This window comes from Mauremys reevesii, linkage group 10 (assembly GCF_016161935.1).
Source record: "Mauremys reevesii isolate NIE-2019 linkage group 10, ASM1616193v1, whole genome shotgun sequence".
NCBI lineage: Eukaryota > Metazoa > Chordata > Testudines > Geoemydidae > Mauremys > Mauremys reevesii.
Genome location: NC_052632.1, coordinates 41,294,825 through 42,444,715, shown reverse-complemented (window position 1 = coordinate 42,444,715; position 1,149,891 = coordinate 41,294,825). Strand labels below are relative to the sequence as shown.

Here is a 1,149,891-nt window from a genome sequence, read left to right as displayed (position 1 = left end):
AAAAGCAACACCCGAATCCTGCCTTGTGAGGGGAACCGGGAAATGAGCAGGGGAGACAGTCCATCCTTCCAGCCAAATCACACTTCAAGGCACCAGGCCTGCTAGCAAATGCTTTTCAGTGGGTACAATTCCTCATCCCATCCATGCACAGGGCAGTTTGGTGAAAAGCTCCTGACCCATAATTACTGACCTACCTTCCTTCTTAGGACACTGCTCCCGGCCTGCTGGGATAGATGTTTCTTTCACACCCACCTCGTCGCTCAACTAACCCTTTTTAAAAATCTTTTCCCTCTCTACTCTCTTCCTTTCCCATGATTCCAAGCAGAGGGCTCGGCTCCAAGGAGGGGAATGTGGGGGCAGGGGAGGGGGAATAGAACACAACAGGCTTTGAGATTCCAATTGAGTCTAATTATTTTGAATGAGTCTCATTTTGATGTCCTTGTAGCATAAGCCAGACGAATGGACGGTAACTCTGTAGCTCTGTAGTTAATGATATGCTGCTTAAACTGAAATAAAGCACAGTCCAGTGGGGTTTTGCCTGGTTGTTTCATGCCGGGGTCTCTTATTAATCTGTGTCTCTTTGTCCATCTGCAGGATGCAGCTGGCCATGGGCCCTGGTGCCATTGGCATTAGAGCCCTGGGATGTTTCTCATGGTCACGATGCCCCAAGCCGGAGCCAGCCATTTGCTCTCCTGATTTCATTTGCCTGTATGTCCCACGTGGCAGCGCTGATGCTTTCTGCTCCACTCCAGGTCTGTCACTGAACGTTCCAAGTCAGTAGCCATAAAGGGCAGGTTCTGATTTACTGGGACAGGGAGACGCAGGGGATGGAAACAAGATCCCAGGTCTTTCCAGGACAGCTCTCACTGCTTCCAGGCAGCTGCAGTCACTCCAGCCAGCGGGCTCTCTCTCCCCACACACTGCATGGCTCTGTCGAGCTGACGCCAGGAGCACTGGTCTCTCCCCAAGCTAGGCCATGTTTCCTTCTTCAGTAGGCCTGGCAACGGGGCCTTTTCTAGGGGGCGGTTGTTGGGGCAGGGTGGTGCCTCGGAGAGGCCTGAGTTTTCCAGACTGGCCTCTGTGTCTGAAACCCTCCATTTTTGGGTGGGGGGATGTAGACACTATCATACCGTGATTAGCAGAGGGGCTGAGCATAGGCAATGCACAGTGGGGGGCAGGCGGGGTCAAGTGCCCCCCCAGATTTCTGCTAGGCTTGCCGGCAGGGGTGGGAGGAGAGGGGCTCTGTCCTTCTCCCACTGCACCTGCCCCTCCAGGCACGTTTGGCCCCTGTCCCTGGCAGCCGGGCTCAGGCAGGGAGTGGAGGGGATGGAACAGAGCCACTTCTCACATTGGCCACTCCGGGTCACTACTCTGGGCAGCACAGCACCTGCCTGAGAGCCCGGCTGGGGAGGCTGCAGCAGCCTGCCCCTTCTGCTTCCAAACTGGACAGGGGCCAAGCAAGGTGGAGCCTCCCCCCGGCATGTTTCCGGCTCGCTCAACACCTGTGTGCAGGCAGGGAGCTGAGGGGGTGGGCCATCACTGCCTCCCCAGCTGGACTGTCTCTCAGGCAGCCGCCATGCTACACAGAGACCGTGACCCGGAGCCTCTCCACTACGGAGCACAAAGCACAGCCCCCCAGCTTGCACTGGCCTTCCCTTGAGTAGCGATGTGGCCAAATGGTGCGGGGCTTGGAAACACAACACCCCAAGGGAGGGGGCCAAGGTGAGAGCCCTTGGCCAAACAGCCATGATGCTCCTTTAACCCAATATCGCTCTAGGGCTGGAGTTCTCAGGAGGTGCCCAGCAGTGGGTCCCAGAGTCTCTGTGCAGTGGGCACCAAGCACTTCTGAAAACCTGGCCCTAACTGTGGGCGATGAGCACGTGAAAGCCCAGCTCTGTGCACCCAGAGACCATGGTGATGGGCACTTTAGAGAGACACAGATGTAACCCTTCTGCCAGGTGGAGTCGGCAGCAACAAGGGCCAGGTTCAATACAATACAACACAACACAGAACCAGCTCGAGCCCCCTCCCAGTAATCTGGAAAAATTACATACCACTTTCCAGGAGCAATATTTCCCCTCTCACAAGCACCGGGTCTGTGTATGGAAAAGAAAACTTTCAAGAGGAGGGGAAAGGAAGCCGGTTTTAATTTGAGGAAACACCACAAGCATGATTCCAAAACATACAACCATGAGTGTAACAGAGCGTACCTGGCCCTCCTGGCTCCTGCCTCTGCTAGGCTCAGATAAAGTCACTCAGAGACCCTCAGGTTCTGAAACCACTGGTGCTTTTATTTATAAGTTTGTGCTCGCTCCCTCCGTCCGGCCGTCCATCCATCCATCCGTCCGTGCGTGTCCCCCCACCTCCTCCAGCTTCCTTCTTCCCAGCCTCTCATATAGCCCTGGGCTAATTGGGCTGGCAGCTGACTCTCATGCCCCCATTAGGGCAGGTTCTTTCCAGCCAGCTCCACTTTATTCACCTAAATGGGGCTGGTGTGGCAGGGGGCTGATTCTGCAGCCTTTCTGCTCAGCACCCTGTCACGATGAGCAAAACACCCTCCCCAGGAAATGCTGGACAGTGTCCTTTTCCTCAGTCTCTCCCCTTGAGGTATGAAAGTCTGACAAACAAATGTCCCCTCCACCACACCCCCCTCACAATTATTGTCCTTGGCAGGGGCGGCTTCAGGCCCCAGCACACCAAGCGCATGCTTGGGGCGGCATGCCGTGGGGGGCGCTCTGCCGGTCGCCGGGAGGGCGGCAGGTGGCTCCAGTGGACCTCCCGCAGGCGTGCCTGCGGCGGGTCTGCTGGTCCGGTGCCTGCAGGAGGTCCACCGGAGCCGGCTGCCACCCTCCCGGCGACCGGCAGAGCGCCCCCCGTGGCACGCCGCCCTGCTTGGGGCAGCGAAGTGTCTAGAGCTGCCCCTGGTCCTTGGTCAGCGAAGACCCAGAGCTCAGAGGTGCATTCACATGAGCTCACCTCCCACTCCTGGGTTGGGGGCCTTGAGCAATGCCTTAATAGCCGCTGCTGTACCATCCACTCTGCATTGCTACCTGCTGCCAACACTGCACTACTGGCCACTTAAAGTGGGGGAGAGGGCATGGGTACCTCGTCGTCCCCCCCCCTTCTGGCGCCCCTGGACACTGCCACCATTGTTTTAGAAGCCATGCTTCTCTTTCAGGCAGCTTCCCTAGAGAGACAGAATGCTCCGTGTACCTGTTCAAGGCATCAAGGCAAAACCCCTGCTTATAAAAGGTCTTCCAAAAGGAAACCCAAGATTAAGACTATTTTAATGGGCTCATACGGCTATATGTATATATATTTTCCCAGGTTAAAAACTACATTAACAAGTTCAGGTTGAGAGCAAGGCTGGGCAGGAACTGTTTTTTCCCATTCTACAAGAGTTTTCAAGATTTTTGAAAAATTTTCCCACCCCAAATCAGGGTGAAAGTCAAAAATCTTGAAATTTTTCACAAACTGACAAATAAAAAAATTGAAATTGTTACAATAATTTTGAAATATTTTGTTTGATTTTGCCTTTTTAACCATTTTTTTGGTATAAATTCAGTTAAATGTCTAACTGAAAATTCATTTTGAACCAAAAAATACCTAAAAGTTTTAATTCTGAGCATTTCAAAACTTTTTTTTGCAATTTTTTTTCAAGTCAGGCAAGTCACTGAACCCAATCCTTTCCTGAGAACAGGTTTGGTTTCAACAAATCAGCATCTTTTTTAACAAAAAGGGTTTTGTTGAAAAATTCTCAACCAGCTCTAGTTAAGAGTCTGTCTTGGTCATTTAGGGCATGAAACATTATAGTGATGTTGTAATCATCCCCCCTAAAGGGGTAACACGGGGGGGATATATTTCTTAAAGGGCCATTTTTTAATTAATTTTAATTTCTAAACTGTTTAACAGATTTGTTTGTAAATTCTCCAAAAATTCAGCCTGTACTCAAAGAGTAAGTGATGTGATGGGGGGGGGGACGATATGCCTCCCTGCTTTAAATGCAAAACTCAGCTCAGCTCTAACTATGCAGGTGCTACTGATGCCTCCATTATCTTCCTAGAAGCTGTCCTTTGGGCTGCACATTTCTACGTATGCCTGATAGAAAAAGGACAAACAAAATACGGAAATCTGTCTATCTCCTTTAATTGGTGTTGGAGCAAATTAACAACAGATACCAAAACTGTCCAGCAGAGATGGAAACATGCACAAGGTGTGAGCACTCCACCAATATCCCAAGCATTGCAGCAGGGGCTCCCACTGCTTCTGCCACCAGGGGATGTGGGCCAGCAGTTTCTTGGGCAAATGGCATCCATGGTTTAGCATCACCCCGGGAGCTGCCCAGTGTCCGCCCTGGCTGCACCACTCCCACATGGCAGGAAGGTGCAGGTGGGAATCCAATGCATACAGCAATGAAGATGGCTCCTTCCAGCCAGCAGGGAGCAAGAAGCTGGAAGTGCAGTGTCCAGCTGATACAGAGTCTGCCAGTCCAGGTGGATGTTATCCTCTCTCCTGGGTCAGATCAGCAACTCCTCGGGGGGAAGTTGGAGGTTAGCACCCAAGCACCCACCTGCTCCTCACTGCTGGTGCCGTCTGTCTGCTGCCTCTCCCACCTCTTGAGTGCCCTGAAGATCACAAGTCTAATAAGCAGGGGTCACCCATGTTAAGTGTTGAAGGCTGGAACATCATTGCCTCAGTAATGCTGTTCAGGCTGCTCAGTGCTTCTGTCACTGGAGCTCCAGTGTTACCAGTACTAATAGCAGATAATGCAGCCTGCTAATTCGGCACACCTTGATTGCTACTCATCTCTGCCCATGGTCAAATCAGCCCTTCAGCCTTTCATCCCGACGGCATTCAGTAACTCTGTCATGCTGCTAGCACAACAGACCAGAGACTTGGTGCTCAGCTAACACCGAGGGCTCTGCACACCTCTCACCCCCTCCTGCAGTTCAGGCTGTCTCCTCCTCCCCAGCTCCCCCCCCACACCTCACAGCTGCTGTATGACTTCTCACCAGCCAGCAGTGCAGCGACACCATCTTTCTTTGCCCCTCCCAGGTCAGGCTCTTCTCTACTCTCCAGCTGCCCCTGACACCTCCAGCTTTGATTCCTGAAATTAATCATCAGAAAGGAAAGTGTTAAACCCACTTTAAAGCAAGTTAGACCCTGATTTCCAGCCTCTGGGCCAGGGCACCCGGCTGGACAGTGCCACAACAGGAAGGGCTCAGAAACATCAGGTGCAGAACGCCACAGAGTACAGTACTAACAGCCTTAGGCCTCTGTTATTCCTGGTGGACAGCACATCCCACAACTGACTCAGCTCAACACAGGAACTGCCCTTGCCCATTTTCAGTGTTTGGATGCCCAGAAGCTCCCTCTCTTGGCATAAGCTGCTGGGGGGCGGGGAGGGGCTTGCAGCTGACGCATGGGCCTAGCTGCCAGAACTCCATCACTGACCTGCTCTGGCCCCTTGTGCAAGTCAAGTCCCTTCCCCATTCTGGGCCTCAGTTTCTCCATCCCGCAGGAGAGGTTTGCAAGGTGCTTTGACAGCCCACTTTGACTGTAGCTCTGCAGGGCAAGGGCCCAGCTTTTCTGGTCTGTTTGTTCTGCACCTAGTACAATGGGACCAAGGACACCAGGCACGACCACAATACAATAATACAACAAGGCACTGAGTATTATCCCTTTCACAGCTGAGAACTAATGCTCTCAGTCCAGCAGAGCAGCTCCGAGTGCCCTGCAATCTTGACATCTCTGTAGCCCCAGCCATGCCTGGTGACCAATTGCCATGCTGCTGTAACGCTGCCTGAAGAGGGGTTCTGTCATACATAGGGTGCAAAAACACCGGCACTGTCTGCTGGGGCCTGAGCCAGGGGTGGATATGGGACGACCTGTGTCTCCTGGGTTCTGATTCAGCAAGTGCCTAAGGTCAAACCTGACTTTGAGGGGCTGGCTACACTGAAGCCTTAGCCCCTGCTCCTACACATTTTTGCCTGCCCCCACCCCTGATACACATACACGTTACTATGTGTGTGTGTGCGTGCCCATGGCCACACCCACACACCCCGCAAGTATGTGCTTACTTAGGGCTAGTCTACACTGGCAATGTTAAAGCGCTCCCGTGGCAGCGCTTTCCTGTGGCTGTGTAGTCGTGGCAGAGCAGTGGGAGAGAGCTCTCCCAGCGCTGTAAAAACCCACCTCCACGAGGGGCATAGCTCCCAGCGCTGGTGCACTGCCTACACTGGCGCTTTTCAGCACTGAAACTTGCTGCATACAGGGGGTGTTTTTTCACCCCCCTGAGCGAGAAAGTTGCAGCGCTGAGAAGTGCCAGTGTAGACAAGCCTTACACTTTGAACCCATGCGTGCTTGGATGGGGGTAATACCCCAGGTTCTGCTTCAGCTTGGCCTGCAACCCACCCACTCTGCAGTGAGGGTGCAGGCAAAATCAGCGGAGTGATCACACTGTCACAGTGCTCCCAGAGCAGCCAGTTCTCCTGGAAATGGCAGGGAAAGGACCCTGGCGTGGCACAGCACAGAGACCCCTGAGACATGCCTCTGACACACATGGGCCAGAGCAGAAACTGAGGCCACAGTAAGTCAGGGAGGGTTTGCTGTGGGAATGCTCAGCCAGATGAGGTTAACCCAGCAGTAGGGCAGCCGGACTATAGGCGCCCACTCCGTGGATGCTCCGGGGCTCAAGCACCCATGGAGAAAAAAATAATGGGTGCTCAAGTCAGCATCCAGGAGTCAGTGCTTGAGTGTGGAATGTGGTAAGTTCTGTGCTGCTAACAACTTCTACCCTTGGGGCGCCGAGTTTGTTTATAAACAGAGGCAGGATGATTAAGGGTATGGCTACACTTGCAGCTGTACAGCGCTGCGAGTTAAACCTGTCTTTGTACAGCTGAGTAGGGAAAGTGCTGCAGTCTGTCCACACTGCCAGCTACCAGCGCACTGTCATGGCCACATTTGCAGCATCTGCAGCGGCATTGGGAGCGGTGCATTATGGGCAGCTATCCCAGCGTTCATGTGGCTGCAATGTGCTTTTCAAAAGGGGTGGGGTGGGGTGGGGTGGAGTGTGACAGGGAGCGTGGGGGAGAGAGAGAGTGGATTTTTGGAGCTGACACTGTGTCAGCAGCTGCCTTGCAAGTTCCGACCCCCTCCCCCACCCCTCTCTCACTCATTGAAAGCAAACAGACCAGATAAGCAGCCGCTCCCCGAAACGGACTCCCCCCCTCCCGCGCGCCGTGCTGCTTCTCTCCTCAAGCCCCTTCCTTCCCCCTCTCTTCAAGCAAACACTAGCTGTGGGCATTCCAAAGGGAGCCCCCTGCCTCTGCTCATTCACAGCAAAGAGTAGCTGTGTTTGTTTTTTAGATAAGCAGCTCCGGAGCCCGGAGTTCACAACAAAACAAAGAGAGGCATCACAAAAAAACAAAGAGCGGGACCTTCACTTAAAAGGATTATGGGAAGCTTCCGGAGGTCAGTCACAGCGTACTAAGATTATTCCCTGTTTACACTGGCACCCCAGCACTGCAGTAGCAGCGCTACACTCTTTATTCCTCTCAGGGAGGTGGAGTACAAGCAGCGCTGTAGCCAGGGAGATACAGCGCTGTATGTGCCTTGCCAGTGTGGACAGGGAGTGAGTTACAGCGCTATAAAGCCACCAACAGCGCTGTAACTCTCAGGTGTAGCCAAGGCCTAAGATAACAAAAGGCTGCTTGTTATTAAATGAAATTAAGGGTTGTTAGATTATCCTGAAAGCATTCCAGGCACTCCAGTTAAAAGATAGGGTAGGAACAAATGGTCCATTTTCAGAATGGAGAGAAGTAAATAGTGGTGTGTGTCTCCCCACCCCCACCCCAGCTTGTACTGGTCTGGGACCAGTGCTGTTCAACATATTCATAAATCATCTGCAAAAAGGGTAAATGGTGAGGTGGCAAAGTTTGCAGATGATACAGAATTATTCAAGGTAGTTAAGTCCAAATCAGACTACAAAGAGTTACAAAGGGATCTCACAAAACTGTGTGACTTGACAACAAAATGGCAGATGAAATTCAATGTTAAATGCAAAGTAATGCACATGGCAAAATATAATCCCAACTATACATATAAAATGATGGTGCCTAAATTAGCTGTTACCCATCAAGAAAGAGATCTTGGAGTCATTTGTGGTACTCTGGAAGCACTGTGTTTCCAGAGCACTGCAAATTCATAAGAATCCTTCTCACTGTGCCTGTATCATCCTGAATTGTGGCATGTTCATTCTCCTGCTTCAGAAGATTGAAACATTCTCTCCGTCATCAATGGGACACACACAACTGAATAATGTAGCTGTGCTTAACATGCATCAAAATAATACCAGGGAACCTAGATGTAAAGAAGATTGCTGACAGTTTCATCCAGAAAACTACAGTGAGACATAATGTCTTTAAACTGGGATGTTAGTGAAGACAGCGTGTGATTGCAATGATCTTAATATACCATAATTCATGATAATGTAATTATGTAGTTCATAACAATGTAATCATTATTAAAATAGTAAAGATACCAGTGATAGACACATTCAATAACTAGAATATGAAAGAAGTATATAAATATGCTGAAAATAGCCTCCCTCCCAAACTGGCAGAGTGCCCCCCCCCAACACACACACCTCTTCAAAAGCACCCACCGGCAAAAACAAAAGTCAGCACCTATGCGCTGGATCCTCAGTGTGATGTGACTAGTGCCGGTGACTTTAATGGGACAGTTCAAATGCTTAAAGCTTCACCTGCTGGCTGAACTGGGACCCGAGGGAAGGCCTGGAAACAGGGCTGTGCATTTGACTAAAGTGGGGCAGGGCTGAAGCTCTGGGACTTGCTGATGCTGCCAGGAGCTGAATTAGTTTCAAAGCTGCCTGTGCCCCTGGCGGCCCATGCAATGGGTGCATGTTGGAGCTTTGCAGACAAAAGCCATTCTTCTTCTCCTAGCCTGCAGGGCCACACCAGCTCTGGAGAGGCTTTCCCGCCAGAGGCATCCTTGCCAGATCAGGCAGCTCTCACTCAGTGCTGGTGGGCCTGAGTGGAAGAGCCTCTGCTTCTTGTGTCCGTCTCAACAACAGGGCAAAGCAGGGGCAAGCCGTCACCTCTCAGATTTGGGAGCAGTCGACGCCCATGCGGCAATGGGGAAGCTGGCTGGCGGAGCAAGGTTGGGTTTGCGGTTATGGCCCTCGGTGGTCACTGCGGGGTTTGTAAACGGAACAAATTATGTAGCAAAACCACCAAGCAAAGAGAGACCCTGAGGCACCATTGCAGAGCTGCTTTACACTCCCATCAAAGTGCCTGGCTCCACTAGCAGGGCAGAGGCATTGCCCCAGGGATGTTCCTGTGGTGATCGCAAAGCCACTCTCTGAGCAGCACGGCCTGGGGCTTAGAGTCTCTGATGCTGATGTGGCTGGCACATGATAAGTGACACTTTCCTCGATCATGACTGCCCCCCAAGAGGCTAGCAGCATGTGGCTGAATACCAAACAGCTCAGCCTTACTGGCTATGGCACTACCATCCTTGGTGCCCCATGGGCAGAGGGTTGGGCTCACAGCTCATCACAACTTGTGGCTGGCACTGCTATGCCAGGGAATTCTCACTGCACTGTCCCAGCAAGGCTCTGGGGAATGGATGAGCCACTGAGACCTTGAGCAAAGCCACTAAACCTACTGCAGCTGTTCCTCCAATCAGACCAATCGGCACCCTGCTACTTACAGTGACGCAACCAGCCCCTGGGTTCAAATGCCAATGTAACCACCTCCCGCTGCACTTCAGAAGTGGGTTTCAAACACAGGAGCTTCCACCCTGACGCTCAGCCTGCCACTACTCGAACTAAACCAGCAAAGCCACTTACTGGCTGCAGTAGTAGGCTGTTACCCCTCTATGGCCCAACCACTCATGGTGGCCACAACATTCACATCAGAGGCCCATTCACAGAGGCAGAGTCGGGGACAGTTTTTTAAAGAACTTTAATAAGCTAAAACCATTTTTTTGCTTTGTTTTTATTGTTGTTAAAAATGTCATTGCTGTAAACTTGAGAACGGCCATGTGCCCAGGGGCAACGCCCAGGTCCAAGGGCAGGCACATGAGGCAGGACGTGCCCATGGCTGCTGCTCAGTGTTGGGATACAGGGTGATCAAGGTGGGGGGGGGAAATGGGAAAATATCAAGAAGCCCACCCTGGCCGCGTTCTCTGCTATACATCTATGCACAGGCAGCAGAGAGCCAGTCTCACAGTCGCACCTCCGCTTCCCAGATGTGGCACCGGAGCCATTGCCCTCCATATGTGGTGCTGGCTGAAGCAGCAGAGTCCTGCTCCAAGGAGGATGCTGCAGCCCTCACCCCACCCCCATGCCTGTCTGTTTCCTTCGTGAAGCCAGTGTTTTCATTGCTCCTTTTGGCAGCCTCGGACACCCGGCTCCTCTCTGCCTGCACCAGGGGGAGCGGCTCGCCGGCTCCCTGCGTGAAAAGTGTGGGCTCCGCAGGTGCCCCTCAATTTGTGTAGACCTGAGTTCCGATCACGCGCATGATTTCCTTCTGGATCTTGGGGTCCTGAGTGTTTATATTGGCATCTCCTACTTGCCCGTCTTCGTACCTGGGAGGGGCAAGGCAGAGAAAGCACCATGAGGGGGGACTCAGCGATCACCCAGAGCTCCCCAGAGTGCCCATCACCAGCGTGTCCCTGCTCCAGCAACAACCCACCCCCAGGGCCACACCCCCATCGAGGGGAGTAGATCTGGGGTCTCCAGGCCCTCGGACAGAGGGGGAGGTCTCTGACTGCAAAGACAGGCACCTTGCTCTGTATCTGGGCAAGGGGCTGGCAGGAGGGAGATGAGCCCCAGCTAAACTGCCCAGGTTTGCCAGTGGGGCTGCAGACTGGGAGCCAATCCATTGCTAACACCCCTCCCAGAGCAGAGCCGGGCTGCGGGCGCCAGCAGCCTGGGTGTCAGCGTCTGGTCGTAGCTCTCAGCTCCAAGATGGGTCCATCTCGGCAGGGCTGGCCTCCTGGTGAGAGTGCAGACCCCTCTTCTGTGCTGCTGGCACTGAGCACCAGGCCAGGGGCTCTGCCTGCCAGCACCTCCTTGCCCAGCGCCCCCTTGTGCCCCCAGCTGGCAGGCACCAAGCCCTGAGCTGTGCGGAGCCAAGGGGAGCAGGCTCTGAGGCTCACCTTCCTCCCACTGCTGACAGCTGCACGCCAGTGCCGCTCTGGCTGACTGGGGTAGGGGATGCCATAGGGAGAGGGGGCGGTAATGAATGGAGGGGCCTGGTGTGGAAGGAGGGGGCAGTGGGGCTGGAGGCTGCACTCGAGCATCCATTTGGTGGCACACAGGATGCTGCTGGGCCCTGGAGACCTCCCTGGGGGGTGGGAGCAGTGAGGGGCACTGCGCTCTCCTCTCCCCTCCCCTACAGGACTGAGTCGAGATGCGGACTAATGGTTCACGATGCTCTTCCTGTTTGGGCCGTCCTGGTGCAGTTTGGACCACCCCATCCCCAAAGGGGGAGCTGCCCCCACCCCACAAGCAGGGCCACTCCCCACTTGCGCCCCGGCACTCACACAAAGAAGAAGCGGGTGCAGACATGGTCCGAGACCGGGCACACCCAGATGTTCCCGTGCTTCTGGAGATCCTTCGAGGTGATCACTGCAAAGGGAGGTGGTGTCAGACAGGCACCAGCGGCCCTCATGGCTCACACACAAAGCTGGGGCCCTGCCTTGGATGCCAGTCCCATGGCACTGTCCCTGGGTACGTCTGTCCTGCCGCACCAGGCTGTGGGGGGGAAGGGCTGCCTCCCCATGCCAGACAGGAGTGCTGGGAGAGGCACAACCACCAAGGAATAATGGGGTGACCATGCCAAGGACACCTATGGTGCTGCACAATGGCACTGCCTGGCAGTGACCCCAGGGAACTGCACCATTATCTACCCACTGACCTGTTAACACCTGTTACTGCAGCCTGGCTGCATTCCCATCAGTCACCTCATTTAATTAATCCACTGAAGTGGGCCCATTCAACAGAATAACGGGGTGAGATTTGGGCCTGTGCTGGGAGGAGTGGTAGATACGCTGGAGGGTAGGGATAGGATACAGAGGGACCTAGACAAACTAGAGGATTGGGCTAAAGGAAATCTGATGAGGTTCAGCAAGGACAAGTGCAGAGTCCTGCACTTAGGACAGAAGAATCTCATGCACTGCTACAGACTAGGGACCGAATGGCTGGGCAGCAGTTCTGCAGAAAAGGACCTAGGGGTTACAGTGGATGAGAAGCAGGATATGAGTCAGCAGTGTGTCTTTGTTGCCAAGAAGGCTAACAGCAATTTTGGGCTGTATTAGTAGGAGCATTGCCAGCAGATCAAGGGATGTGATCATGCCCCTCTATTCGGCGTTGGTGAGGCCTCATCTGGAGTACTGTGTCCAGTTTTGGGCCCCACACTAAAAGAAGGATGTGGAAAAATTGGAAAAAGTACAGCAGAGGGCAACAAAAAATGATTAGGGGGCTGGAGCACATTATTTATGAGCAGGAGCGCCGGCAGCCTTTTTGGCACCCTAGGTGGCGGAAAGTCCCACCCCCAAAATGGCACCCCCGACCGCGGTGGCCGAACATCCAGCCGCCGCAGTCGCCGCCCCCCAAATGTCAGTGCCCTAGGTGACCGCCTAGGTTACCTAATGGGTTGCACCGGCCCTGTTTATGAGGAGAGGCTGAGGGCACTGGGATTATTTAGTCTGCAGAAGAGAAGAATAATGGGGGATTTGATAGCTGCTTTCAACCAGGGCCACCCAGAGGATTCAGAGGGCCTGGGGCAGGGCCGGGTCTTCGGTGGCAATTCAGCGGCGGGTCCCTCTCAGAGGGAAAGACCCGCCACCGAATTGCCGCTAAAGAATGAAGCAGTGGCGGTAGAGCAGCCTAAGTGCTGCCGATCGCGGCTTTTCCCCCCGCCCCCACCCACCGCTTGCAGCGATTGTACTCACCGGGTGGCGCTCCGAGGCTTCGGCAGCACTTCAGTGGCGGGTCCTTCATTCGCTCTGAGTCTTCCACTGCACTGAAGGACCCAGCACCGAAGACCCGGAGCGAGTGAAGGGCCAGCCGCCCAAGTGCCGCCGAAAACCCAGAGCGGCTGGCGGGGCCCCTGCAGGGCCTGGGGCAAATTGCCCCACTTGCGCCCCCCGCCCCGGGCAGCCCTGCTTTCAACTACCTGAAAAGGGGTTCCAAAGAGGATGGATCTAGACTGTTCTCAGTGATGGCAGATGACAGAACAAGGAGTAATGGTCTCAAGTTGCAGTGAGGAAGGTCTAGGTTGGGTATTAGGAAAACCTTTTTCACTAGGAGGGTGGTGAAGCACTGGAATGGGTTACCTAGGGAGGTGGTGGAATCTCCTTCCTTAGAGGTTTTTAAGGTCAGGCTTGACAAAGCCCTGGTTGGGATGATGTACTTGGGGATTGGTCCTGCTTTGAGCAGGGGGTTGGACTAGATGACCTCCTGAGGTCCCTTCCAACCCTGAGATTCTATGATTCTGATTCTATGCAGGAGGTTCTCCATCTTTTTCATTCTAAGCCCCCCACAAAATGCTATAAAAACTCCACAGCCCACCTGTGCCAAAACAACTGGTTTTCTGCATCTCCAGTATATTAAAAGTCAGGGCCAGCGTTATGGGGTAGCAAGCAGGGCAACTGCCCAAGGCCCCATGCCACACAGGGCCCCACAAAGCTAAGTTGCTCAACCTTCAGCTTCAGCCCCAGCCCCAGGCAGCTCAGGCTTCAGCATTCTGCCCTGAGCCCCAGCAAATCTAAAGCCAGGCCAGCTCTCTGGTTTATTTTGGCGGACCCCCCTGAAACCTGCTTGAGGCCCCCCAGAGGGCCCAGGGCCCTGGCTGAGAACCACTGGACTACATGATCTAATGGTCTGGCCTTAAAAACTCCAGGAATCATTAGGATCGCCCCAAGGGACCTGTCTATACAATTATGTTTCAAAACATACAAAAAGGAGTTGACTAACATCAACTGAACAGCGTTATTATTTATTTGTATGGTTGGATCATCTAGGAGCCCCCACTGAGATCAAGACCCCGTTGCGCTAGGAACTGTATAAACACCCAGCAAGAGCCAGTCCCTGCTCCAAAGAGCAGTGCAGCTAGACAAGTGAGGAGAGAACCAATGGCAAGGGACTTAGGCTACAAGCAAAGAGCCTAGAGCTGGCTGGGATTGATTCAGTTCAACCTTTTTTTGTCTCCCAAAAAAAGAGAATCAGTGAAACTGAAACTTCTGGTGGGAAAGTTTGGACAAATGTCTCAGCCCCAAAGCATCTTTGGAAAAACCGTTTCTGAACGGTCAAAATGCCCATTTTGCATTTCTCAGAACAGACCGTTCTGGTTCCTCCAGTTGGAAAGTCCTGTCCATTTCAAAACTCAAGCCAGGTAGAGTAAAACATAGAAAATGAAAAGTGGGCAAAATGTTTTGACCTTATGGCAATGAAACGTTCGACTGAGCCAAACCAAAACGCCTTCGGATTTCCAATGCATGAACGTTTTCAAGTTTTGACTTTTCATCCCGATTTGGGACTGGAAGACATTTCTCAAATTTTCACAGGAAAAGAAAATTGTTTCCTGCCCAACATGAAGAGCAAACCCCTTTCCCCCCACCCCCCGCCCACCGGCCCCAAGAGGGGACAGGCAGGCATCACACCAGCCCCAGGGGTCAGTGGGCTCAGACCCAATAGAGGGCATAAGCCAATTCCAAAGCATAGGGGCCCAGCACTGGAAATGCCCAGGCAGGGTGTCTGGCTCCGGGGAGAGTTCACAAGAGAATATCGGCTGATCTCAACTACTACATGGGGGTCTGGGGAGGAGGCAGGATCCCAGCCAGACAGTCCCACCAGGCAGGGCTTTAAAAAGTCAGTATCAGCCCCTGGAGCTGTGCCCAGAAGCCACCAGGGATCCACCCAGATCCCATGGGCAGGACCCATTCATGCCAAAGCCCAGCCATCAGCTGATCAAGAGTGAGCCCCAGCCAGACCACCAGCCCCAAGCCCTTTCCCCAGCCAGGCACTGAGAAAAGCAAAGACGCTGAACCCACTGGGCTCAGCACAGAAGAGGCTGAGACCTACCTGTCACGCGCAGCTCATGGTGGCTCGCAGCCTCAAAGCCATGCTGAAATTGCGGAGGTGCCCTAGCAGAGCCCCTGCAACCCTCACCGCTACCGGGGAAAGCTGCTGGGGAGGAGCCAGGGCTAACACCACCCTTCTGGGTCTCCAAGAGAAGACTCCTGAGTGAGTGATGCCAGCCAAAGCTCCACCAGAGACAACGTGGCACAGGTGCCCTCCAACCATGGACCAGCCCCCAGACTGGCCCAGATACTCCTAGAGAGGGAGAAACGATGCCCACCACAGCACAAGGCCCGGGACACACTATGCCACAGCCATTTGTGTGGCAGAGAGGGGACACCAGCATATGGACGGCCAAGGTGGTGAATGGGCAGCGCATCCCACTAGGGCATGGAGCAAGCAGACCACCAGCTGCACAGCCCAGCAGGAAGGGATGGCACACTGCGACAGTCTGCGCTCAGAGAACAGGCAACAGGCAGCCAGGTTTCTGGCACCCACCATTCCAACCCCCATCCTTGTTCCAGTACCATTCCTGGGGTCCCAGGGCCCTCAAGGCAGTGAGTGAGGACACCCCTTCCTCCACCTCTTACCTTCACAAAGTGCTATACAGTTTAGATTTCGACTCTGTAGGAACCGGGACTGGATGGATCGAGTCTGCAAACAAACCACAAAGTCTGGGTTACCATGACCTGCCTGGCACCCCACTCGGGTTGCGTCACTGCTCTGCCCTTGCAGCGGCCGGCCCTGCCCCTTTCATAGTCCAAGCTCCATAGGAGCAGCCAATCACAGTGGAGAATACTGACCACATCAGAGGTATAAACACTGATAACCCAACCAGGGCTGGACTCATTTGTTGTTCTCAGTAATTTGTTGAGTTCTGGGCTCCGTGGCCCAGCCCCCAACTGAGGGTGGGACCCAAAGCGCCCCTCAGTGCCCACTGGCAGGGGGCCCACTACACCATAACTTGTATCAGGCCTGACACACCCACTACCCCAACACGCTGTTGTCCTAACATGTCTCTAAAAGGTATCATGTAAGGCATCAGACATAAACTGGTGACATGTTGGTCTTGAAAGTCATTGCGTAACGCATGTACAGATAGGGTACAAAGAGTTGTATATGTGTGCTGGAAATGTGTTTGGGAGTCGGAGCATGACCCCAGCTTACCCTACGCAAAGGAATGTCTGACAGGCTTGATGACCGGTAGAGGACAATGAAAGTACATTTACATATCAAGTGAACAAAGCCATCAAGCTAACAGGCAACAGAGGAAGGCACTCGGTGAGCTCACCGGGGCTTGAAGCCTGCATGCCCAGGAAATCTTTCTGGCTCTTGAGACAAAGACAATAGACTTTGGACATTGTAAGAGGGAGCACAAAGACATTCTAAGTATCTATCACTTAAGCGAGGCCAGAGCCCTGGGAATCTGTGAAAGGTGGATCTTCAGCCATGGGGGTTGAAGTCTCTGAGAAGAGATTATAAGTGAGAAATTGCCTGAGACCAACCTTGTGATCGGTTATGCTTTTGACGCTAGAAAGCGGGTTTTACTTTTGTTTAGCTTGTAACCAGACAAGCCTCTTGCTTAGTATCACTTAAATCTCTGTTCTGTATAAATCAACGTATTCTAGTTTTCTTACCAAACCATCTCAGTGTTGTGCATGGAAGTGACAGGCGAGTCTACAGCTAACCTAACCAATTGGTGTGCACACCGTCTCTTTGGAGGCACCAAAGGCAAGTGTCCAGTGAAAGGGGCCGACACTGCAGGGAGATCGCACCAGGGAGCGCGGGAACTGGGGTTCACTGATGGGTCCCAGCAAGGCAAGGCTTAGATGGGCAGAGCCTTGAGGAGTGTGCGGTGAGGTGGGCTGGCTGGGTGGCAGGGAGCTGACTCACACTTTAAGCTCCAGCACAGTTCTCACTTGTGGAGGCAGAGGGGTAACACAGTGGCGTTCGGTTCCGAACAGAGCGTCTTTCCCTCGGGCAGGCTCCACCACCCCCTTCTCTGGATTCAAACAGGCTGCCCCCAGGTTGTGCACAGCCAACAGCCAGCTGTAGACCCCAGTGAGCAGTGCCGTATCCACCCCACCCTGAACAGTGACGGGGGAATTCCCAGTCTCACTGCTCCCATGGTGGGACCAGGATTGGACGCTTGTAAATTGGAGAGGCTGATGGCTCAGGCAGGGTTCACTGCAGGCAGAGCTGTACAGGTTTGGTACACACACGCACACACACACACACACACACACCCCTCTGCCAATGCATCCCAGCCTTGTCTCAGGACACACAATCAGCTTCATGCTTTGCAAAAATAGAGCCAGAATAAATCCCACCAACATCTGATAGATGTAAATAGCCAGGTCTCCAGATGTAGAAGCCCAGGGCACAAACCAGAGAGGTAGGTGAGGCTGACTATACACATTTTATAGATGGGTAAACTGAGGCACAGAAGGTGGGGTTTTCAGAAGTTGACCCTCAGAGCCAGAAGTTGACTGCCCATTGACATCAATGGGACCAGAGTCGGGCCAATACTAAGCGGTTATGCCCCTTACCAAAAGACCAACAGAACAGCAAATAGAACCTAGGAGCCCTGAGCCCCAGTTGCCTGCTCTAACCACTGGAAAACATTCCCTCCCCTCAGGCACAGAAGCAACAGTGATTGTGCAAACACATCTCAGGCATGACACAGGCCAGTCTTGCACATACCCCTGCGGCTGGCATGAGGGTAGAAGGACAAACAGAGGCTGTGCATGGCTGGGATTCCAGGGACAAGGCCCAGCAAGCAATACCGCCGGTTACCTGAGGGATGGTGTTCATTCGGTTATATCTCTGGACGAGCTCATCCTTTGAGGGCATCCTGTGCTGTCCTTTCCCCATCCCTGTTGGACAATAAAGGAAGAACAGCAGCTCAGGTCAGCAGTTATCGGGGAAAGGCCGCCCTCCTCTCGCTAGATCCTGTGTCCAGGATGCTCCACAAGGCACACAGCTGTTTGATGAAGGAGGCGAAAGGATGAGGCCAGCTCTCCATGCAGATCAATAGTGCCCTGGCAATGCACTGCCAAACCCAAGGCTGTGCCATGACCCAAGCAGACATTCCCATCAAGAACATTAGATGGTGCAGGAACCCTCTCGTATACAGGAGCACAAACGCATGCGTGCACATGGGAACTACCATGCAGGGGGCTGACTTGGTGAGTGTAACCACACAGGGACAAGTGTCCCTGGAGATCATTTGGGCAAGAGCTGGGACGACCATCTTCAGTCTGCTGTCTATCTTTTAGGAGGCAAGGCCGAGTGAGGTACGAAACATGGCTCCTCCACACCACAGCCACTCATGGATTTAGCCCCAGTGGGAGGACTGGACCAACTCTTACAGCTTGGGAACTGGAACACAGGGTAGATCACATGATTTCCCTAAAGCCACAGCATTTGCAGCTGAGCTGGGAATTGACCCCATGTCTCCTGAGCTACAGCCCAGCACACAGCTCCACCAGGCCACGTGTCTTACTCCGCGTATGTACCTCACCGGCTACATGATACCTGCCCTGTGGCTTAACAATCACAGCTGCTCAGGGAGGAGGAGACTCTGTAATAAAGTGCTCGTAAAAGGGCCACACATTGTGGAATGACAGAGAGCCACAGCTGCCACCATCTAGGGCCTCCTGGGGCCATTGTGAAGGACAGAGGTGGGGAGCGAGTGACAATGCTGAAGGCAGGGTCTGAGCCTTGTTAACAGGAGTTGCTGTGGTTCCCTGTTAGTCTGGAGTTTAACAGGACCTGGAGCTCGAATTCTGTCTCCCACAGCCTCCTGAAACTGCCATGGGGCAGCTTCAATCCACAGAAGCCAGATGAACCCCAGAGCAGCCAGCTTGCTCCCTAGGTGCTTGTGGCTGAAGCAGGGGCACACTGACTTTCTCTGCCATCCCACTGGCCTGGGCTGGGCCCCCCAGACATGCATTGTCACCAAATGCTCCTGGTGAAGATCCAACCTGACTGGGAAGCATCCATGGGTCAGGGCCCTTGACAGACAACGCAGCGATGAGTCTGACTTTCCAGAGCTAAGGGGCAAGGCCTGCAGCAGTGTGATGTGTCTCAGGGACACTCTAGCTGGAGGGGGATTAAGCAGACACGGCTTCCACTGCCCTCGTTTGCTTTCTGATGTGCCCTAAGAGACATCAGCCCATTGGCCCCAGATCCCCAGAGTGAGTAGTGTAAAAGGGCCCTGGGAATCAGAAAGCTCCCCACGTTCACCTTCCCATGGAGAGGGGAATAAATAGGGACCAGGAGTCTCGACGTCCCCCAGCTCTCTGCCCTGGGTTAGACAGGAGGCCAGACTACGTGATCATGGTGGTCCCTTCTGGCCTTCAAATCTGTGAATCCATGGGATCAAGAGAAGGGCCAGCAGAAACCCTGGAGGGGGATCTGTGGGAACTCTCCCTCCACCCCCACTGGCCACGGCAGCACTGTGTGGCTAGTAGCCGTGATGCCAGCGACTGTGCTGAGACTGCTCCAGGATGGGGATCTATGGCTGCAGCTCTTTAGCACTCTTCACCTTTCCACATGACTGGCCCGATTTGCTTAGGGGCTCCGCCCACTGAGTACAGCGGGTGCAGGGCTCTCTGGGAAATCTGGCCCCGGTGAAGGGTTCCAATACTGGAAATCTGGGCCTGAGCTCTTTTGAAGAGATAAAGCCAGATTTTCAAAGTTCCTGTGGAGAGACTTTTGCAGATCAAATAAACCAAGCAAGCCCCAGCACAGGAAAGGCCTGAGAGGTGATGGGCTAAGAGACGAGGGCCCTAGTCCTCACTGAAGCCAATAAAAGCTTCAGATACACAAGGGAGGCAAGACTGGGCTCCCAGTTTGCATCGGGTTTCTTATTGTGCTGATGCAATGGCTGAGGGAACTGGGCCAGCCAGGAAGCTGGGTGCCCTGGCAGACACATCGGGGGAAGTATGTTAATTAAAGCTAGTTGGAAAACAGGTTATTTTTCTATGGCAAAGTTTTACACAAATTAAACAAGTTATTTTTGTCCAAATTTTCCATGGGAAATGTTGATATTTCTCTGAAAAATGGGAAACTGAAACCGAACATGTTCAGTATGGAAATGCTGCTGCGGTGCCCATAGCAGCTGTAGTTCAGGTGCTTCATGTTCTCCTTCTCTTAAGTGGAGCACAGAGTCTGGTCCAAGAGGTGAACACAGCTGAACCACTCAGTAATAGTGACCATAATGTAATATCTTTGGAGGGGGGAAATGCCACAGAAACCCACCACAGTCGCATTTTACTTAAAAAAGGGGAACTACACAAAAAGGAGGAAGTTCATTAAATGGAAATTAAAAGGGACAGTCTCAAGGGGGAAATGCCTGCAAACTGCATCAACACTATTTTAAAACACCATGACAGAGGCTCAGACTAAATGTATACCCCAAATATAACACAACAGAACAGTAAGAGAACCAAAACAAATGCTGCGATGGCCAAAGAACTGAGTAAAAGAGGTGGGTTAGAGGTAAAAAGGTATCCTTTAAAAACTGGAAGTCAAATCCCAGTGAGGAAAATAAAACAGAGCATAAACTCTGGCAAGTCAAGTGTAAAAGCATATTAAGGCAGACTAAGAAAGACTGAAGAGCAACTAGCTAAAGACACAAAAACTAACAGCAATTTTTTTAAGCACCGCAGAAGCAGGAAGCCTGCCAAATAATCAGTGAGGGCACTGGATGATTGAGGTGCTAAATGAGCACTCAAGGAAGACAAGGCCATTGTGGAGAAGCTAAATGAATTCTTTGCATCAGTTTTCACTGCAGAGGATGTGATGGAGATCCCCACACCTGAGCCATCCTGAGGAACCATCTCAGACTAAGGTGTCAATAGAGCAGGTTTTGGAATAAATAGCTAAATTGAACAGTAATAAGTCACCAGGACCAGCTGTTATTCACCCAAGAGTTCTGAAGGAACTCATATATGAAATCGCAGAATTAATATCTGTGGTATGTAACCTATTGCTTAAATCAGCCTCTGTACCAGATGACTGGAGGATAGCTAATGTAATGCTGATTTTTTTTAAAAAGGCCCCAGAGGTGATCCTGGCAATTACAGGCTGGAAAGCCCAACTTCAGTACCAGACAAATTGGTTGAAACTGTAGTAAAGAAGAGAATTATCAGATACATAAACATGATATGTTGGGGAAAAGTCAACACAAGTTTTGTAGAAGGAAATCATGCCTCACCAATCTATTACAATTCTTTGAGGGGGGTCAACAAGTATATGATCCAGTCGGTATAGTTTTCTTGGACTTTCAGAAAGTCTTTGACAAGGTCCCACACCAAAGGCTGTTAGGCAAACTAAGCAGTCATGGGATAAGAGGGAAGGTCCTTTCATGGATCAGTAACTGGTTAAAAGATAGGAAACAAAGGGTAGGAATAAATGGTCAGTTTTCAGAATGGAGAGAGGTAAATAGTGGTGTCCCCCAGGAGTCTGTACTGGGACCAGTAGTGTTCAACATATTCATAAATGATCTGGAAAAAAGGGTAAACAGTGAGGTGGCAGAATTTGCAGATGATACAAAATTACTCAAGAGAGTTAAGTCCAAAGCTGACAGCAAAGAGTTACAAAGGGATCTCACAAAACTGGGAGACTGGGTAACAAAATGTCAGATGAAATTCAGTATTGATAAGTGTGAAGTAATGTACATTGGAAAAAAATAATCCCAACTATTGATACAAAATGCCGGGGTCTAAATTAGTTGTAACGACTCAAGACAGAGATCTTGGCGTTATTAAGGACAGTTGTCTGAAAACATTTGCTCAATGTGCAGTGGCAGTCACGAAAGCTAACCCAATGTTGGGAACTATTAGGAAAGGGATAGATAAAAAACAGAAAATATCACAATGCCACTATATAAATCCATGGTACGCCCACACAGTGAATACTGCTTGCAGTTCTGGTCACCCCATCTCAAACAAGGAGTATTAGAATTGGGAATGGTACAGAGAAGGGCAACAAACATTATTAGGGGTGTGGACAAGCTTCCATTTGAGGAGAGATTTAAAAAAATGGGACTCTTCATCTTAGAAAAGAGACTACTAAGGGAGGATATGATAGAGTCTACAAAATCATGACTGGTGTGGAGAAAGTGAATAGGCAAGTGTTTTTACCCCATCACATAACACACAAACCAGGGGTACCCCAATGAAATTAATAGGTAGTAGCTTTAAAACAAACATAAGGAAGTATTTCTTCACATAACCCACAATCGGCCTGTGGATCTCATTACCAGGGGATGCTGTGAAGGCCAAAACAATAACTAGATTCAGAAAAGAATTAGATATGATCGTGGAGGACAGGTCCCTCAATGGCTATCAGTCAAGATGGCCAGAGACTAAACCCCATGCTCTGGGCATCCTTAAACCTCTGACTGCCAGAAGCTGGGACTGGAGGTCAGGGGATGGATCACTTGATAATTGTTCTGTTCTGTTCATTCCCTCTGAAGCACCTGGCATTGGCCACTGTCCTAAGACAGGATACTGGATAAGATGGACCTTTGGTCTGACCCAGTATGGCCCTACTTATGTTCTATGGGCTAAACCCCCTGGTCAGACTATATTGCTCACGGTTCACCACAGTGTCCCCTCTTGGAGAGGTGGGTGATGCATCATGAGAAATAAAATCTGGCTGTGGAGCCTGGCCCAGAGAGGAGAAAGGGGACACGAGGTGCCTGAACTACAGCTTCCACAAGGTATTCAGGTTTTGGATGAAAAATCAAAGCTTTCCCCAGGAAGCAGACGCTTTGCAGAGAGCCATTCATTGTCCATCCGTTCCTGAGACATCGATGGCACCTTCCAGACTGCAGGCATGGGAGGCTGCTTCTTAAAGTCAGTGCCATGCAATGCTGGAGAAGAACCAGGACACCCCCGCCCCCCATAGGCTGGCAGAGTCGCCTTCCCGACTGTACCAGGCTGTGACAGCAGATACCTACATAGCCAGGGACTTCCCATCAGAGAAGACCCATCACTCCGTCAGACCGAGGCAGGATCTGGCACTCCCAGCCAATGGCTGCGGGTACATCCCAGGGCATGTTACAAAGAGAGAGGTGGGGAGGGGAGAAAGAGGGAGCCGTGCAATGCGTGGGGACTACCATAGCTGAGACAGGCGCACACACAAACACACCACAAAACAGGCATGCTGGCGCCACCAAGCAGGCGTGTCTCAGAGAAGGCAGGCATGAGCAAAGGTTAATCCCAGGAGGCCACAGGACCAGCTCCCCTACAATTTAAACCTGCCTCCATGCCACCAGCACGCCCTGCCCAGCCATCCTGGATGGAGCTGTTCTTGGCAATAGCCCTGAGGGGGACAGCCTGGAGCACAGGGGTGACAGAGGAGCAGGGTCTGGGGGCACTCATGCCAATCACACACAGCTCTGGCTGGAAGCAACATGTGCAGCTAGGCCTCGCATCAAGCCCAGCCTGATGCACAGACCAGAGCCCCAGAGGGCAGGCTGTGCAGGCTGACCCATGTGGGAAACCCCGCTCAGAACTGGCCCTGGGAGCTGCATTCTCCTTCCCTACTACACATGGCTTCTGGAAAATGCTGTTTGCACATGCTTCTCCCAGCCTGAGCGGTGTGCGACTGGCACGAGCCCTTTCCACAGGGCACCCAGAACTGCCCCAGCCCAGCAGCGTCGCTCCCAGGCTGGGTTTGCAACAGGGCATAGAGGGGAACGTGTAGTTCTCCAGGGCCATGGGGTGCACAGACAGATGGGGAGAGAGGAGAGCCTCTTACCTGAGTATCCAAAGGAAATACTGGAGATGGGGCTCAGATAGATGCCTTTGCCATAGGCTGCTCCATGCAGCTTGCAGGAAAACACCAGCGTGAGCAACACAGGCAGAGGGTGTGAGCATGTACCCGCGGGCGCCGCATCCACCAGCCCAGGGCCAGGGCAGGGAGAAACCAACAGGGCACAGACTGGCCAGACTGCAGGCCCTCCCCTGCTAGTCAGTCTGTCCATCTGCCCTATGCTGCAGACCCTTCCTCTGCCTGTCAGTCTGTCCAGCCGCCCTATGCTGCAGACCCTTCCTCTGCCTGTCAGTCTGTCCAGCCGCCCTATGCTGCAGACCCTTCCTCTGCCTGTCAGTCTGTCCAGCCGCCCTATGCTGCAGACCCTTCCTCTGCCTGTCGGTCTGTCCAGCCGCCCTATGCTGCAGACCCTTCCTCTGCCTGTCGGTCTGTCCAGCCGCCCCATGCTGCAGACCCTTCCTCTGCCTGTCGGTCTGTCCAGCTGCCCTATGCTGCAGACCCTTCCTCTGCCTGTCGGTCTGTCCATCCACCCCACGCTGCCAGTGCCTCCCCCACCTGTCGGTCTGTCTGTCTGCCTCACACTGCAGACCTCTCCCCGGTCTGTCAGTCTGTCCATCCGCCCCATGCTGCAGGCCCCTCTTCCTGCTGTCCTCCCCTGCATGTTGTCTGTCTGTCTCCCGCCCATCCCCCGCCAGTCAGTCTGTCCAACTACTTTTCTGTCTGCTTGTCTCACTCAGGAGCAGCTGAGCCTGCAGAGCCAGCGCCTGGGCACTGCTGGGAGTGGGGCGGTTTGGGAGAGTCGGCTGCTGGGAGCTGAGCTGCAGTGAGAAGAGGAGAGGGCATGGCCTTGGGTGTGGGACCCTCCCCGGAGAGGCTATCAGTGAAAATCCACTGCCCTGGGAGCCCTCAGACACATCTCCCCTGGGCACACCCTGCTGATGGGAGACTCTGCTGCTGGTGCTCACTGCAGCCCAGCACTGCAGGGGTTAATCTCTCCCCACAAAGCTGGGCTCTCGTCTAATGCCAGCCAGGCCAGAGCCCAGATCTCAGACCTACTGGCTCGCTCATTGCCCAGGAGAGCCTAGGTCACCTGCACGTGGCCACGTCCAGCCCATGTGGTCAGTGCGCTGGCAGAGGGTGGGCACCAGGCTGTTACCTGCAGTTTGGTGTAGGACGCATTGACCAGCCCGTTGCGTAGGATGGAATGCCAGTTCTCAATGTGAGATCCACTGCAAGAGCAAGGAACCAGCACGTCAGGCACACAGCCCTGCCCAGCGCTGCCATCCTGCATGCGCCCCTGCTCACACCTGTCCCCTCACTCACCTGCCCTCCACTCCTTCACTGGCACCTAGCACAAACACAGCCAGCCACTCCCTTGCTACCAGAGCAGCACCCGCCCCGGCCTCCCTCTCTCCCACGCACCCACACCTGGGATGGCAAGGCCAGAGGTGGAACTTCTGGCTGTAACAGACACCCATGCGAGTGCTAAACGTCGCCGTGTCTGTGGCAGTGCGGGCACCAGGAGGGGCTGGCCTCCCCGAGGACAATCCCAGGAGAGAGCCTAGCCACATACCTAGGGTGGCTAGCCCCTCCCGCTATGCCTGGCTATGTCCATGCCAGCTAGGACTCACACCTCCTGCTCCAGGAAAGTCAGACCCACAGATACACCCTCCCCTAGGGCTGGTGTGGCTTTGTAAAATCCCAAGAACTCTCTCCTCTGCTGGGGCACGCCCAGCCTCCCCTTCTCAATGGCTCTGGGCCTCTGGCAGGATGGCAGGCCAGGCTGAATGGAGACAGAGGTTCGGCAGACCCAGCCAGCAGCCCTTCCCAAGGAACTCCCTACTCACACACCCTGGGGATGCAGGCGGCCCTGCAGTGCCCCAGAATGCCCAGCTGTGCCATGGCCACATAACACAGACTTAGCCGGGCAGCCCCAGAAAGGTCCCGCTTAGTGCAGGTAAGTTTAGATCCTTCTGCACCTGTGGGCTTTGAGGCAGCAGGCTGGGATTCTCAGGAGAGCAGCCCCCACTGCTCCGTCTGGGCCTGGCCACGCCTCTGCCCTCCCAGGGTAAGGAAATAATGCAAGTTAGCTGGTCCCTGTCAGTCGCCAGCCCCTTTGGGGCTGGAGTCCCTGTTCTGGGCATTGGATTGAGCTGGTTCTGATCTGACCCAGAGGGTCCTTCTCCTCCCTAGCACACAGCACCACCATTCCACTGCCAGGCGAGCTCGCAGGGCCAAGCCAAAGCCCAATGGGGGCCTTTCCGTTAACTCCAATGGGCTTTGGATCAGGCCCTAAGTTTCCTTATCTAGCAGCAACCCCTCCCCCAGCCTGCCTGTAGCCACAGCTCTCCCCCAGGTACACTGAGCCTCTCGCCTGGCTGAGTACCTGGTTCTGCTGCAGCAGGGGCCTTGGCTCGCTCTCTCTGGGAACTAGTGTTGCCAGGGCATCGCTACCAGAGCAGGGACAGGCCCCACTGCAGGGATTCTCCTGACATGCTGCAGTGAAGGAGAACCCGGGGGCGGCAGCACCAGCCGGTTTGGAGCTCCCAGGAAGAAGCAGTGGGGAGCTGCCCCAGGGGGAAGGGCCCCATCCCGCCGCAGACTCACTGAAAAGCGAAGGTGCTCCCGTAGAGTTTCTTAGCTGTGCGGAACCGGGCTTCCTTGGCTGGGGGGCTGCTCAGCAGGAGGAACTGGTGTGAGGTGTGCATGAATTTCAGCTGCTACCAAGGGAAACAGACCAGCAAAAAGGGGAGGGAACGAGCGAGCAGGAGAGAGATCAAAGAGAGAGAGATCATGCAGGGAAGTCCGTCCCCAGCGCTGAACCCCCATCCCAACCCCACCACCGTCTCCAGGAGCCAGCGCAGGGCCCAGTAGTGCAGACTCCTGCACACCTCAGGGTCGCTGGGTGCCAGGCAGTGACTGGTGGGGGTGGAAGCAAACCAAGGCTGCTCCCTGAGTGGCTAGTAATGGCCACAGATGGAGCCTTTCACCTTCGCAGCCCTGTCCTCTCGGCAGGGCCTTCAGGCTGTTACCAGTGACCTAGGAGCGAGTGAGCTGTACCCAGAGTCCCACTGGATGGGAGTCCTCACCCCAGCAGGTGGCTCCAGCCACATGGGCCGGGGAGCCGTGCTGGGAACAGGGGGCTGGGGAAGCTCCGGCTCACTGTGGCAATATGGAGCAGGGCTGCACTCAGTGGGCATGCAGGAGGGAGCGGGATGCTGGCACGCAGCCAGCCTGACCCAAAAGGAAGGAGATCGTACCCTGAAAGGGGGGCGGCCACGTACCCTGCTGAGAGGCAGCTTGACAATGTGAGATCTGTTACTGGAGATTATCCTAGGGAGGAGAAAGAGGCTGTTAGAACTACGGGGTTACCCTGCCAGATCAGCTATTGGCCCAGTTAGGACATCTTAGATCAGACCAGTCCACACTCTTCACATATTGAATCAGACCCCAGCCCATCCAGCATGGCATCCCGCCTCCTCCCTGGCAGATCAGACCCCGCCCATCCAGCGTGGCATCCCGCCTCCTCCCTGGCAAACCAGACCCCGCCCATCTAACATGGCATCCTGCCTCCTCCTTGGCAGATCAGACCCCGCCCATCCAGCGTGGCATCCCGCCTCCTCCCTGGCAGATCAGACCCCGCCCATCCAGCGTGGCGTCCTGCCTCCTCCCTGGCAGATCAGACCCCGCCCATCTAACATGGCATCCTGCCTAGTCCTTGGCAGATCAGACCCCGCCCATCCAGCGTGGCGTCCTGCCTCCTCCCTGGCAGATCAGACCCCGCCTATCCAGCTTGGTGTCCCGCCTCCTCCCTGGCAGATCAGACCCTGCCCATCCAGTGTTGCATCCCACTTGCTCCCTTGCTTCAGTTATCTCCCCCGCCCATCCAGCATGGTGTCCGCCTCCCCTCCCCTGTCAGTTCAAACCTCAGCCCATCCAGCGTGGTGTCCCGCCCTCTGCCCTGGCAGGTCAGACCCCAGCCCACCCAGCGTGGTGTCCCGCCCCCTGCCCTGGCAGGTCAGACCCCAGCCCACCCAGCGTGGTGTCCCGCCCTCTGCCCTGGCAGGTCAGACCCCAGCCCACCCAGCGTGGTGTCCCGCCCTCTGCCCTGGCAGGTCAGACCCCAGCCCACCCAGCATGGTGTCCCGCCCCCTGCCCAGGCAGGTCAGACCCCAGCCCACCCAGCGTGGTGTCCCGCCCTCTGCCCTGGCAGGTCAGACCCCAGCCCACCCAGTGTGGTGTCCCGCCCCCTGCCCAGGCAGGTCAGACCCCAGCCCACCCAGCATGGTGTCCCGCCCTCCCCCCCTGCAGTTCAGACCCCGCCCATCCAGCGTGGCATCCCGCCTCCTCCCTGGCAGGTCAGACACCAGCCCACCCAGCGTGATGTCCCGCCCTCTGCCCTGGCAGGTCAGACCCCAGCCCACCCAGCGTGTTGTCCCGCCCTCTGCCCTGGCAGGTCAGACCCCAGCCCATCCAGCGTGGTGTCCCGCCCCCTGCCCAGGCAGGTCAGACCCCAGCCCACCCAGCGTGGTGTCCCGCCCCCTGCCCTGGCAGGTCAGACCCCAGCCCACCCAGCATGGTGTCCCGCCCCCTGCCCTGGCAGGTCAGACCCCAGCCCACCCAGTGTGGTGTCCTGAAAGCTTCAGAAAAAAGAAAAACGAACCAGCCATGCCACATGATCTGAGGGGGAACAAGTGTTTCCTCTCAACTGCTCCCTTTCAAGGTTCACCCAATCCAGAGATATCGCAGCTCCAGCCCTTCAGGATTGGTGCCTCTGTGTCTGGCAATGGGCCAGAGAGGATGACAACATTCCAGCCCATCCACTCCCCCGGTGGGACCCACGTTGCCCTAGTGGGCCAAACAGATGCTGTTTGTATGAGAAGCAGCACAGCTTTTAGCCACTCGTGGTGGCACGGGGGAACCAGAGGCTGGGCAGTACATCTGATATTGGCCCAGAGAGATGGTCATGCTTCTACTACATTAATAACCATAGGGTCTGACACGCCGTGCCCTGGGGACTGTGCCTCTGTGCTGACTGGGAAGCTCAAACCCTCACTGTTCCTGGATTGCTCATCCCGGGGAGAGTGTAACTGGGTCCCTTTGGTGAGCCAGTGCTTTTACCCCCTGGCATCTCATCCACCCTATGAGACCCTCGCCCACCTCTGCCCCGACCCTGCCACAGCCCAGCAGGACATGGGACACTTACCATTGCAGGAGAGGGTGTGCCAGAGGGTCCAGCTTGTCCATCTGCTTCTTGATTTCCAGATACGAGCCCTGCAAAGAACAGGGCAGCGCTAACCCCAGGGCCTGGCACAGGACACGGGGCACATCTCAGTCAGAAAGTCACATAACTGAGTCGGAGCGCCAAGGGCACTGGGGTTTCTGTCACCAGCATCTGCAGCCTGCGTCCTTCCACAGGGAGAGCAGGGTGGCAAAGGAAAGTGAACCTGGCTCACCAGTGGTGCCCTGTGGCTAGGACGCTGGCTCGCTAGGGGCTGGGACTCCGGCCTGGGGCTCAGGAGAAGCAGGCTGTACTCCCAGCCCTACCCCTGACCTTGGGGATGTCATGGCTCTGTTAGCTCTTCAGGAAAGAGCCTGGCTCTTCCTCTGGGGCTGTGCAGTGCCTAGCACACTGGGGCCTGGATCTTGGTTGGGACCTCTAGTGTGGTGGGCCTATGAGTAATAATGAACGTCAAGAATGTCACCTCCCCTGCAGCAAGGGAACACAAGCAGCCTGGATTTTGGGTCTGCCCTGAGGTCAGACCCAGAGATGGCAGCACCGGCTACTGTACCTGGGTCATTTCCCGGATTGACATCACGCTGTCCAGGGCCTTCTGCAGACGCTCATAGTTCTTCTTCTGGCACGTGGGAAGGGAAAGAGAGCTGTCAGGCACAGTGCACACGGGCACATACCCAGCCTGTCCTCCCTGTCCATCCCCCCCACCAACCCGCAGTCCTGTCAAGGGAACCTCTGGCCTCATCGCCCCGTTGCGTCAGTGCAAATCGGAACTGCACTGCAGCCACAGGGTGAGTGGGAGGCGGATCAGACGCCATCCCCGCCCATTCACACAGAGGTACTCCGGAGTCTGGCTTTGGGCCACAGCAGGCTGGTGGCACTGATGCTAATGGCTGTCAGAGACAGGAGCCTGGGCTCTGTTCAGATCTGCTCTGGCAATTCCTTTGTCTCTCTGTCCAACTCCTGCCCCCAAGCAGAGTCGCCCCACTCCCTGGACCCAATCCGAGGGCAGGAGGAGGACATCTGTCTCCCAGCTCAGATAGCATCTCCTCCCCCTGGAGCATAGTCACACCTGGAAATGTCTGCGTTTAAATGGCCTGGGGTCACCACTGCCATCTTGACTGACAGCAGCACGAGGTCCGACCAAGCCAGCCCAGCTCCAGGAGAGCGATTGGCGTCTCCCCTGCCTCAGGCGGCAGCAGCTGAGTCTGTAGCGAGAAGGGACAGGCCACCACACCCTGGCTCAGTGACCCTCCCAAGCGGGAGTTGCGCCCCGAGCTGGAGCTCGCCACCATGGTCTCAGGAGCGGCCCAGGGCCCCGCTCGCAGCGGCGGGATGAGGCGCTTACCTTGGGGTTAAAGGCAAGTGTTTTGGGATCGCTGGGGTCCACCACAGAGGGATACGGCTCGAAGATGATGCTCTTGCGCGGGGACTCCAGGGCAGCCCGGCACATGGCCACAAGCAGGTCCACCACCTGGGCCGGGGTAGAGTGTGACTGAGAGGAGGAGGAGGATGGGAAGGAAGCGCCACTGCCCCTAGCGCAAGATCAGGCCCTGACGCGAGATCCAGCCCTGGAGCTCTGGGCCGCTGGAGCCGGCAGCTGCCAGGAAGCAAGGCCCTGATCGGGGCGGGAAGGTATCTGCTCTGTCCAAGTCGGGGCGAGATGCTCAGCTCAGCACCCCTCCGGGCTGGGGCTGTCAGGGGAGCAGGCACTCCAAGGGACTCTCACCTGCCATGACAATGCTGCGGCACCGTCACTCTGCTCCTTCCCTAACAGCTCTCCCCCGGGCACAGGGCTCCCCGCCCCCCAACTCTCTGCCTGTGCCCCTGCTGATGTCCTCCGCTCGGCGCCAGTACCTCTGCTCCCGTGGCCACCTCCTCCGCTGCGCCAGACATCACCCCCAGGGTGTAGAAGGAGAAGACGCACAGCTCCCGTGTGCACACGGCCGGCTGCAGGGAGACGAGAGTGACGCTGCGGGTTAGAAAGAGCCCCATGCCCCAGCCTCCTGCACTGACCCCAGCACTGGAGTCATTCACCATTGGCCAGGAGCAGGTACCGCAGGGAGCAAGCCTGCCCCAGCCCCCAGGCGTGCTAGCAACCCAGATGAGATGGTACTCAGGGGCGGCTCCAGGCCCCAGCACGCCAAGCGCATGCTTGGGGCAGCATGCCGCAGGGGGCGCTCTGCTGGTTGCCGGGAGGGCGGCAGGCGGCTCCGGTGGACCAGCGGACCCTCCGCAGGCACGTCTGTGGGAGGTCCACCGGAGCCGCAGGACCGGCGACCGGCAGAGCGCCCCACGCGGCGTGCCACCGTGCTTGGGGCGGCAAAATGGCTAGAGCCGCCCCTGATGGCACTGCAGCATTTGCCCCCTGGAACCTGTTCCCATAGAGACCCTGGTGCATTCTGGGAATATTTTTGTTTCTGTCAAAGCCAGCAATGCAGCTCCCGCACCGCTCCGAGGCTCCTGGACACAGAAGCAGCTACAGCTACATGTCACAACAACAGGCCACCTCCTTGCTCCAGCACCGGACATCCAAGGCGCTCAGCACACGTTCCCTTATTAGCACTCTCACTCTCCGGGAGGCACCATCCCCTTACGACATGTGGGGAAACTGAGGCTTGGGTACGGTGAGGCCGGCGTTCTCAAGAATGCTAACTTTGGGTGCTCGGTTGCTAAGTCCTCAGTCTGAGGTTCTTTGGGCTGGATTTGAAGAGATACAGGGCAATCAGCAGCCCCTTCGAGTTCAGCTGGAGGTGGGGGTGCTCAGCACCCCAAGATTCAGGCCTAAGGATGTTGCCTTCTCTTCAGCTGGGTGGGGCCAAGTGGTGAGTGATTAACGCTCCCATGCTAGTTAGGAGTCAGCCAGCAGGGGGCAGCAGCAGGACAGGCACTGCTCCGCTCCCCTGCACACAGATCACCACCACAATGCAGCTGCTGCGCTGCGGGGAGCAAAGCCCACTCCCGCCATAGGCCTGGCTATTGGTGAAGAGGGGCCTGTGGGTGTGGGATGCTGGGCAGGGAGCAATGCTGAACTTACTCAGGGGAGGGCTAGCTCAGTGGTTTGAGCATTGGCCTGCTAAAGCCAGGGTTGTGAGTTCAATCCTTGAGGGGGCCATTTGGGGAACTGGGGTAAAAATCTGGGGATTGGTCCTGCTTTGAGCTGGGGGTGGGACTAGATGACCTCCTGAGGTCCCTTCCAACTCTGATATTCTATGATTCTACCCTCTAGGATCCCAGCATGTGGGGACAGTCTCTCTCTGACTGGAGGGTTTCCCAGGGGGCAGTTGGGCTGGGCAGGGGAGGCCAATAAGGCTGGCTCCTGGTAGCACCCCTGTGATCAAAGACTGGGATCAAACCCCCCACATCGCTGGCTGTGCCCCTGGCACATAGCAGCCCATGGGCTGCGGGAAGACAGCACTGCCAGAGGGCTGCCGCCAGATATAGCCATTCTGAACCATGGCAAACCTCCCTCTGCACCCACTTCCGGGGGGGGGGGTGCTGCTGGGCACAATTTAAAGGGCCCTGGCTCCTTCTGCCAATCACAGCACTTCTCTTCACCTGCCTTATTACCCCACCTCCAAGTTAGCAATTTCCATCCTTTATAGGGGCAGGTTAATAGAACCCCCAGCTGCCTGAGCTCCACCCTTTGCTGACTCCAGCAGCACAAAGGGCAACGAGGAGTACTCCCAGTGCCAGCCAAGCCAAAGGACACCAGCACTTGGCCTGCCTCCACCCACCCCCAGCCCCACCACGAAGGCGCTCCTGGGGAGGCTGGCTGGAGTACCTTGAGCATGGAGCCGTTCTGGAAGACGTGCTGCTCGTCGCACACTACGCAGTACTCGTTCAGGGTGGGGATCCGCTGCTCCGCATACTTCATTATCTGCACAGCAAGGCCGCAGTGAGCCAGGACCATCTCCGGGCCACACACCCCAGCACAAGCCACCCCCTCCACACCGAGCCACAGGATGAGCATACTCCACACCAGGCAACACTTCCCGTCCCGGGGCAAACAGCAGGTCTGGGCCCTTTCTTAGCACTGAGCTGTCTCTGTCCTGTCCCGTCTGCTGACCTGGGCACCTGGCTGGGCAGAATTCACCACCTCCCATGGAGCTACCCCCAGGGTGAGCCTCTGTCTGAGCTAGGACCAGGCCACTTCTAAACTCGAGGGGCAGGATCAAAACAGGTGTGGGTGGGCGCAAGAGAGCAGAGCTGGCCCTGTTTAGACAGGGTCACATCACGGCTCCCTGGAGGGGTGTACCACATGGAGCAGGGCTGAACACGTGGCCAGCTCGCTCCCCGGAGGCTGCGTGTCAGGCTGGATACCTGTGTTAATGTGGGAACCATGGCTCAGGCAGAGGGTTCCCGGCAGCCAGCACTGGATGGAAGAATGCTGACCAGTGCACCCTGCCCCAGGCCTCCAACGGTCAGCCTGGAAATGCTCAGCTCTGCTGGCTCAGCTCTGAGGAACAAAGCCCCCATGCTGCCAGCCCACGGCAAGGTGGAGAGCTGCCCTGCAACCCACAGATCTGCGGGGAGTGCTAGGGGTTCAGAGGCGGGACCTTTGAGGATTCTGACCACACACACACACCCCAGCGCACTGGGAAGAGCCATGCCAGGCTCTGGGGTCGTGTTACTTAACGTGTTACAAACACCTCTTTTCTCCTAGTGATGACAGGGCCTGGCAGGGGAACCCCTTATTGGCGGAGGGAATCCTGTCCTGTGACGGTGACACTGTCCAGACACAATGGGGAGGAGCGCAGACAGACCATGCTACAGCCATGCAGATGGGCCTTTGTCCCCAAAGACAATAGCCTGTGGGCTGCCCATTGGGCAATCCAACCCTTCCACGGGGCAGACAGTACCCGTGTGCCAGGAACATCCATGAGAGTAGGACCGTAGCCTGGCAAAGCCAGAATCGGCCCCATGGAGGGGGGTTAATCAAAGGTTTTTCCCTACTGACTGACACCCCTGGACATTGAATTCCTCCACCAGAACAGACCCTTCCTCCACCCCTCACCCTCCAACCCAGCCTGCGGCCTGGTCTCGCCTGGGAGCTCGGCCGAGTTAAGGTCAAGCAGACAAATGGAGCTCAAGACGTTACCCTGCATCCACACTGGGAAAGGCAATGAACTGAGGCCAGCCCAGCTGGTAGCTAAGCTTGACCCCGCTCCTAGCCAAGACAAGAGTCGAGAGCAAGAAAGCCCTGTCTCTAGGGCCCGGCACACCTGGGCCTCTCCCAGCAGGCAGCAGCCGCCTGTGAAAGGGACCAGGCTGGAGGGGGGTGAGCAGGAGGAGAGGGCAGGTGAGGCATTCTCAGGGGCCACCGGTTAGTGACCATGGTTTACCTGGACAAGAAATCCGTACTCCAGTGTGGGGATGTTCTTGCAATGGCCACCAACCTGCAGAGGGCACACAAACCAGACCCAGCCGCGTTATCCTCCATTCCTGGCCCATGGGCCACTGTGCCCCTCGGCGTGGGCTGGCAGAGCGGGAAGCAGCCTGAGGGCTCTGCGCTCGCCTTCCCCTTTGTTGCATGGGACCTCGTGCCAGATGGCTGAGGATGTTGGGCTCTGCCCCTCATCTACCCCAGTACCTTACCGCACCCTTCCAAGAAGTGACATTCACTTGGGGTAGCTCGGCAGGCACTGTGCCAGGGCACATTGAGACCCTGTCCCGGGGCAGAGCTCTTCTGCTAACTGCCCCTGCTTCGCGCCACCCTCGGCAGAAGGGAGGGGAGAATGGCTCTCGGGCAAAGAGAACTAGGGAGCTAAGCCAGAGGAGATCCTGGCACATAGGCGCTAACTCTCTGGGTGCTCAGGAGCTGAAGCATCCAGGAAAAAAAAAATAGCGGGTGCTCAGCACCAATCAGCCACTGCTGATTGGCAACGGTGCCAATCAGCTGTTTGGTGGGGCCTCCAATCAGCTGTTCAGCAGCTGGTGGAGGCACTTGGGGGACGGCAGAGAGCAGCAAGCAGCGGGGACCTCAGGGGAAAGGATGGAGTGGGGGTGGGAAGAAGTGGGGCAAGGGTGGGGCCTTGAGGAAAGGGGTGGAGTGGAGGCAGGGCCTGGGGTGAAGTGAGGGTGGAGCATCCCCCGGGGGAAAAGAAAAGCCAGAGCCTGTGTCTTGGGGGAAGAATGGCCATGCTCCAGGAGGCGGCTTCGGCTGAGGGGCCCATCGTATCATTGCTGCTGAGTTCCCAGTGAAGACATGCCCCAGGAAGAGGGTGCATTAGGACACTGACTCAGGGCCTGGCTGCTCCGCTGGCAAGAAGGGAGGACTCACAGCTCCCAGACAACGGGGGCTGGCAAGCAATAACACCTGCTATCACAGCACGAGAGCTGGAGGAACGGGTGGTACGCCCCCGGCAGCGCAGGTGCCAGGCCAAACCAGGTTGGCGTTATCCCTGTTGGCACCAGGATCTGCTGGAGCTGCCTGGCTGCTTCCCAACAGGGCCAGGAGCTCTGCTGCCACACACACTGTATTCTGCACAAGTCTCGTTTCAACAGGCTGCCTGGCGACCGCAGCGGGGGAGCTGGCCTGTGCCCGGGGGATCCCCCAGATGCTGAAGTGGGGAAGAGGGGGAGGCAAACCTGCATGAGCATTAGCAGGGGGAGCACACTCCAGAGTCAGTGTGAGCAAAACACACCCAGAGCCAAGGCAGGGGGACGCAGAGGAAACCCACCAGGATGTTGAATGGGGCGACACCTGCCTGGGTGCTGGGGGGGTAGCCGAACACCTCCACCTTGGGGTTCTTCATGGTGCAGGAGATGGAACGGTTCATAAGGCGATTGACACGGAGCTCTGGCACCCCCAGCTTGCCCTTCAGCACGGAGTCCTGGATGATGGGGAAGCTGGGAGACCTGGGGAGACAGAGGGACCCATGAGCCTGCCAGGGGGCCAGAGCCAGCTCACAGGGAGAAGGCGGGGGCGGGGGGTAACGCAGTATGGGCAAGGGGCGAGCAACACGGCATCTGGAGGCCTGTGCCAGTCTGGCACAAGTAGAGCTAGCGGCACAGCACAGGGGTCACAAAGTGCTGGCTTCGGGGGGTGAGGGGGAGAGCAGCAAGAAGGGTGCCAGCCCCAGGGCCTGGTGATCAGTGCCCCTGGCCGGCACCCCTGCGGAGGCTCCCAGTGCCAGTCACTTGCTCCTGGGCCAAGAGGAGCTGGGAGTGCCACCGAGGCAGCATGTGCCTCCCCCTCTTGCAAGACTCACTGGCTGCGGGGTCCGGGGAGCCACTGATGAGCTCTACCCACCCCCCAGCAATAAGGAGGGGATGGCTGAGCTTTGTCCACAGTTCACTGGCCTTTAGTGCCCTGGCACAGCCTGCCTAGCATGGGAAATCCCGAACCCCACAGCAGAGGCAGGCCTGACACCATCAGGGACAGCACTGACACAGCGCCAGCCCCCCCGCCCCCCAGCCAGCCCCCCGGCACAGGTGGGCAAACTGCAGCACAGAGCATGGTAGTGACTCCTGTCCTGCACGGTGCCCATGGAGGCTCCTGGGCTGACAAGGCAGCAAATGAAATCCCCCCTGGCAGCGTGTGGGCGTGGAAGAGGGCCAGGCAGCGGCGGGGGGGGGCGGAGATGAATCCCACCACACGCACACTGACAGGGTAAACGCAGAGTAGGAACCTACGGGATAGGGGACGACCCTGGGACCACAGTTCAGAGAGAGCCGTGCTCGGGGAGGGAGCTGGGCCAGAGACAGTCTGCGGGAGCCTTACTTGGGGATGGGAGAGAAGATGCTGAGGCCCGCTCGGAATTTCTTGATGGTGCCACTCGACTTGAACCAGCTGTGCCGCTTCTCCTGCTGGGTCTTCAGGAAATCGTTGCTGAGGTGTTTCCATTGTTGGGACGTGAACATTCCCAGGATCCTGGGGGGAAGAGCCAGAGGTGACTTCACAGGCTGGATGGGGCCAGCCACCTGGCGCTCAGACCATAGGGAAGGGCACAAACGCCAGACCTGGAACGTGACTAGGCATCAGGTCTGATGGGGATCAGGGGCCTCGTCTAATTCCCATTGGATCATCATGAAACCCAAAGGGCTGGGGTCTCCCCTGCGCCACCACCTCCCAGCTCAGGATAGGGGTGGGTCACGGGGGAGGCAGGGGAGACCCAGGCCCTGTGTGTGACATGGAGCGCCCAGCTAACAGTTTCTGCCTGGGGGCGGTGTAAGGCCCCAGCAGAGGAGGGCACTGCAGGCCAGGTGCTTTGGCAGGCTGTGAGAAAGAGGGGCCAAAGCACGGGCGTAGCAGGGAGAACTGGGGCTGCAGGAACGGGCAGGATCACAGCCTAAGTGGACAGTTCGGTGCCCATGTCCTCACTCGCCCATTCCTCCAGCAAGGCGCCGGTCAGTGCCATGTGGCCGAGGCAGTGACTGGAGCTCAGCAGCTCATTTCGCATGGCTCCCCACTGGATGGTGACAGTCTCCACTCGGCATGGGCTAGATTTGACCATAGGTGCATGGCACCACAGCCCTTTGCCAATCCCCTGTGCCATCCGTCCCCTGGCGAGTCGCTCAGGGCACCATGGCCCCCGCCCAGCAAACCCCTCGGCAATCCAAAGGAACCCTAGTGCCCTGGGCTTTGTGCTCATGTCTGTCTCCCATGGGACATTCTGGCCTCAGGGAATCATTGAGAGATGGGAGCCCAGGAGTCCAGATCCCACGGCATTTCAGCCCTGGCTAAGGCTCCTCACGGCATTAAAAAGGCCTGTGAGAAATACAGACCAATAAACATAATTACAACCTGTCGACCCTGCATCCTGCCTCACCTGGCTGCCCCTTCTGCACTAACAGGTACTCACAGAGTCCTGCATCCTAAAGCCAGAAGGGATCATTGTGATCATCTTGCCTGGTCCCCCTTACAACCCGGGCCAGGGGACATCCCTGAATTACCCCCTGTGTGAACCAGAGCAGGGCTGGTAGACAAACAGCCAGTCTTGGTTTACAAATCACCAGGGATGGAGAATCCACCATGACCCTGGGTAAATTGTTTCAATAGTTCATTCCCCTCACTGTTAGAAACGTACATCTTATTTCCAGGCTGCATCTGTCTGGCTTTGACTTCCAGCCATTGGATCTTGTTACACCTCTCTCTGCTCGACTGTAAGAGCCTTTAGCCAGTATTTGTTCCCATGTAGGTCCTTCTAGCCTGTCCCCCTTTAACATTCTCTTAGTTAAACTACATAGATGGAGCTCCTGGAATCTGTCACTATTATCTAATCCTTTAATCCTTCTCGTGGCTCTTCTCTGACCCGTCTCCAATGTATCACCATCCTTCTTGAGCTGTGGGCCCAGATTCCAGCAGCCCTCACACCAGTGCCAGATACAGAGGCAAAGTAACCTCCCTGCTCCTATTCGTGGCTCCCCTGTTTATACAGCCCAAGATCGCGTTAGCCCTTCTGGCCCCAGCCTCACACTGGCCATGGGGAAGATGCCCCGACTGCATGTCCTGGTGACAAGCGCACTGGCCTTACTTTTTCAGCTGAAGACCCAAGCCAAACCCCTCCTTATTAGACGGCTGGAAAACCTCGATCGATGGCTCTGCAGAGAGATCAGAGTCAGCCAACATCAATACCAAGCTCCCCTCCTCCCGGGGCACTTTACCCAGACAGGAATGCATTCGCCCGGCCCGCTGGGCAGAGCATGGCAACTGCTTGACCATGCACACCCACACCGTGCCGCGTAGGGCACCTGCAGAACGGGCCATAAACACAAATAGGCCCCCACACCTCTGCGGGCAATTGGCCCGGGGCTGATTCAGGGAACAAAATGCTGCCCACTGAATCACCAGCAGCACATGGCTCTTCCCGAGCGGTCTCCCAGCCAAGGGACTGGCTAAGACACCCCTCTCCTTGATTTCAAACACTCTGAGCGCTGAGCTACAGAGGTCCTGGAGTCCACACACCTTGGTAGCTAAGTGTTAACTGGGCCAGATCACACTCTGTGGTGCCGCAAATAGGGAGGGGAAAGCCAAAACGCTGCCCAAGTTTAGGCAGATTGAATGGATTCCCTCCACAAAGGCTCTGATCCTGGCCAACCTGTCAGGATATGGCTTCCCACTGGCTGCTCCACACAAGGGTGATTTCCAGGTCGGGAACCCCCACGGTGCCTTGGAAGCTCTGCACAATTTCCAGTGGACTGGGAGGACTGGAAGCACAGACACCCCCACCCCTAGGGAACCCAACCCCTGCGACTCTCAGGCCAGGGAGAAGGGCTGGCACGTCTCATGGGGGGGCTGTTTCCCATCATCCCCTTGGAGTGCCTGAAGCCCTGGATGGTCATTGCAGACCAGGGGGTTGAGCCAATACCCATGCAATGGGTCCAGGTGCCTCTCCACAGAGTCCCAATAGCCACTGGGAACCCCAGAGTCCAGGGATGTTTGCATAGGCCACCTCCACCACAGAAGGGCAGATGGACCAAGCTGCCCCTGGAGCCTGCAGAATTGTGCCAGGGATAATTGCAGCCCACAGATCACGTGGTTAATTATTCCCAGAGGATTCTGCAGTGTAGTGATAATAATACTGAGCTCTTACAGAGCACCTCTCCTCAGTCAATCGCAAAGCATGTTACAACAGAGGGCAGCCTCATTATCCTTGTTTTACAAATGGGGAAACTGAGGCACAGAGCGAGGCCGTGACTTGCCCAAGGTCACCCAGCAGGCCAGAGCTCAGAATAGAGCCCAGGTCTCCCAAGGCTCAGTCCAGTGCTCTAGTCACCAGCCCACACTGCCTCCAGGGTACCCGTTTGCTTGGCCAGGATGCTGAACAGGCTACTGGTGGCTGTTCATGTTGCCATGACTATTCAGTGTATGATGCAAGGCCCCCTTTCCCGGAGCCGGTCTGACTCAGCATGCTCCATGCTTTTCCCTACAGAGCAGGGCGTCCGACCAATCACCCTCTTCCCTAGCTTGCCCTCTGCTTGTGGGCAGGGCAGGGGACAGAATCCTGGGCAGCAGATGAATTGCGAGGCCAAGGTGCAGTGCTTCCCTGCTGTCACTCTCTCTGTCCCCCCAGCGTAGGCTGGCACTCACCGGGTCCATCCAGGTACTGGGAGAGGGAGAACCGCAGCCTCAGGACAATGGGTTCGGTCCGTAGGACCTTCCAGGCCGTCGACACCTCCTCCTGCAGAGACAGCAGAGCCGGGGAAGGGCAGAGAGAGCTGAGGGCTCTCGGTCCTTACTGGAGGACAGCCGAAGCAGGGCCTGATCCTGGGAAGGGCTGAGCGCCTGTAGCCCATCGGCACGATCACCCAGCAGCAGCATCAGAGAGCGCCTGGTATCTGGCCACAGTGCTGGTGGCCATTGCCACAGGCCTGTGATTGTTCCTGTCGTTGCTCCAGGGCGATGGTTTGGCTTCTCTGGCAGGAAAGCTACCGCGTCTCCCTGCTGCCACGGCTGAGTACTCCCCAGCAGCCCTTCTGCGCTGAGCTATGTCAGATCTCAAAGCATCCCGACCCCCACATCTGGGATCCCACTTCTACGCGCCCCCAAAACTCTGGGTAACTCGCAAAACATGCCACTAACTGCCCATTAACCACCTCTGCCTGCGCGGTGACCCTGAGCCGAGAGTCTCCACAGGGAACGGACATCTACGCCCACCGAGTAAGGCAGGAGCAAACGCTGAGTAGGGACAGTTGGATTCAGCCCAGGAACTCTAACGATCCAACTCCGAGCGTGTTTGTATTTCCCAAGCTCTTTGCAAACACAAATCCTCATCCCGACCAGCGGGTGTGTTTGTACAGGGCTGGGTAGAGCTTTATCAGATCTCTGCAGCCACGGGGGAATGTGGGACCCCACTGGAACCCAAGAGGGAGCTGTCCAGCCGGCGGCAGCAGGTGTGACCGTCAGCTCCTACCCACGCGGGAGTCGTGCATGGGGCTGTTCAGCCGCTGGGAACGAGGCCACGGGAGCACATGTAACCGCCCGCCAAGAGCCCCAGCACCACTTACATCCAGGAAGCTGATATTGATGTGGAGGTCGATGTCCACGTCGTCAATGGTTCCATACTCTCTGCAAAGAGACAGGCAGGATTAGGGGCTGGGCCAAAGCCACACGCTCAGCTCCGTTGGGATCAGCGTTTCCTGGGGGCAGATCCACCAGCCGGCGCCCGGGAGCATCAAGAGCCCACCTCTCCTGGCAGGGGATTTATAAACAAGCTGTACAAGTGTGGATGTTCCCAGGCATACCCAAAACACCCCACAGCACATGCTGCAGCCCCCCACATGGCACACCCCACAGCCCCCCCATGGCACAGACACCCACCACAGAACCCTATAGCGCACACACACACCACAGCCCCCCTACAGTACACATACTCCACAGCCCCACCAAAGCACACACCCCACAGCTCCCACATGGCACACAGGCCCCACCGCCCCCCCCCATAGCACACACCCTTCCACAGCCCCCCCATGGCAAACAGGCCCCACAGCCCTCCCACACCGCACTCACACCACGTTCAGTATGTGGGGAAAAAGATGCAATGATCTCTCACTGAGATGAGCAGCAAACATCTGTACTCTGTGCCGAGACCCAGCCTGGCCCATGCAGCAGGAAATCACAAGTCATAGCTCTTTGGGGAAAGGTCTGTCCACTGGTTCTCTCCATACAGCTCCTAGCACCCTGGGGCTCTCTGCCAGGCCTGGGCCAATAGGTGCTCCCAATAATTAATAATGATCACAAAACCCTTCCACTCATCCCTGCTGCAAGCAACCAGTTACTCACCTCCATCGAGTGCCTGCCGGCCCACTGCCTCCCACAACCCCTGGGGCACAGCTGGCCAGACCCCCATTGGCTGATCCCGGCCATGCTCCCATGGGACACAATCTCATCCTGGATTGCTGGTGGTATTTGCATGGCAGTAGGACCTAGGGGCCCCACTCAGGGATCAGAGCCATCCTGCGCTACAGACACATCAGGAAAAGGCAGCCCCTGCTCCAGACAGCTCCCACAGGCAGGGGCATGTTCCTGGGCCAGGGGCTCACCAGTCGCCTCCAGGCTGGACTGATACGGGAGCCAAGAGCCTCAACCTCTCCCACCAGCAGCAAACACGTTCGCTCGGGATGGAGGAGAACTGGAATGCCGGGTCCGACTCCCCCTCCCCCACCCCAAAGCTCGTAGATCGGATCTGAACGGCACAAGCCCCCGTCTCTATTAGAGATGGGGGCAGGGGGCAAACTCCACAGCCACACCCGAAAGCCCAGGGGTCTCAGTTCAGGCCCACATCCAGTCTCTATACTGGGCCAAACCACAGCCCCCACCCAAGCACCCAAAACTCGGATCCGTGCTGGCCCCCAAACCTCCTGGCTCAGGCCCAGCCCTCCTCATGACATCCCGACCCAGAAGAGATGCCTGTTCCTGAAGGACCCATATCCCTTGGAGGTTTCCAGGTCTCAGACAAGGAGCTAGGGACAGCCACAGGGCCAGAGCTTGCCTGGCCTTGGTGATGCCTGCAGGGGGACCAAAGCACCTCCCTTCCTTACTGCCCCGGAAAGGGGCTTCATGCCATCTGGGCCTGGTGCGCCGTGCTCCCCAAAGCCACCTGGACAATCCCCGGGGTGGGGGAGTGAGTCCAAAGGGATAGACGGCAGTTGGCACTCCAGGGCCTCTGCCTTCGCTCAGCTCCCCAGCACATCGGTCGCACTTGGCTAGACTCCCCAGCCTGGGTCAGGCGTAACGCCCGCCCGCCCAACACCCCAGCACAGAGATGGGCCCCGCCTGCGCCGCGCAGCACTTAGGCGAGCGAAAGGTGCTGGAAGGTTCTAGGCAGAGACAGGACTGGCTCTTCGTAATGGCCGTTCCCCAGGGCACGCTGCTTTCATCACCTCCCCCACCAGGGGCGGCTCTAGGTATTTTGCCGGCCCAAGCATGGCAGGCAGGCTGCCTTCGGCGGCTTGCCTGCGGGAGGTCTGCCAAAGCCATGGGACCAGCGGACCCTCCACAGGCAAGCTGCCGAAGGCAACCTGCCTGCCGCCCTCGCAGCAACTGGCAGGGCGCCCCCCGTGGCTTGTCGCCCCAGGCACACGCTTGGCGTGCTGGTGCCTGGAGCCGCCCCTGTCCCCCACCTCTCTCCGCAGGGGAGACGCCCTGTATACTCTAGCTAGGTCTGGAAGGAAATCTTGCAGAATCAGGGACCTCCAGCCCAGCCACACAGTCAGGGCCCCAGCCGGCTCTAGGCACCAGCTAAGGAAGCAGGTGCCTGGGGCGGCAAATCTGAAGGGGTGGCACTCCGTCCGTTCTTGGGGCGGCACTCCGACTATTTCCCCACCCCCTTCTTCGGCAGCAATGGCCCTGCCTGCCTAACTGCTGTTTCTCCTTCACCAAGGGAAGAACAGCAGGCTCCCCACAGGCTGCCATGACGCCTCCCCAGTCTGGTCCCTCCCTCCTCCCCTTTTCCAGCCTTCCTGGCTCCTGCTGCTCACAGAGTGGGGGAGCGAGAGCCCCTGCATCTTTCCCTGTATTTAGGCAGGAGGCAAGTTGGGGGGTCCTGCTCGGCTGGCACTCAGTGGCCTTCCCATCTCCCCGCAGGGTGCCTGCCCCTCTCAGGGAGGGGGCTATGCTGTGATCTCAGGGCCAGCTCCTGCCCATGCAGGCCCATGGCTCCAGGGGGTGCTGGCTGATTCAGCCCCACTGCACAGCCAGGGACAGGACACAGGCAGCTGGCTCTTGGCATCACCGCCCTGGGAGTGAAATTCAGTTCTGCAGGGGCTTGCAACTCGGGCGGGGGGGGGGGGTACCAGGCAGCCCTCTGCCCCCCGCCACAGCAGATCTGTCCACATGCCTGGGCCACATGCAAGGTGAGGTTATCGCCCTCCACACCGGGCAGCATGGCTGACGTGCAGGGCAGTGGAAGAGCCGAGAGCACAGATGAGCCCAGGGCAAGGAGAATCCCGCCCCGAGTCCTGCTCCGTGGCACTGCCAATGGCTCTCCTCAGCCCAGGGCTGTGATTAGAGCTGGCAGCTGGGGCAAGGGGTGGCCACGGCCCTGGCTCCCCAGCCCCACTCAGCAGTCAGAGGAGCACAGGGAGGGGGAGCGAGCTGCTCCATGGCAAGGCCTGTAGCCACGTACTCCCCTCCGCAGAGCAAGGGGGAATGGGAGAGGGACCTGAGTCTCTGGGGTGCAGCAGCCTGGTGAGCCACAGCCTGGCTCCAGCCCTGAGGCAGGACCAAGCAAATCTCGACCATCCCTGACAGGTTTGTCAGGCCTCGTCTTACAAAGCTCCAGAGCTTAACTACCCTTAGAAAGTTCTTCCTAATATCTAACCTAAATCTCGCTGCAGATTAAGCCCATTTCTTCTTGTCCTATCTTGGGCAGACACGCAGAACTGATCACCCTCCTCTATAACCCTCAACATAGCTGAAGACTGTTCATGGCTATGACTCTTTTCCCTCTGACTAGAGAGGGGTCCGGACCAGCCCCCCATCCCAATGCAGCCTGGACTTGTCTCTACTTCTCACTGGGCCATTCATACCCTCACCAAGGGGAAAGCTGGCACCATCTCAGCCCTTTGCGACAAGCTCCCGTATAAGTTTGGGGTGCAGATCCCAGCGCCAATCAGCGCTTTAGGTGGGTTTTCTGTCTTTCCATCCTGGCAGCTCAGATTCTTGTCCCAGTGTGAATCCTCTCCCCATGTCTGAGGCATAGGCAGGGGCTCTGGGTATTCCCCATCCTGGCATCCCAGCAAGGAGATGCAGGGAACGTGCTGCCCTCTATGGACAAGCTGTGATCTCCGCTCACCGGTGCAGGGAGGAGAGCAGCTCACTCAGTGCAGCCCCCATGGGGCAGCCAGAAGGAAGCTGCTGCCCGGGGCTGAGTCCCGTCCGCTCTACGCACCTGACGGACACAGAGTTCTCGCTGTAGATTTCCTTCACCGCCTCAATGTCGGCATCCAGCTGCGGGTGTCGGTACAGATCCGCTGCGCAGGTCCCCTGCAACACACCGCCGGAGCGGGGAGGGGAGGGCGTTCAGACGGGGGCTGCAGCACACATGAGTGTGCTGGGCCCCAGCTAGGCAGATGGCAGTGGGGGCTGCAGGTTGGGACTGAGGTGCACTGGCAGAGCTGGGGGGGTGCAGGGGCCAGGGTTTAGATGCGCTGGCAGAGGCCCAGGATTTCCTGGCAGTGGGGGCTGTGGAGGAGGACTGAGGGGCATCGCCACACCTGCCTCCCAGCTGTGCAGTGAGACTGTCACAGCTCCAGACACTGACCTCTGCTGCAATCAGAACGAGCGGGAGAGGCCACCCCAGCACGCTCTCCTGGGGAGAAGGCAGAGGCTGTTCCCATGCCCCAGTCACCTATGACCAGAGACCAGCAGGACACACTGGGGTGCTAATGAAGAACTGTCAGTAGCACACCCCAGCGTGCCCCCAGGGCTCTGCCACCCAGCAGAGGGGTCCCAGGGCACTGCCAGTCTGCAGGGAGGGCCATTGGCAGGAACCTGGAAAATGCTGAACTAAAAGGCTCCACGCCCGTGGCCCCTTGCAGAAAGGCGGGCGCTGTGCTCTCAACCAAGCTGCCCACCAGGGTCTCCCCAGGACAGGGACAGGGACAGGGACAGAGCCAGGCACAACATGGCCTCCTGGACACTGCCAGCTCTAGCCAAGGGCCAGACGGTTGGCGGCTCCTGGAGCCAGTGGCCCTGGGGCGCTGCTGTCAGACCGTGGAGCTGGACAGGTTTGCACCAGCTGAGAGCATGAGTCCAGGGTCCCAGCAGTGTGTGAGCATGGCTGCCCTGGGCACAGGGGACCGATGGGTCCCATCACTCCCCACCGAGTTTCCCGTGCCAATCCCACTGGATACGCTGCCCTGGCACACAGCAGAGGTCCTCGAACTCCGCCACGCCGGTTTCAGCACTGCACCGTACCCCCCAGGGGCAGCCGGCGGGTCACCCAGCTCCTTACCTGGACTCCATAGAGGAATTCCTCCGACTCATTGTCTCCATCCGAATCATCGTCAGTCCAGTACTGGCCTTTGATGTCCTGTGAGAAGAGGCTGTTAGTATTTACAAGCCGCAGCCAGAGCCTTGGGCCCATGGCCATCTCGCTCACACCCAGGTCAGAGCAGCAGGGTCAGCTTGCCAGGCCAGGGCAGAGGGGACCGAAGTGGGCTGTCTGCATACTGGTATGGCCTTCATCTCCGGAGCATCTGAGCACCTCACAGCCATTCGTGGGGTCTCACATCAGCCCCTTGAAGGAGGGACCATTACCCCAGGTTGCAGTTCATAGACTGACAGACTTTAAGGTCAAAAGGGAACATCATGAATGATCATCTAGACTGACTTCCTGCACATCACAGGCCACAGCATCTCACCCACCCACTTGTGTGACAGACCCCTAACCTCTAGCTGAGTTACTGAAGTCCTCAAATCATGGTATAAAGACTCCAAGTTAAAGAGAAGCCACCATTTACACTAGTATAAACCTGCAAGTGACCCATGCTGCAGAGGAAGGCAAAAAAACTCCTGGGTCTTGGCCAATCTGACCTAGGGAGAAATTCCTTCCTGATCCCAAACATGGTTATCAGTTGAAGCCTGAGCATGTGGTCAAGACCCACCAGCCAGACTGTTGTAACTCAGAGCCCTGCCCATCTAGTGTCCCATCACCAGCCATTGGGGACATCTGCTGCTAGCAGTCACCAATGGGCCCTATGCTATTGTAGGCAGTCCCAACATACTAGCCCCTCCATAAACTTATCAAGTTCAGTCTTGAAGCCAGTTAGGTCTTTTGCCCCCACTGCTCCCCTTGGAAGGCTGTTCCAGAACTTCACTCCTCTGAAGGTTAGAAACCTTTATCTAATTTCAAGCCTAAACTTGTTGCTGGCCGGTTTATAGCCATTTGTTCTTGTGTCAGCACTGGCATTTCACTTAAATAACTCCTCTCCCCCACAGGGATTTATCCTCTGATGTATATATAGGGAGCAATCCAATCTCCCCTCAGCTTTCGCTTGGTCAGGCTAAACAAGCCAAGCTCTTTGAGTCTCCTCCCATAAGGTAAGTTTTCCATTCCTCACAACATCCTAGGAGACTGTTCCAGTTTGAATTCATCTTCCCTAAGCCTGGGAGACGAGCACTGCACACAGTATTCCAGATGAGGTCTCACCAGTGCCTTGTATAATGATACTCATACTAACACCTCCCTGCCTCTACTGGAAATACCTCACCTGATGCATCCTAGCTGCATTAGCCTTTTTCACGGCTGCATCATATTGACAGCTCACAGTCACCCTGTGATCAACCAATACACCCAGGTATTTCTCCTCCTCTGTCACTTCCAACTGATACATCCCCAGCTTCTAGCAAACCCCAGGCTTGGGGAGAGAAAGATGCTTGCCCAGTGTCACTTGTGGCTGAACAGGAAACCGAATGCACGTCTGCTGAGGTCCCCTCCGGTGCCCTACCCACTGGCCCGTCCTCCCCAGGCAGTGAGTCAGGGCACAGCTCTGACCTGGTCCCACTGGCCAACTGGTGATAACGCTTCCCCTCCACACACGTATCCAGATCAGATCAGCTACCAAGGGGCCTGTGCCCTTTCCTGACCCTTCCCAGTGGCTACAGGAGGCCAGAATTGTGGCTTGTTTTCCATCAGGGGAGACAGAGTGTGGCTTGTTTTTATATGAGGGTCTCAGGAATGGCCTGCCGTATTTCCCCTATAGGGCAGGAGGTCCCTCTTGGGGAAGCCAGAGATGGGGACTGGGAACTCACTCAGCCCTTAGCTAGATGGGGCAGCTGGACCTTTAACAAAAGAGCTTTTCTCCCACCAGTTTGTCAGGTGTTTGAGTGAACTGAGAGTTAACAAAAGTCCCAGCATTTGAAACCAGGGGTTCTCTCCAGTTTTCCCACCATGGGCCACATGCTAATACTGCTCTATTCTAGTTCTTTCACTGTTCTCATCCCTCATCAGCCCCCATGAGACTGTCTCACAGACACTCCCCACAGCCCAGCCCAGCTCCCAGGCCCCTGGCAGCTACAACATTCACTAACATGGAAGAATGACATTGGGGAAGCAGTCAATGTATTTTTAGCTTCTTTTGATGCAATTTATCTGCTGGAAATAGCAAGGAGGAACAGGCATCGTGGGACCAGCCAGCTCTCTGCACACCACCAGCGAGTGCTCAGCAAACTACTGGCATTAAATTAACTTCCCTTCTCCATTAACTGGGGGCAGGGGCAACATTTTTAAAGCATCTGTGTCGCCTGGAAGCCTACACCCCATTCAAATCAATGGAACTCAGGCGCCTAAGTCACCTAGGTGCATTTGAAAATGTTGCCAGGTGTCTGTAATGTCACCTGCCAGTCACAGATTCCAAGCCGAGAATGGACCACTGTGATCAGCTAGTCTGACCTCCCGTATAGCACAGGCCAGAGAACTGCCCCAAAATAATTCCTAGAATCCACCATGACCCTTGGTAAACTGTCCCCTCGCTGTTACAAACTGACCCTTTATTGCTAGTCTGAATGTGTCTCACCTCAACTTCCAGCCATTGGATCGTGTTAGACCTTCCTCTGCTAGACCAAAGAGCCCCCTATTAAATATTTGTTCCCTATATAGGCTGTAATCAAGCCACCTTTTAACCTTCCTTTGTTAAGCTGTATGAGAGACAAGGTGGGTGAGGTGATATCTTTCACTGGACCTACTTACTCTTTGTCATCCGTAGACAGACAAAGAGGAGAGACAGGACCTGAGCTTTGAAAATAGCAAAACCAAGCAGCAAAAAAGTGTAATAGAATGTAACTTTGGGGCCATGTGGATGCACCACATAGGAATCAAAAATGACACAAGCCACACTGCTTGTGCGGGTCTCCTTTAAAGAAATGGCTGCATTGTTTTCCCTCTCAAGTACATACAGCAAGTCAGCAATGACACCTCCCCCACCTTGTGTCTATCCTGTTGACTGAGACTGTACACGCTTCAAGGCCGGGACCACCTCTTACTCTTTGCGCTTACAGTGCCAAGCCCTTAACAATGGGGCCCTGCTCCCAGCTGGCATCTTCAGATGCTACTTAATAGAAATGTGTTACTAATTATTAGAGTTATTAATTAACAATACAGTGATGGACCAGGGAAGCAGAAAAAAGCTGTGCCAATTATTTTATTATTTACCGAAGCCCCTAGAGCCCTAGACATGAAGCATGATGCTAGGTACCGTACAAACACGGAACAGACCAATTGTATTTAGAGAGGGGGAAAACAGGCTTGGGAGTACTGCAGAGCAAAATTGGGCCCTTCATATCTTCAGAGCCAGGAGCCCCCATCCAAGTGCTCTGGGACATTTGCAAGCCCACCATTCCCTCCCTGCATAGGGGTACTCTTCTTCTCATGGTGGCTGCTAGAGGCCCTGGGGTTAGGAGCCAGGTCTAGGCCCAGTTTCTCCAGGGAGAAATTCCAAGGGCCGGATTCCCAAAGCCTCAGAGATAACAGTCAGGTTAGGAGAAAGGAAGGAAGGCTAAAAAGGGGAAAGGAAAACTGAGTGGGGAACAGAGAACAGGCGGCAAGGGAGCAGTGAGATGGACCTGCTTTGGCCACTGAGCACCGAAAACAAGAAAGATGGAAAACAGTCAGAAAGATAAAGAGATAGGCAAGAAAAGACAGTATGGAAGAGGCCATGAGGGAGGAACAAGAGAGAGAAGAAAGTACAAAGAAGCCACACCCCAAATGGCAAGCCATGCCCATCTGTGTGGCTGGGGCGCAGCCCTGGCCTGCTATCCTTTGCCAAGCCAGCTGCTCTCTGGGAACCCCTGATCTCGTGCTCTGAGCCCCGACAGCCTCACTTGTCCACAACTCCCGTGACTGTGCCCCCCCACCTCAGCGCCATCTCTTCGCGCTGGGAGGCTGGGGGAGCCGGAGCGCCATGAGCCTTGGGTTGACCCCTCCCCACATTTGCCCCTTGTTTCCCTCCATGCTGTTTTCCCATGCCCGCACCCCTGGGCTTTCCCCCACAGCAGCAGCCCGGTGGCCGTCGCTGCGCTGGGCTGGGGCTCCCGCTTGCCTGCCCGTCCCTCTGCCACGCCCTGCTCACCATTTGCTTCGTGGTTCCCGGGCACTCCTCTGTCAGGCTAGGCCTCTCCCCTCCATGACACCAGGCGGCCTGGAAAGAGCGAGCCAGGCATCCAGGCAGCGTCAGGCCTTGACGTCAGGGCTGAGATCTGGGCTGGAGAGTATCTTCTGCTGTTTCCAGGCAACCGAGTCCCTGGCCTCTAAAAGGCAGCCAGCATCGTGGTTACGTCAGCGCTGTGCAGCGGGGGCTCGGGTGCTGCTCCAAACACTGCTGGCCCTGCACGGCAAACACAGGGATTGCAGACAGAGAGGCAAGACCAGGGATGTGGCACAGGTGCCTCGGCCCCCGGGCAGTGCCGCTGGTACCCCTCGTGCTTGGGATCCTGCCCTCACCCTCCTGCATCGCAGGCCAGGAAGGAATCCTGCCTCTCTCCCATGCCCGGGGAAGAGAAGGCTCACTTTAACATGGCAGGAACATGGGCCCATGCCACCCTGCTGTGCCCGGGGAACACACACAGGACAAAGCGGGTGCAGCAGGACAAGCGCCCAGCCTCTTGCAGGGCGCTGGGCAGGTCCACTGGGCATCCACGCAGCAGAGGCAGAGGAAACTTTCCTCTGAAGTATTTAACCCTCCTCGCCCCCACGGAGTGAGTGTGACACATGGCACAGCCCAGGTGGCGGGGGTCAGGGGCCCTCCACTGGCCAGCCCACACGAGGGTGTGACAGCAGCTAGGGAAGCGGTTCTCAGCCTTTTGGGGCTCAGGACCTATCTGCAAACCTGGCTGGCCTGTCACCCCCCAGAGACCCCCAGAGATGCCCCAGACCCGATGCACCCCCAAAGGTCCATCCAAGGGGTCTCGGGAGCAAAGATTCCAGATGCTCCAGCCAGATATGAATAGCTGGGGACCACCCCACACATCTGCAACTGAGGGGAGGGGCAAGTCAAGACACCCCAAAACAAACAGCCCCCCAGCTCATGGAGGGCAGAGGATAAGGGATAGGGGGAATTTGAGGGCCTGGAAGTGGAGTGGAGAGATTGAGGGGTGCAGTCAGGAAGGAATTAATGGTTCTGGGAGGGCTGGGGAAGGAACTGGGGGGCAGAGGAATATATGGGTACAGTGAGGGACTGGGGGAAGGATCTGGGGGCAGAGGGTTGGCAAGCTGATAGTTCCCCAAAAAGCAGAACCTCCCACACATGGCCCCTGGGTTGGGGGCAGTTTAGGTTCTGGGGGTAAAGTGGGGGGCTGGAAGGAGTTGGGGGGCTCAAGAGGCTGGGGTGCAGTGGGGAAGGAGCCTGGCTGTGCAGCGGAGGGAACATCGGGGTGCCCAGGACAGCAGATATGGAAGATGGGGTGTCACCCAGCTGCAGGGCAGGGGGAACACCAAAGGGCCGGTACATACAGGGGAACATGACACCACCCGCTCCCTCCTGGCCCAGCAGTGGCACTCCCTCACACTTGGCCCAGATGGCCTCCCCCCCGCCATCAGGATGGGGTGGCCGGGCCAAACTTGAGCAGCCTCATGACCCTGCACACCAGGCGGCAAGGCCCAGAGCGGGGAACCAAACCCAGCCAGCCCCACAGCCCTGAGACACTCTCTGGAGAGCCGATGTTGGGTGGTGAGGCCAGGGTAAGAACACCTGAGCGAGAGGCTGGCTGTGTGTAGATGGCCTGGGCTGGTTCCACAGGTCTGGAGGGAAGGGTTGGCCCGGCTATTGAGTGAGAGGCTGGAAAAGGGTGTTCAAACCCACCATGCGTAGACCATGACTGAGCAGGCAGCATGAGCCTCCTCCTGCTCTCCCCTGTAACACCCAGCCCAACCAGCAGGGGGCATGCGCAGCCACTCCTCCCCACAGGCAGGGGCCCCTGCACCTGGACTACGGAGATTACCCAGTTTAGCAGACTGCAGGAGCACCCAGCTGCAGCAATGCTACAGGGCTGGGGTATTTCAGGCCCAGTGCTGCAGTAATAGTCCTGACAATATGGTAATATTGGGAAACAATCCCAGCCACCTCTGCTGAAATGCAGCCACCTCTGGGGCGGAACTTGCCATCTGTTTAACGGCACACAGCAATTCCACATAGTAGTTTGGAATCCCTCAGCCAGCTGAAACTGCAGGGCCAGTGCAGGGTGGGAGGAGAGGCCCCAACCGGCAATCTGGCCAAGAAGCAATATTCCTTCCATGGCAAAGAATGCCCAAGCAACAGGCCCTCAAGCCACCTACCCCAACATGCCCACACCCACCTATCACCCTACTACCCAACATGCCTGCCAGTCAACCACCCAACTCACCCACACCCAGCAGCCATCCAACCGCCAGACACGCCTGCACCCACCAGTCACCCAAGCACCCAACATAACCGCACCCACCAGAGAGTTCCCTTCATAGCTGCTGCACCCTGAAGGCCCACGGCATCACCCCTGGGGACAGCTCCCATGGCTCATCCTACATGAGTGGAGTGCAGCTCCATGTGTCCCCCTAGTGGCCAGACCCCTGCATCTCACACAGACCCAAACACACTGGGCTCCATACCGCTCCTGGGTCCAAGGCTGCTGACACTTCACCCCTTGACCCCTGCCCCTCATCTGCCTCGCTGGCTCTCAGAACCCCGTCAGCAGCCTCCAGGCCATATGGGTGGGCGGAGAAACCTGTGGCCTTAAAGCTCCAGGCTCCCTTTCCCTTCCCACGCCTGGCACTCTGTGCTAGAGCATGCCAACAAGTGACCAGCCCGTGGAGCTGGACTGAAAGCGTCATCTCAGCTCTGTGTTGCTATGCCGTGAGCTGCTGGGAGAGGCTGGCAGCGGGGTAGCTGTGGGCACCACCCACTACCCATGCTCCTCCTATTGGAAGTGACAGTTGTGAATACCACAGAGCCGGGCCATAGATCAGCCCCTGTACGGGGGAGCCTGGGCCTTCAGTCCAGCATTGCTTGGCTATTCCCTATAGACAGAGGCTGAAGCAGCTGTGAGCCCTCATCAGCTGGTTTTCCTACAGCGCCTCCTACTGGCAAAAGATGGGAATGGCATAGATGGTGCCATTCCCTCCAGCCCTCCTTGCCAGACAAGGCTGAGACAGCTCTGTCCTGTCCCCACCCACAGTGCCCCAGAGCTAGCAAGGCTGGAGCAGCGTTAAATATGCACAGCCCATTAATAGCTTCCAAAGTTGCCAAAATGTCAGTTTTCCAGCTAAAAAGACCTAAGCAATTATGGCTTTGACTTGGGGTTTGTGCTCACTCCCCACAGCTCCCCACCTGGGAGGATCTGGGCATCAATGCCCCCCAGGATGATAGCAGCTAATAAAGCCCCTCCCTGCGTGCCCTCTCTGCCATGCAGGGAGCTAGGCTTTACGAATGGCACCTGACCTCCCTCGGCCAGCGCTAACGGCAGCCCCAGGCCGCTGCTCAGTTTCCCTGAGTAATTTCTCCTCCGGGATGAGAACATGATGCTTGGCTTGGGCAGGGAAACGCCACTGACCGCCTGCAGTGGAGCAAATGCCAGCCACGGGCTGTGAGATGCCAAGGCCTTTGGGTAGAACAGTGATAGCGCCAGTGCTGGCACACACCTGGGCACGGGTGGCATTACTGGGCTCCTCCTCTCTCTCTCTCAGGCTGAGCTACCAGCCCCTCGCTTTTCTGGGGGCCCTCCTGCCTTCCCCCAGCAGCCCTGCACTGTGAAGCCAGGTTTACGGACGCAATCAGAGCTGGGCTGGCAGCCTGCAATCCGCTGTGGGTTCTGATTGTGGCTCTTTGCATGCTGGGAATGTTGCCGGGTGCCCTCTCTGGGCACCAGCCTATAGGAGGGCAAGTTCTGATGGCACTGAGACTCAGGCCATGGGACAGTGAGCTCTCTGATCTTCCTGCTAGACCCAACAGAGGCTGGGATAGGAGACACCTTGCCGGCCAGAGCAGCTCTGATGGCTTGTGGCAGGAGCCATGGCACTGCACACAGCTGGAGGGGCCTGGCCCTCGATGGAACAGTATGGCTGGGGGAATCTGCAGGGCCCTACCAGGGCAGTGGGGCTGGGCCGGGGGGTAAGAGCAAGGGACAAGCCAGGATTTCTTTTAAATCCTTTGCAATGCCGAGCCAAGCGCATGGGGACCCCCCTGCCAGCATGCAGGGCCTTTAACCCTTTCAGAATTTACACAGCCTAGCAAGCAGGTAGCAGCATATCCCCAGGGGCTCTTGCCACCTCCATGGGGCAGAGTTAAGGTGATGGGGGACACACCAGCCCCCACCCAACTCTGTGTCTCTGCTTTGCAGAGGGTTACGTTCAGGGGCACTCGATGTCCTGGCAAGGCAGAAGCCACAGTCTGTCAGCCTCAGCTCTGCACCAACACAGCTTTGGGGCAGTGATGACGCAGAAAGCCCATGGGCACTAACACCACCCTGCGAGTCCAGCTCCATGTACACATGGCTGAAAGTGGAGAACACCATGAGCGCCACTACAGGGCTCATAGCTATGTAAAGGGATAACACCCAAGTCCTATAAGGACACATTGTCATTGGGTAAAGCCAGCTTGGCCCACCCTGGGAGGAGCACACCAGTGCGAGAGGGATCCTCCAGGGGCATGCAGCCTTTATGCCACACACCATGCGAACACGGGCATGGCTGGGGCGGGAGAGAGCAAGGCTTCCCATGCAGCTCCTTGTGGGTACGACAGCTCTCCAGTGGCTGGCAGGGGACTGGCCGGCCCAGAGCCACAGCAGGATGGTGGAGGAAAGATGGTGAGTGTATTAAAAGGGTTCTTTACTGGGGCTGCTGGGCACAGACCACTGCAGCTCCTAGCCAGCATGCTGCCATGGTACTGCACAGGGCCTGCCTAAGTGCTGGCTGGGCACATGCTGTGGTGAAGGGCTCGCTGACTAGATACTTCCCCACCCACCTCAGCACCGGGGCTCCTTTCAGCCCAGCCCTAGGGAGGGGAGCCTGCTGCTGCTGTCCAGCCCTTCTCAAAACCCATTGCTCCCCACTGTGGCTGGAGGGAAGAAGGGGACTCAGGGGGCAGGGCATGGACAAGGGGCTCCAGAGCAGTGCTGCCAACCCCCATGATTTTAGGGTGATGCTCAGAATCATTGCTGGTTTTCACAGAGCCCCAGTTCCTGGCCTCATGGGTTGAGAATCTGGGCTTTCAAGTACATCCAAGAGTTTCTAGCCCTGGGGGATGCTGAGAAAAGCTGGAAAACATGTCCCAAGTGCAGGAACCAGGAGGCGAAGAGAGACCTCAGCATGGATCATTCTAAGACAATCTCCTGTCTTGGTGATGCTCCAAGAGACGTGGGCACAACTCCCAGCTCTGCCACAGATTCCCTGTGAGCCCCCAGGCACATCACTTCATCTTCACTGAAGTGTTCCCTAACAACCTGAGCCAGGAGCAGTTTCCCTGTGACAGGGGAGAGCTCCTGACAGAGGATCCTCTCCTGGCAGGGCGGAAGCAGGCAGAGTGGGCACCCAGCCACCAGGAACTGAACTGGCCCCACCAGTCATTTCCCAGGAGCCCAACCACCATCTGATGGGCACAATGGTCGGGCACCGCTGAGCAGCGATAGACAAACCCTGGTGACTTCATTTAGTCCCTGTCTCAGCCGCGTTCTTACTTCACTGTGCAGGGTGGGAAGACAAGAGATCGCACAGGGATTCCAGTTGCTCTCAGAACTGGGCCTCAGACCTTCTGCCTGGGGCTGGGGGCTAGCGCCACCCCAGCTACCTTGATGCAAGTGGGCTGGTTCTTTCCGCTCCCTGCCCCAGCCCCATAGGGCTGCCTTTCAACCAGAGTGGGAAAAGTGGGCCCTGGCCCATGGAGCACCCTCCTCTGAACAGACCAGGATGTGTGGAAACGGCAGTGCTCCAGCTTGTTTTGTTCAGAGTGTGTTGGGACCTGGAGTCTCTGCAGGCTGCCCTCTAGTGTAAACATGAGGGCTCCTGCCATCCAGGAGGCAGTGTGAGCTGGTGGTCAAGGACCTGGGCTAGGAGACAGGAGACTCCCATCTGGCAGTGCAATGCTCTAACCACTAGGCCACAATACCTCTGATTGCAGGTGCCCTCATAGTTAATAGAGAAGCACAACCTGCAGAGACTTCATGGCCCAGCATGCAATGCTGTGGCACCCTAGGAAACCCACTTCCTCTCTTTGCAGCTGTTTCCTATCCCACCCTTTGTCTTGCCTATTCCAATTGGGAGCGCCTTGTGGCAGAGACTGTCTGTTGCTCTGTGCCTGTGCAGCACAGATCCAGGAGAATCCCAACTTTCTGTTCAAATACAGGAAGTGTCTAGCCCTTATGATTGCAGAGAAAAGCTTGAAAACATGAAGCAAGTGCAGCCTAAAGGCTCAGAATGGAGAAGGCAAACTAAAAAGAACCCCTGCTGTATTGTTCTAAAGGGCTCATGATTTTTAAGCTCATCTCACGATTTTTGGAGGCCTGACTTGTGATTTTTGAACGCTTAGAGCTCGCCAGACTGCAATGCTGCCCTTGGACGAGCAAAGGTTAGATCCTCAAAGGTCTTTAGCCACTTAATTCCCTGTAAAGTCAATGGGAGTTCGGTGCCAAACAGGGCTGGCTCCAGACACCAGCATTCCAAGCAGGTGCTTGGGGCAGCAATCTGCAAGGGGAGGCAGTCCATGCGTTTTTGGCTCCAAGCAGCGCGCCAAATTGCTGCCACGGATGGCGGGGGCGGTCCATGTGCCGTTAGGGCGGCACGCACGTTTCTGCCACGGCGGCAATTCGGTGGCAGCTTCTATGTTCAGCTGTCCGCGGCGGCGCAGCTTCTGTCTTAACAGCACACGGACTGCCCCCGCCGTCTGCGGCGGCAATTCGGCGCACTGCTTGGGGCGGCGAAAACAGTAGAGCCGGCCCTAGTGCCAAAATACCTTTAAGGATCTAGGCCCTGGTCTTTAACTCCAGCACCGACGTGGGGTACAGCAGAGAACACCACATATGTATGTCAAGCTGAGTACAAGGCTTGCAGACATATCTGAATCCTAAGGGAAACCCCTTCCTTTCTGACACCCAGCTGTAACCCCAGTGCATCCTGCCCTCACCAAGCCACCAGTTAAGGCCTGGAGCAAATCCAGGGGACATTAGAATAAGGGCAGGAAGGGGTCATTCTAGGGAATTCCTCCCCCACCCCTGGAGCAAATCCAGGGGACATTAGAATAAGGGCAGGAAGGGGTCATTCTAGGGAATTCTAGGGGTCATTCTAGGGAATAAGGGCAGGAAGGGGTCATTCTAGGGTTTTTTTAGCAGCTATTGCCGTGTCAGGCCCAGGCTTTTCCTAGCCGAGAGAACTGCCCTATGAGCTCCTGTGTGGCAGGGCGGCCAGGATGAGAGTTACCTCGCCCAGCCTTCACCGACCCCAAATACCATGCAGGATGGTACAGCAGGGCCAGCTGGAGGGAAGCATCCACTTTGGTTCTCCAGAAGGTTGGTGTCTCCCTGGAGCTCTCCCCCAGTTCAAGGGCAGACAAGCTATCCTGCCCTTGGGAGAAGGGAGATGTCAGCTGACCTTCGATGGCCAAACAGCGGGCAGATAATTATACTGAGACTCCTTGACATCTCAGGATTTTAGCAAGGCTTTGACCCAGTCCCAAATCACATTCTCATAAGCAAACTAGGGAAATGCGGCCATTACATTTCCCCCAGAAACCCTGAGATAAAGCCCAGAGACTTTAGTCTCCTGAGAGCTGAAATGTTTTAGTCCAGCTAAGCTGTTGAGTGCCACAGGCAAAAAACAGGATGGATGGAGGGGCCACCTATGCCCCAGGACCCTGCAATGGCAGGAAACCTATTAGGTGAGACATGCCCAGCTGATCCCAGCAGCCGACCAGCACCACATGCTATAGAGGAAGAGAAGACCCTCTCCCCAGGTCCCTACTAATCAGCCCTGGGGAAAAAACCCTTCCTAACCCCAAATTTGGCAATCAGTTGAACCCTGAGCATATGAGCAAGATGCACTAGCTCAACATGTAAAACAAAGGATTCTCTGGAGCACCACACAGCTGTGGTCCACCCCAACCAGTGTCCCATCTCCAGCTGTGGCCAATCTCTGATGCTTCAGAAGGCCAAAAAAAACCAAACAGAACACAACTGGTCAATTGTGCATCGAGGGGCTGGGGGGATCCTTCCTGACCCCTGCAGGCAGCCAGGCCTGAAGCATGAGATTTGATTATGCTCATCATCCTAATGCACAGCAGCAAGTGTTGGGAGCATGTTAAGGGCAATATGGGCAATCACATTCTCTCCATGGCCCATGAAGGAAGGGGATGAACAGGAAATCACAGATTCCAACCAGAAGGGACCACAGACCCTCCAGCCTCACCCCCCACGCTCGCACACACAGGCTGCAGAACTTTGCCAAGAAGATGGATTAAAGCATGTCTTTCAAAAACATAGCTAATCTTGTCTGAACCACTCCAAGTCTACCACCATCCTGGGAAGCTGTTTAACGCTGCAGCTACCAGGCCTTTTCTCTATTTCCAGGGGTGGGGGAGGAATTCCCTAGAATGACCCCTTCCTGCCCAGAGAGACAGATGTGGCCCAGAGGTGTACCAAGCCCTGTACCCCACACCCCATGGCTAGGAATCTCAGCAGTAGGGAAGCAGGCCTGTCCTGTCTCTCTCTCCCCTTTGTCAGCCTGTGAGTGTTTTTCGAAGGAGCAAGGGACACCTGGAAAAGCAGGAGCTGGATCTACTGCTCTGGCAAAATCCCATGAAGGTGAAGGCGGCCCGGTGCAATGACCCAACTGCCACCTCCAGGCTCTGGGCTGGGCGGAGGGAATATAAAACTCTCCCACACACAAGAGTACAAGGAGCAGGAAGCTGCTAAGGTGGCGAAGGGGCTCAACTGACAGCTCTGCCAGTGCTTCAATCCACCCAGCATGGAACAATACAGAGGGTGGCATAACAGTCCCGGGCAGAGGGGCCCAGCCCAATGCAAGTTCGCTTCATTTTCCCTCAGCAGACAGTGCGAGCACTAACCCCTGATCAGCGCCGGACAGGTTGGCTCTGTAGGGGCAGCTCACCACTAAAGTGGAGCAAACTCTTGCCCAGCGGGCACTCCTGAGTTGCTGCCTGCAAGCAGGGCTGGCACGAGGCAGGCAGGGCTGGCACATAACAGAAGGCAGGGCTCCCCTCGCTGAATCTGTGTCAGCAACCCACAGCCAGGGCAACTCCGCCTGTAAGAGAGGGGGACTCTGCCCACAACCCTTCACAGTCAGTGTCCTGCCCTGTGTCCTACAGCACCTCCTGCTGGGAGAGGCAGGGTTAGATAACTTCCCACCAGCAGCTGGGATGCTTGCCCAGCACAATCATGGATTTAGTGACATTTTGGCTCTCCTTACCCAGCCTGGAGCAGCGCAGCATTGCCCCACTGCAGTGAGACAGGCAGTGGGGATCAGGACAAAACCCGAGGATGATGTCGCTGCACTTCCATCAGACAGGAGTCAACCCCTGGCCTCAGCAGTGTTTCCAGCCTGCCTAGGGATATGACCTAGAAGACGTTGGCCCTGCTCCAAACCCAGCCTCGCTGACACAACAGTACTCCATGGGGACAGATCCCCTCCTAGGATTTTATTACCAGGTGTAGCAGCAGCCCTTTAAACAGCACCCAGGCAGGGCCACAGCGACTCTGTCTCAGACACTGACACAGTTCAGTGAGGGACCTGGGCCTGCTCCACACTGCCAGCTATGCCAGGGGCCGCAGGCTGTTCCCCTTGCTCCTGGGAATAGGCAGAATTTCCTCACGAGATCCCCTGCCTGTGCACAGCCTGCTCCGGGTCCTACCAGGCAGAGAAACGCCCACCTCAGGCGGATCCTGGGCACAGGAGCAGAAGACCCTGAACAGGGTTCCTGTGCCTGGGAGGAACAGCCCTAGGGCAGAACTGAACCTTCCAGGATCCCTGGGCCCACCTGGAACAGACCTGTGAGCAGGTGGTGTGGGGGAACGGAACCTGAACAGGACTGCTGGGCCCACCTGGACGCACCCCGCTGCAGCCCCTGGAAGCAGAAGAACCTGAGCTGAACCCCCATGCCCATCAGCAATGGCCTCTAGGGGAAGATGGCACAATTCCGGCCCACCCCAGGCCTGCTAGCAGGACCCTTCCCCTGATCACAGCCCTGCCCCCCTGCTGCCCTGGGCTGTACAGCAGGGACCCCCACAGCCAGACTAGGACTCAAGCGCCTCACCAAGGCCTATGTGGGCAGAAGGCATCGAGGTGTGGGGTGAGGGAATGAGCAGGAAACCTCCCCTTTCTCCCAGCTGGCTCCTGCCCCCTCCCAGCCCCAACACAACAGGCAGTGTCCTGAGTAGAAGGGCTTGTCCATTCAGCAGCACCTGCCAGAGCCAGGAGGGTTGGGCAGGGCTTTCCACGCCTGTGGCTACCTCACCCTCCTCCCTGCCCCGCTCAGTGACAGGCAGTGCGGCTTGCTCGCTCTCCCACCTACCCAGCCCCAGCTCCGGCCACCGCCAGGCCTTGATACTCACGGTGATTCCTTCGGCCAAGTCCCTGCAGCCGCAAATGCCCTGGGAGGCTGCCAGGCTGGGGAGGAAGCACTGCTGCGTGCCAGGGATCAGGGCCGGAGATGGCTGGCCTCTCTCTGCAGGGGAGCGGACAAAACGGAGGCTGAGGAGGCTGAGTGGAAGAAAACAAAAGGCTTGTCGTCTGGCTGCTCCTCCTGGCTTTGTTGTTTCACTTAACAGAGCACAACACAGCAGCCCAGATGGCTTCGCCCATGCTCAGTGCAGCTCCAGGCTGGAGTCATGTGATGCTTTCAGCTCAGTGAGCAGGAGAGTTGGGCTGGAGGCAGGGATGCACAAAGCTCACACACACACGCATCTAGTGTATCGGATGTCCATGCATCTGTAGGCCGAGCCTCCCGCCTACCATCTCAGTGCAGCACAGAAAGCCCACAAGCTCACCCTGGCCCTGGTGCAGCATAAGACACAGGAGATGACCCAACTTCCTATCCCAAGGTCTGTCCTGCGGACCCACTGTGCTGCCCTACCCTCAGAGATGGAGCAGGCTGGGTGCCAGATCTCTTGAGGGGAGAGCACTGCACTGCCAGCGGAAATTATACCCAGCTTCCTAAATGTCCTTTCCCTCTCTGCCACCCTCATAGTTCACCCACCTGCCCAGCTGTGGCCTGGTGACTTTTGAAGGCCCTGTACTGTGGTGATTATGATGAAGGCTAAGTCAGTCTTTGTTTCTTCCACCCTACCGACCGTAAGGTCCCCAGTCGGAAGGCTTGTTCCAGGGGACGAGGTGACCCAGCCCAGCCTGCCTCCCCTTGGGAACCAAGGCAGCATATCCTCGCTTGGAGGAATTTCCCGATTGCTTTGTCGAGAAGGCTGCTCAGGTTCAGACCAGATTGTCCAATTTCTAGCAGAGAGCAAATTCTATTTCCCCCCGCCCACCCCGGGCCAGTTTTACTGGGGCAGAGACAGGAGGTAATTGAAGTTCTGCAGCCTCCAGCCTGTGAGATGGATCAGTGCCCCTCCTAGCTAGGTAAAGTGGTGAGACAAGGGCAGGGCAGATCTTTGCTAGCAAACAGTTATGACCTCTGCCCAGGAGGGCCAAGTGCTAGCTTCCCACAAGCAAGCCATCTCCCAAGGCTGACAGCCTCATCACTGCAGTCCAGCCTCTGACCTTCCTCCTCTGGGAAAGGTTATTAAGGAAGCTGTATCAGGACAGCTGTGGCACCACCTAGGATCCTCTGGTCCTGCCTGGCTTGATGCCAGGGTATGGTAGAGACTGTGCTGGTCTCACTGGTCAGGGAGCTTCTCCTGGGGATGGAGGAGAGCCCCTGCTGATGGGCAGGCAGTGCTGTGGTCCCACCTGCAGCCCCTGGATGGAATCACAGACAACTGGCTCTCGGGAAGGTCCCAGAGTGTGGGTGGCGTTGGCCTGTGACTCATACTTCCCCAGGGCACTTCCACAGTATTGGGGATGGTGTTCCTCAGGGTTTTCGCCTGTCACCCACTCACAGTCTGTGAGGCTGCTGGGGAGGTGCTGTCAGCAAGCTGACGGCAAAACAAGTCCACATTCCACTCCCATCAAACCCAGGCCATGCCATCTGTTTTCCTAGAGTCTGGCTGTAGTTCAGATCAGACAGGAGAAAAGTGATGCTGGGAGTCTGGGGGAACAACCTGCTGGCTCTGACAGAGGTGCTGTCTCCTCCCACTACTAAGGGCCTCTCTCCAGCTTTTGTTAGCAAGGGTCACAACTGGTGGCCCTTTCACATCCCTGGCTACACCTGGACTTTCAGGTAGCAGCAGTAGCCTGGAGTGCTTTTATCCTTCGGAACCTGGGTAGATGGTTGAAATGCTTCTGATCAAATATGGACGTCCCCACAACTGTCTAGGCCTCTGTTACGGCCAGGTTGGTTAACTGTGACGTGCGCTACCTACAGCTGCCTTTGAAGACTGTAATGGGGTACACTCACTGCTAGGGCCGCTCCTCATGGCTACTCTGGGGATTATCTCCTTCAAAGTCCAGCACTCCCTTCTGTCACTCATTCACATACCCTGCTGCCTCACTCTCTCGGCAAGTTGGGTGCTCTCTCTTCATGGCACGACCCTTCAGCCATGTCACTCTGGTCCTCCACTTCTGGGGTATCAAAGTCCCATTGGACAACCTGTCCCCGGCAATCTTCTGCTACACTGCCCAGTCTGTGCCATTTCCCCAGTAGCTGGTGGGGGAACCCAGGCCCACACTCCACTCCAGGTTCCAGCTCAGGGACTCTCTAATCAGCAGCTAACATCTGCAATGCCCCACCTTCCTGCCATTTCCCTGGGCCATTTCCTACTACACCTCTCTCAGGCTTTTGCTTCACCACCCTTCCAGATAAACCCTTCCTTCAGGAGCTGGATCCCCTGGGGTTTCTACTTGCTCCCTGGGCTTCCTTCCATCTCTAACATCCAGAGAGTGGCCACAGGCTCCCTGGCTGCAGCCCCTTTCTGCTGCCAGCTTCCTGGCTTTGTCCTAGCCCTGCCTGTCCCTTCTCAGCTGGGCTCCATCACCAATCAGGGGCTACTTAAGCCACAGCTGAGAGGAATTCAGTGGCCTATCAGGTTAATCAATCTACTTTAACCTGCTTTGCCTTGTGTGGAAGGGGGGATACCCCTTCACAAAGACCCTTCAGACACTTCCCCCACTGGTAGCCCAGTGGGGTTGCCCAGCATCAGTGGTGCTCCTGCTCTCGATGCAGATTTTGCTAACTCCCTGTTTGTTTCTGGCAGTGTCAGCTTCAAGCTAGCAAACCCAGCAAGGTTTGGTTCCAAGGTTGCTGCTTTCCATAGGCCCCATCTCCAGAGTGGGGACCTCCCCTCTGGAATTCCCTTCCCCCATTAGCCTGCCAAGACCTGTGTATTTCTGCTATGGTCTGGCTCCCAGGCCTGTAGTACCTGAGCACCTCACAATCTTTAATGTAGGAGCTATGACCCTCATTTTACAGACTCGGAACGGAGGCATGGATAGACTAGATGACTTGCCCCAGATCACACAGGGAGTCTGTGACTCAGCAGAGATTTGAGCCCAGGTCTCCAAGTCCTAGGCTAGTGGCCTAACCACTGGTCCACCCAATCTGTGACCGTCAGGCCACTTGGCAAGGTTTTTCCTGGTCACGCCTGTGCATTTTCAAAAGCAGCCACTGACTTCGAGTGCCAGCTTGAGACATCTGGAGCCTGATTGTCCAAGGAGCTGAGCACATCTGAAAATCAGAGCCAAGGAGTCGCAAGTTGCAATCCCAGGAATGAAGCAGTGGCTGCTTTTGTAAATGGTGGCGTCCGGCTTTTGCCTGAGGGAGGCCGATTGCCTCCTCTGGACTGGGAAGGCACGTGGGGGGTGCACCTTTGGGGCTGACTTTTGCTGTGTTCTAATTTGGAAGTTTGGTGGGCTGAGATCCATTCCTGGCAGACAGGGGAGGCTCAGACTGCAGCACGGTTCTGGAACCCCCAAAGCCTAGCGAATGCACTGGATGATTCAGTTAGAAACGCTCCTGCCTTCCTTTCCAGGAAGCGGTGACTGGCATTCAGACCCCCATAACCCTGCATCAGCCCCCACGCCCAGTGGGTAGGCTGCTGAGTCGTGACAACAACAGTTTAGGATGCCTAGGGAGGGGGAAGGAGACTGAGCCACATTTCCTCGAGAAGACAAGTCCTTCCCATGCCCACTGCTCCCCATCTCAGAGCTGGTAGAGACTGCTGAGACCAGGGGGCCTGAGGGAGGCATGACAGGAAATAATCAAGGAGAGGAATGTGGAGGGCAATGACGTTTCCAGCTGGTGACAGATGTCAGCCAATTTGGTGGGTGGAGCCAAAGAAAATGAAAGGCCCACCCCCCTCAGGTGAAGGTGGGGCCACACAATCAGGGGCGGCTCTAGCAATTTCGCCACCCCAAGCATGGCGGCACGCTGCGGGGGGCGCTCTGGCGGTCGCCGGTCCCGCGGCTCCGGTGGACCTCCCACAGATGTGCCTGCGGAGGGTCCACTGGTCCCGCGGCTCCAGTGGAGCATCTGCAGGCACGCCTGCGGGAGGTCCACCGGAGCCGCCTGCCGCCCTCCCGACGACAGGCAGAGTGCCCCCCGCGGCATGCGGCCCCAAGCACGCGTTTGGCGCGCTGGGGTCTGGAGCCGGCCCTGCACACAGTATAGACAACAACTGAGTACGTTTTGACAGCTCTGGAGACCTCTTTATGCACAAAGTAGGGACAGATCAGTGAAAGCTTCTCCAGCCATGCGCCCCTGTCCTGAGCTGGAGTGGGGGAACCACCCCCATGGCAGAGAGGACAGTGCAGCCTCCATGGCCCCTCCAGTGCCTCACCTTGCTGCTGAGGATGCCAGCTAGTGCCAATCACAGTGAAGGTTTTGTCAAGCGTCCCTGGGAGCTGGACTGAGACCCAGCAAACTCATTTCACCCAGGCCACAGACTCACCCCCAGATGGGAACAGCTAGACAAGTTTGTGAGGGGGTGCTTGTGATGGTAGGGGGCAGGGCTTGGCAGCCCTCGGGCTCCCTTCTGGTGGATGTCTGATGTTCCATGATTCAGGGCTTTAGCAGCTCACCTGCAGGCATCAGGACTGGATTCCCCCTCTCTGTATTATGGCAGTTTTTGGTCTCCTTCTTCTGAAACATGAGGGATGGCCACAGCTGTAGGGGAGACACTGGGCGGGGTGGGCGAGGCTCTGAGGTGGCATCGAGCACTGTCTCTCTCGGGTGCTTGGCTGGCTGGTTCTTCCCACATGCTCAGGGTCTCACTGATCACCATATGGGGGGGTCTTGAAGGAATTTTCCCCCAGCTCCAATTGGCACAGACCTGGGGCGGGGGTCACCTTCCTCTGTAGCGTGTGCATGCAGGTCACTTGCCAGGATTACCTGGGTGTATCTCATTAACCATTTCTGCGCTGCTCGGTCCCTCCTAGCTCTCCCTGTGACAAAGAACAGTCGAGGCTTCTGTGGACTGTGACCCTTTGCTCTCGGTTCTGTTGGTGGGTTTAGCATGCAGGTGCTGGGAGCTGCTGGTGACCTGTGATGCACAGGAGGTCAGACTGGGTGATCTGAGCCTTTCTAGCCTTAAACTCTCTGACTCTTTTGACTTGTTGTCCCTACCCCCATTGGGCTGCACCCAACAAGGCAGCCTGACAGTGTTCGGGATGAGTGTGCAGGCAGGGCACCTCCTCTGTCTGGGCATTGCCAGGATGCTTCTTCAGACCCTGTGCCTTAGCCTGCATCCTGGCCATGGGGATCCAAGAGGTGTTGTGGGAGCCAGGGGTAGCTGCAGGGGGAAGTAGCAATGTCCCCCAGAATTTCTCCTGTGCTGGGGGCTTCTTTGGGAGGCTGGGGAGTCTTCTTCTGGGGGCCTTGCAACCTTCTGGCCACAGCACCCCTGTGAGTTGCCCATCTCACCCAGTAATCTCCTTTGTCAGCAGGTTCAGGACTCGGGGTGTGTAACTCTCTTGGGCTGGGAACCCTCTTGTCACAGGGTAGTTTATTATTGTGCACATCTCAAAGGTTTCAACTTCCCTCCCCTCTCTGCTGCCTTTTGTCACCTCAACTCTTCTTCAGTGCCCAAGATTCCTCTGGGGGCGGGGGGGCTGTTCCTGGGCTTCTCCCTGTCATCCCCAGCTCCCTGCCCCTTGCACAGGGCCATAGCCATAGGGACACTCCCTGGCCTTCCTTCACCCCAGCAATCACAGAGAGTGCCAGGACACAGCCCCTCGGCTTCCTTCAGCTGCCATCCTCTCCAGGATCCCTGCCCCTCACACCCGACAGGGGCACAGGGCTCTCCCTGGGCTGTCCTCTGGCTCCAGGGTCTCCACCCCCAAGGTCTTGTCCTTATCTATCCCAGAGGCCTGATGAGACATATGTCCCCTCTTCATTTTTCCCAAGCTGGGAAGGTGAGTTCACCATAGCACAGGCAGGGTTGAGACCCATTTCCTGTGACCCACAATCACCCCGTGATGGCATTACTGACAGCAGGGGCACCACCCTCCTCCTACCACAGTCTGTCCTCAGAGCACACCAGCCAGACTTGGGTCAGCTGGAATACAGTGCAAGGAGCATAAGTTTCAATTGACTTAATCACCAGAGAACAGTCTGGCTCCAGGAATGGGTGTGTGCACATGTTCACTGGGTAACAGAAGGTGGCCTTCCCTAGCTCACTGTCTTAGATGACTGCCCAGTGTCATGAGATGGCATAACCACAGAGGAAGGGCTGGCTCCATGGCAGTGCTGGAAGGTCACCATGCTGCTGGTCCTACCTGTTTCTGCTTTGTCAAGCATCCAAGAGTCCTGTCCTAAACACGCACATGTGCCAGAGAATAACATGGCCACCATGCCAGCTGCCAATCTACAGAGCCAACTCTGCCTCCCACACCACCCCTGCCTCCTCCTGGGGCACAAACTGTATCAAACTACCCTGAGCAGGTGCATCTGTTAAAGGAATGAAATAGGAAACCAGGGTGCTGGCCACCTGTGGGCATTAAAGATTCCAGGTCCCTTTCCATAAGTTAAGTGGTTTTAGCCAGATGCCCTGGTGTAGTTGGGTGGCACCCACCTTTCATGAGTGCTCCCTGGTCCAATGTGTGCATGCCTGCAGTACTCAATTTATCACCTCATGGTGCCCTCAGGCATCCACTGCGCTTCTCATGTGGGTCTTCGGTGACACAGCCCTCTGGCTGAGTCACCCACAGTCCATGTGGAAACAAACCCTTTCTGGGGCACGCTGTCCAACCAGGCCTATCTCAAAGCCCTCAGTAATATCCTGTAGCCCTCCCTAGGCTCAGCCCCTTCACAGTCCAACAGGGCCCATCAGGGCACCCCACTGTTGGCAACAGGTCTGTAGCCCTCCCCAGGCTCCAGTCTGACCAAGAGGGCCTCTCTCAGTACCCCAGCTGGCCTGCTCTGGTGTGGAGCAGCACCCCCCAGGACTTTCTCCCTGGAGGCTCTTCACCTGCCCTTTAGTCCTCTGACACCAGCTCGCTAGCTGGGTCAGTCGCAGTTCAGCCTCTTCCAGGGGGATAACAGGTCCACATACAGTCCCTTCTCTGGGCTTGTCTAAACTTCTCTCTCTCAGGTCAAGCCACTTCCCCAATGGCTGCTGGTGGCAGAGGGAGACCCACACCCACCCACTACTCCAGGTTCCAGCCCAGGGACCCTTTAAGTAGCAGCCACACATCACATGCCTTTAACAAACTGCTTTTCCCTGGGCAACTTCCCCATAGCCCAGTGGTAGGCAACCTGCGGGCTGCACATGGCCCATCAGGGTAAGCCACTTGGGGCCACCAGACCATTTGTTTACATTTGCCCAGCTTCTAGTGGCCATGGTTCACCATTCCTGATCAATGGGAGTTGTGGAAAGCAGCATGGGCTTGGCCGCCGCTGCCTGCGGTTCCCATTGGCAGGGAATGGCAAACCATGGCCACTGGGAGCTGCAGGCCACCATGCAAATGTAAACAAACAGTCTGGTAGCCCACCAGCGGCAGAGCCGTAACAAGGAATTTTTGTGCCCGAGGCAAGGGCTGGCTCCAGGCTCTTCGGCGGCGGGTCCCTCAGTCCCTCTTGGAGAGAAGGACCCGCCGCCAAAGAATGAACGAAGCGGTGGCGGCAATTCAGCGGCAGGTCCTTCCCTCCAAGAGGGACTGAGGGACCCGCCGCCGATCACAGCTTTTTTTTTTTCCTCCACCCCGCTTGGGTGGTAGAGCTGCGCCCCTCCGCTTTGCACACCCCAGGCAAGTGCCTCACTCGCCTTGCCCTTGTTACGGCACTGACCAGCGGCTTGCTGACTTACCCTAACAGGCCACGTGCAGCCTGCAGGTTGCCCACCACTGCTGTAGCGTCTTAATTGAGTCCTGGCAGCCAGCCAGAAGCTGTTCCCTCACTTTCCCAGGCCCTGCCAATAACTACCAGCCTCAGCCCTTGCAATCCCTACAGCCAGCCAGGAGCACCTCTTGCTCACCAGTGCCTGCAAGCAGACTGATCTAGCCAGTCCTTTCAGCTCCAGCAGACAGCCAGGAACACCTCTTACATCCCCAGTCCCTGGAAACAGACTGAATTCTGCCCCTGCAGCTCCTTTCATATGAGCCTGCTAGACCCTCATTGACTGCTCCCTGCAGCCTCTCTGATTGGCTGCTTCCCCTGCAGCCACTCTAGCCTGCTTGAAGGACCTCTCCATTGCTTCTTCCCTGGGATGGGTGTGGCAGGACCCTGAGCCTCCAGTCCACCCTTTCACACCTGGCCAATTTCCAGCTCAGGTAACTACACTCATCCCAGGAAACCCTTTTCTCCTTCACTTCCTATCCTAAACCATGTTGCTGGGTGCTGTTAAACAGCTGTCAGGTTCCACCCCAGAGGTGGCTGCACTTCAGTGGTCAGTGAAATTATACATATAAAGGAGATTAATATTAGCCTTGGGATCCCTCTGGATAAAATGTGCTATATATTTGTGCCACAAGCATATAGACAGATCTGCCTTAATCATAATTAATAATAACCACTTAGCTCCATTTCAGTGCAGGAATGTTGAATACAGGATTCTCCTTCACTTCCTACCCTAATCTGCTCTGTAGCATTGCTGTGTGCTGGTAAACAGCTGCAAGGCTACTCCTCAGCTGCAGCTGCGTTTCAGAGGTATGCGAAGCACTGTATGTAGAGTTGGTACAAGTCATGTGGTCAAGGGCTTATGAATCTTTGGCTTGCTGTGCAGGTGACAGTTGTTGACACAATTATCCTGCACTTCACTTGTAGATGGGCAGATGGGATAAACCAAGTTGAAAGGAAAGCTTGTTTGCCTGCAGAAGTGCTGCTGGTGCTGGCTCAGGGATTCAAAATACAGGGTGGGAAGCAAATTAACTTGTGCCATGATGAGCAAAGGTACTTGCCCTACAGAGACATCTTCCTGGACTATGCCGTACCAAAGAGCAGCTTGGGCCTGGTGCTCCTCTCAATTACACTGGGGTAAATCAGGAATAGGTGTTGCTAACTCTCCTGATTCTGTTGCGATTCTCATGACCCTTGGGGTTTTGCTGAAATCCCCAGCTCCTAGAGTCACGTGAATACACCAGAATCTTAACTTCCAAATCAATACAAAATTGAGTTCCTAGCACCTATGATTCCAGAGAAAAGCTTGAAAAAGTGACCCCCTAAAGAATCAAAGGCCAGACAGCAAATAAAAAGAACTCTGAGTGTATCATTATTAACATATTGTGATAGGTATTTAAAGGGCCAGCAGCCAATTGTTCCCACTGGGTGGCCCCAGGGAAATGAGTTGGAGGACTGTCATGCTTTTGGAAAGTGTGGGGTCAGCACTTAAAATGCGCTGAGGCCAGTGACACTCTGCCCTTAAGAAACCTGCTTACGCTCCAACAATTTGCCTTCCAGTAGGCCCAGCTGTCAAGCTCCTGGTGTGGGGATCCTTGGGGCAGGACCACACAAGTGCTCCAGCACCTCCTTGGACCTATGGACTACAAGGTTCTGTTTCAGACAGACTGAAACACAGACCAGTTTTTCATGTCAATTTGCAGAAACCCCAGAGGGTCCAGCAGGGTGTTTTCATTCACCGCAAGGGTGGTGGGGCTGATCCAGGTTCCCGAACCTGCAGGCACTGAGAAAGTACCTCTGGGGACACAGCTAACTAGGACAGGGAGGGCAAATGGGCAACCCCCAGAAGGCATGTGAGGATGCGTTTTCCCCACTCCTGAGACAGACTTTCCTCATGACACACCAGTTCCAGCTCCAGCCCATGGCCTTGCTGGTGCAGAAACCAGCAGCTCCTGAAAGAGATTAAGACGGTCCTGGTTCAGAAAGTTGAAGAAATGCTGATATAGGGGATAATCGAGGAATCCCATAGCCCCTGATGTAGCCCTGGGTCTCAAACCCAAAGGGGCTGTCTGGGTCACTGTTGACTTCAGACAGGTCAGTGCCCGCTCTCACCAAAGGTGGGAGGGATAGCTCAGTGGTTTGAGCATTGGCCTGCTAAACCCAGGGTTATGAACTCAATCCTTGAAGAGACCACTTAGGGATCTGGGGCAACAATTGGTCCTGCTAGTGAAGGCAGGGAGCTGGACTCAATGACCTTTCAAGGTCCCTTCCAGTTCTAGGAGAGTGGTATATCTCCAATTATTACCTTATTACTTTGTTGCCAGTCCATGCCCCAGGTGGATGATTTACCAGACTGCCTCAGCCAAGCCCAATATAGCACCATGTTGCTCTGACAAGGGCCTATTGGCAGGTTCCTCTTTCTCCTGACTCCCAGGAAAAAACAGCATTTGCTAGCCTTGTAGGCTTGTTCCACTTCGTCACAATGGCTTTGGGGTTACGCGGGGCCCTGTCCACCTTCCAGAGGTCGATGGACTAGGTGTTATGACCTCAGTATTGCTACATGGCAGCATTTCTCAAGGATGCTGTCATCTGCAGCCGAGATGGGTTTACTCACCGTCGGAATCTAGCTGCAGTCCTACAGTCCACATGAGAGACCCATCTCACAGCAAACCCTAGGGAGGGCCAGGTAGGCAAGCAAGAAACAAAGGATTTGGGATCTCTAATGGGTAAAATCCCTCATCAATAAGGCAGAGACACTTAGAAAGCAGGTGTGGTCCTTGTGGGGCCTAGAAAGCTGGTACCTGTGGTTTGTATCAGATTTTGTTTCCCTGGTGGCACCCCTCATGGACCTCAACAAAAAGTCAGCAAGTCATCTGCTTCCCCCCACCCCCCGGTGACCGGGCCCTCCAAGAGCTAAAGCAGATTCTCTGTAGTAAGCCCTTTTGCCCAGCCCAGATTTCACATATTTTATGGACAGATGCTTCACACCAGGGAATCGGGAGGAACACCGTTGAGATGAATGGCGCAGTGCAGAGGTGCAACTGGGCAGGGGAGCAGGGAGGGGAAACAGGTCTAATGTCACTGTCTGCCACAACAGGAGCTTCCGCAGGTAAACAGCAGCTTCCACGAGAGAGACACTGGCTGTTCTGGAAACATGGCAAATGTAACAGATATTTCCTAAAAAACATTATTTGGGGATTTCAATGAACAATCCGCCCATGGCCAGGTGCGCACCAGGATCCTTCAGGGGGTTAATGTATTTGTCATTTCTTTCTGTCTCTTGGCGGTGTTGTGCATGTTTGTTCCTGAAGCAAAGTCCACAGAGCCTCTGCAGGAGCCATTGCTGCTAAAGAAAGGGACAGCTCCCACACCTAACTACCAGCCATTGGCACAGACGATAGTCCTTCTGGGAGCAGCAATCCCATGCCCAGGGTCACCGTGTCATGGCAGGACACTGACTCTCCAGCCAGCCCAGCTGAGTACATGCACTCGCCTCTCACACAGACAGATGGACACAGAGACAGACAGAAAAGGGCAAAACCACAATAATAACTATACTTAACTGGGCTAATACTAGAGAGAGTTCTCGCTGATCAGGAGAATTCTAATAGTAAGTAGCTGAGACTGATAAATAGTTAATAGTAAATACAACTCATAGAGTCAAATAGTAATTACTATTTAATGTACTCATCTGTAATAAATCAGTATTAATCATATAAAATGCTGTAATCCTAAATAGTTAATAATAATAATAGATAACAATAAGAACTAGCTATTTCTAAAAAAAACAAAAAAACAGTGAGGAGTCCCTGTGGCACCTTAGAGACTAACAAATTTATTTGGGCACAAGCTTTCGTGGGCCAAAAACCCCTTCATTAGATAAATTTGTTAGTCTCTAAGGTGCCATGAGGACTCCTCATTGTTTTTGCTGATACAGACTAACACAGCTACCACTCTGAAACCTGTAGCTATTTCTAGTCACTATTAAGAATCCAGTCTCTGTTTGAGCCTAGGGTTACCATACGTCCCGATTATCACGGACATGTCCGGATTTGGGGGTTTTAAATAGCCGTCCGGGAGGACTTTGTAAAAATCTAAAAAGGTCCAGGATTTCCCTCCCAATGCAGAGCGTGGTGCAGTTGACAGAACAGCCGGGCCAGATTGAGCCACTCGCATCGGGGCCTCCAGCAGCCAGAGCCCCTCCCCTGCTCCCCCTCCCCTGCAGCCTCAACAGCGCTCCACGGGGTTGGGGCAGTCAGGGGACAGGGAGCAGGGGGGTTGGATGGGTCAGGAGTTCTGGGGGTGCCTGTCGGGGGTGGGGGTGTGGTGAGGGGTTGGGGCAGTCAGGGGACAGGTAGGGGGTAGGATCCTAGGGGGGCAGTTAGGATGGGGGGGTCTCAGGAGGGGGCAGTCAGAGACAAGGAGAAGGGAGGCTTAGATATGGGGTGGAGTCCCAGGGGGCGGTTAGGGTCAGGGTTCCCAGAGGGGGCGATCAGGAGACAAGGAGCAGGGTGGGTTGGATGGGTTGGGTGTTCTGTAGGGGGCAGGAAGTGGGAGGGAGTGGATGGGGGTGGGGCTACCCCCCACGCACATGGAGTGTCCTCTTCTTTGAAAGTTCAAATATGGTAACCCTAACCCTATCAAATATCAACCCGCATCTCCAGTCCCTCTCCGTCCTGTCTCTCTCAGGGGGGCGCTGGCTCTGTGCTTCATGTGAGAGAGGGCGCTGGCTGCAGGGGCTCCTACCCCCCAGTGCGATCTCCCACAGGCCTAGGGAGGAAGCAACGCCAGACCCTGACTCAGATGCTCCGGGCAATCTGGGGCTCTCGTCTCCCTCTCGCTGCGGCCTGAGGAACTCATGCCCCAACATGCTGGTTTAAAGGGGCCCCAGGAACAAGCCCCTCTGGAGCTGCACTGGCCCCTAGGGGTAATGGGCCCTCAGGCATCAGGGTGTCAGTCGATCCCCACGGGGTCAGGAAGGGTCCCCCCATCCCCGCAGCTGCATCATGAGCTCCCCTCACCTGGCGCAGGGGGCTCAGCTGGGGGCAGGATCCCAGCCTGATGGGCCCTTGATCCAGCCTGTGATGACTGATGCTGTGTGCCTGCAGCGGGCCAGCAACCCCCCACCCCGCTCCCCTGAGCAACACCTGCCTCACCCCACTCCTCCCCCGCCCATGATTTCCTTCCAAACACATCGCTCTCCCCATGGCCCCCAGAGCCCAGCCCTGAGGAGCACATGAGTCCCAGTCCCGCTCAGCCCAGAGGAGCTGGGAGAGGCAGAATCAGGCTGGGCCAATGTCCCCAGTTGCTCCAGTTCTCTGCTTGTCATGGCTTGGGCGGTGAGGAGCTGGGAGCCTTTATTTCTCCACCACCAGTGTTTAAGGGGGAGGCATATGCTCCCACTCCCCCCTTGGCTCTTTCCCCCTGTTCTGCTTCTCCAGGGGGCTTCGGTGAATCAGGCCTGCCCCTCCCCCACATCCACACAGCACCTTTGGGGATGAGTTCCTGCCCCCACCCTATTCTGCAGCTGCAAACCCAGCCCCCCTGCTGCCTTGCTCGGAATCTTCCGTGCACCCTCCCACACCCCTGAGACGCCATGCTAACCGCCTGGCATTGGGTTTGTTAGGAAAAAGCTGCCCAGTTCAAGCAATCAGCCAGGGGGAGCCAGGGATGAACATAGGCGGCAAGTTTGTATAATTTTTGGTGGGCCCCAAAATGGTGCCTCCCCCCCCCCCCGCTCCCGCCCTGTAAGCCGATATAAAATGAAGCTACAACGCGTCAGTGCCACAAGATTACAAGGGTCAATTAAAAGTGGAAAGTCAGAAGCAGCACTTGCCTACTTCAATATACAGTATTATATTTTGTTGCACCTGTTGTGATGAAGTGGGAATGTTCTTAATATTTTCTCTGAATACTGTGTGGGTGCCTCAGTTTCCTCTGCAAGGTGCCAACTGAAGGTGTTGGGGACAAAGATCAGGTGGCCTCCTTGTCCGGAATCGAGACACAAAGGCCAGAGGAGGGAGTGTCAGTTTGGAGCTGGCTGGAGAAATGGGGAGAGGCCCAGAACCTGGGTCTGGGCTCCCCACCCCCCAAGATGGACCTGACTGAGGGGTCCTGTTTTCTGTACCCACAAGCTCTGTTCTAGACTGTGATCCTGTCATCTAATAAACCTTCTGTTTTACAGTCTGGCTGTGAGTCACATCTGACTGCGGAGTTGGGGTGCAGGGATCTCTGGCTGCCCCAGGACCCCGCCTGGGCGGACTCACTGCGGAAAGCACACAGTGTGGAAGAGCATGCTGAATGCTCTGAGGTCAGACCCAGGAAGGTGTAAGCTTCTTGCCCTGGAGACAGTATGCTCAGAGAGGAGGCTCCCCCAGAGTCCTGACTGGCTTTGAAGGAGTGGTTCCAGAGCATCCCAGCATCCCCTTCCACACCATGCGCTTCCCGGAAGTCCGCACAGGCACTGACACTCCCTCCTCTGGCCTTTGTCAAGAAGGCTAACAGCATTTTGGGCTGTATAAGTAGGGGCACTGCCAGCAGATCGAGAGACATGATCATTCTCCTCTATTCAACATTGGTGAGGCCTCATCTAGAGTACTATGTCCAGTTTTGGGCCCCACATTGTAAAGAAGGATGTGGAAAAATTGGAGAGTCCAGTGGAGGGCAACAAAAATGATTAGGGGGCTGGAGCACATGACTTCTGAGGAGAGGCTGAGGGAACTGGGATTGTTTAGTCTGCAGAAGAGAAGAATGAGGGTGGATTTGATAGCTGCTTTCAACTACCTGAAAGAGGGTTCCAAAGAGGATGGATCTAGACTGTTCTCAGTGGTAGCAGAGGACAGAACAAAGAGTAATGGTCTCAAGTTGCAGTGGGGGAGGTTTAGGTTGGATATTAAGAAAAACTTTTTCACTAAGAGGGTGGTGAAGCACTGGAATGGGTTACCTAGGGACGTGGTGGAATCTCCTTCCTTAGAGGTTTTTAAGGCCCGGCTTGACAAAGCCCTGGCTGGGATGATTTAGTTGGGAATTGGTCTTGCTTTGAGCAGGAGGTTGGACTAGATACCTCCTGAGGTCCCTTCAAACCCTGATATTCTATCATACTCTAAATTGATCACCAAATTTAAGTAGCGTGTTTTTCCCGTCAGGTGAGGACTCTGGGGCAGGGCTGGGGATAAGGAACTTGGGGTGCAGACAGGCTGCCCCAGGGCTAGGGCCAGAGAGGACTCCCCTCCACCCTCCCTGGCAGCAGCAAGCTCCAGGGGAGGGACCCCTCCTCTCCCCCCCAGTCACTGCACATGCTCCTAGGGTCCCTCTCAGGTCCAGAAAGCCCACTCACCTCCCCTATGGTGGGTACCGGGCTGGGGGAGTTGCCATCACGTGTGGCCTCCCCTGCTGCCACCCCTCACCATAGCCTCACTGGGGATGGGGCTGCCCCTTGCCCAGCATGGTGCAGGAGTGGGGGGTGCAGGGTGGTGGCTGGGGTGAGGCAGAGTATCACAAAATTCACCCAAGCCCCAGCTGCTCAGGTCTAGGAAGCTCCCCTCCCCAGTGGTGTAGCCAGGTTCTAACATCAGGGGGAGCGAACACGTGAAAAAAGGTGCCAGCCAACATATCCAATTACTAATCAGGTAGTAGGGTTTACAGTGCTATAACAAGAGATTATGCTATTATCATTATCCAGTCAGCTTGCACGCTACTATTTTGAATTAGTGATAATTCAGAGAGAGAGAAAGAAGAAAGCTGAATTTAGAGAACAATTATTAACCAGATTCCTGGTTATCCACCAGCCACTTTGCTCCAGCCCATGGCACAAAGCACCATAAAAGCAGTAGAATCTGGCCAAGAGCCTATTCACCTCAAATTGGCATCAGCTACACTCCCCCCTCCCCCGCCCCCAGTCCCCACTATTCAGGATGTAGCTCAGTGAAAAGGTGGCGTTGCGGAAGCATTTAGCAGGTAATTGAAAACTCCTATAGAGCACTGTGCAGCCCCTGAGATCATTGCTGAGTTCTGAGCACTGGGTCTGCAGCTAGTCAGCAGTGAGACTGAGGAGACACAACTGGCACCTTAAAGCACCTTTACCCCCACCCCCTTCACAAGCTGCGCTAAGCACCGTTTCACAGCCCCAGGTGCAACACTGAGGGAGGGTAAGGGGGGGGGGCAATAACCCAAAGTCGCTCCTTTGCCTCCTGGCCCTGCTGATCCCTCAGCCCCCTCCGCTGAAGAAAGACCAGGAGAAAAAAACATCCCCCCTCCCCTTTTCCTTCCCTCTCCACGGGCACCAGCTGAGCTTCAGAGCCCCCTTGCCTGCCGCATGGCTGCCTTGCTCTGCACAGGGCTGCTGCTCCTCAATCCCCCCCCCCCCCCGCACTTGGGGGGGCTGCCCTGCGGCCCCTCCCGGCAGAGCCCACCCCGGCCGGCTCAGGGAACTGGGCAGCTGCAAGCGGATGGGCGCCTCCTCCTCCTCACCCCCGGGGAGCCCGGCAACCAGCCAACCTGCCTGCAGCCCCCTGCAGGAGGGCGGTGCAGAGCCCAGAGCCAGCTGGCAGCCACATGCAAAACCCGGTCCGGACTCCAAGTCCGGAGCCCAGTGCTGGCTGCCTGGAAAGGTGCTGATTTTGTAAAATGTGCTCAAAAGGGAGCGGCTGCTTCCCCCCTTCCACCCCACTACGCTACTGGGTGAGCGGGGATGCTCCGGGGCTGGGGGTGTGGTAGTGGCAGCCAGGGGCCGGTGCCTGCTCTAGGCAGGGCCAGGGGAGAAATCCAGCTCCAGTTATTGGTGGAGCACAGCCCCCAGCCCTGAATATTCCTGGGGCTGGGGCTCCTGGAGCCCATATAACACGGTGCCTATGGGGATGAAATAACAAGGGGTCCTGCCGAGGCCAGAGCCACTACAGCTGGGGAGGATCCAGCTGAGGCTGGGGAGGTGGAGGACCAGGAGCAGACATAACTACACCCCACATGGTAGCCACACAAGGCCAGTGTGGCTGGGGGGTCAACACAGGGGCCTCCCGTCATGTCTCCTTAGGGCCCTAGAGAGAGCGCTCCTGGGACATGGTGCTTGGCTCTGGGCCCCCCACCCTTGGGTGATGGAGGCAAAGGGCTGGGGAGCAGAGAAGGAGATGGAGTGCCAGACTAATGAGGAGAGAGCAAATGAGCCCCAGGGACTCTGAGGCTGAGCAATGGCTCACTGGCATGGGTGGCAGGATTGTAGAAATTTTGGTGATGCCCAGAACCCGCCCCCGCCCAAACTCCACCCCCCACCTGCCCAAGGCTCTGGGAGGGAGTTTGGGTGGGGGAGGAGGTCTGGGGTGCAGGAGGGGTGCAGGGTGCAGGCTCTGGGAGTTTGGGGATGGGAGGGGGTATGGAGGGAGGGGGTGCAGGCTCTGGGAGGGAGTTTGGGGGAGGAAGGGGGTGCAAGGATGGGCTGGGTTTGGGGTGGGGCTGGGGATGAGAGGTTTGAGGTTTGGGATGGGGCCCAGGGCTATGGCAGAGGGTTGGGGTGTGGGGTGGGACTGGGGATGAGGGGTTCATGATGCAGGAGGAGGCTCAGGATTGGAGCAGATGGTTAGGGTGCAGGGGGATGAGGGCTCTGGCCTGGGACGAGGGGATTGGGGTGTGGAAGGGGCTCAGGGCCAGGGTAGGGGTGTAGGGGGTGAAGGTTCTGTCTGGGGCTGGAGATGAGGGGTTTGTGGTGTTGGAGGGGGCTCAGGGCTGGGGCAGAGGGTTGGGGTGTGGGGGGGATCAGGGCTCTGGCTGGGACGGGGGATAAGGTGTTTGGGGTGTTGGAGGGGCTCAGGGCTTGGGCAGAGGGTTGAGGATGCGGTGGGGAGGTGAAAGCACTGACTGGGGGTGTGGGCTCTGGGGTGGGGCAGGGCTGGGGATGAGTTTGGGGTGCAGGGTGCTGCTCTGGGACAGGGGCCAGAGAGGGGGACTCCCCCCGGCCCTTTCCCTGCTGGCAGCAGCGAGCTCTGGGGGAGGAGCCCCCCTTTCCCCCCCCCCCGGCAGCATACTCACCCCCACCACTATCACTGCATGTGCTTCTAGGGCCCCTCTCAGGTCCAGGGGGGGAAACCCGGGCCCAAACATTGGTGGAGCTGGGCCCCTGGGCTCTGAATATTGCTGGTGCCCGGGCACCACATGGATATATAACTCTCCACCCATGCTCACTGGTGATTCCTAGGGGGAGAACTCAGGCGATGGGAATGAAGGAAGCAAAGGCAAAGAGATGGCTCTCCCTGCTTGTGAGATCTGTGGGCCTGTGGCAGAATCTCTAGGGGAGGCGCCAGGAGCCATAGCAAGGGATTGAAAATGGGGCTGGAGGAACAACCAGCCAATCCCCTGTGGAAAGATCCTGGGGAGAGGGACCCCTCTGGGGCCTGACAGGCCTTTGGACTGTTCTGGATCCCACTGAGTTCTTGGGAAATGGAGGCAGGATCTATACGCTTCTTTATGGGTGTGACACATGGCTAGAAAGGGTTAAACATCCTGCAGAATAAATAACCCTCAAAAGACATGTGGGGAGATAATGTTTGTGTTTTTGTGTATTTACATATATATGAGTAGGGTCAACAATGTAATCAACAGTCCTTGTCTATGCTGTATTCTGATAGTTCAGAGATCAAACGGATATCTTAGCATTTAAATGAATTGTAAACACGGGATATCTCGATATTCATCTTTCATTGACATGTACTGTGAATGGTGGAGGAACAAGCAAATGGCCTTATGTTCATTCATATAGCTAAGTACCAGTGGTGGACCTCCTTCAAAGTCATCCTAATTATCTTTTGTTCCCTGAGGAATTCCAACTTGTCAAAAGACATGAAATTGTATAAAAGGCTTTGGCTACACTTGCATTTCAAAGCGCTGCCCCGGCAGCGCTTTGAAGCGCTAAGTGTAGTCAAAGCGCCAGCGCTGGGAGAAAACTCTCCCAGCGCTGTCCGTACTCCACCTCCCTGTGGGGAATAACGGACAGTGCTGGGAGCGCGGCTCCCAGCGCTGGGGCTTTGACTACACTGGCGCTTTGTAGCGCCGCAATTTGCAGCGCTGCAGAGGGTGTGTTTTCACACCCTGCTGCAGCGCTGCAAATTTGTAAGTGTAGCCAAGCCCAAAGATACTTCGGTCTTGATTCTGTCATCTCAGATCTGCTTAGGCTTCATCAGGGGACGTTCGAGTTGCAAGACTGAGGTCCCAGTTATGCTGTTATGCCCTGAATATGAGATTTGGACATTGAACTATAACCTATGAACTATTTCTCAAAGAACTCCCTGCAATTACAAATCTCACCATCTCTGCTATGAATCTGAACCTCAATGAACTGAACTCTGTGTCTGTGTGTATATTGATATTTTAACCAGACTCCCTCTCTTTTGTTTTTTCATAAATTTTAGTTTAGTTAATAAGAATTGGCTGTAGTGTGTATTTGGGTAAGATCTGAATCGTCCATTAACCTGGGAGGTAATGTGTCCAATCCTTTGGGACTGGTAGGACCTTTCCTTTTATGTGATGAAATAAGATTTACAGAAATTTTCATCATATTTGACATGGGTACCTGGATGGGGGCCTGAGGCTGGATCACTTTAAGGGAACTGTGTTGTTTGGACTTCTGAGTAACCAGTGAGGTAATAAAGAAGCTGTTTTGTACTGGTTTGGTGAATCTAAATATTGGAATATCCACCAGCTTTTGGGGGATTGTCTGACCCATTCTTTGCAGTTCACCTTAATTGAGTGACCATGGCTGGCTCCCCACTAGGACCTCAGTCACAATGGGGTTTTCAGTGGGAGGGGGCCAGAGCTGCGCACTTATCCAACGTGAGAGCCCCCCCACTGGGATTCTGGGAGTCCCTGAGTGCCAACAGGCAGGGGGCACAATAGACCATAACTCACATCAGTCCTGACACACTCATTGCCCCAACACACTGTTGTCACAATCTGTATCTAGAGGGTATCGTGTGAGGTCTCATACACCAGCTGGCAACATGCTGGTCATTAATATCACCTCGTGATGTACGGACAAGCAGTGTAGAAAGCATTAGATATGGGTGATGGAAATATGTTCTTACAAGATTTTTTGCAAGCAGGGCATAAGCCCAGCCTGTCCTAGACAAAGGAATGTTGTTTTGCCTGTTTCCTGTGTCTCCAATGTAAATTGAGCCAGGTAATACCTCAGAGGACAATGAAAATAAATCTACATATAAGGTAAATAAACCTATCAAGCTAAATGACCAGGGAAGATCCTTAATGATCATGGGCAGCGGTGGCGCCTGCACCCCCAGGAAGCCTTCCTGGTGCTTGAAACAGAGACAGTAGACTTTGGGAAATACAAGCAAAGGCCAAAAGCTATTTTGGCCTCCATCACCAAAGGGGGAGTAAAAAGAACAGGAGTACTTTTGCAGATACAGACTAACATGGCTGCTACTCTGAAACCTGTCAAAAGGGGGAATAGCGTAGCCTAGAGTAGCTGGAACTGACTACAGGTGAGAAACTTGCTGAGAGAAGAACTGTAACTTTGCTGTGTATTAAACTGAAGGATGAAGTCCTCAGCTAACTTACCAGGCTGGTGTGGGCTCTGTCTCTCTGGAGGGAGCGAACTTAACTTCTGTGAGGGACTGGGCATGGCTGGTGAGACGGTTTGGGAAGACTTGGGCTGGAAGGGCTCTTGGAGTCACCCTGCAAGGAGTAACCTGGCTGGTGGAAGCCAGGGGGAGGCCATCGTGTTGTGAGCAGGCTGCTGGTGTCAGGGCACTAAGCCACACCTGCACAGCACTGATGTGCCCAGGGTTACAGGGCAGGTGGTGGCACGGCCCCTCACTGGTCTGGGTGACCTAGAGGCCTTTGTGCTGTTCTGACTCCCCTTGAGTTCTCTGGGAAATGGAAGCAGGGCCAGACCCTTTATGTGCGTCTTTAGAAGGGGTTCTGTGTGAGGGGCCCGGGCCATGGCCTGACCCAGGGTGAGAGCCACCACCCCCACAGCTCCCAACTCCCCTGATTTCTTCCCCAGCCACACCTTTAGGCAGGGTTGAAGCCCATCTCCCTGCCGGGAGAGGGAGGCTCCAGCCCAGTTGAGAATTTCATCTCTTCCTAAGGGCAAAACCCCATCCGATTGGCTGCCTTCTCCACTGCCCCACCTCCTGGAGAAGAGTAGCCAATCAACACCATTGTGGGAAGCAAGGGGACCTCTCCTCCCACCACCTCCTGACTCTGCTGTTCCAGGAAGGGGGATGTCGGGGGAGCCCAGCAACTCAGGACGGCTCTGCTCCCCACCCCCTCCTGTGACCAACAGGGCAGGACAGTGCATCTGCTCCTCCCCCTCAAGGTGACCAGACATCCCAATATTATTGGGACCATCCTAGGGTGACCAGGTGTCTAGTTTTGGACTGGAACACCCGGTGAAAAAAGGATCCTGGCGGCTCCAGTCAGTACTGCTGACCAGGCTGTTGACTGTCCGGTTGGTGGTGCTGCCTAGCCACACAGCTGGCAACCTCCCTGCTAGCTGCCATGCTGTGTGGCTTCCGGGTCGGGAAGCAGCCGGCATGTCCAGCTCCTAGCCTTTGGGGCAGCCAGGGGGATCCATGTGCTGCCCCGACCCCCGCCCACAGGCACAGCTCCCATTGGCTGGGTCAGGGCAGGGGAGGAACTAGCACAACTCATGAGTGCTCAGCAGACGGCTGTTGAGGCTGTGCCCCTCTCCCACTGCTGCCCGGCCCCCTTCTCCTCACACTCCTGGTGTGGCTAGGCTCAAACTGCGCTGCGTGCCTGCGGCGAACCATGGTCTGTCTGTCGCCCCATTGCCAACACCCAGGAGTTTGAGGTATGTGTATCCCCGTCTCTGAGACAGCGCTGGGAATGGGGCTGCACCCCCATCCTCTTCACTGCATCCCTCCCCGCCTCTGCACTCCCATCCCCCCTCACTGCATCTCTGCCCCTCACACCTACCCACCCCAGCCCTGTACCATTACAGCGCCCTCCCATCCATCCTCTCCACCTCCCAAAGCCACCACCCAATGTCCCTCGCCTCCCACAGCCCTGCTCCCCATTCACCTCCGTACCTGCTGCACTCCCATTATGTCCCTATACATACCTGTGCCCCCCACATCATCATGCACCTGTAGCCTTCTTCCTCCCTCTGCATCCCCATCCACCCTACATACCCCCCACACTCCCTCCTCTCTCCTTCACTGCCCCCTCTTACCCCCATCCTGCTCTCATCCTTGGCCTCTTTCCCTCCCCATCCTCTCTCCTCCACCTACCCGCCCCCATCTTTTCCCCTCCAGACCACCCTCTTCCCTTCCCAGCTGGGTGATTTAGGCAGCCCCTGGAAAAGTATATTAAAAAGTGTCTCTGTGTAGGCAAGTGTGTGCATGCATTCATTGTGTGTGTGTAAGACACCGTGTCTTTGTGTAGGGAGGTGTTTGTATTGTCACATGTGTGTATACCTGTGTGAATAAAATTTTCAGCCTAACTCTTTGACTTTTATTCCTTTTGCTGGCTTGCGCACAAAAAAATTGATGACATAAAATATGTGTGTATTCATTTCATAACAAGTTTTTTAAAGAGACGGGAACTCTAGAAGAAATGTATTATTTCTTAAAAAGTTAATGTTGTTGACTAGTAATTGCAGAAAAGCCAATGCACCATACATTTCTCCCCACTTTTGTCTAGCTACATTATAAAGTCTTTGTTGCAGATTCTCTCCTTTTATGTGTATGTCCAGCACCTACCACCCTGGAGCCCTGATCTTAGTTGGGGTCCCTAGGCACTAAACAACAATTGTAATATTAAATAATGTGGAAGTATATGTGTTAGCGCATGCTAGTTGTGTACACATGAATACACATGTGTATCTGCAGGTAGGTGTGGGCATCAGTTTCTACAGATTTATTTATCTAGGTGTCTGGACAGATGTGCATTTCTGTGGTGGTGCTCTATGGATTTGTATTTGGGCTTCAGGAGTGTGTCTTTAATGGACCCATTGCAGCTGTGATAATATGCGGCCCTAATTCCACACATAAAATTACAATAACTTTAGTGAACATAAAACATGGAGCTGGTTACGAAAAGTGGGAAGAGGGGAGGGAAAGAATAATGAAAACCTTTGTGAAATTCATTTTTTTTTAAGTTACCCTTTGTAACTATTTTGCTGCCAGCTCTAGCATCCTGTAATAAATAAAACCTGAATTTAGCATAATACATCTGTAAAAACAATAAATATGCCTGTTTGGGCCTTGAAGTGAAAATAAGCATGGGAGAGAGGGTCGGGGAGAGCAAGCAGTGGAGGGAGGGGGGATGGAGTGAGTGGAGGTGGGGTCTCAGGAAGGGTGCAGGGCTTCAGGGAAGGGGTGGAGCAAGGGTGTTCGGTTTTCTGGAATTAGAAAGTTGGCAACCCTGGACCATCCCGATATTAGGGAATTTGTCTTATACAGGTAACTAGCCCACCACCACCCCCAAAAAAGTGTCCTGATTTTTTATACTTGCTATCTGGTCACCCTATCCCCCACTCCTCTGCAGCACCTGGCCTGGGAAGGGGCAGAGGGAGGTGAAGGGCCCCTGGAGCTTCCCCCACAGCCTGAAAGGGAAAAGGGGAACCTGCTGCAGAGCCCCCCACCTCCCAGCCTGGGACAGGGGAGAAGTCCCAGGAGGAGCAGGGATGGGACAAGGGGGGCAGAATTAATTGCTGGGCAGAGTGAGGGTGGATGCAGGCTGAGAGCAGGGCCAGTTCTAGGAGCGGGGTGAGCAGGGCAGTTGCTCTGGGTGCCAGCTTCCAGGGGCTGCTGAACAGCTGTGCTTTTTTTGTGTGTGTTTGCCCTGGCTGGCAAAACAGGTAGGGCTGCTCCTGGGGGACCACTTCTGCAGGGGGTCCACATCCCCTTGCTGCATTTGAGAGCACTGGCATCACTGACTGTCACCCGCCCAGTGGGGGGGAGATGGAGGGAGTTCACAAAACAAAAGCCAGGCCAAAACCACAGTCTAGTTTTTGTTCAAAGGCCTTATGGGTTTGCTGGGGTCTGACTCCTGCTTGGTGAACCACTGGGGACAATGCTGCAGCGTAACATGGACAATGCTGCAGCATAACATGGACAATGCTGCAGCGTAACATGAGCACTTGCTGTGGCTTCTCTTCTCCCATTTCCTCCTTGGAGCCTTTCTGAGAATCCAGGGCTAAGGCTGCTCTAGAAATGCCCTGCTTTCCCCATTTAAACCTCTGCCCCACCCCAGCCTCCCTGGCTGGATAGCGCACTGTAGGAGCCCTTCATCCTGCCCCCCGGTTTTGTTTTAAGGACTCAGTGTACCAGCAGCATCCAGCTAACACAGGCTAGCAAGAACTCAGGGCTGGGGGGCCTGCAGGCAGCACCTGCCTCCCCGATCTGTACATTATAGCACAGCAATGCAATTTCCAGCAGGTGAAAGCATAGCACAGCGCCCCCTCCTGGCCTCCTCTTTCCTCACCTGGTAGAGCAGGGTCGTTCCAGTTGCTTGTTAACAACACATACAGAGTGGCACGTACATCTGTTACACATACATCTGTTAGTCTATAAGGTGCCATAGGACTCTTTGTTGCTTTCAACACATACAGAGTGGTTCTGCAGCCCTCATTTGAAACAAGCGACGAGCTCAAAGTTCCCCCAGGAACCAGTCACAGTGACATTTAAGGGACAGTGGCTTGGTTACTTCATAGATCGGCCTTGGTGGTGCCCTGTAACAAGCTATAGACCTGGCAACCCTAAGGGAAAAGTCCTGAGTCCCATGTTAAATGAGTCAGGTCCCTCATCTCCTTTCAGTCTCCTCACAAAACCAGCAGGCCATTTGCCACAACCGGCATCTCTGCCTTCGAGAGCCCCAGGAGGCACCAACCAGCGGATCAGGCTGCAGGTGCAATCGCCAAGCTGTGTAGGGGTGCACAGGGCAGGACCCCACAGAGATCAGCAGGTACACCTGAATCCTGAATTGCAACCCCACTTGCTAGTCCATATAACAAAAATACCCCACCCCTAGTACTAATGGCCTGCTTCTGCTATGAACTCAGCACCCAGCAACTCCCATTGCACTCAGTGAAGAAGGAAATTGTCCATTCTTCTCAGTGGAAGCTACATGCTGAACGCCTGGGGAAATCAGGCCCTTGCTGGCTGCAAATTGAGCAGAGGGGCCAAAGACTGAGTGGGGAATTTATTATTAGTTATTATTATTATTGCTGCCCCTTTTCGACCCAAGCAGCTAGTCAAGGTTTGGGACCCTGTGCATGCGCCTGTTGGGAGTAGACACTGGAGATAAACAAAACCACATCAAAGCAATACCTGACTATTTACAAAGAATGTACCAAGGCTTGTGTCTCTGAATGCAGAGGAATCAAACCGCAGGAAATGGTTTCTTTTGCTCACAGCACCAAAAGCTCCTCAACCCAAAAACGTCTTCCCAGCTTTCTTGCAGGGTCAGACACCATGCTTTCAGCTGCTCCACCTTCAGGCTGGCTCTCTCTCTCACTCAGTTTCTGTGGGGCCTCTCTTCACGCCCACACACACAAAACAATATTCAGCCAAAAGCTCCTGGGTGGGTTCACACACACCTTTGGTCTTAGGTAGGGCTTATGCTTACGGTTGTGTTAATTAAAGAGTGAGTTCACACCTACCAGTCTCCATGGGAGTTTAACTCAAGCCATAATAATGTTTCACCCAGCTCATAATATTATTATTTATTTTCATTACTGTAGCATTGGGAGCTCCAGTCATAGAGTCACAGGACTGGAAGGAACCTCGAGAGATCATCTAATCCAGTCCCCTGCACTCAAGGCAGGACCAGTGTTCCTTTGTGCTAGGTGCTGTACAAACACTGAACAGCCAGTCTCTGCTCCAGGGAGCTTACAGACTAAGTGCTCCTAGGCAGAGCAGTGTGGGAAGAGTTGATTTTGTCCCCTCCCTGACATGCTGTTCTGAGGATAGAGGTCTTTGGCCATGCTAGTATCGTACCTTTCCCGCACAATGAAGTACCTAAAACCCAGTGCCCAAAGGGACTCACTAGCATATGGAGGAGGCCCTGAAGCAAAGCAGGAGCTGCAAATGAGGCAGCAATCCTTCGTTTTCTGGAGGCAGGTCTCCGTTCCAACCCCACACTCTAATTCAGTATTTCTGATGTGAGCAAAGGTTGGTACTAAACCCAGAACACGTTGTGCAGGATAGATGGATGCCTGAGTCTGTCTGTTTGGTTCCCACAATGCGATCACAGATGGAAATGTTGAAACCTCTTGACCACGATGGGTTTCACATCCAGCCATGGAAGGGATTTTAACCTTTTCAGCAGAGTTAATATGAAGAGCAGAATAACAGGTGATGGATGGAGCCAGACACTTCCTCTTCCAGCCCCCTTTCTGTCACCCAGAGTGTGTTCTGCTGCTGCTTTTGGGCAGCGAAGTCTGTCTGATGAGCAGGATCCAGAGACAGATCAGTTAATACATCCCCCATGGGATCAAAGGAGACAAATGATCCTAATTCAGCACATGAGCCAGCCACAAACTGCTGAGAGTTAGGGATAAGCTGCCTTTTGGGCAGTTTACACAATTGTCTTCTCTGGGGTTTCTTCCCACCACCTCCTCTGAAGGGTATGGCCCTGGAGCAAGGGGCTGGGTGGCTTTTAGATCTTTTCCTCAGCATCATGAAGATCAGTGATGCCTTCCTCCCTATGGACCATGCAGGTCTGTGGCTGTCAGCGCTCACCTGCACACCTCACCGGACAGCAAATGGCAGAGGCACATCCCACCACAGCAGTACCAACCCCCCTGGCCCCACCCACAGCTCACAAACCCTGCCCACTCCATAGCCCCTGCCCCTTACTGGTTCCTCCTACCTCCCTATGATTCTTGACCCACAAAATGGCCAAATATATGGCCTGTATCATAGAATCATAGACTATTAGGGTTGGAAGAGATCTCAGGAGGTCATCTACTCCAATCCCCTGCTCAAAGCAGGACCAACACCAACTAAATCATCCCAGCCAGGGCTTTGTCAAGCCAGGCCTTAAAAACCTCTAAGGATGGAGATTCCACCACCTCCCTAGGTAACCCATTCCAGTGCTTCACCACCCTTCTAGTGAAACAGTGTTTCCTAATATCCAACCTAGACCTCCCCCACTGCAACTTGAGACCATTACTCCTTGTTCTGTCATCTGTCACTACTGAGAACAGCCTAGCTCCATCCTCTTTGGAACCCTCCACCAGGTAGTTGAAGGCTGCTATCAAACCCTCCCTTACTCTTCTCTTCTGCAGATTAAATAACCCCAGTTCCCTCAGCCTGTCCTCGTAAGTCATGTGCCCCAGCCTCCTGATCATTTTCCTTGCCCTCCGCTGGACTCTCTCCAATTTGTCCACATCCCTTCTGTAGTGGGGACCAAAACTGGACACAATACTTCAGGTGTGGCCTCATAAGTGCCGAATAGAGGGGAATAATCACTTCCCTTGATCTGCTGGCAATGCTCCCACTAATACAGCCCAATATGCCGTTGGCCTTCTTGGCAACAAGGGCACACTGCTGACTCATATCCAGCTTCTTGTCCACTGTAATCTCCAGGTCCTTTTCTGCAGAACTGCTGCTTAGCCAGTCAGTCCCCAGCCTGTAGCGGTGCATGAGATTCTTCCTTCCTAAGTGCAGGACTCTGCACTTGTCCTTGCTGAACCTCATCAGATTTCTTTTGGCCCAATTCTCCAATTTGTCTAGGTCACTCTGGACCCTATCCCTACCCTCCAGTGCATCTACTTCTCCCCCCAGTTTAGTGTCATCTGCAAACATGCTGAGGGTGTAATTCATCCAATCATCCAGATCATTAATAAAGATGTTGAACAAAACCGGCTCCAGGACTGACCCCTGGGGCACTCCGCTTAATACCGGCTGTCAACTAGACATTGAGCTGTTGATCACTACCTGTTGAGCCCAACAATCTAGCCAGCTTTCTATCCACCTTATGGTCCATTCATCCAATCCATACTTCTTTAACTTGCTGGCAAGAATACTGTGGGAGCCCGTTGTGACGCTGTACCCCATAATGCTTTATGGGAATATGACATAACTGGAATATGTTTTGTGCTGCCTGTGCCATGTAACATATCTCTGTAAAGGTTATGGTCTACTATATCTATTCATCCTATTTGTACACATATATCATTTTTGTTCTTGAAGTTAAGAATATTGGCTGTATACTTACTTGATTTCTAAGTAAGCTTTGTGAGGCATTTGGTCAGCTTCTTTAGAAAGGATTTCGCAAGGTTAAGTACCCAATCAGGAAGCACTTGGGGAACAATGCATCTTGGAATGCTCCAGTCCACATAAGAAGTCTTCCTGGAGTCATACAAGATACCATGTGGACAATGGCTTCTGCTTGTAAAGACTGTGAGTCATGCATGGACATGTGACTTGCCCAGGTGACTCCAAAACTCCATCTTGGAGCTGGACTTTGCATAGGAGGGAGGAGGGGGTCTCCACCCACAAGAAAAAGTCTATTTAAGCCCGTGGGAGACCCCTCCAAGGGTCTTCAGCTGGCTAAAGAGAGGGCCTCTCCACCCCCAAAGATACCTGAAAGAAACTGGAACAAAGGACAGTGACTGCAAGGGGTCCCAGACTAAAAGGAGATTAGTCTGTAAAAGGAAGCATTCTGGAACCGGTGAGGGTCTTATCTGAATTCAGTTTCTTACTGTATTAGACATAGATTTGCATGTTCTATTTTATTTTACTTGGTAGTTCACTTTTTTCTGTCTGTTACTACTTGGAACCACTTAAATCCTACTTTCTGTATTTAATAAAATCACTTTTTACTTATTAATTAACCCAGAGTATGTATTAATACCTGAGGGGGGGCAAACAGCTGTGCATATCTCTCTATCAGCGTTATAGAGGGTGAACAATTTCTGAGTTTACTCTGTATAAGCTTTATACAGGGTAAAACGGATTTATTTGGGTTTAGACCTCATTGGGTGCTGGACATCTGAGTGTTAAAGACAAGCAGACTTCTGTAAGCTGCTTTCAGTTAAGTCTGCAGCCTTTGGGGCAAGTAATTCAGACCCTGGGTCTGTGTTGGAGCAGACGAGCGTGTCTGGCTCAGCAAGACAGGGTGCTGGGGTCCTGAGCTGGCAGGGAAAACAGGGGCAGAAGTAGTCTAGGCACATCAGTTGGCAGATCCCAAGGGGGTTTCTGTGATCCAACCCATCACAACCATATCAAAAGCTTTGCTAAAGTCAAGATATATCACATCCACCGCTTTCCCCAGATCCACAGAGCCAGTTATCTCATCATAGAAGGCAATCGGGTTGGTCAGGCATGACTTGTCCTTGGTAAATCCATGTTGACTGTTCCTGATCACCTTTGTTGAGTCTGAACTTTTCATGAGTTTAAACTTAACCCAGACTTGATGTCTCTATCTGAAACTTTTAATCAAAGCTCTGACCTGCGAACTACTCATGACCCCCCCCCTCCCAATAAGCAGCCATCTCCTCCTTTGTCTTTTCTAATTTACATTTTAACCTGTTTTATCCTGTAGAATCTTGATTGATTATGCATGACCATTATGATCTGTTAATCACTTTGTTTACTTCTGTGTATAAACATTGATGCTCACCCCTAATAATCTTGCCACACTTACTCCGAAGCTTTTAAGCTAAGGATGGTGTGAGCCCGTTGATCAACGAATTGTCTGGTCTCTGACAGATTTGTGAGCCCCATACCAACTCCGCACAAACTCGGGTGCTGGAGAGGTGAGTAAGGACTTGCTTTTTACCTAACAATTTGGGGGCTCGTCCGGGATTCCTTCTGGTGCGGTGCCTCTGTCCAGTGGCCAGACCACTCATATACGAATTGGCAGGCGCCACGGGAGATTTCTCCCAGCCAATTCAATATTGAGGGGTCATGTACTGGACAGCAGGATAAACGCCAGTTGGAGGGCTCCTGTCAGACACCATGGGTCAAGGGACTAGCGTGCCTCTTGAGAGTCCGCTGGGGATTGTAAATAAGTTATGGAATGAAGGGAAACTCCCAGTACAGACAGGAATGTCTAGGAGGAAGTTGTACACACTGTGTGTAAGGAATTGGACTGGGTATACCACGGTATTGGCCGACCCGGAGATGAGGTGGCCTTCGTATGGCTCTTTCGAACAGGCTGCCTTAAGAGGAGCAAGGAGCCAGATCGAAAAAGACCATCCGGGACAGTTATGTTACTGGTTTTGTTGGGACACAGCAGCAGAGCTGTGGAAATCTTTAAAAATTATGGCAGTCAGGTATTCTTCCGAGAGTGAATCCCCTCCATGTTATTTCGATGAAGGGTGTAAACCACGGCATGTTTTAACTCGTCAGTTGGTCCCCACTGCACCTGCCCCTATTCCTCCGCAAGGGGACTCTCTCCAGAGTGCAGAGGGGAATCTGCAGGACTCCAGATCGGAATCTCTGCAGAGGGATAAGGAGGAAATGGAAGGGCACACCTCGGGAGGAGTAATTACTAGGCAAAAGATCAAGCAGATGCAGCAGGATGCATACTACTTTTATTTCATTTTTTGTGAATCAGTCAGTACCCCCTGTAAGGGATTATTTCTTAAAGTTTCGCCCTGGTTGGGGAGGTGAGTCAGTCACTTCAGTGTTGGACGTAGCTGATTTTGCATGGGAGAAAGAAAGGAAAGTAGTAAAAGAAAGAGAAAAAGGAAGAATATAAGTTGATGGCTTTAGCTTTTCGGTGGTATTCGAGGCAGAAGCCGTGGCCGTGGCAGGGGATTTCAGGGTGCTCGGGAAGAGGGTCCTGGCACCCCAGCCACCAGGAAATTGTTTTCAGTGCGGACAGCCCGGTCACTTTAAACGTGAATGCCCCTGGGGACGCCCAGAGGTCTGGTCGCATCCGCGAATACTTACACCAGGGACGAATACACCCCTGCACCAGCCCAGCCCGTTCCTCAGGCCTGGATCAACTACGGGCAACAGCAGCAGCTGCAGCAAACTCAGCCTTCTCAATGACGGTACCCCGGGGCGAAGGCAAACAATGTGATGGTCTTATTTCCTTAATGTCTTTAGCCGGCTCCTTCCTCACTTTCTCCTCCCAGCAAAGAGCCTCGTCTAACCCTTTCAGTCCAAGGACTGCCTGTCTCTTTCCTCATTGATACTGGAGCTACTTTCTCTCTTTTAAATCATGCCCCTCTCTCCTGGCTGTCCTCTGAGGTTAAAACTGCAACTGGGGTGGAAGGCAACCCACAGTCTCTGGGACTCACTTTGCCTCTAAATGTTATTTATGCTGATAAATGTTTTCTCACCGTTTTCTTTTTCCCCAGCTTGTCCGATCCCTTTGATGGGCGGGATTTACTCTGTAAGCTTGAGGCTACTTTAACCTGCACTCCTGAAGGGTAGGATTATTGATGACAGTGTTAGGAGATTCGGCCCCAACTCAGGGTAATTGGGAAACCCCCTCCCCTGACCTCACTGACTTGCCTTCAACCCTCTGGGAATTTCTGACACTGATGTTGGCCTGCTCCTTTCGGCAGAGCCAGTAAGGATTCAAGTGAAGCCCTCCTTAGCGCCCCCCTCAGTCCCCAATACCCCTGTCGCTGGAAGCCCGGGAGGCATCCGCCCCATTGTCGAGGATTCATTGCACAAAGCTAGTCCGCCCTCAGCGCACTCCCTGTAATACCCCTATACTGCCTGTCAAAAAGCCTCCTAAAAAGGACGGAGACCCTATTCGTTGGCGCTTTGTACAGGATCTACGGGTTATTAATCAGTATGTGGTCCCTCTTCATGCAGTAGTTCCTGATCCAGCTACTATCATCAGCCAAATCCCCTGGGATGCTGAGTGGTTCACTGTTATTGACTTAAAATCAGCCTTTTTCAGCATTCCTGTGCACCCAGACTCTCAATATCTCTTTGGTTTCACCTGGGAGGGACAAAGTTATGTCTGGCAACGACTTCCTCAAGGCTACAGAGACAGCCCCACGATTTTCAGCCAATGCCTCCGCCACGACTTGGAAGGCTTCACCAGTCTGCAGGGATCCACGTTAGTCCTATACATAGATGACATCCTACTAGGTAACCGCGAAGAAGCTGCCCTCCGCATCGATGGTAAGGCACTTTTATTATACCTACACACCAGAGGCCACAAGGTAGACCCTAACAAGATTCAGTGGGTCTCACAGAAGGTCCGATATCTGGGCTTCCTGTTAACCCCACAGGGGAGACAAATGGACCCAGCCCGCATAAAGACTATCCAAAACTGCCCTCTGCCAAACACCAAGAAACAACTTCGAGGTTTCTTAGGATTAATTGGCTTCTGTCGCCCTTGGTTGCCGTCCTGCGGGGAGTTGAGCAAACCGCTCCACCGACTCACTGCTAACCTTGCTCCTGACCCTTTGCAGTGGTCCCCAGACACGATCCAAGCCTTTCAATTACTCAAGGACAGTGTGGCCTCCTCCATGTCTCTCCGCCCCCCCAATTACAGCAAACCCTTTCACCTTTTTGTCCACAAGAGGCGGAATTGCTAGTGGCGTCCTTACCCAGCTGAGTGGGCCCCACCATTTCCCGCTTGCTTTTACTCCCAGCAGATCGACCCTGTCGCTCAGGGAACCCCATCCTGCACCGGACTCTGGCAGCAGCTGCCCTGCTGATCACAAAGGCAAAGAGCCTGACCCTGGGTCATTTTACCACGGTCTGGACCTCTCATGCTGTGTCAGCCCTTCTGCGTGAGGGGCACGACCCAAGTCTTTTCGCCCATCGTCAGCAGCAGCTAGAGGCCGAACTCCTAGAAGACACTAACCTAATTTTTGAAAGGTGTGGGCCCCTTAATCCAGCTACCTTACTTCCTGACCTGCCAGTCCTCCAGGATCAGCACGACTGTGTGGAAGTAGTTCATAGCATCTTACAGATAAGGAACAACCTGTTTGACGTGCCACTGGACAACCCTGATTGCATCCTCTTCTCGGACGGAGCTCCTTCTATGTTGATGGCAAGCGTTTCACCGGTTATGCAGTCACCTCTGAATGGGACATTCAAGAGGCCGCCTCACTGCCAGGCAACTGGGGAGCCCAAGCCACCGAACTCTATGCCCTGGCCCGAGCTTGCCAGTTGGCCGCTGGTAAGACCGTTACCATTTTTACTGATAGCAAGTATGCTTTTGGAGTTGTGCATTGTCACATCCACCTCTGGAAGTTTCGAGGTTTCCAGACAGCTGCCGGTAAACCCATTCAGCACCTCCCTCTCATCCACAAGCTTTTGGATGCCCTCCAAGAACCCTCGGTTCTGGCTGTAGTTCACTGCCGGGCCCATACTAAAGATGATAGCCCCGTCACCCATGGGAATGCCCTGGCTGACGCCTCCGCCAAGGCGGCTGCCGTCTTACCCTTAGCCATGCCCACGTTGGCTATTGTAACCTCCCCCTTTACTCCACCGCACCCCTTACCGGTACCCGCTGCTGAACTACAGTCGTGGGAGAGCCTCGGAGCCACTCTGGTCAAAGGGACCTGGCTTATGCCGGATGGCCGAGCCTGCCTCCCTCGCTCCACATACCCTGTGGCAGTTCGCTGGCACCATGATAAGGGGGTCACGCACGGCACGCCCTTGTGGACACCATCGCCGCTTTTGGTATGCTCCAGGCATTCAACCCTACTGACTGTCAATAGTGAAAGCATGCAGCACATGTCAGCGTAATGGACCTGCTCCGCCTCTTAACAAAATTAAGGGTGGACGACCTCCGCCTGCTGCTCCATTTCAACATCTTCAAATTGACTTTGCAGATATGCCAAAGGCTTTTGGGAAAAAGCACCTCCTTGTTTTGGTTTGCCCTCTGACTTCATGGGTGAAGCTTTTCCTACTGCTAATTGTACTGCTGCCACAGTGGCGAAGATCCTCCTTAGAGACATTGTACCCGTTTGGCATCCCTCTCATACTTGATTCAGATCGCGGACCCCACTTTACTGGTAATGTCCTTGGCCGTTTAGAACAAGGACTGGGCATTTCACACTCCTTTCATACACCCTACTACCCCCAGTCTAGCGGGAAAGTTGAACGTATGAATAGAGAGCTTAAGCTTACATTGGCTAAATACTGTCAGGAAACAGGGTTAAAGTGGCCTCAGGTACTTCCCTTGGCCCTGTTTCACCTTAACCCATGTATTGGGATTATCCCCTTTGAACTGCTCTATGGACACCCCCTTTCAAAGGCGGGCGCTACCACGTGCTGATGTTTCACTATTGGGAGGGGATCATATGACCGCGTGCCAGTTTCTCTCCCTACAGGCTCGCCTCCGTACCCTTTGGAAAGCCTCACAGTTTTCCCAGACCGTGCCACTAGAAGAACAGATCCACCCGTTCCAACCAGGGGACTTCGTCTGGGCCAAAAAGTTCGTTCGTGGCGACGCCCTCCAGCCGAGGTTTACTGGACCCCACCAGGTTCTTTTAACAACCCAGACTGCAGTGTTCCTGGAAGGACGCAAATCCTGGATCCACCACTCCCACGTCAAGCCAGCCGTAGTGGACCACAGTGACGGACCAGCAGCTCTTGCCACCACTGAGGACACTGCCTCTGACCAGTGGACCAGCTTACCTCTTTCAGACATCAGACTTAAATTGACTCGAAAAAAATGAGAGGACCTTTTATTCTGACAACTGTATGTTTTTTATCATGCCTTTTTAGTTTATTTTCTGCTTATGAAGATAATGCTTTTATTAGATATTCCCACAAGGTTAAAACTCGTATTTTAGGAAATAGAAGTAATTGCTGGGTATGTACTCAATTTCCAGTAAATGCAGAACAGGGACTCCCCTTCACACCCATTCCCCTGACCACTGCTAATATGACTTGGATGCCACCGGCTAGAGTAAAAGATCCAGTCCAACACAATCTTACATGGGACAAAACAGGAGTGCCAATTAACAGATATCTCAGGGTAACCAATGAAACTGCGACCCTATTTGAGAATCAGGCCAGGGAAATGTCCCAGCTGCGCCAGTTAGCTTTGCAAAACCAAATGGCTTTAGACATAATGTTAGCAGCCCAAGGAGGAACTTGCGCCCTCATAAATGAAGAATGCTGTGTTTTTGTAAACGACACCTACCCTGACACTTTTCAACGTACCAAACATCTAAGGGAAATGGCTAAGAACTACTCCTCTGGCCAGCCACCTTATGATTGGTGGGGAGCCTTATGGAATTGGCTGCCTGGATTTGGGTGGTGTGACGGGGCAGGGCAGCCCCGCACTGGTACAGCAGGGGTTAACCCTTCTCTACTAGCAGAGGAAGCCACGCCCAGGAAGTTCTGCTGGGCATGCTCCAACTGGCAGACAAGTATAAAAGCCTGCAGGTCTGCTCAGTCTGGGCTGACCACCGGGGGAGAAGGACGCAGACCGTCAGCTCCTGCGGGAGGAGAGCCAGGGAGCCTGGACCGGGACGTCAGCCGGGCAGAGGCCATACCGGAGACCCCGGAGAGGGACGCCGGCCGGAGGGGACCTACGGGGGAACCGCTCCCACAACGCCAACGTCCGACTAGACGGGGTAGGAAGTGACCCAGGGGACTTTAGAAACTGACAGCCTTAAAGCTGCAGTACCGCTCGGCGTGTTGCGGGCGGATCCCCGCCGAGCGGGTGGCAAAGAGAGCTTGCCACAATCAGGGCCCTGGGTCGGGACTCGGAGGAGAGGCGGGCCCGAGTCCCCTACCCCACCCGTGATACCCCACCCGAGGATTTATGAACTCCGGCCTCTGGGCGCTACCCCGCCCGAAGGCGCTTATGGACTCCGGCCGCTAGGCGCTACCCCGCCCGAAGGGGCGCTTATGAACTCGGCCGCTAGGCGCTACCCCGCCCGAAGGCGCTTATGACTCCGGCGCTGGGCGCTCCCCCGCCCGAAGGCGCTTATGAACTCCGGCCGCTAGGCGCTCCCCCGCCCGAAGGCGCTTATGGACTCCGGCCGCCCCGCCCGAAGTGAACTCCGGCCACTAGGGCGCTACCCCACCCGAAGGGTATGAACTCGGCCGCTGGGCGTGCTACTCGCCCGAAGGGCGCGACTCCGGCCGCTAGGCGCTACCCCGCCCGAGAGGGGCGGTTACGGACTCGGCCGCTAGGCCGTGCTACTCTACCCGGAGGGGTGTCCATAGACTCTGGCCACTAGGCCGTGATACGCCGGCTACCAGAGGCAGGCCGGAAGACAAGCGAGTGGTGCAGTGCTAGGCCCCAGCCCGCCCCTGCCGCGAGGCGCTGGGGCACCTGGCCCATCTGGTGGCACCTGAACAGGGACCTGAACGGGCCTGAGATAAGGCCACAGGGCCCAAGATGGACCCTGAGAAACTTCTGCAGTGGCTGCTGGAGAATCAGCAGCAGCAGATGACACGACAGCAGCAGCAGCAAGCGCAGCTGCTCCAGCAGCTGGCGGCCCAACAGCAGGCACAAGCCGCCCAGCGACAGGAACAGCAGCAGCAGTTGGTCCGGGAACTGACGGCCCAGCAACAGACGAACCAGGAGCGGCTGGTTCAACAGATGGCGGCGCTAATCGGACCGGCAGCCTCGGGGCCATCGAGGCAACGGTCTCGGGAAATTACCCGCCTAACGGCGCCCGCCTAAGATGGGGCGGGGATGATCGAGGCCTTCCTTGTGACCTTTGAAAGGGTCGCGACCGCCATGCAGTGGCCTCGCCCATTGGGCCACGATACTGGCACCCTACCTGACGGGCCCAGCCCAGCGGCGTGCGGAACTTAGGCTCCCAGGATGCACTGGACTACCCGAAGGTTAAGGCCGCCATCTTAGACGGTTGGCGTCAGCCCTGAGACCTACCGCCAGCGACTCCGCGATACGCCCGGGGCCCGGCCGCGGGCCGTGGCCCAGCGAATCCGGGACCTCTGTTGGCGGTGGCTGGAACCGGAAGGGCGGACGGGCGCTCAGGTGGCTGAGATGGTAGCCTTAGAACAGTTCCTTCAAGCCCTGCCCCCGGGAGGGAAGGAATGGGTACAGCGACACCGCCCAAGACCCTCGCGGACGCGATTTCCCTGATGGAGGACTACCAGGCGGCAGATGGGGCGTGAAGGCCAACCCCAGGGGTGAGCCCAGCAGGCGGAGCCCAGGACAGGCCCAGGGCCCACGTAAAGGGGACGGGGGGGACCCTCGTCGGCTTCCCCAGCCCCCCGTAATACCAGTGACCCGGGGCCCTAGGGCAACACCCCGGGACGACATCCCACGACGCTCGGAGGAGGCCCCTGCAAGGCCTGGCAGCCCCCGCCACAACCCCACCGAAGAAGGGAGACGGGACCGCTGCTATGAGTGCGGTCAGGTAGGGCACTTCAGGAGGGAGTGCCCGTACATGGATTGCAATTATGGGCAAGTGTTGACGGCGGGTCACCGGGCCCGGGCTTGGGAGCCGGGAAAATTGTTCTGCCGGTGAAGGTGGATGGGACGTCTGCCTGGGCCTTAGTGGACTCCGGGTGTAGCCAGACGGTTATTCGGGAGGGGCTGATCAAGCTCACCGGCCCTGCCGGGGCCCCCATCCAGCTACAGTGCATCCATGGGGATGTGAAGCCTTACCCCACTGTCTGGGTACAGCTGGAGGCGGCCCAACACCGGGCGCGGTGTCTAGTGGGGGTGGCTCCCAAATTGGCGTACCCCGTGGTCCTAGGGCGTGACTGGCCGGGTTTCACAAGCCTCTTGAGGGAAGGGGCTACGCCGCCAGGCAGGAGAACTGGGGAACGGGCTAGACGGCCGGGATTTCTAGGCCAGCCATCGGCAGAGGACCCCCTAGAGGGACCCTCGGGGAGCTCCGGGAGAGGGGTAAGGAGCCAAGGCCCTACCGAAGCTCCGGCAACAGAGGGCCCGGGCTGGCTAGATGTGGACACCGACTTCCTCGAGGAGCAACGAGGGGATACCACTCTCAGCCGGGCTTGGGAACAGGCGACTAGTCCACCAGGGGAGGACGACCCGCCCCACCGCCAGCCACAAGGGCCCCGATTTGAGATCCATCGGGACTTACTCTATCGGGTGGTGCCCGAACCCCAGACAAAAGAAGAACTACGCCAGCTATTGGTCCCGCGGCGGTTCCGTCGGGACTTGCTCCGTCTGGCACACTCGGTGCCGTGGGCCGGACACCTAGGCAGAGAGAAGACGCTACAAAGGGTGGCCCAGAGGTTCTTTTGGCCGGGCATCCATGCAGAGGTACGAGACTATTGCGCCTCCTGCCCAGAATGCCAGAGAGCCGGCCCAAAAGGTGTACCAAAGGCCCCCCTCGTACCCTTGCCCGTGGTGGGGACGCCCTTTGACCGGATAGGCCTAGATCTCGTGGGACCCCTGGAAAAGAGCGGCGGGTCATAAGTACATCATGGTGGTGGTCGATTATGCCACACGCTATCCCGAAGCGGTGCCACTAAGGTCCACCACGGCACCGGTCATTGCTAACGAACTATTACAAATCTTCGCTCGGGTAGGTATCCCGAGGGAGATATTAACGGATCAAGGGACGAACGTTACCTCTAGGTTGATGGCAGAGCTGTGTAGGCTGCTGAACATCCGGGCACTAAAGACCTCCGTCTACCATCCCCAGACGGATGGCTTGGTCGAGCGATTCAACGGCACTTTGAAGGCCATGCTGAGGAAGTTTGTAGAAGACGACCCCCGACACTGGGATAGACTACTCCCCGCACTCCTCTTCGCGGTGCGAGAGGTACCCCAGGCGTCCACGGGGTTCTCCCCCTTTGAACTCCTCTACGGGAGGAAGCCTAGGGGTATCCTTGATCTCCTAAGGGAAACCTGGGAAGAGCAGGAGACCCGTGTTCGGGGATCGGTGCAGTATATCCTCCAGCTGCGGGAACGTCTCCGGGAGCTAGGGGCCTTGGCCCGCGAAAATCTGGTAAGAGCTCAGCAGACTCAGGAGGCTCAGTATAACAAGGGGCCAAGGTGCGAACTTTCGAGCCAGGGGATCGGGTCCTCTTGCTACTTCCTTCCTCAGAGTCCAAGCTGCTAGCCAAGTGGCAGGGCCCCTTTGAAGTGGTCAGGCGGATGGGGCCGGTCGATTATGAGGTACGGTTGTCCGGGCGGAGGAGGGATACCCAGATCTACCACGTGAACCTCCTTAAGGCCTGGAGGGACCGAGAGGGCCTGCTGATAGCCCCATACCCGCCAGAACCAGAATTAGGGCCGCTGGTGGGAGAGCCTGAGGCAGCCGGGACGGCAGACATAGGCCGCGAGCTTACCCCAGCCCAGCGGGACCAGGTAGAACGACTGGTGGCGGCGTTCCCCGTGGTTTTGTCAACGCGACCCGGGCGAACCACGTTAGCAAACCACCACATCGCTACCATTCCAGGACACAAAGTGCGGGACACACACCGCCCGCTCCCCAGGAAGATGTGGGAGACAGTGAAGGAGGAACTCGGGCTGATGTTAGCCTTAGGGGTGGTGGAAGAGTCGCGGAGTGAATGGAGGAGTCCCATAGTATTGGTCCCCAAGCCAGACGGAACAGTCAGGTTTTGCATCGACTTCCGCAAGGTAAATGCAATTTCACGGTTTGATGCCTATCCCATGCCCCGGGTGGACGAGCTGCTAGAGCGGCTAGGAAAAGCCGAGTTCATCTCCACCCTGGACTTGAAGGGATATTGGCAGATCCCGTTGACACGGCCTCACGAGAAAAGACAGCATTTCCAACGCCGTTCGGACTCTACCAGTTTACGATGATGCGATTGGGCGACCTTCCAGCGACTCATGAACCAGGTGCTGAGCGCCCACAACGAATACGCCGATGACATTGTCATCTACAGTAACACTTGGGAGGAACATCTACAACACCTGACTGAAGTTCTGCAGGCATTGGGCCTCACCGCGAACCCTGCGAAATGTCACCTGGGCCAGAAGGAGGTGACTTACCTGGGCTACGGTAGGTCGGGGTCAGATCCGTCCTCGTAGATAAGGTGGAAGCGTTGAGGGCGTACCACGCCCACAACCAAGCGGCAAGTCCGACAGTTCTTGGGGCTGGCGGGTACTATCGGCGGTTTGTGCCTAACCGCCACACTCGCGGCCCGGAATTGACACGCAGTTCACAACCCCGTTGGACGGAGGGCTGCGAAAAGGCCTTTCGCGCCCTGAAAGAACAATTAACCCGGGGCGGTACTAGTCCAACCGGATTTTTCAAAACCCTTTATCCTACAGACAGACGCCTCGGAGGTGGGACTGGGGCGTACTGTCACAGGAGGTAGGGGACGAAGAACACCCGGTCTTGTACCTCAGCCGCAAGCTGTTCCCGCGAAACCCGGTACTCCACCATAGAACGCGAGGCCCTGGCAGTAAAGTGGGCGGTTGAGGCACTACGGTACTACCTATTGGGAACCCCTTTTCCTTGGTGACTGATCACGCGCCCCTCCGATGGATTAATAGTATGAAGGAGACAAATAACCGGATCATGCGGTGGTACCTGTCCCTCCAACCCCTCGCCTTCCGTGTGTCACATCGGCCAGGCAGGGCTCATGGGAACGCGGACTTCTTCTCCCGCATCGGGAGGAGGAAGGAGGCAGGAGTCCAGGGTCGGCCGGCCCCGGCGGCTGTCTTAAGGGAGGGTGTGTGACGGGCAGGGCAGCCCGCACTGGTACAGCAGGGTTAACCCTTCTCTACTAGCAGAGGAAGCCACGCCCAGGAAGTTCTGCTGGGCATGCTCCAACTGGCAGACCAGTATAAAGCCTGCAGGTCTGCTCAGTCTGGGCTGACCACCGGGAGAAGGACGCAGACCGTCAGCTCCTGCGGGGAGAGCCAGGGAGCCTGGACCGGGGCGTCAGCCGGGCAGAGGCCATACCGAGACCCGGAGAGGGGCGCCGGCCGGAGGACCTACGGGGAACCGCTCCCACAACGCCAACGTCCGACTAGACGGGGTAGGAAGTGACCCAGGGACTTTAGAAACTGACAGCCTTAAAGCTGCAGTACCGCTCGGCGTGTTGTGGGCGGATCCCGCCGGCGGGTGGCAAAGAGAGCTTGCCACAATCAGGGCCCTGGGTCGGGACTCGGAGGAGAGGCGGGCCCGAGTCCCCTACCCCACCCGTGATACCCCACCCCGAGGATTTATGGACTCGGCCTCTAGGCGCTACCCCGCCCGAAGGCGCTTATGGACTCGGCCGCCAGGCCACACTACCCCGCCCCAAAGAGGGGGTTTATGGACCCGGCCGCTAGGGCGCTGCCCCGCCCGAAGGCGCTTATGGACTCCGGCGCTGGCACCCCGCCCGAAGCGCTTATGAACTCCGGCCGCTAGGCGCTACCCCGCCCGAAGGGCGCTTATGAACTCGGCGCCCCCGCCCGAAGGCGCTTATGACTCGGCCGCTGGGCGCTCGCCCGAAGGCGCTTGGACTCGGCCGCTGGGCGCTACCGCCCGAGAGGGGCGGTTACGGACTCGGCCGCTAGGCTGTCCATAGACTCTGGCCACTAGGCCGTGATACGCCGGCTACCAGAGGCAGGCCGGAAGACAAGCGAGTGGTGCAGTGCTAGGCCCCAGCCCGCCCCTGCCGCGAGGGGGCGCTGGGGCACCTGGCCCATCACAGGTGGGTTAAAAAACTCTTGGTGGGTATTGTTGGGGCCATAGTAATCCTTATAATACTGTGTTGCTGTATTCAGTGTGTCCCCTCCCTCATAAACTCATGTGGGTCAGTTTATTCTTTTCCTACTTCAGCCAAAGGCCTTACTCTCTTCGAGTTGGCCCAGGCTGAAATTACCCTTGGCTCCTTAAAATGGGGTGTAGCTTTTGGTAAATAGTTATCCCAAAGCTACAAATGGAGGAATGTTGAGTCTGAACTTTTCATGAGTTTAAACTTAACCCAGACTTGATGTCTCTATCTGAAACTTTTAATCAAAGCTCTGACCTGCAAACTACTCATGACACCCCCCCTCCCAATAAGCAGCCATCTCCTCCTTTGTCTTTTCTAATTTACATTTTAACCTGTTTTATCCTGTAGAATCTTGATTGATTATGCATGACCATTATGATCTGTTAATCACTTTGTTTACTTCTGTGTATAAACATTGATGCTCACCCCTAATAAACTTGCCACACTTACTCCGAAGCTTTTAAGCTAAGGATGATGTGAGCCCGTTGATCAACGAATTGTCTGGTCTCTGACAGATTTGTGAGCCCCATACCAACTCCGCACAAACTCGGGTGCTGGAGAGGTGAGTAAGGACTTGCTTTTTACCTAACACCTTCATCTCCTCCAAGTGCTTCAAAATGGATTCCTTGAGGACCTGCTCCACGATTTTGCCAGGGACTGAAGTGAGGCTGACTGGTCTGTAGTTCCCCGGGTTCTCTTTCTTCCCTTTTTAACATATGGGCACTATATTTGCCTTTTTCCAATCGTCCGGGACCTCCCCCGATCGCCACAAATTTTCAAAGATAATGGCCAATGGCTCTGCAATCACATCAGCCAACTTCCTCAGCACCTTCGGATGCATTAGATCTGGACCCATGGACTTGTGTATGTCCAGCTTTTCTAAATAGTCCTTAACCTGTCCGTTCACCATTGAGGGCTGCTCACCTCCTCCACATACTGTGTTGCCCAGGATAGCAATGTGGGAGCTGACCTTGTCTGTGAAGACCGAGGCAAAAAAAGCATTGAGTACTTCAGCTTTTTCCACATCATCTGTCACTATGTTGCCTCCCCCATTCAGTAAGGGTCCCAGACTTTCCCTGACCTTCTTCTTGTTGCTAACATATCTGTAGAAACCCTTCTTGTTACCCTTCATGCCCCTTACTAGCTGCAACTCCAATTGTGCCTTGGCCTTCCTGATTACACCCCTGCATGCTCTAGCAATATTTTTATACTCCTTCCTAATAATCTAGGATTCCTCTGTCCAAATTTCCACTTCTTGTAAGCTTCTTTTTTGAGTTTTATCCCACAATCCTTTTCGGCTGCAGAGCATTATGGGGTCTGATGGATTTGTTAGCCCTTTTGTAGGTCATGAACTAAAAGGCTGAGAACCACTGGGCTGGAGGGCTGGGCTGTGGAGAAAGCTTTTCCCTAAAGATCCCCCCACCCCCCGCTAGGCAGGACTGGAGGGAGTGTGTTTCTTGGTGTCCCCAGGAGCCTTTGGCACAGGCTGATGGGGAATACAATGAGGCTTTTGTTGTGGTCTCATTATGAATTTAGTGCTGCTGCAAGGTGCGGTTTGGCCCTGGAGGCAGAAATCTGCCCTTCCTCCACCCAGCAGGGACATCAAGAGCAGTAGCAGGGCCGGTGTCCCCGGTAACAGTGCCCCCTGCCTCCTCTCTGACTAGAGAGGCTGCTTTTGTAGGAGAGACGGATGCAGGAGCTCACAGTGACTCAGCTCAGCACAGCCAGAGTTTGCCTCGCCTCTTCCTCAGTCTGTGTCCTCAGGCCACATCCTTGACCATAATGGAGAGATAAAGTTGGAGGGAGAGGGCAATGTAGAGGGATAAGCCAGGGAGGGAGAACACACCCTCTAATAGGATCTGAAAAGAGATGGAGTCAGGGAGGCTGACAATGACTGTTCAGTCCTGGCCCTGCCACCAAAGAATGCTAGTCACTACAGGCCTGAGGCCATGTTTGCACCCTGGATGGACAGGTGAAAGGCTGCACATCCTGCTGTGCTGAGCCACCAATGTCCCCGGGTGCACTGTGGGGGTGCTGTGCGAGCTCTAGCCATTTTGCCACCCCAAGCACGGCGGCACGCCGCAGGGGGCGCTCTGCCGATCGCTGGTCCCGCGGCTGCTCCACCGAACCTGAGGGACCAGCGGACCCTCCTCAGGGACGCCTGCGGGAGGTCCGCCGGAGCCGCCTGCCGCCCTGCCGGGGACCAGCAGAGCGCCCCCCGCGGCATGCCGCCCCAAGCACGCGCTTGGCGTGCTGGGGCCTGGAGCCGCCCCGGCTGTGTGCAGGGGTTCCACTGTCTCCTCCCCTTTGTACCTCACTGCCCCACCTTGAGATGCAACGCACAGTCAGAGCCACGCTCCGCCTGAGGTGCAACTGGGTTTGATTTTCCTCGGCTACAAAACAACGAGGACAATACTCAATTAAGTAATTGATTTGTATCACAGCAGCCCCCATTATTGGAGCCCACTGTGCTAGCTGCACAAAAAGTGAGACACAGCCCTGCCCTGAGGAGCCTCCAGTCTGAACACTCAAGGCAGACATGGGATAGGAGGGGACACTGAGGCATCAAGCAGGGAAGTTACTTTCTCAGGGTCTGTGGCAGAGCCAGGACCTGACCCTGGCTCACCTGACTCCTGTTCATGCCCCTCTCTCACACCAACAAAGGGTTACATTATAAAAAGAGAATTGTTTGAAACAAGATTGATGCTGATTCCTCTGCAGCTCACAATCATTCCATGCCAGAGACTGGAGCTAGGGACTAAATCCTCAGCTGGCATAAACCAGCAGAGTCCTATTGACTGATTTATACCAGCTGAGAATCTGGCCTTAGAATTATGAGTGTCCTTGGCACAAAGAGACTCATCTCAAACCCCATTTAGCTACTCTCCTGCCCTTCGGACGTTTCCTTTCCCATCACTGCAGTTTCTGTATCCACTCTCCTTTCTTCTCAGCTTCCTCCTCCTGGAATGTCTCAGCTTCCTGCTCTCCCTCCAGTGCCCCTCTCCCTTGCATTCAAATCAATAACAATCTCTTTCTCTGGAGGGGAGGGCAGGATCAGGCCTAGGAGGTGCATGGATTCAAATCTGGACTCTGCTGGCTCCATCCTAGGTTAATATATCTCAACCCTGACCTCCAGCAACCCTGCTATTCCAGACCTCGCCTCCTCCATAATATGATCGAACTTGGGACAGCAATACCCCCTGTTATTCCAGTCCTGGGTCCCCCCACAGCTTTCTCAATATATCTCAGTCTTGTCCTGTATCACTCCCTGCTACTCTTATTCTGTTGATTGAGAATCTCCTACTCATTTCACAAAGGCTACTGCACAGCCATCATCAGATGTCAGATCGCTGCCGACTTGCACTGGATCCAGACACGTGACCTAAAGCCGTAGCACATCAAAATCCCTTGCCAGCCCCCCGAGCTATCTAGTCTCTCTGGGAGTATGCACTGCAGAACGCTCTAGCGAGCTGCAGACTGGGGGCATTAATAAACAGACAATTATTCCAAATGTGCACAAACAAAGCTGGGATTTTGCAGGAAGCCTCGTGCAGCGAGATGGGGGATGTCAATGCTGTCTGTGGGATGGAGTGGGAGGGGGTTATACAAAGCACACAGTCTCGGGAACCTACCAAATGTTCCACTGCAGAGACAACAGCTGATGAAAGTGCAGAACCCATCAGCCAGAGCGCTTCCACGCAGCTGACCTCAGTCGATGAGCCTGGCATGTGATCCTGCCGAGCTGGGTGGAGGAGAGCCTGGAGAGTCACTCGCCATCGCTATCCCCTCTCAGGACACATCCCCCGATAGCCTACAGCGAGCACTTGTCCAAGCAATCCCTAAGATTCTCAGGTGCAGAGGGTTCATTATGCTTGTGTCATTTGTGCCCGGCTTAGAGGCTTCCCAACAACACTTTCCCCTGGAATATGCCTGCAGTATTGCAGTGCACAGTTGGCTTAGCGTAGGCAGCTGCTTCTGGTGGAAACAAAATACCCAGTCAAGTTCTTCTGTTGTTTGTAAAAGTGGAAAAGCTTGGGGTGGGTTTGCTGAGTATCCTTTTCAAGTGAATGGTCACTGGGACCCAACTGAGCCCTGGAGACCAGACCAGAGCCCTCTGTTTACAAAGCCAAACAGGTGCAGCCTAGACAGCAGCAGTGCCAGCTGTCCCGGACTGTCCACCAATCTGCAGAGACTGCCTCTCGGTAGAGGACCTCAGCTGAGTCCCCGTAGCCCATTCCGTCCATGCGGAGAAGAGGCCCAACTCTGCCGATGGGGTCACCTGTCCACTGGGCAATGGACTGAAGCTTCCAACTCATTTCACCCAAATAGCCTGCGCTAGATTCAGGCCAGTGACCTAGGGGTGGAAAGGCCTGCACCCCATCTGCACTGTCTCACCTAGACTCTAGCTGTGCAGTAATAACTAGGAAAGGCCAGGTAGGCCCAATCAGGGCAGTAGGCGCTTTGGCAATACCTCCACTGTCATGGTTTCGATTTGTAATTGTAACACACACTGCTGGGTAGGGCACTGGCACCAGGGACTGAACCTGGCACTTCTGAATCGAGCCGCATGAGCCCTGCGGCCCAAGCTAAAACGATCCACCTCTGTTAGCCAAGGCTGTAGCTGGCTCATCAGCTGCTATATATGGCCTAGCCACCATTAGCGGGGATCAGAGTGCCACTCTAAGTGGGTGTGGGTGGCACATTATCAGGTGGGGCCTCCCAGGGTTAGACTAAGGGGTCCCAGGTCCAAGTCATGTGCCTCAGCACAAACACCAACCCTGCCTCCTAGGGGATTGGAGTTAAGCCCTGGAACAAGCCCACACTTAACAATAAATAATGCATTTAAATAACCCCAGCAAAGCCAGGAGCAGACCCAGGCTAGTATCTCTAGCAGGGGTTGCACAGCCTCCCGTGCCTCTGGCACAGTCTGCAGCAAAACAGCTCTTCCTCCCCACCACGCCACACCTAGTTAGACATGCACAGGCTCTCTGCCCTGTGCCAATGCACTCCTCCCTCCATGCGGGTTGTCCAACTTATCCATGTGCTCTGCTCTGCAGCTGACATGTGATATGAGCTCTGAATGGTGTGTCAGTTACCTGATCTCAGCTGTCCTGTCAGCTCCAGGCTGAGAGTTTACAAGAATTCCCTTTTGCCAGCAGCTGGCTCTCCTCCCAGCAACTTCCTCTCTGCCCTAATTCTGGGCTCTTGCTTCTCCTTTGTTGCACAATCCAAGGGCAAAGCCACCCCTGGTGCTGGTTTTGGATTCGAAGCCTAACCCCTTCCTAGCAAGGTAACACAAGTGAGGGTATTGGATTTCCAAGCAGCAGCAGCCACCAATGAAATGTAATTCAAGAAAGGGACTAGGAGGGAAAGTGTGAATTAAATACAACCAGAGGGGAGAAAAGAAACAGCAGACCCATAGATACTGACAGCCGAGGGTCTGGAATCAGTGCAGCTGTCAGTAACAGGACTAGCAGCAACCTAGACAGACTATTTCTGACAGGTCCTTGGGGCCTTGGTGCAGAGAGACAAAGAAGCAGGTGGTGCAGAAGGGACAATGGAGCTGAATGACACTCAGTGTGTAGTCTTCAGTTTGATTGCTTAGTTCTACAGCTGTGGGTACACGCATTGGACGCTGTGACCTGCATTTCAGCTCAAGGCAAGTATTGCTTTTTCATTATCTCTGAATGGCATCGCCAGGACAACCTTTGCTTAGAAACAGGTATTGGGTGCAGTAACCTGCAATATGCTGACAGAAGGCAGGAGCTATGTGGGCAGAAGAAGAGAGCTGGATCTAACCAAAATGGCTGTATCATAGAATCATAGAACTTAAGATCAGAAGGGACCATTATGATCATCTAGTTTGACCTCCCGCAAGATGCAGGCCACAAAAGCTGACCCACCCACTCCTGAAATAATTCTCTCCCTTGACTCAGCTGTTGAAGTCCCCAAATCCTGATTTAAAGACTTCAAGTAGCAGATAATCCTCCAGCAAGCGACCCCTGCCCCATGCTGCGGAGGAAGGCGAAAAACCTCCAGGGCCACTGCCAATCTACCCTGGAGGAAAATTCCTTCCCGACCCCAAATATGGCGATCAGCTGAACCCCGAGTATGCGGGCAAGACTCTCCAGCCAGACTCTCAGGAAAAAGACTTTCAATATCCCAACATTGACCCTCGGTACTAATTACCAGTGGTCGCACGTTATTGACCTATTGACTAAATCACGTTATCCTATCAAACCATTCCCTCCATAAACTTATCAAGCTTAATCTTAAAGCCAGAGAGGTCCTTCGCCCCCACTGTTTCCCTCGGTAGGCTGTTCCAGAATTTCACTCCCCTGATGGTTAGAAACCTTTGTCTAATTTCAAGCCTAAACTTCCCGACTGCCAATTTATATCAATACATCTTGCTTCCAATAACTAAATACACCCAGTGGGGAGGGAGTTCTTCCTTGGTACTTTTAAAGGAATTTGTAGCAGATTCTAGGGCACAGTTCCCAGGTCTGGCCAAGATTTTCAGAAGTGACCAGTGTCTCAGTCTGAGGGCCCCACTGGAGACACATTAAAGGGGATCTGATCTTCAGAAAGTGCTGAGCTCCCACCTGCTGAAAATTAGGCCCCTTTAAAGTGTGTCAAGTCAGACACCCAAAATCCCTGGTCACTTTCAAAAATCTTGGCTTAGGTATTTTGTGCTTGTTAGGGAGAAATTTATCAGCATGAAGCCTCTGCCCCACTTACGCCTCCAAACCAGGCTTACGGGGGACTTGAGGCGCATATGCCTTGTGCGAACTCCCTGCTGAGCAGGGGACTTTACCCCTTAGTGAAGATCATATAAAACAATGAGCATGTCTAGCATGTTTCATCAGTTGATCTCAAAGCACGCTACAAAGAAGGCCAGCATCAATATCCCCATTTCACAGATGGGAAAACTGAGGCACCAAGTGGGGATGTGCCTTGTGCAAGGTCACCCAGCAGGCCCATGGCAGAGCCAGGACTAGAGCCCAGCTCTACTGAATACCAAGCTGACGCTCAATCCAAGAGGCTACACTGGAGAATTAGACCCTAAATATCCAGAAACCTTGTGCTTCGGAAACTCTCTACATGGCTCATCTCACTGTCTTTCTTAGTGCTAGGGAACATTTTGTGAGTGCTCCCTCCTTGGTCATAGCCACCTTCGGGTGAGGATTTCCTTGTGCATTTGAGTGGAGGGATATGAGATCGGTTTTTTGCTTCCTTTTCCTTCCATTGCATTTTTTTATGCTGAGCTACGTTTATTCCTGCTCTCTTTGGAGCATGTTGGCTAATGAAGCCACTGCATTCCTGCCCAGACTAGTCACTTCAGCTCATAAAAATTGCACATGCATATAAATTCTATGGCTGGATTTCATCTGCTCATGAACACACTTTCCAGGACCATCACAGGGTAAGTGCTGGCTTCCACCAGTGCAGAAAACCAGCAGAGGACCTTATTGATAGAAAGTCCACAAAGGAGAGGTAACTGCACCAGGGAGCAGCTGCAACATCCTGTGGATGCCTACAAGTGGCCAGGGTTGCCCCAGAAAAGGTATTGGCTAGGAAGCGGGCAGTGGTGATAGCATGCAGTGACTCAATGGCTGGGGAAAGATTGGTAAAAAATGGAGCCCACAGAATGTCTCTGAAGAGCAACGTTATTACTACCATCCTGGATAAAGAATCCCCTGCCCAAAAGCCCATCAGTAATGGGAAGAGAGGGATCAGATTCCATGGGCTGTTTGCATCCCCCATCCAGCATCCTCAACACCTACATCCTACTCTCCTCCAGCCTCCAACCCACTGCTCCAGATCTCCAGTTCTCCCCCTTCCAAGCAATCCTTCCAGGTAGCTCCCCTGCCATGGAGCCCCCCACTTCATTTACCTGCTGGGCCCTAATCCTTAAATCCACCCCTGCTTGCTATGCTGCAAAACCCCTCACCCAGAGCAACTGATGGTGGTCCTTCCTCTAGTCAGAGGGAGAGGACTGCCTCTTTCCCTGTTAACCAAGGTGGAAACATCCTCAGGAGCAGACAACAGGTGATTCCACACCTATTTTGACATCAGAAATGGGGAGGTAAACAGGCCCAGTTCCTTTGCAATGTCTTGCCACTATAACCCATGCGCATGCACTCTGTGTGGTGCTCTGTCCCCTCGGGGGCTGTTGGCCCACATACAAATGTTGATAAGCTCACCCCAGGCTTGGCTAACAGAGCTGGCCCTTTTCTTTCAGGCAGCTCCAACCCTGCGGCTGCTGCCCCACCCCGGGGTGTGGTGTTACACCACAGTCTGCAGAGCTGACTCATTCAGTAACATTTCCCTTCCTCTGGAGGAAGGAGGCTCTAAACTTTCCTTCTGCAGCTAATTTCCCCATGGCTGCAAACAGCTTTTTCCATTCAGAATATCCTGTTCCAATAGAGGCCCTTTTGAATCCTCAGCGGGTGAAATTCATCCCTATGCAGAAGGTCAGCACAAGGCCTAGGCACCACCTGGACTAGGCATTGAGATGCTTTCTGCACATTCGCAGACAACAGGCTCTCACATGGTATATGTGAGGAGCATCAGTTTGCCCACTGGCGTATTTTATTAGGACAACGTTTGTGCTCTCAGTGATTGTGCTGGTATCATTTTTCAGAAACCGCAGATTGTAGCATGGTTTGGTATCATCATTGTCATATTGATTTATGGAGGCTCCTACTCAAGAATGGTATATCTCTATTATACAACACGCCGAGGCTGGAAATGTACCTTCTGCTTTATAGAGAGGAGACAAGCTCCCTGCCCAAGAGGCTTTCAGTCTAAGGCAAGTACCGCAGGTATGCAGACTGTTGATGATGGACTGAAAGACTGAACTGTTGTCCTATGTCTTTTCTTTGGAGTGTGCTTTGTCTTATCTGGCCCCTGCTACCAAGTGCCTCACAATCTTTAATGTATTTAAATTCACAACCCCCCTGCAAGGTAGGTTAATACTATTATCCCCCAGGCACTGAAAGATTATGTGGCTTCAAGGCCACCCTATAAGTCTGTGGTTCCTCCTGGACCCAGCAATTGTTTTAAGCCACGGCCTAACTCTTGCTTCAGCACCTGCCCTCCCAAAGGCAAGGCTGGAAGTCTCCTTCAGTAATGGGACTAACGCCTCCTCATTTGATTTTACCATCCAACAAGGGCATGGCTCCAAACTACAAATCCTAACCCAAAGCTCCCCCAAAGCTTCCACAGTGAGTGACCCTGACCAAGCAGAGATGACACAGCCCTTTCCCCCACCAGTCACAGTTCTGCCACTGAGGTAAGAGACAACCTGGCCCTGATCGGAGAAACCTTCTTGCCAAAGCAATTAAAAAATCCTCAGGTCATGAAAGGCTGCACTGTGCTGCCAGTGGGTGTCACTGGGCTGCATCCGACCTGGGAGCACTGCAGTGGCTGGAGTGCTGCACCTCCCGAACAGCAGCCCCATCAAATGTCACGTTCTCTGTGGTGCAATCAGTCAGGCTTGGACTCTAGCCATCTTCTCTGACTGTTCAACTGTCACAGGCCATCAGTACAGCACAGCAACCTGTGAGAAAGAAGCAGAGGCAGATGGGTCGACAGTTGATGACAAAAGATGACTCATCTGTCCTTTCAGACGGTTGATGGAGTTGGTCTGCCACTTGCTCACTGTTCATCCTGTGAGCTATCTGAAACTGTGTGTAAGAAACCATTTGTTTTCTTGTAACCAGGAAGATCACTGGACACTACTTCACTCTGTCTCTGCTTTTCATATAGGGCCTATCACAATGACATATAAGGGCTGTGAAAGGCTATGGACATGTGCAATCTTATGGGCAGGGACTTGGCTTCTGTTAGTACCTGTCTGGAAAGTGACGACCACACTACTGGGGTTATAGAAATGAAATGTGATTAACTGCATCAGGACTCACCCTACCCATGCAAAACGCAACAGTCTCCTGCATTCCTTACCACCCTCCCATCCCGGGCAATGCTACTGATATTGCGATCCACCATTCCAGAATGCGATCCACCATTTCCCTTCCCTCTCCAACATACTGAAAAGCAATGAGTTCCCTACCTCCACCAAACACACACTACAGCACAAAACATTAACTGCAATCTACCATATTCTTGCATCAACAGATCAGCACATCCGACTGTCACAAATTCCATTAATTCAGGAAGTTATTCTGCCCTCACTTTACTGAGGTTGATGTTAAAGTTTTGGTTTAGAGAGTGAGTTTGATGATCCCTTAATCCTCCCTTTAGCTTAGCTGAAAAAGACTGTTCTTGTAAAAATGCTTAAAATATTGCAGTAGCGGGGGAAGTATTCTGATTGAGGCAGCTGTGCCTGTTGGTCGGCTGTGAGCTCTGGGTGACAGGAGAGTGCCCACACAGCCAGGGGATGGTGCTGTTATCTTTAAGATTAAAGCAGGTACAGGTTTAGTTTGTGTCACTATCTGGCCGCAGAGATAAACCCTGCCATCTGTGTAAAACACCCTGTGGGCCCTGTCTGTTGGTAAAGAGCTGGGACCAGAAGGAAGGCTGAGGATGGGTCTAATCAGTGATAAGATGCTAGCATGGGCTACTTTCTAAATCTTCCCCTCCTGTCTCTCTCTTACTCCTCCACTCATCCTCTCCTACTCTGCCCTCCAGTGTCTTTCCCCTCTCCAGCCATGGGGATGGATAATTCTCTTGTGGAGTGGAGGCAGGTGGGGACTTCCAGTCAGAGCATCTCTTCTTTTCCTGACAAGTACTGCTGCCGCTCCACCTGCTGCAGGAAAGCTGGGAGACCCACAATCCCCCCAGCCAGGCCAGGCTCCTCCTGCGGATCCCACTTCACATTCCTCTGCCTGGTGAGTCCTCACTTCGCCAGCCAGGGAAGAGATGGCAGGAGAGCGAGCCCTCAGGGAAAGGCTCCCCTAAGTCAAGGAAAGAGAGAGAACCATAAGAGGGGCCCTTCATTGGCTTTTAATAGAGGAAGAGGGACTGTGCACCTGTGTACTTTAATCCCTGCACATCAAACAATGGTGGAGTAAACTCCCCATAGCGGAAGCACCTTTCTGATCTCCCTTCCTGGTGGTTGGCTCTTGCTCTATAGCACAAGGGTTAACATCTCTTATCCATTTTTATGCTATCTAATGTAACTGCAGATGTTGTCAACATTGTAGTCTGAGGGATAACGGAATGAAAGAGGCAAGGCCACAGAGTCTTAAGAATCTAGCCAGACCCTGACTCCCCACCATCCCAATAAAGAAACATTTTGTCTCACTTTTCAGTCTCCCAGCCTCTCACAAACTGCGCCCAGCTGTAACCAACCCAGCTGCTGGGGGAAGGAAAGAATATTAACATAATCATATACATTTCTACATAACAAAATCATATGAATCATATAAATCAAGTTTTTTGATTGCCACCAAGTTCTTGGCTTCCCTGAAATCCTGTAGCAGTGAGTTCCACTGGCTAATTATCTATTATATGAAAAACTATTCCTTTCTATCAGTTTTAAATATGTTGGTATTTCATTAGAGAGCCTTTTCTTCTTGTGTTATGAGGAAGAGGAATTAGAAGCACCCGATTCAAACTTTTGTGTACCATTCATCAGTTTCTACACTTTTGCCGGGTCCCTTTTTTCACCAACAGACTGAGACATAAGCCTTCTGTTCGACATGAAGTGAGGTTCAGGGCTCCTAGTCTCCTAGGGCTTGATTATTTCTGACCAACAAAGATGTATGGCTTAGGACACAGGGTCCACAGGGACTCACAGTAAAAGGTTTAGGTCAGGCTTTCAAAAATAAGAGCCTAACATTTCTAAATCCGTGTTCAGGTTCCTAAATAAGTGGCCTGATTTTAAAAAGTGCTGAGTGCCTAGCAGCTACCATTGAAATCAATAGCTGCTCAGCATTTTTGAAAATCAGAGCATTTATTTAGCTAACATTAGACTCCTATTTTTTAAAATATCAACGCAAGTCCTCAGTTTATGAACACAACTGGATAACCCCAAGAAAGCAGGAACTAAGAGGCAGTTAAATCACTGGTCTAGGACTGAGGACATCTGATAACTATTCCTGATTCTGCCAATGGCCCGCTCGGTGATTTTGGGTATGTCACTTAACTGCTCCATGCCTCAATTTCCCCATCTGTAAAATGGAGATAATGATAGTGCCCCCTCTTTGTGAAGCACTTTGAGATCTACTGATGTAAGGTGCTATATGATAGCTAGGTAAAATTGTTGATTTAAAAAATAATAATACCTAGAGCACTTTTTATCTATTGGTACCATTATCCACATTTTTCAGATGGGGAAACAGAGGAAGGAATTTACCCAAGGTCACCCAGCAAGTGTCGCTTTCATTTCTCTAATAAGGAACCTATGCTGCCCCAGGTGCTTTGTGGTCTAGAACCCCTGAGTTGGGGGGCGACTCATGTCAGGTCTTAACTGGGCATATGGGTTTATACTGTGAGAAAAAATAAGCCATCTCTTCTTGCTCTCATAATGTGTCTCACTGTGATATTCAGAGATCCCAGCCAAATGAATATGTGGTGATATGATGAATAGGAGCTGTTTGCTGTAGCAAGTGGGTGTGCTACATTACTCAGCGTGGTTCGTGAATTATTTCCAGCTCAGGGAAAAGACAATATGACCTTAAAACCAGAGCAGATGAGTCACAAGCTGCTGCTGCTGGGTGCTCCATCACTGCAAACTCATCCTCTGAGTCTGCTGGTCAGAGACACACACATTCTTGCTGATACCAGCCATTATCAGGGCTAGCCTCAAACCTGGCAGGACCCCAAGCTCTTAGGACAAGGGGAAATTGGGGGCTTCCCCTGGTAGTCTCAGCAACCCAGAGCCCAATTCCCCACTCTTTAGTCTTTGGGGAACCCTCAAAGGCAGCTCTTGGCCCAGCTTCCTGACTTTTGGAGCCTGCTGTAACCACCTATGGGGAGGGAATCTGGCCATGCATGGGGGCCTCAAGCAGTCATTTGTCACGCTTGGGTTGCTCCCTCCTCCCTTTGTCACTGGATCCATTCTTTAGCTGGCAGCTTCCCAGCTGGGATCTCAATGGTAATTTGGCGCTAACAATAAGCTCTCTGGGAGCCCTCATTAAAAAAGGGGAAGGAAAAATTCGCAACTGGGGAAAAGCAACAATGGGGAACAGAAAGATCTTTGTAAATGGTTTCCAGGGCCCTGAAAGCCTGGGGGAAGGGCAGTGGGTATTCAGGAGAGGCTTCCAGCTGTGATGCAGGGCAGCCTGGCCTCTGAGCAGACACATGGGGGATGGGTAATGGGGTGCTGTCCCGTTAGAAGCACTGCAGCATGGGTAATGAGGCATAGCACCGACACTACGGGGAGCCCAGGCCGTAGTGGAATACAGGGTCCTACGTGGAGCATTCCCTTGGCTGGCACACCCCGTGAGAAGAGATGCTGCTGCTGCTGCAGGGGAAGGAAAAGGGAAAGGGAAGGAGGTTGTGGCCCATTTAAGAGATACTGATGCTGAACGGGGAGCTAAGGGGCGTGGACCCCCTTTAACAGATGTTACAGCATGGGAGGGCTGCAGTCCTCTTCAGAGCTCCTGCTGCACGGAGGTTTTAAGGGATGCGGCCCCTTTAAGAGATGGTACTGCTGCATGGGGGGAGGTAAGGCATGCGGCCCCTTTAATTGCAGCCACCGCGGCCCCTATCACTCGCAGGCCGCGTGCCGAGCGCCTCCCCATTGGCCGATTATCCACGTGATGTCACACTTCCTTTCCTACCGCAGCTTGTGCGTCCGCTGGTGAAAAGAATCCGTCCGCTCCGCCTCCCCGCGTGATACAGGGGCGGGCAGCGGAGGGATCCATAGGGCAGCCGAATTCACCTTGAGGAGCGGCGGGCCGGGGCGGGATCGCAGAGAAGCTGAAGCTTTCGGGGTGAGCGGACGTGGTGAGGAGCAGCAGGTAGCAGGGGGGGGAGGCCAGCGCGGTGCCGCCACCCTCCAGGGCGGAGCGGGTCCTTCCCAGGGAGCCTCCGTCCCCCCTCGCTGCCCGCCGGCCCTCTCCGGAGGCGGGGTGCCGGCTGGTGGGCGGCGCGGCCCCTCTGCCGAGGCCGACGGGGCTGCGCTGTTGGTGGGTCGGGGATGCTCTGGGGTGGGAGCGCCGAAGCTCGCCCCTCCTCCGCGGAGCGCGCAGCCAGCGCGGCCTCGCGCAGAGCGAGTCTGTGCGTCTGTGGCGCGTGGGGGCACGTGCGTGGTCCGAGCTCCAGCTGCCCCCTCGGGAGCACGTGGGGTGCGGCTGGAGCTTCACAGTGCCCGCTGCAGCCCCGTAGCGCCGGCCTGTTGTTACAGACGGGGAGCTTGGGGGGGGGCGCTGCAGCCCCGTAGCGCCGGCCTGTTGTTACAGACGGGGAGCTTGGGGGGGGGGGCGCTGCCGCCCCGTGGCGCCGGCCTGTGGTTACAGCCGGGGAGGTGGGGGGGGGGCCCCTGAAACCCCGAAGCGCCTGCCTGTTGTTACCGACGGGGAACTTGGGGGGGCGCTGCAGCCCTGTAGCGCCGGCCTGTTGTTACAGACGGGGAGCTTGGGGGCGCTGCAGCCCGTAGCGCCTGCCTGTTGTTACAGACGGGGAGCTTGGGGGCGCTGCAGCCCCGTAGCGCCTGCCTGTTGTTACAGACGGGGAACTTGGGGGGGGGGGGCGCTGCAGCCCCGTAGCACCTGCCTGTTGTTACAGACCAAATGAGACCATCCACCACACTAACTTAACAAAGAACTGCGTCCTGAGGCGGGACAAGCACAACTTCAGTTGTCAGATTCTTGCTTGTACTAATTCTGTAAAATATGACCTATAGAAAAATGCAGTATTACTCTTACAGGCTCTGGTGAAACTCAGTCCTTTTAACCTTCACTGCTTCAGTGTTGCAGGGGAGTCCACACCGGGGTGACAGTAGAGGAGGAAAGACAGACTTACATTTGGTGGAAAGTGAGGCAATTAAGTACCTTTCAAACGGTTTTAACTCAAAGTTTAGACCTTGTTCTTCCTCTGTCCCCTCATCCTGTGTTTGAGATGTCCTCATCCTACAGTGAGCTGTTAAACTAGGTTAGCGCTCCTTAAGTTGGCCTTTGAATGGATCTTGTAGCATTGGTTAGCCTTCTGAGACAGGGATCATGTTGCATTGCATACCAAGCGTGGTCAAATGTGATCTGATTGCCAATAGAAAGGGCTCTTTCAGCTACTGCAGTCCTGTAATGATCTGCATTTCGGAACTGATGCCATTTTGTGTGGTTGCAAGGGAGGATCTCTATAAAACATACTGCTATTAAGTTTAAACTGTGAGGCCAGTGTAAGAGAGTGATTGAATTCATCATTAGAGATGCTAGATCAGTAGTTCTCAAACTTTTGACTGGTGACCCCTTTCACATGCAAGCCTCTGAGTGTGATTTTTTTTTTCCCCTCATAAATTTAAAAACACTTTAATATATTAACACCATTATAAATTCTGGAGGCAAAGTGGGGTTTGGGGTGGAGGCTGACAGCTTGTGACCACCCCACCCCTCCATGTAATAACCTTGTGACCTTCTGAGAGGTCCTGACCCCCAGTTTGAGAACCCCTGTGCTAGATTTTATCCAGCTTTCCCTTGCACAGGCAGGACTGAAACACAAATGCCCCATGATGGTATCCTGAGACTGTATGTGTGAAACAAAACTGGTCCTCCCCCCTCTTATGCATACTGTTGTAAACATGGGAAAGATTAAACCTCCCTACCCCAATGGGTTTATTGGCCCAAACTAACTGATAAGAAACTACTTTGTAGGCAAACTTGATGGGTCAGGTTGCTGCAGCACCATGCAGGGAGACCTGGGTGTCTGCTGGGATTGTTCAATGGTGTGAAGCGGGTAGGAGTGCAGGTATCACTGCTGTCACAACCCCTTGTGGCTGGCCGTGACACTGCAGCTTCAGAGGTGGTGATCTAATGTGCTACAGCATAGTGCTGCAGTATTACAGCTGATGTATAATGCAGGAAAAGAAATATGGAAGAGGAGTTGTAACCCTGGTCAAATAACCGTTCCTAAATGATTGCCCTGGATTGAGCCTCCACTTTTCATTTTAATATCTGTTTTGGTAAGTATCCTCAAAAGAGGGAATTAAATAACTCCAGCTAATGGTATTCTTTAAACAGGATTCCAGTTTTGGCAAAATTTGAAACTATTACCCTATTGATGGATGATGAACTTTGTAGTTATCTTGCCTCTAAGGTAGAATTAGCTAGAATACTGTACTATGCCCTACCTTATTCTGTACTTCCTGCTTTGTTTCAGATTAATACCAAACACCTCTGGAAAACAATTCTTGGCTTGGTTCAGATACATGTGTTTTCATATATTACCATTAGAGCCATGTCCTCAGATAGAAATGTGTGTACTTTTAACTGAAGATAGCTAGCAATAACTACACTTCTTAATTACCCTTGCATTTAAGGGGAGATGAAGAGTAATCAAACTGGGTTGATATGGCACTGAAGTAACTCTGAGCTACTAAAAGGGGGAAGTGATTAAGCAAAGTACACTTATTTCTGGCTGCAGCTACATGCTGTAAAATTTGCAGAAAGAAGCTTGGATTCAGAGTTGCAAGGTATTTCAGTTTAGTGTTTCCTGGGGTGCAGGGGGTCAATCAGACTGTGGGAGTAAGGGTTGAATCAAATGGAAAAGGGAGTATTTGCCACCTCCCACACCAAGAGAGCTGGCAGTATCTTAAATGATGCTAACTTAGATCAGTATATGGCTCAAACTTGTTAGTGACCTAGTCATCTCTTCATTGCACAGGCAAGCGAAGGCCCCTTTTGAATGTGTCCTGTATTTTTCCTGTATTAAGTCTGTGTAAACATGTCCAATTTATTTTGATAGTCATCTGTACTTCACTAAGGACTGTATTTAAAAAAAAAAAAAACAACAAAAAACCCCCTTTGAAACATGTTTGAACTGCTCTTTTTAGAGTCAGATTTGCATGAATGGTCCTTTTGTTACAAAGCATTGGAAACTTCATTGCTGTCATCTCAGATTAATAAAAGTAGAGCAGACTTTTTAAATGGTCATGGCTCTGGCATCCCAGCTACTTTGGGATAGAGCATCGCATAACAGAAAACGCTGCTTATGTTTGTATTACTTAACAGATTCAAATCGTTGTACAACGCTCTAATGTTTGCGCAATCACTGAAACCTAGTAGAACAATTATAACTTCATCCAGCTTCAAGAATCTTAGACTTGTATCTGGTTATCTACAGCCATACATCAAGGGAAACTGAAGTGCAGTTTGCCTCTTGAAATCAAGAGCTTTTATAAACAGACCTGGCCACTCTCCGCATTTCTTCCTGTAGCTCTAACCCTTCCCCCCAAAATAGTGTTTGGGCCATGCTAAAGAACTGAAAAGATACAGAAAGGTTCAAACATGGTTTGAGAACAGATTTGGGGGTGGGGCATAATGCATCTTGAGACTAACAGTTCTCACTCCCACTCTTCTGTTGTGGCTAGATAACTGCAACAAACTCAAGTTCTTCCAGCAGAAAAGTAAACATACTGTGAAATCATAAGATACTTAAGGCTGTTTTATGTCAAAAAAAAATCCTTCTGAATTTTCTAGAGATGAAATCTACAAATTCTGGTGAAAAGCTGGTGGTAAATAAGGCAGTCAATTTGATATTGCATTGAGTGCAGCATTGAGGCAATCTAACATCTAAGAATGCATGTAGTCTATATCGGTGTGCCTCCACTCCTGGGTAAAACACTTAGAATTTGGATCACCTATTTAGTAGTATATAAATAAGACTTGCTGCTGCCAGCAGGGTAGGAAAGAGGCCACTCTTGATTACATAAAATCCAAAGCTGAATCCATTTTGCTAAAGCTCTAGATGTGTGGTCAGGATAAATCACGTGGGTGTGTCCTCTCTTTCCTGTCCTCTGGCTTAGGAACAGGCTGCTGTCCAATTCCTAGGAGAGGCTATGTAGTCCCACCTCCTGTGGAAAAGCAGCAGAGCTTAGCTGCAGTGTGTTGTGATAGATAGCACGTAGGAAAAAATAGAACAGCAGTAGCGGCTAACAGCCACTATTCAATGATGAGTGCAGAAATCTAGGAGGGATTTCAGTTGTATGCTGTTCTGACTGCATCTATAAATCCAGCTAGGGTTCAGATCTTCACTCTACCAATAAATCTGCTTCTTTTCCTTGGAAAGACATCACTGGCCTTGTTTGCTGATAGCATAGAGGGGAGAACTCTTGGATTTTTCTAAAATTCTGCTTACTTGTAGTTGCTGTGGTAGCACATGCAATACAGATAAGCAGTGCTGGCATGTTATGCCTGCACCAGGACTGCTAATTACTTTTGGATTGGTTGATGCTGATAGCGAGATCATATAATCTGACTCATTAATCAAACCTGTAGTGAGCTTGATTCTTCAGGGGGTGCAGACTGAACTAGATCATATGTTAATCTGAGAGCTAATCCATTCTCATGCAGGAAAAGTACTGATGTCACAAACACAGCACCAGTGTGGCCCTCCCACCTATCCTTTCCAATCCCGTTAATTTGTGCTTTGAAAATCAGAGAAACATTAGCATCCCAAAGCTGCTGGCTGAATGTCTATCTCTGAAGATACAGGGTTAGAATCTGCAATTTGATGGTAGCTGAGAAAGGTGTTCTGAATCAGTTGGGTGAAGCAGAAATTGCTAGGTGGCCCTGAATAATCTGCAGTATCAGTCATGGTGGCTGGAGTGGTTCATGAGTGACTGCCAAACTCACGGCAGAATGTCAAAAAGTAGGACAGACACCCCAAACTGGTGGTATGTTCTATAATTAGATATCGCCCACCCAATAACACAATGATCCAGGCACTCACATTTAACAGTATTACTATAGTCAGGCAACCCCATGGGCACTCTAGTCTGTCTTGCCACCCAGGCAAGCTGGGTAAATGGTCACTTACAGTTAAGATCACACAATATTCAGGTTTCTCCCAGTCACTTACTCTCAGATCAATTTGTACCTTAGAGCTCATACCAAAGACAATCCTATTATTAACTAAGGATTTATTAACAAGGAAAAAGAAATGAGGCTATGTCTATGCTACAGCACTTATAGCGGTGCAGCTGTAGCACTTGTGGTAGAGAAGCACTAAGCCAGTGGTCTGTCAGCTTAAAGCTGCCACCTCTTGCAGAGGCCGGACATGTCGACAGGAGAAGCTCTCCTTTCGACATCACGCTGTCTACACCAGCACTCAGTTCAGGATAACTTACGTCACTCAAGGGTGTAGATCAGTGGTTCTCAAACTTTTTTTTTTCTATTGGTGACCCCTTTCACACAGCAAACCTGAGTGTTTCCTCCCCCCACTTCTAAATATAAAAGCATTTTTAACATATCACTGTTATGCTGTAGGCAAAGCAAGGTGTAGACATAGTTATTTACAGGTTAAAGCAGGCAACATATAAGCACAAATGAATTAGTCTTAGGTTCCTAAAGGTGACAGGTGTAGTAAGGGGGTGAGTAGTCTCTTGGTCTATCCAAGGCCGTGATCAAGTGTCTTGATGTTTTGGTCTTTTGGCCTTGAGATGAAAACCTTGTCTGTGTCTTTGGAACCTTGAGGTAAAAAATATTATCTAAATTATATCTGTCCACTGAATGTCTGTTAGGGCTGACTCTGGGGAATCTTTTTGTTTCCTAGCTCCAGTCCTTTGAGAATCCAAACAGCAAAGAACCATTTCTTTTTGTGAACATCTTTATATGCCCTTCCCCCAGAGTTCAGCCTGATCTAAGGCTCCTGCACACAACTCCTTCATGGGTGAATGGGGCAATCAGCAACGCTTTTGTCCTACAGTGGCCCATTTAGTCTTGATAGTCCTTCTTGATGGGCAGAGGAACCACTCTTCCTCCTTGGGGTAACAAGTTCTCAGCCAGCATCTTTACAATTTACATACTACTTTGTAGCATGAGATACAGACATTACACATAAGATTAATGCTTGCAGCAGTTTATAGGGTCTAAACATATCTTTACAAGTCGAATACCTGTCTTGAACGATATTAACGTACAGGTGACCTGGTCTGATTTCCAGGTATGAGTTTGTCAGTGCTCAGCTGATGCCTGCAGCCTCAGCAAGAGCTGGCACCAGGTTTACCAGTATCACAGAAAAGATTGCTCCATTTTGGTGGCCATCTTACATAGTTATATAATAGTACAGGGCTACCCTCTGCAAAAGCTCTAGGACAGTGGAACAGTATTTTCTGCTGATCAGAAAAGGAGTTGGCAGACCCTTCTTAAACATATAAACGCCAGAACTAGGTTTGTGTTGTAAAAGAATTTTAACTTGCTTTGGGATGGAGGTAAAATTGCTTAAAATCTAGGAGCCCCTTTCAATCAAACTTGATTGATAGCTTGTGGCTCTCTAAATATGGGTAGTAAACTCCCTGCTCTTGAGGGATTGGATTCCTAAACACACCACTAACTCATCTCACTTCAAACATATAAGTGCATCTTGCCAGAGACATATGGGGCTAGGCTCTATAATAAACTTGGGATTTACTAGTCATTTGTCCTAATGAAATCAATCTGATTTCTTCCTATCTTATAAGATCCTCATTGCCTTGAGCAAGCCATGCCCATCTGAATCTTGCAAAAATTTCTAAAATAATGTAAAATGCCAAAAATAGCACTCAAATCTTAACCTGCAGCAGAGTTCAGTGAATGTTTCATAGAAAAGCACTGTAATTTATAAGCAGAGAAGTGCAAAAACATAGGGCACAATATTTCAAAACTAAAGCCACTTTCAGGAAAACACACTGTTTCCATGTTCTTGATGGTGCTTTTCTTTCCACCTCCAACTTCCCGGCCCAGAAAAGCCTGTGATTTCTCTGACTTTTGAAAAGATTGTCCCTAACGGGATTCTGACTTCAAATGGAACTTTTTTAAAAAAAGCAGTAATCTTATCACAGTGAGTGTGAAATACAGAAATTTAAATTAGTTTGTAAATGACTGTTATGGGTTTTCCATGAGATGCATTTAACACCCCCTCTCCTTTTTTTTGAAAAGCTTGTGACTCATTAATAGCCTGAGAGCCAGTGGACTATCAGTTTCCATCTCAATTGCTCATCCCTTGTACAGAGCCAGATGAGATGCTTCATATTGGTTCCAGAATTGTCTTGCATTCAGATAGTCAAAATATGCAGCATGCACTTATTGGTGTCAGTGAGCATGGGGAGAACTTTTGCTGCTACAGTTCCTTCTCATTCATTTATGAGAGTATACATTATACTACTCCCTAATGCATTCAGCGATTTAGACTATACAAGGTGCTACATAATATAAAGGTTTTGCTTGAACTCTTCAGAGGCTTGCACCTGAAATCTAGCTTGTGATGACTGGCTATGGAATATTTGGGAGTGAACTAATATTAAACCAGCTGCATCTTAACTGCTCCCCTTCTGCAAATCAGTCTTTCTTCCTAGTAAGGTACAAGTATTGCTCCCCCCCATCAGAAGTTATTTCCTGTTTTAAAGTCAGGCTAACCAGTAGGGAATAATTAAACAAATCCATCAGAGGACCAAAAGTAGCCTGATCTGGAAGTCTGACACTCTGTGTTCATGTGTGAAATTGCCTTTTCAGGGGACTTCTTAGATATTAAAAACAAAGAGTGGGGAGGACGTGGTTTGATATGAAGGAGCTAATGTTTCTCTTTCTGTACCACCTCCTCATGCTGCTGGGAAACATTAAGCTATGTATGCTGGAATAGCCATGTACCTTAATGTAACCTTACAATGTTTCTAATATAGGCAGACTTTCATGTGCCTTCATTTCTACCTCAGTGAGTCAGCACCTTCCCATGGGGCTGGATAAGAGAATACTTGCCAGGGTATACTGAGGTTTTCAGTAGCCTATGTCACTGCTGTAAGTCTCTGTATCATAATGAGGATGCAGTGAGTCAGAGCTGCCTTGCGAGAGGAACTGCACGTAGATGCAGAGAAATTGGAAGGCCTGACTGGCAGAGGTGGGTGAGGGAGGAGCTAAACTTCCTGAGTGAACCATCTTAAAACAGCATGTGCTCTCCTGTGATGTCAATGCTTAATATGTGGTGGAAGGATCATAGGGGATATTGCTTCTGCAAAGGGCTGTAGGTGTAGTCATAATGCTCACGTTTATCACAGTGCTATTCTGATGGTCAGGTAGTGTCTCCTTCAGACACCCTCAGCTTGATGGGGTTTTATGGCACTAGCCCTAATTTGTATGAGGGTGAAAGTTTGTATAGGTTCTCTGTGTGGTGCAGTATTTATTAAACTTAAGCCTGTTTAGCTGTTCAGACAGAGCTGGTTTTAAACTCCTACAGGATTAATCCATCATGTTGACTAGGCACTTAGGTATAGAAGAGGCTTCAGCTCAGAAATGAACCTGTTGAGTTATACATCAAGGTGCATATTATCTGTAACAAGACTTTGGCACAATAATAATGTTCGCTATGGTATAACTACTACAGTCTGTAGATACTTGAGGGCAGAGACAGGAAACTGGTTGAGGGAGTAAGGATGAGGGAGCAGCACAAACTATGGATGTAGTTTTCCTACAGTTGGTCCAAAATACAATAGTGGTCCGTCTTGCTGTTGCCTGAGTCCTCAAAACTGGTCACAACTGCAGGAAGTGTTCCTAGGCTTAACCCCCAAGTGTAAGCATTCCTAGAACTCTGCAGTACGGTGACACCACCTGTGCTCTTGCATAGTAGTGCACTTGAAGACTGGCCTATAGGGAGGGGTGTGAATTGTTGAGTGCTCTAACTGCCCCATGTAGACCCTGTTGGCATGAACTAAAAACGTGCCAGTGTGTGTTGTCCTGTGGAATACATCAACATGCACTAGGTACTTTTTTGTTTACACCAGCAGGGTCTACTTGGGCAGTTAGAGCCCTCTACAATTCAAACCCCTGTAGCCTGGAGTGCAGCATCATGTAGACAAGCCCTAAGGAAGTCCAGTGTTCTGAGATGATTGGGACGGGCAATGTTTGCTTATTATACAAGAGTCTGGCATATCTAACTGTGATGCCATATAAACGAGCCCTTAAACAATCTTTACTATGGTACTAAGCGAACTTGGTTCCTGTCCGATCAGTTAGGGGCTTCCCTTGGGCTAATATTACATTAATATGTCTGCGAATCCATAAAAATACCCTGTAAAATCACTACAAGGAGACAGAATAAACTGGCAGTAGAAGACATTAATATTTCATTTCATAACCACCTCCCAGCAATTTGCCAGGCACTCTTCCTAACCTTTTGTTTCTACTATTAGGGCTCCACACCAATAATTTGATTCAATAACTAGCAGCACCAATCTGCACGGAGATTATCCAAGAAATGATGTAAAATGGAATGTATACCGCTTAAATACTCACGCAGAATTGCTTACCAAGGCTTTTTTTAATCTCAACCAACTCAATTTTCAGACAACTGTGTATGAGACCCAACTAGGTTTTAGATTTACCTGCCAGTCTAAAATAACTCTCTACCCTCTCTCCTAGGTAAAGAATCCCAGCAACCATGTCTAAGCACCATGATGCTTTCATCCAGACCCAGCAGCTACATGCTGCCATGGCAGACACTTTTCTGGAGCATATGTGCCGCCTGGACATTGATTCTGAGCCAATCACAGCACGAAACACCGGCATTATCTGCACTATTGGTATGTGACTCTTAACATGTTGGGAGAGGGGGGTAATTGCAGCTGTCTCCTAATATAAAATTTAAGAACAGCCCAAAGACTTCAGTGCTCTCAAAGATCTGTAGAGTGAATCATGGAAAAATGCAAATATTTAACTCCTCTCTATAAAATGAGGAGCATGGGTGAACTCCTGAGTATTGCAACCATATCCTTTTCTCAAGTTTGCATGAATCCTGGCTTCAGAAGTAAGAGAGCCTATCCACTATTACAAAATATAAAATTGGATTAGCCACTAATCACACCCTTCCTACCTTGGAGACTGAAGCAAAAATAAACTGTTGCTTTGTGCCCCCAATCTTCCTGCATGCTGCACAATGATAGTTAAAGTAACATGCATTACAAACTTGTGCCCAAAGTAAGAGATGGATAGGAGTAGCTTCTATTAATGGCAGAGAATTGTCTGTCTTTGTGTGCAGCTAGAGAATTGACTGCTAGGGGGTTGAATTTGTGTTATAAAGTGAAATGCTCTTCCAATTGAGGCTCTTCTAGCTATTGTAGCTGGTTTTCTTTGCAGCATCATTATTCCTTTTCCCCATTAAATCTAAACTGGCAGATTGAAAATGCAGTTGTAAAGATCTAGTGTAATGCTATGTGCAGCAGACTTTGGCTATGGGAGTAACATGCAGCCAGGGTTGAAGAATTATTTTAATACTTGGAAATTTGAATGTTACAAGGACCCTTAGTTGGAGTGCAGTCAGTCTTTGCAGATGTCTCATCTATCTTAGGGTTTGTATATCTGAGCTAGTTTGAGGCCAGGCATGCAATTTCCAGATGTCCAGCAAGCAAGGAGACGTTACTTCAGAGATATTCAAGTCCCTTTACAATGTCTATGGCTATGTGTGGCTCACCCTTTCCTACCTTGTGAAATAGCGCACAAACCTAGAACAGTGTCTGGTTTTGCTATCTTTGCCTTTAAAAGTCTGTAACAAACTTAATCAATTGGTAGTAAAACTGTGGTTCCTTCTAGGCCCAGCCTCCCGCTCAGTGGAAACGCTGAGAGAAATGATTAAATCCGGAATGAATGTTGCCCGTCTCAACTTCTCTCATGGAACTCATGAGGTAAGGGCAGAGAGTCTGAATAAACATTGTCCTGACTCCAGCAAAAGTGCTTTCATGGGGTGAGGTACTTGGTCCACGGTGTGCTGCTTCAAGCTTCCAGCCTTTAGGCAGCGGGAAGATATCTGTGATTAAGTTATGCATTCTTTCAAAAGACAAGTTAACATCCATATCCTGTATTTGCAGGTTCCTTTATGACACTTGGTAAGGTGTCTTGCCATCAGTAATTTTAGAGTCACAATGTGCACAACAGGCCACGCTAAGCAAAGGAACAAAATTAGGGTGATCGTTGCCCACAAAAAAAATCTCATGCTTGAATCTTCTGTACCCAAACCTTCACCCTTAGAAGCTTGCAGGAGAGGTTTGCTCAGGCCTAACCTTAGTCTAACCTGAGCCCACCCAGACTGAGAGGGTTGAGTTGTTTTCAGACCCAAACTGACTCTTCCTCTGAGCCTGGGGCAGTGCTATTATCTGTAGCATATCTGTTGGGTCTGCACAGCCTCGCTCCTGCTGGCCACCACCCACTGGTCTCTGCTGTAGAGACAGAGGTGTGCTGCACTGAAACGCCTCAGCACACTCAATCCAGCACAGCAAGGTGGCAGTGGCTGACAGGAGCAGGGCATGCAGCTGCTGCTGCACCCACTCCACAGGCAGGAGACGGTAAGCAGAGATGATCTGAGCCATGCAAGTTTTTTCCTCACCTGAACCCGACACTCGTGGTTGGGTTCCATGGTGTTCAGGTCCCATTTCAGGTCTCAAGCTTGCAGTTCATTAGAGGCTGATTAACCTTGGTATTTGCCACTTATGACAGTTTACTACACATGAGCATACATTCCTAGTTAAACTACTACTAAATTGCTCTGATTCCTGCCCAGCTTCTGTCATAAAGCACCACTGTATTAAGAGGGGTGTGTTCTTACACCCCATTTTTTTCTTGAGATAAAGTGCTTTTAAGTATGCAGGAGGATGAGGTCCCCTGCTCTAAAGAATTTTCTGGCTAAATTGAATCAGCCTATTTGAGCTGCAATCTCTTGTAATAGGCATAAATGAAAGCTTCTGGGAAAGCAGCTCTGTGTATGTGTATGTATTTATGCTTCCTTACAATCCCTTAAGTGTGTTTAGCAAATGCTAGTCGGTAAGACCTTTTTCTAAGGATGTTCTGTTTGCTGCAGAGTCTGGATTTCAGTACTAAGCTAATAGGTCACTGCCACTACCTGACAGCTGGCATACAGGTGACCAGTTTCAAGATCCTTGAAGCATGGACTTTGCCTTTTGGTTGCCTCTGAAAGAAGTCTTTTTTAAAAAAAAATAATAAAAAATTGAAAACTAAATCATTTGACTCATGTTACTATGTATCCTTAAGTCCTTCAGACTACCACTTAAAATTAGGTTGGGTAGAAACAAAAACAAACATAGGAACAGCCATACTGGGTCAGACCAATGGGTCCATCTGGTCCGATATCCTGTCTTCCAACAGTAGCCAGAGCCAGATGCTTCAGAGGGAATGAACAGAACAGGCAATTGTTGGGTGATCATCTCTTGTCGTCCACTCCCCATTTCTGGTAGTCAGAGGCCTTAGGGACACCCAGAGCATGGAGTTGCATCCCTTCCCATCTTGGCTAATAGCCAGTGATGAACCTATCTTCCAGGAATTGATCTAATTCTTTTTTTGAACCCAGCTATAGTTTTGGCCTTCACAACATCCCCTGGCAAAGAGTTCCACAGGCTTACTGCATTGTGTGAAGAAGTACTTACTCTTGCTTCTGATCCCGCTTCCTATTAATTTTATTAGGTGACCCATGGTTCTTGTGACGTGCAAAGGAGTAAATAACACTTCATTATCCACTTTCTCCACACCATTCATGATTTTATAGACCTCTGTTGTATCCCCCTTAGTCATCTCTCTTCCAAGCTGAAAAGTCCTAGTCTTTTTACTCTCTCCTCATGTGGAAGCTGTTCCATATCCCTACTTTGTGTTGCCCTTCTCTGTACCTCTTCCAATTCTAATTTCCCTTTTTGAGATGGGATGACCAGAACTGCATACAGTATTCAAAGTGTGGATGTACCATGGATTTATGTAGTGTTATCATATTTTCTGTCTGTCCCTTTCCTAATAGTTCCTTACATTCTCTTGGCTTTTTTGACTGGTTAGTTCTGATAACCTGACTACTTCTGAGTCAGTATAGGGGTCTGCTGGAGTAGAATAAAATTCCATTTCTGCCTCAGCCACCGGTTTGCTGTTAACATGTGAATTGTATTCAGCAAACACTGATTTACTACTACAGAAATAAGCAGAGTGCTATTAAAGTGATGCATTTTGTTGTAGGCCGTGCAGGTTGCTGACTAGTGCAATTCCCTGTCTCAGAAGCAAACTCTTAGCTACGTCAAATAAGCCCTGGGTCTGTGCTTGGCTCACTGGTTTGCAGCGTTATGTTACCTGACCGTTATGGAGATCGTGCTCTGGCATTTGAAAGCACTATGTTAAATTTATATGAGGAATAAGCTCATAAGAAATGCAAACCATTTGTTGTGGCAGGCAAGCCCCCTCAGAGTTTATATAAATAGACTAGATTCCTCTTTGTGACTTGAGATGTGGAAGTGATCCCATTCCCAAATATGGCTTCCTTGCAGTGATGCCCAAGGCCTCCATGTTGACTGTCCTTTAGCCTTCAAAATGTCAGGGGCTGTAGTTTCTATAGGACACAAAGTAAGAACCTGAAGCTGTGTAACAACTTGGCTTCTTGCCCTCCCCTAAACTTTAAAGGGCACAGGGCATTAAAGTGAACCAGACACTGCAGAAACCACAAACATGCTGACCTTTAAAGTTATGGAAAACTGAAAAATCTAAGCATTGGAGTCAGTGGCTGGGCTTCTGACAGTGGCCAGAGCCAGAAGCGGCTCATGAGTTAATTTTCTCCTTTCATAATCTCAGCACTTTGAACAGTTATCTGTCCCTTGGGAAGGCTGTGCTCTTAACTTGGATGGATGTATAGGATAATGCGGAGATTCTAGTCTTATGTGTAGCAAAGTTCAGGCCACAACAGGCTGTTCAACTGTAACTCCTCCCCACATGCATCCTTCAGCTCTTTCTGGGACTCCCATTTAATGGTGCCAAAATTGTCAGGAATATTCACTGGGTTTGTGCATCTCAGTGCCTGTGACCAACTTGATGCCTTATGTGTGATTTGAGTTACTCCCCAAAACTGAGGTTCACAAGGTTTACATACTCCTGAAAACTTGATTGTAATAAATGCTCTAAGGCAGGGCTCGGCAACCTTTCAGAAGTGGTTTGCCAAGTCTTCGTTTCTTCACTTTAATTTAAGGTTTCGCGTACCAGTAATACATTTTAACATTTTTAGGTCTCTTTCTAGAAGTCTATAATATATAACTAAACTATTGTTGTACGTAAAGTAAATAAGGTTTTTTAAATGTTTAAGAAGCTTCATTTAAAATTGAATTAAAATGCAGAGCCTCCAGGACCTGGGCAATGTGAGTGCCACTGGAAATCAGCTCACGTGCTGCCTTTGGCACGCTTGCCATAGGTTGCCTACCCCTGCTCTAAGGAGAATGCTGCCTTCCAAGTTTGCCTACATTCCTATATATAGTCTAAAAACTGATGCTACTTTCCTGGCACTTTTTTCGCTGCATATTCTGCAGACATGTTTCTATTTCAGTTCTTATTTCATCTGGAGGCCACTGATATTTGCCTGAATAATTAACCTTTTCCTCTCTCCATGCTTGTCTGCCATATCTATTTTCAGGATGAAATGTCACACCCTTTCCAACTTGCATTGCTTTTCCTATCCCATTGTTTGTGCAAGAGGAACAGAAGCTGTCAAAAAGTGCAGGAAACTAACCATACTGGTGGCTGTAACAAAAACGAATAGACCAAAAACCAAATCCCAATTATACCAAACCATAGACTGTGAAAGTATGATGGGTAAAAGGTTGAAAGCCAAATCGGATGTTGGATAGACTTCCTCCAGCAGCTTCCAATAAAAGCCTCTGATGGAGTGTGAAACTTTATGTAAATTTGGTAGAAACATCACTGTAACAGTGATCAAATGCGCTGGCTTCTGCCAGCTCAGGTTGTCCACCATTTAATTAACAAACTCCTTTCCCTCTAGTTCTTAAGGTTAAAGTCAAACTAAAACAAAGCAATATAGGGTCTCCCTGGGGGGGTGGGGAGGTTTGCATGTGTTAAGATTATAAAAATTCCTAATTTGTTCCAAAAGTCTACAGTGAGGTCAGGCAGATCCATGACTTTGTGTTTGGACTAAATTACTGTAAAACATCTCATCTTGGGTATACCACCAAGATGAGGCATGTGCTGTGCCAGTCCTGACTTTCATTTCTTGATCATGAAACGAAATCTGTCTTCTACCCATGGAACCATTTATTTTGATGTATATACATGAATGGCATGGGACACCAGAGTGCATATCTAGTGTGAGCAATAATCCCCTGCCCCGTTTAGTAGTAGACTTCTGTTCCCATCCGTAAGGGAGTTTTCAGTTCTCTGTTTAAGGACGTTGTAGCTTCATATAAAATACCGCCTTCCACCTGCCTTCAGCTTAGTGTTTCTATAAACTTTAAGAATTCATGAACACATACGAGGCTTATGAGATCCTGAGGTTATAAAACCTGGAAAGATGCTGAACTGCCTGTACGTAAGACTTGCTACAAACTAGAACTAACGAGCAAAAGCATTTTAATCGGTCCCTTGCTGCTACATGTATTTTATGTGCAAAGGAGACCACTAAACTCCTTGTTACATCTATCAATTTGTTTCTAGTCCAAGCTTAGTCTTTCTGAGCACCCTCTCTCTTCCAGCTGTAACCTGTCTTCAACAGCTATCTGTCAGGATTTACATAACCTTGATCATGAAAAGCTTTCTTTACTCAATGTTGCTGTTTGATCAGGCTGAGCAAACAGTTCTTTATACTGATCATCTGTGAAGTGAAAGTCACTTGAGATAGCAAGGAACCTCTCTCAGAACCCAGTTAACTCCTTCAGACCAGGTAGGTAGCAATACAACAGTGAGTGGGGTAAAGAGAGTTGTATAGAAATTTCCCACATCCTCCTCAAGATGTTCTATCTAACTTTATGCTATCCTAAACTGTCTCTTCAGACCTTGCCATTTTTGTTCTGGAGCACTGCTGAAATTGTCAAGAGAAAGCTGGAGGTTCTTACATGTGGGTAGGCAGCAGCCAGATCTTTTGACCTCTGGCTGGTGTGGAATGCAGTCTGGGGTTGTGGCACTCAGAAGGCAGTTTGGGCTTTTGGTTCCAGAGAGGGTTTTCTTTCCCAGTGCTGTGAGAAGGGGAGTGCTAGTTCTTCACCCTGGCAGTTCTTGGCAGCTGAGCAGTCCGCTGCATCCAAAGGTAAAGCATACTGGCTAAAAACTTCTGTTTGAAACGATTAATAACAAAATAATATTGATGCTTTAAATCATCCTTGGGCTTCCATGTTGGTACCCATTGAGAGAAAATAAATTACTTGCACTTGCCTGCCATTGATTTTTGGCTGTCTTTGCGCACTTGACAGAACTGATTTTACTTAGGCTGGTCTAAACAGCTTTTTGTATGAATATAGCTATATTTAGGGCTGTGACGTTACCAGTATATTTATCCTAGTACAATCCTAGTGTGGACTGTTACTCCCACCACACACAACAAGGTGCCTCCTACCAGATAGCTTATTCCTGACTGGAAGAGGAATACTGGTATAAGTGCACAACAACTGTACCCACCCTAAGGGAGTTGTACCACTTCAACTGTACTGATAACTAACTCTTGTAAGACTTTGTCCATACACATGGCCTTCGTAACAATGAGTAATCTTAATTAACTGCAAGCTTAGATTCTGCACTGTATTCCACTCTGATGGAATAGCTGAGCATGGGGAAAGAGGCCAGCAGCCTTTGACTGTAAGCGCATAGTGTCCAGGACAGCAAATGAAAAGAAGTGGGCTGAAAACTGTTATTTTCCTTCCTCTCCCCTCCCTCCCTCCCTGCCAGTACCATGAAGGAACAATCAGGAATGTGCGAGAAGCTACAGAGAGCTTTGCTTCTGATCCCATCACCTACAGACCTGTGGCTGTAGCACTGGATACCAAGGGACCTGAAATCCGAACTGGACTTATCAAGGGAGTAAGTGGTTTTTTTTTTTTTTGTTCTATGTCGGGGTGGCCAACCTGATCCTGAGAAGGAGCCAGAATTTACCAATGTACATTGCCAAAGAGCCACAGAAATATATCAGCACCCCACCCCCATCAGCTCCCCTCCCAGCACCTTCCTCCCACCAGCAGCCCCACCGATCAGTGTGGCCTCCTTCCTCCCCGCACCTGTAGCTCCACCCCCAGAGTTGTTGCCTATACAAGGAGCCACATATTAACTTCTGAAGAGCTGCATGTGGCTCTGGAGCCACAGGTTGGCCACCTCTGTTCGATACTATCAATGATTATACAAGCTTTCATTCTACATTTAGAAAAATGCCTCTAAGGAACTAGATGGTCTTGTGGCTGTAATACTAACTCTCCTGGACCAAGGGTTAGTGTTAAACCTCTGAATGAAAAAATGAACCTGGACCATTTCCAGCCGCTTCAGGTTCAGGGGACTGAGTGTTACACAGTGTGGATGAATTGACTGTCCACTGTGCAAAACTGGAATGTGACCATAATGAACATGTTCCACCATAGCAAGCACATCACATGCAGTAAAGTAACCTTACCAGTCAGTGATTATTCTTTTCCATTGTTGGCTCTAGGTGTGTATATGGAATATGCTGTAGGTGTGGGAGACATACTTATAGCAGAGATTGCCACCACAAAGCTAGAAGTCACAACAGCTGTCCTGGGGGAAGTGGATATTAGAGTCATAGAGTTTAAAACCAGAAGGGACCACCAGATCATCTAGTCTAACCTCCTGTATATCACAGGCCATCAACACTTGCACACTAATCCCAACACCCCACATGCCATTCTGTTACTAAAGTTTCCATTGTTGCATACAGAGTGGCACAGCAGAGGTGGAACTTAAGAAGGGAGCAACTCTCAAAGTGACCTTGGACAACGCCTTCATGGAGAAGTGCGATGAAAATGTACTGTGGCTGGACTACAAGAACCTCACCCATGTTGTGGATGTGGGCAGCAAAATCTATATAGACGATGGCCTCATTTCTCTGCAGGTTAAGGGGAAAGGTATGTAATGATCAAGGGATTCCAGTACCATCAACCCTGCACTAATGGTGATCTGCCCCTTCACATCTAACTATTAACTTGTGGTGATGTTTCACTTGCAATTACCATTCCATTAAGCTCAGCTAGCTATTGAAGATAGACTAACTTGGTACTTTCCTGGTGATTTGGCCACACATTTTCACTTCCAGATTTGACCTAACACAATGGGGATGGACTTCTGACTTTGGTAGATGCAGTAAAACTATCTCCACTTCCTTCCCCTTAAAACCATGATTCCAGTAACTGAGTGATGACTTACACCATGTTTCACTAGGCTGTATTTGTTCTCCTAAACCAGGGATGGGCAAACTATGACCTGCAGGCCGCATCCAGCCCCTCAAACCTTTTAATCAGCCCCCCGGGAGCGGGGTCGGTGGCTTGCCCCTCTCCGGTGATCCAGCCGGGGAGCGGGCCCTGGGACTTGTCGTGCTCTGCCCGCCTGACGCTCCCACAAGTTCAGGTGGACCTGCGTGAGGGCATGCATGTTACTGTGGCTGCACAACCCAATTACCAAACACGCCTCACACGCCATCACAGCCTGGAACATGCAAGCCTGCTACTTGTTCTCTTAGGTGACTCTGCTGTTTTAGTAGTGTTAATTTTCCATTGTTGAGGATAAAACAAAGAATAGTTGGCCAGGAAGTGCCAGCTGCATTGTTCACATTAATCAAAAAGGGTGTGGAAAGGAGGTAAGTTTGGTTTAATTGTTATACTTTATTATATATTTATAATAGTAAGTAAGGTTTAATGTTCATTTCCACTAAAATGTATCTTTATTAAATAGTTGTATTTGAATATCTCTGAATTGTTAATTTCATGAGCATTCATGGCCTGCCATACAATTTCCACATCCAGATGTGGCCCTCAGGCCAAAAATTTGCCCACCCCTGTCCTAAACCCTTCATTGCTAGCTGCTCTGATAAAGCACAGGTCAAATGTTGGTCATAAACTATTTGACAATTTCTGCCACTTACGGGGAAAGCTGGCTACCTTCAACTAGTTGAGTATCCCATGAACTTAGAGTATTAATATGCCATGGACTGTGCACAGACCAAGGCATGTTAACTGAGTTCTCAAAGTGATGCAGAAACCAATGGGTAGGGAACTTTGAGTGAAAAATCAAACCATTTTAAAAATCACTGGCTTCAGTATTAACAGACTGCTCTGGCAAAGAGTGAGAACTATACCCCCTGGCAAACTATTGTCTGCTCCCTAAATAGTTTCATTGCAATCCTCAGATAGTGGCAGCGCAATATATCTGCATCAGTGGACAGTTTCTGATTCTTTTATAAAAGAATAACTAATTTTTCTGGCCTGAGGTATCTCCCTTCTGAAAGGGGAGTAATATAGGATTGGGATAAAGACTTTGTGTACTCAAAATCTATCTGCCCTCTTGCTACACCACGCCAATTCTTGTTTGTAAAATTAGATCATATAGCTAATGTGGGACTAGTCTTACTAGGAAGTGAAGTGCCAACAGTTCTGTTCTTTTTTTTAGCTATCTGCTTTCATGGTAGAGGGCACTGAACTGTGGCTGGTGAGATGCGTCCTCCAGAGCTCTCCCTCTTTCAGTGGTACTTATTTGCAAGTGTTCTGGAACATGTGAACAGAGTGTCTAGAAACCATCAAATTGCATTTCTATAGTTCAGCAATCATACTCTCATGTTTATACTATCTTCCCTTTTCAGGAATGGGGGTGGAGGTGAATCTAGACTGACAGAATTTATTCCCAGGAGCAGGATTTAGCAGACCAATGCAAAATGCAGGTGCTCCCGACCAGCCTGTGCCTAAGGGATTACCATAACATGATTGTCTATTGCAAAGGCACAAGACAATTAACTATGCTGTCTGTTGGGCAAAACAGCTCTGGCTGTGAAAGTGCCCAGTCACCTCCTCTTCTCCAGTAGTAAGAATTGACCAGTACAGAATAATGGTGAAGTGATGGGGGAGCAAGCAAAAGACTATATGAATGTAAGATGCTGACTTAAACTCATCCAATTTAATTCAGGTGCAGACTATGTTCTCACTGAAGTTGAGAATGGTGGTTTGCTTGGTAGCAAGAAGGGTGTAAATCTGCCTGGTGCTGCAGTGGACCTTCCTGCAGTCTCCGAGAAGGACATTCAAGATCTGAAATTTGGTGTGGAGCAGGATGTGGACATGGTGTTTGCTTCCTTCATCCGTAAGGCAGATGATGTCCATGCTGTCAGGCAAGTGCTGGGAGAAAAGGGGAAGAACATCAAGATCATCAGCAAGATTGAGAACCATGAGGGCGTGCGCAGGTGAGCTTTCCCAAGCATGGCTTGTACAGGTGACAGTAAAGATTCTCACAGATGTGGGGAGGGGGGAAAAGACACCCGCTGGGAGCACAAATTTCATTTTGCTGAACTGCAGCTTGTCCTTTCGGTTCTTATCCCACTTCTCCGCATAAATGAGTTACTACTCTATTACTGCCTTCATTGCAAAACAGGTTAGCAGTTATCGCTGTATATCTGTCAACATACTGTAACATACAAATGGGTACACTTTGTTTTTTGTTTTTGTTTTTTTTGAGTCCTGGTCTTATATACTTAACCTCACCTTATCAGCTCAAACTTCAGTAATTTGCAGTGGATTGCCTAGTACTTAATGCTAATTAACAAGGTCTCTACTTTTTTTCCTGTACCAAAACTTAATCTCCAAATCTAGCAGTAGCGACCCGTGACACTGAAGTATTGACCATTTATTTCTCAAGTGACTCAACAGATATGTCTACACTGCACTCAAAAACAAAACAAAAAACCCACCTTCAGCAGCATGTCTCAGGCCCCAGATCAGCTAACTTTGTCTGTGAGACTAAAAATAGTAGTGTAGATGTACCCAGTGTTGCAATACTTGCTCCATGTTCAACTTAGAAAACTGGAATCTGATTAGCTACCAAAATGATAATCTCTTCTCTCATCTTAAAAACATACACCTGGTATTGTAATTAGCCTTTCACATAACACAAGTAGGCTTTGAATGAGAATAGATTTTTATGGATGACTGTCAATTTCATCCTCTACACACTTTTATCAATTAAAATTTTCCAGTAGGAGAAGTAAGAAAAATGCTGCTTGATAACTTAGTCAAAATCCAGTGATCTAGACTTGTTACAAACAGACTAAAGAATGAATAGTAAAAACAGGTATAACTTATAAATTTTAAGGATAGTTGTTTTGTATATTTTGACTTGTTGACAACTTGTGTTTTAACATCTTGGAAATCTTTTTGAATGCCACTATCTGTCATTAAATAACTGACCCCAATAATTTCACACAACTGTAGAAAATTTAAATTGATCTAAAGTTTAAAAATAAGCATCAGTACTGTCCATTTAAATTCTATATTAAAAATAAATGGAATAGCTTATGGGAACACAGTATTTGTAACTATATTGCTCAGATGATTGTATAAAACTTTTCATTTAGTACAAGATCTGGTGGAGAGCATGACTTCCACCTTTTTCCCCCGTAGTTCCTAAAATTGAAAGATGTCTTGCAGATGGAGGAAAGAGTAAAACAAGTTTTTATTTTTTGGCCATGAGGTTTGATGAGATTCTGGAGGCCAGTGATGGCATCATGGTGGCCCGTGGTGACTTGGGTATTGAGATCCCTGCTGAAAAAGTCTTCCTAGCCCAGAAGATGATGATTGGACGTTGCAACAGGGCTGGGAAGCCCGTTATCTGTGCTACTCAGGTACTTCAAATATCATTAGCTTTCTTAATCGCAGTCTTTATCATGTAGCTTCTCTAGTAGTACTTGAGATTCACTATGCCCATTACTCACTTAGTTAGTTACTGTTTCAAGATATCTCTATCAGACAGGGCCGGTGCAAGGATGTTTCATGCCCTAGGAGAAACTTCCACCTTGTGCCCTCCCCTGTCCCCTTGCCCTGAGGTCCGTCTTCCCCCCCCCGCGGCAGCTCCCCACCTTCTGCCCTGAGGCACTCCCCCCACCCCAGCTCACCCCTGCTCCGCCTCCTTCTCGAGCATGCCGTGGCTGCTTCACTTCTCCTGCAAGCCTGGGAGGCGGGAGAAGTGAAGCAGCCACGGCGTGCTCGGGGAGGAGGCGGAGCAGGGGTGAGCTGGGGCGAGGAGTTCCCCTGCATGCCGCTTCCCCGACCTCCCACTTGCTGCAGGCGGCCCTCCCCGCGCTCCCCTGCCCCAGCTTCCTCTGTCCAAATGCCGACGGCGACCGGGGCAGCTGAAGATCCGGCCGCTGCGGTCGCTTCCGAAGAAAATGCTGCCCCCCAAATCCTAATGCCACGGTCGCCTAAATGGTTGCACCGGCCCTGCTATCAGAGCATGAAGCTAACACACAGAGTGGAGCTGCAAAGTACAGTGGCCCAGCAGCTTTTCTGTCTTCATGAACAAGACACAAGCAAACTGAGATTTCTATACTTAAATCTCCCAAGTTAATCAGTAAACACCTCGTACCTCTGTTCAGCCAAATAGAGTAATTTGGGTGTGGGAAGAGATGCCTTCCAAACATTCTTGTGATTGAACCTCTTGCATGGGTTGGAATATATAAAAGGTTAAGCCCTAAAACATGGGGCCTAGAAACATTTCATCCAAGTGAAGAAACCTTTTATGGATTTGCCAATATCCCTCACTTTTCTTTCCTCTTGTGTTCACTGGTCTGTCTCTCCATTTAATGGAGGCAGAAGATTAAGTTTCCGATACAGAAGTTAAATTGCATTTTTATAAGGGTAGCAGGCATTAGTGATTAATAGTGGATTAACTCTTTCTGTGTAAAGGAGTCCATTCTTCATTTCCTTTCTGTTGTGCAGGGTTTTATGTAAACTATTCTGCAGATTGTGTTTTAGCAAGTAACTCTGCTCCATTCTCTGGGTTTTGTGTCTTGTGTGGGAAAATCTCCAAAGCTCTGCAGCAGCACTACAGCCTCGGTTGGGAATAGAGGAGACACACAAATAAAATTTCTAAGTTACCACTAATGGCAACTGAGATTCTCCTCTTCTTCCCTGACACTTCTCCTTTTGTGCTTCACGCTTGGAAAGTGAGCTTTAAAATGAGTTGATAGTGAATTGGTAGATTACTCTTTACTCCTGGGGGAATTCTGCACTTAAAAATTCTGTGCACAACGCTTTCAAATTCTGCATCTCATTTGTCAAAATAACACAATATAATCACACCAGTTTCAATTATTTTTGGTCACTTATTTCAAAATACCTGTCAGCAAGTATGTCTGTAACAATGCAGACAACAAAAGATTCAGGAAATGTTTTTTGACATTCCTTATTAGGCATATTAATACAGAACTCGTGAGTGAGTAATTTAAACTACAATATCATATTTCCTGCACCCCTCAGAAGCAGTGCAAAGACTTGTGGGAGTCAGAGCTAATGGAGGAGCTGAAGTAATTGCTGGGATGGAGCCTGGGTGTGAACTTGGAGGGTTGTTGAGTATGGGTGGGAAAAGTATGGAACAGATTCTTTGGGGGGGGGGGGTGGGGAGGGATTGTTAGGGAGCTTCCCCATGCAGACCGTAGCTGATCCCTAGCCTTTCCCATTCAGTCAGGCACATCTGCCCGTCCCCATGTGTCCTTGCATCCCTTGTCCACCTGTCTCCCCCTTCTCCGTGTGGCCCTGTGCCCCCACTCAGCCACCCCTGTCACCATGTGGCCCTGTGCCCCCCAGTCTCATTCAGCCCCTGCCCAAGTCTGTCCTCCCCCACTAGCCCTTATGAGCCCTTGTTTGACTCCCCAGCAGCCCCATGCTGTCTGTATTCCCTTAGTCCCTGTCTCCTGACCTGGCCCAGCAGGCACTGTGAAGATGGTAGGCTTTCTCTTCCCTTGTTGGCTGGGAGCTGCTGCTACTCCCCATCTGGTGGGGAAAAGGCAGAGCAGCAGCAACTTTCCAGCTGAAGTTTTTTTCCCGTGCAAAAAACTAAATTAAAAATATGCACGACTCATTAATTATGCCTGTGCGCAGTGGTGCAGAATTCCCACATGAGTAACTCTTGCAGGAGTTTTATAAGCAGCCCTCTGGTACTAGAAGGATCATCTTCCTGGTATCTCTGTAGCTGGTGTTTCAAGAATAGCCTGGTTTCCATTAGTAGGATATTTAAAGGACCATATGGCTGTGGACACTAGCCAGTTGGGCCTCTTGGTGTTTACTATGCACGCCGACTCCTGGCACTGTCCAACTGAGACCTCCTCACTGGAAAAGTCCCTAGGTTTAAGTCACAGGTGGAGCAGTAAGTGGGGGAGACTGGGGGAAAGACCAAGGCAAAACTATATTGTGGGGACTGAAAGGTGGGAAAAGATGGTGCAGAAGGGATGAAGGAGAACATAAGTTCCCCATCCATTCCCCGTAGGCGGCCGGCTGGCGAGGCTGGCGCCCCCGGCCATCGCGCCGTACGCACCTATGCGCCCGCGCGAGTGGCTCCTCAGTTCCTTCTTTCGCCTCTGCCGGGGGGTCCCAGGCCTCCTCTCTCCTGCCTTCCACGCTTAGCCCAGCTTGTTTCTTAATAGTTTATAGTTCTATTAGTAGTTTCTCTTAATATTAGTTTAGTTACTTAGTAGTATATTTAGTTCCTAGTTGGCAGCTTATATAGTTCTTTAAGTGGTACATTTCATTCCTAGTTAGCGGCTTTAGGCCCGTTTAGCGCGAGTTTTATGCCCTCGGTGCGCTTGTTAGCTCAGCGCTTGCCGCTGCACCGCCGGGCCGGGCCGTCCATCCTCCGCAGGCCCGCCCTGATCCCGGCGTCCGCCGGAGAAGCCCTCTCTCCGCTTGCTCCTCGCCGCCGGCCGCGCTCCAAGCTGCGCACTGAAGCCGCCGACCTGGCGGAGGGCCTCCACGGCGCCGCACCAGCCGCGGGCGCGCGCCCGGCGGCGCGCGCCAGCGCGCGGCGCGCTCCGGGCTGCCGCGCGCGCGCGACCCGGGGCGCTCCGCGCAAACGAAAAGGCGGCGCCCCGCGGCCCTCCCCGACAAGAAAGAAGCTCCCTCCGCAAAGCAAGCGAGCGGGCACGTCGAGACCCGCGCAGAACGCGCACCCGCCCCCGCCAGCCGCGGCTGTGGCCCACCAAGGTGCGTGCTATCGAGCCGCTGACCGTGCGCTCGGCGCCGGCCCGCCGGCGCACAGCGCAGCACGCCGGTGCGCGGCGGAGCGATGCAAGCGCGCTTCAAGCCCGCGCCAGGCGCGGTCAGCGCCCGCGCTCCAAGATACAGCACCGCGCCAAGCGGTCGCGGCGCGCCTGCCGCCCCGCGGCCCCCGCAGCCGCCACGCGCCAGGTCGCGCCACCTCGCCCGCCGCGCGCGCTCGCGCACGGCACCTCCCCAGCGGCCGTCGCCCCGCGCAGCACCGGGCGCGGTCGCACCCGGTCAACCCACGCGCACGCTCTCGCCACCTCCCGCGCACGCTGCCGTCCGCCCGGTCGCCGCGTCCCCTCCGCCGCCGCTCGCTCCCGGCCCGACGTCGCCGCGCCGGGCGCGCCGGCGGTCCGGTCAGTCAGGCACACGACCCGGTCGCCGAACCTCCCGGTCCGCCGCCGCACGTCCCGATGCCGCGCGCACTCCGCCGCCCGCCGTCGGTCCGGAGCTCGGGCCCCACCGCGGCCCGGCGCAGCGCCGCCCACGGCCGCGTCGTCGACGCGCCGGTCGGCCGCGCCGCCCCGGCACCACCGGCCCTCGGCGTCCCCGGGCGCGCGACGCCGCGCCCCGCAGCCTCCGACGCCCGCCCCCGGCTCCCCGCGCCGCCTTTTCGCTTTCCCGCACCGCCCGCCCCCTCCGCAGCCCTCTTCCCCTGGGTCCGGGTCGCTCCGCCTCCCCCGGGGCCAGGGCCAGCCTCTCCCCGGTCTCTGGTCTTCTTCCTGGCACCGGCCCCACGGCGACCCAGGGGGCCGGTGGGGTCCCCGCCGGGGCCGAACAGGGCCGCCCCCACTCCGCCCCCCTCCTCAGGCCGCGCACATGCCTGCCGCCAGCCACTCCAGGGCCACACCGTCGTCACCCTCCTCATCACCACTCGGCGGCACGCGGGGTGCCCCCGCGCCCGGCCTCACCCTCCGGCCCCAGGTGGGTGCAGGGGGCGCGTCCGTGCCTCCGTCCCCCGGTGGCAGACTGCGCAGGCGGAGTCCCCGGGGGCCGCGAAGGGGCCTCACACCCGGCGGAAGAAGTCCAGGAGCTCGGAGACTAGAATCACCACGTGGAGAAGTCCCAGGAGTCGAGGACGAGCCCCCAGGACGTGGTGGGACCCCATCAGGACGGTGGAGGGGACGGACGTGGGGCGGTCCTCAACATCCCGCGCTTCCGCCATATCGTCCTCCTCCTCCAATGCCCCCGCCTCGGTCTCCGCCTCCTCCCGTCCCCCCACTACGAAACCTCTCCAACCTGAATGAAGTACCGGTCCCTCGGCCGTTCACGTCTGGCGGACCGCCCCGCGGAGCCAGCCGGACCTAGCACAATAAAGGAGCGCGAGCCAGCTGCTCGGCAAAGCCAAAGCGCCAGAAAGAAATTTGCTCTGCCTGCCTAACTTGCACCGCGCCTCGCCAAGCAAATGGCTGCAGGGCACGTATGCCATTGCCGCAACTATTGGCTCGCTGAACTCGCAGCAAAGGACTGCCGCTGGATTCTGGAGGCTTAAAAGCCAAGTTGGCGCAGCGGCTGGAGTTCTGGCTCTGGGGAGGGGCAGCGGGGAGGACCGTGGACTCGGGGAACCAGCTGGCAGCGGGGAGCGCATGCGGAGGCCCCATCCAGATGAGCAGGAGTTCCAACCCGCGCTCTTGCATGGCTCAAGGCCCCCTTTTACTCTTACCAGTACGCCAGAGGACCTTCCTTGAAGACGCAGGGTCGATTCAAACCTGCTGCGACCGCATGCATTCAAAGCCTCCGACCAGGGACCTTAGGCGCGCTTCCAATATTCATCGCCTTCCCAGCACAAACCTTATCGCTTGCCCGCCCGCGCCCCCTTCGCCCGCGACCCCACCCCGCCCCAAACCTTCGGGCTGGGCCGCGCCCGCCGAGGGCCGACGGGCGGGACCGGCGGCGGGGCCCACCGGGCGGCCAGGCTCCAGACCCCAGAGGGCCCTTCCGATCATGCCTCTGATCGCCTTCCCTTCTTCCGCCGATCTGCCCCTTCTGGTCCTTCCGTGGCTTTCTCCGATCTTTCTTCCGGGCCAGCTTCAGACATTTTCCCCCTCCTCCCTCCCACTCTGTCCTCCCTCTCTCCTCCTCCTCTCCCTTCCTCCTCCTCTCCTCTCCTCCCTCCTGCTCTCTCTCCAGTCCTCTCAGGTGAGTCCAGTCCCAGTCAGTCCAGGGGTCTCTGAGGCATTGGGTGCCATCGGTGCCCCCCTCAGCAGCAGCAGGGCCTAGGGATCCCATCTTAGACCTCTCCCACTCCTAAAGGCCCGTGCAGAGGCCTCTCCATCCTGTCCACTATCCCTTCCCTCGCTCAACTCTGTGTTTGCTGCTGGTCTGATGGGGGTCCCCACTCCCTTCATGGATCCCTGAGACTGGTTTGCTGCTACCCCTTGCCGCGATTCCCGTGGCCCTCGTGCCGCCCACCCGCCCTCCACAGGCCCCGCTTCCTGGCTCGCAGGTATTGCGCGCAGTGCTTCGCTCATCGCCGCTCTCCACGCCGCCGCCCGCCGCCGCTGGTCCCGCCCGTCGCCGCCTCTCCCTGGCTGCCTCCGGCTCCACCACCCTCCCTCTGGCTCATGGGGAGCCCAATTCTACATGCCCACTCCACCTCGGCCCTCTTGTCAACAATTCATCTCCGCCCCTCTGTTCCAACCTTGTCCTCCTCTTCTCCTCCAGTCCCTCCTGGTAGTTAAGTTGAGAGTGCCCGGTCCATTCCTCGTGTTGAGCTCGTGCGCACGCCGGCTCGGGGCGGGCAGGCTTCGGGGCCCCAATCCTGCCTCCTGGCACTCTTTCACACAACAGTGCGCCCGCCACTCCGCCTCTCGCACCGATCGCCAGACTCCGGCCGCGCACATTCCGCATGTGGCTGGCGACGTACGCCCATGCGCCTGACCCTGTGTGGTGGGTGTGTGACGTACCGCCTAGTCTCCACTCACGTGGTGGTGGCTGTGACTCCACTCTCTCTCTAGTGGCTCGGTGGCGCCCGCTGGTGGCTGACCGCCCACGCCGCGGCGCTGAGTCGGCGCGCCGGGGGTTCAACACGGCGGGTCACGGCTGGGGGGGGACCCTGAGACCTCCACCTCCCTCTCACCCAGAGCACCCCAGTCAAATCCGCCCAGGCTTCTCAGCGAGAGCATCGAGCAACCGCTGCTCTTGTCTCGCGGGCTCTGCTCGCTGACTTGCACTCTGCGGAACCACTACAGACAGCATGACAACACACAACACAGGGCGCGCAGTGTCAGGCGTCCTCCTCAGCCTCTGTAGCCTCCAGCCTTCTGCGATTTCTTTCTGGCTTTTCTGTGTAGCTTTTCGATGCGGCCGCGCAGCATTTTGCCGCCGGGCGGCCCAGCCAGTCCTTCGTCTCCTCAGCAGTGGTCGCCGCGCCAGTGGTGTCTTCTTCCTCCCCAGAGTGGGCTCTTCTCTCCAGGACTTCGCTTCTTCCAACCCGGACCTGCCACCGCAAATGCCTTCCAACACCCCCCTCAAGGCAGGTTCTCAGGATCTCTCCTTCTGCGTCTCTCTCCTCCGGCTCTTCCGCCGCTCCCCCTCCTCTTCTCCTCTCCACCGCTTCCGTTGCTTCCTCACGCTCAGAGCCCGAGCCGAGGCCGAGCAGCCCGCCCCGCCTGGCCGAGACGCCTGGCCCTGCCGTTGCTGCATACCTCGCTGGGCGCTCCCGCCTCTCCCGCCTGGACCCTCCCGCTGTGGCCGGGACCTCAGACCACCAATCGCTGCATCTCACAGCTTGGACCTGCAAGTTTCTGATCTCTTGGTTCCCGAGAGGTGGTTGAGCGCAGCAGCTGCAGTTGCTCGTGAAGCAAGTGCTGCAAAGCACTCAAGCCTTCCGCCTTAAAAGCTACTTTTGCTCTCAAGTGCTAACTACGCTCTGGTGCAAACTTTCCCCCCCCCAGCCCTCTCTGCCCTACCTCAGACTGTCTCCAAGGTCCATCTCTCAAAGGCATCTGTCCTCCCATCTTGCGCTCCTGTGCGCCTTTCGACTCGCCAGGATTTTTCTCCGACAGCCTGCACGACGCGACCTTCCTCCAACGTGGGTGGGTCTCGGGTCCCCGGGGGCAGGTGGTTACCCTCCTGCTCGTGGCTCTCTCCTTGCCATGGCGCCTTCTCTTCTCGCCCTCCTCGCCTGGCCTCCCCACCTACCTCCTCCACCCCTGCCCTACTCCCCTCCATCTTACCTGTAAGACGCGGCCTCCATGACGGTCTCAGAGCGGCTCTCTGCGGGGCGGGCCCCATATACTATTTTCCCAGGACAAGGTGCAGCCTCACCTACACCCCGCCGCCCCCCAAGGTCGGTTCCCCCCCCCCCATCCTTCTTCTCCAATCCCTCCTTCTCTCTTTCCCAAAAGCGCTCTTCCTCACCCTACATGCCAACACCTACTACATACCGCCCGCGACGCATCGCAGCGCCCACATCGTGCGCCGCCGCTCGACCCCGCATCCCCGGCACGCGCTGCGGCGGCGATAGGCCGCATGAAAGGCAGTCAGCTCCTGGCTCTCTTCCTTCGGATTCCTCCTCCTGCGTCCCGTCCTGCATCAGACATACCTGCTCGCTCCCCGCTTCCACGCGCCCACCCATGCACACACATGCCTCATCGGCGCGCCCCCATCCACACATCATGTCCCCCATCAGGACATCTTCCTGGTCATCTCCAGTCGCTTTTCTCCCACTACGCCATACCTCACGCACGCCTAGAAGCAGCAGCGCTCTTCGGCGCCGCTCCGCCGGCTCTGCGCCATTCCTCCCACCACCCCCGCCGACCCCACCGCCTAGGTAGGGCTGATGGATCATGGCATGGCAATGGATAAGAGAATCAAGAGAAGAAGAAAGTTGGTCTCGGTGTTCTTCTGTGTGTGTTGTTGTTCTCTGCTCCTCTCCCTCCTTCCTCCTCTTCCCCACTGTCGGGAAGGAACGGCAAAGGGGAAGAGGAGGGACGGACGGGTATATATACGCCCGCATGGCGCGCCCCGCGCAGGCGCAGCGCCCGCCCCGCGAGCTGAGGCTAAAAAAAAAAAATTGGCCGAGCGCGCGCGCGCGCGCCCTTTACATGGATGGGGAGGAGCAACACACAAGAGAAGAACACCAGTTACTACAGGTGAGTAACCGTCTTTTTTTTTAAAGCTACCCTTAACTTTCCGCCTGCAGCCTCACTGGCAAAGTGCTAAGATGCTATTTTAGCTGCAGTTTATGGGCACTTCAGCCTCAACTTGCTTTCTAAACTAGTGTCTGTTAATTCTGCTTCACATACTCCTCTTCATAAAGAGTCAAAAACTGTTGAGAGGGCAGCTAAGCTTTTTATGGGGGGAGGGAGGGGAGCACTGTCTGAATAGTCAGCAAACCTTACCCAGTTCAAAATAGAAAAGGTGTTTTACAGCCTTTCCACCACTAATTTACTAAATGACTGCGTAAAGGAAGGATGTTGTTGTATAACCCTGAACAGTCTCGCTTTTTAAAGGGAAGTTTGCAACTAATGAGCCAAACTGTAGTAGCAACAAGCCACAACAGTGTGCATTAGTTGACTATTGATGTATGTGTTTCTCTAATATGTACCTGGTTGTGGATTATATTATATGAACCTAAACCTCCCACATCCACATATTCGGCTCTTACCTTGCTGCTGAGCAACTGGTGGTTGAATATTAATGGTACGCAGCTGTCTTAAGTAAATGCCAATTGTAGCATCAATTAATTTTTATAATTCTGTAGCAGGTTCCTTGATATCTGCTGTAATGCTGTTTTTGAGAGTTCCGTCATAAGGTTTTAACAGTATTCAAACTTCATACTTCAGTATGTCATCAGCTCTGTTACTATGCATGGCACTCTTGTTCTGGTGGCCAGACAAGCATACTTGCTACAAATAGTCTAATCAGACTTACTGATACCTAACTTTATGCTGTACCCTGCAGTAGATAATGCTTTAAAACACATTCCAGTGCTTACATAGGTGTATTAGAAAAGTAGTTGGTCTCTTCCATAGTGGGGTGTTAATTTGCTCAGCCTGACTTCTCCTTTTCCAGATGTTGGAGAGTATGATTAAGAAACCTCGCCCAACCCGTGCTGAGGGCAGTGATGTAGCTAATGCCGTCTTGGATGGAGCAGACTGCATCATGCTGTCTGGGGAGACTGCCAAAGGAGACTACCCTCTTGAGGCTGTCCGCATGCAGCACGCTGTGAGTAATGCCTTTTAAAGCAAAGGGTAGAATTACATAGTCCAAAGTGGAACCTTTCCAAAGAGGTAAAGGTAACATATATCCCACTTCCTGCTTCCTCACTCCATCCAGATGTCTGGTTGTCCAAATGCATAGAGTCAAGTGGCTATACCTCGCAGTTCTATAATGGCAGCTCCTTGTCGATGCTCCCACTAACCCTTACTTTTTGAAAAAGTAAGTCTGTTCTCCCTTCTATTTCTCTTCTCCCCCCCCCCCCCCCCAATTCATCATCTTAACCTACACTTACATAGAGCATGGACTTGTAAAACCACTGTACCCTGACCAAGAGCAGATCAGTGTGGTGCTGCCCTCTGCCACTAGATCTGAGAAATGATCAGACATGCAAATAATCACTTGCCATATGCTTTGTACTCATCACTTAGAGGCAGAGCCAAGAGCTGAAGTGTAATGCTGAGAGATGTCTACTTCACAGTGGACTATAAGAAACCCTAGTTTATGTTTATATGCCAAGGTTCAGCTTTCCTCGTTACCCTGGTGTTGATTCCCTTGAGTCCACTGCTCTAATCTCTAACTCCGCTTTGACACCTTCTGTCCTGCAGAGCTGCTCCAAGGATCACTTTGACCTTGATTGAGCTCAACTCCATATACTGAAAAACAATTCAAATTTAAATAAATGAACTTGTGTGGTGAGGGAGTGGGATGGTTTCATGGGGTGCTTGTTCCAGGTTTACTGTTGTGTTGCATTCAACAGATTTGGCTACTGTTTATGGGGATGTTTCTTGCATGATGACTGACAGGACTTTTTTTTTAATACATGTTTAAACTGCCAGAAACCTCTCTGCTCTGCTTTGAGTTCACCCAGCTCATGTTCCCATTAATTTAAGTTTAATGCTAAGTGTCTAGAAGTACTGATAATCTCCTGGTAACTGCTGTGAATTACAGCATTGACAATGCACTAGTTTGTCAGTTGCAGTTCAGGTTCTGTAGATTAATAAACATAGCTACTATATGTGCATTTAGACTTCCTTACATAAGTGTATTTTCTTCTCTCACTGTTAACTGTATTTGAGCTATGTGCACTGGAACTTTGTACACTTACGGAACAGATGATGAAACCAGATTGGTGTGGGCCAATGATCTTAAAGCATGTGATCACTCTGCATTGTAAACTATTCACTAACTGCCTGCCTAAAGCTTCTCCTACTAGGAAATCTTGAGGGTTGACCCTGATATCTAAATCTGGAAACTTGCTGTAGTAAAACTTAATTTCAGAAATGAACTCTTGTGATCCAGTTTAGTTTCAAATCTAGTTTGACTAGTAGAAGTTCTTTAGATCTGGCTACTAGATAGTACATGGGTACTGGTGGTCTCAAGTGTGTGTTCTTCCTTATTTTTTTTAGTTACTGTAGGTACATCAAAGGACATGGTCAACAGATTCATACAAGTCATTCTAGGATTGATTTTTTTTCTTCACATAAGGCAAAATACTGCCTTTCTTAATGGATGGTGGCTTTCAATGGTGCAGTCTTGAGCTTCCATATTGTAGCTCATCATACCTACACTGCATTTATGCTAGGTTCTTAACTACCAGGTTAAGTTCTGAACACTTGGTTTCAGAGTGGCAAAATATATTGGAGAATTGAACCTCCAAGCATGAGGGTAAAATAAACCAGGGCACGCAGCTAAGAAGGTGAAACTGAAGCTTTTGATGTAATACAAAATGGATGTGCCTACTGGCTTCAGAATCATAACCATTAAAGGTTTTGTCCCCACCTTTTCTTAAACTTGAGCTATCCCCAAATCAAACCCAGCATGTGGAGGCATTTAGTGCTGCTGCAACATTACTAGGAGTAGCTAGACATTTGTGTGGTTTTTGTTTTTTGTTTTTTTTTTTTTCCCTAAAGTGAATGCTATTAGAATGGGCCGAGTTACAACCTTGGAGCACCAACAACTTCTGCTTATTTCTTTTACTATGACGCAATGCGTAGTTGATATCGGCACACATGGACTAAGGTGTACGTGCACAAAATCCCCAGGCTCAGCTGAGGGCAGTTTAAAACATTGAGGCTTTCTGTTGCCTGGGGCGGGGGGAAATCTCACTAAACTCTGTAGAACATCTAGGATCAAAACTTCAGATTATGGAATCTGGCTGCTGTGAGGCTCAGTTTCTCCACCTTTCCAGACTAAACCATGTAAAATGGCAGTGTGACCGCTTACCAGCATTGCAAGTACAGACCACTGTCCAACTAACTAAAAGGAGCTGCTCTTCTTTCTAGAAGAAAACAATTTATCTTAAACCTTAGCGGGAGTAAAGAATCTGATATGACAGTGACTGAGCACTATAGAAATGTCTACACAGGTCAAACAAATTCAGGTTCCCCTACCACTTATGCAGTCCCGTTACCTGCAGCTCCATTTATTAGAACTGCTCTTCCTAGAAGTAGGGTCTTAATACTGGGTTGCTAAGTTGTTTTTATCACTTCTAGAGCACAATTGAACCCCTTTTTCCTGCATGAGGGTTTTACATGCAGTGTATGGTGACTGCATAATCCTCCTGGGTTGCTCCTGCTTTCTTCCCGGCTAACTGTTTGCCAGTGGTAAGACTGCCCAATTCCAGTGACATCAAAATGAGCATGGACCACTTTATTGATGCTTTCTTGGTCTAAAAGTCAAGTCAGCTGATGAAAGTAAGACCCTTATGTTCCTGCTTTCCAGCTTCTGTTGTGAAATTTTTTTTACACATTTCAGCATCTTCTATAAATGTAAAGCAATACTTTGCTCAGACTCTAGTCCCTTTATACAAGTTTGCTTTTTTGTATTGCTACTCTGTATTGCCCAAACTTTGTTACAGAATACTCCAGCAGCAAAACTGGATGCTAGCTAATGGACTTAGGCTCAAAGATCACTGACAACTGCTACCTGTATACATAAGATAGTATTTCCATCAAACATCAGCTCAGTGGTTAGGGAGTATGGATCAAACTGGTTCTTCACACCCACACTGAAAACAATGAGATGCTCTAGCTAGGTGCTCTCCCCCATAGCTTCTAGGAATGTTTAGGATGTTTCAGACCCTAGAAGTACTTTTATGTACTAATCTAAAAGAATTTATCTTTTAGGAATGGAGGAGAAAGCATCTGTTTAAACTTGTGCAAGAAGTTTCCCCAGTATACTTGATATGTCCTTTCTACACCCAGTATAATCTATCTGACCTGACAGATGTGTTGGTAGAATGTAATAATCACCACTTGGTGACAACTCTCTAATTTCTATTGGATAACCAGAATTACCACTATAGTTAATTGTAATGTCCCCAAAAGGTGGGGCACAGTACTGTAAGAATTCAATAGCAAGTTTCCAGATGTTGGACAGGATACCTCTTCCTGGGAAGGAAGCAGCTCCCAAAACTTCCATTGGTCCAGTCAGTTAAAAAAGTTGACAGCTAATTTGACCAATGGGAAAAGCAACTCTTGAAACTCTGCCCTTGCCAGTTTGTCCAAAGAGCTCAATGAAATTCAAAGAAAGTCGGGCTATGTCTATACTGCCCTGCATCTTGGACTACAGGGGAGTTAATAGCACACACCAGAGTGCTTTGCAGTAACTCTCCCATGTGTATGCTGTGGGTGCATACTAAGATTCCTAGTTCACATTAATGTAATCCATTGCCCAAACAGAAGGGCAGTGTAGACAAATCCTAAGGGCAGGTCTACTCTACAGACTTACATTGGTGAAGCTGGAGCACATCTGGAGAAGATACTGTAAGCCAACAGAGCTCTCTCCCATTGGCTTAATAGTGAGTGCTCCTCACAGAGATGGAGTTATGTCAGTGGGAGAATTTCTGCTGCCGACATGGTGCTGCCTACACAGAGGGTTACGGTCAGTATAACTACGTCACTCAAGGATATGGATTTCTTTCACACCTCTGAGTAATGTAGCTATATCAAAGTAAGTATGTAGTTTAGACTAAGGGCTTGTCTACACTGGCAGTTTACAGCGCTGCAACTTTCTTGCTCAGGGGTGTGAAAAAACACTCCCCTGAGGGCAGCAAGTTTCAGTGCTGTAAATTGCCAGTGTAGACAGTGCACCAGCACTGGTAGCTATGCCCCTCATGGAGGTGGGGTGTTTTAGAGTGCTGGGAGAGCTCTCTCCCTGCACTCTGCCATGACCACACAAGCCACATTAAAGCGCTGTCGCGTCAGCACTTTAGCGTTGCCAGTATAGACTAGCACTAAGCCTAAATGCCTTCCTACCCAACCCCACACAATTGAGGATGTGGCCACCCCCTACCACAAACTTGAAGAAAGCTGGTAAAAATCCCCAGTAGGAAAAATGTTAATGAATCAACGATTTGCCATGGACCTTTGGGAGGGACTAACTTTATTTAAAAAAAAAAGGCGGGGGGAGTTAATCTATAAAAACCTCTTGTATAGCAGGGAGCCTTTTGGTAAACCCAGGCTTATGCTGAATGTTGCCCAAAGCTGCCTGCCTTTGATTCAAGAACTGAAGATATATTGTAGGCTCCTGGTTTCCATGTTTGGAGTATGCTATATGGGGAGGAAACTTACTTTATCCCCCTTTTATCTAACAAGTTTCAACCCAATGTAATGGAAACTTGCAGCTAATGCTGTGGCTTTTATTGCATTTAATTTGCATTATAATGTAATCTAGGTCAGTGGTTCTCAACCAGGATTCTGTGGCCCACTTGGGAACCGTGGGCAAGTTTCAGGGGGTCCACCAAGCAGGGCTGGCATTAGACCTGCTTGGGCCCAAGGCAGAAGCCCACCTGGGGCTGAAGCCTGGGGCTCTAAGTCCCTCCACTCAGGGCTGAAGCTGAAGCCTGAGCAACTTAGCTTCACAGGGCCCCCTGTGGCATGAGGCACTGGGCAATTACCCTGCTTCCTACCTCCTAACACTGGCCTTGGCTTTTCTATGCAGAAAAACAGTTGTGGTACAGGTAGGCCATGGAGTTTTCATAGCATGTTGGAGCCTCGGAAAGAAAAAGGTTGAGAACCCCTGATTTAGGGGTGTCAGTCTGAATTATTGTTACAAAGGATCTTGTGGCTGGAGACTGGGACTCAGGATTTCTACATCCTCTAGGATATCTAGACAAGTCACTTAACTTATATTTTTTTCATCTAAATTATAAGATGGGGATAACGGTGACAATTCATTAACATTTGTAAAGTGCTTGTCCTCACCTGGAAAGTGCCATAAAGTGAAGTATCTCTATTTAGATGGATTTAGTCTGTCTAAAGCCTCCATTTTTCTTGCTTGCTATAAATAACTTCAGCTAGTCCTCTTGAAGAGATTATCAACTTTTCTGCATGCTTTTCTAGTAAACCCTGCAAGCCTTCTTTATATGGTTGTGAAGGACTAGCATTGCCTAATCAGACAAGAATTCTTGTCTCAAAAATGCTTTCTCTTAGGCATACTTACTGACCTGTATAAGATTCCTAGATTATTATACAAACTCACTTGGAATGTCCATGGACTGTCTGTAAACTGGATGCAGAAGCTTCTCATGACACCTTCATTCTATGAACAAAAACTAGAAGTATCTTCTGTAGTTGTACACTTGACTAAGTTGAGTACATACAAACATTAAATGAGGGTTTCTGTACTCTACATTTTTAGAAAAAAACAACCATATAAGGAAGACTTGTTTCTATACTGTAAACAGTTTTACTAAAGGGTAGTGCAACTGTAAAGATTAAGTTCCTTGGCTCTTCTCTGAGTAACAGCCAAACCACCTTCTTTGCTTAAAAAGAATGAGATGGAAGGTGGTGGCATTGTTCACAATTGGACTGTTCTTGTGTAAAAGATTATTCTAACAGTGCTCTTGGCCATTAGAAGGTGGGGCTGAACACACATGTATCCCTGAAGCAACATATACCATACATTCTACTACTGTCTGTTCTCTGGCACACCTAAAAGTTGAGCCTCTGGAAAAGTGCAGAAGCAAGACCTACAGCAAGCTGACACTTGAGGCTTGTCTACACTCTATGGGGAATGATTTCTAAAGTGCACTGTTGTACGTTAATTGGTGCGCTTACCATAGTACTGTTTAAAACAATACTACATAAAATTGCACCAAGGAGCTTAGTGTGCACCAGCACTGTCTGCATCAACCAATTAATGTGCCGCACATAGATGTACTTATGGGGTATGATTTCTAAAGCACATTACCCCACCATGTAGACATGCCCTCATCATATAATTAGATGGGCAGTTTTTGTAAGGAAGTGGGCCCCACCTTCCTTAGCCTAAACAAGTGCAGACAATTCAAAAAATATAGCCTGACTTCAGGCCCTGGGGCAGCATGACTGTAAAGCTATCAAAATGTAGCATAAAAGGTCCTGTTCTGAAAACGCATGATCTGATGTACAAACTAGCTGTAAGAAATGGCACTGAATGTCTACGAGCCTTGGCACTGTTAAAATTCTAACCATGTTTGTCTGTATTAAAATCTTAACCTCCGAGCCAAAGGAAGTTTCACAACCCTGCCTCTAATATTCTTTGCCTGCATGACTGACAATTAAGCAAATTAACTCAAAATCACATTACTCTCTGGTGTATCTATTTCCTTCTTTCTGTGTCACTCCTTTCTTCCTCCCTCCCTCCCTCTTACTCCGGCCTGCAGATCGCTCGCGAGGCTGAGGCCGCAATTTTTCACCGTCAGCTGTTTGAAGAACTTTTCCGCGCCACTGCTAACAACAGGGACCCTGCTGATGCCATGGCTGTAGGCGCTGTGGAGGCCTCTTTTAAGTGCTTAGCTCCAGCTCTGATAGTTCTGACCGAGTCTGGCAGGTAGGGCTCAGAGAGGGCAAGAAAGACTTAGGCTCTAAAGGTAAATAAGCGTTTTCACTCCAGAGTGTGGGTTAGAGATGATCTAACCAAGACAAACTTCCTGTGCTTCAGGACATGTTTCGATGGGTAGAAACACGTTCCACTGTAACACAGTAGTACACATCCTGTCAGCAGCTCTTACAGTTCACAACTTCAGCTTGGCGTACACTAGCAGAATCTGAGTTTACAACATCCTTATAGTACAGCAGGATTGGAGGTAGGTAGAAGCAGAGCAAGAGTGCCTGGCAGTTGGGCATGGATGTGAAGAGTGTGCTGGCCAGGCTCGGTGGGGTGACTTGGCAGCTGTCACAGAATTCAGAAGAGAAACCTCTTGATATCAATTATCTGGTGGGTGAATGTTTACTAAATAGCATACCCCAATTGCTAATTTGATGCACAAGCAGTGTGCTTGGCTAAACAGATGACCGCCACCAGCATGGTACCATACACTAATCTGGACTTGCTAGTATAAAACTGATAGGTAAATCTTCTGAATATCAAAATTATGGTTATGCTATTGACATCCTGCTGGGCATGGCACCTCACCTTACCCTGTGTCACCTGAGCGCTGACTGATATGAATGTCGTATTCCCCGAATGCGTGTTGCTCTTATAGATTGCTCGCGAGGCCGAAGCCGCCATCTTTCACAGGCAATTGTTTGAAGAACTACGCCGGTTGGCCCCTCTGAATCGTGACCCTACGGAAGCCGCCGCAGTTGGCGCTGTAGAAGCTTCCTTCAAGTGCTGCAGTGGGGCTATTATCGTCCTCACCAAGTCTGGAAGGTAGGAGGTGAAAGGTTCCCTCAAGTCAAATGGACTTCAGTGACCAGGGTGGGGGAAAAGGACACCTTCAAAAGTCTTTTTTTTTAAAGAATGAATGAAATGGTAACACTGAAGCAGCCAGAAAACCAGGCAGCTTTAAAGCTAAGGTCATCAGTCTGCAATACCCAGTTCCACCAAGAAGATGGACAAACATTTCAGAAATCTGCAGATATTTAGTCTAATTCAGTTCTTCAGCATTCCTCAACTATCTTGGCATCAGCACCAAGCATATAGAATATTTTTTTCCTGCTGATAAAATTGCATTTTTGTTACTAGTAAAGCTGGCTGGAAAACTGACAGGAAACAACTTTTGAAAGTTTGTTTATGGTCATTTTAACCAGAGAAATCTTGGATTTTGACAGTATGTCAGAAGTTCACTGGATGCAGAATCTAGCTTTTTGAATAAGGCAGTACCTTTCAACCTACACTTCCAGCTGGGTTGACCACAGTGACAGCAAAAGTAAAGACCTGCCTGGCATGGATCACGGGCTCAACCATTAGTAGAATATTGAATCCTCCTGTCTTCTAGTCCTGTGACCATACAGCAGACTTCAAACACAGGACTACTGGGCCTGGCTTAAAGAAAAACTTGTTTAAACAGGAGGCTAAAAATACAGAAGTTTATTCCCTTTTGTAGGTTACCACTTCCTAATGTCTATCCTGCTTGGGTGAATAGGCCTTACTTTATTATCTAGAATCCAGTGTGATCTTAGACTAAAGTATCCAATAGACAAATCTGTGGAATATGCTTCTTAATACTAGGTTCACCCAATGCCTGTTTTCTGCACTGGCTTCCACTGCTTTGTGCCAACAGTGTACAAGACACTAGTTTATGGAACAGCCCTCTGGAATATCTTGGGATTTGACAAATGTTAATGCTATTAAGGTCACTTAATAGACCCCATGGCTAGAAAATGCAGGAAAGCACAGTAAATGGTCTTAAACCCAGCTCATCAGCTTCTAGTTTCTCTAAACTGAGAACTGAATTGCTCCTCTCAAAGCAAGTCTTGGCTAATCAGAAGACTTTTTTCCCCAAAAAAACTGATGGGCATTATGAAGTCTCACCCTGAATCTGGACCCAGCAAGTAGTAGCACAGCAGATGTGTCATCTAAACATACGCAGCAAATATTCTGCATCAAGAACTGGGCTATTGTAAATTCTTTACTTTAAAGACATTTTCAGGCTGGTTCTTGCTTTATTTCTGCAGAACAGGGAATAGCTGTAAGCATGAGAGTTTGTCTGTCTTGTACTTGTTCTTCCAATGTTTCCGTACAAAGGGTTCCAGTCAGTCTTACGCTTGACCTTTCTGAAGAGATCTGACCTTTTGATATTTGAATATTTTTAGCTCTGGATTCTGTTACAGCCTCTGAATACCTGGGTCTCCTTGAGCCACTGGAAGGCTTCTCTCACAGTAGAAAGGTTTTTGTGAGTGGCTGGGTTGGTGAAACTGGCACTGCTGTCTTGTAATCAACACAAACTTTGACTGGAAATCTTTAGTATTAAGCAGCTTTGAAGTTTGATTCATGAGAACTGGACCATAAAAATCTAGTTGAAACGCAGTTGTGCACCGTATAATCCTGTTCTCTGCTATATGTTGAGCAGTAAAATATAACTATTGATATCATGGCCTTTTTCAGTTCCAGACAGATTCTCCTTCATCTCTGAGCACACACGGCCTTCCAGAACTTGACTGCCCTCCCAGTAGTAAGGGGTGGCACCTGTACCACTGCTCTAGCTTCTGCTGCTAGAGACTATGAATAAACACCATTTGTGCCTACCATCCCATATTTACTAGATGTCCCACATAAATATTTCCACTTTTTTTACCTTATTTGCTTCCAGATCTTTACATAAAAACAAAGTTGTGCAACAGATCATAGCAGGATAGGCCTGTTATCCGCATTCATCTTTAAGCAGGTGAAAAGGGGATTGCTCCATATGTATCTGATCTGAGTTGTTTGAATCAGTTTTTTTAAAAAGAACCTTAGAGCTCCCTAGGTTTTTTGCTACAGTTTCCCTCTAACAGTGGCTCCCAGTGATTGCCTTGAAAATAGCCTCCTCTAGCAAGACTCCTGTTAACACTTCAGTGACAGTGCACAGAGTATGATGCAGCAGGAGTCATTCCTTCTACCTGATTTCTTGTGACTGCAAATTCTGCCACAACTCTCCCAGGCAAATTAGCTGAACTCTATGGATGCTCTGGAAAAGCCAATGACTCCCCAAAATGGTTGGGGGGCGGGGTGTTTGCAACAGTGCATGCCTTCTCCCACATCAGAGACTGAATATTGCCTTTGTCATCCATGGGAGCAAGGGACTCACTCAGAGTTAGATGAAGAGACTCCACCTAACGCTGTGATCAGATATGCTTAAATGAAAACTAACAGAAACCAGCAAGCAAACCCCACGCTCCTATCTGGCGAGCTGTCACCACTACTTGCACAGTTTATTTGCAATGATTTTTTTTTTTAAACTTAGGGTTTCTTCCTTGTCAACCTTAATAGCATAGTGGTGATATTTGGAAGATTTTTAGTTCCTTTCTCCTGTCCTTGAAAAGATGAGCACTCCGGACAAACCTTCACTGTTTTTGCTCTGAAGAGAACAGGATCCATGCATGCTGCCTGAAGTGCCAAAGGGTCAAAACCATGTGACTATGACACAACAGAAAGGCAGCAAAATAAAAGCCACACAATATCTGCCCACCTTGACATTACTGCCAACAGAGCTACAACACCCAGTGCTGGAAACATCCACCTTAAGTGTAGAGTGAAGTTTTCTAAACTCTTCGTTTCAAAAAACTGAAGTGGGATGACACCACACTTGGGGAGAAGAGGGAAGAGACTCGCTGCTCCAACAGATGGTTTGCTATGCCCTAAAGCAAGACAGATGGTGTGGACCTGAGGCAGTCCTTCCAGGAAAGGATGCTGTGTAGCATGTCCTCTGTTCTTGTAGGTCAGGGGACTGAGAGGACCAGCCTGGCCTTCAAACTAAACTTGATGAAACCTTGACTCTCTTGCGTGGATTTTTATTGCAAGTAGTCTTCCTGGCCAATCTGTGCAAAATACCTGAGCAGTGGTTACCATTAGCTGTCTCCATGCCACTCAGTCTCCACATAAGTGGAGATAGCACCTATTTATAAGAGCCATGATCATCTCTCTGATCTTGTCATCTGAACACTACACTTGCTGTGAACAATTGAAGTTTCTCAAGCTTTTGTTAGGCTGCCATATATGGGATGCTTTTGGAGGTTAATTCTACCTTCCATTTTGTTCTCCCTCTTATCAGATCTGCTCACCTGGTGTCCAGGTTCCGCCCACGTGCTCCCATCATTGCTGTGACTCGTAATGGACAGACAGCACGCCAGGCCCATCTGTACCGTGGCATTTTCCCTGTGTTGTGCAAAGAACCCACCCATGATGCCTGGGCTGAGGATGTGGATCTCAGAGTTAACCTGGGCATGAATGTTGGTGAGTTATATTGCTTTATCTTTACTCTGGTCAGGTAACTTGTAGCTTATGGAAGAAGCACCCCTTCAAAAACCTCTAGTTTGGAGCATCTTTTGCCTTCTGGCGGAGCCTTAAGGCTGTTAATGAGAAGAAATACTGCTTGTGACAAATGAATGGGCCTCCTACAATCACACCTCCTTAGCCAGATCTGGTACTCAGACTGATAACTTCATATTAAAAACTGCTCCCCCATCACAACAGGCCTTGATTTTTAATAGCTCTAATGGAAAGCTGTACAGACAAATGCTTACTGGTCTGTCTGAGAGGCCACCTTTATTTGCCTCTTTTTAAAAAAACCTAGGGCTGAGGTAAAGGATAGCTCCTCTCACTGTTACAGTGCACTTTGCATTAACTGACAAAGGCCCAACACCAAAGTTCAAAATGGACTGTATGAACTGGAATTTCGTCTAGTGGCAGCACCTGTAGCTGAGTTTAAGGTCTCAAGACAGAACAAATGGTGTAGGACAGAGGTGAGGTGTTCTGTCTCTTTCAGGGTAGATCAAACCATGATTGCTGAAGTGCTCTTACTGCTAGAACAACTGAGGGAAACCTGAGTCCCTCAGCCTGGTGTAATGATGCCATCTTGTGGCATGAGGGGGTATGTGAACAAGAACTAGGTAAAGCCCTTGCACTGTAAGAGCAGCTATTAGGGCTAAATGAGATCAAAGAGATACTAAATCCATGTGGTAGTTCTGGTAGCCCCCTCTATATTACATTTGGACTTATAAGAAAGCAATGGCATTCTTTGTCTCTGGATGCAGACTTGTTGTGGAAGACATCCTAAAACCTAGTGATACTGAGTCTACTGGACATTATAGCATCCAATAGAACTGTTGGCATGAACTTGGTTTGCAGATATTCACAAATCTTTCTCTTCCAGGCAAAGCACGTGGCTTCTTCAAGACTGGCGATCTTGTCATTGTACTTACAGGATGGCGCCCTGGGTCCGGCTACACCAACACCATGCGTGTGGTGCCAGTTCCATGAACACCAACTCTCAAACTCACCCCAGCAACACCTTCCCTCTCCCCCACTTTCTTCTCTTCTGCTCTACCCCCTTGCATTAGGCTGGCAATCGCTTGCAATGTTATCCGTGTGTAGAGTGGATATAGGTTGCTAAACACCACCAAATGCAGCAGCGGGGGAAGGAGAACCTTTAAGTCACTCTAAAAGAATACTTGAAATGTTTTAGTTTTTGAAAAGTAAATGACCTTTTTTCCCTAAGGTGATTCTGCCCTGAAGTAGTTGAGAGTTGGTGTATGAAATTCCTGCATGGTGACTGAACTTGTGCTGCTTATCCCCCTCTTTGTAGACTGGATACTACCTTAAGGGTGAATACTATACCTTTCCCTGCACCTTTCTCAGGAGTGCAGGGGGAGGAGGCAATAACAAGGTGATCGTCTGAGTTCCAGTGTTAACACTCTGCAACAGGCAGGGTACATCTCTGTACCCTGTAAGCTCAGATAATCAACAGCTTCATTTAATGCCTCCCTTCCTTCTCTGCCATGTAGTCCTAATTGCTCCCACTCTGCAAACTTGTACTGTCACCAGTGCACTCCAGTTTAGGAGCTGTGGTAGATTAAGTCATGGGTCTATGTAGCCACACTTGCAATATGTAAACTAGTCTTCTTGTCTCCCCCTCCAGATTTACAGTGGCTCGCTGCACTCCATAATTTAAACTCCACTACAGATACATTAGGTATCTAACACACCAGTGGATGTTGATGAAAGATTAAGATGTGCTTAACCCTTTAAGTCCTAAAATAGGAACTTCCATGAGACATAACTACTGTGTATTCCCTTCCCGGTGCAAATGGAGAGAATGACTCCGAGGTTCCAGTATACCTGGAAAACAGTGATCAAAACCTCCAGCACAGACCAAAGTCTAAGATGCAATTCAGGCCTGAGTTCCTTCTAAGTCACTTAGTTTGTCATTTATGGGCAGCAGGGAGAAATAGAACAAGGATAAAATGGGGTTTGCTCTTAAACGGTTGAGTGCTGCATTTCCACTTCCTGTGCTGCTGAGGGTAAGCTCCTTGTGCTCCTACTGCAGTATTGCATATCTGTCTGAGTTAAGTAGTCGTGTTTCCTGAGAGCATTCTCCTATGTTGTAAATCTGGACAAGTTATTTACTGTAACAGGTGTATTGGGTTGTAGAGCACAACTATGTGAATCAATAAAGAGAAGCTGAAGCACCCATCAGACTTCTGCTCTTGCTTGGTTTTTCCATTGGCAAGGTGAGAGTCCTTTGTGAAGAAAAGGAGACTAAGCCAACCAACTGAAACACATCAATGCTTACAAACAATGTCTGAACACTAAAGGAGGAAAAATCTATTTTCCATATTAGTTGAAAGCTATTTTATCCTTGGTTGTGGAAGGAATCCTCAATATTATAGTTGGTTTGCAGCTAGATTGTAGAGCCCTCAGATGTGCCAAATCTATTGCAACTTCAGACATAGCTGTCTCTTGTGCAGACATAAGTGAAGTAGCATAAAGTGATCTTTAACAGCTATGTCACTTCCTAATCCAGTGTGGTAACTAGAGCAAAGCAGCTGTCATCTATCCACCAATTTGCATCACAACCCAGCTGGATGCTACACATGCGGTAACTCTTAACTCCTGTTCCTAAAACTTTTTCTAGTGCGAGTCTTTCAAGTACCACATGTCTTGATATGGGAATGAGTCTTGTTCTGTGGGCTTCTGCTGTTCTGTCCTAACAAAAGAAGGGCTGCCAAATTTTAAAAATAGCACATCAGAATGTAGCAATTGGTATCTAGTAATCTAGACTTCTGTTTCATTGTTCAGAAGCATCATTTGATACAAAACCCACACCTGCTGCTACTCAAGTCGCACTTGATTTGCCAGGGCTAAATGTGTTTGAGGGAGGAGGGGAGCATGGAAAAAGACACCAAATCTCAGGAGCCTTGCAGGGAAAACATGACTAAATATTCTCTACACTAGTGGTTCTCAGCCAGGGGTACACAAGTCTTCCAAAGGGTACATCAACTCATCTAGATACTTGCCTAGTGGTTTACAACAGGCTACATAAAAAAGCAGTAGCGAAGTCAATTCAAACTAAAATTTCATACAGTGACTTGTTTATACTAATCTGTATACTATACACTGAAATGTAATTACAATATTTGTATTCCAATTGATTTATTTTAGAATTATATGGTAAAAGTGAGTGAGCACTTATTCAGTAATAATGTGCTGTGACACTTGTGTGTTTGTGTCTGATTTTGTAAGTAAGTACTTTAATAGAGGTGAAACTTGGGGGTATGCAAGACAAATCAGATTCCTGAAAGGGGTAAAGTAGCTTGGAAAGGTTGAGAGCCACTGAACTACACTGCTAGCTTATTCCTGGAAATGGACAACATGAAGCTGCTTCACTTAAATCCCCCTTTCCTCCCCACCCCAGCTCTTAATCTGTCAACTTTGATTACTCTTCTCTGGGCAAATATTTTGTACCTGTGACTTAATACAAGCAATATATATGGAGAGCAAACTCATTTGTGTGGGTGTGTAGAGGGCTTAAGCACCTACAGATAAATAAGGCAAGGGGAGTAGTAGGTGTTCAGGGCCTTAATCAGACATCAAGGACCTTGCTTACAACTTATGTACCTATGGCAGGATGCAATCAATACAGCTGGCCACCATAAAAGGGTAGAGCTCTCCTGAAAGGGGGTAGTGCCAGCTCCTACTTGGCCTAGGCTAATGGAATGAATGCCTTCCTTGAACTTGTAAGCATTCCCCTCCTTAATGGTTTCCAAGTGTGGGGGGAGGTGAGGGTGAACCAACTGCCTTTGGGTTGCAAGGTTCCAGATTAAGATAACTCTAGATGTGCAAAACTACTTCAGTGAAATGTTTCACAAACCACTAGCTGGCATAGCTGTTTTGGTATGAAGTCTCTTGAGGCATTCTCATCTCTGAAAGGCATCCTTGTTTGAAACCCACTGCCTGCTAAATGACTAGGAGGCAGGCTGTCTGCCTCAGAGGCTGTCCATTAGAATTTTGCCTAGTCAAGCTGGAGCCTCGGTCTGGCAAGTTTGTCTCTAGGCTGCCCTTTCCCTTACTGGGCTGGAACTCTTATCTTGAGGCCTATTCCTACATCTTTTAGCATTGCTGGAGGAGGGAATGCAAGTGTGAGGGCTCTGGCTGGGGGTGAGGGCTGGGGCAGATGGTTGGAGAGGGCATGAGAGCTCCAGCTGGGGGTGCAGGCTTGGGGGTAGGGCCAGGGATGAGGGGGTTTGGGGTGCAGGAGGAGTCTCAGGGCTGGGGGTGGAGAGCAGGGAGAGAGGACTCCTCCCCCTGGCTTTCTCCCAGCAGCAGGGGGCTGGAGGGAGAGGCACACAGCTTAGCAGGAATTTGGGCCCAGAGTAACTTGCTATGCTACAGCACACTTCACCTCTGAAGAAGCTTATAATAGCACTGGCCAAGGCATTGTTTAAAGTGAAACAGTGTTACAGAGCATCCTTCTCTGCTGTTAGGTTATCCACTGGTCATTTTCTATATCCATGTTCCTTTGGGAAGGGGTCATCACTAAAGACTAACCCCAACTTCCCAGAGTTAGTGAGCATGTCTACCTTGCAGTTAAGACACCTGAGGCTGGCCTGGGTCAGCTGACTTGGGTTTCAGGGCTGTTTAATTGTGGAGTAGACATTTGACCTCCTTCCCTCAACTATGTGCCTCACCCCTCAGTTTAAAAACTCCTCTGTACAGCTCACACAACAAATAGTGGACTACATGCACAACAATGTGCGGAACAATACTTGTGTATGATGTACTGATTGGCTGAAAGGGAGGGGGGTAGACACGAGTCCTCAAAAGCAACTGGAGGGTTTAGAAGACTGCTGATGGATGACTGAAAATACCTCTAGATCACTACTTTGAGTCTAGCTCTACTGACAAGTGAGGTCATTCACATGAGATGACCTATGTGAAAGAGAGGGTGGTCTTGGTTGGTAGGGAGCAGATGTCTCCAGTATGGTTGACCATCCCATCAGGGCTGAGGAGTGAATGGATGTGAAGGCTGAACAGTCTTCCCCACCCCCTTCCTAGGCACTCTGTGTCAAGGTTGGGTGCATTCACTGCATATGGGAAGTGTGCACTGTAGCTATGCTTGTCCATATCTATTCTGAGACTTTTTAAGAAAGACATCACCCCCACCACACACACACCTGGGCCATCAAGCTGCTCCTCTTCCCCAGCAGTTCAGTAAGTCCATTTTTAGTGTCCTCTTAGAACCTGGCCAGTACTGCTTTCTGTAGCAATTGATTATGAGCAGCACATCTCAAAGAACAACAGTTACAGAAAGGTAAGTAACCGTTTTTCCCTCTAGGCTTCAGCTGTGGCTTTTAATGGAATATTGGTCTAATCTGGCTCTTTTCCTTTAAGGTTGCAACACCTTTGATTCTTATAGCTGTGCAAGTAGCACTTTTGTTTTTTCTGCTAGCAAGAATAGTACTATGCAGCAGAACAAACACAAATGGTGGCCATTAGGGGATTTTTTTTAATTTCAGTCAAAGTTATTTACAAATTGCCTTTCATCCTCATGGGCTCCTTTTACAGATAGCATGTGTGTGTACATATATATATATATGCAGAGTGTGGTATGTACCAGTGAGGCAGTATCCACAATACAGCTACATGGGCAATTACCACTGCTGCAGTGTGAACAGGGCTATAGGAACAGTGGCTGACAGTAGGACCCCCCCTCACATTTCATGTCCCTGGCTCCATTCTCGGACAGTGGTTCAGAAGTGACAGGGAACAGTGTCACCTCTTAGAATGGTCCTGCCTGTTCCTTGAATATCTCCCATCCAAACACTGAATAGGTTTGACCCTGCTTATCTTGAGAGCACAGTTGAAGACTGGCTGTAAAATAATGGATTCAGTAGTAGGAGTTAAAATGTGGAAGCACTGGATTTATAGTTCACAGACCCTCAGGTGCCCATGGTGAATTGATTAGGATGGTCTAATTTTAGATCACGTTTTAACAATATAAAGGATGGTCTATTCTGGGGCCCAAGCTAGCTGAAATGTCAAACCTCAAATTGTTTTTATTGTCTGCTTTTTGGCTCTTCAAAATAAATGGGAGCATGCCCTTCTGAAGTGTCCCAGCAGGGGGGGAGCTTTCACTGATGTTATCCAGTCAGACTGGAGTCAGACTTGTATTTATCCCAGATTTAGCATCCTGCTTTGTATTGCTATTTCTGTATTTTTTGGTAATGCAAATGTATTAATTCATACAGTGCCAATCCATGTGCCATGACCTTTACAATAATAGTCAGCCTTTAAGTACGTGTGTTTTTTAATCTAATGTACAAAAAGCAAAGTTCAACTTTAGATTTAAAAAGAGAGAGTAAATCTGTAGTCCAGTTCCCCAGGGACGGGAAGTTAGGATCATCTGACAGCTATTTGCTAAGCTAAATGAAATGAGTTTGATGGGGTCCAAATTAATTTCCTGGGTCTTGTCTACTCAGACATTTATTCTTGAAGAGCGATAAGCTGTACTGCTAGATAGCACCTTTATAACTGCATTTTAGGGATTGTATCATAACTATCACTAGAAATCACACCCCAACCAATGTATTTATAGAGGTACAAAAAGTGTGTGTAATAGGCTTAGGAGTCTGCAGCACACAGGTTGTAGTCCTGCTGGCAGGCACAATAATAAGACCGAGCTTAACTACTCAGGCAGGGAGTTGGTCATAAGACTGGCCATAGTGGGTCAGACCAGACGTCCCTCTAGCCCAGTATCCTGCCTTCCAACTGGCCAATGCCAGGTCCCCCAGAGGGAATGAACAGAACAAGTAATCATCAAGTGATCCATCCCCTGTTGCCCATTCCCAGCGTCTGGTCCCTCTGGAGCATGGCTATTTGGGGGATGGGGGTAGCTCACACTGTGGGTACAGCTACACTTCCCACCGGATCGGCGGGTAGCAATCAATCTCCCGTTGACTGCTGAACTCCAGCTCAGTGAGAGGCAGAAGCAAATTCAACAGGGGAGTGGCGGCCGTCGATCCCACGCCGTGAGGACAGGGCCGGTGCAACAACTTAGGCGACCTAGATGGTCACCTAGGGCGCTAGGATTTGGGGGGGCGGCATTTTCTTTGGCAGCAACTGCGGCGGCCGGATCTTCGGCTGCACCAGTTGCTGCCGGCATTTAGGCAGAGGGAGCTGGGGCAGGGGAGCCTGGGGAGGGCCGCCTGCAGCAAGTAAGGTGGGGGGGGTGGCACACAGGGTAACTCTCTGCCCCACCTCCTTCCCCGAGCATGCCATGGCTGCTTCACTTCTCCCGCCTCCCAGGCTTGCAGCACCTAAGCTGATTGGTGCCACAAGCCTGGGAGGCGGGAGAAGTGAAGCAGCGATGGCATGCTCGGGGAGGAGGCAGAGCAGAGGTGAGCGGGGGCGGGAGGGTGCCTCAGGGCGGAGGGTGAGGAGCTGCTGCAGGGGGGGCACCTCAGGGCGGGGGCTCAGGGACGGGGGAGGGCGCAAGGTGGAAGTTTCGCCTAGGGCGCGAAACATCCTTGCACCGGCCCTGCATGAGGATGCGAAGTAAGTGATTCTAAGTCGATCTAAGATAGATAAGAACATAAGAATGGCCGTGCCGGGTCAGACCAAAGGTCCATCTAGCCCAGTATCTGTCTACTGACAGTGGCCAATGCCAGGTGCCCCAGAGGGAGTGAACCTAACAGGCAATGATCAAGTGATCTCTCTCCTGCCATCCATCTCCATCCTCTGACGAACAGAGGCTAGGGACACCATTCTTACCCGTCCTAGCTAATAGCCATTTATGGACTTAGCCACCATGAATTTATCCAGTCCCCTTTTAAACATTGTTATAGTCCTAGCCTTCACAACCGCCTCAGGTAAGGAGTTCCACAAGTTGACTGTGCGCTGCGTGAAGAAGAACTTCCTTTTATTTGTTTTAAACCTGCTGCCTATTAATTTCATTTGGTGACCCCTAGTTCTTGTATTATGGGAATAAGTAAATAACTTTTCCTTATCCACTTTCTCTACATCACTCATGATTTTATATACCTCTATCATATCCCCCCTTAGTCTTCTCTTTTCCAAGCTGAAGAGTCCTAGCCTCTTTAATCTTTCCTCGTATGGGACCCTCTCCAAACCCCTAATCATTTTAGTTGCCCTTTTCTGAACCTTTTCTAGTGCTAGAATATCTTTTTTGAGGTGAGGAGACCACATCTGTACACAGTATTCGAGATGTGGGTGTACCATGGATTTATATAAGGGCAATAATATATTCTCAGTCTTATTTTCTATCCCCTTTTTAATGATTCCTAACATCCTGTTTGCTTTTTTGACCGCCTCTGCACACTGCGTGGACATCTTCAGAGAACTATCCACGATGACGCCAAGATCTTTTTCCTGACTCGTTGTAGCTAAATTAGCCCCCATCATGTTGTATGTATAGTTGGGGTTATTTTTTCCAATGTGCATTACTTTACATTTATCCACATTAAATTTCATTTGCCATTTTGTTGCCCAATCACTTAGTTTTGTGAGATCTTTTTGAAGTTCTTCACAATCTGCTTTGGTCTTAACTATCTTGAGCAGTTTAGTATCATCTGCAAACTTTGCCACCTCACTGTTTACCCCTTTCTCCAGATCATTTATGAATAAATTGAATAGGATTGGTCCGAGGACTGACCCCTGGGGAACACCACTAGTTACCCCTCTCCATTCTGAGAATTTACGATTAATTCCTACCCTTTGTTCCCTGTCTTTTAACCAGTTCTCAATCCATGAAAGGACCTTCCCTTTTATCCCATGACAGCTTAATTTACGTAAGAGCCTTTGGTGAGGGAGCTTGTCAAAGGCTTTCTGGAAATCTAAGTACACTATGTCCACCGGATCCCCCTTGTCCACATGTTTGTTGACCCCTTCAAAGAACTCTAATAGATTAGTAAGACACGATTTCCCTTTACAGAAACCATGTTGACTATTGCTCAACAGTTTATGTTTTTCTACGTGTCTGACAATTTTATTCTTAACTATTGTTTCAACTAATTTGCCCGGTACTGACGTTAGACTTACCGGTCTGTAATTGCCGGGATCACCCCTAGAGCCCTTTTTAAATATTGGTGTTACATTAGCTAACTTCCAGTCACCGAACAGCTGGGTACCGAAGCTGATTTAAAGGACAGGTTACAAACCTTAGTTAATAGCTCCGCAACTTCACATTTGAGTTCTTTCAGAACTCTTGGGTGAATGCCATCTGGTCCTGGTGACTTGTTAATGTTGAGTTTATCTATTAATTCCAAAACCTCCTCTAGTGACACTTCAATCTGTGACAGTTCCTCAGATTTGTCACCTACAAAAGCCGGCTCAGGTTTGGGAATCTCCCTAACATCCTCAGCCGTGAAGACTGAAGCAAAGAATCCAATTAGTTTCTCCGCAATTTATCGTCTTTAAGCGCTCCTTTTGTATGTTGATCGTCAAGGGGCCCCACTGGTTGTTTAGCAGGCTTCCTGCTTCTGATGTACTTAAAAAACATTTTGTTATTACCTTTAGAGTTTTTGGCTAGTCGTTCTTCAAACTCCTCTTTGGCTTTTCTTATTACACTCTTGCACTTAAGTTGGCAGGGTTTGTGTTCCTTTCTATTTGCCTCATTAGGATTTGACTTCCACCTTTTAAAGGAAGTCTTTTTATCTCTCACTGCTTCTTTTACATGGTTGTTAAGCCACGGTGGCTCTTTTTTAGTTCTTTTACTGTTTTTCTTAATTTGGGGTATACATTGAAGTTGGGCCTCTATTATGGTGTCTTTAAAAAGGCCCCATGCAACTTGCAGCGATTTCACTTTAGTCACTGTACCTTTTAACTTTTGTCTAACTAACCCCCTCATTTTTGTATAGTTCCCCCTTTTGAAATTAAATGCCACAGTGTTGGGCAGTTGAGGTGTTCTTCCCACCACAGGGATGTTGAATGTTATTGTATTATGGTCACTATTTCCAAGCGGTCCTGCTATAGTTACCTCTTGGACCAGCTCCTGCGCTCCACTCAGGATTAAATCTAGAGTTGCCTCTCCCCTTGTGGGTTCCTGTACCAGCTGCTCCATGAAGCAGTCATTTAAAGTATCAAGAAATTTTATCTCTGCGTTTCGTCCTGAAGTGAAATGTTCCCAGTCAATATGGGGATAATTGAAATCCCCCACTATTATTGGGTTCTTAATTTTGATAGCCTCTCTAAATTTCCTTAGCATTTCATCATCACTATTACTGTCCTGGTCAGGTGGTCGATAATAGATCCCTAATGTTATATTTTTACTAGAGCATGAAATTTCTATCCATAGAGATTCTATGGAACATGTAGATGCGCTTAAGATTTTTACTTCATTTGAATCTACACTTTCTTTCACATATAGTGCCACTCCTCCCCCTGCACGACCTGTTCTTTCCTTCCGATATATTTTGTACCCCGGAATGATTGTGTCCCATTGATTGCTCTCAGTCCACCAGGTTTTTGTGATGCCTATTATATCAATCTCCTCCTTTATCACAAGGCACTCTAGTTCACCCATCTTATTATTTAGACTTCTGGCATTTGTGTACAAGCACTTTAAAAACTTGTCCCTGTTTATTAGCCTGCCTTTTTCTGATGTGCCAGATTCTTTTTTATGTGACTGTTTATCATCTGATCTGGCCCTTACATTATCCTCTTCCGTCCTCTGCTCCTGACTATAACCTGGAGATTCTCTATCATCAGACTCTCCCCTAAGAAAAGTCTGTGTCCGATCCACACGCTCCTCTGCAGCGGTCGGCTTTCCCCCATCTCCTAGTTTAAAAACTGCTCTACAACCTTCTTAATGTTTAGTGCCAGCAGTCTGGTTCCACTTTGGTTTAGGTGGAGCCCATCTCTCCTGTATAGGCTCCTCCCATCCCAGAAGTTTCCCCAGTTCCTAATGAACGTGAACCCCTCCTCTCTACACCATCGTCTCATCCACGCATTGAGACTCTGAAGCTCTGCCTGCCTACCTGGCCCTGCGCGTGGAACTGGGAGCATTTCTGAGAATGCCACCATAGAGGTCCTGGATTTCAGTCTCTTCCCTAGCAGCCTAAATTTGGCTTCCAGGACATCTCTCCTACCCTTCCCTATGTCATTGGTACCTACATGTACCACGAACACCGGCTCCTCCCCAGCACTACACATAAGTCTGTCTAGATGCCTCGAGAGATCTGCAACCTTCGCACCAGGCAGGCAAGTCACCAAGCGGTTCTCCCGGTCATCACAAACCCAGCTATCTATGTTTCTAATAATGGAATCTCCCATTACTAACATCTGCCTTTTCCTAGAAAATGGAGTTCCCTCCCCCGGAGAGACAACCTCAGTGCGAGAGGCAACCCTAGCACCATCTGGAAGGAGGGTCCCAACTACGGGAAGGTTTCCCTCTGCTCCCGTTGACTGCTCTGCTTCCCTGGGCCTTTCATCCTCCTCAACAGCGCAGGGGCTGTCTGACTGGAGGTGGGACAATTCTACAGTGTCCCGGAAAGCCTCATCAACATACCTCTCTGCCTTTCTTAGCTCCTCCAGTTCCGTCACCCTGGCCTCCAAAGTCCGTACATGGTCTCTGAGGGCCAGGAGCTCCTTGCACCGACTGCACACATACTCCACCCGCCCACAGGGCAGGTAATCATACATGCAACACTCAGCGCAATAAACTGGATAGCCCCCACCCTGCTGCTGGGCTTCTGCCTGCATTGTCTCCTAGTTAATGGAAGGGTGGTTTACAGAAAGGGGTTTTGAAATGTGGTTCGGTTTATAGGTTTTAGGGGGACCACAGGGAAGGGGTTTAGGGCTGGCGAGGGATTCCCACTCCCTTCCCACTCCCCTTCTAAACTCCCTTGCGAAACTCCCTGTTAGCAGCCCCTGTTCGCTTATTCTCGTAGCTGACGTTGCATATCTTAGATCAATCCCTCCCCCACCCCCCACCATAGATGAGGCCTGTTAGAGCACCCCTAGCCCTGCAGAAAAGGAGGGGGCACTGCAGCTGCCTGTCCGACTTTCACTCAAAAAATTACTTTTTTCCCTTACAAAGAATAAAGGAGAAAATCAGCCTGAGCTGAGTGGGTGGGGGGTGTCAGAGGGAAGGAAGGCAGTAAAGGGATGGATCGCTGCTAAACCCGCAGAGCTGGGCAGAGCTTACACCCATAGTTATTTGCTTCTGTGAAATGGAGGGATTAGAAACCTGATGAGCACATGGAGCAAAAAGTTCTCTTCCCTTAAAGCTCCAGTAACTGCATTTAAAGCCATTGAGATGAGCGGAATAGGCTGTTCTTGTTTGTTTCCTCCTCAGGTTAGATGCAGCAATAAACCAAACAAAATCTCATTCGTTCATAGGGGACAGTAAGTCAGAGCCCTAACAACCAGAAGGGACAGGTCCCCATAGGGCCTTGGGGAGACAAGGGAAAAGGCTATCCAGAGTAGCTCACCATAAAATCATGTCTTCAGGTTTCAGCAGCCCCAGCTGAACCAGAGCTTTTCAGAGGGTCAGATTCATACATTCCAAAGCCAGAAGGGACTGTATGATCACCTACTCGGACCTGTATAACACAGGCTAGAGAACCATCCCTAGTGCTTCCTGCATCCAGCCCATCACTTCCAGTTGAGCTAGAGCAGGTCTTTAAGATTAGATGGATAGCTTTCTAAAACACTTCAAGTGATGGAGAATCCATCTTATCCCTAGCTTAGTTGTTCCAATGGTGAACTATCCTCACCATTTTTGTAGTCTTTATTTTTAAGCTGAGTTTGTCTAGCTTCATCTTCCAACCACTGGATCTCATGCCTTTTTCTGGTAGTTTAAAGAGTCTATAGTAGACTGACAGAAATGGCTTCTTCATGTAGGGACTTGTAAGCTGATATCAAATCACCTATTACCCTTCTCTTGGATCAGTGGGTCTCAAGCAGGGTTACACATACCCCTGGGGGTACACAGAGATCTACCAGGGGTACATCATTTCATCTAGATATTTGCCTAGTTTTACAACAGGTAACATAAAAAGCACTAGCAAAGTTAGTTCAAACGAAAATTTCATATGACTTGTTTATACTGCTCTATGTACTGAACACAAATGTAAATATTTCAATTGATTTATAATTATATGGTAAAAATTAGAAAGCAATATTTCAGTAACAGTGTGCTGTGACACCTGCATTTTTATGTCTGATTTCGTAAGCAAGTAGTTTTTAACTTAAGTGAAACTTGGGGGTATGCAAGGCAAATCAGACTCCTGAAAGGGGTACAGTAGCCTGGAAAAGTTGAGAGCCACTGATGATCTAAATATTTTGAGTCCTCTTTAGTCTCTCACAGTAAGTCCTTCGGAGCTCGACTCATTCATTCTGTCTCCCCAGTACATCTGTCTAGATCTTTCTAACTAAGCCTTTTATGGATTGTTGCTTTGTGAAATACCTGACTAGCATGGCAATTACAGTGAGAGTTTGTCTATAGAATTCCAAAACTGAGATACTGTCTTCTCATCCTCAGCATCCCAGCTATGGCCAAAGCCCAGGGCTTTTAGTGAGAAACCTGGCTCTTTTCGGAGATCTCTCTAAACCCTGGTGGAGTCTGTCTGTGCTGCTAATGAATAGCCTTGGCTGCCTAACGGACAGCGTGCTATGTGCAGAATGTGTGTGGTTCAGACCAGCACATAGGGTGAGAGTGTGTGGCTGAGGGGCTTTACCAGACATTCCAGACCATCTGCACTGAGCTGGTCACAGCTTTAGTGAGAAGTACAAGCCACTGTGTTCTTTGGGAAATCACCCCACTAATCCTGCTAAAGGTCTAAGTTCCAGAGGAACAAGAGAGAGATTGAGAGGCGCACACAGAAGGCTATTTACACATGCTCTTTAATTAGCACCAATGCAACAACCTAGTGGAGGCAAGAGAACAGGCTCGAGGGAAGGGACAAGGAGGCAGAGCTGCTTTATTTAAATGTGAGGCTCTGTCAAGTTGTATTCACACTAGCACAGGCGCCAATACCTCTGAGCTGTACCTGAAAAGAAAGTTATAGATAGCAGGGTTGTGACAATCCTCAGAACCAAAATGGACTCAGGCCTGAACCTTGTTAAGTGTAATTAGCATTTGATTCTCCTAGCCCTCTCAGCATAATGGTCTAAATGCAGCATCACATTCAGCTAGTCAGACAAAACCTAGCCCCCTCTTTCATTGTGATGTATTGTTTGCACTGCAGTTGCACTAACAGCCGCATGCAGGAGATGTTCTAGTGTCTTCTGCACAAACATATCTAATAGCTGGCATTCCACCCATGCATGGCTCTTAGGCCACCTGCGTCTCATTCTAAGTTTGTAGCTACGTTCTCAGTTCTCCAGGAGATGGAGGCAATTTCAAAGGGATGGAGATGAATGGGTAACATGGGGATAGCAGTGACCCAGCTAGCAACCGATCTCTTGCAGCTGGTGACAGATGTGAAATCTCAGCCCTCTCCTGAGTCCTGTTAATTATTAACTAACCATTGCTTTATGAAAAGCAGATCATGCTTTGCTGCAGTCAAAATCTGTTACATAGCTTTGTGGTCCTTGGTGCCTCTACTCTGGGACCTGAATGTCTCGAGTAAACTTATCTAGTTAATAAAACTTGGGTGACGCTGATCCAAAACACAGCTCAGGAGCCTTACATTTCCTCCTGTGATGTGGGGAATTTCCTGCCCTGCAGCCTGAATTCCACCGATAGTACCATGTACCTGTCAGCATACAGGCTTCACGCTGAGCACTGGGATGCAAATGGAAAGCAGAAAGTGCCAGAGCTGAATGCTCTAAGTCCCAGTGGTTAGATTCTGACTCAGTTTTACCCTGAACATGGACTATACATCATCCAGGTGCAGCGTGATGGTGGTGCTCTGACATTCCTTACATGAAGACCATGCTTTGAATATAGCAGTGTCCTATTCGCTTCCCCTTGAGATCCAGCTCTCACAATGAACAAATACCAAAGAGCTTTGTTAATGGCAAAGCGATCTAACCCACCTCCCATACAGACACACTGGGAATAAGAAATTCTTCCTGGCACTAAAATAGCAGACCAGTCTGCCTGGATCCTAGAGCGTGGACTAGATGACCTACCTCACAGGTCTTTTAAGAACAGATGAGCTGCCATAGTGTGTCAGACCATGATCTGTCTTGCCCAAGGTCCTGTCTCCCAACAGTGGCCTGTTCCAGAGCTTCAGGGGGAGTGTAAAGAACAGGACAATTATAGAATGATCCACTCCCGGCTTATAGTCAGAGGTTTAGGGTCACCCTAAGCATGCAGTTGCATCCCTGACCATCTTGGCTAATAGCCATTGAAGGACCTATTCTCCATGAACTTATCCATTTCTTTTCTAAACCAGTGATTCTTTTGGCCATCATAACATCCCATGGCAGTAAGTTCCACAGGCAAGTTGTGCATTGTGTGAAAAACTACTTCCTCCTGTTTGTATTAAGCCTGCTGCCTATTAATTTCATGGGCTAATTTTCCAGCTCTTATATCTATGATATAGTAATAATTGGAGATATACCAATCACCTAGAACTGGAAGGGACCTTGAAAGGTCATAGAGTCCAGCCCCCTGCCTTCACTAGCAGGACCAATTTTTGCCCTAGATCCCTAAGTGGCCCCCTCAAGAATTGAACTCACAACCCTGGGTTTAGCAGGCCAATGCTTAAACCACTGAGCTATAGGTAGGGTTGTGAGTTCAATCCTTGAGGGGGCCACTTAGGGATCTAGGGCAAAAATTGGTCCTGCTAGTGAAGGCAGGGGGCTGGACTCAATGACCTTTCAAGGTCCCTTCCAGTTCTAGGAGATTGGTAGATTGGTATATCTGGATATAAGCCACTTCTTTAAGCCATTTCTTCATGCAGGACAGTGAGCCTCATGCTTGGCCCCATCCAGTGATGCAAAGTGACTAGTCCCGAAGGATTCTCCCAGTGCAGGACAGTCTGGGGGGCGAGGGCTGCTGTAGTGACTCCTGCACTACAGCCTTGGCACAGGGCCTGTGGCTGGGGGCAAAGAGCATGGCTAGGGTATTCCTCCCGCTCAGTGATCCCTGGTTGCTAGAATGTCTCCTTGGCTCATAGGCAGCTGGGTGTAAAATAAGCAGCCTTCAGGCTGCTCTAACATATGCCTGGGCCTGGCCTGCTGCCTGGCCAGCTCCAGGATTAGGGCAGCATAAAGGTGGCTTAATGCCCCTTCCCTATTTCCCCTCCTCCCCCTCTTGTGTTGAGCACAACTCAGCTGGAGGGTCTGGCCATCCAGTTGCTCAGTGTGTTTCCTTCTCCACCCCGGCAGTAAAACAGCAGAGAGCCCCTGGTGTGCTCACAGGGAGGGGCCAGGTGGGTATGTGGGACACTCCCTCCCCCCATTAAATTGCCCCATTTTCCCCTTCCACAAAAAGGCTTATTGGCTAGGCAGCGGGAGCTACACCCTCCACCTCAAGCATTATGGCAGAAGCACTGCAAACAGCTGGGACATGCAGCCGCCCAGAGGATTCAGGGGGCCTGGGGCAAAGTGGGGGAGCTGCGGCGCTTGTACTCACCAGGCGGCAGTCCGGGTCTTCGGCGGCGGGGGGCCCTTCAGTCGCTCCGTGTCTTCAGCAGCACTGAAGGGCCCCCCACCACCGAAATGCCACTGAAGACCCGGACCACTGCCGGGCCAGGGCTCGCGGGGCCCCTGGGGCAAATTGCCCCACTTGCCCCCAGGTGGCCCTGGGGACATGTGGTGCTTGAATCAATGTTACACACTCTGGGATTCCTCTCTAAGGGAGCTCGCTGGTCCCTTTTCTTTGTTCCAGACCGAACAATCGCTCCCCATGCTGGGGGTTATTTGTAGAGGGTGCTCATGTCCCCTGCTTTGTTGTCTCTAGTCCAGTCTAGGTGGATTGAGCTCTTTAAACCTCACACAGTTCAAGCCCTCTGATCATTTGTGTCAAACTCCTAGGAAACCACACCCTAGTACAGGCCTGCACAACATGCGGCCCGCGGAGCCTCACTGTGCGGCCCGCGGGGGGGATTCTGAATCCCCCGCACACGGCGCTCTGCGGGCAGCCCAGAGCCCTTTGAATCCCAGCCGCGGCCGGGAGTCAGAGGGCTCTGGGCTGCCTGCAGCTGCGGGGAGCCCAGAGCCCTTTAAATCCCAGCCACGGAGGGGAATCAAAGGGCTCTGCGCTGTCCGCAGCGGAGGGCAGCCCAGAGCCCTTTGAATCCCAGCCCACGGCCGCTGATTGCCCCCTCCACAGACCCCTGCCCCAACTGCCCCCCAGGACCCCCACCCCCTATCTAACACCGCTGGTCCTTGTCCCCTGATACCCCGCGCCCCGGACCCCACCCCTATCTAAATGCTGCTGCTCCTTATCCCCGATTACCCCCTCCCGAGACCCCTGCCCCTAACTGCCCCTTGGGACCCCAGCCCCTATCTAAGCCTCCCTTCTCCTTGTCCCCAATTGCCCCCTCCTGAGATCCCCCCAGCTTCCCCTCACGACCTCATCCCCTACCTGTCCCCTGATGAACCCCTGAGACTCCCATGCCTATCCTACTGCGGCCTGTCCCCTGACTGCCCCCCCTCCGAACCTCCGCCCCATCCAACCCCCCCTGCTCCTTGTCCCTTGACTGCCCCCTGGAACCCCCTACCCCTTCTCCAACCCCCAGCCCCCTTACCGTGCCACTCAGACCAGCGTGTCTGGCTCCGTGCACCTCCAGACATGTTGCTGCCATGCTCCCCCGCGGAGCCCACAGCCCCCCCACCCCCAGCACCTGCCTTCCAGATTTGAACATCTCAAAATTCAGGAGTGCTCAAGCTCAGTTTGGGCAGCTGTTACTTCATTTCTCCCAAATCAAATATACTGATCCACTGTAACTTGCTGTAGAAAAAGTAGGATAAAATTGAGCAAGAAATGCTTATTAGCACTGGAATTGCTATTTTCAACAGCCATTGCCTTTCTGTTTGTTTAAAAGGAAGACAGTGATATTGCATTGGCAAGTTCCCCATAGAAAAAAAGAGTGGAACAAAAGAATAATAAAGGCACCTCAACTTTTCCTCATTTATGGAGGACAGTCTTATAATATGCATCCAGATATCCTCCAATCACACAAGCTGAAAATTGTTCCACTTTACTGCAGCTCTGTAACCATATGGGAACCAATCCTGTCTGTGTTTTGTGCACATCCAAAATTCCTGCTGAATGACCCACCCTGGGAGCGAGTTACCAGTGACCCAGGGCTGGGGCGGCAGGAGGTGTGGGGGGGGCACTGGTGGAGGGGAGCCCAGCGCTGGGGCAGCAGTGGGGTGGGGGGAGGGCACTGGTGGGGAGGAAAGGGGGAAGCCCAGCGCTGGGGTGACAGGGGGTGTGGGTGGGGGGAGAGCCCAGGACTGGGGCAGCAGGGAGGTACAGGGGGAGCCCAGGGCTGGGATGGGGGTCAGCCAAATTTTTTTTTTGCTTGGGGCAGCAAAACACCTAGAGCCGACCCTGCCGGGTTCCCCCAGCCGCCGGAGCCCTGGGCCCTTTAATTTGCCCCTGAGGGCTCCCAGCCACCTCTTCAGCTGGGAGCCCCTGGCTGATTTAAAATCAAGTATCACCTCCCCACCCCCAACCTTCCTTTTTGGCCCACAGCTGTTTTGGTGGGGGTGGCGCTGGGGAAGGAGTGTTTGTTTCCCCAGGGCTGGGCAGCCCTGGGGCGGGGTGTTTCTGCGGAGCCCAGAGGTTTCGGCCCTTAGCTGTTTTCTTTGGAGGAATGTGGCCCTCGCCGCTTTACGAGTTGTGCAGGCCTGCCCTAGTTAGTTGAAATCATTATCAGCATGCTAAATGCCTGTCATCTGGGGATCTCAAAGAGCTGCTGGGCCTCACCCCTGGTGGGAAGTAGGTATCATTACCACCTTATAGATGGGGAAAGCAAGGCACAAAGACAAATTTGCCCAAGATCACCCAGCAAATCAGTGGCATTACTAGGCTAGAATCCAAGAGTCCTGGCTCCCAGTCCCCAGCTTTGGCCATTAGCCCACCCTGATGGGCTGAGAATACAGTAGCAGCAGCAGCATTTGGAGTACTTTGTAGTTTGCTTTTTCAAACAGGTTCTCACTCACTCAAGCCCCCATCTCACACGCTCCACTCCCACTGGATGACACAAACACTGACCACAGTGGTGCTAAGGGAGCCCATACCCGCTGCTCCCTGCAGCTTGTGGAAATTAGCACGCTCTGTTCGTTCTTCTGGCCTCCTTCCAAGCCAAGCTCTGGGAAGTCAGTTGAGCTAACGCTGTCCACAGCGGTGACCTGTTTGGCAGGAAGCAGCTGGGGATTTACTCTTCTAAGCTGAAATCCTCTTACCCAGACCAAAACGTTCTTGTGATGATCAAAAATCCCCAGTGCATGTTAATGGGCCTGATCTTCCACTGCCTAGCACCTTGTGGAGTTGTTTATACCAGGGCAAAGTGGGTATAAAGGGCTGCACTGATCGGGGAACATTTGACACCTGTTGACGCAGGGTGTAAGGGTGAAGGAAGGTGCAGGGGGAATCAGGGCCGAACCTGTATGAGGGTAGGTGTCTAAGTACAACGCACTGGGGAGTGATACTGGGTCCTTGCGGTGCCTGATCCATAGAGGATATGAGGCCGTTGCAGCCCTAGTGAGGCAGGGATTGGATTTTAGCTCAAGCTGCAGCAGCTCATGCTCTTAACCCTGGACGCCCCTGGTTCAATCCCCAGACTGGTGACCAAGATGGCAGCCATGACACAAGCTTGAAAACAGTCACCATCATTCTGGATGCACTCCTGGGCCTAGATCCACAGTGGGTATAAGCTGCCACAGCTCCACTGAAATCAATGGGACTGATTCACACCAGCCAAGGATTTGGCCCAGCATGTTCACCAGGACTCTGGGGAGCAATATACTGTGACTACACAGGGGTCATTTCAGACAAGGCCAGATGGGTGCTTCCCATGCCCCATCCTTTTCCTGCCTTTCTAATGGGGCAGACTTCAACATGGCTTCCTTGTTGGTGCTGTAACTTGACGGCCGATGCCGTTGGGAACCTGCCCAGCGCTCCGGGCTCTGTGCGTCCTTGTCACTGCATAGCCAGCGTGCGCGTGGCTTTTTGGTGTCCTCAGCAGTGGAGAAAACAATTATTTGCCGTTCAAAGGTGTTGGAATACAGCACTTAAATTGGATTTGGGGCCAACAGTGCTTGTCAGCAGGTCTGATCTCAGCTTCACCAGTATAAATCCAGAGTAACCCCAGTGCAGTCAGTGGAGCTACTCCAGGTTTACACCGGTAAAAGGGAAATCACAATCTGGTCCTTTTTATAGAAGTGATTCATTAAGAGTCAGCATGCCTCTTGTCACTCTGGCCACTCTAAGATAAAGATGTCTTCTTTCTCCTATGCCTCCTACCAGAACAACCCAATTACAGTGACACTGCTTATTGCATTAGCTCCCAGCATGCTTCTCTTCAGTGAATGTGATTAGAACCATTGAGCCAGCTGACCTACATTGGCAACTGAGGATCTGCCCCATTGACTCCAATGGTGTTACTTCTGATTTACATCAATGTAAAGGAGAGGAGAACTATTATTTGTATTACTGTGGTACCCTTGAGCCCTAGTCATGGAGCAGGACCACACCATGCTAGGAGCTGTACAAACACTTCAGAATGAGACCTGCAGATTTCATTGGAGTTACTCCTGATTCACAGTGGGGTAACCAAGAGCAGAATGTGGCCTTTGCACAAAAGAGAACATCATAAGAAGACCATTGTCTTCTCTTGCTGCAGAGAAGCCGAGGTGAAGCCAAGCTGTTTGTTCTCAGGCAGGAGACGCTGATCCTGTGACTCTATCCCGAGTGTCTGGCACAGAGCTCTGGGTGCAAATAGGGGCAGCTCTTCACAGCTGTTGGTTAGTTGGTGTAAAGGTGGCACCTTGTAATTCCATATGTTCCCTGTCTCTCTCTCTCTCTCTCAAAGGAAAGATGGTCTGGTGGATAGTGCAGCAGAGTCGAGTCAGGAGACCTGGGCTCAAGGTCTGACTATGCCAGAGACTTGCATTGTGACCATAAGGGAGTCATTTGGCTTCTCTGCCCCTCTACTTCCTTGTCTATGAAATGAGGCGAGTAGCATTTCTTGGGAGTGCAGCCTGAGGGTGAGAATCCTCCATTCATTTATGTTGACAGCATGCTTTGAGATCCTTGGATGGAAGGCAGCAGGGGTTGGTGCAAGGCAATTGCCAAAGGTAGCATCAACTGGGTTCTGCTCTCAAGCCACAAAGGCCAATGCTGCTAACTGTGCCTAGGATCTGAAAACCAGGCTGGGTTTTTGCTGCTTTCTCCACCATCACCAGTAATAAAGATTCTGCAGTCAGAACTCCAGTGACAACCATTCTGTCTAAGTGAGAGTAATTAACCATCAGAACAAATCACCAAGGGCTGAGGTGGTTTCTCCTCTGACAGTTTTGAAATCAAGACCTGATGTTTTTCTAAAAGATCTGCTCCAGGAATTATTGTGGGTCCGTTCTCTGGGCTGGGATTGACAGGAGGTCAGTCTAGTGATCACTATGGTCCCTTCTGCCTTGGAATCTCGGAATCCTGCTAATGGTGCAGGACAGAGCTGGGCTCCTGCATGGGCTGTGTCATGCCAGGAAAAGGGAAATGAGGTTTGTGTTGGTAAAGTCAGCGGGTGCTCCCAGGGAACACACCAGGTGCAGAGATGGGGAGTACAAAGAAGCACTTGTACTGCACACAGCCACTTAACTGACCATAACTACAGTCTGAAGAGGCAGATCAATAGGAGGAGGGGGTCCAATAATCAAGGCTCAAGATCTATAACTGTCACTGGCTGAAAGTGTTCTGTACTTTGGGGGCTGGTTTTTAGAGGCACCACGTACTCACAGCACATTTGGTTCAAGGCTGTCTCAAGATGCCAGAATTACTGACCACTTTGTAAAACTGCAGGCCCTTTTTATAAACAATTGATTCCTGATTGGCTTCAACTCCATTCTTTGTAAAACTTTCCCCAGTAATGTCCCTGGCTCAGTGGCACCCCTCTAGCAATCCTGTCTGCACAGATTCCGTTTCATCCAGCTGAGCGTTTTAGCAGCTTTGATAATATTTCCAGAATTCTTGCCTTTTCCAAACCAAACTTCCCTAATTCCATTCCTGATCCCCAAACAGAAATGAAAGGAGAAATTTGTTTGCAACACACAGACTAGCCCAGGGAGAAAGGAAAACATGATGGTTCTCTCGTGGTCTGTGAATCACAGGGCAATGCAGTAGTAACGAATGCTGTAGCTATGATGAGTACTATGATAAGGCAAGGATATGCCCTGTAGTTGATGCCCTGGGTTTGTTTATCGACCAAACAGGACAGGATAGCGAGCTACCCTACAGAAAGAGACTCAGAGGAGAATGAAGCCTTAGCTGAGAGGACACATAAAGACCTTTACAAAGGAATCGGAGTAGGACACAGAGAGAGAGGGGAGGTAGCTGCCAGGACCTCTACCTGCTTCCACAGAAGCAGCTCTAGCTTCCCTGAGCACCTCCACAGGGGTGAAAGTTACTGTTGCTTTTTCACTGTGTTAGAATGTTGAGCTGAGAAGCCCACCCCCTTTCCCCTCCTGAACATTCATGTTACTATAATAATCCTGCTCCAGCTGGCTCTTATTGGAAGGCTGTTCCAGAACTTTCCTGCTCTGGCGTTAGAACCTTCTTTTCATTTCCAGCCTGAACTTACTCAGACTTCTCATCCACAGATCTGCAGGTGCTTTGCAAATGGGGTTCAGCATCAGCACATGAGCAGGGACTGTGGGGAAACTGAGGCAGGGGATAATTACAGGCTTGATGTTCAGAGGTACTTACTGAGCACCCTGAACTCCAGTTGAAGTCAGTGGAGGTGGAAGGGACTCAGCATCTTGGGAAATCTAATGACTGCACAAGGGCACAGAGCTGGGGATAGAACCCAGGAGTCCTGACTCCCAGTCCTAATCCCCATCAATTATTTTATGGGTGGTAAGGGGAATTGGGGTGGGGCTTGCAAGGTATTCCATAATACAGCGTCATCTGGTCTCAGATCACACAACCCCACACACAGCAGCCAGGTGACAGCAGGTGAGAGAGCAGGCAGGGATGCTAAATGGGGAGGGGAGCTGAAGGCAGTAAGTGCTGATGTGGGAAGTCGGGGTGAGGCTACAGGATGTGGAGTCAGACTTCTGAGCTGTGTTTCCTAAGGGAGCTGGGGCTCTGGGAGGTGTGGGGGTGGGAAGGCTCTCCCAGGTACTGCAGGCAGTGTGGTGAGCAACCAGGGCTGTGGTACCCCAGACCTGCCATTAGGACTGTACTGGGGGAGCTTTTATATCAAATCACAGACCTTCAGTGTTCCCCTCAGTGATTCCTCTTCAAGGGTCCAATCCAGGCCCCATTTAAATCCATGAAAACTGACTCCACTGATTTCCATGGGAGGGGGATCGAGTCCTCAATGCTGCCTCAGAAGTGGAACTGCCACCCCTGCCTGTGGGCGGAAGAGCTGGGGATGCCCTATGGTCTGTGCTGGGCAGAGCTGGCTGGCTGAGCATTAGCGTGTGGATCTGGCCCAGCAACAGAGTGGCCAGCCCCGGCCGGGGCACCAGGGTGACAATGCCATTGCCAGCAGCATCAAGGAGGCACAGCTGACACTGCAACTTCCCATGGCAGCTGTGACTGTGACAGAAACAACAATTGACACCACAGGGCTGGCCAGGTGATCTGCTGGAAGACCAGGTGGGACCAGGCCTCACTTGGGTAATTAACACAGATCCCTGCAGCTGAGTTACTGCTGCTCCAGCCAGACACAAGTTACTGGGCTCTGTACAGAGGTAGCTGGGTGAGATATAATGGCCTGTGTTACATGGAAAGTCAGACTGGATGATCTGGCCTTAAACTCACTGACCTCCTGCGCACATCAGTGACACACTGTCCGCAAGGGGACTTCTGTCCCACGCTTCCAGATGCTTCCCAAACATGAGTGCATGAAGCTCACAGTGTGCCTGTCAGGGGGTTACTATCATATTTTACAGCTAACCGTGGCACAGGGAGGTGAAGGGCAGTGTTTTTGAGTGTCTCAATTCTTGGTGTCCAACTCAAGCCCTCTGGGGCCTGGTTTTTAGAGGGGCTGAGCTCATTGATTTTGTCTGGAGCTGCAGGGGCTCAGCCCTGCTGGAATCCAGGCTCCACAATTCCTCAGTTGGGCACCAAGCTGGAGACACTCCAGACCAGTAGCCACTGTTGATCATTTTGGCTAAGGGACTTGACCAAGGTCACAGGGTTGCTAACGTATTTCCAAAATACAGGACAGACCGCAGATGTCCCTAGACTTGACCTGAGTCTTTGGGGATGAGTCCCTTCTCCTCCCCTATCCTTCCAGAGGATCTTTCTCCAGCTCTGGGTGCTGCAAGGAACCCAGGGCCTTAGGTGCTGAGCCATGCAGCTGCAGCAGCTCCTGTGCAGGTTCTATGCAGGTGCTGGGAGCTGAACTGGAGGCTGAAGTTTCTGGTGTTTGTCTGCTCCACTGCTGGGGGTCCAGCCAGGAACAGAGTGGTGCAGTAGCCGGGCAAAATTTAAGTGGTGATGCGATCCCATGTTCTGGGTCCAGTTGTCAGCCAGCAGCACTTTGCAAAGGGAAGTGCTGGAGCGCTACTCCATCCTGGATTTCGGGTGCTAGCAACACTACACTCCTGGTAGAAACATGGGGAAAAGGCATATGGATTTAGTACAGAACAGGCAATTTTTTTATTTAAATAAATAAGGGATGCTCCTTGTAATACAGGACTGTTGGCACACTGCCCTGCATGTTAATGACAGAGGGTGGAATAGAGCCTAGGGCTCCTGGCTCCCTGTCCTCCATTTCACCTGGGGCCCAGGACAGGTGCCTGGGATTGGCTGCGGACTTGAAGTGATTTAAGAGGCTGAGATAAAGGAGCAGTTCCCCTATTTGACAGCAGGGCAGGCTTTGGAAGCCAACACCTCACCAGGGAAGCCCCTGATTGGGTTTCTGCTCCTACCTCCCCACTCCCTCTTCCTTTATTGGCTTCTCCTGGCTAACCCAGGGACTCTGCCAAACGTGAGCCAGGCAGAGAAGCAAACAAGCAGCAGGTTGCACCTTGTCCTGGGCGGGGCCCACAGGTGCTGAAAGCGGCTGCTGATCAGATTGGCAGCAGGTTGGAAATCTGTGAGCCAGACTCAAACTCTTAAAACAAAAGAGGTGGAACTGATTGAGCTGTAGTGTAACCTCAAGCTGGGGGGTGGTACTTACACCTCTGTAACCCCATGGCTCAAGGAGACCAGAGACCAGCCCCACAGCACTGATAGGCCAGGCAGGCTGGTCTGCAGCACTCAGCATAGTGGGGGCCAGTGCAGGCCTGGGGGAAACAGCTGTGCCTCCTGTGGAGTTCTCTGGGCTATATTCATCAGTGACATAGATGGAGGTATCAGCCACACATAGCGGGTAGGGTGTCAAGGAGTGGGTGTAAGTCTGTAGCATAACATGCACCAATCTGGGTTTGGTGGGTGTGCAAACTGGGTGTAACTTACACGCTGAGGGGTGAACTGGAGGCTGGGTAGCAGGAAAAGCAGCTTACAGGAGAGATTTGGGGGGGCTGCCCATGTCCTTACACACTACTGTAAGTTGCTTTCCCATCACCACCCTTTCCTTCCTGAACCCCCAAGCATGTAAATTGCACTTGCTATGCACAGGGCTGGATTAATGCAGGGGCTTTAGGGGCTGCAGCCTGGCCCATGGCTCAAGGGGGACCCCGCAGGCCCACATGTTGGATGCAGCTCACTGCTTCATTTCACCTGGCCCGCGGCAAGTCTCCATGCCATGGGCCAGACCCCAGTCCCCAAGCCTCACCACTCCCCCAGGGCTGGAGCCACAAGCGCTGGCTCGCCGATGTGTCCCTGCAGCCCCTAGGTGAGGGGCATTCATGGAATCTCTGTGCACTGCCCCTGCCCCCAGTGCCGGCTCCACAGCTCCCAATGGCTGGGTACCATGGCCAATGGGAGCTGCAGGCACAGGCAGCATGCACCGCAAAGAGTGGCCTGGCCCCTCTGCCTAGGGGCCGGACATGCCAGCCACCTTGTGGAGCAGAGCAGTGTGGAGCCAGGACAGGAAGGGATCCTACCTTAGCTCTGCTGTGCTGCCGACACCCAAGGTAAGCGCCTCCTGGCTGGAACCAGCATACTGCACCCCTACCCCAGCCCAAAGCCCCCTTCTGCATTCAAATTCCCTCCCAAACCCTGCACCCCAACCCCTGTCCTAGCCCTGATCCCCTTCCTGCACCCAAACCCACCCAGAACCTGCACCCCGAACCTCCCTGCTGCACCCTAATCCCCTGCCCCATCCTGGCCCCTCCCCAGAGCCCACTCCCCCAGCTGGAACTGCACCCCCTCCTGAACCTCAATTGCCTGCCCCAGCCCTGAGCCCACTCCCCCACTCCAAACCCCGAGGGTCCCACAAAATCTAATAGCCCTAGGCCCACAGGATTGTTAATCCAGCCGTGGCTATGCACACCCACAAAATGCCAGCTCAGTGAAACTGAAACTGTTGTGCCACTCACATCCAGCTTGCAGCCCAGCCCATCAGGCCAGGGTGAGCCAAGCATTTGGGAACTCCTCATTGAATCATTATGATTTACATCTAGGAAAGAAGCCAAACAGCCTGAAGAAGTTGCAATGCAAGCTGGTCAAAAATCTTCTGAGAAAACACTTTAATCAGAGAATGTAGTTTTGTCAAAGTTGAATTATTCCATGGGAAATGTCAGTTCCGATCACACATGACGCACCCCTCACACACACATACACACACAAATTATGAACAGAAATGTTTCATTTGGAAATCACCATTTTGAAAACAAGTATTTTGGTTCAGATAAATAGTTTGTTTTGTTGTTTCCAAATATTCTCAACGTTTTTGAGCTATTTCATTCCATGGAAAATGGTGCTGTTTAATTTGTCTGTATCAGGATGAAAACAAACATTGAAATAGCAGAATATGCCTTAGGATAGAAATTCCGTTTCCCCACTAGCTCCAGTCTAACTAGTACAAAACGGAGCAGCCCTTCTGCTGAACACAGGTCACTGAGTGTGAATGTATCACCCCGGTGCCCTGCTTTCTGCATTGGCTCCCACCCAACAGAGTCCAGTTCAAGGTCTCTGTCCTAGTACTCCAAGGCCCCTTGTGGTTAGTTCTATGGGTACCTGCAGGATCGTCGCTTCTTCCATGACCACGACCTCCAGAGACAGCTAGGATACACTGGGAGAGTGAAACTGTCCCCCATGAGCGAAACTAGTCTGTGGAGCCTGCTGCAGCCCCCCCCCCCCACAACCAGCCTGAGAGAGGGGGATGAAGAGCCCCAGGGGGAGCAGAGGTGAGGTTGGACGGCTGGACTTGGCAGGGAGCCGGGGGTGGGGGGAACAGAACTGATGGGGGGCAGGATTAACTGCTGAGCAGGTGTTGGGCAGATGTGGAGTGATTTCCTGCAGTGGGGGCTAATGTCACCTCCCCCCATACGTTTGGAAGCATTGGCAACACTAATTGCCACCCATACCCTGGGGATGGCCAGGGAGAGCTCAACCATCTAAAGACAGACCAAAAGCCCAGTGTAAGCTTTGTACACACATCTCCTGATGTTTGGGGTCTGACTTGTGATTTTTGGTCTCTTGAAGCTGGCAATGCTAGTGGAGGCAGAGCAGGCATGAGGACAACATGCAGACATGGAAACTACCCCTGTCATTTGCAAAGTGCTCCCTCAGGTGGAAATCCTGCCCACATGATCACAGCAACTGAGCTGCAGTATTAATAAAGCCGAGGATAATTCTAGCGAGTGACAAGATCTGCTCTAGCTCAACCACAAGGTATGGGCTTGCTGCAGGACTCCCTGGGTGGGTTCTATACCCTGTGTTTGGCAGGGGCTCAGATGAGATGATCTCAATTGATCCTTGTGACCTTAACTTCTATAGATCTAGGAGTCTGCTTCTGTGGAGGGAGTCCTGGCTTCCTGCCCAGATCCATGAACAGCCCTGATGCAGCTCTCTCGCTAGCCAAGCTGTGAAGAGTGACTGTCTGGCTGACCGTGATGCTGAGGCTGTGCCTCTATGATTCAGTAATGGAACCTCCGGGCTCATGGCTTGGTGAGAGAAAGGGAAGGGAGGTGAATTTGTGAGGAAGTGGTTCAGCCCACCCCGAAGAGCAAACAGCAGCCTTGGCCGGGGTTTAGCTAACAAGAAGCGTCCCTGAGATCAGGGGGGGCTCTAGCCATTTCGCCGCCCCAAGCACGGCCACACGCCGCGGGGGGCGCTTTGCTGGTCGCTGGTCCTGCGGCTCCGGTGGACCTCCCGCAGGCTTGCCTGCGGATGCTCCACTGAAGCCGCAGGACCAGCGGACCCTCCGCAGGCACACCGGAGCCGCCTGCCGCCCTCCCAGCGACTGGCAGAGCGCCCCCGTGGCATGCCGCCCCAAGCACGCGCTTGGCATGCTGGGGCCTAGAGCTGCCCCTGCCTGAGATCCACGGCTGGACCGGACACTCCTTGGGCAGCTCGGGAGTGGGTGGGGCCTATCTGGGCTGACTGCCTCTAGTGCGTCACACCCCCTATGCCCTAGGGGCAGCTGACTCTTATCACAGGCTGCCCATCTGACTGGGCCCAACTTCCGTAAGAGACACGTCTAAGCAGCTGGGGCACTCCAGGGGAGCCTGGGGGAATGAGCCCCCCCACCGAGTGGTGCTGAGCAGTCACAGTTCCCACTACCCCAATGGGAGTCTTAAGCTCTCCTCCCTCCAGGCTGTTTTAGGTGGGGATGATGGGCACAGGGCAGGGGCAGGGCAATACTGCCACAGGCCCCCCAGCCCAGGTAAACTTCCAATGGCCCCGTCATCCTCTCCTTATCCACCTGTCCATCCCTGGGGGCCCTGGCTCTTCCCTCGGTGGCACCATTGGCTGGCCAATGGCTCCCCAAGCTCCGCTGGGGAGGGGTGGGGTGGGGTAAAAGCTGAGGAGTCAGTGAGAGGCCCCGCGTGCTGCCTTGGGGCTTTGTCCTCAGCTGCACCACAGCAGAGTCTGGCATGGCTGAGTGAGGGGAGGCAAAGGGAGCTCTCAGCCTCCCCCAGTCCTGCCACCAGCCTGGGATCAAATTGCCCCTGGGTGCTTAGTGTTGGAAAATCATAGTGCTAATGAAGCCTTTTTGTATTAGGCCTGAGTGAACCAAAGTTATGCTATGCTTGCCCAAACCGTGTTGGAAAGCTTACAGAACTCATTAGACTGAAGGCCGTGTATTTACCTATGTCAGCTATTTTGCTTATCAGTTTTATTTGGCTCCCCAAGTATATGTTGGCTCCCCAGTATATGCAGCTGTGTTCCCATGAATGTTTCCAAAGTATATAGCACAAAGGGTCGACGGGTGTATCTTGTTTCCCCTTCAGAATGACAAATGTATCCTCAACAGCTGTATGTATCTTGTAGCCCCCACAAAATGATATATGTATCCTGCATATCCAATTATCCCCTAATAGATACATGTACAGGGTCTATAGGTCAACCAAATGACGTAGACAAACGTAGGCTAAGTTGTTTGTTACCGGCTATAAAAGTAGGCCGCTTGGCCATGAAAGGTGTGTCTCTTTCTCTGGCACTAGTCGAGAGGAGCATCCGCTCAGCTGACCGATCAATAAAGGGTGTGGTACTCGTCTTCCTGTCTCCGTGCCTCCTTGGTGTAATTAGGTAAGCTCCAGGGGGAAACGAGCCCTTTTGGCTAACAAATGGCGACTCCAGATGGGACTTCTCTCCCTGTAGGGGGCGCGACCGGCGGCCGAGGACGGCTCAGGAGAGTGGCCACCTTGAGCTATTGGTTTGCTCGAGCTCCGGGTCGCCGCAATCGGCCGGGACGGCTACGCCCCCTCCATAGAGAACTCCAACCGACACGGAGACAAGACGGTACCAGAAGAGGGGAGTCCACCTGCCGGACGCGGCCACTCCGGGCGTGGTAAGTGCGTTACCTCCTGGGTTTGAGGATTAACGCCCCCGAAGTGCGGGTTGGACCTTGGGCCCCTAACAGGTTTTTGGTTAAGATACCTAGGTACAGCCACGGCTAATGAATAATTCTGTTAACTCCACTAGTTCGGGGCCGTGCCGAACGACTATGGGAATGTGACTACTATGCTGTTGTTTTTATTCCTGGTAGGGGTACTTTTGTTTTTCGTTATATTGATGTACTGGAAGCCGAAACTGTGATAACCGGGTCTAGGAGTGTGTGAACCCATCTTCTCTCCCCCCTTTCCTTTCTGTGTGGGCTACTGACAGTCTGGTCGTCTCACTGGATGCGATCGGAGTGGGCGGCGCCGTCTCCCGGAGACTGGCCGACGCTCTTTGCTGAGGGGAGGTGTAGGAGAGTCGTGGTCGTCTTCGTTAGTCTCTCCTGTGTGGGTGCCCTGTGGGAGAGATCCTTGGTTTATGAGCCGCTAGCGCGGACAGGACACCCTCTCTGCGTGTGTAAGTAGAAAATGGGTAAGGGACAGTCTAAACATTCCACCTCACCCCCTAAGGGTACCCCAGCATATTATATGTGCGTACATTATGGTCCTAAAACCTGCAGGTATTTAGAGGATTGGAATCTTCACACACGTGAAAATCTATCTAAACAATGTCCATTAAAAGGTACCTTTAATCTAGATAAGATAATATATCTCAGAGGAGCTCTTAATCACCAAAGAAAAGCCTCTGACACAGTGTGAGCAATTTGTCTAGGAACGGGTTAATTTAAAACTCAGCTTCGCCCAGAGATAAAAAAAAAAAGTTGTTTTATGCTCAAGGTCAAGGATCAGTACAGACTATGTTAAGTATAAAAAAAAACTGCTTTCAGCCCCAGCTGACTGTGGAAAAATAGAGACAGGCAAACCAAAGGCAGTACAAGTTACAGAACTAAGATTACATTTGCAAAGCTTAACTGTTTGGTGAGATCCAAGAGTCTGACTTTGTGACGGGTGCTGGTGCTGGTGTGGCTTGGTGACACTGGAGAAGCCACAGGTAGCTGACCTGGACTGGAATCTCTGAAAGAGACACTGCAGGAGATTCCAGGGTGTAAAAGAACAGCCCTCCCAAGAGCGGAAGCATGTTGGAAATTCTGAACAAGCTGTATACAGGATAATCTCCCGTCCACCTATTCCCCTTTTCTGAATGTTATATACAGACGTGGCCAGTCTGGATATGTGTAAGTATGGGGCATTCATATCTTTCTTGAGTGATGTGGGAGCATTCCCAACACTCTCCATTGTTGTTTTATCATTTTAATGAAGCTTTAAAATTTGGTTATATGGTGTATTGTCTCTATCCTCCCCCACCGTCCTGCAGTGTCAGTTTGATCACCTGACATGAGGCATAAATTGGTAACAGAAATTTGTCACAGTTTGGTGAGCAATTAAGAATGGGGGAGCCCTGCAGAATTCACACCATCTATTTGTTTACCCTTGTTATTTTATGTTTGTTTTGTTTGGTATTGTTGGTGTTATATGTTGAGGATTGCATAATTAAAGGTGTGCCCATTCTCAGCTGCAGTAAGTCTGAGAACTGGAGAAGGGTTTAGCATTCCTCTCTCCACCCTGGTTGACCAGGAAGGGTGGCAGGTGGATCTACCCCCAGTCGTAGCAGGACTGGGCAATAGAGTAGTTGGAGAAAAGGAAAAAAATGTGTACTTGATAACTAGAATTGAGCAATTAAGAACATAGATCATGAACCAGGCAGCAACTCAAACCTGCGCCCAGGGCAAGTTGCAGGCCTTGAAACAGGACTTCCAGTTACAAAAGGAAGCCCTGGCTAAGCAAGTACCAGTCCTTCAGGGACTTGTTAAAATGTAACCATTCGTGCTCAGCATACGCCGTAACAGCAGTGTGTTTGCTACAAGAGGCAATTAAATAGTTAAACGCCAGTGGGCCATGCGTTTTGCCCAGGTGGCGAGCCTCACACGGGAGGACTCGGGTAGTCTTGTGAATAAAATGTTTTAGGGAAAAGACCAGAAGGGTGGGGGCAGAAGCCCATGAAAGAAACGGTTCAGCGCAAAAAAAAAAAAAAAAAAAAAAAAAGGATCGGGCCCAGGCGGGCAGGCAACAGACAGAGAGCTTGGAGAACAGGTTGGAAACTTTTGAGGGTCTAGTGGAAGGAAGAAGTAAGTGAGTATAAGCATGGGGATTTCAAATACTCAGGAGGATATTTGGAATGGCGATTTGAATTGGTAAGTGGCTGTTGAAAGACAAAGCAAGTGATTTAAGGGAAGAGCAAGTGATTTAAAGGAGAGTGAAGAGTTAACTCTGTAGTTGCTGGAGGGAACAGCAGTTGAACTTTGTAAAAATGCTAAAAAGAAAAGTTTTTGGCAAATTCAGGCAAAGAAATTATTAGATTGCAATCATTTGTCTATGAACAATTTTGTTGAATTAGCTAAAGAATGTATACAGTGCTATGTAAATGAAAATTTATTAGGCTCTCAGGCACTATAAGTGGTGATGTTTTCTTTCAGTGTTTAAAAGCAGGAGTTAAAAGTAAAAAGCAAACCAGAAAGCATCTGTATTAATGCAAATTATTTAACTGATAAGGTAGAGGCCACTGAAATCTGGGCTGTCTATGAAACACATACAAGAAAATATGGGGTAATTCCCCTGTGTTGTCTGAAATCAATAAAGGTATTTGTGTATTTTAAGTAATAATTGACTGCCCAGAAGGGGCAGACCTCTGTTTTTGTCTTTCAGATAATCAAAGAAAATTAATGCCAGCTGAACAGCATTCAATATACCATGCATTTACTAATGGAGTAAAGAATTAAGTTTTGTGTTCTATGTTCTGTCTTGTGGTGTTTGTCTTGTGGCCAGAATTGTTGTGATTAATATTTTCATGGGATGGTCTGGTTTAAAATCAAGTGAAAGGGTTGGATTGAAATGCAGATACTTGTTTTGTTCAACTTAGAATACAAAGTGTTTGGATACATCAGGAAAAATGTGATATACTAAAGTCTAGTATATTTCCTTAAGAGAAAGAAAAACTTTATTGGCCAAATCTGTTAATTGAAAGTTTTTAAATTGATTGTTTAATTGAAGTTATTAAAATTTGCATATTAACAGTCTTTGGAAGCAAGGACATGAAGAGTTAACCCACTCCCCATATTGTGCATGGCATCCTTCTGGCTACCTCAAACTTCTAGCCAGAGGGCTGGGGATGGTGGAAAGCTATTGGACTAGAGCTTGTATTAAATGAACTCATCAAAGTGGGTGTGCTTGTCCTGACTTGTTGTTCCAAAGCTCTGTAATAAGGTTATTTTAGTAAAAAGGTATATGTGGCATATATTAAATAATAGACTAATGTACTGTATCATAGCAATGTGTATGTGTTTATTGTTAACAAAAGGTGTATAAGTAAAAAGTAAAAGTTTCCTTTGTAGGTTAAAAAAAAGAAGCCAAAAAGGGGAAAAGGAAAAAGAACGAGTTAACTGAGAAAAACTTTAATTAGCAAGCTCAGTCCAAAAAAAAAAAAAAAAGATACACTGACTTCGTTCAAGGACACTTGGCTAACAACCAGAAAAGGGGGGCTTGAATATGCCCAACCAGCTGTAAAATCTGCAAAGACACTAATGCAATGTGTTAGGTTTCCTTTTTACACAGGTAAAGACGCACTACCCGAAGACCCTAGCAGCCCTGCCACTCCATGGAACCTGGAGACCGGATCAATGTACAGGTCCACCAACGAAAGACTGCTTTGGCTCCATGCTGGAAAGGTCCTTATTGAGTCCTGCTAACTACCGACACCGCTGTGAAGTGCCAAAGACTGACTGTCTGAACCCAGGATTCTCACTGCAAAAAGACCCCTCTACATTAGGAGAATTCTCCCAATGATAATTAGCCTATTCTTTCTTCTAGTTCAACTGTGTTTCTGGATAGCAGGAAAAAAAGGACAAGGTGATGTGCTAGCTAACCTCTCCCCTGTCCACTGACAGACCAACTGTGCCTTTGAACTTTTCAAGAAGAAACACTCACTCCACTGACATTGCCAAAGTCCAGGAATTCCTGACCAGAAAGGACATTGAGAACTGACCCTGGTGAAGAAACCCGAGGAATTATACACTGGCAGAAAAAAAAACTTGTGGGACCCATGTTTGGGAATGTGGTATTAATTGGATTTTGGGGTTTATTCTACAGGCTGCGCCCTGTGTTTTGGATAAATCTTTCAGCATGTATTGCCCTCCCTAATTGGATTTTAAATGACATTGCCTTTATCCAGTTTTCAGATCACTTTTACATACCCAGATTGCTCACAAGGGGCTGCCATTAGATTAGCACAACAAAGAGCCTGGGTTATTTCCTCTGGAAAAAGAAGAAATTGGGCAGATCCCTGTGGGCTGGGGCTAACAGTGTAACAGCCATTTGGAATATTCTTAAAGGCCAAGAACATAATAAGAAATTGGGCCGACTAGAAAGGGCCACTAGCCTTATTTCTGAAGTTCAGCTAACCCAAGTATAGGCTGAAGTTGGTGAGTTACATGTCATTTCCACCCTTAGTTCTATAACCCAGAAGTTACTGACAGAGATGGTATTGAATATCACTGAGGCTGGGAAGGCATTGCAGTGGGATCTAGTATGTTTAAAATTTCAGGATTTCCTGAATGACCAGCTGATGGCCATTTGGAGTGATCTTGAGCACCAGACTTGACCCACTGCCCTTACAGACATATCAGGAGTACCATCTGATCTGTGGTCATGAAGACATACTTGGACACTTTCTGGGTGGAAGTGTGTACATTTACAGTGCTCCTTCCAAGCATTTGGACCGGTTAGGGTGTGGGGTCCCACATAGCGAATCCTGCTGGGTCCATGGGAAGGATGCATGTGGGACTTAATACCCCCTCGTTATTAACCCCAGCTCCCTAGAGCTTAATTGCTTTTTTTTGTTGGCCTCAAAGTATGAGAAAACTCAGCCAAAAGGTTTGGTGAGTATTCTCAAAGGGGGGAGTTGTTGGAAAATCATAGTGCTAATGAAGCCTTTTTGTATTAGGCCTGAGTGAACCAAAGTTATGCTATGCTTGCCCAAACCGTGTTGGAAAGCTTACAGAACTCATTAGACTGAAGGCCGTGTATTTACCTATGTCAGCTATTTTGCTTATCAGTTTTATTTGGCTCCCCAAGTATATGTTGGCTCCCCAGTATATGCAGCTGTGTTCCCATGAATGTTTCCAAAGTATATAGCACAAAGGGTCGACGGGTGTATCTTGTTTCCCCTTCAGAATGACAAATGTATCCTCAACAGCTGTATGTATCTTGTAGCCCCCACAAAATGATATATGTATCCTGCATATCCAATTATCCCCTAATAGATACATGTACAGGGTCTATAGGTCAACCAAATGACGTAGACAAACGTAGGCTAAGTTGTTTGTTACCGGCTATAAAGGTAGGCCGCTTGGCCATGAAAGGTGTGTCTCTTTCTCTGGCACTAGTCGAGAGGAGCACCCGCTCAGCTGACCGATCAATAAAGGGTGTGGTACTCGTCTTCCTGTCTCCGTGCCTCCTTGGTGTAATTAGGTAAGCTCCAGGGGGAAACGAGCCCTTTTGGCTAACATTAGGGCTGCTGTAACTTCCACCTGCTTGGACTAGCCCCTAGGGACCATGATGCACATGAAGCTTAGTGGAGCGCCATGTGCAGAGGAATGAGGGGGGTCCCAGGAAGGCTGGTGGAAAGTTGGCCAATCCATGATTCCTCAGTGCCGAGCAAACTCTCTACAACCTTATTAGGGCAGCTTTCAGGTCACTTTGTTCCCTGCACCAGTGCAAAGTTCTTAGCTGCTGGGTCAGACCTTGGTTCCTGCTGAGACAGATCCTGCAACCATCCCGCATCCTTACACAAAAGCACCAGCACTGTGAGGAGAATGAGGTTTGTGCAGTGGGCCTTGCTCTCAGTTGTACCGGCTTCACCCCAGTGTTACTCCACTTTGGCCTGAGGAGACACTCCAGATTTACACTGTGAGATCGGAATCAGGCCCAATAGAACTAGACCAGTGTGACCGGGTCAGAATCAGGCCGATTGACTCCTTTCTGGCCCCAGTGTAAGAGAGAGGAGAGTCGGGCCCTGGTAGTTGTAAACTGGTAATTGAACCATGATTTTGGAGCTGACTAATCAGCGAAGGCAAGGTAAATGTGTGTGAACGAGATTTTTAATCAGTTTACAGAGTTATGTAAACAGTCTAATCTCTGGCCGGAGTCACTAATGTTCATACAATCAGCCCAGCATTCACCTTGTCTTGTCTGGCAAGTCCTGAGCCATGTCCAGCACTTGTGCCCGCACACTGGGCCACAGGAGTATTTATTCACTCAAAGGATGAGTGTAAATTGGCCAGTGCTGTCCCATCCCCGCTAGTTTGCACAAGCAGGGAACCACAGGCCTGTTTGCTCTCCCAGGCCTCGGTCTGAGGTGAGCAGCACAGGTCAGTGGCTAGCAGTACTTCTGTTATGGGTAGGTATTTTTAAGGCCTCAGCACTGGCCTGTGAGGCTATGGCTACACTTGCACTTCAAAGCGCTGCCGCGGCAGCGCTTTGAAGCGCTAAGTGTAGTCAAAGCGCCAGCGCTGGGAGAGAGCTCTCCCAGCGCTGTCCGTACTCCACCTCCCTGTGGGGAATAACGTACAGCGCTGGGAGCCGCGCTCCCAGCGCTGGGGCTTTGACCACACTGGCGCTTTGCAGCGCCGCAATTTGCAGCGCTGGAGAGGGTGTGTTTTCACACCCTGCTGCAGCGCTGCAAATTTGCAAGTGTAGCCATGGCCTGATTGGGCTGAAATATTCCTACAAACTCTTCTCTCCCCAGCATGGCCCCCTTCTGGTCTGCACCCTTGTTTTCTGATTGCTGCATAGGCAGATCACAGAGCTGGCTCGGATAAGCCAGCAAGACCCAGCCATGCCCAGAGAAGAGCTTTACTCTGACTAACTAGTACGTGCAGGGTTGGATCCTGCGAGGTGCTGAGTCCCCAGAAGTGAGACTCTGCCCTTCTCAGGAGGAGTTTGGCACTACATGGGCTCACATTCCTGACAGAGGGAATGAACGGTTCTAGCAGGTGATTGAGCCCCACAGTGAAGCTGAGGCATTTGCTTGGTGCCCAGCCTGTGTGCTGAGAGGGTAACCAGCCCTGTGATCGGCCGAGACGCCAACACAGTGGCTGCACCACAAGACGTAGAAAGGAAAATGTGAGATTTTCCTGCTTTCAGAGGGTTTGAAAGTTCTGTGTGGCTGCTGGCTCAGACTTTCCATTGATGTCATGTGGAGGCGGGTGTGGTGGAACAACTGTTTGAGGGCTGGGCCTGGAAAGCAAAGGGGACAAAACCACCCCCAGGCTAACGCCACCGACTTCCCCTAGGGGTGGGACTGGCCCAGGGGCTTCATTGCTTGGAGGGAGGGACCTGTGTGGAGGGGCATTCGGCACTGACCAGAGGCAATGCCTGCATGGAGCCCAGTGCCACTTGCGAGAGGCGGAGGTTTGACTGGCTGCTGAATAAGTACCAATTCTCCCCTTAGAGCCTGAATCCTTTGGGACTGACAAGGGTACCTACAGGAGTTAGGTAACCAGACTCCAGTGACAGTCCATGGGAGTTGGGCACCTTGTTGCTTTTGGCTCCTTGAAAAATCCCAGCCTTCATTATGTGCTACGAACAACACAGAGGTCTGAGAGTAGTAAGGTGGTTAAAACAGAACTGTCCTGGCAAATGAACCCGATCTCTGAGCACTTGCCCTGGTCTTTGTGTGTATTTCACACTCTTAGTGACAGTATGTGCCCATGCCACAGTCTGCCATGTGTGCAAAGGGGCAGGGGCAAAGCCACAAAGAGACTTTATTGAGCTGTGGACCTTCCCAACTGTCCTATTTGTCATGCTAATTACTACAGGTTTGTACTATTATGGCACCTGCATTCCCCAACTGAGACTTGGGTCTCATTGTGCTGGGTGCTGTACAAACACCTAGTGAGAGACAGTTCCTGCCCAGAAGAGCTGGCAAACAAGCCAAGGTAATGATAATAACCTCTAGTTCTCAGTCGATCTCAAAGTGCTTCACAAAGGACGGCAGTATCATTAGCCCCATTTTACAGATGGGGAAATTGAGGCACAGGGCAAGGAAGTGATGTGCCCAAGGGCACCCAGCAGGCCAGTGGCAGAACTGCAGATAGAAACCAGGCACAGAACAGCAGCAGATTGTAACTAACCTGGGCTGTGCTTTCCCTGACATTAGTGAGCGAACATGGAGAGCAGGGTGAGTGAGCAGCATTCCCAAGATATTGCCAGAATTCCCCTGAGAGGTGCCAGTGAAATGTGCATGGCACCAGCAGGGCTCTTAGCCATCAAGGATCAGAGGAAGAGCTCCTGTAAGGGAATAATCTAATACTGACATCCTAAAGCCACTCTCTGAGAGCATGAGAGGATGGGTGAATCTCAGACAAACTGGCAAACACCCAATAGTTGCCCTGACACAGATCCACGTTTTCAAATGTGGCCACAGCTTTTGGGTGTCTGCGGTCTGTGGATACCCCCGCTGCTTTCACACAAAGTTGGGGGCACTCGATGCTTCTGAAGATCAGACCTGAGGCATCTCAAAATCAAGCGCCCAGAAATGGAGGCATTCGGACTCAGTGATCACTTTTCAGAGTAGCAGCCATGTTAGTCTGTATCCGCAAAAAGAACAGGAGTACTTGTGCTCCTTATGCTGAAATAAATGTGTTAGTCTCTAAGGTGCCACAAGCGCTCCTGTTCTTTTAGGGATCACTTTGGAAAACTTTGGCCTGAATGGTTTGCTGCCCTTGGTGGCTGGCAAGCTTGCTGCAGCCAGCTCTGTGTCAGCTACCAGGCGGCTCACCATTTTCCTTAGGATGCCCCTGTTGGTTAATTGCCAGCAGGTACCTGATTCCCTTGGAAGGCGGGAATATACACTGAAGAGAGTGTGCTGGACCCTGAACAGGTGAGATGAGCATGCTCATTAGCCGGTATCAAACTTCAGGAAATCAGACCCTCCCTGATGGAGGCTATGTGGGTGAATTCTTCCTCCACTGCAGAAACCCCAGTGTGGCCAGGATTTTGCCCTGCATGAGGGACCGGTTCCTCAGTGGGAATAAGTTAATGTAGCTCCAGGGAAGTCAATGAAGCTACACTGTGTGGCATTGGGGACTGTGCCTCTAAGGGCTGAGCTTCCCAGCTCTGGTTGTGGTCAGGACCAGCTCCAGGGTTTTTGCAGAATCAAGCGGCAAAATAAATAAATAAATAAATAAAAAGTTGCAATCGACGGCTGTTCCACCATGCCGCTTTCTTCTTCGGCAGCAATTCGGCGGCAGGTCCTTCCCTCTGAGAGGGACCGAGGGACCCGCCGCCGAATTGCCGCTGAAGAGCCCGATGTGATGCCCCTTCCCCTTGGCCACCCCAAGCACCTGCTTGCTTGGCTGGTGCCTGGAGCCGGCCCTGGTTGTGGTTATGCCCAGCCAGTTGGAAGCTGGAACTGATTTAGCATAAAGCAGGGCCCTGATTCTCGCAGGTATTTAGGCACCAAACTCCCATTGATTTCAGTGGAAGTTAGGAATCTAAATACCTTTTGAGGACGTGGGCAATCACTGAGCACCACATACTGATTCACACCAGTGGAGGAGTGGTGCAGATTCTTTTCCCCCAGTGCAACTGCCAGTGATCAAAGCATGGGAAGATTTTCTTGCTCTTCAGTTTTGAGTGCATTGCTCAGGAGCCATGAATTTGCTGCAGTGGTGCAGCCAGAACACATTGTCTCAGTGCCTTTCTCCACAAAGCCACCATCTGTTGTCAGCCTGAAGGTTCCCAAAGAACCTTAGTACAGAACCTCAGGGCTACAGCCTGCAGTCCCCACTTGGGCAAAATGGTGCAGCCATTTCTAAGGTGGAACGTGGCACCTATTTGAACAGCACACAGGAACAAGTCATTTTTGCAGGGGAGTATTTTTGTTCCCTTTCTTAGGAAGAGATGGGATTATTAACTTCCTGATTTGAAACTCTAGGGAATGTAGACTGGCAGAGTGTTTCCAGGTTGGTACAACATAATTAGGCATGTTAGAAGTTGGCCAGGGCCCTAGGGAGAGCACCTACTCTTGCAAAGAGTGCCAAGGGATCTTTTAATGATGCAGGTGTCTGCTTTGCTATTTCCTGCGATACTGCTGGGCACTCACAAAGGCAGCTGCCTCTTGTAGGTTAGAAAAGATTTTGTGCTGCAAAATGAGGGATGGGGAAATTCTACCTCTGTAGAAACGTTCACTGCTGAATCAGAGGGCCAATGTGCCTGGACTCCTGACTACATCCCCCCAGCACGCAAAATGGCATTCTGCCTCAGGCCATTTTGTCAAATACCCATCACCCTCTCTCTGATTGCTGCACAGGAGATGCCTCCTATTCCCTGAGCAAACACAGACTGATTCACGGCAGATTTGTTGGGCTCTAATAGCTTTAAGTTTAAAGAACTTAACTCTTCTGGGAAACATTCATGGCATGGACAGTTCCATTGTTTGGTTCTGGTGCACTATTGTACATTACTCCAGGCACTGGCCTGGGTCATGATAGCACCTCAGGAAAAAACACAGGTGGAGGCAATAAACTTCTCTGAAGTGCCTCATATGGCTCCTCCATTACCCTGCTGTGATAGGTGTGGTAGGCAGTGTGGCCTAGTGGCTAATGCATTGGGCAGGAATTCAGGAATCCTAGGTTCTAATCCTAGCTGTGCAGCTGGCTAGCTGAGTGACTAGGGGCAAAGCATGTTCTTGCTCTGTGCCTCAATTTCCCCATCTGTAAAATAGGGATAATCGTACTGCCCTTCTTTGTGGAGAGTTCTGCAATTGGCTGATGAAAAGCACTAGATAAGAGCCAGGGATGGGGGTGTCTCCTATAATACTACCTATGCTGGGTATTTTCTGAAGGAGTCTTCTGGCTGCTTTTCACCCTTGCCCAGGACCTGGGCTTTTGCTTGCAGTGTTGGAATCTGAGCTCCCCCTGTGATGGGTTTGGTCACAGAGACCCCCTTGGGACTGTCACCTGATGTGCTGAAACTACATCTGAGCCTGTTTTCTCTGATGGGTTGGGAGTCCAGAACCCTGTCTTGTTGAGCCAGACAAGCTAGCCTGCTGCAACACAGACCCACAGGTTTCCTGTGGTTTAATTGTGAGTAGAACATTTTCAGTGAGGGCGGGCCCCTTGACTTTGGAATTCACTTCCCTCTTGGTTCAGTGGCACACTCTGGGTATGCTGCAAGGCTGGTCTGTATTGCCAGTTTTTCAAATCGGGGGAGGTTAGGGTGGGTATAGCTAGGTTTGAAGTGGGGATGATGGCTGCAACTGCTTGATAGGGTGGAGAGAGTCTGTCATCTGTTGCTTCTATTTGCAAGATTTCCTGCCACTTTAATGCAGGTGCCCCCTTGAACAGCAGAGTGGGCACAAAACCCAGACACGTCTTAGAAAGGGCTGCATAGCAGCTGGGTTTTGGTGCAGCTGGTTCTGTAAATCCAGAGAGCAGGAAAGGGAATGAGGAGTTTTCTCTTGCCATCTTTAAACAGTGCAGATGGCCAGGAGCAATTCCATGCCCTCAAACTGCAGACTTAACTGAAAACAGCTCAGCAAGTACTCCTGTCTCCAGCACCCAGACACCCAGCTCCCAATGGGATCCAACCCCCCCCAAAATCCATTTTACTCTGTATAAAGCTTATATAGGGTAAACTCATAAATTGTCCGCCCTCTATAACACTGATAGAGAGATATGCACAGCTGTTCGCTCCCCACAGTATTAATAATTTACTCTGAGTTAATTAATAAAAGTTATTTTATTAAGTATAAAAAGTAGAATTTAAGTGGTTTCAAGTAATAACAGACAGAACAAAGTAAGTTACCAAGCAAAATAAAACAAAACACGCAAGTCTAAGCCTAATACATTAAGAAACTGAATACAGGTAAATCTCACTCTCAGAAATGTTCCAATAAGCTTCTTTCACAGACTAGACTCCTTCCTAGTCTGGGCCCAATCCTTTCCCCGGTACAGTTCTCGTTAGGTCCAGCTTGGGTGGTAACTAGGGGATTTTTCATGACTGGCCCCCTTTGTTCTGTTCCACCCCTCCCACCCCATCTCTTTGGCATAATGCAGGAATCTTTTGTCCCTCTGGGTCCCCACCCCTCCTTCTAAATGGAAAAGCACCAGGTTTAAGATGGATTCCAGTATCATGTGACATGGTCACATGTCCCGTGAGACACCCCCCCCGACTCCCTCCCAGTCTCCATTCTTCCAGGGCTGGTCTGCATGTACCCTCGAAGGTTTGCAAGTAAGCAGAGCCATTTACAGGTGACTGATTCTGAAGCACTCTTAATGGCTTCCACCTAACATGTTTACATCAGTAATACAAGTTTATAACTTATTCACCTAATTCCAGACATAAGAATAATACATGCAAACAAATGGGATGAACACACTCAGTAGATCATAAGCTTTGTAATGATACCTTACAAGAGACCTTTTGCGTAAAGCATCTTCCAGTTACATTATATTCATACTCATAGGCATATTTCCATAAACATATGGAGTGCAACATCACCCCCCAACCCCCCGACACACAAAGAGCCCACCACTGGGCTGGGGAAGAAAGAGCTAAAGAAAAGAGAGAGGCAGCCAGGCTGAGTTATTGCTGAGATACACTGGCGGGTTGTCTCGACCCCACCGCAAGCCAGATGGCTCCTCTCAGGGGGATCCTGGTACTTGGTACAGATCCATGGCGGGCACTGCAAGAATAGGGAACGAGTAAGAAAATGAAAGTGATTCTGGCTTTATGAAAAGTTATGCTACAGCATATAATTTAGCACCTGGGCCCTGTGCTGATTGGCATTCTATAAATATCTTGCATGAGGCTGTTTCACAATCAGCCTGGATGCTGGCACGCTAAGTGCAAGGCTACCAAGACTGATCTCTTCTGCCACGCCTGTGGGGAGGCAGCAGGTGGAGGGGTTTCATTATGGTGGAGGGGGGTTACTGGATCCCTTGGGCCAGTGCAAGCCCAGGTGGATAGCATTGGAGCTAAGTGTACAGCCTACCATGGGATGTTGTGGGGAGAATTCACTGATGCAAAGGGTGCCCAGAGCATGGGATGGGCACTTGTTTATGCTTTATTAATCAAAATAAATACCTTAATGACACGTTGGAGGAGCAGGCCAGAACCTCCACCCTGTGCCTTGTGCTCCTGAACTCAGAGGGTGTCAAACAGGACCAAGTCTGGTTGGTATCGTTTGACACCCACGTGAAAATGACTACACACAATGTAAGGCAGTGGGGAATCGGGACTAGTGAATCTGACCCTGCTCTCACGTTACCAGTGCTGCCACCCTGGTGGAAAGGGGAGACCCAATCTTCATTAATCTAATCAGCCCTACTGGGCTCAGGTTGGAGAGTGTGGGCGGCACACACCCCTTAGTGCAGGGACTTATCCTACCCTTGGCTGGCCCCGTGGCAGGCTCTGATCAGCCAGCCAATGCCTCACGTGCTACTTGCCATGCCAGCTCCTTGGTCAGGATCCCTGCAGAGCATCCTGAGAAGGAACAATGTGACATGGAGCAGGGGGGCTGTGGGGCCAGGTACAGAGTAAAACTAGGGCCTGGGACAGTCCAACTTCCAGAAACTCCACCAGAGAGGGGGTGGGAGATGCACCTATTGGGGGGACTATGAGGGGCAGGAAGGAGATGCCCCTGTTTGGGGGAGAAGGGTTGGGGGAGATGCCCATGTCATGGGGGCTATGAAGGGGAGAGGCCTCCGCTGGGAAAGGGGAGGGTGGGCTCGGTCGGGGTGGGGGCTATGAGAGGCAAGGACCAGATGCCCCTGTCGGAGGGGGCTGGGCAAGGGGAGAGGGGACTAAGAGAGGCGGGGTCGGAGCTCCTCCTGTGGGGGTGGGGTGGGAGGACATGCCTGGGGCCGGGGGGCTTATAAGGGGTGGGGTGAGAAATGCCCGAGGAAGGGACAGATGCCTGGGCAAGCGGAGGGGGAAGATGCCTGGGGCGGGGTTATGAGGGGAAGGGGAGATGTGCGGGGCAGGGGAAGGTGCCTGTCGGGGGCTGGAAAAGGGGGAAGATGCCCGGGGCGGGGGCTATGAGGAAGGGGAGATGCGCAGGGCAGGGGAGGTGCCTGTCGGGGGCTGGGAAAAGGGGAAGATGCCCGGGGCGGGGGGCTATGAGGGGAAGGGAGATGCACAGGGCGGGGGCGGGGAAAGGGAAGATGCCCGGGCGGGGGGGCTATGAGGGGAAGGGGAGATGCGCAGGGCAGGGGAGGTGCCTGTCGGGGGCTGGGAAAGGGGAGGCGGGAGATGCCCGGGGCGGGGCTACGAGGGGGGCAGAGCAGATGCCCTTGTCTAGGGGGACGCGCCGCCGCTAGGCTCCGCCCCTCACCTGAGCCGGGGAGGGCTCTGGGGACGAGGCGTAAAGTAGCCAATGGGCGAATGCGGAGGAAGTTGTGCGCTCTGGGGCGGGCTCCCCGCAGCCAATGAGAGGCCGCTGGGTGGGAATTGGGAGCGAGCGGCCGGCGCTGGGATGGGAGCGAGTCGCTGGGGATGACGGCGCCGAGCCGGGGGGAGAGCGAGGGGCCGCCGCCCAGGTACCGGGGCCGGGCAGGGGTGGGACTGGGGGGCCGGGCAGGGGCTGGGGGCTCAGGCTGTGCAGGCGGGTGGGGGGGACTAGGCAGGCGGTACAGACTGGGGAGCACAGCGGGGAGAGGACTGGGGCGCAGGCTGGGTCCGGCGGGGGGCGCAGGCTGGGTCCGGCGGGGGGCGCAGGCTGGGGGGATGGGTCCGGCGGGGGGCGCAGGCCGGGCCTTGGGGAGGAGAGGGGGAGGATCGGGCAGGGGCGCAGGCTGGATGTGATGAAAGGGACGTGGGGCGATAGTGTAGCCAGGCCACAGGGAGCAGCCTATTTGGGCTGCCGTGTTGTGTGCCAGGGGACCGAAGGGAAGTTCGCTCCAGGTGGTGCTAGCAGCGCTTCCTTTGTACTGTCAGACCCCACTTGGCCTCTCCTGGCGCATGTCCCGGGGGGTTGGCTGGCAGGGGCCCACTTTTCTATTCATGCTCCTTTTGCAGCAGTGACAGAGATGGATCTTGTTACTGTGTAGGGGGCCTTCAGCCCAGATGGCATCTGCTGGCTTATATGAGGGGGCCGTCAGATGGCAAGGTGGTGTTGGGTGCAGCTGATCTGTAACGCGGAGGGACTCTGCCATACCTAGCAGTGCCTGCTGAGTGCGAGTTTGTTCCCTAGCACGGCAGAGTCTGTCGTTGAGTATCCCCGATCCTCCTGGGTTGGAATCTGCAAGGCCGATTGCTCTATGTCCACATGTGGGAGGCTACTGTGGGGTTAACTCAGAATCTGTAACTGTCATGGCACACGTGTCACCCAGTTGTTGCTGTGGTGGGATGGGGGCAGGGAAGTGAGGTTACACCCTAGCACTGACTTGCTGTTGCTGTTTGATTTGAGGCTGAGGCGAAGGACCTATTTTCTTGCTCTGCCCTCCTAAGCTAATGGAACAAGCCTGTACACAGCTTGCTAGGATTATCTTCCTCTCTTACCTGCTGCTATCCACACCGTAGCCACTAAATACCTGTTCATCCAGTGTGAGGTGGTGCTGACCTATGACAGGTGAAGCAGGAGGGAAGAGGCTCTTGTGCTAGTTGCAGAAGTGTCTCTCCAGCCTGGCTGAACACAGGACTTTGCAGTTCCATCCTGGGGCTGTACAGGAAGTGAAGAAGGGGGTTCCTCTGCTGCAGCCTCTGGAGATTTCCGATCTCTAGAAGTGCTCTGGGCTGCACAAGCTGGCTAATCCAGGCTATATGCAGCTGTAATGGAGCTAAAGGTTGCCTGCAACTAGCAATTCTCCAAATACTTTGCTGTGGAGATTGCTTGAGGACAGAGCTGTCTATCTCTCTGAGAGTGGAGTTGTGTCTCTGGCTGAGGGCTAAACCAGGAATTTTTCTGCTTGAGTTTCAGCCAAGGGTTGCTTGCTAAGTTTTTGGAGGCCCTGTGGAACTGGGATGTAAACCACAAGTCCTAGCTCAGTGTCCCTTCTGGCTGGTGAAAATCACTGGGAAGGTGTTGGGACCATTATTGGCCACTCATTGTCAACACCTTCTTTCAGGAGGGAGAGATGCCTGCTTCTCTTAAAGATCCTTCCTCACTGAACCCTTTTGATGGTGCCCAGCGCTCTAACAATTGCTCTGTCCTGAGTCCCCTGTTATTAATGAAGTGGTGGCAAGGCAGCTCTGTCAGGACCTGGATCCTCAGGTCTCCTGGACTCCAGTCAATCTGGGGTTTGGAGATGCAGTGGTTGGTATTTGGGAGTGATTCCCCTCCTGGTGATCCCTTCCTTTAGAGCGATTAGCTACCTTCCCTATGTATGGTAGCTCTAATGGGGCAGATGGAGTCATTGAGTGATTCTGCTCCTTTCTTACTGAGGGACCCTAGAGGTTACTGGGCAATTGCTCCTCTGCCCTAAGGGCTACTTCAGGCTTGGTTTCCTGTGGTTTAATTGTGAGTAGAACATTTTCAGTGAGGGCGGGCCCCTTGACTTTGGAATTCACTTCCCTCTTGGTTCAGTGGCACACTCTGGGTATGCTGCAAGGCTGGTCTGTATTGCCAGTTTTTCAAATCGGGGGAGGTTAGGGTGGGTATAGCTAGGTTTGAAGTGGGGATGATGGCTGCAACTGCTTGATAGGGTGGAGAGAGTCTGTCATCTGTTGCTTCTATTTGCAAGATTTCCTGCCACTTTAATGCAGGTGCCCCCTTGAACAGCAGAGTGGGCACAAAACCCAGACACGTCTTAGAAAGGGCTGCATAGCAGCTGGGTTTTGGTGCAGCTGGTTCTGTAAATCCAGAGAGCAGGAAAGGGAATGAGGAGTTTTCTCTTGCCATCTTTAAACAGTGCAGATGGCCAGGAGCAATTCCATGCAGGTCTTGGTGCCAGCGCCAAAGCTTGCATCATATAGAAATGAATGGCTGGGAAGGAGGAGGAGGAGGGCAGTCAGTGAGAACTTGTGGTTTCTTCTAACTTCTCCCTACACAGTTCTTGCTTTGTGTGCTGCCGTTGAGCCTTAGTCCTGGCGAGCAGGACTGCGGAAGCCTGTCTCTGCCATGTGCACAGCTCCCCAACTCTGAACAGGGCTGGACACGTTGGCAGATTAGCAGGCAGTGTTCTGCTGCTGACATGTTCAGGCTTTTTGTGTGTGAATGTTTCTGGGCAGATTTTAGAAGCTCTGTGTTTTTGATGAGTTTCGTAGGTCCATTTGTAAACTGGGTTGCGGAGCATATGGTTATACACTGGTAAAGCAGACTTTTATTTAGCTGGGGCAAAAAGTTTTCCCCACACTTTCTCTTTTCTCCATTTTATTGCATCTCATCAAACATGCTGCTGGGTCATTCACCAGGCTGCTGGCGCTTTCTCCATATGCTAATGAACTAATGAAGCTCCACACTGTTTCTTGTTGGGAAATGGGAGTCATTGTTTCCTGTAAAGCGAGGCCAGGCCTCCCTTTGAATCTCAGCGCTAACAGGGTCTGCATTGTTTGTTTTGCTTTATTACATTTCATTCCTTCCTTGTTAATATGAGCATCTGAATAACGCCCTCTCCCCGCACTGGTGCGTGTTAATTCTTTCAGCAGGCTGAGCACTCTCTTGGATTGAGAATGTTTGTTTGCCTTGGCGTGTTGGGATATATAGGAGACCGGTGCTGCTGCATTGGGCTTGGATTTCTGAGATGCGCTTTGACTGGCTGACTTCACTGCTTCCAAACACGTGGAATCTTTCATAGCTATTTAGACTTCACCTTTTTTCAGTGCATTTAGCCCTGCTGCCTGACACTTAGAACATGGCTAGCAGGGAAGATAAGAGTCCGGTGTGCATCACCCTGGGGGGCTTTATGTCCACAGGGAACATAGGGAAGAGATGGCTTCATTCTGCATTGTTTGTGTGTCCTTGGTCTTGCTGCTTAGATTGCTAGTATGGACACGTGGCCACTAGGAACCGGACCCGCAGTATGCAGGCTACCAAACAGTCAGCAGATGATAATTACTTTTGATTGCTACTGACCTTCTCCAGACTGTGGCCAGCCAGCTAGAGCTGCCTGACTCCACTAGTCCCTAAGCCAAGGGGTCTGCTGGATTCTTGTGATTTAAAGAAACAGGGCAGTGGGCTCAGCCCCTAGCCAGAGAGCTATCTCTGAAACACTGGGCTGAACAACTCCCGAGCATTCTCTTGTGCTTGGGATCTCCTTTCCTGAACTTGGGTTTTTTCCTAAAATGTAACTTCCTTACCCCAGCTCCAGGCTGAGTGTTCACATCTTGGTGGTTGTCACACAAATGTCTAACCCTTACTATTGGTGACTCTCACATCCCCACTCCCTGGTGATTGTAGTAGAAATCCGGCTAGACGTGCAGCAACGAGCATGTGACAGAGCTTAGACACTTACGTTTTGTTTCCTATTTCTAGGCTGTTATCTGGATGCCTGGGGACGCTTATTAAGTAAAGGGTGAGAAAGCAGGGTTGGCATTTTGTTTGGCTGGTGAGTGAGGACACTGTGTGGGGACCAGACAGGGGACCGAAGGCAAAGGACCTGATTTCAGAATTAAGGTTGCTTTCCTTACTCTGGGTCAGCGTGCTCCGCTGTTTGTTTCTTGGAGAGAAACACAAACACTGCACTCCTAATTACACTCCTCTTTGGTGGTGCGCCTTAGGCGATTGGTTAGACTGAAGGCCTGGTGCATCTGAGCACCATGCAACCTGGACCTGTAACCTAGTTTTCTGAGCACCTAGTGCTATTTCAGGCAGTCGGGGAGGAGGTTAAAGTGGGGAACTGCATTTGATTGATTTACTCTTGCCCCGGTATGGATGAAGGGGGGAGCTGTGTTTTGGACATTGTAGCCCACTTTGACTGTGTTTTTATGGTGTGGAAGTTGGAATTGGAGGGGGGGCCATTTGAGCAGAGCAATGAGGTGGAGAATTCAGGACAGCGCCTGTGCAGGATATGATGTGAGGTGTGGGAAGAGCTGGTGGCAAATGACAAACTGAGCATGGAAATCGCACTGGGTGAAACTTGCTCTGCTTGCATGAGCCTGAGTTCACCTGGCCTTTGCTGGGAATCCAGCCACAGCTGCTGCCCGTGGGGTGCTTACATGGAGTTTGAGGGTCAGCAGCTCAGCCCGATCCTAAACCTCATAGCACCACCCTTCACTGGCCCACTTAGATGCAGTGCAGGAGCTGTGGCAATTCTGTGCCAGCCACCTTGCCCATAGCCTTCCCCTCTCCCCAGAGGATATATGCGCGGCCTTTGCCTTGTGCAAACCCTCTGTACTGGAATACACCTCATCCTCTGCATGATGATTACCCAGGATCAGCCTGCCCTTGTGCTGGGGAGGCTATGTGACCAGGTGTGAGGAGCGGGCAGTGCGTGCGCGGCTTTCCACAGGAACAGCTCCTGGCAGGTGCCACAGTGCAGCGACTGTGAGACTGGCTGGATCAAAGGCTGATGCACTGTGCTAGTGCTTCAGGAGAGCTGGGAGCGTCCTGACCTCTGGTGGTACCTGGACAACATGGGAACACTGGCTCCATTGTTTTTGTGGGACAAGCCATGAGGAAACTGCCTCCCAAACTGTCCCCAGGGGCATCTGCCTCAGAACCACACACCAGTGTGTGTAACGTGTACAATAAAATCTCCTTTGGGCAGTGGGGGAAGGGAGCCCCCATTTTGAGCCTTCTCCTGGCACTAGGCTTTTCATGGGGTCCAGAGAACTAGCATCCGAGGTGGCTGCAGGCAGCCTGAGACAAATGTCCCAGCTTCACAATGGGCCATGCTCTTTCCCAATGTTCACTCTCGCTTTTCTTCTGCCCAGTCTGTGGGCTTCCCACCCGGGTGTCCACTTCCTCCTAAGGGCAGGAATCTGTCCCCAGCCTGGCTTTCCACCTGCACTGGCCCCTGGCATCCTCTGTACCTGTCTGCCTGCCCTGATGCTCCCATCGTGTGCGAGCCTCAGGACTGCCAGTCCCCCTGCAGGTCTAGAGTAGGACATGTCTGTTGAAGGATGCCTGGTGCAATCGCCACGGTGATGTCCTGTCTCCATCAGTGTGGGGTGTTTGCAGGATGGGTCTTTGATCAGGATGTGCCCCAGGAGAGCTAGGAGTTGAGCCTCTTGAACAGCAGTGGGGATAAAGAGTCCCCTAAACCCCCTTTGCTGAGCCCCACTTTAATGAGTGTTTGTGTCGCTGTCGCCTGGGCTGGGTGAGCGTGGCAGGAACCTCCTGCCTGGGCTCTGGCTCAATGTGGGTTGGATCTTGGGGCAGAGTGTGCAGCCAGTGGTGCAAGCGTTTACATAGCTGTGAGTTTTCTATCCCTCCCCTCCATGCATTCCCACCTCATGCTGATGAGCCTGATAAGGGCTTCCTGTTGTTCCCCGTCAGCGGCACTGGGGTCCCTGCAGGAAGCAGGTTGTGTGTTGTTCTAGGCCTGCGCTTGGGTTACTCCACAGGCTGTGTGCATTCTGCCCCGGCTGCAGTGTGTTTTTTATGGTGTGTTTCTCTCTAGTCATAAGGAACTAACTGAAGCAACCTCGGAGCCCTTAGCAATTATCTTTGAGGACTACTGAAGGATGGGAGAACTCCCAGAAGCTTGGAGAAGGATAACATGCTGACTTTTTAAAGATAGGTACTAACTTCAATTCCTGGAAAGATACTAGAGCAAATTATCAATCAATCAGTTTGTGAGCACCTGGAGGATAATAGGGTTATAAGGCATATTCAGCATGGATTTGTCAAGAACAAATCATGCCAAAGTAACTGAATTTCCTCCTTTGATAGGACTGCTAACCTCCTGGATAGCAGGGAACTAGTAGATGTGCCATACCTTGATTTTTGGTAAGGCTTTTGACACAGGTCTGCATGACGTTCTCATAAGCAAACTAGGGAAATGTATGCAGCCTAAATAAAATTTCTATGAGGTCAGTGCACAATTGGCTGAAAGACTATACTCAAAGTGTAGTTATCAATTATACCTAGAGGGGAGGGATAGCTCAGTGGTTTGAGCATTGGCCTGCTAAACCCAGGGTTGTGAGTTCAATCCTTGAGGGGGCCACTTAAGGATCTGGGGCAAAAATTGGTCCTGCTAGTGAAGGCAGGGGGCTGGACTCAATGACCGTTCAAGGTCCCTTCCAGCTCTAGGAGATAGGTATTCATTGTATTCAGTGTTAATACTATGCATGGCAGAATAGGATTTTGATCTTTTCATACTTTGATATCCAGAGAATGTTTATTGATTTTTAAATTTACACAGTTGCACAAATTTCTGGGCTTTAGGCATTTTTTTCCATTTTTATTGATTTTAAATTTTCACAGTTGGAGGAAATGAAGGGGCGGTGAGGCAATAACAATTTAATGCCATCTGAAGCGTTCTCATGGCTAACACACAAATTGTCAACGTCCCATGTCAAAATATATAAAGTAAAGAGTCTTCAATCAAACGTTAACAACTTTTCAAACAGCATTTTTCTTTCTTCGCCTAGCTGTACATTTTGATTATTGATGCATATATATTCCCATCGGTTTGCGTGTGTATGGTAAAATTGACATTTACCAATTAAAAAATCAAATCCTTCCAAGCTTAGTTAACAGTGTGACTAGCCCTGGACTGAACACGGATGTGGGTGGGGAAGAGAAGAGAAGTATCTTTGTGTTAAGTTCTTCTGCTGAGGTGGCCACATCCCTGCCCTGGGATGGTAGCAGCCTCGTATGCAAGCAAGAACTTGACAGGAGAACTGGAATTGAAGTGGGAGCCGACTGACATAAATTCCCTGGCTACTTGCCTGATATTGGTCAGTCAAGAGCCTCAGGGTAGAATTGGCTGAGCAGACTTGGGGCAGTGATGGTGCTCTGCTTTGGGGGCTGCTGGGCACTGCGCTGACCATGAGAGCAACACACTGATGGGTTCTGAGGTACAAGAACAGCTGTTGCCCTCCTAATCTGGATGATCTTTCAGTTCTTGGGAAATGTGGGCTTAGTTTAAGCCTCATCCTTCCCTCTTCCATGTTTTCTGAATACATGGCCCTTGGTTCAGACTGGATTTGGGGGCTGATGGCATCAGCTGGTGATATGCTTAATTCTCAGGTTGCGAAAGCCTTCCTGCATATCTTGTATGCAGTGGTGTTGTAGCCATGTCAGTCCAGGATAAGGAGGAAGATGAGGCAGGTGAGGGAATATCTTTTGTTGGAGCAACATCTGTTGGGGGAGAGAGACAAGCTTTTGAGTCACACAGAGCTCAAGATATTCCCTTACCCGCTTTGTCTTTCTCCATATCGTAAGTACATCCTCCGAGTGTCGTCCTCTTCTCCCCCCCCCCCCCGCCCTGCCACCCTTCTGGTGACCTGGCTTGTCCAAGCAGTGGATATCTACGTGCAATTGGTTCAGAGATTTGTGCCTTCTCTCTTGGGGGTAACATGCTTCCGCATGGGGACAGGGAGAATACAGACCCTTAATGCAACTATCATACTGCAATGTATTCCACTTGTCCTGCTGGGGGACATCTCCAAGCCCAGGCACAGATCCTGCCCAGCTGAGAAGGGACCGTGACCCTTCCGTGGCGTGGCCTCGTCTTGCTCCGTGTCAGTTACCATGTGGGATCTAGAGTGGCTTGGCAGATGTTGTGTACAGAAGCAGAGCTCCTCTTTCCGGCAATGCCTGGAGTCTCTGGCTGACTTTCCCCCTGCAAACAGCCAGCTCAGGCCCAGCCTTATTGGAATGGTGCCTGTATGGAGGGGATCTGAGGTCCTGCCTTTTACATGTCATATTCGAGGGGAACCCCAGCTGTAAGGGGGTTTTCCTGACGCCCTGGATATGAGCATTGGGGAGCGAAGGGTCCCTTGTGGGTTTCCCTGACACTGTGTTTCTGGTGGTTGTGGCCCCCTGGATCCTGAAGAGGGGGGAAATGCTGCAGCGGGTGGGCCAGCTGAGTCAGCGGTGTAACGCCAGTGAGGCCAGCCAGGCCTTACACCACGGGGGCATGTGGCCGGGTGTGTTCAGGATTAAAGCAAATTTCTGGCTGCTGCCACTGGCTGTGCTGAGGGAGGAGAGAGCCATGGTGGTGGGTAAGGATGGCTGCCACTGGGCCCTCTGTGTGCTCCTGCTACCCGGGCACATGGCCCTCCGCTGAAGGCAGTCTGTCTCTCTCCATCCGTCTGGTGATTGTTACCCCCGTTAGCCAGATCTCCCTGCCAAATCAACTGTCATGTGCGACAGGGAGGAGGGGGCTCAAGGCTGAGGGAGCCCCTCACATGCTGGACCAGTGTCGTCTGTGTTACAGTAGTGCCCAGAGGCCCTAAGTGAGACCAGGGCTTTGTTGTGGGTACATAGCGAGAGACGGTCCCTGCCCCGGAGAGCTTGCAATCGAAAAAACCAAGGCAGGCAAAGGTTAGGAGGGGAAACTGAGGCCCAATATGGGGCAGGGACTTCCCCAATGCCACGCAGCAGGTCGGAGGCAGAGCTGGGACTAGAGCCCATGGCTGCTGAGCAGTGCCCTCTCGCTGGATCATGCTGCCCCTAGAACATATGCACTAAGGTCTACGAGGAAAGCTCCGTTGCTGGCGAAATGGCAGGGGAATAGTTGGCTTAGCTGCTGCTTGCTGTGAACGTGGCAGCTGCTTTGTTAGACTCTTGTTTGCGGAATTACAAATAATAAACCCAGAGCCAGTCTGCTCTCCTAATGAGAGAGACACGCCAGGCTGCGCTCAGCGGCAGCCGGAGAGGGACCAGTGCACAGAGGGAGGCAGCGCGCAGGGTGCCTGAGAGCAGCTCTGGAGGCTTGCTGTGCTTTTAACAGCAGGATGCAGGTTCTCCCTTTGATCCTGCCCCCTTGGCTGTCAGGGGACCCGCCCTCTCCTGCTTCCATTCCTTTTCCTGAAGGACTGTGGAGGCTGGATGGGGTTGTGGTCTCTGAACTCATGTGTACTGAGAAGTTCTCCTGCACCAGTGAAGTGCTGGCTGCCCCTCTCATCCCCCAAGTCTACCTACTGCTGTGGCAAAGACGTACAGAGCATAAGCTAAGGGGCATGTGGGTTGATTCCTGGCCCAGAGTTCCTGTAGCTTTAGTGCTGTTTCTCCAGGCCATGTTACTGTCCTGGCAGGATGGATGCAGTAATCACCTGGAAATGACAATTAGTTACTGAGGTGGCCTGGGGCCATAGTGAATTCTTAGCTGCTGCAGAAGTGCTGAAACAGATCTTTGGAAATTTGCAACCCTGCCCTGAAGGCATAAGTGACTTGGCAATTCATCAGCGTCTCTGCCTCCTGGCAGATGGTGGAAATTCAGGGACGCTGGTTAACTCAGTTGCTGCTCCTGTGCAGTGCTTTTGGTGTCCACACAGCCCCCTCACCCTTCCCGGATGTAGGATTCTCCCACCTTATTGCAAGGTGTGGCTGAGCAGTTAGAGCAGGAACTGGGAGTCTCTCTCTGGACTTGCTGTGTGGCCTTGGATACATCACCTCCTGGTTGCGTGTCTTGATTTCCTTACCGGTATGTTGTGGAGGATGATCTCCAAAAGCCCCTGTGGAATTGGGCCGAGGTTCCTCAGAGGGGGTTGGGTGACCCTCCCCTGGCACCTGCATTCCCACCGAATTTCAAAGCCAGCTGCTCGTGAGAGCCAGAGATGGGGCCTTCCTGGCTTCAGGGCCAAGGCCTTGGAACTCGGCCATTAGCACCCAGGCAGCTAAGGGACCACAAACCTGGCCTCTCTTCTGAGCTCCATCGCCTCTTTGGCCTGGCGCTCCACAGACACAACACGAAAGCTGAGGAGAAGGGAAGGAGCGAAGGAAACTTTTTTTGTGTTTAAAGCCTTAACGGCCTCGGGGAAAGTGAGGAGGGAAATTCTGACCCCTGTCCTCTTGCGAGTTCAGGGCTAATTCTTCTGGGAGGTGCCCAGTGATGGCCCCATTGACTGAATGGAGAGAGATGGTAGTGCCCCACTGCTGGGTGGGCTCCTGGGAAGGGGGACAAGCTGCATGTAAAGTGCTTGGTGCTCAGGCAGATGGGAGTGTGTGTGTCTCTGCGCTGCAAAGAAAACCCCTCCGAGCCTGGCTCAATTGACTCGGGCTGTGGCGATAAAAATAGCTGTGTAGACATTCCTGCTTGGGCTGGAGCCTGGGCTCTGACGCCTGGGGACGGGAGAGGGTCTCTGAGCCGGGACTCGGGTGCAAGTTGAAACATCTATGCTGCTATGTTTAGCCCTGCAGCCCAAGCCCCACAAGCAGGGTTGGAAATTTCCTGGGGAAAAAGCCGTATAGGACAAGGTGCTGGTAAATACTGCCTTGAACTTGGTTTAAACCAGGAAAGGAGGGAAAATAATTGCATCAGTCTTCAGCAAGCACAGAAAAAATCTCAAACTTTGGACACATCTGTTCAAAACTGAGGAATAGGCTCGGTCTGTCCACTACCTCCAAGTTGCTCCAGAACACTGCATAGCCAAATGGACCTGGGCTGGTGTCTGCAGCTCTGCATGCTTCAAGCCTCACCTCTGCATGATTGGCCCATTCGGATATTGAAAACTGAAGTCTGAGTCATGATGTGTGTAACTTCCTAGCCAGGAATAAGCCAGGGTCTGTCTCGGCAGGTCAGGGATCTGCCTTGTTGCACAGGTGAATTCCTGGCACTCCCTCCAGACTTAAAGAATCTCTCTGGCCCAATCAGAGGTTTTGGCCCAGAGGTCCTGGGAGGGGCTGCCGGTGGTTGGCATTCCCTGCAGTCACTGGTCTCCCCAGATGCATTGGCCATGGCTCTTCCAAGGGTGCCTGTGGCCCCACAGACCCAGGTTCACAGACTCAGGAGAGACGCCAGCTTACCGAGGTATCTTCATAGTAGCCAGTAAGGAGACTCCTTCCTGGCTGAATCCCAGTTGTTACCTCTTGGCGAGGGCTGCCTCATGCTTCTAACGGAGCCCAGCGGCGGTCGCTCTAGGCAAAGTTGCTGCTTGGGGGAGGGGGAGGGCAGCTGATTGCCTGGGGGGCAGCACCCTAGTTACTGGCCCCTGGGGGTCTTGCACTCTGTAAGACCAGCCTGGGCCTGGATCACACCTCTTGAACTTGTCCAAGAGCTCAAAGGGCCTCGTCCGTGAAAGAGTGAGTCAAGCACAGGATCCTGCTGCTGGCCTGCAAGGCCTAGTCTGGCAGTGAGAGCATCTGCTTCTCTGCCTGCTCCCCTTGCACATCACTGACTGCCTGGTTCGTTCACCTGCCTTGTACGAAACCTGCCGTGCCCGATGGCAGAGCTCCTCCGGGCTGTGGGTGTGCCCCCCTCTGTAGCCCCAGTCCCCACAAAGACTGGGATAACTTCCTGAAGCCTCCTGGCTTTGCTTTGAGTGACTGGGCTGAGGTGTGCAAAGGTTAACTCAGGCTGCACTCTCCCACCAGACAGAGATTAGGGGCTTGCAGGACACGTTGCTAGTTGAGGATGGCCTGTATTAGAGTAGCACCCAGAGCCCCCGGACAGGATTGGGACCCCACTGTGCTGGGAAAGGGCCCCACTCCAGGGAGTTTGCAATTTTGTCCTTCGCTGTGTGCGGCGTCCTGCCTTTTCCCTTCCACTGGCTGCCTTCAGAGATGGGCTACCAAGCGTTCAGGAATTGGGGCTCTGTATCGTTCTCTCCCCCCGGCGCACCATCCCCGTCTCTCCCAGCACTTACTGGCTGCTGACGGTGTCCGCAAGCTGCATCTGTGGCTGGGGGAAGGGGTGTTTGCTGGCTGGAGAAGGGAAGTGAGAATGAGGCACCTAGGGGAAGGGTGGAGGCTGCCACATGGGAGAGGGTTAAGACTTGGGCTTCCTCAGTCAGCAGAAGGGACGGATGCAGTACTGAGCTGTACCAAGCAGGCCGAGGGCTGCCCTCTGCTGGCGGTGGTGAGACTTGCTCCCTCTCTCGAGGGCACAGCCATTGATTGTTAGCGACATCTGCAGGTTGAGGTGGGAACACTGTGACTATTCAGCTGCTCCTGGGTTCTCAGCAGTAGCCATAGATGCTTCCTTCCCCTCTTGCTGTCTGGAAGGCTCTATTCACCCCATGCTCTGTGCTATTGGAACGTACGCTGCTCGGGGCGGTTGTGTGGTCCGTGCCATAGACTCTGCCTGCGCTGCAATTCCAGGTGTTGGCTTTGAGCTGGAAAGCCTTTGAAGGTTTGGATCCTGTGTCCAAGACGTTTTCCCCTTGCGTTTCATCTCAGCAGCTGATCATACTCCGGTCCTGGGAGGAGGCATTCAGCAGCAGCACCCATCTCTCAGGCTGGTTTTTAGGAAACGTTTCAATCCTAGCGTGTCTGCTCCAGCTGCAGTCAGTCCACGGAAGGCTGGTTCTGGACTGTGGAGATAGCAGCCGAGCTCCTTAAAGCCAGGAGAGGGAAGTACAGTGAGCACTCGAGCCCATGGGGGAGACAAGTCAGATAAAAAACAACTTCCTTTCTTGCGAGAGTGCAAGAGAATGTAGCCGTTTAGAGAGAGCCAGCCAAGGTTACAAGGCAGTAGACACTGGCCTGCAAGGAACACTCCACTTCCAATCCCCTGATTCCAAGAACGGTTCTTGTGTAACTCTTGGGCTAGAGAAAAACCAGTGCGTTTAAACTCCGGAGAGCCAGGTCATGTCATTGGCAGTAGCATGCGACTCCTCTTAACCCCCTGTAAGAGATGCTCCAAAAGAACATGGTTGTATGGGGCATCTAGGCAAGAACCATCAATCTGTGGCACTTGTAATCTTGTCTGTGGTGTGTGTGATGCTGGGGGAGCTCAGCAACTAGAGTGTCTGCTGCAGAGATGGCGGGAGGAGGGTGTTAAGTGTCTGTAGTAACAATGATTTAAAAACAAGCCCAGAGTGTTGCTGAAAATGCAGCACTGGCCGCAAGGTGCTTCCCCAGTTATATTTTTATTGGAGTTGGTGAGAGATGGGACATAGGATCAAGATTCTAGGTAGCCTCTAAAAGCAGGTGCAGATAGTGTGAGCGCCCTGGGGCGGACTCTGCGTCGTGTCTTCTCCTGTGTGCGTGTAGAAGGTCGTGTTTGTTAGACATTGGCGTGATAGAAATGACACACATGCAAGTGGTGCACCCTGAATGAGGGAGTGGGGAGCACCCATTGGGTGCGGCACTGACCTGTTACTGCGCCTCACGTTCAGTTGCAAACCTGTTCCCGGCAGGAGTCCCACAAACGACTGCTGTGAAATGCATTGACTGGCTGGATAAGAAAATCTTCCTTTTTTTTTTTTTTTTTTTAATCCCCTATTGAGAAATCCCAGTTTAAAATGTGCTAAACCCCAGTTTGCCTTGTCTGAGGGAGGGAGAAATCCACTTAAAAGCTCCTATCTCCTGCTGCTGCTCACCGGGCATGGGGATTGTTTGGTAGCATCCAACCAGCACTAATAACTGGCTTCCACACTAAGAGCTTGATTGTTTTCCAGAGGTGCTGAGCAACCCCGACTCCCACTGAAAGCCAGAGCAGCTGCAGGTGTAAATCAGGCCATCCGTTCCTGGATTTCTTTTCTTTAACACCAAAATACAGTCAAAATGCTGTCAGGGCAGGACCTGACCAGACTTCACTACTCTGGGTCCCTTGTGCCCCCTTTGCCTTTGTGTTGGGCCCTGCAGAGTCAGCACCATGCAGGATCATGTTGAGCTCCTCCTCCGTCCGGCTCGCCAGGGCGCAGGAGTTAGGGCTAGGACAGGCTGCCTGGAGGAATAAGCCCAGCGCTGTGGGGGTCGAATACGTCAGGCTGATGAGGAGGCGAGAGCGGATTTGGCTCAGTCGGCTGCACTGGGGTGTTGAGCTGTGGGGAATTACAGCCGGCTGGACTGGGTTTATGGTCCCTGCCATCTATAGGCCAGTGTCTGCCTGGTAAACATGCAGAGAGTCAGTGGTTGGAGGTGGAGTTGCACAGAGCAAACACCCTGCGTGGCTAGTGCGGTTGGAGAGAGCCCGAAAGGCAGGCTGCAGCTACTGGCCCTGGGAGATCACGAGGGCGTGTCCGGGAGCTGCGGTTCCAGGGAAGGATTGCCCACGGCACAGAGCAGATGTCAGACTCCTCTCCATGCCCGTGCTTGGCTGGGTTTAGATCCCAGGCTTCGTCCTTCCCTCCCGGCAACCCTGCCTGCCCGCTGCTGAGGGGTATGTTAGGACAGACGGCTACTAGCCAGCCTTTCCCAGCTCTGTCTTCTCCCACCCTTCCCTCACCGGGAGTTCAGGGCAGGGCGTCTAAGTGCAGCCACTGCAGTGCCGAGGCAGGAGGATTTTGCATATGATGCCCAGCCGCACAATGGGGCCTGATCCTAATGGGAACCTTGCATCCTACCGTAACACACCCAGTAATTCCATACACACAAAATGGTGCATCCTTTCTAATGGCTATTGATTTCTCTTTATAGGGCAAGCTTCTTTGTGTCCTACTAAATCTATTGCAATAGGGTCCCATGTGTTCCCCAAAGCAAGGGGGTTCTGAGCTGGAGACGCTGCATTTTCCTTCTGCTTCACTCGTGTGTGAAACAGTCTGTGTTCTTAATCTCTTTTTTTTGTATACGTTCCTGTCCCAGTGATGACGTCCAGAGTGTGAACGTTTCCTTAAACAATCCTTGCCTCTTGCTCTGCTCTAAAAATGCCTGATTATTTTCCAACAATAACTACAAAGTTGAAATGACTTTGCAAGCAGAAAATAATGGTAATCAAAGGATCCTTCCTCCATCCCAGGACATCAGAGTGTTTTGCAAACATGAACCCTCTCATTCCCCTTTCAAAGTGGAGGTTAGTGCTCACCCTGCTTTTTCAGATGGGGAATTTGGGGCAGGGAGAGGTGCCAGGAATAGATCACGGGAGTCAGAGAGCTTAAGGCCAGCAGGGACTGCCAGAGTGGACAGATGGGGAAGGGGATCTGAGTAATAGCTGCGGCTCTTGGGCGTCTGGTCTGTGGTGGTTCTGGTTCTGCTTGGGGGATGTAGCAGTGCTCTTCATCCCACGGAATAGGTGTTGAGTCTGGCCAGCCTTCGCGGCTGTCTGCCCTGAAGTGTGGGGACTAAGTACTCTTTGCTCTGCTGAGGAGTCACTGGCAAACTTAGCCACATGCTGCCCTCCAGGGAACCCAAGAATTGCCACGCTGGGTCAGACTGGTGCTTTGCTACCCACAGTGACCAAAGGAAGATGCAAGAAACCCTGTGAGGAGACAGTTATGGGATAACCTGCACTAGGGAAATTTCCTCCTGATCCCTATAGATAGAAGCTGGCTTAAGCCCTGAAGCAGGAAGTCTTGTCCTTTCCAAAGCTGGGTAGCTAAACTAGAGTAACTGCACATTTTTGTTGCCCATATAAATGTCTAATCCCTTTCTGAAGCCCTCTAGGCTCTTGGCTTCAGTATCACCTTGTGGCATTGAGTTCCACATGCTGATCATGCGTAATATAAAAAAGCCTTTCCTGTTCAGTTTTGAATTTGGCCTCTTTCCGTTTCATTCAGTGTCCCCTTGTTCTTGTGCTTTGAGAGGGTGTGATCTGCCTTCTGTGTATAGGCTGTACCCAGCCCAGAGTGATGGCAGTGTGTGGCTCACAGAGAACTTGTGTGAACTGAGCTAAATCAGAATCATATAAGATTAGGGTTGGAAGAGACCTCAGGAGGTCATCTAGTCCAATCCCCTGCAGGATCAATCCTTTCTAGATAGGCTGTGTGTGCTCTGGAGCATGGCTTAAATAATCTCCAGTCTCACAAAGGTGTTGGGATTTCCTTGGTGATGGAAAAATGAGGTGCCATGGATTCAGCATCTCCTTTTTAAATCCTGCTCTTGCTTTGAGTGAGGTCCCTAAAAGTAACTGCACAGCTACCACTGTCAGATCTACAAAAACCAGCTCTGTGTCCAAGATCCCAGCTGTAATGAAGTGTGTGTGCACATGCGTGCGCACACACCCCTTCTGTAAGAATGTGTGCCAGGACTGCTGGTCAAACTCCAAGCATGTGGTTCATGTCACTCCACTCACTGGGCCTGATCCTCCACAGCCCTGCAACGTGTGGCATCGTTTGCACAAGCACCGGAGTAGAATGGTGACGTAAATGACTATACAGGATGCAAGGCAAGGAAGAATCCCATCCTGAATGTCCTCTAGTGCTGGGCATGTGGGCTGCCAACCTCCGTCCAGCTGCTCCCTGTCACAAAGGGAATCCTTTTGGAATTCAGCTAACTTCCCTCTTAAGCACAAGTGCTGGAGTGTGACCCTCCATCAGCTGTTCTTCCTTAAACAGTGAGCCATTGAACCTCTTAACCTCGCCTGTTGATTCCCATTGTGTTTGTTTCAGTGAGTAGCTTTATGGCTTTTGTGCCTTTATCAGTCTTGCCTCACAAGGAATCAAGGTACTTTTAAAATGCTGTATATTTTTGATGCAGAGAAAAGCAGTTTTAACTAGCGGCAGGGGCGGCTCCAGGCACCAGCGCAGCAAGCGTGTGCCTGGGGCGGCAAGCCGTGGGGGGCGGCCTGCTGATCGCCGTGAGGGCAGCAGTCAGGCTGCCTTTGGCAGCATGCCTGCGGGAGGTCTGCCAGTCTCAAGGTTTTGGCAGCAATTTGGCGGCAGGTACGCCGAAGGCACGAGACTAGCGGACCTACCGCAGGCATTTCGCCGAAAGCTGCCCGACTGCTGTGCTTGGGGTGGCAAAATACATACAGCTGCCCCTGACTAGCGGTCCTGGCTGAGAACTTGGAGAATAATTGTAGTGGTTTAATATTGCAGCCAGCTGACACAAAATGTTCTGTCTGACCAGGAAGCTTCCCCCTCTTCTCCCCCCCCCCCCCCCCGTGCCCTCGCAGCAGTATCATGTACAGGGAGATTTTCTCACTGAGCTGTCCTGATAAGGCATGTAATTGAAATGATCAGTTCATAAGGAGCCTCCATAGAGCTGAGTGGGGGTGAGGTTGACCACCCAGCTGCTATGGGATTGTGAGCCAGTTTCTGTTCTGTTGCAGTGTTGGCTTGGTGATCTTCAAGAAGAACTTGAGTGGTTAGTGTTTAAACAATAAAGTAAACCTCTTGTTGGCTAAACTAGAGCTATAGGTGGCCAGGAGCTGGCTTCACGATAACTTTTTAAGACCAGGTTGGTTGGACAAACATCTGTCAGGGCTTGTCTGGGTTTACCTGGTCCTGCCTCAGTCCAGGGGGCTGGACTAGATGACCTCCCAAGGTCCCTTCCAGCCCCGCATTTCTACAATTACTTGACTCTGGACTTTCCAGTGTTAAGGCTGGTGGAAGCAGGCTCAAGTGGTGCCTTTTTCAGTTCTGCTGAAAGACCAACTTCTGTGGCAGCTACTCCAGTTACTTCCTTGCTGTTCAGTTTTGTACATGTCAAGTGTTCAATGAATGTACATTCAGACTAGCAAAACTGCGGGGGGGGGGGGGTCAGACAACTTTTTAGTGCAGCGGCACGAGTAGGTGAGGTACTTGGATACTAAAAGCCTCTTCTGCCTTAGGGTTACAGCTGTGCCAGGGGTCTCCGTTACAGTGTGGCTGTCTCTGGCCTGGCTACAACACAGTTACATTTTGTAACGTAGATGAGACCTTACTCATATTCTATGACCCAGGCAAAGCCTTGGGTATGTCTGTGACAGGACTGAGCTTTAGGGACACCACTAAAACATGGTTAGATCTAGCATTGGTCAAAAACGGATGACTTCTTCCATGACACTTTTTGTCATGGACTCTTGAAAATTTGAAAAATGTATCCCAACTTTATTTAGTTCATGTCTATGCTGTCGTAATCATTCCTAGCTCTTCTCGAGTGCTTTTCATCGGTATGGCTCAAAACACTGTTACAGGTGGATCGGGGAGATCCACTTTTGTTAGTGAGACTTCTGATGCTGTTGGGAAAATGCAGATGCCCAGTGCATGGGAGATTGTCACTCATGCACCTGTAAAAGGCTTAATCCAGGACACCGGCATTGGGTGTGCATGCAGGGCGTAGTTTAAAAGGATCTTGACTTTTTTGGACTTATTTCGGAGTGCTCTGTTTTCTGACAGTGCCCCTCTTCCGGCCAAGTCGGGCTTAGACATGTGTGGGTTTGCAGATCCTTTAATGATCTGCACTGCTCTCACTGCTCCCCTGTTGGGGATGTCTTCCCTCAGGGAGCCTGAGAACCACAAGAACAAACTGAAGCATGTTAACACTTCTCTGAGCAGGGGGCTGCAGCTAGTAGGGTTTCTGGAAGAAGTCTGCAAGAGGATTCCAGGCATGGGGGCTGTGTGGAAGGCCAGGGCTGCTGGGGAGCAGGGAAGGGACAGTTTGCTCCAGGCCCCTTGTTTCAGAGGGCTTCCAAATGGAGTGGGGTTGCAATCTGGTGCATGAGGACACAATGCCATGCAGATCTGGCCTGACTGCTGCTCTGTCATGATGGAGAGAGGCTGGGCCAAACCTGAGTAGTACTGGGACCCCATGGACCAGGTCACCATGCCTGGAGTGGGGAGCTGGGCCCAGCCCCACGGGACAGGAGCCGCCGCTGCAGGATGAGTGTGGTGCAGGGTCACTCTCCAGTCTTCCCCCACTCCCCCTGCCAGCCACCGCTCGGGGTAAAATTTTTGGAAGCATGGGGGGCCTCCGTTTCAGATTTTGCCCTAGGCCTCCAAAAAGTCTGCACAGCTCTGTGGAAGGCAGCCAGCAGCAGAGCAAGAGCAGGACACACTGGACCTCGGGTGACGCGGCTTGTGGGATCGGAACGCGAAGAGATGTAGCAGGGAGTTGGTTTGCAAGGCCTCAAAGGAGGGACTGGAGAAGGCGCTCACGTGTGAGACAGCAGGAGAGCATAAGGAGCCGTCAATGCCACAGAGAGACTCGGAAAGAAGCTAATGGGTTTTTGTGGAAGAAAGATGAACCCAGCCTTAGTAGGGGTATTTCTCCTAGTTGCTGGATCTTTGGCCTGCTTCTGTTGCTTCCCACCTGCAGCAGCATCCTGGCCGCAGTCCGTGAGATCCTTGTGTCTGCCCTGGTTTGTAATGAATCAGGCTCATTGAGGAGAAGAGGTGCCTGTCTGGACACACGAGATGGCTCAGATGAGTGCAGACAATACATCAGAGGAGAAACAGCCACCGAGCAATCTGAAATAGCCAGGCAGCCCAAAGAAAAGATGCAGTTTCCATGTATTGTAATGACATTGTAGAGAGGATTAGGGCTTAGAGTTAGAGGGGAGGGGAGGAAGCAAGAATGAGCCTGTTCCTGAGTGAATGCCAGAGGGGATGGAGGGTGAGCTCTGGGGACTGTGTGTGGGCGAATGGCTTAACGTTAAGTCTTCCGGGCAGTGGCTGCCGGTGGCTTGGTCAAAGATGTGCAGGCATGTAGCACTTTCCCTTGTCCCCTTCTGCTCTGTTCTGGGGCAGACGAGCCTTTGAACTACACAGGGCCCATGTGCCCAAGCAGGATTCTTGCAGACTCGGGGGCTGTTTGTGTGATTGGAGCAGAAGGGGTCATCCAGAGAAGAGGCAGAGAGAGCTCCCTCCACCATCTCTCCTTTCTTGAGCAAGGAGAGGGGGTGCTGGTCCTTCAGAAATCCAGGGAGCAATCTGTTCATTTCAGGTAGTTTCTGGGTGCCTCAGGCTTGGTAGTGTCCCTGTGTCAGTGGTGTAAGTTTCCCTCTCTCTTAGCAGGTCTAGCTGGAGATCCTACTATAGGCAGCTCGGCCCTGTGGCTGCTTGTGTGCATGTCTCTCTGTAGCAGCATCGGGAACAAACCCATACACCAGCTTTCCTGGTACATCCGATCAGAAACTAACCCTAAGCTTCTTCTATGAAATGCCTCCTTGTAGCAACCCTGTATCTCTGCAAAATCCGCCCTGACAGAGGAAGCAGCACTGTGGCTTCAGCACTTAAAGGGTCATGTGGTGGTGGGAGGATGGGATGGTCTCTCTGGTGCATCCATGGCACCGTAACCATTCAGGACCAGTGGTGGCACAAGCCATTAGCTTGTCTCTGTGATGTGCCACAGCAAGGCTTCGGCTTCTCTTGGGGTTGGAAGGCCTGTTTCTCGCTGAGACATCTGACTGTTCTAACCACCAGGAATCCATGCTGCTCAGGGACTCTGCAGCTTGTAGACTTGTTGCCTTGAGCTGCGCTTGCATTGGGTTATTGCCCCGGGTCCGGTGAGTTGCCTGTCTTAGTCCTGATCCTATGCACGGGGACTGAGAGAATCTTGCCAACCGGTGACACCAATGTTACTACTTTGGCCAAATTGGGGGTTCCCCAGCAATGGGATTTCGCACAGGCTGCAAACCACTGAAGTGTAGACAGAGCTGCTCAGCCACGCACCCACCCTGTTCCTTTGAAACACCATCTTCCGTGTCCCCCAGACTGTGGACCAGGGCAGCTGGAGGGATCTAGGTTCAAAAAACATCCTTTCATCTTGAGCTGAGTTTAGCCGAGCACATGGTTAAATCATTCTACATTGATTGCAAGCTCAGAAGTTAACTGTAACCCTGAGGGGCTTTGTAACTCCCTTTATACTGCACAGCTCGCTGAGCAGTTTGATTCCAGGATTCTGGGTTCCAGTCAACCTTTGCTTGCCAGCGTCATGGGGATGTTTCTGCGATGACAGGCCCTTGCATTTACTGGCTTCGCTAGCCATGCTTGCTACTCAGTTTTTGCAGGGCAGGAGGCTATTTGCTTTGCAAATGCAGTGAGTGTTTGTTGAAGGGGTTGTGTGGACTTCTAACCCATTCCAAACCAGGGGTTGGTGGAATAGAGTTGAAAGTGTTTGTTTTTCTGTTGTCAGGGATTAGCAAGTGGTTTATTTTTCTTTTCCAGTTTGCTTCCTGAAACGCCAGTCAGCTGGCTGCCTTGATTCTCACCTAGCACAGAGCTACACTGCTTTGCTTTGTGGCAACAGGCCGAGGTCTCTCAGATGTAGGAAAAAACTTTGTAGGAGTTTGCAGGCAAAGTGAGAGGCTTCTGAGTGACACAAAAGAAGCTTTCATGCAACTCTTCTGTCTGCATTCCTGCTGCGAAGCTTGGGCTGTCCAGTTTTCATGGCTGTGTCTAAAGTCCTTGAACTAGTGCAGGGGTGGCCATCCTGAGCGTGAGAAGGAGCCAGAATTTGCCAATGTACATTGCCAAAGAGCCACAGTATTACATTAGCAGCCCCCCATCAGGTCCCCCACCTCGCTTCCAGCGCCTCCCACCCCGCGGCATATTGGAAAGTTGGCACCTGTAGCTCCAGCCCTGGAGTTGGTGCCTATACAAGTAGCTGCATAATAACTTCTGAAGAGCCACATGTGGCTCCGGAGCCACAGGTTGGCCACCCCTGAACTAGTGCATTGATGTAATTCTTTCTTTTTCTGCCAACAAATACTACCTGACCTTAAAAGTAAGTGGCCGTCTTTTAAAGGCAATGTTAGCAATTTGAAAACCTCTGCATGGAAATGAGGAAAATCATGGGATTTGTTTTTATCCGAGCATCCAGGCAGCAAATCAGAACTTCCTTGTGTGTGAACTCTCTTCCCTAGAGAGAGAATCTTACATGCTCGTTACCCAGGGGTTCTAGGGGCTTGTTCTAAGAACGGTAGCCATCTGATTTGTGCTAGACATGGTTGCTGGTTCCTTTTATGTATTGAATGGCAGAGTGAAAGTGTGTGTGTATGTGCCCATCCCCTCCCTCATCCACCACACATGTTGATCAGACTTCTCTACCACACACATTAAAGTCAGCCCTGAGACCTCACCCGGGGAATGCAAATCTGCCATGCAGATGGCTGGAATTGCTGGAAAATCCAACTGTGCTCCCCTGACCTGGAGCTAAGTGCAGGCTTGGCAGCTGAAGGAGAACACAGGCCTGATCAGCTCGGATGAGAAATGGGGTTTTTGCGTCAGAACACAGGCATTGTGGGTAGAGTGTGCCAAATGGCCCCCTGCCTATCTCTGCCCTGCCTTGCAGGAGCTCTGCAGACCCCTCTGCCTTGCAAACATGGCTGGCCCTTACCCTGTGAGGTGCAACCATCTTTAATGTTTACATTTGTGTAAAAAAAACAAAAAACAAAAAAACAAAACAAAAAAAAAACATAGCCGGGGTCGCTGTGGTGCTGCAGAACTTGCAGTTCCCCACTGCTGCAGCCACAAGCCTGGAAAGGCTGAAAATGTGGGGTTCTCTGGACCTAGACCATCGTCTTAAATCAATTCATCCTACACCCCAGCTCCCTCCTCCTGGGTACATGTGCCCCACCTGCCCATGGGCCCAGATGAAGACTCACCTTTCTAGCACTAGTCCCTGACCTTGTGTGACCCCTTGAACTGTGCTAGGTGGACAGGACTTGCTAACCCTTGAAAAGGCTGAGTCCTGTGTGCCCGAGCGCTGCTCTGTGCTGAGTAAAGTCCCTTCAGTTTCAACCCCACTAGGGGCGAATTCCACCAAGCCGTGAGTCGGCTCGGTTTCCCTGGATAGCAGCTACTAGACTTGCATGGAAGGGAGAGAGATGCAGATAGCAGCGCCAAAGCTGTGTGCTGCTCTGAGTTACGCTCTCCTGGGAGGCTGAAGGCTTCCCGTAAAGCTCCAAGTGGGTGTCGGGGGCGGGGCGGGGAGTTTGTGCTCAGAGCCAGAGGAGGCAATAATCTGAGGGTCTGTCTTCAGAGCAGGGATAGCTTGGCTGGTCGCAGCCAGGTTAGCCTAGCCCAGCATCTGCAGAGCCTTGCCCGAGTGACTGTCCCCCGGTGCTATGCTTGGCTGTGGACTTCTGGGGGCATAGCCCACGGGTCTTTGTGCTGCAGCGAACTGAACCGCTCTGTGGTTCTTTCCCAGTGAATTGTGGGAGAACTTGTCCATCCTTCTGGGTTTGTACGGGAGGAAGGATTGTGGGAGGCATTGGAGGACTGTCAGCACTTGGGTAGCTTAGCCTGTGTCCTCACAGCGAATTGGGTGGGGTACCAGCCCGAGTTAAAGCAGCACCTGATCTCTAGCCCACCACCAGCCAGGACAGAGAGCCCAGGGTGAAGGTGTAAGCCATGCGCCTTCTGGGTGTGGTGTTCTGAGAGAGAGAGAAAAGAAGAAGAAGAAGAAAACGAGTCAGCTCTACAGCCTTAGCTAACAGCCAGTTGGCTGTTAGGCCGTGCGGTAGAGGCTCATTCACTAAGCTCCAGAGGTCCCAGGTTCCATCCTGCCCACCAATGATCGGGGTTTGTCAGCATTACAAAAGCACCACTAACCTGAGGTGAGAGGGTTTCATGGGTGGACAGAAGGGTGGTTGGGTGTAAGACCGTGGCTAACTCTGCAGGGTAAGACTTACCCTAAGACGCTACTGATCTCAGGCTCTTGTGACTGTGAGTAATTGGTCTGACTCCATTTTCTTCTGCATTCAGTCCTTGTGACTTTCCTTATTTAAAATCCCTAGGGGCTGGATTCTTTCAACGAACTCTCTGGAAACTCTTTCCCTTCCCTGAGTTGGCAGGATGTAGTTATTTTAAGGCTGACAGTGTTACGGAGCCCGAGCCGTTTCCTCATGCGCTCGACCCACGCCAGTTACTTCCTTTCAGTTACAATGTGTGGGTGAATGTACTGCTGGTGAAGGGCCCTGCTGACTGGAGGTGGCTGCATATGCTTGGAATAAGCGTGTCACAGCCATGTTCCTCCAGCGACACGCCATGCCCCTGCCCTAGAGGGACCATGTGGAGGAGGGACCGAGAAATTCCATCTGGTGGCTTGCTCTGTGTCTCTCCAAGCAGCCAATTAGTGCCAGTTGCAACTGGGCAGGTGTTTGGTAGGAAGCATCCCAAAGTGCTGTTGACTGTATGTGGCGAAAGCTGTTTGCATTTGTTACACACTTGAACTGTTTGTTTTTCTGTAGACCTTTTCTTCTGGTTCAGTCCTTTGTTTGCTAGCAGAGCTATGTGATCTCAGCTGGCTGCCTTCTATGGAGCCTCCAGCAGAACTGCTAAGGCTATTGTGTGTATTGCTAACTCAGGGTGCCTTCCTGCAATCCAGCTGGCTAATGTATAACTGCAAATGACAAGGCAGAAAGGATCTGTGTGGAGTTACCTGTTTGCTCCTTGCCAAACAGAAGTGGCTGTCTCCCCCTGCAGTAAAAGTTTCCAGTCTGTGGCAGTGGCTCCTCTGAGGTTTTCTGGTTGTTTTCCTTTGCCATGATAGTAAGTGTGATGTTCCCCTGGTGTTATCTGGACCGGTGATCTGCTCGACTCTGGGAGCCAGCCTTATCCTGCTCCGCTGTGAGAACCCCCACTCCTGGGCTGTTCATGCACAGCCTCTGGCATGTAAGCTGCTCCTTGGATTGTGCAACCGAATGACACCAGCCAATATCTCCGGTCCCAGACACAACCCTAGGAACATCTGTCTTGCAGTGTCCAGTTATGCCCGCTGGACACTGCAAGCTTATGAGTTCGTCAATCTAACAAAGAAATTGATATATGTACCAGGCTTGTCATCCCAAGGGGAGTCTCTGACACGCTTCAAACCAAACACACTGCTTCAGGTAGAATAAACAAACAAATGTATTAACTACAAAAGAGATTTTTTTTTAAGTGATTATAAGTCAAAGCACAGGAAGTCACATTTGGTCAAATGAAATCAAAGCAAAATGCATTCTAAGCTGATCTTAACAATTTAGTGCCCTTACAAACAGATGTTTTTCACCACAGGCTGGCTGGTTGCCCTTCAGCCAGGCTCTCCCCTTTGATCAGTGCTTCAGTCGTGGTGGTGTCTGTAGATGGAGGTGGAAGAGAGACGAGGAAGAGCATGGCAAACATCTCTCCCTTTTATCATGTTCTTTCTTCCCTCTTGTCAGGGTCAGGTGAGCATTACCTCATTGTAGACCAAGGGAAGGAGGGTGACTCACTCTAGAGTCCAACAGATCCTGTGAGGCTGCCTAGGCCAGCGTCCTTTGTTCCTGTGAGGTTTGTCCCATGCATGCCCTGATGAGGCGTGAACTGTCCCTCTGTTCCTGGAGAGTTTTTTGTCTGGGCTTGTTTTAAGCCATGAGGACACATTTTCAGCCTCATAACTGTATACATGAAATTACAACCTATAACATTACTGTAACATCAATGCTCAGTGCATCATGAACCTTCCGAAGACACCCGGCATGACAAACTTTGCTTTGGATACCACACAATCATATTATAAGGATGAACATGGGGGTGCAGGGTGTTCCCCCTAGATACAGAGTATCACAGTAAGGTCTTGTAGACACACTGGCTGAAATTCTGCAAGCAACCGCCTTTTAAAATGCAATTTTTTTAATTAGCTATTTGATGGTGGTAATCATTGTAAAGTCTATCGCCTCTTATACATCAATGGAGTTAGCCTCAGAATGCACCTGGGAAGTGCAGGCCCTTACCTCATTTTACAAATGCGGGAATTGAGGCACAGAGATTAAGTGACTTGCCCAAGGACTCTTACAAAGTCTGTGGAAGAGCCAGGAACAGAACCCAGATCCAGTATTGCCAACCCCAGGCATTCACAAATCATGGGGTGGGCCCTGAAAATAATGAAATTGACTTAAACACTGATATTTGTGAAAACAATACATTTGGGGTTCTTTTCCTTTGCCTTTTGAACCTTTAGGGTCATGTTGTCAAACTTTCCTTAGCAACGCCAGGACTCCAGGAGCAGTAGGTTCACGAAAAATGCCAAATGTTGCAAGACTTGGGATAAAAATCACAAGAGTCTTGCTGTGATTCCCAGTCCACTGCCATAACCACGAGACCATCTTTCCTTTGTAGCTAGCATATGCTGAACTGTGCTGGAGACAGGCCCTGGCCTCTGCCTTCTGTAATCTGTTAAAATGACTAACACCCACTTTCAAATTGCATATGCAAACACGCAAGCCCTTTGGGGAGTGTAATTATCATGATTGGGTGCACAAACTTTGCATATCATTGACCTACTAGAGATCTGACTGGTCATTTGCAGTTATCATGATTGTGTGTGATGATGATGATGATGTGATAACTGTGTAAATTGGGGACATAAACCCATGCATGTGTGCACACCCTCTGAAAACAGAGCCATTGTATTTTAGTCAGCCGTGAAAACCAACAGACAGAATGAAAATTCCAGGCATCCCCTCAACATGCTTAAATCTCCCTGAGCTTGCCCCAGCCTGTCAGTTTTACTAAGATGAACATTTCTGCAGGAATGGAAGGTACCAAGGAAGCACCAGTCTGCCCAGGTCTCTTGTAGAGAGTGTAATGTGTGTTGTTACTTGGTTGTATTAAGATACTGCACAAAAAAACCTCTCTAGGGTAATGGGTAAAGTTACCTGTGCTGCTCATTAGTCACTCAGTGGGATTTCCTAAACCAGAAGATACTTTCACTGCAGAGTCAACCTGAGTGTAGGTCACTCAGATTACTTCTCTCTGAGAGCCTGACATGAGTGAGAGAGGCCATGCTGCAAAGTCACGCTCTGTGCTGGAATACCTGCATCCACACTGGCTCCTGTATGATGCTAAGACTTCTGGGTCATTGCATGGTTCTCAGCACTGCAGTGAATTGAGCCACTCTGACTTCCCAGTTATCGTGGAAGAACTCAGCTGTCCTTTCCAGGCAGAGTCCCGCTGACGCGTGACCCGAAGCAGGTGGGTTTTTTCCACTTCTCGATGGAGTTGAAGCAAAAAAAAAAGAGGAGAAATTTAGCAACATGGAGTAAAAATCGGCCATTTGCTAAATGTTGAACAGTAGAGAGACGAATACCCATTATCCAGAAAGGGGAAAACTCCCTCTGTGTCATCTGTCAGTGGGTTGTCTGTCACATAGGTTCCCAGAAAAGATTAGGAACAGATGTTATTAAACAAACAAACCACTCTTGTGCCCTAGTGTGAGAGGGTCTGCTGAGCGAAATGACTGGCTGCATTGTTCCATGCTGCCCAGCTGGGTGACCGGTGGGTAGGTGGGGTCTCAGCACCATCTGAGGCACAGCCAGTCTCTCAAGAACATGGCTATCCCTGCTCAGACAGGAGACCTCGCTCAGGACCCTTTGTGACAGTACAGGAGCTCAGGTAGCTGTTTCATGCAGGCCGTTGTAACCTTGCCCTGGCTCCCAATAACTCGGGGTTTGGAAGAGCGAGGTGGTGAATGAGAAGGTTATTATCCCCTGAGACCAGCTTAGCTGGCACCTACTGGCCAGGTTCCACTTGACAAAAAACAAGGAAGAATCCAGGCTCTGCAGTGTATAATCCTGCAGCGTGTTTGGTGCTGTGTCGAATCGGAAGGGGGAAAGCCTGGGAATCCGCCAAGGTAATGGCCCCTAATAAGGCCTGCTGCCCCACCCAGAACCCGATGGCTAATGTTTCCATCTTCCCCCTCTCTCTCCTGCCCAGCACTCTCGCAGCAGACCAAGGTCTGGATCAGCTTCCAGTCCCAGGCTTTAATCTGCTGCCGTGTGCTCAGAGCTGTAAGCAGAATTGTTCAGAGCTTCCCTCTGCAGCCTGCGGGCACTGTTTCCTTTTGCTCACTGCTTACATGTTACTGAGTTTCCCAGTTCTCTGCTGCTAAGATCCTGCCATGCTGAGTATCCCCTTTGCCCTTTCGGGTGAGTTCTCTCCTTCCCAAAGAAACCACTCCTCTAGCTTCCTGAGTGTGTGTGTGTGGGAGGAGGGTAGGGGAGGGGGCAGCTTTAGAGCCACTCTAACCACCTCCTATCCAGCCTCCCTGACACTCAGCTTTTCAGCTTATCCCACTGTCAGCTGCTAAAATAATCTCCCCCCTCTTGCTGCTCTGACCATGTCCTGTCCCCCTCCTGGAATCCTTTCGCTGGCTTTATCTGCAGACTCCTTGCCCTCCTTCCCGCAGGACTGCACTGCCTTGCTCTTGCCAGGTCTCACTCTTGGTTTCTGCCTGCTTTGCCCGTCCTTCCCACCGGGCTGTTCCTGTTGACTCCCCTCTCTCATGCTTCTGCCTTTGCCTCCCGCTCCCTGGGAGCCTGGGTGACTGACGTCCCCTCCTTGCAGTCCTAGAGTTCAGGGGCACAAGGGACCACCTGATCTCTTGTATATCACAGGCACCAACACCATCCTGCACCCACACGCCAAGCCAAGTAGTCCAAATGAGACCACAGTATTCCAGCCCTCTGCAGACTACACAATGGAGTGCTTCTCCCCCTCCCCCCCCTCCAGTGCTCACTGCAGCTCTGGTCTCCGATTCAGACTCAACATGGATATTGACCACTCACAAGCTTCATCTGCACCCTGCTGTGAATTGCCTTTTCCTTAGAACTCCTCCCCACGTGCCTGCCTCTCTCTGCCTCTTGTCTGGAGAGTGCAAGCTCTAGTCACGTTGAGTGGTTAGAGCCGGAGGCAGTCAGGCCTGAGGGATTAAGCCAGAGTCTGTAGCCTCAGTCCAGAGCCAAAGGTTGGGCCAGAATCACAGCCAGGAACCGGAGGGCAGGGCAGGGTGCGGAAATCGGGACCAGGAGCAAGGCCAGGGCCCATCTTGGCAGCAGATCTGGGCTCTGCCTGGTGCACAGACAATTTCCTGGCACTCCCTCCAGGCTTAAATAATCGGTCTGGGCCAATCAGAGTCTGCGGGAGGGGCTGTGTGGGTGTCGCTTCTTGCAGTGACTGGGCTCCCAGGCTGCATGGCATGTTGAGTGGGGCTCTGCCCAGGCTGTCTGGGGGTGGTGCAGAAGCACTGCCTGCTTGGAGCTCTGCTGGCCTGGGTTCCGTTCTCACAAATCCCCACCGTGGGGATTGCGTTTCTGGTTAAATACGAGCGCTCACTGCTACTGACAGCAAGATGGTAGCACATGCAGGTGTGTGTGTGGAGCCTCCTCATCTCTTGGCTGCTTCTAGACATCAGACCCTTATTCTGCCTTATTGTCTGGCGCCCTGGAGATGCTGCCGTACAGACAGAGGTTCCGTGGGCCGCCTCTCATTGTCCCTTAGACCGAGAGTGTGGCATGAACCAGACCCCGCCCTGATGTTTTCTTAGTGGGTGACAGTGCCAGGTGTTCCTGCTGCCATGGCGACAATCCAGCCTAGACCCCAGTGAGCATTTGCTCTGTTTTGAAAATCGAGTGGAACTTGGGGCTGGACATTGCTTCCTGGGTCTCTCCGTGCAAGTGCTGCTGCCTCCATCACAGCCAAACGTTATAGGTAAGGGTAGGGTGACCAGATGTACTGTCCTGATATTTAACCCTTTGTCCCACACCCCAATCAGTGTACGATGGGGATGCCATTTGTCCCAATATTCAGATGATGAGGTGAGTGGGAGGGAGGCACTGATCCTGTGGGTGCTCCGGGACTGGAGCACCCATGGGGAAAAATTGCAGCCAAACAAGCTCCCCCCTCCTCGCCTCCTTCTCTTCCCCTCCCCCAGTACGCTGCATCCCTGCTCCTCCCCCTTCCAGCGCTTCCCGACGCCTAACAGCTGTTTGGTGGCGCTTAGTGCTTTCCAGGAGGGAGAGGGGAGGAGCGGGTATGCAGTGTGCTCAGGGGCGAAGGCGGAGAAGAGGCTGGGCAGGGACTTGGGGGAAGGGGGTAGAATGGGGGCGGAGCAAGGGTGGTGCAGGGGCGGGAAGAGGCAGAGGGGTGGGCGAGCACCCACCCAGCAGAGGGGAAGTCAGCTCCGTAGGGGTAAGTGGTGGGGTGTGTGTGTGTGTGAATAGGCGAGCGGTGGGTGGGTGACTAAGGAGGGACGCAGCAAGCCAGCGACAGGCCAGGGGATGAGGAAGGGTATGGTGGGGAGGGGGTGGGACCTGGGGCGGAGTGGGGGCAGAGCATGGGAGAAGTGGGGATGGACTGTGGGTGGGGCTGATGGCACCCCAGTGTTTCCCGATATTTTAGAGTGGTGATCTGATCACCTTAAGGTAAGGCCCTACCAAATACATGCTCCATTTTGGTCAATTTCACAGTCATGGAATTTTAAAAATTTCATGATTTCAGCAATTTAAATCTGAAATTTCACAGTGTTGTAATTGTAGGGGTTCCTGACCCAAAAAGGAGGGTTTTTTGGGGGGGGGGGCGGCGCAAGGTTGTGCGTTGCGGTACTGCTATCCTACTTCTGTGCTGCTGCTTGGCAGCTGGGGAATGGCGGCTGCTGGCCAGAAGCCCAGCTTTGAAGGCAGACCTGCCGCCAGCCGCAGCACACAAGTAAGGATGGCATGGTATGGTATTGCCACCCTTACTTCTGCGCTGCTGCCTGCAGAGCTGGGCCCTCAGTCAGCAGGTGCCACTCTCCAGCTGCCCAGCTCTGAAGGCAGAGCAGAAGTAAGGGTGGCAATGCCGCGATCTCCCTGTAAAATAACCTTATGGCCCCCCTGAAACCCTCTTTTGGGTCAGGACCAGTCATGCCCCCCGCCCCCCAAAAAAACTTGTAGTTTGTTGCTTGTTGCTTCTTTTATTTTGATTGGCAGGGGAAAGTGTGGGGGGGGGGGGCCCAGCGGGCCCACCACAGTCCCAGACTGCACATTGGATCTAGTCACATGGAGTGTTGGGGTGCTTAGGGATTGGCTTGTTCTGGCCTTGTTTTGAAATGGGATTAGCTTGAATTTTGGCTTATTGTGAAAGTTGGGGTGCTCATTTACTGCATGAAAGTTGGCAACTGTGGTCAGGACCCCCAGTTTGAGAAACGCTGGTCTCCCCCGTGAAATCTGTATAGTGTAGGGGAAAAGCACACCCATGACCAGATTTCACAGGGGGAGACCAGATTTTTATGGTCCGTGACATGTTTTCCTGGCCGTGAATTTGGTAGGGCCCTAATTATCGGCTGGCTTAGCTGCTGCGATGCCAACCACATCAGTGACGATGAGGGCAAGTCTAGTCTGCCGTCATGTCGGCCAGTCATGGTTAAACCCTGCGGGGACCTAATGATCACAACCATGGGCAGCGGGTGAACCCCCGCTTTGGGGAGGCTAGCCTGCTGGCCATGCCTCTTCTGCCCAAGGGCCTCCGCCCCACATGCCAGAACCCCGAAATTCCACCTCCCTAACAGGAGATGCCCTGAGGGGGGCTCCCCCCGCTACCGGAAGAGCCCTGGCCCACCCTCCTCAGCCACACAGTGCCAAGCCACCTCCACCCCCTCCGACCGACTGCTCCCACCCCGAGCATCAGGCTGATCTGCCATCCCTCCCTCCCCCGCCTCCAAGTACCAGGCCGGCCCCAGCGCCATGCCGAGCCACCAGCCCCCCTGCCTCTCACAGCTGAGCCACCGGCCCCACGAGTGCCAGGTCAGCCCCCCCCACTAGTGCCATCCTGAGCTGCCAGCCCCCCACCAGCACCTGACCAAGCTGACAACCCCTCCCCGCCCCCCAGCCACTGTCCCCTCCCCTGGCCAAACCACTGAGGAGGAGGGACCTCCGGAGGTGGGGGTGGAGTGGAGGAGGCGCAGGCAGCAGCAGCGGGCAGTGGGGGCCTTGGGGGAAAGGACAGGGCCACCGCGGCCCAGGTGTCCGGCGGCAGCACCAAGCCTGGCCTATTATACCCACCGCCCATGATCACAACAGGATTTTTGTGGTGCAGACACACGTCTAAGTTGCCTGACAGGGCTCCTGGCAAAGCGTCTTTCCTTAGCATTGCCCCTGGACCGCTGCCTCCCCAGCTCCACTTTGTTAGTCATCGTCCCACTCTCGGTGTCTTTAATTCATCACCCGCTTCCGTGTTGCTTCTGCCGTTCCTCTGTTGTCTGTGGTCCTTTTTAGCCTCTGTCTGGTTGATTTCCTTGTCGAAGGGAGGAACCCAGACTCCACTGCACTATCCAGCCCTACAAAGAGGAAGTGTCCTCTCTCTGGCCTCAGGTGATAACCCTCTGCGGGCAGCCCTGGGACAGTGTTTGCTTTTGGTTTGGTAACTGCTTCATTCTGCACACGTCAACTTGATAAGCTTCTGCTTGATAAGCCTGGTTATAGCAGATAAGAAACTTGAACGGGAGGCAGCTGCTGCTTATGGCAGAGGGTGGGTGTTGTTGGAAATGATGCTCTGGTGTCTGGGAAGGCAATGGCTTGTTTTACTTTGCGTTCGGCCCGAGACCGGAGTCATGGAACAGTAGGTGGGGCTGGTATCGCTAGTGGTTTGGGTGATTTATAGGAGCTTGCAGCTGGGTGAGAAATTCATCCCCAAAGGAAATCTTGCATTCCAGCAGAGATGTATGTATCTCAGCCACTCTTTACTGCATTGAAGTGTGTCTCAGTTTTCTGGTCAAACAGACGTGCTTCGTCCCTCTCTGTCGTGTCAGTAAAATGCAAAAAAACTAAAAAATAGGCAGTGGTGGGAGGGGTAAATCTCAACCTTTCCTCTGGTACCAAGTGAATTGACAGCTTGGATAGCAGCTGGGCTGGCTCGAAAGAGCTGTAAAAGTGACCCAGCTATCTGTGAAACAGGCTAGATCAGGGGTCGCCTACATGGTGCCCGTGGGCACCATGGCGCCCATCGGGGTATCTAAGTGTGCCCACGTACTGGATGGTGGATGAGCACCTGCCGAAATGCCGCCAACAAGCTGCGTCATCCAGAGGCGTCACTGCCGAAATGCCGCTGATTTTCGGCAGTATTTTGGCGGTGACGCCTGTGGATGATGCTACTTGTTGGTGGCATTTCAGCAGCAATGCCTATTGACGTTGCCGCTTGTCGGTGGAATTTTGGTGGATGCTTGTCTGCTGCCACTGTCCTCCGTGGCTCGTCATCTGGCACCCGCCAGTCGAAAAAGGTTGGGGACCTCTGAGCTAGATCTTCAGATGGTGTGAGCCAGTGTAGCTTCGTTGACTTCTGCGGAACTATGCTTGCTTATTGGCACCAGCTGGAGAGCTGGCCTATAGCATTTCTCTCAAAGGTCATTTCCCTCCAATAAGAGCCAAAAGTTAAGTCTCCACTGAGCTCCAAAGAAAGGTACCTGGTGCGGTTTCTGTCGCCTGGAGCTCTTGTTTCGCGTTGTAGTTATAAAGACCATCTCCACATAAGCTTTTCTACAAGTTCAAACACACTCCCCTAACAGCCAGCTCACTTCCTCCAGCTCTCTTCCCTCTCCTGCTATTCATTTTAGCAAGCCAGCAGGGCAAGAGATTTCACAGGCCTGCTGCAAACTTCTAGGAAGTCCACAGCTTGGGTCTGGCAGCAGCCTTAATTCTTCTGCATATAATTCCATCAGCAGCTGCATGCAGCAGAGCAAAATACTTCGGCTGCCAATGGAAGTGGTTCGAAATGTTGAAAACCTCCCTGTGCCAATGGGATTTGAAAACCATAGAACTAGAGGCCTATTTGCCATAGCTATCTGCCCCCAAACCCCGTCGCTGGTGAACTAACAAACTTCCTGTTTTATTGTGTCTATCTGCAGCACAAAGCCAGTGCATGAAAAAGCAGCTGCCCTGAAGAGCTCTGAGCTCATGCACAGCCAGGAGAAACTGGAGGCGTCTCATAAGGAGAAGAGCTTGGATGCCCTGGATGGCAGGTGAGCTCTGAAATGGTTTGGATTTGTAGGGTCTGATGACAGATTAAAGTCTGGAACCATGTTGGTTGTGATCAGCTAACTAGTTCTCTGACACGCACAGGGTGGGGTTTTATTTTAAGTTCTGGTTGTGAACAGCTTCCCCTGAGCTGTGCTGGCCCTCTGTGCAGCACACCTCCCACAGAGTGACCACATAACCTCTTCTGATCTCTCCCTCTCCCAGGGACGCAGCCACCTTCCTGCATGTTAGAGCAGCAGCGTGCTGAGAACAGAGCTCCTGGCCTAAGTCTTTAGCGCCGTCTGGCCTGAGTGCGTTGACTGCTGCAATGAAGGAGCTTTCTCCCAACATTCATAGCTGGAGTAGGGCCTTCTAAATACACTTTCTGCATGACTCCAGTGTGCTCTGCGGGGGATCAGTGAAGGGCTGAGACATCCTATTAAACTAGGCCGGCCCGGTGTTTCCTGCCAAATATTTGCCCTTCTCCTTGTGTGCCAAGTTCTATCAACAATCACAGGTGGCCCTGGAGTGTGAAATGAAACCCAGCAGGTAGGAAGCTCTTGCCAGCCTTTCACGGGAGAATCCCACCTTAGCAGTTAAGGGTTGGATGCTAAACATACCAAGTAATTCCCTTGAACTGCTGCTGGGTCCTTCGCTGTGATCTAGGGTAGAGTCCCAAGGCCACTTGTAGTTTATATTCACCCCACTTTGGGGACTGCAAAGATTTATATCCCATCGCACAGAGGGTCCATCTACTCCAGTGTCCTGTCTGGCGGTGGCCAGTGCCGGATGGTTTACACCTGCTTCCTGGCATAACACCTTAAATTGTCCACTACTGAACCATGAGAGGAAGATTCCTACCTGATTCCAGCTAGTTTCATTCCAGCTAGTGTTCAGCTTATATCCTGAAATGCAAGCATTTACACCAATTCTATCTGTTACCCTGGCCAGCGTCACTGCAGATGAGTCATATAAATGTCCAATTCTATTCCTCTGAGCTACTTGTTTGTCTCCTGCAGCAGCTAGTTTCACAGGTTAATTATACTGTGTCCGTAAGGGGCCTGAGAGGGTAGGAAGCACCTGTCGCTTAGGTACTTCCTCACTTTTAATTTCAAGGGCCCTCTTATTAACCACCCCAGGCTGCATTCTCAGCACCATTCATTACGTTGTATACCTCTGTCGTGTCTGCTTTGGGGAGAGGGGTGGGGTGTCCAGTGGATGGCTTTTCACTTGACTAGGATCTCTCTCTCTCTCGCAGTTTGCATCTGAATGAAGCTCTGAAGGATGAAGAAATAAAGAAATGTCTCAGAGAGGCGGTGAGTCGGGGAGAAATGCTGCCCATGGTGCATTTGAACTGTTACTTCAGCCTCCCAGCTGATGGCTGCCATGCGATGGGTGGCTATGTGAAGATAAGTGTTTACTGTCTTGTTGCCAGTCTGGGTCAGTGTTGGGCAATGCACCTCTGTGTGACTGACCAAGAGGCTCTGCAGTGCCTTAAGCTGAGCGCTGATCACTGGACAGGAACTCCTGCTCTGGGGGTGCTGATTGCTCTGCGAGCGCCGTACGGGGAGCAGGGTCTGGGGCCAATCCTGCTACGCGGTGGGGATGCTGTCTTTAGAGGTTCTGCTGTCCCTCTGAGGTCCAACCCTGCCATCTGCTGCACCTCCTTGATTCCATAGTCTCAGCCCCAGATGGGAATCTCCTCCCTCCACAACTTCTTTTGCTGCACCTGCCATATCCTTTCCCTTGGCATGAGCAGGCCCAGGTGTATGTCCTCTTCTCTAAAAATAGAAGTGTAAACATTTGAGCTTGAGATGCCCCCTCCTTCTCCCCCCCCCCCCGAGGGGCTTTAGAGCCCAGACTCCAGCCCAAGGCTGAACGTCTCCGCTGTGATTTTTAGCCCAACAGCTGAAGCCGCACAAACCAGAGTCAGCTGACCTGTGCCAGCCGTGCCGCAGGTCTTTTATCACAGCGTAGACACACTGTGGGTGTTAACTCCCATCTCCCCAGTGCTCCGTTTTAAGCCTGTATAGTATCAGGTGATTAAATAAAGTGGTGATAAAATTGCACTAAATCTGAGATAATTGTATTGGCTCAAAGGCCAATGAGATCTGGCGACAGTGCATCTCAGACTGCTGATTGGTCAAGTCTGTCTCATTAGAAAACGTACGTGATGGTGTGTCACTGGCACAGTATGCAGATAAACTTTGAGCCATGTCTTTAGAGGCAGAGTTGTTGGATCAAGCCAACTTAGGTTCCTGTTCTTGCTCACCGCATAGCACTGTGGGGGTCTAACACATGGGCTTGGGGGCTCCCCATCTATCCCTCATAACTTGCTGACCACATCACTGAACTTATCTTTCTCAATACTAAAGAGAATAGTTTTTAAAAGCTGCTTATTGGTCTGAACCCACAGTGTATAGTGAATGTAACTGACACCAAGATGTTGCTCCTTAGAGGAGAAATACCCGCTGACACAATGCTGTGATACGAATAGCTGACTGAGCCAACAGGGGCAGGCAGCTGGTTTGCATGTGGAGTTGTGAGAGAGCAAGCAGGGGTGTTAAGTCACTGCAGGTAAAGAAACCAAGTGAGGGTGATCTCTGCAGTTCGCCTTTCCTGTAGGTCAGGGAGGAGAAGTAAAGGGATAAGAAGGGAGGTGGAGGGAAAGGTGCCAGGGTTGAGTCATTCTGTAACAGTGTAATGTGGTAGGAGATTCTTGAATCCAGGGTTCTATGGGATGAAAGCTTTCTCCAGCATCTCTAAAGGTAAAGAACTCCTTATATAAGCAGAGCTTTTGAACAGAAGTTGTAGCCAGAAATGGGTCAGGTCCCCTCCAGTGGTTCATTATGGCCTCTAGTCCAAAATAGAGCTCCCCTAATTAGCAGTTTGCCTCAGTCCCAGTCAAAGGAAGCTCATGGCAAGCGTACCCTGCTAGCTACTGCAGGTCAGAATCTTCATGGTGTGAGATATTGCCAGACCACATGGCAGAAGGAACCTTGTGATAGCTACATTTAGAAGCAGCCGGAGGCTGAGCCGGGAACTCTCCTGGCACACTCACTCACCACTATATAGGCTCTACCCAATAGCAGACTTGGCCATTGTGGAGAATGGTTAGAGTTTGTTAGTGAGGCTGCTGAAATGCACAGTGCTAATGTAAGTGCCCTAAAGTAGCACTGGAATGTTGAAGTACATTAACTCCTTGATGGTGCTTTCCTCATTGTCCCGGATATCTGGCAGCGTGGCCTGACAGCAGCGATCCTCTGGCTGCGAGCTGCCTTTTGTCTGCTGCAGGGTAGCCAGCTTTCTTCTGGGGAAGGTAGATGAGTGTTGAGCCATACATGTGCAGGTTAACGCTGATGTCTTTCCATTGATGTGTTACGGGGTAACATGCCTTGTAACTGCTGGCGCTGGATTAGTGTTTGTTGACAGCTGACGCCTTGGTGCTGCTAAATAATACATGACAAGTGAGGTCCTCGGAGTACCACATTGCTCAGCAAATGTGTTTTAAGCTCCAGCTTTGGTTGACTGACTCCAAATGTGTTTGGTAATAAACTGCCCAGCTCAGCCTTGTGCCAACAGAGCAGGGGGCATGGCACACACAGCCCTGGAATTGCACCATTTTTTCTTCCCTTTTTGTTCAGTCTTATGGAAAAAGGTCCTAAAATGACACACCAGTATATTGTTCAAGCTTCATAACCACTGGTGTTGATTATTCTCTGGCCAAAAGCTTTGCTGGTTGGGGTGAGGCTGAATTGCCATTTTAACACAATATGAATCAAATAATTTCTCTCCACTTTCTCATCTAGATCAGGTACAGTGTGGTCTGTGATCTGGGCCCCATGCTTCTTATTTGTCAAAGATGGTGCGCAGCTGAATGCTGACAAGGCCACAGGAGGGACAGGTGATGCATTATGTGCGTCTGCCTCCTCCCAGCAGGTTGTCTGACATGCTGCAGTGATTGACTTCTGGGGCTGTATGTGGAAAGGAGCTTCCTTCAGGAAGGGGTGTGTGTCATGTTCACATTGGATGCTCAATGGAACCTCAGGCTTGGCCATGAGTTACTGCTGTGGCTTTTCCTGTTCGCTTTTGTAAAGGTGGATGAATGCTGGACAGGGCAGGCAGAGGGAAGGGGTCTCGTGATGGAAGGCATGGCCCAGGGCAGGACAACAAGGAGAGAAGAGGAAGGAAGCCCCTCATCTGATGGAAGGAGGGGCCTCTCCTGTAAGCTAAGTTCAGCGCTGGTGGGGCGGGTCTCAGGTGGTTGAAGTCAGCAGGGTTACATCAGCTGACTCCAAGGGCTGCATTTAGTATGTGATCCCGACCGCTGGGGTGGAGCCTGCCTGCAGAGTTACCCTCCCTGGTGCCACTGCACCTTAATCCCTCTTTAGAAAGACGAATTACAGGTGATTCCTCATTTTGAAATAAATCTGATCTTGTTAAAAATTAACTCTCCTTTGGCCTCCATCAGGACTTAGTCCTGGTTTTGAATGGGCTTTCCCACTCAAATGCCACTCTTTATTTGTCTGAGTGTGACTGTGTACCTGTGTTTGCTCAGCCCTTGGTAAGCACACAGGTTTTCTTGCTGCTTCTGCTTTCCAGTAACCATGGGACAGTCCCAGAAGCTACCTCCATAGTGGCTGAGAACGAGTGAATGGAATTCAGCAGTTTGCAGAGAGCTTTGCTTCTATTCCCACGGGCATCTGCCCTTGGTTTTGTGTGTTACTGAAATTCTAGCTACTGTTCGATTTCTCCCCCCCCCCCCCCGCCTTTTCTCTGTTCTTTGGATCCCTCAAGTCCATGGAAATACTGATTATATTAATAAAATCCAGTGTGTCACTTAAGGTAGAGGTGTTTTTATGTAAATAAGAAGTTAGACTGAGTGTAAATGCAAGGCTGTCTGCTAGAGTAAGGCAATGTCATGAAAGATACTCATGTGGACCTGTACATCTGTGCTTGTGTCCTTACAGAACTGCCTGGATGTGGCTCCCCGCTCTGGAAGGAGAGCTGGCGCTCATTGACCTGGCTGAGACGGGGAACTGAGCTGCCATCTTTCCTTCTAGGGTAGGCCCAGAAGTGGAAGAGATGGAGGCGGCAACACAAGGAGCCGGTGCCTTCCCTCCTTCCACCTCTCCCACTTCCGGGCCCACTTCTCTCTCGGGTTGCTTTTTTATTTTGTCCTCTTATCCTGAGTATTAACCCTGATATTTGCCCCGAAAACCAGGACCTTAATTTTTGGCACCAATTTTCACCACTCTTTCAAATGTTTGCCGTGAACACTGATACATTCCTTGGAAATTTTAATCAAAATAAAAACAGCAGAAGAAGGGCCTTGATTGTGGGAGTTTTTCATTACGTGATCCTAGACCCCTGAGCAATGTGACCTCTGCAGACTTGATGCAGTTGGGCTGGCTATGTGGAGACAGAAATATTTGTAAAAATAAGCTGAAGAGCATTCAGAGTATGCCTCAGTGTCTAGAAGGGCTACAAGCAGGGGGAAGGGAAGGCATGCCGTCGGAACCTCCTACCCATTGAGGTGGAACCATACAGGAAAATAATAAGATGACAGTAATAAGCAAGCAGTTTGCTTGGCATGGTAGCTCTCTGGGGCAGGGACTATGGCTTTCCTGTTTCTGTGATGGGCCTACCATGCCTTTTTTGGGGGATGGGGGGTGTTGTGTTTAAAAACAACAACAAAAACAGAATCTATCCTTAATTGCAAGTAGTTCTACGCTGGGGATGTGTAGCCGGACTTGCCTAGTCTGACTTAGGGCCCTGCTGCTGCCTCATTTTACCTTATAATCTCGCTTCAGACCAGCCACCACATCAGGTGTTTTCAAAATACTGCTCCCCTTCTGGGTGTGGTTAATTATTAAAGAATACCAGACAGAACCCCCTTCCTCAGGCCCAGCAAGTCCTTCAGCAGCCATGTAGTCATCCCTCTAGCTCAAAAGTCTTTCCAGTTGCTGACAGCCCCCTCCCCAGGTTTTCTGCCCTCCTAGCTGGGGCTTCCTGCTCCTAGCAGGTGTCTCGCATGCCGCCTGGCTAGGAGCTGTGGAGAGTTGTCACAGGCCCTTGTCCCAGCAGCGCGCCTCTGAGTGAACTCGGGCTGCCCTTGTATTCCCCAGCAGGCCTGGTGTCTAGTCACACGCTCCTGTCCTGGTGTCATTTCCTTCACTTGAAGAGGTGAGCTAACCTTGGCACAGGTAATGCTGAGCTCCAGCTCTCTTAAAGGGACAGCTTTCCTTGTGTCTGGGGTTAATGTTGCTGTGATCGTATGCCAAACCCAGGGCGTGTAGGGCTCCTTGCGAGGGCTCTTTGTGGTGGTTCCCAGGTCGGGCGGCTCTGGTTCAGGCTCCACTGCCTGTCTCTGCGGTGGCAGGCTCTGTCAGAGGGCGTCTTCTCTGCTGGAATTCCAGATGGTGCTACAGCTTGCCACTTTGATTGGGCATTCGCTGACTGAGTGCAGATCAGCAGGGGCGCTTGATGGAGGAGATGGCCCATGGCTGCCTGAGGGATGGCAGGGTTCCCCCTGGCCTTGACAAACGAATATTAGTCCCAGTGTGGAGTGAAAGGGGGAGTTGGGGGGACCTGTTGTTTCATTACATTGCCAAGGAGCCCATGGGGGAGTGCTGCTCACCAAACCAGGGAAAGAAGGGGGAGCTCTCCCCATTCCATCACTTTAACCCCTGCTTAGACCGTTGCTGAAGACACCATCTCTTGATGCAAACAGTGCGTCTGGCTCTTGCTACGTGTCACGTCTGATGTTCGGGGTAGATCGTTCTGGCAGGTTGCGGTGGCTCCTACAACAGTTGGATTCCTTCCACCGCTGCTGCCAGTCAGTGTAGCTGTAGGCCAGGGCCCAGTATGGGATGGTGGTGGTGGGTGTGTTCTCCTAACAGTGGATGAAGGGCAGGTTTTTCTGCAGATTCCTGGTTCTCTCTGCTGCCTTTGAGCCCATTGACCAGGAACTGACGTTGGCCAACTTTAGAACCTAGCCAGGCAGGTGGAGTTGCTTGTGAGTGGCTCTGTTTATTTCTTCTTAATAAATCCTAGAGGGTGGCATTGCGCAAATGGCTCATCTGCCTTGAGGAAGGTCCCCTGGGTTACCACATGGTTTCGCAGTTGCTTTGTATTGTGGTGGTGCCTAAGGTCCCCAGTGATAGACCATGGCCCCGTTCTGCTTGGCTCGGTACAAACCCAACACAAAAAGACAGCCCCTGCCCGTGGAGCTAACAGTAGTGTCCTGGTGTCACTCCTCTTGTGTGTGGGTTATTGTGCCCGCAGGATCTTGCTGCACCCAGCTCTGTATTTCTATCAGTTATGACCCTGCCAGTGCAGTGGAGCAGTCTGCTCGGTTGACAGACATTGGCACATGGGTAAGATGCAGCCCAGACAAAACTGAGAGGCTGCTTCTCAGGTGTTCAAGGGATTTAATCTAAGGAGTAAAATCATCTTTGTACAGCCTCATGAGGTTTTCTCTCTGCACCAGATTCACTAAGAGAGCAGTGAGCTACTTGCACATAATTCCATTTTAAACTTTGGAATTGCATAAATGTGGTGCCAGGGTGCTAATGGGCCCAGCTGTGTAATCCAGAGATCTGGCCAGCGCCTTTCCGCCTTTGCTGCTGCTCTTCAATTCTGCTTCTATTGTTACATAGTGCTTTAAAAGGGACCAAAAATATATTGCTCAGCGTATGTCCTGAAGGGTTTAATTTTCTTAGATTAACTGCCCATCACGTTGACCAATATTGTCTCATTGCATCCTTGTACTTCCCCGTCTCTCTGTAGCCAGTTCGTCTCTAGCATGGGCTTGTCTACACATACAGCCACTGTAGTGCTTAGTGAAGACGCTACTTAGACTGTAAACTCCAGGGCAGAGCAACGTAGCTATACCAACGTAAGTTTGCAATGTAGACCAAGCTTACAACTGTAAGCTCTTTAAGGCAGGGCTCGTCTTTTTGTTCTGTGTTTGCACAGCGCCCAGCACAATGGGGTTCTGGCCTGTCTCCTAGGCACTATGGAAATACAAATAATAAATAACATTCATTAATAATGGAGAAAGCTAAAGTGTTGGGCCAAACATTTGCTTCCTGGTTGGCCTAGTGGCCAAATTGTTTCAACGCACGAATGTTCAGATTGTCATCTCCTAGATGAACTAAATATTATAGGGAACTGGCTAGTGTAAGTGCACACCATTGCTCTCTACTGGCTAAAATTGGAACTGCCCCACTGTGTCATAGACCCTGTACCTCTCACAGCAATTCTTCTTTAGCTCTAGTGGCAGGGCCCCAGGCTTCTGGAGCAGGAGGATCTGGGATGGGTCCCATTCAGGGGGAGACAAGGAAGCCAAACCCCTGTTCCAGGATGTTTCTTGTCTGTGTATCAGTCAGGTTACCAGGTAGCTTCTCTGACCACCTGACTGTCTTTTTAATTTCTAGACACCAAATAAATACAACTCGCAGTACCACAAGCTGTTCAAGGACATCCCCACGGAGGAGAGTGTCTTGAAAGGTGAGTGGTGGAGACAGTCTCGAGGGAGTAGAGAGACCTCTGTTCAGAACCTCGGTGCTGCACTGGTGTCAGACCAGCGGCCCTCCCCGTTCCACGGATGACGAGACAGTGGCTGAGACCATAGGCTGAGGAAGGTGACAAATGCAGAACCCCACCAAGCTCCAATATACTATAGTGGATTAACACACAAGCTTTTTCATGCTGGAGATCAGTCTTTGAGTCCCAGCTGGAGGCCAGGAGCTGAGGCGTTTGATCGTCATAGCCTAGGCTCTGTTGTGAGTTTGTCCACCTCGTGCCACACGCTTTAATTGTGAGGGACAGTGCTTAGCACGGTGGGATTGGTTTCTTGCTTTTATGAACATCAGATGCCCACAAAACAGCGGGAAGGGAGAAAATCCCTGTCTGGATGTCCAGGACAGTGTAGCTAGCAGCATCTCAGGGCAAGTGATTGGCAACGTGCTGGAGTCCCCAGGCATGGCATCAGCACAGGGCTCTGTGGGTTTTGCTGTGGGGCTGGATCTGAGGTCTGTGGGTTTCCCTCCCCTCCCAGTGCTACCTCTGTGTGTTACAGTCTGCTCCTGTGCGCTCCAGAGAGACATCCTCATCCAGGGGCGGCTCTACATCTCCCCCAACTGGCTCTGCTTCTATGCAAACCTCTTCGGGAAGGACATCAAGGTAAAGCCGGGGGGCTGCTCTCCACCGCACTTCCTCTTCGTCAGAGGCCTGACATCTGATTCCAAAACACCAGCACCAGCATATGGCGGTGATCTCCCTTCCCCGTCACTGCCTAGCACTGACCTCTGTCCCATGTGGGCCTAATGGACCCTTACCTCATTCTGTCACATACGCCAGCAGCACTGACTCGTAGAGAGATGTTATTGCTCTTAGACAGGAGCCCCTGCACCATTCCTTCCCCCGGGCCAGGTTCTGTCTTAGCAGGATGAGATGTGACTCCTAGCGCCCCATGAAGGGTTACTTTGCCAGATGTTCTCCTCAGTGATGCATTTTCCCTCCAGCCCTAAGCCGTTAAATAATGCTGTAGTGCCAAAATCAGCCCGCCATAAGCAGGGGTGGGGTATTTTCATGCATTACTGGGGGAGCCATCTATGTATCTAGTAACCTCTGAGTCGTCTTAATAGAAATATTGTTTATTTATGTTGCTTTTTTAATTCCACGCTGCAAATATTTTTGAGGCTCAAACTGTCAGTGCCTCAAGATCAAAGGCTCCTAGAGGATTCTGAAACAGATCTGAATCTTCCTCTCAACTCTCTGCTTGAGTTGTAATTTGACATTAATGCTGTAGCTGACAGGTAGCATTTTTTGTGTGTGGGGGGTTCTGTTTTTTGTTTGTGTGGGTTTTTTTTGTTTTTTTTAGAACTGACTTCCTTTTAAAAACAGTGCTGAGCAGCTGAATTATTTATTATTTATATTTAAACAGATCTCTTATAGAAGGAATGCGAGTCAGCTCCCAAAGTTGAGCATGTTTCAGTGAAGTTATTCTGTTATGAAACTACATCCTGGTTTATTTTTAACTGTGCCCTTGAATGCAGGGACTCTTATCTAGCTCTCTAGACAAAGATCTGCTCTGTTGGTATTGGACAATGGTCTTTTTTTGTGTTTAATTGTATTGAAAATGTATAAACTAAAAACCTTTTCAAACCGAGGTTACTACACGGAGTGCAGTGATCCTTAATACTGCTCAGTAACTGTAAAGCTGTCCCCAGCCAATGATTGCTACCTAGGTTACTATCAAATACAGGATGCAATTAGACATCCATGTAATGGAGATTGGCTCACTGTATTTCTAAGGAAATTCCACACAGAACTATGTTAACAAACCATCACTAAGGTTGCAAAGTCAAGCATTCAGAAGTTAAGAAATGTGAGAGTTAAGGTTGGCCATCACATACTTTTCTTTTCCCAAAGCACCCATCTCATTCAGTGCACTGGGTGCACAGAGCTCCGTTAACAGGCAGCTGTTCTGTATTATGTTTAATCCTTGTTGGCCAGCATGGGTATGCCTACACTGCGGGGGGAGTACCCACGGCACCGAGTCTTAGATCCCGGGTCGGCTGACTTAGGTTGGTGGGCTGCGGGTCTGAGCACTGAGACCCCCCCTCCCCCCCGCACGCAAGTCTTTTATTGCAGCATAAACATACCCTGCATGGCCCCGTGCCTTATTGACTGCATAGTCTCCAGTACCTGCATGGAACACAGAACTGCCAGCTCCCTCGTTGGCTTTTCTGTGGCTCTCGTTCCTCACTGTTGGATCCCTACCTGTAATACATGTGCGTTTACCTGCTGTTTGTTTTATGTTTCAGGTGGTTATCCCGGTGGTCTCGGTTCAATTGATAAAAAAGCACAAAACGGCCCGGCTGCTGCCCAATGGGCTGGCTATCACCACCAATGCCAGCAGAAAGGTAACTGATTGGGGGTCTTATTTCCACTCAGCTGCTGTGTTCTCATGTGAGAGTCTAATCTGACAGAAGGCCCCTATGGTGCTCCCGTGCATCTCACAGCTACCATTGTGGTGTAACAGAGCATGGGTAGCTGCTCTGTGTCGCGTTGCTGAGATGACCTGGCAACTCAGCTATTATTATAACCCTAAATGTACATAGCATCTCTCATTCCAGACCATCCCCAAATGCTTAGCAAACATGGCCCCAATCGTGCACTTCATACTTAAGGGAAAACCCCCACTGAAAGTAATGAGTGTTGGTGTGAGTAAGGTATGAAGGATGGGCCTTAATTGGTGCAGCCACTTCTGGGGTGGGGCATGGCAGTTTAACTGCTTACAAAAACAATGAGGAGTCCAGTGGTACCTTAAAGACTAACAGATTTATTTGGACATAGCTTTCATGGGTAAAAAGAAGTGGGGGTTTTTTACCCATGAAAACTTTATGCCCAAATAAATCTGTTAGTCTTTAAGGTGCCATCAGACTCCTTGTTGTTTTTGTGGATACAGACTAACGTGCTACCCCTCTGATACTTGGCACCATAACTGCTTACAGTAACACTACACAGTTTAGGCCAGGAAATGAAGAGGAGACTCGCATCCCCAACTGGAACCACAGGGGATGCGTGCGGAGGCAGAATGTCATTCGCACATTGGAATTTGGCTAGGGCCTGAGGGCAGACAATACAGCTGGGAGAATCTTTGCTTTCAGTTTACACCCCCCCCACCCCACCCCCGCTTGTGAATTATGTTTTGTGGTTGAGACGAACACAAAGTGAAACCCAGCTGAACCTGGCTACCTTCCTCTTGGCTTCCAGCCAACCCCATTAGCCCAGCGCCCAAGAAAAACGGGGGAGTCTTATCCAGGTTTATGCCCAGTGTCTTGTTATGCGAGTTTTGTTCAGATCTAGCTGATGCTCCTTCTGCAAAGGGTCCCATGGAATATTAGAGCGCAGATGATAGAGGCCCTTGGCACGATGTCTCCTCTCAGCTGGCCCCTTGGCAGCCAAAGCCCCATGCTGGGATTTTGGAACACGACTGAACTGAAGGGACAAGCACCATGTCCTAGGCCCCAGCACTGCTTTAGCCAGCTCTTCCCCATGGCTTCCAAAGGTCCAAACCAGCACAACTTGAGAGCAAAGTTGTGGAAATAATTGATCTTTCGGGCCGATGGCTGAATCGAAACAGTTAACAATGCTGGGGGTTGAACAGAACATTTTTGCTTTCAAGTTTAACCTTCTCAAAATCAAACGTAAGTAAAATTCAAACCAAACAATTGTTTTGAATTGAAAAATTGAAACCTTTCGATGTTTTTAAATTTGGTTTTTGGGGGAGGGACTGGAAAGGATGATGGAATCAATTCTGAACCACTTAAAGGAGGGGAAAGTGATCAGGAATAGTCAGCATGGATTCACCAAGGGCAAGTCATGCCTGACTAACCTAATTGCCTTCTATGATGAGATAACCGGCTCTGTGGATGAGGGGAAAGCAGTGGATGTGCTATTTCTGGACTTTAGCAAAGCCTTTGATACAATCTCCCACAGTATTCTTGCCAGCAAGTTAAAGAAGTCTGGGCTGGATGAATGGACGGTAAGGTGGATAGAAAACTGGCTAGATGGTCGGGCTCAACGGGTAGTGATCAATGGTTACATTTCTAGTTGGCAGCCGGTATCAAGTGGAGTGCCCCAAGGATCGGTGCTGGGGCCGGTTTTGTTCAATATCTTCATTAACGATCTGGAGGATGGTGTGGACTGCACCCTTAGCAAGTTTGCAGATGACACTAAACTGGGAGGAGTGGTTGATACGCTGGAGGGTAGGGATAGGATACAGAGGGACCTAGACAAATTAGAGGATTGGGCCAAAAGAAATATGATGAGGTTCAACAAGGACAAGTGCAGAGTCCTGCACTTAGGACGGAAGAATCCCATGCACTGCTACAGACTAGGGACCGAATGGCTGGGCAGCAGTTCTGCAGAAAAGGACCTAGGGGTTACGGTGGACGGAAAGCTGAATATGAGTCAACAGTGTGCCCTTGTTGCCAAGAAGGCTAATGACATTTTGGGTTGTATAAGTAGGGGCATTTCCAGCAGATCGAGGGATGTGATCATTCCCCTCTATTCAGCACTGGTGAGGCCTCATTTGGAGTACTGTGTCCAGTTTTGGGCCCCACACTACAAGAAGGATGTGGATAAATTGGAGAGAGTCCAGCGGAGGGCAACAAAAATGATTAGGGGGCTGGAGCACATGACTTATGAGGAGAGGCTGAGGGAACTGAGATTGTTTAGCCTGCAGAAGAGAAGACTGAGGGGGGATTTGATAGCTGCTTTCAACTACCTGAAAGGGGGTTCCAAAGAGGATGGATCTAGACTGTTCTCAGTGGTAGAAGATGACAGAACAAGGAGTAATGGTCTCAAGTTGCAGAGGGGGAGGTTTAGGTTGGACATTAGGAAAACCTTTTTCACTAGTAGGTTGGTGAAGATCTGGAATGGGTTACCCAGGGAGGTGGTGGAATCTCCTTCCTTAGAGGTTTTTAAGGTCAGGCTTGACAAAGCCCTGGCTGGGATGATTTAGTTGGGTTTGGTCCTTAACAGCAGGGGGTTGGACTAGATGACCTCCTGAGGTCCCTTCCAACCCTGAGATTCTATGATTCTATGGAGAGCCATTGAACTGTGGGGATTCTTCTGCAGAACTGTCGAATCTGAACTTTTTAAAAAACTCAGTGTGCCAGCCCTTCTAGTTGTGGAAACTTTCACACGGTCAAGTCCCTGCGTATTGGTCTTGTGAACTCAGCATCCTGAAACAATAACATCAAGAGGCATGTGACCTTCCCGCACTCTCAGCCGGTTCATCTGAATTTTGTGAGCAGAATTCTCTAATGCTTCTGCTTAAATCCAGCCACTTCTCTTCTCAATGACAGATCAGGTATAGCCTGCAGATGCTCTTGTCCTGAGCATGGTATCCCATAGGGAATGGCAGCTGGAAGAGAATGGGAGGCTGAGACTTAACCTGGTTTGGAATGTTAGTGTGCTTCAAAAAATGAAATCCCCACTTAATCAGCAAGCAAGTCGCTGTTTGTGCAAGGTATGGGGAGTGCAGAGGAGGACACATCTGTAATACAACAGACACTTTGAAGTGGGTGTTAAGCTTCTGAGTTTTGCTACAGATGAAACTTCTGGAGACAACCAGACTTCTGCACACCCCTCCTCCTGGCATTAAAATGTGAGAACAAAGCTAAGCAGTATGGAAAACAGCCCCTTGTGGGGAAATTCCAGCTTGGTAGTAACATCTTTTACAGTGGGAGGAATAAGACTTTAAGTTGGGCCCTCAGGAGGAAAATGGTATTGTCACTTATTTTCCCACTGATTATGTGCACGCACCGAATGCTTTTCTTCATCCATGCTCTGTTCTGCTATGCAGTCGAGCAAACTTCTCAAGAACCCTGCTTTCTAAAAGGGTCATGTACATTTCCATGTGCTGTTGTCACAGGAACAGGGCTCCTCCCTTGGAGGGTAACCATGCAGAATACAAGCTGTGGCCAGTGTTCTGTCCTGATGGTAGGAAATGGTGGAGTAGATGGAACTCTTCCTGTGGAGGCTTCAGTACTGCTAATGGCCCTCACAACACTGGGGCCTTGTGATGCTGGAGCTTCTGCCTTTGGGGAAAATTCAACACCAAGACTCTGACTGTTCTGACCATAGGCGCCGACTCTGTGGGTGCTCCAGGGGGGTTGGACTAGATGACCTCCTGAGGTCCCTTCCAACCCTGATATTCTATGGAGCACCCATGGAAAAAAAATTAGCAAGTGCATTGCACCCACCGGCAGCCAGCTCCCCCCTTACTCCCCACTTCCACCTGCCTGCAGCCCCTGCTGATCAACTCCTTCCCCTCCCTCCCAGTGCCTCCTGCACGCCGCAGAACAGCTGTTCAGCTGTATGCAGGAGGCACTGGGAGGGAGGGGGAGGAGTGGGGATGGGGTGTGCTCAGTGAAAGGGACAGAATGGGATAGGGAAGGGGTGTGGGCGGAGTAAGGGTGGGAAGAGGTGGGGCTGGGGAGGGGCCTTGGGAAAGAGGTGGATGGGGGTGGAGCAGAGACGGGAAGAAGCGGGGCAGGAGGGGGTTGGGGTCTGAGACTGAGGGGTTGAGCACCCCTGGGGAAAATTAGAAGCCAGCACTTATGGTTCTGACTAATTAATTATCTCGCTTTTCTCCTTGAGTTAGAGAGACCAGCCCCAGCATCCTGGCTGGAGTCCCAGCTCTGACCTGTCTAACATCCCCCCTCCCCCCCCCCCCCAGTTGCAAGTGAAATAGTCATTCTTTATTGCACTGAAGACAATGTAGGAAAGGAAATGAAGACAAATACAAAGTACTCCACTTAGGAAGAAACAATCAGTTGCACACATTAAAAATGGGAAATGACTGCCTAGGAAGGAATATTCTGGAAAGGGATCTGGGGGTCATAGTGGATCACAAGCTAAATATGAATCAACAGTGTAACATTGGTGCAAAAAAAGCAAACATCATTCTGGATGTGTTAGCAGGAGTGTTGTAAACAAGACACGAAGTAATTCTTCCGTTCTACTCTGCACTGATTAGGCCTTAACTGGAGTAGTGTGTCCAGTTCTTGGTGCCACATTTCAGGAAAGATGTGGACAAATTGGCAAGAGTCCAGAGAAGAGCATCAAAAATGATTAAAGGTCTAGAAAACATGACCTATGGGGGAAGATTGAAAAAATTGGGTTTGTTTAGTCTGGAAAAGAGAAGGGGGGGGACACGATAACAGTTTTCAAGCACATAAAAGGTTGTTACAAGAGGAGGGAGAAAAATTGTTGTTCTTAACCTCTGAGGTTAGGACAAGAAGCAATAGTCTTAAATCACATCAAGGAAAAACTCCCTAACTGTCAGGGTGGTTAAACACTGGAATCAATTGCCTAGGGAAGTTGTGGAATCTTCATCATTGTCTAAACTGCTCTTTAAAAATCTCCAAACACCTATCATGGATGGTCTAGATAATACTTAGTCCTGCCATGAGTGCTGGGGACTGGACTAGAAGACCTCTTGAGGTCTCTTCCAGCCCAGATTCCATGATTAGTCAGTACTGGTGCTGATAATCCAATATTCCACCCCAGAGGTGGCTGCATTTTAGTGCTGGCTGAAAACACGCTCTCTAGAACCCATTAGAGTTGAGCTCTTGCTGAAAGCCGCTCTACAGTACATAGAAGCAAAGTCCTATTGGTTTTAAACCTTAAATTTGCTTTGTTAGTGACCTGAAAGGTCGATTTTTCAAGGTACCCAATGTTGGCCTAATTGCTCCCACTGAAGTCGGTGACAAAACTGCCACTGGTGTGAGTGGGAGGAGTGTTTTTGCCTCCTCTCTGGGAGTGGGATGTCGCCGAGTCCTGGTGTTCCTGCACAGAACCATAATGCCATTGCGGGTGGCCCTTCTGTTTGCAAAACAAGCTGTTCCCACGTCCATCAGCATGATGCTGTGCTGAGTCTGCCACAAGGCCGGCTGCAGCATCAGCTCTTTGTAACCTGCTCCTGTGCATCTCAACAGAGCGCTTAGCATGGTGGTGAGCGTTTAAACACTCACACTGTGAAACAAGAGCCAGAACTCCAATGTGCTGTTGGTTCTAACTCTGAGCATCGCAGCAGAGAGAGGAGCCTGTGCCTCTGGGCCGATGTCATGTGCTGAACAGGGATAGCCTCTCACTGCTGCTTCTCTCTTTGTTTGTTTTCAGTACATCTTTGTGTCCTTGATCTCTCGAGACAGCGTGTACGATGTGCTGAGGAGAGTCTGCACGCACCTACAGGTATCCTTCTAGTTCATCACAAATCCAATAGCTCCCGCCAACAGGTTGGAGGGAGCTCAAGGCTGAAGTGCGTGCCCTGAAACCACTGCGCTTGGACGGTGGCAGCACTGTATCTGTTGCTCACATGCATTGTGTGATGTGTCCCCTGTCCGGGATGGTGGAAGGCTCTGTATTTTCCCTGTGTGCCCCCTGGGAATAGCTGTCCTGGACGCTGCTGCAGAGCAGACTCTGGAGGGTTTGCATGACGGATCAGACATTACAGCCTCACATCTCAAAGTTGCATGGCTTTGTTTGTTCACTGGTCTGCTACTCTCCCGCCCCCATGTATGCAAGCAGGGTGATCTGGACATCCACTGCTGGGGGTAGAGGAGCAGCTCAAATGGACATGGGAGCAAGAGCATCTTCCCCCGTGACTTTGTGCATCCAGCTTCAAATGCCTGTTACTAATGGTGCCTGGATTAGCGATGAGAGAAGAGCACTGCGTCTATCACTGCCTGATAGGAACCAATGGACGCCCCCAACAGAACCATAGGGCTTAGATACATTGATAGTGCTGGGGGAGCCATCTCAAATGCTGGACAGTGGGAGCAGAGGGGATACCACAGACCCCATTGGGGAGCGTCATGTGCCATCATCCGTGGCTGAGAGGCTCCCCAGGGACATATATAAGGGAGGGACATCAGGGAGGCTGATCTACTGCCCTCTGCTGGCAAATTACAGTACTGCCAATGACAGGCATTCAGAAATCATGACCATAATAAATCTGAGATTGTCATTGTCTCTGTCTCTGTCTCTGTCTCTGCCTGGAAAGACTTGCAGGACATCAGTCCCACGGCACAGGCCTCAGTGCCAGGCAGGCACTGCCTTCCCTGAATAGAGGAGGGGGAGCTGGCAGCACCCCTTTTCTGCAACTGCGCCTTGGAACAAGTGATCGTATCGGGCTGGGTCTATGCCTAGCTAGCAATCAGCTCTTCAAACCTCCCTAAAGTTCTCCAGCATGCTCGCATGACTCGGAATATGCCTAGATATGGCCTGGGGTGAGAGAGCATGTTCCTGGCTGGTGAGGTTGGTTTCCTCTAGGTGGAATCTTCCGTTAGATCAACCACCCCACCCCAGCTAGCTTAATTTAGATAGGCCCCATGCAGGGAATGCTAATGCCTCAATGTTTCCAGTCATAACAAAGGAGTCCAGGCCACTGGGGATAAACCTGCTGTTTAGATTCTCGTTCCCAGTTTGGGCAGCAGAATGGCTGAGCTGTTCTGAGACAAACCCCCTCTCTTATTAAGCCAGTACCTACACAGATGGCTGATGCTTAAACCTCTGTCTGAGTGCTGTGCGTTCCGCTGCAGTGCAGAGCTCACCAAATGTTTCATTCTCGGGCAGCCACTGAAGTGACTCCGCTGGAGAGCGGGATGACGTCTGAGCACAGGGTTGGGAGCCAGATCATAGCTGTGGGCAGGATGTTCCAATAAGGCTTTTCCATCTGTCGCCCTCAAATAAACGAATACAGGAAACGTGACTTAACTCAGCCTCAGCACTTCTGTGAGGTCAGTCAGCAATATCCTATGGAGGAGGAAGCTGAGGTGTGGCAAGCTTAAGGGACTTGCCCAAGGGTCATACGGGCATCTGTGGCACTGGGGAATAGAAGCATTGGGCAGTCAGTCCTGCACTTCAGCAACAAGACCATCCTTCTTGCAGCTAACACTGACATGAGCTTGGGCAAGTGACTGTACTTCTCTGTGCCCGGTTCACCACCTGTAAAATGGGGATCATGCACTGGGTGCGGGGGAGTGAGAATTTATTAAAGTGCTTTGAAGATGGAAAGTTCTGTATGCTTAATATAAGGAAATACATGTCCATGTAATTTGCCTCCTGTGTGTGTGTGTGTGTGTGTGTGTGTGCACGCACGTACATGCACAGTAGTGCAATGTTGCTACTGGAGTTATCAGTGGGAGTTAAATCACATATCCTAACTCAGGGGTAGGCAACCTATGGCACACATGCTGAAGGCGGCACGCGAGCTGATTTTCAGTGGCACTCACACTGCCCAGGTCCTGGCCACCGGTCTGGGGCGCTCTGCATTTTAATTTAATTTTAAATGAAGCTTCTTAAACATTTTAAAACCCTTATTTACTTTACATGCAACAATGGTTTAGTTATATATTATAGACTTATAGAAAGAGACCTTCTAAAAATGTTAAAATGTATTACTGGCACGTGAAACCTTCAATTAGAGTGACTAAATGAAGACTCGGCACACCACTTCTGAAAGGTTGCCGACTCCTGTCCTAAATTGTGCTGTTAAACTGCCCATGATGTAGATTGTTATATACAGTGGTGGTGTAGCTGTGTTGGTCCCAGCATATTAGCGAGACAAGGTGATATCTTTTATTGCTGTCCTCTTACAAGTACATTGCCTTCACTGTCCCTAATTCAGTTTACACCTGGAGGCAAAGGTGGTCTTTGTCAAGTGGCAGTTCACAATATGGAAAATCCACTTGGCAGTTAATGTCATAACATTGGCATTGATACTGTTTCCATTGTCTTCACTGGGAGCAGAATCGGGCCCGTGATACATAATTCACATGTTGCATCACAAGAGAGCCTGAATTCCTGCTGTTTTCTAGGTCTGATAAACTAGGCTGAATCCAAGGAATTTCTTTGCTCTAATGGTGTGCGTGTGCGTTATTTATAACTTCAATGTAAGAACACTGGCTCTGCCAATATTTGTGTTTTTACGCTCTCTTTCTAGAGGGGTTTTAAATTTTGGAATAAAAACCATGGTACAAATTTAGATCTTAGGAGAAATTTAAAAAAAAAGTCTGAGGGGAAGAAATCCATCAGTCCTTAACCTGGTGCTGAGTTTAAAAAGCCTCCAAAGAACCACCTTATTTCTGATGTCTTTATTTTGAGCTATCTGGGTGTGTGGTATAATTCAGAGGTATCCTTAATCCAGAAAAGTACCTCTGGCATGTAACAGGCTGTCAGGAGCTTGGATCTTTCATGGATTTGCAGAGTTCTTCTGCTGATTCATCCTGACAGCCAAATTAGATGGAACCCAATAACTCTGCCTCAGGAGTTCTTGGGGGGTGGGGGGAGCCCACCAAGTCAGTGTTACCTGTTTTACAGGGAGGAGAAACTGAGGCACAGAGAGGGGGAAATGACTTGCCCAAAGTCTGACCGTGGGTCTGGAGAGCTGGAATTCAAAGCTCAGTGCTCCTAACATCCTCCTCAAGCCCAGACTGTCACCAAAGTGTCTTTACGTTATGTTGGTTTTGTTCAGTCTTGGAAACGAGAAGAAACACTCGCATACTGCTGACTCCTCATTCACCTCTTCTCCAGCCCAGGCTAGCCTGAGCACTCTGTCTCCACTGGAATAACCCATTGTCAGAAACCTTTCTCCAGAAGTCACATGTACAGGAGCCGCAACCCCTAAGGGTTTGCATGTGGCAAGTTCGCATACAGGCGATGTTCTTACCAGGCTCACCAGCAGCTTTGGAACCCAGAGTCACTATAACTTTCTGTTGGGGGAGAGAGGGGCAGTGGAATGTCCTAGTCAGGATGCTCCTTCCAGTGGAGAAGTGGAGATCCCCTGATGATGGTCGGTAATGTCTGCTCCTTCCTCTCTTCCAGGTTTCGAGTAAGAAGAGTTTGAGTTTGAAAGAATTCACAGAGGAACCTGATTCCGTATCCCTGGTAAGAGCCATATTTACAAACAAGGAATCAATAACAGCAATAGAATATCACAGAATGCCCCTGGTAAAATGCCTCTGCAGTGAACATATGAGCACTAATGCTGCAGGCTGTGAAACATCTGTTTGAAGTGTTAGCAAGTTTAATAAAATCCCCATGCGCTTTGAACCTGCCAAAAGCAGCACTGGAGTGTGGTGAACACCAGCTCCTCTGCCTGCCTCCTCCCACAGCCAAAATCATGTTTAACATTGATTGGTTGTTAGGAAAGGTTATGGTTAGGCTCCATTTTTTTACCATGGGCTGCAGGATCTTTTGACAGAATCCAGCATGACTTGACAGAAATGGATATTAATGGGGGGTGTGGGGTGTGAAGGGGATCGTTTGGAAAACCTTGTGGTGATGCCTGAATTGAAGGCTCATGTTCAAGTGTCTAGTTCAGGTTAATAGAAATAAAATCTGCTTGACATTCAAACAGCTTCTTCATTGCCGGTTAGAGCTGAGATCTTAAAATTGAATAAAACTGCCTGAGTCCTAAACACTCATAACGTGCTGGGAACATGATTAAATGAGCAAAAATCCGAGTAGATTAAAAATATCTTATAAACTTTCTGTTCAACCAATTCACCAGTGGATTAGACTCCAAGATCAGCTTTTATTATTATTATTATTATTATTTATTTGTATTTGCAGGGGAAATAACTCTATATGAAAATCCCAGCACACCAGAAAGCACAAAGTATATGGAAAGATGTTGGCAGAAATGATAAGTAGGGCTGGCTGGAAAATAAGAATTCCATTTTGTGACAAATTTTGTGGCTCAAAATTTGACTTCATTCTGCATTGGAACAAAAACCGGAGCTTCTCAGATTTTTCATGGGGAAAAAATGAGCGAGAGAGAGAGCAAGCGAGAGCCACCCCATAATACCCAATAGTCCGGTGGTAAGGGCACTCCCCTGGGATGTCAGTCCCCTGACCATGATGCTATTGGCTATTCTTCGAGTGCTGTCCCTGTGGATGCTCCACTTCAGGTGTTCGTGTGCCCCTGCACTCGTAGTTGGAGACTTTTGGTAGCAGTGCCCAGTTGGGTCGCACATGCGTGGTCCTTGCCTCGTGCTGCTGCAGGCAGTTAACCCACGCTGTGTGACCCGCCCCCACTCAGTTCCTTCTCTACTGCCCTTGGCTACAAGGCGGAGCAATCAGCTGCACCTCCCTACTTTGTAGTTAATTAGTTACAGTCAGTTACTTAGTTTCCTTATCATCAGCTACTTAGCTTGTTTCCCTTTTTCTTTTCTCCTTGGTTTAAAAAAAACAACAAAAAACTCATGGCCAGGAACTTCAGCCATTTGAGGGCGAAAGCCCTCACCCCCCAACGGGAATGCCCGGTTTCCCAGGCTTTCAGTGCCTTGCCTCCAGGCTTGCAGACCTGACAGCCACGGTGGGTGTGTTTGCTGCCTGGGCGAAGCAGGCATGCCACAAAGTTTTTCATTGCCTCAGGCTCACGGCCAGAACAGCACAAAGTGGAGAGGTCTCTCGGACCTGCGTCGGGGCATGAGGCTCGGGACACCCCGCCCCCTCCCCCTGTTTGCCAAACCCAGCTTCAGACGGGGTCCTTTCTCCACCCCACATTGGAGTTCCCCACTGCAGGAATAAAAAAAAACAGAGCCGTCCCACAGATGATAATAATAGCACCAGCTGTGCTGTCAGCACCAGGAGCTCGAGTGGCTGAGAGCTCCGGCACCGCTGCAGACAGACTGCAGGGTGGCTCCGGCGCAGGCACTGAGGGGAGGTCGGAGCCCCATGCCACAGTCTGCAGCTGCTCTGTGGGCAGGCATCCAATGCCAGCACTGCCTGGGCTATCAATGCTGGGAGCTGAGGTGGTGGAAAACCCCAGCACCGCTAGAACCAGAGACTGTACAAGAGCGGGCTCTGACGCAGGCACTAAGGGGAAATCGAAACCCCGTGCCTCTGCACCGCGATGTCTGTTCATTCCGCAGGCAGGCTTCCAGTACCGGCACCGGCTGTGCTGTCGGCACCGGGAGCCGAAGTAGCGGAAAATCCTGGCACCGCTAGAGCCAGCCACTCCACAAGAGCCGGCTCCGACACAGGCAGTAAGGCGAAACCAAAACCTTGTGCCTCCGCAGTACGATCTACAAACGGTGCAGCAGCACCACTACAAAAGGGGGCTTCTTCAAAGGCGCACCTGACACGCACAGAGGCGCAGCCGGCAGCACCGCCTTCTCCTCTGTAGCCCTGGCACCAACAAGGAGACAGCCACAGAGGCCACTCAAACTAGCACAGCAGCAGTTCCTCAGACAGAGGGTTCTGGTATTTGGCTCTGCCCCGATCCCCATGTCCGCAGTACCAAGTCTCCCTGCATCCCCAACATCACTCATTGTCTCACTCCTTATTTGAAGGAGGAAGATGAGGAAGAACAGGGAGCTTATTCCCCCAGCGGCTCTTATCCATCAGGAGTCAGTCAACCCAGGAGTCTCTCCTGGGGCATATTATGCTGTCCCCGGGTACTTACAGTGGTATGGGGACCCCCTATGCTGCTCCCATCCCAGTGGGCATACTGGACTCCATGGGTCATATGCCCCACACAAGGGGGGACTGCCTGCCACGGCCAGACCCAGCACACAGTAATTCCCCACAACTTCTGTACCAGCACCCTCAGTGGTACCAGAGGAAGAGGAGGAAGAACCCCTGCTCCTGCAGGGGATATCACCTACCCACTTGCCATCATTGTCCACAGAGTACACCGTTATGCTGCCTCCTCCTAATATAGGGGATGATTTCAAACTGTTCCTTGGCTTATCTGAGAGGGTGGCCCTCTCTGGACATCTCCCTTGAGGAGGTCCCCGTGATACCGCATCGGCTAGTGGACTTTTTTCATACATCCACTTTGTTTAAAAAAAATTGCCCTTCACGTGAATGAGGCACTGATGGATCCTGTAAGGGTTATTCCGTGGACCTCTGCGGCTGTCCCTCCAGCTGGCGGGAGGTCTGACAGGAGGTGCGTACCAACAAAGGGCGCAGACTTTGCATCCAGTGCCTAATTTCTTAGTGATAGATGCAGTCCAGCTACATGACATGCAGCAACAGCCCAGAAACACAACTCATGATAAAGCCTGAAAAGACTTGATCAGTTTTGGCAGTAGGCTCACTCCTTGGCTACCCATCACCTCTGCATAGCCGGCTATGAGACATTACTAACAAAATACAACTATACAAACTACACAAAAATGTTCAAATTTATTAATTTTATTGCCAAGGACAACGGAGAACAATTCTCAGCACTTGATTCTGGGGACAGGGCTGCAACATCTGCGTCAACGGTGGTTGTAATGAGAAGGGCCTCATGGCTCTATCTTTCTGGCTTCCCCAAAGAGGTGTAGTCCATGGTGGAAGACTTGCCAGCCCAAATTATTCGCCAAAAGACAGACGACTTGCTCCACTTGCTCATGGACTCACAAGTAACTCTCCTATCCATGGGAACCTATAACCCCAAACCCTAGAGGAAACAGAGGAATTACTTTACATCCCAACAATACCACCGGCCAGTATATTCACAACAGCAGTGATTTGACTCACAAGGTCGCAGACACAGGCCCTAAGGGGACAACAATCTACTTCTCAAGTTGCTGCATCCCAACCATCAACCTCCAATAATTCAGTAAGGTTGTGTTTCTGACAAAAATTCAAGATGGTCACACTATACACTATAAGTGACTGCCTGCTAAAAATGTCAGCCCAACACACAACATTGCAAGCCACCAAACAGGTGGTTAACCCTCTTCACGAATCTGGGTTTCCTAATAAATACCGACCAGTCCATTCTAACAGTGCAAGAGCTGGACTTCATTGGGGCCCACGTCAACTCTATCAAGGCCATAGCCTCACTACCGAGACAACGTTCTGTCACTCTCACCGTCCTCATACCCACTGTGCGAAATAGCCCACAGGTCTCTGCCAGGACTTGCCCTCAACTCCTTGACCACATGGCAGCCACAACATTTGCTGTCAGACACCCCAGACTAAACATCCGTTGCCTACAAGGAAGGCTACGTGTCAGCTTTGTTCCACACAGGCACAGCATAAACAAGCACCCCACAATATTGGGCAAAATAAAGGACCCCCTTCTCTGGTGGGCAAAACTGACCAACGTGTGCACGGGGGCACCCTTCATTCAGACCACAAATGCCTCACTCCTGGGATGCGGTGCACACCTGCACCCACATTCTGTATAGGGCCGCTGGTCCCCTGCGGAATCCCTTCGACATATAAACCTATTGGAACTTCAAGCTGTCTGCAACGCTTGCTCCCAATTCCTGCCATTCATCAAGGACACGGCTATTTGAAGCCTTAGCTTGTATGTATGATATATACAGACAGGGGGGGAGCACACTCACAGTACCTCTGTATGCAAACCATAAAACCCCGACGATGGTGCATCAGACACAATATCCACCCATAGCAGATACCCTCAGCAGACAAATTTCTCAAGACCGCGAAGGGAGCTTGACAACACAGTACTCCTGCATGTATTTCAACACTGGGGGTTCCCCACAGTAGACCTTTTTACAACTGCACAAAATACCAAACACCCTCATTTTTGCTCCGCTGCAGGTCTCGGCGTGCAGTCATTAGGCGATGCATTCCTCCTCCAGTGGAACGCTCCCCTTCTCTATGCCTTCCCTCCTATTCCTTTCTTGAATCAAGTGATCCACAAGATCAGGCTGGATGGGCCACAGTAATTCTACTAGCATGGTCTCGCCAAACCATGGTATCCTTACCCCCTCAGCATGACCGTGCATCCATGAATCGCACTCCCACTTCTGTCTCACCCGCTGTCCCAGGACTCAGGCCGTGTCCTGCATCCACAGAAACTCCATCTCAGAGCATGGCTCCTCCATGGCTCACAGAACCTGAGCTGACCTGTTCAGAGGAGGTACAAAATATAGTTACGCAGTTGAACAGAAATGAAATGTCGCCTATACATCCTGAAGGAGAGATGAGTTAAGGCCTGGTGCCAACTAAAACGGATGACTTCCATTCCAGGGACATTACCCTCTATACTGCGTTATCTATTAGAACTCAAACGGTCAGACCTATCCATGAACTATCAATAAAAGTCCATCTACCTACCATCACAACGTTCCAAGGTGGATTGCCATCCAGTCTTTACCCATCTATTGACCCAATGTTTCCTCAGAGGACTCAATAATATCTACCCTGAACTACGTGAGCCTACCACACCATGGGACCTGAACCTGGTTCTTCGGATCATCACCTCTTCCCCGTTTGAACCCATGATGATATAATCACTGCTACACTGTTCTATGAAAATAGCATTTCTTGTGGCAATGACATCTGTCAAACTTGTGGCAGAACTGTGGGCTTTCATGGCGGAACCCCCATACATGATCTTCTTTGAGGATAAAGCCTCCTTCAGACCACACCCCTAAACCCCACACAGATGGAACAAATTACACACTTCATAATCTTGATGTTCGGAGGGCATTGGCTTCTTACATAGACGGGACTAAACCATCCCATAAATCACCCAGTCTGTTTCTATCCATCACTGAATGCTCCAAAAGGAGCACAATCTCTAGGAGCATGATCTCTAAACAAAACTCTATCTTCAGTGCGACTCATGGGGATTTGCTCACATCCCACTAGAACCTTATCAGCCTCCACTGCTTCCCTGCACAATGTACCTATCACAGGCATTTGTAGATTTGCTACCTGGGCCTCAGCCCATACCTTTAGACAGCACTATGCCTTAGAGGAACAGGCAACATCTGATACCTCCTTCAGATGCTCTGTACTACTGGAGGTCACGACTTCAACTCCGAAGCCCCTTCTTCCATCGGAGGGCACTGCTCTGAAGTCCCATAAAGTGGAGCACCCACAGGGACAGCCCTCAAAGAAGAAGAGAAGGTTACTCGCCTTGCGCAGTAACTGAGGTTCTTTGAGATGTGTGTCTCTGTGGGTGCTCCGCTACCCTCCCTCCTCCTCTCCACTTCAGAGTTTCCTTATTATCTCTGCAGTAGAGAAGGAACTGAGTGGGGGTTGGTCACACAACGTCAGTTAACTGCCTGCAGCAGCACGAGGCAGGGACCACGCATGTGCAACCCAACCGGGGCACTGTTACCAAAAGTCTCCGACTGCAAGACCAAAGGGCTTCCAATTTGTTTTACATTCACGCGATGTTGATTAACTGCTGGAAGGACCTGGGGCTAGGAGAGCTGAGGGCTACTGCAGTACAAGCACAGGTTACTCAGATAAGGTGTGTGCACCACCTGGTGGTTGTACAGGTGTTTGTATTAATCAGAGAGAGACTGACATACACTAGCAATGTTGTCAGCATGCAAGTCACTGCAGACGAAGTGAGTCTCCAGCAGGGGTTAATTGGGGCTAGGACAACAGCTTTTAAGTGTTGGATTTGTTGACCACTGGACTTCTCTTGCGATGGCCTGCTTCTGAAGCTGGTGACCTCATTGGAGCTGCGTGCATGGTAGCAGTGTGCCCCAGAGAAGCTTTCTCTCTGCTCCTCTGTGTTGTGCAGGGAGGGCTGAGATGCGCTGGTCTCTCCGACATCCTCGTTTTCTGCAGCTGCTGTCACACCAGGCTGCGTCGCTTTCAGAAACAGCAGCTTCCGAAGTAAAGCTCTTGCAGCCTCTCACAAAGTGGAGACTTGTCTCTCTGTGTGCACTGCGGGGGAACGGCTTCCCCGTGGAAGGGAGCAGTCAGGCAATCTGTGCTGACTGCTAAAGGGAAAGTATCCCATCTGCTGAGGCTGAGCCCAGGCTGGCGCCATCCAAAGCCCTTCAGCTCCCCATCCTGCTGCAAAGTCTCTCTAGTGACTGGGAGAGTAAACGTCTGTCTATGGGCCAGCTGAGTGCTCTAGCCCCGGGGCCCCCACCTTAATGGGATCCTGTTGTAATAATGGGATGACTCTTCTCTCCTGGGGGCTTTTTAAAAAAAGCTTTGTCCCACAGTGAGGGCTCTGTGCCCAGAAATGAGAACCCAGAACCTTGGCTACTGTGATTCGTTGGCCCAAGCTTCCTCAGCTGTGTCTGCTTTATCCACTCAGAGCAGGATCCACATACGTTTCCTTTCCTGCCCCTGTAGATGTAGCAAAGGGGACGTGCACTCTCGCAGCTCAGGCTGCCGGCTATGACAGTGTCAAGGAAGTTCTGGCACGTTTGTCAGCGGCTTGAAAGCTGTTCCAGCATTGGGGCAGGTTTTCTCACCTGGATCTCAGGGAGGCAGCACATTGAGGTGATCTAGCCAGTGTCTCCGTCCATGTGAGCAGACATTGCCCTAATCTGTTGCTATTTCTGCTCACCTCTCCTTATGTTACATGGCCGGTCAAGTGGTCTCATGCCATGCTGCAGAGGCCCTTTCAGTGATCAATATTCCTTTTGCAGCTCTTGTATTGGTTTTACAACTGTGTTGATAATGGTCTTTTATCATGGCCAATTATTTTCTACTTTGCCAAGTAACTGGTTATTATCTGTTAGCAATTTCCCTAATGCACCATAAAGTGCTCAGAACTTCCAGGAGTCAGGCCTCCCATGAGGGACAGCTGTTCTGGCCTATAGATAATGTTAATGGTAAGTGTGAACAAGGCAAGATTATGGTAATAGCATAGGAATTGCTGCAAGTTAAAAGGTCCTGTTGAAGCTGAAGCCCTTAACGGCCCGAGTGAAGTTACCTGGCTCCAACAAGGAGCTGTAAGAGCAATTGTATGCTTAGTATTTGCAATGCACCTTCTTGTGTGCCACAGAGATGCTTTGCTCCCTGGGCTGGAATTCCCAGAGCACAAATCCCACCTTGTTTTCAAGCCTGGGATTTGAAGTAGAGCAGCACAGCCAGTGGAGCTCCAGGGAGGCTGGGGGTTAAGGTGCCAGCTTGAAGAAGCTGGCAGCATCTTACCCGAGACCATATTCTATGTTGTGCTTTAGGGACAGGGTCTGTATTGTTAGCAGCTGGCCGTGGGTTCAGGCTGTGTAGTGCTGCTGAGTGTGAGGAATCCATCCTGACAGCTTTCTCCCCGAGCCCTTGTGGACATCGTTTCTGGGAGTCACTCAGTGCTCATGTGTGAGTGCTTTGCACTAAGATGCAACTCGTGTAGATCCTTCGAGCTGGGCTTTTGCTCCCTGGCCTAACGAGACAGCCACCTCCTACCATGGGGCAGGAAGGAAGGTCTAACTGGAGCCGTGCTGAACTCTGCAGGGAGCCCCTCCAACCTCCAGGGCAAAGAGAAGCCTGGAGGCAGAGAAGACCCCTCATTTGAAGACAATGACTGGATTCATCACACAGACCAGTGCAAGGGTTGGTAGGTTTATTGGAAGCTGACCAGTGACCTGGCCAGTTCAGGAGGAGGAGAAGGAATGGACAAGCTATTGCATGAGTCCCTCTCCCTGCAGATCAGTCAGTAGCTCTAACTGCTTGGTGCAGTTGCTACTCCCCCTCCTCACTACTGTGTCAAGGGGAATGTAGGAGACCTCTTGTCTGAGGAGCTGCTGGCAGGGCTGTGAGCATCCCTCTCACCTCTGGATCTACAGTGCATGGGAGAGGTATTGGTAAAACCCTAGCCTGGGCTGATTTCACCCACACGGCTGCACGAGCCCTGTGCTCTCTGGTCTCGGCACCCAAGGGGGAGTCGAGGGGGATGGAAAACAAGGGAGCAGGACTTGCGTTGTTTCCAGTTGGCTGCTGGGGTGAGGCACAAGGGTAGCTGGTCTGGCCCAGAGCACACACCAGGGCCCTGCCTCTGCCCTCCAGGTGCCCAGAGCAGTCGGATTTACGCTCAGCACAGCTTGCTGTGGCTCAGCGCACACATGCCCAGTGAGGCCTAGACACTGACCCCTACCGCACAAACACTCGTGAGAGCTGACAAACAGGATGAGAAGAGCGGAGCAGAACAGCCTTGTGTCCAAACCCCACTGTGTGGTGCCTTGGAGCGGCTGTCAACTGCTCCACATCAGGGCTGGACAGGGGCCACTTTATTCCCAGTGAGGAGCAGCTGTGTGAACTCCCCGACTGCCAACCAGCACACACCAGGCACTGTCCAGCCCCACACACACCCCCGCAGCAAGGGCCCAATCCTGCCAGGTCTCCACTCGCCCAGTGGGGCCCCTATGTGGTTCAGCACAGAGATGGCTCCTCGCCTCTCTCAGCCACTGCATGGGGCCCCTCAAACCCAAGGCGGTGGAGATCAGACCTCCCCTTCCCCCCGGGGGGGCTAGGCTGCCCTCCACACCTGAGAGCTGCCAACTGGAAACAACGCAAGCCCTGCTCCCTGTTTTCCAGCCCCCTCAGCTCCCACTTGGGTGCCGAGACCAGAGAGCACAGGGCTCGCGCAGCCGTGTGGGTGAAGTCAGCCCAGGTTAGGGTTTTACAAATGCCTCTCTCATGAACTACAGATCCAGAGGTGCGAGGGACGCTCAGAGCCCTGCCAGCAGCTCTGAGATGGGGTTAAAATCATGAGTCAGACCCCCTTAAGCATTTTTTAAGAGTCTATTGCGGGGGCGGTGTTTGCACCCCCCTGCCCATCTCCACTGTGTGAGGGACAATGTTGCCAACACTCCCACATTTACTAAGGAGATTCTGGTCCCTGCTGCAGGAGCCCTCACCCCACATCTGCCCATCCACCTGCTCAGCAATTCATTCTGCCCCCAAATCAGGCCTGCCCCCCACCAGTGCTCGTCCTGCAGCTCCCAGGGCTCCTCACCTCGCCCTCCTAGGCTGTGCTGCAGGGGAGGGGAGGAGAGGGGAGAGGAGCCATCCTGAGTGGCTGGGCTCTTTAGTCCCCTCCCACCCCATGAGAACAGCAGTGTTGGCTCTGGGGTAGGGGAGAGCCCTGCCTCCTGCAGCAGCTCCGACCAGTCAGGACGAGGGCAGTGGGGAAGGCAGCTGATCATAAGGGTTTTCCATCTGCCCAACCCCCATGAATCCAGACTGCCTCATGCCCAGACCCTCCTGCCGAGCCTCACGCCCCCGCACCCAGACACTGCCCAACGAGCCCCACTCCCCCTGCATCTGGACCACCCTGACAAGCCACCCACACCCAAATCCCCACCCTACTGAGCCCCAACCTGCTGCACCTGGATCCCCACCCACTGAGCCCCACTCTTCCCGTATCTGGACCTCCCCCAATGAGCCCCCCACGCCCAGATCCCCCTTGCTGAGCCCCAGCCACCTTCACCTGGACTCCCCCTGCAGAGTTCCATTACTGTTGCACCCAGAACCCCCCAACAAGCCCCTGTGCATCCACATCCTCCACCGAGCTGCCCGTACCCCAGTTGGTCCACACAGAACCCAGAACCCCCACCTGAATCCCCCCCACACTTGGATCCTGCCTTGCTGAGCCTGCCTGCCTGCCCACACCTGGTGCACCTGGCATGGAGGGGCAGGGCTCTGGGGTGTTTCTGTGAAAAAGGGGGTGTGCGCTGACTTGATTGCTTGCACTTTGGTAGTGCAAGGCTGGAGTGACATCCAAAAGAGGCAAAGCGTTTAAACCCCAGCAAGAAATCTGGCTCAGGGTAGGTCTATACTTACCCGCCGGGTCGACGCGTAGAGTTCGACTTCTCGGAGTTCGAACTATCGCGTCTAATCTAGTTCGAATTCCGAACGCGCTCCCGTCGACTCCGGAACTCCACCACCGCGAACGGCGGTGGCGGAGTCAACAGGGGAGCCGCGGACTTCGATTCCGCGGCATCTGGACAGGTAGGCAGTTCGAACTAAGGTAGTTCGACTTCAGCTACGCTATTCGCGTAGCTGAAGTCGCGTACCTTAGTTAGACACCCCCCCGCAGTGTAGACCAGGCCTCAGGCTCTAGCATTGTTTGGGAACTGTTTTATAGTGAGCTCCAGAAATAAGTTGTGCGATATATAATTTTTCTGTCAAAATATTTATAAAACAAGTGCCTCTGCCCGGGTCTGCTGGAGTGTAGCTGGGTTTGAAATCACATAGGAGGAGGTGGTAGCAGTGCCACAAATTGTACATGCTGAAAGATTTGTAAATTCACTTTTTGTTTATGCTTTGTGGAGGCTGCAGGGGAGATTTTTAAGGCTGAGGGTAATTAACTGTTGGGCAACTTTACCAGGGATGTGGCAAATTCTCCGGCACTTGGGAATCTTTTAAAGCAAGATTGGATGTGTGGCTAAAAGCAGGGGCGGCTCTACAAATTTGGCCGCCCCAAGCAATCATGCCCGGGAGGCGCCCCCGAGCCGCGGGAGCAGCGGACCTGCCGCGGGCATGACTGCGGAGGGTCCGCTGGTCGCGCGGCTCAGCTGGACCTCCCGCAGCTGCGGACGGTTTGCTGGTCCGGCGGCTCCGGTTGAGCTGCCGCAGTCATGGCTGCGGGAGGTCCAGCCGAGCCGCGGGACCAGCGAACCGTCCGCAGTCATGCCTGCGGCAGGTCCGGTCGTCCCGGGGCTCCGGTGGACCTCCCGCAGGCATGACTGCGGCAGGTCCACCGGCCCAGCCTGCCGCCCCCCTGGGAAAGGGCCGCCCCAGGCGGGTGCTTGCCCCGCTGGGCTCTAGAGCCGCCCCTGGCTAAAAGATAAGCCCAGTAACTTGTGGCCAAACTAGAGTGTGGCGGCCGCGGGGCTGAGCTGTGAGCACTTGTGACTGTTGTATGTGACCTGGCTATTGCACTAGTAACCGTAGAGCTACGCTGGGATGTTGGAATGGTCACGGTAGTGGCGTAGCCATGTCATCCCAGAATATGAGAGAGACAAGGTGGGGGGGGGGGCAGGAGGCAATATCTTTTACTGGACCAGCTTCTGTTGGTGAAATAGACAGACTGGCTTTGAGCTACACAGAGCTCTTCTTTGAACTGTTGTTTTAAAACCCTGTTTCTCTTATGCATTGCTGTGTCCCTGCTGTTAAGGTTGAACAGTGCTCAAAGAGAACTGTCTGGTCCTTGCATTCACTGCTGTCACAGGGCAACGTGCAGGTGCCAAGCCCAGTCAGACCTGCTGAGCAGTCAAGGCTGGGACACGGCGCTGCAGTCTGAGAGCGGGAAACGAGTGGGATTCCACCCCAGGGGGATGCAGGCACAAGGCCTGAGACTTCAGGGGTGCCCTTGGAGAGAGTCGAGGTGGGTCAGCAGTGCTGCTAGCCCTGTGGCCATGGTGTAGAGTGATACAGGAATCCTGGGTCAGGTTCTCTGGCCTACGTTGTGCAGCAGGTCAGACCCGCTGATCAGAATGATCCCTTCCTTCCATTAAGATTAATGGAGATCTGTCTAAACCATGAGATTGCTCTGAAAATCTCAGCCAGTATTTCCGCCATGGACCTGCTCAGGGCCGCCCAAAGGGGGGGACAAGTGGGGCAATTTGCCCCAGGCCCCGCAGGGGCCCCCACGAGACTTTTTTGGGGCCCCTGGAGCGGAGTCCTTTACTCACTCTAGGGGCCCCAGAAAACTCTCACGGGGCCCGGGCCCCCGGAGCTTCTTCCGCTCCAGGTCTTCAGCAGCAATTCGGCAGCGGGGGGTCCTTCCGCTCCAGGACCTGCCACCAAAGTGCTGGATCTTCGGTGGCAATTCCCCGCCGCCGAAGGCCCCAGGCCCCCTGAATCCTCTGGGTGGCCCTGGACCTGCTCTCTGAGCCCTGCCTGCTCCAGGAAGGACGCCCTCCTGGCCCGCACCATGATGCTCTTCTATCCTGGCCCGAATCCAGCTCCAACACGCGATAAAGAATGTGTACTGTGCTCCTAGTGTCTCTGAGGCTGCTAATCCAAACAGTGAGAATGTGGCTGGTAGTGGCAGCCCAGACAAGCCCTTGAGGGGGCCTTGCAACTGTGCAGAACAGGCTGGAGACTGCTACCCAGCAGATACATGCCTCAGAGTGAAAACCCTGGGCTTAGATCCTCTCCTAGAAATCGCTTCCAGGGCTTGGATGGTCCGTGCTGGAGGCCCAGGCTCTCTCTGATGCCTGCTGGTGGGACTGGTGGAGGAATGTGGTGCTAATGTTCAGTGTCTTCCACAGGAGGTGATTGTTCCAGAAGTGAAGTGGAGGAAGGTTTCCCCAGCGTCTCTCTCCCTATCTCTCCCGGATGCAGACTATCAGTGCATCCACCGAGCGTCCATCAGCAGCCTCAGCACCAAGGAGAGCTCTTTTAATTCCGAGGAGCCCCTGGTATCAGGTGAGGGATGCTGGGGACAGAGGGTTAGAGCTAGTAGCCAGCTCTGGCAGCGTATTTACATTCAAGCCTGTGATTTGCCTGTGGGAACATTTCTCTGCCCACTGTCCTCCTTTTGACAGTTTGTTTGGCTTATTACACTGAAAACATTTTACAGATGGGGAAATAGAGGCACAAGAGTGACGTGATTTGGTTAGGGACACAACGAATATGGGTCAGCATTAGGATTAGAACTCAGCATTCCTAGTTCTCACAACTCACTAGGCCAAACCTCTGCCAGGTGCTGCATAACTGAGAATACATTCCTCTGGCTCCTGTGTAGCCCTGGTGCCCATCTGTGGGTGGAGCACACTAAAACAGTGTCCAGGAGATGGGAGCACTGGCCTCCAAGGAAGGAGGAAGTAGTGTCTGCTCCCTCTTGTGTGAAGAAATTTCCCTTTGGGAATCCTGGCCATGTGATGGAGGAATATTCCCATTGGAGCCCTGGGGAGGGTGTGTGCAGGTCAGAGTGGTTTTGTGGGCTCTGTGGAACATAACTCTTGTTCACTAACAGCGAAGGTGCGTGTGGGGCTTCTGTGCGTTGCTCTGTAGCTGTATCCCCTGGGGATCGCACAGGGAGAGGACCCCATGACCTCTCCCTAGATCAGGAGGCCAAGCCAAGACCACAGCTGAAGTGGACTGTCCAACAGAGCCGCCTCCTTGGGAGAGGAGATTCCTGTTTGAATAAAACTCTTGCCCATTACATGTGTGAGGCAGAAAGAGCACAAAAAGCTGCCAGCAGATTTCTTTGCAGATTCCTCAGATCCAGCTCCGATGAGAGAAGAGAAATGCTGAGCCTGGGGTGTAATTAGCACATCTAAGAGCTTAGCTCTGGTTGGATTGCCCTGTTAGAGATCTTGCTGTAGAAGCCATGTTCTCCTTGACTGAGAGAGGGTTTGGCCAACCTGTCCTGAAATGTGGGTCAGGACATCTACAGAAGGTGCCCAGACAACCTTGCTTTTGAGAGGGATGTTTGCCTCCTTGATGTGCATGGCTTCATGCTGTTACCTGCCATGAGTCTTAGTAGGACTTGCCCTTTGGGAAGGTGCCTTCGTGCCTGCACCGGATTAAAGGCATTTACTTTGTAAGTATCCTTTTCCTCTTGTAGGAGATAGTTCATTTGTGCTGGGCGTCCCTCAGGTGATGTGGTGAATATTGAACAGGTTCTTAGTATAATGGAATATACTGAATTTATAATGGATTTCCCTAGGGACAGGGTCGTAGTGAACGATCAGCAGGGTGGGTTATATCAGGGCTTTGTAGCTGTTCGAGGCTGGTTCAGACAGTTGAATAGAGTCCTTAAACTAGATTAACCGTCAGTCTGTCAGTTTCATTGAGGTGTCTCTTTGCTTTTGTTTCAGAAAGTGCAATAAACACCGAAGAGGAGGAATTAGAGGAGGAACCAAACTATGTAGCAGAGCTGAGACCGTCTGATTATCAGCTCTTGAAAATCTTCATCGTACTGTAAGCATGCAGTCAGGCATACAGACAGCTACATGGGAGCAGAGTGGAGAGCCGAGTGCATTGGCTGCAGATCCTTTTCCCTAGGGCTCACTGGTCCAGTCACACCCAAGTCAATAGCAACTGAAAGTCGTTACCATCTGACAGTCCTGTAGTAGCCTGCGTGAGATGATGTGGGCTCAGTCCAGTTCCTAGACAGAGATCCATGCCGCAGTTGGCACCAGCAGCGGAGAAGGCCTGGGATTGAACCACCTTCTCAGCAACAGACACACAGTGGCAGTGGAGGGGGAGAGAATACCAGAGAGAGAGAGCTTCCTACACTGTTAGAAAGGGATTTCAGTCAGTGGTGGATTAGCCACTGGGCCAATGGGGCCTGGAAAAATGGGCACCCTGCTCCCCCCACCCGCCTGGTGCTCTTGCCGGGGAGCAAGGGAAGCCCCCATGCCCCAACCCCGCTCCCTGGCAGGAGCACCGGGGGAGGGGGGGCGTTGGAGGACTGCAGGCAGAAAGGATGGGGAGAGGCCCCCACTTGCTCTGGCCCAGGGTCCCACAAAACCCTAATCTGCCTCTGATTGCAGGCATTCTGTTCCACACTGCACACAACCATATCCCTGTTCTTTGCTGCTCTCTAGCATCCCCTATTGAAAAGCTCTATAGTCCAACTCTCCTCAAGTCGGGTTCGGATGCAGATCCTCGCAGGAATGCAGGAATTCTCAAAGCTGTCGCCTTTGCCACCACAGTGTGTTGCGCTGGAGGGTCAGGCTAGCATCAGTGTGGGATGGGAGTGGCAGCGTTAGCCAGCTCTGCTGATTGCAAAGAGTAGAGGAGTAAAGGTGGAGTGGGGGAGAGGAGAAAGCACATGGTCAGAGGAATTCAGTAGAAGGTTGGAAGTAGCCTTGTGGCTGCAGAGCTTAGTGGGGATGTTGAATGCCTCTGCTGTTGGCACCCTCACAGCTGGACTAGCATGGCCGGTTTCAGGATTTATTATCTAAGCCACTCTGCAATCACACTGGGCTGAAACTTACGAGAGAGGGGTTGGCCACGTGGCTGCATTGTGAAAATGATTTAGATCCGTAGAAGGTGAGGAGCCCCCAAAACGCCCATCTCATCTACGGGCTGTTCAGCTTGCATTAGCCAGGCTCTGCCCTGGAACAGCTTGGACTGTGGAGGGGGTTTGTGCTCCCCTCCCGAGTGCTGAGCCATCTGTACAAAGCTCTCTTACTAGCTTGTCCCATGGCCCGGGCCTGGGAACCCAGATCTTAACGCTTCCCCAGCTGGAAGGTGCCCACCCAGGGACATTGGACTGTTAACCATTTGTGCACTTTATGGGGATTGCTCTGTTAGCTTCCCATTAGTCCAGTCTCCTCCAGCCTCTTGCTGCAGGGGTGAGACACAGCAGGGGTGCTGGGAGTGAGGGGGCAGAGCCTGCACTGCTACTGCCTGTTCTGTGGCTTTAAAGAACTTCTGTTCTTTGGGGCTCCGCATCCAGCCCCTTTTCACCTGCACTGACATCGTTTAATGGAAATCTCCATCACACCCCTGGCTGTATTCTGAGGCTGAACGGCTGGGTGCTGCATTACATAGCTGCTGCTACATGGGCCTGATTCCCATTTACACTGAGGCTCCTTTGGCACTGTAAAATGGGCCTTACGGTTGGTAGAAGTGATTTTGTGACCACTTTAAGGCCTATTGCCACTGCCAGAAAGGGGCCTTGAGATCTTGGTACAACTGAGAATCGGTCCCTTGTGCCCACTGGAATTGCTAACACCTGTCTAGTCCTGGTGCTGGCTTTCTGTCCACTGACTCTATATCCTGCACGCAGCCCATGAGTTCAGTCTCCCAGCTCTCGTGGGTAACGTGCTGTATCGGGCATCAGAGTTGGAGTAGAATTTTGCCCTTAGTCACTAACCACAAACTACATTAAAAATGGGAAGCAGCCATTTGTCTGGCTTTGTTTAAAAAAAACTGAAGTGTTTATAAAAACTACATAGAAAATATAGAACTTAAACAGGCAGCAAGTTACAAAAAGGCTCTTGGCTATTGCTGAATAACAGTATTTTTATCAAATACATCTTGTTAACGTGTATCTCATGCTGTTGCAAGGAGTGACACTCTGTAAAGACACTAAATAAATAAACAAACGTGTCTCCAGTTGAGAAACCTCCCCCTTGATTTTAGTCTCTTCCTCCTCTCTCGGGCCACATCTTCTCTGGCCAGAAAAACACAACCCCTGCTTTAGGAAAAGCTTTAGCTTCCAAGGCTTTCAGACCTAACACGCAGCTCCTGTCTGTCTTTGCTCCCAGGATCTGCCTCCTGATTGTGTCCTCGTCATATCTGGCATTCCGGATCTTCCGTCTGGAGCAGCAGCTCTGCTCTCTGAATCGGGACTACCTCTCACGCGGGCACCGGAGGTAGGAGAGTGCTCAGCTCTGGGACCCTCAGGTGACAAATAGGGGGCCCACAGGGCCATGTTTGTACAGACTTTGTTTTAGAGGTTTTGCCTACATGATAAAATCAGGGGCCCTGCTTATGGGCTGTGGACAGTAAAGATCCTGTTGTGCGTTACAGAAGAGATGCAGTGTCCTGCCCACATCCCATATATCGCCCTGCCCATAATCTCCTTCTCTGGCGCATAGTCAGCGTGGCAGTTGCCTTCCACGTAAAGCTGGTGGCATTTCCATAGTGCTCCCCGTGAATCATCTGTAATGGGCTTGGGCTCCTTCCACATGGAAGGTGCAATAAATAAAATGACCCCTGCAAGGTGGGAAGTGCACCTGTAGTTTGCGCAGCGAGATGTCTGACTTTAACTCAGCAGAATGGATTTTATTTAAAGCGACCTGGGGAAGGTCCCATTGCTGTCGCTGAGACTGATTCTTTGGCACTGGGACAGTCCTGAGGAGCAGCGCCTGCTGCTTCCCAGCCAAGGGAGCTAGTGAGAGGCATTCTTGCCATTGGCCTGAGGCTAGCACCAACCTCGGGGCTGGGTGCTGTTCCCAGCATTGGCAAGGAAATGAACGTGAGCAACTTTCTCACCCAAATCCAGAATATCTAATTACTCCTGAGGGCATTCTGTGCCAAAAAATTAAAAATTCTGCGCACAATATTTTAAAATTCTGCATTTTATTTGTCAATAAATAAATGCAGAGCTCCAGCATGGCAGTGGGGAGCACAGGCCACTGGCTGCACGGAGGTGGGAGATCACCCTGCAGCATCCCCAGCCCCAGGACATGGAATCAATGGTGAGGCTGCACCCAACCCTGACACAGCACAAGGCCTGGGCCTGTCCCAGAAACACTCTGGGGCCCTGCCCCTCTGCGCCAGGCACACCAGGTGTGGGTAGGCAGGCTCAACCAGGCAGGATCTAAGTGTGGAGGGGCTGAGTTTGGGGGAGACCCAGGGGTGGGGTGAGACAATTCTGTGTGGGACAGTCTGGGTGCAGGCAGCTCAGTGGGGGGGGGGCACTAGGTGTGAGGGGATCTGGATGCACAGAGGCTCATGGGGATGGGGAGAGGTTTCAGGTGCGGGGCAATGAAACTCTGCAGGGGCTTCCAGGTGAAGTGGTTGGGGCTCAGCAGAGGGATTTAGGTGTGGGAGTCTCAGCAGGGAGGTCTGGGTGCTGAGGGCGTGGGCCTTGGTGGGGTGGGGGTGCAGCTAGTTGAGGGTCAGTTGCATGGGGATCTGGATGTGAGAGCTCAGGGTGGTGCAGGAGGGTGGGGGTTTGAGTGCAGGGAGCTCAGTGGAGGGTGGTCTGGGTGCAGGGGTGGGGGTCTGGGTGCAGGGTGCTCCAGATGCAGGGATTGAGGTTCAGTGGGGTGGGGTGGGGTTCAGGTATGGAGGGCTAGAGGGGTTCTGGGTGTCTGGGGTGAGGCTTGGCAGTGGTGTCTGAGTATGGGAGATCCAGATGCATGGGGTTTGGGTGGATGCGGGAGCAGTTCCCCGTACAGTGGCCCCCTTCCCCTGCAGCTGAGGAGCGATGGGGGCAGGAAGCAGGGGAGGATGCTGAGCTTCCCGCAGCTGGGGGAGGTGTCTGGAGGTGGGTCTGACAATGTACCTGCGCAGCTACGGAGTGGTGCTTGACTGCTCTTGCAGCTTCCCTCTGCTTCTATGTCAGAAAGTCATTTTTCTGCGAGGAAGGAAAGAAATCTGTGGGGGACATGAATTCTGCGCATGCGCAGTGGTGCAGAATTCCCCCAGGGTAGTATCTGGTGCTGCTTCCCCTGGTAGCATGAGACCAAGCACTGAAGAGCAGTCAGGCTTGCACTGGCAGGAGATGCTGGGTGGGTAAGAATTAGATGGGTCTTTCCCCCGCTAATGCTCGTGATTGTGGTCGGATATAGCGTTGCTCCGAGTGCCTGTGTCATGCCTGCCCTCTCTTACCCCCCACACAATGCTAGTGGCTCAGCATCTCCCTGGCTGTGGTAGAACGTTTCTAGTGCAGTTACAATACATCCCTGCTGATTGCTCCAGTGGACCTGTCAGGACTGCCTTACGGTCTGATCCTCCTGCAGTGACTCCAGCAGGAGCAGGACCTGACCCATAGTTTCCATGGGTCAGCGTCGTGGCAGCATAGAGTCCATGACGGAGTGCTGGATAGGGACCTGCTGCAGTGCAGGGAAATGGTGCCTGTGGATTGCCCCCTACAGGATGTGATAAGTCTTTTAAAAGATGGGATCTGCCCCCCGTCACCCCTCCCCCGCACAATGCCAGGAATAAGTTCCTTGGGGAGCCTGAGGTGAAGGCATGGCCCTGTATAGGTTTGCTTGCCTTCATCTTCCGCTGTGTCTCTGTTTGCAGGTGACCGTCGCCCCAGAGCTGTGGCTCACGATGGACCTTGACAGGAAAATAGCACTTTGTGTACAGATCTCCAGGGTGTCCTGCTGGTGAGCGTGTCTGCAATATTGAGAGAGTCTGAATCCAGGATTGCTCACTCTTTTATTCTGCGTTACTTCTGGCTCGTGACACCTCCCTTTGCAATGGCAAAACCCTCCCTTAGCCCGTCGCGCTGTGGGATTGGACTGGAGTCACTTCCATGCAGTCACTTCTTCCAAACGATAGCCACCTGTTTGTACAAACCCCCTCCCAAGCATCGACTGTTTATCAGAGTCTTGGGTGCAGCTTCATTGGACGGCGGCTTGAGCTGCATCTCCAGCCGGATTCTGAGAGCAAGTAAGAACAGTTAGTAGCTCGATGGTCCAGGAATCGCCTCTGAGCACAGGAGGTGTCACAGCAGCATGCAATGAGGTGTCACAGCAGCATGCAATCTGCTGTGCCCTTGATCAGCACAATTAGGACCAAATACTGTTGTTCTTCTACCAGCAGAGACTCCTGCTCAAGCAGGGACAGACTGTCAGTATAACCTGAGCTGCTGCCAGCAGGACTCCCCTTCTTTCCAATTGGCGAGGGCCTGGTGCTAGTGAAACCACATGTTCTTCCAGGGGCCTTGGTTTTGGCCCAGACACACGGTGCCCAGAGCCAAATCACCATGGTAGCGGGAGACTCTAGCACTATGACACCAGCATTGGGCCATCGTCGCATCCATCGGACGGTGGCACAATAGACTACAGGTGACCGGGCCTTTCTGGTGTGACACTGCTGGGCCCACTCCTAGGAGGACTCAATGTTCAAGTTACCACCATTTTTATTCCTAATTCTGCTTTTTTATTTTTCAAGGACAACCGTGGACCTCAGTTAAGTGAGAAGCCCCGGTAGCAGAGACTAACCCTCCCTACGGAGCTCAGGATGGGGGACACAGCTGGGGCATGTTCTGTTCTCCCAGAATACACAACCCACACTCAGCTAGTTCTCCTCAAGACGGATTTCCTCTTGGCCTTGGGGGTTTCCACATTACCCTTCCACACTGGGCCTTGGCCTAGCCGGGTCCTGGAATGCATCTCTACTTAGGTGCCAGTGTTCATACTCAGGCAATAGCTCAGTTACAGTAGTTGTCATAACAACTTTCAGTGTAAAAATTACAGCTCCGGTGAGATGCCAGACAGGAGTTAGAGGGCTCCTGGCCCGATACCTGCTGAAGTTAGGCTCTGCAGGTGGCAATAGCAGACTGTTAGTCGTGGGGATTCTTGTGCAACTCACATCCCCTGTGAGGCTAGTGTGCGCAGCATAGATCATGCTTAACCGCCCCACATCACTTCCAAAACATACCACGCTCCCTGTGCCAATGTTCCTTCAAGGCAGGAGAGAGGTGAAAATAAAGGGATGAGGTGGCTCGCTAACCCCAAAGCCCAGCCCCACCCAGCGCTGTGCAGAGTCCGTGCCATACTGTAATAATGCTCTCTGCCGCGCTGGGCAATCCAGGGAAAAGGCAGCGCGCCCATCCGCAAGCACGTGCAAAGCAAGGCCGACCTGCACTGGGTAGAGTTCAGCAGTGGGGAGAGGAGCAGGCTAGAATTAGACCCCTCATTCGGCTCCTTGAGGAGGCCAGAGGGACAGTTTAGAGCAAGATTCAGGAGGGCTCTGTTTGAAAGGCGTCTGCACTTTAAGGGCAATACAGAGTCTGGCCAGGAATCAGCAGTGCTGAGTCCAAACTTGAAGTGACGGTTGTCTGATGGCGGTGTCAGGCACGCTGTGCTCTCCACATGGGGCTCCTCAGCACCCCAAGTTTCTAACCACAGGAGAGCGCTGTATTGGAGCACCCCCAAAGGAGAGTCGAGAGGTGGGCCTGAGCTGGCCCCCAGGTGGTGGAGTTGTAGTAGGATGTAGCCCTGCTGCGATCAGGAGCCAGCGAGCACCTTAGAGAGGGCAGGAGGAATAGCTCTGTCTGTGTTCCCCCAGAAGCTCTGTGTCGTCAATATCTAAATGAAACGTCCAGTGCTCTGTGGCCCGACGCTGCACCGTCCCTGGGGAGTGCAGGGACTGAGCAGAAACCCCATTGTACATGGGGGACAATGGAGCTGTGGGGGATGGGATGGGAGGCATGAGTGCAATGCTGGAAGAGGCTGAGCTCATAAATATTCAAAAGCCTGGCTGGGCTGATGCATATTAGGAGTCCAGCCTGCTTAGCGTTCTAGAAGCACCTCTCATACAGCCACTGTAACCATGCACTTTAGGAGCCTGATCCAAAGTCAATGGAAAGACTCGCATTAACTCCAGTGGGCTCTGGATCAGCCCCTCATTCCCCTCACGCTGAATAAAGATGTCTCTGCATCGCCCACGTGTGTGAAGCGCTTTGGGATCACATAGAGCGAAAGGTGGGAGACAGATGCAATATGGTGTAAGCGGCACCAGGACTCAGCACTCCCCTCACACCAGCAAGCAGCTTGTGTAACTCTGGTGTCAGGGTGCCCGTGACTCCCTCAGTGAGTCATTCCAGAAGGGATGTGCCCAGCAGTTATGAGTGGGCCGCTGGAGAGTGGCCAGGCAGCCACCTTGCTGGCCCCACGTTACTCACCAATCCCCTCCTCTCCGGTGTGTGTGCGCTCATCAGGCATCCACTCTTTGGGTTGATTGTGTTTGAAAGCACTAAAACAAAGTGCCATGTCCGCTGTGAGCTCTGCAGGGAGCAGCCTCCTGCCTTCACTGTCCCCCCCATCCCCTCCTGCCCCAGCAGCTGATCTCACAGGGGAGAAGAGCACAGCTAGCAAGGAAGACGTGTGGATTGGCCGCAGTGCAACAAAATGCCAGGAAATGCTGCTTTATGCCAGGGATCATTTTCGGGGTGGGGCTGGGAGGGCTGACTCACTGTCTTGCACAAATGACAGCCCAGCTTTTTGGAGTACGAATCTCTTTCAGTGTTTAACAAAAAAACCCTCCAGTGACATTAACCCACGCTCCTGGGGATGAGGTCCCAGCGAGCAGTGGGGTGTGGGCTCGCTTTGCGGGTAGCGCTCCGCTCCTCCATCGCTGGAACTGTTTGCCTGCAGATTGGCCATCAAAGCTGCTCTTGCGCATTTGCTTGGGTCAGGACTGCTTCCGGCTTTCACCCTGTCCCCTATGAACACTGACAGCAGGACCCCTGCAGCCGGCAGAGGTGCACGTTGACCGTGTCAGCCACAGCTCTTGAACTGCCGTGGTAGTGCTGGCAGCTTCCTGACAGCAGCAGGATGCCTGGGAGAGAGACAGGGCTGCAGTGGGTGTAGCCATGTCTGCTGTATTGCATGGTGCCATCCAGGAAGGAGCACCGTGATGCTGACTCCTGCTTCAAAGCACAGCACTTGCAGAGCTGCGGAGAGGGCTCTGCAGGCAGTGGCAGGACTTGCAGAAAAAGAACAACACACTCCATGGCCTAACCTCTGTGTGTCTGGGCTGAGCTCATTCAACTCCCATTAAACTCACCACTGCTGCAAGGTCAGCAGCTGCTTCTGCTCCATTGCCATCAGCTCTAGGGCTAAGCAGGGCTCCCACAGCAGGATTCAAACACTCCCCTGTGGAGGAATAGGACCATATGACGAGCTTATTGAAGACTTGGGATCTGTTTGAGTAGCACACTCATCCCAGGGCCTTTGTTAGAGGAGGACAGCGCAGCGCAGAACGAGGGGTGCCATCGTGTGTTCCTATCACAGCTAGCTGGGGCTGGGAATCCACTCATCATTGCACAGAGAGGGTTTCTAAGCACTAGCATTTGGGGGTAACCGAAGATTTGGGAGCTCTCCTGATTCCCCCTCCCATTGCAGCTGTTTTCCACTGAAAGCACCAATAATGTAGTATCCTACATAGGTTTTTATACCACACTCCTCACCATAGTCTGTGGGCACCTTCCAGTTGGGTATTAAGCAATGTGCCTACGCATCTGTCCTGTGTTTGTTCTCTTATCTTCACCCCAGAGGGAGCAGCTAGTGCAGGGGAGTGTCTTGTTTTGGTAAGGGTGATTTTAATCTGATTTTTATTAAATAAATACACCAGTTGCAGAATGGAGATCAAAGAAACGCACCTTGCACTTCGAGCAGAAGGTGGTGAGGTTTGTGGTAACCCGTAATTCCTGGCTGGGGGAGTTCATTGCACAGGCTCAGATTGCCCCTGGAGAAAGGTCTGTCTCCCGCTTTACTCTTTTTTTATTGTTCCATTGTGACAGAGGAGCAAAGTTGTCGACAAGGTCTTCATCCCAGAGCTTAAATGGTCTTTTAGATATCCTGGCACAGGCCGTCAAATGCTTTGAGGATAAGGACTGAGCCTTGAACTTGAGTGGAAATGCTAGGGGAAGCCAGCGTAGAGAGTAGAGGACTGGTGCTCATGGCAGGCTGTGGTGTTGAGATGTGCTGCAGTGTTCTGTACTCAGAGTTTCATGCACTGCAGGTTTCATGCCCAGGTGTATCGCATTGCCGCAGGCCAGCTGAGCAGCGATGAAGGTGTGAATAACTGAGGCCAGGCCTGATGGGATGGTGTGTCCTAGCCAGCCGGAAATGGTGGAAAGCGTTACAACCATTGTGACATGCGAACTTGTTGTCAGTGAGGAATCCAGGAATACTCATAAGTCGATGGACTGAATTGACCAATTGTGGATGTGAACTTCAGCCAAAGGAGACTCCACCATGGCTGCAAACTCTTCAAAATAGTTTTCCCCCACCCTCCAGCATCATCTCTGTTTTGCTAGGGTTTAGCATCAACCAGCTGCTCTTCATCCATGAGCTGATCTCATCCAAGCATTGGGTTGTCTTGGTGATAGGCGTGTGGTCATATGTGGTGAAGGATGGGTAGAGCTGTGTGTCATCGGCATATTGCTGGCACTTGAGTCCATGTCATCTGACCTGTTCACCGAGCAGTTGGATGTAGATTTCAAAAGGGACCGGGGAGGGAATTGATCCTTGTGGAAACCCAAAGTGAGGAGTCTAGTGGTAGAGGTGCAGTTGTCCATCACTGCTTTTTGGGTGTGTTTGTACAGGAAGGACTCAAACCATTTTACCTCATTACCCTGGACTACTGTCCTCTCAGGCCAGACAGCATATATCACAGTCATCCATGTCAAACACTGTAGAGAGGCCCAGGAGGAGGAGAATGGCTATCTGCCCTCTGCTCACTGACAGCAGGAGATCACCCATCGGTGCCACTAGACCAGTTTCATTTCTATGTCCTAGCCTGAATCCATGTTATGCAAGGTTTAGAATGTTAACTTCAGTTAGACGAGCTTGTAGTTGGCTTTTTGCTAGCTTCTCTGTGAGCTCAGGAATGGGAGGTTTGACACTGGGCTAGGACTGAATTATCCAGGCTGGCGGCTTTTCTAGCTGCAATTTAGCCTTCAGTTGCCATCCAGTCATTCAGTTTTTTACTTCTAGCATTCATTTATTTTACTTGTCTAGCTGCAATTTTTTGTCCTTCTCCCCTCCAGTGGTGTTGTCACTAAGATGGAGAGCTCTAAGATGGGATGCCAGAGCTACTCCAGCAGGAGAACAGGACTTTATTTCCTCTTTTTATGTCCCTTCCTACAGCCCTCTCCACTACACCTCTGAATGCCAAGTCCTAGCACCAGTCACTGGTTTGCACAGATCCTCTGGGAGATGGGAGGTGAGCACACAATCCTTGAAGGTTTTATAACGGTATTTATTATCTTTAAAGAGCAGGGAAATGGATCCCAAGGCAATAACCTAGAGATGAGCAACTATTAAAGCTCTCAGTGGTGGGCAGGACCATCCCATGAGCAATGTGATTGGGAGACGAGAGAGCTCTGCTGGGGCCTTTTGAACCGTCCTCGCAGCTGCATGTTCACGCCCTGTCTCCTAGTGACTGGCTTGCACACTCAAGTAGCTAGTCTGTGAGGGTGTGTCTACACTGCCATTAACCCACAGCTGCCCTGTGCCAGCTGACTCGGGCTTAGGGGCTGTTTAAATGTGGTGTAAATGTCCGGGCTCATGCTGGAGCCTGAGCTCTAGGATCCTGTGAGCTGGGAGGGTCCCAGAGCTAGGGCTGCAGCCTGAGCCTGAAGGTCTACACTGCAATTAAACAGGCCTGCAGCTGAGCCTCAGGAGCCCAAGTTGGCTGGCACGGGTGTTGAAGGGCAGTGGAGACACACCCTGAAAGGCTCAGCAGGCGGATCAACAGCTGTGTGGGGAAGCAATAGCTTTGTAGTGGATAAATAAAGGTGTTCAGAGCGTGTACGCTGGCTAACCGATTCTGCCACTCGCTTTAGCGCCACACCAAGCAGCCGTTCTTCGCCCGTTTCAGACTGTTGCTGAACCCGATCCTGTTTTGTTGTCTGTCCGTTGCCAATGTTAAACACTGTGTGTAGTGAAGGACCCCTGCAAATTGGCCAGGCACAGTAGTAGGTGGGGTTTGCCATCCTCTGACGCATGAGGAATCTTAGCTGCTCGTGGAGACAAGATACTGGACTCTGATCTAATCCTGTCCCCCTGAGGAAGCTCTCTGTCCGGCTGTTGCACTCTGTGTTTTGTTTTGGGGGTGGGAGGAGAATGTTTGCAATCCACTAGTGAAATGAGTGTCCCTGAACTGCCATGACCCACTTCTTACCCTGAGATGGGTCCTCTAACCAGCAGCTGCAAGGCATTGCAGACAGAAGAGCAGCCTGGTTTCTGTAAGCCCCCAGGTAGATCACAGTGAACTCACTCAAATAGCCATTTTGCCTGCCTCCACCACCTGAGACTGGCCCTCTCCCACTGAAGTATTAATGTCAATGAGTGCAGCAGCAGGCAGTCAGAGGGGCTGTAACCTCAGCCAAGGAGGAAATGCCCTTTAGCATGGCCAGCGTGGTCAGGCTGAAGTGACAGTGACAAGACCCAGGGTAGGAATGGCCCAGTAGATGTCACAATCCTGTAGCATGGGGGAGGATTCCATTCTCACACACCACGCTCCCCCCTGGGAGGCTGGGGACAAAGGAAGGGGAGTAGCCAGTGCGGAGCTAATGATGATGTCATGAAGCTTGTTTTGAGGAGCTGGGATCTGTCCCTGGTCCGGTCACTTGTACAGTATTTTTGTGAGTCAAACACAATCTTGGTGCGATTTTACCCTTACTCTTCACTCCAGCCTGCCCTAGGAGTGTGTGCTGACGCAACACCACACCTGGGAATTCAAAGTACTGATGCATCAATGACTGGGGAAGGCAGCTGAAGTCAGTGCATGCACAGCCCAGCCTTGCTGCTTCTATTTTTATATTTGTTGTAAACCAGAAGTATTTATATAGATCCAGTGAATGGTTCAAGTCCCTTTTTCCCCTCCTCAGTTGTATAACTACATCTGTTGGCCAGCGGGTGACATCTGGGGAATAGAATGCTGTCTTGCTGTAGCCTGTGAACATATTTTAAATAAAAACCAACATTTTCTAATGTCCCAGTGTCTGACAAGTGGTTACTGTCTTTCTGCATGTGGAGAATCCAAGCAGGGGAAAATATATAGATGCAAAACTGAGTTTAGCTGCCTTATCATCTCATACTGTCCTCTTGTATATTACAAACCATGCAGGGCATGGGCAAAGCATGGATGGGAAGTCTCAAGGAAGATGCCACTGCTGGAGGGAGTGGAGATGGTGGCTCAGTGAGTAGGGCCCTTCTTGCTCTGTGTCAGTACAGAACCAAGGTTGGGCTGCTGCAGGAGGCCCTGGCCATTCATTACTGGAGGCCCCATTGTGCTTTCTGGACTGATGTCTCTTGGTCTGTGCCTGGGATCCTAGCTGCTACGGCAGAACATACGGCCGCCCGTGGAGCCTCACTGTGCGGCCCGCGGGGGGATTCTGAATCCCCCACACACAGCGCTCTGCGGGGAGCCCAGAGCCCTTTAAATCCCAGCCGCGGCGGGGAATGAAAGGGCTCTGCGCTGCCCGCAGCCACGGGGAGCCCAGAGCCCTTTGAATCCTGGCCCGTGGCAGTGGATTGCCCCCTCCCCAGACCCCTGCCCTCACTGCCCCCCAGGACCCCCACCCCCTATCTAACACAGCTGGTCCTTGTCTCCTGATATCCCTCTCCCAGGACCCCACCCCCTATCTAAATGCCGCTGCTCCTTATCCCCCGATTGCCCCCTCCTGAGACCCCTGCCCCTAACTGCCCCTTTGGACCCCAGCCCCTATCTAAGCCTCCCTTCTCCTTGTCCCCAACTGCCCCCTCCTGAGATCCCCCGCACCTTCCCCTCAGGACCTCACCCCACCTGTCTCCTGACTGCCCCCTGAACCTCCACCCCATCCAACCCCCTGCTCCCTGTCCCTTGACTGCCCCCGGAACCCCTACCCCTTCTCCAACCCCCAGCCTCTTTACCGTGCCACTCAGACCAGCATGTCTGGCTCCATGCAGCTCCAGACATGTTGCTGCCATGCTCCCATGCGGAGCCCACAGCCCCCAGCACCTGCCTTCCAGATTTGAACACGTCAAATTTCAGGAGTGCTCAAGCTCAATTTGGGCAGCTGTTACTTCATTTCTCCCAGATCAAATATACTGATCCACTGTAACTTGCTGTTACAAGAAATGCTTATTAGGACTGGAATTGCTATTTTTAACAGCCATTGCCTTTTTGTTTGTTTGAAAGGAAGACAGTGATATTGCATTGGCAAATTCCCCATAGAACGAAAGAGTGGAACAAAAGAATAATAAAGGCACCTCAGCTTTTCCTCATTTATGGAGGACAGTCTTATAATATGCATCCAAATATCCTCCAATCACACAAGCTGAAAATTGTTCCACTTTACTGCAGCTCTGTAACCATATGGGAACCAATCCTGTCTGTGTTTTGTGCACATCCAAAATTCCTGCTGAATGACCCACCCTGGGAGCGAGTTACCAGTGACCCAGGGCTGGGTCAGCAGGAGGTGCGGGTGGGGGCACTGGTGGGGAGGAAAGAAGGGGGAAGCCCAACACTGGGGCGGCAGGGGGTGTGGGTGGGGGGAGAGCCCACGACTGGGGCAGCAGGGGGGTACAGGGGGGAGCCCAGGGCTGGGACGGGGGGCAGCCAATTTTTTTTTTTTGCTTGGGACAGCAAAAAACCTAGAGCCAGCTCTGCCAGGTTCCCCCAGCCGCTGGAGCCCTGGGCCCTTTAATTTGCCCGAAGGCTCCCAACCACCTCTTCAGCTGGGAGCCCCTGGTTGATTTAAAATCAAGTATCACCTCCCCACCCCCAACCTTCCTTTTTGGCCCACAGCTGTTTTGGTGGGGGTGGCGCTGGGGAAGGAGGGTTTGTTTCTGCAGGGCTGGGCAATCCTGGGGCAGGGTGTTTCTGCGGGGCCGGAAGGTTTCGGCCCTCAGCTGTTTTCTTTGGAGGAATGTGGCCCTCGCTGCTTTACGAGTTGTGCAGGCCTGTGCTACGGTGATGCTGATCATAACAATGAGCTCCCAGCACTGACACAGGCAGCACGGCTGGGGCCAGGGTCCTGGAATGCCCGAGTTCCAGTCCTGGCTCAGTCAGTGCCGTGCTGTGTCCCTAGTAGGCGTAGACCCGGCAGCGTAGCTGGCCACTGCACCTCCCTCACTGTAGCCCTGGGCTGGATGGAGGAGGGGGTGGCTGCAGCACAGTCTGTGGCATAGCCAGGTTCTAAGTGTAGGGGGAGCAAACATAAAAAAGGTGCCCCCTTGGCTCCTCCTCTGGCCACACCCCCCTTGGCTCCTCCTCTGGTCTTGCACCCTGACTCCGTCCCCTCCTTCCCCCATTGGATCCCAAGCCGGGCCTGGGGAGGATACGCCCCTGGGCAGCAGCCTGGCCACACGAGCCAGGGCCGGCTGGGGCCGGCAGCACTGCAGTGCAGCACGGAGGCTGCTGCAGCCCGCGGGGCAGCGCGGTGGGTCCGGGGGCGTGGGCTGCCCGCCGGAGACATGCAGCGGAGAGGGGCTGAGGAGCCGGCCCCCTCACTCCTCCGACCATGCCTGCCGCCCCTCCCCCATGGCTTCTCCAGCCATGCTTCCCCCAGTGCCGGCCTGGCAGGCGCCGCTTTTGGAAAATGTGCTGAGGGGAAACGGCTGCTTCCCCTGCACCCTGCTAGCTACGCTACTGAGCACAGTGCAATCCTGGGCTTGGCTGGAGCACCTAGGAACTGCAACTGGTGGTTGATTCTTGGTGTCTTCTACCCGTTGGGCCACCCTTTCTTTTGGGCTGCCTGGACATGAGCTGGGGTAGCCAACCTTGCCAGAGGCTTCCTGAGGCTCAGGCAAAGCCAGAAGATCACTTGTGTCACTCCCTGGGGCTCCCGCCATCCAGTAGGGAAGAAGGCAAAGCAGTGCCATAACAAGGGCGAGGCGAGTGAGGCACTTGCCTCGAGCGCCTAAAGCTGAGGGGCGCAGAAAGGCCCCAGAGCATCCCTGCCAGAACGAAAGCTGCTGCTGCCTTGGCAACAGGATGCCAGCAGGCAGCCGAGCAGCCGGCTGAGGCAGCTGCTGCACATCAGGAGGGCGAAGGGAGGGGAGAGGAGAGGAGGGGCACACACGTGTTTCTCAGCCCTCCCCTCCCCCAGCACCCACCTGGAGGAGACGCCGAGGGGGCTTCCGGTGGGAGACAGACAGGATCATCAGCAGCCAGTGGATCTCACCTGAGCAGCTTCTGGGGCTTTGGTGAGTGTTTGACCCTGTGATCTGCCCCCCCTCCCCGCCACCACTCCTGCAAACTGGGCAAGGGGCAGCCCCATCCCCCACACCCACTGAGGGGCAGCAGGGGAGGAAGGAAGCCACATGTAATGGCTGTCCCCTCCCTCCCAGAGCCCACACCCCCTCTCCAGCCCCCAAACTCTGTCCCAGAGCCTGCCCTGCCCTCCACACTCCCTCCTAGAGCATGCACACCTCCACCTATCTTGCACCCCCACCCCATGCCCCAGCCTGGAGCCTGCACCCAGCACCCAAACTCCGTCCCAAGAGCCTGCACCCCAGACTCCATCCCAAAGCCCAACCTCTCAACCGTCCTACACCCCAATCCCCTGCCCCAACCTAGGGCCTACATCCCAGACCTCCTCCCACAACCCAAACTCCCTGGCAGAGCCTTAGGCAGGTGGGGGGCAGAGTTCGGGGGGAGGGAGGCTCTGAGCGTTCTGGGCACCACCAAAATTTCTACAAACCTGATACTTGGAGGGGGGGTGAGGAGGCGAGCGGCGAGTCGGTGGATGGATGGGGGCATCCATTTTCAGTATTTTAATTTTTGGTACTGTATTGATTGACTGCTGCGTGCATTAATATAGTGACCCCCTGGGTCTTTGAATGAGGCTTTATATTTGGGGGTGGGGAGATGAGGAGGTGAGTGGCAAGTCAGTAGCTGGAGGGGGGCAAATCTCCCAGGTTCAAAATCTGGGACTGTCTCTGTTGGTCCTTTATGCTGCTTTTCTCTGGGCTGGGGGTTGTCCCAATGCTGCAAAGAGGGTGTTACCAAAGGAAGATGCTTGCTTCTAACCCCCTAGGCCGTCAGTATGTCTGCTCGTCTCTAGTCAGACCACTTGACAAGTTTGATTGTCCTTGGTCTGGATCCCAGCCCCTCTCCAAGGGTTGCAGCTGTCTGGAGGTGCCTGCCTTCCACACCTTCCTTATTCACACCTCATTCATTCAACAGGGCAATTGATTACAAAGCGAGGGGAAGATCTTATTCTACTTCTAGCAAAAAGACATTTTTCTTTTACTGTAATTATACTACCTTATACAAAAATGCATAATGCAGAGATTTATCTACAACTGCATTGATTGACTGCTGTGTGCAGTAATATAGTGACCCCTGGGTCTTTGAATAAGGCTTTATACTTGGGGAGGAGGGGGTGAGCGGCGAGTTGGGGGTGGGCAAAGAGTCGAGCAGTGAGCCAGCAGGGGTTCTAGGGGCAGGCATGGGGGTTTCTGGCAAGGGAGGGAGAAGGTGAAAGGAGGCAAGTGGTGGGTGAGGGACTGACTAGGAGGGGTGCAGCAAGCCAGCAGGGGGTTAGGGGGTGAAGAGGGGTGTGATGGTGGGGCCGAGTGGGGAGGGGGTGGGTCCTATTTTACTGCTATGATCCAGTCACCCTTTGGGTGCCATTTCTCCCACACACACACCCCTTCCTTTTTGGCCCACAGCTGTTTTGGCAGGGCACTGCTGGGGAAGAAGGGTTTGTTTCCACGGGGCGGGCAGTGTTTGGGGGTGGGGGCGGCGCTGGGAGGGGTGTTTCAGGGGGGCGGCACTGGGTGGAGCGCAATTGTATATTCTTGCCTCGGGCACAAAAATAGCTAGTTGTGGCTCTGAGGCAAAGGAACAGTCAGAGCTCCTCCTGTTCTGCAGCTGGCGGCTGCGGGGGAACTGCTGAACAGCAGCAGGGAAGAGAAGCAGCTGCTGGGAGTGCACCTGGCTCACATCAGAGCTGCTCCTGGGGCTGCAGTGGAGGTGGCAGCAGCCCCTACCTAGCTACCAGGCCTCATTCTTCTGCTTAAAAACAACAGGTCACGGCTCAGGGACATGTCATAATCAACTGCGTGTTTCCTTCTTAGCACGGTTGGCCGGACAGTGGTGGTATGGCGTTTGCATGGTGCTTTGGCTCTATAAATCCTAGTCCGTAATGAGAGGAGAAAATAAAGGCGCAAGGGAACGTTCATTGGAAGGAATGCAGCGTCCTGGCTCTGAGCGCAGACCTACCCTCCCATTGATAAGGAAAGGAAACCAGTTTATTTCTCGTAATGCAGACAAGAAAGGAAGTGTTTGTCGAATGCCTGGGAGACTTGCTGGTTAGGCATTGGCTTCTCCCGTTGCCATGACCCTGAATAACAGTAACTGAATAATAGCGGGGGTGAGAGCAGAGGCAGGTTTGCAGGTGTTGAGGATGGGAACTCCCACAGTGTAGGGTGTAGCCTTTTTTTTAGTTCAAGTGTATTTACTAATGGTGTGTTACACCATGGTGGGTTTGGCTCTAGTGGCTACAGGCTCAAGCTCAGTGGAGTGAAAGTCACCTCTGCTACTTATTCCAGCTCTAGAGCCTCAACGATCACATGAAAACCAGTCACAAGAACAATGTCTAATATCCTTTTTCAAGTTTATTAGAGTTACCAACAAAGTTATGATTAGCCAAGCATAGATAAATCCTACACATAATTATAGTGATCGTTATACTCACATCCTCCTATAGCAGGGGTGGGCAAACTGTTTGCCCCGAGGGTCACATCTGGATATAGAATTGTATGGTGGGCCATGAATGCTCACAAAATTGGGGTTGGGATGTGGGAGGGGGGTGAGGGCTCCGGCTGGGGGTGCAGGCTCTGGGGTGGGGCTGAGGATGAGGGGTTTGGTGTGTAGGAGGGTGATCTGGGCTGAGACCCGGGGGATCAGAGGTGGGGCGGGGGTTGGGGCACAGGGGAGCGGGGGCTCAGGGGTGCAGGCTCCAGGCAGCACTTACCTCAAACATGTCCCCCCTCTGGCTCCTATGTGGAGGCATGGTCAGGCAGTGCTGCCCTGTCTGCTGGTGCCACCCCTGGTTCCTGGCCAATGAGAGTTGTGGGGGCATAGCTTGGGGCAGGAGCAACATGTGGAGCGGAGCCCCCTGGCTGCCCCTATGCGTAGGAGCCGGAGAGGGGACATGCCGCTGCTTCTAGGAGCCATGCAGAGCAGCCCCCGACCCTGCTCCCCAGCTGATGTGCCGGAGCAGGGCAAGCTCCAGACCTTGCTCCCTGGCAGGAGCTCGAGGGCTGGATTAAAATGGCTGGTGGACCAGATGCGGCCCGTGGACCATAATTTGCCCACCCCTGTCCTAGATAGTCTTGCGGTCTGATGTGGCTCTCCTGGCTTGATCATCAGTAGAGGGATGGTTCCTGGTGGAGTTTTCCTATGGGGAACTCAGTTTTCCCAATCTGGGCACCCACTTTTATAATGTGATTCTGACTGTACCTCATACCCTGCACCTATGCGTGAAAGTGTCAACCCTCTTTTTTTCTTATTTTATTGTGCTCCCAAAGAATATTGGAGTACCCCGTTTTCTATAGCTTGTGCCTAGTTCCTTATATCCTCATTAGCATTGATGCACAGCCTGTGTCCTGAAGTTAAGGCCCGTGTTAGTACCTTTAGGGCATTTTGTGATCTAAAATTAATCTTACGGGCTAACTTTTCACAATACCATTCATTAGTACATCTTTTCCTCTAATCGTGGGTCGTTCTTTGGTCACTTATTTATGTCAAGTGTTTCTTAACACTAAGCCTAGTATGGCTAAGATAAAATCTTACAGGCCTCAGCCTGTAAGCCCTGCATTTCAACCCTACTTAGGGCTTGGCTACACTTGCAAGTTGCAGCGCTGGTAGAGGCTTTCCAGCGCTGCAATTACACCCTGTCCACACTTGCAGGGCACAACCAGCGCTGCAACTCCCTGGCTGCAGCGCTGGCCGTACACCCAGGTCTGCTTGGGGTATAAGGGTTGCAGTGCTGGTTCTGCAGCGCTGGTCATCAAGTGTGGACACTCACCAGCGCTGTTATTGGCCTCCAGGGTATAAGGAGTATCCCAGAATGCTTTTAACTAAATTATTCCCTTTGTTTTGTTATGCAGCCTCTCTTTGTTTTGTTGTCAATTCGGAGCTCCGGGCTCCGTGCACGGCACCGGGAGCTGCTTCAAACATAGCTCCTGTTTGCTGTCATTAATCTGTAACTACTGTCAACAATGAAATGAGATAACCCCTGCAGGGGTTGAGTGTTTGCTTTGCTTGAGAGAAACGGGGGGAGGGGGCAGAGGGGGGAAAGAGTATGTTGGATGCAGGTTGTTTGCAGTTAACAGTAAGGGGGTGGGAAAATTTTCTGATTTTGCCCAGTGTCGGTTCCAAAAATCCACTCTCTCTCTCTCCCCCCCCCGTCCCTGTCACACTGCCCCACACCCCCCTCTTTTGAAAAGCACGTTGCTGCCACTTGAATGCTGGGATAGCTGCCCATAATTCATCACTCCCAACAGCGCTGCAAATGCTACAAATGTGGCCACACTGCAGCGCTGGTAGCTGTGAGTGTGGCCACACACCAGCGCTGGCCCTGCACAGCTGGACGACCAGCGCTGCAACTACCAGCGCTGCAGATTTGTAAGTGTAGCCATACCCTTAGATACTTAATAGATACTTATCCCTTCTAGCTACCAATCAGTCTTTTTCAGGTTAGGGCCCTGCATTGGTAGTGGCAGGGAGCTAGGCATTTCTTAAACGAAAAAGCAGCTAATTGTTAAAAATGTCTGCCCTGGGGCCATGAGCTGATGCAGCCTGGTGTCCTCTTCAGGGCAGACATTGATGGGCACACGGACCAGGGGCTAGTACCCAGGGGCGGCTCTACCTTTTTGGCCGCCCCAAGCAGTCATGCGTGGGAGGCGCGGGAGCAGCGGACCTCCCGCGGGCATGACTGCAGAGGGACCGCTGGTCCCGCGCGGCTCGGCTGGACCTCCCGCGGCTGCGGACGGTTCGCAGGTCCGGCGGCTCCGCTTGAGCTGCCGCAGTCATGCCTGCGGGAGGTCCAGCCGAGCCGCGGGACGACCACCCACTCCGCAGTCATGCATGCGGCAGGTATGGTCCTCCCGGGGCTCCGGTGGACCTCCCGCAGGCATGACTGCGGCAGGTCCGCCGGCCCAATCTGCCGCCCCCCCGGGAAAGGGCCGCCCCACGCGCGTGCTTGCCGCGCTGGGGTCTGGAGCCGGCCCTGCTAGTACCCCCTTCATGCAATTATTCCAGGGGCTGATGTGTAGTTCCACCCCCACAATATCATACAGAGGTGAGAGCAGGACCCAGAGGGTCCCTGTGTGCAGGGAACCCAGCTAGGGTTACCACCTGGCCAGTATTTGACTGACCTGACAGGTTTTTTTAATGGATTTGCCAATTGCCAGAAAAGTTATTTAATCTGCCAGGTTTGTTTTAACAGGGGTCTAAAGATTTGCATTATTATTACAATACACTGGGACACCTAATGTTAATGTGTCCAGCTAAAGACACTGCCGTGTTCCCACTTTCACAGTTTAAGTGGTAACAGATCAAAACTGTTGCGGGTTGTGAGTCACATGAGCGTGAGGAGCTATGCAAGGCATAGTAAATAATGGAAGATCAGGGCAATGGTGCAAGTGAGCCTACTACACTCCCCACCCCACCCCAGAAAATAAAGCTCACATTCAGAAATTGCACATTCAATGACAACTGGCTACATGAAATCAACATGGAAGACTGGCTGGCAAAATGTGCTGATAAAACAAACACCAGTTTATCAATCTTATCTGTAGGTGTTATCTCTCTAGATAATATAAGTGGCTGTTGTGGGAGGGGGCGAGGGTTGGGGGGAGGGATAGCTCAGTGGTTTGAGCATTGGCCTGCTAAACCCAGGGTTGTGAGTTCAATCCTTGAGGGGGCCACTTAGGGATCTGGGGCAAAAATTGGTCCTGCTAGTGAAGGCAGGGGGCTGGACTCAATGACCTTTCAAGGTCCCTTCCAGTTCTAGGAGATTGGTATATCTCCAATTATTACCTTTTTTTTTTTTACAGAGTTGCCTTGTGGTTGGGTTTTGGGGTTGCGGTGGGCTTGCCTCCTAGGGGCTTGCCTTTTTTTTTTTTGTTTGCATTGCAAAGGTGGTAACCCTAGCCCTGGAGGAGGGGCTGGAGCAGCTGCCACGTGGCTAGCTGAGCCATCTGGGCTGGTGTACCAGGCGGGTGCAGGGGGTAGCACAGTCTATGCCCCCGGGTAGCACAGTCTATGCCCCCAGGCAGCCAAGGGCAGGTTGCTGTTCATGTGACTCACCAGCAACTGGCCCTGCCTGGGCCTACCTTCCAGCCACCAGGAGACACCCACCTGCAGGAGGGGCAGGAGCACATGTGCCAGCCACCAGCATGAGGCAGGGGCGCCAGCTACCGATGCATTGCTATAGGAATGGCAATAGGCCTAGCCAGGGATGCCCCTTGAATCATAGAATCATAGAATTCAAGATCAGAAGGGACCATTATGATCATCTAGTCTGACCTCCTGCAAGATGCAGGCCACATAAGCCGATCCACCCACTCCTTAAGCAAGCGACCCCTGCCCCATGCTTCGGAGGAAGGCAAAAAACCTCCAGGGCCACTGCCAATCTACCCTGGAGGAAAATTCCTTCCCGACCCCAAATATGGTGGTCAGCTGAACCCCGAGCATGCGGGCAAGACTCTCCAGCCAGACCCTCTGGAAAAAGGCTAACAATATCCTATCATTGACCCATTGTACTAATTACCAGTGTGGCACTTTATTGACCTATTGACTAAGCCAGTTATCCTATCATACCATCCCCTCCATAAACTTATCTAGCTTAATCTTAAAGTCATGGAGGTCCTTACTTCCACTGTTTCCTTTGGTAGGCTGTTCCAGAATTGCACTCCTCTGATGGTTAGAAACCTTCATCTAATTTCAAGCCTAAATTTCCTGACTGACAATTTATATCCGTTTGTCCTCGTGTCCACATTAGCACTGAGCTGAAATAATTCCTCTCCTTCCCTGGTATTTATCCCTCTGATATATTTAAAGAGTGCAATCATGTCTCCTCTTATCCTTCTTTTGGGTAAGGAAAACAAACTGAGCTCCTCAAGTCTCCTTTCATACGACAGGCTTTCTATTCCTCGGATCATTCTAGTGGCCCTTCTTTGTACCCGTTCCGGTTTGAATTCATCCTTCTTAAACATGGGAGACCAAAACTGCACACAATACTCCAAATGAGGTCTCACCAACGCCTTATATAACGGGACTAGCACCTCCTTATCCCTACTAGAAATACCTCGCCTAATGCATCCCAGGACCGCATTAGCTTTTTTAACGGCCACATCACATTGCCTACTCACAGTCATCCTACGATCAACCAGGACTCCTAGGTCCTTCTCCTCCTCCGTTACTTCCAACTGGTGCGTCCCCAGCTTATAACTAAAGTTCTTGTTAGTCATCCCTAAATGCATAACCTTACACTTCTCACTATTGAATTTCATCCTGTTACTAATACTCCAGTTTACAAGGTCATCCAAATCTCCCTGGAGGATATCCCGATCCTTTTCCGAATTTGCAATACCTCCCAACTTGGTGTCATCCGCAAACTTTATCAGCCCACTCCTACTCTTGGTTCCCAGGTCAGCGATAAATAGATTAAATAAAATCGGACCCAAACCGAACCTTGAGGAACTCCACTGGTAACCCCCTCCAACCCGACAGTTCCCCTTCAATACGACCCTCTGCAGTCTCCCTTTAACCAGCTCCTTATCCACCTCTGGATTTTCATTTCGATCCCCATCTTTTCCAATTTAACCAGTAATTCCTCATGCGGTACCGTATCAAACGCCTTACTGAAATCAAGATATATTAGATCCACCGCATTTCCCTTGTCTAAAAAATCTGTTACTTTCTCAAAGAAGGAGATCAGGTTGGTTTGGCACGATCTACCTTTCGTAAATCCATGCTGTAATTTGTCCCAGTTGCCATCGGCCTCAAGGTCCGTAACCACTCTCTTCTTTAAAATTTTTTCCATGACTTTGCATACTACAGATGTTAAACTAACAGGCCTGTAGTTACCCGGGTCACTTTTTTTCCCCTTCTTGAATATAGGAACTATATTAGCTAATCTCCAGTCAAACGGTACAACCCCCGAGTTTAGAGATTTATTAAAAATCATCGCTAACGGGCTTGCAATTTCACTTGCCAATTCCCTTAATATTCTAGGATGAAGATTGTCCGGGCCCCCCGATTTACTTCCGTTTAGCTGTTCAAGTTTGGCTTCTACCTCAGATACCGTAATGTCTACCCCCATATCTTCATTCCCATCAGTCCCTCTATCACTATTCCTTAGCCCTTCATTAGCCTCATTAAAGACCGAGGCAAAATATTCGTTCAGATATTGTGCCATTCCAAGATTATCCCTAATCTCCACTCCGTTTAAAGTTTTAAGCGGTCCCACTTCTTCCTTCTTGGTTTTCTTCCTATTTATATGGCTAAAAAACCTTTTGCTATTGGTTTTAATCCCCTTCGCTAGGTCCATCTCCACCCGGCTCTTTGCCTTTCTCACTGCTTCCCTACACCCTCTGACCTCAATAAGGTAGGTTTCTTTGCTGATCCCTCCCATTTTCCACTCCTTGTACGCTTTCTGTTTTCTCTTAATCACCCCTCTAAGACGCTTGCTCATCCAGCTCGGTCTAAAACTGCTACCTACGAGCCGTTTTCCCTTTCTCGGGATACATGCCTCTGACAGCTCCTGCAACTTCAACCTGAAGTAACCCCAGGCATCATCTGCCTTTAGATCCCTAAATATGTTAGTCCAATCCACTTCCCTAACTAGTCGCCTTAATTTAGTAAAGTTAGCCCTTTTGAAATTGTATACCTTAGTCTCAGATGCAATTTTGATTATCCTCCCATTTATTTTGAAACGAATTAGCTCATGATCACTGGAGCCAAGGTTGTCCCCTACAACTATTTCCTCAACAAGGTCCTCGTTACTCACCAAAATCAGATCTAAAATGGCATCCCCCCTCGTCGGTTCAGCAACTACTTGATGAAGGAATTCATCAGCTATCACGTCTAGGAAAAGCTGAGCCCTATTATTATTACTAGCATTTGTTTCCCAATCTATATCCGGGAAGTTAAAATCCCCCATGATCAAACAGTTCCTATTAGTATTTACCTCCTTAAAAACATTAAAGAGCTCTCTATCCATATCCCGGCTAGATCCCGGCGGTCTATAGCACACCCCAATCACTATCCCAGGGGAGGCTCTAGTAGTTTTCTTCCCCAATGTGACCATTGCCCAAACAGACTCCGTATTATCCATTGCATTGCTAGTTATTTCGTTACATTTCACCTCATTATTGACATACAATACTACTCCCCCACCTTTACCTTTGCATCGGTCTTTCCGTGGAGTCTCAGTAGCTCCCCTCACGTCTTCTCCTATTCCACTGCCCCTCCCATTCACTGAGAGCGTCCATTTCCCCACCCCACATAACACCCTCCCATTCCTCTCAATGGGGCACGTACTCTGGGGAGTGTAATTGTAACCCTTCTGCCACATGGAGCCAGCTGCAACAAGGGCCAGGTTCAGTATTTAGGGGGTTCCTTTTCAATCACATAACACAAAACTGGCATGAGCCCCCGCCCAGTGACCTGGACAATTACACACCACCCCTGGGTGCCTCTTTTCCCGTCTGCGTCTTAAGTCCAGCAACCCAGAAGTCCCTCTAATGTGCCCGTCCACAACAGCCACAGTCATTTAACAGCCAGTGCAGCCCCAGAGTTCAGAGGTTCAGCCACAGAGTTCTCCTCCCACCCTGTGTGGAAGGGGATGGGGGGAGTAAGGAGTCACCTTACACACTCTGATGCTCAGGCACTCACTCGTTGCCCCAAAAGCTAATTGCCACACATGTGTGGGGTTCTTCTCTGGCCGCCTCTGCCAGCTGCCCTGCTGGTTGCTTGCCACACCTCTCTGCCATCCACCCTGCTGGCTGTACCCTCCCCAACAAACAGCTGCCCATGCCTCCCTGCCAGCCACGCATCTCCACCAGGATGCTCTGGGGGCCGCTTCTTATGCCTCTCCAGTAGCCACACTGCTGGCCACTAGCTGCACCTCTCTGCTATCTGCTCACTCACCAAGATATTTTCAGAGCCCCCCCACTCAACACAGTGCTCAGTGATTTTGGCTGTTAGTAGAGGAGCCTCACTGCTGGTACATACAGGGTACTCTTTTGCAATAGAGACACTGTTTTAAAGTAGATGTAATACTTAGACCTAGGTATTACTGATTTTATCTCTACATGACTCTTAATTAAGTCTAAATTAATTCATTTAATATACTATGGAGAAAACCAGGATCAAACAGTGCCTACACCACCAAGTACACATTCCTCAACCCATTGGGCTTTGGAAACCATGTCCCCTGCCTAGCGAGTGACATTCAGTTGAGGATGAGTCCCTCCATTGGGGTATGCCAGGTACAGTTCTGCTGCCTTCAGTTCATACAACAAGGATAACAACCCTTTATTACTCTTGTCCCAATAACAAGGAGACTGGGGATCCAACACCAGCCACAAGTGATCATTTGGGCAAGCAATCCCATCATGCTGAGTGCCTAGGCAGGGTGGGTGTGCCCATGCAAACGAGATCAGCTCCTAAAGTCTTTTCCACAGCTCACCACTAGATGTCAAGGGAGAGATCATTCAGCCTCTGCTTACATCACGATAGCTGTGGACCAAAGGCTTTTGCTGCTGAACTTTTTAGTGGCCCCATAGAGCTACGCTGAGCTCATAGGCAGTGGTCACATAGCAGAGCATCCCTTCCCCTCCTCCTGCTGCACAAACCAAGGACACTGGCACTGTGTCCTGGCTGCAGAGCGGCGTGCATAGGGGCACATAGATCCCATCCTCCCACCACCCTTTGTTGGGAAGGAAAAAGGGTCAGTCCATAGCAAAGGAAACCACTCGGGAAAGTAACTGCAGCTAAAACCATTTGAGTTGTGGTTTTGGAAGGCCTGGGAAGGACAGCTCCAGTGAGTCAAATGCCTGCCTGGAGGTCCCCGTGTGGTATGCTCCTGGCCTGCTTTGCAGCAGCAGGGCTGAGCAGCCCCAATGGGCCAATTCATTGCAAGGGGGACACTAGACAGAGGCAAATGCGGTAGGTTCTGTCCACACTGGCAAAAAGAAGACCCTGTAATTTCTCCCTAGTTCCCTGGCAGTAGCAATTGTGTGAACTTCGATATAGCTGGGCCTTGGGTGTTTTTAACCACCCTGCCCTCTACACTCACTGGGTCTCCCCACGCCCCTGAGCTGTTTGCAGTGGGGCTTGCTTGAAAGAGGAGCTGGTGTATAAAAAGCCCACCACTTCCAGTGCTTTCTTTTATTAGTGGTTCAGGGTGGAGATGGGCCTGAACCAAACCCCTCAGGTCCAAACACCCTCAGGCTTTGGGGAACTTTCAGTCAGGGCCTGGAGCTTGCACCCCCGGGCCCATCTCTGGTCTCAGTGTTAGTGTTTGAGTGAGTGTGGCTCTCCTGCTAGGCTGGGGCATCCAGCTCCTGGCTCCTGCTGCGAGGCCTTCAGCCTCTTCTAAAAGCAGGAACTAACTCCTCATTCACCACCAGATTAAATGGAGAGAGGCAGCACAGGCTGTTCTCTAAGTCCAGCCCCTGAACATTGAAGTGTTAGCACAGCTGGCAGCATACATTGTGGCAGACGAGTGAAAGGCCAATGTGTCTGAATCTGATTTGTACAACGGTCCCATGCTAACTGTTCTTCCAAATGATTGGTTATTGCTAACAACCGCTAACCTCATGAGTCAGAGCCTTGGCTTTCCCACAATAGCAACATCAGTCATTTAAAAGCAACCAACCAACCCTCCCCACATAGGCCTACTACTTGGGAGGAGAGAAGAAAGTGCTTGGAGGTGCTCAGCGTGATGAGAGTCATATAAGTTTCTAGATGAACAGATGGATTTAAAGGAGAAATGTTCTTAATAAAACTGTAGGTTTCTCTGCAGTGGCTTGAATTATTTGTTCATTACTGAGAAAAGCCTGAAAAGTAAGGAGGCTTTAGTGCAGGGGTACGCAACCTATGGCACGTGTGCCGAAGGCAGCACACAAGCTGATTTTCAGTGGCACTCACACTGCCCAGGTCCTGGCCACCGGTCTGGGGGGCTCTGCATTTTTATTTAATTTTAAATGAAGCTTCTTAAACTTTTTAAAAACCTTATTTACTTTACATACAAGAATAGTTTAGTTATATATTATAGACTTATAGAAAGAGACCTTCTGAAAACATTAAAATGTATCACTAGCACCTGAAACCTTAAATCAGAGTGACTAAATGAAGACTCGGCCCAGCACTTCCGAAAGGTTGCCGACCCCTGCTTTAGTGTCATGTAAAAAGGAGATTTACACACTAGATGGCAGTAAAGAACACAAAATCCACTGGTTGACTTCAAAGAAAGCAAGTTACCCTAAATGGACCTGCTGGTGATTCCTTTATCTATCTAAACTATTTTCCATTGGTTTTCTTGTGTTAATTTAGTGCTGATGCAAAACATAACAGTACTGGCATGAACGTGTGGTTAAAACATTGGCTTGGGACCCAAGAGAGCTGGGATCTGTTCCTGACCAACTCTATGACCTCACCAAAAGCTTTTAAGCAAAGTAAGCTGTCATGGGATAAGAGGAAAGGTCCTCTCGTGGATCAGTAACTGGTTAAAAGATAGGAAGCAAAGGGTAGGAATAAATGGTCAGTTTTCACAATGGAGAAAGGTAAATAGCGAGTGTCCCCAAGGATCTGTACTGGGACCAGTGCTGTTCAACATATTCATAAATTAGCTGGAAAAGGGGTAAACAGTGTGGTGGAAAAGTTTGCAGGTGATACAGAATTACTCAAGATAGTTAAATCCAAAGCTGACTGTGAAGAGTTACAAAGGGATCTCACAAAACTGGGTGACTTGGCAACAAAATGGCAGATGAAATACATAGATAAATGCTAAGTAATGCATATTGGAAAACATAATCCCAAACATATGTACAAAATGATGGGGTCTAAATTAGCTGTTACCACTCAAAAAAAGAGATCTTGGCTTCATTGTGGAGAGTTCTCTGAAAAGATCCACTCAATGTGTAGTGGCAGTCAAAAAAAATAAGATACTGTTAGAAACCATTATGAAAGAGACAGCAGAAAATATCGTAGTGCCACTATATAAATCCATGGTACGCGCACACCTTGAATACTGCATGCAGTTCCAGTCACCCTATTTCAAAAAAGATATGTTAGAATTGGAAAAAGTACAGAGAAGGGCAATAAAAATGATTAGAGGGATGGAACAGCTTCCATATGAGGAGTGATTATAAAGACTGGCCCTGTTCAGCTTGGAAAAGAGACGTCTCAGGGGATACGATAGATGCCTATAAAATCATGAATGGAGGGAGAAAGCGAATAAGAAAGTGTTATTTACCCCTTCTCATAACACACGAACCAGGGATCACTCATTGAAATTAATAGGCAGCAGGTTTAAAACAAACATAAGGAAGTATTTCTTCACACAACACACAGTCATATTGTAAATGTAGATCACGTTATCAAGAGGGAGAATCTGGAATAGACTCTACAAGCCCAGTCCCATCATTATAATAAAGGAGCCTGGAAAAGAATCTAACAAACTTGTTGAAGCAGCAAAGAGTCCTGTGGCACCTTATAGACTAACAGACGTAGTGGAGCATGAGCTTTCGTGGGTGAATACCCACTTCATCAGTTACGCTCCACTACGTCTGTTAGTCTATAAGAGCAGGATTCTTTGCTGCTTTTACAGATCCAGACTAACACGGCTACCCCTCTGAAACTTGTTGAGTCTACCAACTACCGTGTTGTTGCCAAGTACCGACAATATGCTGTTGGCCAAGTGGCAGGAACCCCAGGAGATCATTTGCCAAAGGGGGAATGTGCACTATGACAGCGGTTCTCAACCAGGGGTCCGGGCTTCCTGGGGGGCTGTGAGCAGGTTTCAGGGGGTCCACCAAGCTGGGCCAGCGTTAGACTTGCTGGGGCCCAGGGCAGAAAGCTGAAGCCCCACCACATGAGGCTGAAGCCCGGAGCCCCAAGCCCCGCCACCCAGGGCTGAAGCTGAAACCTGGGTAACTTAGCTTCACAGGCCCCCCTGTGGCATGGGGCCCCATACAGTTGCTCTGCTTGCTACCCCCTAATGGGCTTTTATATGCAGAAAAACAGTTGTTGTGGTACCAGGGGGCTGTGGAGTTTTAATAGGGTGTTGGGGGGGTGGGGCTCATAAAGAAAAAGGCTGAGAACCCCTGGACTATGAGATCTGTTGCTTGGATAAGAAAAAGGAAAAACAATTTTTCCATGTGAACTAGTTAAAGGCTTGGAAAGCACAGAAGGGACTATTTATAGACCCCAAGACCTGCCATATGACTTGGGGCCGGAAGCGCAGCCTCCAACAGGCCCTGCAGACATTCCCATAGTAGACAGCCGCCCTACACTCCTGTGATAGCATGCTGGGAACCTGTTGGGATACTTTGGTGATCTCTTCTCCTCTCAACTGGGTCAAACCCACCTCCTGACCCACCACATCCAGATAAACCTGGGGGGCCAAACCTGAACATAGGACCCACAGAGTTCCAGAGAAATTCTGAGTAGTTTTAGAACAGGAGGTTCCTGCAGTGCTAGAACTGGGCATCATTGAAGAGTCCCAAAGTCCTTGGTATAGTGTGGTGCTACTGGTGCCCAAACCAGATGGCACATCCTAGTTCTGTGTGGATTTCAGGGCCTTGAATGCAGCCTCACAATTTGATGCTTATCCTGTGCCCCAAGTTGATGAACTCTTGGATCAGCTTGGAAAAGTGAAGTATATTATGACGTTGAATTTACCCCTTAGAGCTGACTCCCAGCTTTGCCACCCATTTAGGGCTGTTCTATTTTATAACCATGCCCTTCAGATTGCATTGGGTGCTGCCCACCTTTCAAAGACTAATGGATCATATATTTCATCACCATAGGCAATCTCCAGCTGCCTATCTAGACAATGTAGGGGTCTTCAGTGAAGACTGGCAATCATACTTAGTGCATGCAACATTGGTTCTGCAATCACTGAAGAAGGCTGGGCTCCCAGCACCCATGAAGAAATGTAAATTTTGCCTGCAGGAGACTTAATATCTTGGGTATCTTGCAGGAAATGGGAAAATGCAGCCTCTGCAAGATAAAACAGAGGCATTGGGAAAAACTCCCATCCCCCAAACAAAAAAACGTGTGGGCCTTTTTAGGCCTGGCCAGCTATTATTGTCTGTTTATTCCCCATTTTGCAGAACTAGCCACACCATTGATGGGTCTTACCAGGACGTCTGCACCGAAAACAGTACAGTGGACATGGGACTGTCATGGTGTTTCAAAAAATAAAAGACATTTTGGGGGAGCAACCTGTGCTCTGGTGCAGAGTTTCTTTACTACCTTTTACTTTATACACAGATGCTTCCACCATAAGTTTGGGGGCCGTAATGTCTTAAAATTTTCAAGGAACAGAGCATCTGATCTTCTGCTTAAGCAGGAAGCTCCAGCAACATGAGACTAAGTACTCCACCATAGGAAGGGAATGCTGGGCAGTAGTGGCACTGCGCTGTTATCTCCTCCGAGCCCCGTTCAAACTACTTATGGCCCATGCTCCTTGAAATGGACACAAGCAATGAAAGATACTAACCCATGAATTACATGGTAGTATCTGGCACTACAACTTTACGCCTTTACAATAAGGCAGTGCCCAGGGTCCCAGCATGACAACGCACATTTCTTTTCCCAAACAGAGGGAGATCTTGTTCTTGGGAAGAATCCCCATCCCAAAATCTTTCAGGAGGGGGAGGTATGTGATAAGGCCCCTGCTGGAGGCCCTGCAGTCCTACTCACCCATCCCAGGAAAAGAGCAGTGAAGTGGGTCCTCCAGCCTGCCTAAAATGAGCCCAGCAGGCTCAGCTAAAAAGAGCTGCAGGGCTTTAGCGGGTCAATTCCTGCCTGCAACCAGAGAGGTGAAGAAGGGTGTCCCTCTCTGGCCAAAGGAGCTCAATAGGCTGCATTTACGGGACCTCGGAGAGAGAGGACTTGAGAACTGTAACTCTAAGGTAATGGGTGAAGATAAAAGGACCAAGCGGGAACAGGCCCAGAGAAAACAGCAGCAACTAATTAAAGGAGACTGTGGCTGTTGTGGATAGGATCTGTTGATCATTTGTACAGTCAATTGCTTGACCACAATTTAGTTTGTTATTTTTTTACGAAATATACTCAAGAAGAGACCAAATAACCAGTGTCAGTCAGGAAAAAGGTTCTATATGATAGCAGTCTCCAAAGAGCAGTCCTGTGAAGCAATGATACATTTATCTTAAGCAGAAGGTGTGCTTCCCCAAAGTTCCATCCCTAAAGCCACCTCTTTATACCCTTCTTGTACATCAGTAAAAGGCCACCTGAAACTAGATTCAATTAATTAGTTTTTTACTGTGTTTGTTTCTGGTACCATGGTGCAACCATTTATCTCTTGTTCTGAACCCATGCCTTCCAGGTTATGATCCACCCTTATCTTTGTTCTGGGTACATACATTTCAGGTACTAAGGGTTGTGAGACACCTCCTAGGCCTGTACCAGGATAAATAAGTTTGTGAAGGTAACACCCTTTTTGTTGCTATGAGGAAACAATTATATGTCCTGATATTGACAGTTTTCCTTTCTACTTAAGCCTAAATTTACTTCCTCTAATGCTAGGTGTTATGGGGTACTTTGGATAAGTGAACAGGCTTATGATAAAGGTATAGGCCAATTTGTGCTATATAACTGCTATATTAATCAATAATATGTATAATTATTGTATGCTTGGAATACATATATTGCAGATAGTGTTATCAGCATAATATGTATGTATGCTAGTCAGCACATATTAGTCAATAGGTCTCTGGGCTGGAACCTGGAGTAATGGGTGGGCCTGGGTTCCCCCACTGGCCAAGCATCGTAAACCCTGAGCAAAGGTCTGGATTTAAAGGGGCCAACGATGGGGCTGAAGACCCTGGCGGGGATAGACAATTTGGTGAACACTTTGCTATCCTGGAAGGGGTTTGTGTATATGACTTGGCTGGAGGGCTGCGCCAGACCAACCTAGTGAGGTTGGCAACCTATAGAGGCCATTAGGAGTGGGGAAAAGATAGCAGTATCTCACTCAGCCAGTAGGAGGTACTCAAGGGGTGAGTGCCACCCCATCACACACAGTCTTTCTTTGGGTGATTTTATCTCAAAGGATATTGAAGTAGCACATTACAGTAGCCACAGTTCTAATAATTTCACTCAGTAGAGGGCAATATTGACTAAGAAAAACAAGCCGTAAGTATTTGATGAATAGCTATGAATGTCCAAGTAAAATGTTTGAAAAGTTACTTATTTGCGAACTATGGGTATGGCTACACTTACAAGTTGCAGCGCTGGTCATCCAGCTGTGTAGGAACAGCGCTGGTGTGTGGCCACACTCACAGCTACTAGCGCTGGTGTGTAACCACATTTGCAGCGCTGTTGGGAGTGATGCATTATGGGCAGCTATCCCAGCGTTCAAGTGGCAGCAACGTGCTTTTCAAAAGAGGGGGGTGGGGTGGGGTGTAGTGTGACAGGGAGCGTGGGGAGAGAGAGAGAGTGGATTTTTGGAGCCAACACTGTGTGTTAGCTTCCTGCCTTGAAAAAATCAGAAAATGTTTCCGACCCCTTAGTCTTAACTCTTAATTGCAAAGAGCCTGCATCTTCTCTGTCAAGCAAACACTCACTCCCTGCCTGTCTCATTCACAGGGGTTATCTCATTTGATTGATCATAGCAAACAGGAGCTGTGTTGGTTTTTTAGATAAGCAGCTCCGGTAGGTAGCAAGGAGCGAGCGGGAGCTCCGAGTTCACAACAAAACAAAGAGAGGCAGCATAACAAAACAAAGAGAGTAATTTAGTTAAAAGCATTCTGCGATATCTGCTAATACCCTGGAGGCCAATAACAGCGCTGGTGTGTGTCCACACTTGATGAGCAGCGCTGGATCACCAGCGCTGCAATGCTTATTCCCCATGCAGACCCAGGTGTACGGCCAGCGCTGCAGCCAGGGAGTTGCAGCGCTGGATGTGCCCTGCAGGTGTGGACACTTACTAATTGCAGCACTGGAAAGCCTCCACCAGCGCTGCAAATCTCAAGTGTAGCCATACCCTGTGACTTTTAATTTGGTAGTGAGCCTTTGTAACATAAAACAGACTGGGCAGTGAGCGGGCTCTTATTTTTTTTTTTTTTACTTTCTGGGCTCTCTGAGAATTAGATTAAGGATTCAATCCAGTTAACTTTGACACATGAGTAACCTTAGTTACATGATTAGTTCCACTCACTTCAGTGCACAAAGTTACCCACATGCTTAAGGATTTGCAGAATCAGGCTCTATGTGTTCAGTGATCTTAGCAAAATGAAGTGAGTTGTGCATATGCAAATCTAGGATAACTTCAACTGCATGCCTGGATAGCATGACATTAACATGCGGGCAGGGTTGTATTAGGATGGAGATGAGGTATCTTTCCTCTACCCAAGATTTTTCTTCAAGGTTAGGATGTGGATAGATGCAAGATGACTTGCACTGGGTGAACCTTACAAGTTTCTAGTAAGCCGTATGGAAATTACTCTGATGTAGAAATTGTGCTGAAAATTCCATGGAAAAGACTTTGCTAGCAGCTAGTACTTTGTGTGTCAAGAAATACAGTACATGTGTCAGGAATAGCCTCTCAGAATGCAGAGAAGCAGGTAAATTATTTGTAGAGAACATTATTCAGTAAGATTATTTCATCTTCAAAAGTGCTTGAGTTTAAGGTAAACTGTGCATCTAGAATCTTTTGAACTGCACTTGCAGTCCTATCTCTGTGGATACCTGAAATACACTCCCTAGATGCACACACAATCTGATGGCTCCAGGTGTCTCCTACAGAGATAGCTAACCAAACTCTGACAAACTAAACCCCTGTATTCTTCCTGTATTTCTTTCCTCTTCATTACTTAAGGAATGTGTAGATACACACATGCTCACACAGATATTAGACAATCTCTCCTTTCAAGTGAGAGAACAGAAAAGATGCTAGGTAAATCCTCCCCTAAGGGGAAGTCTGTCCTGAACTAACCTGAAATAGAAAACATGTACATAGCACCTAGGTGCCCTAGTCATGGACCAAAGTCATTGAATGTTCATGGACCTGGAATCTCTCTCCCTAAGCTCCTGTCCTGAAAAACTAACTCCTGGAGGCCATTCTAGGTTAGTGGTTCTCACCCCTCCTTGTATCACTGACCCCTACCTAAGACAGCAATCCCCCCTGAACACTCACCCTTGCTTAAACTCTACAATACTCATGGTGGGAAGATGGGACAGGTTTTTCTTGTGCAGCAAGCATGTTGTAATGGAGTGTTTGAGGCTAGACAAAGCATTATGTAAAGATCACAAGTGACACCATATCTGGTGTTGATTACAGATTGGGCCTTAACAACCCATTGGCAAAATCAACACTAGCCAAGGGTTGGGTGAGCCTCTCTGCAGTTTTCTGCAAAGAACTAATGCTTCACAAAAGAGCTAACGAGCCAAGTTTCCTGCACACATCAGAGAAAAGTTGGGAGAGTTCCTCCAGTAGGGGAACATTGCCATGTGGTATGAGAGTTGACAAATATCTGCAGACTGGAGGAAGCTCTCTGTGCATTTATAGAACTCATTCATCGAGGAGTGGCTGCAGGGTTTTTAGGCCCCCAGTGACTCTATACAAACCCAAATAGCTAAATTAACATATGGAGGCAAGAGATTCTGGGCTCCTCCCTAGGAGTCTCTGCATTAGGAAAGGTTTACCCTGCTGTGCTCATCTTCACTCCTGCCATCTACAAACCACAGGACAGAACTAGATGTTTTTTTCAAACATATGCTGGTGCACAGCAGGGCAGCCCTTTTAAAAATTAGATTTGTTCCACTAAAATTACCATCTTTACTCTATGTCCCATCTAAGCCTGTGATTCATTGCTCCCTATAACTGCTTCTGCTCCCATCCATGGAGGGTGATCCACCATTACCCGATACACCATTAGGGAACTCCCTACTTGTGCTGCTACGAATGCAACTATTTTGGTAGGTGAACAAATCCTTTCAGAAAGCAGCCCAGGCCTGCAGCTCTCTCCTGCTGAGCTGAACTCTGCTGTAACCACAGTATTTTGCCTTGTTCAGAATTCTGGGCTGCCTCTCACAATTCAGGCAAAAGGTGCAGCTACAGAGGCACCTTTGAATTTTTGGTAGAGGTTTGTGTGTGGTGGCAGGATTGTTTAAATGGTTAAAAACAGCATTTGTATTTCTGATATAAAACAGGGAACAGACAGCAGCTCAGATTAGACCCCTCCTGTCAGGGTGAGTGCCAGCTCATTGCCTACCTGGGGCTTGCAGATTGCCAGCATGTACTTACACAGGAAGCTTTGAGGAAGATAAAGGGGCAAATAGCCCAAGGTGGGTTCATACCTTTCTTTGACTGTGACACAGTTGCACTGCCTGTTAGGTTTGTTTACCAGCAGGGAAGTATTTGTCTACCTCCCCTTTCACACTGTTTATTCTTACTGTGCCTGTTGCCGCCCTTGGTACTTTAATGTATTTGCTTTTCCTTGTGTAAAGAAATTCCACCTTAAGGCCTTCAGTGCTTAACATTTCCTCCGCTTCCCAGTTGAGTGCGAGCCGCGGAGCAATTTCGGTGCCTGAAATCCAGAGTTAAGTGCCTTTCTCTCCGACATGGCACCACTGCGTGGCATGCAACCCCACTTAGCTGCAGGCACCTAAACTCACTTGCTGCCTAACTTTTCACTGTAAAAGTTTCACAGGCACCAAATTTTAGACCCCAGAGCATGCGACTACCTTCCTCTCTAGGCATCCAGATGCCTCTCTCTCACTCCCGACTCACTGAGATTCATGAACCAGGGGCAGGCAGATAGGTGTTCAGCTGCCTACATTGTGTGTGGGACCCAAACCAACACCTCTGAGCATGCTGACCATATCAGGTAACATCCAGAGGTGCCCACCTTGTAACTTTTAGCCTAGCGGTTAGAGCAACTGCCTGGGGATGTGGGAGATCCACATTCAATTCCTTCTTTCTGCTAGGAGAAAAAGGATTCAAACTAGGCTCTCTCACTTCTCAGGAAAGTGCACTAATCACTGAGCTATGAGATATTTGAATGGGGGTGGGGTGGAGTGGATCCTATCCTTTAGTGGAGGCTGTTTTAGTGTGGATAAATAATGAAAGCACAGCCACATGACTGTTCCATTGAAATACTTTTAGTGGAAATTGAGGGCACACAAAACCTTGTAGGATCGGGCCTTTATGCTGCAGAGCTGGGCTTAGCTGAGCCACAAATCTAGGCCACCTAGCTATTTTATAGCTCTGCTAAATAACAAGTAATGATCAAAAACTTCTCCTCCCATCCCCAAGCAGCAATACAGACCCGCCTCCCATTTCAAACATCAGTTCGATCTCATGACCAATCTTTACTCATTTATGAGAAACTGTCCTACCGCTGTCTTTTGCTGTGCAGCAGCCATTGAGCATAAGGGATGCAAAGAAGAGACAATAAAGCCTGAAAATATTTTTTCCCCTGCTATCATACATGGTTTAACAGGAGTTAATTTCCATGCCTCCTGATTTTTGCTGTATTTTTTTTTATGGCCATCCCCTTAATCCACTCCATTTACTAGCTGATAGAAGAGTTGTGAAGCGATTTAAAGAAACTTGAGGTCCATTCCAACTTTCCATGACACATGGCTCACCAGCTCCTCATGGTGACAAAACACAGTAAGAATCTGCTTGTGAATCATGTCAACTGTAAAGAAGAAACTACCCAATAAACAGAAATGATGTTGCTTTTGGACCACTTAGCAAAGGGTGGCAACAGCAACTTCTCCCCTCTCCATGCTGTAATCTCATTACTTTGATGAAAAGAGCTAGATAAGAGTAAGGCATTATCATTACTGGATAATATGATGTAGGAACACCCTCCCTCCCCTGGCCCCCCAACCCAATCATTTTGAAAACGTAACCCATCAAACAACAAACCCAATTCTACAAAACAGAAAACACTTGCTTTTTTAATTGGTATCTTTCTTTATTCTTGGTACTGTATTCTCCAAGTGATGTATTTGACTGGGAGGAGGGAGTCGGAGGTGGATTGATTTCTTTCCCCCTCTTATCATATACTGTAATGATCAAAGACGGAAAAGCATTCTCTCTGTGGGGGAGACCTAATACTGATATCACACCACAGACAGAAGTATTTCTGTGTATGAACTGAACAGCTAATCTGGAATGGATATTAGAAGTAGTGTCTGCACAACAGTGCTGCAGGGCAGAGGTGTGTCTGTGTGTTAGTTAGTTACTTCTTGGTAGCAGCAGGGACAACAAATAGGGAATGGGGAGAAAAACAAGCAAATTATAGTACCTTAGAGTGACCAACCCACTGTCCTGCCTCTGACCCACTCTGGCAGGCTGTCCAAGCAGTACAGAATGTTGTTGTTCAGCTAGGCAATATACTTAGCATAAAGTGACTCAACACTATTTTGTCAGACAATTCCAGGGCTTTCAGACACAGGTCAGTGGAACTGACTTTTCCCATGTATTCAAGAAGATAAAGAGAAAGCAGAGAGCCAGAGGCAAACCCTCCAGTCTGTCAGCATTGGAAAGTCTAACAAGGATCATAATGTAATGATCTTTAACACCCCCTCCTCCCAATCCCACAATCACTTCTGTTTATTTGACTGGGCATTTTGGAAGAATTCATTGGGCCGGATGCTCATTTGGTATGAATCAGGGTTGTGCTGTTGAAATCAATGGAGCTATGCTGTTTTACATAGGCTAAGGATCTGGCCCAATGCCTCCAGTGAGGTTGTTGGTTACATATTCATACTACTTCATTTTACACTGACATCTCACTCTTCCATCAACATCCCCTTCTTCTGACAATGGGCCCTACTTTCTTGGATTCCAGATGTAATCCAGTGCTGTAGCAAAAGCTTTTCTATTTTGAATTAGCCATTTATATTTGGTATGATAGACAAGTATACCAAGGACTAACAGCTTGATTGTTCAGAAAAGCCGCAGCTTCCATTGATATCAGCACCTCTGAAAAATAATCAGACATTACACTCCCCTCCCCGCCCCAGTACTGCTTTTTATTATGTATGAGAGGGTCAAAGGCTTTTTTCTTTCTCATTTTTTTTCCCCATTAGAAATATCAGGAATGTAAAGTCTGTTTTTGGGGGATTTTGCAAGAGAAGTTGTTGGCAGTCTCATATGTATTCTGAGTTGTCTTAAAACTTGACTGGAGGGGTAGAGGTGTGGAATCGAAGGCTCCCCCCCACACTTTTTGTAGGGTATTTGTACTAAGTATGTGTTGTTGAAAATAACCTTTATTCACTGTTTAAAATGCTTTCCACCTCAATCAGGTTTCACTTTCTTAGTACTTGTTTTGTCACTCTTCTACTAGTTTTCCAGTGGTTCAATCATTCAGGATACAAAAAATGTGTATTTCCAATTAAAAAAAAAAAAAAGAAAAAGAAAAATTCAGGCCTTTGTTAGACATCCTTAAAGCAGCAAAAGAGCAAAAATCACTTTTCTTCTTCTTACCTTTTGAGGCACCTTTAAATGATCCTCACCTTTACTTTTGATTTTGCAATCTCAGATCACAAGATATAGATATCCCAAAACCAAATTTTAGCAGTCTAACTACACAACTCTGCCCAAAATTCTATAACTTGGAACCACAATCAAAGGCAGGGACAAATTAGAGAGCGCCTAATTTTAAAAGGACACATGTATGTATGATGGATATCACTGAACCAGATTAGATTTAGACTAGCAATGTGCATAGAAAATTAAAAATCACATTGCTTACTGTGGGGGTGAGAGGAATCTTCACCAACCTAGTCTGAGATAGCCAGAAAAGTGCTTGAAGTAATAAAACTGCCTTTAAGAAGGTTCTGCTGAATGCAAAAAGTGATGTTACCAGTACTTAAGTCTGAAGGCTAGTGGGTTGTAGAGCAGACTAAGGCTTTTCAGTTGGGGTAGTGCAGGGTGTAGCCATGCTGGAGGGGTCACATTCTTTCTGCGGAAATTCTGTACACAGATATCTCCCTCAGGCACTGGGGGTGGAGACTAGAGGACTGGAAAGGTAGCTGTTGGAAGGAGGGACAATTACATTTAAGTCATTTGCGTGCAAGTTTGGCAATAAGAGATTTCCATTCTGCCCTCTTCCCTGTGATATAAGAAGGAGTGAGGAGCTGCAGTACTGGCTCCTGCTGTCCCCTAAAGTATCCCTGACACAGAGCCTCTGTGTTACAGATCACATACATTCCGCAGTCATAGCTGTTCTGCTGGGCAGGGGCCTTCTCCTCTACAAAGGCCACTTTGCCGCCTCTTTTTCCCAGAAATGGCTCCAGCTTCCCTGCCACCAGCTTGGCGTGGGCAGAATTGCTCTTACTGTGGGAGTCATAATGGGCAAAGCAGTTTTTGTCCCGGAAGTAAACCAAGAGGCTCCAATGGGTGCCCCCAGCAGCCTGGTTGGAGTTATCATTGATGGCCAGGAACACAACCTCCTTGTGTGGGAGGCCCAGCGGCTTCAGGAACATGGCTACTTCCTCCTGGCTGGTGGCACACTTGATGAACTGAGCCACTTCAGGGCTGACAAAGCATACTTGTTCGGAAAAGTCTTGGAACTGGTCACTAGCAAAGTACTCAAAAGCAAACCCAATGATGTGGTCATTAAGCCAGCTGGGGGGATCCAGCAAGGAAACATCCGACTGCCTCAGCAAACTGTCCACATAACTCAGAACAACAGGGTCCATTCTGCACAGGCAGGGGCCACAGCAGTCCAAGAAAGGTCAAAAGCTAAGATAAACCAAAGGGGATAAGATAAGTTACTATCCAAATAGGCTGCACCTTTTATACTGTGAAGGAGCAACTATATCTGACATTGAGTCATGTGAAAACTAAGGGACTTTCCCCACCTGTGTCTAAGGAATGAGGGTTAAATAATCTATCACATTTCAAGAAATGTAAAAAGGGAGAGAAGGGTGGTTTGCAAGTACATTTCCCCTACCCAGTGATGTGTGGTGGAGGCTGCATGGGGCCTCCTGGATCCCCAGGCTAATGCTAGAAACTGCATTGCTGTGTTCCCAATAATACATTGGCAAGGAAGGATGGTTCAGTGGTCAGAATGCTAGTCTGGGCTGTGGGTTCAATTCCTGCTTTGCCACAAGCACCCTGTGTAATCTTGGGCAAATCACTTGGTCTCTCTCTGCCTGATCTGTAAAATGGGTATAAACAGTAATTCTCTACCTCCCAGGGCTGTTGTGAGAATAAATACATTCAAGATGATGAGGTGATCGGACACTATGGTGATGGGGCCAGCTAGGTACCTAAGATAGACAGATGGATGCATGGCTCGTGATATCAGAACAACTACTTGGTCCATGCAAAACTGCTTGTCTTCCAGCTTGATGGAAAGGCAGCTGCCTGTAATGGGAGGAATACACTAAAGAAAAACAAGATTACTAACATGATAAGACTCCCCCACATTCAAGCACTCCTTAGGACCCAATTTAGCAACTTTGTTACTTCTTGGACTGTCTAAATCTATATTAAGTATGTGTTAATTCAAGATGTGCATTAACCCCAACTGAAATCCTTGCTTGACACACTTGTGCTCAAAGAGAAAGGATTTAGTAGTTCTACTGTTTACTGGTCTCCTGACTAATCATAAGGAAGAGGGGTTGTAAAAAATAATTAAGGATGGTTGCTTTAAAGAGTGGCCTACCTCAACAGTTAACTCATGTTGAGATTCTTTTCTGGACAGTTCTAGGTATCTATTTGCCCCACCACTAATTGACCCTTGCTTTTGCAGGCAAATAAAAACAACTAAATAACCCAACACTGCCCAAAATACCTGACCTAAAGAGAGATTCAGGTACCAAATTAAGATTTTATTTAAAAAAAGGGGTTTATAGAAATTTCTGGAATTCAACAGCTGTTTGGGGATTTAAATTTTCCTCTGTAATGTTGGAAACCTAAACACAAAAGCATTGTGTACATGTATGTATTCTCACCACGGGGTGAATCACAACTCAGCAGGTAGTTATGACCACGCCTCCCTTCCCTTACTGCAAAATAGGAAGGAGATTTTGGGTTAGTCCTGGTATAGAAAAAGACTGAGAACCTCTGGGTTAGAGCATAAGAACTGGGGTGTGAAACTGACTAACAAAAGTAAAATTGACTAATCTAATGTCAAAGTGAAATGAGCATTAATGAGACAGCATAAATAATAAAAATGAAATCAGACTTTTAAAATCAGAGATTTTTAAAACTCTGTATTTTTAAAAATATATTTTTTAAAAAGTATCAAACACAAGGAAGGTAAAGAGCTATTTAATAGTAAATAATAAGCACGGTCTGCACTTTCAAGCCCAGATTAGGATTTGCCCAGTAGAAGATTCCCTCTCCTGAGGGAAATTGTTTAGTAGTGTGGGGCTGACAATGACTTCTATGCCTCCCCATTTCCTCCCCTTGCCCAAGTATCTCCATGCCTGGTGATCCTCTACTGCTAAAACATGCTGGAATCCACAGGCTGCTCTACTTTTAATGCCGGGTACTGGGCTGACAGATTGATGACCCCAGAATCAGGGAATTGTAAAGGTGGCTTTAAATACCCCCCCAACACACACACTCCTGAGCCATGCCATGTGCAGCACAGAAGGAAGCCAGGATCTGGCCCTATACTTCCAAAGTGCTGTGCAAAAATTAACGTGTCACTTTAGTATGATTCATTGTAACCAAGGCAACACCTATCCATTATGATAGAAAACAGCTCCAGCATGGTTTGTTTACACATTAGGAAGGAGTGGATTTGGGCTCTTCCTCATGGCAACAAAAAAAACCTTTCCTAGGCTAGATATATGTAAATGAAGATAAGCCTAAAATTAACCTATCAAATCTTGGCAGGGTCCCTTTAACATGTGACTTTGCCAAAGAAAGCCTGTTAAATAGAATAACAATGGCATGCATGTTAAATGTGTAATATACTGGAAGGAAGATCCAAGGTAACCTGCATGAAACAGGTTGGATGTGTAATACACAGGAAGGAAGGCCCAAGGTGAAATATCTTAACTTTTAAAAGCCCATTATTATTTCTACTGAGTCAGACACAATGGTATCTGGGACCATTTCACATGTTAGTTTGGACTCAGATCCATTGTTTCCAAATGTAAGGAGCAAGTACAATGGAACAAACTGGAGTTTAGGACAGTAGAGAAAACATGGAGAATGCATTAAGTCTCCAAGACTACCAAACTCTAACTTAACTGAAATTCTGGATAAATGGGTATATACCTCGCAATACAGTCTAAAAGTGGGCAGTCTTTGGCCAGTCTGCTAATGAGAAACTTCTCAGATGTGTGCTTCATCTTTTCCCAGAGACATGCAGATCAAAACAGCAAACTTGCCAATCAAGCCTTGCAAGGATTAATGGTTGCATGATGAAGCTTGCATTCTGACCTTTGTTCTTTTTCCTCCCTGTAGCAATGAAACTTGGCTTTCCATTTTTTTTTTTAAGTAAATAATTTGGTGGCTTCCCACAAGCACTCTCTCTTCCCGATTATAATGAACAACACTTAATTGTTACTAGCTACTACTTTTAATTTTATTGCCATCTGGTATTTGTGAAACTGCTTGTAAGATCTGCATGATGACTCACCAGATGTATTGCAGAGCTGTAAAGGAGAACACTTCACAGACTCACATTCATTCCAGAGCCATTCAGCATAAGTGATACATACTGCACCACAAATAGTAGAGCCAGTTTGGAAAGTGCAGCTTTTTCTCTGTGAAACAGAACCTTCCAATTAGAACTAAAGATGAACTTTGTGTGAAGTTTGGATTTGGATCCAAATTTTTTTTTTTTTAAACAGATTAGGGGTGTTTCAAGTCCAAGTCACAAAATTCCAATCAGAACTTCCCACATGTCTTACGGGGAGTCTTTTTCAGCTCTCAGTTACAGATCTGACCTACTCTTTGTAGAGAATCTCTAGCACACCTCGTACAAATCCCTAATAATTTAGAAGAAATACCAATTGGCTACAAGGAGGACTACAGCAGTAATCAAGATTATAAACAAGAGTAATGCTCTTTGTTTTTTTGTCAAGTAGCTGGCTGAACTTGTGAAAGCAACATATACTTCTCTGCCTCCCTGCTGGGTAAAGCAACTGGGTATTGATTTTCTAAGAAATGCACATGGGCATGCCTTCTTTCTGAGTGGAAGTTGTAGATCCAGAGTATTTAGGGACAGAGGAAAGTAATTTAAATAGAAATTTGACTTTTATATTAATATTTGGGTTTATTCTATCAAGTTCCACTTCTGAAGTTGTCCAGATGGTTCAGTAATTTAAAAGGTTACTGTGGTACCTTGCATTAAGATGACTGAATTACCACATTAATATGCTATGTTCTTTTTTTCTGTCACATCTCAGTTATTGCAATCTTAAATGCTACTAATAACAAGGAAAAAAATTAAGACAGAAGTGTGACTCTTAATTTAATGGTGTCCCTTTGAACCCAAAATGTAGGGTGGTGGTGGTGATGTTTTACTAAAATTTTGCAAAACCTGAATTATTTTCATAAAACATAAATGAAGGCTTTTTAAAGTTGTGAACACAAACTGTGCCACGCTGTGCTAGTGCATGAGAACCAGGAAGTGAAACTGACTAGAAACTGACACAGAAAAAGTGAAAGTCTATTTTTATCATCTAACCTGAGCAAAAAAGAATAAACTGTGAAGAGTGAATCAGATATGGATAGAATATTTTAAAATATGTTGTTTATTGTGCCCCTTTAGCAAATCTACAAAATATGGAGAAAGCCCAAAAAGCCAGCGGAGGAAGATATTATCCAATATTAGATATAGAAACACTGAGGAACAGAGACGTTAAATGATTTGCCCAAGGTCATATAGGAAGTCTTTGGCAGAGATGGGAATATAATCTCACCTCTCAGACCCATGATTTAACCACACTACCATCCTTATAACCAATGTAGTTTTTGATAGCATATCAGTGCTTTTTCATAGATTCCAGGCCCAGAAGAGCCCACTGAGGGTTATCTACACTTCAATACAAAACTTATGGCACTGAGTCTCAGAGCTGAGGTCAACTGATTGGAGCTTATAGGGCTCAGGCTGTGGGGCTAAAATAGCAGTGTAGAGACTGGGGTCTGGACTGGAGCCTGGGCTCTAATACTCACTGCCCTCATGGGATTTAAGAGGCCAGGCTCCAGCCCATGTCTGAATATCTACATTGCCATTTTTAACCCTGCTGCCTAAGTCCCACAAGGCTATAGCCGTGCCTCGGGTCTTTTTATTGCAGGTTAGATGTACCCTGTGATCATCTAGTCTGACCTCCTATATGGCACAGGCCAGAAGACTTCTCCAAAATAATTCCTAGATCAGATTTTTTAGAAAAACATCCAATCTTGATTTAAAATAGAGATTCCACCACATTGTACAAATGGTTAATTTCTCTGTTAAAAATTTGCCTTATTTCCCATCTTAATTTGTCTAGCTTCATCTTTCAGCTATTGGATTGTGTTATACCTTTCTCTGTTAGACTGAGGAGCTAATTATTAACATTTGTTCACCATAAGTACTTATAGTCTATAATCAAGTCACCCTCAACCTTCTCTTTAAGCTAGATAAACTCAAGGAGCTCAACCTATCACTATAAGGCGTGTGATTAGAGGATTAGAAAACATTCTCGTGGCTCTTCTCTGAACTCTCTCCAATCTGTCAACATCCTTCTTGAACTGTAGGAACCAGAACTGGACACAGTATTCCATCAGCAGTCACACCAGTGCTTTACAGAGGTAAAGTAACCTCTCTACTCCTACTAAACATTTCCTTGTTTATGCATCCAAGGATTGCATTCTCTCTTTTGGCCACAACATCACACTGGGATCTCATTTTCAACTGATTATCCTCCATGACCCCCAAATCCTTTTCAGAGTCACTGCTTCCCTGGATAGAGTCCCCCAGCCTGTAAGTATGGCCTACATTCTTTGTTCCTCGATGTATACCTTTTCATTTAGCCACATTAAAATGCATATTGTTTGCCTGTGTCCGGCTTAGCAGGCAATCCAGATCTCTGTGTGTCAGTGACCTGTCTTCATTAATTATCAGTCCCCCAGTTTCTGTGTTATCTGCAAACTTTCAGTGATTGTTTTCTTCCAGGTCATTAATATTAAATAGCATAGGGCCAAGAACCAATCCCTGCAGGATTTCACTAGAGGAACACATCCATTCAATGATGATTCCTCATTTACAATTACAATATGATAAAATGGATTTAAAAATAGCTAACTGATGTAACGGTAATGTGTCATGTTCATTTGATATCTCTTTCTGATTTTTTAAAATCAAAATGCCATGCAGTACGAAGTCAAAGTCTCATTTTCAATGGTATTGAAATCTGATGGGATATTGATTTCTACTTTGTCATTGACTGTCCTGGACTACTAGCATGACTACCACCAAATTGTTGTTTGCAGGACATTGTTAATTTAATCTACATCTTCATATATGTCTGAGCTGCCTAATATGTTCTATTACTTAATTCCAGCACAATAAAACATCCTTCCAAAGTTATGAAAATTTACCAGCCCAAGCACGAGGTTTACTCATCCACCCCTTACAATAAGTATGATTATTATTTACAAAAAACTAATGCTATTTGAATAACTTATCAATTAAAGGTTATGCACTGTAGGGTAAGTCAAATGTCGCAGGGCTTCAGTTAGGTTCTAGATGGTAGAAGTTGAGGAAAATTTTCACAGTTCTGACATGCCTACATACAGAAAAGACCACATCCACAGACAATGCCTAAGCCCGTTTGTTACCAAAGCGCAGAGACCAGCCCGCTCCAGCTGCAAGATGGAATAGCATTTTTGGTATTTACATATCAATAAAGCAAGCCTTAGAATTCTACTTTGCTTCAAAATCCTATATGGCAATAAAAAGCCTTTGAACTTAAATAAAATTTACACAGGGCAGGACTGCAGCCATGGGCTTATATTTTACTCAAGGGTGGGGGCAGGGAAAAAGATGTGAGATCATCAGAGTAAAGCAATCTGATCTGGTGGAGATGAAGCTTGGTGAACAGAAGGGGAAAAATCACCTCAGATAAAATCAGAATCTGGAACTTAAGTAGAAAAATCAGAAAGCAAAGGGGATCACTATTCACTTATTTTTCAAGCACCATTTATTCAACAGAATATTGAAAAGGCCTAAAGAAAGAACACACTTAAATTGAAGTGTGCATCTTCCTCCTGAAAAAGAATACCATTCTGTATGGTGGAATTCAGTCATAAGAATTGCTTTGGGCACTATGTTGTTTGATCTTTTAAAAATAGTATCCACTGTATCTGACATGATAACATAGATATCAGGTGACATGGCTGATCCCAGTGTTTTTAGTAGGTATAATCTGAGCATTTACAAATGTAGTTATATAATATTAGACAATAAGAGGCTGTCATAGGATTGCTGTACCTCTCTGGGTGAGTATGCTGCTATGCCCCAGTTCCCCTTCTTTTGAAGAATCAAATGGCACACAATTTGTGTTTTAAATAGGTCTCCCCTTCTGAAGTCTGAAGGCCATTCAGCTCTTCACCCTTGTGTGTGGGCTCCCCAAATCCTTTCTGGCCCTCTTTCCAGGACTTCATAGATAAACTTGTATCACAGCTTTGCTATGCCTCCCTAACAAGGCTTCACAATAATCTTGCTTCTGCCCCAACTCCCTCTATATCAGGAGCTCTATTGATCCAGCCCTCCTCCTGTGAGGTGGCAGATTCCTGTTCACTTCTCCTAGTCAGGCAGAGGAGATGCTGAAGCCTGGGGTCTACTACATGCACCCCAGGTGAGTGCTCTAAGTTTAACCACTGTTCTAAATATGATAAAACTGCTGCTCTTCCTCTCCCACCCAGCTGTTTTGTGGAGTTAAGTATTGGGCTGCCTAAACGGCATGTGCTGCCTGATCACTAGGGCAAGGCAGGTGTGGTCACAAGCTGCCTATATCCCCCTGGTTGGTGGATCACCAGCAGATAGATGCCAAACCCTAAGAAAGTGGGGCTCATCACACTCCCCTCTCCCCACATCTCCCATGAGCTAATGTGGGCAGCTCCCCCTTTGAACTAAAAGAACCCAAAGCTGTAGACTGCGGGCGGGACATGCTGCAAGGCCCATGGGGAAGGCTCAGGCAGGGCATACAGGTACGGTGACCAGATAGCAACTGTGAAAAATGGGACAGGGGGTGGGGGGCAATAGGCGCCTATATAAGAAAAAGTCCTCCCAAAACGAGACTGTCCCTTTAAAAACGAGACATCTGGTCACCCTGCGTACAGGGGTGTGGCAGGGCTGGCTAGTTTATGGGGTAACAGAGACGGGGGTGCTTCTCGCATGAAACACGCGCGCTTTGTCCAAGGCAGGCAGCTCTCCCCGCGGGGTGCAGCAGGCACCGGCCCCTCCTGCCCGCGCGGCCCGAACAAGCGCTTCCCCACGAGGCAGCCCGGGGAACTCCCCCTCGGCTCAGACGCTGCGGTGACAAGCGCAGGGTGCAGACCTGAGGGGGTAACGGGGGCTCCAGCGGGGCGGGCTTTGCCCACTGAAGACAATTTGTGGGTCTCGAACCGCCCGGGAGGAGCCAGAGCGTCCCCGACCCACGCCAGGGAGGGGCCCTTCCCACACCGCCGCGCCTCACCTGCTACCTCATAGCCCGGGCACCAGCTAACCACAGTAGTCCCGAGCCAGCAGGCCCCTGTCGGTTCGGTTGCTAATGACAGCCGTAAAGGTAGAAAAAACACTGTCGTAAACCGGCATCGCGCTGTACAAACCCCGTGGCGTGGACAAGGGAAGGGGGGGGTGTCAAACTGGCCCCGCCCCTAAAGGGGGCTAATTAGCATAGGGCTCAAAAGGAGGCAGCGAAAGCGACGCAGAAAGCTACTGCGCAGGCGCAGAAAGGGAGCACGGACGCCGCAGATGGCTAGAGCGGAGCGCGGCTGGAGAGCGGGACCTGGGCTAGTAGGGGGAGTGTTCTCCCGAGGCTGTGGGGGAGGGGCGGATCCAGTGGCCTCAGGGGAGTGGCGAGGGCGTGTCTGAGTAGCGTGGCCGTGCGGGTCCGTGCATCTGCTGGGCGCGCGCGCCGGTGTGTGTCGCGCGCAGGCTAGTTGGGCAGCGCGAGACGCGCAGTATCTGTGCGAGCCAGGGCGGGCGGGAGCTGGTGCCGGAGGAGCCCGGAGAGCGACCTCCCTGCCAGTGCTTCCGAGCGAGCGGCTGGGGCAGCGGGGAGTGAGCTGAGGGATGTGCCGCGTCCCCAACACGCAGGTGAGAGAGCGGCCACTGCTGAGGGAACCTAAGAGACCGGCCCCCCATCCCGCGCGGGGCGCGCCCCGCCACTGCCCCCCCGCCGGGGCCCGCCCAGCTTTCTCTTCCCTACGTCCCGGGAGGGGGCGGAGAGCCCCGCCCCCCCACGTCCCTGCATCGCCCGCGTGTGGGGGACACAGCCCCGTCACGGCCCCCCGTCCCTGCATCCCCCCGGGTGTGTGGGGAGGGGGACGGTCCCGTCCCTAGAGCCCGCCGGGTGCGGGAGGACAGCTCCGCTACCACCCTCCCGTCCCCCCAGGTGTGTGCACGTTTGGGGGGGATAAACCCTGACACTGGTGTTCCTTCCGTCCCGTCCCTGCATCCCCCCAATGGGAGCAGGGAACCTGACCTGCCACTGCGCCCCCTGTCTTTCTCCCTTAGGCGGGTTTTTCAGCTTCTGTGTTCTTCCTCTCTTCAATCCTTTTTTATAATATCGACCATTGCCACCCCAATAAGTGTAGTGTCTTTAGTTGTACCCTTGATGCTGTTAGGTCTCTTGCACGCATGCCTTGTGACTCCCCCGGCAGAGAAGACAAGTCTTTATTGGGGTGGGGTGAATAAGACGATGCATTTCAGATGGGTGGGGTTATGCCCCGTATGTTTTCTTTGCTCCCTTCTCCCCCACGCCGTGGTCCTGTGCTGGTGCCATTGCCGCTTTTATTAGGGGAGGGGTATGCTGGGGCCCAGGGCCTCTAATGGGGAAGGGAGTGTAAGATGTGTGGAAATAGTGAACTGTGTGCAGAGGCCACGATTTTTGAACTTGGGTGTCTAAAGTTAGACACCTACATCAATATTTAGCTAAATAAATACCTTAGAAATAGGTACCTAAATACATGTGCTGATTTTCAGAGGTGCTGAGTACCCACATCTTCTGCTAACTGCAAAGCTTTTCCATTGAAGACAATGAGATTTGCGGGTGCTCTGCATCGGTAAAACATCTGCTGTTTATATAGGTGCAAAGTTGTGTGTTGTCTTGGGTATCTGTAGGCATTGTTTTGTGAGCACTAAATGGCAATGCTATATTCCAGCTGTGCAATGAAACAGGTTTTGCTTTACATTAAGAAAAACTTCATGCATCTTTTCATTTGGTTATTGTTACAAAAGGTAGTATGGCCTTGTAAAGCAAAACACTTAGTGTTGTGGCCCTATCTGTGCTATAAAATCCACCATATTAGGTACCTGGTTACAACATTTTGATTTTCCAACATGGTTAATACAGGGTTTGGGCTTGCAAGCTAAATAAGACTGACTGTGTTCCCAAATTGTGCTACACCTTTGGACAAATCATACCTCTGTAAGAGGATGATAATGATGCTGCTCAGTTGCTGAATCTGTGATGGAAAGAGTAAAATTAAAGAGCAAAGGGGAGAAGCTATTTTCAATTGGCAACCTATAGAAGAGGTCTCATTGTTTTTCCATATGTCTTTTATTAGAGTTGGATAGATTCCTTGTTACATTAAGGATTTTCTCAAAACATTTGGTTTCTTTTACTGTCGTTTTACACTGGATAGGAAATAAGGTAAGTTTCTTTTTTGGCATGTCAGAATAGTGGCAGGATTTGTTGCAATACCTAAACACTTATGATTCATGGTCAGTGTTTTGGTGATGTATTTGTTTGTGCTGATGCTTCATTCTCTGTGTTGCTCAAAGGGGAAAGTGGAGAACACTGCAGAGTAGACTATCATCTATTAGCAAGTTAGCAACATTAGTGTCGTCAGTACAAGGCTAGGAAATCACTCCAGGCAATAGATGCTTCAAATGATATTCCAAATGGTTGTTAAAGGATGCAGTATCCTGATTAATTTTTTAGAGGAATACTTTAAACTATGGCAAAGTGTGCATAATATACAGTGGACAATATGTTACCTCCTTAAATTTATAATCAATTATTTTATTTTGAGTCTTCATTGAGTGTTGTAGTTTTTGTGAAGCAAGCTTAAGTGATGAGTTTGTTTTAAGGTAGAATGATGATGCAGATGGAAAAAATAATATTTTTGCCTTAAATGCTTTATCAAAATATTAGTCTTTTCAACCATAGTTAAAGGTGGGCGGAGGATTCACTGTTTGTCTTTTTTTTTTTTCCTGACTTAACATTAGTGTTTACGTAATGTATTTTTATTAGGGCATGGCTATTATAGAGGTGTTCTGTGATTTAAATGTTTTTTAAAACAGTAAATGGAGGTGTAAAATGTAGATTTGTGAATAGAATGTGTTCTCAATGAAAAAACAGAAGACTTTTTGACACTAGTGTTGGTTTTTTTTGGGGGGTGTGTGGAGTAAGGAGAATTTCCCATCATTGGTAACACTAATAGGAAAGCTAGCATAGACAAGGAATCAGGTGAATGCTGGTAATATAAATACTGTGTCATTAGATCTGTTTTGGATAGGGTTCGATAAGATATTAAACACTGTTGCCTGTGGGGAGTCTTGTCCTAGGGTTTCCAGTGTTGATGCCACTAGTGGATCTGTATAAGGAGCAATGGGGGAAATTTTTGCAAAACATCTAGTGTAGACATAGCTCTGGTGTCATACTTCAATAATATATATTGTGATGGCCTTTGCTATTATTCAGTTAACTTATTTAGCAATTGCAATAAAAATAGACTGTAATGCTAATAAATAAGAGCTGCATTTAAACCTCTTTTAGCCTCTAATTTCGATGATACATCCTGATTTTTCAGTAAATGCAATATTCTTAATGTACAGTACTTAACTCCTAGCATGAAAGGTGCCTTAATACTTCACCAAGGTTTTGAGTACTGTTCTTCTAGGTTAAAAAAAAACAAACTATTCTTTTCATTATTCTAGAATTTTTCTTATGTGTAGAAAAATGTCTACTTTGCTTTAGGAAAAAAGAGGCTCCAAACAGGATTTGCTGTAGTGTCAGTCTAACTTAAGTGATATAGAGGAGTTTTTACAGTATTTAGCTGTCCTTGTCCTTTTAGTGTTGGAACAGTCTTGCTTATGAATATTTTGGCAGTGCTAATTTCATATAGTTACATGTTGAGACTAGTAATTTAGAATATGACCAAAAGTAATCATGGCTTTCAGATAGTTTGCTGTAGTGTATGTTATTGTGACTGTCAGACTAGCGGGCTGTGTCTGCTCTATACTGGTACTACACAATAGAGCAGGGGTGGCCAAACTTACTGACCCTCTGAGCCACATACAGTAATCTTCAGAAGTTTGAGAGCTGCAGGACACGTACAACCTGCCCCATGGGGCAGCATCTACCAGGGCGCAGGGCTAAAGCCCGGAGACTCCTCTCCCTGCAGGGCAGAAGTCCCTATCTCCATCATCCCGCAAGAGGGAAGAAGTTCCGAGTTCCCCCACCCAAAGTCTGGTAGATGGAGAATAGGAGAGAAGCATGATGGGGATCCGCAAGCTACACTTTAACTGTAAAAGAACCGCATGCGGCTCACAAGTAACGTTTTGGCCACACCTAGAGGATAGGAGCAAGCGTAGTGAAGAATGTTTATATAAAGATAAGTATTGGAGAAAGTGAATTAAAGCTCAGTTATAAGAAGAAAATTTAGTGCTCTGTTTTAACTTGTGAAGTTGATTACTGAAAGTCACTGTCTACAGTTAAGTTCAGTGATATAATTAGGAGATTGTAAAACTATTTTTCAAAATATAGTTTAAACCTTTGCTTCAGTTTTCATAGTGAAGTGCTAAGAATTGGATTGTGAATCTTTTCTTCCCCTCAACTCCAGCAAATTTTATATAGCAAAGGGGTTTTGCACATCCTCAAGATGATGACTGGAGTAGACTAAGGCACCAATCCTGCAAACACTTAAACAGATTACTGTACTTGCCTGTAATTAAATAGGTGCTTATATCAGTGAGGCTGCACCATCACCCTGTACTCAAGTGTAGAGCATCCCTCCTTTAGTGTTCGAGTATAGAATTAGATAACTAATATTTCCTTTAGAGATCACAAATGTATGTATTCATTAATCTTGCTTACCATGGCTTTTTTCTCTAATTACTTGAGAATTAAACTTGCTCTTGTTCCTAGGGACTATTGCTGTGTTAGGGTACATAGATCCTATTCTGGACTGCCCTTCCACAGTTCCTATTGTAGCAGGCATGCAGAGCAGCCTCTTCCCAGGTTTCTCCCAGTATTCCCTTCTCCAGCCTAAACAAACCCAATTTTTAAAAACTTTCCTCGGAGGTCATGTTTTAATCATTTTTTGTTGTTCTCCTCTGGACTTTCTCCAATTTGTTCACATCTTTCTTGAAGTTTGGTGCCTGGTATTGGACACAGTGCTCCAACTGAGACTTTACCAGTGCTGAGTATAGTGGAAGAATTACTTCTGTGTCTTGCTTATAAAACTCTTGCTAATACATCCCAGAATGATGTTCACTTTTTTTTTTTGCAACAGTGTTATATTATTGACCCATATTTAGTTTGCGATCCACTATACCCCTCAGATCCTTTTTTGCACACTCCTTCCAAGCAGTCATTTCCCATTTTGTATTTGTGCAATTGATTATTCCTTTCTAAGTATAGTACTTTGCATTTGTACTTACTGAATTTCATACTATTTATTTCAAACCATTTCTCATTTGTCAAGATCAGGATTAGAATTCAAAATGTTCTCCAAAGTGCAAAGTTGCAACCCGTCCCAGCTTGATATCATCCGCAAACTTTATAAGTGTACCCTCTATGCCATTGTTCAAATCATTTATGAAGATATTGAATAGAACTGGACCCAGGACAGATCCTTGTGGGACCCCACTAGTTATGCCCTTTGAACTTGATTGTGAACCATTAATAACTGCTCCGAGAGTACGGTTTTCCAGCCAGTTGTGTATCCACCTTATAGTAGGTTTGTCTAGGCTACGTTTCTCTAGTTCGTTTATGAAAAGGTCATGTGAGACAGTATCAAAAGCTTTACTAAAGTCAAGATGTATGACATCTACTGCATCCCCCCCATTCACAAGGCTTGTTACCCTGTCAGAGAAGGATATTAGTTAGTATCTTAATTCTTGAGTTTAAATATACTCTGTCTGTACTCGTGTTCCATAAATATTTATTTAGTTGCTTATTTTCAGTAAGGGCAGGTGAATAATTTATGAACTTTGGGACCTAGCTAATGAGCCTATATCTCTCTAGTTTTTTGCAGTGTTATACTGATAGCAGTCACAATGGAAGTGCAGTAAAAGCTATTTATCTGGCATATTGAGGGAATGGTAAACTTTCGGTTAACTAAGAAGGAGGGAGTTTGAGTGCGGGGCTGGGAGTTAGGGTGCAGGTGGGGGCTGTGGGCTCTGGGAGGGAGTTTGGGTTTGGGAGATGGGTTAGGGCATGGGAGGGGTTTTGGGGTGCTTGATCTGGGGGGCACACGCAAGCGGTGACCTGTCCCTGCTGCTCCTAGCTGGAGGCATGGTTAGGTGGCTCTGCGTGCTGCCCCCACCCCGAGTGCTGGCTCTGCAGCTTCCATTGATTGCAACCCTGAAACTTCTCCCGCGCTCCAACCCCTTCCTCACACCCAAACTCCCTCACAGAGCCCATGCCCGCCCTCCTTTCTGCACCCCAGTCCCAGTCCCACACCCTCTCCTGCACTCTGAACCCCTCATGGTCGTTCCTCCACGTAGGAGCAGCAGGGACATGTTGCTGCTTCCAAGGAGTCACGCGGAGCCAGGTAGAGAGCCTGCCGGCCCCGCGCCAACCGAATTATAATCCAGACTTTCTATGAAAATTAGAAATTCTGGTTTATAGAGCTTACTGGATGATACAGGGCCGGATAACACAGCTTTTACTGTATAAGACTAATTTAATGCCATTTAATCAAGATGATCCACTTGTGAGGCCCGGATCCCATCAATCAAAAGTAGCAACTTTGAAACAGCTTTCAAGTAAACTGAATCAAAACTCAATTTCAGCATGGGTCATTTAATTCTGCTATTAAAATAGATGAGCAAAAATTAATATAATGTAATGTATAGTTAATTATATTACACATATTGTATATAGTTAATACAAGTATAGTATATTTTAGTTGCTTTTCCCTTTGGAACAGTATTGAAATTATGGCTTATAAAGTTTGATTTTTTTCAGTCCTTCATTTACACCAAAAAAACAGGTCTTTGTAATTTGAAGGGGTCAGCAGGAAACTAATACAAACAATAGACCTGTTTCTGGTATGATCTGAACGTGATGATATCTATAGGTATGAGCTAAAACTTCAGTAACTAGGGATGTTAGAAAACTTTTCGCTAAACTTTCCAGATTGGGTTGACAAATGTAATTGTTTAGTGTTGTATGACTAAATTCTTTTTTAGTCGAGGATAATTAAAATAATTTTAGTCAATATAATTCATAATTACACACAAACTAATAAAAGAATGTCAAGGTTGCAAGGTCAAGCACTCAAAAGTTAGGAAATGGGAGAATTAGGGTAGTCTGTGCAATCTTAATTCAACTCCCTTGGGGATGTATGCATTATGATGTCATGTAATTAAAGACTGTCACAATTTTTTTTTTTACACGGGACCACTTTCCTTCCCCAAACTGGATCTTGTTCCCTCTGCATTCAAGTTAGGGATGATTCTTCCTCCATGCTATCAGGGTGGCTGCAGGGATAGCATTGAGAGCACAGGGGAGACAGTCTCCTTGTCTGGCACCACAGCAGCTCCTGGCAGCTATGAGGAGCAATTGCAGAGAAAATCCTATTGAATCCTTACATCTTTGGGCTAGAATATGCCCAGTACAGAACAATCTTCAGAGACTTTAGCTGCCAAACTCTAACAATTCTCTCTTGGGCGTATGTGAACTGAGACTTTTCGCTTGGCCAAACTTGGGTGGTTTGTTGTTTCCATCAGGACGTGCTTTTTTTTTTTTTTTTAAATGGGAAGGCCATCCCTTGTGAAACTTCAAGTCTCTGCTGCAAAATATGGAGGCACAAGAGCTTTTTAATGAAACAGTCTTAAGAACTTGTTTTTAACATGGGCAAAGGAAAATATTTTGCCTGATTTCTTCTCAAAAACAGCTGAAACACTTTTGCTGAAATTTTCAAAACAAACAAACAAAAATCAGCCATAGGCAGACACTCTGGCATGGAAAATTTCAGCTCAAATGGTAAGAATTTGGCAATGTAAGACCCGATTTTTAGTTGCTTCTAATTGAAAGTGTTGGGCAATCTTAACTGTCGGCCTCTCTACCCAAGCTGCCTATTATTCCCTTTCTAAATGAGCTGGAATTATAATTAAAATTAAATATGAAATATTTTAAAGCCTAAATAAATTAAGGCTTTTTCAGTGCTTTGGGAGAAACAACTATCTGATAAAACTATTGGAGAGAAATTTGTTAACTCTTACATGTGATTATGGTGTATCTAAGTATTGAAACATTTATTTGGTATATGGTTTGTGTGACTTGCATGTTTCTTTCCAAAAGTTAATCTTCCAAAATGGTGAATATTTCAGCCTCTGAAAGCCAGATATTTATTTTGCTTAAAAATAAAAAGCCTTGTATTTCACTTGCTAAGGCCTCATTCCTGCAAACATGTATTTGCATAGCATTGTGCACGTGACCACTTCCTCTGAAGTGAATGGGACTACTCCTGCGGCTAAAATAAATGTGTATACATATTTGAATTAGGTCTTAAAATTTCAGTTTTGTGATTTCCCCTGGTATGCCTCTAGGGAAAAACAAAATAATAAGTTCTGCTTTTAAGCAGATGGTTAATGTACTCTGAGATAAAACTTGTTAATTGTGTGATCTTCCTGTTACATAATGGTATAAAAATACATAGCTGTAATTTTCAGGTTAGGTGACTCTGGGGTTATCACAGCTCATTGCACTAGTGTCAGGTGAGTGAGTTTCTTATTGGGCTATTAGAGTAATACTTCTAAGCATACATATATAGAATACCAGAAACAATGTGGTGGAATTGTTTCCAGATTGACCATAAAAATTACCTTAGTCTTTTGTCGTCTTTATGCTAAATTTTTCCACAGAGTTCATATATGTGGTATCTTATAAGAACATGTGTTCAGGATTTAGATTCCATAAATAAAATAAACATGCACAGCTGATGCCAGATGATGAAGAGGGGGGGAAAAGGGAAATTGAGTAGTCTTTTGTAAAGGTTCTCTGCATACGCTTCTCTGTATATTTTAATATTGTCAAGTAATATAATAATGAGAGTTGACTATCTTGGTGTACTTATAAATTAAGCATTGTATTAATATTTCAAGTTTATATTTTAGGAATCTTTGATATAGGTCAAATTAAAATGAACTCATACTTTAGATGTGGGGCTTTGTGGAAAATGACAAATTATTAGATCTTATATGAATATTGAATTGCGACTGAGATTATTAGGAAGAGATGTAACACTGCTGGCTTAATAAGTGTAAAAACTTTTTAAGAGTTATGTTTCTGTATGTATTTTAAATGCAAATTATTCTGTTAGAATTTTTTGTAGTGGGGTGGGATTGTCTGACAGGTAGCCATAAAGCAGTTGTATAAGTAAAATGAGAACTGGCTGTCCTTTCCACAGATACCTTTTAATTAAAAAAAAAAGAAAAAAGAAAAAATAGCGTATCCTTTATTATTATCCAGTTACAAAATCCCACCTCTGTTTTTTTACCTTAGATTTTTACATTTTATTTTCAGGGAAGATAGCTTTATTAAGACATCATTACTAGATGCAAATACCCAGTAAAATGCTTATTTGCCTTTCAAGCAGGTTATCAGAATTCCTTTAGTCTCAGCAGGGAGGCATTTCACCCCTTTAATCCGTTCCATCGTGATTTTACCTCATTCTGGCTGAAGATACCTGATAAGTCAATGCGGCTCCTCTGCGAGCCAGAGGTGGTGTTATGAGCATTATGAGGCTCTCTTTCCCCTACAGGGTCTGAGAGTTGCCTTTGTGCCAACCTCATCTCCTGCAGGCTTGAGGAGCAAGAGACAGAGACCGGAAACAGAATCCAGATTTCCCACATTTCTGGTAGTGCAGAACATTATAATTAATCATCAGGTCAGGCCCTTTTAATTAAGTGCATTTAACTTCAAAGGAATCTGAGGATGTATAATGTCTGTCACTAGCAGCACACAGAACCTATTTTGGTAGTCCTTGTGACTCTCACTATTAATATATTTTACTATAGGGGAAGCTGTTAGTGACCCCTATCTTTAGGTTGTCTGACACTTTCCATTATGAAAGATTCTTGTGAGATTCTTTTTGAGAATCTGTAACACCTCCATTGTTTGCAACAGGTCTTTGAGATTCAGCAGGGAAAAGACCTTAGGGTCAGCAAAATGCCTTTTCTTTGTCCCATGAAATTCTATTGAGATTTAACTGAATTATGAACTGTTGCAAATCACAGCAGGGCAACTGTGATTTTTATTTGTCAAGAGAACTGTACACTTGTATTCTAAAGAGCTGGGCTCATGCTGCTGCCTCAACAGCAGCAGTGCATATTGCCCTGGGAATGCTTCGGAGGGTGTGCTGGAGCAGGCTACTCTTGCTCCGACGTGGCAGGACTGGACCACCTTCTTCCCCTTGATCTGATGCATGGGCCAAATCTCTGGGGACACTACCCCACCTCCTGCATGGTAGTGTGTGAAGAGGGGGGTGGTACTCTTGACCACCTCCTGCACCTAGCACAAGGCACCAGCAGTTTATCTTTCCCCTTCTCTTGGATAACAGCTTTCTTCAGCCAGCTAATGTAATTAGTCCTTTAACCCAAGTCGTAAAAGTCTCTTCTGCGGTGCTGAAGAATCAGGATTCAGATCCTGATGGTGCACGATGTGATCAGTGATCATGTAGTCCATCATTCCCTGTGAATTGGGGGAAGCGATGCTTTATGTTCTCAGGTGTGTAGCGATAAGAATGCAAATTAATAAATTATATATAGATTACAATATAGTTACTTGATGTTGATTGTCATAAAAATTAAGCAAATGGTTCAGATGTTCTCTATAAAACTTATCAGTAAAATAAGGTTCTTGAAACTCAAGGTTTGGAATTGGGGTGGGTGGGAAAGAGAAGGGAGGTGTGTGTGAGAGAGAAATAAAAAAGTCTTCCAAAGATTGTATTCAATTTTGTTTCTATCCTGATGGATGATTATTTATTTTTTTTTTTTTTTTTTTTTTTGAAAAAAAAACTTCCATTACTCTGGATGCTTTTTTAACAAAAAAAAAAACACAAAAAAAATATAATATATAATCACATAATTATATATATATAGCTCTCCACAATAATAATCATAACTTAATTGTGACTTATCTTCCATCCCACTTGCTTCATCACTACCTCTATCAAAATATGGAAAAAGATGTGAGAAAATGCAGAAGCAAAGATGTTATTTTGAAGATAACCAGGTCCCTTATTATTATTCATTGTTGTGTTGTATTAGTACTCAGAAACCCTAATCAGGATTGAGGCCCCTATTATGCTGGATGTTGTACAAACACATTAAAAGACCCGAAGAACTTATCTGAATAAAGATGTGATGTAACAAGTGAGTATAATAGAGAGCAAGGTAATGAGCAGGTTTCAAATGAGTTTTTTTTTTTTTTTAAATAGAGAAATTGAAGATACTGATGTCAGTAACAGATAGAGGTTGAAGGTTTTTTTAGTTTTATGAATTACTTGAGGTTGTGCATTCCACAAAGTGTGGCAGGAAAAATATAAATTTAAAACCAACATCTTAAATTCTGTTTGGAAAACTAAGGTCTTGATCAAAGATGTGATCCATTATCAAAGTGCTAAAGGAACAGGAATTCTCAGTAGTGGACTCTAGGGTGAAATGTGAAAAATCAGGACGAGGTGGGGGGTAATATTAGCCTATATAAGAAAAAGACCCACGTGTCAGGACTGTCCCTATAAAATCGGGACATCTGGTCACCCTAGTGGATTCTCAGTTGTTCCCTATTCATTCCTGTTCATTTTTACCACCAAATTCAGCACAGGGTTATTCAAATCCATGCTTGCATTTATGACAAAAGTTGCCTTTTTAGCACCTGTGGATGTGCAGGACACATCACTATTTACCTCTGCCATTAGAGGTGCTTAAGTTTCTTGCTGGGCCTTCTTTATTTTCAATAATTTTCACTCCCTTTTAGGTCTACTTATTCTGGGATAAGAAGTTGATTCTGGCTTGATGAGGCTACACACAAATGTATCTCACAGTTTTAGGAGTCCTTGTGCTCAGACCATCTCAACTTAGTCTTCAACTTTCAAACTTTTTAAAAATGAATTATATTGGAGCGTTCAGCTTCTCAGAGGGGAATAAATCTTGGTTTTTTTACAAAGTGTATGAGGTGACTAGCTTGTTCAGTATCTCTGTTGCTTCTTTCTCTCCATTTCACTAGAATTCTCAGGGACTTCTGCAGACATGTGGTAAGGATGATGTTTAAACAAACATTAGTTCTTTGACAAATGGTCTGCAAATTGCATTTTTACCTATGAAGAGACATAAACTTAAAAATCTTTAAATCTACTGCTTTTGAAGTATTTTTAACTTTCTAATGTTTCATGTAACACCTAAGGTTATTGTAAGTGAAAGACCAGAGAACTCTCTTCTTCTAAAATTTAATAATAATTTAATTTTAATAATTGGAGATATACCTGTCTCCTAGAACTGGAAGGGACCTTGAAAGGTCATTGAGTCCAGCCCCTTGCCTTCACTAGCAGGGCCAAGTACTGATTTTTGCCCCAGATCCCTAAGTGGCCCCCTCAAGGATTGAACTCACAACTCTGGGTTTAGCAGGCCAATGCTCAAACCACTGAGCTATCCCTATATTGTCTATATGTGGGGATTTTTCATACTTCAACAGAAGAGAAAAATGTTTTTAAAAATATGATTGTAAAACCACAAAAATTTGCCGGGAACTCAGTAGCAAGTAAATATCTAAAACCACTTCTAATTCAGCTTTGAAATTGACTTGATTTCTGGTTGAAGCCATATCTTTAAGTGAAAGCTTGATCTAGTAAAATTTCATGGTGTACAATCAACTGCTATTCAACATCTCTGTCTTTCTACCTGTTTGTCTTTTATGTAGGGCTCCAGCCTAAAGATATTATGGTGATGTAGACAATCAGTGTTCACTTGTGACTCAGTGGTACATTAATTAATATGAGAACCGATGTAATGTTTGACAAAACAAATACATTCATTTTCACCAAACTTGGATTTTATTTGCTGATAACACACTTAGCTTGAATCATTAATTGAGGATTTGCAATGCTATTGCTGTTGCTGTAGCTGTTTAGCAGGTCTGTGTGTGTGTGTGTTCAGGATCTGTTTGCTTTCATCCATCAAACCCTGGCTATTTGGAAAAAGTCCTGATTTTAAAAAAGCAACAAACAACCCCCCTGATCCCAAACCATCTGAAGTTATGTTAAGGCTAGTTTTTTTTAAAGGGGCCTAAGAGGGTTGGGTGCCCAGTTCCCATTGAACTTCAATGGAATTGAGTCCCTACATTTGAAGAAAAACCATCCTCAACATAGACAAGTGTTTGTTCTAAATGCTTTTTTGCATGTTGCCAATATTGTTAATTATATCCTGTATACACACACATACTGCATGTACAAGTAACTGTTTTATATTGAGCAGTCATTTAAATTATTGTTTTATGAGTTCATTAGGAGTTGTGGTTGTAGAGGTAAATCCTACTATTTGTAGATTTATTATCTAGATATTCATATGAAGTACCTCAGAAACATTAATTGTTTTATCCTATGATATGTGGTATGATAGTGCTATGAGGTAGGGAATATTTCAATGGTTTGTATTTATTGGGTGCATACCATAGGACTTCAACTGGAAGGATTAGTGGATGATGTAATCATTAAAGAATGTGGTCCCATTACTGCAGAAAAACTTAAAGTGCAAGTAGGATATGCAACAATTAATTAGAAATACATTACTCACTTTATTAAAGGGACATTAGCCAGTTGTTTAGGCTCCAAATTTAATATTTTTAAATGTTGGATATTATAGTACTAAGTGGCTTCCTAGGATTTTTTTTGACAGTTAACTGCAGTATTGAATTAAAAAAACACTCTAACAACTAAAATGTTGTTCCCAAACAAATCAAGGAGTTGTGTGGAATTATGACACTTGCTATTATAATATGCACTTTGTAATTTACTATATGCAAAATTCAGGGCTGAAACCACTTGATATAACCCTTTCATTTACACAGATTTGTCAGTAATTTGGTATTCATAGGAATGAACAACATTTAAAATGCTGTGTTATTGGACAATGCTGGGAATTGGTAATAAGGTACCAAGTCTTTTTATTGCTGTTCTCTGAAGTTAGTAAATTTCCCCCATTTTACATGAGTTGAATTTTGCCCATTATCAATTGGATGTTCAGTGACCTGTGGGTAATGAATTGATATTGACAAGTGTAAGAGACTGTTGTGAGGGACACATCACAAAGAAAAAGGTACTTCTAGACAGTGATCAAGTAATTTTTTAACCTTCTATTGAATAGTCTAAATAGACTGAACTTCTTTAGTCACTATAAGACAGGTTTTCCAAACCTTAAACCATTCTTGTAGTTCTTCACTGAACCCTTTCAAGTCTAACATCTTTTTTTAAAGTATGACCACAAGTACTGGACACAGAATTCCATTAATTGTCTCATAAATGCTGTACGCAGTAGTTATTATATTTCCTGCTCCTACTCAATATTCCCCTTCTTATACATACAAGGATCACATTAGTGCTGAGTCACCACATCACATTGAGACCTCATGATCAGTTGGCTATCCACCCTGACCCTTAGGTCCCTTTGATAGTCACTGTTTTCAAGAATATAGTTCCCCATCCTGTAAGTATGACCTGTGTTCTTTGTTCCTAGATGTTGTTCAAATAAGTCTGTCTTACTAAGCAATCATGGAGCAGGTCCTAAAGGAATCAATTCTGAAGTACTTATTGGAGAGGAAAGTGATCAGGAACAGTCAGCATGGATTCATCAAGGGCAAGTCATGCCTGACTAACCTAATTGCCTTCTATGAGGAGATAACTGGCTCTGTGGATGAGGGGAAAGCAGTGGACTTGTTATTCCTTGACTTTAGCAAAGCTTTTGATATGGTCTCCCACAATATTCTTGCCGGCAAGTTAAAGAAGTATGGGCTGGATGAATGGACTATAAGGTGGATAGAAAGCTGTCTAGATCATCGGGCTCAACGGGTACTGATCAGTGGCTCCATGTCTCCTTGGCAGCCGGTATCAAGAGGAGTGGCCCAAGGGTCGGTCCTGGGGCCGGTTTTGTTCAATATCTTCATTAATGATCTGGAGGATGGCGTGGACTGCACCCATTGCAGATGACACTAAACTGGAAGAAGTGGTAGTTACACTGGAGGGTGAGGATAGTATACAGAGGGACATAGACAAATTAGAAGATTGTGCCAGAAGAAATCTGATGAGGTTCAACAAGGACAAGTGCAGAGTCCTGCACTTAGGACGGAAGAATCCCATGCACTGCTACAGACTAGAGACCGAGTGGCTATACAGCAGTTCTGCAGAAAAGGACCTAGAGGTTACAGTGGACGAGAAGCTGGATATGAGTTGACAGTGTGCCCTTGTTGCCAAGAAGGCTAACGGCATTTTGGGCTGTATAAATAGCGGCATTGCCAGCATATCGAGGGACGTGATCATTCCCCTTTGTTTGACATTGGTGAGGCCTCATCTGGAGTAGTGTCTCCATTTTTGGGCCCCACACTACAAGAAGGATGTGGAAAAATTGGAAAGAGTCCAGCGGAAGGCAACAAAAATGATTAGGGGGCTGGAGCACATGATTTATGAGGAGAGGCTGAGGGAACTGGGATTGTTTAGTCTGCAGAAGAGAAGAATGAGGGGGGATTTAATAGCTGCTTTCAACTACCTGAAAGGGGGTTCCAAAGAGGATGGATCTAGACTGTTCTCAGTGGTACCAGATGACAGAACAAGGAGTAATGGTCTCAAGTTGCAGTGGGGGAGGTTTAGGTTGGATATTAGGAAAAACTTTTTCACTAGTAGGGTGGTGAAGCACTGGAATGGGTTACCTAGATTGGTGGTGGAATCTCCTTCCTTAGAGGTTCTTAAGGTCAGGCTTGACAAAGCCCTGTCTGGGATGATTTAGTTGGGGATTGGTCCTACTTTGAGCAGAGGGTTGGACTAAATGACCGGAGGTCCCTTCCAACCCTGATAGTCTATGATTCAATCCAGATCACTCTGGAAACTGACCATTCTTTATCATAATTTGCCACTTCACCAATTTTTGTCATTTGCAAACTTTATTAGCAAAGATTATTATAGAGTGGCAGTTCTGTACAGTGAAGGTTGAGTGTTGCTTACTGTTTAAAAGATGACTATACTAGGTGCTCTAAAATATATATGCTTACTCAGATTGTCTTGAAATTTGTTGTGCCTATTAAGGGTTTATAGTAGGGTGATTATTTAAATTACCCCAAAAATTGTACCAAAGTTTTCCCAAGATACAACCCTTCTAAAATGTAATTTGTCTACTAAATCAGCTGGTTTATGTAGATTTGCACACACTTAGAGATCAAACTATGGCTCTCATCCTCCACAAAATGATCTCACTGCTCAGGATTCATCTCAGCTAGTGTCACTTTGCGGAAGCAATATTTAAAGCGCTACTGAGAGTTAAGTTTAAAACTCAGGCCCAGGTTGAATCTAACTCATGAGCCAAAGACAGTGAAATGCACGTGTGCGGCAAGATGAGAGCTTTGTTGCTAGGTGGACTGCAGGCAGACAATAGCTGTTATAGCTTAGATGGCTGGCATACGTGACATTGTGGCTTTTGAACCTGGTCAGCACCCATGTATTCCTATCCTTAGCAGCTTTCTGGGAATCTGTTCTGTCCCTGAATTATTCATGGGTGCCTTTTGGAAGTTTTTGGTATAAGAGGCAATATTTTTAAAGTGCCCTAAAATCCACATACAGGCTCTGATTTTAATATGGTGTGGTCAAGGACATTAAACACTCCAGTAAGTAGTTAGGGTGATGTAATCATGACTCATGCCCCTCAATCACTTCCTACACAATGGAACTGTGTGTGATTAAAGGAAAGCAAGTCACGGGGTCCTTAGATTAACAGGTTAACTGAAATGCAGCTGTGTAACGTGAGCTGCTCATAACATTTTAAGATTGTTATAATTTCTGGTGCAGATCTAGGGAATGTGGTTGGAGCTAGAGCAGTAAATAGGGTGTGGGGATTGGGATGGTGCAGTGAAGGGGTTCTACCTCTTTGACAAACTTCACCCTTTAGGATTATATTCTGGTAGAACTACTTAGGGGTTAGCAAACCTCTAGATCAGGGGTCAGCAACCTTTCAGAAGTGTTGTGCTGAGTCTTTATTCACTCTAATTTAAGGTTTTGCGTGCCGGTAATACATTTTAACGTTTTTAGAAGCTCTCTCTCTATAAGTCCATAAACTATTGTTGTATGTAAAGTAAACTAGTTTTTTAAAATGTTTAAGAAGCTTCGTTTAAAATTAAATTAAAATGCAGATTTTAACAGTTTAGTGCAGTGGTTCTTAACCTGGGGTGCACACCCCTCCTGGAGCAGGGCTGGTGCAAGGATATTTTGCGCCCTAGGCGAAACGTCCACCTTGCGCGCGCCCCCCCCCCCCCCGCACATCGGTTCATTGAGGGGCAAATCCCAACGAGCCTTTATGGACCCCAGGGGCCAGCCATGCCCAGGGGCTGCTCCCCAGACCAGATTTCCCCCCTCCCTGTCCCCTGAACTACCCTGGAAAGTGCACAGCCCCCGCGAGCCCTCCCCACCCCATGCAGGTAGTCCCCGACCCGAGTCCACTCACTGGCTTTGTTGGGCTTCGGCCGCTGCAGCAGCACGGCAGGGAGGAGCTGCCTTCCGGAGGCACCGGAGAGCCAGAGCGTCCCGCTTGCGGCAGCAGCGAGCCCCAGCCATGGAGGAGCCGGCGCGGTGCAGGGGGGCAGCAGCTCTGCAAAGGCGGCGGCGCCACTAGCAGGGAGCTGCCGCGCCCCCCGTCCCTCCTGCCCAAGCTGCGGCCCTGCGCCCCCTCAGGGGCACCTGCAGGCTGCAGTGGATGTATGCGGGCGCCAGCCCCCATGCGCCCCCCAGCTCCCCCCTCGCCTAGGGTTACCATATTTCAACAATCAAAAAAGAGGGGAGAGCCCTGCCCTAGCCCCGCCCCCATCCACTCCCTCCCACTTCCCACCCCGACTGCCCTGGTCAAAACCCCCAACCCCCCCTGCTCCTTGTCCCCTGACTGCCCCCTCCTGGGACCCCTGCCCCTACCTGCCCCCCAGAACCCCACTCCCTGCCTGAGCCTCTCTGCTCCTTGTCCCTGATTGCCCCCTCCTGAGACCCTCCCCACCCTAACTGCCCCCCTAGGACCCTACCCCCTGCCTGTCCCCTGACTGCCCCAACTCTTATCCACACCCCCTCCCTCAGACAGATCCCTGGGGACTCCCACACCCCATCCAACCACTCCCCGCCCCCTGACAGGATGCCCAGAACTTCCAACCTTCCCCCTGCTCCCTGACTGCGCCCCGGGACTCCCCTTACCATGCCTATACCGGTCAGACGCTGGCTCCATGTGGAGGCAAAACTCCATGTGGAGTCCTGAGGCAGCCGGAGGGGAGGAACTGCGGGAGGGGTAGCGGCGGCTCTCACTTCTGGGAACTGCAGAGCCCTAGCGCGGTGAGGGGGAAGCCGGGGGGTGGTCGCCCCGCGGCTCCCCCTTTGCTGCACTCGGGCTCTGCGGCTCCCGAGAGTGTGAGCCGCTGCCGCCACCCATCCCGCAGCAGGCTCAGGGCCCCGTGCCCTGGCAGCTCTCGCTCCCAGGAGCTGCAGAACCCGAGTGTGGTGAAGGGGGATCTGGGGGGCATGCCTGCCACCGGTCTGGGGTCCTGGCTGCTGGCCCCGCTCAGCCTCCTGCTGGCCTGGGGTTCCATTCACTCAGCCGGCTGCGCGCTGAGTAGGGCCGGTGGCTGGGACTCTGGCTGGCAGCCACGTGCAAGGCAAAATTGGCTCGTGTGCCAAAGGTGGCATGCGTGCCGTAGGTTGCTGACCCCTGCTCTGGATAGTCCTTAGTAGTGTAAAGGATCATCCAAACACAGTTCTTGAAAACCCAGTGTGTGTGGGGGAGGGATAGCTCAGTGGTTTGAGCATTGCCCTGTTAAACTCAGGGTTGAGAGTTCAATCCCTGAGGGGGCCATTTAGGGATCTGGGGCAAAAATCTGTCTAGGGATTGGTCCTGCTTTGAGCAGGGGGTTGGACTAGATGACCTCCTGAGGTCCCTTCCAACCCTGATATTCAGTGATTCAGTGACTAAAGTTATGATGAAGAACTGCATTTCCAAAAATGTAGTTTTTCATATGATCCCTCAACAAATAAGGGATCGTGATCAAGGGGACCTTTGCTCTCTGGTAGATCAGAACCACTGACAGAGCAGAACGATTGGAGGGGGAAGGAAATTGGATATTATAGGTATGGTGTGTACTTGAATTCTGGTTTTCCGACATTTGAATGTAGCTGAATTCTGTGTTCTGGAAAAGCATGAGCCCCCACTCGGTAGCCTTAACTCTGTGTTAATGATATTTTTTGGCAGCTAAATTTATATTTTCTTCTCTGTCATTGATAAAGGTTGAATAGCATTGGCCGAGAACAGATCTTTGTAGGATCCCATTAGAAATACCCATGCTGGATGATGATTCCTCATTGACAATTACTTTTTATGACCCATTAGTTAGCCACTTTTTAAAATCCATTTAATATGTTCCATGTTGATTTTTCTGTTGTGCTAATTTTTCAGTCAAATGACGTGGTTCTAAGTCAGGTGCCTTACAGAACTGTAAGTACGTTATAACAACATAGTTTCCTTTATCAACCAAACTTGTGATGATGTCAAAAACCAATATCAAATATGACAAGACCTATTTTCCAGAAATCCCAGTTGATTGTCATTAAGTATATTACCAATTATAATGCCATCTTTTAATTCTTTACTGATTCCATATTGTATCAGCCTTTCCATGATTTTTAGCCAGGACCAGTATTGGACTAACTGGCCTATAGTTACGCGGATCGTCCTATTTACCCTTTGGCACAGTGTCCTTTTTTTCGCATCCTCTGGAACTTCCTTAGTATTGCAAGATATTTTTTAAATTAAAATATAGGTTCAGAGATCTCATTGGCCAGTTCTTTTAAAACTCCTGGATGCAGGTTATCCAGTCCTGTGGATTTAAAATTTTTAACTCAGTGTAGTTGCTGTTTAACATCCTCCAGGGTTACTGTTAGAAGAGAAAGTAATGAACCTATATCATTGCTAGGATTTCTTTTTTTCTAATTATATTAAAAAAATTTGTCTTGTTATCCTTATCTGTACTGATTATAGATTTTTTTTTCCCACTGACCACGTTAGCTTCTTTTATCAATTGTCTGCATTCCAAAGCTACTCATAGTCATTGCTATCAATTTCTCCCTTTTTCTATTTATACACACCTCTACCTCGATATAACGCTGTCCTCAGGAGCTAAAAAATCTTACCACGTTATAGGTGAAACCGCGTTATATCGAACTTGATTTGATCCGCTGGAGCACACAGCCCCACCCCCCCGAAGCACTGCTTTACTGCATTATATCCGAATTCATGTTATATCGGGTAGCGTTATATCAGGGTAGAGGGGGGTGTGTGTATATATATACACACACACACACACACCCCGATATTGTTTTTTAATTACTGTTTTCACTTCCCTTTTGAACCAGGAAAAGATTTTAACCAAAGAAGTCTTGCTCAGTTGTAGAATTGTTTTTTTTGACATTTAGTAAAATATTCTTAAATGACTCCCAATTATCTTTCACATTTTTTGTTAATTTTTTTTTCTCCCATTAAATTTTGGGCTAGTTACAACTTTGCTAGACCTTAAAAGTCAGGTCTTAATAAAGCCATTGGATTTATGGGTTTATTACAACAATCTATAATTCTCTATCCCTCTGCCCCCTTTTGTTCTGTGACTACAGGCATGTTAACTGGTCACTTCGCCTTGAATGGTCCCATGGGGGGAGGGATAGCTCAGTGGTTTGAGCATTGGCCTACTAAACCAAGGGTCGTGAATTCAATCCTTGAGGAGGCCACTTAGGGATCTGGGGCAAAAATTGGTCCTGCTAGTGAAGGCAGGGGGCTGGACTCGATGACCTTTCAAGGTCCCTTCCAGTTCTAGGAGATTGGTATATCTCCAATTATTACCTTATTACCATGGAATATTTGCTAACTTCTTATGCTAAACTATCTGTTCAACCTTGTATGTAGCTGTGACATTCTGAGTATCTTTCCCAGACCTGAGGAATAGCTTTGTGTAGTTTGAAAGGCTCTCTCTCTCACCAACAGAATTTGGTTCAATAAAAGGGATAGCTCAGTGGAGGGGAGGGATAGCTCAGTGGTTTGAGCATTGGACTGCTAAACCCAGGGTTGGTTGTGAGTTTAATACTTGAGAGGGGGCCACTTAGGGATCTGGGGCAAAATCAGTACTTGGTCCTGCTAGTGAAGGCAGGGGGCTGGACTTGATGACCCTTCAGGGTCCCTTCCAGTTCTAGGAGATAGGTATATCTCCATTTATTTATTTACCTTGTCTCTTTGATATTCTATAGGAAGCCAATGTAAAGAGCAGAGGACAGGTCTGATATGTTTGTAATAGTTATGTGGCTGAAGAGCAACAGTGCAGTGTTCTATAATAGTTGGAGTTTAAGGGCTGATGTCTTCATTCTCAACTACATTGCATTGATGTAGTCCAGCTGTGAGGTGATAAAACCATGTATAATTGAGGCCAGGTCATCATTCACCAGGATGAGATGGAGTCTTGTAGCCAGCCAGAAATAGCAGAAAGCATTACTCATGGATGCTGCTATGTGAGGGCTTAGTATCAGCAAGAAATCCAGGAGCATTCTTAAGCTATTGACTGAATTGACCAACTGGAGGTGTGTACCTTCAGCCCAAGGAGACAGTACTGTGACTGCAAACTTTTCATTTGCCTACCAGCATAACTTTTGTGTTGCTTAGGTTCATTTTTACCCAGATATTCTTCATTCATGAGCTGATCTTGTCCAGACACAGGGGTCATATGCAGCGAAGGATAAATAGAGCAGTGTATTTTCAGTGTATTTCCAATCCAGTGATTGGATCAAGAAACTTCCATTAACACTGAGAGCTGAACAGTAAAGTTTTTTTCACAGGATTGATATTGTCTCTCAGAAATGCAGTTATCAAGGAAGATTGCTTGATAGTACCCCCCACATCCCTTGCCAATTTTCCCCTTGCTTTCCTTCCTGATACTTTATGGAAAGGACATTATAGTGAACATTTACTTGTTTTACACTTAAATGTACTTTTTTGTATTATTGTAAAATAGCTGATAGCCATTCCTGTAAAAAAAAAAAAAAACCTAAAAATTGTAGTAGTATATTAAGAAATTATATACTTTCTGCTTTTTTCCTCATTCATAAATAGTGTAAACTTATCTCCAGGGCAGTTGTTACTCAGCTGCAAGAAACAATACAATAACTAATAGAGAAACAAATGGTTAAATGAACACGTCAGAGGACTGGGGAACAGCATAATCATCTTTAACAAAAATGAATGCAGAAGTACACACCTTTGCTATAATACTGAGAAACTTTCATTGCATTTAAAATTACTTGCCTCAGGTAAACAAGACTCAAACTGAAATTGAGGAAAGTGTTGCGTAAGAAGTTTTTTCTTCTATTTTGTATATTTCTAAAAAAGTTCTGGATCAAACCGCTTTCTGGCACCTTCAATGTACGAATTTACTGATAGTTTGTTCCAAGTGGCAGAGCCAACTATGACTTAGGTTCCTCGACAACTTTTTCTTCAGTCTCTATGTGATTTCATTTCTCCTATTGTTTTCTGCCTTAAGCTAGGGCACTTTGCAATGAAGCAAAGTTCTTGCCACTTTCACTTTATCTTTAATTCAGGAACCTCTGAATTGTAGAAAATTGATAAATGAAGCAGAGGAGCATAAATAGAAATGTATGGCCAACAGAGTTAAGGACAAGAAAAAGTTTTTAAAGAATATTAGAAACAAAGAGACTCTTAATAACAATGGTATTGGTTCATTATCAGATGGAAACTGTGGAATTATCAATAATACAGAAAAGGCAGAAATGTTCAGTAAATATTTCTGGTCTGTCTTTGAGGAAAAAATATGATGTAGTCATATATCCTATGATAACGCTCTTTCCATTTTTCTAGTATCTCAGGAAGATGTTAAACAGCAGCTAGTAAAGTCAAACGCTTCTAAATCAGCATCCAAGTTTGTTAAAAAGGTTGGTGGATGAGCTCACTGGATTGTTAATGTGGATATTTCAATAAGTCTTAGAACACTGGGGAAGTTCCAAAAGACTAGAAGAAAGCTGCTGATGTGTCAATATTTTTAAAAGGCTAAACAGGATGACCTGGGTAATTTATAGGCCTATCAGTCTCACATTGATTCCAAGCAAGATAATGGAATGGCTATTTCAGGACTTTATTAATAAAGAATTCAGTGATGGTAGTGTAATTAATGCCAATCAGCATGGGTTTATGGAAAGTAGATCTTATCAAACTAATGTGATTTTTTTTGAGGGGGGCGGGGATTTGTTTTGGATGTGGTTACAAGTTCGGATGACAAAGTTAATAGTGTTGAAGTAATATAGTTAGGGTTCTGTAAGGCATTTGGCTTGGTATTACATGACATTTTGATTAAAACTGGGAAGATATAAAATGAACATGGCCCAGGCTAAATTGATTAAACATTGGCTAAGTAAGAGGTCTAAAAATTATCATTGTAAACAGTAAATCATCATTGAAGGATGTGTTTCTAGTGGGGTTCTATAGGATCAGTTCTTGGCCCTATGATATTTTTAATATCTTTATTAATGACTCTGGAAAAAATACATAAAATCATCACTGATAACGTTTGTGGATGACACAAACTGGGGAGTGTTAAATAATGAAGAGGACAGGTCACTAATATAGAACAATCTGGATCGCTTAGTAAATTGGGAACAGGCGAACAATATACATTTTAATATGGTCAAATGTATACATCTAGGAACAAAGAATGTAGGCCATACTTACAAGATGGGGGATGCTATCCTAGGAAGCGGTGACCCTGAAAAATATTTGGGGGTCGTGATGGTTAATCAGCTGAGCATGAGCTCCCAGAGCAGGACTGTGGCCAAATGGCTAACACAATCCTTGGTTGCAGGGCCGGCTCGAGGCACCAGCGCAGGAAACAGGTGCTTGGGGCAGCCAATGGAAAGGGGCACGTCCAGGTCTTCGGTGGCAATTTGGCGGCGGGTCCCTCAATCCCTCTTGGAGGGAAGGACCGGTCGCTGAATTGCCGCCGAAGAATGAAGTGGCACAGTAGAGCAGCCACTGAAGTGCTGCCGATCGCAGCTTTATCTCTCCCCCCACCCCCTTCGCCGCTTGGGGCAGCAAAAAAGCTGGAGCCAGTCCTGCTTAGTTGCATAAACAGGGGAATCATGAGTAGCAGTAAAGAGGTTAATTTGCCTCTGTATTTGGCACTACTGCAATGGCAGCTGGGAATAGTGTCCAGTACTTGTGTCCTTAATTCAGGAAGATTGATAAATTGAAGAGTCTTCAGAGAAGAGCCTCGAGGATGATTATGAATTAGAAAACATACCTTACAGATACAGACTCAAAGAGTGCCCTCTGTTTAGCTGAACAGAGAGTAGGTTAAGGGGTAACTTGATTACAGTCTGTCAGTAGCCACGTGCAAACAAATGCTTAATAATGCGCTCTTCAGTGGAGCAGGGAAAAGTATAATACAAGCCAACAGCTCAAAGTTGAAGTTAGACAAATTGAGACTAGACATAAGGCAAAATTTTTTAACGGTCAGAATAATTAACCATTGGAACAATTTACCCAGGGTCATGGTGGATCCTTAATCGCTGGTGATTTTTAAATCAAGATTAGAAGTTTTTCTAAAAGATCTTCTCTGGGAATTAGTTTGGGCAACTTCCATGGCCTGTGTTATACAGAAGGTCAGACTAGATGATCCCAATGGTTTCTTCTTGTCTTGGAATCTATGAATCTGTCTCTTCCCATTTTCAGAGTAAGTGAGATCTGGGTTCTTCCTAGAGACAACAGCCTCATTTGCTCTGTAAACCTGATTTGTTCTCTGCATATTATACATTAGAGAAATTTCCACTAGAGTGAATTGTACACAAGTGTAGTTACACCACTTACACATTTTCTTGACATAGACAAGCTCTAAATATTTTTCTGTAATAATTTTTGTGAATAAACAAGCAAAATGTGAAATAGTTCAGTTTTCTAAATTGTTATATTTCACAAGATGTGTTATTGTTGACCCCATCCCCAGAAATAACAGAAGAAACACATTTGCCTTTGACGTGCCTCAGAATCTCAGTGAGGAAGTATGAATGTTGTGATTCCTGATGTCAGATTTGTGTCCATTTATTCTTTTGCGTAGAAACTGTCTGGTTTGGCCAATGTACATGGCAGAGGGGCATTGCTGGCACATGGTGGACAAACCTAACTTGTTTTAAGACTGAGTTTGGTAAGTTTCTTGGAGAATGGATGATTAAATTGCCTACAGTGGCATATAACCCATCCACAAATGCTAATAGCAAATATGTCCTACAGCCAGCTTTATTTATTTCTGGATCCAAAATCCTCAAAAGACACTTCTGAAAAGAATTATATCCCCTTTGTGGAATCAAAGGAGTGAGGTGGTCTTTTGAAAGTAAGACAGCCAAGACTTGTAATCTGTATCACTGAGGACTTGGTTAGGGAGTTCAAGTAATTTCTCATGGAAAAAAATAGTTTTTAAAACTTGAGCTCAAGAAGTTTCAGCCCAAGTGTAGAGCCAGAGGGCTCAAATCACAGCTTTGTTATTGGCCATACTTTTTGAAGAGGTATCAATCCCTCCTTGAGAAAGAACATGAAGGAAGAGTATAGTGGAAGCACACATGGTGGCATCATGTGCCAGCAATGCCCCTCTGCCATGTACATTGGCCAAACTGGACAGTCTCTATGCAGAAGAATAAATGGACACACATCTGACATCAGAAATCATAACATTCAAAAACCAGTTAGGAAGTAGTTAATCCTGAAGTATATGCTGATGTGGGGAAACAATATGAGCCAGTTGCTGTGGCTGGTAGGGTGTGGTTCAAAAAAGACCAGTTTCTGATGCTGTTTACTGGCTGAGCTAGAAAGGGCTAATTATAGAGACAAACTAGGGAAGGAAGAGAACAGGGTTAATTAGAGCATCCAGCACTGTTTCCTTTAAATTAGTAGTTGGGTTGAATAGATAAAAATAATAAAAAAGCAGTGAGTGAATTTTCAAATGTACTGACTTAGAATTGTGCCAGTGGCTATAGCAAATGAAATCTTGTAACTTTTTTCACATTGATTTTTAAGTAAATAGTGTTATCAAATTTGTAGTTTTATTTGCCAGTCCATTCAAATGTAGTTTAAAAGAAGACAGCAAGACCGCTTCCCTTTTTCTTGTGATTCCTCTTTTTGATTCCTGTTGTTGAATGTCAGTAAGTCATAGGAGTGAAGTCTATGAAAAGAACCAACATAACATCCTTTGACATTATTTAACAAAATGGATCTTTTACATGAAAGAGTAATTGAGCAAGTATTTGAAAACTTCATTGATATAGAGGTATTAAAAGAAGCATCTTGAGTGTATAACCTATATAATCTATACTGTACATATTATATAAGTAGAAATATAAAACCATTTTGGCCACGTTTTTGTCCCTGTTTTGGGGGTGATCGTTTTCTTCAATATATCTTAAGGTTTGAAGTTAAGCTTTTCTGGATTTCTTTCCTCTACTTTGAATTAGCTAACGTTTGAAACTCTATGAACAGATGCTTAAGTGCTGTGTATTTCCGGATCTCTATTCCATTGGAATAGAAGTAGAAATAATAAACTCATATGCACTGGTTAGCAGCCAATAATTTATTTGGTGCCATTCAGCCAGCTGAACTCCTACTATTATCCCAGTTTTTCTCCTGTCTTTCTGGTAAAAGGCAGCATTCTGCAGACTTTGCCTTTTTGGAAGTAAGTTTTTGATTTTCTTTTCTGTCTTCCAGCATGTCCAAAACTTGGAAGCATTTTGGGTGAATGAATGGAGAAAAAGGAGAGGGGAGAAGCCCACAGTTGCAGTCACACTGTTCAGCGCACACTGGCAGGTTCCTTCTGCCAGTCCTGTGACTCAGCCCTAGGCTTGCTTGCTTCCTTGTGGCAGCTTCTGGCAGCATATCAAAGGAGTGCCCTGTGCTTTCAAGTCCTGGCTGAAAGAGGACTTTGCTAGAGTGCAAGTCTGTGGGATAGTCTCTCCTTAGGAATCTTCAATGTCTGCACCCCTGTAACATGCACCAGTTACCCTCACAAAATCTGCTACTCTTGTGGGCAGAAAATGTTTTTTCTCCAAGTTATTTTAGCATAAGAACATAAAAATTAGAATGGCCATTCTGGGTCAGATCAAAGATCCATCCAGCCCAGTATCCTGTCTACCGACAGTGACCAATGCCAGGTGTCCCAGAGGGAGTGAACCTAACAGGTAATGATCAAGTGATCTCTCTCCTGCCATCCATCTCCACCCTCTGACAATCAGAGGCTAGGGACACCATTTATTACCCATCCTGGCTAATAGCCATTAATGGACTTAACCTCCATGAATTTATTTAGTTCTCTTTTAAACCCTGTTATAATCCTAGCCTTCACAACCTCCTCAGGCAAAGAGTTCCACAGGTTGACTGTGGGTTGTGTGAAGAAGAACTTCCTTTTATTTGTTTAAACCTGCTGCCCATTAATTTCATTTGGTGGCCCCTAGTTCTTATGGGAACAAGTAAATTTTCCTTATTCACTTTCTCCACACCACTTATGATTTTATACCTCTATCATATCCCCCCCTTAGTCTCCTCTTTTCCAAGCTGAAAAGTCCTAGCCTCTCTAATCTCTCCTCATATGGGACCCATTCCAAATCCCTAATCATTTTAGTTGCCCTTCTCTGAACCTTTTCTAATTCCAGTACATCTTTTTTGAGATGAGGAGACCACATCTGTACGCAGTATTCAAGATGTGGGCGTACCAGGGATTTATATAAGGGCAATAAGATATTCTCAGTCTTATTCTCTATCCCTTTTTTAATGATTCCTAACATCCTGTTCACTTTTTTGACTGCCGCCGCACACTGCGTGGACGTCTTCAGAGAACTATCCATGATGATTCCAAGATCTTTCTCGATTAGTTGTAGCTAAATTAGCCCCCATCATATTGTATATATAGTTGGGGTTATTTTTTCCAATGTGTATTACTTTACTTTTATCCACATTAAATTTCATTTGCCATTTTGTTGCCCAATCACTTAGTTTTGTGAGATCTTTTTGAAGTTCTTCACAGTCTGCTTGGTCTTAACTGTCTTGAGCAGTTTAGTATCGTCTGCAGACTTTGCCACCTCACTGTTTACCCCTTTCTCCAGATCATTTATGAATAAGTTGAATAGGATTGGTCCTAGGACTGACCCTTGGGGAGTACCACTAGTTAGCCTTCTCCATTCTGAGAATTTACCATTAATTCCTACCCTTTGTTCCCTGTCTTTAACCAGTTCTCAATCCATGAAAGGATCTTCCCTCTTATCCCATGACATCTTAATTTATGTAAGAGCCTTTGGTGAGGGACCTTGTCAGAGGCTTTCTGGAAATCTAAGTACACTATGTCCCTGGATCCCCCTTGTCCACATGTTTGTTTGACCCCTATTCCTTTAAAGCAGTGGTTTGCAAACTAGGGGATGTGAGCTCTCGTCAGGGGCATGTGAGAAAAATCCTGTAATGGCAAATAACGCGTTTTTTATTTAGTAAGACTTGGCAATGTAATCATAGGTATATTATGACCCTATCTCAGGTGGGGGTTTGCAGTAGACTACATTATTTGGAATGGGTGCACAACCTAAAAAGGTTGAAAACCACTGCTTTTAAAAGTTCATGTCTGTCTGGGGATAAATTAGATATAGCCTTCGAAGATATTTCAGATCACAAAACTATTCACGCTCAAGTTCTTTGTGCTACTGTATGTCTTCTAATGAAGGGTCTGCCCTTCCCTTCAGGTTTAGTACTTCAATTTTGGAAATCCCTGGTTAAATATTGACAGTCCTGATCTCTCCATCGGAATTGGTGGTGTTCTTCGAGTGATTGCTCCTATGCATTCCAGTTAGGTGTGCGCGCCGCGCGTGCACGGCTCTTCGGAAGATTTTTACCCTAGCAACACTCGGTGGGTCGGCTGGGCGCCCCCTGGAGTGGCGCCGCTATGGCGCAGGATATATACCCCTGCCGACCCATCCACCCCTCAGTTCCTTCTTCCCGCCCGTGACGGCCGTTGGAACAGTGGAGCGCGGCTTAGCTGACCTCCACTTCCCTAGCTACTCGTAGTTTCTCTCATTTAGTATATAGTTCAGATGTTTATAGTTGTAGTTAACTTTATTTGTTTGTAGTATAGTATTTATTTTCAGGGGTTCGGGGTTTATCCCCTTCCCCTCACCCGGTGCCGGGTCCGATGCCAGGTCCACAGGGTTTTACACTGCTCGGCCGGCCACAAGCCGATGCCGACAAGAGATCCTCTCCTAAGTGCCTCGAGGAATCTCAACTGACAGATAAGTGCCGCATTTGTGAGGCCTTTAATCCGAGAACAAAGGGGAGCGGGACTTTCGTCTCAAGCAACTCCTGAGGGAGGCAGCTCTTGCTCCTCCGCTCTCGGCGCCGAGCGCTGGTTAGTCTTCAAGGAGCGCTCCCTCGGCACCGGATCGCCGGTACTGCCAAGGCCTCCCGGCACTGGCCCTCGCTGGCTCCGACGTCCACTCGGCATGGTTCCCTCTCCTGGAGGATGAAGAGGCACAATATACTTGCTGCGTCCGAGCCGCCTGCTCCGCAGCCGAGCGCTATGCTCAGTCGGAGCGCCCGGCACCGATGTCGGCCGCGGCTCTGACAATATCCGCACCATTAACTCCGGCCAGGCAAGAGCCATCGAGTCCGGTGCTGGAAAGCTCCCCGGTACGGACCGTGGTCGAGCTCGCTATGATGCTGCGTCCGAGCCGCCTGCTCCGCAGCCGAGCGCTATGCTAAGTCGGATCGCCCGGCACCGATGTCTGCCGCAGCACCGACAGTATCCACACCATTAACTCCGGCCAGGCAAGAGCCGTCGAGTCCGGTGCTGGAAAGCTCCCCGGTACGAACCGTGGTCGAGCTCGCTTTTAAGCTGCGTCCGAGCCGCCTGCTCCGCAGCCCGAGCGCTCTACTACGTCATACTGCCCGGCACCGGTACCTGCTGCGGCACCGACAGTATCAGCACCGTAGACTCCAGACACGCAAGAGCCGTCGAGTCCAGCACCTGAATGCTCCCCGGTGCGAGCTGTGGTCGAGCTCACTATTCCCTCCACGCTGGAAACATTTCCACAGCGAGGGAGTTGATGGCAAGGGCAGGGCCTGCGCTGCTTTAACCCCCGACACCGCCGGTGCGGGTTATATTGTCTATCAGCGAGCCTGTCTTGCTCACGCCACCCTGCGTCGGTACCGCAGAGCGGCACCGTTCCCGATCGCGGTCCCGCAGACGTTCTCGGTCCCGTCACCGATCGAGGTCCCGACGCCGCTCGCAGTCTCGACACGGTTCTCTGTTTCGGTACCTTTAGTACTCGCGGCACTGGTCAGCATCCCGTTCGCTGGCCCGGTACACTCAGCACTGATCCCGCTCCCAGCACCGCCCCAGGCACCGAGACTCCCGTAGCCACTCCTGAACATCGAGCCTCGCGCTCTCAGTCGACCGCCTGGCACAGCTCCGGTGGCAGGTCCCGTTCTCGGTACTGGTATGTCTCCCGGTACCGATCCCCGGTGCCGCGTCGAGCGACGTCAGTTAGAGAAGGAGACTCTACCAAAGGCTCTTCAGCTCCTTCAGGGCCATCCAGCCACGCATCAGTGTTGCCACGTGCGGACACTTCATATGCGCAGTACTCTGTTTTCCCATGTGCCCTCCAGAGTCTTCCAGGAGACCTATCAGTGGTCCTTCTAGTCACCTTGGGCGTACTACCACGCCAGAGGCATACCGGTGCTCCCATCTCGCTCCGTTCCGTCGGAGCTCTGGGTGCCAGAGGCGACAATTAGCCGTCCCCCTCCGACTGGTACGGAGCAAGCCTCGGTTCAGCCACCGGGCTCCCAGATCCCACCGGATCAGGAGGTCGTCCAGGAGCGCGAGCCCACATAGGACCCGCTTGTCCCTGGCCTTTCTTCTGCCTCCTCCCCAGATGAGGCGGGAGCGGGAACATACTCCTCGGGCCCTCCTCTGATCGGAACGCAAGTGCATGGTATCATCCAGGGGGTACGAGTACCTATAGGTACATCTACCCCCCCCCCCCCCGGCTCCCTTGTCGTCCAGTCCCTCAATGGGATGGAACGCCATGGCCAGCAGGCACCAGCCCCTAAAGCCAAGGAGGCTAGGCGAATGGTCTTACTGGGCCGTAACATGTACTCGGCGGGGGCCCTGCCACTTCGTGTAGCAAACTAGCAAGCCCTGCTTAGCCGCTACTATGGGTGGCGGTGGGCAAATTTACAGAGTCGGTTCTTCAGAACTCCTCTCAAGAGTTCGATGCCCTCCTGGAACGAAGGAAGAAGCTGGCTAGAGCTTCCCTCCAGGCCTCGTTGGATGCAGCTGACTCCGCTGCCACGACCCTGGCCTCGGGTGTTGCCACGAGGCGCATTTCATGGCTCCAGTTATCGAGCCTTCCCTCGCAGCTGCTGTACACTATACAGGACTTGCCCTTCATTGGCAAAGGCCTGTTCTCTGAAAAAACGGGCCCTAGGCTGCAAAGCCTGAAGGGCAGCAGGGTCACTTTGCGCTCTCTCTCGGCATGCACACGCCGGTGCTTTAGCGCCGACCTTTCCGTCCCCAGCCTCACCGCTCTTACCCTGCGCCTAGACAAAGACAGGACTTTGCCAGCAGGCGTCACTTACGCGGTCGTAGGCGTCAATCAGGCCCCCAAAGGAGCCAAAATTCCTTCTAACCACCAATGGGGCAAAAGCCTACCCATCCTCGTCCCTCTTAGGGACCCCTCTCACGAGCGATTCCGCTTGCAACAGGGTGTGGACGCTCCTCTTCATCGGAGCTATACAGGAGGTACCTAAGGACGAAACCTAATCCCCTGGGCGAAGGGAGGTCTCAGATCTATCCTAGACCTGCGGGACCTCAACAAGTTCATGATGCAGATAAGTTCCGCATGGTACCCATGGGAACCGTCATCCCATCCTTGGATCCCGGAGACTGGTATGCCGCCCTCGATATGAAGGGCGCGTATTTTCACATCGCCATTTCTCTTCCACACAGAAGGTACCCCCGGTTGGGGGCCTACCGTCATTTCCTGTATACGGCCCTCCCGGTTGGCCTCTATACAGCCCAAGTGTATTCAAAGTGCATGGCGGTAGTCGCCGCCTCTCTTTGCCACCGTCGGATACACGTTCTTCGCATCTAGACAATTGGCTCATTCGAGGGACCTCCCGGCCCAAGTTACCAGTCTTGTGGGCACCCACAAGACATGGGTACCATGCACACGACACGGACCTATTCCTGTGTCTAGGCCTGATGATCAATAGTAAAATCAACTGATTCCCACACAGGGAATAGAATTCATTGGGGCCATCCTGGACTCCAGTCTCATCAGAGCCTGCTTACCTCAGCCTCGGTTTCATGCGATGGTAACAATTGTACAAGGTCTACGGACCTTCCCGACAACTTTGGCTCGCACTTGCCTAGGTTTCCTGAGTCACATGGCTGTCTGCACGTTTGTTTCCAAACATGCCAGGCTTCGCCTCCGTCCACTTCAATCGTGGCTCACCTTGGTGCACCACCCAGGCAGAGATAGCATACTCCTGTTCGTCTCGTTCCCCCTGAGCATCCTAGGCTCCCTCGACCGGGAGTCAGCGCCCTCCCTGGTGTATCCAGGCAGGCTGTTCCATTAACCCCTCAGGGACCCTCATGACAGACACCCCATCTCTCGTCTGGGTGCTCACCTGGGTCAGTTTCGCACTCACGGCCTTCGGTCGGCTCAAGAGCTGGCCTTACACATCAATGTCCGAGAGCTGAGAGCAGTCTGCCTTGTATACCAGGCGTTTCAGCTGGCGGATCGCCTCAGCAGATCCTTCCTGTCTCACAAGTGGTCGTTCCTCCGGACATTATCCATTCCGTTTTTCGGAAGTGGGTCTTTCACCGCATAGCCCTCTTCGCTCCCGTGAGAGCGAAAAGAGAGAGAAGTTCTCCTCATTCCAAAGCCTCTCCCCGGGCTCAGTTTTGGAGAGGTTTTCTGATGCCGTGGATGAGCCATCGGCTGTACGATATCCCACCATTCCCGCTGGTTCACAGGGTCCTGCTAAAACTCCGCAGGGACGGAGCGCACCTGATCATGATCGCTCCAGCGTAACCCAGGCAGCACTGGTACACCAGGTTGCTACTCCTGTCGGTAGCCAACCCTATTTCCCTACCTCTTTGCCCAGACCCCATAGCGCGGGATCACAGCAAGCTTCACCACCCAGACTTGTAATCCCTGCACCTCACAGCATGGCTGCTGCGTGGCTAAACCGATCCGAATTACATTGTTCTGCCTCGGTTCTACAGGATTCTCCTGGGTGGTAGGAAATCTTCCACTCGGTTAACGTATCTGGCAGGGTGGAAGCGTTTCTCCTGCTGCTACGAAACGCACAATGTTTCTCCCGCCAAGGTCCCAATCCATTCCGTCTTGGTCTACCTCTGGTCTCTCAAACAGCAGCACCTGTCGCGGTCCTCATTAAGGGCACTCTTGGCAGCCATCTCTCCCTTCCACCCAGTGGAGAGTGGCCGCTCCGTATTCTTACACCTTGTGGTTTCTAGGTTTCTCAAGGGCTTGGAGCGTTATCCCCCCCCCAGTTGGCCCCCGCCAAAACCTGGGTCTTCGACCTGGTTCTAACCAGTTTTATGATTGTCCATTTGAGCCACTGACGACATGCTCGCTGACATACGTGTCCTGGGAGACAGTTTTTCCTTGTAGCCTTTCCATTGGCCAGACGAGTCTTGGCGCTTCAGGCGCTCACGATGGACCCACGGTATACTGTGTCTCTCAAGGACAAGGGCAGTTGGGACCACGTCCGGCCTTCCTCCCTAAAGGTGGTGTCAGCCTCTCATATCATCCAGGATATCTTCCTTCCGGTCTTCTTTCCGAAGCCTCACTTATAGCAAGGAGAGCAACAATTGCCCTCCCTAGACGTCCGTAGGGCATCCACAATCTATATCGAGCGGACAAAGCCCTTTCGTAACGCCCCCAAATCTTCGTCGTGCTGGCGTGCCAGACGAGGGGCATGCCTGTCTCCTCCTAGAGGATTTCGTCTTCGATGACGTCGTGCATCCACACCTCCTGTGTTTTGGTCCATGTTCCATAGAGCCACCTTACTTCACATTCCACCAGGGCTCAGGCTTCTCTGCTGCCTTCCTGGCTCACGTACCCTTTCAGGGGATGTGTCGTGCAACTACCTGGCCCTCGGTCCACACCTTTGCCTCATTGGCCCAAGAGTCCAGAGATGAGGCAGCCTTTGGCTCAGCAGTTTTGCATTCTGCAACATCTAACTCCGACCCCACCGCCTACGTAAGGCTTGGGAATCACCTAACTGGAATGCATAGGAGCAATCACTCGAAGAAGAAAAGACGGTTACTCACCGTTGTAACTGTTGTTCTTTGAGATGTGTTGCTCCTATCCATTCCAGACCCGCTCTCCTTCCCCACTGTCGGAGTAGCCGGCAAGAAGGAACTGAGGGGCGGATGGGTCAGCTGGGGTATATATCCTGCGCCATAGCGGCGCCACTCCAGGGGGCGCCCAGCCGACCACCGAGTGTTGCTAGGGTAAAAATCTTCCGAAGAGCCGTGCACGTGCGGCGCGCACACCTAACTGGAATGGATAGGAGCAACACATCTCGAAGAACAACAGTTACAATGGTGAGTAACCGTCTTTTTTGTAATCAAACATCCAGGATGTCACAGAATAAAGATCAGAATAAATCTTCCTTCTGATAGTGTCTGTTCTCCCTCCTTAATGGGACAGATTGGGATACACGGGAAGGGAGGATTTCCTTGTTTTTCTAAGGAGTGGACAGCAATTACTTGAGGTCTTGCTAGAAGACAGCTTGCTTCAGAAAATATAACTGTCCTGTGGGAATTGGGATGCGGGATGGAATTCTATAAAATATCACCAGGTGACTTGACTCGAGTATCTCCTCTGTATATGAATTGGTCCTGCTTTGAGCAGAGGGTTGGACTAGATGACCTTCTGAGGTCCCTTCCAACCCTGATATTCTATGATTCTATGTCTTATCAACTCCTTGGTATTCTGAGAGTAATGGAATTTGGGGGCTTGTGTACAAGGAGATGACAAAGGTACCTACTTTGCATGACATTAATTCAAACTAGGTACATTTTAGAATGCACCAATAGGATATACACGGGGCAGTTAGAGCACAACACATTAGTGCGCTTTACAGATCACACCCTTCTGGCGTGCTTTGCTGCGCTGTGCAGACAAGCCCTGCGACCCAGAAAGTAAGGAAACAAAAAGTTCTTTCTCTTCAAATATTAATTGCACTTTCTCCTATATTTGGCTACCTTCATACACACCTGTTTATGGTGTGAAGTTGGAGAATGCTTATCTTAGTGCAGGGGTTGGCAATCTACGGAATGCGTGCCAAAGGTGGCATGCGAGCCGATTTTTTTTGATGAAACGTGGGCAGGCTGAGCGGTTCAGCCTGCCCGCTGCTCTGGGGTTCCCGCTGCTTGGCCCCTTGCCAGCCGGGGTCCCCCCTGCCACAGCCCCACTCAGCACCCACTGCTGGCCTGGGGGAAGGAACCCCAGGCTGGCAGGGGGCTGAAACCCCAGCTGGCAGGAGCCAGCAGCCGAAACCCCAGAGCAGGGTGGGCTGAGCTGCTCAGTCGCAGCCCCACTCACCTTGCGCAGGCCCCTGCCAGACAGGGTCTAGGCCTCCGACCCTGCTCAGCCCTATCAGCCGCCAGCTCCACTCAGCTCAGTTGCTGATCTGGGGTTCCAGCCGCTGACCTCCTGCCAGCCGGGGTCTGGATCTCCAGCCTTGCTCAGCCTGTTTTCTGGCCTGGAGTCCCAGCAGGCCACCCTGGGCTCTGCTTCTGGCCTTGGATCACTGCTCTGCAGCCTCCCCGCTGTAGCCCACTGCCCCCAGCCTGGGACATTGAGGGTTGCACACAAGGCAAGAGCGGGTGCAGCTCAGCACCCCCATCAGACCACACTGTGTCTTACCTTGTGCCTGCCTTCTATCGCCATTTTTTTCCCCACTGAAAGTTGAAGGGAACATTTGACAAAATGGCAGCTCCTAAGAAAACGAAGCTAGATGTCCTATTATTTCAGCCTGCCTGGACAGATGCATTTGGATTTATTGAAAAGAAGGACCGTGCTATTTGTGCTTTCTGTTATGAAAGTGTTGCACATCAAGTGTTCGACATTTTGAAATGAAGCACGAGAAAACCTTTCTTGATGAAGCAGACAAGATTGAATCAATCAAAAAGGCAATAGCAGCCTAGGAGAAGCAAAGCAGTGTTTTTAAAAGCTTAAGTGTAAGTAAAAATCAAGTTACAGAAGGAAGTTACAAGAGTGCACAGTGCATTGCAAAAAACGGAAAGCCGTTTACAGATGGGGAATATATAAAATAAGTTTTTCTCAGCAGTTTGGAGATTTTGTTCAGTGATTTGCCAAATAAAGATACAGTCATATCTAGAATAAAAGAACTGCCCATCTCTGCCAGAACAGTTGAGAGACGCATAAGTGAAATGACAGAAAACATTAAGGAAAAGCAGACGACTGCATTGAAAGACACAGCAGTGTTTAGTGTTGCAGTTGATGAGAGCGTGGATATAAACGACGTTCTGCGTTTGGCAGTTGTTGCAAGATATTGTGCTTCCGATGAAATCCAAGAGGAACTTTGTTGCCTAAAACCCCTGCATGGCACAACAGAGGGGGAAGATATACTGGAAAGTTTTGTAAACCATTTTGGAGAACGAGGAGTTGACATCAGAAAAATATTTTGTGTGACAACAGATGGTGCTCCTGCCATGGTCGGAAAACAGAAGGGATTTGTAAAGTTACTTGAAGATCAAATTGGCCATCCAACAGTCAAATTTCACTGTATCATCCATCAAGAAAACCTGTGTGCTAAAATGTCTAATTCAGAGCTTAATAATGTGCAAATAGTGGTGCGAATTGTGAATTTCCTTGTTGCTTGATCTGCTTTGACTCTGACAGTTTCAAGCACTGCTAGAAGAGATGGACAGTGCTTATAACGACATCCCACTTCACAGCAACATCCGGTGGCTAAGTCATGGCAAGGTTTTGGTGCACTTTGTAAACTGTTTTGATGCAATCCAGGCCTTTTTGTTGGAAAAAGAACAAAACTACCCCGAACTGGATGATGACAAATAGCTGTGTAAGCTCATGTTTCTAACTCATATCTCCGCTTACCTAAATGAAGTCAACCTCTGTCTCCAGGGTGCAGGGCAAACAGTTCTGGATCTTTATGAAGCCTGGAAAGCATTTGTTGTGAAACTAGCAGTATTTTCTGGGGATATTCAAATTTCTACTTTCCGGTACTTCCAACTCATAAAATAGCTATTGACACGTTGTACTGTCAATGTCAATGAGATTGGAAAGTACATGCAAGAACTGGAATCAGAATTTTCTGACTGATTTCAAGATTTCCAGACATTTGGCCCAATGCTTTCTTTTCTAATTAAACCTGAAAAGTTCAACAAAAGTGACTTGGATTTGTCTGTATTTCAGTGGATGGGTGTTGAATGAGTAATGACATCTTCAGTTAAAAAGCTCAGAATTATGGACATCAAAGTTTGTGCATCTGCAGAGCGCACTTGAAACTACTGAGAGATCATGGGGCCTCTATTCTGACCTGCTGGATGTCCCTGTCAGTGAAATTTAACTGTTTGAAGAAAATTGCATTTTCAATGCTTTCAGCATTTGGATCCACATACCTGTGTGAACAGGTATTTTCACACATGAAATCTGTCCTCTGTCCCTCTCGGAGCCGGTTAACAAGTGATCACTCAGAAGCCTGTGTGCAGCTTAAAGTATCTAAATAGGTGCCACCAGACATTGGAAAACTCAGCAAGGAAAAGCAAGGGCAAGGATCACACTAAACTGATTTTAATTTAATTTTAAATAAAGCTTCTGAAACATTTTGAAAACCTTGTTTACATATAACAATAGTTTGGTTATATATTATAGACTTAGAGAGAGACCTTCTAAAAAAATGTTAAAATGTATTACCGGCACGCGAAGCCTTAAATTAGAGTGTGTAAATGAAGACTCAGCACACCACTGCTGAATGGTTGCCGACCCCTGCCTCAGACCTACACCCCCCCAGGCTGTGTCTAACTCTTGCCAATTTTTCCTGTGCAACATCTCCAAAACCCAGGTTTTCTTCTTGTGCTCACCAGCAAGACCTTCATTCAACCATTCATCTTGTACCTTAATTACTGTAACCTCATCTTTGGTTTTGCCCCTCAAATGCATTCAAAATGCTGCTGCTTAACCATTTGTCACTTTGCTTCTCCACTACATGAAACAAGCTTTTGCTCTTACCTTTTTAAGGCTCCCCTCCTGCAATTGTTTCATCTACCGATTGCAGCAGTTCTCAAACTGTGGGTTGGGACCCCAAAGTGGGTCGTAACCCCGTTTTAATGGGGTCTCCAGGACTAGTGTTAGACTTGCTGGGGCCCTGGGGTCATAGCTGTAGCCCGTGCCCCACTACCTGGGACCGAAGCCCGAGGGCTTCAGCCCTGTGTAGCAGGGCTCAGGCTTCGGCTTTAGCCCTGGATGGGAGGTGTCAGGTTACAGGCCACCTGCCCAGGGCTGAAGACCTTGGGTTTTGGCTTTGCCTTCCTCCCCTGCCTGGGGCATTGGGGCTCGGGCTTTGGATCCCTCACTGGGGCAGCAAGGCTCAGGCAAGCTCAGGCTTTGGTCCCCCCTCGTGGGGTTGTGTAGTAATTTTTGTTAGAAGAGGGTCGCGGTGCAATGAAGTTTGAGAACCGCTGACCTATTGTACCCTAGATCACAAGCTGTTTAAGGTAGAGATGGTCTCTTAAATGTTTGAAAAGTGCTTAGCACAGTGGGGCCTCGATACTCCCTGGAGCTTTTGTGTTATGCAAAAATAATAGATATGAATTTTGTAAACTGTTTGACAGAACCCAGGGATGAAAATTTATTTGTTACTTGGGGATGCTTTAGAGCAGGCAGGACATTTTTACACTAAGACACTTAATTCAGTAAAGTTATTGTCTATAAAGTCATTAGCACTTCAAGTATGTACCTGCTGTCCATATAAAATAGCCTAATGCTTGGATAGGCTGATTTTTAAGAAGATTGGCAGTGATGGCACTGTTTGATCAAAATCTACAACAAATGCAAGATAAATATAATCATTCAGCACAACTAATGAACAGTATTTAAGCTAGTGAAATTTCACAGCATTGCTCTTAGTTAAATTATTTTTATACTAACTGTAGCAAGTGGCTAAGTACAGCATTCACGCTTATTTGTAAACTTTAAAATGGAACTCAGGGTTGCTTTCACCCTGGTGCATATATGTGTTGATGTATACACTTAAAACAAAATAAAAAACCAAAACATAAATTCGGATGTTATAGAATACCACTTCCCAGATGTAATTTGAATACTACCATATAATTCACTAATAAAGTGAATTAGAAAAGTACACGCTTTCTGCTTTAGAGTTTGTTGCCTTTTAAAATACCAGGTTAGAATTATCCATTCAAATGCAAGTATTTCATTGAAAGTTATTAGATAATAATTGGAGCAATACCAGTCTCCTAGAACTGGAAGGGACCTTGAAAGGTCATCAAGTTCAGCCCCCTGCCTTCACTAGCAGGACCATGTACTGATTTTTGCCCCAGATCCCTAAGTGGCCCTCTCAAGGCTTGAACTCACAACCCTAGGTTTAGCAGGCCAATGCTCAAATCACTGAGCTATCCCTCCCCCTGTAGATGCTAAGGACCTCTGAAAATCAGACCAATTTCATCTGGGTATCTAAATAAGGATTTAGTTCCCTAACTCCAGATATTCTAAATTTGAAAATTATACACAAGTGTGCAAAATGTCTATAACTAGATGCTGAACAGAGTACAGAATGGGAATAATTTTACCACTTTGATAAGGATTTGTCATTTTTAGTTTATACAAGATATTAGTGTAATTTTGTGTAATCTTCACACAGTTGTAATATTTAACCACAACTCTAACGAAAAGCGACAGAATCCTGTGGCACATTATAGACTAACAGAAATATGTATTCACCCACGAAAGCTTATACTCCAATACTTCTGTTAGTCTATAAGGTGCCACAGGACTCTTCGTTGCTTTTTACAGATCCAGACTAACACGGCTACGCCTCTGATACTTAACTCTCATAAAGGTCATTGTTTTATCTACTATGTGTTTAGCCTAGTAAGAATTTCATAACCTGTTTTAACTTTCTCCACTACCTATAATTCTCAGTAAACTTTGTATTCAGGAAACTACACTGGTTTCCTGTGGACTATTTTTAGTTGCTCTTGGCTGAGAAAATGGCAAAGGTAACTGCATTGAAATATAATAATAATTAAAAAAGCCCACCAAGTTGAAAAAATTAAATTTTCCTTTCCTAGGATCAGAATTAATGAATTGAGTGTTATAGTATCCTAAGGCCAGTGTGAAGTAAGTAATTTTTTTCTGACTCTTGCCACTGTTACAGAGTGCTGTGGTTAGTCTTCTCTTTGGTTGACAATAATGCAGGTGGACTGGTGATCAATGGGATTGCACAGGTCCCATGATCTTCAGCTGATCAGATTCCTTTTTTACATGTAATAGGTTTGCTTCCTGCTGCTGAGGAGGAAAGTGAGAACACAAGTGACAGTGATAGCTGCTAGGTTAGATAATTTTAGTTAGTGTGAAGTCAGTATTTTACTCCTCTTTTAAAATACCTGCTTTGATTCTTTTCTAGTTTAAGGAGCTAGAGATGGAACCAGAGAGGAAAAGCTTGTAATATTCTATCTGGAGCAACTCTTAAGGTCTCTGCTGCCAAATCTTTGAGTCTGTTCAGCCTGGGAACGTACTCATTGAAGCTGTAGCTTCTCTTATTTCTGTCCCTGAGCTGCTAGCAGCAATCTGCACTTTGGCTGATGTTCAGCCACACGCCATCCTTCACTCAGCAGCATACTCTGGACAGGAAATAAAAGGATGAAGTATTTCAATGCTCATAGATTGATGCAAAAGGTAAAGAACAACAGCTATGTTAGTCACTAAATAAGGTAAAAGTGTAAATGGGAGAAGACTGTCTCAGTTCAGAGATAGCTGCCCCTTAATGTTCTAGTCTGTCTGGGCATACCTGTTAGAGTGGGAAAATCACACTTAGCCAGGGCCTGGGACACTATTAGACAGGTCTCTGTGTACCAACTATGAATGGGCATCAGGTCCAACTGGGTTTGGCTACCTTCAAGTTTTCCCTTTGAGATCTTTGGCTAGTGGTGAATACAGTGACCCAAAACAGCCTTTTCAAAACAAAGTATTGTTTAATTTTAACAGCAGGAACACAGCATAATAAGAGAAGTTTTTTTTAACACTAACAGGTTTACACACACACCAGTCATACTGTTTTGGGCAGTAAGTAAGATGGACTATTATACCATCACGTAAGTTTATCTGGTGTACAGTTGGCTTTCTGTGCTATGAAAAGAGTTCTATAACTTAAAGAAGTTGCCTGCAGTAAGGGTCAGAGATGACCTTTGTAGCTAGCTCCATGTCTGAACAGCTTTTATAATTTAGGGTTTATTATTTATTTTGAGCACTTACAGTGTATTAAAGACTATGCAGAATGTAGGGTTTACATAGTTTTTGTACTTTAATAATAAAAACTCATTTTGATTCTTTTTGATCACCTTGATCTGTTTTGATTTTTTTCCCATGTTTTCTGAGAACTGATTATTTCACATATTGTCTGTTTGCAGCAACCAAAAATGTTGTATGGTAAAAAATACGGTAGTGTACTTGCACAAACTGATCATCTTTGGTCTGACTTATTTCTTCTGTTTAATACCAGCTCAGATAAGGTTTTTTAAATATTTTCAGAGATACTACAATTTGTTGTACAGCTTAGGAATGGTAACATGAATCATATTTTGCTTTATTTGCCACCTTATTTTTGAGGCTGCAGTAATACAACTGTTAGTTTGATACCAGTAAATTTTAGATTTTATTGTTGTCCAAGATAAAAATGACTTACTCTTGAACATATAATTTGTCTTTGGTAGGGGTATGTTCTCCTCTCAGTGGGTGAGGATTTATTTACCTAGTTTCCTTGACAATATATTTCTCACCACAGAGTGTATATCCTGGGAAATGGAGACTCTGAAAACTGGATAATCAGCTGAACATGAACTCCTTGTGTGACACTGTGGCCAAAACAGCTATTGTGATCCTTAGATGTATAAACAAGGGAATCTCAGGTAGGAGCAGGGAGGTTATATTACTGGAATATTGTGTCCGGTTCTTGTGTCAGTAATTCAAGAAGGATGTTGATAAATTGGAGAGAGTTCCGAGAAGAGCTGTGAGAATGATTGAAGGATAAGAAAACATGCCTTATATTGATAAACTCAAGGAGCTCTATTTAGCTTAACAAAGAGAAGGTTACAGGGTGACTTGATCATTTACAAGGGAAGAACATATTACTCCAAAAAGTATTTCCAGATATTAAATCTCATCCTCAATTAATACATAAACATATTATAGTGTTCTCTGTTATGAATATGCCAAAGGAACATTATATAAAATGGTTGAATAAGCAACAGTGTCTTGCTTAGAGTAGCTTTCTGGGTCCGGGATCCTTGCACTACCCCTACTCTCAAATGCTGTATTGAAGTGTCTCAAAGTACTTCTGTTGTCAGTTGTAACCTACAGGTTTGATATTGATCGTCTGATTTAGGGTGGTTTGAGGACATTCCTGGAGGGCCCATCTAAGCTGTTCTGGAGCCTTGTCTTACGCTTTGCACTAGATCCTTTTATAAAACTGATTCTAAATGGATTGTTTTATTTTACAGTAAATTACTTTTTGTAAATCTCCTTTTTGTGCACCTGTTAAGATTGTTGTGAGTAAAATGTCGTTTTAGTATTTCACTATATTCTACCTCTAACTTGGTTCTCAGCAAACACTTTTCTCTCTTCTTACATACTTCGCTTGGATACATTCCACTCCATACATCTGATGAAGTGGGTTTTAGCCCACAAAAGCTTATGCTCAAATACATTTGTTAGTCTCTAAGGTGCTGCAAGTACTCCTTGTTGTTTTTGCTGATACAGACTATTCTTCCTGGAAGCAGCACATTTGCTCTGACAATCTGAGATCACCAACCCTTCAAAATTCCTCTCAACATGGAGCTTTCTCTTTTTCAGCCCTTGATGACTACGGCCACATCTACACTAGAAAGTTTGGTCCATGCAAGTTACATTGGTGTACAGCCGATGAAGTCTGTATATTGTTTGGGTGCATGCAACACTGAGGTGCATCTGTTGGCAGTGCACGTACTCACCAGGAGCGCTTGCATCAATGGAAAATGCAGTGCACCATGGGTAATGTGACAGGTTGCCCACCTTCAAGATGCTACTTAGTGTCCTGGGATACTGCTGAGCCCGTCTGTTCTGCCAGCCTAGGCACCCTTTTTGCCTGACTTGCTGAGCCAGGCTATTAAGCCTGCTCCAACACACACACAGGCAGGGCTACACCGAACTACAGAACAAAACAGACACTGAGATCAGTTTTGGGAAGACTCATCTTAAGGGACTTGCCCCAGCACTTGGAATGCAGACCCAAAGGTATATTATGAAATCCGCCTCCTCCCTCAATGTGGAGAAAGGTATGCACAGCCTCTTCTCCCCCCGGCCCCATTATGAATTGCACAAATGGGGTTTTATTATAAACAAGAAATAAGTTTATTAACTACAAAAGGTGAATTTTAAGTGGTTAAAGAGAGAGCAAACAGAATAAAGCAGATTACTAAGCAAATAAAACAAAACATGCAAACTAAGCTTGTTTAACTAAAGAAATGGGTTACAAATAGTAATTTCTTACCCTATATATTGTTGCAGGCAGATTACAGAAAGTCTTGAAAGGCAGTTGCACTGGTCTCCAGCTTGAGACCTCGGGTGTTATTCACAAGCTAGACACCCTTCCAGCTTGGGCTCAACCCTTCTTCCCCCAGTTCAGCTCTTGCTTCCAGGTGTTTTTCATTCTCTCTTTGGGTGGGGAGGCAGAGGAGAACGTTGATGATGTCACTCCCCTGCCTTATATAGCTCTTGTGTAAGGCAGGAACCCTTTGTCTTCCAGTGGAAAAACACTGGCATTCCAAAAGGGGAGGAGAGGTGTCCAGTACCAGGTGACTCAGACCCATGTCTCTGCAAGGCTGTGGCAGCCATTACTCGTAGGCTGTCTCCAGCTTCCACAGAAAGACTAAGCTCCTTTACAGTCCATTGTCCTTGCTAATGGGCCATTAGCACTGTCTGGCTTTCTCAGTGTTGTATCTGAAGGTATAGTTGGGGGTGACCCCTGAAGTAACCCATTTGAAATACAGATACATCGTCAATATTCCTAACTTCAGATACAGAAATGATAGTCATATAAATTGGATACTCACATCCAGTAAATCATAACCTTTCCAATGATACCTCACAAGACTCATCTTCCATAAAGTACATCTCAGTTATGTCATATCCATATCATAAGCATATTTCCGTAAATAATATGGACTGTAACATCACAGGTAGGTATTCCAGTGTGTTGCTATCTGGCTCTGTGTGTCTTGTGAGACATTTTTGTAGTGTTTTGTGGGCTACTGCTACATTCAGGGTTCTAGTGAGGAAGAGACAGATATTTGAGCTCAACAGCTGGAAGCTGATGGTCATAAAATCATTGCTGGTATTCACTGAACAGCTCCCCATGTGGGATTGCTGCCTGTGGGCCTGAGAAACTAGCACTGATTGGTGTGATTGCATCATAATGCAGGTTTGGGATTTTGGATGCAAAAGGCCATGTTCCTTGATCTGTGTGCCAAGCTTGACTCAGAGCAGCAGTGCAAGGACATGAGAACACAAGCTGCAGTGAAAAAGCAAAGGGTGATTGCACTCTGGAAACTTGCAGCGCAGAATTGCTATTGGTCAGTGGGCAATCAGTGGAAAATCCACAGTGGGGGTTATTGACACCCAAAAGTGTAAGGCCATGAAGTGTGTCCTGCTACACAGCAATCTGACTCTTGATAATGTACAGAACACTACTGGATGGATTTGCAGCAGTGGGGGGTGATAGAGGGCATGCATATCCCTATTCTAACAACAGCTCACCTTGCCAGTGAGTAAATCAACACAAAGGGTTATTTTTGTCTTGGTTATGCATGTGCTAGTTGATCACTGGGGACATTTCACTGAGATCATGAGGGAAAGGGCATGATGCTTGCATCTTTAAGATTATGGGACTATACAAAAAGCTGCAAGCAGGGGCATTCTTCCCCAACTGATGAATAATTACTGGCAATGTTGAAATGCCTGTAGTGATTCTGGTGGATTCAGACTATCCCTTGCTCCTCTGACTCATGAAACTGTAAACTGGAAACCTGGACAGCACTAAGGAAAGATTCAGTTAATGGCTCAGCAGGTGCAGAATGACTGTTGAATGTGCTTTTGGTAGATTGAAGGGATGCTGGCAGTGTTTACTCACTAGATTAGATCTCCGCAAGAAAAACATTCCCATGGTTATAGCTGCCTCTTATGTACTGCATAATATCTATGAGGTGAAGGGGAGAAAGCTGCCACGAGTGTTGAAGGGGTGAGGTGGACCAGTGTCTGCTGATTTTGAGCAGCCAGATGTGAAGACTATTAGAAGAGCTAACTTGAAGCTGTGCAGGTGAGGGAAGCCTTAGAAGACCATTTTAATTATCCTCCACAGTAGTGTTATCTATTAAGTCTGGTTGGGTCTTTGTCTCCTGCTTTGAATTCTGTAATGTTTTGTGTAAAATTAATAAATATATCCTGAGTTTCCAAATTTGAATTTTATTATGATCAAAGAAGCATGGAACAAAATAAAAATGCAAACAAAAACATGGTTACAAACTTCTACCAACATGTAACATGAAGAGCCATACTTTAAAATCCAAAATAAAAATGGAAATACATGGGCATACATGTTGACTGTTTATCTAAAACCTACTATAATGTAGTAGATTACATATACACTGATCTGTGGCTTTTACAGATCCATGCATATGTGGCTATTGTTCTCCTTGTGCAGCGTGGAGTGGTAGGGTAAGGATGCACACCAGGGTTCCATGTGGTATATTTGGGGAGTAGTGGGTAGGAAGCAGCGATCTTGGAGTTTTCCAAGAATTGGAAAAGCTGCTGAGTCTGGGATCTTTGTGCATGTAGAACAACACTGCTCTGCAACTTTTTAGTTTGTTGCCTGAGAGAGCCACTTATGTCCTGGTGCATTTCCTGATGCACCTCAGTCCTTTTCCCTCTCCTGCAGTAACTGTTCTCTCCATTTGTAGTCCTTCTCTATGGTCATATTTAGATGAGCCCATCAAGCCCTGTGTTTGTGGATCATGGCTGTAGCGGATTGGGGGATCTCACAGAACATATCTTCCATAGTCCTCTTCTTACTGCTCCTGTTCAGGGTCAGATGTTCAGCAGATCTTCAGATTAAAATTGACAGATACACCTTTAGATTTACTGTCAAAGAGAAAGGGAAAGATAAGTCTCAAAACTCCCTTACATTAGTCCCATATGTACCTTTAATAATAATAATAATAATAAAAAAAAAGGCTGGCACTTTAGTTTTGGAGTTCATCGCTACAGCACCACTGCGCAGCTCAAATCATGGTAAGAATGGCCTAGCGAGGATGAGGGGCTGGTGTTCTGTTTCATGGAAGCATTAAACATTGGATGCCCCTCCCTGGGTATGGGTATAGGGAAATTGCAGTGAATATTGGCACTATTTTCACAGGCAATGTGAGTTTGGCTAATATCTCACTCCTGAAGGTGACAAAGGCATGGAAGACTCAGTTACTGCTGCTGTCCTGAGGCTGCCTGGGCCCATATGCTACAGTCCTGTTTAGTGCAATGGTGCCAGCTGAACTCATCACAGAGTGAAGTGTGGAAAATCTTCTATTGTGGTGGAAGAAACGAGGCAGGCTGACTTCTTTAGAAATCTGCAGGAGAGGATTGGAAAGTATCCACATGAAAGTTTCATCGAGATCTCTTGAGGACAAAAGGGTCATCCCTATTCAGGTAAACAAAATTATCTGCATGGCCCTCCCTGCCTAGCCCAATAAACCAAAGAAATTAAAAGTGGATGCTGACTCTACCTCTGTTTTTTCTCTCCATACCTGAGCACAGGACACTGATGTGGACTGTGTAATCAGGCTTCAACACTACACTTTTTTAAATTTATTCCCTAACATTTTATTTTGTAACGTTATACCAGTAAAGCAATCAAAAGTCCAATATCTCTGTTCTCGAAACTTGCGGATGGAATGGGCACCATTTTTAAATGGGGAAGAAGGATGAAGATTGGGAGAAATGAGGTTTCAGGGAAGTTAAAAGGGGGGAAAAAAAACCTATAAAAAGTAATTCATGTACACACTTACCTGAGTGCCCTTTCCCTTAATCAAAGGTAATAATTGGAGATGTACCAATCTCCTAGAACTGGAAGGGACCTTGAAAGGTCATCGAGTCCAGCCCCCTGCCTTCACTAGCAGGACCAATTTTTGCCCCAGATCCCTAAATGGCCTCCTCAAGGATTGAACTCACAACCCTGGGTTTAGCGGGCCAATGCTCAAACCACTGAGTCCCTCATCTTCTGGGACTTGCTTGACTCTGGCAGAGTTTCAGATGGTTCCTGGTTTGCGGCATGGTTTGAGTCACCTGTTGCACCTCGCTCTGCTTCCTCCTTGCTGTTCATGGCAGAGGTCTCCACTTCAGGTTCCTTCATGGTGTCCGTAGTTGTCTGTGAGGTGCTGGTGGGGTCACTGTGAAGTATGGCATGCAATATGTTGTAAAAGTGGCAGGTGTGTGGGGCAGCACCACATTTCTGGTTGCCTTCCCTCACCTTGTGGTATGCCTGACAAAGTTCCTTCACTTTCATGTGGCCCTGCTGTTCATCCCTGTCATGCCCCTGTTGCACTGTCCTCTATGGCTGTTCCATAACAGTGCTTGGACAACCCAGCTTCTTCACTCCACAGGGTGAGGCTATCCATGACTTCTTGCCTGCTCCAGGCAGAGTGCATCTAGTAGTTCTCTGTGTGGAGATGGTCAGATGCATGCAGCAAAGGTGAGCTGGTACATGTGCTTGTTCAAGGTGGGCAATCAGAAAAAGACATTTCAAAAACATGTGGAAGGCTTTTGGGGGGAGATGAGAACAGTGAGCTTCCAGTCTCTGTGATCCCTGGGTAGTGGTGTTCAAAATTATGATTTGACCCGTCACTGACACTGGGACCAGGGCATTGTGGGACAGATGGTGCAGGACTTCTTAGGGTCATCACGACTATTACTCCTGAGGGCATTCTGCACCAAAAAAAAAAAAAAAATCACACAATATTTTAAAATTCTGCAAATTTTATTTGTCAAATAAATGTGGAGACTCCAGCCTGGCATTGGGGAGCACAGGCCACTGGCTGCACGGAGGTGGGAGATCACTGTGGAGCTTCCTCCCGGGACACGGACTTAGCGGTGAGGCTGCACCCAACCCTGACACAGTGCAAGGACTGGGCCTGCTGCAGAAACACCCCAGGGCCCTGCCCCTCTCTGCTAGGTGCACCAGGTGTGGGCAGGCAGGCTCAGCAATGCAGGATCCAAGTGCGGAGGGGCTCAGTGTTGGGCAGTCTGGGTGCCGGTGGCTCAGTGGGGGATCTGGATGCACAGGGGCTTGTTGGGTGGGGGGAGGGGTTTGGGTGCAATGGTAATGGGATTCTGCAGGGGAGGAAGTGGTGCAGGAAGTGAAACCAGATGTTATAGGGATAACAAAAACATGGTGGAATAGTAGTCATGACTGGAGTACAGGTATTGAAGGGTATGTGCTGTTTAGGAAAGACAGAAATAAAGACAAAGGTGGTGGAGTAGCATTGTATATCAATGATGAGGTAGACTGTAAAGAAATAAGTGATGGAATGGATAAGACAGAGTCTGTCTGGGCAAAAATCACATTGGGAAAGTAAGATATTAGAGCCTCCCCTGGGATAGTACTTGGGGTGTGCTACAGACCACCGGGCTCTGATTTGGATATGGATAGAGACCTCTTTAATGTTTTTAATGAAGTAAACACTAATGGAAATTGTGTGATCATGGGAGACTTTAATTTCCCAGATATAGACTGGAAGACAAGTGCTAGTAATAATAATAATAGGGCTCAGATTTTCCTGGATGTGATAGCTGATGGATTCCTTCACCAAATAGTCGAAGAACCAACAAGAGGGGATGCCATTTTAGATTTGGTTTTGGTGCGTAATGAGGACCTCATAGAAGAAATAGTTGTAGGGGACAACCTTGGTTCGAGTGATCATTAGCTAATTCAGTTCAAACTAGATGGAAGGATAAACAAAAATCTGGGACTAGGGTATTTGATTTCAAAAGGGCTAACTTTAAAGAATTAAGGAAATTAGTTAGGGAGGTGGATTGGACTGAAGAACTCATGGATCTAAAGGCGGAGGAGGCCTGAAATTACTTCAAGTCAAAGTTGCAGAAACTATCAGAAGCCTGCATCTCAAGAAAGAGGAAAAAATTCATAGGCAGGAGTTGTAGACCAAGCTGGATGAGCAAGCATCTCAGAGAGGTGATTAAGAAAAAGCAGAAAGCCTACAAGGAGTGGAAGATGGGAGGGATTAGCAAGGAAAGCTACCTTATTGAGGTCAGAACATGTAGGGATAAAGTGAGAAAGACCAAAAGCCATGCGGAGTTGGATCTTGCAAAGGGAATTAAAACCAATAGGAAAAGGTTCTATAGCCATATAAATAAGAAGAAAACAAAGAAGAAGAGGTGGTTAAGGATAATCTAGGCATGGCCCAATATCTAAACAAATATGTTGCCTCAGTCTTTAACGAGGCTAATGAGGAGCTTAGAGATAATGGTAGGATGACAAATGGGAATGAAGATATGGAGGTAGATATTACCACATCCGAGGTAGAAGCCAAACTCAAACAGCTTAATAGGACTAAATCCAGAGGCCCAGATAATCTTCATCCAAGAATATTAAAGGAACTGGCACATGAAATTGCAAGCCCATTAGCAAGAATTTTTAAGGAATCTGTAAACTCAGGGTTTGTACTGTACGACTGGAGAATTGCTAACATAGTTCCTATTTTTAAGAAAGGAAAAAAAAGTGATCCGGGTAACTATAGGCCTGTTAGTTTGACATATGTAGTATGAAAGGTCTTGGAAAATTTTTTGAAGGAGAAAGTAGTTAAGGTCATTGAGGTCAATGGTAATTGGGACAAAATACAACGTGGTTTTACAAAAGGTAGATTGTGCCAAACCAACCTGATCTCCTTCCTTGAGAAGGTAACAGATTTTTTTAGACAAAGGAAACACAGTGGATCTAATTTACCTCGATTTCAGTAAGGCATTTGATACCGTTCCACATGGGGAATTATTAGTTAAATTGGAAAAGATGGGGATCAATATGAAAATTGAAAGGTGGATAAGGAACTGGTTAAAGGGGAGACTACAACGGGTCATAGTGAAAGGTGAACTGTCAGGCTGGAAAGAGGTTACTAGTGGAGTTCCTCAGGGATCAGTTTTGGGACCAATCTTGTTTAATCTTTTTATTACTGACCTTGGCACAAAAAAGGGGAACGTGCTAATAAAATTTGTGGATGACACAAAGCTGGGAGGTATTGCCAATACAGAGAAGGACCGGGATATCATACAGGAAGATCTGGATGGCCTTGTAAACTGGAGTAATAATAGGATGAAATTTAATAGTGAAAAGTGCAAGGTCATGCATTTAGGGATTAATAACAAGAATTTTTGTTATAAATTGGGGATGCATCAGTTGGGAGTAACAGAGGAGGAGAAGGACCTCGGAGTATTGGTTGATCACAAGATGACTATGAGCCACCAATGTGATATAGCCATTAAAAAAGCTAATGCGGTCTTGGGTTGCATCAGGCGAGGTATTTCCAGTAAAGATAAGGAGGTGTTAGTACGGTTGTTCAAGGCACTGGTGAGACCTCATCTGGAATATTGTGTGCAGTTCTGGTCTCCCACGTTTAAGAAGGATGAATTCAAACTGGAATAGGTACAGAGAAGGGCTCCTAGGATGATCCGAGGAATGGAAAGCCTGTTTTATGAAAGGAGACTCAAAGTGCTTGGCTTGTTTAGCTTAACCAAAAGAAGGCTGAGGTGAGATGTGATTGCTCTTTATAAATATATCAGAGGGATAAATATCAGGGAGGGAGAGGAATTATTTAAGCTCAGTACCAATGTGGACAGATCACTTGAAATTAGGTGAAGGTTTCTAACCATTAGAGGAGTGAAGTTATGGAACAGCCTTCCAAGGGGAGTAGTGGGTCAAAAGACATATCTGGCTTCAAGACTAAGCTTGATAAGTTTATGGAGGGGATGGTATAATGGGATAGCCTAATTTTGGCAATTGATCTTTGATTATTAGCGGTAAATATGCCCAATGGCCTGTGATGGGATGTTAGATGGGGTGGGATCTGAGTTACTACAGAGAATTATTTCCTGAGTGCTGGCTGTTGAATCTTGCCCACATGCTCAGGGTTTAGCTGATCACCATATTTGGGGTTGGGAAGGAATTTTCCTCCAGGGCAGAATGGCAGAGGCCCTGGAGGCTTTTCGCCTTCTTCTGCAGCGTGGGGCACGAGTCACTTGCTGGAAGATTTTCTGCACCTTGAGGTCTTTAAACCATGATTTGAGGACTTCAATAACTCAGACATAGGTTGGGGGTTTGTTACAGGAGTGGGTGGGTGGGTGAGATTCTGTGGCCTGCATTGTGCAGGAGGTCAGACTAGATGGTCATAATGGACCCTTCTGACCTTAAAGTCTATGAGTCCAGGTAAATGTGGTTGGGGCTCAGCGCAGGGGGGTCTGGGTGTGTGGGGGGGCATAGAACATGGTGGAGGTTATGGGTGTGGGAGGTTCAGTGTGACAGTTCCAGATGATGGCAGAATGGGTCTCAGTGGCATGGGGGTCGGGGTTGTCCAGATGCATGGGGTTCGTCTGGGGTGGGGTGGTTCTGGGTCTGTGGGAGGTGAGGCTCGGCGGGAGGGTCTGGGTATGAGGGGGTCTGAATGCATGGGGGGGTTGGGTGGATGGGGGAGCAGCTCCCTCTGCAGTTGAGAGTGATCCCTCCCCTTGCAGTTGAGAAGCGATGGGCGCAGGAAGCATGGCTAGGGGGCAGAGGGGGTTAAGAGTTTGCAGAGCATCCTTCAGCCTAGGGAGAAATCTGGAGATGAGTCTGATGCAGCCCCGGATGCTGTGCAGAGGACATTCTGTCCTCCCCACCCAACTGGGACTAGCAGCTGAGCCCGGCGCAAGGTAGGAGCCACCAGCCAGGGCCTACTCCAGGGTTTTTGCTGCCCCAAGCAGCAGCGAAAAAACAAAACGTCGCGATCTGCAGCTCTACCGCCGCTGCTTCAGTCTTCGGCAGCAATTCGGCAGCTGGTCCTTTGCTCCAAGAGGGACTGAGGGACTTGCCGCCCCTCTCTGTTGGCCGCCCCAAGCACCTGCTTGCTGGGCTGGTGCCTGGAGCTGGCCCTGCCACCAGCTGGGTCTTCTCCAGTCCAGCCCCTGCTCCACCTTACAGTGATTTACCTCTGCCATCTGCCCTGACCGCCTGAAACATACTGCTGGTCATAGGATTGCTCTTGTGGCTTCCCTTTGCTACCCTGTCAGTCATTTTTCTGCAGGGAAGCAAAGAAATCTGTGGGGGACATAAATTTCCCCAGGAGTAAACTATGCAGCATCTACCCTTGAACTGTGTCAAATTAAGTACTATGGCTCATTGTTTCTTAGGGAGATGTTGCGTTGCTGTAACGGGTTACTTGCGTTGGTAGGAGACAGAATTTTGGTGAAGACACATGCATAACTTTGTTAATTCAAGTTAACTTACTTTGACATAATTTTGCAGTGTTGACCAGGCCTAAGTATTTACTATCTCTGTACCTTATAGAAGGGGCTGTATGTGGTTGATCAGGGCTATAGCATTAGACACCTGAAAATCAAGCAAAACCAGCATCAAAACAAAATAACCTACCGTATTTTCCAGCGTATAAGATGACTTTTTAAACTAAAAAAAACCCCCCAAAAATCGGGGGTCGTCTTATACGCCGGGTATAAACAGGCTTCGGCTGAGCCAATCCTGGGAGGCGTCTCTCTGGTGTATGCCATTAATGCATACAAAGCCTGCTCGGATTGGCAAAGGTTGTAATAGCCTGCCTCTCTGACTCAGCCAATCCGAGCAGGCTTAATAGATGACACCGCTCCCCTGAACGCTCCGCCCTCCTTCTCCTCCCCTTCCCCGGCTTCCCGCGAACATTTCGCGGGAAGCCTGAAAAAAGGAGCAGGCAGGTAAGCCGGGCGTGTGGGGGAGGGGGAGGGGGCGGGACGGCTTACCTGCGGCGCCGGCTCCGGTGTCGGCCCGGGGAGCCGGGCCCCGCGGCTGCGGCGCCGGCTCCGGTGTCGGCCCGGCCCGGGGAGCCGGGCCCCGCGGCTGCGGCGCCGGCTCCGGTGTCGGCCCGGCCCGGGGAGCCGGGCCCCGCGGCTGCGGCTCCGACCCTGGCCCCCGGCAGGGGTAAGGGGCCAGGGCTGGGACTGGGGAGGGGGAGGAGGGGTTGGATCGGGCAGAGGTTCTGGGGGGGCAGACGGGGATGGGGATGGGGAAGGGGGGGGTTGGGTAGGCGCCGTGTGGGAGTGGGTGGTGGAAGGTTAACTGACTAAAGTGAGTTTTAAGGAAGAAAGAGGGGCTGGCTGGTGCACAGGGTCTGGGGTGATGTCTGAGGCATAAGGGATGACATGAGAGATGGCATGGAATCACTTGTAGAGAGGGAAAGCAGTGGAATCAGCAAGTCATGCTGAATGGGCTGAGCGAACGGGTGACTAGGAGCAATCCAAGAGGCACATGCAGAGTTGTGCAGGGCTAGATGAGGGTGAAGAGTCTGAATTGGATGCAGAAAGAGATCAGAAGTCAGTGGCTCCTGGAAGGGCTTGTGGGTGTGACACTTTCAGGTGTGAGATATGTGTGGCTTCAGAGGAGACCATGACATGGTTAAAGGCTTTGGCAGAAGAAGAGTTTTTCTATTATAAAAGCTATACTAGAATTTCTGTATTTGATTGGACTTGGGGGGGACAAGGAGCAGGGCAGGGGGGGTTATGGGTTGTGGTTTCTGAGGGGGGGGGCAGGACGTGGGTGGGGGGTGTTGCCTCGGAAGGGGGGGGGTAGTCTTATACGGCGAGTATAGGCCAAAACCTATGTTTTAACTTGAAAATTAGGGGGTCGTCTTATACGCCCAGTCGTCTTATACGCCGGAAAATACGGTATTCTCTCTTTAGTGTGCCTGTCCCCCAGCATATTCTTTCAGCTCTGGCCAGTTTACAGGGATCAAAACCAAGATTTTCCTCCATCTGGTACCAGATGGAGTACACAGCCAGCCTATGCTGGCTCATGTCAGTGACAGAAAATCAAAATGAAAGGAAAATAAATAGTCTTATCTGAGAGTCTCCAGTGAGAATTTCCACTCATCTTCCAGCAGGGTTAAAGCAGTCTGTTTCTCAGGTTGTCTGAATGCCCTAATCAGGCATGGTTTAGGAATCTCCTGGCTTTTAACACAATTCTCTGGTTATGAATAAGGCAGTGTCTGTTATGGAATCTTCAAGCCACCTTCTTTTGAACAGATTTGGGATCTGCCTGGCTGTCCTCTAGATTGGGAGAAGAAAGACAGTCTGCTGCCTGTTTTCTTCTAAGAGTGCCCCCACCCCAGCCATTTCCTTTCCCTGTCCCGATGAGCCCTGCTGGAAACCTCATATCTGAGCAGGTTCTCAGGGGTGATACAGGCCCTCTACCTGGCTCCTTCTGCAGGGAGGTAATCCCTTTGATTCCTGATGTACTACATTAAAAATATAAATAGTACTTGGGCTGAAGACACATAATAAATAACAAATGTAAGGTGCTGTGGTTGGAATTCTCTGAGTGCTTGCACTAGGAACTCTTTTTTTCTGACAAGTTGGACCACCAATCTCCACATCTGGAGTTCTGTTTGGCTCATGTCATGTCATATAGAATTGAGAGAGAGAGAAGACTGACTAGGTCATTTTGTTCATCCTCTGACCAACAGATTGACGAATAAGGCTCTGACTGTCTTCTGAGAAACAGAGGAGGCGTTCCAGAAGAAGCAGAAAGCAATACTGCCTTTTGAAATGATGAATTTTTGCTAATGTGGCACAAAACAGCACAGATAATATACTTTCATGAGAACAAGTCTTGAATACTTAAAAAGCATGTTAAAAATAACAATATACAATAGTCTAAATTACAGCAGATAGAAAAATGGCCTTTTAGGCCAAGATTTGCAAAAGGGGCTAGTGATTTTGGTTGCTTCCAATTTTTCATGTCCAACTTGAAGTCCTTAAGTCTGTACACACCTGCCCTGATCAAGAAGCACTATCAGCCACAGCAGGCACACTGATATTTTGATCCTTCTTTTTGGCAGGACCTATCAACAAAGAGATCCAGGGGTTGTAGGCATGGGACTCCCCCAGCTGCTCCTTCGTCTCTGGCTCTTGGCCCCTCAGAACACCCAGGAACCATAAAGCAGGAGTTTTGATGGGTCAGTTGAGGTCAACATACCAGTCTCCATCTCTCCTGACCCAAGGTCGTTCACCTGTGCAAACTGTGTGCCCCACTTCTGCAGTGCTTGATCCTGGTTTACTTCGGACCAGTGGACCTTGAGCACTGTGGGAGTGGAATATACTTTCCAGTGTGCTGCTTCTCCTCCCTCCTGCCTGTCCGTCTTAAGGGACCACTGTCACGAGAAACTCCTTATCAAGGAACAGAGGGGTAGCCGTGTTAGTCTGGATCTGTAAAAGCAGCAAAGAATCCTGTGGCACCTTATAGACTAACAGATGTTTTGCAGCATGAGCTTTCGTGGGTGAATACCCACTTCATCGGATGCAAGTAGTGGAAATTCCAGGGGCAGGTATATGTATGCAAGCAAGAAGCAAGCTAGAGATAACGAGGTTAGTTCAATCAGGGAGGATGAGGCCCTGTTCTAGCAGTTGAGGTGTGAAAACCAAGGGAGGAGAAACTGGTTCTGTAGTTGGCAAGCCATTCACAGTCTTTGTTTAATCCTGAGCTGATGGTGTCAAATTTGCAGATGAACTGAAGCTCAGCAGTTTCTCTTTGAAGTCTGGTCCTGAAGTTTTTTTTGCTGCAGAATGGCCACCTTAAGATCTGCTATTGTGTGGCCAGGGAGGTTGAAGTGTTCTCCTACAGGTTTTTGTATATTGCCATTCCTGATATCTGATTTGTGTCCATTTATCCTTTTCCTTAGAGACTGTCCAGTTTGGCCGATGTGCATAGCAGAGGGGCATTGCTGGCATATGATGGCGTATATTACATTGGTGGACGTGCAGGTGAATGAACTGGTGATGGTGTGGCTGATCTGGTTAGGTCCTGTGATGGTGTCGCTGGTGTAGATATGTGGGCAGAGTTGGCATTGAGGTTTGTTGCATGGATTGGTTCCTGAGCTAGAGTTACTATGGTGCGGTGTGCAGTTACTGGTGAGAATATGTTTCAGGTTGGCAGGTTGTCTGTGGGCGAGGACTGGCCTGCCACCCAAGGCCTGTGAAAGTGTGGGATCATTGTCCAGGATGGGTTGTAGATCCCTGATGATGCGTTGGAGGGGTTTTAGCTGGGGACTGTATGTGGTGGCCAGTGGAGTCCTGTTGGTTTCTTTCTTGGGTTTGTCTTGCAGTAGGAGGCTTCTGGGTACACGTCTGGCTCTGTTGATCTGTTTCCTTATTTCCTCATGCGGGTACTGTAGTTTTGAGAATGCTTGGTGGAGATTTTGTAGGTATTGGTCTGTGTCTGAGGGGTTAGAGCGGATGAGGTTGTACCTCAGTGCTTGGCTGTAGACGATGGATCTTGTGGTGTGCCCGGGATGGAAGCTGTAGGCATAGCGGTCGGTAGGTTTTCGGTACAGAGTGGTGGTTATGTGACCATCACTTATTTGCACCGTGGTGTCTAGGAAGTGGACCTCCCGTGTAGATTGGTCCAGGCTGAGGTTGATGGTGGGGTGGAAGCTGTTGAAATCGTGGTGGAATTTTTCCAGAGTCTCCTTCCCATGGGTCCAGATGATGATGACGTCATCAACGTAGCATAGGTAGAGAAGGGGCGTGAGTGGACGGGAGCTGAGGAAGCGTTGTTCCAGGTCGGCCATAAAAATATTGGCATATTGTGGGGCCATGCGGGTGCCCATAGCGGTGCCACTGATCTGGAGATATATATTGTCATTAAATTTGAAATAGTTGTGTGTGAGGATAAAGGCACAGAGCTCAGCAACCAGTTGTGCTGTGGCATCATCAGGGATACTGTTCCTGACAGCTTGTATTCCATCAGTGTGTGGGATGTTTGTGTAGAGAGCTTCTACATCCATGGTGGCTAGGATGGTGTTTTCTGGAAGGTCACCAATGCACTGTAGTTTCCTCAGGAAATCAGTGGTGTCACGGAGATAGCTGGGAGTGCTGGTGGCATAGGGTCTGAGTAGAGAGTCCACATATCCAGACAGTCCTTCAGTGAGAGTTCCAATGCCCGAGATGATGGGGCGTCCAGGATTTCCGGGGTTGTGGATCTTGGGTAGTAGATAGAATAACCCTGGTTGGGGCTCTAAGGGCATGTTGATTTGTTCCGGTGTTAGTGTAGGGAGTATCCTGAGTAGATGGTGCAGTTTCTTAGTGTATTCCTCAGTGGGATCTGAGGGAAGTGACCTGTAGAATTTGGTATTGGAGAGTTGTCTGGCGGCCTCCTTTTGGTAGTCAGACCTGTTCATGATGACAACAGCACCTCCTTTGTCAGCCTGTCTGGATATGTGGACTCTCTACTCAGACCCTATGCCACCAGCACTCCCAGCTATCTCTGATGATGCCACATTGATGACATCTTCATCATCTGGACCCATGGGAAGGAGACTCTGGAAAAATTCCACCACGATTTCAACAGCTTCCACCCCACCATCAACCTCAGCCTGGACCAATCTACACGGGAGGTCCACTTCCTAGACACCACGGTGCAAATAAGTGATGGTCACATTACCACCACTCTGTACCGAAAACCTACCGACCACTATGCCTACCTTCATGCCTCCAGCTTCCATCCCGGGCACACCACAAGAGCCATTGTCTACAGCCAAGCACTGAGGTACAACTGCATCTGCTCTAACCCTGCAAACAGAGACCAACACCTACAAAATCTCCACCAAGCATTCTCAAAACTACAGTACCTGCATGAGGAAATAAGGAAACAGATCAACAGAGCCAGACGTGTACCCAGAAGCCTCCTACTGCAAGACAAACCCAGGAAAGAAACCAACAGGACTCCACTGGCCGCCACATACAGTCCCCAGCTAAAACCCCTCCAACGCATCATCAGGGATCTACAACCCATCCTGGACAATGATTCCACACTTTCACAGGCCTTGGGTGGCAGGCCAGTCCTCGCCCACAGACAACCTGCCAACCTGAAGCATATTCTCACCAGTAACTGCACACCGCACCATAGTAACTCTAGCTCAGGAACCAATCCATGCAACAAACCTCGATGCCAACTCTGTCCACATATCTACACCAGCGACACCATCACAGGACCTAACCAGATCAGCCACACCATCACCGGTTCATTCACCTGCACGTCCACCAATGTAATATATGCCAGCAATGCCCCTCTGCTATGCACATCGGCCAAACTGGACAGTCTCTAAGGAAAAGGATAAATGGACACAAATCAGATATCAGGAATGGCAATATACAAAAACCTGTACAACCTCCCTGGCCACACAATAGCAGATCTTAAGGTGGCCATTCTGCAGCAAAAAAACTTCAGGACCAGACTTCAAAGGGCTAGTCTACACTTACCTGCTGGGTCGACGCGGTGAGTTCGACTTTTCGGAGTTCGAACTATCGCGTCTAATCTAGACGCGATAGTTCGAACTCCCCGCGCGCTCCGGTCAACTCCGGTACTCCACCACTTCAAAAGGCGGTGGCGGAGTTGACCTTGGAGCCGCGGACTTCGATCCCGCGGCGTCTGGACGGGTAAGTAGTTCGAACTAGGGTACTTCGAGTTCAGCTACGCTATTCACGTAGCTGAACTTGCGTACCCTAGTTCGACCCCCGTCCTTAGTGTAGACCTGCCCAAAGAGAAACTGCTGAGCTTCAGTTCATCTGCAAATTTGACACCATCAGCTCAGGATTAAACAAAGACTGTGAATGGCTTGCCAACTACAGAACCAGTTTCTCCTCCCTTGGTTTTCACACCTCAACTGCTAGAACAGGGCCTCATCCTCCCTGATTGAACTAACCTCGTTATCTCTAGCTTGCTTCTTGCTTGCATATATATACCTGCCCCTGGAATTTCCACTACTTGCATTCGATGAAGTGGGTATTCACCCACGAAAGCTCATGCTGCAAAACGTCTGTTAGTCTATAAGGTGCCACAGGATTCTTTGCAGCTTTTACTTATCAAGGAAGTTCAATCACTCTTTCACTTTGGAGCCACAGAGGAGGTTCCATTTGGTCTTAGAAGGAAGGGGTTTCATTCTTCATATTTCCTAATCCCAAAAGCAAAGGGGGTCTCAGAGCACCTTTAAACCTGTGTCAACTCAACAAAATCTTAAAAAGGATAGTTTCACATCATCATCCTAGCTTCTGTTATCCCTTCCCTGGATCCTTGGGACTATTATGCTGCCCTCGACTTAAAATATGCCTACTTCAATGTGGCAATCAAACAAGCTCACAGGAAGTACCCCTGATTTCTGCTAAGTCAAAATCATGACCAGTTCACCGTACTACCTTTCAGCCTGTCAGCAGCTCCCAAGTTATTTAAAAAGGTTATGGTGGTAGTAGCTCAGAGGTGGGCAAACTTTTTAGCCTAAGGGCCACATCGGGATATGGAAATTGTATGGCGGGCCATTAATGCTCATGAAATTAACAATTCAGAGATATTCAAATAAATTTTATTTAATAAAGATACATTTTAGTGGACATAAACATTAATAGCCCACCTTAACTGATTACTCTCATTATAGTTAGTACGGCAACACCCATTTTTTCATGTCCTCAGTGTATATATATCTTCCTACTGTATTTTCCACTGCATGAGTCCGATGAAGTGGGTTTTAGCCCACGAAAGCTTATGCTCAAATACATGTGTTAGTCTCTAAGGTGACACAAGTACTCCTCGTTCTTTTTGCTGATACAGACTAACATGGCTACCACTCTGAAACCTTCCTTACTATTATAAATATACCATCATCACAAATATAATAATTAAACCAAACTTACCACCTTTCCACACCCTCTTTGATTAATGTGAACAATGCAGCTGGCACTTTCTGGCCAACTACTCTTTGTTTTATCCTCAACAGAGCCGGCTCCAGACCCCAGCGCGCCAAGCGCGTGCTTGGGGCGGCATGCCGCGGGGGGCACTCTGCTTGTCGCCGGGAGGGCGGCAGGCGGCTCCGGTGGACCTCCTGCAGGCGTGCCTGCGGAGGGTCCGCTGCTCCCGCGGCTCCGGTGTACCTCCCGCAGGCATGGTGGACTCATCTCAAGACAGAACCTTTCTTCTGTACTGCAGGTTCCAGGCAATTTGATCTATTATCGATTTGAAGGCTTGCCCAATCACAACATGAAACCGTTTGAGGTTTATGGGTCACATGGCCTCTTGCACCCACATGGTTCAATATACGAGACTGCAATTCAGAACTGTGCAGTGCTGGCTGACAGTCTATTTGCCAAGATGCTGTCAGTTAGACTCAGTGGTAAGAGTGCCCGCCCATGTCTCAGTGTATGTGTAGGCGTTCTGTTTGCCCACTCACAACCGACTCTCACAGGAGTAACAGATGCTTTGGCTCTGGGATGGGGAACCCACCTGGGTTCTCTACAAATGCAGAGACTGTGGTCCTCAAAGGACTCAGCTTTCAGTTTTCTGACATTGATGTGTAAAGCTGTCAGACTGGCATGCCAAGTGTGCCTATTGCAGATTAGGGGAAGCAGCCTGTTAGTCTTCACAGACAGCACAGTGGAGGGAGCCTGCTCTTCTCCAGTCTGTCAAGAAGTGACTCTACTATGGGAGCTCTGTATTGCCAGCTCAATAGATGTAGAAACATCTATATAGGCATATAGAACAACCTAGCAGACCACCTGAGCAGATTATGGGTCACCACATGTGCAGATGTAGCCAGATGCATCTTCCAGCCATGGGGGTTTCCCCAAGTGAACCCATTTGCGACAAAGTCCAACAGAAACTCAGTAGTTCTGCTCCTTTGGGGAGGGGGGTCCACAGCCCAGGGTCCGCAACAGATGCCTTTTTACTGATGTGATCAGGCACGTTTCTATAAGCTTTTCCACCAGTCTTACTCATTCACAGGGTATTACTAAAGATAAGGCAGAATCAGGGCAGAGTCATACTTATAGCCCCAGTATGGGCCCATTAGCACTGGTTCTCCACTCTCCTGGTGCTGTCAGTGAAACCTCCAATTTCACTTCCACTAGTCTGCCCTAATCTTCCAGGCTCATGGTCACTTACAGTTTCTTCACTTAGCTGCATGGATGTGCCATGGCTAGATGCTAGAGAGCAGGCTTGCTTGAAAGACATTCAAGGCATCTTGCTAAATAGTAAAAAGCCTTGTCCATTTAGCAAGGGAAGCAGCCCTTGAGGAGTTTATCTGGTCTCACCAATATGGGGTATCACCAGCCAGTTCTTCAGTTCAATGTATTCTGGACTACTTATTATACCTGAAACACCAAGGTTTGCCAGATAGTTCCATTAAAGTACATCTGGTTTCTACTGCAGCGTTCCATCCTAAAGTGAGCAATTGCTCTGTTTTTTCCAATGACCTGTCCATAAAGTCTCTAAAGGACTTAGTCAAATTATACCCTCGGTTGCAAGACCCCATTCCCCCATGGGATCTAACCTTAGTGTTGTCAAGACTTTATGGGTCCCCATTTTAACCATTGGCTACCTGCCTGCTGCTGCATCTATTACTGAAAGTGGCATTATTGGTTGCCATTACCTCGCCCAGAAGAATAGGGGGAGCTGAGGGCATTAATGTTGGGACCTCCATATACATTTTTTTAAAAAAGAATAAGGTTTTACTTGCGTCCTCATCTGAAGTTTGTCTCAAAGGTGGTTTCCTCTTTCCACATCAACCAGCCAATTGTTTTGCCTGTATTCTACCCAAAAAACCACATTCAACCAGGGAAGAAGAGTGTTTGCATACCTTGAACGTCAGAGGAGCCTTGGTGTGTTGGGCAGAACCAGACACTTTCAAAAATCCTCCCAGCTGTTCGTAGCAGTGGCAGAAAAAGCAAGAGGTCAATCAGTTTCCACCCAGAGAGTTTCTTCTTGGACATATCCTGCATACCCATGTGGTATGACTTGGCTAATGTTGCTCCACCTGACAGTCACAGCTCATTCAGCGTGGTCACAATCAGTGTCATTGCCTTTCTGGCACAAGTTCCAAATGCAACATTTGTAGAACAGCAGCCTGGTCCTCAGTCCACACGTTTGCCTCCCGCTATGCTGTGGCTCAAGACTTCAGAGATGATGCTAAAGTTGTTCTCCAGTCTTTATTGAAATATTCCAATCTTACAGCTTGTGAGTCACCAAGAGTGGAAAGCACATGTGCAATCACTTGAAGAAAAAAGGTTACTAACCTGTGTTGTAACTGTTCAAGATGTGTCTTGCACATGTTTATTCCATGACCCATCCTCCTATCCCATCTTCACTGGATTTATGACAAGAAGGAACTGAGCGAGAGCTAGCGGAGGCTCTGCTAGAGTGCCCAGACAGCAAGTGTGAAAAATCGGGACAGGGGAGGGGGGTTATAGGTGCCTATATAAGAGACAGCCCCAAATATCATCACTGTCCCTATAAAATCAGAACATCTGGTCACCCTAGGCTCTGCCCTTTACACCCCCATGCAGTGGTGCACAGCAGCAGAAGGGAGCCTGAGCTGCCCATGGGGTACCACTGAGGAAAAAAGTTTTCAATGGCTATAAGGTAGGGCCACCAACACTGAGTGGAACTGACGTGCAACACATCTCGAAGAACAATAGTTACAGACAGGTTAGTAACCATTTTTTCTTGTGGAAAATGGAATTTGCTGTGATAGAGGATGCAAATGGAGGAATTCAAGGAGGGACATGAATTGGTTAGTGATCAGAGAGGAAAATGACTTTAAAAGTGGTATTTTGACAGACAAGAGCGTGAGACAGTGAGCCTTGATAGGAGAAGGTTACAGTAATGAAAGTGAGAGATGACGAGTTTCAGTTGTGAATGCAGTGAGGACAAAGGAAGATTTTTGAGTTAAGGAAAAAAGACACAACATGATATGAGGGAGGAGAGTGAAAGATTACTCCAATATTCCAAGCTTGATAGATAAGAAACAGTGAAGTAAGTGGATACAGATGTGGGTTTAAGAGGAAATATGTTAAATTAGGTTTTGGAGAATGCTTGAGGTTAGACTATTGTAGACTAGGAGTTGGTGGGCAGAGAGGTACACTTGTCAATTGCAGAGGTAGATTTGAGACAGATTGTAGTTGAAGCTCCTAGAAGAGAGGAGGTGATCGCGTGTGTGTGTGTGAGAGAGAGAGAACAAATAAGAGGAGAGCAAGTGGAGGATAAAAGATGTGCTTGAAAGAACCATTTGTAAGATGGTAGGAGAAACCAATAAGCACAGTATGTGAGGAGAGCGAGCAAGCTGTGTAGTGGTGGAGAAGCACGATCCACTATCCCAAAAGCAACAGCAAGATCAAGGAAAATGAGGATGATAGTGGTCCATGGCTAGGCTGAGTCTAAGGCCTTGTCTACACTGGCAAGTTTCTGTGCGGTAAAGCAGCTTTCCGCATTGTAACTCCAGAGGTGCCAAGCCACTTAGTGCGTAGTTGCAACTCTGTGTGTAAAAAAAAACAAAACAAAAAAAAAAAAAAACCATCCTGATGAGAGGCATACAGCTTTCTGCACCAGGGGTACAGCGCTGTGGTGCCAGTGTAGACACCCTGGTCCATTACAGCACTGCAGTTGACCTCCAGGAGGTGTCCCACAATGCCTGTTCTTGCCTCTCTGGTCATCAGTTTGAACTCTACTGCCCTGCCCTCAGGTGACCAACAGTCATCCCCACGCTGTAAATTCCTTTGGAATTTTGCAAATCCCCGTCCTGTTTGCTCAGTGATGCATGCAGTGGTCTCAGCGCATCTTTCCAGGAGGCCATGCCTGCTTCACTCACCAAGCAATCCCCCGCTTGGAGCAATGCCAAGCTGCTGTACCTCATCAGCATTTGGGGAGAGGAGGCTGTCCAGTCCTAGCTGTGCTCTAGCCATAGGAATTTGATACCTATAAACAGATTTCATCATGCATGACAGAAAGGGGCCATGACTGGGACACACTGCAGTACAGGGTAAAAGTGAAGGAGCTGCAGAATGCCTACCACAAGGCGTGAGAAGCAAACCGCCGCTCCAGTGCTGTGTCCACAAGCTGCCTGTTCTACAAAGAACTGGACGTGATAATTCGTGGCAACCCCACCTCCACTGCGAAGACCACTGTGGATACTTCGGTGGCTTGCGTGCCAGTTGAAACTGGACTGAGCCAGGAGGAGGAAATCTTGGACAAGGATGTGGATGGGGAGAGGGACCCAGAGGTAGCCAGGAGCTCTTTTCTACTGTGGAGAAGGCTAGCCAGTCACAGCTGTTGGATCCCCGCCTTCCCCTGCAGCCGCTGTCACAAAACTTTTTCCCGTGCGCACCCCAGACACTGCCAACACACTCTTATCAACCTCCTGGCTCCAGTCTGTACCCGTGGTATTCCATTCCTCCCCCGTCACAGTCCAACACTGCGGACTCCCAGTACCCACTGCACTCAACACCCATCCCTCTGCAGTTTAGCCCTGTTGAAGTACAGTACCCGCTGCACTGTACTCCAAAGGAGAAGGTTGGATATGATCCCTGGACATAAATCTTTAGCCATCTAGGACTCCTCCTCCTCCTGGGACCTTCCCTTCCCCAGGGCCGGCTTTAGGAAGTGAGGGGCCCGATTCGAATAGTTTTGACGGGGTCCCGGCAGGGATGACTCACCCAGTGGCGCTCCAGGTCTTTGGCGGCACTGAAGGATGCGCTGCCGAAATGCCGCCGAAGACCCGGAGCGAGTGAAGTACTCGCCGCCAAAATGCCGCTGAAAACCTGGAGCACCGCCGGGTGAGTAAAAATTAAAAAGGCGCCTGAGTTAGGCACTCTTCTTTAGAGTGCGGGGCCCTCATTTGTGCAGGCGTGGAGCCCTCTTAGGTGCAGGGTCCAATTTGGGGGAAACGGACTAAAGCTGGCCCTGCCCTTCCCCCATCCCCCTCAGTGCTGACATGTTTTTTTTGTTAGTCTCTCTCCTCCAGTGGTTGTTTTTTAATAAAAGAATTGCGTTGGTTTGAAAGCAATCTTCATTCTATTAACTGAAAGCAAACAGAGCCCTGCAAAACAACAGACAGTTATCTTAAACCTTCATATTGCATCTGCACCAATCACAATCACCTCCTAGCATTACAAGCACTGCACTCCCAAGCATAGCAACAAATTTTAGTGGCTTTCAGCTTCAAATTTCTGCCTCAAGGCATTCCTGATCCTTATGGCCTTGCACCCCTCTAATAGCCCTGGTCTCTGGCTGTTCAAATTCAGCCTCCAGGTGTTGATCCTCAGCAGTCTGAGCTTTTACCCTTCCCTTCACAAATATTATGGAGCGTACAACACGTGGCTGTAAGCATAGGAATATTGTCATCGGCCAGGTCCAGCTTCCCTTATAGGCAGCGCCAGCGGGCCTTTAAATGGCCAAAAGCACACTCAACAGTCCTTCAGCACTTGCTCAGCCTCTTGTTGAACCGCTCGTTGCTGCTGTCAGGTTGCCCCATGGACGGCTTCATAAGCCACAGCATTTACGGGTAGGCAGGGTCTCTCAGGATCATAATGGGCATTTCGACTTACCCTACGGTGGTGATCTGGTCCGGGAAGAACATCCCTGCATGCACCTTCCTGAACAGGCCACTGTTCCAAAAGATGCGTGCATCATGCACCTTTCCGGACCAGCCTGCATTAGTGTCCTTGAAACACCCACGGTGATCCACAAGCGCCTGGAGAATCATAGAGAAATACCCATTCTGATTAATGTACTTGGTGGCTAGGTGGTCTGGTGCCAGAATTGGAATATGTGTGCCATCTATTGTCCCTCCGCAGTTAGGGAAGCCCATTTGTGTAAAGTCATCCACAACGTCACACACCTTGCCCAGAGTCACGTTTTTTTGGTGCAGAATGTGATTAATGGCCCAGCACGCTTCCGTCAACATGAGTCCAATGGTAGATTTTCCCACTCTGAACTGGTTAGTGACAGATGGGTAGCAGTCTGGAGTAGCCAGCTTCCACAGGGCAATTGCCACATGCTTTTCTAATGGCAGGGCAGCTCTTATTCTCATGCACTTGCGCCACAGGGTTGGGGCGAGCTCATCATGCAGTCCCATGAATGTGTCTTTCCTCATCCGAAAGTTCTTCAGCCACTGCTCATCATCCCAGACGTGCAGCACGATGTGGTCCCACCACTTGGTGCTTGTTTTCCAAGCCCAAAAGCGGCGTTTCTCTGTGGTCAGCACCTCCATGAATGACACAAGCAATCTCATGTCATAGCTAGTATGTGTGGCGAGATCAGTGTCGCACTCCTCTTGCCTTTGTGTAGTGTAAGGAATAACTCCACTGCCACTCATGATGTGTTAGTCAGAGCGAGCAGCATACTGGTCAACAATTTTGGATCCATTCCTGCAGACCGAAGAGGCAGAGCACGCAGTACACAATCCGTTGAAAGATGATGCCAAATGCAGAAGCACAGGGATTGCTGGGATGTGAAACAATGCATCACAGGTCATTGGGACAGGACCTAGGATGCCCCATGATCCCCTCTGCCTTCCCACAACTCTTAGCGGCAGAAGAGGAAGAGATGCTCTGTGGGATAGCTACCCAGAGTGCACTGCTCCGAATACTGCTGCAAGTGTGAACACACTATTGCGCAGGCAGCTGACAGTGTGAACACACAACAGCCGTTTCCCTTCAGCATTCTCTCAGCGGCACTGTAACTGTGCCAGTGTAGACATATCCTCAGACTTAGGCCAGTGGTCCCCAACCTTTTTGGCTGGCGGGCGCCACCTGAAGGACCACAGTGGCGGCCGTGCATCTGCCGAAATGCTGCGGCGGCGACGCCGCTTGATGACGCCACTTGCCGTCGACAAGCGACGTCATCGAGAGGCGTCCCTGCCGAAATTCGGGGGCAACGCCTCTCGATGTCACTTGTCGACAGCGAGAGGCATCCGCGCCGAAATTCGGGGGCGACGCCTCCCGATGACGTTGTCAGCGACAAGCGTCGTCATCGAGAGGCGTCCCCGCTGCGGTATTTCGGCGGGTGCTCTCCCGGGGGCCAGGACGCGGGCGCATTAAGATGCCCCCGCAGGCGCCATGGCACCCGTGGACACCGCATTGGGGACCACTGACTTAGGCTGAGCTAGACTGAGCTTGTTAGCAGCCTGCTAACTCCTGCAGTCTTATCTCTTTCCTGCAGCATTTGCTCTTTGAAAGCCCCAGCTCCTGGAGTTTGATGGAAGTGAGAATCTCATCTTTCATTTAAATACAAAATATACAAAATCTAGAGATGTAAATAAAGTGTAAAAACAGTAACCGTGTAACCAAGATTAAAATTCTATTGGTTACACAGTTAAACATTCAGTGGGCTGGTGGCCTGGAGGGATCATGGGTGAGCTGGGATGCTGGGATGGCAGCAGAGCCCTGGCACGGGATGGAAGCTGGGATGCCGAGCGTGCCGGGATGTCAGGTGGCAGCAGAGCACAAGGTGCGGCGGCAGCCCAAAGGACCCCGGCTGTTGGGCCTCTGGGTGGAGTTTAATCATTAACTGAAACTGGTAAGCATCAAATTTGTCGGTTAACTGATTAAACTCTTACATCCCTAGTGTAATCCTCATGATGTGGAGAAATGCTTGAAAACAAGACCAGAGTGTCCCCTGAAGATCAAACCCCTGAAGAACAAAAACCAGATGGCAAACAATGAATCCCCTTTAAAAAAAACAAAACAAAACAAAACCCTCATAATTTTTTAAGCCAATCTCATGACTTTTTAAAGCTACACTCATGACTTTTAATTGCTGGGGATTTGGTGATAATATTTTGCTAAATTTGACCATGTAAGTTTCAGTGAATAGTGTGTAGAAGCCTTATGGAAAGAATTCCAAGGGAGAGTAAAAAAGCAATTCTGCTAGAAACAATAAGAGTTAAGTGAGATGTTCTTAAAGTTTCTGCTTGAATGGTTCAGAATTAACAGGAAAAACACATCTATTGTGCAGACTTCAGATTTGAAACACTCACAACTTGAAAACTACTAAACTAATTTTCTTAAATGAGTGTGATCATTTAGATCACTATCTAAAGCCAGGTTTGAACTTTCTGCATGCAACTGAGTTTCAAATAACTAAAAATTGGTTGAAACATATTTTCCAATAATACTCCACCAAGCATAGAAAAATTAATCACCAAAGGATTTTATTTGTGAAAGTTAATTGGAGCTGTTTTGCCATGTGTCACATATTCCAGAATTTCCTGCTATATTCGGGACCCAAGTGACTTCTTTACGCTGTTAGGGCCTCTTGCGGACCCTAGGGAGGACAGGGAAATAGAGCAGTACAGATTCTTTTTGAAAAAGTCATTTGAATCAGAAATCTAATGGTGTTACCTCTGCATATATAGTCACTATATCTGCATATATTTATAGTCTTTTCAACAGGTTTGGAAATCTTTCATCTCTTCTCTTTCCTTGCCTTTTTTTGAAAATTAACCAAACATGTAAATTGCAATGTAAATTCAGAAGCAACCACATCTTAATCTAGAAGTATTTGAGAACTAGCACGTGTGTAATTTATTGGTATCTTTAGGATCATTTATCAGCATCTGTTTTTTAATACACTTACGCTCAGTAGAAAGTGGAAATATCTTGGACATGACAGTTACATTACTTTGAAATAGTAATCCAAGGGTCTTTGGAGATACACAACTGCACAGTACTTCCATCCTCAGTTTCAGATACCCTTGTTAGCAGCAAATCTTTGAGCTCTTTTGTAAAACTGACAAATACCAAATAGTCGTGCATCTGATTGAAGCTGAGAGGTAGCATCTGCTCTGCGACTGACCCATTATTACTGTACTGTGACTGAACAGGCTGCAAGTTGAATGGATGGTTTGTTACATGTTATGGCCTCAGGCAGCTGCCTGTTGTGTCGAGTGCTGCTGTCCTAATGTTTCTAATTCTGCCAGTGAAATGGAGTGCAAATTGAAAAAAGCAATAGGTTAAATCTCCCAATGCCTTCTTTTTCTCCCCCATGCTGCTGTTTTCCCTATCATTTCATAATGAACTTGCTTTGCCTCAAGGGGAAAATTGAGCTAATTTTGTTTGCTCATCTTACTTAATACTTGTGTTGCTGGATGCCCCTGATTTTTCTTTGACAGAACCTCCATGTCACTACTTCATTATCTGAATGATTAATGTGGGTCACATGTAATCTGAAAGTTTTCAGTTTTAATTTTTAAGTATCCTTTTTCTCCTCCTCACCCTTCCACTTAAATTCCATTTTAAAATAAAATGATTGTTTGAAACTAAAAGCAGGGATCTTGATTTAATTGAACAAGTAAATATTTAAAATGAGATGATTTGTATTACTGTAATGCATAGGAACTCTACTCATGGACCAGCAACCCATTGTGGTAAGCGCTGTACAAACACAGAACAAAGATGGTCCTTGCCTGGAGGAGCTTGCAATGGGGGAGTACAATGAAGCAATGAGACATTGGTCACAGCACACCAGCAGCCCCTGTTGTCAAGTGCGTTTTTGTGAGAATCACCCCAAAGGAGGAGGCATTTGCAAATGGATGATGAGGGATCTTTGTGGTTGTTTATGGCAGCAGTTCTCAACCAGGGATCTGAGGCCCCCTGGGGGGTCACAAGCAGGTTTTGGGGGTCCGCTAAGCAGGGCCGGCATTAGACTCACTGAAGCCCAGAGCAGAAAGCGGAAGTCCTGCTTCCCCGAGCCCTGCCACCTGGGACTGAAGCTGAAACCTGAGCAACGTAGCTTTGCAGGGCCCGCTGTGGCATGGGGCCCTGGGCAATTGCCCTGCTTGCTACCCCCTAATGCCAGCCCTGACTTTTATACAGGAGTGCTGGAACAATTTGTATAGTGCGAGTACCGAGAGCCATTGAACCAAACTGTAAATCTTGTATACTTCAGGGCTGGAAATCACTTCAAACCAGGGGGTGCGGCTGCACCCCTAGTTCTGGCACCCATGCTTTTATATGCAGAAAAAAGCTGTTGTGGCACAGATGGGCTATGGAGTTTTTATAGCATTTGGGGGGGGGGGCGGCAGCTCAGAAAGAAAAAGGCTGAGAACCCCTGGTTTATGGGGAACACCTTCCAATTGTGAGGAGCCTTGAATTTTTATGCATTATTGAAAGTTCTGCTGCTGACTGAAGAAATTTTTAAATAGGTAACACTGAATGTATATCTAAATTAAATAGTGAACAGGACTCAAGCAACATAAGAAATGTAAGTTATTTCTCTAGGACCCTTGTGAAAAGTTGCTCTGTTGGTCTCTGATGGCTGTCCAGAAAATTAACAATCCTATGACACTTCTTGAAAATAACAAGGAATATATAATCCCTCTTTCATGATGAATATTCCATCTTTATAAAACAGGTTCTAACATTTATAGGTGAAATTGAGCTATTCTGAAGAGAAAGATACTGTACTATTTTAGGTCCCATTCTTCAGATGGGCAAAATTATCTTTGTTGATATCCTGTCGGCTAGCTTGCGGTATCAGGGAATGGTTCATGATTCCCTTCTGAATTATTTTTTGCTCAAATCAAAATAGAACGAGATTAATCCATTCTGCTATTCTATTCTATATAGGTTCTTACACCGCACTCAGCATTGAGTACCTTCAATTAATGCGATCAGCAATGTGATTGACATCTATCATGTGGTGTTTGTTCTCTTTTCCTCTCTCCGAGGGGAGAAATGTGTGCAGTAGAGCATCTTGTTTTGGGAGGATTTTTAAAAATATAGATGTTGCTCTGTATTTGTTAGAGAAGGCAGGTTAAAGAAATGACTTGCACTTGGACCGAACTCTGATGAGGTTTTTGATAGTCCTTAATTCCTCTGGGAATTAATTCCATAGCCTTGGACCGGACCTTGAGAGAGTCTCCCACACAGATGAGCTTTACCCTTATTATAGGAAGTTGCACTTTGCCGGAGGAGCGAAGTTGTTGACCATGATCTTCATCCTGGAGCTTTAGGCAGTCTTTTACATAACCAGGGCCTCAAAGCCTGCGCAACAGTAGGTAATGATCAAGGTATCAGTCCTCATATAGAAGGTGCTCAATGGGGGGGCCAGCTTAACAGGAAAGGGCTTGCATTATGTTCTGATGGCTGAAGGCCCACACATATTTTTACAGAGGTAGATTCATGCAGAGAAATTAAAATAAATGAGGCGTCTCTTTTACAGTGGCAGCCCATGTTTCTGTAATGGCCGCACATTCTTTCCCAAGCCTTTCCCTTGGGGACTTGGCAGTAGGAGAAATATGATCTGAACAGCTTCAAATTTATGGAAGATTTAAAAAAAAACAACCAAACACCTTAAAGAACAAACTAGAAACGTTTTCTTGTAATCAAAACTAAGGTACAGAGTTTGCAAGAAAGTTCACCTTTGGAGGAATATACTTGTTTTAAAAAAATGTGATTTTAGTACAACTCTGTTACCCATTTAAGATTTTATCTGCAATTAAATGTAGAGCTTTCTCTGATTGTTGTTCGGAATCATTGCTATTATCTTTTATAAAGAAATGTGTTACCAAAGGGAAGCTTGTAATGGTCTCAGTGGATTTAGGAACTGGTGAATGCTGATCTTGTAACACTGTCTTTTAGTAAAGTAGTCTGCCTTATTTACTTTGGCCAACAGCATATTTTACCTTTCTGATTCTACCTTTGATAACAAAGCCTGCAGTCTAAAAATTTTTCTTTTCCCACAGGATATATAACAGTATTTGTTTAAAATGTAGAATATATAAAGTTACACTCCTGTTAGTTCATCTGTGCAGCCAAATTCACAAAATGCAGATTAAATAGGAAATGTGTAAGGAGAACAATCTATACCTTCTCATTGGGAAATGCAGATAGAATAGGTATGTAGTTTTAAAAAAATGTAATGTCAATATAAATTTAACTTTTGTATAATTTTAATATGGCAAGAAATGCTGTTTCAGCAGCTACAAATTAAATTTTGCTTGGGTGTTTTTTCAAGACTGTTTTATTAATGGGACCTGTATGCGATGGCTAAAATCAAGGTGTGACACAGATGTACTTCAACCTCTGTAGAAAGTAGTATTGACCACCTTTTGTACTATTGCTGTGGAGGCATTGGGATAGTTTGTAATACACAGACCTTCTGGCATTGGTGGGGGGCGTGGGGGATCCTAGTGTGGGTGGAGGGAGAAGTTGGGGGGCTACACAGAACTCCTAGCATGAGGGTTGTATATGTGTTGTGCATAGGGTCCAAAATTAAAAAACACAGTAAAAGAACTAAAAGAGCCACCGTGGCTTAACAACATGTAAGAGAAGCAGTGAGAGATAAAAAGGCATCTTTTAAAAAGTGGAAGTCAAATCCTAGTGAAGTAAATAGAAAGGAGCATAAACACTGCCAAATTAAGTGTAAATATGTAATAAGAAAAGCCAAGGAGGAGTTTGAAGAATGGCTAGCCAAAAACTCAAAAGGTAATAACAAAATGTTTTTTAAGTACATCAGAAGCAGGAAGCCTGCTAAACAACCAGTGGGACCCCTGGACGATTGAGATACAAAAGGAGCGCTTAAAGATGATAAAAAAGCAAACAGGATGTTAGGAATCATTAAAAAGGGGATAGAGAGTAAGACGGAAAGTATCTTATTGCCCTTATATAAATCCATGGTACACCCACATCTTGAATACTGCGTACAGATGTGGTCTCCTCATCTCAAAAAAGATATACTGGCATTAGAAAAGGTTCAGAGAAGGGCAGCTAAAATGATTAGGGGGTTTGGAATGGGTCCCATATGAGGAGAGATTAAAGAGGCTAGAACTTTTCAGCTTGGAAAAAAGGACACTAAGGGGAGATATGATAGAGGTATATAAAATCATGAGTGATGTGGAGAAAGTAAATAAGGAAAAGTTATTTACTTGTTCCCATAATACAAGAACTAGGGGCCACCAAATGAAATTAATAGGCAGCAGGTTTAAACAAATAAAAGGAAGTTCTTCACACAGCACACAGTCAACTTGTGGAACTCCTTGCCTGAGGAGGTTGGGAAGGCTAGGACTATAACAGCATTTAAAAGAGAACTGGATAAATTCATGGAGGTTAAGTCCGTTAATGGCTATTAGCCAGGATGGGTAATGAATGGTGTCCTTAGCCTCTGTTTGTCAGAGGGTGGAGATGGATGGCAGGAGAGAGATCACTTAATCATTACCTGTTAGGTTCACTTCCTCTAGGGCACCTGGCATTGGCCACTGTTGGTAGACAGGATACTGGGCAGGATGGAGCTTTGGTCTGACCTACTATGACTATTCTTGTGTTCTTATGTTCTTAGGGTTCCTGAAATAGAAGGGTTTGGGAATGTGGCTCAAAAGGATCTTGGAGTGGAGGGAGAAGGGAATGGAGGAATCCAGTGTCCTCAGCCTATGGAAGGAACAAAGTGTAGTAGTTTTTTCTAACTAGACGATTGAGATAGAACACTAATGTCTAGACCAGGGGTCGGCAACCTTTCAGAAGTGTTGTGCTGAGTCTTCATTTATTCACTCTAATTTAAGGTTTCGCATGTCAGTAATACATTTTAACGTTTTTAGAAGTCTATAATAAGTCTATAATATATAACTAAACTATTGTATATAAAGTAAATATGTTTTTTTAAATGTTTAAGAAGCTTCATTTAAAATTAAATTAAAATGCAGAGCCCCCCCCACTGAAAATCAGCTTGTGTGCTGCCTTTGGCACGCGTGCCATAGGTTGCCTAACTCGGTCTAGACTGAAGTCATGGATGTGGCTTGAGCTTGAGCTCACCTATCCGAGCTAACTTGGGTCCTGGAACAGTGAATCAAGATGTGACAGCACAAACTTGAGCAAGGGCTAGCCCTATGAGTAACCATCCTGGGTTCCAGGTGAGCTTTTACAGCACGTGCTGCCAGGACTTCACTGTTCTGGGACACAGGCTAGCTAGATTAAAGTTAGCTCAGATACGATTTCTCAAGCTGCAATCACACCCAGTGCATGCAGTCTAGATGTACCCTAAGACTTCTGATGATGAAATCCCCTTGCCTACAATGGTCTAATAATTTTTTGGCCTTCATCTGAAGGTTTCAGAAATAGTACCAAACAAAATATTTGACACTATCCTTCAATAACTGTTGTTAAATACCTTTTTAAAAATCCATGGCAATCTGAACATACTGGGGACTCTTCATTTAAATGTTCAGTAATAAAACAGACACCCAAATCTTACACAGAGAATGTTTAGACTTGTGTGGAAAATCTCAAAGAAAAAAATTTACAGATACGGAAAAATTCTTCTCTTCAATCTTGTATACAGTTCAACAGTTGGCTCCTACCAAAGAAATGAGTCACTATAGTATGGGCATCCTTTGCCTGAAGCACTTTCTGCAAATGTCAGCTGAATATTCTTGTGCAAATCTGTTCTATAATGGTTGACAAATGCACGAGCAGAAGCCCAGGAAGTGGCTTTGAAAATATCATTTGAAGATGCTTCTCCTCTTTCTGCCCCTGAACGTCCTATTGAGCATACAGAGTGAGCTTTAAAAGTTTCTAATTTTTTTTCTTTTGCTGCAACGTAAACCTCTCTGACCACTTCCTTAAGCCATCTAACAATGGTGGATTTAGAGGCTGCTTGACCTGTAAGTAATGGTGCTGGCTGAAAAGTCTGACTGCCTAAACTGATAACTTTGTATGCAAAGTCTGTCAGGCCCTGTGGACATCCAGGCAATGTAGGCTTCTTGGGTTTGAGACAGAATATGGCTAGTGTGATTTCTAGGTTCAGGTAAAAGACCATTTTGGGGGGCCTGAATTCTAGCACAATCATTAGCCTGACCTTCCTCAGGTTTAAAAAAAAAAAAAAATCCTATGGCTGTGTATGGGAAAGGACCTACAATTCTCCTATTCTTGTTGTTGAATTTATACTTCCACTAGAGGATCCAGGGCAACTTTTTTCTCAGAAGTGCAAATGAGGGTATTATGAGAACACTCAGCATCAAGTTCATGGCCCATTTGTGAACCAGGGAACTAGTTCTAGTCTCAGCTTAACTTCTGCTTCTAGAGGCCTGGAAACATCAGGCTGCCCGTCTGAGACTGTCTGTGGAGCCTCTGAGTGCTGCAATTGTTGCTCCTTGAACTGAAATAGAACTAGCACTCGGGTCTAAGATTAGGTCGTCTTGCTGAAAATCTGGTGTGACTTGCACCATGGCCTTGATCAGCTTTATCCTCACTTTGTCACACCAGTTTACAAAGGTTTTTGAAACCCTAAAGTTTGATTTGGAAGTGATTGGCTTACTTGACAATAGCATCATAACAGAGATCCTTTCAACTGCTAAGCCTATTTTCAGGCTCATGCACTTTATTGCAAGGCTAAGAACATGCATACCTTGCATGAACAGATGATAAATTAATAGCCTGAGACGTGGGGCAACAGGCACGATCACTAGTTCTGGGTACCATGGCCACCTTGGCCAGTCTGGAGGTATAAGTATGAAGGCTCCTTTTGACTAGGGAGGTGTTGTGGAAAGACGACTGGACTGGGACTCAAGAAACCTGGGTTCTGTTCATGGCCCAGCCCCTGCTGGGTGACTTTGGGCAAGTTACTTCACCTCTCTGTCTCTCTGTTTCCCCATCCATACATTAAGAATATTAAAGCTGACTTCTCTTTCTAAAGTAAAGGTTTGCTGATGAAAAGAGCTGTTGGTATTATTATCTGGCAGTTTTCTATAGAACATGGGTGGGGGTGAGTATACATTAATTTAGATGCTCTAGAAATTCTATAGCTCTTGTTCTGCATGTAGCTGCTGAAGAAATTTTTTCCCCCTTGAATGCCTGGTTAGATGACAACCTTAATTCATGGCTACTCCTGCTTTGAACAGAAGAAAGACCACTTATGCAAAGCAAAGCAGTCTCACTAACCCATGGTGTCTTCTCTTACCCTAAAGCACTAGAGAGAAGGATTATGTCTACATGGGGATTAAAGCCCTCTAGCATGGCTTGTGGCTGGCCTCAGTCAGCTGACTGAGGCTGCGGGGCTAAAAACTGTTGGGTAGAGAGTCAGGTGGCTTTATTTACAATTTCCTGTAGAGACATGACTGGTAGCAGGTAGCTCCTTGTTTTCAGTGCCCCAAAGACCTGTGACAAGCACATGTACCCTAAAGCGCTGTGCCCTGTTACAGGCCCCCTTGTACATATGCATTGAGATACAACCTTCAATTACATGATCACATGCTCTTTGTTCTGTAAGAGCACGCAGATGAGGTGTCAGTGGGTCCTCCTGACCCCATGTGGCAATTTACTAGTATCAGCCTGTCCAGACATTGGTCAGCGTATGAAGCTTCACCAAGAAAGGTAATGACAAGTAACATAACAGAGATGACTGGTAGGAGGGAGAGGAAGTATTGTCCACTGGTTAGAGCACTGGCTTAGCATGTGAGAGACCTGAGTTCAATTACCGGTTCCACACTGGAATTCCTGTGTGACCTTGGAGAAGTCACTTAGTTGTCTCTCTGCCTTAGGTCCCAATCTGTAAAAAGAAGATAATAATGGTTCTCTACCTCTCAGAGATGTTATGAGGATAAATACCTTAAACACTGAAGTGCTTTGAGATCTACTGATGAGAAGCGCTATATAAGAAATAGGCATTGTTGTTGCTCACTAAATTCAGTGAGAATTGGTTGCCTAACTCCTTGAAAATCCCAGTCTTCATTATTTGTGACAGTATTCACATAACATGAAAAGACTATCAGAGGTTATTTTGGGATGTTGTCACTGATATCCTACAGGACTTTCTATAACTCCTCTCAAAAACATCCTGGGGATTTTTCTCGCTCTTTTCACCTACTCTTCTCTAGAAGGCAACCATTTCTTTGGTATATTGGTATCTCATATTCAGTTTTAAATTAAACAAAACCAAAAATGAGTCATCCAAAGGGATGATCCAATAACTATATGCAACTTAGGCTTTGCTGCGTGTTTAATTAAAACTGTAAGAGGTGAGCCGTTCATAGTGCCCTGCAGATGGCCAAGCTCTAACAGAGCATTGGCTTGAGTAGTTTCCCAGGCAAGAGCAGTCTGGTAAAAATTCCCAATCATAATCTGGGAAATTCAGTTTCAGGACGTGAAAGCATGCCCTATCTGTCAGGATGGGTGTGAGAGGGTGTATGGCAATGTCTCAAACAGCAGACCTTCTCATTGTCCATATAATCCCAGACATGCGCAATGATATTCATACCTGAAGTGGAGAGGGCTTTTGATAAGACCTTTTTCTTTTTGTTCTCCAGATAGGTTTCAACCTTTATGATGTGCTTGGAGGTCATCATGCTGGAAGATAAATCCCACGGTCATTTAATCTTCCTACCTGAAAGTATTGCTTGAAGGATTAGGATGTTTGTATTTTGAGCAATGTCTCTCTTCTGTTTCAGTTTCCCCCAGTGTGTTCTTTGAGATTCAGCTTCTAAACATTAGATACTACACTGCTTTATGGCTTTTTGTGTGCATGTCAGATATCATTCATCAATCTACTGTTTCCATGCTTTGTAATTCTACTGTGTATGTACACATACCACTCCTATGAGAACTAGCTAAACATTCTCAGTGCAAGTCTTTCATAAAGCTATTAGAATGTTAGTGTAGATATGAGTCAGGTACCTTTTCTTTTTTTTTTGTTATGTAACCATCCCATGTCTCCTTTTTCCTTCTCTCTTCAATTTCCTGTCTGAAAGGGATGCCTTTGAAGAGTAGCAGCAGCAGTAGCTTTGATAGCGAGTAGTCTTTAAAAAATGAGTGTGCGTTTTATGACTACACACATCTTAAGTGTCTTTATCAAGCATGCATTATGGATGGCCAACTGCCTTTCCCTGCTGCCGGTTGGCATCCACTAATCTGTGGTTTCACTAGTGAGCGTTAGTCCTATTCTGTTTTACACTTTGCAGACAATGTGCATAAAGTATGTCAGTACAAAGGCATATCGCTTTTCTCTTCCTCTGAGTCCTGATATGAATATATATGTATATTTTTATGGTGAAATATGTTTAACTCTTTTTATTGGATTATAATAATGGCATTAATGTTATTCATACCGTAAAAAGATGTTATTTGTTAAAAAGAAACTGAAAACAGAAAATATGAAACAGGTTGTAATTAAATTGTAATTCACATGAATATAGAGGAATGGAGGTAAGAGAAAAGTGATAGTCCATTTTAAAGAGAGGGTTTTAAATGAACTGTGAAAATGAGAAATACACTCAGTAGAGTAGATCCTATGTATAGTTGTCCCCACATTTCAGTGTTTTATTAATTTTTGTGGATAGTGCTTAAGAGGTTTTGGTATCTGGGATTGGGCAGTTGGTGCTTTTAGTACAGAGGGTTTGCAAGATAATTAGTATTTATAGAATAAACATAGCTGGATCAGGAATGAAATTAGCAATATTAACATTTAAATTGTCACCTGTAGATTTCAGACTCAACAGTCTATCGAAATCAGTGGAGCAATACATATCTCGGTGTCATTGTTTCAGACTCTTAGCAGACACAGGAAATCAATGCTGCATCAATTTGCACTCAGGTCACATTGTCAACTTTCTAGAATTAGCTAGAAATTATTTTTAACGAAAGCAAACATACTGGAGCAGATTCCAGTTGAAAGTGGTGAATTCTGCAGTTAATAATGGCACTGGTTAAAACCGTTTCTACTATGCACTATATGGTATATAATAAAGTTTCTGTGGTTGCAGTTTGTACTCATGCTTTTATGCTTAATTTCCACATGCAGGATAGTTCAAAAGTAGATCTTTTATTGTGTGACTAGTACTAATAGAAGTGAGTGAAGTTTAGAAGAAGGAGGGTCTTTTCTCATTTTTGAGATCAGATTGTTATTCTTTCTACTAGATGATTGTGTATTGCTATAACAACTACATTTAATATTTTTCCATATATAAACATAAAAGGGGGGAGGGGGACAAGTCTTATGTTTTCTTTTCATATTTTGCCTACCTGCCCGGATTATAATAGTGACCATATACTTATTTGTCTCTGAAACTGAATGCTTGCAAGGAAGACTTGATTTTTAATTTTTTGTTTTTATATCATTGCCCTAGGATGAGTTAATACATAAAAAGGTAAATAAACCCAGCCAATGCAGGTCAGATGTTAACTGTATTACATAAGCCGTTCCCACCTTATGAATGACATTTTAAAGTAGGTACCTGTTTTTCTAAATATATATAGATCAAAGTTCTCAGTCTAATCTTTTGTTAGGTTTAGTATTACTCTTTATAGGTATCTGAATATTTCCCTAGTCAAATTTTTCAACTAGACTTGTAACTTAAAGATAACGCAGGCTTCTTTCTATCAAGTCACCTGTTACATATTTTATGAGTGCTAAAGAACCTTCTTAGATGTTTGTTTTTGTACACCCTGGAGCTGTTTGCGTGAGTAAGGATTGCATCTATGTTTATAATACCACTTTCAGAAAATATTCCTACCAATTTTATTTTTCATAATTAGCATAGATCAATTAAAAGAAAAAAAATCTTTAATTGACTGTAATGATGCACTTGATTTTTGCTGAGGTGCAAAAAAACATTTTTTTTCCCTTCCAAGTGAAATTTAGTGCCTGTGTAATATGCTAGAATGACATCACTATACCTTGAAGCCTGTGCTTTACATAGTAAGTGCAGATGAGCAGTGGAAGTTCCCAGTACTGTTCTACCAATCTGCCTCAGCTCAGTTCTGGGAGGGCCACTAATGATTGAGAGTAATTGAATATTCATGGCCTGTGCAGTCCTTGGTCACTCTGCTAAAACAGCTAACAAGGCCATTTTGCTCTGGCAATAATGATTTTTAGCGAAGTTGGCATCTGTGATACTTCAGGGAGTTTCTAGCTTCTTGGGGTGCTAGAAAAAGTCTGCCTTTAGCCTCAACTTTACCATGCATCAAAGGCACAGTACTTTATAGTTTAATAGACAGTCTGTTGTGGCGTGGTACTTGCTTACTTGACAGTGTCATTTTAAGGTTGCAAGGTTTTTCCTTAACATGCTTGGATTTATCACAAAAGATGTATTTAATCCACTGTTTGTGCCACTCTTTGTATATCATCATACATCCCTGTATTTAGAAGAATTTTTTTCTGCGAGTGCCAGATTTAGCAAAAGTATCTGGTTTCTGTGCCGCACAAGCCAACTTCTTTTCAGTGTCTGCAGCCATATGTGGTAGCTAGATGCATTATCTTTTGCTGAATTGGGCCATAAGTGCATAGAATGTTTTGGCAATAAATTCTAAATGACTGAAGTTTGACAATTTAATATCTTAAAACATTCAGACTCCTTCATACTAGAGGGATTGACTTGAAAACTCATCCTTCTGATCTGGTTTATTATATACTAGTCTAGAAGCTCCCTCCCACTCTTACAAGAATGTGGAATAGTTACTGTTCTCAATCATGGACTAGATGCTTCCCTGGGATTTCTAGAAATGAGCTGCATATTGGTCCTCATAGTGGGCTAAGTACCTCTCCCCCTTCTCACTGTAATAATGTGAGCTGGTTACTACTGTACTATCTGTAGTACCTGTGTTGCAATTTTAGCTAAACAAGAACTTTTCTACATGGCCAGTGGAAGCATGAGCTATTCAGTGTGGTTCTACTCTGAAAAGAGACAGTAAAAATGACATTGTGAGATTCCATGTTTGTCTGCTCAGTTTACAAGTAGCAGTATGATATTTTTTTTAATTGCCTGTTAATGTTTCATTACCAGTCAAACAGATTCTGTCCTCAGGTAGTACAACTATAAAATAGGCTAGAATTTGACTTTCAGTTGGAATTTAGTTAACTATTTAATTCATGTGTAGGGAGGAGATTAGAATCCAGATTGCTTTGTTGACTGTCTAGTCCATTCAGGGAAATCTTATTTTTGTCTTTAAAGTTAGCATATATGACTGAATAAAAGCAGGGATCAGAACTAATTGACTAAGGCCTGGTCTACACTATGCGTTTAAACCGGTTTTAGGAGCGTCAAACCGATTTAATGCCACACCCGTCCACACTAAGAGGCCCTTTATATCTATATAAAGGGCTCTTTAAACCGGTTTCTGTACTCCTTCCCAACGAGAGGAGTAGCGCTAATATCGGTATTGCCATATCGGATTAGGGTTAGTGTGGCCGCAAATCAACGGTATTTGCCTCCGGGCGGTATCCCACAGTGCACCACTGACCGCTCTGGACAGCAATCAGAACTCGGATGCAGTGGCCAGGTAGACAGGAAAAGCCCTGCGAACTTTTGAATATCATTTCCTGTTTGCCCAGCGTGGAGCTCCGATCAGCACGGGTGGCAATGCAGTCCAAAATCCAAATCCAAAAAGAGCTCCAGCATGGACCGTACGGATGTGATCGCTGTATGGGCAGGCAAATCTGTTCTATCAGAGCTCCGTTACAGAAGACGAAATTCCAAAGCATTTTTAAAAATTCTCCAGACAGAGGCCACAGCAGGGAGTCAGCACGCTGCTGCGTGACAAACGTAACGGAAAGCCAAAGAATCAAATGGACGCTCATGGAGGGAGGGAGGGGGGACTGAGGACTCAAGCTATCCCACAGTTCCTGCAGTCTCCGAAAAGCATTTGCATTCTGAGCTCCAAATGGCTGTAGTATCAAACACATTGTCCGCGGTGGTTCAGGGCATAGCTCGTCAATTTACCCCCCCTCACCCACCCCCAGAAGTAAAAGGGAAAAAAATCCTCTCTTGACTCTTTTAAATGTCACCCTATGTTTACTGAATGCTGCTGATAGATGCGATGCTGCAGCAGTCAACGGCAGCATCCTCGCTCCCCCCCCCCCATGGGTGGCTGATGGTACAATATGGCTGATATCCAGCGTCATCATCAGCCTTTTGGCAGATGGTGCAGTGCAAAAGGACTGGTATCTGTCATCATCAGCTCGTGAGTGCTCCTGGCTGGCCTCCAGTGAGGTCGGCTGGGGGCGCCTGGGTAAAAAACTCCTGATCATTCCTGGTAGATGGTGCAGTATGACTGGTAACGGTCTTCATCATAGCAACAGGGGGCTGAGCTCCATCAGCCCCCGCCCTTCATGTGTAAAGAAAAGATTCTGTTCTGCCTGGACTATCATAGCAGCGGGATGCTGGGCTCCTCTCCCCCACACTGCTTAATGTCCTGTCTAGACTATCATAGCAGCTGGAGGCTGCCTTCCCCTCATATATCACTAACAAGTCACTGTTTCTTATTCCTGCATTCTTTATTACTTCATCACACAAATTGGGGGACACTGCAACGGTAGCCCAGGAAGGCTGGGGGAGAAGGGAATCAACAGGTGGGGTTGTTGCAGGGGCACCCCCTGTGAATGGCATACAGCTCATCATTTCTGCGGGATCTGACACGGAGCGGTTGTGCTCACTGGTTCTCTGATACACTGGTTCTCTAGTACACTTGCCCCATATTCTAGGCAGGACTGATTCTATTTTTAGATACCGTAAAGGAGGGATTGACTCGGGGAGTCATTCCCATTTTTGTCTTTTGCACCCCCGGCCGATCTCAGCCAGGGGCACCTATGACAGCAGCAGACGGTGCAGCGCAGAAGGACTGGTAACAGTCATCTCATTGCCAATTTACAATGGCATGGTAGATGGTACAGTACGGCTGATAACCATCTCTGCTATCATGCAAAAGCAAATGAATGCTGCTGTGTAGCGCTGCTGAATCGCCTCCGTCAGCGGCATCTAGTACACATACGGTGACAGTGACAAGAGGCAAAACAGGCTCCATGGTTGCCATGATATGGCGTCTGCCAGGGAAATCCAGGGAAAAAGGGCGCAAAATGATTGTCTGCCGTTGCTTCCCCGGAGGAAGAAATGACTGACGACATTTACCCAGAACCACCCGCGACAATGATTTTTGCCCCATCAGGCACTGGGATCTCAACCCAGAATTCCAAGGGGCGGGGGAGACTGCGGGAACTATGGGATAGCTACGGAATAGCTACCCATAGGGCAACGCTCCAGAAATCGACGCTAGCCTCGGACCGTGGACGCACACCACCGATTTCATGTGCTTAGTGTGGCCGTGTGCACTCGATTTTATACAATCTGTTTTACTAAACCGGTTTATGTAAATTCGGAATAATCCTGTAGTGTAGACGTACCCTAAGAAATTTGTATTTCTACATAGTTACTTTCCAGAATAGAAATACACTTTAAATTTGTATTAATTTCCAAGGTTTGATGGTTTTTGTAACCTTTTGTTTTGGAGGAAAAGGTTGGAAGGTAGAACCTGCCTCTATTTCTCAATGCATTTTATGTTGTCCCTCTGTGTAGATTATAATCTCTTTAGTGAAGTCTCAGATTGTCTTGTCTTGTACAGCACTAAACTCAATGACTTTCAATAAATAACCTTTTTCAAGTGCATTTTTTTAAAGTTACATTTGGTTTGTAAAAAATGAAAACAACCTTTGGACAGTTAACCAGGCAGATGTTGATTTTTTGGTTTGAATTCACATCTGAGAAATTTTGGGGGATAAATGCTCTAAAATGTAAATAAGTGGTGCTGTGCCTTAACCTGTAGGTTAACTGATCATGTGATATGTTTAATTCATTCCAGAATTAACTAGTTGTGAAATCTACCATGAAGTAAACTACATTTTAAAGCATTTTGAAAGCCCCTCTCAAAAAGGAGGTAGATTCTGTTGGAGGGCTTGCTGAAACAGATAATCTGTTCTAAGAGGATGAGTAACAGTGCAATTTGTTTGTATTTGATTACTAATTGTAACCAACGTTTGTTCGCTTGGCATGAAGGGAGCTGTGAAAAGCATGCAACCATGTTTATCATACCTCACTTAATAGCCTTGCGTAGTGTTATGCAAAGGGTGAGGCTTTGGGGAATAAAAAAGAATTACCAGTTTAAAAGTTTCCAGGAAAGCTTGGTTCATGATGGTGAGTGAACCTCTAGAATCTTTTTTTATAAGCTCTCCCCTTTACTCCCCCATGTAACAAACTGCTTTGGGATTGTTATTCTTTAGGGTTTTGATGTTGCTCAATAAGTATTTAAAAGTGGTTAAATTAAGGCTTGTAGGTTGGGACATATTGAGCACATGTCGTTTTGCAGAGACTTCTTAGGTATATATGTTTAATGTTAAGAAAATTGTTCTAATTCACTTAATACACTAAAATTTAGAGCATCACCTGTTTGTTTTCTTGCAAAGCAGTTTTCTATAATTTTTTTTCTTGTACACTGTCAATGGTGTAGAAATATACTATGCGATTTATGGTACTGAGCTCCGGTGAAGTGGGTGGATCTTGCTAGGAAGAAAGGATAGTGTATGATGTCGTCTCCTCCTTCCTTTCAGTGTAAGATTTTACTCCAGCCTTGAGCAGCTGACAAGACTGCAGCTATTTAACCGACTATGCTGCTGAGGGCTGACTTGCCTTTCAGGTTTTTTTGGTGATACTGTTTCATGAAATAATTTGCCTTCTTATTTCAATCTACAGCGCAAACTGGAGAGAGCAGAAAGTGATAAGTGAGACTGGGACAAAAATGCATGTTTATTTCACAGTTAATTGAGAGCTGCCTTCAATGGTAATGTGCAGATGTTGAAATCTGTATGAACAGCTGAAGGATTTAAAAAAAAGCTGTATTGTGCTGTAGCCGAGTTGGTGCATGTTGTGGAAGTAGGAAGTGGCATAACAGAGAGACAGAACTTGGAACTGGCATTTGCGAAGAAATTGAAAAGAAAAGTTTTATACACAAAATTGCTGCTGGGGTTGCTGATCTTGCTCTTTTTTGTGGTGAAAGTTATCAGTATCTGAGAGTCCACAAGGAAAATATATCAGCAACTTCATTGATGGGAGTGGAGCTAATTTCACTGCATGGTGAAAACTGGGAAATGATCAGAACAGAGACAGAAGAGTTGGAGGGTACTGTAAGAGTATAAATTTGTTTAACTGATGATTTTGATTACTATACATATGTTAAAGAAATAGGAAAGTAGCACTCAGAGAATATGATACAAGAAAAGTGTTTTGGAGAGCTAGCTATTTTGTAAGCTAGATGCGCAGAAAGTCGTGTTAACGTCAGTATTGCCAGCCCCAAATCTTCAAAAAACCTGAGTCAGGCTCCAAAAAATTACAATTGACTTAAAAATAATGTTTTTGTTTTTTTTTAAATTACATTTTGGGTTGCATTTATTTGCCTTGTGGTTTTCTAGCCTTTAGGGGTACACATTTTCATGCTTTTCTCCACATCCATGGGGGCTAGAAACATAGTTTAAAAATGAAAGCTGAGATTTTCATGTATTCACATAACTCCAAGAAGGCGGGGGTTTAAAAATAGCACCAATTATTGAAAGACGAAATAAAATCATGAGTTGGGAGCACTGAAATATTTTATTTAATTCTAGTATTGATTGTAACAGATACAGTTTAGAGAACTTTATCATTAGGTTTGAAAATGTACCCTTTTCGCTATGGATTACAATTGAGAAAGATCTGTAATATCAGGGTAAATAAGAGCACCCATTATACGGTGAAATTGTTTGATCTTGTCCAAGCAGTACCAAATTCCACTGGTTAATTTGTTTGTTAGTTATATCAAAGATCATAGTTAAAGGATTTGAAATTAATAAGAGATCACTTGACCTGATTTCTTAAATCTCAGTAACCTTTTGTGGAGTAAATTTTGTGTAGCAGTTTTGTATGTATTGTTTCACCATTTGTAGTGTTGTTTGATTATTTGTGTTAATAATTATTGCTATAGTCCTTTACGGACAATACAAGAAATCCAATAGTTTGTTCATTTGTTTATATAAAATAGATTGAATTATTCTAAGAAGGTGGCCAGCATACTGAGAATCAGGCTAATGAAATGTAAATAGTAGAATTTTTGGAACTCGGAGTAAAATTGTAGAAAAGACTATCTCTCTTTGATGGAGAAGTTAAAAGAAAAATCTATTTCCAGGCTATAGTGTGTGAAAATAGATATCTAGAAAGCAATTCTTACCCGTTTTAGCTGCCTTTTTTGATAGTGTTTTTTCATAAAACGATGAAATGATTATACATACCTGGCATATGTATCAATAGAATGCATTTTTATGAAGAACATCATAAAATATTGTCCCCATAAAAACTATAATATTCATTTTACTATCATTTATTTTAAATGACGCTTAAAAATTAGAGATTCACTGTGTTCAGGCTAATACAGTACAAGAGTACTCTACTGTATCCTTCCACATGCCAGTCAATACATATGACTAGCCAGATTTGTCTGACTCGACATGAATGCCTTCGGGGCTGAATTAGCGTGCGTAGGGTGTGTGGTTGTGGCTTCATTCCCTTTCTCTTTGTTCCTTGAAGTTCTTGAGCTCTGCAGGGTTAGAGGTACCTTATCGCTAAAGTCCTGTAAAGCTCCTGAGCTCTAAACATAAGAGGTTCCCTTTCCCCATCTATTGTAGAGTTCCTGAGATGCTCCCTTCCCTCCTGAGTTGAGCACCAGCAGTGTTCATAGGCAGTGCTCTGCCACAGTATTTACCTAGTATGTTAATTCTTAATACACTAGGGGCTTGTCTTCACTTAAAATACTGCAGCAGCTCCACTGTAGCACTTCAGTTGAAAACATTACCTACACTGAGGCAGGGGATTCTCCTGTTGACATAGGTATTCTACCTCCCCAAGAGGGGGTAGGTAGGTTGATGGGAGAAGTCTCCTTTTGACCTAGTACTCTCTAGGCCCAGGGGTTAGGTCATTTTAAACATGTTCTTTGAATAGGAATGGACTGCGGAATCAGGCCCAAATAGATTTGTCAAGGGTTGTTGTACTGCCAGGAGGGTCAAGTGAAGATCCTTTAAAAAGATTCTTAAAAACACAATAGAAAACATTCATTTTTATAAAGATCCTTCACTCTGACTATAGTTGAGGGGTACTGTTATCAAAAAGCAGATTCTACTTTAGTTACCAGCAGCTGTTCAATTAGTCAGAAAGGACTGAAATTCACGTTGCAGGAATAAACAAAATTAAAATTCCATTGTCATTACTTCATTGAAAAACAATATGTGGCACCAACTGTGTAGTACAAAAATATAATGTTGAATGTGTAAGATTTATTTTAAACACTTTACTTTTTCAGGCAATAAGTAGTATGGATTTGTGTGTAGTCCATGATTCTGAAGTAAAATGACAGTAGAAATTTATTTGATAAGATAATAGGGAAATATTCTTTTAGACTACTAATTTTACCACTGAGACAGAAACATTTCTGAAGTGTGATTACGGAAACCTTTAAATGGGAGATATTTTCTGGAACTACTGTAGCTTCCTTCACAATGCATTCTTCCTTTCAGTCTGTGTGCACGCTTTTATCAGACTTACTTTGTCCTGCCCTGGAGGTGATGATAAAGGAAAGGTGTGTATATATAGTTGTCTTTAACTTTAAAATAAGTATCTCCACTCTCCACCCATGGCTGGGATCTCTCTTCCCACTTTTGAAGTCATCTGCAGGAGAGGTTCATACGGAGGACACTGTCTTATTTCATTCTTTGAGGTTCACAGGTTTATGCAAGGAGTTTTTCCTCCATAATTTTTTTTATCTTCTGTGGAACTGAACATCCATATCAGACATTGGGATAAACCTTCATTACAAGTATATATCACCTAAACTACATTAAAAGAACATTAAGCTGGTAAAGTCAAGCACTCAAAAGTTAGAAAACATCAAAATTAAGGTGGCCATGCAACTTAATTCAGCCCCCTTGTACGTATATATTATAAGTCTTGAATGACATGATCATATACAATTTTTTCCACAGGACCTCTGCCTCATTCAGTATACAAGATGGACAGTGTTCACTGAATGAGCAGCTATTCAATATTTTATGTTATCCTCATCATTCAGTGTTTGTGGTCCCATGCAGTATTCACTGCACACCATCCAAATCCTGCCTGCACTGAATACAGAATTGTTAATTTTCTTTGACTTTTGTATGGAGTTCTCATTGTAGCATCTTAGTTCATTACAAATGTTAATGATTTCATCATCTCTCCACCCCAGTAGGGCAAGGTGATAGTGTTATCATTTTACCTAAGGGAATGGAGGCACAGAGATTAAAACCAACATTGTTTCAAATTGGGCACCCAAAATTAGTTAACACTCTTGACATCTTGGGCCTGATTTTTCAGAGTACTTGGGATTTTACAACACTTACATGTGTTGGAGCAGAGCTCCCATTGATCTCTGTTGCATTTGTGAGTTCTCAGAACTTCTGAGGTCTGATTTGCATGTGTGTCTCAAGCTGATACCTAGAAAATGAGGAACACACAGTGGCCTCCTGTGCACATTTTGGTTTGTGACTTGCCCAGCATCACACAAGAACTCTGGCAGAGGCAAGGATAGAAACCAGTAATCTGGGATGGCATTCAAACTGCCCTGATCACAAAACCAGCCTTTCTCTTCCTGCAATCCGCTGCCTCATTCATCACACACCTTCAAACTTTGAGTTTGAGTCAGAGGTCCTACAGATAAGTGTCATTCACTACACAATCCTGTTTCGTTCCCCGAGCACCATCCATCCTGTGCACTTTTTGAAGCAGAGAAAAAAAGTTTGTGATCATCTGATTAAAGATTGTACCACAATGTATATGCTCAAGGAGTCTGAATTAAGATTGCACAGCCAATCCAAAAATCCTCCATTTTTTTTTCTTTTTTTTTTTTTTTTTTAGCGTGAGAGTGTGTAATACTTTGACTTCCCCTCAGTGGGGGGAAAATAGTGAGAGTTGACTTTTTTCTTCTACTTCCTCATACACTTTTTCCAATGGACAAAAGTATGAGAGGAAGTGAAACAGTCGGGCTTTTTCCATTTTGCTTTTTTTTTAAAAAAAAATACATGCATCTTCTCTACCTCCCCCTGTGGAAACTTTTATCAAAATACAAATATGGTTAAAAAACTGAACAAAATCAAAATATTTGTGCAAACATTTTCACATATTAAAAAGACCAGTTTTGTACATCTCTACTTGAGACCAGTTGGAACAGGCCAAGACAGAGAGTGGTCTGCCTCTCTTGGGGCAGGAAAAAAGGCTTCTTACAGTCAAGCCCATGGCTTCTCACTGGGAGGCTATAGAAACTTTTAATGACAGTTTTCAGGGGGTGATTCCATCACGCTTTGCTACCTTCCTTGCTGATCAGCCAGTGTTAGGAACTCAGGATTTTTTTGAGCTCCTTTCACGCTCAGGGCAGACAGTGTGTTCTTTAGAACTCTTGAGCCCTACTCCTGTGACCCTACTCTCATCAGCGCTCTCTCTCCAGATTGGGTGAGCTTCGGTAAGGGTGAGGGGGCTGTGCTGCTGGGCAGCTTTATAGACTTCAGCATTCTGCCTGTTCAGGGTGACATGGGCGCCGACTTATATGGGCTCTTGGGACTTTAGCCCCAGGAATATTTACAGTCAGGGGCTCTGCTCCACCAATAGTTGGAGCTAGGTTTCGCCCCTTTTAAATCCCAGCCGCGGCTGGGAGTCAGAGGGCTCTGGGCTGCCTGCAAGCGCGGGGAGCCCAGAGCCCTTTAAATCCCAGCCGTGGCCAGGAATGAGAGGCTCTGGGCTGCCTGCAAGCGCGGGGAGCCCAGAGCCCTTTAAATCCCAGCCGCGGCTGGGAAGCAGAGGGCTCTGGGCTGCCCGGAACCGCGGGGAGCCCAGAGCCTTTTAAATCCCAGCCGCGGTCGGGAATCAGAGGCTCTGCATTGCCTGCAAGCGCGGGGAGCCCAGAGCCCTTTGAATCCCAGCCGGGGAGGCGGCTGGAATTTAAAGGGCTCAGGGCTCCCCGCAGCTGCCAGCAGCCCAGAGCCCTTTGAATCCCAGCCCCTGGCCGCTGATTGCCCCCTCCCCAGACCCTTGCCCCAACTGCCCCCCAGGACGCCCACCCCCTATCTAAGCACCACTGGTCCTTGACCCCTGATTACCCCTTCCTGAGACCCCTGCCCCTAACTGCCCCTTGGGACCCCAGCCCCTATCTAAGCCTCCCTTCTCCTTGTCCCCAACTGCCCCCTCCTAAGACCCCACCCAACTTCCCCCCAGAACCCCTCTACCTGTCCCCTGATAAACCTCCTGGACTCCCATGCCTATCCAATTGCTGCCTGTCCCCTGACTGCCCCTCCGAACCTCTGCCCCATCCAACCCCCCCTGCTCCTTGTCCCTTGACTGTCCCCCGGAACCCCCTACCCCTTCTCCAACCCCCAAACCGCTTACTGTGCCACTCAGACTAGCGTGTCTGGCTCCGTGCAGCTCCAGACAGTTGCTGCCATGCTCCCCCATGGAGCCCACAGCCCTCTCCCACCCCCAGCACCTGCCTTCCAGATTTGAACACCTCAAAATTCAGGAGTGCTCAAGCTCGGTTTGGGCAGCTTTTACTTCATTTCTCCCAAATCAGTTTCCCCTGCAAGGTGCCAACTGAAGGTGTTGGAGAACAGAGAGATCGGGTGGCCTCCTAATGCCTGGAAAAGAGACAAAGGCCAGAGGAGGGAGTGTCAGTGCCTGTGCGGATTTCTGGGAAGTGCACGGTGTGGAAGGGGATGCTGTGATGCTTTGGAACAACTCCATACAAAGCCAGTCAGGACTCTGGGGGAGCCTCCTCTCTCGAAGCATACTGTCTCCAGGGCAAGAAGCTTACACCTTCCTGGGTCTGACCTCGGAGCATTCAGCATGCCCTTCCACACCATGCACTTTCCACAGCGAGTCTGCCCAGGCGGATCCTGGGGCAACCAGAGGGCCCTGCACCCCAACTCCGCAGTCAGATGTGATTCTCAGCCAGACAGTAAAACAGAAGGTTTATTAGATGATGGGAACACAGTTTAAACAGAGCTTGTAGGTACAGAAAACAGAACCCCTCTGTCAGGTCCATCTTGGGGGGTGGGGAGCCCAGAACCAAGTTCTGGGTCTCTCCCCATTTCCCCAGCCAGCTCCAAACTGACACCCCCTCCTCTGGCCTCTGTGTCTCTTCCGGACAAGGAGGCCACCTGATCTCTTTGTCCCCAACACCTTCAGTTGGCATCTTGCAGGGGAAACTGAGGCACCCACACAGTATTCAGAGAAAATATTAAGGACATTCCCACTTCATCACAACAGGTGCAACAAAATATAATACTGTATATTGAAGTAGGCAAGTGCTGCTTCTGACTTTCCACTTTTAATTGACCCTTGTAATCTTGTGGCACTGATGCGTTGTAGCTTCATTTTATATCGGCTTACAGGGCGGGAGCGGGGGGGGGGGCACCACCATTTTGGGCCCCACCAAAAATTATACAAACCTGCCGCCTATGCAGGGTGAGGGGGGCTAAAGAAATGATTTGAAGATCTATACTGGAACACTACAGCACTCAGCAGTGGGAAACTCATTGGTCCAGATGAATGCTTTGTTGTAGAAACCTGATTGATTTACATGTAGGGAAAATCTCTTCTCTCCTCTCAGTCCCTTCCTATAGGCAAAGTTGGTGTAGATGCTACTGCTGTTACAAGTGATGTTACTAGCTGTGCTGTGAAACAGTCTAAAAAGTCAACTCTTTTGGGGGATGATATTATGACCTTTAAATTATGCCCACAAGTTTTTATGTATTTCTGCACTATTTGCAGGGTAAGAACATAAGAAAGGCCGTACCGGGTCAGACCAAAGGTTCATCTAGCCCAGTATCTGTCTACCGACAGTGGCCAATGCCAGGTGCCCCAGAGGGAGTGAACCTAACAGGCAATGATCAAGTGATCTCTCTCCTGCCATCCATCTCCATCCTCTGACGAACAGAGGCTAGGGACACCATTCTTACCCATCCTGGCTAATAGCCATTTATGGACTTAGCCACCATGAATTTATCCAGTCCCCTTTTAAACATTGTTATAGTCCTAGCCTTCACAACCTCCTCAGGTAAGGAGTTCCACAAGTTGACTGTGCGCTGCGTGAAGAAGAACTTCCTTTTATTTGTTTTAAACCTGCTGCCTATTAATTTCATTTGGTGACCCCTAGTTCTTGTATTATGGGAATAAGTAAATAACTTTTCCTTATCCACTTTCTCAACATCACTCATGATTTTATATACCTCTATCATGTCCCCCCTTAGTCTTCTCTTTTCCAAGCTGAAGAGTCCTCTTTAATCTTTCCTCGTATGGGACCCTGTAGCAGGGTGCTGGTGCACAAGCACCTAATTAGCCCCTGCTCAGCTAGCCTCAATCAGGGGAAATAGATTGGGGCTGGGGAGAAGGCTGGTGCCTGGCCTCAGGAACTGGCTACACCTGTGGGCCCGCTCAGAGGAGAGCTATAAAGGCTGGCTGGCAGCCAGTGCAAAGGGGGGAATTGGCCAGGGAAGGGGTAGTCTCCAGAGAGAAGGGAGAACCCCTGTAAAGAGGAGACCAAAGCCTTGTAAACTTTGTATATAGTGTTGCTGGTGGTGGGTACTAGATATAAATAAAAACCACGGGTGCTGCAAAAGAGAAGCCTGAAGGTGCTTTATTAAAGGAGCCCAGAGCAGCGGGAAGGCAGGCCAGGAAAGGACCCGGTTACAGACCCTCTCTAAACCCCTAATCATTTTAATTGCCCTTTTCTGAACCTTTTCTAGTGCTAGAATATCTTTTTTGAGGTGAGGAGACCACATCTGTACACAGTATTCGAGATGTGGGCGTACTATGGATTTATATAAGGGCAATAATATATTCTCAGTCTTATTCTCTATCCCCTTTTTAATGATTCCTAACATCCTGTTTGCTTTTTTGACCGCCTCTGCACACTGCGTGGACATCTTCAGAGAGCTATCCACGATGACGCCAAGATCTTTTTCTTGACTCGTTGTAGCTAAATTCGCCCCCATCATGTTGTATGTATAGTTGGGGTTATTTTTTCCAATGTGCATTACTTTACATTTATCCACATTAAATTTCATTTGCCATTTTGTTGCCCAATCACTTAGTTTTGTGAGATCTTTTTGAAGTTCTTCACAATCTGCTTTGGTCTTAACTATCTTGAGCAGTTTAGTATCATCTGCAAACTTTGCCACCTCACTGTTTACCCCTTTCTCCAGATCATTTATGAATAAATTGATTAGGATTGGTCCGAGGACTGACCCTTGGGGAACACCACTAGTTACCCCTCTCCATTCTGAGAATTTACCATTAATTCCTACCCTTTGTTCCCTGTCTTTTAACCAGTTCTCAATCCATGAAAGGACCTTCCCTTTTATCCCATGACAGCTTAATTTATGTAAGAGCCTTTGGTGAGGGAGCTTGTCAAAGGCTTTCTGGAAATCTAAGTACACTATGTCCACCGGATCCCCCTTGTCCACATGTTTGTTGACCCCTTCAAAGAACTCTTAATAGATTAGTAAGACACGGTTTCCCTTTACAGAAACCATGTTGACTATTGCTCAACAGTTTGTTTTTCTGTGTGTCTGACAATTTTATTCTTTACTATTGTTTCAACTAATTTGCCCGGTACCGACGTTAGACTTACTGGTCTGTAATTGCCGGGATCACCCCTAGAGCCCTTTTTAAATATTGCCGTTACATTAGCTAACTTCCAGTCATTGGGTACCGAAGCCGATTTAAAGGACAGGTTACAAACCTTGGTTAATAGTTCCGCAACTTCACATTTGAGTTCTTTCAGAACTCTTGGGTGAATGCCATCTGGTCCCGGTGACTTGTTAATGTTGATTTTATCAATTAATTCCAAAACCTCTTCTAGTGACACTTCAATCTGTGACAGTTCCTCAGATTTGTCACCTACAAAAGCCAGCTCAGGTTTGGGAATCTCCCTAACATCCTCAGCCGTGAAGACTGAAGCAAAGAATCCATTTAGTTTCTCCGCAATGACTTTATCGTCTTTAAGCGCTCCTTTTGTATTTTGATCATCAAGGGGCCCCACTGGTTGTTTAGCAGGCTTCCTGCTTCTGATGTACTTAAACATTTTGTTATTACCTTTGGAGTTTTTGGCTAGCCGTTCCTCAAACTCCTCTTTGGCTTTTCTTATTACACTCTTGCACTTAAGTTGGCAGTGTTTGTGCTCCTTTCTATTTGCCTCACTAGGATTTGACTTCCACTTTTTAAAGGAAGTCTTTTTATCTCTCACTGCTTCTTTTACATGGTTGTTAAGCCACAGTGGCTCTTTTTTAGTTCTTTTACTGTTTTTCTTAATTTGGGGTATACATTGAAGTTGGGCCTCTATTATGGTGTCTTTAAAAAGGGCCCATGCAACTTGCAGGGATTTCACTTTAGTCACTGTACCTTTTAACTTTTGTCTAACTAACCCCCTCATTTTTGTATAGTTCCCCTTTTGAAATTAAATGCCACAGTGTTGGGCAGTTGAGGTGTTCTTCCCACCACAGGGATGTTGAATGCTATTGTATTATGGTCACTATTTCCAAGTGGTCCTGCTATAATTACCTCTTGGACCAGCTCCTGCGCTCCACTCAGGATTAAATCGAGAGTTGCCTCTCCCCTTGTGAGTTCCCGTACCAGCTGCTCCATGAAGCAGTCATTTAAAGTATCGAGAAATTTTATCTCTGCATTTCGTCCTGAAGTGAAATGTTCCCAGTCAATATGGGGATAATTGAAATCCCCCACTATTATTGGGTTTTTAATTTTGATAGCCTCTCTAATTTCCCTTAGCATTTCATCATCACTATTACTGTCCTGGTCAGGTGGTCGATAATAGATCCCTAATGTTATATTTTTGCTAGAGCATGACATTTCTATCCATAGAGACTCTATGGAACGTGTGGATTCGCTTAAGATTTTTACTTCATTTGAATCTACACTTTCTTTCACATATAGTGCCACTCCTCCCCCTGCACGACCTGTTCTGTCCTTCCGATATATTTTGTACCCCGGAATGATTGTGTCCCATTGGTTGCTCTCAGTCCACCAGGTTTCTGTGATGCCTATTATATCTATATCCTCCTTTATCACGAGGCACTCTAGTTCACCCATCTTATTATTTAGACTTCTGGCATTTGTGTACAAGCACTTTAAAAACTTGTCCCTGTTTATTAGCCTGCCTTTTTCTGATGTGCCAGATTCTTTTTTACGTGACTGTTTATCATCTGATCCGGCCCTTACATTATCCTCTTCCATCCTCTGCTCCTGACTATAACCTGGAGATTCTCTGTCATCAGACTCTCCCCTAAGAGAAGTCTGTGTCCGATCCACACGCTCCTCTGCAGCAGTCGGCTTTCCCCCATCTCCTAGTTTAAAAACTGCTCTACAACCTTTTTAATGTTTAGTGCCAGCAGTCTGGTTCCACTTTGGTTTAGGTGGAGCCCATCTCTCCTGTATAGGCTCCTCCCATCCCAGAAGTTTCCCCAGTTCCTAATGAACGTGAACCCCTCCTCTCTACACCATCGTCTCATCCACGCATTGAGACTCTGAAGCTCTGCCTGCCTACCTGGCCCTGCGCGTGGAACTGGGAGCATTTCTGAGAATGCCACCATAGAGGTCCTGGATTTCAGTCTCTTCCCTAGCAGCCTAAATTTGGCTTCCAGGACATCTCTCCTACCCTTCCCTATGTCATTGGTACCTACATGTACCACGACCACCGGCTCCTCCCCAGCACTACACATAAGTCTATCTAGATGCCTCAAGAGATCCGCAACCTTCGCACCAGGCAGGCAAGTCACCATACGGTTCTCCCGGTCATCACAGACCCAGCTATCTACATTTCTAATAATCGAATCTCCCATTACTAACACCTGCCTTTTCCTAGAAACTGGAGTTCCCTCCCCCGGAGAGGCAACCTCAGTGCGAGGGGCAACCCCAGCACCATCTGGAAGGAGGGTCCCAACTACGGGAAGGTTTCCCTCTGCTCCCATCGACTGCTCTACTTCCCTGGGCCGTTCTTCCTCCTCAACAGCACAGGAGCTGTCTGAGCGGAGGTGGGACAATTCTACAGTGTCCCGGAAAGACTCATCAACATACCTCTCTGCCTCTCTTAGCTCCTCCAGTTCTGCCACCCTGGCCTCCAAAGTCCGTACATGGTCTCTGAGGGCCAGGAGCTCCTTGCACCGACTGCACACATACGCCACCCGCCCACAGGGCAGGTAATCATACATGCTACACTCAGTGCAATAAACTGGATAGGCCCCACTCTGCTGCTGGGCTTCTGCCTGCATTATCTCCTAGTTAGTGGAAGGGTGGTTTACAGAAAGGAGTTTTGGAATGTGGTTCGGTTTACAGGTTTTAGGGGGGGGCCACAGGAAAGGGGTTACGGCCGGCGAGGGACTCCCACTCCCTTCCCACTCCCCTTCCAAACTCCCTGTTAGCAGCCCCTGGTCGCTTGTGCGCGGCTTTATAAAGCCCTGGCCTGAGTGAATGCCCCGCCCACTGATTAAGGCTCAGCCAATTACCAGAGGCTTCGAGCTTTCAAACCTGCCTCCAACTGCCAGCCAGAGCACACGGTCCCCCAAACAACCAAACAGACTGGCAAACACAAGCTCAGCACACAGCAAGTAACCCCCAAACACAAACAAACACACACTACAGACAGTCACTTACCCCACAGATGCTGTATTAGCTCCTTCTTCACCTGGAGAACTCCCTTGCGAAACTCCCTGTTAGCCAACTCCCTGTTAGGGTTTTGGATTCTGTGTGATATCTCAATGGTTAGAATCAATACCATATCTCATTTATGCCACGCCCTACTTCACTCCCAAAGTTGTGTTTGAAAGCAGTGAAATGGGTGTTTTGAAATAAAACCAAATACAAGTCCAACATGAATTAGCTGGAGTAGTATTTTAAAGTATTGAAAAAGAGATGTGATTAAAAATATATAGATATTATATATAAGTTAAGCGAGTAATGTGTATACTAGACTGAAATCCCACAAAGCGGGAGAGATAGCTCAGTGGTTTGCACATTGGCCTGCTAAATCCAGGGTTGTGAGTTCAGCCCTTGAGGGGGGCCATTTAGGTAACTGGGATAAAAATCTGTCTGGGGATTGGTCCTGCTTTGAGTAGGGGGTTGGACTAGATGATCTCCTGAGGTCCCCTCCAACCCTGATATTCTATTGTATGATTGGAAACAAAAATCTCACTGAAAGTAAGCATAAACAGACCCCATTGAGGGTTCTGCTGACATAAATTGAGTGACACACACATTTAAACACTTTTCTATGGTTTGAGCCCTGCAGTGGAATTTCAGCGTTAGTACATTCTGTTGAGGGTGCATAATTCTATATGTTCTTAGGGTTCCAAAGTGATTAATGTGTTACTCTTGCTGTTATATTCTTAAAGGTCAAATATTTTAGTCATTTGTTTGTATCATCAATGAAACTATTGTGTTCATATGGAGCATTTTATCAAGAGACAATGCTGAAGTCTTCAAGAGGAATTAATATGGCAAAAATGTATTTGCTTATATTAGCATACATTGTGTTAGATGTGGAATACAGAAAATACCATATTGTTGTCCTTCCATATACCCCCAATAATTAATTATTTTTAAAAGGACCAATCCTGCCTCTATGCAAGGGGATGGACTGGATGAACTCTTGAGATCCCTTTGTTTCTGTTATTTTACATAGGCAGTTTTTCTGGTTGCATTTTCACAGCAGGACATTGGATTTTATGTGCATTGTTTTAATTGATGTTAATAATAGTAATTCTTCTTTGAGTGCTGGTTCCTATGTGTATTCCATTATGGTGTATACATGTGCCCAGAGCTGGAGAATTTTGAAAGCAGTGTCCTGTGGTCTGCACATGTGTGCTGGTTCACCTCGTACCTCTGACTGAGGAGATAAAAGGTGAGGTAGACCGATCACATTTCTAGTTTTCTCACTGCCACATAGTCCAGGTAGGAACCTTCAGTGTCCAAAGTGTTGGCTTTATTCCTTTATCTGTGAACATATATTTAGGTCTGTTTAAATAGTTTGTAAAAGTTTTTGAGTTCAAACGTTTTTTCTAAGAGTTTTTTTAGTACTATTTGTGATCTTTCTTGGTCAGCGACTACAACTGGTGCTGCCTGTACTGCCTCAGGGATTCCCACATGTTGCAAGGAACAATATCTGCTATTTGTTCCCTAGTAGTACCCAGGAAGGGTGGGAACTTCACCTTAGGAAGCACCTAATTGAATAGGCCTTGAGGCCACAGTCAGACCTGGGCTGGGAGACTCCCCTGACTCAGCAAGGATTGCACCTTCTGCTATGAGGACCAACTCAGGACCAAGAGAACGTACCCCCACAGATCCCTCGGCAGGGTTTTGTCTGAAGAGCAAGAAACATGCTCATAAGCATGAGACTAAATCTTCCTCCAAATCCACTTTGTAGAATATGGATTCAACCTCTGTCTAAACTGAGCAAGTCTCTAAGTCTCAGACTTAGTATGTTCTAAGTCTCAGCGGGGTGATAAAAAAGCTCACAAGTCTAGGGCTCCACCAGCACCAGATGTCAGTTTGCCGGCACATGTGCTTCTAGTTCATCCCAAACACAAACCCTGGGATCTGCCACCACCACCAAAGACTGATCACTGAGGGTATCCGTTATCCCCAGTACCGTCTTTGTCTTTAGTGGCTGTGGCACAGATTCTCTACTGAGCGTTGGGTAGACAGAATCCCTCTCACTTCAGGAAGAGCCAAGACATATGCTCCACCCGAGGACATCTTCGCTGTCCCAGATCTGGAGTTCTTACTCCACTGGGTCCCTCCCTCCACCAGGAGAGCCAACCTTTGGGAGGAGTTGGTCTCCCATTCTATCTTAGGGCTATGACTTCCCTCCAGTGGCATCGTCGATGTCACTGCTGGATCCAGAATCAGTTTTCTCCTTATTGGGAGATTCTGAACTGCCCAATGAAGCATTACTCCCTCCTCCAAAACGTACCTTCCTGGTCAGAAGGCCTGGACCAGCTTAGGACCAACCTACACCTTAGTACTTTGGAACTGTTGGTACCCCATGCCACGGGGACCTCCACAACCACCTTTCAATCCATTCTGTTGGCCATATTGGTGGCCATGGGACCAGTTCCATCCTCAAAGTTGGTCCAGTCTGCTAGGGAGTTGCCCATTCCCTTGCCTTTGAGAGAGTAACTGGAACTGCTCCTTGATCCAACTGAGGAGGAATACACGCTGGATCCAGTGGTTTCATTAGAACTAATGAGACTGCCATCTTTGTCTCCAGATAAGGCAGTGACTCCAGTATGTCCACCCATGCCCCTCTGCCATGACAATAAGCAATTCTAAGAATGTCTTCGCAGAATTGCAGGGGAACTGCAGATTCCTCTTGAAGAGATTCAGGATCCTCATCACAAGCTCCTGGACGTGCTTCAGTAGAATGGCGCTCTTTGTTAATGAAGCCATCCTGAAGCCAGCTAGAGCAGTCTGGCATACCCCAGCTTACCTGTGCCTCTACCCATAAGAGGGGAGAGAATTGGTACTATATCCTAGCCAAAGGGGTGGGATTTCTGTTTTCTCACCCTGTCCCTAACTCTTTAGTGGTCCGGGCTGTCACAGAGCGATCTAGCCAACAATACTCCCTATCTACCCTGACTGATGATGGCAGGTGTCTCGATTTATTGGGAAGGGAAGGTCTTTCCTTTGTCTAGTTTCCAGTTCAGAATAGCCAACTATGTATGACTTGCTGAACTATTTAAAATTCATGGTGGGCTCCAACCACTTTCAATATAGAGTATTCCCTTTTGGCACTGCTACCATGCCCCAAGTCTTTATCCAGGTGTTCTCTGTAGTAGCAGCCTATATCAGACGCCATGGTTTCATCATTTTCCCCTACATTGGTGATTGTCTCCTTGTCATCAGGTCATGCCAAGAGGCCTATGCATTGACTTTGACAATGGTGCAACTCCTCTCTTTTTTGGGGATCAGCTTAAATGCTGAAAAATCCATCCTTATCTCGACACAGGCTTTAAACTTCGTTGGGGAGTCCTTAAATTCAATCATGGCAAGGGCTTACCTACTGAGGGAAAGGTTTCAGACTATGAACAATATCAGAGATCAGGTCATAAGCAGCCTCAGAGTACCTGTCAGTATTTGTGTGTCTCTCCTAGGTCATATGGCTTCATGCACTTATGTCACACCATTTCCAAGACTCCATCTTCACTGCCTATGAGCGTGGCTTCAAACAGTGTACTCGCCAAACTGGCAGATCATGAAAACACTAGTGCAGAGGTGGGCAAACTACGGCCTGCGGGCCACATCCGGCTCGTGGGACTGTCCTGCACAGCCCCCAAGCTCCTGGCCTGGAAGGCTAGCCTCCAGCTCCTCCCCTACTGTCCCCCCTCCCTCGCAGCCTCAGCTCACTTGCTCCACCGCTGCCGCAATGCTCTGGGCAGCGGGGCTGTGAGCTCCTGGGGCAGTGCAGCTGCAGAGCCCGACCTGATTTGGTAGGACAGAACACTAATCATTCTCATTGCTCCCCTATAGTTTTGGTTCCTGAACCTCCAATGCATGTCATCTTGAGCATCAATTGTTGTTCAATGTTTCCCAATCTCCTGACCCAGGAAAATGGCAAGATCAAGCATCCCAACCCACAGCTGCTTTATCTGAGCTTGGTTTTTGGATGGGCATTGTCCTTTGACTGATCATGTTCTGACGCTGTACAGAACCTCCTTTCTAATAGTATGATGGATTCCACTAGAAAATGTTACCTAGCAAAGTGATTTGTTTTTCTGTATTGGCTCATCAAAGACGTGTACCCCCAGAAGCTGCCAATATTCCTCTCACTCTGGACTATATTTTTTCCTTAAAGACAGCAGATTTGTCTGTCAGTGTCTTATAGGTCCACTTGGCAGCAGTCAGTGCATACCATCCACCTTCACAGGGCTACTCAGTCTTCACACACCCACTGATTGACAGGTTCTGATAAGGCCTTTCCAGAATCTTTCCACCTCTGAAAAAGCTTGCTCCTCAATGGGACTTGAGTCTTGTTATCTCTGTACTCACTGAGCCTCCTTTTGAATCCTTAGCTTCTTGTCCCACGTCTCTCCTATCCACATTCCTCGTAGCCATTGCCTCAGAAAGGTTGTTGAGCTTGGAGTGCTGATGGCAGATCCTCCTTACGCTATATTCCATAAGGACAAAGTTTCATTATGTTAATGCCCTAAATTCACCCCCAAAATAGTCTTTCATCTGAACCAGTCTGTTTACTTACCTGTGTTCTTCATCAAACCACACGCATCCTCAGAAGAAAGGAGGTTCCGTTCTCTCAGTGTTTGGTTAGCCTTTCCCTTTTACCTGCAGAGAACAAAACCAATCAGAAGATCCTCCAGACTATTTGTTGCCATAGTGGAAAGAGTCAGGGGTCAGACTCTATCCTCTCAAAGAATTTCAAAATAGATCTCTGGCTGTATTTTGCTCTCAGCTGTCTAATTTCCCCCCTTCTCATGGATAAGAACTCATTCCACAAGAGCTCAAGCAATGTATATGGCATTAAGATACTGCAATCCTTATGTGCGAAAAGCTCCAATTGATATTGCTGTGTCCTGATATTTCAATGCAGGGTGGAGGTGGGCAATTTTCTACCAATAACCCTGCTGTGGTAGACTACCTTACTCTAGAGTTGAGCAGTCTTGGTCTCTTTGTGGGGCACAGATCACTTCTAGGTTTAAACTAGGGTAAATGGTGGATTCTCTGAAATTTGAAGTGTTTAAATCATGATTTGACAAGTTCACTAACTCAGCCAAATATTATGGGTCTATTACAGGAGTGGGGTGAGATTCTGTGGCCTGCGATGTGCAGGAGGTCAGACTAAGGTCAGAAAGATCGATCATGATCATCTGAAGTTTGCTGCATAGTTGTCAACCATGGTCTTAATCCTGGAGTTTTAGGCCACCTTCCCCCCCCCCCCTTTTTTTTTTTTTCTTAAAAAGAGTGGACAATTAGCCTAGGGATGTTTTGGATTCATCATCCCTTGAAATCTTTAAAGCAAGACTGAATGTCTTTCTAAAAAATATGCTGTAGTTCTAACAAAAGTTATGGGCTTGATATAGAAATTACTGGGTGAGGTTTTGTGGCCTGTGTTATGCAGGAGGTCAGAATAGATTATTATAATTATCCTTTCTGGCCTGAAAAATCTGTAGTTAAGATATAATGTGTATTAATCCAACAGTTTTGTAACGAAGGAAAACAAATCTATGGTTAATTTTTTCTTTGGCTATATGGCAGTCAGTGTTGAATTAAATATTTTCTTTACCTTATGAGTAAGGCTACGTTTTAGTCACGGGTATTTTTAGTAAAAGTCATGGACAGGTCACAGGCAATAAACAAAAAGTCATGGCCCCTGACCTGTCCATGACTTTTACAAAAAATACCTGTGACTAAATCTTACCTGCTGGGAGGGGGGTGCTCCTGAAGACTTCTGCTGGGGGGGGAAGTGGCCCGGGACCCTGCTGGGGTGGGGGAAGCGGCCCGGGGCCCCGCTGGGGGCGGGGGAGTGACTTCCGTGACCTCCGCGAATGATTCACAGCCTTACTTATGAGGTGCTTGAGTCTGAAATAGTAAGAGATGAAAGTAATAAATACAAATACATAAAAATATGTTGTGCAAATATAATTGATACTGGCTTGGCTCAGTTGTAATAAGCAGAAGTTTGAAATCCAAATGTTGCCATCACTCATCTAGAAAATGTGGATACCAGTATAATTATTTTATTTTGAAGTTCCTTTTGTTAAATGCTTTTCGTTTTTATTACAATAGTTATAATTGTGGGAATCCTGACCCCAAGCAGTTATACTGGCTACTACCAGAATAGAAACTTTAATACAAAAACTTGTTGCTTTCATGATGCCTGTTTTTTTACACAATGAGAACAGTCATAATGGACCCATATGAAAGCTTTTGTGCATGTGAATGAATCATGTATAGACTATAGATGATCAGCAGTGAGTTACAAGGAAACAATTCCTTCAGAGGAATGCTAGGTAACTTTATATATCACCAGAGTAAAATTTGGTTGTTCTTTCTCATCGGAACCTCGAGATGGAATTAATTCTGTGTAGCCCTCTGCAGATGCTTTGTAGCTTAGTGTCAAAGGCTGTTTTTAAAGTTTATGAAGCCTTCTAAATAACCAAAACTTACATCAGTGCAGCAACTGTTAGAAATCACTAGAACTGTCAAGCAAAAAGACAATACAGTATGGATTATATTAAAATTAATTCATTGCCTTGTGCTGGCAATATTAGCTGAGAATTAATGCAATACTTTTTCCTCCATGGAGCCTTAATGGAATTATATAAATGTTTAAAAGTTCTATTTTGGTTAGTTAGCATTTGGAGTTCACTGTTAAATTATTCAAATTCATATCTGCAGATGAATCAATATTCATGGCTGAGATTTCTTTTCATCCTGGCTGATCACCTGACTTATGCTTTGTAATCAAATAGTTATTGGAAGAAGTAAAACAACTTTTGTCACTCAGATCAGTTTTATTTAAAAAAAACCAAACCAAAAAACAAAAAAACCCACCTACCACTTAGACTGTAATATTTGTACTTTACAATTTATATTAAGAAATCACTTTATCTTCCACTGGAAATGCAGCATTCTAGGATGAAACACAGCAGCTTCTTTAAAAGTGCTTTATGTAAATTGAGGAAATCAAGTGATGACCTATTTGTGTCCATTTGAAACTGCAGTAGTTCATAGCTACCACTGTAATCATCTTATCTGGTCTTTTGTATAACACAGGCCATAGAACTTCCCCAAAACATCCAATTGTGATTTAAAAATGGTCAGTGATGGAGAGTCCATCACAAACTTTGGTAAGTTGTTCCAATGGTTAATTATCCTCACTGTCAAAAATGTACACTTTATTTCCAATCTAAATTGTCTATCTTCAGCTTCCAGCCATTGAATCATATTATACCTTTCTCTACCCGATTGAAGAGCCCAGTATTAAATATTTGTTCCTCAGTGTTTAAAGTTAAAATGTAAAACTGAGATTGAGAATTACAACTAATGTATCAATGTTAATTTTAAAAACCCCATCAATTTTCACATTCTGAAGAGCAAAAAAATTCTCAGGATTAAAAGAAAGTTTACTTGAGGATTAGATTACAGTACTGCCTTTAAAACAAACATCCCCCCTCCGGATTATTATATTGCTATTCACAGTTGACACGTTGTTCAACAGAACTCCAGTAAGCATGTGAGTCTGTGGTCACCAATAAAATGCAACATGAATTCAGATTCATATGCTATGGCAAAAAGTAAAATTGGCTTAGTCAATGCTCCCTGTTAACTGTCATGATTATCCTAGAACTAATGTTTCTCCACATGACTGTCCTTGTCCAACATAAGGGAAAAGTAGTGTTTAACGTATTAGTTAGTGTGTGATTTTATGCATTTTCCTGGTGTAGACATTCTCCAAATGAACGGTAACAGTTTATGGCAGATCTTGGAGTGGTGGCTTTCTATGAGCTAAGATGTAAAAAAATTATCTAAATTATATCAGAAGACTCATGAGGAAAATACTGTGGTTTTGTTTTCCTGAAGTGTAGATATATTTTGTTTTTTTTTCCTCCAGCATTAGCAAGGAGATGAGTACCATGATCTGTGAGAACAGTTAGGAGCCACTAGCATTAGCAATCCTCAGACTGCCTTTACCTTTCTCAGAACCCTTGGAGAAACCAGGGGAAAGGGGATCAAAGTATAAAATGGTGCACTGATCATCTGATGGACCATGTATTTGCTGCCCAGGCATGGAGGTTTCTGAATATGGTGCAGATTTTCTGGCAAATTTTTGGTCCTTTTGAAAAGGCAGCAAAGATCCACTTCAGGGCTTCCTCAGATTGAGCCATGACTGTCCTGGTCAGGGACCACTGACTGGGACTGATGGTTTCACTCAGCAATGTGCCTGTAAATTGAGGATTCTTGCCAATTGAGTTACTTTTTAGGCTCAAATCCTTTCCCACCCATTCTAAAAGAGCACTCACTTGTCTAGTGCTCTATGTGGACTCCCTCTTTTCCTACAGGTCCAAAACCGCTTTCTCGCTGCTCTGGGCTTGAGGATGTTGATATGCTTCCTTTTCTTTTTTGGACCATGTCTCTTGAGGATTTCTGGAGAAGAATGTTGGTCTCCACATCCCCAAGGCTGCTTCTGCTGAGGACTTTTCATAGTGATTCTTGCAGCCATGTCATTCAGTAGATTTGGTTGGAATTTCTATGCACTGAGGAGACTGTCTAATGGCTGCACTGAGAAGAATGGATGCCTGAAGCTCATCTCTGAGGCTCAGTTAAGTCCGGAAAGCTCTCGTGATGATGGGAGTGCTCCCTGGTCCACTGCACCAACTTGTTCATAGAGGTTGTGATTCTCAGTAACTGAAGCAGTTGTCTGGCTGAGGTCTGCATTTCCCTGAGCTGCTTCAGCAGGTTGATTGGCTTTTTCCACACTCTAAGAAGGGTAAGATTATCCCAATGATGGTGTGAAAATGGGCTCATGGATTAATAATTTGGTAGTTTGGAATTAATTCACTTTTGTCCTGGTTGAAAAAGCAGAAGAGATGCTGCTGCTTATCTTCAAACAGGAGACAAATATACCTTTTTATATCAAGTATTCACATTGCAATATTGAAATTTTATATTTTTCATTGGTGGTTTTAGTGATTGGTGTTTCTGCTGTTACACACACAAGCAATTTTTTAAAAAAAAAGTACATATTTCTGATGCTAAAAGAACTATAATTCCATTGACCTCTTAACTCTCTCTAATTTAGCCAAGACTGGTACTGTTCAACATTTTCATTACTGTTAGTTTAAACCAATTGAAAAGGAGATTTAGTTGAAATGGTAATAAAAATGCTACCAGCTAAGGTAATCTTGTTTGTATTACAGCTCCCACTGTTGCTAACACTGGTTCAACCAATAGGATTTAAAAAAAATTCCTATTGTAGACAAGGTCGCATTCTTGCTACAGTCCTCCAACAAAGAGATGAATATAAAATGTAAACAAATAAAAATAGAAATGTCTGAGACCTTCACACACTGTAAAGGACAAAACCCCAAATATTTCACTTTTTTGCAGTTTACATAACTCCTGCAGTTATCAGAAATATCATATAGGGAATTGCTGCATTTATGAACAAAACTTTCAATATCAAATTTCAGAGTGCCTGAATGTTTAGATTTTACTTCATGTTTTCTTGTTATACATAAATAGCTATCTTTTAAATTACCTGAGTTGAGTAAGCTTTCAGAAAAAGGGGGGTACATCTTATTCTAATAATGCAGCTTTGTTAATTATTTAAGAAGTGAAAGTGTCTTGATAGAATTGATATTAATAGGATGCATTACCTAAGAAGCTCTTAAATGCTGTATTAAATTAGCACAGCTTTTTAAAAGATCTTTTTGAGTCTGTGGGTTTTTTTCTTAACTATTAACTACATTATAATATCTATTAGCGTCGTACAAATTGGTCCACTTAGTTGCATTTGTCAACATTTCAGTCCTCTTCTGGAAACTGTAGACAAGATTCTGGAACAAGGCTGTTGTTATAATGGTCCAGAACAGTTGCTTATGGTTAAAAAGCTAACAGGCTAGAGAGTGGTGCTTTGTTACTCCCAAACAAGAAGCAGCAGCCCAGGTTCCATTCTGATTATGGTTTTTGTAAAAAAAACAAACCAAAACAACTCCCCCCCCCCCCAATGCAATTTACAAGGTACAACCAAAATCTCCTTTTCTGTTATTGTAGGAAATCAGGAGCATGATTATTTGAGTAGACTACCGCCCCTTTTCTTTTTGATAAAAATGTACTGTCCTATTAAATGGTGCGGATCGTCCTATAGAAGTATTTATATGAAAAAACAATAAGTATTAACTTGGGTTAAGTTTTTTAAAAGTAATGAGTTTTGAGTGGCTTACTTCTTGGGAGTGCAAATTTTGATGCATTTTGAAAGCACTTGACTTTGAATGATTGTCCATACTTCGGAAAGTCAGACCTCTTCAAGGTAGTTACTTTTAGACATCTTAGGGCTTGGCTACACTTGAGAGTTGCAGCGCTGGGAGTTTACAGCACTGGTCATCCAGCTGTGTAGGAACAGCGCTAGTGTGTGGCCACACTCACAGCTACCAGCGCTGGTGTGTGGCCACATTTGCAGCATTTGCAGCGCTGTTGGGAGTGATGCATTATGGGCAGCTATCCCAGCATTCAAGTGGCCACAACGTGCTTTTCAAAAGGGGGGGTGGGGTGGGGTGGAGTGTGACAGGGAGCGGGGGAGAGAGAGAGAGAGTGGATTTTTGGAGCCAACACTGTGTGTTAGCTTCCTGCCTTGCAAAATCAGAAAATGTTCCCGACCCCTTACTCTTAACTCTTAACTGCAAACAGCCTGCATCCAACGGACTCCCTTTCTCCCCTCTGCCCCCGCTGTTTCTCTGTCAAGCAAACACTCACTCCCTGCCTGCCTCATTCACAGGGGTTATCTCATTTGATTGTTCACAGTCAGGTACACATTGATCACAGCAAACAGGAGCTGTGTTTGTTTTTTAGATAAGCAGCTCCCGGTGCTCCGAGTTCACAACAAAACAAAGAGAGGCTGCATAACAAAACAAAGAGGGTAATTTAGTTAAAAGCATTCTGGGATATCTGCTAATACCCTGGAGGCCAATAACAGCGCTGGTGTGTGTCCACACTTGATGAGCAGCGCTGGATCACCAGCACTGCACTCGCTACACCCCAAGCAGACCAGGTGTTCAGCCAGCGCTGCAGCCAGGGAGTTGCAGCGCTGGATGTGCCTTGCAGGTGTGGACAGTTACTAAGTTGCAGCGCTGGAAAGCCTCCACCAGCGCTGCAACTCTCAAGTGTAGCCAAGCCCTTAGTTTTCTAGGTTAAGTTAGTAAAAGTTTGTGTCTGTTACATTAATAGAAGCAGCAAAGAATCCTGTGGCACCTTATAGACTAACAGAAGTTTTGCAGCATGAGCTTTCGTGGGTGAATACCCACTTCTTCGGCTGCAAGTCTGCTTGCATCCGAAGAAGTGGGTATTCACCCACGAAAGCTCATGCTGCAAAACTTCTGTTAGTCTATAAGGTGCCACAGGATTCTTTGCTGCTTCTACAGAACCAGACTAACACGGCTACCCCTCTGATACTTGTTACATTAATGTACATCTTATTCATGGATGTATGGTTAGATTGAAAGTTTAGTTCTGGCTATAAAACAGCGCGAAACTGTTACTAGAATAGAGCATGTTAGACAAAACTTGGCATGAGAACTGTAACAAGACCATGATGCCTTTCTCTGCTTTCATCATTGGTGGGAAATAGTTGTGGGGACTGAAATAAAGGCTAATTGGAAATTAATAATAAATTAAGAAAGGATTGGTCTGATTATTTTAGCATTCAAAAACACTCATTGCAGTATTTGTTTTCATCTTAAGGATTCCTCTCAAGAACAAACTCTGAAACATTTCTGAATTAGCATTTGCATAATTACTGAATGGTAAACACATTTTAAAAGCCTTGGATATGGCTTTAAGTTTCTCTGTTTTACTGATTTTGTAAGTATTATGTAGCCACTGTTCTTATATTGTTTCAGAAATATATAACTTGGATATAAAATTCACTCTTTTGAAGGGTCTCAGTCTAGGAAAAGATTAATTTATTTTGTTAAGAATGTAGCCTTTTAAAATGTGAATGTACTAAATAGCTAGACTATTTTCTAGTGAGTTCTTCTTGTACAAAACTTGATCTGAGGGCTTGTTTTGGTGTATTTGCTTGCGCCAGATGGTGTGCACCAGAGTGTCGTGCGCTAATTGTCTAGACCAGGGGTCGGCAACCTTTCAGAAGTGGGGTGCCGAGTCTTCATTTATTCACGCTAATTTAAGGGTTTGCGTGCCGGTAATACATTTTAATGCTTTTTAGGTCTCTCTCTACAAGTCTATATATTATATAACTAAACTATTGTTGTATTGTAAAATAAACAAGGTTTTCAAAATGTTTAAGAAGCTTCTTTTAAAATTAAATTAAAATGTATGTCTTACGCAGCCGGCCCGCTCAGGCCGCTGCTGGTCTGGGGTTCTGTTCACCTAGGCCAGCAGCGGGCTGAGCGGGGCCTGTGGCCGGGACCCCGGCTGGCGAGGGTCCGGCAGCCAGAATCCCAGACCAGCTGCGGGCCATGCGGGGCTAGTGGCTGGGACCCCAGACCACTGCTCAGCCCACTGCTGCTCAGGGGTTCCATCCGCCGGCTCCTGCCAGCCGGGATCCTGGCTGCCAGACCCGCTCAGCCCGCTGCCAGTCTGGGATCCTGGCCCTGCACACATACAGTGGGTACCTACCTTCTCCCTGGTTCTGGCCCATTCTTTTCCTCTCTCTGCACTGAGCTGAGGGTGGGAGTGGACCAAGCACAGGGCTGGGGGCGAAGGGTCTGGCCAGGAGCTAGAATGAGGGAGGGGACTCAGGGCTGGGGCAGGAGGTTTGGGTGTGGGGCACTTACCTGGGCAGCTCCCATCTGGTGCGAGGGGTGCAGGTGGGAATGTGCGGGGTGTGTGTGCAAGAGGGTGGGGATGTGGGGGGTGCAAGAGTCAGGATGTGGGGGGTGCATGGGGGTGGGAGGACTGGGTATGTGAGGAGGTGCAAGAGTCAGGGCAGAGGGCTGGGGGCATGTGAGGGGGGTGCAGGTGTCAGGGCGGGGGTGCCAGAGTCAGGGCTGGGGTCGTGGGGGTGTGTGTAAAGGAGTCAAGCAGAGGGCTGTGTGTGTGTATGAGGGGGGTACAGGGTTCAGGGCAGGGGCCTGAGGTGTGTGCGGGGCTCAGGGCAGAGGGCTGTGTGTGTGCGGGGGGGGGTCAGGCACAGGGCAGAGGGCTGGGTGTGTGTGTATGGGGGGGGTCAGGGCAGAGCCCCCCCCACTCCTGTGGCCCCCAGCTGGGTCACCCACTCGGGGCCCCGCGGTGCACTGCACGAGCGCAACTAGCGCTCCCCAGCAAGAGAGTCCCCTCTGGCTGTGTCTGGAGGAGCCACTCCGGGCGGCGCATGACCCCTTGGTATGCGAGCTCCTTGCCCCAGGGCTCTCTGCCCACCACCGATTCCCGCTCGCCCGCACCTGCTATGCACTCAGTGCCGCCGGGCCGCGGGGCTCTCCGCTCCTCCCAACTCAGGAGCAGCAGGTACAGGTCCCTGGCTGCGGTCGGGTGCCTCCTCCTGGGGATGCTCAGCAGCCGGTGCTGCTGCTGCCGCCGGCCTCTCCCGCCTCTACCGCCCACGCTTCCTAAGGCGAACCCGCTCCCCCAGTGCGCCGCCAATCCTCCATGGCCACCTATACCAAAGCGGCCCAGGTGAGCGGGCCCCTCCGCGCCCCCGGGCAGGTCTCCTTGCCGGGTAAGGGGACGCAGGAGCCCACGAGCAGGCCGCTGGGGCAGCTCCTCTCTCGGGGGGGCACGGGCTCTGCCCCTCACTGGCTGTGTGTCCTCAGGACTCCAGCAGGCAGCAGCGAGCTGTTAAAAATTGGCTCACGTGCCATCTTTGGTACGCGTGCCATAGGTTGCCGACCCCTGGTCTAGACCCTGCTGGCCCACATTAAAAGTTCCTGACTGCGCATTAACATAGTACTTGGGAACTTAGGAACTTTTAGTGTGCATCTGCAGGGTCCACACAGACAATTAGCGCACAACGCTCTGGTGTGCACTAGAATTTATACCCCAGCTGATATGTGCTAACACACAATGTAGACAATCCCTAGATATTCCATGTTCTTACCCAGACTCTAGGGAGAAGGGAATACAGTAGAACTTCAGACTTATGAACACCTCGGGAATGGAGGTTGTTCATAGCTCTGAACAAAACGTTATGGTTGTTCTTTCAAAAGTTTTCAACTGAACATTGACTTAATACAGCTTTGAAACTTTACTATGTAGAAGAAGAATGTTGCTTTTAACCATTTTAATGTAATGAAACAAGCACAGAAACAGTTTCCTTACCTGGACAAATCTTTTTTAAACTTTCCCTTTATTTTTAATAGTTTACATTGAACACAGTAATGTGCTGTATTTGCTTTTTGTGTGTCTCTCTGCTGCTGCCTGATTGCGAACTCGTGGTTCCAAAAGAGATGTGTGGTTGACTGGTCAGTTCATAACTCTGGTGTTCATAACTCTGAGGTGGTACTGTAAATTAGCCTCTGACTTCTAGAAGCTGGGACTGGATGACAGGGGATGGATCACTGAAAAATTGCCCTGTTCTGTTCATTCCCTCTGAAGCAACTGTCCCTGGCTGCTGTTGGAAGACAGGATACTGGGCTAGATGGATAATTGGTTTGACCCAGTATAGCCATTCTTATATTCTTATGTTACCAATTAAGCTGAGTAACTGGCAGAAGTAATAGGCCATTAGCCTTATGTGGACCAGCCACTAGAATGGGAAGGGATACACATTTTGCCAGTGTTATTCACAGCTATTGACTGGACAACAGAGGAATATTGAAACTCTAGAATCCTGGGTTTTGATTCATCGTTCTGGAATTGAGTATGCTCTAGTGGTATCTAGATGTAGATAGAAATATTACCTTGGACTTTCCCTTGTCATTTGTTTGGAAGCAGAATGGTTGTGCCAACACAGAATGCAAGTTTTGGATTACTGATTTGAATTGGCATGTTATACAGTTCAAATAAAGTGTATATTCTACACACTCATTTTATCACACTCATTGTTTTCCGTAGGGCATGTCTGAATGTAAACACATTGTGATGCAGCTTTAGATTACTCAGTTAACTATTGAAAGGTATACAGGTACATCTGGCACACTTGCCCTGTTCTGTTCCTTTTAACATGTGTGGTCCCTGCCCATCTACTTTTTATATTTCTTTAATTTTATTCCATCAGAAATTGTTGCTGAAGCATACACTCCTCACAGATGCAAGCGATTTGACATAAACTATACTTAAAGTAATTGATTTCACTCTTTTTGAAGATGGGATTATTTATTACTAGTTTCAAGATACATTACTGACTGTGAAAATACCTTTCTACTTTAAAGTTGTATACGCAAACAATACATTGTTATATGTAAGTACAGCAACAACATTTATGTATTCCTGGGCTTTTTTAACAGAAGAAACTTGAGATGTAAAGTACAGATTGATGTACGAATGTATGCCCTCACCTTGAATGCAATATTCAGTTCTGTTCACTGCATTTCACAAAGGACATAGAAATGGAAAAAGTCCAGAGAAGGACAAAAAAATTAAAGTAATAAAAAAAACTTCCAATGAGAAGAGATGAAAACCTAGGTCTAAAATATATGTTTATCTAGCTTACTGTTGACTTGAATAGGTGCGAACATGATATAGAGAAAGTGAATTAGAATAATAGAAATGTAGGGCTGGAAGGGACCTCCAGGAAGTCATGTAGTCCAGTCCTCAGTGCTGAGGGATGACTAAGTATTAGCTAGACTAGTGTTTCTCAACCTTTTTGATAACAGGGACTGGTTTTCTGCTTTCCTAAACTGTCAGAGATTTCAGGGACCGGCGCTGGTTCACGGATCGATCGTTGAGAAACTCTGATCTAGACCATCCCTGACAGATGTTTCTCTAACCTGTTCTTACAAACATTGGGTGTTTTTCTTTTACTTGTAATTTTAGAGTGAAGGTGAGTCCAGAGATTTTAAAAGGAACAGTTTTAAAAAGAATAAAAGGTAATACCCAAAGTGAAGGGGGAGGGTTAGCTCAGTGGTTTGAGCATTGGCCTGCTAAACCCAGGGTTGTGAGTTCAATTCTTGAGGGGACCATTTAGGGAACTGGGGTAAAAATGAGCAGGGGGTTGGACTAGATGACCTCCTGAGGTCCCTTCCAACCCTGATATTCTATGAACCATTTTAAGTTAGGTTAATTTTAGGAGAAGTGTTGCCAGTTGTAAACTTCTGAAAACAAAGATTATAATGAAAACCCTGACAGATGCTTAATTTTAATAGTATTAGTACCATTAGAAGAATAGGTTAGGGAGAACAACATAGTGAACACTAGAAAAAAATGGGTACACAATAAAACAGCATGCAAATTATTAAATTGTCTTGTAAACAAGGCTGTGCATAATCATACTCTAGTATATTGAAACCTGAGACTTGCTAGTTCTCATGGGCTTCCTTGTTGATAGATTAAGTAACCTTTCCTTGCCTAGAGAAGAGAGAAACAATGGCACAGGAAAAGCTCCAGATTTCCTTCCCTACAGTGTTAGCACATGCTATGCTACTTACCAGCAAATGACTCAATCTAGCAACAGCTTTGATGGCAAAAGGTTGTTTTTTTTCCCCTTATACTTGAGGCAACAGCAGTGATGAGTTCAGCAGTGTTTGCATTTCTGTTATGTTATATCACAAAATATTGTGGTGGGGTTGGGAGATTTCCTAAACTAATGTAAATTAGAGCAGCAAAATGTGTTTATGGTAACAGATTTTTCTTAGTTTTTATAAGTGTTTGAATTTTCATGGCAACTATGTAACATTTTCTTGTTAAGCTTTAAGGAATTATTTATCCTAACCTGTTCCTGTTCTATCAGTCAGAGCATCTGTTGTAACATATTGGTGGATAAGTGTTCCGGACTCCCATTAAATTTAATGTAGCTTAGAGGTTCAATAATGGGAGGATTCTATATTTTTTCTTGGAGGGGAGGTGCTTCACTAGTCTTTGCTTAATTGACCCTTTCTCCTTTTTGTCACGTCATGTATTTTAAGCACTATCTACACTGGGTCTTAGGCTGGCGTAGCTACATCTTTCAGGGGTGTGGATTTTTCATATGCCAATGCTATGCCAATGTAAGTTTTCAATGTAGACCAGCCCTATGTCAATCAAGTAAAGAGAATTTCTCTTCCAGCAGTCTTCCTTCATCAGCCCCAATCTTTACACTAGTTTCTTCTCCTTTTTTAGCCATCCAGTGTCTGTCAACCTAGCTACCGCCTCTTGAGGAGGTGGATTTGCTACAGCACTGCAGCAGTGCTACAGATTTAAGTGTAGATGTAGCCTAGCTCTGGTGATTTCAAGCTGCAGATGTCACAAATTGAAGAGGAAAGGGGTCTCTCATGAACAAACATGGAATGGTACCTCCAGTGGCCATCTTTTTTTGTTATTTGTGCCATTTGAAGCCCTCTTCATCATCCCTGGAGAAAAGTCGGAAACTTCTCTTTCATAAGCTAGAGTGGTCCTTGCAGAGTGATGAGTGAGAGACTTCCCCTGAGGGCCAAGCATACTACCGCTGCAATGCCCCCACCTCATGGAGTGTGAGCGATGAGACCTGTAATGTCCTGTTATGCTAATTAGTAACAGGGTGTGGCTTACCGTCTTCAGAAAATTATCTAGCTCTGGGGTGTAACTTAACATTTTAACCAAGCCATATTTAGCTTACAACAGGTAATTGTCAAAATAATGAGCATCCTACTTCACTATTATTTTTAAGAATACTTGATTAAAAATTCTGCTCTTCCTACAACAGAAACATTTAGTACATAAATTCAGTACTGTTAGCATTTGTTTTTATCCTTTGAAAAATTTCATTTCCTACCAGGGTTTAAGAATTATGGTACAATATGTCTGTCAACTCTGATACTATGTACATACCAAATAGATGCACAACACATGTATTCGTATTTGGAGAAACTTTCACAGATTCCAAGGCCAGAAGGGACTATTGTGATCATCTAGTCCAGGGATTGGCAACCTTTGGCACGCGGCTCGCCAGGGTAAATACCCTGGCGGGCTGGGCCGGTTTGTTTACCTGCCATGTCTGCAGGTTTGGCCGATCGCGGCTCCCACTGGCTGCGGTTCGCTGCTCCAGGCCAATGGGGGCTGCGGGAAGTGGCGCAGGCCGAGGGATGTGCTAGCCACCACTTAGGCAGGCAGGAGCAGCGTGCGGAGAGCCCTCCCTCCCCCCCCCCCCTTTCCCAGGGCCGTGCTGGCTGCTTCTGGGAGCGACATAGAGCTGGGACCAGCAGGGAGCCTGCCTTAGCTGCAGTCCCGCTGCAGCCAGAGATTGTGATCCACTGGGAGAGTCTCCAGGATCGACCAGTTGGTGACCACCGCTCTAGAGGTTTACTGCTATGCTTTTAAACTTGTGAAAGTAATGACTATTTTCCTTTGCATGGATTATTCACTTTTTATCATAGTATTCCTTCTAGTATGCTTTGGAAATATGGTGTGTTTAAAATCCAGAGAGACAGACCAAACATTGAAAGGTACTTTGCATGGTATAGTTAAACTTTGTTGATGTACACCAGGGGTCGGCAACCTTTCAGAAGTGGTGTGCCGAGTCTTCATTTATTCACTCTAATTTAAGGCGTCGAGTGCCAGTAATACATTTTAATGTTTTTAGAAGGTCTCTCTCTATAAGTGTATAATATATAACTAAACTATTGTTGTATGTAAAGTAAATAAGGTTTTTAAAAAGTTTAAGAAGCTTCATTTAAAATTAAATTAAAATGCAGAGCCCCCCAGACCGGTAGCCAGGACCTGGGCAGTGTGAGTGCCACTGAAAATCAGCTTGCATGCCGCAGGTTGCCTACCCCTGATGTACACCAATGATTGTGGAAGACCCTTTGCAAATAATTTAACTTTGCAAACAGTCCACTGACCTAAAATAATACATCCCTAAAACATTTCTGGCACTATTTACAAATATTACATTTTATCATCTGATAGAACATGAGTTCATGTATCTGATGCTATTTCTGGGGTTTGTACAATTTTGTCACTTTAAAGGTGTTGCAGACCAGTTGGCTTCTCTCTCGTATATTGCTAAATTAGAATTTCATTGGATGCTTCTAGCTTTAAATGTAGCACAGCAAAATGGACTCTACAAAGGTACAATTCCAAGGTTGCTGGTGTTTTTGCAGTCCACAAGATCAGTTCTTTGCTCTGTAGTCTGCCAAACTTTTCAGGTTCTGATACTGTAGCTCAATTATACAGCGCTTTGTTGTGACATGCTACTGTGTTAAAATAACACAGGTTCCTAAATTCATTCATAGATTCCAAGGCCAGAAGGGACCACTGTGATCTAGTCTGACCCCTTGTATAACAGAGGCCATAGAACTTCCCCAAAATAATTCCTTTTGAGCTAGAGCATATCTTTAAATCAAGATTGGATTATTTTTTTAATAATTGCCAGTGATGGAAAAGTGCATATCTAAAAGTGAACAAAAGTTGTCTGGGGCCAGCAAGGGGAGGATGAGATCTCTTACAGACTTTGTTATAGTTTATGTGGAACTTGTCAAGCTTCTAAGGCGGGGTGGGCAAACTTTTTGGCCTGAGGGCTGCATTGGGTTTTGTAAATTGTATGGGGGGCAGGATAGGGGAGGGGGTTGTGGCCCGGCCCCCCTTCCTATCTGCCCCCCCGGGACTCCTGCCCTATTCCCCCCGCTCCCTGTCCCCTGACTCCCCTTCTGCCTCCGGACCCCTGCCGCCCCATCAAACCCCTCCTCTCATTCCTGATTGCCCGCCTGGGACCCCTGCCCCATCCAACCACCCCTTCTCCCTGTCCCCTGACTGCTCCTGGAAGCCCTTGCCCCTGACTGCCCCCTGACACCCCATCCAACCCTCCCTCCTTCCTGATTGCCCTCCCAGGACCCCTGCCCTCATTCAACCTCCTGTTCCCTCCCGATTGCCTCAACCCCTATCCACGCCCCCACCCTCTGACCACCACCCCGAACTCCCCTGCCCCCTTACCGTGCTGCCCGGAGGACCGGTGGCTGGCGGCACTACAGCCGTGCTGCTCGGCTGGAGCTGGGACACGCCGCCGCTGCCACCACTTAGAGACCGGGTCAGGTCGGGCTCTGCAGCTGCACTGCCCCAGGAGCTCACAGCCCCGCCACCCAGAGCATTGCACCGGCGAGCAAGCTGAGGCTGCGGGGGAAGGGAAACAGTGGGGGAGGGGCCAGGCCTAGGCTCCTGGGCCAGGAGCTCGGGGGCCGGGCAGGACTGTCCCGCGGGCTGGATGTTGCCCGTGGGCTGTAGTTTGCCCACCTCTGTTCTAAGGCTTTGTCTTCATTAGGAAGAAAGGTGTGTTAACTTGAGGTAAAATCCTAGTGAAGACAAGGCAGTTTATTTTCACATGAGTTTACAAGTCACGGTAAACCCTAGGCTTCCCCAGTCTTAACGTGACCTGCCAGCTGGTGTGGAAAGAATAGCTGCCTTGTCTTCACTAGGCTTGATTTAGTTATCTTGAGTTAGGTAATGTAAAAACACACTCCCCCCGCACCCCAGTGGCAAATATTACTGCCAATGGAGAGTTTAAAAACAAACTGTTTACAAAGTTACCACTGGCTAGTATATTTGTTGTTTTTTTGTTTGTTTTGTAGTATATTTGTTGTTTTTTGTTTGTTTTTAAATTAGAGCTAACCAAGGAATCCAGCAGTGTGTGCTTTCTAGTTCATAGAGTGTGCTCTCAATTAATGTGTACAGCTCTCCTAGCATATTGTTTGATTCCATGCCAAGTATGTTTCATGGGAACAAACTCATTTATTCTGTTCTTCAAGCACATATCTAGGAGTGTACACTTGCTGAAATATTTGACTAGAGATGAATAAGTAGATACAGCATAAAATAATACTTTGCATTTCTGTAGTACTTTCTATCAGAGGATCTCAAAAACCTTTTACGAACTTTAATAAATTAAACACCCGAACACCAGTGTGAAGTAGGAGATTTCCCTGTTTTACACAGTGATAAACTGAGGCAGAGGTTGGAACTTGCTCAAGCTCATAGGTCAAGTCATTGGCAAAATTGGAAATGGACTCTGTGGTTGATATTCTCACCTCTGCTTTGGCCTCTTCATACTGGGTAAAAGGGCCAGAGTGGTGTAAAGAGGCTCTTTTAACCTTCAAATCCAATAGGTTAGGATTCCCCTGGTGCTGGAATGGAGGAAGACAGTCATAAAATATCTTCTAAAGAACTTTCACGAATCCTGATGTAGAGGGTGTGCCAGGAGCAGGTATATGAATGGGAGTGGCATGTCAGGGCAGGGCTGCAGCACACAGGACTGTGGAAGTCCTGAGCAGTGCTGCAACCCAGAGGCAGTGAGGGATAGGCTGCCGTATTTCAGACAGGGCCCTGAGGTCATCTGTTATGCCAGGAGTTGCAGAGCAGCCCAGAATTGGGAGGGCACAAAGCTACCATCCCCGCTCCAGCCTCTGGGCTGTGACTCTTGTACTGCACCTCTTCAGAAAAATCTAAAATCTCCGCCTGTGTCATCTGGCTGACCATAGCCCATATCACATAACATTGAGACTATCTTGGGTGGTGCTGAAAGGAAATGTACGAATGAGTAGATACTTGATTACGCTTCTGGCAGTATGCCACAAACTCAGGAATTATGTTTATCTTTGGCAATATTTTGTTTTCCTTGAAATCAGCTAGTGTGTGTAATACATAAATTCCCATAGAATTAGAATCTGCACAGCACATAGTACTTAGAGTTAAGCTCTGTTAATGCTGTAAATAAATTGAAGAATGAAAGGATTTTAGAATGCATTTTATAGATAATTAAAATCTCTAACATACACCCACTCAACTGCTGTCAGCTTGCAATCTCACCCATTTTCTGTCTGGAAAAAGTCACATTAAGAAATTAGTGCCAGTATCTTTGCTGTTGCTGCAAATAATTTGGTTGTATATCCAGTGGGCAGTAAAAGGGTTGAGCTAGCTTTATGAACTTTGGTAACCCTCAGCACTATTTGAAGCAATTTATGAGGGAAAATGGACACCATGATGAGAATGCTCAGGGCTAGGTCTTATTTTTTTTTTTTAAATACATTTTACATCAGGGGTGGGCAAACTTTTTGTACTGAGGGTTTCGTAAATTGTATGGAGGGCCAGTTGGGGAGGGGGTCGTGGCCCAGCCCCCCCTCTCCTATCTGCCCCCCCCACCCCAGGTTCCTGCCCTAACCACCCCCCCCCCCCCCGCTGCCTGACAGCCCCTCTGGGACCCCTGCCTCATCCACAGTCCCCCGCTCCCTGTCCCCTGGCTGCCCCATCCACCCCCCCCCTTCCTGATTGCCCCCTCGGGACTTCTGCCCCCATTCAACCCCATTTCCCCTCCAACCACCACCCACACCTCTGCCCCCGACCACCACCCCAAACTCCCCTGCTCTCTCTCCAACCCCCCTTACTCCCTGCCCCCTTACTACGCTGCCTGCAGCACCAGTGGCTGGTGGCGCTACAGCCATGCTGCCCGGCTGGAGCCGTGCCACGCTGCTGCCGCTGCCGCCACCACACAGCACAGAGACTGGGTCAGGTCGGGCTCTGCAGCTGCACTGCCCCAGGAGCTTCACAGCCCTGCTGCCCAGAGCATTGCACTGGTGGTGGAGCGAGCGAGCTGGGGCTGGTGGGGGATGGGGGACAGTGGGGTAGGGGCCGGGGGCTAGCCTCCGGGGTCAGGCAGGACGGTCCCGCGGGCTGGATGTGGCCCGTGAACCATAGTTTGCCCACCCCTGTTTTACATGATAGTCAAACTATTCATGACCTGGATTTTTGCTCAGTTAACATGAATCCCTTCTGCCCCCCACTCCCCCCCCCCCTTTTTTTTTTTTTAAAAGGGTGTGGAGGTGAGGTAGGTTGAGAACTGGATTCTGGCTGTAACTAGCCCCAGCTGAGAATTTCCTGTGGGGGTTGCTTTGAAGATGGAGTACAGCTGCCTGAAGTTGTCTCCTGCACCAGCCACTGGCTACTTCACCTGGGAGCAGAAGGTGTATCAAGGGCAGGGAGGGGGAGGGGTGGAGTTCTGCTCCACTGACAGTCTTACCTGCTTGTAAAGCACCTAGCATACTGTTGGGTACTGTGTAATTGGATTTTTAACCAAAATCTGTATTTCTGGGCATCTTATGGCAAGTCACTGTATTGCTAAACTGATACCATTTGCCATAGCGGCAGTGTATTTGCATAATGTCAGAAAGAGTAAGCTAGCTTTCATTTTGCTTTGGTACTGCATTAATAGTCTGAGCTGTAAACATTGCAATATTTGTTTTTATGAGTGAAATTAGAGCTCATGAAAAATGAGGAACTAAATTCTTCTAAATAATCTTATGAACAACCTATCAGTGTCCAGAATACCTAAACATTATGAAATACCCTTATTTTGCTTTGAATGCCACCTTGTGGGTTGGGGAAAACCTCTGGCCTGATGAGGAAAATGGTTTATTTTCTGGTTAGAATATTCCTTTGTTGCAGGTATTTGAAGCCGTTGTTTAATTTTTAAAATAATAATAATGCTGTGTTATGACAGTTGCCCAAAATCTCAAGGCTTAACAGATATTAAGTATCATTACACCCTTATGAGGCAGGTATTTTTAAATGCCTTTTACATATGGGTAAACTGATGAACGGATAGTTGTGAGCTGGAAAAAACATTAAATGACATTCCCTCTGATTGGTTTAAATATCTAAAAATGAAAATGCAGAAAGTATGAACTCTCAAAAGTGAATTAATCTGTAAAATTAAACTATTCTATAGAATGAGTTGTTTTGGGCATGAGAGCCCCACAGTTGCTCAGGTCCATTCAGTAGCTATACCACTCAAAATACACGACTTTCTTCACTGACTGTAGCCATAATAGAATGCATTCATTTAAAACTAGAGATCTAATTTCAAATCCCTGATACCGTAGAATCTTGGTAATTACTGCAAAAGTATGAAGTGATCGATCCCTGAGTTTATCAGATTAGAATGGAGTCTGAAATTGTTACCGTTAGCACAGTAAAGGTCTTCTGGCTGCAGTTTTCTTGAAAGCATCATGATATTTAAAACAGCTTTCTTTCCAATTATCAAACTTCGAAATAATCATTTACCTTTTGTAGAATCTTAATATGATGAGGGTGGTAGTCAGCTGATAGATTGCTTTACCTTTTCATACAGTATGGTAAATATTTGTAAAATGCCTGTTACTAAAAGAAAACCCTGAGTCTAACATATTTCTGTCTTGATTTTTGTAGTGTTGATGTCATGACGGCATACTGGACTGTTCTAAAGATGCACTGCAGGTACTGATGGGAAGGGGATCAATATGAATGTAAATGATGTTGGAGGAAGACGACGCTTTGAGGACAGTGAGTTTACACTACACGTATATCCTGGGAGCATTGCTGAAGGAACCATCTATTGCCCTATTACTGCCAGAAAAACATCAACAGCTGCTGAGGTAATAGACTCTCTCATTAATAAACTCCAACTAGACAAAACAAAATGTTATGTCCTAGCAGAGGTGAAGGAGTTTGGTGGGGAGGAATGGATTCTCAACCCTACAGACTGCCCTGTCCAACGCATGATGTTGTGGCCCCGCATGGCCCTGGAGAACCGACTGAGCGGGGAAGACTATCGCTTCCTCCTGCGGGAGAAGAATCTAGATGGGTCTATTCATTATGGCAGTCTACAGTCCTGGTTACAGGTGACAGAAGAGCGTCGCAGGATGATGGAACGTGGATTCCTTCCTCAGCCGCAGCAGAAGGACTATGATGATTTGTGCAGTTTACCAGATTTAAATGAGAAAACACTCTTGGAAAATCTCAGAAACCGCTTTAAGCAGGAAAAAATTTATACCTATGTAGGCAGCATTCTGATAGTCATTAATCCATTCAAATTTCTCCCCATTTACAATCCTAAGTATGTCAAAATGTATGATAATCATCAGCTGGGAAAGCTGGAGCCCCATATTTATGCTGTGGCTGATGTGGCCTACCATGCTATGCTTCAGCGCAGGAAGAACCAGTGCATTGTGATTTCAGGAGAAAGTGGGTCAGGGAAAACACAGAGCACAAACTTTCTGATTCATCACCTCACTGCTCTCAGCCAGAAGGGATTTGTTAGTGGAGTAGAACAGATTATTCTTGGAGCTGGACCAGTGCTTGAGGTAAGATTAAAATGATAATAGTGATGCAACTATTTTTTGATGCGTTATAAAACAAATAGTCCTGATTTTATATTGCCAGACTGGGGGTATCTGCTAAATGATAATAGTAAGCAAGACTGCAATATTATTAACAATAATACAATTTAGGTGTGTCTCTTCTTAAAGACAATACAATTTTAGCTTCCTTGAAAAAATTCAGTGAACAGTTATTTTATGCATTTATTAATAACATGCTTTTTCACTTTAGCATGCTTTAGCGGTGCTATAAAATCATGAATTTTATTTTATAAAACACCTTAGTGATCCCAAAACAATTTCTTTGAATTAACAGCCTTAACTACTGGAAGTTTTAAAAATGGAGTTTACTGCACCTAGTGCATTGGTATTGTTGCTTTCAAAGTATTGTGTTTACAGTTAACTTTATTGGGGTTTTTTGATACAAATCTAATTTGTACTAAGATTTTGACAAGTGTTTGATTAGAAGCTTTGCTCCTCCTTTCCCATCTGTCAGAAAAAATAATGTATACTAGAAAATGTGTACCTGTAGTCGGTTGCTAGATGAGAATTTTTGTAAAGAAAAAAGTTAAGTGAGCTGGACAAGTAGTTCTTCAAGTGATTGTACATGTCCCCATTCCACTTCAGGTGTGTGCATGACCATAGTTGGAAATTGGTCCCTAAGGTCTGGTCTGCACTACAGAGTTAGGTTGACACAAGGTAGCATATATCGACCTAACTATGGAAGTGTCTACACTTAAATTTCACTCCCGTTGATGTAACTGCCTGTGACATTACTTAAAGTACAATCTGGACAGCTGGACAACTGTGACCCCTTGGCTTGGGGTACTTCTTACACTGCTTTGCAGTGAGAGCAACCACTACTGGTCTGCACACACAGCCTCCAGCATGTAAATCACTCCCAGCTATATTGTATGAGTGCTATAGCCACCCACCCATGAATTACAATGCAGGCAACACCAGCAATTCCCAGTCCCAGACTTCCCCCCAGAAATGTCTGTCTTGTACTGCCAAGCACCCTCCTGGACAACACAAGCTCATATAAACTCTGTCATTTCATTAATAGAAAATATGTACAAATCTTGTTACCCCAAATGAAGTTTCCCAAACACTTCAATCCAAACACACATTGGTTTAGATAAAACAATAAAACAAGTTTATTAACTATGGAAAGATAGATTTTAAGTAGTTACAAGTAACGAGACATAAAAGTTAGAATTGGTTACAAAGAAATAAAAGGTAAAACGCAACTAATATCTAACTTAACGAGCTAAATGCATTCTAGCAAAGGTTTCTCTCACCACATGCTTATAGCAATCTGGATGCCTTTCAGCCAGGACCCTTTCTGAAGTTCAGTGTTGATTTCCTTATCCTTCAGGTGTTGCTGATGCCATGAGTAGAGATGGAGGGAGAGAGTAATCTGGGGAATCAGTTCCCCTTACTTATAGTTCTCTTTTTTTGAAAACCATCTCCAGCTGAGGTTCAGGAGACAGAACATCTGTGTGGCCAAGAATCTCCAGCTATTTCGTTGCCAAAATGTAAATTTCTCGCTCACACTTTTTCCTGCCAAAGAATAGCCACTTAACAGGTGATAGTCCATTTGATTTTGTTGATACCTGACTGAGGCATCAGTTTGTTTTTGTCCTTGAGGAACTGGTTTGTGTGTACTTTTCTAAACTTGGAGCATGTCTCAGTAAAGTCATACAGTAGAATCTTAATTTACAATTTACAATTAATACAATGTTGCCACACACATCTTACCAGGACAATAATGATCAGCAAATTAGGAGTTTTCAAATGATACCTCAGAAGGCAAAGTTTGTACAAAATCCATTATAATTTTGTAAAAAGGGTGAAAATGGGGATACAGACTGTCACACTTCCCCACTACAACAACTTTATAACTCCATCTCCACAAGTGGTGTAGAGCCCAGGTCCATGTAGTTAGGTCAATGCAGCGTCAGAGTAGACACTGCGTTGCTTACATCAACTCTTGCTGGCTTTCAGGAGTGATCCAACTATGCTCCACTCTAACAGTACAATTGATACAAGTGCTCCTGGTGAGGATGCAAACTGCTGACACAAGGAGCACAAAGTGTAGACATGCGCAAGCGAAATAATTACTATGGCGTCTGTATGCCAACGTAAGTTAGGTTGACTTAATTTTGTAGTGTACACATGGCTTAAGTGATACACATTGGAGCTTGAGCGCCCTTACCAGTCTTGTGCTTCTGCACAGTGCTGTCAAGGATGGAGCCAGCTTGGATCCCCTTAGTTCCTTCTTACTCCTGTGATCAGTAGTCAGAGTCTAGGTAGGTCTAGATAGGTTATATCCCCATCTCGTGGATCCCCTTCCTCCCTGGGACTTGAATCCTATGCTGGTAGTGTTGATGAGTTCATTTTTTTGAGCCAACAGCTACCTCCCTTACTGCACCTGTTTATGCAAGTAACATTTCTGGTAGCTATTATCCATGAAAAGGGTGGAGAAGGAACAGGCATTTATAGCTGACTGTCCTGACATGATTTTTTCTAAGGGCAATCCTTAACATCCACATCCTATATTTCTGTCTAAGTAGTTCTGGAATTCCACCTCAGGAAAGAATATTAGTAAGTATATGGCTTTCTTAAGCCCCATTCTCGTAATGATAAGGAGAGACTCTCCATAACTTGGATATTTGTTTGAAGGGCTTTGGCCTTTTACTTGAACAGAAGTAGGCCATTTAGATCATCATCCCAGCTGTGCATTTCAGTTGTCAACAGGATGAAAGGCCTTCCAGTCTCGATGTAGAGCATTTGTCCTGGATTTTATCCTGCACACATCTATGCTATGACATTGCCAAGAAACGCCCTCTGACTAGTTATAGCGCACGCTACAAGATGTCAAGTAGCTTCTGCATATTTTTTGGCCCACATGTCTATCCCGGGATCGGCAGCACGTGCGTTGCAAGGCGGCCCGGCTGTGCAGCATGTTCCTGCAGTATTATCTCAACGCGCAGGGTGACAGGGTCTACACCCTCAAGAAAGTGGACCCCTCTGGCCAGCTGACTTGCTCTGCACACCCTGCCCGCTTCTCACCGGATGACAAGTACTCCCGCCACCGCATCACCATCAAGAAACGCTTCGGCGTCCTGATGACCCAACAGCCGCAGGCCATCCTGTGAACCGAGTGCCCAGCCTACTGGAGCTGCTGCTGAGCTGAGATGGGGTCTAGCTGCTCCCTGAATCCAGCCCCTGGCTCCCACAGACCCTGTGCTCTGCCCCTCTGCGAGAACCCGGGTTAGATTGCCGATATCGAGCTCCAACTGGATACACTGTTCCTCTGGGGTGCAAATAAATTGTCTTGATCCCACATCATCTGTCAGGTTTTGATCATAGACCCCTAGATTTCAAGGCCAGAAGAGATGGTCTAGTCTGGCCTCCCAGGTAACAGGCTTGGGAACACTCCTAAAATAATTCCTAATAAACCTGCCTAGTGGTGGAAAAAAAAAATGTCTACAACAGACATTTGTAGAGCTGCAGCTTGGTCATTGGTGCATTCCTTTTCAACTCATCATGCTATGTTTCAGCATTCTAGAGATGATGTGAAGTTTGGACATTTCATTCTACAGTCACTGTTCAGGTGGACTTAGAACCCAACTCCTGTTTGAACTGCTTGTGGGTCACCTGAAGTGGAATGGATGTTTGCAGCCACTTGAAGAAAAAAAGGCTACTAATCTGTTCTGTAACTTTTCTTTGAGGTGTTTTGCACATGTGCATTCCATGGCTCACCCCTCCTCCCATATATATCAGAGCCTGTCCTGTAAAAAGAAACTGAGGAGGGTCCAAGGTGGCTCCACCATTTATACCATTGTGTAGCAACACGAATGTGCTGCTGTGACAGATATCGCTCTAGGGAAAAATCTCCAATTCTGGTGCACAGTGCATGCACACACTTGAAGTGGAATGGACATGTGCAACACATCTTGAAGAATTACTACTACAGGGCATATTAGTAACCGTTTTTTCCCCACAGAAATGGAACTGAGAATATGGAATACAATTGTTCACTTTTTGAAAAGTGTTCTGATGCTTTTTTGTTGCATCAAATTTTAAAAACAGCCTTCCTTACAAACTTGAATTTTGTTTGACAGAAGAGGGTAAAAACCTTATGGACCCAAAAGGGGGCCACATCCCAGTTTTCATAATAAAAGGAAGAGATAACATCTGCCTGGGAGTTGGGAAGCTAGGACTCAGAAGTGTTCCTTCAGGACCTCAAGAGAAGAAGGCAGGATACTACACCCAAGTTTTCAAATATGCTTATTTGCTAGGAAGAATGCTACTTCTGGGTGGAGAAAACTGCCTTCAGATCCTTGAAAGAGTTCTTCAAAATTTACTTCTGTTTGCTTTTGTGAACTGTTTTGAATGTGTATCCAGATCGCTGTTGTATCTGTCATAGGGTTTTGTACTGCCTCCAATCACAGTGCAAGATTGGCAATAATGAAGTGACTAGTGGATTTCATGGTGTCTTTGTCTCTTCTCCTTTTTCAGATTATAGTAAGCTCTGCTTGGAGTAAGTTTTTTTTCCTTAAGAGGGAAAAAATGGGGGCTGATTATGTTGTGAATTCAGTTCTAGTTTTTTCAGGTTAGGGAGATTTTTGTAGTGTTTCCCAAAGGCAGTCAGATTTTAGATTCCCCCCCCCCCCCACCTTTGGAAACTTGTTCTGTAGCTGGATCCCTTCATCTGAGAATGTTTGGTCCCTGGTTGTCATGGGCTTCAGATTGGGTTTTGTGATCTGTCTCTTCCCTGAGTAGGGCAACTGTTTTGGCATTTCATAGGAGATATTTACCAATGTAGCTGGGACCTATTCTATTAATGACTTCAAGAATTAGGATCAAGGCAATAAGTTGGTAGCAAAGGAGGACTGGGAGTCTGAGGGACTGGAGCACCAGCTTTATGTGCTCATAGCTGCCTAAATAACGGAGGAGGGGGACAGCTGCATTTTCCAATAGTTGGTGTATTTGCTTTATTTTCATATTCAGCTTCAGATTCTTAGTATTGGAGTAATCTGGTCTTGTAGGTGAAAAATTCATGTATCGCTTTGGACTGGTCTTCATTTGGGAAGAAGGGGCAAAGTTTCCAACTAACTGGACTTGAAGGAAGACATCTCACTGATATGAGAATCTTTATGCCGATGCAGGCTTCACAGAAAAATGAATGAGAAAATAAATAACCAGGAGTTTTCACAAATGGTTATTTATTCTAAAGTATTTGCTGCTGCTTATGGGAAGGACTGTGGAACTGGGCTCTCAGTGAAGCCCAGTACATATTGTCACATTTACCAAGCTAACTGCACCTTTGGCTCCCTCCTGATCCTGAGTACACCTTGCTCAGCCTCAAGCTGTCATCTCTTTTGGGGTGGAATATCACAGTTCTCCCACTCTCAGATAAGGCCCTGGGCTGCCGGGCCTCTGTGTTCAACTGTGAGTAACTTGCCTGACTTATCTTCAAGTGTCTGCAGTTCTGTTCCCACTGGGAGCAATATCAGTGGTGACCAGACAAACTTCTTAAAGGAAAGTATGAGCCAAGGCATTTTAAGAGAAACCAGATCTTAAAACAATAAACCAGTCTGTATACATGCCTGCCTCTCCCTATGGCTTACCATTCTCAGGGGAAGGCCCAGCTTATTTAGAAACAGACTCCCTCCTTCCAGAATCTATGTGCTGTTCCCCTGGACAGCTTCTGAAAATTGACCCTCCCCCTTCCGCCCTCCCGACTTTTAACTTTTTAACCCTTTAATCAATTAGTTCCCATCCTGGCAAAACAGCTGTCACTTCAGGCTGGAGCCTGAAAGTATTCCACTGCCCTGTAATTGGCCTCCAGTACTTGTTGGGAAGGTTTGTTTATCCGTAGCTATTTGTTTTCCCCATAACACCCTTATTAAGCAAGATCAATTCAATTGTACAGGAAAGTCATCTAACCCAATATGCAATAACTTCACCTCACTGACCAGGTTGCGCACAGTGTTCATAAAATGATTACATCTCAATATTCTGAGAAGTTAGGGTGCCTATTTTTTAAGTTACTGATCTAATATGATTATTCTCAGTTTCTATTGGACTCTGTAAACTTCACCAGACCTCTGGTGGACTTCATAAAGTTTCAGATCCTATGTATGCTTTATATTGTCTGTCACACCTTACAGGAACAAAGCTTCACTTACGGTTCGTTTAAGCAGTGCAGGAGCAGAGTTTTAGGTGATCCTGCGAGCTTGGCTCTCCAAAAGATGATAGAAGAGAGACTCTCTTGGAGAGGTAGCTGCTGGGATAGGTTGTCTCTAAAATTCCATTTCTGCAGAGGGTAGGTGCAATGGAAGAGCACAGCTGCAGAATGCATGAGCACCATGAACTGAAAGTCCACGAATGCAGTGCTCTTAAATCTTGCAGGAGTAGGGTTTCTGGCTCACACACAGTAACTATTTAATCTTTCAAATGTTTATTTTTTCAAATATAACCTTCACTTAGAATTTTCTGGTTTTAAAAGTTGGCTGTTTTTAAACTATTTAAATTCTAGCTTAATCACATTTTGTGTGTGGGATATAAACGTTAAAATCCACCTCCCAAGTGCGTGTGCGCATATGTGCACACTCTCTCTCTTTCTCTTTCTCTCTAATATAAAACCTATCAAAATATATACAGCAGAACCCAGCTGCAAACTGTGTCCATATTACCCAACTTAAAACATATACAAGGATTCGCAGAGCCCACGCAAGCACATGCTGGCCATATTTTTTAAAAATATAGAGAAATACTTTCCAACAAATTCCAGACCCCTAAATTGTGCACACTCAGTGTACAAATAATGGATCTCTGAATCTCCATTGCTGCTCTTTCTGCTTCTTTGCTCTTTCTGCTGGTAAAAAGTGGTTTATATTACTGTATAAACAGGGAACACACAAGCCATTTTAGTGTTGCTGTGATCTAAAGGCTCTTTATTTACAGGGGTTATGGTGCGATCTCAGGATCTAGCTGCTCAGACCTACCCTCTTTGCTGTTAGTGTCTCATAAATAAACAATTTAAGGAAATTATTACTGTAGAAACTGAAGAATTTGTCATCCATTTTCATGCTGCTTCTCTTTCACGCGTTGGGATTAAGAGTAGAGTTGCCAGGAATATGGTTTTCAACAGGGCCGGCTCTAGGCACCAGCTGAGCAAGCTCGTGCTTGGGGCGGCAGATTCTACGGGGCGGCATTCCGCCCAAACCTAGGGCGGCACGCCGCTTTTTTTTTGTTTTGTTCGCTGCTCCGGCCGCCCTGTAGGGAGCGGCGGCGGCGGCACAGAGGAGGGGAGTGGAGCCCTCCCGACTGGCAGCGTGGCGGTCGGGGCTGCGTGGTGAGTGCCCCGCTGAAGCGCTGGCTGTCCCCCTTTTCTCCTTCCCCCCACATTAGACCGGGCGCACGCTCTGCAGCACAGGGAGTCCCCTGGCCCCGGCTGCCCTGTAGGGTTTTTTGTTTTGTTTTTCCCCTGCTTTGCCGGCTGTGCCGTTGTTTCTCCTCCCTGCCCCCTCCCGTTTTGCTGCTCCAGCTGCGCCGTTTTTGTGTTGTTCCCCCCTCCCAGCTTTGCTGCTCCAGCCAGCCACGCCGAGTCCTCCCCTCTCGGTTTTGCCGCTCCAGCCGCACCGTGTCCCCCCTCGCCCGGCTTTGCCGCACCAGCCGCGCCATGTTCCACCCCCACCCCCCCGCTTTGCTGCTTTGCCGCTTCAGTCGCGCCATTTTTCCCCACTGTTTTGCTGCTCTGGTGGCCCCGCCGCACTTTTTTTTTTTTTTTTTTTTTGCTTGGGGCGGCAAAAAAGCCAGAGCCGGCCCTGGTTTTCAACCAGAACACCCGGTCAAAAAGGGACCCTGGCAGCGGTCAGCACTGCTGACTAGGCTGTTAAAAGACTGGTTGGCGTGAGACTGGCAGGTTCCCTTCACGATTCCTGCTGCCCTTGCCCTGAGCGCCAGTTCTTCAGCTCCCATTGGCCGGGAGCTGTGGGGGCAGTGCCTGCGAGCAGGGTCAGTGCACAAAGCCTCCTGGCTGTCCCTCCCCCTAGGAGCTGGAGGGACATGTTGGCCGCTTCCTGAGAGCTGCCTGAGGTAAGGACCACCTGGAGCCTGCATGCCTCACCCCCTCCCGGACCCCAACCCCCTGCCCCAGTCCTGAGCCGCCTCCTGTACCCAAACTCCCTCCTGGAGCCCGCATCTCCCCCACACTCCATCTCACTGCCCCAGCCCTGAGCCCTCACCCTCACTCCAAACCTCTTGGTCCCAGCCCGGAGCCTGCACCCCCAGCTGGAGTCTTCACCTCCTCCCGCACCCCAACCCCCTACCCTAGCCTGAAGCCCCCTCCCACACTCTGAACCCCTCATTTCTGGCCCCACCCTGGAGCCTGCACCGCCAGCCGGAGCCCTTACCCCCCCCACCCTCACTCCACCCCCCTGTTCCAGCCCGGATCCCTCCCCCCACACATCCTGAACCTCTCATTTCTGGCTGCACCCCCAGCCGGAGCCCTCACCCTCTCTTGTACCCCAACTTCCTGCCCCAGTCTAGAGAAAATGAGCGAGCGAGTGAGGGTGGGGGAGAGCGAGCGACAGAGGGAGGGGGAATGGAGTGAGCAGGGGCCGGGCCTCAGAAAAGAGGTGAGGCGGGGCCTCGGGGCAAGGAAGGGTGTTCAGTTTTCTGCAATTAGAAAGTTGGCAACCCTAAAAGTACAGGGGAGAGGGCATGGTGCTCCGTTCAATCTCACCTCACTGGATTTGCTGGTCTCTTAAACTGTTTCATGTGAGACACTGTGAATTTTACAGAATCACCAGCAGCAGTTTTTGGCAGGAGTGTGTATTCCATGTTTTGGCAGCCCTGTGGCTGTGAATGCACTTTTCTAACTGCCTTCAGATCTCTCTCCCATAGTGTGGTTACTCCAGAATTTCTTCTGGCCACCAATCCAATTCACAATCACAAAAACAAACCATGCTAAATTCAAGCGATGCACATCTCTGTTTCTCTCTTTCATTCTTGGAATTTGTGGGGCAAGATCATCAGCTGGAGTTAATATATTGTAGTTGGAGTTATCCATTTAGGATCTGACATTTTATTTGTTTCCCTGTATTTTTACCAATTTAAATTTTTGCTATTTTTACTTATTTGACCTAGTCTTTCTCATTCATTTTTCTGTGAAGCTTGCCTCCTCACTTCTGCATTTCTCTCCCCTATTTCTTCTTTTGTTCCCATCTTTCCCTCTTATCCTTTACTGCTAAACACCCATGTCCTAAATCATGATCACTCTCCCCTTCACCAAAAGGCAAGGGATGCAGGGTTTGCTGGTCACAACTTGCTTTAGAGTTCAACCGTGTCCCTTTAGTGAGCCATAGATGTATTTCTTTTTGTTTCAACCTTTGCAGTAGGGGAGTGTTGCTGGATTTGCTCCACACAAGACCACTAGGACACCCATTCTTTCTGTATTTATATCTTCCTTTCCATCCTCTGACCTCTCTGCAAAGTCCCTCAGATAGTAATGAAAAATTGAGCTATCTATTTGCAAGTGATGCATTCGCAATGATGCCAGCATGGGTTGAGTGAAAGTGCAGAATACTAAGATTTTATGCAGTTTCATAAGACTCCTATGACACCTTTATAATGCACTTTGTGCAACAGCACACTGCAACCGTCTTCTCCATGAGATTCCCCCTCAGGATAGTTTGGAAATATAAGATTCTCATGATCCTTGGCCAAATTATACTACTTTGGAATACTGTAAAGGCATGACAGCATTTGCCATCTAGTAACCTTGTTGGGGTCTTTAATATATTTACAAACAAAGCCAATGGTGTGTGCAGATTGCTACTTTCTGAATGAGTGCCACCTTTGAGGTGTATTTGTTTTGAATTCTGCCTATGTGAAAGGAAACACCTTTTCAGTTTTTGTCAGAAAGGTGTTTAGAATACACACTTGGTTTGTGGTGAGTTGCTTGCAGATCTGACAGTTATTTGTAGTAATAACATAATTGAATGGCAGTTCTGTCACGTTTGGTATGTTTGTATTTGACAGTGCTCGTTGACTTCAAACTAATCCTGTTAATAAGTTGGTTTTTGAGTTAAGTATATGAGCTGGCATTATTTGAACAGTGACTAAACAGTCTTTTTGTGATAAGTTGCCACTTGATTGCTGCACCTATATTCTGATTGGGAAGCTTTCAAGTACTGTAGTTGAAAAAGGAAGCCAACTTGTTCTCTTTTGCTTTATTTCTTGTTTGTTATATGTGCATTTTCCAATTTCCATTCATAGTGAAAATATATTTAGTGTTCTTAAATAAGGCTGCTGTCTTTGATCTGGCATCAGTGTCATTGAGTGTTTACCAAGTAAATAGTGACCATCAAAGCAGATATTGAGGAGATCAGGTGCAAAACTATGTATAATCTGTTATATTTTGGTATTGAAGGAGAACAGCATTTCTTTTTACTGCAGGATAATTAATACACATTAGTTATCCTGCTGTAATCCTGGTGGCGACATGGAACTGTAGCTTTACTGTGAGGTAAAATGAGAGATCATCCAGGGGTGGGATACAGTGATAACTTTGCCTAGCTACCTGGTGGTAAAGATGTGTCTTGTATCCACTAGGATTTCACAGCAGGATAACAATTGCACGTTAGTTACCCTGCTGTAAAACCCCTTTACTACTTGCAGTGAACACATAGTCTAAGCTCTACTATGAAAATGGTCTTTCAACAACCCACTGTTAAGTTTTTTTGAAAAACATCTAATGGGTGAATCCGCTCAACTCAGATCAACTTCAGTGCTTGGAATCACATTGTATTATATTCTGACACCTGGGCAGAAGCAAGAATTCACTCTTGGACAGTGTCTGTGTTGAATGTACATTCTGTCATGTTCCCATTATGTAGAGTCCTAAAGAAAGTATGCAGTGACAAACCAGTTGTTGTCCTTCCTGCTCTGTGTTGTTCACAGAGCAAATTGAATTAACCTGAGACTCCTAAGTTAGAATCCCATGTAAAAGAGTCAAGTACACAATCAGCCAAAACAATTCACATCTGATTAATTTGTGAGTGTAGAATGTTGAGGTAGTCTGGTGAACTATTTTTGTTAATACTAATGGAATGCCAAAACCTCTATGCTAGTGACATGTAGTTCCCCCATAATGCTTTAAAGCTCAGTATCGAGAGTTCTTGCCATTCAGACTTATGCTCACAGGCTTGTCAGTTATCAAGTTGAACTTTCAAGTCTGGTCTACTCAGAGTATGTATGTTGAGAGGAGGAGGTAGACATGGTTGACTTTCACCTGATGATTGTTTCTCATGCTTGCCTGCAATACTAAAATGGGGCGCTAGGGCTCCTTTGCAATCTAATGTATTTCTAAGAAAGCTTTGTGAATCATGGGATTTGGCACCAAATCTCAGGCTGGGAAAATGAATCAGTCTGGACTGTAGGCTCTGAATCCCCAAACCTGAACTGCAAGGAAAATTAACAAGGAAGATTTTATTGTTTAGACAATATTGAGGCTTTCTTAGAAGCCACCACATCTAGTACAGTGGAGTTTGGTAAATAGTGACCCCCAGAATACTTTGTTCCTCTTTCTCAGAGCGGTTAACATAGTTTAAACTATCCTGCAAACCTTTTCTACCCAATTCTTTGCTAGAGAAAATAACTTTAAACTTTTTAGTCTAGGTTCCTCAGTGTCTTTCCTTTCATGCCCACTTGTGGAGTTTGATGAGATTAATCCTAAGCAATAATTCCCACATGCCTACCTTTGTTAAAATGAAGTTAAGGTTTCAGGTTCATGCCAGTGGTTTGTGGGCATATTACCTTTCTAAACCATTACAGATTTAAAAAAAATTAGAGGCACAGTAAATTGAATTAAACAAATGACACTAAACTACCATAATTCTGCCTCCTTAGAGATGCCAGTTCGCTAGCTTCCCTTTTTTTCCAAGCGTTTTATGAGTTTCTAATTTTAACTCTTGACATTCCTGAAAGGTAATATGCAGACAAACCATCCATATGTCCCTGCAGCCTTCACTTCACCTTTAATGACATTTTTGGAGGTCTACTGGAGAGGAGCCCTATTCCAGCAAACACTAGGAGAGGAGCCCTATTCTTGCAGAGGGGGGAAGCCCAGCCCAGTAGACCAGGGTGGAGGAGTCCAAATGGAACATGAACCTAGCCTCACAGTCCACCCACCTTATCTTGGAGGGAAGTTTTGATGCAGATATCCAAAGGACTGGAACTCTTCTCCCAAAGTCCACAAGAAGGTAGAAAATGTAGCTGGCAGGAGGCTTGGGCATCAGCAGGATTAGGGGAGAAGAACCTCCATAGCCTTCCTACTAATCTCTAGGTCCCATGTAGGGGATTGGAGTGAGTGAAGAACCCTTCCTTGCTTCCCCTGTTGTCTCCTACTGCTTTCTGGGCTTCATGTAAGTGTTCCTGGTGAGAAAGGGTTCCCTTTCTTCACGCCAACACCTTTCTCTCCTCGCTAGCCTTAGAAGGCTCCTCAGCTCCCTGACATTCATCAACCTCCACCCCTTGTGAGCCTTAGGCTTGTCAGAGCCTCGCAAACTCCAGCCACTTCAAGTTTTAGGAAGCTCAGCGTAGTGACTCTTACAAGGTTTGTGGCTTTCCCCACTGCCATGAGTTTTAAAGTCCAGCTTAGCTTCCCCTAACTTAAATAGTGTTATGGGTTAGCTTAAACCTCAGCAAAACCGGTGGGTTTAACAGCTTCCCATTATTGATAAAAGTAAGAAACAAGCTTCTTTATTAAACCAAATAGTTTAAACAAAGGTACATGTGGGCAGAGGGGTTTGGATATTGTTTTGTGAAGGAGAGTGTGTGAATGTCTGTTTCTTTCTCTCCATGAAAGAAGTGAGAGAGAGAGCAGAAAGCTAAGGGCACAGCCTGAATAAGAATTGGGAATGTGGCCCTGAGAAAAGCCTGAAGAGAACTTTTGAGGCTGAGTGCTGGCTGAAAGAGGCTTGGAACTGTGAGCAACTAGACAATTTTCTCTTTGATTCTGTCTGTGTTCAGGAAAACAGGACTTTGTACATTCTTTGTAAATAGAGGTTTGAACAAAAAATATCTGGCTCTATCAGTAGTTTCTCCTCTTAACTGAAACAACCTGCAGGACCCTGAATTTTGACTAACTCCTGGAACTCTAAAGAGCCAAAAAAGGGTTATCTGTCTCAGAAACTCCCAAGTGTTCAGAAGAGGGGCAGCCATTAGATTTCTAAGGGCCACTGGGAGTTCTCCATTCTGTAGGACTTCAGTAAGTCTTCCTGATATTTCTCCAGCCATCTTTTCTCTCTCTCTTCTTCTGTGTAAATATCTTATGATCTGCAGGAACCAGGGTTCCTTCCTGTGGAGCTCACCAGGTCCACAGGATGGGGAGAAACTTTACAATTTGGATGTGGAATTCTCAATTTCCCAACTTGTTTTCATTATCAATTCCTTTAGAGATTGAGAGTTTGCTGACACATCATCGTACTTTTCACATGCACCAGCATAGGGACATTGTCATGCTGTACACAGCTGTAGAAGTCATGTGCACTTCACTCAATCTGCTATAGATTTAAACGCTTGGAAGGATTAGATTTTATCAGTAAATGTTGATTTCACTGTACACACACACACTATTTACATCGATAATCAAAATTTACAGATAGGCAAAGTAAGAAAAATGCTGCTTGAACTTAGAGTTTAAGGATATTTACTTTGTATGTTTTGACATGTGATATTGACAATTTGTGTTTTAAACTTTTAAAGCTGTAACTTTTTGAATCTCAACATCTACTGTAATAATTACTCCGGGTTCCCCATAATTTTGTGCACTTGTGAAAATATAAATAGATAAACAGTATGTGTTTATTTTTAAGCTTTTTAATATCTGTCAAAATTATATAAAAAAAATTCAACAAAGACTATATAGAGGAATGGGATATGAGCAACTTTTTCATTCTTAGTAACAGAGATGAATGTGAGTAAATGTATTAGACTACATTATGTTGCTGTTAAATTGTTTCCTTTTATTTATGCCTGTTTGTATCTCACTATATTGCTGTGTCTCAGCCAGTAACCAGTGCCTCTTTTTAAAAGGGAAAATCAGTGAATTTCTCCCCTCACCAAGAGTTGTCCCAAATCTCCCAACAAAGATACCATATGTGCATATATTTGGAGGAGCCTCCCCAAGCTGCCCCACAGACAGGAGGATTTGGAGGGGTCATATGTGTGAAATTCTTAGGGGTTTGCTTCAGGTACTCTGACTCTCCATAATGTCCTCAATGTCCTGGCCTGTTTAGGAAGCCCTGTAATGGCAGCAGCCCAGGCCAGGCATGTTCCCCAGGTGGCTGTTCAGAACGCCAGTCTATGATGTTTAGTTACTAAAACATGAAATTGGAAGCCAAAATAAATTTTAAAATAAAGGCAGAGAGCTTCAGTGGTGGTATTTGATGGTGGCTGCTGCTTCTGCCAGTCAGAGCTGATATGAAGACCTAAATTTGCATACTGATATACAGAAAATTAGTCACCATGATTCTTGTCACAGTTCAGGGCAACTGCACCTGTATCTCCTCTCAGTGGTCCAGGAAGGGTACCAACTCTGAGGCATCCAGTTCCTCAGCCGTTGTCTTTCTCGAGTGGAGACCCATGTCTCTCTCCCTTCTGGACAGGATACAGTAGAGCCTCAGAGTTCCAAACACCTCGGGGAATGGAGGTTGTTCGTAGCTCTGAAATGTTTATAACTCTGAACAAAGCGTAATGGTTGTTACAACTGAGTGTTGGCTTAATATGGCTTTGAAACTTTACTATGCAGCTTTTAACCATCTTAATTTTTATTTTTTAGTAGTTTAACACAGTACTATACTATGTTTATTTCGTTCTTTTCTTTTTTTGTCTCTGCTGCTGCCTGATTCCGTGCTTCTGGTTCCAAAAGAGGTGTGCGATTGACTGATCAGTTTGTAACTCTGGTGTTCGTAACTCTGAGATTTTACTGTATTTCCAGGCTGCATAGTTCTCTGCATTCACTGTATTATTCCAAGCAGAGACAGACTGTCAGAGTGGATAAAAATCAATAATTTTTTAAAACATCTTTTCTTATTTAAATCAGATTTTTTGGATAAAATGCTTTTTGAGGAAAAAACCTACCTAAAGATAGTTTTAATTAAGATATATCTTTGAGCTATAATGTATCTCATCATGGAATAGAGATTACAAATTCTAATTCGGTAGTATGAGACAATATATTCACTTGAACAATAAAGAGATTTCAATACCGTATTTGTAAATGAGTTCCAATAGTTCATGGATTAGGGACCCAATCTTATGGGGTTCGAGGGGCTTCTGTAGAGATTATTTAGATTAATCTATCTGCCCAATGGGACTCAGTGCTCAGACTAGAACAGGGGTCCCCAACGTGGTGCCCACGGATGCCATGGCATCCGCCGGGGTGTCTAAGTGCGCCCGCGTACTGGCCGGCGAACAAGCATCTCCCGAAATGCCACCAACAAGCTGCGGCATCCAGAGATGTTGCCACCAAAATGCTGCTGATTTTCGGTGGCGGCGCCTCTGGATGACGCTACTTGTCGGCATTTCGGCGGCGACGCCTATTGACGTTGCCGCTTGGTGGAATTTCGGTGAATGCTCATCCGCCGCCACGGTCCTCCGTAGCTCATCGTCTGGTGCCCACCAGATGAAAAGGGTTGGGGACCAGTGATCTAGAAGATATCTTCAGAGATGCTTAGTTTTGCAGTTCTCAAACTGTGGATTTGCATCTCCAGAGATAACATGCTTGTTAACAGCAAAAATGTTTTGAATAAATAATATAGAGAGGTGAGAAATAACAGATCTCAACCCTATTGTCCCTCTGCAAATTTGTGTGCACAGAGTCAGTCCCTTACCTCTCTCTAAAAGTGCAAAGTTTCAAAAAGTTCAATGAATAGAAGATTGTTGGGAGCGGAATAGACCTGGACAAGGAGAAGTCTGGAGATAAATGTGAGAAGGGAGGGACAGGTGGTAGAAACAAAAGTGAAACTGTTTGAACAGCATATTCCAGAAGTCTTGAGGTCTTTCTGAGTGTAGCCTTCATTGATTTGAGATCTGCCACACCATTCTCTCACTAGAAGGGAAAATCTATAATGGCAGCAGGCCATAAAAGAGACCTTGTTTGGGAATAAGAACCATTCAAGAAATATATGTTTGCTGACGATGATTTAAAGAAAGCGACACCAGTGAACTGGTGGAAGTCACTTAAGCACTTGAATTCTGAGACTGTTGAAGTGATAATCTCACTTTTAACAGCAGTAGCTTCTTCTGCCGGTGTAGAAAGAATGTTTTCTTCCTTTGGACTAATTCATTCTAAATTGAAAAATCATTTGGGACCTGAAAAAGCAGGAAAGCTTGTTTTTCTTTCCCAGATTATGAACAAACAGGAAAATGAAGGTGAAGATGACTGAGTTAGCTGCAGAAGCCAATATTTTAAGTTTCTCCTGTTGACGTGGCTGAGATAGTCAATTTAATTTTTGTTTTTTAAAAAAAATTCACTCTTTTAGTTAAAACAATATTAACAAAAACAAACCTGATTTTAAAAAGCTCAAATGTTTTAACTAAGTTCAAAAATTCATATATTTGTTTTGTTAAAATATTATGTTTGCTGTTGAAGAAAAAAATCCAGAATAGATAACGTTGTTGTTTTAGTTAAAGAAAACAACTTAAATGTCTGTCTGGTGATGTTCTCCTCCTAATGCAGCATGGCAAGAAAATCCTCCAAATATTAATGATTAACCTGATGAACTGGAGCTAGTTCACCTCCCAATGACTTCATAAATATCTGCTTCAATTACCTTTGGTAAATGAAATAACCAAACAAATTCTGATATAGCTGTAAAATGAATCTAAAAAGTTTTCAAAATAAATTACTAAAATGTATAGTGTGTACCTTCTAAAAATGAAACCTACATCTACCTCTGAGTTGCGAAGACTATGTATTAAGGTTATAACAACCAGCAATAATGCACTTTTATGTAGAAATCCATGATTAAATTGATCTTCCTGACTAGTGATTTAAATTTGATCAATTTGATTTAAATCAAATTCACCCTGCAGACTGCCCAAGCACACCTGCTTGCTGTCTCTTTGGAGATGGTTAAGAGTTGTAATTGCTAGTTATGTTACCCCTTCAACACTTCTTATGCAAGCCTGTTTTATTCTTAAGGTAAAAGCACTACTGAGGAAACATATTAACCATAAAAGACATGCTACACACATGCTAATAAGTTTACCAGGGTTCACCACAGTGCTAACATGGATTCTGACAGGAGCAGCCCTTCAATATCCCACCCAAGGGGATTCCTTGAAATTACAAGTTCATCACAGGCCCAGTCCTTCCAACCCTATCCAAAGTATTGGGGCTCTCTGTGGACCAGGCATCCTGTCCATTTGCTGGATCAGGAAGAAGTCCCTGAGCCTGTTTAAAACCAGGCTATTTATCAAAAAATCCTTTCTTTGTCTGTTGGTCCTGGAGAATCCAGTGGAAACTAGTATATACCTCTCTAGGGGAGTGGCTTCAAAGGGCTGATAACAGGAATTACATTAACATCCCCCCTCCTACTAGAGAGAAGGTACATATAATTCCAGAATAACACATACACAATTGCATTTTTAATAAATTGGAACACCCCCTCCCCCCCAGGTGTTAAAATGAATTAAATTAAACCTTATTTAATTAAATAAAGTTTACCTTAATCCCATAACATTTGTCCAGGATGTTACAGGATATTGTCACTCTGTCACAGTCCCAACTAAAAGTCAACAATTAACATTTTATAGTAGCAGAGATACTTCACTATTTCCCAGTTGACACCTACTTAGACAATCTTACAACCAGCTACAACAGTATTGGAGTGATCTGTTTACAGATTCAGAAATAATATCACTTCAGCAGTGTATGTTTGGTTCACGTTTGGAACTTATTGTTTCAACCATAAGGACTAGAAATTGTTAAATTTTCCCAAGAAAGTTTCCTACTCATTACTGGCAAGTGGATTTGAAGAAATGCAAAAGGAACACTAAGAAGATATTTTATTTGAATACTCAAGACGACTGTCATAGTAATTAGGGGACTGTTGCCTGTCTTTTTACAATAAGTTGAGCTGGAAGGACCGCTTTAGATTTCAGAAGGTAGGGAATCTGACTGCTATTATGCATAAGAGGAAACAAAGTTTCACTGTTTGCATTTTTTACAGTAGGTGCTGCCCAGTGCTTTAAAGTTAAATGACAAGCTGCTGTACTGGGGCTAGGGATCAATTAACTGGAATAATTAGACATGTACGGGGCTTTCAATACATAAGTGACATAAACAATATGAAGTTGTTTCATGTAAGCCAAATATGCATACCTTTTTACAGAAAAAGCCAGCCATCTGTACATAGGCGCCAGCTTTCCCTGGCACTGGTGGGTGCTCGTGCCCCCCTGGCCCCACCCTGACTCCATCCTTTCCCTGCCCCACCCCCATTTCAACCCTTTTCCCAAAGTTCCTACCCCAGCTCCACCCCCTCCCTGCCCCTATTGGACCCCTTCCCCAAATCGCCAGCCCCGCCTCTTCCCTGAGCGTGCCGCGTTCCCCCTCCTGCCCCCTCCCTCCCAGTGCTTGCTGTGCGAATCAGCTTTTTCGTGGTGCAAGCGCTGGGAGCCAGGGGGAAAAAGCAGGCATGCGGTGTGCCCAGGGGAGGAGGCGGAGGTGAGCTGGGGCGGGGAGCTGCCGGTGGGTGCTAAGCATCCACCAATTTTTAGCACCCACAGAGTCGGTGCCTATGCAGCTATAGCACTTTGTTGAAGCCATCTGGGATGGTGAACACCCACATCGCCCTCCAAATAATTCCAGATAGGGTGTAATTCCCTTGCTAAATTCCATTGTGTTAACTCTTTTGATGCTTAGGCAAATTGACAGAATGCACTTTTCTGATGGCAGATTAATGATGTTATAACTTTCCTTTTGGAATATAAAGTTCAAATAAAAGCCAATGTGCTCACAGAACATACAAACTTGTATACTTCCATGAATGTTTCAACAATACCACTTGACAATAAACTTTAGGAAAGCTGAGCTATGTTCTGTTAAACATGCATCAACTATGCATGTTAACCTGGCAGCAGTATTTAAAATATGCTGTATGAGCATTTAAACTATAGATGGACTTGGACCTTCCCTTCAAGTACTAACCTAACCTGCTTCTATCATTTTGGTTCAGGATCCAAATCTTGAGCACATCTCTGGTATTTTAGTGTCCCATTATTGAAACAACTTTTACTGCACTGTTTTGAAACTAAATTTGGGGATTTCCAAACCTGAAATCTCAATGGGAAATTTGTTTATCATTGAGGAAATCATTGCTGCTGGTACCATGTGCATTTGAAATCAGTTGCTACCTTCTGACAAATTTAAGTGTGTAATATACACATCCATGCTGATATTATAGGTGTGTGTTTTATACTTAAACCCCTAGATCTCTAAGATGTTTTTCAGTCTTTGCTCATCAGCATTTTTGTGTGAAAATAGGAAGCATCGACTTTGAAATTTGCCTGCATTTTTGCCTTATTCACCCTAGAAGTGATGGTGATTTTAAAAAGTGATTTTAATGTTGTCGAATGAATCAAGCAGGCTCACTGGAAAGTAGAAGGGTGTATTATCACACAAAGGGACATAATTTTTCAAGATGGATTTTTTTTTCTAATTTTGGATGCAGAATCAGGTGTGGCCATGGGCTGAGTCTTACTTCCTCCTGTTCTGAAGAGACACCAAATTGTGTTCTTGCCGCCAGGGTGCAAAAGGACACTTTCCAGGCAATAAGAACATAGGAGTTGCCATAATATCTCAGATCAGTGGTCCATTTAGTTGAAGTTTGTCTCCAACAGTGTCTAGTACCGGATGCTTCATAGGAAGGTGCAAGAATCCAGGTGATAGGCAGATTATTTCACAACTGCCCATCGGGGAATTTTCTTCCTAACCCTTACCAATTTGCAGTTGACTTATTCCCTGAGGCATATTGGTTTATATCTTAAACTTGCTCAGTCTTTCTTTTTATCTAATGTAGCTGAGAGAACTTAATCTGGGTAGAGATGCCTCAGAAACGTTCTGTCCCCTATGTTATTGCTGTATGAAAGTCTAACTTTAAAATACATTAAAATGATTTTTTTCCTGAAAATTTTGTTTTTAAATTTAAATAGACTTTAAAATGTTGGATTTCAAATGCTTTGTGATTTGTGATATTGCAGTAATTTAGTTTGCAGAACAAAACCTGATTGAAAGTCTAGGAATACTTTACATAGGAAAAGTCAATGCAATAGAACGGTGCTTATCTAATTTGCCTGTAATAGAAAAGAGTTAATTAAATTTGCTTAGTAAAATTTGTTAAGGGCTGTTACACTTTAACTGAGGCAGTCTGTTCTGTATATAAACATAGTTATACAAAATAAGAGGAGCTGTTTCATGTTGTAAACTCAGTAAAATATATCCAATCTGGGTAAATTAAATGATCAATTAATTTTTTCTTAAAAAAGAAGCAGGTTACACTCAAAGAGAATAAGGGAATAGGATTCTCCGTACCTGAGGAAAGATGATCCTGATTTAACAATCAACAGGTGCAGTGATCTGGGTCCCTTTACACAGAAAAATGGATTTGTAAAGGATTTTCCACACCCCTTAGTGATGTAGTTACGTAGACATAAGTTTGTAGTGTAGACCAAGCCAGTGTTCCCAATCTTCTGCTTGTATGTTGTCCCTCTTTGCCTATATTGTCTAATTAGATTGTAAACATTCTGTGGGGGGAGGCTGTCTGTTACTGGGTGTTTTCTGCAGTTATTTCTGGAATGGGGTCCTGATTTCAGTTGCAGTCTCTTGGTTCTACTATAATGCAATTAAGTAGGGGGTTCGCTGCATTATTCTGTGTTCAGAATGTCTTTGTTGTGTTCATTCCCCCAACATTCTCAGAATGCTGTGATTCTGTAGCTTGTCTATATTAATTTATTTCAAATCAGTTTCAGACTCCATGCCAAAATATTAAGAAATGTTTTTGTTACTCCTAGCTTTAAAATATTCAGTCTATTTACTTTGCAAGTTCATAAGTGTATTTGGTATCTCCCCAGAATATTAGCAAATGATAAAATCAATCTGGAGTCTGAGACATTTTTTGCATTGTAATAAACACGAATAAGACCGTTAAATTTTTGGCAGCCCTAATAAACATTCCATTACACTACTTTTAAAATCCCGTTTCCTTAGAATGTCTGAATGTGAGAAATTGTTGTCTGTGCTTCTGACCCAAGACTATTTTATGTGAAAAATAAAACAAAAGTTTTAAAAATAGATTTACCAGTAGCTGATACTTTTTTCACTGTGAAACATAAGCAACCATCACATTTCCATTGTGGAAAGGCTGACTGAAGGCCCACCCTTATTTCTCCTACAGCGCTACTCCCAGTAAGAAAAGATACAGGGCAATCAAAGTGAAATGAAGAACTTTCGCTTTTAACTTAGTATTTTGGTTCTCTTCCATGATTGAATACCTGGCCTTTTGTCTGAGCCTTTTTTCTCGTTCTCCCCTTCCCTCCCCCCACTCCCCCATACTTCTTAGACTTCTCTTGTTCTCCACTGCCCGTAGCTCCTTTTTTTCTGTTATCCATCACCAGCTCTCTGACCATCTCTTTTCTTTCCATGCCCCATATCCCCCAGTGTTTTGGATATATCTATCTAGTGCCTCATGTCTGCAACTTCACTCAAAGATACTTTTAACATTGCTGGAATATCACTGTATATACTAGTAAGTCAACAGGCGGTCCCAGTATATATGTGGAGCAGGAGTCCCCAACGCGGTGCCTGCAGGCACCATGGCACCCGCCGGGGCCGTCTAAGTATGCCCATGTACTGGCCGGTGGATGAGCATCCGCCGAAATGCTGCCGAATTTCGGCGGCAACGCCTCTGGATGATGCTGCTTGCCGCCGACAAGCAGTGTCATCCAGAGGTGTCGCCGCTGAAATGCCGCTGAAATTTGGTGGCATTTTGGTGGTGACGCCTCTGAATGATGCCACTTGTCGGCGGCATTTCAGCGGATGCTCGTCCGCCGCCACGGTCCTCCGTGGCTCGTTGTCTTGTGCCTGCCAGACGAAAAAGGTTGGGGACCACTGATGTAGAGAATTATTTGGAGATTTTAAGTTTCCTGGACTGTTGAAGTCAACATTGCTGTATCATTTTTTTCAAAAATTTATGTCTACTTTGTTGAGAATGAACATCCAGGTTGGCAAGAAATCTATTGAAATTATTGTGTAAGTATAGCAGCTCTCAGTTGTTCACTTTAAATGTGCCTACAGTCTCAGGATTTTTCCAGTGCTCTATGAAGTAAAGGTTCATTCTTAAGTGGTTCATAATATAAAGGTAAACTCCTATACTGAATTGTTCATAATACTGTCTGCAGCTTGGAAAAGCTAAATGGTTACAAAAGCAAGAGATGTACCTCTTCTCTCCCGCCTCACCTCCCTAGACTCATCAAACTCTTTAAACATATATGTTTCTTTGGCCTGGTCTACCCTACAGGGTTAGGTAAAATTTAGCTGCGTTAGGTCGATTTAAAAATGAATGTGTCCACACAACCAACCCTGTTCCGTCGACCTAAAGGGCTCTTAAAATTGACTTCTGTACTCCTCCCCGGCAAGGGGAATAGTGCTAAAATCGACTTTGCTGGGTTGAATTTCGAGTAGTGCGGACGCAAATTGATGGTATTGGCCTCCAGGAGCTATCCCAGAGTGCTCCATTGTGACCGCTCTGGACAGCACTTTGAACTCCGATGTGCTAGCCAGGTACACAGGAAAAGCTCCGGGAACTTCTGAATTTCATTTCCTGTTTGGTCAGCGTGACGAACTCAGCAGCACAGGTGACCGTGCAGTCCCCCCAGAATCATATAGCGTAGAATGTTTCTATGCTCCCCCTATCATCTCCGTCCCTGAGGTTATTGCAGATTAGAAGGCAAAAAAAACGCACTCGTGATGGCATGATTTCTGAGCTCATGAATTCCTCCCGCATTGATAGGGCACAGCTTAATGCGTGGAGGCATTCAGTGGCAGAGGCCAGGAAAGAACTAAGTGAGCGAGAAGAGCAGAAGCAGGATGCGATGCTGAGACTAATGGGGGAGCAAACGGACATGATGAAGCATCTGTTGTAGCTGCAGGAAAGCCACCAAGAGCACAGCCCCCAGCTGCATCCAATGTATAACCGCCTACCCTCCTCCCCATGTTTCATAGCCTCCTCACCCAGATGCCCAAGAACGCAGGGGGGCCCTCCAGGCACCCAGCCACTCCACTGCAGAGGATGGCCCAATCAACAGAAGGCTGTCATTCAAACAGTTTGATTTTTAGTGTGCCTACAATAAGCAATGTGGCCTTGTCCTCCCCTCCCCTGCCCACCCACCCCACCTGGGCTATCTTGTCCATTATCTCATTTTTTTTTAATTAATAAAGAAAGAATGCCTGGTTTCAAAACAATAGTTACTTTATTTCAAAGGTGGGGGGGGGGAGGGTGGTTGGCTTACAGGGAATTAAAATCAACAAAGGGTTGGGTTTGCATCAAAGAGAGAGACACACAACTGTCACACCGAAGCCTGGCCAGTCATGAAACTGGTTTTGAAAGCCTCTCTGATGCGCATCGCACCTTGCTGTGCTCTTCTAATCGCCTTGGTGTCTGGCTGCTCAAAATTGGACGCCAGGTGATTTGCCTCAACCTCCCACCCCGCCATAAACGTCTCCCCCTTACTCTCATAGATATTGTGGAACACACAGCAAGCAGCAATAACAATGGGAATGTTGGTCGCGCTGAGGTCTGACTAACAGCACCAGCTAGCTTTTAAACGTCCAAAGGCACGTTCTACCACCATTCTGCACTTGCTCAGCCTATAGTTGAACTGCTCCTTACTACTGTCCAGGCTTCATGAACAGATCCCTCGAGCTTGTTGCTGGGGAGCAGGAGAGCAGAGTTGCAGGGATAGTGATGGAGCCGTACACCATGCCCTGGAGGTTGCTAGGAGCCGGGCAGGGAAGATGTTCCCAGAACCCCTGGCCAAGCTACATATCCAGTCCTACTGCACCGTCTGCTGCCAGCAGCACCCAGGAGGACCAGTATGGATCCCCTGAGCTCGTTGCTGGTGAGCAGGAGAGCAGAGTTGCAGCCGAAGTGGTGGATGACAACAGTTAGCAGTCCTACTGCCCCGTCTGCTGCGAAAGCAAGGAGCTGCTGCTGTTTAGCAATGCCAGCTGCTGCAGGTCCTTCTGTGTCGAATGCTTGGAGGTCCAGGTAGGGCAAGGTACCTCGGCCAAGGCGAAAGAGCAAGAGCCCTGGAGCTCTTACATGTGTCAACCACAGAAGTGCTATGGGGTGTTACAGTGCTGACCGGACTGGAATGTATGGCTGCAAGACTTCTTCACTAGTGACGAAGGACAGGAATATGATGCACCTAAAATCTAAAAAGGCCCCCACATTTCCCAGAGTCACTACCCTTGATAACAGAACGTCAGTGATTGCATTGGCTACTTGGATCACAGCAGCCCCCACAGTAGACTTGCCGACAACAACAGCGGTGATGGTGAGCTGAGCGGGGTCCATGCTTGCCATGGTATGGCGTCTGCATGGGTAACCCAGGAAAAAAGGTGTGAAACGATTGTCTGTCGTTGCTTTCATGGAGGGAGGGGTGACTGACGACATGTACCCAAAACCACCCGCAACAATGTTTTTGCCCCATCAGGCATTGGGAACTTAACCCAGAATTCCAATGGGTGGTGGAGACTGGAGGAACTATGGGAGAGCTACCCACAGTGCACCGCTCCGTAAGTTGATGCTAGCCACGGGTGGACAGGTGCAAACTGTGTCCTTTTTTACTTTTATCTGGGTGTATTTTGCCGCCTCCTACTATATCATGATCTTGTCTTTATTTTCTGTTTAATATCTCTTCTCTCCCTCCTACTTTTTTCCGTTTTGTTTTGTTTTGTTCTTTCTTTCTCCATGTTCTTTCATGATGATTCCTTAATCCTTTCAGTCACATCCTCCTCACCTTCATAAGTCTCTCTATATTCAGTTCCTTCCAATCTTAACCTCATCTCTGGTTTTTCCTCATACTTTTTGTAACTTTTCCTCTCTCAATATCTTGCTCCACTGACATGAATGTCTGCATATCTGTCACTAACTCCAGCCCAAATCCACATGCAACCACCATTCATAGTCTTTCCATACAGATTATAGTGTATAGTTCTCTCCATCAGAATTTTAATCTCACAAGCTACTTTGGAATTGTTTCAGTATAGTGCTACTTCCCTACCTCTGCAGCATAAACTGACCTTCTTACGTAGTTTATAGCCAGGTATTGGAGCATCCTGTTGATTTTTGTCATTCATTCTTCCATTTTTATATCTATTATATCAAGGTCCTCTTCCCTTGCTAAGCATTTTCATTCACCTGTTTTTGGCTTTAAGCTTCTTGCATTGATATATGTGTTGTCTGAAGCCAAAGATGACACCTTGTCAGAAAAAGGGAGCTATGCTTTTATTTATTTTTATCCACACCAGCTATACAGTGATCAAATAGAATAATGAAAATTAGGGTTGTCAAACGATTAAAAAAGTTAATCATGATTAATCGCACGATTAAAAAAATTAACCGCGATTAATCATGCAATTAATCACGCTGTTAAACAATAATAGAATACCATTTATTTAAATATTTTGGATGTTTTCTACATTTTCAAATATATTGATTTCAATTACAAAACACAACAAAAATCTATAGGGCTCACTTTATTTTTTATTACAAATATTTGCACTGTAAAAAAAAGACAGTATTTTTCAATTCCTCCATTACAGGTACTTTAGTGCAGTTTCTTTATCATGAAAGTTGAAGTTACAAATGTAGAATTATGTACCAAAAAAACTGCATTCAAAAAACAAAATAATGTAAAAGTTTAGAGCCTACAAGTTCACTCAGTCCTATGTCTTGTTCAGCCAATCACTCAGACAAACAAGTTTGTTTACATTTGCAGGAGATAATGCTGCCAGTTTCTTACTTATAATGTCATCTGAAAGTGAGAACTGGCATTTGCATGGCGCTGTCATAGCTAGCATCGCAAGTTATTTATGTGCCAGATGTGCTAAAGATTCATATGTCCCTTCATGCTTCAACCACCATTCCAGGGAATGCGTCCATGCTGATGGGTTCTGCTCAATAACTATTCAAAACAGTGCGGCCCAAAGTATGTTCATTTTCATCATCTGAGTCAGATGCCACCAGCAGAAGACTGAATTTCTTTTTTGGTGGTTCTGAGTTTGTAGTTTTTGCATTGGATTGTTGCTCTTTTAAGACATCTGAAAGCATGCTCCATAACTCGTCCCTCTCGGATTTTGGAAAGCAGTTCAGATTCTTATACTTTGGGTCGAGTGCTGTATCTATCCTTAGAAATCTCACATTGGTACCTTCTTTGTGTTTTGTCAAATCCGCAGTGAAAGTGTTCTTAAAATGAACAACATGTGCTGGGTCATCATCCCAGACTATTATAACATGACATATATGGCAGAATGTGGGTAAAACAGAGCAGGAGGCATACAGTTCTTCTACAAGTTCAGTCACAAATTTAATTGACAAAATTTTTTTTTAACGAGCGTCATCAGCATGGAAGCATGTCCTCTGGAATGGTGGCCAAAGCATGAAGGGGCATACAAATGTTTAGCATATCTGACACATAAATATCTTGCAATGCCAGCTACAAAAGTTCCTGTTCTCATTTCCAGGTGACATTGTAAATAAGATGCAGGCAGCATTATCTCACATAAATGTAAACAAACTTGTTTGTTTTAGCAGTTGGCTGAACAAGAAGTAGGACTAAGTGGATTTGTAGGCTCTAAAGCTTTACATTGTTTTGTTTTTGAATGCAATTATGTAACCAAAAAAAAATCTAGCTTTGTAAATTGCACTTTAACAATAAAGAGATTGCAATACCGTATTTGTATGAGGTGAACTGAAAAATACTGTTTTTTATCATTTTTACAGTGCAAATATTTGTAATAAAAATAATCAAAATAAAGTGAGTACTGTATACTTTGTATTCTGTGTTGTAATTGAAGTCAATATATTTGAAAATGTAGAAAAGCATCCAAAAATATTTATTAAATTTCAATCGGGATTCTATTGTTTAACAGTGTGATTAAAACTGCAATTAATCATGATTAATTTTTTTGAATTAATCGCAGGAGTTAACTGCGATTAATTGACAAGCCTAATGACGATGCATGAATCTGATTATTGTAATCAACATTTTAGTTCAAGGGCTTGATGGGATTAGCCACTGCTCTACCAGGGGGCTTCTGTAGAGAGTTGTTGATAGCTGAAAGACAAGAATCCTTCATCGTGCCCTGAAGATGTGTGCAGTGACAATGTGGATTTTGAAAGAACAATATTTTGTAGCTGCACAGAATGAGAAATTGGTGCTATTTTTGGCAATTACTCATGCAGAATAGCTTCTGAATAGAAAACAATTTAGAGTAAGGTCAGTGTGGAATTGTGCTTTATAAATAATTTTAATGAGACTTTAGAATACTTTTAGGAAGTGTGGCATCTGTTAAGTACCACATTTAATAATTTTAACATACTGTATCAAAATTATAGTTTTGAAACCTAAATCCAAATCCTAACAAGATACTGTTCTTTACATTAAAAAGTTAGCAGTTGTCATTAATTATGAAACAGAGGTATCTGAGATTAGCAGAGTTTTTCCTCTGTATGTAGAATAGGATAGTGGTTCTCAACCTTTCCAGACTACTGTACCCCTTGATTTGTCTTGTGTACCCCAAGTTTCACCTCACTTAAAAACTACTTGCTTACAAAATCAGACATAAAAAACACAAAAGTATCACAGCACACTATTACAGAAAAATTGCTTGCTTTCTCATTTTTACCATATAATTATAATACAAATCAATCAGAATATAAATATTGTACTTACATTTCAGTGTATTGCATATAGAGAGGCAGAAACAAGTAAATGTGTATAAAATTTTAGTTTGTACTGACTTAGCTAGTGCTTTTAATGCAGCCTGTTGTAAAACTAGGCAAATATCTAGATGAGCTGATGTACCTCCTCGAAGACCTCTGTGTACCTCCAGGGGTATATGTACTCCTGATTGAGAACCATTGGAATAAGATGTATCTGTAGTAATTATGGCAACGACTGACAATTTTTTACTTTTTAATGGTTTCTGCTGTATAAATCTGTCATGTTAGACAGCACTGCAAGAGTACTCACCAGGGATGGTTTAGAATGAAATGGTTTTTTGTACGCTAGCTATTAATCTTCTCAGAAAGATAATGTAGAATTTGAAACTGCTTAGTTAGTTCAAACAGTTTTGTCAAGGACTTAAGCTACAAAATCCTAAAATTCTGCATTTAATTCTGGTAATTTAAGAACTAATATTCTTTCTTGTCCACATAATTATTTGGAGTTACTATCTTGCTGAACTGTAAGAACTGGAACAAATTGCCCTCTGAGACTGCAAATCTAGTTTTTGAATATCTGACTTCCTTTAAATAACTTCCTTTAAATGTGGGTAGCGTTCCCTATTGATTTCTGTTATATAAAGTTTATGCTATTCTATTTAGGTGCTGCTGCCACTTTATATATTGGAAGTATTGAAAACAGTAAGCTAACCTTTTACAATTATTCTAAGATTATGGTGATATTTATAAGCATTTTAAAGTCTGAGAGAGAGCTGGTCCAATAGCTAGGGCACTAGGCTGGCACTTGGGAAACTGGAGTTCAATTCGCTTTCTGCAACACTTTCCTGTGTGTCCATGAAGAAATCACTAAGGGCTTGTCTACACTGCTGTTTAAGTCAATGTAAGTTATGTTACTCAAGGGTGTGAAAAAGCCACCCCCCTGAGCAACTTAAGTTACATAGACTTAGCGCGCGGTGTTGGACACTGCTTTGTCAGGAGGAAATGCTATCCCGCTGACATAGCATCTGCCTTTCATTGAGGAGGAATAATTACTTTGACAGGAGAGTGCTCTTCTGTCGGCATAGTGCGTCGTCACCATACGCGCTACAGTGGTGCAGCTGTGCCGATGTAGTGCGATAGTGCAGACTAGCCATTAGTCTCTGTGCTTTGGCTTCTCATCTGTAAAATGGGGATTATAGCACTTCCTTGCCTCCTAGTGTGGTGTGAGGATAAATATATTACATATTTTGAGATGCCCATTAGTATTGTAATGGGGGGCATAGAAGTACTTAGATGGATAATAAACACCATTTCAGCAAGGAGTACCAGGATAGATGGCATTTATTGTACAGGGTGCACAAATCTAAAGACTGTATATATGTCCATTATTGCTGGTGCCAAATACTCAAAAGTTGGATATAGACGCTCTCTGCACTATAGAGAAGAGATAGAGCTGTAAAGGTAGTTTTTTATATTCACAGCTCCTACGCGATGAAACCTGTTTTAATCCACTACACCAAAGACAGACATAAAGTATTTGCATAATGGAGGTAGTTGCCTTATCAAGAAGGAATAAGATGGAACTACCTGTCCAGCACTTTGTGCATTTGGAGATCCTTTTAGTTAATTTCTTAAAATAGGACGTGGTCTAATAAGGAGTCTCCTGTAACAGTTTTGGTGTAACTGTTCATTATTAATTTAAAATTAGATTTCCCTATGTAAGTTGTTGAAAATGTATCCTACACTCACTCTATTTTAAAAACCTCTGAGCAATAGTGGGTCACACCAGGAAATTAATTATAAATCGTGTATAGATTAGTTTGAAATGTTAAAACTGAGAATAAAGTTAAGTATACTACAAATGTTTTGAGCACAACTGTGTTCCTACAGAATGATTGTAAGAGTGTGGGTCCCTTTTAATATTAGTATTGGCAAATGTATACTGATACTATAGAAGGGAAGTGTCTCACTATCCTTTTGGATAGTCATACATCTACCAATTGTCATTTTTTTGGCAACAGTATTTTATTTACTGTTGTTGAAATGTGACATATCCATTGTTCAGATTGGTGCGATGGCTGTGATGATGCTGTAGTTTTCCTCTCAGTGAAAAGCATATTCCTGTTGTCTAACTGCACTCCACTTTTGTAGGTCAGAATGGTCCTACTATTCGGAGGCCCCTAGCATAGATATAAACTTGCCAGCAGTTCGTAAATTTTAGCCAGGCTTTCTACCTTAATCAGGAAATGTGCGTTTGAACTTTATATAGGGGATCAGTCTAGGATTTACAGTGATCTAATACCAGTGCACTGCCAACTGTAACATGTACTTTTACTTTTTTTATTGCTCTTATATTTTAATGTCCTTTGCTTCAGATACGTTTTTTTCTGTATCATTCTTAGCCCTGTTAATCACTAGGGGATAAATGCATTCAGCAACGCTGTGCAATGGCCATCAGCTGTAATACATTAAATTGAATAACAGTAACAAGCAGCACAGTAAGTAGAAGGATAGCAGGTTCCCAAGCTCCAGTGTGGCAACACGAAGTTGCTCTGCCTATATATATTACATAATTGATATATGGGTTTGGAAGAATTTACTTTTGAGGAAAAATTAAAAGGAGTAAATAGTTTTAACTTGCCCAAATGATGACCAGAGGGGAGTGCAATAATGTTCTAGAAGTATTTAAAGGTTTTATATACCAAGTAAGGAGAGTTGGAGTAAAAGGTGGCATCAGGGAGAAATAAAAAAGTAATAGTTTACAATTAAATAAAGGAAAACTTAACCAGGATATCAGGAAACATTTCATAAGTCATATCTGTTAGTGAAATGGTCGCAGTCCATTTCACATTTACAAATAGCCTGGCCAGGTAATTGAAGAATATACTGTAGGTAGGGCCCTACGTTTTTGGTTTTTATTTTATTTACTTTTTCCTGAGAAACAACAAAAACAGGTGAAAATCGATGGAAAAAACAAGATCTCTGTCAAGCATTCTTACAACTACAATACCCACCTGCTGAAGTGAAGAAACAGATTGACAGAGCCAGAAGATTACCCAGAAGTCACCTAGTACAGGACAGGCCCAACAAAGAAGGTAACAGAACGCCACTAGCCATTACCTTCAACCCCCAACTAAAACCTCTCCAGCGCATCATCAAGGATCTACAACCTATCCTGAAGGATGATCCCTCACTCTCACAGATCTTGGGAGACAAGCCAGTCCTCACTTACAGACAGCCCCCCCAACCTGGAGCAAATACTCACCAGCAGCCACACACCACACAACAAAAACACTAACCCAGGAACCTATCCTTCCAACATAGCCCGTTGCCAGCTCTGTCCACATATCTATTCAGGGAACACCATCATAGGACTTAATCACATCAGCCACTCTATCAGAGGCTCGTTCCCCTGCACATCTACCACTGTGATATATGCCATCATGTGTGAGCAATGCCCCTCTGCCATGTACGCTGGCCAAACCGGACAGTCTCTATGCAAAATAATAAATGGACACAAATCAAATGTCAAGAATTGACAGTCAAAAAGCAGCTGGCGAACACTTCAGCCTTCCCAGTCACTCAATTACAGACCTCAGAATCGCAATACTCCACCAAAAAAACTTCAAAAACAGACTCTAACGAGAAACTACAGAATTGGAATTAATTTGCAAACTGGACACCATTAATTTAGGCTTGAATAAAGACTTGGAGTGGATGGTTCATTACACAAAGTAAAAACTATTTCCCCATGCTAATCCTCCCCCCCTTCCCCCCCCCACACTGTTACTTATACCTTCTTGTCAACTGTTGGAAATGGGCCATCCTGATTATCACTACAAAAGTTTTTTTTCTCCTCCTGATAATAGCCCACATTAATTGATTACTCTTATTATAGTTAGTATTGCAACACTCATTTTTTCGTGTTCTCTGTGTGTGTGTATATTACTACTGTATTTTCCACTGCATGCATCCGATGAAGTGGGTTTTAGCCCACGAAAGCTTATACTCAAATAAATTTGTTAGTCTCTAAGGTGCTACAAGTAATCCTCGTTCTTTTTAATTTTTCTGGTAATTATTAGGGTTTATTTTGGGGACAGAAGGATGGGAAAAAATATTCAGTAGATTAATCCTTTGAATAATAGAATTCAGTGTGGTTTGCTGCAGAACTAAAACAGAACTCAAAACAAGTGCCACCTCTGAGTTTAAGAAAACAATAAATCTCTAATCTCCAAATAAAACAGGCAGCTTTGCATATACACAGAGACTAATATATTGTCATAATACATATATCTCATGCAATGTATTGTATTTTCCTAATAAAACAAGTTATTTTTAATATATTTGATACAAAAGTAGGGTGAGATTTGGGGGAAAAAACAAATACTTTTTGTAAACCCAGGGTTTTTTTTGGGGGGGGGGGAATCGGTTTAAATTGTAAACAAAGGGGCTTAACTGCAGGAAACAATCCTGCACTGGTGTGCCAGGAATGGGCTAGATGTGACTTGATGATAATACTTTGTATTCCTATAGTGCCTTTCATCTGATGAGCTCAAAATTAACTCACCTTTGAAAGGGCTTTATTTTCTCCATTGTGTAAAAGTTACTCGCCCACGTCAACAGAAAATCACTGCCAGACCTAGGAACAATATGTACGTTTTCTGAGTTCCAGTACCCTACTTTAAGTAATAGATGACACCTCTCTCGCTAGTATGTCCTGATTCTTTATACCACGTACTGTGTAAAGACAATGTATTTGAACGATGTATTTTATAACTGAACTCTCATTTTTCCCATTTTCTTGCCGTCTTTCCTCAAATTCTATCGCAGAATAACCGTGCTCTTATAGATTCTGATTTAAACTTTCTTAATTATTATCGTAGTTCCTGATCTAGATGGAAGAACACTATCACTAATCATTTTAGAAAGGAAATGAGAAGTATAGAACTGCAAATCAGTGCTGTTGTTGGGTGCAGAAATTTTGGAGGAGGCACAGGAATTGAAGAGCTCACCTTCCTTATGTCTGTGAAACATGCACAATGATCTCTCATAATGATATGAGTGCACAAGGCCCACTGTGAATATATGACCAATACTTGTATAATGCCTTGTGCAGATAACTTCTGAACCCTTTTCAATTACTTTTGATTTAACCAAATTTCTTATTTTTTGCATCATATGCAGTTGCCCACCTCCAAAAACTTTTCTCCATGCTTCATTTTGTGAACTATATGAATTCACACACTATAATTTATGTTCAGTGACATTTCCTAAAAGTGCACATACTTACGTATGTGTATGCCTTGATGTTCTAACTATAACCAGTGGGCATCCAAGGACCAGTAAGCCTGGAATAATACTGGGCTTGGGCTCTTACAAAAGGTATTGCAAACCATAATGTTGGTCAAGCTATCTAAACTTCTTGTGCAGCAGAATGAAAACTTAGCTAAAACCTTTAACTCGTATGCTTTTTACTCTACCAGCTTATGAAAGGGAAAATTACATTTTCTAGTATTACATCACAATTATAATATTTGTAATAATACAGATGCAATATAAAAAACTTTATGGCACAAGTAAAATATATGTGTAATGAATGGGTGTAACCGGGTTATTGCTTTCTTGGTTTTTCATTCTAGCTCATGTAACCCTCTTCTCTATGTAACATCTGGTTTTCATTATTGACAGGAAAACTGAGTAATTCCAATAAAATGGAGAGAAAGCATAGTGGTTTTTAACAAATACAAATTGATGTTCATTTCAGCATTTGTTCATTGAACTGGGGGTTTTATGGGAGGTTCGTGTGGAAGAAAAATATGGCAACGGAATGATTTTCTGTATTAGTACAGTAACTCCTCACTTAATGTCCTCCCACTTAACGTTGTTTCAAAGTTACTTCGCTGCTCCGTTAGGGAACATGCTTGTTTAAAGTTGTGCAATGCTCCCTTTTAACGTTGTTTGGCTGCCTGCTCTGTCCACTGCTTGTAAGATTCTGTGGAAGAGCAGCTTCATCTCATCTCCGCCTCCTCCCCTGAGCGCCGCTCCGCTTCTCTCACCCCCCTCCAGGCTTGCTGGGCCAAACAGCTGATTGGCATGGCAAGCCTGGAAGGGAGGGAGGGAGAGAGAAGCGAAGCGGTGGTGGCGCGCTCAGGGGAAGAGGCAGAGGGGAGGTGAGCTGGGGCGGGGAGCAGTTCCTCTCCCTACCCTGATATAACGCGGCCTCACCTATAACACTGTGAAATTTTTTGGCTCCCGAGGACCACATTATATTGGGGTAGAGGTGTACCTGAGCACGTTCATAACTTAAAGAGGAAGTAGTCGTATGTGGGCTACTGCAATTTACAAAGTTTATTTGTTTTATCCTTCCACTCATACCAGTGTTTAGAGCATGTGATATATTTACAATTAGGGATCAAGTACCTTCTCATGTTTTTTAAACTAGCAGCAAGTATGGAACAACTGTGTAAATAGGTATTCTCATTAAAATATCTAGATTCTCTATGCCTGTTAGATATCCTCCACCTGTATAGTTGGAAAATATTCATGTTGAACCATACATTAATTGACAGGATTGAAAGAATTGGCACAGCATCCAGGAGGCTTCAAAGGCTATTAACCAGAACTCCAAACACTATTCATTATGAAAAGTTATCTGAATGTCTGTTCCCAGACAGTAATGTTGTTTAAATTTTATTAACAACTGATCAGTTATTTACAGTTTATTAACAACTGTACTGTTAGCCATCTAGATACTGTTATAATCGCACTAGAAATATTTAGATAAGAAATTCCCAAATGATAGTCCACAATGCCTTTGCTGGTGGTCCTTAGAGAGATATCAGGTCACGCTGAGCTTGTTCCTCCTCCTCCTTTAGCTGTTAAATTTCATTAAAAGACAACTAAAAATACACTATTTTTACTTCTCCATGGAAATAATTACTGCTTTTCAACAGGGATGTTATGCAGTTGCGAATGGGCAAGGACGTGGTCCATGAAACAATCTCTGAATGAAAAGATGACTAGCACTATGAAAAAGTTTGAAACCAATTTTAGGTAGCTAGATTGTCGTATTAGAATTGTTAGCATTTTATGACATAATAGTTGCAGTGTAGCCAGGGTTTTGACTTCTGTGCAATTTAGAAATTACCACTATAATGTTGTATTAATAGATTTTAAATTAATTTTCTGGTTTTAAATAGGAAACAGAAAAGTGAAAACTGGTAGTTTTCATTATATAGAGAGAGAATTTTGTATTATAAATCTGATTTTGACCCTTCCCTTCCCCAGTTCCACCAAAATTATTCAGCTTCATATTAAATTTTCCTTATGAGCTGTTGCAAGATTAGAATTTGTTTGGAAATTTTTATATAAAGTAGACAAGGTAATTCAGATGGATACAAGTTTTTAAAAATTATATGTATTCACTTCTAGTAAAGCTTCCTTTTTTTGGTTCATATTTTATACCTCACAATCATTTCACTAGAAACTTAAGTTCTGTTTCATTCTGTTATTCTCACTGAGAACTGGTGTTTTAATCTAGTTTAGGAAAGTGAATAGCTTAGTTACTCCACACACAAACCTATGGGATGATCCAATATAAAGTGTTTTAATGCCTGCTTTCACCTCTTTTCCTAACCTAAGAATTTATTAAAGTTTCTATTACTGTAGTAATTGTAATGGAAACTTCATGTACAATTTGAGAGCTGCTTCTAGAGGTAGCATCAGTTGCACTTAACTTTCAGGTGCTATGTAAGAACTTGGGTTCAAGGTTGCTTTTGGACTCTCCTGTTTTGTGTATATAGTTCATTTCCAACCCCACCCACTAATGAGGTTTAACAAAAGTCTTAAAATAAAATTTAGCTTTAAAACAGCCCATCATGGGAGCAATATCTTTGTTTAGATTTGTTTTCCTTCTTTAGCCATAAGGTAATAATTATTCTTTAAAAAAAATTACTATGTCTTCCAAAAAGAAAGTTAAAACTAAAGTGAGCCTCACCACTGTAGAGGTATTCTGTATGAGGCTGCTTAGGTTAACATAAAAAAAGGGTTGCTAGCAGACTGGTGACAATGGCTCTCCTTTGTATTGCGCTTCAGGAGCCATATTCATTTGAGTTATGTTTTTTGAAAATGATCAGAATAAACAAACAAATCTGTTATGTTTCCAACTTCTGAAGAATGGATCACCTGGGTGATTTGCTAGGGGAAAAGTTTTCCCATCTGCTGGAAGTGAACACAGATTCCTGCACTCAATAAAGGTACACACAGGCAGCAAACATGCCACTTTTTTCTTAACTGCTTTGCCTTAGAATTTAAGGAATATTTTTTCTTAGCAGCAGCAGTATCCTTACTCAATACAAGCAATTGATATACAATATACTTATATGTAAAACTTTCTCTAAGACAGGAGTACTTAATATGGGGGAAAACACAGTTCTACTTTAATTTAAAAATGATTCCATCTTGGGTAAAGGCTGATACTGTTAATTTTTTATATAAAAGCCCAAAGACACTTGAGTTAAAAGTAGGGTTGTTGATAATCACAATTAAGTCACGCGATTAACTACAAATAATTAGTCGCAATTAATCGCAGTTTTAATCACACTGTTAAACAATAGACTACCAATTGAAAGTTATTAAATATTTTTGGATGTTTTTCTACATTTTCAAATATATTGATTTCAATTACAACACAGGATACAAAGGGTACAGTGCTCACTTTATATTATTTTTTATTACAAATATTTGCACTGTAAAAATGATAAAAGAAATAGTACTTTTCAGTTCACCTCATACAAGTACTGTATTGCAATCTCTTTATTGTGAAAGTGCAACTTACAAATGTAGATTTTTTTTTGTTACATACCTGCACTCAAAAACAAAACAATGTAAAAATTTAGAGCCTACAAGTCCACTCAGTCATACTTCTTGTTCAACCAATCACTAAGACAGACAAGTTTGTTTACATTTATGGGAGATAATGCTGCCCACTCCTTATTTACAGTGTTCCAAGGCGTTTGCATGGGACTTTTGTAGCTGGCATTGCAAGATATTTACGTCACCAGAAAGCAAGAACAGGCATTTCAATGGCACTTTCGTAGCCGGTGTTGCAAAGTATTTATGTGCCAGATATGCTAAACTTTTGTATGCCCCTTCAAGCTTTGGCCACCATTCCACAGGACATGCTTTCATGCTGATGACACTCGTTTAAAAAAAAAATGTTAATTAAATTTGTGACTGAACTCCTTGGGGGAGAACTGTATGTCCCCTGCTCTGTTTTACCTACATTCTGACATATCATAGAATCATAGAATCTCAGGGTTGGAAGGGACCTCAGGAGGTCATCTAGTCCAACCCCCTGCTCAAAGCAGGACCAAACCCAACTAAATCATCCCAGCCAGGGCTTTGTCAAGCCTGACCTTAAAAACCTCTAAGGAAGGAGATACCACTACCTCCCTAGGTAACCCATTCCAGTTCTTCACCACCCTACTAGTGAAAAAGTTTTTCCTAATGTCCAACCTAAACCTCCCCTTCTGCAACTTGAGACCATTACTCCTTGTTCTGTCATCTGGTACCACTGAGAACAGTCTAGATCCATCCTCTTTGGAACCCCCTTTCAGGTAGTTGAAAGCAGCTATCAAATCCCCCCTCATTCTTCTCTTCTGCAGACTAAACAATCCCAGTTCCCTCAGCCTCTCCTCATAAATCATGTGCTCCAGCCCCCTAATCATTTTTGTTGCCCTCTGCTGGACTCTCTCCAATTTATCCACATCCTTCTTGTAGTGTGGGGCCCAAAACTGGACACAGTACTCCAAATGAGGCCTCACCAGTGCTGAGTAGAGGGGAATGATCACATCCCTCAATCTGCTGGAAATGCCCCTACTTATACAACCCAAAATGCCATTAGCCTTCTTGGCAACAAGGGCACACTGTTGACTCATATTCAGCTTTTCGTCCACCATAACCCCTAGGTCCTTTTCTGCCGAACTGCTGCCCAGCCATTCGGTCCCTAGTCTGTAGCAGTGCATGGGATTCTTCCATCCTAAGTTCAGGACTCTGCACTTGTCCTTGTTGACAAGTATATATTTCATGTTATAATATTCTCTGATGATGACTTAGCACATGTTCATTTTAAGAGCACTTTCGCTGCAGATTTGACGAAACGTAAAGATGGTAGCAATGTGAGATTTCTAAAGATAGCTACAGCACTTGACGCAAGGTTTAAGAATCTGAAGTGTCTTCCAAAATCTGAGAGGGATGATGTGGGGAGCAAGCTTTCAGAAGTCTTAAAAGAGCAACACTCGGATGCAGAAACTACAGAACCTGAACCACCAAAAAAGAAAATCAACCTTCTGCTGGTGGCATCTGATTCAGATGATGAAAATGAATGTGTGTCGGTCCGCACTGCTTTGGGTTGTTACTGAGCAGAACCTGTCTCAGCATGAACTCATGTCCTCTGGAATGGTGGTTGAAGCATGAAGGGACATATGAATCTTTAGCGCATCTGGCATGTAAATATCTTGCGACGCCAGCTGAAACAGTGCCATGCAAAATCCTGTTCTCACTTTCAGGTGACATTGTGAACAAGAAGCAAGCAGCATTATCTTCTGCAACTGTAAACAAGCTTGTTTGTTTAACTCATTGGCTGAACAAGAAATAGGACTGAGTGGACTTTTGGGCGCTAAAGTTTTACATTGTTTTGTTTTTGAATGCAGTTATTTTTTGTACATAATTCTACATTTGTAACTTCAACTTTCATGATAAACAGATTGCACTACAGTACTTGTATTAAGTGAATTGAAAGACTATTTCTTTTATTTTTTACAGTGCAAATATTTGTAATAAAAATAAACAAAGTGAGCACTGTACACTTTTAGTTCTGTGTTGTAATTGAAATCATTATATTAGAAAATGTAGAAAACATCCAAAATATTTAAATAAATAGCATTCTATGATTGTTTGACAGTGCGATTAATTCTGCGATTAATCACGGTTAATTTTTTAATCACATGATTAATTATAGTTAATTTTTTTAATCGCTTGACAGCCCTAGTTAAAACCTACATCCAGTAAAACTTCACAAATTCACACCAATAACTGTGACATATTGCATATCATAAAATTTTATGAAATAGTAAACAAGCAAATTAACAAATAGTGACTTTAAAAAATACTTGTAGATGTCACTTCCCCCTTCTGAAACATGAAAGAGTTTTTAAAAACAACTCCCCCAAAAAGGTTGGAATTTTTTAACATTGGCAAAACTACCTATTTCCCCCACCTTTAATTTCAAACACAGCTGAACCATTTTTGCTGATACTTTATTAAAAATAAAGAAGGAATAAAGCTTGAAAAATTTGTCTGAATTGTAAGTTTGAGAAATGTTAGGCAACCTTATGTATAGGTGTCACTGCCAGCTCTGCTTTATTAAGGACATTATGACTGATTGGTGAAACTTGACATTTAAAAGTACTATGATGCTTATTTGTATCTTTCCCTTAAAAGATGTTTGTTGGACACCCTAAAGGTCAAATGAAGATGCAGCATATGGGGTTGGCAGTTGGGCTACTAGTTTAGTACCTTGCTCTAGTGCTAACAGAGACTGGGAATGGTGACAGGCAACATATTCGGCCCTTGAGATGAGTGCCTTGTACGGGCTGCAGAATCATTTTCAGCCCTCCTGTGCTGAAGTAAAGGATGGCATTAAGCAGAGTTTGGCAGAGTGGGAGTCTGGCTGGTACAGGATGGGGTTGCTAGTACCCAGTCAAGTAATTGTAATTACTTTTGGCTTTTCATTATTTCTAACGGTATGTGAAAGCTGTTAAAATCTTTGTTTAATTTGTCACAAAAATGAGGTTGAATGAGGAATATCATTGGAACATGAAAATTGCTGATGACAAATGCAAGGTAGTACACATCAGAAGGAATAATTTGAACAACTCATACTCTGGTTTTAAATTAACCCAAACAACTCAGGGAAAAGATGTGGACAACATTGTGTGGAAATCTTCACTGCACTTGAATGGTTATCTAGGCTAGCCCCCTGTGCTGAGGCAGGACCAAGTAAACCTAGACCTTCCCTGACAGGTGTTTGTCCAACCCATTCTTAAAATCCTTCAGTGAGGGGGATTCCACATGCTCCCTTGGAAGCCTATTCCAGCATTTAACTTTCTAATTACTTTGTCAACAGTGTGTAATGAGCCACTCTCTTACCACTTCAAAAGTTATTTTTCCTTCTTTGGTATCCTGCTGTTAATTGATGTGGAAGTAGTGAAAGAACTGACAGGGATTTGTAGGGGATCTTAATGCATGACAGTTTCTGTTAGCAAGAGTTAGGCTAACTGTAACCCTAATAACGCGAGATTTGTAGAAGCGAGGATTGTGTGAGGCGAGTGGAAAAGAACTGTGTGAGAAGTTTTTGACCATGTGTAGATAATATGTAGATAATACGAAATGTAGATTGGAGTCTCTTAAGTGAGGAAAAACAAGATATCAGGATGACTTATGTATAAACAAAATGCAGCTGTTGCTTATTATTGTCTGTAACAAAAGTATAAATGCCTGCTGTAATTGTTTACCTGTTGATAGACCTGTCCGGGACTGGGGTGACCCTGTGTCCTAGGGCACTCCCGCCCTCAATTGCAATTGCTTGAGAAATAATAAAGTATCTGACTCTGCTGCACCCAAACAAAAAGTGAGAACTGAGTTTTTCTCCGACATTGATTTATCTTGTTAGACTGACCTCACACTTGGTAAAGCAACCCCCATCCTTTCATGACCTCCACGATGAACTTGAAGCCTTACTTTTAACCCTGTTGTCTTCTAGGTGCTTACAAATTGTTTAATAGTTTGTTCCAATATCCTTCCAGGTATTGAAGTTAGGCTGACTGTTCTATAATTCCCCAGTTTCTCTTTGTTCCCTTTTTAAAAGATAGGTATTATGTGTTAGTCTTCCCTCTTCTGGGATCTCACCCATTTTCCATGAGTTCTCAAAGATAATTGCTTCAGCTAGTTCCTTAAGTACTCTAGGGTGAATGTCATCAGGGCATGCCAACTTGAATTCGCCTAACTTATCTAAATATTCTTTAACCTATTCTTTCTCTCCTCTGGGTTGTGTTCCTTCCCCTTGTTGTTAATGTTAATTTTGTTAAGCATCTAGTCACAATTAACCTTTTTAGCGAAGACTATGGCAAAATAGGCATTAAACACCTCCGCCTTCTTGATGTCATGCATTATTAGAGCTCTTCCCCTACCAAGTAGTAAACCTACACCTTCATTCAACTTCCTTTTGTTCCTAATGTATTTATAGAACCTCTTCTTATTGCCTTTTATGTCCCTTGCCAGGTGTAACTCATTTTGTGCCTTAGCTGTCAGGTCAAAACCTGAATGGCTTGTACTATTCTTTTGTACTCTCGTCAGCAATTTGTCCATTTCCAGTTTTTGTTGGTTTCCTTTTTGATTTTCAGGTAACGAAAGAGCTCCTGATGAAGCCATATTGACTATTCTTCCAGTCTTTTTTTCATGTTGGGATAGGTTGCTGTTGTGCCTTTTATATTGTCTCATTGAAAAACTGCCAACTCTTATTTCTCATAGATTTTCCTCCCATGGGACATCTGGGAGTTCTATGAGTTTGTTAAAGTCTGCTTTTTTGAAGTCCATTGTTCTTCTTCTGCTGCTCTCACTTCTTCCTGTCCTTAGGAATAATGAAATCTATCATTTCATGATCACTTGCACTCAAATTTTCTTCTGCCTTCAGGTCCACTACCAATTTCTCCGTTATTCAGAAAAAAGTCTAAAATGGCTGCCCCTTGGAGTTACTTCCTCCACCTTCTGACCCAAGAAGTTGTACCCAATACATTCAAAGAACTTATTGGAGATTTTGTGTTTTGCCATATTACTTTTCCAACAAATGTCTGGGTAGTTAAAGTTGCCTGTTACTATCAGATCTTGTGTTTTGGAGGTTTCTGATGTTTGTTCTAGCAATGCCTTATCCACCACCAGCTCCCCTGATTTGGTGGTCTTATGTTGACCCTTAGCATGACATGACCCCCTCTTCTCCCCCTCCCCCTCCCAATCTTCATTCAGAGACTATCAACAGGGTCTGCCTCTCACCTCCTTCTGGTTCTCAGAACAAGTATATATGTATTCTTGATATATGATACCACACCTCCTCACTCCCCCCCCCACCTGTCCTTTCTGAAGAAACTACACCTCTATACCAATATTCCAATCATGAGATTTATCCACCAAGTCTCTGTGAATAAGTAGAATGCAGAGGGAATGGGATAGATAATCCTGAAAATATTATAATATGGTTTAGAGGCTTATATAATGGTTAATCAGTATAGGGGGAATCCACAGCTATTTAAAACCTGCAACAAGTTTCTCCACAGCTCCATGTATGCATGCAACCTCTATGATCTCCTTAGCAAGGTATACCGCTGCCTTCTTAGGGCAACCAGCTGCTGCCAGAGTGCCCTCTACTGTCTTGCACTGTGTGCTCCCTTCACTTGCCTGCTGTTGCTGAAATGAGTTGCATTAATGCCAACAGCTGGAACAGGTCATTGTTCTGAGCTGGATCCATGCCTTGCTACTGGCTGGAATGGAGTGTGTGGACAGTAGTGTTAAAGCCTTGCAAAGCCAGAAGCGCTTTGCTGTACTGAGTTGGCAGGCTAAGAAAAGTTCTGCACAGGAACTTGGGTAGGATAGACAAGTTCTCCCACAATACTCTGCACACAATTTATAGAGCGGCAAAGCTTAGCGTGGCACTTAAGTTGAAGCACCAGTATGGATGTGGCTATACGGGGTATGACTTGAGTATGGCATAGCAGTGTAGATGCTCACACCTTGGCTAGGCTAATGCAGGTACCTGGATCCGAGTTAACTGCAGTGAAAACATACCTTATGATATAAAATTAATGAGAAAAGCTTCCAAATGACCAGTTTTCACCTTTCTTGGCTCAAGGTTTCATTATTTTCAAAACTTTAATTTAAGCAAGTACTTGGATTATAAACTGTTTAGGGCAGGGACAGTCATTTTGTTGTGTTTGTACAGTGCCTAGCACAATGGAGTACTGGTCCAGACTGGGACAACTTATGTACTACCTAAATCCAAAAATAACAGAAATAGAGCTGAGGAGAGCAAATAACTTTACTAAATCATTAGGGGGAAAAACACTTCATCTGTCTGAATTTTGATTGCTGTATTTGAAAGACTTACCAAAGTGTAAACAAATAAACATTTTCTAACTATGGCTGAATTATTGTAAGTGGTCATTTTTGGAGTGTGTTGTATTTAGACGTTGAGGTTGTCAACTGATGATGTATTTTACATACCATGTTCTCAAGTGCTACATTGTGCTCTAGAGATTATTCCCACAGAAAGGCTTAGAAAGGGGTAAAGCCATTCACCAAGAACTAGTGACGTACGTGTGTGTGTGTGTGTGTGTGTGTGTGTAAAAAGATAATTAGGGCTGTCAAGCGATGAAAAAAATTAATCATGATTAATTGTGCGATTGAAAAAATTAATCGCGATTAATCACACTGTTAAACAGTAATAGAATACTATTTATTTAAATATTTTTGGATGTTTTCTACATTTTCAAATATATTGATTTCAATTACAACACTGAATACGAAGTGTACAGTGCTCATTTTATATTTTTATTTGATTAGAAGTATTTGCACTGTAAAAATACAAAAGAAATAGTATTTTTCAGTTCACCTAATACAAGTACTGTAGTGCAATCTGTTAATCGTGAAAGTTGAATTTACAAATGTAGAATTATGTACCAAAAAAACTGCATTCAAAAATAAAACAATGTAAAATTTTAGAGCCTGCAAGTCCATTCAGTCCTACTTCTTGTTCAGTCACTCAGAAAAATAAGTTTGTTTACATTTGCAGGAGATAATGCTGCACACGTCTTGTTTACAGTGTCATCTGAAAGTGAGAACAGGTGTTCTCATGGCACTGTTGTAGCCAGCGTCGCAAGATATTTACATGTCAGATGTGCTAAAGAGTCACACGTCCCTTCATGCTTCAACCACCATTCCAGAGGACATGCATCCATGTTTGATAACAATCCAAAGCAGGGCGGACTGATGCATGCTCGTTTTCATTATCTGAGTCAGATGCCACCAGCAGACGGTTGATTTTCCTTTTTGGTGGTTCGGGTTCTGTAGTTTCTGCATCGGAGTGTTGCTCTTTTAAAACTTCTGAGAGCATGCTCCACACATCATCTCTCTCAGATTTTGGAAGGCATTTCAGATTCTTAAACCTCATGTTGAGTGCTGTAGCTATCTTTAGAAATCTCACATCAGTACTTTCTTGCATTTTGCCAAATCTGCAGTGAAGGTGTTCTTAAAACGAACATGTCCTGGGTCATCATCCGAGACTGGTATATATGAACATGAAATATATGTCAGAATGAGGGTAAAACAGAGCAGGGGACATACAGTTCTCCCCCAAGGAGTTCAGTCACAAATTTAATTTACTTTTTTTTTTTTAACGAGTGTCATCAGCATGAAAGCATGTCCTGTGGAATGGTGGCCGAAGCTTGAAGGGGCATACAAAAGTTTAGCATATCTGGCACATAAATACTTTGCAACACCGGCTATGAAAGTGCCATTGAAATGCCTGTTCTTGCTTTCTGGTGACGTAAATAAGAGGGCAGTATTATCTCCTGTAAATGTAAATGAATTTGTTTGTCTTAGCGATTGGCTGAACGATAAGTAGGACTGAGTGGACTAGCAAGCTCTGAAGTTTTACATTGTTTTATTTTTGAGTGCAGTTATGTAATAAAAAGAAAATCTACATTTATAAGTTGCACTTTCATGATAAAGAGATTGCACTATAGTACTTGAATGAGGTGAATTGGAAAATACTATTTCTTTATCATTTTTACAGTGCAAATATTTGTAATAAAAATATACACGTTGATTTCAATTGCAACACAATATAGTATATATGAAAATGTACAAAAAACATGCAAAATATTTAATTTAAATTGGTTATTCTAGTGTATAACAGTGCAATTAAAACTGCGATTAATCATGATTAATTATTTTAATCACGATTAATTTTTTGAGTTAATCGGGTGAATTAACTGCCATTAATCGATAGCCCTAATAATTATATATGAAAAGCTATTAAAAGAACGTTAGTTTTTAAAGTCAAGCCTTCAACAGTTAGGAAATACGAGAATTAAGGTTGCTAGGGTTGCCAACTTTCTACTTACACAAAACCAAACACGCCTGCAGTTCCTGGCCAATGGGAGCTGCAGAGCTGGTGCTTGGGGTGGGGGTAGCCCGTGGAGCCCCCTAGCTGCCCCTACACATAGGAACCAGAGTGAGAACATGCAGCAGTTTCCGGGAGCTGCGCAGCACAGGGAGCCATGGAAGGCAGGGAGCCTGCCTTAGCCCCGCTGCAGTGCCAACTGGACTTTTAATGGCCTGGTCAGTGGTGCTGATCGGAGCCACCAGGTCCCTTTTGACTGGGAGTTCCGGTCGAAAACTGGACCCCTGGCAACCCTAAAGGTTGCCCTTGTAATCTTAATTTGACCCCCTTGCGTGTGTGTTATAATAGTCTTTCATTATATGACAGTATATTATTTTTTCCGCAGGAGCCCTGTGGATCATGTGGAATGACATGTATATGAATATATATGTATAGGGAGGTTTATTCTGGATATGAAGTTTTGGAAGTATTGTACAATGATCTGGGAGGGAGGAGGAATGATTTTGTTGCTAAAGCACAAGTTTGAGAGGCCAGATATTTGGGTTCTGTTTCTTGCTCTTCCACAGACTTCCTATGTGACTTCAAGCAAGATGCTTAACCTCTCTGCCAGTTTTTCTACCTGTAGAATGGGAATAATATTTTAACACCTCACAAGGTTATTGACACTACATTAATATTTGTCAAGTGCTTTGATACTATGGTGATGAGCACTATAAAATAATCAATAGATAAACCAGGATTAATATAATCGTCAGTATTTTTTGTTACAAGAGTGGAGCAAGAAGCCAGAATGGACTTGCGGTAAATGGGGAAATGGGATACTGGGAGGAAGCACGAGCAGGAGAGTGCAAGAGGGGAGGACTCCTGTCTCAGACCGAGAAAGCGGGATGATCAGCGAGTTATCTTAAGTGCCTATACACAAATTCAAGAAGCATGGGAAACAAGCAGGGAGAACTGGAAGTCCTGGCACAGTCAAGGAACTATGATGTGATTGGAATAACAGAGACTTGGTGGGATAACTCACATGACTGGAGTACTGTCATGGATGGATATAAACTGTTCAGGAAGGACAGGCAGGGCAGAAAAGGTGGGGGAGTTGCATTGTATGTAAGAGAGCAGTATGACTGCTCAGAGCTCTGGTATGAAACTGCAGAAAAACCTGAGAGTCTCTGGATTAAGTTTAGAAGTGTGAGCAACAAGGGGGATGTTGTGATGGGAGTCTGCTATAGACCACCAGACCAGGGGGATGAGGTGGACGAGGCTTGCTTCCGGCAACTATCAGAAGTTACTAGATCGCAGGCCCTGGTTCTCATGGGAGACTTTAATCACCCTGATATCTGCTGGGAGAGCAATACAGCGGTGCACAGACAATCCAGGAAGTTTTTGGAAAGTGTAGGGGACAATTTCCTGGTGCAAGTGCTGGAGGAACCAACTAGGGGCAGAGCTCTTCTTGACCTGCTGCTCACAAACAGAGAAGAGTTAGTAGGGGAAGCAAAAGTAGATGGGAACCTGGGAGGCAGTGACCATGAGATGGTCGAGTTCAGGATCCTGACACAAGGAAGAAAGGAGAGCAGCAGAATACGGACCCTGGATTTCAGAAAAGTAGACTTTGACTCCCTCAGGGAGCTGATGGGCAGGATCCCTTGGGAAAATAACATGAGGGGGAAAGGAGTCCAGGAGAGCTGGCTGTATTTTAAAGAATCCTTATTGAGGTTGCAGGAACAAACCATCTCGATGTGTAGGAAGAATAGTAAATATGGCAGGTGACCAGCTTGGCTTAACAGTGAAATCCTTGCTGATCTTAAACACAAAAAAGAAGCTTACAAGAAGTGGAAGATTGGACAAACGACCAGGGAGGAGTATAAAAATATTGCTCAGGCATGCAGGAGTGAAATCAGGAAGGCCAAATCACACCTGGAGTTGAAGCTAGCAAGAGATGTTAAGAGTAACAAGAAGGGTTTCTTCAGGTATGTTAGCAACAAGAAGAAAGTCAAGGAAAGTGTGGGCCCCTTACTGAATGAGAGAGGCAACCTAGTGACAGAGGATGTGGAAAAAGCTAATGTACTCAATGATTTTTTTGCCTCTGTCTTCACAAACAAGGTCAGCTCCCAGACTGCTGCACTGGGCTGCACAGTATGGGGAGAAGGTGACCAGCCCTCTGTGGAGAAAGAAGTGGTTCGGGACTATTTAGAAAAACCAGATGAGCACAAGTCCATGGGGCTGGATGTACTGCATCCGAGGGTGCTAAAGGAGTTGGCTGATGTGATTGCAGAGCCATTGGACATTATCTTTGAAAACTCATGGCGAATGGGGGAGGTCCCGGCTGACTGGAAAAAGGCTACTGTAGTGCCCATCTTTAAAAAAGGGAAGAAGGAGGATCCAGGGAACTACAGGCCAGTCAGCCTCACCTCAGTTCCTGGAAAAATCATGGAGCAGGTCCTCAAGGAATCAATTCTGAAGCACTCAGGGCTTGGCTACACTCGAAACTTCGAAGCGCTGCCGTGGGAGCGCTGCCGCGGCAGCGCTTTGAAGTGTGAGTGTGGTCGCGGCGCCAGCGCTGGGAGAGAGCTCTCCCAGCGCTGCACGTACTCCACCTTCCCGTGGGGATTAGCTTGCAGTGCTCAGGGGCATGTTTTTTTCACACCCCTGAGCGAGAAACTTGCAGTGCTCTAAAGCACCAGTGTAGCCAAGGCCTTAGAGGAGAGGAAAGTGATCAGGAACAGTCAGCATGGATTTACCAAGTGCAAGTCGTGCCTGACTAACCTAATTGCCTTCTAAGAGGAGATAACTGGCTCTGTGGATGAGGGGAAAGCAGTGGACTTGTTATTCCTTGACTTTAGCAAAGCTTTTGATATGGTCTCCCACAGTATTCTTGCCAGAAAGTTAAAGTAGTATGGGCTGGATGATTGGACTATAAGGTGGATAGAAAGCTGGCTAGATTGTCGGGCTCAACGGGTAGTGATCAATGGCTCCATGTCTAGTTGGCAGCCAGTTTCAAGTGGAGTGCCCCAAGGGTCGATCCTGGGGCTGGTTTTGTTCAATATCTTGATTTAATGATCTAGAGGATGACATGGACTGCACTCTCAGCAAGTTTGCAGATGACACTAAACTGGGAGGAGTGGTAGATACGCTAGAGGGCAGGGATAGTATACAGAGGGACCTAGACAAATTAGAGGATTGGGCCAAAAGAAACCTGATGCAGTTCAACAAGGACAAGTGCAGAGTCCTGCACTTAGGACAGAAGAATCCCATTCACTGTTACAGACTAGGGACCGAATGTCTAGGAAGCAGTTCTGCAGAAAAGGACCTAGGGGTTACAGTGAATGAGAACCTGGATATGAGTCAACAGTGTGCTCTTGTTGCCAAGAAGGCTAATGGCATTTTGGGCTGTATAAGTAGGGGCATTGCCAGCAGATGGAGGGATGTGATCATTCCCCTTTATTCAACATTGGTGAGGCCTCATCTGGAGTACTGTGTCCAGTTTTGGGCCCCACACTACAAGAAGGATGTGGAAAAATTGGAAAGAGTCCAGCAGAGGGCAACAAAAATGATTAGGAGGTTAGAGCACATGACTTATGAGGAGAGACTGAGGGAACTGGGATTGTTTAGTCTGCAGAAGAGAAGAATGAGGAGGGATTTAATAGCTGCTTTCAACTACCTGAAAGGGGGTTCCAAAGAGGATAGATCTAGACTGTTCTCAGTGGTAGCAGATGACAGAACAAGGAGTAATGGTCTCAAGTTGCAGAGGGGGAGGTTTAGGTTGGACATTAGGAAAAACTTTTTCACTAGTAGGGTGGTGAAGAACTGGAATGGGTTACCTAGGGAGGTGGTGGAATCTCCTTCCTTAGAGGTTTTTAAGGTCAGGCTTGCCAAAGCCCTGTCTGGGATGATTTAGTTGGGAATTGGTCCTGCTTTGAGCAGGGGGTTGGACTAGATGACCTCCTGAGGTCCCTTCCAACCCTGATATTCTATGATTCTATGTGAGTTTGGTGGTTGTTGTTGTTACCCCACAGAGAGGGTGGGATGCAGTCTTTGTATTGGCGGTACTAATAGACTCTCTTCCCCCATTATCAGCAGAAAAGTAAAAGATGTTGGGGGAGGTTAGGCTCTAAATTTGTAGAGCTTGGTATTGTCTCTTCACAATAATTATTATAATTTCTAATCATTTGAAAGTCAGAGCTATAGCTCACTTCTGCATATCTGCATGACAGCATGGTGTAAGGTGTTCAGATGCAGCCTTTCTAGGGTAGAGCTGGGTGGTAGTGCCTGAGAAGTGAGTGAACAGGAAAACTAGGCAGAGGAGGTAGATACCTGAGAAGTGTATGGTGTGTCTAGCTTTCAGGCTCACCTCTCTTTTGCCTTGGAGTTCCCTCAGTCCAGAGCTGTAGGATTGTGTGTTACTGTGCAGGAGTTAGCTGCACCTGTGATCTCTCTCTGAGCTCTTTCCAAGTGACACGGCTGTACCTGCACTTTCCCCAGAGTTGAACTCTGTGGTTCTCCCCATTTTAGACTGGATCACCAGGCAACCACACCCTACAACACCCTCTATTTACCAGTATACCTCAGCTTACCCAAAGAGTTATACAATCTTCTCTGGGAACTTGTGACCAGTATGAAATGCAGTGACTCAGAACAGCTCCCATAAAAAACAAGTGTGCTTTTTTTGTCATATAAACTTGATAAGGAGAGAGAAACAGAGTTAAAACACGAAACACTTGTTTATATTTCCTGTTACCTAATGCTTAATCTTTCCTTGCAAGTTTAGGTAGCCGTCAGCTTATCCTGGACCCCTTTTCCGAGGGTCAGTTTGCATTTCTCCAGTGTCTTGCATTTACTTCTGTGTCTTCCTCCATCTTATCTGTAGTGATTGTTTTGTTTCCTGCTTCTTTTTTGTAACAGCCACTTGTTACTTAAGGTCTTACAGCAATTGGACAATCATCTGGTACATACAATATTCATAAAGGTAAAACAGATATGTATGTCCCCTGTTTGTCACAATATTAAATAAGACACAAAAAGAGGGCAGAGACGTATTCTTTCTCCCAGCAGCTATCTCAGGCCTGGAACTTTGTCCCTGATTCAGGAAGTGTCACTGTTTAGGATGGGTTCTTGAACACGTGATTAAGTTAAGCATATGATTCAATGCTTTATTGAATTGTGGCCCACATAAGATGTCTCCCCTCAGCTTAGGTTAAAGGTAGGATGACCAGATGTCTCGTTTTTTGGGACTTTTTCTTATATAGGCGCCTATTATCCCCCAACCCCCATCCCGCTTTTTCACAGTTACCATCTGCTCACACTAGTTAAAGGGAAACCTTTTAAGTGGATAAAGGAATCCCAGAAGTACAAAATTGATCAGTGGTTACAACAGAGGAGGGAGATTCTGCCAGAACTAAAATGCTTGTTGCTGGTAAGAGATCTGTACACAAGATCAAAAAGTCCTATTTAGCTGATAGAACTGATTTACCGGAATCAGCTGAGTTGTAAATCTCCTAAAAGATCATGTATTTTGTAATGATTTTTTTTGCTATCAGTTTATCTAGTGTACCTTAATTGATTTATTTAATGGTGAGGTTTTTTTATGGTTGACCAACTGAGGCCATGTAAATTTGAGGTTCTTTATTCAAGTGAATTATTTGAAGCGAAGCCCAAATTGACATCAGCTCCAATTCTTTGTTCTACCATTAGACCTCATTTCCTCCATATTTAAAGCAATTAATCTGCTTTGAATGTTTGTAAGTGATCGTATATTTTAGCTTAGTTGTTACGAAAGCTTCATTTGATAGCTGTTTTACAGCCCCAGAAAAACTCTTGTTTTTTTTTTAAAAAGTGTGTGGTGGCCTTGAATAGACTTTATGTTGCTGTTACCAAACAGGTTTTTTTGTGGATTTTAAAACCTTAAGGCATTTTTAGTTGACTTAAAATGCTGGCGTAGTTAAATAATACAAAGTAAAAGAAAAAACATTGCTTGAAAGATATGCATTCTCAGTCTTCCTTGTGATGACTCAGACAATGTTAATATTTTACAGTTGTTTTAACTTAATATTTTTCCTGTAACAGGATGTTGCATATTTGAATGCCACATAATGATTGTCTTTCTCTAGTCATTTACTTTATCAGTCTGAAACTTGCTTAAAATATTTTAAATGTTTTGTATTAAGAAGAATACTGGCTTTCTCTCATAATGATGCAAACACATTGTTAAGGCTATCCTGATGCTGAGAATAGTATGGAGTGCAGAACTTTAGCCTACAGAACTCAACAGACTACGTGTTTGGACCATTTTTTCCACTTTGTCCAACACATAAATATTAATTTGGGATTTTGACCTGTCTTTACAAGATTCCCTTCCACCTCTGCGGGTCAGAACACAGGCAAAAGCAATCACATCCATTATAAGGACTCCAGTATGCATGTTGTGAAAATTCTGAATTTTTTTTCAGAAAAAAAATCCCATCTGTAAGTTTTCATTATTTGTCATTCTTTTAATTTCACTGCCACTCTGAAGTTTTTATGTCAACATAACATATATTTAAAAGATTTTTTTATACTAGAAATATTAGGGTCTAATTTCAGACTTTGAATGAAAGCTCTAACATCAAAGTTCTTGTTATACCTATTAGGAAACTGGGGTTTCACTGAGCTGTAACACTGTCCACATGAGACACTTTTGCATGGCAAGCTGGTATATTGTAGTTTGACACCCTGGCTTGCAGAGCAGTAATTTCCTGTGTAGACTGTAGATTGCCACGGACTCGCAGGGGTGAAAGAAAATGCAGGCCTGTTATTTACCAGGCTGCACGTGGCAACAGACTATATTGGTAAGGGATGCAAGGAGAGTATGGGTCACGATGCAAACTGCAGACACACACACACACACACTCTAAAATTAATCAATTTAAAGTTTTATTGGGGATAATTTACAAGGGGTAAGGGAGGAGCGTATGATTAGCTAATAGAGTTAATGAAACTTAAAACACACAATGACTAAAATATCTACTAACAATATTTATAAACAAAGATGCAGCATTTAGTAATAACTGATACTTACAAATACAAACCAATGCATAACGACCGGCAAACGTAGAAGCTCTGTTTGAAACACGTGAGCTGAGAGAGAGGCTTCGAGGTGATCAGGCTCGGTTACGGGTGTACACAGGATACACAGGATTAGTTTTTCTTTCTCCTCTCCCTGCCCTGCACATGGCAGGCAGGCCTAAAGTACCAACTATGACATCATAGAAGTGTCATAGGGGACGGGGCCCAAAACCTGTTTGTGTCCGTTTCTGATTGGCACAAGCAAAGTTTACACCAAGTAGGGGAGCAGGTGCCTTAAAGTCTGGCTTCGCCCCCAAAAGGTGAGGAAATGCGTATTGTCTTAGAATGCGTTCAACACTGAATGACAAAAGAAGAGGCCAGGGCAATACTGGTATGGGCAAGTTTTACAGGATGCAGACAGGAACTCATCTCAACATAGACAAGCCTTAAAAAGGATTAGTATTGTATAAAAGGGGAATGAGTAGAGTGATTGGTGATTTAGGGTATGTCTACACTATGAAATTAGGTTAATTTTATAGAAGTCTATTTTTAGAAATTGACTGTATAAAGTCGATTGTGTATGTCCACACTAAGCGCATTAAGTCAGCGGAGTGCGTCCTCACTACCGTGGCTAGCATCGACTTATGGAGCAGTGCACTGTGGGTAGCTCTCCCATAGTTCCTGCAGTCTCCACCGCACATTGGAATTCTGGGTTAAGCTCCCGATGCCTGATGGGGCAAAAACATTGTTGCGGGTGGTTTTGGGTACATGTCGTCAGTCACCCCTCCCTCCGTGAAAGCAACAGGAGACAATCGTTTTGCGCCAGACACCAGGGCAATTAGAAGAGCACAGCAAGGTGCACTGAGCATCAGAGAGGCTTTGAAAACCAGTTTCATGACTAGCCAGGCTTCGGTGTGACAGTTGTGTGTGTCTCTCCTTGATGCAAACCCACCCCCTTTGTTGATTTCAATTCCCTGTAAGCCAACCACCCTCCTCCCTTCAAAATAAAGTAACTATTGTTTTGAAACCATGCATTCTTTATTAATTAAAAAAAAATGAGATAAACGGACAAGGTAGGCTGGGTAGGGTGGGGGAGGAGGGAAGGACAAGGTCACATTGCTTATTGTAGCCACACTAAAAATCAAACTGTTTGAATGACAGCCTTCTGTTGCTTGGGCCATCCTCTGCAGTGGAGTGGCTGGGTGCCCAGACCCTCCCGCCCACGTTCTTGGGCATCTGGGTGAGGAGGCTATGGAACATGGGGAGGAAGGTAGGCGGTTATACAGTGGATGCAGCGGGGGGCTGTGCTCTTGTTGGCTTTCCTGCAGCTACAACAGACACTTCATCATGTCTGTTTGCTCCCCCATTAGCCTCAGCATCGCATCCTGCCTCCGCTCTTTGTGCTAACTTAATTTTTTCCTGGCCTCTGCCACTGAATGCCTCCATGCATTAAGCTGGGCCCTATCAGTGCGAGAGGACTGCATGAGCTCAGAAAACGTCATCACGAGTTCGTTTTTTTTGCCTTCTAATCTGCGATAACCTCAGGGACGGAGATGATAGGAGGAGCATAGAAACATTCTATGCTCTATGATTCTGGGGGGACTGCACAGTCACCTGTGCTGCTGAGTTCGCCACGCTGACCAAACAGGAAATGAAATTCAAAAGTTCCCGGGGCTTTTCCTGTGTACCTGGCTAGCGCATCAGAGTTCAAAGTGCTGTCCAGAGCGGTCACAATGGAGTACTCTGGGGTTGCTCCCGGAGGCCAATACCGTCGATTTGCGTCCGCACTACCCCAAATTTGATCCAGCAAAGTCTATTTTAGCACTACTCCCCTTGCCGGGGAGGAGTACAGAAATCGATTTTAAGAGCCCTTTAGATCGACGGAACAGGGTTGGTTGTGTGGACGCATTCATTTTTAAATTGACCTAACCCCGTAGTGTAGACCAGGCCTTAGAGAGAATGACATGTTTAATGGGAGCAATCATGAGATGTTAGAGAGGGGAATGGGTGGAGTTGTGAATTGTTAGAGGATTTGGTTTGCTAAAATCTATGAACTCTGGAATGCTGAGCAAGGCATCTGATAATGTGCTTCTGCATAAAGTTAGCTTGCTCATCTTATTTTTCTTAATGTTGAATCATTAAGTGATTGTAATTTTTGTCAGCAAAATATAATTACAGAGTTGGAATATGGCCAGGATTCCAGGATTAAGATAGTCTCTTACAAAAAGTCCCGTGGTGTCTTTATTGACCAGGAGTGCCATCTCTGAAAGATGGCACCTGTAGCAGCACCGCACTAGTGTAGTATTGTGGCAGACCGATAGTCCTGAAAAGCTCCTCAGTCTTTAATTCATTTTAATGGGATTTCTTATGGAACTTGTGCAGCTTTAGTGAAAAAAGAGAGCTAGCTAATGTTTGAAAAAAGAAATTCACATTGAGTAGAATTTATTCCTTGAAAGCAGTATAGATGAGATTGAACACCTTTTCAGTGCAATATACTGCTTTGTTTTCTTGAAACATGGATTGAGGATTTACATTACTTGTTTTATTGTGATGTGATTTTGTCATACTTTCAGGAAAGAGAATATAGCGGTTTGATGTTACAGAAAACAAATAACTGAGAGATGCCTTAAAATTTCTCTTCTAAGAGGGGGATTGATATAGAATTGTCTTGCGTTGCTGGCAGGATGTTAACCAGATAGCTCCCTATCATTCCTGTAAGCCCTGTTCCAGTGAATTAAACTGTAGCTGCCTGCCCTCAGGAATGGGTGATGTGGAGGAATATGAACCCTCCAGGAACATGAAAGAAAATAGTTAGGAAAAAATCCAGAGCTAAACCGTCTTCTCCATGATGCTACCACTACAAACATTAAGCTACAACACTAATGAATAGTTTATCCATTTAAAATGTTTCATTCTGTAACTCTTATGTGCTCTCACTTGCACGCAGGCATTCATACAAGTGTGTCAGTAGTTTAGGGTACAAAACATTACAAGTATATTGTAATTATTCCCCAAAACAAGCAATTATAAACCCAGGAAATTCAGGTGTTCAAAATTGAAGCTAAATTTAAAAGAAATTCAAACATGCTGAGGTTTGGAACTGCATAGTGAAGGGACCCAAACAACTTTAACTGCCATGTAGTGATGCCATGCAGTAATCATACAATTATGTTTAATACATATTAATTCTTGTGGTCTCATACTAGATTGAACTGATTATTAAAGACACATTCTTTTTTTTAATTTTTCTCCCTTCATCATGTCACTACAGGGAAAATTTAACATGTCTTCATGAGTAAGTTTCACTTTCTGTAGAGCAGAAAAGCATAGGGACTGATTCTGTAGCAGCACTCCCAAGAATCAGCTTCCTCACCTGCACCCCTCGTTGTTTAGTGGTCTGGCACAGAGAGAAGCTGCTGCTGTACGGAGCTCCTCTATAGCGGTATAGTTCATCCACCCACTCTGAACATGAGTGCATGGGGTGTGTGTATGTGTCTGCAAGAGCACCTTACCAGCCATTGCTTTGTCTGCAGATGCTTACCGGGCACAGTCAGATCAGAGCTCCAGATCCTCTTAGGGCAGGAAGGAGATGAAGGGGTCAAAGTTCCAGTTAACCTTCTGGGTTCCTCCTAAGCATGGAGAGAGGAGAACAGAAGAGAGGATGCTGGAGAAAGAGGCAGTCTTTTTCATTCAGAATGGCCAAACAGTAAGGTCCCCCCCCCCCCCCCAAAGGGCATTACTTATAGGTAGGGCCCTACCAAATTCGCGGTCCATTTTCGTCAATTTCACGATCACAGGATTTTAAAAATCTGAAATTTCATGGTGCTGTAATTGTAGGGGTCCTGACCTCAAAAGGAGTTTTTGTGTGTGTGTGGGGGGGGTGTCACAAGGTTATTGTAGGGGGATTTGTGGTACTACTACCCTTATTTCTGTGCTGCTGCTGGGGGCAGCACTGCCTTCAGAGCTGGGCAGCTGGAGAGTGGCAGCTACTGGCCGGGATCCCAGCTCTGAAGGCCAAGCCACCGCCAGAAGCAGCGCAGAAGTAAGGATGGCATGGTATGGTACTGCCACCCTTACTTCTGAGCTGCTACTGGCAGGGCACTGCCTTCAGAGTTAAGTGCCCGGCCAACAGCTGCTGCTCTCCAGCCGCCCAGCTCTGAAAGCAGTGCAGAAGTAAGAGTGGCAATACCACAATCCCCCTAAAATTACCATGCGGCCCCCCCCGCACAACTCTTTTAGATCAGGATCCCCAATTTGAGAAATGCTGGTCTCCCCATGAAATCTGTATAGTATAGGGTAAAAGCACACATAAGACCAGATTTCACAGTCCGTGACACGTTTTTCATGTCTGTGAATTTGGTAGGGCCCTACTTATAGGGTCCCTTTGTATTTGCATTCAAGAAAGTAAAGATATCTGATAGCTGAATTGCACCACTTGTTCCAGTGTAAAAACTTAACTTGGTTCTTCAAAGACTTTCTTCCTTTGAGCCTTTATCCATGGTCTCAGTCTCTTAGCAGTCTGTAAAATAACCTTTCTAGTAGCCATTACCTATTACCTCTGTCAAAAGGGTTAAGGAATTGGCTGCTCTTTCTTGTCAGGATCTCTTTCTGATCTTTGCATACAGATAAGGTAAAACTTAAAGAATGCTGCCTAATATTTCAAGAAAAGTTAATTTAGAATTTCACAGGTTCCAGCTGACTAAACTCTTGGCTTTTGTCCCAACCCTCCCTCATATGGAGACTCTTCAGCAGGCACTGGACAAAATATAGGTACTGAAGTCCTATTTGCATGTGGCTGACCACCTTTGGCTCTTTTCAAGGAAGGAAAAAAAAAAGAGGGGAGAGGATGACGCTTCTAGGTTAAAACTAGTACTATGGCTAGATCCTTGAAAATTATTTAGTAGGGGGTATGTCCGGGCAATCGAGAGATATGGATAACTCCAGTAGGCTCATGGCTACTTCTTGGACTGCGTCCATGGATGAAATCTAGCAGGCTGCACCTTCACTTGCTATTCGTGAGTAGATGGCCTTAAACTCTTTTATTTCTAATTAAAATACTAAAGTTTAAAGCCAGAAGGGACCACCAGATCATCTAGTCTCACCTCCTGTGTATCACAGGCCACTAGCACCCACATGCTGAACCCAACAATCAAAATTAAATCAAAGTATTGTAGTAGCCCACAGGAGACTAGACTGTTATGTGCAAGTGGGAGAGCTTGTGGGGGGAGTGAGGTGCACCAGTGCCTGAGTCTCCTGCAGTGGTAGGGAAAATTAAGTGAGATATACCCAGATAATCCTGGCATAGGACCTGTACCCCCACACTGCAGAGGAAGACAGCCCCAAGGTCACTTTCAATCTGACCTGGCAGAAAATTCCTACCGACCCGGAAGCGGCTGCTCTGTTCTAGCACCACAGCGACCCCAAGTGGGAAAAGGCGGAACTGCAGCAGCTTTCTGGCAGAAGTTATTTTCTGCGGGGGGGGGGGGGGGGGAAATGCACGGCACACGAATTATGAGTGCGCACAGTGGCACAGATTTCCTCTATGAGTAGAGTCTGTAGCATTTTCCTACACATTTTTTTCCTTATTTGGGATGCAAATTTCAGATGGCGTTTCTATGATTGATTTCTAGAAATTTCAAATTTCCTTCATATTTAACTCCTTGAGGTCTTCAATCTAGTTGACTTCTTTAAATAATTCCATTAATTTCCTCAGATCTCCCCGTTTGAAATTAAAAAACCCATAGTTGATGACCTGGCTTTGAATTATCCTTCCATTTAATTTAAACTGAATCAACATATGATAATTCAATCCAACGTTATTTCGTGCAACCAGTTCTTCTATGATGTTCTCACTACTTACAAAACTGAGTGTAATTGTAGCAACAGAGGGAGAAATACCTGTTTTTATGGAAGTGGAAAGGAGCAGCCTATTCCTCATGTGTGGTCCTCCTACACAGAATCAATTTATAAGGTCAGGCCAAAATTATTCTTTGTAAGTGTTGTGTACCAGTAGCTTATAATCAATCAGACTCTTATGCCTTTGTGATAACATACAGGAAGTTTGACGTGATAAAGTTGCATTAAGGATTTGCCTGTTAATTGAGTGTTTTTCAGTATCGTATTGTAGCTGTAATGAAAAATGCTGTCACAACAAGAGGAATATAAATGTATAGGGATGCTCTGTGCTGATTGTTACCAAGAGGCAATTTATCTTGTATTATATAGCAACCTTTATAGCACATATTTTTTTTAAAATGTAGACATTTTATTTATTGTAGTATTGTATATTGTTAGAGATATTGGCAAAGCAGAATCAGTAAATACTGGAATATACTCTACCAAATACCCCCTTTCTCTGTGCAGATAGATATCTTAAGGTAGCATGCCTGCACCTGTTTCTCTTTGGGTCACACACAGACCCCTTTGCTTATATAAATCTGGAGATCCTGACACCAAATCCAGTTGCACATAGATGAGTTCTGAGACCATTTATATACAGTGCAAGAATATTAGGCAAGGGAATAGGTACAGGCCAAAAGGGGCTGGGGGACTGATGGGAATTAAAGAGCACCTGTGAAACAGTTAAAATAAATAAACAAAAAGAACAATTCCTTCCCCTACCCTGGAGGTGCCCAAAACCATGACTTGCCAGCTAAGGTCTTTAATCACCAGTGGTACTGGTGTTACACACAAAGCTGAGATGCACTAGCCTGGTAAGGTGCGCTGCTTGCTGTCTGCTTGGTCTGGACCTCTGGCCTCCACTGCTCTTTGGCTACTTCATCTTCCCTGAGGACACATGCAAGTCTTCAACCAAAGTGGTCAGTAATCGCAGTCGAGCAGTGTCCATCACAGTCCTGTTCCCCAAGCTCGCTCACTCACCCGCATCCAAGGCAACACAGCCCTTCTTCCTTCCACCAGTGCCCCCCTCTCTACCATTCCCTCCCACAAAGATGGTGCTGTTCCCAACTAGCTGGAAGCCTCTGGCTTCTTGCCCCCTCTTGATCATTGATCATCCAGGACTTGGCTGCTCACACTTAGGTGCCATCTACTGGCTTATGACAATACTATAGAGAACAGTATTGTACTGACCCAATGGACAAAATTGCCATCAAGTTGATTCTAATAAATCCTCTTGTATTTCAGTGATGGATTTTTTTTCCCCCCTGTGTACAGGTAGTGTGTGTAATGATGCATGCAGGTGTAAGGTTGCCTAGGTATTTCCATTCTAAAAGGCCTTTTCTGTGGCTTACAACTTATCAAACTACCGTATCATCTTATAGGCTGAAATTTTTCAGGTGGGGTCAGTGTTTAGGGATGACTTTTTCTAATGAACAAAAGTAGTTGTCACTTTTGAGTATAAAGAGTGAAAAAATACCCTTGTTGTCATTACTAACCCTTGTTTAACAACCCTGCTTGACAACTCTAGCACTTCAGTGTGTTGGAACATAAACTTGAACTTTAGCATGAAGAGAATCCTCAGACTGAACACATGCCTTCTAATGGCCTGGTGAAATCTGAACTTTCATGGAATTTTTTTTAAATCAACACTTCAAAAAAAAAAAAACCAAAAAAAACCCACAGTAGCTGGAAATTAAAAGTTAAGGCGATAGCCCCATCATTAGGTCAGTCTACACTTAAAATCCTGCATTGCTTAAGTAAAGATGTTTCTGTGCCAATGGGAGAAGTTCTTCCATCAGCATAGTTAATCCACCTCCATGAGAGCTGGTAGCTATGTCGACAAGAGAAGCCCTATGTTGACATAGTGGTGTCTACACTGTGGTGTAGGTTGATATAACTGCATCACTCACAAGTGTGGATTTTTCACATCCCTGAGCAACAATTATACTGGTGTAAATCTAGTGTAGACCGAGCCTTAGAAAGAACCCCTTTTTTCCCCCTAGATATTGCAGCACATGTAGACTGGTTTGACGATGTTAATTTCTATTAGGGCATGTCTATACTAGAAAGTTGTTGACCTATGTTAGGTCAACTTACAACCACAGTAATTACTGTGGTGGTTCATGTCCACACTTCCCCCCACGTCTGTTGGTGGTGTGCATCTTCACTGACTTAAGAGGAGCAGTCGATGGGGGTGGGGGCTGAGAGCCTGGGCTTGTTGCTCCATATGCAGCTCGCTTCTGGGAGCCCAGCTGCCCTCCCAGGCTCTCGGCTCCCTGCTTCCCTCCCCCTAGCTCTTCCCACCCCCCAGCCAGGGTCTCGGCTCCGTGCTCCCCACAGGGAACCCGGCAATTGTATCAAGGCTCTCGGCTCCCTGCTGGGAGCCTGACTGCGGCAGGGAACAGGGAGCCAAGAGCCCGTGGGGCAGTTGGGCTCTGGTGGCGGGGAGTGGGGAGCCTAAGGGACTCCCTGCAGCACCAGAACTCCCTGCAAGGAGCCTCCAGGCAGTAGCGCAGCTGAGAGTGAGGAGCCGGATGGATGCAGCCTGGGCAGCAACTGGGTTGGGAACTGGGTGGCTACGGTTGGGCTGCAGCTGGGTTGGGAGTCAGGAACTGGGGCAGCCAGGCTTGCTGGAGCCTCCTACCCACCCCATGGCTTTTTTTTCAGTTTTATGGCTCCAGTATGGAGCCATGAAATTGACAAGAATGACAGCGGATAGCCAACAGCCGATGTAAGGCACTACATGGACACTGCGTCGTCCTAACTACACTGATATAAACCCTGTGCCTCTCATGGAGGTGGAGGAATTATGTTGGTGTACTAGGGTACTGACACCGGCGGGAGCAAGGCTGTGGTCTGTACACTGACATAATTAGGTTGATGTAAGCTGCCTTATGTTGACCTAACTCTTTAGTGTAGACTATGTTTAATATCTTTCAGCCACTGTCCTTGGTACACAAAATCATCAGCTGCTGAGAGAGATGAAACGTCTTAGCACACGAGAGTAAGGAATGAGGTTTCAGCCTTTGAACTTAATTGGTCAGTATGAACTAGATCCTCACTTATTTCTTGACCACACAGAACTTTTTTTTTTAAGTTATGCTTTTTCAGTTTTCCTTAAAAATAAATACTGGCTTAACTAAGCATTAGATAACCCATTGAGATTCTGTCTCAAATGACCTAAATTTTACTGAATATTTCAGTTGTGTATATATAAGCGTCTCATGAGTCTTGTGAGCCCAGGGACATAGTTTAAACTGTCTTTATGATTTTAACAAGATATGTATCATAATAATAGGTATAGGCTACTAGGATAGATACCCAAAGTGTTTTTGTGTCATGACACATGTACTTTACCATATGCAAGTCTGAAAGGGCCACAGGAAGTGCCTCTGAATAACATGCTGTTCATGGCAAGAATAATGTAAAGGCTATTTTGATTTGGAAGGAATTCTGTTGACTTAGTACAGGGCTGATCATGCTGACCTAATGTGAATTTCTATAAAAGCTATGCTAAGGGCCTCTTATTACATTTTCCTCTTCAACAATTAAAAATTTTTCATTTTAACATAGTTTTTGGGGGGGGGGGTTGTTCAATGCTACTATGGAGAATGCTGTAATTACAAGAATTTAGATTTTTTTTTAATAGTTAAAAAGTAGAATATATATTTCTAGAGATCTCTGTCTAATTCCTTTAACTTGAATAAATGTTCAGGAATTTTTACTAATATAGGGATAGGAAAGAGTCTAATAATCTCTTATTGAATCTGTAGAGAACAGATTGAAATTTAAGATCCTGCAGTACAATTGCAAGCTTTACAATCTGAAGTTTGAAAACTGCTATAATGTTATATTTGAATTTGAGAGTCTGCAACAGCGCAAAAGTTCCTTGTTAGCCTGAGCCTGAGCTCTGGGACTCTTCCGTTTTGCAGGGTCCTAGAGCCTGGACTCCAGCCTAAGTCCAAATGTCTAAACTGCAGTTAAATAGCCTTTTAGGCCAAGTCAGCTGCCAGGGGCCAGCCGCAGGTTTTTAATTGCAGTGTAGACATACCCTTAGAGCCATGACTAAACTGGTTCCCCAGTAACCTCAGTGACACGGTCTGTACACCATCAAGTATACTTTTTGGAACACTTTTATGAAGTCCAGATTTCACCTTGTGAGAGGCAGAAGTAAGGGTGTTTTCAGTTAAATACCCACACTTAAGGGACAAATTTGTTTAGGTCTCACCCACCAGTTTCAGAGTGTGCTGCAAGATATGCTGGTTTAAACATGTATTTTCCCAAACAATGTTAAAATGACATCAGACACAAAAGGAATAAATGGCGGCAAGAGATTTTCTTTAGGTCTTTGTGTGCTTTTTCCAGCTTCAATTAAAGCCTCTCTCAGGGCATCCATCAGGGCTGCAGAGACTAAGGCTATGTCTATCATTTAAAACTTTTGCCGCTCAGGGGTGTGAAAAAAACACAACCCTGAATGGCAAAAGTTTTAATGACAAAAAGTGCCAGTGTGGACAGTGCTTCATCAGCAGGAGATGCTCTCCTGGCGATGAAGCTACCACCTTTGTTGGCGATCGTTTTCTTTTGTCATCAGGAGAGCTCTCTCCTGATGACAAAGGGGAGCTACACTGCATACCTTACAGTGGAGTGGCTGTAGCTGTACCAATGCAGTTGTACCTCTGTAAGATCTCTTGTCTAGCCACTCTATCCCGACAGGAGAGAGCTCTATAGCACAACAGGGTCCTGGTTTAGGTTTAGGGCCAGTAGGCCCTATACTACATTATAAATCAGGGGTGGGCAAACTTTTTGGCCCAAGGGCCACATCTGGGAATAGAAATTGTATGGCGAGCCATGAATGCTCACAAAATTGGGGTTGGGGTGCGGGAGGGGGTAAGGGCTCTGGTTGGGGGTTCAGGCTCTGGGGTAGGCCCAGAAAATAGGAGTTCAGGGTGTAGAAGGAGGCTGTGGCGGAGGAGAGGGATGCGGGGTGGGGTGGGGGTGCAGGCTCCAGCTGGGAGTGTGGGCTCTGAGGTTCGGGGTGCAGAAGGGGGCTCTGGGCTGTGATTTAAGGGGTTTGGAGGGCAGGAGGGGGATCAGGGCTGAGGCAGGAGGTTGGGGCATGGGGAGAGGCTTGGGGTGCAGACTCTGGGCGACACTTACCTCAAGCAGCTCCCAGAAGCAGCAGTGTGTCCCTTCTCCGGTTCCTATGCAGAAGCGTGGCCAGGCGGCTCTGCATGCTGCCCCTTCCACAGGCACTGCCCCCACAGCCCCCTTTGGAATGTTGGAGGGAGCCATTGGAGCGGGGCCATTGAAGTGCATAGGAGCCAGAGGGGGGCCATGCCACTGCTTCCGGGAGTCACGTGGAACAGCCCCGGACCCTGCTCCCCATCTGGAGCACCGAAGGGGGGCCATGGCGTGACTTCTGGGAGCCTCATGGAGTTGCCCCCGACCCTGCTCCCCAGCTGGAGCGCCAGAGTGGGGCCATGCTGTGGTTTCCAGGAGCCGTGTGGAGCGGCCCCCCGACCCTGCTTCCCGCGAGGCTGGAGCAGGGCAAGCCCCAGACCCTGTTCCCCAGTGGGAACTCAAGGACTGGTTTAAAACAGCCCACAGTCCAGATCCGGCCCATGGGCTGTAGTTTGCCCACCTCTGCTTTAAATAATGACGATGATAATAATTCCAGTATACAAGCTTCATTCATTCTCATAAGTTAATAGTGTGAACAATTTATTTTGTGTTTCAGTACATTATATTTTTGAGTTTCATGTGCTGTAATGATAGTTAGGTAAGTCAGTGCTGGCACTTGTTCTATTACATGAAATACTTTACTTTTTCACTGATGTCTTAGTGCACCCACACTGTGTGCAAAAAAGAACTTATGATACAAGATTCAGCCTCAGAAATCGCTTGACATGATGTAATAAAGCCTCCTTCAGCTTTCTTCTTCACCCTCTCCAGTCTGGCATTCACCCTCTCCACTGAAATTGTCTTAATAAAAGTCAGTAATAACATGTTTTAAAGCCAAAAAGTTCCTACATAGTCTTTTCAGTATTTCCTGGCACAGACATTGTTGATCAGCTGCTTGGCTTTGGCTCTGGCTCTCTTTACTGGACTTCTTGTTCTTTTCTTGTGACCATTCCTTTAATGTTATATTTCCATTTCCCTTTCTCCTTTTTTCTTTCTGTCTCTCTGTTTTTCTTCCCTCCTATACTCACTTCTGGGAGACTGGGTACATTCCCATAGTTTGTCCCCTTTTCCCACACAAATTTCACTGGTTTCAGGCTCCGAATTAACAAAATAGAGTTCTGATATTTTGCAACCTGTAATTCATAGAAATGAATGCTGTTAGGGAAAGGAGAGATTCCAGAGGTCTCTTCTAGTGCTTGGAGGTCTTGAGATTTCAGATGAGATACAGAACTGAAGTCCTGACCACATGGAAAAAGGGTCAATAACAGAATTTTGGGTTATCCCAGGTTAGAGAGGGGTGATGGTCCCATTGAAAGAGATGGGTGAAGGATAGTGAGAGAGGTAGGAGAAAAACCAGGAGAGAACAGTATCTCAAAAGCCCAAGAAGGGTAATATATGAAGGAGAGGATAGATGTTGTCAAAAACAACATAGGGTTGGGGAGTGGCGAATGAGGGTGGAGTAGAGGCTTTGAGATTTAGCCAGAAAGAGGACACTAGAGAGTTTAGCAAGAGTGGTTTCAGTAGAGTTGAGGTGGGTGGAAGCCAGATTGGAAGGAATTAAAGGCAGAGTTGAATGGGAGGAAATCTATGCATAGATGGGTCTGTAGTTGAGAAGCAGGTAGGGTGGAAGGATAAGGTATTTCGAGGATATAGAAGACCAAGTCATATATATGTATTGTGAGAAGAAGGAGCCAAAGGACAATGAGAGACTGAGAGGAATTTGAGGGTAGGGATTAGCAGGGGAGTAATGGAGGAGAGAAAGCAGAAGTGATGGGATCAATGGAATAGAGTATGGGAGGAATCTCAAATGTGCATGTATTGATCTTTGACTCTTTCATCAGTGTTTCCCAAAAGGTCATCCATTTTTTCAATGGTTCAGGTACCTTGGTAGATTTTTTTGCAAGTCCAACTCTTGCAGTTTTTAGTGTAAGTCCCATTATATATATTTTTTTTCTTAAAGCCCCAGCTTCTGGAATCATGTGATTATATGAGAATCTCATCTTTTATTTAAAATAGTAATTTTTTACTCCTGGTTGTGGGGGAAAAGTTTCAAAACATGAACCATAAAGACTCAAAACCCCAAGGCAATAAAAAAGAACCCCAAACATTTTTTTTTAGATCTCATGCTATTTAATATCAATTTAATGCTTTTTTGTGACCAGACTCATGATTTTTGAACATTCCAGGTTGACAATATTGATTTTTTTGTAAACCTTTTCAAATGACCTAACACAGCTTTTAAGATTTAATATACTTTAAAGTCAATTCCAGCCCAATCAAAATAACTTTCTGTTTAAAAATGTGGTAAGAACTTACAGGAGCGAAACCATTACTTGTCTGGAGCTACATTTTTGGAATTCTTGAATCAGTGTCTAGTCCAGACTGGATGTATTGCTCATACAGAGGAGTATTTAATTTTTTTTTCTTCAAAATGTTGAGCCCTGGCCAGTAAAAGCTCTGGCCTTGCCTAGAATTTTAGGAATGCTCTTTATGGAGTTTTGCCAATAAGCAATCACAGCCTTTCACCAATCAGTTAGCAGAGGGAAATAATATGGACAGAACAGAATTTGTTTTAGTGAAATAGTTATAGTTTATTCACGCTTTTCCAAGGCGGTACTGTTACATTTCATATAATCTTACTGGCTTTACAAGAACACGGTGTACAGTTCAAATATATCTAGACTTGCTCATGTATAAGGTGCCTTAATAGGACTTTTTATAACCTAGTCACTCTTTTTAAGAGACCTCGTAAATTAAACAAAAAAAAAATTAAATCGCCTCAAGTTAACTCTCTACTGTTCTTTTTAGCTAGTTGGTAACTGTATTTTCACAATGCCTCTGCCCTAAGATATATGAAGATCTCTCATATATAAAGGAGTAATACAGAAAATATGAAAAATTGATATCACAGGTCCCATAATAGGTAATATTACCTATAATAGTTTACATGGACTCTCAGGTCATAAGACAGGTTGGCCTGCTGTGTAAAGCCAAAAGAAAAATGTCATGAAGCCCACAGCTTATGAAGATGGAGAATTGATGCAGCTCACAACTCCAACTCTCACAACTCCCTATACTTAGTCAATACCTCTATTCCCTACATGAGAACACACAACCTAAGGAAGCTTACTGCATTCCTAGTGACTGTGACTGCTACATCTGCCTATGGGGAGGCGGGTGGGCTTCTGTCCAACATATGGGATGGTTTTTGTAAAGAAAATAACCTGCAGAGGTGGTGGATTGTGGGGGGGAAGTGAAGAGGTCTCTCATCTTCAGTCTAATAATAGGCTTACAAAAACGGACATTTGCAGAAGAGGTATGTGAGGTGGTTAATTTTTTCCTTTGACCGTTCTCAGAAATGAGTCTCAGCTTCTGAGACCTGCTGGTCTTTGAGAATTTTTCTCTGACTACGCCTGCCAAACAGAATAGAAATTTCTGCCCTTAAGATACTGGAAGACTTCCAGAGCTGCTCAGTGCAACCCTCAACATAATTTCCTTGCTTCTGATTTGGAGTACACCAAGAATATATGACAAGGTTTGTGGAAAGGGGACAGGAAGAAGTACTGTACCCTGTCTGATTGGGGGAGCATCTCCTATAGTTGTAGTTTCCTTGAGCCAGTAGGCTGACTTACTACTGGATAGAACCCTTCCTAAATAACAATAATAAGAAATAGACTTAATTTCTCTTTCTGAAACAATGATCTAATTGTTTCAGTACAGTACAGAAAACTAGAAAGCCAATTGATCATAAAACCTCAATAGTACTGGTATTTGGTTAATTTTTTAAAAAAACATGAAAGGGTGACAGAGTACGGCTGGCTTGCCATGTGGCTGGTTTTTTTATATTGTTGCTTGCTGATGCAAACTCCCTTAAGTGCATAATACCAATTTGTTTTAAACAAAGATTGTTTCAGTCACTTAGCATATGGGTTTTGTGGCCTTTAATTTCAATCCTATTCCAGAAAAGGTTCATAAAATTAAATGAATATTTTTAATAATAAATATTTAAGTACAAGCCATATTCCAAACACAGAATTATTGTTCCAAGTTTATTGGTTTTATTCAGAGGACACCTGGGGCAACGTGCTGACTGACATGGAATAGAAACACATGCTGCTTATTAGACTGGTACTCTTGCTCTGCACTTCTGAACTGCTCTAGCTTTTGTCTGAGCTATTAGGGTAAGACAAATTGAAGAACATAGGTAAATCCTTCAACTCATGTATCAGAGGGGTAGCCGTGTTAGTCTGGATCTGTAAAAGCAGCAAAGAGTCCTGTGGCACCTTATAGACTAACAGACATTTTGGAGCATGAGCTTTTGTGGGTGAATACCCACTTCGTCGTATGCATGCGACTATGGTTCAACTCATGTATATAATAGTTTTAAATAAAGGAGAATTTCTGCACTGTAACCTTGGAATGTCCATTTCTGATTAGTATTCTTTCAAATCTATCTCTAGTTTCATTTAGATAAAAAATAACCAAGCAGTAAATTCCATTGTTGAAAAATTGATATAGTATTTCAGTTTTGTTTCTTATTCTTAATATAATTTATTTGTGTAAATGCAAAACTTAGTTTAACCGTGGAGTGGTGACTGGCATGTTTGTACTTAGATTTTGAACCCTGTTGTGCTAGAGTAGGGGTTCTCAAACTGGGGGTCTGGACCCCTCAGAGGGTTGCAAGGTTATTGCATGGGGAGGGGGGCGGGGTCGCAAGCTATCAGTCTCCACCCCAAACCCCGCTTTGCCTCCAGCATCAATAATGGTGTTAAATATATTAAAACGTTTTTAATTGATAAGGGGAGGTCACACTAAGAGGCTTGCTATGTGAAAGGGGTCACCAGTACAAAACTTTGAGAACCACTGTGCTAGACACTGTACCAAAACAGAGGGAGAGTCAGTCCCTGCCCCAAAGAGTTTATAGTGTGAATAGATAAAACAGACAAAGGGTGGGAGAGGAGACAGGACTAGAGCGATGAAGTGACTTGTCCAAGGTCACATAAAGGTCATTGACAGTGCCAAAAATAGAAACCAGATTTCCTGATTTCCAGTCCAGTGAGCTATCCACTCTAGACCATGTTGCGGTCTCTTTTTGTGTTGCTCGTCTACATGTTCTTAAAAAGACAAGAAAAGCTATTCATTAGTAGATTCATGAACTGCTGCAAAGAGAGAGAGTGTATTATTATGTAACTTACTGCTACTCATAACATTAATTAGACATGCATTTCTCTCCCTCCTCTCTATTACAGTCCTGGTTCAAAGCATCCTTCTCTCATTGTTTGGGTAGTGGTATTTGTTTAGCATGCTTCTTAAAATTCAGTTTGTCTTTTGGATTTTTTCATCTACACCAGTGAAAAATATGTTCACAATTTCAAATGATATTTTCTTTATTTCAGGTGAGAGTTCTCGTTCTGTCCCAAATTCTAGCCTTAAAAAAAAATCCCATTGTTTTATTTAGAACTGCAAGGCAGGCTGGATACAGTATAGCTTTTAATACAGTGCTTAAGGTAATGACAGTTAGGGAATACTGAGTCAACTTGCCATTGAGGCAGTGTTTTAAAATCCTGCATTTATAACTATTCACCTCTCACATTTTTCTTACTAGTTTCTATCATAAACCTTGGCAGAGGATTGTATTGAAGTGATCAGCTCTGAATCAAAAGAGCATTCCTTGAAAATCAAAGCTAGTTATCAGGTGACCTAAAAAAGTAAATCAGTAGCTTGTTGATTCATGACATGGAAATAAAGTTACCTTCTGTGCATTCTCAGATTGGTTGCTTCAGAATTTGGTAGAAAAGGTAGAAAATGTATACAGTGTTTTTATTCTTTGAGGCGAAAATGTATGTGGAACTTTCATTTGATAATTTTAAAGGGACATTATGTACAGACTACTGCAGCAGTATCATTTTTGTGTGGCAGGACTGTTTGGAGCAATCTAAGATGGCCTTGTGTGTAAAAGGAGGGAGGCGACCATCCTCTCTCTCACTCACACTCACACTCACACTCACACACACACACACTGTTTTTCTAAAAGATCTATTCTAGGAATTCTTTTGGGGAAATTCTATGGCTTGTATTATACAGGATGTCAGACTAGATGATCACAATGTTCCTTTGTGGCTGTGGAGTCTATGAATCTATGAAACAGAGTTTTCACCAGATCACACACAAAACTGATTCCCATGTATATACTAGCACAACTTGCTTCTGTAATTGTAGAACTTTGGTTCAGTGATCTGTGGAAAATTAACATGGATCAAATTGAATTTTAACATCTTCCATGTGTTCACATTTGAAAAACAAGTAAGCCAGTTATTATGACATTAATAAATATGCCTCATAGTGGATTTACTGGATTTAATATTGCATGTGATAATGGGCATTCATGTTTCTTGCTTCAGTGATTTGATTAGAACCAAAATATATGCAAAACATAACTGCAGACTTAAGAGGATTGTTTTGTTGCAATATGTGATTTTGAGCCAGTACCCACAGTCAGAGAACTATTTGTTTCTATTTTATTGGGACTCATCCGGCTCCTTGTTGCTTTGAACAGTCATGGTTAAACTCCAGGCTCCGCTTGTCAGGATAATCCTGCGTTACTAGAGGCCAGCTCTACTGTTCCCCCTGGCCTAATAACTTAGGAACAGCTGCACTGGTTAGAAACAGCTTTGTTTTCTGATCATATCGGCTGGGGAGTCTTTACTGAACCAGAACTACTCTCATCAGTATGTATCACCAAATTAACGTTTCAGTAACTAGGTCAGTATTTCATGAAAATAGGTGGGAGAGATGCACTAGATGTAGGTGCAGTCCTGTAATGTCAAGCATTTTGCAACCTAAGAGGGAAAATAAAAGCATAACAAACTTTAACTTTTAAAATCTAGATAGCGATAGATGAGTGTAGACTATTGCTAATGAATTGTGTAAGAGTAAAAATCTATCCAGAAACTGAATTCCTGTTTATTCAAAGGGTAATTTAGGAAGCATCAGTGCAAACATCCGTGTGTGGACCTTCTAAATTATTTCAGCCAATACTTTTGGGACTGGCCTCTTACTGCATTAGGAAAGTAGTACGTTTCACTCTAGCTGAGCATTGATTTTTCTCACAGTAGAGGTATATAATGGCATATGATGGTTTTGTTGTATGAAACTGTCATACGGCTCCTTTCTACTTAAGATCTTAAGTTGGATGTAAACTTGGATGTAAACCCCTGAGGTTCAGTGAGAAGCATTAAATCTATTAAATCATTCAGCCACCCTTCCCCAGGTTTTTATCATTATTTGTGCAATGACAGCCAAGTCCCAAAAGCAAGCCTGTAATGTGCATGTAAGTAGGCTATATGCAGCTTATATCTTCTGAAACACAATGATAACATCTTCTCTTTATTATGACAGGCTTTTGGAAATGCAAAGACAGCGCATAATAACAACTCCAGTCGCTTTGGCAAGTTTATTCAAGTGAATTACCAGGAAACAGGCACTGTGCGAGGGTAAGTGGCAATCAGCAGCAGTTAAGGGTTTTGAACATGGGTGTATTGTATGTAGTGATATTCTTACCTGCACAACATGAATGTAAACAGACTGAAAATATCCATATAATACGTGGCCTAGAAGGTTCATTGTCTGCTTTATATTGGCCAGCTTTCTTATTTTACAGCTACTTATGTGGGGATATAAGCAGAGTTTACCTGTTATGAACAGATGTTTATTGGTAAAGAAGCTTAAGTGTACATTTTCAACAGTGTCCCCTTTTAGCCTCATGACTCACAGGGATTTAGTCTAAGGGAATTGCATAAGTAAACCCCTGTGATGAAAATGTAACCATATTCCTTCTCTTCATTCTTATAAGAAAATGTATTGGTTTGTTTTATCATTTATTTTCTGTAGATACTATATCACTGTATTGTTTTGTTTTTGTTTCCCAGCAAAATAATGTCATACTTTATTGCCTGATTTTCAGAGGGGCTGAGAACCCACAGCTCCCACTTACTTCAGAGACAGTTGTGGGCAGTCAACACATCTGAAAGTCAAGCCACTACTTTCCAACCTTTGTAGGCAATTTTTCACGTCACTCCCAACTTGCTTACCTTCTTTATTATTTATTTTTGTTTCAAACAAGCAGTTCAGCAATAAGTCCGTTTTTTAATGTTGAGATTCTTCTATTTTAAAATATCCACTTAAATTAAACTCAAGCATCCTTCTCTATTATAATTAGAGGGTTGCAGTGTCAGAAAAAGGATAAATTTCCCCTTTTATTTTGAATAAAGCTAAAAGAAACATGGCCACTTCCTTAACTACACCATCAATTTATGTAGCACCTTTTCATGATACCTCTCTGCTGTGCACTAGTGGCATCCGTTGATTAATAGAACAGCTTTGAGAATAGTGATTCCTTCTTTGAGTGATAGTCCTTATGTGTATTCCACATGTGAGATACACATGCGCACCATGTGACTCAGTCCAGAATTTTTTGCAAGCAATATCTGTTGGCTCACACATGTGCTGTAGGTCTCCTCATGCTCCAAACTGAGGGCATAAAAGGTGGTGTGGGCTGATGCCTCTTCAGTTCCTTCTTACCATTGCATGGTCTGAGTTGGAATCTTTGGTGTCCTCAGCTTCTTTTTTACTGCGTCATTGCTGTAAGATATTATAAATAGTTAATTTTAATAGTTTTTATGGTATAGTCTACACAGGCAGATAGTGTTTTTTCCCTCCATTTCTTTCCCACGCAGAGACTCTCCCCACCCCCCCAAGAAGCTTGGAATTATGCCCAGGGTCCTGGGGTAGTGTGTCCTGCCCTTGCTTCTTTTCAGTGAGTGACAAACATCAACATTGCCTTTAGTGTTCATGAGATGAGGCTCATATTTCTACCAAGTACAGCATCTGCCACTCTTCCTCTCCCTCCCCCCCCCCCAGAACTCATGAGTGTCAGGAGCTGAGACTCAGAAAACATCTCACGGAGAAGATGATGAAGCCCCAGTCAGACATGGGCCAGGGAGCGCCCCCTGTACATAGGTCTGACCAAGCAGGCAGTGCCTCTCTGAACTTGAGCTCAGGAACAGAAGCCAAGATGTTAAGCCTAAGGAGAAGTCTTCACATGAGAGCAAAGGGCACTTTCATAGACATAAGGACAAGCCATCTTCATCTAAAATGGCCCCAAAGAGAACAGATACCTCCCTGACCCTGTTAAAGTTGGGAGAGCTAGCGCACATGGGTGCTAAGGACTTAGGCGCAAGTACATTTTCTGAACAGGAGAAGGTGGTGTGCAAGGATATGTTTCCAACTGTTCTGACAATGGCTCTGATGATGAAGGTTTGGGATAAACAGCTCTTGGTGCTCCCATCCATTTCCAGAGCTGATGCAGTACTGGTAGTGACACCCATGGGGCAAAATGATTGCCACAATGACCAGGGAAGCTTTGGTTCCAACAGCTCTGCCAATGGACTCTCCTGGTATCCCAGGGTCATCAGAGAGTTGCCTGTCCTCAGAGGACATCTTTGCTCTTATCTGCATTCTCCACTCCCATCAGAACCATCTCTATTCCAGTACATGGATATACCAGAGAAAGATACTATCCTGACAAGGCAGCATCCTTTTCCTGTCCCACCTGCCAGCCTTGAGGTGCAACCATCAGTACTGTCGGTTCTGCCAGAGATAAGGTATCTAGCTTTCTCTTTGGACGAGGCTGAGGCCTCTCAGGATTCTCTGTGGCATTGGATGGAGGTGGTATGAGTCAGATACCCCAAAAGATCAGGGTTCTGACCTCCCACCATATATGATTGCCCAAGAGACAGGTAGTGCCCTATGCCATGTCATCGTCCTTTGCCATTTGATCCTTTCTACTGACAACATTGGGGGCCATGGGAACCCTACACTAGACACCTGGAATCAGTTCAGGCGTTCTATTTGCCATTGTCCAGACATAAGAACAGACACCCACAATCAGCCCCATCAGAATATTCAGAAGCGGAAGGTGAACTGGTTCTGACAGTTCTAGAAGCCAAGCTCATTGTCTTCACTGGGTGAGACGGTTACTCCATCTTCTCAGTCTCCATCAGATGACTTTAAACAATATCAAGAGCTTATGCACAGATGGGTTCAGAGGTACAGATTCAGCTTGAGGAAGGCCAGGACAGTTTACTGGACATTTTGCAACCTTCCGGTCCCAGTGGAGTGGCCCTCCCCATTAATGAGGCCAACATGAACCCAGCAAAAACAGTTTGTCACACTCCTGCTTCTTGTGCTCCCACCCCTAAGAGGGCTGAGAAGTGCTGCTTGGTCCCACCGGCGGGAGGAGGGGCGGGTTCCCTCATCCACTGCCGAACTCTTGGTGGTGAAGGTGGCCACAGCATGGTCCACGCAACAGCACCTAAAGGCTACTCCCTCTGGTAAACGTTGAGTTGCTTGTGTTCTTTTAGGGAGAAAGGTCTTCTCTTCCACCTCCCTTCAATTCAGGATTTCAAATTATCTGGCCTTCTTGGCCAAATAAGATTTTCCTAATAAGATTTTGGAATTTAAGGACAAGCTCCCTGAGGGGGGTAAGGCCTGCTTCCAGGCCTTAGACTAGGATAAGGGCCAATTAATGGCCAAAACTTCCCTCTAAGCTGTGGTGCATGCAGCAGATACTATGTCTAGGGGGGTGGTTATTTCCATTATTATGGGGAGAGACTTGTGATTGTAACCCTCAGGTTTCCTGGAGAGGCGCAGAGTACCATCCAAGATCTGTTTCAAAGCAATCAACCTATTCTATAAGAAGATGGATGAGTCTCTTCAATTCCTCGAAGACTTGAGAACAACACTTCACTCGCTGAGCATTTATACCCCTGCCCCAAGAGAAACTACTAGAGACAAGGGTGTAGGGCAAGACCACCTCCTCAGCCATTTATCCACCAATGTCCTCAAGAGCCACTATGCAAGAGACAGTTTATAGACCCAGTAACCCAGCCTCTGTAACATCCACCGCCACATCATACTCTAACCCCCAAGTAAAGGCTTTGGTTTTTTTTACAGGACTGTCGAGACCTGCATCCCTTTATTGATGCTAATTCATTCATCTCCTCTGATATTCAGAGGTTGCCTTACTGGTTTGCCAAAAATTGGAGGGCGCTAACTATAGACAAATGGGTATTAAAAATTATTCATGGCTATCTGATTGGGTTTCTGATACTTCATACCCACAAACTCCTTTCCTGGTTCTGTTTCAGGGACCGTTCTCGTGAGGAGATTCTAAGACAAGAGGTGAACTCCCTTCTCCAGGGAGCTACAGAAAGGGTTCCACCGCAACATCAAGGGAAGGGATTCCCCTTACTAGTTGATCCTCAAGAAGAATAGGGGATGCAGGCCAATTCTCAATCTGAGACAGCTGAACAGGTTCATTCAAAAACCAAAATTCCATATATCCTTAACAACAGTTCCTTTGTTAGAGGAGGACACGTGGGTCATGGCTCTCAACATGAGATGCCTATTTTCAAATAGACATCCACCCAGTACACGGGAGGTTCCTCAGGTTTCTCTTCAATGAAGAGCATTACCAATTCAGAGTCCTTCCCTTTGGTCTAGCTATAGCACCCACGGTCTTTACAAAGGTTTCTTCAGCAGTGGCAGCTTCAATGTGAAGAGAAGGATTTCAGTCTTCCCTTACCTCAACTACTGTCTTTTGACAGGCAGTTCCTATGAGGAAGTCCAGCAGGCAACAGTGTTCTGCTCAGCCTTCTGCTATCCGTAGGTGTCTTCGTCAATCACAAAAAAAAATTCCATCTAACCCCCATGAGATTTATACATTGTATAGGGGTGTGACATATCAGGTTACAATCCAGACTGAGTGGCTGTGTCACCCTTGCCTTGTAACTTGTGGTGCCCTTTACAATGTCTTGCTGCTCACAAACAGCCTCCAACCAGATGTAAATCACTCCCAGGTATATCTGTGTATGCTGCAGCCAGCCACACGTTGGCTCTTACCAGCCTTACAGATTACCTCAGAGTAACCCCAACAGACTTCTCCCAGTCCCAAATTTGCTCCCAGAAACATATGTCTTGTACTGCCCAGCCCTTTCCTGGATAGTACAAATATGTGAAGTCTATTATTCCTTTAAGGGAACAATATGCACACAACTTGCTACCCCAAATGGATTTACCAGACAGTTCAGTTTGAACACACTGGATTAGATAAAACAAGTTTATTAATTACAAGGAGAGATTTTAAGTGAGTACAAGTAATAAGGCATAAAAGTCAGAAATGGTTACAAGAAAAATAAATGTAAGATACTTACGAGTGCCTAATTTAATAAACTATAATAGATTCAAACAAAGTTTCTTGCCTCATGCACCAGCAGATAACTGACCAAACTCTCAGGTCAGGATGCCCCCACCCCCGAGTCCAACGCCTGCTTTCTTTGTCTTTTCAGGTGCAGGGAATGTGATAGGCAGGGAGAGAGAGAGGGGTGCTTTGGGGTATTTGTCCTTCATTTTTAGAATTTCAGTCCCCCTCTGGAAAAACATTTCCAGCTGAGAACTAGAAGCCAAAGAGTCTATGTGGAAGGATATTCCCAGCTGTTTTTTTCACCAGTTGAAACTTCCTTTGTCTTCCCTTCCTATTTGATGACTCTGTTTACTGCTTAAATGCAAATTAAGCAGAGCACACGTTCCTTTGTTTAGGACACACCTGCTTGCCAACTTTTGTTTGGGCAGGGCTGGAAGGTTTGGAACCCCCGTATGGTGGTGTTAATTTCACAAAGAATGTTGCCACATGCATTTTATTGGGATATTACTGACCGGCAAATTAAGAATTTTCAAGTGATACCTTACAAGGCGTACTTTGTAGAAAGGTTATTACAATAGTGAGTAGGATATGACTGCAGGAATGTATCTACTTTTCAAGGGGTTTCAGGCCATGAGCACGCTCATACATCAGACCCAGGACGTCAAACAAAACTTTCCTTTCCCTCCTTAACCACATGGCACACGTGATGCTGTTTGTCAGGCTTCCTCTTTGTGGCCTACAGCCTGACTTTTCTCTATGTATTCACCAGATAAAGGCAACATAAATTGTAAAGCCATTCCGCAAAAGTTTTAGATCCTTTCACCTGGTGGACAAAACTGGAGAATGGTTCAGGTAGGGATCCCTTTCCTGACACTGACTCATGATGCAACCATTGTTACTAGCGCCTCCCTCTTGGTTTGGGGCACTCACATGGGTGATCATATGGCATAAGGTGTCTGGAATCTAGAATACATGGCAATTTACCAGAACTCGGGGCAGTCCGTTGAGTCTGTGATGCCTTCCTCCCACTCATCCAATCCAGTCATGTCCAAATAATGTCGGACAACACGACAATGGTGTTTTATATAAACAAACAGAGGGGAGCAAGATCTCTCCCTTTTTGCATAGAGGCAGTTGCCCTCTGCAGTTGGTGCATCAGCCATCACATAACCCTATCAGCAGCATATTTACGAGGGGTGCAGAACTACCTAGCAGACAGCCTGAGCAGACATTTTGCCATGATTTATGAATAGGAGGTTCATAATTTTGTTTTTAGCAATATCTTCGCCCAGTGGGGAATGTCTTTTGGGAGAAAAGGAAACTTCCTCTGTGCTGCTACAGAGCAGCCTTGGTCAAGGTCTCAGTGGTAGATGCCTCTCCTAATGTCATGGAAGAATCACCTGGGGTATGTCTTCCCTCCCACCCTATTAATACTACAAGTTCTATGGAAGATCCACCAAGACAGTGCTCAGGTCATCCTGATTGTACTCAACTGTTCTGGTTTATGGGTCTGCTGAAGCTCTCAGTTCACGCACCCATCAACATCCCCACATTACCTGGAAGGTTCAAGCACCTCACTCTGGACTGCTGCAACTCAGGGCCTGGTATTTGAATGGACATCAGAAATAGAGCACTTATGTTCTTTATGGATGCAATCCATCCTTAACCAAAGCAGAAAAGACTCTATGAGAAGCTGTTACTCAGAAAATGGAAGCATTTCTCCTATTGGGCTCACCTATTCAACTTGTGTCCAAAATCTGCCAGGATCCCCTGCTATTTTAGAATATCTACTTACCCTTAAATCATTGGGTCTTCCGCTCAGTTCTCTGTGAGTGCATTTAGCAGCGATCAGCGGTTTCCATCCTCTGGTGGATAACCATACAATATTCACTCATCCTGTCACAACTAGATTTCTGAAGGGGATTCTCATATACTTTCCATCATTGGTGAAGATTGCGCCTCATTGGGACCTCAATTTTGTTTTATCATTGCTCACTAACCCCTCCCCATTTAAGCCTGTAGCTACATGCCCTCTGGCCCATTTGTCCATGAAGGTGGCCTTTCTAATAGCCACAATGTCAGCCAGAAGAGTCAGTAAGCTCTGAGCACTCATGGCAGACTCACTGTATACTACCCTCTATAAAGAAAAGGTCTTGTTACGACCCCACCCTAGATTTGTCCTTAAAGTAGTTTGAGTTTCAAATGAGTCAAATAATCCACCTACCAGTATTTTTTCCACAGATGAAGAGAAATGGCTGTATTCTCTAGACTTTCGAAGGGCTAAGCCTTTTATCTGGAAAGAACAAAGGATGTTAGTAAGACACCAAACTATTTCCATAGCAGAGCAATCAAGGGATCAGGCTATATTGGTACAGAGACTTTCAAAATGAATCTCGGGTTGTATTGCCCTTTGTTACCAGTTAGCTCATATTCCCTCAGTGTGTGTGTGAGAGCTCGTTCCACTAGAGGGCAAACTTCTTCTTCTGCCTCGCTAAGACATGTACTCCTCCTAAAGATACTTAGGGCAGCTACTTGGAGGTTTTTGCATATCTTCATGAGACATTTCGCTCTGGTGCGGTCAACAGCAATGGATACAGCTGTGGGGACAGCAGTATTACATTCAGCTATCACTTCTGTGTCCTCGTACCCACCCCATGTCTGACTACTGCTTGTTAATCTCCCATGTGCAGAATACACATTGGGATTATCACTCAAATTAGAAATTGAGGTTACTTACCTGTAACTGAAGGTTCTTCAAGGGGTATGGTCCCTATCTGTATTCCATTACCCTCTGCTGGGGATTGTTAGAACTGAGGTAAGAATGGGAAACTGGACAGATGTCAGTCCGCACCATCACTTATGCTCTCGGTTCAGAGCATGAGGAGAGCTATGACGTGTGTGCAGGCCAATGGACACTGCCTGTGAAAAATTCCGGACTCAGGCATATGGTATGGTGCGCATGTGTATCCCATGTGTGGACTACAGATAGGGACCACACATCTTGAAGAACCTCCAGTTATAGGTAAGTAAGCTCCATTTTTAGTATAATCCAGCTACTGAAAAAGTAGGAGGAAACCTCTTGTTTCCCTTAGAAATTGCACTTTGTTGTCTCTGGTATATTATGTTTATATACTTAATTGTAAGCTCCTTGGGTGCCGCCCCAAGCACAGTAATAGCATTTGAAAAAATAATTAGCTGCCTCTGTTGTAGTATAAAATATTGTTTTTCCATGAACCTCACAAAAATGTTTTTATATAATTCCCTAACTGTGTGTGTGTGTGTATGTATGTATATGTGTGTGTGTATAGATGTATATAAAATAGATGTCTAGAGCCAAGCTTTCAGAACCTGTGCAAAAGAACCTCTCTGTCTTATACCTGCTGTTTATCAATCATGTTTATTATGGTGGTGCCTAGGAGCCACCTAACAATGGGCACCTATTGTGTTAGCCACTGTACAACCACAGTAGTATAGCCCTGCCTCAGAGATGACAATTTCTGATGTTTCTAATTGCATTTACACAAGTACATTTGATGCAAAAACAACTTGCACACAAGTTCTGAAAATCACTGTCCAATATTTGGTTAAAGAACCGCATATGTTTAATTGCCAAAACATGAAGAGCTTGTAAACTTCACAGGTTTAGTAGCAAGATATTTAGCATCAACAGACTATTCAGCAAAATACTTGAATATATACTTAGATGTGAGTGACTGGAGAGTGACCATAATAAAGGAGCAAAGAATTCTGTGGCACCTTATAGACTAACAGACGTTTTGCAGCATGAGCTTTCGTGGGTGAATACCCACTTGCATCCGATGAAGTGGGTATTCACCCACGAAAGCTCATGCTGCAAAACGTCTGTTAGTCTATAAGGTGCCACAGGATTTTTTGCTGCTTTTACAGATCCAGACTAACACGGCTACCCCTCTGATACTTGACATAATAAAGGAGGGCTTTAAAATGTAGACCTGAACTTGCAATTAAATCTCCATGGGCAGTTCACTGCATCCACATGGATTTCATTGCAGGATCAGGACCTAAATGGGCTCTGATCTCAGTCTGGGATTTAGAGGGTTAGTCAGTCAATTTTATCTTTCTGAATTTAGGTTTAATAGGTATCTTAGATTCTTTAGTTTCTGTCAAGGCTTCCCACTACACTCCCTGCCCATAGACTAACTCATCAGAGATTTCGTATAGATGTTAGTCCTGGCTTTGTATCAAACGAAAACCCTCAAAAGTCAAACATAATTTTGGGCTTGTTCTGCCTAGGAAGAAATTTATATAACTAAATGAAACAAGAATGAAATAAAAATGTCTCTTTTCTGTATAGTAAAAAAATTGCAATAAAGCTCTCCATTTAATCTGAACATTGGATGAATGACTAATTTTCTTCTTCCAGAGCTTATGTTGAAAAGTATTTACTGGAGAAATCCAGGCTAGTCTATCAGGAACACAATGAACGGTAGGAACCTGTTTTTTACTTATGTGTATCTTTATATTTTTAACGATATATTTATTCGGTGCATGACAGTTTTAATATCCTATTTTAACTGGACTGTAGGATATCAGTTTCACCATTCTAAGGGTACGTCTACACTACCCACTGGATCGGCAGGTAGTGATCGATCTATCGGGAATTGATTTATCGCGTCTAGTGTAGACGTGATAAAATTGATCCCCGATTGCTCTGCCATCAACTCCGGAACTTCACCGCGGTGAGAGGCGGAAGCGGAGTCGACGGGGGAGTGGCAGTGGTCGACTTGCTACCGTCCTCATGGCCAGGTAAATCGACCTAAGATACGTCGACTTCAGCTATGCTATTCGCGTAGCTGAAGTTTCGTATCTTAGGTTGACACCCTCCTACCCCACCCTCAGTGTAGACCAGGCCTAAGTATGTATTGCTAATCAATTTGCTGGCAAGCTACTTAGAGCTTGTGTACACAGTGACATTCAGGAAAGTGAATTAGTTAAACTGCATTAAACCCCTGTATGAACACTCATTCAGAATTAAAATGGCCGTAATTCAGTTTAGTTTCAGTTAAGCTAAGGGCTTGTCTACACTTGAAATTCTACACTGGCATAGGTGCAATACTGCAGCTGTAATGCTGTAGTATGTAGACACTCACTACAGCGATTGGTGGAGTTTTCCTATTTGCGTAGGACAGGTAATCCACCTCCCCAAGCGGCAGCAGCTAGGTCAAGAGGAGAATAATTCCATTGACCTAGCCCTATCTACACAGAGGGTTAGTTCAGTTTAACTGTCTTGCTCAGGGATGTGGATTTTTTCACAGCCCTGAGTGATGTAACTTGGTCACCCTAACTTTTGAGTGTAGACATGGCCTAAGCCTGTTTTGCAGTATTTGTTTAATAGCAAATTTCATTTGGGGAGTGAAATCTAGAAGGGAGGAAAATCCAGATCTCCATTTCATCCTTACAGTCCCTGTCTTATATTTTCCACTGTCTTTCTGACTAATGGATACATCAAATGTTATAGCATGGTTATTATGTGACTTCTGCATTATTTGTAAACTATTTAAAATTTAATTTTGGGGCAGGGGCTGTCTTTTTGCTCTTTGAGCAGCACCTTGCATAATGGGCTAGGGCTCCATGACTCCATGGACTAGGGCTCCAAGGCGCAATGGTGATAAAGAAAATGATTTATTTTGCCTACTTATGGCTTTTTATTTCCCTATTGCAGACTTATCTTTTAATTTCAGTGATTAATTATTCCCTCTATTTTAAACAAATTTTCCACTGTCTCATAGTTTATTCAAAAAAAACCCCAACCCCCTCTCCCCCCCAAAAACAAAAAAAACCCTGCAAACCCCACATGGCCCTTATTAGGAGGTAGAGAAAGTCAAACTTTATCTTCTATTCATTATGTCAACTACTGGCACTTTCTTCTGTGTTGCTCTTTGAGGGTATTTCTACAGTGCAGTAAAACATCCACGGCTGGCCTGGGTCTGCTGAGTTGGACTCCAGGGCTATAAAATTGCTGTGTAGCGGTTCGGGCTCGGACTGGAGCCCTGGCTGTGGGACCCTCTGGCCTTGCAGAATCCCAGAGCCCAGGTCCACCTAGCGCCCAAACGTTTATACAGCGGTTTTATAGCCCCAGAGCCCAACCCTCTTGAGTCAGAGTCAGCTGACTGGGTCCAGCTAAGAGTGTTTTATTGCAGTGTAGACATAACTTGAGACTATTGTTCTTGTACAGTTTTACATTAATTGCTATGTGTCCTTTGGTGTAATAGATAAGACCCTCTTGGTGCTAAAATTATCTTATTAAGTTAGATGAAGGGGAAAAATAAATCGTTTTGCAATCTGAGTCTCATCCATGTGGAATTGGTACATCCATTATTATAATGCTAATGTACTGTTCTCAAGGTTAAATTGCATGCACACCGAAACTTGAAAAATGTATTCAAGGTTGTTATGAGTTAATCTTTTTTCCCCTCAGAAAAACTTTTGATAAGACTCCTGAAGTGCAGAATTCTTAATTTTAGAAATACTATTGTGCTGGCAATACTATTCTATTGTAAAGTCATGCTTAGGTAAAAGTAATTGTTATCTTAGCCATATTAGCTCTTTTAACATTAATAGTGTATTTCAAGCATTTAGGATGTGTTTGATATCAAAATGAAATAAGAGGATTTCAAATCCCCTTCTGCAGAGCCAAAGTGGCAGAGTTCTTGCCCTGTTTACCACTTTGTAAGGAAGAATGTTGACATTTTGGGGTCTAGACTAATGTATTACTATTACACATGTTCCTAAGCTCTTTCATAAATTTATTCTTGGACGACGGGTGTACTAAGTGGGAACAAAGGTTCTAATTCTCTGTTACTCTTCACTTTGTGCCATTGTTAACATCAGTGTGAAGTGGTGGTCTGATTTAGTAGCTTTTTTTCATTCACTTTATGTTCACTTTGAACGAGTTTAAATGACTACACATGGTGCAAGGCAACAATCAGGCAGAAAGTTTTCCCCTTTCCCCTTCATAGCCTCCTTTTATAAGGCTCTTATACCTAGTGAAGTCAGATATCCTGCCCATCCTTTACATATATCTAAGCATGAAAACATGCCTCAGGGTTCCAGCGACGGGTGAAGGCCTCACGGGGGAACCGGGGGCTTGTCGGGCGAGCAGCTGGGGTGTTCTGTTTTCTCTTTGGGAAAGATGGTCACCCTGCAGTTCCCAGCTGCCATGGGCGAAGAGGAGGCCCCCCTGCAGCTTCCAGCCACCATGGTGGCAGCGGAAACCATGGAGCCACAGCAGCAAAAGTCACAGATGGGTTATGGCTTCCGTGAATTTTTGTTTATTGGACATGACCTGTCCATGACTTTTACTAAAAATAACCATGACAAAATCTTAGCCTTAGTTAAGAGTAAGATATGTGTGGATAAGAAATTCCTTTAAGTCTGTATCCTTTGCTTTACCACCGGGTTGTCCCAGAAGGGGTTAATTAGAAAACCAGAGCTACTGGAGCCAGGTGGGAGGAGGGGGTGTAGGGTAGTGAGCAGTGGGTGGAGCCTTGGGGGGAAGAGGCTGGCTGGGGGCAAGGCCTTGGGGTGGAGTGCAGGTGGGGCCCTGGTGGGGGAAGAGGCCAAGTGGTGGCTGGGTCTCAGGACAGAGTGAAGGTGGAGCGGAGGGCAAGGCCACAGTCTTGGGGGCGGTCCCTTTCTGAGTGTGGGCCTGGTGCCATTGCAAACCTGGTACTGGACACAGATGTGATTGTTCCACTGCCTGCTTCCAAGGGGGACCTGAGTACGGATTGGGTGTTTGCACACACATTAGCCAATTGTACATTGAACGGACCATTTGCACATGCTCTTGGTATTAATGGCTGGAATGTTAAAAGTGAGCTAAAGAAGTGAGGTGCCCTAATCTCATTTGAAAGTCAATGAAAATTGGGTACCTAATACCCTTCATGCCTTTGAAAATCCCAGTCTCAATTTGTATGCTCAATTGTACATGTAGCTGCAGTCCCACAACTTTGGAAATCAGGTTCTTAATGTGAACACACAAGTATATGTACAATGCTGATATTGATTTTCAAGTTTAACATCATTTTTATTTGTTACCAGGAACTACCATGTATTTTATTACCTTCTGGCAGGAGCAAGTGAGGAAGAAAGGTCAGCATTCCATCTTAAACAACCCGAGGAGTATCATTACCTCAATCAGGTGGGAATAAACAGGCAGCTTTGGGGATGTGACAGCATTTTATAAAAAGGGTTGTAGAATGTATTTATCTCTAGAGTGATGGTCCATTCTTTCCTGATGACATACTTCTTCTCTATTGATTTTATTTAATGCTAATAAAGAAAATAAGCTGAGTGATGAAATTTGTCTGTGGCCTTTGTATTCAGGGTTTCATGATGAGATATTCATCAGTGTTGGCACTTCAGCTATTTGAGAAGGGCAATGATTTTGATGCTATCAGTCATCCTTAAGTGGAGTACAGAAGAATAAAAATATAAGCTATTTACTGAATATAATCTCCTAAGGGAAGTTATCATTTACCTTCCATCTGTATGAATGTTGTTGTTAATTAATATCTGTCTTCTACCTAGGTCTGTTCAGATAGAGATGTGTCGACTTGTTAGCAGTGGGCCTGTAGGATATAACAGCTTGCATGATGATGCTATAATTCTGTAGCTTTATGGATTGGCTGTCTGATAGCATGACTTTAGTACTTTAACAATGTAACAAGCCTAATATAAACAAAATGTAGAAACCATCAACCACAAACAAGTGAGATATTTCTGTGGGACTATTCAGTTAGCATCGCAGAAAATTTATGAAGCTTCATTGTAGAAATGTTGTGCCCACCGCAACATTTATGTGAGCGGGTCTTTGTCCAGCAAGCTGGCCTCCCTTACAGCAGATGGGGAGAAGAGGAAAAGTTTACAGGGATGAGCATGAAGCAGTTGGAGCTAGGTCAGGACAAGGTCAATGTATAACCCTGTAGAGGTTCTTTTTACCAGGTTTGGGCAGGGCTTTCCTCTGCCATTAATGTACATTAAGAGGAAAAAAGTTTTAGCTCCTGTAAATGTTAATGGGATTTGGACAGTCACATGTGGAACCCTTTGTGACAGGTTGGACCCCTTGGGAAGCCACCTGATGTCCTGAGATACCACTGAGTCTACCTGTTCTGCCAGCATGGGCCCCCTGTAACCTTTCTTGCTGAGCCAGGCTCTTAAAACAAACACCCACCCACCCAACCTGCAGATCAGCTCTGGGAAGACTCAGCTTAAGGGACTTGCTCCAGCATTCAGATGTCCACCTCTCTTGGAGTGCAGACCCAAAGATATATTATCAAATTTGCCCTCTCCCTCAATGTGGAAAGAGCTGTGCTTTTTGTCCCCCCCCCCCAGTTAGAAATGACAGAAACTGGGTTTAATAAGGAACAAAATAAATCTTATTAATTATAAAAGGCAGATTTTAAGTGGTAAAAGGGGTTACAGACAGAACAAAACAGATTACTAAGCAAATGAAATCAAACATGCAAACTAAGCTAGTTTCACTAAAGAAATTGGTTACAAATAGTATTTCTCACCCTAGATATTGTTGCAGGCACTTTGCAAAGTTGCTATGGTTCAAAGTTCCAGTTATATTCCTTTTCAGACTGTACCCCTGTCTGAGTCTGGACTTCCCCCTTGCTTTCCCTTTTGCAGTCTTTCTTCTTGGGCAGATAGGTCGTGGAGAAGGAGTCCTGTTTGCCTTCCTCCCCACCCTGAAATAGGATTTACATAAGGTGGGAATTCTTGGTTTCCCAAACTTGACCCCCCCTTCCCTTACAGTGGAAAGTTACAAGAAGTCCCAGGTAATGTTTTAGTATCAGGTGACAAGACCACCTCACTCTCTAGGATTATGGCATCCATGAGTCAGTGGCAGTATGGAGCGTCCACAGGAAGGCCAAGCTTTTCACAATTCATTGTCCTTGCTGATGGGCCATCTACCGTTTAGTTTTTCCATTGTTGGACCTGAAGTGTTAGCAGTGGACGTCACCCAAAGTAGCATAGTTGAAATACAGATACGTAGTCAATAGTCCTAACTTCAGATACAGAAATGATACAGGCATACAAATTGGATAATCACATTCAGTAAATTATAACCGTTCCAATGATATCTCACATGAGCCATCTTGCATAAAGTATATCTGTTGTTTCATATTCATATCATAAGCCTGTTTTCATAAAGAATATGGAATGACATGTCACACCCTTGCTTGTCAGTGGTTAATTATCCTTTCATTTCATGAAGTTGAAATCACATGCAATATAAAACTAAAAAAATAAAGAATCCCTAGTTATGTTATATGTGGATTTTTTAAATTAAATGTTTGTTTTACTTTGGAATGATAGATCTGAGAACAGTTTAGTATATATTTAAAAGAAAAATGTTTTTTCATTGGCTAGCAGTAAATAATTTTGCCATTCTTAGGGCTTGGCTACACTTGAAAGTTGCAGCTGTGCAGGAACAGCGCTGGTGTGTGGCCACATTTGCAGCGCTGTTGGGAGTGATGCATTATGGGCAGCTATCCCAGCGTTCAAGTGGCAGCAACGTGCTTTTCAAAAGAGGCAGGTGGAGTGGGGTCTAGTGTGACAGGGAGCGGGGGGAGAGAGAGAGAGTGGATTTTTTGAGCGAACACTGTGTGTTAGCTTCCTGCCTTGAAAAATCAGAAAATGTTTCCAACCCCTTAGTCTTAACTCGTAATTGCAAACAGCCTGCATCCAACATGACTCCCCGCTGTTTCACTCACTCCCTGCCTGCCTCTCATTTGATTGTTTACAGCCAGGTACAGATTGATCACAACAAACAGGAGCTCTGTTTGTTTTTTAGATAAGCAGCACCAGCAACGGAGCTCCGGCGCGGAGCTCGGAGTTCACAACAAAACAAAGAGAGGCTGCATAACAAAACAAAGAGAGTAATTTAGTTAAAAGCATTCTGGAATATCTCCTAATACCCTGGAGGCCAATTAAAGCGCTGGTGTGTGGCCACACTTGACGAGCAGCGCTGGATCACCAGCGCTGCACTCGTTATACCCCAACCAGACCAGGTGTACAGCCAGCGCTGCAGCCAGGGAGTTGCAGCGCTGGATGTGCCTTGCAGGTGTGGACAGTTACTAATTGCAGCGCTGGAAAGCCTCCACCAGCGCTGCAACTTTCAAGTATAGCCAAGCCCTAAGATTACAAGTTAAAGCTTCAATTGTGTAAACACAGTGCATTGCAAATAGCTTTTTAGTCTGTCTTAAACTTGTGAAAGGTTGACAGCTTAAGAGGGCTAAAGTCTTCAGAAAGTAAGAAATTTTAAAGTCCTTTAAAGCAGTATATTAAAGCCAAAATACAGTGTAATAATAATGATTGCCATCCACATTTAATGACATTAAGAATTTCACACAAGCTAGTGACCTAATAGAGTTTAAGGCTTTTGCTCTTAAACACGGTGTAAGTATTGGAGAGGTTTGAGAACATACTGTGTTCTTTATGTAACATATTGTGTAATTCTGAAGCATGGCAGGGCCAAGATAATTTTCAAATGAATTTTTTTGTTTGGTTGTTTCATAATCTTAATTTTGTTTTTTAAAACAGCTATTTTTATTACATTTCCTTTATTTTTTTCAAGGTTGTAAAACCGAGGTCAACAGTATTTAAAAAACAACAACAAAGTAGTATAATGTACTAGGTAAGGAGAGGGCTGACATGTTTTAGATTAAAACTTCGGTTTTAGTCTAAATCATGGTCTGAGGATGGTTAGAGGTGCATAGAATTTCTAAGTGCCCCTCAGTGGATCTTCAAAGCAGATTCTGGATTTAGCTGAGGATCATGATGACAGTTTGAAGTTTTGGACATGATTACTGTATTGTATCCGGGCCTATTTGTTAGAGAAAGAGAGCTTTATCCATGCGGACCTACACAAATTGGCTTCTTTAGAAGTGTTAAGTGTGTCATTTCATACCAGTACCTTCCATTAGTGCAGTAACCACATCCTTCCCATCGCCTACATCCAGTGGGGACAATGAAAGATAAGGAGGAAGAGGAAATGGAAACATGAAAAGGCAAAAATATTAGATCACCTTTGAACATTCTCATACTAATTAAATGGATTTGTTACAGGTGCCTTAGAAATAAAATTAGAGAGAGATTAGAGAGGGATAAGAAGAGATAAAGGGATGGTCAGTTACTGTTCACTGAAAAGATGAAAAAATTAGGGAGCAAAGTAAAACTTTTTTCTTTCTGTTTTCACCAAGGCTCTGGTCCACGTTTAGGTGTACAAATCAAAATTATATTTTATATTGAGAGTGAGCATTAAAGCATCTATTGTTTAAACCCCTTCAGTTTTTGTAAAAAGTATGTGATATTTGAGCAAGCCTTCAGTGTAAGAAAAGTGCTGAAATAATTTTATTTTTTTAAATATTTTTTAATAAAACAACCTTATTTGTAATTTCTGCTCAGGTCAGATTTGGCCTGTCAAATAGATTTACAGTTGAAATACTAACGGTCCAATTGTGCACAATGCTCAATACTTCCTGAGCTGTGCTGGCTGGCCTTCACTCCTACTGCAGTCAACTGCGTGCAGGACTGGATCTGTAATTAGTTTAATTACTGCAATATAAACAGTTGTGCCATAACATTTTCCCATTGGGGCTGCTTTCTGCTTTATTTTTTTTAGCCTTGAGAATCCTTATATTTTGTCCACCCTAACTATACCCTTTTTAACCCCATCTCTGTCTTTCTGGCTGAGAAAGACTAGATGGCACTTCCGTAGGAACCCTTGATGCTGTTCCTTGATTGGCCATATGAATCATGGTTTTCCAACGTATGTAGCTCCCCAGAGAAGGGGTTAAGAGAGTAGAAACTAGACCTTGTTTTCCAGCATGGCTGTGCAGATCACTATCACTAGGTAAGCCCATGGCTTAACTATAATAGTCATAGATAAATCTGTCTTAGAAATATATTAGCCTTGTAACATGCAGAATTATCATTATACATGTTATTAAAATACCATAAGTAGAGATCAGAATATTGACAAATGTGGTAAATAATTCCTAAAACCTAAATTCTTCCTTACAGATTTTAAATTTCATAACTCCATTCAAAATGAATTCTGACTTTGCAAGTAATGTAATTGCATTGCTGCCCTGTCTCAAAGGCCTGGGGGAGAGAGTTATGCTTGACTTGAATGCTACATAACCTGATCTGCCTTGCTTTCAGATGACAAAGAAACCCCTCAGACAGAGCTGGGATGATTATTACTGTGACTCTGAGCCGGTCAGTACAAGTACATGTGCATTCTGTGTTGCTGGTGTAGGGTGCTTCTTTGCTTATTTGAATCTTTATTCTACACCAAGACACAGAGGAAATTTAGTTAATTTAAAATAGAAACACCAAAGCTATAGGTTTTCTTCTCAGTGCGGTTGCTTGGATATTTAGCTGGTGATGGTGCAAATCTTTTTTTCCCCATCCCTTTTTTGGTCATTTTCCTTTGCTAAACCTTCTCTCTTAGTTTGGATTGAATATGCCCATCTAATTGAACCAAGTATCAATTTTCTAATGATGTTATCCTAAGTATAGTGCATATATGTTGACAAAAAGGTGTACATTGTATAATAATGGTTTCATGATATAGCAATAATCACATTTCTCTTTTGTGAAAATAAAGTAATTCTTTCAGTGATATTTCCAAGTACAACAAACTGAGATTTTTAATTAAACAGGCATTGAAACATTTGTTCTCCATGATCCTTCAAAATGACTGCAGTGTAGTGAGTTTCCTATCCGATTTGTTATATAAAAATACTGCACCACGTATGTGAGAAAATGGAGACACCAATATAATTTAGAATAAAAACAGTTGCTTAGTTAAAATAGTTTGGCTCGTAGTGTTATCTGAAAGAAGACAGCTTAACAGCAAGACCTTTCCAAATACATATGACCAAAAAAGGAAATGTGAAGCTCTTTTTTACACCCCCCCGTGCAATTCAGTCAAGCGGCACTAGCCCAGATTAGAGATGTGCTTTTGGTTTGTGTGGCCTGCAGATGATGTGTATGTGTTCTTTTTTTGTCAGTTTTGTCTTGAACCTAAAAGCATGCTTGTAAATCTAATTGCATGTTATCATTGCTATCTATGTGCTTTATACTAATGGAGTTTGGTAATCTTAAGGAATAAAAGGTAATCTGTAAGGATATTCTTTTAATGTATGAGTAAATAGGCAAAAATAAAAGGAAGACTTTCATCAGTAAGAATATTTAATCTCAGACCCACAGAAGGGACAGACTATAATTGCCTAAAGTTTAAAATACTGAATATTGAATCATTCAGTGCTTGTGGGAGGGGGGAGGGGGAGAATCTCTGTATAATATACTAACAGTTTCAAAGAACTAATTTGGATCATGTATTTAAAAAAAACAACCCATAATTAGGAGGTAGATAAGACAAATCCTCCTTACATTTGAGCTGGGCTAATCACGCTGTGCAGATTTTTTTTGAAAACCAAAACCAGCTCGGGATGATGTAAGAAAAATAGAGTTGCTTTGCCCATTTCTGAGTAGCAAAGTCTATAAATATTTTTTAGTTATTTGTTGAATCTGGTATTTTGAGATTTTTATTTACTTGTACTAGCAAGGTTAGTAGACAATGAAATCAGCTATAATGCTTCGACTATGAAGTTCCTTTCTGTTTATCGCGTGGGGTGGTCCTGAATGTTTGTTTTTTTTCTTTGTGAATTTCTCAAAGATTAAAAAAAATGGTTTATGAACATAGACAACACAGAATCAGGGTGGATTTGATTTAAATCAAATTGATATAAATCACTAGTCAGGAAGACTCGATTTAATCATGGATTTCTACATAAAAGTGCATTCTTGTTGGTTGTTATGACCTTAGTACATATTCTTCACAAATCCGAGATAGATGTAGGTTTCATTTTTAGAAGGTACATACTATACATCTTTAAAGTGATTTATTTTGAAAACTTTTCAGATTAGTTTTACAGCTATATCAGAATTTGTTTGATTATTTCATTTACCAAAGGTAATTGAAGCAGATATTTATGAAGTCATTGGGAGTTGAACTATCTCCAATTCAACAGGTTAATCATTAATATTTGGAGGATTTTCTTGCCATGCTGTATTAGGAGGAGAACATCACCAGACAGACATTTAAATTGTTTTATTTAACTAAAACAACAACGTTATGTATTCTGGATTTTTTTCTTCAACAGCAAACATATAATATTTTAACAAAACAAGCATATGAATTTAAACATTCAAGTTTTTTTAAATCAGGTTTGTTTTTGTTAAAATAGTTTTTAACTAAAATAGTTAAATGAAATATTGTTTTAAAAACAAAAAATAAATAGACTACGTCAGCCAGGTCAACATGAGAAACTTAAAATATTGGCTTCTGCAGCTAACTCAGTCATCTTCACTGTTTGTTCACTGTCTTCCTGTTTGTTCATAATTTGGAAAAGAAAAACAAGCTTTCCTGCTTTTTCAGGTCCCAAACCATTTCTCAATTTGGAATGAATTAGTCTAAAGGAAGAAAATATTCTTTCTACACCGGCAGAAGGTTAAAAGTGAGATTATCACTTCAACATTCTCTGAATCCAAGTGCTTACGTGACTTCCACCAGTTCACTGGTGTGACTTTCTTTAAAACATCATCAGCAAACATAGATTTCTTGAATGGTTCACCCTTAGCTCTGAAGTTTATTATAGTTGGCATTATGGAGGGATGATTGCTGGATGTCCGTGTCATAGCCAACTCCTCTTCTTCAGCAGTTAAGGTTTGACCCTGGTACCGAATATTGAGAATATTTGCAAGAAAATGAGCTGGAGATAGTGTTTGTCCCATTTGTTTTTTAATGCTTGTAATTTAACTCTGTCATTGCATATTCTCTTTTTTAGTTCTCACTCAGTTCTTTCCAAATTTCAACAGCGTCAGCAATAAAACAGCTGTTTTTCTGCGTTTTGTTCAAGGCTACAGAAATAGGCTTCAGGGTACTCCGCATGTGTTCAGCATTTCTCTTAAGCCCAATGTTGAGAACTTTGGCTGTGACAGTGCCATCTATTTTTTCACAATTTTGTTCACAAACTGTCATCAGCTTAGGCCAGTTCTTGATATAGTGCTCAAAACAGTCCACTACTGAGTTCCATCTCACGTCTTGTGGGAGAGTTTTAGCTTAGTTCTTCCCACTTTTTTTCAGAGCAGCTGCTGCAAAGTGGTTGTTAAGAAAGTATTTTGCAATTTCAACAATATTAGCACAAGCAACAAAGAATCCTGTGGCACCTTATAGACTAACAGACGTTTTGCAGCATGAGCTTTCGTGGGTGAATAAAGCTCATGCTGCAAAACGTCTGTTAGTCTATAAGGTGCCACAGGATTCTTTGTTGCTTTTACAGATCCAGACTAACACGGCTACCCCTCTAATATTAGCACACTCACCCAGCACCGTAACTGCACGTGCTCCTAGGGGCCAGGCCCCTCTCAGGTCCAGGAAGCCCCCTTGCCTCCCCTGTGGTGGGTGCCAGAAGTAAGGACGGCTGCCATCACGTGTGCACGCTTCCTTCCTCCAGCCAGTGCCGTTCCCTGGAGGCGAGGGAGCACAGCGCGGAGCGGCAGGGCAGCCGTCCACTGCCCAGGATGGAGGCAGGGACGCTCCGGGGGAGGCGTGTGGGGGCAGCAGGTGGGGCCGGAGGACACTCTGGGAGAGGCGCGAGGGGTGGCAGGCGAGGTCGGGGGAGAGACCCAGCCCTGAACATTGGTGGAGCCAGGCCCCCATACCCTGAATTTGCTGGAGCACGGGCACCACGACCCATGTAACTCGCTGCCCCAGTGATATTTTCATCTCTGAACAAGCATATCTTTCAACTTTGAGAGTGGAGATGCTTGAATTCCTCCAATTTAGTGCTAGTAAGCAGGGTTCTTGCTTTTGTATGAAAAGGCTGGAAGACGACTCACTGCTTAAGCAGAATACTGATGACCAGTTTGATTAGTCTGCAAATGTTGGCTCTTTTCACAGTTGTTTGTAATTACAGCATGAATGTTCTAAATTTATGACTGTCCATTTTGATAAAAGAAAATAAAGTATAGGGACTTACTGCTGATGAAATAGTGTGCAGAGCATCTGCTTTGACATAAATGATTTACAAGAAGCCTTTCCATATGGGTTAACGATCTTGGCAATTGTTATGTAAATTGTTAACCACTTTGCCTTTGAATGTATTGCTTCTGAGTCAGCTGTAGTAGTTTCACTAATAACTTGTGATCTAATTTCAAATGGGTGAGATCCGGTAAATCACAGGAATGTAGGCACTGTTCTTCATTTTTAAATGAGATTTTTAGTGTCTTTGATAGATCCCAGCCCTGGATACTAAATGCATGTAAAATGCATTTATTTTCCTGTGCTGTCCAAGTTCAGCAAGAGCCGGAGTACAAGCTACCCCATATTGTCCTAATACCGTGTGTCAACCATAACTTGGAAAGGGGAGTTTAGTCTCATTGGCCCTTTCCTCCCTTGAAACCTTTCTGCATCTGCCAACAAGGAAGTCAGTTTTGATAGTATATTTTTTCTGATGTAGACACTTGTTTTTTAAGAGCTGGATTGAGATTAACAATGTATTTCATACTGCTTGCCAATTAGCTATCAGTTAGTAATGACTTTTGGTCACTAAAATCTGGGCCAAAGTGGAACCACTGACCTACACATGAAAGGCTTTGTTTCTTGCCATCAGTTTATGGAATAAAATTAATTGGTCTCATTGCTGTATTACATGGTTTATCTATTTTGAGCTATAGCTGTCCCATTGAATACATATGATATATACATTTATTCAGAGTTTAAAAGTAGTTTATGGGGCTATGTCCAGTTAAAGCGGGCATATTTCTATAGCATTATCAATTCAATTTAGCACAACTGATGAAAATGCCCCCTTTTTAATAAGTCTTGTTTTAATAGAAAGCAAACATATTCATTTCTCATTTAAATTGAGATTCTGCCCACATTTGTATTACAGCTGATTTTAAAAACCATGTATAAATCCACTTAAACAGTTTTTAGTTGGGGGAATTGGATACTGTCAGTGGATATTGTCTAATATTCCTGTGTGTTTGTGTTTGTTGATGCTAATATTTGAAATTAAAGTGATTTATCTTAGGATCAACAAGTGGACATTACTCTAAAGCAGTGGTTCCCAAACTTTAACAGCCTGTGAACCCCTTTCACTAGCACGTCAAGTCTCATGAATCCCCTCTTAAAAATGAATATTTCCAGGGATTTTCTCCTGTACCTGAGTATAAATTATAAAAACAGTGATCTTGGAAATATAAAATTTGTTTTTATGACATGCTTGTTACACACTATTTATTATTAATTATTTATCATTACAGTATTTTTATTACATTATGAAAACGGCAACAACTCTTCCAAGATCTCACTTTTCCAAGATCTCACTCAAGAGTTTCTCCTACACAAGCATTCAGGTCTTGAGCAGTCCAGGCAAACAGCGCACATTACAGAAAAGCTTAAACTTGTTCTTCATAATAATTTTAAAAACAATACTAGCTGCCTATTTAATTTTAATAACAGCAAAAAATATTCACCTCCCTTTCCATTTCTTATAAGGAGTCTTGAAGTTTAAATCTCCTCAGTGTGATAGATATGCTTGCTTTGATCTGCTTAGCTCTTGGAAGTCTGTGCTGCCCAGGATCCCTAGGGACAGCTCTTTCCGCCTGTAGAGGAGCAGACTCACCCCTGCGGCACCTCCTGCTGGTTGTCCTCGGGAATTAGCTCTTTCCAGCTCTGGAGCACCCTCTGCAGGCCGGTGAGCCGCCTGTCCTCTGGCCCCCATGTCTCTCCCTGGACCCGGTGCCCTGTTAGCTGGGGTGCTGCCCCCAAGCAGTAACCCCTTTCTCCTAGGGTCTCCCCTCCCTGGGAAACCCCCACCCTCTATCATAGAATATCAGGGTTGGAAGGGACCTCAGGAGGTCATCTAGTCCAACCCCCTGCTCAAAGCAGGACCAACCCTCAACTAAATTATCCCAGCCAGGGCTTTGTCACCTCACCTCAGTGTATGGCTACTGCCAGTCATCGCCTAGCCTAGCCCCACACCCTGGGGCAGACTGCAGTATCAGCCTACTCATCACTGGCAAGGAGGGTTTGGACCTGCTGCCTTGGCCTACCCCTGGACTGCCCTCTGCAACCTCCAGTATCTGTTAGCCCAATGCTAGGCCGCAGCCTGGGGCTTTCCAGGCTGGAGCTCCCCAGCTTGTCCCCAGCCCTCCCCCACTCAGGTACCCTATGTCTCTAGCTCCTTGCAGCCAGGCCCGTCTCCTTCTACATACAGAGAGAGACTGTTTTCTCCTGGCTTCCCTGGCCTTCTTATAAGGCCCTGTTGCTCAGTTTGGGGCGTGGCCCCAGCTGCAGCCACTTCCCCCAATCAGCCAGGGTTTTACCTTGCCCAGCCCAGCCCAGCTCTCTTCTGGGCTGTTTTAAGCCCCCCAGGGCAGGAGCAGGGGACCACCCTGCTACACTGCCATTAGGGGCGGAGTTCCTCTGGGCGGTGTCCGCTGGCTCCCTTAACGCCTTCGAGGAGCAGTATATCTGAAGTGTGAAAACTCTGGAACTCTGTCACCGTTAACAATTAGTTTTGTAATATTAGTGGGTTATAGAAAACATAAGAGTTCAGTATCTAAATCATTTGAAAGTATCCATGTACCCTCAAAATGTAAAGTTAGGTAGATTTTTAATTTTCTGAGTTAGCGTTTTCAGAACATTAGTTAATGTTTAGAATAAAAAAACCTGTTAAATATAACAGCCTCCAATCTTCAGCATTCCAAAATTCATGATTTTAACCGCAGAAAATTAATCTATTGATGTATGTTGCAGTTAATTTTATTTATTTTTAAAAATAATGTAAAAATCCATTTTTTAATTTAAAAAGTGGAATTCTTTACATTCATTAGGAGTGTCTGTGAGTTAGAATCCTGGGGCTCATTTATTCTAAAGATTAATACTTAGAGCAGACTGGAAATAAGTTACAGCTTGATCTCCTTGGAAAGTTATATGCACATACTTCTTCCAGCAAGTTTTGTTTAACAGTACTCAAAAGCCCCATGTTAGCTTTCCTCATTCTTTATTTGACTGAGTCTCTATCCCTCACCCACAACAGGTATAGTTCACAATTCATATTGTGCATGCTCTTTTCATTCTGCATTGGACTTTCAGAATGGTGCCAGAGGGGGGAGAGTGTGAATATGATTTCAAAGATGTGTGTTGCTGGTAACTAATTGAGCTCTTCCTTATTAATGTTAAGGGAGGTCTGCGTCTGTCACTCCTCAGGCAGGAAGGGCATGGAAAGCACTGATTAAGATTTGTGATTAAGAACTGACCAGCTAGATACATTCTGGTCTTCATTTCTTTTAACACTCAATCTTTGTGTTTGAACCAAACAGGATTGTTTCTCTGTTGAAGGGGAAGACCTGAAGCATGATTTTGAGCGCTTACAACTGGCCATGGAGATGGTGGGATTTCTTCCCAAGACTCGCAGACAGTGAGTTCATCTTCCATATTAATATCTGGCATAATGAGCAAGACAGTGCTGAATGCACTTGAGTGTGACTCTGTTGTGCACTGTATAATTTATCAGACTGCTGATATGACAGAGTGTAATGACACTTGACAATTTATATGTTAAACCTTTAAAGAACATTTAAACAAGATATACTTCCTGTCAGTTGAAGTATTTTCGAATTGTTCATGAATATTAATGCCTCACTCTGCATGACTTTAATTCAAATGATAATTCAGTCAGATATCCTGTCTGTAACCTTTTATTTATTACTTATTTTTAACCCTTGGATCCATTTTGCATGCAATTGCTGATACCAAATATTCTAGAAGCCTTAAAAACACCTTTGTGTGTAACATCTGGATCCACTCATTCAGTGGTATAGCTAGTTGAGAAATAGGGTTGATCGGTCTTGTTGTAATACAGAATGAGAATAGCAGTGTCACTCTGAGACTAATAACAGCCTTCATGATGCTGCCAGGCGATTGGGGGGTACGGGGCAGTGGGAATACAACAAAAAAGAAAAGTAACCACACAACACAAGTGTTTGGATAAAGATTTTGTTTTAGTTCAGAAAAAAACTGCAAAATAATTCTTTATCAATACAGTACATTCAAGTTCTATCAAGCTACATTATCACTGAAGGTTCTTACGTCTTCAGTAGGATATGAATAAATTATTAGATGGAGTCATGAATATCTTTTTCCGTAAACCATTACTTCTATAATGTGTTGGTCTAACAGAAATGTTTGTATTTATATTAAATAGAAAAAAATGACATCAGGATAGTAATACTGTTTTCAGCAACAAAAACATCAGATTCACAAATCGATAACTTGAATACACTATGTCTACACTACACAGCTTTTAGCAACATAATGGCATATTGGGCTGCATTAGTAGGAGGATTGCCAGCAGATCAAGGGAAGTAATTATTCCTCTCTATTCAGCACTGGTGAGGCCACACCTAGAGTATTGCATCTAGTTTTGCCCCGCCCCCCCAACAGAAGGGATGTGGACAAATAGAAGAGAGTCCAGCGGAGCGCAATGAAAATGATTATGGGGCTGGGGCACATGACTTACAAGGAGAGGCTGAGGGAACTGGGCTTATTTAGTCTGCAGAAGAGGAGAGTGAGGGGGGATTTGATTGCAAGCATTCTGCGACCTGATGCGGGGTTCCAAAGAGGATGGAGCCTGGCTGTTTTCAGTGGTGGCAGATGACCGAACAAGGAGCAGTAGTTTCAAGTTGCAGTGGTGGAGGTCTACTTTGAATATTAGGAAAAACTATTTCACTAGGAAGGTGGTGGAGCACTGGAATGGGTTACCTAGGGAGGTGGTGGAATCTCCATCCTTGAAGGTTTTTAAGGCCTGGCTTGACAAAGCCCTGGCTGGGATGATTTAGTTTGGTGTTGGTCCTGCTTTGAGCAGGGGTTGGACTAGATGACCTCCTGAAGTCCCTTCCAACCCTGATATTCTATGACACGGCTGTGTCACTACACCCGTGCTGCTAAAAGTCGTACAGTGTAGCTGCTGTTTGTCGGCTCTCCTGCCGACAAAAAACTTCCACCCCCGAGTGGCATTTGCATTGTTGGCAGGAGAACGTTGCTGCCGACAACGCGTTGTTTACACTGGCACTTCTTGTTGCTGTCTTTGAGGTGTTTTTTTTTCACCCCCCAACACCTCTGAACCTCTGAAAGACAAAAGTTTTGTAGTTCAATTGCCAGTGTAGACATAGCCTAAGTCCCTATATATATTTATTTTTTTAAAAGAGTAAAAATGTGTTTAAATTGTTTTGATCCAAACAATTGGATTCATTTTCTCAGTGAAGCAAGATTCTCAGAAGTATGCACCAATACTGAGAGTGTTAGCATTTGAGTGTTCAGTGAAAAATGGGCCTTAGATGACTCAAGTTGGATGCTAATTTTGAGGGTCTCAATTTTCCAGTGGACAGCTTTGAAAATGTAAGGCATAACCTATCTGTGCCTCAGTTTTCCTCATTTGCAAAATGGGAATTATAATACTTAATACATGCAAAGTATTCATATTAAGTATTGCAGCAAATAGGATTCATAGCATTGCACTGTTTTCTGGCAGCTTTCTAATCAGAATGCATTTTAAGGGGTGATAGATGATTTGTGGCAGTTTTTCTTTTGGTTCTTATTGTAGTGGGATTCTAATAACAAATGTCATTCCAGGGTTGTTGACATTGATGTTTGCTCCAAGATTCTGACAGTGATTTTTTTTCTTTTGGTATTATGAAAAAAACAATAAAACAAAAATATTTCTTGTTTCTTTTTGTTTCTTTAGAATTTTCTCTCTCTTATCTGCAATACTACACTTGGGTAACATCTGTTACAAAAAGAAAACATACCGGGATGATTCTATAGATATTTGTAACCCTGAAGTACTACCTATTGTCTCAGAATTGCTGGAGGTGAGCATTAATTTTTCTTTATACTATCTACAGTTCATCTCCTCTTCTCCTTTTTTGGTATATCTTTCTTTTAGAAGACAACTTATTTCATATATTGTAGGGAAAAATGTCATATTGAGCTAAAACTTAATACGGGCAATTCTAGTTTTCACTTACTAAATGGCTGTAGCACTTGGCTGTTGGCAGTGTGTTTCCCTTTTCTTCCCATCCTTATTTTGAGTATTGAGGCATCTGCATATTATGTATTCCTGTTTGGTCTATATCACTGCCTGTGACTTTAGATATTCTGAGAAGATATTAAAAGTACTACCCATATCAATGAAATTAAAATGATCACATAGCAGCAGCAGGAGAGAGAGAGCCTTTGTGCAGCAGAATGTATCTCAAATCCTCAACTCTTAGCTCCGTCACTGACAATTCCACCCATCTCAGCCCTACCTACGTACCCATCCAAATGGATGGGCTTTGCAGAGGGTCCTGACAGGCAAGAGATTTGGGCACTTTGAGACCAAGGGTGAGTAAATTCCAGAGTTGAGGTACCCTCACTGAAAACACTGCCCTTTGTGTATTGCAGCTGTGACAGTATCACATGAGGAGGGAGTCAGATAGGCTGGTCCCTAGCTGTATATGATTTTTTAGGTCAAAACCAACATTTTAAGCCCATCTAAAAGCCATCAGGCAGTCAGAGAAGATTATGAAGCATTGGTGTTATTTGCTCATAGTGAAATATTTAACAAATGGACCACCACATTCTTTACTTACCTTATGTATTCAAGAGCAAAAGTCACTGTGTCCTGGCCCAAATGCGGACGGCAAGAAGTTGTCCTGGTCATTTCTGCTATTTGCTTATCTAAAAGCAGCTGGAATTCAACAAATCCCCCAAATTGCACACTTGACTAACAGATGGGAAACACTCACTCTAATCAATTCATAATCTTTGTTTTTCCCCCTCTGGTTGGTCCCAAAAACTACCATTATCACCCTAACCTTATCTTGATTGAACCCCAGTCAACTGATTCCCATCCTTATCCGAGTCTCACCCAAACACTGAGAAAGACACTCTGTGGTGCTTCCTGGATTGGATGAGATAGAAAGTTAGATGTCATCAGCATACTGAAGGCACTTCAACCCATATCTCTGCACTGATTTAGCCTAACAGCATCATGTATGTGTAGACCAGAAGTGGTGACAGAATAGCAAACTGCAGCACCCCACATGAGAACCATTAGAGCAGACAGCTGTCCAGCACTACCTGAGACCTTTCTCCAAGTGAAATTTCCTCAGTTAGCAGTCCTGTCCACCCCCACTAGAATGTGCAGTATCAGAGGGGTAGCCATGTTAGTCTGGATCTGTAAAAGCAGCAAAGAGTCCTGTGGCACCTTATAGACTAACAGACGTATTGGAGCATGAGCTTTCGTGGGTGAATACCCACTTCATCGGAAGCATGCATCCGACGAAGTGGGTATTCACCCACAAAAGCTCATGCTCCAACACGTCTGTTAGTCTATAAGGTGCCACAGGACTCTTTGCTGCTTTTATAGAATGTACAGGTGATTCACCATCTTGTGATCAAAAGCATCTGGTAGATACAATAATATCAGCTTGGGACATGTAGGGGAAAATTTTCAAAGGCACAAAGGGGTCTTACATGCTCAACTCCCATTGAAAGTCAGTGGGAGTTGGGCATTTAACTCCCTTTTGTGCCTTTCAAAATTTCCATCTTGATCTGTATGCATCACAGAGAGGAGATAATCATCAAATGGAACAAGAATAGCAAATATACCTACCATAGCCAAGTAAGAATCCATATTCACAAGGGTCAGGGAACCCGTGGCATCAAGATATTGTAAGAGTTGTCTTGCCCAAACTTTTGCATAATCTCAACCAAAAATGAGAGATTAAATATGGGTCAAGACTTAAAAAAAAAAAAAAACAACAACAAAGACTCAGTGCCCCCTATTCCAATTTAGCATGAAGTTCAAGCAGCCACAAAATATTGCATTATTTCTTCCATATCGAAGTCCACAAAGACGACCCCCCCACACACACCTGATTATCTTGCCAGAATAAGGCAAAAAGACCAATTCACCACTCTCGGTAGATGAAGTGGAAATTTCACCATAACCCCCATATTTATACTCCCAGTGTAAATCACAGACCCCATCTTCCAGATACTGATCACATATTCAGCTTTACCTGAACCATACCACACAGGTAAGTTCTAAACCTCACAGTATCCCATTTATCAGACTATGCTAGTACGTTGCTTATTTGTCATGGAGGAGAAAATGAACTTGACGTGTATAGAATGTGCTACATCTTGTTGGTCAATAATGATTTCACAAACTTCAGACGTAGTTATGAATAAATGGTGTACTAGTAAAAGGGGATGGCGTTAAAGTAGTTCTTTTCATGTGTAATGTGATATTTTACATTTACTTGAGAGATTTATGAACTTTCAGAGGATTTGAATCGTTATGTACGTTACCTTTCCGTATCACTGGCATACTTTTAAATATTTTAATGTGACGTTAATGATTTTACCTTTTAAAACATTTGTTACTTAATATAGCAAACTGAACTCTAAGTTTACAAAGGATTTTTTCTAGGATTTTTTTTTATTGGAAACAAAATGTATATTAAAAGTATAAATTAGGCAGGACTTACACCATTTGTATGGCCCCCTGCAAATGTTAGACAGAAGTACATGAAGTGTAGGACTGGAAAGGACTTCAATAGGTCATCTAGTTCAATCTCTTGCGTTCAAGCCAAGACTACCTAATAACTAGACCATTCCTGACAGATGTTTCCCTAGCGTGTTCGTAAACACCTCCGTTGCTGGAGATTCCACAACCTCCCTAGGCTATTCGTGTTAACTATTCTGACAATTAGGAAGTTTTTCCTAATGTCCAACCTAAACCTCCCTTGCTGCAATTTAAACCTTGTCCTATCCTCAGAGGTAAAGAACAATTTTTCTCTCTCCTCCTTTTAAACAACCTTTTATGTACTTGAAAACTGTTATCATATCTCAGTCTTCACTTCTCCAGACTAAACAAACCCATTTTTTTCAATCTTTCTTCAGAGGTTATGTTTTCGAGACCTTTAATAATTTTTGTTGCTCTCCTCTGGACTTTCTCCAATTTGTCTACATCTTTCCTGAAATGTGGCACCCAGAACTGGACACAATACTCCAGTTGAGGCCTTACCAGCATGGAGTAGAATGGAAAAATTACTACTTGTGTCTTGTATCAGAGGGGTAGCCGTGTTAGTCTGGATCTGTAAAAGCAGCAAAGAATCCTGTGGCACCTTATAGACTAACAGACGTTTTGCAGCATGAGCTTTCGTGGGTGAATCCGACAAAGCTCATACTGCAAAAGTCTGTTAGTCTATAAGGTGCCACAGGATTCTTTGCTGCTTCTTGTGTCTTGCTTACAATGCTCCTACTAACACATAGCAGAATGATGTTAGCTTTTTTTGCAACAGTGTTACACTGACTCATATTTCATTTGTGATCCATTATAATCCCCAGATCCCGTTCCATGGTAGTCCTTCCTAGGCAGTCATTTCCCATTTTAAATTCGTGCAATTGATTATTTCTTCTTAAGTGGAGTACTTTTTATTTGTCCTGATTGAATTTTATCCTGTTTACTTCAGACCATTTCTCCAGTTTATCCAAATCATTTTGAATTTTAATCCTGTCCTCCAAAGCACTTGAAACCTCTCCCAGCTTGGTATTGCCTGCAGACTTGATAACTGAACTCTCTGTCATTGTCAATCATTTATGAAGATATTGAACAGAACTGGACCCAGGACTTGTGGGACTCCACTTGATATGCCCTTACTTACTCAAATATCATATTAAGATTTTTCAGGTTTTTACATTTTAAAACTTTGCAGTCTAATTGTAACTGGTTATAATGTAGAATGAGTTCATGAAATTGCTTTAAATGCAAGGAGGAGATTCTCCCTTCAGCCTCAGAGTAATCACACAAAATTTGAATCAGTCTTTTTCCTGATCTAAGAGAATGGAGGAAATTGGCCTAGTAATGGAAGCCTGATTACAACCTCAACTATGGAGATTCTCTCTCTGTTTAATCTTATTCTGTTGAAAGTAATACCTGCCTCCCCTTGCCTCTCAAAAAACCCTCACAGCACATTCTCATTGGTAGAATTGACATAACTGGTACTTTCATTCATATTATTATTAATATATAAATCAGTACCAAGAATAGTTTCTCTTTGAGAAAACACTCCTGGTTTTTGTCCTGGCAAAAGCAGATGATATGAATTGTAACCATAAAATTATATAGTTATTCTAAAATTGACAATCACGTGGTGTGAAGAGGTGCTGTCAACCTGTTAATGTCCCTAAATATATCATCTTTAACTAAGGTAAGGGTATGTCTACAGTACAAAATTAATTCCAAGTTATTTTATTCGAATTTCCTGAATCGAGTTCATACATTCTATGTTGCGTCCCCACTAAAGCATGTGTATTCGGCGGAGTGCGTCCACAGTACCGAGGCTAGCATCGAATGGTGGAGCGTTGCACTGTGGTAGCTATCCCACAGTTCCCGCAGTCTCTGCCACCCATTGGAATTGTGGGTTAAGCTCCCAGTGCATGATGGGGCAAAAACATTCTCGCGGGTTTTTCTGGGTGTGTGCCATCACTCACTCCTCCCTCCGTGAAAGCTACAGCAGACGGCAGGCTGCCAGCAGATGGTGCAGCACGGTGCACCGCCTGTCTCCTGGTATGTTGAATCCACTTTGAATGTCCTCTCCTCTTTCTGTCTACTCTTTCATCTAACCATTTCCCGCCATTTCTCGGCCGCTGTGAACAGAGCCGCACAGCTTCCGCTGCAAACTCTGCTCTCGCCGCTTTTTCCATGTTGTCCGTCCCGGGCTCCCGTTGAAGCTACAGAAGGCAACAATTCGCTGCTGTTTCTCGACCATCGTGAACAGAGTCGCACAGACAATCTGGAGAAAGCGGCGGAAGCTGTCCTGGGCTCCCATGGAAGCTACAGAAGACAACCATTTACCGCCTTTTATTGGCCATCTTGAACCAAACAGCTCATTTCGCGCCCTTTTTCAAGGATTACCCGTGCAGGCGCCATTGCACGGCAAACATGGAGCCCGCTCAGATCTCTGCTGCAGTTTTGACCATTGCAAATACCTTGCGCATTATCCAGCAGTATGTTCAGTACCTGCAAAACCGGGTGAGGAAGCAACGACAGTGTGATTACTATACTGATGAGGACATGGACACAGACGTTCCTAGATGCACGACGTGGCGATTGGGAGATCATTGTGGCATTGGGCCAGGTTCATGCCGTGGAACGCCGATTCTGGGCCCGGGAAACAAGAACAGACTGGTGGGATCACATAGTGTTGCAGGTCTGGGATGATTCCCAGTGGCTGCGAAACTTTCGTATGCGTAGGGCCACTTTCATGGAACTTTGTGACTTGGTGTCCCCTGCCCTGAAGCGAGAGCAGCCCTCACCATTGAGAAGCGAGTGGCCTTAGCACTGTGGAAGCTTGCAACGCCCGACAGCTACCGGTCAGTCGGGAATCAGTTTGGAGTGGGCAAATCTACTGTAGGGGCTGCTGTGCTGCAAGTAGCCAACGCAGTCATTGAGCAGCTGCTGTCAAGGGTAGTGACTTTGGAAAATGTGCAGACCACTGCGGATGGCTTTAATGCGCTGGAGTTCCCTAACTGCGGCGGGGTGATAGATGGAACGCATATCCCCATCTTGGACCTGGCACACCATGGCAGCCAGTACATAAACTGCAAGGGGTACTTTTTCATGGTGCTGCAAGCACTGGTGGATCACAAGGGACATTTCACCGACATCAACGTGGGATGACCGGGAAAAGTGCATGACGCTCACATCTTCAGGAACTCTGGTCTGTTTGAACAGCTGTGTGAAGGGACTTACTTCCCAGACCAGAAAATTACTGTTGAGGATGTTGAAATGCCTATAGTTATCCTCAGGAACCCAGCCTACCCCTTAATGCCATGGCTCATGAAGCCGTACACAGGCACCCTGGACAGTAGTAAGGAGCAGTTCAACTATAGGCTGAGCAAGTGCAGAATGGTGGTGGAGTGGGCTTTTGGATGTTTGAAAGGGCGCTGGTGCAGTTTACTGACTTGGTTAGATCTCAGCACAACCAGTATCCAATTGTAATTGCTGCTTGTTGTGTGCTCCACAATATCTGTGAGAGTAAGGGGGAGACTTTTTTATGGCAGGGTGGAAGGTTGAGGCAACTCGCCTGGCTGCCAATTTCGCACAGCCAGACAACAGGGTGATTAGAAGAGCACAGCAGGGTGCGCTGCACATCAGAGAAGCTTTGAAAGCCAGTTTCATGACTGGCTAGAGTACGGTGTGACAGTTGTGTTTGTTTCTCTTGAAGTTACCCGCACCCTATATATATGAAAGGAAATAAAGTCAAAATTGGTTAAAAACTGTTCTTTATTATTTGATGCACAACGCATTGAGAGCAATTATAAGGTAGACTGGGATGGGGTTAGGGGGGTGGAGGAGGAGGGAAGGACAAGTCCAGAAACCAAATCAAAAGTTCATGTGTCCCAGCTGTCTGGTGCTTGGGCGATCCTCTGGGGTTGAGTGTGTGGGTCCCCGTAGCCTCCTCCCTCATATTCTTGGGTGTCTGGGTGAGGAGGCTATGGAACTTGGCGAGGAGGGAGTTTGATTATACAGGGGCTGCAGCGGAAGTCTGTGGTCTTGCTGCCTTTCCCGCATTAGATCCACCATACAGCGGAGCATGTCAGTTTGCTCCCCCATGAGCTTGACCATAGCGTCCTGCCTGCTCTCATCGCGCACCTCCCTCCTCTCTTCGTGTTCCTGTAATGCTTTATGGGACTCTGCAATTGTTTGCCTCCATGCATTCAGCTGGGCCCTATCAGTGCAAGAGGACTGCATGAGCTCAGCAAACATGTCCTCCAGAGTTCGTTTTTTCCGCCTTCTAATCTGGACCAGCCTCTGGGACAGAGTAGATAGGGGCTGAGTTGAAACATTTGCACCTGGAGGAGGAGAAAAAGGGAGGGTAGTATTAAAAAATACATTGCAGAGAACAAAGGGGGCACACATGGCTGGGCAACAGAATTCATCTTGCAGGCAGCCCCTAGGGGCACATGGGGTTCTGCTTCTTCTACATTCATTTCAATGCTTTCAAACTGCTGGGCCCCCTTTCCCATAGCAAGCAATGCCTGGTGGGTTTGCCATATAAAAAGAGGGCCTGCAGGCTCTCTGGGATGATCACTGCACACAACCACCACCACCTCCCACCCTGCTCTCCACCGCATGGCTCCAATCAGGCTCAGAGCAGGGATAAGCCATTTACTGTAAATGCTAACAACCCAGCGCGGCTGGGTTCCCCCGCCCCCCACCACGTGGCTCCAATCAGGCTCTCACTCACAGAAGTACCTTCTCCAGGGTCATGGAACAGGAGCCCGCCTTGGGAGTGAGGGGAGGCTATTGGATCCAGCATTAAGATTAGTTCCTGGCTAGGGGAGAAAACGGATTCCCCACTTGCCGCCTGTGCACTGTCCTCCTCCTCCTCCTCTTTGTCCTCCAATGTCTCTTCCTCCTCGCTCCATGCTGGTGTCCACGGACAGTGTTGGGGTAGTGGTGGCATCACCCCCCATAATTGCATGGAACTCACGGTAAAGCAGACTGTATGGGGCTGTGACCCAGAGTGCCCATTTGCCACCCTGGCTTTTTGGTACGCTTGCCTGAGCTTCTTGATTTTTGTACGACATTGCTCTGTGTCCCTGGAGTAGCCTCTTTCCGTCACGGTCCTGGAGACTTTAGCATAGGTATTTGCGTTCCTTTTTTTTTTGGAACGTAGTTCTGCCATAACAGACTCATCTCCTCAGCATGCAATGAGATCCAGTACCTCCCGTTTGGACCATGCTGGGGCTCATCTGTGAATCCGGGACTGCGTGATCTCCTGTGATGGTGGACTCTGCGTGGTCGCCTGTGATGGTGGACTGTGCTGATGGTCACCTGTGCTGATGGTGACCAAACAGGAAATGAAATTCAAAAGTTCCTGGGGCTTTTCCTGCCCACCTGGCTAGTGCATTGGAGTTGAGAGTGTTGATCAGAGCGGTAACAAGGGAGCATCCTGGGATAGCTCCCGGAGACCAATAACATTGATTTGCGTCCACAATACCTTTAACCCGGGATTGTGATCTCGATTTAAGCGCTAATCCACTTGCCGAGGTGGAGTACAGAAATCGAATTAAAGAGCCCTTTAATTCGAAAAAATCTGTTTGGTCATGTGGACGGAATCATTTTTTTCTCGAAATAACTTGGCTAATTTCGAAACAACAGGCTAGTGTAGACCAGACCTGAGTCTCATGCAGTGCCTGCACTACGTCATCCATTGTGGTGATGGGAAATAAATAAATAAACCCTCTCCCTTTTTTTTTTAAACATCCTCCTTCTTCCGCCATGCTGTGCACCAAATCCCACTTCTACCACCAGTTGTGACAAAGTTCCTCCTCTGCGTTGGTGGGTCCTGCGCTTTCCAGTGGATTTGCTTGCCTCCTTGAAGATTGTCTTTATATATACATGCATTAAGAGAATTTTTGATGAAAATTGGATTGCCTGCATGTTGAATGGGATATGCCTTTCTTTAATGACTGTACCTTTGGGGCCCTAAAGAGGTTTGCAGAGCCCCAAATTAAAAATAGCAAAGAATATATAATGAAGAGACATTGTATTGTTTGATGAAGCCAACATAAGAGATGGAACTAGAAATGTAATGTCATGTCCAAATTAATATTTTCTGAATAGTTCTGTATGGAAAGCTTTCCACAAGATTGTGGGAGAAATGTATTATACTGTAGTAGCCATATAGCAGTGCTACAGGTATTGTTATGAGAACATCTCCATTAGAAACTCCTACTTTCAGGGGATTCTAACTTCTGTTAGGTCATTTCTGAGAGATGAGAATATAGGAGAAAAGTTGTTTTTCAGTAGTCTAATTTTTAAGAATTTGCAATGGAGTGGTTTATCTTAATTTTACTTCTCTAGAGTATCTGCCCAATGGCCAAGTATTCCTCCCACTGAATTTCCCCTACTTTATTTGAATATGTAACCCTCTTTGTACCCTATGAGAAGGTGAAATTTGAGAAATGGCCAGTGGGGAAGTAGGAGAGACTCCTTCCAATGCTATCTTGAAGGTGAAGAGAGATTAAGACTTTTCTCCAAATTTTGAGGTATCATTGGGAGACATCCTGTTGTCTTTGTGTCTTTTGAGATGTCCCCCTCTCTTTTGTTTCCCAGGCTACAAATGTAATACTGTCTAGGGTATATTGTATTCTAGGTGCCCATGAAACTGATTTGAACGATTGCACTGGGATGTTGTGTGAGTGTACAGTGGCAGCTATGTTGCACCAACACACTTTGTTGTTTAGAACATTTTTTTCTTCCTTTCTATTTAATTTGGAAACAAATCCAAAGAAAAATAATGTGAATTCATTAAATTCAAGTTATCCAAATGTATGGTTTTCCCAACAGCCATAGCTCTTGCAATCTACGTTATGGAAAAAATGTAACAGTTTATGCAGTACTTTAAAAAAAAAAAAGTGCAAAGTCACTGAGTTTAGGTTGCCGGAGAAATAATTTTGAATGTCTTTATTTTCACATTTAAATTCTCATCCATAAGCTTGTGCTAATGTTCTGATATTTTTGTGGGAAGGTTTATTCCTTAGAGCTGTGTTCAGGACTGAATTGTAGAGAACTCTGGGGCAGTTGCTGTAAAGGGAAGCTAGTGTTGAAAGCTGTGAGGAAATATGAAGAGTGATAAAGTGCTGAGATGGTCTTCATTATTTGTAGGCATTGACAATGCGTTCCAAAATATGGTACTTTTTTGATTTGTTAAAACATTCAGGCTATTTGTTGTAAAAGTAAACTGCTGCATAGGATTTTGCCTGGACTCTGTGGATCATTTCATTTACAGCAAGACTTCAATTACTTTTTAAAAAAATAATAGACATAGTGTATGTATTATGTGCGGGGCTTGGCAGATATTTTTTGGCCTTTGTTTAAACTTTACTGAAAGTCAGTGTTGTAGGATGAGGACAATGTTGCCTGATGGATTGACCAGATGTGGAATTCTGTAAAAGTAGTGAAGCTATTACAGAGGGAGGGAGAATTTCTGTGACGACAGGTTTCACTGGAAACCCAGAGGATCTTTTTAAAAAATAAAATGTTTGTGATGAAGAGCCTGTAAATACTCAATTGTGAGCTCACTGATTCTACCCCTCCCCCCCATCTCTGTCTTATGTGTGCCAAGGAAGGTGGTCTCAAAACTTAGAATAATAGAGCAGTTTTTCTTATTTGCATGTGTAATTTAGAATACATTAAGTGTGTTTGAGCATGATGGGGACTGGTTAATCAGAACTCATAGCTGAAATAAATCTTTTGGGAGCAGAGAAGCAAGTCTGTTTGTTTTTCTGATACTATTTTCCCAGTGTAAAAAGCAGATAATATTTTCCTACCTTTTGTAAGGGGCTTTTAGCTCTTAGGGTAAAAAGTGCTACATAAATGTTAAGTGGCAGCTCCCTGCTTCAGGAGCTCTTCTCTGCCACAGGGAAAAACTGAAGCAGAGGAGATAGGGTGGGGGAGGCTGCCTCTTCCCGTCAGAGCCTTTCCTCATCACAGTGAAAGGCTCTGGCAGTGGGGAGCTGCTGAAGCCTTTTCCAGCTGCCTTCCCACTGCCAGAGCCTTTCACTGACATGTGTAGCTACATGCTGCATTGTGGCCGCAGCTTTTCTTTTCACTGTGGCAAAAAGGGCATGTAATATACACATAGCCTATGTGATATTGGGCCTGGGTAATCAGAAGCTATTTTTTCCTGTGCAAATAAAAGCAACTCGGTTATAAAATAGCAGTGTAATAAATTATACTTTACTGAATCCACCATTCTAAACTGATGAGTGTTCCCTTCCAGCAGCTTAGAGCCAGGTATATGGATAAATGTATGCTAAGAATTTTTCCACTGAAAAGCTCTCTTCCCCATTCTTCCTCTTGCAGGACAGGCATATGAGAAAGATGATAAAGAGAAATAAAAAAGGAGGGTAGGAATACCATGACTGTCGTTGCCTTCTGCTGTCAACTATGGCAGTCCACATTGCTATACAGACCCTCCTCATTGATGGACATATGCATCAATGGGGTCCAAGGATCTTATGGACCCATCTTTTCCAACTGAAATCTGGGCAGGTGGATCTCTGGCCTGCTACTCAAGAATAAGTTTCTTATAGCTAGTCTTTTACCCAGCCCTTCCTTTGACTTCTTCCCATAGATAGAGACTTACCTTAAAAAAAGGCCTTGAAGGCACACAAGGCAGTTTAATAACTCCCCATGACAATGGCAGTGCTGTCCTTCATGGAAATGGTTGTAAGGGTCCCAATTACACCATTTTCTCTAAGCCTGATGAACTCTTATTCCAGCTAGGTAGGTGCCTGGGTTGGACAAACAAATGAACTCCTTGTACTCTTGCAGATCTCTCTTTCAGTTTCCCATTATGATAAAGCTGTGTTCCATACTGTTCTTGGATTTGTTCCAAGGATGCTGTCTGCAAATCACGATAACCAGGAGATGTACCTTCCTTGTTTGTAGCTAAACAGTTTATGTGAAAGAGAGGTTACATAACTTAGCTGCTAAAATCTTATTTTGGGAAAAAAATATTTAGGATGCCTGCATTCATGTTTGTGTCATGGTGAGTTCACACACAGGAATGGTATGAGGTTAAGTGCCTAGGTGTCCTATTGACTGACAGTAAATGTATTTGTGAAATTTATTATGTACAAAAAGCATTTTACTCTGACTTAAAAGCCCATTGCATATTGCCTATATTATTGATGCCTGCTTGGAAAAGGAAGAATTGACCTCCACCAGAAAAATCTGCTGAGAAGCATCTTGAAAGTCATTTAATTCCATTTTGCTGCGGTAAACCCCTGATCTGGCCGTCTCTGCAAAGGCTTCATAAATATGGTATTTTCTACGTGTAGTGGTCTACAGTAACTCTTCTCAATATTAGTCAAGTATGGACACTCTTACTTAGGGTATATCTTCACAGGGATAAAAGCACCCCTGGCTGGCCTGCTTCAGTTGATTCAGGCTCGTGGGTCTTGGGCTGCGAGGCTAAAAATTGCTGTATAGGCATTCAGGCTTGGGTCAGAGCTTGGGCTCAGGAACCCTCCACCCTCACAGGGTCCTAGAGCTAAGGCTCCAACCCACGTCCAAATGACTACACAGCAATTTTTCAGTCATGGAACCCGAGCCCTGTGAGGCTGACCTGGGCCAGCTGTGGGTTTTTTATCCCTGTGTAGACATACCCTTGGTTTCCATTAGGCTATTTTAGTGGATGCAAAAGGGAAATTTCCTTGCCTGTGAAATGTTTTTTGGTATCAGATGCCACAAGCTGGAAACACCCTCCTGTCCCACCTCTTACTTTATCAATTAACTGAAAGTAATTTTGTGGGTTTTTTTTCCCCACAGTGGAAGCTAATTAGCTAGAGGAAAATTCAACTGCAAAATTCTTAGAACTATTAGAGAATAAAGTGTGGCCCGAAGAATGATTTGATTTCACTGGGGAGGAGGAGGAGAGGGGGGACATGCATTGACCTCATTGCTCTATTAGTGAATACCATCCAATTGTTAGATCAGGGTAAAAGTTGTACTTCTGTTTTCAAAAATGAAGGGCGCTAAAACAAGTGAGGCAGAGAGATCCACATTGCCTAGCACTCAAGTTAATACAAGTTCAGTTTTCTTCAGTTGCTAGACCATAACAGCTCTGCATTACATGATAAGCAATCTTAGGCTGTCTTGGGAGTCTGACTAGCCCTCTGGCTGGCTGTACATTGCCACCTCCCTCATTTAGCTATGTTGACATTTTTAGCAAAGGAGGAGTTGCCTGTCACAATCCACTGTTTTTTAGAGATCCAGTCGCCCAACCACTTCAGTGTTAGTTTAACTTACATCTGGCAGGCAGCACGACCTGAAATCTACATCAATTTTATGAAACAATTACTTCATTTTCCTTGGGAATTGTGTCCGTATAAACAAGACATGGAACCTTGCAAGCTTTGCCATTTTTTTAAACAGCTCATGACTTCCTTGATTTAACATCAGGAAACAGACAAGGAAATAACAAGCACAATGTATAAGTGTGACATGTTATACATAAACTAAAGAAACAGGTTATTTTTCTGTCCCCATAGCTCCATCAATCTTGATAGGCTGGTTAATCTACCTCATCCACTTGCATTCAGAAAGCAGCAACAAATAGGGATCTACTCTTCTGAAACCTTTGAGTCCCCCTTCCTCTTTCTCTAAACCACTTTCATTACCAGTTTTCATTCTGCATCATTGCTCAACAGTTGCAGTAGTTTTCACTTTGCCACTTTTGTCAAAGAATTTCTTTCAGCTGACCACTGCAGGCTTTTTTGTGCAAGGTAAATAGCAGAAATGTTCCTGGAATCTTTTCTTCTTGAGAGAGCGGGGATCCTTCTCAAACTGTTTGGGAATGCTTAGGAAAGGTGTTTTGTCTGTGTGGTCTTTTTCTTCCTCCCAATTCTGTGTATAGCAAATACTATTTATTTGCTACCAATGATTGGTTGAAAGAAATGCACTTTGCTTCTGAGGCAAGCTCCCATGTTACCCAGTCATTAATATGTCTCGATGACTGTCCATAACCTTGTTACTACACCTCTACCCTGCTATAACGCGACCCGATATAACACAGGTTTGCATATAGCGCGGTAGCAGCGGGGCTCCAGCAGCACTTTAAAGGGTCCGGGGCTCCGGCTGCTGCGGGGAGCCCCGGGCCCTTTAAATCACGGCTGGAGCCCTGCTGCCACTACCTCGGGGCTGTGGCAGCGGGGCTTGGGCAGCGCTTTAAAGGGTCCGGGGCTGTGGCTGCTGCGGCGCTCCAGGCCCTTTAAATCACCTCTGGAGCCCTGCCGCCGCTACCCCGGGGCTGCGGCGGTGGGGCTCGGGCAGCACTTTAAAGGATCTGGGTCACCGGCTGCTGCAGGGAGCACTGGGCCCTTTAAATCACCACTGAAGCCCTGCCGCCACTACCCTGGGGCTGCGGCAGCGGGGCTCCGCCAGCGATTTAAAGGGCCTGGGGCTCCCCGCGGCCGGAGTCCCGGGCTCTTTAAATCACCGCTGCAGCCCAGCCACCGCTACCCCAATATAACGGTGTTTCACCTATAACGCGGTAGGGATTTTTGGCTCCCCACGACCATGTTATGTCAGGGTAGAGGTGTAGTTTTATCTGTTCTGCAACTCAAACAACATTCCCACACTCATAGCTAGGACTCTGGACTAAACTGGAGTTCCAAAATGAGCCTTGTCTCTATGCATTTGTGACAGATTTCAGCGGTAAAGATTATAGCTCTATCCTTTTGAGGAAAGTTGTTTGTATGGACAAGCCTTGAGTTAAATGTACAGTGATGTGGCAGAAGATGAAAAGTCCTTCAGTACATTACTCAGAGCCTGGGCCTCAACTAAGTTCCCTGTTGGGAATGGTTAGTCTGCTAGACGTTGCATTTCTCATTTAATGGTTTTTCATATTTTGTAAGGAATGGGGTCACTATTCCCACAGACAAGTGCATGTACCATCCCGGAAAGAGATTATAGATAATTGTAAGAGTATACGCCTTAATTCTCTTTTCAGTCTAAATTTCTCTCACATTATTACTTTAATATTTGCTTCATTATTTATGTACCATCCAGAGTGCTAGGTACTTTACAAACAAATAAGAAAGGGTCCTACAGAAGAGAGCTAACTGGCTGAAGTTCAGTTACTGAGGTAATATTGGTAGGCTGCGGAAGCAACTGGAAGAATCTGCTCCTTATTGAGGGAGTGTATCTGTCATTTGGTACACAGATGCATAATTCAGAGGTCTTTATTAGATCTAGGTCTGCTCCTGGGTCTTGATAACACAACTGTGGCCTGTAGCAGGGCGGACCCTGCTCCGGGGTTTTAAGGGGTTAAAAGTGGCCTGACAGAGCTGAGCTGATTGAGGAAGTGGTTGCAGCTGGGGGCCACGCCCCAAACTGAGGAGCAGGGCCTTATAAAAGGCAGGGAAGCTAGGAGCCCAGACAGTCTCTCTTCTGTCTTCAGAGAGAGACGGGCCTAGCTGCTGGGAAATAGAGACCAGGTACCTGAGTGCAGCAGGGCTGGAGAAGGCTGAGGAGCCGGGGAGCTCCAGCCTAGAAAGCCCCAGGCTGCGGCCTAGCGGTGGGCCAATAGGTACTGTGGGTTGCAGAGGGCGGCCCAGGGGTAGGACAAAGCAGCAGGTCCAAACCCTCCTTGCCAGGGATGAGTTGGCTGAGACTGCAGTCTGCCCAGAGTGGGGGGCTAGACAATGACTGGCAGTAGCCATACACTGAGGCAAGGTAGGGATAGAGGGTGAGGGTTACCTAAGGAGGGGAGACCCAGAGAGACAGGGGTGATTGTCAGGGGGCAGCACCCCAGAGAAAGGGGCACCGGGTCCAGGGAGGGACACGGGGGCCAGACGAACAGGTGGATCACTGGCCTGCAGAAGGCGCTCCAGCGCTGGACGGAGCAAATTCCATGAGTCACCAGCAGGAGGCGCCGCAGGGGTGAGTCCGACCCGGTTACATGGCCCAAAATGCTTTTTCTGTATATTAGTACACCATTTTCGGAGCAGGCCTTGCTATAGTGTCCTTTACCTTTGCTGTCTCAAAATTATGCTGCTGTTATAATGGAGCTATATTGGGCTATATCTTCAGATCATTCAGAAACTGAGGCAGATATACAATATGTCTGGGGCCTCTTATTAAGCAGAGGTACCACAGAAAGCATATTATACTAGTGCTCATTGATCTGTATGGTCTGCCTATTAGGTGAGTATCTTCTGTGACTCAGCTGTATTAGCTGAATTACATATATAGGCCGTATTAAAGTTCACCTTTTTTTCGTACACATCTCTAAAATTGGCCTTTTCTCTGTCCATGCAACTAAAACTCATCCAAGCCCTCATCTTTTCACATGTTGACTATTTTCTGTTCTTGATTACTGTAACTTTGCTCCCTTCAAGTGTATTCAGAATTTTGCTGCTAAAATCATCAAGTTTGCCCACCACTCTGACCACATCAAACCCCATCTTTGAGTCTCTTCTCTGGCTCTCTTTAACTCTGCATTAAATACAAGCTTCTTGTGTTTACCTTTGTGACAGTTTGGATCACAGAAATCCCCCTGGGAGCTGCCAACCGATGTGCCAAGACTACCTCTGCTCCGGTTTTCCCTGCCAGCTCAGGACTCCAGCACCCTGTCTTGCTGAGACAGACACTCCCGTCTGCCTGAACAAAGACCCGGGGTCTGAATTACTTGCCCCAAAGCTGCAGGTTTACCTGAAAGCAGCTCACAGAAGTGTGCTTGTCTTTAGCACTCAGATGCCCAACTCCCAATGGGGTCTAAACCCAAATAAATCCGTTGTACCCTGTATAAAGCTTATGCAGGGTAAACGCATAAATTGTTCGCCTTCTATAACACTGATAGAGAGAGATGCACAGTTGTTTGCTCCCCCAGGTATTAATACATACTCTGGGTTAATAAGTAAAATGTGATTTTATTAAATACAGAAAGTAGGATTTAAGTGGTTCCAAGTAGTAACAGACGGACCAAAATAGGTCACCAAGCAAAATAAAATAAAATGCCAGGTTTCAGAATAGCATCCATGTTAGTCTGTATTCGCAAAAAGAACAGGAGTACTTGTGGCACCTTAGGGACTAACAAATTTATTTAAGCATAAGATTTCGTGGGCTACAGCCCGCTTCATCGGATGCATAGACTGGAACATACAGCAAGAAGATATTTATACATACAGAGAACATGAAAAGGTGGAAGTAGCCATACCGACTGTAAGAGGCCAATCAATTGAGATGAGCTATCATCAGCAGGAGAAAAAAAACTTTTGAAGTGATAATCGAGATTACCCATAGAAGGTATGAGGATACTTAACATGATACTTAACAAAAAAAATAATGCTGAGCCAATCCTATACCACATTGCTTATTTGTATGTCATATCCACATCCCCTGTTTTTGGTCTGTTGGTGTAAATGCTTCATGGCAGGGTTTATCTTTTTCCTGTGTTTGTACAGCACCCGACACAATGGGGCCCTATTCCTGATTGGGGCCTATGGTTTCTACCATAGTATAGATAATATTTTCCTCTTCTTTGAATTTGAGATATTGGCTTTGATATAGAGCCCTGAGTGGTTAGGGAGCTGCCTATTTGAGAGGCTGTGTGTGAGATTCTCACATCTGCTCCAGCCATTTTACACCTCAGTTTTGGCTGGAGGAGGACCCCCTCCTAAACTCTGGAGTAGGGTTTCAGGGGTGGGGCTGCAGGACATAGCACGGGGATGGTTCTGGACAATGATGTGGCCCAAAAGACATCTCTCAGAGACTGCTGTAACTTAGGCTGCAAGGATAAAGATCAGGAAAGTGAAAAGGCAGTTTAGAGCCACATTAGCCCTGTCACATTGTCTGGAGTGGCTCAAGACCGTGTGTGCCAACCTCAGTGCAGATTGTCAAGAAGCAGGGTTGTATGTACTATAATTGGATTTCACCAACCCAGTAAGAAGAGTGAGCTCCTAAAGCACTGTAACAGTATTACATAGTCACAGACAGTCCCCTTAGACATTCCAGTCTATCTTGCCACCCAGGCAAGCTGGATTTTATGATAATTGGTTGCTATACACCAAGGATCACAAAATATTCAGGTTGCTCCCAGTTCCAAGAGACCAGTCACTTACCCCAGGTCAATTTGTACCTCAGATATCACACTAAAGACAACACTTGCGGCCAGTCTTACGATAAGCTAACTAAGGATTTTTTTGATTAAGAAAAGAAATGAGAGTTATTATAGTGTTAAAGCAGCAAAATATATATATACACATACACACACACACACAGATGAGTTACAGTCTATGGTTTCTAAAAGGTGACAGAATTGTAGTAATCTGTCAGCTCTGAGTGTCTTTTAGGGCTAACCCAGGTTGACCATGGGGATCTCTGCTTCTGTTTTGTAGCTCTGACCCTGTGAGAGTCCAAACATCAAAAGAGAGTAAAATTTTTCTTGGCAGCTATTTTTATTTCCTTCTACCAGAATTCAAGACAATGGGATGGGCCCTTTTGTACATAGTCTCTTCATGGGTGTGAAGGGGTAGCTAACAAAGTCTTTGTATTGTGATGTCCCACAATGGCCCATTTTGTTTTGACAGGCCTTATTGATGGATAGGAGACGATCCCTCCTGACTGGGATCACAGTTGCAAAGCAGACATTTTTTACTGTTATAAAGCAAAAGCTTAAATATTACCTTATAGCATATGGTGATATTATAAGTGAGATTAATGCATGCAGCAACATACAGGCATTTCATGAAGTCGAAACATACCGTTATAAGTTCAATACCTATCTTAACCATACTAGCACAAAGGTGAAACAGACTAGTTTCCAGGAATGAATTTCAGTCCTTGGCTGAAGCCTAAAGCCTTGGCAAGAGCTGACACCTGGTTTGCCAGCAACACAAGCCTCCATCCCTATGGGCTGTTGAGTTCTGTTCTTGTCATCTTAAAGATGCAGCAGAGAATCTCACCCTCTCTCTCTTCCTATTGGACCCTGCTAAACTTGTGATTGGGGTAGCACTGACGCTGAAGGCCTGCCTCTGCCCCAAGTTTAAACAGGAGGGAGATCCTGGCTGGGCATTCTCTGTGGAGGATCCTCAACTTTGGTATACACACTCTTGCTCTGTTTTGAGACAGCTTACATTCTGAACGTGCTACGGAGCCCTCCTCTTTCCCTGTGCTTTTGAAACCTGGGAGTTCTGAGGGTCTGAGCAGTTTATCTACTTGTTATTTCATCTGTATTTAAATTTATTGAATGCCAGCTGGAGGATAGGATATGTGCTCTGTAAATCTTAAATAAACACATATGCCAGGTGCCCTCAGTTTATTTGGAGGTCATCTTTAGCAGACACCACACACTAACTATTGCTACCAGAAGGTATTATGTCTACAACCAAAAATAAAATAAAATAAAATAAAAATCAAAGCCAGCATATTGACTATGTAAGAACATAAGAACGACCATACTGAGTCAGACCATAGGTCCATCTAGCCCAGTATCCTATCTTATGACAGTGGCTGATGCCAGATGCCCCAGAGGGAATGAATAGATCAGGTAATCATCAAGTCATCCATCCCCTGTTGCCCATCCCCAGCTTCTGGCAAACAGAGACACCATCCCTGACCATTGTGGCTAATAGCCATTGATGGACCTATCCTCCATGAATTTGTCTAGCTCTTTTTGGAATCCTGTTAGTCTTGGTCTTCACAAAATTCTCTGGCAAGGAGTTCCACAGGTTGACTGTGTGAAAAAATACGTCCTTTTGTTTGTTTTAAACCTGCTGCCTATTAATTTCATTTGGTGGCCCCTAGTTTTTGTGTTATAAGGAGTAAATAATACTTTCTCCACACCAGTCATGATTTTATAGGCCTCTATCAGACCCCCCCCCCCCCCTTAGTCGTCTCTTTTCCAACCTGAAAAGTCCCAGGCTTATTAATCTCTCCTTATATGGCAGCCATTCCATATCCCTAATAATTTTTGTTGCCCTTTTCCAATTCCAATATATCTTTTTTGAGATGGGGTGATCACATCTGTACACAGTATTCAAGAGCATGTTGCAGTAATCTCATCTTAACGAGACAAAAGCAAGGGTGATACTTGCAAGGTCCTCAGCATTCATGTTGCTCATTTGGGGTGGAAGTCTCAATGACCTTTATAATAAATGCAGTATTATTTATGTGACACCACCTTATGTGGGAGGAGGTGATTAGGGGACAAGGAGCGGGGAGGGGGGAGTTGGATGGGTCGGAGTTCTAAGGGGGGCAGTCAGGGGGAAGGAAGTGGGAGGGGGCAGATAGGGGGCGGGGCCAGGCTGTTTGGGGAGGCACAGCCTTCCCTACCTGGCCCTCCATACAGTTACGCAACCCCGATGTGGCCCTCAGGCCAAAAAGTTTGCTCACCTGTGATCTAGACTGTTCTCAGTGGTACCAGATGACAGAACAAGGAGTAATGGTCTCAAGTTGCAGTGGGGGAGGTTTAAGTTGGATATTAGGAAAAACTTTTTCACTAGGAGGGTGGTGAAACACTGGAATGGGTTACCTAGGGAGGTGGTGGAATCTCCTTCCTTAGAGGTTTTTAAAGTCAGGGTTGATAGAGCCCTGGCTGGGATGATTTAGTTGAGGATTGGTCCTGCTTTGAGCAGAGGGTTGGACTAGATGACCTCCTGAGGATCCTTCCAACCCTGATAGTCTATAATTCTATGTGGGTGTACCATGGATTTATATAGAAGCAATATGATATTTTCTTTCTTTATTATCTATCCCTTTCTTAATGATTCCCAACATTTTGTTTGCTTTTTTGACTGCCGCTGCACATTGAGTGGATGTTTTCAGAGAACTATCCACAGTGACTCCAAGATCTCTTTCTTGAGTAGTAACAGCCAATTTAGACCCCATCATTTTATACATATAGTTGGGATTATGTTTTCCAATGTGCATTACCTTGCATTTATCAACATTGAATTTCATCTGCCAATTTGTTGCCCAGTCACCCAGTTTTGAGAGATCCTTTTGTAGCTCTTCACAGTCTGCCTGGGACTTAACTAAATCGAGTAGTTTTTATCATCTGCAAATTTTGCCACCTCACTGCTTACCCCTTTTTCCAGATCACGTATGAAGATGTTAAATAGGACTGGGCCCAGTACAGATTCCTGGGGGACACCACTATTTACCTCTCTCCATTCTGAAAACTGACCATTTATTCCTGCCCTTTGTTTCCTATCTTTTAACCAGTTACAAATCCATGAGAGGACCTTCTCTCTTATCCCATGACTGCTTACGAGCCTTTGGTGAGGGACCTTGTTAAAGTCTTTCTGAAAATCTAAATACACTATACTCGCTGGATCCCCCTTGTCCATGTGCTTGTTGACCCCCTCAAAGAATTCTAGTAGATTGGTGAAGCATGATTTCCCTTTACAAAAACCATGTTGACTCTTCCCCAACAAATTATTTTCATCTATGTGTCTGACAATTTTTATTCTTTACTATAGTTTCAACCAGTTTGCCTGGTACTGAAGTCAGGCTTACTGGCCTGTAATTGCCGGGGTGGGGAGGGGGTCACCTCTGGAGCCTTTTTTAAAAATTAGTGTCACATTAGCTGTCCTCTAGTCATTTTGTACAGAAGCTGATTTAAACGGTAAGTTACAGACTATAGTTAGTAGTCCTGCATTTTCACATTTGAGTTCCTTCAGAACTCTTGGGTGAATACCGTCTGGTGACTTACTACTGCTTAGTTTATCAATTTGTTCCAAAACCTCCTCTAATGACATCTCAATCTGGGACTGTTCCTCAGATTTGTCACCTAAAAAGAATGGCTCAGGTTTGGGAATCTCCCTCACATCCTCAGCTGGGACAACCAATGCAAAGAATTCATTTAGTTTCTCCGCAATGGCCTTATCATCCTTGAGTGCTGCTTTAGCATCTTGATAGTCCAGTGGCCCCACTAGTTGTTTAGCAGGCTTCCTGCCTCCAATGTACTTTAAATTTTTTTTCTATTACTTTTTGAGTCTTTGGCTAGCTGCTCTTCAAATTCTTTTTTGGCCTTCCTAATTATATTTTTCACATCATTTGCCAGAGTTTATGCTTCTTTCTATTTCCCTCACTAGGATTTAACTTCCACTTTTTAAAGGATGCCTTTTTGCCTCTCATTGCTTCTTTTATTTTGTTGTTTAGCCATGGTGGCACTTTTTTGGGTCTCTTACTATGTTTTTTAATGTGGGATATACATTTAAGTTGAGCCTCTATTATGGTGCCTTTAAAAAGTTTCCATGCAGCTTGCAGGTATTTTACTTTTGGTGCCGTACCTTTTAATTTCTGTTTAACATTTTTGTGTAGTTCCCCTTTCTGAAATTAAATGCTACAGTGTTGGGCCACTGTGGTGTTTTCCCTGCCACAGGGATGTTAAGTTTAACTATATTATGGTCACAATTACCAAGCGGTCCAGCTATATTCACCTCTTGGACCTGATCCTGTGTATGTATTTCCTGTCATAGTCTAGTGTTAGATTTATTATCTCTGATATCTTTGGGGCAAACTCTGCTCTGCAGTATTTGTGGGGCAAGGGGCTGGTGAACAATGGGAATTGCACCTGCTTACTTCAGGGCTGAATTTCTTACCCCTCACTAAGTATATTTCTTGCATAAAAAGAGCAGCTCAGTGACTCTGGCTGTCCTGGAGGGGACTCAGATTTGAAATCAACCTAGCACCTCTACTGATCTGGTTTTAAAAACAGCAGGATGGTGTGGACTGCACTCTCAGCAAGTTTGCAGATGACACTAAAGTGGGAGGAGTGGTAGATATGCTGGAGGGTAGGGATAGGATACAGAGGGACCTAGACAAATTAGAGGACTGGGGCAAAAGAAACTTGATGAGGTTCAACAAGGACAAGTGCAGAGTCCTGCACTTAGGACGGAAGATCCCATTCACTGTTACAGACTAGGGACCGAATGTCTAGGAAGCAGTTCTGCAGAAAAGGACCTACAGGTTACAGTGGACGAGAAGCTGGATCTGAGTCAACAGTGTGCCCTTGTTGCCAAGAAGGCTAATGGCATTTTGGGCTGTGTAAGTAGGGGCATTGTCAGCAGATGGAGGGATGTGATCATTCCCCTCTATTGAACATTGGTGAGGCCTCATCTGGAGTACTGTGTCCAGTTTTGGGCCCCACACTACAAGAAGGATGTGGAAAAATTGGAGAGAGTCCAGCAGAGGGCAACAAAAATGATTAGGGGGCTGGAGCACATGATTTATGAGGAGAGGCTGAGGGAACTGGGATTGTTTAGCCTGCAGAAGAGAAGAATGAGGGGGGATTTGATAGCTGCTTTCAACTACCTGAAAGGGGGTTCCAAAGAGGATGGATCTAGACTGTTCTCAGTGGCACCTGATGACAGAACAAGGAGTAATGGTCTCAAGTTGCAGTAGGGGAGGTTTAGGTTGGATATTAGGAAAAACTTTTTCACTAGGAAGGTGGTGAAGCACTGGAATGGGTTACCTAGGGAGATGGTGGAATCTCCTTCCTTAGAGGTTTTTAAGGTCAGGCTTGACAAAGCCCTGTCTGGGATGATTTAGTTGGGAATTGGTCCTGCTTTGAGCAGGGGGTTGGACTAGATGACCTCCTGAGGTCCCTTCCATCCCTGATATTCTATGATAATCTGAAAAGAGAGCCATATAGAATATAGAGGGAAATAGAAAAATGGGACAATGAAAGGGAATGCTTATAGCTAACACAATCTTACAGGGATTAAAACTGTTTGGTTTATTGAGTAGTCTTGGACTTGGAAACGTTCACAATATTTTATAAGGGCAGCTAGCTGGAATTCCATATTTTAATGTCTTTAGCAATGCCATCCAGTATTCTAGTGCCTGTTGCCTTGGTAATCAGAAAGACAGGGTACCAGCTGATTGTAACTGAGACCTGCATTGTTCCTACTGATGCATGTTTGCTATTTAATGTGGGATAATGACAGCCTGAAACCTCCTTTTGTTCCAAGCCTGTTTGCTTACAATTCCTGGAGGTTAATTGACTGTTCTGCAGTTGTGAACGGCTGAAAACGTGTATGTATTTTGTTTTTGGCTGGCTGGCTGAATCAGCAAATGACCCTGTACATTTGCCCTGCATTTGCTGAGGCAGGAACTTGGAACTGCACAGGAACTTGGACGTGAAGAGATGCATAATGTTGATTCAGAAAGTCAGACTTCCTCCAGTACCTAAACAAAATTGTCAATCATATTGACTTTCTAAACTAAATTGATTGCTTTTTTGCTTAGCTTTGGGGAACAGAAACAAACTGTGAGGAACTGCTTATTAGTTTCTGAGCAACCAGAATAATTTTATTTTTAGAATTGCAAAACAAGACCATAACAACTGTAGTCTGTCTCTAGTGATCAGAGGGGGTCAATGACATTAATTCCTTGGTGTTGGCATTTGACTTTTCATTACTCGGGCACCATATGCAGGTTGCTGGGAGTGACGCAGGGCCCGCAGCACCACGGGGGTGGCCATCCCGTGGGCCGGATCCAAAGCCCTGATGGGCCGAATCCGGCCCATGGGCCATAGTTTGCCCACCCCAGTTGTAAGGAGTGGCCTCTTTAGGGGTAGGAACAAAGCTGTGGAAGCCAAATGTCCCCAAATAAAAGTAAAAACCATGTACAAAATTGCCCCATTATTTCAAGGCTTTCAGGAATTCTTTGTGTTCACAAGCTATGTGTTCATACACAGAGGATTAGTGGTAATCTTTCAGATTGCATGGCTTTTGGGATACTTCGTGTGGAGTCTGTGCCTGGGACCCCACTTATTTTGCATTTGAGACTGAATTTAATACAGCAGGATGCTCAGATGGTGTTCCAGCGGCTATCCAGCACCATGTGCTCATGCTTATCCACAAATGCCATACCTCTTTGAAATCCTGCCACTGTGGCCAGAACTGATAGAAGTGTCGTATTCTTAGTGGCTCCTCCTAACAGATTAGGGACATCCAAGCTTCACAGCAGAAACTTGTCCTCAGTTAATGCGCTATTTAAACTCCCATGTTATGTCTTAATTTAATTGTTTTTTAAATTAAGTGACAGAGTATATTTTTCAGTTGTCAGAGTGGTGTATGTCGTTTGTGGAGCCAGGAATTTGATAAGTGGCTTGAGAATTGGTGCAGTGTTGACTCGTGCATGGGTTCTTTACTGCTGATAAAGGTTTAAAGCACTTTTCTTTTGAGGAAGTCCCAGGTTCCAAAGGATTAATCAGTTTTGCTTAATCTGGGTCAAAATGGCATTTATACAAATATTCAGATTAATCAAGTCTGACTGTACCAAAGCAATAATCTTAAACAAGCTGCCAAACAGTTCAGTAAATCATAAATTTATAGCTGGTATGAAAATAACATGCCATAATCACAGTACAGTAGATGTCATTAGCATACTCTTATCACAGTAGCTAGTCTCATTACTTTTAATTCCTTTACTTCAGCATAAAAATCTTTGAGCAGCTGAAACTGTATTTTCTGATGAAATAATAAATCATTGAACTTGCCTATCTTTCATAGGCAGATCTATCTCGTAGTGGGATATAGAGGGGAAAAATAATTAGACTTCCTCTAAGCATTTGGGGCCAGGAACCATCTTTTTGTTCTGTGTGTGTGTACAGCGCCTAGCTGTATAGGGTCTGGTCCATGACTAGGGCTTATATGTGCTATGGTGATACAAATAAATTAATAATCATCTAAATATCTTTGGTCTGACTGCCTTAGCTGCAAGTTAAGAAAATAAATCTGACTTTTCAGGAAAGGTCATATTATATTTTTAACATATACTGCATCCATTTTGCTTCATATGTGCTGTTATGGACATATAGGCATGGTTTTTAATTATACTCTTCCTGTGGCTTTTATGAAGAATGATATTGCCTGCTATTTGCTGTTTGTTGCTAAGCATTTATCTTAATAATAGTAGCACTTACGGCACTTCTCATCTCTCTACCTCCAAGCTCAGAGTGAATCATGCTGTAAAAGTGAAAGGATATTAAATTTAATTATATTATGGTCACTATTACCAAGCGGTCCAACTATATTCACCTCTTGGACCAGATCCTGTGCCCCACTTAGGACTAAATCAAGAAGTGCCTCTCCTCTGGTGGGTTCCAGGACCAGCTGCTCCAAGAAGCAGTCCTGCGGGGCAGTCAGGAAAGAGGGGGGGTTGGATGGGGGGCAGGGGGCAATCGGGCAGGGGTTCTGAGGCAGTCAGGGGACAGGGAGAAGGGGTGGTTGGATAGGGCAGGGGTCCTGGGGGGGCCGTCAGGAATGAGAGGAGGGGTTGGATGGGGCAGCAGGGGTCTGGGGGCAGTCAGGGAGCAGGGGTGTGTGGATGGGGCAAGGGTCTGGGGAGGGGCCATCAGGGAACAGGTGAGGTTGGATGGGGTAGGAGTCCTGGGGGGGCAGGGGGGAGCAGATAGGAGTTGGGGTCTGGGCCACGAATCCCTCCCCTAACCGGCCCTCCATACAATTTACGAAAACTGATGCGGCCCTCAGGCCAAAAAGTTTGCCCACCCCTGTTCTAGCCTGAGCACTGAGTTCCATTGGGTAGATAGAAAGATTAACCTATACAGAAGCCCTGGAACCCCATAAGATTGCGTTCCTAATCCATGAACTATTGGAACTCATTTGCAAAAATTTTCTTAAACATTACATGAATATATTGTCTCATACTATAGAATTAGAATTTATAATCCCCATTCCATGATGAGCTATCCTTGAGCTATAATCTATCTTTAGATGGGTTTTTTCCTTCAAAAAGCATTTTATCAAAAAAAATCCAATTTAATAAAAAAAAATCTGATTTATTTATTTATTTTTCAAAAAATTGATTTGTATCCATCCTGAATTAAATGCCTTCAGAGAATATTAATGCAAAAGGGACTTTCATCTTGCAGGATGTGGCCCTTTTCCCTAACAGTTCATATGATGCAAGTATAGTGGAGTATGTAAGCTGTGGTAGGGATCTGATTCCTGGCACCCTGAGAGCCCACTATAGGGCTGTGTCCATGCTGGCAGCTGCAGTTCTTCTTCATTGGCAGTAGTCACTCATTTGCCATAGTGTCTGGTTTATACATCTAATTTTCTTTGGGTACGTCCATACTACCTGCCGGGGTCGGCGGGTAGCGATCGACTTCTCGGAGTTTGATATATCGCGTCTCATCTAGACGTGATATATCGAACTCCAAACGCGCTCCCGTCGACTCCGGAACTCCACTACCGCGAATGGTGGTGGTGGAGTCGACGGGGGAGCCACGGACTTCGATCCCGCGCCGTGAGGACGGGTAAGTACTTCGAACTAAGGTACTTCGAGTTCAGCTACGCTATTCACGTAGCTGAACTTGCGTACCTTAGTTTGAACCCCCGCCCTAGTGTAGACCAGGCCTTTGAAACCAGTTTCTAAGGTTGCTGATTGGCAGAATGATTGTCACCTTGTTAAAAATATGCTCCTTCTGTGAGTACCGGCTGTTCTTTTGCAGCTGAAAAGGATCTCCCTGTTTCCCCTTCTTCTTCCAAGCCTTCTGTCCCCATTCCACCTCCAAAAATTGCCTTTGTTCAGATGTTTATTCAGTCTGTACAGTAGCAGGCATTTTCAGTCGTTACTTTCTCTCTGTATGTAGTGTTCATGCTATCTCTATGGGAGCTTGTCAAATCCAATGCATTGTACTAAGTGCCTCTCTTTTAAAGTGTCAGTGCTAGTTTGCTACTTTGTACGGTAATTGTGACCCATCCTGATCGCACTAGAAAGCGGTGGAGTTTTTTTACTAAACAAACTGGGGAAAAAAAAAAAAAGTGGAGGGGGAGAAACCATCCAGGCTACAAACACTGACAAGTTGAACCACTGGAAAGCACTAGAAATTACTAGATGTAATGTAGAAAATTGGGCTCTCAAACATGCCGTTGTGCCATTTTCTAATACTAGCTCTATGTACAGAGTTATATTGGCCTTGTAACATCTCATGGCGCATACACTGGGTTTTCAATAGCTGCCAGACTTGTGGCCCTTTTAGTTTTCTCCTAGAATTATTGATTAACACTAGTATTTTTGTTTTATTAGGTAAAAGAAGAGATGCTGTTTGAAGCCCTGGTTACCAGAAAGACAGTGACGGTGGGAGAGAAGCTTATTTTACCATACAAACTTGCAGAGGTACGTGATGTTTTATATTAAACTGGAGGAATATTAACATGGTTTTCAGTGCTCTGGTGTCATGTCATGGTGCCAGGAGTGGCTCACAGCTAGGAATGGCAAACTCAGGTCAGACTGTTAGAAACCAGGGCAGACACTCCAGATGGGTAGTATATTCTATCTTTAGATTTTGCCAAGCCAGTAAAAAAAGTATACTCAATGGATCACTATATTAGATGTACCGTGGAGTCACAGACAGTCCCCTTATGCTCTCTAGCTTCTTTTTACCACACAAACTGGACTTTATGATGAAAGGTTATTAAAACCAAAATTCACCACGCATTAGGTTACTTCCAGCCCCAAAGGGCCAGTCACTTACCCCAGGTCAAAATATATTCCAGATCTCACCAAAGACAACACTGTAGCCAATCCTTTACTAAACTAAAAATAATGATCTATTAAATAAGAAAAAGATATGAGTTATAACAAGGTTAAAGCAGGTAAAATACAGGTGAATTAGAGTTTACTGGTTCAGAATGAAAGCAGAGAGATAGCAATCTGCCAATGTCATAGAGTCTTATAAATTCTCTCAGGGCTTCCCAAAAATGGCTTTTGGGGACCTCTGTTTGGCATCTGGAGCCTCCCTGTTAGTGTTCAGATGGATCAGAGGTAAGGATCACTCCTAAGGCTTCCCTTTTATAGCTGAAACAGGCTAGCAAAATGACAGGGGTCTTCACCACGTGGACTTTGATGAATAGCAAATGCAGACAGTCTGTGATCTTCGTTGCTTAACATTCACTAGGCTGTCCAAAGGTGATACATTTATTAACAGCCATTCAGACTACTAAGATGGTTTATAGGTAGTTTACAATGTAAATCAACAAGTTTCAGATTGATAAAGACAATAACATTAGTATTTCACTAGTTTTCATGCATTAAGTAAATCTTCATCTAAATGCTAATACATACTTTGATTTAAGGTTAATTAAGCAAAGGATACATACATGAAAAAGGACATTGCTGTAACAAATTAATTTAGTTACGCTAGTACAGTGGGTCTGTAACGGGTTGGACTCACCCCTGCGGCGCCTCCTACTGGTTGCTCTCCGAATAGAGTTCAGTCCAGCTCCGGAGCGCCCTCTGCAGGCCTGTGATCCACCTGTTCTTCTGGCCCCCGTGTCCCTTCCTAGACCCGGTGCCCCTTTCTCTGGGGTGCTGCCCCCTGGCAATAACCCCTTTCTTACTCTGTCTGGGTTTCCCCTTCCTTGGGAACCCCCCACCCTACTATCCCCACTTCGCCTCAGTAGTGGTTACTGCCCAGTCTCTATTTAGCGCCCGTTCGCTGGGGCAGACTGCAGTATCCAGTACTCATCATTGGCAAAGGGGGTTTGGACCTGCTGCCTTGGCCTAACCTTAAGTTGCCCTCTGCAACCTCCCAGTACCTTCTGCCCTCTGCTAGGCCACAGCCTGGGGCTTTCCAGGCCAGAGCTCCCCAACTCCTTAGCCTGTCCCCAGCCCTGCTTCACCCTAGGTACCTTGTCTCATCTACCAAGCAGCCAGGCCCATCTCTCTTTATCACCAGAGAGAGGCTGTCTGGGCTCCTGGCTTCCCTGCCTTTTATAAGGCCCTGCTCCTCAGTTTGGGGCGTGGCCCCCAGCTGCAGCCACTTCTCTAATCAGCTCAGCTTGAGAGCAGCAGCTCTCAAGCCCTGCCAAGCTGTTTCTAACCCCTTAAAACCCCGGAGCAGGGTCCACCCTGCTACAGGGTCTCAAACTTTTTTACTGGCAAACCCTTTCACATTGCAAGCCTCTGAGTGCAATCCCCCTAATAAATTAAACACACTTTTTAATATATTTAACACCATTATAAATGCTGGAGGCAAGTGAGGTTTGGGGTGGAGTTTGACAGCTCGCGACCCTCCTTGTAATGACCTTGCAACCCCATGAGGGTTCCGACCCCTAGTTTGAGAACCCCTGCACTAGTACACATCAAACAGGATATATATACAATGTAAATAGCATTCAGCAGGTTCCAGACAAATGTAGGCAATAACATTAACATTTAACAGACAAGTGCATTGGGACACTTAACACTGTCTTGAGGTTGTGGCCTGAGCTCAGCTAGCTGCGAGTGCCACAATACACTTAGCTTTGATGAGTTCTGACTCTTTTAGACCCTTTAAATATAAATAAATATAGGAAAACTTGGTGTGGAAGAATGTCTTCAGGCGATTGACTAAGCTTGTTCACCCTACCACAGCCTTTGCACTGTTTACATTCTTGCAGATATTACAAATGGTTTTGTGGGGATGTGTGACCATTTTAATGGCTTATGGATAATGGAATGCTACATGCCCTCATATCAAAATCACATGGCACTGAGTTGTAGGTGCAGTGCTTAATGATAGTGTATACTTGTTCATCTCAGAGTATCATTCTATGTAGACACCTGTTGAAGACTTTCAATGAGATTCTAAGCAACTGTAACAACCTTGGAATAATTTATTTTTGAGACCAGTGGAAGGTCCCCCATAGAGGACTCGTATGAGTCATTTCTTCGGTCTGTTTGCATCCTGGCTTCTTACTTTATGCTTTGGCGTAACCAGGAATGGATGGGTTTCCCTTCACATCCCATCATTCTTCTCTTTGACTGGCCCAGAAGTTACTTCCAGTGTGCTGTCTGCTACCCTTGGGCAAGACACTGCCCCAGGGAATGACATCTAGGACTTTTGCATAATAATGCAGGTCAAGGATACTGGATGGGCATGAATGACTTTTTAAATAAGTGATTTTCAGAAATTGATAAAAACTGTGCAGCTGGTAAACAGAAATACATAGTTCAAGTTCTTGGGTACGTCTACACTACGGGATTATTCCGATTTTACATAAACCGGTTTAGCAAAACAGATTGTATAAAATCGAGTGCGTGCGGCCACACTAAACACATTAAATCGGTGGTGTGCGTCCACGGTCCGAGGCTAGCGTCGATTACTGGAGCATTGCACTGTGGGTAGCTATTCCGTAGCTATCCCATAGTTCCCGCAGCCTCCCCCGCCCCTTGGAATTTCCGGGTTGAGATCCCAGTGCCTGATGGGGCAAAAATCATTGTCGCGGGTGGTTCTGGGTACAGCCTCACTGCTTCCTCCCTGAAAGCAGCAGACAACCGTTTCGCGCCTTTTTTGCTTGGTGAACTGTGCAGACGCCATAGCACAGCAAGCATGGACCCTGCTCAGCTCAATACCGCAATCGTGGATGTTTTAAACACCTCGCGCACTCTCGTGCAGTATATGGTGAACCAGGACCTTCAAACCGAGGCGAGTAAGAGGCGGATACGGCAGCGCGGCGATGACAGTGATGAGGACGTGGACACAGAATTCTCTCAAACCGCGGGCCCCTGCGCTTTGGAGATCCTGATGGTAATGGGGCAGATTCTATCCATTGAACGCCGATTTTGGGCCCGGGAAACAAGCACTGACTGGTGGGACCGCATTGTGTTGCAGGTGTGGGACGATTCCCAGTGGCTGCGAAACTTTCGCATGCGTAAGGGCACTTTCATGGAACTTTGTGACTTGCTTGCCCCTGCCCTGAAACGCCATAATACCAAGATGAGAGCAGCCCTCACAGTAGAGAAGCGAGTGGCGATAGCTCTGTGGAAGCTTGCAACGCCAGACAGCTACCGGTCAGTCGGGAATCAATTTGGAGTTGGAAAATCTACTGTGGGGGCTGCTGTGATGCAAGTAGCCAAAGCAATCACTAAGCTGCTGCTATGAAAGGTTGTGACTCTGGGAAACATGCAGGCCATAGTGGATGGCTTTGCTGCACTGGGATTCCCTAACTGGGGGGGGGGGGGCGATAGATGGAACCCATATCCCTATCTTGGCACCGGAGCGCCAGGGCACCCAGTACGTAAACCGGAAGGGGTACTTTTCAATGGTGCTGCAAGCACTGGTGGATCACAAGGGACGTTTCACAAACATCCACGTGGGATGGCCAGGGAGGGTTCATGACGCTCGTGTATTCAGAAGCACTACTCTGTTTAAACGGCTGCAGCAAGGGAATTACTTCCCAGACCAGAAAATAACAGTTGGGGATGTTGAAATGCCTGTCGTTATCCTGGGGGACCCAGCCTACCCCTTGATGCCATGGCTCATGAAGCCATACACAGGCAGCCTGGACAGTGGTCAGGATCTGTTCAATTACAGGCTGAGCAAGTGCGGAATGGTGGTGGAATGTGCATTTGGCCGTTTAAAGGCGCGCTGGCGGACATTACTGACTCGCTCAGACCTCAGCCAAACCAATGTCCCCTATGTTATTGCTGCTTGCTGTATTCTCCACAATCTCTGTGAGAGTAAGGGGGAGACCTTTATGGCGGGGTGGGAGGCTGAGGCAAATCACCTGGCCGCTGATTACGCGCAGCCAGACACCAGGGAGATTAGAAGAGCACACCAGGAAGCGGTGCGCATCAGAGAAGCTTTGAAAACAAGCTTCATCAATGGCCAGGGTACAGTGTGACTGCTGTGTTTGTTGATGAACACCCAACCCCCTTGATTGACTCATTCCCTGTAAGCAACTCACCCTCCCCCTTCGAGTACAGCTTACTTATGCAAATAAAGTCACTCTCGTTTAAAAATCATGAATTCTTTATTAATTCATTATAAAAAGAGGGAGAGAAGTAAGGGTGTGGTTTGGGAAGAGGATAGGAAGGATGGAGAAGGCCATTAAAAAAATTTCACAGTAACGACAGCCTTCTGGTTGGGCTGTCCACGGGGGTGGAGTGGGCGGGTGCACGGAGCCTCCCCCCACGCGTTCTTACACGTCTGGGTGAGGAGGATATGGAACATGGTGAGGGTTGAGGGTGGTTATACAGGGGCTGCAGCGGCACTCTGTGATCCTGCTGCCGTTCCTGAAGCTCCACCAGACGCCGGAGCATGTCAGTTTGATCACGCAGCAGCCCCAGAGTTGCATCCCGCCACCGCTGATTTTCCTGCCGCCACCTCTGATTTTCCTGCCGGTCTTCCTGCCGCCACCTCTCATCTTGGGTGTCTCTCCTGTCCTCACGTTCACTGGCATCTTTCCTGTAATTTGATACCACGTCCTTCCACTCATTCAGATGAGCTCTTTCATTGCGTGTAACTTCCATAATATCCGAGAACATTTCATCTCTCGTCTTCTTTTTCCTCCGCCTTATCTGTGCTAGCCTTTGGGATGGAGGAGGGACGCTTGAAAAATTTGCAGCTGCATGAGGGAGAGAAATATTTAAAAAGATACATTTTACAGAACAATGGTTATACTCTTTCACAGTGAACAGCACTATTCACCTTACATAGCACATGTGATTTCCCTACAAGGTCGCATTTTTCATCTTAATAGTGAGTGCCTGCAGCTCTGGAGTTACAGATCTCACAGACACAGGTCCAGGCATCAGAATTAAGCTTGCATGCGGCCATGGTAAGCCACTGTCTTTCGGCTTCTCCAGTGATTTACCCCTCCCCCCAATGCATGGCTAATACCACGCTAGCTCCCTGCTAATCAACACCCTTCCCACCCCCACCCCCACTGCGTGGATGGTAGCTTGGGGAAGATCGCCGGTGACCAAACACAAAAAAGATCATCGGCATTTCACTCCTCCCCTCCCCCCGCTTGGCTACGTGCAGGAAAGGTTTTTTTTTTTAAGCTGCTGCAGTCCACGAACCCAGTAGGAAAATGGCCATCCCCCTTACTTAAATTCCTGATTTTTAACCAGGTTATCCTGAACGATATCACTTTGCTGAGGATCACACAGCGAGATAAAGAACGAATGCTTCTTGAATGCCAGCAATCACCGGGACCATACGCTGCTATGCTTTGCCATGCAATGATACCTGATTACTTGCTACATGCATGGCGTGGTAAAGTGTCCTACCATGGTGGGCGGAACAAGGCTGCCTTGCCCAGAAACCTTCTGCAAAGGCTTCTGGAGTACCTACAAGAGCGCTTCATCGAGATGTCCCTGGAGGATTTCCTCTCAATCCCCGGACATGTTAACAAACTTTTCTAAGTAACTATACTGTCTGCGAATGCATCCCAAGTCCTCAGGGCAAATCAATCATTAAAAAACGCTTGCTTAAAAAACAATGTTTGCTATTTGCAAAGGTACACTCACCAGAGGTCCCTTCCATGGCGTCATTGTCTGGGATAGTTGCTTGGGAGGGCTGGGAGGAGGGTAATTCCGTCAGGGTGAGAAAAAGATCCTGGCTGCTGGGGCTCACGGAGTGCTGTGTGCTCTCTGCTAGGTCGTCCTCCTCTTCTTCATCTTCATCTTCCCCGTCTGCATAATCCTCAGCCATGGCAGAGATTACAACCCCCACCTCGGAATCCACGGTCAGGGGTGGGGTAGTTGTGGCACAGCCCCCTAAAATTGCATGCAGCTCAGCATAGAAGCGGCATGTTTTTCGACCTGCCCCAGACCTTCCGTTTGCTTGTTTGGTTTTCTGGTAGGCTTGTCTGAGCTCCTTAACTTTCACTCTGCACTGCACTGAGTCCCTGCTGTGGCCTTTATCCGTCATAGCCTTAGAAATTCTTTCAAATACTTTTTCATTTCGTCTTTTGGAACGCAGTTCTGTTAGCACTGAATCCTCTCTCCATATAGCGATCAGATCCAGTACCTCCCGTGCAGTCTATGCTGGGGCTCTTTTTCGATTCTCAGGAGACTGCATTGTTACCTGTGCAGATGAGCTGTGCGTGGTCACCTGTGCTGATGAGCTCTCCACGCTGGGGAAGCAGGAAATGAATTTCCAGAGCGGTCAGTGGTGCACTGTGGGATACCGCCTGGAGGCCAATACCGTCGATTTGCGGCCACACTAACCCTATTCCGATATGTTAATCCCGATATTAGCGCTACTCCTCTCGTCGGGGAGGAGTACAGAAACCGATTTAAAGAGCCATTAAAATCGATATAAGGTGCCTCCTAGTGTGGACGGGTGTGGCGTTAAATCGGTTTTACGCTCCTAAAACCGGTTTAAACGCCTAGTGTAGACCAGGCCCTTGTCTTTATGTATTCCCCTGTTGATGTGCATGAACCCTATAAACTTGAGTTTGGATTCTTTTGGCCCCTAGTGTCCACTGGGCCACACCTGTTCCCTGAGTGTCCTCCTGCCTCCCACTGAAGGGCATAAAGATTGGGCCAACTCTGGGGGGATTCCAACCTTCGCTCAGGTCCTTCTCTCTGCCTGTGGCTAGGAGTCAGACCTCACAGTGTCTGAGCTTCACTTGCTGTGTGGTCTAGTCTTATATTATAAATAGATAGCAGTCAGTCAGTCAGTCATTAGAGCTAGCTCTGCTAGATTTCATTACTTCATATTAGAAGAAGAAACATTTTCTTTCCTGCTTTTGAGAGTGACCAGGTACTGGGACCAGTTGTTATGACCAAACATAAATATTCAGGCTTTAAAAATTGTCCTTTGTGCAAGGCAGTAATGCTTCTTAAAGATGGACACACCAGATGGGTATTGTGTCTTGGTGAAGGGCACTTAAAAGATAGTTGTGCCATATGTAAATCTTTCTTAAAGAAAAATTGAAAGCGCTAGGGAGTCTTGTTTGAAGATGTTTCTTCTGGATAAATCAGTGCATTTCTCTTCAGACACTGGAGTGTCTGGGACTGAAATTCCTGAGCACTCATTCTCGAAAAAATGCTCTGTTGGCTCCTCAGTTTGCAGATCTGAGACAGCTGCTTCAAAGATTCCATATCCGTGTCTAGTATACTTTCAGGGCATGGGGGAGAAAATACCACCAAACTCCTAAAAGAAGAGATCCAAGTCTCCTTCACTGGGTCCTTCCCCAAGAAGGCATAAATACCCTCAGATTGCCTCAGAAAAAGGTAGCTCAAGGCCTCTGGCACCCATTCAGATACTGGTTACTGTGCCTCTAAACCAGTGGTCTCCAACCTTTTTACACCCAAGATCACTTTTTGAATTTAAGGGCAATCCAGGATCTACCCCACCCCTTCCCCGAGACCCCCCCATTCCCCAAAGCCTCTCCCTCTTCCCCGTTGTTCACTCTCCCCCACCCTCACTCACTTTCACCGGGCTGGGGTTGGGGTTTGGGAGGAGGTGCGGGCTTTGGGCTGGGACCAAGGGGTTTGCAGTGTGCGAGGGGGCTCTGGACTGAGCCTGGGGCAGGGGATTGGGGTGCAGGAGGGGGTGAGAGGTGTTGGCTCTGAGAAGGGGGTCAGGGCTGGGGGTTGGGATGTGGGAATGGGTATGGGGTACTGGCTCTGAGAGGGGGGTCAGGGCTGGGGGTGCAGGAAGGGGTTCTGGGTGCTGGAGGGGGCATGGGGTGCTGGCTCTGGGATGGGGCTGGAGGTTGGGGTGCAGCCTCCCGCCGGGCAGCACTTACTTTGGGCGGCTCCTGGTTGGAGGTGCAGCAAGGCTAAGGCAGGCTCCATGCTTGCCCTGGCCCCATGCCACTCCTGGAAGGGGCTGTTCCTGGCCAATGGGAGCTGTGGGGATGGTGCTTGCAGGCAGGAGCGCGCGTGGAGGGAGACCCCTGCCCCCTTATGCCCACAGGGCTGCACTGGCAACTTCTGGGAGTGGCATGGCGCTGGGACAGGCAGGGAGCCTGCTTTAGCAGCAGCCACTCTACACCACAGAGATCGCGATTGACTGGGAGATCCTCTAGGATCGACCAGTCAATCTAAATCAACCAGTTGGTGACCACTACTCTATACCAACTTTGGTCCATAAGAAATCACCTGTTACTGACACCTCTGCACCAAGGCACCCAATACTGATGTCCTCTATTTGCCTACCTACAGCATCAGGGTACTTGGTACAAAGATCCTGTCTGGCATTGATGGACATCATGGCCTTTTTGGTACCAGACTTACCGCTGTGATTAGTAGCGAAGGTGATACCTCTGGCCACCAACTGCTACCCCTTCTCCTGTACTGATCAGAGCAGACTGAGGGTGCGCCCAGCTCTTCAGCTGGAACTGCTTCATACCTACAAGAAGAGTATCTTTCTCTTCCCCTAGCTTAGATAACAGCAGAGAGTTGTCTCCAGTTCATTCCCTAGAAACTAAGATATTCATACCCATACATACTAGAGTGGGAACCTAGGGCTCATTTCTGTTACCCCAAACATAAAGCTGTAAGACAGATATTGCATGTTGGTCTCCATCCCATGGCCACCTTGTCCATATGCCTGTTAGAATGAGATAAATAATCTTTTGTCAATTACCCCCTGGTGATAAGAGTCCAGGGTATATCAATGGTTATTTTTGGTCTTTTGAGATGATTCGTGGTTGATTTATAATGAAGCGTTAAATTGTCTGTGTTCTGTATGCCCATTTACTGAATTATTACTGTATTGTGTTTAGAAACATCATTGTGTGTGTGTGTGTGCTGAAACAGTAGCTTGAAGATCCGGTGGTGCCCCAATGAAAACTTTGAAAACTGTTTTCCTTTGCAACATTTCTACAATGTTCAAATGATCTATCCGATCATTTCTGTATATATGTTCCCTTCACATTGTTAAAACTGAGGTAATTTGTATGAAAGTAGATCATTCGTTCCTAGATATTTGACCCTCCCATAAAATATATCTATTTCAAGATGCCCCTGGATAATGGAGAGAAAACCTTCAACCTGGAGAATGAGATTGAAAATGACAGCTGTTAACCCTGCGAGGAGGGGCCATTTGCGGTTGCACATATGCACATTCACATGTATGCATGCTGCTTATCTATATTGCACTGAATCTTTACTCTCCCTGATGGCTCTGTTCTTGGAGTCACAATGAAATTGACAGGGTTACTGTACTTGAGTACAATTTTAGTTCCATACCTGCTCTCAGATATTGAGGTAAAACTAAATGTAAGGTCATATGAATAGCTATGATCCCAACAAACTCAGCACATTATTGCAGTTTTATTGAAGAGGGCTGGAATCTGCTCTCCCTGGAATCCATTAATTCTGTTAGAGTGTTAAGCTATTTCACTTCCAATCCCTACTGGTTCAGAAGTGGGGGTCGGAGCTACAGTCCCAGTCTCAGTTCCCCCCAATCACTAATGTGTTGTGCTTTCAGTAGATATATAGGAGCCGTCTTAATGTGTTACTGTCAGGGGACATTTTAAGATAGAAAATGTCATTTTTAAATTGGGAATTAAATTTGAGCCTGTCAGCCTTGAATTTCCCTTAAACTCATTAGTTCCTCCTACTTATACCTCCCCCGACCACCACCTTTCTGGTGGTCCAGCACTTCCTAGTGCAACCTACATCACTCAACCAGTCCTGCTATCTCCAGAGTATGCAGATTTCTTTAGATTTTATTAGGCACTACATGGAAACAATTGAGATGAGAGATACAATTCTCACTTCAGGTGGGACTAATTTATCAGGAGCAGATGGGCACCTTTTGAACCAAGATCCAGTTTGGAGACTTGGAGATCTGATCTATTTCTTCTACGTTCTTATATCATGCCCATCTCAAGAGTACTACAAGAATTACTGATCATATCTTAAAGCTAGAATTGTTTAGGAGAATTCTTCCAAAACTTTTTGTATACTGTCAGCTTCTCTGACTGATAATTCAGCGGATTTTGTTGTATATGAGAGATTGCATCTGACTTTCTGATATTAGCATTAAAGTAAGGCATTTTGCCTCTGGGTTTACAGGTGGTGTTGACACTAATTAAATTTTTGTGCACAAATTTTTGCTGATGCTATTTAAGAGGCCATTTGAAGAGAATATTTGGCCCACTGTAAAACTCAGCAATTCTGATGTGATTTTTACGCCATGTGCACCTCCATACCAATATTGAGAGAGGATTGTATGCATTAATTTGATCCACTCATTTAAAAGTTGTTGAAATTTAAATGAAAAAAAAAATCTTGTCCATAAATAATGCTTAGATTTACCTTTGAAAGCAGTCTCTTATCTTCAGACCCACACAGGGTTTTGTTCTATAGAACTGCTTCCAAGAACCCTTCATTTTGCCTTTTATAGTAACTGCATGCATTTAGAATGGCTCTATAATTTAGTCTAGAGCTAAGATTTACCAGCTTTATGCTGTAGATAACCTTATTAATGTTTGCAGTGTTGTTGTAGCTATGTCAGTCCCAGGATATTAGAGAGACAAGGTGGGGTGAGATAATATCTTTTATGGGACCAACCTCCATTGGTGAGAGAGACAAGCTTTTGAGTTTACACAGAGCTCTCATTCAGACCTGACCTGAAGGAGAGTTCTGTGTAAGCTCAAAAGCTTCTCTTTCTCTCTCACCAACAGAAGTTGGCCAATAAAAGGTATTACCTCCCCTACCTTGTCTCTCTAATAACCTTATTAAGAGAGCCTCTCACACACGAAATATTGCACTGTTTTTTGTTTGAAACAGCTATATTCTGTGTAGTCTGAACTATTTAATCCTTAAAGGTTAAGTCATGAATGAATTCTCACTTTTGAAAAAAGCTCAATTTTAAAATATTGCTGCTTTTTCAGGAGCAGCACATCACCTGATCTCTCAATGCCTTTAGAAAACTGCTAGCAGCTTGTTATTTTAATATTTTCTGTATGCTTATTTACCTATGCCATACAGTTAATTTTATGCATATTCATAATTATAAGTAAGGGGCAGGAAAGAAGTTCTTGTTGCCAGCTCAATTAATTGAAGGTGTCCTAAACTAGATACATTCAGACATTTTCTCTGGCTTCTTGGATTGGGAGAAAAACCTCTAAAGATGGCCAGCTATTCACTGCATTGCTCTGAAAGTGACTTCTAGGAGCTGACCAAGAAGCAGCACTTTTGAGTTTTGAAGACAATCCCATTTGCAATAAGAGCCGTTGGGGGGAACTTCCATTCAGTTCATTATTCATAGACTCCAAGGCTAGAAGGGACCATTCAGATGGTCTAATCTGACCTCCTGTATAACAAAGGCCATAGAACTTCCCAACAATAATTCTTAGAGTAGGTCTTTTAGAAAACCATCCAATCTTGATTTAATAATTGCCAGTGATGGAAAAGCTCTCATAACCCTTAGTAAATTGTTCCAGTGGTTAATTACTCTCACTGTTAACAATTTATGCCTTATTTCCAGTCTGAATTTGTCTGGCTTCCAGTTCAACTTGGATCATATTATACCTTTCTCTGCTCGACTGAAGAGCCTATTCAATATTTGTTTCCCATCTACATACTTATAAACTGTAGTCAAGTCACCACTTAACCCACTCTTTATTAAGCTAAATAGAGTGAGCTCTTTGAGCCTATCACTATCAGGTATGTTTCTAATCCTTTAATCATTCTCGTGACTATTCTCTGAACCCGTTCCAATTTATCAACATCATTCATTTTGAGACCTTGAACTGTGGACAATAGAACTGGACACAGTATTCCAACATGGTTCTCATCAGTTTGCACCCCCAAATCTTTTCCTGAGTCCCTGCTTCCCAGGATAGGATTTCCTATCCTGTAAGTACAGCCTATACTCTTTGTTCCTAGGTAGGGTGACCAGATGTCCCGATTTTATAGGGACAGTCCCAGTTTTTGGGTCTGTTTCGTATATAGGCTCCTATTACTCCTCCCACCCCCATCCCAATTTTTCACACTTGCTGTCTGGTCACTCTATGTTTAGCCATATTAAAACACACAGTGTTTGTCTGAGCCCAGTTTACCAAGTGATCCAGATTGCTCTGTATCAGTGACCTGGACCTCTTCGTTATTTAACTCTCCCCCAATTTTTGTGTCATCTGAAAACTTTGATGATTTTATGTTTTCTTCCAGGTATTAATAAAAATGTTAAATAATGTAGGGCCAAGAACCAACACCAGCAGGACCTCACTAGAAACACACCCGTTTGATGATGATTCCCCACTTAGTTTCATTTTGAGACCTTGCAGGCAGCCATCTTTTAATCCATTTTATATTTTTCTAGTTTTTAATCAAAATGTCATGCAGTACCAAGTCAAATGCCTTACAGAAGTCTAAATATGTTACATCACCACTACTATCTTTTTCATCCATAAAAAAATCAACTTAGTTTGACAGGCTCTGTTTTCCAGAAACCTAAGTTGATTGGCATTAATTGTATTGCCTTCCTTTAATACTTTGAGTCCCCATACAGCTGCTCTGATACCTTGCCTGGGATCGATGTGAGACTGACAGGCCTGTCATTACCTGACACATCCCATTTACCCTCTCTAAATATTGGCACAACATTAGTTTTCTTGCAGTCTTCTGGAATTTTTCTGGTGTTCCAAGACTTATTGAAAAACAACATTAGCGGTCCAGCGAGTTCCTTAGCCAGCTCTTTTAAAACTGCTTCTGATTAACATCCTCCTGAGATGCTACTGGCATGTAAAGAGTATTATCATATGATATGAATACATTATCTGTCTCCTCCCCCCCCCCCCAATACAGAACAGAAATATTTATTCAACACTTCTGCCTTTTCAGCATTATTATTATTGATAAATGTGCCTTTTCATTTAGTAATGGACCAATATCATTGTTAGGATTCTTTTTGTTCATAATATTCTTTAAAAAACTCCTCCCTATAGTCCTTAACTGTAGTGGCAATAGATTTCTCCTTGTGTCCTTTTGCTTCCCTTATTAGCTTTCTTCTAGCTTCTGATTTATATTCATTACTATCAACTTCCCCTTTTTATCATTATTATATATTATTTTTTATAGCTGCCTTAGCTTCCCCTCCAACCCAGTTGCTTTTTTAACTAGCACAGCCTTCTTCCTCAATTGTGGTGTTTTAGTCATCTAGTAAAGTGTTCTTAATGTGAATGATAATTGGGAATTGTTTTTCTGATTAAATTCTTCCTCCCAGCTGATTTGGCTCGTAATTGTTTTCAGCTCTGTTAAATTGGCCTTTTTAAAAGAAGACCAAGTATATATATCATGATTTGGACTTTATTCTGTTTACGCATCATAAATGTGATCCAGTTGGGATCACTTGTACCTGAGCTACCGTTATTTTTTAGTTCTGTGATTTGTTCCTCTTTTTCTGTCAAGATGAGGCCTAATGTATATTTCCCCCAAGTTGGATGCAACACTTTGTGAGATAGAAAATTGCCACCTATAATATTTAGAAATTCCAAAGATGTTTTAGTACTGTCAACATGTCACTCAGACTGAAGTCCCCCATGATATTGCAGCTTTTTTTCCCTACACATTACATATAGGTGCATAAAGAGTCGGTCATCCTGTTCCTAGTGTGATTTGGTGGTCTGTAGCATACCAACTAATACCCCACTCAATTTAGGTTCTTAAACCAGGCCCCATTGTTGTGATATCTGAAAAAGCAGTTTTGAAAGATGTGAGCAGCAGCAGCTTGTGATGGTCTGTCTTGTGTCACTTTGTTTTCATTGTGGCGACTTAAATTTCTGCTGAAAATATGCTAGTCAGTTGAAGACTTTCTTTCAAAAGAGGATCTATGCCCAGGTAAATGCTGTTGTGGCATGTGGTGGGCAGGAGGTTTGGTCTTGACCTACTACTCTGTTACTAGATTTTTGTCCTGTGACTCCTTTGCTGTACTCCAGTTTGTTTTCCTAGTTGCTGTACTCTTGTAGCTGGTTTCATGCCCAGGAATGGCAGAGCAGCTGGGAGAGAAACAAAGTGGAACACCATGGCAAGTCTCTGCAAGCTGAAACAGTAGTGAACAAAAAGAAGACATTATGTCTTCTTAACTTTAGGTCCCACACCCTTGCCAACTTGGAATGCAGATAATTTAGCCATGCTTAGAATTTGATGTGTCCAGAGTAGAATCCTTGTCCTTGGTTTTGGATTCTTATTAAATTTATTTAAAGGGCCAGAAACTGCTTTTTTTGAAAACTTTACTTTATTGAACTGAGTCCTTTGCAAAATGTACATGATATTACAACATGTCATATTTTTAATTTGTTTTGACAGATACATGGCAAGAATAACTTTACACAGTCTCTGTAGCAAATGAGTCAAACCAAATTCCACTGGACCATCAGCTAAATTCTAATAAGAAACCCCTAAATTCTTCTGTAATGTTAATTTGACTCAGTGAAACACCCTTAATTCATATTCCCCACCTCCACACAAACACACATGACTACAGCTCTGTTTAAAAATATTCAGTGTAAATTGTGTCAATGATTACTTTCAACAGTGATTAGTGAAGATCAGTTGTTGTATCAATAAATGTTTCTTTCTCCAGTTTAATCTGTTAACCAGGCTCAGATAGTGTACAACCTGTGACAAAGTTCCTCCTCTACCTTGGTGGGTCCTGCACTTATTGGCGGATTTGCTCACCTCAGTGATCTTCCCCTCTGGTGGAACCCACAGTCTGGGTCAACTCCTCCTGTGTCTGATCAGGAGTTGGGAGGTTTGGGGGGAACCCAGGCCCGCCCTCTACTCCGGGTTCCAGCCCAGGGCCCTGTGGATCGCAGCTGTCTATAGTGTCTCCTGTAACAGCTGCATGACATCTACAACTCCCTGGACTACTTCCCCATGGCCTCCTCCAAACACCTTCTTTATCCTCACCACAGGACCTTCCTCCTGGTGTCTGATAATGCTTGTACTCCTCAATCCTCCAGCAGTACACCGTCTCACTCTCAGCTCCTTGCACCTCTTGCTCCCAGCTTCTCACACGCAAATCTCACTGACTAACTGGGAGGCTTTTAACTAGTTCCAGCCAGCCCTTGATTGGCTTCAGGTGTCCCAATCAATGTAGCTATCTCCACTGCCTTCTAGAAAGATCTTAATTGGCCCCAGGTGTCTTGATTAACCTGGAGCAACTGCCATTTGGTTACCATGGTACCAGGGATTTGTGTAGCCTGGGGCTAACATACCTGTTCCTCACTACTTTACTGTAGCCATCTGGCCTTGCCCCATCACAAACCAAAAGTTCTGAAGGAATTAAATTAAATGGTTGAGTTGCTTACATTGTGTCTTATTAAAGTCAGCTACTCTACCAGCGAACTAAAAGGGTAATAAATGTTATACCTATATATGAAAAGACGCTTGGATCTAGGGAATTACAGATCAGTAGTCCTTCCTTCTGTAAAGGTAAATTGATTGAAACAATAGATAAAGTAGTTATTAAAATAGAATAAAATAGGGGCCACTAGGCTGGGCCTTGATACTTGGGTTCTGTTTCCAGCTCTGATACCGACCTGTATGGAACATTGAGCAACTCACTTCACCTCTCTGTGGCTCTGTTTCCACTAGCCACCTTCATGGCAGGGGCTGCCTCTTAATGCTGTATTTTTACAGCACCTGGGACTATGAGGCCCTGACCTCAGCCGAGGTCTAGGTTTTACAAATAATAAATAGCAAACAGGAAGATAGTGATATGAGAGTCTAATCAGCATGGCTTCTGCAAAGAAAAACTGTTCCCTCACTAATCTTCTCTCTCTCTCTCTCTCTCTCTAGTTTTAAGATTTTCAGTAGTGTTCCGAATAAACATGAATGGGGAAATGCTTGGCTCCATGGGGCAAGCTGCCCAACAAAATGCTGTTCCACTTTGCCTCTTTTGAAGGATGCTTCCTAGTTACTTCTGCCATCAAAACTTCAACCTAGGGTGGTTGTTTTTTTAAAAGGATATTTTTATTAAATGTCATTGCTCAAGAGATGCTTGAAATTCGCAATGCTTTTCTTTTCTTTTCTCTTTTCTTGTCTTTTCTTGTCTTGTCTTGTCTAATGCTGATTTCTGGCTAAACTCAGGTCATATGATTTGTAATAATGGAAACAAATAATTCCTGAATTAGTCTATACATTTTTCTTACATGGAATGTAATTTTAACATAGGTGTGGGGAATAGCAATTTTTATACAGTCTCTCACAATATGTCCATATCCTTAGGTTAATTTCCTCTGAGTGAGCGAAATAAACAAATTATTATAAACATTTGGAGAAGGTGGATGTTTAAATGCTTTCTGACTCAGGGCAGCTCTATATTGCAAACTTTTTCTGGCACAGCTATGTTGCTTAGGGGTGTGATGTGGTGTAATTTGTGGCTGTTGCAGCTTTACTGGTATAAGTTGTATCTGCACCAGGAACACTTTGCCATATGGTGTACCAGTATACCTGTACAGGCAAAGCCCTCCAAATGTAGACTTGACCTGCCCATATGCCTGCATAGTATGTTTCTGCTGTAGGGGAGAAGGTGGTTCTTTCCCCTTTCAAGCACTGATGAAGATTGCACCTTTTTTTGTTGTCTTCTATCCAAGGTCTGAGCAAACTCCTTCCCACCATGGTGCTTTTTCACTGCATCTAGTTTTCAGTCATTCTACGTCCTGCACTCATAATGACCTGCTAATTTTTCACATATAAAAATTGCTGGGATGCACAAGGAAGTCAGAATAGGATTTCAGTTTTTGCTCTTGGCATTTTTGGCACAATAGTGATTTGGATGGACACACAAGAGAAAAAACAAAAAAATAGAATTAACGTTGGCTAAGTGACAGTCAGTTTGACTCACCCACCCTCATACTTAAAATTATGTTCAGCCCAGAAATTCTGATGTCAAATTAGCTTATCTCTTTGCTTTCAATATCTTACTTCTGTAACTTACATAGAAAAAAACAGAACAAACCTGCAAACCACATCGACGACAACTAATTCTCCTTAAGTGGGAGAATTTTGGATATATAAAATCAAAAGAGGGAACTGATGACAGTGTGGTACAGAACCTTTCACTTTTATGTTGCCATATTGAATCCAGCCTGGGTCAGCCGTATTTCTACCCCCAAGCATTAAAAAAAAAATCGCAAGTCAGGCCTTTTTAAAAAAAAAAAAAAAAAGCGAGAGAGAAACTTTTAAAAAATGAGTTTTTTTTTTTTTGAAATAATACTTTTTTTTTTTTTGGCGCTTTCTGGTTTCTGAGCCTTTAGACATGTTTTCAAGTTTTTCTCTACAACCTGGAGGGATAGAAAACTTATTTTTCTTTAAGTGAAAGCTGAGATTCCTATGTAATCACATCTGCATGTGGCTGGAAATTTAAGAAAAACATCAGACATTACAATTCTCATGATAAAATTGCAAGAGATGACAGCCCGGAGTTGGTGGAGACAGAATTTTACCCTCTGGGTGCTTTGATAATCTCCAGTGGGAGTTGGTGGTCCGAGTTGCATTCCTAGAGTAGAGGTATCTACGTGGTTTTTTTTGTTGTTGTTGTTTTTTAAATAAAAAAGCTAAAAATCAGACTTAATAAATGGTATGGATTTTGAGTTTGCAATTGTTGTCTACCTTGGTAGAGAGGCCAAGGATTAGATGGTTTATGCAGGCTGAACCTCTCACCCTTGGAGACTGATGCACTTTAATAAGGGGCATCGTAGGGAAGTCTTCCCTGGTGTTATCTGTGCTACACTTTGGCTGTAGTAAGGAGGAGCATTAATAAGTGGGGGACAAATTGTCATAGTAGAAGCCTGGGACTCAAAACTTTTATTATCCCAGATGTGCCTCAACTTGCTGTATTGCCCCAGAGAAGTCAATTAGCCTGACTGGGTCTGCTTCCCCATCTATAAGTTGTGAGATGATAATCTTCACATATTTCAGTCATTGTGCAGATGATTTTGTTTGCAAAAATGTAAGAGGATTTTTTCCTCAGAAAAAGTTTTATTTTTGGAGATTTCTGGAAATACACTGTTACCAGAGTATGTTACAGAGGTTCAAGAACAGTACAACTAATTCAGAAAAGGGATCCTTAAAACCAACTATAAAAATGGTAATAACACGACTATTTTATGTCTCCCATCTGTTCTTTCTGGGTTCTGAAGTACCACCAAACAGTAAGTGTGGTGGTGGGTGGTTGCAAGCCCTTCCCATACTAAAGCAGTGTTCCTGTTAGAATATTAAGTTGCAGACTTTTCCATTGAATTTTCCTGTTAAAATTTAATGAAGGGAGTATGAATAGGAAAAGGGACGCTCCTGGCTGAGGGGCTAATCAAATATGATAAAGGTTTCTAGGGCGTCTGTAGTTCTGAAACTTTCCATCTTATGTTTCCTTATTAGAAGCTGTGTTCATTCATGGATGGTTTACTATAATAGAGGGTGAAAAAGAGTGTATAGGGTGGATGAGGTAACCCATTATAAAAGGATGGAGTAGCATTTTTATGGTAGTCTAGGAATAATGAATGCAGAGGCATCTCCAGAAGAAGAGGCAGACTGTTCCCATTTTGATGAATTGTTATAGTGGTAGTTAAATAAGTTAGTAACACTAAAGATTTTTCTCATTATTCAATATAATACCTTGAGACATGAAAGAATTGTCTTATTAAACATTAAAAGATTTTACTTTTCATGTTGAGGTTTGGATTTTTGGGAGGGGAAGTGTTGGAGGGGTCTGGTAAAGCCTGTAGGAATATCTATTGTGAGTAGATACGGATTGTACTATTTGAGAATCAAGCATGTTGGGTCTCCATCTGACTTAAGATTGTTGTTGGTGTGGAGATGGAAAATCAGAGGGGACACTGGGAAGGGAGGCACAAGGCACAGGGAAAGGTAGTTTCAGACTTTGCAGATCAAGCAGTACAAAAACATTTAAAAAGTTATTAATTTGGGAATTTTATAACAGGAATAGCAATAAAAAGGACTCAAACTGACAATAACTAAATTCACACTTACTCCTGCAACTGTTAGTGCTCTAATGTAACAATGATTTTTCCACATATCTTTCAAAATCCACAAAATACAAATAAAAAGTGTTTGAAAAGATAATGAAAATCAACATTTTTCTCCGTTCCTTAAAATTACTAGTTGGATAGTACCTGACTGCTCCCTAGTTTAGCTTGAGATTCAGGGATGGTGTATGGCTACTTCGTGTACTAATAAGCTAATAATGCAGAGCAGTTAAATCACTTCAAGGTCTTAATTTTTTTGCATGAGATGTATTGTGTACAGATAAGTTAAAAGAAGAAACACAAAAGATTCCTATTTACGATTGAAACATACTAGCATTTCTCAGTGGACTTAGGAACAAGCTACCTGATCCCTGTCTGCAACTGTGTTCTGATGTTTGTCACTCTTTTTGCCTCCTTCAGTGGTCCTTTTAAAGGGAGTTTAAATTTTTTTTAATGTTCATGATCAATTTTAAATATAAAAGTACAGCCAGCAAAGGGCATAATATCTAATGCTCCGTTGTACTGAATAGAGCTATCTTGGGGAAAGTAAGAATGAATACAAAATTCCAATGTAATTGTAAGATAAAGTACGAGTATGGAAAATTACATCATGCTTATTAGGTCTAAATATGATATAATATAATACTCAGTGTTGCCAAGATAGGGATTAAGCTACAGTCTGGTATCCTGCAATAGTACTTTTCTCTGGGTGTTAAGCCAATGTTTAAAAAACTAAGCCAGCCTGTCTCAGCCTATGTCCTGTGACCCAAAGGGGAACCACTAGAGCTGCTTAATCTGTCTCTCACCACAGGACATGTCTGTGAATGTAAACCAGACACACAATGTATTAGGTAACAAATAGAATGCTAGAAAAACAGCAAGAGACCATAATTCTGTGTGCACGCTTGCTCTCACACACAAAACCAGGGACCACTGAATAGGTCTTAACTATTAATGATACAAAGGAGTAAAGTGCTGGTCTGAAACCTACAGATTCAGACCAAAAGAGAAGGATTTATTTCCCATACAAACAATTCCAGTAACAGGCGTATTACAATGCTGTGTCTGTTTCTCAGATCCAACTATCTTGAATGAAAGATTCTCTCAGACCTGGTAAACATGCAATCAACGTACAATCAGAATTTTTTTGTGCACTCTACCATAATATATTAATGTTCCCTCTCAGCTCTCCTTACTGTTCTGCCTAGCAACAAGGTTCTTGCTGCATCTTTTCATCTACCTTTCTTTGATGTCCTTGAAAGTTCCTGCCCAGGATAAGAGAGATGCAATCAAAATTTAGTTAATTTCACTAGTTTCCTGTCCATACTGGTGCAAGGACAGTCCTATTCAGAATCCCCTTCCTCGTATGCCAGGGAGCAGCAATAGGGAGCCTTGATTAGGGTTAGTGCAAAGGGAGTCCATTTCTCTCACCCCAGAGTAACAGCAGTACCATCTTCCTCCATGACTGGGGCACCTAGGCACTACAGCAGTACAATGACGCATGTTTTGAAGGGTCCATTTTTATTTTTTTAATTCATAATCTCCCTTTAAAGTACCTAATTTAAGCAGATCAATTGTATACACACACTTTACAGCAGGCTGAATATTCAAGATTGTCAAGGACACATCTGGCCTTGTTCTTTTGGACTTGACCCCTTCATGAGACAGAAGATTGGTTCATTATAGGAGTTTGATGTGCTCTCTCTTCTGCCCGTTCCAGTGTCAGACGAGGCATATCAGTAGTGGTAAAGCATCTGTGTGCACTGACTGAGCCACTTCCATTTCAGTATAATAGATAATGAAATTAGTTTTTGCGGACCAGAAACGGATTAGCTTTGTCATTCACTCATATATACAGTGATGTCTTGTAGAAATAGGAAGAACACTGACTTACCCAGTGAATTTTAATAATAGAACTATAACAAGCTTACATCAACTTTAAAATGTAAGCGGAACTACAGAAGTATTTAAAGGAATCTTTACTGAGCAATTTAGATAAATGTCAGCAGGAAAGTGCTAATAGGTATTAGAATGTGCTCTTTCTCTGACCTCATCCTTGAAGAGGACACCTATACTATAGCATGTACAAATGTATGGAAGCATCTGAATTTTTCTTAAGAGGATATACAGGAAACATGACAGGAATTTAAAACTGGCACCAAATTAAAAGAAAAATCTGGTAACCTATTTATAGAATCATAGAACTTAAGATCAGAAGGGACCATTATGATCATCTAGTCTGACCTCCCGCAAGATGCAGGCCACAAAAGCTGACCCACCCACTCCTGAAATAATTCTCTCCCTTGACTCAGATGTTGAAGTCCCCAAATCCTGATTTAAAGACTTCAAGTAGCAGATAATCCTCCAGGAAGCGACCCCTGCCCCATGCTGCGGAGGAAGGCGAAAAACCTCCAGGGCCACTGCCAATCTACCCTGGAGGAAAATTCCTTCCCGACCCCAAATATGGCGATCAGCTGAACCCCGAGCATGTGGGCAAGACTCGAGCCAGACACTCAGGAAAAAGACTTTCAATATCCCAACATTGACCCTCGGTACTAATTACCAGTGGTGGCACGTTATTGACGTATTGACTAAATCAAATCATTCCCACCATAAACTTATCAAGCTTAATCTTAAAGCCAGAGAGGTCCTTCGCCCCCACTGTTTCCCTCAGTAGGCTGTTCCAGAATTTCACTCCCCTGATGGTTAGAAACCTTCGTCTAATTTCAAGCCTAAACTTCCCAACTGCCAATTTATATCCATTTGTTCTCGTGTCCACATTAGTACTGAGCTGAAATAATTCCTCTCCCTCCCTGGTATTTATCCCTCTGATATATTTAAAGAGAGCAATCATATCTCCTCTCAACCTTCTTTTGGTTAAGGAAAACAAACCGAGCTCTTCAAGTCTCTTTTCATACGACAGGCTTTCCATTCCTCGGATCATTCTAGTGGCCCTTCTTTGTACCCGTTCCAGTTTGAATTCATCCTTCTTAAACATGGGAGACCAAAACTGCACACAGTACTCCAAATGAGGTCTCACCAACGCCTTGTATAACGGGACTAGCACCTCCTTATCTCTACTAGAAATACCTCGCCTAATGCATCCCAAGACCGCATTAGCTTTTTTAACGGCCACATCACATTGCTGACTCATAGTCATCCAGCGATCAACCAGGACTCCAAGGTCCTTCTCCTCGTCCGTTACTTCCAACTGGTGCGTCCCCAGCTTATAACTAAAATTCCTGTTAGTCATCGCTAAATACATAACCTTACACTTCTCACTATTGAATTTCATCCTATTACTAATACTCCAGTTTACAAGGTCATCCAAATCTCCCTGGAGGATATCCCAATCCTTCTCCGAATTGGCAATACCTCCCAACTTTGTGTCATCCGCAAACTTTATCAGCCCACTCCTACTTTTGGTTCCGAGGTCAGTGATAAATAGATTGAATAAGATCGGACCCAAAACCGAACCTTGAGGAACTCCACTGGTAACCTCCCTCCAACCCGACAGCTCACCTTTCAATACGACCCGCTGCAGTCTCCCCTTTAACCAGTTCCTTATCAACCTCTGGATTTTCATTTCGATCCCCATCTTTTCCAATTTAACCAGTAATTCTTCATGTGGTACCGTATGAAACGCCTTGCTGAAGTCAAGATATATTAGATCCACCGCATTTCCCTTGTCTAAAAAATCTGTTACTTTCTCAAAGAAGGAGATCAGGTTGGTTTGGCACGATCTACCTTTCGTAAAACCATGTTGTAATTTGTCCCAATTGCCATTGACCTCAAGGTCCGTAACTACTCTCTCCTTTAATATTTTTTCTATGACTTTACATACTACAGATGTTAAACTAACAGGCCTGTAGTTACCCGGGTCACTTTTTTTCCCCTTCTTGAAAATAGGAACTATATTAGCTAATCTCCAGTCAAACGGTACAACCCCCGAGTTTAGAGATTCATTAAAAATTATCGCTAATGGGCTTGCAATTTCACTCGCCAATTCCTTTAATATTCTAGGATGAAGATTATCCGGGCCGCCTGATTTACTACCATTAAGCTGTTCAAGTTTGGCTTCTACCTCGGATACTGTAATTTCCAACCCCGCACCTTCATTCCCATCAGTCACTCTGCCACTATTCCTAAACCCTTCATTAGCTTCATTAAAGACCGAGGCAAAATATTCGTTTAGATATTGTGCCATGCCTAGTTTATCCTTAATCTCCACTCCATTTACAGTTTTAAGCGGTCCCACTTCTTCTTTTTTGCTTTTCTTCCTATTTATATGGCTAAAAAACCTTTTACTATTGGTTTTAATTCCCTTCGCAAGGTCCATCTCTACCCGGCTTTTGGCCTTTCTCACTGCATCCCTACACCCTCTGACCTCAATAATTAGCTCATGATCACTCGAGCCAAGGTTGTCCCCTATGACCATTTCCTCAACAAGGTCCTCACTACTCACCAAAACCAAATCTAAAATGGCATCCCCCCTCGTCGGTTCTGCAAATACTTGATGAAGGAATTCATCAGCTATCACGTCTAGGAAAAGCTGAGCCCTAATATTATTACTAGCATTTGTTCCCCAATCTATATCCGGGAAGTTAAAGTCTCCCATGATCATACAGTTCCTATTGGTATTTACCTCCTTAAAAACATTAAAGAGTTCTCTATCCATATCCAAGGTAGATCCCGGCGGTCTATAGCACACCCCAATCACCATCCCAGGGGAGGCTCTAGTAGTTTTCTTCCCTAATGTGACCATTGCCCAAACAGACTCCGTATTATCCATTCCATTACTAGTTATTCCATTACAGTTTACCTCATTATTGACATACAATGCTACTCCCCCACCTTTACCTTTGTTTTGGTCTTTCCTAAACAGCACATACCCTTCCATACCTGTACTCCAGTCATGACTACCGTTCCACCATGTTTCGGTTATCCAAAGATGTTTGCTCATTAGATTTCTACATAATACTGCAGCTAGTTGTCTCCAGCTTCTCGAAGGAGGAGACATTACAACTTGTTATAATGGGAGCAGTTTGAGTTTACTGAGAGTAATAGCCCTTAGATGCATGAATAGACATTGAAGATCTCTGGTATTTAGTGCACTGATCTTTTTAGTAGTAATTCAAATGAATTCCTTGAACACTACACTGAAAATGTATCTTATACTTTTGTGAAAGTGGGGGAGAGGGCACTCACTGTAAAGCCCTATTTTGATATTTTAGTGTTAAGGGATTTCCTGAGGGGAGAGAATCCTAGTGGTGTGTGTGCTTGTGCTTCCACTGTTGAGTATTTCATTAGAAGCACCTTCCATCCTTGTATAGAAATTATAGGAAGTAAATCAAAGGCATTGTGGCGGAAGGGGATATTTTCCTTCTTCCTGTGTTCCTATCTGATTTCCTGAAGGGAATAGAAATCTCCATTTCTGCTGTACTCAAACAGAGTATGTAAATTAACTTTGGGGGAGTAGTTAGGTTGTTTAGAGAGCACAGTATTAGAGTGCACTGTTTATATAAACCATTAAAATTCCAGAAAGCTGTTTTTCCAGCAGTCATGGGACTTCTCTGTTTATTCTTATGAAATTGTATGAAATACTGAACTGAAGAGTACGCATGAGGTTTTTTGTTTTCTTCCTGGAGGGAAGGGAAATGCATGCATACACGCACACACAGGCTTATTGGTTGAACTGCCAAACAGTGTTTCAGAAACTCATAGGTGAATTCTGCAGGCAAATTGTTGGATCATTCAAGATAATAATGCTAATTCATATTTTCACAAATCAATGCTAGGAGACTGAATATAGAAATCTGAAGAGGAGATATTTGTATAGGCCTGACTCCGTGCACATCCAGAGTTCCCATTGTGGTCAGTGGGAATTTTGTATGTGTACAGAATGTAGCATCAGCCCAAAGCTTTAGCTGCTGTGGGCATATGCCATAGATGAAGTTATTAGACATAACAGAGAAATAATTAGTAATGTAAAGAGGATTCTCAGAAAGAGGAGAATATTAGTAAACACTGAAAAATATTTTTAACCTGATGGGCAGTGTGCAGCTGGGTATCAGAAATACAAATTCTCTCATCTCTTTTGTACCCCCATTTAAACTCTCTGTTTTCAAGCACTTTTCACATTTTGGTAAATTTGCAGGGAGAAGTGCTTTCTTACCCCCCTGTCCCTTTCTGTCCAATGCTGAAAATTGGGAGAAAGTTTAGTAAAATTCTTTGTCTATCTGAATTATCCAAAGGGCTTTCATAACTACACCTGCCAGGTTTGAGGAGGGCAGGGGCGGGGAATGGCATAATATAAAATAATAATTCTGTATATGTGCAGTTCACCACTTACTCCACAGATTTTAGTGTTCATCATGGCCCTGATTCAGCAAAGCACTTAAACACATTTTACTTAAAGCACATGCTTAAGTCCCTCCTTGTTCAGTAAAGTATGTGCTTAAGAATCAAGGTAAAAAAAAATCTAACATATCTATATACAAGGTAATTTGTCTCTTGTAAATTGCATTTTATGAGAGGCTTCCATAGTTTGGGAGTAATGGAATACACCTCTCTCCATACAAGTAGGTGCTCAGATACCATGGTGATGGGTTGCAATTCTAAGAACCCAGATAGGTACAGGTAGATGAACAGCTCTGTAGCTGGAGTTTGGCTCCAAGATGGCCCTCTCTCAGGCACAGCGTCCTTAGCTAAACTCCTTGATTTAGTGGAGATTATATTTTAATGCTCCCCCCTCCACCCACCCACTCATCTAAGGAGTGGAACTGCTCCTCTTTAGGAGATTACAACGAGGGCAAAACAAATGGAAAGTTTCGGTCCCTATAGAACTCTGACTCTGTCCTGAGCTTGACAATGGGTTGCCAAGTTACCCCTGCCTAGCAGCACGACTGGGGTCAAAGAAAATGGCTTATACCTCAGGCTTATTTGTATGCTGAGGATCACATTTCCATATCTCCTCAGACATACAGATTTGCTGCCTGCTCCCTGTCCCTTTCCTCTTGTAGGCTTGGTCTGCACTACAAAGTTGGGTCAACATATGTCACCTTGCATTGACCTATTTGTGCATGTGCCTATCCAGAAATTTGTTTCCAGCCGACAGAAATGACGAGTTATGGTGACACAGTAAAACTACTTCTCCAAACAGCGTGGAGCCATGGTTGACCTACTGAGGTTAACGCAGTGCCAGTGGAGACACTACATGATCTGAGTCGACCCTAACAGTCCTCAAGCAGCTGGCCCACAGCACCCCATTCTCAGTGACAGTGACTGCTCTGGTTACAATGTGTCAGAGACCAAAAGCCCCCCATCCCTAAAATCTTCCCATGTAGTTTTGAAACACCTTTTCCTGATTGCCCAGCTTGGCAAGCACACCTAGTAGTGCTCCCTTATAGTGTGTAACTGCCCAACCAACCATGCCAGCTCCACACACTAAACGTGCTCCTGCCGTGAGTGGACAGGAGGTGTTGGATCTCTTGGGCCTGTGAGAAGAAGTTGTGCAAACATAGCTATGGAGCAGCCATAGAAATGTGGGCATTTATGGACAGATTGCATGGAGGATGCAGGCAAAGGGATACAACAGGGGCCAACAGCAGTGCTGCATGAAAGTGAAGAAGCTTCACCGGGCATGCAACCAGCCCAAGGGTCATGACAATCAATCTGGTTTCAAGCCACAGACCTGCTGCTTTTACCATGGGCTGCATGCCATACTGGGTGATGACCCCACCAGCACCCCGCTAAATCTGTATTTAATCACCATTATGTAAGTGGTCTGGTTGTTCAGAGGTGCAGGATCACTCCAGCTCCCATTGTAGTCAACCAGTCTGCCCCTTAGGAAATTTTAGTCTTAATTTGTATTAAACCTTACTGAGGTTAAGGAATAGTCCCCAGGACAAGAGCATGCCAATCCCAATTGGGCCCTTTGGGCACTGGCATAATATAAATCTTTAGTATTACTAAGGTTCTGTTTGCTTTTCAGTACCCACAATATATAGCCATACGGAGGTCTTGTTGTCACCATGCATGGTACTCTGTTGCTCTTTAATCTTCAAAATAAGTAGTTGCATGAATTCCCCCCCACACACACACACACCTCATTTGTCAAACTTATTTCTCTCATCATCAGTTGGAAAAACTTCTAGATTCTTTTTTATCTTACGACTTGACATACAGTAAGCTGTTTCTCATGTATTGAGTTAGTAAACAATATAAGCACTGAATCTAATAGGGCTAACAGACTGCACACTTGGGAACTTTTTTCTCCCAGTAGATCATGTGAAAATATCTATAAAAGGTTAGCTGGGCCTCTGCCAAGAAGGCAGGTCACTGAATAAGAGCTCTGAGAATGCTGTTGTTTTAAATGGCATTTCGGCAACAATGATGCTGTTTGAAACGGCACTTGAGGGGGAGAAAACCAAATCAGCAGAATGAAAAGCAAGGGTTTCTTTCAGATATGAGGGCGTCCCTCACTGCTCATCTTGCAAAATCATCTGTGTACAGAAGCATGGTTGCTGATTTTATAAAATGCCATATGCGGCAACAAAGGAGGTCTGAATGTCTGAGACAAGAACTGAATTGAAAGATTGGACCTTCATTTTATTTAGCAAGAGAATGTATTTAACAACCATGTTTTCCTCCCATGGCTTTCCTCTTTGGCTTTATTTATGGCCTGGGAGAGAAGTTATATTTAGCAATAGTTCATTTATTTAATTCCCCATTGAGAACCCCCTCCCTTCTGACAACAAAGTTACATGACCAGGGGGGCTGGGAGGGGCAGAGCCCGACAACTGCCACCCCCTGAGTGGGGAGAGAGGGGGCTGCAGCCTGAGTTCTGCTGCCCCAGGTGTGGGGGAAAGGTGGCCGCAGCCTGAACCCTGCCACTCCGGGTCCTAGCAAGTCTAATGCTGGCCCTGGTAACCCCATTAAAATTGAGTCATGACCCACTTTGAGGTCTTGACCCACAGTTTGAGAACTGCTGCATTAGAGTTATAAGAATGTGTTTAATGTTTAGACTTTATGAAATGCTTGTAAATTGCTGCATGCATTAATCTCACTTATAATATCTGTATCTCTTTGTTGTGGAGTAGATGTACTCTGTCACAGGATGCTGGGTTGTGGGGAAGCAAAGTGGGGGGTTGACCAATCAAATGGCCTAGTAGCTATCGTTGTTACAGCTGCCCTTGCTCTCAGGGCAGCACGGCCTAGCGGCTGGAGCCCTCAGGGCTGTCCTTGGGCAGTCGTGTCCGCCATATGGTGCCGGCATCCAGCAGTAGGTGCAGGGCTCGTAGGAGGTCCCGGGCCCACCCCTCTCCACTGAGTCCCAACCCAGGCCCCTGTGAAACCAGTGTCCTGGATTCAGGCTCAGTTTCCCATTTCAACCTTCACATTCCCTCGGCCGCTTCCTACCTTTAATTCCTGCTCAGTCAGTTCCCTTGGGAGTAGCGACCTCCCGCTCCTCTCATTCTCCACAGTCAAGGGGAGTTCTAGCTTGGATTCCGCATCTTCAGCCTCTGCAGCCTGGAGCACTCTGGTAGGAACCTGCAGCATACATTTGCTCTCCTCCTAAGCCAGACTGAGCTAGGTTGCTCTGTTTTATATCCTGTTTCCAATTAGAGCAGGGGTAGGCAACCCATGCCACGTGCGCCGAAGGTGGCGCACAAGCTGATTTTCAGTGGCACTCACACTGCCAAGGTCCTGGCCACCGGTCCAGGGGTCTCTGCATTTTAACTTAATTTTAAATGAAGCTTCTTAAACATTTTAAAAACCTTATTTGCTTTACATACAACAGTAGTTTAGTTATATATTCTAGACTTATAGAAAGAGACCTTCTAAAAACATTAAAATTTATTACTGGCACGCGAAACCTTAAATTAGAGTGAATAAATGAAGACTCGGCACAGCACTTCTGAAAGGTTGCTGACCCCTGACTTAGAGTATGCTCAGCAGGGGCGAGGGAGCATGGCCTCTTCAGCCCACAGTGTGTGATCAATCCCAGTGGACCAGTGCAGGGTGGATACACCCTGTCACACCCATGCTACAAAGTAATATTTAAATGTGTGCTCTGAAACTGTAAACCCCCAAAGTCAGGAGAGAAGGATTACGAAGTGTAAAATACTAGTTTGCCACAGCAAGTATTATCTCCTGACCAACAAAAGGCCCATGGACACCAGACAACTATTGTGGAACATTGGAGTACAATAGATTTTGATTGCTCCCCCACCACACACCCATGAAGAGGAGATGTATATGAGGATTTGTCCCATCAGCTTGAACTATGGGGGAAGGGAATAAAAATTGCTGGCAGGAAGAAACTGGATCTCTGTGCTGTTTGGACTTGGAGAGAGCAAGATTTCTAAGGGCTTGGCTACACTTGCGAGTTACAGCGCGTTAAAGGAGCCCCGGGCGCACTAGCTCACTACCCGTCCACACTGGCAAGGCACATAGTGCTCTGACTCTAAGGCTAGAGCGCTCCTTGTCCTCCACCTCGGTGAGTAAAATAACGTTTGATGTGCCCCCGCTAGGGCGCCCCCGCATCAGTGTGAATGAGGTGTTGCATTGCTGCGCTCTGATCAGCCTCCGGAAACGTCCCATAATCCCCTTAAGTCAAGTGGCCACTCTTGCCATTGTTTTGGATATGCTCTTTGAAAGCTCCGTTTCTGACAGCCGGAATGCTTATCTGCTCTGAGACAAAGCAACCATTACTGTGGAATGCTGAGAGAGAGAGAGAGGGTGAAGGGGAGGTCTGCTTCTGTCTGAATTTACAAGACAGCATGCTGACATGCTCTCAGCCCCCCAAAAACCCACTCTCTCTCCCTCCACATGCACACAACACACTCCCTGTCACACTCCACCCCACCCCACTCCCCATATGAAAAGCACGTTGCAGCCACTTGCATGTGAGATAGCTACCACAATGTTCTGCTCTCTGTGGCCGTTGCAAGAGCTGCTAAATGTGGCCACGGCAGTGCGGACAGATTACAGCGCTTTCCCTGCTGTGCTCTATGAAGCCTGGTTTAACTCAAAGCGCTCTACATCTGCAAGTGCAGCTGTGCCCTAAGCATAAGCAGGAGATCCCCAGGGCTTGGCCTGGGTTAATCTTAAAGGATTTATAAAGCTTGCATATTACAGCATCTTATGTTACCTTTTGGAACCAAAGACTGTAACTCATTTGTATGTGTATGTTTGCTTGCTTTAACCTTGTAAAAAACACTTATTTGTTTTTCTTAGTTAATAAATCTTTACTTAATTTTTATAAGATTAACTTCAAGCATCATATTTGGTGTAAGATCTAAGGTACAATTGATCCGGGGTAAGTGACTAGTCCTTTGGGACTGGGAATAACCAGAATGCTGTTGTAATTTTTGGGGTAAGGGACTATCTGTTACAAAGGCAGGCAAGATAGACTGGAGTACCCAAGGGGACTGTCTGTGGCTGCATGTTTAGGCTGTTATAGTGCCTGAGGAGTTCACACTTGATACATGGGTTGGTGAAGTGAAAGTATAGAACTGACAACCAGTTTGGGGTTTGTGTCCTGCTTCTAAACAGCCTGCCCTAAGGTTGGTACTCTTGCTCCTGAGCCATTCCAGGCAGCATATCAGTACTGACATCAATGGAGCTCAGTGCAAGGATCTACCTGATCTCATCTTATTTCAGAGGAAGGGCCAGAATCTGGAAAGTTAAGGGGATATCAGCACTTGGTGCCATTATAGAAAAGGAAGTCTCAGTTTTGTTTAAGCAAAAGATGCTCATGTACAAGTTCAAATACAAGTCAGAATGTTACTGTTGACAATTGAGGGAGAAGTATATGACAGTATGACAGCACAGGCGAAAGCTCTGAGGTTAAAATAATAATAATAAATCAATAAATAAATTTAAAAAACGGACTTGCTTCCCTAGTCTATTTCTAAAAGTTACTGAATACAGACCAGGAACTTTCTGGGGTACATTCACATGTCGGGGGAGATTCATGGAGACAGACTCTTATGGAAATATGGGAAACCACTTTTTTGGTGTTCAAAGGAGTAAAATTTAAGTGACTAAACTGCTGAATGAAATAGTCTCTCTCTTTGGGTAGATTTACAAAAGGAGTGTTGGAAGGGTGAGAAAAACCTGAGTATTTGACTAGGAAGTTATCAGGGATTTAGAGGGGATGTTGTAAGGCTCCTGTAACCTTGCTTCCAAATAGATTTGACTTCTTATAATATTACACATGAAAAGCTATGTTAAAAGAATATGAAGGTTGCAAAGTCAAGCGCTCAAAAGTTAGGAAATGTCAGAATTCAGGTTACTTGTGCAGTCTTAATTTGGCCCCGTTGTTCATATATATTGTTAGTCTTTAATTACATGTTTATATAGTATTTTTTCCCCAGAACCCTTTTCTCATTCAGTGCATATAGTGGGTGGTATGACGTTCATGAACAACTCTTCAAAATTTTGTTTTATCCTCATTGGTCTATGTGTAGTCTTAGGCCTTATTTACTGATAGTAATAGCAGGTTATCATACTCTGTGTGGACCAGCACTAGAGGATGATGGGATGTTGTGCCAGTGGGTTTCACAAATATTTGCTAACAGCAGAGGTGTGGTGAGATTCCGGAATCCTGGATTCCATTCCATTCCAGGCTCTGGAGGGGAGTGTTCACTATTGGGCACAGACTCATCTCCTCATTTTTCCCAAGCTTGACCCCTTATGCGCCCTCCTCTTCAACTTGTCCCAGTCCTAGTTCTATCTCTTCTCTATCTCTGGCTCCTTGCTTCATTCCCATTCTCCACTCCTCAGTCATCTCATCCCATTCTCCTTGCCCAGCCAGTCCCAATTCCCTACTACTGACTTCTTGTCCAGTCTGCATCTCCCCTCCCGCCACTGGCTCTCAGTCTCCTTCCATGGTGTCCTCATCTAATCTGTTTCCCTCCCCACTGGTTTGTAGTTCATCTCCTTGTCCTCCCATTCTCCTTGTCCAGCCAGTCCCAGTCTCCACCCCTTCCTCCAGCTTCTTGTCCAATCTGTGTCCTGCCCCCCAGCCAATTGGATCCCAGTCCCTGCCTCTTCCATTGCCACCAGAACGATCCTCTCTACCCCCCAGCTTTGAGTCTCCTTGCCCAGTCATCCCCCTCAAACTCCTTGTCACAGTTTCTCTTCTCCTCTGCCACCCACCATTCCCAGTCTTATCAGACTCCTTAGCCCAATCTACTACTTTCCCTCCCCTAGGATTTGGCTCCTGTCCTCTCTTCATTCAGATTGAATAGCCACCTTCTCTCAGATCCAGTGCCTTCACCAGCCCCAAGCATTTGGGAACAGTCCGTACAGGGATCTCCAACTTCCCTAGGCTGGAACCATGCTTGGACTCACTCTGTGGGGATGGAGCATGCACAGCTCAGGTGCTCTGTGGGGATGGCACATGCTGTCTGGTCAGCATTAGGAGCTTTGAGAGGCTTGAGCTTGCTCAGTTAGGACAGAATCTTCTAAGATTTTAGCTGTTAAGCTCTAGCAAGTCTCTACTGAGCAGGTGTGAATCACAATTGTTCAGAAGCTTATAACTTGACCAAATTTGGGTACTTTTTTTTCTAGAATGGCGAAGGCATATCCCTCACACAAAGGCCGCCCCTCTTGCCAAATTTCAAATCCTTGCTCCAAACTATGGCAGTGCTAGAGCATTTCAAAGAACACTCTAGAGTTTAACATGGGAAAACAATGTATTTTTCCCTAGCCTCATTCTCAGAATCACTTGGACTGTTTTGGCTGAAATTTTGAAAAAAACTAAACCAAAACCCTTCACCCTGAGGCAGACACCTATCTTGAAAAATGTGAGTCCAAATGGTTAGTTTGGCAACATTTATAAGCAACTGAAAACAGGGTCTTATCATGGGAAGTATTTGGCAACCTTAAATAAGGAATACTACCAGCCCTGCCAGTAATAAAATAAAAAAAAAAAAAAATCTTCACAAAGTTAGTCTTTAAATGCAGGAAACCTCTTGATTAAAGCATGTCTCTTTAGCATATGTCATGAATCACTGAATTAAAATGTTTTTAATCTACTCTGCTTTTTGAATCAATAAGCAGTTGCTGTGCTTTTTTCATCCCAGAAGGATTGCTTTGGCACCGTATGTACTGTATTATTTTCATTTTACTAATTTATTTTTTACATAGTTTTCTAAGTGACGTTACATTACACATTTTGTGTAGTGATCACATGGCAAGACATCCAAAACAGACAAGAGGCTGTGGATTACAGAAACTGACTCATAACATGAAGCAGAACTTTTTTAATGAAACATTCACTGGCAGACTCAAACAGAATTGCTTGTTTTGGTGGATGCATTAACTCTAAATAAAGAAGCTAGATTAAGAACCCACTAAGAGTCCATTTGTTTTTGTGGAAGGGAGAGAGGCAGCTGCAAACAGAGTGGTTTTCTGGTTGTGGGTTTGAGAAAAGTGGCAAAGAGGTATGATGGGTGATGGAGTTAAAGACTGGCAGAAACATTTGTACTCAAGCAACAGGGCTAAAAATCAGTTAAATGAAGGGAAAAGAGAGTACTTGGGCAACAAGCCATGCACAAATAATATTCTCTGCATGTAACATAGAGCATTGTCATGTAACACACAACCCTACATGCACGCACCCTCACCTTGTCACATTAGTTCATTATCAAGGGGTATGATGGTTAGAACTTCCATATTGTAAATGTGTTTTTCTTTTAGATAATTAAAACATGACATTTGCTGTAATATCAAGGTTCTGAATTAATCTAGATGTGAACATTTTCACTGTACCCATCCTTTGGATATCACAACGGTGGTTACTTTCTCTAGTCTATGCATGTCAGTAGCACAGAGAAACCAATCTTTTGTATCATTAGCAACATTCACTTGCACCACCAATTTAAATGGAATCATGCGAGGGAAGTTCAGTTATTAATTCAGCTAGAAAAGAATATTGAAATTTGTAATGCCTATATTTAGAAAGATTGCTTAAGAATGTGGAGTCAATAGGAATTAAGCATATGCTTCAACTTAAATATGTATTTTAAATGCTTTACTTCATGGGGAATGACTTACACACTTTGTTACGTGCTTTCTTGAATAGGAGGCCTATAATTGTGATGAGACAAACCTAAATGTGACACACAACTTGTGTAGCTGAAATGAAGAAATTCTTCTGACTCATTGAACTTCCTTGACTCTGCCATCCTTTGATTATGTTGTTACCCCTAATACATAAATGGCTGTGATGAATGGATTAAAAATAATAATAGGACCGACAAAAGGTCATGAATTGTAGTACAGTTCTACTTTAGTCCTTCTGGATTTCAGAGATCTTGTGGAGTATAACGGAATCTTTCAGTTGTCTCCACTGTGGCATACAGTAATGCATTGAGAACATCTGACATTAATAAGTGATAAAGTAAAAAAAAGAAATGGAAACTTGTTCTCCAAGCAAATTCCAAAAATCCTGTAGGCAAATCTTGTTTAATCACACTGCTCAAAGAGCAGCAGCAGTCTTTCCTCCTTTTAAATAAAAGCCTCATTATATTATATAGTTTGCTATCTTATTATGGGGAAGAGGGAAAGTTTGTTCTAAATGGCATTACTCTCTTTACATGAACTGAGTGAAATTGATTGAGGTATTATGGATTAGGACTGATCCTGAAGGCAGTTATGTAAATAAAGAGCCTGATTCATAAAAAATGTGCTCATTTCTATTCTGATACTTTTGAGCCTGTACTATATCTAAGAGTTAGTGTTTTCCCTCATGCTGCAAGCCACTTGAGATTTTCCTGTTAGAAAAACTACTGCTGTGTGATGTACCCATACAGTTCATGACCACAGTTAGTAATCCATCTGGGTTTGTTGTGGTTCTCCGTCTTTTGACACTTGATTCATTTTTCATATACGGTGGGGAAAACTGACATGAAAAGGTGTGTGTGTATGGGACAACAAAACAATGGCTTTAAAATGGAAGAATTTCCTAGCAAAGTTATGAGGCCTAGTAGATTTAAGTCAGAGGTTCTCCACTAAGAGGTTGGTTATCCTTCTAAAGACTCACGGGACATATCTTCCATAAAATTTAGAAATCGCTGTAACTTCCGTACTAATGGGCAAATATATGGCCACATCCCATTTTTATGTAAAATATATGCAGTTCTTTCTAATAGACTTGTATGCATGTGTGTGTCTACATACAAAAGTAACCTCTATTCCAAAAATTGGCAGTGAAGCCTGTAAATTACATAATTTACAACTATTTGTCTTCCCAATACAGAACTTCCTTTACCCATGCATCATTGATCCTCTGTAGGAGGGTGTCTCTCTCTCTGCTTCATCCTTGGCATACTTTAGAAAAGTGTGTAGGAACTTTTCTTCAATCCCTTGCATCTCACAAGGCCCACAGAGGACAAATCAGAAATTTCTGCAAAACTCTAGCCTCCACCTGCTTCTGAGAAATATATAGGGCCAAATCTGCTCTCATTTACACCAGTACAAATCTAATGTAACTGCATTGCTGTCAATGGAGTTACTCTTGATTTAAGACAGTATAATTGAGAACAAAATTTGTCCAATAAGGAGCAATAAAATTGAAAACTAAATTCTTATTTCATTTTTCACTAACACATTTTCTGGCATATTTACACACTTCTGTGCCAGGAGCTTTCTACCAGTTCACTTATAAACCTGTAGAACCCAAGACTCCTAGAAATTCAGGTAGAAAACTTCATGATCTAGGTCCACAAATGATGGTATTCTATGGTGCCTGGGTCCTAGAGGATAGCAAAGAGACAGTACTCTCCTATGTGCCTGCTAAGCCGCACAGTAACAGGGCTCATCTTGTGAGAAAAGGCGCAGCCTTCGTGTGCCCTTCCTCTACTTCCTTTTCACAGGACTTAGGTAACATGGTTGTGGTGGGGTTAACTATGCCATTATTAGGTTTGCCAGGGAGGGAAAAGGTGGGCAAAGGAAGAGGAGTTGTTCTGTGCACCTCATATGGTCTGCAGTGGGAGGAAACTTCACCTTTCACTGTAAAATAGACAAGGCTGAAGTAAGGCTACTCCAGAACAAATCTTTGTAACAGTAAGAAATGTTATATCATCTAGGTCACCATCTCTGATTTCCTCCATCAATTTGTCTTGGGAGGGACATGATACGGTGTAGTTCAGCATTAGTGAATTGGCTTCCAATGTTAGCAGATTCAATAAAATGAGGCAGAAGACAGGGTTACCAAAATCTATCTTGAAAACACTTTAATATGTTTAAATATTTCCGAGTAATATTTGGAAAATTCATGGCAAAAAAAACTGGTACAAAACTGACTTTTCAGTAAAGAGTATACACTTTGCTTAGAAAATGTAAAGCACTGTTTATAGGATTCTTGATAAACTAACTGTTAAACCAATCAGGTTCCAAAACAAATATTAAACTATTGGATTGTGCTAAGATGGGAGCATAGAAAGAGCTGGTCTTCAGTACAGCAAATTTCCTTCACTTTCATTGCTTGTATTTTTTGTCATACACAAAGTTTTGGAAATGAGCAATCATTTATTTTGGCATTGGCAAGTCATTCTTTTTGCTTTGACATTTTTTAATTTTCTTTTTGCTTATGAGATAGTTGTGGTATATTGCCATTTAGCAAAAGATAGCCAAGGCAGGGTTTGTTATTTGCGGTATTGTACACTCACACACACACATTTGCATGTTTGGGGCCATCCTCAGATTTACCCATTTTGAGTATCTGGAGGTGGTGGTCTTGGTTTCATAAATGCCATCTGGTGAGTGAGAGAAGAGGCCCTGGCTGACTGCAAGTAAGAGTTCACAGATGGCCCAAGAGCACATGGCTATGGTGAAAGAAGTTGGTATAAAGTACTCAAGGAAAAAAACAGGTAGCTTCCATTGAAACAGTAGTGAAAATCCAGTGATCCTTCTTATTTTGATTACTGTCTTGGTGAAATGAGGCCACTCTTGTAACGCACCCTGGTTGGAGTTGTGTTGAGTGAAGGTGAGTTTTTATCCTTGCAAACTTTTGGACATAGATCTCTATGTAGAGAGCAGGAGGAATCACAGAATATCAGGGTTGGAAGGGACCTCAGGAGGTCATCTAGTCCAACCCCCTACTCAAAGCAGGACCAATCCCCAGACAGATCTTTACCCCAGTTCCCTAAATGGACCCCTCAAGGATTGAACTCACAACCCTGGGTTTAGCAGGCCAATGCTCAAATCACTGAGCTATCCCTCCCCCACCAGGAAGGATGGATGACACAGGCAAACAGTAAATTCTTTGAATAACTTCTCTCTCCTATCTGTTAAATTGAGACAGAACTTTCATTGCCTGCTTGAAAAGAAATATATCCCATTTATGCTCAGTGCCGTATTCTGAAAGTTCATTCAGTGTGGAGCATTGCAGTGCTGGGTATAATAGCTAGCAATTACAGTTGTAGTTTAAGGCTTTTGATTAAAATGGGTGTTTCAGAATCTCCTGTTGATGTGAGAGACTGTCTCCATCACCAGAAGAGCTTGATATTCTTTCTTACTTGCACCGTAGCTAAAAACAGCTCTGAGTTAATGCCACAGTCACCAATCGCTTCATAACATTTAAAGTAATTAACATATACAGCAGCCTTTGAATAAATGGCAAGGTAATAATTCAAGCCAGGGAATTGTAAACTGAGGGCCAAAATAGCTTCAGCAGGTTGTTAATGTCAGTAGGATCTCAACGTGTGAATTATCGACTCCTTTCCTGCCCAGTACCTAAGTGTCTGTTTCAGAGAGCATATGTTTTTGGAAAAAAACAAACTACATATTGATATCTTACTACTTTCTTGCTTTTTAACCATTGTCAGTCAAGTGAAATCTCTTGCGACATGGATGAAAGAACATCACGACTTGGATGGTATTTCTAAAGAAGTATTATTCTTTATTCTGTGATGGCTGTTTGAAGAGCAGTAAACCTGTATATGGCTATGTCTACTCTGCAGGCCAGTGTTGGTAGCATGTAGAGTATGTATAACTAGATGCTGCAGTGAAAAGCAAGCAGTGTCCATTCTGGCTCCCTGCTGCTGGAGTCTCTCCCAGTGGTGGGGAAAGGCTCCAGCAGCAGGATGCTACACGGCTAAAAATAGCAATGCAGATAGGGGAGGCAGTGCTTGGGCTGTAGAGCGCCATGTAGGGTATATACCTGGGTAGATACTCAAAGGCTACAGGCATATCTTTACTCACCTAAGCAGTACCTCACCAAATCACACTTATAAGATCCATTCACACCACCACAAGAAGTATGCAGTGTAGATGGATCTTATAAGTGTGATTTGCAACTCCCAGCATTGGAGCCAGCAGGTTTTAGGTATTCAGGAAGCTGAGTGATTCCATCAAGACTCAGATCTCATCTGTCTCATTTATTGTATTCTTTGAGCTGGCCTCCTGTATCATCCACCAGAGAGAAACGAGCCAAATTCAGGGGGCATAGTTCAGGCTTGGTTGAATAGACTGGTAATGAAGACAAATCACGAAGTGCTTCAGGAGCAGTGGAGCACATAATGAAAATAAAAGTTTTCTCTAAAATAAAGATGGATGTTGGACACACAACTTCTTTATTATTATGTAAACCAGTTTTAATGCAGGTAATTAATTATTTCTAATAATTATTTTCATTTTTTCTAGGCTGTGACTGTGCGGAATTCTATGGCTAAATCATTGTACAGCGCCCTGTTTGATTGGATAGTTTTTCGAATAAATCATGCACTTTTGAATACAAAGGATGTGGAGGAAAGCACCAAGGTAACATCTGGATTCTCTTGTCAGCTTGTCAGGCTGAAAACTTCCTCTTGTGAAATGTATAACTACAGGGTAAAACATTACCCAAACAATTGATGGCAAATTGCCTGGCAAAGGGAGTAAAATTTTCCTTGCGCAGTATTAATGTTAACATTTAAAGAATGAGCACATAATTTTGTTTTTTTAAAAGTGATGTTTTGTGAGTCGGGGGCAGATCTTAACGGGTCATGAATTGTGTCGAGAATTTTAGGCCTTGAAGTGACTTGTGATAGGGAGAGGTTTTGTATTGGACACAAAAAGACATGTGCCCCTGAAAAGGAATGCCAATCTCCATGCATTTAAAAGGGTGCTGCAGAATGATAGCACCCTATATTGTTGAGAAGGAAATCAAAAGAGGCTAGATGTGTGAATACTACCTGAAGGCATTGTTGATGGGGTTGCTCTATTTTATTGATTTAAAAAACAGTACATAAATATTTTCTTCTGCCCTAAAGAGGCCTCGACTCTTGAATATTTATTGAAAACTAAGGGTGTGGGTGGGTGTATTTTTAACTATTCATTTATTTAGGAAGTTTTAACATTTTTATAGATCCTTGCCATGTAAATATTAGAGACAATACAATAATAATTACAATGGTGAACTTGTGTTTAGAGAAACATTATACAGTAATACAATCAGAGCTCTCTTTAACAGAATGTTACCATGTTAGAGTGAAAACAATGAGAAGTCCATGTGGCACCTTAGACTAACAAATTTATTTGGGCATAAACTTTCATGGGCTAGAACCCACTTCATCAGATGCATGAAGTGAAAAAATACAGGAGCAGGTATAAATACATGAAAGGATGGGGGTTGCTTTACCAAGTGTGAGGTTTAGGTTTAAGTTTAGGTTTTGTAATGACACAACCACTCTCAGTCTTTATTCAGGCCTAATCTGATGGTGTCCAGTTTGCAAATTAATTCCAGTTTCTGCAGCTTCACGATGGAGTCTGTTTTTGAAGGTTTTTTTGGTTGAAGAATTGCCACTTTTAGGTCTGTTGTTGAGTGACCAGAGAGATTGAAGTGCTCTTCTACTGGTTTTTGAATGTTATGATTCCTGAGGGCAGATTTGTGTCCATTTATTCTTTTGCGTGGAGAATGTCCGGTATCAATTTGCAAACTTAATTTCCCCAATACTAATTTCTCCCTACTGTTACTCACACCTTCTTGTCAACTGTCTGTAATGGGTCACTGTCTTACCACTTCAAAAGTTATTTTTCCTCCCTTGATATCCTGCTGTTAATTGATTTATCTTGTTAGACTGACCTCACGCATGGTAAAGCAACCCCCATCCTTTCATGTATTTATACCTGCTCCTGTATTTTTCACTTCATGCATCTGATGAAGTGGGTTCTAGCCCACAAAAGCTTATGCCCAAAATAAATGTGCTAGTCTCTAAGGTGCCACAAGGGCTCCTCGTTGTTTTTGCTGATACAAACTAACACAGCTACCACTCTGAAACATGTTAGAGTGAGCATCTTTAACCATGACATTGTCATTTCTAATGATTTTATTAAATCAAGTGAAATCTCTGATTACACATTTAACAAACCAGTCGTATCAATTGAATGTTAATATTCAAAAAAATTGGCCAGGATGCAAGTGTGTGTCTGCATGCACATGTGTGTGTAAATAATATATATATATGCACACACTCGGCTAGACCAATTCCCTTGGCTTTTATGTTTTTGGCACAGGCCAGCAGAAATTCTCGGTCATATGTCTTAGCTGACACCGTGGCTGCCAAAGAATGATTGTTTAGCTAAGTGCTAACATTGCGTTTGAATTATCCTACTGTACAATTGGTTGAAATTACAGAACTTAACATATGTCTGACCCATTATTTTACTGCATAGAAATGCTTGTAATTTATACAGGAAAATAATTATGGTCTGTGTGCACAAATCTTTCTGTTTTTTTGTAAAAATGCATGTTTAATATGTGGTGATGACTGTGTTGGCATACAAGTTTGTTAAAATGGATAACTTCTGGCTGCTCTCTCACTTTGGTATTTTACTGTAAATTTTACATTCTGTACAATTTCCAAGGGTCTGAAAGCTTTTCTCGGGGCTGTCTGAAGAGGGAATTTATGTATTTGGAGAGCATATAAATTTGCTTTATTGTCAAGGGAATGGATATCTAAAATATTAACCAGATTAATTCACTACTTCTTTTAAAAGTAAGTTTTAAAACACTAGCTGTTCTTCAATATCTGTATGCATACTTGGGCTAGAACATTATTGCTTGTCTTACTGAACCTAGCTAGAATACTGTAAAAGAATTACCTATTTGTTTATGGCAGCACATCAGGATGAAGAATAGAAATACTTAAAAATAAGTTGATACATAACACTTTTCAACTTCAAAGCATTTTCCAAACCTTTATTAAGATTCACTTTCACAACTCCCCAGAAAGGTAAGTAGAACTATGTATTATGTTCATTTTATGAGTAGTGGAACTGAAGCACAGAGCTTAAGGCCTTGTCTTCACAGGGAAGTTAGCACAGAATAGCTAGAAGACTTTTGAAGGGCTTGTCTACATGGCAAGTCAGGATGTGAATGTATAGCACACCAGCTTGCTGCACAGCAATGTCCTGTGAGGACCCTGCTACAGCTCAGTGCAAGTCCCAGAGTAGAGGAGGTGCCCTCAAGTATGTTCTTACCCCATGTTAGCTAACTTGGATTAAAACAGCAGTGAAGACATGGCAGCTCGGCTTTTAACTTTAGTTAAAGCCTATATGGGTACTTGATTGAACTGAAGTTGATAACCCAAATTAAAAGCCGAGTTGCTGTATTAGCTAACCTGAATTAAGACCACACCTTTGTTTGCAATGTAGACATACTTTGGGCTTCCATCCCTCCCTCACCTATTCATGACTCTGCCTAACTGTCCTGAAAATTTAACTTCTTACTGGGCTACAAAGACCTGAACATCCACCTCGGCTCGGATTGGGCCTGTTGTGCTGCTTTTGTAGTTGGGGATTTGGAGTGCCTCATGCTGGAGGCTGCAGAAGAAAGCAATCACCTAGTTAGAAGCACAGCTTTAGTGTAGCATGAAATAAGGACAAAAATACTGCTTTACTCACACTGCCATATGAAGACACATGCAGCCACCAGTAGGGAACAAAATGTTCTAGGATATTACTGAAATCAGGGCAAAACCCCAGTTTCAGTAAAACCAGCTAGGCATTCCCTATAAACCAAAACTTCTGGTCAACCTAATCAGAGTCCTTCTAAAATTCCCTGCAGTTCTCTCCTACATTTACCACTGGGGGTCTAATTTATGGTATTTGAAACAAATACAAACCCTATGGATAAGCTGTATAGTTTTGTTGGTTAGAAAAGCTACACCTTCATTCCCTGTGCTAGACGTCATTTGCTGGTATATCCCATCATCTGGCCTGAGTCAGCAGACCAGTGAAAAGGGGAAGAGAAGCGAATATTCATATCCTAATAGGTAGGTTTATGCTGTATATTGCACTGGCTTCTTTTTTGGACCTTCTCAGTCACTAGTATCAAATACATAATCTGTGTCCCTCCAGTGCTTTTCAAATCCTGTATTGGAAGGACTTAGATCAGATGTTTGATCCATTTTTAGTAAATGTACAATGAATTATTCTGTAAAAAAAAAAAAAAAGGGGGGGGGGGGTTGGCTTCTCTTGCTTGCTGGCAGTTAGAATTGGTAGTTTGCTGTCCCTGACCTGAGTCTTGAGTTGCTGTAAGCTCCGTCCTTGTTCTGTAGCAGTTCTACTTTTTATCAGTTTTCGTGTGAGTCACTTGGTCTTATTGTGTATTCCTCATTTCCTGTGTTCCTGCTTCTATACCTTTTAGCTGTTTTACCACTGCTGATACGATTATCACCTTTTTTTGTTCTGCAAGTCTCAAATCTGTCTTTTATTAATGAGGTCATAGATTTTCCTTCTGGTATCAACTATAGTATTAAAGCTTTCAGATAGCTCTTATTGATTTCTCTTTACCTTTTAACATATGTTAGGCTTTGTATGAGTCCAGGGCCGCCCGGGGAGGGGAGGGGTGTCCTTCACTTGCTCTGGGGGCCTGGAAAACTCTCGCGGGGCCCAGGACCCGAGAGCTTCTTCCGCTCCGGGTCTTCGGCGGCAATTTGGCGGCGGGGGTTGTGTGCAAAATTTAGGTTTTATTTGTAAAATCTAGCCTTGTGTTACTGTACTAATCATTTTCTACATATTCATGTGTCGTGTTTATGTTGCTTTTTTGTTTCTTTATTGAAAATTGAACTTAAAAATAAGATAAAGGCTAGACTTGCATGCAAAAGTTCATATTCTTCTTCGAGTGATTGCTAATGTGTATTCCACAGTAGATGTGCGTGCTCACCACGCACCGGTGCCGGAAGCTTTTCCCTCAGCAGTACCCGTACTGGGGGAGCACCGGAGCGACTCCCGTAGCTGGTCTCGATGGGATAGGTGTTATCGGTCTCGTTCCAGTTCCCGCTCAACTAGATGTTTCATTCGAGATTCTCTTGCGATGCCTCGGCACTGGAGATTCCGCCGCCGGCATGGGTACTGAAGCAGCTCTTCAGGCCGGTACCATTCCTTGACTTCGAGATCCAGGTCCCAAGGGAGGCACCGCTGCTCATACCATTCCCGTGAGACCGTGCGCTCAGCGGTGACCTCAGCCTTGGTGCCCAGCTGCCCATCCTCGGCCCGCGCGGCTCAGCTGGGACAGCTACTGCCACCAGGCCCTCAGACAGGTCAGTGGCAAGGGGCCCCATGGCAGGGACAGTGGTGCCAGTGGGCACCGTGGCCACAAATGCCTGCCCTGACGGGGGCCCGCTTGGTCGCCGGAGCGTCTCAGGCTCCATCAGCCTCATCCGGCCGCCTAAGAGACAGATTGGCAGGCCGCGAGTCGGCGGACCCGCACCCAGACTCTGATCTGGGGCTCGACCCCCCCCCCCCCCCCCCCGGTACCAACCGAAGCCTACAGCTCCGCACCGGCTCTTTCCCTGGCACCGGACAACACCATAATGGCGCCTCTGCCACCAGTCCCTCAGGAGGATTTTAAGACACACCAAGACCTGCTAAAGTGAGTGGCATCCAGCCTTCAGTTGCAGGCTGAGGAAATGGAGGGCCCCTCCAATTCCCTCTTTAACGTGTTGTCTCCCTTGGCACCAGGCTGTGTGGCTCTGCCCCTGCACCAGGGTGTAGCCAACTTTTCCAACACCCTGTGGCAAACTCCCGCCTCCTTGGCGCCAATCTCCAAGAAGGCTGAAAGGAAGTACTTTGTGCCCACCAAGGACCATGAGTACCTATATTCCCACCCAGCACCTAACTCGCTTGTGGTAGAGTCGGTAAACCACAGAGAGCGTCAGGGCCAACCTGCACCTACCCCCAAGAATAAGGACACCAGACCACTGGACTCCTTTGGTAGAAAGATTTATTCCTCGGCAAGCTTCCAGCTCAGGGTAGCTAACCACCAGGCCTTAATGAGCAGATATGATTTTAACATGTGGGAGTCTCTGCCTAAGTTTGAGCCTCTCCTTTCAGACCAGGACAGGAAGGACTTTAAGGCGCTAGTAGAAGAGGGAGCGGCGAAGGTGAAAGCGGCCCTGCAAGCGGTGTCAGACGCAGCCAACACGGCAGCCCACTCGATGGTTTCCATGCGCAGGGCGTTGTGGCTCCTCCTGTCTGGACTGTCGACGGAGGCCCAGTCCTTTATGCAGGACCTCCCATTTGATGGGAAGGCGGTCTTCGTGGACCAGATGGATGTTAGGCTGCATGGGATGAAGGATTCCCGCACCACCCTGCAGACCTTTGGGCCTCTGTGTCCCTCCAGCTAAGGACAAGGCCAAAACGCAACTGTCGGCTCAACCTGCGAGTAGCAGATACGAGCCCCCGTATGAGAGACCGAGAGACCAAAAACTCTGATCTCAGAGGCAGTCCCATTCCGCCCCACAGCCTGGGCCCTTTAAGGGCAAGAGGCAGGGAAAGAGATGGTTTTGAGTATTTGCTCAGGGGCACTGGGCCTGTTGTCAGGGAGAGCCCCCAATTAATAAAGTTTGTGTTCTGCAACCGTTTGTCTGCCTTCCACATGGCGTGGTCCTGTATCACATCGGACCAGTGGGTCTTCAGCACCATTTCCAAGGGCCTCAGGTTGCAGTTCACCTGACCCCCTCCAAACCACCCGCCCTCCCCTGTAGGCCCTGGGGACCCAGAGCATGCCCACCTCCTAGGGCAGGAGGTGGACCGTCTACTACAGCTGGGGGTGGTGGAAAGAGTACTAGTTGAATTCCAGGGCAAGGGGTTCTACTCCCGGCACTTCCTAATCCCGAAGGCCAAAGGTGGCCTCAGGCCCATCCTGGACCTGCAGAGCCTAAACCATTTTCTAGCCCGCTCCAAGTTCCGCATGGTATCCTTGGCCTCTATTATCCCCTCCCTGGACCCGGGGGACTGGTATGCGGCCCTGGACCTTCAGGATGCGTACTTCCACATCCATATTTTCGAGGGGCACAGGCGCTTCCTCCGCTTCCTAGTGGGAATAGACCACTACCAGTTTGTGGTCATCCCATTTGGCCTATCCGTGGCACCCAGGATTTTCACGAAGTGTATGGCTTTGGTAGCTGCTTACATCAGGCAGGAGGGGGTACAGATCTTTCCATACCTGGACGACTGGTTTCTCAAGGGCGACTCTCATTCCGAGGTACAGACCCATGTGGAGCTGCTCCTGTCAACAGGTGCTGGTCTCGGCCTAGTGGTGAAAGAGACCAAATCAACCTTAGTTCCAGTTCAGCACATAGAGTTCATTGGGGCGCTGGTGGACTCCTTGAGGGCCACAGCCTCTCTCCCCCTGGATAGGTTTGAGAGGTCTCATTGCCTCGGTCACGGCTTTCCCAGTGTCAATGGCAAGGGCATGCCTTTGAATTCTAGGTCACATGGCGGCATGTACGTACATGGTCCGCCATGCATGGCTCCGAATGAGGCCCCTCCAACTCTGGCTAGCCTCCCAATTCTCCCAGGCCCGGGACAGGCTAGACAAGGTCCTCATGGTTCTGTCCCCGATTCTGGCTTCACTTCAGTGGTGGTCTTACCCAAGCAACATGCTGCAAAGGGTTCCCTTTTGGGAGGCCAACCCATCTATGGACCTGGTGACCAATGCATTGGACCTGGGTTGGGGAGTCCACACAGGGAATGTGCAAACCCAAGGGACGTGGTTGATCCCAGACTTGTCCCTTCGCATAAATGTCAAGGAGCTCAGGGTAGTACAGTTGGCGTGCGTGGCCTTCCACATGCACCTTCGCGGCAGGGTGGTCAGGGTCCTCACTGACAACACCACAGCCATGTACTACATCAACAGGCAAGGCAGGACTTGCTCCCTAGCCCTCTGCTGGGAAGCCCGGAGCCTATGGGAGTTCTGTATAGCCCATGATATCTCCCTCAGATCTCCTCAGCAGGGTTTCCCCCCCCCCCCCCCCATGAGTGGTCACTCCACTCAGAGGTCACTCATCGGCTCTTCCGAGAGTGGGGAGTTCCCCAGATTGACCTCTTTGCAACCCACCAGAACCAACATTGCCCCTGGTTTTGCTCCAGGAGAGGACTGGGGAGGGGCGCGATATCCAATGCGTTCCTCCTGCAGTGGTCGGGCCAGCTTCTTTATGCTTTCGTGCCATTCCCCCTTATCAACAAAGTCCTGCAGAAAGTAAAAGCAGACAAAGTGAAAGTCATCTTCATAGCCCCAGTGTGGGCCCGCCAACACTGGTACAGGACCCTCCTCTGCCTCTTGGCGGCCCCTCCGAGGATGCTGCCACTCCGCCCGGACCTCCTCTCCCAGGATGGGGGCCACCTCCTCCATCCCAATCTAGCCGCGCCACCTGACAGCGTGGTTGCTCTGTGGCTAGACGAGGAGGAGGGCAGATGTTCGGAGCAGATAAGGTGGGTCCTCCTGGAAAGTAGGAAACTGTCCACACGCTGGACGTACCTGGCGAAGTGGTCCAGGTTCTCCAAGTGGGTGAGTGAGCGGGGAGTCTCCCCTTCCTCCGCGCCTCTCCAGCTTATCCTGGACTATCTCCTGTCCCTTAGGACCCAGGGACTGGCACCCGCCTCCGTCAGGGTACACCTGGTGGCCATGTCGGCCTTCCACCCACCAGTGCAAGGGTACTTGGTCTTTTCCCACCCTATGACCTCCCATTTCCTGAGGGGCCTTGACCGTTCATTCCCATACGCTAGACCCCCTGTGCCGCAGTAGGACTTGAACCTAGTTTTGTCCCGACTCATGGGTCCTCCCTTTGAGCCCCTGGCCCACGTGTTCATGGTTTCACCTCTCATGGAAGGTAGCCTTCCTTGTAGCGATCACGTCGGCCCGACGTGTCTCAGAGCTCAGGGCTTTAACCTCAGAACCCCCCTATACGGTCTTCCACAGGGACAAAGTCCAGCTCTGCCCACACCCAGCATTCCTTCCAAAGGGGGGCTCCGCCTTTCATATGGAACAGAGCATCTCTCTTCCTGTGCTCTGCCCTAAGCCCCATTCCTCCAACGAGGAACGTTGCCTCCATACGCTTGATGTACGTAGAGCGCTGGCCTTTTATCTGGATCGGACCAAGGCGTTCCGGAAATCTTCGCAACTTTTTGTTGCCTTGGCTGAGGGGGTGAAAGGGCAACCTGTCTCCACCCAGCGTCTTTCCCACTGGATCACCTCGTGCATACACACGTGCTATGATCTGGCAGGGGTTCCCCCGCCACCAATCGTCAGGGCACACTCTACGAGGGCTCAGGCCTCATCAGCTGCGTACGTAGCCCATGTCCCTATCCTAGACATTCGTAGAGCGGCCTCTTGGGCCTCTGTTCACACGTTTACTTTGCATTATGCGATCTTCTCCCAGTCTAGGGATGACACTGGGTTTGGCAGGGTGGTACTCCATCCTGGCCTATCATGAACTCGTACCCACCTGCAACAGGTATGGCTTGGAATCACCTACTGTGGAATACACATGAGCAATCACTTGAAGAAGAAAGGACAGTTACCTGATCCGTCACTGGCGTTCTTCGAGATTTGTTGCTCATGTCTATTCCACACCCCGCCCTCCTTCCCCTCTGTCGGAGTTGTCCAGCAAGAAGGAATGAAGGGTGGGGGGGAGTGCGCAGTCCCCCTTACAGCATGATATACAGGCGCCACTCCAGGGGTCGCCGCGGTGCTCCCCCAGTACAGGTACTGCTAAGGGAAAAACTTCCAGCACCAGTGCACATGGCGAGCACGTACACCTACTGTGGAATAGACATAAGCAACACATTTTGAAGAACGCCAGTTACGGAACAGGTAACTGTCCTTTATTTCTGTGCATGCTTTCTGCATGGCAACCTTTTGCTGAAATAAAGACTGCAGCTAGCAAAGTTGAAACAGGAACTTCAGAAGTTTTAAGAGGTACAAATTATTTTAATTTGTATTTCATTATTTAAATATTGTACTGCAAACTGAATTTTCAGTTCATCTGTTTAAAAATGTAGTACGTATATGTATATAAAGGAACATGCAAAGTGAAGTCCATACAAGGAAATGTTAAGCATATTCCAGTGATGTTGGGGGCGCTTCCCGAGCCGTAGGTCCTTACATCAGAGAACAAAATCAAACTAACTAGAAAGTCTTTCATTATACCTGCTATCAGTGTTGCACTCATCACAGAGATGACTGAGAAAGATTTTTGGTTTTGCACACGAATACATTCATATTAGAAGAACTGTTTTTTTGTCAGCAGAAGAAAAGTTATTTGATTGTTTACTCAGTAAATACACATTTGGGGTTGGGGTATTTGACAAACTCTGTCCTTGATAGGATGATACAACTCATGCCGACTCTGGAGTACTTTTTTCGGGGGAAAAACAATAGTATATATGTAAAAGTGCTGGTTTAATAAATAGAAAATATTTTTTAACCACTCTGAGTAGCTACAGTAAGGCTACATTCCCCTTTTTGGACCAGAAAAAAGGGAAGTGGTTATGAAACTCACAGGTGGTGTTTCAGATATTTAGTCAAATCCAAGACTAACTTAGGCATTTCTTTTGGGCAGGGGCGGCTCCAGGCCCCAGCATGCCAAGCGCGTGCTTGGGGCGGCATGTCGCGGGGGGCGCTCTGCCGGTCGCCGGGAGGGCGGCGGGTGGCTCCGGTGGACCTCCTGCACGCGTGCCTGCAGAGGGTCCGCTGGTCCCGCAGCTTCGGTGGAGCATCCGCAGGCGTGCCTGCGGGAGGTCCACCGGAGCCGCGGGACCAGCGGACCCTCCGCAGGCACGTCTGCAGGAGGTCCACCAGAGCCGCGGTACCAGCGACTGGCAGAGCGCCCCCCGCGGCGTGCCGCTGTGCTTGGGGTGGCGAAATTGCTAGAGCCGCCTCTGCTTTTGGGAGTGGCTTAACGTGGTGATGCATTTACATCCCGAAAGAGCATTTTCGTTAGCGATTTGGAACATGAACTGGTTGACTGAAGAGCTCTGCTCTAGTCTCCCTTGCATGAAATTGTAAAAGTAAAGGACAGTTTTAAAATCTGAGTGTCTTGGCTCGGCTATAGAATTCCTCACACAAAAAACAGTTTGGAGCCAATTTTAAAACTATAAACAGCATGCATGCTGAAGTGTCACAGAAAGTGGGAGCCAGCAATCTGTGGCTATATTGTTTGATCCATTTGATGATGTGTTAGAAGAGATCTGAGAAAATGTCTGTCTTGTCCAGTGCAGCAATCACTGTAGCATACTGCATTGCTCATTCTGTGTTCTCAACTTGATGTCTCTATTGATTTTGTTAAAAAGGAGAATTTTTGGATATTAACTTACATTGTTGTTTCTTTCCTTTACAAGTTGGAGATTCATGGGGTGCTCAGAGTAAGAGGAGGTATGACTGATCATTGGAGCCCTTAATAGCAATGCAAGATCAAAAGAGAATATTTTAAATAGATTTTTTTTCATTTATAGCTGGAATAACCATAATAACTATTTTATTGGCAGATCAGCTAGGGTAAATTAACAGGCATTAGAAATAAGGGAATGATGATCATGCTTAAATGTTTCATATTAAATTATTTTTGGAAGGTGACTTAAAGGATCCATTTGTATTTAATGTTAATTGTACTCGCACAACAGTGGTTTAATTTAATCCAAAGGATTTTGACATGCTGCTCATGAGAGAGTGAGTGCAACTGGAGCTGGCAATTTACCATGAATTCTTTCCTTTAAAAATTCTTGCCATTCTTTAACACGTACACTCCTGTGTGCATGTGTCGTGTGTGTGCGCACATGGTTACTTTACATGAAAATAAGAGACTTATCACCTATTTAAAGAACTTGCATGAAATATTTCACATTGTAGCCCTAAAAGCATGCATCACACTAGAATCTTTCCTTACTTAAACAGGAGGAAGTGGCTACTAGAAGGTTGGTCTTGTATTTGAAACACTGACTTTTGTCTCATGTTTCTGTTGTCTTATTTACATATGCATAATATATGTAAAACATTTTTTATTTAAGCTGTTATATTTATTACACAAAATATTCAAAATATGTTGTATTAAGGTGTCTGTACGTGTAAAACAGTAAATAAAAATATAGTCCATCATATAGTCTATTGTTAAGCTGTAGTAAATGTTCCAGGACTGTGTATATAGGTATACTTGATAGAGAACAAAGGGACTGCTATATCTGAGTAGGACAATGGCAGGAAGATTTATAATCCTCTAGGAGGAGTGAATGTATGTGTGTTTAATCATTCTGTCTGTTGTTATTTGGTCCAGAGACTGCAAATTTCAGTCCTTTGGTCAAACTATTGTTTCACATGAATGTTTGGCCAAATGACTAAAACTTTCAGGCATTTGGTCAAATTACTGAAAATATCATAATAGATCGAGGCATGTAATCTATTTGGTAATGCTGGAATGGTGGGGAGGAGGAATGATAGCAGGGAAGTTGGAATGCTAAATGAGACAGAGACATGGGATGGCAGAGGAAAGGAATTGGAGAGATGGACTAGGGATAACCAGGGATTTTGTTCAATGTTTTTCAAAAAATTGATTTGCAGTGCAATGAGATGACTTTATTTACACAACCACTAATTTAGTTAATTGGAATTTAAGGCCATTTCCATGCTACCATTAGTGGCATGATTTTATATCTGTGCATAACAATTGTATCTACCCTGATATTTTAGTGTTCTTCCGCCATGGCAGCTAGGGAAGAAGCATTTCACCACTGTCATTTGACCCTGCTGAGATCTGGTCAGACCACAGTGGTGTAAAAAAAACTTGTGGTCAATCTGTTCCATTACCCACTGCTGCTAGCACTGCTGGAGCTGCACTGGTGCTAGAGTAATGATGGGAGAATTTCCTAAAATTCTACGTGTGGATCAGAGCAGTAAGATTGATATTTGGTTACTAACTATGACAGGTGATGATGTATTTTTCCCCTGCCAGAGGCTTAGGCTTGGTCCATGGTTCTTATTCTTTTTGTTGTGTGACCAGAGCCTTCTTCCTGTAATGGTTTAATCAGGCTTTCTTCTTTCCATCTGTCTTTGTAATAGGTCATTCCAGTGTGCAATTCACCATGAGCTGCTGTTGTTGCTCTCTTTCCATGTCATACATGCACTTTTATCCCCTGCTAAAGTGCAATGGGGATAAGTGTTTTTTGTTTGGTTTTTCATTTATTTTATTAAAAAAAAAAGCATCAGAAGAGTTGCACAGAATGACCTGTTATAATCACATAGCAAAAATGTTAAATTGCTTTTCTTGTATATACTTTCTGATCTGTTGTGTCATGCAGGTTTGATATTATAGAGAGTTGCTCTGTGACATTGCCTAAGTGAGTCCTTTCCCCTCGCTTATCGTGGTGCATTACTTATTTATAAACCCTTCCAGTGTGTATTTTACTTTGAAATGTTCACAGCTGGAGTGTAACCATTTACAAAATTAACTCAGGGAGTCCAAATAAGCACATCCCTTTGGTTTACCCTTCATGGTACAAGTAATTTTTTCCATTGGGTGAAAGCTTTTAAGTCTTAGATCCAGTGGAGTAGGTTGGAACTGTATTCAGATTTCCCCTAAGAGGTGATAATTCATTTAGCTGTAAGTAAAAGCCAGATGAGCACATTATTATTTAGACCAAAAAGTGTGCTGTCAGCTCAGTGTGGGATGGAGTACTACAAACAGGAGGGAATTTAGTGTATCTCTCCAAAAGAAAGTACATTGAAGTATTTCCTTCTAGTAAATCACAACTAAACTGGTACCTAAAATTATGTGTTGTCTCCTTGATTTATGTACAGCCCTCATTGTGGAATAATATTAATAGTTACAGCAGTGATTACAGATCGTTATACTCAGTAGATTTGATTCTGTTTGTATGCTTTCTATCATGAATGATGTTCTGATAGTACATTAATTGATCTGATTTTTCTAAGCAGCGTACTTTGTTTTGTTTTACAGACTTTGTCCATTGGAGTACTTGATATCTTTGGGTTTGAAGATTATGAAAATAACAGCTTTGAACAATTCTGCATTAACTTTGCTAATGAACGCTTACAGCACTACTTTAACCAACACATCTTTAAACTAGAGCAGGTAAGTCTGAATATTCACTGCATGCTGCAAATGACAATTTGCATAGACATATTATACCTTATTGACTTGAAGTTTTTCAATTACAGTGTAAGTTTTTTATGTATGAATTTGTGCTTTAATGGATTTAGTCATATTTAAAATCTAAGATGTATTTTTTACTAGTGATTACCTATAAAAGCCATCATGCCCTAGATCTCCTATGTCAAATGACTCCTCCATCCTGGGCCAGCTCTGAACTTAAAAGCACACATAGTTCATGTGAGGATCCTGAACAGGGCCGGCTCCAGACCCAAGCGCGCGCTTGGGGCGGCGTCCTGCGGGAAGGCGGCAAGCGGCTCCGGCAGACCTCCTGCAGGCATGCCCGGAGCCGCAGGACCAGCGGACCCTCCGCAGGCACGTCAGCGGGAGGTCCACCGGCACCGCGGGACCGGCGACCGCCAGAGCACCCCCCGCGGCGCGCCGCCCTGCTTGGGGCGGCGGAAATCCTAGAGCCGCCCCTGATCCTGAAGACCTCAACTGTTGTACATTTGTCTTCCATGTGTGCGCTCTGAGGTTCCCCAAATGAGAAGTCTCTCTCTTGCCTTTATGTGGACTCACTGCCATGCTATCTAGATGCCACATTTATTCAAAGTTCACACTCTCCCTTCCTCCAGTGTCTTTACTGCTTCCCAGTGAGGGTGGGGTTTCTCGCGCTTGTTTTTTTTTTAAGGCAAAGCATAGGCAGCCATTACATTGCCTTTATTACAGGAGGGCTTGTACAAACTACTTGGTCATGTGTTGTGTCCAAAGGTGCCAAGACTCTGGCTTATTCTAATTTCTGATGGTCAAGGTCCTGCAGACAGGAATGTTCAGACTCTGGAGAGTTTTGTTGTGGCTGATCCAGAGCTGTCAAGGTGTGTCTTGGAGGAAAAATGGTTCTTTAAGATATCTTGGCCCTAATCCATTGAGGGCTTTAAAAATTAGGGGGAAAAAACCCAAGAAACAGTTTTGCTACTGAATGGGGAGCCATAAAACTCAGAGACCCAATATGTTGTGTTCTTGTGTGACTGTATTGTGTGGTAGGTAGGCTCCATCGTAAGTTTCATAAGTTGCAGGATGTCTCCTGCAATCCTAGATAAAACATGCTGCATTAGAAGTGGCAAGATGTGGACCACTGTTGCTACATCCACATTTGATAGAAAAGGGTATAGCCTCCTAGCTAGCAAAGGTGGAAAAAGATATTTCCAGTCACCTATTATTTGGTATCCAGCAGCCCTACACAAGTGTAGCCCTACACAGCCCTACATAAGTGTATCAAGAACAGATTTTTTTAAGAGCGAGTTATTTCAAGTTGTGAAATGAACAATTCATGAGCAGAGTCTTGAATTTATGGCCAATAGGGAGAACACTCTCTCTGTGTGATTTTGCAGATTTTAGCTAAACTAGTCCATGCAAAATTCAGTACATGGGGACATTATCTAGATCTTTGAGCCTTTCTAAGGGACTTCAGGTCCCTAAACTTATTAATGAATTATTATGCTAACACCTATATTGCTAGGTAGTATGTTCATCAGTGGTATTTAATCAAGTATAATGAAAGCTCATTACATAACTTTAAAATATCAATTTTTCTATGCATGCAGGTCCACAGGTCCCTCACTATGGTTGAAATCCTGACTGTTGAGATTAATGGGAATTTTGCCATTGACTTCAGTGGAGCCAGGTTTTTGCCCAGTGTGCTTTCAGCATACTTGCAGCTTTGGGGACAGAACCAAACCTGTGCATACCAGGCAGAGCAGACAAGTTTAATTCTGTGCCTATGCAGCACCACGAGAGGCCCTGAAATGCCAGACAAGCCTGGCGAGAGGGGGAAGGCACAGATTTGCTTCTCTTGCTTGCGCCTCAAGAGGAGGACACTTAAGATAAGCTATGTAGCACTGAATAATTTGAAACGCTTCTGAGGCAGTTTGTTGCAAGTTCTACACCTTCCTCTGGACCCTCTTGTCCTTGCTGAAGGGGCTTTTTGCTGAAGGATACCCTAGAATTAATACCTCATTGAGGTGGAATTTCAAGGCAGCCTCTGTAGCCCTGAAAGCCACAGCAGCTTCTGCCTGTTTCACAAGAGAGATCCTAGCTGTGGTCATCACACTGGGAATTCCTACATTTTGCTCTGTGGCTTGCAACACCTCAATATTCCTCCCTCTGTCCATGATATATGCAAAGGTCCTGATTGTTGCACTCAGACAGGAAGGGGTGCTCTTAGAACCCTCCCTGGGTTAGCTTCTGAGAAGTGCCCTGTTAGTTTGCTACCATCCATCTGCCAAGGGAAGGGGGGCTGTTAAAGCATCCTTTTCTGGATCAGTAAGATGGGCAATTTCAGAGGCCTACAAGTCCAAATGCCTTGTACGCTTTGCAAGTTTAGGACACACTGTCTGAGAGCAGAAGGATCCTATGCAAGCTCTCCTAGCAAAAGATTTGCAGGATGGCTACATGGTCATCAGTTCACATCTTCAGAAATTCAACAAGCATCAGTGGATGCTGCATTCTGCTGAAAGGTTCCTGCAAGCAGTTGCTCCTTAGTGAGGAGAGACTTAATAAAAATGTTGTATGTAGACAGGATTAATTTTTCCTCTTGCCCTCTCTGAAGCCACACTACTTAAAAGAATCCTACTTTAGACTCTGTGGACCTGACTGCACAGAAAAATGGAAACATGTATCCATGTTTTTATACTTAGCTGAGAATTTCTTTCCATCTAGTAGGAAAATCCACAAATCCAATTCACCTTTGGGGAATTAGTTTCCAGATTATGGATTAAGATTGGGCAGATGTGGATATTGGAAGATGTAATAATATTTGCATGATCTGTAGTAGGACATTTGTCAGGAAGGTATTCGTAGCCTCACAGTTATTTGATTCCTTTTATGCTGAAAATATGGAACGCTTCACGAATTTGCGTGTCATCCTTGCGCAGGGGCCATGCTAATCATCTCTGTATCGTTCCAATTTTAGTATATGTGCTGCCGAAGCTGTTTTATGCTGAAACACAAGTAGTTTTGGCTGTGATAATTACCTTGATATGGAAGATTCTTTGTGGCGTAGCAGTGGGCGCTCTCCTCTGCCTCTGATAGATGAGTTTGGTTCTATCTTCATAGCACGATGCAGGTGGAAAATCCCAGGCAATGGGGTATGCGCGGGTGTTTGGACCATTGCTAGGATATTTAGAGCTTCCTGTGAGAAGAAAGGACATTTTCTGGTAAGCAGTGAGAAATTTTCTTGTTTCAGAATCCCATGTGTGAGAATGCTATTTAACAGTGACATATTATCATAGAATCATAGAATCTCAGGGTTGGAAGGGACCTCAGGAGGTCATGTAGTCCAACCCCCTGCTCAAAGCAGGACCAAACCCAACTAAATCATCCCAGCCAGGGCTTTGTCAAGCCTGACCTTAAAAACCTCTAAGGAAGGAGATTCCACTACCTCCCTAGGTAACCCATTCCAGTGCTTCACCACCCTACTAGTGAGAAAGTTTTTCCTAATATCCAACCCTAAACCTCCCCCTCTGCAACTTGAGACCATTACTCCTTGTTCTGTCATCTTCTGCCACTGAGAACAGTCTAGATCCATCCTCTTTGGAACCCCCTTTCAGGTAGTTGAAAGCAGCTATCAAATCCCCCCTCATTCTTCTCTTCTGCAGACTAAACAATCCCAGTTCCCTCAGCCTCTCCTCATAAGTCATGTGCTCCAGCCCCCTAATCATTTTTGTTGCCCTCTGCTGGACTCTCTCCAATTTATCCACATCCTCCTTGTAGTGTGGGGCCCAAAACTGGACACAGTACTCCAAATGAGGCCTCACCAGTGCTGAGTAGAGGGGAATGATCACATCCCTCGATCTGCTGGAAATGCCCCTACTTATACAACCCAAAATGCCATTAGCCTTCTTGGCAACAAGGGCACACTGTTCACTCATATTCAGCTTTTCGTCCACCGTAACCCCTAGGTCCTTTTCTGCAGAACTGCTACCCAGCCATTCGGTCCCTAGTCTGTAGCAGTGCATGGGATTCTTCCGTCCTAAGTGCAGGACTCTGCACTTGTCCTTGTTGAACCTCATCATATTTCTTTTGGCCCAATCCTCTAATTTGTCTAGGTCCCTCTGTATTCTATCCCTACCCTCCAGCGTATCAACCACTCCTCCCAGTTTAGTGTCATCTGCAAACTTGCTAAGGGTGCAGTCCACACCATCCTCCAGATCGTTAATGAAGATATTGAACAAAACCGGCCCCAGCACCGACCCTTGGGGCACTCCACTTGATACCAGCTGCCAACTAGACATGGAACCATTGATCACTACCCGTTGAGCCTGACCATCTAGCCAGTTTTCTATCCACCTTACCGTCCATTCATCCAGCCCAGACTTCTTTAACTTGCTGGCAAGAATACTGTGGGAGACTGTATCAAAAGCTTTGCTAAAATCCAGAAATAGTACATCCACTGCTTTCCCCTCATCCACAGAGCTGGTTATCTCGTCATAGAAGGCAATTAGGTTAGTCAGGCATGACTTGCCCTTGGTGAATCCATGCTGACTGTTCCCGATCACTTTCCCCTCCTTTAAGTGGTTCAGGATTGATTCCTTGAGGACCTGTTCCATGATTTTTCCAGGGACTGAGGTGAGACTGACTGGCCTGTAGTTCCCTGGATCTTCCTTCTTCCCTTTTTTAAAGATGGGCACTACATTAGCTTTTTTCCAGTCATCCGGGACCTCCCCCAATCGCCATGATTTTTCAAAGATAATGGCCAATGGCTCTGCAATCTCATCGGCCAACTCCTTTAGCACCCTCGGATGCAGCGCATCCGGCCCCATGGACTTGTGCTCGTCCAGCTTTCCTAAATAGCCCCGAACTACTTCTTTCTCCACATTTTCTGCACCTTTTTCTTCAGTGCCATGCCTGCTACATTCCACAATGTGATACAACTGATTTTTTACAGAATACTTTCATGGCCGCAAATAGACTTGGGTGAGAGTCCAGCACAAGAGTGATATGATATTTAGCCTTACAGTGTTATGTGGTGATGTCCTGTCTGACCCATCACAAAGTGTAGATTATCTAGAGGGAATCTGTTTTTTAATATAATCCCTTATTCTACCTAAAGAAAATGCTGCTTCCAACTGTTTGTAGCCAACCTCTCCTGATAGAGATTGCAGGTATATCCTCTCTTATAACTACAGTTTTCATTGTGCTGTATATCAAGAGAGTCTGTTTAAGACTGAATCAGATTCAAAAATCTTCTCACTAATGGGCTCTCAACTTTGAGCCAAATAAAAATAAGTATAAATGGGAAGAATGCCAATCAGGATATTGTTGACAGTAAAGTAAGGGAATGGGTCAGAAAGGGTTAAGTGTTAGATTTCTGCTTGGACAAAGACTTTCTAGTTGATTGCTTGCTTGCTGTATTTATTTATTTTTAAACCAACTGTTCCAAATTACTGAAGAAGACTTAGCTTGTGATGATTCATGATAGCCTTGAAGTATGCTTTACCAGATGATAAGCATGAGTGAAATATACTAACCAGGCTGTAAAACACAGGCACATAAATCCTGCTATAGCTGGGTTGCCAAAAGCTTTAGATTCAGAACTATAATGACCTTATTTCTGGCAGCATGCCCTTGCCCAGGAATTGGAACATAAACTAAGACTATGCTATCATTCAGGAGGAGACTTTTTCCTCCCATCTCCCCAATTATTTCAGCCAGAGTGATTCTCATCCTACCACCAAGCAGGCAGGACACAGCCTCCGCCATTGCATCCACTAACCTCTTTCAGTAATTAGTTCTCTTGGAATGTGCTGCTCACCCATCTGACCAGAATTTTCTCCTCCCCATGTGACTGAGCATGTTAAACTCCACATTCTGCCTTTGTCCTGTTCAAATGGGCTCTTCTCCATGACAGATAAGCACATTGGTTGCTCTGTGTTATAGCTTACTGTTGGTAGCACTGGTACCATTGCACCGGTGTATAAAATAATTACATTTTTTTTAGTATAGATACGGTCTAAGAAAGAGTCTGCTGCTAATAATAAAACCATTGTATGACTTTATTCTGCTTAGATTTTAAAAAATTATTTATTCTTTTTTACACTCTGATCAGAAATCTTTCTTCTTGCGTGACTCATTCATGTAACAATGAATACTGTGAGTAAGTTGCTTTCAAAGCTGTTCATTCCTTTTTTATTCTACAACTTTCAGGTATTCTTTCTTTGGCTGAAAGGATCGTGACATATCTGTTCTCAGATGAGTGTTTGGTGGTGGTGGTAGGGTTAAGTTTGAATATAGGTTCTGCAATTTCCATTTAAAAAATGTATTGCCCTCCAGTTGACATCTCATTTTGTACACTGGTAACATTGAAATTTGGTAAATAAACAATGTTCATTCTGGAGAGCATGTACTTATCACTCTTTAAAAGACTGGTTGAATAAATAGGGTCTGAGATTGCAAAATCAGTTTTCAACATGCTCACTAGCCATGGGCTAAGATATTTAGCAAAGACAAGTGAAACCCTGTTATAATATAAAACACATTGTTGCTGATGAGCCTTACATGGTGTTTTGCCCTCAAGCTGCTGCTGGGTCAGCTGGCATGAGGAGAGATTACAAAAATCTCACTGAAATATCTGCAGCACAGTAAAAAAAAAACAAAACAAAAACACACTGCTTTAACCTCAGCAACAGGAGTAAGTCATGGCTGAGAGAGGAAAAAAGGTGGATCCCACAATTACAATTCTCCAAAATTGTTGTTCCATGCTTTGAGCATGGTGTCTCTGATCATCTTGACTAATAGCCATTGATGGACGTAGTCTTCAGAAACTTTTCTAATTCTTGTTTGAACCCAATTACGCTTTTGACCTTCACAACATTCCCTGGCAATGAGTTCCACAGGTTGACTCAGCGTTGTGTGAAGAAGTACTTCCTTATGTTTGTTTCAGGGCCCCCACGAGAATGTCTGAGGCTCCCCCATAGCCCCGCCTCCACCTTCGCCCGGCGCCTCAGCGCACCATGTCCAGGAGTGGCCCTGGACAGCGCTGCAGCAGTGTGGCTCCAGCGGGACCTGAGCTCCTCCCGCTCAGAGCCGTGTGGTAAGAGGGCGGGGCTGCAAGCTCTGGTGGGCCAAGTGGCAGGAGCTCAGGTCCCGCCGGAGCCACGCCACTGCAACGCTGTCCAGGGCTGCTCCTGGATGCGGCTCGCTGAGGCTCTGGGGCGGGGGTAAGCGGCATGGTAAGGGGTTGGGGGGGGGGGGGTTGGATAAGAGGCAGGGAGTCCCAGGGACACTCAGGGGACAGAGAGCGGTGGGGGTTGGATGGGGTAGAGGTTCTGAGGGGGGGCAGTCGGGGAGCAGGAAGTGGGTGGGGGTCAGATAGGGGGCAGGGCCTTCCCTACTTGGCCCTTCATACAATTTTGGAACCTCATTGTGGCCCTCGCGCCAAAAAGTTTGCCCGTGCCTGCCCTAATGTCTCAAAATAAAAAGTAGCTTTGAGTTTTAATTTAATCGCATGATACGATCTATATAGAAAGCCTGCATTCATTTGCAGCATGCGTCTCCACTATTGCCGTGCCACATTACCATGGTCCTCCCCTCCCCTCCGACTACTATTCTAGAAAACTCTTTGACCTATATAAGCGGCCGTGTCAGGCATGCCCAGCGCAGTGTCTACAGTGTTTGTAATCTTTGTCGCTTGTACTCTGCTGAAATAGCATAACAATCCTGTGGCTTTACGTTTTAATTCAATCATATGATACCCCTTTTAATTTTAAATATGGATTGGTTCATTGTTAAGATAAGAAAAGGAGCAGACAAGCTGTTCATGTGAAAGAGCCTTTTCGAAACTAGCACATGTGAAAAACAAACTAAGAAGTACAATGTCCCAACAGCACCTCGACTCACTCATGATTTTGTGCATTTAACAAGAATTGGCTTAGTCAGTTAATTACAATGACGTGATTGAGGAATTTAAATCCATAACACCTGGTGAGCGATGTCTCATTCTCTAGGGCAGGAAGATGAAGAAACCTTAATCTGTTTTGGTCAATTTGGGTTAGCTCATTATCTGGTTAAAGATAAAGATCATGAAAATTGACTGTATCTTTGTATACGCCTGGTTATCACTACAGCAAAAATTTGATATTTTGTCTCATTTTTTAAGTAAAGTTTAGTTGTTTAATTTAAAAAATTAAGTTTAGTTATGTTTTAATATCTTTAATTTGTTGGATGAATAAAAATAATGTCCTTTATGATTGAGTATTCAATAAATGTTCACCTTTAAAATAAATAAATAAAATTCCCTGGGTGCACACTCTAATGAAATGTGCTGTGCACGCCTATGTGGGCAATGCTTCTTGGTGTTGTCAAACCATAACAAAGTGATATAAAGTAAAATTTAGAGCACACATTTTGCAAGATACTCTCCCTCCTGTGCACGATTGTCGTGACAGGTACTTCAACAACTACCTTAATTTCTGTCACAGTTCAAATTGTTCCGCAACAGACCGGGTACATAAGGAATTTTTCAGTTAAATACCAGTGACAGTTTGGATCACAGAAACCCCCTGGGAGCTGCCACCTGATGGGCCCAAACTACTTCTACCCCTGCTAGCTCAGGACTCCAGCACTATGTCTAGCTGAGCCAGACACTCCCGTCTGCTCCAACAAAGATCCGGGGTCTGAATTACTTGTCCCAAAACTGCAGGTTTACTTGAAAGCAGCTAACAGCAGGTTCCTGTTTTTAACACTCAGATGCCCACCTCCCAATGGGGTCTAAACCCAAATAAATCCGTTGTACCCTGTATGAAGCTTATACAGGGTAAACTCATAAATTGTTCGCCCTCTATAACACTGATAGAGATGCACAGTTGTTTGCTCCCCCAGGTATTAATACATACTCTGGGTTAATTAAGTGGTTCCAAGTAGTAACAGACAGAACAAATTAAGTCACCAAGCAAAATAAAATAAAATGCGCAGATCTATGTCTAATCAAACTGAATACAGATAAGATCCTGATCAGTTCCAGAATGCTCCCTTTTACAGACTAATCTCCTTTCAGCCTGGGGCCTGGCTACAAGTTTATCTCGAATTTAGCTGCATTAAATTGAATTAACCCTGCACCCATCCACACAACGAAGCCCTTTACTTCGATATAAAGGGCTCTTAAAATCGATTTCTGAACTCCTCCCCGACGAGGGGAGTAGCGCTGAGATTGACATTGCCATTTCGAATTAGGGTTAGTGTGGATGCAATTCGATGATATTGGCCTCCTGGAGCTATCACACAGTGCATCATTGTGACCGCTCTGGACAGCAATCTGAACTCACATGCACTGGCCAGGTAGACAGGAAAATCCCCGCAAACTTTTGAATTTTATTTCCTGTTTGCCCAGCGTGGAGCACTGATCAGCACAGGTGACCATGCAGTCCTAGAATCAAAAAAGAGCTCCAGCATGGACCGTACGGGAGATACTGAATCTGATCTCTGTATGGGGAGATGAATCTGATCTATCAGAACTCCGTTCCAAAAGACGAAATGCCAAAACATTTGAAAAAATCTCCAAGGCCGTGATGGACAGACGCCACAACAGTAACAACAGGGACTGAACACAGTGCTGCGTGAAACTTGAGGAGCTGAGACAAGGTACCAGAAAGCCAAAGAATCAAATGGACGCTCACGGAGGGAAGGGCGACTGACGACTGTAGCTATCCCACAGTTCCTGCACTCTCCGAAAACCATTTGAATTCTGGGCTGAGCTCCCAAAGCCTGAAGGGTCAAAAACATTGTCACAGGTTGTTCGGGGTATATGTCCGGGGGGGGGGGGTGAAAGCAAAGGGAAAAAAATTGTTTCTCACCTTTTTTCAGTGTCACCGTATGTCTACTGGATGCTGCTGGCAGACGTGGTGCTGCAGCGCTACACAGCAGCATCGCCTTGCCTTGCCTTGCCTTGCCTTGCCTTGCCTTGCAGACGGTACAGTAGGACTGGTATCCGTCTTCATCGTCCCGTGGGTGCTCCTGGCTGGCCTCAGTGAGGTCGGCCGGGGGCACCTGGGCAAAAATGGGAATGACTCCAGGTCATTCTCTTCTTTAAGTTTTGTCTAATGGAGATTCAAGTGGATTTAAGTGGAAGGAATTATTTCAGACACTCAGTGATAAAAGAGGCATTGATGCAGCATTACAGCATAGTATTAAACAGGAGGAGGAAAAATGGCATAAAATATAAACTGCGGTTGTTGAAGTAATTCTTTTCCTAGCAAAGAATAATCTGCCATTTCGTGGTAGCCATTCTACTGTTTATGACAACTGTGGGCTTTTCTTGTCAATACTGAAGCTTGTGAGCACGTACAATACTGAGGTGAAACAACATCTAGAGATGGTAGCTCAATGCAGAGTCTGGTGGAAGAATGAAGGCTCGCTACCTGTCATGGTGTAGTCAGAATGAGTTCTTGAAACTGTGTAGGGAGAAAGTTTCAAACTCTGTTCTTGTAAGAAAAGCCCGATATTTCAGCATTGTTGTTGATGGTACACCTGATGTTTCACACACAGAGCAGTTAGTTTTTATTCTCAGATATATGATGCAAAAAAAATGGAAATTGGGATGTGCATGAAAGATTTGTTAAACTAGTAGATTTTGAAAAGAAGACTGGCGCAGATATAGCAGAACAGATAGAGGTTTTTAAAAGAATGTGACTTAGAACTATCTTGGTGCAGAGGGCAGGGATATGACAATGCCTCTAACATGTCGGGAAAATTTCAGGGAGTAAAGACAAGAATTTTGGAAGAAAATGCCCAAGCCTATTTTTCTCCGTGCAGCACTCACACGCTGAACCTCTGTGGCACCCATGCTATGGAAACCAGTGTAGAGGTAAAAACATATTTTGGAAATATTCAGAAACTCTATAAAGTATTTGCTCTTAGCCCTGCGAGATGGAAATTTTTGCAGACCACTGCGAATATATCTCTTCACTCTGTATCTATAACTAGGTGGAGCGCAAGAGTTGATGCTGTTCACCCCCTAATTAAAAATCACATAGGCATACTGGAAAGTTTAATTAAAATTGAAGAGGAGCTTCATTTACCTCCCGAAATCCAGGCAGATGTTGACTGATTAAGTGGCTTAAGTCATTTGAATTTGTACTTCTTATTACAATATGGTTTAAAGTGCTTCAGTGTATTGATGATAAGAACAAGGTCCTACAAAGCACCAAATTAACAATGGAAGAGGAAGCTAAACACGTGAGCAGCTTAGTCAAGGAAATTCAAACAATGAAAGATTCTTGGCCAATTTTTTTTGAAGAAGCCAAACAAGTCGCTTCAAGCCTCGGCATTGACCCAAAAATGAGAAGTGACTCAAGGATCCGGAAGAACAAGCGATTCTTTGATGACACAGGGCATGCAGACTATACGTTTGACTGTCCTGATATTACAAGTGTTCTTCCCGACGAAGAATGGCGAAAGAATGGCTGAAATCTCAAATTTATTTTCACCCATTTTGTGTCCGCCAGATAAAGTGGATGAATCTTCTATAGAAAATGTTGTTGACACTTTGGCCACAGCATATCCAAAAGACCTCCAGAGAGAAGATCTTAAAGAGGAACTAAGAATCTTTTACAAAATAAAAGAAGATTCCAACTTAAGAGTTGATGGACATATAACCTCTGCACTTACACTTCTTAATGCTCTCTCTTCAAAAAAGGATTGGAAAATGTGTTTCAGATTTTTATTTATTTACGCCTACTAACAGTGTTGCCAGTGTCGGTAGCATTGGGAAAGCGTGCATTTAGTAAGCTAACATTGATTAAAAATTGTTTGCATTCAGCCGTCGGGGAAGAAAGGCTGAACCATTTGCTCACATTGAGCATAGAATATGAAATGGCCAAAGACATACATTTTGATGACATTACTAATGAGTTTGCCAAAATGAAAGCGAGGAAAAAATTTGCAGCTGTATAATTAATGTTCAGAACAATTTGTAAAAAAATGATTTCATAAGAAGCATTATGTAATTGCAAATGTATACATACCATTAAAGCATGTAATGTTTTTAAATCATGTATTTCATGTATTTTCAAATTATTACATTCAAAATTAATTTTTATTTCACTGGTTATTTTTTACATTTCCAAATACATGTTACTGTAGTATCGCAACTTTTTTTTATGGAAGGGGTCCCTGAAATTGCTTTGCCCCAGGCCCCCTGAATCCTCTGGGTGGCCCTGGTTTGTTTTAAACCTACTTGGCTTTAAACCAATGCCTGGTTCTTGTGCTATGTGAAGGGGTAAATAACTCTTATTCACTTTCTCCCCATCAGTCGTGATTTTATAGACTTCTATCATATCCCTTCTTAGTTGTCTCTTTTCTAAACTGAACAGTTCCAGTCTATTTAATCTCTCCTCATATGGAAGCTGTTCCATACCCCTAATAGTTTTTCTTGCCTGTCTTTGTACTTTTCCATTTCTAATATATATTTTTTGAGATGGGGAGACCAGAATTGCATGCAGTATTCAAGGTGGGGGTATATGATGGGTTTATATAGTGGCATTATGATCTTTTCTGTTTTATTATCCATCCCTTTCCTAAAATGGTTCCTAACATTCTGTTAGCTTTTTTGACAGCACATTGAGCAGATGTTTTCAGAGAATTAACCACAATGACTCCAAGATCTTTCTCATCATCCAGTATGCTAAGATTTTATCCAAAAGTATATATTACTATTCCTATATCCTAGATGGAGAACTCTAGCAATCTGAAAAACCTTCATGGAAATCCTAAAATCATAAATTTTGTGACCATCTGTGCATCACAGTGCAAAATAACTCAAAAAGCAAGTTACATTTTGTGTCTGAATCACAGCGATAATAAATAGTAATAAGCAGTTCACTAACACGATGTGAATTGATTGAAGCCCTAGTTATTACCTGCAGTATTTAAAGGACCACAGATGTGCAATATTCTTCACCACAGTACTGCTATGGTGTGAACAGCCCTTCACATGTGACTAGAAATGATGGTCTCCCTTGTGAAATCTGAATAGTATAGGGTAAAAGCACACACAAGAACAGATTTCACGAGGGGAGACCAGATTTCACAGTCCATGATGTGTTTTTCTTCGCCATGAATTTGGTAGGGCCCTACATATGACATTTAGAGAAAAACTGCATTATTAAAAAAGATATTTCTTCCTTCATATGGAACATCTTTCTCTCGTGAGGTCGCTTTTAAAGACTGGCAGTACATTTTAGGTATGTGCATATTTTACCTTTATCACTGTGAAGTAGGGAAAAAAACCATTAGTAATCAACCATTGAGTATTCAGTTCAAGTTTCTATTTTAGTTGGACCTGGGAATAGCATGGGGATGCTTTTTGAAAAATGCTTTAGTCAGCTGTATTCCATGTGACATGCAGAGAAATAACAAACTGCAGAAGCTATTGATTTGCTATTTGGCAACATGCCCATCATACATAGCACTGTTTTTTAAACGTGAAGGCTTGTAGATACTAAAACTCTGTCTTAGAATAGGAAGATTTCAAATTGAAAATGTTGAAGGAAAATGTGGCTCCAGGAATTACCAGACCAAATACTGTTTGCTTTGGCTGCAGTGTGTTTGGGGATGGGGGTTTTAATGTGTAGGACTGGATTCCAGTCTCAGAGCCATGAGGTTCAGCACCATTTGCCACAAGCATTTTACTAGATTTTTAAAACTATCAATTAACTTCTGACTTTTCAGTTTTCCTCCAGGTAACAAAATTGTTAACTCACTGTTTTCAGTTCTCAGTGAGCTAAGGAGAGAGAGGGATTTTTTAGGGTAGTATAAGAAGATACAACTAGTAGAAATGAAACGTTAAAAAGAAAAAGGGTGAAAAAAGAAGCAATATTTAACCCGAATATTAGGCAAAATTTATCATCAGCAAGATCTATTAGGCTGTGGAATAATCTCCCAAGAAGAACTGAATTGCTTGGCCCATATAAGACTAGACTGGAGAAAGCACTAGAAAATGTACTCTAGAGAACAATCCTGCTCTGTTGAGGTGATATAATAGATTCAGAGGTCTTTTTCATCTTTGATAACTAATTAGATTAATCTGCCCATAAGAAATGAATGAGAAATATGAGCTGATTATTTTGGATTCTGTAATTATTCTGAGTAATACATCCATAAGGTCCTAGGGATGTCACTGTTGCTGTTGATTTTATGTGGAAGGCATTCAGATACTGTGGTGTTGGGTGACGATATGGAATCTGAAGATAGATTTATTCTCCACTGTGAAAGCTACCTTGAAAAGATGAGAGGTATAACTGATAGTTTTGTTCAGAGCTTGGTCTGACCGGGAGACTGGGGCCCAATCCTTGGTAGCAGTGGTTGAGTGGGATAGGGCTTTTCCGCCAAGAACTGGCTGCTAACTCAGTAGTGATTGCATTCAACAGTAGTTTATTGGCATTGGCTCCTTCTCTTCTTCACACTCTGCCTCTACTAGTTCAGTTGTTGAATATTATTTCCTCAACAACAGATTGCTAGAAGTGGGATTTGGAGGGAGAGAGACCAAAGCAGCTGCACTTCTGGAGAAGTTTGAGCTTACGTTGACTCTTGCTCCTGTGTCCCCTCAGGTACGTGTGTGTGTAATATATACACACACACACACACGTACCTGAGGGGACACAGGAGAAAGAGTCCATGTAATATATACACACACACACACACACAGATACACACAGGGGAGGAAGGAGAGCAGTTCTGGAACAAGACCAATCATCACCTTAGATGGGGAGGAAACGTTAAAGGGAATCCAAGCAGAATGAATGAAGCCAAAGGATGTGATATTGAAGAGAAGTTAATTAGAGGGAAAGCTATGAGGTGTCTTAGTATCATGAGCCCAACTGTGCAGGACTCAGAGGATTATAACAAAATGCTTAGAAGCCTTTTAAAATGGCCTAAAATACTTTGACCTAAAATAGCTCTTCAGCACATAATGATGTTGCGATTTTACGGTTTGATTTCCTGGGGCCTTCCAGGGCTTGAAGCAGGGGTAATATCTTGGAAAGGTGGGATTCTGCTTGTAAATGGTGGATAGCTCCCATTTTCAGTCTTTGCGTCACATGATATGAATCATCCTACACCTCAGGGCAGTGTAATTTAAGGAGCAATTCCCCATTATGGTAGGGAAGTAACATTTCTAGTTGTATTTAAACATCATAAAACTATGGCAGCTCAGTTAAAAAATGTGAATAGTCACAGCAGCGATGAATTATTTGGACAAAGTACAGGTGAGGTGGTCATGTTAGGTAAAAAGCAAGTCCTACTCACCTCTCCAGCACCCGAGTTTGTGCGGAGTTGGTATAAGGCTCAGAGATCTGTCAGAGACCAGACAACAATTCGTTGATCAACGGGCTCACACCATCCTTAGCTTAAGAGCCAAGCTTTGGAGTAAGTGTGGCAAGTTTATTAGGGGTGAGCATCAATGTTTATACACAGAAGTAAACAAAGTGATTAACAGATCATAATGGTCATGCATAATCAATCAAGATTCTACAGGATAAAACAGGTTAAAATGCAAATTGGAGAAGACAAAAACGGGAGATGGCTACTTATTGGGGGGGGGTGTCATGAGTGGTTCACAGGTCAGAGCTTTGATTAAAAGTTTCAGATAGAGACATCAAGTCTGGGTTAAGTTTAAACTCATAAAGAGTTCAGACTCAACATTCCTCCATTTGTAGCTATTGGGATAACTATTTACCAACAGCTACACCCCATTTTAAGGAGCCAAGGGCCGCTTGGCAATTTCAGCCTGGGCCAACTCGAAGAGAGTAAGGCCTTTGGCTGAAGTAGAAAAAGAATAAACTGACCCACATGAGTTTATGAGGGAGGGAACACACTGAATACAGCAACACAGTATTATAAGGATTACTATGGCCCCAACAATACCCACCAAGAGGTTTTTAACCCACCCAAATCCAGGCAACCAATTCCATAAGGCTCCCCACCAATCATAAGGTGGCTGGCCAGAGGAGTAGTTCTTAGCCATTTCCCTTAGATGTTTGGTACGTTGAAAAGTGTCAGGGTAGGTGTCGTTTACAAAAACACAGCATTCTTCATTTATGAGGGCACAAGTCCCTCCTTGGGCTGCTAACATTATGTCTAAAGCCATTCGGTTTTGCAAAGCTAACTGGCGCAGCTGGGACATTTCTCCGGCCTGATTCTCAAATAGGGTCGCAGTCTCATTGGTTAAAGATTCTAGTAGTCCCTGTAGACGGATGACACCACCCCTCAAGCTAATAAGACCAGCCCACCGCTGCCACGACAAACCATCACGGATATTAATATCTCTGAAGGTTTCACGGATGTTACGAACGTGGGGAAAATGGGGGGGGGTGAGGGAGATGCGAGAAGGTGGTGTGAGCCATGCTAAATAACATGACCCTGCCCAATCAGGGGAGAGAAAGTAATAAGCTTTGGGCCCGCACACCCAGTATGTTCCATACATTGCGTTTCGGGTATTCCATTTCTCAAAGTAGGAGGTAACCCACCACCCGTTGGACCACTGTTACCTGGTAATGCAGAGGGTCGTTGTGTGAACCGCAGAGGCACAATTTGGTAGTGGTGTTTTCAAAGAGCAGTGTAGTACTGCTTGAGCAGTTGTAGAAGGCAATCGTATATCCCTTAGCAATTAGTTGGACACCCTCGTGATCTGAGCAGGGTTTCTTAAAAGCTGACTCAGAAGGCTTGTGAGGGATCCACATATGGGATAAGTGGGATGCGCAAGGCTTGAAGCCAAGGTTTTTACTAAAGGCGGTGCCATTAAAATACATGTTGCATTTACTGGTTCCCACAAAAGTTGACCCTTTTTCTTTAACAAAACACAGTGATCCTGTCTGATTTGTTACCCTGAGATATCTGTTAATTGGCACTCCTGTTTTGTCCCATGTAAGATTGTGTTGGACTGGATCTTTCATTCTAGCCGGTGGCATCCAAGTCATATTAGCAGTGGTCAGGGGAATGGGTGTGAAGGGGAGTCCCTGTTCTGCATTTACTGGAAATTGAGTACATACCCAGCAATTACTTCTATTTCCTAAAATACGAGTTTTAACCTCGTGGGAATATCTAATAAAAGCATTATCTTCATAAGCAGAAAATAAACTAAAAAGGCATAATAAAAAACATACAGTTGTCAGAATAAAAGGTCCTCTCATTTTTTCCGAGTCAATTTAAGTCTGATGTCTGAAAGAGGTAAGCTGGTCCACTGGTCAGAGGCAGTGTCCTCAGTGGTGGCAAGAGCTGCTGGTCCATCACTGTGGTCCACTACGGCTGGCTTGACGTGGGAGTGGTGGATCCAGGATTTGCGTCCTTCCAGGAACACTGCAGTCTGGGTTGTTAAAAGAACCTGGTGGGGTCCAGTAAACCTCGGCTGGAGGGCGTCGCCACGAACGAACTTTTTGGCCCAGACGAAGTCCCCTGGTTGGAACGGGTGGATCTGTTCTTCCAGTGGCATGGTCTGGGAAAACTGTGAGGCTTTCCAAAGGGTACGGAGGCGAGCCTGTAGGGAGAGAAACTGGCACGCGGTCATATGATCCCCTCCCAAGAGTGAAACATCAGCACGTGGTAGCACCCCGCCTTTGAAAGGGGGATGTCCATAGAGCAGTTCAAAGGGGGATAATCCCAATACACGGGTTGGGCGAGTGCGAAGGTGAAACAGGACCAAGGGAAGTACCTGAGGCCACTTTAACCCTGTTTCCTGACAGTATTTAGCCAATGTAAGCTTAAGCTCCCTATTCATACGCTCAACTTTCCCGCTAGACTGGGGGTGGTAGGGTGTATGAAAGGAGTGTGAAATGCCCAGTCCTTGTTCTAAATGGCCAAGGACATTACCAGTAAAGTGGGGTCCGCGATCTGAATCAAGTATGAGAGGGATGCCAAAACGGGGTACAATGTCTCTAAGGAGGATCTTCGCCACTGTGGCAGCAGTACAATTAGCAGTAGGAAAAGCTTCCCCATGAAGTCAGAGGGCAAACCAAAACAAGGAGGTGCTTTTTCCCAAAAGCCTTTGGCATATCTGCAAAGTCAATTTGAAGATGTTGAAATGGGGCAGCAGGCGGAGGTCTTCCACCCTTAATTTTGTTAAGAGGCGGAGCAGGTCCATTTCGCTGACATGTGCTGCATGCTTTCACTATTGACAGGCAGTAGGGTTGAATGCCTGGAGCATACCAAAAGCGAGCGATGGTGTCCACAAGGGCGTGCGTGCCGTAGTGACCCCCCTTATCATGGTGCCAGCGAACTGCCACGGGTATGTGGAGCGAGGAGGCAGGCTCGGCCATCCGGCATAAGCCAGGTCCCTTTGACCAGAGTGGCTCCGAGGCTCTCCCACGACTGTAGTTCAGCAGCAGGTACTGGTACGGGGTGCGGTGGAGTAAAGGAGGAGGTCACAATAGCCAACGTGGGCATGGCTAAGGGTAAGACGGCAGCCGCCTTGGCGGAGGCGTCAGCCAGGGCATTCCCACGGGTGACGGGGCTATCATCTTTAGTATGGGCCCGGCAATGAACTACAGCCAGGACCGAGGGTTCTTGGAGGGCATCCAAAAGCTTGTGGATGAGGGGGAGGTGCTGAATGGGTTTACCGGCAGCTGTCTGGAAACCTCGAAACTTCCAGAGGTGGATGTGACAATGCACAACTCCAAAAGCATACTTGCTATCAGTAAAAATGGTAACGGTCTTACCAGCGGCCAACTGGCAGGCTCGGGCCAGGGCATAGAGTTCGCGGCTTGGGCTCCCAGTTGCCTGGCAGTGAGGCGGCCTCTTGAATGTCCCATTCAGAGGTGACTGCATAACCGTGAAACGCTTGCCATCAACATAGAAGGAGCTTCCGTCCGAGAAGAGGATGCAATCAGGGTTGTCCAGTGGCACGTCAAACAGGTTGTTCCTTATCTGTAAGATGCTATGAACTACTTCCACACAGTCGTGCTGATCCTGGAGGACTGGCAGATCAGGAAGCAAGGTAGCTGGATTAAGGGGCCCACACCTTTCAAAAATTAGGTTAGTGTCTTCTAGGAGTTCGGCCTCTAGCTGCTGCTGACGATGGGCCGAAAAGACTTGGGTTGTGCCCCTACGCAGAAGGGCTGACAAAGCATGAGAGGTCCAGACCGTGGTAAAATGACCAAGGGTCAGGCTCTTTGCCTTTGTGATCAGCAGGGCAGCTGCTGCCAGAGTCCGGGTGCAGGATGGGGTTCCCTGAGCGACAGGGTCGATCTGCTGGGAGTAAAAAGCAAGCGGGAAATGGTGGGGCCCGCTCAGCTGTGTAAGGACGCCACTAGCAATTCCGCCCCTCTCGTGGACAAAAAGGTGAAAGGGTTTGCTGTAATTGGGGGGGCGGAGAGACATGGAGGAGGCCACACTGTCCTTGAGTAACTGAAAGGCTTGGATCGTGTCTGGGGACCACTGCAAAGGGTCAGGAGCAAGGTTAGCAGTGAGTCGGTGGAGCGGTTTGCTCAACTCCCCGCAGGACGGCAACCAAGGTCGACAGAAGCCAATTAATCCTAAGAAACCTCGGTTGTTTCTTGGTGTTTGGCAGAGGGCAGTTTTGGATAGTCTTTATGCGGACTGGGTCCATTTGTCTCCCCTCTGGGGTTAACAGGAAGCCCAGATATCGGACCTTCTGTGAGACCCACTGAATCTTGTTAGGGTCTACCTTGTGGCCTCTGGTGTGTAGGTATAATAAAAGTGCCTTACCATCGATGCGGAGGGCGGCTTCTTCGCGTTACCTAGTAGGATGTCATCTACGATAGGACTAACGTGGATCCCTGCGGACTGGTGAAGCCTTCCAAGTCGTGGCGGAGGCATTGGCTGAAAATCGTGGGGCTGTCTCTGTAGCCTTGAGGAAGTCGTTGCCAGACATAACTTTGTCCCTCCCAGGTGAAACCAAAGAGATATTGAGAGTCTGGGTGTACAGGAATGCTGAAAAAGGCTGATTTTAAGTCAATAACAGTGAACCATTCAGCATCCCAGGGGATTTGGCTGATGATAGTAGCTGGATCAGGAACTACTGCATGAAGAGGGACCACATATTGATTAATAACCCGTAGATCCTGTACAAAGCGCCAACGAATAGGGTCTCCGTCCTGTTTAGGAGGCTTTTTTACAGGCAGTATAGGGGTATTACAGGGAGTGCGCTGAGGGCGGACTAGCTTTTGTGCAATGAATCCCTCGACAATGGGGCGGATGCCTTCCCGAGCTTCCAGCAACAGGGGGTATTGGGGAACTGACGGGGGGTCTAAGGAGGGCTTCACTTGAATCCTTACTGGCTCTGCTGAAAGGAGCAGGCCAACATCAGTGTCAGAAATTCCCCAGAGGGTTGAAGGCAAGTCAGTGAGGTCAGGGGAGAGAGAGGGGGGGGTTTCCCAATTACCCTGAGTTAGGGCCGAATCTCCTAACACTGTCATCAATAATCCTACCCCTTCAGGAGTGCAGGTTAAAGTAGCCTCAAGCTTACAGAGTAAATCCCGGCCCATCAAAGGGATTGGACAAGCTGGGGAAAAAAGAAAACGGTGAGAAAAACATTTATCAGCATAAATAACATTTAGAGGCAAAGTGAGTCCCAGAGACTGTGGATTGCCTTCCACCCCAGTTGCAGTTTTAACCTCAGAGGATAGCCAGGGAGAGGGGGCATGATTTAAAAGAGAGAAAGTAGCTCCAGTATCAATGAGGAAACAGACAGGCAGTCCCTGGACTGAAAGGGTTAGATGAGGCTCTTTGCTGGGAGGGGAGAAAGTGAGGAAAGAGCCGGCTAAAGACATTAAGGAAATAAGACCATCACATTGTTTGCCTTCGCCCCCGGGGTACCGTCATTGAGAAGGCTGAGTTCGCTGCAGCTGTTGCCCGTAGTTGATCCAGGCCTGAGGAACGGGCTGGGCTGGTGGTGCAGGAGTGTATTCGTCCCTAGTGTAAGTATCTGCGGATGCGACCGGACCCTCTGGGCGTCCCCAGGGGCATTCACGTTTAAAGTGACCGGGTTGTCCGCACTGAAAACAATTTCCTGGTGGCTGGGGTTGCCAGGACCCTCTCCCCCGAGCACCCTGAGATCCCCGGCCACGGCTTCTGCTTCGAATACCACCGCGAAAAGCTAAAGCCATCAACTTATATTCTTCCTTTTTCTCTTTCTTTCTGCTGCTTTCCCTTCCTTTCTCCCATGCAAAATCAGCTACATCCAACACTGAAGTGACTGACTCACCTCCCCAACCAGGGCGAAACTGTAAGAAATAATCCCTTACAGGGGTTACTGACTGATTCACAAAAAACGAAATAAGAGTAGGGTGGTCTGCTTCTCTCTCAGGATCCATCTGAGTGAACATTCGGGCCCCCTCCAATAGCCTCGACCAGAACTTTCTGGGTGGCTCATCAGATTCCTGCCGAATCTGCATGAACTTAGCCTGATTAGGCGAGCGGCGAGCCATTTCTTTGAGTCTCTCTAACAATCGCTCGATCTATCCGCAGCTGATTCAGCCTTGGCTGATTCCAGTCTAGGGGATTCCAGCCAGCGGCTTGATCCCGCCTATCCATCCAAGTGGTATTAACCACATTGCTATCCCCCCATGTCCTTTCTGCCATCCACAATCTACTACGTTCCTCTCCGGTCAAAACTCTGCTTAACAACTGATCTACATCCGTATAAGTAGGATTATGACTTAAAAACAATCTTTCTAAAAGTTCAATGATCTTTCGGGGATTTTCCCCAAAGGACCCTGACAACCGTCCCCATTCTTTCAAGTCCCATTCTAGCCATCCTTTATATTCCACAATATTGGTATGTTGTATCTCACCATTATTGTTCACAAAAGGTTGGTCGTGCACCTGTAAAGGCATTTCTCTACTCACAAAAGTTTTGGCAGGGGCAGCCTCTTGACTATCCTCAGGAGAGGGGTGTGCACCCTGCTGCATCTGCTTGATCTTTTGCCTAGTAACTACTCCTCCCGAGGTGTGCTCCTCCATTTCCTCCTTATCACCCTGCAGAGATTCCAATTTGGAGTCCTGCAGATTCCCCTCTGCGCCCTGGAGAGAGTCCCCTCGCTGAGGAATAGGGGCAGGTGCAGTGGGGACCAACTGACGAGTTAAAACATGCCGTGGTTTACACCCTTCATCGAAATAACATGGAGGGGGTTCACTCTCGGAAGAATACCTGACTGCCATAATCTTTAAAGATTTCCACAGCTCTGCTGCTGTGTCCCAACAAAACCAGTAACATAACTGTCCCGGATGGTCTTTTTCGATCTGGCTCCTTACTCCTCTTAAGGCAGCCTGTTCGAAAGAGCCATACGAAGGCCACCTCATCTCCGGGTCGGCCAATACCGCGGTATACCCAGTCCAATTCCTTACACACAGTGTGTACAACTTCCTCCTAGACATTCCTGTCTGTACTGGGAGTTTCCCTTCATTCCATAACTTATTTACAATCCCCAGCGGACTCTCAAGAGGCACGCTAGTCCCTTGACCCATGGTGTCTGACAGGAGCCCTCCAACTGGCGTTTATCCTGCTGTCCAGTACACGACCCCTCAATATTGAATTGGCTGGGAGAAATCTCCCGTGGCGCCTGCCAATTCGTATATGAGTGGTCTGACCACTGGACAGAGGCACCGCACCAGAAGGAATCCCGGACGAGCCCCCAAATTGTTAGGTAAAAAGCAAGTCCTACTCACCTCTCCAGCACCCGAGTTTGTGCGGAGTTGGTATAAGGCTCAGAGATCTGTCAGAGACCAGACAACAATTCGTTGATCAACGGGCTCACACCATCCTTAGCTTAAGAGCCAAGCTTTGGAGTAAGTGTGGCAAGTTTATTAGGGGTGAGCATCAATGTTTATACACAGAAGTAAACAAAGTGATTAACAGATCATAATGGTCATGCATAATCAATCAAGATTCTACAGGATAAAACAGGTTAAAATGCAAATTGGAGAAGACAAAAACGGGAGATGGCTACTTATTGGGGGGGGTGTCATGAGTGGTTCACAGGTCAGAGCTTTGATTAAAAGTTTCAGATAGAGACATCAAGTCTGGGTTAAGTTTAAACTCATAAAGAGTTCAGACTCAACAGTCAGACGTGCAATTTTATCACATGTGTACAGCATATGGCGCCTGGTGAACTGTGTGATGTGGTGTTAGAGGAATCTATAGGTCAATGTTCAGTTTTGTGAAGAATGTGGCATGTGTATTATGTTCTTGTACACGTTTGAGGTGTATGAGAATTATTTATAGAGGAGTGGAGCCTATCAGTGACAAGTGTGGTACATGAGGACAGTGCCTTCACTTTGTGTGTGTGTGTGTGTGTGTGTGTATTGCGTGCACACACACAAAAGTACCTTAAAATAACATTATTAAGGTTGCAAAGTTAGGAAACTTCACAATTAGGTTGTCGGTGCAACCTTAATTTGCACCTTTTTTGCACATGCATTGAGACAGACTTCAGTTACATTGTCACATACAGGCAGATGCCTGCCTTGTAAAATTTCATCCTGAATGGTTAGTTTGAAAAGTTATAAGCAACAGAAAACAAGGTCTTATAATGGGAAGTGTCAGACCACTTTAATAGGCAGTGCTACTAGCCCCACCTACTATGTATGGGATGAGAGAAAGAGTATACATGTGGTGATATGGGTGTAACTGTGCCTCTGTGGGTCACAACTGAGAATACCAAATTCAGAACAAGCTGCTGGGAAAAAGGGAAGACACACCCCAAAACTGGTGTTTTTTCTTCCATGAGATATACCAAACCAGCAACAAAAGTAAACTTCTCTCTCACCACGCTGACTAACAAGAAGTCAGAAATGCAGCCTTGTTAGGTATTCCAGTCCTGAATTCAACACCCAGACACTAGCCTTAATGATGAGTGGTTATTTAAAACCAATTTCATTAAACAAAAGGGTTCTCCTGATCCCAAAGGACCAGCCACATACCCAAGTCAGTATACAATTCAGATCTTACCCAATAATCACGCTGTTGCCAATCCTTTAGTATCTAATATGTAAAGGTTTATTTATAAAAAGAAAGAAAGGTAAGAGTTGGAATTGGCTAAAGGAATCAAATACATAAAACAATTGCAAAATTCTTGGATCAGGCTTGTAGCAGGGATGGAATAAACTGCTGGCTTGTTAAGTCTCTGGTTGCTTCCAAATCCTTGGAAAGTCCTCAGTCCTTTGGTTAGAATGTTCCCATTAGTGTAAATTCATAGTCCAGAGGTTTGAGCAGGAAAGAAGCCAAATGGAGATGTTTCCAGGACCTTTTATAGCTTCTGCCAAGTGAAGGGAATCCCATTGTTCTCACTGTGGAAAATCACAGGTAACAGAATGGTGTTTGGAGTCACATGTGTGAGTCACATGTCCGTGTATGATTTTGCTTAGTCATAGCAGAGGCCATCACAGGAAAGTCCATTAAGTGTAGTTCCATGGTCCATTGTGAGGTAAGTGTTACCTGATGAGCCATTTAACTTGAATAGCTCCTTCAAGATATGCAGGCTAAGTACTATGTGGGTGTTACCACAGGAGCAAACATTTGTAATATAGGTACATAGTTAATCTTCATAACTTCAAATATAAAAATAATACATGCATACAAATAGCAAAATCATATTCAGCAAATCATAATGTTTCAATAGACACCTTACTTGACATACTTTGTACAAGTTTTGTTGCAATTATATAACAGTGGTAGCAACAATGATCTACATGGTCATATTTTATCAGATAACGTCACAATAGGGCATACAGATTTTATTGCCATGAGTTAGGTGTTACTGTTCACTAATGGGACTGTAGAGAATTAAGTCAGACAAGGTTTAGTGATGGAAGGAGAGGACCAAGGTGCTGGAGGAAAGAGATTTCCTCTTAGGGAATTGCTGATTCCTTTGGCTGTTTGTGGATAATCTATTGTGCAGCTTATTTGAATGTTTCTTCTTATGTCTGTGAAGTTTATTACTGACAGATTATATAGTAACTCTTTAGAGCTGGTAGCTGCCTGAGCACAGGAGGTGAGTTCTGGAAAAAAAGTTGGCTCCTATTGGAGGTGGGGAAGAAACAGTGATGCTATTGTCACATAAGCTAATTCATGCAGCAACTATTTTGTTGGCTTTGAACAGAAATACATACTTTATAAACAAAAAACACAGTTGTCACTGAAGTTTAGTGGCTATTTGAGCTCACAGGTGTGATGTGATATGGGCTCTGGAAGAGCCAATATTTTCCACTCTTACAGAATATTGCTGCATCAGATATCAAAGTACAAAATAGCATTTGTGTGGGCTTTGAAAGATATTGTTTAATTGCATTTCCATCTATATATAGGATGAACAACTCAGAGATTCCACTGCAAGCAGCTCTTTAGTCTAATGAGCATTCAGCTGTCACATTTTTAACTAATAGTAGAGGGTGCCAGCCCATAGTATGAGTTTAAATTGTGTGTGAGGGGGAAGAGACTCTATTATTATTCTCATCTATTCTTTTTGTTAAAGTTTAGAAGATCTGTATTTCAGCGTTGTTCTGGGTCAGTCCTAGAAAATAACCTTTACTTTAATTTAAAACCCTTGCAACCCCGTACTAGTTGATTTACATGGCCAACTATGTAGCCACATCTCTCCTGTTTATGGGTCCAAGCAAAAGCCTGTTGTAGTCAGTGGGAGTCTTTCAGCAGACTTCAGTGGGCTTTGGATCAGCTCCTAAATACAGTACTGTCAAATCCTGTTCATTGAAACAACTGTTATAAATTGCATTGAGCTGCTGTCCTCTGAATGGTCACTAAAATAGTAACCTCTGATGTGAAGGAAATCTAGCTGAGTGCTTTTGTTTCTCAGTCAGCTGCCAACATTCAATAACTGTTTTGAAAGTCTATCTAATTAGGTGCATACATGGTATTTGTCACCCACAGGAGAATGCTGCTGGCTGATTTACTCCCACTGGAAAAATTAAATACAACCAAGTGGTTTCTGTAAAATTCTTTACACTAATTCTAATGACTTTCACTTGCTGCTTCTCTCTGTTCCAAGAGGGATTTAATGTCAGCAGAATGGTTACCTCAGATGTTTTAGAGAGGGCCTTAAAATGGGAATTCCCTTCTTTTTCACATAGGACTGCCTGTTTCTATAGAGAGATTTAATGGGGACCCCAAAGCGAGAAAGTACCAGCATGCTGTTCTGGGCTTAATTTGTTTTCACCTTTCTTAGAATGCAAAACCATGATCTTCCCCATTCGTTTTCTTAGAGACAAGACCATAGGCCACAGCCTTGGAGCTGAAAGCGCCTGCCATTGAATGATGTGATGAACAACTCCAAGCCAATTTAATGGATTAGAGAAACAGAACTGCTCTCAAGAGCTAAGCATTTTTCTTGCCAAAGAGAGAGAGGTGACTAGTGATAAAGTGGGTGATTTAAAGGAAGCCAGTCAGTTTATAACTAGAATGGAACATAAAAGAAATGTGCATGAAGGCTGTTTATCAGAAAGCGCACATTACCAGATGCTGTAATTAACAAACTGGTTTATAAACATCTTTATAGATAGTATGTATTTCTCCTGTGTATGTGTACATCTACGTGTATGTTTTGTGGGTAGAGGTTGTAAAAAAATAAAAATTAAATGGTCATGTATATAAATTCATTTTATTTCTTACTGACTTAAAATAAACAACAAATAGTTGATGACCTCATAAATGAAAGTATTGGCTTCTTCAGCTCTGGCACTCTCCTCTGGAGTGGTTTCAGGAACTTAAGGCATGTGTGTCATCTGTGGCCCATAAATGTATAGGATAAAGCCAGCAATTGCAAGGATAGACATTGGCCACATTTGTTCAGGAATAAGAGAATTTTCTTAATTGCACAATGTGGAAGGATGTTAGGAGGATTCCATTTCATTGGCTAACTCAAAATGCCTATCTAGGGATCTTTGACAAAAGCATTCCATAATGTTAACTGTCTGTGACTCTGGCAAACCAGGTGCCAGCTCATGCCAAGGGCCCCCATATCTCAACTGAACACTGAGAAACGCGTAGATGGAATTAGTCTGTCCCATCTATGTATTAGTGTTGTTAAACTAAGTATCAGAATTCTAAAAATGTACTTTGTGTTTAGACTTTTGAATGCTTGTATGTTGCTACATGCATTAATCTCCCTTATAACATCTGTATCCCATATTATGTTAATATTTAAGTGTTTGCATTATGAGTCTCTAAGACTATGTAAATCACCAGATGAGAGAAGTATTAACGCATGTGAAATATAGAAACATGTCCTAACCCACAAAGAAGGCCCATTGATACCAGACAAACTATTGTAGAACATTGGAGGACAAAAGACTTTGTTGATTGCTCTCTCCTCGAAAGACCATACATGTAAGTGAATTCCACCCATCTGCTAAGTTTGCAGCTCAAAACAGAAAGGGGGAAGGAATAAAAAGGAGGAACTGTGTCTCTTTGCTGCTTGGACTCTAGGGGAGGTGGCAAGATTTGTAGGCATAAGTGAGGGATCCTCAGCTGCTTAACCTAGGTTAGCCCTAATAGGATTGTCTGTAAGAGTTGTCTTTGGTGTAAGATCTAAGTGCAGTTGACCTGGTGTAAGTGATTGGTTCTTTGGGACTGGGAGTTACCTAAATATTGTTGTAATTTTTGGTGCAAAGACCATGTATCACAAAGGCAAGCTTATCTGGGTGTGGAGATAGATCAGAGTACCCAAGGGAGACTGTCTGTGACTCCATGGTGGCAGGTTGTTCCATAGCACAGTGCTGTGTATCTCCTTTCTGCCAGTATCAGTCACTTTTCCTTGTAGCTTTTAGTGAGATGTCTTCTATTATTCCTGATAGATTGAAGACACGCTTTCTTGTGCTTCCTTGTGTTTGGGAAATAGGGGTGGAAACTAGTCTCTCTGTCTCATCTCTCCTGTCACATTGACAACATAGTCTCTCTTCTCTGGGTTTAGACTGCTTCGTGCCACCCAGTGTCCACCAATAGCCTGTGATCTCTGATTCTGTCTTTTGTGAGAATCTGATACTTGCACATTTTACTGTGGTAAGGTATCTGCTAGTGTGGTTATTCTGTCCTGGGTTCTATAGCACTCCATCTTGTTGCTCATTTTGTAGCATCTTGGACCTGTGTGTGTGTGTTAGTTAAACAGGGTTGTGTTTGCTCCCCAAGTCCAGAGATTGGAGTTGTTGAGCCAGGAGAGCAATTGTGTATATAGATATATTGGAGAGGATCCTAACTTCATTTGGATTTAATTTTTGATCCTTCTGTGTTTTGAGGTGAAGGGAATGTTTGCTGAAGATGGCACCAGAAGTTGATTCTTTCCTGTATGTTGATTAGAAGAACAGAAGAGGACAAGGCAAAAATTTGGGACAAAAAGTAGTCTTCTGATGCAATCATTGGTGAATGCCCTAATAGTATATTTATTTAGAATTATATGTTCAGACTAAAATGCCACTATTCATGTACAATAGGTATCCTGGATATAATTTAAATATACAGCAAAATTGATGCCTTAGCAAAAGTAACGTGCAGCAGTACAATTCCATATAACTCACTATAGCAAAACAGAGAACTCAAAAGCTGAAATTACCCTCCTCCTCCAACATTTTCCCACCCTTACAATTTTTCCTCCCTCTGCCCCTCCCCATTTTCAGCTGCTCAGGGGAAAAAGATGAGCTTTGCAGATTGCCTTGATTGGATTTGGGAGTATTTTGGGGTGGGAGGGAGGACTCCAAAGCTGTGGGGCCCTCAGAGTGTTTTGCTAGCAACTCCTTCTCATGTGTACTAGCTCCCCTAGGTGCCTCTGCTGATCTCAGCTGGGGTGTCCTGGCACAGAGAGAGAGAGGTGGTCTCTCAGATAGGGTAGGTCCTAAGCCATTCAGATCATTATACTTCGAAACCAATATCTTAATATCATCCACAAACCCCCAGGATGCCAGTGTAGATAGAGCACAGATTGTTCACAGCGAAATACCTCACTTCCCCAGGCAGACAGTGGCATTCTGCACCAGCCTCAGGTTTTAAGATCTAGCCTAATATAGGGCACGTTGCAGTAGTCTCATCTTAATGTGACAAAAGCATGGGTGATACTTGCAAAGTCCTCAGCATTCATGTTGCTCATTTGGGGTGGAAGTCTCAATGACCTTTTTAATCAGTGCAGTATTATTTATGTGTGACCACCTTATGTGGATGGGGGCGGTTAGGGGACAAGGAGCAAGGGGGTTGGGAGTTCTGAGGGGGGGCAGTCAGGGGGCAGGAAGTGGGAGGGAGCGGATAGGGGGCAGGGGCGAGGCTGTTTGGGGAGGCACAGCCTTCCCTAGCCGGCCCTCCATACAGTTACGCAACCCGAATGTGGCCCTCGAGCCAAAAAGTTTGGCCATCCCTGATCTAGACTGTTCTCAGTGGTAGCAGATGACAGAACAAGGAGTAATGGTCTCAAGTTGCAGTGGGGGCGGTCAGGTTGTATATTAGGAAAAACTTTTTCACTAGGAGGGTGGTGAAGCACTGGAATGAGTTACCTAGGGAGGTGGTGGAATCTCCTTCCTTAGAGGTTTTTAAGGTCAGGCTTGACAAAGCCCTGGCTGGGATGGTTTAGTTGGGGATTGGTCCTGCTTTAAAGGTAATAATTGGAGATATACCAATCTCCTAGAACTGGAAGGGACCTTGAAAGGTCATCAAGTCCAGCCCCCTGCCTTTACTAGCAGGACCAATTTTTTGCCCTAGATCCCTAAGTGGCCTCCTCAAGGATTGAACTCACAACCTTGGGTTTAGCAGGCCAACGTTCAAATCACTGAGCTATCCCTCCCCCCTTGAGAAGGGGGTTGGACTAGATGACCTCCTGAGGTCCCTTCCAACCCTGATATTCTATGATTCAAGAAATTCCTGAAGGCATCTGGGTATGTACCAAAAAAATCAGCATTTTGTCTGATGATTGTGCCTGTTAGTTGGGTGACAACATGTGAAAGCCATGAGGTGTGGATTAGATGGCATTAGTCAGATATAATGTTTACAGGAAGTAAATAATTTCTTTCCCCTTCTTTCTTATCTAGCCATCTTAATTCCACATATGTTGATAGACATTATTTTAATAAAGTTTATTTTTTAACAGATAGCTTACTGATCTTTTCTCGTGGGTTCTGACTGTAATACTCAATATTCATTTTGCTGGGATTTTTGATCATGTTCATATTGAGGGGCTATTTGTACATTTTTGGCTGGCTGACTGAATTTGAAGGCTTGGCGGTAAGCTGCTATTCAAGCCTCAGGAAACAATCTGTGTCTAACTTCAAAAAGAGAAACAATTTATATATTTTGGTTTATCGAGCCTAAGGTTTCATTTGTGGCTATTTATATCTTTATAGGTATTTAAGTTGGTTTTAAGCACTTGTTTTTTCTGCTTTTTTTTAAATCCCAAAGCAGGAAAAGATGGGGAAATAGGCTACAGGATGGAAAGAGAATTAAAGGAGATTTATTTACTAGTCCCTTCCATTGTGAATCATAGAACTGGAAGGGACCTCAAGAGGTTATCTAGTCCAGTCCCCTGCACTTGTGGCAGGACTAAGTATTATCTAGACCATTCCTGACAGGTGTTTGTCCAACCTGCTCTTAAAAATCTCCAATGATGGAGATTCCACAACCTCCCTAAGCAATTTATTCCAGTGCTTAACCACCCTGACAGTTCGGAAGTTTTTCTAATGTCCAGCCTAAACCTCCCTTGCTGCAATTTAAGCCCATTGGTTCTTGTCCTATCCTCAGAGGTTAAGAAAAACAATTTTTCTTCCTCCTCCTTGTAACAATCTTTTATATACCTGAAAACTGTTATCATGTCCCCTCTCAGTCTTCTCTTTTCCAAACTAAATAAACCCAGTTTTTTCACTCTTCCTTCATAGGTCATGTTTTCTAGACCTTTAATCATTTTTGTCGCTCTTATCTGGACTTTCTCCAGTTTGTCCACATCCTTCCTGAAATGTGGAACCCAGAACTTGACACGATACTCCAGTTGAGGCCTAATCAGAGTGGAATAGAGAGGAAGAATTACTTCTTGTGTCTTGCTTACAACACTCCTGCTAATACATCGCAGAATGATGTTCACTTTTTTTGCAACAGCGTTACACTGTTGACTCATATTTAGCTTGTGGTCCACTATGACCCCCAGATCCTTTTCCTCAGTACTCCTTCCTAGGCAGTCATTTCCCATTTTGTCTGTGTGCAACTGAGTGTTCCTTCCTAAGTGGAGTACTTTGCATTTGTCCTTACTGAATTTCATCCTATTTACTTCAGACCATTTCTCCAGTTTGTCCAGGTCAAATGCTGCCTGAGAATAAAGCAGAGGTGTCACGACAGGGAGGGGAAGAGGGTCCTAGTCTTCGGAAGTTTCTGTTGAATTTTCAGGAAAGGAAGGGATCTGGCTTCTCCATTCTGAAGCAATAAATGATCTCCTTCACCAAACACAGATACTGCTGTTCACATTTTAGGGCTTGTCTACACGAGTTATTCTTTGGAGGTGGATTAAACCAATCAAGTAGAAGTGATTCTGGAGTAAAACTATCTACACATGGTGTTTTTCCAGAATAGCTGTTTCACCCTAAAGTTGCACCCTAATTTTCTCTGGAATAACTTTCATGTATAGAGACAGGTTTCAGAGTAGCAGCTGTGTTAGTCTGTAGCCGCAAAAAGAACAGGAGTACTCGTGGCACCATAAGTCTCTAAGGTGCCACAAGTACTCCTGTTCTTTTTTCATCTGTAGACAAGCCCTTAGTGCTACAAGTATGAGATAAACTCTGCCATGTAAACTGTGATGACTTATGCAGGGAAGGATGTGAATAAGCTGATTGGTCTTCACTCTACCTTTTGATCTATTCAAGCAGCTCTGGAATAATATATATTTTATATTCCATGTTTGTAGGAAACAAAACATGCTCTACTTTGAAAATCATTCTATACGAAGATTTTTCCATTTCACTGTATATTAAGAGCCTGTCTTTTTATGTGCTTTTACAAATTTAAAATATACAATACAAAAGTAAATGTCTCCATATATTACATAATGGACTGCTCACGCCATCATGCACTTGCCCATAGTAATAAGTAAACTATAGCTCTACATTATAACCACCTGCTCACCCCTAACTGGGTGTGGGGAGGAAGAGGGAGATCAGCCTTGCAGCATGCCTGAGAAGCTAGCATGCCTCAGAGTTGAGGATTCTTCAGGGAGAATGCTCTGCCAGCAGCCCCCTCTTCTTTAAGCCTGGGGGCTCTAACTGGTTGCTCCTACGTCTGTATTACCTAAAGGTGAATTTTCAAATGACAACAAAGCCCCAAGCCATGCCAGTCTGTATATATTAATAACAGCATCAGAAAGCGTAAAACTAAAGTATTATTTCAAAGAAAACTGAAAAATACTCTGTTTAGAGAGAACATAGGAGTTGTCATACTGTATCACCATCTAGTTTAGTATCCTGTCTCTCTTAGGGTTCTCAGTCAGCTTTAGATGCCAGTTCAAGGCCTTGGTCCCAATCTTCAAAGCAATTAATGGCTCAAGCCCCAGCTAATATTAAAGACTGAATTTCACTCTGTAAATTGCTGAGATAGTTTCAGTTCACAAAGCTTTAGAGAAAGTGCGTTAGAAGAAAGTTTCTCAGGGAAGGGGAACTGGCTGCAAAATGAACTTCCAGAGGAGATTAGATGAGTCCAGCAGTCTTCAGGAAATGCTGCAAAACTTTCCTCTTTGAAAAAGCCTTGTCACCATAGCAAGGACGGCATTCAGAACATTGACTCCGTCTTCTACTCACCCTCCTCCACCTGCCCAAACACCATCTGTCATAAACATACAGCTACGGGTAGCATAAAATCCCTTCTTACCCTGTAAAGGGTTAATCCCTCCTTTACCTGTAAAGGGTTAAGAAGCTCAGATAACTTGGTTGGCACCTGACCGAAAGGACTAATAAGGGGAGAAGATACTTTCAAATCTGTGGGGGAAGGTTTTTGGTTTTTTGTTCCTTTGTTCTCTCCGGGTCAGCAAGGAACCAGGGCAGGGAAAATACATCTCCCTAAGCCATATCTGAACTAAGCATCTAATATTACAGAAATAGTAAGTAATAGCAAGGAAATGTGTTAGATTATCTTTTGTTTTAGCTTGTGAATTTTCCCTGTGCTAAGAGGGAGGTTTATCCCTCTTTTTGTAACCTTAAAGTTTTGCCTAGAGGGGAAATCTTCTGTGTTTTGAATCTTTTTGTTACCTTGTAAAGTTATCTTGCATACTGATTTTACAGAGGTGATTCTTTTATCTTTTTTTTTTTAAACAAACTTCTTTTAAGAACCTGATTGTTTTTCAGTGTCCTAAAGACCCAGGGGGGTTGATCTGTGCTCACTTCGTAACCAATTGGTTAGGATATTATTCTTAAGCCCAGGGCCGACGGGGGGGGAGCCGGTACAAATTACCGGGGCCCGGCGGTCCGAAAGGGGGCCCGGCTTCCCCGGCTTCGTTTGCCCTGTTTAGCCGGTCCGCCCTTGCTGGGGGGCCAGAAAAAAAATTTTCACCGGCGTCCGAACCCTCTCTCGGCAGCCCTGCTCAAGCCTCCCTAGGAAAGGGGGTTTAGGGGCTTGGGTTGATATTTTGAGGGAGGTAGGGCTCCAAGTGGCCCTCCCTGAATGTTTGTTTAAATCACTTGGTGGTGGCAGCGATACCAAGGGCAAGAAAGGAATTTGTGCCTTGGTGAAGTTTTAAACCTAAGCTGGTAGAAATAATTTTAGGGGGGTTTTCATGCGGGTCCCCACATCTGTACCCCAGAGTTCAGAGTGGGGAGGGAACCCTGACACCATCCCCAACAAATAAAAGCTGTAACAAACCAACCAAACAAAACAAAATATCCCAACCAGAATTTTACCCTGAAAAGGGAGAAGAGCCAGAGAATCAGTGAGGTCCTCTCTTACTATTGATTTTACATGGAAGGCATTCGGGCTAGATTGATGGAAGAATTCTTAACTCTTCGTTCATTTTTTATTTGCAGTTCATTTTTAATTGACACACAGTCAAGACCTGAGTTTTATATCTCATCCAAAAGGCTATAGTGGATTTTTTTTTTTAAATATGTAGTGACTTGTTCCACTCATCTGAGATTAGAAAAGTGACCAGAATAAAGCACAGTCAAACAGATAAAACTATCTGGACCCTGCACTCTGTAAAGTAGTTCTAACACTTCACCTTCTGCCCCCAAATGCACACATGTGCTTGTGTACACAAAGTTTGTTTTCCAGCATTAGACCACTTCCTCAGAGTGGTTGTTGGTTTTGTGTTTTTTGTTAATCCAGAATATATGTACCCTTAATTGTTCTGTGGATTAGGGAATACTTCTGTGTTTAAAAAACTAAATCAAAGTCTGACAACTAATACCGTAGATAGAACTGATCCCGCTGTTCCATCAAGGTAGTGGCGTTAATTTCTTCATGTTATGAATCATAACAATTACAGATAGAAAAGACCTATTAGGTCACATCCACAGTGATGGGTCTTCGTCACTTCTTACTTCCATCCCAGGATTTTTTTTTTTTATTATTCAGCCTATGTTTTCTAAAATGCACCCAATACTTCTCATTACATCTGCTTGTACCACCTGAAAATATTTGTCTCCTCCTAGGTGTTTGCACCCTACAATCACTTATAGACAGGTATTATTTTTCTTTAGTAGATATTTGGCCAAGATATTTGTATTTGTATTGTAGTTCTTTTAATTTTGATATGTAAGTAAAACTATTAGAAGTTCTGCTGAATTCTGTGGAATTTTTATCCCAGATTCTGCATAACATTTTTGGGTAAAATGATTCTTTCCTCAGTGAAATTCAATGGAGTGTTTTCATATGTTCAATGTTTAGTGAATGAATTTTAGTTTTAGTCAGGCTTGTTTTTAGATCCTTTTGTACCATGATGGGATCATTTCCACCTAAAGTTCCCTGCAGAGATGGTCCAGTCCCTCCCTCCCAAAATTTCATGTTCAAAACAATACAAAACCAAAAGACCCACATTTTCAAACTTGTGTGAGTGCTCAGTGTAGTCACACAGATCCCTGGTGTGTGTGCATGTCTACCTATGTGGGTCCTGCAACCCCAGCTGGCAGCCATTATAGATTTCCATGCCTAAATCAGCATTGCACACTTGGATGCACACACATCAAAATTTGGTCCAAATATTATAGGGCTTTCAATTATTTGTTAAGGCTTTACACCTGTATTCCTGCACCACAACATTCAGATAAATCCGGTGACTTGAGAGTTTGACTTGATCAGAGCTTTTAAGGCTGCTGCTGGTCAGGCAGGCAAAACCCAGTCTAGGTCCTGTCCTCCTTAATGCTATAAATCAAGCCATGCTCCCCTGCTTAGGCCGTATCTTTCTCCAACTATTGGATTAAATCAAGATTTTTTTTTTCCCACTGAGAGGGAGGCACTAACCCACTCCCCTGTAAATACTGCATGAGTGAGTGAACTGGGAGGCATTGATCTCATGGCTGCTTTGTGGATCATCTGGGGAATGAGCAGTAGTTTCTGTCACTGCATGGTTATAGTAAAATAGCAGATACCCTAGCAATATTGAGCAGCTAGATTCTGAAAAAGCTGATTGGTCTATTTTGACTCTGCACTAAGCTCCCTTTGCCCAATTCCAAACTTGGGCGCTGAGTGCAGAGCCAAAGCATAACTGTTCCTCAGCAGACCTGCAGTGCAGGACCTTCTGTCTGTCACACTGTGGGCAAGGGCAGGTTTCTGTCAAATTTAAAAACAAAACATGGAAAAAGCATCCAAAAACCAGAATCCAACACCAGTCATTTGTGCAGGTATAATAGTGTGAATTAGGGGTATGATTCTGAATGACAGTTTTATTCTGGAAAAAAGCCTTCGTATGGATGTAGTTATACCAGCTAAAAAAAGTCCTTTTGTTGGTATAAACTGCATCTTCCCTAGGGGAATTTTCTGGTCTAGCTATACTGGCCTAAGAAACTCCACCTCTTTTAAAGCAGGCTGGTGTCAGCGAGCTGACATTTGCATAGGTGTGCAGGGTAGTTGTGTCCAAAGATATTAGAGAGAGAAAGTGGGTGGGGGAATATCTTTTATTCGGTTGGTGAGAGAGACAAACTTTCAGGTTACACAGACCTGAAGAAGAGCTCTGTGGAGCTCAAAGCTTGTCTCTCTCACCAACAGAAGTTGGTCCAATAAAAGATATTTCTTCATCCACCTTGTCTATAGGTAGTTAATTGGTGTTACCATTTCCATTGAAGTGAATGGAGACATAATATAGTTATAGTTTATCTGTTAAGGCAGACAGTGCTGCATTCCAGAGGATTCCTTTACATCTATAAATGCTGAAATATGTTTTTCTGTATGCAGCGGTTAATTAAAAGTATGAATTTAAACTGATTTAATTAAGCCTGGATAAATACCTCTGTGGACACTTTTATTTTGGTTTTAAGAGTGGGTTTGGGGTTTTTTTCAGTTTACCTTAAATCTTTTCCCAGTCAGCTTAAGCTTGAACTTATTTAAATTCTTCATAAATAATTTTCTAATATAAAAGATCTTTGGAGATCTTAATCCGGCCAATTCAGGGTATGTAGGTTTCAGTTGTCCTCTGCAGACATCAGGCAGGACACTGTGTGGTCTAGAAATTACTTTGGGGTACAGCACATGCAGGGGCGGCTCTAGAAATCGGGCTGCCCCAAGCAGCGCAGAGCGCTGCGCCGCCCTTCCCCGGTCCCGCGGCGGGTCCCCTCTTCCCGCGGCTCCGGTTGAGCTCCTGCCGGCGTGCCTGCGGCAGGTCCACCGGAGCCCGGGACGAGCGGACCTGCCGCAGTCATGCCTGCGGGAGCTCAACCGGAGCCGCGGGAAGACGGGACCCGCCGCAGTCATGCCTGCGGCGGGTCCGCTCGTCCCGGGCTCCGGTGGACCTGCCGCAGGCATGCCGGCGGGAGCTCCACCGGAGCCAAATGCCGCCCCCCCGGGAAACGGCCGCCCCAAGCGCCTGCTTGGCGCGCTGGTGTCTAGAGCCGCCCCTGAGCACATGCAATGAAGGCAGAAAAATAAACTCTGCTATATCTGAGCCAAGTAACTGAAAGTTAGACAGAACAAACCAACCAGATAATATTGTCTACAGGAAAGGGGAAAAGGTAGACAATGAAAAATAACCTAAAATCTGTAATATAACTGTTACTGTATAATATAAAGCTTGTTTTTATACCAGTGATTCTCAGACAGTGATCCAAGAAATACTAATTGGTCACATGGTTGTGGCTCCTCCTTGGTTCTAGCTGTTTCTAATGACATCCAATCTAGTCACTAGCAAAAGCTGGAAAAGCAAAAACTAGAAGAAAGGAGAGGGAGCTTTTTCCAGTATGAGTGTCCGCTATGAGATAAACGAGTCACCCTCATGAACTGGAACCACCAATGGAACTGGGGCTGCCAGCAGGAGATGGGGCAGGACTGCCAATAGGTCTGGAGCACCCACTGAGGGGGAATGTCCAGGAGATAAGGAAACAATCAACTGGACAGAAAATGTCTAGGGTGAGAGGAGAACTCTGTGGTAGGATAGTGGGAGTAGATGAGAAATGGACCAGGAGGTAGAAAGGCCAAGACACTGTGGTGGGGTGGGGGGAAAGAGAGCTTAATAAAACAGATGGGAGTGGGAGATTACATGAAGAGAAAATCACAAGTGGGATTATTTTCTTGAGAAAATGCAAATCACTGATTGCATAGAGCATAGTTAAATTACAAAAACATGCTTGTAATAATATATCTCCATGTAAGCAATAGGTGTAGTTGCCACAAGATCACTGGGTGATCATGAGTGGGAGAGAAGGTGGTCTGCATGGTTGTAGATGAGAGGAGAGGTGATCTGTGAGACATTGGACTCAGCATTGTCTGGTCACCACAGCAGAAGTGGGGCACCTGGTTGCAGGTCCCCAATCTTGCAGACAGCCAGTCACTCATTTAGCTGTTGGAGTAATTTTAGAGGAACTTCAGCATTGTTCTGCACTATATCCCAGATGCAATGACTACCAAGGAGCCATGCAATAGGTAAGGGTTACCAGAGTGCAGTGCATATTGCCCATACCCCTTCCTCCATCTTGCCCCCATTCTGCGAGCTGATGAAAGTGAAGGGGTAATGAAGTAGATCTGGCTTTCTGGGGGAAGTCCCAGCTGGCTGTTAAAGCCAGCATACAAACCCTTTGCACAACCTGAGTGGCTCAAAAGGGCTGTAGTGAGCTAATGAGCTGCAATATTTCTCAGAAGAATGTAGTCCACACTGTGAAAAAGTTTGAGTAAATTTAATCTATACCATTGACAAAACCAGACAATATCCCCCGCCCCCAGGAAATAATCATCAATCTCTTGAATCTCTTCATGTAGTTATGAAGCAGTTTGAGATAGTAGATTTTTAACTTGCCTGACTATGCTACCTTGTAATTTTTCTTCTGCAATCATGTATTTGCTGCAGTATCAGGGTCCAAAAGGGTTACTCAGGGTTTGTTGGAAATTTATCGAAGTAGCTGCTCTGGAATAGTTATTTCAGTATAAGACCACATGTGGAGACTTTTATCCTGGAATAAAATGGTCTATATAGGAAGTTATTCTGGAATAAAAATTTTAAATATGAAAGCTGAAATTCTAGCCTAACCACTTGCCTCCAAGAATAATAATTCCAAAATAACTATTTTAGTACATTTTCAAGTGTAAACAAACCCTTGTGCACAGGGCAGTACTATCAACTCTGCATTTATTTGCTGTTTATCAATTTAAGTTTGACTTTTAGGGACATATTTTGAAGACAGAGCACAGTGGAGCCATCTGCCAACAGACACAACCTGCATCCACCAACTTTGCACAGATAGATTGGGTAATTGCATTTATTGGTGAAAGTAGGGGCATTCCTGTTACATCCACATTTAAAGAATTTGACCCTTAAAGTTTTTAACATTTGGGTTTTTATTTTCAGTTACAAAAATGTATTAATAAAATTAAGCTGAAAAATTGAAATAACTGGCCAACTATCAGATCAGCAGTGTTTTTTGACCCGAAACAGTGTTGCCAATCCCAACCATTCAGAAATCATGAGTCGACTCTTCCCCCCCACCCATCAAGAGATTTGATGAAAAATCAGGAGATTTAAAAATAAATAAGTGTTGGATTCTTTTTATTTGCCTTTGGGTTTCTGAGCATTGAGAGTACAGTTGGTTCATGTTTCAGGCTTTTCTCTACAACCATGAAAGTTTAAAAAAAAATTAAATATGAAAGCTGGGATTCTTACCTAACCAATTGCCTCCGAGAGCTGGGATTCTTGGATACCATGCCATTAAGTCATGTGTTTGTCAACACAAGGAAACATGGCAATTCATGTGTTGTATGAGACACTCCCTCTTACAATGCACATATGATGTAGCTGTAAATGTACAAGAATGTTCCATGAGTGAAACAAGGCTAGTCAGGCACAGTAATATCCAGTGTGAATGGAACTGGTGGTATTGTCATTTGCAGCCCACATAAATACTCTAAGCAAAGTACAGTACCTGCTGTGAGTACATAATGCCTGGTTTTCAAATAATACTGCCATTTATTTAAAATAAAAATAAGTGTAATAGTTACTGACTAACTTGGAAAATTTCAGGTTTAAAATTAAGCAGTCTTAGTAGGCTAAATGGAGACTTAACTGTGCACTCATAGAATCATAGAAGATTAGGGTTGGAAGAGACCTCAGGAGGTCATCTAGTCCAACTCCCTGCTCAAAGCAGGACCAACCTCAACTAAATCATCCCAGCCAGGGCTTTGTCAAGCTGGGCCTTAAAAACCTCTAAGGATGGAGATTCCACCACCTCCCTAGATAACCCATTCCAGTGCTTCACCACCCTCCTAGTGAAATAGTTTTTCCCAATATCCAACCTAGACCTCCCCAACTGCAACTTGAGACCATTGCTGCTTGTTTTCTCATCTGCCATCACTGAGAATAGCCTAGCTCCATCCTCCTTGTAACCACCCTTCAGGTAGTTGAAGGCTGCTATCAAATCCCCCATCACTCTTCTCTTCTGCAGACTAAATAAGCCCCAGTTCCCTCTTCTCTACTTGGATATTATTTTTACCATGCTGGTAGTGCTAGAAGCCTGAACCGAGATCAGAGCCCCATTGGGCTAGGCACAGTATATACACCAGTATTGCCAACTCTAATGATCTTATCAGGGCTGTAATGATTTTGGGGACTTTTTTTTAGCAAGTCTGCTAGCTCATGAATTTTCCCTTGTTCAAAATGCTCCATGCTTCCTTATAGTCTATCTGCACACGGAAGTGAGGCTGTTCTTATGTAACTTTAGTGCTCTTGTGGCCAAGATGGAGCCTGCTCTGCAAGCAGCTCTGGCCAAGAGAAGGCGCGCGCAGGAATGCAGCAGGAGAAAGCCCTTCCACCCCAGGGACACCTGTTCCAAACCCCCGAGAGTGAACACACCCACCCACAGGAAAAGTACAATGGATATAACAAAGGGAGGTATTTATTTACAGAGGGATGAGAGGAGAAAAACAACAAGGGGAAATATAGGGGGAGCAGTAAAACAGGGCTGCATCCAAGCCAAGGCCCCACGGCCCCAGTGGTAGCACAGTCTGGAGGGACAGACACCAAGCAATGTGTCTGCACACAGAGTTCAGGAGTCCTGAGCAAAGTTCCAGTCCAGTGGTGAGTCTTGGGTGCTCCTGGTCATCTTCGGCGCCAGGTAACTCTCCCCAGCAAACCCCTCTGGTGCCCTCTTCTGCCACTCTCTGCAAAGCCGCACAGAGCAACCACCTCCCCACTTAACTAGCTACAGCCTCCCTCCTTGTTCCCAATGCAGAGTCACAAGCCCCAGTGCTCTCAGCCCCACGCAGCTCAGGGCAGCCGTGATACTGGGTCCAGCTCCGGCCTGTCGCCCTCCGGCGATTCCTCCCTGGCACAGTGCTCCTCCTGGCTCCTGTCCTGGGCTGTCCCCGATCGGCTGCCCTGGCCTTCCTAGGCTTCAGGCAGGTTCTCTCTGCTGCCCCTCTCTCCCTCTCAGCTCCAGAGAGCCCCCTGGCGTTTCCCTTCTTTTTTCTCACTCTCCCCTTCCCCCCCTAGGAAAAAGATTTAAAGGGACCATGCTCTCTAAACCCCAAAGGGGTTACACTTAATAAAGTTGGCTGCCACTTCCCACTATTTTCAGTGAGATTGAAGCCATGCCCAACAGCAAAATGGCTGCCATGCTATGATCCAGGGGACTGGACAGAACACAGGGACTGGGAGGAGCAGCAGAGTCTCTGTGAAAAGGGAATGGAGAGAGTGAGGGGTAGCAGGTGGCAGGTTTAGGACTGGCAGGAGAATGAGGTGCAGAGGGATGGGAAGGAGGAGGCCTGGAGCAGCTGGAGGAAGGGGAGAACTGTGTGAGAGTGCTGCCCAATTTGGGGTGAGGAAGGGGGGAGACAGGGAAATGTTTCTTGTAAAAGGCTAATCCAAGCCCACAATGTTTTTATTGTGACATTGTCACTTGTATGAATGATTGACTTGAGTTTAAAGTTCTTTAACAGCTGTATCTGTAACTCATCAACCCTAAACAGTAATATAAATTCTTCTTCGGGTGGTTGTTCATGTCCATTCAAAGTAGGTGTTGGAATGGACATGAACAACACATCTCAAAGAACAACAGTTACTAAAAGGTGGGTAACCATTTTCTCTGTGTTCAAGTGTGAATCGTAATGCCGTAATTAGGCCAGTGGTTCTCAAATTATTGACAATCCAGCCCTCCTTTTATCAAAGAAAATAAACTAGCAGGGGAGAGAGTTGAGGCAGGATAGGAAAAAGATGGCAGCTGCCCTGTTTTAGGATTGAGGAGAGGATAAGTGGAGTCTTCTCCTGATCAGCTAAATACATGTGCATTTTATGTATCAGAGGCTGACTTTTCAGGTTCACTAGCAGAGGAATAGAGGGGAGTGAAAAAGGCAGAAGAGAGACAAAATAACAATTTGATGAGGGGGAGTTAAATTTCATGCTATTTGGGGCCAGTCTCATGATATGGGGAGTCTGACTGATGATTTTTGATCTCTTGCGGTTGGCAATACTGCATACACATAGTAAAAGACAAAGAACTACTTATATAAATAACAAATGGTAGGGAAGGGAAGAATAATCATCCACGATTATATGGATGGGAAACTGAGGACCATGTAAATTAAATGATTTGACCATGGTTACACAGGGAGTCCGTGGCAAAACTGAGACTTGAACCAAGATAAACGGAGTCTCAGTTTAGTATTTTAACCACAAAGCTCATCCTTCCACATCCACTGCAGGTATTACTGTGAAGAGTGCTCTGAAAAAATCTCATAAATAAAATGAGTAAGTAAACTCCCCACTCATCTCGGTGGTCCCTCTGGGTCAGCAGGTTGAGGCATATTGGAAATGAAGAGCATGAGGAAGTTTGCATTAGTCTTACCTGTTCTGTGGATAATCAGGACTTAAGGTGTCAATGCAGGTGTTAAAGGTTCAAGCTTGAAAAACTAAGCTGTTTGTTTTAGTTAGTCTGAAACCACTGAATAAACATTCTGACCTGGTCTCTGCTTAAATTTAGGTCATCCTAGCTGCCTTGCTTAGGGCTGTGAAAAACTTCACACCCTGTGTGACATAATTACATAGACTTAACCCCTACTGTAAACACAGCTAGAATTCGTGTGTCGGCCTAGCTACTGCCTCTCAAGGGGATAGATTTACTACAGGGCTGGAAAAACTCTTTTGCTGTACTAAGTCTCTCTGCTAGAGCAGTGTAGCTTCAGCTGTGCTACTGTAGCTCTGGTAGTGTAGACATACCCTCAGTTTCTGAAGAATTTAAACTATAGGAATTTACTTTCCTATATCAAAATGAAAATCTGAACAGCTCTTTTCTAGACAACATCTATGTATGGGCTGACAAATGATATACCAAGTTTCAGACCTGTGCAAATTTAAATATCTATTACAAATTTTGCTCAGGGCCATGCAGAAGCTGTTAAAAAGAGTCACAATAACAAATAGATGAAGTGGGTAAAAAATCATTAAGGGGATTAATGGGAATAGTCAGCTGACCATGGAACTGTTTATAAACCTGTGAGCTCATCTGAGTTTTCTTTGCTGCTTCATTCAATATTACAAAGATCAAGAAAAATTCTCCTTTCTCAATATTTTTTTCTCCCCTTCTCTGTGCACAGCTAGAAACATTTAAAGAGAAGGTGGAAATGTAATGAATGCTTTCCATATTATTAAGCCTCAGAGAGTAACTTCACTTCTGCAGTAAGGAAGGTTGTTCCAGATGAACATGAAAAACACATTTCAGAGCTGTTGTTCTGCTATCTTGGCTGCCTTCCAAAGAGACTTTGGCAACAATTCCAAACCCTATAGGAGCCAGGGCTGCATTTTTGAAAGTGAAGTCATAAATGGCAACTCTTTCTGTTCCCCTCACCAGGCCTCCTCCTCCTCCTGCAGAAATGGCCAGCGTGGTAGGTGAAGAGGATCTCTGATCTCTTATTTGACTTGTGGCCTTATGGTTTTCTAAGGGTAGGTCCATACTTACTGCGCGGGTCGACGCGGTGAGTTCGACTTCTCGGAGTCTGAACTATCGCGTCTAATCAAGACGCGATAGTTCGAACTCCCCACGCGCTCCAGTTGACTCCGGAACTCCACCACCGCGAACGGCGGTGGCGGAGTCGACCTTGGAGCCGTGGAGTTCGACCCCGCCGCGTCTGGACAGGTAAGTCAGTCGAACTAAGGTAGTTCGACTTCAGCTACTCTATTCGTGTAGCTGAAGTCACGTACCTTAGTTTGATTCCCCCCCCCTCCCCCGGTAGTGTAGACCAGGCCCAAGTAGTTGTGTTTAAAAGTCCTGTGTTTCTTAACAATCAATAGGAAAGTAGTACTCAGGGTCTGTATGTTGTAACCTGTATGGAGGTAACTTCATTTTTATTTGAAAGGGATCTGCCCTAAACATTGTACTTGAATTCATTTTGTCTATGTCTACCCTACAAGTGGTATAGCAGCACAATCACAGCTCTGCTGCTGTAGTGTAGACAGAAGAGGTTTTCCCATCACTGTAGTAAATTCACCCCCTTGAAAGGCAGTAGCTAGGTTGACAGAAGAATTTTGCCATTTACCTAGGCTATGTCTACGCTATGTAGCTTTTAGCAACACAGCTGTGCCGCTAAAAGGCTCACAGCGTAGCTGCTGTTTGTTGTCAGGAGAGAGCGGTCTTGCCAACAAAGCACTGTTCACAGCAGCTCTTATCTTCGACGTAACTTTTGTCTTTCGGGGTGAGGGGGGCAGTGTTTAACACCTCTGAATGACAAAAGTTTTGTCTTTCACCTGCCAGTGTAGACAAAGCCCTAGTGGTGGCTATACTGGGGCATGGGTTGTCTTAACTATGTCTCTCAGGGCACACTCTGAGCAATGTAGCTTGGTCGACCTATGTTTTAGTAGTAGGCCACGCCTGTGACTCTTTAACACACACACTTGTGATATAACCTTGTTAGGTCTGGATTCATGGCCTGGCTTACCAGAGGTTTCTGAACTTGATTATGTACTTTATATCCTTTCGGGTTCAACCAAGGAAAACACTTTTTTATAGTTAATAGCTAACGGAGGGGCAAGGAAGGAGATGGGAGCATTATCCCCTGAACATAGAATTGGAAACCAGAAACCACCTGACTTCTAATCTTGATTCTTAAAATGACTTTGAATTTGGGTAAATCAGTCTTTCTGCTTCAGTTCCCCTTCTTGTAAAATAGAGAGTATATTTATTCAGCTTGCACAGACATTGTGAGCACTAATTAATTAATGTTTGCAAAGTAGTTGGGAGATGGGAAGTGCTGAGTAACTATTCTTATTTTTTAATAGGATTAAACATGTGGCTAGGCATGCAGTCATTTTCACTGGGATCATTTTTATGGTTATGTAACATGCACCACTCATGCACAGTCATAGCTAAAAAGCCTGTTCTTTTATAATTAAATGCCACTGCACCAGTAGTTACTAATATTTGAGATCTGAATATAGTAGAGTGAAATATCCCTGAATGAATTAAATTGTCTAAGGGAAAGCCATATGTGCTGCATCTGATTAAGTTGCTGTCAGAAGCAGGCAGCTGATGGATGATGCTCATTCTTGCTAATGTTTCATGCACAGACATACAAGAAGAACCTGTACTTATTGAAGAAATGTGTCCCCCCTCAAGGTTGGCAGGACTTTTTCTGCCTTTTCTGTCCTGCAGGATTCACTAACTTACTAGTGCAAATGTAAAAACCAAAAGATTTGTCTATCGTTTAGCAGTAATTTGTATTTGATTTCTGACTTCTCTGCTATAATGTGGGTTCCATTGCTCATTGTATAGAGATCTTCAAACACTAAAATTCTTCCATTCTAATGCAACATTTTCAGGGATTTTTTTCTTTATTATGTGTTTTGAACATTAAACGTTATCCTTCAGACTTTATTCCCATTGCCTAGGGAATCTGGTTTATTTACATTGCAGTTATTATTGTATCAACAATGCACAGATAGAGTTGGGTGGGAATATTCTGATGGACCTTCTGTTGGAAAATGCTGATTCATCAAAAGCAAAACATAAGTGGCATAAGTGTTGATTTCAGTGAATTTGCATTTAGAAGAGATTTTTGGAATAAAAGAGTTTGATTTTACTTTTGAAATTTCTTTTTTGTTACAAAATTTCTTTTATTTCATATTATAAAACACATTTAAAAAAATTAAATGTCAAACAACATGGAACATTTAAATCATTTCTTTCTTTCTTACATTTCAAAATTCCAAGAAAAGAATTGTTTTTTTGTTCCATTCTGGACTGGAAAAAAAAATTTTCATGGAATTTCCCACAAAATGGAAAATCCAGTTCCCACCCAGCTCTTGATACAGCATTGTTAATAAGAAACAAGATATCCCTGCATGTAAGAGCTGAATTGCCCAGTGATTGAAAGTTATGGGGAACTCTGCCAGTTCTCGCTATTTGCTCAGGGAACCTCAATCTTTAAACCAAAATAATATATAAAGAAACTTAATCTTATGAGTGTCTATTGAAAACAAAACAACCTCACACCTGAATGCTCTTGTGATGTCATTGTTAAAAACCATTGTGAAATGTCCCAAAGCACTTAACAAAATCTCTCGCACACCTGACACTCGTTTAGTCTCACATACACAGACTCTCTTACAAAAGTAATCACTTCTGTCAATTCTGTATCAAGAACTATTGGCTGACCATAGATATTTTTAAGAGTGGTGTGCTCTTAAGAAACAGGACCAGAGGTTAAGTTTCCTGATCTCAAGTACATTCATGGGTATTACTCTTTGGCAGAGTCATACCACAGCCTTTGGACTTGGCAGAGTGGCTTCCAGTAAAAATGTTCATGTGCATTGTTTGCTGAACAGAAATGAAATGGCTGGACATTGACTTTTCAGATAGATTAATATTGTGAAGTGCCCTTCCCCTGCTTACAGGGGGCCAGTTAGTGGGGAAAAACTAAAGTTATTCATTTTTTTAAATATGTACAAATCATGCTTAAGAAAATGCTTAAAGAACACATTTCACTTGTATACATAAGTTAAAAACATTGCTAACAATATGAAAAACACAGTAATAAAAAAAGAATAGCAAGAGTGGATTGAACACCTGTAAAATGCATATTAGGTGTTTCTTAGGGAGCTTTGTAATAATTCTTTCTTCATCTAACTTAGGGGTGGGCAAACTACAGCCTGGGAGCCACATCCAGCCCTTCAAACGTTTAAATCCGGCCCTCAACTCCTGCCAGGGAGTGGGATCCAGGGCTTGCCCCACTCCACGTGTGCCGTGGCTCCGCATGGCTTGTGGAAGCAGCAGCGTGTCCCCCCTCCTATGCATAGGGGCAGCCAGGGGGCTCCGCACACTGCTCACTCCCCAAGTGCCTTTCCTGCAGATCCCATTGGCCTGCACTCCTTACCCTGTTTAGCACCCCGACCCCCTGCCCTAATCCCCCTCCTGCTCTCCAGACCCCTTGGTGCCACCCTCCTGCACCCCAGAGCCTGCACCCCCAGCCTTCACCACCCCTCCCATCCGCACTCCAACCCTCTGCCCCAGGCAGGAGCCCCCTCCTGCACTCTGAACTCCTCATTTCTGGCCCCATCCCATAGCCTGCACCCCGAGCCGGAGTCCTCACCCACTCCTGCACTCCAATCCTCAATTTCATGAGCATTCATGGCCCACCATACAATTTCTATACCCAGATATGGCCCTCGGGCCAAAAAGTTTGCCCACCCCTGATCTAACCCAGTCAACAAAAGTCACGCTGCTTTACAAAAATATAGTAGAAACTTGGCTATGTTCCGTTCTACTGTTTAAATACATACTGCTATATACACAACACTGTATATTTTTTAAAATGTGTCTACTATGGAGAGAAAACTCAGACGTGTTTATGCATAAACATATTCTGGAGATTACACTTTATGAACGGACTACATTTATTTCCAAATGCATTATAATTATTTATACAGCTAGTGTCTCTAAATGGTTTTAAGCCTTTCTATATTTTAATTTAAGAGAAGACATCTTATTTTCAAAAGATGGAGGGTCAGATCTTTGTTCATGTCCATCAACTGAGGATCTGGCCTATAAAAGAGAGAGTCTTTATTCCCAAAGTGAAGTTAGGGGCAGATCCTCAGCTGGAATAAATCAGATATATAAAGACATAAATAAAATTACAAATAGTGACTAGTTATCAAAACAAAGCAGTAAAATGTTATCCAAGGCACAGATTGGCTACCAAGATTGTGCTATAATGCCTCAAATTAAATCAAAGGTGTTGGATGTTATTTCTTATTTGTGTTACCTTTCAGTCCTAAGGACAATATTTCCTAACTGCTGGGGCCCAGTGAAACAGTAAGGTTTTTATTGTTTTCCTTTACAAATAAATAAATTTTAGATAAAAGCAACACACATCTAATCATATCTCCTACTGGATGTGTGTTGCATGACTTTTATTTTAGGATTGCATGGTGGGTCAGAGTGTGGACAGTAAATTGTTGCATGATTTTCATGGCAACATTGCAAACTTATCACATAATTTTGGGATGGCCAGGCAGAACTGAGAAAACATGGAAGAGTGATGGGTGTGTCGTATTATACATATTTTTATGCACAGTAGGTATTATGTTGTATACAGTAAACACACTGTCTAGAGGAGAGAAAATAGGGAGAAGAATTGTTTCTCTCAGAAAAAGTGACAAATGGAATCTTTCTGAAAGTGTCTTGGTTCCATCAAAATAATTTTAAGGATCGATGTGGCTGAATATGTAAGATGCTCTGGTTTTCTCTGATGTTTAAATTAAGCAACTATTTTACTCTCATACTTTCTTCTGCAAACCAAAAAATAATGGCAGGGCATCATCCCAAGAACTAGCACCATTGTGTTCTACATTTTTATATTAATTTCCAACAAAACCATTGGTGTTTCTCTTTTCAGCTTTTGCTCTTGGCTTTGAAATACATCCCTTGGCATTACCTACAAGTTCTCCCGTGGAGCAACTGTGAAAGACATGCCATGTTCAGGGTCCTTAACTTCCTCCACATCTTCATTTTGGGGGACATCCTTTTGCTTCATTACCATCTAGACTATTCTCTGTTCTTTTGAAAAGGAGAACTTCTGAGTTTTGTAAGCTCAGAACCCAACTTTATTTTAATCAATTGATCTGTTCTTACTGACTTTTATTTTTCCCCAGGAGGAGTACAGAGCAGAAGGCATCAGCTGGCACAACATAGACTATATAGATAACTCTGGTTGTATAAATCTTATCAGCAAGAAACCAACAGGACTGCTCCACCTGCTGGATGAGGAAAGCAAGTGAGTATGAACCATTTCTGAAAGTCACAACTGCGGTCGTCTGTTCACCAAACTCCAAAGGCTCGCATTGCCTTACCCAAATTATGTGTGTGCCAGGCAGAAGAAGAAAACAATCTGCAAGGTTACTGTTGGTGGAAGCTACAAGCTTTTGAGTTACACAGAGCTTTTTCTCAGGTTGCCATGGAGAAAAGTTAAATGAGAGAGAGAGACAGAGAGAGAGACAGAGAGATATCCTTCTTACCTCATCTAGTATTGTTAAAGGGAAATGTTGGAAATTCTTTTCTTTAGTATTTGCTTAGAGTGCAGTCACACAATTATTTATGTTGGAGTCTTCTTTTTCTTGGTAATGTTTGCCAAAAAGATATCTAATGCACTAATCGCTATTTCTACTTATTTATGATTTCAGTGCCCTCCTAATTGTTTTTTAATCTAAGTGCTTGCATATAACAGGGTAATGCAAACAGTGCAGAATTTTTTTAAAAAAAATTTTAAACTATGAACTAAAAATTTTACTTATATCAAGAGTCTCCCCATCATAGGGAAGAACAGCTAAGGTTACCTTTACTTTGGTTCTGTTCTTTCTTCCAGGTCTGTGTCTCAGGGCATGTCTACACAGTGACATGTAGGAAAGTTAAGATGAATTAACTAAAGGTGTGAATTTATGGAATATTAGTTAAAGTGCATTAACTGCCTGTGTGGATGTGCTCATTCAGAAGTAAAGTGGCCTTAGTTTGCTTCTAAAGTGAATTAGGGTATGTCTACATTTAAACTGCTACAGCAGCACAGCTGCAGCATTCTCCCATCACTGAGGTTAATCCATCTCCCCAATTTGTCAACAGACAAATTACTCCATTGAACTAGTGCCATCTACATGGGTGTTAGGTTGCCTTAACTGCGTTGCATGGGACTGTGGATTTTTCACACCTCTGAATGATGATAGCTGGATCAGCTTAACTTTTTAGAGCAGATCTGGCCTTAGTCTATAGCAAACTAAGGCTCCTTACTTTTGAATGAGAGCATCCACACAGAGATGTAATGTGTTTTAATTAATGCTCAATAAATGCATACCCTTTGGCTTGGTCTATACTTAAACCGCTACAGTGGCACACCTGCGGAGCTTCAGTGTAGACACCCGCTACAGCGACAGAAGGGCATCACTGTTGTTAATCTGCCTCCCCAAGAGGCAATATCTAGAAGAATTCTTCTATTGATTTAGCGCTGTCTATGCTGGTGGTTAGGTTGGCTTAGTGACATCTTTCAGAGGTGTCCATACCCCTGAGAGACATAGCTATTCCGATGTAACTTTTCAGTGTAGACCAGCCATTAGTTCTTCTTCGAGTGCTTGCTCATATCGATTCCAATTAGGTGTGCGCGCGCTGCGTGCACGTTCGTTGGAAGATTTTTTACCCTAGCTACACTCGGTGGGTCGGCTGGGCACCCCCTGGAGTGGCGCCGCTATGGCACCGGATATATACCCCTGCCGACCCATCCGCCCCTCAGTTCCTTCTTACCGCCCGTGTCGGTCGTTGGAACAGTGGAGCGCGGCTTAGCTGACCTCCACTTCCCTAGCTTCTCGTAGTTCTCTCGTTAATTCTTGTGTATATAGTTCAGATTTATATAGTTGTAGTTAACTTCATTCGTTTGTAGTATAGTTAGTGTATATAGTTCAGAGGGGTTCGCACCCGGTGCTGGGGCCTATGCCCGGTTCACCGGGTTTCAAACCGTGCTCGGCCTGCCACAAGCCGATGCCGACAAGAGATCCCCACGACTCCTGTCTTAAGTGCCTCGGGGAATCTCACCTAACAGATAAGTGCCGCATTTGTAAGGCCTTTAAGCCGAGAACAAAAAAGGAGCGGGACTTTCGTTTCAAGCAGCTCCTGATGGAGGCAGCTCTTACTCCTCCGCCCTCGGCACCGAGCGCTGGACAGTCTTCAAGAAGCGCTCCCTCGGCACCGGATTGCGCTGGTACCACCAAGGCCTCTTGGCACCGGCCGTCGCCGGCACCGACGTCCGTTCGGCACCGATCCCTCTCCCCGAGGGCAAAGAGGCACAAGACTCCTGCTTCGTCCGAGCCGCCTGCTCCGCAGCCCGAGCGCTATACTAAGTCGGACCACCCGGCACCGATACCTGCCATGGCACCGACAATATCGGCACCGTCGATTCCGGCCACGCAAGAGCCGTCGAGTCCGGTGCCTGAAAGCTCCCCGGTGCGAGCCATGGTTGAGCTCGCTATTCCCTCCACGCTGGAGACATTTTCCACGGCGAGGGAGTTGATTGCAATGACAGAGCCTGCGCTGCCTCAACCCCCGACACCGCCGGTGCGGGTTATACAGTCGATCGGCAAGCCTGCCTTGATCAGACCACCCTCCGTCGGCACCGCAGAGTGGCACTGTTCACGATTGCGGTCCCGCAGAAGTTCTCGGTCCTGTCGCCGATCCAGGTCACGCCGCCGCTCGCAGTCCCGGCACCGTTCTCCATTTCGGTACTGGTCGTACTTGCGGCACCGGTCAGCGTCCAGTTCGCCGGCCCAGTACACTCGGCACCGCTCCAGCTCCCGGCACCGCTCCATGCACCGTGACTCCCGTAGCCACTCCGGACATCGAGCCTCGAGATCTCGGTTGACCTCCCGGCACCGCTCCGGTCGCAGGTCCCGTTCTCGCTCCCGGTACCGGTATGCTTCCCGGTACCGATCCCTGGTGCCGCGTCGAGCGACGTCAGCTAGAGAGGGAGACTCTGCCCAGGGCTTTTCAGCTCCTCCATGGCCATCCAGACATGCATCAGTGTTGTCCCACACAGGCAGTTCATATGCGAAGGACCATGATTCGGATGTGCCCACCAGAGTCTTCCAGGAGCCCCAGGCCCAGGACCCTGGCCCCCATCAGTGGTCATTCTGGACACCTTGGGCGTACCACCAGGCCCAAGGCGTACCTGTGATCCCATCTCGCTCTGTTCCGTCAGAGCACCGGGTGCCGGAGGCGACAGTTAGCCGTCCCCCTCCGACCGGTACGGAGGAAGCCCCGGTTCAGCCACCGGACTCCCAGATCCCACCGGAAGAGGAGGTTGTCCAGGAGCACGAGCCCACACAGGACTCGCTTGTCCCCGGCCTTTCTTCTTCCTCCTCCCCAGATGAGGCGGTGGCAGGAACATCCTCCTCGGGCCCTCCTCCAGTCGACTTGAGGGCCCATCAGGACCTCCTGAGACGGGTGGCACTCAATATGAACCTCCAAGTGGAGGAAGTCTCGGAGATACAGGATCCAGTCGTAGACATTCTGTCGGCTGGTGACCCCACTAGAGTGGCCCTACCGTTCATTCAGATGATCCAGGCCAATGCGGATACCATCTGGCAGTCTCCAGCCACTATCCCACCCGCGGCCAGGGGAGTCGAACGCAAGTACATGGTACCCTCCAGGGGGTATGAGTGTTGCATCTCAGTGCTTCTCAAGCGGGCATGGACAGAGCCCAACAATCAATGTGATTGGTAGCAAAGTCATTTATTTCTCTCCAGCATGCTCTTATATACAATTATGGCAGGCAATCAAGCAATTGCTAATTGGTTAATAAAATACACACAGGCACAGCTATAACTTCATAGGGTAATTGTCATCCTGTGCAACTTTCTGATTTATTATCCTGTTTACTGCCTACTGGCAGATGAGAACCAGCCCAAGGCCAGCATCTCACTACACAGCTCACAGCCTAATTAGCCCGTCCTTGAAGCCTACATGCCTTAGCTTCCCACACTCCCATCCGCCAAGTTAGCAATACATTCCCACATCTCCCCGCTTTTCTCAAAATCAAAAAAAAAAGGGGAAAGGCATTAGCAATACATTCCCAGCTCATAGCATTACATTACTACAATCTATCACAAACCAAAATTAAAACTCTATAAGGCCTACCTATAACCATGCAATCCTTAACATATAACACCAACAACACCAAACAAAACAAAACATAAAACACCAAAAATAAAACAAATAAATGGTGTAAATTCTGCAGGGTTCCCCCCTTCTCTATTACACACCAAACTGTGACAAATTTCTGTTACCAATTCATCCCTCATATGTCAGGTGATCAAACTGACCCTGAGGGGGGGGGGGGGTCCTAGAGAAAACACATCATAAACCACATAAAAATCTTCCCTAAAATAACACAACAACAATTCTGGCCAGAAAACAAACACCACAAGACAAAACATAAAACACAAAACATAAATTTTAACTCTATTAGTAAATGCATGGTATATTAAATACTGTGCAGCTGGCATTAGTCTTCTCTAATTATCCAAAAAACAAAAACGAAGGTCTACCCCTTCTGGGCAATCAATCATTATTTAAAATACACAAATACCCTATTGATTTCAGGCAAAACAGGGGAATTACTTCATCAGTTAAATCATTTACAGTAATACAGTTGCATCCTGGCTTGCTTCTGGATTCAAAGCTATTGACAGCTTAAAGTTTTTTACTTTTAACTTCTGCTTTTAAACACTGAAGAAAAACATCACCACTTATATACCCTTAAGCCTAATACAATTTCAATTACATAGCACTATATACATTCTTCAGCTAATGCAACAAAATTGTTTATAACCAAACAATTGCAAACTAATTTCTTTGCCTAAATTTATTTACAAACATTTCAAAAACACCAAAAACTTTACTCTTTAGCATCTTTACAAAATTCAACTGCTGTTCCCTCTAGCAACCACAGAATTAACTTTTTACTCTCCTTAAAAATTACTAGCTTGTCTTCCAACAGCCACTTACTAATCCAAATCACCATTCCAAATATTCTCCTGAATATTTGAAATCCCCATGCTTGTGCTTAATTACCTTTTCTATCCACTACACCCTCAAAGGTTTCCAACCTGCTTTCCAATCTTGTTGTCTGTTGCCTGCCCGCCTGGGCCCGATCCTTATTTCCTCTTGCTAAACCGTTCCTTTCATGGACACTAACTTATCCCACTATCAATTTAGCTAGGAGGGTGTACTTCTTAACTAGCCCCTACCCTTCTGGTATTCTGTGAACAGTCATCTGTACTTTCCCACCGTGGGGGCTACATTCTCAAGCATATAACTTTAAATACAACAACTACTTTCAGCCTATCTATTTTAATATAGGCTACATCAAATATCAAGCAGTCTTACAGCTGCCAATATCAGCACATAACACAAAATTTACAAAAATCTAATAAGGCTAACAAAAGCACTTTACATAAAGGTACTAGGGTCACATAAATTCAAAGCCATTCTTCCAAATTACCTAAATTTATGCCTAGTAACCTACAACTCCCCGCTTTGAGAATACTCAACAAACCTTTTGGCGGAGTTTTCTCAAACGTTAAAAACAAAAAGCTATCAAGCTCTAAAAAGCTGGGGTAATTAATTCCACATTCATCCTCCCAATGAACCCGGCAGGATTCGGTATGAGAGAGCCCTCACCCACCCTAACCGGTCCCCATGCTGGGGAGGAGCACTGCAAATATTTACATTTCCACCCAGACAGTGTCCAGGTATGTCTCTACAACCCCAAATCAGATGGTACTCCTAATGTATCTGTAAGGGCAGTGGGCCATCCTGGTGCTTAAAATCACTCCGAATGGCCATCCGCTGGTCATTCAGGATTTCAAACGTACTAGCTCCCACTGCAATGCTTTCTTAGCCTCAGTAATAGCCCATACCATCTCTGCCAGTAGCCTTTGGATCCTAAAACTAATGGCGGAAATGACATGTAACTCACCAACTCCAGTCTGTACTTGAATTAGCGAAGCTCCAACAATAGGAAACTAAATAAGGGCAATATCATTTACAATCCAATTAGGGAGGGCAATACATGCTAAAAAAAAAATTTCTCCAGAACACAGGGCGCAGCCTGTAAAATAAACCCCAAAATCCAATCAATACCACATTTCTCAGCAGGAGTCCCAAATTTCTTCCTGCCAGTGTACAATTCTTTGTTTCTTCACCAGGGTCAATTCTCAATGTCCTTTTTGGTCAGGAATTCCTGGACTTTGGCAATGTCAATGATGTGAGTGTTTTTTCTTCTTTTCCACCACCGTCGTGGTTCAGCTTCTACGGGGGATATTACCAGGACATCATCCTGTAGTGGTTTTGCTTCTTTCAAAAAAAATTCAATGACACAATGGGGGCTGCTAATGGACAAGGGAGAGGTTAACCAGCACGTCACCTTGTCCTTTTTTCCTGCTGTCCAAAAGCACAGTAGAGCTAGAAAAGGAAATAGGCCAATCATCAGTAGGCAAATTCTTCTGATGTGGAGGGGTCTTTTTGCAGTGAGAATCATGGGTCCAAGCAGTCAGTCTCCTGGTTCCAAGACTCCTGGTTCCAGGGCTGCTAGGATCTTTGGGCAGCTCTTCCATACCTGTGAGAAGAGACAGCTAACACATTCCGTTAGTGCCTGGCAGGGTTTTGCAGCTCTCAGTAGCTTTTTTGGGCCCAGTCAAGCCCCCCTTTGTCTAGGCTGTCCGCCAAGTCTTAGCTGTGAGCAATGTGTCCTTGACCGGGGCCAGAAAAGAATGAGCTGTCTTCGGTTAACTCATTCTGTTCTTTTTCCTTCACTGCTTGGCTTCTTTTAATCTGTGCATCCTGTGTCAAAACACCCAGCTGTTGCTGCTCATACCGGAGAAGCATAACGGTTTTCCCGGCACTGTCCCAGGCTCAGACCAGCCAGCGTAGGACGCCTTCTCCAGGCTCCTGCCAAAACAACTTACTTGCTTGTAGGTCCGAACGACCTCCGGGGCCACGGCACGAGCCTCTGCCTGCGCCGTGCATTCCAACGTCTTCCCGTCCAGGGTTCGCTTCCAGCGGAGCACCTCCTCGTCCTGTGCCCAAAGGGCGGTTAGGAGGAGCCTCCCCAGCTCCCCCTCTTTTCTTAATAAGTGAGTCAGTGCAGCAGGGGAAATCTTTTCCCCCTGTCGGTTCATGATGTGCAATAAAAGCTTCTGTGTTATCTTTTCTTCAGCTGATACAGCGGTACTCATAACTTAGCCAGCCGTTTTCCTGTGAGCTCAAACACCTGTGAGCTCAAACGCGCCTCTCTCGGAGGGCCGCCTGGGGGCTTCTCCAGCACTCCCCGCCGCGACTTGTAGCCGCTCTCCTCTGGGCTCAGGTGCGCCTCTCTTTTCGGACGCCCTGCGGCTTATAGCCGCTCACCTCTGAGCTCAGGTGCGCCTCTCCTTTCGGACGCCTGGGGGCTTCTCCAGCACTCCCCGCCGCGACTTATAGCCGCTCACCTCTGAGCTCAGGTGCGCCTCTCCTTTCGGACGCCTGGGGGCTTCTCCAGCACTCCCCGCCGCGACTTATAGCCACTCTCCTCTGCATGGGTCAGGCCACCGACACTATCATCATTCGATTCGAATCACGTCGGGGTCACCATTTGTTGCATCTCAGTGCTTCTCAAGCGGGTATGGACAGAGCCCAACAATCAATGTGATTGGTAGCAAAGTCATTTATTTCTCTCCAGCATGCTCTTATATACAATTATGGCAGGCAATCAAGCAATTGCTAATTGGTTAATAAAATACACACAGGCACAGCTATAACTTCATTGGGTAATTGTCATCCTGTACAACTTTCTGATTTATTATCCTGTTTACTGCCTACTGGCAGATGAGAACCAGCCCAAGGCCAGCATCTCACTACACAGCTCACAGCCTAATTAGCCCGTCCTTGAAGCCTACATGCCTTAGCTTCCCACACTCCCATCTGCCAAGTTAGCAATACATTCCCACATATGAGTACCTATATGTACATCCTCCCCCCTGCTCCCTTGTCGTCCAGTCCGTCAATGAGAGGGAACGCCATGGCCAGCAGGCACCAGCCCCTAAATCGAAGGAGTCTAGGCGAATGGACTTACTGGGCCGTAAGGTGTACTCGGCAGGGGCCCTGCAACTCCGTGTAGCAAACCAGCAAGCCCTGCTTAGCCGCTACAATTACAACACCTGGGTGGCAGTGGGCAAATTTACGGAGTTGGTTCCTCAGGACTCCCGTCAAGAGTTTTCTGCCCTCCTGGAAGAAGGGAAGAAAGTGGCGAGAACTTCCCTCCAGGCCTCATTGGATGCAGTTGACTCCGCTGCCGGGATTCTGGCCTCGGGTGTTGCCATGAGGTGCATTTCATGGCTCCAGGTGTCGGGCCTTCCCCCGGAGCTGCAGCATACTATACAGGACTTGCCCTTCGATGGCAAAGGCCTGTTCTCCAAAAAAAACTTACCCTAGGCTGCAAAGCCTAAAGGACAGCAGGGTCACTATGCGCTCTCTCGGCATGCACACACCGGTGACTCAGCACCGACCTTTCCGTCCCCAGCCTCACCACCCTTACCCTGCGCCTAGACAAAGACAGGACTTTGCCAGCAGACGTGGCCGAGGCGGTCGTAGGCATCAGTCAGGACCCCAAGGGGGCCAAAATCAGGGTCCCTCTAAACCACCACCGGGGCCACAGCCTAAATTTTGAAGGCACGCCCGAGGACGGCGTACCAGTTATTACCCAGGATACGTTACCTCCAGTTTATTTTGCCCCCCACCTCCCATCCTCGTCCCTCTTCAGGGACCCCTCTCATGAGCAATTCCTCTTGCAAGAGGTGCGGATGCTCCTCGCCATCGGAGCTATAGAAGAGGTACCAAAGGACGAAAGGGGCAAGGGGTTCTACTCCCGCTATTTCCTAATCCCCAAGGTGAAGGGAAGTCTCAGGCCTATCCTAGACCTGCGGGAACTCAACAAGTTCATGATAAAGCTGAAGTTCCGCAGGGTATCCCTGGGGACCATCATCCCATCCCTGGATCCCGGAGACTGGTATGCCGCCCTCGATATGAAGGACACGTATTTTCACGTCGCCATTTATCCTGCACACAGAAGGTACCTCTGGTTTGTGGCCAACCGTCAACATTTCCAGTTTACGGTCCTTCCGTTTGGCCTCTCTACAGCCCCAAGAGTATTCACAAAGTGCATGGCTGTAGTCGCCGCCTCCCTCCGCCGCTGTCGGATACACGTTTTTCCGTATCTAGACGATTGGCTAATTCGAGGGACCCCCGAGGCCCAAGTTACCTGTCATGTGGGCATCGTCAAGGACCTATTCCTGCGTCTAGGCCTGATGATCAATATAGAGAAATCCACTCTGATTCCCACACACAGAATAGAATTCATTGGGGCCATCCTGGACTCCAATCTCGCCAGAGCCTGCTTACCTCAGCCTCGGCTTCAGGCGATGGTAACAATTATACAAGGTCTACGGAACTTCCCGTCAACTTCGGCTCGCACTTGCCTAGGTCTCCTGGGTCACATGGCTGCCTGCACGTTCGTAACCAAACATACCAGGCTTCGCCTCCATCCACTCCAATCGTGGCTCACCTCGCTGTACCACCTGGGCAGAGACAGCATAGACATGATCGTCACGATCCCCCCGAGCATCCTACACTCCCTCGACTGGTGGTTGACGCCCTCCCTGGTGTGTGCAGGGATGCCGTTCCCTCCGCCTCACCCCTCGGTGTCCCTGACGACGGACGCCTCATCTCTCGGCTGGGGTGCTCACCTTGGTCAGTTTCGCACTCAGGGCCTTTGGTCAGCTCAAGAGCTGGCCTTGCACATCAATGTCAGAGAGCTGAGAGCAGTCCGCCTTGCGTGTCAGGCGTTTCAGCAGCACCTACAAGGCCGTTGTGTCTCAGTGTTCACAGACAGCACAACGGCCATGTATTACTTAAACAAGCAGGGAGGAGCATGGTCTTCCCCTCTTTGCAGGAAGCTATCTAGCTTTGTGACTTCTGCATAGCCCAATCGATAGACCTGGTAGCGTCCTTTCTCCCAGGCATCCGGAACACTCTGGCGGATCGCCTCAGCAGATCCTTCCTGTCTCACGAGTGGTCGATTCGTCCGGACGTTATCCATTCCATATATTCCACAGTATACGGTGGACCCACCGTATACTGTGTCAAGGTGCAGTTGTGACCACGTCCGGCCTTCCTCCCTAAGGTGGTGTCAGCCTTTCATATCAACCAGGATATCTTCCTTCCGGTCTTCTTTCCGAAGCCACACTCATCGCGAAGAGAGCAACAATTGCACTCCCTAAACGTCCGTAGGGCGCTCGCATTTTATATCGAGCGGACAAAGCCCTTTTGTAAAACGCCCCAACTCTTCGTCGCAGTGGCAGACCGAACGAAGGGCCTATCTGTCTCCTCCCAGAGGATTTCATCTTGGGTGACGTCGTGCATCCTCACCTCCTGTGTCTTAGCCCATGTTCCATTGAGCCACCTCACTGCACATTCCACCAGGGCTCAGGCTTCTTCTGCTGCCTTCCTGGCTCACGTTCGCATCCAGGAGATATGTCATGCAGCTACCTGGTCCTCGGTCCACACCTTTGCCTCACATTATGCACTGGTCCAACAGTCCAAAGATGATGCAGCCTTTGGCTCAGCAGTTTTGCATTCTGCAACATCTCACTCCAACCCCACCGCCTAGGTAAGGCTTGGGAATCACCTAATTGGAATCAATATGAGCAAGCACTCGAAGAAGAAAGGACGGTTACTCACCTTTGTAACTGTTGTTCTTCGAGATGTGTTGCTCATATCCATTCCAAACCCGCCCTCCTTCCCCACTGTCGGAGTAGCCGGCAAGAAGGAACTGAGGGGCAGATGGGTCGGCAGGGGTATATATCCGGTGCCATAGCGGCGCCACTCCAGGGGGCGCCCAGCCGACCCATCGAGTGTTGCTAGGGTAAAAATCTTCTGACGAACGTGCACGCGACGCGCGCACACCTAATTGGAATGGATATGAGCAACACATCTCGAAGAACAACAGTTACAAAGGTGAGTAACTGTTCTTTACTTTGGCTCAACTTCCCAGGTAGACAAGCTCTCAAACTTGTTGGAATTTTGGCCTAAATCCTCTGAATTTAATTTTCTAGGCTCATGGGCAAGAAGTCTCCAGTAGGATCCACTGGCAAAGTTCCTCCTTAATATTTCTGTTGGTGGCAGGTGGGGAGGGTTTATTCCCTTCTCTAGAATAAGACACAAGCCTGCTCTCAAACCTGGTGGATCCCTAGTAACCTACAGTGGGCTCCCCAGCACCAGGGCAGTGCAGCTCCATTGCATCTGTGCTTTCAGGGACCTCCCCCAACCCTCTTTTCCCAATGACCCTAGGGAGTCCTGCAGTAAAAGTGAATACAGCAGTAGGCTTGTATTAACTTTTTCCAAGGACTTTCTCCAGAGCCTCAGGAGGGGATGAAGGGTTTCCCAGCCTGCCGAGTCTCCGCAGCCTCTTTCAGAATGGAACCCCAGACCCACAGAGCACCGCCAGAGGCCCCAAAAAGTTGGGGAGACAGTACTGCAAAGACAAATGATTCCCTCCACGTAAGAAGTGAAAGATCTGCCTGCTGAGAGTTCCCCCATGCAGAGATATGGAGGAGAGCAGTCCAGGGCAGTATTTTTTTTAACCACAGATTAATTTGAATGTTATTTTTTTAAGAGAGAGAATTTTAATTCAGTTTTTGATAAAGCTTTAAGATATGGACAAAGGCCCTTTCAACTGCAAGCAATTAATACATAAAGTTCAAGGGGCAGTGAATTGATATTTTGCTGTGAAAAAACCATGGGCTTGATTCTTCTGTCCATTTATACTAGTGTACATCAGGAGTAATGTCACTGAAATCAATAATATTGATGTGGGTGAAATAGGGCCATGTGATTTTATTTACACACCTCTGTGAACTTTTTTAAAAATGCCCTCTTACTGAGACCTGTAAAAAAAACTTAAATACTGAAGTTATGTATGCAGTTAAAATAGTCCATTTCTAGATGGGTGAATATGCCATATATTTGTGTGCTGTGCATTTTGAGTCACAAGGCTGAAGACAAATATAGCTGACCTCTAGATAACTGTAAGTATTTAAATAATCATGCTACTATGAATATATTATTACAAATAGTTATGTATATCACTACACTTTTGCAATTGGTTCATTCTAGACCCAGTTAGCTGTACTAGATATCTGCAGTTGGAAGCTTCATCAAATGTATATAGTATGTATTTATATACAGGTGTATGTTAGCATACATATATTGCCAAATGCAGCTCAGTAGTGGGTATAATATCTGTAAGCACAGAAAAGAGAAAAGCAGAATGTTCCCTATTACAGTTTATGGTCTGTCAACAAGGGGGTGTTGTTTTTTTCTTTGACTTCACAGCTGCCTTAATTTTTTCCCCTTTTTATCCAGTTTTCCACAAGCCACAAACCAAACACTACTGGACAAGTTTAAGCGTCAGCATGAGGGGAATTCTTACATTGAATTTCCAGCCGTGATGGAGCCGGCTTTTATCATAAATCACTATGCTGGAAAAGTGAAATACGGAGTGAAGGTCAGTCACAACAGCTGTTCACTAGCACTTATGTCAGTTAAAATGCATTCTAGCTATAACTGGGTACCCGTTACCCAAGACTGCAGCATGAACGAGTAAAAATTAACTCTGTTTTATTGTCTGCTAGAGTTCAGATAAGATTTTTTGTATGGCAGCAGTGGTCTGAATGTAAAACCACGGCATGTTGCTGCACTAGGTGTCGGTGTGAAGGAGGTAGGCACAAGTAGGGAATATCAGGCATGGGTGCCAACTTCAAGGCAGACTGTCAGGAAATAAGGCACAAACCCCAGATTGGTTGTGTGTTCTATAATTAGATTTCACCAACCAAGTAACAAGCATGAACTCCTCAGACACTGTAACAGCCTTACCATGGAATCGCAGACAGTCCCCTAGGCTAGGGCATTCTGGCCTAACCTTACCACCCCAGGCAAGCCTGCCTCTGTGATTAGAGGGTCCCTTACACCAAAAATCACAATATTCAGGTTACTCCCAGTCCTAAAGGAGTCACTTGCCCCAGGTAAATTGTACCTAGGGTTGCCAACCCTCCAGGATTGCCCTGGAGTCTCCAGGAATTGAAGATTAAACGTTAATTAAAGATTTTCATGTGATGAAACCTCCCAGGAATACATCCAACCAAAATTGGCAACCCTCATTGTTCCTTTGATCTCTCACTGGAGACAACACTTGTAGCCAGTCCTTTAATAAACTAGCTAACGATTTATTAACTAGGAAAAGGAAATAAGAGTTCTTCATGAGCTTAAAGCAGGTAACACCCACAAATGAGTTTCAGCCTTAGATTAAAAAAGATAATAGAAACTTCAGTAATAAGCAAACTCCATATGTCCTGTAGGCTAACCCAGGCAAAACAGCTCAGGGGTGGGAGGGCAGGCTTTTGCCTAGTGATTCTGACCCCTTTAGAGTCCAAGCAGCAAGAAGAACCCAGTTTCTCCTTGACAGGGGTTTTTATGCCCTTCTCCCTAGAGCCCAAGCTGATGGGAGGAGTTCGTGTGCAGGTCTCTTCTTCCTGGAGGGGGTGAAGAATTCAGTTAACAAAGTCTTTGGTTTTTTTTAATGTCTCACCATGGCTCATTTGGTTTCAAAGATTTTGTCGTTAGGCAGGACCCAACATCTTTTGTAGGAAGCCAGCATTTGAATTAGAGAAGGCTTCTTTCCTGTTTGATGAATAGTCACAGTCGTTTACAATGCCTTATAACATGGGGTACAGATAAGGGAGACTAATGCATGCAGAATCCTACAAATTATTCATAAAGTCTAAACATCAAACACATCCTTACAACTCTAATATCTAGCTCAACAATACTAACATACGGGTGAGCGAGACTGGTTTCCAGCTGTGCATTTTGTCAGTGTTCAGTGAGGCCTGGGGCCTTGGCATGAGCTGGCACCTGGTCTGCCAGCATTACAGGAGGCAAAGGATTCATACAGTTCATTGTGGATGAAAGTGTAAAGTTTCAAACAATGTTTTTAATAAATTTAAAATGACAATAATCAGAACCTTTTAAACATAAGCATAGCCCAACAGAGCAGCCACACCTTCTTTCTGTATGGTCGCCTTCCTTGTAGTGCTGCTTCCCACCCATACTCTTGGTTGTCTTCCATTTTGTGTCATGGGTAGCTTTCCATTCCAAACATGCAAGGACTCACATACATGCTTAGCTGTACACACTATCTTTCACTGGGGCCTAAGATTGCACATTCAACAGGATTACCCAGTGCATAAAACTAAGCAGGTGCGTAAATCTTCACAGATTTGGGGCCGTAGATTGTAAATTCTTTGGGACAATAACTGGGATTTGTATTTTTCTGTATGGTGCCCACCTTGCTTAGCATCACATACATCAGCAGTTCTAAACCTTTTCCGTACTGAGACTCTCATCCTAGTGAGCCAGGATCCCTCCCCCGTTAGTAACTGGTAACCTGTTCACTAGCCCCCCAGGTTGAGAACTCTTGGAATAGATGATAATATTCAAAGTTGCCTTACAGTATTATGGCACTGCAAGGGAAATTCCTTTGAATTCTTGCAAAGAAACCCAGGTATACAGTGCAGTGTGGATGCTGAAGCATGGACTTGGATACACTGAGTCCACAAGCCCAGATCCCACAGACCCGCGCTTATTGTATACTGCAGACATACCCACAGACAGCCTTTGAAACACCAAAAGATACAACTTGCAATATGTTTCTTGTTGCAACCTCCTCTCCAAGTTCCTTGTCTAAAGCTCTAAATTGATAGCTGCCAAGTTAAAATAATTATTCTGCTGGAGCAATGCCTTGTAAACTTAGTTAACTGACACAAACTCCATGCAAACTGAGTGCCTGTATGTAGAATTAACTTGAATTTGCATGGTATCACCAGAGTTTGGGGGTCATGGTTTCTCCAGATTACAGATAGTATATTGTTTATGGCTCATATACTAGCAATACGAGACCAAATGTATTTTCTTTGCCTTTAGTCATTTTAATATTAAATAACTACGACTGGGATTTTCACAGGTGTCTAAGGGAGTTAGGAGTCCACGACGCTCGCTGAGGCATGTTTAAAAATCTCATGCTAATTATTTTAAACTTGACCCCATTGACATACATGTCACTAAAAGTATTGGTCCAGATCCTTCTGACTGCTGTTTGGCACCTGGCCCAGCTCATGTGGGAGACTACGTAGGTGCTATAGTGTTTAACAATGTACCAAAAAATCACATTAAAGAGTATTAAGTTTGTGGAGTCAAGCACCAGCTTTTAAAATGTCTGTTTTATTAGAAGTGTGTTGGACTGAGAATTTTCATTAAATTGTCTTGCTTTTGAAAGCTGTCACATGCAGAAGAACAGTGAGGACAGTATAAATAAAAGTTGTCATATTACAAGAATAGTCAAGCCCTCCTTTTTTCTTTCTCGCTAGGATTTCCGGGAGAAAAACACAGATCATATGCGGCCAGACATTGTAGCTCTCCTAAGAAGCAGCAAGAACGCCTTTATCTGTGGGATGATAGGGATTGATCCAGTGGCTGTGTTCCGCTGGGCAGTCCTCAGAGCTTTTTTCAGGGCTATGGTTGGTTTTAGGGAGGCTGGAAAACGATACACTGAGAAGAAAACTGGTGAGTAACAGATATTGGGATCCCACCTCTGTACATCTTTGAATCTTAACTATATATAATAAATACATACACAGTATGTCCCTGACATCTGAGTTCAGTATGATTAAAATGTTATTGTATCTAATTTACACATATGCTCCTCTTCCTAATAATGTGTCCAAAAACTGGTGAATTGAATGGCTAGATTTCCGAGTAAAGAAAAGTGTGGTACTTTACATGTTGAATAACAAATGCAATGGACCCTTAGCAATTTATGATGAAGGATTTTCATTCTGATTTTGTTTTACCTTTTCTGTAGGATTCATTTTTATGGAAATGTGCATGATTTAAATGGAAGCTTAAAATTATGAAGCAAAAAAGGGAATACTTTGATTCTTTAACTCATATTTCTTTCACTGTTAACATAAAGTCTGAAAACACAGAAAATAGGATTCTGCTCTGTAATTTTTCAGACTGTTCACCCTTTAAGCCGAAAGAGAGATTGTTCTCCTGTCTAGCACAAATTCATAGCTGTGCGGTCAGCTAGAACGACCTACCCTCCCTCATGTAGAACAGGGAGGGCAGTAAATTAAATGAAAGTAATGGTGCATCATCATGCTGTGGCAGGCAATACTTGGCTGTGCTTGTAGAGCATTTCTCTGCATAAAGCTATTCCTGAATGACAGGTACAAGCTATTACTATTAATTTCTGGGCACAAGAGGACTTGAAATTCACAACAAAGCTAGAACATCAGCAGGGAAATATCAGTACAAAGTTAAAATTAAGCATTGAAATAATTCTGATGATTTCAGGCTTGAAATGTTAATAGATTTGCATTAATAGAGTGAACGAATCAAGGAAAAATCATATAATTATGAGAATCTACCTGTTTAGAATAAGTGTCTCTGCTCAGTGAGAATAACATCAGACCCTTGGATCAAATCCCAAGAATAACAAGAAACAAAACCAGCCTTCAGCTGTTCAGAAGAGTGAGGAAAAGCCAGCCCTAGACAGAATAATTGGAAAGACACTTCTGACAAATGAACCTCAGACTTTTCTTATATAGCAGTACAAGGTTGAGATTGTGAAAGGTCCTTGATGACCATTGTAATGCTGAGAGGTAGAGGGGAGAGAAGTTTTACTTGTAAAGCTCCCATCCTGCATTGCATGAGAGCAGCAGTTTTCTTGAGACCTTATGCCTAGGGGACGGGGGAAAAAATCCCTAGAAATCTAGTTCTTTGAAGAAATGTTCCTGCCTTTCCCTCATATGTTGTGGGGTGTGGTTTGTTGTTTCTTTTTTAAATCTTGCTGATTCACGAATCCCAGCTGGATAGCTGGCTGGGCTATAGAGTGCTCTCCAAGGAAGAAAAATAATAAAAATGCAAACTCTCTGGCAGCAAGAGCTATTGCTAAACCTGCCCTGCTAATTTCAAGCCCTGCTTCACCCTCTGTCTTCTGTAGACACATATGCCATGTTAGTGTCCCTAGCAGTTAGCTTTCTGATTTCTCACTTTTTAGATTGGATCAGCAACTGACTAAAATTAGACATATCAAAGAAAATCTGTGAGGTTTTCAGACAATTCTGGGATTTTTATTTTTTTTTCTTATGTCAGGTCTAATTAGTATATGGTTTCAGTTGAAACAGCTTCTTAACCTCTTTCAGGATACAGTCCTATAGTCCAATCTGTCTTGTGCCCTTTGCATGACCACTCAAAAATGTCTCACTCCATTTTGTTTTGTGCCTTGTAACATTTATTCTTCAGATAAAATAATTCCACTGATATCAAGAAGACAGTGTGAGCCTTAAACTCCTTGAGTGCCCAAAATCGTTTGCGTCTTAATTTTTCCAAGGGACACATTTTAAAAATGTTATCAAATAATGACTGAAGTAGTTTGAGAAATAATGACGACAAACGTGCCAACTTTAGGAAAGCAGAACTAAAGAAAGAGTTCACCTAAAGCCAGATTATTTCCAGTATTAACAGTAAAATGCGGTTTAAAGCATCTGTGTGGAGGAAATGTCACAATCCATTATCTTATCATACATATGTAGTCAATAAGTTATCCAGTATACGCTAGCATTGCTATCACCTATTACATAGGGTAGCAAAGAACTTTCACATGGCAGCAGAAGCAGCACCAGTCATTCAGTTTAAATTGCGTAGATGGTTAGTATGAAGAATAAATGATAATGTGGGCTAGTGCATTTTACATTTGTATTCATTTTTTTGGAGTTACATTATTTAGGTATAAAGAACAGGAGTACTTGTGGCACCTTAGAGACTAACAAATTTATTTGAGCATAAGCTTTCGTGGGCTACAGCCCACTTCTTCGGATGCATGGAATGGAACATATATTGAGGAGATATGTATACACATACAGAGAGCATGAAAAGGTGGGAGTTGTCTTACCAACTCTGAGAGGTCAATTAAGTAAGGAAAAAAACCTTTTGAAGTGATAATCAAGATAGCCCAGTACAGACAGTTTGATAAGAAGTGTGAGGTTCCTGGGTTCACCCTTGCAACAAAGCCTGATGCCAACTCTGTCCACATATCTATTCAAGTGACATCATAGGACCTAATCACATCAGCCATACCATCAGGGGCTCATTCACCTGCACATCTACCAATGTGATATATGCCATCATGTGCCAGCAATGCCCCTCTGCCATGTACATTGGCCAAACTGGACAGTCTCTACGCAAAAAAAGTAATGTCCACAAGTCTGACATCAGGAATCATAACACTCAAAAACCAGTATGAGAACACTTTAACCCAGGGGCGGGCAAACTTTTTGGCCTGAGGGCCGCATCGGGTTTCGTAAATTGTATGGAGGGCCGGTTAGGGGAGGGGGTCATGGCCCAGCCCCCACCTCCTATCTACCACCCCCCCCCCCCCCGGCCAGGACTCCTGCCCCATCCAACTGCCCCATTCCCTGATGGTCCCTCTGGGACCCCTGCCCCATCCACACACACCTGCTCCCTGTCCCCTGACTGCCCCTGGGCCCCTGCCGCCCCATCCAACCCCTCCTCTCATTCCTGACGGCCCTCCCGGGACCCCTGCCCCATCCACACCCCTTCTCCCTGTCCCCGACTGCTCCCAGAACCCCTGCCCCTCACTGCCCCTGCCACCCCATCCAACCCCCTCCTTCCTGACTATCCCCGGGACCCCTGCCCCCATTCAACCCCTGTTCCCCAACCCCTATCCACACCCCCGCCCCTGACCACCACCCGGACTCTCCTGCCCTCTATCCAACCCACCCTGCTCCCTGCCTCCTTACCGTGCTGCCTGGCGCACCAGTGGCTGGCAGTGTTACAGCCGCGCCACCCGGCTGGGCAGGACATGCCACCACCGCCACCGCGCAGCTCAGAGCACTGGGTCAGGCCGGGCTCTGCAGCTGCACTGCCCAAGGAGCTCCCAGCAGAGCCTTGTGCCAGCTCCGGCAGTGGAGCGGCGAGCGAGCTGAGGCTGTGGGCGAGGGGAACAGTGTGGGAGGGCGGGCGGCGTCTCGGGCTAGAAGCTCGGGGCTCAGCAGGACGGTCCTGCTGGTCGGATGTGGCCTGCAGGCCATAGTTTGCCCACCCCTGTTCTACACTCACTTGCTATCTTGCGTTTCTTCGGTGCTGCCATTTCTGGTGACTCGTGGTAACTATTTTTCTTTGCTTAATTTTGTTTAGTGGAGAAGCACCTTTTCTGTGACTGGCTCCATCTAGTGTTGAAACTGAGAAGTGCAACAGAGTTGAGCTCAAGCGCCATGTGCGGGCCATATTCAATTATATTTTCAGAATTTGCTGCGGGCCAATAAAAACTGACCCGCGGGCCGCAGTTTGGACACCCCTGCTTTAACCTGTCTGGTCATTCAATGACAGACCTGCTGGTGGCAATTTTGCAACAGAAAAGCTTCAAAAACAGACTCCAATGAGAAACTGCTGAGCTGGAATTGATATGCAAACTAGATACAATCACCTTAGGTTTGAATAGGGACTGGGAATGGCTGAGCCATTACAAACATTGAATCTATCTGCCCTTGTAAGTATTCTCACACTTCTTATCAACCTGTCTGTACTGGGCTATCTTGATTATCACTTCAAAAGTTTTTTTTCCTTACTTAATTGGCCTCTCAGAGTTGGTAAGACAACTCCCACCTTTTCATGCTCTCTGTATGTGTATATATATCTCCTCAATATATGTTCCATTCCATGCATCCGAAGAAGTGGGCTGTAGCCCATGAAAGCTTATGCTCCAATAAATGTGTTAGTCTCTAAGGTACTACAAGTACTCCTGTTCTTTTTGCGGATACAGACTAACACAGCTGCTTCTCTGAAACCTGTCATCATTTAGGTATGTAACTATTGCTAATAGAAAAATATATTGCGAATAGGTACAGCATGTTATGGGACCCTGATCTCAGCTGGGGCCTATAGGCAGTGTCCTAATATGAAGTGATGCTACGGTTAAACTGTAGTGTCAATGTTCTTTCCTGGGGAAGGAGTGGTTGCCTGGTATCGTTGTGCCCATTGTTACAATTGCTAACACTAGGAGCTAATTAATGTCTTTCCCTCCATATGTGAAGTAAATCTCCCTTTGCCAAGAATACTTTTATGCATAGAAGTTTACTTTTCTAAAAACAAAGTTCTGTTTTTCTCTTTTTTTAAAATTAACTTCTAAAAATTATTCCAGTATAGAGCATGTCAGTGGCATGTGTCTGTTATGGTGGCCACTTAACATCCTTAGAGTGATAGACTAGATAAGCTTTGTGGCTGCCACTTTGAGAACACACTAGTGTGGTCCCTAGGGACTGATTTACATGATGGTACGGATATTGAAAGCTTTTGTAACTAGCACTCTAGATTTCCCATTCTTCCTTAATGATGATCCACTGTGCCCACCTCCCATTCAGTTATCCAAACTCTAGCTACAGTTTGGCTTGAACTTCTCCATAACCCAGTCGGTGTCTCAAAAAAGTATCCCAAATGGCATTGTGTGTTAGAACAGGTATAACTGCATGTCTAGCATGGGGTACTGGCTTATATATTTGATATCTTAGTTTTGTACATTAGTCCCCAGAAGACGGAGAACTTTGTTTTGAGACATACTTGATTAGCGGATGCTGGTGCCTATCGACTGCTATGTGACATAACACACAATTATCACAATCTGATAATCTAATGAACATACACCTCTACTCCGATATAACGCTGTCCTTGGGAGCCAAAAAATCTTACCACGTTATAGGTGAAACTGCGCTATATCAAACTTGCTTTGATCCGCCGGAGTGCGCAGCGCCCCCGCCGAGCGCTGCTTTACCGCGTTATATCCGAATTCGTGTTATATTGGGTCGCGTTATATTGGGGTAGAGATGTACTTACAGCAACTGTTCTCTGGGAATTGTTCAAGGAGCCACTCAAATTTTAGGCCCTAAAGCAGGGGCGGGCAAACTTTTTGGCCTGAGGGCCGCATCGGGTTTCGTAAATTGTATGGAGGGCCGGTTAGGGGAGGGGGTCATGGCCCAGCCCCCACCTCCTATCTACCACCACCCCCCCCCGGCCAGGACTCCTGCCCCATCCAACTGCCCCATTCCCTGATGGTCCCTCTGGGACCCCTGCCCCATCCACACACACCTGCTCCCTGTCCCCTGACTGCCCCTGGGCCCCTGCCGCCCCATCCAACCCCTCCTCTCATTCCTGACGGCCCTCCCGGGACCCCTGCCCCATCCACACCCCTTCTCCCTGTCCCCGACTGCCCCCAGAACCCCTGCCCCCCACTGCCCCCTGCCACCCCATCCAACCCCCCTCCTTCCTGACTATCCCCCGGGACCCCAGCCCCCAGTCAAACCCCAGTTCCCCCAACCCCTATCCACACCCCGCCCCTGACCACCACCCGGACTCTCCTGCCCTCTATCCAACCCACCCTGCTCCCTGCCTCCTTACCGTGCTGCCTGGCGCACCAGTGGCTGGCAGTGTTACAGCCGCGCCACCCGGCTGGAGCCGGGACATGCCACCACCGCCACCGCGCAGCTCAGAGCACTGGGTCAGGCCGGGCTCTGCAGCTGCACTGCCCAAGGAGCTCCCAGCAGAGCCTTGTGCCAGCTCCGGCAGTGGAGCGGCGGCGAGCTGAGGCTGTGGGCGAGGGGAACAGTGTGGGAGGGCCGGCGGCGTCTCGGGCTAGAAGCTCGGGGGCTCAGCAGGACGGTCCCGCGGGTCGGATGTGGCCTGCAGGCCATAGTTTGCCCACCCCTGTTCTACACTCACTTGCTATCTTGCGTTTCTTCGGTGCTGCCATTTCTGGTGACTCGTGGTAACTATTTTTCTTTGCTTAATTTTGTTTAGTGGAGAAGCACCTTTTCTGTGACTGGCTCCATCTAGTGTTGAAACTGAGAAGTGCAACAGAGTTGAGCTCAAGCGCCATGTGCGGGCCATATTCAATTATATTTTCAGAATTTGCTGCGGGCCAATAAAAACTGACCCGCGGGCCGCAGTTTGGACACCCCTGCCCTAAAGTTTACCTACCTTGATAGTCATCCTATAAAATAGCACATATTTCTAAGGATTGCATATGTTTTGGGTTTTTTTTAACCAAACCTTTCTAGGTTATAATTAGTATGAGCTGAATGCATCTGGTGCAGCTGGAGTTGGAACTCATGGTACAATAAAGATTTGCTTATGCCCCTGCCCCACCCCACACACATACATTAATACCTAATAGCACCCCCACACTAGCGCACATACTGCTCAGTTTTAAACATTGTTAAGAAAGGCTAGGTGTCTTAGGGCTTGTCTACACTTACCGGAGGATCGACGCTGTGGCGATCGATGCATCAGCAGTCGATTTAGTGAGTCTGCTAAATCGACCACTGATCGCTCTCTCGCTGATTCCTGTACTCCACCTGATGGAGAAGAGTAAAGGGAGTCAGCAGAAGAAGCGTCTCCCGTCAACGTCACGTAGTGTGGACCCTGCAGTAAGTAGATCTAAGCTACGTCGATTTAAGTTATGCTATTCACGTAACTCAAATTGCGTAGCTTAGATTGACTTTTCTCTTTGGTGTGGACAAGGCCTTATAAACTCCCTGATAGCCCTCTCTGACCCTGCTGTGATCGATCAGAAGGTACAGTTGCAAAGCAGTTTTAAAGGATGTCTGAAAAAGCTGCATATTTTCTTTGGAGCTTATTTTTTTTTCAGTGTTTTTAGGCCAAAAGTCTATATGCTTTCCTTTTCCCTTTCTGAAGGCCTATTTGAGTTATGCTAGCCATACAAAAATCTCAATCCTATGTGCAGTAGGCTTTCCAAAACCCAGTTTGTTTTTTTTCTTTCCTTCATTCTGTATTTTCCTTTCTTTGTGCCAGTGGTGTCCTGAAGCAGTGTGAACATTTCTGTGCTCTGCTTTCAATAGACTAGTGTTGGATAAATGAATATACTCTTCACTGCTACCTTTAGGAGCTTTTCTTACTGCACTTCTTATATTCTTGTAGTGTAGCTTTTAGTGATGTTGTGTTTATAACTGTGAGATATGTAGAAGCAGAGCAATGTAACTGTCTGAATTTTGTTGGATATGTTTCTCTTCTGGCCCAATAGGTGTTTCTTACAGTGCTGCCAACTCTTTTTAATTTGAAAACTTAGATCAGACTGGGTAAAATATCGATAGTTGAGGGGGGTAGCTCTTTGAATTGCTTGTTTTATAATTGAGCTTTTTCTGTGAGATAACAAGAAACTGAAGTTAAATTCTAAAAGAGAAGCTCACATTTGGGTTTGATTTTCTTGAATCAAAATGAACTTGATTAAAGGCACATTGTCAAGTTTTTAGGAAGCAAATTTGTCTGATTTTTTTGTAATCTGATGGCAAATATCCTCTAGATTAGTGGTTCTCAACCCGTGGCCCAATCAGCACACAGCTGTGGCCCATGTGACACAGAAGGAGTATTGGATGCTGCCCACAATGGTAAATAGGTTGAGAACTACTGCTCTAGATCATTATTATGTTTTATGTGGAATAAATTGAACGCCTCGTTGCTGACAAATTTAAAAAGAAAAGTCTCTGTTTTGAGATGACTTACACAAATCCAGTGATGGAAGCCAGTCATCCACAGCTTCCTCTTTGGTTTTCTCTGTTTTTGAGCAAGTTGGATGTGAACATAGATCCTAACTCTGATAAAGGATTTATGTGTCTGACTTTATGCTCTCATGCTCCCTCTGATGGCTCTGCAATAGCATTCAACTAACAAGCACTATTCCCAGTGCTGTGCCCATTGCTGCTGACATAAATGATGATGCTGGTTTACAAGCAGTGAAGCAAGCAAAAGAAAGCCATGCTGACTTTTGTTGAATTAGCAATGTTATAAACCAAAAAAGAAGAAAATGAATGTTTGCTGAATAGAAAAAGGCAAAAATGGTGGTAAAAAAAAATTGGTCTTCAGGCTTCCAAATGGGCAGTACAAAAATGATGTTACTAACATTAGAAAAACAATAATTGACAGTGTTCCTCTAAAGTGTTCAGATCACTCTTTGCTGATAGTGTAAAGCATCAGCCTTGAATGCTAGGCTTAATATATCATGCTGACATAAGGTAAACTTCAGTGCCTCATTACTCCTCAAATGAAGCATGACATGTCCCACAGTAATTCCCTTTTAGATGGTAACTGGAAGGAGCATCCTGTTTACAACGTAATACCTGTATAACTTTTTTCCAGGTTACATTTATTATGAAATTATCAGAGAATTATCCTGTATGCCCACACATAGATGTCCACCGTAACTTCTGACACCAACTCCCAGATTCTGTCAGCTAAACTCAGTATGTCTGAAATCTCTCCATTTTCAGCCCTAAGGAAGGCTAAGTGTACCCCCTCTCCTCTTCCCTATGTAAAGTAACTCCTGTTTCAATTTAAATTGCAAATATCTGGATAAAATAGGGGTAACAGTGTGTGGAGCAGGTCAGAATTTGAGGTGGCTGTGCTTGTGAGTATATGGGTGAGGAGTTCTGAAATCAGTAGCTAACCTCGGCTGAACTGAAGCAGAAGGATTTATCGTACTGTAGCTAATAAAAGTAGAGATTTGCATAATCACTACTTTTTAAAGGTCACCTTGCAGTGATTATCCAGATGATTGTGCTCTGGCCAATCAAAGTGCTGGAATTTATATACTATTCAGTTCACTAGAAATAACCCTATAGTCACCATGCAAATCAGACCTCCCCCACCCCACCCCAAGTCAGAGTGCAAGGAAATGTGTAACTGTGAGTGGATGCCTGCAGAGATGTGGGTCAGTACATTTGCAGTGTCCTTGGACTCTGGACTGAGATAATTATGTCCCTGACTGTGTGTGATGTGTCATGATACTTTATCGTGAGGGAACTGAAGTTAACCTGTGTCAGTGCTATGCATTTTCATAACTGCTGCAAATAGCCTAGTTATGGTCCATAAACAGAAAGAAAGTGCAACTTTTGAACAATTCTTGTATTACATGAGCAGTTGGCAGCATTGTTCTTTACTCTTTCCTGATTTCTGCTTATATAATCTTTCTCTTCTCTCCATTTTTTGTTTTTATTTTGCTTCCCAAGGGCATGATGATGCAGTGCCATGTGCGGTTTTGAAAAGTGTGGATAGTTTTAGCTTTCTACATCACCCAGTCCATCAGAGGAGCTTAGAGATCCTGCAGAGATGCAAGGAGGAGAAGTACAGTAAGGCTCCATATCCCACCATCCTCTCTGACATGACACTCACACATCAGGAAATGGAAACCAGGAGCATTCTGGGTATCAAGGGGGAAAAGAAACATGCAAAGAAACTTCCAGTGCAGCCCAATGAGAGCATCATAATCAATTGCAGGAAACCTTACGGAAAGGATTTTAGCCCTTTCCTACTAGAAATTCTTAGCTAGGGTTTTGTTCTACAGAGATCTGGATGGAATAGACTCACTGGATCGCCTGTTCTTGTTAATGAGTTGTTTAAAAAAAATATCCAGTATATATCCATGTTTGTTTAATTATACATGGAACCATTTTACTAATGGTTTCATAGGTTGCTCTTCTAAATAAGACAGTATTCTGAAGTTAGTAACACTTTTCATGCCATTAATTTTTAGTGTTACTACTATCACACCTAAAGCAAGTTTAGAACCAGTAGGAATATTTCTAGTGTGAGTTAATATAGCTAGGATTTTACTTCAAGCTTTCTTCAGGATTCAGTCCCTTTCTTTTTTTATTACAGCTTTATTTGTCATACTTTAAAAATAACTGTGTTTGGAGAAAGTGCCTATGTCATTTCAAAGGCTTTCATTTAAATGTGAGGAATTGTTATGCTAGAAGACCCCTTTACAGAACGGGTGGGCAGAGATGCACTTGGTCTCCATTTCCTTGTCCTTACTCCTCTGTTTGTTACATAATAAACTAGTCCTGCATGAACAAACAGGCCTTTCTGCCTGTATTACTAATTACTATGGCTGGACTCCTATTGTAGGAGGAGAAGGGAGTCCAGCAGCATGGAACATAACATCACCTGCCACAAAGAATAGCGCATGGAGATTCAGTGTTATAACAATGTAAAGGGCCTGCCGCAAGATGCCACAATACTAGTTCACTCTTTAAACTGCTCTGTATATCATTTCACTTTAAAGTTCAGATGCGCATACAGTTGCAAGCGCTTCAAAAATGGAACATGCAATAGTCTAATGTCAAGATTTGCCTTGTTGCCTGTGGAGAGGTGTCAAGCTTTAAAGGTGAATTTAAAAAATTAAATATTTTTGGTGTCTGTGTTTACAGAAGGCTTAAGTCTTATGCCATTGTATTCCTTCTTCATTTTGTATAAATAAAGTTTACAGAGATGGAGCATTACTGTAAACAAGTCTTAATAAAGGCACACTTTCCATCTAAAGCATAGACTTTAAAATGCCTGTAAGATGTGCCTAAACAGAACGTCAAAAGGCTTGTTTCCACATTGTAGAAATATGCATGGTAAGTACAGTACTTTTGTGTTAGCACTTAAGAGACTTCTAAAGTCAAGCACATCTTTCTGAACAGACTTCTTCCATGTGCTCCTTGCAATTTTTAGCACTGGGAAAGTTAAGGAAGGGTTTTCATTCTTAACATAGGCCTTGTCTACACTAGACTATTTTCCTTTATCTTCCACCACCAATGGGAAATCTTAAGAAAAGTCTAATGTAGACATAGCCTCTAGAATTTCGTGGTCAATATACTTCTAAGTAACACTTACAGATAATTACATAGCTCTCAATAGTTTATTTCTAGTGTAAGTAAAGCAATTGGAATCCAGTTTAAGATTTGCAAGTTAGTTTAGCTATATGAGCAGGTTGTTTATGGTTTGTTAAAAAACAGGGGGTGGAAACCCATACAGCACAGAATATTTTTTTACTATGACCTATAATTCAGTGTAAAAATAATATGATGCAAGTTTATTATGGTCAAGCCCAAAAGTGTTAAACTTAAATTCATTCTTGCCACTGGCGAAGCCTTGTAATCCTTTTCCCTGTAAGAAATCCATCTTTGGTTGAGAAGGTGGAACATGTGATCTCTGTTACAGTTGCTGATGTTTTGTGACTTGGCCAAGAGCAGATGATCTGGCAAACAAGTAGTTCATGCAGATTAGCTGCTTCTGTATTTGGGTCTCTTGCATATCCAAATGCGTGCTGCTATTGGTCAGTTCCTAGAACTTTTTCTTTAAAATAGGAGAGTCCAAACCCATTTAATTATTTGATGCTTGGGAGTTAGATTTTGCTGGATCCATTCAGTTGCTAGCCTTGAGGCATGTATTCCCAAGTTTTAGAAGACTCTGTATGCTCACCAGTGGTACTACTTGGACTTGGCTTTTCCTGGAAGTTGAATAAAGTTACATCATCTTGATTTCTGAAAAATGGATTGTTTGGTAGAAATGTCTTTCTTTTGAATTGTAAGCATCAGTTCCAATCACAAGTGTAAATTAAAAAAGTTATTTAACCAGTGGATTAGTTAGTGAATCCAAATTCCCCTAGGGTGGTAATATCACTTACTGTTCTAGCTATTTGGCCAAGTTACTAATGGTCACCTTTTCATTGGTTACTTACTTAGATTATACCTAGTACATTTCTGTTGATTTCATAACAGAAAAGCAGGGACCCTTCAGTGTCTTAACAAGTTAATCACAAAGAATAATAGGGCTTCATGTTATGTTTTGAAGGGAATTATGAAACAAAAATTATTGCACAGTGTGATGTGCACTGTGCTTAGCTGTCTCTGAGTCAAAGGCAGGAGCTCTGTTGGTTAATGTTCCTATATAGTGGGTAGAAAGTATATTGTCCACAATTCTTCCCAAAAGCATAAAAATATAGATATTAGACATAGAAAAGACAAATTAGACAAATCAGTCCAGCCCTTGAAAGGACTAGTGTTGAAGTAGGGGAAATGAGTCCTTAGAGGGAAGGGAGTTTTAGAGAATAGAGTCGTATTTATGAGAGTTTAGGTTAGCTGTTCAATCTGCATCTGCCCTGTGGATGGAGAAGCACCAAAGTTCCAGATCCTTTGTTTGGAGAGTAATTGTTTATACAATTCATGAATAAATTTTCCTTGGTCAGAGTATTTGGTGGCAGGGGGGAGGGGAGCACAAGCAAATCAATGGGTTAAATTAAAAATAACTATCCTTTGTTCCCAAAATCCTCTCTGTTCCCCGCTCAGTAGAAACAGCACTACACTAAGACTATAGCTTTACCTAGTATTTTGGGGGGATGTTGAGCTCTTTAAGCATTTGCTCTTCATCTGGTAATATGTATTTCTTAACTCAGCTTGCACTCATCTCATATGTAATTTATTTTTACAGCTGCAAGTGACAAATCTTTGGATTAGTAGACTGCTTGGAGTACATGACACTTACTAGACACCTATTATATAAGCTCCAATGTAGTTTTAAGTTGATCCTCAAATAAAAATGTTCTTTTCCTGATTTATGTAAAACCAAGCTACCGCAGTATTTTGGTACAATCTTATCTTCATAATTTCAGCATCTCATAAAATATTCCACTCCTGTGGATATTACATTTCTGGTAATTATAATCTTATCATTCTCATTTTAAGTTCATGCTGCAGTTATAGGATAAACAAGTCACTAAATAAACCAAAATCAGTATTCCAATGAAAGGTCACTATTCAAAAGAGACCCACTGGTTATGAACGATTCCAGCCAAAATGGAATATAATAGATTTTCTCCATATGTTTATGGGGAAAAATCAAGACATTTATACCATACATCAAGTGAGAACCCAGTCAGTGGACATCAAGATATTATCTGCTTAATTAATTAAGTAAATAAATAATTTAAAATTGATCTATGGGCCTTCAGTACTGTAAACATGGTGACATACACAGCCTGCTGTCCTGCAGGGTTGACACTGTCCTTAGGCAAATTTTCATCTACTGGGCAGTTATTTTATTGGTAGTTCCTTGTCAGTTTTGGACAGTGTAAAATCATAGTAAATCTGCATCCGACGAAGTGGGTATTCACCCACAAAAGCTCATGCTCCAAAACGTCTGTTAGTCTATAAGGTGCCACAGGACTCTTGGCTGCTTTTACAGATCTAGACTAACATGGCTAGCCCTCTGATAGTAAATCTATAAACATCTTTGGAGATTTAAGAACATGTTGCAATCAATGGCCAACATACAGTAAAGATACCTACAAGAAAAGGGTGAGGTGCACTCATAATTGATTTAAAAGGTTGTTTGTGTTGCATCACTTTTTCCAGTATCCTACATGTGAACACCTTGTTGGACAATGGGATTCAGTCACGCAGCAGGAATCTGGGAGAGAAAAAGACCAGTGTATCATGTTCTATTATAAAAGCACCAGTCCACCCATTTCTAATGTCTCCTATCATTTCTTACTGGAAGCATGGCACAGATGTCTGAGTTGTCTTCCAGCTCTGTCTCTTCCAGCCCTTCTCTGCAGAAGTGAGAAGAAACTAAGAACCTCAAGAGAGAAGAAAAAAGTCGAGGAAGGCTCTGTGTCCCAGATGTTGGTAGGTGTGTTTGAAGGCCTCTGGGAGAATTTCCTCCCCTTTGCCTGCCTCTCACATCTCAGATCTTGGGTTTGCTCTGGAAGCCAGAACCAGAGCTCCATTTCTCAGGAGGAAGTTGCTGTTGCTGTACATCTCTGCAAAGTTACAGTTCTCCAATGCTGATCTATCATTGCTTTCCACCCCCTGTCCATTTCACAGCAAGACAAGCTACAGTGTGATATGTTTTCTTTGCCTTCTGCTGAAGAGGCTTATTCCACATATCACTACTGATAATAGTTGCAATTTAGACCCTTGCACTTTGTCTGGCTGGAGCAAGATGGGGTCCTGTAGGCAGGAATTTGTGAATCTAAGGCCTGCTGGAACACTACATCTCTGATTCCTGCTCTGAGGGAATGGAGCTGGACCTTCCTTGCCCTGGAAACCACTCTCTTTCTCATGTTTCTTTATGGGGAGAAGTCTGCAGAGTTTGCTTTTCCTGGCACAACTGGAACTGTTCATTCTGTCTTCCAGTCCATGTTCTTTAACACTTTGGAGCCCCACTGCAAGTGGATTTACCAAAAAGCAACCTCTGGGCCCAGGCCCTGCAATCTCAGACAGGAAGTGGACAGCCAGTTCTATCTCTGGGGAATCCCCTCCTGGAAGGAGGCTGTGTAGCTGTAGATCGACCTCAGTTCTGAAAAGGGGGACCCTGAACCAGAGGGTAACTTCCTGTCACTCATAGTAGCTGAATTCTCCAATCTCCTGTCACCTCACCTCTCTGAATCTAAATGCCATACTGAGGGTAATGCTTTTGGGAATGCACTAAATAAGAAATGTTTTCTCCATTCTGTCATCTTGGGTTTGACCAAAAGGAATGGGGAAAAAGTGGGCTGGCATTTGACTGTTCCCAGAGCTGCAGTGAAACAGGGTCTTTTCAGGTGGTTGCAGTGTTGTTGTAGCCATGTGGCCCAGGGTACGAGAGTGACAAGGTGGGTGAGGTAATATCTTTTCCCCTGAATATATGCCCCTATGGGTGCTCCACCTGGGATGTGTGTGTGCCCATTCGCTAATGATCACAGATTGCAAAGTGGTGCTTGCAGGCTCACACCTGCATGAAGTAACACCTCATGCTCCAAATCAGTGGATATAGGGAGGCATGAGTCTACCGCCACTTAGTTCCTTTTCAGCCGCCTGTGGCTTGGGATGGAGTCTTCTTCAGTTAGCTGTATTCAGCTTCCCACCTTTCTTTCGCCTCATGAAAGTTTTTAGTTTCTCAATTATGTACTTTACCTTTATTTTATTTTCACTATATTTCGTTTAGCATGATTTTTGTGCTCCTGGAGTGGGGCTTCCCCCCCTACTCCTTGACCTTTTCCCCACAGTGACAGACATTCAAGTTGCCTGTGGTGTTTGGGAGTCTCCCACATCCCCTCAAAGTGTAAGATCTATCTGGAGTTTAAAGGTAGGTCCAGAGAAGATAGGGACATTAGACTAAAACTCCTGTTAATGGAATGTGCTCTAGCTGTGGAAGGGTCCACTTCCCATCCCGTCCCTCCACCGATACATCGGCCTCAACATCAAAGGCTGCTTCAGTCACCCGTCCAACACTATCTGCACCCATGGAGACAAAGATGTTAAAGAGAAGAAGGCATTCCACCCCTACCAGAGAAACGATGAAAAGGGGTAGGTCACCCCATAAGACCCACTCTCGGGAGACCTCACATTCCTTAAAGGGTACTGTGGAGGCTCCGACTGAGTCTGGTACTGAGGCATCGGTACCGTATAAGGAGCCATGTATTGATAAACCCTTTTCCAGAACACCTATTACAGCAGCACCACCTGATCCCTCACAGCATACATCCCTCAATAGAGGTTTCTTACCCTAGCTCTGAAGTAAGACAGGACCCTGCATCCACCATACTACAGTAGTTTCCATCTCACCAGTCCACAGTTCCAGCTCCAGTACCAACCCAAGCTTCAACTATAGACTACTAGAGCCCTCTGGCTCCTTCCAGATTTTTGTCTTCTGAGGCTCTCATCATTTTGGATGAACCTGAATCTCCATTGCTACGGAGATTTATCAGAGCCCCTGCACTGGTACTATCCAGACAAAGGCAGGTTTTGGCTTGCAAAAGCCTTCAGCTGTCAGCACCAGCCATGTTACTTGAGGCATCTCAACTTAGCTCCCAAGATGATTTATTGGACTCTGAGTTCTCGGTGTGAGAATCCGTTCTGCATTAATCAACCAGTTCACTGCAATTTTCCCCCTGCTTTGGAGATTGACTATCCCACAGAAGTTCATCCAATAAAGGTTATTACCTCACCCACCTTGTTTCTCTTCAGGTGAGTCATCATAGTTAACACTTCCATCCATGTTCTCTCTTTGCTCTCCTTATGAACGCTATTGTGTTTCCCTGTGTTACACATAAGCTGCACTAACAAGAGGGCTGATTTAGCTATCTAAGAGGCTTATGAACTGGCTACCCATTCTGGTTTTGTGTCCAGGCATAGAACAGAGATCTGAGAAGATTCCCAAATAGGTAGCCACTGACCTAAGTCAGTATCTAACTTATCTGCACATTTTTAGTCTCCACTCAGTTCACTTCCTATCTTTGAGAGACATTGTGTGATAGTTCCTGATTTGCAGTGCAATAAATGGCATTGACAGCATCAGTGTCTTTGGTGATGGAATACCAAACCACATATAAAAATCAAGTTGGCCGCTCTCTTCTTCACAGGAATTAAACTCTGTCGAGAAGATCTGACGAAAGCCAATATGCAGCTTTCTGAGACCTGAAAATGTCCCCAAACATCCCAGATCTGACCACTTTGGCTGTACATCAGTTTGTAAGTGGAAGTTCTTCTTTCGACCAGCACCACCCTACAGGGGCAATGAGTTATAAGGGCCCGTGGTGCCCCCGTGCTCCAGCAAATTCAGAGCCTGGGGCCCCGGTTCCACCAATGTTTGAGGCTGGGTCTCTCCCCCAGCCCTGCGTGCCTCCCCCAGAGCATCCCCCAGCCCCTCCAGCCATCCCCCGCGTGTCTCCCCCAGAGCGTCCCTGCCTGCACCCTGGGCAGCTGCTGGCTGCCCTGCTGCTCCGTGCTGTGCTCCCTTGCTGGCCCTAACCCAAACTCCTTATCCACAGCCCTGATGTGCCCCAGAGCCCTCACCCCCCCGCCCTCGCATCCCAACCCTCTACCCCAGCCCTGAGCCCCCACCTGCACGGGGAACCCCTCATCCATGACCCCACGCCACAGCCCTCACCCATGCACCCCAACCCTCTGACCTAACCGAGCCCCTCCCAAACCCTTCATCCCCAGCCGGAGCCCTCATTTCCCCTCCCCCCCCCCCCCCCCGCACACACATTGTGCAATATAGGGAAACTGTTAAACACTTACTGCTTCCCGACCATTTTTACATTAAAAAAATTATAGGCTTACAAGGCTGGTGTGTGTGTGGGGAGGACTTGGACCCATTTTGGGCACCACCAAAACTTATACAAACTGCCACCCCCGCCAACCTATCTGATCTCTTCATTTTATCATAGGAGACCTTCTTTTGTCCCAGAAGGTCTCTTTCTCGTGCTTTTCCTTCCAGACATTCAATCCAAGAAGAGTTAGAGAGGATGATGATGGGTGATCACTCCTTACTAAGTATCATCATCTTCCATGGGAGTTATGGGTCCTCAGGTGGCTAATAAGGCCAATCCTTGAACCACAAGTTCTGTTACAATGAGGGCAGATGTTTTCAGGCTCAGCAGGAGGCTGTTGACCATGATTGGAGACCAGTCTCTCCTTCCTCTTCTTTCTCTTCTCCTTAGAGAGGATATGTTTTGTGGGGCATGAGAAAGGAATTTAGGGACAGTGTCCTCTCCCCTTTCCTTTTACTCGCTTGATTCTGTGAAAACTCTAATGGGAGTATACAAAAATGAGTTTCTGAAGTGATCGTTGTTCTCAACCTGTAGACCTAACTGTAGGACAGTTTTGAATGCATCCAGAGTGGCTGGATCTGTTCCATCAAAGTCCCTTTTGCCAATTCTGACAGCATCAAACTGAGAGGCTGAACATGTCTGAGAGTGAGGTGCACCAGGGTGGTTGTGACCTGTTTTGAGTAGTGTTGGAATCTATCGACTTCAAAGACTCTCAATCAGATTTGGATTTTTTTTAAAATGTTTTCCAAGAGGACTACAGGAGGACATTGTTACACGTCAGTACATTCTAAAATGTCTAAGGGTTGGCTTTATTGAGAACCTCCAAGTGAGCCCCTAGAGGGTCCCAGGACTCTTTTAGAATAGCTGTACTGGCTCCCTCAGGATCTGTGAGGTAGGATCTCAGAGCTTGTTACTTAGGTCGTTTCTTTTGCAAAGCCCAAAGTAAAAGCTATACAGATTCCCTCACTGGCCTTGAATGTGGTGTGCTGCTACAGGTATTAACAAGTTTCCCCCTCTCTCTCATAGGAGAAGTATTCCTTCCACATGCTCACCTTTTAAGAAGGCACATTTAGTATGATTGTTATCTCAGCCAGGCAGGGAGTATGAAACTTCATTCCACTGACCCCAGACTAACTCCTTTTTTTTTAAGAGAAGGTAGTGTTGTATTTCCTTCTGTGTTTTATTACAAAAGACGATTTAGGCTTCCTTTTTTTCATAGAGTTTCCCCTCCCCCTCATTTTGGAGAATTCAGGACAAAGGAATACACACTTGATGAATGTTAGGTGAATTCTAAAAAATTTCTTGGTTCACACTACAGATTTCAGACAGCTAAGAAATTACGTACCTGTTTTCGTGATCAGATGAAAAGGTTATAAATTCTCTAAATATCAGTTGCTGGATGGATAAAAACTATGTTTTGTTGCCTGCAAGCAGTTATATCTTTCCTTTATTTCTGTTAATTTCATTTGCACCCAAAACATTTCTACTTCTTGGGCAAACACAGTTGAACCATCTGCCATTAAAATCTAGAAAGCTGCTACAACATACTCTCCTCACACGTTTATCAGGCCTTGAAAATTGAACCTATAAGTATCAGAGGGTTCCGTTTTGGCAGAAAATAAGATTACCCCCTACAGCTTACTGCTTACTATGTCCGTGTATATTCATTTGTTAGGAAGGGGAACAAGCAGTGACATACAACAAGAAACAATTACTGGTAATTGTAGTAATCTAGCTATTTCTCTCTCTCTATCCCAACCAATTCCCTTCTTGATGGAGTGATTGACTATTATATTTCTATATTTTTCATGTTACTGCTCTGAAGTGTTTTGACTGACAGGAAGCAGGTGAACAGGTACCTTTATATCAGTCATCAGTTTTCCTCCCACCTTGCTTTCTAATAGTGGAAAGTACACCATTAACAGATTGTTCACGTGTCGTATTGACGGGTGCTGGGGGAAGAGGCAGACTAGAGTGAACAGAATTGCTAGTAAGTTGTCTCCTTGTCAAAGAACATGACAGACGTTAGTAGTCAGTTGATATTTCAGCAGCCATGGCTCCTTCATAAACCCCTTACTTTGTATTCCCAGCATGTGCCAGAATAAATACATGTTGTCCTTTTTCATTTGCAGCCAACAAAAAGCTGTTGCTGCTCTAATTTTCTCCTTGTAAAGAGGGGTGTAAAAACTCTTATTGATATGCTTCCATAGGTATTACTCGGAAAAGCCCAAGAACGCCCCTTTCAGATCTTCAGGGAGTTAATACCATCAATGAGAAAACCCAGCGGTAAGTCTACTCTTCACATTAGCAGGTAAAGATAATTTCAGAGGGGATAATTTTTTTGTACTGTTGCAAAACCATCCTGTGAATGTTTGTCCCAGGCTAACTTTGTCTTTTGCCCTCAGTTCGTTCTTGCTTTGCCCTTGTCACATCCTCAAATCCAAATGTCTTTGGACCCAGTTTGACAATAGGAATTGGATAAAAGTTTCTTTCTACATAGAATCCTGTAATTGTAAGTGGGAAGGATTTTAGAAGTTGATTTATAAGGAGGAGTGTGCTATAAACTGAAGTCATATTATAGGGAAATAGTCAAGGTTGTCCACCCTTAACATTCACATAATTGTGTTTGTTGTAGGTATTGAGGTCAGAATTCTTCCACAGTTCTTCTTTGGACAAAAACAAGGGAATTGCGTATTTTATAATACACAGAATTATGCATCTGTGATGTGATAGGAAGAAGGTCCCATGGCACACTTTGGTTTGTGCTCTCAAAGAATTGTGGGGGTTTGTAGTGTTGAGTTTCAAACATCTGCAGATACGTTTGCAGATGCATTTGTTCAGGGAATGTCAAAGGAATCCTAACTGCTAAAATGAAGATATTGCTAATGATTGAAACCCTCTTAAAATACCGGTCATCTACAGCTCTGTCATCTTACAGGTCTGGGTCTAAAGTAATTCTACTACTGGTGTTAGAGAGATTCTTTAAGATTATAAAATGTCCTTACAGTTCAATCCTGGATTTTTCCATCAAGGTTTCAGTGAGGACATCGCTCATGCAGGGTTTCGTGCCTACATCTCAGGAGCCGTTAAGGGGTACATAAGAGGCTAGCACCCCTTTCCAAGCAGTTTTTCTGACCCATATTGAGAATTAAGTCTCCTGTTAAACAGATTGCTCCTACCTTGAAGACAGATCTAGGCCTCTTCTGTGCTCCAGCTTCTCTATTCTAGTAATGCAGATGTGTCAGGAAACCTGCTTAACCAGACCCCTCAGGATTCCCCTTGCCTAGGGGCAACTCTATTTCACCCCTGCTCCTGGCTCTTGGCATAGGGATATGGCCAGGGTGCGCCAGCAATCTTCAGCTGCTGAAACAACTGCTTGGGGTTGTGGGCAACTGAGTGTCATTTTTAGCAACCCTGAATTCCTTTGTTTCACCGGAGACCTGGACCAGCACCGGGACAGACCAAGATCAGGCGGAATCAGTGTGATCTGAAGCCACCTTTTTTCCTTCTAGCCTGCCCCAAACACAGTTATAGTGAGACCCAGGATCTTTTCTCTAGCGTTGTGGACTCTCTGTAAACCTCCCTATCAATCTATGTCAAGTGTCCCTTTACACATATAATATTCTCCCATCCCAGTGCTTTTTTCCTCTGATAAAGCTGAGGTAGCATGACTTTTTTTAATATCAGGAAGGCCCTGACGTTCTGTTGAAACAGAATTAAAGAATCTCAGGTTGATAAGTGAGTTTATTTTGATGTACCAAAGAACAACATGGTTCCCACAAAACCGCGTTCTCCAATTAGATCAAAATGTGTATCAGTGATACTTATCCTTAGAGCTAGCACTGTCTTGTTGGGGTGGCCAAGGCCTCTCCCATGAGAAGCAATGCCATTCCTGGTGTGAGAAAAGGAATAAGTCTGCAAAGTCGCTGTGTGATCATCCAGGCACAATTTCACTAGAGCTTATAGAGTAGATACAGTTACAGCATTCTACCCAACTCTAGCTTCTGTTCTTGAAAAATAATCCCATTCTGTTATGTGAAGTGAATGCACTGGCTGTCTCTATTAGTAGTAGTAGTAGACTTTTTATTTCCTTAACCTTTCCTACTAGTACTATAACTGATCCAGCTCTAACCAGTTTAACTCCAATCATAATACATTTATTGTACGTGGTATGATGTGTAATTGACGTGTGTGCCGTGTAATTGCACTGAAATCCCTACCCCTCCATCAGAGGAGGAGAGGGAACAAAAAAGATGGACCTTTTTGTTCTTTGCTACTTGCAGTCATATGCTCAACTGCATTTATTTGGATCAAAACAAAACAGCAGATAAATTCCCTGAAAGTCAAAGATCCCAGGATATCAGGATAAGAGCTAAAGCTTAGAAAAATTAAAGTGAAACACATCAGACTTGGTGGAACATGTAAACTTTTGAATGCTTGAATATTTTCTCTAACTTTATTTAATAAATAATCATAATTTTAAAAACGCATAATAACAAATGTCACCTTCATCCCGGTACCAAACAAACACTCCACTAAAAAACCTCATGTCAGGAGAAACCTTACAGAAGTAGTACGTTACAGAAGATGTTGTCCTAGCATAGTTTGCTCAGGTTTTGCATTTGGTTCAAAATCAGTTTTGCAGTATTGTTAGGGTTAGAGTTGATCAGAAAATGTTCCATCTTTTCACTTGGCACTGGACCAGCTAATACAAAAAGATTCCATTTTTCTCCACACCTGTAGTGTTTATTCTCCACTTGCCTCCATAAACTGTTGTGAAACAGCAGCTATGTTACAGGTCAGAGGTGGTGACATTTCATTGATGGTTGAGTGATCCTTATATATAATTTACCCAGGGGTCTGGATCCTTCCAAATGTAAGGCTACTTAAAAGTTTCTCCCCCTTGTCTTTTGAAGTCGGTGAAATTTTAAGAGGAGTAACGTACTAGTCAGTGTAAATAAGCGTATCAGAATCTGGCCATTAATGTAGGGACTGATGTCATTGGCTGTAAATAGTGTAAGTGATGAATCTGGCTCTGCACTTAGTTTTACCCGTGCATCTGAAGCCTGACCTGCACCACCCTCAGTTACTCCAGTCATGACCAAAGACTGTCAACCATACCAGAATGTGTGAAAGTTTGAAAAGAGCCCTACTGTGAGACCACTGAACCTTTCCCATTTGCCCTAAAAGACATTTCAACCCAAGACTTCAAGATAAAAGGGGTAGTGACTATCATATTGTCATCCACTCCCACTTTTCTTCTTTCCTTCATCCACAAAGGTTGTGGGCTGGTCTCCCTATGAGGAGATTGACATTGCTGCAATAGATTCAGCAGGGATACATTTAGTGGGTCTAGTGAAGACTCACTAAATCGATGGCAGAGTGCTCTCTGGTTGACCCCGGTACTCCAGCTCTCCAAGAAGAATAAGGGAAGTTGACCGGACAGCGTCTCCCGTCAACTCAGCACCGTGAAGACACCGGGGTAAGTTGACCTAAGCTACGTCGACCAGTAGCTGGAGTAGCGTAACTTAGGTCGGCTTACCCTTGTAGTGAAGGCAAGCCCTGTGTCCCAATAACTTTTCATCAATGAGTAACAAAGCTGCCCGTAAGAGTCCTAATATTGCTTTATTAACTGTGCTGGAATTTGTTCAGTGACTAGCCAAGAATGCATTTATTCAAGGTATCATAACTAGTGCATGCCTCTCTATCCCAGTACTGTCTCTTAAGTAGTCACAATCTGTGGTTCCACAATACATAGTAAACTACTGAGCCATTAAATATTTTCTGTCCCCCATAGCCTCAAAAGTAAAAAACAAAACAAAACACCGATTCAACATCTCATAAGGTGTTTAAATCCAAAATGCAATGACTGAATATGCATAGGCTGGGAAGGATTAGATTTTTACTGGTAATTATCGGTAAATGTCAGTTTCACCATACACACACAGACTGACAAAAATATGTCCATGTATAATGATCAAAATTTTCAGATAGGCAAAGTAGGAAAAAAGCCACTTTTATTAAAGTCAAAATCTTGGGGTTTAGATTTTTGAATTAGACTCATTACAAATGTACAATGAATGCATATTAAAAACTGGATGTAAGAATATTTACTTTAAAAGTGGCAAAGAGTTCTGTGGCACCTTATAGACTAACAAACGTATTGGAGCATGAGCTCTTGTGGGTGAATATCCACTTCGTTGGATACATGCATCCAACGAAGTGGGTAGTCACCCACGAAAGCTCATGCTCCAACACGTTTGTTAATCTATAAGGTGCCACAGAACTCTTTGCCGCTTTTACAGATCCAGACTAACACGGCTACCCCTCTGATATTTGATATTTACTTTGTATATTTTGATGTGACACTGACAAATTGTTTTAACAGTTTATAAAGCTTTATCTTTCTGAATCTCAGCGTCTACTCTCATTAAATAAATGTTTGTCCCTACTTATAATGTCCCCAACTGTGAAAATTTAAATCGATAAAAATAAAAAAAACTGCTTAAAAATAAACATTGTTATTATCTGTCACATTTATGAACGGAAATAAAAATAGAATTCTTCCAAGCCTAAATATGCATTTGATTTTAATATCACTCACTGCGGTTAATTTTGTGTTGAAGACAAATGTCTATTTCATTAATTTTATAAATTTTAATTAAATTTTACAGGTTTTTAATATAATTTTAACAATTACCACATACAAAACTGTCTCCAAAAGTAAAGATAATGATCTACCAAACTCTATAATAAATCAAACACTGTACTGGGGGGCAGGGAGGAGTGTAACATGATTAATTAGAAATCTATTTTTAACTAAGATGTACAAACTTAAAACAATCATTCAGATTCTCATGTCAGTGCTTTCTGATACTTAATGTGTGAGCCATTGAACATTTTTCTGGGGTTAAATTAAAACCAGTAGTTTCCTCTTAAATACAGTGTATTACCATATGGCTTGAGCCCTGCAATGTAGCCTGAGACATTATTTTGAATGCAAATCTAAGCAATGACATCATGCAAGAAGTAGCTGCAGAGGAGCTTTCTGATGAATCCACATCCTTCAACTCTCCTCCAAAGAAGTGGTTTTGTGGTTTCCACTCGAGTACTATGGCAGCTAGAGGGAAAAAGGCTTCACTAAAGCAGAAGCAAGGTAGCATGTCCGAAAACAGCCTGAAGCAGCCACTAAATAATTAAAAACATGATATCACTAACCAAAGTCTGTCAGGGTGGCTTTAGTTTCAGTTCAACAGAAACTGTTTTATGATCATTAATGGTTTAAGAAATGTAAAAAGAACAGCTGTAGATCACTCTCTTAAAACAGTCTTGCTTTGTGAAATCATTAACCCCCAATTGACAGAGGTTGCTGGTATTTATGCTATTGTTAATATGTTTTCACCCTAGAAAATATAATCACAGAATATTAAAATTCCCATCAAATCTTTTTAAAAACCTCCTGGAAATTTTAGTTTCTTCTTTGAGTAGGTTCAGCCATGTATTCCAGCACAACAGAGCTGGAGAATTTTGCCTAGCAGCACCCATAGGAGGTGGCGCTTCCACATCATGACCATAACCCCTCCCTGGCTATTTGAGGTAGCACCACCTCCACCTCCCCTCAGTTTCTTCTTCCTGCCCATGGCTGGCGTCGGAGCCCTGTGTGTTGCTTAACTTCACAATCCTTTAGCTTCGACTTAATTGTTCTAGTTCTATATAGATAGTATCCTTAGTATTAGTGTTAGTATTTTCCCTGGTGATGCCCTCACCAGGGTTCAAAACTGTCAGTTGTGTGTGGGGATGATTTCTAACAGCGACCCTCACACAAGGTTCTTGCTCTGCTTAGGCAAGCCTCACATCATAGAGTAGTGTTTGAATTGTATGTTGTTCGTAAAAGGGACTCAGATAGCTAGAGACCTTCACCTAAAGCTGTACCTTCTGAAGCAGGCCACCAGGCCTGTTTTGGCACTGACGCCAGTACACTGAGGAAAAGTTCTCATAAGACTAGTCGAGGCCACTCCTGTCCTCTTGGAGACTCTTCTTTCTCCTCCATGAAGAGTACAGCTATTGTTGGCATCCAGGATGGAGCAGGTCCTTCCAACCACTCTCCCGCACCGTGTAGAGATGTGGGAGACCCAGTATTGTTGACTCTGGTTCCAGCCCTGGGGCGTCCATTGAGTCCAGTACCAGTGAGGGTAATGTCAGCACCAGCTATTTTTCTGCACCGGTAACATATCAGGTGGCAGTGGACCTCCTCTGCCTTTCCATACCTAGCTCTCTCTTGGTTCAGGACTTCACAAGGACTATGGCATCCTCAGTCTTGCTGCTTGCATGGGCTTCTGAACCTTCTGGTCTGTCGGCACCGCATCCTGATAATCCCTTGCTGCAGACTGTGGAAGTGAGGCCATTGCCAGGCTCGGCACAAGGGACCTCCTCAGCAGTGGGAGACTCCTCTGCACTGCTGCACTTTGCAGCACTGATATTACTTTGGCAGCTTTCCCTGCCCTCCATCTCAGCACCACTGGCAGCATCAGTACCACTTCTGACTTAAGTTCTGACACTGCTCCCAGCACCGGAGATGACTTAGGCATATTCAGTGCTGGCTGTGCCATTTCCACCATCAACACTGGTCCCTTCCTTGCTGTGAGAAACAAATGAGTCAAACCAGTTGTTCACACCTTCAGGGCTAGCTCCACCTTTATCCCCTGAAACCTGAGATTCCTTGACATCCAGGTTGGGTTCCTCCTCCCACTCTCCATCACCTGACCTGTATCCAGGACTGTTCATGGAATAGTATCAGTACTGAGATTGGTCCTCTTCCCACAGTAGGAACAGGGGCCCCTGGCCTGGTGCCTACTGGCCACCAGTGCCTTACCCTTATGCCCAGTGACCCCCTTGGCACAGTCCTTGATCACAGATGTTGCTGTCCTCATCCTGCTCTAAGATGAGATCACTGGGCATATAGGTTACTGGGTCTGTTGACCCGCCCCAAGCTCAGACATTGGTTGTTCTTCCCCTTGGGGAGCTTCTGGAGCTGTCCCATCCAGGTCCAACCGTTCTGGACTGGGACCTGTTATTGGTGCAGCTAATGGCCTCTTCATTGTCCCTGGACAATTCATCAGTGCCTGGTTCCTCCTTCAGTGTCTGAGGATTTCAAGGCCTACCAGGACCTTTTGTGATGTGTGGCTACTTCCCTGGGCATCCAGGCAGAGCTAACACCCATAAACATCCTGCAGCCTTTTGCCCCAGAGAAAGTGGCTCTCTCCATTAATGATGCGCTACTGGAGCATGCAGATGTTCTTTGGAGAACACCTGGTGGCTTTGGTGCCACCTATGCCAAAGCATTTGGAAAAATGCTACTTTGTCCAAATGCAGGGATTTGAGGTGTTTTACTCCCACCCAACCCCCAGTTCCCTGGTTGCAACTTCAGCAAACAACAGAGCTTTGCAGGGCAGATTTAAGTCTGTTATTAAGGACAAAGACTCTAAATGGATGGACTTAATGGGTAGAAAGATCTACACCACCTCTTCCCTGCAAATGTGAATGGCAAACCAGCTGGCACTGTTGTCCAGATACAACTTTGCAAATTGGATGGCTATGTCTAAATTTATGGAACAGCTGCCTGAAGCCTCCAGTGTGGAGTTTCAGAGGTTTATTACTGAACATTGCTTGGCAGCCAAGACGTCGCTGCAGTCTCTGCTTGTTGTGGCATATACTTCAGGCAGAGTGAAGGCCTCAGTGGTGCCGATGAAAAGGGCATCCTAGCTACAAAATATGGGCATTGCTTCCAACATGCAGCAGGCTATAGAGGACTTGCTCTTCAATGGTTGGGTGCTTTTTTGGCAAACCTGATGAAAATTTGCACTCCTTGAAGGATTTTAGGGCTACCTCGCACAGGCTCAACAAATATATCAGATATATTTGGTTCCAAATGGTCACCCTATCGGCTGTCCTCCCCTTGTTGACTCAGAATGACTGGTTTGCTGTTCTAGAATTGTAGGATGCTTATTTTCATGTGGCGATTCTCCCAAGCCACAGAAGAGTCTTCTGGTTCATCGTGGTGAACCACCATTTTCAGTACACATCCTTACTTTCAGTGTGTCTTCTGTCCTGTGGATTTTTACAAAATAACAGCATACCTCAAGAAGAAGGGAATCCGTGTCTTCCTGTATCTGGACCACTGGTTACTAAGGAGCAGGTCCAAAGAAGACCTAGGGGTTTGTTATTGAAGTGGATGGGTGAGATTCTGTAGCCTGCATTGTGCAGGAGGTCAGACTAGATGATCATAATGGTCCCTTCTGACCTTAAAGTCTATGAGAAGAGGTTCTTTCTCATATATGCTTTATGCTGTGCTTGTTCCACTGTCGGGGTCTCATCCTAAACACTGGGAAGTCAACATTCGTTCCCACTTAGAAAAAATTGAGTTCATGGGGCCCTAATAGCCTCTACAAGTTTGAGTGTGTTTTTGCCAACTGACCGTTTTCAGACGATTTGTCATTTTTGTCTCGGTCTGCAGTCTCAACCTTCCATGACAGTTGGCATGTGCCTGAGGCTCTTGGGACGCATGTCCATATGTATGTAGTTTGGTTTGATTTGCCAGGCTGCACCTTTGCCCTCTTGAAGTGTGACTCAGGAAAGTTTACAGTCCAACCCTTCACCCCCTTGATAGGTTAGTCTCCTCCCTCTGTTGATCCTGGGCTCCATACAGTGGTGGACAGCTCCGTGCACAGTAGGGAGCTTTTAGTGTGCAGTAGCTGGGTCCACATGAACAGTTAGTGGCAGCAGGCTAGTGCACTGTACATTTGCATCTCAGCTTGCCAGGCACGAGCAAGACAAGCCCTAAGATGGTTTTGGCTCCCTGCTTCAGTTGCCCTTCCAATCGCCCCCATTCTGTTTTCCACCTCAAATTCCCCATGTCTGGGGGGGAAGGGATAGCTCAATGCTTTGAGCATTGGCCTGCTAAATCCAGGGTTGTGAGTTCAATCCTTGAGGGGGCCATTTAGGGAACTGGGGTAAAATTCTGTCTGGGGATTGGTCCTGCTTTGAGCAGGACCTTGGATTAGATGACCTGCTGAGGTCCCCTCCAACCCTGATATTCTGTGATTATCAGATTCAGTATAGTGGGTCTCCTTTCAAGGGGCATAAGGAAGAGGGTGCCCATTCTCAATTCTGGTCTGATTTCCTCACCCACCTAGGTCATCCTCCTGCCTGGATCCATGTTTTTGTAGTAGCATAAGGATTTGCCAGGCTCACCTTCTCCAGCCAGGGCCTGGAAAGGATGCATTGCAGCCAGTGAATCCAAGAGTTCCTCTCAGGTAGACTGCTCCTCCCCCGACTGCTAGGGACCATGCACTCTTCCTTAGGTAAATCCCATTCTGGCAAGTTTCTGAACAAAACCTGTAGGAACTAGACAGCAGCGCTGAGAGGTGATCTCTTTGCATACAGGTCCAATTGCTGCTGCCAGATGCATTCATCTATCTGCCCCTCCCACTAGTGTCCATTCAACATTTCCACTCCCCACCAACCTCTTCTGGCACTTGCTGTGAGGTGCTCTCACTGCATGCCCCAAAGAGGCCCCACTAACCTCTCCAATCACACAGTGGCAAGAGCAGAAAGTGGGCTCTTTCAAACAATTTTGATGGGAAGAGGAGTAGGGATTACTCATAGGAGCTGGCATATCCAGCTCTATTCTTGCCCAGATCAGTCCAAGTAACTTGCCTCTGAGTGGGGGCATCACTCAGCTCAAGATCCTGCACTTTGGATCTCTCCCAGGACCCTGCCCAGCAATTGGGAGACTTGTTAAGGCTGAGAGCCCATCTGTGAAGGCACAGAAGATGGAATTCTGGGAGCAACTGAAGGTTAAACACTCTCTGCCGTAGGCTGTTTGTAAATTATACACACTGCTCAAAGAATGAGTCATGGCTCCCAGGCAAGAATTGATTCTGCTGTGATTCAATCTTCTGAGAAGTTGTTCTTTCTTTAGAAAGTATATTTCTCAAAAATCTCTGTGACAGAAACTAGTGGCTGGCTATAAAAGGAACCATGATTTGATGACAAGGCAATTGTATTCAGTAGTTTGGTGGCATATTGCTCCATGGCCCAAGCTGTGGGCCTTCAGGACTTGGGAGATGAGGCAACTGACACCACTCTACTTTCTTCTCTAATTACCCTTTTGATGTGGCACTTCATTGGTTTTCATTCCTCCTTAGCAAGAATCTGACTCTGGCAGTCAACATCCAAACATAACAGTACCTGATTGCCACTTATTTAAAGGGGAGAGACTTTAGGTCATGTTCTCCAGAACCTTAAAGGCACATATGGCTGGCAGTAGAACATTTTTCTGGAACATTTTCTGCTCTGTAACAGAACAGGAAAAATTGGATAGGTAATTCTTTGTTTGCCAGGTTAGACCAGGTGCAGTTTGGTGATTCTCTTTGTGACAGACTGGTCATGTTGAGGTTAAGGTCTTGAGTTCATAGCACCTCTGTTCCCCAAGATGTTCTTAGGCATTTTGCTTTCTTCTCCTTTATCTTCCATGACTGAAATGACTGTGAAACATGTGACACCACACTAAACTCTGATTTTGTGGCATCACCAGAAGTCTTAAACTATATCATTCTCAGTAGCAGAGAACTGAGCTGAGTTCTAAGCTCTTAATTGTATATCCCTAGAAGCACTTTGGTTATCTACTGATCAGAAGTATCACTTTGTGAATGAAAGAACCACAGGCTATTGTGCTCCTGCTCACCCAAGTAAATATTTTATTCTAAAAATACTTTAAAATACATCTAGGTGACTAGATGATGTCTAGGTTTGTGTATGGTACTGTGAACTTGTGTGGTGAATGATTGGTGAAGGGGAAATTGGTGATTGGTGTTTTCTAATCACATGATTTTATAGTCTGTTAATTTAGAACCTTTCAGCAATTGTAATAACTATTTTCAAAGCCTTCTTTTGTTCAAGAACCAGGTATTAGATGTGTTTTTAAAATGCACATTGTGACTGACCTGTCTCTCATTACAGCGATACCTATGGAGTTGGCTGGACTGGCAGGATGGGAATCCGACAAGGCCGACTCTCTAGTCCAAGCTCCTTCCTAGACAAAGATGGGATATTTGTTAATTCGACCAACAGCAAGCTGCTGGAGAGGGCCCATGGCATTCTCATGTTAGTACAAAAGGCTTGGATTTTGGCCTCATTCCTAGAGTGTGCTATGCTGCATGGGTAATAACAATGCTAGTCCAAGAAGTCTAAGTTCCAAGTGCACTTGGATGTTCCAAGGCTTGGATATATTGTATAAATATACTGTAAACATGATTAGTTCAATCTCTTAGTATTCCGGGTTGATAGCACCTCTTCTCTCCACTGTGGTCTCTTCCCATTGGAAGAGCAGGCCTTCCTTTGTAAAGACAAGAATAGGGAAGGGGTAAGAAGTGCTAAGGTCAAGTGATATGACAGTGGCGCTATATAGTGACACTACAGGGAAGAGGCTTCCACTAAGTGGGTCACTAAAACAAGACATGGAGATGATCTACTTCAATTTGAGAGACTGGGGTGGCCCTTTCTTAACCCATGTTGTTGATTTATAGTACAATTTCATCATAGGTTTCAGAAGAGGCGCTTCGTGTGGTGTGTTAAAGCAGATGGGTGAATCTGTTCCCTACAGATCCCCTCTTGCTGTTCTTCACAACCAACTACCCCATTCCTCACAATCTGTAACAATACAAATTTTTGAATGGATTCACCTTCCCTTTTATCCCATCCTCTCTCACAGACACACACAGGCAAAGTAATGGAGAAAAAGGGTATGTGGAATGCATACTAAACCTGGCAATTATGCAGCTTACAGGAAAATATTGCTGTAGGTGGTTTGACGAGTCTTCTTCATTTACTCGTGTGTATCCATTCTACTAAATATGATTTTTCTACTCAATTTGTACTATCTCAAATAGTGTCAATTCTTTCTGACATGGGTATTTTGGCTACTGGCACTGATGCCAAAGATATCAGGGCTTCCTAATGGGAAATCTCAGCTTCTGCCATGAGAGGGTTAAAATGACAACTCAGTAGTAAATACATAATCCCGTTCTGTAACCTTATGCCTGTCTTAATATGGCCCTTTTATTGTTTCCGCAGGAGAAACAAGAACTTCAAAGCCAAACCCAGTCTCCCAAAGGTGAGTGAACAAACATGTTTACCTCTCTTGTTCCTGGAGTATATAAGGCAGCACATATACTGTATGCACTGCCGTTAAATGTTAACTTGTGTATAATGTATACTTTATCAATTTGAGGGGGGCCGATTCAAAATGAATTGTTCACCTCTAAAGTGTGGTTTATCAAGTTGCTGTTGTAATATGAAAGCTGTGCAAATCAACTCCAGCCCAATCTGTTTGAAGTTATTCTTTATTTCAGTGGTCCCCAACCTTTTCGTCTGGCGGGCGCCAGACGAAGGACCGTGGCGGTGGTCGAGCATCCGCCGAAATGCCACCGAATTTCTGCGGCATTTCAGCGGCGACGCCTCTCGATGGTGTCGCTTGTTGGCAGCAAGTGGCATCATCGAGAGGTGTCGCCGCCGAAATGCCACCAAATTTCAGCGACATTTCGGCGGATGCTCGACCGCCGGCCAGGACGTGGGCGCATTTAGATGCCCCCGCAGGTGCCATGGCGCCCAGGGGCACCGCGTTGGGGACCCCTGCTTTATTTTATCGCAATGGAAGTTAGCAGAGTTCTCGCGGACAGTGGTGTTGGTGTTCATTTGTCCTGGAAGAGAGCTGTGCAGACATTGGATTCCTTCCTGCTCAGATGCTGCTAGCTATTTTTTTTAACCTTCATTTTGTGAAGTTAAAAGGAAGCCAACGGAGAAAATATCGTCACAAGGGTTAAGGGAGGTCTGCATGTCCGTTTGCTCGGCCCACTTCAATTTAAGTCTCTAAACTGAAAGAAATGTCCAGGGATCACTCAAAAATTTTTGTACTTGATATATACAGATCACTTTTCAGGCCATCTTCCTTCATGGTGGAGATGTCCTTTCCTAGGAAAATGTTTACAATTAGTTAATTACAATATTAGAGTGCTGTATTATATTGGTAACTTCCATTCTATTTAAAGTGCATTTTAAACATTCCTGCTGTTTCCTTTATTTTCTGGCAGTACTTACTGTGCCTGATGGCATAAGATGAGAAGTGATCCACTGTCTATCACTGGCATAATTATAGCATTTTGTGGTCATTATTGACACTGCTTTGATTAAAGAATGTCTGGTTTGTGCTCTGTGCTTTCCAATAAGAATTACATTTAATTAAAAATGAACAACAAAATGTAAGCACGGAATACTTTTGAGGGTGCATGATTTTTAAATAGAAAAAAGACTTCTCCTTTCATGTTGTTGACTTCTCTTCTAGACAGATTGTGGAATTAAATGGTTTCACTTCATCTCAAGTGGCTAGTAGACCAAATCACAAACCCTGCAAGTATCATTCTGTATAGTGAGCAGTCTCTATTCATAAAATGCATGGTACTCAATAATAATGTGAAGAGAGAGTAGACTTTTTCTGATGGCAAGGGCTGAGTTAGAATGTGGTAGGGTGGTATTCTGATGCAGAGATCTTATCAGAAGCAGCAGTGTGAATGCTGTAACTTGAGGAGGGCAATCCATATTTGTGCATTAAAAGGCAGAGAACAAATAATCAAGTGCTGCTTCTCCTAGAGCAACTAAAGGAAAAATTTGTACTGATGCTGCTCTTTTGCATCACATATTATAACTAAATAAGCATAGAAATAAGCGTAGGTGGTTAGCAAATTGAGTTAATTGAAGTATCCATTAAATGTTTGGTCTTGGGACAGCACTCAGGTGAGTGTACCTTTGTGATAGATGGTCCCTTACACCAAGAATCACAGCAATATTCAGGTTACTCCCAGTTCCAAAAGACCAGTCACTTACCCCAGGTCAATTGCATCTTACATCTCACAAAGACAACGCTTGAAGCCAATCCTATAACAAATTATATACAGATTTGTTAACAAATGAAATGAGTTTTTTCACAGTTAAAGCAGATAAACCTACACACAAATGAGTTGCAATCTTAAGTTTCAAAAGGCAATAGAATATTCTTTAATAAGCTATAATAAGCTTTATATGTCCTTTAGGGCTAACTGGGGCTCTGTTGCTTATGCCTAGAAAACCTTGCCCCCCAAAGTCCAAACAGCATAGAGGTCCAGTTCCTCCTTGTTAGGGGGTTTTATTCCCTACTCTCATGTGCCGTGGGCTGCGAACTCAGTTGATGGAGGAACCCACTTACATGACTCATCTTCATGGGGCGGGAAGGGAGAGCAAAGTACCAAAAGCTTTTGTCCTCTTTAATGTTCCACAATAGTCCATCTGGTGATGATGGGCCTTTCTTGTTGGCCAGGATGTAACAACTTCTGTTGGAGACTAGCACTTCACACTAGTTAATGTCTCTCTCCTGTCTGGTGATTTACACAGTCACAGAGGCTCACAATACAAATGCTTATGCATAGCCTTACAATATGGGATACAGATGTTTTAAGTCAGATTAATGCACGCACAACTCACAAGCATTTAATAAGGTCTAAACACTTTCTGAGAATCCTAATACCTATTTTAATAATACTAACACAGTTGAGCCAGACTGATTCCAGCTCTGTAGTTCTCAGTGTTCAGTTGAGACCTGGGGTGCTTCACATGAGATGGCACCTGGTCTGCCAGCATCATACCGTATGTGAACACAAAGCATGCATTAAACCTAAATAGACTTTTCTAAGCTTTTGCTAACTTGGAGCATCAGAGTCCTGAAAATTATGCTAATACAGGAGCAAATCTACAAAGCCACATGTTCCTATGACTGTCACTCATCAGCCCCTCCCACAACCCTTGTGGTCTACACAAACCTGCTGTGTTATGTGCATGTTTCAATTGTAAGCTCTTTGGAGCAGGGACTTTATATATAGTCTGTACAGTGACCAACCTAGTGGCTACCATAAAAATTCCCAGTTGTGAATTGTTCCCTTGATATTTGCAGGGAGCACTGCATAGGGTCGGTACCCTAAGGGGAGCCCTATGGAATAGCGGGAATGGGGATACAGTGGGAGAAAGCAGACCATAGGTAGTCAAAGTTCTTTTTGTATAAAAACTCTCTTGGTTTGTTTTGGGTTTTTTGGCAGCACTTGTTGGAGGTGAAATCTCTCAAGCACCTAACTAACCTGACACTGCACGATCGCATTACAAAGTCTCTTCTCCACCTCCATAAGAAGAAGAAACCACCCAGCATCAGTGCACAATTCCAGGTAATTTACAGTGTTTACTCCAAATGTGAAGAAGCACAAGAGAAAAGAGTTGGTCGTGGGTACACTCAAAACAAATACCTGCATGGGTCCTCAAGGTGTAAAGGATGGTTCTCACAGGCACAGAACTCTCCTCTTTTACCCTATTCAGAACACAAAAACAGCTAAGTATGTGTAGCTTGGCTAAGCAATGATGTTTAGGGGACATAACAGTCTACTGATACTTAAAGGATGTAAATACTGAGAGAGAGAGAGAGAGAGGGATTACTTAGGGTAAGTATCCCTAAGTAATAGGATGAAAATAAGTATCCCAAAAGCAGTAGGATGAAAATAAGAAATGTAAGACTGAGGCAGCCTATCAGGAAAAACTTCCAGACGTTGGGGTTTTAGACTAGCGTCATCTTCCAAGGGAAGTGGTGGAAACCCTATTGCTCAGGGATTATAAGATAGAGTGGACAAAACAATCTGAAAAGTATTGTAGGGAACAATCTTATATTGATGTGGGATGGACTAGTCCCTGGTCTTTTCCATCTCTAACATGATTTTTGAGGAGTCTGTCCTTGCCTTTCCCAGTTCCCTAATTTTTCTTACACACATACACAGCCTAGATCCATCTCTGGCCCTATCACCATGCCAGTTTCATTTTGTATTGAAAATAAGGCAAATGGTGTCCCTGATTCTATTTTCAAATACCACATGACAGTTTTGGGGAGAGGAACTGCAAACCCCCAGAATGCAACAGGAGAAAACAGTGGTAATTACATATGCACAAATGGGGCACAGGTTTTTATACCTGTCTTATTGCTTAGCAACTAATTCTGAAAACAGACCCTTTTATGGGGGTTTCTCTGGGGAATCCATCAAGAGAAGAATTCTGAAAATGGTGGTATTTAAAAGTGTAATTATTTGCATATGTGTATCTCAAGTTCAGTTTGTGTTCATGCCAGTTAGAATGTAATTCCTTGGAAGAGCCCAGAAAGGAAAACACTGCTACTTTAGCTCCAGAAATGCATGAGAATTTTGAGATGGGGTTCAGGCCATCATTTTTTGTGCTGTCACTATTCTGCACCAGTTAACCTGCTATTTTGGGTAACTGAAGCTAAAAAACTTCTCCAGCCTTGTCACTGTGAATACAGTCTTGGAAACTGCAACTGTCAAGTCTTGAGACTCATGCACAAGTGTGTGGTAGTATGAGAGAGCAAAAATCAGGCATGTGGTCTAGTTTATAGAAAGCATTTTCTAGTTATCCTGGTCATTTCAAAAATGTTTCTCTGGGAATTAGTTAATTTCTGGAAACATGTTATACAAAATATGAATGCAACAAATGCCCTTGTCTCTCCCATCCCACAGAAAGAGGGAATGCTACAAAAAGGCAAGCCTCAGCTGAAGTAATGAAGTAATTCTTGCAAGAAGTAGATTTTAAGTATTTACCAGTAAAACACCATTAACAGATAATAAAAAAACAATGTAAGTTGGTCCAAGTGGCTGTATACACAGAATCACAATAGTGTTCTCCCCATTCGTGTTGTCATTCCCAAACAGTGCCCCAGCCAATTTTTGCAATGATAGAGCAGTCATTTTCTAACTGCAGTCACATACATGGTTACCAGGAATCCTTAAAATGCTCCAATGACAACAAGTTAAATAAACTCCATATCCTGTTTCCATGTGTATTCTGCTAGAAAAGTTAACATCATAATCACTTGAGTATCTTGTAATTGTTAATTCTAAGCAAACAAAAACGCACTGCATATTTCATCTCACTGATCCAGTTTAGAATTTAATATACTCCTTGAGAGACTAAATCATGCCACATTTATACCGTGATAGAAATGACAGGCTCATTGTCATTGCAGCATGAAATCCTCTGTAAACAGAATGGAGGGAAAGAAGGAGCATAGCATCATTTTCTTTTGATTTTCTATTATGTTTACTCTTCTGCCCCACTTTGTTTTCTATTCAAAGAAGTTGCTGCTCTTACAGTAGGCTGTGATAATGACAGCTGTGACTCAAAACCATTTGAGTCAGTGCAGTGCAATAGCAGTCTTTCGTTTAGCTTTTTCCTCCTGCCTCTCTTTGGATGCATCTGTGCTACTCTATCCTTGACTTTCGGAGGCATATAGCCTAAGGGATTCCAATCAGTTTTAGGTATTTGTGAAATCCATGAGTGATAGAGCAGCTGTTTGGGTAGCAGACACAAATCAGAATCTGTCACCCAAAATGTGACACAGTAAACATTTGTGTTTCCTCTGTGTGACCCAAGCCCATGCCCTCTTGGGTTTATTGCAGTGTTCTTGATAAAAAGTTTTTTCTCAGGTTTGCACCAGACTATTTTCATGAACAAATACTTCTGTCTTGTGAAAGTTAAATGAAATTAGAGTTGTGATACCTAGCATTTTTCCAGGGTGAGAACCAGAAAGGAAGAGGGAGGCAACCAGTATAGTATATTGTGCTCATTCTGAGAAAAACAAGCTTGTTTGTTTGTTTTTAAGAGTTTCTTTACAAGCACATAATCACGTAGAGCTGCATATAGCTCCAAAGATGCAAAAGGACTGTAGGTGCATTTTAGAAATTGTGTGGAAATCTAAGGGTATGTCTACACAGCAGAGAAAAACCAGCGGCAGTCCCATGTCAGCTGACTCAGGCCCAAGCTCCGGGACCTTTCCACTTCACAGGGTCCTACAGCTTGGGCTCCAGCCCAAGTCTAGAAACCTACATAGCAGTGAAACAGCTCCTTAGCCCCTGGTTGCTGTGTAGACATACCCTTAGTTTTTTAAATAACTGAATGGGTTGGTTCCTTCTTTATCTGGGGAAAAAAATGTTATGATGCCTAGTGGCCCTTTCAGTATATATTATGCATATAATACATACGATAAATACACAACAGAATATCTTTTAGAGCATCTGTATTATTAGAATCAAATCATCCCCATAATTAACTGATGTTGGGATGCATCATTACTTAGATCATGCCAATAGTGTGCTAGGCACTTTGCATATACATGTGAGGACAAGGCCACAGTTTCAATGAGCTTGCAATCTGAATAGCCAGTGTGCAGATGAAGGATATGAAAATAGAATTCAACAAAAAGCAAAATGAATGCGTGTCTGTCCTTAGCTTCATGTAAACTTTTTTTTTGGGGGGGGGGGGGGTGGAAGGGGAAGATTAACACTTCATTACAGACAGTAGTTAGGAAATTTAGAGAGTTTAGAGGAGGGATTAGGAATGATATTTTATTAAGAGACATTCTTGTAAATAAATAATAATCCAGTTATATATTGCACATGTATTAAGTAAATCGTTCAGATAATGCAAAAATAAGAGATAATTTCAGCACAGTTAGTGCTCCATGTTTGTTACAAATTGCAACATAAAAGCGGAGCCAACGTCAATCTGTCGACATGGAATTTCCATGCAAACAGTCACTCTTCTCCACACAACATGAGGAGGTCATACGTTTTCCACGGAAAATGCTGGTCCTGTGAGTGGCGGGAGCAATGAGATGGAGTTTGTCTGGGACCCTTCCAAATGGCCTGCCAGAGCATTAGTGTGACCAGGCGGTACCTCTAGGAGAATGAATTTAGAGGGCTCTCTAGATGGAATCTGTGTCACTCAACCCAAGCCCAGAGTAGATCTGAAAGCCTCTGCATGATGGGTTAATGCTGGTCTTCCATTGGGTAGTTATTTAGAACAATGTTTTTAAAGTCTAAAGAAAGTACAAGATGAAATGGGCATCCAGGAAATCCTAACCACCCCGTATCCACAGCTTTTTGCATCTCAGTTGAGAAAAGACTATGGTAGAAAATCTATTAGGTTCAAAACAGTTCTGACCAGGAGCATTCTATGAAAAGGTCAATGCTTGTAGTCTAAGGAATTCACTATAAATGGAGCTATATGAAAGAATGGGAGGCTAGTCTGGATAAAGGGATATTAGACAAACTGCGAGAATTGATTTGAAAGAAAGCAGCCAACTCTATTTTAAGACCATGCACCAATGATAACTTAACTCTGATTCCAGTACAAGAAAAACCTGTGGGGCAGAGTCAGATGTTTATGGAGATTTTGGAGGAAAGGGGTTGTTCATTTTCACTGTTAAGTCCTCCAAATAATGGATTTCTGAAAACGAGCAAAGCAGATCAGTGGTTATGTTGTCCCCCACGGCCCTCTGATAATTCTCTTGGGCCTCCCAGTAAAATATATATAATTGCAAAGTGAAATTCAAAGCTCATTTCCCTTTCGTACTGAAAACCTGATGTCTAACTGTACAAGGTGAGACTGGAAACTATCCTATCTCAGAATGCAGTATGTACAGTACAGGTCACATGAGCTGCCATTGCTATTCCTGAAGGTAACTATTCATGTAAAAAAAAAAAAAAAGAGAGAGAGAAAATTTGTGTGTTTATAGCTGTATGTTGGATACAAAGTTTAACATGTTTAGCATATCTAGAGATGTATATGGAGCTGGTGCTGAATTAAATTGAATGACTCTTGAACAAAATGTACTTCCCTTTGGTGTTTTAGTTGACTTCTTCTCTGTCAGAAACAGTTCTTAAGTTGGTAATTTCCTCAATTTCTTCTCATGGGTGAAATGTTTGAAACTTCAGTGTATGTCACATCTAGCTCTTTTCCAGCTTTTAAGTTTTATTTTCTGCTGCAGGCATCCCTCAACAAGTTGATGGAGACTCTTGGTCAAGCAGAGCCTTATTTTGTCAAGTGCATTCGATCTAATGCTGAAAAGGTAAAGATCTATCATTGCCAAATGCTTGGTAACAAAAACACTATTCTCAGCATGTGCTTTAACCACCCACCCCACCCTCACTGAAGAGAATAAAATTGGAGGTAAAGGTCAAACTCTGACTTGCTCTCACTATGTTGTTTCCAGATACTGTGGTGTATGATTTCATTGTTTTGACGGTTCATTAACATGAACCCTGGCAGTTGTGGTGCTTAGGTACACCGTAGCTAATCATTGCTGCTTCAGATACCACAAACAACAAACACGCTGCCCCCTTCCAATATACAGATGTGTCACAATGTCCCATTGGGGTTTCATTGGAATCCCAAAACTTGATAAGAAAGGTGCTCTCACAGAACAGCTGCTGGACCGCTGCATGAGCGGTTTATTAGGATGCAGTTTCACCCTTAGTTATTAAGTGTCTGGTTAAAATCCACAATAACTTGTAAATTGTGGTGTAAATTTGATATGCTTGTCTGAAAAGAAGAAAAAGGACCTCCTGGATGAGTCTGAGTGTGGAGACCATTGTTAAACATATATGGTGATATTCAGGGGCGGCTCTAGACACCAGCGCGCCAAGCAGGCGCTTGGGGTGGCCGTTTCCCGGGGGGGCGGCATTTGGCTCCGGTGGAGCTCCCGCCGGCATGCCTGCGGCAGGTCCACCAGAGCCCGGGACGAGCGGACCTGCCGCAGGCATGACTGCGGCGGGGCCCGTCTTCCCGCTCGGTTGAGCTCCGCAGGCGCGACTGCGGCAGGTCCGCTCGTTCGGGCTCCGGTGGACCTGCCGCAGGCATGCCGGCAGGAGCTCAACCGGAGCCGCGGGAAGAGGGGACCCGCCGCGGGACCGGGGAAGGGCGGCGCAGCGCTCCGCGCTGCTTGGGGCAGCCCGATTTCTAGAGCCGCCCCTGGTGATATTGTTTGTGTGTAATTTTATTCCTAGTTGATAAACCACAATGATCCTTCTGGTCATCATATAAATAATCTGAGCTGTCTCCTCTGAAGTTCTTACAAGCTCTGGAATTCATGTCTATCATGAATGAGCACTAAGGCTTCCAGCTTTAATTTAAAAAAAATCTATATGAAATTTTAATTGAAAAAAGGAAGATACTTTCATAATAAACCTCATTATTCAAATTAACTTAGTTGTACATAACATTTTTCCTTTACATTTTGTAGAAGATGAATTGGTATCATGGACTGTAAATTTATAAACAAAGATGGAATGAAGCTGGCTAGCTTGTGGGATAACGGAGTCTATCTCCACTAGATCACCATTTTAAATCCAGCCAGATCAGTAATGCTTGAAAGCCATTTTCTTCCAATGGGTGTTCAGTAATAAAAAAGTTGGTGGTCTTGGACCAGTTGCTAGGAATCCATATCGTACTATTGGCAACGTGTGTCAGACAAAAACATGTCATGTCATCAATCAACTTCCATGTCTAGGTACTCATGAGTTTCATGAAGTGTTTGTGGTTGGGTGAAGTAACATTGTCTGTCCGTTTTTCCTCTTTCAGCTCCCTCTGAGGTTCAATGACAGCCTGGTGCTTAGGCAGCTGCGATATACAGGAATGCTGGAGACAGTTCGAATTCGGCAGTCTGGGTACAGCTGCAAATATTCCTTCCAGGTTAGACAAAGTGCTTTTACCTTTTATTCATTTCTGTTAAAACATCATATCCTGGTAGATTAAGGTGGCCCATTTTTTGCACACACACTTATTTCTATATGTGGGTGAATTTAGAGTTCATAAAAGTGAGTGAATAATATCACTAGCTGGAGCCAGGCATGGAGTGTGGTCATATGGTAGGCCAGCTTTGCCAGTTCACCTAAGTTCTAACTTGCAAAGCCTCAGCTATTCTAGTTCTGAACCAAAATTGCCAGTCGTGCATTTGTTTGCACAGAAATGTGTACCTAATTTTCATGTGCAATTGCGCACACACATTTAAAATCAAGGCCATAATGTCCATTAGAAGCTAGAATGAATTCACACAACCACTTTGTGACCTAAGAGGAGTCGAATCCATGTTTCCAGAAATTAAATTCTAGTGCGCTAGGCCCACTGAACCTCCTAAAGGTAAATATCTGTATCTGAGGTTACAGCCACCTGTAGAACTGAGCCTATTCCTAAACCAAGCAGAATTCTGCCTAAACTATAGTTGGGCCATATCAACAAAGGGGAATAGTTATGGGTACGATTTTATGTTAAGTGAATCTTTTTTCAATCATATTTTCTTAATTTAATATTTTATTATTGAGATCTCTATCAGGAGGATTTTTCTCGTAATAAATGTGAGCCAGATAATCTCTTCAGTTTAGGAATGAACTCATATGGGAAGCCTCCTGTTACTTGTTTCTGTTTTTGTTTCCTTTCAGTGAAGATAATTTGTTCAGGCCCGTCAGCCCTAACTCAGGGAGTTGGCATTTCCTGCCAGAATCTGCTAGTGCTAAATGCATTTAGCCATCATGCAGAAGTTCCCAAACCTCACAGCACCGGGGGGGGGGCTGCCTTGGTTCACACAGATTTGCTTATTCAAGGGAAATATTTCTTTTTACATGATGGTTTTATCAAATTTTTTTCTTTATGTGTGTGGTTCTTTCATGAGCGGCTACCACCCATTTTGTTTCCTGTAGCAAGACAAATGGATGGCAGCTATTTTTGGCATTGAGAATACTGTCATGTCTGTTACAAAAGCTGTTAGAAGGAAGGACTATCAGTTCCTTTGTAGGGAACCTGAGCCTCTTTTTACTTTGGGGGTATTTATCTTCAAGGACTCTAGCAAGTCTGGTGTTTGAACCATCAAAATGGTAACTGTTGTGAAGCTCTGTTTTCTGAGATACTCTGCAGGTTCTGGTAAATCCCTCCTGTAATGATCATTTCTCAGGATTCACTGCACATTTTCACAGAATCTCTGAGTGTTCCTCTGCAGGCAGACACTGCAGTATCTCCTATTTGCCTTTCATACAACCCTGAAAGCCACCAAAACTATAATTTACCCATGGTCATGGTAGAATCTCCAGCGCTGACCATTTTAAATCAAGAATGGATGTTTTTCTAAAAAATCTGCTCTAGGAATTATTGTGGAGAATTTCCATGGCCTGTATTATACAGGACGTCAAACTAGATGATCACAATGGTTTCTTCTGGCTTCGGAATCTATGAATCTATAACGATGAAGGAATCTTTGAATTCTGCAGTTCTTGAATGTCAGTTACGTTTCTGCTAATTTACTAAAACATACCTCATTTGGCCAGCAAATAGTTTTCTAACAGTGACATAGCACTGCCCTTAGAATTTAACTCTGGTGGCTTCTAATTTTACAGGACTTTGTGGACCATTTCCATGTTCTGCTGTCACGAGGAATCAGCCCATCTAAGCACAACATCCATGATTTCTTCAGGAAAATAAAGTTCAGTCCAGACAATTATCAAGTTGGGAGAACAATGGTAAATGCTTACACACAGCTCAGACTCTGCACTGACAAAGTCTGCCTGTATGTGGTAATTTGGTTTTCATACATGTTTGCATTGACATGACTGTTGTCCCACTTTACCAAAAGGAAATGGATTAAGTGAGAAGGGTTTTAAATCATGTCATACACAATACAAACTACTAGAGATTGTTGCTTTCTGTGAAGCCAGGATGGTCTGATCATGCTATTTAAAACAAGTTAGCCTCCAATAATCACTCCACGCATTGTCACATAACTTACTATTCTATACAGTGCTTTTATAGCTGTGTCGGTCCCAGAATATTAGAGAGACAAGGTGGGTGGGGTAATATATTTTATTGGACCAACTTCTGCTGGGGAGAGAGACAAGCTTTTGAGCTTACACAGAGCTCTTCTTCTTGTCTCTCTACCTTACTGTTATGATAGTTATCTCCTCACTCTAGAAAGAGAATTTACTTATCGGCTGCTATATATTGTGATACACATCCAACATTTCACAGCCACATACTGTAGGTAACTGTCCAGAAAACTTTCATAAGTATCCCAAAGTAAAGTCAAATGCTAAGCTCTTTACTTGAGAGCATTCCAGATACAGATGTCTGTGGCATTAACTCGTGTCTCTTGTGGCTGGGGAAGCATGACACACATTATCCTCATTCCTCATGTGCTGCCTGTTAGGTTTTCATGAAGGAGCGGGAGCGCCAGCTTTTGCAGGATTTGCTGCACCAGGAGGTGCTCCGGAGGATTACTCTGCTGCAGCGTTGGTTCCGCGCTATACTGGAGAGAAGGCACTTCTTGAACTTGAGGCAGGCAGCAGTGATCATACAGGTAGGCGGAAATAATGTTATTTACTATGTATAGCATCGTTAGTGTGCCTGGCACTTCACAGACACAAAAGACCAGGTTCCTGCGCTGAGGAGCTTACAATCCTATTATAATGAATAATGACAATGTACCTCTATGGCAGGGAAAGGCAGATTAGAAAAGGAAAGCTTGTGACACTGGAATCCTTAAATCCATTTAAAGCACTGCTGCAAAAATCATCTTCCTGGCTCCTCACTTTGACAACATCACCCCATCTTTATATGCTTCCTCTGGCTCCACCTTAGAATCATAGAATCTCAGGGTTGGAAGGGACCTCAGGAGGTCATCTAGTCCAACCCCCTGCTCAAAGCAGGACCAATCCCCAACTAAATCATCCAAGACAGGGCTTTGGCAAGCCTTAACTTAAAAACCTCTAAGGAAGGAGACTCCACCACCTCCTTAGGTAACCCATTCCAGTGCTTCACACCCTCCTAGTGAAAAAGGTTTTCCTAATATCCAACCTAAACCTCCCCCACTGCAACTTGAGACCATTACTCCTTGTTCTGTCATCTGGTACCACTGAGAACAGTCTAGATCCATCCTCTTTGGAACCCCCTTTCAGGTAGTTGAAAGCAGCTATCAAATCCCCCCTCATTCTTCTCTTCTGCAGACTAAATAATCCCAGTGCCCTCAGCCTCTCCTCATAAATCCTGTGCGCCAGCCCCCTAATCATTTTTGTTGCCCTCCGCTGGACTCTTTCCAATTTTTCCACCTTAGTCCAGCACAGCCTATTTGTCATCATTTTTAAGGCCCTTTAAGGCCTATCCCTGCCTTATCTATCATCTCTTACATGCTATGGACATAGACTCCACCAGTGACACCACTCTTGATTGCCCATTTGTGAAACTTTCCAGCATGCACCATCGTGCTTTCTCCCATGCTGCCCCACATGTGTGGAAGTTGCTCCCTGTAAAAACCTTCAAAGCCGAAACATTATCCTCCTTTAAACTTCTTTGTAAAATACATCTATGCTGTGATGTCTGCAAAACTGAGTGGTGGGTAGACAGCTGGTGCATTGTGACCACTGCTCATGACACTGATTATAATTAAGGCTAAGATTTTATCACGGTTATTTTAGTAAAAGTCACGGACAGGTCATGGGCAATAAACAAAAATTCACGGAGCCTGTGACCTGTCCGTGACTTTACTAAAAATAACTGGGGCATGGGGCGGGGGGGGGGTAAGGCTAGGTATGGGGGAGGAACTGACAGGCCGAGCCCCCCCGGCTCCAGCAGCCGCAGCAGGGGGTGCAGCTCTGGGATGCCACAAGGGGGCGCACAGCCCCAACTGCAGCCCCCTGGGAAAGCCGCTGGGCGGAGCGCATGGCCCCAACTGCAGCCCCTGGGAAAGCCGCCGGGCTGGGGCGCACGGCCCCGGCTGCAGCTCCCTGGGGAAGCCGCCGGGCTGGGGCGCACGGCCCCGGCTGCAGCTCCCTGGGGAAGCCGCCGGCTGGGGCGCAATGCCCCGTCTTCAGCTCCTTGCTGAAGCCGCCGGGCTGGGGCGCACGGCCCCGGCTGCAGCTCCTTGCGAAAGCCGCCGGGCTGGGGCGCACGGCCCCGGCTGCAGCTCCTTGCGAAAGCCGCCGGGCTGGGGCGACGGCCCGGCTGCAGCTCCTGCGAAGCCGCCGGCTGGGGCGCACGGCCCGGCTGCAGCTCCTGCGAAGCCTGGGCTGGGGCGCACGGCCCGGCTGCAGCTCCCTGCGAAGCCGCTGGCTGGGGCGCACGGCCCTGGCTGCAGCCCCCAAGCCCAGGACGCCACGGGCTGGGGCGCACGGCCCCGGCTGCAGCCCCCGGCGAAAGCCGCCGGGCTGGGGCGCACGGCCCCGGCTGCAGCCCCCTGCGAAAGCCGCCGGGCTGGGGCGCACGGCTCTGGCTGCAGCCCCCTGGGGAAGCCGCCGGGCTGGGGCGCACGGCCCTGGCTGCAATCCCCACCAAGCCCAGGACGCCACGGGGCTGGGGCGTACGGCCCCGGCTGTAGCCCCCTGGGGAAGCCGCCGGGCTGGGGCGCACGGCCCCGGCTGTAGCCCCCTGGGGAAGCCGCCGGGCTGGGGCGCACGGCCCCGGCTGTAGCCCCCTGGGGAAGCCGCCGGGCTGGGACGCACGGCCCCGGCTGCAATCCCCACCAAGCCCAGGACGCCACGGGGGTGGGGTGCACGGCCCTGGCTGCAGCCCCCTGCAGAAGCGCCGGGTTGGGGCACATGGCCCCAGCTGCAGCCCCAGGTGGAAGCTGCGGGGCTGGGGCGCACGGCCACTGCCAAGCCCAGGATGCTGCAAGGCTGGTGCGCACGGCCCCAGCTGCAGCCCCTGGTGGAAACCGCAGGGCTGGGACTGCAGGGTACTGGTTCCAGCCAGCCCCAGTTGCAGGGCAGGGGTGCACAGTCCCACCTTCGCCTCCTGAAGCCATAGAAGTCACAGAGGTCCAGTAAAGTCATGGAATCTGTGACTGCCGTGACCAAATCGTAGCCTTAATTATGATTCTCTCACTGTAAGCCTGTGCTTCTCTCATTTGATTGTTGTATTTACTGGGTGACTCTTGTTTTAAATTTTGTAAGCTCTTTTGGGCAGAGACCGTCTTTGTTATATTTTTGTACAGAGCCTAGCACAATGGAGTCCATTTCCTAGGTGCTATTGCAATATAAATTATATGAATCCGTTTGTTTATTATTGTTGGTATCATTTTTTGTTTAATTTGTTTCTTCTCCAAGGAAATTGGGATAGCATATTTTATGAGCAGAGATGAGAGAGGGAGCTTTGTACTGTATTGTTCAGCTATTGATTTCATATTAAGACGGGAACAGTTTTGCAGAACTGGATGGGAGGACATTAGTGATATAAGTATCTGGTTTGAAAAACCTACCTCTAACTCCCTGGAAACACAGGGTCACATCCTGACAGAATCGGCCTAGTCCTTCATCCTTCTGAGTTAGGCACAGCAAGCAGTTCACTGTGGAGCTGACTTTTAGATGCACTCTTACCCTGAGGCCTTGTTTGCTTATCCAAGTGGCTATTAAAGATTCCAGGAAACTTTTCCTACCAGTAGTGGTCTGACCTGGTGTCCTTGGCAAAGTTTACTGTGCCCTCTTTTACAGATCCACAGGACCTGTTCTATGCCCCAGCTTTTAAACTGTCCCTTGGAGGAACCCCGTCAGCGTGTCAGACCCCCCAAGGTGTCCCACTCTTCCTTAGGGGTAGGCCATGCAGCCTGAATGCCTAGCACATGTTTAGTAGGAGAGTGGGTTTATTTCATGGGTCTTGCTCTCTGAATGAGTCTGGTACCAAACACATCACCAAGAAATGTTATCTGTTTTTCTGCAGAGGTCCTGGCGCAGTTATCAGAGTAGAAAGCAAGCTGAAGACTCCCTAGTTGATCCTCTCCCTTTCAGCAATGCAGCACTCGTTCTCCAGGCCCACTGGCGAGGTTTTGTGGAGAGGCGAAGATTCCTGCAGATGCGGGTTGCAGCCTTCATCATCCAGAACTATTGGCGGGAATGCTCTAGGCGTAGGCATGCCGCAGCCATGTGCATACAGGGAGGCTGGCGAGGATACTGCGCAAAGAGACTCTACAGGGCCAAGAGAAATAAAGTCATCCTATTGCAAGCAGCATGCAGAGGTTACATAGCACGGCAAAGGTAATGGCATCCACCTCGGTGGACACAAAAGTGAACTGTTGAATAAAGATGACTGTGTAGCAGGAAGGCTGTGTGATTCGGAGCAATGATTCCCAGCAATTGGCCTGAATACTAGCATTTTTCAGGCTTTTGTTACTAGAACATGGTGTTCCCTTTCCCTGGTGTGCTTGGGCCCCTGTGCTGCCACTACGTGTCTCCCACTCTCTCTCTAACCCACAGTGGAGCTTAGTCTGCTCCAAACACCAGTCTCCTGATCAGCAGAGCATTCAGTTGAAAGCACACAGCTGAGGCATTACTCTGAGGAAATGGTATAACTGTCTGAAAGGGTTGGGGCCCACTGGTGTGCTGTAAACGAGCTGAGAGCCAGAATAATGACTCTAAATACACTCTGCAAGTCACTAGTACCTGATTGTACCTTAATCAACCCAGCTAGAAAGCTGGTAAAGAACATGACCAAAACACCAGATACTGCATTTGAACTGTGCTTCCCTGGATATATTAATTTACAAAAGAAAGCAAAAACAAAATACTGAGAAAGTTTAGAACGACCATAGTCAGGAAAGCAGCAGTTCTCACTGATAGACACCAGTGTCATTCACAACTGGGGAAAGAATGAAGCAGGTGAAAATTGAAAATTCATGTTATGTAGAATACCCATGTGCAGTCTCACACTTGATTTTTAAATGTGTGTTTAGCTAAGGTATTAAAACCAAACACAGGCACTTTCTCTTAAACGTCTCTTCAGAATCAATACAATGCATTTGGATGAAAGTGGAAACACTCTAAAAATCTGCTGTTTTCTCATTCTTGCAGATTTAAAGCTTTAAAAGAGCAGAGATTAAAAGAGACACAGCTGGAGAATGGAGTGTCAATCAGAGAAGAGGATGGACTGGAGGCAGATGATGCTATGAAAATTAGGGGCTCAGACCCATCTAAGTGGGAGGATGGATCGTTTGAACAGCGGGTGAGAGCTGTAGAGGAACATAAATCAGTAATAGAGAATAGTCGGGTGAATCATGCTGATCCAGTAGACAGTTCTGGAGACTTACTGTACAAAAGACACGAGAGAGCCAGCAGCCAAAGTGGCATGGACATTGAAGAGGAAGTAGTTGTGAGAGAGAGGCCTAAATCACTGGAGGATCTCAACCAGAAAAAAGTGGTCCGTGCAAAAAGAGAAAGCCGGAGAATGCGTGAATTGGAACAAGCAATATTTAGCTTGGAATTGCTTAAGGTCCGGTCCACTGGAGGGGTGTCTCCCTCAGAGGAGCGTCGGTGGTCCACAGAGCTTGTGTCGGAGGTCCTTCATTCTCCACAGGGAACCCCAGAGAGTGAAAGCTCTCAGGGGAGCTTAGAAGTGTTAAGCTGTGAGGATACTCAGAAGAATAAACTTGATTCTCCAGTTTTAGAAGAGCAAGACATGCAGTCTGTCTCCACTGAGACCCAGGACTCTTTACCTCACAGTCCTAAGCCTGATTTGCAGGACACAACCACCTTCTCAGCAGATGTGAACAGCAACTTATCTAACAGAAAAAGGACACCATCAAGTTCTGAGTTACCAGAGAGTCCTGCTACTAAGGAGCGGATGGTCTGTGATACCCAGAATGTTATCTACAAGATGCATCCAAGAGAGACCTTCATTTCTAGCAATCTGCCTACTTTCTACATTCCACCACAGGACACCCAGAAAGCAAATCAGTCACTGGTGGAGAATAACTTGAAGAACAAACTAATGGAAAAGGAAGAAAGACCAGGTATGCTTCCTGAGGTTCAGAAAGATACAGAGCCAGGCAGGCAGGGCCAAGGCAAAGCCTTGGACAAGGAGAGAGGAGAAAACCCTCCTGTCAAGCAAGAGGAAAGCCTGCCTGCTCTTGCATCAGATACACATTCTTCAGACTCTGTTATCAGGAGACTTGAGAAGCTGAATGTGGAAAAGGAGGAGCGACAAAAGCAGTTGCAGCAGCAAAATGAGAGGGAGATGATGGAGCAGATTCGCCAGCAGAAGGAAATTCTGGAGAAACAACGCAAAGTTTTTGAGCAGTTTGAGAGACAAGGGAGGGGAGAGGCCTTGCAAAGGACTGAGCACAGCAGAATCAAGGATCCCTCACAAGGAGTGTCTCACAGACCCCCAAAGAAAACAGACAACAGGCCTCAATCTCTCCTCATCCTGAATCCCCAGAGCAAAGGGGAAAATTGCCAGACTGTGAATACAACACCAACCTCATCAGTGGATATTAAAGGGCTCACTGTTGCAAAGAAAGGGAGCCCCCCAGCCCACATAGCACAAAAGGACAGGCCTGTCAGCATGTTCCTGGAGCGAAAAGAAGGTCAACCTGGAATGACACAGGAATCAACCAGAACAGATCGGTGGATTTCAAAACTGGCTGTAGAATCTGGGGACTTCTCTAGCAGCCACACTGCAAGGACAGAGCGCCTCAGGCAACCCCGAATTCCCAACCAGAGCACCGACGCCTCTTCTAGTGAGCCGCGGGCTAGTGCTATTTTCTTCACACCAAAAGACAGTCATTTCCTGTGAGTGGAGCATTTGTTTGTTTGCTTGCTTTATACCATGAGAGGTGACTATTGCATGACCTTTCCTGAAAATAGGATTGATTTCTACAGGTTTGCAATGAAACAAAGAGCCACATGATCAGTTTTGAGCACCTCATTACCAGAAAGATGCTGATAAAATGAGGAGGAGTCAGAGAAAAGTATTAGTAATTATTAGGAAGCTGGAAGGATTGACTTAAAAGGAAAATTAAAAGAACTCTCATGCAGTGCATACCATACAGTCTGTGTCAGGTGGCTATGAGTGACTATGAAGAGCCATGCTAACCATCTACAGCAAACATCTGAAAAGTGTTAATAACAAGAAAGGAGAGAAATTACAGTAGTTAGGGCAGTACAAAGTGGTGTGAGTAGGAAGGATGGGATGGAAGTAAGAAAGGAATTTGAGAAGTATCAGGAAAAACTTAATTTTATTATCTGGTAGAATAGATTCCCAAGGGAAGTGGTAGAATCTCCAATACTGCACACATTTAAAATTTCAGTGGACAAAATAGTAGTGAATGGTCAACTAGGGAACAATCTTGCACTGTCAGGGAAAGGGAATTAAATGCAGATCTTCTATGCAGTGTGGTTGTAGCCATGATGGTCCCAGGATATTAGAGAGAGAAGGCGGGTGAGGTAATATCTTTTACTGGACCAACTTCGGTTGGTGAGAGAGACAAGCTTTCCAGCTACACAGAGCTCTTTTTCTTAAGCAATCTGTTCCACCTTGCATTTAGCTGTGATGCTGGGAGAACCTTCCCCCGACCTGAAGAAAAGCTCTGTGTGGCTCAAAAGCTTCTCTCTCTCTCTCTCACCAGCAGAAGTTGGTCCAGTAAAAAAATAAAAAAAATAAAAAAATCCTCACCCACCTTGTCTCTCTAGAGCAGATCTTCTCCTTATGGAGACTGGTGCACAAGCTTTTGAAAAAGTGTTGCTGTGGATAAAGTAACATTTAACAGTCTTGACAGTATTAGAAACAACTGCATAGAGTATGGGCAGTTCTTTGCAGGTTAAATGGTGGGTTCATTCCGAGCACAGGTCATGGCAGCATTTCGATCCTGTGCTCATGTTTCCTCCCCCGCAAATCTGCAGGTCAGGCTGATCTGGGATATGTCTACACAGCTGATGTTAGAAGTGGCAGCACTTTAATGTGGCTGTGTAGTCGTGGCTCTAGCGGTGGGAGAGAGCTCTCCCAGCGCTGTAATAAAACCACCTCTGTGAGGGGAATAGCTCCCAGCGCTGTAGCACTGTCTACACTGTCAGTTTACAGCACTGAAACTTGCATTGCTTGGGCGGGAGGGGGTGTTTTTCATACCCCTGAGCGAAGAAAGTATCAGTGCTGTAAGTGGCAGTGTAGACAAGGCCTGAGTGCCTTTAGGGAGGCTGTATCTGCAGGGTAACAGCACCCTTCACCCCTCCCAAAGCAGCCTCCCAAATGTCTGGGAAAGGGGGCAGGGGAGAGGGTTGAATCAGTTTCCTTTGTCCAAGTTCTTTCCTGGCCTGCAACCCCCCCGCCCTCCCACCCACCCATACAAAACAAGAAGTGTCACTATAGGCAGCATGGCAGAATTGGTGTTTTAAGTGGTCTGGCAGATGATATCAGGGACCTGCGATTGTACATTGTGGCCCATGTGAAAGAAGATAGAGGTGATTGAGACACAGGCAGACAAAGGTGGGACTTAGCTGCAATGTCTAAACTAGGGCTGTTGATTAATCACAGTTAACTCATGCGATTAATTCAAAAAATTAATTGTGATTAAAAAAATTTGTCGCAATTAATCGCACTGTTAAACTATAGAATACCAATTGAAATTTATTAAATATTTTCGAATTTTTTTCTACATTTTCAAATATTGGTTTAAATTACAACACAATACCACGTGTACAGTGCTCATTTTATATTATTTTTGGTTACAAGTATTTGCACTGTAAAAATGATAGAAGAAATAGTATTTTTTAGTTCACCTCATACAACTACTGTAGTGCAATCTCTTTATCGTGAAAGTGCAACTTACAAATGTGGATTTTTTTATTACATAACTGCACTCAAAAACAAAACAATGTAACACTTTAGAGCGTACCAGTCCAATCAGTCCTATTTCTTGTTCAGCCAATTGCTCAGACAAACAAGTTTGTTTACATTTATGGGAGATAATGCTGCCCACTTCTTAATTACAATGTCACCTGTAAGTGAGAACAGGCATTCACATGGCACTGTTGTAGCTGGCGAGGTATTTACGTACTAGATGTGCTAAAGATTCATATGCCTCTTCATGCTTTGGCCATCATTGCAGAGGGCATGCTGATGATGCTCATTAAAAAAAATGTGTTAATTACATTTGTGATTGAACTTCTTGGGGGAGAATTGTATGTCCCCTGCTCTGTTTTACCCGCATTCTGCCATATATTTCATGTTATAGCAATCTCGGATGATGACCCAGCACATGTTGTTCATTTCAAGAACACTTTCACTGCAAATTTGACAAAATGCAAAGAAGATACCAATGTGAAATTTCTAAAGATAGCTACAGCACTCGACCCAAGGTTTAAGAATCTGAAGTGCCTTCCAAAATCTGAGAGAGATGAGGTGTGGAGCATGTGTTCAGAAGTCTTAAAAGAGCGGAAACTACAGAACCCCAACCACCAAAAAAGAAAATCAACCTTCTGCTGGTGGCATCTGACTCAGATGATGAAAATGAACATGCATCAGTCCGCACTGTTTTGGATCATTATTGAGCAGAATCCACCATCAGCATGGAGGCATGTCCTCTGGAATGGTGGGTGAAGTATCAAGGGACATATGAATCTTTAGTGCATCTGGCATGTAAATATCTTGCAAAGCCGGCTACAACAGTGCCATGTGAATGCCTGTTCTCACTTACAGGTGACATTGTAATTAAGAAGTGGAGAGCGTTATCTCCCATAAATGTAAACAAACTTGTTTGTCGGAGCGATTGGCTGAACAAGAAGTAGGACTGATTGGACTTGTAGGCTCTGTTTTACATTGTTTTATTTTTTAATGCAAGTATCAGAGGGGTAGCCGTGTTAGTCTGGATCTGTAAAAGCAGCTAAGAGTCCTGTGGCACCTTATAGACTAACAGATGTATTGGAGCATGAACTTTCGTGGGTGAATACCACTTCGTCACATGCATCCGACATCACCCACAAAAGCTCATGCTTCAATACGTCTGTTAGTCTATAAGGTGCCACAGGACTCTTTGCTGCTTTTTTGAATGCAGTTATTCTTTTGTACATAATTCTACATATGTAAGTTCAACTTTCATGATGATAAAAATTGCACTACAGTACTTGTATTAGATGAATTGGAAAATAGTATTTCTTTTGTTTTTTTTACAGTACAAATATTTGTTATAAAAAATTAATTTAAAGTGAGCACTATGCACTTTGTATTCTGTTTTGTAATTGAATTCAATATATTTGAAAATGTAGAAAATAACCAAAAATATTTAAATAAATGGTATTCGATTTTTGTTTAAGAGCGCGATTAATCACGATTAATTTTTTTAATCGCTTGACAACCCTAGTCTAAACTATTATTTGTTATTATTTATTTCATTTAAATCATTGCAACAATTAACTTGATGCTGTATAAGATACGAAATGAAGACTATTCTTGCCCTAAAGATCTTGCAGTTTAGTAGACAAAACCCTGTGGGAGGCCCAGAAGAAGGAATAACAGAGGAAATAAAATTTCTCCTCCTAGATAGTAGCATGGCAATGAAAATTTTTATTATGATTTTCTGTCTCTTGTTACTTAACTTTTTTTTCCATTCTGCAATTTTACTTCCCAACACAAAGCACTAAAGATAACCTGTATAAGAGCTACTGGCAAGTGTGCAGAAAGGATGATGGTTCATAGTTTGACAAAGGGCAGGAGTTCTGTTCATTCGTGCTTTTTATCCTCACTACAGTGTTTAATGGTATTAAGTGTATGCTGAATAACTAAAGATGGCATCCCTTAAAACACATGAAATCAAATTGCAATTTATTCTTGATCCGTTGAGTTGTACATACTTAAATGTTTCTGGAATCTGGACATGTTATGGGTGAACCTGGGCGAAGAATTTAAATGTCTTTTTGTTGTTGTTGTTGAGTTTCAACAAGGAATCTTCAAATCATCAGATCCTTTTGAAAGATGAACCACCTAGAAAGCCACTAAAGTTCCCTGGGCCAGGCAGAGAGGGGGTAAGTTACAGCTTTCTTATTTTATCTTTCAATTAAACAAAACTTATTCTGCCAGTTTCCTCTCAAGTGTTTGAAGAGAAAACAGAAGGGTGGGTGCTGTTAAATTACGAGTCTGTGAGAAGGAAGGGGGGATACTAATGGTATGGAAACATTAAAACCTTCTCTTCAGGATACCCTAGTTAACACAAGAACATACCAGTGCAGAATTGCAAGACGTTTTCTGCCATGAATGCCCCAGTGGTAAACACTGTAGAATGCAGTCATATCTTGTTTTGTTTAACATATGTTTTGGTAACATCCATGACTGTCCATTTTCCCAGTGTTGTCTTTCATTTTTGTTTTCACCAATCCCCTGCACTACCTATGATACTTGTGTGTTATGTGTGGATTAGCATATTGTTCGTGGAGTTCTTAAGGCTGTACTTGGCCTACCCTGTGATATCAAACATCAGCAGAATCGCCTTTTCTTTTAAAACATTTGTATGTTATCTGTTTTATCATTTGGTCAAGCAGGTTGCCAGACCGGCCCATAAAAAGAAAGCCCGCATGGCGCGGACGCGCTCCGATTTCTTGACTAGAGGTACTTTTGCTGATGGGGAGGGGGATACGGAGGAAGATGATTACGATGACAATTTTGAGTTCCTTCTCTCCCCTGACCAACCTCCTCACCTTGAGCCAGGGCCTACAGCCAGACTTGGGCAGGCCTGTCACAGTGACTCCGAAATGGTAATTTTCCGACATGCGGGAAAACAAAGGGAGCAAGCAGCTGTGCGGGAGCATTTCTTTGCTAACCCTTAGCTGTACTGACACCCTACACTGCTTCTTCTCCCACTGATAATGATGCTGTAGATGGGTAAACTCAGAGAACACAGCAGAAGCAACCTCAGCAAATGGGGTAGGAGGCACTTGTGTTTATATCGAATCTTGGCGTTGCCTTCAGGATGGATTTGATAAAAAAGACACCTAAAAAAAGTAGTGCTTCTCCAGAGAGCTACAGTATATACCTAGGACAAATGCTAAGGATCACCCTGCTAGCAATCATGAAAAGGACTAGGGCATAGGAAGGGCTTGCAGGACTTATGTAGTGTCTCTGTAGACTTAGAAAGACTGTTTATAACAATAGCCACAGCCTGCCTAATCTCCCTCTCCTTTGACAAGATTCATTGTACAGGAGATCGGAAAAGATCTAACCGAACAAATTGTCCCACATATATACAATCACTTCTTTGATTAAACAACAAAAACTCTATCTGTAACTTACATTTTTCCTATTAGTTTTGATTGTTTACCTTTATTACACTTTCTGGCCATTTATTTCCCTTTTAAAATAATGCTTCACTTATTGTTTGAGGTCTGTAACTTCAAAGAAACTAGTTTCTGGCATAATTTTTTTTCCAAGATTAAAAAAATGGGAGCGAAACCACATGTGAAAATGCAGATATCCGCACAGGAAATGTCTCGTTTCCTACCCACTCATTCAGATGGTTTAGACCAGTGGTCCCCGACGCGGTGCCCGCAGGCGCCATGGCACCCGCCGGGGCATCTATGTGCGTCCGCGTACTGGCCGGAGGACGAGCATTTGCTGAAATGCCGCCAAAAAGCAGCATCACCCAGAGGTGTCGCCACCGAAATGCCGCCGGTTTTTGGCGGTGACACCTCTGGATGACGCTGCTTGTCAGCAGCATTTCAGCAGCAATGCCTATTGATGTTGCCGCTTCTTGGCAGCATCTCAGCGGATGCTCATCCGCCAGCCACAGTCCATGGTGGCTTGTCATCTGGCACCCGCCAGACAAAAAGGGTTGGGGACCACTGGTTTAGACCATCTCTGTTATACACATACACACAAAATATTTTAATTATTGCTAAAGTTGTGGCAGAAAACTGACCAAAACTGTGAAGTGCATAGTTCAGCTAGGCCTTTCATTCTGGAGCTGTGTTGCTCTGGCTAGGGATTGGAGAGCACATGGCATGTTACCCCACAGGTGATGTGAACTTCCTGCCACACTCACTATAGATACAGCGGAATCGCCTTTATCACCATAACATGCCTTTACTGGGAATTGCTGCAGCACTAACTGAAATGAGGTGGCACTTTTTGTTAAACTCCTTTTTAGTTTTTAACAATAGCTGTAAAAACAAACAAAAAATCCTTAGGGTGAATATTCTTTGCAGAGGGGAGGAGAAGAGAGTGGATTGTTGATCCAGTTGACTCTTTAGGTTTCTCTTGTTACATAAGAACGGCCATAGTGAGTCAGACCAAAGGTCCATCTAGCCCAGTATCCTGTCTTAGGACAGTGGCCAATGCCAGGTGCCCCAGAGGGAATGAACAGAACAGGTAATCATCAAGTGATCCATCCCCCATCACCCATTCCCAGCTTCTGGCAAACAGAAGCTAGAGACACCATCCCTGCCCTTCCTGGCTAATAACCATTGATGGATCATTCCTCCATGAATTTATCTAGTTCTTTTTTGAACCCTGTTCTAGTTTTGGCCCTCAGAACATCCTCTGGCAAGGAGTTCCAAAGATTGACTATATTGTGTGAAGAAATACTTTCTTTTGTTTGTTTTAAATCCTCCTTGGTTTTCGAGTTAGGTATACTGCCATTACTGTCTGTCAGTAACATTACTTCACAGGCCCAATGCTGCTCTTTTGATGAAAGTCATGGGAGGTTGATTTGCAGTTCCTCTCTATTTTCTGCATTAATCACAGTAAAGGAAGCTGGGAAATTATATTCAAGTAATTTTATAAATGGCCAAACTGATTTTTTTCTTAAGAAATTGGATCGAAAAAGCAAACTCTGTGTCTCAGATCTTGAGAGTTACATTTCACCTATAGTTGAACTTCTGCAGTTTGTAGTGTAAACACCTGAACCATTGAAATTCTCACTGCCTCTGTTATGGCAGAATAAAAGCCACTATTCTAAAATATACGGTGGGGAGTGAGGGGAGAAGTGATATTTGCATGCATGGACTTTAAAAACATTGGTGAATGTTTGGAGGAAAGTTCCCACTGGAGAAGGTGCACTCATATTGGGGCTGTTTGACTGAAAATAATTAGTGCTGCCGAAGACAAGACTAGTATGGTAAAGGATTGAGTACAATGACCAAAGCAACTGACATTGAATAGGCTCTTTGGGAACTAAATTCGGGAAACTCCAAAATATTTGGTGTCTTGCTGCAGTTCTGTTGGCTCCTGTGCTCTTTAGATTATTTACAGACCAAACATCTAAAAAGAGATTTTTAAAAGCTATTTTAGATAAACTGATTAAAAGGAGTCTGCACTGTGTAGGTAAGCAGTGCCATAAGCTAAGTGCATGCTGTGTTCCTGGAGGTTTACCCTGTTACAAAGCATTAGTTCTTTTAGCAGTAGAAATCTTTCACACTGGAAAACTCTGCTGAGATGCAAACGGGTGCTGGGCTCACTGTTAGGATGGAGGATGCTATCCTTGGAAGGGTTTTAGTTCATGCCTCTGATTGGAAATGGTCCTATGATTCTGCTCACTGGGTTTAACAACAGTCATTGCATGCAAGTAGTCCTAGGCCTGTCTCATCAGTGCACACTATGTATCATCTCTCCTTCTGTATCACTTACCCTCTGTAATACTCCATCACTATCTCTAACTGGTGGTTGGGCACGCAAAGTGGTATCATCTGGGAGCAGTCACTTGCACGACCAGGCTCTGCTTTCTAGCATATGCTGAATAGATACATTATTGCATAAAAATATTGTATATCTGTATGTCTTGTAAATATATGCAGCATTTCCATCTGTCTTCTATATTGCAGGACTAGGTTTGAGACCAGCTCTTTGGAAGCGACAGCTTTTGGCTTCTGTATTTCAGAACCGCCTTGCCTTTGTCTCAGTGCTGTTTTAGAACAGCAAAATTTATGGACTGTTCAAGTGATGCAGTTTCCAGAAGCTAATTAGCATTTAGATGTTAATAGCTTAGCCCTTGCAGTGCCTGAGAGGCTGTTACATGTGATAAAGCAACTTAACAATACAGCAGTACGGATCTGAGTTGGTTTCAGTACAAACCCGAGAGTACTGAGAGTACTTGAATGTGGGTGTTGTTTGCCTTAAGATTTCAATACAATAGGAAGGACAGCCAAGCAATCTTCCTATGGATGGTGGTGATTATTTTAATGAGAAAAACAAATCAGTTTATCACACATGCACAACAGCAGCTAATTATCAAAAGTCAGTTTTTAGTAAATGTTTTTGGTGTGCTGTTCATAAGCCAATGGTTGCTGAATACATGAAAGAAATACAGTGTGAGACACTGGAAACTAAAGCACTTTTTGATTCAGTTGCTGCTGTTGTTACTAGCCTGCCTGTTTGAAGTCCTAGTATGGTAAAACCTGCTGATGTCCCATGTGCAAAATCGATTTATTTGTGTAGCCTGCTGGTAGGTAAAGGTGCATTAAACGGTGTTGCTCGCTGGCACTGTGGTATGCACATATCTGCAAAGAAAGAGAGTCTTCAACCAGAGGTGAAGTTGAATGTGCAAATCTTGAATCTGATTGCTTAAAACAAAGTACACCTTGGTGACAATAGTGTGATTGACAATGAGGCCATCTTTTTCAAAGGCTGCTTGGATTTTCTAGTCAGCAAAATTCTAGTTATCGAACAGTATGACAAGTACAAATGTCATGTACAGCTTATCTTAAAGGATTAATAGAGCTTGTTTTTACTTTTAAACAGCGAGCTTGCAATCTCTTGTATCATGTATGTAAGAGAGCTTGGCTAGAGAATCAGTTAAAGCCTCATTTGAGATGTCATAGGAAGCATTTATCATTTTGCAGTGATTTGTTCAGATAATTTGTGAGGGGAGAGAGTGAAAGTCTTTAAATGCCATTTATGGAAGTGAAACCATTTTTCCCCAAGGCGTTTGAGGAGGCATTGAAAATGAGACAATAATGAGGATACTCTCACTACACCTTTCTTAATAAAGCAGTGACGTGAGTTTTGAATTAAAAAAATAAAAGTTCTGAGTAACTCCAAAATTTGTCACCCATTGTCCAACTCATGAAACAGACAATCCATGGACTTGAGGGTTATTACTTCAACAAAGATCCATGAAATAAGAACCCTTGTCCTAAGCTATCACTAATCACTGGGAAATGCATCTTATGAAAATCCTTCAATCCAGCATGATGGAACAAAGCATCATCTCCATCTGTCACAGTCACATATATTTGTGCAGCGTGCACATACTAAATCTAAACTCAGCCCATATTATTCCAGAGGAAATTAATTCCCTCCTGTACCCTGCCAGACCCATTAAAGTCTACCCCCTGCAGCCTGCACAAATAGATGCACCTTGGAGTGTGCTCTAAAGGTCAACAAACCAGCCCTGTTCTAAATTTGTGGATAAAGCTTGTTCCAGACCTGAGGCCCCTGACAGAGAACACTTTGTTGCCAGCCCCCTCTCTTTTTAAGGGCAATCCACTCTTTTTAAGGGCAATCCATCTTGAATGTCTCTGTCAATTGCAACTATGGCAGCATGGCAAGGGAAGAGACACTCTATCAGCTCAGACAGTTCCAAGCTATTCAGGGCATTATAAGTTAAAGCCAACACCTTGCATTCAAAAATATAGTCAGTTGTTAAAATAGTTTTTTAATTTTTTAATAGAAAACAATCCCAAAGCTATGGAAGAGCTGAAGAGGAGGATAGTAGGATAGTGATTGCAATCTCAATGGTGCCAAGAAAAAATAATTTAAATAAACCATATCTAATAGTTTAATGATCTCATATACCCCTTATAATTGTTTCACTATGCTATATCCATCAACAGACCTTTCCTCTTTACACTGTAAATCCGCACGCAAGAAAGATGGCTGTTTTCAGTCCCCACATTGTTAATATCCAACAAGCAAGATGCCAATGATCTCCTTGCTGCATTTTGTCATCATACAAAAAGCCCCTTCAGTAGAGCTGATTATTTCCCTATCTATAATACTTGTTGATGTTGCTCACATAAATAACTACACTATGAAAGTGTTTACAAGCAAGGTATCTGAATTCTTATTATATTGCTGGAAGTTTTATGCAGTGTAATCATGATGACCACTAGAATAAGCACTTTGTTCTTGCATATTTCAACTATTTATTACCAAGAAAATTACATCAGCTTTAGTCATCACATCCGCACCACGTTCTTTCTATGAAAAATCTGATTTCATGTCATGCTCTTGATGTAAAAAGCATACACAGATCCTTTCATCAGACTTGTCTAAAAAAACCACACTACCAGCACCGTTGTATGTAAAGCCTCTGTGGGTATGTCTGCACAGCAAAGAAGAGCCCATGGCTGGTCCATGCCAGCCGATTCGGGCTTGGGCTGTGGGGCTGTTTCACTGCTGTGTAGAATTCCGAGCTTGGGCTGGAGCCCAGGCTCTAGGACCCTGCGAGGTGGAAGGGTCCCAGAATTCAGGCTCCAGTCCAGTTCCAGCCTGGAAGTCTACACAGCAATGAAACAGCCCTGTGAGCCTGAGTCGGCTGGCATGGGCTAGCTGCGGGGTTTTCTTTGCTGTGTAGACATACCCTGTGTGCACACAAGCTTTTGGTTGCTTTGATTTGCAAGATCAGATGTGAGGATGGCTATACACTAGCTGTGAGCTGGAAGAACATTGTGGTATTGGCCTATGGACCAGCACAACAAACCTTCCACGCTACTTTTGGAATTCCCAGAGCCATTGTTGCCAGAACCAACATGGAGCTTGTTTTAAGCTGAAGCAGAGCATATCTAGGCCAAGAGGACAGCAAACATGGACATATTTCTTTCCCCTTTACTGCTTACGGTAGTAACCAAGCTTAATGTGTCCAGTCGTGTGCACTCAGACTACATGAACCATGGCTTTCATTTGCAAAGTGCAGTACCAGAAAGATCCCAAAACACAGAAGTGCACTGTTGAGAAATTCCCCTATAACATCTTATTTTTACACATATCAGAGCTAAGAAGTTTCTGTGGATAAGGATAAGTGATCACAAAATAGGGTTGAATCCACTTAGTCAAACTGCAGTCATTGAGACAAATATTTTAACAGGCTTATTTTTAAACTGAGAGGTTTGTACAAACTGTACCTACTTTCATGAGCATCTGAGGTTTCAGTTACTGAAATAGGTATTTCATTGTATCCATATATCTACGTGAACAGCTACTGTCATTTCAATATGAAAGATTTTTTTTCTAGTTTCTTGAGGTATTTAAAATATATCTTTAACACAACACAAATAGACTAATCAAAATACTGGAAGGAGGTTGGGATCTTACTCTGAGCCTCAGTGCTGCACAGCTGACCTTTGTTGGAGAAAATCCACAAGCTTGAATTATTATGCAGCTTCTTATTTCAGTGTTGGTAGTGCTCTGCATATGCTGCCATCTGCTGGCTGAAAGGGATAAAACACTTTAAATGTCTGGAAAACAAAATACGTAAAAGAAATAAAATAGGCTCTTCGACAGTAACAGGTTTTTCATTACACGGTGAATGTTATTCTCCTGGAATCCATATTTTATGTAATTTTGGTTTAAACCTTTTTTAAATATAGATTACTCATGGGTACAATGGAAAAAAATGGTTATATTGAAAGAAATGCATTAAACATAAGTCAGCATGTTCAGCTGATCATAGTGTTTTCATTTAAAAAAAACAGTTGTATAGACCAGAAAGAGATCACACTCCTTGAAATGCATAACAATGCCTCAAATCACTCATCTTGCTGGAAAAGGTGACACTCCTGTAAAGGTTCTGTGAGCATGAACCATCAATGGCTTTTTGATTGTAACATACAATCTGGTTTTACAAAATCTGACTTCCAGCTCTGGTGGTGTTTATGCCAAATGTGATGTTTTCAGTAAGATGGTCACAACCAGGAGTCAGGTTCAGAAACCCCAATTTTAGCAGAAAATAGTTGCATAATGACCTGACATTTTTAACATGTCAAGAAATGTTTCTCACCCTGTGATCTTTCAGGCTGCTCAGCTGAGAGAAATGGCTACAGTTTTCTTTCAGTAGTCACGTTGATGGAGTCACCAAATCTCATCAGTATTTGCAGAAGCTGGATGATTAAACAGACCCTCTTCAGCTAATCCTCTTGTTTAATATGGCCAAATCTCTTCTCCTGCTGTTTCAGGAATATCATGCATGTATAGCTTCACATGCCAAATGAAAAAGGATCTACTTAAAGTCACAACTTTCACCAGGCTTTTTTCTTTTAGGAGAGAAGAAACAAACAAAAAATACTATCAACTAATCAAACCATTTCCTCCTATAGCCGGGACAGGGAAAAATATTTATTATGTATTTCTAATTTTTAATTATTTGTTCTTGGACACTACAGTGATGGGGCTATGAAAGTACATAGATTAGAATTAAATTACCAACCTTCACTGGCTGCCTCAAGACATGATATTGGACAACTTTTTAGAACCATAACCATTGCTCTTTCAAACCAAATTCGACAAAACATTGTGAAAACAGCCTCTCTATTATAACAAGTGAGGGAGATTAAGAAAATACCATCTCTGTAATATTGTAATATTGAGAAATAATCAAAATAAGGCAATACTTAAAATCAAATAGACAACCCAACAAAGCATATATTTTCAAAGCTTTGCCTACAGTATTGTTCATGGAACTCTTATTGAATTTAATGAGCTGTGTGATTTAAATCCATTCACACTTCAAAATGTACCCACAGCATTATAAGCTGTTGAAAGAACTATGAATTGTGCTGTTAGTGATTGGACATAGCATATGTAATTTCTTTATATTACCTCCTCCTAAATGGTGTATCTTCGTTTTAGCAGGTCAGTGCACTAGCACTTTGGACAAATCAATATTTTTTTTAGTCTTCTTCAGAGTTGAATCCACACCAAAACTTGAATACTGAGGAGGATGTATTAATATCTTATAGGGTACCCTGATATGTTGGCTCTATTGACAATTTCATTGTTAGCTGGGAGTATCTGTTGGAAATTCTGTTGTAGACATCCCTCTTCTAAAAGGAAGAGTTGGATTGATCAGTCAGTTTAGTGTTCCAACTGGCTGAACAGTCTTGGTTGCTTTGTAATGTGGACAACTGTGGGTTTGTGTGAAGCAGTTTAAAATATCCATTGCTAAATCTAGTTTAAGGGATGCTCCTTTGGGAAGGAGTTATTTTCACACAGAATTAACAAAACATGTAGTTAAATACAGTGCTGAAGCCAGAATGTATATTTTGCTGTACTTAAAATGTTCTGCTCTTCTAGGAGGCATTAAGCTTTCTTGTTGCCTGTATGTGGATCATCAATCGTTTGGACCAGGCCTATCCATTTAGGTTTCACCCAATTGTTAATTTTTTGACAACCAAACAGAAATCAGTACACATTTTAATGATAGCATGTAACATTTTCAATTTTTTGTGTGTAGCAGCTGAAATCTCAAATTGTTCTAGGAGGTCTGTGTCACCTGCAATGCTAACCAGTCTCTTGATTTTAAAGTATTTTTATACTTGTAATTGTTGCAGACATTGCAGCGTTTCACATCAAGTGAAGGCCAAACAAAGCTTCATAAAACAATGTCTCAGGGTGAGATTGGGAAGCTGGCAACTGTTCAGAAGAATCTGCCTGCCGACGGAAGGTAAGAAATATATACCTGATGGGGGGAGAGCTGAAATGATGGGAGAGAATGAGTCTAACCCATGTCATATTTGATTCTCTTCAGACATTAGGGCAACTGGCTCATTCACTGGATTTTCATTCTGTCTTTTCAAGAATTCCTTTGAAGGTTAAACCTAAGGATTGAGATTTTTGTTAGATTAAAAAGTTTTATTTCATATTACAAAAGAATGGGATAATAAAACCAAGAACCCTTATGTAGCAAGATATATGGGCCTTAATTTTAAAAAATGGGTACCAAATTATCTGTGCAAAACCATCCAGTTGTCAAAGTAACTTACAGTTTCCCTGTATTTCATTTGTGATGGTTCATGCCACCTAAGTGTGTGTTTTTGAAAATGTGGCCCTTAAAACTAACTACAAGAATCCGAACAAATCACAGGCCTGGGTAGAAATAGAACATTGTGTGAGAATCACTGTGTTGTGTCAATCAAGGAGACAGGGAAGAATGCACAATGAAATTAAATAAACATTACAGTGTAAGACCCACATCTCGCTAAAGAAGTACAATTTAATCACTCTGTACAGAATTCTTTCCAAACTCCCTTTAACACTGAATGAAAATACATATTTAATGTAAGTTCAGTATCCAGTATTAACTTAAGCAATGTAGACTTATCTAAGGATAAATTATCATTGAGAAACAGTGGCAAATAGAATTCTGAAGTGTATTTCAGTGCTAACTGTAGTGTTGAAATCCAAGACACACGGTTCCAGAGTCAATTTCAGACTGGATTACAGAGTCGTTCTGAGTGGGCCGTATGTTGACTTTATCCTTTTCCCCATCGGAGAAAGCCCAGCTCCATCCAAACTAGACACCAGCTAGGATGAATACCTAGTGCTTTTCTTTTTTGCCTAGATTTCCCAACAGTGAAATAGATCCATGTTCCAAAATACAGTTGTACAGGTTTTCATAGAATCATAGAATCTCAGGGTTGGAAGGGACCTCAGGACGTTTTGTTGGTGTTAGAAGTGAGGAAGGTGCATGGGAATCAGTTAGATTTGGAAAAAAATGGATATCATCTGAATTAAAGCAATTTCTCTTTTCTCACCTATTTACAGGCCTCAGCGAGCCAAGATGAGATTCTGGGTGAAAGGGAAACAGGGAGACAAGAAAACACCCAGAGAGAAGCTTACGACCCAGTCTGAGCTGCTTGAGCTGTATACAGAGCAAGAGGAACCAAACATAGAGGTGACTCCTGGCCTCCAGCTTGGTGAAGGTAAATGTGTGGGGAGGGATAGGTGGCAGTTTTGCCAAGCTATTTTCAGGTGTTTTGAGGGGTCTGCAAAGTTGTACTCGATGTAGCCTCTTGGAGATACAGACCATAACCATTTTGAAACTGAGCAGTAAGAGTTAAACAATGATGTAGTAATATGAAGTTCATTTAATTGGTGTAAATACATCTAGAGACTCTTATAATCAAGCAGAGATTTTACAGCTTCCATGTTGACGTTTGTAGCAGAGTTGGACAGGCTCTCCTTTCTCAAGAAAAACTTCAAAATATGTAATTAAATTCTTGTTAGTGAATGAATGAGGTTATATATTAGAGTGATGGGATTAGAGTGGTTGGTTGTTTTCACTGCAGAATTAGAGAATTTTCCTGAGTAGGTCAGGTGAGCGCATGGGTGCAGGATTGAAAACAGGAAACACATTGATTACTTTAAAAAAAATTAGGCTAACTAGTCAAAACAATGTCATAAACAAGAAACTTTGGTTTATAAATACATGATTCAATAATTTAAGGGAAGAAAACTCTAAATGTGGTATTGTTGTTTTAAAATAAATTCAAGCGTCTGAAAGGAAATAAATTCAGCTCTCGCTAGCTTTGGACATGTGTCTCTAGAAAGGTCACACACATCAAATTTGATGACTAGCTCACCAGTGAGCCTTCCATTCCAGCTGAGCCTAAAAGCTGCATTACTGCTCTGAGTACTTTCTCTCTCATTTTCTTATTTAATGTGCTGGGATCTCTGCAGAAAATGCTTCTGAAAAACATTTTCTCTTCTCTTAAGAATCTCCCACCTCCTTCTGGACTCTGTGGGAGGCAGCAGAATTAGGATACAGAGATGGCTATTTGTTCTCCCTTGTGTAGGGCTTCTGTTTTCTCCATAAGTTGCAGGAAATGCCTGTCTAATAATATTTGGCACGTTCCATTTTGAAAGTGCTGTACAACCACTAAATAACTAACATTCTCATTGTACCACTTTGAGGTAGGCAGGTGTTCTCCCCCTTGGACAGAGGAAGAAACAGGCAAAGGGGCTAGGTTGATTCCACGCTGATATGTGATGTACAAATATGACACTTTCCTACTCTGCTCCCTGTGAATATTCAGAGTAACATCTGCTAACTTTAGTGACTATTTTTTTTCTTCCTTGTTACCCTATCATGACCATCAGTACAGCTTGGAGAGAGAGTGAGCTGGGTTCTCTTCTGGTTTGCACTTTATCAGCAGAATTCTTCTCTAAGTTCCCATCACAGAATTGTTGGTGGTTGTGAAAGAGACTCCAGCTTGATTTTCAGGTCCTGGGTGGAACTTGCAGTACTGGCATTTGGGAAAATCATCTTTATTATTTGTGCACTGAGTACATTTGAGTAGACATTTCTGAGATTAAATATTGCAGCATTTTAAGCTTTAATAATGAAAAGTGGTAAGAAATTAACAACACGATGGCGCTTCTGGGCGCTCAAAAAACAATCATCATCTGCATTTCTCTTTCCTAACTTTTAATTGTAGAGTTGGGTCCACATCACCTGACACCCCCAAGGAGTCCAGAGCTGTCAGGCATCTACAGAAGGGAATTTAAGGAGAACAAGGAGCCATCTCCCAAAGTGAAGCGTAAGCGCAGCGTGAAGATCAGCAGCTTGGCACTGGAGCCTGTACAGTGGCAGAATGACTCTCTGCAGATCATAACCAGTGCTGGTGACTTGAAAAGCATGGATGAGTTTCTTCTGAAAAAGGTACGCTCGGCCATTTTTACTTCAGCATAACTACAATAGAGAACAAAAGACAGATAAAGTGCTGCTGTCTTGTACATTACATAATCGGGGTCACCTCTTAAAAGAGCAGCAGTGGCAACATTTATACCACAACTGAGATGACAGTTTTAGATCAAAAGCTGCAATCTTGACTATAGCCATTCTAAATAATTTTCCAGAGTTACCCATGTTGTTGTGTTGTTCACAGTCAATATGGTGGGCAGGGTTTACTTAATCAATACATTTTTTTAATACTGGGAGAGAGAGAAAATACTCCTCTTTGGTCTCCAAAGGAAAACAACTGATCAGCCAATTGGCTATTTTAGTTCCGCACCATCAGAACAAAATGAAAGGTCTTCAGGAAGTCATTGGTCTGATTGGCTAACTGGCTGGCAAGGAAATAATGTCTAAATGCAAAAATCGAAGTGTATTCTCATAACCTATCAATATCGAACAATGTAATCTGCTTATAAGAGGGTAGTTTCTCCTTAATAAGTGGTGCTGGTGCATAAAATAGAATATTGTAATTCTTTCTATGGTTCCCAGATGAATGATCTGGATAATGAAGATAGTAAGAAGGACACGCTTGTGGATGTGGTGTTTAAGAAAGCATTAAAAGAATTCCGGCAAAACATCTTTAGCTTTTACTCATCAGCTTTGGCGGTAAGTAAAGGTGCTGTCATGTCAAGTACCAGTTTAGAAGAGTAGCACATAGAAAACTTTACACCAAGGAAGAATGAAGGAAAGGTGCCCTAGTTTCCCACAACAAAACCAAACTACAGCATCTTTAATGCACCTTAAAATGGTGGCGGAGACTCAAAGGAGGGCAGAAACTTTATGGATTTAAAAAGTTCATTCAGTGAAATACATATGCTCCTCTCTCCGTAAGCTGTGTGCTGTGTCTGGGTGCCTTGAAAGTGAGATGCTTTACAATCTACTCAAATGCTGTTGGTTCTGTAAAATTGTAAATCTGGTGTAATGACTCCTTGATAAACCCTACCTTCAGCAGCATGTAACCCCTATCACAGTAGTGCAGGTAGTATTCTAACCTACAGTGGGTCTTGTACTGCTCCAAACCTCAATCATATGCTGCTGAGAAGCCAAAGCTACATTGTAGGTTAGAATGTGCACAATTAAATTAAAGGAAATTGAGGCACAGGTGATCTTCAGTGGGATTCTACCTGTCCCTAGGGAAGGGCGCCAAAGGGGTGAGAGGATCGTGATGATTAATAGTTGGCTGAGGGAGTGGTGTTACAAGGAGGGCTTTGGGATGTATGGGCATTGGGAGGCTTTTGGGGACAGACAACTGTTCTCAAGGGATGGGCTCCACCTAAGTAGGGAAGGAAGTAGACTTCTAGGAGGGAGGCTGGCTCATCTGATTAAAAGAGCTTTAAACTAGACACTGGGAAATTTTCACATTGGGAGTGAGGACAACAAGATAACAACAGATATAGCCAGAGTTCTAGATCTACAAGTCATACTGGAAGTACTGTGTCCAAAATGGAGGAACTGGAGCTCCTGGTCAATAACAGAAACATGGTGGAGCCATGACTGGAGTACAGGTATGGAAGGGTATGTGCTGTTTAGGAAAGACCGATGCAAAGGTAAAGGTGGGGAGTAGCACTGTATATCAATAATGAGGTAAAATGTAATGAGATAACTAGCGCTGCAATGGACAATACAGAGTCTGTTTGGGCAATGGTCACATTGGGGAAGAAAACTACCAGAGCCTCATCCGGGATAGTGATTGGGGATCTAGCTTAGAGATGGATAGAGAGCTCTTTAATGTTTTTAAGGAGGTAAACACTAATAGGAACTGCTTGATCATGGGGACTTTAACTTCCCGGATATAGATTGGGAAACAAATGCTAGTAATAATAATAGGGCTCAGCTTTTCCTAGACGTGATAGCTAATGAATTCCTTCATCAAGTGGTTGCTGAACCATGCCATTTTAGATTTAATTTTGGTGAGTAACGAGGACCTTGTTGAGGACATTGTTGTAGGGGACAACCTTGGCTCGAGTGATCATGAGCTAATTTTCCAAATAAATGGGAGGATAATCAATAGTGCATCTGAGACTAGGGTGTATGATTTCAAAAGGGCTAATTTTACTAAATTAAGGCAACTAGTTAGGAAGTGGACTGGGCTAACATATTTAGGGATCTAAGGGCAGATGACGCCTGGGGTTACTTCAAGTTGAAGTTGCAGGAGTTGTCAGAGGCATGTATCCGGTAGCAGTTTTAGACCGAGCTGGATGAGCAAGCGTCTTAGAGGGTCATTAAGAAAAAGTGGAAAATGGGAGGGATCAGCAAGGAAACCTACCTTATTGAGGTCAGAGGGTGCAGGAAGCTGTGAGAAAGGCAATGGAGATGGACCATTAAAACCAATAGCAAACGGTTTTTTAGCCATATAAATAGGAAGAAAACCAAGAAAGAAGAAGTGGGACTGCTTAAAACTTTAAATGGAGTGGAGATTAGGGATAATCTTGGAATGGCACAATATCTGAACGAATACTTTGCCTCGGTCTTTAATGAGGCTAATGAAGGGCTAAGGAATAGTGATAGAGGGACCGATGGGAATGAAGATATGGGGGTAGACATTACGGTATCTGAGGTAGAAGCCAAAATTGAACAAACGAAGTAAATCGGGGGCCCGGATAATCTTCATCCTAGAATATTAAGGAATTGGCGAGGATATAGCAATAATCTTTAATAAAGACTGACTGGAGATTAGCTAATGTAGTTCCTATATTCAAGAAGGGGAAAAAGTGACCCGGGAATTATAGGCCTGTTAGTCTAACATCTGTAGTATGCAAAGTCATGGAAAAATCTTAAAAGAGAGAGTGATAGATTACAGCATGGATTAAACCAACTTGATCTCCTTCTTTGAGAGAGTAACAGATTTTTAGACAAGGGAAATGGATCTCATATATCTGGATTTCAGTAGCATGAAGAATTACTGGTTAAATTGGAAAAGATGGGGATCGAAATGAAAATCCAGAGGTGGATAAGGAGCTGGTTAAAGGGAGACTGCAGAGGGTAGTATTGAAGGGGAACTGTCCGGATGGAGGGGTTACCAGTGGAGTTCCTCAAGGCATTCAATCTATTTATTGCTGACCTGGGAACCAAGAGTAGGAGTGGGCTGATAAAGTTTGCGGATGACACCAAGTTGGGGGGTATTGTCAATTCAGAAGAGGATCGGGATATTCTCCAGGGAGATTTAGATGACCTTGTAAACTGGAGTATTAGTAACAAGATGAAATTCAATAGTGAGAAGTGTAAGGTTATGCATTTAGGGATGTCTAACAAGAACTTTAGTTATAAGGAGGAGGAGAAGGACCTAGGAGTCCTGGTTGATCGCAAGATGACTATGAGTAGGCAATGTGATGTGGCTAATGCGGTCTTGGGTTGCATTAGGCAAGGTATTTCTAGTAGGGATAAGGAGGTGCTAGTCCCGTTATATATGAGACCTCATTTGGAGTATTGTGTGCAGTTTTGGTCTCCCATGTTTAAGAAGGATGAATTCAAACTAGAACAGGTACAAAGAAGGGCCACTAGAATGATCCGAGGAATGGAAGGCCTTATGAAAGGAGACTTGAGGAGCTCGGTTTGTTTTCCTTAACCAAAGAAGGATAAGAGGAGATATGATTACACTCTTTAAATATATCAGAGGATAAATACCAGGGAAGGAGAAGAATTATTTCAGCTCAGTGCTAATGTGGACCGGATATAAACTGTCAGTCAGGAAATTCAGGCTTGAAATTGTTTCTAACCATCAGGAGTGCAATACTGGAACAGTCTGAAGGACCTCCATGACTTTAAGATTAAGCTAGATAAGTTTATGGAGGATGGTATGATAGGATAACGGGCTTAGTCAATAGGTCAATTATGTGCCTGGTATGATATAAGCTTTTCCAGAGGGTTTGGCTGGAGAGTCTTGCCTTCAGCTGACCGCCATAAGGAATTTTCCTCCAGGAAGATTGGCAATGGCCCTGGAGTTTTGGAGTGGGTGGATATGTGGCCTGCATCTTGCAGGAGGTCAGACTAGATGATCATAATGGTCCCTTCTGATCTTGAATTCTATGATTCTATGATTCTATAAATGGGAGGTAGTAAACTGTTACAGCTACCCAAAGTGCTGGAAACATTGATGTTAAAATTCCAGTGATAGAACTTCTACAAACTCGGAAGTCTTTGCCCTTTGAGCGTCTGTATAGATCTGCATTGTATGTTATAAGATAAGGCTTGTTACTTCCCAAAACTAACAAAAATTCTCTAGCACTTTCATGCGATTCAGCACTTCATGTAGCTGGTAGCCTGCTCAGTTGATCTCTCTTTTGCTGTTCAATCCACCAACAAGCCACTGTACTGTACAGTGTGTTCTATGAAATAACAATGGACAAACTAGCTTTTTCATCACACTCTTGTACTTACCCACATTAAAGGGCCAAGTGTGCCAGTCAGGGCTGGAACAACTTTCTGAATATATGGAAATCTGTCCTATTAAAGTCCTTTTTCTGATCCTTTTGTTTCTATAAGATGGATGATGGGAAGAGCATCCGGTATAAAGACCTGTATGCCCTGTTCGAGCAGATTCTGGAGAAAACCATGAGGCAAGAGCAGAGGGATTGGAGTGAATCACCTGTCAAAGTTTGGGTCAACACCTTTAAAGTATTCCTTGATGAGTATATGACAGAATACAAACCTCTGGATTACACTGCTGCAAAGGTATGCAGGGAACCAGTCTGCCTCCTTCTCACCGTACCTCTGGGATGATGCTGTAGACTGTCAAAGTGGGCAGCCACATTGCTGCGAAGCCTTGGGGATGAGGCAGGCTGCAGGCCTCCAGTAAAAATAAGTGTAATGCTTTGCGCCTCCGGTTGTTCAGCTGGCAACCTCTGAAAAATGGGACAATTATTCTGCTCATCTGGAAGTGTGGGGGTAGTAGAGGGTCATGTGCACTTTCTGGTGGATTTGAGATTATTTTCACCATCTAAGGGTGAGAAAAGGCAGAGGAACATAGTATAGAGTTTACTAGACCTCACCAAGAGCCTTCCAGTGCCTCCACTTCTGGGAGCAATCATGCCTTAAAAATAAAGGTGTTCCTTCATTCTGCCTCTCTGCCCTTCCCCCAGTGACCACCTGCCCAACTCCCTCTCAGCTTCGGCTGCCACTGAAGAGCCTCTGCAGGGGATGGTATGGGGAGGTGAGGGTGTCCAGGTTACAGATCAGTGTGGCAACCAGCTGATGGTCACAGAGCAACCAGAACCTACCACAGTGCACACCCTGCTCTCACATCCACACTGCCATTCACACACACAGGTTCCTCACTCCCTGCTCTTTCTACCCTGCAATTAAAACCACTAATGGCTCTTAGGCCAGGCTGGTGGGGGTCACCAGTTGTTGTTCTGGAGAGGAGAGCCAACCCCTCTCTTCTGGCTCCCATGCTGCAGCTCATCTACAGTCCTCAGGGCAAGTTTCTTGTGGGCCACAGTCCTTGGACCAGATGTGAGCTCTGTAGTGCAGTTTTTCAAAGCCCGGAGCTCTCAGCTGAAACAAGGCAGTTATGCAATTAAGGTTGAATTTTCAAAATCACCCAACCGACTTGAAAATGGGATTTTGGCTCCTAAGTCACTGACACGCATTTGAAATATTTTCCATAATGCCTGTGTCTGCAAGTCACAGTGTGCATTGGCAGAACTGTGTGAGTGATCAAGGACGTGGAATGTCCAGCTTGCTGTAGGTCTGGATTGAAGTGAACCAGCAGAGCTGTGTAGGGGGATGCTCGGGCCTGGAATTGCAGGGGTTGTTGCAGGTCAAGACTGATACTGCTATGCAGCCACTCACTTTCTGCAGTGTTATTTTAGCCAAGATGGCTGGGACTGAATATGGATTTGAGGATGAAGAATAAGAAGAGATGGAAGGAAGATAAATTTGAGAGAATTCAGCAGACTTTAACTTGAACTATTACTCTCTGATTTAATTATTATCTTTAAATCTCTTTAGGTGCCAAAAACAGAGAGAAAAAAGAGAAGAAAAAAAGAAGCAGATGTGGTAAGTTGAAATCTCTGTGCTTTAGTGTTAAAGAAGTAAAGTCTGCGTGGTCAGAAAGGAATCATGCTGATAGCATTCGCTGTGCCTACATTTGAGCATTGTAACTTACTAAGAACAAATCTCACTGGAAGAGAGATTTAACAATGTGCTAGGAAAACTAATGAGATGAACTAGTTTTGCTTTTATCTCTTTCTCTCTTTTTTGGCTTTGCTTTTATTGCTAATTCCAATTTCATTGGCTGGTAGAAGGAACAATATAATTTATAATTAATGCTGCAATTTAGTCATGGAAGTCATGGAATCCACAACTTCCAAAGACCTCCGTGACTTCAGCCAGCACAGGCTGGGAGATGCAGGGTCCCGTGCTGCCTGCGGAGCCTAGAAGCTGCCGGGTACCCCTGCAGCTCCAGGATGTCAGGTGGACCCCCCACAGCTCCCCGCCACAACAGATGGCAGGGGGGACCCCCACAGTTCTCAGCCGCCTGCGGAGGGGGACCCTGGAGCTCCGAGCCCCGTGGTGTAGTGGGGGGCCCTGGAGCTCCCAGCCTGCACGCAGCTGACCAGGCTCCCCATTTTTTCATGGATAGTTTTAGTAAAAGTCGGGGACAGGTCATGGGCTTCTGTGAATTTTTCATTATAGCCCATGACCTGTCCCCGACTTTTACTAAAAATATGGTGACAAAATCTTAGCCTTATAACAAATAATGGAATGTATCAGTCTGTAATATGCAGCAGAGGCTAGTATGTGCCTAGATGTCCATAGTGTAGAATTCAGAAAGTTGCATTCCATTCTTGTAACATCAGGTCAAAAGAATATGATGTTTTTATTGCATTTAGAAATGGAGTCATCTGCTTTAAAGATGCTCTGCCATCTGCTGGAAAAGGAACAGAACTGCAGTTTAGTAACTAAAAGAGCCCACAAAGAGTCTTGTGGCATCTTACAGACTTTTAGGCTATAAAGTGCCACATGACTCTTTGTTGCTTTTTACAGATCCAGACTAACACGGCTACCCCTCTGATAAAAGAGCCCAATTTACAGAAGTGGGTAAATATATGAGATATCTGTATCCCAGCTGCAGATGCTCAGATTGGCAGTTACTTGTTTAGGAACTTGAATGCTGATTTCAGAGTCCAAATACAGTTTTCTGATGTCCATTCAGGTTGCTAATGTTTGAAGATTGGACTCATCAAAGTAAAAAGAGCAAGGAACAAGGAGATCTTTCCATATTGGTCTCTGGTAACACACTTAAATCATTAGAGTTTCAGTCTCACAACTTGACATGTCACCAGAACTCAAGGGAAATATTTCCTTGTTCATTCTCTGTCTGCAGCTCGATATACACCAATTTGTGTATCAGTTTGATTTTATTCAGGCACAGACTTAGGCGGCTAGTTGTGAAAGATCTACAAGTAAATTACTTCAGAAAAGAAAATGCAAATAATACACTGACTCAGACAGAAACACACATCTCTTTTGGGAGATTCTGTGGTGAAGAAGGTCTGTCCTGAATTCATTCCTAACAAAGAAGCTGTGGCTGTCGAAATGCTTCAAGTACTGACAGTTAATTCACCCATTCTGCAGCAGGCTGTGCATCCAGCTCTCTGTCACTTGAGCCACTGAATTGTCAATCTTGTATTTTGTCCTAGGTGGAAGAGCATAATGGTCACATCTTTAAGGCAACCCAGTACAGCATCCCCACATACTGCGAGTACTGCTCCTCCTTGATCTGGATAATGGACAGGGCTTCTGTTTGTAAATGTAAGCATGGACTGTTCAGCTCATCTTGTGTTCATTTCCTACTGATACCTATTGTGCTCCTAAGGATCCCTGTATATTTTCCTCTTCCTTTCGATGACATCCTGAGGCCATGAGAACAGGGGACCCATCTAGGGTGCTCCCGAAATCAGCCAGTAAGGTCATTGTACAGCACACAATGCAGAAGGGAGACACCAGCTGTGGGAATTGTGTGGGCGCATCTCACACAAAACTGCAAATCCACTGCTGGCTCTTGAAGCTAGTCATGTAGAGGTTAATTTGATCTTTATAAAGGCAGTGAAAGGAGTAAGAAAAATATTAGCAGGGAAAAATACTGAGCTACAGTTACATAGTCTCGGCACGTGGGATACGTGGTCCTTTTCAGTCTGTAGAATTTCTGATGCCCTGATGTGCCTGACACCAATTAATCCAGTTTAGAGTATTGAAATTGGAGTCAATTGGACCTTTGTGGGTATGAGAAAAAGTTCAGAGAACTGGGGGTTTTGTCCATTGTTTTAATTTTTCTGATGGCTCTAAAAATTGAGAGTGGCTTTTTGATGGGAGAGGAAGGGTTGAAGTACTGTTGTTGTGGTATTTTAGTACAAAATTGGATACAGGGAGAACTGAAATCAGATATTTCCAATCCAGTCAAACAGATCCAAATATAATAGTTTAGAGTAGCTTCAGAGAACCATCTAAACTTGTGGAATATCATCTGAACCAATCCTCCAAACCTGGGAATTGCGCCAAAAAATGTTAACTGTCGTACCTTTTAAAAATAAAGGCTTTGATTGTCATTTATTAGGGCTGTGAATGCAAATAAGGTATTTCTGGGCCCAAGTGGTATATTGAGTGCAGAAGTGGCCATTTGTGAATGCATATTATGTGTATTGCAGGCATCTAGTGTTGTGAATTATACCTTTAGGATACACACAGTTCGTTTCTAGGCTGAGGCACACGAATTCAAGACACTGAGTGTTCCAAAACAGACCAAAGTTTTATTGCGCAATTCGCCACAACACTCGAATGTGGTGGGCCCCTGCTAATCAGGAGCTGACCCAGATTTTAGGTTTTGAGGAACCTATATACCTTTTAGCAATGCATGTATTCCTCGTGCACCATATCCCCTAAGCCAATAAGCAAGTCATTTACTTATCTTTAACCTATTACACTTGACTATGCCCTGCGTGATAGCTATTAAGCAAATAGTATTGTCGAGACTTTTCCATATTAGGTTGTTAAGTCTTTTTCCTGTTTTTATGGTTTTACCCTTGTGGTTTTACCCTCCTGTCTCAACACAGCCTTTGTGATCTTTCTGAGACGTGCTGTGCCCTACATACAGAACAGAGAGACTTACAAGATGGAGTCGCTTAGGTTAACTGCTCTCAACACTAGCTGTAAAAATCAGGTCCAAAATATCAAGCAGAAGGCTGTAAAATGTGCAGAACACCAAATCTTTGCACAAATGTTAGCTAATTAACTTGTATTGTGGCTTTACTAACTGTGACATTTTGAATCCACTCAGTCCAATAAGGGATTCTATCACTGCTTGCCCTGTATCTTTGGGAGCCTTTGTATAGAAAATCCCCAGATTGAAAGATGAAATAGTAATGGGAAAGCAAACATATACAAGTTACATGGAAAATAAATGGAAAGACGCAACCTCGGGCTACACATTTTCATATCAGATAAAATCCCTCTTCAAATAAGAGGTACCTATTGCTTTAAAACAGTTTCCCAGCTATGGGAAGGATCCAGTGTTTGTGGACAACCTCCTGCCTTGAGACAGCTGTCCCCCAAGTTCTGCATGATCTTCAATTCAAACCCCTTCCACTTGAAAAGGATTTGCAGTTTGGTTTTTTTAGTCACTATAGATATTCAAATTAGGGAAAACTCCCCCCTTTCTGTAGAATGGGGTTTTCCTTTCAGTTTCAAGTTGTTCCCATTTGCTTTGATGGTTCCCCATTGTTTTTTCCTGGGCTGCACAATGTCTGTGTCAGGGCGTGGGCAAACCTTTTGGCCCGAAGGCCGCATCTGGGTGAGGAAATTGCATGCAGGGCCATGAATGTAGGGCTGTGGCAGGGGGTTGGGTTGCGGGAGGGAGTGCAGGGTGTGGGAGGGGTGCAGTGTGCAGGAAGGGGCTCAGGGCAAGGGGTTGGGGCAGAGGGGGTGTGAGGGGTGTACGAGGGATCAGGGAAGGGAGTTGGGGTGCAGGAGGGGGCCCAGGGCAGGGGGTTGGGGTGCAGCAGGGGTGCTGCAGAGGGTTGAGTGCAGGCTCCGGCCTGATGTCCCTTACCTGGAACAGCTCCAGGGTGGCAGTGGCATGCACCGAGGCCAGGGCAGGCTGCCCTCGCCTGTGGGTACCTCCCCCGAAGCTCCCATTGGCCACGGTTCCCTGTTCCCTGCCAATGGGAGCTGCGGGGGACGGTGCCTGCAGGCGAGGGCAGCGCACGGAGCCCTCTGCCCCACTCCCTAAGGGGCCGCAGGGACATGGTGCCAGCTGCTTCCGGGAGTAGTGCATGGCCCGCAGCACCATGAGGGTGGCAATCCCACAGGCTGGATACAGCTGGTGGGGCGTATTTCGCCCACCCCGGTCTAGGTGCTTGAAGCCAGTCTCATGGGTCTGGAGAAGTAGCTCCTCTCTGCCTGATTGCTTCACTGCCTTGTTGTGAGGTGATGCTGAAGTACAGTTACAATTTTGTATATACACTCCTCCTTCATAACCATAACCTGTACACACAGCTCAGAATGACTATTCAGTGCATTACAAGCTTTCGTAAAAGATCTTACGTGATGCACTCTTACAGTAGAATAACAGAATGCAATCACTTGGTTTAACTGTTTCTTTTTGCTGGGTTAAACCTTCTTTTGTCCCTTTGGGATGTCTGGAGTCTGATTATTACACGAACATGCCAGGAGATATTGTAAAGTACTAAGTATAATTTTTTCTCGTTGTTACAGTGTGTAAGTATGCTTGTCACAAGAAGTGCTGTCTTAAAACCACAACCAAGTGCTCCAAAAAGGTAAGACTTGGTCAATCCATTTAAATACCTTTTCTCTCCTGTGAGCATAGCTTTAATTAGTGATTTTAAGGAGTGTTTACAGGTACAATAGTGGAATTATACTAGCTGGAAACTGGGTTGCATTCCTGTGCATGTGTGCCAACTGCAGAGGTGAGCTCACTCGTCAAGGAGGGTGGAGAGCTAAATGCTTTTTTGTACCACCTGCCACTCCACTCATCTGCTCCAAGACCTTAAATATTCTCGCCAGCAGGAGGAGCCTGCCTCGTTTTACAGCATTTATGGGATTTCAGAGTAGAGAAATGAGTAGATGTAATTTACAGCACATGTCACGGTGTATATAGTACCAGGTACCTAGTCGAGGCCCAGGGTATCTAGTATCACTTGTATTTCCTGACCTGTGGCGGTGGTTTTTCTTTTCCATTTTACATCTTGTTACATTTTTATAGCAATTAACTTGTGTTATCCTAGATACTCCAGCAGCCAGTGAAGTCCCCTAATACCCACTTAATAAAACCTTGCATGTTCTCTTAGCTGTTATTTACCAGGCAGTCAGGCTGTATAGACAACAGGGAATAAATTCAGCAGGTTATTAGAGTTACCAATGAACCATTAAACTATTATCTTTTCATTTTCTCCTGTGTTTATTGCACTCAGTAAGTAGCTGGTATGGCTCTTGGTAATGTATGAGGAGAATAGCATGTGCAAAGCTTTATCAGCTTCCGAGGTGTAAGTCCCAGAGGGCAACATAGTTCAACTTTTCCCTGTGTGTAACTAGAGATCCTCTTTGTTAAAGCTTGGAAGAACATTTGAATGTATTTACTTTAACATCATTTTTCAGCCGTCCCCCACTCCCTACCCTGACCGTGCATGTACTGAGTCTCTGCAGTGTATTTGAGGGAGCTGGATCCATGATGTTAGACAAATAGCAGCCCGTGATACTCTTACAGGGATAAATGAATCTCTCTGGTGTTTCCAAGAGGCTGGAGTTGCTTTACATGGTTAAGAATTTTGTATCCTTATGATCTCAGACCTGAACCTGTGTGTTTTATGCTAATATGAAGAAGAATTGATATCTTTGCTACATGCCACCTCCCTCCCCTTCTGCTCAGGAAAACAAAAAGTTTATCCTAATGCTGTTAGAACATAAGAACATAAGAACGGCCGTACCGGGTCAGACCAAAGGTCCATCTAGCCCAGTATCTGTCTACCGACAGTGGCCAATGCCAGGTGCCCCAGAGGGAGTGAACCTAACAGGCAATGATCAAGTGATCTCTCTCCCGCCATCCATCTCCATCCTCTGACGAACAGAGGCTAGGGACCCCATTCTTACCCATCCTAGCTAATAGCCATTTATGGACTTAGCCACCATGAATTTATCCAGTCCCCTTTTAAACATTGTTATAGTTCTAGCCTTCACAACCTGTTGATTCACCAAACCAGGCCTACTGCTTTGGCCACAATTCAGTGGCACACAGCCAGAAATGTAGCAAACGGGAAATGAAAGAATTCAGTCCAAGAAAACTCTGCTAAAATAAAATAACTACTTGGCGTGAATTCATTTCCTGAGCTCTAGTGAAGTGACATTAATGTATTCTCCAAGTTCATCTTTAAAAATCTTGCTTGCTAATGCCCAGGAAAATTTGGAGTCTGAAAAATAAATACCAGTCCAAGGTACTGATCAGAAATGGTTAGATCATTTGCATTTATTAATTTGTTGATGCTGGATGGATTCAGGCTGCTAAGGGTTACATTTTCACAGCGCATCAGCTGAGAGGGTTGGTGCCATTTGGTATATTTTGAGAAGGTGCCCTTTATCCAAAAGGTAACAGCAGATTTCCTAGTTGTTTTTTAACTTTATGCAGAACCTCGTGACTTTTCATTTAGGCTTATGATGGAACTAATAGAGCATCAAGCTTATCTTAGCAGTGTATTTGCTTGATGGACCTTGTAGTTTGCACTAATGCATTTTATGCCAATGTTGGCAGTTGAACACAGCGACAGCAAAAGTTAGAGTTTTTGTTATAGCACTTGATGTTAGCTATAGGAACAGCCTAATCCTGGCACTAAAAGATTAAGAGATGATAGTACAATAGCTTGTGAATTTTACACGAGATCAAAACCAGTTGCTGTCACCATTTCTTCCTGGTGTGTTCTTGCATGGAGGTCTATCCAGTGTGGAAACCTCCCCTGGACATTCCCTTCGTGTTGTTTTCATTTGTGCCATGGTAACAGTGAATGAGAAGAAGCAGACATGGAAGAGTGGCACTGGTCAGAGGTCTAACCAAGCCGCACACCTACTTTCTCATTCATTGTTCTGGTTGGATCACTACCCATGCTGGGTTTGAACATACAGTCCATATGTTCAAAGCCTCCTAAGTGGATCTGTGCATTATTGTGTGAAAAGTTTTTCTCAGTCTTTTGACTTTATCCAACCAGAATCTCTCATTCAGCTCGAATGTGATCTAATTGTTTGCTGAATGTTGAGTCTCTAAAGTGCAGTTCCAGTCAGGAAAGTGACTCTGTAAAAATAGAGAATGTCAGCGTCTTTTACTGATTCTCTTTCTCTTTCAATGGCTTCTATGTCACACTTGCTCAAAACCATTTTTTTAACTTTCAGCACTGTAAGTTCATCTAGGGATCTCAGAATCAAGCCCAAGTGTGTTCTCCTTCATGTATCATCACCAGGCAATTTTGTCAGTGAGGCATGAAGCAGACTAGAATATAGCTCACTGTCGCACAGCTGTGTTGGTTCTACAGTAAAAATGTCAGTACATGAAGCAAATGATGACACTGAAGACCCAAGGAGAGTATCGGTGGGCCATTTTACAGAGCCATTTTTCTGAGCACAGCCCTGTTGCAAGCCTTAACTATGAACATTTGTTGGTCTTTGTAGCAATGTGCAGTGCTGCAGACATAGCAGAGTGAACACAGAGATAGCTACAATGACCAAGAAAGCCCATAGGAAAGATTGGATTTGCAGGGCAGTGTACAGGCCTTTCCTCTCTTCCCTTGTGCTCAGTTAGATTTACTAGATTAATTTGCAAATAATCCAGTTAACTTTGTTTAAAAATGTGAACTGCATCTTGAACGACAGTCAAATTGCATTGCATACATTGAGAGGTTCAGTCCCAAGACATCCCTAAGTTTACCGCGCTGTGAGCAGCATTGCATTGAAACCTTTGAAAAGGAATTAAGAAATCAATCTCTTTCTCCACATCAGTATGATCCCGAGCTTTCGTCACGGCAGTTTGGGGTTGAGCTCTCCCGACTGACCAATGAGGAGCGAGCGGTGCCACTGGTGGTGGAGAAGCTCATAAACTATATTGAAATGCATGGATTGTACAGCGAGGGCATTTACAGGAAGTCAGGCTCAACCAATAAGATAAAGGAGCTCCGACAGGGTCTTGACACAGGTAAGATGAAAAAGAGAGAGTCTCAGAGGGGGAGCAAAAGGGACAGCCGAGAACCTCTGTAAACAGGGAATTCATGTCATCTAAAGGGGGCCAAAGCAAAGGAACCCTTTTCCCTTTCCCCACCATAGACTCTGGCTTTTGGTACCATGAAACTACAGACATTTCTCTAATACCAGCCTTCACCAAAAGTCTGCACTGTGTTAGAGCCCTCCCATCTTGTGGAACTGTTTAATTCTTTCTTGTTTTATTCCTCCTCTTGTACACAAGTGTGCAAAAAAAATCATCAAAAGAAATTGGGAGAAAAAGCTACATTAGCGAGGCTTCATATTTATCAACATCACCTAGACTTCCAAAGTGCTTTACAAACTCTCTCTAAAGACTTTCATCCCTGGAAAACTGGCTCCTTTCACTACAAGAATTTTAACATGGTCATATTAAAAAAGCAGATGCCAAGGTTGTGCTGTTGTGGCACTGTGTGATCTGAGGTTGCTACAGTATTGATACCTGTTTTTCTATGCAGTGTTGTAGCTCTGCCCACTGTAGAAGAGCCTGAGACATAAGCCCTTGTATCAGAGGCCTGAGGGCTGGGCTAAAGTAGCGGTCAAAACTTTGCTGATATAAAACAAAATCAGGCTGTGAGCTAGGGGCAGGCCCTGCTCACAGAATCTGGCAAGAACAGGGCTGATATTGCAGAAACACACATTGCTGAGTGCTAAGCACAAAACAAACACATTCCAGAAGGGTGGTACCAGAACACCCCATACCAAGAATGGTACAAACACATTCCCCAAAGATAACAGGAACACACTGACACCGCCTAAAGATATGGTCAGGATGACAATATGATGGATAGAAATGTACAAGGTGGTGGGTTGTGACATCAGAGGATGTCAACTATCAGAGGAGCAATACGTAACTTGTTTGTATCTGTGTATAAAAATGTATCTCAGGGGCATTGTCTTTATCTAGCCTAGGGAGGAACGGAAAGTCCCGCCATTGTTATGGGTATACATGTATTAGTGCGGGATACTAGTACTGTGCTTCATCGACAATAAGCCTGGCTGGGTGCCTTCATACCTTAACGGATCTTGTGGTCATTGGGCGGTTCGCTCGAGGTCTGCCATGCCAGTTGTCTGTGCCAGGCTGGGGTGGCACATAGAGGGAACACACACAGGCAGCCGAACATCTGACCACACCCATGATAGTAGAGAGACGGTGAGTGAGGTAATAGCTTCTATTGGACTGACTTCTGTTGGCAAGAGACAAGCTTTCAAGCTACACAGAGCTCTTCCTCAGGACCTCTCTCACCCACAGAAGTTGGTCCAACAGCAGTGGTTAGGTAATAGCCAGTGCTAGTACTGACATGAAAACACTGGCTTGTTTACTGGATCAAAACTGATCATTTGCTTTTTCTTTGGTTTCTTTTCCACTCCCTCCACTCACTTGCCCCGGTGAACAGATATTGACAACGTGAATCTAGATGACTACAATATTCATGTCATTGCCAGTGTGTTCAAACAGTGGCTGAGAGATTTGCCCAATCCCCTCATGACCTTCGAACTCTACGAGGAATTTCTGCGAGCTATGGGTAAGGAAGGTCCATACAAATCCTATACAATCACACACAAAACCCAAGACAGGGAAGGTACAATTAGCTGCAGGTACCAAACCCAGTTTCTGCTTGCCCAGAACAAGCAGTCGTTTTTTACTTTAGTTTTATCATCACCATTGTCATGACAAGCAGCAAGCAAGTAGATTGTGTGCTTGTACAATTGTACAAGCGCCAATTGTATGGAGTGTTTGAATCCAAAAAGTCATTTTGGTGATCTGTCATCTTTTATGACGTAACTGGCAAGACAGTGCTGGAGCCTCTCCCACCTGCCTCCCTCTTAGAGCCTTTTTCCACTGCCGGGGTCTTTCCTGCAGCAGGGAAAGACTCCATCGGGGGTGATGACACTGCTAAAGATGGCAGTGTAGGTGGGAGGAATGACTTTGGCATTTAGAGAGTCGCGAAGGTGGTGCTTAATTTGTGCCAAGCCTTGCCAGGGCTGAGCTCCGGCACATCTGTTCCAGCAGCTCCCTGCTGTTGAATTCTTTCCTTGCAGCCTCCCTCTGCCAGAGCCTTTCACTGACGTGTAGGTACGCACTGCAGTGTGGACACAGCCTGCTTTTCACTGTGCCATGTAGCCACAGACAGCACTGTGACACAAACTAATCCCTTACACTGTTATAGTAGTCAAAGCCTTTGCCGTTCATAGCCCTGGTACCACTGGGCTTGCTGTGTGAAAGTTTAAAAAAAAAAAAAAAATGCTTGAGCCCCGGCACCTCTTTCGTTACAAATTAAGCAGTGTGTGTAGGGTATATCCTCACAGCCTTCATGCATGTCTTTACTCACCTAAGCAGTGCCTCACCATCTACATTGCTATTTCTGCCCGTGCTTAGGGTGGTATGTAGCATATGATTTTGATGGTGAGCAGAGCAGAGTGTGCAGCATAGACATGACCCAGGAGACATTGTTATTATTCAGCTCCCAACTCTTTTGGAATCTGTTTAAAAGAAATCAGTGTCTTATGCTCACGTTTTTTGCATAGGATACTGCTACCCGAGGGACCTGCAAAGGGGGCCTGCTTGTATAGGCAGGGAGAGGAGGGAGTTGTCATCCCTGTCTCTGTGCACTGGCCTCCTGCACAGCTCCCCTGTACTGGGCCGTTCACGCTACCTTCACAAGTAAAGATGGCAGAAGACACCATGGGGAAGTTGCCTGTAATATGTGTAACTGTGTGTGCTCTCTCCAGGCCTGCAGGAGAGGAAGGAGACCATCCGAGGCGTGTACTCTGTCATTGATCAGCTCTCTCGCACCCACCTCAGTACCCTGGAACGCCTCATCTTTCACCTTGTGAGGTAATGGCAGACCACAGCATGGGATCGTCATACTGCAGCCACTCTTTCTCTTCTCCTTCCTCACTAGGGGCTGATTCTGATACACTTACTCCCCACGAGTACCACCGTACTCCATGAATAGTTCCACTGGAACGAGGTACTGTTCTCTGTGAATAAGAGTACCTGAACATGGGCCTATGTGATCCAAGTACTTTTGTCGGGAAAAAGGGGAGTGAAACTTCACAAGGGAGTGCTTTAAATTCTGAAATGGCTTTAACGCTCTGGACCCAAGGGCTCCTTTTCCAGACAATGCTCTCATTGACAGCTAATGCCAATAATGTTCTTCTTTTTATATATAAGTTCCCTTTCGTAATAGCAACAAATGTTTCAGACTTGCTGAGAAGACAACCACTGTAGGTCTCAGCTGGTTACAAACACATGGTTCCATGCCATAGACCTAACCCACTGAGGGGTGCAGTAAGATTGCAGTGGATCACAGTACTGCCATGTGTTGCACCCTTTAGTTTGAACATTGAGGGTCTAGGGATCATGTGTGATGCTTTTGCATGAGCTTAGACAATATCTAGTTCAGGCTATAGTCACTGTGTTACAATCTGCAAAGTTTCCTGCCATCTACATGCATTTAGACACATCTGTGCTCTGTTTCTAAGGCATAGCTTAATGATGGCTAAGTGAGTTGCTTGCTACTGTAATAAACATGCACTGTATCTACTCCTTTTTGGAAAATAGGTTAAGTAAGTCAAAACAAAAGATTTCCTAAAGAGCATCATGGCATGTTGCGTGGTTCACTCAGTATCCATTGTCTTACCTTTTTGCCCTTGTCTGGTATAATATTTACATCCTTGTAGAGTTACCTGTTGGTCTAGTTCCTTACCAGATACAACAAATTGAAGCTCTTCACTTCAAAGCTATATAATATTGTGGAAAATCTTCCCCTGGCAATGACCTCCAGATCTCGTGCATATACAGCCCACCTCTCCCTGCCCTGCTCTGAATTTGTATTTTGTCCTCTTTCTGTTTCTCTACAGGGGTATTTCCTGCCAGTGTTAGGTGAATTGGAGCTACCTTTAACCCTTGTTGTTTATTGTTTAGGATTGCCCTGCAGGAAGAGACCAATCGAATGTCAGCTAATGCCCTGGCCATTGTGTTTGCTCCCTGTATTCTCCGCTGTCCTGACACAACTGACCCACTGCAGAGCGTTCAGGACATCAGTAAAACAACCACGTAAGAATATAGCATTACAACTTCCAGAGTAAATCCTGTAATGAGGTCATGTCAGGACAGTCAAATGATCCCTGAGTAATGCACTTTAATGTGCTCTAGAATGACAGCTACAAACACACATCACTGGTTTGCAAATGAATTGACTTAATGAAATACTGTCTATTCTATCAGTAACTAGCAGCTGCTAAAGTTAAACCTTTTAAAATCTGCAGGACTGGATAACCTGCACCCAGGAGTTTTTAAAGAACGGGACAGTGAGCTCTCTCAGCCATTGATGTTGATATTTAACAAATCCTGGAGTAATGGGGAAGTTCCAGAGGACTGTACAAAAAGCTAATGTGCCAGTATCTAAAAAGGATTAACGGGATGATCTGGGTAACTATAGGCCAGTTAGCTCAATATCAGTCCCAGGCAAAATCATGGGAAAGCTGATGTGGAAGGTAATCAGTAAAGAATTGAAGGATGGCAGTGTAATTAGTGCCAGTCAACACAGTTTTTTATGGAAAATAGGTCTTGTCAAAATTGATTGGATGCCAGGTTTGGTTGGCAGAGGTAACCACGTTGACATCGTTGACTTAGATTCCAGTCGGGTCATCCTGATTAAAAAATTAACACTATAAAAATTCAGTGCAGCAAAAATTAAATGGATTGAAAATTGGCTAATTGATATCTCCAAAGTAATTGTAAATAGGGAATCATCATCCAGTGGGTGGGAAGGATTTGTAATGGAGCCCCACGGGGATGTTTTTGACTTCAACTGGAATTTTAAGAATAAACATGTTAGCTTGTGAGAAGCTCAGATAAAAGGGCACTGGGGGTTAGATAAGTACCTAGGATGGATAGTGGATGCAGGAATCATTTGATGAAATTCTATGCAGGAGACCAGACTACATGTACCTGCCTGGCCTTCAAATCTCTCCTAGAAGCAATTCTTCTGCCTACAGATGTGAAAATTACTTTGAATCACTCTTCTAAAGGTTCCTTGTAAGAAGAAGTCTCTTTGTAACTTGACTCATATATGCCGTCTTGTATCATTACTGCTCTAAAAGGATTTCTTCCAGAAAACAATACTGATGGTATTAAACAAAATATCTGCCCCAGACACCTAATCACTGTCATTGCCCTGCGACTGCCTGTCCAGTTTGGATGCAAACAAGCACAAGTGTGTGTGTCTACAAATAGATATAGCTAGATAGCGCAGCATATCAGAAATGGCCATTCTTTCAGCCTTTCATTTGAACACGCTGTGCTTTCCTAACCTTGGTGGGTATTTTCCTTTCCAGGGGAAGGACCTGTTTCCCTGATGGAGCCCTTGGGGAGCCCTCCCTTTAGTCCTCTAGTTTAGCTCCCCTGCCTACCACCATTTGGGGCATTTCAACCACACTGTTCGTTTCCAGCCCACGAAGCAAGAGAATTGGCGCAGCACTTAGGTGACATGGCCAGCTCAAACACAGCCAGAGTTTTATCCTCCCATTTTACCACTTTCTTTTTTCCTTTTTGCAGCTGTGTGGAGTTGATTGTCGTAGAGCAGATGAATAAATACAGGGCTCGTCTCAAGGACATCAACAGCCTTGAGTTTGCTGAGAACAAAGCAAAAAGCAGGCTGTCTTTGATCCGCAGATCAATGGTAAGATTTGGGTGGAGGGTGGGAGGGGGTTGAGCTGGTAGTATGTTCTGTTCCTGTGTCAGGAAAAAATGGAGCAGACGTTTCCTTTGTTTTAGGAGCACAAGTTTCTCCAGCCATGTCATTGATCATAACTTCCTTTTATACATAAAATTCAAAGGAGAACCTCGTGTCCATGCAGCTATTGTGTATTTGCATAGTTTATTCAGTGTGTCTGTTGTAACTGAGCAGAGAATAATTTGGTACTGATAAACCAGCCCCGTCCTTTCCTCTCCTTTTCACTCAGACTAATCTCCCCTAATCTTCTCCTGCCTATTTCAATCTCCCTAGCCTCTGTCACCTCCCAAAGCATCATATCCAGGGCCAACAGAAAGACTGAACCTCAGCCCTGCACTTGGCTCCCTGCATTTCCTGAGCCACACATTTATACCAAAGAAAAGCCCAAAGGAGATGGGAATGGTGCCTGTCAAGAGTTCTAAAGGAAAGTGCCACAGAAACGTGGTCTCTGGATTTCACAGGCTCATTTGTACATTTTGGGGATATATTTCGCAAATTTGGACTAATTTATCCTGTGTTAATCAACTCTTTGCTGGCTCTGTTTATGACCTCCTCACTCCTGCACTCAAGTCCCCTAATCCCACAGTGGCCTGCTGTCTGGTACTGCCCACTGTGTTAAAACCCTTCACTTGTTTCCCTCCTACATAACTTCAGGGGGAATCTGGGGTGAAGCTGCCCTTAACCAAGCCCTTGCTTTGACTCCCTGTGTGCAAGTCACTTCATTAGTACTGCCTTCAGCAGCGAGGACTGAACTGAGCTGCCTATAAAGGGTCGCTTTCTTTTCCCCCACTGCCTTTCTGGGAGTTTGGAAAACCAGCTCATTTAGCTTTCACACATCCAACTGGGTAGATGAATGAGAGGCAGAGTCTGGGAATTGAAGCGACCTGTGTCCCCCTTTGCTGTAAGCCGAACAAGCAACAGGCTGTCATCTGCTGTGTTCTGCTCATAGAATGAGAAAGAATGGCTGATTTATCACAGGACAGTCAACCCAGGTCTGTGCTGCTGAAAGGAAGAGCAGGCTCTCCATTTATAAAGACCCAGTATCCTCCTGTGGCATGTCCTATCAGAAATCCTGCTTTGTGAATTGCAGCCAATGCTAAATCTGCTCCAAACAGGCGCTTCAACAGTTATTTTGCAAAGCTTGTGGCTCAGCTGTGCGTTGTTGCTGATGCTGCAGAGAGCTGACTCACTCATGACATTAAAAGACTCTAGAAGTTCTTTTAAGGGAGCAATGGCATGTGCACTCTAACCTTCTGCTTTCCTTTTCATGTCCTCTCTAATACAGAAACCTGTACTAATTGCAGTTAGATTTATGAGCATAACCCGCAATTCAATCCCGGTATGTATTAATTGCATCACACTCCGTGACAGCTGCATCCCATCATTGTGTTTAACCCTCTGCTCATTCAAGCACCATGCCACAGGCTCTTGTTTGACTCTGCCCATTCATTCCTGTGCAGGCCCCACCCCAGTGACTGACTTTTCATTTCTCTCTCAATAGGGAGCACCCTAAGGTCCCTCTCTCCTGGAGGAGGCGCTAGAGCAGCAGTAGGAACTGATGCCCAATGGTGGTTGAAATAGCCCTCAGCAACTGCAGTTGGTTACTGCAATCCACTGGTCCCCTTCTCCAAAGGCTGCTCTTGTACTCTGACTGTGTGCACTCTCCTAGTCACGCCACCGCTCCTGCATGCTGCTCTTTGGAGGGGTGATTTGACCTGGCAAATCACACAAACCTTCTCAGAGAGGGTGGAGGGTCAGCACTAACAAATGAAAATAGCTGGGGGAATCCTCACCACTTAGCCAACAGAGGCCTCTGTTTGCTGCAGAGGTCTCTCCTGAGTCTCTAATTAACCCTGCTTCAGTCAGCTTTGCCATTGTTGCCCTTTCTATTGTGTTCCTCGTTCCATTCATTTTCTCTTTACATGCTAGTTCTGTTCTGTTCTTCCCTCCCTTCTGTTTTCATCCAAGCCCTCCTTTTTCCTTCTTTCCTCCCTCACACCTCTTCCTTTACTCATGTGTGTCTGTTTATACACAGTACCCCTCCGAGGTGTTCCAGCTGCTTCAGTTCTGCCACCATTTCAGACCGCAGTGGATGGATGCCCCCCAGATACCTGCCCCAGCTAATGCAGCATGGCTGAAGCAGGGTAGTGCAGCGCTAGGAGCATTCTAGGAGAACTAAGCAGGAAAAGAGGCCCCACTTTTCCTCTTGCCCCTCCCTACACCAGATGCACCGTGATGTTCAGAACTTGGCACTTCCAACCTTCATCTTTTAATTTATGGATCCAATTGATGGATCATTTATTTTTTCTTCACTCCTGCTACAGTCTGTAGCCCATCAGAAGCAGCTACTGCCTGCCTCTTGCTTGGCAGGATGGTCACGTTGTGATGGATGAGGAGAGCAGTCTTTGCAACCGTACTTTAATGTAAAAGATAACACACCTGTTTACTCACAGCCACAGTATCACCACACCCTTTTACATACTTAGCAGTGCCAAGCATTTGGGGACTGATTAGAAGATCAGAATCTGAGCTATGCTGCCTTAAATTTCTTGTGTTGGTCGACGTATTCTGCAATTCCTTCATTCATGTTCGTGTCTGTGCTGCAGCATTCTCATTAAGGGTCTATCTGAAGGAGCCTGTATTGTGCTAAGCATCTTTAAAACACGCACACATTAAAGAGCAGCTGTGTCCTTTCTCAGATGGGTCCAGCAAAGTGCTAGATTGATTCAGGTGAATAACAGAGGCATTAAGCCAAGGCACACTTCATTGACTACAAAGCTTTTAGCTTTTGACTCTCTCCATCAGTAGCATTAATGTACATGATATAGTTAAAGTAACTTTTACCCTAGAGCATCTCTTCCAGAAAGGCATCCCACTCTTGTTTTGAAGACATAAAATGCTGGAGAATGTACCACATCCCTCGGTTTGTTCCAATGGTTAATCACCATCACTGTTTAAAAAAAAAAATGCCTTATGGCATGGATGGAATATGGCTCATGGGTGACTACTGGGACTGTTGCTACCTTTGCAAATGGGGACAGGTGGTGATGCTTTATCTTCAGAATTGAGGTGATATGATGCCCTGATGGTAGTTGAGCCTCTCCTGGAGGCTAACCTTGGAACAGCATTGGCCCCAACCATAGAGCAGGATTCTCTGCTGCTAGAGAATATCATAGAATCATGGAAATGTAGGGCTAGACGGAACTTCAAGAGGTCATCTCCCCACGCTGAGGCAGGACCAAGTAAACCTAAACCATCCCTGACCAATGTTTGTCCAAACTGGTTCTTAAGAACCCCCAATTTCAGGGATTCCACAACCTCCCTAGCTAACCTGTGCCAGTGCTTAACCATCCTTAAAGTTGGAAAGTTTTTCTTGTATCTTACCTGAATCTCCCTTGCTGCTGAATAAGGCCTGGGCTACACTAGTGGGGGGGTGGGGTTGAACTAAGATACACAACTGCAGCTAAGCTATTCGCGTAGCTGAAGTCGAAGTATCTTAGTTTGACTTATCTGGCCGTCCTCACGGCGGCGAGTCAACTGGCACGGCTCCCCCGTCGACACCGCTCACTCCTCCTGCCGAGGTGGAGTATGGGCGTCGATTAGCAGATCGATTTATCATGTCCAGACGAGACGCGATAAATCAATCCCCGATACATCGAACACTACCCGCCGATGCGGTGGGTAGTATAGACATACCCTAAGCCAATAACTTCTTGTCCAAGCCCCAGTTGACATGGAGAACAATTGATCACCATCTCATTATAAAAACCAAGACTGTTATCTTCCCTCTCAGCCTTCTCTTCTGAAGACTAAACATGTCCAACCTTTCGTCACAGGTCATGTTTTCTAAACCTCTTACCATTTTTCTAGCTCTCTGGAATCTCTCCAATTTGTCCATATGTTTCCTAAAGTGTGGTCCCCAGAACTGGACACAATACTTCAGATAAGGCAAAAAACCAGCAGCCGTAGGGAGCGTGTGGAGGGCGGTCAAGGTGGCTTGCAGGGGGGTGAATGGTGGCGCCCGCCCGCTACTTCCCCCTGTGGGCAGCCAGGCGCTGCAGCCCGCTTGCAGCCAGGCGAGAGGGGCTCCCTCCTCCGGCCTTGGGGTGCCTCTCCCGGGGGCTGAAGGAGGTGCTGGCTCAGCCACTCCTTTAAAGGTGGCTCAGCTGGGCCGGGCTCAGAGCGGCGCGGGAGGCGGAGGCCGGTGCAGGCAGCGGGGAGTGGCACGTCCCGGGGAGCCCGGCGGCACGGTGAGCGGCGAGGATCACTAGTTCCTGCCCCGCTGCCCTCCCCCCCCCCCCCGCCCCCCGGGCCGGGGTCCGTGCCCCAGCTAGGCTGGGACTGGCGGAGCGTGGGGAGCCAGCCAGGGGCTCCAGAGCTGCGGACCGGGCTGCCAAAACAAAAAAAACCACGGCAAGGTGGCCGGAATGTCCCGCCCCAAGATTAGCCGGAATGCCGCCTCTTACCATGTGCCGTCCCAGGCATGTGCTTTCTCGTCTGGTGCCTGGAGCCGGTCCTGTGTGCGGCACATAGGAAAAAAATACCTCTCCCCACATTCTCGTTCAAAATAGTCTGGTTTTTTTTTGCTTTCAGAGCAAAAGGGAGGAACCATTACAAAGAGACTTAGAGCAAAATCTGTTTAGTTTATCAAGAAGATCAATAGTTGACTTGATTGTATAATTATATTTAGGGGGAGAAAATCCCAGGAATTGAAGGGCTCTTTAATCTAGCAGAGAAAGGCAGAACAAGAAACAATGACCGGAAGCTGAAGTCAAACAAATTCAAATTAGAAATAAGGCATATTTTTGCTAACAGTAAGAGTGATTAACCATTGCAACAAACTGCCAAGGGCTGTGTTAAATTCTCCAGCATTTGATGTCTTCAAACTAAGACTAGGGTGTCTTTCAGGAAGAGAGGCTCTAGCGAAACCAGTGGTTTCTTTCCCTACCAGGACTGGAACTCCAATCCATTGAAAAGGAATTAGGAAAAAAGATAACAAAGATATTGTATGTAGAGCTGGGCTATATTTTACCTTTCCTAGTACCAGATGCCTCTGTTTGCCTCATGGGGACAGAGAAATAACAGGTTTCTTTGGACATAAGACATAATGAAGAAACTAATCTCCTCTCAGTTCCACATGAATATGGGAACTTTTACCATTATGAGAAACACTTTGCATTTCACTCTTTGGATTCATAGAGTTTTAGGGAAGAAGGGATCATTAGATCATTTAGTCTGATCTTCTGTATAACACAAGACATTACATTTCACCCACTTATCCATGTATTGAGTCCAGTAACATGTGTTCACATGAGTCATGCATGCAAAACTGCAGCATCTTCAGTAGAAGGGGTGTGGAGATTGGCTCAGTAATTCCCACACTAATGGAAGACACCAAACATACCATAGTAACATTTATGATACTATAGGAATTAACAGAACATTGCAGTTAACGTTCTAATATGGAAAGGGGGGATAATGATATACTGGGCTGCTGATCAAGTTGTAGTTAATATAACGAGCCAGCAGCTTGTCATGTGCATTACAGTGCACTGAGTGAGTCTGTGAAGATCTGAAGATACTGAGCTTGCTCACTAGGTTGGGCTTTCCAAAGAAACTAAGTTGATTTAGGAATACAGGTCTCGTTCCTCCCAAAAATTACAGCAAGGGAGAATCCTCTTACATAACTAGCTGCCAGTTTTCAAACTGTTATAAGTTGAAATAATAGAGCCTCTGCTTACCTCACATCAGAATAGTTACCCAGTCGGCTGGAGTTGTACACTGCTTGATCAGCAGTCTAGTAGTTATTCATAGCTCTGAAGGATTTTCTCTTGAACAGTTTCACTGCTCTGCCATCTTTCCCCTCGCCTTGTTTCACACAGTGGCACCTCTGCCGCCTCATTCCCTTTCCGTGATATAGGGAGCTAGTGTGTGCTTTAACTGGCCTCTCTGCTTACTTTAATATTGGACCTCTCATTTCCACAGACAGTATGAGGACTAAAAGTGCAGCCATGGTTTTGTAGCTGGCTTTTCCACTTAGCATCGTTTGAGCTCCCTAGTGTTTGTTGTGTATGGAGAGCAACTCCTCAGCCCGCTAAGCTGAATGTTCACATTGGAGAGTGTTATCCGTATCGTTTTGTGTGCATAGTGGAATTGTTTTTGGCAAAGAATGGGATGGTTTAGGACTGTGCACGCCAACGTTTTGTGTGCAATGTTCAGGATGTTCTCACCGCGAGCCAGCATTGTGATTTGGCAGACTGAAGGCTTCCCGTCTTACAGCCTGGGCTTGCAAAAATACATTCTGTTGTGTCTTTAATTGACTTTGGAAGTCGGATGTGCATGTCTCTAAAAAGTGTCATCTGTCCTTTTCTGAACACACAAAACATTTATGTCCCCCCAGCCAGCCTGCTGTGAGCTTTGAGGTGTCCTTGACTGTCATGCATTGTAACTGGTGTTGTGGACTGTGTACATATGCTAAGCACCTGTTGCTGAAGTTGTTTCCTCCATTCTTGGTATTGGCGATAAAGCGGGGAAGAATACTGTCAGTCTAAAATGTACCATGAGATGCCTGCAAGGTTTGGCAATAGTGGCATGAAGTTTGTTGATATGGGTTTTTACCTTCAGGGCAAAGGACGTCTAAGGCGTGGAACTTTCCCGAGTCCAACATCTCCTGTTTCAGTGCGATTACCCTCCGTGTCTGATGTTTCTGAGGAGACCGTGAGTAGTGAGGAGGCAATGGAGATGGATGTCACAGATCAGCAGCAGGCAGCTATGCAGCAAGAGGAGAGGGTGCTGACTGAGCAGATCGAGAGCTTGCAGAAGGAAAAGTAAGTCACAGGGAATGGAGGGATGGAAGGGCTCAGTGCTCCAGAGGTGGACAATTAATGTTGGGAATCTGGAATCTTAAATTCAGATCCTCTTAGAGCCACAGGTGAACACAAATTTGGTCCCACTCTGATAGCGGTTGAAAAATGTTCTCCACTTCACAACATTTTGTATGATTAGCAATGTCTGCACATCAGGGTGAGGTGCATCAGCAGTACTACGTGGGGACCCAAAACTGAAGGCAAGTGGCGTTGCAGGTTGGGATTGAGGTGCATTTGTGCTGAAGGGTAGGGGTGCATTTGTGTGGAATTGCAGGTCAAGATTGAGGCACGTTGCCAGAAAAAGAGTTTTAGAACTGGTATGGAATAGAGCAGGGGTCGGCAACCTTTCAGAAGTGGTGTGCCGAGTCTTCATTCATTCACTCTCATTTAAGGTTTCGCATGCCAGTAATACATTTTAACATTCTTAGAAGGTCTCTTTCTGTAAGTCTATAATATATAATTAAACTATTGTTATATGTACGGTAAATAAGGTTTTTAAAATGTTTAAGAAGCTTCATTTAAAATTAAATAAAATGCAGAGCCCTCCGGACCAGTGGCCAGGACCCAGGCAGTGTGAGTGCCACTGAAAATCAGCTCGCGTGCTGCCTTCGGCACCCATGCCATAGGTTGCCTACCCCTGGAATAGAGACTACATGGATGTCAGTTAGCAATGGGGAAAGGTGATGTGTCCATGCTGATCATTAGAAGATCAGCAGTGGTTCCTTTCGTTGACTGTGAAGTATTGTTGAACTGACTGGAATTGGCAGTGTAGCCCTTGGTTTCATTCCTTTCTATGCAGGAGAAGCCAGAGGCTAATGCTAAGTAAATGCTCTTCTTCCTGAAGAGCCCTGACATACACTTCCATCAGGATTCCGTCCGGTCACCCTTCCTGCCCGATGTGTGTGGGGAGCCACTAGGGGAGATGGTGAAACATTCTGTGCTGCGGCATCAGTCTGCTGCTGACACTCAGCTCTCTGATTCCTTCTCCTCTAATGGAGATTCTACAGCCTCGTTACTGCTGCTGTCTGACTGATTGGGATCCGGGTGAAAGACAGCCCAGATGCAGTGGGAGAGATGCTAGCTGGCAGACAGCAGCACTCAGAGTAATGATCATAGACTTTGTCTGCATCAGCTGTTGAGGGTATACAGCCCTTGCTAACCTGGCTCTCCAGCCTTTGGGCCTTGTTAGATGCATCACAGCTCCTGGTTTCCTTAGGTGGCCCATGCGCCTCCATGGCTGGCCAGGAGTCTGAGATTGATCTTCTCTAATGTGGACCTTGCAGGGCTCATCCTTACCTTTGTCACCCCCAAGCCAGACTGCTGTCGTGTACTCTGTCCAGGCCTGGTGAGCACAGAACACCTGCGTTGAATTCTGTGCTGCCTTTTTGTTCACCTCAACAATGGTGCAGTTCAGGGTGCTGGTGATGATCATTAAAGCACTGGTCTGGGGATGGGATGGCTGAGAAGCTGCCCCTTGCCAGACGTCCAGCCACAGCACTTGGATTGGCTGGGATGTTCTGATGGTTCCACTAGTGGAAGCCTCCATGACCACTGGTGGACTGATTCCAGTGTAGACTCCAGCTCTGACATTTGCACTTTCCTCCCAGTGTGGTACCCCAGTATCTGCATTTGGTTCTGAACGTTGCTTGTTGTTGTGTTCTGTTCCTGACACTGTGTTTGCACGGCCTCCCTCAAGCTCTCCAGCCAATGCCCTTCTGGGGCTCCCTGCTTACACAGCACTGGTTTACTTCCTCTCCACCTTAGTCCTGGTTCACTGACTAGGGTTATTTTCTGCAGGGAGGAGCTGACTTTTGAGATGCTTGCACTGGAGCCCCGAGCCTCTGATGACGAAACCCTCGAGTCTGAAGCTTCCATTGGCACTGCGGATAGCTCAGAAAATTTGAACTTTGACTCTGAAGGGGCTATCTCTGATCGATCGGGTAATCACAGTCCTCTTCTGACAGGTTGGCTTAGGAGGTGGCATTCCCTGCCTGGGACACCCTCCATCTTCACCCCAGAGGGAGCATAGTCTGTTGATTAAAACACAGGCCTGAGAGGCAGGTTCTAGACCTAGCTTTGCTACTGACTTGTGAATGGACTTCAGCAAATCACGTAATCATTTTGTGCCCGCAATTGTGTCAGACCCCTGGTTGTCCCAGACACTGTGGGTAACCATTTCACATGTTAACCTGTAGGCACCGTGGGTTGGTCACTTCTCTTTTCCAGTTTAATCGCATATGTTCCCCCTGACATGCCCAGCAAATTAACTCTGATAGTAAGAGTTACATGGAAATGCATTACTGTATATGCAGCCTTGTGTGTATCTGTTCTCATTCCCCTCCCCTCTCTTTCTATCAGAGAGAAGTTTAGCACTTAGTTCGCTGAGGCCTGTCAAGATCGAATCCACGAGCAGGTTGCGAAGGCAACTGAGGAAGCAGCAAGACTCTCTGGACTCAGTGGATTCTTCGGTTTCTTCTCCGTCTTCATCCTCCTCATCCTGCTTACCTCACATGACTAGGAAACGATTCCAAATGTACTCCAAGTCGCCTTTCTATCGAGCAGTTGCTCCTGGCAATATCACTGAGCAGAGGCTGGGACTTGAAGGGTTACCAGGGCAGCTTAGGGGTCTGGATGACAGGCCCCAGTTCACCAGCAGAGGGACGTTCAGCCCTGAGAAAGGCAAACAGAAACTGAAGAATGTGAAAAACTCACCCCAGAAAACCAAAGAGCTCCCAGAGGGGGCAGCTGGGGCAGGCCGGAAAAGAAACACTGAAGCAGACTGCAGCAGCACCCAGCAGCTGGTGCTTTTTGGGAACAATGAGTTCATGGTGTGAACCAGTTGCCCAAAATCTCCTCATTGCTGCAGACAAGTGATAGCATCTCACCTTTGGTATCTTCCCCCTCATCATCACCGCCGCCACCACCACCATTGTAGAGTTACTGCCAGCTGCCCATGCAAAGCATTTATTCACTAATTGCTTGGGCTTCCAACCTTGCATTGCCAGTGCTGCAGGGAGCAGAAGACTAACTCTTAATAAAAGCCTGTTGGGGACAGTTTCAGCAGTGGCCTTAGCTCTTTTTAATATTTTGGAACTCAAAACCTGCCAGGTTTTTCTGACTGGGGACTCAGAACAAAAGAAAATAAATTGGGGGAAGAATTGCTGGTGAGCTCTGTTTTACTTCCCGTCAGCCCCTGGCTTTCTCTCTGAGCAGAGGAAACGGAGAGAGGGAAAATCAAGCCGCCAGGTAGCGTCAACAGGATCTTGGAGTTTGGGGAGCTGGTCCACGCCTGTCTTGACCTTGATGTGAAAGCTGCAGACTGTGTGTTTGTGCTGGGATGAAGCATAAACTCCTCCTTACAAGGAACCACAGCAAAGAGTAGACCAAGCCCTTTGTTCAGAGCTATTTATAATGCACTCCATGTTGTTGTCAGGTGTTAATAAAAAGCTATCATTTCCATTCAAGCAATCAGAGCATGTCTCAAAACTCCCACCACACAGACCTGCAATGAAAAGAGAGTGATTTTTATTTTTGTTGTTGTTGATATGTCAGGAAAATTAATGCCAGTTTCACTCCTGGTTAGTTCAAGCCAAATACTTGTGCCGAATTTTCAATAGCCATAACTAATCCTGTGATCAAGGCACAAAGAAGCATTTCTGAAAAACAAAGGAACCTTTAGAAATATAAACCTAAAACATTACGACCACATCACAACCCTGAAGTGCTGCCTATTTGTATACACTGACAAAGTGAACAATGGTTAATAGTTCCAGTGAAGGACAGGAACTTCTCAGCCAAGCAGCAAACTCATGCAGCCAAAACAGCACTATTTTAATTGCAGTGTTAAATCAAAAGGAAATGCATGGAAAAGTGTTAAGGAAAATTTTCCCAAAGTAATCTGTTTTTAAAATGTGACCTAACCAACTTTCTCCCCTTTTCTCAGATCATCAGTATTAAAAGCAAAAAGAAAAAAAATCAAGGACTACTTTTTGTTAATATTCTGGTTACTGAAGTTCACTGTATATATATTTTAAAGGTTTTTATTTCCCCCCTAGATGGAACGTTTTTGCCAGGAAAAGAAAGGGAGAAGTGAGGGAAGGTAGAATAGCCCCTAAGATTATTGCAGGGAAAGAAATGGCACCATTTTTCACCATAATGCATCACCATTCACCATGTCTCAGCTCCTGAACATTTTGTGAGATTAACAACCTGCCTAAACTGCTTAGAACCTGTGAGAAGCTGATGCATGTGCACCTCTCACTGTAAATGTGACACCTTTTGTCAAGGCAAGTATGTGACAAATGTTTGTTTTAAAAGTTCTCACTAGATCTCTTTAGAGTAAGCCAAGCAGTGTCATTCTGTCAGATCAAGGCTAGATTTGTTATTCATGATGTTATCCTGTGACTTGCCACCAGCACAGATGTTGCTGTAACACTTTTAAAAAACAGATTTGTAGGAATCTAATTATTGAGCTTAGAGGCAGTAGTCCAGGAGGTCACTTAGTGACTTGGAACTTTATGGGGATGTCCCTACGTGTTAGTCTGCATCCACGGTCACATGGATGAAGACCAGCAATCCCAGAGTATCATTCAGAGAAATTACAGATGCCAGGCCGTTTCTCTAAGCAGCCAGGAATTTGCTGATGCTGAGAGGAGGAGTTGATTAGAAGGGGCTTCAGGACCCGAGTTAGAATAATTAGCTGAATAAATGATGGATTGGACCTGCCAGTTAACCTGCTAGTTCTGTCCTGGGTAATGTTCTGAAGCCAAATGTGGTTCTAACCTTGATCCTCCTAATCAGAAATAGCAGCACTGGTTTGTGTACCTGACCTTTCTCTCTCTAGCATCCAAGAGTAACGGGAAAAGACATTTGCATTTCATAATATTGCTGGATAATGGTTTTGTCATTTTACCTCCATAATATGGAACTAGAAGTATCATGCGACTCCCAGTAACCCCTTCCCTTGCAACCCTTCAGTAGCGTTCCAGTACAGAACCAAGTCTGCATCCTGGCTTCACAACAGTATATCTCAGTTCCGAAAGGGCCCTTCCTGAACTTGCAGCTGTTGTGGACAATGTACACCTGGTTTCGTACATGGGTGAGCACCCTGGGGATGAGTCAGTCTGCTGGAGTTGCTTGCAATAGTAGTAGGTTTAATGATTCCTTCCTCTCAGACTTCACTGATGGGGAGCAATACTTTGGCATGTTCCTTGGCTGGTTGAACCTGCATTTCTTTGGAGGGATTTTTTTATTTATTTATTTTTTTTGCAGTGAAAAACATGTAATTTAGGCCACTTTTACCAGAGTGGTGATGACATGGAGCAGGGACAGGGATTTACAGTTCCTGCTTTGACCTCTGTGGATTTAATTATGTCAGACTCTTTAGTTCTAAAGTTGCTAATTTAATAGGTCGCTAGCCGTTTTACAGATCAACCAAGAAACCCCTGGCAAGGTGGGTGGTGGTTATGAAGGTGGAAAGTAACTAAGGAAACGCTACAGGGCACCCAAACCCTTCAGAAGCCAATTATAAGATTACCCAAAAAATGCATATGAAGTGGATAGACTATACTGTTGTTTCAATTGGAATTAAATGAACTGATGCCATGCAGAGTAATACATTTTAACTTTAAAAGTAAAGTTGTAAACATGAATACAGACCAGCTAACTACAGATTTTGCAACTAGAACTTAGTTAACCATTCTGATGGCGCACAAGCCAGAAGAGACCCCAGTGCATACAACCTTAGAGTGGGTTGGCTCTGCCCAGCTTATACTGTAAAGGAGTCAAAACTTACATTTAGCCAGTAGAGTCAGAGGAGACTGAATACTCGCAGAGAGCAGATCTGGTGCAGGAGGGTGTGCTGTTTTTACATAGCCTTTGTTTAAAAAAAACCATAACTGCACTTCAAGATCAGAAAAGTCACTCTGTAAAAATCTCCTCTTAGTGGATTCATATTGTTCTTTCAGTGATTTCCATATGGGAATTTGCTGTGTTTAAAAGTCCAAGCACAAGCTGTCGAACTGCCAATACAGTGGGTTCAACCTGTTATTTCAAAATCAGGCTGTGTTCTCTGTGCTTCACACTGTGTATCATCTCCCATGTGAAATCAGAATGCTGCTGGCACTTTTGCTGAGGCTCCTTCAGGCCGAATAGTACACAGCTTGCTTTTCTTAAGCTGTCTTGGGTTCTGCAAGACTGATTCAGAGCATACTTTATGAAGGAGCCACTTTTACAGAGTTACTTTTGGGATCATCATCTGATAGAGAGAGAATCCCTGTTATAAGGCTCTGCAGGACTCAGTTTTCAGCAGGGATTATTTCTACTTACCTTCTTCCGAAGGTTTTTGCACCCATTAACTTGCTGGTTCTTCAATAATGTTGATTATTGAGCTACAAAATTCTGCAGAAGCAACGGGTCAGGATGGGGAGGGACATGATGAAGTTTTCACAAAAGGGGGTACAGGTTGCTGTCCCCTGCAGAGTTGTACTTAATATTGCCATGCAAGGAATTAAGTTTGGGATTCCCCCAACAGTGGCCACACCTGCAGAAGCAGCATGCATCTGCCCACATATGATAGCAGAGGCTGCAAGTCATACTGCTGTTACAGCCTTTTCAGTTAGGTCGAGTGGAGGATACACAGGGAGCTATGGATAGCTGCCTCCACTCCAGGGATGAGATTTAACATTAGCTGAAGACTGTTAATACTGGAAAAGCATCAGGGGCTCCAACATTGATTTATCAAGCCCTGCTTTGTTTAGATTAAGGAATGGTCTGTCTGTCCCTCTCCCCCATGTGTTGGTGAAGAGGAATTACATAAGCACTTGTAATTAAGATGTTAAGCACCAAACAGTCTGAACACCACTTCCCATTAGAAATCAAATGTGTATGGTTCAAAAGGCGATATACACACAGGAAGCCCTGAATGAAAACTTGGCTTTCGACACACCCGCCTCTGCTGTTCTCAGGGTTTCTGACCCTCCACTTAAGTTCTGCAACAGTAACTCTAGGCTTCAGATACACTCCAGGGGTGTCCTAGCTTTCCTTTCTTCCAATCCAAGAGCATTCATTTCAGTCAGAACCCTCCCACCCACCACTTTCCTTTTATCTTGTCTTGAAGGGGGGAGGGGGAGACAGTGAAAAGGTTTCAGTGGGTCCAGACTGTGTGTTCTGTTTTTGTCGTCGTTTAATTATTATTTTGAACACAGGCACGGGATAGACCAATCCTTTGTTTCGTTCCCCGTCCGCGTTTAAGCCTGATGCCTGTCTTCCCAGTCCTGTCACGCAGTAGGTAAGCGGTAGGTTCTCAGAGATGATACACTCCTTGTACCAAGTGAATGTACTTACCACTGGAAAGGATAGGGGCTGCATATTATTATTAATTATTATTATTATTATTTGTAATGGAAATTTTTAAAGTAATTTATAAGAATGCTGAGTGTAAATTTAAAAAGCAAAGTCTGTATTGTAAAAGGATATATTATCCTGTGTCATACGCTCTATACATTTTACCTGTTTAGGAAAAAAGAATATATAAAGGAGAATGATTTCTCTTACCACAGAGCCAGATTGCATGCCACTGTGCAGTCAGCTGGCACTTTGTAATTTCATGTCAGTAGGTTTTCTTTATTTTTTTTTAATTAATGTTGTTTTTTCCTTCTGGAACAAGGCCGTCATATGTATAAAGTGCAATTTGTGTAATATTTCTTAAATATATACTGTATGGCTGTACAAAACCAACTTTATGAACAAATAACCCCTAGCTTATTAAAGAACAAAGCTATTAAAAAGCAAAGAATGACAGTGATTGATGTGATTTGTATGACTTGGGAACGCTGCTCTCAACCTCTCCAGATTCACTTTCCTTTGGTTCGTGGCTTTCAAGTATTGGCAGGGATCAGGAGGACAGCCAAGAGTAGCACCCAGGTAAGACAGTTAAGACTTGACAGAGGAGTGGGAACAGGGTGTGTGTGTCCTGCTTGCTTCTCCAGAGCGCAGACTTCAATCTAATGTGGCCCAGATGCATTCTAAAGACATGCAAGATCCCAGCATACATCCCCTGAGACAGATCTCCGCTGTTGAGACCTGAATTTCCACAAATCCCCAGTGTGTACTGAATACATGAATGGCTGCAGTGTGCTCCAGTTGTGCACAGTAGAGACTCAGTGACAAATTTCCATTGCAACCCTTGACTGGGCAGAGTTTGAGCTCCCTGTCTGAAATGGTATGCCCCTGGATCTGAGAGCTGGGACTCATGATCCTGGGGGAGAAAGAGAGGGAAACCATTCTTCCAGGTTTAGTAGCATGTCTGCCTTCAGCATGGTGGTTGAACTAGTCACAAGTGATCGTGTAACAATTACCAGGACTGGATAAAGTTGCCAGAAGACCATGATTCCCAGCTTCTGATAGTCACCAGCAGTTCCCCTATGGGGATAGAGAAAAATGATGCAAGTTTTACTGCATGCTGGAAGTGTGAGCATGCGGCACCACCCTTCCATCCCAAGCAATGGGGCTGCAATGGGCCGAGCTGCATGAGTCCAGATGAAGTAGTGCCTGCTGGGACCTTTGGTCCCCACTGTCAGGATTCTGTGATTTGGTAATGCAAAATAAAGCATCTCATCTTTAAGTTACTAGTCCAAACTCAGCTGCGGTAGGTAGTGACCTGAAGTTGTATGGCTGTTCGATCCCCTTTGTGGAATGAGTTAGTAAGCTCAGTCCAGTATCCATGTCACTAAAACCACTACACAGTTACCACTAATTGGCTCTGCACAGTAGAAAGGCTTAAGACTGAGGACCAAGGTGAGCGAACATCCCCTCTCCCTCCTAGAAGTGGGTGGTCTCACCAGGTCAGGGTTGAAGCCCACTGACCAGGTCATGCATGAAGGCTTTTCTTGCTGAACCCGATGGCTGGATGAATAGGAGTTCCATCTCCAGAACTATTCATTTGGCATCTCATGAGCTTCTCATGTACATACAAATAACGAAGAGGGCCCTCTTTCTGCATTCAGCTGTGGCCGGTGGCATGCTGCCATTATGGCCCTAGCTTTGGGGACTGCTCTGGGCTGAGCACACCAGAAACCCTCAAGGGTTCTTGCCTAGAGCCATGGTTAGCAATAGGCTGCAATGCAACTGACCTGCAAGAGGAAGGGTCTCAGCCAGTAGCGTGAGGTCAGGAATAGACTGGCTGCTCCTGCCCGGGGAGGTAAGTGGGATGCACACAGGAAGTAGGGCTAAACTGAGAGAGAACGGAGCAGTTCCAAAGAGCACACTTTATTAGTTACACCAAGCCAGCAGATAGCACACACTCCGGCAGCTGCAGGGCGAGAGAGGCACTCTGGGAATACAATGTGTGTTTGTACAAAATTATGTAAAAAATTGCCCTGCCCCCCCTTGCTACACACACCCCCTCTTGGTTGAAGGGCATTGACTCAACATCAGCATGGCTAAGCCACGATAGCCTTTCCGAGGCACCACTGTCCTTGGTGCTCCCTTTGCTGCTCACCAATACGAGTTTTAACTCTTTAACCTCAGAACCCTGGCATTTGCCAGCCAAGCGAATGCTTGGGACATAGAGTGTCACTGTAGTCTCCAAAGAGAGGAGTCTGACACTGATGCAGGCGACAGTTCTCCTCATGCAAATATACCTATCAAGCATTCTTGACATGCTAACAGATTCTCTAACAGTTGTCCTTCCTGCATGAGAACAACATCCATTGCTCGCTTCTCCTGCAAGGCACTGCAAAACCCTGCCTCTATCAGAACATAGCGTCCCACTTGACTGCTTGGATAGCACTGCTCAGAGGGTATCATGCTGCCGGAACACACTCAAGGCCCAGCAGTGCGATATGGGTCATTACACTCACACGGCCTCCCACAGTGCAGCTTTTCTGCATCAGCAGCCTTCCTCCTTTACTGCACAGAAAGGCTCTTCAGTTCAGAAGACACGGTAGCAGAGATCACATCAGCCTCTCCAGGTCTTTGACTCCAAGCTGTGCTCTCCTAGCTGCAATTAGGGTTTCAAAAGAGAGGCTACAAGTCCAGGGTGTGTTTCAACTTCTCTGCAAACTCTACTTACATTTCTCAGTTCAAATGCAATAGCAGATGTTCTGCCATCACCAAGTGTTCCTAGTCTGAGAGAATGCAAGGTGCCATATAGCATTGTTTCAAGACAACAGACCATGCATCCCGTGTTAAACATCATAGTCTTCCTTAAAGTCAGTGTCCGGATCACTTGTTAGAACCTGGTGTGTGGTAGGAAATCCCAGTGAAAAAGTAATCTTAAAAACACATCTTGCACAGATGATGTTATGCTGCTGGTTATCCCCTATTTAAGGTTCAGCAAATACCAAAGGCAAGTTCATTTCTTCCCCCTCCAACAGACAGTCACCTTTTCCTTGACCCTCCTAGGCCACCATCTGGGCCATAGCCCATGGCAGGACGTGTGAAGATTTCCAGGACCAGACCTTCTGAGCCTGGATTACTTTCAGACTTTCATTTTTTTCATTAATTTTGTTGATGTTCATGCCTCACTTTGCATCAAGAGCTGCATTTGCCCACCCCCATTGGGGTGGTGTTAGTACAGTGTCCTGGCTTTCCACCATGAGTTTGTGTTCTTCACATATGTAACGTTAGTTTCATCTTAGTAGGTAGGTACCAGGTGATTCTTGTGGTTCTACTAATGGAGCTTGTAAACTTCTGTTCAATTCTGAGTCAGAGAATCTGCTGTGTGACTTCCCGGGAGTGACTGAAACCCCCAATGGGTTACAATGACCTGAATGTTGATAGGAAACAATTTCCAGGTGGCTGCAGCTACTTTTGAGATTAATCCTGAGCCATACTATGTCAGGATTGGTAGATATGCAGTTGACTTGGACAACTCACTCAGGACTGAGTGGGATCTCCACATTCCTTTAACCTGCTCTTTGGCTCAGTGCATTAGAAACCAGGTGCTTGGAACTACAGTGTTCGTGCCGCTCCAGGAAGCCCTCAACACCTACATCAAGGGACCCTGGTCGCAAGAGGGACAGGTCAGTTTTTGAACATGTCGCAGAGCAGCTTCTCCATGGGAGTGTTCCCGATAGTTCTGCGGAAGAAGAGGAGCTCGATCCGGTCTGAGGAAATAAACCTCAAGGAGGGAAGGAGCAGGAGCAGTTTCCCAAACCTGGAGGCAAGCAGAGAAGTGTCAGTGTGGGTTTGGTTAGCTATTAAGTAGAGGGAGAATCTCAGGGAGGATCTTACCCTGCTGTGTCAGAGGTCAGAGCTAACACTATCACAAGTCAGTAATTCCCTGGCGAGAGGTACTGCCCAAACAAAGCTTGCAGAGAGCGAAAATGTTCTGACACGGGTCGTTTCCCCTTGATTTATTCCCATCAAATTTCCCTTTTGGGTAATGCACTTGGGCCATCAAAGCGTGTGTGGCCAAGTGTCCTGGAAAACACAGAACAATTTGCCAACCTACCTACCACTGGGCTGTTGAGTGTAATGCTAAGGTTCAGGCTGGAAAGTAGGGACCTACCACTACAATGTTTTATGCTCTTCACAAGTACAACATGGTCCAACAAGATGAATTGACTCTAGGCTCCTGCCAGATCTTCCCAACCATGCCTGGAGGAGCCACGGTGTAGCCACCGTTCTAAAGCAGTGACACATTGGCCTATGCTCAATCCAGCAGCTCAGTGATGCTGTCATCTGTTTCATGCCATGGCTGCCTGCCCTTGATGGCTTCACTCCAGAGGAGGAATGAGACTCAGTAGGTACAAGCCTGGGTGAGGGAAACAGCTCAAGAGAGGAGCCGTTTGTGCATCCATGGTGCTAAAGACACGGAAAAGAGCAAGTCCTGCCTTGATAAGCTCACAATCAATCTAGGACAGATTCCATCATGGAGGAGGGCCAGAAGGGATTGGTGAAGAGGCCTTCCAGCCCAGGGAAGTTGCCACACGTTTAGGTTTCACTTTCTGTGTGTTTGGGGTTTTGTTGTAAATAACCATGAGATGGGGCTACCTGGAAGAAGGAACATCCCCCTTTGTGAGAGGATGTGAAGAGAGAAGAGGGGATGCTTGGTGCACAGGAAGGAGGATGGTGGGTGGCGTTGCATGGCAGAGAAGACCTCAAAGGGAGCAGTGGACAGCGGAGCGGGGATGAGCTGTAGGCAGGTGCAGAGCCCAGGATGCCTCGATGTGGAGGGGGGAAATCCCACAAAGCTGTCTCACCCAGCACCCAATCCCTAAAGGAGGTGATGCTCTCCCCTCCCCCAGCAGAGGGCGCCTGCCCAACAGGGATGAATCCACCTGCGCTTTAGCATTCTGCCTAGGCGGGAAAGGCTGCTAAAGGAAGGACGGACAGCTCAGCCCTGCCCCAGCTCTAGAGCAGCACAAGGCAAACCGAGGGCTTCAGCATCATGGAGACTAGCTTGTGCAGTAAGGAGAAGAGTGATTTCTAACGGACTCGCCAGGGGGAGGGGGGCAGTTGTTAGACAGCTCAGAAGGGAGGAGAGGCAGGAAGGCAAGGAGCGAGACAGGCACTGGCAGCGAAGGGTGCTGCGTGGTCAATGGCACGTCTGCAGCATGAGCCCTGTTACCTGACAGGCTGGCTGGGGTAGTGTGTCCGGTTGTGTTGGTCCAGCATCACCTGCGACTGATCTTGCAAGTTCTCCACCTGCTCTGGATCCTTCAGGCCGCGTGTCTCTGTAACAAGATCAGGGTTGTTCTGTGGCACCTGCACTGAGAGCGGCTCCTCGCACACAGCAGGAGCACACACAATTCCTGTACTGTGGGCGGGCCAGCGGGTCCCACCACCAAGGAGCAAAGCCTGGGCCCACCGCACTGCCCAGGAGCCCCTCTGCACAGATGGAGCTGGTGAGGGCGTGCCCGTCAGATTGGATCACAAGTTGAACCAGCTCAGCTGAGCTGCAATTGTGCCTGGCTCGGCTCCGAGTGTGAGGTTGGTATTCCAGTGACACTCCCTGGGGGGAGCCCGGGTGGGGGCAGTGCCTCTGCTGCTGTTTGAGTTGGTTCACAGGTCGTGGGACCCGACACCCTCTTGCTCTGGGACAGGTGCTCTAGCACCTCCTGTCCTCCCCCCCCTTCGTACCCCACGGCTGCTCCCCAGACGAACACAACTTCACACACAGTGGGGAGGGGTGGGGCGTAGCTAAGCTGCGGTGCCAACTCTGACCTGGGATGCTGAAAGTAACGGTGGGTGTGAGCTATACAGCTAGGGTGTTGGGTTTGTTTTTAATCAATTCACAGGACTGTATCCTCTAGGGAAGGACATTTGCTGACGACATTAACACTGGAACCATCGTTAATACGGTGAGAGAAATCTGATCATCTTCAGAAACCCTGTGGACATGGCTTGGGCAACGCGGATGAACCCTTGTGTATTAACTCCCAGTAGCTAGGGCTGGATGCTCAGAAGGAGATAGGGTTGCCAGGTGTCCGGTTTTCAAGCGGAACGCCTGGTCGAAAAGGGACCCTGACACCTCCGGTCAGCACTGCTGCCCGTGCTGTTAAAAGTCCAGTCGGCAGCACAGCAGGGCTAAGGCAGGCTCCCTGCGGCTCCCAGAAGCAGCAGCATGTCCCCCCTCCAGCTCCTAGGCATAAGGGCAGCCGGGGGCTCTGTGTGCTGCCCCTGCCCCAAGCGCCAGCTCCACAGCTCCCTGGAACTTCCTGGCTGTGCCTCCGCATAGGAGCTGGAGGGGGGACATGCCACTGCTTCCTGGAGCTGCTTGAGATAAGCACCGCCTGGAGCCTGCACCCTGACTCCCTGCCCCAGCCCTGATTCCCCTCCCACCCTCTGAATGCCTCAGTCCCAGCCCAGAGCACCCTCCTGCACCCCAAACTCATCCCCAGCCCCACCCCAGAGTCTTCACCCCCAGCTGGAGCCCTCACTACCCCCACACACGCGTGCCCAGAGCCCCCTCCTGCAGTCCGAACCCCTCAGCCCTAGCCAGGAGCTCCCTTTAACACACCAAATCCCTCACCCCTGCCCCAGCCCAAAGCCCCCACCCGCACCCCCAACCCCTCATTTCTGGCCCCACCCCAGAACTCACCCCCAGCCCAGAGCATATACCATCTCCCCCACCCCAGCCCAAAGCCCCCTCCCGCACCCTGAACCCCTCATTTCTGGCCCCAGCCCAGAGGCTGTACCCTCTCTCACACCCCGACCCCCTGCCTCAGCCTGGAGCCCCCCCATACTTTGAACCCCTTGGCTCTGTCCTGCAGCCCGGAGCCCCCTCCTGAACCCCAAACCTGGAGCCCTCACCCCCTCCCGCATCCCACTGCCTCAGCCAGGAGACCCCTCCCACACCCTGAACTCATTTCTGGCCGCACCCACAGCTGGAGCCCTCACCCCCTCCCACACCCCAACCCCCTGAGCCAGCCTGGGGAAAATGAGCCAGTGAGTGAGGGTGGGGAGAGTGAGTGACAGAGGGAGGGGGCCGGGGAGGAGGGGTGGGGTAAGGGTGTTCGGTTTTGTGCGAGTAGAAAGCTGGCAGCCCTAGGTAACTGGGGTTCTGGGCAGAGCAGCAGTGTATGCTGGCAATGCCAAAGGAGGTAGGGCTCAGAGATTATAAATGACACAGAACTGATCCATTTCCTGGCACTGCAGGAGGAAGGTGAATGGAAACAGGAGGGAGGATGGTCCGAGCCAAACTAAATATTGGAAAGCCGCTGTTGTGAGGGAGCAGCACACGCTCCCTGTGAGCCGGCTCCCAGGGCATAGCCTGGTCTCCTGGGCAACACGTTCCCCGGATCGCCTTCAGTCCGAGCAAGCAGGAAGCATGTGGGAGGGTCCCAGGCCTGGCAGCCAGTTTAGCAGGGCTGCAGAGAGCGGGTTCAGGCCTGGTGAAAAAAAATTTTCGGGCCCCCCAGCAAGGGCGGATGGGCTAAACAGGGTGGGGGAAGCCGGGCCCTGGGCCCACTTCCGGACGGCCGGGCCTCAGTAATTTGTACCGGTTTTCCCCACCCCACCCCTCGTCGGCCCTGCAGTTTAACCTCCTGTGAGGGGTGGAAAAGAAGGCAGCCGGCCAGGCTCTGTCCATGACCACAGTGAAATCGTCCAGAACGCCGCCTCTACAGAGCCACATGGGGGTCACAGGCCTCACCAGGTGGCCAGGGAGCCATTGTGAATGACTGCCATGGAGGGAGGGGCATAGAGTTCCCAGGAGCTCACTGAGCAAGGGTGCAAAGATCCTGCACCCAACCTCCTCAGCCACCACTGCCCAGTCCTCTCCCAGGTCACACTCCCGCTGCTGGCTAGATCTCAGAGTCTCACTGCTGGCGGTTTGTGGGGGACTCGCGGTGCGAGCATCTTTCTCAGTCTGAATCTTTGTCTGGACTCCACGATGGGATTCATACATCCCAGGAGGGACCCGAAGATGCTCTGCTGGCCCTGGACAGATATAACTGGTGTCTCCAGGGCTGGGGGCTTCTTCTCCAAGGTCCCAATGGCTCAAATGGCCGCCTCGCCCTGGGCTGGGCAGGAAGGAGCTGGGATACCAGGGGGGCAGGGGCTGCAGATTGGGACTGATGGGCATTGGCAGAGCTGCGGGGGTGGTGGGAAGATAGGGCTGGAATACTGGGGGGCAGGGGCTTCAGGTCCAGACTGAGGGGTGTTGGCAGAGCTCCGGCGGTGGGGAGACAGTAGAGCTGGGATTCGTGGGGAGGGGGGGCAGGGGCTGCAGGTCCAGACTGAGGGGCATTGGCAGAGATGTGAGAGCGAGGCCTCCTGCCTCACAGCTGTCCCTAGCCACTGTCCTGCAGCACCAGCTGGGCTCACCTGGTTTGAAGAGCACAATGGCCTTCATGCACGCAAACTCTGTGGGGTCTGTGGTCAGGGACTTGAAGCGGCTGATGGTTTCCTGCAGGATGCGGATGTCCACGCTGGCAGACACCAGTTTCCCGTGGATGTTGGGGGAGAGCTCAGGCACAGAGAGCAGCGGGCAGCTTTCCAAGGGCATGGACCATTGGATGGCGCAGAGCAGGAACAGCTCGCTCCAGGCTTCCTCCAGCAAAATCACCTGCCAAGGCGCAAGAGGAAGGAACATGTGAGCTATGGGACGGGGCCATGTGTGTGTATAGGCGGGTGTACAGGTGTAGGTGTACATGTACGTACAGCACCTAGCACATTGGGGCCTTAAGGCTTGATTAGGGCCTGTAGCTGCTCCTGTAATACAGACATTAGATCCCCTTTTATCAGGGCCAGTGCAAGGATATTTTGCTCCCTAGGTGAAACTTCCACTTTGCGTGCCCCCCCTGCACATCTTTTCATTGAGGGGCAATGAGCCTTTATAGACCCCAGCAGCCAGCCATGCCCAGGGGCTGCTCCCCAGACCAGGTTCCCCCACCCCCTGAACTCCCCTGGAGGGTGCACGGCCCCCGCCCCGAGTCCATTCAGTGGCTTTCTTGGGCTTGGGCCGCTGTAGCAGCCCTGCAAAGGTGGCAGCACCGCTAGCAAGGAGCAGCTGTGCCCTCCCCCCCCGCCCCAGGCTGCAGCCCAGCACACACCCCCCCAGGGGCTCCTGCAGGCTGCAGCAGATTAATGCAGGTGGCCCCTGTGCGCTGCCCCAGGTTTCCCCCTCGCCACCGCTTCCCCTCCTGGAGCAGGCTCAGGGCCCCACACTCCGGCGGCGGCTCACATGCCCGGGAGCCGCAGAGCCCGAGCGCAGCGAGGGGGGAGCTGGAAGGGCACATGGGGTCCGCCGCCCACATGCATCTGCTGCAGCCTGCAGGAGCCCCCGGTGGGGGGGTGCCGGGCTGCAGCTTGGGCGGGGGGGTGGCGGGCGTGGCTGATCCCTCCTAGCGGTGCCACTGCCTTTGCAGGGCAGCTGCCCCCCCCGCACCATGCTGGCTCCTCCATGGCTGGGGCTCACCAGCCCTGCAAGCCGATGCTCTGGCTCTCTGGTGCCTCCGGAAAGCAGCTCCTCCCTGCTGAGCCAGGGCACCGCTTTTTGGCGTTCCCAACCACTTGGCGCCCTAGGTGACGGCCTAGTTCGCCTACTGGTTGCACCGGCCCTGCCTTTTATGTGTCATCTCCCACAGGTTCTGAAAACGAGTTGCACAGCAGCAGCCACCACCCGTGTGCCTGCCTTTCGGTCTGAGTGCTACTGGCTCAGTCACCCATGACCACCTCACACATGGGCTTATCACAGCACTCCTCCACCAGGGCTGCTGCCCCCTAAACTCCGTGTTCCCAGCTACACACTTAGTAGACTCGTCACAAAGTGAAAGCCACCAGCATGCTCTGCTCCAAACACGTCTGATCTCTCCGGCCATTCCTGGCGGCTATGGCTCAGGAGGAGACATCAGGAGACCTGGATTCTGTTGTGATAACTGGGCCTACAACTTTGCCCCAACTGTGAGCTCAGCAGTGGGCTGGGGGAAGCGGGGGGGGGGATCGGGTCCTTTAAAAAATACTCTCCAGCTGAAGGGAAAGGCAACAAAGGCTGTTGTTCACATGAAAGCCTTCCTCAACACTTTACATTTCAAAGGCTTTCGCTGTTTTCCCATCTTTGCTGTATCTTTAACAAAAGGTTACAAAGGCTTTTTAAGGGTGTTTGCCACGGTGCTAACTGCTAAGCAGGCTGAGGTGTCTCCAAACCAAACCTTGTGTAATTTGCACGGGGACTAGGTCCTGCCACGTGAGCTGAGACAAATCACTTCCTATTCTGAGCCTGGGATCTGGGATGATTGAAGGGTGGGAGGTGAGTTCATCACTGTTCGCAAAGCGCTGGGGAAGGGGCACGCCCAGAGCTGTGTTGTCTGCTGCCTAGTCAGAGCCCTGCTGTCTGGTCCTGGGGTCGCCTCACCAATGTGCATCACACCAGCCCAGAGGCCACTGAACGGCAGCCCAGTTAGTCCAGCTCCTACCTCACCTGGTCCCTGAAGGGCAGATTGGCAAAGACGGGCAGGTTTTTTGCCCATTTCACCGCCATGAAGAGGAGGCGGGCGGAAGTTTCATAGACGCTCTCAGGGCTGGCGGATGGGTAGGGGGACATCGGGTACTCAGTCGAGGTCCTCTCGGGCTCATTACCTGTCACGTCGATGTTCTCGTCGGCTGGAGGGAGGAGAACAGCTGGGTCACTGACAGCAGCAGCGCTCACAGAAACTGCCCCAGCTACTTCAGGGACCAAGCCAGGGCTGGTCTGAGTCTTGCTGCTCATGGGCGGGGACATGGACAGCCCAAATTCGAGGGGGGGGGAGGAACCAACCCATTTCCCCCCCAAAATCCCTCTAACATTAGCCAGGTTTCCCTGATTTCTGTTTGCCCATTAGCCAGGCTCTGCAGCCCTCCCAAGGCAGCATCGGTCCCCAGCCCAAGAATCTGAGACAGCGGGACCCCAAGCTGTGAGATACGGCACCTCTCGTGGTCCGAGCTGCTTAGGGAGCAAAGGGTGAGCACAAGGCAGAAAGGTACTTGTGCCAGCCAGGGCTGATCCCCCCCCCGGCACCTGTGGGCCTGGCAGTTCAGGGCCCCCCGGCATCTCTAGGCCTGGCAATTCAGGACCCCCCGGCACCTCTGGGCCTGGCAGTTAAGCACTGCAGGAAGGGAAGCAGTTTGGTGCCAGCAGGGGGAGGGGCAGCAGGGCAGCTGATTGCTGATGGTGCCTGAGGCACCGCAGGACCTTCACAGGCAGAGGGAAGCTCCACTGAAGACTCATCCACTCAGGGACTTTAGGGCTGGTGCACACTCCTCGTGCGGGGGCAGCCTGGGTTTGCACAGGGGGCTGCCCTGCGTTCTATAGGAGAGGTTTGTGTGGTGGTGACAAGGCCTATGTGGCCCTTAGCTGGGACAGGCCATTTTCCCTGGAGGCAGCTGCAGTCTGACAGCAGCCTGGGGCCAGAGGGGCCAGCTCCACAGCTGAGGTCAGGCAGCATTGTGAACGCTGGTGCTGCTGGGGCTGCTCTGTGAATCCCAAGGGCTGGGGAACCAAGCGCTAGGGCTCAGGGCTCCGGCATGGCAAGGAGCGCAGCCCCAGGCCCAGGCCCAGGCCCAGGCCCAGGCAGGGACATGGAGTTGATGCTGCTGGTGCCTCGCGCTGGGAAAGAGCTCACCCACCACCTAAGCTGGGTCTGTGCCACTTGTCATTGCCAATGCCCCAGGCTGGCGCGGGTATTGCCACAGCCTCCCTTCCCACCCTGCACCCAGCAACCCACCGTCCTCGGGCTCCAGCTTGGCGCAGGTCTCGGCTGTCATCAGGCTGGCCATGAAGCGGTGGTTACTCGGAGGAGTGGGCACCCGAGGTCCCAGGGTGCCTGGCACAGAGGAGCTGGGGCCCCTGAGGCTCGGCAGGGTGGGGCAAGGCGGCGGAGGGGCCTCCCGCGTGGTGGCCAGGTGCGCAGGCTTGAGGTCTGTGTCCAGCGGGATGCTGTCGAGTCTGACCTGGGCAGTGCTGCGGGGCTGGCGCTCGTTCTGCACGGCTGGGGACGCAGAGCAGGATGATTAGGGGTAGAGGTCTGAGCACTGACATGCACAGCAAACGGCACCAGGCCCTGTCTGCCCCCTGAGCAGCCTGCCCCAGCCTCCCTGCAGCATGGTTGTGTAGCGAGATGGGCACTGACCCTCTGCCCCTCCTTCTAGCTGAGGGTGGCAAACGCCCTCCCAGCCCTTCATCTGGAACCTGGCAGCCCTGGTACTATCCTCCCCACTGCACAGCCATGGGGACCTAGTCACAGCAAGGCTAGGGGCTGGCCCTGTCACCTAGCTGTGTGCTCTGGCCAGCAGCCTCTCCACCTCTCCTGAGCAGCCTCTGGGCTCAGCTGTCCTGAGCTCCTCTCTGCCCAGCATCCACACTGTGGGCACCCAGTACTGCCTAGAGAACCACAGCCCCAGGCCCCTACCCAGAAGCTCTCTCAGTCGAAGGGCTGCAGGTGTGGCCTCCCCAGCCCTACACCCTCTGGCACCCGCCTGCACTCACCGTCCTTGTTCATGCCTGCTTGCAGGCACTTCTTCAGTCTGCAGGCCTGGCATTGGTTCCTGTGGGCTTTGTCCACGGGGCACATCCCTGTCCCAGCCTGGCACCTGAAGGGCAGACAAATGCAGGCCCAGTTATGTCAGCCCCCCTTGTGTGGCACCTGGGGGAGGAGGTGTTTTCCCCAGTCCAGGATGCTGCATCTGCCCCATAACTAACTGACTAGCCAGGACAAGGCGCTGACACCCTGGGGTGAAACCCATGGCTGGGGATTGCACCATAACCTACCAGGAGTCCCACGGTGCCCGCCACCCTCAGCCCAACAGCCCCACTGTGCCCGCCCCCCAGCGCAACAGCCCTACAGTGCTGGCCCACCCCTACTCCCCAGCCCAACAGCCACAGGGTGCCCACTCCCCAGCTTAGCAGTGACCCCCCCTTGCCCAATGGCCCCACGGTGCCCACCCTGTGCAGCCCTGCGGTGCTTCCCCCAACAGCCCAGCAACCCTGCACTACCTGCCCCACAGGCTGGCTGGGCAGGGGGCTCAGCAGGGCTCACTTGGTGGAGGGGGGGGGTGGCTCCATCAGTCTCTGCTGGACCCTGCTGCTGAAGACCTTCCCATCAGTCCCGTCCCAGAGCTGTGCGCCAGGGCTCCGTGCGGCACCAGGGGGTGACCCAGCGCGCAGGGCGCAGCAGGGGCCAGCCGGGATGCTAACGGGCCCTGTGGCTGACCCACCTGCTGGCTGCGGTTTGTGGTTTCCTGTCTGAGTCCTGGAAGAGAGGTGCCAGCCCGGCATGGGGCCTAGAGCACATGGTCTGTACTGCGCTGGCCAGGAGGGGAATGGCCTGCCATCCGCCAGCCCAGAACAGGCCTGGCCCTTCTCCCCACGCTGCTCTGAGAGGGAGTGGGGAGACGGCTCCAGTACAGTCCTGGCTCTGCGGCCATGGCACAGCCCCTCTGTGGGCTCACTGCTGGCTGGTGTGAAGTGGCTGGGCCTTGGGCAGTGCCCACGTGGCAGCATCGATCTGGGGAGCCATGGAGATGAACCTGGGCAGGGCTGCTGGGTGGGGGGAGCTGGCTTTGCCTTGGTTGGCTCCAGGGCCATCAGGCCAGGACTGAACACGGAGATGTTTGCAAAGGGGGCGGGGGGGGGGGGGGTCTCCTGGGACGGGCGCCCAGCACCACCTCCTGCTGCGATGTCGGGGGATGCTGGTGTGTACCCCACACAGAGACCAGGGCGCCTTTGCCTGTGGCCACATGGGGCTTAGGGGTTGGCTGGCTGCAGATCCCTGAACCCCCTGTGTCAGGGCTCAGAAGGACCAGCCCGCCCTCACGGGCTCTTAGACACCTGCCCCCGGGTGCCAAGGCCCAGGCAAGGGCAGCCCCAGAGCCAGCAGGGGAGGGGCCTGGCAGAGCTGGCACTGCCTCCCCCTGGCCCTGTGAGTCCGGGCGGCAGCGCTTTCCTCTCACCTGTAAATGAGCTTCCTCCTCACGCTCCGCTTGAAGAAGCCGCTGCAGCCATTGCAAGCGTAGATGCCATAGTGCTTCCCGCTGCTGGTGTCGCCGCACACCCGACATGTGAGCACCGGGCTCAGGGCTTTGCCGGGGGCCGGGCTGAGCCCTGCAGGGCAAGAGCAGGAAATCAGCACCTGGGCACCACGACCTGGAGATGACCTTATCCCCTCAGACCCCAGGGCTCGGCTGTCGGGGTGGGTGGCCAGCCCAACACACCCACCCCCCCGGGACCCAGGCGTGAGCGAGCAGCACAGGCTGGGGAGATTCAGGACAGATAGGCCTGAGTGTTGGAACGGTGCAACTGAGCAGATGCAGTAGAAAACAGCCCTACGGCCCATAAAGCCAGGACTCCCCAACTCAGAGAGGAGGCACAGAAGGGATGGGGGCTCCAAGAACAATCAAATGCTTGGAGAGCGCCTGGGACTATTTAGAGAGGTGTAGAAAATAGTGATTGGGATGGGGCCCAGCTCTCCCCCTCTCTTATAATACAAGAACAAGGTGACACTGGGCAAAGGTGGAGAATCTAGTACCATTAAAAGGAACTCCTCCTTTATACAATGTGCAATTAGCCAGTGGAACTCACTGCCACTAGATATCATGAAGGTTTAGGAGGGCTCAGCAGAGGATCGTGCATTGATGTAGGCAATGTGAATGTCTCCATCACATTAGATGGGATCCAAGGGGCTACGGGTTATAAACCAGGAGGGCATGAGCCAACCTCTGTCTGGTGGGGGTTGGGAAGAAACGCCGCTATGGCAGGTTCTTGTGTCACTGCCCAGAATGAAGAGCCTGGTGCTGGCTGCTGTTGGTGCTGGGGATGGGTGCCTGGTGGGATTCCCCCATGGCAGTCCCTGTTGTTACTGAGATTTGTTATCTGCATTGCAGTAACATCTGGACCCCACTGTGCTAAGTGCTGCCCAGACAGAGCAAGAAGCCAGACCCTGCCCTGGAGAGCTGTGTCCCCGCAGAGGCCAGTGCTGATCAAGGTGGGTCCCTTGGGGAGGACGCAGGGTTGGGGCACAGGGGATAGGACGGCCTGGGCTCTCTGCCAGTGGAACGTTTCTAACCATTTATTTGGCTGGGAGCTTCCTGTGTTGAGCCGAGAACTAAGGGGAGGGGGTGCGTTAGAGCAGGTTTGGCTGGGCTACAACAGCTTTCCACACTAAACCTTCACAGGCCCAGAGCTCTTGGACACACTGGACTTTGGGGGCTGAAATTCCCCCTACAGGCCATGCTGCTCTAACCACCAGACCCAACTTCCCTCCCAGACCTGGGGCCTAAGTCCAGGAGTCCTGGCTCCCAGCCCCCTGCTCTAACCGCTAGCCCCCGGGGAAGCACCCTGCCTGTGGAGACGTGTGTTCTCGTGGCAGTGCTGAGTGGCCAGGGCTGTGTTTGCTGTGATCTCCCAGCCTGCTGAGCACCATGAGGCCCTTCTGACACGCGGCCGCAGCACAAACCCTCTGCTGGGGACACTCAGCGGATCCAGCCCCAACTCTTGCCCACTGCATGCAGAGCCATCACTGCAGAAGGGCTCTGTCCTGTGTGCCTGGGATTCCCTCTCAGAGCTCCCCCCAGCCTCCCCACCCCAGGCCCAGCCTGTGTGAGTTGAATCGGGAGTGGCACAGCCCCTCCAGGGATGAAAGCCCCACTCCACACACCCCCGGCAGTGAGGCCCACTGCCCGCCAGCTGAGCAGCGAGCTCAGCTGTGGGATACCCTGTGCTGGGCACTGAGCATCTCCCATGTGCTGATGCTGGGTACAGGGCTGCTAAGCTTTCCCTGGCCAGCAACATCCCTGGGCACATGGAGAGGCTCAGACAAGGCCAGGAGAAAATGCTCATTAGCCAGCCCTGCAAGCACTAAGCAGCTCGGCCCCAGCTCAATGGGGAACTGGGCCTTTGCTCTCTGTGAACCATCCCCCTCCAGTCCTACCTTCCCCCACATGGGACAAGCCCCCCCTCCTCCTCCTCAGCCTCCCCCGAGCCCCCCAGTCAAGAACAACACACAGGTTTCCGAGCCCATTACAAACGATTTACCTCATGGAATGGGTGGGGAAACTGAGGCACTGCAAAGGGCCCTCCTCCCCCATCACATCTGTGCCTGCTGCAGGATTATCACAGACTCATGTCTCTCCTCCTCCTAGCTATGGGAAGAGTCAGCATCTGTGGGAAGGGGATGAACGGGGGGGCACAGCCAGGCCCTAGAAAAGGCAGTTGGAGGGTGGGGGCAGCTGGCATGCTGGCTCTCTGGGGCAGGGGAGAGGGGAGTGCGTGTCAGTGGCGTGATTGGCTTCTGGGGCACAGTGCTCTTGGAGTAGCAGGAGGTGGGGGACAGGCCCAGCCAGGCTCTTGGGAGAGGAGCCTGAGGAGTGTGTGTGGGGATTCCCCATCCTGCTGCCAACTTGCTCTGCCCCCCCTCTCCCCCTGGTAGTCCTCTACCACCTGCTGCCGGAACACCCACAGGGGCTCAGCCCAAAGAGGTAGGAATCAGGAGTCCCGATTGCTACTGTCAGCTCTGACCCTGACTTGCTGTATGGCCTGGGCCCAGCTTCTTCCCCTGCTCAGTGCCTCAGTTTCCCCACCTAGAAAATAGGGTTATTGGTCTCAACTCGGCTTTGCAAAACACCTTCAGATCAGGCCTGGATCCCAACCTGCTCAGGAAGCTGGGCGTGGCAAACCAAATTGCTCCTTAGTGTTCAGCTTTTAAATATGTTCTCTGGGCTGGGGGGAGAACAGATCTGCTAACACAGTCACTCTGTGGGCTCCAGGGACCACAGTCAGGATTTCATTAGCCCAGTGTCTTTCTCCTGGAGCAGAATTCCTTACATTTCCTGAAGGCTCCAGGATGTATTGACATTTTGCCCGGCCCTGTGGGTCTGGGTATTTTCTCAAAGCTCCAGCTTCTGGAGTCAGGGGACTTAATGCAAATCTCAGCTTGCAATTCTTTTAATAGTACAATGCTAGAAACTCATGATCCCTGCAGGCTCAAAATTCAAAATAACGAGTAAAAAGAACCTGACATTTATTATTTTTAAGCCAATCTCATGATTTTAGGGGGAGCCTGAGTCAGGATTTTTGAACACTTGGGGTTGGCAGCATGGCTCTGGAAACTCACTAGTTGAGCTGCTCTTCTGCATCCCTGGCTCCAGCCGCAGGAACCCCCTCGCACCATTATACAGTGGTACCCCCGTCGCTCTGTTTGCCGAGAAGATGAAGCCTTGCTTCCAGCACTAATTCACCTCCCACCAAAGCTAACAAGCACCGATCGTTAGTGCTCACCCATCAGCCAATGAGCATAGATGCGCTAAAGCAGGTTCTCTGCAACTGTCTGTCTGTCTAGTTCCAACCCCTGCATTGCTGCAGTGTCTGGGCATCTCCATATGTCCCAGGTGCCAACCTACGCCCACCCTCGTGGCCATTACTGCATCCCATGGCAGCACTGGCCCCAGAGGGAGCATGGGCACATGGCTCAGGATCGCCCCTTACCTGACTGGCTGTCCTCCAGGCCAGCACTCATGGTGGACTCAGCGGGGGATGTGGACATGCTGGGGGGTTGTGGCAGAAGCGCAGGTGACCGACAAGTGAGCTTGCGGAAGTGTTGGGGGCCCGGAACCCTCTCCCTCTGCTTTATCCTTCAGCCTCTCCTCGGCTGGGATGGCCCCTCACGCAAGGGCTATTGGGTCCGGTTGCTCCCTGCTCCCCAGCAGTTAGCACAAGGTGTCCGGAACAGCGGGAGGTCCTGGCTTCCTGTCACCCGAATCAATGCTGTCGCATGGGCAGAGAGCAGATGGGAAGTTCAGGCCTGATAGTCTATGAGCTGCTCCCCATGGTCGGCCGGGGAGCCAGGTGCCACTCGCAGCTCCTCTGGCTCTGCTGGCTGGTTGTGTGTGTGTGTGTGTGTGTATGTGCCTCACGCTCTCTTCAAGGCTCCTAAAGCAGAGCTGGGAAGATTAGTTCTTAACGCTGTGTAAGCAGATGCCTGTTTGTCATCCTCTTAATCTTTAGTGTCTCTGCAAAGGTGGATCAATCAGCCACACCATGAAGAATTAAAAAGGTGCTGGAACCCATGAACGAGCCCTGGATGGAACCAGCTCACTGTAACCCTAGACCCAGTGACATCAAACCCGCTGGGCCTATGGGGACTTAACAAACCGAACTCCCCAGTCGCTCTCTCAATGCTCCTTTCTGTTCCCCTTGGAGGATGATTACAGCTCATTTGTTCAGCCTTCGCTCTGGATGGCAGAGATGAGCCTTGGCTCCCGTTCCCTGTCGGACATTCGATCTATCTAGCTCCCTGCCCCCTGGCTGCTAGCAGGCCCAGGGCCATCAGCTGGGGGTTTGTGGAAAGGGGGCGGGGATCAGCCTTTATCCAAGGGCACCAGCTAATCATAATTCAATATTTCATGAGGCTGGTTTTCTCAGGCAGGTAAATGCACCTGATTCCCTGCGCTGGCTGGAAGAGTGGCCCCTGCATTACTGAGGAGGGGGAAAGGGAGGAGCCCGGGGAGGATAATTACAGGGTTTTTAGGAGAAGGGGCCTCTGTTAACACAGTGATCTCCTGGCAGGGGTTAAGAACATCAGGGCCTGCCAAGAGAGTTCAGGGCAAGCTGTCAGCGAGGGAGGCTGGGCCGCTCCCTCCCTGCCTCTGCTGAATTGCGGTGGGTTGTGCTGGAATGTGGAAGGGTGTGCTTCCCGGGGTGGGGTTGGGGGGAAGCTATGGAGGGATGGGTCCAACCACGCCACCAGCTTCTCAACCCTAGGCCAAGTTTAAGCACTGAGCTGATCACCCCCTGTTGTGTGGGAGCTGAAATCCAGACCTCATGGCTCCCAGCTTGGGGTTCAGGCTCAGCCCTTATAGGGAGGTGGATAGGAAACTGAAGCTGGAATAGGCCATTTGGTTCAGGCCTTTATCTCAAATGAAGGCTCCAGGCAGGCCCCACTGCTAGAGGCTTGTCTACATGGGGAAATTGACCAGAGTAGCTACTGCGGAACAGCGCCCAGGACGGCTGTACTCCTCTGGGACTAGGGATTGTCCACACCCTGAGCTATTCCAGAGTTGCTATTGGCCTTTCAGTTCACACCCTGGCTGACTCTGGGATAACTTTGCCATATCGACCAGCCTTCTCTCCCTGTTCTTCAGGCTACCAGCACAGGGCATAGTGCAGCCTGCGGGAGCATCTGCCTTTCCCTGTAGCAGCCGGGGGCACATGCAGCCAGTACCACCAGGAGATATACATGAGTGGGACTCATTACCATGACTCTCCAGTGATTTCTTGCTTGAGGACCTTGTCCCATCTGCCTGGCAGCTGCTCACTGCTTAAGTGCCTTGCCCACCTCTCTGCAGAAGAGTGGCAGAAGTGTTGAGGCAGGGGCATTTAGAACTGGGAGCTGGGAAGATGGATGAGAGAACATCTACGGAATCAGGGAACCATGAGCATCGAGAGAGGGAGCAGGTTTGCATCTCAGTTTTACCAACCCCATGTCTTCAAAAATCATGAATCAGGCCCAGAACATGATGAAACTGTAGAAAATAAGAAATCCTGCGTTCTTTTTATTTACATTCTGGGCTTTCAGCTGTGAAGAGTAACTTCTTTTTGCTTTTCTCTGCAACCATGAGGGCAAGAAACTTAGGTTTTTTTCCTAAATGAAAGCCCAGAATATATTCACAGGACTCCAGGAGCTGGGGCTTTAAGAAAAACACCGACTATTATGAAACTTGCACTAAAAGTCATGTGCATTTTGGTAACACTGCCAGCCGTGCTTGCAAACTATTTACTGAAACACAGTTATTTCAATTATTATTTGTATGATAGGAACAGCTAGAGGCCTATACTGGGTGCTGCAGAGACACAGTGAGAAACCGACCATGCCCTTAAAGCCTAACTAGGCCAAGGGGGTGAGATAGGAAGCGATTTGCCCAAGGTTCACAGCAGGCCCATGGCAGAGCCAGAAATATAAACAGGGCTCCTGAGCCCCAGTCCATCCCCCTGCCCACTAGGCCATGTTGCCACTTCCACAGGGCATTTGAAAACAAAGTGGAAAAACGTGCAAACTAATCTAAAATTAGAAGCATTTATCGAAACAAAGAATCGAGAGCCAAACCACGAGTCAGGGAGCAGCTTCCCCTGAAACTAACTTTTGACTGGCGCTCATTCCCTTCCCAGCTCATTCTGAGCGGCTTGAGTCAGTGGCCATTACCTGGAGCCTATGGTCCGTCATTCAGTCAGCCAGAGTAATACCTGGTACACAGCTTACACTGTGCTGCCTGTGTTATCCCCTAAACTACGGTAATTACTGGGCGCGCTCACACACTCCCTGCAATCCCTCTGAACTAATCCATTTATTCGGTATAAGTAAAAAAGGGGGGGAGGGAAGATGATAAAACAGGTTTAATGGAGTCTGCTAGTTTAACAAAAACAATTAGCCCTGGGATTGAAATAGCAGCTCTGAGTCAATCAATCCCTAGGCGTAGTCACAGGCCAGATGGTGGCGGATGCTTCATCGGCCATTAGTAACAAGGTCATAATTAGTCCCCTGCCCTGATCTCTCTCCCGGATCCCACTCCGCAGCTCAGAGCTGGCCACTTTCTCCCTCCTCCTGTTCTTCGCGGCTGGGCGCATACCCTGGGCAAGCGCGCCAGGTTTAAACCACCACTGTGAGGACAGGCTTCCCTTCAGGAGGAGCATAACCAGTGATGAGCTGCCAAAATTTTAACAACCGGTTCCCTATACAAAGTTCTGATTTAAGGGGGGGAGCGGAGGAGGGGCCGGGGCAGGCGGAGACATACTTGTGGGGCCGGAGGCCCCTGCAGAGCCTAGGGCAAATTGCCCCACTTGCCCCCCCAGCAGCCCTAGAGCTTGCAGCCCCCTCCCCCCTTACCTTGCTGGCAGCTCAAAGCAACTCCGGAGCTCAGCTGAGCTGCCCAGCTGATGCTGGTGGCTGGCCACGCTGCAGCTGGGGGGAAGCGGGGGAAGGGCTGGGGGAGCCTCAGCCTCCCCAGCTGGGAATCCTGGGCAACAGGATGGTCCGACCCACGGACCGGAGTTCTTTGCCCACCCCCTGGCCCTTTAACAACCGGTTCTCCACGGAGGTCTAATTTTAGCAACCGGTTCTTGGGAACCTGTGGGAACCGGCTCCAGCTCACCACTGAGCATAACCGATAGCGCTGGGCAAAAATTTTCCTGTGAAACCCCCTTTTTTTTTTGCTAATTTTTTTTTTTTAAATTGCAGATTTGGTTCAACCAAAACAATTCCCACATTCCGCTCGATTTCTGTGTGAATTGTTTTGGCCAGAAAAAAGGGGGAAAAATGGATGTGTTGAAATGGTTGATTTTGGCATTTCCAGATTAAACGTTTTGACTTTTTGTTGCCGATCCACACTTCAGTTTGGACAGTCCTTCAATTTTAAAAATGCTTTACAATGTTTCACCCTCCCCAAAATGAATTCAAGTGTTTTATTTGACCCCCAAACTAGTTTTTTAACCAACCTTTTCAGTTAGCCAATACAGCCCTTCTGCCAGGTGGAGCCAGCAGCAACAAGGGCCGGGTTCAGAATCCTTTTCAACAATACAAAACAAAACCAGCTCAAGCCCCCACCCAGTGACCTGGGACAATTACACACTAGCCTCTCGAGTGCCGCTAAGAGACAATACTTCCCCTCTCACAAGTGCAGAGTCTGTGTGTAGCAAAAACTTTTAATAAAAGGAGGGAAGTCACTCAGCATTAATTTGGGAAAACACCACAACTAGGGTTCATAAACATAAACCATGAACAAAAGATCCACTCCCAATTAAGTTGGGCAGGGTCCTTTTCCCCTCAGGTTCTTAAGTCCAGCAACCCAAAAGTCCCTTTAATGTGCCCATCCCTTCTCTGCACCCCACTCAGTTACTGTCCTTGGCCAGTGCATCCCCAGAGTTCACAGGTTCATCTGCAGAGTTCATCTCCCACCCTGTGGCGGGGGTGGGAAGGAGGCACCTTACACACTCTGCTGCTCAGGCACTCGCTCATCACCCCAACTGCCAATTGCCATGCTTCTCTGGGGGAGTTCTGCTCAGGCCCTCTCCACCAACCCCCCTGCTAGCCACTCACCAAGATGCCTTCAGGGCCCCCTACTTAACACAGCTCTCTGATTTCAGCTGTTAGTGGGGGAGCCTCACTGCTGGTGCATACTAGGTAGTCTCTTGCAATAGAGACACTGTCTCTAAATATCAGTGATTTTAGTTCTGCAACCTATAACAAGACTCTTAAATATCCCTTTTATTAGACCATCAAAAATAATACCTCAAACCCATGCTATCTACCACAGCTGCCTCTCTGCTTACTGGACTTTGGGACCCATATCCCCTGCCTAGCGTGTGCTGTTCAGTTGAGGGTGAGTCTCTCCATCGGTGTATGCCAGGTACAGTTCTGCTGCCCTCGGTTCACACAACAAGGATAACAACCCTTTATTACTCCTGCCCCAATGACAAGGAGACTGGAGATCCAGCACAAGCCACAAGTGATCATTTGGGCAAGCAATCCCATCACGCTGAGCACCTATGCAGGTTGTCTGTGTCCATGCAAACAAGATCAGATCCTGAAGTCTTTTTCCACAGCTCACCACTAGATGTCAGGGGAGAGCTCACTCAGACTCTGCTTATACCAAAATGACAAATTTTGGCAATTTTCAATTTTTCAGTGCACCCAGCGAACCGGCAAATGGGCTATGCACACAGCTCCAGTGACTGACATGCTCACACCTCCTGGCTTTTTGATGGCCCATGTGCTCCAGCCCATTCATGCTGAAACTGTCACCCCCTCACCCCCACCCCATAGGCACCTTTCTGGGTGACTCAGCAGAGTGCCCTGGGATAGGCTGGGTCCTGAAGCCTGAACTGACCTTTTGCTCCCAGCTGTGGATGAGGGCAGCTTGCCCTGTTGCAGCCCATGCTGGCCCTGTTGTGTGGATACACAGGGGCCATCAGCATATGGCCACCCCCAAAGGTTCCAATATCACAAGTCAGATTCCCCAAATCATGAGATTGGCCTAAGTCCAGAAGTTTTGAAAAAAGAGATTCTAGCCTGTTTTTTGTTATGAGTTTTGTACATAGGGTGACCAGGTGTCCTGATTTTATAGGGACAGTCACGATATTCGGGGGGTTGTCTTATATAGGTGCCTATTCCCCTGTCCCCAAATCCCTGTCCCAATTTTTCACACTTGCTATCTGGTTCCCTGTTTGCATCCCCGCTGCACAGGTGACAATTGCCCTGTTGCCAACTTACAAGTGTACAGTGAGTCCGGTGGTTTCTGGCCCCTGCTACAGGAGCACTCGTCGGAGAACCCAGCCAAGATCAAGGCTCCATTGTGCAAGGTGCAGTACAAACCCAGAGTAAGAGACAGCCCCTGCCTCAGAGAGCTCACAATCTAGTGCAAAACCTAGTGCTGAGTTTGTGACATGGGTGCTGGAATTGAGACTGAGCAAACTCCTCTTATATGAGGGGCCACTGAAAATCCATTAGATGGGAACAACATTAACCCCTGTTGGGCTGGGCTGGATTCAGACAGGTGCCCTACTGGTGAAAGGCTCTGTAGTTGTATAGCGCTCACCTGAGGCAGCCCATTCCCCGGGAGCTCTAAAGATTCGAGCTACGGGAAAATTTTCACCCGAAACTTTTTTCCAGCTTCAGTGAGCCCAAAGAGTTAATGAATTCATGTCAGTTTTGCTAAATTGTTTGTGTCAAAAATAAACCCTGAACCCCAAAAAAAAAAATTCTGAAAAAGGGGGACATTTTGTGATGTTTCGTTTCAGAAGTGACTTCATTTATGTTTTTAAAATAATGCAAAAACATTTTTAAAAGTGCTTGAAATGGAAACAGGTGACCAGAAAGGAACTTCTTTTTCAACCACTGAAATTATTTTTTAAAATTTTGACCCCAAATGATTTTTTTTTTCAGAAATGCCAGTGAATTGAAAAATCCATGATTCACCCAACTCTGCTAATGATCCATCTTTAAGACTGAGGCTGCCTTCTGGCAAGGTAAGTTTAGTAACTCAAGTTCTGGCCTTTAAGAAGCTTGAATAGGCAGGTTCTTGCCTCTCCAAGAAACTAAAGCAAACTCTCCTACCCCTGCACCCCATCTCTGCTCTCAGTCTCAAACTCACTCTCAGTTGGTCACACCCTCTTCTTAAAGGGCGAGTTTTCTCTAAGCAAATACAAATGATAAAAAGGTAACAGCAGCATAGCATCCAAAGGTGTTTCTGCATACAATGCTTTGCGATGTAAAATTGATTGAACAATTACTCCATGCACTTTACACTAACATAAGAACAGCTACACTGGGTCAGACCAAAGGTCCATCTAGCCCAGTATCCTCTCTTCCGACAGTGGCCAATGCCAGGTGCCCCAGAGGGACTGAACGGAGCAGGTAATAGCAAGTGATCCATTCCCTGTTGCCCATTCCCAGCTTCTGGCAAACAGAGGCTAGGGACACTTCAGAGCATGGTTTTGTTCCTATACATTTCCTAACCCGTGGGTCATTAACATTTGAACCTACAATTTTTACATCCAGAGCACAGACTTTTCCAGTTCAGCTAGAACGCTGATGGTGGTGGGATTGGAAGCCTGCAGCTATCCCCTGCGTGGACCAGCTCATGCAGGGATTCACACCACGCACATTGGCAGTGGATCATTTGTGGGACAGTGGTGGAGCACTGAGCAGCAGGATTCTTGGTTTCTAAATGCAACGATGCCCCCATGTCAGCTGCTGAGATCAAGCCTGAATTAAAGAGCCAGCTCTCTCAGTATGGAAGCAAAGTCATAGACCTCTGTATGTGGTCTAGAGCAGAGGTTCTCAACTTTTTTCTTTTTATGTCACACCCCAGCCCCCACCATAAAAACTCCACAGCCCACTTGTGCCACAACAACTGTTTTAATGCATATAAAAGCCTGGTGTTAGGGGGTAGCAAGCAGGGCAATTGCCCGGTGCCCCGCTCCACAGAGGGCCCTGCGAAGCTGAGTTGCTCAAGCTTCAGCTTCAGCGCAGGTCCTGGGCTTCAGTCCCGCACGGCGGTGCTTTGGCTTTCTGCCCTGGGCCCCAGCAAGTCTAACTCTGCCTCTGCTTGGAGGACCCCTTGAAAACTGCTCACTCCCCCTCCCCCCCCCCGGGGTTCCAGACCCCTGGTTGAGAACTACTGGTCTCGAGCATCTGTGTCCCAGGAAAGAGCTAAGGGGCTGGAAGCCTAGGGCATAGGCTCTGGCTTGTATTCAGGCAGGGAAAGTTTGTTGTGATGTTGTAGTGCTTGTAATCTTATATGCAGCTGGGAAGCGCTGGCAGGTGGAGCTTCCATGGGGCCAGGCACACTCTGGGTACTCTGCCCTGAAGCTGGGAGGTGTAATTCTCAGCTCGGGTAGATGAACACACGCTCCTTCTGCTTGAGAGAGAGCACTACAAATAGCAGCAATGCAGGCAGGGGCTCAGGCTGGCCACCAGAGAACGTACCTGAGAGGGGATTGTACTTGGGTGGCTAGCCAGAGCCACTGTGGCTACACTGGCTTCAGCAGGGCCCATCTACCCAGACTGGAAATCATGCCTCCAGCCCCAGTGTAGATGTTCCCTCTGAGTCCTGTCTCCCCAGCTGCTCCTACTGCTTCAGGAAAGCTCATTTCAACACATTGCTCTGCATAAAATGAGTGGCTGTTCTTTGTCCAAGCTGGGTTTCTTCAAAACTTTTTGTATGAACACAACATGCAGTAAATTTCTGAAAAACCTTTCCCTATTCCATTTGAACTCTCTCTCTCCCTGTCATCCCCATATACAGCCCTCTGTCTCTCTCTCTCTCTCTCCATCTATCATCCCCATACACTACCCTCCGTATCTCTCTCTCCCATCACCATACATAGTCCTCCTCTCTCTCTCTCTCTCTCTCTCTCTCTCTCTCTCACCGTACATAGCCCTCTGTATCTATCTAGCTCTCTATCTGTCATCACCATAACTACTTCTCTGCATCCATCTAATCAGTTCCCGGTGGCACCTAGTTTCATGTCTTGGTGGCCTCACCACCCTGGCCAAGGGCTGATTTAGTGGGAATTCGGTTTCCTACAGCTCTCAGTATCTGCTCTCTCGGGATTCTGGCTGCCTGACTGTCTCGTAACACCGTGGCACAAGGACAGATGGTCTGATGCTTGTGGGGCTTGACTGGGGACTGGAAGATCTGGGTTTTGTTCCTTGTTGTGACTTGCTGTGTGATCCTGGGCAAGTCACTAGATCGCTCTCTGCCTCCGTCCCCTGTCGGTAAAGCCATGAACTGGCTTGTCTGCTTTCCCTACCTGTGTATGCAGCACCAACTCAATGAGGCACTGATCCCTGCTGGGGACCTCTACGAGCTACCATAATAATACTGGGCTGGGCATATTGGCCCACACTGGTGGGGAAGGGGTTAATGACGGTCTGGGGCCCAGATAGCCCTGCCCTGCTTCACTGCAGCCGATGTTGGGGTAGAGGGGGGACTAAAAGGGGGAGGCCAAGGGCTGCTGAGGAAGGACAGCCGAGTTCTGTTGCTCCCTCAGGGAGGGAAGCCAAGAGCTGGAGATGGAGCACTGCCTGGGTGAGCCTCCGCTGGAGGGGATGGCCAGAGCCAGGAGCCCGGCCAGGGCACCGCTGAATGAGAACAGGTGCTGAGTGGATTTCCTGCAGACGTCCTTGTTCTTGAGTTCGTAGAGTGCATTATTTTGGGGTGTTAGTGCCCCGGAAGGGGTGGGACTCCAGCCTGCCATAGGCGGACGGCTACAGCCTCCGCACAGCAGACCCCGTGAGAGGTGGCCCTTGACCGTCAGAGTCCCCCGACCGCATGAGGGGGGCCCACTTGGGCCTGTCACGGCTGCTACTGATTTTGTTGTTTTAATGGATTCATTGACTAAACCAAACTTTAAAAAAGCAACATTTCCAGCAAGCCCTGGGACTTGGCAGCTCTGCCGTTAAACGCACATTGCCTGGGTGAGGCGCTCAAAGCGCTTGCCAAACACTGAGGGACAGGCGGTGTTCTCAGCCCCATTTCACAGCCAAGGGAAGTGACATGCACAATGCCAGCAGCAGAACCCAGGGGTCCTGATTCCTCAAAGGGCTGGTGCTGGCTGTTTGTAGGCCCAGGCCCATCGCACCCTTCCTGCCTCTGCTAGGAGAGTCCTGAGTGAGCAGCCAGGCCAAGCAGACCCCTGTGTGAGAAGCCTGAACCCCACTGACTCAGAGAGTGAGTCTCCAGGGGACGTGGCTGGACTGGGTTACCCTGGGGGACACGTCATACCTAGGCTGGAGGAGGCTGTTAGGAACCAATGTGCAGTGGGACTCTGCAACTCAGTGCCCTGGCTGTGGCTGTCTTATCTGAGGTGTCACCAAGGAACACCCCTGGCCCTGAGATCAGGATGTTCAGTGCATGGATTTGCTGCTTCTCTCAGTGCTTTGCTTGGGCTCCTCTCTCCAGCAGCTGGGGTAAGAGCTTAGCAAAGTGTTGGTTATTCCCAAGGTCCCGGAGACGTGGGCAGGTGCGCCCGTGTGTCTGTGCGTGCACGTGAGTGTGTATGTGTGTGTGTGTATGTCTGTATGCACCCGTGTCTGTGTGTACATGGGGGTGTCTCTGTGTGTGTGCGGGTGTGGGTGGGTGTGCATGTCTGTATGTGTGCGTCTGTGTGTGAGTGTGTCTGTGTCTCTGTGTATGCGAGGAGGTGTCTCTGTGTACCAGCACGTGTCTGTGGGGCTGTGTCTGTGTGTACATAGGGCTGTGTCTGTGTGTGTGTATCCGTGTGCATGTCTGATTAATTTTCTTGGCAGAGATTAGCAAATGCGATTAGCAGAACTGAGGGCATGTGCATGTGAGTCTGATTTTTCTCTCTTGTCTCCCTCTCCCCATGGTCCCAGACAGATGCCTGGAGCCAGTTCCTGGATGTTAGCAAGACTCTTAGCTCAATGAGCACTTTAAATGGGATAGGGCCTCCCAGCCCTGGTGCCTGGTGCATGTCGGGCTGATGCCAGGAAAGGGTGTTACCCTGGGGAGGACTATCTCCTGGCTCTGCTGACCCCCATGGAGCATGAGACAGGGCATGGAGGCAGAAGGAGTCCAAGGGGGATGCCTAAACCACTGATTATGCAGCTGTCTGGCCTGCTGCCTCCATCCATCCATCCCAGCCCTGCTGCACTGGTTGTTTCTCATCTGAGCAGGATGGGACGCTTCAAGAAAACAAACCCCAGAGAGACCCAGGAGAGATGTCGACCCTGGATCAAGAGCTCTGTGAGCACGTAAGCCCTTCACTAAGGAGGTGAAGGAAGGGTAACGAAAAGTGGTAATTAAAGAGCAAGACTCTCCCTCCCCCAAGCAATTAATGATGAGCTTTCAGGATGGAAGGGGAAGCTAAGAACTTCTGTGCAAGGGATTAATCCACTCCTTCCACCCTGTCACACACAGAGTCATATACACACCCACTCAAACAGTCTCTCTCTCACACACACAGTAGTATGTACACCCATTCAAGCACAGTCATATACACACCCACTCAAATTCAGTCACATACACCCAGCTGTATACACACCCCCTCGAGCACAGTCACACGCGCAGAGCTGTATACACACCAGCTTGAACATCACACATATACACAGTTGTATACACACCTGCTCAAACAGTCACACACACAGAGCCATATACACACTCGCTTGAACACAGTCACACGCACACAGCTGTATACACAGCTGCTCAGTCTCTCTCTCTCTCTCACACGCACACACGTATACACACCCCTTTTGAACGCAGTCACATGCACATAGCTGTATGCACACTCACTTGAACAGTCTCTCTCTCACACACATACACACCTGCTTGAACTCAGTCACATACACCCACCTGTGTACACACACCCTCAGTCACACGCACACAGCTGTATACACACCCGCTCGAACAGTCTTTCACACCCACACACACACCCACACACACACACACCTGCTCGAACACAGTCACACACACATGTACACACATTCATACACAATCTCACTCTCACACTTTACACATACAGTCTCACACATGCTCATGCAATCTCCGACACACTCTTACATCCACCTGCATGTGCACACAACCATCTCTGGTCTTTCTTCTCCACAGCCACATAGTACATAGGAGGCCCTTCCAGAGCTAGTCTGCAAAGCCACCATCCTTTCATTTCACTCCCTCCTGGAGAACCATGTCTGCTCCCCGGTGTGGAGAGGGGATTGAGTGTTGGGGAACAGGATGTCTGGACACAAGAACAGAAGCTGGGCATTGGCAAGGGGGATGGGTTGTGAGGAGCTAAATGTGACAGAATAACCCATAAGCTGGGTGCCTCTTTTCCTCTGGTCACTATGCTTTTTTCTGAGATGTTTTTGTGACAAGCCACTGACCCCTTCCCGCGAACACCTTCAGTTTTGACAAACTGGCATTTTCTGAGGAAAAAACACTTAGTTGAAGCCTCTCGACCAGCTGTCGTTCCAAATTCAGTGGATTTGGGCAGTGGGTCCAAGCAGAATTTCCCATGGGCCTGAGCCCATCCCACAGAGTCCTTAAAAGGTGTTCTCAGCAAGGGTGAGCTAGCACAGCGACTGACCAGCCCTCCCAGCTAGCGTGGGCCTGCAGGCCAGGATGGAGTCACTGGTGGGACTCCTTGCATTCCAGCAGCTGCCCCACAGTCATTCCTCTCCCTGGCTAGTCCCCTAACTTTCTTCCCCAGGTGGGGAGCCATCAGGTGAGGCAATGTGAAGGAAATGAATGGAGCCCCTGGAAACAGGGGTTATTTTAGGAGATGGGCTGCTAAGAGGTCTCTTTTCTATGGCATGCTGAGCAGCAATCAGCATTCCAGGATGGCACACGCATACTGTGAGGTGTTCACTATTAAATTAACTGATCACAGTTGAGCCTCCTGCCATTGGCATCATGTGTCACGCTAGCTGGGTGTGGGCTTGGCAGAGACTGGAAATGTGGCCTGAGGGGAGGGCAGTGGGTCGGAGTTGGGAGACCTGGCTTCTATTCTTGGCTCTGCCACTGGCTTACTCTGTGCCTCAGTTTCCCCTCGCACCCTTTGTCTTTCTTCTCTCCTTAGCCCAGGAGTGGGCAAACTTTTTGGCCCAAGGGCCACATCGGGGAATAGAAATTGTATGGAGGGGGTGAGGGCTCTGGTTGGGGGTGCAGGCTCTGGGGTGGGGCTGGGGATGAGGAGTTTGGGGTGTAGGAAGGTGCTCTGGGCTGGGATCGAGGGGTTTGGAGACCGGGATCAGGGCTGAGGCAGGGGGTTGGGGCATGGGGAGAGGCTCAGGGGTACAGGCTCTGAGCGGCGCTTACCTCAAGCGGGTCCCGGAAGCAGTGGCATGTCCCTTCTCCGGCTCCTACATGGAGGCACAGCCAGGTGGCTCTGCACACTGCCCCATCTGCAGGCACCACCCTGCAGCTCCCATTGTAGTGCCAGAGGGGGGCATTGGAGCGAGTAGGAGCCAGAGCAGGGCCATGCCGCGGCTTCCGGGAGCTGCGTGGTGTGGTCCCCCGACCCAGCGCCCCGGCCAGAGCACCGGAGCAGGGCTGAGCCGCGTGGTGCAGCCCCCAACCCTGCTCTCCAGTGGGAGCTTGCAGACTGGCTTAAAATGGCTTGCGGGCCGGATCTGGCCTGCGGGCTGTAGTTTGCCCAGCCCTGCCTTAGCCTGTTCTTAGCAGGGCCCACCTCTCACGTCCAGCACCTAGCGCTATGAGGCCATGATCTCTGGGCGGGCTCGAGGTGCTAAGGAGTACACGTGCTACCGATGGATATCTGTTCCCATTGTGTGGGAATGCTGGCGGTGAAGTCAGAAGCAGAGGGCAGCATGTTTTTGTACCAGTTCGAAAGCCTGGGGTTCTGGATGGCTCAGGGGACTGGTAAAGGAGTCAGGGGGCTGCTAGGGGGCTGAGTGAGTTATTCCCATAGGACGACAGGGTTGGCTAGTCCCGACCCCCCATCACAGCTAGCATGCGACCAGCATTGCTGTGAGTCTGAGCACAGCATGGGTACTGACTGGGCCATGGAGACTGGACTCCCCTCTCACCCCAAGAGGTGGGTCAGCACTGAAACGTCTCAGAGACTGGCTGTGCTGTACCTGGACTGTGGATCCATATGGAAGCGTGATCTCCAGAGCCAGCCCCTTCCATGCACGCTAGATGTTGTTCTCAAATCTCCCCCTCTGCTTATGGGGAGTGAGCAACTCTCCTCCTTGCCCCAATCCAAAGCCCAGCCAATCCAATGAATTGTGGCTCAGTCCCTTGGGGACGGCTTTCTCGGTACACCAGCCTTTAGGCCATCCAACCCAACCCCCAAACACCACCTCCTGCAGCCCCTGGCTCACCCGGGGCACTCCAGCCCCCACTGTTGGTTTATTCCATGGTATTTCCATGGGCCGGTTAATTACACCTAGCACATGTGGTGCATGAATCCTTTATGGACTTTTCCTTTCTATTTTTAGGGTTCACATTGCAGGGGTCATGACCTCCAGGGGTGGGACTTACCCCCTCGGTACCCAATCAACTTGCCAGCACCCTGTTAACTGGCATAAAGTGGACCCAGCTGGAGCCACCTCCCTCTTTAATATGGAGATGGAGACTACAGCTCCCACCATGCAGTGCACCATCCCAATCCAGGCAGAGGCTGCTCCTAGCTGCACCCAGGCTGCGAAGAATTTACCCATTCTCCTTTGAGGATGATATATTATTTGTTGCAGGTCATGGTCACCGTGTGGCACTTTCCAAACAGAAGGAAGGCGCAGCCTCTGTCCCAGAGAGCTTACAACCCAAGTGACACAGCAAAGAGATCCAGGGGAGGGGGCAGGGGTGTAACACGTGAGAAGAAAAGTCATCTGGGGGTGAATAATGGAATGGTTTGATAGCACAATGAATTGTTTTATGTGCATCCTCAAGTTCTCAGAGTCTTCCCTTGATCAGCTGGCTGGTTGGTTTCTTGTTGGCATCGTGGAAGAAACTAGAATGTGGAGAGAGAGAGTTGATCAGTCCTGTTTTCATAGAGAGCCAGATCCTCGCTGATGTGGATCAGCTTGGCTCCAATGAAATCAATAGGGCTGTGCCAATGACACCAGCTGGGGGTCTGGCCCCTAGACCAGAAATGACTATGACCTGCCTGGGTCTCCTGGAACTACGATGGGCTCACTGTTAGCTCTGTATTGGAGATCTCGCTCTCTCTGTCATTCCCTGGCCCTCTCCCCTTTGTTCTCAGCTTAGGGGCTGAACGTTCCCATTGTCCTGAGCTGAAGATATTACGTTGTCCATAAAGCCTCTTGCCGATTAGACTCAGGGAGATCAAGGAGGACAGAGCACATTCTCACACACCTGCCACAGAGCACAAGGCTCGGAGATGGTAAGAGCCCATGGGGCTTGCAGGGGGGTTAGAAGGAGCCCACCTGCTGCTAACTATGCCAGGGAAATCCCATGATGTGAAACTGATTTGAAATACTGACTCGGACTCCGACCCCATCTCCATTCCCTTTCTCTAAAAGGGAGTGTTGAAGAGAAGGGTCCTGAGAGCTTAGTGAGATCCAGAGGACGAGGATTGGACGTATTTTCTTCATTTGGACTCCAGAAAAGGAGTGTGGCCTAGTGCAGTGGTTTTCAAACTTGTTTTTTCGTGGACACTTGAAAATTGCTGAGGGTCTCGGTGGAGCACTTAATGATCTTTACAAGTGTTGTTTTTACCATTAGCTAACTATTGTAAAGGGCTTTGGATAAAAGCATATAAAAAAACCCATAATAAATGTTTTTTGTTCTACAAATAAAAGCACACAACTCATATTTTAATATCTGTAGTCTTACCTTTCTAATGCAATGGATGTGCCCTCTCTCCTCCACCATGGCAGCCCCCGAGCTGGGGCTGGGAAGGAGGGAGGTCTCTCCCCTGCCACAGCAGCCCCTGAGCTGGGGCTGGGAAGAAGGGCCATCTCTCCCCGGCAGCCACAGCCCTGAATCTGGGGAAAGTCACTTCTTTCTCTGGCTGCCACAGCCCCTGCACGTCCCCCACCCCCTCTTCTCACACTCTGCCCCATCCCACCTACCTCCTATTCCCCTCAAGGCGACCACCTCACCTTACATGTGCATCTTCTCCAGGGTCCAGGCACCTAATTAGTGGAGCCACGCCTGTGTGGCTTCACTAATTATGTGGGTGAGATTCTCTCGTGTGTGGCTGCCCAGGTGCACACCTTAGTGGAAACTATCCGCAGACCACCTAAATGGAGCTCACAGAGCATTGATGGTCCACGGACCACAGTTTGAGAACCTCTGGCCTAGTAATTGGAACTCAGCAGTGGCAGTCAGGACTCCTGGGTTCTAAGCCCTATTCTGCCATGGACTCACTGCCTGCTTTTGGGTAAGTCGCTTTAATTGCTCTGTGCCTCAGTTTCCCCACCTGAAAAATGAGCCTAATTCTTCCCCACCTCTCAGGGATACTGTTAGGAGCAGTCAATGACTGTCAGAGTCTCAGGTAGAAGGTGCTCTGCACGTACAAAGGACTGTGATTACTAAGGTCTTTCGCCTGTTTTGAGCACTGGTGACGGGCTTATAAATTGATTGACAGCCCTGGAGACTCAAGGTCACCAGTTAGGCACAGCGGATGAGCTGCTCATGCTGCCCTGCGAGCAGTGATGGATTTACACCATGCCCATGACTGTGTGCCCCTGAGCCCTGCATTGCTCATGTAGAGGGTATTGGTTCATTCTCCAAGACCCAGCCAGTTCTCCGCCACCGACAGAGGCAGATGGTGGTTTGACCTGGATATGCCCGTCCACCGAGACTCACCTCACGTACACCAGTCAGTCAGTCAATGCTTACCTGGGCCGGATTTGAATCAGTGACTCAGGTGCAGATCCACAGAGGTATTTAGGCTCCTAACTTCCATTGAAATCTGTAGGAGTTCGGACCCTAAATCTGGGCATCAGAACTATATATCCCATTATCAGGCCCCAGTGCCAAACGTCCTGCACTGTGCAGGAGCGAGACTCAGTCTCTTAGCACACTTTGCACCAAGGTGAATAAGGGAGCACCCTAAATACACAGAACTAAAGCAAAAGTCCCCGTCACGGCGGACTCTATTGAGAGCTATGTGACTGGGGCATTCTAGGTGGCCGTGCACGGAGTAAAGATCAGGGACTGCTAGAGACTCAGTCTCCAGGCCAGATCCCACCAGAGTGCCACTGCCTCCCGTCAGCTGAGGCTCTGGCCCTTGGTTTCTAACCTGTTTTTAAGACCAGTCATCGTCTTCACGGTTGAAAGCATTCGCCTGTTTGCATCAGGGTGTCGGAGTAGCCATATCCACTGAGAACGTAAAGCAGAGCCGGCTCTCAGCAGGCAGGAGGAACTTCCTGTGTAAAATAGGAGCTTGTCTCCTCAGAGGTGCTGCTTTAAATGGGCCATGGGACCTTGGGCAAGTTGCTGCCCTCTCTGTGCCTCAGTTTCCCCATCTGTAAAGCAGGGCTAATGCTAGGCAGCCTGTCTCACTGCGCAAGGCTGAGCTCCTGAGCATTTATCAGCCACTTTGAGATCCTCAGAGGGAAGGTCAAAGTCTGTTAGAGATGGTCTCTCCTGCTCTTAGATCCTGGGTCTCTGCTCGCGTGTTCCTGCTCTCCTGTGCAGAATCCGGGCCAGGACATCTATGGCATTAATTCTTAGTGCTCAGAGACCTCCAAGCCCTTTACAAAGACGGGTGAGCACCATTGCCCCTGGGCACCGATGGGGACTCAGACACAGAGAGGTGCTAGTGTCCCACCCCAGCTATCTGCAGAGCTGGAACAAGACCACAGTTCTCCTGGCTCCTTTGCAGGCGGTCAACCCACCCGACCAGCCTGCCTCCCTCTGCACCAGCAGGAGTCACTGGGATATGCCCAGGTGAGGGGGTGCTCTGCAGAGCTGGAGACATCCCCTGCCCCAGACAGAACTCCCCCATCACCAGCTATCCATGCCAGCTTCACAGCAGGTTCCCAAGGGCACAGTGTGATGCCTGTTAGTCATGGGTCCTAGCGATGGAAGGAGGCTCAATGGGAATTGGGGAGCAGAGGAACTGGATGGAATCCAAATGAGGGCCATGGAAAGAGAGGTCTGAAGAAGAAGGGGCCTCGTGCATGCATAGACTGTGCTCCCCCAGCTTGTGGGTGACGTTCCTCTGGGGATGGGAGCCCAGCCAGCAGGGATCCTGCTGGACTCCAGATTCCTCCTGTCCATCATAACTACTTTACAACAGGCTCTGAGCTGTAAATATGATGGTTACATAAGCAAATCCCAGGAGCTCCTTCCCAGGGGCTTGGCATACCGGATTTATGTACATGGGGCCCAATCCTACAAGGTGCTGAGCACCCCCAATTGCTGTTCACGTAAATGGGAGCTGAGGGCTCTGCGTGCCATGCAGGATTGGGCCCAGTGAGGGAAGGAGGGTGGAGGGCCGAGGGGATCAGAGTGTGTTAGCCTTTAAAACGTGGCTGCTGATTCTTTCAAGTGCTGACACTGTCACTTTCGCGGCTGCCACCAGCCCCTGATCTCCGCCCCCCCCGCCGCCCAGCCAGGTGCCTCTGATTGTGTAACCCACCGATAAACCCTTGCTCTGACAGGGCAGCACAATTTGGGATTTGAGGGCTTTAGCCTTTAAACCGGGGCTATTGGAAATTACATGGCTGCTGCTGTTCACAGGTGGCTGGGGGGCTTTGGATTAGAATTGGACCATGTCTAAGATGTCATAAATTCCCTGGGGCTCCGGCTGCCTATTTCATCCCTGCATCCTGCTGCTTAATTAATCCTTTCCCAGTCCCTGGCACCAGCCAGTGAGGCTCTCATAGCGCCAAACCAACCGTAATGTGTTTAGCCTCCTCACATTAGCATCTCTATTCTACAGATGGGGAAACTGAGGCATAGAGCGGGGGAGGGATTGGCCCAGGGTCACATGGTGAGTGTGTAGTAGAACTGGGGACAGAACCCAGATCGCCCGGATGCCAGTCCCTGGTGCCAACCACTAGAGAACACTACTCCTATGTGGGACTTGGCAGGGCACCCAGCTCCCTTGCCTCGAGAACACTGGGGCCTTTGCTTCCATGCAGACTGGATCGGGAGGGGTGCAGACCAGCAGGGCGATGGTGTGGGGCAGGGTCCTGTGTGGAGGGAATGCTGGCCCAGTTCACCACTGCCAGGAGCCCATTCCTAGCGATTAGTTTCTACCCTGGATGCTGGGTAGCAGAAGGTAGCTGGGGTGGGGGGCTGGCCCTGGAGGACAGAGCAGGAGTCTAGAGGGATTGCTATGAATGCAGCCCAGGCCTGAATCTAACCCAAAGTCTCATCATCCAGTGGTTCTCATTAGACTGAGCTGGTCTTGTAGGCACCTCCCAGATCTGCCTTCCAACCCAGCCTCCCCGTGGGGAATCCTCCCTGCAGCAGCTCTTGAGCTCAGGTCCCTGGAGAAGCCCTGCTAAGAGGATCCCAAAGAGACAAGATGGGAGGGACTCCCTGTAGTGAGTGTCCAGCCAGGGCCTTCTCCCAACCATGCTGCATCTCAGCTCTTTTCTCTCCTTTCCCCGGCTGGTTAGTGGGTCTGACTCTCCCCCACTGCTCTGATCTCCCCAGGTCACTGCAAGGCAGGGTTCACGCCAAGCCAGTTTGATCCCAGCTAAATTTAGCCAAAGAAACAGGCGGCCATGGGATCTGGCACAGCTGCCCATGGTGCTGGGATGGAGAGGAGTTGATCTGGACACCCCAAAGAGCCCTGGGATGAGCTGCCCCTAGCAGGAAGCACCACTGACTTAACCTGATGGAGGCTTTGTGTGGTGGACAGGAGCAGCTTCAGAGATCCCCTGGAAAAGGCCCACTGGCCACGGGGAGTGAGCAGCAGCTTGAGGCTGACGTGACGCTTGTGCTGACAGACTGGTCACAGATCAGACCCTCTGCTGCCTGACACGCTGCACCGGGCACAGTCTGGGGATGAGCCCACTCCCTGGCAGAACATGGCCTTGGACAGACCACCCCGAGCACAGACTGGGCCACACCAGATGAACTGGCTGAAATCGCATGGGATTTGCTGAGCAGCCATGGATGCTAATGAGATGAACACATTAACAAGCCCTGGAGAGGAGCGACTGCTGTGTGTGTTGTACTGCCCGAGTCCCACCTCGGGCCCAGTGGCTCCATTCCAGCCCAAGTGCTGACGCTGGCACCGTGTAAAGCGCCCATAGCTTCCCCCTTTAGAGCTCCCCTCATTAGGGTACGTCTACATGGCGATAAAACCCCTGCAGCACCACGTCTCAGAGCCCGGGTCAATAGAGCCAGGCTCGCGGAGCTCGGGCTGGAGCATGGGCTCTGAGACCCTCCCCTGCAGCCCGAGACCCGTGAGCACAAATCGTTTGACCCAGGGCAGCCAGGGGCGTGCCTGGGGTCTGTTGTTGCAGTGCAGACGTGCCCTTAGAGGCTCAGAGCCGGGCACAGTGCAGGCATGGATGCCTGGGGCCCGCTCCTCCATCCTGCTCTGCCCTTGTGCCCAAGGCCTGAAACCATGCACTCAGCCCTGGCAATTCCACCCCGGGCCCCTCATGCCCAGCTCTGCCTGTGCACCTGAATCCTTCCCTGCTACTCCATTCCAGAGCCCCTTCTATAACTCTGCCAGTGCCCCGCCTTCCTGACCTATCACTGCCCCTGCTCGTCCAGCCCCGGGTCACCCCACATACAGCGCTGACAATGCCCCACAGTGCTGCCCTATAGCTTTTGGGGCTGCCCCCGTGGGGGGCCTTACGAGGCTTTGCTGATGCCACCTCTTGGTCCTGCACCAGCTCTTCTGGTCCAGCCTTTCTGCTGAGCAGAAAATGCCAGCTGCCTCTGAGCTGCAGGACGATCACATGATGCAGGCTAATAGTCACGAAGGCCATTTCATTTGTGACCTAAATCAGGTTTGAAACCTGGTCTGAAGAGATCAAAGACTAGTAACTGAACCCTATAAACCCTTTAGCTTCAGCAGATCCAAGCTATTTCTGACTCCGAGCGTGGGCCTGTTCAAACCACCCCCGTTTGCTTCCCAGGGAATTAAAGTGCACATGAGCTTTAGCATATGCCCTGGTGATTCCATTAGCAATCACCCTGCTCTTCCTGGACACCCTGTTTGTTCTCTGCCATTGGCTGATACCATATCAAAGCCGAAGACGCTTTTAGAACGTAGCAATCTTGAGAAAAGAGTTTGCTGCATTTTGGAGAATGACGCCACCGTCCAGGCTTTGGGTTTGCAAAGGGCTTTCAAACAGTTTGCACACAGTGGGTTGGTAATGATGTCCCTGAGGCGGATCCTTGGGGTGAGCCAGACCCGTAGGGCTGAGCACGAGGTGTGGTCTGCGCTGCAGCTGCCCTGAGGAAAAATGGCAGCCTCAGTTTCCCATGCGGTTAATCTAGTTAACATGCTTCTGTGGCCCCTGTTACCAAATATCCAAGCCCCTCACAATCCTGCCATCACAGCTATGAGGTAGGACCCTGCTGTTCTCCCCCTTGTAGAGATGGGGAGCATCTACACTGCAGTTGGAGGTGTGGTTGCAAAATGAGAAGCACCCAGAGCCAGCTTGGAGTAACAGCAGCAGTGAGGGCTGGCTGCTCAAGTGCATAGTCCTGGGTGGCCGTGCTGCTGCGTTTTGTGCTCACTCAAGGCTAACGTGGCTATATCTGCCCATGCTGAAGACACACTGCTGATTGCAGGGGAGATGTCGCCTGGGTGACTTAACCACAGTCATACAGAAGGTCTGGGGAATCTAAGCTGTGTCTTCGGGGTCCTCAGCTGTGGTCCTAACCATGGACCCGCCCTTCCTGCCACAGTAAAACCCCTTTCAAATATACCCGGGAATGTGGCTGTCGTGAGGCCAGTCTGGGACGTGCTTTCATTGAATGGTGGCAAAGCTTCGTGGCACTCAAAGCGACAGGCCAAGCCAGGCCGTTTGGCTGGGGCAAACCCTTTTGTTGGCAGGAAATGTACCACTTGCCGAGAATTCAATACACCAAACCGTGCTGCATCCCCCGTCACAGGCTGGCCAACCTCAGCCAATACCTCCAAGAGTTTGCTCCAGTGTATCCATGACGTGGTAATGCTGAACTCACTGAACTCTTAGATGCAAGCCACAGATAATGACAAACCCTGGCGTACTAAGGCCGCACAGTTAAACTCACTGACTTCCTTGCTGTCTGCAGGATTAGACCCCTAGGCTGGGGATTCTCAACAGATCCTAAGGGAATTAGGCACCCCTGAATGTGAGCTGGGCACCCAACTCCCTTGGACTCTGTTGAGAATCCCAGCCATTGGGCTAGGGACCTGGAAGATTCTGCTTCAGATTTTGAGCCAGGTTTGGAAGGGACTTACCCTTCCCTTGCTGAGAGGGTGATGCCAGCCACCTTCATGGTGCCACCTCCCTCTAGTAGTCCTTGGATGGACGGAGAGGATCCAATGCATGAAAGATGGTGAGGGGCTGGGGGACAGTCAGGGAAGACATTCATTCCCCCATAGCTCCCAGTCAGGACTATAGCCATAGGCTGCATGGACTGTTCTGCAGAGCCTCCTCCATGCTGGGAGCTAGAAGGGTGTCCAGGAGAAGCCACAGATAGGGCAGCCCTTGGCAGTATGGCTCCAATGGATCCATGCTCCCAGGGGCCCAGAGGGGAAGGAGAGGGCTCCTGGGGCTGGTGTGGGGAGACAGAATCTCCATGAAGTTGACCCTGGTCTCCCATAGATCTCAGGAGATCTGTAGATTCTGGGCCCAAGCCCCCTGCCTGTGCCATATCAGAAGGGGGGAGTTCAACCTCCACAACTAGCTAGGAAAACTCCCACATTGGAAGCTAATAGAATTCTCCTGGCCCGTTCTGTGGGTTTTCATTGGGTGGGAGCGATTGTGCCCCTTATTAGGCAATTGGCTGCTCATTTCTGCTTCTGGGAGTGGCCACATCCTAAACCCTGGAGCATGGGGATTTGACTTGCTTGCTTAGCATGAGTGGGTAGAACTGTGCTCTTGTTTATACCCATGCAACCTCCATTGACAACTTTGGGGTTGTATGCTCAGAAATGTTTGCAGAAATCGAGGGATTGTGCCAAACTAAAGGCATCACTTTGGCCCAGACTGCAGCTGCACAGGTGTAACCGAGAGCAGAAATTTGGCCCATTAACTACTTGTGTCGTTATTGATCATAAAATAGCCCTTTGGGAAATCCAGCAGCAATGTCTAGCTTAGGTACTTCTCTGGCTCCCGCGAGTGTAATATCTGAGCCCCTCACGAGCTTTAATATGTTTCCCTTAGCAGCCCCCTGTGAGGTAGGGCACTGCTGTTAGCCCCATTGCACCGAGAGGGAACTAGGGCACAAAGAGACTAAATGATTTACCCAGCATCACTCAGAAAGCCTGGGGAAGAGCCGGAAATTTAACCCTGGTCTCCCAAGAGCCAGGCAAGAGCCCCCGAACGCTTGGCTGTCATGCTGCTTCGTAATGCTAACCTAAAAAAAGGAATCACATTTGTCTGGCAAGCTCCATTCTCTAGAGTCCTACCCAATATTTGTTGTGGTCTCATTCTCTCTCTGTGTGTGTGTGTGTTCCATTATTTCACTAGGGTTAGCAGTTAGGTCTTCAGGATGGTAATTCCCAAGTTCACTCTTTACCTTTTGGAAGCCCTGTGCTGTTTGCTTCTCTCCAATCTCCTGACGCATCCGTCCCTTTGCAGATGGTTAATACTCTGCAATGTATGTCAAGTGGGTGGCTAATTTGCACATGTCCAGATATTAAGTGCTGTCAGAAACTATTTTTCTAAGATCTTCCGCATGCCCTGATCATCCACGTTCCTTTTCTTTCTTGTCCTTGCTGGAGACTCTTTCTGAAAAAGGAGCTCAGAGTCTCAGCCATCAGCAGCCTATGTGATGGTCAGCTCCTGAAATGCAAAGTTTGCCACTTTTGTAAACATTAGCTCCAATCTCTCTCTGTCAATCTCATTAGTGGCCAGTGAATTTAAAGCGAAAACAAGAAAATACTTCTGCACACAGGACAAGCAGCCTATGGAACTGCCTGCAACAGGAGAGCAGTGCAGAGAGAGGAATGATTATCTAGGGGTTAGGGCATTAGCCTAGGGTTTAGAAGACCCAGCTTTAATGCATGGGTTTAATAGCATGCCCTGCCTCACAGGGGTGCCACGAGGATAAATACAGTAGTGCTCAGATACTATGGGGAGGGGTCCTTAGTACCTGTCCCAGTACCTTGGATAGTTAAGATTGCGACAGTGGTTCCCCTCCCCTCCCAGAGGGAATTATCCTGGATCCCCCGTTAAAGCTTGGACAGCACAGCGGTTGTACCAAGGCACTTCTAGCAGCGCTTGGAATAGAGTCCTGGTGTTGGCAGAGGCTGGCCTCTGCCACGCTACCTGTCTGCCCAAGCAACATCACCCTAAGCGCCAGCCACTCATGCAGCCAGGCAAAAGCAGGCTAGACCTAAGTAAGGGTAGCTAATCATTGGAACAGCTTCCATAGGGACGTGGTGGATTCACCGAGACTTGCGGACAGATCTGGGTGTCTTTCTGAAGGAACTGCTCCAGCTGAAGCAGATGTTATGGGCTTGACTCTGAAATGCCTGGGTGAGGTTCTCTGACGTGTGTTATGCGGGAGATCAGACTAGATGATCTAATGATCTCTCTTGGCTGTGCAAGTGATAGAACTGTGGAATTTCAGGGAAGTGATTGTGTTCAGGAAGAAAGGCAGAAGCTGTAGGAAGGAAAAAGCTTGTGGTACGGCAACGGGCTGCCCTGTGCTTCACCACAGACTTCTGATGTTGGGTGAGTCATTGCAAACCAACCCTTTGGGAGGTGACGCACCTTCTGAGGGCCATGTGGAGACGACCCCTCGTAAGTGAGGACAGAGAAATACTATAGACAGACCTATGAGAGTAGAAACAGGGCAGACAACAGCTGAGATTCCCAAAATCTAGCAGCTGCTGCTACTGCTGCACTCTGGTAAGTAGTATCAGAGGGGTAGCCGTGTTAGTCTGGTTCTGTAGAAGCAGCAAAGAATCCTGTGGCACCTTATAGACTAACAGACGTTAGTCTATAAGGAGACCACCAAGCATTCTCAAGACTACAGTACCCACACGAGGAAATAAGGAAACAGATCAACAGAGCCAGATGTGTACCCAGAAACCTCCTACTGCAAGACAAACCCAAGAAAGAAACCAACAGGACTCCACTGGCCATCACATACAGTCCCCAGCTCAAACCCCTACAACGCATCATCAGGGATCTACAACCCATCTTGGACAATGATCCCACACTTTCACAGGTCTTGGGTGGCAGGCCAGTCCTCGCCCACAGACAACCTGCCAATCTGAAGCATATTCTCACCAACAACTGCACACCGCACCATAGTAACTCTAGCTCAGGAACCAACCCATGCAACAAACCTCGATGCCAACTCTGCCCACATATCTACACCAGCAACACCATCACAGGACCTAACCAGATCAGCCACACCATCACCGGTTCATTCACCTGCACGTCCACCAATGTAATATATGCCATCATATGCCAGCAATGCCCCTCTGCTATGTACATCGGCCAAACTGGACAGTCTCTAAGGAAAAGGATAAATGGACACAAATCAGACATTAGGAATGGCAATACACAAAAACCTGTAGGAGAACACTTCAACCTCCCTGGCCACACAATAGCAGATCTTAAGGTAGCCATCTTACAGCAAAAAAACTTTAGGACCAGACTCCAAAGAGAAACTGCTGAGCTCCAGTTCATCAGCAAATTTAACACCATCAGTTTAGGACTAAACAAAGACTGTGAATGGCTTGCCAATTACAGAACCAGTTTCTCCTCCCTTGGTTTTCACACCTCAGCTGCTGGAACAGGGCCCCATCCTCCCTGATTGATCTAACCTCGTTATCTCTACAACCGTATCTGCTCTAACCCCGCAGACAGAGACCAACACCTAGAAAATCTCCACCAAGCATTCTCAAGACTACAGTACCCACACGAGGAAATAAGGAAACAGATCAACAGAGCCAGATGTGTACCCAGAAACCTCCTTCTGCAAGACAAACCCAAGAAAGAAACCAACAGGACTCCACTGGCCATCACATACAGTCCCCAGCTAAAACCCCTCCAACGCATCATCAGGGATCTACAACCCATCCTGGACAATGATCCCACACTCTCACAGGCCTTGGGTGGCAGGCCAGTCCTCGCCCACAGACAACCTGCCAACCTGAAGCATATTCTCACCAACAACTGCACACCACACCATAGTAACTGTAGCTCAGGAACCAACCCATGCAACAAACCTCGATGCCAACTCTGCCCACATATCTACACCAGCAACACCATCACAGGACCTAACCAGATCAGCCACACCATCACCGGTTCATTCACCTGCACGTCCACCAATGTAATATATGCCATCATATGCCAGCAATGCCCCTCTGCTATGTACATCGGCCAAACTGGACAGTCTCTAAGGAAAAGGATAAATGGACACAAATCAGACATTAGGAATGGCAATATACAAAAACCTGTAGGAGAATACTTCAACCTCCCTGGCCACACAATAGCAGATGTTAAGGTGGCCATCTTACAACAAAAAAACTTTAGGACCAGACTTCAAAGAGAAACTGCTGAGCTCCAATTCATCTGCAAATTTAACACCATCAGTTTAGGACTAAACAAAGACTGTGAATGGCTTGCCAATTACAGAACCAGTTTCTCCTCCCTTGGCTTTCACACCTCAGCTGCTGGAACAGGGCCCCATCCTCCCTGATTGATCTAACCTCGTTATCTCTAGCTTGCTTCTTGCTTGCTTATATATACACACCTGTCCCTGGAAATTTCCACTGCTTGCATCCGAAGAAGTGGGTATTCACCCACGAAAGCTCATGCTGCAAAACTTCTGTTAGTCTATAAGGTGCCACAGGATTCTTTGCTGCCATCTCTAGCTTGCTTATATATACACACCTGCCCCTGGAAATTTCCACTGCTTGCATCCGAAGAAGTGGGTATTCACCCACGAAAGCTTATGCTGCAAAACGTCTGTTAGTCTATAAGGTGCCACAGGATTCTTTGCTGCTTCTGGTAAGTAGAACATCCATGTCGGATATGTCTCGCCCCTACACACAGCTTTCCCACTGGGGAAAGCAGGGAAAGAACAAACCACCTGTGACGAATAGAGCTGTGCCTCAGGTTATTCATTGCACTTGAACTCAAAGCCTGTGGGACTTGACTCTGAGCTTTGCTGATTGGCTTGCACTGCAGAGGGCACCACACAGCCCCAGCCAGTTCCCACAGTCCTGCCCCTGCATGCACTGGGACAGACTCTTCTCTGGTGCTCCAAAATCCAGGTCAAGAACTTGGAGAGGACTTTGGCAGAACCTATCCCAGCGTTTGTCAAGCTCAGTGTAAAGGCGGGCAGGGCAGGGCAGGGCAGAGTGAGTTTCCAGCCTGGGACCCCATTTGGGTCCCTGACTTCCTGGACCAGCACCATGGGCTCAGCCACTGGCTAGGAAGGGAGGGGAAGGGCTCACACCTGGCTTTGAAGTGAGCCCAGCGTGCAGCAGCAGTGAGTCTCGAAGGCGCAGCTCCATGCTGGGGGACATGGCTGCTGGGCCATGGGGCTGGAGGAGGAGAAAGGGTTGTAGAAACGGGGATCTCCCAGAAGGTCAAATAAAAACCAGCGGGGCAAGGTACAGAAAACCCCCTTTGTCCTCCACACCCGTCGCCACGCACAGGGAGTGGGAGGCGTTGTTGACTAGATAGCTCCTGTCTGGCCAGGCCTCAGTGCCCCTCATCTCTGGGTAGTTGGGCCAGGGTTGCGGGCAATGCTCCTGGAAGCTTGTCAGGAACCAACCCCCCTTCCCTGGCATGCAGCCTGCATCGCCTCACCCTGCCCCAGCAACCAATTTCTGCAACCCCCCCTGCTGGAACCTGGACTAGCCACCCCCTACTGTAGCCCCCTTACTCCCCCCCCTCACTCCAGTGACAATTAGACCCTCTCCGTGGTCTCAAATCCTGACCTAGATCTCTGACAGCTGCCATCTGTAGCGGCAGCCATCCCCCTGCCCTCAGCAGAATTATGACGCTGGGCTAATGCAGAGAGGAGCTAGCTGTCAGATTGCTCTCCCCCGATCCCCTTGATGGGGCTTAGGCACGTTGAGATCATTTAGAACAGCCAAAGCTCTGGGGCCTCACGTCCCCCCCCACACCCCGCCCCGCCAGAGCATGCACTGCTTATCAAAAATAGCCCCTTCCGCCTGGGCTGGCCAAGGTGGGGCAGGGACGCCCAGCCCTTTCCTACATCCCTTCGCTCTGTGAGAGTCCTTCCTCTCGCCCGCTTCAGGCCTGCAGGGGTTTTCCAGGGTCCTGGCTACCAAGGGTCAGAGTGAGGGCCCAGCTGGGGATCACGGAACAAAGGATGCTGCATCTCGTCCTTCCCACGCTCTGGAGTCTCTGCCCCATCCCCCTACCCCTGGGCCCACCGTTAGACCTTATCCTTCTGGAAAATCCTGAGACCAGTGATGAGTAAATAGCATGTGGCTTAGCAGGCCTTTCACCTGTGGATCTCAAAGCTCGTTACAGTCAGCCACTAATTACACCTCCCAGTGCCCCCACCAACTGCTGTAGATAAGCTTTGCTGTTCCCATTGTACAGAAGGGGAAACTGAGGCACAGAGCGGTGACTTGCCCACAGTCACGTTGCAGGTGGCACAGCTGGAACTAGAGCCTGAAGGCGGCACTGGTGTGAATTTGGCCTTAGGGCCTGAGCCCAAGCATTTGCACTCACTCAGCAGGCTTTGGACCAGGCCATCAGAGGGTAAGGTCTTTGGAGCCCAGCCTGTGTACGTACAGCACCTAGCACAATGGGCCCAGACTGGGGCCTGAGATGAAGATGATTAATAATAGTGCTAACAACAGATCGGGTATCATCCGAAACAAAACTGAGGGGCCTGTTCAGCAGAGCAGTTGCAGCCAACTCCACAGCTGTCCCGTCGCTCCTCACGCTCCCCTCTGGCTGGGGCAGTGCGAGGGTTTCTCCTCGGGTGTCATTAGAGCTCCCAGGGGCAGTTCACAAGAGCAGAGGGGCTGGCCCTGGGCCCTGGCCACACGGCAGTTTGGATAACTGCCTGTCTAAGATCCTCCTGCATTGTTCCCTCCCCTGCCCACAAACTGGCCCTGAATAATAGAGTTGGTGCATTTACCTTTCAGGGGCCGGGTGAGTGATCCCTATTGCAATGTCCATGTGACTTTCCCTGGTGCTCCTGCCCAGCACTTCTGAGCAGCCAGAGAAGAGGCTGCCCTTTGGGACTCCATGCCATGTGTTACACCCAGCCCAGCCCAGCCACGAACTTGCCACGACCCTGCCCTGATCTTCCCAGGACCAAGGATGGGGCACACGCCAGGAACACCTCAGCCCAGGTGAGTGAAAATGATGTCAAGAATGTGAAGCCCAGCGAAGCACAAATACACTTAATTAAATCGTTGGAGCTGCTTGAACCCTGAGGAAAGGTGCCGCCTGCTAAGTCCCCCAGCACGTCCATGATGCCAACCTAACTCCAGAAGGCCATACAGAACAAGTAGTGCCCCAGCCCTTAGGCAGCTGCCATGTGCTTGGTCTGTCGCTATGTCTAGCCTCTCTATGCTGAGGCTACAAGTCTGGCCTGCTAACGTTTGCTCCTGTTTTGTCCCAGTGTAAATGATGATGAAGGGGCAGGGCAGGGGAGAATCAGACCCACTGTGTGGATTTGTGCTTCTAGTTGCTCCTTGCTTGGCAGGGCAGCTGGCTGCATCAGCATTGGGTATGCTCACGCCCCACAGGCTTGGCCTCGCCCTCCCGCAGCATTGCTGTTTGGTCCCCCTGTAACTCGCTGTTCTGCAGCCCTGGAGGTGGATGACAGCCCCCAGCCTCGTGGTACCAGAAGCAGGTCTGCTCTCCCTGCTACGTCTCCCCAGCACTAGCCCTGCTCTGCTTGCCAGGCTCCTGCCTGTAGAACATGCCTTCTTCCTGTCTCCCGCTGCTGCCTCCTTCCACCATAACCATCCAGCTGCAGCCCATACCAATCCACTGGCTGCACGGCTGTCTCCATGCTGGTCCTCTGAGCCAGCACTCAGCATGTGCTGCTCCGGAGAGACAGGCTCCTGCTGCTCATGCTACAGGGGAGTAGGGTGACCAGACAGCAAATGTGAAAATCAGGACAGGGGGTGGGGGGTAATAGGAGCCTGTATAAGAAAAAGACCCAAAACTCAGGACTGTCCCTATAAAATCAGGACATCTGGTCACCTTACAGGGGAGACTCCCAATGCTGTCAATAGCAGGGGAGCTTATCCCCTTCAGGCCCACAACCAGAGGTGAAAGTAAGCTGGTACGCGCCGGTACGGCCTGGCTTCCCCAGGGGGCAATTTAAAGGGCCTGGGGCTCCCAGCAGAGGCTGGAGCACCAGACCCTTTAAATTGCCACCAGAGCCCCACTGCTGGAGCCCGGGGGTAGGGCTGCGGGGCTCTGGGGGCTATTTAAAAAGTCTGGGGCTCCCTCTGCTGCCCTTTAAATAGCCGCTGGAGCCCCACTGCCACTACTCCAGGGCTCCAGCAGCTATTTAAAGAGCCAGGGCTGTAGAAGCAGGGGAGTCCCAGGCCCTTTAAATAGCCCCCAGAGCCCAGGGGTAGCAGGAGGCTCCAGGGGCTATTTAAAGGGCCCGGGGCTCCAGCTGCCTCTGCCGCCCCAGTCCTTTAAATAGCCGCTGGAGCCCTGCTGCTTCCCTAGGGCTTTGGCGGCTATTTACAGGGCCGGGGCTGTAGAAGCAGTGGAGCCCCGGGCCCTTTAAATAGCCCCCAGAGCCCTAGGCTGCTGCTGCTACCCCAGGGGGGAGGGCACTTACCTTGCAGGGTGGACTGGGGCGGGCTCGGACTCCCTCAGCCACACCCCTTCTGCCCTAGGCCCCACCCCTTCCTGGGGCCAGAGCTCACCCAACATACCGCTAAGTCACTGGACTTACTTTCACCCCTGCCCACAACCCAAACCTGTGAGCAGCACTGGCATCCTGTGTGGTGAGGATGCGTACGCTTCCATGTCCACATACACACTCAGCATGCACCGCGTGCACATATGCACACATACCTCCTGTGCATGTGCACACACCAGTAATCACATTCCACCGTGATCAGCATCAATGAAGACCTGAACTGAAGGTGAACTGGCCCCTAGGGGGCACCAGGCCAGGCAGCCAGGGACCCAGCCATTTAGGGTCTATCTACACTGCAGTCAGGAGCGAGCCGCCCAGCCCAGCCCAGACAGACTTGAGCTAGCGCCGCTCGAGCTAGTGCACTATAAACGCTGGCGTGGACATTGCAGTGCTGGCAGCAGCTCAGGCTAGGTACTTGAGCTCGGCCCCCGGGGTCTGAGTGGGCTTGGACTCGGGCAGCTCGCCCCCACGCTGCTACTTTTAGCGCAAGCAGAGTTAGCAGACGTCTGTCTCCTGGGGCTGGGAAGCTCACACCCAGATGCAGTTTAGACACACCCTTACGGATGTGGCCGGCACCAGGAGGCGATGGAGACAAGGGAGAGGGCCCCTCACCTCTCTGATACAGACCCACTAGTGAGCGGATGTCCCTGGTCCACAAAGGGTGTGTGGCTATTGTAGCTAGTAGCTCCAGGGCTTGCTCGTGTAGCTCCAGCTGCAGAGGTCCCCCGTCCAATCCCTGCTTGCAGTGATGATGGTGGTTGTCACACCCACACCCCTCTCCCTTGCGCACAGCACAGCTGTGCTACAATACCCATCCCCAGTGCAGTGGGAAGGTGTGTGATAAAAGCCCCTTGGGCTTGTGCTACAGGGCTAAGGGTACGTCTACACTACATTGTAAACCCAGGCTCAGACCCAGGTTTGAGCCCAAACCCCTCTACTGGCCACCCTCAAATCAGTCTAACTTGGGTCAGCAAACAGTCAGGACCTGGGTCCTAGGACTTACACAGGGGCTGGGGCTGAACACAAATCCTGCTGTGTCTTGGGTCCAAGCCCTGTCGTTTTGCAGAGTGGACGCAATCAATCCCAGATCCCTAGAAGCAGAAGCTCTGACTCTTGTTTGCATACTGCAGTGCGGATGCACCACGGTGGCTGTGGGACCTGGGTCCGCGATTAGAAACCTGAATTTACAATGCAGTGTGGACGCATAAGCAAGGATTTGGAAACACTAAGCTGCAGGTCCCACAGACCTGGGTTTACAATGCAGTGTAGACATACCCTTCTTGTCAGATGCCCATAGAGCATCAAAGCCCCAATACTATTAACCAATGGGCCCCGGTCCCATCACATTCTCTTTCAGCTCATGAGGCCTGTGGCTTTGAAGCCGAGGTGCTGGGGTCTGTCCCTGTGCTTTATCTACTCACTGTAATATCTCTAGCCAGGCAGCCATGGAGCTGTTATAACAGCCTCAGCCAATCAGGGCCAATGACTGCGCAACCCCATCAGTTACACCCTGTACATGTGGCAGTACAGAACCCGGCAGGCTCTCACGCGCCTGACAGGCTGACACAGGGCGGAATGGAGCAATAGATTTACATGCCCCTTCAGAAGTCAGGTCTGCAATGCCCTGGTACAGGGCCCATCTAGCCCCATGGCTCCTTAGCATGTGTTCAGGATGGGACAAATATTTTTATTTCACCCAGTGACAGCTCCAGCCTATGAGGCAGGGAAATTTCATCACTCCCATTGGACAGATGGGGCACCGGGGGACCAGGCAGGCTAAGTGCCTTGCTGAAGGGCACCCGGTGAATCTGTGGCAAAGTCAGGACTAGACACCAGATCTACAGCCTTCTTGTCCCCTGCGCAATGCCACTGGGCAGTGCTCCCCCAGCCCCACCATGTGACCATGTCCCGGAGACACACACTCCATGCTTGTCTTGCCTCCCTGTGAAGTCAGATTCAGTTCATTTGGATAGAGCCAAGCCCAGATGTGCTTGTTTAGAATCTGCACCCTCCTCCCCACCCCCCGCAAAGTGATACAAACACGGAACATGCCTAGAGCCGCAATCTGTTGCCTCCATCCTCATTTCTCTGAGGCTGGCCAGAGAGCTGGGATTTCACTAGCTGTGGGAGGAGCTGAAATGGGTCCGTGCTTCCAGAACATACCATTCTGCAGGTGCTTTACGAGCGTCTCTCTCCCTAAATACTTTGAGCCAAGCTCCTCTCCTGCAGTCATGTAGTGTGAGCCTTTTCCGGCTCATGCATGTTGCATCCTCTCCAGAGGGAGCCCTGGAATCGGGGCAGGTGGCCAGTGAAGGGTGGGGATATTTTGGCCAAGGAGAGTGGGGCAAAGGCAGGAAAGGTGAGGTGGGGCTGGGAGTGCAATGGCTGGGGGGTGCCTGTGGATGGGGTGTGGGGGTGGGGGCTAGCACTGTGTACAAGTGAATGCCTGTGGATCTGGACTAATGGACCAAACCTATTCTGAGCTGAGAAAGTTCAAGGTCATTGGGGAAGTTTTTGCACAGCCCTGATTGTCAGAGGTCCTCCTGTGTGGGCCCCCCGCCCCCCAGTCCCCTGATACAGCTGTGTGGGATCTAACCTGCAGCGGAACATGGGCTGCCTCAGAGCCTAGCCCCAAGCTGACCCCACTGCAGGACAGAGATGCCAGCAGGTAGAGAGGAGCCCAGAGCAGCAGTCACAGCAGCCTGGAGTTCCCGTGTTGGCACATGGCTCTCCAGCACTGTGTGCTGACTTGGCTAATTTATTGCCTGGTTGATCTAACCTGTGCTCAGTCAGTGCAAAGCCAGCTCTGGAGTGAGGATGGTGGGGCGGTTATGAGGGTATGGGGGGATTAACTTGGTTAACCATCTGTTACCAGGCCAATCATCATCACGCAGAGCAAATCCAATAATTAAAAAATATTGTCAGCTCCAGCCCTTCGCCAAGCATTTAGTTAACGCCATTAAAGGGGGCTTGAACTGCTGCAGTCTGGTGGCACAGAAGAGGAAGGGGTCTTTGGGGGGTGGGTAAACCAGATTGGGGCCAGACCATGAATTATGTGATGGGGGGGTGGGGAATAGGGACCGGGGGAGTCATGCTCACCCATGCAGTTCTGGCTTGGGGTTTATTCTTACCCATGCAATGCCATTGGGCGGAAGTCTCTGACCTACACATTGTTGGGGACAGTTAGCCTATGTAACTTCATTTTATAAGGTTTTTTTGTTTTGTAAAGCACAGCTTCACCATTAGCTAAGTGTGGGTACAGCACATCTCAGACAGATCACAAGAGCCGTGTTCAAACAAAAGGGTAAAACCACAAGGGTAGAACTACAAAAACAGGAAAAGACATAATGGTTAGACTAATAAAAAAAGTCTCAGCGTAGCTATATGCTTGTCAACTATCATGCAGGGCATAATTAAGTGTAATAGGTTAAAAATAAGTAAATGACTTGTTTATTGGCTAGGAGGTACGGTGCACAAAAAATGCATGCATTGCTAAAAGGTATATGGGTTCCTTAAAACCTAAAGCCTGGGTCTGCCCCTGGCTAGCTGGGGCCCACCACATTCAAATGTTGTAACAAATTGTGCAATAAAACTGTGGTTTGCTTTAAAATGCTCTAAGTGTCTTAAATTTGTGTGCCTCTGCCTAAAAACAAACTGTGTGTATCCTAAAGGTATAATTCACAACAACATGGATTGTGCAGCTTTGTGGCCAGCTGTGTTTGGCACTGAAATGGATTTTGCTGTGTGAATCTTGCCCATGTTTAGGAAGCCGTGGGGCCCATGGGGCTAGGAGTCAAGAGCACTGGGTTCTCCACCAGCCCTTTTCAGAGATTCCAAGCCCAGACGGAACCATTGTAATCACCTAGTTTGACCGTCTGCATAACATGGGCCAGAGACCTTCCCCCAGATAACTCCTGGATCAGAGCTTGTAAACAAATATCCTTGATTTAAAAATTGTCAGTGATGGAGAATCCACCATGACTCTTGGTAAGTTGTTCCAATTATCAATTACCCTCACTGTTAAAATCTTACACCTTATTTCCAGTCTGAATTTGTGTAGCTTCACCATCCAGCCAGTAGACCATGATAGACCTTTCTCTGCTAGGTTAAAGAGCCCATTTTTGTTCCTTGCCACTGTTGTGCTGTTTAGCAGACGGTGGAGGTTTATAGGACTCTGTCAGGGATGGTCTAGGTATACTTAATCCTGCCTCAGCATGGGCACGTGGACTAGATGACCCCTTGAGGTCCTTTCCAGACCTATGGGTCTATGATTCTGATGGTAAGACACTTAACCGCCATGTTCCGATTTCACCAGCTATAAAACAGGGACAATCAGCTTGTCTATGTTACGAAACAGCCGTGTGTCTGAATGTAGCTTTGAATGCTGAAGTGAGCTGCTGGGAGGCTGACTGGGCAGGACAGACCGGCAAGAGCCATGTCAGTGAACTATGAGCCAATGCTGCTGGGCCCAGCATTTAATCATGGTTAGCGCCCACGATGCTGAACAAGATCCATCTTGGTCGCCAGTGACCCATGTCACAGTTAGTCTTGAAGTGTTAACCTCCCTGGCCACACAATAGCAGATCTTAAGGTGGCCATCCTACAGCAAAAAAACTTCAGGACCAGACTTCAAAGAGAAACTGCTGAGCTTCAGTTCATCTGCAAATTTGACACCATCAGCTCAGGATTAAACAAAGACTGTGAATGGCTTGCCAAGTACAGAACCAGTTTCTCCTCCCTTGGTTTTCACACCTCTACTGCTAGAACAGGGCCTCATCCTCCCTGACTGAACTAACCTCGTTATCTCTAGCTTGTTTCTTGCTTGCATATATATACCTGCCCCTGGAAATTTCCACTACTTGCATCCGAAGAAGTGGGTATTCACCCACGAACGCTCATGCTGCAAAACGTCTGTTAGTCTATAAGGTGCCACAGGATTCTTTGCTGCTTTTACAGTATCAGTACAGTAAAATTCCCTTTGTAGGTCATGTTATATATGGCTGTCATGCTGTATGTTATGACTTGAGGGCTGGATCCTCATCTGGTGTGACTCGGCATTGCTGCATGGACCAGCTGTTAGTGGAAGGTTTGCTTCCAGTGCCCTTGCTCAGTTCCAGAGGATAAGTTCCCTGCATATCCTATGGATTTACCATACACACCAAGTGCCTCATAGTCCTTAACATAGTTAGCTCTGGTCAGCCATTCCCGAAGGGTTTGTGTGGTCATTAGCACTGATTGGCTGAGGCCAATATCCCCATGGTACCTATGAGAAGCTGATGCACAGAGAGACGAGGACCTGAATGTGCCCAAGGAGTGAGGTGTTGTGAGATCACACCAAGCCTTTAGGCACCTACAAAATCAAAGTGCCACATTGCGATTCCCAAGGCTTGTGTTAGGCGCCGGCGGTCCTGTACAAGGAATGGGGAGAGCCAGGCATCTTAGGACACCATTCGCAAAAGCCAACCCTCTCTAGGCAGCGGCTTGCTTGGCTAGCCAAGGGGCATGCCACAGAGATGGCTGTGTGCTAAGACCCCGCCACACACACACACACACAGACAGGGAACCTGCGTCCAGGCTAGTTCTGCTAGCAGGTCATAGCCAGGAACCTGTTTTGGAATTAGCCACCAAAGCCTTTTTGTGAGACGCCAGAGGATTCAGAGTGGAGTTGTTAAATGCCAGTCGTGTGCAGTGTAACACTGCTCAGTCCCGTGACATCCATGGACTCAGCCCTGACCCAGTGCGTACCACAGACACCTGGATCGGGGAGGCAGAGGGCCCAGGTCTCTCTGTGCTGGGTCTAATCACATTTTTCATTTTCCACCACCCAGCTCCTGGCAGAGGCATCATTGTGCTTATTGCATCTAACTGCGACTGCTCCATGCTTCCAGTGGAGGATTTAGGATCTGGTGAATGTCTGGCTCGAACCCGCTCCTCCTGGAAAGGCTCCTATCCAAAGATCCTCTTGGTTTGCTGCCCTGGCTTGGCACAGCAAGGCATTTAAGCTGGGTGAGCCCTTCCTCTTGTTGCTGGCAGGATCCCCAAGGCCGTTGCTCCTGGGGGTTTTCTATCCCAGCAATGGTGATAGCTCATGCTGGTTTGCCAAGCACTTTGTGGGATCCCATGAGCTGCACCCAGTTTGTTCAGTCTATATGGTGGATCTGAACTGGGGGCAGGGTGCGATGGCTGGAAGATTACTTGCTGCAGTCTGGGGTTAGAGTGTTCGCTAGAAATGCTTGGGTTAGATCTGTAAGGGTACATCTACACTGCAATAAAAACTCTGCCGCAGCGCATCCCAGAGCCCAGGCCTACTGACTCAGGCTACAAGGCTTGGGTTACAGGGCTAACACCAGCAGTGTAGCTATTCGGGCTGGAGCTGGGAATGGGGGTGGGTCTCAGACCCGGGGTCCAGCCTGAGTGTCTTCACTGTTATGAGCCCCAAGAGCCCATGTCAGTTGACTCAGTCTGAAACTCGCTGCTGTGGGTCTTTTTTTTGCAGTGTAGACGTAACCTGAGACTCCTGGGCCCAGAGTTGCAAAGAGCTTTAGGCATTGCTGCATGTCGCAACAACTGATTTAAGAGCCTACACCTTATTTTCGGCATTTCACAGTCTAACTCTCATTGATATCCAATGAGATTTTCACTCCTAGAAATGAGGTTTCAAATCCTAAATCAGTCAGAGTCTGATGTCGTGGTGCCGAGAACAGCACCACCAAACACCTTTACTGTTGCTGACGATGGACCTCGCTTGGGCTGGTCTCAGGCTTCCCTACTAAGGCTCGAACCTGACTGTCTCCATGTTCTCCCAGCGCTGTGACTGACCTGGGGATGGGACAGCTGCTCACAGGCCAGTGCATTGCCATAATGCTCTGGGCATTCCCAAAGGGAGCACGGCCTGCTCAGGAAGGTGGCTGGCGGCCCGAGAGCAGCAAGCCAGAACCTGCCTGCAGCAAAGTGAAGGAGCAAATGTTAAAGCCAGTGGCGGGGTCGTGACTAAGATCTGTGACAGATGCTGGGGCAGATGCCATGGGATTACTTGGCTAAAACCTAGGAATCTGCTCCCCCAGCAGGCGGAGGACATTTAATTACTAATTTACTAATTACCCGGGGATGCTGCTGAGAGTCTCAAAAATCATTGCCTGGGAGGCAGCCACCTTCCTGAGGCCAGGCTTTGTCAGCCTGTAATCTCAAGGGCGGTGGGGAGCCAGGGCCATGCTGAGATGCTCCCGTGCTTCAGAACGGCCTTTTGGCCCCGGTGGTGTGTAGCTTGAGGACACTTCAAATTAATCCAGAGCCTGGGGACTCCTCAATGTTTGTTCCCTGTGAGGGAATGAGACCCCAGGAGCTCCTGCCTTAGGGACATGTTCCCAAAGAGCTTGACTCTGATTTAGGCACCAGAACACATTACCCAGGTATTCAAATGAGCCTTTCCCCCAACAGCTCCCATTAATCTCAGCAGGGTGGGGAGGATTCTTACAATGCCTTGGAACCCTAGCTGGCTGAAATTCTCAGCTCACCAGCCCTCCCAGTTACCCGGACCCCAGGGACATCCCCATGTGACCACCACCCTTCCCACCTGTGCTCCCATCACACCTTGAGCGGGTTGCTATTACCTTGTGCAGAATGTTTTCCCATTAAAAAAAATAAAGTTTTGTTGAAATCAACATTTTTTGCAGGAAAATATCAATTCTGACAAAGGTCCATTGTTGTGTGCAGTGTTATAGCCGTGTTGGTCCTGGGATATTAGAGAGGCGAGGTGGGCCAGGTGACATCTTCCCTCAGAGCAACTTCTGTTGGTGAGAGACACAAACAGTTCTGTGTAAGGTTGAAAGCTTGTCTCTCTCACCAGCCAAAGTTGGTCCAAGAAAAGATATAACCTCACCCACCTTGTCTCTAATATCGACCAACTCAATTTTCTGGCAAAAAATATTGATGCTGTTTCCTATTGATGTTTTCAAAGCAAATGACAAATGTAGTTTCGTTTTGACCTGGAATGTCGTTTCGTTGTTTTTCATTTAAACACCTGAAACACCGAGTTAGGGCGAAATGTCCATTCCAAGGGATGATTTTCCTCACGGTTAGTTGAAAATGTTTGTTTTTAATTTTTATGTTTCTGATTCGAAACTTTTCAAAATGTTCCTTTTGCCAATTTTTTTGACTTTCCAGTTCAGAACAGAAGCAGCTTTTGAAATGTCAGCATTTCCCATGGAATGAAACCTCCGTCTCTGACCAGCTTGACCCACATCCCACTGGTAGTGCAGCCCTGGTGCACAGGGAGAGCTGTGTCAGGGAAGGATTGTGTGTTCCCAGCTCTGTTCGGGATGAGGAGTGTTTGCTCCACTCTCTCTTACTCCTGCTTGTCAGCCTTTCTCAGTGGGACACAAGCAAGAGGGGCCAGTGCCATGTGGCTGGCCAGCCCCCTCACTGACCCCCATCAAGTGATCTGGCCGGAGACTCCAGTCTGAGCAGCTGTGATCTCGTTTCTGGTTGTACATACGCCTCTCTTTGTCTGGTGTCTTGGCACAGATTTCTCTGAGCATCACCACCTGCAAGGATGAAATGGGAAGCCAGAACCTGGTGCCGACAAGGTTTCCTTTTCTGACATGTCAGAAAAGGGATGAGGGGGCAGGGCTGGCTGACCCGGGCATGGCAGCCTGTGCTTTTTGGGCCTGATGCGATGACTCAGGGTATTAGTCCTGGTGCGAATGCTACCTCCTCCCATCCTCCCATCCCGTCTATCGGCGCAGAGCACCTTACCTATGCAGTTCTGCTGAGCACAGAGAGGGAGCAGGACTCTAGAGTCCTGGGGGAGAGGAGACTCAGGGCCAGCTGGAGCCCCCCCGTTCTTAGATGCAGCTGGACACAGTGAGGGTTTCCCATGGGGGAAGGGGCCTGAAGGCTGCACATGACAATACCAGACTTCCTGCACCATCGTCGGACGCCTTAGCCCATGGATCTGTACAGAGGTGATTTTGCAGGGGGTTATTTCAGCCACAGGCCACGACATGGACTCTGGGAGCTCCTGCCCTCTCTGAGTATTGTGCCAGGACAGCTCCCACCAGGCACACGGCTCCCTCTGGTTGCTGTGCCAGGATTCAGCTCCTGGAAACTCCCCCATCCTATGAGGGCTCTGCCAGGACTCGGCTCCCAGGACCTCTCACTCCCCACCCCCCTCAGCACTGGGCTCCTACCCGGCTCCTGGATGGGTCTCTGCAAGGACCAGGCCAGAACCTTGCTCCTGGGCACTATCATCCCTTCTGAGCACTGTCCCTGGGACCAGCTCCCAGGAGCCCTTGTTCATTTTGAACCCTGAATGGCAAAGCAAAGTGTGTTGGAGATGGCCAGGAGACAAGTCGCCTGACTGGCCATTGGTGCCTCCTGACAAGTCCTGCCACAGTGGTAGCAAGAACACTGGGCCTTGAGGAGCATGGCATTTCCCAGCAGCCATGTAACTTCATGCCCTCTCCTGTCAGATCCAGGAATCTGGGCAGGTTTAGGAGCAGCCAGTGTTTGAACAGGAGACCCCAAAGGGAATTCCAGGTGCTCCAGGAAAAATGCTGGTGATTCAGCAGGTGGGGTTCTTCCCTCTGATTTAGTGCTGAGCCAATGGTCTCGTGTCCCTGGTGAGATGTAAGACCAAGGCCCTTAGTACTCGGGGTCATCACAGACCCATTGGCACTTTCCCTGAGAAGTGTCCTGGGTAAATTCCAGCCCAGGTAAGTACGTTCTGTCTCCTGGCATTCTCCCTGCTGGGTCATTTGGAGTGAGTCAGCTCTTTGGCACAATAGTCAATACGACGCTACCCACTGGCTCAGGGCAAGACGGGGAGGGTAGCAACTACGCGGGGACATGTCGGCAGGCAGGATGCGTTCACCTGGGTTGGAATTTTGTCAGGACCCCTGGCTGACAATCCAGGCTCCAATGACAGGGGGTGGTCATCCCCCTGCTTGCCATCTCCTCTGAAATGCAGTTGGCTGGTGCTCCAGAGAGCCGCCTTGTCCTTTGGTGAGAGCAGGGCTGTGGGGTCTTTGGCTCCAGGCTTGGGGGGATTAGCTTCCCCGCATTGTCACGATCCTTTTCTCTAGCAGCTCAGTCCCCTGCCATGACAAATGATGCCTTCTGCTCTGTGGATGCTGGTTGACAGCCTGGCTCAGCTTCTCCCAGAGTCACCTGCTGCAGGGCCAGACAAAGGCTGCGCTGACACCCCAGGCATGGAGGATTAAAGTTTAATATGACTCTGGGCATGACCCGTCCCTGCGAATCCCGGCAGTGAAGGGAGGCGTCAGCAGCCTTCCTTCATCTCGCTGACCGGGCTGACCTGGGCCAGGCTGGCTTGGGGCCATACGCCTACCAAGGAGTGTCACCATGTGCTGATCTGGTGGGAAACCTTATCTGGGCACCCCGCAGAGCTTTGCAGGGCAGCACACCCAGCCACAAACCCAGCCACTCGCACCCATGCGTCCCCTGACATACACAGTGCACAGTGCACCAACTGCTGCATGCACACACATTCTGTACACATCCTGCACCAGCCCTGCACCCACAGACACTCTGCATCCCACACACAGCTACTGCACACTCACACACACACACCACACATAGTAGTGCTGTAAGCCGATATATACACATTGCATAGCCACGTGTGCATGCTGTACTTATCCACATATTCATATATATGCACTTTGTATCACCTAGGCCCGTGGTCCCCAAACTTCTGAGGGTTGCACCCCACTTACCCCAGTCCGCACCCCCTGCCAGGGCTGGGAGTGGGGCTGTGGCTCTGGGGGAGGGATGCGGATGGGGGTAAGGGGACCAAGGCTGGGGCTGCAGCTGGGGGTGAGGGTGGGAGTGATGCCAAGGCCAGAGGCCGAGTCTGGGGGTGGGTGCGGCTCTGCTCCCAGCTTTGCTGCCAGTCTTGGCCAGGAATGAAGCTGCTGCCAGTGACCGAGTCAGGGGGTTGGTACGGGGCCGGGAGCAGAGATGCACCGAGGCTGGGGATGGGGCCAGGCACAGGGCTGGGAATGCAGCGGGGGGTGGAGAGGGCTGGCTGGCACTCCCTCCCGCTCCTGTTGGGGCTGGCCTGGGCCCCAATGCATCCCCCAGACATTCCTCCATGCCCCCATTTGGGGGGGCACTCAACAGTTTGGGGACCTCTGACCTAAGCATATACAAACACACTGCAGCTAACTATGCGCATATGCACTAATCACCTAGGCAGATACACACATACACTATGGACATCTGTGTATACACATGCACACACCCACAAATCCAGCCCACACAACACACATATTGTAACCTCATGTGACAGAAATCCTGAGAAAATACTGAAGTGCATCCATTCGATTTTAAATTCTTTGGGGCGGGGTCATGGGGAAACCATCAGTGGAAGTTTTACCATTGAGTTCACTGGGGTCAGGATTACACCCCATGGGCATCTTGTGCGGCATGGAGCAAACTCTCTAGACCAGTGGTTCACAGCCTTTTTCGTCTGGCGGGTGCTGGACGACAAGCCACCGAGGCCCGTGGCCAGCAGACAAGCATCCGCCGAAATGCCGCCGAGAAGCAGCAACGTCAAGAGGCGTCGCCTCTGAAATGCTGCCGAAAATTGGCATCATTTTGGCGGTGATGCCTCTTGATGCTGCTGCATTTTGGCGGCGACACCTCTTGACGTTGCTACTTTTCGGTGGCATTTCGGCAGATGCTTGTCTGCGGGCCAGTACACAGGTGCAGATAGATGGCCCAGTGGGTGCCATGGCGCCCGCGGGCACCACGTTGGGGACCACTGCTCTAGATTTCCCAAATAATTCCTGGAGTTAAGGCCAGAAGGGACCATCTAGCTCTGCCCTGCATATCACAGGCCGTGATGCAGCCAGGGCCGGCTCTAAGTTTTTTGCCACCCCAAGCAAAAAATGTTTTGGCTGCCCCCCACCCCAGCCCTGAGCTCTCTTCCCCACTACGCGCACCCCCAGCCCTGGCTCCCCCAAACATGACCTCCTCATTCACCACAGCAATCCCCGTTTACACTTGCAGTGGGGATCAAACCGTTTCTCCTATTTTTGTTTCACTTTAGTATAAATCTCACCCCCCACCCTGTCCCCCGCAACCCCATCTGTAGTGCTCCAAATGCACATGGAAGGCCTAGGGACTAACCCGCAAACCTTGAAAGGGATGGGGATCTAGTAAAGCGGGTTCAGGCAGAGGAGTGGGTGGAGGGGTGCTTGGGGGATCTACACTGGCAGAGAAGTGGTGTGTGATGTACTTGTGGAGGAGGAGAGGGGTATCAGGAGGGCTGCAGGAGAAGAGCTGCAGGGGAAGGGGGAGGGCACGAGGGGAGAGATGCGGGTGAAGGGAGGGTACAAGGGGAAGGGGTGCAGCGAAGGAGCAATGGGGGGAGGCACAAGTGAAGAGGCTGCGAGCGGGATGGGGGGTGCAAGGGCTGAGAGGGGCAGGTGCTGACAGCTGCTTCCCCAGCCCTGCGCAGGCAGAGCCAAGAGGACGGACACTGACCCCCAGGTGCCTGAGCCGCAGGTTCCCCCAGCTGCCCCGCTCGGAGCCGGGCTCTGCCTCTCCCCTCCCCTGGCGCTGTGGGGGCCCAGGGCAGGCAGTGCGGGGCTGAAGCAGGGAAGGTGCACGGCAGGCTGGGTCTGGGGAGCAGGAGGGGGCAGCTCCCTGGCAGCTCGGGTTGCCCAGCCACTTGCCCCATCAGCGCGCGAGCCGGGATCCGTGCCCCCTGCCTGGCCCGGCTGCGCCCTGCACATCCCACTCGGGCGGGGAAACGTCGCGCCACCCTGGGGAGACTCAAAACAGCAGCGGTGGCAGCAGCAGGATCTCTCCTCCCTCCCTGCATCCCAGGCCCCACTTCCCTCCCTGCCCGGCTCCCCACACACTCCAGGAGCCCCTCTCGCCACTGCAGCCTGGGCTCGGCTCCAGGGGACGATGCTCTGGCTCTCCAGTGGCAGGGCTCTGGCCAGGGCCGGCTCCTGGCTTTTTCCCGCCGCAAGCAAAAAAAAAAAAAAAAGAAAAAAAAAGGAGGCCGGAGTGCTGCCCCTTGGAAAGTGCCGCCCCAAGCACATGCTTGGAGCGCTGGTGCCTAGAGCCAGCCCTGGTTGCAGCATCGGGCCCAGCAACTCATGATTATAATAAACACTTGTGATCAGTGCCAATCACAACATTCTCCTAGTCTGCTGGGCAGTGCTAAGTGCATTGTACGTTCAGTTGGATTGCCGAGAAATTTTGCATACACGATCAGGATCATAGGATATTAAGAACCAGGCCAAGCGTTCGAATTTTTCTATTCCCATTTGTATTACTCTGCTCTGGGTTTGCAATAGGCTTCCATTGCATTAGTAATAAAACAATATGGGGGCTCTCTTGTGCCCAACCCTTCCCTTTAAATCCACACAGCTAGTAAGCAAGGGTGCTATAGTCTAGTGGCTGCTTCCCATTGTGAAGGGGTCAGTTCAGAGCCTGCTATTGCTTAATTCAGATTCTCTCCTCCTCGGTGACATCAGTGTGGGGGGAGCAGGCCCAGTGAAAGAGGCAGTGAGGTGCTAGTAGCCAGTGATTGTGGGTGATGTGGAGCACAGACGCCCCCTGTTGGTCAATCTGCAAATTACCTCAATCAAGGCTTGGTCTGTATATCTGAGCCCTTTGGAAAACCCAGCTGTCCCTTTGTATTCCTCAGTTTGCCAAGAAATGGCATCTACCTACTGAAAATACCTGTCAGTCCTAAGATCCTTTGGGGTCACTAATAACTGAGATCGCTGGGCCAGCTGAGAGAATGGTGAGGGTTATATTTAAAAAATCTCTTTTCATCTCTGTAAATTAACTCATGACCCTCACATCCCTCCTTGGCCAAAAGGTTTGCTCAGCCGAGAAGTTGGTAAAAACACAGTTAACGTCCCTGGGCAGTAAAGTCAGGGTGTCGAGTTAAGTGAACAAAGAGCCAAACAAGCTGATCTCGGCTCCCCGTGTGAGAACCAGTTTCTCCTCCCTTGGTTTTCACACCTCAACTGCTAGAAGAGGGCCTCATCCTCCCTGATTGAACTAACCTCGTTATCTCTAGCTTGCTTCTTGCTTGCATATATATACCTGCCCCTGGAAATTTCCACTGCTTGCATCCGAAGAAGTGGGTATTCACCCACGAAAGCTCATGCTGCAAAACGTCTGTTAGTTTATAAGGTGCCACAGGATTCTTTGCTGCTTTTACAGATCCAGACTAACACGGCTACCCCTCTGATACTTGGTTCACTGTGTAATCACCACTGACTAGGAAGGAGTTAACTGGCGCTAGCGGAGGAATTTGGGTGCATCTGAGGGTCCATGCACCTCCCCTACTGCACCCCCTCAGGTTCTTAAGGCCAGCAAACCAAAAGTCCCTTTAACGTGCCGGTCCCTTCTCTGCACCCCACTCAGTAGCTGAACTTGGCCAATGCAGCCCCAGAGCTCAGTGGCTGGGGGCCCAGTGTGTGCAAGGCTGGTAGCTGGATAGCTCATGTAGCAGAGGCTGTTGTTTTAGTGCTTCAAATCTAAAATCCTGGGTTCAGGCTCCCTGATGACTGGGTATGTGCACATGCATGAAACCTCACTGCTCCACGCCTGCAATGGGTGTAATCCAACATCCAGCTCCCTCATGGCAGCACAAATGCTGGGAGAGATTTTTGAGTGTGAAAATGAATAAATACACAAATAGAAATGGATTTGTGCTTGTCTTAAATCTATGACTGTCAGGAGAACTCATTTCCATTCATTTGTTCCAGTTGTGTTGGTGCAGGATGCTATTAATTTTATGTTGTCACAGGTGTGGGGCAGCCATGAAATGTATGGGTGCGCAGCTGAAATTCATGCCACAGAAACCCTCGCATAATTAGTTTATGACAGGAATTCTCAAACTTCATTGCACCATGACCCCCTTCTGACAACAAAGTTACTATATGACCCGGGATGGGGAAGGGCAGAGCCCAAGCCCCAGCCCTGCCACCCCAGGTGTGGGAAGAGGGGACCAGAGCCCAAGCCCTCCCACCAGGAGCGCCGGAAGCCTTTTTGGCGCCCTAGGCAGCGGAAGGTCCCGCCCCCAAAATGTCGCCCCTGACAGAGGCGGAAGGTCCCACCCCCGAAATACCGCCAAAGACTGTGGCGGCCAGATGTTCGGCCACCACGGTCACCGCCCCCCAAATGTCAGGTCCCTAGGTGACCGCCTAGGTCGCCTAATGGGTTGTGCCAGCCCAGCCTGCCACCCTGGGTGGGGGTGGAGCTCAGGCTTCAGCTTCAGCCATGGGTCCCAGCAAGTCTAATGCTGGCCCTGGTGACCCCATTAAAATTGGGTCATGACCCACTTTGGGGTCCCAACCCACAGTTTGAGAACCATTTGTTTATGTTATCAGTGACTAGTGAAATAATGGTTCTTTTGTAGCTCTCCTCTTCTCTCGATCTACCTCGGGTATGTCCAAGGTGTCCATCGCCACAGTATCAAAGCAGCGAATAATGATGATGATGATAATCATACCTTTATTTTGGGCCAGACTTTGAAGTCCTTACTCAGCTGTTACCCAGGCAGTGCTCCTTGTGACCCCCCTTTTGTAAATTATGTCACTTCATTTGGCTTCTTAATTTTTGACCAGCTTTGAAGACTGTTCCCTGTATTATGATTTGAGCAGTGCTGGATTTTAGGCTGAGCGAGCGGGCATGGAGAAGGCACTTTGTAAATACATTTACTGAACAATAATAATCATGTATTTTGTTTAAAGAAATCCATAATCGGAGCATTCTGTCTGTCTGTCTCCCCCTCACGCTGGATTATACCTTATACAGTCATATGTTGTCTATCTGGCTGCGTGTTTCTGGCTAGCCACACCTCGAGCTCACAGTTCTCTCTGTCTTGATAACTGAAGATCCTGCACTTTCTTTGCCTTCCCTCTGACCAAAGGTGAAACGTTCTCTGGCTCAGCAGCCTCCCTGGGGAGCTGTGAAGGGATCATGTCTAAATATGGCAAGAGCCAGCCCCTGAGGATGAGAGCGCCAGCCAGGAGTCTGACGAAGAAGGGGAATCCACCAGGAAATGCTCCAGAGGAGGATCCTCACAGCCATGAATGAGGTGTTTGAATACAATGCCCTCAGCAGCAACTGTGTTCACTTCACCCCCGTGCTGCTGGGCCTGCAGAACTCCTGGAAACAGTGAGTATCACAGACCTGAGCATTCCTCTTGGCTGAGACATGCTGAACTCAGAGAGTGTTTGATCTGTGATTCCTGAGCAAACCCACTGTCCAGCCTGTGCCGCCATCCCACCAGCTCTTACAAACTGAGCTGAGTCATTTGGCAGGGAGAGCTCCAGGGTGCTGCAGCACATGGGGCTGGTGTTATGCTTATAAGAAGCACATAGGATCTTTTTCAGGGGAAAAGGCAATACACCACATTTATTGAAGATACAACAACTAGCATATGCATTCAATCACACACACACACACACAGTCCCCCCAGTCAATGTTATAGTTACCAGGCCAGAGTCTGGATCAGTCCAGCTAGGTTGATCACAGGTAGGTAGGAGTCAGGTTCCATTGGTCGTGACACAATGCTCCAGGGAAGTCTTGGCAGGATGAACCCAAAGTTTTATGGCAAGGCATCCTGTTTATAGAGTGATTTTCCTTCATTGGGACCAATGAGTTTTGCACCGTCATGCTGTAATCAATTGTTGTTTGACAAGTGCTTGTTTTTTTTAAATTGTCCTTCTTCTTCTTTATTTTGATTTTTTATTAATTTTTTTAGGTAGTTACCCCATGCTGGTTTTGATCACAGCTATTTTGTCCCCATTGACAGGTGCCTGTCTCATTTTTAGAGTTGTTAATTTGCCCTTTTCTGACATTTCAATAGGGATGTGTTGTAATTTTCTGGCACTCTTGTGTCTGTCCTCAATTCTTCCCTAGAACATCTGGTTTGGTGATGGCCTTCACACTTATTTTTTAACACACACATTCTTCATTCACACACAACACAGAATCGATTTACACAGAACATTTGAACAGGAACATCAAATTGCAAAGCAAGAAAAAAACAATGATTGCATTATTTTACGTATTTTAAAATACTAGACCTATAACAAAGTGGTGACCCTAACAAGTCTGTTACTGCCTTGAAATCAGCTCAGCCAGATTCTGGCTGATGCATCTTTACCAATGGCCCATTAGGCTATTCAAAAAGGGAGGTTGGCCCCCTTTTGACCTTCAAGAACAATTCTTGAGTGGGTCATATTTTATACAACTGTTTTATAGCAATGTACTGACAGGCAATTTGAGCTTGTGATTGTAATTTAATAAACATTCTTTTTGTTCAACAGCACATACAACACATTCCTAGCAAGCAAACACAGGACAATATTAACACAACTAGCAATGGGTGGAACATGATAGACAGTATGCCCTTAGAAGTGGGGGACCAGCCTGTAAAAATGCCATACCAATGATAGGCTGTCAGTTCTTTTTCAGACCTAGCAATTTTTAGCATGTTTTTATTTGCATGCAATATTTGAATAACATGCTTCCCTGTATCCCCCTGTGTCTGTTGTAAAAACTGAGTCACCTTTGTTTTTGACAATAAGTGATCAGTTAGATCACGCCAATCCAGGCCAAAGGTAACAGAAGTGGTGACTCTAAAAGGTCTGTTACTGCCCTGAAATCAGCTCAGACACTGATTCTAGCTGATGCATCCTTACCAATGGCCCATTAGGCCATTCCTTTCTGCTATCCAAAAAGGGTGGCTGGCAGGATATGATCAAATCATACGCCAATACATTTAATACATGCTACATTATTATTCTTTAGCCTTCCATTTAAATTATATAAAATATAAACATAAAATCCTAGTACTACACTGGTAATCAAGCAGGGGATGCTCTTCCCTCAGAGTCAGGAGTCTGGTTTTAGGTTTGACCCGATAAAACATACCCCCTCCCTCCCCGATTAAAAAAAGAAAAGAAAAGACAAGAAATTGTTGTTTACTCAGTAGGCGTTTGTCCATGAAACACCAGAAATGGTGACATAGCTCAGGGTTTGTTTACACAGAGCAGTAATCTGGACAAGGGAGGGGTGTTTTATTTGAAAGCACTAAATTAGGGAACACTAGGGATCGTTACAAAGACATTGCTTCTTGTGACACTTCCCAGGGATAACCCTGGATTGTGAGGCACCTGGCTGTCTCCTGCCCTTAGCGTGAGGAAGTCTCATCTGTACCTGTGATTTGTCAGCTCCCCACCCCTCCACCTCCAGCCTCTGGCCACACAAGCACTGCTTTCCAGGCCACCACAGGCCTTGCTCTCTCTGTACAGGTTAGCCGTTGCAGATCCCAACCCTCCGAGCATTCCCTGGGGTGTCCAGCCCCTTATCCACTGGACGCTCCCTGAATTACCATGCCTGTTGTCCCAAAGGGACAGTATAGAGGGCTTAGAACACAGCACCGCTGAACAACAGCATTTAGATATATTTACAGTGAGAACAAGAATCAGTTTATTACCAAAGAACAGAGATTCAAGTGATAGTGAGTGAGAAACAAACACAATGCATATATGTGTTCATACATATAAATCAAAACACGCTTTCTAGACACTAAACTTAACTAATGTAATCCTTCTGCCCATCTGAATTGGCAGCAACAAGGGCAGGGTTCAGTACCTAGGGGTTCCATTTCAATAACACAATGCAAAACTGGCTCCAGCCCCCAGCCAGTGACCTGGGACAATTACATACCACACCCGGGTGCCTCTAAGAGGCAATACTTCCCCTCTCGCAAGCATGAAGTCTGAGTGTAGCAAAATCCTTTCAATAAAAGAGGGTAACAATGTGGCATTATGTTGGGGAAACACCACAAACAGGATTCATAACACAAACCATGAGGAAAAGACCCACCCCCAAGTAAGTTTGGCAGTGTCCTTTTCCCCTCAGGGTCTTAAGTCCAGCAACCCCCAAAAAATCACCCAAAGTCCCAAAAGTCCAACACCCCAAAAGTCTCTTGAGTCTAGCAACCCAAAAATCACCCAAAAGTCCAACAACCCAAAAGTCTCTATCCCAGGTCAGTGCAGCCCCAGAGTTCAAAAGTTTATCTGCAGAGTTTTACCTCTCAGCTTGGGGGGCAGGGGGGGGCGGCGTGTTAAGGGGCACCTTACTTGGTCCGAGGCCGGCTGCCCTGCCTCTCCATGGGGTTCTGCTGCAGCCTTCACCATGAGCCACTCCACCAGCTGCACCACTCCACAAGCTGTCCTGTGAGCCGCTCCAGTTGTCCCACAAACTGCTCTGCTCCACCAGCTGCTCAGCAACATATCTTCAGCCCCCACCCAGCACTCAGTGATTTTAGCTCTTTAGTGATTTCAGCTTGTAATAGGGGAGCCTCAGTGCTGCTACACCATTGGCCCAAAGTGAATTCAGCTCAGCAGCCTGCAACTAGACTCCTAGTGGAATCAAAATTAGCTCTGATATTCTACAGTGGAGAGAGAAGGAGGTGCAATTGGTGTTTCAGGCCCTCAAAGGGGACCCCGTACTACTAGATACAAATGCCTGTCCCCAGCTTCTCTCAATTCACTGGGTTTTGGAACCCATGTCCCTTGTCTAGCTAGTGCTACAGTTGATGGCAAGTCTCTGTCATAAAACAGTTCCACTGTCCTTGATTCACATAATCAGGATAACAACACTTTATTCTTCCTTCCCCAATAACAGAGAAACTGGGGATCCCACAGCAGCCGAACTGACCATTTGGGCTGCTGTGGGCTCATGCTAGGTGGGGTGGGTGTGCCTATGCAAACAAGATCAGCCCCTGAAGTTCTTTTCCATGACTCGCCACAATTCACCACCAGATGTCAGGGTAGCGCTCATCCTGACTCTGCTTACACTAACAAGGCATTTCCCCTATGTCCTACAAGAAAGCTCACCCCAAGTTCTTTCCCCAACATTTTCAGCCAGTTTTGCTGAGACTCTTTCTCATAAGCTCAAGCTCACTGATAGGTGACAGGTGAAAGCAGAGGCAATGCGTGGTGGTGGGGCCTGTAGGTCACGTGCCCTCCCACATTTTCTGCTTGGCTTGTACTGAGCATGCTCACACAGACTGAGCATGCTCAGTAACATCTGCTGAAGCCACTGTCCTCACTCTGCCTCACCACTATTGGCAGGAATGGGTCATCTCTGGGTGATTCTTTCTGGAAACTCCTACTTAGGATGCAACATTGGGGGCGGGGGGACACTCCAGCCCTTGAGTGACTTGCTAGTGCCTGTGTTGTGCCTAAAACAGCCAACCCATCATTTGCACTAACCCTGGCTCTTACACACGTGGGACGGTCCCTTAATCACAGAGTGGACAGTTGCCAGGGACGTTTGTCTCTAGGCGCTCTGGTCTTAAATGGATCCTGTTTCCTGTAATTACAAAATTTGCATCTTGGTTTTTTTGTCTCACCTGCTGTTTTCAGTGTTATTAAAAGAATCAGAAAAGTCTGTTACCTTCCTCCTAATCCTACAGCATGTGCGAATCAGTCAGATTCAGTGAACTCATCAAATGAACAATCATTTGCTGTTGTACTGTTCTCATCAGTGTCAGTGACTGTGTTTCATGTACCTCATGCTGGGTAATAAAGTGAGATGACTCTGTGTTTGTGAAATTGAACAGGCTGTTTGTTAGGAGAACTATTTAAAGAGGTGCTGAAGTTGCAGCTAACACTCTAGCCATATGCACACAAACTGATTTCCTGGTGCGCCTCCAAATTCCTCCCTCCTGCAGTCTGTGCTTGCTCTTCCTCTTGGACTGTGCTCCAAGAGAAGGGACATCAGCCTGTGGAATGCCTCTTGACCCAGACTTTGAAACTCCCAAATTAGAATCAGTCCCTAAAAATTCCATGTAGGTTCCCGCAGAAACATTTTGGGGAGTTTTGAGTTCAGTACCAGCAAAGCTGGATGTATCCAACAAGCATCTATCTCTTTGTATGAACAAGGCAGTGTTCAGAGATCAGTCTGCCTGATAAACTCAGCAGCTGGCAACTGTTTCAGCAGACATGGCTGCTGATGCACTGGCCATTCAATGAATTCAGTGCCTGCTTACCCAGCCTAAGCAACTGGACCATATAGAATCATAGAATATCAGGGTTGGAAGGGACCTCAGGAGGTCATCTAGTCCAACCCCCTGCTCAAAGCAGGACCAAACCCAACAAAATCATCCCAGCCAGGGCTTTGTCAAGTCTGACCTTAAAAACCTCTAAGGAAGGAGATTCCACCACCTCCCTACATAGGTGCCGACTCTGTGGGTGCTCTGGGGCTGGAGCACCCACAGAAAAAAAGCTCTGCACCCACTGGCAGCCAAGCTTCCCTTACCCTCCACCCCACCTCTTCCTCCCCTGAGCGGGCTGCGTCCCCGCTCCTCCACCTACCTCCCAGTGCTTCCTGCCCGGCCACCACCAAACAGCTATTTGGCAGGGTTAGCACACTCTGGAAGGGTGTGGGAGGAGCAGGAATGTGGTGCACTCAGAGGAGGAGGCAGAGAAGAGGCAGGGCCAGGGCAGGGATTTGGGGAAGGAGTTGGCATAGGGGCAGGGAGGGGGAGGCGTTGGGGTGGGGATTGGAATGGGGGCAGGGCAGGGGTGGGAAGAGGTGGGGCAGGAGTGGGGCCGCATGGAAGGGGTGGAGTGGGGGCAGGGCCAGGGGCAGAGGGGGTCGAGCACCCACAGGAAAGAGGGGAAGTCAGTGCCTATGCCTCCCTAGGTAACGCATTCCAGTGCTTCACCACCCTACTAGTGAAAAAGTTTTTCCTAATATCCAACCTAAACCTCCCCCACTGCAACTTGAGACCATTACTCCTTGTTCTGTCAAATACAGAGATTTTGGGGTGGGAAGTTGCCAAGAGTTTGTAGAGGACTGTGCCTTTAAGAGACTTAGAAGTGGCCAGCTCTGAGAAGTGCAGGTAGCCACTTCCAATTGTTGTATAGGCAGCAGGAGCGAATGAACTGCAGTGTGGGGCGGTTTTCCTGTTAGCTGCTCCTGTGTCTGGCCTAGCCAGGGGCATTGCAAGGTGTCAGCAAAGTGAGCTTGGGTCGCATTGACAAGGGAAGAAGAAAAGGAAGAGGAAGGCAGTGTCAGAAGAAAGTACCAGAAACCCTGAAGAACACTGAGCAGATATTGAAATTGCCCTGATAGGGCTTGGATCAGAGGAAGGGCCCAGAGAACACTAGTGGCCACCCTGGCTGGGCAGTCTTGAAGAAGGTGCCCTTGAGATACTAGTCACTAGAGATGAGGATTCGGAGATCACAGAAGAGGCTGTTGCAAAGTTTAGAACATGCTGTAACACGCATAGACATGTGGGGTTAGAGAGACTGAGGCCTTGATTTTGTGCTGCACCTCGCTGGAGGCAATGGGGAAGGGGCGAAGGTAGCTTTACACTGAAAGGATACCCTGCTTCGAATGGGAAAAACAGGAGGTCGATAGTAGATTCAATTCACAGTGTCAAGTACATGGGCCTGCAGTGTTAGCACAAGGAGGTAGCCCCGTGAAGACAAAGGAGCTGGGGGTGTCATTGCCAGCTTGGGCCGACATACTCACACTAGCTTTGATCGAGCTAGACTGCTAAAAAGAGCCATGTGGCTGTGGCAGCCTGGGTGGTGGGATGGGCTAGCTGCCCTAAGTACGTACCTAGGGTCCTGGGTGAGACTGCCCCGGGGTGGCTATCCTGTCCCCTTGCCCACGCTGCCGCAGCTACATTGCTGTTCTTAGCGTGGTTGGTCAAGCACAGCTAACGTGTATACGTCTGCCCGAGCTGGGAATTACCCCTCCAGCTGCAGCGTAGATATACCGATAGTGAAGCTTTATGATCAGGCTGTGCCTCATGGACAGAATGAGGCAGGTTCAGGCCATCAGGTTCAGCGCAGTGTTTGTCCTGGTCGAGCCCTAGGGAATAAGAACTAACCGTAGCGTGGCAGAAGTTGCTGGCACAGAAAGGATGGCTGAGGCAGGGAGGGATCTTGTCACTCGACCCCCTTGGCCTGTGAGGGTCAGCTGCGCTGCCGGCAAAGTGCTCTCTTGGCAGGGGAAAGGGGGTTGCTCCTGAAGGGGAAGTGTTGGTTCAGCTCCATGTGGTGCACAGGGGCCATGCAGGGAACCAAAGCCAGAGTGAGGGTATGATGCACTGGCAGGACATGGCCAGCAACAGGGAGATGTCGTGTTCAACGTGTGCACAGAGCAGCCTCCAAAAGAGCCACTATGGCCACACATGGTCCCTGCCTTGTCCAGCCAGATGCTGCTTGGTTTGATAATCGATCTCGCCCATTCAGACTGGTCAGGGACTACTTTTCAGCAGTGCTGAGACTCCCATGTGACACAGACAGTTCAGCGATTGCCAAACTGGCAGCAGCATTTGCCTGGCCTGGCATCCCTGGGGAGCTCCTGCATCACCATCTCCTATTTGCAAGTCCAGAGAGCCTGAGGTTTGCAAAGGAGTGGGGATTGAATGTGCTCCTGCAGCCTAGGCTCCCGCCTGTCCAGTGGGACGGCTGGGTGAGCAACACAAACTGAAAGCATTGCTCAGAGGGGTCAAGGACAGACCCACCTCCATTCACTCTACATACACCAGGGACTGGCATGCCATTCTCAGCAGAAGAAATACAGATGGGAAGGATGCTCAGAGGAAGAGGTTAGGTTCCCAGGGGCAAGGTCACTGTTGAGCCCTAGGAGGCTGAGTGAAGGGACAGGAGGGCTGCAGAAAATGGAGGGCTGCAGGACATACTACACCGGTTCTACAACTGCACTGCAAGAGCAATGTAGGGGTTGAGGCAGAGACACCTGGGTAGGATGCAAACAGGGGCTGGGTAGTGGGCTGCTCTTGTGGAAAGAAGCAACTGTAACCCACACACCTCTGACAGTCTCCTAGACGGTATTACAGATGGTAATAACTGGCCTTTTTGGGGAAAAGAAAGGTTAGTTGGGCTGGGCGGGAGCAGTTGTTAAAGTCTGATCCTATTTCCTTGAAGGCCAAACAAGACAAACACACACAAAATGGGGGGAGGGGAGGAAAGAACATCAAAGGTAGAAATACAGCTTCTTTCTTTCCTGCTGACTCTCACTTGCAGTACAGCCTTGCTGGTGGAAAACCAGAGGCCCAGCACCCGGTCCTAGCTGCCACTCTGGTACCTAGCAAACTTGTACCAGCATCAGGCTGTCCAGGGAATTGCTTTTCGTTGCTTTTTTGGTCACAGGCTCCCAACGATGTTGCAAAATGTGCAGTCCTATTGGACAGAAAGAAAAGGGCGATGGATAGGAAAGAGAAGTAATAAGGTGGGGAAGGAAAAGGACACGTGGTGGGACAAAGTTTTACATCGCAGGCAGGGCCGGTGCAACCATTTAGGGAAAGTTGGCGGCTGCCTAGGGCGTCTAGTGGTTGGGGGCGCCTAAAAGCCCACTCAGGCCAGGAGGTGGAGTGGAGGTGAGTTGGCGTGGAGAGGGCCGCCCGCAGTAACGGGGGGCACACAGGGAACCGCTCCCCGCCCCAGATCACCTTCACTCTGCTGAGCACGCAGCCCCGCTCTCAGTCTCCTCCAATCGTTGCCACAAGCCTGGGAGGGAGGAGAATTAGAGCAGCATGGCATGTTCAGTGGAGGAGAGCTGGGGCAGGCTCCCCAGGCAGGATTAGCTGCTGCAGTCGGGGGGGAGTCTCCACGGGCGGGGTTAGCTGCAGGGGGGGGTAGCTGCTGGGGGGGGAGGGGCGCTCCCCAGTGGGGGGCTCGGTTAGCTGCCATGGGGGGCGGAGTTAGCGGGGGGGGCACAAGATGGAAGTTTCGCCTAGGGCATGAAACTTCCTTGCACCGGCCCTGATCACAGGTGGTGGTTGGGATTCATTCGGTGCCAGTGGAGGTGGTGATGTCATCTGGGTCCTTCTCTTGGCCTGGTCAGGGCAGGACATCTCTGAGGATCAGGGCTACAAAGGCCCAGTGATGTCATGGTGGATCCCAGGGTCTTAGGCGATGCTGGTCGGGTGGCTGTCAGGATGGTGAAGCTCACTCCTTCCCTTTCTTTCAGTCAGCAATTGTTGCATTTGCTAATTTCCTCCCAAGGTCTCTTCCTGTGGACCCCAAAAGGAGAGAGACGGGTGGAATAACCTGTCCCCTCATTATTTTGTTCACCAATTAAGTCTAGTAGCCAACACACCAATTTTGATTAATTAATTTCCAGTTCCATACTGTTCTGGTTTACCAGGCATGATCTTAACACAGTCCTTGAGTTACACGAGGGGGCCTTTGTGTTTGGATTAATTCAGTCTGTCTCCATTTCGTACCTTTTCCAATGAACATCTATTATCATATGTTATTGTGATATTTTATGAACTTCCTCACAATTGAGCTCAGAATTAGAGTAAAAGCGTAAGCTCAATTATTGCACAAGTACGTAAATCTCTGGTGTTTAGTACAGTAGCTACTTCCTGTTAAATGGTACAGCTGCATATATTATATCACTTCCTTCTCTCTATATATAAGCCTTTCTTTTTCACAGTCTTCAAGAACTCCAGAACTTCAGACAACCAACGGTCTACAACTTTAAATAAGGTAATTAAATTTCTTCTTTCTGGTCTGATTCAAATGCTCACATTGCTCACTTGATCTTCTGAACCACAGTGTCATACTTTTGTTATTTTAACACCTAGGGGACCAGGTCCTGATCCTACTTACACTGGCATAAATCTAGAGTAACTCCAATGAATTCAGTGGAGTTACTATGGATTTCCAATATGTTAGTGCAAGGGAGAGTGGGCACTGGCTCAAGAAGGGTGCTGGTGACTGTGAGAGGAGATAGAGGTACAGTGGTAAATGTATGGAATGCTAAGAAGGATCTAATTACCCTAATTCAGGGGTAGGCAACCTATGGCACGGGTGCCGAAGGCGGCACGCGAGCTGATTTTCAGTGGCACTCACACTGCCCGGGTCCTGGTGTGAAAGTAGAATGAATTATATTGTAAAAATAAGAATGGATTAAAGAAATGTTGTATGTACCTTTAAGCAGAAATAACAAATGTTAAAATACAGGTGCCAGGAAAAGAAACATTAGGCATAAACAATGGTGCTAATGGCAAAACATTAACAGAAGATGGGTAATAGTTAGTAAGGAAATAAGATATGCATGCCTAGCCCAGGTAAACTTATCTGATTCTGCCTCCTTTGTTATCTTGTTAAGTTCTCACCCTTTTATCTGTATAAATAAGATAGTTTGTGTCTTGCATGGTGCTCACATTATCTGGGTGTTATTAGCAGAGCGCTGTGCTAATAAAACAGAGTGGTCTGACAAACTGTGAGTCCTGAGTCTAACTTTGACAATTTGGAGGTTCCACCGAGATGGCAACCGTCTTCACTGGGGCTGTGTGATTCCTGACCGTTTTTGTAGGATGACCGTGGCAGCCGGCACCTGGGCATTTGGCCCGAATGGTCCTCCACCAGAACGGAAAGGTGCACGACCACAGTGAAGTCTACGCCATTGAACCTGTTGGTTCCCACTCTGTTCTGGTAGGGATCCCGGGATCTGACATCAGGAATCTGGTCAGGTAATTATTTCTGTGTTTTGTCCGGACTGAGGACTGTCCTGTCTCTGTGTCTATCCGTCCTCCTGTGGAGTGTTTGAGTCTGGGTGCCATCTCCGTCCGGGGATTGGCCGACCAAGGGGTTCCTGTCCCCACGGTCTGAGTGAGTGGAATCTGCACAATCGCAGCCGCACCGCACTTTGGGTAAAAGCCCTGGTGTGAAAGCAAGGGCGATTGAGGCAGTAGCCTGTGGGCTCCTAACCCGAATTTCCTTCTTGTGCGATTGGTGTGTGAAGTCCTCCTGTATGGGTAACCAGACGTCTAAGTCAGGACAGTTCCCTAAACGAACGCTGGCTCATTTTATATATTTAGGATGGGTCCAGACTCCTGTAAGAAGGGTCCGGACTCCTGTAAATTTCTGGAAAAATGGTCTAGGCTAACTCAGGGGGATCCCAAAACTCAGTGGCCACTGTTAAAATCTTGGAACAAAGACCGAGTGGACGTCTTAAATGACAAACTCGGACAACCTAAAACTAAACTGGCCTGGCTAAAGAAGAGGTTAATTGTTTCATTCAGTGGTGGGAAGAGGCAAATCGTAGCTGGACAAAATCAAAACTCGCCTCTCTCAAATATTCAAATAATAAGTTAAAAGCTTTATTAAAAGCCTCCTCTCCCACCACCAGACCGAGCGCTCCCCTTTACCCCGTTCTCAAAAAAACAAAACAAAAAAAAAACCCCTCCACCCCGGATCGATCCAACGCCCTTAATACTCCCATCTCATTGTAAAAAGGACAAAAAGCCCCTTGTTCTGTTCCCCTTTGTTGTCTGCCTCAAAAACTGATTCTTTAGAGTTCCACTACCAATTCAGCAAAGAAGGTGGATTCCTCAACTAGCTCCCACCCTTCCTGGTCCCTTTCCTTAAACATTTATTTCAAAATTGTAAAGTGACCACAATATCACTCACAAATGGTTCATTGGAAAAAAGCAGGATCGGGCCCAGAAAAGCAGGCAAGCAACAGATAAAGAAACTGAAGAACAGGTTGGAAGCCCTAAGGGCATAGTGTAAGGAGTAAGAAAAGCAGTAAGTGCAGGCATGAACCCCTGGAACAATACTTAAAATGGTGAAATCTGAGGTGATAAAGGTGTTATTTTGGGAGATAAACAAGTGATTTAAGGAAAGAGAGTGAAAAGTTAACTCTACAGAGGCTGGAGAGAATTAAGCAGTTAAACTTTGTGAAAATGTTAAAAAGGACCATGTTAAAGAGAGAGAATTATTGGTTTCTTTGCAGCCATTCTGAAGGAAAAATGGGCCCTTTTCCAAAAGAATGCCTGTAAATAATCCAAATATATATACAGCTATGTAAAAACAAAGCAGTGCAAAGGAATGTTAAGGAAAAGAAAATGTGTATGTATCTATTTGTCTGTGAAAATATGTAAAGTTCTTAGTCCTTGTCTACACTACAAGACTATTTCGAATCTACTTAAGTCGAATTTGTGGATTCGACCTTATGAAGTCGAATTTGTGTATCCACACTAAATACAGTAATTCGAATTTCTGAGTCCACATTAACGGGGCTGGCGTCGACTTTGGAAGCGGTGCACTGTGGGAAGCTATCCCACAGTTCCCGCAGTCCCCGCTGCCCATTGGAATGCTGGGTAGAGCCCCCAATGCCTGCTGGGGGGAGAAATGTGTCGAGGGTGGTTTTGGGTAACTGTCGTCATTGAACCGTCAATCACGCCATCCCTCCCTCCCTCCCTTAAAGCGCCTGCGGGCAATCTCTTCGTGCACTGTTCTGGTCAGTGATAGCGCGGACGCCACATCACTGCAAGCATGGAGCCCGCTGCTATCATCGCCGTTTTCTCCTCCTCGCACTTTATCATCCACCTCTTCCACAGTCAGCTGCTGAGCAATTGGGCTACTTTTCAATGGTGCTGCAAGCACTGGGGGACCATAGGGGACGTTTTACCAACATGAATGTCGGGTGGCCGGGCAAGGTTCGTCATGCGTGTGTTCTCAGGAACTGTGGGCTGCGCATACGCCTGCAGGAAGGTAGTTTCTTCCCGGACCACGAAATAACTGTTGGGGATGTGCAGACGCCTATAGTCATCCTAGGTGACCCAGCCTGCCCGCTAATGCACTTGCTCATGAAGCCCTATACAGGCGCCTGGGACAGCGACAAGGAACTCTTCTAATCCCAGCGATCAGCGAGCAGCGTGACCTGTGGCTGGTCAGTTTTTTTACAGAGAAGCTGAACGTGCCCCTGTTTCTTTAACCAGTTACTGTTGACTCTCCTCTTCGGTTACATACCCTGTTCACCCCGTTTCCCCCACTTCCAACACACGTGTAAAAATAAAATACATGTCACACTGTTACTTAAGAGAGGTTTCTTTATTCATGACTTTTCGTTAAAGGCTTGACACTGGGACGCAGACTGTGTTGGCTAGGGTGTGCGCTGATGTAAAGACCGCCTCTAAACTCAAGAAATGACAGGCTCCTGCTCCTACAGCGGTCCGCAGTGCCGGAATGCTTCTTTCAACGGAGCCTGCCATCCCTCTTTTTCGAATTCTGTGTGCGGGGGGATATGTGACCTTGTGGCGGAGGAGGACGGATACAGATTCCTCTGCTGCGTGACTCTGCGGTCCAGGACAAGGACCGCTGTATAAGATCTGTAACTGCCCTCCCCTGCTACAAAGTCACATCCCCACCGCCCACTCAGAACCTGGAAACCACCTCCCATACCGACCATGGTGCCTACTGACTGCACTGTGTGTGTGACCCGCTGCTGATCCTTCCCCCGTGTCTGTACCGTGGGAAAGGTGCCTGTCCTATGCAATTAACAACCCCCTTTCCCCCGCCCCCCATTCAAACACAGTCTTCTGTGGAAAAAAAAATCAGAAACATTAATTAACAGCAAAGTATTTTTATTACTTAAGTAGACAGTTAGGTGATGGGACTGGGATTGGGACTTGTGTGAGTCAGGAAGGGAAGGACTTCTGAAAATGTAGGGTATGAGAGCTTTTGGGTACTTGAGCACTCTGCTGGGGTGCACTGACAGTATTGACGGCCCCGGGCGCCCCTCCTCCTGGTTATTTTGGGTGAGGGGGGTATGTGACTTTGTGGCGGGGGAGGGCGGTTGAAGATACACTGCAGGGGGGCTCTGTCCTCCTGCGGTCCTGCAGAACATCCACAAGGCGCCGGAGCGTGTCCGTTTGCTCCCTCACTAGTCCAAGCAGCGTTTGAGTCGCCTGCTTGTGTTCCTCACGCCACCTATCCTCCCTCCACTGGCTCTGCTGGTCCGCCTTGGCTAGGTAGCAGCCCATACGTTCATCGACTATCTTGTCCCTTGTCTTTTTCTTTCTCCGCCTAATCTTTGCCAGCCTCTGCGAGGTGGATGCTGTGGCAGGTCTGGAGACAGTGGAAGCTGTGAGATGGGAAACAGCGAGTGAATTCCTTGCAAAGATACATTTTTGCGAACAAATAACTGAGTCTAGGCTGTCTCTGTGAATTCTGTGTTGAGACCCCTGTGCCTGGTGGGGCACAAATCATTTTCGCGATGAATTCTGGGTAAATGTCGCGATTCAATCCTTCCTCCGGGAAAGCAACGGCAGACAATCTTATCGAGCCCCTTTTCCCGGAATTGCCCTTGCACACGCCATAGCGTGGCAACCATGGACCCTGTTTTGCCTTTTGTGTATGTCACCGTATGTGTACTAGATGCTGCTGACAGAGGCGGGCCAGCAGCGCTACACAGCAGCATGCTTTTGCTTTTGCATGACAGCAGGGATGGTTACCAGGCGTACTGCACCGTCTACCATACCATGAATTGGTAAGAAGATGGTAATAAGATGCTCATGGTTACCTGTCCTTTTGCACTGCACCATGTGGTGCTGTCATAAGTGCCCCTGGCCGATCAGCCAGGGGCGCAAAAGCCAAAATTGGGAATGACTCCCTGAGTCAATCCCTCCTTTTTGGTATCTAAAAATAGAATCAGTCCTGCCTAGAATATGGGCAAGTGTACTAGAGAACCTCTGTATCATAGAACCAGAGAGCACAGCTGCTCTGTGTCCGATAATACATAAATTTTGAGCTGAATGCTATTCACAGTGGGTGATCCTGAAACAACCCCACCTGCTCATTCCGGCCTTCCCGCAGCCTTCCTGGGCTACCATACCATTGTCCCACCACTTGTGTGATGAAGTCATAAAGAGTGCAGGAATAAGACACAGGGACTTGTTTGTGAGAAATGAGTGGAAGGAAGCCTCCAGCTGCAATGATAGTCCAGGCAGGACATTAATTACTGTGGATGAAGGAGACCATCATCCTGCTGCTAGTCCAGGGGCAAGGAATCTTTTCTTTACACATGAAGGGTGGGGGCTGATGAAGCTCAGCCCCCTGTTGCTATGATGAGGACGGTTACCAGCCATACTGCACCATCTACCAGGAAAAATTAGGGCCAGGCGCCCTTGATCGACCTAACCGATGCTAGTACGCATGGTTACCAGTCCTTTTGCACTGCCCCATGTGCCAATGGGCTGAGGATGACGATGGATATCAGTCGTACTGCACCGTCAGCCACCCATGGCGAGGGGGGAGTGAGGATGTCGTTGTTCAGTGCTGCAGCATCGCATGTATCTGCAGCATTCATTACGGATACGGTGACATGTAACAGAGTCAACACAGGACCATTTCCCCTTTCACTTCTGGGGGTGGGGGGGGTGCATAAATTGCCGAGCTATGCCCTGAGTCACCGCGGACACTGTGTTAGACCCTAGAAGCATTTGGAGCTCAGCCAAGAATGCAAATGCTTAGCGGAGACAGCAGGAACTGTGGGATACCTTGCGTCCTCATTCCCCCCTCCCTCCATGAGCGTCCATGATATTCTTTGGCTTTCCGTTACGCTCGTCACGCAGCTGCGTGCTGAGTCTCTGCTATGCCGTCTGTCTGGAGATTTTTTAAACATACTTTGGACCAGGCGTAAAATTACAGTAATTACCCTAAATAGATGCAGGAGTCTCCGAGCGAGATCGCCCTGAGGACGGTCACTGAAGGAGATAGAGAGCGCATGCTGCGTGAAAGCTAGCACGAACCAGGGCCCGATGCAGCCGTGCTCGGGGAGGCAGTGCTCCATGAGTAATTAATGAAAGCCTCGCGCGGAAAAGTGTGCTACCACGGAGCACCCAATAAGGCAGCTCTCCCCAGGAACCTCCTGCTGATGCTTTTCGAGTAACCCCAGGAGAGCTTCGTGGAGATCTCCTGGAGGATTTCTGTTCTATCCCCATATAGAGAGACCTCCTTTTCACACACTTAAGATTCCTGTTACATTAATAATAAAAGTTAACATGGTTAAAGCACTTACCGACTGCTCCTTCCCCTGATTCAGGATCCGGGTTCATGGCCGGGGAGGGTTGGTAGGGGATCTCCATGACGGTGATGAAGAGATCCTGGCTCTCCGGGAAACCAGCGTTGTAAGCGCTGTCGCCTGCCTCGTCCTCCACAAACCCTTCCTCATCTTCCCCGTCCGTGAACATCGTCGAGGAACTGTCCGTCGACACCGTCCCATCATCAGAGTCCATGGTCACTGGTGGGCCACTGGTGGCAGGCTCCGTAGCGTCCGTTTGCCGCTTTGATTTTTTCGTAGCCTTGTCTGGGGTCCTTGATTTTCACGCGGAACTGCGTTGCATCCCGGCTGTATCCTCTCTCTGTATCATGGCTTTGGAGACCTTCTCGTAGGTCTTTGCATTCCGTGCTTTGGAGTGCAGCTCCGAAAGCACAGACTCCTCGCCCCACACACCGATCAGATCGAAGAGTTCCCGTCAGTTTATGCCGGGTCCCTCTTTCTATTCAGAGATTACATGAACTCCTCTGCTGGAGAGCTCTGCATTGCTGCCGGTGCTGCTGAGCTTGCCCCGATGTCCAACCACAAAATGAGATTCTAACTGTCCAGAAAGGAAAAGGAATTCAAATTTTCCCGGGTCGTTTCCTGTGTGGCTGGTCAGAGCATCGAAGCTCGGACTGCTGTCCAGAGCGTCAACAGAGTGGTGCAGTGTGGGATAGCTCCCGGAGCTACTAAGTTCGATTAGCATCCACACCTAGCCTAATTCGAGCTAGCCATGTCGAATTTAGCGCTACTCCACCTGTCGGGGTGGAGTACCAAATTCGAACTAAAGAGCCCTCTAGTTTGAATTAAATGGCTTCCTGGTGTGGACGGTTGACCGGTTAGTTCGAATTAACGCTGCTAAATTCGACTTAAAATCCTAGTGTAGACCAGGCCTTAGAATCTAAACCAGCACATCTGGTTTGTAAAACTCCTGTTTTGTAGGTATAAGATAAATTGGTTTTGTTTTTGTTTTTAATGCCACTAAAAATTCATTTGACTCTTAATTCAAAGTTGCAAAACTGACAGACCTTTTTGCAAGACACAGGTAATTAGTGCTGTTTGGCTTTGGGATTTAGCATTTAACCCTTAAGGGGTAACTTGATTCTTTATAAAATTTAAAATGTTTTTTTTAAATAAAAACCAAGTCATGGCTGCAATAGGGCAGTCAAAATCAGGAGAATAGGGAGAGATTCTGGAGTCTTTTTGTTTGTTTGGTTGGGTTTTTTTGTAACAATAGCAGATAAGAGTTGTAGTGAAAGAATATAAAAAAAAAATTTAACAGTGCCCCTCTAAAGCAACAGCAGAGGTGAGGTGCATAAAACAAAAAGAAGCAATGTTAAAAACATTGAGCCTTAAAATGGCTCTGTGTAATCAGACTGTCACTTTTAATAAGGGTACATAAAAACTCTGTAAAAAAAAAGAAACAGTTACATCGTATGTAAAAATTAATATGGCTAATGTTTAAAAAAAAAAGTTGTAGTATAGAAGAAATGTGCTTTTTCCCTAGGACATGTGCAGTGTATATTGTAAAAAGGGGTAGAAGAAATACAAATGAAATATGCTACTGAATTAAAATCCTATTAGGGCTCCAAAAAGAGCCGCAATAGACTGTTTTCTTTTTCAGATCTCTGTCTGTTTTGTAAGCAGAAGTTAAAAGTGGAAAGAAATCAAAACTCTGGTAAAAGTTAATTGTGTCCCTTTTAAGACAGAGTCTCTGAGCTCTGCTGATGGCTTTAAATCCAAAAGCCAAGCCTGTGTTAATGCAAATTACCTAACTGATAAAGAAAGGTGAAAACTGCCAGCACAAAAGAAATTGCCTAAATAAAAAAAAAAAAAAACATGGTATAACAAGATATCTTTAATAAATTTAACGCTAATGTTATTGTTAATATTAAACATTGAAATAAATGTAATGTTAGTAAGTACCCCTGTAACAACGTATAGTATGTATGATTTTTGGAAAAATCCTTTAAGGTAATATGGTAATAATGCTTCTCAGCTATTACCTGTGAATAAACTTAAAGCTTAACACAGCAGGAAAAACATTACAAACTTGGTCTGCTATATAAAAAGAAAAACTTGAGGTACACCACCTCATGAATTTAATAACTAAACAGTGAAATAATTTCCCCATAACCCTTAAAAAGTAAAAGCCATTAAAACCTGGTATGCCTATTAAAAAAAAAAAAACACCACAGGAAAATATGGGGGTAATTCCTCTGTTTTCCCTGCAATCAGCAAGGGTATTTGTAAAAGAAAGGAATCTTTTAAGCGACAATCAATGCCACCCTGAAAGGGGTAGAAAAATGTTTTTTGTCTTTCAGAAAATCAGAAAAAGCTAATACCAGCTACAGAACAACCTAGTACAAAAACAAATGAAAGTTAAAAAACCATACTGCAATAGCTATGAATTGTACTGAAATGCAGATATTTAGAACATAAAATGTTTTGGGTAATATAAAAAAAAATTAAGGTTTTGATACATCTGTTAAAGCAAAAAAAAAATTGTTTAATACCTATCAATATAACTGAATGCAGTATGTCTCCAGTACGGTAAGACAAAATTTGTTAAGTGAAGAAATTGTTGTTAAAATTGCACACCAACAGGCTCTGGAAGCAAAGATATAAAAAGTTAGCCCACTCCACAGATTGCACCTGGGATCCTTCTGGCTACCTCAGACCTCAAGCCAGTGGGCTGGGGAGGAAGGGAAACTATTGGACACTAGAGGTTGTACCAAGTGAACTCCTCAAGTGGGTATGCTTATCCATGCCTGTTGCTCCAAAGCCCTGTAGTAAACACATCTCACTAGGATCCTGTATGTGGGATAAAATTAATAATTAGGCCAAAGTATTGTATAACGGGCAATGTGTGTGTTAATTATTGGAAAAAAGTGTTTTAAAAAGGATAAAAGTGTTAGCAACCCTTCTCCATCTTCGATTAAGGGAACGACAAGAAAATCCACCGAGTTACTCTCGGATGATAAAAGAGATCCGAGAGGAGGAGGAGACGCAGGTAGCTGGTGAGGTTTGGGAGGTTCAGTCACACCAGGCAACTGGCACAGCATCCATGCAAACACCCAAGGCATTGATGGTGAATCCGCAGGAGGAACTTACCCAACGAGTGCAGGTCCTGACACAGAAAGTGGCTGAACTAGAGAATACCATCGATCCAGCAAAGACTTCAAGGTACAAGGAACCCCGGCTGCCATGATCCAGAAGACTGCATTTAGAGCTACTGCACCACCCAGGCAACAAGGGAGAGGACAGTCCTTCTTCTGCTACAAGTGTGGCCAGGGTGGACACACTGCTGCAAGGTGTCAGAGTAAAGAGAATCCCACTTTAGTATATCAAAAGCTGAAGACCACTTGGGAAAATTCGGGAAATGACCCTGGGGCTTGGGAAGGGAGACACCTAGGCCCGCAGGAGTTGGAGGTTCCCCTGGAAAGAACCACACAGCCAGAATCCCACCAGGATGGATAGGACCTCGAGCAGAAGTCGCTGTGAAAACTGAAGGGACAGAATGTAAAGCAGTGCTTGACACCAGGTCCAGGTGACTATCATATTTCAATCCTTCTACCAGCAGATGCTTAGGCCATCTGTCTATACAGCCCCTCACAGGACTTGGCCAGTGTGGCCTCAGTATGGATGAGTACCCCATCGAGGGTATGTCATAGTGCACCTGAAATTTCCAGAGGCGATCGCTGGGGTAAGATAAGAAGTGGACACCGCTGCCTTAATATGCCCTGACTCTAAAGGGGTCTCTGATGTGTCCGTGCTAATAGGGACCAACTCCAGTCTCTTCAAGGTACTCGCAGATTACTGCAGACAGCGAGCAGGGGACCAATACCTGAACACCTTGGTGATCCACACACATTGTGCTGCAGCTTACAGAAAAATTGAGGACACTAAAAAGGTGATGTCTGATTCACCAGTGGGAGCCTTGAGGTATGTGAGCATCTAGTCCGGTCCATTTGCTCAACAGCCACTGCTCCCCTCATGATGACTCTCTGTAATAATTTCTCCAACCTCTGTATATAGGCAGAAACCTTCTCACCCTTTTGTTGTCTGGCATTAAGGAACTTGCAATAAATATCCTCCGAGCCCTTAGTTCTCCCAAAGGTGTGATCGAGGGCCTCTAGGCAGTCCTTCACCCCGACCCCAGGATTACTGAGCTTCACGATGCGAATTACATCTAGTGCCGGGCCCATGAGGCACTCTACTAGATGCCTTCTCTTTTCAGCATCAGGTACTGCCCCCTCCTGCAGCACTTCAATGGTGTGTTCCAGCCAAGGTTCAAACCATTCTTCCTCAGGTATTGGGGTGAGAACCTCAGAAAATAACCTTAGTTTACGATACAGGCCTGATTCAGGGTGGGGCTGCATAACCTTTTCTAACACTTGCCCCAAAGCCTTTGCCCACTCATCAGGTGAGGGAGCAGCCCCCAGGTGTGGGGCTCTTAGATCAAATCCCAACAGACCTGGAATGTCAGCCAACGTTTTTCCCTCTTTCCCCAAGAAGGCCGACATTTTCTTTAAAAACTCTGCATCGGAGGCAGGAGCTGGTGGGGACTGGCTCCCAGTGGCTATTAGCTTCCATGCACCGTCTTCCACTGCTACCTCACTTGGAACCTGTAAAATGTCCACAGCCACTGGCAGCTCACACAGTACGGTGAAATCCCCCTCCTCCCTCATGAATGTTCTGGAGGTGAGGGAAGGTGCGTGGGGATGGCAGGAAGGGATGAGTTAGCTGCCGTAGGAGAACAAGAAATGGAGGGAAAGGGAAGGGGAAGAAAAGGTTACAGGAGCTCTCACATCTAACAAGCGCATCTCTGTCAGTCTTAGGGTCCTGCCTCCAAGTCCTGTTAACCTGTCCCCATTTTACAAGCCAGCTCCCGAGTCCTCAACACAGGGAAAATACATCAGTGGTGAGACGCTGAAACCCTGCTCTGGCTGGCTGACTCTTGCAAACGATACTTCTTTCTGTCCCTGGCCTGGCTGGGGGTGCTGAGGCTTCCTCAGTGATGCGCATGTGCGCGCGCGCACACGCACACACACAGTGATGGCAGACTCATGGTGTGTCAAAGACAGGCTTATACTCAATGTGCTTCAGACTCTTCATCCTCCTCTTAAGGGCCCCTGACAGCTAAAAGTCAAGCCAGTTTTTAAAAAGTGAATTCAAAGTCATGTCGAGAGCTACACCCACCCGAGTCCCCCAGCCAATCTTTGTGGTTCTCTTCCTATTTTTAAAATGTTTTTCTATCTATGTTCTTATCTGGCACCTGTCACTGCAGTATCAGAGGTCTGGTCTACACTACGCGTTTAAACCGAATTTAGCAGCGTTAAACCGATTTAACCCTGCACCCGTCCACACAATGAGGCCCTTTATATCGATATAAAGGGCTCTTTAAACCGATTTCTGTACTCCTCCCCGACGAGAAGAGTAGCGCTGAAATCGATATTGCCATGTCGGATTAGGGTTAGTGTGGCCGCAAATCGACGGAATTGGCCTCCAGGCGGTATCTCACAGTGCACCATTGTGACCGCTCTGGAAAGCAATCTAAACTCGGATGCACTGGCCAGGTAGACAGGAAAAGCCCCACGAACCTTTGAATTTCATTTCCTGTTTGCCCAGCATGGAGCTCTGATCAGCACGGGTGGCGATGCAGTCCCAAATCCAAAAAGAGCTCCAGCATGGACCGTACAGGAGATACTGGATCTGATCGCTGTATGGGGAGACAAATCTGTTCTATCAGAGCTCCGTTCCAGAAGACGAAATGACAAAGCATTTGAAAAAATCTCCAGGCTATGATAGACAGAGGCCACAGCAGGGACTCAGCACAGTGCTGCGTGAGAAGCGCAACGGAAAGCCAAAGAATCAAATGGACGCTCATGGAGGGAGAGAGGGGGTACTGAGGACTCCAGCTATCCTACAGTCTCTGCAGTCTCCGAAAAGCATTTGCATTCTTGGCTGGGCTCCAAATGCCTGGGGGTCAAAAACATTTTCTCGGATGTTTCAGGGTGTATGTCGTCAATTTACACCCTTCCCCCCCCCCCCGAAAGAAAAGGGAAAAAAATCGTTTCTCGCCTTTTTTCAATGTCACCCTATGTCTACTGCATGCTGCTGGTAGACGGGGTGCTGCAGCGCTAAACAGCAGCATCCTCTCCCCTCCCCTCCCCTTCCCGGTGGCAGATTGTACGGTACAAAATGACTGATAGCCATCCTCATCATCATCCTGTGAGTGCTCCTGGCTGGCCTCGGTGAGGTCGGTCGGGGGCGCCTGGGTAAAAATAGGAATGAATCCTGGTCATTCCCAGCAGATGGTGCAGAATGGCTGGTAACCATCCTCATCATAGCAACTGGGGGCTGAGCTCCATCAGCACCCCCCCCCCGTCATGTCTAAAGAAAAGATTCTGTACTGCCTGGACTATCATAGCAGTGGGAGGCTGGTCTCCTCTCCCCCTCACCCTTTAATGTCCTGTCTGGACTATCATAGCAGCTGGAGGCTTCCTCTCTCTTATTTTATCTCACTAAAAACTCAGTGTTTCTTATTCCTGCATTCTTTATTACTTCATCACACAAATGGGGGGACACTGCCATGGTAGCCCAGGAGGGTTGGGGGAGGAGGGAAGCAACAGGTGGGGTTGTTGCAGGGGCACCCCCTAGAATGGCATGCAGCTCATCATTTCTGCGGGATCTCTGGGGCTCTGACACAGAGCGGCTGTGCTCTCTGGTTCTCTAGTACACTTGCCCCATATTCTAGGCAGGACTGACTCTATTTTTAGAGAAAACATAAGAAGGGAATGACCCGGGGAGTCATTCCCATTTTTGTCCATGCGCCCCCCGGCCGACCTCAGTGAGGCCAGCCAGGAGCACCCATGATAGCAGCAGACGGTACAGAATGACTGATAACCATCATCTCAACACCAATTTACAATGGCATGGCAGACGGTGCAATAGGGATGGTAACCATCTCTGCTACCTTGCAAAGGCAAATGAATGCTGCTGTGTAGCACTGCAGTACCGCGTCTGTCAGCAGCATCCAGTACACATACGGTGACAGTGACAAAAGGCAAAACGGGGTCCATGGTTGCCATGCTATGGCGTCTGTCAGGGCAATCCAGGGAAAAAGGGCGCAAAATGATTGTCTGCCGTTGCTTTCATGGAGGAAGGATTGAGTGACAACATTTACCCAGAATCACCCGCGACACTGTTTTTGCATTGGGATCTCAACCCAGAATTCCAATGGGCAGAGGAGACTGCGGGAACTATGGGATAGCTATGGGATAGCTACCCACAGTGCAACGCTCCGGAAATCGATGCTAGCCTCGGTACATGGACGCACACCGTCTAATTAATGTGCTTAGTGTGGCCACGTGCACTCGACTTTATACAATCTGTTTTACAAAACCGGTTTATGTAAAATCGGAATAATCCCGTAGTGTAGACATATCCAGAGACCCTGAACACTAAAACTGACTGTGCAAAAAGTTCTAGCACACTGAAAAGGAGAAAACAATTTCGCTCTCTGATCTCCTTTAGTTACACTCATCTAGGGCGTGTTTGGGACAACAGCAGGGACAACATAACTCAGAAGTGTGGCTTTGAAGGCGATGGAGCCTCTTGAAAATTGCAGTTTTGTCAAGGCAAAAGATCAACTGAGATTAAACGTTGCATTGTCACTGAGTGCCTCAAGGTGGCAGCATTGTCTAACTTTTCAGGCAGCCTCTTGCAAAACAGCACTGACTGTCACTGACACAGGTTGTTGCTCAGATGTGACATTCATAGCTATTGGTGCACCCTTGTTCTGGCCACTAAACTCACATTGCTGCACAGCTCCTCCTTGGCACTCACACAAGCTGTGAAGCTGTGCAGTGAAACAACAGTGACTGGCGAGTGACACGGATACAGGGTGACCAGACAGCAAGTGTGAAAAATCAGGACAGGGAGTGGGGGGAAATAGGAGCTTATATAAGAAAAAGACCCAAAAGTCAGGACTGTCCCTATAAAATCAGGACATCTGGTCACCCTACATGGATATAGGGACTGAGCAACCCTTCCCCTCTCTTCCTCCTAAACTCACATACACTTGCTGGATTTCCAGGGTTTGCCAGTGCTCAGGGACCTAGCCTCCCTACAGCTGCCTGAGGAGGAAGCTGTGCATAGATGGACACTGGAGTTGCAACCTGACTCCCACTGGAGCACCCACTGCCATGGAAATAGGGACTTCTGGCTTTCCCATGGGGCGAGAGCTATTGATAGCATTCCAGGCACTGCCTGCGCCCCAAAATCGCCAGAAGAACTGCTGATAGGAAGGACTCTGAAACACAGCAGGGCCGAGAGCATCTTTTTGTTCTGTTTGTGCAGCTCTTAGCAATGTTGGGTCCTGCTCCCTGGCTCCAAGGTGCTACCACAATACAAATCATTAGCAATTCTGGAAGTGCTGATGGCAAGTCCGGGATCAAGGTGGCATTAGAAGTTGTCAGTTTAACAAGAGCTTTAACCCTTTATTTTGTAAAAATCTGCTTTAAGTAGCAAAATGAAAACAAACCCCACAACCACCAAAACCCCAAACTGTGAACTTTGAGCACTATTAGAAATTTTCGTGGTGTTTTGGTGAAAGCAAGGATGATACACAAATAGGGATGTAAATATCATTTTTTAAAGTACCCATTTAAACTATTACAATTATATTGGTTAACCATTTAATCATTAACAAGTTCACAATCTACCCCACATGGCGGGGGTTGGGGTCCAGGGTCTGGGGCTGCTGCACGGCCCCGCACAGCAGAGGTTGGGGTCTGGGGCTGCCACCCAGCCTCACACAGCAGGGTCAGGTCCAGGATTGCTGCCCGGGCCCACACACTGGGGGTCAGGGTCCGGGGCTGCCGCCCAGCCCCATATAGTGGGGTCCAGGGTTAGGATTGCTGCCAATCTGTTTTAAACATTAACTGCAATATATTAATGGTAAGACTAATACTTATCAGTTAACTGTTTAAATGTCTAACATTTTACATCCCTAATACAGAGAGAGCACTAAGGGTCCCAAATCACTCCTTTTTGTAGCCTCTGTCTTGATAGACTCACCTTTTCTCAGTCCCGTTTTGCAAGCACTGGAAAAACACTCGCACTTCAGCACAAAACTGTCACAGCAGCCTCAGCACTGTTAAGTCAGACTAACTCCCACAGTCCATGGACTGTGGAACAGGCAGATGTGCTGATCTATTGATACAAAAGCACCTGAGGTCTCTGTCAAGGATCTGTGCTCCGGTGTGCGTCTGGTGAGGTTGGGGTAACGTTGCTTTTCAGAATCTGCTGGAGGTAGAAGTGAAAGCCGTGTGGAGTAAATTATGGACCCATTATTGCAATATGAAAGCAGCAAGGAGTGTAGGAGACTCCTCCTTTCGTTTAGTTCCCTGCTTTGAATATTTTGCATGGGTAGGTTACACTCTCCTTGAAGTTTTTTTTTTTTTTTTTAAGCTCTCTTATTTTAAGTTTATCAGAGGTAGAGTTAAGGGTGCTGTATGTCACTAGAGGGCGCTCCTTCCCAGAGAAAAAGCTTCCGTATGCTCTTTTCAGGGCCCAGATCTGGCAGTAGTTTTGCCAGTGACCTCAGTGCACATGGGTTATAACCTTCACTGCAGGGACTGGGCTGCAGGGGAGCCCAGCTCCCTGTGGCTCATTACACTGGAGAGATGGGGAAGCAGGTTTCCCAAAGAGCTGTGTGTTCCTGCCTGGACCATCCTGCAGATCTGGGCAGTGCTGCTGAGTTTCTCTGTATGGAGAGTCAGCTGGGAACTCCTGGGGCCGCTCCTGTTATGCAGGGCCGGCTCCAGGCACCAGCTCAGCAAGCAGGTGCTTGGGGCAGCCAAGGGGAAGGGGCGGCACATCGGGGTCTTCGGCGGCGGTTCCCTTGGTCCCTCTCGGCAGGAAGGACCTGCTGCCGAAGTGCCGCAGAAGAAGAAAGCGGCGCGGTGGAGCTGCTGTCGAAGTGCCGCTGATCACGATCACGGCTTTTTTTTTTTCCCCGCCGCTTGGGGCGGCAAAAACCCTGGAGCTGGCCCGGCTGTTATAGGCACAGTTGTCTACAGAGCTGTGTTAGAGGCGACTGTGGAGGTGATCCTCACCAGTAGCAGTGCCCAGAAGTGATCTCATGTTCCCAGTGACCCTTTGGCAGAGTGGGGCACAAAAACCCAACAGTGCAGCCAATAGCAGGCCCTAAAAGTCGCCTGTTTTAAACATCCCAAGCAGTGGAGCCCTCACCCCACATGCTGGTGCTGTCAGGAAGGGACAGCAGGTGCCAGTGGGCAGGCCTCCCGGGGGTTGGACTAACCCCCATTTGGCTGTCTCCATATCAGCAAAGCATCAGCTGGTCTGACAGACATGCTGGTGTCAGCCTTTCTCTTGCGGTAACCTATGGCCTGATGCTCTTCCCTGCAGGTGGGGAGCGCTGTGCAGTGCAGGGACTTCAGCCTGCATAAGAAGGCCAATTAACATACAATCCCCAGGCCTCTCCAATAACTGGGCTATGGAGATGGCTGGTGCTGCTTCATCCCCATGACCAGCTGTCCTCAAAGCACCCGAGAGGTTGGGAGTAGGTCCCACCCCTCTTATCCTGCTTCTGTGCTTGCCACCCTGCTTCTGGGGTCACAGATGTACTAATCGCCAGTGTCAATAAGTATGAGTGGCTGGCTGGCCAAGGAGGTATTGAGGAAGGTCCTGCATGTTCTGGTCCTAACGCTGGGGCCTTCCTGGGGCTTGAATTGGTGAGAGAGTCTCAGAGCTGGGCTCCTGCTCCACCCCTTTCCAAACAGGGATTCAGGGCAGATTTCCTTGTCACTCTGGAGGCCTCGCTCAAGGGCAGCTGGGTTTGGCTGGGGTGGCTCTAGGCCAGTGTAATGACACCCCAGCTGGCTGAGCTGTGGGGATCCAAGTCTGAGTCTCCTCTCCCTTCTCCACTGGCCTTCCTGATTGACTCCTGCCTCACACTGGTGTGACTGTGAACACAGGCTCACAGTCTATTTACATGACCACGTATTAACACGGTTTTGTCTACATCCAAAAGGCTGTTGGAGGGGCCCTGGGATGTGTCTGATATATTGGCGTCTGTTACCATAATCTTACAGTATAGTGTGCCTTTAGTAACCCAGGATCAGCTGCTGCCGAGCAAAGAGATGCCTCTAACACTGGCTGTCTTCCTCTGCCTTTGCTATTTAGCTGTGTATCCAATAGACATCTCTCCCTCGCCTCCTATATCTAGCTTGTTAATAAAGGACAAATAATACTTTGTCTTTGGATATGAGAACAAGGCTTCTGCCCCCAAAAGCTTAAATCTAAGAGTCCAATCATGGAACTACCTACCCGCGTGATGGAGATTATTCATGTCAGCCATCGCATTGGGGCCAGTTCTCATAAAGCAGGAGTGACTCCACTTAAATCACTGGAGTTACGCTGCCATGAAACTGGCAAGAGAAGAGAATTGGACCCAAACTCGTGAGTAAAATTACTCATGGGTAAGTGGTTGCAAGACTGGCCCTAATTGGAGAAAGGGACAGAGGTGGGAGGTTATAGAAACTGTGAACGGCCTCCTCTCCTGTTCTCCTCAGCCGTGTTCATGTAGTTTGGTTTTTAGCCATCCTTTGTAACCTTTGGCCATTTTTCTGGCCATTGTTTTATTTCCCATAACTAGTGAACACCCATTTCTGGCACTCAGGTTTTTACACAGGGTGTGTTGGAAAATGATCTCTCCCATCCCCTGAAAAGTTAGATGTTTTGTCAAAAACCCTTCAACCCCAAAGGAGAAGTGTTCAGGTTTTGGGGGCCAAAAATCAAAACCTCCCTGTGGGAAATGGCTGAAAACAGAACTCCCTGGTTTGTCACCCAGGCATCAGACAGGGTGGGGCATGCACACATTCTCTGGGGACAGTCACATTGGGGCAAAAGCCCCATTTTTCACTGGGAAAAGAAACTTGGCTGGAAAACTTGTGCCCAGCCCATGTGTCGGAGAAGGGCCTAGCCCAGGGGTCGGCAACCTTTCAGCAGTGGTGTGCCGAGTCTTCATTTATTCACTCTAATTGAAGGGTTTCGCGTGCCAGTAATGCATTTTAACATTTTTAGAAGGTCTTTTTCTATAAGTCTATATTATATAACTAAACTATTGGTGTATGTAAAGTAAATAAGGCTTTTAAAATGTTTAAGAAGCTTCATTTAAAATTAAATTAAAATGCAGAGCCCCCTGGACCAGTGGTCAGGATCCAGGCAGTGTGAGTGCCACTGAAAATCAGCTCACGTGCTGCCTTCGGCACCCATGCCGTAGGTTGCCTACCCCTGGCCTAACCTGATCCTCTGATCTGCCCCCTTCCAAAGGGGTTACCCCACAGGAGAAGACACTGGGTCCCTCCAGGGGGTTAGGATGGCTCTGATCTTGCAGCTCCCCTTGGAGCCTTTCTACAGCCCCCTGCCCTGAGTCCCTCTGCCCCATCCGCCCTGCCCCTGCATCCCCCATCTTGTGCTGGACAGCAGCCCAGCACCAGCTGCCTCCTGCCTCTTTAAGAGGAGGCTCCCCCTCCCATCCTGCCTCTCCCTGCCGGGTGGGGGTTGGGGTTTCCCAGCCTGCGCAGGCTGCGGCCACATGATGCTGACATCAGCTGCAGCATCCATCCCTGCTGCAACCCCCCCCCCCCCGCGCATCCCTGATTTGCAGGCGCCTGTGGCTTTAAGAGGCTCAGCATCGCCTTCCCCTAGTCGAACCTCCTGCTCCCAGCCATGTCGGCCAGCCCAGCCTACAGCGAGGAGAAAGGGGGCTCCTCCAGCCTGGGGGAGCCGGAGTATGGCCACGATCCGGCCAGCGGCGGCATCTTCTCCTCGGATTACAAACGGTAATGGGCGGGGGGAGCGCCTAGACTGGGCAGGGTCGGGGGGGTGCCGGTGCCCAGGCTGCGGGGGGCCTGGAAGGGCCAGCTCGGGCCATCCGCTGCCCTGATTCCCAGGGCATGGGCTATTGGATCATGGATGCATTGTCCCTTGTTCCCCCCCATTTGGGGCAGCATTTGTTTACCCTGAGAAAAGCACCAGCCAGGAGGGGTCTGTGGGGGCGGCCATTGCAGTGGCTGATGCCTGTAGCTCCCCCTCGGAGGGGTCTGGGGTATAAAGGGGACGCCTGGATTGTCTCTAGTCCCTGGGATGGGGTGGCTGATTTCAGGGAGGCTTTGGCTGAAGCCCAAGAGCAGGGTGAGAATTAAAATAAATTTTAAAAGATTCCCAGCCACCTTCTGCTAAGCATGTGATCGCACCTGGGGCGTGTTTGTTCTCAGCTACCAGATGATGTTTGTCTGAGGCGCTTTGTGGCTAAACCTACAGCAGAAGGGCTCCTGTGGGGGATGCTGGGGACAGGGAGACACTCAGGTTCCTGGCTCAGATTTCCCCTGTATCCTGTCCACTATAGACGCACAGTGAATCTATAGATCTAGCCCTGCAGACTAGCAGCAGCAGCAAATCTTTGCACTGTATGTGACATCCACATGCAGGTGGAAGCTGGATTCTTATAGCCCTCCATACAGATTGCGGTATTTTTCTTACAATGGCCAAACAACCCATCTTTGCTGTCCTGGTTTCAAGTGGCATATTTAAGTCCCAGGGAGCTGAATTTACTGGCCAAGTCTCAAATTAAAGGAGAACCCATCCAGCCCCTCATCTGAAACTGTGTTAAGCCATAAGCATATTTCATGGCCTTTCACCAACCCAAAGTGTACTTTGCAATGTCATGCAAGGACACAGTCAGGGCCCCCTGTATGCTGTTGGGAGCATGATGAGATGAGACAATACACTGCTGGGCGTTGGTGGGAAGACACTCACCTTTAGAAATGAATTCTGTCCGCAAGCTGAGGTTTTCTCTGAAATCTAAAGAACCGTGCATATGGTATGCCTGCTTGTGTGCTGCCATAACATGAGACCACCAATATCTCATGAGACGGAGAGAAATTGCAAGGCTTTATTGCAAATCTACTTTATGTGACATGACTTTGAACTTCTAGGGGGAAATCTGGGCCACACAGAAGTCAAAGGCAAAATTGTCATTGACTGCAGTGGGGCCAGGATTTCACCCCAACTAAGTTAGACGTTCCTGTGCAATCTATTCATTCACATGAATGTGGGCTCATGTGGCTGCCTGTAGCTAGGGTTAGAAGGTAAGAACAATCTGTGCTAAGAAGCAAACTGAAAATGCTACTCTGAACAAGGAATGAAATTCTGACCTTCAGGTGTCAGGATGCCCTTATCTCCCCCTCCTGTGTCTAGTCATTGCAGCACATACAGGCCTTTATCATAGTGCTTTGCAATGGCACATTCCTAGGAAAGCAATATTGGCAAGTAAAGGCTGTTTGTAGATTGCTGCCCATATCTGAGGCATCATCTCAAATCTAGAATTCCTATAGATAGGGTTGTTATTGAGTATGTTATACTGTTAGTGGCTCCGGGGGCCATTTCCTGTGTACTGGATCTGTATAGGGATCCAGTGAAACCCTTTGAAATGACTGCATGAGAAAAGACTAGAGGCCTGAGCCTCATCTCACTGTAAATCTGGATTAACTCCACTGGTTTTGCTGGAGGGATTGGATTTCTGCTGCTATGGCTAAGATTGGAATCTGGCTGTCTACCTGGGGAAGAGGGGAAGGTGCCAGTGGGACAAAGAAGGATCGTGATAGAAATCTGGCCTGCCAAAGGAGAGGTATTCTTACGTACTGCATCAAGGGCTGAATCAGCCAGAATTCCTACTAGGATTCCCACTGTACACTGGGCTTTAAAGCCCCAATATGACCCAGATGCAGATTGCAGAAAGCTGCAGAGGCCTCTAAGGTAACACTGTTAGAGCGAAGATGGGTCCTGCTGTGACTAGCAAACTGCAGAAAATGGGTAGGGGCCCAAACATCCACGGTCACTTCTCCCTTATATGCTGGTGTAAATTGGGAGAAGCTCTATGAAAGTCAGGGGCACATTTACACTGATGTCAAATTGGTGTGAGTGAGAGAGAGAGCAATAGGGCCCATACAGCGTGTCATGCAGTACTTTCTCTTGAAATGGGTGAGTGGATGTCTGGGGCCCCAGCAGCCAAAGGATCCCTTTAGTTAAAGGGGTTTACAAATCCCAACACCAGTGAATAGAGCAGCATGGTCAGAGACTTTCTAAACAGCTGTTTGCTTGTTTATTACTCAAACCTTCCCGGGCAGTGTTGGGAACTCAAACAGCACAGCCCGCAGCGAGGCATTAGAACCAGGAAGTGAAATTAGCTCAGGCTGCAATTCTGCTGTTGGATCCATCCATGCAGATTCCTGCATGGCTATTGGGCTCTGAACGGGCACCAGGGTCTGCCCAGGCAGATCTGATTGCGCATGTTGTTGTAGGAACCACCGAGTCACAGCTGGGTCTCAACCAACCATGTTACTAAGTCTACACAGACACGCCCGACCTAGCTACACACACCCTGCTGCTCTAATGGCCACCTGGTGGCTTCTAAAACCTAGAACATGGCGCATGCTACTAGAGGGCTCACAAACTATTTAAAGGGATACTGCCTTATTCCTATGCGCTACAGTAGGATTGAGGCCTCTCAGTGAAACCCAGACTTAACACATGGAAGAAGTGAGGGGAGACAAACGAGATGTGAAAAATCCTTTGCCATTAATAATGTAGGGCAGCCTTGGAAAACACTGCAAGTGTTCACTAGCCCAGGCACTAAATCAGCACTCTCTTGGGTATTTGTATGATCCCCGTTCCTTAGGATCAGAGAACCTCACAGGCCTGGATGTAGTTAGTCTCACCACGTCTCTGTGAGGGAGGGAAGAGCTGTTATCCTGCGGCCCAGAGAGACTAAGGCCCAGATGAACTTCAATGGGAGTGAGGCTCCTAAATCCCTTTGGGGATCGGGGATCTGGGACTTGTCTTGGTCACACAAGAAGCCTGTGTAGAGGTTCTAGGCTGGCACTCTAACTACTGGGCCATCCTTCCTCTCTGTTCTTCACCATGATTTGGGAGAATGGAAAAACTAAGGAGATTTTTCCCTTCATCTCAAAATGTTACCTCAGGCCAATGGTTAAAATGGTGCCAGGCTGATCTAAAGGGTAGATTATTTATTTTTAAATGGAGTGAAATGTTGGTAGCAGCTGGTTACTAAGCTAACTAACGGCACCGTGGGTTGGATTCAAAGATGGTTTTCTCCCCTGTGCAGAGGAATAGAATCCTGGGCTCTACTGGGCGCCTCTGCATGGGGCTGGATTTCACCCTATCCAAACTTGAAGATACAGCAGCTCACCTTAAAAACCCACCAGGAATGAGAGCCATGGATTCTCAGCCGAACTCACCAGCACTAGCCCACTGCTAACTCTGATCTTTCCAGTGCTGTTTTAACATAGATCTTGATTTTATTTCCTTGTGTACTGGTAGCCCAGTGTGACAGACTAGCCCTTAAAAGCGCGCGCGCGTGTGTGTGTGTGTGTGTGTAAATGAAAATGAAGTGCTGAGCCATCACACTTCTCACAACACAAAGGTGAAGCTGGAGTTTTACCATCCCTAATTGTCTTGTGTCAGATCTTGGAAGATGACTAGGGCTGTGCCAGGCCAGGAAACTTGCGAGGGGACAATCTGGGTGCCAGTTACAGTCTTGCTGGTGACTCAGGAGGCAGCGATCTTCCTTGTGAGTCAATGCTGCAGTCAAGTGGCAGGGGTGCTGGAGGTGCCCCTTTTGGGCACAGGCTGGGAGCACCTGTGGTTTTTAAATTGTGGGTTCTAGGACGGGAGTGTTGATCCCTGGGTTCTGTCAGATTCCAGTGGAGGGGATTACATTCTACCTCCCTCAGTTCCCTCGGCAGCATCACTTGGACAGGACGGTGCTCTTTGCTTCCTGCCCTGAACTTTCCTGGGATGTTCAGCTCCTGTGTCCTGCTCCGGGGTGGCTGCATTTCAGTGGTGAGTGATAGGATTTCGGGGTATATTCTTCTAGGTTTAGTACGGTGAGCTCCAATAGAACTCACTGCAGTTATGGGTGGAGCTGTGAGATGTCCAGGTTAGAAAGAGGAGCCAGGATCGACACAACTGGACACTCTTGTTGTGGAATTAAATATAAGTCCTGGGCTTTGGGGTGAGAGCATGGAACTCAGATGCACAGAGCTATCCTCAATCTGCCTCTGGCTGGAGGCAGGGGGGCCTAGAGGAGTCTGCCTGTATGCAGGGCAGGAGGCAAGAGGCTGCCTGGGCACTGGAAGAAGACGTGTCAATGAGACGTGTCTGTGTAGAATGCCAGGCAGCCTGTGCAGTGAGTGTGTGGTGCATACCCTAGTATGGAAGGGGAATGGGTGAATGTGGCTCACTGCTAATGCCAAAGGGGGATGTTTGTCTCAGGGCAGGGGGTGGCAGTACTGGGGCAGAGTTAACTGGGAGAGGCCTCTTGTCTGGGAATGTATCTGATTTGATGCGGCCAGTGCTCCTTGTAACTGAGAAGGTGGCTGTCCCGCCACCAGCTGCTCATTTTCTCACTGGAGGGAGAGCAGTGTTTCTGCTGCTCATCTTGCTCCCTAGAATAAGTAATGGGATGCACCCAAGGGCCCATCTCTGCCCTTTCGGAGGCCAACAATCTCCATTAGTTACATGTCCCAAATCCTCAGGGGGGAGGCTGCTCCCTGCTGCCTCTGCTCACCTTGACGTAGCTCAGCTGGTCTGGCTGCTTCTAACGCTCTGTGATACCATCAGCATTGGCTCAGGTACCATCAGCACTGGCTCAGCGTTAGCTTCTGACAAACCTTCTCATCAGGCAGGCAGCTCACCATGGGCTGGGTGTATGTTGCTGTTTATAAGCGAGGCACCATTGATTAGGGGCAGAGCATAGATGGGAATCCCCATCAGAGAACCAGGTCTCAAGTTTCCACATGAGATTCAGGATGTGGGATTCTCTCCTTCCCATGGGGAAACCCCATTTTTCTTTGCAACTCCCCTGCTTGCAATCCAGGTGGGTTCTTACACTGTCTTGTCACCATGGTATCTGAGCACCTTCCAGTTGAGCATTAAGCAGCTGGACAGACATCTGTCATGAGTGGTTTGTACTTTCTCATCCTCTCCCCAGGGAGAGGGCTGTATGTGCAGCGGAGTGGTTTGTTTTGGTAGGGTTTTGGTTTTATGTCCATGCTGCTCAGTGTTGAGTTAGAGAAGGCAGAACTGTGCTTTGCACTTGGAGTGTGGGTGGGAGGTTTGGGATGTCCCTTGGTTCCTGGAGGAGGTCGGTCTGCGATCTGGGACTGGCCCCCTGAGAAGTTCTGTCTCCTGCACAGAGTTATTGGAGCGAGCTCCATGGTGCCAGAGATGTTGATCACAATCCACAGTCCTGGAGCATTAGAGGGTCTTCTAGACATGCTGGTTCTAGGCCATTGAGCGGTCTGAAGATCAGGATTGAGACCTGGAACTTGACTCTGTTCTCTATGGGAGACTTGTGTGTAGAGCAGAGGACACGTTCCTTAGCATTGCTGGGGATTCTTACAGGCTGGCACCTGGCCTGAATGAACTTGTGCACCTCCCTCTGATTGCCCTGCTCTCTGCAGTGGGAAGAGCACTCTACTAGGATCGACTCACTCCCATCCCTGGGCATGGATCCATCAGTCCTCCCCAGCCCTGCTGGAGGGAATGGCTCCAGTACATTGGACAGCTCACTCCTTACCGCAGCCTGGGTGGTGTAGGCACAGATTTGACTTTCTGACAGATGTCTGCTCAGATGGAAGCTGAGCTCCTGATCCCGCTGCGTCCTGGTGCTGGGGTGGGACTGCCCCATCTGCCCAATCCCTTCCTCTCTGAGGTGTGTAACCCCCTGCGGGGACATTGCTGACCCACCACTCACCTGCCATCTGTCAGCAGCTGTCTGTCTGCCTGTCTGCAGCCAGCTGGTGTGAAATGGCTGGACAGCAACACTCTGTCAGTGCCATTTGGGACAGATCTGGTGCTGATGATTCAGCAGGAGGTGCTGTTTCCCCAGCAGCAGAGTGCTGATGTTAATAGCTGGAAGGCACCCCGCTGCTGGAGGTGCCGTCTCTTGGGTGAGATGTAAAACTGAGATCCTACCCACTCATGCTGCTATGCCACTCTTCACTATGTCCTCCAGCTGCTAACTTCCCCTACAGTCCCAGCTGTACATAGTGGTGTTCTTCACTTCCTGTCCTAAACTGTTGTGCAGCGTAGCTGTGTGCTCTATAACAGCAGCTGCATTCTATCCCAGAGGTGGCTGCATTTCAGTGGTGGGTGAAATGATCTCTGTGTAAAGCAGCTTATTGGAATCTCTTGGGATGAAAGGGGATAGAGAGAGTTGGAGGAGCAGGATCCTGGTTGCCTGTTAGTTACCATGCTCCCACCAGAGCTTCCTGCTGCCTTTGCCTCCCGCATGTGCAAGGCTCTGCTGGGTTTGGGTTTTACATGTTGGCTGGCTGTTCTGCTGGATAATGCGAGTGTGGGGAGGACTCAGGGCTAGGGCTGGATCGTGCTGCCATTTGAATCATGCAGCTGGGTCGTATTTGTGTCCGGTATGGGAAAGCATCCATGCCTTTCTCTTCCAGCTAGACCACTCCTATGCACTGTACGTAGGGCTGTCCTTGAAGTGCATCTGGTAGCTACAGCTGGGACAGGCTGCTGGGTCCCAGCCTCACTCAGCCCCGGTGCACTTCAAGGAGTCAGTTGCCATCCTCTGAGCAGGCTGGGGACTGCTCTTTCCCCCACATATGGTGGAGCAGCAGAGTTCTGCCCAGGCTTCTCCTCTGCCAGCTTTCCAGGCTTGCAGGCAGGGACCAGACCAATGTCCATGGCTCTGTGCAAGGTTTTGGGGCTTCAGAAGGCCTTTGCCGGTTCCCATGGGAGTCTCTGCAAATCAGATGCCTGCAGGGGTCCAAACCCCACCACAAGGCTAGAGCTTGTCTGGTCATTGTAGAGTGCAATCGAAGGCTGCCAAGTGCCCCAGTGAGGCTGGGGGTGGCATGTGGGCTCCCAGAGAGTCTCAACGCAGGTGGAATGGGCTAGAGGAAGTGGCACTGGGGAGGCTGAAATGATGGATCCTCCAAGCCTGCGCAGCCAGGCAGTCACTGTCAAGCTCCTGCCCACCGCACTCACCGATAGGCCTCGATCTGAGTGAGGAGAGGGGAAATCTGAGCCCCGGAGGCTGCCAAGCAGGGTGTAGATTGGTGCCTTTGGCAGGGACTCGAACCCCGACAGCCAAGTTCGTTGTCTGACCGCAGAGAGACAGGCAACACCAGCAAGGTCCGATCAAAAGCTCTTTATTGACAAGTGCACGCATCAATAGAGAGCAGCTCGGCTCCAGGGAGAACCAGCCCCCCCTTTACAGCTTAGTATTAGCCTATATAGACAGTTTTATTACGTCATAGATCATTCACTTGAACAACCCACCCCCTTTGTCTAACAACTAGAAATTAGACACCTTTTAATATATACGCATGCCTAGTCTCTACAATATTGAATTGTTAATATCTTAACAAGCGCCAAAAGTTAGGGATGTAAGGGAGTTAAACACATCGAAAGCTAAACCGGGGAGTTAGTCAGAACTGTGGGATAGTGGGATAGTGTTTCTTATCAGTTCTTCAAACACTGTTCCTAACATAACACAGCTGGTACCAACCCCTCACTTATCTCACTCTTTCCCAGGGCTTTGTGAGACAATGCTGCTTCTCAGTATTTTTCCACTCTGGGATTACCCAGAAACCTCTGTTAGCCTGACTTCAGTCAGGTTGGCATAACTGGTTTTGTGCTACATCTTTATTCAGGCCTAACACCTTTTGTGGTCCCCAGGCCTGTTTCACACAGGTCCCCCAGGGAGCTGCTCTGGACCTGTCCTGCTGGGCTCCCTGTGGTGGGCTTTGTGCCCCCGCCCTCTCACTGACTACCACGCCTGCTGGGCATGCTTGCTTGGGCAGACTATTTTGAATGGCTCTGTGGGAGTCAGACACTCCTGGTGACAGTCCAGCCGGGAGAGGCCTGTGAACCCAAAACCAATGCCTGGGTCTTCTTGCTGTGGCCACTGGCCTGCAAGCATTGCAGGGGGTGGGAATAATGAAGCAACCGCAGCATGAGGGGCCCGGGACAGCCCCTCCAGGCTGACGCCCCCAGGGTCTGTGCAGAGCAGCTGGGGCTGTAAATGAGCCACGTTGCCAGGCTGCCCACAGCGGAGGGAAGGTATGGTGGAGACTGTGCTCTGCCCCATGCCTGTCTGAGCCCAAGACTCCTATCGGGGGTATGATGCCCCCGCCCCCAACTCACTCATCCCTGCTGCCTGTCAGATCTAGAGCCAAGTGCTCTCCAGCGCCCCCTGCACTGGGACTGTGGCAAGGCAACCCAACCCAGCCCAGCATCACTGCCAGGCCTGGAGAGATGGTTGGTGGGCCTCTGTCACATGGGTGGTTTAGGCCCCAGGCCCACACCTTGGCCATCCACCATCACAGCTGAGCTGAGGCTCAGCTGGGAACATGGGTCTTTCCCCAAAACAGTCACAGCCTCCCGCTCCCACTGAGTCTCGTTCCCAAATCCTGCATGTCTTCTAACAGGTGCACCAGCCCCAGGAGGACACGGGATCCCCAGTATCGCTGGGAAAGCAGGGAATGGAGACTCTGCATGTTACAGGCCCTTCTCCCAAATGGGAGCTCGCCCTGCCCAGGGCTCTGGGATAAACGTCAGGATAAATGTAGGGGCTGGGAGTGTGGAGAGAGCCAGGCAAGGTGCAGGCAGGAGCTGGACCAGCTCCCGGTCAGCTCTGCCAGTGCCCCTCAATCCCGACCCACAGCCCCCTGCTACTCCAGTCCTGCCCCCGTTCCCAAACAGCTCCACACAAGAATCCTGTCACTTTCACACTGCTGCTGCACCAGGGGCTCTATTGGCAGGGATGGGAGCTATTCATGAGGCAGGGGGGCCCCTGGAAGCTGTGAGGTGGGTGGAATGGCAGAGAGACCCCCCCACATACACCCTTTTAGGGGGGAGAATAGCAAAGATCCCAGTAACGCTCCGGGGGGGGGGGGCGCTAAAGTGTCGTCTGCTCACTAGCCTTACAGCAGGATGACTGCAGCCACTTAGTACAGGCCCAGGATTAACCCTTGTGCAGAGCAGTGCTGGGGATCTACGCAGCTCCCCACTGTCCAGCTACTCTATCAAGCGGCCTGTCCTACAGGGCCTGGGCTTCGTGGATCTGCGGGAATCCTCAGTGCTCAGAGACAGGAGCCAAACTAGCCAAGGGCTCAGGGTGAGCTTGTAAATGCTCCCAGCACCACCCCCACACTGACTCTAGTGGGGATTCCACTCACAGGGTTGGGCCCAGGAACTACCAGGTGAGTGGGTATCCCCCACACCAACCACCCCCATGATTGGCACCTGCGTCGAGGGGCTGCTTGCTGACAGCCCTGATGGGGACCAAGGACTGGCCTGGCCATGGAGACTGAGTGCCCATCTCGCCCCTAGTAGCGGGCTCCCTACAGAACAGGGGACGGGGGCAGGGGCAGTACCTGCCCTGAGGATTTCCTTCTCCAGCATTGTCAAGCTGACACCTGTCACTGAATTTGGCTCCTCTTTCCTCAGTTTCCCCATCTGACGTCATCTCTGAACTTTTCCTTCCCTGCTCTCTGTGAGTAACGTGAACCTGAAGACAGGTAGGATTTCACTGGGAACATTCTGATACCAGCCCAGAGGTACTGGGAGCACCATCTATCCCGGTGTCAGGACAGCTCAGATCCCGCACTCAATGGCCCGGTGGGCTAAGAAGGAGTCTAGATGAGTTGGCCTGGCCCTGGCTCAGGTGCTGTGGTGCTGTGTACAGCATGGACATGGTGGCCTGGGAAGGAGCTCGATCGTCTGTGGGGCTCTGGCTTCAGCGAAACACTTTGGGTCTGCTCCTGTCATGTGCCCTGGGGTAAGCCAGGAGCCAGTGATGTTTCCACAGGGTAAACCTGGTGTGAGATCACAGTCCAGTCTGAACACCCATCCACGTTTGGAATTTAGCACCTTAGTGCAAAATTCTGGACTGGGGGCAGGGAGGCACAGGAATTGCATGACAGAGGGAGGATGGGCTTCTGGTTGAGATGCTGTGCTGGAATTCGGGAGCTAGGTTCTGGGCCTGACTCTGCCATAGACTCCCTGTGTGACTGGGGCAAATCTCTCAGCCCCCCCATCCATAAAACAGGGCTAGTGATGCTTTCTGTGTCATATTTATATTGTAAATATAGGGGCAGCCACTGCCTCTTAAAACGTGTCTGTATCAAGCCCAGCACAATGGGGCACTGCAGGTGCTACTGGAATGCAAACAGAGCTACAGACACAAACAAGGGGGTAGGCGAACATGCACAGTGGCCACTAGATGGTGCTGTTCCCCCCCCCCCCCCGACAGAACCAACCCAACTGGTGTCTAAGTGGGGCTCTTGCCCCTCTGTCCCTCCCCTCGTCTGGTGTCTGGGGCACAGCCGGCTCCAGAGGCTGTGACATCTTCCCCAGGCAGGTGATGTGTCCAGGCTGTCTGGGTCCGGGGGCATCGAACACCCATATGTCAGCTCAGCTCCCCGTGTCTGTGCTGCAGTCCAGTGTGATGCATCATGATGCGCTGGCTGTCGCAGACCCCAGCCCTGGTGACTCATCTGCAGTGCTGGCTGCCGTGATGCCTGTGTGAACGGCTCTGTCCCTGTGTGGTGCTGGCAGTGCTGCACCAGGAGAGCACTGCACGGGTCAGGGCCACGGGTCCGTGACTGGTCCTCGCTCAGGGGTCTCCTGGAGGGGGTTACGCCTGCTAGAGGCCCCAGGAGCCTGGGACTGTCCTCTCTCACTCCTTCGCCCAGCCCTCTCTCACCTACCAGCTTCCTGGGCTGCCTTTCCCTCTAGCCAGCATCTGGGAACCTCACTGCAGCTGGCTCCTTCTCCGCCCCGCTCCCTCCTCCCAGACTGGCTCCATGGCTTCCTCCTGTCCCAGTGCTGCGCCCACCTGCCTCGTGGCCCTTCCATCTGGGCCCTCATGCACAGCGTGGGGAGTGGGAATCACTCCCCATGACCCCAGCCTGCCCCTGCTGAACTGAATGGAAAATGAGAACAGTGAATTCCCTGCCTGGTCTCGGACGGCTCTGAGCCTGCAGCAAGGGGTTCCTGCTCTGAGGAAACTCCTGTGGGGGCAACTCTCTGGGTTTAGTGCCTGAAATTCAGTTCTCTGTGCAGGGGATGTTGCTGTGGCCCGCTCCACAGGCTCCTCCCAGCTCTGGTGAGGTCGTTTCTGGGTCCTTAGCCAAGCACAGTGTCCCTGACACTGAAGGGTTAAAGGCCAGTGGGTGGTTCAGGCCGCCTTGTCCTACAGAAGAGCTGACCAGGGGCTGGAACGACTCTCTGGACCCCTGGAATGAGATCTTCTGGCAGGAGTGGGCGTCCCTGTTAAATCCTCTGGGGGCTGCCTCCATCAGTGGCGTAGGCACAGTGGCATCGCTAGGCTGGAGCAGAGCCAAGGTCTGTCTAGTCCAGTGTCTCATCTCTGCCAGTGGCCAGCACCAGAGGCCTTAGGGAAAGGTGTAGGAACCCTGCAGTGGCAGATGTGGGGTGATCTGCCCCCATGAAAGTTTCCCCTGGGCCCCTAAGAGAGAGCACTTGAATCCCTTGGTAGCATGACTCTAGATAGCCTCGATACCCCTCTCTGTGAGTCCCTCCCTGCACCTAGCTGAATGCTTGGCAGCCCTGTCCTGCCTATGCCCTGTGGATGGGAGCTCGTAGCCTGCAGGTGCCCACGGATGGCAGGTCCAGTCACACTCTGGGCCTGATGCTCGGAGGTGCTGAGCACTGGCAGCCAGCATGGACTTAGCTGGGGTCTGCCCTATGTCCCCGTGGGGCAGGGGATGGGAGGGGCTCCCCAGGGGCAGAGCGGGTGGTGGGGCTGGCTCACTCTGAGTGGTAGTTTGTGTGTGGCCAGCAGGAGGCGCAGCAACCCAGGCAAGGAGCAAGGGCTCCTCTTCAGCTGCCTGCCAGCTGCTGCAGCATCAGATTTCAGCCCAGGGAGAGGAGGGCGGGGGCTGTCAGGCGGAGGGGAGCTTGGAGTGGAGGGGAGCTGAGTCATAGAGCTGAGCCAGCCGACCTGCAAACGTGGCTGGGCTGTGCTGAGCGTCTGGCTGGGGCAGTTGGGGCAGCGCGGTGTGGGCAGGAGGAGCCTCTCCAGCCTGCTGTGCCAGGGCCAGCCAAGCCCTCCGGGGAGCCCAGCAGCTGCTCCCCCATAGCCATGTGGGTGCCCCCCTCACAGGCAGCCAGCCCCAGCTCCTCGCTGCCTTCCCTCCTTGTGCCTTGAATCGCACCCGCCAGCTCAGGATCTGGGATCCAGGATCAGAGACAACAACCCTGGGGGGTCCAGAGGGGTGCCGGTGAGAGAGGGGGCAGGAAGCCCCCACAGCTGTGCTGGAACCCCACTGGGGAGCTGGCCAGGGGGAGCTTGGCAGAGCCAGGTTAACCCTTTGAGGGCTGGCACACTGACTGCAGAAGAATCAGCGTCCCTGTCGCTGAGGGGCCATCACCTCTCTCTGCCCGTCGCCGACCCCTGCTTCCCTCTGCAGCTGCAATGAATCCAATGCAGAAGCTGCTGCAGCTGCCGGCCAGCGCGGTGAACCTGGTGAGGTTCCAGCAGGGGATGGCAGGTGAAGAGGCCAAGAGCCCGGTGCTGACGCCTGACGGAGGGCAGCAGGTCTGGTACAATGCTATGCAGGCTGATGAGCTCCGTCTGCTCAAGTCGCCAGAGCAGGTGGCGGCCCCAGAGAACAGCACCAGTGGCAGCCAGACACAGCCACTACGGTAGGGCCACTGGTGTGGAGGGGGGGCTCTTCACTCCCTTCTGACCAGCCTGGCGTGTGAGTTTGGGAGGCAGGGAAGGGATGGGAGGACACAGAACCATCCTCTCCTTAGGAATAAAATGCTAGTAACCTGGTCCTCTTAAGAGCTCAACTGAATGGTAGCAGTAGTGGGATGAGATGGGAGGAGCCTCTTCCCAGAGAGACTCTGCCCCATTGTCAAACTGGGAGTGGGTTTCCTGCTCCCACAAATCCCTGATCTGCACTGAAAGGGAGGGAGAAGGGGAGCGGGTTCTTCACAACACTGCCCCCATCACTCACCCAATCAGAGTGATGTTAGGAGAGCTCTAGCCCCTTGGTCTGCCCTTCAAACCTCCGCTCTGCCTAACTCTTCCACTGTCCCCAGCTTGGCGCGTGGGGGATCTGGCCCTACCAGACTGTAATAGGAGTTGCTGCGTGTGTGTCTGGGACAGAGTCTCTCTGGGCCACAAGGGCCTGCATTCCAGTGAATGCCAAGCATGCTTCAGGTGGCACTTGCTGGGTGATGGGGATGTGGGGAGGAGTCACAAGGGGCTGCAGGAGGCCATATGGCTACCTATGAGGGGAGCTTGGGATGCTGGGGTGACAGACAAGGGTACAGCTTTAATGACAGCCAGTAAAGCACCTCTGAGCCTTGAGGGCCGAGTGCCACCCTGCTGTGTCCATGGAGCTGTCCAAAGGGCCCATTTCTTTGAGGGTGCAGGTGAAGCTGGCCCAGTGGAATCTGTTTTCTGTGTCTCTCTTCGTCCAGCCCTGACCTTGCGTCCTCAGGGCCCACTCGCCCTCCCCCCCCCTTTTGGCAGCCCTGCAGGGCCACTCCATGCCAGTTGAGTGCCAAGCCTGCTGCACCTTGTCTGCCTGATGTTCCTGCAGTGGTGCCCTCATCCTGTGAGTCCTTCGCTCAACCAGGCCTGGGCCTGGTGGCAGGGGAAGGAGAGGACGCTGAGGATACTATAGCAGCACCTCGATACATAGTGCCTTGCTCCATGCTGGAGTTGTGAATCCCCCGCGCTGGGGGCTCAGTGCCATTGAGCTCCTGGCCCCAGAGAAGCCACGTAAGGGCTCTTGGCAGCACAAAATGGTGGTTTTGCTGTTCGTTGGGAGGGATTTAGCTCCAGCTTTCCCCAAATCTGCTCCCTTGGAGACAGGACAAGTCCTGGAGCACAGAACAGGTGACTGGGAATAGGGCATTAGAAAGGAAGCACCCAGCTCAGCCTCACATTCTGTGGCATAGTCCCAGCTTCAATCAAAGTTTGGGGTCTCATCAGATGACCCCACAGCACGGGAGGTTTGGATGGAGGATTCCGGTTTGGCCTGCTCTAGAGATGCTTGGATCTAAGTCTCCCTGTGCTCTGGGGGCTTGTCTCAGCCCCACCTGCAGATCTAATTGTTCCATTCCCATCTTTAATACCCCTGTTCCTGCCCCTCTGGGAGCTGGGTGCTCCTCCCCTACCGAGTGCCATGGCAAGGGCTCCTGTGTTGCTTCATGGGCCTTCCCTGTCCATGCTGCAGTGCTGCGTTTTGGACAAGCTAGTATCTGTGTTGTGTTTATAGTTAATGGGCCCCCACTCCATTTCGGGGGAGGTGTATCCTAGCTAGAAGGTGTGACTTCTCATCCCCCCCTCCTTCCAGCCCCACCCCACCCCACCCCACCCCACCCTCCTCATGCTTAGCTCTGACTCACCCCAGTCCTGCTCTGCAAGTCTTGAGGCTCAAACCTCAGAACACACTGGGGCTTCAGCTCGGAGGCATGTGCCTTTGAATTGAAGCTGTACTATTCCCTGGAAACTCTGGGGCTGCTTTTGGAAATGGCTTGGACTGTTTTGTCCCCATGTCACTTCTATACATTTAGGGAGCCTCAGGTGTGCTAACAAAGGGGCTGATCCGTAATAGGAAAGCCCCAGAGAATTGAATTGAGTGTTATACACTATCTATAGGATTTTGTTTGAAAGCACCCTATAGAATGGAATATATAATTCTATCCCTGCTACAGAAGACTATGGAAAGGACACTGGCAAAGGCTGTGACCAGATTCTCAGCTGGTGTTAATTATTGGATCCAGTGGAGCTCCACTGATTTACCCCAGCTAAGGGCTGGCTGGTTTTTGTCCCTACTAAATCCCTGATTGGGGATGTGTGCATGGAGCTTCCAGTGACTCACAGGGAGCTCCCTGTGTGATGAGCTCAGACCCCGGAGTCCCCCTCCGCCGCGCATTTGGGAGTTCCTGCCCTCGGGGGTCACATTGTGACTGGGAGTTTTGCCCCAGGTGGAATTGAAAAAGAGACACAGGTGCTGGGTCAGTTCCTATTGATCGCCAGGCCAGGGACAGCCCAGGGAGCTGCAGGGTTGGCAGCCCGTATGCTAACCTATGCTGATGTGTCTCTGCCCAGCGGGGGGGGGGGGGCTCTGTTTCTAATTGGCAATAGTCTCAGCAGAGGCCTTAGTGTCCATTATGGAGAGCTCCTGCCCACTGTGCTCAGACCCCCAATATCGGGGAGGTAGGGTGACAGGCCTGGGAGCATCCAGCTGTGGGCAGTAGGGGGATGTTCAGAAGGGATTTCATGTTGCAGATGCTGGGGCCCAGCTGAGGTCCAGCAAACTCAGCCCATAAGGGACTCACTCGCCTCCTGGCCCCAGAGGCTGCTGGAAGGAAGGCATCTTGCCACCCCCCCTACCGTGTGTAACCCCAGCTGCCCAGGGCCTGTGAATGGAATAGGCATAAGAGAAGCCTAGCATTGAGGTTGCCATGGTGTTGTCAGTGGATTCCTGACAGGGGATGAATATTTCACAGGTGGCTGTGGGTTAGGTTCCCTGGCTGAGGCGGGCAGCTCTGCAGCCTCCTGTGGGCAGAGTCTGCAAGGGGGCTAGATCTCCCTGCCCACCTCTTCCTGGGCCCCTCAGCCCCTGTGGTTTGTGCTAAGCTGCCCCCTGCCCAGCTGTGCCAGGTTCTGCAGCGTGATGGGGGCAGGGTGTGAGAGGTCTGCCCCACTGTCAGATGCAGAGCCGGGGCTGAGGGGAAATGGGACTGGGGGCCCCTGGCTACTGGAGCTCAGGGAGAAGGGACAGGTTTGGGGAGGGGGGCTGGCCTTGTGCTTGGCACAGGCCTGGGCAGTTCTGACCCATTTCTGCCCCTTATTCACCATGTAGACTTGAACAGTGCCCCTCCCCCCCATGCCAAGGTGGGGAACAGGCACCTCACCATGGGCAGCAAGACACTGCTGAGCTCCAGTAAGTGCCCTGTGCATCCCCCTGCCCCCCACAACCAAATGATCAACCAAGGCCTCGCCGCCCCTCCCCCACCACAACTGGGCCCTGTGCAGAGCCAGAGGTTACAACCAGGAGCCTCTCTGGTTTCCTGGGATCTCCGGTTTCATTGCAGACTGAATTCATTAACAGAGCTGCGGGGCTGGCTTCCCCCTTCCCCCATTCCTCTCCCTGTGGGGTTGGCTCCTGGCCAGCCTGCTCCCCTGGCTGGGGCCCAGCTCTCGGGGAGCTGAGGAGGTGGGGGGCGGGCACTGAAATTCAGCCAGCTCATTGATTCCCATGTGAGACTTGGCACTTGAGCCCTGAGTTGAGTGCTGAACTTTGGGGTTCAAAACTAGACCCCTCAGCAAAGTTCCTGGGGGATGAGGGATGCCAATCAAATTGAGACCCAGGGAATGGCTGTGCTGAGACACTGTAAAACAAAGCAAACATGGTCCATGCAGGAATAAGTTGCTCAGACATCCCTGGGAGTTTGTGCAATGCTTTATTTGAATAATTTAATCACACTTACAACACCAGCCTGGTGTTGATTTCTGACAAGTGGGTAGCGGGGTGGGGGAGACAACTTGCTGCTATTTCCTTGGTGTGGCTGCTGTGCTGAATTATCTGAGTGCCTCACTGATCTCTGCAGACTAGGGTAAAGGGCTCAAATGTGTCATAAGCCCCACTCTGCTAATAGCAAAGGAAGATTCTCCTCTAGCTCTGGCACTGGGCTTTGAAATCAACAGAAGGTTGGAGCCTAAATACCTTTTGAGGATCTGGGCTTAGGAGCCTGTGTGTTTGGAGCAGGGTCCCTAGGCTGTGTGACCAAGGCCATGGTGAAAGTCTCATAGGATTGGAGCCCATCTGTGGCTGTATGTCAGGTGAGTCCTTGTTGCACCTGACCCATAGCACCTGTTGCTCTGTGCCTAGAGCATAATAGGGTTATAAAGAATAGCCAGTGTGGATTTGTCAAGAATAAATCATGCCAAAACAACCTAATTTCCTTCTTTAACAGGGTTACTGGTCTAGTGGGTGGGGGAAGCCGCAGATGCGATATCTTGATATCAGCAAGGTCTTTGATACAGTCCCACATGACATTCTCATAAACAAATTAGGGAAAAGTGGTCTAGGTGAAGTTACTATCAGCTGGGTTCAGAACTGGTTGAAAGACCTTATTCAACGACCGGTTATCAATGGTTCACTGTCAAACTTGGGGGGTGTATCAGGTATGTACTAGTCAATATTTTCATGAATGACTTGGATAATAAAGTGGGGAGTATGCTTATAAAACTTGCAGATGACACCAAGCTGGGAGGGGTTGCAAGCACTTTGGTGAGCAGGATTAGAATTCAAAATGGCCTTGATAAACTGGAGGATTGGTCTGAAATCAACAAGATGAAATTCAATAAAGACAAGTGTAGAGTAATACACATAGGAAAGAAAAATCAAATGCGCAACCATAAAATGAGAAATAACTGACTAGGCAGCAGTACAGCTGGAAAGGATCCGGGGGGTTATAATGGATCACAAATTGAATATGAGTCAACAATGTGATGCAGTGGTGAAAAAGGGTAATTGTATTCTGTGGTGTACTACAGGAATGTTGTATGTAAGACACAGGAGATAATTGTCCTGCTCTACTCAGTGCTGGTGAGGCCTCAGCTGGAGTATTTTGTCCAATTCTGGGCCCCACATTTTAAGAAAGTTTTGGACTAATTGGAGAGAGTCCAGAGGAGAGCAATCAAAATGATAACAAGTTTAGAAAACCTGACCTATGAGGAAAGGTTAAAAAAACTGGGTATGTTTAGTCTTGAGAAAAAGACTGAGGGGGATCTGATACCAGTCTTCCAATATGTTAAGGGCTGTTATAAGGAGAATGATGATCAATTGTTCTCCATGTCCACTGAATGTAGGCCAAGAAGTAATGGGCATAATCTGCAGCAGAGGAGATTTATCTCAGATATTAGGAAAAGCTTTCTAACTTTAAGGATCGTTAAATACCAGAACAGGCTTCCAAGGAAGGTGTGGAATCCCCATCATTGAAAGGTGTTTGCCCAACCTGTTCTTAAAAACTATCAGGGATGATCTAGGTTTACCTGGTTCGGCCACAGAGCAGGGGCTGGACTTGGTGCCCTCTCGAGGTCCCTTCCAGCCCCACATTTCTATGATTGTATGTTCTGAGCGATGGGAGCCTGTTGTATCCTGACTGGAGCAAGTGGTTACGACTGAACTGGATTCTTTAGCCAAATTAACTTGCAAACTATAACCTGCTCTGTCGGCCTGTTGCTTTCCTGGCTCTGCCCCTCTGCTCCCCTGATTGTTCCCAGACATGGATTGCATCTACTCACTGCTGCTCTATTCACAGATTATAAGGCCAGAAGAAACCATTGTGATCATATTATCTGACCCCCTATACAACACAGGCCATAAGGCTTCCCTGTATTACTCCCTGCTTCAAGTACTGTAGCTGTGCTTGAACTAGAGCAGATCTTTTTTAGAAAGACATCCAGTCTTTATTTAAAAATTACCAGTAATGGAGTATCCACCATGGCCCTTGGTAAATTGTTCCAACAATTAATTACCTCTCACTGTTAAAAATTCACACCCTAAGCTGGGGGCAGAGTTAGATACGCTGGAGGGTAGGGATAGGGTCCAGAGTGACCTAGACAAATTGGAGGATTGAGCCAAAAGAAGTCTGATGAGGTTCAACAAGGACAAGTGCAGAGTCCTGCACTTAGGATGGAAGAATCCCATGCACTGCTACAGACTGGGGACCGACTGGCTAAACAGTAGTTCTGCAGAAAAGGACCTGGGGATTACAGTGGATGAGAAGCTGGATATGAGTCAGCAGTGTGCCCTCATTGCCAAGAAGGCCAATGGCATATTGGGCTGTATTAGTAGGAGCATTGCCAGCAGATCGAGAGAAGTGATTATTCCCCTCTATTCAGCACTGGTGAGGCCATACCTGGAGTATTATGTCCAGATTTGGTCCCCCCACTACAGAAGGAACATGGACAAATTGGAGAGAGTCCAGTGGAGGGCAATGAAAATGATTAGGGGGCTGGGGCACATGACTTATGAGGAGATGCTGAGGGAACTGGGCTTATTTAGTCTTCAGAAGAGAAGAGCAAGGGGGGATTTGATAGCAGCCTTCAACTACCTGGAGGGGGGTACCAAAGAGGATGGAGCTCAGCTGTTCTCAGTGGTAACAGATGACAGAACAAGGAGCAATGGTCTCAAGTTGCAGTGGGGGAGGTCTAGGTTGGGTATTAGGAAACACTGTTTCACTAGGAGGGTGGTGAAGCACTGAAATGGGCTACCTAGGGAGGTGGTGGAATCTCCTTCCTTAGAGATTTTTAAGGCCCGACTTGACAGAGCCCTGGCTGGGATGATTTAGTTGGGAATTGGTCCTGCTTTGAGCAGGGGGTTGGACTAGATGACTTCCTGAGGTCTCTTCCAACCCTATTATTCTATCATTCTATTTCCCATCTGAATTTGTCTAGTTTCAACTTCCAGCCATTACATCTTGTTATATCTCTGTTTGCTAGATCAAAGAGCCTGGTGTCAAATATTTGTTCCACGTAGAGGGCAAAGGAAGAGAAATGCTGCTTGACAACTTACTAGAGTTTTTTTTTTAAATGCCTATTTGCTTTGTCTATTTTGACATGTGACGCTGACAATTTGTTTAAACGGTTATAAAGCTTGAACTTTCTGAATCTTGACCTCTACTGTCACTAAATAATTGTCTGACCCTCCATCTCCCCGTATAATTTTCCACAAACGTGAACAATTAAATAGATAATAAATGAAAAATATGCTTAAAAATGAACATCTATTTTATCCGTTGAAATTATAAAAATACAAATTGAATTGCGCCGCTTTCAGACTGTGACCAACTCAGCCCTTCCCCTTCTCTTGCACAGCTCCTTGCGTCTCTCCTTGTGAGGCCTGGTACATTAGTGCCTGTCTCCTGCAGAGGAGAGGAGCGTGTGTAATTCCATCTCTCTTGCAGTGACATGCCCTGGTTTGAATCAGGTCCATTGTGAGCAGTCCCTGCTGCTGGGAAGTGGCTCTGAGGGGCACCTCTCAGTGTCTGTTTCCCCTCCTCGCTGTCCCGGGGCAGCATCCTTGCTGTGGCCCTGGCAGTGGAGTTCCTGTTCTAGAACGGAGAAGGAGAGCTTTGGGGGCTGGCCTCCTTAAACCAGGTCCCAGGACTAACCCCCATCAGGGCTCAGGGGCAGCTGGAAGGACAGATCAAGTCCCAGAGCTGGAGGGAAAGGGGTAATGGAAACTGCTTACAGCTGTGAGCCTGAATACAGGAGAGGCAGGGGGATGGGAGACATTCCTTCTCCTTCCCTCCCCCCAATAATCCCACCACAAACTCGGCATCCACAGCACATATAGCAGCTGCCATGTTCTGGTCTGTGACATCCAGTGATTGGTATGTGGCATGGCCCTGCCCAGGATGAGCCAGGCCCTGTGGCCCACTGCTCTGAGCTGGCTCCCTCTCTTTGCACAGCCAGACCTCACAAGCTGGTGCTGAGAGAGAAAGTGGCTGCTGTGTGCTGTACATGCTGCCTGTGCCTGGCCCCATGCCACAGGTGGGTGGGGTGCCAGCTGCAGGAAAGGTTTCCCTGGGCAGAATTTATGGCTGCAGCGCTGAGGGATTCTGAACCCAGCCATGCTTTCGGGGTACAGCATGCGATCGGAATGGGGGTCGGCACTGGCAGACTTCCATGGATCCTGGATCCAAGAGCAGTGCTGGCCCAGCTCCTTACCCTGGACAAGTGACTCCCCCTGGAGGATCTGGCCTGATCCTTCACCCCACCTGGGCTAAGGTTCGAAAGATCTCCTGACCTCACTGTCTGTTAATTTCCTGGCTTCCCCAGGACAGGGAGTGGAACCCCAGCTCCCCCGAGGCTGGAGCAGAACCCAGCAGGCTGGGCACTCTCTCTTCAACCACAGAGTGTGCAGAGCAGCCTGCTGCAGCCAGCATCAGGGAAGGGAGTGAATTGGCCTGGCTAATGCACGTTGTTAGGGGTGGGGAGCTGACTCACCCCAGGCCTGAGTGCTCTGGGGGACGGGCGGTGCTCATCCTACCAGCTGGCGAATGCAGTATTCCCACTTCAGCTGTCCAAAAGCCAGCAGTTTGGGTCCCAGAGATTTTAAAACCAGTGCATTGGGGTGGGGGGTCTTTACCCTCTGGGTTCTGAGTATTTCAGTTGCGCTCAGGTCACGTCCAGCTTTTCTGCACATCCAGGAGGGCTAGGAACAAAACCCTTTCCCTGAACGAAGGCTGAGATTGTCCCGTACTCACAGGAATCAGGCACTGGGGCTTTGACTCAAATACCAAATATCCTGAGACTCGTAATCAAACTGTGAGAGCTGACAGCCAGCGAATGGCTCTTTGGCACCTAGGATCAGGGGAACCAGCCAGCAGGCAACCCCAGCATCTTCCCCTGCTGAGCCTTCGCTGTCTGGCAGTGGATCACATCCCCAGCTATCACTGGGGGGCCAGGACCTTGTGTCAGATATGGGGTGTTTCAGATACCAGATATCCACCAGCTGCTGCTGGGATGTACCAGAAATGAGCCACCCAGAGCCTAGAGGTTCCATCAAAGCATCTGGCCTCTGGGGGGCCTGCCAATCCCCCTCCCTGGACAGGAACACTTTCCAGTTTGCCTGGTGTTAGATCCTCCTTGCTATGCTATTCCACTGGCACTCGGTCAGTTGATGGGCCAGAGACCCGCAAAGCTTTGGAAGGCGGCAGTGTGTCAGATCTGTGGCATGTATAGTCCATGCTGTGGGCCAGGGGGCAGAGGGTATGGCCCGTCAGTCTACAAGCAGGGCATGGTCTGCTTTCTGTGGCTGTGCGCATAAGAACATAAAAATGGCCATGCTGGAACAGACCAATGGTCCATCCAGCCCAGTATCCTGTCTTCTGACTGCGGCCAGGTACTCCAGAGAGAATGAACAGAACAGAGCAATCATCAAGTGATCCATCCCTTGTCGTCCAGTCCCAGCAACTGGCAGTCAGAGATTTTGCCTAATAGCCATTGATGGATGTATCCCCCCATGAACTTATCTAATTCTTTTTTGAACCTGGTTATAGTTAGCCTTCACAACATCCCCTAGCAGTGACCTCCACAGGCTGATTGTGAGTTGCATGAAGAAATACTTCCTTTTGTTTGTTTTAAACCTGCTGCCCATTAATTTCATCTGTGTGACCCCTGGTTCTTGTGTTATGTGAAGGGGAAAATAACCTTTCCTTATTCACTTTCTCCAACCATTCATGATTTTATAGACCTCTATTGTATCCCCTCTTAGTCATCTCTTTTCTAAACTGAACAGTTCCAGTCTTTCTAATATCTACTCATAGGGAAGCTGATCCAGACACCTAATCATTTCTGTTGCCCTTTTCTGAACCTTTTCCAACTCCAATATATCTTTTATGAGATGGGGCCACCAGAACTGCACACAGTATTCAAGATGTGGGCGTAGCATGGATTTATATAGTGGCATTGTGATATTTTCTGTTTTATCATCTATCCCTTTCCTAATGGTTTCTAACATTCTGTTCACTTTTTTGACTGCCACTGCACATTGAGCGAATGTTTTCAGAGAACTCCGCAATGACTCCGAGATCTTTCTTGAGTGGTAACAGCTAATTTAGACCCCATCATTTTGTACGTCTAGGTGTGATTACATTTTCCAATGTGCATTACTTTGCATTTATCAACATTGAATTTCATCTGCCATTTTGTTTCCCAGTCACCCAGTTTTGTGCGATCCCTTTGTAACTCTTCACAGTCAGCTTTGCGCTTAACTATCTTAAGTAACTTTGTAGCATCTCCAGACTTTGCCACCTCACTGTTTACCCCTTTTTCCAGATCATTTATGAATGTGTTGAACAGCACTGGTCCCAGTACAAATCCCTGGGGGACAACACTATTTACCTCTCTCCTTTCTGAAAACTGACCTTTTATTCCTACCCTTTGTTTCCTGTCTTTTAACTAGTTACTGGTCCATGAGAGGACCTTCCCTCTTATCCCATGACAGCTTATTTTGCTTAAGAGCCTCAAAAGCTTTCTGAAAGTCCAAGGACACTATATCCACTGGATCCCCCTTGTCCACATATTTGTTGACCCCCTTCAAAAAGTCTAAGAGATTGGTGAGACAGAATTTCCCTTTACAAAAACTGTGTTGGCTCTTCACCATCAAATTTTGTTAGTCTATGTGTGAGAATTATCAGACACATACATGCACCCAGGATTGGGGCACTAGGGAGGGCTACACCTCTGGTGATGGAGACTTCCTAGGAGGTCATTAACAGACTGGCTTTGCACAGTGATCACAGTGCCACTTGGAATCATGTGGGGCAGCATCACACGCATCTGCAAAAAGAGACCGCTTTCTCCTGGCAGTGTGCTAGAACCCAGGAGTCCTAGCTTCTATTGCCGGCTCTGGCCTTGGGTGTGTCACTGCCCTCTCTACCTCTCTTTCCCCGTCTGTGAAAGGGGGTGATGTAAACCCCGCCCCGGGGACTCGGGAGAGTACAAATAAATTGTCAAGCGCTACGAGCTCCTCCGCTTGAAGGGGCTGGGCAGAGGGGTATCTGCTTCAGCTGCGGCATTGTGGGGGAGGGGTTCCTGCTTCTCCAGGGTCCCCCAGAGAGCATGTGGCCTGAACTCCCTTGTAGGGCAGCGATTCAGCCTTAGTAGCACACGGCCATGGCTGCGGTTACTGGATCTCTGCTTAGTGGTGCCTGTGGGGGGAGCCTTTGAGCGGTCAGCCTCATCAGCTGGTCCCCTCACCATGGACTAGGCCGGGAGTGGGGGCGGTGGCTGTGTTCATGCTCACTTGTGGGCTGGTGTGTGTGGCGTACGCTCTGTCTGTGCATGGCTGAGAGCTGCCAACACTTGTTGCATCTGTGCCCGCTCGGCTGCTGACAAAGGTCCTTGTGACTTGCAGACACGATGACCTGAAGGAGATGCTGGACAGTAACAAGGACTCACTGAAGCTGGAGGCCATGAAGAGGATCGTGGCTGTGAGTGTCTCCCGCAGGGCGGGGTGTGGGTGAGACATGGCCTGAGTGCCAGGAGCTCCTGAGTCCCAGCCCCAGCAATGACAGCGTCACTGTGTGACCTGAGCCAGTCGCTGCCCCGCTGTGCCTCAGTTTCCCCTCTGTGAAGTTTCCCTCCCCACTGTCATTTGTTCCCAAAGCTCATGTTTCAGGGCTTCACACAGCCACCTGCAGGGCTCAGAAAGGGTCTCTCCCCGACACATTGTATTCTGGGTTTTGGAGGGGTTTTTTTGAGGGACAGCCAAGCTGCAGAGGGGACACTAGGTGGGGTGGGCCAGGCTCTGAGGTGGCATGAGCACTGTCTCTCTCAGCTGCTTGGCTCTTCTCATATGCTCAGGGTCTCACTGATCACCGTATGGGAGGGTCAGGAAGGAATTTCCCCCCAGATCCGATTGGCAGGGACCTCAAGGGTTTCACCTTCCTCTGCAGCATGTGGGTGCGGGTCACTTGCCAGGATTACCTGGGTGTATCTCATTAACCATTTCCCTGCCATTGAGGGGGCCGCAGGCACTGGTGCCCCTTGTCACTCCTGTTCTCTGCCTGTGGCACATACTATCTAGGCACCTGTGGACTGTGATCCCTTGGTCTAATTTCGGAGGGTGGGTTTAGTGTGTGGGTGTGGGGTGGTGTATGTGTGAGACACAGGAGAGCAGACTGGAGGATCTGGTGGTCCCTTCTGGCCTTAAACCCTCGCCACGAATGAATCATCATCCCCGTACCCAGATGGGGAGACTGAGGCACAGAGAGAAAAAGCCTCCCTGAGATCATGCAGTGAGCCGATCTCAGAGCTAGGAACAGAACTTGGTCCTAACTGGCTTCCAGCCCTGGGCTTGTTTTCCCAGACTGCGCTGCTCTGTTATCCCTCCTCACCCCTCCAACTTTCTAGAGCTGGGCAGCAGCCCGCTCCTCTGGCTTTAGCCTGTTGGCCGTGCCCCATTGCTCTCTGCTAAAGGGGCTCGGAGCAGATCAGGTGTCTGGGCGCTCATGGCCTCTAGTGGTGGGGGTCCTACAGGGGGCTGTGAGCCCACATACTGCTGTTGTTCTCATGTGTATTGTGATGGAGCCTCAGGGCCCCAATCATGGATCAGGGCCCCAGTGTGCTAGGTGCTGTAAACACACACACGCGCTAGTGGGGTTCTGCTTTCTAGCCTAGGTGGTGGGGGCTCATGTGTCTGGCCCCATAGCTCCTGTATGTGTATGTGTGCAGCACTCTGACATCCTGGTGCTGGGCACGGGCTGGGACGCCTGCAGATGTGTTGTCAGGTCACAGTCTCCTCTCTCACATCCCCCAGATGATCGCCAGGGGGAAGAATGCGTCCGACCTCTTCCCAGCTGTCGTCAAAAACGTGGCTTGCAAGAATATTGAGGTGAGCATCTCCTTCGGGATTGCAGCAACTTGCGAGCCAGCAGGGGGCAGCGTTTGGGGGGGGCGGTACCTGCCGGGGGTTGCTTGCAGCTTTCATGGGTCTGATCTGCCCACATATGCCAGGGCAGGAAACTGCTCCCATATGGGAGCACTTGCTCCCTGTGCTAAGTGGCAAGCTGGCTTTGAGGGGGCCCGTAACACACAGTGGGATCCTGCTGCCCTCTGCGGCAGCGATGGCCAGGTGGGGTTGCCTGGAGGTCTATGGGGTTGTTGCACCCTCAGACTGGGCAGCAGGGTGGCCACGTGGTGAGAGACGGATGTGGGACGGCATCCCAGCCCAGGATTGCAGGAGGAGCCAGAATCCAGCCCAGACCCCACCGCAGCAAAGAGGATTCTGGGAGAAGCAGCTGTTGTGATGCACTCAGCTTGCTTAGCAGAACTTCACTGTGACATTCCTCGTACCCCACTCCTCTAAGCTCACGCCCTCCTGCCTCTGCCCCCCGCTGCAATACCCTGGACCTCTAGAAGTGGGGGCAATCACCCCTCTTCGCTGGCACAGATGGCAGCCCGGCGTGGCAGTGGAGGAAGCAATGAGGGTTGGGAGCAGATGGGGTGGGGTGGGATTTGGAGCCTGGCTGACAGGGTTCGGTCTCTTCCCGCATGTCTGGTAGGTGAAGAAGCTGGTGTATGTCTACCTGGTCCGCTACGCGGAAGAACAGCAGGATCTGGCTCTGCTCTCCATCTCCACCTTCCAGCGTGGACTAAAGGTCAGGGGTCACGGGCAGGGGGGCGGGACTGGAGTGTGGGCACCTCGGGGCTGACGGTGGGCTGGGGGATGGTGCTGCCCCAAACCGAGGCAGGAGAGGACTGTCCCACCTGTTTTCCACCAACGGCAAAAGATGGCTCTGCTGGTGCTCACTGCTGGGATCGGGGTGGTCTTGCTTGGGCTTAGGTTACAGAGCCAGGGGCAGGGAAACCCTGTGGCCATGAAGCAGGCCCTCTGCATGGAGGGGCTTTTGTACGCCTGCGCCCCCACACACCCGCACACATTGGGCATCCTGCTGTGGCCCTGTAGCTAAAAGCCCTCCCCAGTGCTGGGGGCCCTCCCCGGAGTGAGACTCGGACACACTTCTCTGGCTCCTATCGTCCAGCTGACCTGAGAGTCACTCTCTGGGAATCTCCCCGGCGCAGCCCCCCAAGAAGACCAGCAGGCAGGGGGGAAGTGAGGAAGGGAGCAGGCTGGGAGGCCAAATGGAAAGTTGGCAATGCCTTAACTGAGCAGCAGCTACTGCAGCCTTGACATTTGGGGTTACCCAGTGCCCCAGGAAGCAGCCCAACACTGTCCCTAATGAGACCCCCCACCCTGTTAATGGCCCATGGTGCTGCAGTCTGGACTCATCCATGCACTCCACACATACAGGTCTAGGGGCTGTCAGCTCAACCTGCTATGGGTGAGGTCAGGGACAGGTACCCTGACCCCACCTGCCGACAATGGACCACGACTCCTGACTCCAAAGCTGCACTCCAGCCTCTCCCAGTTGGACTGACGGAGAACAAGGGACATAGTGGGGTGCTCTCTCTGAGGATCCTCCCTAGCAGTCACCCACCCATCCCACACCCATGTGTTACCATCCCAGTGCCACCCCAGTACAACCTGCTGCCCCTTCGCCCTTGGCACAGCCTGACACGGGCTCTGCATGACACTGCAGCACCACAAAGAGCCCGGGCAGTGCCTAATCCCTACATGCTTTGCCGAGGCTGGCCCCAGGGGGTGGCTGGCTGTGTTGGGTTCTGGTGCAATTCCTTGCCTTTCTCCCCTCCATACCAGGTGCCCTTTTGGTGCCCAGCTCCCAGGGGTGCTGCTGTGGAGGAGAGAGCGCTGCCCCCACAGTACCTGTCCGCATCTCCGCTTCCTCTTGGAGGTGCAGATGGGTCAGAATGAAGCGATAGGCACAAGGGGAGGCTGGAACCGGATGGCCCCATGGTGAAGGGCTGGGGGCCTTTCAGGGTGTGTCTACAGTGCAGTTAAAACCTGCTGCTGGCCTGTGCCAGTTGCCTCAAGCTCAGGCTGGAGCCCAGACTCGAGGACCCTGCAAGGTGGGATGGTCTCAGAGCCCGAACACCTACACCCCATAAATAGCCCCTTAGCCCAGCCCGAGTCAGCTGGCACAGGCCCTTACAAGTCCAGTCCCTGAGAGCTGATGGTGGTGCCAGCGCTGGCCCTGCTGTGGATGGTCTGTGCTTTTGCCATGTGGATCCAGGGGTCCAGTGCTATCCTGGGCACTAGCGGGTAGAAGAACTCAAAGGGGCCCCTGGCAGAGAGCCGCTGCACCCCAGCCAGGCCTTTCCAGGCACTTGGCAGAGCTCAGCATGTGGGGTTATTGGGCTCTGGGTCAGGTGTGAGGCTGTGGTCTAGGGGGGGCAGGCTGAGGCAGAGCCAAAGCAGTGGGTTGCATGGGGGGGGGGGGAGTGCGCTCCCTCCTCCCCCTCCCAGCTGCTCACACCTTCCCCAAAGGGTCCTGGTATAAAACCCTCTGTGGATGGGGGGGCCCTCCTGGGACCCCTGCCTCTGAGAAGCTATGGGGAAGGCCCAGCTTCTGGCATTGGGAGGCCTGGGGCTCCCGTGGGATTGGGCAGGGGTTAGAGAATGGGGTAAGATCAAAAGAGCTGGTACCGGGTTTGTGTTCCTAGCAGCTCTGCTCTGGAGCCCTTGTGCCCCCACTGCTCAGACTGCAGCAGGGATCCCCGGCCATTCATTTTTCCCCACCCCATGGGGCTACTATAATCCTGGGAGTCTGGTTCCTGGAGGTGCTGAGCACCCACAACTCCAGCTAAATCCCCCCCGCGGGAGCCAGGCCTGGGATCTGAAGGTGGCACTGGCCAGAGGGATTGCAGATCTGTGTTAATGAGCGAGAGCCTCACCTCACAGGGAATCAATTTCCAAGTGCGCAGTGCAATGCCAAGCGAACCTCTCTGCTTCCCTCTGGCACCCCCAGGTGCTGCAGGGCCCTCACCCTGCCCCGACTGAGTCAGGAAGGGCGCTCCGCTGCGAAGCCTTCCTGGAGCTGCCTCCATGTCCCCCCTACTGCAGGATCCCAACCAGCTGATCCGGGCCAGTGCCCTGCGGGTTCTCTCCAGCATCCGGGTGCCCATCATAGTGCCCATCATGATGCTGGCCATCAAGGAGGCGGCGTCAGACATGTCTCCGTACGTGCGCAAGACGGCTGCTCATGCCATCCCCAAGCTGTACAGGTAACTGGGACAATGGGCTGCGTCCCCGCCCCCCTCCTGAAATACATGTTGGGCTCACTTTGCCTTGGGCCGTCATTTGCACCGGTGCACAGTGGGGACTCCCACCACCAAATCCCAGCAACCCACTTTTCACGGAGGAAGGCACGGGGCACAGGGTGATGGTGCCCTGGGGCCTCTTGTGACTTGGTCAGATTGCACGGAATCAAAATTCTGGAGCCCTCTGGTTTTGTGCATGGAGGAGTGTGACCTTTTGGGGATCACCCAGACCAGTATGGGGTTCTGTCACCACCTGCCTTGTGACGTTGGATGCCTTAATGCCAGGCTGCTATGGCTCAGAGCTCTGACCCCAGTAGCCAGCCTGCCAGCAAAAAGGTCTCACCCTGGCTTCCATCTGCCTAGTTACTCCTGGCAGGGTGACCCCAACAAGCCCTTCCGGTCCCAACTCCCCCCAGATCCATCTGCCTGAGTTCTTCATTGCCAGACACCGGGACTTTCCCCTCTGGCTCAGCAGCCCTGCAGGCGTGAAACCTGCCCCCGGTTATCAGCTCACTTTGCCACACGCAGGGTGCCCACCGGAGACCTGCGTAGGGCATAGATCAGCAAGAAGTTTGTTTAATAGAAAAATCATAGATTCAAAGATGGAATAGTCAGGGAAGCAAACAGCCGAGTTACACAGAAAATAAACATAAAGGCGCGGCCCTGGCTGTACACTTCTCTAGGAGCTAACTTCCCTTCTCTAATACCACTGCCTATTGCCTCTGAACAGTCTCCCTGCATGCCCCCTGTTGTAGAGGGGATCCCGTGTTTCATGGACAGCACCCCGCTTAGATGCTGGCCCTTCACTTCAACCCCTTCCCTTCTAACGGGGTTTTCTTTCTCGCAGACTATGGCCATTCATGGTTACACAGAGAAGGGAAACTCCCTCCTGCCTTAGTGTTCCAAGACTGGGGTTTTCTTCTCAGTTTAAATGGCTTTCTTTTAACTTTAAAGTTGTAAAGCCGTTGTCTTTCCCTCGGCCATAGGATGCTAGGTGCGTGGAGACACGGTGGGTGAGGCAACATCTGTTCCTGGGCCAGCTGCTGTTGGGGAGAGAGACAAGCTTTCGAGCCACCCAGAACTCATCCTCAGGTCTGGTGTGGAGTTAGTTTTGTGTGAACAGCTAGCATGGGAGGCGCGCCTCCCTGCATTATTGCATCTCCACTCTGCTGTGAGGAGGTGCTGCTGTAGCACCCCAATTACAAGTATAGTGTTCTACACATACAACCCCACCTACATTCATAGCCAGAGCCTGGGTACAGATCTCTACTGACCATCGAGGGCAGAGCATTACCAGCTTTCAGAAAAGACCCTACTTGACTTATATTAATACACAAGAACTTGGTATACAACCAGTTGATTCAATTGCTTATTCTTTGGGGGTCAGATCTCCTGTTCTCTCTTTGGGGACACAAATATGTGAGACCAGGAGCTCCTCTCCCCTGGTGCTCAATGCCATACAGAGTGATGCAGCAGGGCATCCTACTGAACCCCCCCCCCCCAAAAAAAACCCCTCATGCTCGCCCTAGCACCATGGGCAGGAACTGCAGGCACCAGGAGGGGCTGTGGGTGAGACGTTTCTCAAGGAAATGAACAGTAACTGGAAACGAGACCAGCAGCCAAACACTTCTGTTTGTCAGGTCAAGCACTGACTGCCCAGATAATGCAGCTACAGTAACTGACAAGCCATCTGGATCCTACTGGTACATGGCTGGCATGGAAAACGTCTGAAAGAGCCACTGTTGGGCCACTGAGGGCCAAGATGTAGGGCTTTGAGCATGTGGGGATTTTGTTTAAAGTTTTACAAAACCTCCTATTTAATAGGAATGTTTGGATAGATTTCTTTAAAAAAATATTTTTCAAGGAGATCAGGTTTGTGCTATTTCTTGGTTTTTGGCTTGGATTTAAACCCTAAAGATACACTCTGATTCAACCACAGACTCTGGGCTCAGTGCAGGGTGAGATTCTCTGGCTCCTGTGATGCAGGAGCTTGGTCTAGCCGATCCTAATGCAGTCTGGCCTTCCAGTCCATGGATCTAGAAACTTTGTAGGCTTGTGCTGGCATATGCAAACCTGGGGGGGAGGGAGGGTGAAACTAGTAAGAAACTGGCTACGGTCTGTTTTCGTTGCTCCAGCGGAGAGTAAAATGGTGGAAGCAAATAAACGGGCGCAATAAGAGTGAAAAGTCTATTTGATTTTTTTTTTTTAATTCTGTTTGTTTTAGCCACTGAGACAATGTGTGTGATATAGACCAGGAATCCTTGGGCTGAATTCTGGGTGTGCTTTCCCCCTTGTTCATGGTGTTACAGCCCAGAATTTAGCTGTTGGATTTTGTTTACTGGACAGTTCCTTGTCAAAGCCTAGCACTCCGGCCTGCCACAGGCTATTGAGTCCTTCAAAGTCCATAGAATGAATGGACCCAGAAAGCATGTGTGGCCTTGCAGCATGGATCAGTACAGGCCGTAATGAACCAGAGGTGGGCGGGACACTGTACAATAGGATAGGCTGCTGCAGAAAGGTGACAGAGTGTCTGGCGCTGTCCTGAACTCCAGGCAAGAAGGTGCATGTGGGGCAGAGGCAGAGGAATGGAAGGGATAAAGCAGGAGGCTAGGACAATAAAGCACAACCTACCTTGGACTTGACCCAGAATGAACATAGAGTTCACTGAACCCAGTGCGAATACCATTGAGTGATTATGTGCCTGCATCTTCCGTGTTAAATATTTAACCTTTAGTTATTGTTAGAAGGAACCGAGCCACATTAGCTAAGAACATAAGAATGGCTATACTGGGTCAGACCAAAGGTCCATCTAGCCCAGTATCCTGTCTTCCAACAGTGGCCAATGCCAGGTGCTCCAGAGGCAGAGGTGAAAGTAACTTAAAGGACTTACCGGAAAACCGGAGTGCTGAGCTGGGACGGGGCCTCAACTGGAAGGGTGTGGCCTCAATTGGAAGGGGTGGCACCTTTAAATCTGGTGGCAATTTAACGGGCCAGGGCAGTAGCGGCTGTCAGAGCCCCGGGCCCTTTAAATCGCCACCTGAGTCCCACTGCCAGAGCCTTGGGGTAGAGGCAGCAGGGCTCCGGCGGTGATTTAAAGGGCCAGGAGCTCCCAGCCGTCACTGTCACAGTGGTGACCCGGGCCCTTTAAATTGCCACCTGAGCCCCGGGGCTCCTGGCCGCGTCTGCTACCCAGGGGCTCTGACAGTGGGGCTCTGGCAGCAATTTAAAGGGCCCGGGGCTCTGGATGTGCCGGGAGCCCCAGCAGGGGCGGCTCTACAAATCACGCTGCCCCAAGCAGCGCGGAGCGCTGCGCCGCCCTTCCCCGGTCCCGCGGCGGGTCCCCTCTTCCCGCGGCTCTGGTTGAGCTCCTGCCGGCATGCCTGGGACAAGCGGACCTGCCGCAGTCATGCCTGCGGGAGCTCAACCGGAGCCGCGGGAAGACGGGACCCGCCGCAGTCATACCTGCGGCAGGTCCGCTCGTTCCGGGCTCCGGTGGACCTGCCGCAGGCACGACTGCGGGAGCTCAACCGGAGCCAAATGCCGCCCCCCCCCGGGAACGGCCGCCCCAAGCGCCTGCTTGGTGCGCTGGGGTCTAGAGCCGCCCCTGAGCCCCAGGCCCTTTAAATCACTGGCCTGGGGAAGCCGGTACGCCAGACCAGACCAGACTGACTTACTTTCACCTCTGCCCAGAGGGAATGAACAGAACGGGTAATCATCAAGTGATCCATCCCCTGTTGCCCATTCCCAGCTTTTGGCAAACAGAGGCTAGAGACACCATCCCTGCCCATCCTGGCTAATAGCCACTGATGGACCTATCCTCCATGAATTTATCTAGGTCTTTTTGGAATCCTGTTAGTGTTTTGGCATTCACAACATCCTGCTGCCTATTAATTTTATTTGGTAACCTCTAGTTCTTGTGTTATGAAAAGGGGTAAATAACACTTCCTTATTTACTTTCTCCACACCAGTCGTGATTTTATAGATCTCTATCCTATCCCCCATTGGTCATCTCTTTTCCAAGCTGAAAAGTCCTAGTCCTATTAATCTCTCCTCATACAGAAGCTGTTCCATTGCCCTTTTCTCAACCTTTTCCAGGTCTGATATATCTTTTTTGAGATGAGGCGACCACATCTGTACACAGTATTCAAGATGTGGGTGTACCATGGATTTATATAGAGGCAATATGATATTTTCTGTCTTCTTATCTATCCCTTTCTTATTGATTACCAATATTCTGTTTGCTTTTTTGACTGCCACTGCACATGGAGTGGATGTTTTCAGCTGACACCTAGAGGAGGGAGAAATGAGACCAGCAGCCAAACGCTTCATAAGGACCCCTCTCTAATTGGGATCCAGCTGTTTGCTCTGCAGGGAAGCTCAAAAGCTATCCATTTACTGCTTCTGGGAGAGGGGATGGAATTGGGACTGCTCAGCTATGGATCGTTGGCCCAACACTGCTAACAACCGATGGAGATTCTCCTCAGCTCATAGGCTAGGAGCAGGGGGATCTGGGGCCTCATTGCACTGTTGCAGAGTTGCAAAGGTCTGTGAGGTACAGCATAGCAGATCCTGCCTCATTCTCTTCCAGCACACCACAGTCCTGCCTGCTTCGCTTGTCTCCCCTTTCGCTCATGGGGGTGGGTGATAAAGCTCTCCCAGTACCTCTCCCCTCCCCCATGCTGGTAGCATCACCCACTGCTGACTCTCCCTTGCAGCTTGGATTCTGATCAGAAGGACCAGCTGATCGAAGTGATTGAGAAGTTGCTGGCGGATAAGACCACGGTGAGTGGGGGTGGTGTCCCGGGAGAGCCACATTAACCCCGTGGTGTGCGGGCAGCAGGGCCCTGTATTATTAAAGGATCCCCTTCCCAAATTTCAGGCAAAGGCCCATCAAATGTACAACTCCAGGGCTCCCAGGAAGATAACCTGGGAGCTGGATTATTAAAGGGCCAGTGTCCTGCCACCCTTGGATGGGCAGTGCTATTAAACTATAACCATCACTGACCCTGCTTTCCTGTTAGCTGATCCCAGTCTACTACCCATGTGCCCTATCGGCAGTGCCTTCAGAACAGAGTCCTGATAGAAACCCTGCCCTGGGGGCTGTCTCCCCATGTCAGGGCTGAGAAGGAGCCCTCCCCAGAACTCCCTGGGGAGAGACCCAGAAACAGCGCCAGCCAGTGGGAAGTGTGAGTAGCGCCTCCCAGTGCAGATCACGTTGCTCTTCCTCCCGCCCTGCCCACCACCCTACTGCTCTCTCCCCTTTGTCCCAGCTGGTGGCAGGCAGCGTGGTGATGGCCTTTGAGGAGGTTTGCCCCGAGCGCATTGACCTGATCCACAAGAACTACCGGAAACTGTGCAACCTGCTGATCGACGTGGAGGAGTGGGGCCAGGTGGTGATCATCAATATGCTGACCCGCTACGCGCGCACCCAGTTCCTCAGCCCCAACCAGAACGTGAGTCAGACTAGGGCAGGGGACGCATGACCCCAGCGAGGCAGGGAGGGGAGTTCAGGGCCGGTGCAACCATTTAGGCGACCTAGGCGGTCGCCTAGGGCACTGACATTTGGGGGGCCCCATTTTCTTCAGCAGCGACCGCGGTGGCCGGATCTTTGGCCGCCCCGGTCACTGCCGGCATTTAGGCGGAGGGAGCTGGGGCTGGGGAGTACCGGGAGGGCCGCCTGCAGCAAGTAAGTGGGGGGAGGTCGGCACACAGGGGAACTCCCCGCCCCAGCTCACTCCTGCCCCGCCTCCTCTCCGAGCACGCCATGGCCGCTTCACTTCTCCCGCCTCCCAGGCTTGCGGCGCCTAAGGCGGGAGAAGTGAAGCAGCGATGGCGTGCTCAGGGTGCTCGTGCGTGGAGCAGGGGTGAGCTGGGGCGGGGGGAGGGGTGCCTCAGGGCAGAGGGTCTGGGGTGGGGAGCTGCCGCAAGGGGAAGCAGTTCTGCAGAAAAGGACCTAGGGGTTACAGTTGACGAGAAGCTGGATACGAGTCAACAGTGTGCCCTTGTTGCCAAGAAGGCTAACGGCATTTTGGGATGTATAAGTAGGGGCATTGCCAGCAGATCGAGGGACGTGATCATTCCCCTCTATTCGACATTGGTGAGGCCTCATCTGGAGTACTGTGTCCAGTTTTGGGCTCCACACTACAAGAGGGATGTGGATAAATTGGAAAGAGTCCAGCGGAGGGCAACAAAAATGATTAGGGGGCTGGAGCACATGACTTATGAGGAGAGGCTGAGGGAACTGGGATTGTTTAGTCTGCAGAAGAGAAGAATGAGGGGGGGATTTGACAGCTGCTTTCAACTACCTGAAAGGGGGTTCCAAAGAGGATGGATCTAGACTGTTCTCAGTGGTACCTGATGACAGAACAAGGAGTAATGGTCTCAAGTTGCAGTGGGGGAGGTTTAGGTTTGATATTAGGAAAAACTTTTTCACTAGTAGGGTGGTGAAGAACTGGAATGGGTTCCCTAGGGAGGTGGTGGAATCTCCTTCCTTAGAGGTTTTTAAGGTCAGGCTTGACAAAGCCCTGGCTGGGATGATTTAGTTGGGTTTGGTCCTGCTTTGAGCAGGGGGTTGGACTAGATGACCTCCTGAGGTCCCTTCCAACCCTGAGATTCTATGATTCTAAGGGGGGTGCATCAGGGCGGAGGGGGGGAGCTGCCGCGGGGGGGCATCTCGGGGGGGGGGGGGGAGGGCACAAGGTGGAGGTGTCGCCTAGGGCACGAAACATCCTGGCACCGGCCCGGGGGGAGGGCATACCGGAACAGAGTGCAGAGAGGAAGGAGACAGACTTAGGGTCCTATGTTGGCTCTGTTCTTGCGCCAGGCCTCCCAGCCCTGGCACACATGGCTGCACTGCCCCTCTCAGAGCTGCGGGACCTGAAGCAGCGATGCTCAGTGTGAGGTGACCGGGCAGCATCTGGCTCGGGGTGCCCACGGGTCCCTACAGCTGTGGCTCCTTGGTGGTGCGCCATAAGGTGCTATTGTGTGGTGGCAACGCTGCATCCCTACCTTAGCTTGGACTAGAAACAAGGCACACTCTGGAGCACGTGAGCTAGGGAGGGGATCCTGCATCCCATGGATGCTGTACATGGAGACGGTGTTTTTCCAAAACTCCATTCTAGTTCAGCCACAAGCTTACAGAATCCCTAGGTGTGGGTCTCCGGCCTGTGCTATGTAGGAGGTCAGCCTGGGTGATCACTGCTCCCCTCTGGATCTGTGTCCCCTCTGGATCAAGAAACAATCCCTGTGAAGCTGTCCTGGGTCTCACACAGGCTGGCCCTGATCCCCCTTGTCCTCACCAATGCAGGGACCCCTCGGGCTCTTGTCACTGCTCTGGGGTTGTCGGGGAGGCCAGTCTGAGCAGCTGCCAGTGGGGCCTGAGAGGAAAAGCCTGACTTGTATCAGCTCCTAGTTAGTGTCTCTGGGGTGGGTATACCGGACTTGGAGCTCTGCCTGGCTGCGGGGGCCACTGAGGGGAAGTTAGTGCTGCATCCCTCCACACATGCACACACTGTGCCTGGCAGGAGTCTCTGCTGGAGGAGAACCCAGAGAAGGCCTTCTACGGCTCTGATGAGGAGGACTCCAAGGATGACAAGCCGGACGCAGCCTCTCTGGTGAAGCGCAAGCCCTATGTGATGGACCCTGACCACCGGCTGCTGCTGCGCAACACGAAGCCCCTGCTGCAGAGCCGCAATGCCGCGGTGAGTTACATGGTCCCCTGCCTCGCCCTGCCCCCCCACCACAGAGTCAGAACCCCACAGTGAGCTACATGCCCCCCTTGCCCTGCCCCCTACTACAGAGCCACAACGCCGCAGTGAGCCCCACGCCCTCCCACCTCACCCTGCCCCCCACCACAGAGCCGCAACACCGCGGTGAGCCCCACACCCTCCGCCTCACCCTGCCCCCACCACAGAGCTGCAACACCCCCGTGAGCCCCACACCCTCCTGCCTCACCCTGCCCCCCACCACAGAGCCGCAACACCGCGGTGAGCCCCACACCCTCCCGCCGCACCCTGCCCCCCACCACAGAGCCGCAACACCGCGGTGAGCCCCACACCCTCCCGCCACACCCGGCCCCACCACAGGCCGCAACACGCGGTGAGCCCCACACCCTCCCACCTCACCCTGCCCCACCACAGAGCCGCACACCGCGGTGAGCCCACACCCTCCCGCCTCACCTGCCCCCACCACAGAGCCGCAACACCGCGGTGAGCCCCACGCCTCCCGCCTCACCCTGCCCCACCACAGAGCTGCAACACCGCGGTGAGCCCCACACCCTCCCGCCTCACCTGCCCCCACCACAGAGCCGCAACACCGCGGTGAGCCCCACACCCTCCCGCCTCACCCTGCCCCCCACCACAGAGCCGCAACACCGCGGTGAGCCCCACACCCTCCCCCCTCACCCAGCCCCCCACCACAGAGCCGCAACACCGCGGTGAGCCCCACACCCTCCCGCCTCACCCTGCCCCCCACCACAGAGCTGCAACACCACAGTGAGCCCCACACCCTCCTGCCTCACCCTGCCCCCCACCACAGAGCCGCAACACCGTGGTGAGCCCCACACCCTCCTGCCTCACCCTGCCCCCCACCACAGAGCTGCAACACCACAGTGAGCCCCACACCCTCCTGCCTCACCCTGCCCCCCACCACAGAGCAGCAACACCTCAGTGAGCCCCACACCCTCCCGCCTCACCCTGCCCCCCACCACAGAGCCGCAACACCGTGGTGAGCCCCACACCCTCCTGCCTCACCCTGCCCCCCACCACAGAGCAGCTAAGCTGCGGTGAGCCCCACGCCCTCCCGCCTCACCCTGCCCCCACCACAGAGCAGCTAGCTGCGGTGAGCGCCTCCCGCTCCACCCTGCCCCACCACAGAGCAGCTAAGCTGCGGTGAGCCCCACGCCCTCCCACCTTGCCCTGCCCCCACTGCAGAGTCACAATGCTGCAGTGAGCCCCCAGAGCTGCAATGCCACAATAAGTCCCCTGCCACCCCCACACTGTCCCCCCACAGAGCTGCAACAAAACCACGCTACGTGCCCCTTGGCCCTGCACCCCCCTCTGAGCCACAATGCCGCAGTGAGCCCCTGCCCCCGCATGCCTTGTCCTGCCCCCCGACAGAGCCGCAACACCATGGTGAGCCCCCAGCACCCCTACCTTGCCCTGCCCCCCCACCACAGAGCCACAACCCCGTGGTGAGCTCCATGCCTCTCTGCTTCGCCCTGCCCCCCTGAGCCACAATGCCGCAGTGAGCCTCTCGCCCTTCCCCACACAAGAGCCGCAACACCGTGGTGAGCCACAGCCCCCCTGCCACAGAGCTGCAATGACATGGTGAGCGCCCCACATTCCCCAGCCGAGCTGCGATGCCGCAGTGAGCCCCTCCACTGCCCTGTGTCCAGGGTCCCGTCGCTATCACACTTCTCCTTGTGCCTGAGGAGTGACAGGCGGGTTTTCCGGCACATGGGGGCTCCCCAAGGAAGGAGACACAACGCACTGTCCTGTGGGAGCACACGCCCGGTGACGCGCTCTGCATCTGAATTGGGATGCGTAGGCCCCAAGCTCAGCAAGCCCCCTGCCCTGATACCACCGGAGCTCTGGACACTCTGCCCAGGAGGTCATTGACAGGGGTCTCGCTGGGAGCAGCGCTCTCCCGCTGGCTGCTGCCCCAGGGAAACCTGACGCATGAAGAGGCAGTACACAGAAAATGGGACACCCATCTCTGCAGTCAGGTGCTTTAGATCCAGCCAGGGCAGCACCCAGTCTGCAGTGGCTGGCCCATTGCTCAGCGCCCTCCCACGACCTCCTGTCTATCTTCTGCCCTCCCCCACAGGTGGTGATGGCCGTAGCTCAGCTGTACTTCCACCTGGCACCCAAGGCCGAGGTTGGGGTCATTGCCAAGGCACTGGTGCGTCTTCTGAGGAGCCACAGGTCTGCAACCACTACAGCTTCTCCTCCTTTCTCCCTTTCCTCCTTCTGTCTTCTGCTCGCCCCCTCTCCCCACACACCCCTTTCTTTCTCTCCAGCAACCACCTGAACTTCCTTCCATGACTTGTTCCAAAGAGGCTGAAGTCTGTGTGTCACAGGCTTTCAGGGCTCAGGCCCTGCACAGAGCCGCAGAGCTCTTCTGCTGACTCACCCTGGCAGCCTGACCAGTGGGTCCTATTGGCTCCATCTCAAGAGTATGAAAGTTTCTGAGATGGAACCATCTCAGGGCAGAATCTGATGCTGGAGCTTGTTATTTCAGTAGGGAGGGGGTAAATTTGGCCCAGATTGGGTCAAGTGGAGGGATTGTGTAAGAGCAGCCTGTTGCATGGATTTTCCTTGCTGCCTCGCTTCTACGGGGCCAGCTGATGGATCTCTCTCCCGGCAGTGAGGTGCAGTGGGTGGTGCTGCAGAACGTGGCCACGATGTCCATTAAGCGACGGGTGAGTCCTGGTTCCCTGCACTTGAGAAATTGCCCTTCTTTTCTCTAGAGGCTGGGGCTGCAGCATGGTGGGATTTGGGGCGGAGCTCCCCCAAGCCTGAGGCTTGGGTCTGACCCATTCCTGAGCTGTGTGTGGGGACTCTGGGGTGTCAGATCAGTCCAGTCCCCCACCTCCTGCCATGGGGGACAGCCCAGCAGCCTGTCTGAGCCAGGAGCCTGTCTCCAATAGGGGCCAGTGCTAGATGCTGCAAAGAAATCCCCCATCATGCACTTGGTCCATTGCCCTGTCCCCTGACTGACCCCAGCTGGCATCCAGCAGGGTAACTGGGCTGCTGCTAAAGCTGCTTTGTCCATGCAGGGGATGTTCGAGCCATATCTGAAGAGCTTCTACATCAGATCCACAGACCCCACCCAGATTAAGATCCTCAAGGTGAGTCAAATGCGCAGGACGGCCTGACCCATGTTCACAGCGAGGCATCCTCAAGGAGCTAACAGAGGAGGTATCTGAGCCTCTAACTATTATCTTTGGAAAATCATGGGAGACAGGAGAGATTCCAGAAGACTGGAAAAGGGCAAACATAGTGCCCATCTACAAAAAGGGAAATAAAAACAACCCAGGAAACTACAGACCAGTTAGTTTAACTTCCGTGCCAGGGAAGATAATGGAGCAAGTAATTAAGGAAATTATCTGCAAACACTTGGAAGGTGGTAAGGTGATAGGGAATAGCCAGCATGGATTTGTAAAGAACAAATCATGTCAAACTAATTTGATAGCTTTCTTTGATAGGATAACGAGTCTTGTGGATAAGGGAGAAGCGGTGGATGTGGTATACCTAGATTTTAGTAAGGCATTTGATACGGTCTCGCATGATATTCTTATCGATAAACTAGACAAATACAACTTAGATGGGGCTACTATAAGGTGGGTGCATAACTGGCTGGATAACCGTACTCAGAGAGTAGTTATTAATGGTTCCCAATCCTGCTGGAAAGGTATGATGAGTGGGGTTCTGCAGAGGTCTGTTTTGGGACTGGCTCTGTTCAATATCTTCATCAACGGCTTAGATATTGGCATAGAAAGTATGGTTATTAAGTTTGCAAAAGATACCAAACTGGGAGGGATTGCAACTGCTTTGGAGGATAGGGTCAAAATTCAAAATGATCTGGACAAATTGGAGAAATGGTCTGAGATAAACAGGATGAAGTTTAATAAAGACAAATGCAAAGTGCTCCACTTAGGAAGGAACAATCAGTTTCACGCATACAGAATGGGAAGAGACTGTCTAGGAAGGAGTATGGCAGAAAGGGATCTAGGGGTTATAGTGGACTACAAGCTAAATATGAGTCAACAGTGTGATGCTGTTGCAAAAAAAAGCAAATGTGATTCTGGGATGCATTAACAGGTGTGTTGTGAGCAAGACTCAAGAAGTCATTCTTCCGCTCTACTCTGCACTGGTTAGGCCTCAACTGGAGTATTGTGTCCAGTTCTGGGCACCGCATTTCAAGAAAGATGTGGAGAAATTGGAGAGGGTCCAGAGAAGAGCAACAAGAATGATTAAAGGCCTAGAGAACATGACCTATGAAGGAAGGCTGAAAGAATTGGGTTTGTTTAGTTTGGAAAAGAGAAGACTGAGAGGGGACATGATAGCAGTTTTCAGGTATTTAATAGGGTGTCATAAGGAGGTGGGAGAAAACTTGTTCATCTTAGCCTCTAAGGATTGAACAAGAAGCAATGGGCTTAAACTGAAGCAAGGGAGGTTTAGATTGGACATTAGGAAAAAGTTCCTAACTGTCAGGGTAGTTAAACATTGGAATAAACTGCATAGGGAGGTTGTGGAATCTCCATCTCTGGAGATATTTAAGAGTAGGTTAGATAAATGTCTATCAGGGATGGTCTAGACAGTATTTGGTCCTGCCGTGAGGGCAGGGGACTGGACTCGATGACCTCTCGAGGTCCGTTTCAGTCCTAGAATCTATGAATCCCCTACAAGCACCCTGGACATAGCCTTGGCACCGGGCTACCCAACTCCCCTTCCATAGGCTATCTGCCCCCACCACCTCTGGGAGCTTGTAGGCACTGCCTTCCCTTCTAAACACCGTCTGATCCTCTGGACCCCACGTGGAGCTCCATGCAGCCATGTGACACCTTCTCCTCGAGCCCGGACATGCACAGTCTGCTGCACTCAGTCTGGCTCCTCTCACTCTCCCCAAAGGCAGGATCCTTGGAGGTACCTCTGTCTCTGGGCACATGGGGGGTAAATTTTTCCCTCTCTCTCTCACACACATGCTCTTGTGCTGCTCTCTCTCCCTCCTCTCCAGCTGGAAGTTCTCACCAACCTCGCTAATGAAACCAACATCTCCACCATCCTGCGGGAGTTCCAGGTACTCAGGGCCGGGGGCTGGTGGGCGGAGCCGGGTGGGAGAAGCATGTGCCAGAGCTGGAAGCATTTCAGGGGTGATGCTGTCAGCATGGGGATAAAAGAGAGGGGCTTTGGGTGCAGCGTGCACTCGCCTCAATTGCTTCCTCCGCCCCCACCAGCCATGGGCAAGGGAAGAACCATTCACAGCCTGAGAGTAGCTACCTGCTGTGGCAAGTGACTTCACTGGTGCCCACCACAGAGAGAAGGCAGACCGGGGTTTCTCCTCTCTTCTTCTTCTTCTGAGCTCATTGCTGGTGCTCAGCAGACTCACTCTCACAATTTCATCTCCACCTGCCATTGGGAGCCATCCCCGCTGCCAGAGCTGGGCAGAAAATGGGGGTTTGGGTGGGGGAAAGAAATGGAAAATGGAATATTTCAATTTGGGAATGCTGCTGTGGTGCCTCATGGGAGTTGTAGTTCAGCTGTTTCATGCTCCCATTCTCCTCCATGGGCTGGACTCCCTGATGAGACTACATCTCCCAGGATGCACCCCAATGGTGGAAGTTCCTGCATGCATCATGGGAGATGGCTGGAGAGCCTGGCCCTACAGTTCCCAAGAGGCTCCATGACAGCGTAGTGCAATTCAAATACTTTGGTTTTCAGCTGTTTGGTTATTCAATGAAAAAATCTACATTTTCCATGGAAAGTAGAGACAGTTTTGATGGAAAATTTGTAGCCAGCCCTACATGGTCCTGGAGCTGGCTGGCTCTGTGAGGCTTGGTGGTGGCTATTTCATAGTTAAACAACAAGGTGTTGGGTGCAGGTTTCTGGGGGCCCAAACTCACCCCACTTTATTAGCAAAGCCCCTTTTTGTTTTTACCCTGGCCTTGGCCCAACCCCTGCTCCTCACTGGGTTTGGAGAGTGGGCATGGAGCCGCAGCCCCGGGGGAAGCAGCCAGGTTGTTCTGCGATTAGTGTGGGGGAAATCATGTGTATTGGGTCTCACGTAAACTCCTTGGGGCAGGGGCTAAGGTGTCTGTACGTGCTACTGGAATGTAAGTAAATGACTGTCTGCTGGATGGATTTCCCTAAAACAGGGGGAAATGAGAAACATCCAGCCCTACCAGGGCCTGTTCCCAAACATGGGGACTAGGGGAGAACCGGGCTTTACAGACAGCCTTGTGACTTTCGCTACAGCAGCTGCTAGGAGCCCTGAGCTAGTGCAGCCTCTGGGAGCCACCCTGCATGTAGTCTGAGCCCACGCGATCAGCTCTCAGACAGGGCTGCTCCGGCGTGGTGTCCTGATTCCCGATGCATGCCAGGAAAGCTGCCATGCCTCTTGTCCCGCAGACCTACATCCGGAGCATGGACAAGGACTTTGTAGCTGCCACCATCCAGGCCATCGGGCGCTGCGCCACGAACATTGGGAAGGTCCGAGACACCTGCCTGAATGGCCTTGTGCAGCTTCTCTCCAACAGGGATGGTGAGAGCCTGTGGCCCGGGGGCAGGGAGGGGCGAGGGGGAGCTGTCCAGGGGCTGCCTATGGGAGATAGTGCTTTTCAGAGCTTGCAGTGGAAGATCAAGCAATGAGTGATGGCCACCAGCCTGAAACAAACTCTGGCTGGGTTCGAGGAGGCCACGGGCTGGGAAGAGCTGGTGGAAGGGGTGCCCTGCACTGGGACGTTCTTCTGGGAATTAAATGTCTGGTTGAGCAAATTCCCACAGCTACGTGTTGTCAGCATCACAGCGTTCAATAGCACACCCCTGGCTGAGGCCCCTCATGCACTGAGATCCTGCACAGCCCCGGCAGGGTGGGGAGAGGAACCATTCACCCCAGAGCTGGCTGTGGCTGAGTCCTGGCAGTGCAGGGGACGGAAACATCTCTGTGCTCATTAGCGGCTGGGGATCTCTGTTGCCCCCAGAGCTAGTGGTGGCTGAGTCCGTGGTCGTCATTAAGAAGCTGCTGCAGATGCAGCCCTCTCAGCACAGCGAGATCATCAAGCACATGGCCAAGCTCACCGACAACATCCAGGTATGTCTGGGCTCGGGAGGGCCCAGCTGTTCCCACTGCCAGAGGGGCTGGGGGCTCCAGCTGTATGGGGGCGAGTGTGAAGTGGGCTGTGCCCACAGGAAGGAGTAGGGGTTAGTTCAGGGGGATCCTTGGTGTCCTGAGCTGCCCTTCCTGTGGAAGTGCTGCTGCCTGTTGCCCCCTTTCTCCCCTTTCCGGGCCCCTACCCAGGGGGTGCTGCACTCAGTGTCTGGTCCCCTGCTTCTGCAAAGCCCTGAGTTTGAATCCCCTGTGCCACCAGGGCTGGGACTCCTCTACCAGCGCTTGCCCCACGGGGCCTTCTGGAGTCAGCTGGGAGGGACCGGCCCAGCAGGAGGGACTGCCCATGCTTTTCAAACTGCCAGCACAGCCGCAGCAGGACCCGCTTGCTCCCTGGCCTGGCTGCTGCAGCGGGTGGGCATTGCCAGGCTCCCAGCTGTGTGTGTCCTGGAAGGGGCAGCACTGTGCAGGCCTGATGGTGTGGTTCCCAAGATGGACACAGGCAGGCACCCACCTAGGACATGACCTCAGGGGGCATCCCTGGAATGGAGTGGGACCATCTTGTCCTCCCAGACCTCTTTGCCCCTTCGCCCTCCCCAGGGTCTCTGTGCTTGGGTCCCAGAATTCCCTGTGTTGGGTGCCCCAGTGCAAAGGATCCTGGGATGTACTCGGTAATGCAGCAGCTGGGCCCTGACTGGGAGAAGGAACTGGTTGGTTTGGTGGGACTGGGGAGCAGCGGGTGCCTTGAACAGGACCAGCAAATCCTGACCTACGGAGTCCGCAGCATAGTGGCTGCAGGGTGTGGGCAGGTCTCCCATGGACTGCACTCGCTCCGGCTCTGGATGACGCTCCTGGCCCCAGCCCCTCCCTCTGGAGCTTGCCCTGGCTGGGTGCGAGGGATTTCGGCAGAGCTGGGGTGCTGCCATGTACCTGTCTGCAGGTGCCCATGGCCCGGGCCAGCATCCTCTGGCTGATTGGCGAGTACTGCGAGCACGTGCCCAAGATCGCACCCGATGTGCTGCGGAAGATGGCCAAGTCCTTCACTGGTGAGGAGGACATCGTCAAGCTGCAGGTTATCAACCTGGCAGCCAAGCTCTACCTGACCAACTCCAAGCAGGTGAGCGCTGGCTGGGTGGCATCTGCAGCTTCCCAGACCGGCTCCGAGACCCTGCCCTTGCCACGCGGCTGGCTCTGCCCTGGCAGGCTCCGTGCAAAGCGGGCATTGCATAAGCAATTAGTGCAGGGCTGGCTGAGCCTATGCCCCCTGTGCTGGCTCCTCCTGACCGCTTCCAGGAAACTGCGACCATCGCAGCTGTGCCTGACTCCACCCCACAGTGCAGGGCCGCCTAGCTGGCCAGTTCTCATGGTGACAGTGCTGGGCACTCTGGGATGGGGTGCAGCTGTCTCTGAGTGTGCTGGCCCCTGCCGGGCAGTGGGGTGCTATGTGAGGGCCAGGACACTTCCATCTGAAACAGCCTGGCCAGCCAGCCAAGCCTGCAACCCGTGGGCCCAATCCTGTAAGTAGCTCGGTGCCAACAGAAGCCAGGGGATGTGGAGGGCACTCAGCACTTTGCTGGATTGGGCCCACAGTGAGGGATGTGTGGGCTGGGCTCAGGAAATCAGCAGAGCTGGGGTGGGTGCCATTGGGCAAGTCCCTTCCACTCCCTGGGCCTCTGTTTCCCCATCTGTGTGTTGGGGAGGGGGTTTGCTCCGTGCAATAGCCCTGTAAAGTCCCAGGGAAGATGCTGAGCTGCCAAGCATCACCGTAGAGCAAGCTGCTGACCCAGTACGTGCTGAACCTGGCCAAGTACGACCAGAACTACGACATCCGGGACCGGGCCCGCTTTATCCGCCAGCTCATCGTGCCCACCGAGAAGAGCGGGGCCCTTAACAAGTACGCCAAGAAGCTCTTCCTGGCGCAGAAGCCCGCCCCCATCCTGGAGTCTTCCTTCAAAGGTACGGCAAGGTGCAAGGGACCCAGGGGTCTCTGTCTGGCTATGAGAGGGGAGCCAGTTCCTCCCAGTAAGGGCTGGGTGATGTGGAACATGGGGCCTGCTGGGCTGTGAGGCTGGAAGCCGCTAGAGTGGGGAGTGGGGCCAGGAGGGCTGCGCTCTGAATTCTCCCCTCCTGCTGCAGATCGGGACCATTTCCAGCTCGGCTCGCTCTCACACCTCCTGAACGCCAAGGCGGTGGGCTACCAGGAGCTCCCCGACTGGCCGGATGAGGCCCCCGACCCATCCGTGCGCAATGTGGAGGTACCATGCTAGCCGGGCTCTGGGGATGGGCCTCATGTTGTGCTCCATTTGTGTGATCCCGGGGAATGGTGCTCACTGCACTACCCACAGCCTTGGTGTCAGGGGCCCCTGGGCTCTGGTGCCAAGCTCCTGGCAGCTGCTGAACCTCCCGGGTGTCCAGAGAAGTGGGTGGTTCCTGTCCTGATGCTTAAGGCAGGAGGAATGGGGCACGGAGTGGAGGGGCTGGGGCAGACACCCTACAGAGTTGCTCTGCTCCTATGACAGCAATCTCCCTCGTTTGCAGGAAGAAACCGCCTTCCTCACTGAAAGCCACATCGGGTTGCTGGGAGAGCTCAGAGAGGTGGCTCGTGTGTGTTTGTTATGGTGCCTTTCCCCTCTCTCTTGCTTTTAACTTCCAGCACTTGGGAATTGTGTGTGTGCGCATGTGTTGGCTTTTTTCTATAACACACATAAAGGATCTGACATCTCAGCAGAAAGTAAAAGACAGATCCACATTCGCACAAACGTGTGTGTAGATTAAACTCCTTTTAATCTCTCAGGGCTAAACTTGAGCCAGGCTGAGTGTGCATTGCACATACACAAGCACACACCTGTTTGGTAGCATAGCCCCCAGCCAGAGCCCTGCCATGCCTGTCGATGGATCTGCCCGCAGCGCTCGCTGCTGGGTGATCCACCCGTCAGGGAGAAGGCTGGTGAGCATCATGCCATGAGGGTGGGGAGAAGAGGGATAGGTGCATGGTCCGTGCATCGCTGTGCGGTTCCCATGCCCCCTCCAGGACAGAGCCTCCATGGTACTGACCCTGGGGACATTTCCTGGGAATCAGCATATCCATCACTGCAGAATCCCTTTGGAAGGGCCTGGCCTCTGTCATCTCCACTCCTTGGGCCAGCTCTCTGCTGTGGGGGGTTCACCAGGGATTGGCATGGTCCTCTCCACGACTGGCACGCGCCTCACCTCCTTTTCTGCTCCCGCGCAGGTTCCAGAATGGACCAAGTGCACCAGCCGGGAGAAGAGGAAAGAGAAGGTGGAGAAGCCATTCTACTCGGATTCAGAGGGAGAGTCCGGGCCCACGGAATCAGCAGACAGCGGTGCGGGACCTGGCCGTCTCTGGGCCGGGCAGCAGAGTGGCACTGCCCAGCCCTGGCAGTGCTTCCACGGCTGGAGGGCAGCAGGCTCCTGCATTACCTGCCTGTGCAGTGCTGAGCGCTGGCGCCTGCTGCATGGGGATGGCAGTGTCATCCGCTCCCATCTACTGGTGATGTTCCCGATGGGTGGGGGGATAAGATGTGTCTGAGGGGCAAAGGGCCAGCCCTTCCAAAGCTTCTCTGCTCTGCATCCCCCACCTTCCCTGCTGGCCCAGGCTGGGCTGCCAGTGGCCTGACTACAGAGGGCTGTGAGCCCTTGGCCAGTGCCCAGATGACAGGGGGCTACAGAGCCCTTCCCACTTAAAGCCAAGGAGCGTTCAGGGTCCTCAGATTGGACTGACCCTCGCTCAGGAGCCCTTCCTCCCTGGAAAAGGCCCAGGGCACAACGTGTTGTCTGAAGGGCCCATCCAGCCCTGTCTCCTGGCTTTTTGTGGGGAGCGGGCACAGCCAGTGTCGCCCACGTGGGACAGGGCGCATCTGTGTGCACGTATGGGAATGACGTGACGACTCCCTTCCTTCCCCCTCCCCAGCGCACCAGTTGGGGGAACCCCTAGCCCAGCGACCATGGCAGTGCAAGGCCCCTGGAGGGAAGGATCAAGTGCAGGGGATGGCAGTATGGCGTGGCAGCCGGGGGGTGGGGGGCACAAGGGGGCTGGGCAGGCCAGCCTTGCAGATGGTGCCTGGCAAGGGCTGCCAACACTGAGATTTTCTCTCTCTCTCTCTCCCAGACCCAGAATCTGTCAGTGAGTCAGAGAGCGAGAGCGGCAGCAGCAGCAGCGAGAGTGGCTCTGACTCGGGAAGCCGGGGCGAGGAGAGTGGAGACCAGTCAGAGGAGGAGGAGAAGAAGAAGAAAAAGAAGAAGAAGGGAAAGGAAGGGCCCCGGAAAGCCTGCCCAGAAAGTGCTGGGAGGTATCACAGGCAGTGGCGGGGAGAGGGGGCAGGAGGTGCCACCAGCTGGGGACTGAGGAACACCCCCGGGGACGTGAGGGGACTACAGCCCATCCCACCATGTCTGTTTCTCATGCCTTTAACACCCAGCATCTTTGCCCGTGCCCCCTCCTTTCGCTGACATCAGCCGGGTGCCAGGCAGAGATCCCAGGCTGAAAGGCTGGGCCCAGCTGCTCCAGTGCCAGCAGGGGGACATGCAGGAGTGTTGGTGGGGGGGATGTCAGTTGCTCAGCCAGCAGGGGACAGCGCAGGAGTGCTGGTGATGGGGTGGCTGGGGAGGGTGTCAGCCACCCAGGGTGTGTCACCGCTTGGGGTGACATCACCCCAACATCGGCACAATGTGATTGTCCTGCCGGAGAGGGTGAGTCTAGCTCAGACGCATGGTCTCCAGCCATGGCTCTTATCCAATGATATCAAAGTATGTAAATTAGCCACTGGTAGCAGGTGCCCCTGGCAGTCACGGTGCCCAAGGGGCGTGCGAGGTGTCGGTGGTGCCCTGTGCCTGACCCTCTCCTTCCCCCAGCGACCCCAGCGAGGAGGAGGAGGAGCAGGGGAAGAAGGGGAAGAAGAAGAAGCCGCAGGATGAAGGGAAAGGGGGTTCCGAGTCCTCGTGGGAGGAGGGCAGCGTCTCAGAGAGCAGCTCGTCCGAGTCGGACTCAGGCTCCGAGGCAGAGGAATCCCAGTCGGAGCCGGAGAGCAAGAGGAGAACCACGGTGAGGGGATGGTCTGGGCGGCCAGGGAGGGGCTCGCTGCCGCTGAGCTCTGGCACTACCCACCTGCTCTGCAGAGAGGTGGGCCGGAGCTCCCATCCCCCCATGCACGGGCCTAGGTCTCAGCTCCTGCCCCTCTCTGAGCATCCTGCACCCAGGGCTCCCTGTGCCAGTGCTGGGCTGGGCCTTGCTGGGCCCTGTGCTCCTTTCCCAGCCTCCCCACCCCCATCTGCTCACAGTCATACTGCCCCAGTTCTGTCCTCTCTTGCAGCCTCCCAGCAGCAAACCCGCCCCAAAGGCCTCCAGGAAAGGGACCAAGGAGATCTCCTTGCTGGACCTGGATGACTGTGAGTCTCGCTGCCCCACAGCTCATCCCAACGGCTTATCCCCACTGCACTATGGGCTGGGGCGGGGCAGGGGAGAGAAGCAGGGAGACTTGTCTTGACACCTTCCCTCCATCTCCCCATCTCTCCCCTGGTTTGCTACCATTTCTCCTCCTCCCTGTTTGGATCTGTAGCTTCCCTGCCTGCCTGCTGCCTGGCTCTCACGGGGGTCAGTGATGGCGTTTGTCCCATGGGGACCCGCTGAAAAGCTCAATTCTGGGGGCCCTACCTGGAACTGGGAGGAAGATGGGACAGTGGGGGACACAGGAGGTTGCTCCCCCCAGAGACTGTCCTATCCCCACCTCCCCCAGCCAGTGCCTGGCTCCTGCTCCCAGCTGGGGATTCTGCTGTCCAGGAGGCCCTGCTACTCAGGTCTGGCTCCACCTCTGTGTCCTCCCTGTGCTCCCCTGCCTGCTCCTGGGCTGCAGCATCCCTGCACTGACCCACCTCTGAGCACCCCTCACCGAGGCCTGGGACAAGGGGGACCAGATGTCCTGATTTTATTGGGACAGTCCCAATATTGGGCCTCTTTCTTATATGGGCCCCTATTACCTCCCACTCCCATCCCGATTTTTCACACTTGCTATCTGGTCACCCTACCTGGGACTGGCACGTGGCAGCTTGGAGGTTGCTCTGCAGGGGAGGGAAAGGGGCCGCCTGGCACTGCCTGTGGAGGAGCACAGGGACTGGAGCCACTGGCAATGGCCTTCCGCCTGGCCCGCCAGGCATCAACTGTTCCTTCCTGCTCCCCACTGGGGTTTCTGCTGCTACTAGGCTCCGGCTGACTCCAGGCAGAGTTGGAGCTGGGCAGCAGGGCCATCCTTATAGCAGAGCCACCAGCAGGGAGCCAAGGGGGGTATCTGATGCCCAGTGAGCCGAATAGAAGGCCCTTGTGGGCCAAATGTGGCTTTCAGGCGGCCCTCTGGGACTGCAAGGGGGCAGGTGCCTAATGCCACCACTGCAGTCGGTTAGTCTGTTCTCACCCACATGCTGAGTATAACACCAGGGCCCCAGTGGTGTCTCGCTCGCATCCTGCACTGCCGTGTTGTGGGCTCAGCATCCTGTGTTCAGCCTGATGCGTGGCCCTGGCATGGGTAATGCAGCATCACAAGTTAGAACCATTCTCTGGGCGAGGCAGCGAATGGCCCAGGTGCTAGGAAATCCTGCTTCCACGGCTGAGCCTGCAGGGCAGCCAGGGCCAGGGGCCTGGGGAGAGGAGTGTGCAGCAAAGACACAGGTACTCTCCTTGGGACAGACTTTGAGGACGGGAGCGGTGTCACGCTTAGTGTGTGCATAGGACCCCAGGTGTCCCTTATGTCCCAAGAGCCCTATAAGAGTAGGTGTCCTGGGAAATGTGGCTTCTCGGGGAAGGAGTGAGCAGGGGATGAGACGACCCCCTTCAGGAGCAGCCTGAGCTCAGTGTGGGGAAGGTGGGGGCTGAGACAAGACTCGTGAGGAATGCCCAAGAAGTTCTGGAGTGGCTTGGCTCTTTTTGGGGGGGTCCTGTGTTTGGTGACAGAGTGAGCCCCAGGGGAGAGACCAGAAGGGACTTGGCCCAATGAGCACGACTAGATTTTGTAGCAGCATAGTCTAGTAGTTAGAGAGGGACAGGGAGCCATGACTCCTGGGTTCCAATTTCTGCCTGTCCTTATTACTTACAGTGCAACCATGGGCAAATTCCTCTGTCTGTTTCTCCAGTTGTTGTTGTTGTAATAATAACACTTAATCCTAATACAGCACTTTCCATCCCTAGATCTCAAAGCACTTCAGAGAGGAGGGCAGTATCATTATCCCCTTTTACAGATGGGGAAACTGAGGCACAGGTCAGGGAAGTGACTTCCCAAGGTCGCCCAGCAGAACAGTGACTGAGCTGGGAATAGTCCTCAGCTCTCCTTAGTCCACTGTGAGATGTAACTAATGCCTCCCTGGCCCTGGCATAATCATCATTGCCTGCAAAGCACTCTGGGACCCTTGCATGCTCTAAAGAGGCAGCACCCGTGCAGGAGCGACGCCAGGGTTTTTGGTGCCCTAGGCTCAGGGCTGGCTCTACCCATTTCCCCGCCGGTCCCGCGGCTCCGGTGGACCTGCCGCAGGCGTTCCTGTGGAGGGTCTGCTGGTCCCGGGGCTCCGGTGGACCTGCCGCAGGTGTGCCTGCGGATGCTCTACCAGAGCTGCGGGACCAGCGGACCCTCCGCAGGCACGCCTGTGGGAGGTCCACCGGAGCCGCCTGCCACCCTCCTAGCAAAATGCCGTCCCCCCCCAAATCCTGGCGCCCTAGGCGACTGCCTAGGTCGCCTAAATGGAAGCGCCATCCCTGCACCTGTGTCATTGCACAAGGAGTGCTTATGCATGTAGTTCCCATATCGATATCGCTCCCACTGGGCTCATGAGCTGCCTGCTGATTGGTTCTTCATAGCTGTGTGATCTGTCCATGGTGCTGAGGGAGCCGTGACATTACCTTTATTATGTGGCTGCAGATGCTGGGAGTGTGTTCTTCCTCTGGTGCCTAAGCCTTGCCCAACTCTCTGCATAGGGGAATTTCACCTGGTGTCCCTTGTTCCCACCTTCCTTTCTCTCAGCATCAGTGGGCACCTGGGATCCAGGCAGGAGAGAAACTCCACTCTTGGGAATTCACCCTCCAGGACCATGGAAAACTGTTCTTTAGTTAAGGAGAAAAGAGCAGCGTTCTAAGATGAGTGAGCCCATCCCACATAAATAGCACAAGAGTCTACCGCTGGCCCCATAATTGTGCTGTGTGGTGCTGGCCCACATAGGTCAGTTTGGGTTTGTCCCAGGATGTCCAGGGTGATGGAGAGCAGCCTGTAGAAAGTCTGACTAATAAGCTAAAGACTCTGACATTGCAGCTCTATGGGCCAGGGGCCACCTTTTGGTTCTGTGTTTGTGCAGCACCTAGCACTCCCAGACTACAGAAGTACAACTAATTAACAGTAATTCTGATCTATGAAAAATGTTGGCACAAATAATTTTTGGTTTGGATTTAATCTAAATTGATAAAAAAATGAACTTTTTTTGTGTTTTGGTTGCTGAGAATTGAAATTTCTGTGTAAACACAAAAAAAATTTGGTTGCCAGAAACTGACAAATGAAGTTGTTTAGCGTTTCTGACAAAAAACCTACAGTTTTTGATGGAAATGGATTTTTTGTGTGTGAAAATGTCTGGTTTTGTCACCGAAGAAAAAGCTATTTTCTGTCAAAAAAAAATATTTCAGTGAAAAGTTTTCAGCCAATTCGAATGAACGATCCCCTGCTCCTCTCTGGCCAGGAATCTCAAAGCACTTTACAAATACTAATGAACCCTTCCCCAATCCCCCAGGGAGGCTTACAGGATAGGCCTGGGTTCTAGTCCTGGTTCTACACTGCTTTGCTCGATGACCTTGGACAAGTTTCGTCGCTCTGTGCCTCAGTTTTCCCATCTGTAAAGTGGGGGTGATGCTACTGACCACCTTTGTTGAGTGCTTGGCTGAAAAGTGCCCCATTGAAATGATGGAGAAACAGGAAAATGTGATTTGCCCATGGTCAGCAGCAGAGCTGGGAATAGAGCCCAGGTCTCTTGGTTCCCCTGCTAGAGCTTTACTTACACAGCCACCCTCACTCTCAATGGGGTGGTGAATCGGGTCTCCACTCTCTCTGTGTCCCCATCACAAAACCACTCACCCAGCTGGCCTCTCACTAACTGCGCCCCTTGTTGTTGGGCAGGGGAGCGGGGCTGAGGAGTGAGCGCACCCTGGAGATGGAGCTGCCCTCTCAGCCCTAGTGCCCCATCCAGGGCATGGCTGGGTGGCACAGCGGGTGCTAGCCTTGCCACCTACTGTGCTGTGGCTGCTGGGCTGGGCCCGGCACCTTTCAGCACCAGCAGAGGAAGCTTAGAGCAAAACCAAAGGCTCTGGGCAGCGGCAGAGCAAGCAGCACCCCTGGGTCTGGGCTTGGGCCCTGGATGAGACCTGCCCGAGGAGGCACCGCACTCAGCTCTGTTCTGCGGTTGGTTGTCTGTATTCAGGGCAGTGCCCCACCCCCATGCCCAGCAGTTCCCAGGCTCCCTGCTACTTCCTGCAGTCTCTTCAAGTGACTGCCAGTCTACCTGGGCTGCTAACAGGGGCAGCAGAGGGCTCTGCTGGGCGTTCCTGGGTGTCCCACTTTCCAAGCCACTGCGGGTGGGGTCGTGTCTTCCCTCAGGCTCTGGGCAATACCTGCACAACCCCCACCACTGACGGGAGAACAAACCCCAGGCGTCAGGAGACTCATAACTGGTGACACCCTCCCTGCCCCTGCTTGTCTGGTCCTGCCAGACTGGGCTGGGCTTTCGGCAGTCCTGGCTATCACCTGTTCTTAACCCTTTGTTCCCCACTTGTCTCTGTCTCACAGTCACCCCCGCTCCACCCCAGCCAGCCTCCTCCCCCGCTATTGTCTCCACCAGCCTGGTGACCGACCTGGAGGGACTCACACTGACCAACGCTTCGCTGGCTCCTACCGTGAGTGACCCCAGTTCTTCATGCTGGGATGGTGGCCCTGCTGCTAGATCCCTCCTTCCAGAGCAGTGGTCCCCAACCTTTTCGTCAGGCGGGCACCAGATGAAGGACCGTGGCGGCGGTGGAGCACCCGCTGAAATGCTGCCGAATTTCTGCCGCATTTCGGTGGCGACGCCTCTCGATAACGTCACTCATTGGCAACAAGTGGCGTCATCGAGAGGCATCGCCGCTGAAATGCCGCCGAAATTCGGCGGCATTTCGGCGGGTGCTCCACCGCCAGCCAGGATGTGGGCACATTTAGGTGCCCCTGCGGGCACCATGGCACCCACGGGCACTGTGTTGGGGACCCCTGTTCCAGAGCACCATGTAAGGAGGCCTAGAAAGCCACAGTGAGGCCTCCCCTGCGCTGCACTCTGCCAGGGGATCCCCCCCCTGCGCCCCCTCTTGAGGGGGACTGGGAGTTAGTGATGGGGCAGCAGGTAGGCCCTGGGGTCCCTTCGGAAGAACAAGGCCACCCCAAGAGCATAGGCGCAGGCCCTTCCTGGCCACCGGCCCTGCGCCCCTGCCGCCCAGAGTCCTGGCTGCCTGCCCTGCTGCTGCCAGGGGGGCTCCGCTGCCAGCCCCGGCTCCCGCTCAGCTGCCAGCCCCACGCCTGGGAGCTCCACTGCCAGCCCTGGCTCCCACTCGGCTGCCAGCCCCACAACTGGGAGCTCCACTGCCAGCCTGGGGTCCCGCTCGGCCACCGGTCCCCAGGGCTCTGCTGCTGGCTCCAGGATCCTGGCCTCCAGCCCCATGCCCAGGGCTCCACACCGCCCCTAGCTGTGGCCCTAGCCTCTGCCGCCATAGCCCTGTCTGCGTCCCCCTCTCCCAGAGCCACGGCCCTGCTCCCGGCCCCAGCTCTAGGGGGCGGTGAGGGGCGTGGACAGGGGTAAGAGGGGTGCAGCTCAGCACCCCCCACTCCAAAAACTGTCCCAGTGCCACGGCTCAAGAAGGGGAAGGACTCCCAAGCCTGGCCCCGCCACCCAGAGTCCTGCTCCCCCAGCCCAGGGCCTCAGGCGTCTGCGGGTAGCAATGGAGGTGGGACCTGCTCCTGAAGTGATTCCTTCACTTCCCCTGCCTTGGAGCATAGGGATCAGCTCATCGCCTCTCACCCACAGCGTGTGCCAACAGCTTGTCTCCCTCCCTCTGCCCAGATGCTCAGTCCCGTGTTCAGCACGGTGAAGACCTACGAGCTGCTGCACCGCATGGCGGGCGAGGGGCTCTCGGTGGAGTACTACTTCAACCGGCAGCCCTTCCCCCCTGACCCCCACATGGTGGCTGTGCAGATCCAGTTTTCCAACAATATGGAGTCGGAGGTGAAGAACCTGCGGGTCAGCGAGCCCAAGCTGGTGTCCGGGATGCGAATCCAGGAGTTCCAGGAGATTGGTAAAGCCGGCTTGGGCTGGGATGACGGGGCTCCCAAAGGCAGGCTCGCTCTCCCAGGGCTGCCGCCAGGGATGCTCATGCAGTGAGTCGGTGGCGAAGCCTGGCGCTGCCCACTGAGTGAGGCTCCCTGGCGTGGTGCACATTCTGGGCTTTGCAGGATGCAGGCTTCATGCTGACCAGCAGGAGCCCAGGCGGCCGGCCCTTCCCACTGCCAGGGCCGGGCTGCAAGCCCCTCAGCTAGGCTATTGCCACCAAATGCTCTGTGTTGGGCAGGGGGGGCAGCTGCTCAGTTGTGGACCAAAATCGGCGGGTAGGGCACAGAAGCTGCCCCACGAAGCTGCCTGGCTGGGATATGATCTGGGCCCCTCTGCCTACATGTGCTTCAGCTGCGATCTCCTAGCAGCCATTGGGGGGGCACTAGAATGGGGCCCTAATTGTCACCCAGGCACACTATATTTGGGGGGGAGTTCGGGGGCAGCAGTGTCTTTACCTGCACCCCAGTTTGCCATGGGATGGGGGATTGATCCTCACCCCACTGGCGCTGGCCTCTCCCAGGCTGATGGCCCCACCTGGGAGGTCCCAGCAGGAAGCCCCCAGTCAGCCGTGCCGGCGGAACCCTCCCGCAAAATGAGCAACGTTCCTCCCCTGGGGCCCTGTGGGCGGAGTCACAGGCTGAGGGCTGCACATGCACCCTCAGGACACACACACACCACACCCCTGTAGGCTTCATGGAAGGACCTGGCCTGAGGTGTATGTGCAGCGGGGAGCTAGCTAAGGCCATTGCAGTTCATGCATCACAGGCTGGGATAGCTATGTCTGCAGTCACAAGCTGTCCCTGTGCTTACAGAATCCTTAGCACCTGGCGACACCGCCAGCGTAATTATGGGCATCGACTTCTGTGACTCCACCCAGGCGGCCAACTTCCAGCTGTGGTGAGTTCCCCTCCCTGCCCCCCATGGGCACAGGCAGGAGTTACCCCTCTTAGCAAGGCTCCAGGACCCTCGTCAGCGCTCAACTGGGCTGGAGTGCATCCCTTCTGCAGGAGGTCGGATTCTTGGCCCCAGATCTGGCCCACCAGACACATCACCTTGGGACCCCGGGGCAGGGCTGTGCCCCATTCATCTCAGTGGGGTGGTAGCTGTGGAGCCTAGTGGAGCTCTAATGCCAGGCGTTCAGGTGTTACCAGGGCAGGGTGGCTTTGTTCCCCGTGTGAGTCCACAGCGGAGCTGTTCCAGCCCAAGTGCAGCTGCTTTGATCAGAGATGGGGCTCGCAAATGGGCCCTACAGGATGGGGAAGCAGAGAAGGGTTCTTGTTCCTGGCCCCATCAGTCAGTGACTCCCACACCACCATGGATTCGCCCCATGGCGCAGCTTGCAGGGCCTGCCTTCTCTTAGGCAGCAGTGGGCACGTAGCCTGTCACCCGTCACCGCCTGGCACTGAGCTGTTGGGCTGCCCCACTGCCTGACATGGCAGAGTGTGTGCTTAGGAACAGGGTGTCTAGTCGGGCGTGGATGAGCTCCTTCCTCCCTGCTGTCCAGAGAGCATCAAGGGCTGGGTGGTAACAAGCTGCTGCATTGGTTGCTGAGCGCTGGTGGGATCTGCTTCTGACCCTCCCCCTGTGCCTCAGTTTCCCCACCCCTATAGTGGGGCAGTGGCACCTTCCCCCTTTGCACAGGGCTTTGGAGCACCCTCGGGGGGGAGAGGAGGGCAGCCGATGGTGAGCTGGGCCTGGCATGCAGGGCAGAGCATGGTGGGGATTGAACTTGCCCTCAACTCCCCGGGGTTAACTGGGCTGGGTCCTTCTCACTATTGCATGTTTCCTCCAGCACCCACTCGCGTCAGTTCTACGTCTCCATCCAGCCGCCGGTGGGAGAGCTCATGGCCCCAGTGTTCATGAGTGAGAACGAGTTCAAGAAGGAGCAAGGTGAGTGCTGAGCGAGCGTGCTGATTGCTCTTAGAGCATCTGCAAAGCTCACCCAGAGCCCTCTGGACCGCAATCCCAGCCTCCCTCCCTGCCCTGCCCTGCCCAGCCCAAGCAGGGAGGTCTTCAGAGTCCAGCATCCCTGTCGCATGGAGCAGGGTGAATGACCTCGTGACCCCTTCCCTCCCCACCTGGCCAATGACAGGTCCAGGCCTCTGCATGTGACCCTGCCCCTGGCCCCACCCCTTTCTGCCCCTTCCCCAGGGCCTCACCCCTGTTCCACCCCGGGTCCCCCCCATTCCACCCCTCCACTGCGGCCCCAAGTCTGGAGAAGCTCTGTCCCCCCACCACAGCCCCAGGCCACAGTGAGGACTGAGAGCTCCCCCAGCCCTGAGGCTGTAGCAGGTAGCGAGAGCTCCTCCCATCCTGGGGCCGCAGCGGGGGTCCTGGTGCTACAGCTTCCCCTGCTGCCCCCAGCTTCTGCTGGGGAGCGGGGTAAGAGGTGCAGAGGGCTTCCCCCGCTGCCGCACCCAGTGTGAAATCCAAGTAGTGGGGGTGGGGGCAGGCAGGAATTTCCCCCGACCGGCCACTGGGGAGCAGGGTCAAGAGGCGCAGGGGTTTCCCCCAAGGCCCCACCTGCCCTGCCCTGCTGCCCACGAGCAGGGTCATGGTGCGGGGGCTTTCCCCACCTGCCCGGGGCTCCAGGGCCCCCGGGCACAGGCCCCGTAGGCCCAGTGGCTAATCCGCCACTGTCCGGTAGCACCTCTCAGTTGATGCTTGTGTGACTTCTAGCCTTCCCCACCCCCAGCAACTTAGCCCAGGCGGGGCTCCCTGCACTGCACTCGGCAAGGCTGTGCTAGTGGCTGATGTTAACACCAATTTTATTCCCCTCTGCGTCCTTGCTTTCCTTAGCACAGCTGTTAAGGACAGGTGCGGGTAAGTCGCAGCTCCAGGAGCGACTCCCAGAGGAGGAGCCGCTGCTGCCCCCTTACCTCCCCCACTCCTCTTACCTGCCGTAGCATTAGCTCTGCTGCCAGCCCCATAGTGAGTCTATGGCTGTGAGCTGCTCTCTAGATCAGCAAGCTAGCACTGGTTTAGCCCCCTCCCCAGCCTAGGGCCTGGGCTTGGAGATTGGGGCAGGGCAGGGAGGACGTGGCGCAGCACTGTCAGAGGGCTCAGGAGGAGATGGGTTCCCAGGGCCCCACGGAGCTCCCCTGGCAGTAAGGAGCATCAGGCAGAATCCAGAGGGCCTCATCGAGCAGGTCACAGTGTGGGCCCGCCATATTGGGGGTCTCTTCTCCGGGAGGGCTGTCTGGGATCAGACAACATGCTCCCAGCATGCAATGAGCCACCCTGGTATGAGCAGAGGGTGACAGAGCCAAGCAGAGCATTGCATGCTGGGACGTGTCTCTGCGGGTGCAGGGCTCCTGAGGCAGTGTCAGTGCATGCTGGTGCTGTCGGCACATTAAACCAGGGCAGCTGCAGCCTGCATTGCAGTATCCAGGTTAAGCATGGCGTTGCAGCTCCTCGCGGGGCTACGGGTGGGTGCCCTTGGCCAGCTCCTCTCCCGCCCCATCTCCCTCTGCTCAGTGCACATGCCAGGCTGCTCAAGTCACCTCCCCCGACCCTGCCGTTCTCACCATGTGTCACCCTCTCCCCCACCCTGGCTCTACAATGACTGCCCCTCCTCCTCTAGGTGTGCCCAGCCACTGCTCTGCCACCTCCCCTCCCTCCACAGGGCTCGCATCTTCCTCCCGCACTGGCCTATAATGTGCAGCCTGCCCCCACTCCCTGCCCTGCCTGGTCTGGACCCTGGTTGCTGGCCTGTCTCCCCACCTCACTGTGCCTTGTGGTTCTGGACTCTCCTGGTGACTCCCCTGGGTCCGTACGGGAGTGGCTGTGTGTGTGGTCATGGCTTGCCCTCTGGGCTGAGCGTATTAGAGTCAGTCCTCTAGGCCGAGGTCTGGGTCTTGGTGCTCAGGTGCCAGGTTCAGCCCCCAGTCCCAGTATCAGTATGTAAATGGCTGGGAAAGCAGACATGCTCAGATACCACCGAGACGCTGACCTGGTAGCATTCCCAATTCCCACCATCTCCCCCACAAGCCTGCACTAGGGATGCTCCCAGCAACACTCTGCAGCCCCGCAAGGTTCAGAGGAGCAGCCAGCATCTGGCACGAATGTTTGACCAGCCACCCTCCTGCATTGCAGCTTTCGGAGCTGTGCTCAGGTGCTGGGTCCCTGGTGTCCCAGTGCGGGCTGCCTGGCAGCATCCTTACCCTAAACACAAGCCCTCAGTGCTGTGAGCTGGCCACACCGGTCCGGAGCCTGCATTGGCCTGTGACTGTGGCATGCACCTTGGGCCCAACCATCCCCAGAGCCCAGCTCAGAGAGTTTGGGGAAGGTGGAAGAATTCTCCCCAAAGCAGCCTCGAGGGCTACTCCTGTCTAAGGGCTCACCTGGAAACAGGTTACAGATCAGCTCTGAGCGCGCTCTGGGATGGGCCAGGCTGGGGATAGGGGAAGCTCTGTGGTCAGATTTGAACCTCCTGAGGCTGCAGAATCTGCCTGGCAGTCCCAGGAGCCCATCTGGCTGGCCAGGACCCCCCAGCACCTGCCTGACTGGCTGCATTACAGCAGCCATGCTCAAGTCCCAGCCAGATCCTGAGAGCTGCAGGCGAGGGGAGCTCAGGTGACTATTCCTCAATCCCCAGACTGGGGATGGGAAAGGTTTGGTGGCAGAGGGATCTTCCCTCCCCTGCTGCACCCAGTTAGGCACCATGCTGTAGCAGCAGGGAGTTCCCGGGGAGCCCAATGCATGAAAGGGTTAAATTCCAATAGGTGTCTGTTGGTGGCAGGTGGTAGAGCCACAACCTCTCATACCTGTGCTGCCATTAAGGTGTGCCACTGTTCTGCATCATCAGCGCAATGTCAGGACCCCCAATCAACATGAAGCTTTACATGCCCTGCACCCAGGGCCCCCAGGGTGGTCTATCTGCAAACTGCAGGAGGGGCTTGGCCATCCCGCCCAATCCCACCTGCCAGGGTCCCACACTGGAAGCCAGCATCCCTCGGGTTTCCATACCAGCATGGCAACAGCATGTGCATTCCCAGGGCTCTTTCTGCTTGGTAAAGGGAGAGGCCCTTTGCTGAAGCATGGCCCTGCCAGCTGGATCGTGGGGGTGGGGTGATCCAAACTGGGTCGTGGGCAGAGCTCCAGAGTGACTGGTGTTGGGGGTACAGGGGTGCAGAGAGAAGCATGGGGAGCTAGAGGAGATTCATTTAATTGGTGCTGAGGTTCTGGGCAGGCAGCAACTCAGAGAGCTGTGGTAGGACATAGAGGGGTTTCCGTCCTCCGTGTATAGTCCTCACCCTATGCCAGTCCGCCTCCCACTGCAGCTGCATCCATGGGTATGTGTGCCCAGGTCCAGTGCAGCCTCTACCAGAGCTGAGTCTCATGGTTCCTGTGGTCATTGCTGGAGGCAACTTTACAGCAATTTCCTCTAACAATCAGTTCCCCAGCAGTCTTGGCACTGCAAGCATCACCCCCTCAGGCCTGCCCCAGTCCAGCAGGTTAGAGCTGGACTCCCCTGGACTGCTTGGCAGCTCCTGCGTGGGGCTGGGTGCCTGCACTGTTCCACTGGCCCACTAGGCTTGTTAGCCCCTCGCATTCCCACCCCCTCACTGGGAAGGGGTTTGCCTCTCTCCAAAGGCAGGACTTGCTGGGTGATGTCAGAATCCTAGTCGTATGCAATGGACAAGGCCTGCTGCCCTGTCCAGCCCCTCTTCTGGGCCAGTGCCGGATTGGTCCCTAGCATTAGCGCTGAACTAGGTGAAACGAGCGACGGGGCTCCTGCCAGTTCTCTTAGGCTGCCACATTTGTCTCCCTAGGGCAAGTCCAGCCTCATATCACCCCATTGTGCCAGCTGGGCCCCGCCTGTCCTGTCAGGAAGCCCCCTCAGTATCTGACTGTAGCCGAGCTCGAGATATTTAACTACTTCTAGCTTTTTCTCCTGAACCAAATGGGTTTGTGGCCAATAGTGCCACGGCTGGCGCTGCTGCCGGCAGGCTAAGGTCAGACCTCCTGCAGCCGCAGGGGCTAAGCCAAGCACTGCGGGGCCAGGGCAGAACTCCCGTCCCGCTGGACAGCAGTGGGCAGTTGGCTCAGTGTGTTGGGGGAGTTGCCTTCCTTGTGAGGAGCTGCTGGTGGCTATTGCAGGAGGCTGGACAAGAAGGGCCCATGGTACAACGCTGCTCACGTGGAACGGGAGCATTTCACAGCCACCCTGCACTGGTTTAATGATGATCGTTTGACTTGGGCCCAGAGTAGAGAGCCCTGGAGCCCTGTTAGCACAGGGTGAATGAGGGAATGTTCCCCCCCCCCCCCCCCCCGCCACACACACACACACACTATGGACAGTGCCTGCAGGACACGGTTGCACAAGCTCCAGTGAAGCTAATGGCCTTTGAGCCATTTCTTGTGCAGTGTCAGTGCACTCTATGAGGAACAGTTACAGTTCAGTGGGATCGGAGCCTGCAGCAAAGCTCCCCACTACAAACACTGCACTGTGGGGACTGGAACCTGGACCCAGACCCGGCCTTGGGGGGCTGGGATTCAGCCGTCCCAGCGATGAGCTCATGCAGGGAGCCCCGGACGGGGTTCAGCTTTCTGACTTCATTCAATAACAGGTTGTGGCCAGTCAGTGCAGGAGGCCCAGCCGAGTGTCAGAACCAGCATGGGCAGGGCGTGGGGAGCTGGTCTGCCCTGGGCAGGGTGTGACCACCCCCCAGCCAGTGCATGAAGTGCTCCTGGGCTCACCGCCACTCCTTCTCAGCCACTGGGGTGGGGGTTCAGGCCTTTTAGGACCTCAGGGCTTGAGGTGAATTGGGAAGAGGCCCCAAGGGACTATCTCTCCCCACCCCTGTGAACAACCACTCTGCGGCCCTCCTGGCTCTCGTCCCATTGATGTAATGCATAGGAATAGGGTAGTGTCCCTTTATATTTATTGACACTAGAAGGTCAGTGGGCCTTCTAGTGGCACTCACTGTGTTGAGTGTTAGAAACCAGCTGGAGCAGCAGGGTGTGCCCTTAGGTCTGGCACATGTATAGTTAGCACACACTATTCCTGGGCCTCTGATGTTTGACGTAAGCAGCAAGGCACAACAGGAGCTTATCACAGTGCCACTAGAGGCAGCCCATTGGCCCTGCCTGGCACTGCTCTGCAGGCTTGGAGAGCCTGACATTGACCCAGACAGCTACCCCGACCTGACTCCGAGCCAGGTCATCGCCTGAACCACCAGCCATGTTCTCGCAGGAGAATCTATTGGGGCAGTACTGGCCCAGGCAGAAGGAGCCCACCTGGGTCCTCAGATGCTGGGCGGAGCTGGTGTCTGGAAGAGTCCTGCGTGGATTGGTCCCTGGCACCGGTTTGTTACCACACACACACACCCCATGTAGTTTTTGTCCTTGTTGCCAAAGACCAAGCCCTGCCTCTGCCAGTCGCTGCAGGGAGGGTGCTCGGGCAGCTCAGCCCTGTCATTCAAATCAGGGAAGGTGCCTGTCTCGGGGCTAGACAGCCCGTCCACGTCCATCCTTTAAACCAGATTAGCCGCACGGATAGCTCCGCCCAGCCCTTTGCAGAGCAGCTCCAGGCTGACCCCCCTCCAATCCCCTTTCCAGGCAAGCTGACAGGAATGAGTGAGATCACAGAGAAGCTGACACTGCCGGACAAATGCCAGAGCGACCACACAATCGTCCAGCGAGTGACGGCGGCCGCCAACGTCAGCCGTGTGCCCTGCGGCGCGGACAATGAGTACAGGTGGGGGGGACCCCGATCTACACACACAAGTCCCAACTGCTGGAGTGAAAGGAGCAGCCCTGGTAGCCCAGGCTGGAGCAGGTTCCCTCTGTGAGCCAGCCATCCCTTGGGGGAGACACCGAGGAGCTGTGGGTTACAGAGGGGCTGTAGCCAGAGCCCCTGTTGCGCCATTGGGAAACAGGCAGGCACTGGCTGGGGCAGGTCCATGTTCTACTCAGTGCCTTGCATTCGCCCTCCCTGACCCTGCCGGTGTCGCTCTGGGACCTGCCAGCTCCTGGTGCCTTTGGCTGCTGGTTCCTGGGCTAGATTAGTACCAGGGGACACTGTTATAAAGTGGATGTGACGCTGGCACGCTGCTTGTGGCAGTCCCTTGCCCAGACAGGGGCCCCAGGTTGCGACCCAGCTCCCCTGTGGTTTGCAAGGCAGCTCTGTGGTCGGCAGGTCTGGCCACACCAGGTGGGTGAATGGAGCAGCTGGTGCTACGCAGGCACAGGGGATGACTAGAGGCCCAGTGCTGAGGTACAGGCTGTCACTGCCTCAGGGCCACCTCTCCCGGCACTGGGCTGCAGCCCTGGGGATCAGCAGGGTGTTGCCCTAGGACAGCGCCTTCATACTCCCTCCTTTCCCACGGGCAGGTTCGCTGCCAAGACAGTGACCAGCGGGAGCCTCGTCCTCATCACCTTGGAGTGGAAGGAAGGAGCCAGGGCCCACCTAACTGTCAACAGTGAGAAGATGGTGATTGGCACCATGCTGGTGCAGGACGTTAGCCAGGCCTTGGCACAGTGACCAGGAGGCTGCTGCTCCTCCCCATCCCCCCCACAGCCTGTGAACAACACCCTGCCCATCCCCCCACTGAGATTTCCCCCCTCCCCACCTTCTGTTGTCCACATCTCAGCCCCCTCTCCATTGGCTGGCAGTAGTGATAGACAGACCTGATCACACCCCTTTCTGCAGCCTGGGAACCAGGACAGGGTGCTCCCTGCTGTCCGTAGCCCCCTTCTCCCCCCCACCCCCCCCCCAGGCACACAGCCACTGCCCTGGAGGATTTTGTCCCCCTCCTCTCCCCCCCCCAAGACCTGGCTGTGTCCCTGAGGAGCAGGGGGTGAGGGAGGGGAGCAGATGAAGGCTGCTGAGTTTGGGGGTGGGTACCAGGGCAGCAGCCAATGGAGGGTGAGCTCTGATGGCGCCCTGGCAGTGTGGCCTTGGGCTCCGTGCCGTGAAGTCGCTCCGTGCCAGTCTCGCTGTAGCTCTATTTATTATGACCAGGAACATCAATACAATCCCTTGGAAACTGTCCCGCTGCCCAGCTTTGCCTTGTGTGTGGAATTACTCCTCCAGCCCCCCGTGGGTCTGCCCAGGTGCCCGTCCCACTCAGGCCCGGCAGCCTCTCCGGTCCCAGCTGGGGCTGGCAGCCGGCCCTGCAATGCAGGCCCCAGTCTAAGCCTTGCTATGGGAGCGGGTGGGGGCCTTAGGGTCCCGATCTGTGAGAGCCAGCGTCTGAGGCCTGGCTGGCAAGCACCCTGGAGGAGAAACGCCATGGAAATACCATGCTGCTTGGAGTGAGCCTAGCACAGGAGGGGAGGGAAGGTCCAGAGAGCCCCTCTGCCACCTCCCTGGGTTCGCAGAGGGTAGAAAAGGGGCAGCCAGCCCTAGATCAATGCTCCCCACAGGTGATGCTGCTTTGGGGCGGTATTAGCCCCTCTGCCAGGCAAGCCTCCCTATGCATAGGGAAGGGTTCTCTGCACTTTCTGCTCTGAAGAGCCTTGCCCCTCCGCCAGTGCAGCCGTCAGGCCTGCAGAGGGGACCCTGGGAGGGAGGGGCAGGAATGCAGTGGGGAAGTGAGGCCTTGGCACTGCAGAGCTCAGGACCGGGGGGAGGGGGTAGAGCCCTTGTGTTCGCTAGCCCCCCTCACTGACATAACCACTCAACTTGCCAGCCATACACCGAGGGCACCTCCCCCGACACTGCAGCTGCCTCTGGGGAGCAGGCTAGTAGCCTCTTAGCACCGTGCTGTGACCCTACATGGCAGCTCCGCACAGGGAGCAGGGAATCTCCATTAACAGCAAGCTGTGGCGAGGGCCCCGCTCTTCACCAGGGAGCAGCCCCCTGCTGCAGGGATCTCCATGGGGGCAAATGAAGGGCCCAGCTCAACCAAACTCCAGCTCACCCTGCCCAGGTCCCGCTCAGGCAGCCTGGCCTCAGTCCCTTCTGGCACTCTGGGGCAGCTTGTGGGCCACTCCCTGTGAAGGACACTCGATGGTGTGATGCCTGTTGCCCAGCTGCAGCCAAGGGGTGAGGCTAATCATCCTGCAGATGGAGCAGGAGGACATCCCCCTGGAGGGGGCAGATATGTGGATCTGCTGCTACAGTCTTCTTCAGCACCACGATCGGGAGTATGGTGGTGCAGTGCGGGGGGGGGCTGGGCAGTCAGCACCCGTGGTGAGATGCCAGCCAACTTGAGCCCAGCTCAGCACCTCGAACCAACCCTGCCCCATGATGCTGGGGGGGAGCCTGGGCCCTTTCTTAGGGGCTCTCAAGTGTGGGGCACCAGGCTGGCATGGGCTTACAGGGCCCCCAGCATGTTCCCAGGAGGTTGGCCGTGGGAAAGGGAATCTTTTACCTCAGCTCAGTGCTGAGTGTCCACATCACAGGCCTCCCCACTGCCCTGGGCCTTCCCTGGCTGGCTCAGGAGAAAGGCCAAGAACTGACGCTCTGGCAGTGGGCTGAGGTGCACTGCAGGAAGGGATGCCCTGCTGGGCTGCAGCCGAGGGCATCCTTCTCCACAGCAGCCTGTGGCCACCTCCATGATAGTACTGCCACCACCCAGACGCAGAAACCGGCCACCCCTTGTCACCAACAAACATTGGCACAGACCAGTCAGGCGCCAGCTCCTGGCCCTGGCCCAGGCTCCCTGCCCATCTCACACCTAGGGACGGGCTGGCTGTGGGAGCTGTGCCCATGGGAGATAGCTCCTGCTTCCCTCACAGCCTGGCAGGCCAGGTGGCTCCTGTGGTGACTTGGCCTTTGGCCATGACACCAACCTGTGGGCTGGCCTTGGGCCCTGAGGGAGAAGCAAGGCCCAAGCCCATTAGCACCCAGACTAACACGTGCTGGGACCATGAACTCAGCTACAGCCCTCACTGTGTTATAACAACACCCGCGTTTGGCTCCTCCCACTGAGGGAATGCAAATCCTTTACAAAGACAGGGAAACTGAGGCACAGATGGGCCAGGACTCACCCATGGCCACAAAGCCCAGTTCCCTGCTCTAACCACTAGACCAGGGATAGGCAACCTATGGCACGCGTGCCGAAGGCGGCAAGCGAGCTGTATTTCAGTGGCACTCACTCTGCCCAGGTCCTGGCCACCGGTCTGGAGGGCTCTGCATTTTAATTTAATTTTAAATGAAGCTTCTTAAACATTTTAAAAACCTTATTTACTTTACATACAACAATAGTTTAGTTATATATTATAGACTTATAGAAAGAGACCTTCTGAAAACATTAAAATGTATCACTAGCACCTGAAACCTTAAATCAGAGTGACTAAATGAAGACTCGGCCCAGCACTTCCGAAAGGTTGCCGACTCCTGGACTAGACCATACCCTACAGGTGCCCTTGCAGCAGCTTTCAACCGGACTCTAGCAAGGGCCTGCATTCCCCAGAGCCCCCAGGATCTCACCCGTCCAGGGGCCTGGATGGCAGCTCCCTTGGCCTGTTCCCTCTGCAACAGACCCATCCTGCTGCCCCCAAGCCAGCCTGGAAACACACTGTGCCTCTCCCCCAGTACCTGCAGCTGTTCTCCGGTATGCTGTGTTTGTGGGCCCTGGGGCTGATGCCCTCAGTTCTTCCAGGGAACGGTTTGGCTGGGTATAGGCAGGTTTCTTTGGTGCACCCTGCGGCCTTTGGGTAACGCCCAGTGCGCCTGTTGCTCCTCTCCCCTCCCCTTGTGGTTTCATGGCGCAGCAGCCCTGCTGGGTGGGAGGACTGGCCTGGGGGAACATGGGGTGTAGTGTTCAGTCACCCCGAGGTGGTACTGTGAAACAGTCAGTCAGCTTGAAGGACCGGGAGGGTCTCCCAGCCCCAGCTGGTGTCTGTGCTGGGCACATGACCCGCTGCAGCGCAGCAACATTCCTCCTCATCAGACCAAGGCCTGTGCCACACAGCTCCCTGCCCCCCACAGGTGAAAACTGGCATCTGGACACTGCCCAACGCTGCGGCTACCAGGGCTGCGATGGCCAGCTCTGGCAAGCTGCCAGGGGACAGCAGGAGTGATTTGATTGCATGTGTGGCCACAGCACCTTGGAGCCCCATCCCAGAGGGGTTTATTATTATTTGTATTACAGAAGTGGCCCCAACAGCTCAGGCACCTCCTGTGTCAGGTGCTGCCCTGAAGGGCTCATGATCTAATACGAGCACCAGGCACAGGGTGGGGGAGACCCGAAGAAGGGCAGAGGCAGCGTGTCCCAGGTGGATAGGGCTCTTTCTGGTCCAGGCCCACCTGTGCCTGGCTCAGCTCTCTGCCACAGCTGGGGACAGTTAGCACAGCCACAGGACAGCCTGCTCCCACAGCTGAATCAGGCCCAGGCCGAGGGCTGACTCAGAAGCCTGCAGGGAGCCCAACAGGCAGTGAAGGTGTATCCAGCTTGAAGGAGGCCAGGCCAGGATTAAAAGGGAAGCTGAGCAGAGGCTGCAGCCAGCTGGAATGATCAGCACAGACTCTGCAGGGCTGAGAGACTCTGGGTGCAGGTGGGGCCACTTACCGGAGTTATCAGCCTCTCCCAGTTGCACTAAGGACTAAGCCGAGATGCTGTAAGAAATGAGAACCCTCAGAGCCGGATCTTGTCTAGCATGCCTGCATCGGGGCGCCCAGCAGGGGAGGAGAAGGCAATGCATCTGCAGGGCCATACTGTGCCCCCCAGGGGTGTGGGTCACGTAGTGCCCACCCCTGCACCCAGGATCCAGCCCACCAGACCAGCTGGCTTTTAGAGGCAGCTCCCTGGGCTGGCCAGCATGGCCACGTGGCCTGCAACCAGGCCAGAGATTTGGATTTGAAACCCTTTATTTCAAGAACCTGGCTAGTTCCCTGGTGTGCATGGAGCTCCTGACAAGGGGCTCAGCTCCCCCCATGCCATGGAGCCAGCCTGCTCTGGGCTTTCACTGGCTCAGGGGAGCTGTTTATTCCCTATTAATTATCATGACTGTTGGTTTCTATTCCAGTAACAGCGAGAGGCCCCCGCTGTGATCAGGTCCTTGTTGCAAACACCCAGGCGGAGGCTGTGCCTGCCCCAAGCAGCAATTCTTTAGACGAAGGAAGAATTATTAGCCCTGCTTCACAGATGGGAAATTGAGGCACAGAGCTTCAACTGAAGCTAATCCAAGATAAATCTCGTTAAACTGAAATACAAGCATCCACACAAACTTTTGCACTGGTTTACCTAAATCACCTTAAAAGCCTGCCAGGCGTGAAACTAGGGCATCTCTGTCTGTAGACACATCCTCAGCCAGTTTTATCTCACACCTTTTTTTGTTTGGGGGCAGGTCCCTGGGTGGACTGGATACCTATTTTGGACTAAGAGTGGCCTATTTCAATTGATATACAAAAAAGAAAGATTAAAGTCAAATAGGACAGTCTTCATCCAAAATAAGGGTGTCCACAGAGAGACTTTCACTGAAACAACAAAAGATGTGAAAAAAAACAGATTTAGTTACTTCACTTCCAGTGGGGGTGTAGCCCAGCCCTAGTTATCTCCCTGCAAGTGTACGTGTAATCAGGCCCTAAGTGTGCCTGGCAATTAACCAGCAGGAGAGAAAAGAGAGCCTCACTGTCTGTGGCTGGCATCCCAACAGACTCAGGCCAGCAGAGAATACTGCATGCTAAAGCTAAAGGATGCAAAACACCCTCCATGCATGCGCCAAAGTACTTGATACAAAGCGGGGGTGGGTGGCTTAGCACTGAACTTGATATGCTTGAAAAAGCCAGCAATGGAAAACTCCTGGAGAAGAGAGGACAGAATGACAGCTCACTCTATGACTCCAACAGGGAAGGGATGCTGCTGGGAGGAGAGATCATCTCTTAAAGGAAGCTGGAGTGAAGACCCATGGATCCTGGGGCCACAAGTGGGTCATGGAATGGCTGGGAGGGATTGAGAGTTTATGAGCCCCACCAAGATCTTAGGCCAGAGCCACAAGGAATTAATGGTGTTAACAGGGGCGGCTCTAGTAATTTGGCCGCCCCAAGCAGGGCGGCATGCCGCAGGGGGCACGCTGCCGGTCCCGCGGCTCTGTGGGACCTCTTGCAGGCGCGCCTGCGGAGGGTGCGCTGGGAGGGCGGCAGGCAGCTCCGGCGGACCTTCCGCAGTCATGCCTGCGGGAGGTCCACCCGAGCCGCGGGACCAGCGAACCCTCCACAGTTATGCCTGCGGGAGGTCCGCTGGTCCCGCGCCTCCGGTGGACCTCCCGCAGGCATGACTGCGGAAGGTCCGCCGGAGCCGCCCTGCCGGCAAAATGCCGCCCCAAGCGCGCGCGCTTGGCGCGCTGGGGTCTGGAGCCGGTCCTGGGTGTTAAAGGGACTTTATTCCTGAGGGCACCTCACCTGCACTACTTCGTCCTGCAGAACAAATACCAACAAAGCACAGTGCTTTGGAACCTGCCCCTTTGCTCCGTAGCCTCAAATAGCAGAATTCAGGGGAGGCTTTAATGAGCACAGAGGCCAAGAGTCTGTTAGCGTTACATGCTCTGTGGGATAAACCAGTAACGTGAGGTCTGCCTTTCAAGGAGCTCAGCACCCAGGGAGGCCCCCAAATAAGGGGCAGATCTCCCATGTGCTCAGCTCCCAGTGTGACACCAATGGTCTGACTTTCAAAATTGTTCACCACACAAAGTGCTCTTTGAAAGGCCAGCCCCTTATTTTGGTGCTCAGATAGATGCTGAGCTTTCCTCTGTCACTGACTGTCTTGTCTAATCTCAGAGGATGTCTGACTTAATTCTGAGCTAGCTGCTCCACATAAGCTATGTTTGCTATCTGGGCTTTGTATTTATTACCCTCTGGATTTTGAGCAGGCTGGTCTAATACACTTTGGATTGTCTGCTCTGTACCAACAATTGGCAGGTGTTAAGTCTAAGAGGCAGCTGTCTACAACCTGGCTAAGACAGGAATAGAATTATGATGGAATAGAGAGAGAGATTAAAGGGTTTGTTGTCCAAAAGAGAGAGAAATCCTATCTTGGGATAAGCCAGTAAAGTCCCCAACTCCCGTGAAGAGTTATCTAGGAAAGAAAATGAAACAAACTAAAATGGACAAGGTCTTTGACAACTTTTTTTTCTGAAAGCTGACAAAATGCTGGAATGCCTGCAGTCCAGGAAGAATGATCTTTCAAGCTGTTTGATGGTTTGTAATTTTTTTTAAAGTTTAAAAAAAAAGTTAAAAAGAAAAATGAGTGGTGTGGGCTGGAAGATCATGATAATAATCATGTTTTCCATCCCGCTAGTCAATTCCACAGTGCACACAACACAACAGTTTAGGACAGGAAGTGAAGAAGAATCCCACATTCCAACTGAAACTGCAGAGGGAATTTTAGGAAAGAGGAATGTGAATTAGGCTAAAACATCACTGTCTCCCAAGATCTATAATGACTTCACCATAGTCTCAGCCTCACTTTTTTGTCAGTTCCAAAGTATAGTTCTTTCCACTGCATAGTGCCCCCTAGCCTCACCCTGGAGCATTAGCACAGTACTGACACAGAGGAAACAGCGCCACCTATTGAATCAGCTACTCAATTTCTAACAGAACCTGAGTTTTCTCATCCAAGAGCTGATGTATCCTTCTCTGGCTTCTCTTGTAAAATGCTGCAAGCTCTGAGCAGGCACAGCCCAGGGGAACACAGCTGCTGGGCCCACCTCCTCTCACATGATGGGGGTAGGGCTCTGTGCTCTGCGGTGATCTATTAGCATCCTCTGGGTGATCTAGCAGGCAAGGTGGGGAAAGAGCAGCTTGGGATCTGCCCAGCAAAGGATTAGCTCAGGGGAAAAGGCTCCAGAATGAACCAGGTCCAAAAGCTGCCCTGTGACCATGGCTGCCACGGTTCTGTGATCAGCTCCTCTCCTCTGGAAGATGTAGCTGCAGGATAGGCTGACAGAAGCCCCTCTGCACTGTGACTGCCCCTGTGCATTTAAAAATGTGACCGTTGCCCCTTTAGCCCAAGCCCTTTGCCAGCATTTGGGGGCTGCAGGTTTGTTTCCATTAGGAGGAGAAACTGATGCCACACGTCAGGTCTATTCTTTGGTGCAAGCCTGGTAATGATGGCTGGCCACACAGTCCTGTTTCCCTAACGTGTAGGAACAAACAACTGCAGGCAGCATGCTGGCTCAGAATCCCCCACGTCTGCCACTGCAGCACGCTCTGTGCCCAAGAAGACCTGGCCCCCTGCTTCCTCTCCACCTTTGTCTTCACTGCAGACTCAAGGCTCTGACCCAGATTTTAGCCCAACCCCCTGCCATCCACACACAAACCCTCTTTAACCTGGGTTCATGCGTGCTTTGAGCTTCGGCTGGCTTGCAGGGTAGATCCCAGGTTTCACTTTAGCGCCACAGTGTGGGTGCAGCTGAAGCCCGGGTAATGGAGCTCAGGTTGTGACAGACCTCCAATGCATTCCCACAATTCCCCAGAGGCTGGGGGGTTGGGGAGGGGAGAGCCTGTATTTTCGAGTCCTTCTGCTACTCACTTCCCACTCACCTCCTATGCACTGGATGTCAATGTATATACACCCAGTTAGTGTTTAACGCCTCATTCCACATGGCCTGCTCAATTTCTGCCCAGCTCAGTTCAGCCAGCATGAGAAGATCCTGGAGTTGCTTTCCCCAGCGCACAGCATACTGTCCGGAGGAGCACACCAGGGCTCTGCTTGCTGTGCGGTGTGAGAACACCCAGGAGCATGCTTTGGGGAGATGCCCCCAAAACCACCAACTGGCTAAGAGTATCTCCAAGAGGCTGGAAGAGGAGAGAAGCATGCAGACAGCAGTTCACCACATTCTACAGGCCGTTACCCTCTGACCCCACTGAGGGGTACCAAAAGAAACTGCACCATCTGCTCAAGAAAATCCCTGAAGAAGCACAGGAACAAATCTACACAGACACACTCCTAGAGCCCCAACTAGGGGTATTCTATCTGCTACCCAAGATCCATAAACTTGGGAATCCTGGATGCCCCATCATCTCAGGCATTGGCATCCTGACAGCAGGATTGTCTGGCTATGTGGACCCTCTCCTCAGGCCCTATGCTACCATCACTCCCAGCTATCTTCAAGACACCACTGACTTCCTGAGGAAACTACAATCCATTGGTGATCTTCCAGAAAACCATCCTAGCCACTATGGATGCAGAAACTCTCTACACCAACATTCCGCACAAAGATGGACTGCAAGCCATCAGGAACAGTATCTCCAATAATGTCACGGCAAACCTGGTGGCTGAGCTTTGTGACTTTGTCCTCATCCACAACTATTTCAGATTTGGGGATGATTTATACCTTCAAGTCAGTGGCACTGATCACATTCCTCTCCTCCAAGTGCTTCAAAATGGATTCTTTGAGGACTTGCTCCATGATTTTTCCAGGGACTGAGGTGACACTGACTGGTCTGTAGTTCCCCAGATTCTCCTTCTTCCCTTTTTTAAAGATGGGCACTATATTTGCCTTTTTCCAATCATCTGGGACCTCCCCTAATTGCCACAAGTTTTCAAAGATAATGGCCAATGGCTCTGCACAGGAGCGGCTCTACGTGTTTGGCCGCCCCAAGCAGTCATGCGCGGGAGGCGCCCCGGAGCCGCGGGAGCAGCGCACCTCCCGCGGGCATGACTGCAGAGGGACCGCTGGTCCCACACGGCTGGGCTGGACCTCCCGCGGCTGCGGACGGTTCGCGGCTCCGGCGGCTCCGCTTGAGCTGCCGCAGTCATGCCTGCGGGAGGTCCAGCCGAGCCGCGGGACGAGCGCCCCCTCCGCAGTCATGCCTGCGGCAGGTCCGGTCGTCCCGGGGCTCGGTGGACCTCCCGCAGGCATGACTGCGGCAGGTCCACTGGCCCAACCTCCCGCCCCCCCCGGCCGCAGGAGACGCCCCCTACATTATGCCGCCCTAGGCACCAGCTTGTTTTGCTGGTGCCTAGAGCCGCCCCTGGCTCTGCAATCATATCGGCCAACCTCCTCAGCACCCTCGGATGCATTAGATCCGGACCCATGGACTTGTGCATGTCCAGCTTTTCTAAACAGTCCTTAACCTGTTCTTTCACCACTAAGGGCTGCTCACCTCCTCCCCATACTGTGCTGCCTGGGAGCTGACTTTGTGAAGACCGAGGCAAAAAAAGCATTGAGTACTTCAACTTTTTATCTGTCATTAGGTTGCCTCCCCCATTCAGTAAGGTTCCCACACTTTCCCTGTACTACTTCTTGTTGCTAACATACCTGTAGAAACCCTTCTTGTTACCCTTCACATCCCTTGCTAACTGAAACTCCAATTGTGCTTTGGCCTTCCTGATTACACCCCTGCATGCCTTCTAGTTGATGGGGTCTCCTTCTGATCCCTTCCCTCAGATAAAGGGAAGGGGGGTTGAGGGGACATTGGCCCCCACTGCAGAAGTTGTCACCCCACATCTGCCTGCCCCGACCAGCAATTAATCCTGCTCTCCCACCAGCTAAGCCCCCATCAGCCCCCACCCTCACAGTTCAGCCCCCACCATCCTCCCCTTTCCAGTCATCAGTCTCACCTCTGCTCTTCCTGGTATTCTCCTCACTCTCCCAGGCTGGGAGGGCTGCAGCAGGGCCCCCATCCCCTTCTGGCCCTCCCCAAACTGGGTGCTGCCTGGCGGGGGAGGCAGAGGCACCGTCCTGTCCCCCTTGCTTACAGGAGGGGAAAGGGAGCAGAGCTGCCCTGAGCTTCTGGGGTCTTTGCTCCTCCTCCTCCCCCCCAACCCCCCCCCCCCCCCCGTGAGAGCAGCGAGCGCAGGGGAGAGACTCTGCTGGTTTCTGGCAGGGTTGAGCTTCGGGAGGGCTGGAGCTTCTTGTGTATCGCTAGATGAGTCCTGAAGCCCTGTGCAACCCCATGCCATGTGAAAGGCTAGTGAGCATTTGTCAGTACTGCGTACTCCAGGCGGGCGAGCCAGCCAGGCTCAAAGCACATATCAGCCTGGGTGTGGGGTCTGTGTGCAGATGGTACCGGGTTTTGGGCTGACCCCCATGTAAGAGACCAGCTTCACTCTGCAGTGTAGACGTAAAAGTGACTCGCTCAAGCTCAGAGAGTCTGTGTGAGGGCCGAGAACTGAGCTGGGTCCCCTGGACCTCAGGTCAGCACCTCTACCACAAACCCCCTCATCACCTTCTGAGTCCTTCTCTGCCAGCCAGCAGACAGCACCCCAGTCCTGTGGCCAGAGAGCAGCCGCACAATGTGCCAGGCAGGCAGCAGAGGGCTGATCGGACTCACAGGTTGTAACTTCACTCACAACTGACCTGCAGTTTCAATAAAGCCTAGGAGAGAGCTGTAGGTAGGGTTGCCAACTTTCTACTCGCACAAAACCAAACACCCTTGCTCCGCCCCTCCTCCAAGGCTGCGCTCCTTCTCAGAGGCCCTGCTCCTGCTCAATCCATCACCCCTCCCTCTGTCACTCACTCTCCCCACCCTCACTCACTCATTTTCACCGGGCTGGCTCAAGGGCTTGGGGTGCAGGAGGCGATGAGGGCTCTGGCCGGGGGTGCGGGCTCTGTGGTGAGGCCAGAAATTTGGAGTTCAGGGTGTGGGAAGGGGCTCTGGGCTGAGGTAGTGGGTTGGGATGTGGGAGCGGGTGAGGGCTGGGGGTGCAGACTCTGGGGTGGGGCTGAGAATGAGAGGTTTGTGGTGGAGGAGGGTGCTCCAGGCTGGGACCGAGGAGTGTGGACGGTGGGAGGGGGATCAGGGCTGGGGCAGGGGGTTGGGCATGGGGGGAGTGAGGGCTCTGGCTGGGAATGTGGGCTCTGGAGTGGGGCTGGGGATGAGGAGTTTGCGGTGCAGGAAGGGGCTCTGGGCTGGGGGTGGAGCTGAGGGGTTTGGAGCAGCGGAGGGGGCTCCAGGCTGACGCAAGGGGTTAGGGTGTGGGAGGGGGTACCATCTCTAGGCTAGGGGTGCAGGTTCCCTGGGCGGTGCCAGAAATGAGGGGTTTAGGGTGCAGGAGCGGGCTCTGCACTGGGTCAGGGGGTTGGGTGTGGGGAGAGTGAGGGCTCTGGGGTGGGGTTGGGGATGAGGGGCTTGGGGTGCAGGAGGGTTCTCCAGGCTAGGGATGAGGGGTTTGAAGGGTGGGAGGGGATCAGGGCTGGAGCAGGGGGTTATGGCATGGAAGAGGGTCAGGGGTGCAGGCTCGGGGTGGCGCTTACCTCAGGCGGCTCCCGGAAACAGCGGCATGTGCCCCCTCTCTGGCTCCTATGTGTAGGTGCAGACAGGCGGCTCTGCGCACTGCCCTGTCTGCAGGCACCGACACAGGTATGTTAAATCCCACTGAAGGTCACCATCACCGTACAACTACCCAACCAGAACCTCCTTGCATCCCAACAGCTGCCATCCCCTGCTTCTAGGGCCTGCCCAGAAAGCAGCTGGCAGAAGGTGACAGGTAGCTGCAGCAGGGGCTGGGATGTGGGGAGTACCTGACATGGAGCCCAGAACCCTGTTAAAGAGTGGGTGGCTGTTAAGAAGGAAGGTGAGGAGAGGGAACCAGGCCCCTGCTTGGGAGTGTCTTCAAACAGCTACTTTGAGGGCTGGGAAGGTGGGAGTGAGCTCACTGGGGGGTTGGGGGGGAGGAACTGTGCTAGAGAGGGAGTGAGCCACACATGAGGGGCCCCATGGTGCTCAGTGCAATGTTCTCAGAACATAAGAGGCCCAGTGGCAAAGGAACCATGAGGGCTATGAACAGATGGACACTACAGCGGGGTAGCAAATCTCAGCCCTGGCACATGCCCCTCATACCCAGGTTAGTTGTTTCCTATCCACCCTAACAGGAATTTATAAAACAGAGCCAGGATGGTCATAGAATATCAGGCTTGGAAGGGACCTCAGGAGGTCCAGTCCAACCACCTGCATCTAGTCCAACCACCTGCTCAAAGCAGGACCAATCCGCAACTAAATCATGGTCTTGTGACTAAATCACAGACTTTGGATTCAGGAGACTGGGTTCTGTCTCCATGTCCGTCAGTTAGTCTCTGTGGCTTTGAACAAGTCCTTTTTTCTCTCTGTGCCTCAGTTTTCCCATACGTACAATGAGGATGACAATATCTCACATGAGGAGGGGAGATATGAGGTGTAGCTCATTGGCACTTTGGGATCTTCAGACAGAAGGTGCTATAGTTGGGCAAAGTATTATAATATTATTATTATTTATTAAATGCCCAGCATAAAAATCTGCATATAAATTTAAGATTGTAGGTGTGGACATGACAATATTAGAATCTTACATTCATACAACATTGTTCAACTGAAAGGTCTTCACAAACAGGTAAGCTAGCCAAGGATCTCTTTGTCTGCAGGTAACGCACTGCCCGAAGTACAGACCTGCTTACTGTTGCTCAGTAATGCCGTGGGCAGGAAGCAGAGGAGAATGCTAACTGGGGGATGGAATTTGCAAGCTCGAATTTGTCCATAGCACCCACACTCTTCTTGAAAGGGCTGGATATAATTTAATGGTTTTAAACAGTCAGGACCTTAGTTTTATAGCTCACTCAATGCCCCCTGACACCAGACAGTGGGGGCATTCCTCCCTGCCAAAAAAAAATGAGTGCCCCCTCCTAAAACAGCAGCACCTTCCTGCAGCTACTAAGGGGTTCCCCCCAAGCACTGACCCAGTCCGATGTCACTGAGTTTGTAAGATTTCAGAAGCTCTCAGCACCAAGTGGCCCATACAAACAGAACACTGAGAACAAGAGATTACAGGGCAATGTTTTTAATCTGTCTTTTGATGCCTTTAGTTCTTACGTCGCACTGCATTTCTTGAGCAGCTTTTTGCTATTGCTCTGGAGTAAGCTCTGGGGAGACTCTTCTCCCCAGTGACTTCAGGGGGTTGGACCATGCTAGAGTGGCCTCGTTAGCATGAACGGTGGTGAGAATTCTCCTCTCTCTCCTTCTAGCAGCGGTTGACATGGCAGCAGACAGGCTCTGCCCCCAAATGATGCTCTTTCGCTAATGCCAATGAATGCTGTGCTCCTTCCCGGGTGCCCCTCCGATGCATTTCCTGAGGCAGAGCGGACAACTCCTTGCTAACTTAAAGAGGGACTGTCACATCTGGACAACCTTGATATGAGAAACTATTCAGACATACTGCTGCTGAGTTCCTAGTTTTCCTCTGCAACCTCTGTGCTAGTAAAAGAGCCAGCCCCTCTCTCTTCCCAACTCAGCTTCTCTTTCTGCATCACTGCTTTGTGAAATCACAGGCCCTGTATTCAGGACATCACAGTTTGCGGCCATGAAACTAGGCTACTGGCAATTCCAGTCCTTGCAACTGCAGGATCAAGCAGTCTGTGAAGATGGGCTGCTCCCTTGTTCAACTGCCTTGGAGGTTTAGCAAAAGCACGAAGGGAGTTATTAGAAACAAGAAAAGTAAACAGCCTTTGGTTCTAAGAGATTGGGGAATTCTCTCCAGTGCCACTTTGAGACCAAGTGCTTCTTTTCACTTGGGGCCCTTTCCTGCTCCCATTGAAGTCAACGGTGTGATGGGTTGGATCACAGAAACCCCCTGGGAGCTGCCACCTGATGTGCCAAGACTAATTCTGCCCCCTGCTTTCCCTGCCAGCTCGGGACTCCAGCACCCTGTCTTGCTGAGCCAGACACTCCCATCTGCTCCAACAAAGACCCAGGGTCTGAATTACTTCTCCAAACACTCAGATGCCCAACTCCCAATGGGGTCTAAACCCAAATAAATCCATTGTACCCTGTCTAAAGCTTATACAGGTCAAACTCATAAATTGTTCGCTCTCTATAACACTGATAGAGAGAGATGCACAGTTGTTTGCTCCCCCAGGTATTAATACATACTCTGAGTTAATTAATAAGTAAAAAGTGATTTTATTAAATACAGAAAGTAGGATTTAAGTGGTTCCAAGTAGTAACAGATAGAACAAAGTGAACTACCAAGTAAAATAAAATAGAACACGTAAATCTATGTCTAATCAAACTAAATACAAATAAGATCCTCACCAGTTCCAGAATGCTCCCTTTTACAGACTAATCTCCTTTTAGCCTGGGTCCAGCAATCACTCACTCCCCTTGCAGTCACTGCCCTTTGTTCCAGTTTCTTCCAAGTATCCTAGGGGGTGGAGATGCTCTCTCTTTAGCCAGCTGAAGACCAAATGGAGGGGTCTCCCAGGAGGTTAGACTTTCGCTTATGGGTAGAGACCCCCCTCCTCACTCCTATCCAAAGTCCAGATCCAAGATGGAGTTTTGGAGTCACCTGGGCAAGTCACATGTCCATGCATGACTCACAGTCTTTACAGGCAGAAGCCATTGTCCACATGGTATCTTGTATGTCTCCAGGAAGACTTCTTATGTGGATTGGAGCATTCCAAGATGCATTGTTCCCCAAGTGTTTCCTGATCGGGTACTTAACCTTGCGAATTCCTTCCTAAAGAAGCTGACCAAATGCTTCACAAAGCTTACTTAGAAATCAAGCAGGTATACAACCAATACTCTTAACCTCAAGTACAAAACTATATATGTGTACAAATAAGATGAATAGATACAGCAGACCATAACCTTTACAGAGATATGTTACATGCCACAGGCAGCACAAAAAATATTCCAGTTATGTCATATTCCCATAAAGCATTATGGGATACAGCATTTCAAACGGCAAAGGGTCAAATTAAGTCTCTTTGGAGTTTCGCTTCATCAGCACCCCAAGAGAGCTGCAGCCTAGAAATCCCTACTTGGTAATGTAGAGGGCTCAGATTTGTAGATTCCGAGGCCAGAAGGGACCAATGTGATCTTCTAGTCTGACCTCCTGCATAAAACAGGCCAGACACCTGTTCCTGTTTGAACTAGAGCAGATCTTTTAGACAAACACCCAGTCCTGATTTACAAATTGCCAGTGATGGAGAATCCACCACAACCTTTGGTAAGTTGTTCCAATGATTAATTACCCTCACTGGTAAACATTTACACCTTATTAGGCTTGTTTCCAGACTAAATTTGTCCAGCTCCAACTTTCGGCCATTGGATTTTGTTATACCTTTGTCTGCTAGATTAAAGAAGCCATTAACAAATAGTAGTTCCCCACCTAGGTACTTATAAGAACATAAGAACAGCCATACTGGGTCAGACCAAAGGTCCATTTAGCCCAATATCCTGTCTTCCGACAGTGGCAAATTACTGGTGCCCCAGAGGGAATGAACAGAACAGGTAATCATCAAGTGATCCATCCCATTGCCCATTCCCAGCTTCTGGCAAACAGAGGCCAGGGACACCATCCCTGCCCATCCTGGCTAATAGCCATTGATGGACCTATCCTCCATGGATTTATCTAGTTCTTTTTGGAACCCTGTTATAGTCTTAGCCTTCACAACATCCTCTGGCAAGGAGTTCCACAGACTGACTGTGCATGAAGAAATACTTCCTTTTGTTTGTTTTAAACCTGCTGCCTATTAATTTCATTTGGTGACTCCTAGTTCTTGGGTTATGAGGAGTAAATAACACTTCCTTATTTACTTTCTCCACACCAGTCATGATTTTATAGACCTCTATCATAGTCCCCCTTAAATCATCTCTTTTCCAAGCTGAAGAGTTCCAGTCTTATTAATCTCTCCTCAAATGGAAGCCATTCCATACCCCAATCATTTTTGTTGCCCTTTTCTGAACCTTTTCCAATTCCAATATATCTTTTTTTGAGATGGGGCGACCACATCTGCACACAGTATTCAAGATGTGGGCGTACCATGGATTTATATAGAGGAAATATGATATTTTCTTATTATCTATCCATTTCTTAATGAGTCCCAATATTCTGTTAGCTTTTTTGACTGCTGCTGCACATTGAGTGGATGTTTTCAGAGAACTATCCACAATGACTTCAAGATAACATAAGAACATAAGAACATAAGAAAGGCCGTACCGGGTCAGACCAAAGGTCCATCTAGCCCAGTATCTGTCTACCGACAGTGGCCAATGCCAGGTGCCCCTGAGGGAGTGAACCTAACAGGCAATGATCAAGTGATCTCTCTCCTGCCATCCATCTCCATCCTCTGACGAACAGAGGCTAGGGACACCATTCTTACCCATCCTGGCTAATAGCCATTTATGGACTTAGCCACCATGAATTTATCCAGTCCCCTTTTAAACATTGTTATAGTCCTAGCCTTCACAACCTCCTCAGGTAAGGAATTCCACAAGTTGACTGTGCACTGCGTGAAGAAGAACTTCCTTTTATTTGTTTTAAACCTGCTGTCTATTAATTTCATTTGGTGACCCCTAGTTCTTGTATTATGGGAATAAGTAAATAACTTTTCCTTATCCACTTTCTCAACATCACTCATGATTTTATATACCTCTATCATGTCCCCCCTTAGTCTCCTCTTTCTTGAGAGGTAACAGCTAATTTAGACCATCATTTTATATGTATAGTTGGGATTATGTTTTCCAATGTGCAATACTTTGCATTTACCAACATTGAATTTTAATTATAGACCAAGATCAAGTCACCCCTTAACCTTCCCTTTGCTATGCTAAATAGATTGAGCTCCTTGAGTTATCACTAAAAAGCATGTTTTCTAATCCTTTAATCATTCTCCCTGGCTCTTCTCTGAATCATCTCCAATTATTCCACATCCTTCTTGAATTGTGGACATCAGAACTGGACACATTATTCTAGCAGCCACATCAGTGCCAAATACGGAAGTTAAATAACCTCTCCACTCCTACTCAAGATTCCCGTTTATGCACCCAAGAATCACATTAGTCCTTTTGGCTACAGTGTCGTACTGGGAGTTCATGTTCAGCTGATTGTCTACAATGACCTAATCTTTTTCAGTCACTGCTTCCCAGGACAGAATCTCCTATCTTGTAAGTATGGCCAACATTTTTTGTTCCTAGATGTATGACTTTACATTTGTCTGTATTAAATGCATATTGTTTGCTTGCCTTACCTAGCGATCCAGATCTCTCTGCCCTCTTCATTTTCTACCACTCCCGGACAGCAAATTTTATCAGGGATGATTTTATGTTTTCTTCCAGGTCATTGACAAAAATGTTAAATAGCATAGGGCCAAGAACTGATCCCTGCGGATCCCCACTAGAAACACACTCGCTCAGTCATGACTCCCTGTTTACAATTATATGTTGAGACCTGGCAGTTAGCTAGTTTTTAATCCATTAATATGTGCCATGTCAATTTTGTATTGTTCTAGTTTTGTCATCAAAATGTCATGCAGTACAAAGACAAATGTCTTACAGAAGTCTATTATAGCAACACTACACATTTATCAACCAAACTGGTAATCTATGGGAAAAAATTGAGTTAATTTGATGGGATCTATTTCCATAAACCCATGTTGATTGGCATTAATCATATTATCCTCTTTTAATTCTTTATTAATCAAGTCCTGTATTAGCTGATTCATTATCTTCCCCAGGATCTGCCAGGCTGACAAGCCTAACATTATCCATGTTGTCCCATTTACCCTTTTAAAATATTGGTATATTAGCTTTCTTCCAGTTTTCTGTAACTTCCCCAGTGTTCCAAGAGTTATTGAAAAGCAACATTAATGGTACAGCTGCTGAACCAGCTCTTTTAAAACTCTCCAATGCAAATTAGCCAGACCTCCCGATTTAAAAATGTCCAACACTGGTAGCTGCTGTTAACATCCTCCTGAGTTACTACTGGAGCAGAAAGTGTTTCATCATCATCATCACAGGACATGACTATGTCATGCTTTTTCCCCAAATATTGAGCAGGAATATTATTGAATACTTCTGCCTTTTCTGCATTATTATTATTGATAATTCCGCCATTTCCAACTAGTAATGGACCAATACCATTGTCAGGATTCTTTTTGTTCCTAATACATTTAAAAACTCTCTTACTGCCCTTACATCTGCTGCCAGCTGGCCACAGATTTCTCCTTTGAGCAATGTGGCAGTGTGGCATACAAGTTCATGATGCCTTAAGTTCATACTTTCCAGAATCTAATTCATTGCCCTCTGCCTAACCTCCCCAAATTCCCCCACATCTCTAGCTGATTAGGTTGCTGAGAGCCTTGAAAACCTGAACTAAGTGAAACTGATGCAGTGAAGTCTGCCTGGGGAACCACAAATAGCTCTGAGAGATGTGAACTGCCTCTTTCATTTCACTAGTGGCTAACTCATACACCTAGTAATATATGTTGAATGTCAACATTGTGGACTATTTCACCACTCATTAAGGCATGCTAGAAAGGAGATGCAGGATGATAGTATTAAGATCTGCCCAACCTCCTCTGAATGACAGCTCAGCCCCCCTCACCTATGGGGAAATGAAGGTCAAGAAGCCCAGTGGGCCGGGGCATACCTGCCTCACTGAGCCCAAGATGGTGTTCTTGGATCCCAGTGAGGAGGAGCTGAGCACATGGAGACCAGACAGCCTGCAGGCATAGTTGTAATTTGAACATCTGCACAAACTATAGTTAGCAGCATTTCATGCGGGCAGAGTTCATTTTATGGGTAGAGCTTGGAAAAGCACCTGTTTTTCTCCCCACTCTGACCCCTGCCTATACCATTCTCATTTCAGACATGTCTTGTTCATATTAAGAATTTTTTCCTAAAATTTGTTAGTGGTTGTAGCAAAACTAGGAATGCTAGGGTACCAATGGCTTTTTAAGCAGCATATTATGCAGATACGCTTCTAGCTGAGTTGAATAGCATGGTACTTAAAATGCCTGTCTATACTGTTCTTGATGTTACTACCACCAGTGTTAGCAGTGAAATGAAATTTTAAAGAAAAGGGTGAAAAACAACCAGTGTACTTACAGTTAAATAGTAGATTATATTAGGCATCTCCAGAAAGGCCCAAACAATCAAAACCAAATAAAAAAATATTTTCAACAAACCAGACAAGAATAGTCAGTTAACTAACACAGTCAATGCACAGATACAATAGAGCACAGTATTACAACCTGGGCCCCAATCCTGTGGATTTAACATGGTGCCAGACTCTCAGCTGGTGTGAATTGGCATTAGCTCCAGTAAAGTCTATTCCATCTGAGATCCAGACCCTCAGAGTAATCTGATACACGACTACCCACAATGGCTTTGTAAAGTTACTTTTGTGCTTAAGACTTTGGAGGATTAGGGGATTGAAGTCAATGCTTGCTAGATGTGCACAGGTTGGACTTTGAACACTTAACTGGTCATTTTCCTTAAACTTAAAAATATATTTTAGAGGCCACTCTACACTACACACTTATATTGGTACAACTACGTTGTTTCGGCGTGTGAAAAATCCACACCCCTGACTGACATAGTTGTACTGACCTAACCCCTTGTGTAGACAGTGCTATGTCAACAGGAGAGCTACCACCTCCCAGGGGGGTGGATTAACTATGCTGATGGGAGAAGCTCTCCCATCTGCATAGTAGCATCTACACTAAAGTGCTACAGCTGCACAGGTACAGTTGCACCGCCATAGCACTGTATGTGAAGACAAGCCTATAGTCACTGAGGGCTGAATCCTGCTATGGATCCATGCAGAATTTTCCTGCCTGCCCATTGGTTCAGGGCATTTCCCTCTGGCACCTGGCCTCTCTGCAGGCTGCACTGTCATGTTAAAGATGAGCGAGGGTCATTGCAACTTGGCTGCATTTTATTGAAATAAAATTAGGTGGTGGGCTCCTGCCAAAATGCCCCTGTGATGCTGTGGATTTCTAAACCATACAATGCAAATTCCTAGCAATCCTGATATTTCACGAGTACCTCAGCTTTCCCATGTGACTGCACACATAGCCCAGGCCATGGTGTGAAGAACAAAGCACAGTGAGGGGTGACAGGGAATGGATTACAGAAGTCCTAGCTCCTAGTCCCCTCTAGAGCTGGCACAGAACCCAGGAGTCCTGAGTCCCAGGACCCTTATGCTAACCAATAGCTCCCACTCCCCTCCCTGAGCTAGGACGGAGCCCAGAAATCTGGGCTCACAGCCCCAACCACTAGGCAACACTCCCCTCCCCTCTCCTCTCCCAGAGGCAGGGTAGAACCCAGGAGTCTTAGCTCCCCCCCTGCGCAGCTGCCGAGCCAGCCCCGAGAACGCGCGGCGCTCCCTTTAACAGTCCTTAGGGAGAGTCTGCAAACTCCCCGGGGCTGGGGCCCCGCGACGGGCGCGACGGGTGTGGGCGGGCCGCCCGGCCCCGCCCTTTGGCGACGCCCCCTGGGCGCCGAGAAGCGGGCACCGCCTGCGCGGGCGGCTATAAAACCCTCCGGGGCCAAGCGGCGCCCGTTGCTGCTGGTGCGAGAGACCAGCCAGCCCCACCCGCCCCGCAGCGACCCCAGCCGCCCAGCCCCATGGCCTTCTCTCTGGTGAGTCCGCCGCGCCCCTCCCCCCGCCGAGCCCCGGGGGCGGGGCGGCACGTGCTGGCCGGCGCGGAACCGCGTGTTGGCTTTCACGGGAGGGGGCGGCGCGCGAGACTCCTCGTGACGAAGTGTTGGTGGTAGGTAGAAGGTGGGGGGTGGCTGCTCTGGCGGGGGGCAGATGTCACCCCCCCCCCCGCGCTGTGTCTGAGTCCTGCCCAGCCCCCCTGGCTCGCGGTGGGCGGGACTGGCGAGGGAGGTCTCGGGCGCTGCTCCCCGCGGAGAGGGTCCCGGGCACCAGTGGCGCAGCCAGACCCGCTGGGCTCTGACCGCGCCAGTTTGCCGCTCTCGCTCTGCGGAAGTTTCTGCGGGGGGCGTGGGGTGCAATGGCCAGCAGGTGCCGGCGTCAGCGGCTCGCTGGGGCAGCGAGACCCGCCCTCTAGCTCCTCCTGCAGCCCGGCTGCGAGCTGTGGTGCTGGGCCAGTAGAGTGCGTGTGAGCTTCCACCCTCGCTGCGCAACGTCCAGTGGCCCGGGCCCGGGCTCCCGTCTTCGCGGTGCTGCTGGCGTGGCGTGCACGGGCTGTGGGACCCGGCTGCGTGTCTGGAGGGGAGCAGCCTGCCGCCCTGCCCGGCGCGCTCCAGCTGGGGAGTTTGCGGGGGCTGGCGGCTCCGGGGTGGTGAGGGGGTGGGGGCGCCTGGCTCCGGTGTCCCGGCGCCGGCTGGGGGGCGGGACGGCTCTAGCTTCCCGCAGCGGTGGGGCGGGGTCCTGGCGGGGCGCTCCACGCTCGGCCCCTTTAAGGGCCGGTCCCCGCAGCGCCAGGCGGGCCGCCCCCTCACGTGGTTTCACACGTTCGCGGAGGAGCCCGGAGCTGCAGCCGCGGCGGAGCCCCCTCCCGGCCCGGCCGCCCCGGCGCAGACACGCCCGGCCCGGCCGGGGCAGCGGCACCTGTTGGCAGCGGCAGGAGGGCGAGCCCGCCAGGTGAGGGCCGGTCGGGGCCGGAGGATGCTTGGTCATGGCTGTGCCCCGAGGGCCCGCGGCGCTGCTGAGGGGAGGGCTGGCGGTCCCTGCGGATCTACCGGCGGTGGGTGAGGGGCTCGCACTGCCGGCGGGGCGGAGAGGGGCCCGGCCGGCGGGGCAGGATGAGCCGGTCGCGAGTCCGGGCTCTCTGTGCCTCCCCCACCCGCGGCTGGGGGGCGGGCCGGCAGCGCTGGCTGCGGGTGGGTCACCCCTGCCGGGCGCCGCTCGGCATGGCGCAGAGGCCCTGGGCTCGGACGGTCTCCAGCTTCTCGGGTGAGAGCAGCTGTCAGCGTGGGGCGGGGGAGCCCGGAGGCACCGCTCTCGGCGGGGAAGGCTGGTCCAGCGTGAGCCGCGGTTCCGTGCTGTTGCACTTGCTGCTGCTGCTCTGGAGTAGGGGAGTGAGCACAGCGCTCTTCTTAGACTGACAGGAATGGTGGTTGGAAAACCAAAGTTTGAATTAACTATTTATGGTAAGGAATTGGCATAAGCACTTGGGCTCAGCTCTCTTCTATAATGTACCTTACTTTGCTATGATTTCTGCCAGCCCCCCTTCAGGCTTGGGCTGAATCTCTGCTCGTTTTCCCTGTCGTGTCCTATTGTGAGCAAGGAGACTAGCACTTGGTGCTTCACTGCCTGGTATTTTTCCTAGCTAACCTTTAGAGACTCAGATTGTACAGAACCTCTCTACAAAGATGCAGCTCAATCTGAACATTGTGGGCTTGTGAAGAAAACACTAAATCCCTTAGGAAGAAAGGTCTGCACACCATAAGAAGTTGTCAGATAAAAACACTGGGTAGTTTCAGTCTGCCATAGTTGCTGCTGCCTATTAGGGCACATATGGCTAGGATGTCACCAGGGAAACCTCCAAGCAGACCTCTCAGGATTTGTTTTCCTGTAATGATCGCTGGCTAGAAGGTGTGTATTCAGACTGAGATTTGGAGAAGTACACAGAGGATATGGGTCCTCAATCCTTCACACATCATAATGAAAGCTATTCTCAGCTCTTCTGAATTTAGAGCTTGTATAAAGAGCCAGATCCTTGCCCCTGGAGATGGAAGTACCTCTGCTTAAAACTGGAAGACAGTTGTGCAACCTTTCTCCACACCTAAGGGCTGTGGAGCCCCATTTAAAGGTGGGGGCAAATCTCCCCCCCCTTTACCATTCAGCTACTCCCAACAGCAGCCTGACCTTTGACCCATGAACCCCTACACTAGGGGTTCTCAACCTTTCTGAGCCCCCATGATGTGCTATAAAAATTCAGTGGCCCACTGAATTTTTATAGCACAACAACACTTTTCCTGCATCTCCAGTAAATTAAAAGCCTGGGTTGGCATTAGGGCAGGGGTAGCAAGCAGGGCGATTGCCCCAGGCCCTGCAAAGCGAAGTTGCTTGGGCTTTGGTTTCAGCCCCAAGCAGCAAGGCTCAAGTTTCAACTTTCTACCCTGGGCCCCAATGAGTCTAATGCCTGTCCTGCTCTCGTTTTATTTTCTGAAACCTGCTCCTGGGCCCCTGCTTGAGAGCCACTGCTCTACACAATCTGAGTTGCATTGCAACCTGGTGCATGGGGTCAGCTGTCACTCAGATTTGTTCTGTCCAAAAAGTGGTTGGGCCACAACCATGGTGCCCCTCAATTCCATTTCCTGTACCCACACATGCATTTGAATGTGGGGGGGAGATGGAGGGTGACTATCTTCCAAACTTGTCTGAGTGAGTTTGTGCACATGATCAAAGTACAGTTGTGTGCTCTGAGTGCTGCTTGGCTGCTTAATTGGGAGTGGGGTAGAGGAGAGCGTGGTACAAAAATGCTCCCTTCTTGTGGCCTCAATTAGGTGTTGCTCACAAATTGTGCATATCTGATCCCCACATTACTTAGGCATGAAATAGTTTTGAGATTTAAATTTAGCATGTGGGTTAACACCTTACTGATGAATGGGGCTGTTCAGACCTCAGTTATTGTTCCAGGCTGCCTGAAGAATCGTCTGTCTCTACATCTGTTATACTGAGCTTGCTTTTGATGCTTGATTCATAACCATAACATCTAGATATGTTCTTCAAAAACTGAAGAACAAGAGAGCTTCAGAGATGTGCCACTGTACTGCCATGTACTGCTCCAACCTGAACTGTACCTTGGAGCCCTTACTTGTAGGAGCTACTCAACTTTGCTGAATGATGCTCCACACGAACCAAAGTTGGCAGTGGTCTCCCCAGCACTAGGACGTGTATGCCACACCAACTTGTCAAGCCACTTTTCAGTTACCTGATGACTGTCTGCCTAGCTGAGTGGCTCTGGTGATGCAATATAGTGCTCTAATTATAGTACAGCTTATTTGTCTTAGATAAGAAAGTGGGTAACTTAAAGCATTAAATGATATTGGGGATTCTGTCCAAAGTGCTGTAATGCCATAATGTAGTATTTAACAATAGCCAGGGGTGTTTATCTTGTCTCCCCCAAAAAACACTATTGCATTAGATAATCCAGGGTCAGACTAGGGGTAGGGTCAGATGCTTGCTGCAGCAGCTGGAGAGACTCCCAGACAAAGGCTTGGTCTTGCATTTAAAAATTAAGTTGTAGCACGGCCCTCAGAGCTGTGAATGGCGGTGGAGCTATGCCAACCTAACCCCTGGTGTAGATGTAGCTAGGTCAGTGGAAGAATTCTGTTGACCTAGCTACTGCTGCAGGATTACCAACAAGCCTGATCAGTTAAGATGACCTAACCCTGGCCTAGACTGCTCTAGTCAATGAAAGGACTCTTCTATTGACCTAGCTACCGCCTCTTGGGGAGGTGGATTACCTGTACTATGCCAATAGGATTAACACTTCGCATAAATGTCTTGTTTATGCTTGAAATGCTGCCAGAGTAATGGAAGAACACCTTCCATTGCTGTAGAAAGTTTCAGCACTACAGTGCACTGTGCTGTGGCTGTCCTACTGCAGTGTCTGTAGTGTAGTCAGGGCTGAAAGCCATGCGGGGAGCTCCATAAGCCCCAACTTCCCTTGGCGCCAGTGGGCAGCAGCTCTTAGAACTGCCTCCTCTTTGCTGCCACAGCTGAGGGCTGAGCTACTCTCCCAAATTAGGTCAATGTAGTAGTGTGGCTAAGGGATGTGAAACTCCCCCTGAGATGTAGTTAAGCCAGAGGTAGGCAAATTATGGCCTGCAGGCTACATCCGGCCCACAGGACTGTCCTGCCCAACCCTTGCGCTTCTGATGGGGAGGGGAGGCTAGCCCTGGCCCCTCCCCCGCTGTCCACCTTCCCAGTGGGCAGCACACTGCACAGCAAAGTTGCGTGCTCCTGCAGGGCAGAGCAGCAGCATGTCTGGCTCTGGCCAGGCAGCGTGGCTGCCAGATATGCTGTTCTGAGTGGCATGGTAAGGGAGCAGGGAGTGTGGGGGGGGTTGGATTAAGGGGTAGGAGGTCCTGTCAGGGAGTGAGGATGGCTGGATGGGGTGGAGGTTCTGGGGTGGGGGTGGGCAGGGGATTGGATAAGTGTAGGAGTACTGGGGGCCAGTCAGGGTGGGGGTGTGGATAGGGGTTGAGGCAGTCAAGGAGTGGGGGGTTGGATGGAGTGGGGTCCTGGGGGTGGTTGGACAAGGGGTGAGGGGTCCCAGGAGGGTGTGGTCGGGGGACAAGGAGCATGGGAGCATTGGATGGGTCAGAGGGTTCTGAGGGGGGCAGTCAGGGGGTGGGAAGTGGGAGGGGGTCAGATAGGGGGTGAGGGCCAGGCTGTTTGGAGAGGCACAGCCTTCCCTATCTGGCCCTCCATACAGTTTTGTAACCGATGTGGCCATCAGGCCAAAAAGTTTGCCCACCCCTGAGTTAAGCTGACTGTAGTCAGGGCCAAAAGCCATGGGGGGAGCTCCATAAGCCCCAACTTCACTTGGCTCCAATGGGAAGCAGCTCTTAGAACTATCTCCTCTTTGCTGCTGGGCTGATGGAGTTCTTCCGTTGGCCTAGCTGCTGTCTCTAAGGTAACTTTACTGCAGTAGTAAGCATCTAAGCTGCCATGGAACTGCTGTTGCTATGGCCTTTCTAGTGTAGATATATCATGAGCCAATAGTTCTCAACCAGAGAGGTCTCCAGGGGATACATCAAATCATCTTCCAGGGACATAGGCGGCAGGTTTGTATAATTTTTGGTGGGGCCCAAAATGGTGGTGCCCCCCCACTCCCGCCCTGTAAGCCGATATAAAATGAAGCTACAACGCGTCAGTGCCACAAGATTACAAGGGTCAATTAAAAGTGGAAAGTCAGAAGCAGCACTTGCCTACTTCAATATACAGTATTATATTTTGTTGCACCTGTTGTGATGAAGTGGGAATGTTCTTAATATTTTCTCTGAATACAGTGTGGGTGCCTCAGTTTCCCCTGCAAGATGCCAACTGAAGGTGTTGGGGACAAAGATCAGGTGGCCTCCTTGTCCGGAAGAGACACAGAGGCCAGAGGAGGGAGTGTCAGTTTGGAGCTGGCTGGGGAAATGGGGAGAGACCCAGAACTTGGTTCTGGGCTCCCCACCCCACCAAGATGGACCTGACAGAGGGGCTCTGTTTTCTGTACCAACAAGCTCTGTTTAAACTGTGTTCCCGTCATCTAATAAACAGTCTGTTTTACTGTCTAGCTGAGAGTCACATCTGACTGCGGAGTTGGGGTGCAGGGCCCTCTGGTTGCCCCAGGACCAGCCTGGGCAGACTCGCTGTGGAAAGTGCATGACATGGAAGGGCATGCTGAATGCTCTGAGGTCAGACCCAGGAAAGTGTAAGCTTCTTGCCCTGGAGACAGTCTGCTCAGAGAGGAGGCTCCCCCAGAGTCCTGACTGGCTTTGTATGGAGTTGTGCCAAAGCATCACAGCATCCCCTTCCACACCGTGCACTTCCCAGAAGTCCGCACAGGCACTGACACTCCCTCCTCCGGCCTTTGTCTCTTTTCCAGGCATTAGGAGACCACCCGATCTCTGTTCTCCAACATCTTCAGTTGGCACCTTGCAGGGGAAACTGATTTGGGAGAAATGAAGTAAAAGCTGCCCAAACCGAGCTTGAGCACTCCTGAATTTTGAGGTGTTCAAATCCAGAGGGCAGGTGCTGGGGGTGGGAGAGGGCTGTGGGCTCCATGGGGGAGCATGGCAGCAACCGTCTGGAGCTGCACGGAGCCAGACACGCTGGTCTGAGTGGCACAGTAAGCGGTTTGGGGGTTGGAGAAGAGGTAGGGAGTTCCGGGGGGCAGTCAAGGGACAAGGAGCAGGGGGGGTTGGCTGGGGCAGAGGTTCGAAGGGGCAGTCAGGGGACAGGCAGCAATTGGATAGGCATGGGAGTCCAGGAGGTTTATCAGGGGACAGGTAGGGGGTGCGGTCCTGGGGGGAGTTGGGTGGGGTATCAGGAGAGGGCAGTTGGGGACAAGGAGAAGGGAGGCTTAGATAGGGGCTGAGGTCCCTAGGGGCAGGGGTCTCGGGAGGGGGTAATCAGGGGACAAGGGCCAGTGGTGCTTAGATAGGGGGTGGAGGTCCTGGGGGGCAGTTGGGGCAGGGGTCTGGGGAGGGGGCAATCAGCGGCCAGGGGCTGGGATTCAAAGGGCTCTGGGCTGCTGGCAGCCGTGGAGATCCCAGAGCCCTCTGATTCCCAGCAGCGGCTGAGATTTAAAGGGCTCTGGGCTCCCCGCCACAGCGGGCAGCCCAGAGCCCTCTGATTCCCGGCTGTGGCTGGGATTTAAAGGGCTCTAGGCTGCCGGCAGCGCAGAGCAGGGGAGAAACCTAGCTCCAAATATTGCTGGAGCAGAGCCCCTGTCTGTGAATATTCCTGGGGCTAAAGCCCCAGGAGCCCATATAAGTTGGCGCCCATGTCCAGGGAGAGGGATAGCTCGGTTTGAGCATTGGCCTGCCTAAACCCAGGGTTGAGTTCGATCCTTTGAGCAGGGGGTTGGACTAGATGACCCCTTGAGATCCCTTCCAACCCTGATATTCTATTATGATCTAGATATTTGCATAATTTTATAACAGGCCACATGAAAAGCACTAGCAAAGTCAGTACAAACTAAAATTTCATACAACCCATGGCTTGTTTATACTGGTCTAGATACTATACACTGAAATGTAAGTACAGTATTTATATTCCAATTGATTTTATAATGTGGTAAAATGAGAAAGGAAGCAATTTATCAGTAATTGTGTGCTGTGACACTACTTTTATTTTTGTGTAGAAGTAATTTTTAAGTGAGGTGCAACTTGGAGTATGCAAGACAAATCAGACTCCTGAAAGGGATGCAGTAGTCTGGAAAGGATGAGCCACTGTCCTGAGTTATACTCACCATGATCTTTCCTGTGGCTGCTTTCAATTTAGATGCCATTGTGGATTTCTCAAATTGGTACTGTTGGAATTTTTTTCCTTTTCCTAATCTGTTCTGCTCCATCACTAGTTACCTTACTAATCCAGTTTTCCTGCATTTGGCTCTTCTGAAGCAATGTCACAACTCCTTGCATTTCCTTTCAGACAGATCTGTTGTCTAAAGTTCTTATTCGGTATCTTAGATATGTATCAAGGGAATCCTGGGTCTCAAAATAAAAAATCCTGAGAAATGTTAAATACAGAGTATTGTAAGTTTCCACCAAACAAAACATTCAGATCTGTTATGCCCATCAGCTGTGAAGCTAGATTGAGCCTGGTCTCAGGCTGGCCTACAGAGGTGATCTTCCAGAGCTGCTGTGGATAGGCAGCTCTAATCTCAAATCAGTAATTGCCAGAATGGTTCAGCATCTTGCTACCAAGGAACTGTTTAACTTGGCTTTCTGGCTAGTATAGACAAGGTTGAACTATGCAATAGAGTATATCCTCCCTCTGATATATTACTCTTCTGTGCTGCCTCTGCTGGCCTGGGAAATGGTATTGAGCATTGTTAGAGCTATTTAAGACAGTTATGTCAAATGAGAGAGCAAATTCAGCTTACTTATGGTTTGGACTTGGGCATGAATGTGGGAGTCCAAACTCCCTCCACCCATAACAAAGCCCCCAGTGTTCATAGGAAATCTTCATAAAGATCAAGGGTGGAGTCTGGCCTTCGTTAATATTTAATATTCTACTGTCCCACTATCCTGCTCTTCAGCCACTGTTTCTGCCCTATATCTCTTCCTTCTCCACCCTTCTGTCTGCTCGTCCCCTGTTCTGTATTGCCTTTCTTGCAGCAATTCCTAGTTCCTGGGCTTCTGCCTCACCCCTCTCCATTCCATTTGTTAAAATGCAGTGCAGTAGCTAATCTTGACAGAGCAATGTCATGCTATTACACCCCAGTTTGTATGTCCCACAGGGCATCCAGAAAAAATCAGCTAGGAAGGCTCTGGCCCATGGGTACAGACACCCTGGCTTAAAGATAGTTAAGGCAAATGGTCTTGCTTGGGTGCTGTCTACACTACAGAATCAGCCACATGAGGGGAAGGGGAGGATTGTCTAAATTGCACAGTAGTTAGTCCCATTTTGCAGTATAATGCCACAGCATGCCTTACCCATGTTTCCACAGGATAAAGGTTTTGGACTTAATGTTATTTGGGAACATTATAATCATTTGTTTCACTTGACTGGAACAATCATTGGGCTTGTGATTTGTCAGAGTTCCTATGTTCTAACCAGGCCCCTGACAGTTGACTTTGTCTGAAGCTGTAGGACCACATACATAGCATGTGCTCCACAACACATTCTCTCTCAACCCTCTGGGCCACCTAATTGGTCATCACAAACTAGTATGATATCCTGAGAGGTAGGTCAAGATGGTTGGGGTGAAAGGGGGATTGTCAGCCAGATGGACAAGGACAGGTTGCCCTGTCCTGTATTCTATGAAGAAAGAGGTAGTGAGGAAATGGGGAAACAGGAAGACTATGGGCAGGTCTGCATGTAAAATGCTGCCTGGGCACAGCTGCACTGTTTAAGTGAAGACAGTCCTATGCTGGAGCTAATCCATCTGCAGAGGTGGTAGGAGAAGCTCTCCTGTCAGCATAGCACTGGCTACCCCAGGGTTTAGTAGGTCAGTAGAACTACATGGATCAGGGATGTGGATTTTTCACTCCCACCTCCCCCAAGCATCTAGTTATACAGCTATAGGTCTGTAGTATAGACCTGGCCTCAGATGCACAGTGCTTAGGTGACTATTTTTAGACATGTTACTGGAGCTGTGGAAACTTCATGACTCCTGAGTGCAGGGAGAGTGAGAACTGGGTCAGACTGCTGCTTACTGACTAACTAGGTTAACAGGGCCAATATTAATTGCTTTTTGCAGGGCCAGTCACTTTATTGTGGACTCTACTCCCTGCATTTGGCAAGAATTAACTTGTTTGAAACCAGAGCAGCTGAAGCCAGCATGGCTCTTCTATCTGTGCACTAGCATGACAATATTGATGCTGTCAGGAATGTGCTGTGCACATCATTCCACAATTTGTATAGATGTGGTGTTTGCTTGTGAACACTAATGAGCCTGGGTTGCTAGGAGAGGCATTACCCAATGTAGTTCATGTTAACACCAAAATGGCAGCAGCTGGTTTTGGAGGGGAAGAACAGTATGCAAAGCTGACATCCATCAAGATTTTAGTAGGATTTTAAGTTCAGGTCTGCTCTCACATCTGAGCAGGTATGTGTTTCTCATTAATCTGTTTGTATTCCCTTAACTGGGTCTCAACACCAACACTCAGTTTCCAGTAAGAATTAATGGAAATGTCAATGCTACAGTACCAGATCCTGCAGGAGTTGGATTGATGCACTGTTCCCAGGAATGTAGTGCTCTTGTCCTTACTGTGATAGTATGTGAGGCTCCATTTAAACATCTTAAATTTGGCGGTAGGAATTTAAGGAGGCCAAAGTAAAGTTCTTAGAGTGTCTTTTGTATGTCTCCAGTCATTGGGCAGTGTCTACGTAGAAACACCATAGCAACAGAAGATGGGGCCCTGAGCACTCTTCTCAGCTAGTCAGGGCTCAAGTTGTGTTCCAGACTTCTAACTTTCCACACAGAGTCTTCACCCCAGGAGAAGTGAAGTTTGACTCTAACAAGGCAGCTGGCAGTCATTGGAAACGCTTTCTTCCATAACCTCATTAGGGGTTTGGTTGAATTTGCATTAGTTCCCTGGAAAAACATGGCTGTTCAGCATTAAGGGCTGTACAGCTTTATGCTGTCACACCTTCAAAACTGTAAACTGCTCCTTTACCTACCACTTGTGAACTGAATGACAAGGCTGGAAAAGCTGTTGGTTGATGGAGGAAGGTCTTGCTACATGAACACGAGACCTAGACACTAATCTAGCTAAGTGGTCTCCAAACTTTTTTGATTATGCACCCCTACCAGTAAAAATTTGAGCACACACCCCCTGCCGCACTGCAGGGCCGGCTCTACCATTTTTGCCACCCCAACTGCTGAAGTGCAAAAAAAAAAAAAAGCTGCTTGGACTCCTGCCTGAACTGCCAAAGCAGCACTGCTCCGGTGGCGCTCCTCCTGCTGCAAACCCCGAAGGAGCCTCTTGCGCACACACTTTGGAGACCACTGATCTAGCTGACACTGAAGTCCTCTGAACAACTAAGGGCTAGTCTACACTGCCAGTGTAGAAGCACTGCCACAGTAATGCTTTACCATGGCTTGTGTAGTTGTGGCAGAGTGCTGGGAGAGCTCTCCCAGTGCTTTTAAAAAAAACAAACCCACCTTCACAAGGGGTGTTGCTCCCATTGCTGGTGCACTGTCTACACTGGCACTTTACAGTGCTGAAGCTTGCTGTGCTTGGAGGGGGTCTGCTCTCTGGCATTCTGCATCTGAAACCAGTGTAGTTCCAGTTAGAGCTGTGCAGAGGTTACAAGTTCCATTTTTGCAAAGGACTTGGAGATTGACTTTGTGGTGGTCTAATTAGGACCAAAATTTTGAAATTTTCAAGAAAATTCTTGAAACATCACTTTGGGTTGATCAAAATGTGGTGTTTTGATGTTTGGCAAAATCAAAACTGCATATCTTGATTTTACTCTTTATTAATGCAATACAAAAGTCAAAACAAGTGGTTTCAAAACAAAAGTCAAAATACTTGCTCTAAAACATAGCAAACGGGATGTTTTGACATCAGCATGTTCCCTTTTTTCAAAGCAAAACTTTGGCAAAATCAACACAATTGCATGAAGCATTTCAACACCAAAGCTGTGTTCTCTGATAGAATGGTTCTGAGATTGTTCTGACCAGCTGTTTCCAGCCAAAGGATTTTCTAAGGGCCTGTCTACTCTAGATTGCAAGACTGCCCTCACCAGTTCAGCTCCACTGGCATTAGAAACATTGAGATACCAGGTATCTTATGTTGAGTTAGACAGCTTAGGGCATGTCTACGCTAATTTATTTTACTGCCTTAACTGTCAGTGTACTCAGGACTTAACAGTTTGCTTGGTAAGTGGGGAACAAACCTCACTCTGTTCTAGACCAGGTGGGGAGCTAATCTAAACTTGGTTTTGCCTAGACTACCCTGGGTGACCACACCATGTTCTGTTTCCTTAAACTGTTCAAATCCCACTATAAAACTTCATGTTGCATTCTAAAAAAAAAAGCTTTTCCAGTGAGGTTAGATGGAGCCAGCTCAGGCTCCAGGGCTGAGAGAGCTTTGGTTAAAGGAAGTCCTGCATGAGTGGCATTACTGCACAGTACCCCTGTATATCAGCATACTTCAGCCCCAAGTGAGACCCCACTCAGCACAAGAAGGGAGCTCAGTCTCACTGGGCCTCTTGAAATGTGGTCTCAGCTGAAAAAGTCAGTAAAATCCTGAGTTCCAGCTAGTGTCCACTTCAGTTCTGAAGCCTCACAGCTGGCAGATGGTTTGGTTACTAACTCATGCTGGGCCTCAACTCTGGCTCATTGGTTCATGTCCTCAGACTAATCTTCTGAGTCATCGCTTCCATTGTCTGTCTTGAAGCCCCACTACTCATCTCTAGGGTGAATGAAAACCCTTCCTCTCACCATCCCTCAGGACTGAGCCAGTGATCCAGCTTCCCTTTTGCTATGTCACTCTAGCACATCCTGTTTCCTCTTTCAGTAGTAGTTGTATGTAAGCACTTCAGGGAGCTTCATATGTCTAAATACATATGTTCTTGGCTGTGAGTGAGGCTGTTAACATTTCTGGTAAACTAAACAATCCTTGCACTAGCTTGTTTAAGTCTCACCTGGTCAGCTTCTTATGTAATTTGGTTCTGGTCAATCAGTTGGAGACAACCCAGTACAGAAATACCCCTCTCTGCAAAGACTATGCTTCAGCAGTTCTCCATGCTGTCACTTCATTCTGCTTCAGCACAGATGCTGCTTGTTGGAGCTGGTTCTCCAGACGTTTATTGGTGCTTTAGTCTGAGTAGCCCAGTATCACTTTACCTTCATCACTGCTTCCTTGGTCTTGTACCAAAGCTTTTGGCAGCATCATAGAATATCAGGGTTGGAAGGAACCTCAGGAGGTCATCTAGTCCAACCCCCTGCTCAAAGCAGGACCATGCCTCAACTAAATCATCCCAGCCAAGGCTTTGTCAAGCCTGACCTTAAAAACCTCAAAGGAATGAGATTCCACCACCTCCCTAGGTAACCCATTCCAGTGCTTCACCATCCTACTAGTGAAAGGTTTTCCTAATACCCAACCTAAACCTCCCCCACTGCAACTTGAGACCATTACTCCTTGTTCTGCCATTTGGTACCACTGAGAACAGTCTAGATCCATCCTCTTTGGAACCCCCTTTCAGGTAGTTGAAAGCAGCTATCAAATCCCCCCCTCATCCTTCACTTTTGCAGACTAAATCCCAGTTCCCTCAGCCTCTCCTCATAAGTCATGTGCTCCAGCCCCTAATCATTTTTGTTGCCCTCCACTGGGCTTTTTCCAATTTTTCTACATCCTTCTAGTGTGGGCCCAAAACTAGACACACTTGTCCAGATGAGGCCTCACCAATGCCAAATAGAGGGGAATGATCACATCCCTCAATCTGCTGGCAATGCTCCTACTTATACAGCCCAAAATGCCGTTAGCCTTCTTGGCAACAAGGGCATACTGACTCATATCCAGGTTCTCATCCACTGTAACCCCTAGGTCCTTTTCTGCAGAACTGCTGCCCAGCCATTCGGTCCCTAATCTGTAGCAGTGCATGAGATTCTTCCATCCTAAGTGCAGGACTCTGCACTTGTCCTTGCTGAACCTCATCAGATTTCTTTTGGCCCAATCCTCTAACTCGTCAGGTCTCTCTGTATCCTATCCCTACCCTCCAGCATATCTACCACTCCTCCCAGTTTAGTGTCATCTGCAAATCTGCTGAGTGTGCAGTCCACACCATCCTCAAGATCATTAATGAAGATATTGAACAAAACCGGCCCCAGGACTGACCCTTGGGGCACTCCACTTGATAACTGGCTGCCAACTAGACATGGAGCTATTGATCTCTACCTGTTGAGCCCGATCTAGCCATGTTTCTATCCACCTTATAGTCCATTCATCTAGCCCTTACTTCTTTAACTTAGTCTCCCACAGTATTCTTGCCAGTATCAACAGCTTTTCTAAAGTCAAGGAATAACACATCCACTGCTTTTCCCCCATTCCCAGAGCCAGTTATCTCATCATAGAAGGCAATTAGTTAGTCAGGCATGACTTGCTCTTGGTGAATCCATGTTGACTGTTCCTGATCACTTTCCTCTAAGTGTTTCAGAATTGAATCCTTGAGTACCTGCTCCATGATTTTTTCCAGGGACTGAAGTGAGGCTGACTGGCCTGTAGTTCCTTGGGTCCTTCTTCCCTTTTAAAGATGGGCACTACATTAGCCTTTTCCCAGTCATCCAGGACCTCCCTGATCAACATGAGTTTTCAAAGATAATGTCCCATCGCTCTGTCACACCAGCTAACTCGTTTAGCACCCTCAGATGCAGCACATCCAGACCCATGGACTTGTGCTCGTCCAGCTCTTCTAAGTAGTCCTGAACCACTTTTCTCCAGAGGGCTGGTCGTCACCTCCCCATACTGTTTTGCCCAGTACAGTAGTCTGGGAGCTGATCTTCATCGTGAAGATGGGCAAAAAAAGCATTGAGTACATTAGCTTTTTCCACATCCTGTCACTAGGTTGCCTCCCTCATTCAGTAAGGGGCCCACACTTTCCCTGACCACCTTGTTGCTAACATACTTGTAGAAACCTTTCTTGTTAGTCTTAACATCCCTTGCTAGCTGCGACTCCAAGTGTGACTCGACCTTCCTGACTTCACTCCTGTATGCCTGAGCAATATTTTTATACTCCCTGGTCATTTTTCCGAGCTTCCACTTTTTAAACACAAATTTACAAGATCAGCAAGGATTTCACTGTTAAGCCAAGGTGGTCGCCTGCCATATTTACTATTTCTACACAGCAGGATGGTTTGCTCCTGCAACCTCAATAAGATGCTTTAAAATACAGCCAGCTCTCCTGGACTCCTTTCCCCCTCATGTTGTTCTCCCAGGGGATCCTGCCCATCAGTTCCCTGAGGAGTCAATCGGCTTTTCTGAAGTCCAGGGTCTGTATTCTTCTGCTCTCCTTTTCTCCTTTTGTCAGGATCCTGAACTCAACCATCTCATGGTCACAGCCTCCCAGTTCCCATCCATTTTTGCTTCCCCTACTAATTCTTTCCTGTTTGTGAGCAGCAGGTGAAGAAGAGCTCTGCCTCTGGGTGGTTCCAGCACTTGCACTAGGAAATTGTCCCACTGCAGTGATTTGAATCTTACCTCTTTATTTGGTAGGCTTTAGTAAACCACTTGTGCTAGTGATGTGTGGTCTTTATGCTACCAAGATCTAGAAAGCTATGTCTAATTTGCATGCAACTTTACATCACGTTCCTGGAGTTCCCATCACCATAGTATCAATATAATCAGTGGAAAAGTCTCTTCTGTCCATGACTCAAGGTCACGTTTCAAATATTCTAGGTGGGGGAGTCAAGGGAGATGCAACGGGGAAATGTATAAACAGTCTACCTTTACTGTAAGGATTGTAGAGCTGTATGCAGTAACCTGCAAAACAGCTAGCTTTGTGGGTTGCAGGGCAAGGATTACTGGCACAACTTCCCTGGAACCATAGTTTTGATGTCAAGCTCTCACTTGAGGTGACTATGTGACTTAAGGGAATGTAGGCTTGTGTCTGGGAGACTGAAGCAATATTCATATTATGAATCTGAACAAAAGCTTGAACAAATGGAACTTCTTGTGACTCTGCACATGTTCTGGCATATAGGCCTGGTCTACACTAGAATTCTAATCAGTATAGTTACATCTCATGGGGTATGAGAAATCCACACCACTGAGATGTAGCTTTATTGGTTTAACCCCTGGTGTAAACAGCACTAGGCTGATGGAAGAGTTCTGTCAACCCAGCTGCTGTTTTTGAAAAGGTGAATTGCCTACACTGACAGGAGAATCCTGTTGTAGGTAGTGTCTATGCTGAAGCACTAGTGGTACAGGTGAGCCACTGTAGTGTTCAAAGTGTAGATGAGCCCTTAATATAGTTATTAAGTCAGATCATTATAAGTCTATTCTAGCTGAACTTGAATCTTGAAGGTGACATCTAAGAGTACCTTTTTTGCTGCTTTTGTACAAAGGCCTGGAAGTTGACTTGGTTCTGCTTTTTGCTGTTCTGAATTGCCACTCAATCAGCATGGAAGCTGCTTTACTGAGAGCTTGTCTACACTTAAAATGCTGTAGTGAGTCAGTGAAGACACTACCTATGCTGATGCCAGGGGCTCTCCTGTCTATGTAGGTACTTCATCTTTCTAAGAGAGAAAGGAGTTAAGTTGACAGGAGAATTCTCCTGTCTGCATCAGGATTAGGTTGGTTTAATGGCATCACTTTGGGATGTGGATTTTGTGTAGCTATACTAGCTTAATTTCCTAATGTAGACCAGGTCTGACACTTTAAAGAGTCTTCCATATGCCCTGCAGAATGGCCTTCTGCATGCTTCGGAACTTCCCACATTAGTTAAGCCTAACTAACACTAACATGGGTTCCCTGCTTTCCACTTGTCCTTCCTCAGAGCTCCCTGGTCTCTGTATCCCTAGAGATAAAAGTAGGGGAGTAGGTTTTATTCTACTCCATAGATTGAGTCAAATTCAAGGTCTTTAATCTGGGAAAGAAACCATGGTCAAGCACCTTTCCTTGGGCACAATGGAGCTGTCGGCTGCACTGGGGTTAAATAGGTGTTGACAGAACAGATTTTAGGCATGCTTATTTGCCGAGCTTTCACCTGGTGGTACAGTAGGAGTTGACAAATCTGAAAGTTCTCAGATATCATAGTTGTTCGGGTTACAGAATACCTCAGTTTCTAATCTAAAAACTAGAAGAAATGTGGTGAAGGCTTGAAAGTTTTCAAAGATAACTGCCCTTGAAACTAAATTAGTACAACTTTCTCAGTTCTCTTTGCTTAAGTTAAAGTAAAATATGTTTAAACAGGTGCAAAAAACACTGGTGCTGGAGCCAGTGGACTGAGGAGTGTGGGCATGTCCTTAGGTTTGGGTTAAAGTTCTAAAGACTTGCTTGTTCATACCTGCCAGATGGATCCTGCCTTCTGAGCCAGTGGTAGCTGCACTTACAGGGGGAGAACATCAACAGGGCTTCTAAAAATAAAACCAGTCCAGCATCCATCTCCTTGGTCTTAGCTTGATCTTGTGCTGATGGCATAACTTCTGGCATACAAGCCTTCCCATATGAACACTAGTCAGACTGCAACCACAGGGTATAAATAAGGGAGACTGTATGTGTTATATATGAAAGGCTGTGTCCAAGATTCCTGAAGAGAATTTACCTTTTGCATAATTAAGTCCATATGTATTGACCAAGCACATGTTCCATCTTAAAGAGCTGAATGCTTCCCTGTTTTCCTTCTGTTTCATGGGAGCAGATTTTATGGCTGGTAGCTGCAACAGCCTGGCCTGTGCCAGCTTTGCTGCAGTTGATGGGTTAGTTCTGTTCTCATGCTAGGAATCTGGCTCTGTAGCCAGCTTGTTAAAGGCTGTGGAATCCAGGGTTGCATAGTGAAAATCACTCCTTTACAATTCCTGCAGTCCTGACCTTTGGAATGGCATCTTCTTGCCTCCATTTTAAACCTTCACTGCAAGACTCAGTGATCGCTTTTGTGTGCCTGTGCATGGAACTTATCCAGACACACCCCCACAGGCTCATGGTTGCATTGGCACCTCAGTTGGATGACTGGGGCAGGTAGCACAGCATGGATCAAGCAGGGAACCTTGCTCCTGGGTCACCAGGGGCTTGAGAATGTAGTCCTAACACTCCTGGATGGTGCCAGGGAGTACACTGCTCTCTAGTGACCCCTTCCCTCTTCTAGAGCAGGCCTGCACAACTTGTAAAGTGACTAGGGCCACATTCCTCCAGAGAAAACAGCCGAGGGCCAAAACCTCCTGGCCCCGCAGAAACACCCCGCCCCAGGGCCGTCCAGCCCTGCAGAAACACACCCTCCTTCCCCAGTGCTGCCCCACCAAAACAGCTGTGGGCCAAAAAGGAAGGTTGGGGGTGGGGAGATGATACTTTATTTTAAATCATCTGGGGGCTCCCAGCTGAAGAGGTGGCTGGGAGCCCTAAGGGTCAAATTAAAGGGCTCAGGGCTCCAGCGGCTGGGGGAACCCGGCAGGGTCGGCTCTAGGTTTTTTGCTGCCCCAAGCAAAAAAAGTGGCTGCCCCCCATCCCAGCCCTGGGCTCCCCCCTGTACCCCCTGCTGCCCCAATCCTGGGCTCTCCCCCCCCACTGACCCACACCCCCTGCTGCCCCAGTGCTGGGCTTCCCCCCCACCAGTGCCTCCCCCCCACTCACGCCTCCTGCCTCCCCAGCCCTGGGTCACTGGTAATGCTCCCAGGGCAGGTCATTCAGCAGGAATTTTGGATGTGCACAAAACAGACAGGATTGGTTCCCATATGGTTAGAGCTGCAGTAAAGTGGAACAATTTTCAGCTTGTGTGATTGGAAGATATCTGGATGCATATTATAAGACTGTCCTCCATAAATGAGGAAAAGTTGAGGTGCCTTTATTCTTTTGTTCCACTCTTTCGTTCTATGGGGAATTTGCCAATGCAATATCACTGTCTTCCTTAAACAAACAAAAAGGCAATGGCTGTTTGAAAATAGCAATTCCAGTGCTAATAAGCATTTCTTTCTGTAGAAAAAGCAGGATAAAATTGAGCAAGTTACAGTGGATCAGTATATTTGATTTGGGAGAAATGAAGTAACAGCTGCCCAAACTGGGCTTGAGCACTCCTGAGTTTTGAGGTGTTCAAATCTGGAAGGCAGGTGCTGGGGCGGGGAGGGGGTGTGGGCTCCACAGGGGAGCATGGCAGCAATGTGTCTGGAGCTGCATGGAGCCAGACATGCTGGTCTGAGTGGCACAGTAAGGGGGCTGGGGGTTGGAGAAGGGGTAGGGAGTTCCAGGGGGCAGTCAAGGGACAGGGAGCAGGGGTGGTTGGATGGGGCAGAGGTTCAGGGGGGCAGTTGGGACAGGCAGCAATTGGATAGGCATGGGAGTCCCAGGGGTTTCATCAGGGGACAGGTAGGGGGTGGGGTCCTGGGGGAAGTTGGGGGGGTCTCAGGAGGGGGCAGTTGGGGACAAGGAGAAGGGAGGCTTAGATAGTGGCTGGGGTCCCAAGGGGCAGTTGGAGCAGGGGTCTTGGGAGGGAGCAATTGGGGGACAAGGAGCAGTGGCATTTAGATAGGGGGTGGGGTCCTGGGGGGCAGTTAAGGGCAGAGGTCTGGGGAGGGGGCAAACGGCTCTGGGCTGCCCACAGCCACGGGGAGCCCTGAGCCCTTTAAATCCCAGCTGCGGCTGGGAATCTCTGCGGGCAGCCCAGAGCCCTCTGATTCCCTGCTGCAGCTGGGATTTGAAGGGCTCTGGGCTCGCTGCAGCTGAGATTTAAAGGGCTCTGGGCTCCCCACGGCTGTGGACAGCCCAGAGCTCTTTGCTTCCTGGCCATGGCTGGGATTCAAAGGGCTCTGGGCTGCCTGCAGAGCACCATGTACAGGGGATTTAGAATCCCCTCGCGGGCCGCACAGTGAGGTTCTGCGGGCCGTATGTTGTGCAGGCCTGTTCTAGAGGGTCACCGTGAGGCAGGGCTTCTGGGAGGATAGGAAAAGCCCAAGACTTAGTTATGCTTTTCCTCCTTAAAGTCAAGCTAATGCTCAGCTTACTTTGGCTGTCATTCCAGTTAATAGCTGCTGACTGGAGTGATGGGCAGGGGACTAGCAAACAGTGCTGTGACGTTGCTCTGCAGTGGCTAAAGAGCATGAGTGTCAACCTCAGGGCAGACTTAAGAACCAGCATGCAAGCACCAAATTGGCTGCAAGTTCTGTACATACATTTCACCAACCACTTACCAGGCATCAACTCCTCAGGTGCTATCAGCCTTAACAGGAAATCAGACATTCCCTTTGGGTACCCCAATCTGTCTCACCACCACCCAGGTGGATCTATCTTTGTAATGGTCCCTTACACCGTGAGTCAAAGCAATATTCAGGATACTCCCAGTCCCAAAGGACCACTCACTTACCCCAGGTCAGTTGAACTTTGGATCTCACACCATAGACTACACTTGTAGCCAATCCTATAACAAACTATCTACAGGCTTATTAAATATGAAAAGAAAATGAATTGCTTCAAACAGTGGTTCTCACTCGTTTTTTATTTGTAGAAGCCAAAAAAGCACACAACTCATATTTTAATATCAGTAGTCTTACCTTTCTGACACAGTGTGCTCTCTCCCCTGCCACAGCAGCCCCCGGGAGCTGAGGCTGGGAAGGAGGACAATCTCTCCCTGGCAGCTACAGCCCTGCAGCTGGGGAAGTCACCTTTTTTTTTCTGGCCGCTGCAGCCCTGCACATCCCAGTTCCCTTCACCTCACTGCCACCTACCCCCATTCTCCCCAAGGCCACCACCTCACCTTACATGTGTCTTCTCCAGGGTCCAGGCACCTAATTAGTGGAGCCACACCTGCATGGCTCAACTAATTAGGTGGGTGGCCCTTCATTTGTGTGTGTGGGGCCACCCAGGTTTGCACCTTAGAGGGAACTATCCATGGAGCTCACAGACCACTGGTGAACCTCAGGCTCATCACTGGCATTCTCTTGCTTATGCCTAGAAAACCTTACCCCCAGAGTCAAAGCAATAATGGTATAGTTCCTCCTTGATAAGGGGTTTTGTTCCTGGCTTTGAGCTGCAAACTTAGTCAATGGGAGGAATTCACTTGCGAGACTCCTGTGTGAGATCTGATGAGTGGAATATTAGTCTGTCAGTGGACCTTCCTTGTTGGGCAAGGCATAATGCCTTTTTTGTAGGAGACCAGCATTTCATTTTAGTTAATGCCTCTCTGCTGTCTGATTTACAGTTAAAGGCTTACAATGCAAATGTTCAAACATTTCATTTATAACATTGTATTGTAAGGTAACTAATATATGCAGCATCTCACCAGCATTCCATAAACACATTCATATAATTCTAGTACCTATCTTAAGAGGTGAGCCAGACTGGTTCCAGCACTGTATTTCAATATTCAGCTGAGACATGGAGACCTTGGCAGGAGCTAGCACCTGGTCTGCCAGGATAACAAGTGCTCCTTCCTCCCTTCCCCGCCTCCCTCTAAGTGAAATGATTCCTGTAGCTTTTGAGAGGTAACCATGAAGTCAGGTGTCACCACCCTTTTTTTGCAAGAGGGTGTGACTCTCACTAACCCCACTGCTGTGATTGCTGAGTTGGGCCATAGTACCTGGAATTGCTGTCCCGAGCTCCATACCTAATAGTGAAAATTGAGTGAGGTTCTCCTTCCCCAGCAGCTAGGGGGAGGCTTGGGCAGAGTCTGATTCAATGCATTGTTAGAAAATGCTAACAGTGATCAACAGCAAATTCCTGTTGAATGTGGGCAAGCATGGTTGTGGTTAATCTGTTAGTGGGGCATGGCTAGCCCTCAGAGAACCACTATAGCCAAGGCATGTGAGCTTTGCTGCACTCCAAAATGTCCCAGGTTTCTTTTCCTTGCCTCTAGCAAGTGGGAGAATGGACAGTCTCTTCAGAAGAAACAAGTGTTTATACAGGTACTATCTAGACTGGTGGGTCAGACTAGCACCACCGTGTGTGTGCAGTTAATGATCAAAGCAGTGATGAAAGTGCTACTTCCCATAACTTAAAATCCACCTATGGGCAACCCCCACCCCCAGACTATGCAGTGCAGACAAACTACAGAAGGGCATCTGTGTTCAAACTGGTGTGTTTGGAAAACATGTATTGGCTCAAATGTACCTGTACTTTGGATATGCCAAATTCCAGGGCCTTGTCAAACCAGAGCTAGGTGGCCTCTTGCACATCCATTGCTGAAAGGGTTCTCAGTAGCTATTGTGATATGATCACAGGACTGGTAGACAGGAACTGAGTCCTATATCCCAGTTATGCTGCTGACTTGTGCAGCCCCAGGCGAGACACTGCTTGACTAGGTTCTGTCTCTTACAGAACAGGGTAAGACTTGGAGGGTTGTTCTGATTTCACTGGTCATTCTTTATACTAACAAACTTGTTCACTCATGTTCTTGACACTCTTCTTCTGACCCAAAGGAACTGTACTGAAATGTGGCTCTAAGGGCTTGTCTACACTGGCAATTAACAGTGCTGCAACTTTACACTGTGCTTTCTCACAGGGTTGTAAACAGTGCCCCAGTGCTGGGAGCTATGCCCCTTGTGGAGGTGGGTTTTTTAGAGTGCAGGGAGAGCTCTCTCTCCTAGTCCTGTGCCACAACCACAAAAGGCATGTTAAAGCACTACTGCGGCAGCACTTTAGTGTTGCCAGTGTAGGCCTCTAGACTTAGGGCTAGTCTAAAGGTAAAAGTAACCAAGCATTGAATGTAAAACCAGACTATGGCTGTAAAAATACCTTGGTCAAAGTAGGCCATGTAAGTCAGATATTAGCTGGCAAGACACTTAACACTTTTCCCTTTCTGCCTAGAAGGAAGATATTGGGAAGACCACCAAAGACTGCTGGGATAGCCCTGATGCACCTGCTCTCTCTACTTGCAGCAATGCAGATATCTTCCGCAGAATAAATGCCATGCTGGATAACTCTCTGGATTTCAGTGGAGTCTGCACGACACCCATCACAAAAGGAAGACGTGACCTTTTGCCAGGTGACTTGGTTGGCTAGTGCTCATAAGAGCACAGGGCACAATGTCAGATGGCTGCAGTACAGTGATTCCATAGCTGGATATAATATGTAAACCTGTTTTGCTTATTTCTTAATGTGTCTTAAGAGTACTAACAAGTGGGGAATGTAATTAAAGATGACTTGTCATGGAAACCACTGCAGATCTGTGTGTGCGCAGCCCTGTGATGCATAAGAGCCTGAATCTCTTTCAACAGCTTTTCTGTTTCTACCATAGAAATATCAAAAAGGGTCAAGTCTCTTTTCCTGGTCTGGTCAGGGTCTTAATTCTGGTTTACACACAAACTTGCATGGAAACAACTTAATGTCTGTCACCTCTTGCAGTGGTGCTAATCTGCTTAGTGCAAAACTTATTTTGGGTTCAGTTGCCTACTTTGATGTTTAAATGCTTTCTTAGGGCTCATCTTTGTGTACAGCAGTGCAGCTGCACCTGTGCAACACTTCAGTGAAGACACTACTACACTGACAGAGCTTCTTCCATTGGCATAGTTAATCCATCTCTCCAAGAGGTGGTAGCTGTGTTGACAGGAGAAGTTCACCTGTCAACATAGCACTACCTACTTGGGGGTTAGGTCAGTGTAACTACATAGCTCGGGTGGGGATTTTTCACACCCCTGAATGATGTAGTTATAGGTCTGTAGTGTAGATCTGGCCATAGGCCTGGTCTTTCCTAAAATTTTGCCAACATAGCTATACTAGGAAAATGCTCCTAGTGAAGACTCAGCTTTTTGCTTGCAAGCCCCAAAGAGGAGTGGATGTCTGTTCATCCAGCCTGCTGCTAGTAAACTTCTCCTGGGTCCTTTCAGCCAGTGGATCAAAGTGTTCTATTTCAGGAACAGTGGGTTTGGTTATGGATGTATCCTACTCCCTGGGCAGTGTGGAGCACAGCTGCCATAGCATGGTGAAAGCTAGAAACTAACTGGGCAGCTTTCGTTTAATGGGCATGTTTGTTACTCAGCCCCGTTTTGAGTTCCAGGTTATCTTTGTGGAGAGCCTTCATGACACACAGGCAAACTATGGGACTTTGGCATAAGTTTGCCTTGATCGATACACTGGACTTAAAATATCCAAAATGTCAAATGTGACTGAAGAGACTTCCATTCCAAGCACTATGTAATTACAATATGTAGGCAATATTGTTCCCTGTCTACCACAGAATGCTGTGGTCTTCACTGGCTTCTTTCCAAAGTGGTTCTTGAATTGGCAAAAGCCATAACACACTGGCTGAATGAGAAAATATGTAAGGGGTCTCTCTACAACTGAGACCTGAGTAAGTGTCTATCAGATCTCATTGTCTGCAACAGGAGGTTGAAATAAGGGGTGCAGTTCGCTTATGTACAGAGGATAACATTGCTGGACTTGTTTGTTTAAATATTAGTTTTTATCCACACACATGACTAATCCATGTCACCAAGAAGCCAGATTTATAGTGAAGCTTCCTAAGGTTTCTGCTGCATGAATGCAGGAGGCCATCTGGGATATGGTGGGTCCAAAACCTCCATTCCCATCTCATTTGCAGCACTACTGTATTTTGAGATGTTTCTAAAGTTGCACATAAAACACTGTTAGGCATTTCACTAACAGTTGAGCTGTGAACTACAATTGTGTGGTGTATATTTCACCACTTTGTGCACTCCTTACACTTTCGCCCAGCTTGAACAATGAAAAGTAGGCTTGCTTTGCTTTTTGGTCACTTTAACCATGTGGCTTTCATGCATCAGCACAAAGCTGCATGGTTGGATTGCAGAGCACTGCAGGACAATACTTAAAACCAAGCTGCCTCTAGTGGCATAAAATTAAGTGTCTATTAGTGTTGGGTCAGTCTTTTTTTAGCAACCTGAAGTTTAACCTAAACTTACTGACATGCCCAACCAAGGGTTGGGGTTCTTCCTCCAGCAACTACCCATCCTGAGCCAAAGAGGGATATGCTAGAGACTCTGCCACTCCACCATCACTACCATTTACTGCAGTACAGTCTAGTGCTATGATCTTGTAGCAGTATATCACTTAGCTGAGCTCCTGGTAAAAGGGCTTGAGTCAGCACGGGCCAGGTGATCTACACAGCTTGGGCAGAGGGCCACAAGACCCAAGCTATCAGCAGCCACCTGAGTCAGTTTATGGATGGTGTGGCCACTTCACAAGCATGGCAGCTTCAGTTACATCTCTCCTCTTGGCAAAGGGGAAGATGCTTTTGCTGAAGGAGCCCTGCCTTATCTAGTTTATATTAGAACACTTACAGTGAACCAGGAGTTTCCATATTTTGGAAAATGCAGAGTCCTGTATCAATGAGTGCACACTTGCATGAGGACAGGGCATTAGGTGGGGTCTAATCAGTACCAGTTCATGGTATTTAAGCTAGAAAAGATAACATTAATGTTCAGAGGGGTAGCTGTGTTGGTCTGGGTCTGTAAAAAGCAGAGTCCTGTGGCACCTTATAGACTAACAGATGTATTGGAGCATAAGCTTTCATGGGTGAATACCCAATTCGTTAGACACATGTACAATTTGTCACTAGTCAAGAATGACAAAGCTCATGTTGTCCATGTGATTCTAATTCTGCCACTGTGCAGAAGCAGTAGGATCAAGATCATTTACTGTTTCTTGTAGAATGTAGTCATAGCTGCTTTGTCCAAACTCTTAAGGACTGAACAAGGCAGGATCCTGCAGGAACTGTTCCTCACTCACCATGCACCTTGGGCCTGATTTCCCTTTTGCCATGTGTGTGACACTAGTGCAAAGTGACTGCAAAAACCACTGTTTGGATTTGGTAGCATTGCATACCCACTGCAGGGCAGTGGAGAGTTAGACCCCTTGTATTGGAAAGATTCCTGAGTTCCCTCTGGTATATAGTGCTAGAAGATGCTACATGTATCTGGCTGTAGAAAATCCTATAGTGCAGTTGTATAACTAAATGCTAGATCATAATTCACATGCATAAAGGGCAGCATTATGGTTCTGCGTGCATTCTCAAGTACTGCCTGTCTTCACTAGAGAGCCTGACTTGCAACTGTAAGAGTTAATGTAGCTTTTATAGATAAAAACTGTAGTACTAAAGCTCCTGGGGGAAAAAAGCTAAGAAAAGGACTTAACCCAGTAGGGGAATCATTCATGCTTTAATTTGTCTGTTGCCAATCTCCATTGACTTTCCCAGCTCAAAAAAAATCCAGGATAAGATGCCTCCACAATCTTTATTCTACATGGAGTGTAATCCTTTTATGCATGCTGAAAGGGGCTTGTGCCCTTTTCACTGCTACTTAAATAGTTGTCTAGTGCTATTGAGGAAGTGCACAAATGCATGTAAAGACCCTTCACTTCAAGAGTGGAAAGATGTGCAGACACAGGAAAGGGAACAACATTGTCTAAGCTTGGTGGTCCTTCTGCAGATAAAGCTTCAAGCTTTCAATTGACTGGTGTAGTGTATATGGCTGGAGAGTCATTTAGACTCTAAGTTTCACATGGAGGAAAAACTAATACCAGTGGGACTGAATGCTCCATACTAAGCCTACCAGTATGTCAGCCTTTTAAAAAAGGTCACTGTTTTCTTTGTGGTTAATCTTAACCAGTGTTAAGACAAACAGCTGAGTTTTATGGGGCTGTCCCTAGTAACTACACAACTGCATATGTTGAATGAATAGCTCCAGAAGTTGCCCAAAACTCCGTTTTAGTCACTAACAAACCAGATTACACAGATGTCCAATACAGCATTATATTGGTTGCTGGCAACACCTGCTCTAGCTGTAGAACCTGACTGATATACCTGCAAGTTCTGTGTTAGAGGCTAACACTCCTGAACATTTGCCTTTTAGTCTGCAGCCTGTGCTTAGTCTTAAAGGTGGCATTTTTACAAAGACAATGGCATGGGGGGGACCTGTGTGCTAGGAGCAGGGACTAAGTCTAAACTGCTCCAATCCTTAATCTCAGTTGAAGTATTTATCCTCCATCTACATCTGTGCCTCAATCCCCCATCTGAAGTGACTTGTCAAAGGCAGAGCCAGGAGTTTAATCCAGATCTCCTGAATTCCAGTCAGTGTCATACCCACAAGACCATTCCTCCTGAGCATAAGGAGAATGCCTTAAGCAACTCTTCTTTTGGGAGAGAAGAAAGTGCACTTCCTATTATCTCAAATTAAACCCCAGTTCTGAGGGTCTGGAATTTGTAATGGGGCAAATTCCACTGCTAGTCCCTAAGGCAGTGGTGTCAAATGCCTACCTCACAAGAATTGTTGATCCAGCCCATAAGGGTCATTCTGCAGGATCCAAGCTTTCATTTTAAGGTTCTTCTCAGTCACAAAAGTTAGACACTTGTTAAAAACACTACAGATCACCAACTAGCATGATCACAACTCATACCATTCCCCACCTCATTCAGTGTGCAACTACAGGGAAATATTCAACTAAAATGCCAAGTGGATTGGATTTCTTCACCTGCACTGAGTTTGGGCTCTTGAATACTTCTCCAGCATGTTGGTGTCAGTTCTGTATTTTGGGGCACTGCTTCTATCTTAAAGCCTTAACCATAGTTCTGCAGGGTATAACATGGATATTCTAGTTCAGGCACAGGTAAGACTCAACAGTTGAAGATAACTTGTGACTTACCTGGAACTGGGCTAACATCAGGAAAGCTGAGTATTGTTACTTAACGTGCATGGTAGGAAATGCATAGCATCTCAGATATCAGACTTTAAAGGGTGACTTTCTGTGTGGACTCCAGTAGCTGTTTCCAGCAATTCAGTAAATGGGTCTCCATCAAATCTGACTCATCAGTGATTAGAAGCAGATCCCCTCAACTCTGGGTAGTCTAGTAATCGTCTTAAGGCTTGTCTACAGCATAGGGAGTAACTTCTAAAGTTAACGTGTTGCCTATTGATCTGTGTGGATGCTGTTGGTGCGCCTTAAAGCGCACTAGGGGACCTTTAATGTATTACCTGCAGTGCGCACCACCTGGTTCCACACTGACCAATTGTGTAACATGTTGGTGCAATTTAAAAATCACACCCCTGGTATAGGCAGGCACTGAGATGATAGCCCCTTCTCCACCAGCTGATCTGGTAATGTTGTCCTTCTAGTATGTTTGCATTGTGTAGTGCTTAGCTGCAGCTGTGTTAGCTGGAATGGCTCCTCTAGCTGATGCAGACTTGAGGTTCTCCTGCAGTGACTTCCTGACTGTCAGTGAAATGGATTTGCATATGATTTAGGCAAGTATGTCCTGTGGAGTCTGACTCCCACTTTCTTCTGCTGCAGAGCCATGCCTTTTCTCTGTGGTTCTTGAAATTGTCATTAATCATTGGCCTTTCAAAGTTTTCAGTGAATCACAAACAAGGTAAACTCCCCACTGGCTCTGAAGCAGTTAATATACCATTAAATGTTAAGTTTTGGCACTATTCAGAATGTCTACACAGTAAAGAACCCCATGGCTGCCCTATGCCAGCTGACTCCTGCTTGGGCTGCAGCCCATTTCATTGCTGTGTAGACTTCCAGGCCCAGGGACTGTCCTATCCCAATGGGTCCCAGAGCCAGGGCTTCAGCCTGAGCCTGGACCATCTACAAGCAATGAAGCAGCCCCACGGCTGAGCCTCACTGGCCAGCTGTGGGTTTTTGCTGTGTAGACATACCCTCAGATTATGGGAAAAGCAACATTTAACTGAAACCCTTTAGGGTAGGGGTGGCCAACCTGTGGCTCCAGAGCCAGGGCTAGAGCTACGGGCCCAACTTTCCAGTATGCCAGGGGGTGCTCACTGCTCAACCCCTGGCTCTGCCACAGGCCCTGCCCCCACTCCATCCCTTCCTGCCCTCTCCCCTGAGCTGGCTGTGCCTTTGCTCCTCCCCCTCTTTCCCCAGAGCCTCCTGCATGCCACAGATGGGGAGGTGCTGATTGGCCAGGCTGCTGGTGGATGGGAGGTGCTGGGAGTGTGGGGTGGGCTGCTGACATATTACTATGGCTCTTTGGCAATGTACACTGGTAAATTCTGGCTCCTTCTCAGGCTCAAGTTGGCCACCCCTGCTTAGGGTTTCTTGCCTGGTCCCTAGCTGCAGAAAGACCCACTAGCTACAAACAATACAGATCTCCAGGATTCCATGCTCTTAAACTAAGGGCTTGTCTACAGTTCATGGCAAACTGGAGTGCAGATCCACCCCCACTAGCATGCTACAGACTGTCCATGAGGACCCTGCTGAGTTAATGTACTTTGACTTAGTCCCATTTCATTGAGGATTTGATTTAAAGTGAGTTAATGAACTGTTAATGGTTTGAGTAGAAGCTGTTGTTCTGTATCCACAAAAAGAACAAGAGTACTTGTGGCACCTTGGACTCAAATTATTTGAGCATAAGCTTTTGTCACTAGCAGTCTCCTTCAGCCCCCACTAAAACCTCTCCAGCGCATCAAAGATCTACAACCTATCCTGAAAGACCATCCCTCACTCTCACAGATCTTGGGAGACAGACCAGTCCTCACTTACAGACAGCCCCCCAACCTGAAGCAAATACTCACCAGCAACCACAACAAAAACCCTAACCCAGGAACCTATCTTTGCAACAAAGCCTGATGCCAACTCTGTCCACATCTATTCAAGGGACACCATCATAGGACCTAATCACATCAGCCATGCCATCAGGGGCTCATTTACCTGCACATCTACCAATGTGATATGCCATCATTGGCCAATGTACATGGCAGAGGGGCATTGCTGGCACAACTGGACAGTCTCTATGCAAAATAGTAAATGGACACACATCTGACATCAGGCATCACAACATTCAGAAACCAGTAGAACACTTCAACCTCTCTGGCCACTCAGTAACAGACTTAAAGGTGGCAGTTTTGCAACAGAAAAGCTTCAAAAACAGACTCCAATGAGAAACTGAATTAGAATTGATTTGCAAACTAGATACCATTAACTTGGGCTTGAATAGAGACTGCGAGTGGCTGGGTCATTACACAAATGGAATTATTTCCCCACGTTAAGTATCCTCACACCTTCTTGTCAACTGTCTGGAATGGGCCATCTTGATTATATCTACAAGTTTTTTTTCCCCTGCTGATAATAGCTCATCTTAACCTCTTAAAGTTGGTATGGCAACTTCCACCTTTTCATGTTCTCTTCATGTATATATCTTCTTACTTTATGTTCACTTCTATGCATCTGATGAAGTGGGCGGTAGCCCACAAAAACTTAAGCTCAAATTTGTTAGTCTCTAAGGTGCCAGAAGTAGTCCAGTTCTCTTTGAACTGTTAATGTGTCAGCAGAGTCCATACAGTGGCAGGCTAGTGTAGGATAGATTCACACCGCAGTTTGCCATGAAATTTGTGTAGACAAGCCCTTAGTGTGCTAAATGTGAATTCTCAGACCTTAGACACTAACATCCTTAACTCCTAGTTCAGTTTCATTATGGGCAGAAACACTTTAGCAAGTGAATTCTCATTCAGTGGCCTAAAATCATGAAAACCAGTGGCCTAAAAACCAACTGAAGTATAGAAATCTACACTCAGAGCTAGAGCCACAAAGGGATTTAGGTGCCTGGGTCCAAAATTTAGATCCTCAAAACCCCTGCCCAGCTGCTATCTAACCCTGCAGGTGCTTAGTCCCATGGCATTTAAACTGCTGCTGGGTGTGCACACAGCCCCTTAGCCCTGGTACTTAGCCATGAACTGGGTGTGGGTCTCCTGCAAGCACACCTGCTGCCTCATGCCTCTCCACAAAACACTATCTGAGGAGGTGGCTCTGATTCTTAACCCAGTGGCTAGAGCACTCAGCCAGGATGTGAGGCCTGGTTCACTTTTTCCTCCTTAGCCTGGTGGGGAGCAGGGGCTTGGACCTGGGTCTGATTTATTCTCTCTAGTAGAATGCATGGCTGAATCAGAGCAGAGGGAGATGCCTGGTCATCACTAGAAAATAGGGAGATGGATACCTGCATCAGTAGGAGAATCTCCCTCCTGGCAACATAGGTCCTGCCTACAGTGAAGCACAACAGTGGCACAAACCTGAAGGCACCTGACTTCCTTTGAAGGGTGGGGTTACGCCACCCCCACTTCCTATTGGCTAGCCTAGGTTGTTCCCCACTCAGCTTGCTGGCTTCTGGGAGCTCCATTCTTGGGTACCAGTGCTCTCATGCAGTGTCTATGGAGCCTAAAGCCAAACTTGAGGCTGTGGATTTTGCTAGGTGGCAGGGTGTTGAGCATTGCAACATGGCATCTAGGGATCAGCATGGATCTAAACCACAGGGTCTTACAAAGAACCTGAAACTTCTTACCTTCTGTGAAATGAGGGGCCTTCTAATGGAGGGTTAGCTAAAGATGCCTATCTACATCCTGTGCCTCTGGATTTGAATGTTCACTTGACTTGTGCTTCATGAGGTCACTTGGTTTGAAAGCTGGAACTTGGTAGGGATGCAGGAGTGCGCTTTGCTAGACTCTTGACTCTGATTTGATAAGATGAGTGTGAAGGCAGCAGTTGGGGTTTGTATAACTGATCTGTTTGGGTGCAGGTGGAGACAGATTTATACAACTTAATGGTGCAAAAAAGGCCTTTTCTACATTAGGTCCTAATCACCTTAATCTTACTAGAAGGCTGAATACTGGAGAGCTAGGGAGGTAGTGTTCTCAAGCAGATTCTGGAAATTGTATTATCTAGCATCTTCCTGCATGACCTGTACCCATCTTTTGCAAAGCTGGGACCCTCTTAAAAGTAAAGCATGTGTCATACTAATTGTCCATCTATAGTGAATGGATGCAGGAAAGCTGTAGATGACCTGAATTGCCAGGCTTAAAAATAAATTTAAGTTGGAGTGTTTCAGGCCTCTCTCATTATAGCAAGGAGGACGTGAACTCATTCCTTCCTCTGCAGGTCACCTTAAGATGACATTGGAAGTGTTAATTACTGGCAGCCTTTCTTCTGAAAATGTCTTGTGGTCTATAGGGTGTTGAGTTCACACCATACTGGCCCAGAGTGTGCAGAGTCTGACTTGAATATGCTCTCCAGTGCAGTGGTTCTCAGCCTGGGATATGCAGAGGTCTTCCAGTGGGTCATAAACTCATCTAGATATCTGGCTAGCTTTACAATAGGCTACATAAAAAGCACCAGCAGTCTGTAGAAACTAAAATTTCATACAGACAGTGACTTGTTTATACTGCTCTATGTACTAGATACTGAAATGTAAGTACAATATAATTATAAAATCAATTGGAATAGAAGTATGGTAAATGAGAGCCTTTTTCAGTAATAGTGTGTGACTTCTGTATTGTCTTTTTTTGTAAGCATGTAGTTTAAGTGAGGTGAAACTTGGGGGCATGCAAGACAAATCAGACTACTAAGTGGTCTGGAAAGGTTGAGCACTGATCTAATGCATAGCACCCTTTCCCTTCTATTAAGCTTGGAGGTCAGGACAAGTTAGTCACTGTGGTAGTTTTAAAGCACAAGTCATCAGTGGAAAGATAATTCCCACAGACTTGGACTGTGGCACTCCCATAAACAGCATACGTAGAAATGTTGAATAATCATGAGGGCTGAGTTATGGTTGCTGTGGGAACGAACTGAATTGCCTGAACAGTGTCTAAACTCTTATGATGCTGTATTAAAGGTCTGTCAGGCCTCATCTGAAAAGTTGCCCCTTCAACTATACTACTAGAACTAAAGTAGTTCCACACCCTAACACAGATATAGGTAGAACATAAGTGTTTCTTTGGTGTAGCTTACTCCTGTGCAGGAAGGGAATAAGCTGTATCAGTATTGCATGGAAAACTACATGAGACAATCATGCAGGTTGCAAAGGCAAGCACTCAAATTAGAAAATGCTAGGTTGCCTCTGCAATTTCAGCTCAGTTGCCTTATCATAAGGCATATGCATAGTATGTGATTGTGCTGAAGACTATCTTTTTTTCCCACAGGTCACATTTCAGTCAGTGCACAGAATGGCTAGTGCTCAGTGAATAAGTAGCTATGTAATATTTTGTGTTCACTGTTCAGTGTAATCCTAGGCCTCGTACTGCATGCTAGTCAAACCCTGCTCTAAAGATAATTATTTCCTCATGGGCTTGTCTGTGGTTCTCGTCTCTACTGTTTGAGGCTTCAAACATTCCTGTGAGTTGAGGGAGTGGTGGGATCCCTATTGCCCAAGTTAAGGTCAGATGTACTTACTAATTTGGGGTGCCCAATTTGAAACCTCTACAACCTGACTTTGTTTCAGAATACTCAGCATTATTTAGCACTTCATTGTGTTCACAGCACAGCTCCAATTTGAATTCATCTGCAGCCAAGAGTGGTCAGCACATGTGTAAATCAAACCAAGGTTTTTAATTGGGCACCCAGAAAATGAGGAACACTTAATGACCCCCTATGAAGTTTTAAGTTGTGCCCAGCTTCATATAGACATTTTGTGGAAGAGGCAAGGATAGGATGGAATTCCTCAGGAGCATTTAACTGCCATAACCATGAGACCCTCTGTCACAGATCAGGGGTGCACAGCCTAGTGGCCAGAGTCCATCACTGTCAAGATGGGCCACCACTTCAGGTGGGGTGGCAGCCAAGATAGGGGGACCTGGGCCCTCCCTCTCCACTGGGTCCCAAACCAGAGCCCTGTCAGTGGCAGGGTTGCCTGCCACCATCTCAGCAGGGGTCTGGCTGAAACACACTGAGTTAGCCTCTGGTTGTCCCAACTCCCTGCAAAGACTCCTACCCACTTCTCTGCATCTCATGGCTTCCTAGTTCCCTCTGTTCCTTCTTCCCTCAGTCATGTCCATTGCCTGTGAGTTGAGGGTTGCTGTCAGCTGGCTGGCCTCTGCATCAGGGAGTGCCTGCAGCCTTTCAGCAAGGGCCAGCAGCACACCACCTTTCCCTATGGTGGTCTGCCAAGATTGAGCCAGGCTGCTCCCTCTTATACTGGTGTTGCACTTTGAGCATGCCCTGTAGGGCCATGGGGGCATGGCTTCCTCAGCCCACACTGCAGGGTTAACCCCTGCAGTCCCAGTGTGGGACATGCATGCCCCATCACACCCTCCTTTCTCTTTCTGCAGTTGTCTGCCTCACTCATTACTCCCCTCCCAACTTCTTTGACAATTGAGGCAGGGATCCTACAGGCTCCTTCACTAACAGCTCTGACCTGTCTCCACAGCAGCTGCATTCCATGCCGTGAATGAGGCAAGGTCCTGTGGAAAATGGTCTGTTAATGTGGTGAGACTGTGGTAATACATACATGCAAGGGGGCTAAATTAAGGCAGCACCTGAATTCTGGCATTTCTGAACTTGAGTTCTTGACTTGGCAGTGTTCTCAAGATAGCTTTTGCATGTAACCACCTGGACTTTATTTGGTTCATTTTTTAAAAACGTTGACATCTTGACACCCCATGGGTCCCAAGCTGGGTCAGAGCCTTTGGATCCATGTACTGACCTCTGCCAGTTGAGGGAACAGAGTAACTGACTGCAGTAGTGCCGTCCTCTGCATGGAGCAGCACTAGTGGTGGAAGGGTCACCTTGCCAGATATTTGCTGGCAGCAGAGGAATAGAGACTTGGGAATTCAGTTCTATTCCAGGTCCTGGAGGGGAATGTGCCCTTCTGCCCGTTCCCTCCAGTTGAACCCTTTGTGCCCCTTACCCCTTTTACCTGTACAAGTTTTCCCCACCCTAGCTTAGTCCCAGCCCTATTCTTCCCACTTATCAGGCTTCCAATCCCAGTCTGCTTGCCCAGTAAGTTTTAGTGTCTGCTCCAAACTACTCCACTCCTAGGCTCCTTGCCCAGCCAGTTCCCAGTCCCTCCACTTGCCCTACCTCTTTCCCAGTCCCTGCCCCCACCCACATTCCCATCCCCACTAACTCCTAGTCTCCGTCAGTTTTCTCATCTAATCTGTCCTCAGTTCTCCTGGCTCCTTATCCCAGTCTCCCCCATCTGATCTCCGTTCCCCCTGCCTTGAAATGACTGCCTGGATGTCAGCTGAAGACAGGGACTCCATGCTCTGTTCAGTGGCCAGCCCTGCCCTGGCCCAGAGCAGCCATTATGGGGAGAGCCACGCTTCACCCAATGGCCAGTGGCATGTGCTCTGTTGGCCTGGTCAGCACTAGGAGCTATGAGGCTGGAGCATGTGCAGGATGGGATCTTGTTTAACAAATCAAATCCCTGAAGTCTCTTCTCAGCATGTGCAAGCTACAGTTTTCAGAGGCTTGTCATATGGGGGGATCTACAGATGGATGGCGGCAACAGCAGCTGCCTTTGGGTCAGGGATGTGCCTTTTGCCAAATTCCAGGTTCCTGCTCCAAAGCATGGGCAGGCTAGAGCATTCCAAAGAGTATCTCCAGAACTTTACAACGGGAGAAATAGCTCTTTTCCGTACCCTCACTCTTGGAAACAGCTGAATGCTTAGGCTTATCTTCAGAGAAATGTCTATGGAGGCTGATACGTGGCACAGAAAACTTCAGCCCCAATGGTTACAATTTGGCGAAGTTGCATGTAACTGAAAATGGCCTCATTAAGGTTGCCCCAAACTTCCCATTATAGGCAGGACTACTAGCCCTTCCTATAATAAGCACCTTTACATCATTGTGTCCACATTAGAGGCTGTACTAGTCTGACAATCATTTTAAAATCTACAGTGTTTGTAGACATTGGTCATGAGGGCAGTGGGGACAGAGTGCTGGTTTGCCAGCAGGTGTGGCTGCAGCATTACCATGTCATATCTCTGACCTGCAGGCCCCAGACTTCCCACTGATCATCAGATACTGTATATGATAGGAAACTTTGGGGTTCCCAACTCCCTGTGAGGTTTAGGTAGGGCCTGTCTTCTACTGTAGCATAAACTTGGTTCTACGTTAAGGTATTTGATTGGTGTCAGCTTCTGGAGCTGTGCTAGTCATGTAGACCAGTAAATCACTTGGGATTCTGCTATGGGGCCGGAAGGAAGGTCACAGGGCTGAGTACCAGACTGGTGATGCCTGGGGTGGCTGTAATTACACGTGACAAATGTGGCAAGCAGGAGTCACTGCAGCACCCTGCTGAAGAGGAAGGGGGCGGGGTGTTCATTGGATGGCATGCAATGGGAGGGGTTTGGGAGCAGCATGGAGGAGACTACTGTCATTCTGCTTGGGAGCTGGCTTACAAATGTCCTGCGTGACTCAGATTTTTGGGTAAGGTAGCTGAGCATCTTGTGGCTTAATCAGCCCCCAGATCTTGCATCAAACTGGCATTCTCACAACAAACTGCCTGCATTTCTCTAGCATGCTGGCACAGACTCCTAAACTAAGGCAGGAATCCAGCCTCTTTAATAGCTCTGGCTTGTGTCACCTTTTCTCCCCCCTCTCCCCCATGGGAGGGGAATGGGGTGGGGAAGGATAGAAGGTCAGTGAACCATGAAAATTCCTGTTGAAATGTGAATTGGGAATTCTGCTCTTTCTGGCCAAGTTTCTTTCCCAGTGTGACATGCAGACTCAGACTGGCCTGCAATATATGCACTTCTCTTCCTAGTGCTGAGGATTTTTTTGAAGGTTATCTATATTATTGAATAGTAAACAATGCAGAGTCAGGGAGGCTCAGTGGCCAAGTTGAAGCAAATAGATTATGCTAGCAGAATTGTGAAGCTTTGCATTGGGTGGCTGAATCGGGGCTGGAGCCAACAGCTGGAGCTGGTCCAGGACTAAAGTGTTCTTGGGTTTGTGGGTGGAGGGGGAGGGACAGGAGAGCTGGATAGCACTAAACTAGTGGGTCTGAGCTGCTGCAGCTGAGGATTGCTGTCTCGAGCCTCTTTTCCACTGTGCTGTAGCTCACGGCTTATTTGTGCTGTCTGCCTGTCTTGATTTACTGTAGCTGTGCCTTTTCCTTTCTGCATGCTGTGTCATCTTCTAGGGGAATCTATTCTCTCTACCTTTATTCTGTAATAAATGATGCGGTTATATTGCATGCCTGAGTGACGTCACTGTCAGCACAGTAAGCATCAGCAGCCTGATCACATGCTGGCCCAGTCAGTAATGCAGACGGGATAGGAAGGTGGAGGGGGGGCAGAGGAGGGAGGGGGCTGGTTCCTGGACATATGGCTGTCTTCTCCTTTTGGGGTGTAGTTGTTGGTCTCAGAGGCTTCATCATAGGGCAGGGTCTGGCCTGAAGCTTTGGCAAACTCCTCCTAAAAATCCCTGAACTCTTCAGCTTGTGTTTGTTCCACCTGAGCAGACTTCCAGGACTCTGAAGGAGCAGTGGCAAGCAGGATGCTTTTCCCCAGCTCTGCGCAAGAGTCTCCCCGTGGCCTCCCGGACACAAACGACCTGTGCCTTGGCCTGCAGTCTCTCAATCTGACAGGGTGGGACAGACCATGGAGCACTCAGGACTCTGATACTGCAGCACAGACCAGCACACAGTCTGGTGAGTCGCTCTCTGCTTACGCACAGCAACAGTTGTTGATTATTTGCTTTTTTTAAAAAGTGAACCTATTGCCCAGAAAGTGGCTGTTACAGGAGGAGGTTGACTGGTTGAGGGATTTCTCTTAACCTTATAAATACTCTAAGTTTGGGGGACAGAATAAGGGGAGGTTTTGGTTCTGAATGTTCTGCAACTACTCCAGTCTTGGCTGGTGAAACAGGAAAACTTACAAAATACCCAGGCTTCTCCTGATCCTGTGATGTCTGGGGAGGGATTAATGTGCTGATGGGCAAGAGGCTTTATTAAAAAATCTGCTCATACCTTCCTTCCAAGAGAATTAGGGTATATTTGAAGATTGAGCTAAACGCCTACACTGAACGCCACTGCAGTGTGGAAGTGGTGTTAAACTTGCACCACTCCAGATAAATCTTCTAGTAAATTGCTACCTGGGCAAAATAGGGTGTGCTGGCAGAAAGCTCTCTACAGGGGGAGCTGCTTGTTTGCAGAGGGACCCCCTGCCTGGCAGCAAATGCTGCTGTAGCACACAAGCTTAGGCTGTTGCACTCTCTGGGTCTGCTGCCTGCACTCTTCATATGGGGCGTGGACTGAGCTCCAAGTACCAAGCTCAACCAGAAGGTTCCCAGCTCTGTAAAAGGGCTTGGCAGGACTTTTTTTCTCTAGTCTCAGACTAAAACAAATCATGTTCTGGGGAACAGCACTTTGTCTGCAAGAGTTAAAGTCTCTGCTGCCATGCCCTCACTCTGCTCGTGGGGGAAAGTATTGGCTTCTTTTGCATTTTCCCCCTTCCAAACTCTGTTCACCCTGGCTTTCAGCTGGGATCTAGCTCAGAGCACCAGCTGTATGGAGTGCTCTAGGTCTGGGCACTAGTTTTCTCTCTAGAAATTGAAGTGAAGAGCAATGTTGTACTGCTCAGTCTTCTAGACCAGGATTTAGTGGTGTGGCTGGGTAGGGTGCAGGAGGGGGATGTGGACTCATCTTTCAGGTCCTTATAGTAAAGATCTGGGAAGAACAATCTCACAGATGGTGTTACATTCACTGAAGTATCAGTCCATGGCAATCTCCTGCTTCAGCAGAGTTTGCACAAGTTCAGCCTGGTTGCTACAGAAACTCTTCTTTTTATAGAAGCAACCTGCTGCTTTGGTTAAAAGGCTAGTGCATCTTTGTGCATTGATGGGGTGACATTGAAGGCCCCAGGCATATAGCAGGTGCTGATAGGAATGTGGGTTGCAGTGTCTTCTCACACTCTTCATGGGGGTGGCCATTCAGGGGTGGTTCTGGAGGAGTGGAAGTGACCCTACTTAGGGAAGGTAGTGATGTGAAGTGTTGCAGGCTGCTCTACTGGCAAGTTTCATGCCAAAGCTCATGATTTGTGGGAGCATGTCTCCCTTCCCACTAATGCCTGTCACTTGGTTGTAGCAGTGGATCACAATCTACTGGGGCAGCACCAAATGTCACTTCAGATACTGCAAAACTGATCTGCATGGTACCCTGAGCAGGGCTCCTGCAGCTTCCTCCCATGGCTGGGGGTGGGATTTGTCAGGTGACTGTTGCAGAAGCAATGTAGCCATGCAGGGAGGGAGCAATGAGTACTAAACAGGCTTATGCACAGACCCCCGGAAAGAATTTCCTGTTGAGGGGTCTTCCTAGGAGCCATTGGCACTCCAGTAGGTTTGGATTCCTGCCTTCCTGTGCAGTCCAAAAAAAATCCAGCTGGCTTCCCCTGGTGACCTGTAAATCCTCCATGTAGCACTGAACAAGGGACAGTTCTTCCCAGGCAGCAGTTGTGCCTGATTTTCTCCTACCTTTGCTAATGTCTTGTCTGTCTGGCCCTTGCCAGTGAGCTGATGGCTGACTTTCCATCACTCAAACAGTCCTTCAAAATGGTGTGGGGGAGAGGAAATGTGAGTTCTTAATCAGAGCTGAAAGGAGCAGCAGCCTTGGATAATTAATAGCATACGACATATTGGGAAGTGTCAGGCACCTGGGTACTGAATCTGGATTATGGAAGCTTAATTAAGGCCCTGTGAACAGCAGTTGTACATAGGTGCTGGAACTGAGGGTGCTGCGACACCCCTTGAATTGAAGTGGTTTCAATCAGATACAGGGTTTACAGTTTGGTTAAATGGCTCTCTGCGCCCCTGCAGTTGTAACCAAGCCAGCAATATCCAAATCTGACAGTACTTTCTAGCATTGTTACAGCCATAATGTGTATAAGACATAATGCACAATGGCAGTGCAAAGCAGTTGTGTGACAGCCTCTTGCTGCTGCTGCTCTGGGCCCCACATGATCAGCTGTAGCAGTCTCGGCTGTTCTTTCTCAGCCAACATCCTGCCTGGCTGTTTTGACACAGCCTCCATTCTTACTAGCTACTGATATTTGCTATTCAGTGGGATGAAATGGTACATTACTCTTTGGAAGATTTTAAAACTGTATTTGCATGCTGAGGAAGCAGCAAATTTTTAAAAATTTGCTATTTATGCAACACAGATTACACCCCCCACTAGGGACTTCATATGAATTCAGATTGTACAGAGCAAAATAACCTCTGAATCGATAGAAAATTCAACTGGAAACTAGTCTGGGGTACTCCAGTGACCTTCCTGATCACTTAATTATTTTGGTGTCTGTAGAACACATCCTTCACAAATAAGGTACTGAACTTCCTACAGCTCTGTAGTGCATCACATATTTGAGTTCCTCATTTAATAGGCTCACAACTTGGTGGAACTGATGGCAGTGAAGAACTAAGTACTTGTGATACTAAAATACTCAGGAGCACAGGCCTCCTGAATGCAAGGGCTAAGCATCTTGCAGAGGTGAAACACCCTGTTTGAGGCGGAGGACACAGAATTAAAGCCTCAAAGGCTTGCATTCCTCCTGCCATCCAATCACTATCCATTGTGGGACTTCTACCCCTGTAATCTAGGGGAAGGGAGTTTGTTTTGACATCACATAGACTGACCCATGTGCAAACTTGCCATCTACACATGGGGAAATGTGCATGGTCTACAGGACCCATATTCATATACCCAGAGCCATTTGTTGACAGTACCATTGCAGTCACTAGTCTCTCCACCCCTGCAGAATGTGCTGGCTACAGTTTCAGTCTGCCTTGCTTGGTGCAGGAGACTAAATGGAGAGGCAGGAGAAGTGGCACTTGAATGAGTGACCATGGCTTGCCTTGCTGTGGGTATGGCATATGCTTGGCTCAAGAATTGAAAATGCTGGCATTGGTGTGCAGCTGTTCCATTGTTTGTCTGCACCTCCCACATCTGCAGAGTCCCCTCCGTCCCTCCCTTCCTAGAACCAGGGAGTTGCCATGAAAAGCTTTGTGGAGAGGTGGGGGGAGGGGGATTCAGACCGCCTCTGGAACACTTTGAGAAGTGCCATGTGAAATGGCTTCTCTTCTGTTTGTGAGGGGTGGGCGTGGGGGGGGGGAGGTATTTCCACACTTGAGACCTTCAAAGTCTTCAGAGGGGCCAGCAGGTATGGTTAGCTGGTATTGCCTGGCCATGCCTTGTGTAGCAAAGGCAGAAAGCAGCATGTAAACACAGTCTAGTGCCTGTGAGTAATCTCTGGCACTACAGTGATGCAGGTATAGATTCCCAGCTGGCTGCCCCAGTCACTCAGTGGTGCTGCAGCTGGCATTTCAGCACTGAGCTGGGGTGATCAGAATCGGGAAATCCTGACTGCAGATGCACTGGGCTCAGCATTGGGTTGTCTGTCTCTAGAACCTGGCTGGGAGGGGCAGGTGCTGCCAGCACACAGCAGTTGGGACCGTTCTAGCAGTGACTCAGCTGTATAAATCCACAGGGAGCTGGCCAGGAGGATGGAAGTGCAAAAAGTTATCAGTCTAAAATTATGATGGCTGATGCAGTTTCCTGCAGTGCCAGTGCTTGAGCATTGAGCTGGAATTTGTGTGCTCTAATCTGCAGGACTTTCCCTAAATCTGCATACAGCTCCTGCCAGGTGCTGTCTGTACCTTAGCCTGAAAAGGAATATCTGGCAATAGGGAAACTATACAGGTGTCACCTTGTGCCTCCTGTGGAACTGTTGTACAGATATGCTTTATATTGCAGTTGTGTACAGAGCTCTGGTTGGGGTAATGGCACCATTATGCCAGACACAGCAGACTAGGCAAAAATGCTGCTTTCGTTTTGCAACACCAAGGAGTTTTCTCTTGTAGTCAGACTGCTGCTTCATGCCTCCCCAGGGGCTGGGAAGCTGCTCAGTCCCAGGACATGGGAGTTGTAGTCAGCAGGAAAATGCACTGCTACATTGTAGAGGAGACAATCCACCTTTGAGAGGGTGGAAGAAACTTTGCCCCTCTGCCAAGGAGCACCTTCTGCTCCTGAAGCTGCTGTCTTGCCTGGGGAGAGCCCCTATTAGAGATAGCAGCTGCCGCAGTCCAGAATTGCTGCATCTATTGGCTATAGGATTTAACTGCTGTCTTGTGGCAGGAGAACACTAAACCCACTGCTGCCACTAAAACTGTCAGACTAGGAATATTGACTCAAGTCCCAGAAACCTGTTCTCTTGGAAATAAATGCTGGCCTTGGATGCTTCCAGCTAAATATCTCCTGTAATACAGTATTCCTTTCCCAGTTTAATAACAGTAAATCTGCAGTGTTCATAGCATCCAGGGCACCTGTTTCTCCTTGGGGGAGGTAAAGGGACACTTGTATCAGGACAGTGGAGGAAGGAGATTCAAGTGCTGGTTTAGTTTGTATGCCTGCATAATTGATAACAGTAGCACACAAGGAGATGTGAGGTAGAGCCCTGCAAGGGGCTACTTTTTAAATCCTGCTTCAACCCACAAAAACCTTAGATCATTCAAGAGACAGCTTCCCTCACTGCTTAAAAGAACCAGTTGGCTAATATATAATGGAATTCAGATACAATTTTTACCATTAAAAGAATAAAATCTTGCTTAAACCATGTAAAAATATTTAACTCCTGTTGTCATAAACATGAAATCTCCATCCCTGTCCTAAATTTAAGAAAAATAAAGGTTTTAATACTTAAAGAGAAACATGCTTTACATTGTTGAAATTCTGGTTGAAAAACAGACGGTTTTCCCACAAATTACTGCAGTCTGGTTTTATTTATTCCCCCATGCAATCCCAACTGTAACAAAGTACATTTTTACCCTCCTGCTATTATGGCCACAGGTCCTGTGGGATCCAAGTTGGGCTGCAAGCCTCTGATGGGAGGTTTAACATGTGCTCAGTCTCTCTACTCTCACTGGATGGTATGAAGCCTGTATGCTGTTAACTCAATACCTGGCATGAGTATGAATGCCAGTATTGCCATACTGGATCAGACCACTGACTCATCTATCCCAGTATCTGCTCTCTAGCTCTAAAAAGTGGTTGATTATGCCCTGTATCATAGGGTCTGTCTTTTAATCTAGTTTGGATAACCAGATGTTATCCATATAGCTGATTAGCAGGATAAAAATAAACACTTGGCCTCATCTTGTGGCAGTGCATTCCATAGGTTGACTATGCATAGCTTCCTTTTATCCATTTCAGACATTGCTTTGTTTCCTTAGTTGTCCCCTGGTAAAGAGGAGTGCTCGACTACCTTCCCGAATGCTTGCTTTATGTATACTATCCTGTCTCTTCCTGTTCATTAATGTCCCCTTCCGGATGCCCTCTATGGCTCTGACTCTCATTCCCAGTCTCTAGCCATGTCTTCTCTCCCATCAGGGTTTGCCACTCCACAACTGGGCTTCCCCCTGTGCCGCAGTTAACTGGGTCTCATTGCCAGTCAGACTTGGCTGGGGAGGGCTCTGAGTCACTACAGGGAATTCTTATTCAGGTGTCTGCCTGGTGGCTTTTGCCCACATGCTCAGGGTCTAACTGATTGCCATATAGGGGGTCAGAAAAGAACTTTCCATCCAGTCAGATTGGCAGAGACCCTGGGGTTTTGCCTTCCTCTGCAGCGTGGGGCATGGGTCACTTTCAGGTTTAAACTAGTATAAATGGTGAATTCTGTTTAACTTGAAGTATAACTTTAGTTGCTTGACAGACATAAACAATTGTGACTAACTGCACTGTAAATAAAATCCATTTAAATATTTTTGAATGTTTTCTAAATTTTCAAATACATTGATTTCAGTTACAACACAGAATACAAAGTGTACAGTGCTCACTTTATATTTTGGTGGGATGATTTAGTTGGTGTTGGTCCTCCTTTGAGCAGGCGGTTGGACTAGATGACCTCCTGAGGTCTCTTCCAATCCTAATCTTCTATGATTCTGATTTTTGATGAGTATTTGCACTGTAAAATAGTTTGCACTATATTACTGTATTGACTGAATTGAAATCTTTATCATGAACGTGCAATTTACAAATGTAGAATTATGTACAAAACTTCTGTTTTTTGAATGCAATGTAAAACTTCAGCCTGCTAGTCCACTCAGTCCTACTTCTCATTCAGCCAATTGCTCAGACAAGTTTGTTTACATTTACGGAAGCTAATGCTGCCCTCTTACTTACGATGTCACCAGAAAGTGAGAACAGGCATTTGTATGGCACTGTTGTAGCCAGCATTGCAAAATATATTTGTGGCAGATGTGCTAAAGATTCATATGTCCCTTCATGCTTCAACCACCATCCCAGGGGCCATGCATCCATGCTGATGACTGGTTCTGCTCGATAACCATCCAAAAGCATTGTAGACCAGCATATGTTCTCTTTCCTCATCTGAGTCAGATGCCACCAGCAGACGGTTGATTTTTCTTTTCTGATGGTTCAGGTTCTGTAGTTTCTGCATGGGAGTGTTGCTCTTAAGACTTCTGAAAGTATGCTCCACATCTCATCCCTCTCAGACTTCGGAAGGCACTTCAAATTCTTAAACCTTGCGTTGAGTGCTGTAGCTATCTTTAGAAATCTGACAAAACAGAGGTACCAATGAGATCTGCAGCAAGTGTTCTTAAAACAAAAAAGCTGGGTCATCTGAGACTCCTATAACATGAAATATATGGCAGAATGCTGGTAAAACAGAGTGCAGGGATGTACAGTTTTCCCACATGGAGTTCAGTCACAAATTTAATGCATTTTAACAAGCATCAGCATGGAAGCATGTCCTCCGGAATGGTGGGCAAAACATGATGGGGCAGCATATATGGCACATAAATACCTTGCAATGCTGGCTACAACAGTGCCATGCAAATGCCTATTCTCTCTTTCTGGTGACATTGTGAATAAGAGGGTAGCATTATCTCCTGTAAATGTAAACTTTTTTTTTTGTCTGAGCAATTGGCTGAATGAAGTAGGACTGAGTGGACTAGCAGGCTCCGAAGTTTTACATTGTTTTATTTTGAATGCAGTTTTTTGTATATAATTCTACATTTGTAAGTTGTACTTTCACGATAGATTGCACTATAGTACTTGTATAAAGTGAATTAAAAAATAGTATTTTTCTAGTGCAAATATTGGAAATATACACTGATTTCAATTACAATACAGAATACAATAGATGAAAATGTAGAAAAACATCCAAAATATTTAAATTGCAGTTTTAATCACTTAATAGAACAAACTGAAATTTATTAATCACAATTTAGTTTTTGAGTTAGGTGTGTGAGTTAACTGCAATTAATCAACAGCCCTAATTTAAACCATGATTTGAGGACTTCAGTAACTCAGCCAGAGATTAGGGGTCTGTCACAGGAGTCTGTGGGTAAGGTTCTGTGACCTGTGATGTGCAGGTGGTCAGACTAGGTGAAAGGGACCATCATGATCTAAAGTCTGTCCTCTTCAATAAAAAAATATCTTCAGTCTGTCCTAAGAGCTGGCTTCCTCCCCTGCTGCCCAACCAACCCAAAAAAGTAACTTGTCTTAAATGAATGGATCCAGAGAAAATCAAACCCTACCCTTTACAGGATAAAATCTGATTGGGAGAGGTGCCAAGGACTGAACTATGACCTCTCAAGGTCCCTTCCAGTCCTATGATTCTAGCTCTTGACTATACCTGGAAGACACTCGGATACCACAGCAATAGGTGGCAGTATGTAGACAGTGTAGGAAAATTCTTACTTGTTAAGAAGGGGCTTAGGTAACAGACATCACATTAAGTGCATCCGTGAGGGTTCAGTGCTCCCCAGTGTGGCAGTCTCTGCTGCTCTAGGTTTTGGGGGAACTTGCTCCAGGGCATACAGCAGTCTCCCTTTCCCCAGAGCCAGAGGGAGCAGACAAGCCAGTTAGTGCTCCCCTTGCTGCCAGCGTTAGGCATGCATCTTGTGTGCCCAGGAGTAACCAGTACTATCTTGCACCAGTAACTTGGGGAAGAGACTTCAGCTCTCTGCTACTGGCTCAGCAGCACAGCCCTTGAGGGATTGAGTTCCTGTCCCATCTTTGCATCACAACAGTAGTGGCACAACTGTCTGCTTATGGGGCCTTTCTGGCAGTTGTCACTTCCCCATGTGGTGTGTGACCTGGGGATGCTAACTATGGTATATCAGAACAGGCCCACCTATAGTGAGCAGGTAGAGCTGCCGTACTAAAAGCTACTGTTGCTCAACAGAGTTCAGGGTTCTCCTTCCTGCAAAAAACCAAACCTCTTCAACCCTGGAACATGCAGACTCCCATAGCTGGTAGTGTGACTGAATTTAAGAAATATATAGGAAGGTTTGATGCCTTTTACTACTGGGCAATACAGAAGAGACTTCTAATGCATTGAATGCTAGATGGTTGTGCTGAGGCATCCAAGACAAAAATAGAAGCCTATCACCAGTCATAACTTCCTGGACTAAAACCTTTTGCATCAGAAGAGATCTGCAGAGCAGCAGATTGGTCTTCAACTTGTACAATTGTCAGACCCTTCTAGCTACAGCCCCAATGTAGAAAAGCGCTGAAGCATGTGCTTACATGCTGTTCTTAATAGGGATGTTTCCTGAATTGAAGCCTAGATATACAGGTGTTGGCAGACCCAACCTCTGGTAGGAATGTACTGCATGTTGTGGTGCTCTGGAAATCCACTAAAGCAAACTGCCATAAACACCTGTGGGAAGGTGTTAATCCCCATAGCAGGGATGGCTAGCATGGATCCAGAAGTTGGATTCCTGATCCTGTCAAGTATCCAAGCTCACCTTCCTGGACCATCCACTAACTGAATGTGTAAGATCAGTCCAGTGACCATTGTTGACCACTGTAGGTGTGCTTTAATTCAGAGGAAGCAACTAATGCTGTTAGAAACAGTCTTCTAGTTTAAGAAGCAACTGTTGGCCTTCCTGGAGGAGCTAAGCCTCCTGCCTTGTCATTATTCAATTGCAAAGCAAAGACAAAACCCACTGGTTGGAATGGAATCTGGGTAAGCAGAGAAATCTGTGAGATGTCCATCTTTGTCAGCTACGTCTTGAGATGTGGGTTGCAAAAGTTGAACTCTGTATCCAAAGCAAGGACCTACCACCAGCTGATACAATGGCATAATATTTCTTGGTATTCTCCATCCCACTTGTTATGCATCTCTGTACATTTGCTTTTTTGACAGCTACTGCACCTTAAGTTTCATCAAACTGTTGGCAGTGTCCCCCAGGCCTTTCCCAAGTAGGTACAGCTGACTCCAAAGTAAGCAATGTGTAGCAGTGGATGGGAACTCTTTTGATGTCTCTTAAAATGCATTTGGCAGAGGAGGTTGTGTTGACACCAGGCTAGAATAAACTCTCTAGGCTTATCCTGATTTGGAAAGAGGTCTAGCTTGTCAAGGTTCTCCAGTACTATCACTGTAGTATCCTAAATGAGCCCTTCTCTGGGTTTAAGTGAAAGGGAGACATCTGAGATCATGCGAGTAACCCTGGGGAAAAGGATAAGGAAATCTTTACCCACCATGAACAAGAGGAACAAATTTTTGTCCTGGTTGGTGCTTAGGTCAGATTGTGACCGAAGTCTTAAACTCAATACTTGCTGCAGGTGGTCTTAACTGCCTTCCCCCCCCACCCTTTTAGCCCAGCAGCTACCTCCAAGTTCTAGATGGAGGCCATGTCTACATAAGTGCAATTACACTGGTGCAGACTTAATAGAGATGTGTTGCATCAGTGCTAACCTGGGCTTGCTTACACTGCTGCAGTGTGAGTGAGCCCCATGTAGTGGCTTTGCTGCATGCACAGGGACCAACACTGTAGTAGTGCTGAAAGGAAGGACCATTAGTCCTGAGTGCTGGAATCCACAACTTCCCCCTCGCTATGGCGTTCTGTGCTGCAGCTGCACTTCTGTAAATAGCCTTGCACAAGCACTTGCCCCATCCCACCAGTAATACCTACATTAGCGCTGTTCTAAAACACTGAGCACAAATATGAGGCATTAAACAATTCCTTGAACATGTTTGGCTGTCCAGTTACAGGGCTGCTCAAATTCAGTTCTGATAGTCAAACAGTAAGTTTAGACTAGTGCCCGGTAGCTGCCATCTGGGCTTGTGATGCCATCTTGGATTCTTAACAGAAACAAATCATGTCTAATATGCATACATGCGCTAAAACTGTTAATGGTGGCTTTGTCAGTGTCTTCTTCCAGTGGAAATGAAATTCAGTCCTGCTATGCCTAAAACCTGCAATCTTAACCCTCTCCTCTTTTGAGACCAGTCATTTGACTGACTTGGATTGATGTTAACAGGATACCTATTGCAGCAAAATACGTAGGTGCTTGAGTGAACATACCAGTGATATCAGATCTGCTGGTTGGGTTCCAGTTCAGGTGAGATGTCATTTAGTCTCTGATCTTGCACAATAGATAAGTTTGTGAAAGCACATAGGGTTTTCTGTGCTCCTTCAAGAGCTTCTTTCTCTAAACAATCTCTTCTGGGAAATCCCACTGCATTGGTATCTTAAAGCCGTCCTGGTAAAATGTAGCCACTGTTAATGCTGACCCTGCCATTGGTCTGTACCAGTACAATGCCATTTGGAGATGGTAATGGCTCATATACTAGGGTAGAGAACTTTATGGCTTCCTCACTCTGCTCAGAGCAAGGTCAGGCATGATGATCATATGAAAGCTTGCACAGTCCCTTGTCCTGATGTATGGCAGTGATTTGCCATTGTAGCTGCATAGGAGTGCACGTAGTAGTCAGTCCATTGTGAATGCACCTGTTGATCACAGAACCCTGAGGTTTGTGATTTTGGGGGCAGTGACATAGCCAAGTTCTGCTATTGGTGCAACTTTATAGGGTGTAGATTGACTGGCAGGCTTCATGCTTAACATCTCAAAGTTGAACCAGCCTGTAATCTGATGGAGGAGAACCTCTGCATCCTGAGCCTGCTCCGGTAGCTCTGAACAGCCCTGGGCTGCTAATCACTTACAGATTAGGCTCCCTAATCTGTCTGCTCTGCATTGCCAGTTCTCAGGGTGGCAGCATGGCATGGAGCACAGCTTCTCAAACCCACACTTCTGTACTGGGGCTGAAGTCTTGTATGGCCTCATCCAGACTCCCTTCCACTTGGAGAGTGTTGCCCCCAGTCCTGACACCTGGTGGGACCACACTGCTGCACGCTTGTCTCAGGCTCACAAGAGGTGGAATGCGCACTTCCATAGATTCCAGAGCCAGAAGGGCCCACTGATCATCTAGTCTGGACTGTACAGTGCAGGCTGGGAATTATTTCAGGGAAATTCTTAACACAGATCTTGGTGGAAAACCATCCAATCTTGGTGCACTAGCCCTGAAGCAAGCAGAAGTATAAGTCCATATGTGCAACCTGGTCACTATAACATGGTAAGCCTGTGGAGGAAGCTCTGTCATGCTGGCTGTATCTGGCCCCTCAGGCCTTCATTGAGAACTGTTGAGATTTCTGTTGGGGTCTGTACCAGACCAATCTGTTACAGCAGTGATCTGTGGCTTCTGGTATCAGCAGACAGGGATGAGCGCTCTGAGATGTGCTGCTTCCACTATCCATGATTTAAATAGGATTGTTGGTGGGTTCAGATTGTTTGCTGCGGCAAACAGACCTCAGCTCTTCAGCATTATGCTGCATTGCACCTGGCCATAATAGCCTGGTGTTTGGCATAACTAGGCCATATATTGCATGATGCTGCAGAATGCTGGTCACAGCTGTGCCAGTGGGGCTAAAGCCAATTGGTGGGGATTGACGCACATGCACTACAGAAGAGCAACTGTAGCTGGTCTGTTCAGACAGATGAGTCCCCAGTAGTTGGCTCCTTTTACAGACTGCACACCAGGATCCATGCTTGTCTTTACAACACTGTTGCAAAGGGATTAATTGCATGCTCTGCACAAGGGGATGCTCTGAAAGGGTTGCAGTCAGGGTGTACCTGCATGACCTTAAACTTGTGAGATTTCTCAAGTCTGTCCCCAAATATCTGGGAGTGAATGGGTCTCTGCACAGAACAAGGGACAAATGTAAGGGAGTTTCTTCTAGGGAGGCTGTAGCAAGTATTCCTGAGCCACCTCAATGCAGAGTCAGTGGGGAAGGGGCATAGTCTTCCTGGGTCTCTGCTGTGACAAAAGCACTTTCAGAATTGAGCTGAGATGCCAGGAGCAGCCACAAATGCTTTTGGGGCTCCCTATTTGTCTGGTGTGGAGACCTATTAAGGGCAGGTCCTAGCTAACCAAGTGACAGGATCGGTGACATGTATCAGACTCAGCCCACATTAGTGGACTTGAGCTTGATTAGGGGAGTTGGTTAGAACACCCTTGGTCTCCTCTGTATTGCATATCTTGATGTGTAACACTATCGGGGGTAGCGGTGTTAGTCTATATCCACAAAAACAAGGAGTCTGGTGGCACCTTGAAGGCAACCAGATTTATTTGAGCATAAGCTTTCATGGGTAAACTCCTTATTTTGATGTGTAATTGAGTCCCTGGACTCCTTTGTCTTCCTAGTGTGGCTGGACCCATAAGTGACAAAACAGCTGACTCAAGTGATGTGATGGGTGAGCTGCTGCCAATTCTAGAGAGGCAGCTCTCAGGTGGGGTCAGCAGTCTCATTCTTTTAGAGAGCCCCAGGACTGCACAGCCTCCCTCCTGCTAAAATGCTCTCCTCCATGGAGTACTGAATAGAAAAGGGTGGAATGGAAAGTGAAGTTGAGTGGAGAATACCCTAAATCATGTTGCAGAAAAGTCACTTCAAGGCTGGAGGTGGTCAGCCATTTTATCATTTAGTATCGGAATCCGACTCCTGGGTTAAAATACATGTGCTTGGGGCAGGATTCTAAGTGGAAGGAAGAGGGCTGAGATCTTAACCTTGAGTGCATTCCTTTTGCAGTGGAAGCTTGTTTGCTTTGTTAGGGGGGGACTAGATTCTGGTGTCTGGCTCAGATCAGTTGCAAATGGACTTCAACCAGTCTGGCAATACCTTTACAAGCCTGTTTAAATTTTGATGCCTGTTTTCAGATGCATTTAAGTTGCTTTTTCTTGCAGTCAGGTGTCTAGCTTAAAGGTGCATGGCCAAGCAAGCCCATGTTTTCAGATTTGTCCTGCATTATAGAGAATTTTTTATCTAATAGTGTTCTCATATCTAGGCTGCATATATAACTGGATAGTGGAAATGACTCTGCTTCCCCTGTTCTTGCATATATTATCAGTCTCTAGTTTGCACCCTAAGCATTGCAGCAGACACTTGTGAGGGAGTGTCTAATTGATAGTTTATATATAGAAATGTGTGTTCCTGGGCTTTGCAAAACAGCAAATGTATCAAATTTGACCTGGCAGTTTTTGCTTTTAAATCTTGGCTGCTGGAACGATGCTAATGCACAGTGGACACAATGCCATGCTTTATATTTGTCCCACTCTAAAAATAAGCATGCAATTGTGCATGTAGTCTCGAGTTACCTACTTGTGCATATTCTAGACCTGAAGACATCCCAAATCTCTCAGCAGATGCTTGCAAATCTTGTCTATTTCCATAAATTCTGTTCTGGCTAGTCTTGAATCCTGTCTGTCCCTACTCACAATATCCTGGCAAGTGTCTAGACAGCCTCTTGGTCAAGGCATGACTTGGGCCAAGAATTCAGGCCTGCCTCTTGCACCTCACCTGCTTGGAACTCTTCTCTAACTCCTTTTTATGCTGTCCATACAAGGGTCTGCTTCCAAACACTGAGTTCAGCCTATTAGCACCTGAGGCAAGAATGCAATTCCTGCTTGTAAAATGGAGTGGAGGCGCTCTGGTAAAGTGACTCGCCATGATGTCTGAATTGGTGCTAGAGCAGCAATAGAACCCAGGAGTCCTGACTTGCTCTGTAACTATTGGCTTATGATCCTTCCATACTTCCTCCTGGTGTTCTGAGCAAGCATGCAGATGGCCACCTGACATCTTAGTGCCTCATTTCAAAAATAAATATCCATGCTGTTGGATGTTCCAGTTAGCTTTTTTTATTGTAAAAAAACTAACTGGCCTTAGGTTTTAAGGTTAACACCCATTCAGGTGTTAAGGCTGGTCCTATTAGCAGGGAAGAAAGCAAAGCAGAAGCTCCAAAACAATTCTCAGGTAAATACCTACAAATCCAGGGCACCTTCTCACTCTCAAAGCTTAACTGTGTGCTCAGCATTGTGCAAAACTCAACCTGTGTCGAGACAGTCTAAAATGTCAGGCTACGTGGACAGGTGTATATGGCTGTTACCAGAGAACTTTGCATAATAAGTAAAACCAGTGTTTAAATCCAGGTGCTTCACCACTGAAATAATTGGGAGTGAGCTTGCCATAGCTGTGGAAAGTAATTTGCTCCCTGCAGGGAGCTGGAGCATTCCACAGCCCCAGAAAGGCTAATTCATGTGCTAACAGTATTTGTACAGTTACATCAATGCTCAAACATTCTTAATTTGTCTTCTGCAGGAAGATAGGAGGCAGAATTGTAGGTGGCCTGGTACTGTTTGCTAGGTTGCCAGAGTGAGTTCCCATCCCTGCATCTGGTTCTACTTTGTGGAGCAGACTTGGTGATGCTAGCTTGATACCCCTTCTGAGGCTGGGATTATGGCAACAGTTGGATAGCATCTGCAAGACAAATGGCTTCCTTGTGCCGTTTCTCTAAAGATCGAGGGGTGCTTCCTGTCACTATTTTTTGGCTGACTATAAATATACAAGCTGCTCTCACCTGGCCGAGTGGTGAAAACGGTGGGTGAGCTTTCTCTGGAACTGGAGTAGGCTATTCAGGATATCTGGCTTTCTCTGCAAGCTTAATCCCACAACAGAGAAGAAACTGCACTGTGTCCAATATCCAGGGCCCCAGACACATTGCCCTCCCCAAAACAAGTGCAACTGATGCTTGGCTTCCCTTGCATCAATTCTGTACATTCCTGGAGCATTGCAGTGCAATTCCAGGGAGCAGCAGGCATAGTTCTGAGACTGCATGGGTGCTAGTCTCCATGTCTGGCAACAATGTTGCACATTTGTATGAGCCATCTATGTCCATCTCGCTTGGTAAACTGACTCTGTACTACCCCTGTTTTGAGTAGAGCGCAGTTAGCACTGCTGGCTTGTCTTTGTACATGGTCCCTTGCTGTGCTCAAATGTCTGGAGGCACAGCACTGCTGTCAGACCCACTCTGGGTTCTGTTACTGCTGCAGTAAGCAGAGATGCACCTCTTTCTAAATGGGCATCTAAATCTCAGTGGTGCCTCCTTGTTCCTCTCAGCATGCCTGGGACACTTAGAATTGGAAAGTTTTCCCAGTTCTCATAGAAACAGGTGACTGCTTTACCTTTCCAATTCTAGTTCTTGAGGGGCACCACTGGGTCAGCTGTCTCCTTGCTGAACTAAGCAAGGAGCTGTAAGAGATCCTGACTTTCACTGGCTGTTGGTCTTCGTGGGGGATGGGGAGGCTTTGGCACTCTGCTCTGTGCACCAAGTACTCTTGTTCCAGGGTCTCTGTCCCTCTATCAGGAGACTAGAATGTCCTTTTATATCTAATCTTGGTGCAAGTTGTTGGCCAGCAAACAGTGATTGTTCAAATGTCTGGGCTTTGCGGACTTGTAAGAGCAAGCCCCAATAGCTCCTGCAAACAGTAGTTCCCTACGTAGCTGCAGGAAGCCTCTTCCAGAAAGGAGAAAAAATGCATTCAGAGCCTGACTCTCAGAACAAGTGTCTACACACTCAGTACCACAGCCAGGCGTAGAGTGCATACACACTACCAGCAACAGGTCTGCCTGGTCACTCGCATGCCTCCTATCTGATTGTAACCCACTGAGGTTCTGAACCTGCTCCCTGTCTCAGAAGTTGCAGACATCTCCTTTCCCCGGGTATGCATATGAAATGCATTAATCCCATGAGTTGCATGTGCCTCAACTTCTAAGGAAGCTGAATATGAAGTGCGGGTGGTACACCCCCTGGCCAACATGCAGTCCAATGATCTTGGGGGGGCTGGAGAGAGCATTAAAGGGAGCAGAAGCTTTTGGGTCACCCAAACTTGAGTCCTTAGTTCTGCACTAGAGATGCAGTTTCTTTTCTGAAAATAAGTTTTACTGGGGTCTCCTCTATAACTACAAAGAGGAAAATGGCTGATTCTTGTGATAAGCTGGTCAACAGATGAGTCGGTTCCTTTGCTGGACAGATTTTTTCCATAAATTCAGTACATGTGACTAGTCTTTAAAAAGACTCCTCTAATGCATAGTTTAGAAAAGCAAGTTTCTCATCACTAGTATTTCCCCAAATTAACTAGGTTAGAAGTCCCATGTATGATCCCTTTTCTTCAGTGTCTCCTGAGTCTGTCTCAAGCAGCCTCTTTGAGGAAATAGAAGCAGGTTCAGTTCTTGAAAGTGAAGTCTTGTGTATATTTTGACTTGGGTAGTAAAGTGGCTATGTATCCATTCCAAATGCCTTTCTTGAGCTTACACAAGGATCAGCTCAGTGTCCCATCCTCAAACTTGTGCCATTGCTCTTCCTAGACAGGCTTGGTAACACCCACAAATCCTATAGTGAAAGTGGTGGTGGGTTCGCCTGCTACTTCAGGCCATCTTCCTTCCATTATGAACTTGGGTGTGCCAAGCAAACTTTGAAAATCTCATGCTTCAGATTTAAATGAAAGCTGAAATGGCCTTCCAACTGCTTTTCTATGTCTACAGGGGAATTCCAGCCATCGACAGGCAGATGCTGGTATAGCTGAAATAGTGTAGACAGTGTAAACAGCTATAATCTGCACTTTCTGCAACAGTGAAAACACTTGCTTGAACCCAGGTGCAGATCAACTGTGCCTGTTTTATGGTTTGCAGTGTTGGTCACCAACATCCAAATTTGGGTCAGATCCCCGATATGGACTAGAGCTAAGGAGAGTTCATTTTGATAGCCACCCTTTATGTCCACAGTTCCTGCTCCTTCCATTACATAAGCAGTTTCTACCAGCATAGCTGTGTTCTCCACTGTTCAGGGGCACTATCCTGGGTGTGATGCCTTAGCATGGCTTGTCTGTTTGAAAGATGTGCAGTATCTAAGGTTCCCATGATGATCCCATGTAAGGGATAACCTCCTGCAGTGAACCATGTCTGGGCATGAGGCCACTAGGAAAAGTTTGAGGTCAAAGAAGCTGGTTCTAGAGCATCACTCTTCCATGAAACAGACTGCTGCTGAATACAAGCAGACTGGAGGAGTGTCTCGCTGGCTCATGCAGGAGGGCTGCTCCACAAAACTCCTAACCCTCAGACCTTGTCTCATGCTAACTTCTGTATGTTCCAAAATTGCAGGCGTGACTCTGGCTACAGCTGTAAGTTTGAAAGCTGCTTCTCTTGCTCCACTACCAAGAAGAACTGGCTTGTGCCTTTCACTGCTATATGCTGAGTGAAGGCCTGAGAAATGTTCCAGAGTCTTCTACAAGCTTGAAATATCAGCACATTGGCTCCTCCCTTGTGTGTACTGGAGGAGCTATAAATGGGGAGCTTCCTCATCACCCTAACACTTCAGTCAGGGATAAATCTTTCTCACAGACCTCTTAAGTGGTTGTTAGACCCACTTAGTTTTAAAATACTTAAATTACAAATTGCCCTCCCAAAAAAAGTTAGATTACATGGCTTCTACAGTCGTGTTAATTCTGCAGCTGTCCATAGTCTGAAAGAAATGATAGATAAGATGTGCTCTTCTGACTTTGGAAGGCCAGCCTTTGATGTATATCCTAGGCTACTGAGAGCTTTCAGAGGAACTAAAGTACTCAATTAACGGGGGAAGGGAGCAAAGTCAGACTTGGCAGAATTTTATTTTGCATTCCTAATGTGGCTCTTACTACTTGGTCAGTGACTGAGAGGATGGCAGTTTCCAGGTGAATAACTCCATTTGGAGAACTTTTGGCTTGGTGTCATTCATCCATTGAAAGCTGTCTTGTGTGCTGCAGGCACACCTACTTCCTGTGAGATCCTCCTCTCCTGGAGGTTTGGCCCGTGGGTCTCCTGTTTCCAAGCTGGGAACAATGAGATGTGAGCTGCTTGTGAAACAAGATCTACTCTCATGTGAACAGTAATGTTTCCTAGGCTGCCTTTGAAGGGTCTCTGCAACAAATGCAAACTGGTCATGTAAGCTTGAAATGGTGACCAAATGCTAGAGCTCCTACCTAAGCAGCTGGCAGTGTCTCTCCTCCCCTGCTTGTCTGCCTCAGCTGTTCTCAAAGGCAGTCTCCCACCCAAATGTTCTCCTCACTGCTAGCTAAGGAGAATGTATTTAGGTGGAAGGAGAGCATGGGTGCCAGGAAGCAGCACTCCTTCACAGCTTGCCTTTGAAGACAAATGGGATGGCTGTAAAGGCCCAAGTTCATACAGAAACTCATAAAATAGGCAAGATCCTGGCTTTGATGCAGTTTTAAAATGACTCACTTTGATCCAGTCACCCGTCTCAAGGCACTGCAGGTCTGCTGTGGGGGGTTACTGCTGTAGCACTTCCATTGTTTGTGATGTAGCAGAGGTGTCAAGGGCTTTCCCTGGAGTTCTGAATCATGAGGTGGAGTCAGTCTCTGGAAACACTGAGCCCCATCAAACCCGGAACCACGGAGTCAGGCTGGCAGCTGGGTAGGCCACCAGAGTTAACTTCATTGAGGTCTCAAGTACAGTGTAGGTTGCATCATAAGCAAGCTTGGGAGTCCCCAGGGTGATGGCCTCTGTTATGGGCTCCACCCACAGAGCTGGGAGCTCTGGAGTACTGCTCAGGTAGGTCTAAAGAGAGAACAGGAAACCTTTAGACGGAATAGCTTCACACTGTCAACACAAATGGCTTAAAATCTAGGGCCTGCAAACATCCTTCAAACACTGTTGGTTTAGTGCTTAGCAAGTCCCACGGACCTTGGTGGAACAATGCTCATAATGAGTTTGCAGAATTGGGCCCTCAGCTTTTAACTCAAAGGCTTCCACTTAGTTAATTAACACTGTCTTGAAGGAAAATATTCTCAACCCCACTTGGAAATTAGCATCGCTCCAGCCACTCATCACTATACAGTCCTTGGCACCTAGCTACATTAGCAGGTTAGCAACTTAATCTGCCTATAACTGCTCCCCAGTTAAGTAAGCCCAGCCCAACTGCAGAGATAATTGGGCAGTCCTCAAACAAATGAGGTAAGTACCTAGTATCCCTTGCCCACCCCCCACATACTATTCTGCCAGGCTTCCACATATCCTAGAGCTGTTAACCTGAACTTTGGTTTAACTCTGTCACTCTGCAGGTAGAGAACCAGAGATGGCTCATTAACTTAGAACACTAGATGTAGGCAGCTGCTAGTGTGTTGGTATGGCTGTGTTCAGGCAGCATAATGCTGTGGGGTTTACATATGGCCCACAAGTAGCAAAACTTTCTCCCTAATTTTGTTTGTCAAGGAGAGGTCAGCAGTGATGCATTTGGCAGCTCTGAGGCTTGGGTGGCAGGACCAGCCTGCTATGCATCAGAGTTTGTAATGGTCAATGACTAATCAGTTTTTAGACTAACAAATTCAGCTGTCTTCCTTGAACAATACACTAGCTGTATTGCTTTCAAACATGCCACATGACTTCAGAGAAGCCTGAAACCATGCTTACTCCAGCTTGAACAGAATGTTTCCCAACCCATACAACAAACCTGTACTCTGGAAAGGGGCCCAGTCTCCCCTCATCCCAAAGCTGTTGACGCTAGCTTTTCCTTAATGCTTGATCTGCCAGTGCAGCTCCACCAGCAGTAGCAAGTCAGCACTAGTATAGAGAAGGCTTCGTGGGTCTGCTCAGGCTGGTGGCAGGCACCTGGTCTGTGCTAGCATTCCTGCTGTTTCTCCAGCTAGAGCTGAGCTCATGTTTGCAGTGGAGGAAAGTCCTGGCAGACAAGTCTGTAGCATAGGGCAGATTGGGAATTGAAGGGGAATTAAGAGTAGCAAAAACTGACACACTTGCTTATACTCTAAAAGGGCAAAGTTAAGCTAGTGCTGTGCAATACCTGGCCTCCAGTGTCCTGAGAAACCAGAGCTGCAGACTGGCAGGTTCCTGTGCCATAGGCCAGAAGTTGTTAACCCTGGGTACGCAGAGGTCTTCCGGGGGTACATCAACTCCTCTAGATCAGTTTCTCAACCTGGGGGTTGAACCTTGAAGGTGGGGATGGGTTTAGGGGAATCGCTAGTGCAGGGATGGCAAGCAGGGCTGTTGCTTGGGGCCCCACACCACAGGCAGCCCCATGAAGGTAAGTTACATGCTTCAACCCCAGGCAGTGCGGCTCAGGCTGATCCTGGAAGGGGTATGGAAGGGTTGAAAACCACTGTCATAGGGATCGTCCATGTGCTGTGGACATAGGTGGGAAGAAATCCTACTCTAAACCTGTGTGGTGCTTGCTGTTGGTGACTGTACAGCCCAGATTCTCAGTGCTTGGTGGGTGAGGATGAGTAAGCATTGGAACGTTCCAGCATGCCACTAAGATTTGTCTTAAATAGCCATAATGCCTCCATCAGCTAACTGCTAGCAGTCTCTTGTCATTCACCTTTTAAGCTGCAAGTAGGCACTGTGTGGTGCTGATGTACATAAATTCTGCATTTCCTCCTTGTAAGGAGGTGCCTCTGGCCTTGGCTTGACAGGGATTTAAAGGTAGGTGCTGGAATATGCTTGCCAATGTGTTCAGACTCTAGTATAGGAAAAACTAGACTAGTTTGCCCTAGAACTATATACCACATTGGCTAATGTTTTCTGTAACCCCTCTCGGTCCTAGTCCTGGCATAAGGAAGGGCTGGGGTGATGGCCACCTGACCAATGAGCTCTCATGAAGGCTGCCTTTCTGAAAACCTGCTCCTCCTCAGACTAACTAGTATTGGCTTTGAAGCCACTGCAGACTTTAGACTAGCTATAAATGCTCTTCTAAATCATTGAGCCTGCTGCAGAACTGTCCCCCTGCACAGGTCAGGGCCCTGCAGAGCCTGCCCTGGGTGGTAACAGTGTTTGATCACGTGCTTGTGCAAGGGAAGTCTCCTCTATTCAGGTGGGAGGGGCACATGTCCAAGGCTTAAACCCACAGGTGTGGTTCTGGACCAGGTGCTGACAGCAGTTTCGGCAGGCCGCTGACAGGAGATGCTCTGGTAAGGCTTGGCATTGGATTGCAGCGGTACAGTCTGAAATGGCGCTGGGAGGGAATGCTCTGCAGTGCACATGCTGCTGTGGGAGGAGTGATGTCTGGAGTGTCTTGCCTCTCCAGAGGTGGAAACACAAAGGCGATGGGCAAGTCCCTCGGAACATCAGAAGGTGATGCCCACTTGAGTCTATGGGCTGGCTTCTGGGCATGGGCCTGTTGTGTTTATCAGCATGCTCTGGTAGTGTTGGTAGCCATGGCAGCTACATGTACAGGTCTAGCTGTAACCAGTTCAGGGTACCACTTCCAGTGTTCATGGCCACTCCTATATACCTGTTGTAACCAGTCCTTGTTCCTTCCAGCTCTGTGCAGTAGGGTGTCCCATAGTGCATTGCCCCACATGGCACTAGGGTGGCGTGTGCGCCCTACAAGCACTTGATTCCTTGCTGAGACGCTAAGGGATAGCTGCCCAGACTTTGTCAGCATGCACTTGTGCAAAATGTCTGACACTGGGAGCAGAACTCTGCTTTTGCAACCAGTGCTAATGGGGCCTTGGCACTCAGTTCCTCTGCTCTCCCTCGGCTGGGAGGCAGCTAATGAGGTAGATAGTATTAAACATCCATCTGGCCACCCAGACTGGCATTGCTTACTCTGTATATTAACCACGATGCTGTTGCATCTGTGTTTCAGAGTGGTCAAGCAGTTTTTTCAGGAACCCACTAGCTTCCAGACACAGCCTGGCCAAAGGAGATTGGAGAAAGCACGTGTCTAACTTCTGTCCAGACCAAGCCTCCTCGATGCTGCCTGATACCAGAGCCTTTTGGGAGTGTGGGTGGGGAAATGGGTCCAATATGCTAATGAGGGGGGTTTCTCTGTTCTAGTTCTCAGCATGCTCAGTAGCCCTCTGGGGAATGTTTTGGGAAAGCCCCCTCTGGGCTTCCTGCCTCTGGACCCAATTGGCTCGGACTTGGGAGAGAAGTTTCCCACGCAGACTCTGAGGAGCTCCCGCCTGGACAGTCGCGCTCTCCTGGATTCCCGCTCCAGCAGCCCCTCGGACTCTGATACCAGTGGATTCAGCTCGGGATCTGATCATCTCTCAGATTTAATCGTAAGATGGTTCTTTGTTTTCCTAACCTCAAGTCTTTGCATTGCCCCTCTTAGGTCAAACACTCAACTCTTGGCATCTTAGGAGAACGGCATTGTGCTGCAGAACACCATGACTCCATCCTGAGACAGTAAAAAGGGATTAATTGCTCCATTGTTCTTTCAATAGCTCCTAGCCTGAAACTAAGAGTTGCTTCCCTTCTGGATCTGCCTTCATCCAGGATTTGGAAGATAGACTGGCTTACCTAGCATCACCCTCCCAGGGTGAGGGGAGCCGACCATTGTGCCAATTTTTCCTTAAACAATGGACACTAAAGGGGTAATTTACTATTGAGACCTCTTTTATGGCATTACTCAGAGTACTTGAAATTCAGTCACTCTATAAAAGTTCCAGGACAAACACTTGCCCTACAATCCCCATGCTAATTGAGGTGACTTCAATCAGTTCTCATGTTTAGATACTACTTTGGTAAGGCTCAAACAGCTAGAGCAGCAGTTCACAAACTGGGGGTTGGGACCCCCTTTGAATGGGGTCACCAGGGCTGGCTTAGACTTGCTGGGGCCCGGGGCTAAAGCCCAACCCCCACTAGACAGGGTGGAAGTCAAAGCCCGAGGGCTTCAGCCCTGGGTGTCCGGACTCAAGTTGCAGGCTCCCTGCCTGGGGCGGAAGTCCTTGAGCTTCAGCTTTGGCCCCTGTCCTGGGGTTGACGTAATTTTTGTTATTAGGGGGTCATAGTACTATGATTGAGAACCCCTGAGCTAGGAGGAGGGGGCAGTAAATTGACATGGGGGGTGGGAGGATGCCATCAGTTGTTGAAAGCAAATAAACAGGTCAGGTATGACTTTTACCTGTCACTTAGTGTTGTGCCTGTTACAAATACCCTTCAGAAGTGTTCTCAAAGTTGCCAGTGTTCTTTAAATCTGACCCAAATCTTAAACTGCTTTAAAACTGAAGGCTGATAACACTTCCCCATATTTTTCACCAGTTCAGAGGGAAACAAGATTCCAAAATTTAATTGCAGTTGATTTCTTTTGATAGTACTTGCCATGTTCTTTCCAAACAAATTGCCCCTGCCCCCAGAGTTAACTAGTTAAAGGAAAGGGAAATAAGTATTTGGCCATGTTAGAGCAGTAAGTATTTTAGGATATAGGTTATTGCCTGTGGCACGGCTGGCTGGCTAGTTTCTTTTGTAGCAATCTTGGAGGAAGGATTTGCAACTCAAACACTGCAGCTCTGAAAGTAAAACTGATAGCCTCACCAAGCTGAGGAAAATGCAAAAAGCAAAATCAAATTAACTTTCACTAATGTGGAGTGCTAGTAACTTGGGAAAGACCTCTTTAATTTTCAGAAGGGACAAAAAAATTAGTCTGGGTTGTAGTTCTCAAGCAACTTAAACTAGCCACCTTTAAACATTTCTCACTTTTGCACAGTCTGGCATTGCCACCACCGATGCTGGCAACCAGGGGAGATTCTTTCATAAAAAGGCTGGTGTAGACAAGGCTTTGGTCCTGCTCCAGAGGGCTCAGTCTAGTTGTCACTGGGGAAAGTAAACAAAACAGTCTTGCTTCTCATGTTCTGTAAGGGTAGCTTTCACATTGAGTCTCTGCTGCTTATCCTTTTATCACACTTGTACACCTGACTTGCAGGGCTTAAAATGTAAAGTCTTTCCTAGTGTGCTAACAGGATTTGTGGGAAAGTCTCTCTCCCACCCCATGCTGGGCACTCAGATGCCACAACCAAATGTTGGTCTTCATTCTCCACCTGCTCTCTTGGTGACCATCTCACAGGACTGTGACACTAAAACTTTGCAGAAGGAAGCAGATTGGCAAAAACATCAGTTCTATGGACCTCTAATTGTATAATTTTGTGCATGTTGCTCAAAGCTAATTGCTGCTTCCTCATCTGGTGGTCAGGGCCCATGTACTTACTATCCACAACATGCAGCCAGCTATACAGTGTTCTCCTAATGCATTTGGTTCAGAGCTGTGTGCTTTGGATTCTAGATTAGCAGGCCAGGGATGGCTAGATGTCTTCAAATGCTAGTCTGTTAAATACTAAACCCATTTGTCCTGAGAGAATCACCTTGCATGATTCTGAGCAGCTCTTTTGAGACTCATTAACTTTGGGTTTGGTATACAAACTCCTCCAAGCCTGTCAGCACCATGCAATGCCTCTGCTCTGGTTTGCAGCTTGCAGTTCTCACCCACCTCACTTCTTGGACCTCTTCTCCGCATACCCACTTTTTCTGCCACAAGCAGTTTACTATTCAGGCTAGCAGAGCAGTATGTCATACAAGTTTCCTGTCTCCTTCTGAGGTGTCGCTGGAGATCCCTGTGAGCAGCACTTCCTTGCAGCCTCTGTTTAGCCTAAGCTGCTTTGGGTTTTTCAGACTGGGTGTTCAGAGCATCCCTGTAGCCAAACCCAAGGAGACCTGCAGGCTACTGTATACCTGCCCAAGACTTTCTCCCCTGAGCCACAAAGGGAAATGGTGTAAAATCCAGCAACAGTAGGTACTTCAGAAGGTCAGGCTCTCCCTGGACTCCAGATAGTTTGTTCAGATGGCCTTTAATCCTTGGAAGGCCTTATTCACATGCTCAAGGGCTAACTGATGACCATGAGGGGTGGGGAAGGAATTTCCCCCAGATCAGGATGGCAATGATCTCAGGGAGGCTTTCACTTTCCCCTGCAGTGTGTGGTTGGGGAGTCACTTAATCATTTCCCTGCCATTGCAGGGGCACTGGTGCACCTCTGTCCCTCCTATTCTCTGCCTGTGGCACATCATAGTCCAGCCTTCCATGGGCTATAATACTACTTGCTAATTTTAGAGACAAGGTGGGAGATCTAATCTATTAGACCAACTTCTCGCTGGATTCAGTATGCAGGTGCTAGGTGACATCAATGGCCTGAGAAACACAGGAGGTCAGACTAGAAGATCTGCTGGTCCCTTAAGCCGTAAATACTGACCTAGATCTCTACAAGTGACCTGGCCTGGTTGCTGTAGAGCAACCTTGCCGGAGACAGTAGAAGAATTAATTTGAGAGGAGAGCATTTCAGTGTTCAACCCTCTTCCATTTGGAGTGAACTTAGACTCCTTATGGGCAAGACATGCAGCATCCAGAGCATTACTTCTAGCCTGAGTGTACTGATAATCCCCATGCCTGGCGTGCTTTGCCTGAAAGCATTCTACTCTAGCTGGTATGTTAGAGCTCTGTCTCCTGGATCAAAGTGCAGCTTCCCCTCAGCATTGGAGTCTGAAATGGACTTCTCTAGGACCTTCCATAGAGCTCTAGGTACTCGGGAAGGAAGTGGGTGGATCAGAGTGACACCTGGAATCTCGCACACCAGGTGCCAGCTGCAGGCCTGTCACCTGCCTCACACAGTAGCCTGCTGTGGAGAAGCAGTGTCTGGAACCCATGCTTATCCAGCTGAAGAGGAGCTGGCATAGCTTGCCCAGCTGAATACTGAAAGGCAGTCTAATGTCAGTAGGACTCTGGATTGCACTCTGCCAGTCTGGCCATCATTTGGCTCCCTCTGGCCCAAATACTTGCCCCTCTGCAACCAGCCTAAGTGTCAGTGACCACTTTGCACTGATCAGTGGTAGATGCTGTGTAGGAACCTGCCCCATGCCTGACAGACAGGGCCGGCTCCAGGCACCAGCGTGTCAAGCAGGTGCTTGGGGCAGCAACTCGGGAGTAGGGCGACACTTTCAGGGATTCGGCGGCAATTTGGCAGAGGGTCCCTCGCTCCCGTTTGGAGTGAAGGACGTCCCGCTGAATTGCCGCAGATCGCGATCGCGGCTTTTTTGGCTGCTTGGGGCGGCAAAACCCCTGGAGCTGGCCCTGCTGACACACTAGTATTAGGGTAACCGGGCTTGCCCCATGTGGGTACCAGGAGGGAACTCCTCATCCCCCTCAGTGGGCAGCATTTCCAGTTTCTACATTCTTGGTGCAGATGTGCCTGTTGAGATGGCCACACAGCAGCCAGTGTTAATGCTACACCGGGTCTCTCTCCCACCCCAGTGGAATCATGACTTAGCAGATTTCCTACTTGATGGTTAATTGCAGATTTACGGACCAGATGTGCTGGCCACCTTTGAGTAGCTTTGCCACATGGCAGGCAAGGCACAGACTTGCATGCTAATGGTTCTCCCCTCCACTGCTGTCAGCACCTATAAGACTCAGCTATCCAAACATTGCAGCCTTGAGTGCCTGCCCACTTTCTGTGTTGCATTGTGGTAGCATGCAGAGGCCACAATGGAGGCCAGGCTCCAGCATGCAACTTGCTGTGCACACAGTCCTACTCCAGTATCAATGACAAGACAACCCTAACGGAGGAGGAGGAATCTGCCTCCTGCAGATGGAACACAGCCTCAGATTAAATGGGAAACATCCCAGACTAGTGACTTAACAATACGATTACTTTTCAGTAGACATAAACCCGCAAGAACCCTGCCTTTTGGCTTGCATAATTGGGCAGGAACACCTGCTCCTCTAAAGTCAAGTAGGAGGACTGCCTTGCAGCAGTTCACGCTGTCATGGGCGTCCCTTTGGACTGGGAATTACAGAGCACTTTGTTTCTTGCAGTCAAGCCTTCGGATCTCCCCACCTCTTCCCTTCCTGCCCCTCAGCGGTGTGTCAAGGGACCCCTTAAAGATGGGTGTGGGGTCACGACTGGATCAAGATCAAGCTGCATTGGCTGCAGTAACTTCCTCTCCAGCCAGTGCGTCTAAAAGATGGCCTGGGGCATCTGTGTGGCCTTCCTGGGACCTGCTGGACTCACCAGAGGACCCTTTCAGCATTGAAAGAGAGGCCAGGCTTCATAGGCAAGCAGCAGGTAAGTCAGGGCTCGGGGTCTCATCACTTATTTTTCATTACTATGGGCCCAATCTCAGACCACAGCCCCACTGTGCTAAGAGCTGTACAGACAGCAGGAAGATGGTCTTGGCCCCGAGGACCTTAGTCCAAGTTGGCAGCGTGCTCCATAAAGTCACGTAACTGCTGACCCTCACTTTTGGGGGAAGAGGAGACTGGCCTTGATGCAGGGAGTGATGCTGGGATGTGACAATACTGCTAGCAGTTCTGGGTCTGCCACCACCAGCATTCTGGGTCTGGTAGGCTGGCAGGAAAGTAGCCCTTGTATGGACAAGTGTGCCTACTCTTGACTCGAAGCTGTATCCTTGTTTGAGTGTGGCAGCCCCCTGAGACCATATCAGACCAGGGAGCTAGGCAGAAACTTATCCATAGCTTGAAATGGTGCCAAATGGTCCTATAAAGCTACTTTTGCATCTGTTTTAAGCTGTGAACGAGGCAACCTGCACCTGGAGCGGGCAGCTCCCTCCCCGAAACTACAAGAACCCAGTCTATTCCTGCAAAGTCTTTCTGGGAGGTGTTCCATGGGATATCACGGAAGGTAAGTGGCCTCCTGTACTCCCTGGGCTGCAGACCTCTACAAGAGCCAGTCCTGAAGCTGTCACTAGGGTGCGTCGGGAAGGGCCCCAACACTTAAACTTCTCTACACTCCTTTCCCACTGCTGCCAGCTCGCTCCACACTAGGGCAGGTAGTCTCCATGCACCCAGGGTGTTTAACCCGACAGGTCTAGGCTAAATAGCTACCAAGTTGTGTACAGAAAGCTTGGGGCTTTCTGTACACAACTTGGTAGCTAGCAACAACTGGATGTCTCCAAAGGAGTCTGTGAAACAGCTTCCCCAAAACTGCCAGGGCTGGTGTGGGGAGGGTATTAAAGGCTCACTATCTTCTCTCCCCACCCCTGTTCCCAGAAAAATGTCTAGTGAAGAGCTCTAAACCCAGTGTTCCCTCTCAGCCCAGTACTCAAACACTTAACTCTGAGCATGTGACTCACTGAAGTGGCTGGCCTCTGCCTAAAAACCTTGTGCTTGTTGGGGGCCCTGGTTGCCCACCAAACTCTGCCTCCTTGGCCATAGCACAGCTCCATTCAGTCCCTCTAAGAGGAGGGTTAGTCATGCACACAGGCATTCGCTCCTGGGGAAGGAATGGCTCCAGAGATCAGTTCTTGCACCTCCAGGGTGGGCTCTCCTGCTGCCTCTGAATGGAACTTTCTTTGTGTGCAGCTGGACTGATCAACACCTTCCGTGTGTTTGGCTCACTGAGTGTGGAGTGGCCTGGTAAGGATGGCAAACACCCTCGCTGCCCTCCCAAAGGTAATATGCCTAAAGGTAATAGAGACATGGTAGGCCTACTTTTTTCCCCATGCTATGTTACAGCACTGATGCTGGGATGGCACGGCTGCATGCTGGTGACTAGATGGGACAGAGCACTGTAGGGTAAACACTGCGCACTTTCACTGTTCTGCGCAAGGGTAGCACGGTTTTTCCTCTTACTAAAATTCTGCTAACCTGTCCAGAGCGAGGCAGTGCATATATAGACTATCTGGAAAGCACATGGGAACTCCTGCCCAGAGCTAAGCTGGTGCTGCAGAACTCTGATGTGAGACTGCATTGCCAGTCACCATTACAGTGTAAGCATCCCACACTGGCACACACCAGGCACTTAAATACAGTACATGGCTATTCGTTATAAGCAGTGTTACAATTAATCTACAGCAAGCTGAATTCTGTTCCCTTGGACTGTCTGCCCAAGAACAGAGTCAAACTAACCAGACTAATGGGTAACTGTCAATCATGAATGGATTGGTTAGGTGCTTAGTGACCTGGCTCAGTGTATTAAGTAGTCTTGAGGTCTGAGCACTAGCACTTAATGAAACACTTCTGTGCTGTCCTCAGTAAACTTAGAGCTCTGGATTGATGCATCATAGCAGTGAAGCCAAGAATGCTAGTCTGTTGGGAGCATGTTCTGGCCAGAATAGTTACACCCATCACTTGTGACTTGGATACCATCATTCTATGCCAGTCCCAACTACCTAGCTGACAGGGAGGTGTTGAAACGGGTTCCATTGAACATATAGAGTGATGGTACAGGTGGAAGGATGAAGCACAGAGCTGAGTGCTAGCTGTTCCTTTGATCTCATTCCATGCAGAGGAAGATTAAAGTGGATACAGTTCAAATGGGATGGCTGGGAGGCATTTAAAAAGGCTTGGGATGGGGGTGATCCCTTCTTGTGAGTGCTGCTGTTCTAACTCTGCGCTCTTTCCCCCTGCGCCCCCCCCAGGATACGTCTACCTGGTGTTTGAGTCAGAGAAGTCTGTGCGAGCCCTGCTGCAGGCTTGCTCCCAAGACCTGTTGAGCCCTGATGGCCTGAGCGAGTACTACTTCAAGATGTCCAGCCGCAGGATGCGCTGTAAGGAGGTCAGTGGACTTGCTAGCCCTCTAGCTCAACTAAAACAAGACATTGCTGAGCTCGTGCTTGATGTGTCTAGAACCAGGGTTGGTGGCTGCTTATGGTGCAGCAGTGTCCATGGAACTGCCCTGCTAGAGGCTGAAATCCGTAACTTGTTGGTGAGGAAGCCTTCAGAGAACAACCTCTCTGCAGAGAATACTTGGCTGATGGACAGTCTGCCAGCCTCCTGTCCTCAGCTGCTAATCTGGATGTTAACGCAGAGCGGCAGCATGGCCTATAGAAAAGGTCCTCAGATGCTCTCCACTCAACCCCCACCCTCGGTCCCGTGAGCCTCATGCTCCACAGCAAGAAGCCATGGCTGGGTGGGGCAGCTGGGTGAGGTCTGTGCGGGGGGTGCTGGGGTGTGGGGTGGCTATCCTGCTCCAGGGAAGCACCGCTTAGACATGGAGCTGGCTGAGCATGGAGCAGCAAGAGTCAGGCAGGCAGCTGGCTCCTGGCTACCTTTCCACAGTGCTTTCCTGCAGCAGAGGCAATGTGGGCAGAGAGGATGGGGAAGAAAGATGAGAAGCAGCAGCACAGAAGAGCAGAGCTGCTTAGTCTTTAACCAAAAGCTGGCAGCTCCTAGGATTTCCCTGCTATATCCTGCTCCCATTTGACTCATGGAGGTTGGGAACCCTCACTTGTGGGCTGGTGGATTGAGCAGGGACCTCTTTGAGTCTGGATTTGCTGTGGACTCTGGCCTCATGCCAGCAGCTGATCTTCTGTTTCAGCATGTATAGAATGAGAACCACTTACCACCTCAGAGACGCAGTTATTTTTACACTGCTTTGTGGGGAGAGGGGCTTGGCTTCCTGACTTTTCCATCAAGCCTGCCTGCTGCTTGCAGAACGAATGGCTTTCATGCATAATGCATACTGCTATTACAACTGTGAGTGTGTTTGGTCCCAGATGTAGTCTAGACTGCCGGGCTCGATCCAGGGGCTGGTGATCTTAGGGCTGGCGAAAGGTGCCAGATTGGAATTCCTGAGACAGGAGCCCCCTCTGACCACAGGGCATGTGCAGTCTGGGCAGCAGCTGTACAGCTGCATGGTTACGGAATTGAGATTCCGCTCTTATCTGGACAGGAACAGCAGCACTGTGCTCCAGGCAGCTCTTCTGTTGTCTGGCCACTGGTAGCACCTTCAGGTTTGGTGATTTAGCTCTGAGTCCTCTATCTGCTCTCTAGCAGATGGAAGCTCCTGTAGAAATTGACAGTAGGTGGGATGTTGCATTGAGCTGTTCCAACAATAGGTCTCTGCCAGAGGATATGACTGGGCAGTGAATATAGGTACAGACAATAGGTAAAATCAGTCTTGCCTGGCTGGTCCCTGGCTGTCTGCCCCAAGGGACTTATGCTTTTGATTCCAGCCTAGCACTGCAGTGTGGTATTGGGGCACTGCTCCAACTGATGGGACTGCCCCCAGGGCATGTGGTGCTGGTGTGTGGTGGCTGCAGCCATGCCAATTGAGCTCAAGGCACTAATGGAACTGGCTGCTCAAGGGGCAGAGACCTTTCCTGCTGGAATAGTACCTCTTGCCCGCCAGCAGCTGTGCTGGCTCAAGACAGGTGCAGGAACCCAGTTAGCTAGCACTGGGGGAAATGGAAAACCCAGTGGAGATGTAGGGTCCATTACCTCTTGGTGGGGCAGTCTTTTGACACTCCCCTGGGATGGTGCGAGCAGAGCACTGTAGCTTGTCATGGGCAAGATCCACACCATGCAGGGAACTCTGGACTCCAAAGGCAGTAGGCAATGGGTGGGCAGGGCCCTGCTATGAGGTCAGAGTGACAAGGCTCCTGAGGGGCCAGAGTCTGTCTGCAATGGACTTCAGTAACCCATTGAGATTAGTATTGGGCAGCCCCAGGTTTTAGCTTGCCAGGCTCTAGCTCACAGGTGACTTACCTGCTCATGGGTGCTTCCAGGTACAGGTGATCCCCTGGGTCCTGGCAGACAGCAATTTCGTGCGAAGCCCATCTCAGCGGCTTGATCCCAGTAAGACGGTCTTCGTGGGGGCCCTGCATGGGATGTTGAATGCAGAGGCCCTAGCAGCCATCATGAATGACCTGTTCGGAGGGGTGGTCTATGCTGGTATTGACACGGACAAGCACAAGTATCCTATTGGTAAGTGTCAGAGCCCTTCATCTCCTAGGGCTGCATGTAAACATCCTCTTGACGCTTCTGGCAGGGCCCTGTCCACTCTGAGGGGCAGAGAGCAGACCAGCCACTCTGCAAACAAGGAGCACCCTTGCCCCAGTGGCTGGAGTGTGCTGCAGAAGGGAAGAAGGTGAAAAAGGCCATCCAGTTTCCCAGGGCAGAGTCCTGGCAGTGTGTGAATGACTGAGTGCAGCTCAGTTACCACAGTCAGGTGTGCAGCTAGGAAAGCTGGTGGGACCCATGACAGGCCTGCAGCCCCTACCAAAAGGGCTGTTCTAAACAGTGTCTGTCCCTCTTCCCTGGGAGGGAGGGTGTCACAGCACTCTTACTTCACTCCTCCTCTGCTTCCTGGAACTAATCTCAGCTCTTCCACAGTGGATGAGTCATTCTCTAATTAGCACTTGCTTGATGCTGCTTAGGGCTGACTGGAATGAATTGTGCTATTAGCCCCAGGGGCCTATATCCCCTGAAAAGGCACTTCTTTGGGCTGAGGTCCACAGTGCTATTACAATGGGCACTGTAGGCTGCTGGGGGCAGAACCAGTCCTGGCTGGCTGGCAGAATGCCCCATCTCCTGATGTTCCCTCTAGCCTCCCACTGTCCTCCCTGCTGTAGTTCCAGACATTCCAACAGCTGGTTACACTGCCTGTTTCCAGCTGAGTACTGGGGCTATGTTTGCCCTTTGGGAGATGGTCCCTTCAGTTCTGCTCCTGCTGCAAAGATGTTGGCAGCGGCTGGTGCCATGTCAGACTCAGGGAGTGAGGCTGACTGAGAACCTGAGACCAAAGGAAGTCTGTCTTCTGCTCCCCATATTGCTGGGGAGCCTAGACAGCTCTGTGGCTAGGACACAGTATGCTCCCCTTCCCTGGGCAGGAAAGGAGGCAGGGTTGGAATAGAACTGACTCCAGGGCAGGCAGCTCCACCTCCAGGAGGGGAGTGATGCCAGAAGGGCAGCATGGCAGGTGGAAGATGGAACGTGAATCCCTATCACTCACACCAGTATCTGCACCTCTGACTGCAGAGCTCAGCCACGCCCTCTTCCCTGCAGATCATGGCTAGAGAGCACCTGATCCTGCCAGTGCAGTAAGGTGCCTTCACACCCAGCTCCCTCCCTCGGACAACCCCCCTCAAATCCCTGCTCGCATCTGACTGAGACCTCCATGGGGAAACAGCCCTTCCTGTCTCTGTGGATCCTGTGCATAGAGGTGTTGAGCTTCTGTGGTGCCTTTCCTGGATACCCTGCCACGGCTGGCACATGTGGGGAAGGGGAGACTAAGCCTCCAGCCTCTGAGATCACTAGCCATGGGAAGTTTTTTGGCACAAACCAAGCCCAGTCTTTGTCCCCATAATCCAGCTTCACAGGGGAACAACTCCCAAAGGGGAAATGTGTGATCAAACCAGGGCTGGATTCCCACCTTCATGGGGTGCAGCAGGGCAGATTGATGCAGAAAAGGCCACGTGTGGACCTGCTGCTTGTGCTGGACACAGGGAATTCTTCCCATGGGGAGAAGGGCCAGTAGCCAGAGTTTGAAAATCAAGTAGTAAAATAGTTTAAAAAAACCAGGGATGACTGAGCAAGAGTGTAAGGAGTATTGTGAACTATACCTGGAGTCTGCAGCTGCGCTGGAGGAGAGAGCTTTCAGTCCTCACACACCTTCCCAGACTGCAGGATTGGGATAGGGATTTCCTGCCATTCCTAAGACTGGGAAGTGTTGGGCTGTTCCCAGCTGCCAGTGTGGGGCACAGTACCTTAGAGTCCTGGCTTTCTCCAGCTTCTGTTTCAGGTTGCTATGCCTCACCACAACCTCCACCTCCTACCCCAGCACGAGTAGCAGCTTGGATGTGGAGGAACCAGCAGGCAGTAAAGGGCTGCTAGGCCTACCATTTCTTCCACCCCCAGGTTGCATTCTGTAGGAACTGCAGGATTCTCAGTATGCACCAGTCAGCTTGTCCTGGGATCACCACCAGAGACATGTGCCTAGTTTCATGGACTCATACCTGAAAGTCACCTCCTTGCTTTATTGGCCTTTCACAGGCAGCCAAGTCCTGACAGGTCTCATCTTAGCCCCTTCCTTCCAGCATGTGAGCTGTCATCTGCCCCCTCTGACAAGCAGTGCTACCATGGGTGTATGGGCCCCCTCTCAACCTATAAATCACATGGCCCAAGGAGGGTCTTTGGGGCAACAGTGGGATTCAGATCAGTTTCATGCTGGTATACTGGGCTTTGGTCCTTTGATCAGAGGCTCAGGCAGCTGGGAACTCCTATCTTAGTGATACAATGGGAAGTGTTATAGAAAACTGAGGCTATTCAGAGTAATCAGGAAAGGCAATTTCTAATCCTAACTCCTGCCAGATGCATAGAGGAATTCAGGTCACATGGCAAGCTGGAGCTATCTGTCAAGTACAACAGGAGAAAATACCTATTTACAAGTGTTAACTAGAACAAGTGCCAGGTTAGTAGCTGCCCTCTGATGCCAATCTCTTTGACAGCAAAAAGCCTACCTATAGTGTTGATCAAATGAGGTCTGTGCTCACTGTCCAGAGGAGGCACTCACTGGGTCTAGGCAAGAATTTCAGAGCCAGCTTTGTCCCAGCCCCTGTCTCAAGAACCCGTGGAAACATCGCAATGTGAACGAAATCAGCTATTGTAGACCTCAGATCAGAGCATTACAACCCACTCCCAATGCTGTTCCGAGCCTCTGCATATCAGAGAAGTAGAACAGGACCCTGTCTGAAACATTTAAGTTCCTAATGGAAGCTTGTCTTCAGAGCGTTCCCATTTTACCATCCTCTGACAGCTTCTGTTTTGCAGACCAATGGAAGCCACCTTTTCTTAACTTTGATCACTACCATTTGATCGTGCATGTGCTCCCAGGGACTCTCCCCAGCATCCTAGTGGCAGTAACATTGGCTTTAGGGAAGAAGAAAATTCACTTTGCTGGTCATGGACAGAGTTTCTGATCAGGGTTCTGTATGGAGGAAACCTGAAGCAAAGACTCCAGGAACCATCCCACTGTATCTTGGATTCAGGACAAACGTGGTACCAAGGGAATTTGGTTACAGGATTCATCCTCATCTCAGGCCTGCAAGTACAAGCACTCTTAAAGAACATGCATAGAAGATGGAGATGCCTACCATGAAAAACAAGTTGGTGTCACAAACAGAAGGCCAGACTGTGGTGCGCCTACTGGGAATTCTGATCTTGTATGGCCATGGCCCATAGTGCTTTACCATTTTGCTTGGACAACTCCTATCCATAGCAAAGTCTCATGGATTGAGATCTGCTAAACAGCCACACAACCATCAGTAGATACATTCACCAAGTTCTGCATGTTGGTCATCCAGTTTTTGCCAATGTGTACTTTTTGGCAGAACACTGGTCCTTGCCTTAGTGCATCCATGGAGACTTGCATAGGAAAAACCCCTTGTTTTGGATCATCCTGCTTCCTACCCTAGAGGCACGCTATGAAAATCCCATTGTAATGGATCCATGGACCTGAGCTCAAAGACAGGGGAAATATCCGTGTATGTCTGAACTTTCTTCATGGATCTGACCCACTCTGGAGACAAATGGATCATCCAGCATAGATGGAAACTTGACATTGAAGTATTTGGGTTTGTCACTAGGTAGAACTTGCCCTGCTTTGCAGTAGAAATTTTCTGAGTACAGTTAGGCTTGGCAGGACTTGACTTTTATTTTTTTTGATAGAATAGTGATGGGCATTTACCAATTTTAAATTCCCACAATTGTGGGATATGGAGGGGTCAAACTACTAACAGATGCTGAGATTCAAAAGTTAAAGCTTTAGAACTGTCAACGTCACTTGTCAAAACATACAGTGTAAATACCCTTAAATCAAACTCATTCTCAAACTGTTCCTTATTGTGCCTGTCTGTAAATCATGGTTATCATTGGAAACATTATTTCCTCAGTTTGTGCGTACAGTGAAATTGTTGACTTTTACTGATAACAAACCCTTCCAAGCCCATGCATGGTTAATGCACCTAGTTTAGGAAAATAGACATGAGTGACTGTGGCTGCAGAAGCTGTCTCAACTGGAAGGAACTCCAGGAGGCAGGGTATCCTGACTGCCAGTGACTGGTCTGCTTCTGCCCCCAAGCAGGCAGTGTACCCAATGTATCCTCCCTGCAGAACCAACACTGGAACGGACTTTACCATAAACCACATTGAATGCCTATGCTGTGCTTCCATGTGTTCCCATGAGTTTGGGAGAGGGGGAGGCATAGCCACAAAGCCTTGATATTCTTCTGATGGAACATGCGCTGATTGCCTCATACTAGGAGAATTAGGCCTGCTGCCGTGGTGGCTTTTCCTTGGGCCTGAAAGAGCAGAGCCTGGAGATGCTGCAGTTCAGTTCTTGGGGTGGTTCTGGGGTTAGCTTGGCAGCTCACCCTGCAGGTTCTCTCCCAGCCTCTGCTTAGTTTCCTCTTGGTGTTGCACTAATGGTCTGGCTCATTTCAGGATCTGGCCGTGTTACCTTTAACAACCAGCGCAGTTACCTGAAGGCAGTCAGCGCTGCATTCGTGGAGATCAAAACCACCAAGTTCACTAAAAAGGTAAGTGGGGTCAGTAGGAGAGACTCTGCTAGGGCTGCCTGGCACCTGGCCTGGTGTGGCAAATGGCACCAGGCTCTACCTCCTGGGTGCTCTGTCTGAATACCATTAGTCTGCTGGCTTCCTATGGCCCAGCCTCAGGCCCTCTGTTTGCAGAGGAAACCAAACAGGGACACTGCCACCTCCATGCTTTAGTCAGTCCAGTCTTAGTTGCTTTTAGACTACAGGATGTAGCTGTGACTGCACCATCAGGGGTCATCCACACCCTAAGCATGCTGGGAACACTGACACTGGGCCCTCTGCTGTCAGGCTCCTCTCCTGAAGGGCTCCTTGTGGCTGGCGGTGTCTGCACTCCAGCACAACTTCGGAGGTGTTGGTCAGTGCTCCAGCTCCAGTACAAGCCTTGGGCTGTCTTCACTAAGTGGTTGAAGTTAGGTCAGGGTTTCCAGCTGGAGGCAGATGAGACCAGTACGTCTGCCAGTGCCAGGAATGCTGCAGGGAGATGTCTGAGAGGCCGTGCGCCTGGAAATGCCCCGTCAGTGCTGCTCCAGAGAAGCCCCTTCAGGAGTGCTAGCGAGAGAGCAAATAACCATGAGGCCAGAGAGCAAACACAGAAATGCTGTCCCTGTGTCTATCCCTGGGAGTCCCTCTTGAGTGGGAAAACTACTGTGGGGCTGGTTCTAACTGCAGGGACCCAGGTTGCTCACTCAATCAGCGTGGGGGAAGTGGGACTACCAGCTGCCCTACTGTGGGTGGGTGCTGGTAACTGTCTCCAGGAGCTGGGTGAGTTTGGCAGGTGGGGTGCTAGGCAGTCTTTCCCCACTCCCTCAGGCTGTCACCCTGCCTCCTGTTAGACAGTAGTGCTGCTCAGCCCATGCCTGTGCCAAGAGCTCTGGCCCAGGGACAAGCAAAAGCTTCCTGGTGTGGGGAAGGGACCCTGCAGCTGGGATTGATGGCCTCCAGGCCTCACTGGGGCCCATGGGCCAGTGTTGGCCCAAGAGGTTTCCCCACTCAAACAGCTGTAGTCTGCCCTGCCTCCAGAGGTGCTTCTGATGTGCCCAGGGCACATGCATGGGGCCTCCTGCCCCCTCTTAAATGACACCTGTGTTGGGAGGCAAGTACAGCCTATCCTCCAGTGCCATCCACACTGCTGCAGCGTGGCATGTACCCTCAAGGCTCATCTGGCCTCTTGTCCCTGGGGTGAGTGGTGAACCTTAGCTGGGTGACCAGGCAGATTCCCCCTCTGCAGGCACCAAGTATCCATCATGACCCTGCACTAGAGCAGCCCCTACCCATGGCCTGGGGAGCAAGCATCTCCAGAGACCTTTGGGCAGCAACAGCAAAGCTGCTGTGGTCTGAAAGCATTGGAGTAGGACATACCCACTGCACTCAGTGCCCATGTACCAGGCTGCCCCTGAGAGCAGGTACCAGCCAGATCTTCCTTGACCTCTTGGGACAGGCCCACTGACTTGGACAGAAGTTGCAGAGGAAGATGGAGGCTTTGTCCCCTATAAATGGAGTTTCTGGGACACTCCACACAGCAGTCTGGGAATCCCACCCCCAGCTTGTGTTACAGGATGGGCCTTCGCTGTGTCACCTGAGCCTGATTGTTACTGTCCTCTCTGAAGGTCAAGAGCTTGCCAGGTTCTGAGCTGTTTGAAACTTCTTCAGCTTGTCCCTGGGGCCATCAACACACGGTGGTTTGGGCCCTTTAGCTCTTCCCAGGGATGGGCGACTCCAGCCCCCTGGTGCAGCAGGTTAGGTACCCTCTGTAAGGGAGCTGCTGCTCCTGGATTCTGCCCCAGTCCGGCCTAGGTGGGCTTCTGGACAAGTGACAGTTATTTCTTTGATCACCCTGGGGTCCCCGGAGCTGAACTTGGGTGGTCTGAGGCCAAGCTCTCACCACACCTGGTCTGAGCCTGTCTGGAAATAGTACTGAGAACTGGATCCCCCTGGAGCTCCACCAATCACACTGTCCCACAGTGCACATAACCTCCTCCAAGCACAGCATTACCTAAACAGTCACCCTTGCTGCAGACAGGTCCTGCCAGGTGCAAGCTGCAGCCAGAGCAGTGCTGCTCCTGACATGGCCTGGCCTGCCCAGTGTCCTGACTTCAGCCTGATTGACTCTCCTTGCCCTTGTGCAGGTTCAGATTGACCCATATCTAGAAGATTCCATGTGTCAAGTCTGCAGTGCCCAGCCAGGTCCCTTCTTCTGCAGAGATCAGGTAACTCTGAATTTGGTGGGGATCATACATTACCAGCTAGCTGTGCTCAATCCAGGAGCAGGAACTTCACATGCAGCAGGTCCTTGAGTAGATCAGGGTCTGCCCCCACAGCTCCTGGGGTGCACAGAGGGTGCTAGCATGCTTGGCATTTAGAGGTCTGCCACAGATTGTGCATTGGCACTGGGAATGCTTGTTATCTCTCGCTCCTGGCCAGGTGCCTCAGACAACCCCCCTGGGGGATCCAGATGCCTTACCAGCCTGCATAGCTATAAGGACACTAGCCAGGGCTCAGGGATGGGGATGAATATGCACTTAAGGGCAGGACAGCCCCTTGGTACAGCACATTGGGGCAGGCAAGGTGCCATCTTTTGTGATTTTTTTCATGCAAAATGAGGAACACGTTACTGGCCTTGGGTGGAGGCAATAACTGTTTGATTGCACAGTGAGATCATGCCCACTTAACACCAAGTCCTGGGAGCGTCTGGTCTGCAGGTAGCCAGGGACTGCAGACTGGAGCCCTACAGCCTGCTGCATCTGGCTCTGAGCCAGATAAAATGGCCCTGCTGAGCTAAGTCAGTGGTGTATTTGAGGTCTGATATGCAAGCCACCGGGGCTAGAAACAGACGTAAGCTACCTGCATGTGAGGGCTAAAACCATATCTGTATTGAAGTGGGGTTTGGAGGCAAGAAGCAAGGTAGGAACAGAGGAGCCTTAATGCAGGGCTCACTCTGTGTTCGGTGTCTTGAGGCCCTTTCATAGTTGCACAGACTGAAATGCTTCCAGATTGAAACAAGCTCAGCCAGGGAATGTCTTCTGGACCCTTCATCGGGGGGATCCAGCAGCCAGGTGCCACCACTAACCTAAACTGAGTGGTGACAAATTTGTGGTTTGTGCAAAAACATGGTTCATTCCACTGTTTGATTGGGATGCTAGTACTCCCCTGGAAGGAACAACTTGCGTGTGGTAGAATGGGGATCAAGCTGCCTTGAGCTCCCTAGGAGAGGAAACCATAGTCTAGAAACACTGATCTACAAGCCTTGTGCAACACCTGGTTGTGAATGCGAACATGTGGTCACTAACACATACTGTACCACTATGAAATAGGCATGGCCTGTGCTGCAAGCTGCAGTCCATGGATGTAGGCAACTGGGCGCTTGGAGGTGCTTTGCACCCCAGAATTAAGGAGTGCTCTCAGATGAGCTTCTCTATTCCAAACTTTATTTCCTTTTATTGAAAGGGGGCCGATTTCATTAGGGAATGGAACTAACTGCTCAGGAAAGCTGAACTCAGCAGTTTAACTGTAACCCCCCCTCTCAAAGTAATACACCTCTGAGATGTAAAGGTTTCCTGACCAGGGAGAAGACTGGCTTTTTTAAGTCTTCACTTTAAACCAGGGGTCTCCAACTCGCAGGCCGGAACCTCCCCAATGTGGCCTGTGGGGCTCCAGCAGTTTTGGGGCCAGGTCTCTCTTGGCCCCACCTGCCACCCCCAGGCACTCCCCAGGCCATTTAAAATGGCCTTGGGGCCCAGCAGCACAGCAGAGCTGAGTGGTCTGCCTGCTTGCTCCATGTTTCTGCTGGCCCCTCCCTGTGGCCCCAGGGCAGGGCTTTGCCTCTCCATGCTGCTGCTGCCCTGAGCACCCCTGCAGCCAATGGGAAGCTGCAGGGGCAGTGCTGGGGGCAGCAGCGGGCAGAGGCCCCATGCCTGCCCCACCTTGGAGCCCCAGGTAAGCACCACACCCTGCCCAACTCCCTCCCAGAGCCTTAAGCAGGTGGGGGTGGAGTTTTGAGGGGCAGGTTCTAGGCAGCATGAGTGACATTATTGGCCCACTGGGAGGATTTGAGGACTGGCACTTGTCCAAAGGTAAATTGAGTTTGAGACCCCTGCTTTAAACCCTCATTTAAATACTACCAGTGCAAGGGGCCAGCGTAATGACCCTGGAGACTGATGTCCCCTCGCTACACACATACTGAGGCAGCATCACAACATTCCCTCTCGCCAGAGGTGAAAGTAAGCCAGTACAGTCCAGTACGGCATACTGGCAAGAGCAGTACACTGTACCAGATTGGACTGGCTTCTGCAGTGGTGACTTAAAGGGCCCGGGGCTCTAGCTGCTGCAGGGGAGCCCCAGGTCCTTTAAATCACCGCGGGAGCTCCAGCAGCCGGGATCCCATGGTGATTTAAAAGGCCTGGAGCTCCCCCCGCGCAGCGGCTGGAGCCCTGGGCCCTTTAACGTGTCCCAGGGTTCCCAGCTGCCTCTACAGCTGGTAGCTCTGGAGTGATTTTAAAGGCCCTGGGGCTCCCAGCCACAGCTGGACCCCCAGGGCCTTTAAATCTTGAAAGGCCCCTCCTCTTCTGGTTGAGGCCATGCCCCCTGCTCAGGGCTCCGGCATACCAGTAAGTCCTTTAAGTTAGTTTCACCCCACCTCTGGCTGTGACCCCTCTGAAACTCAGAGCATGGATTGAGCAGAGACTGAATTCCTTCAGGAGCAAAGGCCTTGTCTATTGACCACAAAGAGATGAATGTGGATGCTGGATCACTCCTGGCATGCTCCAATTAACTGGTTGCTAGAGGCAAGATGGCTTATCCCATGAACCAGTCTCTCCTTCTTTCAAGAGACTCAGCTGCTTGCAGCAGTTCTCCCCCCACCCCAGCTCTGCTGTGAACCCCTTCAGTAATCCCTGCCTATTTCTCCCTGCAGGTCTGCTTCAAGTACTTCTGTCGCTCCTGCTGGCACTGGCAACATTCCATGGAGGTCCTGCGTCACCACCGCCCACTGATGCGCAACCAGAAGAACAGAGACTCCAGCTAGAGAGGCAGCAGATGCACCAGGAGCTGCCGCAGTTACAGGAGAAAGTTCTTTTGTTAACCTGCCAAGTGGAGAGAGCACGAGCGTGCCTGCCAGTGCCAGACCCAGACTGGGAACGCGCTTCCTGAGGACTAATGGGGAAATCTTACATTCACGTTTGCACTTGCTGGTCTTTATTTGTTTCTGCACTAATGCACAGTGAATTTTGTCGGGTTTTGTTTGGGGGTTTTTTGAGGGGGGAGGGCCCCTCAAACAATTCTGCAGTTCCCAGACTTTGGTTCCTCGTTTGCTGACAAGAAGCAAAAAGGGCCATGTTTTGAGAAGGTGTCTATGCAGATGCCTTCACCTAGGTTTTTTATTTATTAAAGGCGCTTTTTTACATTCCTTGCAATACTGATGGTAATAATGCAGGTCTCATTGGCTCCATTTTTTTGCAGTTGCCATACAGTGCCTTTCCATTCATTTAACCCCCATCTGAACGGCATAAACTGAATGTTCAGCTGGCGTTTTTTACTGTAACAACAAAGGAGACTTTGCTCTTCATTTAAACCAAATCATATTTCATATTTTACGCTCGAGGGTTTTTACCAGTTCCTTTTTACACTCTTAAAACGGTTTTTAAGTCGTTTGAAACAAGAATTTTTCTTTCCTGGCAGCTTTTAACATTATTGCAATTTGTGTCTGGGGCTGCTGGTTAGAAGACAAGTTTCACAGTTGTGAATCAAGGGGTTTGCAACAAGAAAAGGACAGGATTTTTGGATTTGAAACTGGACCGGATAAACGATCTCTGAGCTGCTGTATATAGTTTTAAATAGTTTGTTGCACTTTTTTAAGTTGCACTTAAGGGGGGTTGATAGAGGTTTTTAATCACAGTCACAGGACTTAATTTTCTTTTGTAACTGAGCTAAAAGGGCTGCGTCTTGTGGGCAGACAAAGGTTCATAGGAGCCCTTTCTCTTAGAGGGGACAAGTACCTTTCCCTTTGTTTAAGAAATGTAAAAAGCAACAGTGCAGTCAACTGAATGCTGCTGGGATTTGAGAACTTTATAATTTATTTTTTACTTTCCCCTCTATTGGAAGCTGTGTGCCAAAGAACCAGTGTCATATTTTTTTCCCTTTTTCCTGCTGAGCTGATGTTGTATATCCCAGCTGCTCTTTGTGGGGTTTTTGTGAAGCTGTGTGTGAAGTCTCTACCTCATTGTAGTATATGCAGGCAAGACTGCACTCTCCTACAGATGCGTGGAGTAAGCTGTGGTGTAGTTTTTGGCACATAATAAACACGTTGCAGCAGTTCTTAGTCTTTCTTTAATGGGGATGTGCAGGGAGGTGGAAGGAGCTGCATGGGAGAGCACTGGGGAAACTTCCCTGTCGAACAGTAGTTCTGGGCACAGGAACTAAGGCCTTGTCTGTACTGAAGTAGTAGGAAAACTGACTGTGGGCTGTTACTGGTGTAGGTGCTTCTACCAGAATAGCTTATTCTGGTTCAGCAAAGCTAGCTAAGCTACACTACTATACATTGCCTACTACTAGTACAACAGCATAATAGTCTAGCCCAGACCTAGGGCTTGTCGACCTAGCTATGTCTCCCATGGTGTGAGACTTGCACATACTGAGAGTAATTGAGCTGACTAACCACCAGTGTAGATGCTGCTGGGGGGGGGACCCTTTGGTTGTGGTAGCAAGCATTTACACCACAGCACTATCTGTGCTGCTGCAGTCCTTTTGTGAGGATGTAACCTGAGTTTTTTTCCCACACAACTTAATTAGCAGATGCTTTACTGTTCTGAGTGCAGCCCAGGCCTTAGGAGCTTTGATCGCTGCTCTTTCCTGTCCTTACACAAAACAGACTCCTGAGTCTACAAGTGGGTCCCAGAACAGCTGGGGAAGGATATGGGTAGGCATTCACTCCGCATTCCTCCCCACAGGGCCCAGCTGACTAGCTGGGCCCTGAAGCTCTTTCCTCTGTGGCAGTTCATTGCAAGTCACAAGGCTGCTATGCCAGCCATGCTTCCCTTCACCAATTTGATGGGTTCAGTCAGACACCCTCTTGGGACTGTTACCTGATGTGCTGAAACTACATCTGAGCCTGTTTTCTTTGCCAGCTTGGGACTCCAGAACCCTACCTTGTTGAGCCAGACATGCTAGTCTGCTGCAGCACAGACCCAGGGTCTGAACCATACCCCCAAAGCTGCAGACTTAACTGAAAACAGCTCAGCAAGTACTCCTGTCTCCAGCACCCAGACACCCAGCTCCCAATGAGATCCAAACCCCAAATCAGTTTTACTCTGTAAAGTTATATAGGGTAAACTCATAAATCTGCCCTCTATAACACTGATAGAGATGCACAGCTGTTTGCTGCCCCAGGTATTAATCACTTACTCTGGGTTAATAAAGTGATTTTATTCAGTATAAAAAGTAGGATTTAAGTGGTCATAGAATAGAACAAAGTTACCAAGCAAAATAAATCAAAACATGCAAGTCTAAGCCTAATACATCAAAAAGATGACTACTAAATCTCACCATCAGATGTTCCGATAAGATGCTTTCACAGACTAGACTCCTCCCTAATATGGGCCCAATCCTTTCCCTGGTACAGTTGTTAGTTCCAGCTCAGGTGGTAACTCAGGGATTTCTCATGACTAGCAGCCCCCTTCTGTTCCACCCCCTTTATAGCTTTGGCCCAAGGTGGTGTGGAAGCAGAGAAAGAGGGTTTAAGTGCAGCCATTTAAGTGTCAAAGACAGAGCAACTGTTCTGTCAGTGGGAATCCTTGTCTCTTTGGCTTCCCACCCCCTCTCCTAAATGTAAAAGCAACAGGTTTAAAATGAATTCCAGTATCATGTGACAGGGTCACATGTCCTGAGACCCAAGGCTGACCAGCAAAGAATGGAGACTAGGGGAAGTACCCCAGAAGTTTTGCAAGTAAACAGCCATTTACAGGTGACTGATTCTGAAGCACCCTTGATGGCTTCCACTTACACTTGTATTACTGATGTAAATGTTCTTATTTTCTTAACTCCAGACAAATACACACAAACAAATGGGATGAACATAGTCAGATCATAAACTCTGGATGGATACCTTACAAAAGACCTTTTGCATAAAGCATAATCCAGTTACATTGTATTCACTCATAAGCATATTTCCATAAACATATGGAGTGCAATGTCACATTGTCCCTTAACTACATCTTACATGGAGTAATCTGCTCCCTGCTTATGACTAGAGCATGACCCAGGAGCTACCACAGTGCTGTGGCTGCCAGAACAGATCAGCTGCAGCTCTTTGCAGAGCTGCATTTCAATTCAAACCATAAATGCAGCAGTGAGTGATGGGTAGGATGAGGGGTGCTCACCCAAAGGAAAAACAGTGGGGAGTCCTTGTGGCACTTCAGAGACTAACACATTTGGCAAACATTGGCCTCTGACAATTTCCTGTCAAATGTCCCTCTGCCATGATGGAGGAAGGATGGGGATAGACAAGAGGATCCTGGATCAATGTGCTGTCTCTTGGGAAAGATGGCCTGTAACCTTGCATAGCATAACATCTTGCAGTGTTTTTGTCCCAGCATATTAGAGGGACAAGGTGGGTGAGGTAGTTGTTTAGTTGGTCCAATAAAAGATTTCACCCACCTTGTCTCAGGTCTTTTCAAATGCTGACTTGGTAGAACTTGTCTGGTGAAAGTACAAGGTACATAGATCAGGTGAGGATAATTGTTGGAGGAAATAGTGGAAGAGGAGACTTTATCCATTTATGATGGGCATGTCTCCTATTATATTGGATGTGATATCCTAATCAGTAATTCTTGCATACAGATTACCAAATGATGATTTTTGGAAATTCTCCTGGCCTCTTTCTAGCAGAAAGAAATTAAGAATTGACCTCATTTGGTAGCCTTATTGGGTAAAGAAATTGAGAGGAACAGTTTTTTAATTAAAAAAAAAAAAATCCTAGTTTCTCTTGGAAAAATAAATGGTACCAAGCAAGCTAGACAGATGCCAAATACAGACTTAAACATTTAGTCACCATTTACCCACTCAGCAGAGTGCCCTGGTCTGTACAACTCCATTGTTTTAAGTCTTCAGTGCTAGGTTTGACAGACTGGATTTGTGAATATGAACTGACATGCTTGTTTGTATCCAGCCTGCTATAACAGAATCATAGAAGATTAGGGTTGGAAGAGACCTCAGGAGGTCATCTAGTCCAACTTCCTGCTCAAAGCAGGACCAACCCCAACTAAATCATCCCAGTCAAGGATTTGTCAAACTGGGCCTTAAAAACCTCTTAGGATGGAGAATCCACCACCTCCCTAGATAACCCATTTCAGTGACTCTTTGGAACCCTCCTTCAGGTAGTTGAAGGCTGCTATCAAATCCCCCCTCACTCTTCTCTTCTGTGGACTAAATAAGCGCAGTTCCCTCAGCCTCTCATCATAATGCGCCCCAGCCCCCTAATCATTTTCATTGCCCTCCACTGGACTCTCTCCAATTTGTCCACATCCTTTCTGTAGTGGGGGGACCAAAACCGCATGCAATACTCCAGATGTGGCCTCACCAGTGCCGCAGAGGGGAATAATCACTTCCTTTGATCTGCTGGCGGTGCTCCAACTAATACAGTCCAATATGCCGTTAGCCTTCTTGGCAACTAGCACACTGCTGACTTATATCCAGCTTCTCATCCACTGGAATCCCCAGGTCCTTTTCTGCAGAACTGCTGCTTAGTCAGTCATGAGCCAGAGTACCAATTCCTGCTGCTGACCCCTCCTCTGCATGGGTCATAGATTCCAAGGCAAGCAGGGACCACTGTGATCATCTAGTCTGATCTGATGTATCGCACAGGCCCAAGAACTTCCTCAGATAATTTCTAGAGCAGATCTGGTCTCCATCTGCTGGAACCACCAGCACCTATTCCGCAGGGAAAGGATTTGGGTGGGACCAAGCCCTGGTCTGACCCAAGCATCACCTGCCAGACCTCTGCTGGTATCAGCCTCAGGACTGCTATGAGGAGACCAGTGTGTACTGCCCCGGAGCAGGCTGCATCTGCCCACGGAGAAGCATTGCTACAAGTTGGAGCTTTTGTCATTAACCCTGACTGAGCTGAAACTGACCCCCCAGAAAAAAAAAATCTTGCACCCCCTGCTCTACCCTGAATGTGCCTGTCCCAGAGCCCTCCTCCAGCTGTGACAATGCAGCCCATCTGCCTGCACGGCACACCTTGGCCTGTTCACATCTGGACACTTTCAGCTCTGATCCAAACTAAGAGCTCTGACTGGCCAAATCATGATTCCCTCAAGATAACCAGCATTTTAGAATGAAAAGCCAGGATCCCTCCCTCTCACTTCCCCCTTTGCTGGATTTAATTCTCATGAACTGGAGACGCTATCTCATATTTCTATTACTGTCTAGATCAGTGGTTTTCAGCCTTTTTAGGCTTGGGACCCATTTGCAAATGTTTACAGCCAATAAATAGTCTAGGGGTGGAGACTCTGGGGTGGTTTCAGTCAAGTCCTGCCCAGCACTCACCTCACTGTGGTGGCTCCTGCAGCTTCTGTGCTGTGGGGCTGGCTGGGCTTGGCTCTTTGCTCCAGGGTTGCAGCACAGCTCAGGTTTGGCCTGACTGGACCAAATTTGTGTAAGTGGAGTTGTGACCCGGAGTTGTCACTCACATTTGTCCTACCTGGACTCCCGTCATCATGGCAGCTGGGCCAAGGCGGAGTGGTGCTGGGACCCCAGAGGTTGCAGTGCCTGGAGCAGCAAGGGACAGGAGCTGCCAAGTGACCCTTTGAAACATTCTGGTGACCCCAATGTTGGGTCCCGACCTATGGGTTGAGAAACCTTGGTTTACAGGCTCTAACTGCCCTTACTGCAATAAACTCATTGCTTCTTGTCCTATCCTCCGAGATTAACTAGAACAATTTCTCCCTCCTCCTTGTAACAACCTTTTATGTACTTGAAAACTGTTATCGTGTCCCCCATTCTCTTCTCCAGACTAAACAAACCCAGTTTTTTCAATCTTCCCTCAGAGGTCATGTTTTCTAGACCTTTAATCATTTTTGTTGCTCTTCTCTGGACTTTCTCCAATTTGTCAACGTCTTTCCTGAAATGTGGCGCCAAGAACTGGACACAATACTCCAGCTGAGGCCTAATCAGTGCAGAGTAGAGTGGAAGAATTACTTCTCGTGTCTGCCTTGCAACACTCCTGCTAATACATCCCAGAATGATGTTTGCTTTTTTTTTTGCGTCAGTGTTACACTATTGACTCATATTTAGCTTGTGATCCACTATGACCCCCAGATCCCTTTCTGCAGTACTCCTTCCTAGGCAGTCATTTCCCATTTTGTATGTGTGCAACTGATTGGTCCTTCCTAAGTGGAGTACTTTGCATTTGTCCTTATTGAATTTCATCCTATTTACTTCAGACCATTTCTCCAGTTTGTCCAGATCATTTTGAATTTTAATCCTATCCTCCAAAGCTCTTGCAATGTCTCCCAGCTTGGTATTGTTGGCAAACTTTTTAAGTGTACTCTCTATGCTGTTATCTAAGTCATTGATAAAGATATCGAACAGAACTGGACCCAGAACTGATCCCCGTGGGACCCCACTCGTTATGCCCTTCCAGCATGACTGTGAACCACTGATCAGTACTCTCTGGGAATGTTTTTTCAACCAGTTATGCATCCCTTTATAGTAGCTCCATCTAGGTTGTATTTCCTTAGTTTGTTTATAAGATCATGCGAGACAGTATCAAAAGTCTTACTAAAGTCAAGATAGACCACATTTTACTGCTTCCCGCCCCCATCCACAAGGCTTGTTACCCAGTCAAAGGGTATGTCTACACTATGGGATTATTCCAATTTTACATAAACCGGTTTTGTAAAACAGATTGTATAAAGTCGAATGCACGCGGCCACACTAAGCACATTAATTCGGCGGTGTGCGTCCATATATAGAGGCTAGCGTCGATTTCCGGAGTGTTGCACAGTGGGTAGCTATCCCATAGCTATCCCATAGTTCCCACAGTCTCCCCTGCCCATTGGAATTCTGGGATGAGATCCCAATGCAAAAACAGTGTCGTGGGGGATTCTGGGTAAATGTCGTTACTCAATCCTTCCTCCGTGAAAGCAATGGCAATCATTTCGCGCCCTTTTTCCCTGGATTGGGAGCTCAGCCAAGAATGCAAATGCTTTTCGGAGACTGCGGGGACTGTGGGATAGCTGGAGTCCTCAGTACCCACTCCCTCCCTCCATGAGCGTCCATTTGATTCTTTGGCTTTCCGTTACACTTGTCACACACCACTGTGCTGTGGCCTCTGTCTATCATAGCCTGGAGATTTTTTCAAATGCTTTGTCATTTCATCTTCTGGAACGGAGCTCTGATAGAACAGATTTGTCTCCCCATACAGCGATCAGATCCAGTATCTCCTGTACGGTCCATGCTGGAGCTCTTTTTGGATTTGGGACTGCATCGCCACCCGTGCTGATCAGAGCTCCACGCTGGGCAAACAGGAAATGAAATTCAAAGGTTCGCGGGGCTTTTCCTGTCTACCTGGCCAGTGCATCCGAGTTCAGATTGCTTTCCAGAGCGGTCACAATGGTGCACTGTGAGATACCACTCGGAGGCCGATACCGTCGATTTGCAGCCACACTAACCCTGATCCGACATGGCAATACCGATTTCAGCGCTACTCCTCTCGTCGGGGAGGAGTACAGAAATCAGTTTAAAGAGCCCTTTATATTGATATAAAGGGCCTCGTTGTGTGGACAGGTGCAGGGTTAAATCGGTTTAACGCTGCTAAATTCGATTTAAACGTGTAGTGTAGACCAGGCCAAAGAGAGCTATTAGGTTGGTTTGACACAATTTGTTATTGACAAATCTGTGCTTGCTTATCACTTTATTATCTTCTGGGTATCTGCAAATTGATTGCTTCCATTATCTTTCTGGGTACAGAAGTTAAGCTGACTGGTCTGTAATTTCCCGGGTTGTCCTCATCCTCTTTTTATAGATGGGCACCATATTTGCCCTTATCCAGTCCTCTGGAATCTCTCCCATCTTCCATGACTTTTTGAAGATATTTGGTAATGGTTCAGATATCTCCTCAGTCAGCTCCTTGAGTATTCTAAGATGCATTTCATCAGAGACTGGTGCCTTAAAGGCATCTAACTTGTCTTAAGTAATTTTTAACTTGCCCTTTCCCTATTTTAGCATCTGATCCTACCTCATTTTCATTGGCATTCACAATGTTAGACGTTCAATCACTACTAACCTTTTTGGTGAAAACTGAAGCACTTCTGCCATTTCCACGTTTTCTGTTATTGTTTCCCCATCTCGTTGAGCAGTGGGCCTACCCTGTGAATGTACATTGTTGTTAAAGAAATTATCCATATATATGGATCCTATGGCCCTATTTTATAGGGTTTCTCTCTGTGTTTTGGGAGGCAGATGACACGTTCCTTCCGAGACAGTTTCTGCCAGACCCCTCCAGTGCTTCTCCTGTGTCTAATAAACTGGCTCAGTGTCTCCAGTAGCAGCCAGTTACCTGTCCCTGAGGGAGGATCTGACAGCATTTTGCAGACTGGTTTAATTGCTCCTCACCACACCCTGGGGCGGCAGGTCCCTGTGATGACCTTGCTTGTTCAGACAGAGGCACAGAGCGGGGGAATGACACATGCATGGTCATGCAGAGTCAGTGGCACAGCTGGGAATAGACCCGGGTGGCGTGAGTAACTAAAACCCTGGTGAAGCCCTTAGCAGTCTCACAATGCATGGCCTGCGTTAGTCACCAATGCTCCATTGTGGCTTCATCCCCATGGGGTTTATCTGCAGAGGGTTTAATTGGAAACTTTCCTCTTAAGGCTGCAGCACGTTTCTAGCAGAAGGAGAATAATTTATAAAGTTCACTGTGGGAAATGAATAGAGGAGAAATAGGAGCTGCAGGCAGCCATGGCAATGGACACATGATCAGCGGGAGGCAGCTCCCCCCCCCCCCCCCCCGGCTCCCAGGAGGAACCACAGGAAGCCAGGTGGACTCAGCATGGGAAGTGCTTCTTACTGGGAATCAGCTGTGACAGATGCAGGGACTGTCGTGGTTTGGGAGGGACTGGCCTTGCCCAGAGCGGAGCTCCCCTAATTCTGCAGCATTTGCTTTGAGCCCATCTCTAGTTACCAATGGCTTTTCTGCACCTCCTGCTGGTGACCCCAGTAATAACACCCAGTCAAACCCCCATGTCAGGGCCTGCTTTCCCAGTGTCTGGTTAGCTTCGTGAGGATTTTAGAGAGACAAAAATCAGCTGCCACAAAAGGTGCGTGTTAATTACAGATATCTGTGTGACGGTGAATCTAGTGGTTAGAGTGACAGCTGGGTGGCAGGATGCCTGGGTCCTCATCCCAGCTCTGGGCAAGAGTGTGATCTAGTAGTTAGATCAGAGGCCTCCTGGTTCTTTTCCTGGTTCTATCACTGACTCACTGTGTGACTCTACGAGCAATTCACGGTGCTGCCTCGTGCCTCAGTTTCCCCCTCTGTCACATGACTAGTCCCAGTGTCCCAGGGATGCAGGGAGGCATGGCTAATGTGCTGGGGGAAACATGCCAAGCACCTCAGCTGTCTGTATGCACTCACTAGCTCTGGCAGCACAGAGCGCCAGTTGGCAGCCGGGAACAGGGCTCATAGTGCCAAAGGAAGCCACCAGCTCCACTTGGCCCTATGTAGGTAATCAGCAGCTGCTTGAGCCCTGTGTGTCACAGGTGGGAGCAGGAGCCAGTCAGGGGGCTTCTCTCCAGCCTGCGTCTCTCCAGCCATGTCTGGCTTCAGAGGGAAGTGACCTGTGGGTGGATGGGTGCTGTCTGCCTGTGGGACCCAGAGGCCGTGGCCAGCCCCAGGGGACTCTGACAAGACCCTCCTGCTCTGCTGCTAGGACCAGATTTTCAAGAGCCTTCCAGACAGGTCGGCAAAGCCCTAGGAGAACCTGAGTCTCGCGTGGGGTGTCTGCACCCAGCGCCCTGGGCTTGGAACCGGGCAGAGCCTGGGGCTCAGGCGAAACTTGACCATCCCCAGAGAAAGCTTTGGTCGGGGCCTGTCTCGATCAGCCATGAAGGGAGGTTAGGACCCAGGGGAACAGTCAGTCCCTGCTTCCACCTGGGTCACCCGAACCTCAGCGTCGGCTGGGCTGTGTTTCCTTTGCTCTCCCTGCCTCCTGCACTTGCTAACAGCCAAGCCCCAGAGCTGGATAGCCCAGCCCCATGTCCCGAGGCTACCAGCCCATCTTACCAACTGCAAGCAGGTACCTGCAGGAGAAATGGGACAAGGCAGCCTATCGCCAGCACAGGAGCAAGGTATGGAATTGGGCACAATAGGATGGGGCTGAATGAGGTAGGAGCAAGAAGCCCTGGCCCGTAGTCTGGAAGTTTGGGGCATGCCAGGGATATGTAATCAGGCCCTAGAGAATCTACTCTGTGTGTGTAGCTGGAGATGGGGAATCTAGTGGGTCTTTGGGGGAATTTCTACAAGGGGCTGCGTGGTCCAATGGAGCAGGTACTGGCCTGGAGCCCAAAGACATGGGTTCTTGGCCTTTCCCGTCCATGCACCTGAGCTGCTGTGTGAACTTAAGCAGCGAGCCCTAGCTTTGCATTAATCCAGGTTTGTAATTGCACTTAGCAGCTGCTGTTAAATAGCTCTGGCAGAGATGTGGAGCAGAGCCATGCGTGTGTTGGTCTCTATTGAAAGCTGTCAGGTTTGCTAGAGCCAGTCAGTCTGCTCCGTGCACTGCTGTGGCCTGCTGAGCAAACCTTCTGATGGTGCCTGCCACAGGGATGGCTGCCTGAGTCTGCAGAAAGCCTGAAACAGAGTCTCACAAGGAGGAACAGCTCTAATGGCCAATGGTGTGGAGCGGGGGAGGGAGTGGAGCCTGGGGGTGGGAACGGAGAGCTGCTCCAGGGCAGGAAATGCAGCGGGAAGAAAAGAGGAAGGACAGCAGTTTGGGGATGGGCATAGGAAGCGGCAGGGAGAGGAGGCTGGGCGAGGAAATGATCCAACGTGGGAGCTGCCTACCCAGCACTGCTCAGGGTGACAGTGAGATGGGGGCAAGTAGAGAGGAACCCTGAGTGCAGAGGGCAGCTTGGCCCCTGGATGGCTGTGCATCCCTGCCTGGGCCAGCAGGGGGAGCCCTACAGTGCACTGGGGGGAGCAAGCCCTCAATGCCAATTCTGGCCCATACCCTAGGATTAATCATGTCTAAGGCTAAGATTTAGTCATGGATATTTTTAGTAAAAGTCAGGGACAGGTCACGGGCTTCCATGTTTTTTTCATTATCGCCTGTGACCTGTCCCTGACTTTTACTAAAAATACTCCTGGGGGCTCACAGCTCCAGGGTCCCCCTTCGCTGGCAGCTCTTAGCTGCGGGGTTCCCTCCTGATGCCCAGGGTGGCCTGAAGCTGTGGGGTTTCCCCCTGTCACCAGCAGCTGCCAGGAACTCTGGGGTTCCCCCTGCCGCCAGGGTGGCCAGGAGAAGCAGGAGTCCCCCCTGCCATCTGCGGGGGTTTCCCCTGCCGGCTGTGGTGGCTAGGAGCTACAGAAGGCTCCCGCCGCCTGAGGCAGCAGGTGTACCCCACAGTTCCCAGCCTCTGCAGACAGCAGGGAACCCTGCAGCTCCCAGCCCATGCCGGCTGACATCACAGAGGTCTTTGGAAATCATGGATTCCGTGACCTCCATGACTAAATCGCAGCCTTAATCATGTCATTTGCTGGGGCCTGTGTGCAGGAGCTGGGGAGCTGTTCCCAGCGCTGGGGGGCAGAGCTGTGGCTGGCAGCACCCACCTTGGGGCACCCAGGGCAAAGGGCTTCAACTCTTCATTAAAGAGCCACCGCTACTAGGCAGCCCTGCTCCCACTCCCTAGGTGGCCACGACCCACTGATGGGGAGGTGGTGGTGGTGGGGAATTATCCCTGCATTGTTTCGGGGGTGGGGGGTCAGCAATCCAGCGCAGAGCATCACACCAGAAAGATGCTGATCAGAGAGGCTCTGACTGTGCGATGTGCTGGTGCCCCCTTTGGGCACAAGCAACAAAGGGGCCCATGGGCGGCTCCCGAATGCTGGGCGTTGCTCCAGGCCAGAAGTGAGTGGCACGGCTCAGGGCTGCTGTGGGGCCAGCAGGAGATGAGGGCTGGCCCTGCACTGTGAAAGCTGGGGCGAGTCTGGGCTCTAGCTGCCAGCGCTCCCGGAGCCAGCTCTGTGTACCCAGCCCTGCAGCCCTTGTGACTCTCCTGTCCACAGGTGGATTCGGCTTCCCCAGCCGTGGACACCCAAGGACCGCAGCCCCCCAGCCACCTGCAGTTCAACCTGAAAAGGATGCAGGTGAGCAGCCTCTGGGGCAGCGTGTGGGCTGGCTGCTCTGGCAAGCAGGCGTTGCTGGGGAGCCCAGCGAAGCTGGGGGGAGGTGGTTAGGGGAAGACCCATCCCCAAAGATTTGCTGCTGCAGCCCAGGGCTAGTCGGGGTAGGGCCGAACAGAAGGCCCTAGCCTGAAGGCCTGGCACTGGCAGACTCCCACTGATGTCAGGATGGGGCCCTTTCAAGGACACAGCCCCTTACCAAAAGAGACCCCCCCAGTGGGCCCTGGGTACTGGCCCCAGAAACCCTTGATGGCAACCCTGGCAGGGGATTTCCTGGCCTAGGCCTCGGGGGGGGGGTACAGGGAGCTCCCTTTCATCTCCCCCACCCCACTGCTCATCCTGCTCAGAGTCTTTATAAACCACCTGGCAGGGGGTTGGCCATGGCCTTCCACCTGCCTTTTGCGTGCGAGTGATGTAATCACCCAGACATGGGCATGGGCATTGGTATTGGCGAGCCAGCAGGGGGTGCCCTTCCCTCGGGGTCACTACTGACCCAATGTCCCGGCATGACGTTAGGGTGCTGTGCTGCTGGAGGGCCCTTCTGCTGGCTGCTCCTGTCACATGTGATCATTAAAGATTCCCCGGCACATTTCCCAAGGCTGCCGTGTTAGCTCTGGGGGCCTGGGCAATTCCAGCTCAAGGGCTGCCAGCAGGTTCAGTCTGATACATTATTCTACTTCCATTCCCCTCCTAAGCCCCAGAGCTGGTTGCATTGCACTGGAGCCTCATCCTGAGCTAGTTTGTAATGGCTTTGTTGTGAGAGCGAGGGGCGGAGAGCTGGCAGAGCTGATGGGGTGACTGACTGATGATGTGATCTGTTAGTTGCGTCAAGGAGGGGACGGCTTTACGCTCTGGATTTTGTCCCTCTCCAGCTAGACAGAGAGTGCCAGGCCATTAGAGAAAGAGACGACTGCATTCGCTCTGCCAGGCTGGTCGCCATTGTGCAGTCCAGGGGGCGCGTGGACAACTGGAACAGCTACAGTGTACGCAGGTCTGTGCTGCTGGCAGGGCATGGGGCTGGCAGTGAGAGCTGGGGGTGGCTGGGGGTGGCGGGCAGGATCCACGGGACAAAGGGACCCCTGAGTGGGGAGGAGCCAGCCAGTTCCCCCACCCAGTAACATAATCTCAGCCCCTCCCCTGGGTCTGTTTGGACAAGGAAGCGGCCCATGAGCCAGGACTGACAGCAGATGCTGACTAGACCCATAGTGGGCCACACTCCCTCTGGCCTTAACTTGCTCTAACGTATCTGGATCTTTCAGTCCCTGCGACAGGGGTCCTGAGTCAGCCAGGAAATCTGGGGCAGAGCAGGGGACAGCCTGCAAGAGCAGCTCAGCGCCAGAGGACACGCTCCAAAGGGCTCGGGGAAGCCCCGTGGGCTGGGATACTTAAAACTAGATCGGCTGAAGTGCTGGAGGGTGCAAGTCCCACCCACCCCAGGCCTCTCTGGGGCCTGGGCCATGTGAGCCCAACAGACAGGTCTCCAGGCCTCTCCCAAGTGGCAGCACGTGGGGAGAGATGGGTCTGAGCCAGGATCCCAGGTTGGGAGCCCCATGCGCTACAGGGATTTGTCATCCACAGCCAGGCTCTGGTGTGACTCAGACCCATCGCTGCTCTGGAGGGGGCAGAAAGGAGCAAGCTGGGCAGAACATTCAGGCATCCCTGCAGCAAGTGCTGAATGCAGAGGGATCCCGTCGCTCTGCCCCATATGCCCCATCCACCCTCTCTCTGGCTGCCCCACACCATTCCCTACAGGAGACCCTTCAACGTCCTAGTGCTTCTCAGGCCAGCCACAGTAGTGCCTGTCCTGCTGTCTGCCCAGCCTCTACTGCATTTATAACACCCACCAGATACAAAACCACAATTGGCCCTAGAATCGGCCATGAAAGGTCCGATCCACCCCTTGCTTCTCTCCCCGACGTCCTCCTCCTCTGTCCCTGTCCCAGGCTCCTTCCCTGGATGCTTGGGAAGGGTTGTGTGAAGAGGTGGAAACTTCTGGGGTTGGTCTGATTCCCTGCAGCAGGGAGTTCCACTGCTGGAGCCACCCACTGGCCACACTCCACCCCCTGGCTCCCAGCTGTCTGATGGGCCATGGCTGGAGAGTGGAGTGCAGGCCTGACCCCAGCCCACGGGACCCCCAGGTGCAGGGCCGGCTTTAAGCCGATTCACCCGATTCCCCGGAATTGCGCCCCGCGCCTAAGGGGGCCCTGCTCCGGGGATCTTCGGCGGCATTTCGGCGGTGGGGGGTACTTCGGTGCCACGGAAAACCCAGAGCGGACCCCCTCCCACCGAGTATTCCAATCAGGCCCCGCAAGTCATAAAGCCGGCCCTGCCCGGGTGAGGAGCAGGATGATGGAGCATGGGCGGCACTGGGGCAGTCCATGTGGGATGAACAGAGCTCCATTTGCCCCAGCTGGGCTTCCTGGAGCTGAGGGAGGACCTGGAGAAACTGGGGGGTGGGAGATGGGGCCTACGGGTCCCAGCTGGCATTGGGGGGATTGATTGGTCTTCCCCCCTGCTCATCTCTGCCCAGCAAAGGGCGAGGGCAGGGAAACCCTGCATCTGGGAGAATGCTGAGCCACTGCTGGCCCAGTAGCATCGGGGAGGGACCTCAAGGTGGAGGAGCCTGCAGAGAGGGCTGGGCCCAGGAGGGAAGGTTAAAAGGGCACCACGGCCCCTCCACTGTTCTCTGCCCCCAGCCTGAGCAGTGAGAGGCGTCGCCGGGAGCTGGCACAGATCGGGGTGGAGAACCAGCGGCTCGTGGGGCGGCTGAGGCAGCAGCAGTCGGAGTACGCCCGGGAGCCCTGGGAGCACCACTGGGAAAGGGTGGAGCTCATCCGCAATGGCATCGCCCGCTACCCTCGCGGCATGCGGGCCCTGCAGGTAATGGGCTGCCAGGGAGGCCAGGGGGCGGGAGGGGTCGCTGCTGCCTCGCGCCAGCCCCTAGGGGCAGCCTGGGCCGAGCAGCAGCTGAGTCCCTGCTGGCCTGGGAGGGCAGGGAGATCCTTAGAGCCACTGCCGTTCACCCCCTGACATCGCCCGCTCTGCCCTCCCACTTCCTCCCTCCCTGTGGTGCCCACACTTCCTTCCCTCCCCCGCCGTGTTCCCCTCTGGCCCCCCCACTTTCCCTCTCTGACTCATCCCCACACTCCCAATGCTCCCCATCTCAGCACCCCTCTCCTGCCCTAGGGAGCGGGAGCCCTGGTCCGAGGCTGTCTGTCCCAGATGGGTTGTACATGCTCCACTGGGGTCGGGTGGGGCTAGAGACGCACAGGCACAGATAGGCTGGATCCTCTGAGGTGGGGAGCACCCACAACTCCCATTGGCTCCAGCTGGAGCCCTGCGTGCTCAGTTGGAAACGCAGCCCCTGAGAATGCAGGGGCAGGGGACGGGGGGGAAGAAATTCATAGATTTCAGATCAGACAGGCCCACAGTGACCTACTCTGGCCTCCTGCATAGTGCAGGCCAGAGATCCTCCCACAGGAGATCCTCTGGAAAGACACCCAGTCTTGACTTAGAGATCTTGAGTGATGAGGAACCCCCCCTGGCCCTAGGGCCTCTGTCCCAAAGGTCAATTCCCTTCACTGTAAGAACACCTCACTTCGTGTCAGCCCAGCCCCACGAGTGCCCTAGAGCGCCCAGCCCCTGTCCCACTGGGCGCTGACAGAATTCACAGCTCTGCTGCCCCCAAGGAACACTGCGCACCAGCTTGCAAGTTACACCGCAGACTCCCCGCTCACAGCATGTGGATACGTTTGTAGTCAAAACAAAAGAGGATCATTTAACAGAGAGCAGAGATTTGAGAAGCAGCAAGTCAATTTAGTGGCACCAAATGGTTACACATTAGGGTTCTCTCTCCACTTTGAACTTTAGGGACCCACATGAAAGACCCCCTATGCTTATTTTTACCAGCTTAGGTTAAAAACTTTCCCAAGGCACAAATTTCTTCTTGTCCTTGGACAGTTTGCTGCCACCACCAAGTGAATTAGACAAAGATTCAGGAAAAGGACCACTTGGAGTTCCTGTTTTCACCAAATATCCCCCCAAGCCTCTTTACCCCCTTTCCTGGGGAGGCTTGAGAGTAACCAAGGTGAGCACAGACCAGACCCTTGGGTTTTTGGGACACTAAAACCCCAATCAGATTCTTAAAAACAGAACTTCTATTATAAGGGGAAAAAAGTAAAAGAAGCACCTCTGTAAAATCGGGATGAAAGGTAATTTTACTGGGTAATAAGAGTTAAAACATGGAGGATTTTCCTCTAGGCAAAACTTTAAAGTTACAAAAAACAGGAATAAACCTCCCTCTTAGCATAGGGAAAATTTACAAGCTAAAACAAAAGATACTCTAACACATTTCCTTGCTATTACTTACTATTTCTGTAATATTAGATGTATCATTTCAGTAGGAGCTGGATTACTTGCTTGATCTCTCCCTTTGTCTCCCGAGAGAACACCCACAGAGCACAAAACAACGCCCCCCCCCCCCCGTTTGAAAGTATCTTCTTTCCCCATTGGTCCTTCTGGTCAGGTGCCAACCAGGTTATCTGTGCTTCTTAACCCTTTACAGGGTGTTGATTACTTTCCTTGCTGTTGTCTCTGGAGGACTAATATCTGGCTGATTCCCCAACTTACAACATGTTTTAGTGACAATCATACAACACAATTCTCAACACTACATATGCATTAATGATATACATATATGGATAGAGAAACGACTTTCAGCAGATCATAACCTTTCCCCCGATACCTTACAAAGCATGCTTTATATGCCTTTATATGTCATATATAAACGGGGAATATGGGGGTTTCAGGGCGCTCCCCCAAGGTACAGAATGTCACAGCCTCCATTGAGAAATAGACAGTGTACTCAGTCTACACACACCCAGGCTAGTAGAGAAGTGTCTCCTGCCTGAAAGAAACTTGTTGAACACTTGCTGGTGCCCAGCCCCATGTCGCAGTGTTAAGAACATGATCCCCAGTATAGATACATAACTCCAATATAGAAAGAAATAAGAAAACTCTTCAATGAACTTTAACCTGTATTTACAAAACATTCTGAATAAAAAACACTCTGTGGTCTTAAAACATGACTTTTGTTGCTTTAAGTTTTGAAAATTCAGTCACTAGTTCTTTTAGATCCAGTTTTCCAGCTATTTCATGCTCGATTGACATCGTGGCATGCCCAACAAGTCTCTCTTGCACCATTGTTCAATGCAGATATGTTTTTATCAATTTTAACTTTAAGAAGCTACGTTCCCCACTAGTTACAGAAACTGGCAAAGTTAAAAGAATGCACAGAGCTATAAAAATGTTTGGAAAACAGTCTGTGAGTTTATTTTCACAAACAAACTTCAGTACTTCTTCAGGAGTGGAATGTTTTTTAAGTCATCTTGAAAAAGCCTGAAGCTCACTACACAAATCTGTAGCATCAATGTCTTTTGAATTTTCATGAGTCAATGCCGACTCCAGGTTTATACAAAATTCTCTTGTTTTGCTGTTTTCTTTTGCAAGCTGTGGATATCATATAGAAAGCCAAATACTGACTCTAGCTGCTGCATCTGATGAAATCTTTCAGCAACCAAGTGAATAGCAGTATTAAGGACTGCAAAGTAGAAATTCACTTTGAACCTTTGTTTTGGGTTCTGAATGGGTGTGTCTCATCCTTCATATGAAAACTGCTGCTTCTTTTGCCGAATGCAAACTGGCTCTGGTTCAAATTCTGTCATAAAGTCTATTTCTTCAGCAAGCTCAAGAGAATCTACGGGTGTACTTTTGAACCCTTCATCACTTCTGAATTCCTCCAGAATATTTTTAGTTTGTTGCAGTTTTTGAATAGCAGAATATATGTTCAAGTTCTTTTTCCTGAAGCTGCTTACTAGTGAGGTTAATCTCAAAAAGGATATTATACCACAAAATGAGTGAAGTCACAAATTTGAACTTGGAAAGGCCATTTGCAAGAGCTTCTGCATCTGAATGTGCCGTATTGCCAGATGATCCAATAAAGGTGGTATAATCAGAAATTTCAATTAGGGCATCTTAAATGTTTCCAAGTTCATAGCAAAGAGGCTTCAAAGTATCAGTGCGACTCTTCCATCTTGTCTAAGTGGTTTCACAGTTAGAGAATTCACATGGCGAGTCAGAATCTCTCAACGGCGTGTTAAGCCTGAGAAAAACACATAAACACATTGCACCAGGTCAAAGAAACTGCTTGCCTCTAAACAACATCTAGCAGCATCATTGACAACCAAATTCAGAGACTGCGCACTGCAAGGAACGAAAAAGGCCCTGGATTGATTTCCATCATTCTCCTTTGCACACCATTGTCTTTACCCTTCATATTACTCACATTATCGTAGCCTTGGCCACATAAGTTTTCAACAGATAATGACATTATTTCAAGCTCTTGTAGAATAGTTTCAGTCATAAATGCTCCAGTCGTCTCCTTCAGTGGTACGAAACCCAAAAAATGTTCCTTTATGAGCACTTCAACATTATCTTAATCTGCAGACTTTTCCATATCCACAAAACGAATGATCACTGTCATTTATTCAACATGACTCACATCTGGTGTACAGTCCAGTATTATTGAAAAGTATTTTGCAGAATGGGCAGCTTCTACAATTTTCTTTTTAATGGCATTTGCTAGGATTTGAATCAGTTCATTCTGCATATTTTTTCCTAAGTAATGAACCTGTGTTTCATGATCAGTAATTTTACGTAGATGCTCCTTCATGACTGGATCAAACAAAGCTAGGTATTCAACAAAATTCAAAAGTTTCCTTTACCTGGAGTGTATAATTTTTCATTTCTACCGTGGCCATGGAATGCTAAATTTTGCCCACCGAAAACTCTCATTAAGCAATCAGATGCTCTAATATTTGTTGCCAACACTCTTCGTTTTCCTTGATCACACATAAATTTTCTTCATCGAGAGTTTTTCCTTTTTTCAATCATAATTCAAGTTTTTTCCAATTTTGAAAACATTCCAAATGTTCTGTATTTCTTTCATGTGAAGAGAGAATTGAAGAGATGTTTTCCAGTCCTTCGAACCATTTTCGGTAAGTGATGTACCAATTGCTAGATTTCTAAAGAACTTGCAGCAAAAGCAAAACACAGCAAGTCCTTCGACACTGAATATTGTAACCAACTTTGATTAATTTCTTCACCATTAATGAGTTTCCTCTTGTAATGCTGAGCAGAGAAGTTTCTTTTATTTCCATCCTTAGGGAAGGGAAATTCACAAACTTGTTTGGGTTCACGTTCCACAAGAATTTGCCGCACGCTGTCATCACATCTGGGCCATGAAGCTGGGTCCCCATATTGCAACTTGTTTGTAACTTCCTCATCCTTTCTTCCTTCTACTTCATTTACTTCAATTTCTGCATGTGTCTCTGAAGGTGAATAAATTTTCCACTTCCATATCAGTCTGATGCTGTGAGCTGCCTTCATCTAGAAGTAAGTATCAGAGGGGTAGCCGTGTTAGTCTGGATCTGTAAAAGAAGCAAAGAGTCTTGTGGCACCTTATAGACTAACAGATGTTTTGCAGCATGAGCTTTCGTGGGTGAATACCCACTTCGTTGGATGCATGTAGTGGAAATTTCCAGGGGCAGGTATATATAAGCAAGCAAGAAGCAGGCTAGAGATAACACAGTTAGTTCAATCAGGGAGGATGAGGCCCTCTACTAGCAGTTGAGGTGTGAAAACCAAGAGAGGAGAAACTGGTTCTGTAATTGGCAAGCCATTCACAGTCTTTGTTTAATCCTGAGCTGATGGTGTCAAATTTGCTGATGAACTGGAGCTCAGCAGTTTCTCTTTGAAGTCTGGTCCTGAAGTTTTTTTGCTGCAGGATGGCCACCTTAAGATCTGCTATTGTGTGGCCAGGGAGGTTGAAGTGTTCTCCTACAGGTTTTTGTATATTGCCATTCCTAATGTCTGATTTATGTCCATTTATCCTTTTCCATAGAGACTGTCCAGTTTGGCCGATGTACATAGCAGAGGGGCATTGCTGGCATATGATGGCGTATATTACATTGGTGGACGTGCAGGTGAATGAACCGGTGATGGTGTGGCTGATCTGGTTAGGTCCTGTGATGGTGTCACTGGCGTAGATATGTGGGCAGAGTTGGCATCGAGGTTTGTTGCATGGATTGGTTCCTGAGTTAGAGTTACTATGGTGCAGTGTGCAGTTACTGGTGAGAATATGCTTCAGGTTGGCAGGTTGTCTGTGGGCGAGGACTGGCCTGCCACCCAAGGCCTGTGAAAGTGTGGGATCATTGTCCAGGATGTGTTGTAGATCCCTGATGATGCGATGGAGGGGTTTTAGCTGGGGACTGTATGTGATGGCCAGTGGAGTCCTGTTGGTTTCTTTCTTGGGTTTGTCTTGCAGTAGGAGGCTTCTGGGTACATGTCTGGCTCTGTTGATCTGTTTCCTTATTTCCTTGTGCGGATATTGTAGTTTTGAGAATGCTTGATGGAGATTTTGTAGGTGTTGGTCTGTGTCTGAGGGGTTAGAGCAGATACGGTTGTACCTCAGTGCTTGGCTGTAGACAATGGATCGTGTGGTGTGCCCGGGATGGAAGCTGGAGGCATGAAGGTAGGCATAGCGGTCGGTAGGTTTTCGGTATAGGGTGGTGTGAATGTGACCATCACTTATTTGCACTGTGGAGTCTAGGAAGTGGACCTCCCATGTAGATTGGTCCAGGCTGAGGTTGATGGTGGGGTGGAAGCTGTTGAAATCGTGGTGGAATTTTTCCAGAGTCTCCTTCCCATGGGTCCAGATGATGAAGATGTCATCAATGTAGCATAGGTAGAGAAGGGGCGTGAGTGGACGAGAGCTGAGGAAGCGTTGTTCCAGGTCAGCCATAAAAATGTTGGCATATTGTGGGGCCATGCGGGTGCCCATAGCGGTGCCACTGATCTGGAGATATATATTGTCATCAAATTTGAAATAGTTGTGTGTGAGGATAAAGGCACAGAGCTCAGCAACCAGTTGTGCTGTGGCATCATCAGGGATATTTGTGTGGGATGTTTGTGTAGAGAGCCTCTACATCCATGGTGGCTAGGATGGTGTTTTCTGGAAGGTCACCAATGCATTGTAGTTTTCTCAGGAAATCAGTGGTGTCACGGAGATAGCTGGGAGTGCTGGTGACATAGGGTCTGAGTAGAGAGTCCACATATCCAGACAGTCCTTCAGTGAGAGTGCCAATGCCCGAGATGATGGGGCGTCCAGGATTTCCGGATTTGTGGATCTTGGATAGTAGATAGAATAACCCTGGTTGGGGCTCTAAGGGTATGTTGATTTGTTCCGGTGTTAGTGTAGGGAGTGTCCTGAGTAGATGGTGCAGTTTCTTAGTGTATTCCTCAGTGGGATCTGAGGAAAGTGACCTGTAGAATTTGGTATTGGAGAGTCGTCTGGCAGCCTCCTTTTGGTAGTCAGACCTGTTCATGATGACAACAGCACCTCCTTTATCAGCCTCTTTGATTATAATGTTAGGGTGGTTTCTGAGGCTGTGGATGGCATTGCGTTCAGCACGACTTAGGTTATGAGGCAAGCGATGTTGTTTTTCCACAATTTCTGCCTGTGCACGTCGGCGGAAGCATTCTATGTATAGGTCCAGACTGTCATTTCGACCCTCAGGAGGAGTCCATGTGGAGTTCTTCTTGTGCTGTTGGTGGGAGAGTAACTGTGTATCAGTGGGCTGTTCAGTGTTATCCTGAAAGTATTCTTTGAGTCGGAGACGGCGAAAGTAGCCTTCCAGATCGCCACAGAACTGTATCTTGTTAGTGGGGGTGGCAGGGCAGAAAGAGAGTCCCCGAGATAGGACAGACTTTTCTTCTGGGCTGAGTGTGTGGTTGGATAGATTGACGATATTGCTGGGTGGGTTAGGGGTACCACGGTTGTGGCCCCATGTGGCAGGTAGGAGTTTAGACAGCTTACAGTCCTTTTTCCTTTGTAGAGAGGTGAAGTGAGTAATGTACCAAAAGGAGGCCCAAAAGGAGGCCGCCAGACAACTCTCCAATACCAAATTCTACAGGCCACTTTCCTCAGATCCCACTGAGGAATACACTAAGAAACTGCACCATCTACTCAGGACACTCCCTACACTAACACTGGAACAAATCAACATACAGACCAACACCTACAAAATCTCCATCAAGCATTCTCAAAACTACAATATCCGCACAAGGAAATAAGGAAACAGATCAACAGAGCCAGACATGTACCCAGAAGCCTCCTACTGCAAGACAAACCCAAGAAAGAAACCAACAGGACTCCACTGGCCATCACATACAGTCCCCAGCTAAAACCCCTCCAACGCATCATCAGGGATCTACAACCCATCCTGGACAATGATCCCACACTTTCACAGGCCTTGGGTGGCAGGCCAGTCCTCGCCCACAGACAACCTGCCAACCTGAAGCATATTCTCACCAGTAACTGCACACTGCACCATAGTAACTCTAACTCAGGTACCAATCCATGCAACAAACCTCGATGCCAACTCTGCCCACATATCTACGCCAGTGACACCATCACAGGACCTAACCAGATCAGCCACACCATCACCGGTTCATTCACCTGCACGTCCACCAATGTAATATACGCCATCATATGCCAGCAATGCCCCTCTGCTATGTACATCGGCCAAACTGGACAGTCTCTAAGGAAAAGGATAAATGGACACAAATCAGATATTAGGAATGGCAATATACAAAAACCTGTAGGAGAACACTTCAACCTCCCTGGCCACACAATAGCAGATCTTAAGGTGGCCATCCTGCAGCAAAAAAACTTCAGGACCAGACTTCAAAGAGAAACTGCTGAGCTTCAGTTCATCAGCAAATTTGACACCATCAGCTCAGGATTAAACAAAGACTGTGAATGGCTTGCCAACTACAAAACCAGTTTCTCCTCTCTTGGTTTTCACACCTCAGCTGCTAGAAGAGGGCCTCATCCTCCCTGATTGAACTAACCGCGTTATCTCTAGCCTGCTTCTTGCTTGCTTATATATACCTGCCCCTGGAAATTTCCACTACATGCATCCAACGAAGTGGGTATTCACCCATGAAAGCTCATGCTGCAAAACGTCTGTTAGTCTATAAGGTGCCACAGAACTCTTTGCTGCTCATCTAGAAGTAAGTTTCCATCATCTTGAGTTTCCAAACTGCTTTTTTGTGGATCTGAGCTACCCTCATCTCAAAGTAATATACCTTCATCTTGATGTTTCAAACTGCTTCCATGCAGATGTGAGCTAACCTCCTCTCCAAGTAAAATTCCTTAATCTGGATGCTTTAAACTGCTTCCATCTTTACTTGGATTAAACAGAAGATATTTCAGGAAGGATCCCTGCTGTTTTGCTTGGTCGTTTTCCTTCTCAGCCTTTCGTTTATGAAACTCAGCCAGGGCCGCCCAGGGGTGGGGGACAAGAGGAGCAATTTGCCCCAGGCCTCGCAGGGGCCCCCATGAGTTTTTCGGGGCCCCTGGGGCGGGATCCTTCACTCGCTCCGGGGGGCCCGGAAAACTCTCGTGGGGCCCAGGCCCCTGGAGCTTCTTCCGCTCCGGGTCGTCGTCAGCAATTCGGCGGCGGGGGATCCTTCCGCTTCAGGACCTGCCGTCAAAGTGCCCCGAAGACCTGCGGTGGGGGTCCTTTGGGCACTTTGGTGGTGGGTCCAGGGGCGGGTCTTCGTTGGCAATTCGGTGGCACGGGGTCCTTCTGCCCCGGGACCAGCTACTGAAGTGCTGGGTCTTCAGCGGCGGGGGTCCCCCGCCGCCGAAGACCCCAGGCCTCCTGAATCCTCTGGGCAGCCCTGTACTCAGCTCCTGAGGATTTTCTTTTTCCTCTTTCTGCCATGGGGCATTTGAATATTGTTATGTACTTTGCTCCTGACTGCAAGCATTATAGCGTTAAGGATGGCTGTCACAGCCACCACATGGTTGGCAATTTAAACCACATTGCAGCCATCCCAACACATCTTTTCACTGATTCAAAGTTTAATGATTAGTAACATACACTCACCTATTAAAATAGTTAGTTACAGCATTTACACGGAAACACAATGACCTTTTTTGACGTTATAACCCAACACTGGTTGTTTGGAAAGTAATCCCCTTCCTCATGGTTACCTACTTGGAGTGTGACATCATCGCTTTCCTAGTCTGTTAAGTGTTAACGCTGTTACTTTTCTTTTATGGACCTTATTTATTACATGTGAACCGGTTATAACAAAGGAAAGAATAATGCTACAGTTTAATAACGCTTAAAGATATTCACATTTTGGATTTATAATGCTGAAAGACCTTATTCTTTATTCTTTGGCACCAAGAAACACAATTTTCCACAGTATTCGCTCAATTCTTAACCATCTACCTGCGACGTGTGTTAAAATGACCATTTGACATGTGTCAACTCGTGATATCTCCACTCTACATGAATTTCCGGCTATGCGACCTTGATGTATATTTGAGTTAGGTGTCATTAGCATTGCAGCTCTTGCCACCAGCAGATGTGTTTTCATTGTGGCTGAGTTATTGCTTATCAAAATTGCGGAGTGGGTCATCTTGACCCTATGAAAAATTGCAAATTTTCGCAAATTGAAAAAAAAAATCGCTAAAATATTATTTATTTTTGCAGTAAATAAAAGATTTGACATATTAATACAGTCTCAGAAATGTAGAGAAATTAATTATTATTTATATTCCCTCCGTACGTGCTTGGGAATTGAAATAATGACATCTTTGTTATTTTATTTGTATTTTTGTCTATCTTTTTCTTTTTTTTTTTAATTTGATTTTTCCCCCTCAAATTTGGCGCCCCATTTAACTTGGCACCCTAGGCAACTGCCTAGTTCGCCTATATGGATGGGCTGCCCCTGAGGACCAGGGCATCCCTATAACCCTACACCCTCTTCCCTCTGGCACCAAGAGGCCCCTGGATCACAGCAGTCCTCACACATCTCTGGGGGTCCCAGCTGGTCAGCAGAACCTAAGGTTTCCTTGATTGAACTCCGGCGTCCAGATGCTCCAGTGAGGGAAACACATCACTTGTGCCAGGCCAGGCTTAGTGGGTGCTCTAGGCTGTGCTGCCCGGTAGCAGACTTTGAAGGGCAGGATGGTTAGTTTTTAATTACATCTCCTGGGAAAGAGGCCCAGGGGAGTAGTGCCTTTGACTTCAACAAAGCCAGGATTTTGCCCTTTGGGTTGAATGGCAGGAAGGTGGGGGCTCAAAGACCCGCCCTGCCGAATAGTGGGAGAGATTCACAGAACCTGGCCCCCCTTGGCTCTGCATCCCTGGGAGACCCAAGTAGGGTTGCCAACTTTCTACTCGCACAAAACCAAACATCCTTACCCTGCCCCTCCTCTGAGACCCCACCCCACCCCATGCCTTCTCTGAGGCCCTGCCACTTGCTCACTCCATCTCCCCGTCGCTTGCTCTCCCCACCCTCATGCACTCGCTCATTTTCACCAAGCTGGCTCAGAGGGTTGGGGTGCGGGAGAGGGTATGGGCTCTGGGCTGGGGGTGCAGACTCTGGGGTGGGGCCAGAAATGGGCAATCCAGGGTGTGGAAGGGTGCTCCAGGCTGGGGCAGGGGGCTAAGGGCTTCAGATGGGGATGCAGGCTTTGGGGTGGAGCTGGGGATGAGGGGTTTGGGGTGCAGGAGGGTGCTCCGGGCTGGGATCAAGGGATTTAGAAGCTGGGATGAGGATCAGGGCTGGGGGTTGGGTCACAGGAGGGGGTCAGGGTCAGGGCTGGCCTTACTATAAGGTGAACTGAGGCAGCCGCCTCAGGTGCCAGACTGTAGAAGGGTGCCACTAGGACCCAGAGTGTAGAAAATTGTGTCTGCTTCTGGTGCATATGTATTCTCTCTGCTCTAGATGCACAGAGATGGTGGAGTGCTGCGCTGGAAGAAGGAGGGCACAAGAGACATAACAGGCAGGCAGGAGAAAAGGTGAGAGGGAATAACAGAAAGCAGCAGGAGCTGCAGGGAGAGAGAGGAGGAGGAGCCTCTTATGTACCTCTCTAGCACCCCCAGGAGCCTGGACTGATTAACACCAGCTTCTCAGGGAGCTTCCTGTTTCCTGATGCTTCTCTGAACCCACTTGAGGAGAACAGGCAGTCAACTGAAGTAGTAGGAGTCAGTTAGGCCCTTAAGACACTGATATCTTCCCTCACTCAGGCCCTGCTACCAGCCTGCTTATTTTCCCCTTGAAATGAGTGTTGAGAGCCACTATAGCTGGCACAGAACAGCAGCCATGAGTGAAAGAAGAAAACGCCCCTCTGGGGCAGCATTCAGAAAAAGAAAGAAGCTTTTCTATCTAAGCAGGAAGGAGCTCTCCTGAGATACATAGACACAAATGTTCATGGTGAGCCTTCCGGCCCCAGTGAGGATGTGAGTGGTGAGGAGATGCCTGATCTTCCAGTTAGTCAGAGCGCAGGTGACCTGCCAGCTACTGCAGCATCCATATCTCCATCTCAAATGGATGTAACCATGCACATTCCTGAAGAAAAGTGTAGATCAGAGAAGAGTGTGGTGGAGGCGCAAGAAACAGCTGCTGCTGAGTTTAGTTCCTTAAGTCTAGATGATCCAGAACTGTGGACCCACTTGAGCAGTAGCCTGAGGGACTTCCTTGTACTGCATGGGCCACAGCAAGTGAAAAACTTCATGTTCCCCAAAGACAATGAAAATAGAAGTTTCCATCCAACACATTACTGGTGTGAAAGCCCCAATGGTGACAAAGTGGAGGGGCCATGGCTTATGTACTAAAAACCCCAGAATGCTGCATACTGTTGTTGTTGCAAACTCTTCCAGTCTAATGTTCCAGCCACATTGGGTTCTACAGGAACAAAGGACTGGAAAAATCTGGCTAGAAATCTGGCATACCATGAGAAGGCAGCAAATCACCAGAGAGGAAAGAGCTTGAGATGAGACTAAGGTTAAAGGGCCACCATAGATGATCAGCATCAAGAGAAGATTGCATCAGAGTCTCTTTACTGGCAAAATGTTCTGAAAAGGCTCATTGCCATTGTGCGAATGCTTGCTACCCAAAACCTAGAACTGTGTGGCACTTCAGATCAGCCTTATGTGCCAAACAATGGAACCTTCCTTAAAATTGTGGAGCTGATGGCTTAATTTGATGCTGTACTCCAGGAGAATCTAAGAAGAGTCACCACCCAAGAGTGTACACACACCACTACCTTGGAAAAACAATTCAAAATGAGATCATACAGTTACTGGCAACAAAAGTCAAACAGAAGATTGTGGCAGATCTGTTGTCAGCAAGATAGTACTCTGTTATTCTGGACTGCACACCTGACATCAGCCATACGGAAAAATACTGGTGCATTTTGTAACAACAACAGAACCTAGTGAAAATGTCCCTGCAATGGTGACTGTCAGAGAGCATTTTCTAGAATTTATTGACATTGATGATACTACAGGAGCTGGTATGACAAATGTGCTTCTTAAAAAGCTGGAAGATATGGGAATTGCAATAGCTGACATGAGAGGTCAGTGCTATGATGATTGTGCCAACATGAGAGGAAAGAACAGAGGAGTGCAGACACGGATCCAAGAGTTAAATCCTTGAGTTTTTTTGTCCCATGCAGTTCTCCTTCATTGAACTTGGTGGTCAGTGATGCAGCATCAACTTCTAGGGAGGCTGCTGAATTTTTTAATGTAATTCAAAGCATCTATGTATTTTTCTCTGCATCAACTCATCGATGGCAAATTTTGAAGCAACATCTGGGAACATCCTCTCTGACACTGAAACCACTGAGTGCCACACAATGGGAAAGTCAAGTGGAGGGGATAAAGCCTATCAAACACCAAATTGGGAAGACAGATGATGCCATAGTTGCCATTATGTAGGATAATGCTATGACGGGAACTGTTCGTGGCAGAAGAATGGTAGAGGGAAATGGAATTACCAGAAACATACATAACTTCAAATTTCTGTGTGGCTTAGTGTTGTGTCATGACATACTGTTTAAAATAAATGTTGTAAGCAAGAGACTCCAAGGTGTTGACCTTGATATATCTGGAGCAATGGAACTGGACAAAGCAAAGTCATACCTACAGTCTTATCGGTGGGGGATTTCAAAACGTTCTGAAGAGTGCAAAGAAGTTGGCAGAGGAACTTCACACTGAAGCTATTTTCCCACCCATTCAAGAATACAAAAGTCACCGAAGAAGACATTTTGATTAAGAGGCATGGGATAATCCCATAAGAGACCCCAATTCAAAGTTGAATTCTTTAACCAGGTGCTAGATTGTGCAATAAAGTCAGGTGAAGAACGTTTCATGCAGCTCAAGGAACACAGCAGTATATTTGGGAAGTTTTATGATATTCCAAAACTCCTCACTATACCTGAAGAAGACCTACACCAGCAATGCAGGGCACTAGAGACAGTGTTGACACATGATGACATGTCCAATATTGATGCACGTGATTTAGGTGATGAATTGAAAGCCCTTTCAAGATACATTTCAGCAGGATCAACTCCAAAGGCTGTTCTGGAATATATGTGCACAAATAAGATGACCACCCTCTTTCCAAATGCTTTTGTTGCTCTGCACATACTTCTAACACTTCCTGTAACAGTTGCCAGTGGAGAAACGCAGCTTCTCCAAGCTGAAGTTAATAAAAACACATCTATGCTCCACAATGACACAGGAGAGGCTGGTCGGCCTTGCAACCATCTCAATAGAGCATGAGCTGGCCCAGACCGTGGACCTTCAGGAAGCAGTTCAAATCTTTGCAACCAAGAAGGCACGGAAAGCACCACTTTGATTATTCAAACAGATAAAAATGCCAGTGTTTACTATGCAGACAAGAAAAGTTACATTTGCTGTTCAGGCATTTGAAAGTTAACTTAAAATTTTGGAACAAGGCATTTTAAATTGTTAGTTCTCCTTTATTGGGGTAGGTAGCAGAGCAGTACCATGAGAGGAGTAGAGCAGGAAGAAGGCAGAATTGAGACCTTTCAAAGTTTTGGCCCAAGTGAGGATGCATGGGGGAATCATTTGAGTTCCCTGCCTCAGGTCCCAAAATGCTGTGGGCCGGCCCTGGTCAGGTGCAGGCTTCAGGTGGTGCTTACCTCAAACAGCTTCCAGAAGCAGCATGTTCCCTCTCCGTCTCCTACGCAGAGGCACGGCCAGACAGTTCTGCGTGCTGCCCTGTCCGCAGGCGCCACTCCCACAGCTCCCATTGGCTGTGGTTCCCAGCCATTGGGAGCTGCAGAGCCGGTGCTTGGGGAAGGGGCAGCGTGCGGAGCCCCCTGGCTGCCCCTACATATAGGAGCTGGAGGGGGAACATGCTACTCCTTCCAGGAGCCACGGCAGGCAGAGGGTGCCTGCTTTAGCCCCGCTGTGCCACCAACCGGCCTTCTAATGGCCCGGTCAGCAGCACAGACCAGAGCCGCCAGGATCCCTTTTCAACTGGGCATTCCTGTGAAAACCGGACACCTGGCAACCCTAAACCCAAGCCCATGGCAGGCCTGTACTGGCTGAGCAGGGTAGGGCTGGGCTTACTGCATGCTCTCCCCAGACAGGGCCCAAGGAACAGAGGCAAGAAGCTCTGAGCAGCAGGTTCCCCTCTTCGGGAGAAGCAGAGGGTGAATGCCGCGCCCCTGAGGATGGCGAGAGGAGCAGCCATGCCACACCGAGGGGATCCTAGCGATGTGGGGCCATCTTCTCGGCAGAGGCCAGGGGAGCTGTGGAGACCTTGTCTTCAGTGATCGGCTCGGTGGGAAGGGACTGTCCCAGCCAGCGGGGCACCTCAGGGCTCTGGAGCCTCATCCCAACAACCACCACAGCAGCTGTGCTGTCACCAATAGGACTGGCCAGATCGGCCAGGGCCATTGCAGGCAGGAGTACTGGGGGCTCATTGGCTGGTGGGCCACAGCCCCTCGAGCCTGTTGTGAGACATCAGATTGCAGCTGGGAAACCCAGCGGCTCTTTGCGGCTCTGGAAGTGCAGACAGAAGGCCCCGGTGCCCTTGTCCAGGGAAATGGAGCAGAGCCCGGCTCTCCCAGGCAGGCGGGTGCAGAGGAGCCGTGACCGCCATCCAAGGGAGGATGAGCAGAGCCCACCCGTTCCATCTTGAGACTCTGAAAGGCGGCCACACCTCTCCCCCATGGAGTGGGGCAGGAGCCTCCATCTCTGCTCCAGAAGCAGGGGCGGGGGGCGGGCTGCCCCAGGCAGCGCGCGAGCAGCGCGCACCGCGCCGGTCCGGTCTCCCTCCGGCGGCCCTCCGCTCGGTTGTTGCCGCCCAGCATGCCGCTGCAGCAGCACGGAGCGCCCACCGGAGCGGACCGAGCTGCCGCTGTCGCGGAGCTCAGCCGAGCCCCGCCGGCCGAAGCGGCACCGCGCGCATGCGCATGCCGCAGGTCAGGTCCGTTCGTGGTCGGTGGACCGACCGCAGGCATGGCGGAGCGCTCTCCCGAGCCAAAGCCGCCCGCGAAGAAACCGCCCCAGCGCCTGCTGCTTGGCGCGCTGGGGTCTAGAGCCGCCCCTGTCCAGAAGGTCTCAGAAGAGCCTGGAGCCCTCCCTGAAACGCTCAACCAGGGAGCCACTGAGCAGTTCCTCTCTTCCAGCTAAAGTGTCCAAGGGGAGCTCTGTGACCTCGGCCTGGGCCTCGGAGCTCACTGCCCCAGATTCCTAGGGGTGTGGAGGTGGTGTCCCTGCTGTGCAATGCCTGTATCTTTGTGGTGCAGGGGACACTGGGCACACAGGGCTTCCCCTGGGACCCTGTCTGGAACCGAGTACTTCCCTCCATTGCCCTGTAGTGCTCCCTCCAATAGCAACCAATTCCCCTGATGGGAGGAGAACAGAGTGGGTGTTACCTGGAGTGCCTGCCAGGGCTGGTGTCTGAGTCTATTTCCAGGGCACTGGCTCAGCCACCAGCAGGCAGTGGTTTTGTGCCCCATTGTCTCAGTGCTTTGAACTGGTGGCTCTTTGAGGATGGGGGGTGAGTGAGGAGTGGAGTCTGAAACCCCTTGTGGCATCTGCCATGGAGCCATCCGAGTAAACTAATCCCTTCGCCTTCTTGGCCCAGCTGTGGTTCCTAACCGGGTAGCTGAATGTTGCTGTTCGGAAGGTTCAGGTGCACAAGGTGCGTCTCCAGGAGCAATGAGCCGGATGTGCTATGAGGCAGAAGCAAGAGCCTGGGTGGTGCGTTCCGCAGGCTGCAGAGTGAGTGTAGCGAGTGGCATAGGGGCAGGTACAGTACCAAGATACAACATTGATCCTGTTCTCCTCCAGGGGAAGGAGCAGAGCGGCAGGAAGATTCCCAGCTGGGTTCAAGCCCTTCCCTGCTGGCCAAGATAGAACTCTTCCAGCCTTGGAAGGGCAGCATGGGCCCCCAGAACACAAGGGTTGGGAGCATGGTGGGGAACGGGAAACCTGTGGGCCTGTGGCTGCTCATTGTGTCTGTCCCCTCTCTCTTAAGTTCCCCACACACTCTCCTACTGGAGAGGGGGGGAAATGTAAGTGCTTGCTCTGGGTTCCAATATCCCTGGGACACCTGGTGTCTCTGTTCATGAGTTAACTTGTGTTCCTCTCTTTTCTGGCTCCACAGAAGTTGCCTTAATGGCTCAAAAGTCCCGGAGCCAGAAGGAATTTCTCATGTGCCTGGGGGTGAGGTCAGGCGAGGCTTCAAAAGCTGGGAGAGAGTCTTGACATCAAGTCAATCTGACTGTCCAGTCAGGGTCGGCTCCAGCTTTTTTGCTGCCGCAAGTGGCGGTGAAGCGGGGGAAAAAAAGAAAAAACGATTGAGCGGCTGCCGAAGAGGAAGTGAAGGACTGATGGACCCACCACCAAATTGCCGCCGCAGTCCCGGACGTGACGCCCCAGCAATGGACAGACTGCCGCCCCTTTCTATTGGCCACCCCAGGCACCTGCTTCCTTCGCTGGTGCCTGGAGCCGGCCCTGTGTCCAGTGCACCATAATCCTTCCTTTGCCAACCCATGCCTCACCCCTTCCTGGAACCTTTGCCCTCATTATGGGCTAGGGGCTGCTTTCTACACTTCCTCATGCCCAGACCTGCCTGCAGTGACCAGCTGGAGCTATGCCAGGCCCTGGTGGCTATTGGTGGCTCTCAAACAAAGGGGCTGTCCAAGGCCGGGGCTGCCTGTGGCCCAGGGGCTCTCAGCACTGGTTTTACACTGTGTATTTGATTATGAAATCAATTAAACTTTTTCATTAAAAGGCCAGAGTTGGCCTCTAGTCCTGGCTCTGTCTAAACCCCTCCCGAGCTCTTTATGGGAAGGTTCCCTGAAGAAGAGGCGGCCCATCGGAGGAAGACCAGGGAGAGCTCACCTCACTCTGAGGCATGTGAACGGGGTGGTAAGGCTGAGTGATGGGATGTTGTCAGGAGCTGAATGGCTGAGGGGGCTCACCCCTAGGGCTCAGATCTAGCCCGGCGGTGGGGAGGACCTGGCAGGAGACTGAAACAGCATGGCTGAAATTTAACCACTCCCAGAGTCAAACCTAGTGCCTGTAATGGTTCTTGCTGCCACTGTGCTGGGAGTGGGGTGGGGGCTGGGGCGAGCCCCACAGAATTGCAGGGAGACTTTGCAGGTGGGAGAAGCTCAGCAGCAGAAATGGCGGCTGCTCCTGCCCCCGCCCCTTGGAATGACTATGCGGGAGTGAGGGGTGTTCAGATGTGGAACTGGGGAAGGTTTCCCCCCCTTTCTCATCCCATTTCACACACACACACACACACACACACACCCAGGGGTGGCTCTAGGTATTTTGCCACCCCAAGCACGGCAGGCAGGCTGCCTTCGGTGGCTTGCCTGCGGGAGGTCCCCAGTCCCGCAGATTCGGCGGCATGCCTGCGGGAGGTCCGCCAAAGCCACGGGACCAGCGGACCCTTCGCAGGCATGCCACCAAAGGCAACCTGCCTGCCGCCCTCGCGGTGACCAGCAGAGCGCCTCCCGTGGCTTGCCGCCCTAGGCACGCGCTTGGCATGCTGGTGCCTGGAGCCACCCCTGCACACACCCCAGGTGCCTGGTGCAGGAAAGCTGGGGCGTGGTTGGGCTGGGGTGACCCCAGGCACTCTGACCAGAAAGCGGTGTCTGCAGGGGCAATGTCTACGTACACCTTAGTGCCAGCCACACACCACCTGAGCCAGGCCCCAGCAACTCCTGCTCATAGGGAGTAATGACGAGGGGGCCTTTCATGGGCCTCTGCCCTACTAGGGGCCCTGTTCCATAGCTGTTCTCTGCGCCCATGTGCACGGTAATGGGCTAAAGTGAACGCTGAGGCTCCGGGGCTGGTTCTTAAAGACAAACTCCAATCACAACAGGGGCACTGGAGTGGGGGACGCTGGTGTTCCCATGGGGCTGGCGTGCTGGTGCAGCTGTGCCACCAAGTCATAGCCCAGCTGCAGGGGCAGGACAGCTCTGCCAGCCCTCCCTGGGGGACAGTTACTATGGTTACAAACCTGCTCCCAGCTCGCCTGGCGCTGGGTGCGCTGTTCACAGCTGGGCACAGCCCCTAACTCTGCCTGCAGCAGCCCCAGGCGTTACTCTGAGCGTAGGGCGGCGATATTCCGCCTCCTGGCCACGGCGTGGCGCTGTGGACTCCCCGCAGTCTCTGCTGTGCATCCACCTAGCCGCTGGGTGGCGCTGTGGGCGGCCGGCCCGCGCTCTCCCCGGACTCACAGCGCCCGTCTAGCCGCGCCCGCGTTATAGCTCTTTTCCCGGCATCCTTTGCCCTCTTCACCGGCCGCTGCCAATATGGTGGGTACCGGGCCCGGCTCGTTCCTGCTCCTCAATCGGCCGCCATCCGCCCCGGGCCGGGGGGGCCGGGGCCTGGGCCGCGCTGGGAGGCCGCTGCCGCCGCCGGGGAGCGGGACGAGGCCGGCGGGCGGGGGGCCAGGCGGTGCCCGTGCTCGGCCATCGGGGGGGCCCCGGGGCTTTGGGCGCACCCAGCCCGGCTGCCCATGTGGGGGCCGGGCCCTGCTGGGATCCCGTCGGGGGGCTGCGGGAGGGAGCGGGCCGTGGTGTCTCGGGGCGCTGCGCCGGGTTTGCGCCTAGTGACTTCGGAGCGGCCCGCTGCGGTGTGAGGCTCCCCGGCGCAGGCCTGGCCGCCTCCCGGGGCTCTCCGCGGGCTGGGGCCCTGCCAGCCGCAGTTTACGGAGAAGTGTTGGCTCCCCGAAATGGGAGGGTTTTACCCAGGCAGCGTGTGGGTGTGGGGGCAGGGCCTCTAAAAATACCCCTCGCCATCGCCCCTGCGCAGGGGGCTTGAGAGTGAATAGAGAAGCCAGAGCTCCTGAGGCCTGGGGTTCCTCGGGCTTCTGGATACTTAGACACAGAAAGCTGCAGTTTTCTGTGTATGAGGCCAGGCTTAGCATGTATGCTCGGGTCACGTTAGCCTCCTGTCTACAGGTTTGGATGTAATGAGCTGCATGTGTCAGGCTCATGAGTTTAGTTTTCTGAAGGAAGGTTGCCCTGTTACAGGGTAAGGGGCTAATGCCACCTTAGTGGCTCTTCAGGAGCTCAGCAGGAGCACTTTGAGCTGGAAGCAGAAACAGATGGGTAGGTTTTGCTGTTTCACGCTGTGATGATTTGTTCTTCAAATCTTCTAGGGACGTGTGCGAACAAAGACCGTGAAAAAGGCTGCCCGGGTTATCATTGAAAAGTACTACACCCGGCTAGGGAACGACTTCCACACGAACAAACGGGTGTGTGAAGAGATTGCCATCATCCCTAGCAAGAAACTGCGCAACAAGATAGCTGGGTAAGGCAGCCCTGGGACTTGCTGTGCTCTTGTATGAGGGTTTAGCTTGACACATCCTAGCTCTGGGGTGGTGAATTTCATTCTCAGTCTGAGGGGTGAGAAGAAGCTCCCATTCTGTTACAAAGGTATTAATCTAAGTACGTTTTGATAAACTCAGTAAATGCATCTGGAATCTGAATGTCCCAGTCCTTGCTCTGACACTGGAGCCAGGGATTAAGGCTTTTGGAGTGCTGAAACATCCCTAGTGAGCTAGGAAGGCGTAGAGTTTTATATATCGGAGTAGCCATGATAGTCTGTATCCACAAAAACAATGAGGTGTCCGATGGCACCCCTTAAAAACTAACAGATTTATTTGGGCATAAGCTTTCGTGTACCTGGAGTGAAAATTACAGATACAGACATAAATATGTGCCATTTATGCACCTGTATATGAAATTTTCACTCCATGCGACTGAAGAAGGGGGTTTGGTTGTTTTTTTTAACTCATGAAAGCTTATGCCCAAATAAATGTTAATCTAAGGGGTGCCACTGGACTCCTCGTTGTTCTTGTAGATTTTTGTGAATTTTGAAGGGTAGTTTCCACCTGGTTAAGTCAACTTAAATCTTTACACTGGCAGGGAGCTGAAAATTGTTTGTAATATCACTAGATCAATCATATCTTTAGAAATACAATTTCTATAGAATGTTTAAGCATCATGGAGTACAGCCTTATTTGGTAGATTAAGTAACACATGCTCTTTAGTCCTTATCCAGCATCTTAAAAACATTTAGCTTCTGGATAACTTGTCTGTTGGGCTTTTGGGTGGCAGGAGCAATTGATGCTTACCTATACTTACATTAAGCAGTGATTGAGTTGTAATTAGTAAGTGTGCTGATAGAATCGTCCTTAGGTTTGAACTCTGTTTCTGATAGACTAAAATCTCTTTATTTCTCTACCCTAGTAGCACTTTGGAGTGTCAGTCATTTTTACTGTAGCTGATCATTACTGTTTTGCTTTAAAAGATTTTAACAAGACTTGGCTCAGGCTCTGTGTATCTCAACTAACACATACACAGAGTTGCATGGAAATCTTTTTCTCCCCTTGTCCATTGTTTGTTCTGGGCTCCTCTAGCAGGCAGCTGTCTGGTTAGCTGGTCAGACTTCCCTAGACACTGAGGCCTAGATCCTTAGAGGTATTTAGGTGCCTCTCTCATTGATTTTAAACAGAAGTTATCCACCTAAATACCTCGGGATCTGAACTTGAATTACTTGGTGTTCTGGAAGTGCTAAGATGTACTTTGACATTTTAATCTCTTATGAACTCTGTTTCACTGCCTTTCTGGTCAGAGCTTGCTGTATTTCTTTTCCTTGGGGAAAATCTAGTATGGGAGTGGATGAGCTTTTACTTTGTGCTGCGATTAGTGTTGGCCACTTGCATTGCTGCAGGCTCAGGATCCCTGTGCCACCTGTCTTTATGGGGGGGAGGTAGAGAGAGCCTTGCAGATGGCCTGCTGGAGAACTGCAGCTCTGTTAAAGTCAGAAGTGTCAAATTATCCTCTTGCGTATCCCTGGGAGAGAGGTATACTGAAATCAGGTGGGTCCTGGAGGCCTGTTGCTGTTTGACTTGCCTCTGCAAGCCTCGTGTGTGCATTTGCAGCTGCATTGAATTGGAGCTTAAAGGAAATACCCTGGTGTTTAAGGTGGGTTGTTTATAACCAGCCTCCCAAGGCTTCAGTCACTGAACTAGAAGAGATTGTGTGCTGGGCTTACTTGCTTTGAAACCTGCATTCGAAAGTGACTCTGGTCTTGTCTGTGACCTGGTCATTGATAGTGCAGGGAGAGGAACTTGTGAAAGCTTTTCCCGTGTTTGGAGGATTCATCCTCATTCCTACCAAACCCTGTAACTTTCAGACATTGCTTCTGGTCTCCTTGTTCCCTTCCTCCACCACTCCCAGGAGGCAGGACAGGAAGGTCTTCTACTGCCAAGTTATTGTGGTCTCTGGCTGTGAAATGGCATGGTAGATATGAGCAACTGTGGGGGTTTAAATATGAGACAGATACAAGGTCTCTAGTGACCCACCTCTTCCAGTATTACAGAGAGCAGAGATGTAAAGCTAGGGCTTCCAATGGGTGGGTTGAAGCTGTTGTCAGGGTGAGATATGTAAGAAAATGGGGTGCCAATTGACCAGTTTCCGGATTCTCCCTGCAGGTATGTCACCCATCTGATGAAGCGAATTCAGAGGGGGCCTGTCAGAGGTATCTCCATCAAACTGCAGGAAGAGGAGAGAGAGAGGAGGGATAACTATGTCCCTGAGGTAAGATTTCTGACCATACTTGGGTGCATCTTAGGCCTCTTCTGCCAGGCAGAGTGACTCATCCTGACATGCTGGTATCCAGCTTCTGCATGGCTAACAAAGGAGCTTCCATTCTGCTTATCACACCAGCAGCCAGGAGATCTCTCCTTTCCTGAGAAATGTGACCACGACTGGATAGCCTGAGTTAGCTGCACAGGACTGAGATTTATGAGAAGGATCCAGGATGATAGACTGATGACTTGTCCTGAAAAATCCCCAGGGACATAGGGAGCCAGGAACTCCTGATTTCTAATTTCAGCTGTACTGCTGACTTGTGTTGTGGAGCAAATAATCTCTGCCTCCATTTTCGGATCTGTCAGATGTGGAGAAATTACTCCCTTGGTGTAGTGTGAAAGCTGCGATGTATGTTGTTGTGAATCACATTGAAATTCAAGTGTCCTACAAACTCCTGCACTTATCTGTGGAGGGTCCAGAATGGGACAGGGCTTTCCTGAACTCTCACTTGGACAGGCAGCAGGAGAGCAAGTTGTCGCTCACTTGTCATTGCTTCAGTTCAGTTCATCCAGAAATCTTATGGCCTAACTAGCATCTCTCCCCTTCCACCCCCACTTCCACTCCTCAGCTGGGTTTAAAGGTCTCTCATCCTGAACCTGCATTCGAAAGTGATTCTGGTCTTGCCTGTGACCTGGTCATTGATAGTGCAGGGAGAGGAGCTTGTGAAAGCTTTTTCCCGTGTTTGGGGGGGCTCATTCCTATCCCTACCAAACCCTGTAACTTTCAGACACTACCTCCTGCCCTCACCTCCAGTCCAGTGTGGTGGGTGCGGTAGGTGACCTCAAATTGGCTTCCAGCAAAATTATTTTTGCAGCATCATGCAAAAGTGACACACAGCAACAAGCCAGCTACAGGACTTGTCTTCAATGTGCACTTCACCCAAAGGTTGGCACTCTGTTGTGATCACAGGTTTGGTTTTGTGGCAGATCCTGTGTGTAGAGTTCAGTTGTCACTAGAAGTCTTATGAAAAACAGGTGTGACACCAATGAGTGTAATGGGAGCTTTGATGTCACTGGGTGGTCTGGGGTTGTTCCCTTCTTGATACCTGGCTTGCAGATCTCCGCTTTCCCTGGAAGTGGGGAATCACTGCTGATCTGCTCCAGTCCATGATGTGCTGGCTGGGTAACACGTGATGTAAATGCAGGAGGACTGTGCCTGTTCTTGCCTCCCTCCTGATAGTGTGTGTTAGTCTGGCTCCCTCACAGCTACCACCCATCATAGGACTGGAAGGGGCCTCTGGGTCATTGAGTCCAGTCCCCTGCTGTCACTGGCAATCCCATCCCTCTCATGTCTGCCTGTGAGTGTCTGCCTTCTCACAAAAGTTCTAGCCAGCTCTGAGAACTTGGCACGCTAGGAACATAGGATAGCCGTACTGAATCCCAGCTCCATCTCTCCCTGTGCCCTGCCTCTGGCAATGGCCAGCCCCAGAGGAAGGTGCATGTACCCTGCAGTAGGGAGGGGGGGGAGATCATGTCCCCACCTTCCTTTGATTCTCTGTGCACAAAATGTCTGACTGCTAGAATAATGCAGCTAGTGACCTGTTACTATCTGTGCTTCAAGGGCAGGACTTGCTGTTACCAGCTGAAAGAGGCGAGCCCTGATGTAGCTGTCTTCCCATGGTGTCACTGAGCGGAGAAATAACTCCTTTGTACTCCTGTGGCAGGCAAGGGAGTTTGGTTGTGAGTCACTGTTGCTGTAAGAAACTCTAAAATAGCCTTTTGGCAGAACCTCTTGCAGAAGTTACAGTAAAACTAGGCAGATCTCTTGCTCCCTTTGTCAGGCTTTTGTCTGACAAAAGTGTCATTCCGTGGCAGATGAAAAATAACTATTTACCCAGAGCCCTTAAATAAGAAGCATGTACAGGAACTCATGGCAAATCATTGGCTGACTCCTGCCAGCTCCTGCATTAGGGGTTTTGGATAGTATCAGAGCTTCAGGGGGAGTGTACTGAACAGGGCAGTTGGAGTGATCCACCCCATTGTCACTTCAAAACAGACTCACTCCAGCGTTAACAGTGAGAAGTTATTTAGACTGTTGATACACTGAAAAGCTTCCCAATACCTGTTATGCACGCAGGCCAAAAGCTTGGCTGCTGAGCTCATTGATGTCCAAAAGCCCCAGGTGATTAGACAAAATCACACCCTCAAGTCACTTAGGCACATCAGTCCCATTGACTTCAAATGGCAAACCATGAAGGGAGGAGCATAGCTGGTGGAGGTGGTTCCAATATCATTCATTCATTCATTCATGCCCGTCACCCCAACCGGGGTATGGGCCGCCAACCACAGATCTCCAGAGTCTTCTATCCTGGGCCATTCGCTCTAGCTGGTTCCAGGTATAGCCCATTTTTTTGCTATCAACCTGAAGGTCGCGTCGCCAGGTATTTCTTGGGCGGCCTCTTTTCCGCTTGCCTTGGGGGTTCCCTGGGCTTATCGTTGTGTCGGAGTTTGTGGTGCCATCACAACGGTGGTAATGAAGCGTGGCACTTGTCTCTCTCTGCTCAGAGGAGTACTTTAAATGAGACTGGTAACAGTTGAGAAACGTGACTAAAGCAGGTGCTGTCTTTCTGAACTAAAACACTAAATTTAACCAATGTTAAGAATGGGGGTAAAAAGCTCTGTAGCCTGTAAGGGTGTCATTAATCCTGAGGGTGCAAGAGTGTTAAAGGCCTCATTCTTGAAATCTGGACACCAAATACGTTTTCAAGCTTTCTCTTGTGGCCTGCGGCTGGTTACTCTGCTTTTCACTGGTTCTGAACTGAGTGATGTGATTCCAGTGACTGCCATGGCTCCTGGCAGCCAGCAGGGTGTGGTGATAGAAGCAAGGCCGGTGAAGTCCAGAGTTATGTCAGTAGGTGCAGCCAAAGGTGAGGGCCCCAGACTCCGTCGTGTGTCGCAGGCAAACACCCTCCTGTCATGCAGTAACTGCCTGCTGCCTACACTGCCCTGGGAAAGGAGCAGGCTGGATTGGCTATAGAGAGATGAATTCAGTCTCAGCCCTCTGCAGGAGGCTGGTTTGCTGCCACATGGGAATTGAGGGCAGTATCCTAGACACACCTGGAGTTGCGAAGGTCCCATATGCTTTAGGGAAGATGGCTGAAGGCAGAAGAGACTGACCATGCTGAGAGCTCCTGCTCTGCTCCCTTACAGTGTTGTATGGCTGGATTCTTAGTGCACTTCGCAGCTCTCCCCACAGTATTTATGGGGTGAGTTGAGCTTCCCCAGCAGTGGAATGTGAGGGCAGTGAGCTGTGGTGGAGGCTTGTCCCTGCAGAGGTGGCTGTTTGTGAATGAGGAGCATTTGTCTTAGCTCAGGGCTTCTCAAACCCTTCATTCCTGTTTGGTGATGTGAGTTTAGCAACAGGCCTCAAGGAGTCGGCACCATGTTAACAGCCAACTCCCTGGACTGGCTGGGGACTCGCAGGCTTTGTCTGTAGGGACCCACTCCAGCTTCTGACCATCTCTGAGTGGGGTCTGAGTAATGCTAGACTCCCAGAGTTCTGTGTGTGATGTTTAACAAAGTGCATCCGTGTTCCTTTTCCCTCTGCAGGTCTCTGCCCTTGACCAGGAGATCATTGAAGTTGACCCAGATACTAAGGAAATGCTGAAGCTGCTGGTGAGTATGGTCTCTTCAGAGAGATTGGCTTGTGCCTTCGCTCTTCTGGAGGTGGAAGCTCATGGCCATCATAGCTCTGTGCAGACTGAAGACCTTGTTCAGGCACCAGGGAGAGCCTCCTAGCAACAGCTGTTTGGAGGACTTTGTTATGGGCAGGTTTCCAGCACAGTTACTCTTAGACCTGGGCCATGGACGGACTGACTGGCCTCTGTAGTGTGATTATTATGAATTGTCCAGGAAAAAAACCCACCCACCCCCAACAGTGGCTGGAAAAGCTTTGCTAGAAGCCTGCCAGCAACACCATTCTGACCCTGCTAGCATGGCTTTCAACTGCGATACAGCTAGGCAGATCTCTGCCTACATCTCAGGGAGTCAGAAACCCCCAGTCAGCACCTGAGGGCCTCTGTGTGTCCCTGTCTGTAAAGCGGGTAACAGTGCTCACCCACCTCTGTCCAGAGCCCTGGGGCCGGTGGGGGTGATATATTAGTTATACCGGGGTGGGGCTGGGGCTTCTGAATTGAAATATGAAATAGCCAGCGCTCCTGAGTACAATCAAGGGCCACAACCCTGCTAGAAATCCCAGCTCCCGCAGCATGAAAGGGGGAGGGGCAGGCTACCTGGAGAGGACTTTGTGGAGAACTCACTAGTGGTGACGGACACACACATTCTCTTCCTTCACTGCCCACCCCCGGTCTCTTCTGTACCCGCCTCTAGGACTCAGTGTCTGGTGTGGTTTTCCCCAAGCTCTCGTTCCCACTCAGGGTTGCTCTTAGCTGCACAAGAGCCTAGAAGCCTGTTTTTGTTTTGGGTCTCCCCTTCTCCACTGGGACATGTGCTCTGATACCAGAGCTGTGCTCAAGGCCTCCTGCCCCTGATTAGAACACAACCACTACAGAAGCAACTGAACCATGGGTGAGCCTGTGAAGTCCAGATTCCAGCCCAGCTGCTGGCATGTTAACTGTGTAACTTTCACATTTGGGTGCATCTCCTGCCCCAGTCCAGAGAATGCCCAGCCAGGCTGGTCCCTAAGTCCCCACCCTCCTGTGTGTCACACTTGCAAGCCTGTTGGGGCTCACTGCTGTGTTGTGTGACATAGACTCCCCCTCCCTGCCTCTGCAGCACGGCCTCCTGTCTACGGACAGGCTGGAGGACTCGCCGTCTGTTCTCGCTGGGATTCAGGGTAGATGTTTGTGTGTTGGGAGGGAGAAGTGGGGCAGAGCCTGCTGTGCTTTGATCTGGGACCCCCGCCAGGAGAGAGGAAGGAGTAGGCTGGCATGCTGAGTGTAACCTGGTCTGTTTCCGTATGTCTTCCAGGACTTTGGCAGTCTGTCCAACCTGCAGGTCACGCAGCCCACTGTGGGAATGAACTTCAAAACCCCAAGAGGAGCTATCTGAATCCATTGCTGCGCTGTCACTTTTCCAATAAACGTGGAAAACCAAACCTGTCCCCTCTTCCGCTAGGGCTGGGGTGTCGTCTTGGGTGGGGGCACTAGACTGGCCCTTACTGCGGGAGGGAGTGTCACAGGAGCGGGAGGCCCATGAACAGTGATGTGGGCTTGCGGTGGGGGAATTCACTACTGTTTTGGTGTATGGGGAATGATCTTCCTCTGCTGGGCACCCATAGTTGCTGTGTTTGTGAATGCAGTACCTAGCCACCAGAGGGTGATAAACACAGGGCATTGTCCTCTGAGCCTAGCAGAGTAGTTCTGGGCTCCTGGGAGGATGGTAGCTGTGCCCAGTCCCCCTGGGGAGCGGCTGCTGGACCCTTCTGAAGCTCAGCAGTTGGTCCTGAACGCTGTTAGTCACCAGGATGAACGTGCTGAGCAGTGGCCTGAGGGCTGTCACCAGAGGGAAGGTCTATTGGTGTAAGTAACAGTGTTTAAACTGTGTTTAAACTGTGCTAGTTCTACCCATGTAACCCCCACATGGACACTCGCATATTCCAGCACCAGAGAGTTACCCTGGGATATCTAGGTCGGTTAAATGCACTGGTTTAATCATACCAGTAACTGGTAAAACTGTCCTGTGGGGACAAGCTCTAATTCCTGCCCAGCGGGTGAGGCTGTGAGCTTGCCAGCTGTCCCTGACTGTGTATCACCAGGGTGGAGGTGAGAGTCTCAGCGCAGCAGACCCCCAATACTACACTGGCTCCTTAGGTCCTGGTGTTGCTCTCTGGTTCTGTGGGCTTTGTCTCCTCTAGGTCAGCGGTCTCCCTTGCACATGAGCTGCAAGTACTGCGTCATGCAGTGCCATCCATGCTGAGGCACATGCTGTTTGATGCATTACCGGACGGGAGGCATCACCGTGTGTTCATGGGAAGTGCAGACGTGCCTTGTGCTGATGCTGGCATGCTTAGGACTTTGACCTACCCACCATTGTGGAGGGGGTGCGCTACACACACCTTTCCCACACTCTGGGTAGCACCCTGCATGCATTGAGTAGTACTGCGTTCCCAGTTCCAGTCAACCACGGTGGATTAGCAAACTAGGGACACTGGGCAGTGTGTGCTCTGAGCCCGGACACTGCAGCATGGGGGCTCTTTACCTTCTGTGAGTCTCAGAAGAGCTTGCAGGAGGCAGGGGGAAGCCCAGGGGAGGGGTGGCTCTACCTGAACACAGCACTTCCTGTGATAATTTGTTTGGTTACACCCTTGCTTTCAGAATGCAGAAGTGCGGTCGCTGGGGTTACTGAATTGGAGAGGTTCTGCTGGAAGTTTCTGTCCCTGATGCCCTCTGTACTAAATCTTCCTTGCAGCCTCCTGAGTGAGATGTTGCCTGGCCTGGGCTGTACCAGCCCCTGCCCGTGGCTATGTGGGGTTTGAAAAGTCCCAGATTCAGCCCATTGTATGTGCTGTCAGTTTCTCTGAAATAAGCTGGTGAGTCCCAGTATGTGAGCGCTGCTTTCCACTCCCAATAAACCACCTTCCCTGGGCAGTCACTGCACAATCTGTCCCCTTCCAATAGCCCCAGCTAGATGGACTGTCCATGGTGGCAGGGCCACAGGCATCCTCAGGGTTGGGGAGGAGCAGGGGAAATGAGCTGCACTGGGTTCTCTGCCTGCTGGTTGTATTTCTGCTCTGGACAGTCAAGTAAAAATGGAAGTCTTCAGTTGGGTTACTTCTGAAATGTGGAAAAGGCTTCCCCTGTGCTGGGGGGTGGGGGGTGTTCTGAGCTCGGAGTTGCTGTAAAGCTCTTAGCTGCTTGGGTAGGAGATATGCAAAATAGAAGCAGCTGAGATCTGACAAGGGAAACTGACTAGATCCATTGCCCGAGAGGGGGAACACAGTATCAATAGCACAAAGGACCCAGTATCTGTAATGTCTCTAGTAATCTCAGGTGTGACTAGTAATTGGGCTAATTCATGGGGTCCAAAGCCAGAAGGGACTGTTATGACCATCAAGCCTTTGCAGAATTAATTTCCAGTTTAAATATGGAGATATGCCAATCTCCTAGAACTGGAAGGGACCCTGAAAGGTCATCGAGTCCAGCCCCCCACCTTCACTAGCAGGATCAAGTACTGATTTTTGCCCCAGATCCCTCAGTGGCCCCCTCAAGGGCTGAACTCACAACCCTGGGTTTAGCAGACCCATGCTCAAACCACTGAGCTATCCCTCCCCCTGTTGCACTAGAGCATAACTTTAAAAAAAATCCACTCCATCTAAAACTGGCCAGTGATGGAGAATCCACTGTGACTGCTGGTAAATTTGTTCTGATGGTTAATTCTCCTCACTATTAAACATTTACACTTACTTCCAGTCTGAATTTGTCTAGCTTCAGCTTCCACCCACTGGATGGTGTCAGACCATTTTCTGCTAGACTGACTTGTAGAGTGAGCAGCATCCTAACTGTTGGCCAGTTACCTGAACCATGCCCCTTCGCAGAGCTGCTTGGTGGTAGCTGAGTTTTGCTGTCAGTTTAGGGTATTGCCAAGTAAATTCCAGTTAAAGGAGGTTTGGATTCCATGGTGAAAACCTCCATCCCTGCCAACCTGATCACTAGTGATGAGGCCAGGTAAGTAACAGAGGCTAAGGCCTGAGTGGGTGACTTTCCATTTCCTCCTCCCGTAGAAGCTGTGGGGTGTGTGCACTCTCCCCTGGGGACTCAGTTACTAAACACCTGTTTATAGTAACCATTGTGAGCATCAGGCTGGAAAATATCCCCACGGTGCGACTCACTCAGTCAATAGCAGCTGATGCTGGAGCTCCAGGCAGGTGAGTGACTTCCAAGCGTAGGACTTTTTCACTTGGTGTGTTGCCCCTTATACTTTCTCTCCAGCTACTGCATGACTGTGAGGTTCACTAACCTCATGAGGTCTGTAATGCTCTGGCACAGGCTAGGCTAGGCTAGGCTGATGGGCCATAGCTATCTAATGCACAGCCTCTCCAGTGACTATGGGCTTCTCTAGGAGCTATGGCCTCACTGCAGGAATCCCTGGGTGAGTTTCCCTTTCCTGTGCTGTGCAGGAGGCTAGATTAGATCATTGCAGTGATACCTTAACACCTGTGCAGAGCCCTGCTGTATTCTGGGGGGACTGTCACTGGAATGGCTCAGCCACTCTCCCTCCCACTCACAGCCGGGCAAGGCAACGAAACGCCCATAGGTGGTGTGACTGCTGTGGTGTGTGAGGAGTGGGAGCGCTGAGCATGTTGCTCCCACAGCCTCAATAACCTGCGTGTCTGTTCCCAACCCCCTGAGCATGGGCCAGAGCTACTATGGTTGTGAACTGCCTGGCTGTGAGCATGTCAATCTCTGCCCCTTGGTGCTGTTAACAAGAAGGGCGAGAGGGAGTGACTCTGAGAGGTGTAAATAGCAAATCCAGTGCCCTGCATGCCACATGGTGCAGCACTGCCCACCCCACCCCCAGGCTTAGGAGCCAGTTTATGGAGCAGCTAGTGGTGGGTCAGTGAGGGACCCAGCCCCATAACCAGCCTCCTGGACTGTGCTGTGTGTATAGGAGGGGCCACCTCTGGAAGAGGGGAGAAAATCGGGATCATCTGAGAGCTGGGCTGAGAGAAACCCCAAAGCCAAGGAACCAAATTCCGTAGTCTGTGAGCAGAGACTCCCACTGCACCACCTCTGTCTCCTGCCCAGGCTGGCTGCCATGGAGACCAGCTGGGACAGCAGCCTCCACAGCTGGGCCAGGCCAGCCCCAGCTGTGATCCAAGCCACCATGTACTCCAAGGCAGCGCGGCAGGCTGAGGAAACCAGGGAAGAGCTGGAAAAGATCCGGGCGCGGATTGACCATGTGAGCAAACAGCATTTCCATACATCCATCCCTGTCTGGCTGCAAACTGCCCCCGAACGGGGATCCCGTGTTGTTCCCTGCTGGAGCCCTGACCCAAGTGTGGCACAGCTTCCAGCCATAGCAGGGGTGGAGGGGGCACTGCTGCTAAAGGGAGAACTTTGTAGCCCACATGGTTGTGAAAGGAAGCTGCTGCAGGGATGTCTGCCTGAGTCTGCAGAGAGCCTAAGCCAATAGCTCAGAGAGGGCCAAGCTGCCTCACCCATCTCTACAGCAGAGAAAAAGGGCATGCAGGCCTGGCTCCCTACACATCACCCTCTGCTCCCCTCCCTTTCCTCTCCTGCCCCCCAGTTCAGCAGAGATGCTCCTGCTCTCCTTACTGGCTCTGCTCATCCCCATAGGTGAGGGGCAGGCAGCCACCTTCCTGGCACTTTCCCTGCCCGCTCAAGCTGGGATGCTCTCCCCAACCCTAGCAACAGGCCTTGGGCCTGTGGGGGGGGGAGGGGGGCAAGTGGGTCATACCCAGCAGTGCCCCCGGCCTTTGCTGATTAACCCTTTCACTTCCTATCAGATGATCCAGGCCTATGAACGCAGTGAGCAGGTCTCGTCTGCCCAGCAAGCAGCCACAGAGTTTGTGGAGGATGTGGTAGGTTCAACAGGACACAGTGCCTCTCCCCAGGCCTGTTCCACAGGCGGGGAGAGGGTGAAACAGCTGCCAGGGCTGGGCTGCTGCATGGAGAGGTCCCTGCCCCTGCGTGGGGTAGTTCCTGTCAGGGGAGGGGGTGGGGAGTGGAGGCAGGACTGAAATGGGGGGGGGGGCCCTAAGGGCAGTGTAGTAACCAGTCAGATTGGAGGCTGATTGCAGCTCTAAGGAGCCCTCCCACTGCATCCCGCCCCTCCCCCTGGCCCCCAGCTCCATGCACAAAGGGCTTCAGTCTCCTGCCCCCCCAGCTCCATGCACACAAGGCTCCAGTGTCGTCCCTGTCCCCCCTGCCCCACCCATGCACACAGGGCTCCACTGTGGTGATGCAACCCCAGGGCTGGGAGCTCTGGCTAGAGGGTGCCAGGGCGGCTGGTGCCGACTGTACAGAAGCAGAGCCAGGCTGTGTGGCCCTTGGCTTGCGCCCCGAGTGCTGCCAGTGGAGCCCCTCTTCAGGCACCTTGCTGACTCCTCAGGGCAGATTCGCAGCAAACTGTCACATGGGGCTGTTTGTGCATCCTGATAGGCCAAGTGAAAGTGTTCAACTAGGAGAATACCCACCCCGGCAGGAGTTTTGTGAGCGCTAGGTCCTGGTGAGGTGCGAATTGGGCTGAATCACATGTTAGTGAATAACAAGACCCCTGTGAATTGCGGGGAGTCCAAGCCACTGGTTCGGGTGGGTTTTTAGCTCTTTGCCCAGCACTGCTGCAGGAGGTAGTGTGACCTAGTGGAAACAGCACTGCACTGGGTCTCAGGAGACCTGGGTTCTAGGCCTGGCTCTAGCCTGGCCTGCTGGGTGACATTGGTCAAGTCATAACCCCTTGCTGTGCCTCAGTTTCCCCATATGGACATAATGATGCCAACCTCCTCTGTAAAGGGCTTTGAGTCCAGCTGATGGGAGGTGCTGTAAGAACCAGGGGTTGTTATGTTTGTAACACTCCCACGGTTGAGCCGCCCTGAGGCCATATGGCAGAGATGCCAGACACCCGCCTGGACACTACACGGAACGTAGCCATTTGCTAAGGGCTTGCACTGGCAAGCAAGGAAAGCCAAAGGCTCTCAGCCTGGGCTAGCCTAGCCTGGGGAGAGGGCAGAAGGAGGAGTCTGGGCCATGTGCCACTGTCCACCTTGTCCAAACAGCTTTTGCAGGCTGGTGGGGTGGGGCGTCTCCCAACATGCAAATGCCCCTGCTGGGTGAGCTCTGGAGATCTGAGTGAGGCAGAACTGGCCCAGCTGGCTTAGGGGAGAGCCATGGGTGTGTATTCGTTGTACACCCCGAGCATGGGAAGGGGCACACTGTTCTGGTCTCCGTGAGCCCAGAATTTCTCTCCCGGATGCCCAGGAGCAGCTGGTAGCCGTCCTGGGGGACCCCGTGAAGAAGAGGAGATACCAGCAGCAAGTGACTGTCTTCATCGTGGGGTACCAGGAGTCCTGTGGGCAGCGCAACAGCCTCCTGAGCGAGCTTCAGGAGGTCAGAGGGGTGTATGGTGTGCGAGGGTCTGGGGAGAACCTAGGGAGTCCAGAGGCAAACACCATACGCGTGGCAATGCCTCTGTGCAGAGATGCAGGCTCCAGGTTGAAATGGGCACACCTGGGGCCTCGCCCAGTTGGGCCTCGGTGAGCAGATGTCCCCTCTGGCCCAGGACGCATGCTGGACTCTGATCCGAGCTTCTCTCCCTTGCAGTTCTTCAGCTGCTCTGCGGAGCTGGGGCTGGGGGAGGAGAGCCACAACCTGCCCGACGACTTCCCCATGCACATGGACGACGTGGCTGGCACGGTAATACCCGGCAGGCTGGAGCCACTTTGACATCCCTGGGGCTGAGTGACTGGCACAGCCCCAGAGCCCACAATGCACCCTGTCCAGCCCCACATAGCCACTTGCCAGCTAGACAACCCCTTTTTATTGGCTCTTGGAAGTGTCACTCCACTGGTTTGCTTTGGACCTGGCCAGTTGCTCTGGGTTGGGGATGCCCCTGGGGCACTGGGAGAGATTAACCAAGCAGGACCCAACCAGGAGGAGCCAAGGCAAAGGGGGAGAGAGGGGGAGACTCCAGGGGCTTCTCCCATCATGCTGCTGGTTAGTGCCAGCTGGGGGAAGACCATTGAATGTGGGCACTGGGCTGCACTCTCCCCGCTGCAACCCATTTCACCCAGGGCACTTGGCAGCCTGCAGTCACTTGTGGGCACCGTCCCTAGGCCCCTCTCCCATCCCCGCCCCTGCCAGAGGCTGTCTCAGGGGCTGCCCATCTCTGCCGCCAGGTGACAGCGGCTCTGAGCTCGGCCGAGGCAGCCATGTCCCGCCTGGCGGATCTGAACAAGGACATTGTCAGCTACGTGACCAGCGCCCTGGCCACACCCAGCCCCAAAAGGTACCTGCCGGGCAGGCAGCTGTGTCCACTGCAGCCTCCCTGCCTGCTGCTATGTCCTTCTCCCTTATCACGTGCTGCTCCTGGCACCTGCTATCAGCCGTGCTCTTGGGGTGGGTTGAGGAGACAGACTGCAGCAGAGCTGAGACCTCCAGGATCAGGTCTCCCCCACACACAGTTCTGTCAGCCAGACATGGTTGCTGTATTTCCTAGGGAGAGAGAAACTAATGGAAGACAGTAGAAAGGTCAGATCGCCCTATGTCATGCTGTGCCCTGGGCTGGGGGCAGGGAGTCTGGGCCTCCTGGATCTAACAGCTAAACCCCCAGGCCTGTTAGCTGAGGCCAGCTAGCCCAGACAACTCCCGGGAGACCAGCCCCATGCTGAGTGGGTCCCATACAGCAGAGCAGCTCCCCTTCGGAGCAGGCTAGGTTTGACCCCAAAAGGAGCAGTGGCTGTAGCCACAGGGCGGGGGACAGTGCGGGATTTGTGCCGTCCACAACAACCAGCTGGTCCCAGAGACAGGCTGCGAATGTGACACCCCTCTGCCAAGGTGGGGCTGGGCGCAGGGCAGGACAGCCAGGCTGAAGAGCTGGGCTCTGTGCTGAGGCCCCTTGAAACAGGCTCTCTGCCCTGCACGTGTGGTCCTAGTTACTCTACCCTGGAGGTTCCCCCATCTGCAGCTGGGCAGGGGCTGGCCTGGGGCGCTGGCAATGATCGGGCGAGATGGGGTTTGTCCTTCAGGAGCCACAGGAAGCAAGTGGAGAAGGCTGTAGACAAGGCTAAGGAAGAGGTGGTCCAGATCAAACGCAGGCTCCTGCAGGCTCAGGCAGGTGAGGGGCTGTGTCCCACCCCCTGTGACATGGCTATAAGGGCCCAGGCTGCACTGGGCTCCCCAGCATTGAATCTGGTGGCTGCAGCTCTCCACCATGCGCCATGGCCCCCAGCCTGGCCACATGCAGGCCCTGCAGCAAGGCCTCTGGCAGGTGCATGAGCAGCAGTCTCCAGACCAGCCATTACGTGGGTGATGCCAGCATCGGAGCCCAGGGTGCCCTGTGAGTCCCAGCACTCAGCTCTCCTGGCCTCCCACCCACCAGCCTCTGCAGTGGGGCTCCGGATGACCCCCGGCCTGGGGTCTTTGCTGGCAGCAGGCGGTCCCTGCTCGGGGTCCCCTGGGGACACTGCCCTGCACTGCCACCCAAGTGCCTGACAGAAGTGCCCTCTCATGCCTGGCGGCTGTTGGTCTCTTCCAGACCTGGAGATCAAGGAACGACAGCTGAAGGACCTGCAGCAGCTGAGCGAGATGAAGGCGAAGGAGAGCCGGCTCTTCCGAGCCCAGCTGGAGAGCACCCAGGTGGGCAGGGGGGAGGGATGGAGAGCCGGCTTCTGGCACTGCTGCGGCCCACCAAAGTCCGGGGTGGGGAGAGGGACTGTCTTCTCCCTGCTGCTGCCCCACCATCCCCTGGGCCCGGGCTCCCTGCTAACCAGCCCTGCCCTCCCTGCCCGTGCAGAGACGCCTGCAAGGCCTGGAGCAGGAGAGTGGGGCTCAGCGGACCCGCCTGGAAGCTGAGCTGAGGAGCCGGGACGCGTGCATCGTGGAGCTGGACGGGTTCCTGCAGGAGAAGGCATGGTTGCGGAGGGATGCGGCCACCCAGGTGAGGACCCAGCTAGCCCAGGAGAGGAGCTGGCTCCATAGGCTCTGCACCTGGCTGTGCTCGCAGGGCGACTTCCTGGCACTGCACGCTGGCCCGACGGATGGGGAGGAGGGACTCAGTGCCAGGATTAACCCCGCTCCTCCTGTCCCAGTGCAGTGACTGTGCCCCATCCAACCCTGCTGCATGCCCAGGGGGGCTGCTCCCCTACGGCGCGGGGGCTGCTGAGGAGGGGCCACCAGCAGGAAGGGAGCTCGCGGAAGGGCTGGCAGAGTCCATGGTGCGACCTGAAGAGGGGTTCCCAAACCCAGAGGTGAGTCCCCCCGCAATGCTCGATGCCCTCGGCCTGGCCGCACTGCAGACTCTCCCCAGAACTGAGGATCCACCCTGGGTGGGGTGGCCGAGCCGCCCCCGTGCGGGCTGTAGAAGGGGTCGTGAGTTCGGGCGGTGGCTTCTAGTGTCCTCCCCCCATGAGCTTGGGGCTTCTGCCCCTCTGCATCCCTGGAGCGTTACTCCCCCTACTCCCAGCCCCCACATGGGTATTACCCCCTGTTCCCAGCCCCCCTGCCCCGTGTGAGTTAGTTACCCCCATGTTCCAGCAGATCCAGGTCTCTGGTCCCCCTGCCTGTCTCCCTCTGTCTCTCCCTCTGTCACTCCCTCTCTCCCTCCCCACGTCTCTCCCCACCCCCTTCTCTCCCTGCTCAGGACACCTCGGGGCAGCACTTGGAGCAGCCGCAGCCCGTTGGTGGCCCCGTGGCACACTCAGCTGTCCTGGGGCCGGGGGCGCTGGCTGGGCCGACTGGAGGGCACAGGGAAGCTGGGAAGGAAGAAGATGCTGAAGGGGAGCCAGCCACACACCCTGCAGGTACCTGCTGTCCAGGGCTGCTCAGCCCAGCCCCAGCTCACCTTGTGGGGAGGGGAGGCAGGTGGGGGTTGCAGCCCCTGGAGTCCCACTCCCTGGAAGGGCAGCTCTGGGCTGGATCCCTGAACGAGAGGCTGGAAATGCCAGGGGACCCCAACAGCAGCTGCCTTCTCCCCAAGACCCCATTCCCCAGGGGCCTGGCTGCCGAGCTGCGGGGCAGGATCTGGGAGCCAGTCTGGGCGGGGGGAGGATGCACGAAGGCCTGGGGGATGGTACCAGAAAGGTGATGAGATCAGCACAGGGATCAGGCCCAGAGACTCACTGGGCGGGGGGGATGTGACTGAGTGTGCCCAGCCCTGCCCTGTGTGCCCTGGGCTGCATCAGTGCCAGGATGGGCAGCCTCTCCTCTAGCTGGAGGGGTCCAAGGTCATGTCCCCAGGGCAGAGGGGGCAGGGCTCCAGGAGACGCCCAGGCTCCCCTTCCTGCTGCCCTGTGCTGTTCCTGCTGGCAGAGTCCCCGGGGAGCCCAGCACGCCAGGCCTGCATTGGCCCAGCCTGTGGATTGGTGCTCCCCAGGTGAGCGCATGGTGGGGAAGGAAAATGGGTGATTTCACAGCTGGGAGGGGCTGGCACTGCAGGGAGATGCCCTCTGTGCATCAGCTGCCCAGGCCGGGTGACTCAAAACCAATGGGAGTTAGGCACCTAAATACCTTTATTTTGTGCCTGTCTCTGCAGGGGGTGAGAGGAGCCCCAGCTGGGGCACTGCAGTCGGGAATGGCGCGGTGCAGACTCCAGAGGCCTCGGCTACCTGTGAGGTGGGTGCCCTGCTGTTGGTGGGAGTGGAGAGCAGGTCGGCCTTCGGGGACCTCTCAGAACGGCTCTTTCTTTCCCTTCTTGCTCCTGATTTCCTGAGGATTGGGCCTGGGCCCGCACTGCCATAAGAGTGAACTGGCACCTGGTCGGGGGCTGGCACCTCCTCAGGATGGAGATGGGCAGGGGCATGGTGGAGAGGGGGAGAGCCGGGCAAGGGAGCTCGGCCTGCAGCTGGGTCTCAGTCTGAGTGCTGGCTTGTGTCTTCCAGCTCCTGGCCCAGCGCCTGGCTGCCCTGGAGGCAGAGTTAGCTGCAGCCCAACTGCAAAGCCGTGAGGACGCCGAGCACTGGGAGAGGCGCTGCAGGACCATGGCAGCCAAGTGGGAGGAGGTGGGTGTTTGCAGGGCCTGGCATGGTGGGGGATGGGGGCTGGTTCAGGGGGCACAAGATCTCCTGGGGGAAGAGATGAGATTTCAGATTCTCCTGAGTCGCTGCCTGTAACGTTAGGGAGTGTCCAAGCTCCATGGGGCTCTCCAGGATCTATGGGTCCAGGGGGGCTCATTGCTTGGATGCTGGGTGTGTGACAGGGCTGGGCATGGCCCGGGCAAGCCCTCCGAGCCGGGCGTGCTCCCGTGGGCACGCATTGCCAGGACTGTCCCTCACCAGGGCAGCTGTGTGGCCAAAATCAGCACCTGCCCTGTGTGCGGAAGGTCAGGCTGGGGCGGCCTGGGACCTGCCCTGTGTGTAGAAGGTCAGTGCTGGGGCGGGGTCATCTCTCCTGTGCTCTAGGAGAGGCAGAGATTATTGCAGCACACATGGCACCCAGTGGAGGAGGCGCAGCACCTGGAGACGATACGCTCAGCAGAGACGGCGCAGCACCTGGAGACGATACGCTCAGCAGAGACGGCGCAGCACCTGGAGATGTCCCAGATGGGGCATCCCATGAAGCAGGTGGCCGTGGTGCAGCCAGCACAGGGAGGGGAGACAGCTCAGCAGGTGGAGACAGTGCTGCAGAACCTGCCAATGCAGCAGGTGCAGCCAATGCAGCAGGGGGTGCTGGTGCAACTGGTGCAGCCAGTGCAGCTGGTGCAGCAGACACAGCCGGTGCCGCAGGAGCAGCTGGCTGAGCGAGTGGAGACAGCCCCAAAGGTGAGGTGACATCGCATGCATGGTGGTGGGGGGGTGCAGCAGCTCAGGGCCGCCCAGGGGGGCAAGTGGGGCAATTTGCCCTGGGCCCTGCAGGGGCCCCCACGAGAATATAGTATTCTATAGTATTGCTACTTTTTTTTATGGAAGGGGCCCCCGAAATTGCTTTGCCCCAGGCCCCCTGAATCCTCTGGGTGGCCCTGCAGCAGCTGTCTGGCAGAGTGGAGGGGGCAGGGCAGTGACTTGGTGTGAGCTGATCAGAGGAGCAGCATGAGGCTGAGGTGGGGGTAGGTGGGACAGGGACAGAGCAATGGGCTAGGAAGGGGATTTCAGCAGCATTTTGAATGGGGCTGGGTGAAGCGAGGGGGTGGTTGGGAGCCTGGCACCGTCACTGCCCTTTCCGGTGTGCCGGGGTTGGCACTGCTGCTGCCATGGTGACTTTGAGGATTCTTGGTCTGATTTCCAGATGTTTGCAGCTGGATCGCAGTTGACTTTGGAGGCCAGAGGTTTCCCTGAGCTGACTCTGCCCCCCATCCCTGCTGGAGGAGCCGCTCCTTCCCCAGGGCCCACCAGGAAGGGGGGCGCTCCCAGAGTAGGTGAGTGGGACATATTGCAGGCAGCCTTCACCAGCCCAGGCCAGGCAGGCACTCAGGGTGATGCTAGAGAGGGACAAGGACACCTGGCACAGGCATGCTGGGGGGCAGTGCCCTCAGCTGATGTCGCTGGGGGGTCTGCCTGAGAGTGCAGGGTTGGGCCCATCATGCCCATGGCTTGCCTTGGGAAGCCAGCTCTGCCCGTGTATTGTAGGGTGGGTGGTGCCCCCTTGGCGTCCCATGCTGTGTCTCTGGGCATGTTGCCTTGTAGCAGCGAGGCCCCTGGGGGTGAAGGGATTGCTACTGCCAGCAGCGAAGGGAGCTGACCTCCTTGAGCTTGGGCAGCAGACAGCAGAGGCCTGTCTTTGGGGAGCAGGCGGGTGGGGGTTCTAGGCCCTGGTCCCCAAGTGCCTGGGTGGCTTTACAGGGCAGGGCAGGGGGTGTTGTCTACGGCAGAAGGATTTGCTCTGCCATGCCCAGGCAATGCCCCCGCGATCACAGCCTCTGCTTGGCACCGTGAAGAGCCACGCAGCCGTGGGGGGAGGGGATGTGCCCAGCCCACGGGGGGTCCCTAGCCCCTCCCCCCACAGGCACTCATGCGGGTATGCCCAGAAAGGAGCCCTGCTGTGCGCTGCTGCCTGGAACGGTGCCCGCCCAGTCCCTGCCCTTCCATGGCCAGGAGTGACCCTGTCTCCACCTGACCCAGGTGCTTCCCCGGATGCCCTGTCCCAGTCCCAGGGCGGGGCAACCCCAGCGCCTGCAGCGGGACGCCGTGGAGCTGACAGCTGCGTGGTGGCCTTCATAGAGTCCTTGCGGGCAGGGCTTATGGCTAAAGGTAAAGCCCCCGGGAACGGGGGGATGGGCAGCAGCAGCCCCCGGCGTGTCTGTCACAAGCCGGGGTGCACAGGCAGGCAGCGCGCTCCTTATCCGGCAGGCAGAGGCCCTAGAGTTAAAGGGAGCAGCCTGTTCCTGGGACCCTGCCGCCCCACCAGGCTAGTCCTGCCTGGGACTACCTGGTCCTGATCTGGCCCCATCTCCATTCGATGTATTTACCCTCACAGCCTGGGGCAGAGCCCTGGCCAGCTATAGGCCACATAGACGGTGTAGTGGGCGAGCTATTGGTAAATCTATCGATGGTAATGCAGGGAGCAGAGTCATGGTTACTGCAGGGCAATGGGCACCAGAACTCCTGGGTTCCAGCCCTGGCTGTGCCATGTGCTGCCTGTAGACCCCAGCCAAGTCACTGCCCCACTGTGTGGCCCAGGGGTGGCGAGGCTGAGCTGGTGCATGTACAGGAAGCACTTTGGATGCTCCCGTAGCCTGTAGCTTGCTGCCTCCGCCTCTGGTGGCTGGACAGTTTGGGGCAGCTGGGCCTTGGCGCTGCTGGCCCTGCCCTCCAGCTCAGGCAGCAGGGGCTGTGGTTTTGGATCCAGCGGGTCTGGGCTCGGGCCCTGCCGCTGCCCCATGTGCTGGTGCCCTCGGCTGGAAGGTGCCGTGCAATGATCGTTCCTGAGCAGCTGACTCATTAGTGCTTGGATTGCAGAGCTCCACGTGCTGGCTCGGCTCCTGGACGGCCCATGTGGCGGGCTGATGACAGCGGCCCCTGAGGACGCAGCAGGAGCTGAAATCCACACGCTGCTTGGGAACGCTACCCTAGGTATGGGACTCGCCGGGCCTGAGACTCTCAGCCCGGCATGGCAAGGCTGCCCCAGGGCTCTACGGCACTGGGTGCGGTCTCCAGAGCAGCTGACTATGCTCTGAGATCCCTCCCGCCTGGTGCTGCTGCTGCCTGCATTTGGATGCTGCACATTCAGCCCTGGGCTCTCTCATGCGAGCATCTTGCTTTAGGATTCACTCCCCTGGGTGACCTGCCCAACCTTAACTCACGGCACCAAGACACTGTTGCCATGGGGACTTAGTGTTAATGATCCTGGTATGGTGATACTTAGGGCGCATTGCGCTGGGGCTGTAGAAACACAGCCGACTCCGTACAGCACCAAGCACAATGTTCCACTTTCCGGGTGTCACAAAACCGAGATACCTCGGAATATCCTAGGGCATCTCTGATAGCTCTGGATCACTAGCTGTGTATTCGCTGCTTTTACAACCTGGACCTGGCACAACTGCCCAGCTGCTGTACAAATGGGCCCCTCCTGCAGGCCTGGGGATGGAGGGAGAGCAACAGACAAGATCAGCTTCTGCGGCTTTCAGTTTTTTACAGCTTGCTTGAAGGTATAAACGATAATGACAAGATGCTGCTCCAGCCGCAGGACGTGATGTCAGATCAAGGGGGAGCTGCGGCGCCAGCCCTGGGAAAAGGCATTGCCCTGGGTGGAGCAGGGTAAGTGGTTGGGGGGGCGTCGTCTCAGTTTCCGAGCTCCCTGCTGCCGGGCACAAAGTCCAGCTCCCCAGTGCTCCGTGGGACCAGGTGCCTCACTGCTTACCCAGATCTTTCTCCCCTTCATTTCAGCCCATTGGCTCTGGACCAGCGCCCTGTAGGAGGGCACAGCTCCCATGCTGTCCCGGTAAGGGAGCTTGGGAGGCCGGGCTGGGCAGTACAGGCCTTGGACTGGCTGAGCTGCCCTTGGCGTGCGTCAATGCAGGGAGCTGAGGTGGCATGACGCCTCTCAAGCTGCGATGAGCAGTGGGGGTATGAACACCCAGCATCCACCCCCAGGTCTCTGAGTGTCCAGCCGCAGAGGCAGCCACACAGCTAGCGATGCCTGTTGGTCACTAGCTGGCCAGCTCTTGTGCTCAGGATGGGCGCTCCAGTGCATGTCCCGGGGCATGGCTCAGCGCTGGTGGAGGGAAGAGCGCCCCCGTGTGGTGGTTCACCATTGGCTGCAGTGGAGCTGCGCACACCCTGCTGGGGGAACTAGGCCCGGGGGCTAACCAGGGCTGGCTCTAGGTTTTTTGCCGCCCCAAGCAAAAAAAATAACAACCTCCAAGAGCGCAACTGCCAAAGCAAAAAAAAAAAGGTGGCTGGAATTGTGCCACCCCAACCACATGCTCGGTTTGCTGGTGCCTAGAGCCAGTCCTGGGGTTAACCGTCTCCTGCCGTTCTTGTCCAGCTAACCCAAGGCCAGCTGATGAGCGCAGGAGGGGGGCTGAGTCCCAGGTCCGAGCCTGGCAGTGCCGGGGCCCAGAGGAGAGTCCCCAGGGTCCTGTTTACTCAGCAGGATGAGCAGCACAACAGACAGGTGCTGAACCAAGGCGTATGCAGAGGCCGGGTGCCATGGGGCCTGTATCAGGTAGGTGAGCCTGCTTTGAGACACCAGCCAAGCCTGGAGGAATGGCTGGAATCACCTGCTGGCACCTCCCCTGGCATCCCTCTGCTTCCTGCATGGCACTGAGCTGCTTTCGCTCACGGCCTCTAACCATTGGCAACGGGAGGGGCATTTTCCCTTCATCTGGGAGATGGGGTGGCCGGAGATGCCCACCATTTAAATAGGGGGGAGGAGGAATGTCAAACTGCTCACACTCAGATCTGAGCGTGATAATCTCTCCGGGCAGCTCCCTGCCCTGGGTCAATGGCATTGCACCAAATGGCAGATGAGTGAGTGGGGCCCATCAGCTCAGAGAGGCCAGTCTAGAATGTGTCTCGGCCCTTTCATCAGAGCGTCTCCAAATACCTTCCAAATCCTCACGCCTCCAGGGAGACACATGAGTCCCGGGATTCACATTTTATAGATGGAGAAACTGAGGTACAGCGAGGCCACCCCAGGAGTCCATGGCAGTTTCCACTCCCTGCCCTGTGCTCTGGCCACTAGACCCATGCTGCCTTCAAGCAGGAAATGAGCCCTGTGCCTCACCCGGCTCCGGAGAAGGCCAAGCTACATTTAGCCCATGAGGGCTCTGCCATGATTCCTGGGTGGGCCGCCTAGAACAGCATCTGAGCTGACTACTGGGGTCTACTGCAGACCATAGGGAGGGTGTAATGGAGTCCCCGGGAACCCCAGTGTAGAGACAACAGGGCCATGCCTGGCGGCAGTGGTGCTCTGTTCAGGGGCCATCTTTCCCCGCAGGACGCCAGCCTGCTGATGGGGGGCTTCCGATGGCTTCGCCGCCAGAGGTTCGAGGGCCTGGTGAGGGGTTACCTAGCTCATGTCCGCATGAAGGAGGCAGAAGAAACCTTGGAGCAACTTCAGGGCAGTTGTGGCTACGTGAAGGCGCAGAGTGTGCTGGGGCGACTCCGAGCACTGAGGCAGCAGGTAGGGCTGGCTGGGACAGCTCTGCAGCCCCAATCCCTTCGCTCCCTGGCTGAAGCCCAGAGGCGCTTTGCTCTGAGCGGGTGGGTCAGTGGGTCTGTGGCCAGAGGCAGCTAGCAGGGCGTGGATGAGCTGGGGGGTCCCTTTGGAGCGTGAGGGTGCTGGCAGTGTGTGTCTGCATGGGCTGGGAGCATGCTGGGTGGTTGGGATGTTGGCACTCCGTGCTCTCCACACTCACCCCACTTCGGTTTCCTCCGTGTCCCTGGCAGAGGCTCCAGCGCTGGCGGGGCGAGCGGCGACACAGCTGGGCAAGGCAGCTGCAGCTGGCAGAGCTGCTCAGCGAGACACTGGGGCATGTGGAGGAGCGTTCGGGGCTGTTCCTGATCCAGCCTGTGCTGCCGTGGGCTTGCCGGTAATGCCCACTCACACCCAGATGGGGGGCAGGGCAGGGATCGGCCCAAGGGATCCCCCTGTCTGTTGGCATTGCTGGCTCTGGCAGCAGGGAGTGGGGCAGCTGTGGGCCCTCGTCCTGCCCACCGTCCTCCTCTGGGCAGCTCCCACTTCCAAACCAACCCCCCGGGGTCCCTCTTGTTCCAGCCTCCCTTGAGATCTCTCCCCATTTTCCTTCAACCCTCCCCCCATTGCTGCCCCCTGGGAGGTGGGTAGGTCTGGGCACCTGGATCATCCCCCAGCCCCCTCCCCTCCTGACAGCCTCCCCGGTGCTTTTTCCCGTCTGCTCCAGGCCGACCACACTAACCCCTCCTGGAAGGAGCGACGCTCGGCCCCAACCCGCTCCCAAGATGCTGGTGCCAGTGCCGATGGGACAGGTAGGGTCCTGGCCCCCCCCGCCCAGGACTAGGCTGGGCGATGTCTGGAGGGACTAGGGCTATCAGTGGGCTACCCCAGAGAGGTTCCTCGCCCTGGGGGGGCCCAGCGCAGCCTGTGCACATCGAGGGTTTGGGGTCCCTCTGCCCCTAGGGGGAGGGTGCTGCCTGCATTGCCACTGGCCTGGCTGGGCCACATTCATCTCTGGAGTAAGTGCAGGAGTTCAGTGTTGCTCCCCCAGATCCAGGCATGGGGCAGAGACACAGAGCCCAGAGGGAGAGACAGTGTTGCCCACACAGGATGGAACTGGCAGACTCAAGAGGCTACAGCTCCCCTGTCTGCCCTCCGGCCTTCTCTGCCCCAGTTGTTCCTCACTGGGTCCCCCTGCCACAGCCCTTCCACGGGGGCGAAGGGAGAGGCGGGAAGCTCTCTGCCCTGGAGCAGCAATGAGGTGCCTGTGTCTGACTGCAGGAACTGAGCAGCCCCCTGGCCATGCGGGGTCTCCAGCTGCACGGCCCAAGGGAGGCAGGGCCCCCCAAGCTGTGGAGCTTCCCGGCACTGGGGGGCAGCGGGGCTTGGCCAGAGCAGGACTTGGCGCAGCCAAGCCCACTGGTGATCACCCCGCGGCTGCTGGAGATGGACCTCAATGGCTACCTGCTGCAGGAGCGCCAGGTGAGGTAGGCAAAAGAAAGAACCACACCCCCAGGCACCCCTCAAGGGGCCCAGAGCCACCACTCCTCCCCTGCAATGTCCCCTGCCTCAGGGGTATCAGGCTACCATTCTGTCTCTCCCTCACCCCCGAGGAGCCTGGGGCTGTCCCTCCCCCCGTGCAGTGCCGTCTTCCCATTGCCAAGAGCTGAGCGCATTGCCCTGACTGCACCCCCAGAGCTGAGTTGGAAATGTGCCACCAAGTAGCTGGGGCGGGGGGGCTCTGCAGGTGACTCAGGCCAATGGGCAGCTTGCTTTGGATGCCGACCTGCCCCCGGGGGCTGGGCTGCTTGGCCTGTCACAGGTTTGGCTCGATGCCCCAGTGGACGTTGCTGGAGGTTCTGGCTACTTCTGGGGTGCAAGCAGAGCCCCCTGCCCTGTCCCATGAGCACCGAGTGACCGGAGTGTGTCACTAACACTCAGGCCACAGCTAAAACTGGGCAGTGTCCTGCTTGGCCCAGGCTGGGTCCCTGCATATCCCATGAGCTAGGACCCTGGCGTCCATGCCCCCAGTCCCAGGGCCTCGTGCTGCTCCCAACGCTCGGCCCATTCTCCCCATGCCTTGCAGCAGGAGGAGCCAGCCTGGCCCAGGCCCAGCCAGTCCCAGAGCCAGGCCCTTCGTAGCCTCGCTGAGGAGTTTCCTTCCCGTCCGACGCGGCGTGGCCCTGATAGGCCCCAGCCTCTCGGAGAGGCCGTGAACACCCAGCTGTGGCTCCAGATCAGTTCGTGATCCCATGGGCACATTCCAGACTCCAGGACACAGATGGAGAAACCATCTATTGGAAATCAGCTGGCTGGGGAAGGATCCCAGCCAATCACAATCCAGAATGGCCCCCTGCATGAGCACCCCCATGACCCCAGCCCACACCCCCAGCCCTCTGCCCTGTCCCCTGCACTCCCCCACAGCCCCCAGCCCTGACCCCGCACACCTCCACAGCCCCCAGACCTGTCCCCTGCCCCTTCACACACCCCTGCCCTGCCCCCACCCAGTCCCCTGCACCCCACACCCCAGCCCCTGCCCTGACTCCATCCCCACCCCAGCCCCTGCACTCCTCACACACACCCAGCCCCTGCCGAGCCCTGCACCCCTCACATCCCCAGCCCTGACTCCACCCCGCAGCCCCTGCACCCCCTCACACACACCCAGTCCCCTGCCCTGACTCCCGCCCCCTCACACACCCACAGCCCCCTGCTCTGACTTCTGCACCCCCACACACACATTCCCACCTGCACCCCTAACAGGAGCTGCCCCAGGTAAGCGCTCCACACCCCACTCTCCTGCCCCAACCCTGAGCCCCCTATCTCCTAGCCAGACCCCGCACCCCAAAGTTTTTTTACAAAACGCTCTTATCCAAAGCGCTTTACGTTAGCTAATGGTACAAACAATATTTGGACGGATCATTAAGTGGTCCGTTGAGACCCTCCACAATTTTCAAGTGGTCTGTGGAAAAATAAGTTAGACTCAAGAACAATCAAGGTACCTCACTTTATTTTCATTTACTTGCTATTACTTATAGGAGGAGGATGAAAAAAAAAATGAAAAACAGGGGGAGATAAGAGAGAATTTTCTTTTTCTTGGCTAGGTCCCAAGGAGGGACCCCAAAATGAAGCTGAGCACAGGGCCGGGGGGCCCCACTAATTCTAAATCCACCACTGGCTGTCACGTCACCTGGGCTGGGGCTACTGTCTCGACTGATCCCGTCTCCAACCTACCTGGGCAGTACAGCAGACATGGCCCTGCCCACTAGCTCCTCTCCACTCCCTAGCCCACCCACCACTTGCTTCCCCCCACACCCACTTAAACATGCTTGCTTGCCCCTCCTTCCCCCCCCCGCCCCCCGGCTTTTCTGGCAGCCCTGTTGCCAGGTATCCAGTTTTAGACTGGAAACTCCAGTAGAAAACAGGACCTGGGTGTCCGGTTAGCAGTGCTGACTGGAAACTAAATGTCCGGTTATAGGAGTAACCACATTAGCCTCCACTCCTCTCACTCCCAACACCCACCCCAGAGGGCTGGAAGAGGAGGGGCAGCTCACTGCAAAGAATGGGCTAGAACCAGGTAGGTACCTGCTCTATGTGGGCGGGGGGGGGGTTCTGTTTTCTCCCTTCCCAGCCCTGCTGCGCTTGCAGTTTACCCCTGGCCCCTCTCTTGCTCCTAGCTCCTGCCCCACTGTGCTTTTGCCCCTGGCCCCTTTTGCAATTATTCCCCGGGGGGGCACAAATATGTTTGGCGCTGGGCCCACAAACAGTTAATCCGGCCCTGCCTGCGGGGTAGTGTATGGGCCGAGCTGGAGCTGTTCGGAACACTGCAGCCTGACCTGGCTAGTGGGGGTTCCTGTCTGGCTAATTGGGTTAGTTGGGGTTAGCTCTCAGGGCAAAAACAAGCAAGAAGGGAAAGAATGGCTCCAGCACAGCCACTGCTCAGGGAATAGGGTTTAAAATGGACTCGTTCTAGGGGTGGGGGTTGTTTGAGGGGACCTAAGCAGAGAGACACGCACCCACTGAGCATGTCTGAAGAAGCTAGGCCTGCCGCAGCTACCCTGGGAGGTGGTGAGCCCTGGACTTAGACGGCTGTTTTACAAGCCTTGTTCTCAGCATGGTTTGTTCCTACCATCCAAATAAACCCGCCTTTGGTTCACCAGGCTGCTGAGTAGTGAGCAGCCAATGCCCAAAAGGAAGAACCGCAGGGGCTGGACTCAGGCAGACCTGCTGGGTAAGCACAGGTGATCTGCTGGGTGCTGTAGCTCAGGGACTGGTCTAAGAATGGAAGACTCAATTGATTCTCTCCCTACATAGATAGTGCCAGACGCCTGGCACCAGAGGGGTGCACTCAGTGAAGCCAGAAGGGGACAGAGGCACAGCTAGCCCTATTACTGTGATGCAGGAAAGTGGTGCTGGAACTTTGCGGGGCTAGGAGGTCCATAGTTCTCCCACTTTTTGAAAGTGGATGGGTGGCCCCTGCCCCTCCCTTAGGCCCCCACACCCCAGCCAGGCCAGCATCAGGGATGGCCAGGCAGCTGTGTGGAGCCTGGGTCCCTCCACCTGCCCTGGGGAGCAGGGACACACAGGGGCTGCTTTCAGCCCACTCCGGGGGGGCGCTGGATGGACTCCCTGGCCCTCCTCTGGCTTCCAGCTTGGCCAGGAGTGGGGCCTCCAGGGGAAGAGGAGGAGCGGGGTGAGGGCTCCCAGCCCCCCCAATTTTGGGAAGGCTCTGATTCCCTTGACGCAGGGCACTTATGGATGTGGACACTCGCTGGGTTAGTTAAGTTTTGGTGAAGTTGTAGGTTAGGAGAAAGTAGAACTGGGCTCACGATGGATGGCTTCCAGGAGTGGGGCGGTAGCATGACCTCTGCATGCAGCATTGGAGAGACCAAGTCTGGTGTCAGCTCTGGTGTCCAAACCTCAAAAAGGCGGTTAGAAAAATTGGAAAGGGTTCAGCAAAGACTTGAAAGAATGAGTCAATAGTTGCAAACGCTGCCTTTATCTCCTCTTGGAAAACTAACTAGACTGAGCATCTGAAGTCAAAGAGGTGACTTGATCATGGCCTTACAGGTACCTAGAGAAGATTTCTGCTCAGAGAAGGCTCATTGATCTAACAAAGGCGGAACAAGAGCCAATGTCTGGAATCTGAAGCTAGACAAATTCAGACTGGCAGTAAGGTGCGAATGTTTAAACACGAGGGCAGTTAGCCATTGGAACCACTTACCAGGGACGTCCTGGCAGGCTGTAAAGGAAGACCAGGTGTGTTTCTAAAAGATCTACTCAAGCTCAACCAGACACTATCATGTCAATTCAGGAATCACTGGGTGAGAGTCTCTGCCTGGCTTATGAGGGAGGCCAGACTCGATTACTCTAATGGGGCCTTCTGGCCTTAAATGCTATGAGTCTTGAGTGTGGAGGGGCTAATGTCTGGCCAGAATAAGCACAGCAGGCCTGTCCTCCCAACATCAGAGTTGTGCCATTGACATCCGGGGGAGCAGGATTAGGCCCATAAGAAGCACTCGCAACATTCTGTTGTTTATGTCTTTATTAGCACTGCCAATAACTAGGACTCAGAAAAGTCAGAAATAAACCCCTGGGTGGGAAAAGCATTCCATTAGTGCAAAGGGAAAGGGAAGGTGAGAGGAGAAATGGACTATATCCTTGGTGCTGGGCAGGTTAGGTGATAATACACTGGGCGTCACAGCTGGGAATCCCTCCATTCAGAAGGGTTAAGAACAGTGTATAGTTCAGTATAGTCGTCAACATAATCATCGTCATTAACGTCACTGCTGTCATCAGGCATAGTGGGGCGTGTGATTGATGAGCGATCATCTTGGAAAAGAATGCGCTGTGGGGAATTCTTACTGGATGAGAGACCAGTTAGGCGGAGAATGCGCTGTGTGGAAGAGAGAGAGATCACTGACTGGTCTGGGGGGATCTGAGATGGACACTAGGGCTGGGGCAGCAACCGTTTTAGTTGGGGCTATGGGCTTGCTGCAAAGAGGGAGCAGGGGATGTAAGTTTGGCCACTTACACCCTCTAGAGTTGAAAGGTGCAATCAGGTCTTTGGAGAAGGCACATCATACTGTGAAGTATCATTCCCTCTCATCCCCACCCCCACCACTGTTCCTCCTGCGTATCTAGGCTCTTACTGTGCCCATCACCAGGGAGTCTGGCCAAGAGTGGCCATCCTAGTCCAGAGCAGCACCTGGACGTTGGAACACAGGAAGATCTGGAGGGCTGGAAAAAAGCTAATGTTCTGCCAATATTTTAATCGGGTAAATGGGATGATGCGGGTAACTATAGCCCAGCTGGCCTGACATTGCTCCCAGGCAAAGTCGTATATGTGAACTTTGGACATTTGACTTAGCACTGCATGACATTCTTATTAAAAAAATCAGCATTACACAAAAACATTGTAGCACCCAATAAATGGCTTAAAAACTGGCTAACAGAACCTCAGAAAGTACTTGTCACTCAGGAATCATCATCCTCGGAGGTGTTTCCAGTGGGGGTCCCACTGGGATCTGGTCTTGGTTCAATGTTATTTAATCTCTTTGTCCAGGACATGGAAGGAAATGTCTTCAATGGTTTGGCCATTTTTGCATGGGTTCTGGATGCCCCATATTCCTCCTTCTCAGACCCTCCCACTTTTCTCTTTATCCCATGACGCGTTGGCCCAGGGCACATCCCACTGACATTTTATCATGGGGGCCCTGCAGAACCAGGGCGGGAGCTGGCACGAAATGATTATCCAAGCCAGGCTGGTAAATGTGCCTGTGCAGTGGTACCAAACTGCAAAGGCCACTCTTTAAATGGATGGTCCTCCACTTGGCTTGCGCTCTTTGGCTGTAATTTCATAGCGTGTCCATCAGACACACCCCAGCTGGGCTGTACCGCTGTGGTGTCGCAAAGTGCCTCTAAACACAGTTTAGCTGGCCAGTTGAGCAGAGTTATGGCTGCTTTGTGTCATTAGAGCGTGCCTGTGAACCTGACTCACATATATTGCCCCCTTCACTCCCCTCAGTCTCCAAGGGTCGCCAGACCCCACACCTGGGGGCAAACTCAGATAGGGATCTGTGTAGCCTCATTTGTTACAAGGGATGATGATGGAATTCTGTTGGGGCTGCTACTCACCAACTCCAGGTTTCTGTTCTGCAGTTGTGTGATGATCTTCTCGTGCTTCCTCTTCTTCTCTTGCTCCTCATATTCCCTCTCTTGCATCTGTCGCCGGACCTCTCTTTCTTTGGCCTTGTCTTCAAGCTCTCTTTCTTTGGCCTTGTCTTCAAGCTCTCTCTGGTGCATGCGTTCCTTGTGCTGTCGTTCTCTGTCCCGGTCCTCATGCTGTCTCTTCTTCTCTTCCTCCGCGCACTGTCTTTGTTTCTCTTCCCTCTCATGCTGTCTCTTCTTCTCTGCCTCCTCGTTCTCCAGCTTTTTCAGAGCCACCTTTGTGTATAAACCATCTGGGTTATACTTTCCTTCAACTCCTCATGTATCAGACATCCAGGGCCTGGTGCCTCACTGCCCTACACCCAGTGATGAGCTGCCAAAATATTAACAACCGGTTCCCTCCTCCTCACCCCATGAGGGGTCATGCCCCCACCAACTCCTGTCCCATCCACCCCCCTTCCCTGTCCCCTGACTGCCCCTTGCTACCCCATCCAACCCCTTCTCTCATTCCTGATGGCACCCTGGGACACCTACACTCCATCCAACCACCCCTTCTCTCTGTCCCTTAACTGTCCCTGGAATCCTTACCCCTAACTGCCCCCCCACCGCCCCATCCAACCCCTGCTCCTTTCTGACTGCCCCCCCGACCCTTGCCCCCATTCAATCCCTTTGTTCCCTGCCCTCTGATTGCTCCAACACTAGTCCACCCCCCTCAACTCCCCTGCCCTCTTCCAACACCCCCTCCCTACTCCCCTTACCTTGCTGCCTGGAGATGGGGGCCCAGCTGGGCTGGGGCTGGAGCTGAGCCGCGCCGCTGGGCCGGACCCGGACCCGGACCCCGGGGCAGCAGGAGCCGAGCCCCCGCCGCGCCCCGCCCGGACCCCGCCGCGCCGCCCGGACCCCGGGGCGGCAGGAGCCCAGCCCCCACCGCGCGCCGCCCGGACCCCGGGGCGGCAGGAGCCCAGCCCCCGCCGCACCGCCCGGACCCCGGGACGGCAGGAGCCCCGCCGCGCCGTGCCGCCCGGCCGGACCCGGACCCGGAGCAGGAGCCCAGCCAGACCTCCTTCCCCGGCCCAGCTTACCTGCCTGCCTGTTCAGGCTTCCCACGAACATCTGATTCGCGGGAAGCAGGGGCGGGGGAGGACAAAGGGGCGGAGCAGGAGAGGAGGGGGAAGTGAGCTTGGGCCAGAGCTTTTGTTAAATTTAGCAGCCCTTATAGAACTGCTGGAAAAACCGGTTCTAAAAGGGCTGCTAAATTTAACCACCAGATCGCGCGAACTGGTGCGAACCGGCTCAAGCTCACCACTGCCTACACCCTGTATCATCACATACACTTGTGCAAAATGGATGTAAAACACTATCCGCTCAGAATGGTTGGGCTTCACATGCACCTTGCACAAGTGACTGTGCAAGGTTCTAGGCTGGGCGAATCGGGCCCACATTTTGGTGGAAATCTGCACAGCACAGTGGAGCGACATTGATTTACACCAGGGTGTGATGTGGTTTGGTTTGTTTAGGGAGTGTTTCTTGGGCTCTGTGGAAATGTTTGTCCTTGTGACTCCTGTAGATGCTGCTGCCTTAGAGCTGTTTGGTGCCTGTGTGATGCCATGAAAGGCTGGCCACGTTTCAGCCTGGCTAACACGTACCCTGCAAATGAGCAAGGAACCATCCGTGGCGCAAAAACCTATTTATGCCCTGAGTGCTCTAAGTGGGGCAATGTGGTCTAGATGAAATTACTGTAAAGTGGGTGCACAACTGATTGACAAACTTCCCTCAAAGCGTAGTGATCAATGGTTCGCTGTCAAAGTGGAGGATGTGTCTAGTGGGGTCGCTCAGGCGAGTCTGTCCTGGGTCCAGTACTAGTCAATATAACAAAGTGGAGATTATGCTTATGAAATTTATGGGAAGGCACCATAGTAGCATGGGATGGAAGCACTTTGGAGAAAAAGGTTAGAATTCAAAAGGACCTGGACAAATTGGAGCATTGATCTGAAATCAACGAGATGAAATTCAATAAAGACAAGTTGAAAGTACTACACTTAGGAAGGAAAAATCAAATTCACAACTACAAAATTAGAAATAACTGGCTAGGCAGCAGTACTGCTGGAAAGGATCTGGGAGTTGTATTGGATTACAAACTGAATATGAGCCAATATTGTGATGCAATTGTGGAAAAGGCTAAGATAATTCTGGGGTGTATTAACATCAATGTCATATGTAAGACATGGGAGGTAATTGTCCCATTCTGCTCAGCACTGGTGAAGCCTCAGCTGGACTATGTTGTCCAGTTCTAAGTGCCACACTTTAAGAAAAATGTGGCCAAATTGGTGAGCACCCAAAGGAGTCAGCAGAAAAATGCTTAAAGGCTTAGAAAAACCAGACCTATCACAAAAGGTTAAAAATACCCTGGGCATGTTTAGTCTCGAGAGAAGACGATTGTGGGAAAAAACCTAATAAGTCATCAAACATGCTAAGGCAGCTCTAAAGACTAGGATGATCAATTGCTCTCCACGTCCAGAGAAGGTAGGACGAGAAGTAATGGGCTTAATCTGCAGCAAGGGAGATTTATATTAGATATTAGGAAAAGCTTTCTAACTCTAAGGGAGGTTGTGGAATCTCCGTCATTGGCAGTTTTTAAGATCAGGTCAGACAAACCTCTGTCAGGGATGTTCTAGGCTGACTTGGGCCTGCCTGTGTGCAGGGGGCTGGACCAGATGACTTCGCCATGTCCCTTCCAGCCCAACATTTCTAGTGCTCCTAGGAGCATGTCCATGATGTGCTGAAAGGGGATCAGAGAGTGTGTGAGGCTTCTGGTCATTCCCTTTGATTGGGTAGGAAGAGCTGGTGGGTGGGATTCCCAGGAGCCCTGTGGCCTAGCCCCTGGATTTACAAAGGGACTTAGGCACCTATCTCCAACAGCCAGGCGCCCTGACATTCACAGCACCCCCACTCAGCTGCCATCTGGGGCATGTGCAGAGGCCCTTACATCCTGACACTGCCCTGCTACCCAGAGCTCTGGCTCACCAGTGGAATTCTCAAAGCAGGTGTTCTTCTGCCCCACACTTACTGGTTCGGGCTCCTCACAAAAGAGAGCTGGTGTCGAACAGACTGGGAATTTTGGAAGCTGGCTTGGCTGCATGTATGTCAGTCTACCCAGTAGCTGGGGCACTCACCTGGCATGTGGGCAGGCCAGATTTGAATCCCTGCTCTGCCTGATTTGAAGTGAGGACTTGAACCCATGTGAGTGCCCTAACCACCAGCCCATGGGCTGTAATGGACGTGTGCGCCCCTCTCTGGTTCTTTCTGAGAAAGGGCTGACCTGGCTTCGGTTTCTAACTGCAGAGAGGGGTCATGGGGGAGAATCCCGGGCAAAGGGCGGGGCCTCCCTCCAGCCTGTCATTCAGGCACCTAAGTACACTATGGATCTGGCCCTGCAGCCTCACCCCTTTCCCCTGCATGTCACTCCTGAGCAACTCCCCACTCACTGTCTGAGAATCCCTGTCTTAGGAGCCTAACCCTCCTTGTGTGTTATCTGGGGAGCCTGAGCACCTAACTCAGGCCCAGCAGATCCCCAGCAGTTAGGTGTCGCAGGGCCGAGTCCAAGTCCCTTTTGTGAATCTAGCCTGAAGTGCCTGGGGAAAGGCCCTGGGGTTTGTGCTCCTTGGTCCCTTAGGCACTTACGTTTTTGATGTTGATTTCATTTCCCTGAGGACGATGGACACAGTAATCTGGTAGCCATACTCAGTAATACTTCCTCTGTATGTGCATGTGTGTGTGTGTGTGTGGGGGGGGGGGGGTTCTAGCATTTGTGGGCTAAATATTGTGTGTGTTACAGTAGCACCTACAGGCTCCCTAAGATCAGGCCCCGCAGTGATAGCTGCTCTCCATACACATGGTTAGAGCTAGTCTCTGCCCTGGGGAATTTACAATCTAATTAGCCAACAAACAAAGGCAGACTTGTTACCCCATTTTACAGCTTGAGGCCCAGAGAGACTCCATGATGCCGATCCCTGTTCTCCTGCATGCCAGACACTGCCTTAACCAGAAGTTGTCCCTGCCCACACATGGCTGGCGTGACAATAGAGCCTGTGAAGCAGAGTCGGTGCTGGCTCTGGCCTGCAGCGGGGAGGGCGGGGGGAAGAAACCATGCTGCACTCACCTCAGATGAAAAAATGCCGCCCATCTGTGAAAACAAAAACAGAGCTCAGGATGAAACTGGGAGGGGAGGGTGAGACAGAGCAGGGGACATATGGCACTGCAGGGGATAGAAGGGCAAGGACACTGCTGTGGCTCCTGGCTGGAAGGTGGCTTTGTAACCAACCACCTACACTTGAGCTAGCTCTGTCCTGAACACTGGGCGGCATCTGCTCCTGCTCCCATTCCCCCAGCATCTGAGCCTCTCCCTGACCCACCTGGAGTCACCTCCCACCCCTGAAAGGCAGCGCAGCACCCTCACAACATTCCCACAGGGGAGCTGAGGCACAGAGATGAAGTGCCTCGCCCCAGGTCACACAGGGACAGCCACAATTGACCCCAGCTCGCTGCACCCACAGCCAAAAGGAACAAGGAGCTGGCTCCACAGATGAACCTGCATCCCTATCTCCCAATAGCTGCCCCAGATCCTGCTAGGCAGCTATGTCAAGAGGTGCTGGACTATTGCACAGCGTGAGGAGTGCGTGGATCATAGATGCTATGGGCAGATGCTCAGCCCTGCTATGCTCGCTTTGTTCCCATCAGGCACGTTCCTCCCCCTCAGTTAAATTGTGTCTGTGCAATGTGGCGTATCATCTTATTTAATTATGGGATTTCTTCTTGTGGTTAATTCATATTTACTCAGTGTGTGACGGCATGAACGGTACATGGCTCTGGCATTCGGGAAAGCTGTTCAAATGCCGAACCGCTCCCTTGGCGCCTGGACCATGGCCCTGGCCCCTGCTCCGTGCCAAGGCTCTGCCTCCATTCGGCCTCCTCCCCCAACGCGCCACCCACACTCCACCCCAGGCCCGCCCATGCTTGGGTCCCTCCCTTGCTGCTCTCTTAGTCATTCCACCCCTCCCGCCCCCAAGACCAGGGCCATCCCTTGAGGGTGGGGGTGTGGTGCTAGTCTGGGGGGGGAGGTTGGGGGGCAAGGGGGCACCACCCCCCAGCACTCACCAGCTGCAGAGCTCTGGGGAGTGGGGGCAGGGCTGGGGGCGGAGGAGGGGTGGGGGCCCTGGGGAAGAGGCGGAGCAGGGGCTGGAGCAGCACGCAGCTGCGCAGGCACCAGGAAATTTGGTGCCCCACATTTCCTGGTGCCTATGCGGCTGCATACTTTGTGTATGGGTAAGGACGGCCCTGCCCAAGACCCTCTGCTGGGTCCCTCCCCCCCTGCCCCCGACGCCTGCCATGTCCCTCCTATGCACCACTTCTCCTCCCCCAACGGCCCCCTGCCTGTCATTCCACCCTTTCCTCCTCGAGAACCCCACCGCATAGCTCCCCTCCTCCACCCCCACTGCCTGCTGAACCCCTCCTCTCCTCCACCCTCCCTCCCACAAAGGCCCCCCTGCCTGCCTGTCGCTTGCTGGAGCGCGGCAGCATGGCGCGCCTTCTGGGAGCTGCGTTGTGCGGCCCCTGACCCTATGCCCTGGCTGGAGCAGGACAAGCCTCAGGCCCCGCTCCGCAGTGTGAGCTCGAGGGCCGGATCCAGCCCACGGGGCATAGTTTGCCCACCCCTGTGTTAGTGCATCTGGCTGCAAATCAGTGCAGACTGGACGGTGCAAGGAGGGGAGAACGAACACACACACACACACACACGCACGCACGCACGCAGCAATATGAGCCAAAGTCAGATAGTTGTTAATGGGAAAAGGTTAACGCCATCTGGATTTCCTGTGCTGATCGGCAGTTAACAAATCTGGTACCAGTCCTGCCACAGAACCGCCAAGGTACGTGCATAGTGACGCTGCACTGTTAGAAAAAGGAACCGAACAGAACAAGTAACGCGTTACCTTGTTTCAACCTGCAACTGAGTGGGTGCTCTGACCTGAGAGCCTGTCACGCTGATCTGGCTAGAAGCTTCTAGCTGCTGCATGAGGAAGTGATTAGCGGAAATGGAACACTAGCCTTTTCCTGTAACTCTCTGCCCCAGATTATAATAAATAATCATTCAGCTGCACCCAGGTTTTTCCCCAGAAACAGCAAATAAACTAGTGCCTCAGGGGCAGCACCAGAGGCCATCTGGGCTCAGTAAAGTTCCCCTGGGGGACATGGGGTTTAGCCAGCTGATTTAGCTTAGTTATGGCTGCTGTGTGTCCTTGGAGCAGCTGGCACGTGTCTGTGAACCTGACTCATTATATACTGCCCCCCCCCCGTGGCCCCCCTGTGAGTCTGTACACCTGGGGGCAAACTCAGGTAGGGATATGTGTAGCCCATTTGCTACAAGGGCTGACGATGGATCCCACTCACCAGCTTCAGGGATCTGATGTGCAGCCATCACATCTCCGCTTTCCTTGGTCTTGTCATCAAGCTCTCTCGCTCCTCGCACATTGTCTGGGGAGCCTGTAGATGCTACTGTGACACACAATGAATGTTGGCTTTTGTCCCAAGGAACTGGCTCAAACCTTTCTCGGGGCCCAACCCAAACCCCCATATTTACTAGCATTCAAAAATACCGCAGGGAAAATAGCCCCAGCCCTGAGTCAGCCCCCAGACAGGGGAACGTTCCCATCACCCACCCAGCTCCAGTGATGCAAGAGCACTAAAGCCAGAAGTAGCTCTTAACTGGGCTATTGAGGCCCTGGAGCTGGGAAACAACCTTGTCCCTCCTCAGTCTGTGGTGCTGGGCAAGGAATTCTTATGCTGGGGACATAAAGTGATGGATGAGTGACCTGCATGGGGAGAGAGAGACAGAGATGGGCAGGGAAGATGGGGCCCACACGGGATTGCCCAGAGAGGGGGAGGGGACAGGGACTGCGTGGGATCACCTGGGGAGGGGGGAGGGGACATGGACCCTGTGGGATCGCAAGGGGAGGGGACAGGGACCGCACAGGATTGCCCAACAAGGAGGAGGATGTGGAATGGAAGGAGGACCACACTGGAGCACACAGTGAGGCAGTGCAGACGCAGAGGGACAGGGAGCAGGTGGCATCCCTGTGACTTTCCCAGAATACCCAGGGTGGCAGGCACCTCGCTACCACTTGTCCTTAGCATGAGGAGCCTTGTCTGTGCCTGTCAACCCCGCTGGCCATGGCTAACACAAGCCCTGCCATCTTGGCCTCACGGACCCAGTTGTCACTCTGCAGTTAGCGATAGGCACGCTTCAACCCCCCAAGCCTTCTCAGGAACGTCCCGCCCCTGAGCTACTGGACACTTGCTGCAGTCACCAGTCAGCAGCTTCCAAAGAAGCAGTGAGCCTGTGGTTTACCAGTTCCAACTCAGCTCCCAACTCCATTTAACTCACGGCACTTCAAGGATACTGTTATTTAACAAAGCCCAGAGATTCATGTAATAGTACGTAGATATGCTGGCAACAAATGGTTACATCCAACATAAAATCATAACACCCATCCTAGAGCCTAGACTTGCTTAGCAAGTTACCTTTTTGGCTGATAAGATAGTTCTCACCCAAAAAATCCTTCTCACAGCACTGTACTGCCAAGCTGGCTGGGACCCTCCTTTCAGAAGACATGCACACTGGCAGCTTGGCTTCTAGGTGAAAGATCTCCCTTCCTCCCCAAGCTATACCAGTTCCTTCCATTGCTGTCAATCATAAGCAAGCAAACCCCTGCTGAGTGTTTTTTTCATGTAGCTTTTCTCTCTTGGACATTTTGCAATCTTTTGCCTGGCACCTGGCTCGGTCTGCAAATGGGCACAGAGCATGAGGCAGACAACACACAGCTAGCCAGACAGGGAGCTAGGCATCCCTTGCCTCCCACTAGGGGCTCTTGATGTCACCAAAGAGACCCATGACCAGTGTCATGCCCCCCATCATAGGGTCTCAGACATGCCCTGGGCGCTCTAGCTGGATCTCAACCCTGCGAAAGAAACACCTGATGTCACCCCAGGGGAACCTGATTGGGCCCAGATGGCCTCCAGTACTGCCCTTGACACCCTAGTTTATTTGCTGTGTCTGGGGGAGGTAGTTACAGGCAAAGGCTAATCTAGTTATTGGATGATGCTCTGGTTGCTCTAACTACTTCCTTGTGCAGTAGCTAGATGTGTCTTGCCAGATCAGAGCTATGGGCTCTCCAGTCACACCACCCACCCAGCTGACTTCGTAGAGCTTGAAACAAGACAATGCTTTATTTTCTGTTCCTTTCTCTAACTGCACAGTGTCACCACACCTGTACCATGGTGGTTTGTGACAAAGATGGTACAAGACCTGTTAACTGCAGATCAGCGCAGCAAGTCCGGATAAGAGCATACACATAAGAACAGCCATACTGGGTCAGCCCACAGTCCATCTTGCCTGACATCCCAGCTCTGACTGCTGGGATTTTCCAGTGCATCCCTGGGGTGTCCTGTCTACCCCAATAAGGTTCAGGAGTCGACACTTTAACTGAAAGCACCTTTATTAGTCCAAAGGCTGATCAGTACTTGTTCATTGTAAAACTGATATAAGTGGGATCAGAATCAGACACAGAGGGCTTTGGGCTCTTTCATAACGATAAGTATAAATGTCTGACTGTTATAATACAAACCCTCTATGAAACATCCCCACTTACATGCTTGGAAAATTGGGCCTAATCTAGATATGGGTGGATCTGAAAGGGACAAACACATGGAAGGGCAACAGCAGAGTTAGGGAAACCCAGCCCTTCCTCCAGTCCATTAAGGTGGAAAAATGGGAGTAGACATGTCCAAGCCATACAGTACAGTAGATAGAAGGCCACAAGAAAAATGACACTGAACAAACTCCAAGGCATCTACTGCCGAACCTCTGCCTGAATGGAAAAAATATAGTGGCTCAACTTAGCTCCAAAGGAAATGAGATAAATGAAGTTATCTCATTTAGGGTGGGATTTTCAAAAAGCACCTAAGTGACCAATAAAAGTCAGTGAGATTTGTGCTCCTAAATTACAAAGGTGATTTTGAAAATTCCCCCCAAGACAATTAAGTCATGGTAACCAGCCTCTCTGAACTCTAAAACCAGAGATTCACCCTACACAAGAGGTGGTAGATCAACAAGCTATTTAATGTTCTGAAGTGTGTAGTCTATGTTAATAAAAGTTAGGGTTTACCAAGCTTAACACATACATACAGTCTCAATGAAAGAGGTTTTCCCAGAATAAATAAATACAATGGAAGTCCTGAAAGGGTGAGAAGAAAAGATAAAAATGTTGAGGGTGTGATAAGATTTATGAAACACAGGTCCAGTTTTAACCTCTGCTGCCATCTTCAGTGCTAACTATGTCCACCAGAGGGAGCCAAAGTACAATAAAAAATGGTTACCTACCTTTTCCTAACTGTTGTTCTTTGAGATGTGTTGTTCACGTCTATTACACATTAGGTGTGCACTCGCCACGTGCACGGACGTTGGAAACTTTTCCCCTTAGCGGCTCCCGTCAGGCTGGCAGGGGAGCCCTCGCCAGAGCGGAGCCTCATGCTGGTGCATATATATACCCCTGCCGACCTGACCCTCCCTCAGTTCCTTCTTGCCAGTGACTCCAACAGAGGGGAAGGAGGGTGGGAAGTGTAATGGACGTGAACAACACATCTCGAAGAACAACAGTTACAAAAAGGTAGGTAACCGTTTTTCTTCTTCGAGTGATTGTTCACGTCCATTACACATTAGGTGACTCACAAGCTTACCATAGGAGGCGGGTAGAAGTCATGGAACAATTGATTGAAGCACAGCCCTGCCAACTGCCTCGTCCTCTCTGGCCTGTTGATGGACTGCGTGGTGGGCTGTGAATGTGTGCACCGACGACCAGGTGGCTGCTCTACAGATCTCCTGGAGCGGAACGTGTGCCAGGAAAGCTGTCGAGGATGCTTGAGCCCTAGTCGAGTGGGCCGTGATTGCCGGGGCTGGCACCTTGGCGAGCTCATAGCACGCACGGATGAATCCACAATCCACGATGAAATCCGTTGCGCAGAGACTGGAAGCCCTTTCATTCTCTCCGCATGGTGATGAACAACTGCGTTGACTTGCAGAAAGGTCTAGTTTGCTCCAGATAGAACGCCATGGCGCTACAGACATCTAGAGTATGTGGGCTACGGTGACTCGGCTCCATGTGTGGTCTGGGAAAGAACACTGGCAAACAAATGTCCTGTCCCATATGAAATTGCGAAATTACTTTAGGGAGGAATTTAGGGTGTGGCCTAAGTTGGACCTTGCCCTTATAAAAAAAAAACTGTATAAGGGGGCTCCCAAGTGAGGGCCCTCAGTTCTGACACCCTCCTTGCAGATGTAATGGCCACCAAAAACGCCACCTGCCAGGAGAGGTGAGTGAAGAGCAAGAGGCTAGGAGCTCGAAAGGGGGTCCCATGAGTTTGGTCAGGACCAGGTTAAAGGTTCCAGGGAGGGACCGGTGGGGGAAGAGTAAGGAAACACCCTCTCCAGTCCCTTAAAGAACCGGACTACCATGGGGTTGGAAAACACCGAATGCCCAGACTCCCCCGGATGGAATGCTGAAATTGCAGCCAGATGCACTCTAATTGAGGAGGGGGCGAGACCTTTATTTTTGAGGTGCAGTAGGTATTCCAGTATGACTGGAACAGAGGCCTGTAGAGGCTGTATGTGCTTTGGTTCGCACCAGCAGGAGAACCTCTTCCACTTAGTGAGGTATGTCGCCTTAGTGGAAGGCTTCCTACTACCAAGAATTTGTCCCATCTGAAGGGAGCACTGATTCTCCATAGCGTTCAACCACAGAGAGTTTCCACGCCATTAGATGTAGTGATAGCAGGTTCGGGTGGAGCAGGCACCCACGGTCCTGCATGATGAGATCTCGGTGCAGGGGCAGGACAATCGGGGTGGCCACTGACAGGTCCAGCGAAGTCGTAAACCAATGTTGGTGGGGCCAAGCCAGTGCAATGAGAATCCTCGCCGCTTTGTTCCTGCGAACCTTGAGGAGGACTCTGTGGATGAGCGGAAGTTGTGTAAAGGCGTACTTCAGATTCCCGCTCCAAGGGATCATGAAGACATCTGCAACCGAGCCCGGACTGTGGTTTTGGAAAGAAAAAACTGCGGGCCTTGACTGTTGTCCTTCATGGCAAAGAGGTCCATTTGGGGAAAACCCCACTTCTGGAAGATCGAATGCAGGATATCCGATCTCATCATCCATTCGTGCATTGGCACAACCTGCTGAGGTGGTCCGCCAGCTCATTTCATTCCCCCAGAAGGTATGATGCTACAAGGTGCACTGAGTGGGCTATACAAAAGTCCCATAGGAGAAGGGCCTCTTGGCAGAGGGGAGATGAACGGGCTCTGCCCTGCTTGTTTATATAGAACATGGCGGTGGTGTTCTCTGTCAGAACTGTCATGCTGTTTCCTTCTAAAGTAGCGTGAAAGGTCTGTCAGGCTAGGCAACCGCCCTGAGCTCCTTTACGTTGATGTGGAGCATCATTTCGTACCTGGACGCAAGCCCTGTGTCCGTAGGTCCCCCAAGTGTGCTCCCCAGCTGAGGTCAGAGTGGGCTGCGGTGCAGCCAAGGGGATCCCTTCGCAAACTACCTGCTGACTGAGCCACCAGTGCAGGGAGTCCAATACCTGGGCAGGGACTGTCACTACAAGGTCCAAGGGGTCTCTGCCAGGGCAATACGACTGGGCTAGCCACAACTGCGAAGTCCTGAGACGCAGTCGAGCGTGTTTGACCACATGGGTGCACACCGCCATGTGTCCTACGAGCTGCAGGCAGCATCTGGCCGTGGGGAACCTCAGCATTGAGTCTATGGCATACTGGATGGCCAGAAATCTGGATTCCGGGAGGCTCACTCGTGCCTGTACCAAGTCCAGGACTGCCCCGAAGAACTCCAGCCTCTGTGCGGGTATCAGGGAGGACTTGGGCACATTGACTAGGAGACTTAGCCTGTGGAATACATCCAGTGCCATCGTCACGTGGGAGTGGACCTTCTCCTTGGACCGACCTGTGAGGAGCCAGTCAACTAAGTACGGGTATAATCGTATTTTTCTTTTGCAAAGAAGGGCTGCTACTACTGACGTGCATTTTGTGAACACATGTGGGGCCGTCGCCAGGCCAAAGGGTAGGACCATAAACTGGTAATGGTGCTGATTTATGGTGAACCGCAGGAACCACCGGTGAGTGGGATGAATGGTGGCGTGAAAGTATGCATCTTTCATATCGAGGGCAGCGTACCAATCCCCCGGATCCAGGGATGGGATAATAGAGCCATGGGAGACCATGTGGAAGAGGATCTTGACTAAGAATTTGTTGAGTCCGCGCAGGTCTAAAATGGGTCGAAGACCCCCCTTTGCTTTGGGGATAAGGAAATAACGGGAGTAAAACCCCTTTCCCCTTAGGTCCCGAGGGTGCTCTTCCACATACCCCACCTTGAGGAGCATCTGTACCTGCTCGTGAGAGGGGTCCCTGAAGAGGGACAGGGAGGGGAGGAGGAGAACCGAAGCGTGTATCCCACTTTCACTGTGCATAGGACCCAACAGTCCAATGTTATATGGGACCATGCACGGTAGAAGCGGGACAAGCGGTTCAGGAAACATAGGGAAGAATCCAGTAAGTGGTTCGGTGCACTGTCCTCGAGCGCACCTTCAAAACCCTTGTTTATTGCCAGGTTGCGGCTTGCCCTGGCCCTGGCTAGGCGTGTTGTTCCTCCTACACCTATTGTCTCTGCCTCTCCTACGGTATGGCTCCTGCCTAGGGCAAGGTTAGTATTGCGGCTGGGGCTTGAAGGGTTTCCTCTGCCTAGCTGTGGTGTGCATTCCCAATGACTTAAGGGTTGCCCAGGAGTCTTTAAGGCTATGCCGCCTGGCATCCATTTGCTCCAAGAAGAGGCCGGACCCTTCGAATGGAAGGTCTTGAAGGGTATTTTGGACCCCTGACGGAAGGCCTGAAGCGACCAGGGGCAGCTCTAGCAATTTCGCCGCCCCAAGCACGGCGGCACGCCGCGGGGGGCGCTCTGCCGGTCGCCAGTCCCGCGGCTCCGGTGGACCTCCTGCAGACGTGCCTGCGGATGCTCCTCCAAAGCCGCGGGACCAGCGGACCCTCCGCGCGGGAGGTCCACTGGAGCCGCCTGACACCCTCCAGGCGACTGGCAGAGCGCCCCCCGCGGCATGCTGCCCCAAGCACGCTCTTGGCGTGCTGGGTCCTGAGGCGACTGTTCTGGCTGCAGCATCCGCCGTGTTGAGAGAGGCCTGCAGAGAGGTTTTGGCTACCACCTTCCCTTCATCCACGAGGGCCATGAACTCAGGCTGAGAGCCCTGGGGTAAGGAGTCCTTAAATTTGGAAACTGCTGCCCAGGAATTAAAATTATGTCTATTCAGGATCGCCTGCTGATTCGCAATCCTCAATTGAAGGCCCCCAGAAGAACAGACCTTTCTAGGGTGACCAGATGTCCCAATTTTATAGGGACAGTCCCGATTTTTGGGTTTTTTTCTTATATAGTCTCCTATTATCCCCTACCCTCTGTCCCGATTTTTCACACTTGCTGTCTGGTCACCCTAGACCTTTCTGACGAATAGGTCTAGATGTTTTGCCTCCTTGGCCTTGGGAGCTGGGGCTTGTTGCCCATGTCATTCACATTCGCTGACCGCGGAGATGACCAGTGAACAGGGGGCCATGTGACAGAAGAGGAAGTCATAACCCTTGGAAGGGGCAAAGTATTTCCTCTCTATGCCCTTTGCTGCTGGCGCGCTGGAGGCTGGAGTTTGCCAGACCGTCTTATAGTTTGACTGGATTGTCTTTATAAGCGGGAGCACGATTCTGGAGGGGGCCTCAGGGCTTAAGATGTCCACCATAGGATCCTCCTGCTCTACCGCCTCCTCCTCCTGCAGGCCCAAGTTCTGGGTTATCCTGTGGAGCAGCTCCTGGTGCACCCTGTGGTCGATCGGGGGAGGTCCCGATACCACCGTGCCCGCCACAACTTCGTCCGGGGAGGACAAAGAGGTTAGGGCCTTCTGTGTCTCGTCCTCTAGCCCTTCTTGCACCTCCTCGCATGGCGAGGCTCATCTGGGGCCTGCCTGCCTCACTGCATCTGGGACGGCACCAGGCTCGGTGCCACTTCCACTCTCCTGTGTTCCGGAGAAGCGTCTGGTGGCCTGGAAACCGTGGCCTCCTTAGGTGCAGAAGGGCATCTGTGCGGGGACCGGGACCGATGCCCTGAGTAGCCAGATCTTGAGGCTCTGGAGGGGGCCCTTGCTGCTGGTTGTTGGCCCATGGTGTCCAAAAGGGCCACTGCCCTGGCGGGCCCCATTGTGGGTGCCACGGGGTTTGGGGCTTGCTGCTAGCCAGTGCCCTGCAGGCATAGCTGGAGCAGCCCGAGTCCACCTCGGATTCTGAGGACGCTGACCTTGAAGGCCAGGGCGATGCCGTGGATCAGTGTAGCTGCGGGGCTGGGGAACGGCGCCTCATCGACCAGTACCGGTATTCTCGGGCCCGGGATCGATGGCTTGTGGTCGGGCCCGGGGACTTCGGCCTTGCAATACCTCGGTGCCGGCCCAGCAACGGTGCTGGGGAGTGGTGCACTGGCGAAACCGGTGCCATGTGTTGGCTGGGGTCTAGTGCCCTTGAGGCTCACTGAATCAGGGGCAACTGGGAGTCCACCGAGGCTGAGCTCGACCGGGACTGACGCTGGGAGCGGTGCCAGGATGGTGACCTCGACGGGTGTTCCATTGCCGGTTTGCCTCTAGATGGCAGTCTTGGTGACGGTGCCAGAGGCTTCTCCTTGGCAGGGAGGGGGCTCGTCGTGGACAATTTAATGAGGTCCTTTGCCACCTCAAAGGTGTCCAGTGTGGAGGGCTGTTCTATGAGCTCCCCCAGCCCTTCCTCTGCACTTGAGGCGCTTAGCCCGGGGCTCAGTGGGCTCTTAGGTGTCAGAGCCACCATTGCCAGGATATTTGCTGGGGCAGCAATGCCCTTTTGCGTGCTCGGTTCCCTTGGCTGTGCCGCCTTCTTATGCAGGGAGAGCCCTCGGGTCTTAGGCTGGGCCTTCGACCAGGCCGGTGAGGTCGAACTGTGCCATGGCCTGTCCTGTTGCTTGCAGTGCCCCACCGGTGCCGGATCGCGAACTAATGCTGGGGCACTCCACACCGAGGACGCCGGTGCTGAGGTCGGATGGTCCGAGGCCGAAGGTTGCAGCGCAGCCTCCACGAACAGCTGCTTGAGACAAAAGTCTTTCTCTTTCTTAGTCATCAGCTTAAAGGCCTTACAGATCTTGCAGCGCTCCGTCTGATTTGATTCCCCCAGGCAACGGAGACAGGAGTCGTAGGGATCACTAATAGGCATAGGCTTGCAATACATGGCACAAGCCTTAAAGCCTTGGGCCTACAGCATGCCCCGCAGCCCAGGGCTGGTGTTGGAAGAGCTTCCAAACACCTAGAACAAAGGAAGCTTAACTATCACTATTGAGAAGTGCTAACTACTGCTAACTATTAACTACTGATAACAATGCTAAGGGACACTCTCAGGCCAGAGATGGAGAGCTGTTCCAATGCCGCAACGGAGGGTAAGAAGGAGGGAGGGTCAGGTCGGCAGGGATATATATGTACCAACATGAGGCGCCGCTCTGGCAGGGGCTCCCCTGCCGGCCCCACAGGCACCGCTAAGGAAAAAGTTTCCGATGTCTGTGCACACGGTGCGCACACACCAAATGTGTAATGGACATGAACAATCACTCGAAGAAGAAATAATAGTTACAGGCACTCTGGGTTAGCCTGAGTTATTTTTGAAGGTTTGATAGTGAAAGTGAGGGGCTCCCCATATTCAGTTTGTGTATGTATATAATTTTAACCCCCTCCTTTTACTAAATACAGGAAAGGCAAATTCTGTCCTCAGTTACACACATACACCCCAGTGGAGACTGGCGAGCCACACTAGTGCCATAGGGCAAAATTTGGCCCATTGTATTTAGCAGCAACTCTCCCTTACTGAAAGGAGAATCACTGACAGTGAACTATCCCCTTGACAGGACATAAGAACGGCCATGGTAGGTCAGACCAATGGTCCTTCTAGCTCAGTATCCTGTCTTCTGACAGTGGCCAATGCCAGATGCTACAAAGGGAATGAACAGAACAAGTAATCATCAAGTGATCCATCCTGTCATCCAGTCCCAGCATCTGGAAATCAGCAGTTAAGAGACACCCAGAACATGAGATGGCATTCCTGACCAACTTGGCCAATAGCCATCGATGGACCTATCCTCCAGAATCGTATCTAATTCTTTCTTGAACCCGGTTATACTTTTAGCTTTCACATCATCCCCTGGCAATGAGCTATACAGGTTGATTGTACATAGTGTGAAGTACTTCCTTATGTTTGAAACCTGCTGCTTATTAATTTTATTGCATTACCCCCTGCTTCTTGTGCTATGTGAAGGGATAAACAACACTTCCTTATTCACCTTCTTCACACCATTCGTGATTTTGTAGCTGTCGATCATATCCCCCCAGTCGCCTCTTTTCCAAGCTGAACAGTCCCTGTGTTTTTACTCTCTCCTCAAACGGAAGCTGTTCCATACCCTTAATCATTTTTGTTGCCCTTCTCTTTACCTTTTCTAATATATCATTTTTTGAGTATTCAAGGTGTGGGCATACCATGGATTTATATAGTGGCATTATGATCGTTACTGTCTTATTATTTATCCCTTTCCTAGTGGCTCCTAACATTGTTAGCTTCTTTGACTGCCCCAGCACGTTGAGTGAATGTTTTAAGAGAAATGTCCACAGTGACTCCAAGATCTCTTTCTTGAGAGGTTACAGCTAATTTAGACCCCGATCCTGTCATTTTGTATGTCCAATTGGGATTATGTTTTCCAATGTGCATTACTTTGCATTTATCAACAATGAATTTCATCTGCCATTTTGTTGCCCAGTCACCCATTTATGTGAGATCTCTTTGTAACTCTTCGCAGTCTGCTTTGGACTTAACTATCTTGAGTCATTTTGTATCATCTGCAAATTTTGCCATCTCACTATTTACTCCTTTTTCTAGATCATAGGAGACACCACTATTTACCTCTCTCCATTCTGAAAACTAACCATTTATTTCTACCCTTTGTTTCTTATCTTTTAACCAGTTATAGATCCATGAGAGGACCTTCCCTCTTATCCCATGACTCCTTACTTTGCTTAAGAGCCTTTGGTGAGGGACCTTGTCAAAGACTTTCTGAAAGTCCAAGTACACTATATCCACCGGATCATCCTTGTCCACGTTTGTTTACCCCCTTCAAGAATTCTAATATAGTGGTGAGGCACGATTTCCCTTTACAAAAGCCATATTGACTCTTCCCCAACAAATAATGTTCATCTATGTGTTGCTAATTCTGTTCTTTACTAAAGTTTCAACCAATTTGTCTGGTACTGAATTCATGCTTCCTGGCCTATATTTGCCAGAATCGCCTCTGGAGCCATTTTTAAAAGTTAGCATCACGTTAGCTATCCTCCAGTCATCTGGTACAGAAGCTGATTTAAATGATGGTAACTTATTACTGTTAAATTTATCTATTTGTTCCAAAACCTCCTCTATTGACACCTCATTCTGGGACAGTTCCTCAGATGTATCACCTAACAAGAATGGCTCTGGTGTAGGAATCTCCTTCATCCTCTGCAGACCAATGCAAATAATTCATTTAGCTTCTCTGCAATGGCCTTGTCTTCCTTGAGTGCTCCTTTAGCATCTCAATCATCCAGTGACTCCACTGATAGTTTGGCAGGCTTTCTGCTTCTGATGTACTTTAAAAAAAAATTTGCTGTTAGTTTCTGAGTCTTTTGCTAGTTGCTCTTCAAATTCTTTGGACTGCCTAATTATACTTTTACATTGCTTTTACTAACACCTGCTATACTAACCGTCAGAATCACCCTGGGGAGTATTTTGCATGCAGCCATGTGAGAATAAAATCTCTGCTCAATAAGTCATATTGAAATAAAAGTCTGTTACCCCAAAAATTGCAAACATCTTGCAATTATTTGATGAAAGCTTATAAGTAATTTTAATATAAAATAAATTTTTAAGTAGTTGAAGCTGTTTACAGCAAATGTAACCAGTTGTTAAAATATAATGAGTATCCAAAAAATTATAAGGCACACCCAGTTGTAGTCAATATAATAAGTTAGCCTGGGCCAAAAATAATACAAAGAAATTCAACTCAGAATTCAGTCCTCCAGTTACTGAACTAAAAAAACCTTTAAGTACCATGACAGTGCTATTTAAAGTAACTATTGACCAACACAGAGAGAGAGAACAAGGACATATACAATGCTAAAGATGGGATGTTATTAAACAGGCATACATATATTTAGCAATATATTAGCAAAGCCAAGTTATGTTTTTGATACAAACCATTTAAATGTCATTTATAGTTTTCTTTTCAATTTATTTTTCACATCGGAGAAAATGTCCATTTCATTTTTAACCCAATATACCGAGTAACCTGAAGTACCAGGAATGAAGTCATGTAGTTCCCCAAGGTATTTCTTCATCTCACTAGAAGAGACATAACCTACAAAGTGAAAATGTATATATAAACACCACAGCACACGGCCCAGTCTTTTTTATTGGACTTGCTGGAGTGTGGAATGAATATCCACAAAATTAAAAACACTGTTGATATGGGGTTGGGGAGAATCACAGACACAGTATCACAAACACAGAAATGCCTGGTACTTTATTACGATTTTCAGTGAGATTACATCAAATATTATATAACGTATTGCAGAGAAGAGCACTTTGTTGGGAAATACATACAGCTCTTGAAGCTCTGCCATCATTTCCCCAGGGAAAGCAAGCACAGGGTTGCAAAGGTTATTAAATCATTAATAGTATGCACACAAGATAAAGAAAGGCTTTTTCACTGGTGCAAATTGGCGAGAAAGAACCTTTATACTGGGAGTGATGTCCTTGGACAATCCTTTTCTCTACCCTATCGAATGCACACTAAATGGTTCCTATGCATTAATGTAGTCTTGTTTGAAGAGTACTATGTTAATGCAAGCTAGGACCCTTTTAGTTTGCATCTGCAGCGTTCTGCATCATTGCTGTTCATACCCCCATAGGCCAAACTGTTGGACAATGTAAACACAGGCTTAGTATAGTGTGGGAATGAACTTGTCTACTAGGATAGAAATTCATTTCTGTGCAGCAAAGACAGGACCAAGCCTATCTATCACTTTAGTCCTGCTTAAGCCTTTAAAATAGAATTTAAGTTGCCCATAGGATTGGCCCTCTGCACAGAGGTGAATTTCACAGTAGGTGAATTATACTGAAAATAATTAATACATGAAAAATATTGTAATAGAGCCCCATACTGCACCTACCAGATTCAGGAACCTCTCATAATGATCAACTAAGAAAAGGGGCAGCCCTAACACATCCTCTAGAAGGATACCTAGATAATGTGAACTTTTTCTTATCACCAGCATCTAGTGACACTAGGGTACCAGACAGCAAGTGTGAAAAATCGGGACGGGGGTGGGGGGTAATAGGACCCCATATAAAAAAAAGTCCCAAATATCGGGACTGTCCCTATAAAATCAGGACATCTGGTCACCCTAAGTGACACATACCCTAAAGTGCTCATGAAACTAGATGGAGAATTGGAAGCACAGGTGAGCTCCCAAAGGGTTGAAAAATGGCAAATACAGCATCTATTTTTAGGAGGGGAAAAGGTGGATCCAGGGGCGGCTCTAGGTATTTTGCTGCCCCAAGCACAGCAGGCAGGCTGTCTTCGGTGGCTTGCCTGCAGGAGGTCCCCAGTCCTGCGGATTGGGCGGCACGCCTGCGGGAGGTCCGCCGAAGCCGTGGGACCAGCGGACCCGCCGCAGGCATGCCGCCGAAGGCAACCTGCCTGCCACCCTCGCGGCGACCAGCAGAGCACCCCCCGTGGCTTGCCGCCCCAGGCACGTGCTTGGCGTGCTGGTGCCTGGAGCCACCCCTGGCAACGTTTGGGAAGTGGTCGGCAACCTTTGGGAAGTGGTGTGCCAAGTCTTCATTAATTTAAGATTTTGCGTGCCAGACCAGCAGGGCGGGCAGCAGATGGAATACCAGCCCGGCAGCGGACTGAGCTGCTCAGCCCGCTGCCAGTCTGGGGTTCCGTCCGCCGGTCCCTGCCAGCCATCTGCCAGCCCAGGTTCTGTCCATCCAAGCCGGCAGCGGGCTGAGTGAGTCCGGCGGTCGGGACCCCAGCTGGCAGCAGCATGCCACTAAAAATCAGCCCACGTGCTGCCTTTGGCACGCGTGCCGCAGGTTGCCAATCTCTGTACTAGACAGTCATTTTAACTTTGATGCAACATCTGATAAACTGCTAGAAATGTTAATACAGCATCACTTTTGATACTTGCAAACACCTAGAGAAATTAAAGTGATAAATAGGGGACAACCTGGATTCATCAAAAACAAATATCAAATCAATTTCAGTGAAAACTATACCCTTTGTTGAACCCAACTGTTAGAAAGTTCACATGGTGAAAAGGACATATCACTAGGAATAGATGCAGAATTGCATGAATATTGATTGTATACAATTTGCACAGAAAAGACACACTGCGTGATTTTCTGTCTGCATTATAAAGAAATCAAGCAAGAACAGGGCATAGAATAGGCCAATCCTCATCAGTATCACCCATAATATTGTCAAGTATCAGAGGGGTAGCCATGTTAGTCTGGATCTGTAAAAGCAGCAAAGAGTCCTGTGGCACCTTATAGACTAACAGACGTATTGGAGCATGAGCTTTTGTGGGTGAATAAGGTGCCACAGGACTCTTTACTACCCATAATATTATTTGCATTTGTTCCATTTGGCAGAAAGTTCATCCATATTAATCTTTACCTGTCACCATGTTGTTCACTGGATAATCCTGAAGTGGACAAAATGCAAGTTTCCCTCCCACTGGTGTTTTTGATACTCTTTTTTCTTTACTGCTGTAGGGGGAAAAAGTGTTATTTTTGCTTCTTTCGTTTACTTTTTAAAGATTGCTTTCAGGAATGGCTGTGTTACTGGATTCAGCTATTTGTGGGAATTTCAAATTTTCCCTTCCCTGCCAATCTATAGTCAAGGCTAAGGACCTAAATTCCACAGCAAGAGGTCCTCATTTCTGAAGAAGTCCAGTGTGGCAAGATTGAAATTCTGCAGCAACTTCTGCTAAATTCACAAATGAAGGTTTTTATTGAATTAAATATGGAAATAATGGGTACAGAATCCATTGTCTTATTTATTCTGATATCACGTTCATTTTATTTCAGTCTGGCCTTCCATCTTCAATTTTCATTACACCGCAGATTTTTCTATTGAACATATAACCACAGTGCAGAAGTTGACAGGAGAGGAAGTTGAAGGTTTTGGCAAGTAGGCAGGGCACAGCTGGGAACAAGTGGAATACAGTTTGGGATCCTGGGATAAATACATTAGTTGGATGTTTCTGCTAAAATGATCAACAGCAAAATAATTACGGTTGAGATTTACACTGTAATCATTAGGATTCAGAGTTATCAATCGATATGTTATACCAGGTGTGGCCAAACTGCAGCTCACGAGCCACATGTGGCTCTTTTACAGCTAAAGTGCGGCTCGTGGAGCCCCCCTTTCTCCACCTACCAGACTGGGAGGGGGAGTTATGGGCTTCTACTTTGCGGTGGGGTGGTGGGGCTAGAGGCTTCAGCCCCGCAGGAGGTGCCTGCCATGGCTCAGAGCTTCAGCCCAGCTCTTGCTGAAGCCCTGAGCACCGGCAGGCACCTCCCACAGGGCTGAAGGCCCAAGCCCCACCACTCTGCCACAGGGCAGAAGCCCCAAACAGGTGCACCCAGCTCTCGAACTTCTGAAGATTATCGTATGCTGCTCGGAAGATCAGTAAGTTCGGCCACCCTTGTGTTATACGCTCATGTGCCTAAACATCAAGACCTAAGCAACCCTAACATGGAAATAAAGAAAATACCTTCCATCCAGGTCTTTTTTGCCCTTTATTCTTTGCTCATCCTCTTTTATGCTAGTCTTTATTTCAACTGGTGATAATTCATCAAGCTGTAGATGTCAACATACATTTTGATTAAAATTGTGCATACAGCCCCTTCAGACTTGATAAGGAAGCAAAGGAAAGTTCCTCTGATAACTATCATTTTCAATTTTCTGACACTCCATGATAGGCAGTATCAAATGCAAATTTAACAAGAGGGCAATATGCCCCAGTGTGTACGTGCGCGTGCGTACACACACACACACAAAACAAACTTTAAAAATCGCACAAACACCAATATTGAAGTGGGAACAAAACAGTCTAACCTTGCCCTGCAGAGTGGATTGGGGCTCACCTCAAGGGGGAAATAATCACACAGCTGTGTGATTCCTTTACTGTAACTGCCATCTACAGCCCTTACTTCGTATCTAGAATTTACTTTGGGACTATTATCAAGTCCAGTCCCATTTATCTCAGCTGCAGACACAAGACAGTGAAAGGTCCTTCAGCTGAGCTAAGCTTTCCCCCCCGCCCCTTCAGGTTTAAAAATTTTATTAAGATGATGTTAAGAAAAAAGGATTTTAACACGAAAATCAAACTTTGCACTATAAGGCAGCTTGTGTTGATCATGTTGTCCAGAAATCTTAGCCTCTGGCAGGAGGAGATTCTTGCATAGCAATAACTTGCCTGGGGAGCAAGAGATCTGAACCCAAATTTTTGGCATAGTAGTACAAAGGACTACCATTAAGCCACCCAACCCAGCCAGCAGTAACCAGAGAAAGCACAAAAGCTTTGTAACCTGCTTCTGTGGGTTGAGTGCTTTATATAATTGTTGGCTTTTCTCAATCCATTTCATTATTGTTAAGAATATGGACATTGTTTTGTGGTGATGGTAGTGAATTCCTCTGCCACTCCATTTTCTGCAAGTTCTGAATGGTTGCTTCCTGGACACTGCTGCAGTAGAAGGGGGATATACAATAGGCCAAAGGCAGTAGTAGACATCTTGATTATCACAATTCAGTCCAAAAAACCCTCAAAACATTTGATCCACTGTTTGACTTGAAGCCCTGGGATGAAATCCTGCCTCCACTGAAGTCAGGCAAAGTTTTGCCATTGATTTCAATGGGACAGGATTTCACCCTTGATGTGCATTTAGTACAACCTTACCTGTTCCTTCAGAGAATCATTCATCTGCTCCCATATAAAACTACCAAGTTTTTTTCTAATTTCTGTAGTGAATAAAAATAAACTAATGTCAAAAGTATTACACAGTGGTATCTCTCCAGCAAAAATCAGTCAGCTAGCAGAGAGGATTTTTAACCAAGTGTGAAACAAAACTGTAATAACCGCTGATTGGTACCTAGGTCAGGATCTCTAGCAGTGGTTACACACAGACTCCTTTGCCCCCACACAGTAAACAGCAAAACAGGCCTCCCACTCCTGGCTAGACTTGCAGAAACTCTGCCCCATGCCAATGCAATCTGTCCCCTCCTTTGGATCAGTCCACCCTGTCCGTGCTCTGAGGCTGATGTGCGGTATGAGCTCAAAATAATGGGTCCTGTCGCATGGCTCAGCTGTTCTGTCAGGTCCAGGCTGAGCACTTATAAGAGTCCCCTTTTACAAGCAGCTGCCTCCCCTCCAAACAGCTCCCTTTCTCCCACAGCTCAGGGTTCCTGCTCCCTGCTTCTTCCTTTTTCCTCTCTGAATCTTCCCAGGTTGGTCCCACACCTGCTCATTCACTCAAACCCTCCCGGGGTCTCTCTTTTTTTCCCTTTTTCACGGCAAAGCAGACTTGACTGGCTAGTCCATAGCCATCACCAACCATAATTCCTAAATACCTAGGGATTTATATTCTCCCCTTAATTGATTAGATGACTTCTACATATGGAGGCAGCCTTTCTTATTGCCATAAGGCTTGATATCGAGTCTGAAAAAATGACTGCTGCTGCTGGGTGCATACTCCAGATCCAGTTTAACACTAGCATTATCGCCACTAGTTCGGCTGTCATGACAGCTACACAATCAGTTTTCTTTTAGACATATTAATTCCTAATTTTGATACACAATATGCCATTCCTATTCTTCCTGTTTTTAATCTTTTGGACTCCCAATGGTCAGAGTTAATTCTGTGTCCGTGTTTTGGAGTGGCTCTCTGCTCTGCCTGCCAGGTTTGTGAAGAGTAGCAGGAAGGAGAGAAAAAGGGGGGGTTGGAATGGCATTCCCTCCCCCCTCAACCAATCAGGTTTGTGGAGTGGGGGGGGAAGAGAGGAGAGAGAAATGAGGAGAAAGGAAGGGAAGAGCTTTTTGCATAGTGCCACATCAACTGTTAAGATACTGCAGGATCCCAAACTCATAGGTGACTCCAATCCACTCATTTGCTAGGAAACAAACAGCCAAACATATTAGCAAAGCAGTACCTGTGTAATGGCACATGCCCTGACTGGGGGCACCTCATGGAGCAGTAGCATTTGCTCCTCCATGGGCACGATCTCACTCGCACTGCCAACCTAGACCTGCACCTAGTAGAGGGGTAAGCACCACCAGCAGCAGTAGATTCAGATCTACCTGCACTGCAGAACTGTGGATGCCTCCAGTCCTGGGACACTCCCTATGCCCCTTCTCCCCCAGTACACCCAGACTGAGGTCACTGTAATTTGACCGCGTATGTTCAACATCACCAACAGTCTCGGTTTTAAAACAATGAGTAAACTGTATGGTAAATGCTCTATATTTTTCCTAACCTTCTTGTACACAGGCAGGGGGAAGGATGAAGTGACCCAAAGCCACTGTCTGTTTCATTTCAGAGCTGGCACTTGCATTTGCAGAGAGATAACAAGAATGAAAAACTGTAGCTTTACCCTCTATATAATCTAGACTCTCGTGTATTCTAGAAGGAAAAAAAAACAGAAAAAGCTTTTATAAAAAAGAAATGTGAAAATAACAAATCATAATTATTTGAATGATCAATTTAACCCTAGAGTGTACCAAGGCTGGACACAGTAAATCTTACAGTGACTAAGGAGTTTAAAGGGGTTGTGAGCTCTTTAGTGCAGAGACTGTCTTTTTGTTCTGTTTGCGTACGGTGCCTAACACAATGGGATCCTAGTCTGCACTGGGGTTGCTATGCACTATGGTAAGTCAGATAATAAATAAGAATAAGAATACTGTTGTGCAATTGACCTACTTTAAATTGTTTCAGTTGTTGTAAATATTAATATTTCAAAAGTTAATATAAAGCTTTCACAACAAATATAGAGCAGGGTGGCCAACCTGAGTCTTAGGAGTCAGAATTTACTCATGTACCTTGTCAAAGAGCCACAGTAATACGTCAGCAGCCCCCCATTACCTCCGCCCCACCCACCCACCAGCAGCCCCACCAATCAGCACCTTCCCCTCTCTCCCGGCACCTCCCGATCACCTGTTTTGTGGCAAGCAGGAAGCTCTAGGGGAAGTGGGGAGAGGAGCGACGGCCCGACAGGCTCAGGGGAGGGGGCAGAAAGGGGTGGAGTGGGAGCAGGGCCAGCGGTTGAGCAATGAGCCCCCCCACCCGGCACATTGGAAAGTTGGCACCTGTAGCTCCAGCCCGGGGGTCGGTGCCTATATAAGGAGCCACATATTAACTTCTGAAGAGCTGCATGTGGCTCTGGAGCCATAGGTAGGCCACCCGATATAGAGCATGTTTTACATCCAAAATCATTGATTAAATATATAGTGCATGGAAACTAATATTACAGATACATTTTTATTTTGAAACAAATTATATGAAAAGCATTTTCTCTTTCACTATCTGTCACATCCTGACTTCAGGGCTGTGCATTTTTCCTGACAGTAGATGCAAGCGGAACTGCATATAACTACGCCAGACAGGTAATAATTGGCATAGTTCTGTCAGAGGGTTACAGTGTTATCAGCTGTCGTGGGAAAAACAAATCCTGAGCTCATAACTTGACTGGTAAATGCCTGCAAAGGTGTAGGGATAGTTATGAAACGAAAGAATTAAAGTTAGCTTGAGTTTGGTAAAGAAAACAATATATTTGCTTTATGGTGTGCGGCTAGTAAGGAAAAGGCCCCAATCAGCAAGAAAAAAAAGCCACATCAGCCTCACCAACCCACTGAAGCAAGGAGCAGAGCCCATAGATCAAAATTTGCTACTCTGGTCTGGCCAGGGGTGGGGCTGGCTGAGGGGGAGACAGTGTCCAGCAGCCTGCAGGAGCACTCCTGCCAGCAGGGGGCAGGCGAGTGCCTCAGAGGGGGTAGGGGGCAAGAGTGGGGGTCTCCAGGCAGGTTTGTGGGGGTGGGTAGAGCACATTGGGAACTAGGGGTTTGCAGGGGTGCTGCAGTACCCCCAGGTTTTAGATGGGGCTCAGCTCCTGGCCCCAGACCTCGGGATCCTGGCTGCTGGCCCACACCAGTTGCTCTGCTCCTGGCTGGGGGTCTTGGATGCCTGGCCCCACTTGGCAGGGTCCCGGGGTCCAGGTTGCAGGGTCCAGCTGCTGGCCACACATGGTGGGTCCCCGGGTCCAGCTGCTGGGCCCTGTGCCCAGGGTTTAGCTCCTGGCCCCGCTCTGTGGAAGGGTCTCTGGGCGGGCGGGGGCTGGGCATAGGGGAGTTTTTGGACAGGTGGCACCGTGGTTCTCAACCTGCAGGCCATAATGATAAATAGGTTGAGAACCACTGATCTCTACAAATATTCACTTCATGATTGAGGATCTTTTACAGTCTTGCTTCATTTTAAGCTTTGCAGCTCTCCTTTAAAAAAAAACCCACTCTCAAGCCCTCTTCTGTTTTCTGTATTTCCTTTCCTTTCCTTTGTTTGTAATAACTTATCAGACTGAAAGTTAATTTTTTTTCCCTAGCGATTTGGCTGTTTTCCATTTGGCAAGTATTGATTTTTTTTCTCCCACCTTGCTTATAAAGACTGAATTTTCTAGGTCTCTTGTTTTGATTACGTTCTTATACCTCAGTGAAGAAGTCAGCAACACTCTGGGATTTGAGGTTGTTAGCTAACTGCTACAAAACCAGCTGAGAGAGCATAACAGCAGAAAACATGTCATTTAACTGTAGAATTAATGCTGGTTTGGAAAACTAAACTACCTTCCTTTTTTGCATTTAAGTTTTTATTAACAAAGGCCAGGTCTACACACACATTTTGTATCAGCATAACTATTTTGATTAGGGGAGTGACATATATTTTTAAACCAAAATAGCCATACAAGTACAACCCCTACTATGAATGCAGTTATACTGATATATAGGTGCCTTCTACTGGTATAGCTTTTCCCCCCTACCTTATAGGAATAAGCTTTGCCGTAGAAGCACCTTTAAGTTATGTCACTTTAGCTGTACTAGTTAAAGCTGTACAACTTTTGCTTATAGGGAAGGCCAAAGTGGTTTGCTATGAGACTTACACATTTTGTCTAAGACATCTTATCTACAATTTATTGTGGTTGTCATTTTCAGAAATGCTCAGCATTAGCCTAACACTGCCCCCTTTGAAGTAATTCAATGGGAATAGAGTCGGGCACATCTAAAAATTCCATCTATGTTTTTAACTTACTGCCATGAAATATTGAGATGGTTATTTAACACAATTGTTAATGTTAATAATGTTTGTATTGCATTATATTTTGTATATAATTAATTGTGCTGCTGAAAAACTCAAAGAGATTAGATGTATGCAATTTATAATATATACACTCAGAGCTCTAACAGATGCAGGATGCACAATATTTCCAAAACTATGGTAAGGGAATTCTCATAATCCATTAAAAGACACAGGAAAAGGAAGGAGAATTGTGTTAGCTGAAAGCACTTTCAGAGAAGCAGGGGAGAGGTGATTAGGATCAGCGCATATCCAAAAAACACACCACAGATAAGAACACAGCCAAACAGCTACAAGAGTCAAACCTATAAAGTGTACCTCTGTGTATCAGGGTGTGAAGCATCACTGCTGAACATGTAATCAGCACCATGATGAGTTGAAATCACTCCTCCTTCAGCCACTGCAGAAAAATGGGCACATTGAGCACATAGGGCACTCTTGGTTTAGGATTATTACTCCCAGTATGTTCAGAACACCTTTCTATTTGTGGAGGTCAGTATTTCCAGTCCTAAGGAACAAAATATGAACTTCTCCTTTTTACCTGACAGTTCACCCCCGTCACAGATTTTTAGATTTGAAGGCCAGAGGGATCGTTATTATCATCTAGTTTGACCTCCTGCATAACACAGGCCAGAGAACTTCACACAGTTATTCCTGCATCAATCCTACTCAACTTAATGCAATCCTATTACAATTTATCTTCTCTATTGTTCGGCCATTTGAAATGTTTAGAAAATCTCCAAAATGCAATATTTTGAGTTCTCAAACTATTTAAAAAATGTATTTGGAGACCTTCAAGGCCTAAGGACCAAAGCATATTTTCCTAACCCATCACTTTCTTATTCTGTGGCATACAAAAGAGTTCATTCAGTTCTTGGGAACTTATATCCATTGTAACTGCCCTGATCAATCATTCTCACTTGACAACAATCTTGCATTCATTCCCTATTCTACTTCCCCAATGGCTCACATTGGAACTCACAAGAGTAAAAGAGCCCCTGCCAAGTGAAGTTTACAACAAGGCTGTTTCTGGTGTACTTGGAGAGCAGGAGCTTGGTTCACATTCTGAATGAGCCTTTCTCAGGGCAGAAATGGAAGGCACAAGGAAAGGTGACTTGCAGACACATTTTCCCCACCCTATTCTGGAGCTGGCCAGCAACCTGCTCTAACTTTGGGCTTGTCCACACAAACACTTTGATCACAGCAAGCACTAGCCTGCCACACACTAAGTGTCCATGTGGACTCTGCTGCTGTGCACTAAAAGTTCCATATTGCACTTTGACCTACCCTACTTTGAAACAAGAGATTAGAATCTATGAATTAAGGCCAGAAGGGACCATAGTTTGCTCTCTTGTGTAACACAGGCCGCAGAACTTCCCCAAAATAATTCCTAGTTCACATCTTTTACAAAAACATCCCATTTTGATTTAAAAGTTGCCAGAGATGAATTCACCATGACCCTTGGCACATTGTTCTAATGGTTAATTACCCTCACTGTTAAAAACGTATGCCTTATTTTCTGTCTGAATTATCCCAGCTTCAACTTCAGGCCACTAAATCACATTATAACTGTCAAGGCTGATTCCCCACTCTGGCACTTCGAGTGCAGAAGGTGGGGGCCCACAAGGATTGTAAAAATTAATACTGGCCACTCTAGGCTTGTATTAAACTCCCAAGGTCACAGATTTTCTCTGACTTTGGATGGGTAGATTCAGCTACCACCCAAGTGCAAAAACGCCTTTGAGAACCCAGGAAGAACTTGGGAATTCCTCCCTGTGGGGTACCCTCAAGCCATTTCACCCCCCTTCTGGGGAAGAGTTGAGAAAGAAAACAAAAGAAATCAGCTGTTGCCACCAGCTAATTAAACAACATGTGCACAAACCTCTTAGGATACAAAAAATCCAATCCTGTTCTTTAAAAAGGTACATTTTCTTAAACAAAAAGAAAGAAAATACCTCTGAAAACTGCTAGATTTAAAAAGAGCAAATACAATAATTAAGCATCAAGAATGGTTTTCTTGAGGTCCAGCTTAAAGGTTACAAGCAAAACAAAAGCATTTGGGATTTGCACAGAGGAGTTCATAAACCATAAAGAAATAAACAGGGATAAACCTAATCACATCTTCCTAGACATTTCCTGATCTACTCATATAGCTGGGATTTCAAATGAGTAGTTTCTAGGTATGATCTGATGATTTTTCATACCTGGCCAAAGGTTTTACAGCATAGTTCCAGCCCTGTCTTTGCTCTTTGGGAGAATACCACACACAGACAAAGGGGAAGTTTTCCCCCCAATTTTAAAAAGTTCTAGCCTTCCCATTGGCTCTTTTGGTCAGATGCCCACTCCCTTCCCTTTACCTATGGACTTTTTAACCCTTTACAAGTAAAGGGAGCAGGAAACAGCTACTAACAGGGATTTTATAGCTCACTGGCTGGCTGGGTATTCATAAAAGGGACCAAGCCCCCCACCCTTCATTTATCACAATAACTTTCTCTGCTAGATTAAATATTTAATAAATCAATATTTGTTCCCCATAGACGTACATAGACTGTAATCAAGTTCACGTATATACTTGATCATAAGCCAGTTCCTTTATAAGCCAACCCCCCCAAGATGGATAAGTAAAAATGGAACAATTTTATGACCTGCTCATAAACTGACCCTATAATTCAGGGGTCAGCAAACTTTGGCTCCCAGGCCATCAGGATAAGCTGCTGGCAGGCTGAGATGGTTTGTTTACCTGTAGTGTCCGCAGGCACAGAGATAAACTTAAGTAAGCAAAGTGTCCCTGCGTGCCAGCTGCTTACCTTGATGGGCCGGGACAACTGGTGGGGAAATTTGGCGGGGGGGGGGAGAGAAGCTGGGGGTCAGGGGAGTAACCTGTGACTACCCCCTACATGACCCCACCCCTAGCCTGGGTCCTCCACACTCTCCCTATCCCATCCCTTCCTACCTTATCTGAGGAGGGTCAGGAGAGGATGTCTTTGGCTCCAGCAGGCTGGGCCAGGCAGCACGACTGCAGTGTGATCCGGCAGGCTGGGCAGCGCGGCCACAGCTTGCTCGGGGGGGGGGGGGGGGGCTCAACAGCACAGCTGCAGCCTGCCAGCCCCGGAGCTGCAGCTGCTTCGGAGGCTGGGGGGAAGAGCAATGGGCCAGAAGGGGAGAGACTCTGGCCCCACGTCTTCCCCTCTGGCTCTGCTGCCTCTCCTTGCTCCCTCTGTTGGGGGGAGGGGCTGTGTCCCACTTCTCCTTCTCTATACCAGTTCATAAGCCGACTCCCTTCCCTGGTGCTTCCTTTTACTAAAAAATAAATCGGCTTATGAACCAGTATATATGGTATGTCTTAGCCATCTTTGTTAAGCTAAATTGATTGAGCTCCTTGAGTGTATCACGTGAAGCCATGTATTCCAATCCTTTAATCGTTCTCTTGGCTCTTCTCTGAACCCTCTCCGATTTATCAATATCCTTCTTGAACTGTGGAATCCACAGCTGGACACAGTATTCCAGCTGTGATTTCACAGTGCCAAATCAGAGGTAAAATAACCTCTGTACAACTGCAAATTCCCCACTTTATACATCCAAGGACTGCATTAGCATTTTGGCCACACATGACACTGGAAATTCATGTTCAGCTGATTATCATTATCCATCACAACCTCCCAATCTTTTTCACAGTCATTTCTTCCCAAGATAGAATCCCCCATTCTGTAAGTAGGGCCTCCATTCATTATTCCTAGATGTGCATGTGCCAAATATTGCAATCCCATGCAGTATCTTTGGGGATCATTGTATTCAATTTATGAATTGTTTATGTATTCTTTGCTGCTTTTACAGAACCAGACTAACACGGCTACCCCTCTGATACTTATGTATGATTGTGTTCTAGTCCATGGGGAAGGGTTACCATAGCTCATCCAGAAACTAAAAACAGTGGAAGGTGATTACCCTGGGAATTGTAAACAACTCCAGAGAAGCATCACCTCCAGGGCTGACTGCAAATACTGCTTCAAACTGTGTTTTCCAGAGATTTAAACAAAGAGGGTTTTGGTATAAAAATCTGATCCAGCAAATTGACAGGACCTTCTGGCCCGGGAAGGGGAGCCACCCTTGCAGTCTAGAAAGACTTCGGCCTAATAAGGCCCCAAAAGACTAATGGGTGATAAGCTTTCAGCATGCACATTTACTATTTTATATGTTTTTTCTGTAATGCTTTTACCTTAAGAATAACAATGCTTGCTTAGAAAAAGCTGTGTGGTAATTGTAAATGCTGGCAGTACACTCACTGTTCATCACCCTCTGAGAGAAACCAACAAACAGATGCTGGCTGTTAGGCAGACACACTTGCTGGGGATGTCACAGTGTAAGGCAGCTGTGCAGCTTTAAAATCCCAATCAGAAAGGAGTGGGACAAGGGTCTCTACCGAAAGACAGGTGATGACTAGAGACCTGTCTGGTCACTCCTGGAGTGGACTATGGGGATGGGGGGAACACAGGCACAGTTATCCTGAAGTTGTGACAGTATACATTCACATGGAGCTCTATTAAAACACACATTGTTTGCCTATGCCCAGTTTACCAAGTAATCCAGATCGCTCTATATCAGTGCCCTGTCCTTTTCCTTATTTACTACTCCCTCATGTTGTTTCATTTGCAAACTTAATCAGTGAGAATTTTGTGTTTTCTTCCTGGTCACTGATAAAAATGTTAAATAGTGTAGGGCCAAGAACAGATCCTCACAGAACCCCAGTAGAAACACACCCACTCAATGATGATTTCCTGTTTACCATTATATTTTAAGACCTATCATTTAGCTAGTTTTTAATCCAGTTAATCTGTGCCATGTTAATTTTATATCATTATAGTTTTTTTAATCAAATGTGACATGTTACCAAGTCAAATGCTTTACTGAAGTCTAAGTATATATATCAACACCTTTTTCAACTAACCTTGTAATCTCATAAATATCAACTTAGTTTGATAGGTTCTATTTTTCATAAACATATATTGATTGTATTAATTATGTTAGTCTTTTAATTCTTTATTAAGTGAAGCCTTTATCAGTTGCTTCATTATATTGCCTGGGATCAATGTCAGACTGACAGACCTATAATTATCCCCAAGTTATCCTATTTACCCTTTTAAAATTGGCATATCAGCTATCTTCCAGTCTTCTGGAACTGAAGTCTTTCAAGACTTATTGAAAACCAACGTTAACAGTCCAGTGAGCTCCTCATCCAGCTCTGTTAAGTCTTGGATGCAAGTTTACTGGACCTGCTAATTTTATAATGTTTAACCTTAGCTGTTATTTAACATCCTACTCCAATACTAATGGAATGGAAAAAGAGCTATCATATCATATGACTACATCATGTTTTTTTCCCCAAATACAGAACAGATATTTGTTGAACACTTCTGTCTTTTCTGCATCATTATTGATAATAATTCTATTTCCATCTAGTATTGGACTAGTACCATTGTTTGGAGTCTTTTTGTTCCCAGTGCACTTAAAAAACTCTTTCTTAATTATATCAACTGTCAGTCATAGAGTTCTCCTAGTGTCCCTTTGCTTCCCTTATCACTTTTCTACAATTCCTAGCTTCTAATTTATAATTACTGTCAACCTCCTTTCTTCCATTTGTTATATTTTATTTTTTTATAGCTGTCTTCACCTCCCCTCTAAACCAGGTCTCTTTTTTAACCAACTTGGCATTCTTCCTTGATTGTGGGCATCTAATAAAATGTTCTTAAACAACTCCCAATTATTATTCATATTTTTCTGATTAAATTCTTCCTTGTAGCTGATTTGGCTCATAACTGTTTTCAGCTTGTGAAATCGGCCCTTTTAAAAGCACCAAGTGTGTGTGTGTGTATTAGTGGTCTAGACTTTATTCTGTTTTCACATTATAAATGTGATCAAGTTATGATCATGTGTACCTAAGCACCCATTAATTTTTAGTTCTGCGATCTGTTCCACTTTATCTGTCAAGACAAGGTTTAATACAGAACTCTCCTGTGTTGGATGCAACACCTTGAGTTAGAATATTGCTATCTATAATATTTAGAAATGCCAAAGATGTTTTAGTACTGGCAGCATGTCATGTCTAGACAGGAAAAAAGGTGTAAATTTTTCAGGGCTTTGGAGCTGTGCTCCGGCTCCGCTCCAGCTCCAGCTCCAGGCAAAAACCTGCAGCTCCACTGCTCCGGAGCTGCTCTGCGCTCCAGCTCCGGGCTCCGCTCCAAAGCCTTGAAATTTTTAACAGTGAGAGTAATTAACCACTAGGACAATTTAACAAAGACTGTAGTAGATGTTTTTCTAAGAGAGGTGGCTCAAGGAATTATTTTGGGGAGGTTCTCTGGCCTGTGTTACACAGGAAGTTACAACAGATGATGACAATGGAACCTTCTGGCCTTGGAGTCTATGAAGTTGTCAGTTAGGGAATGTCTACACTATGAAATTAGGTTGAATTTATAGAAGTCGGTTTTTTAGAAATAGTTTTTATACGGTCGATTGTGTGTGTCCCCACACAAAATGTTCTAAGTGCATTAACTCGGTGGACTGTGTCCACAGTACTGAGGCTAGTGTCGACTTCCAGAGCATTGCACTGTGGGTAGCTATGGGTAGTTATCCCACAGTTCCCGCAGTCTCCGCTGCCCATTGGAATTCTGGGTTGAGATACCAATTCCTGATGGGGCAAAAAGTGTTGCGAGTGGTTCTGGGTACATCTTGTCAGGCCCCCCCTCTCTCCCTCCCTCCATGAAAGCAACAGCAGACAATTGTTTCGCGCCTTTTTTCCTGGGTTACCTGTGCAGATGCCATATCACGGCAAGCATGGAGCCCGCTCAGCTCACAATCACTGTGTCTCCTGGGTGCTGGCAGACGTGGGACTGCATTGCTACACAGCAGCAGCTCATTGCCTTTTGGCAGCAGACAGTGCATTACAACTGGTAGCCACCGTTGTACTCCTGGGTGCTCTTTTAGCCGACCTTGGTGAGGTTGGTCAGGGGCACCTGGGCAGGTATGGGAGTGACTCAGCCAGGTCATTCCCCAGTCGTACTGCACCATCTTCTGGTGAGCACCCAGGAGATGACGATGGCTAGCAATCATAATGCAGCATCTTCTGCCAAGCACCCAGGAAATGACGATGGCTAGCAGTCGTACTGCACCATCTGCTGCCAACCTAAGATGTATGAGATAGATGGAGTGGATCAAAACAAGAAATAGACCAGATTTGTTTTGCATTCATTTGCTCCCCCGTCCTCTGTGAAATCAACAGCCTGCTAAACCCAGGGTTTTGAGTTCAATCGTTGAGGGGGCCATTTTGTGAGACAGTTGTTTGTGTTTCATCTTGAGGCAAAGCCACGCCCGTTGTTGATTTTAATTCCCTGTAAGCCATGTTGTCAGTCACCCCTCCCTCCGTCAGAGCAACGGCGGACAATCGTTTTGCTCCTTTTTTCAGTGCAGATGCCATAGCACTGGGAACATGGAATCTGTTCAGATCACCACGGCAATTATGAGCATTGTAAACACCACACACATTATTTTGCAGTATATACAGAACCAGAACCTGCAAAAGCAAAACCAGGCGAGGTGATGGCAGCGCAGTGACGAGAATGAAGAGGACACAGACATGGACATGGACATAGACTTCTCACAAAGTACGGGCCCCAGCAATGTGCACATCATGGTGTTAATGGGGCAAATTCATGCTGTGGAACGCCCATTCTGGGCCTGGGAAATAAAAACAGACTGGTGGGACCGCATAGTGTTGTGGGTCTGGGACAATTCCCAGTGGCTGTGAAACTTTTGCATGCATAAGGGCGCTTTCATGGAACTTTGTGACTTGCTTTCCCCTGCCCTGAAGCGCCAGACTACCAAGATGAGAGCAGCCCTCACCGTTCACAAGCGAGTGGCAATAGCCCTCTGGAAGCTTGTAACGCCAGACAGCTACAGGTCAGTTGGGCATCAATTTGGAGTGGGCAAATCTACTGTGGGGGCTGCTGTGATCCAAGTAGCCAATGCAATCAAAAAGTTGCTGATATCAAGGGTAGTGACTCTGGGAAACGTGCAGGCCATAGTGGATGGCTTTGCTGCAATGGGATTCCCTAACTGTGGTGGGGCGATAGACAGAACCATATCCCTATCTTGGCACCAGAGCACCAAGGCAGCCAGTACATAAACCGAAAAGGGTATTTTTCAATGGTGCTGCAAGCACTGGTGGATCACGAGGGATGTTTCACCAACATCAACGTGGGATGGCTGGGAAAGGTACATGATGCTCGCATTTTCAGGAACTCTGGTCTGTTTCAAAAGCTGCAGGAAGGGACTTTCTTCCCAGACCAGAAAATAAGCGTTGGGGATGTTGAAATGCCTATAGTTATCCTTGGGGACCCAGCCTACGCCTTAATGGCATGGCTCATGAAGCCATACACAGGCACCCTGGACAGTAGTCAGGAGCTGTTCAACTATAGGCTGAGCAAGTGCAGAATGATGGTAGAATGTGCATTTGGACGTTTAAAAGCACACTGGCGCAGTTTACTGACTCAGATACACCTCAGCAAAACCAATATTCCCATCATTATTACTGCTTGCTGTGTGCTCCACAATATCTGTGAGAGTAAGGGAGAGATATTTATGGTGGGGTGGGAGGTTGAGGCAAATCACCTGGCCACTGATTACACACAGCCAGACACCAGAGCGGTTAGAAGAGTACAGGAGGGCACGCTGCACATCAGAGAAGCTCTGAAAACCAGTTTCAGACTGGCCAGGCTACGGAGTGAAAGTTCTATTTGTTTCTCCTTGATGAACCTCTCCCCCCCCTTGGTTCACTCTACTTCCCTCCCCCTTCAATCACCGCTTGCAGAGGCAATAAAGTCATTGTTGCTTCACATTTATGCATTCTTTATTAATTCATCACACAAATAGAGGGATAACTGCCAAGGTAGCCCAGGAGGGGTGGGGGAGGAGGGAAGCACCGGGTGGGGTGGGGGAGGAGGGAAGGACAAGACCACACTTCACTTTAAAACTTGAAGTTATTGAATGCCAACCTTCTGTTGCTTGGGCAATCCTCTGGGGTGGAGTGGCTGGGTAGCCGGAGGCAGCCCCACCGCATTCTTGGACATCTGGGTGAGGAGGCTATGGAACTTGGGAAGGAGGGTGGTTGGTTACACAGGGTCTGTAGCAACGGCCTGTGCTCCTGCTGCCTCCTTTCCTGCAGCTCAACCATATGCTGGAGCATAAGAGTTTGATGCTCCAGCAGCCTGAGCTGACGCCACCTATCATCTTCAGCCTACCACCTTTCCTCGTGTTCATATTGTGCTTTCCTGCACTCTGATATTGTCTTCCTCAACGCATTCTGCTGTGCTCTGTCAGTGTGGGACAGCATGAGCTCAGAGAACATTTCATCCCAAGTGCGTTTTTTTCGCCTTCTAATCTTCGCTAGCCTCTGGGAAGGAGAAACATATGCAGCTGGTGGAGGAAAAAAAAAAGGGAGAGTAGTAGTTAAAAAGACATTTTATAGAACAATGGGTACACTATTTCATGGTAAATCTTGCTGTTAACATTACATAGCACATGTGCTTTTGTTACAAGGTCGATTTTGATGGATTCACCCCTCCCTCCACCGCATGGCTAACAGCGGGGAACATTTCTGTTCAGCCACAGGCAAACAGCCCAGCAGAAATGGGCACCTCTGAATGTCTGCTTAATAAAACCACTCTGTTTCAACAGGTGACCATGAATGATATCACTCTCCTGAGGATAACACAGAGATAAAGAATGGATGTTGTTTGAATGCCAGCAAACACCGGGACCATATGCTGCAATGCTTTGTTCTGCAATGATTCTTGACTATGTGCTATTGGCCTGGTGTGGTAAAGTGTCCTACCATGGAGGAAGGAATAAGGCTGCCCTCCCCTGAAACCTTTAGCAAAGGCTTTGGGAGTACATCCAGGAGAGCTTTATGGAGATGTCCCTGGAGGATTTCTGCTCCATCCCCAGACACTTTATCAGACTTTTCCAGTAGCTGTACTGGCTGCGAATGCCAGGGCAAATTAATCATTAAACACACTTGCTTTTAAACCATGTCTAATATTTACAAAGGTACACTCACCATAGGTCCCTTTTCTGCCTACAGGGTCCGGGAGCCCACCTTGGATGGGTTCAGGGGTTACTGGCTCCAGGTCCAGGGTGAAAAACAGATCCGGGCTGTTGGGGAAACCGGTTTCCCTGCTTCCTTGCTGTGAGCTATCATCAACCTCATCATCATCTTCCTCGTCCCCAAAACCCGCTCCCGTGTTGCATCCTACTCCTCTCATGGAGTCAAAGCACAGGATTGGGGTACTGGTGGCTGCACCCCCTAGAATGGCATGCAGCTCATCATAGAAGCGGCATGTTTGGGGCTGTGACCCAGAGCGGCCATTTGCTTGTTTTTTTGGTAGGCTTGCCTGAGCTCCTTAATTTTCACGCAGCACTGCCATGAGTCCCTGCTATAGCCTCTGCCCTTCATGCCCTTGGAGACTTTTTCAAATGTTTTGGCATTTCGTTTACTGGAACAGAGTTCAGCTAGCATGGATTTGTCTCCCCATACAGCGATCAGATCCCGTACCTCCAGTTTGGTCCATGCTGGAGCTCTTTTGCGATTCTGGGATTCCATGGTCACCTGTCCTGATCAGCTCACGATGCTGGCCAAACAGGAAATGAAATTCAAAAGTTCACAGGACTTTTCCTGTCTACCTGGCCAATGCATCTGAGTTGAGAGCGCTGTCCAGAGCGATCACAGTGGAGCACTCTGGCATAGCTCCCAGAAGCCAATACCATCGAATTGCGTCCACACTACCCCAAATTCGACCCAGCGAGGCCGATTTCAGCGCTAATCCCCTCAACGGAAGTGGAGTAAGTAAATCGATTTTAAGAGCCCTTTAAGTTGAAAGAAAGGGCTTTGTCGTGTGGACAGGTGCAGGGTTAAATCAAGGTAACACTGCTAAATTCAACCTATAAATCATAGTGTAGACCAGGCCTTAGACTGAAGTGACCCATGATCACAGCAGATTTTCCTACCCATTGTAGCAGGCTGGTCCCCAGTGAGCTCTGATGGTCTCAAAGCACTACTATACAGAAGTTCTGGGATGCACTGTCATCAGCTGGTCCTGTGCTAAGTATGAGACACCCTCACACAGGCTGCGACAGTGCCCACAGAGCCATGCCTGCAGCTGGGAACAGCCTTTGTGACGCAGCTCTAGGGGTGACGCTCCCCACCCACTGCCCCACGCGGGGCATGGGCTGTCAGCTGGAACCCCTCACCAGGGGCCGGCCTCAGCGTCCCTTTACCCCACCCAAGCCATGCAGAGGGGCCGAGCAGCAGACTGCCCTAGGAAAGGACGGCAGCTCCACCTGGGGCAGACCAGGCAGGGACACCGTGTGGGGTCACACAGCCTGGTGGGTGACCCCAGCCAGACATTCATTGCTGCCTACTCAGCCCTGGCAATGGCCAGAGCCCAGCCGGGAGAGGGGAGGCTGCTCTGGCAGCAGGCACCTGCCCAGCACCCCAACTCCAAGACCCAGTCACTCCCAGAGCGCTCCCCCACACTCGGGCCTGCCTCCCCTCAGCGGGGTGTGCCGCTGACCCCCCCGGGCCTGCCTCCCCTCAGCGGGGTGTGCCGCTGACCCCCCCCCATCCCCCAGGCCTGCCTCCCCTCAGCGGGGTGTGCCACTGACCCCCCCGGGCCTGCCTCCCCTCAGCGGGGTGTGCCGCTGACCCCCCCCATCCCCCAGGCCTGCCTCCCCTCAGCGGGGTGTGCCGCTGACCCCCCCGGGCCTGCCTCCCCTCAGCGGGGTGTGCCGCTGACCCCCCCCCCTCCCCCCGGCCTGCCTCCCCTCAGCGGGGTGTGCCGCTGACCCCGGGCCTGCCTCCCCTCAGCGGGGTGTACCGCTGACCCCGGGCCTGCCTCCCCTCAGCGGGGTGTGCCGCTGACCCCCGGGCCTGCCTCCCCTCAGCGGGGTGTGCCGCTGACCCCGGGCCTGCCTCCCCTCAGCGGGGTGTGCCGCTGACCCCATCCCCAGGCCTGCCTCCCGGGCCTGCCTCCCCTCAGCGGGGTGTGCCGCTGACCCCCGGCCTGCCTCCCCTCAGCGGGGTGTGCCGCTGACCCCCGGGCCTGCCTCCCCTCAGCGGGGTGTGCCGCTGACCCCATCCCCAGGCCTGCCTCCCCTCAGCGGGTGTGCCGCTGACCCCCGGGCCTGCCTCCCCTCAGCGGGGTGTGCCGCTGACCCCAGGGCCTGCCTCCCCTCAGCGGGGTGTGCCGCTGACCCCAGGCCTGCCTCCCCTCAGCGGGGTGTGCCGCTGACCCCAGGCCTGCCTCCCCTCAGCGGGGTGTGCCGCTGACACCCCAGGCCTGCCTCCCCTCAGCGGGGTGTGCCGCTGACACCCCGGCCTGCCTCCCCTCAGCGGGGTGTGCCGCTGACCCCCGGCCTGCCTCCCCTCAGCGGGGTGTGCCGCTGACCCCAGGGCCTGCCTCCCCTCAGCGGGGTGTGCCGCTGACCCCCAGGCCTGCCTCCCCACACCGGGGTGTGCCGCTGACCCCGGGCCTGCCTCCCCTCAGCGGGGTGTGCCGCTGACCCCCGGGCCTGCCTCCCCTCAGCGGGGTGTGCCGCTGACCCCGGGCCTGCCTCCCCTCAGCGGGGTGTGCCGCTGACCCCAGGCCTGCCTCCCCTCAGCGGGGTGTGCCGCTGACCCCGGGCCTGCCTCCCCTCAGCGGGGTGTGCCGCTGACCCCAGGCCTGCCTCCCCTCAGCGGGGTGTGCCGCTGACCCCAGGCCTGCCTCCCCTCAGCGGGGTGTGCCGCTGACCCCCCCCCAACCCCCAGGCCTGCCTCCCCACACCGGGGTGTGCCGCTGACCCCAGGCCTGCCTCCCCTCAGCGGGGTGTGCCGCTGACCCCCGGGCCTGCCTCCCCTCAGCGGGGTGTGCCGCTGACCCCACCCCAGACACCCCTCAGCAGGAGGTGCCCAGAGCCCCGCCCACCCATCCACCAAGTACACAGCTGCATCGGGCACCAGGAAAGCTGCGTGAGGCTCCAGCCCCTGCCCCGCCTCTTCCCGCCCCCGCTCCCCCGAGCTCTGCAGCAGCGCCGGGGCTGCACTCTCTGGCGGCGGGAAGTGCAGCGACCCAGCCGCGCCGCCGGTGAGTGCTGGGGGGCGGTTACCCCCCGCGGGGGGGCTCCATAGGGCCCCAGAATAACCGTCCGCTCGGCCCCCCCTCACCCCACAACTCGCGGAGCTCCCGGCTGACGCTCTGCGAGAACCAGGCGCTGCGGCCCCGGAACATCCCGACACGCGCGCCCAGGCAGCGCCTCAGAGCGAACTCCCGGCCCTCGGCTCGGCGGGCAGAGGAGAGGCCTGGAGCGCTGCCCCGCCCCGCGCCTGTCTCCGCGCTATAGGGGCGGGGCCTGGAGCGCTGCCCCGCCCCAGGCCCCGCCCCGCGCCTGTCTCCGCGCTGTAGTAGGCGGGGCCTAGATAATTGCCCCGCCCACCGCCTCTCTTGGGGTGCGAGGGGTCCGCGGGGCGGCCGTAGTGCGCCTTGATCACAGCGCCGTTAGAGCGACACCCTCACCCCTCGCGTCACATTCATTGTATTTCTCTTTTGCAAACTTTTCTGTTATTAACGGCCACACGTTATAGTCAAGAGATCAGTCAAACAAAGACAACAAACAACTTGGCTTTCAGGCAAAGTTACACAGCAAGAGCCTGTGTGTATAAACTCCACTGGGAAAATGTAAATTATAAGTTTATTTAGGAATGCCCCTCAGAAGTCCGGCCAGGCCAGACTCCATTCAGAAAAGAGAATACTAGTACACAGCTTTCAGATGAGTTGCAGTAAGTGCTAAATATTTTTAAAATTAACCAAAAAAAGTGAATATAAACTCTAGATTCTAATAGGATGCAAAAAAGG

At 48.2% G+C, this 1,149,891-nt stretch overlaps 13 protein-coding genes, 4 long non-coding RNA genes and 3 other non-coding genes across 55 annotated transcripts; 12 read left to right on the top strand and 8 right to left on the bottom strand.

Moving 5' to 3' along the window:
* Window positions 1-9,969: 9,969 nt before the first annotated feature.
* On the bottom strand, window positions 9,970-60,847 carry PARP6 (poly(ADP-ribose) polymerase family member 6). 10 transcript variants are annotated; one of them, XM_039492808.1, is made up of 23 exons: window positions 60,604-60,847; window positions 50,151-50,405; window positions 46,037-46,114; window positions 44,972-45,066; window positions 41,088-41,148; window positions 40,171-40,261; window positions 38,615-38,681; window positions 36,862-37,011; window positions 35,819-35,996; window positions 34,481-34,534; window positions 32,920-33,015; window positions 30,993-31,085; window positions 30,484-30,609; window positions 29,692-29,757; window positions 29,106-29,173; window positions 27,160-27,232; window positions 26,507-26,619; window positions 25,056-25,128; window positions 23,885-23,954; window positions 17,906-17,985; window positions 15,700-15,763; window positions 11,572-11,656; window positions 9,970-10,611 (listed from the first exon to the last, which is right to left on the bottom strand). In XM_039492808.1, the coding sequence occupies exons 2-23, from the start codon at window positions 50,151-50,153 to the stop codon at window positions 10,509-10,511; spliced, it is 1,887 nt and encodes a 628-aa protein (XP_039348742.1). In that variant the 5' UTR covers window positions 50,154-50,405; window positions 60,604-60,847; the 3' UTR covers window positions 9,970-10,508. The 10 variants fall into 10 exon arrangements, 7 of the variants coding, with proteins under 7 accessions (XP_039348742.1, XP_039348743.1, XP_039348744.1 ...); XM_039492809.1 differs by having other exon boundaries at window positions 26,507-26,616; XM_039492810.1 differs by having other exon boundaries at window positions 27,184-27,232.
* Window positions 60,848-115,750: 54,903 nt separating this feature from the next.
* PKM (pyruvate kinase M1/2) lies at window positions 115,751-160,655 on the top strand. 5 transcript variants are annotated; one of them, XM_039490489.1, is made up of 11 exons: window positions 115,751-115,881; window positions 125,491-125,651; window positions 126,658-126,749; window positions 132,766-132,897; window positions 133,760-133,946; window positions 135,994-136,264; window positions 137,548-137,698; window positions 147,129-147,281; window positions 154,744-154,910; window positions 158,233-158,414; window positions 159,334-160,655. In XM_039490489.1, the coding sequence occupies exons 2-11, from the start codon at window positions 125,510-125,512 to the stop codon at window positions 159,438-159,440; spliced, it is 1,584 nt and encodes a 527-aa protein (XP_039346423.1). In that variant the 5' UTR covers window positions 115,751-115,881; window positions 125,491-125,509; the 3' UTR covers window positions 159,441-160,655. The 5 variants fall into 5 exon arrangements, with proteins under 5 accessions (XP_039346423.1, XP_039346422.1, XP_039346420.1 ...); XM_039490488.1 differs by having other exon boundaries at window positions 115,758-115,894; XM_039490486.1 differs by having other exon boundaries at window positions 115,773-115,908.
* A 22,194-nt stretch (window positions 160,656-182,849) lies between these two features.
* Window positions 182,850-183,456, bottom strand: LOC120373941. Its single transcript, XR_005585817.1, has 2 exons — window positions 183,328-183,456; window positions 182,850-183,152 (listed from the first exon to the last, which is right to left on the bottom strand). It is a non-coding gene; the product is annotated as an uncharacterized LOC120373941 (long non-coding RNA).
* Window positions 183,457-202,954: 19,498 nt separating this feature from the next.
* GRAMD2A (GRAM domain containing 2A) lies at window positions 202,955-284,221 on the top strand. 8 transcript variants are annotated; one of them, XM_039491527.1, is made up of 14 exons: window positions 203,073-203,098; window positions 236,752-236,865; window positions 237,086-237,409; window positions 238,119-238,176; window positions 245,302-245,374; window positions 245,925-246,049; window positions 247,696-247,794; window positions 253,568-253,639; window positions 257,273-257,335; window positions 270,340-270,496; window positions 271,894-271,996; window positions 274,297-274,404; window positions 275,138-275,232; window positions 276,788-284,221. In XM_039491527.1, exons 3-14 carry the CDS (start codon window positions 237,396-237,398, stop codon window positions 276,826-276,828), a joined length of 1,008 nt encoding a protein of 335 aa, XP_039347461.1. In that variant the 5' UTR covers window positions 203,073-203,098; window positions 236,752-236,865; window positions 237,086-237,395; the 3' UTR covers window positions 276,829-284,221. The 8 variants fall into 8 exon arrangements, with proteins under 8 accessions (XP_039347455.1, XP_039347457.1, XP_039347456.1 ...); XM_039491521.1 differs by lacking the exon at window positions 237,086-237,409 and having other exon boundaries at window positions 202,955-203,098; XM_039491522.1 differs by lacking the exon at window positions 237,086-237,409 and having other exon boundaries at window positions 202,956-203,098; window positions 245,946-246,049.
* Window positions 284,222-309,396: 25,175 nt separating this feature from the next.
* On the bottom strand, window positions 309,397-320,253 carry SENP8 (SUMO peptidase family member, NEDD8 specific). 3 transcript variants are annotated; one of them, XM_039491529.1, is made up of 2 exons: window positions 320,096-320,253; window positions 309,397-312,188 (listed from the first exon to the last, which is right to left on the bottom strand). In XM_039491529.1, exon 2 carries the CDS (start codon window positions 312,143-312,145, stop codon window positions 311,507-311,509), a length of 639 nt encoding a protein of 212 aa, XP_039347463.1. In that variant the 5' UTR covers window positions 312,146-312,188; window positions 320,096-320,253; the 3' UTR covers window positions 309,397-311,506. The 3 variants fall into 3 exon arrangements, with proteins under 3 accessions (XP_039347463.1, XP_039347464.1, XP_039347466.1); XM_039491530.1 differs by having other exon boundaries at window positions 320,103-320,240; XM_039491532.1 differs by lacking the exon at window positions 320,096-320,253 and adding an exon at window positions 312,719-312,868.
* On the top strand, window positions 320,242-787,537 carry MYO9A (myosin IXA). Its single transcript, XM_039491520.1, has 43 exons — window positions 320,242-320,718; window positions 441,404-442,317; window positions 513,112-513,206; window positions 522,378-522,440; window positions 526,055-526,154; window positions 531,188-531,244; window positions 538,427-538,524; window positions 540,850-540,976; window positions 568,744-568,833; window positions 608,040-608,156; window positions 621,611-621,745; window positions 670,492-670,613; window positions 682,832-682,973; window positions 685,891-686,086; window positions 695,620-695,739; window positions 705,683-705,758; window positions 716,493-716,636; window positions 717,606-717,645; window positions 720,653-720,775; window positions 725,431-725,511; window positions 727,023-727,133; window positions 728,828-728,950; window positions 729,634-729,783; window positions 733,134-733,447; window positions 734,261-735,976; window positions 740,110-740,200; window positions 740,714-740,926; window positions 749,711-749,823; window positions 750,924-751,081; window positions 752,597-752,820; window positions 753,385-753,501; window positions 757,378-757,566; window positions 758,845-758,892; window positions 760,539-760,650; window positions 763,609-763,670; window positions 766,891-767,083; window positions 768,543-768,671; window positions 769,879-769,984; window positions 771,077-771,208; window positions 772,712-772,835; window positions 779,514-779,716; window positions 781,553-781,695; window positions 782,114-787,537. The coding sequence occupies exons 2-43, from the start codon at window positions 441,475-441,477 to the stop codon at window positions 782,587-782,589; spliced, it is 8,016 nt and encodes a 2,671-aa protein (XP_039347454.1). The 5' UTR covers window positions 320,242-320,718; window positions 441,404-441,474; the 3' UTR covers window positions 782,590-787,537.
* Window positions 421,331-422,997, bottom strand: LOC120373291. Its single transcript, XR_005585477.1, has 3 exons — window positions 422,844-422,997; window positions 421,668-421,750; window positions 421,331-421,577 (listed from the first exon to the last, which is right to left on the bottom strand). It is a non-coding gene; the product is annotated as an uncharacterized LOC120373291 (long non-coding RNA).
* Window positions 445,258-445,493, top strand: LOC120373288 (H/ACA ribonucleoprotein complex subunit 3). Its single transcript, XM_039491533.1, has one exon. It carries the CDS (start codon window positions 445,299-445,301, stop codon window positions 445,491-445,493), a length of 195 nt encoding a protein of 64 aa, XP_039347467.1. The 5' UTR covers window positions 445,258-445,298.
* On the bottom strand, window positions 457,229-463,262 carry LOC120373290. Its single transcript, XR_005585476.1, has 3 exons — window positions 462,950-463,262; window positions 460,085-460,145; window positions 457,229-457,373 (listed from the first exon to the last, which is right to left on the bottom strand). It is a non-coding gene; the product is annotated as an uncharacterized LOC120373290 (long non-coding RNA).
* LOC120373289 lies at window positions 515,713-516,863 on the top strand. The gene is made up of 2 exons (XR_005585475.1): window positions 515,713-515,820; window positions 516,405-516,863. It is a non-coding gene; the product is annotated as an uncharacterized LOC120373289 (long non-coding RNA).
* Window positions 624,652-624,754, bottom strand: LOC120374176. Its single transcript, XR_005585913.1, has one exon. It is a non-coding gene; the product is annotated as a U6 spliceosomal RNA (small nuclear RNA).
* A 3,145-nt stretch (window positions 787,538-790,682) lies between the features above and the next one.
* Window positions 790,683-799,767, bottom strand: NR2E3 (nuclear receptor subfamily 2 group E member 3). The gene is made up of 7 exons (XM_039492418.1): window positions 799,668-799,767; window positions 799,051-799,170; window positions 798,907-799,005; window positions 797,625-797,806; window positions 795,530-795,770; window positions 792,330-792,435; window positions 790,683-790,913 (listed from the first exon to the last, which is right to left on the bottom strand). Exons 1-7 carry the CDS (start codon window positions 799,750-799,752, stop codon window positions 790,781-790,783), a joined length of 966 nt encoding a protein of 321 aa, XP_039348352.1. The 5' UTR covers window positions 799,753-799,767; the 3' UTR covers window positions 790,683-790,780.
* Window positions 799,768-879,743: 79,976 nt separating this feature from the next.
* On the top strand, window positions 879,744-944,644 carry AP3B2 (adaptor related protein complex 3 subunit beta 2). 7 transcript variants are annotated; one of them, XM_039493013.1, is made up of 28 exons: window positions 879,744-879,927; window positions 904,120-904,195; window positions 905,524-905,598; window positions 906,269-906,364; window positions 908,689-908,849; window positions 913,601-913,667; window positions 914,156-914,338; window positions 916,409-916,585; window positions 918,711-918,808; window positions 919,251-919,305; window positions 919,663-919,734; window positions 921,624-921,686; window positions 923,015-923,147; window positions 923,587-923,696; window positions 924,652-924,828; window positions 925,481-925,667; window positions 925,848-925,966; window positions 926,250-926,306; window positions 926,944-927,055; window positions 927,841-928,021; window positions 928,584-928,773; window positions 929,042-929,117; window positions 933,536-933,642; window positions 934,833-935,064; window positions 935,912-935,996; window positions 936,892-936,989; window positions 942,663-942,801; window positions 943,437-944,644. In XM_039493013.1, the coding sequence occupies exons 1-28, from the start codon at window positions 879,815-879,817 to the stop codon at window positions 943,585-943,587; spliced, it is 3,390 nt and encodes a 1,129-aa protein (XP_039348947.1). In that variant the 5' UTR covers window positions 879,744-879,814; the 3' UTR covers window positions 943,588-944,644. The 7 variants fall into 7 exon arrangements, with proteins under 7 accessions (XP_039348947.1, XP_039348941.1, XP_039348940.1 ...); XM_039493010.1 differs by lacking the exon at window positions 926,250-926,306 and adding an exon at window positions 889,646-889,716 and having other exon boundaries at window positions 879,820-879,927; XM_039493008.1 differs by lacking the exons at window positions 879,744-879,927; window positions 926,250-926,306 and adding exons at window positions 888,561-888,624; window positions 889,646-889,716.
* A 19,548-nt stretch (window positions 944,645-964,192) lies between these two features.
* Window positions 964,193-1,043,754, top strand: CPEB1 (cytoplasmic polyadenylation element binding protein 1). 4 transcript variants are annotated; one of them, XM_039492858.1, is made up of 12 exons: window positions 964,193-964,335; window positions 986,287-986,464; window positions 1,000,643-1,000,831; window positions 1,023,160-1,023,386; window positions 1,027,967-1,028,216; window positions 1,028,679-1,028,792; window positions 1,029,473-1,029,562; window positions 1,030,531-1,030,667; window positions 1,032,619-1,032,817; window positions 1,037,333-1,037,427; window positions 1,039,572-1,039,652; window positions 1,042,355-1,043,754. In XM_039492858.1, exons 1-12 carry the CDS (start codon window positions 964,321-964,323, stop codon window positions 1,042,463-1,042,465), a joined length of 1,686 nt encoding a protein of 561 aa, XP_039348792.1. In that variant the 5' UTR covers window positions 964,193-964,320; the 3' UTR covers window positions 1,042,466-1,043,754. The 4 variants fall into 4 exon arrangements, with proteins under 4 accessions (XP_039348792.1, XP_039348789.1, XP_039348793.1 ...); XM_039492855.1 differs by having other exon boundaries at window positions 964,194-964,335; window positions 1,029,473-1,029,577; XM_039492856.1 differs by having other exon boundaries at window positions 964,254-964,335; window positions 986,290-986,464; window positions 1,029,473-1,029,577.
* A 9,503-nt stretch (window positions 1,043,755-1,053,257) lies between these two features.
* Window positions 1,053,258-1,074,962, top strand: LOC120373954. Of its 2 annotated transcripts, none has more exons than XM_039493066.1 (6): window positions 1,053,258-1,053,333; window positions 1,054,724-1,054,804; window positions 1,055,713-1,055,831; window positions 1,057,537-1,057,720; window positions 1,068,710-1,068,783; window positions 1,074,413-1,074,962. In XM_039493066.1, the coding sequence occupies exons 1-6, from the start codon at window positions 1,053,331-1,053,333 to the stop codon at window positions 1,074,780-1,074,782; spliced, it is 831 nt and encodes a 276-aa protein (XP_039349000.1). In that variant the 5' UTR covers window positions 1,053,258-1,053,330; the 3' UTR covers window positions 1,074,783-1,074,962. The 2 variants fall into 2 exon arrangements, with proteins under 2 accessions (XP_039349000.1, XP_039349001.1); XM_039493067.1 differs by lacking the exon at window positions 1,053,258-1,053,333 and adding an exon at window positions 1,054,428-1,054,565.
* A 1,465-nt stretch (window positions 1,074,963-1,076,427) lies between these two features.
* On the top strand, window positions 1,076,428-1,084,982 carry RPS17 (ribosomal protein S17). Its single transcript, XM_039493393.1, has 5 exons — window positions 1,076,428-1,076,579; window positions 1,077,428-1,077,579; window positions 1,079,768-1,079,873; window positions 1,083,476-1,083,541; window positions 1,084,856-1,084,982. Exons 1-5 carry the CDS (start codon window positions 1,076,577-1,076,579, stop codon window positions 1,084,934-1,084,936), a joined length of 408 nt encoding a protein of 135 aa, XP_039349327.1. The 5' UTR covers window positions 1,076,428-1,076,576; the 3' UTR covers window positions 1,084,937-1,084,982.
* LOC120374178 lies at window positions 1,079,339-1,079,472 on the top strand. Its single transcript, XR_005585915.1, has one exon. It is a non-coding gene; the product is annotated as a small nucleolar RNA SNORA71 (small nucleolar RNA).
* On the top strand, window positions 1,080,522-1,080,657 carry LOC120374177. The gene has a single exon (XR_005585914.1). It is a non-coding gene; the product is annotated as a small nucleolar RNA SNORA71 (small nucleolar RNA).
* A 3,619-nt stretch (window positions 1,084,983-1,088,601) lies between the features above and the next one.
* Window positions 1,088,602-1,094,967, top strand: LOC120373433. Its single transcript, XM_039491833.1, has 11 exons — window positions 1,088,602-1,088,785; window positions 1,089,354-1,089,428; window positions 1,090,825-1,090,953; window positions 1,091,167-1,091,259; window positions 1,091,742-1,091,851; window positions 1,092,591-1,092,679; window positions 1,093,100-1,093,200; window positions 1,093,358-1,093,501; window positions 1,093,653-1,093,811; window positions 1,094,204-1,094,363; window positions 1,094,936-1,094,967. The coding sequence occupies exons 1-11, from the start codon at window positions 1,088,642-1,088,644 to the stop codon at window positions 1,094,965-1,094,967; spliced, it is 1,236 nt and encodes a 411-aa protein (XP_039347767.1). The 5' UTR covers window positions 1,088,602-1,088,641.
* A 13,441-nt stretch (window positions 1,094,968-1,108,408) lies between these two features.
* On the bottom strand, window positions 1,108,409-1,149,378 carry TERB2 (telomere repeat binding bouquet formation protein 2). 4 transcript variants are annotated; one of them, XM_039490865.1, is made up of 10 exons: window positions 1,149,204-1,149,378; window positions 1,136,270-1,136,351; window positions 1,133,091-1,133,236; window positions 1,131,517-1,131,578; window positions 1,130,332-1,130,417; window positions 1,129,230-1,129,321; window positions 1,126,745-1,126,904; window positions 1,114,744-1,114,848; window positions 1,112,459-1,112,482; window positions 1,108,409-1,108,575 (listed from the first exon to the last, which is right to left on the bottom strand). In XM_039490865.1, exons 1-7 carry the CDS (start codon window positions 1,149,265-1,149,267, stop codon window positions 1,126,759-1,126,761), a joined length of 678 nt encoding a protein of 225 aa, XP_039346799.1. In that variant the 5' UTR covers window positions 1,149,268-1,149,378; the 3' UTR covers window positions 1,108,409-1,108,575; window positions 1,112,459-1,112,482; window positions 1,114,744-1,114,848; window positions 1,126,745-1,126,758. The 4 variants fall into 4 exon arrangements, with proteins under 4 accessions (XP_039346799.1, XP_039346800.1, XP_039346801.1 ...); XM_039490866.1 differs by having other exon boundaries at window positions 1,114,744-1,114,845; XM_039490867.1 differs by having other exon boundaries at window positions 1,129,230-1,129,318.
* Between the last annotated feature and the right edge of the window lie 513 nt (window positions 1,149,379-1,149,891).

Excerpts from the sequence above, each read along its gene's own strand:
- PARP6 (XM_039492808.1), bottom strand. Across the intron at positions 33,016-34,480 it reads AGTACGGATTTCTTGTCCAG|ATAATGAAGTATGCGGAGCA; the intron begins GTAAACCATGGT and ends CTTGCTGTGCAG. Across the intron at positions 26,620-27,159 it reads GTGGCCGCCCCCCTTTCAGG|CAGCTGAAATTCATGCACAC; the intron begins GTACGATCTCCT and ends TTCCCTTGGTAG.
- PKM (XM_039490489.1), top strand. The coding sequence starts at position 125,510 with ATGTCTAAGCACCATGATGCTTTCATCCAGACCCAGCAGCTACATGCT. Across the intron at positions 132,898-133,759 it reads GAACTGGACTTATCAAGGGA|AGTGGCACAGCAGAGGTGGA; the intron begins GTAAGTGGTTTT and ends TGTTGCATACAG. Across the intron at positions 137,699-147,128 it reads CCGTTATCTGTGCTACTCAG|ATGTTGGAGAGTATGATTAA; the intron begins GTACTTCAAATA and ends CTCCTTTTCCAG.
- GRAMD2A (XM_039491521.1), top strand. The coding sequence starts at position 203,055 with ATGACGGCGCCGAGCCGGGGGGAGAGCGAGGGGCCGCCGCCCAG. Across the intron at positions 238,177-245,301 it reads AGAAATGTCTCAGAGAGGCG|ACACCAAATAAATACAACTC; the intron begins GTGAGTCGGGGA and ends TTTAATTTCTAG. Across the intron at positions 247,795-253,567 it reads CCACCAATGCCAGCAGAAAG|TACATCTTTGTGTCCTTGAT; the intron begins GTAACTGATTGG and ends GTTTGTTTTCAG.
- SENP8 (XM_039491529.1), bottom strand. The coding sequence starts at position 312,145 with ATGGACCCTGTTGTTCTGAGTTATGTGGACAGTTTGCTGAGGCAGTCG.
- MYO9A (XM_039491520.1), top strand. The coding sequence starts at position 441,475 with ATGAATGTAAATGATGTTGGAGGAAGACGACGCTTTGAGGACAGTGAG. Across the intron at positions 526,155-531,187 it reads AGTATCATTACCTCAATCAG|ATGACAAAGAAACCCCTCAG; the intron begins GTGGGAATAAAC and ends CCTTGCTTTCAG. Across the intron at positions 716,637-717,605 it reads AGGGCCCATGGCATTCTCAT|GAGAAACAAGAACTTCAAAG; the intron begins GTTAGTACAAAA and ends TTGTTTCCGCAG.
- LOC120373288 (XM_039491533.1), top strand. The coding sequence starts at position 445,299 with ATGTTCCTGCAGTATTATCTCAACGCGCAGGGTGACAGGGTCTACACC.
- NR2E3 (XM_039492418.1), bottom strand. The coding sequence starts at position 799,752 with ATGTGCCCCGTGGACAAAGCCCACAGGAACCAATGCCAGGCCTGCAGA. Across the intron at positions 799,006-799,050 it reads GGAGGCCCCTCCGCCGCCTT|GCACCCTGGGACCTCGGGTG; the intron begins GCCCCACCCTGC and ends CCTCTGTGCCAG. Across the intron at positions 797,807-798,906 it reads CAAGCTGGAGCCCGAGGACG|CCGACGAGAACATCGACGTG; the intron begins GTGGGTTGCTGG and ends TCCTCCCTCCAG.
- AP3B2 (XM_039493013.1), top strand. The coding sequence starts at position 879,815 with ATGTCGGCCAGCCCAGCCTACAGCGAGGAGAAAGGGGGCTCCTCCAGC. Across the intron at positions 919,735-921,623 it reads CCCAGATTAAGATCCTCAAG|CTGGAAGTTCTCACCAACCT; the intron begins GTGAGTCAAATG and ends CCTCCTCTCCAG. Across the intron at positions 927,056-927,840 it reads CACGGAATCAGCAGACAGCG|ACCCAGAATCTGTCAGTGAG; the intron begins GTGCGGGACCTG and ends TCTCTCTCCCAG.
- CPEB1 (XM_039492855.1), top strand. Across the intron at positions 1,000,832-1,023,159 it reads ACAGACCAGCACACAGTCTG|TTCTCAGCATGCTCAGTAGC; the intron begins GTGAGTCGCTCT and ends TCTCTGTTCTAG. Across the intron at positions 1,023,387-1,027,966 it reads ATCATCTCTCAGATTTAATC|TCAAGCCTTCGGATCTCCCC; the intron begins GTAAGATGGTTC and ends TGTTTCTTGCAG.
- LOC120373954 (XM_039493066.1), top strand. Across the intron at positions 1,055,832-1,057,536 it reads AACAGCTACAGTGTACGCAG|CCTGAGCAGTGAGAGGCGTC; the intron begins GTCTGTGCTGCT and ends CTCTGCCCCCAG. Across the intron at positions 1,057,721-1,068,709 it reads GCGGCATGCGGGCCCTGCAG|ATGCACAGAGATGGTGGAGT; the intron begins GTAATGGGCTGC and ends TCTCTGCTCTAG.
- RPS17 (XM_039493393.1), top strand. Across the intron at positions 1,077,580-1,079,767 it reads CTGCGCAACAAGATAGCTGG|GTATGTCACCCATCTGATGA; the intron begins GTAAGGCAGCCC and ends TTCTCCCTGCAG. Across the intron at positions 1,079,874-1,083,475 it reads GGGATAACTATGTCCCTGAG|GTCTCTGCCCTTGACCAGGA; the intron begins GTAAGATTTCTG and ends TTCCCTCTGCAG.
- LOC120373433 (XM_039491833.1), top strand. The coding sequence starts at position 1,088,642 with ATGGAGACCAGCTGGGACAGCAGCCTCCACAGCTGGGCCAGGCCAGCC. Across the intron at positions 1,090,954-1,091,166 it reads TCCTGAGCGAGCTTCAGGAG|TTCTTCAGCTGCTCTGCGGA; the intron begins GTCAGAGGGGTG and ends TCTCCCTTGCAG. Across the intron at positions 1,093,812-1,094,203 it reads AGGGGTTCCCAAACCCAGAG|GACACCTCGGGGCAGCACTT; the intron begins GTGAGTCCCCCC and ends CTCCCTGCTCAG.
- TERB2 (XM_039490865.1), bottom strand. The coding sequence starts at position 1,149,267 with ATGTTCCGGGGCCGCAGCGCCTGGTTCTCGCAGAGCGTCAGCCGGGAG. Across the intron at positions 1,133,237-1,136,269 it reads TCACACCCTGATACACAGAG|AATACACGAGAGTCTAGATT; the intron begins GTACACTTTATA and ends TTTTCCTTCTAG. Across the intron at positions 1,130,418-1,131,516 it reads ATGATTCTCTGAAGGAACAG|CTTGATGAATTATCACCAGT; the intron begins GTAAGGTTGTAC and ends TGACATCTACAG.